We start from the raw sequence: 1,153,433 nt of genomic DNA on the forward strand, positions 1-1,153,433 counted from the left end.
CAGGAGTTTGAGACCAGCCTGGCCAACATAGTGAAACTCCATCTCTACTAAAAATACAAAAATTAGCTGAGTGTGGTAGCATATGCCTGTAGTCCCAGCTCTTCGGGAAGCTAAGGCGCAAGAATGACTTGAACCCAGGAGACGGAGGTTGCAGGGAGCCAAGATTACGCCACTGCCCTCCAGCCTGGATGATAGAGCCAGACCCTGTCATAGATAAATAAATAAATAAATTCTAGCACCAAAAGCCTTAGGAGAGGGAGACCTGGGGCGCTGTGGAAGGACTTACAGGTGGGGATAGAGGCTCAGGGACAGGTCTGACATGGGAAGTGAGGCAGGAACCTCCAAGAGAAGGGACGCCCAGGCCCTGAGTGCTCCTGTGCTCCCTCCCTGTCCAGCCCTGGCCATGCCCACCATCACGGGGAGGTGCCTTGTGGGAGATGTGCAGACCACAAACATCACGGCCAGTGAAGCCAGAGTCACCCGACCCGCAATAATGCGCCTTTCTGCCCCAGTGGAGACAGAGGGCATTGTGTGTGTGGCTGTGGCCTGAGACTCCAGCACAGCTTGCCTCTCAGAAAGGCATGATTGTCTTGGGCAACCTCTGCAGACCGGGGCTGCCGACCAGTACGTCACAACAAACCCAGAGCAGGCGAAGGGACAGCCACTCTCCAGGGACAGAGCCCCTTTGAAACTCCAGTCTCAGAGGCCTCAAGGAGCCAGGGCAGAAACAGGAAGCAGGCTGAGGTAGGAGCTTTGGGACAAACTGGGTAATTCAGAGCAGTGGAACCCTTTCGAAGACCCTGGAATAGAGCGTCATGGAATCTACAGCCAGGATTTGTCCGGAAAATCAGTGGTTATAAGTGGAGGGTGTGCAGTCAGAGTGCTGGGTTCAAATCCCCACTGGGGCATTCACTGGCTGGATGATTTAGAGCAGGCGTCCCCGAACTTTTTACACAGGGGGCCAGTTCACTGTCCCTCAGACCGTTGGAGGGCCGTCACATACTGTGCTCCTCTGACTTAAGTGGTGCCCCTTCCTGAAGTGCGGCGGGGGGGCCAGATAAATGGCCTCAGGGGGCCACATGTGGCCTGCAGGCTGTAGTTTGTGGACCCCTGATTTAGAGCAAAATTGCAGATAAGGCATAGTTTCCCTCAACCCATAGATAGGGAGCTTTAGGAGGATTAAAGGAATTGATGTCTGATCCCTGGTAGGCACTCAAGAAACATTAGCTGTCATAATGATTATTAATCTATATTTTTCCAAATAAATTAGAAAAGCAAAATGTTTAGCACACAGCCTGGTATCTAGTAGTTGCCTAATAAATATTAGCCCATGCTCTACATCCCTGACTTCTGTCCAAGAAGCTGCAGTTTTGGGGACGCTAGCAGAGTGGCCTCTTTCCTTTTATTTTTATTTATTTATTTATTTATTTATTTATTTATTTTGAGAAGGAATCTCGCATTGTCGCCTGGGCTGGAGTGCAATGGCACGATCTCAGCTCACTGCAACTTCCTCCTCCCAGGTTCAAGCGATTCTCCTGCCTTAGCCTCCTGAGTAGCTGGGATTACAGGCACCTGTCACCACGCCCAGCTAATTTTTTGTATTTTTAGTAGATACGGGGTTTCACTACGTTGGCCAGGCTGGTCTCAAACTCCTGACCCCATGATCTGCCTGCCTCAGCCTCCCAAAGTGCTGGGATTACAGGCATGAGCCACCGTGCCCGGAGTGGTCTCTTTTCTTTAGTGGCATCCTTTCTCCAGCAGAGAAAGGTGTTTGGTGAACCTGCTGACAATCACTGTAGGCAAATAATCCTATTCCGTTTCCTCCTCGGGGCTGGGCCCCAGCCGGCCAGGTGGTAGCTTCTGTTTTGCAGGTGGAGGAGGTAGCCAGGTGCAAACAAGGAGGCCTTCGTTTGCCTGCCTCTGCGGTGCCTGGCCGTGAATTCACATCCTGTGTTCTGCCTGAGCCTCGGCCTGGCCCAGTTCTTGGAATATTATCTTTCCTCTATCTCATGTCCAGGCGTCTGGAAGCGCCAACACCCTCACCCCAGTCAGCAACCAAATGAGCTTCCAGAGCTCTGGCCAGCCCTGCCCTGCCCATGGCTCAGGATCTTGCAGGAATTAGGAGGGAAGGAGCCTCCTGGGCCCATGCCCAGCTCTGACTGAGGCTGGGCCCAGGGCCTCTCCCGGTCCCTCCCCCACAGACACACAGGGCTTTATAGTCAGATTATGCCATGGAAACTATGCACACAGCCTGCCCCGTTCACATGGCCTCAGAAGAAAAAATAACAGTGCCTCCTCGCTCTGCCAAGACCCACAGTCCTCCCAGGCCTGAGCTACCAAAGCAGACCTCTTATGTGAAATGGGTCTCTGTACAAATCTCAGGAGGTCGTGCCATTGCACTCCAGCCTGAGTGACAGAGCAAGACTCCATCTCAAAAATATATATGTATATCAGGATGACTTATTTAGGGGTGCCCTTAAATCATTCCCCCTCCCCCAGGCCCCTGGCCCTCAGCCTCTCTCTACTCAACATCTGGAGGACTCCTCCCACCAGGAACGGAGCCTTATATGGCATTGTCCTTCTGAGACTGGCTCAGATCTTCCTTCCCTCTCTAGTATCTTCCTTAGGCCCTGAGAGCCCCACTCTGATCCGCCCCCAACCGTCTTCCTCCTCTTGGGACGAAGTCAGCAGAGCAAACAGAGCATGTCGATTTGAGCCTCCCCAACCTTCTAGACCTGTGCTGTCTAATACGGCAGCCACTAGCCACATTTGGCAATTTATTCTTTACTTTTATTTATTTATTTATTTTGAGAGTCTCACTCTGTCGTCCAGGCTGGAGCGCAGTGGCGAGATCAGGGCTCGACTTCTCCAGCTTAAGGGATCCTCCCACCTCAGCCTCCTGGGTAGCTGGGACTACAGGCGCAAGCCACCACACCCAGCTAATTTATTCTATTTTTTGGTGGAGGTAGGGTCTCACTATGTTGCCCTGCCTTAAACTCCTGAGCTGAAGTGATCTTCCTGCCTCAGCCTCACAAAGTGCTGGGATTACAGGCATGAGCCACTGTGCTGGATTTTTTTCTATTCGAGATAGTGCTTTACACATGTGGCAATTTAAACTTAAGTGTTAATTACAAATTTTTAAATAAAAAATCCAATTCCTGGCCGGGCACGGAGGCTCACCCTGTAATTCCAGCATTTTGGGAGGCGAAGGCAGGCAGATCACTTGAGCCTGGGAGTTCAAGACCGGTCTGGGCAATATGACAAAACCCCATCTCTTCTAAAAAATACAAAATTAGCTGGGCATGGTGGTGCACACCTGTGGTCCCAGCTACTCGAGAGGCTGAGGTGGGAGGATCACTTGAGCCTGGAAAGGGAAGGTTGCAGTGAGTAGCGATCAGGCCACTGGTCTCTAGCCTGGGTGACACAGTGAGACCCTGGGGAAAAAAAAAGAGAGAGCAACCTGGCGAACATAGTGAAACCCCTCTCTACTAAAAATCAAAAATATTAAAAATATTAGCTGGGCGTGGTGGCACATGCCTGTAATCCCAGCTACTCAGGAGGCTGAGGCAGGAAAATCACTTAAATCCAGGAGGCAGAGGTTGCAGTGAGCTGAGATGGCACCATTGCACTTCAGCTTGGGCAACAAGAGTGAAACTCCATCTCAAAAAAGAGAGAGAGAGAGAGAGAGAAACAGGGTTTCACTAGGTTGCCCAGGCTGATTTCAAACTCCTGGGCTCAAGCGATCCTCCCGCCTGAGCTAGGAGCACTGGGTCAGAGTTCCAGAAGCTGAATTTCTAGACACAGGTATCGCCATGGTGTGGGCAGTGGAAAGGCAGTGAATTCTCCATTACAGAGCACTTCACTAAGGGCCTGGAGGACACCCTGCCTGGGATGCTACAGTATGGCCTCTTGCTTCAGATAAGGGAAGAGCCAGCCCAGATGTGCTCTAATGTCTCTTTGATTTCTGGGATCCAGATCCTGGGCCTGAAACTGCCACAGACAGAGGGATTTCTACAAGACACAGAAGTAGGACCCACGGATCTTTGCTGTCTTGGTTTTCAACGTGACATTGCAAGATTCTGGCTCCTTTTCTAGATTCAGAGTCTGGCTCCTGTCCCCTGCCCCAGGCTGCCTCCCTCTACCAGTTCCAGGGCTGGGGGCTGGGGGCTGGGTCCTCTGAGAACACAGGGGCATCAGAATGGGGAAAGTGACTGGGGCTGGCATATAGCCTGGAGAGCCTAGCTATTGAGCTGGGACTAATGAACCTGAGAAAGAACAGGTCCTAACAGGCCCCAGGGAGGCTTCAGGGGCCAGGGCCCAGGCCACAGAGCTGAACAAAGCACCATGAGTCAGGCCAAGCAGGAGATCGCACTGTCCTGTCCCTGGGCTGGGCTCTCACTCGTGATTCCTGGGATTTAAGCATGAGGGCTGGAAGTGTAAGCACAGGCCTGCTAGGACTGTAGCTCCATGTAAGGGGCCAGAGAGAGTAAAAATGCAGTGACTCCTGGGACAAGCTAGAGTTTACTCATCATTGGCTGTACAGAGAAAAGGGAGGACTTGGTTTCTTCGGATTTCTCATCAACTGCTACAGGGTAAGGCTGAAGAGCCTAGGCTACGATGTTGTGTATCTACCAGTGGGACGCACAGAATCGGGCTCCCCTGGAAGGGGAAGAAGAAAGGAATGTGCATGTGTTTTGCACCTGGCACCACGGTCAGTGTTTCTCCAGCTTACACTACCGCGATGTTGACTCTGTGCCTGGCGTTGTCCAAGTGCCGTACACGCTAGTGAAGGAAGCTATGATGCAGAGAGGATTTGTCACCTGTCTGAGGTCACGCATCTGGCAAGGAGTGGAACAAGAATTCAAACCCAGGTGCTCTGACTCCAGAACCACGCTTTACTCGCTCTGCTGGCTGTTCCTCTAGGGCCCATCTTTGTTCCCAGAACAACCACTGGGAAGAGTATCACGACCTCTGTTCTTACAAACGCAAAGCCCAGGCTCAGCGCAGTTAAATGGCTTGCCCGCAGTTGTGCCGTTAGCCAGCCGCAGAGCCAAGATTCAGCCCTGGGTGGGTGTGACCCCAGTGCTCTTTCTGCCACCCCACACTGAGTCTCCAGAAAGGAGTATGATGAAGATTTAATTAGCACAACTACTTTTAAAGTCACAACATACAAATTTTTTGTTTGTTTGTTTGTGTTTTTGTTTTTTTGAGGCGGAGTTTCGCTCTTGTTACCCAGGCTGGAGTGCAATGGCGCGATCTTGGCTCACCGCAACCTCCGCCTCCTGGGTTCAGGCAATTCTCCTGCCTCAGCCTCCTGAGTAGCTGGGATAACAGGCATGCGCCAACACGCCCAGCTAGTTTTTTTGTATTTTTAGTAGAGATGGGGTTTCACCATGTTGACCAGGATGGTCTCGATCTCTCGACCTCGTGATCCACCCACCTCGGCCTCCCAAAGTGCTGGGATTACAGGCTTGAGCCACCGCGCCCGGCCTCAAATTTTGTTTTTAAAGAAACAGAGCAGCTAGGTGCTATGGCTCACGCCTGTAATCCCAACACTTTGGGAGGCCAAGGCGGGTAGATCACCTGAGGTCAGGAGTTTGAGACCAGCCTGGCCAACATGGCAAAACCCCGTTCCTACTAAAAAGAATTAGCTGGGCGTGGTGGCACGTGCCTGTAGTCCTGGCTACTTGGGAGGCTGAGGCAAGAAAATCACTTGAACTTGGGAGGCAGAGGTTGCAGTGAGCCTAGATCATGCCACTGCATTCCACCCTGGGCAACAGAGTGGGACTCCGCCAGAAAGAGAGAGAGAGAGAGAGAGAGAGAGAGAGAGAGAGAGAGAGAGAGAAAGAAGGAAGGGAAAGAAGGGAAGGAAAAGAAGGAAGGAAAATGAAAGCAAGCAAGCAAGCAAGCAAGCAATAAAATCTCTGAGAATGCTTGTGTAATCAGGATAGACGAATTGTCTGAGCCTCAAACAAATCATCAGTAAAACGAAGCAAGGCTTTTATTGAAATTGATTCCACGCCATTGTTATTGTAACTTCAGGTGTCAGCTGCTCCTGTTGACATAGACTGCATCATCCCAGTGGCACAGGTGAGAGGAACAGGGTTTGACAGAAAGAATCCTTTGTGGAGCTGACCCATTTTCCAGCTTGAGAATAAGTTCAATCAGCTCCGAGTTAAGTTTCTGCCTCTGGTGTCTTCTCACCGTCCCCTGCCCTCAGCCTGGCTTCCCACCATTCCCCCTACCTACCTCATCCCTCTCTATCCCTCTCTTGTGTCTAGAGGTCAAGGTGGTAGAAAGAGCTCTGCACTTGGAATCAAAGAACCAGGTCTAGTTGTGTGTGTGTGTGTGTGTGTGTTTTGAAACAGAGTCTCGCTCTGTTGCTCAGGCTGGAGTGCGATCTCAGCTCACTGCAACCTCTACCTCCTCACTGCAACCTCTGCCTCCCAAGTTCAAGTGATTCTTCTGCCTCAGCCTCCCAAGTGCCTGGGACTACAGGCACCTGCCACCATACCTGGCTAATTTTTATATTTTCAGTAGAGACAGGGTTTCACCATGTTGGATGGCTGGTCTTGAGCTCCTGACCTCTGGTGATCTGCCCACCTCGACCTCCCAAAGTGCTGGGATTACAGGCATGGGCCACTGTGCCTGGCCCAGATCTAGTTTTGTCACCAAATAGCTGTGTGAGGTTGACTGAGTCACTTAACTTCTCTGAGACTCTCTGGAAAGTTGGAACCCAGTGACCTCCAAGATCCTGACTCGCTCCAGGGCAAGTGCTCATCATTATTCATTCACTGGACTGGCTTGAGCCAGGCATTGTGCTAAATGCTGAGGAAACTGAGGTTACTAAGTGTCTATCTCTAGGAGCTCACAGCCTAGCACTGTGACGCAATTCTGCATGGCAAGCATCCTAATGGAGGCAAGCTGGGACTATGCTGAACCAAAGCACAGCCTTCTTGCTGGGAGGGATCAGAAAGGCCCCAGGGAGAAGGAGATCCCTGTGTGGAAAGTCAAATGATAAGAAGGTGATGAGTGACATCAGAGCCAGAGGAATAGTGTGCACAAAGGCACAGAGCTGCGAACCAGCACAGCATGACTGGCCCCTGCTAGTCGCGTGGTGTGGCTGGGGCAGAGAAGGCATGTAAAGGAGAGGAGTCGAGTCTTCAGAGAAGGGCAGGGGCCACATCATACAGGCACAGGGACCTACAGAGGGTTTTAAACAAAAGATCAGCAGTCTGATCTGTTTGGAAACCATACCAGTGGCAAGAAGGCTGAGCAGTGGTAACTTCTGGGGTAGAAGATCAATTAGAAAATCATCCCAAAAGCCCAGGCCGGAAAGACTGAGAGCCTCCACTAAGACAGTCAGCCTGGGAGAGAAGGCAGAGATAAGAATTGTCCTCATTTAAAGAGGAAGAACGGACAGTCAAAGAGTGGGGGCCAATGTCAAATAAAACAAGGGGTCTCAATTTCTCGCATTGGTGTCTGGGTGGATTAGAAGCACAGAAGGAAGAACAGGCTTGAGGGAAAAGATAATCAAATGTGTGTTGTATGTCTGAATGGATGAAATTCCTCTAGTTTAGAAAACTTGTATTATTTTAAAGAGCACTTAGAAATGACTACCTTGGCCAGATGTGGTGGCTCATGCCTGTAACCCCAGCAGTTCAAGAGGCCAAGGTAGGAGGATTGTTTGAGCCCAGGGGTTGGACCTCAGCCTGGGCAACATGGTGAAACCTCATCACTACAAAAAATAGAACAGTTAGCCTGGCATGGTGCCACATGCCTGTAGTCTCAGCTACTCAGGAGGCTGAGGTAGGAGGATTATCTGAGCCGAGGAGGTTGAGGCTACACTGAGCTATGATTGCACCATAGAATTCCAGCCTGGGCAACAGAGCAAGACCCTGTCTCCAGAAGAAAAACAAAAGGAAAACAAAAAAAATGACTACCTTATTCTTAAAACCCTACAGTAATGGAGATACCGTTCTGAACCTCTTTCAAAGGCATTTTCACTATCAGTAAGCCGTACTCTGTCATTGCACAAGAACAGCTTGTGGGTCAAGGAAAGGAGAAAGGCAGATACCATCTAGAAAAATCCATAGGGCAGGGAAGAAGAAAGATATGATGGAAAGGAAGTCTCTGAAAAACAGAAAGAGGAAGTGTGAACCCTCTGGAGCTTGAAGGGGGCTGGGTGGGGATGGAGCTCAGATGCCAGTGTTCTCTCACCCTTGTCAAAGCTTGTCAGTGGCATGTACAGCAATAGAAAAACTCCACAGAGGTCAAGAGCATGTCAGAGACACGCCTGTAATCCCCACACTTTGGGAGGCCAAGCCAGGAGGATTGCTTGAGCCCAGGAGTTCAAGACCAGTCTGGGAAACATAGTGAGACCCTGTCTCTACTAGAAATAAAAAAATTGGCTGGGTATGGTGGCTTACATCTGTGGTCTCAGCTACTCAAGAGGCTGAGGCTGGAGGATCGCTTGAGCCCAGGAAGTTGAGGCTGCAGTGAGCCATGATTGTGCCACTTACACTCCAGCCTGAGTGACAGAGACCCTTTCCCTCCCCCACAAAAAAACCATGTGTATCCCACTTTTCTTTTCTTTTTTTTTAAAATTTGGAGTCTTGCTCTGTCACCCAGGCTGGAGTGCAATGACGTGATCTTGGCTCACTGCAACCTCAGCCCCCCAAGTTCAAGCAATTCTCCTGCCTTGGCCTCCTGAGTAGCTGGGACAACAGGTGTGCGCTACCATGCCCAGCTACTTTTTTGTATTTTTAGTAGAGACGGGGTTTCACCATGTTGGCCAGGCTGGTCTCAAACTCCTGGCCTCAAGTGATCCACCTCTGCCTCCCAAAGTGTTGGGATTACAAGTGTGAGCCACTGTGCCCGGCCTTTCCCCACTTTTTGATTGGAGCCCTGGAGCAGTCAGCCCCCTTCCAGAGTGTCCCGATGTCCACCTGGAGTAGCTTCAGTCAAGTAGAGACAATTGCATGGTGCGTTGAATGTTGGAGCGGGACCTTAGCTGTTCTACCCCTTCCACTCGGCCCCACCTCAATTCCCCTTGGCTTGAGTGCAGCCCGGGAGAAACCCAGAAGTCCCTAAGAGGCCCTAGGAAATGCACAGGTGGTGGAGAGCTGACAGGCTGTGGACATGCTTCAGGCTGAAGCCAGGAGGTAAACGGAAAGCACTGGGGACATGGGAGGGGTTCCAGTTTGTATCTACAGGACCAGCAGAGCTGGCACAGGACCCAGGAGCCGGGTGAACCACAAGCTCTCCCCAGCCAGAACCCTGCTGTGGACGTCAGCAGGCGTAAAGGCCACTGAAGACCAGAAGACAGCACAGGGCCCCGCACCGAGTTATCCACAGGGTGAGGCTGGGAGAGGAGAGGCAGGAAGGGGACACACCCAGAGAGGAGATGACATTCCAGGCAGGGATTTGGCTGAACTTTTACCCAAGAGAGGCTGAACTAACTTAATACAACTAATTTACAGTGGAAGAGACTGGTTTTCCTTCATTGTCAAGTATGTGTTCTCCCACCTCATATTCAAGGGAATGAGAATTTGTGAAGTTTACCTCTGTTCTAGAGAATAAGGGGGCACCTTCTCTTTTTTGACACAGCTGAGTTGTAATATATAGTTTTGACACCTGTCGAATATTTTTAAGTCGGGTTTATGAGATACAATTTACACAAATTGAAATTCACCCTTAAAATGTAACTTTCAAGCCGGGCGCGGTGGCTCAAGCCTGTAATCCCAGCACTTTGGGAGGCCAAGGCGGGTGGATCACGAGGTCAAGAGATCGAGACCATCCTGGTCAATATGGTGAAACCCCGTCTCTACTAAAAATACAAAAAAGTAGCTGGGCATGGTGGCACATGCCTGTAATCCGAGCTACTCAGGAGGCTGAGGCAGGAGAATTGCCTGAATCCAGGAGGCGGAGGTTGCGGTGAGCTGAGATCGCGCCATTGCACTCCAGCCTGGGTAACAAGAGCGAAACTCCGTCTCAAAAAAAAAAAAAAAAAAAAAAAAAAGTAACTTTCAATGAGTTTTGGCAAATGTGTACGGTTGTGTAACTATCACCTCAGTTAGGAGACAGGACAGTTCCATCACCCCAAAAAGGTTCTTCATACCCTTGTGTAGTCAATCATGTTCCCCTTACCCCCACTCTGATCTGATGTCAATCTCAGTAATTTGGCCTTTTCCAGATTTTTATACGAAAAAATTATGTAAAATGTAGCCATTTGTGCTAACTTTTTTTTTTTTTTTTTTTTTTTTTTTGAGACAAGGTCTCACTCCTGTTGCCCAGGCTGGAGCACAGTGGCACAATCTCAGCTCACTGCAACCTTGACTTCCCAGGCTCAGGTGATCCTCTTACCTCAGCCTCCCAAGTGGCTGGGACTACAGGCATGCCCTGCCACACCCAGCTGATGTTCTGTATTTTTATAGAGACAGGGTTTCACCATGTTGCCCAGGCTGGTCTTGAGCGCCTAGTCTCACCCACATCGGCTTCCCAAAATGCTAGGATTGCAGGCGTGAGGCACCGTGCCCAGCCTGTGCTAAACTTTTAAACATATTTCCTTAACTACCTCTGCTTCCTCCTCCTCGACTCAGCCTTCTCTGCAAATTGCTTTGTATGGACAAAGCAGCGACCTCTGCAGCCGCCCCAACCCCACCACCAGACCCTGTGTGACAACAGTCCCCAGGGTCGTGGGTCTGGATCGCTGACATTCTAATCTTACTGTTCTCTGCAACGCTTGCTTTGCTTTGGGTTCTCCTTTCTTTTTCCCACCTCTTAAGACACAGAAGCTCTTTCCTTAGATCCCTCCCCACTTCTAGCTCCTTCCTCCCCGCCTCACGTGTTGGTCCTTCTCCCTGGCGCCTGGTTCCCTGGGAAATCCACGAACAAGGGCCTCCCTCCCTTCCATGCACTCCTCCGCTCTGCACAACCTTCCTCCTCTCCTCTGTCTTCTGTCACCTTGTTCTCTGTGCCCAGGACTTCTCGTGATCTCATTCACCATAGATACACCCTGCTACCCAGCTGCCGCCTGCAGGCATCGTTTGATTGGTGGGTTTGAGGTTTGTTGACAGTTGGGGTTTTTCTCTCTCAATGAGGAAGAAGCAAGAAACCTCAACACTGCAATTTCCTCCTCAACTCCCAGGGATGGTGACAGATTCTGAGGCTCCAGGGCTGGGGCTGTGTCTTCACATGCCCTGTGGAGTGTTGTCCTCACAGTGGCAAAGAAAGAAGGAGGTGAAAAGGTAAGACAAGAGGGAGTGGCATCTGTGCTTAGGGGCAGGGCTCAATTTGTCTGATGTGGGAGGACCTCGAAGGTGTCTCTCTTCTCACCTGAGCCAGACATTTGCAAGCTGACTGCCCTCAAGGAGCTGTGCACACCTTCATCCACCATGAGCCTTAGCAAAGGGTCACGCCCAGGGAACGGAAGCTCTTCCTGTGTCTCAAGGGGTGGGAAGGCGGTGTCTGTGGTCTTCCAACTCCCTTCAGAGCCAAGTGAGTTCAGACTGCTGGGTTCTAGTCCTAAACTCCTTCACCACCTACCCTTGAGGCCTTGAGCAAGTGACCTGACCTCCGCGTGCTTCCGTTTCCCCATCTGTACAATGACAGTCGTCATGGGAACGAATTCACTGGGTTGTAGTACAGATGGAGTGAGATGGAAGGAAAGGATCCGTATAAAGCCGTTGCATAGAAGACAGGTTCAACAAATAGAAGCCACTACTCTCATCATCATTCTTATTATCTCAATTTAGGAAACCAGGATCCCGACTTCGCAAGCTATTCCAGGTGAAGCTAAAACGAAGATCATCCCAAGCCTCAGGGTAAAGAAACTCATTGCCACCCTCAATCAAATCAAACCCAGATTCCCTGATGTTGGTAGGGAAGAGGAAGTCCGCCCAGGGGTGGGGTGGAGTGAGGTGTGTCTGTCCTTACACATTGGTGGTACCAGTGACACTAGGGAGAAATCTCTAGGGAAAGGTGAGTTATGGAGTGCAAAACACAGCCAAGAGATCTAACCGCTTCTCCCATGTGCAGAGTCTCCTGCCAGCCGGAGCCAATCGCAGGGAATATGAGCTCCATTTTATTAAGGAAACCAACACATTTCGTTCTATCCAACGTAGCCTCTATGTTGTTCGCATTGTTGGCTCCCAGGATATGAAAAGTCACCCTGGTACAGAAGCCAGAAAAGAGTGGGCTGAATGTCTCTTTGGAGAGCTTTAGCTAGCTATTAAAAAAAGTGGAGTCTACTTTCCTAACAGAGTTAATAATCACATGCCTTTATAGAGAGTAGTAGTAATAGTTGTGGTAATAATAACAGCTGACTTTTTTTTTTAGCGGTTGCAATATAAGGTTCATAACCATCCTATTAAGCTGGTATTATTGACAGTCATCCCTCAGTATCTTGCTGGGACTGGCTCCAGGACCCCCTTGGATACCCAAATCCACAGATACTCAAGTTTCTAATATAACATGGTATAGTATTTGCGTATAACCTAGGCAATTCCTTCCCTATACTTGTTCATTTGTTTGAAACAGCGTCTTGCTCATTCACCCAGGCTGGAGTGCAGTGCCATGATCATATCTCACTGCATCCTCAAACTCCTGTGCTAAAGCAATCCTCCCGCCTCAGCCTCCTGAGTAGCTGAGACTACAGGTGCAACACAGCACCAGGCTAATTTTTTTTCAAGTTTTTATAGAGACAGGGTCCCACTCATATTTACCAGGCTGGTCTCAAACTCCTGGGGCCTCAAGCGATCCACCTGCCTTGGTCTCTCAAACTACTGTATTACAGATATGAGACACTGTGCCTGGTCAACCTTGCCTATACTTCAAGTCATCTCTAGATAACCTATAATGTCAAATATTAATGCAATGTAAATGCCATGCAAATGGTTGTTATACTATATATATATCATATAATATAGTTATATATATATATATATATATATATATATATTTTTTTTTTTTAAGATGGAATCTCGCTCTGTCGCCCAGGCTGGAGTGCAGTGGTGTGATCTCAGACACTGCAACCTCCAACTCCTGGGTTTAAGTGATTCTCCTGCCTCAGCCTCCTGAGTAGCTGGGATTACAAGTGTCCACCATCACACCTGGCTAATTTTTGTATTTTTAGTAAAGATGGAGTTTCATCATGTTGGACCAAACTGGTCTCCAACTCCTGGCCTCAGGTGATCCTCCCACCTAGGCTTCCCAAAGTGCTGGGACTACAGGTGTGAGCCATTGTGCCCAGCAATATATTGTTTTTGTTTGTATTATTTTTGTTGTATTGATGTTGGGATTTTTTTCAATATTTTCTATCCATGGTTGGTTGAATCCACAGATGTGGAAACTGTCAATATGGAAAGCTGACTATATTAGAATTTTATAGCACAAGAAACTGAGACCTCATTGATTTAAATAGCCTGCTAGGATCATAAAGATGGGAGGCATGCTTCAAACCCGTGTTTGATTCTGGATTTGAACTTGGGTCAGTTTGAATTCAATGCAAGAGTGCCTAATGGTATTTTGTCTCTTAGAGGATTCTAGACTGCAATTGCATTCAACCTAGTAAGAAAAGCATTTCAACCTGCTTTCTTTCGGATCCCCTCTGGGTATGTATCTTATGAAAGTCAGAAAGTCTCAAAGCTCAGCCCCAAAGAATGAACAAGTGGCTCATTTCTGCCCCCTGGAGGACACAGCCTACACGGTTGAGAATAAAGGCAAGGAAGGTCATGGTTAAAGTAAAATGAGTGCTCAGAATCCCAACAGATCCAGCCCTGCAATAAAGTTAAACCTAAAAAAAAAAAAAATACTTTCAGTTCATGAAAGGGAGGTGATAATGGATTGGGGATTACCTGGATCGAGAGTGAGAACAGTGGATCAGAGTCCTGCCTGAATGTATACTGGATATGCATATATACACACACTATACATACATAGTTCTATCAGGGTCCTGAACAGACTCATTCCAGCCTAGTATTCAGACTTGAACTTTCATCTTTAACATGTGCCCCAAATGATTCTTTCACTAGGGCCGTTTAAGGAGCAGGCGCATATGATTTATTCATCCAGCAAGGGCTTGAATAACCCCCTCCATCCACAATCCACTGTTGCTAAGGCATTTGGTGGACCCCAAGGGAGTGGAGTCCATGTCCTTGTTCCAAAGAAGCTTGGTCAATTACACTATCTCTCGGGGCCTTGCCTTGCTTATTGAGAAAATGGCTCATTTCTAATTGGTGTGAGAGCCGGGAGACCCATGTAGGACCTGCAGACAGAATGCGCTTTACTTAATCTTGGACCTCAGTTTCCTTATCTACAACATCAGAGGGTGAATACTCATCCAGCTTCCTCCTGTGTCAAGATTCTGAAGTCTCCTTCTGCCTCTGGCAGACCCCAGGCCCTGTGGAGAGGCTACAGGGGAAACTTGCTTGGGTGACTGACTTAGGAGGCTGGTCTCCATGACTGTGTAGGGCCACCTCCTGCCAAATGGCTCAGGGAGCAGGCTGTGGTCTCCCTGATCCTGAGGTTTGAAGCTTTGGGTGTTCCCATCATTGGTATTCACACCACACTGTAGGATCCTTCTCTCCACTGTTGCATGGAGTTTAAAGTAAACCCTGTTCACAGAAAGGGTATGGGGAAAATAAAGCTGATTTGGAAAAAGAAAGTTCTCTAGAAACCCAAATAAGGCTTCTTATTTCTAGAAACCCCCAAACAAAACTCTCTGAACTCTGGAATCACATGAACCAGGCTTTAAATAACAGCTCTGTTACTCAATAGCTGTGTGATTTGAGGTAAGTTATCCATTTTATTTATTTGTTTGTTTGTTATTTTTTGAGATGGAGACTTACTCTGTCATCCAGTCTGGAGAGCAGTGGCACAATATCGGCTCACTGCAACCTCCATCTCCTGGATTCAAGCAATTATCCGCCTCAGCCCCCCAAGTAGCTGGAATTACAGGCACCTGCTACCACATCCAGCTAATTTTTTTGCGTTTTTAGTAGAGATGGGGTTTTACCATCTTGGCCAGGCTGGTCTTGAACTCCTGATCTTGTGATCCACCTGCCTTGGCCTCCCAAAATGCTAGGATTACAAGCACGAGCCACTGCACCTGGCCTAAGTTACCCATTTTAAACTTGGTTTCTTTATCTGTGGAATGGATGTGAGAAGAGTACAAAAGCTGGGCGTGGTGGGCATGCACCTGTGTTCCCAGCTACTCGGGAGGCTGATGGGAGAAGATGACTTGAGCCCAAAAGTTTAAGGCTTAGTACACTATGATCATGCCTGTGAATTGCCACTGCACTCAGCTTGGGCAACATAGTGAGCCCTCATCTCTAAAAATATGTATGTATAATAGAATAGTGTATATCTCACTGAGCCATTGTGAAGATTAAATGAGACTAGACTGATACCTGGTACATAATCAGCATTCTGAAATATTTCCTATTATTATTACTATTAATACTGCTATTATTATTATTATTATTATTAATACCTTCCGACACTGTTACAATTGGAAAATAAAGAAGCAGTTCCCAGTCAGGCCCCCACCCAAGGATTTAGCACCCAAATCACTCCAGAGAACTCCAGCTTAACCTCAACAATCATCCAGGATGCCACGTGTCCCCTTACTCTTGTTTAAAAATGTCTTAATGAAGCCAAACTTCTTTTCCCAAATTTCTCAAAATGAGTCCTTTAGTGGGTCCTTGGGTTCACAGTACCACTACCACATCATCCGAGGGGCACAGTCTTCTGGGTTTCAGGTTATAGGAAAAGAGAGGGGCCTAGAACCAGGGCCAAGGCAGGCTCATAGACACTCCTTGCAGGAGCAAGGTCAACAAGCAAGACCTGTGAGGGCTGAAACAGGCTCTGCTTGACAATAGATTGACTGCATTTGGAAAGTCAATAATCACTGCCTTTGCCCTTATAATAAACTACTGGTTTTGTTTTGTTTTTTGTTTTTTTTTTTTTGAGATGGAGTTTTGCTCTTGTTGCCCAGGTTGGACTGCAATAGTGCTATCTTGGCTCACTGCAGCCTCCACATCCCAGGTTCAAGAGATTCTCCTGCCCCAGCCTCCCAAGTAGCTGGGATTACAGGCATGTACCACCACACCCGGCTCATTTTGTATTTTTAGTAAAGACAGGGTTTTTCCATGTTGGTCAGGCTGGTCTCAAACTCCTGACCTCAGGTGATCCACCTGCCTCGGCCTCCCAAAGTGCTGGGATTACAGGCATGAGCCACCATGCCCGGTCCAAGCTACTTGTTTTGAAGAAAATTTAAAAACAAAATAAAATCCACAAAAACACCCAGGCATTGCTGGGCAGCAGCAAACATATTGGATTGTTCAGAAAGACTGCTAAGATCTTAAATGCAAGTTATTTATTGACTGTAGAGAAAAATTGTAATAGGAACTGGCTTCAGCACAAAAACATAGCTTTTGATTTTCCACCATCTCATTCCAACCCAAGAGAATAGCAGCACCTGTTGGGTGTAGGGGCTCTGAGCCTATTTAGGGGTGACGGTAAGAGATAGAGATGCACGGGCTCTAGTCTCACAGTTCACAAGGGGCCCCACATTCTGGCTTTTGACATTAGTTACAGATGACAGGATGGAAAGAAACAATGTTTACGACAGAACTCAAAACTTGGCCAGGCGCAGTGGCTCATGCCTGTAATCTCAGCTCTTTGGGAGGCCAAGGTGGGCAGATCACAAGGTCAAGAGAGCAAAACCATCCTGGCCAACATGGTGTAACACCATCTCTACTAAAAATACAGAAGGTAGCTGGGCATGGTGATATACGCCTGTAGTCCCAGCTACTGGGGAAGCTGAGGCAGGAGAATTGCTTGAACCTGGGAGGCAGAGGTTACATTGAACAAACATCATAGTACTGCACTCCAGCCTGGGCAACAGAGCGAGACTCTGTCTCAAAAAAAAAAAAAAAAAAAAAAAAGCAGTAAGTGTGGGTCAGTCTTGTCCTCTGAGAAGCCCTGGCCCAGACCTGGGGATGGGAGTGAAGAAACAGGGCTGCCCTGGATGTAACTGTCTCCTGCAGAAGTTGCTGCTCCCTAGTCCAACAGGTTTTTTTTTTTTTTTTTTTTTTTTTTTTTTATCAGAATCTCTTCACTTCTCCATAAGAGGTGATGATGTGTCCTCACCATCTCATTCACCCACGGAAGAGACACATTGCCAGGACAAGCTCTGAAAATGCTGCTTGTCCAACCAAACTGACAGGGCCCCTGAATATATCCACAAGAGGAGTGCCTGGCCCCGGCGCTCCACCCATCCCAGCAGCGTGCCAACCACAGACAGCACTTTCGTTGGGGGAGGGATTCTGGACTGTTCTACACTATGTCCCAGAGAACACCAACAAGTTTTCTTTCACCTCTTATGTAAATTTCCAAAGCCTATGATAATATAAATCAAAATTCTTTTTTTTTTTTTTTTTTTTTTTTTTTTTTGAGACGGAGTTTCGCTCTTGTTACCCAGGCTGGAGTGCAATGGCGCGATCTCGGCTCACCGTAACCTCCGCCTCCTGGATTCAGGCAATTCTCCTGCCTCAGCCTCCTGAGTAGCTGGGATTACAGGCACATGCCACCATGCCCAGCTGATTTTTTGTATTTTAGTAGAGACGGGGTTTCACCATGTTGACCAGGATGGTCTCGATCTCTTGACCTCGTGATCCACCCGCCTTGGCCTCCCAAAGTGCTGGGATTACAGGCTTGAGCCACCGTGCCTGGCCCATAAATCAAAATTCTAACCCAAGCATTCACCATCTGCCCCATCACCATATAATTAAAATGATGTACTTTGCCTTTAAATACAGAACTTTTTTGGCCAGGCACGGTGGCTCATGCGTGTAATCCTAGCACTTTGGGAGGCCAAGGCAGGCAGATCACTTGAGGTCAGGAATTCAAAATCAGCCTGGCAAACATGGTAAAATCCCATTTCAACTAAAAATACAAAACAATTAGCTGGGCATGGTGGTGCATGCCTATAATCCCAGGCACTTGGGAGGCTGAGGCAGGAGAACTGCTTGAACCTGGTAGGTGGAGGTTGCAGTGAGCAGAGACTGCACCTCTGCACTCCAGCCGGGGTGACAGAGCAAAACTCTATCTGAAAAAAAAAAAAAAAAAAGCAGAATTTTTTTGTTAACCTGTCACAAAAGGTGAAGTTTCTCCCTCTGGCTTTGATATGGTTTGGCTATTTGGCTCCTCCAAATCTCATACTGAAATGTGATCTCCAGTGATGAAGGTGGGACCCAGTGGGAGGTGTCTGGGTCATGGGGGTGGATCTCTTATGAATGGCTTGGTGCTCTCCCCGTGGTCATGAGTTCTCACTCTCTGAATTTCCAGAAGATCTGATTGCTTAAGAGAATGTGGCACCCCACACACACCTTACTCCCTCTCTCACCAGGTGTCAGGCCTGCTCCCTCTTTGCCTTTCACCCATGACTGTAATCTTCCTGAGGCCCTCCCCAGAAGCAGATGCCAGCAGCATGCTTCCTGTAAAGCCTGCAGAACCATGAGCCAAAAGAAACCTCTTTTCTTTATAAATGAGCCAGTCCCAGGTATTCCTTTATAGCAACACAAATGGACTAACACAGACTTCCTCTCTTGAAGTTAATAAAAAGGGGTGATGGACACAATCCAGCCAGAGTACTGGCAACCAACACCCGGTCACAGATAAATTGCAGCTACACCCTTTTCTCACACAGGGTACCAACATTGCAACCTTTAGATGCAACCTTTTTTCATGAACTGCAACAAGCAGGAACATCCAGGAAGAATTATAGAGTTGATCCAAAGCTCCCTGAGTGTGTGTCTTTTTCAGGGATAAACCACTATTTAATAAATATATTTTTAAGGCAATATTTTAAAAATTGAGGTATAATATACATAACATAAAATTCACCTTTTTTTTTTTTTTTTTGGAGACAGAGTCTTGCTCTGTCACCAGGTTGAAATGCAGTGGCATGATCTCAGCTCACTGCAACCTCTGCCTCCCAGGTTCAAGCAATTCTCCTGCCTCAGCCTCCTGAGTAGCTGGACTACAGGCATATGCCACCACACCCAGCTAATTTTTGTATTTTTAGTAGAGATGGGGTTTAACCATGTTGGCCAGGATGGTCTTGATCTCTTAACCTCATGATCCGTCCGCCTTGGCATCCCAAAGTGCTGGGATTACAGGTATGAGCCACTGCGCCCAGCCCAAAATTCACCATTTTAAAGTTTACAACTTAATGTTTTCTCTCTGTGTGTGTGCATGTGTGTGTGTGTACATGTATGTGTGTTTAGACAGGGTATCACTCTGTCTTCCAGGCTGTAGTGTAGTGATGCGATCATGGCTTACTGCAGCCTCAACTTCCCATGGTTCACTTCAGCCTCATGAGTAGCTGGGATTATAGGTCCATGCCACGACCTCTGGATAATTTTTTTGTATTTTTTGTACAGACTAGTACTTTTTGGTACTTAGACTGGTCTCCAACACCTGGGCTCAAGCGATCCTCCTGCCTTGGTCTTGCAAAGTACTGGGATTATAGGCATGAGCCACTGCACCAGGCCTAGGTGCTCTAATATATTCACTACCTTGTGAATATATCCCGACTCTCCAATATCAAAGCATATCCATTATCATAAAACGAAACCCCATACCCACTATAGTTACTCCCTATTACCTCCTCCCCTTTGTTTCTGGTGAACCGTCAATCCACTTTCTGTCTTTATGGATTTGCCTATTCTGAACATTTCATGTTAATGGAATCATGTGATACTGACCTTTATTTTTTTCATTTTATTTAAGACAGAGTCTGGCTCTGTCGCCCAGGCTAGAGTGCAGCGCGTGATCTCAGCTCACTGCAACCTTTGCCTCCTGGGTTCAAGCAATTCTCCTGCCTCAGCCTCCAGAGTTGCTGAGATTACAGGCGCATGCCACCATGCCTGGCTAATTTTTGTAGAGACAGGGTTTCATCATGTTGTCCAGGCTGGTCTCGAACTCCTGACCTCAGGTGATCTACCCACCTCAACCTCCCAAAATGCTGGGATTATAGGCGTGAGCCATCGTGCCTGGCTGATAAGTGACCTTTAGTGTCTGGCTTACCTCCTTAATGTCTTCAAGGTTCATCCATGTCATAGCACAGGTCAGTACTTCATTCCTTTTTATTGTCAAATAACATTCCATTGTATGGATATACAACATTTTATTTATCCTTTCATGAGTTGATGGACGCTTTGGGTTGTTTCATTTGGGGGCTATTATGAGCAATGCGGAGATGAATATTCACGTGCATGTTTGGAGTGAACACGTGCTTTCAGTTCTCCTGGATCTATACCTAGGAACGGAGTTGCCGGGTCTTATGGAATTACTGGGTCTGCTGAGAGTGGACAAGGTCGCAGGACAAGAGCAAAGATACTCTGAAAACATAAAATCCAGGGCCAATGATATAAAAACACACACTCCAATAAACTAAAACGAAATGCTTGTAATTTAGTGGATTTCTTAAAGTTCTTACCATTTAGGGGCAGATAAACTGCATACAGGAGTTCTGGTGGTCTTTGAAATAATTTATTGAATATTTAGGCTTGGAAATGTGAGTAGGTCATAAAGTTTGAGGACAATAATAATTTTTTTTTTTTTTTGAGACAGAGTCTTCACCTGTCATTCAGGCTGGAGTGCAGTGACATGATCTCAGCTCGCTGTAACCTCTGCCTCCCGAGTTTAAGCGATTCTCCTGCCTCAGCCTCCCAGGTATCTAGGATTACAGGCACCCACCACCACGCCTGGTTATTTTTTTGTCTTTTTAGTAGAGATGGGGTTTCACTATGTTAGCCAGGCTGGTCTCAAGCTCCTGACCTTGTGATCTGCCTGCCTTCCCCTCCCAAAGTGCTGGGATTAAAGGTGTGAGCCACCGTGCCTGGCTGAGGACAATAATAATTTTTGATGACTCTCTTTAAGTATAGTCATGGGCCAAATGGCAACATTCTGGTCAGTAATGGACTGCATACATGACAGTATTATGACGAAGCCGAAGAATTCCTTGCCTAGCGACATCATTACATCTTAGTGCAACCCATTGCTCACATATCTGTGGTGATGCTGGTGTAAACAAACCTGTGGCACTACCAGTCATATGAAAGTACAGCACATGCAATTATGTACAGTCCATCCTACTTGATAATGAACACCTGTGGTACTTGTTAATGTGTTTATTATGCCATACTCTTTATGATTATTTTAGAGGGTACCCCTACTTATAAAAAAAAGTTAACTTTGAAATCATGTCAAGCAGGTTTTTCAGGAGATATTCCAGAAGGCACTCTTGTCACAGGAGATGATGGCTCCATGCATGTTCTTGCCCCTGAAAACCTTCCAGTGGCAGGAGATGTGGTGGTGGGAGGCAGTGATATAGATGATCCTGGCCCTAGGCAGGCCTAGGCTCATGTGTGTGCATGTGTCTTCATTTTTAACACACAAAAAATTTTTTTTGAGATGGAGTCTTACTCTGTTGCCCAGTCTGGAGTGCAGTGGCACAATCTCAGATCACTGCAGCCTTTGCTGCCTGGGTACAAGCAATTCTCCTGTCTCAGCCTCCCAAGTAGCTGGGATTACAGGCACCTGCCACCACACCTGGCTAAGTTTTATAGTTTTTAGTAGAGACAGGGTTTCACCATCTTGGGGAGGCTGGTCTTGAATTCCTGACCTCGTGATCCACCCACCTCGGCCTCTCAAAGTGTTGGGATTACAGGTGTAAGCCCGTGCCCAGCCCAAAAAATGTTTGAAGTAAAAAAATTATAAAAATGGAAAAAAGCTATTTTTATAATTAGTATATAAAGAAAAAAAGCAGCTGTACAATATGTTTATGTTTTAAGCTATTATTACATAAGTCAAAAATCTTTTAAAATTAAAAAGTTTGTAAAGTAAAAAAGTCACAGTCACAGAATGCTAAGGTTAATTTATTACTGAAGAAATAAACTTTAAAAATAAATTTAGTATAGCCTGTCTACAGTAGTGGAATGTCCTGAGCCTTCACATTCATTCACCACGAACTCACTGACGCCTCAAGCAACTCTAGTCCTGCGAGCTGCAGTCAGGGTAAGTGCCCCATACAGGTAGACGATTTTTTGTCTTTCATGCTGTTATTTCCTGCACCTTTTCTAGGTTTAGCATGTGTGTGTGGTGGTGGGTGGGGGGGTTGTTGTTTTTGTTTTTTGAGACGGAGTCTCACTCTGTTGCTCAGGCTGGGATGCAGTGGCGTGATCTCAGCTCACTGCAGCCTCCGCCTCCTGGGTTCAAGCAATTCTCCTGCCTCAGCCTCCTAAAAGCTGCCATTACAGGCGCACACCCCACACCCAGCTAATTTTTGTACTTTTAGTAGAGATGGGGTTTCACCATGCTGGTCAGGCTGGTCTTGAATCCTGATCTCAGGTAATCCACCCACCTTGGCCTGGCAAAGTACTAGGATTACAGGTGTGAGCCACAGGGCCTGGCCCGGTTTAGATGTTTTTATTTTTTTATTTATTATTATTTTTTTTTTTTGAGAAGGAGTTTCGCTCTTGTTACCCAGGCTGGAGTGCAATGGCGCGATCTCAGCTCACCGCAACCTCCGCCTCCTGGGTTCAAGCAATTCTCTTGCCTCAGCCTCCTGAGTAGCTGGGATTACAGGCACGTGCCACCATGCCCAGCTAATTTTTTTTTTTTTTGTATTTTTAGTAGAGACGGGGTTTCACCATGTTGACCAGGATGGTCTCGATCTCTTGACCTCGTGATCCACCCGCCTCGGCCTCCCAAAGTGCTGGCATTACAGGCTTGAGCCACCGCGCCTGGCCTAGATGTTTTTAGATATACAAATACTTGCCACTGTGTTATACTGGCCTACAGTATTTAGTACCGTAACATGCTGCACAGGTTTGTGGCCTAGGAGTCATAGGCTACACTATCCAGCCTAGGTGTGTAGTAGGCTATGCCATCTAGGTTCATGCAAGTGCACTCAATGATATTCACACAAGGACAAAATCGCCTTTAGGGGGACGCATTTCTCAGAATATATTCCCATCGTTAAGCGACACATGACCATAGTTGAAGAAACTCTCAGGCTGGCTTCCTCCTTCTTGAGAGGGATTCGGGGCCATGCCTCTTTAAGGCCCAAGAGAATTGACTCTTTTCTCCACCTGCCCTCTTGCCTTCCTGACTCAGACCTTTGCAGCCTTCCCTCCCTCACAGCTGTTCCAACGTTTACTGTTAAAAAAAAAAAAAAAAAAAAAAAAAAAGAATGCACTATTGTTTAAAGTGGCAATTAATTGTTCAGCTGCTCATGGGAAAGAGGGAAGCTCTGAAAACGTTAGTCATTAATTTCCAGTGATGGGAAAGTTCAGTTTGACCCTGGGAGGTTACAGGCACCATATTTCAAGTGGCAGAATTTGTAAAGTTTCATTTCTGTTCTACTTTGATCAAGGTACTGGAGTAGGTGCTATTCAGAGGTGCATAGAAACACAAAGGCACCCAGCCCCATTTATCCCTGTCCTTAAGAAAATATCTAGGGAGGAGAATAATCTTACACAAAGGTAGCCTGTGATTCTGTAGCACTCAAGTTCTATAGCACTCAAGGGTCTGTGTCCCAGCATAAGAGACAGAGTTATGTTGGGGAGAAGAGAATTCTCTTTGGGCTGGGCTAGGCTGGGGACGCCAAGCTTCATGATGGAAGAGGGGCTGAGGATGGCCAGGCTTCCAGCAGGGGGGATGGTATTCTAGAAAAGACAAGTGACAAGTGCAAAGGCCCAGGGGCAGGACTTTAAAAGATATAGTGGGTCTGGGATGGGCATGGTGGCTCACACTTGTAATCCCAGCATTTTGGGAGGCCAAGGTAGGTGGATCACCTGAGGTCAGGAGTCTGAGACACCCTGACCAACACGGTGAAACCCCATCTCTACTAAAAATACAAAAATTAGCCAGGCATGGCGGTGCGCGCCTGTAATCCTGGCTACTCAGGAGGCCTAGACAGGAGAATTGCTTGAACCCAGGAGGCAGAGGTTGCAGTGAGCCGAGGTCGTACCACTGCACTCCAGCCTGGCTGACAGAGCAAGACTCTGTCTCAAAAAAATACATAAATTAAATTAAATTAAAGATATATTAGGTCTGAAATACAGGTTCCTGAATGAGCCTTTTTTTTTTTTTTTTTTTTTAAGAGTTTCTAGTTTTTGTTGAATTGCCCCAGTAAAGTCTGAGACTTACCTGTCATCCCTACCTAAGGAGAGGCCCAATTATTGGGGTTCAATGATTAAAATGGGAACAACATAGTGCCCTCAAGTTCTTTTTCCATGCGTCACCCTTGGCGTGGGAAACACCCTACCCGCTGAGCGCCCTGTGACGCGGATGACTGCAGACATATTAAAAAGGGTTCTACTTTGACCCTGATAGGTGCTGGATTCCTGGAGGAGCAGGTTGCGGCCTCAGCTGAGGTCTCTGGGGTGGGTAGAACCCCTTTCTCCTCCACACACAGCGATCCTACCTATCACAGGTAGCATGGGTTTTTGCCTTGCACATACCATTTTGTCATTGGTAATTCACTTCTATACGTGTCGGACTTTCTCTGTTTTCTCCACAGGAATCTTTGGAATTTCTCTGTTCCCCGTGGCAGCTGTGGTTCTCAGTAGCTGGGCTACTGCCCTCCGGGAGGTGTTCTCAAAATCTGTAGAAATGTTTAGTTGTCTCAGCGATGGAGAGGGCACTATTGGCTTTAGTGGGAAGAGAAATCCTGCAATGGGCAAAAAAGTTTCAAAAGAATTGTCCCATGCCCTATAGGACTTTTATATATCTAATTATAATACCGTGAGCCTTGAAACCCAATGCCAATTAACATAGAAGCACAATGTGCTTTTTGCATAGTTTCAGATATCCAGATTTTCCCCCCAGAAATGCGGCAGAGGGAACATTGTAACCAGAACAATGTAAACAGAGGGAACACTGCACTTTCTCTTGTGTAGAGCTTTTCAGCCATTACGATTTTGGGAAATCACGACACCCGCAGTGACTCCACTCCTGCTTTTTGAGTTGCCAGCATAACACACCTGTGATCTGTCTGCATTTCTAGTGCTCCCATTCAGAGTGATTCTGTGTACAGGTGCAGGACATCTGACTTCTTTGCAGAAGTGTAGCCATGCCCAAGAACTTACATTTAAAGGACAAATGTAGGTTTACATTTGTTATAAATTGTTTCCTTTCCCTAAGTTGGGCATTTGCAACAAATTGTAATTTCCAAAGATGCCACACCGACATATATCCCATTCTGCATGCTCTTCTTACAACACGATGTTGACGTTCTTCCATGATTAGCCGGATCTGTGTTCCTTCGCCCTGAACTTGGGTGGATATTCATAATTGTCCCCACCAAGATAATGTGGCAGAATCATGCGTGCAACTGCTGAAACTGGGTGAGACGTTTCATTTTATGCATCCATCTTGCTGAGTCATGGTGCCCAGATACATGGTCAAACATTCTTCTGGATGTTTCTGTGATGGTGTTTTTGGATGAAATTAACTTTAAATCTGTGGACTCTGAATAAAGCAGATTGCCCTCCATAATGTGTGTGGGCTTCAAACCATGAGTGGAAGGTCTGAAGAGAACAAAAGACTCCCATCTTTTGAATAACATCTCCCATGAGCAAGGAGGTATTCTACCAGCAGATGGCCTTGGGGCTTAAATGGCAACATGGACTTTTCCCTGCATCTCCAACCTACCAGACCACCCTGTAGGTTTTTAGACTCGCCAGCCTCCATAACTGTGTGAACCAATTCCTTAAAATCTCTCTCCCTCTCTCTCTGCACATACACGCATGCACACACACACACACTTTGTTGTTTCCCTGGAGAACTCTAATACAACTAGTTCCTAAAAAGATAATACAGCCTCCACCTGGCTCGCCCTTTTTTCTCTGGGTACTTATCTCTGTAAACAAGCCACCATGTCATGAGAAAGCTCATGCCATGTGAGGAAGCCATGTGTGGATGTGTGAGGCCCGCAGGTGTAGGAGCCTCTGAAAGACCAGCCCCAGACTTCTCTATATCTGCCACCTGGAACTCCCAACATCGTGGAGTGAGAATAGCCATCCTTAGTGTTCTGTCTGAATTCCTAAATCACTAGTAATAAATAATTAGGTAATTTTGCTTCAAGACAGTTAAACATTTTTTTAATCTAAATGATTCAATACTTAAAAGACCAAGGTGATTAGGGTTGCTAAAGAGGGTGAAGATGAAAATTACCATAAAGGCTTTGCTAGCAAATCTCTGAAAACTGAGCAGACCCTACCTAATCTAGGGACACGTCTGCCCTTGATAATTTCCAGGACATGTGCTATCGATGATGGGGCAGAGTAGGGCACAAACCCAGCCTCCAATGTCTGGCTTGGACAGATGTCACTTCTCCTCTTAGTGGTAACTACCCAGCCCCTCAGGGTTCTGCCTCCAGAACTTTTGCCTCCAATGCCAGCCTGCCCACATCTCAAGGAACTGATGGGCAGCTTTGAGGAAGAAGGTGATAAGCGTAACTGGATGCTTTCCAGGTCCTCTGGAATGAGGAGATTTAGATGGGCCACCTCTGGGTCCAGAGTCATGCCCTCAGGAGGCTAAAAGAAAATCCAGTCAGGTCCCAGGCTGTTCAGGAAGAGATGGAAGCTGGTACCAGCAAGCCACCTCATGGAACAGGAACAGAAAACCCAGATTATGAAGCAAGAGCTAAGAGCCCTTCATACTTCAATATTTTAACCTGGGAATCTGAATTCAGGCCAAAGAAAATATTTCTGCCCAGTGGCCGTTCCCAAAAACAACAATGCCCACGATGATGGTAACATATTCTCAAAGCAGAGCATCCGGGAAGGGACTTGGGAGGGTCCCAGTACAAAGCTGCCAAATCCAGAGTTTTTTTTTTTTTTTTCTTTTAGACAGAGTCCTGTTCTGCTGCCCAGGTTGGAGGGCAATGGCACAATCTCTGCTCACTACAACCTCCACCTCCCAGGTTCAAGCGATTCTCCTGCCTCAGCCTCCCGAGTAGCTGGGAATACTGGTGCATGCCAACATGCCCAGCTGATTTTTGTATTTTTAGTAGAGATGGGGTTGGCAGGGCTGGTCTCGAATTCCTGACCTCAAGTGATCTGCCTGCCTCGGCCTCCCAAAGTACTGGGATTATAGGTATGAGCCACTGCACCTGGCCAGTTTTTATAATGGAAGTTCATATCCCCTTCAAGCCATGGAAGTGGCTTGCACATGGGAGGCTTGCTACAGTCTCACCAAATTCTTAATACATCCTCTGAAATAGGTACATTATTAGCTCCACTTTTCAGATAAGGAAACTGAGACTTGGCCTTTCATGCTAGCCTAAGCATATTGGATTTCTTCTGTTTTTTCTTTTTCTTGAGATGGAGTTTAGCTTTTGTTGCCCAGGCTGGAGTGCAATGGCACAATCCTGGCTCACTGTAACCTCCGCCTCCTGGGTTCAAGCTATTCTTCTGCCTCTTCTACTCTCAAGTAGCTGGGATTACAGGCATGTGCCACCATGCCTGGCTAATTTTGTATTTTTAGTAAAGACGGGGTTTCTCCATGATGGTCAGGCTGGTCTGGAACTGACCTGAGTTCGATCCAATGATCCATCCACCTCGGCCTCCCAAAGTGCTGGGCTTACAGGCATGGGCCACCGCACCCAGCTGCGTATTGGATTTCAATGCCCATCCTCTTACTGTGTTGTTATACTTGATTCAAAGGCAGAGAGGCTTTCTCCCACTTAATATTTGAGTGTCCCACGTTCCTACTTACAGCCACAGCACAACCATAACAATTAGGAAATTGCCACTGATTCAATAATACCGTCGAATCCACAGACCCCCACTTCATAGGTCCAGCATCCAGACCAGGATCACAGGTTGCATTTAGTTGTCACGTCTCATTCGCCTCCCTCAGTCTAGAATAGTTCCTCAGACTTTCCTTATCCTGCATGACCTTGACATTCTGAAGCATCCCTCACTTTGGATTCACCTGATTGCTTCCTCACGACGTGTCTGTTTTTGTCAGGAACACCACAGCAGTGACCCCGTGCTCTTTTCAGTGCATCTATGAGGAGGCTCACAACAGCGATTTGTCTCTTGCTGGTAGACACAGAGGGGCTTTTCACAAAGGACTCAGAATCATATACTGGGGGGAAAAAACGAACAACAATGGGGAATTCTGTGCAGCTCAACAAACCCTCTAATAATAATACACCATGAGCAATGGGCCACCTAGCAATGGCCAGAGCCTGGTCCACAGAGGAGTCACAATATCCCTGGAAGGGTATCAGGACAGAACCTGAGTGGTTAGAAGGAATTCTTCAGCAAGCCACCTGGAGAAGAAGGCAGGACTTCAGAGGGCATTCTCAAACAGGTGGGAGAGTAAGGAGCAGATGTAGGGTAAGAACAAAAGGCAGCTGACATGAAAGGGAGGAAGAAAACAGGGAAGGCAGGAAAAACGGGCGGGAGGATGAGAGAATAACGGGAGAAAGCAGCGGCATCCAAAGACCTCAAAGTTTCGGCTTCATTCACTTCACAGGGGTTTAAAAAAGAAGTGGAAGCTGAGCACAGGGGCTCACTCCTGTAATCCCAGCATTTTGAGAGGCTGAGGTGGAAGGGCCACTTGAGCTCAGGAGTTAGACCAGTGTGGGCAACACAGCAAGCCCCTGTTTCTACAGAAATTTTAAAATTATCTGAGTGCGCTGGTGTGCGCCTGTAGTCCCAGCTACTCAGGAGACTGAGGCTGGAGGACTGCTTGAGCCCAGGAGGTCGAGGCTGCAGCGGACCATGATTGTGCCACTGCACTCTAGCCTGGGTGGCAGAGTGAGATCCTGTTAAAAAAGCTTTTTTTCCAATTAAGCAAAAAAGTTTATGTACAATATAGTTCTTATCCACTGGACTTGGAGCCAAATAGCCTTTCTTAATCCTAAATTCCCTTGGTAAATTAGTCTTGCTGAGATTCCGTTTCCTTATCTGAGAAAAAAAAAAAAAGGAGAAAAGGCACGATATGGTGGCTCATGCCTGTAATCTCAGCACTTTGGGAGCCTGAGGCAGATCATTTGAGGCTTTGAGTTCAAGACCAGGTTAGGCAACATGGCGAGACCCTGTCTCTACAAAAAATTTAAAAGAAAAGGAGAGAAATCCCTTTCAGAATGCCTCTAAGGACTCGATGAGGCAACACCTAGTCATTTAGTCAGCTAACACAGATTGTATGTCTACTGTTCCTTATGCTGGGGATACAGCAGAGGACAAAACAAAAAAGAATCTCTGTCCCCATGAGGCCCACATTCTGGTGAGGCAGCCTACCAAAGTATCCTCTGAGCTGTCAAGCACTGTGCATATTTGAGAAATTACTCTATTCACAGGTAACATGAGTGTGACCCATGAACATGGAGAAATTAAGTCACAGAAGTTACAATGGTAGCAGTAAGAAGAGCGAGGAGGTCATCTAATTCTGGAAGAAATGTGCCCATTTGAAAACTACCCTGACGGATAAGAGCAGAAAGCCCCAGAAGGGGAAGGATTACAGGTGAACTTTTCACTCTTCTGTACTGTGTGAATACTTTTAAATTAACACTTATTATTAGCATAATTTTTCCGATTTGATAAAAGGTAAGACATAGATTGAAATAGAGGCACAGGGCTGGGCCTGGTGGCTCATGCCTGTAACCCCAGCACATTGGGAGGCGGAGGCAGCCTTGAGGTCAGGAGTTCGAGACCAGCCTGGCTAACATGGTGAAACCTCATTTATACTAAAAATAGAAAAAATAGCCAGTTGTGGTCATGGGCAGGAGAGATGTTTGAACTCGGGGGGGCAGAGGAGCCGAGATGGTGCCACCTGTACTCCAGCCTGGACAACAGAGTGAGACTTGGTCTCAAAAAAAAAAAAAAAAAAAAAAAAAAATAGAGCCACGGCCTCTCAGTCAAGAGCAAATTGAATTTTTGATTAATTTCGAAGCCTGGAGATAGAAAAGCTTTTAGAGGAAAAGTCACTCCCTGCATTTGGTCTTTGGTCCCCTCTTGCCTTTCTGGTTGTCTCTGCCTTTTTCATAAATCCAAAGCCTCCTCAAGTCTTCCCGAACTCACCCAGCTGCTGACACACACACGCAATTCTTCCCATCATGATTTCCGTCAGATTTCATTATTAAGCAATACTTCCCTGCTCGTTTTTTCACCTTTCTCTTTCACATCCCAGATAGCCAATTTACACGCACACACAGGAAAGTTTCAACAGAAGCACAGAAAACAAGCAACCTACTTAAAACTGTTATTGTAATAAAATATTACATAATATTTATCATTTTAACCTTCACAATTCAATGGCATTAAATACATTCACAATGTTGTATAACCATCACCACTAACTATACCAAAACCTTTTTCATTATTTTCAGCAAAATTTCTATACTCATTAAATAATAACCTTCTCTCTTCCCCTCCCTCCAGCCCATGGTAAACTCTATTTTTTGTTGTTGTTGTTGCTTTTTTTGTTTTGTTTTGTTTTGTTTTGTTTTGTTTTGAGACAGAGTCTCGCTCTTGTTGCCCAGGCTGGAGTGCAATGGCGAGATCTCAGCTCACTGCAACCTCCACCTCCCAGGTTCAGGTGATTCTCCTGCCTCAGCCTCCTGAGTAGCGGGGATTACAGACACGTGCCACCATGCCCAGCTAATTTTTTGTATTTTTAGTAAAGATGGAGTTTCACCATGTTGGCCAGGCTGGTTTGGAACTCCTGAACTCAGGTGATCCACCCTCCTCGGCCTCCCAGAGTGCTGGAATTACAGTCATGAGACAGTGCTGGGCTTTTTGTCTTATTTTCTATCTCTACAAATTGACTCATTCTGGGTACCTCATATAAGTGGAATCATGTAATACTTGTTTTTCTGTGTTTGGATTATTTCACTAAGCATAGTGCTTTCAAGGTCTATCCATGTTTTAGCATGTATTAACTTTCATTTCTTTATGGCTGAATAATATTTCATTGTACGAATATAGCACATTTTGTTTATCCATTCTTCTGTTGAGGAACAGTTGGGTGGCTGTTTTCGCCTTTTTGCTATTGTGAATAATGCTGCTATGAACATTGTGTACAAATATCTGTTCAGGTCCCTCCTTTCAGTTCTCTTGGGAATAGATCCAGAAGTGGGATTGCTGGGTCATAGAGTAGTTCTGTGATTAGGCTGCAGAAAACATCTCACTTTGGAGGATTACAAAAAGAATACATTTATACTCTCACTTCATTTCATACCTTATGAAATCTTTTTGAGGTGCTTAGAAAAATACACTCAGTAGGCTGGACATGGTGGCTCACACCTGTAACCCCAGAACTCTGGGAGGCCAAGGCAGTTGGATCATGAGGTCAGGAGTTCAAGACCAGCCTGGCCAACATGGTGAAACTCCGTTTCTACTAAAAATTCAAAAATTAGCCGGACATGGTGGTGCACACCTGTAGTCCCAGCTTCTCAGGAGGCAGAGGCGGGAGAATTACTTGAACCTGTGAGGCGGAGGTTGCAGTGAGCCGAGATCACACCACTGCACTTCAGCCTGGGTGACAGAGGGAGACCAAAGGAAGAAAAGAAAGAATGAAGGAAAGAAAGAACACACAATAAAAAGAGATAAAGAGTTAAAGGAATTGGGACAAAGGGGAAATAAGGGTAAGAGCTTCCCAGTAAGTGCTTGGGCAGGGCAGATCAGCTCCATTGGAAAACGAGCGCTTGGGGCGGGCTTAGCATTTTCAAAAGGCAGCTTCCTTTGCAGGTGATTCCAATTCTACACATTGGCGGAGCTGCCTCTCCAAAGGGAGCACAGCACGTGGGCTTCACTCTATGCACGGACCACGTGGAAGCTGACGCCATAACCTTACCCACAGCACGTTTCTCAAACACTCACAGACCTCCCGCTGGGCCGGTCCTTAGAATTATCTAGGGCAACCCTCTCGATTTCCAGATGAGGAAAGTGAGGCTCAAAGAGGTTAAGTGTCCTGAGGAGACGCACAGAGCGTGTAAGTAGCAGAGCTGAAATTCACACCCATGTGTCCTGCCGCCAGCCTAGTTTCTCCGGGTTACTACACCGCCTCTCATTGAGGTAAGTCAGCTTTCCTTTGCTTCAACTGTGCGAAGTTTTCTTTACTTATTTGGGAAACATACTGGCTCTATGAAATCATATGTTCTCTCTCTTTAAACTATTCCAGTAGTTATGCAGTTTCAAAGTTCTGAAGGTTAAAAGTACTATTATGTGGTACTAAACAAGGTGGACGTTAGCTGTGACACAGGAGGATGTCACAAATCCCATTGCTGAAGCTGCGTTACTTATTTTAGGAAACTTTCCATTAGTTGACTTCCCAAATAGAAGTGTTGCTTCCTGGTTTCCCTTGGTGATTTTTGAAATTGTGCCTAAACATTTGTGTCCAGTTGAGACTACACGCAATTCCAGCATAACCAGGCTTGGTTTATGACCAAAGCTATTAACAATCTGTGATGGACCTTGTATCAGCCAAATATTTACCTAGCTCATACTCATGACAGGTTTGTGGGACAGACCCAGTGGCTCCTGCTTCAGCTGGGTTTCTGTTTGGATCTTAACGTGAACACGCAGCTGCTTGGTTTTATTTACGTAGGTAGATTTTTCTGACATCTTTCATCTTTCATCCTTTCCTAAACTGACTACACTCGGAGACACTGTAACTTGCTCTCTTCCCTCCCTGAGTCATCTAAAAACACACTGGTGGTTTCCAGGACTCCCTCAGTGTCTTTGTAGCTGTGTCTGGTGTAAGCTTATAGGCTTTCCCTGGAAGAAGTTCCACAGATCTACTCACTCGTCTTTAATTCAGTTTCTCAAACAGTGCAGATGTGGTAGAAGCTGGTCGTGGTCTCTAGAACAAGACAGCCCTGGTCTAAATCTCAGCTCTTACTTTGTAACCTCCAGCAAGTAAGTTACTTAACCTCTTTGGTCCCCATTTTGTAATCTAAAACATGGAAATGATAATAATAATACCAACTGCATTAGATGATTATGAGAATTAAGAGTGTATATATATATATATATATATATATATATACACATACATACATATATATATGTAAACAGCCCTGGAAGAGTGCCTGACACATGTTGTAAATGCTCAATACATTATTGACAAAATTCCTGCCTACTCCAAGTCAGGCATTGCCAGGCTTTGGGGATATAAGGATGAATAAAACCCAGATCCTGCTTTAAAGAAGCTTGTTCAGAGAATACACACACACACACACACACACACACAATATACAGTCCAGGTGCAGTGACTTACACCTGTAATCACAACAGTTTGAGAGCCCAGTGTGGGATAATTGGTTGAACCCAGGTGTTTGAGACCAGCCTGGGCAACAACAAAGACCCTGTTTATACAAAAATTTAAAAATTAGCTGAGCGTGGTGGCACACACCTGTACTTTCAGCTTCTCGAGGGGCTGAGGTGTGAGGATCACTTCAGCCTGGGCAGCCAAGGCTGCAATGGGCCATGATTGTGCCATTGCACTCCAGCCTAGATAACAGAGTAAGACCCTGTCTCTTGCACTCTCTCTCTCTCTCTCTCTCTCTCTCTCTCTCTCTCTCTCTCTCTCTGTGTGTGTGTGTGTGTGTGTGTGTGTAGGGGGGCAACATTATGTATTCTTATGGACATTTTATTATTTGTTGGAGACAGAGTCTTGCTGTGTCACCCAGGCTGGGGCACAATGGTGCAATCTCAGCTCACAGCCTCCCAAACAGCTGGGACTACAGGTGTATGCCACCATGTCCAGCTAACTTTTTTTTTCTTTTTTTTTTAAATAGAGATGAGGTTTCACCATGTTGGCCAGACTGGTCTCAAACTCTTGATCTCAAATGATCCACCTACCTCAGCCTCCCAAGTGTTGGGATTCCAGGCATAAGCCACCACACCTGGCCTATCATGGACATTTTAAACAAGATAGTAGCAGAACATTTTTGTGTTCCATATGGAAACTTGTTGCTATATTACCACTGAATGCCAGCATTTTCATCTAGAATTTGTTAAATGCCCCATCCATTAGTTCACCAACATGTATTGAACACCTGCTATATTCTGGACACCATAGTTGGCATTTAGGATACATGTGACACTGGCAAGAAATGTTAGTCTATCACTCCTCACTGCCTTCCCTCTTCCTGCACTCTCTCTGCCTCACTCAGTACCTATGATTGCCTACCTGATTCTTGGGGTTTCAGGGTAAGGGGGAGAGTGGAGGGTTGAGAGGTTGACTCGATCTATATAATTGAGGTGGCGAGGGGTTAACGAGAGATGTGAAGATTTCCGTCAGTTTGGAAGAAGAGATTTGGGGAAGGAGTTTCTGTGATGAGAAAACTGTGGGGAAATTGAAAAGTGAGGAGGAACTTTTGAACTTCTACTGGGCATTTTGCAATGTCATTCCTTCTTTCCATTCCTCTTTAGTAGAGACTTCAATGGCTTTTCAGTGCTTTTGGATCTCAAACTGATGCTTCTTTTGAATATGATGCCACGCCGAGACTGGCTGTAGCAGCTGGCTTCTGAGAAAGCCCTCAGTGAGCCATGCGTCCTGGTGTTCATGCTCTTGCGTCTCCCCCTCCCACACTGAGTTGGGATGAATTATGTAATAATAGTATATTACAGAAAAGAAAGAGTTGAACTTCCAGTGCCATAACCCTCATTGTGGCTTCCACTTTGCTCGATTGGATCACTTGCTGTCTGATAAGTCGGTGGCCGTGTTGTGAGGATACTCAAGCAGTCCTACAGAGAAGATCATATGGGCAAGAACTGAGCTCCCACCCCCACTCCACAGCCAACAGCAAGCATAATTTGCCAGTGATGTGAGTGAGCCTACTTAGAAGTGGATCCTATGGCCTTGACCAAAATCGTGCTATGGCTTCATGAGATTCCCTGAGCCAGAACCACTCAAGCCATTCTCAAATCCCCAACCTATGAGAGAGAGAAAAAAAATATTCACTGTTATTTAAATCTCCACATTTTGGAGTAATTTGTTATGCAGCAGGAGATAAACAAAACACTGGCCATTAGTTGGCCAACTTTATTGAGGTTACCCAAATATAACCTGAGTTTCCCAGGCCACCTTAGCCTATGGGAACAGAAGAGGGCACAACAAGAATAATACTCAGATTCCATGGTTGGGCACAGTGTCTCATGCCCTTAATCTCAGCACTTTGGGAGGCTCACTCCGGAAGATTGCTTGAGCACAGGAGTCAAGATCAGCCCAGGCAACAGAGCAAAACTCCATATCTACAAAAAATTTAAAAAGTAACTGGGTGTGGTGGCAGACACCTGTAGTCCTAGCTACTCAGGAGGCTGAGGCAGGAAGATGGCTTGAGCCCAGGAGGTCAAGACTGCAGTGAGCAGTTATTGCACCCCTGCACTCCAGCCTGGGTGAGAGAATGAGACCTTGTCTCAAAAAAAAGCCCCAAAACTCAGATTTCACTGCCTCTTGCCTCATATGCTGAAGCCAGACCTATACCTGCAATCTTCTGTTAATCAACCATCCCACACACCCCACCCCCATAGAAAAATAAGAAGTACGTTTGTGAATCATGAGAAGAGGACCCAGTCTCATGCTTGTGTGTGTGAACAAGACTGTTCTCCCTGCGTGCTATGTTGCTCTTTCACCCAGTACTTCTTATGGTTTTCGTGATACCACTTTCTCCTGCCAGGAGATGGTGTTGCCATTGGGACTCAGTGCCCCTGGCCAAGCACCAAAGTCTCCCATGGGCCATGGCCTACTTTCCCGCTATTGCCCCTGCAGAGCTCACTGGAGCAAAGGCGGAGCTGCCCTCATGAAGTGGTGGCAAGATGCTTCTCTCCTCTCTAATGTACCGCCCTTGTCCTGGAGGACTGTGAGATTTTACTGAGATCACTCACTTTTTATTCACAACCATCTCTCTCCTTAGGTCCCAGACGTTTGTCCACAGGTTGGGCAGGGACAGAATCAAAAGAATTCTATGTTGTCATCAGGATTCTCACGAATCTTTAGTGACCCAGAGTTTGTGACTGGGCCAGTCTCAACATGGCTACAGGCAGCTCTAGGCTCACATCGTGTCAACGTGGCCATCCTAAGCAGGAAGAGGACTTCTTGCTTTAAGAATACGTAACTCCCAAAGAAAAGCTCTGATTGGCTGGGCTTGGATCTCATGCTCACATCTTGGGTTGAAGTGAGGGGGAGAAAAGGGGGCTGTGATGGGCAGCCTCACCAGGATCACCTGGAGTTTCCCAAAGGCAGGAGGCCTGCACTAACCCTCAAAGGTGGGTAGGTAGCAGGGGAGGTGGAGAAAAATGACAGCTTTCAGGCCAGGAGCAGTGGCTCATGACTGTAATTCCAACACTTCAGGAGGCTAAGGTGGGAGGATCACTTGAGGCTAGGAGTTGGAGATCAGACTGGGCAACATAGTGAGACCCCATCTCTACAAAAATAAAAATAAAAAAAATTAGCCGGTATGGTGGTGCAACCGTAGTCTCACCTACTCAGGAGGCTGAGGGAGGAGGATCACCTGAGCCCAAGAGTTCAAGGCTGCAGTGAGCTATGATCATGACGCTGCACTCCAGCCTGGGCAACAGAGTGAGATCCTGTCTCAGACACACACACACATCAATAAAACACAGCTTTCTGCTGTACCCCCATTTCTAGACCTGCGTAGGCATCCGGTCAAACTTCAGCTTTGGCCCCAGCGATCTCAGCCATTCAAGGACACGGTGACCGCCTCTGTGGAGCTTGCTGCTCCCAGACTCAGGCTGACGTGCAGCAGCTTCTTTGAGTCCGCCAGTGCAGCTCTTCCTGAGACGAGTTCAAGGAGCGGGCTGTAATGGCTTCTGCACCTGCATCATCATCTTTCTTCTAAATTCCCTTGAATGTTCTCCCCAGAGTTGCCTTCCCCTGATTCCCCTCAGATCTGTTCCTAGTCTCCGAAAGTTGCTACTACAGAATGAGCTAACAAAGCATGCACAGATGCATCACCTCAGCCCAGTCATCAGCTTTCTCAATCAGCTGTGGTCATTTTAGGACGGGGCGCCCTGGAGCCCAGGTGCTATCATTTCCCGTAGCACAGGTGTGGCGGACTCCCTTCCCTCCTCATGCCTGTCCCTTTGAGGTGAGCAGAGAATTGCTCTTTCCTGACCAGGGGCATCTTCTCTGCTGACCGCAAACTATCAGTCCTGTGCTGCCACAATCCCTGATGCCACAGGGTCTAAGACACTAACCCATCCCATGGGATGCGACGTTTCACCAGGATGCCTGACGCGGTTCTCTGTGTGAACCTGCCTTGCTGTCTTCCCCAGGCACCTGAGGAGATGTCAGCCATCCTTCTTGGATAGCCAGATGGTTCTTCAAAGAGCCAGGTGCCGTGGGAGGAGCAGGAGTTCCAACTACACAATGCTGTCATCGCCTCAAAAATGTAAGAGGAGAGTGTTGCTGCACAAGCTTCCCAGCGCTGCAGTAACAAAGTACCGCAAACTGGGTGGCTTAGAACAGACATTTACTGTCTCACAGTTCGAGAGACAGAAAGTCCACACCCAAGGTCCCAGCGGGCCCACACTACTTGGAAGGCACCCGGGAGGGATCTGCTCCAGGGCTCTCTTCCTTGGCTCAAGTTGCTTGCTGTGGCGACATCACTGCAGTCTGCACATGGTGTTCTCCTGTGGACATGTCTCTGGGTACACATTTGCCCGCCTTTTTAAAATTAAATTTTTTTTTTTTTTTTGAGACAGAGTCTTGCTCTGTTGCCAGGCGCCAGGCTGGAGTGCAGTGGCACAATCTCGGCTCACCGCAACCTCCGCCTCCCAGGTTCAAGCAATTCTCCTGCCTCAGCCTCCTGAGTAGCTGGGACTACAGGCGCGTGCCACCACGCCCAGCTAATTTTTGTACTTTTTAGTAGAGCCAGGGTTTCACCATGTTGGTCAGGATGGTCTCGATCTCCTGACCTCGTGATCCACCTGCCTCAGCCTCCCAAAGTGCTGGGATTACAGGCATGAGCCACTGCGCCCGGCTCCCCCACCCCCCGCCCTTTTTTAATATGGCGTTTCACTCTCATCACCCAGGCCAGAGTGCAATGGCACAATCTGGGCTCACTGCAACCTCCGCCTCCCAGGTTTAAGTGATTCTCCTGCCTCAGACTCCTGAGTACCTGGGATTACAGGTGCCCACACTCAGCTAATTTTTGCATTTTTAGTAGAGACAGGGTTTCACCATGTTGGCTAGGCTTGTCTTGAACTCCTGACCTCAAGTGATCTGCCCACCTCAGCCTCCCAAAGTGCTGGGACTACAGGTGTGAGCCGCCCCACCCGGCCAATTTCCCCTTATGGTGACACCAGTCATAGTGGATTAGAGGTCACGCTAATGACCTGGTTTTAATTTATTTAACCCTATCTCCAAAAACAAACAAAACAAAAAGACACTTTCTCCAGATAGGGTCACATGGTGAGGTGCTGGACGTGAGGACTCCAGCATATCCTCTGTGGAAGAAACACAATTCAGCCCATAAGAACTGCAGACCTGGGCAGTCAAAATAAGGTGGTGCCGCTGTAGACTGCTTTCTCTTTCTTCCTTAACTTCTCTTTCTGTACTCTAAGTTCTCTTCTTCCAGGCAACTGACTTCTCCATATTCCCTGGCTCAGGGCTCCTTAGCCCCTTCTAAGGGCTCTTGTGGGATTCTGTGTTCTGCCTGTGGAGGCCCCTGTGCTGAGCCATTGCGATGCAGCAGGGTAGGGTGACTGTATGGTCGGGGATTACATTTCAGTTCAGTCTGCTCACCAGCCAGAGAAGCGACAGACGTGTTCCCCACTTTTCCCAAAAAGGTGACAAACCGTTCCAAGATAAGCAGTGACCAGTCTCAATGCTTGTGGGCTTGTTTGTTTGGTGCAGAGTTGAGTTAATCATTCTCTCCAGTTCAAGGGAATCCCATCAAGCGTCATCGCTGCCTCCTCTTCTCTTTTTTTGAGACAGAGTCTCACTCTGTTGCCCAGGCTGAGTGCAGCGGCATGATCTCGGCTCACTGCAACCTCTGCCTGTGGGATTCAAATGATTCTCCTGCCTCAGCTCCCCAAGTAGCTGAGATTACAGGCACCCACCACCATGCCTAGCTAATTTTTGTATTTTTTTTAATTAGAGAAAAGGTTTCGCCATGTTGGGCAGGCTAGTCTTGAACTCCTGATGTCAGGTGATCCACCCACCTCGGCCTCCCAAAGTGCTGGGATTATAGGTGTGAGCCACCACGCCCTCCCTACCTCTTCTTTTCTTGCTTGGTCTTTTCCTTTCTCATCAGTCCCCTCTCCCATCCCTGCCTCCTTCCAAAGGCATACACTCTGGGGTTTGCTGCAGGTCCTTGTCAAGTAGATAGAGGCTTTTTGTTTGTACCTTTAATTTATATAAATGGTGTATTGTTCTAGATGGTACATTTGCCACCTGTGTCATTCTATTGCTGTTCCTCGTGTTAGTATGATTTTATTCTCACTCCTTGTATACCATAAGCTCTGACATTTGTTAGGTTAAAGAACGTTTTATTCTTTCTGGGTCAGTCTACATTACAAGTGCCTTAAGAGGCCCAGTGCTTAGTCTGATTTGATTGACTTGACTTCTCATTCCACATCTTTCCACACAACCCCCTTGGAAAGGGCAATAGGGCATTTCCCATGTCACCTCATATGGTTCAGACACTTAAAAATGCACTGCAGTCAATCATTAGAGTGAACTGGCAACCAACAGAATGGGAAACAATGTTTGCAAGCTACCCATCTGACAAAGGGCTAATATCCAGAATCTACAAAAAACTAAAACAAATATACAAGAAAAAAAAACCCCATCAAAAAGTGGGCAAATGATATGAACACTTTTCAAAAGACATTTATACAGCCAACAAATATATGAAAAAATGCTCCTTATCACTGGTCATTAGAGAAATGCAAATCAAAACCACATTGAGATACTATCTCATGCCAGTTAGAATGGTGATCATTTAAAAATCTGGAAACAACAGATGCTGGAGAGGATGTGGAGAAATAGGAACACTTTTACACTGTTGGTGGGAGTGTAAATTAGTTCAATCATCGAGGAAGACAGTGTGGTGATTCCTCAAGGATCTAGAAATAGAAATACCATTTGATCCAGCAATCCCATTACTGGGTATATACCCAAAGGATTATAAATTGTTCTATTATAAAGACACATGCACACATATGTTCACTGCAGCAACATTTACAATAGCAAAGACTGGGAACCAACCCAAATGCCCATCAATGATAGACTGGATAAAGAAAATGTAGCACATATATACCATGGAATACTATGCAGCCATAAAAAGGATGAGTTCATGTCCTTTGCAGGGACACGGATGAATCTGGAAACCATCATTCTCGGCAAACTGACACAAGAACAGAAAACCAAACACCACATGTTCTCACTCATAAGTGGTTGTTGAACAATGAGAACACATGGACACAGGGAGGGGAACATCACATGCTGGGGTCTGTTGGGGGTGGGGAGCTAGGGGAGGGATAGCAGGGGGTAGGAAGATTGGGGAGGGATAACATTAAGAGAAATACCTAATGTAGGTGATGAGGGGATGGGAGCAGCAAACCACCATGGTATGTGTATACCTAAGTAACAATCCTGCAAGATCTATACATGTACCCCAGAACTTAAAAAAAAAAATGTACTGCAGTCAAGATAAATAATGCAGTGAGGATTCAACCAGCCACATCCAGCATGTGGGGACTGGAGAGGACAAACGACCTGGGTTCTTTAACACATAAACGTGATTAAAGGAAAGCAAGAGGGTAAGGGAGAAATGACAATGGATTCAGAAATACTTAAGAGAGATATCAACCAAATGCAATGTGAGAACTTTATTTAGATCAGGATATTTAAAAACCAACTGTAAAAAGATATTTTTTAAGATATTGAGGGGTGCTGGGCCTGTAGGCTCACGCCTGTAATCCCAGCGCTTTGGGAGACTGAGATGAGAAGACCACTTCAGCCCAGGAGTTCGAGACTAACCTGGGCAACACAGTAAGACCCTGTCTCTCTCTCTCTCTCTCTCTTTTTTTTTTTAAAAGATATTAGGGTAATTTGCAACACAGATAAGATGATGGAATTACTAATTTTGTTAGGCATCATCATTTCATTATTGATATGGCAGTTATACAGATCTTCTCTGCTAGAGATAGAAACTGAAGCCAGGTGAAGTAATATGATGTCCATTATCTGCTTTAAGACTCTAAGCCTAGTGCAGTGGCTCACACCTGTAATCATGGCACTCTGGGAGGCCGAGGTGGGAGGATTGTTTGAGCCCAGGAATTTAAGACCAGCCTGAGCAATATAGGAAGACTCCAACTCTGCAAATAATAACAATAAAAAAAATAAGCCAGGGCCGGGCGCGGTGGCTCAAGCCTGTAATCCCAGCACTTTGGGAGGCCGAGGCGGGTGGATCACGAGGTCGAGAGATCGAGACCATCCTGGTCAACATGGTGAAACCCCGTCTCTACTAAAAATACAAAAAACTAGCTGGGCGTGGTGGCGCGTGCCTGTAATCCCAGCTACTTAGGAGGCTGAGGCAGGAGAATTGCCTGAGCCCAGGAGGCGGAGGTTGCAGTGAGCCGAGACCGCGCCATTGCACTCCAGCCTGGGTAACAAGAGCGAAACTCCGTCTCAAAAAAAAAAAAAAAAAAAAAAAAATAAGCCAGGTGTGGTGGTACACACCTATGGTCCCAGCTGTGACTCTAGTGTAAGGACCAGCAAGCTTTTTCTGTAAAAGGACCAGCTAGGAAAATATTTTAGCTTTCAAGGGTCATATGATCTCCGTTATAACTGCTCAGCCTTGCTGTTGTGATGAAAAAGTCGCTATAGACAATACATAAATGAATAGCATGGCCATGTTGCAATAAAACTTTATTTACAAGAATAAGAGGCAGGCTGGATTTGGCTCATGGAATTGTCATTTACCAATCCCAGCTCTGCTGCAAAAAAAAGGGGCAGATAGGTGAAAAAGATGGACAAAATGTCAATATTTATTGAAGCTGGATGACTTAATACATGGTGCTTCACTTCACTATTTTGTCTATTTCTGTATATTTGAATATTTCCATACATAAAAAATATTCAAGTGCACGGAAGAGATCTTTTTGCAGAAAAAGAGGCCTTCCATCTCTCTCCTTCTCTCTTTATCTCCTCCACTTCTTTTACCTTTGCCTGTCATTTTCTCAGAACCGTTTCAGACGCCCACAGGCACACACGCTTTCACTTCAATGTATTTTCAAAATCAGAGTGAATGTCCTAGACAGCCCCACTGCTGAGGAATGCCACAGAATTCTGCAGCAAATCCTTAGGATGGGGTTGCAGATGGTTTCCCAGGAGACTCCCAGGCCATTTCCTCTCTGAGTTTTATACTCTTGTAAACACTTTTCCTAAAATGGAGATTCCAGTCCTCCAGACTGAAGCATACCACCCTCAGGGAAGCACTGTTGTTTTCTTATTTCTCAGCAGGAAACAGGAATGTCCTGCGGAGTATTAGAAAATTACCAGACGGCCCTGGTGAAGGGCTGGGAACTTCAGCTGGAATTTGGAATATGGTCAGAACATCTGGGAGTTCAAAGGGAAAAATGTTAAGCTATTCATCAGACTCCATAAATTCTCTTAAAAGTAGATCATTATAAAATAGGCGATAGTAGGGCATGTTGTCAGGTTAAAGGAATTGCACACATCGCCCATGAAACTGCCCTGAATGTGTAGGCAGAGCACATATGTCATTTCAAATCATGGGGGGCAGATCTCCTAAGGAAAGAATAGCCTTTGACCCTTCTTTCCCAAGATCCTTCAGGGCAAGACAGGGCCCCTGCAAAAGCTGGCCCTACCCTGTCTTCCTGCTGCAGGAACTGGGTGCTCTCTACCTGTCCTCCTCAGCATGTGCCTCTGCCCACGCCTGGCAGTGGTACAGGAAAGGGGTCCCGATCCAGACCCCAAGAGAGGGTTCTTAGATCTCACGCAGGAAGGAATTCAGGGCAAGTACATAAAGTGAAGCAAGTTTATAAGGAAAGTAAAGGAATAAAAGAATGACTACACCATAGACAGAGCAGGCCTGAGGGCTGCTGGTTGCCCATAGGTATGGTTATTTCTTAATGATATGCTAAACAAAGGGTGGATTTTTCATGCCTCCCCTTTTTATACCATAGTGGGTAACTTTCTGACATTGCCATTGCGTTTGTAAACCGTCATGGCGCTGGTGGGAGTGTAGCAGTGAAGATGATCAGAGGTCACGCTCCGTGGCCATCTTGGTTCTGGTGGGAGTTAGCCGGCTTCTTTACTGCAAACTGTTTTATCAGTAAGGTCTTTATGACCTGTGTCTTGTGCCGACCTCCTGTGACTTGGAAGGCTTAACCGTCCGGGAATGCAGCACCGTAGCCTTCAGCCTTATTTTACCCAGCTCCTTTGGTTCACATGCCTGTAGTAGCAGGATCTTGCTCTCTCGTCACTGATCTAAGATCAACCCTCCATCTGAGTTCTAGCTCTTGCTGAAGGAAAGAGGCCTTTCCTGACCATGCCAGCTCCTGGAAGGCTCTCTTCTCATGGGCTTCTCTAGCACATTCTGATGCTACTACCTGTTATCACAGAATTGTGTTTTGCCCTATTTACCACCTAGGATAATGAATGCTGGCTGTTGTAACAGATGATCCCAGTTCTCACAATAAAAAATAACACAATGAAAGTTATTTTCACTCATGTCACAATATAAAGCATCTGTTTCTGGCCAGGTAAGCTTCCCACATAATTATTCAGGGTCCCCCCAAGCTCTCACCACTTTGTGGATTCATCCTCTTCTAGGTCCTTGGGGTCCTTGTCATTTAGTTGGCAGATGAGGAAAAACAGCAAGAGGAAGGTACACCCATTTCTTTCGTAAAATACTTTGTCTGCAAGATTCATCCATACTGTGGCATGAAGTAGCAGTTCATTCTCTTTCATTGCTGTATAATATTCCATTGCATGAACATGCCATGATTTACTCATTCATTCTACTGCTAATGGGCATTAGGTTGTTTTCCATTTTAAGCTATTATAAATACAGCTATTATAAAAGTGTCTTTTGGTGCACATATGTGTACATTTCTGTTGGGCATGTACCTAGAAGTAGAATTCCTGGGTCATACAGCATACATATGCAAAGGTTTGGTATATGTTGGCAAATAGTTTTCCAAAGTGATTAGACGAATCGACATGCCCACAAGCATCGCATGAGACTTCCAGTTGCTCTCCCTCCTTGCTGACACTTGGTATTGTCCTTTTTTCATTTAGCTATGCTGCTGTGGCTGCAGTGAGGCCTCCTCGTGGTTTTAATTTGCATTTTCCTAATGACTAATGTTACTGAGCACTCTTTTAATAGGTTTGTTAGCCATTTTTATACTCTCTTGGGAATTTCCTGTCCAAGTCTTTGGCCAACTTTTCTATTGGGAAGTTCTTTTCTTATTGGTTTGAAGAAGTTATTTATATATTCTGGATATGAATTCTTTGTCAAGTACATGCATTGCAGACATAGTCACACTCTGTAGCTTTCCTTTTCACTCTCTACATGGTATTCTTGATACACGGAAGTTTTGAACTTTAACAAAATCATGAAATATCAATCTTTTCTTTTATGGTTAGTATTTTTTTTGTGAACCACTCAACAAATCTTTGCCTACCTCAAGGTCATGAAGATATTCTATGTTATCTCTTAGAAGCTTATTATTTTGCTTTTCACAAGTAGGTCTATGATTTATTTGTAATTTATTTTTGTGTTTAATACAATGTAGAGATCAAGGTTCATTTCTTCCTGGTTAAATAACACCATTTTTCCTCCCACTTCTTTGCAATGGAAACTTTGTTGCAAATTAGGTGACTATTTATGTGTGGGTCCATTGGGGACCCTATTTTATTATCTTGGCCTACTTGTCCACATGCTCCCTGCCATCACATACTTTTAGTTATAGCAGCTTAAAAAATCAGTAATTATACCTTCTATCTTTGTTCGTCCTCAAAACTGTCTTTCCTATGCTTAGCACTTTGCCTTTCAAAGTTTGCTTGTCAGTTTTTACATGTACACATATAAGTCTGCTGGGATTGTGATTGGAATTGAATCTATAAATAAATTTGGAAAAGTTAACAGCTTTATAATATTCTTTCAATCCATGGACATAGTAGCATATGCCTCTTTTTTTGGAGTTTTTGGTATACAAGTCGTACACATCTTTTGTTTATTCCTAGGTAGCATTTTTGTTTTGTTTTGTTTTGTTTTGTTTTGTTTTGTTTTGTTTTGTTTTGTTTTGTTTTGTTTTGTTTTTGAGATGGTGTTTAGCTTCTGTTCTCCAGTCTGGAGCGCAATGACGCAATCTCAGCTCACCAGAATCTCCGCCTCCTGGGTTCAAGTGATTGTTCTGCCTCAGCCTCCTGAGTATCTGGGATTACAGGCATATGCCACCATGCCAGGCTAATTTTGTCTTCTTAGTAGAGATGGGATTTCTCCATGTTGGTCAGGCTGGTCTCCAACTCCAGACCTCAGGCGATCTGCCTGCCTTGGCCTCCCAAAGTGCTGGGATTACAGGCGTGAGCCACCGTGCCCGACTGTTCCTAGGAACTATTTTTGCAATTTTACTTTCCAAAGACATACAATTGATTTTTCTGTACTGATTTTCTGTCTGGTGATCTTGACACACTGATTTCTTAACCATTTTGACCACTCCCACTTACAGTTCATTAGCCAGAATGAACTGTTTACACCTAAGTGCAAGGGAGACTGGGACAGTGAGCTTATCTGAGTACCTGGGAAGGAAAGGAATTTCAGTGAAGAGTCTTCTACAGACTATGTTGAGATTTTAACATCTATGGATTTACCCTGTGACCTCATTATGCTGCAAGGAGTTATAAAGCTCTCCAGGTCTTAAATCAAGTGTTAAGCAAATTTACAACCTGAAGAGTCCTTTAGAATACTTTAATTTGGAAAAGTGCATTAAAAGTTAAACTCTTATAAACTGTAGTACATCCATATAATGGAATATGATTCAGCACTAAGAAGAAATGAACTATCAAGCCATGAAGACGTGGAGGAAACTCAGATGCACATTACTAAGCAAAAGAAGCCAATCTGAAAATGCTCCATACTGTATGACTCCAATTATATGATACTCTGCAAAAGGCAAAACCATGGAGACAATAAAAAGATCAGTGGTTGCCAGGGGATAGGGGATGGACAGGATGAAGAGGCAGAGCAAGGAGATTTTTAGAGCAGTGAAAATGATACTCCACATGATACTCTAATGATGGACACATGTCATTATAGATTTGTTAAAACCTGTAGAATGTATAACAGCAAGAGTGATGTGTCAGGTAATGATGCGTAAGTCAGGTTTGTGGGTGGTGGGGGAGGCTCTGCGTGACGGAGGAGGAGGCATATGTGCGCTGTGTACCATCTGCTCAATTTTACGGTGACTCTTTTTTTTTTTTTTTTTTTTTTGAGACGGAGTTTCGCTCTTGTTAACCCAGGCTGGAGTGCAATGGCACGATCTTGGCTCACCACAACCTCCGCCTCCTGGGTTCAGGCAATTCTCCTGCCTCAGCCTCCTGAGTAGCTGGGATTACAGGCACACGCCACCATGCCCAGCTAATTTTTTGTATTTTTAGTAGAGACGGGGTTTCACCATGTTGACCAGGATGGTCTCGATCTCTTGACCTCGTGATCCTCCCGCCTCAGCCTCCCAAAGTGCTGGGATTACAGGCTTGAGCCACCGCGCCTGGCCTGTTACGGTGACTCTTAAAACTGCTCTAAAAAATGAAGTCAGCCAGGCATGGTGACGCACACCTGTAATCCCAGCAATTTGGGAGGCCAAGGTGGGAAGATCACTTGAACCCAGGATTTGAGACTAGCCTGGGCAACACAGAGAGACCCCAACTCTACAAAATAAAAATAAAAAATTAGCCAGATGTGGTGGTATGTGCCTGCAGCCTCAGCTATTTGGGAGGCCGAGGAAGGAGAATCCCTTGAGCCTAGGAGCTTGAGGCTACAGTGAGCCCAGATTTCACTGTTGCACCCTAGTCTGGGTGAGAGAGTGAGAGCCTGTCTCAAAAAAAAAAAAAAAAAAAGTCCTATTTTGGAAAATTTAAACTTTAAACTTTGATACTTTGGATAATCATATGACCCCAAGGTGATCATAAACATATATACAAAGCATCACTTCAAAGTCACATGGTAGAATTCTGTCATAAATTCAGAGCGGACATAAAAGTGAACCAAATTAGGCCGGGCATGGTGGCTCATGCCTGTAATCCCCGCACTTTGGGAGGCCGAGGCAGGTGGATCACCTGAGGTCAGGAGTTTGAGACCAGCCTGGCCAACATAGTGAAACCCCATCTCTACTAAAAACACAAAACTTAGCCGGGTGTGGTGGTGGGCACCTGTAATCCCAGCTACTCAAGAGGCTGAGACAGGAGAATCACTTGAACCCAGGAGGCAGAGGTTGCAGTGAGCCAAGATTGCACCATTGCACTCCAGCCTAGGCAACAAGAGCAAAATTCTATCAAAAAAAAAAAAATTATGCTCCCATTTCTATGATTTTAGATTAGCATTGAAATAAAATGCATGTCACACACTTCCTTAAGAACTTGCAGGTCATACTCCCTACCCTACTCCACCCCTTGATTATATTACAACTACCTAAGGCTGAAGGCACACATAAACAAGCTATAACCTGCCAAAGCTAGCTACTTTACCTTGTGAATGAACTGGTTTAAATGTTTTCTCTTATTGCAATATCTTGTTTTGTTTAATTGCTGTTACCAAGCACAAATAATTCAAATCTTTCAATTAATCTAATTTGCTTATAACAAAGCAGCTAAGCCCATGGTTCAGTCACAGAACTCCAATGGCAGGTATTAGGCATTGCTGAGTTATAATTGGTTGAATTTGAGGGTGTTTGTCAAAAATTCCCATTCATGAGACTACAAGATAGAATTGACTGCTTTTACAGCTGGGTGCGTAAAAGCTGTTAATTCTATCTTGTAGTCTCATGAATGGGCATTTTTACTGTAATCCCAGCACTTTGGGAGAACAAGGTGGATAAATTACTTGAGCTCAGGAGTTCAAGACCAGCCTGGCCAACATGGTGAAACCCTGTCTCTACCAAAAAATAAAAAAGTTAGCCAGGCATATCGGTGGGCGCCTATATTCCCAGCTGCTTGAGAGGCTGAGGCACAAAAATCATTTGAGCCCAGGAGGCAGAGGTTGCAGTGAGACCCTGTCTCCGAAAAAAAAAAAAACCAAAAAACAAAAAACTGCTTTTACAGTGATCAGATGTGCTCTTGTTTTCTAGTTTTCACAGGGGATAGTTTGTTTATATGAGTACATACCTGCAATGCTCAGTTCAGTGGATTCCAAAGTCAGGATACGCTACCACAATGTCTCCCCGTAAAAACACCTGCACATTTTCACTGCCTGTTTTGTGGAGACTGCACCTCTGTGAACAAAGGAGAAGCTTGCGTATGAATGGAGTGCTGTCCAGTCTCGCAGCAGGCCAGGAGGGTATTTGATGAAAGCTACCAAGGGCTGAAGCTCAAGTAGAATCCTGCAGGAGTTTGGACACCAAGGAGCGGGCCTAGGTCCCGAGTCTCCTTACAGAGGAGTGGCATCTGGTTATGCTTCATGTCCCCCTCCACGTCCTGCAGAGACAGCGAGCTGCTCGGGGTGGTTTCCTGGCTCTCCAGAACCTTGTTCTCACTTTCTCTCACCTTCCCCCTCTCCCCGCTCCTCTTTTCTCTCCCTCTGTCTTGGCAGATCTTTAGCTAAGTGAGTTTCCTATCACGGGCCTGTCAGATGCATGTGAACCAGAGCAACTCTATCTTAAATAGGAGTTGGGTAAAAGGAGGCTGAAACCTACTGGGCTGCATTCCCAGATGGTTACGACATTCTAAGTGACAGGATAAGGTAAAAGATTGGCACAAAATACAGGTCTTCAAGACTTTGCTGATCAAAGAGCTTGCAGTAAAAAAAGCCAACCAAAACCCACCAAGACCAAGATGGCCACAAGAGCGACCTTTGGTTGTCCTCACTGCTACACTCCCGTCAGCGCCATGACAGTTTACAAATGCCATGGCAACGTCAGGAAGTTACCCTATAGGGTCTAAAAAGGGGAAGCGGGCTGGGCGCAGTGGCTCAAGCCTGTAATCCCAGCACTTTGGGAGGCCGAGGCGGGTGGATCACGAGGTCAAGAGATCGAGACCATCTTGGTCAACATGGTGAAACCTCGTCTCTACTAAAAATACAAAAAATTAGCTGGGCATGGTGGCGTGTGCTTGTAATCCCAGCTACTCAGGAGGCTGAGGCAGGAGAATTGCCTGAACCCAGGAGGCGGAGGTTGCGGTGAGCCGAGATCGCGCCATTGCACTCCAGCCTGGGTAACAAGAGCGAAGCTCCGTCTCCAAAAAAAAAAAAGGGAGGGGAGGCTTGAATAATCCACCCCTTGTTTAGCATGTCATCAAGACATAACCATAAAAATGGGCAAGCAGCAGCCCTCGAAGCTGTTCAGTCTATGAAGTAGTCATCTTTTTATTCCTTTACTTTCTTAGTAAATTTGTTTTTGTTTTGCACTATAGGCTCACCCTGAATTCTTTCATGTGAGATCCAAGAACCCTCTCTTGGGGTCTAGAAGGGGACCTTTTCCTGTAACGTCTCCTCCATCCCCCACCCCCGCACTCCCCAGCACAGAGCGCATTGCCCTTAGATGGCCTCTCCAATTTTTGTTTATCTTTGTTTCAATATGTTTCTTATTTGCATAAATGTAAGGGGCACAAATGCAATTTTCTTTTCTCTTTTAAAAAATAATTTCAACTTGTATTTTAGATGCAGGGGTGCATGTGCAGATTTGTTCCCTGGGGACGCTGCATGATGCTCAGAATGGGGATAGGATCAATCCTATCACCCAGGCAGCCAGCATAGTACCCAATACTTAGTTTCTCAGCCCTTACCTTCTCCCTCCTTCCCCACTCCAGCAGTATATGAAGTGTCTTCTTCTTCTTCTCCTTTTTTTTTTTTTTTTTTTTTTGGTGGTGGTGTTTTTTTTTTTTTCTTGAGACAGAGTCTAGCTCTGTCGCCCAGGCTGGAGTGCAATGGCACGATCTTGGCTCACTGCAACCTCTGCCTCCCAGGTTCAAGTGATTCTCCCGCCTCAGCCTCCACAGTAGCTGGGATTACAGGCACCCGCCATCATGCCCAGCTAATTTTTGTATTTTTAGTAGAGACAGAGTTTTACCATGTTGGCCAGGCTGGTCTTGAACTCCTGACCTCAGTTGATATACCTGCCCAGCTTCCCGAAGTGCTGGGATTATAGGCATGAGCCACCATGCCCAGCCCCCAGTGTCTATTGTTGCCATCTCGATGTCCACGAGAACCCAATGTTTAGCTCCAACTTTATAAGTGAGAACGTGCCGTATTTGCTTTTCTCTTCCTGCATTAATTCCTGTGCATTAGGATAATGGCCTCCAGCTGCAGTCATGTTGCTGCAGAGGAAATGGCTTCGTTCTTTTTTATGGCTGTGACAAATGCAATTTTCTTGCATGGGTATCTGGTTAGTAGTGAAGTCTGGGCCTTAGTGTATTCATCACCAGAATAATATATATCGTGCCCATTAAGTAATTTCTTATCATCCACCCTCCTCTCACTTGTTTCAATATATTAGGCTGTTTGGTTTATTGTTTTAAGTGCTGGTGAATCACATCTGAACTTTAATCAGTGAGTTACATTAAAATTCTAAGGCCAGAATTGGACGTGCTGCAGACACAGGAGTCCAAGAAAAACAAATCCTCGTAGCCTTTATCTTCTCTCCTTCACAGCGCCAGCTGTAATTCTGGTCAACACATTCTGGTCAGAATTCTTGGTGCATGTTGTAATGTGTGTGTGACTTTTTGGTTTCTGTTTTTGTTTTTCAAGAAAACGAGGATGGTAGAGCAGGGTAACCCTGACATCACAGAGTGGTGATGAAAGCCATAAAGGGCTGTGTCCTATGGCTGGCATAGCCCATTTCCATCATCACAGAATATTCCCATGACGTATGCTTCACTTAGGACCAGACACAGCCAAAGAGAACCAAGAGGCTAATCTAAAATACACTCTCTGACCAACTATTAGGTTAATAATGGGTTAATTTTCCATCTTTTTAGATTAGTATTTTGGAACCAAATTATATATAATAAAGCCAGGTGGCTCATATCGTTACAGACACGACACATGTCTGTAATCCAAGCACTTTGGGAGGCAAGGCAAATGATTGCTTGAGTCGAGGAGTTTGAGACCAGCCTGGGCAACATAGAGATGCTCCATCTTTACAAAAAAATACAGAAATTATCAAGGCATGATTTAGTCCCAGCTACTCAGGAGACTAAAATGGAAGGATCAATTGAGCCTGGGAATTCAAAGCTGTAGTGAGCTATGATTGTGCCACTGCACTTCAGCCTGGGCAACAGAATGAGACCCTGTCAAAAAAAAATAAAACATAATAAGAGTTACTGTTATTTTTTTTGAACATTTACTATGTGCCAGGATTGTTTGAATCCTTAAAATAATCCTGTGTGGTAGATATAACTACTAAATTGAAGGTTGCCACATAGATATAACTACTAAATTAAAGGTTGCCACATGCCTTTAGCTGGTAAGGCTGAAGGTATTGAAGGATAGTTCTGCTTATCTAATCTAGTGCTATTTGATTATAAATTTTATTGCCTCCATTTCTATGGAGGCAATAAAAATGTAGGACAAAACAGATTATTTCAGGAGGAAAGCATTGAAATCTTTATTTAATACAGTTTTCTTCGAGGTTAAAAAAAAAAAGAGGTCTAGCTGCTTATCTCTATATTCTGGTCAACTGAGTAATTCCTCCCTGGGGCCAGTGGCAAAAGCAGCCACAGAGACCTCGGAACCTGCTGACCGGGAAGGTATGGAACTGTTTGGCGGGTGGAGGTCACTGACATTCTCAAAATGCCCAGCAGGTGGCAGTGTTTCCCACACCGGCAGAGCTCACGAGGGCCTGCAACAGCGCCCGAGAGATGTGAAGACGAACTGGAGGGCAGAAAGACCATGTCTGCGTTGTCATTTTTAAAAATTCGTCTTTTTATACATTTTATTTTTAAAACATTTTAGTAAAAATAAGCAGAGTAGGCTTCAGTAGAAATAGGAGCAGGCACCTCCTTCCCTGCGCGTCACCAGCTGCCTTCAGCTGCTCAAGTCCCTGGCTGCGATGCTTCCCACAGATCTGTCCTTCCAGAAACACCCCCAGGCGGAGTGCTGCAATCCCCAGCTTCAACCACCCGTCCCGCCACCCCCGTCACCCACCTGCCAGTTTGCTGCCCCACTTCGTGGAAGGCCAGCTCTGTGCAAATCTGGTGAGCCGACTCCAGCCACTCGGTCATTCTCAGCTGCAACTCCCCGGAACGCAGCACACCTCCAGGGAGACCGTCAGGGGGCCGTCTGGGGGCCACGCCGGTACCCACGCAAGTAACTACAGCTGGCGGCTGTTTGCTGACGTTTCAGGCCCAAAAGAGGCTTTGCCACGTTTATGCCTGCACCTCCAGTAGGCAGCTACTGCCAAGTTCAGCACAAGCAGCAGCGAGAAGTGTCTCCCCTCCCACCCACACGCCTCCACGTGCGAACTTCTCCCGTCTGCCGCACAGCCTGAGTCCCAGGTTTGGGGATGGGTGATACACATCTTTTGAAGTTTATTTTTTATTTTATTTTATTTATTTATTTATTTATTTATTTATTTATTTTGTAAAGATGGGGGTCTATGTTGCCCAGGCTCCTGGACTCAAGCCGTCTCCCGAAGTGCTGGGATTATAGGCCTGAGCCACCACACGCGGCCTCATACACGTCTTTTGATTTTGAGAATGGTTAGATTTTCAAGAGCTTCCTACAAAAAAATGTGGATGTATTATGATTAGGGAGTCCGCATCAAACTCAGATACAAATACTATGGAAGTGGAGGGGAGATGGTTCAGGATAAACATGGTCAGAAACTCATCGGTGCCAGGCGCAGTGGCTCAGGTCTGTAATCCCAGCACTTTGGGAGGCCAGGGCAGATGGATCACTTGAGGTCAGGAGTTTGAGACCAGCCTGGTCAGCATGATGAAACCTCCATCTCTACCAAAAATACAAAAATTAGCTGGGCGTCGTGGTGGGTGCCTGTAATCCCAGCTACTCTGGTGGCTGAAGTAGGAGAACTGCTTGAAGCTGGGAGGTGGAGGTTGCAGTGTGCCAAGATTGTGCCACTGAACTCCAGCCTGGCTAACAGAGGGCGACTCTGTTTCAAAACAAAATACAAAAAAAGAAACTCACTGGTAATTTTCCTAATGATAATAAATTTTATGCAAGAATTAATTTTAAAGTTAATCAAAAAGTCAAACATTCCTAAAAAGTATTTTTTTTTTTTAAAGACCACTTTAAATAACTCCTCCAAGTTTTGGTTGGAGGGCAGGCATCAGGCAGGTAGGAGATGCTAGGAAATTTGAGGGGAATTTTTTTTTTTTTTTTTTTTTTTTTTTTTTTTTTGAGACAGAGTCTTGATCTGTCACCCAGGCTGGAGTGCAGTGGTATCATCTCGGCTCACTGCAGCCTCCATCTCCTGGGTTCAAGCAATTCTCCTGCCTCAGTCGTCCAAGTAGCTGGGATTACAGGCACATGCCACCACACCCAGATACAATTTTGTATTTTTAGTAGAGACGGGGTTTTATACCATGTTGGCCAGTCTGGTCTCGATGTTTTGACTTTGTGATCCACCCGCCTCGACCTCCCAAAGTGCTGGGATTACAGGCATGAGACACTGTGACCAGCCAAGGGGAAAACTTTTAATAAGTTTGTCCTTTGCCTGTTAGCTAACTTTAATAGGTATTGCTAAATGTCTACTCTGTGCCATGTGGCATGATAGACACTATATACAGATTATATTATTTAGTATTGGGCCATTTTATGGACAGGAAACCAAGGCTTAGTGCAGTCAACTTGCCCAAAGTCAACTAACTTACAAGAAGTAGCCAGGATTCAAGAACTTTCTGCTCTTTCTACTTCACCCCCCTGCAACATAACCAACATAACAAATCTAGGGTAAGTGACTAGTTGTGGGAAATCCCCCCATCTTTGTCCAAGGTCTTTATTGAAATGCAAGGACAGAATTTTATAATTCATTCCTCTGACTTCCTGGGTTCTCAAATACTCCCATGTGGGAAATGCTTAAAGGATGTCATATGACTGTACCTACAATCAGATCTAGTGTTCAGAGATGGGGACTTCCATGTGGACAAGCAATGCCATACGCTGTTGAAAAGGGGGTTCGCTCAGCCCGTGGGACACATTGCAAAGCCCTGATTTGAACTGCTTGTCCTTTTTTATTTCCAGCACATAGAACTCAACACTCTTTGCCCTGTTTCCTGTGCACTCCTGGTGACTCCTCCGCCTCGTGCTCCTTCGTGAGAAAGTCTGTTTTGTTCTCAGGCTTCAGCAGTCAGGGCCAGCCCATTGCATTTGGTTTCAATGGAATGGAATTTATAATTTTGAATATATTGAACAGGTATATTTTTCTTTCCACTTAAATCATGATGCTCTGTGGCTCTCCACCATTTAATCAACAGTTTTCTATGCTGCAGGGAAAGAGAGATACTGTTGAGAACAACCAGGTCACTGTTCAGTTTTGGCTGCCAAATTAGTTGTTTTTTTAATCCCTTGCAAGAAAATAGGAGTCAAAAATGGTCTTTAAAGTGGGGTGTGCCTAAGACAACATAATGGGGACAGAAAGCAAATATTAGAATTTTTATTTTGATTTTTTATCCTACCTTTTAAAATACCTATTTTGAGATGTATGTGTTATAAAGCATGTAATGTGTTAATACAGTATTAAATGTATATGTACCTTATATAGATATATATATATAACTGTATATACATATACAACCATGTATATATTAGTATATATGGCATACACAAATATATCAAATATATTTAAGTACATGCTCAAATTTTTTTTGTTGTTAGAGATGCATGATCAAAAAATTGAGGCCACTACTCTGGAAAGCAAAACTTGGTTTTGAGTAGAGAAAAATTCTGTAAAGTTCACTTTAACTATCAAAAGTGTAGCTAAGAGTTCTGTGTTGACTTACTGTGAGCCTTAGGTAGAGCTAACTGAAGACCCACTCATCTGGCGGGAAACAGACTGTATCTCCAGGGGTGACACCTGGGGGAGACAGAAGGTAGAAGGTAAATAGTATGTGTGGGGGTAGCGGGGAGCACGTCCCGCTCCCCACTGGGGTAGGTTTAGAAGACTCCTGTTGGGTAAGTTTAGGAAACTTCAGAGTAGTGGGGCTGTTTGTTCTTTCCTTAAGTGTCTTAGGGAAGGTCTGCATCCCACATGGGGCCCCCAGACTAAAGGGGGGCTGCAGGAAGGTCTCACAGAGCCCTGAACCCTGCAAGGTGAAAGTAGAGGCAGCCGGGGGGCCCAAAGCCCTATGGGGTTGAGTCCTTAGAACCGGCAGATTCCAGAGGCTGGGGGAGAACTAGAGGCCACAAAATGTGAAAACCAAATGACGTAGAGGAAGCATAGATGAGGAAGGGAAGAGCACGAAGGACGTGGAGGACGGCCTCCAGGCCTCCAGGCCTCCACCCCCGTGAGGACATGCGCAACGAGCACACACCTTCTCATCCTGATGAGTCTGCAGCCGCATACCATCTGCTATGGACTGAACTATGCCCACCCCATTCCTATGTGGAAATCCTAATCCCCAGTGCCTCAGAAGGTGACCTTCTTTGGAAACAGAGTCATTGCAAATATAGTCAGTCAAGATCAGGTCATACGGAAGTAGGGTGAGCCCCTAATCCAACATGATTTGTGTCCTTCTAAAAAGAGGATATGAGGGACAGATGCACGCACGAAGGACACCATGTGAAGAGACACAGGAGGAAGACAGCCAGCTACAAGCCAAGGACAAAGGCCTGGGGCAGATCCTTCCCTCCCATCCCTCAGAAGGAACCAACCCTGCCAGCACCTTCAGCCCAGATTTCCAACCCCGGAAGTGAGAGACAATAAATTTCTACTGTGTAAACCGTTTGGTCTGTGGCGCTCAGTTATGGCAGTGCTAGCAAACTAATGCACCAGCTTTGCTGAATAAGCAAGGGGGTGGGGAGAGATTGGAAAGACCAGCCCGTTATTCAAGAAGGGCTGAGATCATCTGGAAGAGACTGTTCCGAATGGAGAGAAAATTAGTTCTCCTGAGTTACCTTTCATAGGCAAGTGGAAGCCCTCTGCCCCCACCAGAAGAACAGAAGCCTTCGAGGAAGATAAGAATAATCACAAAGAAGCCTGTCCTTTTTTGCACATCTGAGTCCACTGAATAAAATTCCAGCTGTATTCAGATCTCTCAGAGATATACCCCACCTTGGCCTGCTCTCTCCATGTGACCAGAGCCCATGCTCCTGGGCATTTTACAATTTCTACGTGGGCCACTCTCTTCTCATTGATACCAGCTCCTGACTCATTGCCATAGTTCTAAGTTGTACACAAGAGCAGTGGCATGCTGACATTGGTTTGTACCAGCTCCCAAGAGCTGGCTGTTAAATGTTCAGGAATTTTGTTAAACATGGCCATTATTAAAGATCAAATTATAAACATGACCAATTTTTTTAAGTATTCTTAAAAATCATCACTTTCTGGCCAGGCGCGGTGGCTCAAGCCTGTAATCCCAGCACTTTGGGAGGCTGAGGCAGGTGGATCACGAGGTCAAGAGATCGAGACTATCCTGGTCAACATGGTGAAACCCTGTCTCTACTAAAAAATACAAAAAAATTAGCTGGGCATGGTGGCATGTGCCTGTAATCCCAGCTACTCAGGAGGCTGAGGCAGGAGAATTGCCTGAACTCAGGAGGCGGAGGTTGCGGTGAGCCGAGATCGTGCCATTGCACTCCAGCCTGGGTAACAAGAGCAAAACTCCATCTTGAAAAAAAAAATCACTTTCTAATTATTTTACTACATTTTACTATTATGCTTTCTGAGTTATTTATATCTATTACATCTGTAGGATGGAAATAGTTTGTAATGAATTGCTACTGTGTGTTTCTTCCCAATTTCATGTTCAGTGAAGTCAGGAGGGTAGCTCAGAATCAACTCTAGTGAGAGTATTTACACCATGGAAATTGGTAAATGCTACATATCGGCCCCCACCTCAAGGAGAGTCCATTGTTAAAATTTGGCCAGCACATCACTGCATAGATGTTCTGCATTCTTGTTTGAGACCAGGTCTCACTCCGTTGCCCAGGCTGAGTACAATGGCAGGATCACAGCTCACTGCAACTGGGACCTCCCACGTTCAGGTGATCCTCCTGCCTCAGCCTGCTGAGTAGCTGAGACTACAGGTACACCCCACTATGCCCAGCTAATTTTTGTGTTTTTAGCGGAGACAGGGTTTTGTCACATTGCTTAGGCTGGTCTCAAACTCCTGGGCTCAAGTGATTCATCCACCTCAGCCCCCCAAAGCACTGGCATTGCAGGTTGGGCTCTGTACTCAAATATACTACTAGGTAAACTGAAAAAGCTTGAGAAACAATTATTATCAGCCGTAGCCAGGTCTGATCTGGTATTTTAATGATCAAAGAGTGATGAGAACAGTCTTTCATGGCTCCACAGGAGGGAGACTCCTAGTGAGGCTGACACCAGCGAGACCTCTAATGTCTTCCCAGAGTTGGGTGGGGGACACTAGACAAAGAGCTACTCACTCCCACAGCTTTGTTGTGTCTTGCTACTGTTGAGTGACAGTGCTGATAGGGAACTTCTGAGCAGGTTGTCACCTGACAACCTCTATTGCCGTGAAATACCCTGGAGTAACTTTATTTATTTATTTATTTTGAGACAGAGTATCACCTTTGTTGCCCAGGCTGGAATGCAGTGGCACAGTCTAGGCTCACTGCAGCCTCTCCCTCCCAGGTTCAAGCTAGTCTCCTGCCTCAGCATCCCGAGTAGCTGGGATTATGGGCGTGCGCCACCATGCCCAGCTAATTTTGCATTTTTAGTAGAGATGGTGTTTCACCATGTTGGTCAGGCTGGTTTTGAACTTCTGATCTCAGATGATCTGCCTGTCTTGGCCTCTCAGAGTGCTGGGATTGTAGGTGTGAGCCACTGTGCCTGGCCTTGGAGTAACTTTTTGTTTTTGAGATGGAGTCTCACTCTGTTGGCCAGGCTGGAGTGCAATGGCACTATCTCAGCTCACTGCAACCTCCGCCTCCCAGGTTCAAGCAATTCGGCTGCTTCAGCCTCCCAAGGAGCTGGGATTACAGTGCCCACCACCACTTAATCCTGCTTCCTGGCAACAAGAGAATGAGGGAATTCAAATGGGCCCAAGACTTCGAGGACTGAACCACCGTTCTCTGCAATCCATTCTGTAAACCGCCTTCTTCTACCTGCTAATGTGGTATTTTAACTCGACAACAGAGCTGAGTCCTGGGGGGGACTACTCTTTTTGCATAGTAATAGGTGTAAAAATAGCAGCTGACCCCTTCAGGGGTAGGTGTCAGGCAAAAATGTCTCGGGGACCACAGTAGTTGTAGTCTGAGCATGTAGGGGCTGACCTAGGCTTGTATCCAGCTCTGCCATTTACCAACTGTGTGGCCTTGGGTAAGGGATGATCTTTCTGAACCTCCTTTTCTCATCGATAAAGTAGGGAAATGAGAAATTTGCAAAAACGGAATGAACAAGAGATAGAGACTGAAGTATACATACAATTTTGCTTTGGTATCCATGGGAGATTGGTTCCAGGACCCTCCAGAGATACCAACATCTGCAGATACTCAAGTCCCTGATATAAAACAGTGTAGTGTTTGCATGTAACTCATGCAGTCTTCCCCTATAAATCATAAATCTTTCCACATAAATCATCTCTAGGCTACTTATAGTACCTAATAGAATGTAAATGCTATGTAAATAGCTGTGATACTCTAGAGGATAATGAGAAGAAGTCTATATGTGTTCAGTAGAGATGCCATTTTTTTCTCAAATATTTTTGATCTGTATGATTGAGCCCAAGGATTTGGAACACACAGGTAGAGGGCCAACTGCATTTCAAAGCTACATTTTTTTTTTTTTTTTTTTTGAGACAGAGTCTCACTCTGTCACCAGGCTAGAGTGCAGTGGTGCAAACTAAGCTCACTGCAACCTCTGCTTCCCTGGTTCAAGCGATTCTCCTGCTTCAGCCTCCAGAGTAGCTAGGATTACAGGCCTGTGCCACCACACCCAGCTGATTTTTGTATTTTTTGTAGAGACAGGGCTTCACCATGTTGGCCAGCATGGTCTTGATCTCTTGACCTCATGATCCGCCTGCCTTGGCTTCCCAAAGTGCTGGGTTTATAGGCATAAGCCACGGTGCCTGGCCTCAAAGTTACATTCTTAACCAATGTAATAGAGCAAAAAATAAAAATTTAGCTCTGAAGAAATGTGGGGTCACAGGGTGGTGACATATCTAAATCCTAGTCTGTCAGAGCAGAACAACAGAAGGTAAGCATATTCTTTAGAGGTAAGGAGGTAGCTCCCAGAAGCGGTAAAAACAGAACAAGAAAAAGTAGTGACCTTTAGAGTTTGGGACTTCAACTGGGGAGAGACACAGCTATTGGATTTTATTGCTGGACTTTCCAAATTTCTTACTTTTTAATCCTGTATATGTATTACCTTGATTCCTTTTATTAAAAAAGGAAACAGCCATGCATGTATTAGCTAGATTTCGAATCTCCCTGTCTCTTAAAAAGTTGATTTTTTTTTTTTTTAATTTTCTCTGCATGTGAGGTAGGCCTTGCTACAGGGCCCTTGGAAACATTTCATGTTTATAGCTTCTGTGTCTCTGTGGGTTTCTATAGCTCCTTGAAGTCTGTTTTGTGTATCTCCTGATTTATAAGATGTTGGTGAATCATTCCAAATTAAGACTTCTTTCTTGCAAAAACATGTAAAGAAATAGCAAGAGATGATTCCGAGTTGAAGCCAAGTACTCTCATCTCCAGAGCACTAAGCAGTGAGCTGGGCAGCACGCAGTCACAGCCAGCCTGGCCGGCACATCATCCGTGCTCAGCTGGGCCTGTCCCTGGCCTCAGAACCACTCTGCCTCCTGCTTCGTCCTCTCCAGCAAGCCCACTTCTCTCCCCCACCCCCATCTCCCAGCCACACTGGAAACCTCACACCCATTAACCTCAAGTTCATAGGCCTGTAGGGTCCGTCGGTAGGCTTCAGGGGACACACATCCCCCGAGAATTACATTTGCAACCTTTGTGTGCAGATGGTCTTTAGATTTTCAGTCTCCAGGACCCTAAAACTGAAGAGGTTTAGCTGTATGTAGGTCTCCAGTTCTCCTGACAAGGCAACTTTAAGTGATATTTACACCCACAGAAACAGTAAACACTGTGACTCTCTACCCCATCATGCTTCCAGCGTAATGTGGTGACTAGAAGCCCCACCTCTGGACTAGACTGCCTTGTCTTTAAGCCTCCCTCTACCATTTTCTAGCTGTGCGACCTCAAGCAAATTACTTAACCTCCCTGTGCCTTTGTTTTCCCAATGATAAAATGGAACAAATAACAGTACCTATCTTGGTGGTTCAATTTGAGGGTTAAAGGAGTTAATATAGGCAAAATGCTTAGAACAGAGGCTGGCCCCAAAGCAGTTTCAGGTAGTGTTTGGCCTCGCCCTCCTGCAGACTGACAGCTCGCAAATGGTCCCCTTCCATTGCTAACTGTATGTATATCTTCTGTGTGCTTGAGGATATAGCTGAGGCGTATGCTAGGGCTCTGTGCAGTGGCTCGGGGTGCTCTAAATGCATAGGTGACACGACAGAGACCCCATGGAGAGGAGTGGAAGGTGCCAGTGGCTGTGTTGGGTAGGGGGTACCCAAGTCATGGCAGCTTCTGCACTGCGCACTCCCCCAGTGGCCTCCTGGGGCTCCTACATCTGCTGGACATAGAAGCACTGTGTATCATTGTCCTCAACACCATCCCACCTAACACACTCTTCCTCTCTGCCTACTTGACCAACATCTACTCATCCTTGAAGACTTTGCTTGAGTCCTCCACTAAGGAGTCTTTTGTGACCACTGCCTCCCCATGTGAAACATCCTGCTCTGTGGCACCTGTAGTAATCCATTCTCACACTGCTATAAAGAACTGCCCGAGACTGGGGTGTGTGTGTGTGTGTGTGTGTGTGTGTGTGTGTGTGTGTGTGTGTATTTTAGATAGAGTTTTGCCCTTGTTGCCCAGGCTGGAGCACAGTGGTGCAATCTTAGCTCACTGCAAAGTCTGACTCGGGTTCAAGGTATTCGCCTGCCTCAGCCTCCAGAGTAGCTGGGATTACAGGCATGAGCCACCACACCTGGCTAATTTTTGTATTTTTAGTAGAGACAGGGTTCACCATGTTGCCCAGGCTGGTCTGGAACTCCTAACCACAGGTGATCCACCCACCTTGGCCTCTCAAAGTGCTGGGATTACAGGTGTGAGCCACCATGCCCAGCCGAGACTGGGTAATTTATAAAGGAAAGAGATTTAATTGGCTCACAGTTCCATATGGCTGGGGAGGCCTCAGGAAACTTACAACCATGGTGGAAGGGGAAGCAGGCACCTTCTTCACAAGGCAGTAGGAGAGAGAAGAGTGAAGAAGGAACTTCCAAACACTTATAAAACCATTATAACTCTTGGGAACTCACTCACTATCAAAAGAACAGCATAGGGGAACCACCCCCATGATCCAATTACCATCCTCCCTTGACACATGGGGATTACAGGTCCCTCCCTCGACATGAGGGGATCACAGTTGGAGATGAGATTTGGGTGGAGACACAGAGCCAAACCATATCAGAACCCTTTGTATTTACTGTGTTTATTGCAAGCCATGCCCTGTGCAGAGTGAGCTTCACGTACTAGCTCATTTAATCCTCACAACAACCTTTACAATAAACAGAAACGATTATTATCCCTCTTTACAGATAAGAAAATTTAGGCTTAGGTGAATATTTAAAACTTCATCTGTCTGAGGCTAGGACCCATGCTTTCACCCACTTCTCTGAACAACCTCTCTGATTCTGCCCAACTCCTGCAACACTTTTTCCCCGTCTTTCCTTAGTTTAAAAGTCTCTTGTGGCCCTCTTGAAGACAGGGTTCATATCTGATTCATTTTTGTATCCCAAACATCTATTACTGTGCCCAGCATATAGTAGGTACTCAGTAAATGTTAAGTGGATGGAGTCATCTGGAATTCAGGCTCTGCAAAAATTTGGTATGACTCTCCCCAGATCATAACCTTATAAAACGGCTTCTAGCCTAGATCAGGATAAATACTTACTTAATTCAGTAAAATATGTATTTTTTCCTTTTTTTTTTTTTTACTTAGTATCTACTATGTGACAAGCACATAGGTCTCCAATACTCCCAACAAAGCAACTTTAAGTGGTTTTTACACCTATAGGAACAGTAAAGACTGTTTCTCTCCGCCCCTTATCATGCTTCTAACATGGCACAGTGGCTGGGATACCCACCCCAGACTAGAAGTTACAGCAATAAATAAAATAGCAGTTCACCCCCTACCCATCTGCCTTCTTGAAGCTTATATTCTCTCTTCATTTGAAGAAAGCCTCACTGGGCATCTCCCCCTGAAAGTGCCATTATGATGCTTCTTCCTGATAGTGGTTGTATTAGTCCATTCTTATGCTGCTAATAAAGACATACCTGAGACTAGGTAATTTATAAAGGAAAGAGGTCTAATTGACTCGGTTCAGCATGTCTGGGGAGGCCTCTGGAAGCTCACAGTCATGGCAGAAAGGGAAGCAAACGCGTCCTTCACATAGTGGCAGCAAGGAGAAGTGCCAAGCAAAAGTGGGGAAAAAACCCTTAAAAACCATCAGATCTCATGAGAACTCACTCACTATCAAGCAACAGCAGCATTTGGGTGACCACTCCTGAGACTCGGTTACCTCCCACCAGGTTTCTCCCACAACGTAGGGATTATGGGAGCTACAGTTCAAGATGACATTTGGGTAGGGACACAGCCAACCCGTATCAGTGGTGAAGACTACACCTGTCCTCTTAGAGTTGTTATACAATCCAGATGGATACATCCGCAGGTAAAAATAAAAGGCAACTCCCACACTAAAACCAAACGATCGTGGCTCCCCGCTCCCAGGCAGGCTGACAGCCCTAGGGCCACCGGCTCAGGTGTGTGCTTTCCTGAGCAGCCCTTCAACCTGGCAGAAGCCCTCACAGAGCAGGTCTGGAGGGGCACTTCTGGTGTCCTCTGGCTTCACCCCTCACACGTGCTGGGCTGCTGCCTCTTTCTCCCTCCTGCTTCGGGTCCAGAAGAAGGGCCTGGGCAGGCCCGGTAGTACTCCCGACTTGCCTGGGCTGTTGTTAGCATAGGGATCGAAAAGAGAAAGTGAAGCCAGGAGTGTCAGGGAGGAGAAGCTGGTGAGCTGAGGCAACAGCTGGCTCCTGGGTTGGCCCCGGTGGGGACACCAGGTCAAAAGCAAGGAAGCACCTCAGAGACACTGAGACTGACAAAGGACCCAAGGCCACAGAGCTCACCACACATGTCCTTCCTGTTATTTTCCCTGCAAACACAGAGTTAAAACTATGAAATCCCTGTAGCAGTGAAAGCTGGGAGAGGTAGTCTGTCACCTTAGGGAGCATCTTACTATTGGATTACAGAGGCTCAACATGAAACACAGAGGGTGGGGCAGATCAGCTCTGGATTCTTCTCTTCCATTTGCCTTTCTGCCCCCACCTACAAGACAGACAGAGCAGCCTGTTGCCGGACCTCCTCAAGCCCACCAGAGTCTCTGCACTGATCTTCAGCGTTCTTTGGCAGCTTTTTCTGGGGTCTCCCTCTACCCCTCACCTTCCACCCGACTAGCCTTTGGCTCACCCTCTGTCCAATCCCTCACTTCACCCCAGCTTCTGAAATGAGGTATTCTTCTTTCTGCAACTATATATGCCTGTATTGGGTCACTTGGGGCCAGCATGGGGAAACTGCGACTTAGGGACTCCTTCACCGTCAGGAGCTCAAATCGTCTCTTGATTTAGGGGTAGGCCTGCAGCCTAACAGGATTCTCTTATTTAGTTAAACCAGTTGAAGGAGAAAGTTAGGAAGCATTTCAAAGTAAAGGAAGGGACCACAGCGTCAGTCCCTGGAAGGGTTCAGCTCACTGTCACTTTCACACAGTATAGAACAGCTTGATTGTTTTCCTTCCTTTCTTGAATAACTCTTCCTTAATTTTTTTTTTTTCCCAAAGATAAGGTCTGTCCGCCAGGCTGGAGTACAGTGGCATGATCATAGTTCACTGCAACCTTGAACTCCTGGATTCAAGTGATCCTCCCACCTCGGCCTCCTGAGTAGCCAGGGTGACAGGTGCATGCCACCATGCCTGGCTCATTTAAAAAAAAAATTTTTTTTTGTAGAGACAAGGTCTCACTGTGTTGCCCAGGCTGGTCTCAAACTCCTGATTACAAGTTATCCTCCTGCCTTGCCTTCCCAAAAGTACTGGGAGTCCAGGCGTGAACCACCACGCCCAGCCTCTTCCTTGATTTTTAAGACTCAGTTCAAAGAGCTCTTCTGATTCTCCTCCATGAGCCCTCCAGGCCACAGCAACCTCAAACTGAGGTTGCAGAGCTGCCCACTGTATATGCAACAAACTGAATTCCATATTGCTGTACGTCTTCTCTTGGGTTGATTATTGATCTGTTCTTGATCAGCTACATGGGTCTGTGCTGAGAATATGTTCTGACTGCACAGTCTAGGTGGTGAACTACCTGGGGCAGAGGGCGGGTCTCCACCTTTGCGAACCTCCCACGGCCTCTTGGCATCTTGGCAGGTATGGGGTAAATATCTGCTTCCTTGTTGATGGATGGATGATTAAAGATGGAAACTGGCTCCCTCATTTGATTGACTCTTCTGATAAGATAGGGAGGTGGGTGGCACTTCTGAGAAGGGCCCATATCTTGTCTATTCTTTGCTTAATGTGCTGTTTCAGCAAAAACCAAAGCTGAACAGAAGCCCAGAGGAGTGGAAATTACAGGGAAGGGTGTGCTTTTTTAGGCCCATGTTGCAAAGTGATGATAAAACATCCAACTACACTTCCATTCCTAGCTCAGAAACCACAACAGATGGAAGCGGGTGTGGGCCGTAATTAGTGCCCGCGGTGAGTGAAGAAAGCCAGGAAAACCTCGTCAAAGGAAATCAGCCCAGAGAATAAAGGCTCCTGGGTTTGCTTTGGAAGAAAGGACAGGGGATTATGTCCTGGCTCCTTCAAGAACAAGAGACCTGGCACTGGATTAAACCATCCAAATAGTAAAACCAATAATTATGTGTTGTGGGCAGGGCGAGCCTGGTTTCTCAGTGCCACATCCATTTCCCGTGGTGGGTGGCAGGTCCACAGGGAATGGCAATGCCAAGTTTCCTCAGCTCTCTTCTCAGTGCAGGGAAGTTAGAAGAAAGCCAGAGAGTGTGGCTCGGAAATACAAAGCAAGCCGCTGTGAAGATCGTTTGACAAGACGAGCCAGGTTTCAACCAGAATGGCTCGTTCTCTGTGATGGTTTGGCCAAGCTGGAGACATGCTCCGGAGTAACTGGTCTGGGTGAAAACCATCTCCTGGATGAAGAAGCAAGGGCGGGAAGTGAGTAAAGAAGCAACTGCTCATATTTGGGACAAAGAACGGTTTGAACGACTTCACGATCTTTCGCAAGGATGGCACGGGAACGTCCACAGATTGCTCACCCCTGGGAGAAGAATAGGGTCATGGTTCCTGCCCTCAGCCATGGCTTTGGCATCAGCACCCTCTATCAAGAGAAATGGCTCCTTTCCCTTTGTCCCACAAAGTCGACTTTTAAAAAATGACCTAATTCAGTAAAAGTAGTCATTGGTCACCTTCACATACAGAAGCAATGGGAGTGGGAGGTACTGAAAAGAAGTTGTGGCCCCCACCATGTTGGAGTTCAAAGAGGGTGATGGCCATAGCGGGGTGCCAGCTTTGGGAGTGTCCCTCTGAAAAGAAGTCCTTCCCAGTGACATCCAGCCCATGGAGTGAGACTCTAGGGTGTCTGTCTCCTTTTGCCCATGTGACTGGGTGGCACACACCCTGGAGAGAGGAGGTGGTCCTCACAGAGCTCCTTTAGGTCAGGCTTCCCAGAGGGCCCACCCAGAAGTCCCTTTAGCTCCACCTCCCTGAAGGTCCTGGGTTAGGGCCCTGCCCATAGTGAGGGCTCAGTGATCTCAGCAGGATACTTGGGCAAAATGTGCTGACCTCATCTACACCCTCTAAATTCTTAGGAGGCACCCACTTGCTGAGACGCATTATTCAGCATTATGGGGTTCTTTTCTCACACGCTTTGGTTGCCAGGGAGTTCAGTGCCTTGGTAAAGAGAGATAGTCAGTTAACCAGGGAACAAGGTGCCCACTGCCTCCCCAACCCTGCCTTTTTGTGAGGCAGGGTCTTGCTCTGTTACCCAGGCTGTAGTGCAGTGGTGTGATCATGGCTCAACTGCAGCCTCAACCTCCTGGGCTCAAGTGATCCTCTCACCTCAGCCTCTTCAGTAGCTGGGACTACAGGCCTGTAGCACTATGCCTAGGTAATTTTTAAATATTTTGTAGAGAGGGGAGTCTTACTATGTTGCCCAGGCTGGTCTCAAACTCTGAGCTCAAGCAATCCTCCCATCTCAGCCTCCCAAAATGCTGCGATTACAGGCATGAGCCAACGCACCCAGCCCTGCCTCTTTTTAACCCTTCTCTATGATATGTATCAACAAATAGTCCTTAAAAAATTTTAAAGATAAAAATAATTTTTAAATAAGAATTTAAATGTTTTAAGATTGTGTTTGCTAACATATTAATAGTTGTTCATGGAAGAAAATCTAGGAAAAAAAAACAGAAAAGTATTAAACTAATTGTTTAATCTCTTGTAACTGCATAAGCTAGAGACCTTTCAGTAAATACGCCCCTGCTGCTCTTTTTCTGCCTCCCTTTATATTTTCAAAATTGAGATCTCATGTCATATGTGTATGTATATATGTTTATTGTCTTAGTCTGTTGCGTGTTGTTATAAAGGAAGACCAGAGGCTGGGCAACTGACAAAGAAGAGAGCTTTATTTGGCTCAGCGTTCTTCAGGCTGTACAAGAAGCATGGAGCCATTATCTGCTTCTGGTGAGGGCTTCAGGAAACTTCCAGTCATGGTGGAAGGCAAAGGGGATCTGGCGTGTGCAGAGATCACACAGCCAGAAAGCAAGCAAGGGGGTTATGGTGGGGAGTGCCAGGCTCTCAAAGGCACTAATAGAGCAAGAACCCACTTATTACCTTAAGGACAGAGATGGCGCCAAGACATTCATGAGGGATCCATTCCCTGTGCCCAGACACCTCCCATGAGGCCCCACCTCCAACACTGGGGATCAAATTTCAACATGAGTTTTGGGGGGAACAAACATCCAAACTGTAGCATATAGATGCACACACACATACACCAAATATCTTTTTTTTTCTTGAGACAGAGTCTTGCTCTATCCGCCAGGCTGGTGTGCAGTGGTGCAATCTTGGCTCACTGCAACGTCTGCCTCCTGGGTTCAAGTGATTCTCCTGCCTCAGCCTCTTGAGTAGCTGGGATTACAGGTGCCCACCACCATGCCTGGCTAATTTCTGGATTTTTTAATAGTGACGGGGTTTCACCATGTTGGTCAGGCTAGTCTCGAACTCCTGACCTCGTGACCCACCCACCTCAGCCTCCCAAAGTGCTGGGATTACAGGCGTGAGCCACTGCACCCAGCCTACTAAATATCTTTTACTTAGCCATATTGTAAATAGTGACAAAGAATATCTCTTTATGCACTCACAGAACCACTACCACAAGCAAGATCTATAGAATATTTCCATTACCCCAGAAAGTTCCCTGATGCCCTTTCTCAGTCAATTCTCTCAATCCCCAGCTCCAGCCAGCCACTGATCAGCTTTCTGGCACTATAGATTATATTTGTTTTCCTAGTATTTCTTTTTTCTTTTTCTTTCTTTTTTTGAGACGGAGTTTCACTCTTGTTGCCCAGTGCAATGGCATGATCTTGGCTCACTGCAACCTCCGCCTCCCGGGTTCAAGCAATTCTTTTGCCTCAGCTGCCCAAGTAGCTGGGATTACAGGTGCCCACCACTGCACCTGGCTAATTTTGTATTTTTAGTTGAGACGGGGTTTCTCCATGTTGGTCAGGTTGGTCTTGAACTCCTGACCTCAGGTGATCCACTTGCCTCAGCTTCTCAAACTGCTGGGATTACAGATGTGAGCTACTGCACCTGGCCCCTAATATTTATGTACATGGAATTATACAGCATGCATTCCTTTGTGTCTGCTTCTGCCACTCTGCGTAATGTTTCTGAGGCTCATACACGTTGTTTCAGGTCTAAGTAGTTCATTCCTCTTGATTACTCAGTAGTGTTCCATTGTATTGTTACAACACAGTTTATTCATTCACCTGTTGATAGACATTTAGGTTGTTTCCAGTTTGGGGCCATTATGAATAAAGCTACTATGAACAAGTCATTGTGTGGACATGTCTTCATTTCTCTTGAGCAAATACCTAGCAGTGGAGTTTCTGAATCATAAAGGATGTGTATGTTTAAACTTATATACGTGTAAAGTCAAAGTGTCTTTCAAAGTGTTTGTACCATTGTGCAGTCTCATCAGTCATATATGAGCATTCCAGTTCCTTCACACTGTCACCAAAACTTGAGATAGCCAGTCTTTTATATTTTAGCCATTCTGTTGAGTATATCATTATATATAGTTCTAAATTCTGTGTTTTTTATTTAACGTTAGATTATGAATATTCCCCACAATACTAAACATTCTTTGTAACTGTCATTTTTTATGGATGCACTATATGTCATTTTATGAATGAGCCATACCTAAGTTAAGTAATTCTCCGTTGGTGAATATTTCTGTTGTTTATCGTTTTCTCCATAAATAATGCTTTTAAAATATCTTTGTCAGAATAAGTGGCTATTTTCTTAGGATAAATTACCCAAGTGATTCTTTTGGTAGAAAAATTTAGATACATGAAAAGAAAAAAAATTGTCTATAATTTCATCACCTTGACAAAACCATCATTAACATTTTGGGACATAACCTTCCAGCTAACTAGATAGCCATCATGTTCTTGTTCACTATGCTAAACTGCATCTCAAAATAAAGTATGTGTATATATACTTAAGCTATCTTCACACACACAAAGCGTCACTGTGGAATGTGAATCTTTCTAAGGCTCTTGATACATATTACCAAGGGTTCATTCTTGGCATTTTGGTTCAAGGAGAAGGATTCCAGCATTTCAATTGGTCCAGTGGGCACGTTTAGATGCTTTCAATGGAAGGAGCCGGAACATTAAGGAAAACCCCTGCAGATCTCAAGGAAGACTCTAGAGACACTCTCCCTAAAAACTTCAAATGAAGTCCTACCTCACTCTAGAAGAAGCGGAATGTTCAAAACTAGAAAGCAAAAATCAAGCGGCTTCTTTCACCACCCTTCTCCCCTCTGACAAATACATATATTGAACATGTGTATTCTATAAAGTGTTCCATGGAGTCCTCCCACTTCTGAGCTTTGGAAAGAATCCATTGCAAGACACACCCTTTCTGGATCCAAGGAGGAATTCCCTAGACGCTGGGTGTGTGCTGAAAGCACAAAGCTGGACTGTGGGGACAGGTCCCCACTGGCAAATGTCTCTAAGCTGAAGCTGGTGGGCACCTGGTGAAGATATAGGGTAGAAACAACCACTCTCAAGAACGTAATGGAGAGAAGAGAAAAACTTGGTTTCATTTTCAATCCGGAGGAATGTACCCTTAAGTAAGCAATTACTTCCTAGGCAGACCAAAGAAGCAACTCCTGGAAAATGTGAGCCAACATTGCTTTTGCACTTCCTATGTGCCAGGCACTAGACTAGGTGCTTTATGTGCAGCAGCCATGTTAATACTCACAGTGACGCTATGAGGCTTACTAATCCCAGTTTTGCAGATGAAGAGACAGGCGAAGAGGGGTTAAGTAACTTAACGAGATCATGCAGCTCATATGCGTGACTGAAGCCTCTCTGACCAGATCCATATGATGTGGAACCACATACTCCAGTAATTCCCTGTCCCTTCCCTCTCCCCTATGCCAGCCAGCTCTGAGAATTGTGCTAATACTGTGCCCCAGTAATAATGCCTCTGCTCTGCTCATTGTACCCACACCTGCACCTATAGCTGATCACTTTGGTGCTTTGGAAGTTGTGTACACCAGGTCACAAGGAATATGAATGACTCTTCTGGGGCATCCAGTGAGGGAGGCAGTGTCATGTGGGGAAAAGGACAGTCGACTGGGGTTTGTAAGGGTTGATTTCTAGCTTGAAATCTGCCATTAACAGCCATGGGCAAGTCACCTAACCTCCCTGGTATCTGTATGAGCTCACCTGTGCAGGCACTGGCAACTCTTCAGCATCCACTACCCCGATTCAATCGTAAGGCCTCCCTCTGGTGAGATTCATTGAGACGGTGTATTTAAACATAGAACCACTGAAGCCGCTCAGCCGCTAGAGCAGCCTGCCTCAGTGAGATCCCTGCCCTGGGGCTGTGAAAGCCCGGGAAATGTTTTTAACTCACTTTGCCTCATCTCCCCTCTGCAGAACGGGCCTATCTCATAAGTTGCTGTAAAGATTAAAGAAATAATCCCTGGAACAGCATAAGCAGTACATAAATGTTATTATTGCTGTTAACATGGAATCTATATGTTCTCATATCTAGGTTAGTTTTTCCTGGTGTTTAAGCCCGGTACTGGCCGTCTCACCCATGGCGATGGAATCAATTTCCTGCAGGCCTCTGGCTCTCTACAGAGGTTTGCTCAGAGCCAGTGTGTCAGCTAACTCCTGCTCCTTGAGAAGAGACCCTTCTGCCTCTCGGTTTACTGCAAATTGATTTTATTGTGGGTAGAATGCTTTCCCAGAAATACCTAACACTGGAATGATGTTTGGCGTGAGTTCCATTGTATGTGTTCACAAAAATGCACTTATGAACTGAAACCTGGACAGAACCAGGGATGCAGGAAGAGGGGAAGAGAAAGGAGAGGGTGTCCTATAGGCATTATCCATCTGCTCTTTATTTTAGAGGCTGAGAGCGCAGTTACTTGCTCCTATTTTAATAAAATTGCCACAGTCGCACATTGCTTTTAACCTGTAGGTAAACCATACTAATTCAGACCAGGTGGATTTTGTAAAATGTCAGCATTTTGGCTATTTTATTCAATGCAAATATTTTCTAATTTCCCTTGTGATTTCTTCTTTGGCCCATGGAGTATTTGGAAGTATATTGTTTAATTTCCAAATACTAATGGATTTTTGATATCTTTCTCTGGTTGATTTCTGGTTTAATTCCATAGTGATCAGAGAACGTACTTTGATTTCAGTTCTTTTAAATTCACTAATGTTTGTTTATGGCCCAAATTATAGTGGGGTATATTTTTTGTGCGTTTGAAAAGAATGAGTATCTACTGTGGTTGGGTAGAATGTCCTATAAATAAATGTCAGTTAGGTTAAGTTGGCTGATAGGGCTCTTTAGGTCTTCTCTAGACTCACTATTTTTCTGCCTGCTTTGTGTACTTATTCTGTTGATATCTCCATCTATAATTATGGGTTTTTCCATTTCCTCCTTCATTGCTATCAGTTTTTATTTTATGTGCTTTGAGACTGTATTGTTAGGTACATACACATTTAGGATTAGACCTTCTTGAGGAATCCACTAACCCTTGCAATATTCCTTGTTTTGAAATCTACTCCAGCATTCTTTTGATTAAGGTCGGCATATTTTATCCCTCCCCATCCTTTTATTTTTGATCTTTTTGTCTTTATAGGCAGCTCTAGTTGGGTCTAGGTCTTTTATATTCAATCTGACAACCTCTTCCTTCAAACTAGGATGATTCAGACTGTGTACATGTAAGGTAATTATGGAATGCTGGATTTAAAGCTACCATTTTGCTAGTTTTCCATTTGTCACATTTTTTTCTTTGTTCTTTTTTTTTCCTTTTCTTGTCTTCTTGTGAATTGAGTATTAACATTTTTATTACTCCACTGTATCTCCACTATGTTCATTGAAAGTGTTCCCATGCATACTGAACCCCAAATTAATGATTATTTTAATGTAGTGCCAGTAGTGTTCCATTGTATTTTCATCAAAACAATGTGGACTTTGGACCCAACGAAACCTGTATTTACCACCACTTTTCAAAGTACCATAAGAATCAGGATGGGCACAGTGGCTTACGCGTGTCATCCTAGCACTTTGGGAGGCTGAGTTGGGTGGATGGCTTGAGCCCAGGAGTTTAAGACCAGCCTGGACAGCATGGCAAAAACCCATCTCTACAAAAGATAGAAAAATTAGCTGGGCATGGTGGTGTACACCTGTGGTCCCAACTAATCAGGAGGCTGAGGTGGGAGGTCACTCGAGCCCAGCAGGTCAAGGCTACAGTGTGCTGTGACAGAGTGAGACCCTGTCTCAAAAAAAAAATAAAATATTTATTTAAAGTACCTAGCATAGGTCCAGAACATAATAAATGCTTACTTAATGCTATTTTCTTTCATTCTATTTTTGTTGTTGTTTGTTTGATTTTTGTTTTCTTTGTGAGACAGAGTCTAACTCTGTCACCCAGGCTGGAGTGCAGTGGTATTATCTCGGCTCATTGCAACCTCCACCTCCTGGGTTCAGGCAAGTCTCCTGCCTCAGCCTCCCAACTAGCTGAGACTACAGATGTGTACCACTATGCCTAGCTAATTTTTGTATTTTTAGTAGAGACAAGGTTTTACCATGTTGGCCAGGCTGGTCTTGAACTCCTGACCTTAGGTGATCTGCTGGCCTCAGCCTCCCAAAATGCTGGAATTACAGGCATGAGCCACCACGCCAGGCCTTTTTGTTTTCTATGTATCTCTGTTTCTAAAAGGGATTTGAGCATTATCAAGGAAGCAAATACCTACCTGGCCTATGAAGCCCAGGGCAGACATTGCTAATCAATCACAGTGCTTGTTCTAAATGAACTCAGTTATAACCTTTTTTCTTTTCCTTCCTTCCTTTTTTTTTTTAATGCATAATCTTTCTCAGCATTGTGTTAGTCAGTTGGAGATTGGCCATAATTTTTAAAAATAGAAAAAAAACCCTATGAATCACCAAGTACTCACACATCAACCTGATTTAAAGTCTTTTTAGTACATTTATTATTATTATTTTTTAATTGTATTTGGGCTCTGGGGTACATGTGCACATCCTACATCCTGCCGGATTGTTGCATAGGTACATACATGCCATGGTGGTTTGCTGTCTCCATCCTCCCCCTCCCACCATCGCCTACATCAGGCATTTCTCCCGGTGTTATCCCTCCCCATCCTCCCCACCCCCCCCCCACTGTCCCCTCTCCTCTCCACCCTGCCATCTAGCCCTGTGATTGTTGTTCCCTTCCCTGTGCCCAAGTGTTTTCATTGTTTATCACCCACCCATGAGTGAAAACATGCAGTGTTTGCTTTTCTGTTCTTGTGTTACTTTGCTGAGAATGATGGTTTCTATGTTCATCCATGTCCCTACAAAGGACACAAACTCATCATTTTTTATGGCTGCATAGTATTCCATAATGTATATGTGCCACATTTTTTTGGTCCAGTCTATCTTCAATGGGCCTTTGGGTTGGTTCCAGGTCTTTGCTATCGTAAACAGTGCTGCAATGAACACACGTGTGTATGTGTCTTTACAATAGAACAATTTATAATCCTTTGGGTATATACCCAGTAATGGGATTGCTGGGTCAAATGGAATTTCTATTCCTAGATCCTTGAGGAATCACCACACTGTCTTCCACAATGGTTGAACTAATTTATACTCCCACCAACAGTGTAAAAGTGTTCCTATTTCTCCACATCCTCTTCAGCCTCTGTTGTCTCCAGATTTTTTAATGATCGCCATTCTAACTGGCATGAAGATGGTATCTCAATGTGGTTTTGATTTGCATTTCTCTAATGACCAATGATGATGAGCATTTTTTCATATGTTTGTTGGCTACATATTTGTCTTCTTTTGAAAAGTGTCCATATCCTTCACCCACTTTTGAATAGGTTTGTTTGTTTTCTTGTAAATCTGCTTTAGTTCTTTGTAGATTCTGGATATTAGCCCTTTGTCTGATGGGTAGATTGTGAAATTTTTTTTCCATTCTGTTGGTTGATGGTTTACTCTGATTGTTTCTTTTGCTGTGAGAAGCTCTTAAGTTTAATTAGGTCCCATTTGTCTATTTTGGCTTTTGTTGCCATTACTTTTGGTGTTTTACTTTTGATGTTTTAGTTATGAAGTCCTTGCCTGTGCCTATGATCTGAGTGGTTTTGCTTAGGTTTTCTTCTAGAGTTTTTATGGTGTGTGTTCTTATGTTTAAATCTTTAATCCATCTGGAGTTAATTTTTTATAAAGTGTAAGGAAAGAGTCCAGCTTCAGCTTCCTGCATATGGCTAGCCAGTTTTCCCAACACCGTTTATTAAACAGGGAATCCTTTCCCCATTGCTTGTTTTTGTCCAGTTTGTGAAAGATCAGATGGTTGTAGATGTGTGGCCTTGCTTCTGAGGCCTCTGTTCTATTCCGTTGGTCTATATCTCTGTTTTGGTACCAGTACTATGCTGTTTTGATTACTGTACTCTTGTAGTATAGTTTGAAGTCAGGTAGCGTGATGCCTCCAGCTTTCTTCTTTTTGCTTAGGATTGTCTTGGCTATGCAGGCTCTCTTTTGGTTCCATATGAGGTTTAAGGCGGTTTTTTCCAGTTCTGTGAAGGTCAGTGGTAGCTTGATGGGGATAGCATTGAATCCATACATTACTTTGGGGAGCATGGCCATTTTCACAATATTGATTCTTCCAAACCATGAGCATGGAATGTTTTTCCATCTGTTTGTGTCCTCTCTTATTTCCTTGATCAATGGTTTGTAGTTCTCCTTGAAGAGACCTTTTACCTCCTTGTTAGTTGGGTCCCTAGGTATTTTATTCTCTTTGTAGCAATTGTAAATGGGAGTTCACTTATGATTTGGCTCTCTGTTTGTTATTGGTTTATAGGAATGCTTGTGATTTCTGCACACTGATTTTGTATCCTAAGACTTTGCCAAAGTTGCTTATCAGCTTAAGGAGTTTTTGAGCTGAGACGATGGGGTCTTCTCTATATACGATCATGTTGTCTGCTAATAGGGACAATTTGAATTCTTTTCCTAATTGAATGCCCTTTCTTTTTCTTGCCTAATTGCTCTGGCTTGAACTTCCAATACTATCATGAATAGGAGTGGTGAGAGAGGGCATCCTTGTCTAGTGCCAGTTTTTAAAGAGAATGCTTTTGATTTTTGCCCATTCAGTATGATATTGGCTGTAGGTTTGTTGTAAATAGCTTTTATTGTTTTAAGATACATTCCATTGATACCTAGTTTATTGAGGGTTTTTAGCATAAAGAAAGGGCTGCTGAATTTTGTTGAAGGCCTTCTCTGCATCTATTGAGATAATCATGTGGTTTTTGTCTTTGGTTCTGTTTATGTGGTGAATTATGTTTATAGATTTGCGTATGTTGAACCAGCCTTGCAATCCTGGGATGAAGCCTACTTGATCATGGTGGATAAGCTTTTTAATGTGCTGTTGAATTCGGTTTGCCAGTATTTTTATTGATTTTATTGATTTTTGCATCCATGTTCATCATGGATATTGGCCTGTAGTTTTCTTTTTTAGCTGTGTCTCTGCCAGATTTTGGTATCAGGATGATGTTGGTCTCATAGAAAGAGTTAGGGAGAATTCTCTCTTTTTATATTGTTTGGAATAGTTTCAACAGGAATGGTACCAGCTCCTCTTTGTATGTCTTGTAGAGTTCAGCTGTGAACCCATTTGGACCTGGACTTTTTTTGGTTGGTAGGCTATTAATTGCTGCCTAGACTTCAGACCTTGTTATTTGTCTATTCAGGGTTTCAACTTCTTCTTGGCTTAGTCTTGGGAGTGTGCAAGTGTCCAGGAATTTATCCATTTCTTCCAGATTTACTGGTTTATGTGCATAGAGTTATTTGTAGTAATCTCTGATGGTAGTTTGTATTTCTGAGGAATCTGTGGTGATCTCCCCTTTATCTTTTTTTGTTTTGTTTTGTTTTGTTTTGTTTTGTTTTGTGACAAAGTCTCGCTCTGTCACCAGGCACCAGGCTGGAGTGCAGTGGCGCAATCTTGGCTCACTGCAACCTCTGCCTCCTGTGTTCAAGCAATTCTCCTGCCTCAGCCTCCCGAGTAGCTGGGACTACAGGCACGCACCACTATGCTCAGCTAATTTTTGTATTTTTTATTAGAGATGGGGTTTCACCATGTTGGCCAGGATGGTCTTGATCTCTTGACCTCGTGATCCACCCGCCTCTGTCTCCCAAAGTGCTGGATTACAGGCATGAGCCACTGCACCCGGCCTCTTTATCGTTTTTTATTGCATCTGTCCGATTCCTCTCTTTTCTTTTTTTACTAGTCTAACTAGTGGTCTATTTTGTTGATCTTTTCAAAAAACCAGATCCTGGATTTTTTGAAGGGTTTTTTGTGTCTTTATCTCCTTCAGTTCTGCTCTGATCTTAGTTATTTCTTGTCTTCTGCTTGCTTTTGAGTTTTTTTGTTTGTTTGTTTTTGGTTTTTTTGCTCCTCTAGCTCTTTCAATTTTGATGATAGGGTGTTGATTTTGGATCTTTCCTTGTTTCTCATGTGGGCATTTATTGCTATAAATTTCCCTCTAGACATTGCTGTAAATGTGTCCCTTAGGATCTGGTGTATTGTGTCTTCATTCTCGTTGGTTTCAAAGAACATTTTTATTTCTGCCTTCATTTCATTGTTTATCCATTTGTCATTCAGGAGCAAGTTGTTCAGTTTCTATGTGATTGTGCAGTTTTGAGTGCTTTTCTTAATTCTGAGTTCTAATTTGATTGCGCTATGGTCTGAGAGACTGTTTGTTATGATTTCCATTCTTTTGCATTTGCTGAGGAGTGATTTACTTCCAATTGTGTGGTCAATTTTGGAATAAGTGCAATGTGATGCTGAGAAGAATGTGTATTCTGTGGATTTGGGGTGGAGTGTCCTGTAAATATCTATTAGGTCCGCTTGGTCCAAATCTGCATTCAAGTCCTGGATATCCTTGTTGACTTTCTGTCTTGTTGATCTGTCTAATATTGTCAGTGGAGTGTTAAAGTCTCCAACTATTATTATACGGAAGTCTAAGTCTCTCTGCAGGTCTTTAAGAACTTGCTTTATGTATCAGGGTGCTCCTGTATTGGCTGCATACATATTTAGGATAGTTAGCTCTTCTTTTTGATCCTTTTACCATTATATAATGCCTTTCTTTGTCTTTTTTTTTTTTTGGAGATGGAGTTTTGCTCTTGTTACCCAGGCTGGAATGCAATGGCGCGATCTCGGCTCACCGCAACCTCCGCCTCCTGGGTTCAAGCAATTCTCCTGCCTCAGCCTCCTGAGTAGCTGGGATTACAGGCACACACCACCATGCCCAGCTAATTTTTTTGTATTTTTAGTAGAGACGGGGTTTCACCATGTTGACCAGTATGGTCTTGATCTCTTGACCTCAGGATCCAACTGCCTTGGCCTCCCAAAGTGCTGGGATTACAGGCGTGAGCCACTGCACCCAGCCTCTTTGTCTCTTTTGATCTTTGTTGGTTTAAAGTCTGTTTTATCAGAGACTAGGATTGCTACCCCGGCTTTTTTTCTCTCTCTATTTGCTTGGTAAATCTTCTTCCATCCCTTTATTTTGAGTCTACATGAGTCTCTGCATGTGAGATGGGTCTCCTGAATACAGCACACCAATAGGTCTTCAGTTTTTATCCAGATTGCTAGTCTGTGTCTTTTGATCGGGGCATTTAGGCCATTCACATTCAGCATTAATATTGTTATGTTTTAATTTGATCATGCCATTTTGTTACTAGCTGGTTGTTTTGCCCATTAATTGATATGGCTCCTTCCTTGCATTGTTATTCTTTACCATTTGTCACATTTTTTGCAGTGGCTGGTACTGGTGGTTCCTTTCCCTGTTTAGTACTTCCTTCAGTAGCTCTTGTAAGGCAGGTCTTGTAGTAACGAAATCTCTCAGCAATTGCTTGTCTGTAAAGGATTTTATTTTTCCTTCACTTATGAAGCTTAGTTTGGCCAGATATGAAATTCTGGGTTGAAACTTCTTTCCTTCAAGGATGTTAAATATTGGCCCCTTCTCCCTTCTAGCTTGCAGGGTTTCTGCCGAGAGATCTGCTGTGAGTCTGATGGTCTTTCCTTTGCGGATGACTTGACCTTTCTCTCTGGCTGCCCTCAGGACTTTTTCCTTCATTTCAACCCTGGTGAATCTGACGATATGTGCCCTGGGGTTGCTCTTCTTGAGGAATATCTTTGCGGTGTTCTCTGTATTTCCTGGATTTGAATGTTGGCCTGCCTTGTTAGGTTGGGAAAGTTCTCTTGGATAATATCTTGAAAAGTGTTTTCCAACTTTGATTCATTCTCCCTGTCACATTCAGGTACGCCGATCAAGTGTAGATTAGGTTATTTTAACGTAATCCCATAGTTCTTGGAGGCTTTGTTCATTTTTTTCACTCTTTTTTCTCTAATCTTGCCTTCTCATTTTATTTCATTGATTTGATCTTCTATCTCTGATACCATTTCTTTTGCTTGATCGATTCAGCTGTTGAAACTGGTGTATGCCTTGCAAAGTTCTCATGCTGTGTTTTTCTGCTCCATCAAGTCATTTATGTTCTTCTCTCAGCTGGTTGTTCCAGTTAGCATTTCATCTAACCTTTTTTCTAAGGTTAAAAGACAAAAGAAACTAAGGTTCTTAGTTTCTTTGCATTGGGTTAAAACATGGTCTTTTAACTCAGAGAAGTTTGTTATTACCCACCTTCTGAAGCCTGCATCTGTCAATTCGTCAGATTCATTCTCTTTTTTTGTTTCCTTGATGGTGAGGAGTTGTGATCCCTGGGAGGAGAAAAGGTGTTCTGTTCTTTGATGGTTTCATCCTTTTTGCACTGGTTTTTTCCCATCTTCACGGATTTATCTCTGTTTAATCTTTGAAGTTAATGATTTTTTTTTTTTTTTTTTTTTTTTTTTTGAGACAGAGTTTCGCTCTTGTTACCCAGGCTAGAGTGCAATGGTGCAATCTTGGCTCACCGCAACTTCCACCTCCTGGCTTCAGGCAATTCTCCTGCCTCAGCCTCCTGAGCATGTGGGATTACAGTCAGGCGCCATCATGCCCAGCTGACTTTTTGTATTTTTCTAGTAGAGACGGGGGTTTCATTATGTTGACCAGGATGGTCTGGATCTCTTGACCTCGTGATCCACCTGCCTCGGCCTCCCAAAGTGCTGGGATTACAGGCGTGAGCCACCGCGCCCAGCCGAAGTTAATAATTTCAAGAGGAGTCTCTGAGTGGACCTTTTCTTCTGTTGAGGTTGGAGCTGTATCTTTTTTGGCCTGTAGAGGGCGTTGCTGGGCTCTCTCGGGTTCAGCCAGGTTGTTGGGTGGGTGGTCCTTCCCCGAGTTTGTTTGCAGGTGGGATTGGCCCCGCCTTCCCCATGGCGTCTCTCCTTCCCCAGCTGGATCTTCCTGGATGGGGTCAAGCTGGTGTATTTGCTGCCAAGCTCTCTAGCAAGGGCTTCAGTTTGAGTTCTGTGGAGGTGGGGCCTGCTGGGTCTTATGGTCTGTTTCCCTGCTTTCAACTCTGCCTCCGTCTGTGGGATGGTCCGTCCTGCTGGCGTTAGTCGAAACTCCCACCCAGGTCCCTGAGACAACATGCCATGCCTGGTGGTAGCTGCTGCTCAGATTTACATCCACTACCCATGGCACCCCACCGTCTGGCAGGACTGTGGGTTGCAGGAGGGATGAGGTAAGCACAGGGTCCGAAGGGAGCACGGAGGGGGTTAAGTCCCCTGACCCTCCGAGCCAGCTGCACGTTTAGGGTGGCGACGCGCCCCACCCCCAGTCTTGATTTGCCCCCCTGGGCAGCTTTCGCCCCCCCCCCCCCAGGCCTATTTTCAGTACCCTATCAGTCCCACTGAAACAAACCTGGCACCTCGTTTGGAATAGCGAGGTCCTCTAGCCCTCTGCGTCTCATTCGCTGGCAGCTGCAATCCCTGCTGGCTCCTCTTGGCCATCTTGCCCCACCCCCACCCCCCGCCGCCGTGCCCCCGCCACATTTATGATTTTAATTGGGTTAAATCTTCCCTTCCCTTAACAACATTTTACTTTGTTCATTTATTTAGCAAACCCTTCTCTAAAGGGATCGCAAAGGAGTCCATTTGACTTAACATGAGTAACTTCTCAACACACAGGGTAGGAGAGGAAGTGGAAGAGATCACAAACTTCAGTTTGTTCCGCCAACGATCCCAAGTGCGAAATCAATCAGATTTTTATTTGGCATCTGTGAAACTGACATGAGAGAAGAGAACGGGGTGAAAGTAGGGGAGTAGGCCAGAGGTCAGGGGCAAGACCGCAGAGCTGCCTCATCACATTCTCATTTTAGGAACTGACACGAGCATGTGACAAAGGCGTGGAGTCTTGTGACAGGTACCAACTATTCCTCCTGAGACTTCGGGTGTCACTTAGCCACGGATGGGCAAAGAACAATTCTGCCATTTACTTTGAAAACATGCTTGACCTTGTGTCATAGGAAAGCACTGAACACTCTTCATTCAGCTGCCTCTCCCCAGCCCAGCTCTGCAAAGAATGATTTCCTGTTAAGAATGCCGGGGCTATCTGCCATTTCTAGCGACGTGTGGGTGCCTTGGAACATACATGCAGCTTTGTCCCTTCAGGGTCCTCAGCCTGCAGGGCTGGGACTGGCCTCATAGGTGGCATAGCCACTGCCCTTCTTGCAACCCCAGGAGAGGCTGATTTATCATAGGATTCATTTATTATTTATGAAAACATCTGAGAGAGAATAAACATGCTGCCCGAAGGGAAATTCAAGGAGCTCCCCTAACCTCTGCTCAGCCCGAACCTTCAGGGGCGCCTGGTGACCTCAGCCTGCAGTTCTTCCTCCTCCACACCCTCCTCGTTCTATGATTTCTGCCTACCGTTCTGGTCATGAAAAACTCAGCAGCAACATTCAGGGGGTTGGAGCTTCTTGAATTTTTCCACATTGCTTGTATTCTGTACTTTCACCTATTTAGGAAATAGAGTAAACTGGAATGAGTACCGACTTCTAACGTGCTTCTGTGGGTTTGAGGTAATATTACCAGAACCCTTAGAAACAGGGTTCAAGGAAAGAGTTTCCTCCCACTCCATTTTCATCAGAGACAGGACATCTTGCTCTGGCATTTGCTGTTCTACAATTTAGAAAATGGTCTTGGAGCCTCCTGGTGCTTACCACAGGCTGTGTTCTTACACTGACTGTATAGAAAGAGGAGGCAGAGTAAACGTACTCCATATACACCTCAGCTCAGGCCTTGTGTCTGGTCTGTATTGTGAATAGGGGAACATAGAGAAAGAGAGAAAGAAAAAAAAAAAGAAAATGGTCTTGGTCCAAATGTGTAAGAATGATTGTAAATACACACACATATACAGAGAGAGAGAGAGAGAGAGAGAGAGAGAGCAGGATTCTTACTCTGAAATCCTCTGCAAGGCAGAGGTACAGCTTAAGCCCATGGCCTCTGACTTCTTGATGCCTTTGAATACTGCTTTATGTTCATTTTCATTTGGGAATGTCATAGCGCTATACCAACACTGCTTAGATAAAATACAAATAGTAACAGTTACAAACATAAAAAGAGCATCTACGTTATGATCTGCTCTCACATGCAGTCTCTCATTCCAACCTTACTCAGTCCTCTGGGCATCATCAAGTCATTATTCAGAAAACTTGGGTGCTGATAACAGCCTACCCAGGGTAATACACCACTAAGACACAGAGCTGAGATTTGAACCCAGGTCTAGAAGCTGACTCTAAAAACAGTGCTTGTTCAACTATTCTTGATCCTTAAAAAGGTGCATACTTCCCTAAGAAAATGTGGATTTTTTTTTTCTCTATTAGACAATGGAGTCCATTTGACTTAACATGAATAACTTCTCAACACACAGGGTAGGAGAGGAAGTGGAAGAGATCACTTATTGCATCCCCAGATTGCTTACTGACCAACACCAAGACAGAACCGCAGAGCCAGGGAATATCGCCTGCTGCAGTCAGGCCCTGGAACAAATGACCCATGTACCCTTGGTGCATGCCTTTTGCCTGTATCATCACGCTCTGTGCTCCAGCCATGAGTGCCTGTCCCTGGACTTGGCAGAAACTCTCACTCCCTAGATCTCCTCTCAGCTTCATCTTGAGAAATGCCCTCCTCTCTCCCTGACTTTCTGCAAGGCTTGTTTAACTGTCTGGGCTTCTATGAGCCTTTAGTGATTTCCCCAGGCAAAAACCATCAAACTCTGTGCTTCCATAGCAATTTGCACCTGAAATATGGCACCTATCACTTGATATTATAATGAACTGGTTTTGTTTCTTCCTCTCCTTGTTAGTCTGTGAAATCTCTAAAGGCAGGGAACAAGAGTTATTTGTCTCTCTAGAGGCCTAGCACAGGTCCTCAATAATGTTTAGTTCAACAGAATGGAATTTATTTAAATTGAATTACACTGGCACGCTAACTCAAAATTTAGGTACAGATATCATCTGGGGAATGTGATGAGGAGCATTTGTTAATCAAAAGGCCAAGAAGCCATTATTCTCACAAGCCACGCCCAGGTTTGCAAACCATGTGATTGAATATGTGTATTGTGTGCAAGGTAGCCACAGCTGTTGCATAAGATGTATAATTTTGTGATATAAAAATGTGATAGAATGAGGCAATTTTCACATGATGCCTAAAATATTGTGTCAGTGAGATGTTTAACAGAGATACCATGTGTTGTTGACAGAGTTGACTCAAAGTACAGCTACAAATTGAACCATAAGTTTGAGACAGTCTTTTAAACGGCTAGGAATAGACTCAAGGATGCTCTTCAGGGGTCTGTTCTAGAAGTTTTACCTTAGTAATCAGCCAGTAATCTTAGTGATCCGTCAATAATCACCCACTCTTTGGGGCTTTGTATCTATCATCTCATGTCATCCTCCCCACACACGTAGGAGGAAGACACTATTGCCCTCCCACTTCTCGGATGGGTAAACTGAGGCAGCTTGAGGTTAAAGTAACCTACCGAAGGTCTCAGAGGTGGTGAGTGGGGAGCTGGGATCTGAACCCAGGCAGTCTGGCCTCCGACTGCCTGGTGACTATAAGTCACCCGTCAATCTGCCTCAAGCGAACATGTCCTTAACATCTAGTGTAATCTGAATGATCACATATTTAGCTCTTGATTTCCAGCTGCATCCACTGAGATAGACAGAAAAAGATATTCAGCATTCTTTTTATAATCTCACCATGAATATTTGAAGACCACTTTTTAAGTTGTTTCTGAGTTTTCCTTCCATAGTTTAAACAATTCCAATTAGCTTAAAATTTCTCCAAGAGATCCTTTACCCCATCTCTTAAGTCACCTATAGCTTCTAGGATACACTTTATTTTGGGGGGCAGACTTTCAAAAGTTCAAAACTGCGTGGGAGTGTTCTCCAGTTAGGGCCTGACTAATGCCATACATGGGAAGAGGATTCAGGAGTTTGGCTTATCTTTTCCTCGGTAACATTCCAGCATTCCTAATGTTCCCTATTGCTGAGTAATTTTGCACTTGTGATACAACTGATAACTTTGAAAACTCCACAAGATTTTTTTTAAACGGTAGCTCTTCTAAGCTGTTTTTCATCTTGTATTCGTGGTATGGATCTTTTTTCTTTTCCTGTTTTGTTTTTTAGTTTGTCAAGGCCAATCTGAAAGGGACATACTGAGTTTAGTTCTCACTGTCTGGAATGTTAGCAACTCCACCTAATTTGGTATCATTCACCAAACACAAGATGCTTTTTCTCAACTCTATCATGTGGGTCACTGAAGAAGCTATTTATAGAAACCTCTTTTCCCATAAATATACTTTTCTGGCTTCCAGATACCATGGGAGTGATGAGCTAAGTTCACATTTTTCTTTCCAGGAACTGCAGTTGATTATCTGAGCTTTATGCCATTTTCTGAAGAAACAATCAAAACTCATTTCCAAATCTGAAGAAATACTGATGTTTGGCTTCAGTTCCTGGAGGACAACCAAAGCCGAATTTACCCTAAATACAGGAGGGACAGCAATGTTCTTTGGAAGCAAAAAGCTTGGCCTGGATATCTGGAACCTATTGAGAGGGCCCTGCCCCTAGTGTGCTCCGAGGCTGCTGTTCCTTTTAGTTATTGCCTAGCAGAGAAAAATTACAATCTGGTAGCAAGCCAAGGCAACTATAAACTGAAGTACTGGAAGTCTTTAAACACAGGTTATTGTACTGTTTATTTTAGATGTTGTCTCCTAGAAAAGTAAAGACAGGCCTTTCTAAAAAAAAGGACGTTCTAGGGCTTCTTGTTTGCTTTCCTATTTGTAGCATGATCTGAGGTACTGTTTATGCCAGTAAGTCCCAGGCCTAGCTGATGAGCAGCACCCGCCGGGGAGCATTTGGAAAATGCATATGGTCAACCCCTCTCTAATCTCCATCATGACGGTGGTATTGAGAGGTGGAGGCAGGGCAATCTCTATTTGTTAAAAGCTCCCCCAAATTGTTTAAATTGATTATGATTAAATTCAGGTAATAGAATACCAAGCAGTCTTTTAAGAAATGAATTAAATTTAAACATTTAATATGGAAAGATCTCACATTAGCCATACAGAATGTGTAGTAAGTTTCCATTTGACATAAATTTGTTGTGTATACATACTTATATATACTTACTATAATATACACATATGTAACCCATATATACATCTTGTGTGTGTGCAGGTATGTTGTGTCTAGTAACTCATAATAGGCACCAATCAGAAAGAATGCCCCCTGTAGTGCCAGAACATCTGTGCATGGTGTAACCCCTTTAGATGCTTATCGAGAAGGGGATCCCAGAAAAGGGGCCAGAGTGGCTGTATCTCAGGGGCCTGGAGCAGTGTCTATTTACCAACTGATGTTCACAAGCAGCTGAAGCTTGGTTCTTACATGCTGAAAATAATTCTGGAAGTATTCCCAAGAGCCCGATACTAGCAGCCTATCAATCAACATTGGCTGATTTAGTAGAAAGAGAACTGACTGGGTAAAGAGAATGTTGAGTACAATCTCCAAGATGGCTAGGAAAACAGACAAGAATAAAGGGAGGGTGGACAGCTAGCCACAGCCACAAGCAAGGCCACACCACTGACCCAGTCCAGCGAACCCCCTGCTGCTACCAACCGTGGTCGCTAGATGCTGTTGCTGATACCACAGCCACTTGAGGACTTCGGAATAGCACTTAGCGCATCCTCTTGTAACCATTTAGACATGCACCTGTTCGTCCCTCTGGATTGTGAGCCTCTTTTTTCTTTTCTTTTCTTTTTCCTTTTAAAGATGGGGTTTCACCATGATGGCCAGGCTGGTCTTGAACTCCTGACCTCAGGTGATCCACCCACCTTGGCCTCCCAAAGTGCTAGGATTACAGGCGTGAGCCACTGCACCCGGCCATGAGCCTCTTAAGACTAGGAATGGCATCTTATTAATCTCTGGATTTTCAGCCCCCAGCCCAGTCCCTGGCACAGAGTGAGCAGAATGCTAAAAGAAGTAAATGAGCAAATAGAATTTAATTGCTAGATGTTACATCAACGTAGGCAGAGACAGTAAAAGCTGAATTTAGCTGTATGTGTCACTTTCAAATCTCAACAATGAAAAGGTACATATGCTTTCTTATTCTCTGTTTGTCCACTGAAGGTTTGTCAGATGTGGCTTCAAAAAAATGCATGGCTTGGATTTCGTGGTGGACTAGATCTGTCTCTTTCTCTAAATGGAGCATTCTTTTTATCAGAGATTTTTATAAAACTATAATTCAATGAAGTTATCATCTTAACTTCAAATGTTAGGTCCAGATGAAGTGGGACCAGGTGTCAACTGAACTTCCATCTCTATTGAAATGTTTGTTTTAATTGTCACATCAAAAAATGTCCAGTCACATTTCTGAACCTTTCCTAAACAAGCAACTTGAAACCAAGCATAGAGAAAAAGCAAAAAGCAACTAAATATTAATAATTGCAGTGGTTTTCATACTCAGCCAGAAATCAGGGACATACATCAGAATTCTGGCTTTGCTGGAACCACAAACAAACCATATAACTCCTGCAAGTTTCACCTGCTTCTTCTAGGCCACAGAGGAGTGAGACTGGGAAGCTCTGAGGACGAAGGATAATAGCATGCTCATAACAATCATGATACAAAGAAAGTAGGTGGTCTTTATTTATGATTATACCTATCTACCAATTCACTATAAAAGGTATAAGCTCAGAGAAATGAAAACTTATGTTCACACACACACAAAACTGTACATGAATGTTTGCAGCATTATTTGTAATAGTCCCCAACTGGAAATAACCCAGATGACTTACAAAGGACAAATTAAACAAACTATGGTACATCCACGTAATAGAATACTACTTAGCAATAAAAATAAACTATCGCTAAATGAAATAACCTGGGTGGAATTTCCAAAGAATCATGCTAAGTAAAAAAGTCAATCCCAGTAAATGACATGCTAAATGAATCCATGCATATAACATTCTTGAAATAAGCAGTGTATGTGGTTATAAAACATGAGGGACTCTTGGCTTTTGTTGGTGTTGGTGGTAGTTTTAAACAGGGTCTTTAAACCACCATCACTCAGGCTGGAGTGCAGTCGCATGATCATGGCTCCCCACAGCCGCAACCTCCTGGGCTCAAGTGACCTTCCCATCTCAGCCTCCCAAGTAGCTGGGACCACAGGTGTGTACCACTATGCCCACCTATTTTTTTTTAATTTTTAGTAGAGATGGAGTCTCTGTATATTGCTCAGGGTGGTCTCAAGCTACTGGGCTCAGGCAGTCCTCCCACCTCGGCCTCTAAAGTACTGGGCTTATAGGCTTGTGCCACCATGCCCTGCTATATTCTGTGTCTTAACTGATTCAATATCCACATCCGCTGTAAAATTGTGCTACAATTTTGCAAGATGCTACCATTGGGAGAAACTGGGTAAAGCTTTCACAGGATCTCTGTGTATTATTTCTCACAATTGCATGTGAATCAGTAATTATCTCAAAATAAAGTTTAATTTAAAACAGAAATAAATGAAAATATATAAGCAACATAAAGCTGTAAAAATAGGAAATAAATACTTTGAGAGGCTGCAGCAAGAGGATTGCTTTAGCTCAGGAGTTTGAGACCAGCCTGGGCAACATAATGAAACTTCATCTCTACTAAAATTAAAAAAAAAAAAAAAATTAGCCAGGCATGTTGGTACATGCCTCTAGTCTCAGCTAATGGGGAGGCTAAGGTGGAAGAATCATCTAAGCTCAGGAGATCAAGGTTGCAGTGAGCTGAGTTCACTCCATTGCACTCCAGACTGGGCAACAGAACAAGACTGTGTCTTTAAAAAAAAAAAGAAGAAGAAGAAGGCTGAGCACAGTGGCTCATGCCTGTAATCCCAGCAGTTTGGGAGGCCGAAGCAGGCGGATCACCTGAGGCTGGGAGTTAAGACCAGTGTGACCAACATGGAGAAACCCCATCTCTACTAAAAACACAAAATTAGCCAGGCATGGTTGTGCCTTCGGCTGAGTCAGGAGAATTGCCTGAACCCAGGAGGTGGAGGTTGCAGTGAGCTGAGACCATGCCATTTGCACTCCAAGCCTGGGTGACAGAGCAAGACTCTGTCTCAAAAAAACCAAACAAACAAAAACATGACTCGATTATGAGATCCTAGGAAAATAGTGATATGACTTTTAGGAGGACTGGTCTTACACGTAAGTGTAATAGATGATCACCCAGAAAATATGGCTTCAAGACACTAAAACAGATACTTTGCAGCCCAGGTATGTCTTTGCTATGCAGTCTCTGAAAGTTCACCATTAGGGGCGCACTTCTTTGGGTTAAGAATTTTTGCTATCTGGGATTCTTCTATCGAAAATTCGAGGGCTGGGTGTTGCTCAGGTGATGCAGATAGAGGGGGCCCTGGGCATCTAAGACCCTCAGAACTTGAGAAAGAGCATCACCCCCTCCGCTTTCCTGTTCAAGGCAACCCCACCCCGTGCTTCCCATCCCAACTTTCTCATTTCCTCCAAGCATCCCTCTCTCTTGCATCACCAGTTTCGCCCTCCACTAGGTCTTGTGCATCAGCATACAAATGTATTCTAGTGTTGCCTGTCTCTGAGAAGCCAAAAGCAAAAATAGCCTCCCAAGCTCCTTGACTCCTCGAAACACAGAGCCTCCTAGCTACTGTGCCATTTCTTTTCCTTCCCTGCTCAGCAAATCCAAGGACTCTGAAATTGATTTGTCCACAGTCTTGGTCTCTGCTTTCTCACCGGCCTTTCTCCACTCAACCCATTTCAGGCAGGCTCCACACCTCTGAGCCTGCATGTTTGACCTCCACATTCCCAAATCTGATGGCCGCGTCTCTGTTCTCACCTTACTGGCTCTCTCTGAAGCATTTCTACTCAGCTTCCCATTGTCTACTTCATGACACAGTTTTTTGTCCCATGACTCCCCATGCTCTGGGTTTTCCTGTTATCTTCCTGGCTGTTAGCACATTCTGAAGCTGATTTGTGTTGTTGGAGACCTTAAGAAACGTAGCGAGTTTTATTTGCTCCTTCTCTGCCCTTTCTAACACATAGAAGACCCGACAGCTGGGTCCTTTACCTTTTTTCCTATCTGCATTCTCTTCTTAGGTAATTGTATCCGGTCCCATGGCCAGCGATTTCCAAATCTGTCTCCAGCTCTCATCTCTCCCCAGACGCACACATCCGTACTTGGATGACTAATTGGCATGTCAAGCTTACCAATCAAAACAGAACTGAAGCGTTCCTCCCCTTAGCCTGTTCCTCACATACCTTCCCCCATGGAAGCATGGTATGCTGAACTGCTTGGGCCAAAACGTTTGGAGTTCTCCTTGCTTTCTCTTTTCTCATCCCCTGTTTCCAATCTGTCAGTCTTATCAACTCCACCTTATCCAGGATCCGTCCCCATCTTCCCTCTCCTGGATCTTCCCTGTAGCCTCTAACTGATCTCCCAGCCTCCATTCCCCACTGTCCGCTCGCCTTGCCCCCAGCCCATACTCCACACCGAAGCCAGAGTCATCCTTTAAAACATTAACCGGATCGTGTCATTTCTTTGCCTAAAACCCTCCATCTGCTTCCTGACCCAATTAGTGTAAAATCCCAACACCCTACACACCAGTGAAGAACAAATCATCTGGTTGCCACCAACTCGCTCTCATTCATCCAGAAGGGCATGGAGCATGTCTGCCTAGTCATGGGGGCATTCTTAGGGTTTAGTGCAGCAGGTGCACAATAAATATTTGTTTGCCAATCAATGAATCAACAACTTAGTAAGAGAAACTAAAAAGTCTACATTGGTAATAACAGCTCTGTACCTCAGGGTCCTGACTTGAAGAGCCAGCATCTATAACCACCATGTTTCCTAGTTTGCTGTGAGAAGTCATGGGAAAAAATGGCCTGGTTTTAAAAATGCACACAATCGTTCTTTAATGGGTCATGTTACAGCCCTGACGGCATTTAGTGCTCCTCCTCATTTTATTCTTTGTAGGCAATGATACAAGACTCTGGAGTCCTCAGGCAAATGCTCAATTTATACCTTTCAGGTCTGCGTCAGTGTGGGATTATCAGAACACATTAAAGGATGTGTGTGAAGGGAAAGGAGTGAGTGTGGGAGAGGAGATAATTATTTCCAAGTGAAATGACTGTATTCAGGTAGCAACCAGTGCATTTAAACACAGTCAGTGGCTCAGAGAAACCACACAAAGGAACACGCTTCCCTGAATTAGAAAGTGTGTGGTAAGGCCACTGCCACATCCACGTGAAGCCTCTCTGCCCTGCTGCAGGCTCAACCTGACATTGATTTGAGTTGTTTAAGCATGTAGGGGATCTACCGCATTTTTTTCTTTTTCTTGAGGATGTATTTTGTTTGGTTTTGTTTTTAACATTCTCACACATGCTTTGGTCTGTGCTTGTTGCAAAGTGAAAGAATTGGAGAAGGGAATAAAATACTCATCAGTCAACCTGCAACTACTTCCAGGTAGTTTATGGAGAGTTGATATCCACTCACTTTTTTCTCTCTCTCTTTTCCATTGTCTGCCTTCTTTTTCCATCTGTAAATATTTAAGTTTGTTCCTCTGATAAAATGAGGGATGGCTTAGAAAACCACAATAACATTATTACATCTAAAAATTGCCAGGCATGGTGGCTCATGCCTGTAATCCCAGCACTTTAGGAGGCTGAGGTGGGCAGATCACCCGAGGTTGGGAGTTTGAGACCAGCCTGACCAACATGGAGAAACCCCGTCTCTACAAAAAATACAAAAATTAGCTGGGCACAGTGGTGTGCATCTGTAATCCCAGCTACTTGGGAAGCTGAGGTGACAGAATCGCTTGAACCTGGGAGGCAGTGTTGCAGTGAGCTGAGATAGCGTGACTGAACTCCAGCCTAGGCAACAGAGTGAGACTCAGTCTTAAAAATGGCAAAATAGGCCGGGCGCGTTGGCTCATGCCTATAATCCCAGCACTTTGGGAGGCTGAGGCAGGTGGATCACGAGGTCAAGAGATCGAGACCATCTTGGTCAAGAGATCGAGACCATCTTGGTCAACATGGTGAAACCCCGTCTCTACTAAAAATACAAAAATTAGCTGGGCATGGTGGTGCACGCCTATAGTCCCAGCTACTCGGGAGGCTGAGGCAGGAGAATTGCTTGAATCCAGGAGGCAGAGGTTGCAGTGAGCCAAGATCCAGCCATTGCACTCCAGCCTGGGTAACAAAAGCAAAACTCAGTCTCAAAAAATAAATAAAATAATAAAATTTTAAAATTTATCAATTATTTCTTCATATCAAATATCCCCTTAGTATTAAATTTCCTTAATTATATATGTTTAAATAGTTGGTTTGTTCAAATTAGGATCCAAACAAGGTCTACCCATTATATTAGACTGATGTGTCTTTTTTTTGTTTGTTTGTTTGAGACGGAGTTTCGCTCTTGTTACCCAGGCTGGAGTGCGATGGCGCGATCTCGGCTCACCGCAACCTCCACCTCCTGGGTTCAGGCAATTCTCCTGCCTCAGCCTCCTGAGTAGCTGGGATTACAGGCACGTGCCACCATGCCCAGCTAATTTTTTGTATTTTTAGTAGAGACGGGGTTTCACCATGTTGACCAGGATGGTCTCGATCTCTTGACCTCATGATCCACCTGCCTCGGCCTCCCAAAGTGCTGGGATTACAGGCTTGAGCCACCGCGCCCGGCTTTTTTTTTTTCTTTTTGAGACAGGGTCTGGCTCCGTCACCCAGACTGAAGTGTACTGGAGTAATCATGGCTCACTGCAGCTAAATTTTTAACTTTTTTGTAGAAAGAGGGTTTTGCTATGCTGACCAGGCTGGTCTTGAACTCCTGGCCCTAGGCAATCCTCCACTTCGGCCTCCCAAAGTTCTGGGATTACAGGTGTGAGCCACCATGCCTGGCCTATATGTCTTTTGTCTCTTTTTTTACTTAAAGTGTCTCCTTCTAGACCTTTATCCCCTTGCTATTTGTTGAAGAAACCGAGTAATGTTTTCTGCAGAGTTCTCCTCATTTTGAATCTTCCAATTGCATCCCTGTAGTGCCGTTTACTGTGTTCCTCCCTCCCTGAATTTCCTATAGATTGGATGTTAGATTTAGCGGCTCAGTCTGATGCAGGTTTTGTTTCTTGGCAAGAACATTTCATAGGTATGCCTCGTGCATACACAGGGCAACTCATAGAGGCCCAGGTATGTTGTAAATTTCCACTGGGGGCACCTGATGCTCAGGCATCTCTCAAGATGTCAGCTGCCACTGATAATCAGTACCTAGATCCATTATTGCACTAAGATTTCTCCAAAGGGTAATAATCTAGCTGTATCATTCCTTTTTAATTTATTACCTGGAATATTTCTATAAAGAGAAAATTTCCCTCCTCAACTATTTGGGTCGCTCTGAGGTACAATTTGGAAGGGAAATCACCACATGCCGTTTTCAGACTTGCAGGGTAGAAGAAGCCAGGGAAAAGAGGCAAAACTGAGATGAACCCTCTGGGCTACTCAGTAAAAGTTCCTCAAGGCATTGGCACAGGAGGAGGGCGGAGCTACTTACGGAAATGAGATTTGAGATCATCTAATCTGCGGGTCTTCATTACTTCTGCATGGATAATTATGAGTTGGCTGACTGCTAAGCCTTAGTCTCCACGATTCCTCACCTGCCTGTCCCCTTGTTCCATTATCGTTTGTCCTGACTCCTAAATTCAGCTCTGAGGGCCAGAACCCCACATTATACTTCTTGAGTCCCTCGTAGCCCTAGCAAGGCACTGAGCCCTGATTTGCCTATCAATGAATGACTGCTGTAAATTCAAGGTGATAAGTTACTTATTTTATAATAATTATCAAAAGCATTTCTGAAGTGTCTGTCTGGTCACAGGGCTAGATGGAATGACATAGTTCCACCCCTCAGTAAGTCTTAAATCAATAATGGACAACACTGTCCCAGATCAACATGAAGGAGATAGAAATTTGAACCAGTCTTAAATATGCAAAAGACACGAATGTTCCAAAGGTAATATGTTACTGCCAGGTTGCCTGCCAGAGGCTCACCCCAGAGCACACTCCTGGCCTGCCTTCCATGCATTAGGATGCTTACATTCCCACCCACTTGCCAACAGTCATGATCATTTTTTTCTTCGAATCTTTGCCAATTCTACAGGTAAAAAAAAAAGAAATATGTTTTTTTGTTTTTGTTTTTGTTTTTTTGAGACACAGTTTCACTCTTGTTGCCCAGGCTGGAGTACAATGGTGCAATCTTAGCTTGCTGCAATCTCCACCTCCCGGGTTCAAGTGATTCTCCTGCCACAGCCTCCTGAGTAGCTGAGATTACAGAGGCCCACCACCGTGCTAATTTTTTAATTTTATTTTTTATTTTTAGTAGAGATGGGGTTTCACCATGTTGGCCAGGCTGGTCTCGAACTCCTGACCTCAGGTGATCCTCCTGCCTTGGTCTCCCAAAGTGCTGGAATTACAGGCATGAGTCCATCCTATGTTCTAGGTTATACTTCCAATTAGTAGATAGAATGAACCCCTCTTCCCATTGGCCATTTGTGTTCCTCCTTTTGTCGCTGGTTACCTATTCACATCTCTTGCTCATCTGCATTCAAGTCCCTGTGTATTGCTGGGTGGGACTGGGTGCTAAATGCCACAATGCATTGAAGTCCAGAACACTTTTAAAACAAATTATCTACTGTTTTTTAAAGGGAAAAAAACACAGCCAGGTGCAGTGGCTCACTACTCTAATCCCAGCCAAGGCAGGTGGATCACCTGAAGTCAGGAGTTCGAGAGCAACCTGATCAAAATAGCGAAACCAGGTCTCTACTAGACATACAAAAATTAGCCAGGCTCCACAGCATGGGTCTATAGTCCCAGCTTCTCCAGAGGCTAGACAGGAGAATTGCTTGAGCCTGGGAGGCAGAAGTTTCAGTAAGCTGGGATCACGCCATTGTACTCCAGCCTGGGTATCAGAGTGAGACCTTGTCTCAAAAAAAGAAGAAGAAGAAGAAGAAGAAAATACATGTATGTAAAACATGCTTGAAGAAAAGTAGCTTTTGGCCAGGCACAGTGGCTCACACCTGTAATCCCAGCACTTTGGAAGGCAGAGGTGGGCAGATCACGAGGTCAAGAGATCAAGACCATCCTGGCTAACATGGTGAAACCCCGTCTCTACTAAAAATAGAAAAATTAGCTGGGCATGGTGGGGCATGCCTGTAGTCCCAGCTACTTGGGAGGCTGAGGCAGAATTGCTTGAACCCGGGAGGCGGAGGTTGCCGTGAGCCAAGATCACACCAGTGCACTCCCAGCTTGGCGACAGAGCTTGTAGTAAGCTTTGAAACTTGTTGTAAGCTTTGAAATAAGAAAGTGTTAGTCATCCAACTTGATTCTTCTTTTTCAAGATTGTTTGGGCTATTCTGGGTCCCTTACAATTTTAAATGAATGTTAGAATCATCTTGTCAGTATAGGGATTGCATAGAATATGTAGATTAATGTGAGGATTACTGACATTGTAACAATATTGTCTTCCAATCCACCAACATAAGATGTCTTCATATTTATTTTGGTTTTCTTTAATTTATTTCAGTGATGCTTTGCAGTCTTCAGTGTACCAGTTTGTTCTTTTGTTAAATTTATTACTGAGCATTTTACTATTTTTGATGCTATAGTAAATGGAATTATTTTCCTAATTTCATTTTTGGATTGTTAATTACTAATGTATAGAAAATCCTGCAACTTTGCTAAATTCATTTATTAGCTCTAATAGGTTTTGTGTATTCCTTGGGATTTTTTTTTTCTTTTTTTCTTTTTTTTGAGACAGGATCTCAATCTGTCACCCAGGTGAGAGTGGTGCAGCCTTAGCCTCCTGGGCTCAAGCAATCCTACAGCCTCAGCCTCCCCAGTAGCGGGAGTAGCTGGGGCTCCAGGAGAACACCAGCATGCCCTGCTAGTTTTTGTATATTTTGTAGAGATGGGTTTCACCATGGAATTCTCTATATACGAGATACTGCCATCTGCAAAAAGCAATAGTTTTACCTCTTATTTTCTAATGTCTTTTGTTTCTTGCCTAATTACCCTCACTAGAATTTCAAGTACATGTTTAATAGAATGGGTGAGAGTAGACATCCTTGTCCTGTTCTTGGTCTTAAGGGGAAAGCTTTCAGTTTTCACCATTAAATATGATGTTAACTGTGGGTTTTTCATAGGTACACTTTATCATATTGAGAAGACTTTGTTTTGGTGAGCTTGACAGTTCTGAAGAATATGGGTCAGGTATTTTGTAAAATGCCCATCCGTTGAGATTATTTCATGTTTTTCTCATGATTAGACTGAGATTATGGGTTTTTGGAGGAAGACTGCAAAGGTAAAATGCCATTCTCATCACACCAGATCAAGGGAACATAAAGGACACATATTATCAACTTATTGTTGATGTTAACCTTCATCACCTGGGAAAGTCTTTGTCAGGTTTCTCTAATGTAAAGTCATTCTTATCCCCCTTTTCCATACTGTGCTCTTCAGAAGGAAGTCACTGTGTGTGGCCCACACATAAGGACTAGGAAGTTATGCTCCACTTCCTTGAATTTCACAAATCATTGGAAATTCTTTGTGATGGGAGATTTTCTTATTCTCTTCACTTATTTATTCAGTCTTTTTTTTTTTTTGAGACAGAGTCTCATTCTGCCATCCAGGCTGGAGTACAGTGGTGTGATCTCAGCTCACTGCAACCTCAACCTCCAGGGTTCAGGTGATCCTCCAACCTCAGCCTCCTAAGTAGCTGGTACCACTGGTGTGCACCACCACACCCAGCCACGTTTTGTATTTTTTGTAGTGATGGGGTTTTGCTTTGCCCAGGCTGGTCTCAAACTCCTGATCCCAAGCAATCTGCCCACCTCAGCCTCCCAAGTGCTGGGATTACAGGTGTGAGCCACCACACCCAGTCATTTATTTATTCTGAGACAGGGTTACACTCTGTCACCTAGGTTAGAGTGCAGTGGCACAATCATAGCTCACTCCAGCCTTAAACTCATGGGTTCAAGTGAGTCTCCGGACTCAGCCTCACAAGTAGCTGGGACTACAGATGCATGCCACCACTCCTGGGTATCTTATTTCTTTCTTCCTTTTTTTTGAGATGGAGTTTCACTCTTGTTGCCCAGGCTGGAGTGCAATGGCGCAATCTCATTTTACTGCAACCTCCACTCACGGCAACTTCCACCTCCCAGGTTCAAGCAATTCTCCTGCCCCAGCCTCCCAAGTAGCTGGAATTACAGGTGCGTGCCACCACACCTAGCTGATTTTGTATTTTTAATAGAGATGGGGTTTCTCTATGGTGGTCAGGCTAGTCTCGAACTCCCAACCTCAGGTGATCTGTCTGCCTCAGCCTCCCAAAGTGCTGGGATTACAGGTGTGAGCCACCGTGCCCAGCATTTTTTTTTTTAAGTTTTATTTTGTAGAGATGGGATTTTGCTGTGTCGCTTAGGCTGGTCTCAGATTCCTGACTTCAAGCAATCCTCCTGCCTTGGCCTCCTAAAGTATTGGTATTATAGGTATGAGCCCCTGCACCTAGCCACATTCTAAATGCAGTTAAATTACTTTGTCATAGTGTGCCTCCCATCCAGAAATTTCTGAACTGCCAAAATATTTTTTTAATTTACATACATTTAGATTCATGCTTTGTGCTATAAAGTTCTGAGGATTTTGACCAAAGCATAGTGTCATGTGTTCACCATTACAGTATCATACAGAACAGTTTCACTACCCTAAAAAATCCCCCACACTTCACTTATTCAACCTTCTTCCCTCACCTGAATCCCTGGCAACGACTGAGCTATCATCTCTATAGTTTTGCCTTTTCCAGTATGTCATATAATTGGAATCATACATACATATCGGACTGATCTTTTGTGTCACAGTATCCATTTAAGATTCTTCCATATTTTTACATGAGTTGATAACTCATTCCTTTTTACTGCCAAATAGTATTCCACTGTATGGATGTAGTGCAATTTATCAATTTATCTATTAAAGAATATCTTGGTTGCTTCAGTTTTTGGTAATTATGAAATTATATTGCTTTATAAACATTCAAATGGAAGTTTTTGTGTGCATGGGTATGTTTAGCTTTGTAAGAAACTTCCAAACTGTCTTCTAAGGTACCACTTTGATTCCTACCAGCAATGAGTAAGAGTTGCTATGTTCCACATCTTCAACGAACATGTAGCACTGTCAGGTTTTTTGGTTTTAGCCATTCTAAGAAGTGTATAGTGGTATCTTACTGTTTTAAGTTCCATTATCTAATGACAGATGATGTCAAGCATCTCTTCACATGCTTATTTCTCATCTGTGTATCTTCTTTAGTGAGGTGTCTGTTCAGATCTTTTGCCCATTTCTAAATTGGGTTGTTTATTTTATATTGTTGAGTTTTACAAGTTCTTTGGTATATTTTGCATGTAAGTCCTCTATCAGATATGAGTCTTGCAAATATTTTCTCCCAGCCTATAGTTTATCTTTTCATTCTCTTAATTGCTGAATATTTTGAATTTTAAAAATTTCTTGGTAAGCTTTAACAATACACCTGCTTAAAAACCATCAAAGGGTACCCATTCAAGGCTGCTACTTTGCGAATTGCAAAAAGAGACCCCTCTTTGGAAAGATCCAGAAGCAGGCCAAGACATTCAGGTTTCAGCCATGGCTGGTGCCTTTGTGCCGGGCACAAACTGCAAAATCTCATTGCCACAACACTCACTCTTCTTAATTGTATCCTTAATACACTTTAAGAACCTTCCACGATGGGGTTCTTGCCTATTTTCCAGCCACATCTCACCCTTCTACCTTTCCTCTCTATACCCACAAGAGCCTTATCTCAGCAACTTGAAGGAGCCTTGCTTCCAGCTTCAAGGCTTTACTTAGTTCCCTCTGCCACTGTGGCAGGCTGTTTTTAAGACAGCCCTCATTGATCCTCACCTTCTTGTATTCATGGGCCTCATGCAGTCCCCTTCCCTTGAGAATGGGCTCGACCCTGTGACTTGCTTCTAATAAACAGAAGAAAGCAAAAGTGATGGAATATCAACTCCAGCATTAGGTTATAAGGGACTAACTTCTATCTTCCATGCACATTCTCTTCTCATTTGCTCACTCCGATGAAGACAACTGCCAGGCTATGAGCTACTTATGAACAGGCTCAGATGGCAAAGACCTATGGCTTATGAGGATCTGCGATCTCACTCCAACAGCCTTGCCAACAATGACTTGAGTGATATTGAAAGCATGTCAATCCCCAGTTGAGCCTTTAAGCAACTTCATTTTAGCCCTTGTTGCCACTTTGAAGCCTTTTGAGAGACCCTGAGTCAAAGGAGTCAGCTAACCGCCACCATATTCCTGACCTACTGAAACTGTGAGATAATAAATGTTGCTGTTTTAAGCCACCATGTTTTTAGGTAATGTTATACAGCAGTAGACAATGAAGACAACCAGGAATATTCCCCTCCTAACTTCCCACCTCTCCAACTCCTTTGAATCATCAGTTCTCAGATTTAAATGCCGATTCCTCAGGGATGACTTTCCCTTTCCCTGACAATCTTCCACGTACCAGCAGGCCTCTGATGATACATTCTAATAGCATCCTCTTCTTTCTCTTTTGCAGCACTTATCACCATAGCAATTCTTTCATAATCTGAGTATTTGTTTCATGCCTGTCTTCCCTCAAGACTGTCAGTTCCATAACTGAGCAGGCTGTATTTATTTCATCCACACTGAATGCCCAGCACCTAATATGGTACCTAGCACAGAGTGGGGATATAGTAATTGTAGAATAAAAAAATGTAAACTTAAGAATGAATTAGGCCGGGCGCGGTGGCTCACGCCTGTAATCCCAGCACTTTGGGAGGCCGAGGCAGGTGGATCACAAGGTCAAGAGATCGAGACCATCCTGGTCAACAAGGTGAAACCCCGTCTCTACTAAAAATACAAAACATTAGCTGGGCATGGTGGCGCGTGCCTGTAATCCCAGCTACTGAGGAGGCTGAGGCAGGAGAATTGCCTGAACCCAGGAGGTGGAGGTTGCAGTGAGCTGAGATCACGCCATTGCACTCCAGCCTGGCTAACAAGAGCGAAACTCCGTGTCAAAAAAAAAAAAAAAAAAAAAAGAATGAATTAATAAATAAAGTACATCTAAGCCTCATAGTTCAGAAAGGAGGGAGAGAAAAGCCTAGTAAAGATAGTTACAAAAGTCTCATAATTCCAAGGCTTTAAAAAAATAATTATTAAACAAAACAGCCAGTACAGTGGCTTACACCTAGAATCCCAGCACTTTGGGAGACTGAGGCAGGCAGACTGTTTGAGCTCAGGAGTTTGAGACAGCCTGGGCAACACGGTGAGAGTCTGTCTCTATAAAAAATACAAAAATTAGCTGGGGATATGTGGCATGTGTCTGTGGTTCCAGCTACTCGGGAGGCTGAGGTGGGAGGATCACTTGAGTCCAGGAGGTGGAGGCTACAGTGAGCCGTGATTATGCCACTACACTCCTGCCTGGGATCCTGGGTGACAGAGTGAGACCCTGTCACAAAAAACAAACAAAAACATGTCAACATATTCTAGATAAAAATACATTGTGACAGAGTGCATTATAACCGAATTCTCTGCTTTAAAAACAGGCAAACCAGGGTTACATGATAGTCCAGGAGTTGACTTGGGTAATAACGGATGAGAAAGTGAAGACAGAGGGCATATTTAAAAAAAGCTGCCCCAGTATTTGGAACTGGTGTTCCTCTGCCCTTGATATTGAGTCTGGGAAAGGTGTCTAGTTTTTCTATGAAGCTGAATGCCAAAAGAGGATGTGGAAGCCTGAGGATAGTCCTTGGCAAATTGAGTCCAGTTGTTTTAGGTTACTAAACTCCAAACCCTTACAGGACTTTTAAAATGATAATATTACATGATCAACGGCTCTGTATTCCATCTAGTAAATTGATTTTATTAGCAATTCTTTATCTTCACTGCCCACCGGATAACATCCAACTCACTCCCTAACGGGATGTTCAGGGCTCAGCTGACCTTTCCGGCCTGGCCTTCTCTGGCTGCCTGCTGCAAACACCATGCTCTTGGCACTCTGCAGTCACAGGGTCCACTTTCCCACCTCTGCGGCTTTGCACCCACTCTTCCTCTGACTGCGAGTTCATTACCACCAAATCCCTTCAAAGCTAAGTTCAAATCAGAACTCTCCTGCTGCCCCCAGAACTCACTTCTCCATGGTTCTGTCTTCTTGAGGCACTTGTGTGTTTATTGCTTTTGTGGCCAATAACATATTTAATATTATGTTGTGATGATGTATGTATTTCATTTATCTTCTCTACCACATAAACCTGAAGGATATTGTCTTTGTCTTCATCTTTTTTCCTATATAACCTAGTACATGGCTCTGGATAGAATAGGAGCTTAATATATATTTGTTATTAAATAAATAAATGAAAGAATGAATGTTAAAAGGCTTCTAAATGAATCTGATATACCTTATATCCCAATGGCAGTAATAATAATAATATAGTCATAGATTTAATGTTAAAAAGTCTTAATTTGCCTTTTTGATTATGAAGTTCTGTTTTCACGTGTACCAAAGAAGACATCTCATAAGGCAAAAATGAACTTAGAAATGAATAAACAAGGCCAGGTACAGTGGCTCACACCTGTAATCCCAGCACTCTGGGAGCCTGAGGCAGGCAGTTCATTTGAAGCCAGGAGTTGGAGACCAGCCTGGTCAACATGGTGAAACCCCATCTCTACTAAAAATACAAAAAAAAAATGAGCTGGGTGTGGTAGCACATGCCTTCCCAGCTACTCAGGAGACTGAGGTAGGAGAACTGCTTGAACCCAAGGTAGAGGTTGCAGTGAGCTGCGATTGCATCACTGCCTGCCAGCCTGGGCTACAGAGCAAGACTCCATTTCAAAAGAAAAAATTTGAGAAGTGAAAAGCAGAATGTTTATTCACTAATGCACTAGAGCACTGGCTAAATGTTCTAATACGTTACTCTTAGTGGTCACATACAGCTGAAAGAAATAAAAAACAAAGCACACTACTAAAAATAGGAAAATGAGCTTTTTAAGAGCTTTCAGGAATTTTTTTTGTCTACTGTTGAACTTTAAACTAGATAATTTAAAAATTTTTTAAAGCTTGGCTGGGTGCGGTGGCTCACACCTGTAATCCCAGCACTTTGGAAGGCTGAGACGGGTGGATCATGAGGTCAAGAGATCGAGACCATCCTGGCCAATATGGTGAAAACCTGTCTCTACTAAAAATACAAAAATTAGCCGGGCATTTGGCAAGCACTTGTAGTCCCAACTACTTGGTAGACTGAGGCAGAAGAACCGCTTGAACCCGGGAGGCAGACGTTGCAGTGAGACGAGACTGCCCACTGTGCTCCAGCCTGGCAACAGAGCAAGACTCTGTCTCAAAAAAAAAAAAAAAAAAAAAAAAAAAATTAAAGCTTAATAATAATAACAAATAGCCATCTTCTATAAAGTCAAAGTAGTTTACTTGAAACACAGGGACTTATTACAGAAATGGAATGCACCAGGCTACTTAGGGCCCAACGTTTGAGAGCACAGTGTCTTCATGACCAAGTCCAGTGTATCCTGAATCCTCATACTGTTTTTTTCCATCAGGGAAGAATGTCTCACAGATGATTTTGTGTTTTCCTCTGGATCAAGGGGGTGAAGCGTACGTGGGTTGAATAGACATCGAGGCTCCCCTAAGATGCCAACTCTGTGAAAAGAATTATTGGGATAGCTGAAGTGGTGAGGCCAAAGATTGACATGCGGGGTTGCGATTGTGACTGTGGCTGTGTGTGTGTCTGTGTGTGTATGTGTACATGAAAGCTAAGATACGCTCGCTCTCTCTTTTTAAAAACTTTCCCTGTTTCTGTGAACTAACCACTGTAGTCTTTTTTCTTTTTCTTTTCTTTTTTTTTTTTTTTTTGAGATGGAGTCTCGCTCTGTCACCCAGGCTGGAGTGCAGTGGCACGATCTCGGCTCGCTGCAACCTCTGCCTCTTGAGTTCAAGCGATTCTCCCATCCCAGCCTCCTGAGTAGCTGAGACTACAGGTGTGTGCCACCATGCCTGGCTAAGTTTTGTATTTTTTAGCAGAGATGGGGTTTCACCATATTGACCTGGCCCTGTAGTCTTCTATATGAGTCCAAAAGTAAATCCTTAGCAAGATTTTGTACTAGTGCTTCCCACATTTCTCAAAGGTGATTCTATTAATAGAAAAACCTCAGCCTTAGAAAAATTCAGTTACTCACTCCTCCAAACTAAAGCTATTTGGAGCCTAGCACAGATTTCTAGCAATTTTTTTTCCTGGTCTAGATGGATGTACCTCAAGACTCTCTAGAAAAGAAACCAGCAGGAGATCAGGACAGAAGTAAGACAATGGGGGCTGTCATCATGGCTCGACTCCCTGGCAGAGGCACGGCGCCTGGGCCCCTGCCCCTTCCAGCCCCACCTGGGATGCCACCTCTAGGCGCTCATGTTCCTCTTACTGGGCTGCTTACACTGGCATGGACACAGAGTCCAGAATTCCCAAATGCTTTTCCATCTCGGCTGGCAAGTTGACACCTACTTGATGATATTTTTTCTCAAAGACATTTTGAGCTTTTTCTCGGAGAGATGGCAGCAGAGTAGACATGACTGGAGAACGCATGTTGATGGCTGTTTTAATTGCTGGGCGTTTTGCCATCATTCTCCTGTGGGGGAGGAAGGTGACATTTAGGTCATACCACCCTGTTTTCTAGTGCAGTGGCTCATGCCTGTAATCCCAACGCTTGGGGAGGTCAAGGCGGGAGGTCACTTGACCCCAGGACTTCCAAGACCAGCCTGGCCAACATAGCAAGGTCCTGTCTCTATAAAAAATTTTTAAAAATTAGCCAGGTGAGACAGCATGCCTGCAGTCCTAGCTACAGGAGGGTCACTTGAGCCTGGGAGGTTGAGGCTGCAGTGAGCTGTGATCATGCCACTGCCCTTCAGCCTGGGTGACAGAATGAAATCCTGAGGAAGAAAGGGAGGAAGGGAGAGAGGAAGGAAGGGAGGAAGGGAGGGAAGCAGGGAGGAAAAAGAGGGGAGGGAGGGCAGGAAGGGAGGGAGGGAGGGAGGGAGGGAGGAAGGAAGGAAGGAAGGAAGGAAGGAAGGAAGGAAGGAAGGAAGGAAGGAAGGAAGGAAGGAAGGAAAGGGAGAGAAAAGTCTAGGCCTTGAGCCTAGGAAAGTCAAAAGGTCATACCTGAATTGAACAAAAGTCATGCGCTTCTTCTCCCCTCCTGATTCCTCATCTTCACGCTTCCTGCGAGGAATGTTGAACATATTGGTACGAAAAAGTCTCCCTATTTCTTCCTCAATCTCTGTCAAGTGTTGACGTCGGAAGACAATCCAAGCCACATATGTACAGAAAGTATAAAAGGACTACATCAAAAAATAGACACGAATCACAATCCTCAGCTGTGATACAGAAAACTCCCACCTGTCTGTACAACACAGCTACGCAGACACAAACCCAGAGGACCCAATTTCTCCATATTCCTGAAACACTGCAAAATTATGCATGGACTCCCTTTTGCAGGAAGAAAATCAGACCAACAGTTTAAGGTATAGCATATAGCTTGTTAGCATCCTTTTTAGAAAGGATATCTGCTAAAAACAAGTGCCTGACAAATGGCCATGGGTTGTTGTAATACATTATTTCATATCAAAAAGCCGCAAAACGTAAGTGACTCACCTCAAAGAACTTCCAGTCTTTCTGTGTATCTGATATTTTCTCCCTGCAATATAACAAATCACAACTATAGGTTGAGAGGGAAATTCAATCTTTCAGTGCCTAGTCCTTATCTTCCCCTAAAGTTAGGGTCATTACCTTGGCCCCAAGAGTATTTTCAGGTACACAAATGCTATCAAAAAGCATCGATAAAGAGTCTCAATACTTTCTTCTTCAACTTCCTACATTACCCAGATCAAAATTCCTAGAGTAGTCAAAAGTTAATCAATATAAATTTGGGGTAAACAAACCAGTAATGAAATGTATTCTCCCAAAGGCCTCTGGTAATGTGAGCGTTGGGGAGGTAAGGAGAGTGGAAAGGTGGTAAAGAGGAAGCAGAGAACTAGAGGGTAAGTCTGCAAAAAAGAAAAGGAAAAGAGGCCAGGCATGGTGGCTCCTGCCTGTAATCCCAGCACTTTGGGAAACTGAGGCAGATCGATCATTTGAGGTCAGGAGTTCGAGACCAGCCTGGCCAACATGGTGAACCCCTGTCTCTACTAAAAATACACACACACACACACACACACACACACACACACACACACACACAAATTAGCCTGGTGGTAGTGGTGTGTGCCTGTAATCCCAGCCACTCAGGAGGCTGAGACAGGAAAACCACTTGAATCTGGGAGTCAGAGGTTGCAGTGAGCCCAGATTGTGCCACTGCACTCCAGTCTGAGCGACAAAGTGAGACCGTCTCAAAAAAAAAAAAAAGAAAAAGGAAAAGAAATCGCAAATAATACTTATGGCTAGTGAGTACAAAAAGAAACAGAAACAAAATCCACAAAGGTCTACCCCAAAGCAACCAATAGAATGAGAACAGCAGTGTGCTCCTCCTTCTCATGGGCATGGGCAAACCTGAGTCTTATCTCTTCCCAAGAGTCCTTGCCACACAAACTCAATGTTGAGAATACTATACTTGGTCAGGCGCAGTGGCTCATGTCCGTAATCCAAGCACTTTGGGAGGCCGAGGTAGGTGGATCACTTGAGGCCAGGAGTTTCAGACCAGCCTGGCCAACATGGAGAAACCTCATCTCTACTAAAAATATACAAATTAGCTGGGTGCGGTGGCAGACACCTGTAATCCCAGCTACTCGGCAGGCTGAAGCAGGAGAATTGCTTGAACTCAAGGGGCAGAAGTTGCAGTGAACTGAGACCATGCCACTTCACTCCAGCCTGGGCAACAGAGCAAGACTCTGCCTCAAAAAAAAAAACAAAAAACAAAAAACAGAAAGAATACTATGCTGGCATGGGCACAATTAATGAACATGGCCTCCCCTCCCAGCAGAATTCTGATTCTGACTCCCAGCCTTAGGAAACCAGGCCTGGCCTGGGGAGCCCTTGAGAGTTGACTGAGGGGTCTATGCACCTGCAGTCACTGGATTGGTTACAGTGGCCAAGGCCAGACCCTGGGCACTTCAAGGCTCATTCTGGTTTTGCTTTTTTTTTGTTTATTCTTGAGACGAAGTTTTGTTCTTTTTGCCTGGGCTGAGTGCAGTGGCGCCATCTCAGCTCACTGCAATCTCCTCTGCCTCCAGGGTTTAAGCCATTCTCCTGCCTCGGCCTCCCGAGTAACTGGGATTAAGATGCCTATCACCATGCCTGGCTAATTTTGTATTTTCTTTTTTTCTAGTAGAGATGGAGTTTCTCCATGTTGGTCAGGTTGGTCTCGAACTCCTGACCTCAGGTAATCCGTCCGCCTCAGCCTCCCAAAGTGCTGGGATTACAGGCGTGAGCCACCACGCTCAGCCAGTTTTGCTTCTTTTTTAAGACAGAGCTGAAGTGCAGTACTGTGATCATAGCTCACTACAGCCTTGACCTCTTGGGCTCAAGCAATCCTCCTACCTCAGCCTCACAGGAAACTGGAACCACAGGTATACACCACAGTGGCTAATTTTTTTTTTAGACAGGGTCTTACTGTCACCCAGGCTGGAACACAGTGGCATGATCATGGCTCACTGCAGCCCAGACCTCCCCAGGCTCAGGTGATCCTCCCCCGACCTCAGCCTCCCAAGTAAGTGGGAATACAGGCACATGCCACCATGACCAGCTAATTTTTGTATTTTTGGTAGAGACAGGGTTTCACCATGTTGGCCAGGCTGGTCTCGAACTCCTGAGCTCAAGCTATCCACCCGTCTCAGCCTCTCAGTGTGTTGGGATTATAGGCGTGAACCAAGGCGCCCGGCCTGCTTCTGCTTTTGTTGGGGTCTTCCTTGGAGGAACTGTGACTCTCAGGATTGGTCTTGGTATCAGGCTCTCCAGAACCATCCTGAACTCCCACAGTCTGGGGAAGATGACCCAAACCTCTCAGGACCTTCAGCCTTCTCGCAGGGACTTCCTGGTCTGAATGGGCCCAAACTAGCCCTCCACTTGGGGGATGAGGCTAAAGAGGTGAGTACTGGGGCCTGCCCCTCCACTCCCACAGACTCTCTTCATTGTATATCGGTTTCTTCATGTGCAAGTCTTCAGTAAAGAACTATATCAACAGCAATTATGGCGAACACTGATTAAGTGTGGACCATGTGCCAGGTACCACACTAAGGCCTTTACGTGTATTATCACATCTAGTCTTCACAACATCCCTGTGGTATAGTCAGCATTATTATTCCTACTTCTCAGCTGAGGAAACTGAAGTTGAGACTTAAGTCCAAAGACATGTATTTAACTGGGGGCAGATCCTGTACTGAAACTCAGGCCCATCAGATACCCACATCTGTCCTCGTAACTGGAATATTAGGGGAATAAGCTTTTTTCTTTAAAATAGTTTGCAGATAAACATACTGAACAACAGAGCTCAGTGGAAACTTTCTGGAGCAAGCCTCAGCATTTCTTTTCTGTGCCACCTGAGGCCTCCACCTGAGGGGTAGGCTGATGGGAAATTTCCGCCCTTTCAAAGCTCCTCTTCTGTAACCAACTGTAAATCTTCTGCCAGCTGAAACCAGAGACCATACACACCTGCCAAGCTGACGCAAGGAAACCAGCCAAAGTCTGTTTTGGGAATACCAAGTCAGCCTGCCTTCTGGGAGATCTAGAGCAGAGCTCACATTAGCACAAGGCAAACCAGCATCATCTTAGCACGGTTTTGAAATGAGGGAGTGATTTTCCAGGAAACACACTTTCTTTCCTTTTCTTTCTTGTTTTTTTTTTTTTTTTTTTTTTTTTTAGACATTGGAAGAGACATGAGCCTGGGTGCAGTGGCTCACGCTTGTAATCCCAGCACTTTGGGAGGCCAAGGCAAATGGATCCCCTGAGGTCAGGAGTTCGAGACCAGCCTGGCCAACATGGCGAAACCCTGTCTGTACTAAAAATACAAAAATGAGCTGGGCATGGTGGTGTGTACCTGTAATTCCAGCTATTTGGGAGGCTGAGTCAGGGAGAATTGCTTGAACCCAGGAGGCAGAGGTTGCAGTGAGCCAAGATCGTGCCACTGCTCTCCAGCCTGGGCAACAGGGCAAGATTCCATCCCCCCACCAAAAAAAAAAAAGAAGAAGAAGAGAGGTAACATGAATTTCTTTCCACTTTCCCTCAAGTTGCCATACACACTAGAACTCTTTCTCTCTTAATGCCCAAAGCAAACTCATGTAGCCCACACAGCAAAAGTTAAGTACAGAATGTCATGGGTTTCTTTTGCCATTCTGATTTAGCCCTGCATATGAAATTGAAATGAGTCCAGGAAATGGGTGCATACAATGGGTACATTTGGGGACTTCATTGTTTAAAGTTCTAACTTATTTCTTGCTGTATATTTTGAGTCGTTTTCCTGTCTTTTTTTTTTTGGTATTTTATAATTTTTATATTAAGGAAATAAATTGATTATAAATTTAAAAATGTGTTGATTATAAAATAATAAAATTGGCCAGATGTGGTGCCTCACACCCGTAATCCTAGCACTTTGGGAGGCCAAGGTAGGCAGATCGCTAGAGCTCAGGAGTTTAAGACCACCCTGGGCAACATGGTGAAACTCAATCTCTACCAAAAAATACAAAAAAAACTTAGCCAGGAGTAGTGGTGCATTCTTTGTAGTCCCAGCTACTTGTGGGGCTGAGGAGGGAGGATCACTTGAGCCCAGGAAGTTGAGGCTGCAGTGAGCCAAGATCGTGCCACTGCGCTCTAGCCTGGGTGACAAAGTGAGACCCTGTCTCAAAAAAAAAAAAAAATTTAAGCCTCCCAAAACCATCTGCAAATAAGAAATTGGGTTTAAACAATACAATTCATGGAAATATAATGCAAGCCATAAATGTAATTTTAAATTTTCTAGTAGATACAGTAGAGAGAAACAAGCGAAGCTAATTTTAATATTTTATCCAAATCCCCCAAAATATTATCATTTCAATATAGAAGCAATATTTCTAAAGTATTTAGATGTTTTATTCATTTTTAGACTTTCTGTGTACACTGCTTACTTTTTACTTACAGTATGTTTCAATTTGGACTAGTACATTTCACAGTGTTCAACAGCCACGTGTGGCAAGTGGCCACCATGCTGGTCACCACATGTTTGAGGACACAACCCATAGGAAAGAGGGGAAAGCCAGCGTGGTAGTAAATCTAGAGATTTTTAGTGGCCTGTTATGCTTTCTTATTCCATCTTGCTCCAAATCAAAATGAGGAAAGTCTATTTTATGATTTGTCATTCCTAAAGGGAAACAGAGTGCAGACCCAGAGTTGTGGGCTGGGGAGAAAAAAAAGTTGTGTTCCCCTACTTGTCCCCTGCTGCTCTAGGTGAAATCAGGTTTCAATGAAGGTCAAGGCCTGCTCTATACAACAGAGTGTCAAAGGGATGTGTTTTAGGGGAGGGGAAAGAGGCTTTGGTGCATGTGACTGGGGGTGAAGTTAGAGGAATTGGGCTTAAGGATAACTTACACATCTGAGCTTCAAAAAGACTCCCTTTTCCCCCAGCCCTACTGCTAGCCCCTCTGGTCACCTATCAAGTGACGACTGCACTGGGAACAGAGGAAGAAAGTACAAATCCTAAGGTAGAGGAGGGCTTGGAGCCAGCATTGGCCATCACCAAAGAACACATCTAACTCTATAGCATGTGCCTGCCACCAAGGAGGTTTTCATATCTATCTTGGAAAACACAGAAAACATGTTCATCAAAATTCTGCCAAAGCTTTTGTGATGTCAGGATTTCACAGACATTTAAAGGCGTATCCTTTTACTTCTCAAGAGACAAGAAAGCACTAAATTAATAGCGCTCAAATTGCTGGTCTACTAAAATCTTTAACCCTAGAGCTAAAGAGCATAGAGCACTGTAGTCCAATATTAAGTGTGCATATTAGACAAAACAGGGACCCCTCCCTCAACACTTAAGGACCTGCCACCTACCCCCACCCCCAAACCTGGAAATAAAGGAAAGCCTTGAGTTCCTTCAAGGGAAATTCCAGGCACTTAGCTAGCCCTGAGAAGTAAATAAGCAACTTGATAAGCAAGAAGGTAACAGTAGCTTAAAAGATAGCCGAGGAAGTTTCCTATATACAGTAAAAATAACATTTTAACACATGTCCCTGAGTTGATTTTCAGAAACTCAGACCCCCGCCAAATGGATCCACTGGCATGTAGACCTCAGATAAGGGGAAACTGAGGACTGAACTCATGCACTCGTCGTTCTAAAGTTCTTCCTGAGAGGCCTGAAAGTCATGTCTACGAGCCAGACCTAACACATCTTTCTGCAGACCCCAAGGTTTTTTGGTTTTGTTTTTGTGTTGAGACAGAGTCTCGCTCTCTCGCCAGGCTGGAGTGCAGTGGTGCAATCTCAGCTCACTGCAGTCTCTGCCTCCTGGGTTCAAGCAATTCTTCCACCTCTGCCTCCCGAGTAGCTGGGATTACAGGCACGTGCCACTACACCTGGCTAATTTTTGTATTTTTAATAGAGACAGGGTTTCACCATGTTGGCCAGGATAGACCCCAGGTTTTCAAACAAAGCTGCTCTACCTTAACCAAATCAGAAAATCTTGAATCTACTTATGACCTGTAAGGCCCCGCTTCAAAACATCCTGCCTTTTTAGTCCAAACCAATATACAACCTCCATGCATTGGTTTACAATTTTGCCTGTAACTTCTGCTTTCCTGAAATTTACTCCTGCCTTTAAAAACCCTTGCTTGCAAGCCATCAGAGAGGTCAGGTATTAAGTGAGAGCTACTGATTCTACTTGCTTGGCAACCTACAAATAAATGCCCTCCTTTCTCCTGATATTACATACTGTGGTGTGGATGTTTCACCTGACTGTATCCGTCAAGCAGACCCCAGTTCACTTTGGTAACACATACGTGAGAGACAAAAGTCAGAAAATACACATGAAAATATTAGCTTATTGAAATCGGAAAGAAGTGAAATGTTAAAATTAGTTAATTACTCACAACTGGCAAAAATATTGTCCTCATCCCCTCCTACATAAAAGACACCAAAAGAACAATATAAACTTTGAATCATGGCAAAAAATTGTTCTAGTCTGTCTTCTATGTCCCTTGTTCAGCATTTGACCCATATGGAATTTGCTACGTGGGTGGTGAGATTCTTCTCTAAACTGCTATCCAGCAGGCAGAGGAAACATGGGTGATGTTGCATACAATGGAAAAATGACCAGCACCATCTGGAAATGAGCTAGTGCTAACCAGAGGCCATCACCGACTTTCAGACATATGGGTTCCTCTAAAGGTTTGTGTAAAAAGTGCTTTAGAAAAAGTACAATTACTTCAGTGGAGGCTCTATGCCCAGAGAACTAAAAACTATTGTCAATTCTCTAATTATGATATAATTGTTTATAGTTTGCTTCTTATCCCAACATTAGTTTGCAATGTTTTTAAAGATTAAACATCAAGTATGAGAAATTAAAAAAAAAAATTTTTTTTTTGAGGCAGGGTGTTGTTTTGTCACCCAGGCTGGAGTGCAGTGGCACAATCATGGCGCATTGCAGCCTCAACCTCCCTGGCTCAGGCTTTATCTCACCTCAGCCGCCTAGGTGGCTGGAACTACAGGCATGCACCATGCCCAGCTAATTTTTTTATTTTTTTCTGGAAAGAGGGTCTCACTGTGTTGCCCAGGCTGGTCTCCAACTCCTGGGCTCAAGTAATTTTCCTGCCTCAGTTTCCCAAAGTGCTGGGGTTACAGGCATGATCCACTGTGCCTGGCCAAAATCATTTCTTAAAAGCAGGTTTTTAAACCTTAAATCCTAGTTTTCTAACTAGAAATGATACTTTAAAGATAAAAGAAATTAGGGTCAATATTAATAGTGATTTTATAAATGATCGAGTAGGAAACTGTAAAGATGATTATAATTTTATCATAATGCTTTTCTTAAAAACTCTGTCTAGAGAAAATGCTACTTCTTTCTAAACAATGAAATCTATAGCAAGCTAACCTCTACAATAGCCCTATAGACCTTCAAAAGCTTCCTGTATTTGGATCACAGAAAGATATTTCTGATGCTGAAACATTCACAACTTTTAAGTATCTCTATATTATGTCTACTATTATACCTCATCCATCAGAGATATTAAATGAAATAATTCCGTTATTTTATATATGCTCCTGTCCTTTGCAGTTAGATCCACATTTGGCTACTTAAGTCCCATGAACATCTTGGGCTTGTTTTTTCTTTTAATTTTTATTTTAGGTTTGGGGGTACATATGAAGGCTTGTTAAATAAATAAACATAAGTCACGGGGGTTTGTTGTACATGTTATCACATCACTCAGGTATTAAGATCAGTACACAATACCTATCTTTTCTGCTCTTCTCCCTTCTCCCACCCTTCCCACCTCAAGTGAACCCCAGTATCTGCTGCTGCTTTCTTTGTGTTTATAAGTTCGTTATCATTTAGCTCCCACATATAAATAAGAACACGCAGCATTTGGTTTTCTGTTCCTATGCTAGTTTGCTAAGGATAATAGCCTCCAGCTCTATCCGTTTTCCCACAAAAGACATGATCTCATTCTTTTTTATAGCTGCAGAATATTCCAAGGTGTATACGTACCACCTTTTCTTTATACAGTGTCATTGTTGGGCATTTAGGATGATTCTATGTATTTACTATTGTGAACAGTGCTGCAATGAACATTCGCACACATGTGTCTTTATGGTAGAATACTTTATATTTCTCTGAGTATATGCCCAGTAATGGGAATGCTGGGTCTAATGGTAGTTCTGCTTTTAGCTCTTTGAGGAATCACCATACTGCTTTCCACATGGTTGAACTAATTTACACTCCTACCAACAGTGTATAATAGTTCCCTTTTCTCTGCAACCTGGCAAGCATCTGTTTTTTAATAATGGCCATTCTGACTGGTGTGAAATGGTGTCTCATTGTGGTTTTGATTTGCATTTCTCTAATGATCAGAGAATTTGAGCTTTTGTTCATATGCCTGTTGGCCACTTGTATATCTTCTTTTGAGAAGTGTCTGTTCATGTCCTTTGCCCGTTTTTTAATGGGATTGTCCCTCTTGTAAATTTAGGTTTCTTATAGATGCTGAATATTAGGCTTTTGCCAATTACATAATTGCAATATTTTCTCCCATTCTGTAGGTTGTCTGTATACTCTGTTCATAGTTTCTTCTACTGTGCAGAAGCTCTTAAGTTTAATTAGATCTCATTTGTCAACTTCTGCTTTTGTTGCAATTGCCTTTGGTGTCTTTGTCATGAAATCTTTGCTCATTCCTACATCCAGGATGATACTGCCTCGGTTGTCTTCCAGGGTTTTTATAGTTTTTGGTTTTACATTTAAGTCTTCAATCCATCTTGAGTTTATTTTTGTATGTGATATAAGGAAAGAATCCAGCTTCAATCTTCTGCATATGGCTATCCAGTTATCCCAGCACCATTTATTGAATAGGGAGTATTTTTCCCATTGCTTGTTTCTATCAGGTTTGTCAAAGATCATATGGTTGTAGATGTGTGGCCTTATTTCTAGGTTATGTTATTCCACTGGTCTATGTGCCTGTTTTTGTACCGGTACCACGCTGTTTTGGTCACTGTAGCCTTGTAGCATAGCCTGAAGTTAGGTAACATGATTCCTTCAGCTTTGTTCTTTTTGCTTAGGATTGCCTTGGTGGCCAGGCATGTGGCTCATGCCTGTAATCCCAGCACTTTGGAAGGCTGAGGTAGGCAGATCACAAGATCAGGCATTTGAGACCAGCCTGGCCAACATGGTGAAACCCCATCTCTTAAAAAAAAAAAAAAAAAAAGGATTGCCTTGGCTATTTGGGCTCTTTTTTGGTTCCACATAAACTTTAAAATAACTTTTTCTAGTTCTGTGAAGAATGTTGGTGATTTGATAGGAACAGCATTGAATCTGTAAATTGCTTTGGGCAGTATAGCCATTTTAATGATATTGATTCTTCCTATCCATGAGCATGGAATGTTCCTCCATTTGTTTGTGTCTTATCTGACTTCTTTGAGCAGTGTTTTGTAATTCTCATTGTAGAGATCTTTCACTTCTGTGGTAAACTGTATTCCTAAGTACTGTGTGTGTGTGTGTGTGTGTGTGTGTGTGTGTGTGAATGAGATTGCCTTTCTGATTTGGCTCTCAGTTTGGTTGTTGTTGGTGTATGGGAATGGTAGTGATTTTTGTATATTGATTTTGTATCCTGTAACTGCTGAAGTTGTTTATCAGATGAAGGAACTTTAAGGCTGAGACTCTGGGGTTTTCTAGACATAGAATCATGTCATTTGCAAACAGAGATAGTTTGACTTCCTCTCTTCCTATTTGGATGACCTTTCTTTCTTTCTCTTACCTGATTGCTCTGGCTGGGATTTCCAATACTACGTTGAATAGAAATGGTAAGAGAAGGCATCCTTGTCTTGTGCCAGTTTTTAAGGGAAATGCTTCCAGCTTTTGCTCATTTAGTATAACATTGGCTGTGGGTTTGTCATAGATGGTTCTTATTATTTTCAGCTATACTCCTTCAATGCCTAGTTTATTGAGAGTTTTTAACATGAAGGGATGTTGAATTTTATCAAAAGCCTTTTCTGCATCTATTGAGATAATCATGTGTTTTTGTCTTTAGTTCTGTTTAAGTAATGAATCACACTTACCAATTTTCATATGTTGAACCAACCTTGCAACACAAGGATGAAGCCTACTTGATAATGGCGGATTAGCTTTCTGATGGGCTGCTGGATTTGGTTTGCAAGCATTTTGTTGAGAATTTTTGCACTGATGTTCATCAAAGATATTGGCCTGGTTTTCATTTTTGTATTTTATATTTAGGGTTTTTTTTTTTTTTTTTTTTTTTTTTTAAGACAGAGTTTCACTCTTTTTTCCCAAGCTGGAGTGCAATAGCATGATCTCAGCTCACTGCAATCTCCACCTCCTGGGTTCAAGCAATTCTCCTGCCTAAGGCTCCTGAGTAGCTGGGATTACAGGCATGCACCACCACGCCCAGTTAATTTTGTATTTTTAGTAGAGATGAGGTTTCTCCATGTTGGTCAGGACGGCCTCGAATTCCCAACCTCAGGTCATCTGCCCGCCTTGGCTTCCCAAAGTGCTGGGATTACAGGCATGAGCCACTGTGCCTGGCAAAATTCTTTCATATTGTCTAATAGTCTTTTTTTTTTTTTTTTTTTTTTTTTTTTGAGACAGAGTCTCAGTCTGCCACCCAGGCTGGAGTGCCATGCACTGAAATTCACTACAGCCTCCACCTCCCAGGTTCAAGGGATTCTCCTGCCTCAGCTTTCTGAATAGCTGGGATTACAGGCACACACCACCATACCCAGCTAATTTTTGTATTTTTAGTAGAAACAGGGTTTCACCATGTTGTCCAGGCTGGTCTTAAACTTCTGACCTCAAATGATCCTCCTGTCTCAGCCTCCCAAAGTGCTGGGATTACAGGTGTGAGCCACCATGCCTGGCCTCTGATTTTTTGTTGTTGTTGTGTCTCTGCCAGATTTTGGTATCATGATGACGCTGGCCTCATAGGATGAACTGGGGAGAAGTCCCTCCTCCTCAATTTTTGGAATAGTTTCTGTAGAAATGGTATATCTTCTTTGTACATCTGGCAGAATTCAGTTGTAAATCCATCAGATCCTGGGCTTTTTTTGGTTGGCAGGCTATTATTACTGATTCAGTTTCAGAGCTCATTATTGGTCTGTTTAGGCAATCAATTTCTTCCTGGCTCAGTCTTGGGAGAGTGTATGTGTCAAGGAATTTTTATCCATTTGTTCTAAGTTTTCTAGTTTGTGTGTGTAGAGGTGTTCATTGCAGTTGTTTTTATTTCTGTGGGGTCAGTAGTAACATTCCCTTTGTCATTTCCAATTGTTTATTTGGATCTTCCCTCTTTTCTTCTTAGTCAAGCTAGTGGCCTATTTTATTTTTTCAAAAAACCAACTCTTAGATTTGTTGATCTTTGATGTTTTTTTGGTCTCTCAATTTCCTTCAGTTCACCTCTGATTTTTGTTATTTCTCATCTTCTGCTAGCTTTGGGATTAATTTGTTTTTGCTTCTCTAATTGTTTCAGTTGTGAAGTTAGATTGTTAAATTGAGATATTTCTAACTTTTTGATATGGGCATTTTAGTGCTATGAATTTCCCTCTTAACACTGCCTTAGCTGCATCCCAGAGATTCTGGTATGTTGCATCTCTATTCTTATTATTTTCAAATAACTTGATTTCTGCCTTAATTTCATTATTACTCAAAGTTCATTCAGGAACACGTTGTTTCATTTCCATGTAATTGTATGGTTTTGAGTGATTTTCATTGTGTCGATTTCTCTTTTTATTGCACTGTGTTCCAAGAGTATGTTTGGTATTATTTCTGTTCTTTTACATTTGTTGAGGACCATTTTTTGTACAATTATGTGGTCAAACTTAGAGAAAGTGCCAAGTGGCAATGAAGAGAATATATATTCTGTTGTTTTTGGGTGGAGACCTCTGTAAAGGTTTATCAGAACCATTTGGTCCAATGCTGAGTTTAGATCCTGAATATCTTTGTTAATTTTCTGCTTCGATGATCTGCCTAATATTATCAGTGGGTGTTAAAGTCTCCCACTGTTATTTTGTGGAAGTCTATGTCTTTTTCTAGATCTCTAAGAACCTGCTCTATGAATCCAGGTGCTCCTGTGTTGAATGCATATATATTTAGGAAAGTTAGATCTTCTCGTTGAATTGAACCCTTTACCCTTCCTTGTTGGGGTTTTTTTTTTTTTTTTCGTTTTTGTCATTTTGAAATTTTTTGTCTGAAATTAGTTTTAATTACAGTGGTGTAAAAATTGTCATCCTAAGGTAAAAATGATCTTCCCACAAAGAACCGTCTTAGAATCCATACTTCAGCAGTTCCTACTCACAATTGTTGCTGCTGCAGAATAAGCAGTGAAAGGGTAGGGAAACACCTAATCCCCTGCACTACCAGCCCCACCAGGCCTCCTGCCCAAGCAAGTGGCCCTGGTCTGGCAGCAAGAGTCCTTCCTTGCTGAGAGCAAGATTTCACTGAGGGACCACGTCATTCAATCCCAAGCAGTGGAAAGTTTTTAAAATAGCAGCTGAGATTCTGAGATTTCTTCCATATGTACTTGGCTCTCTCAAAGGAGACATCACAAGTGTTTGGGACAGATTCTCACCTGAGCCCAATTACTCTGGACAACAGAAAAAGGAACATTTTCTCAAGGTAACAAAAGTCAAACGGAAGCATCTTAAGGATGTGTGTCTACAATGAGTGATGATCTAATGAAGTATAAGCGTGTGCTTACTTTCCACAGCACATGTGATGCTTATCCGGCATGGCCAAGCCCAGCACAAGGATACAGTACTTCTGCGCCAAGTACTTCTGTGCCGCTTCTAATTTACTTAAAACCAATTCCATTTCTTTTTTCTCTACAAGGCCTCTGAGGGGAAAAATTTAAAAAAGAGAATTTGGGTTAATTTTCACAAATGCTTATATTAACTAGCAAAAAGTCAGAATTATAAACTTTTTTTTTCTTTTCTTTAAGACAGGGTCTTGCTCTGCTACCCAGGCTGGAGTGCAGTGGTGTGATCATAGCTCACTGCAACCTCAACCTCCTGGACTCAAGCAATCCTCCTGCCTCAGCCTCCTAAGTGGCTGGGACTATAGGCACACACCACCATGTCTGGCTAATTTTTTATTTTGTGTAGGGGCAAGGTCTGACTATTTTGTCCAGGCTGATCTTGAACTTATGAACTCAAGTGATCCTCCCCTTGACCTCCCAAAGTGTTGGAATGACAGGCATGAGCCAGCGTGCCCAGCCATAAACTATTTTGAAAGAACTACGTGTGTGTCAACAGACTTCACTTACAAATGAATTTATTTTATTTAAGCAGTGGTATAGGAAAATCCTTAGAGTTTCTTCATATTTAATCATTGGAATCAGTATCTCAAATTTATGGTGTATTTTCACTTTATTTACTTTTTTTTTCAGACAGAGTCTCACTGTGTCACCCAGGCTGGAGTGCAGTGGCACAATCTCAGCTCACTGCAACCTCTGCCTCCCGGGTTCAAGCAATTCTGCCTCAGCCTCCCATGTAGCTGGGATTACAGGTGCCTGCCACCGATGTCCAGCTAATTTTTGTATTTTTAGTAGAGATGGGTTTCATCATGTTGGCCAGGCTGGTCTCAAACTCCTGACCTCAAGTGATCCACCCACCTTAGCCTTCCAAAGTGCTGGGATTACAAGTGTGAACCACCAAGCCCGGTCTATTTTTGCTTTTATCATAGATTATACTTCATGCTATGTATCCTCAATTTTATATCCAGGTAGTCCTAATTTATAAAGAACAGCTCAACCAACAAATTATACTAGTTGCTGAGGTGGCTAGCAGCCTACTTTCCTGCTATTTTCCTAAAATAACCATGGAGACTATGTACCTCAGCTTCCCCTGCATTCCCTATGTCATTACTGAGCTTGGGGGCTCAACGTGTGAACAAGGACCAATTCTCAGTTCAAAGTATAGCTGTGTTTGCTAAGAAGGCATCTGTGGACAACTACTCTGGGGACTTTGGCATCAATTACAATAACACTGCTTCCCTGTGAAACCAGCTGCAGTTCCAATTGAACTGCAAGTGAACTTTCACAAAGACAACTTGTTCTTAGGTTACAGCAAGCCAAAATTTAAGTTTCTGCCATACAATACAGTAGGAGACAATACTGCTGATGATACATTCCAATGTACTATTATTGACAAGTGAGGTGTCACTAGACACCAAATGATATTTACTCTAAACAAGGACAAATGACAGCCCCTTCTGAGTTAACCATTAGACTGACTCCATGAAGATATGCCATGAGGGAAGGGAGGTGTATTTAAGGATAATGTAGACATTTCAAAACAGAAAATGTTATCACATATGATGAAAAGGCATAAAATGAGTTCTGGAATAAAGTGGGCTCCAACATTAAGTGCCCAAATGCCGTATACCCCAAACACGCCCCAGTGACCACATCTCTGTGCCCGTTTCCTTCAGCAGCCCCACCCTCACTTGTCACCCTACTCTGCCAGAGCTGCCAGTAGCTAATATTCTTCTTTTGATGTAGAAAACAACCAAACCAAACTACAACCACCAAGAAATGCCTTGAAGCTTTTAGGCCAATGCTTCTCAAGTTTTAATAAACCTATGAATTATGAAAGAATCGCTAGGGATGCTTGCTAAAAGCGCAAATTCCCAGTGCAACCCTGTCTCCAAGATTCCGGTTCAGTAGTCTAGGTCTTGCCTAGAAAATTTAAAACCATCTTCCCAAGTGATTCCAAGGCAAGCAGTCCTTAGACCACATTTGCATGTATACATAAAGGACTGATGTGTTGAAATGGAATAAAAAGAAAAAGGCTACCAAAAAAAAAAAATGCTCAAGGTCAGCTAACCTATATACAAAAATCCAGGCAGAGGTGGCCTGCTTGCACCACACTTCCATGTCCGGAAACCATTCCCCCATACTGTTTTCATCTAATTATGAAAAACTGCCTTAAATACAAACCCAGATAGTGGTTCATTTTTAAAGCACATTCTTTAAAAATGCAAACAATAATGTTTAGAAAATTTTGTTGAAACGGATGTACTTACGCATTGTTTGTAACAGAAAATTGGCATAATCTTTTGGGGAAAAAAACTGAAAATAATTTCAAGGGCCATAGAAATTATCATAAATTTTGATCCAATATCATCTCTCCTGGAAATATATTATTTTTTAAAAATCACCCAAAATTAGAAGGAAATTTTTATGCATGAGGACATTCAATGCAATCATTATTTATGTATCAGAGAAACTAGAAACTGCCAAAATATATAAAATAGAAGATGATATGGTTTGGCTGTGTCCCCACCCAAATATCATCTTAAATTGTAGCTCCCATAATTCCCATGTGTCATGGGAGGGACCTGGTGGGAGGTAATTGAATCATGGTGGTGGGTCTTTCCTGTACTGTCCTCCTGATAGTGAATAAGTCTCATCCCGATCTGATGGTTTTATAAAGGGACATTCCCCTGCACATGCTCTCTTGCCTGCTGCCATGTAAGACATGCTTTTGCTGTTCATTGACCTTCTGCCATGATTGTGAGGCCTCCCCAGCCATGTGGAACTGTGAGTCAATTAACTTCTTTCCTTTATAAATTACCCAGTACGTCTTTATTAGAAGCATGAGAACAGGCTAACACAGAAGGATAAAGGGAGTAGTAATACAGTCAGGTATTGTTTAAGGACTTGAGGTTTATTAACCTAACATATGAGTGAGTCTTCCATGAGATGTAACCCAGGCATCAAAATCTATACCCATAACCACTACAGTATACTGCCTCTTAGTAGGTAAGTCAAGTCACACACATTGGCTTGATGGAAAACTATGCTACCATTAAAAATTATAATTATGAAGATTATAATAACTTGAAAGTACATATGATATTATGTTTAAAAGTAAATATAGGCCAGGTGAGGTGGCTCACTCCTATAACCCCCGAATGTTGCAAGGCTGAGGCAGGTGGATCACCTAAGTTCAGGAGTTCAAGGTGAAACCCCATCTCTACTAAAAATACCAAGTTCATGGCAAACATGGTGAAACCGCATCTCTACTAAAAATACAAAAAATTAGCTGGCATGGTGGCCTACACCTGCAGTGCCAGCTACTCAGGAGACTGAGGCAGGAGAATCGCTCAAACCTGAGAGGCAGAGGTTGCAGTGAGTGGAGATTGCACCACTGCACTCCAGCCTGGACAACGGAGCAAGACTCTGTCTCAAAAAAAAAAAAAAAAAGTACATACATAATTGTTCAGAAGCTAAAAATTCTAATTATGGAAAGATAAACTCTGGAAAATAGTGCAGTTGACAGATAGGAAGTGCTGGGCATGTTGTACAGTGGTTTAAGCACAAGCTTTGGAGTGAAACAGACCTGCGTTCTAATATCAGTTCCACCTAGGAACTGCATCTCCTAGGTATGGTATGTACTCTCCAACAAACTAACCTCTCTGAGCCTTAATTTCTTCACTTGTAAATGGGGATAAGACTGCTGCTTCTGAAAGCAGGGTAATCATCTGACATCATCTAAGTGTACCTTTGCCATCCTTCTTCACCTTTATCTGTTCTCCTCCCATGGCTGTAGGCTTTTCTCCCAAGTCCCATGAACTGGGTTAAGAAAATATACACTGTTGCCGGGCGCGGTGGCTCAAGCCTGTAATCCCAGCACTTTGGGAGGCTGAGGCGGGTGGATCACAAGGTCGAGAGATCGAGACCATCCCGGTCAACAAGGTGAAACCCCGTCTCTACTAAAAATACAAAAAATTAGCTGGGCATGGTGGTGTGTGCCTGTAATCCCAGCTACTCAGGAGGCTGAGGCAGGAGAATTGCCTGAACCCAGGAGGCGGAGGTTGCGGTGAGCCGAGATCACGCCATTGCACTCCAGCCTGGGTAACAAGAGCGAAACTCCGTTTCCAAAAAAAAAGAAAATATACACTGTCAGGCCGGGTACGGTGGCTTACGCCTATAATCTCAGCACTTTGGGAGGCCGAGGCAGATGGATCATGAGGTCAAGAGATCGAGACCATCCTGGTCAACATGGCGAAACCCCATCACTACTGAAAATACAAAAATCAGCTGGGCATGGTGGCACGTGCCTGTAATCCCAGCTACTCAGGAGGCTGAGGCGGGAGAGTTACTTGAACTCAGGAGGCAGAGGTTGCAGTGAGCCAAGATCGTGCCATTGCACTCCAGCCTGGGTAACAAGAGCGAAACTCTGTCTCAAAAAAAAAAAAAAAAAGATAATATACATTGTCTCATCTACTTCTGTATAATAACTCTGTGAATGAAGTGCTATTACTATCCCTATGCTATATCTTAGTGTTTGAAATCAATTTTTTTATTCTGTGCAGACACCTCAATGCAATCAATATTTAAATCTATTATAGTAAGTAAACCAACAGACCACAGGAAGCCTGAAAATAAAGACTTGTGATTTTTTTTTTTTTTTTTTTTTAGAATCACACCATAAAATCCATACTTTTAAGGCTTCAATTGGTTTTTGTCAATCTGAGTAACTGATTCCTTCGAAAGAACAGTCTACCTTATACCACTGTGTTTAGTGCATCTTTAACTAGAAAACCTGTCTCATTATCTATTCTTATCAATTAAGAAAGCAGGCCAAGCATGGTGGCTCACACCTGTAATCCCAACACTTTGGGAGGCCGGGGCAGGTGGATCAGCTGAGGTCATGAGTTGGAGACCAGCCTGGCCAACATAGTGAAACGCGATCTCTACTAAAAATACAAAAATTAGCCAGGCGTGGTGGTGAGTGCCAGTAATCCCAGCTACTCAGGAGGCCGAGGTGGGAGAATGGCTTGAACGCAGGAGGTAGAGGTTGCAGTGAGCTGAGATTACACCACTGCACCCCAGCCTGGGTGACAGAGCGAGGTTGCATCTTAAATAAAAAAAAAAAAAAAAAAAAAATCTTTTTGCTAGGTTAGCAATAAGCCTCAGAAGAGGAAATACTATAAAAAACATAATAACCCAAAGTGCCAAAAAAGTCTTAAGTTTCTGTTTGGGAATAGTAAGAATCTTCAAACCTTCTGGTCCATCGCTGGCTTCGAACCCTTTTGCTACCGTAGAAACATTTCATGCTCTGGCTGCCCTGTTGTGCAATACAGCCCCAAAATAACACTGATGTTGCATATCAAGATGGCTTTACAGGAATAAGAATTTTAAAATAATTTATTTGGTTCTTTACAAAACTGCTATCCAGATGCATTTATTCTACCCATAAGATGTTTTTCCAGCTGCTTGGTTGTATAACAGGTTTTCCATTTTGAAAATATCCTGCAGCAACAAGTTAATTACTCTACCCAGCATTCCTAACAGCTAAATCATTGGGTTGGTTCCACATGTACTGGGGAGGGCTGCCTGGCACATGGAAAGTTCCATGGCTTGCAAAAGGTCACCAAGGCTGAGAGGCATTGTTCGGCTCTGCATTCTGAGTCCCCAGATTCTTGCCCTGGTGTACACCTCTGAGCCACTTCTGCCTAAAGCTAAAGCAGTTAAATTCTTTATAAGTAGCCTAAGAAACCTTGGATTTTTTCATGAGATGTGGAATGCCATTTTGGCCAAATCTATTGATTTTTTTAATTCTTAGATTTTTTTTAATTGGATGCTTACAAGCCCTTTAGCAAAAACTTTGTAAGCATAAAAAGCACACAACAATTATATCTGCACTATTCAAGATGGTTATCACTAGCCCCAAGTGGCTATTGAGAATGTGTCTAGTATGAATTGAGAACATTACAGGTATAAAATAGATACCAGATTTCAAAGTCTTACTACAGAAAAGTAACATATCTCATTAATAACTTCCTAGTATCAACTACTGTTGTAATGATATTTTTGCATCATTGAGTTAAATAAAAGACACTATTAAAATTAATTTCATGTGTATCTTTTTACATTTTAAAAATATTACCAGAAAATTTAAAATTACGTACATGGCTTTCATTATCTCATTATTGGGCAATGCTAGTCTGAATCAGTTGGAATATTTTGTTACTGGAATACACAGAGAAGTTATTCAGTGAGCTTTAGAAACACACTCTTCCCATGTGAAATTTCTTTGTACATCTCAAAGATTTAAACATTTCTATCATCTCTTTATCCTAAACAAAAGTTACTTTTAATACTGGCAGTGATACAACTCTAAAGCACACTATAAAATCTTACTTACACCATATAGCTTTTGGGTTTCTTTTCCAGTGAGTTTTTTTCCAGGTAATGAGATAAGTAGTACAATAATGCCATGAGGAAATTATCAAGATTCTTATTCCTATGGAGAGATTTGAAACAAAACAAAGAGTCAGTGCTAACCTATTTCAAATGTAAGACTTCTCATAAAAAATACATGAGCACACAACACAAGAATAAGTAGAAAACCATGTTATCATGCCTATCAAAGAACTAATTTACCAATTAAAATTCTATCTACTATATCTTCAAATTTTTTTTTTTTTTGAGACGGAGTTTCGCTCTTGTTACCCAGGCTGGAGTGCAATGGCGCGATCTCGGCTCACCGCAACCTCCGCCTCCTGGGTTCAGGCAATTCTTCTGCCTCAGCCTCCTGAGTAGCTGGGATTACAAGCACACACCACCATGCCCAGCTAATTTTTTGTATTTTTAGTAGAGATGGGGTTTCACCATGTTGACCAGGATGGTCTCGATCTCTCGACCTTGTGATCCACCCGCCTTGGCCTCCCAAAGTGCTGGGATTACAGGCTTGAGCCACCGTGCCCGGCCTTCAAATATTTTTAAAATCTGGTTTTTGTAAGTAAAACATTTGGAGAGGTCAGACACTAAATTCTTTTAACGGTGCTTATTAATTTTCATTTTTAAAAAGTTATATATTTCCACTGTTTAAAAAATATAGAGAAAAGCATCAAGTAAAAAGTTCTCGCCTGCTTCTGTCACCATCCTATTACCTAGTGGTAACCACTATTAAGAGTTTGGTTTGGGCCAGGCACAGCGGCTTACACCTGTAATCCCAGCACTTTGGGAGGCCAAAGTGGGTGGATCACCTGAGGTCAGGAGTTTGAGACCTGCCTGGTGAAACTCTGTGTCTACTAAAAAATACTAAAATTAGCCAGGCATGGTCATGCATGCCTGTAATCCCAGCTAGTCGGGAGGCTGAGGCAGGAGAATTGCTTGAATCCAGGAGGTGGAGGTTGCAGTAAGCCAATATTGAGCCACCGCACTCCAGGCTGGTGACAGAGTGAGACTCTGTCTCAAAAAAAAAAAAAGCGGGGGAGAGGGGTTTGGTATGAATCCTTTCTAAACTTTATAAAACATAGACAATCACATATAACATCCTCTTCCACCAACATATGTACATGTGCATGACTATATGCCTTAAAAATGTTTTTTGTTAATAAGTGGGGTAATACTATATATACAATTCTTTGCAACTTGCTTTTTTTTTTAAATTTAGGTTCTGGGGTACACGTGCAGATCATGCAGGATTGTTGCATAGGTACACACATGGCAATGTGGTTTGCTGCCTCCATCCCCCTGTCACCTGCATCTGACATTTCTCCCCATATTATCCCTCCCCAACCTCCCCCACCCCGCTGTCCCTCCCTTAGCCCCCCACCAACAGACCCCAGTGTGTGATGCTCCTCTCCCTGTGTCCATGTGTTCTCATTGTTCAACACCCACCTATGAGTGAGAACATGTGGTGGTTGATTTTCTGTTCTTGTGTCCGTTTGCTGAGAAGCAACTTGCTTTTGTCACTTTTCTGTGTAGCCCAGACCTCTTTCTATGATATGTATAGATTTTCTTCATTCTTTTTAAGAGCTGGATATTCTATACCTCATTTAACTAGTCTTCTATTGATGGGTATTTAGGTTTTTAAAAATATAGACAGAAGTGAAATTGCTAGCACATAGTGTATGTGCATATTAAATGTTCATGCCACACCCTCCAAAAAGGCTGCACTGATTTACAATGCTATCTCATTTGTTTTTAACTAGAAGTCATTGTTTTCCTTCTAAATATTTTTCAAGACTTTTGCTGCCTTCTTTGTGGCCCCAAATGGAAATTCTTTCTCTGGCATTGGTTTCTTGAACTATACCTAAAAATGCAGGATGAGGGTGACTGTTACAGATTTTCTTTTCGAGATATTAATCACTCCCGGTCTCAGGTTGGGTTCCCCCGCCAACAGACGCTGGGACAAAGACTTGAAAGTGAATTGTTTTGTTGGGAAGTGATCTCAGGAAACATCAGTAGGAAAGTGGGGAAATGAGACAGGAAAAGGAAGGAAGCCAACTGAGTGTTGACAAAGTAAGTGGAGTTCAGTCCTGTGGGGACTCTGGGAGACAGTGTGGAAAACATCTCACTACAGACCAGCTCCTCCAGCAGGGCACTGAGTGACAGCTGCTTTTAGAGCACTGACTCCCTAGCTCTGAGCGTACCCTGTAGTCAGGCTGAGCGTGCTCTTGTGGTGGAATGAGGCCTTCAGGCTGAGTCTCAGGCAGCTGCCACAGCAGCCTGCATGTGTGTGCTGAGAGAATGGAGAGGGGTGCCAGTGGTATCGGGCCCCCAACTCTCACTGAGCATTCATGGTGTAGGGGCCACATGAGGGACAGCCATGCACAGCCATACAAAGGGAATACAATTACACAATTACTTTCCAATTTTGTAGCTGAGGAAACAGGCTTAGAAAGGTCAAAAAACTTACCTAGAGTCACACACCTAGCATATCCTGGGGCTGCCAAACATAACTAGTAGAGAAAATTGATCTTCAGTAAATGGGTAAATCCCTTTTTTTTTTTTTTTTTTTTTTTTTTTTGAGAAAGAGTCTTGCTCTGTTGCTCAGGATGGAGTGCAGTGGCACAGTCTCGGCTCACTGCAACCTCTGCCTCTTCGGTTCAAGCAGTTCTCCTGCCTCAGTCTCCCAAGTATCTGGGATTACAGGCGTCTACCACCACACCCGGCTAATATTTGTTTGTTTGTTTTCTTCCTGAGATGGAATCTTGCCCTGTCGCCTAGATTGGAGTGCAGTGGCATGATCTCAGCTCACTGCAACCTCTGCCTCCCGGGTTCAAGTAATTCTCCTGCCTCAGCCTCCTGAGTAGCGAGGATTACAGGTGTGTGCCACCACACCCGGCTAATTTTTGTATTTTTAGTAGAGATGGGGTTTCACCACATTGGCCAAGCTGATCTCGAACTCCTGACCTTGTGATCTACCGGCCTTGGCCTCTGTGCCTTTGATCACATTGGGGTCACCACCTGAGACATGGGTTCCACTGCCGTGGAAGTCTGACCTGCAAACCCTGACTCAACCACGGATGAATAAACGCACTCTCATACCATTAGGCTGTTTCAAGTGGGCTAGGGAATGGCCGCTGGCTGCTTTCAGAGGGCAAAATACAACCAATCAGCCTAGATTCCCTGTTCATCCACACATTTATTCCCTAGACATTACGATAGAGGTTCTAAGTTAACACACTTGTGGATAATTAACATGGTTAAGAGAATGGTTTTACAACTGGTAAAAGCTTTTGGTTCTGGGGCCCAGAATAAATGCAATTAATAAGTAATTCCCCTTTAATCCTCCTGGAGAGACCACCCAGCACAAAATTAACATGAGTAAGCAGAGTGGAGACAAATGGGTGTGGGGTAAGGCCTTTTGATCAGTCTCTAATCTCTTTCCTATGCTAATGTTAACGTGGCAGCTGCCTTCAACCTGCCCCAATAAAACCCTTAGGCCTTCCAAAAGGCTTGAGACTATACCTTTCTCTAATATATCTTTACTATTTTCTGTAATATTTTGCCAACCATCCAGAGTGAATCTCAATAGGCCTCCCAAAGTGCTGGAATTACAGACGTGAGCCACCACACCTGGCCATTTGTATTTTCAGTAGGGACGGGGTTTCACCATGTTGGCCAGGCTGGTCTTAAACTCCTGACCTCAGGTGATCTCCCCGCCTCAGCCTCCCAAAGTGCTGGGATTACAGGCATGAGCTGCCGCACCGGGCCAGTAAATGAGTATATCCTTTAACTATTATGTAAAAATAATGCAGTCCATGTGAGACTTGGACTGCATGCTCTCCATAGTCCTTGCCCTGGGACTTTGCCTGGGGTTCCCATGACTTCTGGCTTCCTCTCCCTGACTCTTTGGTCACAGTGTTTGTGACTAGGTCCTGAGAGGATGGCTTGCATAGAGCCAGCCTCATGCTCTTCCTTTAAAAATCAGATTTGTCATCACTTACCAGATGGAGTTACTGAAAAATAAAGGATAAAAGATCTGAAATGCCTCACAAGCAATACATACTTCATAAATGTTGTAAAAGAACAGATCCGCTGCATCTCAGTATCTTGTAGCAAAAGCAAAGTAACAACTGAAAAGAGAAAATGGACGATTGAGAGAGGGACAGAAGCTGCCTGAGAGTCACACATGATATGTTTATGCATGGATGTTATGTAGAGATGATGGATGTTTATGTATGGATTAGAAAACAGTTACTCACATTTAACATCATCGAGTGTAATGGTGCCCAGTTGACCTCGTTTCTCTAAAGCTTTAGCTGACTTCTCCTCTCTTGCAGCAAGCCTTTTATCTGTCAGCCTGTTTTGGAATATAACAGTTTCTAGTAGTGTTGTGTTTTAAAATATTTTAGTTGGATTTAATGTAGCCTGACATGCAAGAAGCATTTATTAAAAAGTAATAAGGGCCTGAGTGTCATACATGGGTTTTGTTTGATGTAAAATGATTTCAGAATGCTTTTTATGAAACGTTATATTTACTGTGTTAAGGCAAGCGGGATGCTCACTGCCTGATATAAAATCTAAATACAGATATCATCCAAAATAGATCATTTAAATAATCTATTCTGGTGTACCTATCATTTTCAAATTTTAAGAAACTGTAAAAAGCTGAAGATGTGCTGACAGCCAGGTTAACAGGATACATTTATTGAGACTATTAGAATTCCCACCACAATTCTGAAACAGTGCATGTTCTCTCTTTGATGGGTACTCACATTGCAATCTAGAATAATAGGAACGATATTTTCGTAGTTTGTAAAGGCTGAAGCCATTCCACTGAGAGGGGCTATCAGCAACTCTGGCATGGTTGAGAAGGTAATCTACCTGTCTGAAGCTGGACCGTCGATTTCCGCAAAGTGAACTGCTTTGCCTTTCTTTCCTTTTTCCTTGAGTTCTACTGCAGGTGTAAAACTGCAATCAAAGTGAGATAATTAGGGACTTCATTTCTTCCAGGAGAAAACAAGTCAAATCATATCATAGCTCATAATCTTAGGACTAGCATATATTATCAGCAGACGCTGAAGAGAATCTGAGACATAGCAGTGTTCAATTCATGTATTTACATACTGAACACTTATCTAGAGAAAAAACTAAAACTTCAGACTTTACATTCAGCCTCTAACCATCAGCAGTCTCCACAATACCACCACACACAGAACATTTCAAAATCTTGTAGTAACTTCCTAAGAAACAGAAAGCTCTTGAAAAATTTGGAAAGATTATTTATTGAGGTACTTAATATATATGACATGTGCATTTAGGTACAAATCTCATTTAACCCTCATGGAAACTCAAACACAAAACATTATCACCATTTTTACATATAAGAAAAATGGAAACTTAAAAAGAGATTAAGTGACTTGACTAAAATAACAGCAACTGGCAAAGTCAGGACTGGTGCCTAGGCTTTTAGCCACAGAGCCTGCTGAGCCACCAGGCAATCCTGCCTCCCAAATAGCAATCTCAGTATTGGCTGCCATGAACTCTTCTAAAGGTCTCAGCCAACTCCATCTCCAAGTGGGTTTAGGACCTTCTACTTAACTCAGAGTTTCTTAGCATGTTGTACAAGCACTACTAAGCCATAATGAGTTTGACTAACAAAGGAACCCAAGTGAATAACAAATCTATATTGCCGATCTACTATGTGTTAGGAATTGCTATGACATTGAAAATAAGATGGTTTCTAATTAGAACCATTGCACAGACTCTTGGGAGTCTCAGCAAATGCTAACAGAAAAACAGAGAAAAGTCTCTTGAAGACTATCAGGACAAGGTTCCTGCCTTATAGATGGTACATTTTCTGGGAGAACCATGGTGTCTGCCAAATCCATTGTGAGTTATCACAATGCCACATTGATAACACAATGTAGAAGCTTACCCTCTGCCCAAAGTTATGTGTCCCTCTGTTAAGCTGAGAGGCAGATGCAGTAATAGAAGCACTTCCCCTCAACTTTATCTATTCTCTAAAGATGGATATTAATCATGAGAGCTTTATTATCTCCTTGGTAAATCCCACAAAGAAATTTTGTTAGAGAAATACCTTCCTGTGGGAATAATAAAATCAGCTTGGTACTTTCTTCTTCCAGGAGTTTCTCCAACTGCCTGGCAATATTCATGTTGAAGGTTAGCTCCTAAAAGCGTGTACATAACGTTACCTCAAGGGAATGATTTTTTTTTTTTTCCCCACTGTTTTCTTTTTTTTTTAAGACAACCGGCACCAAGTTGGCCAGTGATGATTTCTAAGCTTTTCATTCTTTTTGGTGCTGCTCTTATAACTGGTCTCCATGAAATGGATATTTGTGGAGCAGGGTGTGCTAAAATACTGAGGATGGAGGTGTGCAGGGAAAAAGAAATGGAAAGATGCCAAACATTGATGGTGGCTACCTCCAGAGATGGGTGGGGGATCAGAGGGGGCAGGAAGCAGAGAGAGGGTAATGAAGGATCTCAATTCCACATCTGTATACTTCTGCATTATTTGAATTTTTTATAAAAATGTATTACCTGCATAACTTTTCAAAACATTGATAGAGATATACAGACTAAGGAAGCCCAGCTGTTCCCAGCTCTCTCCTGTTTCTCTTCCCTGGAAGATGAGAGAAGATAGAAACACTAAATCTAAGTTAATGTCAAATGAAACTGTGTCTCCTCCCCCTTTTCTCAGCCCCATCCCTATAATTCAAAGTTTCTTGCATTTGCCTGAGATGTTTTGAGACAAGAAAGCCTTAAAATAAGGAATTTGAAGGATACAATTGGGACTATCTTATTTATCTAGGTAAGTCTATGAACTAAGTCAGATGAACTTGGAACTATAAAACCATGAAATTGGCCAGGGTTGGTGGCTCACACCTGTAACCCCAGCACTTTGGGAGGAAGCTGAGTACAGTAAATGGCTTGAGCCCAGGAGTTTGAGACCAGCCTGGGCAACACAGTGAAACTGTCTCTACTAAAAATTAAAAAAAAAAAAAAATTAGTTGGGTGTGGTAGCACGTGCCTGTGTTCCCAGCAACTTGGAAGGCTGGGATGGGAGAATTGCCTGAGCCCAGGAAGCAAAGATTACAGTGAGCTGGGATCACACCACTGCACTCCAGCCAGCCTGGGTGACAGAGTGAGAGCCAGTCTAAAAGTAAAATTAAAAAGCAGGGCTGGACGTGGTGGCTCATGCCTGTAATCACAGCATTTTGGGAGGCCGAGGCGGGTGGATCACCTGAGGTCAAGAATCCGAGATCAGCCTGACCAACAAAGAGAAACCCCATCCCTACTAAAAATACAAAATTAGCTGAGCGTGGTAGCACATGCCTGTAATCCCAGCTACTCGGGATGAAGCGGGGGGGCCGCAAACAAACGGGAAGGAAGTGGTAATTGTATTTGGCCAGGAATTGCAGCGGCATAGATGCCTCAACAACTGAGCTCTCCTGACAAAGGAAACCGAGGCCCTTTTAAAAGCTTACAGTCTGAGAGGTGCACATGTGAGACGGTCAAGAGTGTGGGGAACATGACTAGGTGGGGGTCTGAGCAGTTGAGCAAGAACAATGCCTTCCAGGGGAAATTCCTCTGTACCATGTCCGTGATCTATAGATAGGGTTGGGGTCAGCATAGGGGGTTATCCTTTAGACCTGACGGCAGCACCTACCCGTCCCTCCTCTGGCTGACTTTTAACTTCTTCTTTCGAGATGCAGTGTAGAAGGCTAAAGGGGAAATGGCCTTAGAAGCTCGGAAGGAAGGGGTATCCTTCCTCAGGGAGGCTGAGGCAGGAGAATCGCTTGAACCCGGGAGGCAGAGGTTGTGGTGAGCGGAGATTGCGCCATTGCACTCCAGTCTGGGCAACAAGAGTGAAACTGTGTCTCAAAAATAAATAAATGAATAAAATAAAAAATCATAGAATTTGGGGGTTATTGGAAATAAAAAATATCATCTAGAATAAGGCTGTCATTTTACTGATGGAGAACTAAGTCTTGGAGAGGCTGACCCATGTCCCAGTGGTAGAAACTGGTAGGCAGTGTCTGCCCTTAGCCAATAGTCTGACATTTACTACTGAATGTTAGTCCTGATGCTCTGACCTTGGGACACACCTTCTCTACTTCGCGTTTGTCTGAGTGGCTTTCACCCCACTGAAGTCATTCTCTAGCTTGGCTGGTGAGACAGGTTCTGCTTTGTGAGTGAGCGCTCTGCCATAGCCCTGAAGGCTGCCTGTGCTCACAATGCATTTGGAATCACCAAGAAGCAACACGAGTAATAACCGAATTTTTTTTTCATCTGTGGTTTGAGTTTACAAATACTTGTTTTTAAACTGAGTCTCACTCTGTCACCTAGGCTGGAGTGGCACGATCTCAGCTCACTGCAACCTCTTCATCCTGGGTTCAAGCAATTCTTCTGCCTCAGCCTCCCGTGTAGCTGGGATTACAGGTGCGTGCCACCATATCCTGCTAATTTTTGTATTTTTGGTAGAGATGGGGGTTTCACCATGTTGGCCAGGCTGGTCTCGAACTCCTGACCTCAGGTGATCCACCCACCTCCATCTCCCAAAGTGCTGGGATTACAGGCATGAGCCACTGTGCCCAGCCAATAATTGAAAATTGCACTGTGAATTGTACCTCTGATTCGTGCCCAAACCACAGTCTGGGCTAGTTAGGCTGTATCCTCCTACTGTCTCCAGAGTACAAGGTGGATGTACTTTCCTAATATTAGAATATAATCATGTCATTCCCCTTTGCCTTGAAGTAAACAGGAAAGAAATTCATATTTTCTCTCTAGAATTCATCACGGAAATACAGCAGGCTGGACAATTCTTGGCTTCCACAGTTAGATTTCTTTGATGGTTCTCAGAGAGTCTTCTCTCAGGCCATGATGAAAGAGTAGTGTTTCCCTGCTTTTATATCCTCGGGGGAATCCATGACCTTTGCAAAGATTCAGACACACTGCTGGTTCTCGCCCAGCTTTAGAACAGGCCCACTTGAAGCAAGAAGGGAAAGGACAGCAGGTACTATGTCAGAGAGAAAAGCCTGCCTCATGGGCCAACCTAGATGATGCCTGTGAGCAAAAGTATTTCTCTTTACCAAATAAGAAAGAAGTGGGCATGAAGGCTGATGAACTACACCAATACCCTCATTTACTTCTCGCGAGGCGTTATTATTGCATTTTATAGATGAAGGAACTGAGAATTACTGAGGCTAAGTAACTTAACAACTGATAACCACCTAGTAAGGGGCAGAGCTAGGATGTGAACCCAGGTCTCCCTTCAAACCATTCTCCACTGTTCTTTCTTAACTACCTAGTAAGAAATAATGGCCACCCTTTCCCTGGCATTTCTTGCACAGAGTTATGGATATCCTGTTGTATTCTGATAGTCATCTGCATCACGTTATAATCTGCAAAAGTAAGGCAAGACTTGCCTGTGAGTAGGGAGCTAGGTTGTCTCTGAGGATAAGATTTCCTGTGTCATTTAACCAGGAGGGAGGTCAGGAAATTCAAGCTGGGGGAGGGGAGGGGGAAGGAATCATCTTTTCTTGATCTGAACTTGAGAAAACCTAGAAGACTAGAATTGCTCTTGGCTAGTGGGTATAAAAGTTGGCCTACCCCAAGTGGAAGACGACTAAAACGTCAGAACTTTCAGGGTCTTAAGTTGATGGGATAAAACTTGAATGCCCCTGAGATCAAGCTGTTACTTTGTGTAACAGATACTTAGATTCAGGACACTCCATTTTCCTCCCCTCTCTCTGGCTACAATTTACTGGTCTCCTTCAAAAGCTCCTTTTCTTTTCTTTTTCTTTTTCTTTTTTTTTTTTTTTGAGATGGAGTCTCACTCTGTCGCCAGGCTGGAGTCCAGTGGCACAATCTCCGCTCACTGCAACTGCCGTCACCCGGGTCCAAGCGATTCTCCTTCTGAGTAGCCAGGATTATAGTGTGTGCCACCATGCCCAGCTAAATTTTTTTTGTATTTTTAGTAGAGACAAGGTTTCATCATGTTGGTCAGGCTGGTCTCGAACTCCTGACCTCTGGTGATCCACCTACCTCGGCTTCCCAAAGTGCAGGGATTACAGGCATGAGCCACCGCACCTGGCCCAAAAGCTCCTTTTCTGAGGCATGTTCCCCCCCTACATGAGGACCCTTTTCAGAGCTCCACATGGTTATTCTTCTCATTCCTTCTGAATAATTCCATCTGCTTCACTAGCACCAACAACTCACAAATTTATATTCAAGGCTCAGATCTTTCTGCAGACTTATAAAGTGGCACATCTGTCTATTGAACACTGTCAACCAGCTGTCTTACAAGCACCTCAAACTCAGTCTGTCCAAAATAAACACATTCCCATTTACTGTGTATTCCCACCTCCTGTTGCCCCCATCTCAGTAAATGAGTACCACCATCAAACCAGGAGCTCATGCTGGGACAATGGTGTCTTCCTTGATTCTTCCAACACCCTCACCCCTCGTGGCTTACTAATCACTAAATTCTTTAATATCTTTTGAAGCCATTTCCCTCTCTTGCCACTGCCACCATCTTAATTTTAGTAATCTGTCAACTGAATTTCTGCGGGGGTGTGTGTGTGTGTGTGTGTGTGTGTGTGTGTGTGTGTGTGAAAGATTCTAGCTTTGTTCCTAGGCTGGAATACAAAGGCACCATCTCATCTCACTGCAACCTCTGCCTCCTGGGTTCAAGTGATTCTAGTGCCTCACCCTCCTGAGTAGCTGGGACTACAGGCGCGTGCCAACACACCTGGCTAATTTTTGTATTTTTAGTAGGGATGGGGTTTCACTGTGTTGGTCAGGCTGGTCTCGGACTCCTGACCTCATGATCCTCCCAAAGTGTTAGGATTACAGGCGTGAGTCACTGTGCCCAGCCCATTCTTTTTCTTTGGCCAATTCCTCTTTCCTTGCCTGTCTCCTATTCTTGAGAGCAGTATGAAGATATCTATCAAAGGCTTAAAATGTGTACACTAATTAAGACACATATCAAGCCAATTGTAATGTACAAACCTTATTTTAAAAACTGAAACAAACTTTAAAAATATCAAGCCGGGCGCGGTGGCTCAAGCCTGTAATCCCAGCACTTTGGGAGGCTGAGGCAGGTGGATCACGAGGTCAGGAGATCGAGACCATCCTGGTCAACACAGTGAAACCCCGTCTCTACTAAAAATACAAAAAATTAGCTGGGCATGGTGGCGCGTGCCTGTAATCCCAGCTACTCAGGAGGCTGAGGCAGGAGAATTGCCTGAACCCAGGAGGCGGAGGTTGCGGTGAGCCGAGATCGCGCCATTGCACTCCAGCCTGGGTAACAAGAGCGAAACTCCGTCTCAAAAAATATATATATATATATCAGACAACAGGGGACATTTGAATACCAACTGACTATAACTGAATATATGATATTAAGGAATTACCATTTGTATTTTTAGGTGTATAAATAGTAATTCAGTTGTATTCTTTTCCTTCCCCTCCCTGTCCCCCTCCTCATTCTCTTCCCCCTTCCTCTTCTTCTTCTTCTTCTATATGTTGAGACTCCCGACCTACATCAGTTGCATTTTCTAAGACAATGCTTATTTTTTGAGATACATACTGAAATATTTACAGATGACATGATGCCTAGGATTTTCTTCAAAATAATTGAGGAGTCGGGTAGAAAGAGGTATAGATCTGAAGTTGACTTTGATTCAGTACTTGTTGATGCTGTGTTATGGGTTCCTTGGGGTTCATTACACCATCTTCCCTACCTTTATATATTTGAAATCTTCTAATATAAAAAATGTTAATGGGCCAGAGATGGTGGGTCACGCCTGTAATCCTAGAGCCTTGGGAGGCTGAGGCAGGCAGATCGCTTGAGCTCAGGAGTTCCAGATCAGCCTGAGCAACATAGCAAAACCCCATCTCTACCAAAAAAATACCAAAAAATTAGCTGGGCATGGTGGCATGTGCCTGTAGTTTCAGCAGTTTGCCGGGGGGCGGGGGTAGGAGGCGGTGGGTGGTGGGCGGTGGGTGGTGGGGGCTGAGGCAGAAGGATCGCTTGAGCCCAGGAAGTTGAGGCTGCACTGAGCCAAGGTTGTGCCATTACACTCCAACCTGGGTAACAGAGTGAGACGCCATGTCAATTCAAAAAAAAAAAAAAAAAAAAAGGGGGTGTGTGTGTGTGTGTGTGCGCGCGTGTGTGTGGAGAGAGACAGAGAAAGAGAGGGGAAGTTTGAAGATTTGGAAAGCTATTTATGTATACCATAAGATGTTAACAGTTACTTGCTTGGGTGGGATTGTGCTTTGTTTTTGCTTATTAGTATTTTACATTTTTTTTTTTTAAGAGATGGCGTCTTGCTATGTTGCTCAGACTGCAGTACAGTGGCTGGTGTTATTCACAGATGTGATCATGGCACACTATAACCTCAAATTCCTAATCTTAAGCAATCCTGCCCCATTCAACCTCCCGACTTACTGAGACCACAGGCTCTCACTGATGTTTTTAACCCTTTTCCTGTTTAGAAAAAAAAAGTGTAGCTAGCTGGCAGCATCCATTAATTTTACATAAATACCCTCTTTGAGGCTAAAGCAAATCTGACTGATTTTCCAGGTGAAAATAAAACATAAAACTATTCTTAGAGTTATTTCTAAACAGAACTAACATCAGAATTGTCCTAATCATCAGAATCATCTATTTCGGAAAAATCATATTCATCAACTGAATCTTAGGCCAACAACTGTTCGAGAACGATGTTAACATCACATGTAGGAATGCTATGTTTTCTAGGATTTGAAATTGTCCGTGATAGACAATTACTATGTTTTATAAGTGGAAATACCACTAAAAACAGAATGCTATAAACAGAATGATGTCTTTTGTTTCCAAAGTCAATATACTAGAGCAATGAGAAAATAATTTTTAAAAAGTGAGATATTTTGTGGCAAAGTTAGCTCAGGGTAAACACTGTAGCTGCAAGTGCCACTGATGAGTATTCTCTGGACAAACAAGAAAATAGTTAAATAGAATGATTTTTAAAAACATACTTCATAATTTTTAAAAGTAGGTATTTCCTAGGGTTCTGGCCTCAATCATTCCACTTCCCACTCTAATTTTGCATTTGCCTTTCTCCTAAGGGCCAAACTCCTGCCTACTGGATTTTTAACCTGGGGTTCCCACAGGCAGGCAGCTTGAATCGTATGCATTTTTTAAAAATCTCGTTACCCTTTACCCGCGCCACACACTTACTGCCTCTCCCCATCCCTGCTTCTCTCTCCATTCTCCTGCCAGAGCTCATCTGGGTCCTAGCCACCACCCTCTTAGATTGCTGCGTAACTGTTCTGCCTAGTTCTAATCTCGCCCTGCGAGGTGCGACAGCAGTCACTGAACACAGCTGCTACCTCTGCAGTTTCCATCCCTACCACTGTCTATTCTCAACCACCTCTGCCTCAGCCCTGCCCCTTCACCACCAACTAGAGTAACATTAAGTCTGCAGTAGCACTGTCTCTGACAGAAAAAGCATGTTCCAGCTCAAGAGTTCTCTCTGACTTCAAACCTACATTTTAAAATTTGTGATGGGATATGCTAAGACTTTTAACAGGGAACTAATAACTCTATTTCCAATGAATCCAAATACCAATTCTGACATAAAATATAGAAGGGTCTGCCTTCCTCTACCTTAGCAGGTAGACGCCCAAGGTAATTCTGACACTCTAAGGCTTACCACATTGAGTTGCTTAAAAACAAAGCAGCTCCACTGAAAATGGGCTGGCTGATCCCCATCTGTTCACAATATTCCTTTTCCGCCTCCCTTAACTGCCCCCAGTTTGTGTATACCACATAGTCTGGGGTTTGCAGTTTTTTTGTTGTTGCTGCTGTTTTAGTTATAACTTACACGTAGTAAAGTGCATAAATCTTAAAGTGTGCAACTTGATGAATTTTTTAAATATGTAGATACTCACAAAACTACCAGCCAGATCAACATATAGGCCATTTCTACCACCTTAGAAGGTTTCCTGATACTGTCTCCCAATATCCCTATGTTGATAACCCCCAAAGGTAACCACTATTTTGTATTTACTCGTATCATTAAAGTTCTTTTTTTGTCTATTTGTTAAAAGTTTTATACAAATGTAATCATGCAGTATTTGCATTTTTGTGTCTGGCCTTTTTTGCTCATGCTTTGTATTATGTCATGTAACCTATATTTTAAATCATACCATCCCATAGGTGTTCTCCAAAATTAGTGGAAACCAAATCAAGCCATATTTCAACAACAATTTGGTAACAAACCAAAAGAAACTTTAGTTTATGAATATGAATACTTTATGAAAGATATGAAACTGATATCTGTGAACTTATTAGTAGGCTTAAGTATAAAATAGCACCATTTGGGGTAGGTTGTCAGATTTGCACTGAAAATTAGTTTAAAAAATACTGTCGGCCAGGCTTGGCAGCTCACACCTGTAGTCCCAGGACTTTGGGAGGCCAAGGCGGATGGATTCCTGAGGTCAGGAGTTCAAGACCAGCCTGGCCAACATGGTAAAACCCCATCTCTACTAAAAATACAAAAATTAGCCGGGTGTGGTGATGGGCACCTGTAATCCCAGCTACACCAGAGGCTGAAACAGGAGAATCTCTTGAACCCGGGAGGCGGAGGCTGCAGTGAGCTGAGATCACGCGACTGCACTCCAGCCTGGGCAACAAAGAGTGAAACTCTGTCTCAAAAAAAAAAAAAAATACTGTCAACTAACTTCATTTACAAAGAAACTCAGTAAGTAAAAAGTATGATCCAAAGCACTCATCATCAGAAGAGAGGACTAATATGGCCTTTAAATATATGTGAAGATTGAGAACGGAAGATGGTGGGCCAGGTACAGTCGCTCATGCCTGCAATCCCAGCACTTTGGGAGGTTTGGGAGGGCAAATCACTGGACCCAGAAGTTCAAGACCAGCCTGGGCAACATGGTGAAAACCTGCCTCTACTAAAAATACAAAAAATAAGCTGAAATGGGAGAATCACCTAAGTCTGGGAAGTCGAGGCTGCAGTGAACCAAGATCATGCTGCTGTCCTCCAGCCTCAGAAACGGGAATGATACCCTGTCTAAAAAAATTTTTTAAAGTTGGCACATATTTATACACACATTCTTTTGTGCTTTATCATGTATTTTGACTCCTGTAATGATCCTGTCTGTCTAATCCCAAAGCTATCTTACTGTCTATCTCGTACTTACTGAGGGTGACGTTTCAGAGGCCACTGGACAGAATCTTCTGCGGCAAAGCTGAAAAAGGAAACTGAAATTACTGCTTTGAAGTGACAGGTTACTCAGAAATACTGAAATAAATATTCCATAAAATATAAACTTTTGATTTTGACTCTAATAAAATGTTAAGCCTTTGAATTATTTGTTTAATTAACATGAAACATATTATTATGTTTATAATGTAACTATAAACATCTAGTGTAACTATATATGTCTGCTTATCCAACTCCTTTCCTGACTTCCAGCCCCATTTGTCCAACAGCCCAAGACATATCCATGTGAACAAGTCATAGCAACTTGAAACATGTGGTCAGTTTTGTCACTTTATGAGATGGAGTCTTGCTGTCACCCAGGCTGGAGTGCAGTGGCACAATCTTGGCTCACTGCAACTTCCACCTCCCAGATTCCAGCAATTCTCCCACGTCAACCTCCCAAGTAGCTGGGATTACAGGCATCCGCTACTGCGCCTGGCTAACTTTTTTGTATTTTTAGTCGTGACCGGGTTTCACCATGTTGGTCAGGCTGGTCTCGAACTCCAGACCTCAGGTGATCTGCCTGTCTCGGCCTCCCAAAGTGCTGGGATTACAGGCATGAGCCACTTCACCCAGCTGCCAGTTTTGTCACTTTAATGCTGTAGGGTGAAGGGCAATATCAGCCATCTGATCACCCAGTCAGAGACACCTAGGAGCCAATCGAAACACCTGCTTTTCTCTCTCCCTTCACATCCAATTCCCATATCGTAGCCTATTCAAACATTCTGCCAATCCTCTCTCTTAAATATTTCTTAGTCCTTTGCCTTTCTATCTTTGCCAACATGGAGTTAATTCTAACTTTCACTATTGCTTACTTGTATAATTATCTGTAATCCTACAACTGGCCTTCAAATTGGCCGCCTGCCTCTACCTCTGCTTGAATCTAGCAGTTTCTTTGAATATGCTCAATAAACATTTGTTGCGTACTTACTTAAGAATGGTCTCTGGAACCATCTACAGAACCAGCAAGACAGTTCTTGCCATTGCAGGGCTTACTGTCTAATTGAGGGAGACAGTGAGTACATGAAAAGGGCTTAGGCATTAGACAAATCTTGGTTCAAACTATCAGTTCTGCTACTTACTGGCTGTATGACTTTGGTTCAGTTGCTTAATCTCCCTGAGCCTTGTTTCTTCATCTGTAACATGAGGATATTAATGTTCACTTTTCATAGTTGTTTTAAGAATTGAAAAAATATGGCCAGGCACGATGGCTCACACCTGTAATCCCAGCACTTTGGCAGGCTGAGGCGGACAGATAACTTGAGGTCAGGAGTTCGAGACCAGCCTGACCAACATGGAGAAACCCTGTCTCTACTAAAAACACAAAAAATTAGCCAGGCATGGTGCTGTGTGTCTGTGATCCCAGCTACTCAGGAGGCTGAGGCAGGAGAATTGCTTGAACCCAGGAGGTGGAGGTTGTGGTGAGCTGAGATCGCACCATTGCACTCCAGCCTGGGCAACAAGAGTGAAAACTCCATCTCAAAGAAAAAAAAAAGAATTGGAAAAATATGCAAATATCTGACACATAATCAGTGCACAACAGATAGTGTCTAGTATTATTACCTTAGCTATACACTTTTAAGAGTCAGTGTCTTCTTAACAGAGATTAAAATCAGTTTTTTCTAATTTAGTAATTTTCTCTTGCAAAATTCATCTATTGCAGCAGGTCTAATATGGTCCCATTAATGTACAACTATATTTCTGTAACTCAAAAAGGCAATTTTATAAAGTAATTAAAAGCATGGACTCTGTAAATCAAACAGACCTACATTTAAATAATCTGTCACCTCTGAGCTGTGTGATTGGGCCAAGTCAGCTAATTTTCCTCAAATCGCTTAATCCTTTGAAATTTGAGTTTCTTCATCTGTAAACTAATTAATACGCAGCTGTTTCAAAGAGTTGGTAAACTGATTAGCACAGTGTCTGGTCCATATGAAGCAGCTGATAAGTGTTCAGAGAAAGGCTGTTTGCTGAAATGTCTCCAGATGGTGAGATAGCGGTGGATATTATTCTTTATACTCTTCTGTATTGCTTTTTTTCTTTTTTTTTTACCCTGGGCACATGTAATTTTTATAAAAACTCTAATAACGTTTTGTTAAAATTTACCTTCTGAATTCAAGAGTTCTGGTTTCATCTTTCCAGCACCACACCCCTAATCGTAATCCCAACTGCTGAAAAAAACAATTTTTGCGGCGAAAATAATTAAAAGTTCAATTTGCAATCCCCATGCCACAATAAACCTTTAACAATAATTCCTACTTACTAACATACCTTTTAAGCAATAAGAAGGAAACAAGAAACGATGGTTCCTACTAGTCCCTCTTTACATTCTCAATAAGAGTGTAGAATCCTAAAGTGTTAAACTTGAAGCTAGGATTTTATCCCTCTGATTGATTTTAGGTGTGGTTTCAGTAAAAAGGCAGGAAGGAGGGGGAGGGAGAAAGGAAGGGAGGAAAGTAGGAAAAGAAGAAAGAAGAAGAGGAGGAAGGGAAGGGAGAAAGGAAGAAAGAAAATTGAGACTGCATGTAGCTCATCAAAGAAATTTACCAATTAGTTGGAATTCAGACAATAAACTGATGCCCAGGGCAGCCTCAGCTTTCTGGTTCTGGAGCCTTCTGGTCTCCAACACTGAACCCGCCCTTCAGACGCATTGGCAAAAAATAAGTACACCTTTTCCCCAGTGGAAGCTAGCACCCCAACAGCCTTTCTACCCCGAGCGGGCTGCTTCCCCAGCAGTGGGGCTGTTTATTTTGAAACCAACCAATTAGAGGTGGTGAGATGGGATTTCATAAATACCTAACTACCTGCGCTGGAGCCAGAATTCACTTCTGACCATCTGTCAAATACACCTCTACAGTTTTGTTTTTCCAGGCAAACATGGCCATGTGTCTTTGAGAACCACCAGCCCGGGCGAAGGCGACGACCCGCCTCTGGAGGAGGGCAAGGGGCGCGGCGCCGGGAAAGGCGGCACCGAGGGCGGACTGGGGGCAGCAGGGCCCGCCTTGCGCCCAGCCTGGGTTTGGGGGCGACCGGGGCTGCACTTACATCTATCAGGTAAGGGGTCTGCCCTTCTAACCGCTTCCTCCTCGCATAAAACTCGGGCACCCGGTACATGGCGTCGCCCTGGCCGCCACACGGCGTCGCCAAGGCTACCGCCAGCCGGCGCCAGCCCACTGCGGCCCGGGCGGGGCGGGGCGGGGCGGGGCGGGGCCCGGGGAGGCGTCGCTTCCCTCCTGGGCCGCGCGGGCTGCGGCCGCACCCAGGCTTCTCCCGCGATCCCTAATGCCCAGCCCGGTGCCCCGTTTCCCAGTCTTAAAAGCCGTGGCAGCTTACTGTCCTATCCATTGTAAAGCCACCCAAGGCATAATTCTTCATGGCATTCCAACCATGAACTTCATCAAGTTTTTCATTTTACTGTTTTAATTGGAATAACTACATGTAGTCGTATAGGGAAAAAAAGATCAATTTTTTCCAAACTTTCATGATTAGCACTATTAGTAAGTTCAAATCCAGGTTGTACTTACTATGATGGGGAGAGGAGGGTCGAGGTGGGGAAGCAGGGAAGTACTCAAAAGTAGTGTTGTTCAAAAACCAAGAACCTTGCTTAGTGTCAATGGATATTCAACTGATATTTTTACATGTACACTCTTCAGATCGTATGTCTTGTAATTCCTTCTTGAAACTGAGTTGATAATGCTGATTCTGATGGATATTTTTTCCTCCCAGTTCGGAGTGAGCAATGCTAGATGATGCAACATGATTGGGAATGCCTACTATGTTCTTTTGCAACTGAGTTGATAATGCTGATTCTGATTGATATTTTTTCCTCCCACCTCAGAGTGAGCAATGCTAGATGATGCAACATTATTGGGAATGCCTAGTATATTCTTTTGTATCACCACAGCTTAATTGGGATGAAAGGCTCATAAGTAGTGGGTATATACTCCCATAAACTTTTAAATTAAGTCAATAGGCTTCCCACTGCTTCTTCTATTCCCACCTTCCCAGCCTCACTACTTGGTAATACACAATGACTGGCTACAGCAATAAAATAGTAATTATCTAGATTCGTGTTCTGCTTACTTGAGTCCATTCTGGCACCTGTTCGGTTGGTCCAGATATATGGAAACCCACCTATTTACTGGCTGCAGACAAGGCTTTCTTACTACGAGATGACACACTTGAGAATATCCCATATGCCAAGAGCTTTTCACCTACTAGTGAACATAACTTGGGGTGGACAGGACAGGGAAATAATGAGGTGAAGCTCCAGAAAAGATGAAGAAAGACCAAAGAATCTGGATGGCATCCAATCACTTCACAATCATTATTGGGAAGACCACACTAGGGGTCAGTAAACCTCTTCAATTCATCCCAATAATGTGTGGAGAAGTGCTGATAGAAAACTTGAGCTCTATATATCTTATCACAGAAAAAACTTAGACTGTCTAATATACAAAACTTAGGCAAAAATAAGAGTTGAGAGCCCAAAACAATATCTACTTAAAAATTACAGTAGTTATTTCACATGTGATAGAGGGATATAATATTTAAAAGAAAGTTTCGGTAACTCTGAAGGGGACAATCTTATGCTTCTCTATAACCTTACCTCAAACAAAAGGAAGAAGAAAAGATTGTTTTTACATTTCAAAATCATGACAGTACTTATTCTAAAAAGTGACCCACCCATTTCCCAGGCTAGATTTTTCACCAATTAGGTTTCTTTTTAAATGACATTAGAAACTCACAACCAAAACTGGAAATATAATTTTCCCTTTAAAGAAAAAAACCCACAATTGATGATGTTTAAAGTAGAGATAAAGGTAACTTCAAAATATTTGATAACTCCAAGTGTCCTGTGAATAATTTTTTCTTTTTTTTGCCTAATTAAGAGAAACTCAAGGTCATATAGCTATCTAAGAGATCTAAGAGCATATAATATAGAATTGCTGGTCCCAGATTTTAGGTCCAAGACATTAATTGGAAATAATGCATGCTAATACTATAAAAAAGGTCATAATGGACAGATTTCGTGTGTGTGTGTGTGTGTGTGTGTGTGTGTGTGTGTGTGTGTGTATGTGTGTGTGTGGTGTGTTTTTGTTTGTTTGTTTGTTTGTTTGTTTTTTGAGATGAAATCTCCCTCTGTCACCCAGGCTGGAGTGCCGCGGTGCGATCTCGGATCACTGCAACCTCTGCCTCCCAGGTTCAAGCCATTCTCCTGCCTCAGCCTCCTGAGTAGCTGAGACTACAGGACTACAAGTGCATGCCACTACAGCCGAGAAGGCCCCACTGCCCAGCTAAATTTTGTATTTTTAGTAGAGATGGGGTTTCACCATGTTGGTCAGGCTGATCTCAAACTCCTGACCTTGTGATCTGCCCACCTTGGCCTCCCAAAGTGCTGGGATTACAGGTGTGACCCACTGCACCTGGCCTGGACAGATTTTTATGTTATAATTTTACCTTAAAAAATTAACTTACCACAGAAGAAAATAGTAATGCAAAATTTTGAATTAGCAACTTCATTTTTTAAAACTTAGGGTTTTTTGCTGGGCGTGGTGGCTCACGCCTGTAATCCAAGCACTTTGGAGGCCAAGGTGGGTGGATCACCTGAGGTCGGGAGTTCAAGACCAGCCTGACCAACATGGTGAAATCCCGTCTTTAAAAAATATATATATATATATATATATATATTTTTTTTTTTTTTCGTGACACTATACACCTGGAGATGGCAACTCCTGTTTGTTTGTTCATTTTTTTTTGTTTTGAGACATGGTCTCACTCTGTTGCCCAGGCTGGTGTGCAGTAGTGCAACCTCTGCTCACTGCAACCTCCACCTCCCAGGCTCAAGCACTTCTCCCACCTCAGCCTCCTGAATAGCTGGGACTACAGGGGCGCACCACCAAGCCTGGCTGATTTTTGCATTTGTAGTGGAGAAAGGGTTTCACCATGCTGGCCAGGTTGGTCTCGAACTCCAGACCTCAAGTGATCTGCCTGTCTTGGCCTCCCAAACTGCTGGAATTACAGGCATGAGCCACAACACCCAGCCGGCAGCTCCATTTTTGATTGCTTATTTACTAACCCTTCAATTCACAGACAACCTAATCAACACTGAAAGGGGTGGAAGAAAGGGCCTATGACATCTTGGTTTATTCTAAGGGAAAGACATTTTAACATTAAGCATAACCCTAATAAATTTCAGAAATGCATATGCCATAAAATATTTCCATTTCAAAAGCTGTATCAAGGCCAGTGCGATGGCTCAGGCCTGTAATTCCAGCCCTTTGGGAGGCTGGAGCGGTTGGATGATCTGAGGTCAGGAGTTCGAGACGAGACTGGCCAACACAGTGAAACCTTGTCTCTACTAAAAATACAAAAATTATCCGGGCATGGTGGCAGACGGCCATAATCCCAACAACTCTGAAGGCAGAGGCAGGAGAATCACTTGAACTCAGTAGGTGGAGGTTGCAGTGAGCCAAGATTATTCCACTGAACTCCAGCCTGAGCGACAAAGAGAGACTCTGTCTCAAACAAAACAAAACAATTATAACAAGAATAAATACTGGAGCCTGGCTGGTGTGGGGGCTCAGGCCAGCACTTTGGGAAGCCAAGGCAGGTGGATCACTTGAGATCAGAAGTTCCAGACCAGCCTGGTCAACATGGGGAAACACTGTCTCTACTACATAGTTCTACTACATAGTCCCAGCCATACAGGAGGCTGAGGCAGGAGAATCACTTGAACTTAGGAGGCAAAGGTTGCAATGAGCCATGATGCCATTACACTCCAGCCTGGGTGACAGAGCAAGGCTGTCTCAAAAAAAAAAAAAGAATACTGGGCTTTTGCCAGGCACAGTGGCTTAAACCTGTAGTCCCAGCACTTTGGGAGGCCAAGGTGGGTAGATCACCTGAGGTCAGGAATTTGAGCCCAGCCTGGCCAACATGGTGAAACTGTCTCTATTAAAAATACAAAAATTAGCTGGGTATGGTGGTGCATGCCTGTAATCCCAGCTACTCAGAGGGCTGAGGCAGGAGAATTGCGGAGTTTGCAGTGAGCCAAAAAGGCCCCGCTGCACTCCAACCTGGGCAACAGAGTGAGTCTCTGTCTCAAAAACAACAACAATAACAACAACAACAACAACAACAACAAACTAAGCTTTTTCTGAAGATCCAAAATTTTCCTCAAGGAATAAAATTCTGCATCTAGTTTCTAATTCTGTAACTAATTCAGAAGTTTATCAACACCTATTTATACATTATACAACTAAATATTCCTGTGTATAAATCTAAACATATATATTCCCTTAACAATTGTGACATATGGATGTGAGGGGGCTTTTTTGTTTGTTTTTGAGATGGAGTCTTGATCTGTTGCCCAGGCTGGAGTACAGTGGCACAATCTGCGCTCATTGCAACCTCTGCCTCCCGGTTAAAGTGATTCTCCTGCCTCCGCCACCCAAGGAGCTGGGACTGCAGGCACCTGCCACCACACCTAGCTAATTTTTTTTTTTTGTATTTTTAGTTGAGACAGGGTTTCACCGTGTTAGCCAGGATGGTCTCAATCTCCTCACCTTGTGATCTGCCAGCCTCGGCCTCCCTAAGTGTTGGGATTATAGGCATAAGACACTGTGCTGAGCCAGATGTGAGATTTTTTAAACTTCAATTTAAATCGTATTCAAAAGCAAGAGAAGGATGCCTCACAACACAACTTTTATAAACTACATTCAGTTTAAAGTAAGAATATGTTTTAGGTCTACTATTGGAAAGTCATAAAAATAGATTTTCTGATTTCATCTCTATGGCCAGGTTGTATTCAAGATTATACATAAAAAAGAAATTCTCATTAAGTCTCCATGACATATTGAATGGGTAACATAATAAATATCACACTGTGCATGTTAAATTTACATGTGTAAATTGCAGTAATATTTCCTAACATACAAGTTTTAATGCATTTTCATTTTATATATCAAATTAATACTATAAAAATTTCAAGTGAGTTTGTTTTAAAATTTCACATCTCAAGTACTATAGACAACTGGTTGTGTCATTTGGCAGGTGTCTAGATTTGTTTCCTCAAAACAGGGACAATTATATTAATTAAACATTCAGATAAGAATTTCAGATAAATGCCTGTTGGAGAAATGTAATTCTTCCATCCCTTAACATTCTGTATATATGTATATATACATATTGAATTTGCTTTAGTCATGACCACTAGTCCCGAACGTAACCCACTACTTAGTTCAAGTGATACTAGTTATTCGTTAAACTGTAACTTAGCCCCATCCTAACATCAAGTACTTTTTCCACTGTTATTTAACTATGGCTCATCTAACATTTGCTAAGGAGTTCCAGGAGTTATCAAGTTACCAGTTTCAACCGACCCTTGGAAAGTGAATGGCTACTTTGGTGGTTTTATTTTAGGAATATGCAAATCTAGGTAAATTGGAAAAGAGAAAATTAAATAAGCAACACTCTCAAGAATGGTAGGAGTTTTACAAGTTACTTCTCAAAATAATAGAAAATGAAGTATCTACCCAGATTGATGTTAGTATTATAGCAAGTTACCGGAGGCCATAGGATCAAAGACCACCAATGGTCATATTCGAATACTTTAGAAACTAATCCCTTAAGTGAGGCCTAAAATGCATCATACTTACACCAAACTTCACTTACAGAAGGATTCCATTATATTCTGAAGTTAGAGCAAGGAATGAACACTTTCAACAACAAAAAAAGGACTAATAAAAAGGGAACAGAATGGGTATTATCTTGACAAAGCTCACAGTAAACATCACTGTAAAGCTACAATTAACCTGATTTTGTACTACCATAGTAGTTTGTCAAATATTTATGCCTGTAGTCCATGAAATATCCTTAAATGGTCATTGCTGAAAAATTTCCACCAATGTGACTTCAGCACTGATAAACTGGAATTATCTACAGCTTTTCAGAGTATAAAAAGCAGTTTCCTTAAAAAAAAAAAAAAATACAAGAAGTGTTTAAGTTTATTTTGAAGCAGTTTCACTGTTGCCTATTTATCTTCCTCCCCCTCCCCAATTGAGGCTTGCTAAAAAGGAAAAAAAAAAAATCTTACCTGTACTTAAGAGTCAACTCTTGTGTGAAAGGGTCGTTACCAAAGGCCAGTATTCTTAGGCTAACTTCTTACCTAGTTTTAAAATTATTAATCTCTCTGCATGACATAGATGAGTCCACTACTAAATTGAAGATACAGCTTTCATAACTATTTTGAGCAACATGAAACAAACCTATATCATTTGGAAAGATATCAAAATGTCTATGTGCAATAGAAGCATTAGGTTCACTATGCATTTTCCTATTGGTTTTACTGAATTTCTCACAAGTTCTCCTTAAAGAGAATAAGAAAGGAGTAAACAGGTCCTTTCACTAAAAAATAAAAATGAATTCCTCTCCAAAGGATGTGAATTTTAAAGCTTAAGTCCAGGATCGTGGATCACCAAAGGGCTGCAATATTCCTATCTATAACAATCTCAAATTGGATATGAAGGAAAATGGACAAGCTGTATATTAACAAAATGCAAGACTATCTAGAACAGTTTGCCTTTTAAAAAAGAAATCTATTGTAGTGATTTAAAGCAAGTATTGCAAAAGCACTGATTCCCAAATCAGAAAAAACAAAAACAAAAACAAAAACAATATATCTGTTTCCCTACCCAAGTAATTCTGTTGGAAACATGCTACTAGAATTTGCCATAAGCTCAGAAGTTGAGCTGTTTTACTAGAAAATTAAAACAAGTTTGACTAAATGTACACTCAATATTAAGTCACTTCAAAACTCGCCTGCTGTCTCTTGTTTCAGGCTCCTGTATGTCACAAAAAGTAACTTGTTTCCATAATTCCTTTGGCAATTATAAGACAACTTCTGCCCAGCTTTTGTTAAAGACATATTTTATACTTAACCCCAGACTATAGCTCATGTTTTCCTGGAATATTCAGGTGAATTTTCATTTGCACACTTAAGTTGTAGGAGAGTTTGGGTACACTAGGAAGACCCCCACTCAGGTTTCTGTATTTAAGGGTGGGTGAAGTTTATCCAGATTCTTCTCCCCTTAAGTTGTTGGAATTCAAGGCAGCACCCTCATCTGGGAATTAAACAAGATTGGTTAGATAAATTCCATATCATACTAATATCTTAAAGACTAATATGGGTAAAATATAAAGGAAGGAAAATTGAAAACTCCAAGACAGTAATTTTGAGATCAATTTCAGCTTTACTTTAAATTTGCATTTGTGCATTTGTTTCCAGAAGGATACCTCTCCTTAACATTACTGCAATGTTCAGTTTAAAGTAGCACATAAAAATAAACAATTCAAGCTCCTATATATTTTATTGTTTCCAAGCTTCTATCGAACAGGTGTGCAAACTTCAGGTTTCTCATCTCAATCAAATCTCCATGCAGCAACTAATCAAAAATGCTCAAGTCAGCAAACACACAAAATGAATTAAAGAGAAACCTCAAATAATGTTTTTAAAAACCAAACTTTGTAACTAACCTTTTATAATTAACCTAAGTTGTTGCACCTCCATTTGCATACACCAATCTAAAGACTTCCAGTAATAGATCTCATACTTGGCACAAGGGCATTTCAAAGAAACAAAAAAAGAAAAAAAAAGCAAACAAAGAGAAAGGCAAAGAGGTTTACGCTGACTTGAGTGCAAGCTTAGTCCACTTCTTCGATGGTCGGTCCCCCTGAGGCTCCTGAACCTCCGCTGCCGCCGCCAGGACCGCCTTGGTAAAGTTTGCTGATGATGGGGTTGCAAATTCTTTCGAGCTCTTTCTGCTTGTGTTCAAACTCATCTTTTTCTGCCATCTGGTTTCGGTCGAGCCAGTTGATCACCTCCTGACACTTGTCGAGGATCTTGTTTTTGTCCTGCTCGCTAATCTTGCCCCTCAGTTTCTCGTCTTCCACCGTCTGCTTGATGTTGTAGGTATAGGACTCCACGGCGTTTTTGGCCGCGACTCGGTCGCGATTCGCCTCATCCTCCGACTTGTACCGCTCCGCCTCCTGCACCATCCGGTCAATGTCGTCCTTGCTCAGACGACCTTTGTCGTTGGTAATGGTGATTTTGTTTTCCTTACCGGTGCTCTTGTCGGCGGCGGTAACGTTAAGAATGCCGTTGGCGTCGATGTCGAAGGTAACTTCGATCTGGGGGACCCCGCGGGGAGCAGGGGGAATCCCGGTCAGGTCGAACTTGCCCAGCAGGTTATTGTCCTTGGTCATGGCCCGTTCTCCCTCATATACCTGCACCAGCACGCTGCTCTGGTTGTCTGAGTAGGTGGTGAAGGTCTGCGTCTGCTTGGTGGGGATCGTGGTGTTCCTCTTGATGAGTGGGGTCATGACACCGCCAGCTGTCTCGATGCCCAGTGACAGCGGGGTCACGTCGAGTAGCAGCAGGTCCTGCACGTTCTCCGATTTGTCACCGATGAGGATGGCCGCCTGCACCGCAGCGCCGTAGGCCACCGCCTCGTCGGGGTTGATGCTCTTGTTCAGCTCCTTGCCGTTGAAGAAATCCTGCAGCAGCTTCTGGATCTTGGGGATACGAGTGGAGCCGCCCACCAGCACGATCTCCTGGATCTGGCCCTTGTCCAGCTTGGCGTCGCGCAGCGCCTTCTCCACCGGCTCCAGGGTCCCGCGGAAGAGGTCGGCATTGAGCTCCTCGAAGCGGGCGCGGGTGATGGACGTGTAGAAGTCCACGCCCTCGTAGAGCGAGTCGATCTCGATGCTCGCCTGCGTGGACGAGCTCAGGGTGCGCTTGGCGCGCTCGCAGGCGGTGCGCAGCCGCCTCACGGCGCGCTTGTTGGGCCCGATGTCCTTCTTGTGCTTGCGCTTGAACTCCTCCGCCAGGTGGCTCACCATGCGGTTGTCGAAGTCCTCGCCGCCCAGGTGGGTGTCGCCGGCCGTGGACTTCACCTCGAAGATGCCGTCCTCGATGGTCAGAATGGACACGTCGAAGGTGCCGCCGCCCAGGTCAAAGATGAGCACGTTCTTCTCGCCGCCCGCGCAGCCCTTCTTGTCGAGGCCGTAGGCGATGGCCGCCGCCGTGGGCTCGTTGATGATCCGCAGCACGTTGAGCCCCGTGATGGTGCCCGCGTCCTTGGTGGCCTGGCGCTGCGAGTCGTTGAAATAGGCCGGGACCGTGATGACCGCGCTGTGCACCTTGCCCCCCAGGTAGGCTTCCGCGATCTCCTTCATCTTGGTGAGGACCATGGAGGAGATCTCCTCGGGGAAGAAGGTCTTGGTCTCCCCCTTGTACTCCACTTGCACTTTGGGCTTGCCCCCCTCGCTCACGACCCGGAACGGCCAGTGTTTCATGTCCGACTGCACCGTGGCGTCCTCGAACTTCCGCCCGATCAGCCGCTTGGCGTCGAAGATGGTGTTGGTGGGGTTCATGGCCACCTGGTTCTTGGCGGCGTCGCCGATGAGGCGCTCGGTGTCCGTGAAGGCCACGTAGCTGGGGGTGGTGCGGTTGCCCTGGTCGTTGGCGATGATCTCCACCTTGCCATGTTGGAAGACCCCCACGCACGAGTAGGTGGTGCCCAGGTCGATGCCGATGGCCGGGCCGCGGGCAGACATCCTGACGGAAAGGCGAGCGATGTGAGGACGGGAAAACCAGGGAGACCAACCCCGCGGCGTCAACTAACGGCCGCCGCGCGCCGAGCACTCCCAACAACTCCCCGCGCCCGGGCCCGGCTCCCGGTCCTTAGAGCCGCCTCCGGGAACTCCCGGACCCAATCCGCTCCCGGGACCGCCCTCACCGGCTCTTCCAGCCCCACCGCGGGCTTGCCTGGGTCGGAGTGACTAGCCGGTGGCCCAACAGATTTCAAGTTGGACGAGGGGCGGGACTCCGTCCGCGCCAGGAGACAGAGGGGCGGCCGTTATGTAAATGAGGTTCCTCCCAGACTCCCGGCCGCTGGGCCGCCGCACCTCGCGCGCCTCCTGTTCTTTGCGGGCGTTAGGCGCGCGCTCCCGGAGCCGGGTGTACGCGCTTTTTCCGAGGTCTTTGCTCTAGCAGGCGTCTTCGGATTGGCAGGTCACGCGGCCAATGAGCAACGCGGACTGGGGCGTGGCCTGGGGAGGCGGCGTGTAAGTGGAGCCGGGTGCGGAGAGCCACCGGGAGGGTTCGCTCAAGTACTGAGGCGTTAAGTGCAGTTCAGTGCCAGGTGTGCCGACTCGTTGAGCACGCACGGGCGGAGGGACTCATTCTGAGTTGGTTGCACCGAAGAAATACGGCTCTAGCAGCCTGTTTTCCCCCGCGCCGTCCACGCAGAGGGAATGGGGAGTTGGTGTGGCTTGAAGGGTGAGGGCGGCTCCCTTGTGCGGGGAGAAAAGAAAAAATACTGTCTAAACCGGCGGTCGGCCTCCTGGGATTTTAGAGTACGTGCTTCGCGGTGTCTCGGTGGTTGTGAGCGCTCGATTAAAACTGCCTGGCGGGGGCCCTGCGCGGTAGATCGCGCCTGTAATCCCAGCACTTTGGGAGGCCGAGGCGGGCTGGTCACGAGGTCACGAGATCGGGACCATCCTGGCCAATGTGGTGAAACCTCCGTCTCTAAAAATACAAAACACGAGGGCAAGAGATCGAGACCATCCTGGCCAATAAAACCCGTCTCTAAAAATACAAAAATTAGCTGGACTTGGCAGGTGGGCGGAGAGAACCCGAGCCCGGGACGAGGCTGACCGTTTCCCCGCGCCGCTTGAGGGCGGCTGGCTGGACCGCAGACCAGGGAGTGGCAGCGACTCGTCCTCCTAGGAGCCTGCATTTAAACCCTCCTGCCTCTTCCTTTTTCCTGCTTGTCCTGCCGCTTTAAACTTTCTAGTTTCGTCTTCCTGTTCATTCCATTGCTTATTTTAGGTCGCAAGTGTTCTAGCCACTGCTTTGAGTACTTGACTGGAAAACCCATAATATAATCAGTCAGTCAAAACCCACTCGTTGAAACACCATAAAGTCACTCAGTTAAGGTCACCCCGGCACACACGCGGTTGTGTTCGTGACCTAGTCATGTTTCTACTCCGCTCAATGGAATGGAATGATTTTCTCTGGCTGTGCTGCGGTTAATATTGGAGGCATAAACCCTGCGAAGAGGGTAGATGAAAAGTAGCACGATTCACTTCCTCCTGTTTCACAGGTATGTGAGGAAGGTCTGGAAAATACTCTGACACCAGGTGGTTATCTGTAGAAGCAGGTTCCCAAATAAATAGGCTCCTGGACAGGCGCAGAGGCTCACGCTTGTAATCCCAGCACTTTGGGAGGCCGAGGCGGATCGCTTGAGGTCAGCAGTTCGAGACAAGCCTGGCTTACATGGTGAACCCCATCCCTACTAAAAATACATAAATTAGCCGGGCGTGGTGACACACGCCTGTAGTCTCAGCTACCGGAGGCTGAGGTTGCAGTGAATAGAGACCGTGCCACTGCACTCCAGCCTGGGGGACAGAGCGAGACTCCGTCTATAAAATAAAATAAAAGGGCTCCAGGAGGAAGCAAAGACAGCGATTACTTCACATAATGTGTGTGGGGAGGCTTGGGGAAACCTTTTCATAAAGCTTGAACAGGAACCTACCTACTACGTGGAAGTAAAAAGGCAAATGAAATGGGCTGGCCTTCAGAGGTGGAGAGTCTAATAAAACAGTAAACATAATTCGGGAGAAGAGCTGAAAGAAAAGCGCCTTGGAACACAGAGGGGCACACCCAGGCTGAGGGAAAAGTGTGTTGCTGGGGGCTGCCTGGAAGAGGTGGCATGCCTGAGCCGGGAGCTGAAGTTTGCCAGCAAAGAGTAGGAAAGTCATTCTTTATATAGATTGTGTATGGGCGAAGATGAGAGTAGTGTTTGCTGGGGAACTAGGACTTCTGTACAGAAGATAGTGTCACTGAAAGGAAGGGATACAGGCAAGAATAGGCTCTTCAGGTGGATAGGATACATTTCAGAGCTTTTTGTGCCACATGGTCTTTTTCCTGAGGCTTTGGGCAGGGAGCATTGTCCTTTAAAGCAGGCTAGAAATGTGGAGCCCATGTAAAAGCTGTGTGACATGTTGCAGGAGAGTTTTTGTTTTTTGGTTTTGTTTTGTTTTTTTTTTTTGAGACAGAGTCTTACTCCAGGCTGCAGTTAAGTGGCACGATCTCGGCTCACTGCAACCTCCACCTCCTGAATTCAAGTGATTGTCCTGCCTCAGCTTCCTGAGTAGCTGGGATTACAGGTGCCCGCCGCCAGGCCCGGCTGATTTTTTGTATTTTCAATAGAGATGATTTTTCACTGTGTTCCCGAAGCTGGTCTCGGACTGCTGAGCTCAGGCAATCCACCTGCCTTGGCCTCCCAAAGTGCTAGGATTACAAGCGTGAGCCACTGTGAGCCACGAGCCCGGACTTGGAAAAAAGCTTTTGTCAAACTGAAAAGTTATCTGTGACCAAAAAGTAATGTTGACAGAATTCTATAAAGTCAGTCAATGAACATTTAAGGTTATTTTACCTAGTGAACTATATCATTTCCAGTTTTTAAGAACATAATTTGCTATTAATTGGTTAATTTCTTCAGTTACTTAGTACTATTTTTAACCATAATTCCCATCTTGTTTTCCATGAAAATGAGAAAACTTTGAAAAAGGAGACATTTTAAAGAAAATATTAGGGGTCGGGCGCGGTGGCTCACACCTGTAATCCCAGCACTTTGGGAGGCCGAGGTGGGCGGATCACGAGGTCCAAAGATCGAGACCATCCTGACCAACATGGTGAAACCCCATCTCTACTAAAAATACAAAAATTAGCTGGGCGTGGTGGCACGCGCCAGTAGTCCAAGTTACTTGGGAGGCTGAGGCAGGAGAACTGCTTGAACCCGGGAGGTGGAGGTTGCAGTGAGCCGAGATTGTGCCACTGCACTCCAGCCTGGCACCTGGCAACGAAGCCAGACTCTGTCTCAAAAAAAAAAAAAAAAAAAGAAAGAAAGAAAGAAAGAAAGAAAATATTAGGAAGGCTGGCGTGGTGGCTCATAATCTCAGCACTTTGGGAGGCCAAGATGGGTGGATCACGAGGTCAGGAATTCAAGACCAGCCTGGGTAAGATGGTAAAACCCTATCTCTGCTGAAAATACAAAAATTTTAGTTGGGCATGATGGCAATACCTGTAATCCCAGCTACCTGGGAGGCTGAGGCAGAGAATTGCTTGAACCTGGGAGATGGACGTTTCAGTGAACTGAGATTGCACCACTGCACTCCAGCCTGGGCAACAGAGAGAGACTCCTGTTTCAAAATAATAATAATAATAATAATTTAGAAAAACAAGGATAAAACCCAGACTTTTCTAATTGAAGCTGTCATGAATTGAGTACAGATCTCTTGATTTTATTCCTGAAAATTCTTGTCTTTTGTGTAGTTGAGGGAGATGCTTGTTTTTTTTTTGTTTGTTTTTTTTTTTGAGACACAGTCTCACTCTATTGCCAGGCGCCAGGCTGGAGTGCAGTGGCACAATCTTGGCTCACCGCAACCTCTTCCTCCTGGGTTCAAGCAATTCTCCTGCCTCAGCCTCCTGAGTAGCTGGGACTACAGGTGCACACGACCATGCCCAGCTAATTTTTGTATTTTTAGTAGAGATGGGGTTTCACCATGTTGGCCAGGATGGTCTGGATCTCTTGACCTTGTGATCCACCCACCTCGGCCTCCCGAAGTGCTAGGATTACAGGCTTGAGCCACCGCGCCCGACCAGTTTGCTTTTTGAGATGGAGTCTTGTTCTGTTACCCAGGCTGAGTGCAGTGGCTCACTGCAACCTCTGCCTCCTGAGTTCAAGAGATTCTCATGCCACAGCCTCCAGAATAGCTGAGATTACTTATATGCACCAGCATGCCCGTCTAATTTTTGTATTTTTGGTGGAGACAGGGTTTCATCATGTTTGCCAGGCTGATCTCTAACCCCTGTCTTCAAGTGGTCGCCCACCTCGGCTTCCCAAAGTGCTGGGATTACAGGCCTGAGGTTTCTTTTCTTTTTAAAGAAAAGAGGAAGTTTGTGGGCTGTAAGCAATGCAAATTCTTTGTAGAACTGATGATATATGACTTAGAGATACAGTCTCAACTACAACTGAAACAAAGAATGTGAGAAAAGCAAATTCTTTAGATCTCTTGTATTCAGTCAGCCCTCACACACTTACCTCAAGCAAACCAAGATTGCAAAAGGAAAGCAGGCCAGAGTTCTCATACAGAAACACTAGAATTAGAGCTTCAGAGGAATAGTTTCTTTTGCACAGTAACTGTGCTACCTCTGTGCACAGTTATTACAAACACATCTTGCAATCTGACCACCACATTCATCTTTGACACAGCTTTCTGAAACCACAGTAGCAATTACACCTGTATTTTCATTAGCCATGTGTATTTTTTTCTGCTCTTACTTTTCAACTAGTAAATTGATGTTTTATATGTTCCATAGTTGTGGCATCTTAAGCTTTTCCCAAAAAAGACACCGTATTTGTATTTTGAAGGTTTTTATTTGTTTGTTTTAAGAGACAGGGACTTGTTCTATCACCCAGGCTGGAATGCAGTGGCAGACTCACAGCTTGCACAAGCAATCCTCGCACCTCAGCCTCCAGAGTGGTTGGGACTATAGGCATGCACCAACATGCCCGGCTAATTTTTATATTTTTGTAGAGATGGGGTTTTGCCATGTTGGCCAGGCTAGTCTCGAACTCATGAGCTCAAGCTATCCAGTAGCTTCAGCCTACCAAAGTGCTGGGATTACAGTAGTGAGCCATCGCACCTGGCCAATATTTTTTCTTTACATTAAATGTGCTCATGCCTTTCATTTAGCATTACTCATCATGGGATTTATTCTAAGGAAGTAATAGAAAATGCAGGTAGTATTATTTATGTTAACCATAATAGAAAGGAAATGGTTTAAATATCCAAAATAAGAGATTAACTAAATTATAGTACATTCATATGATGAATTCTTATGCAGCCGTTAAAAAGGGTTTACAAGATTTTTAATGACAGAGGAAAATGTTCTTGGTATAATTAAGTGAATAAAATATATGAAACTTGTATCTTATATGTAGGATAATCTTACAAAGATTTAAAGTGCATCAAAATTGGTTATCTAGAAGGTAGCATTATCAGTAATTTTTCTAAGTTTCCTTACTGTACTTTTACAATTGATTTTGAGTACTTGATTATTAACAGCTCTGTTAGTCCATTTTCATGCTGCCGACAAAGACTCTGGAGACTGGGTAATTTACAAGAGAAAAAGAGGTTTAATGGACTCACAGTTCCACATAGCTGGAGAAGTCTCACAATCATGGCAGAAGGCAAAAGGCACATCTTACATGGTGGCAGGCAAAAGAGAATGAGAACCAAGCCAAAGGAGTTTCCCCTTATAAAACCATCAGATCTTACTCACTACCACAAGTTATATGTCAGCAAGCAGGAGAGAATGAGAAGAATGAGAACCAAGTGAAAGGAATTTCCCTTTATAAAACCATCTGCTCTTACTACCACGAGAATAGTATGGGAGAAACTGCCCCTGTGATTCAATTATCTTTCACCAGGTCCCTTCCACAACACATGGGAATTATGGGAGCTACAATTCAAGGTGAGATTTGGGTGGGGTCACAGCCAAACCATATCAACAGTTGAAACAAAGTTTATTAGTCTTACATAGAAATTATTTCTGATTTTCAACAAGTGAACTCTCTCTTTGGTGATTATAAATGCGAGGGTGTTCCAAAGTATTTTTCAAATCCACAGACTAAGGCTCCACAGATTAAATAGTGGAAAAAATAAGAGTTTTAACATATGTCAAATCCTCTATAATTAATTCTTAGCACCCAGAAGAGTGCCTGGAAAGCAGTAGTAAATCACTAGCTCAGTATTTATTAAAAGTGACCTGAGACACATTATTTAATAAAAAAACTGAAAATAATAACTTCATTTTTTTTCTTTATAGTAGGAAGATACTCTGCCTACCTCTTGTATTTCTGTACTAAATGATACTGCAGAGACTAAGTTAAAACAAATTCATATCTGAAAATATTTGTACTAGAGATACAAAAGTGAGTAAGATATGGCCTAAAACTATGTGCCTGGGTATTAGACCTTGCCCTCAGGAGACTGAGCAATAATAAATTTTTGCAGAATTACTAGGGAAAGAAAACCCCGAACTTGTGGATTTTTCCTAAAATCCTCTCAATCTCCACCCAGGCACAACCTTCACAAGGGTTGTAAATTATCTTAAGGAGATAATATTGGCCTGAAGAAAAGATGGAGTACCAGCCTCTAATCTGAAGACCTTAAAGGCAAACTGAAATTCAACTAATGATTATCTTTAAGATCTCTGTAAATACTGCCTTTTTATAATCTCATAAAGTGCTCTGTCCTAAAATATTTCTTCACCTATAACTACAGGAAAAACTTGCCATTTGTTTCTTTGAATCTTAAAAAACTCAGTCTTGAAGTTATAGTTAAGCTGTAGATGCACAGTAGGCTGGGGTAAGATACTGTCACACATGGTATGGAAGGTTAAGAGACCTGAACCTGGAAGGCTTTTTCCAGAAGAGAAGTTAATCTGTGACAGTAGCAGACAAATTGCACCTACTTCAGCTTTTAGTGCTAACATTATAGACCATTGTGGAATAGACTGAAATAATCTGGAAGAAGTGAGGCTGTCCTTCACTTGGAGAATCAGACTCAATAAGCAGTAACTGTTAATACTTAATTCTTAAACTGAAAAAATAAAATGAATTATGCTGGCAAAGAAGGTATTTCTCTGAATAGTAAGTTGTGTTTGTTATTTGAAAAATGAATTAACCCTTGCTGAAAGAGCTAAACACTTTATCAGTGGAGATTTATAAATAATTATTTCTGTGTGTAGTTAGAAGAAAGCCCAGATTAGATGCAGTGGCTCATACCCGTAATCCCAGCACTTGGGAGACCAAGGCAGGAGGATCACTTGAGCCCAGGAGTTCAAGACCAACCTGGGCAGCATAGGGAGACCCCATCTCTACAAAAAATTTTAAAAATTAGCAGGCATTGTGGTGGGCACCTATAGTCCTAGCTGCTAGGGTAGCTAAGATGAGAGGATCCCTGGAGCCCAGGAGTCTAAGGTTATAGTGAGTTATAATCTTGCCACTACTTTCCAGGCTGAGTAACAGATCATTCTTCTATATTGAAAGAAATCAGGATCTGGCAATAAGAAATTTGGCTAATTCTCTTTGTGCACATCTTAAGCTACTTGAGAACATCATAGTTAGCTGTATCAGATACTTTATTATTGTGGTATTAGAGAATGGAAGGAGTTAATAATTTTCAAACTAATAATTTTTTAAATGGCCAAATTGAAAAAGTGCAATATAAATAAAAGTAATATACAGACAATTTAACTTTGGAACATAGAGGAGGAAATTTTATTAGGTAAAAACAATGAATTAAAAAATGTAACAAAAGTACTTTATGTAACCCAATAATTCCATTTTATACTATATACTAAAATACAGAAAGTAATCACATTGTAGAATGCATTTATACCATTTATAATTATTATAATTCATTACATATATAGTTAGTACAGTCAAAATTGAAGCCATTTTATTTAGTAACTATAATTCCACCAGTCAAAAATTAATTATTGATTTATTACCATTTTGATCTGGCACCTTTAATTATTGGTAATTTTTTTTATTTTATTTTCCTACTTATGTTTAAAAGTCTGCAGTTCTGTATACCTCCTCATGTTCCCAAAAGAGATTAACGCTAGGGTTTTTTAGACTCTAATAACTTCCCTAGGCCTATTTGTTTTGTTTCTCTTAAAGTAGTTGAATTCACTTGTATTTGAACTCTTTAGTGGAGTTTTCTCTTCTTTCTACCCTCTATCACATTGTAATTAACTCTTTCTCAGATTTTTACCTAGTCTAATTATTAGAATGAATATTCAAGTTATTCTGCTTTATAGCGAGGGTTTTTTAAATGATGTAACTTCTGCACATACTATTAAGAATACTCTAAATCTCTGTGCTTCTTGTTAAAACATTTGAAGAAATAATCATAAAAATAAAGTAAGCATTTCTCAAAATCTATAACGTCTTGATATTGAAAAGAAACAAAATAATAAGGAATTGGGTATATAAACAGAAGTTAAACTATGAATATATTCAGAATAAGGAAATAAAATTCATATGGTTAGGAAATGTGTATATGTGCAGTTAGATAGATAGATAGATAGATAGATAGATAGATAGATAGATAGATATAAAACAGAGCATTGTAGCCAGGGTAAAATCTCACCAAATAGTTCACTTCTCCATTAAATATTTTTTTAAACATGTTAACCATCATTACATTAAATACTTAAATTTTATCTTGAAATTTGAAAGCTGAGAAGCATGATTTATACATAAATATTGAGAATAAGTATTTTAATAGAAATTAATTCTGCCTTATTAGGTTATATTGCCAAGTTCAAAAGAAAATAATGTGTCTAATTTGTGAAAAACTACCACTATTGGAGTAATACCACTTCTGTTCTTCCTTTAACTTATTTAAAAGGGAGTTTCATTAATATAAATGATCAAGATTGTGATTGGCATATACAGTGGAAAAGGAAAAAGGCAAGTGTTTTACTACAGTGAGTAATAACCAACTTATTAACATATTCATCTTAAAATGTTTATCTGTGTACCCATTACTTCTTATACACTACAGATTTTTGGTGTAACTTTTAAAATTGCCTAAGTACATTTCATAATACTTAAGCTATAATTCTAGTTATTTTAAGTTTAGAATTATTTATATCCATATAGATTTTTGATTGTCTCTTTATAATCTTTTTTTTTTTTTTTTTTTTGAGACGGAGTCTCACTCCCGTCGTGCAACCTGGAGTGCAGTGGTATGATCTCAGCTCATTGCAACCTCCACCTCTCAGGTTCAAGCAATTCTCCTTTCTCAGCCTCCCGAGTAGCTGGGATTACAGGCATGCGCCACCATGCCTGGCTAATTTTTGTATTTTTAGTAGAGACAGGGTTTCGCCATGTTGGTGAAGCTGGTCTTTAATTCCTGATCTCAGGTGATCCACCTGCCTCGGCCTCCCAAAGTGCTAGGATTACAGGCGTGTGCCACCACACCCAGCCATGTCTCTTTATATTAACGGTGGCCTAACAAGCTCTTTTATTTTAGAATGACCCTTGAAGATAATTAGCATACACAGTTTCATTTTAGTATAGCTGTAACCACTGATGTTGTAGGAATTTTCTAGTTACTTTTCTTTAGCAGATTTTATACAAATATTAGAGCATCACCATGAATCAATTTTGTTACAACAAAGTGATTCCAAAGTGATCTTTAATGAGTTTTCTTGGATCTTTGCAACTGGAACTTTTTGGGTTGATGACGTTTGTCAGGAAGACAGAAAAGATGGTGCCACTTCAGATCTGATATTCCTGGGTCTGCACTTAAAGATTATCTGTTGAAGATTGATTCTTCCCCATGTCCTCTCCAAATTCAGAGCTCTCACTTCTCCACAGGTTTAGAAGTCCCTATTTCACCACTGCCACACAGAAAAAGACAAAACTCAAGAAAAATAATATTACAAGTTGACTGCTCTACAAGATACAACATAATTCTTAGATCAGAATTTGTTGGCTTTGGCACTAGGCCAACATACTGTTAACAGAACAGAAAATGGAGACACAACATAGCCCCTAGAGTTTAAATTTAATTACTTCCAGAATGTAACTCATACCATTCAAATATAAAATGTTCTTATTAATATATCAGTAGAACACATAAATATGTAACATAAAAAAAGATAGGGGTCAGACAAGTAGAAGAAAGTAGGGAGGAAGGAAGCAGTTCAGAAGTGTTTTCCTTCAAATAAAATGATTTTACAATGTACTCTAACATGTTAATGGCAAATCTCTGATTGAAACATAAATCTAACAAATTGTTTTAAAGTTCATGTTCTTTTTACTGTCTTCAGCCACTCTGCAAATGAAAATGAACATACACACACATACACATACATGCACAAACGAAGAGGGGTTTCCCTGCAAATTCCTAGGCTTAGCCTCCTAAACTGCCCTAGCGATCCTGAGTAAAATTATATTTTTGGCAGTACTGCTTTGCCCTCATAATAATGATCCTTAATTTTTTTTAATTTTTAAAAATATGATAAATTGCCTCAAGATGTTTTCCTCACATCACGGAACATAAGCATTTGAAAGAAAAGATGGTTCATAATCTGGATGCTTAGAATTAGTTTCTAGTATCTAAAAATGAGCTCTCCTGATTCTGTTTGATAGGAGCAATTGGCTTAAGGAAAATAAAAACATGTTAACTTTCTAAGTAAGTGGGGGCTTTGTAAGCTGTATAATTAACTGTTCCTTCCTCGAGTAGAAAAAAACAAATTGCAAATTTTCTCACTCAAATTTTTATTAATAAAATTATTAATATCCCTGACTCTGATATGAAATAATCTTTTAAATTTTGCTTATCTTTTGGCCCTAGATGTTCCTGTGATTTCACTTAATACAATGATGACTAGTACATTGATAGATTCAGTTCAGAGCCATGTATTTAATTGTAATTTTCATACTATCTTTTTTGGTCATCAATGAGCTGGATAATGAGAAATTATAATGGCTCTCCACCCCTTAGTGATCTGTGGCAGATTTTGATAGAAAGGATGAGCAATTTTGACACTACTAATTGACTTCAGTGATTTGGTTCTCCTCAATAAGGAAACAACTTAAAACTTCTTAATGGTAAATTCAACCAATTATGTGCATATAAATGTAAGTGGTATTAAGTTGTTTCAAAATTAGCATCAATTTTTTTTTTTTTTTTGAGACGGAGTCTGTCTCTGTCTCCCAGGCTGGAGTGCAGTGGCGTGATCTTGGTTCACTGCAACCTCCGCCTCCCAGGTTCAAGCGATTCTCCTGCCTCAGCCTCCCAAGAAGCTGAGACTACAAGCGCATGCCACCACACCCAGCTAATTTTTGTATTTTTATTAGAGACGGGGCTTTACCGTGTTTGTTAGGCTGTTCTTGAACTCCTGACCTCAGGTGACCCACCTGCCTCGGCCTCCCAAAGTGCTGGGACTACAGGCATGAGCCACCACATCTGGCTATATTTAACGCTTATATGATTATATAGACATTGCCCATGGAATCTTCACCATCTCATTCTTCTGTTCTCACTTGAAAAGTGACATTTGGTAGACGGTAGCCAGATTATTAAAGTAGTAGGTTTAACATAGTAGTATAGAAATTGGGTAAGAGATGCACAAAGTTAAAATATTATTAGATTGAGGGAGATTGTTTAACTTAAACCATTAAATAACTTTTTTTTTACATTTGCTGCTAGGTTAGGGTGGTTATGTAGCTGCCATTTCCTGAAATTAACTTTCATTTGTTTTACGAATAAGATTGTCATTATATAAGTTTACCCTAGAAATCCATAGGTATTTTGGGAAATTGAATTATAAGTGGCTAGACTAACCAACTTTTATTTTTAGGCGAACTTAGATTGCTCTATAAATCTTAATCAAATCAATCACATATGGTAACTGAGGGAGGGGCTGCTTCTGTTTATTAGCCCAAGATATGACGAATTTATTTGTTTTTATTTTTTGAAATGTGGTCTTGCTCTGTTGCCCAGGCTGGAGTGCAGTGATACAACCACAGCTCACTGCCGCCTTGACCTCCCAGGCTCAAGCAATCCTCTCACCACAGTCTCCCAAGTAACTGGGACTATAGGTATGAACCATCTTGCCCGGCTAATTTGTAAATTTTTGTAGAGATGGGTTTTTTCTATGTTGCCAGGGCTGGTCTCAAACTCTTGGGCTCAAGCGATCCACCCACCCTGGCCTCCTAAAATGCTGGGGGATTATGGGTGTGAGCCACCATGCCTGGCTATTATGATGAATTTCCTATCCACATAATTTGTTAAAGCAAAAAGAGGAATCTGGTTATTCTGTTATCCTGCTTTTTCTTGGGAATATTTATTTTGAAATGATTTGAGTCCTTCAACTCAAGAGTCTCATAACCAGTAAAAGGAAATGGAGATTGGTGAGAGAGATTAAAACATAAAGGACAGGAATAGGGGAAATAAAGGAAGAAAAGGTCACAGACATAGAAATGTGGAAGTTGAATTCAAATTAATTTTTAACTGAGCACCTACTATTGGCCCCTCAAAATGGCTGACAGTAGCACTAACTGTTTTAAGTTTAAATGAAGGAAAATCAAAACACACAGCATTTTTTATTTTTAAAACACCATTCTGAATCAACCATTTAAATAAAGTTTTGTTTTCCACTCACGTTTTCACATTATTCAGCATGTTAATTGGGTACCCGCTATTACTAGCCACCTTACCAGGCACAGCAGATGACAGATGAACAAGGAGCAGTCTCATAGGAGCTTTATCACATGTGTTCCTAGGCTGAAAAGGCCCTTCTTTGTAATTCTTGGTAGGTGGAGTACAGGAATGTAGAAGTCAGAAACCTACGTTTAAACTCCAGTTCTAATATATATAGTTTCTGTGTGATTTCGGAAAAATAATCTCTCTGAACCTCAGTCAGGTTGGAAAATTAGTATGATACTTACCTCATAAAGCTGTGTAGATTAACTAAAATTATGTATGTAGAGCAATTAGCGCAGTACAGAGTGCACTAAATAAATGGATGCTGGGGTTATTGAGAGCCATAGGATGGATGGATCATGGGTTTCCAATATGGGATGCAACTTCAAGTTCTTAACACCAAATTTAACACTACTTGCTGTAGTTTCCTGGCATTCATCCTATCATCCCCAGTTTACTGCACCTCAGGTTATCAAGGATATGGGAGGGATTCTCCAAGGATATGTTCCCCCAGAGCTTTTTGGCACCCTGCAATCCTAGAACTTGTTGATGCTAGGATGTCTGGAGAGCACTGGCTATTTATCACTGAGAAACATGTTACAAAGGAGATGAGGGTGGTAAGTAAAGGAGGAACTGATCAAAATAGATTAATGGCAAAAAAAGGAAAATATTTTAAAATTTAATTCATGATAAAAACCCAGTTAAAATTAGGTATACCAGATTTCTTTATTCTCAACCATTTGTGCACATACACTCAGATTTTTTTCTTTTGGTAGTGATTTAGTTGTTAACAACAATGACACAAGTTTTATGTTTAATTTAAATGTTACAATGGTTAAACTGGTTTTGGGGGAGATTTTCCAGAAATGTATTAAATATGGAAGTTTCTTAACTACTGACATACAGGAATGAGTATTGTTTAGAGAAAAAGTTGCCAACCACCACCAACCTCTACATTTTAGAATATAAAAGATATCTCAATTATTTTTCCTCTCCTCTCATCATTACTCACAGAATAGCTCAATTATTTAGGCATATCCTTGGCATGTTCATTAAAATTGTTCCATTAGGCTTTCTATAATTATAATCATATTATTTTTAATCCCTGCTCATCTCACCTATAATTTTCAAATGTTTTTTATTCCATTTTTATATCCTGTTGATATATTTTTTAGCTACAGTAAAATGTGATTTTTCATGATTATTATTTTGAGACAAAGTCTCACTGTGTTGCTCAGGCTAGATGGAATACAGTGGCATAATCTCAGCTCACTGCAACCTCCGCCTCCCAAATTCAACAGATTCTTCTGCCTTGGCCTCCCAAGTAGCTGGAATTATAGGCATGTGCCACCACACCTGGCTAATTTTTATATTTTTAGTAGAGACAGGGTTTCGCCATGTTGGCCAGGCTGGTCTCGAATTCCTGACCTCAGGTGATCCACCTACCTTGGACTCCCAAAGTGCTGGATTACAGGCATGAGCCACGGTACCTGGCCTCTATTTTTCCTTTTTTTTTTTTTTTTTTTTTTTTTTTTTTTTTTGAGACGGAGTTTCGCTCTTGTTACCCAGGCTGGATTGCAATGGCGCGATCTCGGCTCACCGCAACCTCCGCCTCCTGGGCTCAGGCAATTCTCCTGCCTCAGCCTCCTGAGTAGCTGGGATTACAGGCACGCGCCACCATGCCCAGCTAATTTTTGTATTTTTAGTAGAGACGGGGTTTCACCATGTTGACCAGGATGGTCTCGATCTCTCGACCTCGTGATCCACCCGCCTCGGCCTCCCAAAGTGCTGGGATTACAGGCTTGAGCCACCGCGCCCGGCCTATTTTTCCTTTTAATTAGTGTCCTGACTGCCCTGGCAAACTCTGTCCTTTTTTTTTTTTTTTCATTACTTGCCCCTTTGGAATCCTTCTAATTGAATTTTTGTCCATACTGAAACTGTTAATTACACATTAAACATTTGCCATATGCCATTTAACCTATGTGCGTCATTTCTGATTTTTTTTTTTCTTTTTTCAGAGATGGAGTCTCACTCTGTCACCTAGGCTAGAGTGCAATGGCATGATCATAGCTCACTGCTGCCTTGAACTCCTGGGTGCTAGTGATCCTCCCACCTCAGCCTCCCAAGTAGCTGGGGACTAAAGGTGCATGCCACCATGCCCTGCTAATTTAAAAAAAAACACATTTTTTTCGTAGAGCTAGGGTCTTATTACGTTGACCAGGCTGGTCTCAAGCAATTGTCTCCTGGACTCAAGCAATTGTCCTGCCTCAGCCTCCCCAGCAGCTGGACTATAGATGCAGGCCACCACATCTAGCCTCTCTGAATATTTTTGCCTTACAAACATGTGGAGATGAAGACACATTTCTAAGTCCTAATCTACTGCTGCCTTGGTTGTGCTTTATTAATTTCTGAGATTCTTAGTCCTGTTTACTAAGGAATCGTAGAACATGCAAATTGTATTGTACTGCAATTGGTGGCAAGCTTGCTAACCATTCCTCTGGGTTTTCTTACTGTTTAGAATAAAAGGGTCAAAGCATAAGGGTCTCACAGCGTTCATGAGATGGAAAGAGAATTTGATTATGAGACAGAATATTTGATTCCACTATATATCTGTATCGATTTTCCTTTCATTTTAGATTTGGAGCCTAAGCACCTAAGTTACAAAGGCAGATCGGGCAGCTTCCACAAAGTTGATTATCTTCATACCCAGGGAGGGCAAGAAGCAACAAGGAATGCCGGAGAGCTCTGCAGCTCTACCCCAGCAGAGGAAGGAGATATGAGGGAACTGCGTTGGAGAAAAGTGCTAGATATTTTTCATTTTCCCTAATTTTAAAAAGCAAGTAGTCTTTAACTTTTTGCCTTGATAAGGAGAACTGTACATACCACTTTAGAGAAGCCTGTGCTGCCCTGTAGCTAGTTCCAAAATAAAAAGGTATGTCCTGTGTAACATGAAACTCAGAAACAAGCATTGAAGTATGGCTTTTTAAAACTATAAACATCTCAGTCATGTAAAATTAGAGAGTAATGTTTATATATTTGCTTCTTCGTACATGTCAAAACACTAAATTAAGTCCCCTTCCTAATGAAATAGATAGTCCTTTCTTCAAAGAGTGGTAGTATTTAGAAAAAGCCCTATTCTTTTACGATGGGGAAAGCCATTGCAAGAAAAATTTTGATAAGTCACAAAAAAGGTGATCCCAAAGAAAATTATGTCCATTATTATACTATATACTGTAGTTTGGGAACCTGGTTTATCTGATCTCTTTATACTACTCTCTGGTCTCTGGGTTACAGAACTTTTATCAGGTTCCTATCAGTAATAGACATAACACATTTCAAGTTGGATTTCATATTTAATTACTTGATAAACTACTGCATCTAAGAGTAAGACTAATCACTTTTCCTGCTTTTGCTGTTAAATTTTTAAGAAAATTTTTGTGTGTATTCTACCTCTGTCCCCTGCCCACTTCCCATTATTTTAATTTTGCATTTGGTTCCTATGCTGTTCCTAACCTTACTTAATACTTCAACATAGCCCCACAAATCTGTGAGCTCAGACTGTGCTCTAATGCTTTCAATTAGATCTCTTCTAGCCAGTATGTCTCTTAGTTCTCTTGGCAACTTGTTCTTTTATGTAAATTGTATACAAAATATGACTTGCATATTATAAATATGATGTGAACAAAAAGAGCAATGCTATTAGTGTTCAGAATCACAAATTTATATTTTTAAAATTAGGAGTTAATTAAAATCCCTTTCGTTATGAAAAGGGTATTATATTGCAAGTAATTCACATTAAAGGACATTCTATTATGGCCAGGCGCGGTGGCTCACGCCTGTAAACCCAGCACTTTGGAAGTCCGAGGCGGGCGGTTCACGAGGTCAAGAGATTGAGACCATCCTGACCAACATGGTGAAACCCCCGTCTCTACTAAAAGTACAAAAAATTAGCCGGGCGTGGTGGTGCCTGCCTGTAGTCCCAGCTACTCAGGAAGCTGAGGCAGGAGAATTGCTTGAAACCAGAAAACGGAGGTTGCGGTGAGCCGGGATCGCGCCACTGTATTCCAGCCTGGCGATAGAGCGAGACTCTGTCTCAAAAAAAAAAAAAAAAGGCATTCTATTCAATAGATGCGTTTATTTGTGGGTCAGTTTTGCCAGTGTTTTAATTTACATGTAATTATGCAGACCCTGTGTCAGCAACAACTAACAACAATACTACTTTAACTGAAAAAATGTTAAACTGTCTCCATTTATATACTGTACTCTGTGATTATTTTATAATCCTCAAGTTTTATAGTCTTTTACAGAAAAAAATGATCATAATAAAGTATGGTGATAAACGGCAATTTGCCACAACGCATTTTCTCCAAATCTTAGGTGGTATAAAATACAAGACATTTTTTTGTGCACTCTACTTTTACAGAACAACCAGATTTATAATTTATCTTTTTATTAGATTTATCAATATACAGGAAGCTTTTTCAAATCTCAGAGTTCCAAAAGTATGTAATTTTAAAGGTGAAAAATCATTTTTTCCTTTAGTCATCATATTCTTAGAGAGCTATTAAAGTCTATTTATAAACAAAAATAATTGATAAACTAACACACTTTAGAAATCAGAATATTTTAAATTAAAATATTTTAATGAATACAAGATACGTCTTCCTAATTAACTATCATAGTTAAATTTAATATCACAAAACAAAATGGCTTATCTCCACTAGTTTTTCAAGTGAGGTAAAGCCATTGGAAGTTACACTTAATATAAGTTTTAAATGTGATATTTAAATGATAGTATTTCATCAATTACAGGAAATATTAATTTATAAACATTTCCTCAGGTCCATCAAAGGCCAAGTTTGAGCCCATGTCAACCTTAAAGGCTAGATTCAGTGCACCTAACTTGCCTAATAAGCTTGTCAATTTAAGAATATGAATTTCATTATTAAGGGGGAATAAAGAGTAGCTAATTCACTAAAAGTGAACGGGATAGTTTCAAATAATCAAAGAATTTTTAAAATTTAAACAGAAATGGCCTATGATTCCGGGTCTAAAATTTCACAATCTTTAAAAAAGAAAACCACATAGAAATAGTGAAGTCATCACCTTATTGATGAAAAACTAAAGTTTAATAGTCATTGAATGGGTAACATCCACTTGTAGTCTACATTTAAAAGTAATTTTAATCAGAGCTAAGAAAAACTAAAAACAATTCTATTAAGAAACAACAAAAATGATAAACATTTAACACCTAAATGTAGATACTTAAAATCCTAAACAAAAATATTAAAGTTAAAAGGGCCTTGAAATTTGTTTCTAACAAATCATCTTATATAATCAATTCCTAAATAGCTCATATCCTTTGCTTTGGTGTTTTATCTGCTATCATCTAAACATTAGTACAGTAGAAAATCACTTAGGTTCTTTTCAAATGCTTGGCATTATAATGTGATCTCATATCTTTCCTCAAATTAAATTTTGCTCCACATATTCCACATGTATACAGATGAACATCCATGTGCTGCTCCAACTGTTCATTATTTGGGAATATCTGAAAGCAGACCTGGCATATAGTCTCACCAGCAGATAAATGAGAAATCATATGCCGTACATGGTCATGTTTTCTGAAGTTTCCTTGATCACAAATGGAACAGACATACCTGGCCATGCCTTTGTGCATATCATTGTGCAGTCGCAACTGACGTTCTCTTAAAAACTGCTTTCCACATGTTTGACAAACAAACTGTTTCTCCTTAGTATGAACAGTATAGTGTTCTCTTAAGTGACACCGCTGATAAAATCCTTTTCCACATAGATTACAAAAATGCTTTCGTCTGTGATCTCTTTCATTTTCTTCCATGATGGCACTCTTAAACATATCTTGATCTAAGCAGCTAGACATATGTTCAACCACTAGATTTTCAGTTTCAAAACGCTGGCCACAATTAGGACATCGAAAAGGGCAGGCAGAATGTTTAAATAACTGCTTTTTTGGGATACTGTTTATCTGGTAATGATTGTCCCTAAAATCATCCAGCATTTCAACAAACATATCTCTTATTTCAGACTGCTCATCAGGATTCTCTTCCAAGTCCATCTTCTCCTCAGTATTTCCTAACCCATTCATGGTCAGATCTTGGGGCTCGCCACATCGTTGAGCATGTTCCTGAAGCTGCCTACCCTTTACAAGTATTTGTCCACATTTACCACAGGCACAAATATTTTCAATGTGTTTGGCCAAGTAATGAGATGACAGGTCCTCCTCAGTTATTGTAAGTCCACACAGCTCACAAGATGCATTTTCAGTATCCTCTTGTACTGGACTGCTGTTGTTAGGGGGTCTCATATTCTCTAAACTACCTCTTTCATCAGCACTTATTGACATTCGAGGTTTTAGAGTTTTCCTACCACTTTTCTTTATGCTGACATCTTCTTCAACATAGTATCTATAAAATGGCTCTTCAGGTTCATCTTCTAATTCATCATTGTCAGTGGATTCATTACAGTCTTTATCAGTAACTTTAATAATGTTAAAGTCTTTCAGTTCATCTGTAGGAATATCTTCTGGCTCCATCTTGATAATAATCCTTTTCCTCTCAGCAGCTCTGCTTTTCTCTTCGTTGGCTATTTCAGACTCCACTGTGCTACTTTTTCTGCTTCCAGTGGTTGAAGCTGAATCATCAGCAGCCTGGCTTGTGTCTCCTCTGTATTTGTCCGTCTGTGCAGAAAACGTTTTAGAAGAATCTTTTTCACCAAATTCAGCTTTGATGTTACTGTCTTTTCCATCTCTAATATCTACTATTCTATGGTAAGATCTTGTGTTTTGGTATAAATGTCTGTTTGTACAGGTCAACACATGCTCATCTAGTAATTTTTCACAGCTAAAGCCAAATCCACAGCTATCACAGGTAAAACTCCGTCCAAAGCGTCTTGATACACGTTCTTTTGGAGCAGATAATTTGGACACGGAACTTTTTTTACATACATCAAATAGCGGCTCAGGAAAATTACCTAATTGTAAAGACTCTTCATCAGGCTCTCTACTATGTGGTGTATTTACTGTTGAACTTGGCTCTGCACACCACCTGTTGGCTTCATTGCCATTTCGAGCCACAGTATCTTCATACATTCTTACACCAAATATCATTTTGCTGTTCTGTTTGCTGGAAGCAGAAGAGGAACATTTTGAACTGGAACAATCTGCATCCTGGATGTCTTCTAAGCAGTCAGGAACATTGTATAGCTGTAGGTAGTTCATTGCCACTTTAAACTGCTCAAAACTGGAGGGAGCTGTCATAATTTTGCCTAAATACATAAATTGCAAAATGAGATCAAAACATTCTGCACTAATTTTCATGTTGCTGAGATTCAGTTGTGCAGTACTATGCTGATGGTTCATGAAAAACATTCTAAAATAGGAGCTACAGGCAGCTAGAACTGCTTTGTGTGCTTGAAAGTAAATGTCATCAATTGCAATACAACAGTCACAGAGAAAACCCCATTCTCTTTGGTTGTTTAGCTGCTGAAGGACGTAGCTGCTGTGGCTGGGCTTTGCCATCTTCTATTAATTAGAGACCTATGTAAAACAAAAATACTCAAGTCAGACAAGATGTAAAAAGCACTTGACAGAAAAATTTTACCATTTGTGACTTGTGTGACTTTACTATTACAATCAAGATATGAAGAGCTTTCCAATCTAATATAATAAAACTCAGTAATATATACCTGAATCATTTTTTAAATTTGAAGATGAAGACACCCAGGCATTTATTCAGGATTTTCATATTGAAATCATGCCTGTAATCCCAGCACTTTGGGAGGCTGAGGCGGGCAGATCATGAGGTCAGGAGTTTCAGACCAACCTGACAATCATGGTGAAACCCCATCTCTACTAAAAATACAGAAATTAGCCAGGCGTGGTGGCGGGTGCCTGTAATCCCAGCTACTCAGGAGGTTGAGGCAGGAGAATGTCAGTTGAACCCGGGAAGCGGAGGTTGCAGTGAGCCAAGACTGCACCACTGTACTCCAGCCTGGGTGACAGAGCAATCAATCAGTCAATCAATTTCAACAGAAAAAAAGACATTAATTTAAAAATACTTGACGGGGGCCACGTGCAGTGGCTCAGGCCTATAATCCTAACACTTTGGGAGTTAGAATTACCAAAATAGCCAGTGAAGAGAAAAAGTTTGCTTGAGATCAAGAGTGTGAGACCAGCTTGGGCAACAGTTGTGAGACCTCATCTATACAAAAAAGTTTAAAAAATTAACCAGGTGTGGTGGTATCACGTGTAGTCCCAGCTATTTGGGAGGCTGAAGTGGGAGGATCACTTCAGCCCAACAGGCAGAGGCTGCAGTGGGCTGTGATTACACCACTGCACGCCAGTCTGGATGACAGAGCAAAACCCTGTCTCAAAAAACAAAAAAAGAGAACAACTCTTGAAGGATACGAGTAATCAAAGTAAATAAAACAGCAACTTAAAGTGAAAGCAATTAGATTGTAAAGTATTAAAAACTTATTAGATTATTAATACTAAGGAACTATTGCTCATTGTTTAAATGTGAGAAAGGTAATTTAGCTGTGTTAAGAATTCTTGTCTTTTGGATATATATACTTCAGTATTTAGATGAAATGATATATCTGAGATACGCTTCCAAATAAATGGGGTAGGTGTGGGGAGCAATAGATGATATAAGATTGGCCATGTGTTGATAAAATAATCTATTTTTAAAACCCTATTAAGCCTGGGCAACACAGCAAGACCTTGCCTTAAAAAAAAAAAAAAATAGCCAGGTATGATGAGGTACCTATACCAACTACCCGGGGGACTGATGCAGGATGATGGCTTGAGCTCAGGAGTTCGAAGTTGCGGTGAGCGATGATCATGCCACTGTACTCTAGCTTGGGTAACAGAGCAAGACTCTGTCTCAAAAATAAAAATTAAAAAACCTCATTAGATTAGATAGAAATGGCACCAAATAAGTAAGTTTGATCAGTGCCTTTGTCTTAAATTATTGAAAAAGCAATAATTCTATAAAGTTAGGATGTGTCTCATATTGTTCAACATGCATTTCAGGGTATATAGAAGCAGCGGGTTTATTTGAGAAGGTATTTTATTTATTTATCCTGAGAGTGTAAAGTTTTCTTTTTTTCTTTCTTTCTTTCTTTTTTTTTTTTTTTTTTTTTGAGACAGAGTCTTGGTCTTTTGCCCAGGCTGGAGTGCAATATGGCGATCTTGCCTCACTGCAACCTCTGCCTCCCAGGTTCAAGCAATTCTCCTACCTCAGCCTCCAGAGTAGCTGGGATTACTGGCACCCACTACCACGTCCAGCTAATTTTTTTTGTATTTTTAGTTGAGATGGAGTTTCACCACGTTGGCCAAGCTAGTCTTGAACTCCTGATCTCAGGTAATCTGCCCACCTCAGCCTCCCAAAATGCTGGGATTACAGGCATGAGCCACCACACCTGGCCAGCTCTTCCATTTCTTTCTTTCTTTCTTTCTTTCTTTTTTTTTTTTGAGGCAGAGTCTCACTCTATTGCCTAAGCTAGAGTGCAGTGGCATGATCATAGCTAACTGCAGCCTCAATCTCTCATGCTCAAGCAATCCTCCTGCCTCAGTATCCAGAGTAGCTGGGACTACAGGTGCATGCCACCACACCCAGCTTTTTTTTTTTAATATTTAATAAAGACAAGATCTTGCTATGTTGTCCAGGCTGGTCGTGAACTCCTGAGCTCAAGCAATCCTCTCGTCTTGGGTTTCCAAAGTGCTGGGATTGTGAGTGTGAGCCACCGTGCCTGGCCTCTTCTATTTTTTTAATTGTCAAAAGAAGAAAGTAAGGCCAGGCGCAGTGGCTCACACCTGTAATCCCAGCACTTTGGGAGGCTGAGGCAGGAGGATCACCTGAGGTCAGGAGATGGAGACCAGTGTGGCCCACATGGTGAAACCCAGTCTCTACTAAAAATACAAAAAAGGTAGGCACAGTAGCAGGTGCCTATAATCCCAGCTACTTGGGAGGTGGAGGCAATGGGAGAATTGCTTGAACCTGGGAGGTGGAGGTTGCAGTGAGTGGAGATAACGCCACTGCACTCCAGCCTGGGCGACAAGAACAAGACTCCATCTCAAGGAAAAAAAAAAATTAGCAAAAAATTCAAATATAGAAGCATATAGAATAAAAACACACCTTAGGTGGCATACCTCTTTTCAGAGGCAACCCCTTCAAACACTCTGGATTATATGCCTTCAGGTCTATTGAGATGCACATATGCATAATTAGCATATTGAGTAGCTACAAGATGCCGGGCACATAGTTTTGCTTTCATTGTGTTTTTTAACCTAAATGATATCATATTTAACCTAAATGATATCATAATCTAAATTACATATATATATATATATATATATATATATATATATATATTCACACCTCTCTGAAACAAGTTTTCTTCATTTAACATTAGACTTACTATTAGTGGGCATTTAACTCTTTAGTGTAGGAAGCTGATTTTGGATAAGGAAGAAAGGAGAGGAAATATTAAAAAGCACTAGAAATCCTATCATATTATAAAGTTAAAACAAGATCAAATTTTAGCCTCCATTTTTAATCTGTACACACTAAAGCTTCAGAATCTATCTTCTACTTAAAAACAAATTCCTACGCAATTTGACTGAACTTAAAAAGAACATGTAACAAGCTGTTCAGAGAAATAAAATGTTCACTTTTCAGTCCTATAACTCTTCAAGCCCTGTAGTAGTAATTAAGAGTATCTAAGTTTACGAACTTCTACTTGCTTTTTACCTGTTCCTCACAGATCAAGTATGGGTCACATACACCTTTCACTACCTATATGCCCATCCTGCTGCCTCTAGGACACAAAGTTCCATAGCTAGAGATACGGGACTGGTAAAATGAAGATGGCTTATGATGAGACCTGCTGCCTTCTTAAAATTGCAACCACTGCACCTTTTCTGGAAGCCAGATAAAGTTTCCAGTAGGTATAATATTTCAAACCTCTGTAACTCAGGTATCTGTAAAACGCTATGAGGAATCAAGTTCAGCATGTATCTAAATACAAAAAGTAATGTATGCACAAAGATATTCATTAATGTGTTAGTTCCAATTTGAATGCCTAATTTAAAAAAGGACTTGTTAAGGTAAATCTACACCCACCCCAGAATTCACTGTCATGTGGCAGTGAATTAAAAATTATATTTCTGAATGGAAACTACAGAAGTGGGAAAAAAGTTCAGGAAGGAGAGTCAAATAAATAAACACAAGGTACAAAATTATGTTAGAATTATATAAAACAAATCCACACCACAACCTATTCAAAATGTGGTGGTGGGGCGGGGGAGAGAGAAAAAAATACACAAAAATGCTGACTCAAGCCTGTTTTAAGAAGGATGAGATTTCTATGTCTACAGTGATTTTTGTAGGATTCAGAGACATGTAATAAATAATGAACAACAGAGGCAGAGGGATAGGTATTATTTCCAAAAAACCAAAACTTTCTATTCACAAGAGTATTTCAAAAATGAAAAACTTGTTTGGAGAATGAGTAACCATATTAAAGCAGGAACAAAATGCTATTGAGGACAGTATAGTACAGTGAAAAGAGCATGGGCCTGGGATCAGACAGACCTGGGTTCTTATCTAGCTTGGCCACTTTTGGGAACTTGCTTATCCTCATTGACCCTAAGTTTCCTGAATTGTGAAGGTAGAGATAATATACCTCAAATACAATATCTCATATGAGGATTCACAGAGGCAATGTGTAAAATGCATGGTGCTTGGCATGTAATAATGAAAGTAATAGTGGATGTTGTAATGATGGCAATGCTTATTTAAGCATCAGGATACATTTGATTTGATAACCTTAAAATTTCCATCCAAGTAAGAGTCCATTAGAAAGCCAGCAGTTAATCTATAAAAACTTTCAAGTAATAAATAGTCCAGGTTTGAAATAATGATACAAAGAGCATATAAGTTCCAAGGACCCTTTCTTATCTAGATGAATAGCAGTTTTATCATCAGCAACCAAAATTAATACAACTACATAGAAGATCAATATGATAGGCAGATCTATAGCTATAGTCACAATTCAATTGAGTAAAAGAACATATTCTTTTATTAACATAAAACACTAAAACAAATAAGAACACTTATAGCATTTTAATGCACATTTATTAATTCAACAAATATTTATTGAGTACTTTTGGTGTACCAGGCACTATATTAAATACTGATCATCAGCAGTAGCACAACTATTCTGTAATATCCAGGATATATCATTCAAGGAATTTTTACTTTTCCTAGATCAGTGATTTCATTCAACATGTATTCCATAAAGCGCTTTCTCTACAGGAGGCATCAGGCTGTAGTAGAAAGAATAAGTGTTCTAGATCAGACAGACCAGAATGTGAATCCCACTATAGAGCTGGAGGCTGAACAAATGGAAACTGAACAAATGATGCATCTAATTTTTAATCCTAACATAACAGTTTTTAGGCTGACCTAGAACTGTAGTTTAAGCAACATTATTATGCAAATGTCCAAGTTCTGAGTAAAACTGACTTTAGGCAGAGTAAACTTTTGATAGCAATCATTCACACATATTAGTACCAGCAACTTTGTCCTTGTTACACCTCATTCAGAAAGGCTTTTTTCATTTTTCTTAAATTTTAATTATTTTATTTTTATTTTTTGAGACGGGGCCTTACTCTGTTACCCAGGCTGATGTGCCATCATAGCTCACTGGGATCAAGCAATCCTCCCACCTTGCACCTTCTGAATAGCTAGGACTACAGGCATACACCACCATGACTGGCTAATTTTTATATATTTTTTGTAGAGATGAGGTCTTCCTATGTTGCCCAGGCTGGTTTCGAATTCCTGGGCTCAAGCAATCCTCCCACCTCAGCCTCCCAAAGTGCTGAGATCCCATGTATAAGCTACTATGCCCAGCCCAGAAAAGCTTTAAGAAGGATTAATACACCAAAAAAGAGGTAGAGGAGTATGAGGCAGGGGAGAAGGGATCTAAATTCTTGTGACTTTTAGCTCATCTCTTGAAGATAATTTTTTCATTAATTTTTTTTTTTTTTTGAGACAGTCTTACTCTGTCGCCAAGGCTGGAGTGCGGTGGCACCATCTTGGCTCACTGCAACCTCTGCCTCCTGGGGTCAAGCAATTCTTGTGCCTCAGCTCCCAAGGAGCTGGGATTACAAGTGCATACTACCATGCCTGGCCAAGTTTTGTATTTTTAGTAGAGATGGGGTTTTGCCATGTTGGCCATGCTGGTCTCAAACTCCTGACCTCAGGTGATCCACCTGCCTCGGCTTCCCAAAGTGCTGGGATTACAAGCATGAGCCACGGCGCCCGGCCTCATTAAAATTTTTTATATGGCATTCACTTTTATTAAATTATTATTTCACTAAAATTCCAAAAAGTTTGCTCTCTTTTCATTTTTTTGACCTCTTTAATAATTCTACTTAAAAAAATTTAGTGAACTTTATGTTCTAGTAAAGCTTTTAAAAGGTTTTAAGTAAAAGGACAGCTTGTATTTCAGCTGTTCTTGTTTTTATGACTGAAATCTGTGACTGCTTTTGTTTGTATTACTAGCCGCATCACTGGTAGGACAAGTTTAGCACAGCTAGAAGTCAAGGGCTGGAGATGAGAGCAGAACCTTCCAATGTGATTCAAAGGGCTTAATGTCCTTCGGATAAGGAAAACAAACTATATAATGCCAAGAGTTACCTGAAGGCTAGAAGGATACCCACTGTGCAGAACTCAGCAAGAATTAAAGAGTTAGGTGATCCAAAGAGTTTTACACTGGATTTTTAAAATTTTAGTCTGAAAAAATGTACCAGCTCATTTCAAGTTTAAAAACAGCCACCAAACACATTAAACATATTAAGTAATTTAGTCATAGATTTTTAAAGCTTGGAGAGATCTGATCTAGTCTAACATTCTTACTCTACAGAAAACAACGATACAGGGTTTTTAGTGTATCAGGGTATAGTTAACTGCGCTGAAGTACATTCTAGGACTACAGAACAAGGACTTCTGACCACCCAGATAGTAATAACCTCTATACAGCACTTCCTTGGTACTATACAGTATGGCCTTCTGTAAAGAACACTAAACAAGGACTGGGCATGAGTCCTTAATACAGGGTTCACTGGCTAGGTTCTATTGCACAAGTGATTACCCTCATCTGAACTCTTTACCTGTAATGTGGCTTTATCCATACATGTCAATCAAGTCTTACTCAATAGATGTGTTCCTTAAGTTATATTTTATAAGCTATTTCAGTAAATTTCTCACTGACACAGTAAGATTTCAGAAATATTTTTCCTCCATTGCTAGATCTCTTAAATTGGAAATAACAGTTTTGCTGGAAGTTTCTCTTGCTCCAGCCTTGGTCAATGATAATTTAAGGGTCTATAAATAAGCATATCTAATGAATAAAGAAGTAACTTAAAGGAATTTCAAAATGATTCTGTGAGGCAAATAATCACCTTCTAAACTGTGTCATAGACTTGCAGCACCAATGAAGCATATGAAGATGATTTGCTTAGCCTCAGTGAAAGTCTAGAGAGCCTAGCATCACAGTCCCCATTCAGCACCCCAATCTCTGACTGACTTACAATTACCTCTGGATCTCAAGGAAGATTTATTACCTATTTCTATGTCTTATAAGTTGAATGTATGTACTCATATGAATTTAATTTGAGGATTACAGACTATTTTAAAAGACTAAAATGTAATGAAAGGATTCTTACGTTATAACATCAGAAAATCAGAATGTATTGAATACTCACAATGTTCCTAACACTGTATAAAGCATTGAAATGGAAGGTGGAGAAGGATGGTGTACAAGAGAGATAACTGTACATGAGGGATTAAATTTGAAACCAATTAACAATTTGAGGACAGTTTAATAAACTATATTGAGGCTGGGGACAGTGGCTCATGCCTATACTCCCAGCACTTTAGGAGGCTGAGGTGGGTGGATCACCTGAGGTCAGGAGTTCAAGACCAGCCTGGCCAACATGGTGAAACCCCTTCTCCACAAAAACAAAACTTAGCCAGGCATGATAGTGAATGCCTGTAATCCCAGCTACCTGGGAGGCTAAGGCAGGATAATCACTAGAACCAGGGAGGTGGAGGTTGCAGTGAGCCAAGATCGAGTCACTGCACTCCAGCCTGGGTGATAAAGTGAGACTCCTTCTCAAAATGAAATGAAATGAAATGAAAATTAAAAAATAAACTATACTGAACAAAGTTCAGCAAGAGTTTAGAAGAAAAGCATTAATTATACCAAAATAGTAGGCTTTAGGAAGGATGTAGGATTTGAATAAAGCCTTGATGAATGAGTAGGATAAACAGAAAGCAAGGGTAAGGCATTTTGGGCATTTATATAGATGTGTATGTAAATAACTGAGAAGGATACAAAGCAGCGTGGCTGAAAATATAATGGGAGGGAAGGTAGATTTGCTTTACTGGACTGGTAGATGAAGGTTATCAAATTAGAGTAAATGACAACTGTAATACAATAATAACATGAATAGCTAACATTTGTTATGTCTTACTATATGCCAGGCTCTATTCCAGGCAGATGTATAGGGCGATTTATATATATATATATATCTCACACATAACATATACACATATGGCTATATCATACATATGTATTATATATATATCCATACATGTATATAGGTATCTCTCACACACACATATATTGCATATATACAAGTATGGATATATACATGTATGTATATATGTATGCGTATGTGTATGTATGCATGCATATATAGGTATCATTTTATGTATATGCATGCATATATAAGTATCATTTTAGCATTTAATCCTCATAACAAACTCTACAAAGCACATGCTGCTACAAGACCCGTTTTCCAGATTAAATAACAGAGGCATACAGTGTTATATAACCTTCCTAATACAAAGAGAGAACTTCGTGGGATTGGAACACAGGCAATATGACTCTGCTACCCCAGATCATGGCCTTAAAGATTTTGCCATCTGTAAAAATAATGTCACATTGGCAAAATTCTTTTCTAGAATGCATCTTGCAGAGTATAGAGTCCAATCTCTAAAGTTAACTGAATTGTCTAGGTTTCTCCTTGAAACTTCCAGGAATAACCAGTTGTAGAGGCTCCCAAAGATAAGAGGTTTGATTTCAAGGCACGTAAGTGACAGAATGATCAAGTTTAGAAAATTTTATTCATTATCTGCATTAGTGGCTGTGCATTAGTCTCCAAATTCAGTACTTAATACAGGAAGTTCTGCAATTATAATTGGGTTATATCCTAAAACTTTATTTTTAATTTATTTGGAACTTGAAACACATATTCCCATAGAAACAATGCTATAAATGGTGGCTTAGTTTTATACCCACACCCTAAAGACATAATGGAGCTGTATATTAAGCCTAAAAGTGCAGTAGTAGTATTTGTATCAACAGCACTGACAAGACACCAAGGAGCAGTGTGATACAGCAATGCCTATTATACTGAAGCCTCAAAGACAGGGACAAGGCTTAATGGCCTTTGTGTTCCTTGTGCCTAGCACACTCTTCCCACATAGTTGACACTTAATACATGCTTGTCAAGTGAAAGAACTAAAAAAAGAATCCAGAGAATGTACACTGCTTGAATACAAAATCTACCACTAGTTTAGCTATGCAGGAACTTCTTTACTTCTTTAAGCCCACTTTTCGCATCTATAAAATTGGGATAATCATACTTCTCACAGGACTCGTAAATAAATTAGAGATGACAGATGATCCTTTGCCTTTTCAATCCAAGCACAGTAAAATTTTTAAAAAATAATGTCATAATTACAGTTTATAGAATTTTATGATCAAGTTCAACCCACTGCTTTACAGATCAAAAAGCAAACCGAGGCCCTAAGAAGTTAAGTGACATGTTCAAAGTCACATTTAGTTTTAGTGGCTGTCAGGATATGACCTTGGTCTCCTCAGTCCTGGTCCAGGGCTCTTCATACTACTCTAACTGCAGCCTACACATATAGCATCACCTGGCTAGCTGTTTTCTCCTCTGAAACAACTGTGTTTTGCTGAAATATAGTCGTTGTTCAAATCTGCAAGGGTTATCTGCATCTACATAAAATGGCCTCAGACTGTTATGATTTTGGAGATTGTGCTTTGTTGGCTGGTTAGTATTTTTCTGTCTCCTTACTTGCAAGCCAACAGCTGTCACTTCTAAAAGCTGTGCTGATCTCCTGCGGCCCACCATTTCAATCTCTTCTTGGCTGTGAAATTAGACAAAAACTTATTGAAATTGAATCTACATATTTTTTGAAGACCTAGGGAAATGCTCATAAGAAAGATATCAAGTTTTAATTCCTGAACTTTGTTGACAGGCGATCAAATTTCCTTCCTCTTTTGCATGAGGCCAAGGCACTGGATCGCTGAGGCTGCCAACCAAGTAACTTACAAATAAGTGAGATGTTTCTGTAGTTCGGTTGCATTATAGTTCTAAGAAATAAACTTATCCACACAGAAAGCAGAAGAAACGCTGTGGCTTCAGGAATATTCCTCTCTCCTTCCAGAAGTAGAGGAGGAAAAGCACATTTTGATCCATTCATCCTGAAGAGGCAGCACAGCATCTTCTGACCACCAGAGGGCACTGTGTAAAGAGTAAGCACTTCCCAGCTACAAGTGCTTTACCAGGAAGTCCCTTATTGCACATGGCATTAGTACTCTTAGGGTTTGTTTTGCAGGACTCCTATTTCAAAGTGCTAATTCTGTGGACTTAGATTTTGCCTAGAACACAGTTAAAAATACCGCCCCCCCTCCAGCTGACACCACTACATACCAATCACCCAGACGACTTGGGAGCTGCCTAGAGCTTCTCCCTCATAATCGACCATTAAGTACTGCTGATTTTCCCATTAACTGTTTCTCAAAACTGCCCATCTATTCCATCCCTACCTTCCCTGCCCTCATGAGGTCTCTATTATCACTCCTGAGTTATTAACATAGGCTCCTCAACCAGTCCCTCAAATCATTCACTCTCAGATAATTCTTTTTTCCTCCCAGAGCAATGCTGTTTTGATGATTCATGAAGAAGAAAAATCAGATCACACCCTTCCACCATGGTTCCCCTCACATAGCCTCAGGCTAACGTATAAAATCATTATTGAAGCATACAAAGCCCCCATGCTCACCCATCGAGTCTTACATGTTTAGCTACTTCCTGCTTCAAACTTCATGTTCAAGAAACAAAAAACTGCCTGTCACCACCTCCACCCTCCTCCACACACACTCAATATACTTCATGTATTTCTTACCTCCCCTCCAGTTTTACTCATGCCAATTGGTTCTTTGGGTCTGAACCTCCCACGTATCATTTAAAAATCAGTTTATCACCTCCTGCAGAAAGCCTCTGTAAGACCTTTCTCTCCCACTATTTGAGGTTTTGATCTCACTGTGTATTATCTCCTTATTTTGCACTTATTACATTATATCTTAATAATCAGAACAGCTACATAAAGCAGGCATTAAAGCACAAACTAATTAGACTGCCTGGGTTCAAATTCTGGCTCTGCCACTTATTAACTGTGTGACCTTGAGTAAGTTGCTTATTCAATTTGTGCTTCAATCTCTCATCAAAGTAAGGATGGTAATCCTTTCTAGATCTTAAGGGTTATTGTGAAGTAGTATTTCTCATAGAGTAAATGCTAAATAAGAACTCACTATAATTATGTAGTGGTCTCCCCCATGAGATTGTGAGCAACTTTAACGCAAGGACTTTGGCTTTCTCATTTCTCTGGAGTATTAAGTATTCAGTAAATGTTACTGAATGAATAACTAGTGAGGCAGCTCTTTCTATGATGATGGGAGGGACTGGCCAGTTTCCTTCTTTGAGCAGATCCTACACATTTTTTATAAAAATTGTATTGTTTCCAATTTTGTGGCTCCAGTTTTGTTTAATTCAAACCAAAATCCTGAAAACATCACTCATAATTAAAAGTCAGCAAAATGAGGGCCAGGCGCGGTGGCTCAGCCTGTAATCCCAGCACTTTGGGAGGCCAAGGCGGGTGGATCACGAGGTCAAGAGATCGAGACCATCCTGGTCAACATGGTAAAACCCCGTCTCTACTAAAAATACAAAAATCAGCTGGGCATGGTGGCACGTGCCCGTAGTCCCAGCTACTCAGGAGGCTGAGACAGGCGAATTGCCTGAACCCAGGAGGTGGAGGCTGCGGTGAGCCGAGATTGCACCATTGCACTCCAGCCTGGGTAACAAGAGCAAAACTCCGTCTCAAAAAAAAAAAAAAAGTCAGCAAAATGAAACCAGTAAAAAGTATCATAAAATGTATGCTCATTCTGACGCTTAACTCCATTCTTAAGCCTTAAATTTAAGATTCCCCCCATCCCAAATAATCTAACACAGCAAAAGCCTTGCCATTTCACACATGCTCTTCTTTTGCTTAGAACCTTCCATTGTTCAACTAACTCTGGGAAGTTTTGTTTGTTTGTCTGTTTTTGCGACAGGGTCTGGCTCTGTCACCCAGGCTGGAGTACAATGGGACAATTTCAGCTCACTGCAACCTTCGCCTCCCAGGCTCAAGCATTCCTCCCAACTCAACCTCCCAAATAGCTGGGACTACAGGTATGCGCTACCACGCCCAGCTAATTTTTGTATTTTTTTGTAGAGGCAGGGTTTCTCCACGTTGGTCAGGCTGGTCTCAAAACTCCTAAGACCAAACAATCCACCTGCCGAGGCCTCCCACAGTGCTGGGATTATAAGCAAGAGGCACTGTGCCTGGCCTCTTAAGTTTCTTCTGATCTTAGGGTGAGGCAGATGTCTCTCTTCTGTACTGCCAAAACAACCCATACATACAACTATATGGTACCAATAATGCATCATCCAAACCGGGATGCCCTATTTATTACCACACTTAAGGCAGGTATTGCAACTACTTGGCTCGCCTGCTTTATTGTAAGCTCCTTGAGATTACGGCAGTATCTTAGTCATTACCAAATGTCTGACATTTAGTTGATATTTGATAAATTTTTGAATAAATGTTTAAACAGGTAAGTTTTATTTTGCTTATCAATTTTTTGTTTATTTCAATCACGGCAACTTTTATATAGTGGTTGAAAAGTTACAAAGCATCATACATTATACAACTGATCTCACAACCACCCTGAGATAGGTATCTTTATTATCCTCATTTTGCAAATGAAGAAACAGGTTCAGTGGTTGACTTCCCCGAAATTGCTTATCTTGTAAGTATGTAAGTAGAAGCTGAGACTCTTGATTCAAAGCCCTAAGTTTCAGTTTGTGTAAACCAGACAACACTCTTCTGAATATGACTATTAACTGAAGTCCTCCTTTGGAACATTCTAAGCCTCCCAGAGTCCCCTTTTTCATAAATCTAAAAGCTCTCATCATTCTCTTACTGCCCCATCTTGCAAGGAGAATGTCGTGTCCCTTCCCTAAATCCCCATCCATTTGCTGACTCCGACTGTCCACCAAAGTATGCCCTCTTATAATACTTAAGATTCAAAGTGGGAATGGAGCCTTTCAGTTATCTCTAATTAGGACTGCATGCACCTCATATAGACAAAAGAAAATCTAGTTGATAATTCTTTAATCTTCAAATTTTATTTTGAAAACAATTTTAAATTCAAAGAGTAGTATAAAAACCACCCATGTCCCCAACATCCTCAAATAAGCAATGTTGTAATTAACATTCTATGTACTATTTTGGGGTTTTGTTTTTAGATCATCAACTTCTTCACAGTTCATTCTTCTTAAATACACATGGCTGGCCGGGCGCGGTGGCTCAAGCCTGTAATCCCAGCACTTTGGGAGGCCGAGGCAGGTGGATCATGAGGTCAAGAGCTCGAGACCATCCTGGTCAACATCGTGAAACCCCGTCTCTACTAAAAATACAAAAGAATTAGCTGGGCATGGTGGTGCGTGCCTGTAATCCCAGCTACTCAGGAGGCTGCGGCAGGAGAATTGCCTGAACCCAGGAGGCGGAGGTTGCGGTGAGCTGATATTGTGCCATTGCACTCCAGCCTGGGTAACAGGAGTGAAACTCCGTCTCAAAAACAAAAACAAAAACAAAAAAAAACAAAAAACACATGGCTAAGGAGTGAGTCCCTGCTGCCCCCTCCCCCGTATCAGTCTCTCTCATGCCACATCTGAAAACAGTGATTGGCCTTTCTTTCCTCTAATTTCCTTTCATATGTTCAGCATGCAATCTTTGGTGCTGATCAAGAGGGAACCCCATCCCTTATCAGCACAGGGACACATTGGCAGTGGTCTTCACAGCAAATATACGCACTCCTTCCTAAATTATGAAACTCTCTAAAGGTGAGGGTTTGGTTTTGTTTTGATGCTATAAATCAATCCATCAGATGCTGGACAACATTAACATGAACAAAGTATGAAAACAAGCCCGCCCTGGTACAGTCAGTACTTAATAAGGACAAACCTAAAATAGCAGCCCAGTTATATTTAAACTCTCAGGTCTGTTACTTAATCAAATAATTTTAAATTAGCCCAATGCAAAACCCTCCCCTTTCCTCTACCTGGCAATTCTTATCAACCTGAGTAATGTGAACACAGAACATGAGTCCATGAATCACCAAAGGCCATCCCCAGGCAGAGTGAGACACACACAGCAGCATGGCTGTGATCAAATGTTGCTTCTCATGTTTTAAACAAAGAATTGATTGTACACAGTGATTATCTCTGTAGAGTGGGAGTCAAAATGACTTTCATTTTTGCATTTTATGTACTTCAGTATAGGCTGGATTTTTACAAAGAGCATGGATTTTATAATAAATTATTTCCATATGGACAAAAAATAGACATGAGTAACCCTTAATTTGGTTCACATAAGAATATAAGAAAACAGTGTGAGATACTAGCACAGAAGAAAATGTCAGAAAACATTCTATAAAGACCAAAGTGACCTCTCAATAAAATGTTTCTCAAATACACCTCAATTTTTTGGGAAGACAACAGATTGCAGCTTAACAAAAATCTATGGGAATTTTTCTGTATTTCTATACCAGATAGTTTCCTCCCCTTTGCACCAGAAGGTGAATAGCAAAGGCTTAGTGCTTTTCCTTGCTAGAGGGCAAGCCTGAAAGCAGGTACTTCTTTTCTCATGCACATTAGAAAGGGAAATAGTGCTGCAAAGAACACGAGATACTCTTAAAAAGGGCCATGAACTGTATCTTCCCCAGAGCCTGGCAAAAGAGGAGAGTGAATAAACAGTACCAAATTTTAGCAGTGTTAAAGTGAAATCAAAGCACAAGGTCAAGAGCAAGTGGTTGTGACTGTGCTCATGCTCTGCCAAAGCCCTTGTTAAACATGGTTTCTCTTTTCTCTGACAATGATACACCAGTCCCTTCCCCACAAAACCCCCAAAAAAGTAGGCCATCATATTAGAAGTGGGAAGAACAGAAAGGCTTTAGGAAAGACTGTGCAATCTGAGTTATTCAATATCATGAAAATGTGGTATTAATGGAGAAAGTCTGCTCGTAAAATGAATGTAAGAGGTTAACTGAAGGCCCTATGGTAGGCTTTATGTTTATTAATCTTTGGAAAAGCATTTCACCTTCACTATGCTGCAGTTTCCTGTTTTTCTTTTTTTTTTTTCTTTTTTTTTGGGGGGGGGGACAGAGTCTCTCTCTTCTCACCCAGGCTGGAGTGCAGTGGTGCCATCTCGGCTCACTGCAACCTTCGCCTCCAGGGTTCAAGCGAAATGTTGGCAGGGCTGGTCTCGAACTCCTGACCTCAGGTGATCCGCCCACCGCAGCCTCCCAAAGTGCTGGGATTACAGGTGTGAGCCACCGTGCCCGGCCCAGTTTCCTGTTTCTTTAAGAGAAGGAAACCCCTTACTAGCTCCCAAAGTCATCCAGTTCTTATTGAGACTTTATTAGATATCCAGAAAGTGATTCGAAAGCAAAGTTTTGAGGTTCTGAGCAAATGATGGCCAGCCATCCAGCAAGCTTCATCTTTTTTGTACTCAATTCTCCCCATTTCTCCAGGTCATATCTATTTGCACTGACAAAACTTTATAGAATATAATTTCTCCGTTTCAAAGAAAACTGTGACTTGCTTTGTAAGTTATGAGAACTACATGATGCTTCACCAAATCTGCTCCAGAGTCCCTCCAGCTTTAGCTCAAGACATTGATTCTAGGTTGCCTTAAAAAGCCTCGGACTAGTCCTTGGGTTCGAGTGTCAAAGCTGTTCTTGTGATACATACCGTATGGAAATACACTAACACCAATGAAGAACTGCACTCACTGAAGTACCGCCACACTGAAACTCGATTTAGGAATATTATCACACACATACAAATGTCCCGGAAAACGTCAAGGATTTTCATCAACCTCTTCCTGACGCGCCCAATTTAGAAAATGTCATGTCAACCCTTCATGTACACGCATTGCTTAGGTAGAAAGGAAGACTGGGTGGGGTGGCTGAGCTCAGAACCTGCCTACATACTTTAGTAGTAACGACTCCCGTTCTGCATCCAACACATTTACCGAACTTCTAGTAAGCGCCCACCCTGCAAGCGAAAGCACTTCCTTCTCAGGAAACATCTTTTCCACTGAAAATTCCCAAACTCAGACCTTCCACTTTTTGCTGAACAAAAAGCGTGTGTGCCAGCGAGAGGGGGTGGGAAAGAGCGTAGCGAGAATGTGCAGAGCTCTTACGCCTCCTCCCTCGGAGCGCGCCCAAGTCTGCAGCCTCGGGCTCCGGGACACTTCCCCTCCCACCCGCCGCGGAGCCGCAGCTGTAAGTTGAGAGAAGCGGGCTCTGGGCACGTCAATCAACCGCGTTCTCCCGCCTCCCGTCTACACCTCCCCTCCCCCCTCGAAAAAAATAAAGGCAGAGAAAGAAAGAAAAGAAGGTAACTAATTTGGGAACTAGTCTCCGTAGGGGCTTCGCCTCCGACCCGGGGAGGCCGCAAGCCCGGGACCTGACGCGCCGGCAGCAAGCAGGCGGCCTGGCAGCCGCCCGTCGCCGGATCCTCGCAGCGCGTCCGCCGCGCTCTGGCTCCCCGCACGGGTCGGCGCCGCTCTGGCCCCGCACTCCGCCAGGCCCAGGGCCCGTCGCCCTCCAGCCCGGGCCAAAGTTGCGCGAATAGCCCCACAACTGGCAAATACTTACCGGCCGCAGCGGGAACCAGAGCTGCGGAGATTTTAGGGAGTTTAAGGCAAATCAGTCGCGGGAAAGGCGGGCGGAGGTGAAGGGGCCGAGAGCTGCAGTGGCGGCGGCGCGCGGCGCTCGGCGCTCGGGCTGGGCTGCGCGGAGAGGCTCTGGCTCTGCCAGGGACTGTGCTGCAACAAAGGACTTCCGCTGCCGCACAGCCGCGCCTGCCGCACCGCACTGAGCCGGCCCCGCTTACGCGGCGACTCCGGGTCTGCCCACCAGTTCGCTGCGGCGTCCGCCAGCCTTCCCCTCCCTCTCGCCCGCCCACCCACTCTGCCGCTGGCTGCTAGGGGCACCCGCGGTCGCCTGTTTGTTGCAACAAGTTTCTGCGTCGGGCTCCTAGGAGGCTGGCGCAACCCGCACCGCGGGGGCCCGTCGAGCCGACGGCGGCTCGACCACCCCTCTCGCCCCTCTCCCAAGGTTAGGCTTGGGACCTCCTGCCCCTCCTCCTGTTTGCACAGCTGGATGGGACTGGGCTCCTCCCGACTCCCCAGGGCAGGATGCGAGGCTGCTTTCCCACTCCGTCCAGATGTCAGCCCCCTGCCCTGTTGGGCCCAACAGCTGGGCCGTCCCTCGCAGTCCGCCTCGGGTGCTCCGGCAACCTCACCCTGTCCCGTCGGTTCAGGGTCGTCCAGTCCCCGCGCTCCCTCACCCCACCATCCACGGGCCTGTCCGCCTCTGGCCCTGACTCACTTCCCCGCCAAGCCCCACCTCGCCTAGCCCGCCTCTCCACCCAGGCTCCCGCGGCTCGCCCTCCCTGGCCCGGCGCCCTCATCCCTTCCCCAGCGAACACGCGGGCGCATCCTTCCCCACCCCCACCTTCACCCCAGAACTGAGGGGGTGCCTGTGCTTTTGCACACCCTGGGGAAAGTCCCCGGGTCACGCGGTTGTTTGTGGGGAGCCTGTGACGCTCAGACTTGTCCCTACGCTTCCGCCTACAGAGTCACGACTGCGAACTGTAGCGGCGGCGCTCAGAGCGCAGGCCGACCCCCGCCCGGCCACTCAGGCGGGCGGGAGGGCGCGCACGTATGCACGCACGCACGCACGCACACCCTGGCCCCAGCGCCCCTCGTTCTAACCAGGCACGCGGTCACGTGGGGCCATCGCGGGCTGCTGGCGCGGGAAGCCGCGCGAGAGCGGCCCGCGGGTGCGTGAGCCGGCGCCACCGCTTGCCGTGCGTGGCGTGGGAGCCCGCCCCTCCTGCACGGAGGAGTCGGCCTGCCGCCGCGGCGGCGTCTGGGTAAGCGACGCGGCCCAGCCCCTGTAGGCTGCCCTGGGTTCAGTCCCTCCCGCCGCGAGCCGCCCAGGGCGGCGGCCTGCAGCTTCACCGGTCGCGGGACAGATGCAAGTAGCTTGGGAGAGGGGTGTTTTTGGTCCGATTGAAATGTCAGGCAGGGCACAGGAGGAAAATAGCACCCGCGAGTGAGCGCAGGGCCGACGATGCCCAGAGCCACCCTTCGCTGCTCCTCGGAGCAGCCGCCGGGGCCTGATTCTGGGTGGCGCACGGGGTGCTGCGAAGGCGCGGAGCCGTCCCCGCTACGGGTCCGGGTGCGACCCCCAGCAGGAACCCCCACTAGGCCTGCGCCGTCTCCCGGCTGGTGCCGACCCCTCTTACGAGTGGGCGACTTTCCAGATGCTGCGAGGACGCTGCGGCTACTGTTTCCACTCCCAGCTTGTGATTACATAGTTTCTAGGGCAAGAAGACTCTCCGCCCCGGCCCTCATAATTGATTTCTTTTTTATCTTAAAATTGTGTTTATCTCGTTTTAAGCAAATCCAGTTTTTCTTTTCGAAACTTGCACCATCTTATCATCGCCTTCTCTAGCACTCATTATTTAGAGTAATCAGGTGTTATCAGTTGCGGAGGCAGCTCGTAAGGCAACCTAGTACCTGGAACCTGATAGCACGTAGCATGTTTCCACAGTTAGCGCCTGGATCTCCCTAAGGGATTAAATGTAGCATTCTTTCTCTTGAGACTCAAGTCCTTATGGCAGAGCTGTTGATTCTCTTACAAGATTCTGTCAAGTGGATAAAGTACACTTTGGAATCTCAAATTTTAGAGGCGAGAGGTGGTGCCTTATAAAATCTGTTGCATTCCTCTCGTTTTACAGAGAAGACACCAGGCCTGAAGAGCGAGATGTAGCTGGAGCTAGCTACATTTCTTGATAGCTAGACTCCAAGACTCCAGACACCTTGGTGATTGCACTCTCCACCATGCCAGGACTGCAGTGCCAGTTTCACCCACTCACCTGTAGAGAGTGTATCTGCCGGAGATCATTATACTTGGGTTGATTCAGGTCATGGAGAAATCAGGCATGGCCACTGTGTGATGGCTCTGGAATAGTGGGGTTGATAGTATTTCTAGGTGAGGTAGGCCGCCTATGGTGTATTTTTGGAGCTAAAAGCCTACACCCCCCCCCCGGCACCCCCCCAAAATTTAATTGCTATTCTCTGCAAAAATAATGATCATTTACAGCCTTGGTTGCTTCCTTATGTTAAGGCATCAAAGTCGTCTTTAACAATCTGGACATATTTTAGTTAAGGGTAAATCATGAATCCATGATCGGACATCAGCTTCTCAATAAGGAACAGAATACTGATGGGATAGAACTGAGAGCTGGGAATCAGTGAAATATCAAGGTATGGTCGGGAAGAAAGCAGAGAGGGTACCTGCTACACCTTTTTTGTCCAGTCTTCCTTGAATGTCTTATTTGCATGTAGTAGAGATAGATTCTGCCCAAGTTGGGCCGCTGTTTACTGAGTAGTTGCAGAGGGCCAAGTCTCATACTGGCCAGTTTCATAGATGAACTTTGTATGTTTACCAAAAAGGAGATGGTACTGTCTTCGTGTTACTAGCCTTAAGAAACAGGCTCATTACCTGGCTGTGGTAATGTAGTTATTTGCAGTAGAATTTAAGATCACTTAGCTCTCAAGTCCAATCAGTGCTCTTTTGCGTTATGTCTTGCTCCTGCTTCAGCCAGGAAGGGAATGAGAATCGCCTGTGGCTGATTTATTGGCGCCTGTGGTTGCCCAGAGAGGCCAAGCAGGACTTTCAGCTGCCCTCTATGCCTTACAAAGTGGAGCTGTGAGCTTCCACCCTATCTCCTGAGGGGAATGTGAAGGAGCCAGGCTGTCTAGCTGAGGGGAGGGGCCCAAGTGCCTTGGCGGTAAAATATCCTGGCCAGGGCTGTGCTGGGAAGTGTTGCATAATGCCCTCCCCACCACTGAACCAAAGTGATTTATTTACTACCATCCGTAGCGGGTGCCTGACCAACTTGTCCGTTTTAGCAATAACAGGGTAGAAAAGACTTGGGGTTTTATATGAATGCAGATTTTTTCCTTGTTTTAAAAAAGCAGTGCAGGTGCTCTTATCTTGATAAATTATAGTGCTTTCTACACCACTTCCTGTGCCCCTTTTCTGCATATTTATTCCAAATAGCATGTGAACTTCAGTCTTTTAAGAAGAGAAAGCTAAGAAAATACTCCTTCAGTTTATTAGCAGAAGCTATGGAGACAGACCTAGCTTTTTATCTTCGCTTTATTCCATTTGCTAATTGTGTGTCCTAAGCCTAGGATTCTTCCTTATTTGTAAAATGGAAATGAAAATAACACATTAGTCATCACAGTGAAGATTGAAAGAGATAATGTATATAGAGCACTTAGCACAAGGCCTTGCATATAGTATTTATTTATTGTAATAATAGGTTTTGAAAATAACCAGAATAATAGTAGTATCCTTAAGAAAGGAAAGATTTTGCTACTTGAACCTGCTTAGGGATAGGGGAGGAAGGAGAAAGTGTGTGAAGCAAACATCAGTTTCAGGATTATTAATTACATTTATTTACACTTTTTTTTTTTTTTTTTCTTCTGAGATAGAATCTACCTCTGTCACCCAGGCTGGAGTGCAGTGGTGTGATCTCGGCTCATTGCAGCCTCCGCCTCCCATGTTTAAGCTGTTCTCCAGCCTCAGCCTCCCTAGTAGCTGGCATTATAGGCGCCTACCACCATACCTGGCTACTTTTTGTATTTTTAGTACAGAGGGGGTTTCACCAAGTTGGCCAGGCTGGTCTTGAACTCCTGACCTCAGGTGATCCACCCTCCTTGGCCTCCCAAAGTGCTGGGATTACAGGCATTTATTTACACTTCTGCTTTCCCTTTGCTAGCATGAATTTTCTTTCCCCCTTTTTTTTTTTGCCTTAGTTGGAGAAAAAGTTCTTAGAGTATTCAGTTATTTTTCTAATTCATTTCTTCTCTGTTTACAAATCAGTCATGCATGTATGTTTTGTTCCTTCTGAAAAATTGCAGGCACTTTAAGCAAAGGGTTTTATTAGCCCAGTTGAGTAATGTGTTCATAGGAGTACAGTTCTGTTGCAAAAAAAATATTGGTTTTCCTGTATCCAGAAGTTTTAGCCACTCTTGTCTGTACTGTATTCTAGGTTTGTACTAGCATTGTCATTTTCCAGCTTTTTCCTGTCCTTTTAGTACCTTATTTTTTCTTTCAGAAATTTGGTCTATCTTTAATGGACTAAGAAGAATCTTTTCCTTTTTTTCTCAGAGTTCTGATTTTTTTTAAAAGGTCTGTTAACAATTTGCACTTACTGTTGTTAGTATGCTGTGTGCTTGGCTCTGTGAGGCATCCTACAGTGTAACGTTGGTTAGAAGGGAGTTAGAGATGCTTGGAGGTAGGCTGTGTTTGTCAACAGGCAGGAGGCCCCAAACTAACATTTCCCAGTTTCATTAAAGGTTTCTAGAGCATAACTACTTTTCCTGTTTCATTACCATGTCCACTTCATACCCTCTTCGCTGATATTCTCGGTAGATCTTAATGAGCAGATGTCTGGAATTACAGCAGATTTTATCTGAAACCGTATTTTCAGATTTGGAATTTCTGTATCATTTTTAGATGTTATGAAATCTAATCTAGTTGTAATGGAGTAAGAGAGTAAATACTTCTTTTTCCTAAATACTATTTGAAAAGAAGTCTGAAAATAGTGTATTCCTCCACCTTCCCACCCATGCCCATCCTGCCAGTTTAGGAGCACTTTTATTTCTTTTTTTTTTTCTTTTTTTGAGACGGAGTTTCACTTTTGTTACCCAGGCTGGAGTGCAATGGCGTGATTTCAGCTCACCGCAACCTCTGCCTCCTGGGTTCAGGCGATTCTCCTGCCTCAGCCTCCCAAGTAGCTGGGACTATAGGCATGCACCACCCTGCCCAGCTAATTTTTGTATTTTTAGTAGAGAAAGGGTTTCACCATGTTGACCAGGATGGTCTTGATCTCTTGACCTGGTGATCCACCTGCCTCAGCCTCCCAAAGTGCTGGGATTATAGGCGTGAGCCACTGCGCCTGGCCTAGAAGCACTTTCGTTTCTTAATCTGGCCAATATTTTAGTTTAAAGTTTTACAGTTAGGCTGGGCCACGAGGTCAAGAGATCGAGACCATCCTGGTCAACATGGTGAAACCCTGTCTCTACTAAAAATATAAAACATTAGCTGGGCACAGTGGCACGTGCCTGTAAACCCAGCTATTCAGGAGGCTGAGGCAGGAGAATTGCCTGAACCCAGGAAGTGGAGGTTGCGGTGAGCCGAGATCGCGCCATTGCACTCCAGCCTGGATAACAAGAGCGAAAACTCCCATCTCAAAAAAAAAAAAAAAAAAAAAGTTAGAATTACAGTTGTTGATATTTGTTCATTTAATGTAGCCAGCATAATTTCCACACTTTGAACACTCTTATGAAATTGCTTATTTATAGAGACTAGTATAAAGTTGTTCTTAGTTTGAACTAATGCAGAGTTACTACAATCTAGAAAGTAAAGAAGGTTTTATAATCTCTTAAATATCAATGTAATTATAGCGTATGAAATACTCTCTTGAGTTTCCTTGGTCCCCTGTTCTTCTGAGGCAGTGGTTCTTTTTTTTTTTTTTTTTTTCTTTCACAAATAACTTTTTATTTGCCACTATTGTAAGTCTGAACTTTAAACAGATTCTTGGACTGGTGGTTCATATCCATCAGCTCGTTCAACTTTAGCACCTGTCTCATCCCCAGTGGCTTTTCCAGAACTACTGCCTTCACCATGACGCTCCATGAGTTTTCCCAATTCAAACCTGGGCTTCTTCAGCATTTTTACTTTTCTAACGAAGACATCATGGAGAGGATAAATAGATTGGCAAGCCTTTTCTATGTCTTTTCCAATGCTGTCTGGAATCAGTTTATTGACCACTTCATTCAAGTCATTTGTCTGCACCTCTTGGGTCATGATTTCCATCATCTTCCGGATTTGGCGGACCTGTTGGTGCTGAGCATAAGAGGTCTTCCGTATCTGATTGTTGTGTTTTTTAGTAAAACCAACACAGAACAGACAAAGCAAGTAACCATCGGTAGTCTTGACGTCAACATGAGCTTCAATCATTGTCTGCCATTTTTTGACCATGGAACGCGTTTTGTCACGGGTAAGATCCATGCCATGGAAGTTAGGCAGTGTTTGCCCTGAACATCTTCAGTAATCAGCTTGAATTTCCTAAATGCAACTTCATCATTCTGCAAATCAGCAAGACTAACTTCAAACACTAGGCCCTTGAGGCCATCGGATGCAATTTTGGTTCCTTGGGTCCTGGTGACTAGCGTCTTTCCAATATTTCTTATATTGAACATAGTGGGTGTTTTCACATCATACCAATCTTTCTTAGAAAATGGATCAACTGGCTGGGCACGGTGGCTCATGCCTGTAATCCCAGCACTTTGGGAGGCCAAGGTGGGTGGATCACGAAGTCAAGAGATCGAGACCATCCTGGCCAACATGGTGAAACCCCGTCTCCACTAAAAATACAAAAATTAGCTGGGCATGGTGGCGCACGCCCGTAGTCCCAGCTACTCGGGAGGCTGAGGCAGGAGAATTGCTTGAACCCAGGAGGCGGAGGTTGCGGTGAGCTGAGATCGTGCCATTGCACTCCAGCCTGGGTAACAAGAGCGAAACTCCGTCTCAAAAAAAAAAAAGAAAAAAAATGGATCAACCGCTTTCTTCTTCACTCCCTTTTTGCTGCCTTTCGTAAAGCACTTGTTCTTGCCAACCGCCATGGTGCTGCTCAGAGAGCCAAAAGGGCCAGGCAGTGGTTCTTAACTGAGGTGTCACGTTAGAATCACCTGGGAAGCTTTTTAAAAAAAGAATCTCTGGGTCAGGCAAAGTGGCTCACGTCTGTAATCCCAGCACTTTGGGAGGCCAAGGCAGGAGGATCATGAGGTCACAAGGTTGAGACCATCCTGGCCAACATGGTGAAACCCCATCTCTCCTAAAAAATACAAAAAATTAGCTGGGCATGGTGGTGCACACCTGTAGTACCAACTACTCGGTAGTCTGAGGCAGGGGAATCCCTTGAACCTGGGAGGTGGAGGTTGCAGTGAGCCAAGATCATGCCACTGCCCTCCAGCCCAGTGACAGAGCAAGACTCCATCTCAAAAAAAAAAAAAAAAAAAAAATCCTGTGCGTCACCCCTAGCAATTCGGTTTGGGCTAAGTCCGGGTTGGGACTCAGAGGTCAATATAGTTCTTCATAGACGGTTTACAGTGTAGTCAGCAGTAAGAGCCTCTGTTTCAGAATAAAATGATTTCTACAAACATTCTTTCATTCTCTGGGTAATTAAATGTCACACCTCTACGGTCATGTGAAAGTTCCATTAAAAAGTTAGTTGCTATATAAAGTCTTTTATCATATGGCACTTGGATTATTTTGCTTTTGCCTTTGTATTTATAGCCATGAGTAAGTAGCTCAAAAACACTATACATATTCCTCTGCCAACTTTCTTGACTCCTTGTCTGAATGATAATTCATCATAAAGTCTCAGTGGTAAGCGTTGACAGAAAAAATATCTTAAGACTGTTTTCCTGCAGAAACAGTTGTCTTGCTCTTTTTGTTCCTTTTTTATTAAGGATTCTTACCGCCTGAGAGAATGAAGAGCTGTACAGTCCAGGATATCAGGCTAGCTACCATAGATCTGAGAGTCCAGTCTAGTACAATAGATTTTTCTAAATAAATAAAAATCAAAGATGTATATTGAATATCAAGCTAACTTTAAACATAGATACTAGTATAAAGTTGTTCCATCTTAGTTTGAAGTAATCCAGAGTTACTACAGTCGAGAAAGTAAAGAAGGTTTTTTGTAATCTCTTAAATATCAGTGCTAAATCTATTATAATAATGTATCACTTAGCTAACAGATAAAACATTTAAAAATGTAGCACACTTACATTTTGATTCTAGTATTTATAAGTATAATAAAATGATACCTTATTTTTTCATAATTTCTCTCACATCTTGAAATTCTCGCCGGGCACGGTGGCTCAGGCCTGTAATCCCAGCACTTTGGAAGGCTGAGGCGGGTAGATCACGGGCTCAGGAGACCATTCAGGCTAACACCATGAAACCATATCTCTACTAAAAATACAGAAAATTAGCTGGGCGTGGTGGCATGCTACTCGTGCTACTCCCAGCTACTCCCAGCTAGTCGTGAGGCTGAGGCAGGAGAATTGCTTGAACCCAAGAGGTAGAGGTTGTGGTGAGCCGAGATCGCGCCATCGCACTCCAGCCTTGATGACAGAGTGAGACTCTGTCTCAAAAACAAAAAGAAAAAAGAAAAACACCAGAAATTCTCAAATGTAACTTCTAAGCTCTTTTTGTATTTATGAGAAATGTTAGCTGTTTCACATACTAGAGAAAATAAAATAGAAGGTCAAAGAATGATAAGCAAAGGCTATACAAAAAGCTTAACTAATAATTTTTAAAGTAGGTTATATTAGAAAATGTTCTAATAATTTTGCAGTGGAATGGAGCTATTGATTTGAAGTAAAATCTGGTATATTACAACATAAAAGGTCTCTAAAAATTTTTTTAGAAAAAATATGAAAAAAATGTAATGGTTTTATTATTGCTATTTTAAATAAATATTTTTAAAGTTTTAAAAGTTTCAAAGCCGGGCGCGGTGGCTCAAGCCTGTAATCCCAGCACTTTGGGAGGCCGAGGAGGGTGGATCACGAGGTCAAGAGATCGAGACCATCCTGGTCAACATGGTGAAACCCCGTCTCTACTAAAAATACAAAAAATTAGCTGGGCATGGTGGCGCGTGCCTATAATCCCAGCTACTCAGGAGGCTGAGGCAGGAGAATTGCCTGAGCCCAGGAGGCGGAGGTTGCGGTGAGCCAAGATCGCGCCATTGCACTCCAGCCTGGGTAACAAGAACGAAACTCCGTCTCAAAAAAAAAAAAAAAAAAGTTTCAAATATGGTAAATACTGATATAAAACAAGCTTGAGTGCCAGGTGCGGTGGCTCAAGCCTGTAATCCCAGCACTTTGGGAGGCTGAGGTGGGTGGATCACGAGGTCGAGAGATCGAGACCATCCTGGTCAACATGGTGAAACCCCGTCTCTACTAAGAATACAAAAAATTAGCTGGGCATGGTGGCTCGTGCCTGTAATCCCAGCTACTTAGGAGGCTGAGGCAGGAGAATTGCCTGAACCCAGGAGGCGGAGGTTGCGGTGAGCCGAGATCGCGCCATTGCACTCCAGCCTGGGTAACGAGAGCGAAACTCCATCTCAAAAAAAAAAAACCCAAAAAACAAAAAACAAGTTTGAATGCACCTCATGTGTACTTGGTGGTTTTTTTAAAAAATAGATTTAATTTGTTTGATTTTATACACTTGAAAAGTTTACTCCCTTATTTGAGTCAACATATTTGCAAAATCTGCCATTAGTATACATGTTGAAAGTTCTAGATGGAGTTTTGAAGGAAGGGCCCTGGGTTTAAAGTCAGTCTTAAGGTATTACCAGCACCATTTAATAGCTAGTTGTTTGAGTTCAGGTATGTTTCTCGCCTTCTCTGAGCCTGTGGTTCCTCAGCCATAAAATGGAGGTAATAGTACCTGCTCTACTACTTCACAAGTTAAAAAACAAAAACAAAAACAAAAAAAGCCCTCCGCAGTGGCTCACACCTATTATTCCAGCACTTTGGGAGGCCAAAGCGGGCAAATCACCTGAGGTCAGGAGTTTGAGACCAGCCTGACAAACATGGAGAAACCCTGTCTCTACTAAAAATACAAAAATTAGCTGGGCGTGGTGGCAAATACCTGTAATCCCAGCTACTAGGGAGGCTGAGGCAGGAGAGTGGCTTAAACCTAGGATGGGGAGGTTGTGAGACAGTATCAGGTCATTGCATTCCAGCCTAGGCAACAAGAGAGAAAGTCAATCTCAAAAGAAGAAATAGTGTAGGGCAGTAGTTCTCAAAGTGTGGTCCAAGGATCCACTGAAGGTTTCATGGGTCAATGAGGATCTCCCTTATATGAGACCAGATTCTCAATATACTTGAACCAAAACAACATATAACAACAGATTGAATGCAGAATCAGGTAAGAGAGTCTAGCTGTATCAGTTAAAGCCAGATATTAAAGAGGATTGCAAAATGTAAATTAATACCACTCTTCTCACTTATTTTTGAAAAAAATTTTTTAGGAAAAAATGTGTAATGGGCTTATTATTTTAAATATTTTAAAATTTAATTTTAAATATAAATATTGATAAATATAATCTATATAAATAGCCCTTCACAATCTGCAATACTTTTTTTGTTGTTTTGTATTTTGAAACAGAGTCTCTGTCACCAGGCTGGAGTGCAGTGGCACCATCTTAGCTCACTACATACAGCCTCTACCTCCTGGGTTCAAGTGATTCTCCTGCCTCAGCCTCCTGAGTAGCTGGGACTGCAGGCACGTGCCACCACGCCTAGCTAATTTTTCAATTTTTAGTAGAGAGGAGTCTCACCATGTTGGTTAGTTTGGTGTTGATCTCTTGACCTCGTGATCTGCCCACCTTGGCCTCCCAAAGTGCTAGGATTATAGGCGTGAGCCACTGCACCTGGCCCACAATCTGTAATATCTAGGCTATAATCCAGAAACTATCACCCTAATCAATGGAGACTAACCCCACAATGAGCCGAAGGTTGGATTTAGCAGAGAAGATTTAAAGCAGCTATTATGATTATCCTCAAGGATGTTCAGCAAAATAAGGTTGTATTTGTGAACAAATAGGACATCTCAGCAGAGTACTAGAAACTAAAGAATGAAATGAAAATTTTACATCTGAAAATGCAATATCTGAAACAAAAAATATTGAATAGGTTTAACAGATCAGATATGACAGATAAGTCACTGAATTTGAGGATAGCTTAATAGAAATGTAATCCAAAGTAGAGAAATTATTGTATATAAAAGTTCTCTGTAAACTTCAGTGCTCTATGTAAGTTTCAGAGTTTATTACTCCAAATTTCTTTTATATGTAAACGGAAGAGGTGCATTTGGGTCTTCTTTTTATGTGCAGCTCCCTTAATCTCCTGTCCTGTCCTCTCCTGTCTGGGTCTAGGCTTTATACCTGCTTCTTTTTCTTCTTTTCTTTTTTTTTTTTTTTTTTATGGAGACGGAGTCTTGCTCCGTCCCACAGGCTGGAGTGCAATGGATCTCGGCTAACGGCAACCTCTGCCTCCTGGGCTCAAGTGATTCTTCTGCCTCAACCTCCCAAGTAGCTGGGATGACAGACATGAGCCCCTACACCTGGCTAACTTTTATATTTTGGGTAGAGACGGGGGTCTCACCATGTTGTCCAGGCTGGTCTCAAACTCTTGGCCTCAAGTGGTCCCCTTGCCTCATCCTCCCAGAGTGCTGGGATTACAGGCATTGGCCACTCGCTTGGCCTAGCCTCTGGTTTCTAACATCCCCTGCAGTCAGATATTTTGCCCTTGCTGCTTTCCTGTGCTGTTGTCAGAGGTCACCAGGAATCTTTTGGTCAGTACACTTGACATGTCCGTAATAGGCCTCACCCCCATGTCTCTCTTCAGTATTTTGCACCATTGCCACCTCTTTTCTGCAAGGTCATTGTCTTTCCTCAATGAAGATGCTTTTTATTTCTCCTCTTCTGTCTTACTGTGTCTTTTCTGTTTTCCAAAGATTAATTCTTAGCTTTTTCCCTCTTACTTCATTCTACTTTTTTGTCTACTTTGTTATTTTCATACTTGGTTACTTCAGCCTTGTCGTTTCAGAGGCCTCTTTTCCCTCTCTGGCTCTGCTCTCTCTAGAGCCTAGCCCTGCTTCTCTCTGCTTATCCCTAAACATTTCTACTTGGATATCCTGGGGTAGACACTTGGAGCTCAGGCTCTCTGAAGTGAAACCTCGCTGCTGCCTTTTTTTTTTTTTTCTCCTCAAGGTGGGGTCTCCTCAAAACCTCTTATCAAGCCAGTTTCTATTCTTCTTCTCTGGTGTTCTGGGACTCAGCCTTTATAGCAACACCTAGCATGTGGCAGTTACTCTGAAAATGATATCTGAAGGAATAGATGAATTCTTGCAGTTACCCAAGCTGGAATTCTGAGACTCACCTTTGATTTGATCTCTGTGGTGACCACGTCCAATCTGTTGCCAAGTCACGTCAGTTTTGTGTCTAATGTATCTCTTGTATTCCTTCCTTCATTCCCATTGCGATTACTTTGATATCCTAGTAGGCTCCTAGACAGTCTTTTCTTTCTCCATGACTTTTCCCTCCCTAATATTTTTCATGTGTTGCTATTAGAGCAGTCTTGACTCATGCCTAATGATGGTGATGATGATAATGCCTAGTATTTATTAAACACTTACAGTGGGCCCCACTATCTAAGTGTATTATATCATTCCATTCAAATAACTTATAAGGTAGATACTGTCAATCTATATTTTCTAAGTGAAACAGAGGCCCAGAGAGTTAAGTGTCTTGCCAAGACCACGTAGCTAGTAAATGGCAGAGCTAGAATTTTAAGCTGTCTGATTTTAGTTCAAGCTTTAACTACCATGCTGTTCTCCCTCCCACAGAGTAATGTAACTGATCATGCTGTTCTTACTCAAACATCTTACAGTTATATCAAACACCCCACTACTTTTTAGTCTTACATTCAGTATCCTTTGTGAACTGACTCCATCTCATTATTTCTGTTACTTTTTTTTCTATGCCAAATTGAATCTATTATCTAAATATTCATACCCTTCCCAGTAATTTTATTCATTTTATTTTTTCTACCTGTTTATCTTCCTCTCATAACATGTTTTGTAACTGCTCTGTGGCACTAAATGCATTTCTTTCGTTCTTTCTTTCTTTCTTTCTCTTTCTTTCTTCTTTCTTTCTTTCTTTCTTTCTTTTTTGAGACAGATTTCACTCTTGCTGCCCAGACTGGAATGCAATGGTGCAATCTTGGCTCACTGCAACCTCCGCCTCCTGGGTTCAAGCAATTCTCCTGCCTAACCTCCTGAATAGCTGGGATTACAGGCATGCACCACCACGCTGGCTAATTCTGTATTTTTAGTAGAGACGGGGTTTCTCCATGTTGGTCAGGCTGGTCTCAAATTCCTAACCTCAGGTGATCCGCCTGCCTCAGCCTCCCAAAGTGCTGGGATTACAGGCGTGAGCCACCACACCAGCCTTATTTCATATTATAATTATAGTTTGATGTTTTATCTTTCCTTTGAGCCTTTAATCTTGAGTGCAGCATCTGTAATTTTTCTCTGTCTCCATGTCTTGTACGATGCATGCTTTTACATGTTTTTTGTTTTGTTTTGTTTTGTTTTGTTTTTTTGGAGACGGAGTTTCGCTCTTGTTACCCAGGCTGGAGTGCAATGGCGCGATCTCGGCTCACCGCAACCTCCGCCTCCTGGGTTCAAGCAATTCTCCTGTCTCAGCCTCCTGAGTAGCTGGGATTACAGGCACACACCACCATGCCCAGCTAATTTTTTGTATTTCTAGTAGAGACGGGGGTTTCACCTTGTTGACCAGGATGGTCTCGATCTCTCGTCCTCGTGATCCACCCTCCTCGGCCTCCCAAAGTGCTGGGATTACAGGCTTGAGCCACCGCGCCCGGCCCACATGTTTTTTCTTTATTAAATTTCTCTTCAAAAATATCTGTTGAATAAGTGAAAAATTTAACTGTTACACGTAGACCATTAACCATAAGATTCCTGTATTGTTGGCTTATTAGTGTGCTGTGTCTCATTTCCCTATGGTTCAGTAGTTCATTAGACTACATAATAGGAAGAACTGGTGAAAATGTTTGTGATCTGAGGGTTTGGGTTTTTTTTGAGACAATCTGTAAGGCTAGTTTAAGATACTTCAATTTGAACCATTTTATTGATTCTAAGACACGTTTTTCACATGCTGAAATTGTCAATATAGATTTTTATTTTGTTAGGCCAGGCGTGGTAGTTCATGCCTGTAATCCCAGCTCTTTGGGAGGCTGAGGCAGGTGGATCACCCAAGGTCAGGTGTTCGAGACCAGTCTGGCCAACCAACATGGTGAAATCCCATCTCTACTAAAAATACAAAAATTAGCCAAGCGTGGTGGTTTGTTCCTGTAATCCCAACTACTTGGGAAGGTGAGGCAGAAGGATCACTTGAACCCAGGAAGCAGAGGCTGCAGTGAGCCGAGATTATACCACTGCACTCCAGCCTGGGCCACAGAGCAAGACTCCTTCTCCAAAAAAAAAAAAAAAATTTTGCCGGGCGCGGTGGCTCAAGCCTGTAATCCCAGCACTTTGGGAGGCCGAGGCGGGTGGATCACGAGGTCGAGAGTTCGAGACCATCCTGGTCAACATGGTGAAACCCCGTCTCTACTAAAAATACAAAAAATCAGCTGGGCATGGTGGCGTGTGCCTGTAATCCCAGCTACTCAGGAGGCTGAGGCAGGAGAATTGCCTGAACCCAGGAGGCAGAGGTTGCGGTGAGCCGAGATCGCGCCATTGCACTCCAGCCTGGGTAACAAGAGCGAAACTCCGTCTCAAAAAAAAAAAAAAAAAATTTTATTTTGTTTTTTAAATCTCCCTGTAAATTCATGGTGTCATAGAATCAGGGAAATTGGTGAGTACAAATAAGTAGTGACTTGGTTAAATGGCCTCTTGGAACAATATTCGTAATTTGGATTTTTGTTTATATTCTAAGAGGATAGGTTCAAGTCTCTGTAGCTTCTGTCATCTTATTTCATATTGTATTGCTGCTGAAAGGCTTTTAAAAAATGAGATAAGAGGTAAGAGTTTTGCTATTTTTTTAATTGGGGGAGGAATGGGGAAACTATTAGGTTTCAGTGGGATTTACTAGTAATGCATCAATATAGAGTTAAAAGGATCAAGTTGCAGGATTTCTAAAGTATAATATTATTTATGTATAATTTAAAAACATGGTACCTTGTTAAAGGCTACTTACTTATTCAGAAAGAATGTGGTTACGTAAAAGAGAGTCATAGACACTGTTTTCCGGATCCTGGTTGCTTTTGGAAGCAAGGTGTATAGAGGGATAGAATGAGGGAGAGATGCCAAGAGGCTTTGTATTGTTTATGTTCTGGGCTGAGTAGTAGATGGGTGGGTGGGTCTTTGTTACATTGTTCTCTATAACTCCTTGTCTATCTGAAATATTTTATAATTTTGTGAAATGAGGGGGAAAGGATACAGGTGGATATGTATTTGTATTAAATGTCATTTTAAAAGTTTGTGGTTTTAAGTTCAAACCACAGAGTTTCCCACTCACCCTTGACTCTCCTTACTTTCCCTCCCAAAAGTGAACATTTTACTGGTTTCTTTTAACCTTTCCAGAGATGTGTACATAAACAAGAATATGTATAAATTTTTCTCCCACCTTTAAAAACTGAAGTAAATGCTCCACTCCTTTTACATAAATAGTTGTCTTCTTTATATAGTTTTACGCTATTCTTTTTTAGCTTAATAATATAACTTGGAGGCCGGGCATGGTGGCTCACGCCTGTAATCCCAGCAGGTGGATCACCTGAGGTCAGGAATTTGAGACCAGCCTGGCCAACATGGTAAAACCCCATCTCTACTAAAAATACAAAAATTAGCTGGGCGTGGTGGCGGACGCCTGTAATCCCAGCTCCTTGGGAGTCTGAGGCAGAAGAATCACTTGAACCTGGGAGGCAGAGGTTGCAGTGATCTGAGATCGAGCCATTGCATTCCAGCCTGGGCAACAAGAACAAAACTCTGTCTCAATAATAATAATAATAATAGTAATAATAATAATAATAAAACTTGGAGATTATTCCATATTAATACATTAAATATGTAGTTTTAACAGATTCTGCCTTTTTTTTTTTTTTTTTTTTTTTTTGAGACAGGGTCTTGTTTTGCTTCCCAGGCTGAGGTGCAGTGGCATGATCATGGCTTACTGTAGCCTTGACCTTCTCAGCTCAGGCTATCTCCTGCCTCAGCTACCCAACTAGCTGGGACTAAGGCATGCACCACCATTCCTGACTAATTTTTGACACATAGAAAGCACTATAAAATGTTTGCTATTTTAATTATATTACCGATCACTTAGCTTTCTGCTGCCCAAGCCACTGCCAATCTCCAGACAGCTAACCCCACATTCCACCACTGACCTGCATAGACCTAGGTCTGTCTGGCTAGTGTGGAAACCTCATTTTCTTTTTCAGTGTCTGCTCTTTCAAAGGATGTTCTAGCCATCCAGTGATGCCCTTTATACATCCAGTGATGCCTTCTGCCTAAAGTACCAGGGCTTTCTGCACACCTAGGGTAGAGAAGATGATGTACAGTCTCACATCTGCCTGAAACTAGGGCACTTCTGAATGTCTTTGCTGCTTATACTCAGCTTCTTGGTCAGAATTCTACATATCTTTCCTCACATAGGCTTTCCCTATATGAGGGAAAGTTGTTCTACCTTACCTTCTACTTTGGGAACCTACATGCTAATACATGTCTGAATCCAATTGAGATCAGGGTTTAAGTTCTTTCTCTTTCCTTCTTTTCTTTCTTTTCTTCCCCCCTCACCCTCCCGCTTTCCTTCTTTTTATTGAGACAGTATCACTGTTGCCCAGGGCTGGAGTGCAGTGGTGTAATCACAGCTCACTGCAGCCTTGACCTCCCAGGCTTAAGTGATCCTCCCACCCCAGGGCCCCAAGTAGCTGGGAGTACAGGTGCACACCACCAAACCCAGCTAATTGTTTTATTTTTTGTGGAGATGAGGTTTCACTGTATTGCTCGGGCTGGTCTTGAATGCCTGGGCTCAAGCACCCCTCCTGCCTCATCCTCCCAAAGTGCTGGGATTACTGGCAGGAGCCACCACGCCTGGCTTAAGTTCTTTATCATGAGGCTCCTGGGCCACAAGTTAATTGGGAATGTGGCTTGACATTTATTTTAAGGGTTCCTTAGCTACTGTGACTGATAGGTCACCCAAACATTTGATGGTAATTGGGAGGCCAGTATCCCCTGAGCACCAGAGGATCCCTGAGGAGCAGTGACATCTCTGCCCAACCAGGATACCCTGTTATGTTATTAACATTTATAGCTAACATCTGCATAGCAGTTTTCATTACAACATGATTCTCACATAAGTTGTGTCATTTCAGTATCTCATTTTCATTTTTCTTATGAGAAAACAAGATTAGAAACATTGTGTTCACATAAATGGAAAAGGACAAGTCTGTCTTCATGTGTCGCTCATACCAAGTGATCTTCTTACCAGATAAAAAAAGATCATATTGTATGGTTCAGCAGAGTTATATCAGTTGTCATAATGGAGGAATTTAGTGTTAGCCATGTCTGCAGTGAAATTAAAAGCATTGAAAACTTGAGTAATTTCATTTAAATTTAGTTCTCCTTACTACTCTGTCTGTTTGTGTGAACTATATACAATTTTGTATTAATAAAAAATATATGTGTAAGCCTGACGTGGTGGCTCACACCTGTAATCCCAGCGCTTTGGGAGGCCGAGGTGGGCTGATCATGAGGTCAGGAGATAAAGACCATTCTGGCCAACATGGTGAAACCCTTTCTCTACTGAAAATACAAAAATTAGCTGGGGGTGGTGGTGTGTGCCTGTAATCCCAGCTACTCGGGAAGCTGAGGCAGGAGAATCACCTGAACCAGGGAGTTGGAGGTTGCAGTGAGCCGAGGTCGCCCCACTGCACACCAGCCTGGCAACAGAGTGAGACTCTGTCTCAAAATATGTGTGTGTATGTACATATATAAATTTATGTTTTCCTTTTTTTAGAACCACAATGGACACTGCCAGCCATAGCCTTGTTCTTCTGCAGCAGCTGAACATGCAGCGAGAATTTGGTTTTTTGTGTGACTGCACAGTTGCAATTGGAGACGTTTACTTCAAGGCTCACAGAGCAGTACTTGCTGCTTTTTCTAACTATTTCAAGATGATATTTATTCACCAAACAAGGTAAGGATGTGTTTTTTTTAAGTAAGAATTTTTAATATTGTAATTTATATAAGCTTTATTATAATATCATTTTGGAATCCTTTGTTATGGAGTCACCCTAAGAAGTAAAATCATAATAATTTTTTATAGATGAGTAATAAACTCAGTGTGTAGGATCTGTAGTGAAAAATAATGAAAATAAGAATAGCTAAAATTTATTGAAGGCTTATCCCATTCCCAAGCACTAAGTATTTGCCCTACAATGTAAATTCTACTGTTATCCCTAATTTAGGGAAAAGAAAACTGAGACTGAGTTAAGTAACTTGCCCATCGAGAATTATATAGCTAATAAGTTAGACTCAGATGCAGAGTTGTCTGAAGCTATGTCTATGCTTTTAGTCACTAAGTTGTTAATTTTTGTTTCATATAACACTTTCTTTGTTATTTATTTATTTATTTATTTGAGATGGAATCTAGCTCTGTTGCCCAGGCTGGAGTGCAGTGGCACGATCTTGGTACACTCCAACGTTGACCATCCGGGTTCAAGCAGTTCTGCCTCAGCCTCCCAAGTAGCTGGGACTATAGGTGTGCGCCATCACACCTGGCTAAATTTTGTATTTTTTATAGAGACTGGGTTTCTATATGTTGGCCAGGCTGATCTCGAACTCCTGACATCAGGTGATCTGCTTGCCTCGGCCTTCCAAATTGCTGGGATTACAGGCGTGAGCCACCACACCCCGCCTCATATAACACTTTCATAGCAAAGTTTCAGTATCATAATTCTACCTGTCATATGGTCAGTATTACAGTTCAAGGGTTATTTGTTTCAAATATTTTTTCAAAATTATTTTGCTTTTTCAAATTTGGGTTACTTCAATGTATTAGGTATGTAGGGAGGGAGAAGGAAAGTGGTATTCAGATTCAAACCTTTTGGTAGAGTAGTTTTAGTCCATCCTAGAATGAAAGTGACAGAACACTTTATGTTTTTTTAAAGAACCTTACTTGAAATACTTAGGAGTACAGCCTCAGTTATACATTTTAATTGTTAATTCATTCAAATATTTATTGCATAGGTTATTTGATATGTCAGGCACTGTGCTATGCCTCAGTGTACTAATCCACTCTCATACTACTATAAAGACATACTTGAAACTGGGGTTTTGTTTGTTTGTTTGTTTGAGACTCAGTTTCACTCCATCACCCAGGCTGGAGTGCAATGGCATGATTTCGGCTCATTGCATCCTCCAACTCCTGGGTTCAAGTGATTCTCATGCCTCAGCCTCTCAAATAGCTGGGATTACAGGTATGCACTATCACACCCAGCCAATTTTTGTATTTTCAGTAGAGATGGGGTTTCACCATGTTGCCCAGGCTGGTTTTGAACTCCTGACCTCAGGCGATCCACCTGCTTCAGCCTCCCAAAGTGCTGGGATTGCAGACATGAGCCATTGTACCTGGCCCGAGACTGGGTAGTTTATAAAGGAAAGGGATTTAATTGACTCACAATTCCTCAGGGATGGGGAGGCCTCAGGAAACTTATAATCATGGCAGAAAGGAAAGCAAACACTTTATTCTTCACATGGCAACAGGAAGGAGAAGAATAAGAGCCAAGTGAAGGGGGAAGCCCCTTATAAAACCATCAGATCTCATGAGAATTTACTCACTATCATGAGAATAGCATGGGGGAGCCACCCACATGGTTCAATTACTTCATATCAGGTCCCTCCCACCACATGAGGGGATTATGGGAATTACAATTCAAGGTGAAATTTGGGTGGGGACACAGTCAAACCATATCACCCAGTAACAGGTAAATTATAATCTCTGCCTTTGAGCAATTCATAGTCTGATAGTTAATGTGTGTAAAGCAAATAATTGTGTTGTAATTGTGCCTCCGTTTCCTTATCTATAAAATGCTAGAATTGTATATTCACCCCATGGGTACTAAGAAAATTAAAAGGATTAATAATATTAAAATGCTTAGAATATAAGTTTTGCACTGTTAGCTACTTTTGCTATTAATAATACCTTAAGTGTGCCATAGAAGCGTATACAAGGTAGAGTAAGGTTTCAGTGGCCCTATTTTGAGAAGGTTGGGACAGGCTTTACAGAGACCCTGTATCTTGAAGAATAAGGAGTTTTTCAGATGTTGTAGAAGAATGCAAGAATGTGCATCACAGGCAGAGGGAAAAAATAGCATGAAAACATATAGAGATTTGTGAACCAGGCCAACACATTCAGAAGACAGAATAGATCAGAATGATAGGAATATGTGGCACAAAGGGAGGGGAGATTGGAGTGGGGACAAGTAACAGACAACTGTTTCTGCCAAATGGAGGAGTTTCTTATCTGACCTACGTGTCAATTGTAGAATTGTAGATTACCTTCACTGTATTAGATATGCCACCTTCAGATCAGTCTCCTGAGAGCTGTAAGTCGGTTCAGTTCTCAATGCACCTGTTATGTGCCAGGCACAATGCTAGACTGAACCCAGGTGATAGAAAGGTGGGCCTGCTATGTGGCATCTCTGTATAGAGCAACAAAAAAAATCATGTTATTAGAACTCTGAACTGATATTTTTAAAAACCGTGCTACAAACCATGTAAGTGGGAAGGTTAGAACTAAGAGTGGAGCCCAATAGAAGTCCTGAGATCTCAGAACCAAAGCAATGGATTGCCAGTGTACTGCCACCCAGGGCAATCTGATGCTCTCACATAAACCTCTGCTTCAGGGAAGGTAAGTCCATTCACTGATTTCATTGTTCCTTGATAGCAACATTTCCTTCAGGTTGTCTCTATTCTAATTTTGCAGGGATGTGTCTGATTTCACATATTTCTTTCCATCTATTTCCTGAATTATAGATTCACATGTAAAAATTGAGTTTGGATTATTTTTAAGCTTTTCAAAATTATACCTGTGTTCATTTGTGATATATTTATTTATTTTTATTTTTAATTATTTGAGACGGTCTGGCTCTGTTGTCCAAGCTGGAGTGCAGTAACACAGTCCTGGCTCACTACAACCTGTGCAGTGACTCAAATGTTGCTTCCACCTCAGCCTCCCGAGTAGCTGGGGCAATAGATGCATGTCACCACGCCTGGCTAATTTTTTGTTTGTTTGTTACAAAAGCTATGTTGCCCAGGCTGATCTTGAACTCCTGAACTCAAGTGATCCGCCTGGCTCAGCCTCCCAAAGTGCTGGGATTATAGGCATGAGCCACCATGCCTGGCCCCTCACTTGTGATTTAAAGGACACATATATGAATGTGTTTTGGAAGCCAAAATAAGATTAGCATAGTTTAGAATTTAAGTATTATCAATTTCAATTGTTTTTTTTGGAGGGTGAAACAGTCTCTTTCTGTTGCCTAGGCTAGAATGCAGTGGCATGATCTCATCTCACTGCAACCTTCACCCACAGGTTCAAGCAATTCTCCTGCCTCAGCCTCCCTAGTAGCTAGGACTACAGGCATGCACCACCACACCTGGCTAATTTTTTGTAGTTTTAGTACAGATGGGGTTTCACCATGTTGGCCAGGCTCATCTTGAACTAGTGACCTCAGATTATCTGCCTGCCTCGGCCTCCCAAAGTCCTGTGATCACAGGACTGAGCTACCATACCTGGCCAATTTCAGCAGATTCTTTCAAAAGTTTTTAAATATTTTTATTGTGTCTATAAATGTGTAAAATTTGCCATTTTAACCATTTTTAATTATATAATGCAGTAGTGATAATCATATTCACAATATTGTACAACCATTACCACTGTCTATTTTCAAAACTTTTTCATCACCCCAAACAGAAACTTTGTACCCATTAAGCAATAACTCCCCATCTCATTCTTTCAATCCCCAGAAACCACTAATCTACTTTCTATCTCTATGAATTTGCCTATTCTAGATATTTTATACAATATTCGTCCTTTTGTGTCTGGCTTATTTTACTTTCATGATATTTTGGGGGTTTTCCATGTTGTAGCAGACATCAGAATAATATTCCATTGTATGTATAAGCCGTCTCATATTTATCCACTCACTTTTGGTGGATGCTAGGTTCTTGCTACCTTTGGCTACTCTGAGTAATGTTGCAGTGAACATTGGCACACAGGTATCTGTTTGATTCGCTGTTTTTAGTTCTTTTGATTGTTTACTCAATAGACTGTTAAATTCCTTAAGAGGGTACCTATTTTATTCATCAGTTTTCTACCCTTGGCATCTAGTATAGTAAATATCACTTAGGAGTCACTCGATTAACGTTGAACTAATCAGAATATATGTCTGTGTTTCCTAACTTTAAGCAATAGATTGAATACATGAAGACTTCCTGCTAGGCCATAAAATGAATTCAAGCCTTTGTCGCCGTGTTTATTAAGGCAGATTGCTAAGTTCAAACTTCTTAGGAAGAAATTGCTTTAGCCTCAGACTATACTGTTAACTAAAAGGACAACTAGCTTGTGATTCATTTCGTGTGGGTCTGTTTTTGTTTTTAACAGTGAATGCATAAAAATACAACCAACTGACATCCAACCTGACATATTCAGCTATTTATTGCACATCATGTACACGGGGAAAGGGCCAAAACAGATTGTGGATCATAGTCGTTTGGAGGAAGGGATTCGATTTCTTCATGCCGACTACCTTTCTCACATTGCAACTGAAATGAATCAAGTGTTCTCACCAGAGACTGTGCAGTCCTCAAATTTATATGGCATTCAGATCTCAACAACCCAAAAAACAGTGGTCAAACAAGGACTGGAGGTCAAAGAAGCTCCTTCTAGTAACAGTGGAAACAGAGCTGCTGTCCAGGGTGACCACCCCCAGTTGCAGCTGTCTCTTGCTATTGGTCTGGATGATGGCACTGCAGACCAGCAGAGGGCCCATCCTGCTACCCAGGCCCTGGAGGAGCACCAGAAGCCCCCAGTTTCCATCAAGCAGGAGAGATGTGACCCAGAATCTGTGATGTCCCAGAGCCACCCCTCACCCTCATCAGAGGTGACAGGCCCCACTTTTAGTGAAACCAGTATCAGAATACACTTATGCCATTACTGTGGGGAACGTTTTGATTCCCGTAGTAACCTAAGGCAACATCTCCATACACATGTATCTGGATCCCTGCCATTTGGTGTCCCTGCTTCCATTCTGGAAAGTAATGACCTTGGTGAAGTGCATCCCCTTAATGAAAACAGCGAGGCTCTGGAATGTCGCAGGCTCAGCTCCTTCATTGTTAAGGAGAATGAACAGCAGCCTGACCACTCCAACCGGGGTACCACAGAGCCTTTGCAGATCAGTCAAGTATCTTTGATCTCCAAAGACACAGAGCCAGTAGAATTAAACTGTAATTTTTCTTTTTCAAGGAAAAGAAAAATCAGCTGTTCCATCTGTGGTCATAAATTCCCTCGAAAGAGCCAATTGTTGGAACACATGTATACACACAAAGGTAAATCTTACAGATATAACCGGTGCCAAAGGTTTGGTAATGCACTGGCCCAGAGATTTCAGCCACATTGTGACAACTGGTCTGATGTCTCCCTGAAAAGTTCTCGCTTGTCACAAGAACACTTAGACTTGCCTTGTGCCTTAGAGTCGGAGCTTACACAGGAAAATGTGGATACTATCCTAGTTGAGTAGCAGCTTCTCTTTCAGAATTGTTAGACCAATTCTGAAAAAAAAAATGGCATGGCATTTTTTATTCATAAATTATTTTCCCCTCAGTTCCATTGACATTTTTTCTTCACAGCTTATCCATAGTTTTAAGGTTGTATATATTAGGTCTTCTCATAAGACTTAATATGTGGCTATTAAAATGTAACCTTCAATTAGTACTATGAACTTTTCACAAATGAAATCACAATTTAGAAATCAGAAATCAATGTGGAAATATGAAAACTTTAAATAGGTATTTATAGAATTTCCAAGTTTAGTCATAGAATCAATAAAATCAAATTGAATATGAAGTAAATGAAATCTGTTCTAAAGCATATTCTGAACTATAACTTTTGCTTACATTTCACATGAATTTACTCCTACAAGGATTATTTTTAAATACTGTCTTCCATATAGGAAATTAATAGTTATTTTAATGCATAACTATATGTTATACATATGTTATAATGTATAAAAATTCATTTTAAGATAATACCAAATCATGAGTAGTTTTATTTTTTACTGCTAGCTCCACATCTTGCCTACATGGCTTCTCTTTACTTTTTAACATTGAGTTTACCTCATTTTTAGTAAAAAATATTTCATTTAAAATGGAGAAGAGTCAGAAAGACATTAAAAAATCTTTAAGAAATAATAAGATATATACACATAGAAAAATAAACATGCAGAGACAGAGACTCAGCTAGAACTGCATTCACTAAAAACCCCAGGGTTGTTACCTTGGTCTAGAGTGTTTTCTTAGACACCTTAAAAAGACCAGAGGTTTACATGAGTTGAAAGAGAAAGATGATAAAATACAAATCATCTTTCTACCGTCAGTGTCAGCGGACTTTTTGGGCTGCCTGGGTTGATATTAATTTTCTAAAAATCACCTGAAAAAGTAATTTTTCAGTGGCACAGTTTTTACTTTTTTTCTGATCCATAAAACTAGCAAAGTAGATACAGTCAATGTTCTATAACTACATTTAAAATCCATGATGGTAGCTTTCCCTCTATAAATTAACTTTAAACTCTCTTTTATAATGGTGACACTTATAAAGCTAAAACCCCGGGAAAATTAAAGTTGATGGAATAAATTACAGATTCTCCTGCTCTGTGCACCTGGGAAATAGCTGGTTAAGCTTCGCCACAAACGATAGATCTGAAATGTTTAAATTTCAAATACTGCATAGTCAAGGATAATAAAACAGACTCATTTTTGCCCTCTTGTTAAATTCTAAGCTTCACAGGTATTTGAATACATCTAAAAAAATTGGTTTGTTAGCCTTAGAATTTAACCAAGAACAAAACTCTTGAACTCCCTCCAGACTGAATACTTCCAAGGCCATTTCCTGCCACATTCAGCAGCATCAGTGTTCAACCAGGAGGGAACGCAAATAATCCAGCTAATTCTAAGGACACAAAGGTTTTCTCTAGGTAAACAGTAGTTCAGGTAAATTACAAAGTGATAAATTTTTCTAGAAGACTGAATGAGGAAAACTACTGGGTATTATATAAGGCAGTTGAGTTTCTGCCTTAGACAAGTGAGTAAAGGCGCATATGGTCAAGACTGATGTGTGTTGAGAGCAAATCTAACTGTTGATATGATTAATTGTATTGGGAGTAATTAAAACAAATCTGTTGTTCTCTGAGGTCAGAACTTTACCTAATCTTAAACTTTTTTCTACCAATTCACTTAAGCAACTATTCAAATTTGTACTGCCCTCAAAGATGTCATCTCATTGGAAGAACACAAATATTAACATGGATTTTATGTATTTTAGGCTAGTTAGGACCTATTTCCTAGCCTTGGTCAGTGAAAATTTTATTGTTCTTATTAAGGTAATTTTTCTCCTTTATATTCTTCCCTATTTGCCTACTCATTATTCTTTGACACAGGAAATCCTTGTATAGCTAAAAAGTGGAGGTAGAGTTGTATGTGGATGGTGAGATAAGACAGTGCTTTAGGGCAGAGTTTGGAGAAATGATGAGAGTTTGCCGGCAGCTGATTGGCCGGGGTAGACAACACTGACTTAAAGCAGAAATTTATCTGTTGAGAGTTCAGAAAATAGGGGTTAACTGTATTTCTATTCTTATAGTTCCTTTTAATATTAGAAATTCAAAGCAAATGTTCTGTCCTTGGTCCTTACAACATTCATTCTGTTTAGGAAGTGGGAAAATATCAATTTCATTTTATAGAAAAAAATCCCAAAAGCCGAATTCCAGAGATGCAATGAATAGTGGTGTGGGACTGACCCCAGTTTTGATGTGGTTGTTTTCATTTATTCTACAGGCTTTTTTTTTTTTTTTGAGACGGAGTCTCGCTCTGTCGCTCAGGCTAGAGTGTAGTGGTGTGGTCTGGGCTCACTGAGGCATTTCGTAAAGTAACTGTCATATGCCTAACACTGTGCTCTATTCGTTTTTAAAGACATGATTGCTTACTGAGAAAATTTCCTTTGTATTTTAAAAGTTCTTCCAGCTAAAACCTTTGTTTTTGACTACATCTCCACAAAATGGAGCCATACTGTTAGCCAGCATCCTAATAATATAGTGCAGTTTGCATAATGATTACCAAGCTTGAAACTGGAAATGCCATGTGCACTTTCGTCTCTGTATCAGGCAGATACTAAACAGACATTTTCCCCTTGAGTCAGCTTAAAAATTTTTCCTTCTTTCGAAATCTCACACACAGTTGTTTTCTGGAAAAAAATAGAGACTGTTTTAGTATTTGTTCTTATTAATATGTCATTAGAATTCAGCACAGTCTGCCTTATACGAAAACCAAAATTTTTTTATTTATAACTCTTCAGATTGTTACTTCTTACTCTTTCTGATTTCCCATCTGTAAAGTGAGTGTAAGCAATACCTACCTCACAGGGGTGTTGTGAGGATTTATGTTAAATGTGTTCTCTCAGTAGTATTGATTAAAACCAACCATATAGGCTACATTTATTCTGTAGCTAGACCTGTTAACTTTAATATTTCAGCCTATAAATTCTAGAACATCTTAGAAGCAGTAATGTACTATCTAATATTCAATAACTAATTGACAAAACTCTTACTGTTATTTTTTACAAATAACTCTAGAAACAATAGTGTTGCTAGAATTCCTGTTCTTCTGTGATTTAATATCACTGTTTCTCTTTGGCCTTCAGTAAGGAGGATATTAGTTCTTTGGCATTATTGGGAATAAAACTTCATCAATTTCAGCTTTATTGAAAGTTCCTTCCAAATATGTTGTTTACATAAAGGAAAAGGAACAAAAACAATAAAGAAATATTTTATCTCTTTGATGTAGGTGATCTAAATAGTAGATGAGGACAGGAAATGGGGTGAAGGTAATAACATAGTATTATTAGAAAAGTTGGTCAGGCATGGTGGCTCACACCTGTAATCCCAGCACTTTGGGAGGCTGGGGCGGGTGGATCACTTGAGGTCAGTTTGAGACCAGCCTGACAAACATGATGAAACCCCATCTCTACTAAAAACACAAAAAATTAGCTGGGCGTGGTGGCACGCACCTGTAATCCCAGCAATTTGGGAAGCTGAGGCAGGAGAATCGCTTTAACCTGGGAGACAGAGGTTGCAGTGAGCTGAGATCGCAATGTTGTGCTCCAGCCTGGGCAACAGAGCAAGACTCTGTCTCAAGGAAAAAAAAATAAAGTTTTCACTGAAAACTGAAGGAAATACATATTAATCATGGAAAAAGATAGTCTGAAAAATGTATAATTCCATTAAAGTTTATTTGTATAGGCACATTCTTGATGTTGTGACTCAGATACTTGATGTGTCATTTTTTTATAGTAATTGATATCAAAATGGGCCATGCAAAGAATTTTTATAATGTGGTTTGTGTCTTTATATGTTTTGAACTACATGTAGATCTGTGGCACCTAAATTATTAATTTTTAAATTCTTAAGAGTAAAGTCTGTAAATTATTATTCTCTGCTGTACTTCTGTGTTTATATGGTTGGACCTTTTAAAAACTGGTGAGGTTACACGATCCCAGCCCTGGATGTCTTAAATACAAGGAATTACAAACTTTGATTTTTGTCTTGAAGACCTGGAAGAATTCATTGTGCTTCGGTATGTATCTGTACTGCACTTGATTAATTAGTAAGTATTGCTCTGGTGCAATTGATAATAACTGTCATCAACTTCTCTGTTGTGTGCTAAATAAAGTCATTTAGTCAGAATGGATCAAATATACACTTACACATTAAACTTCTATTACAAAAACTTTTTCAATAAAAAAGACCCACTGAAAAATCTTCAAAGTACATGTAACACATAGTAAATACAAGAGACCAAAATCAATAATGCATTGTGTGGCTAAACTCTTCCACCTAATGTACTATCAATTTGCTTCAGAAACATTCTTTTAGAAAGTTGTGTATCCTCTAGTTGGAATGGAAACAATGGATTTCATGTATTTCACCAAGACAAATAAATTAATGTGACTGAATAAAAAACAAGTTTATTAGCTCAGCTTATAGAATGTGTTCTTATTTTACAGCAGTATCTGCCAAATGTTGTGTTCCTAGTGTTGAGGTAAGTAGTCTTTGTATTGGATAACATTTTGGAGGTGTGATGCAAAAATGCATTCATGGGCCTAATACCAACAATAATCTGTATTAATAGAAAATTGACATCTTAATCAAATGCTTTCCAACTACTGTCTCTGGAAAGAAAGGTAGTATCTCATCATTTCCCAGAAGTTTCTTGCTTTGCTTCTTTCTTCTCTATTTACAGTCTACTGTATCTCCTTTTGCCCATGTTCTCCAATAGTAGTTCTCAACCAAGGCATATTAGTCAGGATTCTCCAGAAAAAGAAAGAAACAAGGCTGAGCATGGTAGCTTATGCTTGTAATCCCAGCACTTTGGGAGGCCGCAATGGGTGGATCACCTGAGGTCGGGAGTTAAGACCAGCCTGACCAACATGGTGAAATCCTGTCTCTAAGTAAAATCAAATAAATTTAAAAAGAAACAACAGGTAGAATTGAGAGAAAGAGATTGATTGCTTGATTATAAGGAATTGGTTTGTGCAGTTATGGAGGCTGAGAAGTCCCAAGATCTGCAGTTGGCAAGCCGAGAACCAGGGGAGTCAGTGATGTTCCAGTCTGACTTTGAAGACCTGAGAAACAGGAGAGCTTATGGCATAAATTCCAGTCCAAAAGCTGGCAGGCTTGAAACTCCAGAAGAGCTGATGTTTCCATTTGGGTCTAAAGTGAGGAAAAGACTGATAATTGGAGCTCACGCAGTCAGGCCAGAGATCTCTTTTTTAATTCTATTCTATTCTGGCCTTCAACTGAATGAATGAGAGCCATCTACATCAGGGAGGGTGATCTTGTTTACTCAGTCTACTGATTGAGAGTTTATCTCCCTCCAGAACACGCTCACAGACACACCCAGAATAGTATGTGACTATTGGGGCACCCCATGGCCTAGTTATTTGGACACATAAAATTCACCATTACACAGGGCTATTCCCCCCCCCCCCACCCGCCATAGAGACATTTGGCAATCTGGAGATGTTTTTGGTTGTCACAGTTGGGTGGGTGATGAGGGAGGCTGCTGCAGGCATCTAGTAGGTGGAGGCCAGGGATGTTGCTAAACATCTCAGTGCAGAGGACAGCCCCCAACAATACAGAATATGTACCTCAGAACATCAGTAGAGCTGAGGTTGACCAACCCTTCTAAGACTAAGACCCTAAAGTAAGTTTTGTGATGGTTGTCAGGAATTAAAGAATACAAAGAAACCTAATTGGGGGATTTCTATCTTAGTCATGTTAAAGAGTAAGAATTGGAGTATGAGATGTGTTCAGAATTAAATTCTTTTTTGTATTATTTTTGATCCCAGCTTTTAAAAGATAAAAATGTGATTAAAAATAAAAAGATAAAAAGTGTGATTATTAAAAATCAGGGATGTATTAATCAGCAAGACAGTTTTAAATCTATTCAAATAATGTTTGAATTTTATAAATAATTGTGTCTCCAAAGAGGTCTCTTCGTGAAGTTGAGATTGTAGGTTATAATTTGTGTAATTTTAAATCTGGCCAAAAGGTGGCATCATTGTAACTTTTAAAAATGTTCATTATACTTGAATTCAGCATTACTATTAATAGTAAATATTATTTAGGGCTTAGCTACTTTTGGATCATGGTTTATAGAGTCAAGGCTAATGAGAATTTTTTTAAAATTTCATAGGGCACTGCAATATCTTGATATTCCTCTTTAATCGAGATGCCTCTGATTTACATGTACATATATCAATAGATAACTTTTTAAAATATCACATCATTGTGATACATTGAGCATTTCTGAAGATTTTTCCAAGTCATTAATAGTGAGGCCTTGGGATTTGGGCTCTTCTAATCAGGCATCACACTCAGTTTTTGGTGTTCTGCCTGGTCAAGAAATAGATTAAGGGGCATTTGAGTAAATACGCTCCCTTGCTTGTTTCTTGCCTTTTGTTCTTTTTTTTAATTTTTTTATTTATTTATTTTTTAACATCCACAATCTGTGAGGCAGGCCAGTATGTTACTTACTGAAGTTTACTTTCTTTTCCAACTGTGGTTCAACAACTGACTTTTTTTTTTCACACTTTCCAACCCATTCCATTCTGAATAAGTTAAGAGTTTTCTTACCTTCAACTATTCTCACCTTCCAATACTAAGTGAATATAGTCTGCCTCCCCGCTCATTTCTGATTACAATATTGTCATCATCCTAGAGCTTTGTACCTAACTACCAATTGCTTTTCCTAAGTTTATTTTACAGCTGATAAGCCAACTTGGAAAATGAGCCCACTCTCCCTCTGATACATTCTTTTCCACTGTTTCTAAATTTTGAAACTTTTTTCATTGAAACAATTTGTTGATACTGTATCAAAATAATAGAAATAGCCAGGCACGGTGGCTCACGCCTGTAATCCCAGCACTTTGGGAGGCCGAGGTGGGTGGATCACGAGGTCAAAAGATTGAGACCATCCTGGTCAACATGGTGAAACCCCATCTCTACTAGAAATACAAAAAATTAGCTGGACATGGTGGCGCGTGCCTGTAATCCCAGCTACCCAGGAGGCTGAGGCAGGAGAATTGCCTGAACCCAGGAGGCGGAGGTTGCAGTGAGCCAAGATCGCGCCATTGCACTCCAGCCTGGGTAACAAGGTAACAAGAGCGAAACTCCGTCTTAAAAAAAAAAAAAAGAGAGAGAGAGAGAATGCAACAATAGGCTGGGCACAGTGGCTCACGCCTATGATTCTAACACTTTGGGAGGCCAAGGTGGACAGATCATTTGAGCCCAGGAGTTTGAGACCAGCCTGGGCAACATAGTGAGACCTTATCTATACAAAATAATAATAATAATAATAATAGAAATAAAGTATTAGGGCCCTGCGAGGTGGCTCATGACTGTAATGTCAGCACCTTGGGAGGTTGAGGCAAGTGGATCACCCGAGGTTAGGAATTCGAGACCATCCAATCTGATCAACATGATGAAACCCCATCTCTACTAAAAATACAAAAATTAGCCAGGTGTAATGGTGCATGCCTGTAGTCCCAGCTACTTGGGAGGCTGAGGCAGGAGAATCACTTGAAGCTGGGACCCAGAGGTTGCAGTGAGCCAAGATCACGCTATTGCACTCCAGCTTAGGCAAAAGAGCAAAACTCTTCCTTAGCTAGAACCCGGGAGGCGGAGGTTGCAGTGAGCCAAGCTTGCGCCTGGTGACAGAGCAAGACTCTGTTTCAAAAAAAGAAAAGAAGAAAGTATTAAGCTACTGGAACACCGTGGTGTCCTTTCATGTCAGAAGTCTGAAGAAATGGCAGTGCTCCAAGAGAGATTGTCTGTACAACTGGTGGGTCCCCACTGTCCTGGAAACAGAAGAGACTTGTGCAGGAAGGAGGCTAGAGAAGAAGATAGTCTTCTCACTGTGGTCTTCATCCCTTGTCTGGTCTATGTTATTACCAAGTTTCAGGAGGTTCCATGTCAGATTTATGTGCATCCAGCAGGCCTTTGAGGAATGGGATGTTGTGCATTTAGCTCTGCCACATTTTTCTGTAGTGGAAGCCATATGAAACTTAGTCCAAACCATATGCAGGTAATTAAAAGAAATTTTTTTTTTTGAACTGGCGTTTATGATAACTACCATATAGGGAGGAAAATCTGAAGAACCTGTAGTGGTTCTTAGCAAGTGAAGTCCTAACTGTTACTTTTTGAAGGTGAAAATACATTTGCAAAGGCAAGGGAAGAGGTTTTAAAATGCAGATCAAAGATTCCAGGGCAGTGAATCGCAACAATGTTCCTAGCTGACCAGTTCCCATTTCCCAGCATTGCTCTTTTTGCACATCTGTGCAGTCTGGTGGTATGAGCTCAGTGGTTTCTGTCTCCTCTTTTTTATCACTATATTTTAAAGTCTAGGAGGAAAGACATATAAAGGGAAGAGTCCTTTTTTTTTTATCTTAAATGTCTCCTATTTCACTGTTAACATACCACAGTTTTGCTGCTCTCTCAAACTGGTGCCTATGCTCAGAGCCACCATGATGGCTATGCAGACAGTGCACAACCAGTGCTAGGGGGGACCTCTCTAATGAAGGCTTCTTTCAGAGTTGAGCTGTGCCCATGGCATAGGTATGCATGGCAGCTTTGCCTTTTCATTATCCTGGTTTAAACACTGGGTTTAAGAAGCCCTTATTTTGAATTTCTGCAGCAAGTGGTTTTCACTGATGCAGTCAGGATTAAACTAAGATAGACAAGTGGTATTGAGATCAGAATAAGATTTAAAATTAGTCACCCCTAGGTGACACAACTAATGTCTTGGTCAAAATTGGTAGAACATTAAAAGGGGGGATTTTGGGGCCAGGCGCAGTGGCTCACCCCTGTAATCCAGCACTTTGGGAGGCTAAGGCTGGCAGATCACCTGAGTTCAGGAGTTCGAGACCAGTCTGACCAACATGGAAAAACCCCGTCTCTACTAAAGATACAAAAAAAATTCGTCAAGTGTGGTGGTGGGCACCTGTAATCCCAGCTACTCGGGAGGCTGAGGCAGGAGAATCACTTGAACCCAGGAGGTGAGGTTGACCTTTTTTTTTTTTTTTCACCGAATTGAGTCATGACCAATTGTTTTGGCATTTTCTGCGTCTCAGCAATATAGAGTACAAGGCAGTTCTATCTTAGTCATTCTGCCAGCAGGATAGAAATACTTTAGTTTTGGAAGACCTGTTTAAACAGAAGTGATATTCCAGAGTTGTTATGCTGCAAATGGCTATTCCATATGGAACCTCTGTGTTGTAATTTATATATATTTGAGTGATTAGCAGCATATGCATGTCTGAAACTACATTGTGAGGGTGATTCATCACAGATGTGATACAAAGACCCACTTGTAGCCATACCAACCAGACCTTCCTGTGACCTGAAGGCATAGATGTCAGAGTAGGAATTTGGGAATAAAAGGTTTGGATACAAGTGTACACATGACTGTACCTGGTTTGGTGTCACCTTGTGCATGGCAGCCTTGTGCTCCCTATCCCCCAGAAGTGCAGCAATGGAAGGCCTGGGTCCTACGACCACAAGTACAGCTGTGAAAAGTGTATAATCCTTGTCCTATAATAGCACTGCCAGGAAGTTCAAGGCCAAAAGTCCCTTTTGAGTTTAACCACAAAGCAAGTGGTGGGAAAGTGCATCTAGTCTTGCTAATGTCCTGAAACTGCTGGACACTGCTCCCATTGTTAGGATAGGTTGGAGTTTACAGAGACAGTTTTAAGGCTGGGAGTTTCCAAGTTCAATGCCACACCACCCTCTCCTCACCTAGGTTTCCCTTCAGTGCTCATTGTGCCCACACCCAATTTTGCAGAGGATTTTCTGTGAGTGTGTAGTGTACAAACATGCATACTGTCTTTCCTAAGCTTAGGAACCTAACTCCCAGTGAGCTGAAACTTTCAGGAAGGAAAAAATAAAGAAAAGTAGGTATTCACAAAAGGCTTGGGGACTCCAGATGCCAGCATTAAAGGTCTAAAAAGGGATTAGCAGAATTGCCTGTGAGGACAAGTTTTGTGAAGTGTAGTGTATCTTTTTTAAACCAAGAAGATGAGATTTAATAAAACTTTTTAAAATCTTTTAAAATGTGAAATATTAGCTACCCTATTACAGTGTTTGTACATTAAGAAGACATTTTGCTTTGGAGCTAGATTTACTTTTAGGACTTTTAAAGTACTATCAACTTTTAAGTTGTTCCCAAGATTTGGAAAGTACAGTCCTTCCTTCGGCTGGATTATCATTGGGCTGTGGTTATGAAAAGATAAGTTGTTAACGTTACCTAAATTAAATCAGTGCCTTAGTAAACAGAACTTTTTAAACACCCACCTTTAGTACATACCATCTGAATAATTCTAGCATTTTCACATTGATTCGTTATTTGAAAAATCATTAATTCATAGGTTAATGCAGAAAAGACGAGTATAGCAAGAGATGAAAACTGTGCTTTTATCAAATTCACAGATGTCATCAAATTCAGGACTGTTCTTTTGATTGAGTTAGTTAAACATTGTAGGTGTTTGTATCTCTCTTGCTGAAGGACTGTTTTAGGAGTGTCATTGTAAAGTCTCTCTGTCCAATTCCCAATCAGCAGAGTAGAACTTTTTATAGTGCAAACTCAGTAGTTCCATCAATGTGATCTTTATAGTTTTAGGAAATGAACATAGTTTGCCCAGCATTCTTTTAAAAGATCCAAATAAATAAACATGAGTCAACATAACATTTATTCTGTATTAATAATCAGTACATAAATTAATTCAACTTGAAATCTTTTTTTCTACAGAGTATTATTCATCCTCTGATCCACAGTAACTAATTTTAATGAGGAAAAAAATGAAACTTTTACTTTAATAATAGCTCATCCACTTAACATTTTTTACAAATAACTACTATAAATAGGTAACACTATACAGGCTTTTTTCTACACCTAGTCACAAATCAGAATGAACATACTGTTTATTTAAGAATGGAACACTTTCAAACTGCTGCTGTATTCAGATCACCAGCTTCCTCACACCAAAATTAATTGCTCTCTCTGTGTACTGCCCTCTGTGCCACTCAGGTTGCAGCATTATCCACGGCTCTTTGTCGTAATCTCAACCCAGTTTTCTGTTGTCACTGCTCCCTAGGTTGAGCTCTTGGAGGGCAGGGAGCCTGTGCATCTTATCAAATAGTGTTAGGCAGAAGTTATGCCTAATATGTGTGTTGAATCAAATTAAATTTAATCAGGACACCTGAATTTTATGTAGCTTCCTTCTAATAAATTTTTGTAACTAAGGAGCGTTACAAATTTTCTTTTCAAAAATGTACCATAAGATATACCATGGATTGAAATTTTGAATTATGCGTTCATAATTCAAAAAAGTCTCAAAAGAGACTTTATGTTACCCAATAAAACATCACAGGAATTTGGACCTAAAGAACTCTAAATCTTAAATGAGGATTTAAAAAAAAAAAAAACCAACACAGAAATGGCAGGCAGAAAATCAAACCCTGCTATATTGAGTATCAGATGAAATTAGAAAGTAGACTTTACATAGTTCAGTAAGGTTGACATTAAAAAGGTCTTCTCAGACAGTAGGATTCTAAAGCCTAACAATTATTTTTAAAATTCTGCTGTAAACCTCTAGAAACATTCTTAACTATAAAAAATAAGGCAACTTGAAGTTAGAAATTTGTGGATGAAGTTAATGCTGGATTGCATACAGAAGCCAAATTGGTGCCCTGTCATGATCCATATCTAATGCCTTTAGCAAGCCTCTTCACATATACTGGTGAAATAATAATCTCTCAGCAGTAAATCAGAGAGATTCTAGGACTCCACTAAATAGTAGACCAATTAAGATCATCACAAACTTCATGCTGTCAAACACATTACCTTGAAGAAAAATTATGCAGACAGCTTTTCTGAAGAACTCTATTTGTGCCACATGCTTATTATTCTTTGAGGTGGAGGAGGTGGCAGGGAACATAATTTCTGTTTCAAAGTTCTTTTGTTTTCTGCTACCTTTACTTAAATGTTACCTGGTACTATTTTTATATCCTACAAAGTGCTTTGAAAAAATGTTAAGTGAATAGTGCTACATAAAATAGAAGAGAATTTTCACATTCTCTGGGTTATAAGAAGCAAAGTGAATAATACTTGACTCTTAGAAGAGGGATGATAATATGCTGAAAAAGTTAACAAGTATCCAATAACTCCCCTCCCCAACCCCTAGCCTTGTAAAATTCTGGGTTCAAAGAGAAACTGAATCTTGGCTAATAAACATTCATTAAAAGCAAAATTTATACCACAGCAAATGTAAATGAAAATTCATATGGTGTTCCTAATAATTATTTTAATGTTGTCAAATGTGAATTGAACTAGAACCTATTTATATTCACTTATCGTTTGCATATAAGGTCAAATTGCTTAAATACTATTACAAGAAAAATATTTTATGACTTCGAAGCCATATGATTTCTGCATATTTCTTTTTTTTTTTTTTTTTTTTTTGAGACAGAGTCTCACTCTGTCACCCAGGCTGGAGTGCAATGGCATGGTCTCGGCTCACTGCAACCTCTGCCTTGGGTTCAAATGATTCTCCTGCTTCAACCTCCTGAGTAGCTGGGACTACAGACACATGCCACCACACCTGGGTAATTTTTGTATTTTTAGTCAAGATGGGGTTTCACTTTGTTGGCCAGATTGGTCTTGAACTCCTGACCTCGTGATCCTCCTGCCTCAGCCTCCCAAAGTGCTGGGATTACAGGTGTGAGCCACCATGCCCAGCCCTGCTTATTTCTATAACAATAAAACAATTTGAATCACCTTAGAATTCATTGTAATAGGATTTGGCCATGTAGCACATATAATCAGATTGAGACCAGTTATTTTCTGAATTCCTTTTTCTAACTGAAATCCTACTTATTTAATTCAACAAATATTCTCAATAGAAAAAGAGAAACCACTTAAGAGTAAATGCAAGTAAAATATACATCTCATCATAAAAACAATCACTACATTCTAACCAAAAATATATATCAAACCACAGTGAAAAAGGTAAAAACCTAGTATTAGATAAAATTTTACTTTCTTAACCAAAAATTTCATTACACATATTTACCATTTATCTGTTTTTTAAATCCCCCAAAATATTTTCAATAACTGGTAAGTACTATAGTTTTTCCTTGTTGATGAGAGATTACGACACATTTACAATGCAAGCATATTGGCTTGGAGGCATCCTTGCAGTAAATGAGGACAGGATTCTTCAATACACTGTAAAATGCACCAACCTTAGGTTTTTAAAACTGTTCACTTTTAAATATGATATATATTTGCTGGTAGCTGTCCAAGTCCATTAGCACCACATATAGTGAGTTAAAGAGTGTTTTCAGAGAAGATGACTTCATCTTTTTTTAATGTTTAAAAGTTGTACAGTTAAAAGAAACTGACTACTTGGGTCATGTGTTTTGAACGACACACTTTTCATCTTGCTAAATTGAAGGATTCCCCCCTCCACAAGATTATATGTGCAAAGGTGGGGAAATATTTCTGCATTTCAGCAAAGAATCTTGCCAGTAATATCCATGATTTGGTTCGGTTTCAAAGTCAGATTAGTTTCCTTTGTTAGAGGTCTCAATATGTATTTACAGAATGAAACAGATGATTGTAGGACAAATTAGCACATACTTTCTATAATCAATCCTTAAGCAATGCAAGACTTTACCCAGATCATTTAAAATCAGCTAATGTGCATTCTTTCCTCCAAGTGGAGCTCTTTTTTTTTTTTTTGAGACGGAGTTTCGCTCTTGTTACCCAGGCTGGAGTGCAATGGCGCGATCTCGGCTCACCGCAACCTCCGCCTCCTGGGTTCAGGCAATTCTCCTGCCTCAGCCTCCTGAGTAGCTGGGATTACAGGCAGGCGCCACCATGCCCAGCTAATTTTTTGTATTTTTAGTAGAGACAGGGTTTCACCATGTTGACCAGGATGGTCTCAATCTCTTGACCTTGTGATCTGCCCGCCTCGGCCTCCCAAAGTGCTAGGATTACAGGCTTGAGCCACCGCGCCCAGCCCACAAGTGGAGCTCTTTAACAAATACCTTACATCCCATACTTTATTACTTCATCTATTTCAAGTAGTAACACACTCAATTTACACAATGGGGGACTATACACTTTGAATCCTAACCTGTGAGGTAGGGAAGTGCATTGTAGTATTATGGCCATTTCACACAAGGAAAGATTGAAATAGGATTACTTTTTCAAAAAATATGGCAATCACTGATGAGATCAGATATTTCCCTTTCAATCAGTAAATAAAAATGCAAATAAGCCCTTCTCATTTTTATAAAGTACATCTGGATTGAAAATAGTGATGAAAAAGTTAATTTTCAATATCCATGTAAAATGCTTTTTACTGGTCTCAACACATAGACACAAAGGAAAACTGACATTTAAATTATAATGTGCTTTAGCAATAATTTTTCAATTTCTATTCAGCCACATTCATGGCTCATTTTTGGCCAAGAATAAATAATATTTGCCCTAGATTATTAGGATTTTCCAGGACCATTACTACCAGGCTGGCTTTGAATTTACTCTCCCCTCTTTGGAGAGAGGTTAATGAATATGGCTCTTAAAGAAGTAATTCTGCAAGATGAATCCTATATTATCTGTGACAATTTACTTGGGAATTTTTCCTTCTCCTGGATGAACAATAATATTCCCCTTTTGTTTTTGCTGTTTCACTTTTTAACTTTTCACAGATAAATCCATGCAGAAATGGATATATACAGATCTGTTGAGGCAGAAAGAAGAGAGGTAAAAACCCACTCCCTGTTTCTACCCTTTTGCACATTGTAACAGTTTGCCTGAATGAAGGATTTGTGAATGGCTTTTTTTTTTTTTTTTTTTTTTAATTGAGACAGAGTTTCCCTCTTGTCACCCAGGCTGGAGTGCAATGGCATGAATTTGGCTCACTGCAACTTCCACCTCCCAGGTTCAAGTGATTCTCCTGCCTCAGCCTCCCAAGTAGCTGATTGCAGGCGTCCGCTGCCATGTCCAGCTTATTTTTATAAAATTTTTAGTAGAGACACGGTATCACCACTTTGGCCAGGCTGGTCTTGAACTCCTGACCTCAAGTGATCCACCCACCTCGGCCTCCCAAAGTGCTGGGATTACAGGCGTGAGCCACTGCGTCTGGCCAAATGGCTCTTTCTTATAAAGGACTTAAGCAAGACTAGAAAACCACTCATATTTAATTTCAATATGCATATTCTGCACACTATCTGCTGAAATTGGGAAAATGCAATATATTTTTCAAGTTAAGCCTAATGCTTAGGAATGTAACAATTACAAATCACATTCACAAAAGTAGCTCACCTTATTCACCATTTTAAACAGCATATATGTCCACTGTAAAAAATGTTTTTAAAAACTCAGTGTGATGTTAGCCTATACACAGAGCTAAATTACCAAAAGGAAACCAGACTTTGTTATATCAGAGGTCATTAAAGAGCTTATGGCATACCATAAGTGCTCAATAAATACATTTTCCTCCCCCAAAGCACTCCAGTCTCCATATGCCGTTTTAGCAACTCCCTGTGTGTTGTGTTACTTTACACAGTGCAATCCGTGCTGACTTCCTCCAATCCAGAAATGACTGCATTTCAGTGGTAGAGTTTTATAAACTTGACAATCTTTAGCACTTCTGCACTATAATTGTACCTTTAAGTTCCAGAGATGATAAATCTCTCATTCGTTAACTGAGTAAGAAATGCCACAAATGTATAAAATAATTCTTCATTAAGCTTGGTTTTTCTCCCATGACTCTGGAGAGTAAGTCACTGTAGAAGATTGTTTATTTTATCATCAGATGCCATTTCATTAACCAGCTGTTCTATTGACAACTGAATAGCATTCTTGACAAGAGAAGAGGCTGTTTCAATTAAGAGTGTTTCATATTGTTCTGAAGTTCTATCCTCAAAACCATTATCATTAGCAAAAACCCCTACTTGCTCACTTTCTGTTGAAATTAAGAATTGCTTAGGGACATTTTTAGATTTCTTAACATCAAATTCACTGATTTCAGTGTCTGTAATAATAATAGCAATTGGCTCCATTCTTTTGCTTTCTTCTGATTTGGATTTCTCTTCAGTGATCCCATTTTCTTTAAAATCTGGTTCTTGGCTCAATTCCGTATCTTTTGGCTTAGTTTCTTCAGCCACAGTCTCTCCGCTTTCATAGTCTTTCCCATTTGGTGCACTTTCTAGGATATTGTTACTGGCTTCTTCTACAATTTGTTGATCTGGGACTGTAGGTAAAGGAGTAACATCAGAAGGTACTGGTTGCCGATGGTCTGTTTCTGAAGTTTGAAGTGGGCTTGCTTGCTGGGGTTGAACATCTTGTTTTTCCTTGATTGTTTCAATTTCTTCAAGGATTAGAGCTCCCTTTTGAATAGCAGAATGCCCATTATCTAATCCAAGTTCTACTGAAATCACTTTCTCTCCGGAAGTAATGCTATTGCTCACATTTGATTCACAGACCTCATCACCATCTTTCCGTGAGATGCCTTCACTTAGATCCTGGGTTGACTTAGCCTTTGTTGCCTGATCGTTTGATGGGGTCTGTGTTTGTAGATCCAGATTTTCAGCCTCTCCCTGGACTTTGATGCTGCAGACTGAGTCTTCTATAATTTTGGAGTGATTCCTCCTTTTTGGCCCTCTTTGGAATTTTATGCAGGGAATCTTAAGTCTAGATTTTGCCTTTTTCTTAGAAAGATCAGCATCCTCAGCATTTATTTCAGGTTGCACTTCAGCCTCCAATGGCTTTTGCTGCTTTGAAGACTCCGACCTTTTCCTGCGTGTTACAAGATGTTTGAGTGAGGCCCAGGCCCCCCGTGGGGGCTCTGGCTGATCAGAAACTCCTGCTTCTTGTGGACACTTCCTTGTTACATCAGCAGCTTCAGAGCCAGCTTTGGGCTTCAATGCTTTAGCTGCTTTCTTTCGTCTCTTGAAGCAAAGCATGGATGTTTTCTCCTCCTGTCTTTCAGCCCGAGGACTACCTTCTGCTGATCTCTTCTCATCTTTGTTTTCTACATGAATTTCTGAAACTGTGGTTGCCATTTTCACATTGTACTCTTATTCTCTAGAAAACTATATTCTCTCTTCCTTAGCCTTTGTGACAAAAAGATGGGCAAAAATGTCACACTAGGTAAAATTTCTTCCAGGTGTATTCATTCCTTTCATCTTACTCCGTACAGTTGTTTTAGGTGGTTTCTCTAGTATAGAAATGCTTAGTTTCTCTATTGCTTGCAATTTCTCTCTTTAAATTTCTTCATGAAAACCCTTTACTGGATAAATTTTTGCTTTATTTAAAGATCAACCTGATGAGAGAAAAGAAAGTGGTATTTTATTTCACTGTGAGGCTATTCTTTTCTATGGAGACTTTCAGTTGAATGTGTAAGATTCTACCAGACATATTTTCCATGTATTTACTAATGAAATGGCTTAAGAATAATGATTGGGGTTTATTTTGGCCCTATTAAAGAGTTCAGTGTGATTGTTTTGTTTTATCCTCTTTGCTGAAACTTCATTTTGGATTACTCTGCAAGTTTGATATTATCAATTCTTTAGTTGTGCTGTCCGTACGAATTGCTTATGATTCTAAAGTGCAAGTTAAGGAATTAACAACAAGAACCAAAAATGAAGTGCAGGATGAAAAGCAAGCTAATGTAATTTTTATCACACTCAATAAATAACTTTAAAGAAAGGACTTTAGAGATTATTTGAGATTACTCAGATCCAGCCAGATGACAAAACTGAGCGCCAAAAGGGAGCAATTGTCTTGTCAAAAGCCATGCAGCTAGATAAGGTCATAGCTAGAGTTAGCAGTAGAGACTTTGACACTCTAGTTTTTCCATTATAACATAAGGTTTCTGTTCTAAAAATGTATGTTCCATCAAGGAAGTGCTACTTTTCATACATACTCTTAGGAAAATTTAGCATTACTGTCATTCTACACTCTTAAATTAGTTGTATAATTTTGACATTTTCATTTAAGTACTCTATCTGCTGTATCATGTTTCCACCATGCACATAGTTGGAGGTCAGGAAGTTAATAATAGCTGACATTTATTGAGCAATTCTTGGGTATTAGGCAGTGCACACACTTTTACATACATTTCTAATCCTCACCATAATATTACAAAGGTGGTGGTGTCACCATCTACAGATGAAGCAATTTGGCTGAGATTAAGGCATCGCTGTAACAGAGCTCAGGTTAAACACAAGATTGCTTGTTGCTTAAAGCTTATGTTCTGAAACTGGGCTTTAAGAGTTTCATTAGAAAATGAATCCTTTGGGGATACTAATCTGCAGTATATTCTTAGTAAAGAAATTTAAAAACTGATTAATGGTTAATTACAAGGTACCCATCAATCAACTCATAAATTGAACCAAGACCAGACTGAGTTCTTGTTATTTGGAAACCAAGCTTTTGAAAGTGTGTATATATATATATATATATATATATATATATATATATATATATATGTTCAGGAAGTAATTTAAAAGCCAAAAATAAGTTGACACACTATGCAGTTGGCAAACTGTTAGATAATATAAAGGTGTATTGAAAGTTTAATCCACAGAATGGTATGATAGCACCAAAGAATGGAAATGGGAGGTGATTATCTAACAAAGATCCTATGAATTTTAGTGGATGGATGCCCTAAAATAAGCAAAGGGACTCATTCTTTATACTGTTTTCATGTAAATCCTTCACTGAAGTTTCATTTGGATAACCCATAATTTTATGAACTGTATAAGGAACTGGAACCCTGAAAATCAGTTTATGATCTAAGTAAATATTCCCTTAGGTTGGGTGTTTCATACTTTATACCTCTACGAGAAAGATAAAGTCATTCTAGAACAATGACGGAACTGAAATATGAACATTCGACAGTGTTTCTCCTCAAATTTATAATGCTTCAGTGAGTACTAGAACCTCAGCTGATAACTGTTTAAATCTTCTCGCCTCTTGTGAGTTTTCAGCACCTGAGCATTTTTGTTAAGCAGAGGAGGTATTACCATATAATAGAAATATTGAAATGAGATGTTTAGGAGTGTATCCTTTAGAAACTAACCTGTATGTGCAAAGACAATAGTTTAAGAAGCTTACTTAAATGTATATACACCCTAGAAATAAAATGAATGCCCAAACAGAAACTTAATTGAAAGGGGGAAAATAATTCTGTCTGTAGATATTAAAACTTTGCAGAATGTCAGACTGCAAATGATTCCCCCTTAACCAGCAAGGGTAGCTTTATCGCCTCGGGAAATCTTAAAGTCCCTGTGCTCATTTCCTGATAGAATTGCAAGTCTCCTATCACAGAAAACACCCCCCTTCCCTTTCCCCCTTGAGCAGCAAAGGGCAACCACTACCCGAGGAAAGCAATGTATCTTTCCCAGCACCAGATATGGACCACGAAGCTTCCTCCTGGAGGAAGGAATCTCGAATTCTGGCTTGATGCCCCTTATGGCAGGAGACAGAGCGCAGGATAAAGTACTCAAAAAGGAAAATGCCGGGGGCGTGGAACAGATAACCCAGCTTCAAGCTGTCTGTAGAATTATAATGTAATGGCTAGAAACCCAAAATCACATTTCCCAAAGAGGGATAAAGAAGGAAAAAAGCCACCGGCAACCCTTGCTTCTAAGACCAGCTGTAACGCGAAGGGAATAGGTGGGCAGACCTGATGAGGGTCGCCCTGGCCGCGGATTCCTGCAGACAAGCGACCTCCCGTGATCCCAGCACCTCAGGGGGCCCCGATCCCCAGTGTCCAGTGGGCACCCCCTGCCCACTCCGCGATCCGCAGACCTGACACTGCCCCGACCCTCCTCCCCCGCAGCCTCCCCGCCCTGCCTTCACTCACGGAGGGCGCCGGGGTCCTTGGCCAACACTGCTCCCGAGGTCGCAGCGCGCTCGCAGGGCCCGACACCCAGGCCTCCAGGGAGCCGCGGTCGCGCCCGGAGCAAGGCGCCCTCTGCAGAACCCGCCGCCTGGTGCGCCCCCTCCCCACCGCGCGGGGACAGACAGCCCGCAGCGCCAATGCGAGCAGAGCGGGCGGGCAGGGGCGGGGCGACCGCGGGAGGTGGAGGGCGGGGCGGGGCGGGCGCCGGGACCCACCTGCAGCAGCAGCCTGCCTGCCGCCGGGAAGCCCACCGTGCTCCGCCCGGACGCCAATCCCCGCCGCCCGACCACGTCAGCGCCGAGGCGAGGACCGCTAGAGAGCCAGCCGGAAGGTTGGGGGACCGGTGGGGAACCAGGGCAATGAAGCCCGCGTTTTCTGAGACGCAAAATAGTGAGGTAGGGTTTCAAATTATAGACGGTCCCATTACACTTCCCCTCTCCTCCTCAGAAAACTTAAAGACAAGGCAGACATCCCATTTTAAAAGCGGGATTCAAAACTGCGTAGAATAGTGAGGTGTCATGTTTGTCTGAAGCGAAGATTACATATATGAATGGAAACAGAAAGAAACCCGATTTTCTGAGGGGTGGCTTGAGTGTTAAGGAGATCATCGTGGTTCATCACCAAACAGGCTCTCAGACCTTTGTTTCCCAATGGGACGCAGGTGGAGGTGATTCGCGCAAAACTTTGGCCTGCAGGAGCAGCTACATCTCTATGCAGACAAGGTGAGAAAGGCACAAGAACCCAGCTCCATCCATCTTATACCGTACATAATTAACAAAAATAAGTTGAGGTAGCTTACAAGTTACCCATGATTCCCTTTAGGACATTCCTAGCTGCCTACTTGACATCGCCGCTGTCAGTGAAGTGCGGTGGGGGTTGGGGGGGTGGGGAGGTGGGTGGAGAACAGGAGAGGACATTGCTCACAATTCCAGTCTCGGTCAGAGCAAAGGGTGCAGGCACCATCTACCCACCTAATTGACTAGCTTACGTATCTTCATGCGTTTTCTGAGCTTGCCATAGTGAAAAGTACCACAAGTATTTATTTGTACACATAAAGCATTAACGCGTACTTTATGAAAGGTGTTGCTGTCAGAGTTGAGGCTGACTTCCTTTTGGGTTAGTATTCCTTATGAGAGTATTCCTGGGCGCTCCAGCCGTAAAGTCTAGTAGGATCCCTCACAATCCCAGCTTCTTCGTCTGGCCCCCACAGCATTGCGTCCAGATGAACCTAGTAAGGTGGAGTGAAGAACTACTGAAAACCAGCTGTGCTCATCTCCTTTCTTCAACAGGATCAAGATGTTAGGGAGTCTAAATGTCAGGTGTCCATTTTTGGATGTTTTTCTGAAAGTGTTTTATATTTGTAAGATTCTGTAGTTTCCACAGAGGCTTACCAAGGATAGAACTATTGGGACACAAAAGCAAAGGCAAATATGAGCTGTCAAGATCTTACATTTACAGGTAAAAGAGACAAGAGTTGTAAAGCAGGAAAATCCATAAGCATCTGTTTTGGTTGTAATTAAGAATTCAGGGCTGAGCGCAGTGGCTGACTTTGTGAGGCCAAGGCAGGAGGATGGCTTGAGTCCTAGAGTTTGAGACCAGCCTGGGCAACACAGGGAGACAAAAAAATTTTAAAACTCAGGCGGGCGTGTGTGGTGGCCTCCTGACCTGTAGTCCTGGTTACTCAGGAGGCTGAGACGGGACATCAAGGCTGCTGTGAGCTGCTACTGTGCCACTGCACACCAGCCTGGGCAACCAAGTGAGACCCTGTCTAAAAAAAAAAAAAAAAATTCAGCCAGCCTTGTTCATTCAGCAAACACATCTATGAAAATATTCTTCATATCTCTCTATGGGTTGCTAGCTCTGCTTGTTGGCTGTTTTGAACTTTAAGCCAAAAGAAATCCATGATACTCATAAGCAACTGAGAACTATTCCTTATTGACATCCAAGGTTTCTGAAAACTAGCAGACCTGGGAGTTTGCAACAATTTCAGACAAAAAATAAGATGAGCTTATTTAGGTGCAGACAGGGTAGAATAGCTGTCTTATTTTTATTTGGGACAGGATCTTGCTCTGTTGCCCAGGCTGGAGTGCAGTGGGACAGTCCCTGGCTCAGTCCTCCATTCCCAGCTGCTGCTGCTGCCTTTTTTTTTTTTTTTTGGGGGGGTAAAGACAGGGTCTCCTTATGTTGCCCAGGCTAGTCTTGAACCTTGAACTCCTGGGCTCAAGTGATTCTCCTGCCTCAGCCTCCCAAAGTGCTAGGATTACAAGTGTGAGCCACCATCCCTGGTCTTGACTTGCCTTTCTATTAAACAAAATTAGTAAAAGGGAACTGAAAGGCTGTTTGAGGTAAGAGGTGAATTTATTTAGTATTTGAAGGGCAAATTCGGACAGACTTCCTTAAGGTATATTACAAACAAGTCATCCCTGACCTCCACCACACACACACACAGTCACTCACACAGAGTATAGCTCTGTAAATAACATACTGCACCATCGTTTTTCTTTAGGATATGACTAGAACGCAATGCCATATCTGTGTGTGCACGTGTTTAATGTATCCAGTACCTTATGCATGAAAGAAACCTGTCATTCCCGAAATCAGGTAAGTGACAGTGAAGACTGTTTTAAGCTATTACTGATATCATTGTCTACTATTCCATTAGTAGCTTTTCAGTATATAACAGGAAATAGGCTATAAATATATTTCTACGATCTGATAAAAATCCTACCAATAGCTTATCATGTTAATATCACCAGATACAGTGTGCCAGTAAAACAGCTTACATATTTATATGAGCAATACTCTACCAATCTTACCATTCATTTCTCCCATCTAGGGCTCTAGCCACAGCCTGGGCCTGTAGCTACTAAAGATGATTTATAACTCCTTGTTAATAGCTCTTAGATTTCAGAGGCCTCCTGGGAATAAACCCTCCAATCCCCTTCCCTGGGACACCACTGAATGAACCTGAGGCTCCAGGTCTCTGGTGGTTTCATTTGTTCCTGGGCACGATGAGGGTTGCACAGAGGCAACACAAACTCAATAGTAATACTGTTGCAATCTGTTTAATGTGGCAGCACATAAATGCTATCTCTTTTGAATTAAGACTGTATATACATCTTCAATGCACAGAAACAGCCTCTGAAGCGAGATCAGAGAATGTACCAATTTGTTAATCAGTAGTATTACTACTATGGGGAAGGAAAGCATTAGCAGCCCAGAGAAGAGAAAGGGCATGGGAAGGCCAGTAATCTGGAGGGACTCAGCAGCAAGGTAAAGGCACTAGACCTCTGTCAGCACATGCTAATAGTTACCTCAAGCACTAATGCTTCTATAGGTCTTTTTTATTTTGACACAGGGTCTTGCTCTGTTGCCCAGGCTGGAGTGCAGTGGCCCAGTCATAGCTCATCACAGCCTCAAACTTCCAGGCCCAAGCGAACCTCTCACATCAGCGTCCCAAGCAGCTAAGACTGCAAGCATCTACCACCACACTCAGCTGAGTTCTAAGTCCTTTAAGATGACCTTTAAGTCACCATATCTGACAAGACTACATCCTTCCCTTGTCTATAAAATGAATTCCCAGCAAATCCCATTCCAGATGAACTTTCACAGGACATTTAAGAAATGTACCAGAAGCGGCCGGGCCCAGCAGCTCATGCCTGTAATCCCAGCACTTTGGGAGGCCCAGGTGGGAGGATCACTTGAGGCCAGGGGTTCGAGGCCAGCCTAGCTAACATGGTGAAACCCTGTCACTACTAAAAATACAAAAAATTAGCCAGGCATGTGGCACGCACCTGTAACCCCAGCTACTCAGGAGGCTGAGGTGGGAGAATTGCTTGAACCCAGAAGGCAGAGGTTGCAGTCGGCGGAGATCACGCCACTACACTCCAAACTGGGCAACACAGCATGACTCTGTCTCAAAAAAACAAACAAACAAAAAAGAAAAAAAAAGTACAGAAGCAATTAACTCTGTGCAAACAGGGCCTGGATGATGCTTTTCAAGAGGAACTGACATTATTGAGTGGTTACAATGTACCAGGGTCTGTACAAAGCATCTTAGATGATGTGCTTGAATAATTCTAGAACCGCCCTCACGAGGTAGGTACCAACAGTGCTCCTATTTCCATGGTGAGGATGTGGAGGCAGGGAAGTGGGTGAGGCTCTGTGCGGTAGAGCTGGGACTCTGCATCATGACCCCTCAGCCATACGCCGCTCAAGGCACCGCTATCATTTCTGTGGACTGTAAAACTGACTGTATTACAACACTGATGTGAACCCAGAGAATTAAAAATAATAAAACCAAGGTCACTGGGAAAAATACTGCTCTGCCAACATCAGCAGGGTTTGGCACTGGCACCAGTGGGATACAGCATCCTCTGGAAAGAGTCATTGGAGGAAGATCAAGGGGAAAAAGGGAAGGAAACAACTGGGAGAGGAAGAACAGAGATAGAGGATGTGGAATAAGTGAAGGAAAAATATTTTATTTATTTTTTATTTAACAGAGTCTAGCTCGGTCTCCCAGGCTGGAGTGCAGCGGCATGATCCTGGCTCACTGCAGCCTCTGCCTCCTGGGTTCAAGCAATTCTTGTGCCTCAGCCTCCCAAGTAGCTGGGCTTCTAGGTGCCCACCACCACACCTGGCTAATTTTTGTCTTTTTGGTAGACACAGGGTTTTGTCATTTTGGCCGGACCTCAAGCGATTCACCCACCATGCCCTCCCAAAGTGCTGGAATTTCAGGCATGAGCCACCACCATGCCCAGCCAAAAGTGGAGGAAAAAAATATTAGGTTGGTTACCAACCTAATGTTTTAGAAAAAAGGAAGTCTGGGCCAAGCACAGTGGCTCACGCCTGTAATCCCAGCACTTTGGGAGGCTGAGGCAGGTGGATCACTTGAGGTCAGGAGTTTGAGACACTCCTGGCCAACACGGTGAAACCCTATCTCTACTAAAAATCCAAAATTAGCTGGATGTGGTGGCGCATGCCTGTAATCCCAGCTACTTGGGAGGCTGAGGCAGGAGAATCACTTGAACCCAGGAGACAGAGGTTGCAGTGAGCTGAGATCATGCCACTGCACTCCAGCCTGGGCAACAGAGGCTCTGTCACCCAAAAAAAAAAAAAAAAAGAAAAGAAAGTAAGTTTATAGAGAAGGGCAGAGCGCAGGCATTTAGAAGAAACTCAATGAATACTTGCTGCACCAACAGAACAGAGGCTTACCTAAGGTTAGTGCTGTATGACCACCCTTCCTAAAGACTTTAAACATAGAAAGTGCTAAAGCTGTGACAGAAATGGGAATTCCAAGGAAGTTCAGGCAAAAATTGGTGTAAGCAATACTTCCTCAGAGTGGAAAAACAAAATTAAACAATATAGAAAGGTATAAGATAAAAAGGTAAGTCATCAACTTCCAACCCAAACCTCTCAGGAGGTTCCCTAATTATGTGTCCTCTCAGAAATACACCAGCATGCATACGTTTTCGCCTCTAAATAAAACAGCATCATAAAGTGCACACTCCAACTTGCATCTTAAGCCCCAAGGATCTGCCTGACAAATGAGCTCACGCATGATGACAGAGACCTGTGGCAACAGTTTGTTAAGGCTATAATTCATATTGCAATACCAAGATGGCAAAATTATTTCCTTTTATTCTGTGGAACTTCACTAAAGTAAAAGGCATGTGCATGATTTATGTTAATTTACGCATGATGAGAATTGAGGCTGAAAAGGACTTCCAGGGAAACTTCCACTATTAACTTCAGATCTTCTGGGCAGGGGCTGACTTCTCTTGGTTTCCTTATACTTCCTAACTCCCGGTGGCCCTGAATAGACACTGGCCAGACTTTCAAAGTAGCTTCTTGAAGATGAATGATGATCTGGAAGGAAAAACAAACAAGAAATCAATGTTTTCTCTAAGCATTGAAATGTTTCCTATTCCTTCCATACAGCACCATTACCCACTCACATTGCCAAAGCTGTTAACATTGACATCCTTTCCTATACCAGCTCTTCTAGGATCTGTCCATAAATGGGCCTGAAAATGATGCATAGCATTTCCATGGTACTATGTGAACACTGTTCAAGACCAGACCAAGCAGTGAGTTGTGACTGCACTTCCAATGTCACACATGCCCTCTCAAAGATTAGTGTTCTAGCATCAAATTACAGTTTGCTTCTACTTGGACCTTAACTTTCTCAAGTAATGCAAGAGCTTTTATTTTGTACTATTACCCTCTGATATCCTTGTCTTTTCTAACTTTTTCAGTTTTTCTCAGGTGTTCACCCAACCTGTCCCACACTGGATTTGTAACCCTAGGTCATTTGCATGGTTGTCAGAATGCCTCTTCACTAATGTCCAAACCAGGGTTCTGTTTCCCAAAACTCGTATCTTCTTTTTTTTTTTTTTTTTTTTTTTTGGTTAATTCCTTATTTTGCTAAGTACATTGCTAAATAACTTCTTAGGAAGAGATGGTGGATGGTAAACCCTTGCATGTCTGGAAACATCCAGGTAGATTCGGCAAAGTGTAAACACATGTGGAAAGTCATCTTCCCTGTGACCTTAGAGGATATTCTTACACTGTCTAAAGCTTCTTGTTGCTGATAAGACAGGTGTTCAGTCCAGTTCTCATTTTTTGAATGGGCAAGCCACGTTTTTCTTCTCTGGACAAAGATGTTTAGGATTTTCATGTTTGATATTTTTGAAATTGCAGGAGGATGTGTCTAGGGATAGAAGTGCACACTGCAACTTGCGTCTTCAGCCCCAAGGGTCTGCCGAAGGAGAGACACATCCTGTTGAAATTTCAAAAATATCTAACAATGCAGTGTCACTCATTGCAGTCAGTACTAAGGGCCCTTTCACCTAAGGCCCTAAGAACTGCTGGATTGGTCCTGTTTTCCTCTCTTTCCAGTTATACCTCTAAGACACGGACTAACTCTTGCCTTCTACCTACCTATTCAGAGTATACAGACCGTCAGCTGTTCCTGACCTGCAATGTGTCATCAATTCTGAACCCCAAGACTCCTTGGGCTGCAGCAGAGGGAGTCTAACCTCCCCTGCTATTCCCTGTATAGTTTATTGGGCAGCAGTTTTCTCCCCTACACTGTCAACCATGCACGTCTTCCAAGAATGTGTTGAAATATAAATATTTCAATTAATTGGTTATTGCCAACTCTCATTCCTATCCCCTCTCCCCGCAAAACATTTCTGAAAAGAAATGTTTTGAAAGCATTAGAATGTGAATTTTTATAGTGGCAGTTTGAGCCCTATGATTCCTAAGTAAGCTACATAAGGAAAAAAGCAAAGTTCTTACCTAGTAACAACTTACCTGTTTAGAATAATCCATTCACCTGTTCTGTTTCAGGGTCCAAGTCAATATCATAAAAACAGGGCCGGGTGGGGAGTCCAGGCATTGTGCTCATCTAGGATGTACAAAAGCATCACAAACAAACTTAAGCTGGCTCACGCCTATAATCCTAGGCTGAGGTGGGAGGATCGCTTGAGGCCAGGAGTTCTAAACCATCCTGGGCAACATAGTGAGACCCCCATCACTATAAAAAATAAAAAAATAGGCTGGGGATGATGGCACGTGCCTGTAGTTCCAGCTACTTGGGTGGCTTAAAGGAGGAGGACCACTTGAGGCTAGGAGGTTGAGGCCACAGTGAGCCATGATCATGCCATTGCCTGGGTGACAGAGCGAGGCCGTGTCCAAAATTAACATAAAGTCATCTTTTATTTCACTTTTCCTTCAGATAGAAAGCCCAAAAGATAGATCATTTTATAGTTGTCAATAAAATGGGTACTCTTCTTGTTACATACTAAAAATCAAGTCACTGATCCTGCTATAAACTCAAACTTAGAAACTGATCCCAGCTGGGCATGGTGACTCATGCCTATAATCCCAGCACTTTGGGAGGCCAAGGCAGGTGGATCACCTGAGGTCAAGAGTTCGAGACCAGCCTGACCAACATGGTGAAACCCCGTCTCTACTAAAAATACAAAAATTAGCTGGGTGTGGTGATGTGCACCTGCAATCTCAGCTACTCAGGAGGCCGAGGCAGGAGAATCACTTGAACCTGGGAGGTGGAGGTTGCAGTGAGCCAAGATCATGCCACTGTACTCCAGCCTGAGTGACAGAGCAAGACTCCGTCTCAACAACAACAAAAAAGAAGCTGATCCTTCACGTCCTTCTGCAAACCAAACACTAGCCTTCACTATCATCTTCCATATTGATGGTGGTCACAAGTAGTAGCAGGAGGTGTTTCCACCTTCACCTTACAAGGATGAGTGCTGAGGAGTAGAGGAGTTGTTTACTCACCTCCTCAGCTCACGCTTTGCAAGACCAAAAGGAGGTGTAGGGCTTGTGTGCTTTTAAATTTTGTTTCATTCTGTCTTGCTAGCTGAGCTGCCAATGTGATTTTTGCTTCAGCAACATGACGGTAGGAGTTAGTATCCTTTAACTTGGGCCTAGACACTTCTGTACGTAATCTAGATTGTTTTATAATCACTATTCTTATTGGCCCAATATGGCCTTCTAAAACTAAACTTGTAATGCTTACAAATTATATTTGTACTCGCTGCTTTTCTAAAGACTCAGCTTTGACAAATTTCTGCTTAGATGCAAATTTGTATGGCTTGCAAGTGGAAACTCAGTATATTTTTATCTGTAACAATGTCCTATATAATGAATACACACAAGTTCCAAATTAAATCTAGACAGGAAAACAGCTTAGGTTACTTCTAAAATTTAACTATAAAAAGGTTATTAAAAAGGAATGAGTCATCTTCTGTAACAAAAGCATCAATACTTTAGAAAACCTCATTCTGACTGACTTCTGAATATCAGTCAATATTCCCCAAAACACATTACAGGAATCTGACAACTGGTTTATATTTTCTTTTTCTTTTTTTTTTTTTTTTTTTGAGACGGAGTTTCGCTCTTGTTACCCAGGCTGGAGTGCAATGGCGCGATCTCGGCTCACCGCAACCTCTACCTCCTGGGTTCAGGCAATTCTCCTGCCTCAGCCTCCTGAGTAGCTGGGATTACAGGCATGTGCCACCATGCCCAGCTAATGTTTTGTATTTTTAGTAGAGATGGGGTTTCACCATGTTGACCAGGATGGTCTCGATCTCTCGACCTCGTGATCTACCCGCCTCAGCCTCCCAAAGTGCTGGGATTACAGGCTTGAGCCACCGCGCCTGGCCCTATATTTTCATACTCTGTAAGAGGTAAGGAGGTGCTAGGTGTGAGACAAATAGGAGAAAGGAAGGGATTGGTCTTTAGACCCAGCAGAAAAACCTAAAGATGACATTATAAAGATAAAAGACATCATTGTAGACATACATGTACCTGTCAGTAGAAAACCCTAAAGATGGTTCCCTCAACAGTGATTAGTAGGATTTTTGTTATTTTCACTCATTCCCAAAGAGGATTTTCCCTCCTAAACATGGGTCATTGATAATAAATACACACAAAAAAAGAAAAGAAAATATTATGTGTACACACACATATATGAACCTAGATATAAATTTCTGAAAAGAAATCATCACACTTTGAATTAATACAGATAATATTCAAATAATCTGAGTCCCATTAAGGCCCCAACGGCAACTGGAAGGTGTTAGAATAGTGATGAAACCATTTGATCATGTGTGGAAACATCTTGGTTCAAGTTAAACTTGAAGGGCTCTGATGCATCCTTTGTTCTAAATGAGAACATCTTGAGTTGGGCAGGCTGTGTCTGTCTCTATCTTACAGCCTGAGTCTCACTGGCCTGACTGCTTCCAGATTTGCTTTCACCTCTACTGTTACCCTTTTCTTCTTGTGAAGATCAAAAGTGACAAGAAAGAGTATAGCTTTCAGCTGGTAGTTACTGACCACTTCTCCAGAAAGAACAAGACATATTCCTGCAGTATTCAAGGTGCTGGGTAAAAATAGTGGAAGATTTCTACCAAAAGGGGATTTCTATAAATCCTGGAGACTGATATACATCATAGCAAGGCTAAGCCTCCTGCTCTCTGGAGGGCTAAGGAGGCAGTGAGATGCAGGCATTTGTGCTAAGCACCACTGTGACGTGATGATGCTGCCTTACAGTGTGAGCTGAGGGCAGCAGGGCTCTCACCTTTCATAATTTGTCCAAGGCCAAGATCCCAAGAGGCAAAAATGGATTAAGCTCTAATGTCCTGTGCTTTCAACTCTATAATGCCATCTCCTACCACTTTCTCACTGTACTGAAGGAATGACATAAATCCAAAAGGAAATATTGGTTCTTTTCCACGTGTGTTGGTGTAGTTCAACATTTCAATCCTGTATTGCATGTAAGTACAATCTGCAGATACAGGATACGGGGCAGTTTCAGGGGATAACCTAGATTCAGGATCCATGCTAACCTTGGAACAATGTCAGCCCAAACTATGATTATGTCCTTAAGCATCCCTCCCCTCTGCTTCCCTGTTGGCAGTATTCTTCCTTGAATATGCATAAAATCTATAAGATAAGAAAGCATTGGACACCTTATTCACCTTGAAGTGTAAATAAACAACCTCACCTTTCATATCTCCAGGGTCCGTTTGCATTTTAATGGGAGAAATTCCTTACTCAAAAATAATAAACTCCCTGAATTTCAGGCATAAGTTCTAGGCTTATCAGTGAGACCCTGGGGTGTAAAACCTCTGTCCCTACCTCCTAGGGTTGTGGGAAACTGAGTAGTGTAAGGCTCCCAATAAACATTAACTGTGATTATATGTTAGCAGTACCCCAGCCTATCAACTGGGCTTATTCTAGATTCAGTGAAGGGCATACTGCCCCTGGAGCAGAATTTTTTATTCAGTAGGAGTAGTCATGGCATCATTCTTGAATTGGCACCAAGATGGTCCACAGCAAGAGCTATATAGCTCCTGCTTTATAGCTTATGATCCACAGCAGTCATAATAGGCCCGATTCCAATTTTCTTCTGGGCAGTGAACTCTGCTCACTTGGCATTTGCTTGATGGTTTTGGCAACATACTTAAGACAATAAGCGTATATGCACCCAGTCCTTCCTTGCAGCACGCACTTACCGTTCCTACTAAGGGGTACAGAAAACCAGCCCCGACGCTGGCTCGGATGTCACGAATGGGCAGAACGAAGCCTGTAGGGACACCTTTTTGCTCTGGGTTGTGAGACAAGGACAAGTGTGTTTTGGCCATGCAGATGGGGAGATTCCCAAAGCCCTGGGGAAAGAAGAGAATGGAGGGAGGACAAATGAAAAGATGACAACACAGCAATGACCATCTGGGCCCTGTGATTGCATGGATTCTTCAATTTATCTGCAACATCCAACTCCCTTTATATACATCTATACCTTGCTGTCCTCCAAAACAAAACAAAAGAACTCTGTTGGGTGAGGAGTTAAGTACAACTGTAGTTCACAAGTGAATATTTTGTTTCCATCCATGGAAATAAAAATAAAAACAATTTAGGCTGGGCGCGGTGGCTCAAGCCTGTAATCCCAGCACTTTGGGAGGCCGAGGCGGGTGGATCACAAGGTCAAGAGATCGAGACCATCCTGGTCAACATGGTGAAACCCCGTCTCTACTAAAAATACAAAAAATTAGCTGGGCATGGTGGTGTGTGCCTGTAATCCCAGCTACTCAGGAGGCTGAGGCAGGAGAATTGCCTGAACCCAGGAGGCGGAGGTTGTGGTGAGCCGAGATCGTGCCATTGCACTCCAGCCTGGGTAACAAGAGTGAAACTCTGTCTCAAAAAAAAAAAAAATAAATAAATAAATAAAAATAAAATAAAAACAATTTAAAAAATGGTTTGAAGTAGATAAGAGAATAAAATTGGAGAGGGTCAGGTGCAATGCCTCATGTCTGTAAATTCCAGCACTTTGGGAGGCTGAAATGGGTAGACTGCTTGTGCCCAGGAGTTTGAGACCAGCCTGGGCAACATGGCAAAACCCCATCTCTACAAAAAAATACAAAAATTAACCAGGTGTGGTGGTGCCTGGCTGTAGGCCCAGTTAATCAGGATGGGAGGATCACTTGAACCTAGGAGGCAGAGGCTGTAGTGGGCCGAAATTGCACCACTGCATTCTAGCCTAGGTAATGGAGCCAGACCCTGTCTCATAAAAAAACGAAGTTCTCAATAATTTGGTAAGACATCCCATATTTCTTCATGGATTTCTACACATTCATATATCACCTATATGAACCAGGAACTGTGCCGTCTAATCCAAACCCAGTATTTCAGAGGAGAGAAGGCTACCACCCAGAGAAATAAAGTCACGTGTGCTTGGTCGGGCTGGGAGGACCCAGGGATTGTGACTGGAAGGCCTGCTTTACAAAGAGTTGAAAGGACAAACTAACCAAAACACCTACCTGCTTTATGTAGACTTCAGCTTTATGTTGAGCTTCAGGGAGTAATTCAATGTCGTCTGCCCCATAGATCTTCTGTGCAATGATCCTGATTTTATCCTCAACTGGAAGCTAATGAACAAGAGACAAAGTCATGGTCCAGACATAATGACTGGAAATATGTAAGGACATTTAACCAGGACATGACCACGTTCTAGGTCAGAGCCCCTAAAAGGGGCAGAGATGGTTTTTATATATATACATATGCAAATAGTTTGAGGGTGATTGCGTTAGGAAGACTTTCTTTCTTTTTTTTTTTTTTTGAGACAAAGTTTCCCTCTTGTTGCCCAGGCTGGAGTGCAATGGCGCGATCTCAGCTCACCAAAACCTCCGCCTCCGGGGTTCAAGTGATTCTCCTCCCTCAGCCGCCTGAGTAGCTGGGATTATAGGCAGGCACCACCATGCCTATAATCCCAGCTACTTTTGTATTTTTAGTAGACACCCCCCGGCTAATTTTGTATTTTTGGTAGAGACGGGGTTTTTCCATGTTGGTCAGGGCTGGTCTCAAACTCCCAACCTAAGGTGATCCACCCACTTCTGTCTCCCAAAGTCCTGGGATTACAGGCATGAGCCACCGTGTCCTGCAAGGAACACTTTCTTTTAATACCAAGCCTCAGATTTTATAAGTGAAAATGTCCCACAGAGGTAAAGTTTTTATATCTACATATACAGATATATATAGAGAGAGAGATATAAAAGGAGGCTGGGGCAGGAGAATTGCTAGAACCTGGGAGGTGGAGGTTTCGGTGAGCTGAGATCACGCCATTGCACTCCAGCCTGGGCAACAAGAGGGAAACTTTATCTCAAAAAAAAAAAGAAAGAACGTGTTCCTAACCCAATCAACCTCAAACTATATATATAAATATGTACTTACGTAAGTACATATTTAAAATCTTTCATTAGGTACATCATAAACAGCATTGCTGACTACCCAAGAAGAATTATTTCTTCATAAAAGTAGAGGCCAGGCATGGTGGCTCACGCCTGTAATCCCAGCACGTTGGGAGGCCAAGGTGGGTGGATTGCTTGAGGTCAAGAGTTAGAGACCAGCCTGGCCAACATTGTGAAACCACGTCTCTAAAAAAAAAAAAAATTAAAATAAATAAATAAATTAAAAGTAAATGTTCTGGCTGGGTATGGTGGCCCATGCCTGTAATCCCAGCACTTTGGGAGGAACCCAAGGCAGGAGGATCACTTGAGCCCAGGACTTTGAAACCAGCCTGGGCAGCATAGCCGTACTCTATCTCTTTAAACAAATAAAAGCAATTTTAAAATAATAATAAAAACTAAAAAGTAGATCTTTCAGTCCAGAGATCAGTCTTGGTAAAACAGACCTAGGGACACTGTTTATGAAATAAGACATCTAGTGTCCATCTACATAACTCCCAGTTTGTATATGAGGCAGATGCTACCCTTAACACAACTGATTAAGTGCAAGCACCAGGAACTGGGAAATAGTCATAACAGTAATATCACCTAGGTATTAGGAAAAAAACAACCCAGTGATTTACATGATCAACATGCACTGGGCGTGTCTGCCTTCTGTGGCACCTGAAGCAAACAGTGCAGTGGACAGAGACCAATAGTCTAACTGGTGAGGGCCTCAGTCCCATGGGCGGTTTCCTCTGGGGCAGAGTCTTCAGAGAACTGGAGCTGACTTCTGAAATGCTGCGTAGACTAGTTCAGGACATTAAGATTCAGAGAGAACAGCATAGGGAGAGGTTGCCTCAAGGAAATGAGAAGGAAAGCTACTCACGGGTAATTTGGATGAGCAAATTACAAAAATTAGGCAACATATCTGACTCTATACTCCCTAGCAACTAAAGCTAAAAGAACATATTAGGCAAGTATGTATGTATGTATTTGAGACGGAGTTTCGCACTTGTTGCCCAGGCTGGAGCGCAATGGCACCACCTTAGCTCACTGCAACCTCTACCTCCCAGGTTCAAGTGATTCTCCTACCTCAGCCCAAGTAGATGGGATTACAGGCATGTTCCAACACACTTGGCTAATTTTATATTTTTAGTAGACAGAGTTTCACCATGTTGGTCAGGCTGGTCTCAAATTCCTGACCTCAGGTGATCCACCCACCTGACCCCCCAAAGTGCAGGGATTACAGGTGTGACCACTGTGTCTAGCCAAGTTTGTTTTTAAAAGGAGCAATAATCTATCTGTAAAAACAAAAATTCCCTTCTGAACTAAAGAGTGATAATTTATGAAGGGGCTTTGTGAAATGGGCATGAATAAAGTGAATATTCAATAAGGACTTTATAAAGATGCAACACAGATTATTTTCATATGCATCTCATAAGTGGAGTGCTATAAATGCCAAGGCACATTTAGAACTTCTGAAGCAAAAGCACTTTGGTGAAAGGGTGATTTAAGAGTAACAGACGCTGAGTAAGACAAAAAGTGGCAGCCTCCTGTTTGCCAGAACGCATAAAAGTTCCAAGTAGAAATGGGTTATAAAGTCCATATGTCCTTACTCTTCCAGGTCTCCTGCTTGTCCTCAAGGACTAGGCTTCCAGCCTTGGGTGCTAAGCTTAGAGAAGGTGCCTATAAATGCTTTGCATTTGTGTGCAAATTTGTGTTTATGGCATTTTTCTAAAAAGATGATGTTGAACAGATTTTAAAATTTGTCTATAAAACCAAAGCTCAACAGGAGAATGTCAGTGTTAATGTTAATTAACTGTAAGTATATTATATCTGCAGGAGGCAGAGAAATAAGAGAACACTAAAACTCAAAAGTAGTAAGTTTGTTCCTTCTACTTCTTGATGGCTGTTTTGTAAACTCAATGATTATCTTTTAAAAACCAAGCCAGGCCAGGCACAGTGGCTCATGCCTGTAATCCCAGCACTTTGGGAGGCAGGAGGATCACTTGAGCCCAGGAGTTCAAGACCAGCCTGAGCAATATGGGGAGACCTAATCACTACAAAAAAATAAATAAATAAAACGAATCTTTTTTTTTTTTTTTAAAGACGAAATTTCTCACTTACTGCCCAGGCTGGAGTGTAGTGGCATTATCTCAGCATATTGCAACCTCCACCCTCTGGGTTCAAGCAATTCTCCTGCCTCAACCTTCCAAGTAGCTGGGATTTCAGGCACTTGCCACCACACTCAGCTAATTTTTTGATTTTTAGTGGAGACTGGGTTTCACCACATTGACCAGGCTGGTCTCTGACTCCTGACCATAGGTGATCCACCTGCCTTGGCCTCCGAAAGTGCTAGGATTACAGGTGTGAGACACCACGCCCAGCCAATAAAACAAATTAGCCAGGCTTGCAAATACATGTCTGTTGTCCCACCTACTCAGGAGCCTGAGGTGGGAGGTCCACTTGGGCCCAGGAGGTTGAGGCTACAGTGTGCCATAACTGTACCACTGCACTCCAGCCTGAGCAACAGAGCAAGACCCTGTCTTAAAACAAAAACAAACAAAAAAACCAAGCCAAAAACTAGCCTAGAGAACAGGAGCAGAATTAACTACAGCATATAACCCATGTTCCTACAATGTTTCCAACTGTTGTTCCTGTACTAGTTAATGTCAAATCACATCTGAAATACACTGGACAGATAAATGAAAAAACACAACCCTATAAGAACAACCTTTTTCTTAACTAGCTTTATTTTATCAGAGTAAGCAGGGCTCTGCTTAGACCAGGTGTAATTTAATTTGCTCAGTGATGGAAAAAATGATGAAGCTTCCTGGAGTACTTTGGTTTTGCATGTGAGGGCCCTGAACTTTGAGCAGCCCCTTACCAGGAAATTAGCTTGGGAGGCACGCTTTGTTCCCCTATTACTGAGAAGCCATCAGAAAAATTTTGTGAGCTCCACGCAGCCCTTACCAATCTGCTACATCATGGTTGGTGCCTTGTGTTAAAGGCTGCAATGAATTACACATTTGATCTACATTTAACCTTCTCTTCTGCCACCTGTACTTTGACCCTTTTCAAAGTTAGGACATGAGCAACGGTTCCCCCTCCACCCTGGGGTATTCCTGCCTAAATCCCCTCTGTAAGTGAGCAGTGGCATAGTTTATAAAAAGGCTGTCCGGCTGGGTGCGGTGGCTCACACTTGTAATCCCAGCATGGGAGGCCAAGGCAGGTGGATCACAAGGTGAGGAGTTTTATGAGACCAGCCTGGCCAAGATGGTGAAACCATGTCTCTACTAAACAAAACAAAAAATTAGCTGGGCATGGTAGTGGGTGCCTGTAATCCCAGCTACTCAGGAGGCTGAGGCAGGAGAGTCGCTTGAACCCTGGAGGCAGAGGTTGCAGTGAGTTGAGATTGCGTCACTGCACTCTAGCCTGGGGGAAAGAGCAAGACTGCTCTCAAAAACGAAATAGCTGTCCACAGCTGACTCTAGGCTGTGGTTGTGTGGTTGTGTAACTCACCTACATGGGAATCAAACCACAACGCTGAAGCTGCAAAGCATGTGGCTCTAAACAGAGGTAGTCACACAGAAACCTCATGGTGCCCTTTTCGACTTTTTTCTTCTTTTGCATAGTCACCCACCTTGAGGTCGTAAAGGAGTTGGAAGCTGCTGGGTGCTTGTGCTGCTCTCTGGACAGCCTGAGCCAGAGCTAAGGCACCCTTGCCCCCTTCTGCCCAGTGAGTGCACTTCACGGCATCAAAAGCCCCATGTTCTCGGGAAAGGCGGCTGATGAGGTCCAGCTCAGCCTCTGTATCTGTCCTGTAAAGGAAGCACTTCATATCAAAGCATGGCAGACAGCTGGAGAAGACAGAATCTGTCTTCTTTTTGCCATTAAACCTCATGTGAATTACCTACTGATAAACGAACCCTGACCATGAAATTCAGCCTGGTTTTGAATCTCAGCTCCAAAACTTACTAGCTGGTGGCTTTTGGCCAGTTACTTAATCTTTATGTGCCTCAATTTCCACCTGGATAACATGGGAATAATCACAGCACTTATTTCACTGGGAAGTCATGACACTCAGATGGTAAATCCATGTGAAGTACTTGGAAAATTCCCAGTACCCCACAAGAAATCAGTAAATACTAGCTTTTAAGAATTTTGCTTCCGATTCTACTGTGGTGAGGTCATTATAACAAAACCCAGACCAGCACTGCAATATCTAAACAACCCACACAAGTTCTTGCACAACTCCTTCCAGTGCAATCTGCCCAATTCTTTATCAAGACAACATCCCACCAAATCTCATAAAATAATGAAACACTATAGGCCTATGATCTTCTCTTAGCATAAAAGGCCTCTTAAGATGAGAAAGGAACGCTGAACTTTAGGCTTGTGTATTACCCACTTCCCCCAGTGGGGAGGAAGGGGACCCACAGGAGCTGAATCTGACTTCAGGACCCTCAGTGGGTGAGGTGGCTAGCCCACTGTGATATACACAGTGCCTGTCACAGTGCAGGCTAAAACCGCAGGCTATAACCAATAGCAGTAACTGAAAAATAAAATAAAGCTAAAAGCAGTGCTGTATAATCAGCTCCAGGAGACGTTTCCTGACCATTTTCCACATTCATCCTTTTCTATGCTCTATACTTACTTGAATGCATTCACAGCCACTACTACTGGAATTCCAAACATTCTGGCATTTTCAATTTGTTTCTTCAAGTTACTGAAGCCTTTTTCAACCAGCGCCAGGTTCTGTAAAAACAGTGAAAGGTCTATGAGATCAGAGAGTTGAAAACCACTGCAGGTTCTTCTTCAAAGGCAAACAGCCTCCTTGAGCCAGCAGCCACTCACTGTCAGCACAAGGAGGCCAAGAAAGGAGAAGGTCCCTTGGTGCATTTCTTCCAGCACAGTGAGGGTCTGCTATGGGGACTGCAGCTTTCACTCCAGCCTATGACACTAGAGTGGGGCTGTGCTTTTTTCCCAGCCTTGGAGAAAACAAGAGCTCATGTATTTGCTGTCATTATGCCACATCATTATAGCTTTTTTGCTGCTTGAAGGGAATTAGTTACTCGAACCCAAATTATATTTACAATTTGCGTTTATAGATTTTATGTATTCATAGGGGTATGAAAATGCAAGTTGACTCTACTCAGCACAGCACAGACCCTTCCATCAGAAGACAGAGCCGGCCAGGCACGGTGGCTTATACCTGTAATCCCAGCACTTTGGGAGGCCAAGGCAGGTGAATCATAAAGTCAGGAGTTCAAGACCAGCCTGGCCAACATAGTGAAGCCCCGTCTCTATTAAAAATACAATAAATTAGCCGGGCATGGTGGCATGCACCTGTAATCCCAGCTACTGCGGAGACTGAGGCAGGAGAATCGCTTGAACCCAGGAGGCAGAGGTTGCAGTGAGCCCAGATCACGCCACTGCACTCTAGCCCCCGCAACAATGTGAGACTCCATCTCAAAAAAAAAAAAGAAGACAGAGCCTAACAACATAGTGGCTGGCACAGAAGAGGTATTTGTTATATGGCTCCTATAAATACTGCCAGGAAATATGAAGTAAGCAGTGATGCTTTCAAAGGTTTTAATGAATTCAACCATGAACGAGGGTAAGCAATAAATAAGATAAATACTATCTTTATGAAGCAGGCCAGTGGCTGGGCCCAATGGCTCACACTTGTAATCCCAGGACTTTCAGAGGCCGAGGCAGGAGAATCCACTTGAGCCCAGGAGTTTGAGACCAGCCTGGGCAGCATAACAAGACCCTATCTCTAAAATTGAAAAGTTAATTAAAAAAAAAAGCCGCCGGGCGCGGTGGCTCAAGCCTATAATCCCAGCACTTTGGGAGGCTGAGGCGGGTGGATCATGACGTCGAGGGATCGAGACCATCCGGGTCAACATGGTGAAACCCCGTCTCTACTAAAAATACAAAAAATTAGCTGGCATGGTGGTGCGTGCCTGTAATCCCAGCTACTCAGGAGGCTCAGGCAGGAGAATTGCCTGAACTCAGGAGGCGGAGGTTGCGGTGAGCCGAGATCGTGCCATTGCACTCCAGCCTGGGTAACAAGAGCGAAACTCCGTCTCAAAAAAAAAAAAAAAAGCCGGAGGGGGCCAGGTGCAGTGGCTCATGCCTATAATCCCAGCACTTTGGGAGGCTGAGGAGGGCGGATCATGAGGTCAAGAGATCTAGACCATCCTGGCCAACAAGGTAAAATCCCATCCCTACTAAAAATACAAAAATTAGTTGGGTGTGATGGTGCATGCCTGTAATCCCAGCTACTTGGGAGGCTGAGGCAGGAGAATCGCTTGAACCTGGGAGGTGGAGGTCACAGTGAGCCGAGATCGCACCACTGCACTCCAGCCTGGTGACAGAGCAAGACTGTCTCAAAAAAAAAAAGAGAACCAAGCTGGATGGTAGCTCATACCTATAATCCCAGCACTTTGGGAGGCTGATATCGGAGGATCACTTGCACCCAGGAGTTCGACACCAGCCTGCCTGAGCAACATAGGAAGACCCTGTCTCTACAAAAAATCTAAAAACTAGCCTGGTGTGGCAGCATGTTGCTGTTGCCCCAGCTACTTGGGAGGCTGAAGCAGGAAGACTGCTTGAGCCCAAGAGTTAGAGGCTGCAGCTATGATCACACCTCTGCACTCCAGCTTAGGTGACAAAGTGAGACCCTATCTGTAAAAAAAAAAGAAAAGAAAAAAGGAAAGAAACGAAATACCACAAAATCTGAAGGGAAACAATTAAGGAAATGTACCTTTTAAGTATATTTACTACAGCCCTGGTTGTAGAATTGGAAAATTATAAACATAAACCTCCTCCAAGGAGGACTGAGCCAATGAATTACGATATAAACACTCAATATTTATCATGCAGATGTTATAAAAGTGAGACCCATCTGTGTCAACATGGAACCTGTCCAAGATGTACTAAAGGTGCAAAACCATCGAGAGCTTAATTATTCCATGTTAGGACAAACACAAAAATACATGTGTATAATTCTTTAAATGTTAAGTATGCACCAAACTGTTAAGAGGACCCAACTCACATATATTATATTCTTCTAATGTTTAATTATTATTTTTTACAAAGGGTGTATTACTATTGTAGGTTTAACAATACAATAAGTATTTTAAGAATAAGTCTTCTATAAAAATACATATACTGAATTATAAGCAAAACCCAGCAGTAATATTTGTGGATCCCAAAAAAGCAGAAATGGGTAGGATAAAAGGTAGAAAACAACTAGGTTCATTATAAATGTGATAAAGCATAAATGTGATTTATGCTTTTTTTCCTTTAATAATTGAAAACTGAGATTATGATTTATTTGAGCTTCTAAAGAACACTGCTCATTCTTTACATCTAGTCACATGAAAACCAATTAATATGTAAGGCTGATAGAGAACAGTTTTAAATAAGTAGAATTTCTTAAATGAAGACACCAGCTGGGCCAGCTAGGGGCAGTCACTGTAATTAGACACAGGAAAGGCTGTGGGGTGGCAGGAGGGCCAGAACTGTGAATTCCCCTCCTACGCGTGAATCAGACAAATGACCATAAAAGGCAAACCATAACTCAGAAGACAGGCAGACTGAAGGTACCAGCAATTTTTTCTAACCAATTTTGAAATACTTCATTTGGGGCCTTAACAGTGACCCTGTATTGCTTGATAATAGCTTCCAAAAAGGCAGAAAAATTGAATTAGCAGTGAGAGCAGGTGACCTTGCCACCTTATCTGATGGCTTGTCTCTCCTATAACCACCCCAAACTGGCTTTAGAAATGTTTCTTTTAATGGTAAATGACATAACTATGAAAAGGTTTGAGCTCACAGTTGCTCTCTGGGCTCCTGTATGATGCTATATATATCTAGGAAGCTTTGCCTAGAAAAACAACCAGAATCCTGACCATGTATCTTGGCCCTTTAATATGGATTTAAATTCACAGAGAAGCCATTTCAGAAAAGGTCTCTACTTGCTTCTGATCTGAATGGCATTTGGGACTTACCCAGCCAATGCAGGGAAGCCCATGGAGGGACTGCTATTAGTTTTGGACAGGGTTTCTCCACCTCACACTCCTGACATCTGAGCTGGGTAATGCTGTGGGGGGCTGTCCTGTGCATTACAGGATGTTTAGCCAGCAGCCCTGGTTTCTACCCACCACATGCCAGTAGCACTCCCCACTTCCAGTTGTAACAATAAGAAAGTCTCTAGGCATTGCCAAATGTTCCCGGGGTCAAAATCACCCCGCTGAGAAGCAACCACTGGTTTAGGGCAGTGGTTTATTGACACCCTATGTAGGACAATTCTGTTTTGTGAGGTGCATCTTCTCTATCCAGTCATTTAATATAACTCCTCAGCACACTGCAGGCCTTTTGGCATCCTGCACCCTGGTCACAGCAGTAACCCATTTATTTCCACATGGGCGGGGTGGAGAAATGGTGATTCAGGGTGTGATGCTTTCTAGGACACATGACGAGAAATAACTGAGGTTACCTCCTCTATGTAAGCCTTGGGAAGAGGCAGTCCCGCAGTGACCTGGAAGGAAAAGAAACAGAGTCAGAGGCATTTCCTATTTAAATCTCCTAGCTTAAAAATGGTGCTTGTCATGTGTTAAAAGGCAAAAGTCTGCAACGCTTGCAGGTTGTACAGTAGTATAAGATTATTTCCTGCCCTAAAGGCTTAGGCATGTGACCAGTCACACAGCACAGAACAAAAATGACTGCTTTGAGCAGCATGGGAGACGTTTGTGGCCTGAATTAAGGAGGTGAGAAGGATCAGATCGATGGCAGGAGAGGTGGAAAGGGGTGTACCCTAGGCAGGCACAGTGACTCACTGAGTGAAGGCCATAGCAATGGGGTTGGAAGTCAAGGGGAATGTGGGGAAAGAGGCAGCTGTCCAGCCTGCAGAAGCCACCCTTAGGATGTCTGTTGATGGAGTCCGTGATGAGCCCTGCAATGGTTTCATGTGCTGGTCCACAGTGCCAACCTGGCATCGGTGGAGCCGAACTGTGGTGCAGGAACAATACAAACAAGAGGGGAAACAATACAGAAGGATTTTCTTTCTCTATTTTAAAGTATATCTAAAGGATGGAGGTGCCTGGTCCCCACCCCACCCCTGCCTTGATCTGTGCAGTGGCTCAGCCCTATTGCATCCACAGAAATGAGCAAGTAGGTGGAGGTGTCCCATCTCATGGGCCCCACCATAGGCAGTGGACGGTGATTAAGAAGCTCCATCCTCTCCCATTGCATAGTGAGACTATGGTGCTCCTAAAGGGGCCATGTGGAGGCAGAGCAAGAAGCAAGGACCTTACAGGTAGCTTCCCGTTGGCAAGCTAAAGGGAACGGGAGGCCTGCTCTCTTGACAGGGCCATGTGCAAATGCTCCTCTCCATGTGCGGCATTATGTGACATTATCCTCACTGTGAAACGAGGAGGAAGCAAGGAAAGGAGGTGCGACAGTGTGAGGGTGAGTGACAGGTGCAAGAGAGAAGAATGTCAGTTGTGATTGGGAAAAAAAGGGGAGTCTACCCTGTACTACTAGCAGAAAGGGGTGTGCTGGGTTGGGAGTGTCTTTGGCATCTCAGGGATAACTAAGACTGCACAGGGGTGCTGGGGCTGTTACGGCAGTGTTCCCAGTGTGCTCTGGGGACTAATCTTTCGAAGGGGTCCATGAGGTCAAAACTATTTCCATAAGATTCCATAACATCTTATGGCCCTTTTACTCTCACCATCATTCTCTCATTGAGCATATAATGGACTTTTCCAAAGGTTATAAGATATGTGATGTCACAACAGATCAAATCCTGTCTTCAATTAAGCCAGACACAGAGAAGATCTGAAAAATGTATAATGCCCAAATTTTGTTGGGAAAATATAGTGCATTTTCTTCTTATTATTATTTTTCTTTAAGATGGGGTTTCACCAGGACGGCCAGGCTGGTCTTGAACTCCTGACCTCAGGTGATCCACCCACCTCGGCCTCCCAAAGTGCTAGGATTACAGGCATGAGCCACAGCGCCCGGCCCAATATAGTGCATTTTCATGTTTATGAAGTTCTTTATGTTAACATGTAACTCAGTTTTAATTTCTAATATGGTAAATATCAATAGCTATAACCTATATAAACAAAAAAGCTCTTTTAGGCTCTCAGTAACTGTCAAGAGTGCAAAGAGGTTCTGAGGCTGAAACAAAACTGCTACATTAGGACAAACCCTGACTACTACATTAAGAAATTTGATTTTAGGCCGGGCGCGGTGGCTCAAGCCTGTAATCCCAGCACTTTGGGAGGCCGAGGCGGGTGGATCATGAGGTCAAGAGATCAAGACCATCCTGGTCAACATGGTGAAACCCCATCTCTACCTAAAAATACAAAAAAATTAGCTGGGCGTGGTGGCGCGTGCCTGTAATCCCAGCTACTCAGGAGGCTGAGGCAGGAGAATTGCCTGAACCCAGGGGGCGGAGGTTGCAGTGAGCCGAGATCGCGCCATTGCACTCCAGCCTGGGTAACAAGAGCGAAACTCCGCCTCAAAAAAAAAAAAAAAAAAAAAAAAAAAAGAAATTTGATTTTTATCCTGTAGGTGAGGGAGGCCTTATTTCCTGAGTTACAGTACGAGCTCCTGGAGGACAGGAATTCAGTAGTTTTTCAAATGATTTCAGAAAACCAGCACCATGTCTTTTCATGTAGGCCCTAAAGAAAAGGTGTTAAAACACCAGGATAAAAGTAGTAGGAATTGGCTGGGGGCAGTGGCTCATGCCCAGCACTTTGGGAGGCTGAGGCTGGAGGATCACCTGAGGTCGGGAGTTCAAGACCAGCCTGACCAACATGGAGAAACCACGTCTCTACTAAAAATACAAAATTAGCTGTGCATGCCTGTAATCCCAGTTACTTGGGAGGCTGAGGCAGGAGAATGGTTTGAACCCAGGAGGCAGAGGTTGCGGTGAGCTGAGATCACATCACTGCACTCCAGCCTGGGCAACAAGAACGAGACTCCATCTCAAAAAAATAAGGAAAAAAAATAGTAGGAATTTCTACTCAGAGAAATTCTAAATGGTCGGGTTCAGAGAAACACGAAATTCAGGCTGGAAGTGAGGATGAGCTAGGCTCTACCTGTTTCTCTGTTACCCAGGGTGGCCCTGGGCAGATGCGCCATTCTCCTCTCCTCCCTCCCTCCCCGGGCTGTTGGGGGCCCTGCCCAGCATGAACTTCTCAAGAAGGGACTGACCTCTGTCTCAACTAAATGGTTTGGTTGGCTGGTTGCCAGCGTCACTATACAGAGGGATGAAGATTTAAAAAGAACAGTCTGAACATAAAACAGTTTTTTGTGGGGCTAGCCAAGCACACGTCCTTGGAGGGGTTTAGATATTGTCAGATGTTCTCCTCTGAAAGGTAGGCCAGGCAGCCAATTTTGGCCCTTTTAAAATGCTGAGCACTGACAGTGCCTATAAGTGATCAGGTGGCCAACGCAAGGGCTGTCTGCCCATCCCTTGCTTTTGCACCCTATCAATCATGAGGATAAAAGCAGCTCAATCAAGAAATGGGCAGAAGTCATCCAACTTCCTTTTGGCCAATAGCACACTGCCGATAATCAGATGCTTCAACTTGCCACTCACCGTGGGGCCGCCCCCGTGCATCTTGAGAGCCCTGACAGTGGCGACAAGCACCACCACGTGAGGGCGGAGGCCAGAATACCGGCATTTGATGTTAAAAAACTTTTCCATTCCAATGTCTGCTCCAAATCCCGCTTCTGTCACTGTAAGTAAGGAGGAAAGCAACAGTAAATATGCTATCCCATTTCCCTGATGTTAAAAGAAACATACAGTCTATTTGTTGGTGTTGCGAAAACACTAACCTACAAACCCTTCTGGGCCAACAAGCTTGAGTGCCATCCGGTCTGCAATGATAGAGGAATTGCCATGTGCGATGTTGGCAAATGGCCCAGCATGGACAAACACTGGAGTGCCCTGTGGAAACCAGTACACCGTGAGCTGAGCTGCCAATCCTGCTTCAAAGTAGGATCACACACTCAAGGAGTATGGAATTGATGTAGAATCAGAAGGAAAAATACTTCCCAGAGGGAAAACACAAAGTCATCTTTTTTATTTCAGTAACACCCCAGTCACAAGTGTGAGGAAGAATGGGAAGAAAAGAGATGAGCAAGTGGGAAAGGTCTCGACTATTCCGGTTAAGTATGCTTTATAACCACTCTGCTCTGACTGTCTAAAACAGGCGTCCCCAAGCTACGGCCTGCGTGCATGCGGCCCCCTGAGGCCATTTATCCAGCCCCCAGCCACACTTCAGGAAGAGGCACCTCTTTCATTGGTGGTCAGTGAGAGGAGCACAGTATGTGGCGGCCCTCCAACGGTCTGAGGGACAGTGAACTGGCCCGCTGTGTAAAAAGTTTGGGGACGCCTGGTCTAAAACTAGTTCAGGAAGGCAGGAGTCACTCTGCTCACCTCCAATGTCTGCATAAGATTGGGCTTGATTGCGTCCTTCATAAGCACTGTCAATGCACCACTCACCCCCTACAAAACAAATGTGTGCATGTCAACTCCCACAAGCAAAAAAACCCAACCTTCTGAAACCAACATTTGACATTCTAGGCTTTCCATATGAGTCATCTTGGACCAATTTGTACTTTCACCTGAACTGGACCATTCGTGGTTTTTTTTCTGGATGTACTATGAAGTTGCCAATTATTTTAAGCCGAGAGAACAGAAAGAATAAAAATTACATTCACCTGTTAATTTCTGGAAAAACATGTAACTCTGGAAACAAGCATCTCAATCAAGCTCTGCTGCTGACTGATGTGAGAAATCCATTTTAGACAAGTTTAGAGCATGTAAACGCTCGCTCCTAGAGTACTCAGCTGTTTGTAACTCTGGTATCTGGGCAGAAATGGCTATAAATACCAAACTCGATATATGTCTCCCAAAGCTGAAACTGCAGTATTACCCAAGAGTTCAATACCAACTCTTTTTTTTTTTTTTTTGGAGACAGATTTTTGCTCTTGTTGCCCAGGCTGGAGTACAATGGCATAATCTCGGCTCACCACAACCTCCGGCTTCCGGGTTTAAGCAATAAAACCCTCCTGCCTCAGCCACCCGAGTAGCTGGGATTACAGGCATGCACCACCACACCCAGCTAATTTTGTATTTTTAGTAAAGACAGGGTTTCTCCATGTTGGTCGGCCTGGGCTTGAACTCCCGAGCTCAGGTGATCCACCCTCCTCAGCCTCCCAGTGTTGGGATTACAGGTATAAGCCACTGTGCCTAGCCATTCAATACCAACTCTTAAACATCAGTTCACTCCATTAAGCCATCAAAGTAAAGCTGAACAAACTAGCAACAAAGATAAAGCAATAGTACTCTTGATGTTATCTGCAAATTGAAGTCATACACCTACTCTTGGAGATGCCCACGGGATGAAGATGTTACTCAAATCACCTGGAACTTGTGATCTATTGCTAGAGCATACCACCTATTATTCACTCTGATGTACTTTTTAGGTATTTCATAATTATCTTGTAATTAGCAAAATAGGATTAAATTGATGAGTTAGTTGCAACATTCTTTTTGTTTTTTTGATACGGAGTCTCACTCTGTCGCCCAGGCTGGAGTGCAGTGGTGCAATGTTGACTCACTGCAACATCAGCCTCCCAAGGAGCTGGGACTACAGGCACTCGCCACCACACGCAGCTAATTTTTGTATTTTTAGTAGAGACAGGTTTCACCATATTGGCCAGGCTGGGCTCGAACTCCTGACCACAGGTGATCCAACCGCCAGCCTCCCAAAGTACTAAGATTAAAGGCATGAGCCACTGTGCCCAGCTAACTGTAACATCTTAAGTAGAACATTAAATTTTGTCATTAATAACTGCTGAAAGACCCTAGGACAACAGACAGACACGTCGCCAAGCCTGGCATGCCTGGGTACCCACCAGATCTTCGGCACTGATGGGCTCTCCTTTCTTACTGGATGCTACCACCATTTTGCCCAGTCTTTCTCTCATGTCTTCTAGAGAAGTGGTGAGAGCCAGGACAGCCATAATTTCACTGGCCACAGAGATATCAAACTGGGCCTGTGGGCCAGAAAAAGAAACAATAGTAAAAACTTTGTGTTAAACCAGAAGTATGTTCAAGTCCTTGATGGTAGCAAAAGGAAAAAAAAAAATGTTTGAACTGCAAAAGTTATCCTTTTTTACATCTCACACTTAAACAAAAAGGCTAAAAGGACAGAATAATAGAATACTACCCAAAATACTTAATGAAAATAACCTTCTAAGAGCAAAGAAAATTTAATTAATTATTCCAAGACCCTGAGTTGTCTTTTTTGAGACAAAGTCTCATTCTGTCACCCAGGCTGGAGTGCAGTGGCACAATCTTGGCTGCAACCTCCACCTCCTGGGTCCAGGCAATTCTCATGCCTCAGCCTCCCGAGCAGCTGGGATTACAGGCACATGCCACCATGCCCAGCTAATTTTTATATTTTTCAGTAGAGACAGGGTTTCACCATGTTGGCCAGACTGGTCTTGAACTCCTGACCTCAAGTGAGCCACCGACCTTGGCTTCCCAAAGTGCTGGGATTACAGTGGAAGCCACCATGCCCAGCCTTGAGTTGTAAATTTTTTAAAATAAATGTTCCAGTAGGACCAAAAGGCTATTCTTTTATCCCTGTGAAGGCCGCTTATAATGCACTTATTTCCTTCATATACGAGGGAACAACATGGTACCTCTCAGTACCTCATGGTACTGTATATCAAGGAGATATACAGTGAAATGGCTACAAAAAAGAAGCAATTTTAATAAATTTCTATGTAAGGATATTCACTTGGGGCTCTCCACCTCCAGGAAAAAATCCTGGGGGAAAAATACACAGGTGACACATGGGATTTATTGCAAAAGCTGTCAGGAGTGCTCAATGCCACACACCTACTCACTTCCATTTTAAAAGGGAGAAGGCAGAACAACACCTGGCAGTATCAGTCGTATGAGAGAGGATGGAGGAGGAGAGAAGCAGCAAGATCTAGTGCCTCTGAACTAATTTCTTGGAAAGGGACAAGTTATTACCGTCCGTGTGTGACCCTTCTCCGTTGGAGCCTGGCCAATTGTGATCTTCCTCAGGAATCTATCATTGGTATCCAACACTACAGCAGACAGACAAGATATAGAATGATTTTGAGTAAAAGGACCACAAAGTTAAAGGAAACAGCAGAGTTTTAAAGCAATAAGTCTAATTTAACGATTGTCTATCAATATTTAACTTCAAATTTGATAGCAAAGCTAGAATATGTGTTAAAGTTAAGAAATCATGTTCATATACCATAAATACACAGGACTTATTTTTAAAGCAAAGGAATGTGGGGTGGCTTGGTTTTATTCCATCTAGAGAACAAACAGTTAACTAGAAATCTGGAATCTATTTTAAAGCATATTCCATATTATAAGAAAAACAGAGCAGTCTACATTTTTTTTTCAAAAGACTGAGGTTTGTGTTGTTGTTCTGTGGGATGATGACTCATTGACTTTCCACCACCCTAAGAAACATATGAGCCATAAAATCAGGGCAAGTGCGAATATCTTCTGAAACAGGCTGGGTGCCAGGCCTGGTCTGGAAATTTACGAAATGTAGCACACTTAGCAGAGATAATTTCTGTTCTGATGACAGAATATCTATTCAATCGTATAACCACGGAAAACGTGGCAAAGCTCAAGCAACTAACCAACTAATGACCTCCCAGGACTAACTACTGTTAACATTTTAGCATACCCTCCATTCTGGTTTTTTGTATGTGTAGTATAATAGGAAATATATTTGACCTTTGTCATGGGTTCCTGACACAAGGCTCATAGAGCTCTTGGAATTCCAAGTGTGATAGGAATGTCTTGTTATTCATAACAAACTCCTTTTGATCACACCTGAGTTTACACTAATAAGTGACTTACGATAGGTCTCCAAGACAGCCTCAGGAAAGGGCTGGTCACCAAAAAGACCAAGTGATTATAGGACTGGAACTTTCAGTCTCATCCACCACCCTCTGGGTAAGGTGCTAGGGGATGGAGACTAAGTTGTATAAAACTCTTTGAAAATGAATTGATGAGCCTCTGGGCTGGTGAACACATCCGGGTGCTGGGAGAGTGAGGCACCCTACCCTTCTCTTCCATCTGGTTGTTCTGAGTTGTATCCTTTATAATAAACCATAAACACGACTGAAATGCTTCCTCAAGTTCTGTGAGCCATTCTAGCAAATGAACCTGAGCAGGGGGTCGTGGGCAGCCGCCAGTTTATAGCCAGTTGGTCAGAAACACAGGTGACAACCTGGACTTGGATACGTGTCTGAAGTGGGGGCAGTCTTGTGGGATCTGCACCAGACAGTGTCACAACTGAATTAACTCAGAGGATACTCAGTCAGTATCCACCGGAGAACTGAATTGTTGTGGGAGAGAAAAACTACCCATCTGGTGTCAGAGTGAAGTACTGAGAGTACTGTGAGTATAGAGAGGAAACAGGAGTTGCCATTTCAGTATCAAATGCCAAACAGTATCAAAGAAACACAAAATGAAATTGATCCATATTCTTACTAATATCATCATTGCTGGTGGCTGAATATGTTTTGGAAGAGAGTTTTTCATCTTAGATACTGGTGAAGAAGTAAGAGAATATGAGAAGCTCACAGAGTACAAATTTGCCAATATATTTTGTGGAGTTTTTTTCTTTCAAGATGTATTCTATTTCAAAACTAACATAATTTCAAAGTAAAGAAAAAAAAGCCATAAAATGAACAACAAAAAAAACCCGGTTCATACCCTAAATGAGTCAAGGAGAAGCATTTTTAAGGCACTTGATAACATGCCAAATTATTTTCCACAAAGACTATCACAATACCAAAAGCAGTGTCCTATATAGCAATCACACACACACACATACCCTACTTTTGCTGTAATGTGTTAGAGCCAACCCTTATTTTTTAAAAGAAAAAGTTTCAGGTTTCATGTAACTAATATTTCTGGAAAACATTAGCCAGTCAATAGGTGTAACTGCCTCTACTTTCTTAGAAAGCATGAATGAGACACGAAGCAAAGGAAAAGTAAATTAGATGCTAAATTTTCAAAATGGACCTTTCGCTTATTCCTTATAAAATATTACACCTTTTGTCTAAAGCTATTGAAGCAAAGGAAGAGAAATACCAGTGTGGTTTTAGACATTAAGAGTGTCATCTTAAATATGCCATTAGCTAGCAACAGTTATGGGGTCAATGAAAATCACAAAAACATTCAATAAATTGGCCTTCAGCTGCATTATGCATGAGTGGATGAAGATTCCTTCTCAGCAGTGATACAGAATAGAAGGTTGCTCTGTTGATTCAAAGTAAAATCTAAGCTACACTAGTTGTGCACTGAGAAAAGTAACATATGGCAGTGAAGCCAGGCAACCTACTTACTAAATTGGTAAGTAAACCTTGAAGGCTACCTAATATGTTATAAGAGAATTTAATAAAATGAGGTAAGAAATGATTAGGTAAGCTAGAGAACTACAGGAAAAATCAAGTCACTTATGCCACACAAGAGTTCTGAGAATAAAGGTCACACATGATTCAAGAAGTGATTAAACATAATTTCTCCACTTCATGACACTAAAACTTTTTCCATAAAATGAAATTTGTAAAATGTTATTTTTGGTTTAACTAACCTCGTTTCAATCAACACTGAATAGCCAGCAAAATGTTCAACTGACCGAACAAAGAGAGATTTGATGACAGCTAATAAGCAATACTGAGAGAAGTGCAAGAAAAAGAAATAATGTCGCCATCTTGGTCATGTCTTAGCTGGTAAAATACCAGTATGGAAGCTTCTGAGCCTCACATTTTAACAACTCTTCTGGAGGGTGTGGGGTGTGCAATATAGCCAAAACAAACATTGCTTATATCCTGTATACCCTGCTCTGGTACCTCTTTGCCAAGTTATGGTTTCCGGATCAATGTCCAGTCTTGCAAATCGGTTTATCTCATCATCTGTCAGTGTGGTAGGGTCAGTCTTCTCAATGCCTAGTCTCTGAAAGGGTAGGAAAATGAAAACATAAAATAAGACCAACAGAAGCATGATGAACGTAAAACAAAAATTTTAATCCCTATCTCTAAATAGAATCCCCTCTAGGAAATGCAAACCATCTTAAATTCAGAAGGGAAACTGTGAAAGCTGGAGGTTATTTCCTACTGTCATCCTAAAAACAGACATTACAAAAAATTATCTCAAAAATATGTTGAGTTTATTCAGGAATGAGAGATGAGGATTATAACCTGGAATGCCACAAATATGCCTCATGAGGGAAGAGAAGCTTTTATTAGCAAAGAAGGACAGCTTCGGCAGTGCACGGTGGCTCACGCCTGTAATCCCAGCACTCTGGGAGGCCGAGGCAGGAAGATCAACTGAGGTCAGGAATTCAAGACCAGCCTGGCCAACATGGTGAAACCCCGTCTCTAGTAAAAATACAAAAAGTAGCTGGGCGTGGTGATGGGCACCTGTAATCCCAGCTACTCAGGAGGCTGAGGCAGGAGAATTTCTTGAACCCAGTAGGCAAAGTTTGCAGTGAACCGACATTACACCACTGCACTCCAGCCTGGGCAACAGAGTGAGACTCCGCCTCAAAAAAAAAAAAAAAAAAGAGGGAGAGATTTACGTAGTCTGCTTAGAAACAGAGTTTGGGTCCAGGCTGCAGTGAGCCATGGTTGTGCCCCTGCACTACAGCCTGGGTGACACAGCAAGACCCTGACTCAGAAGCAAAACAAAACAACAACAACAGAATTCATTGTTCCCAGAAGCTGAAAGCCAGAGTTGTCAATTCACTGGTGCAGATGCCATTACTGGATAAGTGTCCTTTCAAGAGCATCTTATCTGAATTACTGCCATCCTAAAGAATGTCTAGTGATAAGTCTTGTCATGGAAACATAACTATACATGTGAAATGTGCAAGCGGTGCAAAGCAGGAGATGTGTGAAGCACGTGAAGGGATTTCTTGTGGGGTTTTATAAAGTCCTTGGAAACAATTTTGGTTTTGTTTCTGTTTTTTTTTTTTTTTTTTTTTTTTGAGACAAAGTCTCACTCTATCAATTAGGCTGGATTCTAGTGGCCCAATCATAGCTCACTGTAGCCTTGAACTTCTGGGTTCAAGGGATGCTCCTGCCTTCTTAGCCTCCAGAGTAGCTGGGTATAACTACAGATACATGCCACCACACCTGACTCATTTTTTAAATTTTTTGTAGAGAAGGGGTTTTGCTTTGTTGCTCAGGCTGGTTTTGACCTCCTGGGCTCAAGTCATCCTCCTGCCTTGCCCTCCCAAATTGCTGGGATTACAGGCCTTGCAAACAGTTCTTATCACAGACACGCTCCACTTCTTTGTGCCTCCCAGCTGTTTTTTGTGGGTCTGACAAAAGTGGTTTTCTCCTCATATCTGCAACTTTCACATTACTCACACAGGTATTAGTAACATGTTTGTCCCGATAACTGAGCACCAGAAGTATTTCCCTAGGCCTAGACGTAAATAATCATAGAATCACAGTGACCAAGAAGTGTTGTAAAACACATATGCACTTCCTAATTTACCAAACCCAATTTTTTTTTGTTTTTGAGACGGTCTCACTCTGTCACCTAGGCTGGAATGCAGTGGCGTATCCTCAGCTCACTGCAACCTCTGCCTCCCAGGTTCAAGTGATTCTCCTGCCTCAGCCTCCCCAGTAGCTGGAATTACAGGCGTCCAGTAGCTGGGATTACAGGCATCCGCCACCATGCCCAGCTGATTTGTTTTGTATTTTTAGAAGAGATGGGTTTCACCATGTTGGCCAGGCTGGTCTCGAACTCCTGACCTCATGTGATCCACCCGCCTCAGCCTCCCAAAGTGCTGGGATTACAGTTGTGAGCCACTGCACTGGCCTTTAGTTTTTTTCCTTAAATTTTTAGTATTTTTTCTTGAGACAGGGCCTGTTGCTCAGGCTGGAATGCAGTGGGTGTGATCTCAGTTCACTACAGACTTAACTTCCTGAGCTTAGGTGATCCTCCAACCTGAGCTTCCCAAGTAGGTAGGACTACAGGCGTGTGCCACCACACCTGGCTAATTTTTGTATTTTTTGTAGAGATAGGGTTTTACCATGTTGCCCAGGCTGGTCTCAAACTCCTGGACTCAAGCAGTCTACCTGCCTCAGACTCCAAAATGCTGGGATTACAGCCTCATAATAAATGATGCATGCTGCTTATTATCAACAATGGTTATGGCTATGTGAACCACTGCACAGGGCCCAGAACCACTGTTGATACTAAGCAGCACATACCATTTATTGAATGCTTACACATGCCATGCTGTTTAAAGATATATAAAATTTCTTTCCTTCTTCAATAAAATTATACATAAATATATATTGAAATTTTATTTTTAGAACTCTCTGTGGGCCCAGTACAGTGGCTCATGCCCATAATCCCAGCAATTTTGGAGGCCAAGATGGGAGAATCACTTGAGTCTAGGAGTTTAAGACCAGCCTGGGCAAGATGATGAAACCCTGTCTATATTAAAAAAAAAAAAAATCTTCAAAAATAGCCAGGCATGGTGGCGTGCACCTGTAGTCCCAGCTACTTGGGAGGCTAAAGCAGGAAGATCACTTGAGCCCAGGAAGTGGAGGCAGCAGCAAGCTATGATTATGCTACTGAACTCCAGCCAAGGTGACAGAGGGAGACCTCATCTCTTTAAAAAAAAAAAAAAAAAAAAGGTGGGCTCAATGGCTCATGCATGTAATCCCAGCACTTTAAGGTGGGCAGATCATTTGAGCCCAGTAGCTTGAGACCAGCCTGGGCAACACAGCAAAACCCAATCTCTACAAAATGTGTATATCAGGGCATGGTGGTGCCTAGCTATAGTCTCACCTATCCAGATGGCTGAGGTGGGAGAATCACTTGAGCCCTGGAGTCAAGGCTGCAGTGAGCTGTGATTGCACCACTACACTGCAGTCAGGGTGACAGAATAAGACCTTGTCTCAAAAATATAAATAAACAAGTCAGGCACAGTGGCTCACATCCGTAATCCCAGCATTTTGGGAGGCCATGGGGGTGGGAATCACCTGAGGTCAGGAGTTGGAGACCAGCCTGGTCAACATGCTGAAACCTCATCTCTACTAAAAATACAAAAATTAGCTGGGCTCACATCTGTAATCCCAGCATTTTGGGAGGCCATGGCAGGTGGGGATCACCTGAGGTCAGGAGTTGGAGATCAGCCTGATCAACATGCTGAAACCTCATCTCTACTAAAAATATAAAAATTAGCTGGGCATGATGGCAAACACCTGTAATCTCAGCTATTCAGGAGGCTGAAGCAGGAGAGTTGCTTGAACTCAAGAGGTGGATCTTGGCAGTGAGCCAAGATCACACCATTGCACTCCATCTTGGGTGATGGAGTGAGACTCTGTCATGAATGAATGAATGAATGGATGGATGAATGAATGAGTTTGAGACCAGCCTGACAACATAGTGAGACATGGTCTCTACAAAAAATAAAATAAAATAAATTAGCCAGGTGTAGTGGTGTGTGCGCCTATAGTCCCAGCTGCTCAGGAGGCTAATGTGAGAGGATTGCTTTGAGCCTGGTAGGTGGAAGCTATAGTGAGCTGTGATTGTGCCTCTGCACTCCAGCCTTAGTGACATAGAGAGACCCTGACTCAAAAAAGAAAACATAAAACAAAACACCTCTCCTTTGCTATTCCTTAATGGTCATACCCTCCCCTTCATCCGTAACCTTTCGCATCTACTGATCTGTTCTCCAGCACTATAGTTTTCTTTCTTTTATTTTGAGAATAACATATAAACGGAAGCAGGCAATATGGAAGCTTTTGAGACTGGCTTCTCTCACACAGCATAATGCCACTGAAATTCATCCAAGTTGTTGCTTGTATCAATAGCTCATTTATTTTTATTGTATGGAAGTACAAGTTTGTTTATTTAATCATCCATTGAAAGACATTTAGATTAGTCCCAGTTTTTGGAAATTATTAATAGCGCTGCTAAAAACATTAATGTACAGATTTTAATATGAACACAGTTTTCATTTATTTTGGTTAAGATTTCTGGGTCAGGCGGTATGGTGTATGCTTACTAACTATATATTTGTTAGAGAAATTCAAATAAAATATAGATGTAATCATGCTTTTAACTCTTTAACACAGACCCTTATCTATTCAGGGCAAGGCAAGTATTGTTTTACAGGTAAATAAACGGAGAAACAAGTTATTTAACAAATTTGCTTAGGGTCCCAATGATGTAAACTCCAAAGGCTGCTATGCTGCCACAATGGCATCCTGACTCTTGTTCATGTTATAAAGGAAGTGTCAGTTTTCTTCTTAGCTGAGGGCAGGCTGTCAGTGTTCTATTTATTCCAGACTAGCCACTTCTAATCTATAAATGAGAAATAACCTCTACCATTAATCTTTGCTATGTATATCGTAACTTTAAGACTATAATTACTGATGTAGCTTGATACAAAATAGGCTACTCCGAGGAGACTTTTATGTCCTAGTCAATAATCATATTCCAGATTCCACACAATATAAAAAATCTAGAAGGAAAAAGCTTACCTTTAACCTTCGGATTTGGATATCAGAGAACTTTCTCACTCCATTTACTGATGGCACCAAACGATTAAAAAGAGCCTTAAAGAAAAAAAGGGGCTTTAAAATGAGAGGAACCCCATTGCTTTGCTACCTGCATCCTCAGCAAACAAGAAACCAACATCAGTACTTTCAAAAGTGCTCAATGGGGTTCAAGGGGCTTTGGCATCCTACCTTGTCCGTCTGGGTCAGTTCATGAAATATCCGAGCATCAATGGCCGCAGCAACGAGGTTATTAGCTGCAGTGATGGCATGGATGTCACCTGTGAGGTGGAGATTAAACTACAAAAGAACAGAAGCCACATTAGTCTCCCAGCTGCTCTGTATCTTTCCAACTTTCATTCTATGGCAAAGCTCAATCCCTATTTTAAAGTCAATGAAATACTGATGGTTTGGAGATCAGAAAGTCCAAGATGGTGCCAATGGAGGAAGAAAAGAAAAAGTGAAACAATATTGGCTGGGTGTGGTGGCTCATGCCTGTAATCCAAGCACTTTGGAGACCAAGGCGGGTGGATCACCTGAGGTCAGGAGTTCCAGACCAGCCTGACCAATATGGTGAAACCCCATCTTTAAAAAAAAAAAAAGAAAAAAGAAAAAGAAAAAGTGAAATATTGATGGCAGCCCAGCTAGTAGACAAACACCCAATACAGGGAGTTTCTGAAAACATAGATGACTGGCTGGGCACATTGGCTCACAACTGTAATACCAGCACTTTGGGAGGCTGAGGCAGGTGGATCACTTGAGGAGTTCAAGACCACCCTGGGCAACATGGTGAAACCCTGTCTTTACTAAAAACACAAAAATTAGCCAAGTGTGATGGTGCACACCTGTAATCCCAGCTACTTGGGAGGCTGAGGCAGGAGAACATGGGAGGTAGAGGTTGCAGTGACCCAAGATCACACCACTGCACTCCAGCCTGGGCAACAGAGAGACTCTGTCTCAAAAAGAAAAAAAAAAGAAAAAAAGAAAAGAAAGACAAAGAAAACATAAATAACCAAATTATCTGTCCCCAGAAGAATCTCCTCCCAAATACAGAACATGCAGTTTTTCCAAAATGAAATGTCCAGAGACCACAAACACCACGCCACTGGATCAACAGCACAACACTGGGTTACTGAGGACACTTTGAAACAGCGAACGGGTGTATACCGGAGCAGCACCAACCCTATGTCTATGCATTGTTCCCATTTCTACAGTTACTACTCTGAATTCCCTGTGTGTTGGTACTTCCCGACACTGTTTAACATTTGGTCAGTTGTTTACAATAATCATTAACACTGAAAGCCAAAGTTTGAAACCATGCTGTGTCACAAGTTGGCAAATTAAGATGTTTTCCCCCAGGTGTTGCTTCTGCTTAGAAACAAGTCATTTGTCTAAGAGCTGTACAAAAAAGGCTAATCTCCAGAGAGAAAAAAAAAACTATAATAAAGGATCTAAGCTGGGTGCGGTGGCTCATGCTGTAATCTCAGCACTTTGGGAGGCCAAGGCGGCAGATCAAGAAGTCAAGCATTCGAGACCAGCCTGGCCAATATGGTGAAACCCCGTCTGTACTAAAAATACAAAAATTAGCAGGGCGTGGTGGCATGCACCTGTAATCCCAGCTACTCAGGAGGCTGAGGCAGGAGAATTGCCCGAACCCAGGAGGCGGAGGTTGCAGTGGGCCAAGATTGCACCACTGCACTCCAACTCTGGGCGACACGGCAAGACTCCATCTCAGGGAGGATGGGGGATGGGGAAAATCTAAATCAGTCAAATCCCAGAATACTTTACCTCTTCCATAGGAATGACCTGGGAGTAGCCGCCTCCTGCAGCGCCACCTAGGGGACAGGTCAAGGGTAGGGACTCAGTTAAGCATACCTCTCGAATGACTTAGAAATCAAATACATGCAAATGGATTTTCGTAACTAGTAAGCACATTTATTTATTTACTTTTTATGATTATTTGGACAGTTTTGATCAAGTGTTTACTAATGCTAAATAGTCTCTCAATTGATATCTAAGTTTAAATGACAAAACCATGAACACATATATACCTACTCATTATCTTTAGAAATAGATTCCTTGTGGTTACCGGCATTTGTTAAAAGACCCAGCTGACAGCTACATAAAGGCAAACCTGTTCAATTTCCTGCTCTCATACAGCTACTTTGGCTTTTAAAACAGAAATATTTAAAATACATACACCTACAACAAAGACTACAATTTTTCCTAAATAATGTTTCCTAGGCCGGGCGCGGTGGCTCATGCCTGTAATCCCAGCACTTTGGGAGGCCGAGGTGGGTGGATCACGAGGTCAACAGATCGAGACCATCCTGGTCAACGTGGTGAAACCCCGTCTCTACTAAAAACACAAAAAATTAGCTGGGTATGGTGGCGTGTGCCTGTAATCCCAGCTACTCAGGAGGCTGAGGCAGGAGAATTGCCTGAACCCAGGAGGCGGAGGTTGCGGTGAGCCGAGATCGTGCCATTGCGCTCCAGCCTGGGTAACAAGAGCGAAACTCCATCTCAAAAAACAAAAAACAAAAACAAAAACAAAAAATGTTTCCTAAACAGATATAAATAGATTAGACTGTTAGAAAGCAACCTAATTGCTAGACTTTTGCTGGCCTATTTGGATTACAGGTTGAGTATCCCTTATTTAAAATGCTTGGGACCAGAAGTGTTTTAGATTTGGGTTTTTGTTTTCCAGATTTTAGAATATTTGCATCATACTGATCAAGCATCCCAAATCCAGAATTTAAAAATCTGAAATGCTCCAATGAGTATGTCCTTTGACCATTATGTCAGCACTCAAAAAGTTTAGGATTTTGGAGCCTTTCCAATTTCAGATTTCTGATGCTTCACCTGTATTAACCAAAAGCCAGTCGAAAATGTCCAGGTCACCAAGCATGGTTGTAATCCTAGCCTGGGAGATCAGGGCTGCAGTGAGTTATGATCATGCCACTGAACTCCAGCCTGGGCGGCACAGCAAGACCCTATCTCAAAAAAAAAAAAAAAAAAAAAAAAAAGGTCCATGTTACTAAATGTAAATCATATATATATATATATATATATATATATATATATATATATACACACATACACATTAGAGTCTCATACTGTTGCACAGCCTGGAGAGTGGTGGGCTGGGATTACAAGCACATACCACGTCCAACTGATTTTTGTGTTTTTAATGGAGATGGGATTTGCCATGTTGGCCTGGCTGGTTTCAAACTCCTGGCCTCAAGGGATCCACTCACCTCGTCCTCCCAAAGTGCTGGGATTACAGGTGTGATCCACTGCACCCAGTCCAGTGATATATTAATATGTATTTTGTTTTTATGAGGCAGACACCATGTAGTGGGGCAATTTGCAGTAAGAGTAAAAGAAAAATAATGGGTTCAACAAGCAGAACAAGGAATAGCTCGTGATGAAGTTGAAAGGGGGTTGTTATGACAAGCGCAAGAGCAGAACTAAATGAGTACATTTATAAAATAGGTGGAAGGGCACAGTGGCTCATGCCTATAATCCCAGCACTTTGGGAGGCCAAGGCGGGCAGATCATGAGGTCAGGAGTTCAAGACCCAACCTGGCCAACATAGTGAAACCCCATCTCTACTAAAAACACAAAAGTTAGCCAGGCATGGTGCACATGCCTATAGTCTCAGCTACTCAGAAGGCTGAGGCAGGAAAATCGCTTGAAACTGGGAGGCGGAAGTTGCAGTGAGCCAAGATCATGACACTGCACTCCAGCCTGGCCAACACAGTGAGACTCTGTCTCTAAAGAAATAAATAAATAAATAAAATAGGTGGAAGGGTGAAGATGTACACGGTGTCAACATTTGCAGTAATTGCTAGAATAAGCAGAATGTGATACCCTGTCACCAAGCAGAGAAAGCTAACTCTAAGAACCTATCATAATTAATAAAAATTACTTTAATTAAGATAGCAGCTGGATGTGGTGGCTCATGCCTATAGTCCTAGCAATTTGGAAGACTGAGATAGGTCGATCACTTGAGGTCAGAAGTTCAAGACCACATGGTCAAAATGGTGAAACCCCAACTCTACCAAAAATAGAAAAATTAGCCAGGTGTGATGTGGTGGTGCACACCTGTATTCCCAGCTCCTTGGGAGGCTGAGAAAGGAGAATCTCTTGAACCCAAAAGGTGGAGGTTGCACAAAAAAATAGCATGTTTGTAGTACTGCAAAATAAAAATCTCAAGGTAAAGTATGAGTATGGTAGTAGTTTAGAGCTTGAAATCGACATAGAAGAATCCCTCTGATACTTAATACAGGTACCTTTGACCAAGTCACCTTTGAAATCCCAGTTGCTGCTATTGTAAAATGGTGACAATACTATCTTGAATTAGATGATAAAATAATATGCATAGACTGCTCAGCACAGTATCTGGCACAAAGCATATACTCCGTAAGGGTAGGCTTTTCTTATTCTCAACAGAGTAAAACATCTGTGGGGTTTGTCTTTGTCTCTAGAGTGTCAACAAGATGATCAGTAGCTATAATTACCTTTATTATTACTGTGACAATGGACTATTAGGGTCAAATAAAAGCATCTCCAGCTACATATTACAGATCCCAGAGAATCCATGTGTAGTGGCCTACAGTGATAGAGGGAGTTGGGGAGATCCAATGACAGCCTTCATCAAAAGCATGACTATAGAGGTGTGTGAGAATGACATTCCTGGTGTCCAAATGAGATGAAGACCCCATAAACGTCAGAGGTCACGTGAGCCTGGGAGGACTGAAGGAGAAGCAGGTGCCCCATCCCCACCCACAATCGAGTCTCACTAGTACCTTTTATTCCAAAGGTGGGGCCTTGAGAAGGCTGTCGCACACATGCAAAGACGTTCTGGTAGAGGTGGGCACCAAGGGCTTGCACCAGCCCGATCGTCGTCGTGCTTTTTCCTTCTCCCAGGGGTGTTGGAGTTATTCTTCAAGATGAAAGCAAAAGAGAAAAAGGTTTACCTAAAGAATTACGTGTATCTGAACCACTAAGTCATACCTAGCAGACCCTAGAGAATGACTCTTTAGATCTAAAGATTAAGAAAGACAAAGTCAGGCATAGCAGTGTATGCCTGTAGTCCCAGCTGTATGGAAGGCTGAAGCAAGAGGATTACTTGAACCCAGGAGTTTGAGGCTACAGTAAGCTATGACTATACCACTGCACTCCATCCTGGGCAACAGAGCAAAACCCCATCTCTTAAAGAAAAAGAAAAAAGACAAAAAGAAAGACAAAAGTCCTGAAAGATATCTTTTTTAAGAGTCTTAGTTGTAATTTCCAAAAAACTTTAAATTAAAAAAAAAAAAAAATGACTCCTGTATTTTAACTCTTCTTGCTGTAAGAAGCAAATATACCTTATTTTATAAAAAGACATGGCTATAATTTTAATTTCTCATTTTATATTCTCAAAAACTAGCTTTTTAATATAACTTAGCCCAGCAAGAAAAATGAATGTTTAGTAGATCCATTGAATTAATGAATTTTGGGTTCAAAAAGGTGATTCTATCTTAAGACCAGGTTTTAAGACCGAACTCTTTTACTTACTAGATGGATAACCTTGAACCAATTTTCTCATCTATGATTACAATCTATTCTTACCTAACTCTCAGGATTGCTTTAAGGATCAAATGCGATCAAATACAGGTGAAAATGCTAAATTCAAAATTAAAGGCACCTCTACATACATGTGCCAAGTGCAAATGCAACAACTGGTAATAATGATCAGGACTGATACTAAGATTCGATGGCAACATGAATAAAAACCATACCCCTTGCTTTTATACCCATTACTGGAGATAGTTTAAAAAAAAACCATACCCAGTCACCACCACATATTTCCCATCAGGTTGGTGCTTCAGGCGTTCTAGTGCTGACAACAGAACTTTGGCCTTTGTTTCACCATATAATTCTACCTCTTCAGACAGCAGACCAATTTCTCGAGCCAGCTTACCAATGGGCTTTGGTTTGCAAGATCGTGATATATCAATGTCACTTTGGAAACATAGAAAACTGGTATCAATGTTTATTCATTGAGTTTAAATTAATCCCACACTGGTAGCGAGCCCCTAACCCAACCCCAACCACTGACAGCGCATTAGGAGGGAGCATATGTGTACTCATGGTATCTATCAACTAAAAACCAGTAATTCCCAAAGTTTTAAATCAGTAAAATTGTATTTTTACCTTGGAACAGGTGTCTTGAGGTTAAGGTTGTTATATTGAATCATCCACTTTCCTGGCTTAAATTTCTCCAGGAAACGCTTGGCACTCTCTACCGTGCTCTAAACAAAATGAAATAAATGGAACTTAGAAGAGGTGGTTATTAGGCCAGGTGTGGTGGCTCACGCCTGTAATGCCAGCACTTTGGGAGGCCGAGTGGATGGATCACAAAGTCAGGAGTTCGAGACCAGCCTGACCAACATGGTGAAACCCCATCTCTACTAAACATGCAAAAAAAATTAGCCAGGTTTGGTGGTGATATGGTGGTGCATGCCTATAATCCCAGCTACTCAGGAGGCTGAGCAGGAGAATTGCTTGAACATGGGAGGCAGAGTTTGCAGTGAGCTGAGATCGCACCATTGCACTCCAGCCTGGGCAGCCAAGCACAACTTCGCTTCAAAAATAAAAATAAAAAGAGAGATGGTTATTTTAACCCTCACCTCATTTCAAGCTCCAGGTCACTCTAGTTCAATCACAAATGAACTGCTTCGGACCCACCTATGACCAAGAGCTTCAGTCTAAGAGTCAACAGGCACCTAACACATTATGGGGCTGCTTGCCTGGCCCCTGTCGGCTGGTGCTCATGAGAAGGGGAAAGCAAACCAAAACAGACCAGGCCAAACCAGTGTGTTTGCACTTTTCTTCTTTCGAAGTTATTATATCCCAAAGGAGACTGGAATTATTCCATCCCTACTTTTTCCTATTAATGTGCCTGATATTATTTCTCTGTTCTTCTCTTCCATTCTTCTCAATAGATCTACATCTTTTCTTTACTTCTGAGTAGGTTTTTGATATTTCTACTTGGGGAGAAAAGCAGCAAAACTCAATCAGCTTTTCAGAACAATTAGAGAAACTTTTATTCACAAGTACCTGCATTAACATTGCAACTGTCATGGGCCCTACGCCGCCAGGAACAGGAGTGATGAAGCTCGCCCTCTCTTTGGCCTCGTTGTATGCCACATCACCCACAACTTTTCTCCCATTTGGTTTTGTATCATCTGGTCAAGGGGGGAGAAATCAAAGCCAAGTCTCAGAATCACAATCCTGGTGATCAGTTACGACAAAAACTCAGCAGAATTTTAGGGTGTGTTAGTCCCATCAGGCTCCAGTGCTTACTTAACTTAAAAGCTATGGAATGACAGGTGTTTGCTATTTCTTAGGGAGAAAATTATTTTATCTGCACAAATTAACAAGACGTGTTAAGTGGTTTTTCAGAACCCGGAGAATCCTTTTGTAGTTCCTCAGGTGGCAAATAAAATACCAACTGTTTTTTATTCTTAAAACTAACTACCCAGTATATAACGAGCACCTTTTAAAATGTTAATTTGCCAAAGCCTACAAAGGAAATTTTTTGGGTACACAAAGCTCCAACTATGTCACAGCTGCCAGATATCGTTTCTACAGCAACTGTCAGCATTTTGTGAGCCCCATGTGTGAGCTGGAGGAACAATTCAACATCCAATTCCAAAGATGCAGCTACTTAAATGTATGCTAAAGGCAAAGAATATAATTACACTTCCCTTAAAAGGACACAAGAACAACTACAAATCTTACCAGGAAAGAATAGCTGCTATTCAAGAGAACAAAACCCAATGATGCATCATTGCTCACTCACACAAAGAACGTCCTACACTTGGCTTCAGTGCACTTCCAGGAGGGGCTGGGGCGGGCCTAGACCTCGAAGCAAGAAGGCTCCCCGGGCTGCATCTGGTAGTTTTAACCGCGTCACCACTTCTCTGTGATCAGATCACCACAAATGAGAGAGAAAGCTCCAGGGTGGAGGCAAGAAGCCAGAATTAAGAGATGAGCTGTAGAATCAGCTCTGTTATTAAAAGTTAGAGCCAGCGTGGTGGCTCATGCCCGTAATCCCAGCATTTTGGGAGGGCAAGGCAGGTGGATCACCTGAGGTCAGGAATTCGAGACCAGCCTGGCCAACATGGTGAAACCCCATCTCTACTAAAAATACAAAAATTAGCCAGGCATGGTGGTGCATGCCTGTAGTCCCACCTCCAGAGGCTAAGGCAGAAGAATTGCTTGAACACGGGAGGTGGAGGTTGCAGTGAGCCGGGATTGCGCCACTGCACTCCAGCCTGGACGACAGGAACAAAACTTAACCTCGAGGAAAAAAAAAAAAAAAAGTTCTGCAGCTCCTGTGAGCTCCATATTCATCTGAAGTCCAAAATGCAAAGAAGGCTTAACACTACCTATCACAAGCTTGCTGAGGACAAAACGAGAAAATGTATACAGTGAAACTGAAAAAGCAGTCTCCAAATGCAAGAGTTTCTCTTTCTACCACAGATAGGTAAGATTTTTTTTACATGGAGTAGAAGGAGCTGGTAAATACAACTCGTTGGGATGGTTTCAGGTTTCTAGAAGATTATAAAGAGCAAACCACAACAGAACATTTCCTCTCACAACCCCTAGAGTCATCTCAAAATTCCAAGGAAATATAGACAGAGGTTTGCCCTCTGAACAAGTTTCAGTAGTCTCAACACTGTAGTTAGCTTGAAATACCCACTGCATCTATTTCTATGTGTTAATGTTAGTCATTTTAGTTTTTCCATAGATAGGAGACATATATCTTTGACTACATGACTAAACACAGCACTGGGTGAGTTCAGTTCTGCTCCTAGACCACACACTCTCAGGACTGATGAGGCACTGCTAACTGTAAGACATCATCCTGTCCACGAAGGGCTGCTAACTATGCAGTGCTTCATGGACAGGATGATGTGGTCAGTGGAAAAAGTGACCACTATTCAACCTAAGTATAGAACTTCAGTAACGGGCAAATGTTTTGGTTATCTACCCCTAGTCCTAGAATTTCTCTTTCTTTGGGAAATTACATGTACAAAATTCTAGCCAAGCCCTGTAAGCTCTTTTGCATTTAATTTGGGGACCCTAATAATAGAGGCCAATACAGAAGCAGCTACACTGGATAGGTTGAGACTGGATTGGAGTAGGCTAGGGAATCAGTTCCCTCTTTTTAACGCTTCCAAATAAAACACTATTGATCTGGCCCTTCTCAAATTACCTTTAGTAAGCCAACCGGGAAGAACACTTTTATGTGTTTCTCTGGCCAATACTTTCTGCCCTGCACTTGAATCTTCAAAAATATTCCTTCTTTGAAAAAGGTATACACACCTTGATTCATTCTTAATTTGGCAAGTGACTTACAATGTTATCCCTGAGTGGATCATGCAAACTATTTAAATAATTGAAGTTATGAACCAAGAAGCAGCTCAGTGGTAGAATATGTTGCTTCCAAAATGACCATTTGCAAATAGCCTTCTTGAGGTCCTGCAGCCCATTTGCTGGTCTGTAACTGAGTGATTCTGCCATCCTTTGGGGGAAACAATAACACCCAGCTTTATCAGTATCCATTTGCCTATATGCCCAAGAACAGTAAAAACACTGTTGACCAGGAGGGAAGGTACTGCTTTGATTTTATTGCCTGTGTAAGGAATCAGTGTGAACAGGATGGCAAGTTTCATGTTTAAGTCAACATTTCCTACCTATCTGCAAGACTCCAGATCCCCACCCAGGTTTTTCTTCTCCATCTCTCACATCTAATCCAAAAAAAAAAAAAAAGCCAAAAGCAGAAATATGATACAGAAGATGCTAGATTTTAAACAGACTGAGCTTGAATGTCATATCGCAAGTATTCAAAGTGAGGAGTTGTAGGAGAAGAATTTCTTTATCGCCTGTTAGATAATTACACTACAAGAAAATGAGTGATCAATTATGAGCTACTGTCTTAAAAGCACGGTAGGGAGAGTGGGAGGGAGGTTAAAAACGGTGAAGGCTTGACAGTGACTAATGTTCCTGGCAGCTCAGTGTCTACATCTGAAACCTGTGATGGGAAGGGAGAAAAAAGACTGTTCTTGCTATAATGCCCTTCAACAATTTAAAAGATATGAGTGCCAGTGGTCAGATGGCAGGAAGCTGGATGTGGCACCACAGTGACTGCCCGTGAGGAGCTACCTAGGCAGGAGAGCATAGGACGCCACACATGAGACACATACAATTTAAAAAATACCATGTTTTATAGGAGAGGAGGGAGGGAGAGAAAAAAAAAGATCATCCCTGGATAAGGGGAAATCAAACAAGGTTTGGAAGGAGGAACAGACATGACAGAGAGGAGATGGGGAGGAAGCAGCTGAAGGTGACGTTGAAACTTATTCAGTTGTGTAGCCCAAGGCCTGGCATTGTGCTTGATGCACAGTAGTTGCTCAGTTCAAGATTGTTCCTTTCTTGAATCTACGAGGATGTATACAAGTTTTGCTGTATTGTTCTGTGAAGTTTTATGTTTGAAAGAACAGCCCACTCCGGCAGGGCACAGTGGCTCAGGCCTGTAATCTCAGCACTTTGGGAGGCTGAGGCAGGCAAATCACGAGGTCAGGAGTTCGAGACCAGCCTGGCCAACATGGTGAAAACCCCATCTCTACTAAAAATACAAAAAATTAGCTGAGCGTAGTGGTGGGTGCCTGTAATTCCAGCTACTCAGGAGGCTGACGCAGGAGAATCACTTGAACCTGGGAGGCGGAGGTTGTAGTGAGCTGAGATCACATCACTGCACTCCAGCCTGGGTGACAGAGTGAGACTCTGTTCCAAAAAAAATAAAAGTAAAAATAGCCCACTCCACTAAGGATGTAAGTACGGGAACTGCACAGGACAAACGAGGTATGTGTAAGGAAGGGAAAGTGGTCCACTTTACAAGTTGAAGATAGGTATTCACCATGCACAAGTGAGATAACAGGCCACAGAGGTCACTGAAATTAGTGTGAGGCTAAGGAGTCTGGCAGGTAAGAAGGAAGAGGCTCAGAGGTCCATGCCAGAAGGTGACCATAGCAAGACGAAAGCAGGGGGATAGATCTGAGTGGGAAGCAGCCGGAGAGAGACACCTTCAAGGAAGTTATCGCAGCCCCTCAGCTGAGAAGGTAACACTCAGTGTTGACACTGAGAACAGAGGAAAGAGAAAACAACTCCTAATATTTAGAGACTGATCCAGTATAGGGATGCTTGGGAAGGAAACTAAAAGGCTTCAGACCTGTGGGGAGGAAGAATGGTGATACTAACCACAAGACAGGAGTGAGGGATAACCTGAGGATGAGGATGCCAAGTACAGTTTTGGACATGATTAAAAGGCTGGATTTATCCTCTCTGCCTAGTAAAAAACCCAGGTCAAATATCTTCTTTGTAAAGCCCCTCCTCTTGGCGGAATGAGTCCCTCTTCTGGACTCTCATAGTACTTTGCAACGACTATACTGTATTTTAAATTCATCCATCAACTTTGCTAAAATAAAGGGTGATTTCTTCATGAAGATAAAGTGATGTATCCCTCCTGCCCTCCCTCTCACTTTATCCCTAGACAGTCATCTTGGAAGCTGTATTGGATATGATTAAAATCACAGGCTCTGACACCAGCCAGAGCTGCTTGCAAGTGGCAACTCTTCTTTTTTTTGTTTTGTTTTGGCAACTTGTCCATCTACTAACTCTGTGCACCCTTGGGCTAGTCAATCTCTCTAAACCTTAGTACTGCAAGCATAAAATGGGATGAGATTCTCTCTCAGGCTTGATTTGATGACCTAGACACCATTCTCAACACCAGAAGCCACCTTCCTCCTCCAGCAACACTCACCTGGGACATAATTGATTCCACAGTCGATGACTATTGCCCCAGGTTTGATCCACTCCCCTTTAACCAGTTCAGGCTGACCAGTTGCAACAACCAGGATGTCACCTTTATTTACCTAGGGGTAGGGGATTTGAACATCAGAAATGAAATAATAAAACACACTTAAAAACAAAAAAAAAAAAAGAAAAGAAAAGAAAAGGACATCCCTGAGCTTTGTATTAAATTCTTAACTGTCATAAGCTACTTCATAAAATATTGGGTTAAGGCCTCAAATGCAAGCCACACACTGTTTCTGACAGCCCTTCACATGCTGTGCCCATTTCTATACATGCCAAAAACTGCGCTTTCATCAGGCATTTTACCCAATAGGGAAATCAGTGTGAACCTGCAAGGTAGAGGGGCAAACAGGCTTGGGGCCCTGGATGTTATAATGTCCAGACACTGCTCCTTCTCCTGCAGAATGTGGGGCTACCACCTTCCACAGAGCACTACTTTGGGGGGATTAAAAGAGAAGCTACTAGGCCTCTCTCCTGCTCTCTCCCCACATTTAAGAGACTGCACTGTCAACAGGCATGTATGCATGTGTGCATTCTTGGGCTCAGGAATCTGAAGCAGGGATCAAGAACAAGCTGCCACAGATATTAGCAGACCAATGCCCACAGCTGCCTCTGGAGCACCTCTACTCGGAGGCCACCACTTTTACACACATGGGATCTGGCTGCCAGAGGCCAATCTGAGTGTCTGTACTGCTAATCCCTGTCCACCACGAGGCAGACTAGTGATGGAGGCCAAGCATGTTGGATCATGCCCCAGTAATCCCAGCACTTTAAGAAGGTGAGGCAGGAGGCCCAGGAGTTTGAGTCCAGCCTAGGCAACACAGTGAGACCCTTGTCTCTACAAAAAGTTTAAAAATTAGCCAGGCATGGTGGTACATGCCTTTAGTCCCAGCTACTCAGAAGGCTGATGCAGGAGGATCACTCGAGTCCATGAGTGCAAAGCTGCAGTGGGTTCCCTGATAGGCTGCCACTACACTCCAGCCTAGGCAACAGGGCAAGACCTTGTAAGAAAAAGGAAGAGAGAAAGTACACAGAATGAACTCTTTATAAACTTGGGCATACTTTTAATTTGACATTTTTAAATTAATTATTTTTATTTATTTATTTTATTTTTATTATTATTATTTTGAGACAGGGTCTCTGTAGCCCAGGCTGGAATGCAGTGGTATGATCATGGCTTACTGCAGCCTCAACCTCCTGGGCTCAAGCAATCCTCTTGCCTCAACCTCCTAAGTAGCTGGGACTACCGGCATGTACCACCACATCTGACTAATTTTGTTTTTTTTTGAGACAGAATTTCACTCTTGTTGCCCAGGCTGGAGTGCAATGGCATGATCTTGGCTCACTGCAACCTCCACCTCCTGGGTTCAAGTGATTTTCCTGCCTCAGACTCCTGAGTAGCTGGGATTACAGGCAGGCACCATCATGCCTGGTTAATTTTGTATTTTTAAAAGAGACGGGGTTTCTCCATGTTGGTGAGGCTGGTCTCGAACTCCTGACCTCAGGTTATCCGCCCACCTTAGCCTCCCAAAGTGCTAGGATTACAAGGCATGAGCCACCATGCCCAGCCTTATCTGGCTAATTTTTAAATTTTTTTGCAGAAAAAGCATCTCACTATGTCGCCCAGGCTGGTCTCAAAAACTCTTGGGCTCAAGTAGTCCTTCTGCCTCAGCCTCCCAAAGTGTTGGGACTACAGGGTGTGAGCCACCCCACTCAGCCTTTAATTTGAATTTGTTTCTTCATCTTGTAAAAATGAGATGAGATTCATAGAACTATTACACATAGGGTTAAATGAGGCCATGAGTGTAAAGGACATAGCAGCGTCTAGCACTTAGCCGCTAGCTGTTTGCAGTGTGTGAAGAGAATACCCACTCCCCACCGTAACACCTTCACCTCTCCTCTGGACACCCTACCTCCTCATCCAGATTGGCAGTCTTGGAGTGGCAGGTGGTCACTGTGGCATTGTTCCACAGAAGCAAGTCGTGCATCGGGGCCCCGACAATTTTACTGCGCCCGACCACCACAGCATGTCTTCCAGCAATCTGCACCCCTAAAAGAAAAGCCAGCCTGCATCAGAGCTGGACGATAGCAGCTGCCCTCCTTTACATGCCACGTGGAGAATTGAGAACAAGTGCACAAAAACAGTTTCTTAACATCAAACAGAAAGCTTCCTAAAAACATTCCTTCTTTGGCAATAATATTCTCAACTCTAGGGTTTCAGCTTTAAATTGGGACTTGTACATGTATCCTTCTTGCTGTGGGTTTCTGGGAGCAGCTTACGCCAAGATCCATTCATTGAGTCATAGGGGAGTGGGAAGAAAACCTACACTCAAAGAAAAAAGAAACTCTGATGTACAGCTAATCAGCCATACGGAAGAAGACATCAGATTAAATTACATGGGAAAAACAGTTAAAACAAATAGGGCCTATGTAACAGGTTGGAGAGATGTGTAGGAAATTAGATTAGTATCAGTAAAAGATCCAACTTTGGTAAGTTTGTTTACACAGTTCCTCACCCAAATTTCTCGTTTGGCTTAGGGCCTGAGCCATAGGATTATTTGCAGGGAAGTGATAAAGGGGAAATTTCTGTGGCAGCAAGATTTCTTTTTGATTTCACAGCATCCATTTTTCTGGCAATATACCAATGTCCTTTTCAGGGCTGACCACACTCTACTCAAGACAGCCTAAGTGAGTACCCAGTAGTGGACGGGTGACCACGTTTCTTCCCCTGGCTGATAAGATACAATCCCATGACTATTATGCCTGAGGATGGAACCAGGCTGTAGGTGTTTGTGGCCACAAGTGGAGCCCAAGAACGAGCTATCCACAAGAAGAAGGCAGAGAGAAGCTGATAACTTCCCCAGAGTCCTCAGTGCAGTCACGGCTGAGGGCAGTGGACCCTTGCTCAAGGCAGCCGGGTTTTAAATTGGGCTTCTTGCATAAAATTGTTCTTTTCAGAAAACGATAAACTCTTATAATAATGTTAACATTATGAACATCTAGAAGTAAAGATCTCAAAGTAAATTAAAAGGTAGCTTTCTATACTTTTTAGGATTCAGCAAAAGAGTTAAAACTGCATCAGGGCAAATGGTAGCATCACTGTCAATAAGAGGCAGTGGGAGGCCTTCAGGCGCTGTCCTCATGGGATTCCTTTTTAAGCTAGGCAGGACAATGCTAAATATGCTGAGGAATATACATTTAACTGTAGAACTGATCTGTCAAGCTGGCCGAAACTTTCCACTTGAAACTTCTGACATACTTCTTTTTACCAGGACCCATTTCCTTGTAAAAAAATAACCTCTGCTAAAAGTATTCATAATGAAATTAAAATAGCAAGGTGCTAACTAGTAACGGGACAATATGGCCAACTGTGCAGGAGACCCATTTCCAGCCATCTGTTGAGTCCTGGAACTACTGTGGAGATTCAGTGCCCATTTTGGGGGTGGGGCAGGTGGAACTTTTTACTTCGTTATCTAAACTATCCCAATTTTTATTACCATATAGGTTATTTTTTTCACAAAAAATAAATTGCTTTGAACTCAAATAACTAAATTCAAATCTTCGTTCCGTTATCTCCCAAACAAGTTACTTGTCCTGTCTGAGCTGGTTTTTTTTTTGGAGACAGAGTCTCACTGTTGCCCAGGCTGGAGTGCAGTGGGGCAATCTCGGCTCACTACAACCTCTGCTTTCTGGGTTCAAGCAATCCTCCTACCTTAGCCTCCTCAATAGCTGGGAGTACAGGTGTGCTCCACCACCCCTGGATAATTTTTTTCTATTTTTAGTAGACACTGGATTTTACTATGTTGACCAGGTTGGTCTCGAACTCCTGACCTCAGGTGATCTGCCTGCCTTGGCCTCTCAAATTGCTGGGATTATAGGCATGCACTGCCATGACCTGCCTGAGCCTATTTTCTTAGGAGCTGAACAATAACAGTACCCACTTCACAGAGCTGTTGAGAAAATTGAGAGAAAATGTAGGTAACACCCTTAGTAGACAGGCCCTTCTGCCAATCACGTCCATTTATTTATGGCCCACAATGTACCTCCTCTATGCCAGCACATGTCAAGACCAGGCTCCAGGAAATGGTGCTCTCTTGTTGTTTCGTTTGTTGTTTTTACCTGTCTCTTTGATGAGTTCCAAGCATCCTTTAGGTGTACAAGGAATGAAACAGTCATTTAGGTCACCTCTAGCAAGTTTCCCGGCACTGATGCTAGTCAATCTAAAAGAAGTGATGGAAATAAGAAGGAAATAAAGGCAATTAGGGGTCTTCATTCTTTAGGAACATGTATGCTATATTCCCAAACTAGAAATATATTATAAATGGAAGCATGCAATGAGATATAGGAAGCCAAGCCACACTTACCCATCCACATCCTTTTCGGGCACAATAGCATTGACCACTTCTTCAGTGTTAATGGAATTTTCTGAATCTAAAGGTAGTTGCACTATGAACCCGTGTATAGTAGAGTCTTCATTCAAAGATGTAATGTACTTGATCACCTAAAAGTAATACCACATATAATCTGTATATCACATAGAAATCAAAAGGTAGGGAGAAACACATTCTAAGGCAAAAATGAGGTTGCCCTATTTCCCACAAATAGTTTTTTTTTTTTTTTTGAGACGGAGTTTCGCTCTTGTTACCCAGGCTGGAGTGCAATGGCGCGATCTCGGCTCACCGCAACCTCCGCCTCCTGGGCTCAGGCAATTCTCCTGCCTCAGCCTCCTGAGTAGCTGGGATTACAGGCACGCGCCACCATGCCCAGCTAATTTTTTGTATCTTTAGTAGAGACGGGGTTTCACCATGTTGACCAGGATGGTCTCGATCTCTCGACCTCGTGATCCACCCGCCTCAGCCTCCCAAAGTGCTGGGATTACAGGCTTGAGCCACCGCACCCGGCTCAAATGGTTTAATAATAGTCCTTTAAGAAGGTACCTTCCCCTTGAATCCTGAGAACACCTGTACTTTAACACAGAATGCATCCTCTAGGTGTCTGTTAAGAAGTCCATCAAATAAAAGGGCTAAATGGCTGAGTGAGGTGGCTCATGCCTGTAATCCCAGCACTTTGGGAGGCCAAGTCAGGAGGATTACTTGAACCCAGGAGTTCAAGACCAGCCTGGGCAACACAGTGAGATATGATCGCTACAAAATTTTTTTTTTTAATTAGGGCCAGGTGTGGTGGCTCACGCCTGTCATTCTAGCACTCTGGGAGGCCAAGGCGGGTAGATCACTTGAAGCCAGGAGTTTGAAACTAGCCTGACCAACATGGTGAAATGCTGTCTCTATAAAAATACAAAAAATAAGGCCAGGCGTGGTGGCTCATGCCTGTAATCCAAGCACTTTGGAGGCCAAGGCAGGCGGATCACCTGAGGTCAGGAGTTCAAGACCAGCCTGACCAACATGGTGAAACTTCGTCTTTAAAAAATACAAAAAATAAGCCAAGCATGGTGTCATGCCTGTAATCCCAACTACTCAGGAGGCTGAGGCATGAGACCCGCTTGAACCCAGAAAGCGGAGGTTGCAGTGAGCTGAGATCATGCCATGCACTCCAGCCTGGGCAACAGAACAAGACTCTGTCTCAAAAAAAAAAAAAAAAAAAGAGCCAGGCAAGGTGGCTCACACCTATAATCTCAGCACTTTGGAAGGCTGAGGTGGGCAGATCACTTGAGGTCAGGAACAGCCTGGGCAATATGGGCAACTAAAAATATAAAAATTAGCTGGGCGTGGTGGCACATGCCTGTAGTCCCAGCTATTCAGCAGGCTGAGGCATGAGAATCACTTGAACCCAGGAGGCGGAAGTTGCAGTGAGCCAAGATCATACCATTGCATTCTAGCCTGGGTGACAAAAGTGAAACACCATCTCAAAAAAGAAAAAAAAAAAAGCTGGGCTTGGTGGCTCATGCCTATAGTCCCAGCTGCTCAAGAGGCTGAGGAGGTTGAGGCTGCAATGAGCTATGTCTGCACCACTGTGCTCCAGCCAGGGCAACAGATTGAGACCCTGTTTCTATAAATACAATAAAATGAAAAGAGCTAAGAATGATTAAAAAGCTTATTACAGCAGTTAATACCCATGTTATAAGCATCTAAATCAAGATATAGAGCAGCAATGTGCAATCATCTTTTCTGTGAAGACAGAAACTTTCTATAATTTACACCCTACAATACAATCACAGCTACTGAATCCTTGAAAAGTGGTTAGTATAATTGAGTGAATTTTTTTTTTTTTTTTTTTTTTTTGAGACGGAGTTTCGCTCTTGTTACCCAGGCTGGAGTGCAATGGCGCGATCTCGGCTCACCGCAACCTCCGCCTCCTGGGCTCAGGCAATTCTCCTGCCTCAGCCTCCTGAGTAGCTGGGATTACAGGCACGTGCCACCATGCCCAGCTAATTTTTTGTATCTTTAGTAGAGACGGGGTTTCACCATGTTGACCAGGATGGTCTCGATCTCTCGACCTCGTGATCCACCCGCCTCAGCCTCCCAAAGTGCTGGGATTACAGGCTTGAGCCACCGCGCCCGGCTAATTGAGTGAATTTTTAATTTTATGTTATTTTAATTAAATTTGAATAGCCTCACAGTACAGATATGGGACATTGCCATAACCTCAAGAAAGCTGCTTTATCCTCTTACACCTTTGGAGTTAATCTCCCACCTACAGACAACCACAGTGCTGACTTTAATCATCACTTATTTGTTCTGCCTATTCTTGAAGATCATATAAAAGAAATACATATTTGGTTTTTAAAATGCAGATAATTACAGGCCAAGGATCAGTTTTAACAAACACAACAGATGATTTGGAAGCAAATGATACTGTGGTCACACTTTGAGTACCAAATGTTCATCCCCTAGGACTGCACCATTTCCTCTGTGGGAGTCTGTGAAGAAATACCTGGAGGTGCCAGGTGTGGTGGCCGACGCCTTTAATCCCAGTACTTTGGGAGGCTAAGGCAGGTGAATCACCTGAGGTCAGGAGTTCGAGACCAGCCTGCCAATGTGGTGAAATGCTGTCTCTACTAAAAATATAAAAATTAGCCAGGCAAGGTGGCGGGCACCTGTAATCCCAGCTACTCAGGAGGCTGAGGCAGGAGAATCACTTGAACTTGGGAGGCAGAGGTTGCAGTGAGTCAAGATCACACTATTGTACTCCAGCCTGGGCAATAAGAGCTAAACTCTGTCTCAAATAAAATAAAAATAATACCTGGAGGTCTTGGCTGTGTTAGTCTCCAAAGTCCCCCTAAACCAAAATCAGAGAGGAAACCACTTCAGCTTCCCTCTTCACAATCAACTCTTAAGAGCTCACCTCAGATTCTGTGGTTGTTCTTGGTAACTTAATGTGAGTGGCTCTGATCCCAATCTACAAACAGACATTAAAAGCAGGTAAATGGCAAGCCAACTTCAGATATCGAACCATTTCTTTTACAGACGTGACTAACAAACCAGGAGATGTTGATCATCATTTCACCCTTACATGTTCTGAAGAATGGGTCCCTCACTTCAACCCATTCATCATTCACTTGTTAATTGCTACCACTGCACTTCAGCAATGTCATGTTTGCTATTCCTTGTGAAAGGAAATAAAGTCCTGGGACCCCTAAATTCATTAAGCCAAAGGGAAAAGCCAAGCTATAGGAACTGGGTCACACAAACCTGCCTCCCTGTTTTTTGGTTCCTAAATAAGATGTTACAAGATGAAAAGCTACATGCCTCCCCAATATTTTGCCCACAGGGAAATTCCTGGTGAGCTGCAAGATCTTTACTCTAAGATGTTTCTATTAAAATTTCACCATGGCAATGTAAACTGATAGCTTATCTTTATAGGTGCAGTCACCCCCAGCCCACCAGACACAAATGCATATCTGATTGTTCTCCTGCCCCATTTTGTCTGTGTTATCTTATGTAAAATGCAGATTGCCTGCATTTTTCTTCTGCACCACTTGTCTATGTCATCTTATTTAAAAAATACAGATTCACTGAGCCAGCCAAAGTCATGAATGACTATTTTTCCCTACCCGTCTCTTACATGAAAATTGTGTACTTCTCAATAACCTGCCCTTTCCTCTTTAAACTTGGAGAACTCAAAATCATCTTTAAAGAAAGCACCTGTCTCCCAGGTGTGTCCTTAATTTTAGCAAAGAAATCTAAAATGATTGAGACTTTTCACTTTTCTCAGTTGACATTCTGCTCTTTGGGAAGAAAATCATTAATAAGAAAACAAAAACTCAAGGGTAAACCAAAGGCCAGAAATCGAACCCACCCATTTCTGACTTGCAGAATAGATAAACTAATGTCTCCTGTGGGTGATCAAAGTTTTCAGGGGGAGGAGCCAAAAGGGCAAGAGGTAATCGATAGGACCCAGGTGGAGGTGGGGGAGGGTGATGGCACAGCTGTTCTGGTGTTACCTCTTCAGCAGCCTTTAGCTTCACATTTATATAAAGATTGGAATCATCTCTGTTGCCAACCTAGAATAATAAATGCATGCAAATCAGATGATTAGGGAAAGACAAAGTGCACAGAAAAACTTCTACAATTTTAGTTTTAATAAAAGAAATGTTTAATCATGCGACTCTTGTTGCAGAGAACTTTTACAGGAGTACAGGGAGGTTGTTGGGGGTAGGAGGGATTATATGAACACAGGTGCTGTTACAGCCCCTCCCCTAAACAAGGCCCACCCGGTTCCCACTGCAAAGCCCCAGACAGGGAAAGTAGAGGATATCTGCATCTGCACTGGAAACTAAGCAAGGATGCTGCAGGCCTACCGAAACATGGGATTTCTTTGGCCACACCAGAAGAACAGGGTATGGAGGGCTGAGAAACTGTCATCAGGTAAGAAAAATGCCTGAGAGGCACAAGCACCCAGAGGGCACATTCCACACCCACCCCCCCACAACCCAGAGAAGAGGAAAGAGGGTGGAAGGACCTCACTCTAGTTTACATAGAATAGACAGCCAAGCAAGACAAAGGGCAATCTGCTGGCCCCAAGACAGAGAGGAGGCGGGGTGCAGTGACACCGGTCTGCAATCCCTGCACTTTGGGAGGTCAAAGCAGGAGGATTGTTTGAGCATAGCCTGAGCAACATAGCCAGACCCCCATGTTTACAAAAAATTAGCCAAGTGTGGTGGGGCATGCCTGTAGTCCCAGCTACTCGGGAGGCCACGGTTGGAGGATTAATTGAGCTCAGGAGTTTTGCCACAATTGCACCACTGCACAGTGAGTTATGACATCATGCCTAGGCAGCCTGGGCAAGAGAGAGACCTCGTCTCTTAGAAAAAATGAGAGAGAGAGAGAGAGAGAGAGAGAGAGAGAGAGAGAGAAATTTGTAGTGCAGAGGCCAAATCCTTTGAACCACCATGCTGTGTCTCACTATGTTCCCTCTGTTTCTTTAACCATGAACATATTTGTAGTTTATCATTATAACCATTTATTTGTAAAATTTTATTTTACTCATATTTTTCCATGCTCCAATGGTTGACATTTTTCCTTTTATAGGTTGATATATGCCATCATAAGTTTTGTGTTTCTCCCAAAATTGCAGAGGGTATCACAGTAGGAAAGGTGGTAGGTCCCTTCATATCAAAGATAACTGAAGTATCGCTCCTTTTAACAAGACCACCGCAAAGAAAGAAGCCGGCCCTTGTAACAGAGGATTTTCTGACCTTGGCGTATTGATGCTCTTACTGGACACTCCCCTCAGATCTCAGGACATGGCCTGAATCTTAGCTTCAGTTGTTCCTTATATAGACAGTACTCAGTTTTGTGGTGCTAATTTGCCAGAAGAGTCCTTTGAGGGGAATTCTATTTTTTTTTTAATAGGTTATTTGTACCTATCCAATGTACCTAAGTACATTAGATGCTTCCCGTGGGGGCTTCCCTCGACTTTTAGTGCTTCTTATGTTTCCTTTTTGGTCATTTTCTATGTATGTTCTTTGCCCCCACCACCCAATCCTCACTGATTCAGCTACCAGATTTGATACATTCTGGAATTTTTAGATCAAAGTAGGAAAGGAGGTGGTTCTAAATACAAAAGTATTATTTTTTGCAATTTCATTCATATTTATATCTACAACTAGTTATTTAGTCTTCACTCCAAGTCCTTTTTAAGCCACAACTTCTCTGTTCTAGAGTTTATCTTCATTCATGTTTCAGGTAGGTGAAATGTAACTCTAAGTCACTTTTCCAGGAAAGGTAGGTAGACATTTTTCTAAGTCTGTATAACTGAAAATATTTTTCTGCTGTCCCTTGCAATTGACTGGCCTTGGCCAATTTGGAGTGACAGCATTTTCCTTTGGAGATGTTGTTTTTGGCATCTAATGTTACACAGGAGAAATCTGAGGCCTCTCGTCGTTGTTGTTCCTTTATACGTAACTGTTTTTTGCCTTAATATTTCTGAAGGAGTTTGTCTAAAACACTAAAACTGCCACCGGTTCCAGAAAAAAAACTTAACATAGTTATGAGCATATGTCAAAATTTTATTGTAACCCTAATGCAAAGGGAAAGACGTCTAAAAAGCCAATTCAAAGAGTCACTCTTACTTTATTTATTTTTGAGACAGGGTCTCACTCTGTGTCACCTAGCCTAGAGTGCAGTAGCATGATCATGGCTTACTGCAGCCTGCAACTCCTAGGCTCACGCACTCCTCCCACCTCAGCTTCCCACGTAGCTGGGACTACAGGCACACACCACCACACCCACCCAATTGTTATATTTTTCTGTAGAAATGGGATTTCACTATTGCCCAGCCTGGTCTCAAACTCCTGGGCTTAAGCAATCCTCCTGCCTCAGCCTGCCAAAGTGCTAGGTGGGCGTGAGTCAACACACTTGGCCAGTATAGGCATTTTATAGGGGAAAGTGGTTATAGAACCATTGATAGACTCAATGCAAAAATAATGTTTAGTTAAAGAACATGGATTCTTGACTGGCAGTCAAGTGAGTGGGTGGAAGATTGGGTTCCCAGAACAATTCTTAATTCCATTACAGTTTACAAGAAAATCACTAAAGCATTTTATATAGAATGCTGATTTCTTCCTTGAAGGTAGCTGAGTATTACATCATCCAAAAAAGATCCTATTCCAGAACAGGTTAGGGACAGTTTTTTTACACCATGAGTCTGCAAACTGTTTCTGTAGAGGGGCAGACGGTATATATTTTAGGCTTTGTGGGACACATACCCTGTCACAGAATTGCTTTTTTAACTCTTTATCAACTGGGCAGCATTTGGATATGGGCCACAGTTCACTAATCCCTGCTTTATACCATAACATATCTTGGATATTGGTCTACTGGTTCATTTTTCTTTCTGTTTCAGAAACCTTTTGAAGATATTGGCTAGTTGAGTTTATTAACTGTATTGTTTCTGTCCATGTATTTTGTGAGGACTGAATGAGTTACTATACATAAAGCACTCTGAGTAGTTCCTGGATACTGTTAGTAATCAGTTTTTTGGCCAGGTGCAGTGGCTCATGCCTATAATCCCAGCACTTTGGGAGGCCAAGGTGAGTGGATTGTCTGAGCCCATGAGTTAGAGACCAGCCTGAGCAACATATCAAAAACCCCATCTATACAAAAAACACAAAAATTAGCTGGGCATGGTGGTGCACCTGTAGTCCCAGCTAACTTGGGAGGCTGAAGTGGGAGGATCCTCTGAGGGATGGGGGAGGAAAGAGGTTGCAGTGAGCAGAGATCATACCACTGCATTCCAGCCTGCATGACAGAACAAGATTTTGACAGAGAGAGAGAGAGAGAGAGAGAGAGAGAGAGAGACTAATGAGGCTAAGGGGCTGAGGCTGTATTTCTATCACCTTAGTACAAACTTTTTTTTTTTTGAGACAAAGACTTGCTCTGTCACCCAGGCTGGAGTGCAGTGACATGATTACAGCTCACTGCAGCCTCAACCTCTCAGGCTCAAGCAATCCTCCCGCCTCAGCTTCCCCAGTAGCTGGGACTATAGGCAAGCACCACCACGACCAGGTAATTTTCATATTTTTTTGGAGACAAAGTCTCTATGTTGCCCAGGATGTTCTTGAACTCCTGGGCTCAAGTGATCCACTTGCCCTGGCCTCCTAAAGTGCTGGGAGTACAGGTGTGAGATACCATGCCTAGCCCATTAGTATCTATTATAATGAAAAGTCAAGTCTTAATTTTCTATAAATCAGTTATTTGGGAAGTTACTCATTTATTTTATTTAAAAAAAAAAAAAAAAGAACACTCGATTTTTAAATATATACATCGGCCAGATCATGAATGTTCTTGAATGCATTGTTAAGGAATTAGAAAAACAAAGGGGAAAAACAAATGGGTTTTGGAGACAGAAGTGGGTTCATTTCCCAGACTCAGTTCCTTCCTGACTGGCTTTGGGCAAGCTACCCAGGATCTTTGACCATGAGTTACTATGACTATAAGAGGATATCTCCTACCTTGTAGGGTAGTATAAAACATAGAACAATTAGAAATATAAACATCATTTGTATTATAAGTAATACAGGTGGAACATCCCTAACTCAGAACTTCAAAATCAGCCAGGTACGGTGGCTCACACCTGTAATCTTAGCATTTTGGGAGGCCAAGGCAGTGGATCACTTGAGCTCAGTTTGATACTAGTCTGAGCAATATGGAGAAACTGTGTTTCAAATACTAAAATTAGCTAGATACCTGTAGTCCCAGATACTCAGGAGGCTAATGCGGGAGGATAGCTTGAGCCAGGAAGATGGAGGCTGCAGTGAACCACGATCAGGTCCCTGCACTCCAGCCTGGTCAACAGAGTGGCACCCTGTCTCAAAAAAAAAACAAAACAAAACAAAAACAAACAAAAAAAAAACCCCACAAATCCAAAATCCTCCAAAATCAGAAACTTTGAGCACTGACAATGCCAAAAGTGGAAAATTCCACACCTGGCCTCATGTGATGGCTTATGTCATGCACATTATTAAAAATACATAAAATTCTAAAAAAAAAAAAAAAAAAAAAATACATAAAACTGACCGAGCATGGTGGCTCATGCCTATAATCCCAGCACTTTGGGAGGCTGAGGCAGGTGGATCACCTGAGGTCAGGAGTTTAAGACCAGCCTGGTCAACATGGTGAAACCTTGTCTCTACTAAAATACAAAAATTAGCTGGGCGTGTTGGCACGTGCCTGTAATGCCAGCTACTTGGAAGGCTGAGGCAGGAGAATTCCTTGAATCCGGGGGGAGGAGGTTGCAGTGAGCTGAGATTGCACCATTGCACCCATTGCACTCCAGCCTTGGCAACAAGAGCGAAACTCTGTCTCAAAATAATAATAATAATACACACACACACACACACACACACACACACACACAAGTATATAAGGTATATAATGAAACATAAATAAATTGAGTGTTTCGAGTTGGGTATCATCCCTATGTAAATGCAGATAACGAAATCCAAAACACTCTCCTCCCAAGCATTTCAGATAAGGGATACTCAACCTGTACTGTCCTTCTGGTAAAGGATGAGGAGTGAGTGTGGCTGGATAGATTGTGATCAGACTTGCATTTTAACAAGGGCTGCAATTGTGGTCAGGATGGACAGGAGGCATCTAGATAGAACCCCCAAATCACTAAGCAGGTAACTTATAGTGGCCCCAGAGGAGGGAAGAGTAGGAATCAAGAGAAGGCAACAGATTCCAAGAGTTAATGAGAGGCAGAATCAATAGAATAGCCCCTAATCGGATGTAGAGAGTAAGGAAGAGAGTTCCCAAAGAGAGGTCCTTAGGCTTCTGCTCAGAACATGTGGGAAGATGGTGGTGCCAGCCCCAGAGTGGAAAAGACTAGAGGTCTGAGGCAGGGAGATGTGATTACAACATATTATATAAACCTTGTATCACAGAAAGTTGTTGACTTTGGAGCTAAAGTAAAAAATTAAAAGATTCTACCACTGTTTTATCAGCAAGAACGTAGGAGACTAGCTGTAGAACAGTGTTTATGTAATAAAAACATTTGTAATAAATAGATTTTAAAAACAAGGTTGGAAGTTAATTTCTAAAATGGGGGGAAAACCACCTCCCAATATTGCTTAAAAAAAGAGTATACTTCTTGCCTATGACATTTACTCTTTCTACAACAAACAAATTGCAAAAATAAGCCAAGAAATAACCAGTTGCCAAATGTACCAGTATACACCCACAACATATACTTTGATTCTTAGTAATTTGCAAGAAAGGGAAAATCTACCACAGCAGAGAACATGCCAGGCTGAGAGTGACAGGCCTTCTGTGCTTTTCTTCTCAGCTAAGCCCTCTTAGACAAACAGCAGAGGAGGAGAGGGGGATATTTAAGTACTATTCACTTTGACTTTTTTTTTTTTTTTTTTAAGACAGAGTCTTAGGCTGGAGTGCAGTGGCACAATCTGGGCTCACCGCAACCTCCTTCCCTCAGGTTCAAGCGATTCTCCTGCCTCAGCCTCCTCAGCAGCTGAGATCACAGGTGTGCACCACCATGCCAGGCTAATTTTTGTTTTTTTATTTTTTGGGTCTTTTTGAGATGAAGTCTCGCTCTTGTGCCCCCAGGCTGGAATGCAATGGCGCAATCTCCGTTCACTGCAACATCCGCCCAGGTTCAAGTGATTCTCCTGCCTCAGCCTCCCAAGTAGCTGAGATTACAGGCACCTGCCAACATGCCCAGCTAATTTTTGTATTTTTAGTAGAGATGGGGTTTCACCATGTTGGCCAAGCTGGTCTTGAACTCCTGACCTCAGGTGATCCACCCACTTGGCCTCCCAAAGCATTGGGATTACAGGTGTGAGCCACTGCACCCAGCCCACTTTGACATTCTTGATGAACAAGGGATAAAAACTTAGCAAGGGATTAAATGATGTGTTGGAGACATACAAATAAAGAGATTTCCAGGGAGCATATGTCCTGAACTTGGGTGAAACTGACGGAAGTTTCAAATGAAAGCCCTGAGATTCCTGCCATGCAAATGAAGACTGTAAATATTCCTTCATACATTTGCCTGTAAAAAAAAAAAATTTTTTTTTTTTTGAGACAGTCTTGCTCTGTCACCATCACCCAGGCTCTGCTCCCCAAGTTCAAATGATTCTCATGCCTCACCCTCCCCAGTAGCTGGGATTACAGGGGCCTGCCACCACTCCCAGGTAGTTTTTGTATTTTTAGTAGAGATGTAGTTTCACCATATCGGCCAGGCTGATCTTGAACTCCTGACCTCATGATCTGCCTACCTCAAACTCCCAAAGTGCTGGCATTACAGGTGTGAGCCACTGGCCAAAAACATTTGTTGAATGTCTCCCTACTGGGTGGATCTGGAGCTCAGGGAAGAAACTCTGGATAGAGACCTAAATTTGGAAGTATTCCCTCATGAAGCTATGGGACTGTGTGAGGCCACTTAGGGAAAGAATAAAATGGGGAAGAGATCTCAAAGCTGAGCCCCAAGGTATTCAGATGGTTTAGGTCAGGCGTCCCCAAACTATGGCCCGTGGGCCACATGCAGCCCCTGAGACCATTTATCCGGCCCCCGGCCGCACTTCAGGAAGGGGCACCTCTTTCATTGGTGGTCAGTGAGAGGAGCACAGTATGTGGCGGCCCTCCAATGGTCTGAGGGACAGTGAACTGGCCCCCTGTGTAAAAAGTCTGGGGATGCCTGGTTTAGGTATTAGGGTGATAAGCAATAACAAGCAAAGGAGATTAGAAGGAGGGAAGGAAACAAGTGGTGTCCCAGACCAAGGAGCCTGGAGCTCAGAAGAGATCTAGATTTAGAAGTCATTGGCCTGATAGATGAAACTGCCTGAAGTAATGGTTCTGACTCTTGAGGGACCCCCCAAGGCCTTCTGAAAGATTAATGAGAGTCAGACTAGTTTCATCATAATACCACTATAGCTGGGCACAGTGGGTCACGCCTATAATCCCTGCACTTTGGGAGGCTGAGGTGGGTTGATCACTAGGTCAGGAGTTCAAGACCAGCTTGGTCAACATGGTGAAGCCCCATCTCCACTAAAAATACAAAAATTAGCTGGGTATGGTGGCACGTGGCTGTAATCCCAGCTGCTCAGGAGGCTGACACAGGAGAATTGCTTGAACTGGGACCCGGAAGGTGGAGGTTGCAGTGAGCCAAGATCGTGCCACTACACTCCAGCCTATGTTACAGTGTGAGACTCGGTCTCGAAAAAGAAAAAGAAAAAGAAAAAAACACTCTAATGTTGTTTGACTTTTTCATTGTGTTGACATCTGTACCGATGTTGCAAAAGCAACGGTGTATAAGACTACTAGTGACTCAGCACAAATCAAGACAATGGCTTTGGACCAGCTGTCAAGGTATCCTTCATTGTCAAATACTCTCAGTAAAACTAGATGCCAGTTTCAGTAGGACAGCCCTTGATGAAGAAATATACATTATTAATTTTCTTTTTTCTTTCTTTTTTTTTTTTTGAGACAGAGTTTTGCTCTTGTTACCCAGGCTGGAGTGCAATGGCGCGATCTCGGCTCACCACAACCTCTGCCTCCCGGGTTCCGGCAATTCTCCTGCCTCAGCCTCCTGAGTAGCTGGGATTACAGGCACGCACCACCATGCCCAGCTAATTTTTTGTATTTTTAGTAGAGACGGGTGGAGGGGGCGGGTTTCACCATGTTGACCAGGATGGTCTCGATCTCTTGACCTCATGATCTACCTGCCTTGGCCTCCCAAAGTGCTGGGATTACAGGCTTGAGCCACTGCACCTGGCCACATTATTAATTTTCTTAAACCTCTCAACTTGGCGGAGCACAGTGACTCATGCCTATAATCCCAGCACTTTGGGAGGCTGAGGCGGGAGATCACTTTGAGCCCCAGAGTTTGAGACCAGCCTGGGTAACAAGGTGAAAAACCATCTCTACAAAAAACTGCATATAATTAAGGCTGGGTGAGGTGGCTCATGCCTGTAATCTCAGCACTTTGGGAGGCTGAGGTGGGTGGATCACCTGAGGTCAGGAGTTGGAGACCAGTCTGGCCAAAATGGCAAAACCCTGTCTCTACCAAAATTACAAAAATTAGCTGGGTGTGATGGCAGGCACCTGTAATCCCAGCTACTCAGGAGGCTGAGGCCTAAGAATCACTTCAACCCAGGAGGCAGAGGTCGCAGTGAGCCGAGATCACACCACTACATTCCAGCCTGGGGGATAGAGTAAGACTCTGTCTAAAAAAAAAAAAAAAAAAATTAGCTGAGCGTGATGGCAGGCACCTGTAATCCTAGCTACTCAGGAGGCTGAGGCAGGAGAATTGCTCGAACCCGGGAGGTGGAGGCTGCAGTAAGCCAAGATTGTGCCACTGCACTCCAGCCTCAGCGACAGAACAAGACTCCATCTCAAAAAAAAAAAAAGAAAAAGAAAAAGAAAAAAATTAGCCAGGCATGGTGGCACATGCCTGTACTGTAATCCCAGCTACTGTGAAGGCTGAGTGGGAGGATCACTTGAGCCTGGGAGACGGAGGTTGCAGTGAGCCAAGACTGTGCCACTGCACTGAGCAACAGCAAAACCCTGTCTCAAAAAAGTAAAAAATAAATAATAAATAAGCCTCAACTCTTGAATGCATGTGTTAATAGTCTATGTAAGGAATTGGGAAGCACTCATAATGCACTTCTGCTATATACAGAACTACAGTGGTTGTGGTTGTTACTAAAGCATTTGTGTTTTTGTTTTGAGACAGGGTCTCACTCTGTCACCCAAGCTGGAGTACAGTGGCATGAACACAACTCCCTGCAGCCTTGACTTTCTGGGCTCTAGCAATCCTCCTGCCTCCCTCTTATGTAGTTGGGACCACAGGTCTGCACCACCACTCCTGGCTCATTTTTTAATTTTTCTGTAGAGATGGGGGTCTCACTTTGTTGTTCAGGCTGCATTTGTGCTTTTTTTTTTTTTTTTTTTTGCCTAGTTAGCTGAACTAGATGCATTTCTATATGGAATACCATTTTTACTTGAAATAACAACTGACAAGCAATGATTATTTAGGCTTGAGTATCTGACAAATATTTTCTCAAAAATAAATCAAGTAAGCCTGGTATTTCAAGGAAAACAATTAATTGTATTTGTTGCCAATGATAAAATGTTGAGTTTTTGGATGAAATGTAAAATTTTTTTATCCACCCTTGTGAGCTTGACAGCTTCTCAATACTTGAAAATTTCTCTGATGAGCTTGTTGGTGATGTTAATGATTGCAATTCTTTTATATTGCATAACGAAATGTTAACATTTGGAAGATCTGCATAATTCAGGGAACTATTATTTTCCAAATGAGGAACAAAGGATGTTACAAAACCATGCATGGGGTAAATATTCATTCCAAATGTAACATTTTGATGTAACAAAGTATGAGAGTCTGAGAAGATGTAACAAAGTAGCAAAGTTCACTGATGGCTGTTTCAGATTCTACATTGCAATTAATCTTTTAAAACTTTACTTACTGAGTCCTGATACATTGTCAAAGAAAAATATCCACAATTACCTGGAAACACTATTTTACAAATTCTTCTCTTTTATAGCTACACATCTGTAAGAAGCCAAATTTTCTCCATATATATCAATGAAACCAGCACAAAGCAAAAGACTGAATGCAGAGGCAGCAGGGACTCCAGCTCACTTCTATTAAGCCATACAGGAAAGAGGTGTGTACAAATGTAAAATAATGCCCCTCTTTTCACTAAATTTTGGTTTTAAAAAAGTTATTGGAAAAAAACATTGACCAGTCATCAAAAAAAAAAGAAAAAAAAAAAGTTATTGGCTGGGTGCAGTGGTTCACACTGGTAATCCCAGCACTTTGGGAAGCCAAGGTGGACAGATCATGAGGTCAAGAGATCAAGACTAGGCCAGGCACGGTGGCTCACGCCTGTAATCCCAACACTTTGGGAGGCCGAGGCGGGTGGATCACGAGGTCAACAGATCGAGACCATTCTGGTCAACGTGGTGAAACCCCGTCTCTACTAAAAAAAAAAAAAAAAAAAAAAAAATTAGCTGGGCATGGTGGTGCACGCTTGTAATCCCAGCTACTCGGGAGACTGAGGCAGGAGAATTGCTTGAATCCAGGAGGCGGAGGTTGCGGTGAGCCGAGATCGCGCCATTGCACTCCAGCCTGGGTAACAAGAGCGAAACTCTATCTCAAAAAAAAAAAAAAAGAGATCAAGACTATCCTGGCCAACATGGTGAAACCTTGTCTCTACTAAAAATACAAAAAATAGCTGGGCATGGTGTCGTGCGCCTGTAATCCCAGCTACTTGGGAGGCTGAGGCAGAAGAATCACTTGAATCCAGGAGGTGAGGTTGCAGTGAGCCAAGATCACACCACTGCACTCCAGTCTGGAGACAGAGCAAGACTCCATCTCAAAAAAAAAAAAACAAAAATAATAAATAAAAATAAAATAAAAACATAAATAAATGAGCTTACTATTGACATTTTTAAATGAATAAACATTTTTAAAACTTCCTAATTGTTCTCTCTCTCTCTTTTTTTTTTTTTTTTGAGACGGAGTCTCTCTCTTTGGCCAAGGCTGGAGTGCAGTGGCACAATCTCGGCTCACTGCAACCTCTGCCTCCTGTGTTCAAGCAATTCTGTTGCCTCAGCCTCCTGAATAGCTGGGATTACAGGCGCCCACCACCACACCCAGCTAATTTTTGTATTTTTAATAAAGATGGGGTTTCATCATTTTGGGCAGGCTAGTCTCAAACTCCTGACCTCAGGTGATCCACCCAACTCAGGCTTCCAACGTGCTGGATTACAGGCATGAGCCACCACCCCTGGCCAAAATTTCCTAATTTCTAATATAGTAAACATTAATTAATAAATCTGTATAAAGCCGGGCGTGGTGGCTCACGCCTGTAATCCACACACTTTGGAGACCAAGGTTGGCGGATCACCTGAGGTCAGGAGTTCAAGACCAGCCTGTCTTTAAAAAAAAGAAAGAAATTTAAAAAAAAAAATTAAAATTAAAAAAATAAATTTGTATAAACAATAGCTCCTTGAGGTCTTACATCTTTAAGAGTGTAAAGGGGGAGGTCAGGCGCGGTGGCTCAAGCCTGTAATTCCAGCACTTTGGGAGGCTGAGGTGGGTGGATCACAAGGTCAAGAGATCGAGACCATCCTGGTCAACGTGGTGAAACCCCGTCTCTACTAAAAATACAAAAAATTAGCTGGGAATGGTGGCGCGTGCCTGTAATCCCAGCTACTCAGGAGGCTGAGGCAGGAGAATTGCCTGAACCCAGGAGGCGGAGGTTGTGGTGAGCCGAGATTGCGCCATTGCACTCCAGCCTGGGTAACAAGAGCAAAACTCCATCTCAAAAAAAAAAAAAAGAGTGTAAAGGGGGCCAGGCGCAGTAGCTTACACCTATAATACCAATGCTTTAGCAGGCAGAGGCAGGAGGACTGCTTGAAGCCAGAAGTTCAATGCCACAGTGAGCTATGATTACACTACTGCATTCCAGCCTGGTGACAGAGCAAGACCTTGTCTCAAAAATAAATAAATAAATACACTGAATTAAAGAAAAAAGATTATAAAGGGGCCCTAATAAGACCAAAGGTTAAGAGACACACACGCTTAGAGAGTAGAGAAAGGGTATCCACAGAGAAGAAAAGAGGGCCATTATATGCCAACATTTCGAAGTTGAACCAAAGATGGGGAACCTGCCAAGAGAGACTGAAAAGGCATGAGATTCCACAACAGCCCCTCCACTCCCCACCAAAAAAAAAAAAAAGTAGAGGGAGAGGTCTGAAATGATACTAAGAGATCAAGCAAGGACAACATTAATGGAAATACACAATCATAATACCTGTAATATTGCCAGGCCTGGTGTGAAACCAGGTACTTGCTCCTTCAGCTGAGTCACTTGATTCTTCAGTCTCGTCTTTATTTGCCTGGAGAAAAAGGGTGGAGTTAACACTGCATGTTTCAAGTAAAAATAAGTGATACAGATTATTAGATGTATTTCTCTTTTGTTTGTTTATGACAAGGGGGTCTCGCTCTGTTGCCCAGGCTGGAGTGCAGTGGCACAATCAAGGCTCACTGCAGCCTTGACCTCCTGGGCTCAAGCGATCTACTACCTGGGCCTCACAAAGTGCTAGGATTACAGGTGAGAGCCACTGCACCTGGCCTGTATTTCTCTCTCTCTCTTTTTTTTTTTTTTTTTTTGAGACGGAGTTTCACTCTTGTTGCCCAGGCTGGAGTGCAATGGCGTGATCTCAGCTCACCACAACCTCCGCCTCCTGGGTTCAAGCAATTCTCCTGCCACAGCCTCCTGAATAGCTGGGATTACAAGTATGTGCCATGATGCCCAGCTAATGTTGTATTTTTAGTAGAGACAGGGTTTCTCTATGTTGGTCAGGCTGGTCTCGAACACTCAACCTCAGGTGATCTACCCGCCTCAGCCTCCCAAAGTGCTGGGATTACAGGCAGGAGCCAACACACCCAGCTTGTATTTCTCTTGTAAATAAAAAACAAACTAGCTAGGAGCAGGCAATGGTCCATGCCTATAATCTCAGTATTTTGGGAGGATAGGAGGGAGGATTGCTTTGGAACAGAAGTTTAAGACTCACCTGGGCAACACAGTGAGACCCCCATCTCTACAAAAAATAAAACATTAGCTGGGAGTGGTGGCAGGCACCTGTAGTCCCAGCTACTCAGGAGGCTGAGGCAGGAGGATGGCTTGAGCCCAGGAGGTTGAGACTGCAGTGAGCTATGATGGTGTCATTGCACTACAGCCTGGGTGATAGAGTAAGACTGTCTCCAAAATAATAAAAAATAAAAACACTACTGAATGGACATTATCTGGTTTAATATACGCCAGGAACTTAACATTAATTTTCCAGGCCACAAGTAGACATAGATCTTTTCTTTTTCTTTTTTTTGAGATGGAGTCTTGCTCTGTCACCATGAGTACAGTGGCATGATCTTGGCTTACTGCAACCTCTGCCTCCCAGGTTCAAGCGATCTCCTGCCTTAGCCTCCCGAGTAGCTGGGACTACAGGAATGTGCCACCATGCCCGGTTTTTTTTTTTTTTTTTTTTTTTTTTTGGTAGTATTTTTAGTAGAGATGAGATTTCACTATGTTGGCCAGGATGGTCTCGATCTCTTGACCTCGCAATCCGCCCCCACCACCTCGGCCTCTCAAATTGCTAGAATTAGAGGCATGAACCACCATATCCAGCCATAAGCGGATCTTTTCTAACTCCTACTGACACCAACTGGGCCATGGGGTTCAGGGATAATTGAAAATGTACTAGTTGATGGCATTCAAAATCATATAGTAAGTAAATGAAAACTTAGACCAACACTTCTACAAAGTACCGATCGTCATCTTTTTTCACATTTCCCCTCTCCAAGTGCTGTCATGAAAAAATTTTACAGGAAAGAACTCAAGCACATACCTTTTGCTCAACCTGCACTAGTAAGATGATATCCACAGGTTATCCACATAATGTTGAATGATAAATCAACAAAAGCCACTCCAAATTCAGTATGAACTTACAAATTATATTCTATTTCACAAAGGAATATTCCTTACAAAGAATTTAACACAAGGCTAAAAGTATAACCTCCTGCAGTTTCCTTATTAGAGTGAAAAAAAAAAGTATAACCTCTTGCAAAACTAAGATGATCAATTTACCAACACGCAGCTTCTCAACAATACATTAGGATGTCAAGTAAATTATATCCATAAATAAATATTCAAATAGGTCAACCTTGCCCAGTTATGATATATGATACAACGTTCACCTTGAACAAACTCTGTCCCTCTTGGAGAACCAGTTTTGTAAATTATCTTTCTTCATCTTACCCACCTTTACCACACTTGACAAATAATATACATAGAAATTCACAAACATCTCTTTCCTCATTCTAATTTGGTTACTCCCAGCTCCACTTCTCCACACTTCACAAAAAACTGACATAAACAGGCACACAAGAAATAAATTATTTGGACTGGCCTAGTCAAGAATGTTGAAGGGTACAAGAAAGAAGTCATACCCAAGATTCCCAAATTTTATTTATTTTGATTTTGATTTATTTATTTATTTTATTTTATGAGACAGGGTTTTCTAAGGCAAGTCACAGAAACTAGACTTGAAGAAAGAAAAAAAGAGAGAGAGAGAGAAAGAGAGCGGGGGGTGGGGGGTCTGGCTCTATCACCCAGGCTGGAGTGCAATGGTGTAATCCCAGCTCACTACAGCCTCCACCTCCTGGACTCAAGCCACCCTCCCACTTCAGCCTCCCAAGTAGCTGCTACTACAAGTGCACACCACCATACTCAGCTAATTTTTGCTAAATTTTGTGTTTTTTGTATTGATGGGGTTTTGCCTTGTTGCCCAGGCTGGTCTTGAACTCCTGAGCTCCAGTGATCCTCCCACCTCAGCCTCCCAAAATGCTGGGATTACAAGTATGAGCCACTGCACTCAACTCAAATTTTATTTCTAGTTGGTGATTTTTTTTTTTTCAAATCAGTATTCTCTACAATTATATAGTTCAAAAGAAGAATAGACCATTGGATCTTTTTATTTTTTTAACTGGGATTGGACCTGGATAGAGGCCACAGTTCTGCTCTGAGACAAGAGTTTTTACTCCCCAGCAGTTCCAGCCCTTGCTGCTCCCCTGAATGACAATCAGATGTGGTGCTGGGCATAGCCTAATATGCCTACACAGTCACTCAGGCTCTCTTTTGCCCAAGGTCTTATATAATCATTCTTGCTGAAATCCATTATAAATTCCAATTCACTGTTTAACATCATGGCTCAATTTTAAATCTTTAACATGTTATGATAGAGAAAAACACATCGCAAAATATAACCTTTAACTCATGTTATGGATATAGAAAAATGAGTAAAAATAAAATATAACACGGACATTTCAACAAAAGCTATATGGTAGGCAAAGGAGGCAGCATGAAATTTACATGATTAAAATAAAGCTGTCTTTAGACAAGAAAAATGCTGAAATGTGCCACGACCTTAGAGTAGCTCTCAAATAATTCTCAAATGGCACACGGAAAACACCTTTAGTAACTGATCAGAGAAGAAGCAAGAACATTCACCAACATATAGAGCTTCCTCTAAACAAGGACACAATTTATTCCCCTGCCCCAATAGATTACTGTTACAAGATTTTTTAAATGCAGAACACAAATATTTTATTTAACATGTTTTATTCCCATTTTGTTCATTTGTTTATTTATTTCATTTGTTCATTAACATTTTCATACTAAAAAATACTTCATAAAATTTTTTAAAACTTAATATGTAGTTCCTTGTAAAAATAATTGTGATTGTGAGGCCACCTAGTGTTCCAAGAAATACATATATTTGAGGCCAGGCTCGGTGGCTCATGCCTGTGATCCCAGCACTTTGGGAGGCCGAGGCAGGTGGATTGCATGAGGTCAGGAGTTTGAAACCAGCCTGGCCAACATGGTGAAACTCTATCTCTACTAAAAATACAAAAATTAGCCAGGCGTTGGGGCAGGCACCTATAGTCCCAGCTACTCAGGAGGCTGATGCAGGAGAATCACTTAAACTCAGGAAACTGATGCAGGAAAATCACATAAACTCAGGAGGCGGAGGTTGCAGTGAGCTGAGATCAAGCCACTGTACTCCAGCCTGGATGACAGGGCGAGACTCTATCTCAATAAATAATAAATAAATACATGCATAATAAAAAATAGGGCTGGGTGCAGTGGCTCATGCCTGTAATCCCACCACTTTGGGAGTCCAAGGCAGGCAGATCACCTGAGGTCAGGAATTCCAGACCAGCCTGACCAACATAGTGAAGCCCATTGCATGCCATTGCACTGCAGCCTGGGGAACAGGAGCGAGACTTCATCAAAGGGAAGAAGGGAGGATGGGAGGGAGAGAATGAGGGAAAGAGGGAGGGAGAAGATAAGAAAGAAAAAAAGACTAAATTACCTTTTTTTTTTTTTTGAGACAGAGTTTCGCTCTTGTTACCCAGGCTGGAGTGCAATGGCGCGATCTTGGCTCACCACAACCTCTGCCTCCTGGGCTCAGGCAATTTTCCTGCCTCAACCTCCTGAGTAGCTGGGATTACAGGCACGCGCCACCATGCCCAGCTAATGTTTTGTATTTTTAGTAGAGACAGGGTTTCACCATGTTGACCAGGATGGTATCGATCTCTTGACCTCATGATCCACCTGCCTTGGCCTCCCAAAGTGCTGGGATTACTGGCTTGAGCCACTGCGCCTGGCCTCTAAATTACCTTCTTGTTGAAAGAAAACTGATTGTTTTCACCGATCACTAATATAGTAAAAGCTACATTATACCAGTATACAAGACAGTCAATTGATAATAGTACTATTATTACATTTCAAAATATTTACCAAACAAAAATTATAATTTAACCCAAACATTTACCAAATTTGACAGGTACCTCAAATACCTGTTTGAAAGCTTAATGTGAGGAAACTATTTTATGCTTCATTGAAAGTTTATAATATAAAGTTCTTCCATCCAATTCTCTCTAACTCAAAGCCTTTAGAAACCAATGGCAAAAAAAAAGAAAAAGAAAAAAAAAGAAAAAAACCAGAAACCAATGGCAAATTGCTTGATATTTATGACATGAAAATAACTCAGAATAGTGTAAAACTTTAATGAATCCCTAATTCTTAGGGTAAAGACTATCATTAATCCACATACACAATGACACAATAACTCACTTTAAGCTTCTGGATCAGGGTTTTTCAATCTCAGCACCACTGACGTTTGGATCAGATCATCCTTTGTTATGGGGACTATCCTGTGCCCTTCGGGACGCTGGGCACCAGTCCTGGCCTCTACTGCTAGATGCCAATAGCACAGCCCTTCCCCATATGACAACCCAAAGACTCCAGAAATGCCCAAATGCCCTGAGGTAGAGTGAGGAAAAAACTGTCCCATTTGACAACCTCTGATCTAATAGCAGTAAATGGAGCTATAGATTAGGTTAGATTGGTTAAGGCTTCATAAAACTTAGGATTTTAAAAGTGAATTGTAAGTTCATTCAGAGAAAGGTCACAAACAGAAAAGCGCCTTTGGAGTCCTGGTACAGGCAACCAAGTGTGGTAGGATTCCTGAAAAATGTGGTCCCCCTCCCCCACCTCCTCAAGGAGGAGAGGGGCAGGCAGCATCTACTCAGATCCAACGAATTGGTAGCATGTAGACAGTACAGTATTGCTAAACTTTTCATTCATTTCAAAAAGTCAAGCACCCAGATTTTTATGTGTAACTACAGGCATAAATGTGCTGGGAAGTAATCTAATGTTTAAAACTAATTCTAGGCCAGGTGTGGTGGCTCATGCCTGTAATCCCAGCACTTTGGGAGACAAAGGTGGGCGGATCACCTGAGGTCAGGAGCTCAAGACCAGCCTGACCAACATGATGAAACCCCATCTCTACTAAAAATACAAAAAATCAGCCTGTCATAGTGGTGCGTCCCTATAATCCCATCTACTGGGGAGGCTGAGGCAGGAGAATCACTTGAACCTGGGAGGCAGAGGTTGCAGTGAGCCAAGATTGCACTATTGCACTCCAGCTTGGGCAACAAGAGTGAAACTCCATCTCAAAAAACAAACAAAAACTAATTCTTTAAGCCAAGCAAAACAAAACATTTGGCCTCTAGGCCACAATTTTATCACCTTCTGCCAGTAGCAAGAGTTCTGAGACAAGACAGGGTTGGCTCTGAGTATGAGGCTCTGTAAGAAGTTATACCTAACTATATGTCAACAAAGGAGAGCTGATGCCGCAGGTCTGCTGGTGAGAACAGACAGACCCCTAATTCTAACACTGAGAGTTAGTCTGACTACTTGAGGATTACCTGATCAGCTCTGGTTACCAGAGCTGACTAGGCTCCAATGAACAGCTCTAGGTCCCTTGCAGGCCTCTGGATCATCAGAGGGGAATGTGGAAAGAATGGGGAAAGGAAGTGTTCTCCACTTTGAGGGAAGAACCTGCCAAGAGCTCATAATGAGAAAACCCTCACAGGGACCTGGCCTTCCTGCTTTTCAAAAAGACTAAATGAAAACCTCAGGTAGAAAAGGTTAAGTCTAAAAGGCTGCTTACTAAGGAGGGACTGGTATTTACCCAAAGATCATTTATCATGTTAAGTCAGTCATTCATTGCAGTCAAGATTAAGTTGCTGACAGGCTCTGGCCAAACTTTTCACAGAAATGCTCCCTGATCTCCTGGAACTTCTCAAGCCCCAGATCCGAAGCAGTACATCTCCTATCCAGACTAGTGGTGAGAGGCAAAAAAAAAAAAAAAAAAGAAAAAATAATTACTTAGCCAGCAAAGTAAGTCTGACCTGTCTCTAACCAGTCAAAATTGGACTATAACCTCGAAAATGACTTCAGAAAATCTGTTTGGGTGCTTCCCAACCAGACTGATAGGTGGAATCATTTCCTCATAATGGAAAGGTCACAGGGAGAACTAAAGCCAGGGTGTCTCCTGCTGGGGGGTAGAAGTTTGCAATTCCTTCTAGCAAGCCAGTGACAAGCCCATGGAAGGGAAGGAAAACGCACCATGGGGCCTCTGCCACCAGCCTTGGAACACCCAGGCAAGTTACTTAGATTCTGGCTAAAGTTTCATAAACTGCAAAATTTTTTTTTCTTTGCCCCCTCCCCACTCCATAAACTGCAAAATTGAGGGGAAGGGTGATAGCTGAGTGGCTGAGGAATCTTGACTGTGGCACCCTTAACCACCCAATTCTTCAAGGTCGAGGATTTACAGGGTGCCAGAAGCTGCTTTTTAGTCTATTAAGGGGAGCAAAGGAGAGCAAATCTTACAGTGCCGGGGGAATGGGGGCCTTCTGCACTGTGGATGGGATGTCACAGAAGCTTGTTCTGAGAATCTTACATTCTTTGAATCCTTGGGGCAACCTCAGGAAGTCGATAGTTCTCATCATCCCTATTGCACAGAGAGGAAAGTGAGGCTAACTTTCCAAGGTCACGCAAGGAGTCCCTGCCCCTTAACCTCTGTTCTACCAAACTCTACTGAGTCAATTAGAGAAGGGAGCCATTTCCCTCTACTCCAAGGACCCTCCTCTGTGCTAGGCCAGCTTTTTTTTTTTTTTTTTTTTTTTTTTTTTTTTGAGATGGAGTCTCCCTCTGTTGCCCAGGCTGAAGTGCAATGGTACAGTCTCAGCTCACTGCAACCTCCGCCTCCTGGGTTCAAGTGATTCTCCTGCCTCAGCCTCCCAAGTAGCTGGGATTACAGGTGCCTGCCACCATGCCTGGCTAATTTTTTGTATTTTTTAGTAGATATGGAGTTTCACCATGTTGGCCCGGCTGGAACTCCTGACCTCATGACCCACCTGCCTCAATCTCCCAAAGTGCTGGGATTACAGGCACGAGCCACCACGCAAGGCAGCCAGCTTTCTTTCTAGAAGATTCTTCATGCAAGTGGGGGGATATAATCAGGAACCACATACCCCTGCTCAAAACCCCACTATCCAAATCCCAAACTACCTAACCCCAACCCCCCAATGGACAAGGACAGACACTTATTTGCAAACCACATCCCCAGTCAGGACTTCAAAGGTGCCATGATCACAGCAGCTACCAGCTCTGGGCTCTGCCACACTGTCACTGCAACCCGGCCAACAGCCTGGCTGTGTGGGCTCCTCCTAGCTGGATGTCCCACTCTCTCTGGAACTCTGACCTGCTCTCCTGCACAGTCTTCCAGAATCAAGCCAGCTATGACATTCAAGTTTCCATGTTGACTTTTGAGCAACCTCCTGCACTTTGGAGTTCATTACAGGCAAATTTTTTTTTTTTTCAGAAGGAGTCTCACTCTTGTCGCCCAGCCAGGAGTCAATGGCGCCATCTCGGCTCACTGCAACCTCCGCCTCCCAGGTTCAAGTCATTCTCCTGCCTCAGTATCCCGAGTAACCTAGATTACAGGCATGCGCCACCACGCCCAGGTAATTTTGTATTTTTAGTAGAGAAGTGGGGAGTGGGTTCTACCACATTGGTCAGCTGGTCTCCAGTCGTGACCTCAGGCGATCTGCCTGCCTCTGCCTCCTCCTCCCAAAGTGCTAGGATTACAGGAATGAGCCACTGTGCTCTGCCCACACAAATCTTTTTAAGCACAAAAGGGCTTACATGTATTTAATCTATAGGACAAAGTAAAAGCATGTTAATTCAGTAACCAAGAAGACCTGCCCTTCACTATGGTAAGCAAATTACCTTTATAAAAACAGTTCTAGCCCTGTAGCTAAATGTACAGCCAAGGTTCCAGACTTTTATCTTGGAGCACTAGGATAAATCCTAAATCTCAAGATTATAAGCCAGCTCCCAAAGGTACAGGCTGGATAAACACAAACATCACTTGTTTATTTGATGAATACTTTCTAAGTACCTATTTATTAAAATTTACCATGTGCCAGGGACTTCTCTAAACGCTTGACAAGTATTAACTCATTGAATTCTAACCTTATGAGTTAGGTGTCATTACTACGCCAATATACAGAAGCTAAGGCATAAAGAGGTAAATTCCCCTTGCCCGGTGATGCATGGAGGAGGCGACTCCGGGCTGAAGCTATGAAGCTACCATCCACAGCTGAGCTTATGAACCTCTCCAACTTGCCTTGCAGCACCTCCTCTAGTCATCTGCCTCTTCACAACCAGTCTTTTTAGTAGAGAGACTTAATCAAGAAAAATGGCACCAATGGAGAAAGCAGGCTTAATTATAGCAAACTAAGAGAAGGGAGAGCCAAACAAATCACAGAAAGGTAGTAAGCCCCCTTTGAAAGACACACATACAGAACAACTATGCAAGGTGGGTCTTCCAACACTATCTAATGCACATCTTCTCCCCCTTGGCATAATCTTTTAAAAGACACTACCGGATGCGGTGGCTCACGCCTGTAATCCTAGCACTTTGGGAGGCTGAAGTGGGTGGATCACCTGAGGTCAGGAGTTCAAGACCAGCCTGGCCATGAAGGTGAGACCCCATCTTTAAAAAAAAAAAAAAGAAAAAAGACACCGCCCTTCTGCCCAGGCCAGTCAGGTTCCTCTACTCAGGAGCCTCTATTCAGTCAGCTTGTCACAGGGCCATTTCTATCAACCCCCAAAGCAGTAATTTACTAACTGCTGAGGCCAAAGGTCTATGGCACAGGCTGTGTTTTGGTCAGGAGATATTTCCCCCGCAACACTGGCAGGCTCGAGGCCCCACCTCTTTCAAGTCTTTGGCCATAAGTCACTTTTACAAAAAGTATGACTCTCATAATTTATTTTTATTTATTTATTTATTTTTTTTTTTTGAGATGGAATTTCGCTCTTGTTACCCAGGCTGGAGTGCAATGGCGCGATCTCGGCTCACCGCAACCTCCGCCTCCTGGGTTCAGGCAATTCTCCTGTCTCAGCCTCCTGAGTAGCTGGGATTACAGGCACGCACCACCATGCCCAGCTAACTTTTTGTATTTTTAGTAGAGACGGGGTTTCACCTTGTTGACCAGGATGGTCTCGATCTCTCGACCTCGTGATCCACCTGCCTCGGCCTCCCAAAGTGCTGGGATTACAGGCTTGAGCCACCGTGCCTGGCCTGACTCTCATAATTTAAAATTGCAGCCACCATGGGCCACAGAAATTCCTGTCTCTCTTTTCTGCTCTGGTGTTCTCTTTGTGCTTCCCACCACCTCACAATCTGTTTCACCTATTTAAATATCTGCCTCTACCTATCAGTATGCAAATTTCACCAAGGTAAGGATTTGGGCTGTTCTGTTCACTTGTTAAGAGTCTCAAGAGCTTTAGCTGGGCATGGTGGCTCAAGCCTGTAATCCCAGCACTTTGGGAGGCTGAGGCGGGTGGATCACGAGGTCAAAAGATCGAGACCATCCTGGTCAACATGGTGAAACCCTGTCTCTACTAAAAATACAAAACATTAGCTGAGCATGGTGGCGCGTGTCTGTAATCCAGCTACTCAGGAGGTTGAGGCAGGAGAATTGCCTGAACCCAGGAGGCGGAGGTTGTAGTGAGCCGAGATCACGCCATTGCACTCCAGCCTGGGTAACAAGCGTGAAACTCCATCTCAAAAAAAAAGAGTCTCGGAGCTTTGAAGATTGCCTGGCTTAGGGGACACACACAGATACTTATTGAATAAGTGAATAGATACCCACAAAGAACAGACACTTGTCTCTAACTCTGAGACCTTCCCCCAGTTGTCAAATTCAGGCTGCAACCTTAGAATTCTCTGTGAGGAAGAAATGGGGCTGTTATTTCCAATGGAAGGTAATTTGGCAACTAAATCATCACGTAAGTACCCAATTTCTCACAGAGTAGAGCAGGTAGAGAAGGAATCTGGAGTGCTGAACTTTGTCAATGTCCAATCTCCCAGGAAGGTATAAAAGGAGAGTAATAATAGAAGACAAAAGTCAGGGATAACATTAACAGCAGGGTGGGAAACATGGTAATGAGAGGAAGACTGTAAAGAAAAAGCAAAGCGCCAGGTGCAGTGGCTCATGTCTGTAATCCTAACACTTTGGGAGGCTGAGGTGGGCAGATCACTTGAGGTCAGGAGTTCAAGACCAGCCTGGCCAACTGACCAACATGGTGAAACCCCATCCCTACTAAAAATACAAAAATAAGCCAAGCATGGTAGTGCATGCCTATAATCCCAGCTACCTGGGAGGCTGAGGTGGGAGAATCGCTTGAACCCAGGAGGTGGAGGTTGCAGTGAGAGAAGATCACGCCATTGCACTCCAACCTGAGCAATACAGAGAGACCCTGTCTGAAAAAAGAAAAGCTTATGAAATTCCTTTCCGCAAGCAGTAAGTGCCAGACTGTTTCTCAAACTCCAGACCTCAGGTGATCACCCACTTTGGCCTCCCAAAGTGCTGGGATTACAGGAGTGAGCCACCACCTTGCCCGACTGTTTCAACACCAGTGAATTCTAATGCACTCAGAAACCTCTATTACAAAGTTAGGAGTTACAGGACAACTACAATTTAGTAAATGCTGTGACAGTTACTTAAATAACTGGTGATGCGAAAGGTCCCAAGAGCAACCTCAGTATAGCCATACAGAATATTTTTCCCTCCTTCCTCTACTAGAGGGAATATATCTTTCTCTCTTCCTGGGAGTAAAGCTGGCAACGATACCCACTAATTAAGCATTCAGATGTCGCACAAGGGTAAAGCAGGCAGAGGTCAAGTGGAATGCATAATATTCTCAGGACTCAGGAGCCAAACTAAGTTGAAAGTAACTCTAGGACCAGGGCAGACAAACGGCTGTTAGAGAGAAACACGAGATTCAAGAGAAAGGAAAAGGGTATTAGATTTCACTTACCGTATGATAATCTATGGTGTAGTGGGAAAAGCTATGAGCTGGAAGGACCCTCTGTCACTATCAGGCTTGTAGTCTTGACAAGCCTTGTCACCTCACTAGTCTCCATCTACTCACCTCCAAATTAACGGGAAGTAAGTAAGTAGATTGGATTTCTGAGTTATGAGTGTGGCGTGGGGCGGGGGGTGCCTCTAGAAAGCTGCAACTACCATCTCTCTACTGGCAGAAAGTCAACAGCAGCTGCGCGTTTGGAAGCATAGTCGTCACGGGACTTTTCCCCAAATCACAGGAGGCAGTGGCTACAGCCACTAGGCAGGACACTTGCAAACGCAGGTTGTGTCCGGGGTCTTTGGCTGCAGGTCTTCGGGTGTTATGAGCCTGCCTCTTCCGCCCCAAGTGTCCCTCCCGCAAAAAATGGGTCCGGGGGACCTGCACACCCTTGGACCCCTCGTCCACAGCCCCACACTCAACCACAATGTCAGGAACTTACGCGGAGATCTCCTTCCCGTTCAGGATTTCTGCTGGCGCCATGGCCTTTATTAGTCTGCTGCCCACGATAAACCACCAATATCGAGGTATCGCTCCCTCCGCAGCCAAGCGGGACAGCGGAACCCACGTGCTTAAGGACTGGCCAGAGGGATCACACTATTGCGCCTGCGCCCCCCTCCCCGCAGACTCGGTGGCGCATGCGCGGCCCGTAAGGCCCTGAGTCCCTTAACTGGCTGAGAGCTAAGAGGTCCTGAACTGCGGGACGGAAGAGGGAAGGGAAGAAGAAGATCGGTGATGAATGGCTGGTGGAAATGATTGGCGGAAGGAAAGAGCCAGTCCAGAGTGTGCCTTTGTATTCGGCGGGAAACCCGAATGGGTTTTTTTTTTTTCCGAGAAGGACTCCGGAACCCGGCCCCAATTCCAGTCAATCAGGAAGTAGAGCTGAGGGGCGGGACTGGGGCGGGGCAGTCTCGCGGGAATAAGGACAGTTTCGAGGGTTTGGTAGGCGGGTCTCACGCGTCCTCCCCGGCTCCGGGGATGCGGTGCAGGGGTCTGAGGCGCCTGGCTTCCAGGGAAGTTTGGGCGGGTCCCCTCGCGGGAATGTGGCGGGCGCAAGACTCCACAGGAGATAAACTGAGGAGCTTGGCGCGCCTTCCGACTTTGTCACACAGCGGCGCCACCATACTGGGGTCGGGCCCCCTCCGCGTTCTGCTCTGTAGGGCCTGGCTCTGGGCCCAGCACCGCGCTTTTAGAATCTTCTCAGCTGAATCTGACGCTCAGCCGTGGGTGAAGCGCAGCCCGCTGTTTTAGGCCCTGCGGAGCTGGAAGGGGTGTCAGAGCTGGAGCGCGCGTGGCGCCCTCGGTGCCGGGGTCACCCCGGGGTTGCCAGGGCTCAGGGAGGGTCGTAGTTTAGATTTTGTGACCCCGACGTCCCCGTCCCCCGGCAGGTATGGGGTTGGAGAACCCACGCGGGCTTCATACGCTAGATAGATGCCAGTTGACCGTCGAGACTGGACGCTCTCTCTCCGTGGGCGTCCACGCTGGGAAAGGAGTAAGATGGGCGATTGGCCGGGGAGCCCGACAGGGCGACGGCACCTGGGATGCTGGAGAGGACTGGCCCCTTGAGTTACTGAGTCGAATGAATGTGCTTGCTCTGCTCGAGGAACTGCTCCTAGGTTGCAGCCATCCCAGTATGGTCTTACGTGGTTCAGGTCACTTAGGACTTGACCAGATAACGGGTTTCTTTTACAAGCCGTTCCTGATGGTGGCCTGTTTCAACTAATGGCAGAGCTCATCTAAAACAAAAAAAATTTTTTTAAGTTTTGGAGCTTTTAGTATTTCTTATTTTTAAATTCTGAGGTTATTTATAGTAGTCCCATATATGAAATTAGATAATCTCTTGTTTCATTACCCGTTTTATTACGTATGATCTTTGTATAATATTCATACCGTAAAAGTCACCAATTTTAAGTATAGCATTCAGTAATTTTTAGTATAGTTAAGGAGTTGTGCAACCGTCAACGTAATAGGAAATTTTTGGTGATTTTCTGTTTCTGGTAATTATTTCTACACATGTATGTATTTTAAGATGGAGTCTCGCTCTGTCGCTCAGGCTGCAGTGCAGTGGTGTGATCTCTGCTCTTTGCAGCCTCCACCTCCAGGGTTCTAATGATCCACCTCAGCGTCCCAGGTAGGTTAGACCACAGGCCCATGCCAACATGCCAGTTAATTTTTTTATTTTTGGTACTCTCAGGGTTTCACTGTTGACCAGACTTGTCTGGATCTCAGGGGATTAGTCTGCCTCGGCCTCCCAAAATCCTGGGATTATGGGCATGAGCCACCGTGCCTGACCTACTTTACTATTCTTAAAATTTGCACAAGTGATATGTTAAACGTATAGACTTAGTAATATGATGATATGGTAATAATAGCCCTGAAACACATTGTCTCATATTGTGTTGTACCTAAACAAGTGAAATTAAGAAGAAAATTGAAGGAAATATTTCTTGTAAATTTCAGATAGTGAATCTTTTGTGTCTTTTAATACCAAATAGATATTGACTAGTCCACCTTTCTTTTTTGTTGAGGAAGATGGCAGAAAACCCATTTTACAGATGGAGTTAGACTTTGAAGGATAACACCCAAAGCTACATAGCTGTGGCTGGTATAGGCCCCAAACCTGATGTTTCATATCTAAATCTACTGCCTTTGCCATCTCAACAGCCTGGTTTTTGACAATAGTATCTAAGTATGAGTTGTACAATTCATTCATTCATGGAGCAAATAATTGTTGAATGGCCACTCTGCCATAGCATTTCTCTAGATGCTAGAGATACCCTAGTGAACCAGCAAAGTTTCTGCTCTCAGCTCATATTCTGGTAGAGGAGACAATGATCAAGTAAGGAAATACATATGCTAATTTTAGAGATTATGACATGCTATATTTTAAAAATAGGCAAGCTAAAAGGATAGGCAGTGATGTTGGGAGGTGGGAAAGTGTTGTTGTCTCAGAAATCTGGTAACAGATTTATCTGGGCATCTGAGTTGAGCAGAAACCTTAATGAAGAGAGGAACTTGGAATGTAAAAGAGAGAAAGCAAGAATTTGCTTTGAGCAACTGAAAAGATGGAATTGCCATTTGCTGAGTTGAAATAAGGTAAAACAGGCCAGGCGCAGTGGCTCAAGCCTGTAATCCCAGCACTTTGGGAGGCCGAGGCGGGTGGATCACAAGGTCAAGAGATCGAGACCATCCTGGTCAACATTGTGAAACCCCGTCTCTACGAAAAATACAAAAAAAAATTAGCTGGGCATGGTGGCGCGGGCCTGTAATCCCAGCTACTCAGGAGGCTGAGACAGGAGAATTGCCTGAACCCAGGAGGCGGAGGTTGCGGTGAGCCGAGATCGCGCCATTGCACTCCAGCCTGGGTAACAAGAGTGAAACTCCATCTCAAAAAAAAAAAAAAAAAAAGAAAAAAGAAAAAAAAAGAAATAAGGTAAAACATAGAAGGATTAGGGTTTGGGGCTAAGATTATCAATTCAGCTTTTGACATTTTAAGATTTTTCTTAGACATCCAAATGGAGAGAAGGTATTTAAATCCATGACATTGAGTGAGATCCCACCAAGGGTATGGGTGTAGGTAGAGAGAGGACCAAGGACTGACACCTAGAACGTTTCAGTGTTCGGAATGCAAGGAGACAGGAGTAATCAGGAGGGAAGATTGAAAAGGAGAGTCCAGCTAGGGGCTGTGGCTCACACCTTTACTAATCCCAGCAATTTGGGAGACCAAATACAGGAAGATCGCTTGAATCCAAGAGTTTGTAGAACAGCCCAAGCAACATAGCAAGATGCTGTCTGTACAAAAATAAAAATTTTTAAATTTGCCTGTAATCCTAGCACTTTGGGAGGCCAAGGTGGGCAGATCACCTGAGGTCAGGAGTTCGGACCAACCTGGCCAATATGGAGAAACCCCGTCTCTACTAAAAATGCAAAAATTAGCTGGGCATGATGGCCAGTGCCTGTAATCCCAGCTACTTGGGAGGCTGAGGCAGGAGAATGCCTTGAACCTGGGAGGCGGTGGTTGCAGTGAGCCACTGCACTTCTGCCTGGAAAACAGAGCAAGACTCCATCTCAAAAACAAATAAAAAAAGATTTAAAAAATTAGCACATGTATCCCAGGACTTAAAGTATAATAATAAAAAATAATAAAAATAAATTTTAAAAAGATAAAAAAATTAGCTGGGTGTGGTGGCATGTGCCTGTAGTCCCAGCTACTCAGGAGGCTGAGATGGGAGGATCCTGTGAGCCTAGGAGTTGGAGGCTTCAGTAATCTATAATCATATCACTGCACTCCAATCTAGGGGACAGAGCAAGACCCTGGCTCTTAAAAGGAAAGGATAGTCCAGTGTGTTCTGAGGAAAACCCAAAGAACATCCCACTTTAGAAGACAAGTGAAGAGGCCTGGCATAGTGTCTCACACCTGTAATTACAGCACTTTGGGAGGCCAATGCAGGCAGATCACTTGAGGTCAGGAGTTCAAGACCAACCTGACCAACATGATGAAACCTGTCTATTAAAAATACAAAAATTAGCTGAATGTGCTAGTACATGCCTATAATCCCAGCTACTAGGGAGGTTGAGGGCAGAGACTTGCTTGAACTCAGGGGGTGGAGATCGCAGTGAGCCAAGATCATGCCATTACACTACAGCCTGAGCAACAGAGTGAGACTCCATCTCCAAAAAAAGAAAAGAAGACAGGTGAAGAATGCGTTTTGTGGAAAAAGGGGTAATTAATTCTGTCAACTGTTGCAAATTGGTCAAATAAAGAATGAGAATCAACCTTTCACAGAGAACAGAAAGACAAGATTTTTCTTTAATGCTTTTAAAAGCAGTTGCTAGAAAAAAATGTGTTTACTTTTTGCAGAGGCTCTATTTTTACAACTTTTGATATCTGAAATTTTTAAATTTGTAATTACTTTGACCTTGTAATTCTACTTGTAGAATTTTTTTTTGTAGGGGGGCAGGATTTTACTCTGTCACCCAGGCTGGAATGCAGTAACACAATCATAGCTCACTACAACCTTGAACTCCTGAGTAGTTGGGACCTATAGTCCCAACTATAGGTGGCATGTACCACCACACCTGACTAATTAAAACATTTTTCTGTAGAGACAGGGTCTGTGTTGCCCAGGCTGGTCTCCAATTCCTGGCCTCAAGCCATCCTCAAGTCTTGGCCTTCCAAAAGGTTGGGATTAAGGCATGAGCCACCTCTCCCAGTTTAGGAATTTATCTTAAAGTAATATTTACATATAAAGAAAGATGTATAGGCTAGGTGAGGCAGTTCACACCTGTAATCCCAGAACTTTGGAAGGCAGAGGCTGGTAGATCACCTGAGGTCAGATGTTCAAGACCAGCCTAGCTAATGGGGCGAAACCCCATCTCTACTAAAAATACAAAAATTAGCTGGGCATAGTGTTGCACACCGTAATCTCAGCTACTTGGGAGGCTGAGGCAGGAGTATCGCTTGAACCTGGGAGGCGAAGGTTGCAGTGAGCCGAGATTGTACACATTGCACTCCAGCCTGAGCGACAAAAAAAAAAAAAAAAAAAAAAAAAAGTATAAAAGTGTTCATCACACAGCACTGATTTCAGTAGCAAAAAAAAAACAATAAAATCTCTTTCAGTATGGATGCAGTTGTTAAAGGAACAAAAGATACATATGCATAGACATGTAAGATAGCTTTCATAATTTTTTTTTTTTTTTGAGGTGGAATACCATTCTTGTTGCCCAGGCTGGAGTGCAATGGTGCAATCTTGGCTCTGCCTCCTGAGTTCAAGGGATTCTCCTGCCTCAGTCTCCTTGAGTAGCTGGGATTACAGATGCCTGCCACCATGTCCAGCTAATTTTTGTATGTTTAGTAGAGACAGGGCCATATGGTGACTCAGCCTGTAATCCTAGCACTTTGTGAGGTGAAGATAGGTGGATCACAAGGTCAGGAGTTTGAGACCAGCCTGGCCAATATGGTGAAACTCCGTCTCTACTAAAAATACAAAAGTTAGCCGGGCATAGTGGCAGGCGCCTGTAGTCCCAGCTACTTGGGAGGCTGAGGCAGGAGAATTGCTTGAACCCAGGAGGCGGAGGTTGCAGTGAGCTAAGATCTAGCCGTTGCACTCCAGCCTGGGCAACAGACCCAGACTCCATCTCAAAAAAAAAAAAAAAAAAAAAAGAAGAAGACAGGGTTTCACCATGTTGGCCAGGCTGGTCTCAAACTCCTGACCTTAGGTGGTCTGCCTGCCTCGGCTTCCCAAAGTGCTGGGACTACAGGCCTGAGCCCACCGGGCCCAGCTGTTTGTTTTTTGGTTTTCGGTTGTTTTTTTGTTTTTGTCTTTTTTAAGAGAGGAGGTCTCTCTCGCTATGTTGCCCAGAGGCTATTCACAGGCGGGATCCCACTACTGATCAGCATGGGAGTTTTGACCTGCTCTGTTTCCGACCTGGGCGGGTTTACCCCTCCTTAGGCAACCTGGTGGTTCCCCGCTCCCGGGAGGTCACCATATTGATGCCAAACTTAGTGCAAACACCGGCATAGTGCACTACAGCCCAGAACTCCTGGGCTCAAGCAGTCCTCCCACCTCAGCCTCCTGAGTAGCTGGGACTACAGGCATGCGCCACTGCGCCTGGCTGTTTGTTTGTTCTGAGATGGGGTCTTGCTCTGTTGCCCGGACTAGAGTGTAGTGGCACAATCTCGGCTCACGGCAACCTCTGCCTTCTGGGTTCAAGTGATCCTCCTGCCTCAGCCTCACAAGTAGCTGGGATTACACCATGCCTAGCTAACTTTTGCATTTTTAGTAGAGACAGGGTTTCACCGTGTTGGTCAGGCTGGTCTGGAACTCCTGACCTCAGGTGATCTGCCCACCTTGGCCTCCCAAAGTTCTGGGATTACAGGCATGACCACTGTACCCAGCCAGAATTCAAGCTTTATAAGAGATTTCCTGTCTTGTTTGTACTTATGTATCTGCATCTTGGAAATATATCTATATCTATATCTACATATATATATACTGAGAGAGAGAGAATCTCTCTCTGTTGCCTAGGATGGAGTGCAGTGGCACAATCTCAGCTCACCGAAACCTCCACCTCATGGGTTCAAGCAATTCTCCTGCTTCAGCCTCCTAAGTTGCAGGGATTACAGGTGCCTGCCACCATGCTTGGCTAATTTTTTGTATTTTTAGTAGAGATGGGGTTTCACTATGTTGATCAGGCTGGTCTCGAACTCCTGACCTTATGATCTGCCTGCCTCAGCCTCCCAAAGCACTGGGATTACTGGGGTGAGCCACCGCACCTGGCCTATTTCTGATTCTATTGGTTTAGTTATTATCTATTACTCTTATTCCTATAAACATAACTTGTTTCTCCCCACTTCATTTTTATAATACATAATTGTAGACAGTGAGCAGTGTCTTCAATTATAGTGAATTTAGCAGTAAATTCACATTAGATCAACTAGTATAGCTTTAAAAAATGTATTTATGTGTAGGTTCCACCGTTAACCAACTAAGTCAGAACTTGGGTGGGGTCAGGGTTCATTATTCCTTGAAGATAAGATGATGTATGAAGAATATTCCTGGTGATTCTGGTATCAAGAATACAAATTTGGGACATACTTTCTCTAAGGCCAGGTGGGGTGGCTCACACCACCTGTAATCTTAGCATTTTGGAAGGCGGAGGTGGTGGAACACTTGAGGTCAGGAATTCAAGACCAATCTGTCCAATATGGTGAAACCCCATCTCTACTAAAAATATAAAAAATTAGTCAGGCATGGTGGCACGTGCCTGTAGTTCGATCTAATTGGTTGACTGAGGCAGGAGAATTTTCGAATCTGGGAGACAGAGATTTCAGTGGGTCAAGATGGCCAGCGTGAGACGTATGTTAATTCTAGCTAATTAATTATAAGCTTGCTTGACTCAGAGTACACTGAAGTTTATACACCGAACTAAATATGTTATTGGTGCGGTTAATTAGAAATCAAGCGGCAACAGGGAGGCCTAAGGTAAAGACCATCCAAGAGCAAAGTAACACCGGGGAACACCGAGGGGTGGTTGCAAAACAGGCAGTACTGCTCTGGTCCCATGAATGCCTTCTCAACATGGTGACTGCATGAGGGTCTCCTAAAGAGGGCTTGTGCAAAGATCTCTGAGAAGGGAGGCGATTTCTCACAAGGCCGGGTAGGGTCTTCGCAGGCGGGAGCTGGCAAAGAGGAGAAAAGCCTTGCAGGGCAGAGATCACAGAACGCCTCAGGCTCTGCCTAGGTTCTCACAATATGGAGTGATTTTAATTGTTCTATGTCCTCAATGCTTGGGAGATGAAAGGCCCTTGATGCATTGGGTGTGGTCAGACAAGGTGGCTCCTCATCTGCCATACTACTGATGTAGCTGCACCCTGATAACAATCGGTGATAAACTCAGAGTACTAGTTTAGCATGTCCTAGAAGGATCTCAAGCGCTGTTACATGCCCAGAGCCCTAGTTTAGCATGTCTTAGAAGGATCTCAAGTGCTCTCCCCACCGGCTCTCTTACCTACCCCTCACCCTCCCAGGCCAGTAAGATCAATGAGATTATGCACATAATAAAAGTGTTTGGAGCCCAGAGCTCAGGGCCAATGTGGTTCTGGCGCTTGCATTGGTCCCCTGGACCCATGCTATAAATTCTAGTCTTGTGTCTCTGTCTTTATTTCCTTTTCTCAATCCCTCATCATCACAGGACTAAGGGCACCCACATATGGGATTGGGGCTGGTACCCAACAGTGAGCCAATACCTCACCACTGCACTCCAGCCTGGGTGACAGAGCGAGACTTGTCTCAAAAAAAAAAAAAAAAAAAAAAAAAATTCCTGAATTCCAGTTTTTTAACACATCTTATTCTTTCAGAATAGTAAATGGAATCATCATTTCACCTTCTTTCAAAGTACCTCTACTTGATTGTATGTACTGGAGTATAAAAATTTGACCTAGCCAAGAATTTTTCAAAAAAAGGCCCAAAATACGATTTTCATGTTTACACAACTAATCACTTTTGGTGGGATCACTTTCTTAAGGTTACTTAAGTGTACAAAGCTTGATGAAAATCATTTGTGTTTTCACTTCATTAATTGGGGAAATAAAGAGCTACAGGTTTTAGTGTAACATTTTAGAAGGTCCCTTTTTCTTTGGATCTCTGCGATGTGTTTACCTAGCAACAGCTTCTTTGATATGCAAACATTCTACTGACAAATTGGTCAGAGCAGCCACTCATGTTGGACAATTCAGGTTTCTTCTGAAAACTGGCCTTGGATTTGGAATTTTCTCTGGAGTCTGATGTGGTAAACATTTATACTTTTCACTTCCTACTAAATGCAGCATAGCATACTACATTTTATGAATGTGTAGCCGAGCATGGTGGCTCAAGCCTGTAATCTCAGCACTTTGGGAGGCCGAGGCGGGTGGATCACGAGGTCGAGAGATCAAGACCATCCTGGTCAACATGGTGAAACCCCGTCTCTACTAAAAATACAAAAAATTAGCTGGGCATGGTGGCACGTGCCTGTAATCCCAGCTACTCAGGAGGCTGAGGCAGGAGAATTGCCTGAACCCAGGAGGCAGAGGTTGCGGTGAGCGGAGATCGTGCCATTGCACTCCAGCCTGGGTAACAAGAGTGAAACTCGGTCTCAAAAATAAAATAAAATAAAAAATAAAAATAAATGAATGTAAAAAATAGAGTAGTATGTACAAACCTAAAAATCACAGAATAATCCTGTAATGGTGCTATATTTTATTTTTACTTTAGATTCCTAATACATTTTTTTTTTTTAAAGGAACAGGGTCTTGCTATGTTGCCCAGGCTGGAGTACAGTGGCTATTCACAGACGCGATCCCCCTACTGATCAGCACAGGAGTTGTGACCTGCTCCGTTTCCAACCTGGGCCAGTTCACCCCTCCTTAGGCAACCTGGTGGTCCCCCATTCCCGGGAGGTCACCATATTGATGCCAAACTTTGTGTGGACACCTGATTGGCATAGCACACTACAGCCCAGAACTCCTGGACTCAAGAGATCCTCCAGCCTCAGCCTCCCAAATAGCTGGGACTACAAGCACACCCCACAGCGCCCGGCTCCTAATACATTCTTATCATATTATTATATGGTTAGTTTGGGAGAATAGTACTATCATTATCTGTATTAGTTAACTTTGCATTAAGGTTTTTTTCACCTTTTTGGTTCTTTCATTTTACAATCCATATTTTTTGTGCCTGGTATTGGGATGATAAAAGTAAACCAGAAATAGCTCCTGTTTTTAGGTACCTTTTGTAACGGTCATTGCCGGGTTTAAAATGAGGAAACTGAGGCCAGTGTAAGAAAATGAAATGCCAATTTATTCAGCTTCTGGGCGAGGTTCCATGGTCCCGGGGAAAGGGGCCAGAGAAGTCACTCTGACTTCCTGGGGCGTGGGGTTTTTATGGCTAGGAGGAGCGAGCAACAGCTGGGTGCTTTGATTGGGTCCATGGGAGTGGGATTGAGACGGGGCAGGCCGCTATTGGTTGGTGGGTTGTTGGGCGGGTTTTCCGGTGTGAGAGCTGGCCAGGGTTGCATTAACCAGAGCCTTCCAGGGGAGCCATGCGGCAGAGCTAGATGCTGAGTGCCGAGCCTGGTGCTGGGTGCCCAGTCAGGTGCTGAGTGCAGGAGTGGGTGTGTCTGACCTCCCGAGGTGGCAACCCGCCTTACACACTTTGTTGGCCAGACTGGTCTCAAACTCCTAGCCTCAACTGATCCTCGCACTCCAGCCTTCCAAAGTACTGGGATTGCAGGCATGAGCCATCGACCTGACCTAGATACCTTTATGTATTAGATGAGATAAGATTTTTACACAGTATGATATTGAATGAGACAACAAAGAAAATCATATACTATACATGCTATAAAAGAAGAGATTACCCTTACCTTTCAGGAAACAAGAAAACTCCCTGGAGAAGATGATACTTGAACTTATACTGGAGGATTTATATGTTCATCCTTCTTGGTTTATATTTTGTCTCACAGGGTAGCTTGTTTCTTAGAGATAGCACGAGTGAAACTCATTAAATAAAGTCAATATAGCACAAAATTCATAAAATAGTAAAGAAATAAAAGTAAAGGATGAGATTATTTTTATTTTTTATTTTTATTTATTTATTTTCTTAAAGATGAGGTTTCACCATCATGGCCAGGCTGGTCTTGAACTCCTGACCTCAGATGATCCACCCACCTCAGCCTCTCAAAGTGCTAGGATTATAGGCATGAGCCACCCCACATGGCTGTTTTTTATTTTTTTAATTTTTTTTTGAGATGGAGTCTTGCTCTATCACCAGGCTGTAGTGCAGTGGTGTGATCTCGGCTCACTGCAACCTCCGCTTCCTGGGTTCAAGCAATTCCCCTGCTTCAGCCTCCTGAGTAGCTGGGATTATAGGCACATGCCACCACATCTGGGTTTTTTAAAAATTGTTATTTTAGTAGAGGTGGGTTTTCACCATGTTGGCCAGGATGGTCTCAATCTCCTCATCTCGTGATCCTCCTACCTCAGCCTCCCAAAGTGCTGGGATTACAGGCATGAGCCATCAGGCCAGGCAAGATGAAATTCTTAACAACTTTGTCAGGCCAGGTGTGGTGGCTCACGCCATCCCAGCACTTTGGGATGCCAAGGTGGGTGGATCAGCTGAGGTCAAGAGTTCAAGACTAGCCTGGCCAACAGGGCAAAATCCAGTCTCTACTAAAAATACAAAAATTCACTGGGCATGCTGATGGACTCCTGTAATCCCACTGACTTGGAAGGCTGAAGCAGGAGAATCGCTTGAACCTAGGAGGCAGAGGTTGCAGTGAGCCCAGATCATACCACTCACTTTATTTGGCCTGGATAACAAGAGCAAAACTCTGTCTCAAAAAAAAAAAAAAAAAAAAAGGCCGGGAGCGGTGGCTCAAGCCTGTAATCCCAGCACTTTGGGAGGCCGAGGCGGGTGGATCACGAGGTCGAGAGATCGAGACCATCCTGGTCAACAAGGTGAAACCCCGTCTCTACTAAAAATACAAAAAGTTAGCTGGGCATGGTGGTGCGTGCCTGTAATCCCAGCTACTTAGGAGGCTGAGGCAGGAGAATTGCCTGAGCCCAGGAGGCGGAGGTTGCGGTGAGCCGAGATCGCGCCATTGCACTCCAGCCTGGGTAACCAGAGCGAAACTCCGTCTCAAAAAAAAAAAAAAAAAAAAAAAAGAAAAAGAGGCTGGGTGCAGTGGCTCACGCCTGTAATCCCAGCACTTTGGGAGGCCGAGGCGGGTGGATCACGAGGTCAAGAGATCGAGACCATGCTGGTCAACATGTGAAACCCTGTCTCTACTAAAAAATAAAAATAAAAAAATTAGCTGGGCATGGTGGTGCATGCCTGTAATCCCAGCTACTCAGGAGGCTGAGGCAGGAGAATTGCCTGAACCCAGGAGGAGGAGGTTGTGGTGAGCCGAGACCGCCTATTGCACACCAGCCTGGGTAACGAGCAAAAACTCCGTCTCAAAAAAAAAAAAAAAAAAGAACTTTAGTATCATTCTTGTTCTAGGATTGAGGAACAGTTCATTCTCCATTTTCATCTACTAAAATTTAAGTTATTTAATTCTCTTCTTTGGTTCTTGGAAAAAGAATTGATATAGTAATGATCTTAGTTATCAAATAACAAAAATGAAAAAAGAGACTAGTCTTATTATAAATATTTATTTTTTGGCCAGGCACTGTGGCTCATGCCTGTAATCCTAGCACTTTGGGAGGCCGAAGTGGGTGGATCACCTGAGGTCAGGAGTTCAAGACCAGCCTAGCCATCATGGTGAAACCCCATCTTTTAAAAAAAGAAAGAAAGAAGGGGCCGGGCGCGGTGGCTCAAGCCTGTAATCCTAGCACTTTGGGAGGCCGAGGCGGGTGGATCACGAGGTCGAGAGATCGAGACCATCCTGGTCAACATGGTGAAACCCCATCTCTACTAAAAGTACAAAAAATTAGCTGGGCATGGTGGGGCATGCCTGTAATCCCAGCTACTCAGGAGGTTGAGGCAGGAGAATTGCCTGAACCCAGGAAGCAGAGGTTGCGGTGAGCCGAGATCATGCCATTGCACTCCAGCCTGGTTAACAAGAGCGAAACTCCGTCTCAAAAAAAAAAAAAAGAAAGAAAGAAAGAAATATTTATTTTTTGTTGTTTTTATTTTCATTTTATTTTATTTGAGACAAGAGTGCAGTGGCTCCGTTATGGCTCACTGCAGCCTTGAACTCATGGGCCTAAGCGATCCTCCCACCTCAGCATCCTGAGCAGCTGGGCTAATTTTTGTGCTTTTTCATGTATAGAGATGAGATTTTGCCATATTGCCCAGGCTGGTCTTAAACTCCTGGGCTCAAGAGATCTGTCCACCTCTGCCTCCCAAAGTGCTGAGATTCCAGGCATGAGCCACCACATCCAGACTAGAGTTATTTACACTTTAATAATTGCCAATACCAATTAGGTATTGGTACACCTAATACCTAGTACACCTAGAATGAATTAGGTATACCAATATGTAGAATAATACCTAGAATGAATTAGAGACATTTCAAAGCAGATTTCAGGATTAGTAAAAGAAAGTCAGACTCTATGCTTCCTGCTCCATATTCCTCAAATCACATAATCCTGATTTTTTTCCTCCTCTTATGAAAATTCCCCTCATGTTGGGCCTGTTCAATTTTCTGGGAGACACCACCCAGCAAAGGAAACACACTGCACTTACATTCAACTCCTCCATTACACAGTTTCTAAATGCCACCTTTTTTTTTTTTTTTTTTTTTTCCCCAGAGTACATTCTCTGATCTTAAAAAAAGAAATCCAGTGGCACAATCACAGCTCTGTGCAGCCTTGACTTCTTGGCCTCAAGTGATTCTCTTACTTCAGCTTCCTGAGTAGCTGGGACCACAGGTGCTTGCCACCATGCCCAGCTATTTTTTTTTTCTTTTTTTAGTTTTTTATGAAGATAGTGTCTCACTATCTTGCCTAGGCTGATCTTGAATTCCTGGGCTCAAGTGATCCTCTTGCCTCAGCCTCCCAAATTGCTGGGATTACAGGTGTGAGCCACTGTGCCTATCCAAACTCCCTATTCCATTGCTTAATAAATCATATGAACATTAATTTGGAAGATACCTTTTCTCTATTCCTTTTAATTTCACTTTAGAAAATAAAGAATATGAGGCCGGGCACAGTGGCTCATGCCTGTAATCCCAGCACTTTGGGAGGCCGAGGCGGGTGGATCACAAGGTCAAGAGATCGAGACCATCCTGGTCAACATGGTGAAACCCCGTCTCTACTAAAAATACAAAAAATTAGCTGGGCGTGGTGGTGCGTGCCTGTAATCCCAGCTACTCAGGAGGCTGAGGCAGGAGAATTGCCTGAACCCAGGAGGCGGAGGTTGCGGTGAGCCGAGATCGTGCCATTGCACTCTATCCTGGGTAACGAGCGAAACTCCGTCTCACACACACACACACACACACACACACACACACACACACAAATTATGTGAGGCACCAGCCTGGCCAACCTGGTGAAACTCTGTCTCTACTAAAAACACAAAAATTAGTTGGGTGTGGTGGTGGGTGCCTATAATCCTAGCTACTTGGGAGGCTGAGACAGGAGAATCACTTGAACCCGGGAAGTGAAGGTTGCAGTGAGCCGAGATCACAGCATTGCACTCCAACCTGGGTGACAGAGTGAGACTCCATCTCAAAAAAATAAAAAATAAAAATTATGTGAGGTTGTATTTTACATTTCTCTGGGGCAGAAAGAAAACTACGAGCTATGATGCTGCATTATTAACTATTTTGACTTTTTATCTTTTGGCTGAAGATAAAAAGATATTAACTATTTTGACTTTTTATCTTTTATCTTTTTTTTTTTTTTGAGACGGAGTTTCGCTGTTGTTACCCAGACTGGAGTGCAATGGCACGATCTCAGCTCACCGCAACCTCCACCTCCTGGGTTCAAGCAATTCTCCTGCCTCAGCCTTCCGAGTAGCTGGGACTATAGGTGTGCACCACCACGCCCGGCTAATTTTTGTTTTTTAAATAGAGACGGGGTTTCACCTTGTTGACCAAGATGGTCTGGATCTCTTGACCTCATGCACCCGCCTCGGCCTCCCAAAGTGCTGGGATTATAGGCGTGAGCCACCGCGCCCGGCCTTGAATCTTGAGGGATATAGTTAGCATTTCTGATCAAGAAATTGAAAATGAAGATATTTGCAAGTCAGATATCTGAAGATAGGATTCACAAGTATTAGATTAGTGCAAAAGTAATCAAGGGTTTTGCAATTACTTTTAATTAAACTTAATAACTTTTTGCCATTGCTTTTAATGGTAAACCCTGCAATTACTTTTGCACCAAGCTAATAGCATTTAGGTATGTTACAAGTGCTTACATGTATATTAGTAGGCTGCTTCAACCTGTTACAATCTTAACAGTATTTTCATGTTTTCTTAGAAACTAGGTCTGCCTTGTCTTCAAGCAACAGGTTCAGCAAGTAGGTCCTTCGGAGGTCTAGTAAGCACTGAGGATCTGAAGTGTAACTTCCAGAAGGCATTGCTGTTGGTACTGAGCAGATCTCAGCATCTCTTCCTGACTGGTCTGTGCAAACATTCCTTTTAAATACCTTGGGTCATCATTACTGGATCTATTTCATGCTTCTTGAATCTACAGCATGTCAGGCCCTTTCCAGTTTTTAAACCACTCAGATCCAGGAAGGCTTGCTACTGGGCAAACCAATGGACTCCATGAGGCTAAGCTGTCAGAAGCCAGGCATCTATCAGCTCACACATCTCAGATAAATAGCCAAGTGGTGAGTTGTATTCTGGCATTCATTTTTCCCTGTTCTCAGAAGGTGGGGATTAAATAATCTCCTGTATAACCAAAACCCTATCTCTACTAAAAATATAAGAGCTATAAGAAAGGGAAAGTCCAGTTCTGTTTGCCCATTTGCCTATGCTAGTACCCTTAGCATCTTTGCTAGTGAATGATGCAAGAGATGAGGTCAAATATTCTCACACCTTTTGGATGATTCTAGAACAAGAAGCAATGAAACATCTGAATTTAATGGAACCTCAAATAGATTTTATTTATTTTTGCCGTTTTGATGGTTCTGACATTTCATTGAGGCCCACAATCTCAAAACAATGAAACAACAAAAATAGGCCGTAAAGGGTCTCCAGTTAATTTAATCTAATTCCATAATTTTACAAATTAAAAAACAACATCAGAGAGAAGTCATGGTGATTAGTGGCAAAATTAAGTAGTCTAACTTCTGTTATCTTTCTTTCTTTCTTTCTTTCTTTTTTTTTTTTTTTGAGAAGCAGTTGTGCTCTTGTTGCCCAGGCATGCAATGGTGCGATCTTGGCTCACTGCAACCTCCACCTCCTGGGTTCAAGCGATTCTCCTGCCTCAGCTTCCTGAGTTGCTGAGATTACAGGCATTTGCCACCACACCCAGCTGATTTTGTATTTTTAGTGGAGGAAGGGTTTCTCCATGCTGGTCAGGCTGGTCTTGAACTTCTAACCTCAGGTGATCTGCCCACCTCAGCCTCCCAAAGTGCTGGGATTACAGGCATGAGCCACCGCTCCTGGCAACTTCTGTTATCTTTCTAGTGCACCATATTGCCACCTTGGTTTGTAGTTTTGTTTTATTAGGTCTAGATCCTAATGAGAATCTTTCTGGAAATTAAATATTCTCTTGGATTGGATGACATCCCTGGCATAGATATTTTTCAGACCACTGGAAAGATCCACCCAGTCTTTAGTTTGTATCTCCTATGAGATGAATTCTGGGTGAGGAGAGCTGAAGAAAGGAGGGAAGACTATTGGAGGCGTTTTATTTCCTCCTCTTGGTGGCTCTGTTTGTTTGTTTGTTTGTTTGAGATAGAGGTTAACTCTTGTTCCCAAGGCTGGAGTGCAATGGCATGAAGGAGAGAATTACTTGAACCCAGGAGGCAGAGGTTGCAGTGAACCCAGATCATACCACTGCACTCTAGCCTGGGCAACAGAGCGAGACTCGGTCTCAAAAAAAAAAAAAAGAAAGAAAGAAAAGTTAGCTGGGTGCTGCACGCACCTGTAATCCCAGCTACTCTGGGAGACCCAGCTACAAGATTGCACCACTGCACTCCAGCCTGGATGAGCAAGACTATCTCAAATAATTGTAGTACTACTACTAATAATATATACAAATCCATATGTTCTAAAATTAGAGTTTATATTAGTGAAATAATTGTAAACTTTTTTCTTTTTGAGATGGAGTTTCACTCTTGTTTCCCAAGCTTGAATGCAATGGTGTAATCTTGGCTCACTCCGCCTTGCAGGTTCAAGTGATTCTCCTGCCTCAGGCTTCCAAGTAGCTGGGATTACAGGCACATGCCACCATGCCCAGATAATTTTTTGTATTTTTAGTAGAAACAGGGTTTGACCATGTTAGCCAGGCTGGTCTTGAACTCCTGACCTCAGGTGATCCACCCACCTTGGCCTACCAAAGTGCTGGGATTACAGGCATGAGTCACTGCGAACTATGAACTTTATTTTAAATAAATTGTAAAAGCTTGAATTTACAATAAGTAAATTTAAAATGACTTTTTTTTGAGACAGAGTCTCACTCTGTTGCTCAGGCTATAGTGCAGTGGCACAATCTCGGCTCACTACAACCTCCACCTCTGGGATTCAAGTGATTCTCCTGCCTCAGCCTCCTGAGTAGCTGGATTATAGGCGCACACCACCACACGCAGCTAATATTTGTATTTTTAGAAGAGATGGGGTTTCACCATGTTGGTCAGGCTGATCTTGAACTCCTGACCTTGTGATCTGCCCATCTTGGCCTCCTAAAGTGCTGGGATTACAGGCACGAGACACCATGCCCGGCTTAAAATGACATTTTATGTTTTCTTTTGGACCTCAGATATATTAAAATCTAGATTGAATTCTAAATATAATACAGTGCCATAAAATTGCTCTTGTTATCTAATAACCTTCTTATATTCTGTGATTTTAAAAGTGAGGCTGGGCGTGGTGGCTCAAGCCTGTAATCCCAGCACTTTGGGAGGCCGAGGTGGGTGGATCACGAGATCAAGAGATCGAGACCATGCTGGTCAATGTGGTGAAACCCCGTCTCTAAAAATACAAAAAATTAGCTGGGCATGGTGGCACGTGCCTATGATCCCAACTACTCAGGAGGCTGAGGCAGGAGAATTGCCTGAATCCAGGAGGCCGAGGTTGCGGTGAGCCGAGATCGCGCCATTGCACTCCAGCCTGGGTAACAAGAGCGAAACTCCGTCTCAAAAAAAAAAAAAAGAGTAAATTTGGCTGGGCACAGTAGCTCATGCTTGTAATCCCAGGCTGCGGAGGGTGCATCACCTGAAGCCAGGAGTTAGAGACCAGCCTGGTCAACATGGCAAAACCCCATCTCTACTGAAAATACAAAAATTAGCTGGGACTGGTAGCACATGCCTATAATCCCAGCTACTTGGAAGGCCAAGGCAGGAGAATTGCTTGAACCCAGCAGGCAGAGGTTGGAGTGAGCCAAGATTGTACCACTGCACTCCAGCCTGGGTAACAGAACAAGATTCCATCTCCAGAAAAAAATGAAATGCCCTGGGATTACAGGTGCACACCACCAGGCCTGACTAGTTTTTGTATTTTTAGTAGAGATGGAGTTTGGCCTTGTTGGCTAAACTGGTCTCGAATTCCTGACCTCAGGAGATCTGCCCGCCTCAGCTTCCCAAAGTGCTGGGATTATAGGTGTGAGCCACCATGCCCAGCCTGTCCTAGAATTTTTTTAAAGTGAGAGCCTATTTGTGATAAACGCAATGTTTGTCTAAAATTTATCTTTATTCCACTCTTAAAATATAATTTCATTCGGTATAAAATTCTAGTTGACAACATATTTCCTTGGTTTAAGAAACACAAGTCTGAGCGCAGTAGCTCACTCCTGTAATCCCAGCTCTTTAGGAGGCTGAGGTGGGTGGATCACTAGGTCAGGAGTTCAAGACCAGCCTGACCAGCATGGTGAAACCCCATCTCTTCTAAAAATACAAAAAATTGCTGGATGTGGTGGTAGGTACCTGTAATCCCAGCTACTCGGTAGGTTGAGGCAGGAGAATTGCTTGAACCTGAGAGGCAGAGGTTGCAGTGAACAGAGATTGTGCCATTCCACTCCAGCCTGGATGACAGAGTGAGAGTTCATCTCAAAAAAAAAAAAAGAAAAGAAAAAGATGTTTTCTTCTCTCTTCTCTCTCTCTCTCTCTCTCTCATTCTCTCTTTTGGAAATAGAGCCTCTGTTGCCAAGACCAGAGTGCAGTGGCACAATCTGGGCTCACTGCAGCCTCTGCCTTCCTTGTTCAAGTGATTCTCATGCCTTAGCCTCCTGAGTAGCTGAGATTACAAGCATGTGCCATCATGTCCAGCTAATTTTTGTATTTTAGTAGAGATGGGGGTTTCACCATATTGACCAAGGTGGTCTTGAACTCCTGGCCTCAAGCGATCTGCCCGCTTTGGCCTTCCAAAGTGCTGGAATTACAGACATAAGTCATCTTGTGCAGCCAAGAAACACAAGTGTTTTCTTTTTCCATTTTTTTTTCTTTTTTCAAGTGTTTTCAATCACAGTAGTAATTTTATATACCATTATTAAATTTTAAATTATATTTTTTTTTGTTTTTCTTTTTTTATCATTGTTTTTGTTTTTGCACACAGAATGGTTCTGTTTCAACACACAAAATTATATTTTCAACTAAGCTATTCACAATCTGGAGTGGCATCAGCTTTAAGATGTACCCTAATTGCAGAGATGTAAAAATGTGAAAATTTGTGCCTCCTAAAATCAATGAAAGATGATATGTATTTTTTAATACATTACATATATTCTAGCTCTTTTCCATCTTCTCTTACTCTTGAGAAGTCACTCACCAGTCTGATTGCTGTTTATAATTATCTGTCTTTTTTCATTGGCAATTTTTTTTTTTTTTTTTTTTTTGAGACGGAGTTTCACTCTTGTTACCCAGGCTGGAGTGCAATGGCGCGATCTGGGCTCACTGCAACCTCCCCTCCTGGGTTCAGGCAATTATCCTGCCTCAGCCTCCTGAGTAGCTGGGATTACAGGCACGTGCCAATATGCCCAGCTAATTTTTTTGTATTTTTAGTAGAGACGGGGTTTCACCATGTTGACCAGGATGGACTCGATCTCTTGACCTTGTGATCCACCCGCCTCAGCCTCCCAAAGTGCTGGGATTACAGGCTTGAGCCACCGCGCCTGGTTCATTGGCAATTTTTAAGGTCTTTCTTTGATAGTGTGCTGCAGTTATATTATGAATATGTAGGTAAGAAATTCTTTTTTTTTTTTTCTGTACAAGCTTTTTAAAATTTGCATAAGTTTGTGGGGTTCATGTATGTAATGCATACTTATCAAGTCAGGGTATTCAGGATGTTCATCACCTGAGTACAATATAGTTTTGTTAACTCCAGTCACCCTACTCTACTATCAAACATTGAATTTATTCTTCTATCTTACTGTACGTATGTACCTTTAGAAATTCTTTTTATTTTTTCTTCTTGGGATTTGCTAGCGCACTTGGATTGGTATTTTTCAAGAATTCTATTACATTCTCAGACATTATTTCTTCAAACATTGCCTCTTCCTCATTCTCTAAATCACATTCATCTTGGACTCCAAATAAACATGTTAGACCTTCTCATTTTATTATCTGTGTCTTTAAACTCTCCTTTACATTTACCCTGTATTATTTCCTATATGCTGTCTTTTTGATAATTTCTTTAGATTTAAGCTCACTCATTCTCCAGTTGTGTCTAAGCTGCTTTTTAATATATCCATACAATCTTCAAATTAAAATGATTATACTTTTTACTTCTAGAAGTCTTATTTGGTTATTTTCCAGTGTTTTAAATCTTTGTGGTCTCTTGTAACATTTTTTTTTTTTTTTTTTTTTTTTTGGAAGTGGAATCTCATTCTGTTGCCAGGCTGGAGTGCAGTGGCATGATCCCAGCTCACTGCAACCTCCACCTCCTGGGTTCAAGTGATTCTCCTGCCTCAGCCTCCCAAATAGCTAGGACTATAGGCATGTGCCACCATTCCTGGCAAATTTTTTTGTATTTTTAGTATAGATGGGGTTTCACCACATTGGCCAGGATGGTCCCAGTATCTAGACCCTGTGATCCTCCCACCTCACCTTCCCAACGTGCTGGGATTACAGATGTGAACCACCGCACCCAGCCTAATTTTTGTATTTTTAATAGAGATGGGGTTTCACCATATTGGTCAGGCTGGTCTCAAACTCTTGACCTCGTGATCTGCCCACCTCAGCCTCCCAAAGTGCTGGGATTACAGGCGTAAGCCACCATACCCAGCAACATTCATATTTTCAAAGTAGTCTCTTTTTTAAACTTCAAGAGTAGCTATTTTGTATTCTCTTGCATAAGTCCTTGTTCCTAGTATCTTAGTAGTTACAAAATTATTTCTAAAGCCTGATAAATTTAGATTTCTTTTTTTTTTTTTCTCATTTGACATGCAGGTCAAAGCCTGATAAATTTAGAAAAATATATTTTGTTTTTTAGTACATTAAGCATCATGTGATGCATTTATATACTTTCTTTTTAAGTTAATTAATTTTTATTAAAAAATACTTTTTAAGGCTGGGCGCAGTGGCTCACGCCTGTAATCCTAACACTTTGGGAGGCCAAGGTGGGTGGATCACCTGAGGTCAGGAGTTCAAGACCAGCCTGGCCATCATTGTGAAACCCCATCTTAAAACAATAAAATAAAATAAAGGAAAAAAAAAAACTTTTTAAGAGACAGGGTCTTGCTCTGTTGCCCATGCTAGAGTACAGTGGGGTGGTCTTTGATCTTGGCTCACTGCAGACTCAAACCTGGGCTCAAGAGATCCTTGCTGAGGTGCAAGACTATAGTCATGCCTGGCTAATTTTTTGTTGTTGTTGTTGCTCAGGCTAGTCTTGAACTCCTGGCCTCAGGGGATCTTCCTGCCACAGCTTCCCAAAGTACTAGAATTACAGGTGTGAGCTGCTACACCCGTCCCATTTATACACTTCTAGTGATAGGTTATTAATTTTTTTTTGTTTGTTTGAATTATACAGTTCTTTTTTTACTGCAAGTTTTACTAATTAGAATTTAGAAGAACATTGTACGCCCTTTTCACAATAGGAAGAGATACTGTAATACAGGTACAAATTCTTTAATTTTTTTTTTTTTTTTTTTTTTTTTTGAGACAAAGTCTCACTCTGTCGCCCAGGCTGGAGTGCAGTGGCACAATCCCAGCTCACTGCAGCCTCTGCCTCCCAGGTTCCAGCAATTCTCCTACCTCAGCCTCCCAAATAGCTGGGATTTCAGGTGCCCGTCACTATGCCCAGCTAATTTTTGTATTTTTAGTAGAGATGGAGTTTCACCAGGTTGGCCAGGCTGGTCTTGAATGTCTAACCTCAAGGGATCCACCCACCTTGGCCTCCCAAAGTGCTAGGATTATAGGCATGAGCCACTGTGCCTGGCCAGAATTCCTTAATTTTTATCCAACACAGATGTGGCACAAACACAAAATTGATGTTGACATGCTGAAGGCAGATTTTTAAAAAAATCATTTTGTGCACGGGAATTGATTTGTAACTGAAATATAACAAACACTGGTAAATTTTTCACCAATGCCCTTCTAATGGTTCAAGTTTCTATCAGGTTTTTATTAGGTGTGAATTAAGATTTCCCTAGACATTTTATTTATGTTTTCTTGATTTCTATACTCTTAGAAATTATGTCTCTTTAGATGTGCTGCATTTACTTATGGCTGCTGTTACAAATTGTTGTCAGGTAAGTAAGAATTTTTAGAAAATTATTTCACTTTTGTTGCCCAGGCTGGAGTGCTGAGGCACAAACTTGGCTCACTGCAACCTCGCCTCCGAGGTTCAAGGGATTTTTCTGCCTCAGCCTCCCAAGTAGCTGGGATTACAGGCATGTGCCACCACACCCAAGCTAATTTTGTATTTTTAGTAGGGATGGGTTTTCACCATGTTGGCCAAGCTGGTTTCGAACCCCTGACCTTATGTGATCCACCAGCCTTGGCCTCCAAAAGTACTGGGATTACAGGCTTGAGCCACAGGTTTTTTTTTTGTTTTTTTTTTTTGTTTTTTTTTTTTGAGATGGAGTTTCGCTCTTGTTACCCAGGCCAGAGTGCAATGGCGCGATCTCGGCTCACCGCAACCTCCGCCTCCTGGGCTCAGGCAATTCTCCTGCCTCAGCCTCCTGAGTAGCTGGGATTACAGGCACGCGCCACCATGCCCCGCTAATTTTTTGTATTTTTAGTAGAGACGGGGTTTCACCATGTTGACCAGGATGGTCTCGATCTCTTGACCTCGTGATCCACCCGCCTCGGCCTCCCAAAGTGCTGGGATTACAGGCTTGAGCCACCGCACCTGGCGAGCCACAGTTTTTTTAAATCTGTTTGTCAAAGCAGATGTCTCAAAGGCTCTACAGGGTCTCATTTTGACTTGTTTTAGATAGAATAGATATTAAAAAGTATTCCAGGCTGTGTGCAGTGGCTCATGCCTATAGTCCCAGGACTTTGGGAGGCCAAGGTGGACAGATTGCTTGAGGCCGGGAGTTTGATGCCAGCCTGTAAAACACGGCACAAAACAATCTCTACCAAAAATACAAAAATTAGCTTGGATGATGGCACATACCTGTAGTCCCAGCTACTCAGTAGGAGGCTGAGGTGGGGGATGGTTTGAGCCAGGGAGGATGGAGGTTGCAGTGAGCTGAGATCGTGCCATTGCACTCCAGCCTGGGTAACAAAACAAGATCTTCTCTCAAAAAATAAATTAATTAATAAATAAAATAATAGTAAGAAATACGTAGCATAATTTTTTAAAGTTTCCATAGCTCCTATTGGAATTTTCCAAATTTAATAAAAATTAATGACAGTTATCACATGGTTTCCCTATGTTGAAGTCTTTTTGTTTGTTTGTTCGAGACAGAGTTTTACTCTTATTGCCTGGGCTGGAGTACAGTGGCACAATCTCAGCTCACTTGTGCAACATCCACCTCCTAAAGACAGGGTTTCTCCATGTTGGTCACTCTTATCTTGAACTCCCAACCTCAGGTGATCTGCCTACCTTGGCCTCCCAAAGTGTTGGGATTACAGGCATGAACCACTGCACTCAGACTGAAGTCATTTTTTTAAAGTTTAGTGATTTCAATAGAATACCCGAGCTTCAGCATGAGTCATCTTTCTCCTTTCCAATAACCTATTATTTAATGCCATAAGAAAGCAGTTGTGTTGATAAAGCAGTTTTTCCCTTCACTGCATGCATTTAAAATTTTGGTTATAATTAAATGCCTCTTTGTGGGCTATAAAAAAATTATCGTGTGTTTCTACCCAACAATGGAGGAACAGGTGTAAGAGAGCTATATTTGGAGAAAGCCAGATATAGAGGGGATAAACATTAACCTATTCAGATGATGATTGTGACATTTAGTTTGGGCAATATGATATTGAGCTAAAACTCTTGCATAGTACTAGATGGGCTGTAGTGGCAAAAATATGAGTAAAAGTACCAGAAAAAAAATGTCACTGATGGGCCAGGCACGGTGGCTCATGCCTGAAATCCCAACACTTCGGGAGGCTGAGGCAGGAGGATCACTTGAGGTCAGGAGTTTGAGACCAGCCTGACCAACACGGAGAAACCCTGTCTCTACTAAAAATACAAAAAATTAACTGAGTGTGTTGGCACATGACTGTAATCCCAGCTACTTGGGAGGTTGAGGCACAAGGATTGCTTGAATCTGGAGGCAGAGGTTGCAGTGAACTTAGATTGCACCACTGTACTCTAGCTTGGGCGACAGCAAGACTCCATCCCAAAAATAAATAAATAAGATAAATGTAAAGTCTTTTGCTGGTACTTCTTAGTTTGAGAAACTTTTATTGTGAGGGGTTTTGATTGTGTTTATGCAAATATGTTTTCTTTACCATGGTGTAGTCATAAGACAGAGTAGAAACCTGGCAGATGTAGCCTGTTCTGGAGGGAGTTAATGGAAGCAATATAAATTTTTCAGCTGAAGAAAAATACCTCACAACTTATTGTTACCTTTTTTTTTCTTCAGATGGAGTTTTGCTCTGTCTCCCAGGTTGGAGTGCAGTGGCACAATCTCAGCTCACTGCAACCTTTGCCTCCCAGGTTCAAGCAGTTCTCTTGCCTCAACCTCCCAAGTAACTGAGAATGTAGGTGAACGCCACTACACCTGACTATTTTGTGTGTGTATGTGTATTTTTGGTAGAGACAGGGTTTCTCCATATTGGTCAACCCGCTTCAGCCTCCCAAAGTGCTGGGATTACAGGTGTGAGCCGCTGCACCCAGCCTGTTCTCATTTTTAATTGAAATTTTTACTGAGATAATTGTAGATTCACCTGCAATTATAAAAAATAATTCAGAGGTATCTCTTGTGTACTTTGCTCCGTTTCTCCCAAAGGTAACATTTTGCAAAATTAAAGTCTAATGTAACAGCATGAATATTCACTTTAATACAATCCACTGAGTTTATTCAGATTTGCCCAGTTTTGCTTGTACTCAACTGTGTGTTTGTGTGTTAAGTTCTATATAGCAAGTGAACATACTGAACAGTTCTAACATCTCAAATATCCTTCAGGTAGCCCTTTTGTATTCACGTCCACTTCCTTCTCACCTCCAACTATTGACAACCTCTAATCTCTTTTCCATTTCTAAAATGTGAGTTCAAAAATGTTACGTACTTGGCTGGGCCCAGTGGCTCACACCTATAATCCAGCACTTTGGGAATACTGTCTCTACTAAAAATACAAAAACTAGCCGGCCATAGTGGTGCGCACCTGTTATCTCAGCTGCTCGGGGAGCTGAGGCAGGAGAATTTCTTGAACCCAGGAGGCAGAGGTTGCAGTGAGCTGAGAGCATGACACTTCACTCCAGCCTGGGCAACAGAGTGAGATTCTGTCTCAAAGATAGATAGATAGATAAAATGATTGGTCTGCAAACAGCCTTTGCTGCTAGGAAATACAGTTTCTAATTAATGTAGTTTTTTGTCAAATACAAAATGTTTCTGAACTTTTTCTGGTTATCAAGCTGGTAATTTTTTTTTTTTTTTTTTTTTTTTTTTTTTTGAGACAGAGTTTCGCTCTTGTTACCCAGGCTGGAGTGCAATGGCGCGATCTCGGCTCACCGCAACCTCCGCCTCCTGGGTTCAGGCAATTCTCCTGCCTCAGCCTCCTGAGTAGCTGGGATTACAGGCACGTGCCACCATGCCCAGCTAATTTTTTGTATTTTTAGTAGAGACGGGGTTTCACCGTGTTGACCAGGATGGTCTCGATCTCTTGACCTCGTGATCCACCCGCCTCAGCCTCCCAAAGTGCTGGGATTACAGGCTTGAGCCACCGCGCCCGGCTAAGCTGGTAATCTTTTACAGTGTCACAGATTTGTTTTTTTCAACTCTCTCTCTCTCTTTTTTACATTTTATTGAGTTTTAGGTTTTGGGGTACATGTGAAGAACATGCAGGATTGTTGCATAGGTACATACATGGCAATGTGGTCTGCTGCCTTCCTCCCTATCACCTATATCTGGCATTTCTCCCCATGTTATCCCTCCCCAACTTCCCACTCCCCACTGTCTACTTTCTTACTAGTTCTCCAGATTACATGCAGACTCTTAAAAATTTTGAACTAACAAATTAAAAGTTAAGCCGGGCACGGTGGCTCAAACCTGTCTGTAATCCCAGCACTTTGGGAGACCGAGGCGGGTGAATCACAAGGTCGAGAGATGGAGACCATCCTGGTCAACATGGTGAAACCCCGTCTCTACTAAAGATACAAAAAATTAGCTGGGCATGGTGGCACGTGCCTGTAATCCCAGCTACTCAGGAGGCTGAGGCAGGAGAATTGCTTGAACCCAGGAGGCGGAGGTTGCGGTGAGCCGAGATCGCGCCATTGCACTCCAGCCTGGGTAACAAAAGCGAAACTCCGTCTCAAAAAAAAAAAAAAAAAAGTTAATAGCAAGATGGGTGCAGTGGCTTACACCTGTGATTCAGCACTTTGGGAGGCCAAGTTGGGTGGATAACTTAAGGTCAGGAGTTCGATAGCAGCCTGGCCAACGTGGTTAAACCCCATCTCTACTAAAAATACAAAAATTTGCCATGTATGGTGGCATATGCCTGTAACCCAATCTATAGAGGCATGAGAATTGCTTGAACCCAGGAGCCAGAGGCTGCAGGGAGCCAACGTCACAGCACTGTACTCCAACTTGGGCACCTGTCTCAAAACAAACAAACAAACAAACAAACAAAACATTAATAGCAGCAGAGCAAGGTGGCTCATGCCTATAATCCCAACACTATGGGAGGCTGAGGCAGGAGGATTTCTTGAGCTTAGGAGTTCAAGACCAGCCTGACAACATAGTGAGAACCCGTCTCTACAAAAAATCATTTAAAAAATTAGCCAGGTGTGGTGACACCTGCCTGTAGTCCCATCCACTGGGGGAGGCTGAGATGGGAGGATCACCTGAGGCTGGGAGGTCAAGGCTGCAGTGAGCTGTGATTGCCACTGTACTCCAGACTGGGTAACAGATTGAGACCATGCCTCAAAACTAATAAATGTATAACTTAAATGTGACTTAACATCATGAAGTTTTAAAAAACAAAATTATAAATGATTTTAAAACTTTCCCTTCCTTAGCTAAGAAATCTTCAGAAAAAACTTTTCATAAAAGAAACTTCACTGCAAAAGTTGAAGACTGAGCTAGAAATTTACAAAGAAAATAATGTGCAACAGTCGTTCCAGATAATGTCCCTGAAAGATAATATCAAGGACCTACAGGAACTTATTGCTTCTCTAACCAGAATTAAGTATTTGAGAAACACCAATATTCAGAGCCTTGAAAGAGGCAACTGGGATTTAACTGAAGGAGTTACAGAACTAGAACACCTAGTTCTAAGGTAGGAAATTTTCCAGCTTGTTTTCAAACATGTTTTTGGTTGTAAGCTTGCAAATAGCATATGAACTCCATACTCCTGATTGATCACAGAATTTAAATCTGTAGAACATCACTTAATACCTGACCCAACATTATTACATTTTTAAAGAAATATTTTGTATTCAGGTATAACTTAAATACCTCAATGGTGGCTCATGCCTATAATCCCAGCACTTTGGGAAGCCAGGGCTAGTGGATCACTTGAGGTCAGGAGTTTGAAACCAGCCCTGCCAACATGGCAAAACCCTGTCTCTACTAAAAATACAAAAATTAGCTGGGTTTTGTGGTGTGTGCCTGTAATCCCAGCTATTCTCCTGAGGAGGCTGAGGCAGGAGAATCACTTGAATCCAGGAGGTATGTGACTCTGTCTCAAAAAACAAAATCCCCAGCCTGACCAACGTGATGAAACCCCATCTCTACTAAAAATACAAAAAATTAGCCAGGTGTGGTGGCGGGCACCTGTAATCTCAGCTACTTAGGAGGATGAGGCAGGAGAATCACTTTAACCCAGGAGGTGGAGGTTGCAGTGAGCCAAGATCGTGCCACTGCACTCCAGCCTGGGCGACAGTGCAAGACTCTGTCTCAAAAAAAAGAAAAAATTCAATTTGAGATATAACTTACATACCTCGAGATTCAATTTAATGTGTACAATTCAATGGTTGTACAATCATCACCACTATCTAATTTCAGAACAATTTCATCACACCCAAATGAAACCACATGACCATTGGCTGTCATTCCCCATTTCACCCTCCCTCATCTCCTGACAATTTACCACTAATCTACTTCTGTCTCCATGGATTTGCCTTTTCTGGACATTTGCCTCTTCTGGACGTATGAATACAGTCATAAAATGTGTGGTGTCTACCTGGCTTCTTTCAAGGTTCATCCATGTTGCAGCATTAATCAATATTTCATTTATTTCTTTTTGTTTTTCAGACACAATCTGGGTTGTTGTTTTTTTCTTTGAGACGTGGTCTTGCTCTGTAGCCCAAGTTGGAGTGCAGTGGTAAGATCCTAGTTCACTGTAGCCTCAAACTGTTGGGCTAAGTGATCCTTCCACCTCAACCTCCCAAGTAGCTGGAACTACAGGCACACACCACCATACCCTACTAATTTTTTTCTTTTTATTTTTTGTAGGGACAGGGTCTCTCTATGTTGCACAGGCTGGTCTTGAACTCCTGGGCTCAAGCAATCCTCCCACCTCAGCTTCCCAAAGTTTTGGGATTACAGGTATGAGTCACCATGCCCAGCCCATATTTTTAATAGCTGAATAATATTCCATCTTATGAATATACCACATTTTGTTCATTTATTTATCTCTTAATGAACATTTGAGTTGTTTCCATTTTTTTTGGCTTTATGAGCAATGCTGCTATGAACATTCTTGTACAAGCTTTTATATGAACATACATTTTTTTTTCTCTTAGGTATGTGCCTCAGAAGCAAAATGGTCGGTCATATAGTAAATCTATATTTAACCTTTTGAAGTTATTTTTGAGAAATTGCGAGACTGTTTCCAAGGCAGGTGTACCATTTTACATTCCCACCAGTAATGCATGAGGGTTACAATTTCTCCACATCTTCACCAACACTTGCTATTGTTTGGCTTTTTTTTTTTTTTTTTTTTTTTCTGAGATGGAGTTTCTCTCTTGTTGCGTAGGCTGGAGTGCAATGGCATGATCTCAGCTCACCACAGCCTCTGCCTCCTGGGTTCAAGGGATTCTCTGGCCTCAGCCTCCAAAGTAGCTGGGATTACAGGCATGTGCCACCACGCCCAGCTAATTTTGTATTTTTAGTAGAGATGGGGTTTCTCCATGTTGGTCAGGCTGCTCTCAAACTCCTGACCTCAGGTGATCTTCCCACCTTGGCCTCCCAAAGTGCTGCGATTACAGGCGTGAACCACCCCCTGTTTAAAACAACAGGGCTATTTAAAAAAAAAAAAGGCCTGTTTGGCTTTTAAAAAAAGTTGTTGATATAATTCTAGTAGATATGAAGTGGTATCTCATTTGCCTTTAATTTGTGTTGCCTTAATGATAGAAGATATTGAGTGATGGGCTGGGCGCGGTGGCTCACGCCTATAATCCCAGCACTTTGGGAGGCCGAGGCGGGTGGATCACAAGGTCAAGAGATCGAGACCATCTTGGTCAGCAAGGTGAAACCCCGTCTCTACTAAAAAAAATACAAAAATTAGCCGGGCATGGTGGTGCGTGCCTGTAGTCCCAGCTACTCGGGAGGCTGAGGCAGGAGAATTGCTTGAACCCAGGAGGCGGAAGTGGTGGTGAGCCGAGATTGTGCCATTGCACTCCAGCCTGGGTAACAAGAGCGAAACTCCGTCTCAAAAAAAAAAAAAAAAAAAAAAAAGATGTTGAGTGATTTGGTTTGAGTCTGTGTCCCCATTCAAATCTCATGTCAAATTGTAATCCCCAGTGTTGGAGGTGGGGCCTAGGGGGATGTGATTGGATCATGGGAATGGATTTCCCCTTTGGTCCTATTCTTGTAATAGTGAGTGAATTATCATGATATCTGGTTGTTTAAAAGTGTGTAGCACCAAGCCAGGAGCGGTGGCTCACACCTGTAATTCCAGCACTTTGGGAGGCTGAGGCAGGTGGATCACTTGAAGTCACGAGTTTGAGACCAGCCTGGCCAACATGGTGAAACCCTGTCTCTACTAAAAATACAAAACAAATTAGCTGAGTTTGGTGGCAGGTGCCTGTAATCCCAGCTACGTGGGAGGCTGAGGCAAGAGATTTACTTGAACCCAGGAGGTAGAGATTGCGGTGAGTTGTGTGATTGAGATCACACCACTGCACTCCAGCATGGGCAACAGAGTGAGACTCTGCCCCCCCAAAAAAAAGTGGGGGAGTGTAGCACCTCCTACCTCACTCACTTCCTCCTGCTCTGGCCATGTAAGACATGCCTGCTTCCCATTTTTCTTCTGTCATGATTGTAAGTTTCCTGAGGCGTGCCTAGCCATCCTACCTGTACAGCCTGCAGAACTGTGAGTCAATTAAACCTTTTTTCTTTGTGAATTTCCCAGTAGTTTTTTTACAGCAGTACAAGAATGGAGTAGTATAGAAAACAGGTATCAGGAGGTGGGGCATTGCGATAAAGATACCTGAAAATGTGGAAGCACCTTTGGAAGTGGGTAACAGGCAGAGACTGGAACAATTTGGAGGGCTCAGAAGAAGACAGGAAGATGAGGGAAAGTTAGAACTTCCTAGAGACTTGTTGAATGTTTTTGACCAAATGCTGATAGTGATATGGACAAAGATGATCAGGCTGATGAGGTCTCATAAGGAGATGAGGAACTTGTTGGAAACTAGAGCAAAGGTCACTCTTGTTACGTGTTAGGAAAGAACCTGGCAGCATTTTGCCCCTGCTGTAAGAAATCTGTGGAACTTTTAATTTGAGAGAGGTGATTTTGGGTATCTGGCAGAAGAAATTTCTAAGCAGCAAAGCATTTCAGATGTGATCTGACTGCCTCTAAAAACCTATCACATGTGTGAACAAGGAAATTATCTGAAACGGGAACATTTAAAAGGGAAGCAGAGCATAAAAGTTTGGAAAATTGGCAGCCTGGCCATGTTGTAGAAAAGAAAAACCCATTTTCAGAGGAGGAGTTGAAGGATGTGGCAGAAATTTGCATAACTAAAAGGAAGGGGAGTATCCTGAAGCCATTTCAGAGACCTTCCTGGAAGCCCGCCATTCCCATCACAGGCCCCCAAGCCTAGAAGGAAAGAATGGCTTCAAAGGCCAGGCCCAGGCCTCTGCTGCCCTGCACAGCCTCAGGTGCAGCTGCTCCAGCTGAGGTTCAGAAGGCCCCAGGTACTTGGGCTGCTGCTTCAGAGGGTGCATCCCATGAACCTCGGTGGCTTCCGTGTTTTACATCTGCAGGCGTGCTGAGTAAACAAGTCGAAGCTTGGAAGCCTCCACCTAGATTTTAGAAGATGTATGGAAAAGCCTGGATGTTCAGGCAGAAGTAGTCTGATGCAGAGGGAGAGCCCTCATGAAGAACCTCTAGTAGGGCAATGCAGAGGGGAAATGTGGGGTTGGAGTCCCTACACAGAGTCCCCAGTGGGGCACTGCCTAGTGGACCTGTGAAAAGAGGGCCACCATCCTCCAGACTCCAGAATGGTAGCTACACTGACAATTTGCACTGTGCACCTAGAAAAGCCACAGGACCTCAACAACAGCCCTTGAGAGCAGCCATGATAGCTGAGCCCTGCAGAGCCACAGAGGCAGAGCTGCCCAACCTTTGCATCAGAGTGGACTGCACATGAGACATAGAGTCAAAGGAGATTATTTTGGAGCTTTAAGATTTAATGACTGCCCTGGTGGATTTTGAACTTGCATCGGGCCTGTAGCCTCTCTTTTGGCCAATTTCTCCCTTTTGGAATGAGAGTATTTACCCAAAGCCTGTATTTCCATTATATCTTGGAATCCAACTCACTAAATTGTTTTGTTTGTTTGTTTGTTTCAGATGGAGTCTCACTCTGTCACCCAGGCTGGAGTGCAGTGGCGCGATCTCAGCTCACTGCAATCTCCACCCTAGGTTCCAACAGTTCTGTCTCAGCCTCCCAAGTAGCTGGGATTACAGGTGTCTGCCACCACACCCAGCTAATTTTTGTGTTTTTAGTAGAGGAAGGGTTTCACCATATTGGCCAGGCTGGTCTCGAGCTCCTGACTACAAGTGATCCGCCCACCCTGGCCTCCCAAAGTGCTGGGATTACAGGCGTGAGCCACCACATCTGGCCTTTTTTTTTAAAATTGAGATGGTGTGTTGCTCCAGTTGCCCAGACTGGAGTGCAATGGCATAATCTCAGCTCACTGCAACCTCTGTCTCCCAGGTGCAAGCAATTCTTCCACCTCAGTGTCCCAGATAGTTGGGATTACAGGCATGTGCCACTGTGCATGGCTAATTTTTATATTTTTAGTAGAGATGGGTTTTAACCTTGTTGGCCAGGCTGATCTCAAACTCCTGACCTCAGATGATCTGCCCACCTCAGCCTCCCAAAGTGCTGGTATTACAAGCGTGAGCCACCATGGTCAGCCAGAAGTCACTAGCTTGTTTTTGTTTTTACAGGCTCATGGGCAGAAGGGACTTGCCTTGTCTCAGATTAGACTTTAGATTTCGGGCTTTCGAGTTAATGCTGGAATGAGTCAGGACTTTGGGGGACTGTTGGAAAGGCATGATTGTATTTTGAAATGTGAGAAGGACATGAGATTTGGGAGGGCCAAGTGGCAGAATGATAAGGTTTGAGTCTGTGTCCCCACCCAAATCTCACGTCAAAGTGTATCCCCAGTGTTGGGGCCTGGTGGGAGGTGATTGGATCATGGGGATGGATTTCCCCTTTGATGCTGTTCTCATGAGTGAGTTCTCATGAAATCTGGTTATTGAAAAGTGTGTAGCACCTCTCACCTCACTCTCTCCCTTCTGCTTCTGCCACATAAGATGTGCCAGCTTCCACTTTGCCTTTTGTCATGATTGTAAGTTTCCTGAGGCTTCCCCAGCCATGCTTCCTTTACAACCTGTGGAACCATGAGCCAATTAAACCTCTTTTCTTTGTAAATTACCTAGTCTGAAGCAAGCCTGCCTGCCTTTCTTTCTTTCCTTTCTTTCTCTCTCTCTATTTCTTTCTTTTTTTCTTTCTTTATTTCTTTCTTTCACCATCATTTAACAGCAACAGCCTATGGAAAAGCATTTCTTTATAGAAGTGCAAGAATATCAGGATGAGATTCGGGTGGGGAAAAAAGTGTAAGAACAGACTAATACATTGAGCATCTTTTCTTTTTTTTCTTTTTTCTTTTTTTTCCCGCCACCGCCGCCTCCACCCCATTCAGCATCTTTTCATGTGCTTCTTGGCCATCTGTATATCTTCTTTGTAGAAATATCTATTCATATTCATTGTCCCTTTTAAGCTTGGGTTGTCTTTTTATCGTTGAGTTGTAAATGTTCTTTATATTTTCTGGATACTGGACCCTTAATAAGTGTACGATTTGTAAATATTTTCTCCCAATTGGTAGGTCAACCTTTCACTTTCCTAATAGTGTCATTTCAAGAAAAAAATTTTAATTTTGATGGCTGTGTGTGTGTGTGTGTGTCTGTATTTGGTGTCATCGCTGAGAAATTATTGTCAAATCCAGGATCATGAAAGATTTATGCCTATATTTTCTTTTAAGAGTTATAGTTTTAGGCCGAGGAGGGTGGATCATGAGATCAAGAGATCGAGACCATCCTGGCCAATACAATGAAACCCTGTCTATACTAAAATACAAAAATTAGCAGGGCATGGTGGCACATCCAATGGTGGCACATCCCAGCTACTTGGGAGGCTGAGGCAGGAGAATTGCTTGAACCCAGGAAGCGGAGGTTGCAGTGAGCTGAGATCGCACCATTGCACTCCAGCCTGGCGCCTGGTGACAGAGCAAGACTCTGTCTCAAAAAAAGAAAAAAAAGTTAAAGTTTTGGCCAGGCATGGTGACTCACACGTATAATCCCAGCACTTTGAGAGGCCAAGGCAGGTGCATCACTTGAGGCCAGGAGTTTGAGACCAGCCTGGCCAAAATAGCAAAACCCTGTCTCTACTAAAACTACAAAAATTAGGCTGGGCATGGTAGCGCATGCCTGTAATCCCAGAACTCTGGGAAGCCAAGATGAAAAGATAACTTGAGGCCAGGAGTCTGAGACCAGCCTGGCTAACATGGTAAAACCCTGTCTCTACTAAAAATACAAAAATTAGCTGGGTGTGATAGCATATGCCTGTAATTCCAACTACTTGGGAGGCAGAGAATTGCTTGAACCCGGGAGACAGAGGTTTCAGTAAGCTGAGATCATGCCACTACAATTCAGCCTGAGTGACAGACGAGACTCTGTCTAAAAAAAAAAAATGAAAACAAAAACATAGCTGAGCATGGTGGTACACACCTGAAGTCCCATTTACTTGGAAGGCTGAGGCAGGAGAATTGCTTGAACCCAAAAGGTGGAGGTTCCAGTGAGCCGAGATTGCACCACTGTGTTCCAGCTGGAGTGACAGAGCAAGAGTCAGTCTAAAAAACAAAAAAGGTTTATAGTTTTAGCACTTACATTTATGTCTTTGACCTCTTTTGGCAAATTTTTATATATGATGTGAGGTAGGGGTCCACATTCATTATTTTTCATGTAACTATCCAGTTGTCCTTAGCACCTCTGTGGAACTGTCTTGGCACTCTTGCCAAGAATCTATTGACCATCAATTTATGGGTTTATTTTTGGGCACCTAATTCTTTTTTTTTTTAATTATTATTATTTTTTTGAGACTGAGTTTCGCTCTTGTTACCCAGGCTGGAGTGCAATGGCGCAATCTCAGATCACTGCAACCTCCGCCTCCTGAGTTCAGGCAATTCTCCTGCCTCAGCCTCCTGAGTAGCTGGGATTACAGGCACGTGCAACCATGCCCAGCTAAATTTTGTATTTTTAGTAGAGAGAGGGTTTCACTATGTTTGACCAGAATGGTCTCGATCTCTTGACCTCGTGATCCACCCGCCTCGGCCTCCCAAAGTGCTGGGATTACAGGCTTGAGCCACTGTGCCCGGCCCTTGGGCGCCTAATTCTATTCACTGGTCTGTATGTCTTCTTTATGCTAGCACCACACTGATTTGCTTAATGTAGCTTTGTAGTAAGTCTTGAAATGGGGAATTGTGAAAAAGTCTAACTTTTTAAAATTTTTTTCAAGACCATTCTGGCTATTTTGGGTCCCTTGTTTTTCCATATGTATTTTAAGATCAGCTTTTCCAGCTGGACATGGTGGCTTGCACCTGTAATCCCAGCACTTTGGGAGGCCAAGGTGGGTGGATCACCTGAGGTCTGGAGTTCAAGACCAGCCTGATCAACATGGAGAAACCCCATCTCTATTAAAAATACAAAATTAGCTGGACATGGTGGTGCATGCCTGTAATCCCAGTTTGGGAGGCTGGGGCAGGAGAATTGCTTGAACATGGAAGGTGGAAGTTGCAGTGAGGTGAGAGTACGCCATTGCAGTCCACCCTGGGCAACAAGAGTGAAACTCTGTCTTAAAAAAAAAAATCAGCTTTTAATAAATGTGGAATATTTTCTCATTTATTTAAGGAATATTTTTTCATTTATTTAAGTCTTCTTTAATTTCTTTTTCTTTTTTTTTTAGAGACAGGGTCTCACGTGGCCCAATCATAGTTCAGTGTAATTTTGAATTCCTGGACTCAAGCAATCCTCCTGCCTCAGCTTCCGAAGTAGGTAGTGCCACAGAAACATGCCTCCATGCCCAGCTAATACTTGATTTTAATTTTTTGTATAGAATTGAGGTCTTGCTGTATTACCTAGGCTGGTCTCAAACTCCTGGCCTCAAGCACTTTTACTGCTTTGGATGTCCAAAGCATTGAGATTACAGGCATGTGCCACTGCACCCAGCCTCTTTAAATTGTTTTAAGATTGTTTTGTAGCCGGGCATGGTGACTCACGCCTATAATCCCAGCACTTTGGGAGGCCGAGGCGGGTGGATCACAAGGTCAAGAGATCGAGACCATCCTGGTCAACATGGTGAAACCCCGTCTCTACTAAACATACAAAAAAATTAGCTGAGCACGGTGGCGCGCCTGTAGTCCCAGCTACTCGGGAGGCTGAGGCAGGAGAATTGCTTGAACCCAGGAGGCAGAGGTTGCAGTGAGCCGAGATCACGCCATTGCACTGCAGCCTGGGTAACAAGAGTGAAACTCCATCTCAAAAAAAAAAAAAAAAAAAAGATTGTTTCGTTGTTTTCAGTGTATATGGTCTTACATTTCTTTTGTTAAATTAATTACTAATATTTTATTCTTTTTATGCATTGTAAATGAAACTGTTTCTGTATTTCATTTTTTGATTGTTTATTTTTAGGAAGTGTATCAGTCTGTGTCCTGCAAGCTTGCAGAACTCATTTATTAGCTCTAGAGTTTTTTTGGTATTTTTTTTGGTATGTGTGTGTGGATTCCTTGGGATTTTCTCCATACAAGACTATATCTGGAAAGATGTGGTTTTTAAAACTTATTTATTTACTTATTTATTTTGAGACAGAGACTCACTGTCATCCAGGCTGGAGTGGTGGCACAGTCACGGCTCACAGCAATCTCCGCCTCCCAGGCTCAAGCAATTCGATTCCCCTGCCTCAGCCTTCAGAGTAGCTGAGATTACAGGCATAAACCACCATGCCTGAGCAATTTTTGCATTTTTAGTAGAGATGGGGTTTTGCCATGTTGCCTAGGCTGGTCTCAAACTCCCAGGTTCAGGCTATCTACTCACCTTGACCTCCCAAAGTGCTGGGACTACAGGTGTGAGCCACCACACCTAACTATTGTTGAGTGTTTTTAATTATAAAAGTGTGTTGGATTTTTTGTCCAATGCTTTTTTTTTTTTTTTGCATCTTATTGAGTTGATCATGTGATTTTATCCTTTATAAAATTTGTTATTCTTAGACTTACTGTATTAGTTGGTGTACAGAGAGAGAAGACATTTGATAATGTGTCTTCAGTTGATAGAAGGAGAAACAAAGTCATTAAATGTTCTTTTTTTTTTTTTTTTTTAAGATGGGATTTCACCATGATGGCCAGGCTGGTCTTGAACTCCTGACCTCAGGTGATCCACCCACCTCGGCCTCCCAAAGTGCTAGGATTATAGGCGTGAGAAATGTTCTCTCTTATAATATGAATAATATTTGAGAAACTCACACAATATGAAAAGCTATTCTATTCAGACCTGCATAATAGTGTAGCCTATTTCTATTCTGGATTGGTTAGTATATATCAGGTCATCTCATAGTTTGGGGTTCTTCTGGGTCTTGCTTTTCTCAAAACACTTTTTTTTCTTTTGCTCTATTTATACCAAATCGCTTTGTTTGTTTGTTTTTGAGTTGGGATCTTGCTGTGTCACCCAGGCTGGAGTGCAGTGGTGCAATCTCAGCTCACTGCAACCTCCGCCTCCCAGGTTCAAGCGATTCTCCTACCAAGTAGCTGGAATTACAGGTGTATACCACCACACCCAACTAATTTTTGTATTTTTAGTAGAGATGGGGTTTCACCATGTTGGTTAGGATTGTCTCAACTCCTGACCTCAGGCGATCCACCCACCTCAGCCTCCCGAAGTGCTGGGATTATAGGTGTGAGCTACTGCCCCGGCCCACTTTTTAAAAGAAATTATATAGGAGACTAAAATTTAATAAAGAAACAAACCTTTACTCCGACTGAGATATTAGTTAAACTTAAAGGGCTGAAACCAGGAGAACGGGGCTTGCTTTTTTTCTGGTTGTGCAGAGAGTGTCTGAATAAAGAGAACTGACAAAGGTGAAGTGAAAGACTGATTAAAAGCAATTTATCTTCAAATATCTTCTCAGTGTTAAGCAAGCACATGAAGTTCCCTATAGCTTCACCCTTAACAGCTAATCAGGTAAACTCTTCAACACAGTTTTGAACACAACATAGTATACTACAGACTTTATGTTTTTGTCCTCAGTGCTAAAGAGAAACAATGGCCGGGTGCGGTGGCTCACACCTGTAATCCCAGCACTTTGGGAGGCCGAGGTGGGCAGATCACGAGGTCAAGAGATCGAGACCATCCTGGTCAATATGGTGAAACCCCATCTCTACTAAAAATACAAAAATTAGCTGGGCGTGGTGGCGCCTGCCTGTAATCCCAGCTCAGGAGGCTGAGGCAGGAGAATTGCTTGAACCCAGGAGGCGGAGGTTGCGGTGAGCCAAGATGGCGCCATTGCACTCCAGCCTGGGTAACAAGAGTGAGACTCTCCGTCTCAAAAAAAAAAAAAAGAGAAACAATGGCTATATGGCATACTATAAGGATTAATTTTATATGTCTACTTGATTGGGCCATAGGGTGCCCAATATATGGTCAAACATTATTCTATGTGAGAGTGCTTTGGATAAGTTTAACATTTAAATTGGCATACTAAGTAAAGGAGATTATATTCCCTATCGCAGGTAGGCCTCATCCATTGAGTTAAAGGCCTGAATAGAACAAAAAGATTGACCCTCCCCCACGTAAGAGAGAATTCTTCCTGCCTGATGGCCTTCAAAATGGGACATCAGCTGTTTTTCCTGCCTTTTCATTCAAACCATTGGCTCTTTCTGAGTCTTGAGCCTGCTGGCCTTTGGACTGGAACTACACTATCTTCTCTCTTGATTTTCAGGCCTTCAAACTTGGACTGGAACTACATTACTGGCTCTCCTGGGTCTCTCAGATCCCAGCAGATCTTGGGAATTGCCAGCCTCCATAACTGCTGAGGCAGTTCCTTTTTTTGAGATGGGATCTTGCTGTCACCCCGGATGGAGTGCAGTGGTGCAATCATGGCTTACTGCGACTTCAAACACTTCTGCATAAGTGATGCTCCTGCCCCAGCCTCCTGAGTAGCAGGGACCACAGGCACATGCCACCATGCCCAGATAATTAAAAAAATTTTTTTTTTGTAGATACAAGGCTTTACTTTGTTGTCCAGGCTGGTCTTGAAGTACTGGGCTCAAGTGATCCTTCCACCTTTCCTCCCAAGGTTCTGGGATAACAGGCATGAGCCACAGCACCCAGCCAAAAGTCAGAAGATAACTGAATGACATCTTCAAGTGCTGAAAGAAAAATTACTGATAACCTAGAATCTATACTCAGTGTAATTATCCTTCACAATTGACAATGAAATAAACATGGTTTCAGAAGAAAAAAAAAAGAAAACATTTATTGTCAGAAGAACTACACCATTAAGAAACACACCAGACAATTTTTTAGAATGAAGGAAAATGATCCTTGGTGGCTACAGAGAACTGTAGGGTAGATTAAAAAGTAAAGGAAAGGTAAATGTGTGGATAAATAGAAATTAATACTGACAGCTTAAAAAAATCCTATACAATTTATAATATATGAAAAAGTAAAATAACAATAGTACAAGGGCAAGAAATGGCAAATGGAGTTACACTATTGTAAGTGTTTTATTTGGGGGGTATCACAAAAGTATTAAAGTAGACTGTAACAGGCCAGGCGCAGTAGCTCACATCTGTAATCCCAGTACTTTGGGAGGCTGAGGTGGACAGATCACTTGAGGTCAAAAGTTCAAGATCAACCTTGCTAACATGGTGAAACCCTGCCTCTACTAAAAATACAAAAAGTAGCCAGGTGTGGTGGCACATGCTTGTAATCCCAGCTACTTAGGAGGCTGAGGCATGAGAATTGCTTGAACCTCAGAGTTGGAGGTTGCAGTGAGCTGAAATCACACCACCACACTCCAGCCTGGGCAACAGAGTGAGACTCTGTCTCAAAAAATAAAAAAGTAATAATAAAGTAGAATGTAATAAATCAAATATGCATTATTTAACCACAATCCAGCTTAACAACCAAACAATAAAAGATATTAAAAACAACATGGAAGAAAAATAAAATAAAAAACTTTATTAATGTAACTCTAAGCAAAGTGGCTCATGCTTGCAATCCCAGCACTTTGGGAGGCTAAGGCAGGTGGACCACTTGAGGTCAGGAGTTCCAGACAAGCCTGGCCAATATGGTAAGACCCCGTGTCTACTAGAAATACCGAAGCAAAGTGAAGCATTCCTGTAATCTGAGCTATTCGGGAGACTGAGATATGAGAATCACTTGAACCTGGGAGGCAGAGGTTGCAGTGAGCCAAGATCGCACAACTGCACTCCAGCCTGGGCAACAGAGTGGACGCCTCTCAAAAAAAAAAAACAAACAAAAACTTTATTAATCCAAATTAAAGTGGTAGAGTAGCAGTAAAGGAACAGAGAATAGATGGGAAAAACAATAAATAACAATATGGTAGATTTAAACCCAACAATTTAAATAATTACTTTAAAGATAGATGATATTTTATAACTTCCCAATAGATTCAACTTGCCCACTGCCTAGACAGAGACAATTTCTCAAAACGGGGATTGCAATAGAGAAAGATTACTTCTTTTTTTTTTTTTTTTTTGAGATGGAGTTTCACTCTTGTTACCCAGGCTGGAGTGCAATGGCACGATTCTTGGCTCACCGCAACCTCTACCTCCTGGGTTCAGGCAATTCTCCTGCCTCAGCCTCCTGAGTAGCTGGGATTACAGGCATGCCCCACCATGCCCAGCTACTGTTTTGTATTTTAGTAGAGACGGGGTTTCACCATGTTGACCAGGATGGTCTCGATCTCTTGACCTCGTGATCCACCCGCCTCGGCCTCCCAAAGTGCTGGGATTACAGGCTTGAGCCACCGTGCCCGGCGAAAGATTACTTCTTTCAGAAGATGTATGGAAACAAACAAACAAAAAAAGAGATTACTTCACGCAGAGCTGGCTGTGCCGGAGACCAGTTTTATTATTAAATCAGTCTCCCTGAGCATTCCACCTTCAGAGTTTTTAAGGACAACATGGTGGGTGGGAGGAAGCCAGTGAACCAAGAGTGCTGATTGGTCAGAGATGAAATCACAGGGAATGAAAGCTTCTTGAGCTAAGTCAGTTCCTGGGTAAGGACTTCAAGATCAGATGAGCCAGTTTATCAATCTAGGTGGTGCCAGCTGACCCATCAAGTGCAAAAGGATCTACAATGTATCTCAAGCACTGATCTTAGGAGCAGTCTAGTGAGGATCAGAATCTTGTAGCCTCCAGCTGCATGACTCCCAAACCATAATTTCTAGTCTTGTGGCTAATGTTAGTCCTACAAAGGCGATCTAGTCTCCAGGAAAGAAGGAGTTCTGCTTTGGGACAGGGCTATTGTCTTTGTATTAAACTATAAACTATAAAGTAAGTTTATCCCAAAGTTAGTTCAGCCTACTCCCAGGAATGCACAAGGAGTTTGGAGGTTAGAAGCAAGATGGAGTTAGTTAATTTAGATCTCTTTCACTGTCTCAGGCATAATTTTGCAAAGGCAGTTTCAGTATAATAATTTCAGTACAAGACAAGATGATAAAAAAGGAAACTAATGCTAAGCATTTTCAAGAAACATACTGTAGCCAGATGGCACTATAGTCCCAGCTACTTGGGAGGCTGAGCCAGGAGGATAGCTTGTGACCAGTTTGAGACCAGCCTGAGCAACAGAGCAAGACCCTGTCTCCAAAATTTAAAAATGTTTTAAAAGAGATATACTTTATATATAAGAACACAAAAAAAGTTATTAAAAATAATATATATATGACATTTGAGTAATGTAAATATTACCCTAAAGAAAGCTGCATCCATGTGGAACTGTTACCAGGAATGGGTCCCAATCTAGACCGCAAGAAAGGGTTCTTGGACCTCACACAAGAAAGAATTAGGGGCAAGTCCATAAAGTGAACATAAGTTTATTGGGAAAGTAAAGGAATAAAGAATGGCTGTCCTATAGGGAGAGTCACAGTGTGGGCTGCTCAACTGGGTATACTTATAGTTATTTCTTGATCATAAGCTAAACACGGGGTGGATTATTCATGAGTTTTCTGGAAAAGGGATGGGCATTTCTCAGAATCAAGGGTTCCTCTTTTTTTTAGACTGTATAGGGTAACTTCCTGACATTGCCATGCTATTTGTAAACAGTCATGGTGCCAGTTGGAGTCTTTTAGCATGCTAATGTATTATAATTATTTTATAATGAGCACTGAGGACAACCAGAGGTCACTTTTGTCACCATCTTGGTTTTGGTGAGTTTTGGCTGTCTTTATCACATTCTGTTTTATCAGCAGGATCTTTGTGATCTGTATCTTGTGCTGACCTCCTATCATCCTGTAACTAAAAATGCCTATGCTCCTGGGAATGCTGCCAGTAGTTCTGAGCCTTGTTTTACCCAGCCCCTATTCAGGATGGAACTACTCTGGTTTTAATGCTTCTGACAGAACCTCCTGATTATCACAATATTGCCAGTAGTGGCAGGCAAGCTATTCACATCCAAATTTCACCTTAAAAAGAATGGCTTCAAAATTGATCTCCCCCATGAGAAATACTACTGTACTTAACACTGGATTGTTTTTCTCTTCATTTCTCTACCATTTCTTTGTTTTGCTTTGTTTGTTTGTTTTTGAGACAGAGTTTTGCTCTTATTGCCCAGGCTGGAGTGCAATGGCGTGATCTTGGCTCACCGCAGCCTCCACCTCTGGGTTCAAGCTTGCCTCAGCCTCCCAAGTAGCTGGGATTATAGGCATACACCACCATGCTGGACTCATTTTTTATTTTTAGTAGAGATGGGGTTTCTTTTTTTATTTTAATTTTAATTTTTTTTTAAAGATGGGGTTTCACCATGTTGGTCAGGCTGGTCTTGAACTCCTGACCTCAGGTGATCCGCCCGCCTTGGCTTCAAAAGTGCTTGGATTACAAGCATGAGCTACTACACCTGGCCGAGACGGGGTTTCTTTATGTTGGTCAGGCTGATCCTGAACTCCTGACCTCAGGTGATCCGCCCATCTCGGCCTCCTAAAGTGCTGGGATTACAGGCATGAGCTACCATGCCTGGCCTATCATTTCTTTTTGAGACAAGGTCTTACTGTGTTGCCCAGGCTGGTCTCTAACTCCTGGACTCAAGTGATCCACTGGCCTCAGCCTCCCAAAGTGCTTGGATTACAGGTATGAGCCACTGCACCTGGCCCATTCTTCTATCATTTCTGATCTCTCCAGAAACACTTGGATAACTGCACAGCTCTCTTCATAAATATATTTTAGGGATATATATATATATATATATATATATATATATATATATTTATGTCTGGGCATAGTATTTGTAGGCTCTGTTTTTGGAAGGTTTGGGTACAGCACAGGATTCCATTTGTCTACTTGGCTACACCCCTGGCTGAGGTACACTGTTGCCAGAAAAGAGGGTACTAATCCAGACCCCAATAGCAGGTTAGTGGATCTTGCACAGGAAAGAATTCAAGGGGAGTCACAGAGCACAGAGAAAAAAGGCAAGTTTATCGGAAACTACAATGTTATAGTGTAGAGAATCCTCGGAAAGCAGAAGGAACATGCCATCCTTGTTAGTGTCTCTATTTATGAGAAACTTACAAGAAGCTGTAATTAAATTTGGAACATGCAGATATACTCACTAAAGGTAGAGACTATTGGTGTTTTAGATGACCATTAATCTTTCAACCTGAGCCTGCTCATTAACACTATCTTTAATAAAGTGGGCTGCACATTCTTAGGACATCTGGACATTCTGCAGGATTGGTGGAAGATGTTCTGTATGGCCACAAATATTCTGTAATTATAATTGGTGGTCAGCTTGGGATGTGGCTAGTTTCAGACCACAAGCATTAACCTTATAGAGGCCTTGTGAGTGCCTAGCTACTCACTTCAAAATAGAGTCACTCTGATCCTGTTTTACCAAACCAGAAGTCTGGTAAGCAGAGGTTCCTCTAACACCATGAGATCAATGTCACTCAAGTTCCTAGCCAGCCAAACTCTAAAAGCAGAGTCCCAAATTAGGGATCAGGTTCCTCCATAAATCATTGCTATGGGTGGCAAAGCAGTAGATTCCCTGAAATCAATCTCCCACATTGTCTGGAATGTTGGGAGCTTCATTTGCCCAGCTGGCAGTGCTGATGGGGACCCACTGGAAGCCATAGTAGCAGCTTTGAACTCTGCATAGGACTCATTCAATGCACCATATTGGCATTGTTGGCTCTTTTTGTTATTTTAAGTTGAAATTTGAAAATTGGTTGAGTTGGTTTCATAATATTGTCACCTACCCATAGCTTACACAGAGCACATCTGGCTGAAAGAGAAAAGGCAGAGAGAAAAGCAGACTTTTTGGAGAAGTTGTTCTTAGGCACTAACAGTTTCACCCCTTATATGCACATGAGTGGAAAAGAAGATTCCTCGGATATTTTCATGGTGAAGGTGAGGACAAATATTGATTGCTTTCAGGAACATGATTTTTATTACCTTGGGTTTTTCCAGGAGATAATTGGTAAATGTTCAGTAGTTTGTTGGTCTTCTTCTTCTTCCTTTTTTTTTTTTTTTTTTTTTTTTTTTTAATAAAGATGGGGTTTCACCATGATGGCCAGGCTGGTCTTGAACTCCTGACCTCAGGTGATCCACCCACCTCGACCTCCCAAAGTGCTAGGATTACAGGCATAAGCCACCATGCCCAGCCCAAGAGTTTTCTTTACTAGAGTTCTTGGGTTTTCTGGATTTCACTGTATATTGTTAAATTGTTTCCTAGGAAATAATGTATTTTTAAATTTTCATTTTTTTAAAATAAATAATTTGATTTTAAAGGTGGAATACTTTGGACTAGCTCATGGGAGAACTGCTTTTTTTTTTTTTTTTTTTCCTTGAGACGGTCTTACTCTGTTTCCCAGGCTGGAATGCAGTGTTACCATCATGGTACACTGCAGCCTCAACCTTCTGAGGCTTAAATGATCCTCTTGCCTCAGCCTTCTGAGTAGCTGGAACCACAGGTGCATACCACTATGTCCAGCTAATTTTTGTAGTTTTTTAGAGACAGGGTCTTTCCATGTTGCCCAGGCTGGTCTTGAACTCCATGTGCCTCAAATGATCTGCCCATCTCTGCCTCCCAAAGTGCTGGAATTACAGCCTGTATTTCTTTTAGATTTTCAATTTATTACCACTAAGTTACAAAATGTTCTCTTAGAATTATTTTCATCTTTGCATTCTGAATGCATTATCTATGCATATCTATACATTCTGTATATTCTTCCTTTCTTATATTGTATATTTTCACTTTCTCTCTTTCCTTTTTAACCAGGCTTGCCTGAGTCATCTATGTTATCTTTTCAAAGAACCAGTGGTTCTTTCTGAGACAGAGGTTTGCTCTACCTGTTGCCCAGGCTGGAGTGCGGTGGCATGATTATGGCTCACTGAAGCCTCAACCTTCAGGGCTCAAGTGATCCTCCTGTCTCAGCCTCCCAGATAGCTGGAACTACAGGCACATGCCTCTACGCCTGGCTAGTTTTTTGAAGTTTTTGTAGAGATAGGGTTTTACCATGTTGCCTGGGCTGGTGTCAACTGCTGAGCTCAAGCGATTCTCCCACCTCAGCTTCCCAAAGTGCTAGTATTACAGGCATAGCCACCATGCCTGGCCAGTTCTTTTTTTTTTTTTTTTTTATATACATTTTATGGCCGGGCACGGTGGCTCATGCCTGTAATCCCGGCAATCTGGGAGGTCGAGATGGGTGGATCACTTGAGATCAGGAATTCAAGATCAGCCTGACCAACAGTGTGAAACCCTATTTCTACTAAAACTACAAAAGTTAGCCAGGCAAGGTGGTGTGCACCTTGAATCCCAGCTACTTGGGAGGCTGAGGCAAGAGAATCAAACTGGGGAGGTTGAGGTTGCAGTGAGCCGAGATTGCGCCACTGTGCTCCAGCCTCAGCAACAGAGCAAGACTCTGTCTCAAAAATAAATAAATATACATTTCGCTAGGTTTTTTTGTTTATATATAATGAGTGTATATAGTATCTTTATTAAATCTGCACCCTACTTTGTCTTTTTCCTTCTCAAGTTAATGTGCTTTTTTTTTGTTGTTTTTTTAAGATGGGATTTCACCATGATGGCCAGGCTGGTCTCGAACTCCTGACCTCAGGTGATGCACCCACCTCAGCCTCCCAAAGTGCTAGGATTAAAGGCATGAGCCACTGCACCTGGCCAGTTAATGTGCTTTTTTTTTTGGTCTTTTGTTTTTAAATCAGAAAAGGAGTAAGTACTATTAAATGTTCCTCTGTTGCTTGTCCAGTAGATTTTTACAAGAAATATTTCTTTTCACTATGTTCTACGTATGTTTGTAATTTTAATGTTAATTTCCATTTTTTGAGCTGAAGTTATTCAGATTTTTTTTTTTTTGAGACAGAGGCACACTCTGTCGCCCAGGCTGGAGTGCAGTGGCACAATCTCGGTTCATTGCAACCTCCGCCTCCCAGGTTCAAACCATTCTCCTACCTCAGCTTCCTGAGTAGCTGGGATTACAGGCACATGCCACCATGCCTGATTAATTTTTGCATTTTTAGTAGAGACAGGGTTTCACCCTGTTGGTTAGGCTGGTCTTGAGCACCTAACCTTGTGATCCACCTGCCTTGGTCTCCCAAAGTACTGGGATTACATGCATAGCCACCGGGGCTGGCCTAGAATTTTTTTAACCCTTTACACACACACACACACACACACACACACACACACACACACACACACTCTTACTTTTCAAAATCAAATATACCAAGAGTCTTTTACTGAAAAGGAGCAGCCCTTTTCTGTACCTCTCTTATTTCCCAGAGAGAATTCTTTTTAACTCTTAGACGTTGTTTCTCGGGAGTAACTTCCATTTTCCTAATTTTAAACCACCTTATCTCAAGTTTTCTATATTAGACATATTATTGATTTATTGTTATATTATAGATGAAGTTTCATCTTTTATATCGCTTTCCTACCAGCTCCTTTGATCTTCTGAATATGGTTAATTTAATATTTTAAGCTAAATCCATAATCAGCATTTAATTTACCATTATAGTAAATGGATACAAAAGCGTGAAGTACTGTATTCTTGGTACATTTTCTTTCTTACATTGCATTTTATTTTTCCTACAGTTAATCTCTTCCTTATATTTTCATACGTTTAATTTTCAGCATTCATTTATTAAGGTTTTTTTCTTCTGCTCAGATCTGTATCAGATGATCCTTTAGGCTGTAAAAATTTCCCATTTTTTCTCTCCCAAAGTCCTTCATTCCCTCGCTTCGGTCTGGATTTTGCTCTATGGGTCTGGGCACAGCTTTGATCCTGTGACTTTCCTTCTCTAATCTCCCGGTTTGGTTTCACTGTTTGCTGAATCACGTCTTCCTCTTTTTTGGTGTCCTTTCTTATTTCGCTGGAATACATCCTCCAATGGCTTCTGAAGACATGGTGCCTTGGAGAGTGACATTTTTTGGGGGTTGTTGTGTGAATGACAAAGTCTTTTTTTGAATCATCATACTCAATTGATAGCTGGGTTTAGACTTTATTTTCACATGCAGCCTCCACTGTCTTCTAGTCTCTAGGGTTGTTATTGATAAGGAGGGTGCCATTCTGATTCTTCTTCCTTAATATGTTGTTTTATTTCTTTTAACAGATGAAACCATTTATCATAACTTTTTTGTAATAACATTTGAGATAACGAATTTTTTTCTCATAATAAAATTAATTCAGCCGGGCATAGTGGCTCACATCTGTAATTCCAGTACTTAGGGAGGCTGAGGCAGGTGGATAGCTGGAGCCCAGGAATTTGAGATCAGCCTGGACAACATGGCGACATCCCATCTCTACAAAAAATTCAAGAACTAGCCAGGCATGGGGCACACCTGTAGTCCCAGCTACTGAGAAGGCTGAGGTGGGAGCATGGCTTAGGCATGGGAGATCAAGGCTGCAGTGTGCCATGATTGCATCACTGCACTCCAGCCTGGGTGACAGAGTGAGACGCTGTCCCAAAAAATAAAAAATCATGTGTATTAGGGAAGATTTGTAAAGTAGAAAATAATAGAAATAAAATTGAAATCACCAGCAATCCCACCATTTTGTGATAACTAGTATTAAATATAGGTATATTTCCCTGATTATTTTCCATGCATAGTTTTATCATAAGTGAGATATGCATAGTTTTTCTTAATCCTGCTTTTTTTCTTTTGTGTTTTTTTAAAGATGGGGTTTCACCATGTTAGTCAGGCTGGTATTGAATTTCCAACCTCAGGTGATCCGCCCGCCTTGGCCTCCAAAGTGCTTGGATTACAGGTGTGAGCCACCACGCCCAGCCAATCCTGCTTTTTTCATTAACTCTATCATTATCATTTTTTCTTTTTTCTTTCTTTCTTTTTTTTTTTTTTTTGAGACGGAGTTTCGCTCTTGTTACCCAGGCTGGAGTGCAATGGCGCGATCTCGGCTCACCGCAACCTCCGCCTCCTGGGCTCAGGCAATTCTCCTGCCTCAGCCTCCTAAGTAGCTGGGATTACAGGCACGCACCACCATGCCCAGCTAACTTTTTGTATTTTTAGTAGAGACGGGGTTTCACCTTGTTGACCAGGATGGTCTCAATCTCTCGACCTCGTGATCCACCCGCCTCAGCCTCCCAAAGTGCTGGGATTACAGGCTTGAGCCACCGCGCCCGGCCCATTATCATTTTTTCTTAATAAATATTTTTGAAAACAATTTCTAGAGAATAATCTATCATGCATAATTTTTCTTTTTTGACATTTGCACTGTTTCAGTTTTTTCTGTTATAATGTTGTAAAGAATATCTTTGTGTCCTGAAGTTATCTAGAGAAAAAAGGAAAAAAAAGACTATCTTTGTGACCAGGTGCAGTGGCTCATGCCTGTAATCTCAGCACTCTGGGAGGCCAAGGTGAGTGGATCATCTGAGGTCAGGAGTTGGAGACCAGCCTGATGAACATAGTGAAACACTGTCTCTACTAAAAATACAAAAATTAGCTGGGTGTGGTGCTGAATGCCTGTAATTCAGGTACTTGGGAGGCTGAGGCTGGGGAATCACTTGAACCTGGGAGGCGGAGGTTGCTGTGAACCATGGTTGTGCCACTGCACTCCAGCCTGGGTCACCAGAGCAAAACTCTCTCTCAAAAAAAAAAAAAAGAACATCTGAATATCTTTGTCTGGGTGTGGTGGCTCACACCTGTAATACCAGCACTTTGGATGGGCAAGGCGGGAAGATCACTTGAGCCCAGGAGTTTGAGAAAATACACACACACACACACACACACACACACACACACACACACACACAGCTAGATGTACACACCCTGTAGTCCCAGCTACTCCAGAGGTTGAAGTGGGAGGATCTCTTGAGCCTGGGAGGTTGAGCCTGCAGTGAGCCGTGATCATGCCACTGAATTCCAGCATGGGTGACAGAGCAAGACCCTGACTTAAAAAATAAATTAAAAAATCTTTGTGTGTGAATCTTTATCCACATATTTGATTTTTTTTTTTTTTTTTTTGGAAACGGAGTTTCGCTCTTGTTGCCCAGGCTAGAGTGCAATGGCGCGATCTCAGCTCACCTCAACCTCCGCCTCTTGGGTTCAGGCAATTCTCCTGCCTCAGCCTCCTGAGTAGCTGGGATTACAGGCACGCACCACCATGCCCAGCTAATTTTTTGTATTTTTAGTAGAGACGGGGTTTCACCATGTTGACCAGGATGGTCTTGACCTCTTGATCTCTTGACCTTGTGATCCACCCGCCTCAGCCTCCCCAAGTGCTGGGATTACAGGTGTGAGCCACCACACCCGGCTGATTATTTCTTTATAATACATTCCTAGAAAAGCTGAACTAATCTATGCTACTGCTTGGTGCTTATAAAATCTATTTAATTGTACCCTTGGTAGCCCTGAGTCATCACTTTTATTGTCATATTTTATTTTCTTGATTATTTTAATAACGCATAAAGTATTTTATAATAATTTGCATAAAATAATGCATAAAAATATTTTACTTATGGAAGTATTGTTAAGCCTGCAGTGTGTTAGTCTGGAGTGGATGTGGTATTATGCTAGTATAGAATAACATCTTAAAACACAAATATTTATTTCAATACTGTTGATTTCTGCAAAGGAACACTCAGGGACTAAGCATTCCCAGATAGACAAGCATAAGAAGTTCAAAAAGCTAGAGAAAGACAACATGCAACAAATGTTATTGAATATTCAGCAGAATTTGCAGATTGCTACAATGCAAAGATTGGAGAAGAAAATTCAGAAACTTCAGAAGCAGCTCAGTGATTTGAAATTGTCAAATAAAAATATGAAAACCCAGCTGACAAGAGTAAATGTTCTTAAAGTAAGTAAAGGAAGAGAGGCTTTCAAAAATTCACTTAAGCTTTGGTCTTTTACCATATTAGCAGCATGCTTTTCATTGTAGTTAAAAAAAATTATTTTATGTATGTACAAAAGAATATATATAATATAAAAGCATATAGAATAAAATTGGAATCTACCACTGATTTTAAGAAACAAATATTACCAATACAATTGAAACCCCCATATATCCATATATCCTCCTCCTTATTCCTCAATGATATTGGTATTCTAAGTGTTATGACTACAAATCCCTTTTTTTTGTTTTATTATTATTCTTTTTGAGATGGAGTCTCCCTCTGTCACCTAGACTGGAGTGCCGTGGTGCAATGTTGGCTTACTGCAACCTCTGCCCTCTGGGTTCAAGCAATCCTCCCACCTCAGCCTCCTGAGTAGCTGGGACTACAGGTGCACACCACCATGCCCAGCTAATTTTTGTATTTTTAGAAGACACAGGGTTTCACCATGTTGGCCAGGCTGGTCTCGAACTCCCTACCTCAAGTGATCTGCCTGCCTCAGCCTCCCAGAGTGCTGAGGCATGAGCCACCACACCCAGCCCGTTTTTTATTGTAGTTTTACTGGTGTCTCTTATTGGAGTAATAGCTAAAAGTTGTAGTCATTTTAGGGGCTCTTGTTTGGACCTTCTCCATATCAAGCTTCAGTTATACTATTTCAAAAAGTATGCCTTAAGCCAAACAGGCACTAAATAACTGATCAACTGATACAGCAGTTTATCAGCAATATTTCTCTTACTGAAATGCCAATTATGTTCTGTATTTCTGTACTTGATTAATGTAGGGCTTTAATACCATTGAGGATAGGATGCAGAAAATATGTTAAGACTCTTTAAATCCCAAGTGGCCAGTTAATAAAAGTGCTAAGTAATAGTTATTGATGAGCACGATGGTGAAGAAATATGCTCTTAATTCACAAACTGTGGAATGTTTTTCTTTTCCATATAGCTCTCTCTTCATAAAAAAATAAAGAAAAGGAAAAGAAGCATGAGTTACCATAACTGTTATTTAGAAGAGATCTAATTATAGTTATCTCCTTCCTTTTTCCCCGTCTTATACGCTGTCACAGGACAAAACAATTGAAAAGCTCAGGCAATCTTTAGCAAATGTTGAAACAATGAAAGAGAAGGCAGTTGTGAAAACAGAAAACTTGAAAACTGCATTAGACTCTGCAGAGCAAGAGACAAGATTAGACAAAGAGAAGACCCAGCAGATGTTAGATGCTGTCACTTCTGAGCCTCCCACAGCAAAGAGCACACCTGAAGAAATATCAGGACAAGAACAAGAGGTTTTTTAAAAATAATAAAATTAAAATTAATTTAGTTAAAGTGATAAACACCACCCCTACTTAGACTGTAACTAACTTAGACAAAAGGGAATATCGGCTTATGGAATAAAAAATGAGTTAAACTTTGACTCCAGGAGAGTGGAGATGTACCTGGGCTCCAGGATTAGCACCTGGAACCTACAAGCCCTTTCTCACAGTCACTTCTTGGTATCTGTGTGTCAGCTCATCTGTCTGATTGCCAGTTGGTTTTCTTCATGACAGGAAACATGGCCACTGACAACCATGGAGTTTTATATGTAGTTCCTGTGACAGGAGAGAGAATCCCAAGAAAGGGTCTAATTGGCCCAGTTTAGGTCAAGTGCTTATCCCTGCTAAACCCACAGTGGCTAGGGACAGGATATATGATTATTTTATATACTCTGACTAACCAGTGACCAGGAGGGTATAGGTTTATAAGATCATGTGTCATCATGTGAAACTCGGAGGAAACCTTGTATGTTACTTTCTGTGTCACTGTCTATCAAAATAGAGTGGTGCTGCCGGGCGCGGTGGCTCAAGCCTGTAATCCCAGCACTTTGGGAGGTCGAGGCGGGTGGATCACAAGGTCAAGAGATCGAGACCATCCTGGTCAACATGGTGAAACCCCGTCTCTACTAAAAATACAAAAAAAAAATTAGCTGGGCATGGTGGTGCGTGCCTGTAATCCCAGCTACTCAGGAGGCTGAGGCAGGAGAATTGCCTGAACCCAGGAGGCGGAGGTTGCGGTGAGCCGGGATCGTGCCATTGCACTCCAGCCTGGGTAACAAGAGCGAAACTACGTCTCAAAAAAAAAAAAAAAAAAAAAAATAGAGTGGTGCTTCTGAACTTACTTAGATTTTCACTATGCTCGTAAATATTTTGAGATAATTTTTAAAAGGCTAACTTGTCATTTGGAGAAATTTTAAAGTTATTATATGTCACATCTCCATATATTCGTTCTTTAGGAAACTTATACCTTAAGATGTGCTTAAAACATTAAGTATGATATTAGTATTTTCTCTTTTTCCTCTCTTTAACTTCTGTGTGTTCACTTTCTTGATTGTTTCTATTCCTTTTATTTTTTGAGACAAAGTTTTATTCTGTCACCCATTCTGGAGTGCAGTAGCATGCTCATGGCTCACTACAGACAAAACGTCCTGAGCTAAAGCAATCCTCTCACCTCAGCCTTCCAAATAGCTGGGGCTACATGTATGCCACCACCATACCTGACTAATTTTTGTATGTTTTGTAGAGATAGGGTTTCACCATGTTGCCCAGGCTTGTCTCAAACTCTTGCACTCAAGCAATTCTCCTGCCTTGGCTTCCCAAAGTGCTGGGATTACAGGTGTGAGCCACTGTGTCCAGCCCCTTATTTTATTTTCAGTCAAATCTGTTTTCCTTTGGTTACCTTGTAGTTCACTCTTCACTTTTTAGATGATTTTGTGTTTCTTGCCTGAGTTCAAGTCTCACATCTAGATATCTTCTTTTTTCTTTCTTTCTTTCTTTTTTTTAGAGATGGGGTTTTACCATGTTGGCCAGGTTGGTCTCAAACTCCTGACCTCAGGCAATCCACCCACCTTGGCCTCCCAAAGTGCTGGTATTATAGCTGTAACCCACCACACCCAGCCTTACATCTAAATATCTTGGACATCTTTTTGTTTATTTCTATTCTGAATTATTACATTTCTGATTCAAAATAAAGTCCCCCCCCCACCATTTTTGCAAATCCTTTTAAAAGTCGTGTTTAATTTTTTTCAGGGTGTTGTGTCAAATGTGTGTTCTGTGTTTCATGGCTGTCTTTTTTTTTTTTTTGAGATGGATTTTCGCTGTTATCACCCAGGTTGGAGTGCAGTGGCGCGATCTTTGCTCACTGCAACCTCCGCCTTCCGGGTTCAAGCAATTCTCCTGCCTCAGCCTCCTGAGTAGCTGGGACTACAGGCACCTGCCACTGTGCCCGGCTAATTTTTGTATTTTTTAAGTACAGATGGGCTTTCACCATGTTGGCCAGGATGGTCTCTATTTCTTGACCTTGTGATCCGCCTGCCTCGGCCTCCCTAGGTGCTGGGATTGCAGGCGTGAGCCACTGCACCTAGCTTCTATTTTCTTCTTAAAGTAATTTTATATGAATATAATTTGCCATTTATCTGTATTCACATTGAAATTCCTTGAATTCTCTAGTCTTCAGAGGTTTCTACTTTAGAGTAACTGGAGGCAGGACTTACTCACTAGGTTCCTTAGCTCAATACCACCGGCTTCTGTTGGCATAGTGAGTGCAGTTTCTAAAGTTTACTAGATCAGGCCTTTTATTTTGTGAATGGGGTTTATGTGATGTCTGGTTCTTTTTTTTTTCTTTCTTTCTTTCTTTAATAAAGACAAGGTTTCACCATGTTGGTCAGGCTGGTCTTGAACTCCTGACCTCATGTGATCTGCCTGCCTTGGCCTCCAGAGTGCTTGGATTATAGGCGTGAGCCACCACACCTGGCCGTGATGTCTGATTCTGTAATACTCTCATTTGTATAAACTTCTTAATTTCCAGCCGTCGCGGTGGCTCACACCTGTAATCCTAGCACTTTGGGAGACTGAGGTGGGTGGATCACCTGAGGTCAGGAGCTCAAGACCAGTCTGGCCATCATGGTGAAACCCCATCTTTTTAAAAAAAAAAAAAAAAAAAAAACTTCTAAATTTCCACTGTTTGCTTTTTTCTTTTCCTTTATTACCAAGCTTCCAAGGAACACCTCACCCAACTTCCGCCCTCTCACCTCAGAAACCTCGCCCTCTGCAACCGCCGTTTTTGGTCTTACGTGCTTCCAAGCCCCTTGCTTTTCCTTCCCCATTTGTCAGTGTTCTGATCCACCAGATCTCAGATTTGTTCTCGGTATTTCACCATTTATAGACTGTCTTGTTTCTGGGGGTAATGTCTGCGTTCTACACCAGAGAAAATTAGCTGCACCTTCCTCTGCAGCTGCCTCTGCTGGTTTAGAATATTTATTTCCCCACTTGAAGTTTGTGCTATTCTCTAGGTTTGCTTTAGGCATAATTTACAGGTAGTTTTTATTTAATCTCCATGTTGATCACTATGGTTTTTGGAGGATGGGTAGAGAAATGTGTATTTAGGGGACTGGTATTATCATTCAGCAAATCAGAAGTCCAAAAAGTAATTACCTTATGGATGAAAAATAACAAAATAAGTAGCAATAAAATTAAGTTTACAAAAGTATAGAGTGTTACAGCTCTTTTAGAATTTGTCTAGCAGGTTTTCTGGTTTTTGCCGAAAAGTCCTTTTTTTTTTTTTTTTTTTTGAGACGGAGTTTCGCTCTTGTTACCCACGCTGGAGTGCAATGGTGCGATCTCGGCTCACCGCAACCTCCGCCTCCTGGGTTCAGGCAATTCTCTTGCCTCAGCCTCCTAAGTAGCTCGGATTACAGGCATGTGCCACCATGCCCAGCTACTTTTTTTTGTATTTATAGTAGAGACGGGGTTTCATCATGTTGACCAGGACGGTCTCGATCTCTTGACCTTGTGATCCACCCGCCTCGGCCTCCCAAAGTGCTGGGATTACAGGCTTGAGCCACCGCGCCCAGCAAGTCCTTCTTAAAAAAAAAAAAAAAAAAGTGTAAAAACAAGAAAAAAATTTAAATGCAAAGAAAAGTTTAAATAGAGTTATTGTAATAGAAGACATCAGTTCCTAGCTTAAACATACTGTTTGAAAGTAGAATATATTACATTTAATAATGTTTAATAAGACTAAATTTCTAATACCAATTCTTTGGATGTAATAAGTGGGTGACCCAAGTTGATAATATATCTTGATTTCTGTGACGGTTCTTTGTAGCTCAGCAACTTTCAAGAAACTATTATGAAGATGTTGAGATCTGACATGAAAACAGCAGACAAGGAAATCATCAATTGGCTAAAGCTTATTATACAACTTCATGAAATATCTAACAAATCAAAAATTGCTTCTGATTGTGAGACTGGAAAGGTTAATTAATAAAGCCATTCTGCCTCTTCATTGCTGCCAAGAACTCAGCAGATATGGATATCCTCCAGCATCTTGGATGTAGCTAAATTGTGAATAAAATGCAGTGGAAATTTTTCACATAAATCTGTTCTTTCCTATGTTTGGCATTTAAATTTTAAAAATAATCTTATTCTATACATTACTTATGGTTTAGTCTGGGTTGTTTCTTGTAATAATCACCTAATTACATTTTTATTAAGTGTCTTTTTTTTTTTTAATTTAGAATTCAAACATACTCCAAGATTTTTTTTTTTTTTTTTAATAGAGACGGGGTTTCACCACCACGTTACCCAGGATGGTCTCCATCTCCTGACCTCCTGATCTGCCCACCTCAGCCTCCCTAAATGCTGGGATTACAGGCATGAGCCACCGTGCCCGGCCATTTTTTTTTTTAACTGTATTTTAAGCAATATATGGATCAGAAACTTGTGTTCTTACTTAGAATATTTATATCCATAGTTAACAGTCTGTTTCTAGAATTTTTTTCGATATTCTATCCCACTTAGCAATCCAGGTAAAGTTATTTTCTAAAATTTGAATCTAACTTATCTATTTGATTAACTGAGAGTATTAAAATCAGATATGAAATGTTGAGGAGTGGGAAGGTCGTTGAGAATTCTTGTAAATGTGCAATAGTCTGTCGTATGTTTTTTTATTTTTCCAGTATTTAATAGTGTCTGCCAGTGTTTTGCCAATGGTAGGCTGATCTCTAAGTTAATGAGCTACTTTTCAAATAGATAAGCTTCCTAGTTTATTTAATTAAAAATAGGGGCTGGCTGTGATGGCTCACACCTGTAATTCCAGCACTTTGGAAGCCGAGGCAGGCAGATCACTTGAGGTCAGGAGTTCAAGAACAGCCTGGCCAACATGGTGAAACTCGTATCTCTACCAAAAATACAAAAATTAGCCAGGCATGGTGGCAAGCGCCTGTAATCTCAGCCACTTGAGAGGCTGAGGAAGGAGAATTGCTTGAACCTGGGAGGTGGAGGTTGCAGTGAGCCAAGATTGCGCCACTGCATTCCAGCCTGGGTGACAGAATGAGATTGTCTTAAAAAAAGAAAAACAAAAACTGGCTGGGCACAGTGGCTCACACCTATAATCTCAGCACTTTGGGAGGTCAAGGTGGGCAGATCACTTGAGCTCAGAAGTTCAAGACCAGCCTGACCCACATGGTGAAACCTGGTCTCTACTAAAAATACAAAAATTAGCCAGGTGTGATGGTGGAAGCCTGTAATCTCAGCTACTCGCGAGGCTGAGGCGGAGTTTGTAGTGAGCTGAGATCGCACCACTGCATTCCAGCCTGGGTGACAGAGTGAGACTTCATCTCAAAAAATAATAAATAAAATTTTAAACTAAAAAATGTAAGCTTCTCACCTTCAGAGGTAGTTTTAGGTGTACCCAATATGTTCTCCTCTGTGAGAACAAGTCAGAATCTGGACTGGCCTGTGGGACTCAATGCCTGTTTTAGAGAGCTCTTCAGCATGGGAGGGGTGAGATTTAATTGGACCTTACAGAACAGAATAATTATCTTGAATATTCATTCAAGGAATAAATGAGAATCATTTTCCAAATGGCCACAGCCATGATTCCCAAACCGTGCGCCAAGGCACACTGGTGCACTGTAAGGATCTCAGCATGCCATGGAAAATTTTGATTTTAAAGGGAAACACTATAATATTTCACATCTGTTAGGAAGATACATGAATACTAGCTTCAACATTAGATCACCTTTCATTCTTTTTGATGATATATCTTTGTGACAGAAACTGCCCAGGGATTCTCAGGATTTATAAATTTGTTGTTGTGTGAACCTCAGCAGATAGTGGTATCACTACCAAAGAAGCTGTCCTGCAAACTTGGAGAAGGAGACTCTTTCCCCAGACTCCAGGACCCCTGGCTGCAATGTTACCCTTCTTCTTACTATCACCAGCTGAACAAAAGAAGAAAGATGACGGACACTGTGCCCAGAGCCTCCTCTTGCAGCCCCAGCCTGCTGAAGCTGTAAACACCACCTTTTTATTCAGAATTTCCCCAGAGCCACGGCCCAAGGATCATCTGCCTGCTGCAGCCTCAGCACACAGGAGCCTGGCCATGAACCAAGCAGACCCTCTCCTCCTAGGATACCCTTCTCTTCTCTCAGGAAATGTAGGCACTACTAGCTCCTACGGCCAAACTCTCCACGAAGGCCAAGGTGTTAAGGTGGGCCAGCTTTGGAAAGAGCCACTTTCTGAGCATATTAAAGAAAAATCTCTTGTAAAAACAAAGAGGATTTAGTGTAAACGCTCCACTATGAATTGTGTTAGTAGGAACTGATTGTTCAACCATGGGACAGTACAAAACATTAGCTGTTAACTCAGAAAACAGAGGATATCCTTCAAGCACCTGGAATACTCTTTTCTAGAAAAGCTTTTAATCATGTGGCCAAATCACTGCCACATTCTTCTTTAATGGTAAGTATTGGATTTAGATTTAAGGCTTTAGATAAACAATTAAGGAAATATTTTCCTAGTCCTATCCAGAGATTCCAGTTCAGTTTGTGGTATGGGGCTGAAGTATGGATATTTTTTCAAAGCTCCTTAAGTATATAAATTGATAAAATTGTTTTGGAAAACTGGCAGTGTGTGAGATTTCTGTTGCTGCTATAACAAATTATCACAAATTTTGTGGCTAAAACAATAAAAATTTATTATCTTACAGTGGTAGAGGTCCCAACAGGCTAAAATTAAAGTGTCAACAGAGTATGTTCCTTCTGGAAAGGGAAAAATCCATTTCTTTGCCTTTTCCAACTTCTAGAGGTGCCCACATTCTTGGATCATTGCCTCCTTCCTCCATCTTTAAAACCAGTAGGAATTGATCAGGCCCATGTAGTGTTTCTCACAGCTACTATTCTCTGGTTATCTGGTTCTACTATTTCTCTGCTTCTCCTTCTCTGGCCTCCCTCTTCCCCACTGTTAAGGGCCCTTGTGGTTAACTTGGGTCCACCTGGACAATCCAGAATGCTCTCCCTGTGCTAAGGCCACCTCTTAGCAACCTCTGTAAACTTAATTCCCTTTTGCTATGTAACCTAGTATGCTCATAGGATCCAGGGGTTAGAACAAGGACATTTTGGGGGAGCCATTATTCTGCCTGCTGTAGTTAGCATCTACTAAAATTGAATACATGCATGCCTTATGAAGGTGCTGTTCCACTTCTAAATATATAACATAAATATGTATACAAGACACTTAACAAGATTACTCACGGTGACATTGTTCATAATTGCCCCAAACTGGAAACTACCCAGATAAGCAATGGTAGTGTAAGCATAGCAACCAGATCCATTACTTAAGCATTGGATCTCCTTTGGGGTTGGACAGGAAGAGATCAACTGGAATGCTGAATTTTCTCAGGGGCCAAACCGGAAAGTAACTCTAGCACCAGGACTGGGAGATGGCAAATAGGGGAGAGCATGGAGTTCCACTAAGCAAATGGTAATCCACTAACATAGTGGGGAAAGCAATGGGCTCGTACGGAGAACTTGGTTCTTGTTGAACATCTGTCACTAACCAGTCTTTTTTTTTTTTGAAACGGAGTTTTGCTCTATCGCCCAGGCTGGAGTGCAGTGGCACAATCTCGGCTCACTGCAACCTCCTCTTCACAGGTTCAAGCGATTCTCCTGCCTCAGCCTCCCGAGTAGCTGGGATTACAGGCATGCGCCACCACACCTAGCGAATTTTACATTTCTAGTAGAGACGAGGTTTCTGCATGTTGGTCAGGTTGGTCTCGAACTCCTGACCTCAGATGATCCACCTGCCTCGGCCTCCCAAAGTACTAACCAGTCTTGCAACCCTTGATCAAGTCTTGTTGCCTCACTAAACTCGAATTTTCTTTTTTCTTTTTTGAGACAGACTTTCGCTTCTTTGCCCAAGCTGGAGTGCAATGGCACGATCTCGGCTCACTGCAACGTCCTCCTCCCAAGTTCAAGCAATTCACCTGCCTCAGCCTCCCAAGTAGCTGGGATTACAGGCACCCGCCACTATGCCCAGCTAAAACTCGAATTTTCTTTATCTCCATATGAGAGAGAAATCGTGGCCTGGATTTCTGAATCATGGGGTTTCAGGCAGCCACAAACAAGTAGGCTGGCAGAAACGTTTTTTGGTTAAATAAAGGAGTCTGTCGCCCCAGAACAGGAACCAAAGGGCACAGCCACAGGAACATTATGCCTAGAACCCCATTCCTCAGCAGCAAGGTACCTATCTTCAGGTGTGGCAGGCTCAAATCAGCCTCTTTGTTAACAGCCTGTCCCGCTGGGCCCCTCCCCTACATGTGTCCGCGTCCATAAAGAGGGATCATTAGGACCTACACATCGTACTTCAAGCCCCCTCCTGTGGTCCAACATTCCCTAGGGGCAGGAGCAACTGTTTACAGGGAGACCACTTTTCTCATGAATCCCCTTCTATTGAATACCACTTTTCTATGCAGCCAAACCGGAAGTGCGCGTTCCACTGCATCCCTGTACTTCAAACAGTTCAGGAACCCACGCTAACGCGCCTGCGCCCCTCTGAATAAGGCGGCGCGTGAGACGACCTTCAGGGAAAAGGAAGTGAGGGCGGGGACGGCGGGCGCGGACTTCAACGTAAGGGGTTGCTGCCGCTGCATTCCCGGCAGGAGAGGACGAAGAAAACGTGGAGGAAGTCGGTGATGACTGGCTGTAGGAGATGATTGGCGGGAGAAAAGAGCCGTTTTGGCAGGCGGCTAGAAACTTGGCTGAAGAGGAGCTGAAACTGACGCCAGAACCCGCCCAGTTCCAGCCAATCAGGAAGCGGAGCGGTCTCACGGAGGTGGGGCGCCGGGGCAGTCTCGCGGGGGGTGGGGACGGAGAGGTCTCGCGGGAAGGAGGACAGGCTCCCGGATCCGCCCCGTCTCTGGGGTCGCGGTGCAGGCGCCTGGCTTCCGGGAGTTTTGGATGGGTTCCCGTCCGGGAGCGTGGCGGGCGCTAGACTCCGCAGGAGATGTGCTACTGGGGAGCTTGGCGCGCCTTCCGACTTTGTCACACAGCGGCGCCACCATACTGGGGTCGGGTCCCCTCCGCGTTCTGCTCTGTAGGGCCTGGCTCTGGGCCCAGCACCGCGCTTTTAGAATCTTCTCAGCTGAATCTGACGCTCAGCCGTGGGTGAAGCGCAGCCCGCTGTTTTAGGCCCCGCGGAGCTGGAAGGGGTGTCAGAGCTGGAGCGCGCGTGGCGCCCTCGGTGCCGGGGTCACCCTGGCGTTGCCAGGGCTCAGGGAGGGTCGTAGTTTAGATTTTGTGACCCCCACGTCCCCGTCCCCCGACAGGTATGGAGAACCCACGCGGGCTTCATACGCTAGATAGATGCCAGTTGACCGTCGAGACTGGACGCTCTCTCTCCGTAGGCGTCCACGCTGGGAAAGGAATAAGATGGGCGATTGGCCGGGGAGCCCGACAGGGCGACGGCACCTGGGATGCTGGAGAGGACTGGCCCCTTGAGTTACTGAGTCGAATGAATGTGCTTGCTCTGCTCGAGGAACTGCTCCTAGGTTGCAGTCATCCCAGTATGGTCTTGAAGATACGTGGTTCAGGTCACTTAGGACTTGACCGGATACCGAGTTTCTTTTACAAGCCGTTCCTGATGGTGGCCTGTTTCAGCTAATGGCGGAGCTCATCTAAAACAGATTTTTTTTTAAAAAAATTTGGAGGCCAGGCAGGTGGCTCACGCCTGTAATTCTAGCACTTAGGGAGGCCGAGGCAGGTGGATCACGAGATCAGCAGATCGTGACCATCTTGGCCAACATAGTGAAACCCCGTCTTTAAAAAAAAAATTGAGAGCTTTTAGTATTTTTTTTCTTATTCCTAAATTCTGAGGATATTTTTAGTAGCCCCATATATGGAATTAGGTAATCTCTTTTTTGTTTAACAGTTTTACAAAGTATAATATACATAACCATAACGTTCACCCATTCAAATTGTTTGATTCAGTGATTTTGAGCAGATTTACAGAGTTGTGTAATCATCAGCATAATAGAATTAAGGAATCCGATGATTTCTTTTTTCTGATAATTACTTTTACCACTCTCAAAGTTTTCACAAGTAGATATTTTAGGGGTACAGTGTAACGTAAGAGCTTCTGCAAATGTCCACTTAAGTTCTGTTATTCCTGAGCAAGTGAAATTAAGAAGGGAATTGAAGCAGATATTCTTGGTAAGTTGTAGGGAGTGAAGCTTTTGTGTCTTGTAACACCAGATAGTTTTTTTTTTTTTTTTTTTTTTTTTTTTTTTTTTTTGAGACGGAGTTTCGCCTTTGTTACCTGGAGTGCAATGGCGCGATCTCGGCTCACCGAAACCTCCGCCTTCTGGGTTGAGGCAATTCTCCTGCCTCAGCCTCCTGAATAGCTGGGATTACAGGTACGCGCCACCATGCCCAGCTAATGTTTTGTATTTTTAGGAGAGACGGGGTTTCACCATGTTGACCAGGATGGTCTCGATCTCCTGACCTCGTGATCCACCCACCTCGGCCTCCCAAAGTGCTGGGATTACAGGCGTGAGCCACCGCGCCCGGCAGATTTTGATGATTTCAACTGGTTTTTATTCTGAGGCAATGCATAAACCCCACTTTACAGATGATGAAATCGACTTTGAAGGATAAGTTGCTTACAGCTGCATATCTATGCCTGGGCTAGGCTCCAAACCCAGATGCTTTATCTCTCAATTTGTTACCCTTGCTACCTCAGCAGCTTGGTTTTCAACTATAGTACTGATGTAAACAGTACAAGCCATTTACTGAGCAAGTAATTATTGAATGCCACTGTGTGCCAACAACACTGCTATAGGTGCTAGAGATATTAGTGAATCAGATACCGTAGTGAACTGTTCCTCCCCTCAGCTCGTCTTCTGGTGGGGAGGACAATGATCTAGTAAAGAAATACATACTTTAGTTTTAGAGATGGATCTATTTTAAAAAATAGGTAAGTTGAAAGGGCAAGGAATGATGGTAGGAGGCAGAATCTAATGAGAAAAAATCTGAATGGAGAGAGGAAGTTAGGGTATAAGAAAGCAAGGGTTTGATTTCAGTAAGCGCAAAGATAGAATTGTGATTTACTGAGTTTAAACCAACTGATACTGGAAGGATGAGGTTTTGGGGGTACAATCATAAGTTTGGCTTTGAATGTTTTTAAATACCTTGCCTCTTAAACATCCAAGTGGAGATATGGCATGTGAATTCATGAGATTGGATGAGATCCCACCAAAGGAATAGGTTTAGGTGGAGATGACCTAGGACTGATGCCTAGGACACTGCAGTGTTTAGAATTTAAGGAGACGGGCTGAGTGTGGTGGCTCAAACCTATAATCCCAGAACTTTGGGAGGTTGAGGTGGGTATATCACCTGAGGTCAGGAGTTCAAGACCAGTCTGGCCAACATGGTGAAACCCCATCTCTACTAAAAATAAAAAATTAGTCGGGTGTGATGTCGCATACCTGTAATCCCAGCTACTTTGGGAGGCTGAGGCAGAAGAATCACTTGAACCTGGGAAGCAGAGGTTGCAGTGAGCCAAGATTGTGCCACTGTACTCCAGTCTGGACCACAAGAGTGAAACTCTGTCTCAAAAAAAAAAAAAAAAAAAAAAGAAAGAGATGAGGAAACAGGAGGGAAGATTGAAAAGGAGAGTCCAATGTGTTATGAGGAAAACCCTAAGAGCATGCTGCCTTACAAGACAGGTGAAAAATGTGTTCTGTGAAAGGACTAATTAACAGTTAAATGTTATAGACTGTTCAAATAAAATGAAGAAGGAGAATGGTCTATTTGTAAGATAAAAATACACAAAATCTTTTGATAGAAATATTTATACATAAAGTCAGTAAAGAAACTTTACTCCTTTTGGGCTGGGCGCGGTGGCTCATGCCTGTAATCCCAGCACTTTGGGAGGCCGAGTTGGGTGGATCACGAGGTCAGGAGTTTGAGACCAGCCTGACCAACATAGTGAAACCCCGTCTCTACTAAAGATACAAAAATTAGTCAGGCGTGGTGGTGTGTGCCCATAATCCCGGTTACTCAGGAGGCTGAGGCAGGAGAATCGTTTGAACCTGGGAGATAGAGGTTGCAGTGAGCTGAGATCATGCCACTGCTCTCCAGCCTGGGTGGCAGAGTAAGACTCTATCTTAACAAAAAACAAAAAACTGTTTATTCCTTTTTGTATAAGTGTAAATTTTTACAACTATTTTGAAGGGCAGTTTGATACCCACAACTTAAAATTGTGCTTCCATTGATAAATAATTTCACCTGTGGAAGTTTATCTTAGCAAAATATTAATATGTGCACACAAATATATATGTGTAAAAGTGTTTATCACAGCATGTACACATATGTATATATAAAAATGTTGGCCAGAAAAAAAAAAAAAAAAGGCCGGTCACGGTGGCTCACGCCTGTAGTCCTAGCATTTTGGGAGGCCAAGGTGGGTGGATCACCTGAGATCAGGAGTTCAAGACCAGCCTGGCCATCAGGGTGAAACCCCCATCTTGAAAAAAAAGTGTTGGCCGGGCATAGTGGCTCACGCCTGTAATCCCAGCAATTTGGGAGGCTGAGGCGGATAAATCACCTGAGGTTAGGAATTTGAGACCACCCTGGCCAACATGGTGAAACCCTGTCTATAATAAAAATATCAAAAAAAGACCAGGTTTGGTGGCTCATGCCTATAATCCCAGCACTTTGGGAGGTTGAGGGTGCATCATGAGGTCAGAAGTTCAAGACCAGCCTGGCCAAGATAGTGAAACCCCATCTCTACTAAAAAATAAAAAAATTAGCTGGGCACAGTGGCAGGTGCCTGTAATTCCACCTACACGGGAGGTTGAGGCAGGAGAATTGCTTGAACCCAGGCAGCAGAGGTTGCAGTGAACCAAGATCACGCCACTGCACTCCAGCCTGGGAGATAGAGTGAGACTCCATCTCAAAAAAAAAAAAACTTTTTTTAGTTGGGCGTGGTGACAGACTCCTGTAATCCCAGCTGCTTGAAAGGCTGAGGCAGGAGAATCACTTGAACCTGGGTAGTTTAGGTTGCAGTGAGCTGAGATCACGCCACTGTACTTCCAGCCTGAGTGACAGAGCAAGACTTCTTCTCAAAAAAAATAAATAAATAAATAAAAAGTGTTTATCACAGCATTGTTTACAGTTGTAAAAAGGTACAAATTTTCATCAAGATTGGTTGCAGTTGTTAAAGGGAAGATACAGATGATATAGATGTATAGCTATGGGAGATAGCTGCTATAGACTGAATTGTGTCCCCTGAACTGTCATATGTTGAAGCCCTTACCCTGAATGTGATGGTATTCGGAGGCAGGGTCTTTGGGAGGTAATTAGGTTTCAGTGAGGTCATGCGGATGGGGCCCCCATGATGGGGGTAGTATCCTTATACAAAGAGGAAGGGAGACCAGAGCATTATTCTCTGTTATTTGAGGACATGGTGAGAAGGCAGCCATCTGCAAATTAGGAAGAGTCCTCAGCAGGAACTGAATTGGCTGTCACCTTGATCTTGGACTTTCCAGGTTCTACAACCGTGAGATATGAATGTCTGTTTTTAAAGCCACCCAGTCTTTGCTATTAATATTTTGTTATAGTAGCCCAAGCTAAGACAGACAGCTTTGTTAAATGATAAAGTCAGGTTATTTAGTAGAATGCATGGTATAATCCCATTTATCTTAACATATCACAGGAGGCCTTTCTAGTTACTAACAAAAGTTACTACCTTGTGTGCCTTCTCTGATCACTGTTACATTATTCTATTCTTTTATTATTATTATTATTTTTTGAGACAGAGTCTTGCTCTGTCACCAGGTACCAGGCTGGAGTGCAGTGGTGCGATCTTGGCTCGCTGCAACCTCGGCCTCCCAGGTTCAAGCAATTCTCCTGCCTCAGTCTCTCAAGTAGCTGGTACTATAGGTGCACGCCACCACACCCAGCTAATTTTTGTATTTTTTAGTAGAGACAGGGTTTCGCCCTGTTGGCCAAGATGGTCTCAATCTCTTGACCTCGTGATCCGCCCGCCTCGGCCTCCCAAAGTGCTGGTATTACATGTGTGAGCCACCGAGACCGGCCTACATGATTCTATTCTATATACAACACTTATAATCTAAAAGTATTAATTTTTATACATGTTTGCTTTGCCTCTCTTGTTTATATCCCCAGATATCCCCAGTGCTAGGGATATATTACTTTAGGAAAAACCATTATTTATTAAAAATACTATTTTAGGAAAAAACCCTACACAGTATTCCTGTGGTGGTTTTAAAATAAGACCACAGGCTGGGCATGGTAGCTCACGCCTGTAATCCTAGCATTTTGGGAGGCTGAGGCAGATGGATCACCTGAGATCAGGAGTTTGAGTCCAGTGTGGCCAACATGGTGAAACTCTATCTCTACTAAAAATGCAGAAATTAGCCGGATGTGGTGGCAGACACCTTTAATCCCAGCTGCTCAGGAGGCTGAGGCAAGATAATCACTTGAACCCAGGAGGTGGAGGTTGCAGTGAGCTGAGATCGCGCCATTGCACTCTAGTCTGAGTAACAAGAGCGAAAACTCCATCTCAAAAAAAATAAAATAAGACTATAATTTCTTTGATACTCTTTCCTTCCAAAGGTGTTGGCTAATTCCCCTCTTCTTGAATAGGCTGGATTTAGTGACTTGCTTCTAATGAGTAGAATATGGCTAATGTGGAGGTATATCAGTAGGTTCTGATTTCCTTTTTGTTCTCTCTCCGATCATTCTGGTTCTGAAGTAAACTAGCTGCCATGTCATGAAGACATATCAAACAGTGCTAGGGAAAGGCACATGTGGTGAGAAATAGGTCTACTCCCAATAGCCAGGGAAGAACTGAATACTTTTGGCAACAGGCATGTGAGTGAGCCACCTGAGAAGTGTATTTTTCGTCCTCAGTCAATCAGTGTCTCAAAGAGGCCCTTAGTTGGATCCCTTAACAAAGCCACTTTTGGATTCCTTTTAGATAATACATGTTTGCTTTGTAAGCTACTAAGTTTGTTGGTAGAATGAGAAGACTGAACACACTCCCCTTTAGGACACATCGTAAAGAAAAGCAGGTATGGCCCAAAGCAGCGTACATTTAATGTTCTTTTCTTTCTTTTTTTGAGAGGGAGTTTTGCTCTTGTTGCCCACGCTGTAGTGCAATGATGCACCCGGTTCACTGCAACCTCCACCTCCTGGGTTCAAGCCATTCTCCTGCCTCAGCCTCCCGAGTAGCTGGGATTACAGGCATGTGCTACCACGCCTGGCTAATTTTGTATTTTTAGTAGAGACAGAGTTTCTCCATGTTGGTCAGGCTGGTCTGGAACTCCTAACCTTAGGTGATTCGCCTACCTTGGCCTCCCAAAGAGTTGGGATTATAGGCATGAGCCACCACACCCAGCCTTAATGTTCTTTTCTAGTAGGAATTACAGAATTCATTGTTGGTACAATTTACTCTTTTAAAAAACAATTTTTATGTTGGTCAAAATAAAAACTGTATTCCAAGCTATATGTGCTAATTTGATTTTATTTTAAAAATGTACACTGAGGGCGGGCGCGGTGGCTCACGCCTGTAATCCCAGCACTTTGGGAGGCCGAGGCGGGTGGATCACGAGGTCAAGAGATCGAGACCATCCTGGTCAACATGGTGAAACCCCGTCTCTACTAAAAATACAAAAAATTAGCTGGGCATGGTGGCGTGTGCCTGTAGTCCCAGCTCTCAGGAGGCTGAAGCAGGAGAATTGCCTGAACCCAGGAGGCGGAGGTTGCTGTGAGCCGAGATCGTGCCATTGCACTCCAGCCTAGGTAAAGAGTGAAACTCCATCTCAAAAAAAAAGAAAAAAAAAAAAAAACGTACACTGGAACACACAGATTTGACTTTAATGTATGATTATATATAAAATACGATTTTGAAACAATCTTTTAAATTTAAAATCTAAATAATTTTGAAAATCCTTTCTATTTAGGTAAAGAATCTTCAAAACAAACTTCTCATATGATACGGTTTGGCTGACTCCCCAACCAAATCTCTTTTTATTTATTTATTTTTATTTTTTTTTTAAAAGATGGGGTCTCACCTTATTAGTCAGGCTGGTCTCAAACTCCCGACCTCAGGTGATCCGCCCACCTCAGCCTCCCAAAGACCAGGGATTATAGGCGTGAGCCACCACACCTGGCTTTCCGTAGCCAAATCTCATCTTGAATTGAAGCTCCTGTAATTCTCACATATTGTGGGAGGGAGCCGGTGGGAGATAATTGAATCATGGGAGACAGTTTCCTTCATACTATTCTTGTTGCAGTGAATAAGTCTCATGGGATTTGATGGTTTTATTAGGGATTTTCACTTGTTTGGCTTTCATTCTGCCTTGCCTGCTGCCATGTAAGATGTGCCTTTCACCTTCTGCCATGATTATGAGGCCTCTCCAGCCTGTGAGTCCATTAAACCTCTTTTTCTTTATAAATTACCCAGTCTTGGGTATGTCTGTCAGCAGTGTGAAAACGGACTAGTACATCATAAAAGAAGCTTCATTGCTCCTTTGAATTGCTGTTGATAAGAGAAAAAAAAGAGAAATTTCATTGCAAAAATTGAAGTCTGAACTAAAAAGCTACGAAGTAAATAATGTTCAATAGTCATCCCAGATAATGTCCCTGAAATATGATGTCAAGGATCTAGAGGAACATATTATATCTTTAACCAGAATTAAGTGGCAAGCAGGACTTAATGGAACGAATTATAAAACTAAGGTCAAAAATTCTAGTTTATTTTAGAAACATGTCTCTCATCATAAGCTCACACATAGCATATGAGCTCCATGCTTCTGATTGATAACAGAGTTTAACCTCGTGGAATTTCACATATTGCCTGGTATAACATGATTTCAATTTTTCATTTTAAGACTTGTGATTATCTTGTCAATGTATATAGAGAGGAGATGTTTGATCATATATGGTACTCTTGTTGATAGGAGAAAAGGGAGCATTAATTTATCCCCTTATAATAAGAGCAATATTTAAGAAAGCCACAAAATATGAAAAGGTTTTCTATCCAAGTTTACATTCTGTTGTAGACCATCTTTATTTTGTTATTTACTGTATGTTGGACCAATTTATAGCTTTCATTTTCCTGTGGGTTTTGCATTTCCCAAATCACATTTATTTATTTATTTAGAGACAGAGTTTTGCTCTTATTGCCTCTGCCTCCCAGGTTCAGGCGATTCTCCTGCCTCAGCCTCCAGAGCAGCTAGAATTACAGACGTGTGTCATCATGCCCAGCTAATTTTATATTTTTAGTAGAAACTGAGTTTCTCCATGTTGGTCAGGCTGGTCTCGAACTCACAGTTCCAGCCCAGGATGGAGAGCAGTGGTGAGATCTCGGCTCACTGCAACCTCTGCCTCCCAGGTTCAAGTGATTCTCCTGCCTCAGCCTCCCAAGTAGCTGGGACTATCACCTAGTTCTAAATAGCTGGAACTACAAGCATGTGCCACCATGCCCAGCTAATTTTCGTATTTTTAGTAGAGATTTAAGTTCACTATACTGCTACTTATTGTGTTTTTTCTCCCCTGTTCTTTGTCCTTATGATGATTAATTTTTTTTTCAATATGGAGTCTTCCTGTCACCCAGGCTGGAGTGCAATGGTGCTATCTTAGCTCACTGCAACCTCCACCTCCCGGGATCAAGCAATTATTCTTCCTCAGCCTCCTGAGTAGCTAGGGTTACAGGTGCCTGCCACCACACCTGGCTAAATTTTTCGTATTTTTGGTAGAGACGGGGTTTTTTAACATGTTGGCAGGCTGGTCTCGAACTCCTGACCGCATAATCTGTCCGCCTCGGCCCCCTCAAAGTGCTAGGATTATAGGTGCCACCATGCCCGGCTTTGATGATTAATTTTATGTGTTAACTTAGCTTGACTGTGTTGCCCAGATAGTTGGTTAAACATTATGCTGGATGTTTCTGTGAAGGTGTTTTTAGATGAGATTAACATTTAGATTGGTGGGTTTTGTTTGTTTGTTTGTTTTTGAGATGGAGTTTTGCTCTTGTTGCCCAGGCTGCAGTGCAGTGGTGCAATCTCCACTTACTGCAGCCTCTGCCTCCAGGTTCAAGCGATTCTTCTGCCTCAGCATCCTAAGTAGCTGGGATTACAGGTTTGTGCCACATGCCTGGCTAATTTTTTATTTTTAGTAGAGCGGGGATTTCACCATGTTGGCCCGGCTGGTCTCAAACTCCTGACCTCTGGTTATCTGTCCACCTCAGCCTTCCAAAATGCTAGGATTACAGGTGTGAGCCACCTTGACCAGCCAATTGGTGGGCTTTGAATAAAGCAGATTACATTTCATAATACGAGTGGCCTCATCCAATAATTGAACATCTGAAGAGACCAAAAGACTGACCTCCCACAAGCAAAGAAAAATTCTGCCAACAGACATACTTTGGACTTGAACTTCAACATTGACTCTTTCCTAATCGCAGTCTGTTGGCCCACCTTGCAAAGTTTGGACTTGCCAGTTAGTAACTGTTAATCTAGTGAGGCAATTTCTTTTTTTCTCTTTTTGAGATGGAGTTTTGCTCTTGTTGCCTCAGCTGGAGTGTAATGGCGCAGTCTTGGATCACTGCAACTGCAACCTCCGCCTTCCAGGGTCAAACAATTCTCCTGCCTCAGCCTCCCAAGTAGCTAGGATTACAGGCATGCACCACCACACCTGGCCAATTTTGTGTTTTTAGTAGAAACGAGGTTTCTCCATGTCTTCCAGGCTGGTCTTGACCTCCCGACCTAAGGTGATCTGCCTGTCTTGGTCTCTTTAAAGTGCTGGAATGACAGGCATGAGCCACTGAGCCCGGCCTAATTTCTCTTTTTTTGAGACGGAGTTTTGCTCTTGTTGCCCAGACTGGAGTGCAATTACGTGATCTTGGCTCACCACAACCTCCACCCTCTGGGTTCAAGCAACTCTCCTGCCTCAGCCTCGCTAGTAGCTGGGATTACAGGGATCTGACACCACGCCCAACTTATTTATTTATTTATTTATTTATTTATCTATCTATCTATCTATCTATCTATCTATTTATTAAAGACAGGGTTTCACCATATTGGTCAGGTTGGTCTCGAACTCCTGACCTCAGGTGATACGCCTGCGTCAGCCTCCCAAAATGCTGAGATTACAGGCCTGAGCCACTGCGCCTGGCAATTTTTGTATTTTTAATAGAGATGGTGTGTCACTATGTTGGCCAGCTGGTCTCCAACTCTTGACCTTATGTTATTCACCTGTCTTGGCCTCCCAAAGTTCTGGGATTAGAGGCATGAGCCACCGTGCCCCACTGAGACAATTTCTTAAGCCTCTTTCTACATGTGTACATCCTATTGGTTCTGTTTCTCCAGAGAACCCTAATATAGTTCCTTTATTTTTTGCTTTATTACTTTCTTTGAATTGAGCATTTTTATTATTGTGTTTTCCTTTGTATTATTATTATTATTTTAGACAGAGTCTTCTTCTGTTACCCAGGCTAGAGTGCAGTGGCATGATCTTGGCTCATTGCAACCTCTGCCTCCTGAGTTCAAGCGATTCTCTTACCTCAGCCTTCCAAGTAGCTGGGATTACAGGTGCCCACCATTGCACCTGGCTAATTTTTGTATGTTTAGTAGAGACAGGGTTTCACCATCTTGGGCAGGCTGGTCTTAATCTCCTGACCTCGTGATCCACCCACTTCGGGCTCCCAAAGTGCTGGGATTACAGGCGTGAGCCACTGTGCCTGGCCTATTATAGTTTACTTTAAATTAATACTGTTAAAACCTCTCACCAAAATTAAAAATCTTATGATAGTTTACCTTCATTTAACAACCTCAATCTACTGTATGTTTTTTATTATGTATTTACTTTTACATATGTTATAAATGTCATAAAATGTTTTTATTATAGTCATTGTTAATTGCCAGTATTTATTTCTATTTTCCCACATAGTAATCTGTCTTGGTGCTTTTTATTCCTTCTTGTGATTCCATGCTTCTAATATGAGATCATTTTCGGCTGGGCACAGTGGCTCATGCCTGTAATCTCAGCACTTTGGGAGGCCGAGGCAGGCGGATCACCTGAGATCAGGAGTTCAAGACCAGCCTGGCCAACAGGGTGAAACCCTGTCTTTTAAAAAAAAAAAAAGTCATGAGATCATTTCCCATCAACCTGAAGAATTCCATTTAGTGTTTATTTTTGTGTGTGTGATGGAGTTGCGCTCTTGTCACCCAGGCGGAAATGCGATGGAATGATCTCGGCTCACTGCAACCTCTGCCTCCAGGGTTCAAGTGATTCTCCTGCATCAGCCTTCTGAGTAACTGGGATTACAGATGTGTGTCACCATACCTGGCTATTTTTTGTATTTTTAATATAGGTGGGTTTCATCATGTTGGCCAGGCTGGTCTTGAACTCCTGTGAGTGAGCAACTGTGCCTGGCCTCCATTTAGTGTTTTTCTTTTACTCTCTTTCTTTTTTTTTTCTTTGAGACAAACTCTCACTCTATTTCCCAGGCTGGAGTGCAGTGGCACAATCTTGGCTTGCTGCAACCTCTGCCTGCCAGGTTCAAGTGATTCTCCTGCCTTAGCCTCCAGAGTAGCTGAGACTACAGGTGCATGCCACCACGCCCAGCAAATTTTTTTTTTTTTATTTATTTTTTTATTTTTAGTAGAGATTGGGTTTCATTGTGTTAGCCAGGATGGTCTCAATCTCCTGACCTCGTGATTTGCCCTCCTCCACCTCTCAAAGTGCTGGGATTACAGGCGTGAGCCACTGTGCCTGGCCCATTTAGTGTTTCTTATAGTTCACTTCTTATTTATGACAGTAAATACCTTCAGTTAGTTTGTTTTCTGCAAACTTCCTTATTTAATGTTAAGTTTTGAATGTTTTTATCACTGAGTATAGAATTCTGGGTTAGCAGTATTTTCTTTCAGTAAACTAAAAATGTCATTCTTTTATTTTCTGGATGCCTTAGCATCTGTTAAAAGGTAAGCCATCAAGCTGGGCATGGTAGCTCACACCTGTAATCCCAGTACTTTGGGAGACCAAGGCAGGTGGCTTACCTGAGCTCAGGAGTTCAAGACCAGCCTGGCCAACATGCTGAAATCTGCTCTCTACTAAAAATACAAAAATTAGCCAGGTGTAATGGTGGGCACCTGTAATCCCAGCTACTTGGGAGGCTGAGGCAGGAGAATTGCTTGAACCCGGGAGGTGGAAGTTGCAATGAGCCGAGGTCACACCACTCCAGGTGACAAGAGTAAAACTCTGATTCCCGCCCACCCCCCACCAAAAAAAACCCAACAACAACAACAAAAAACCCAAAAAGGTAAGCCATCAGTCTTATTGTTGTACCTTTGAAGGTAATATGTCTTTTTCCCTCCTTGGGCTCCTTATAAGATTTTCTCTGTCTTTAATTGTAAACAATTTGACTATGATATGTCTTGGTGTGGTTTTATTTATAGTTATCATGCTTGAGATTTACCAATCTGTGGATTGATGCCTGTCATTAAGTTTGGCCAAAATTTCTCTAATTACATCCTCTCTTTTCTCTTATTCTGGGTCTACAATTATATATATGTTAGATATTTTTAGCCTCCCAAGTCACTGGGATTAAAGGTGCACACCACCATGCCCACCTAATTTTTGTAGTTTTAATAGAGACGGGGTTTCACCACGTTGGTCAGGCTGCTGTTAAACTCCTAATCTCAAGTGATCCTCCCTGCCTTAGCCTCCCAAAGTACTGGGATTACAGGTGTGAGCCACCATGCCCAGCTGGGTAGTTTATCTGTGTAGTTTATTGACTTGACTTCAGGCTCACCAATCTCTTTGGCTGCCATTCTAAGATAGAACAGGCCTTAAAAAACATGGAAATAGAATTAAAACTCTAAATTAGCCTTAGAATAGAGAGATATTATCATTCCCTAGCAATTAATATTCAAAGCAAGATCCAAACATGTAATTAGTCATCCAATAGATGGTTTTCCAGCTCATGCCCCCTTCCCCCCTGTCTGGTAGTCCCCAGTCTACTGTCCCCACCTTTATGTCTATGTGTATTCAATGTTTAGCTTCTACTTATAAGTGAGAACATGTGGTATCTGGCTTTCTGTTCTTGTGTTAATTGGCTTAGGATAATGGCTGCCAGCTCCATCCATGTTGTTGCAAAGGATGTGATTTCATTCTTTGTAGTGGCTGGTAAGTATCTTTATATATGCCTATTGACCACTTGAGTTTAGTTTTCTACAAATTCCTCCTTCTTCCCATAATTTGGATTTTAAGTGCAGAAGATTATGCTAATCAAATTTCTTAAATAATGTCTCATTATTTGGGGACATAATGGTCCATCTCCTGTTTAATATATTTATTGGTTTTTGGTTCCATTCCCCACTTCCATTCCCTATGCCCATAGGTAGTCACTTGAATGTGTTTATGTCTATCATTTTGTTTATGTGATTAAAAAATTGTCATGGGATATTTACATGCCATAAAATTCACTCATTTAAAGTATACAATTCAATGATTTTTTGTAAGTCTGTAAGTCTATTCTAAACCCAGAATGTGTGCAAGCCACCACATTCTGGGTTTAGAACATTTCCATCACCCCAGATATATATAGATAGATAGATAGATAGATAGATAGGCCTATAGACAGTTAATTCCCTCTTCCATCACTAGTGCCAGGCAACCACTAATCTCCTTTCTGTGTCTATAAATTTTCCTTTTTTGGATATTTCATATAAATCAATAACTTCAATGTGTAGTCTTTTGCATAAGTTTTTAAAATTAGCATTGTTTTTGAGATCCATGCATGTTGTAGCATCCATCAACATTGTGTTCTTTTTATTACTTAATGGTATTCTATTGTGTGGATATACCACATTAAAAAATATTTTATTTTTGAGAGCAGTTTGAGGTTTACAAAAAAATTGAGTATAAAGTACAGAGATCCCATGAACTTCCTTCTCTAGCTTCACAGTAACAAACTTGCATTAGTGTGGTACATTTGTTACAATTGAGTTAATTTTGATACATTATTAACAAAAGTTCAGGGTTTACATTAGGATTCATTCTGTATTGCACATACTATGGACTTTGACAAGTGTATAATAACCAATATCCATCATTACATCATCATACAGAATGGTTTCACTGCCTTAAAAATGTCCTGTGTTCCATCTGTTCATTCCTTCCTCTTCCTGCAAACCTCTGGCAACTACAGTTTTTTTTTTTTTTTTTTTTTTTGAGACGGAGTTTCGCTCTTGTTACCCAGGCTGGAGTGCAATGGCGTGATCTCAGCTCACCGCAACCTCCGCCTCCTGGGCTCAGGCAATTCTCCTGCCTCAGCCTCCTAAGTAGCTGGGATTACAGGCACGCGCCACCACGCCCAGCTAGTTTTTTGTACTTTTAGTAGAGACGGGGTTTCACCATGTTGACCAGGATGGTCTCGATCTCTCGACCTCGTGATCCACCCTCCTCGGCCTCCCAAAGTGCTGGGTACAGTTTTTTTTTGTTTGTTTGTTTTTGAGATGGGAGTCTCACTATGTTGCCCAGGCTCATCTCAAACTCCTGGGCTCAAGCAATTCTGCCTTAGCCTCCTGAGTATCTGGGACTACAAGTGTATACCACCATGCCCAGCTTGATCTTTTTACTACCTACATAGGTTTGCCTTTTCCAGAATGTCATGTATTTGGAATCATACAGATGTAGCCTTTCAGATTGGCTTCTTTCACTTAGTAATATGCACTAAAGTTTTCTCCATGTCTTGTGGCTTAATAGCTCATTGCTTTTTATTGCAATATGAAAAAAAAGTATTTTTTATTGCAAAAATATTCTGTCTTGCAGACTTACTACATTTTAGCGTTCCATTTACCTAAATGGTAAATCTTGGTTGCTTCCAATTTTTGACAATTATAAATAGTGATGCTATAAGCATCCATGTACAGGTTTTTATGTGGACATAAATTTTCACTTCACTTGGGTAAAAACCAAGGGATACTATTTCTGAATCTTATTGTAAGAATATGTTTAGTTTTATAAGAAACTGCCACACTGTTTTACAAAGTAACTGTTCCATTTTGCATTTCTGTCAGCAATGAATGAGAGCTCCTATTGCTGTCATTCTCACATCCTCACCAACATCTGTTGTTGCCATTGTTCTGGATTTTAGCTATTTGAACAGGTGTTAGTGGTATCTCATCATTGTTTTAATTGCAATTCCCTAATAACATAGGATGTTGAACATTTTTTTCATATGCTTGTTTGCCATCTGTATATCTTCTTTGATGAGAACTTTTGTTCAGAACTTTTTTTTTTTTTGAGACAGAGTTTCTCTCTTATTACCCAGGCTGGAGTGCAATGACGTGATCTCGGCTCACCGCAACCTCCGCCTCCTGGGTTCAGGCAGTTCTCCTGCCTCAGCCTCCTGAGTAGCTGGGATTACAGGCACGCACCACCATGCCCAGCTAATTGTTTTTGTATATTTAGTAGAGACGGGGTTTCACCATGTTGACCAGGATGGTCTCGATGTCTTGACCTCGTGATCCACCCGCCTTGGTCTCCCAAAGTGCTGGGATTACAGGCTTGAGCCACCGCGCCCGGCCAGAACTTTTGACATTTTTAAATTGAGTTGTTTATTTTCTTATTGTTGATTTTAAAATTTCTTCATGTATTTTGGGTAAAAAATCCTTTATCAGATATATCTTTTGCAACAATTATCTCCCAGTCTGTGGCTTGTCTTTTTAATTTTTTTTAACAGCCTCTTTCACAGAGCAGAACTTTTTAGTTTTAATGAAGTGCCAACTTACCAATTTTTTTCATGAATCATGCTTTTCTGTTGTATCTGAAAAATCATCTCTAAACCTAAGGTCACTTAGATTTTCTCCTACGTTGTCTTCTAGGAGTTTTATAGCTTTGTGCTTTACATTTAGGTCTGTGATGTATTTGATGTATTTTGAGTTAGTTTTTGTAAAGGTGATGTGAAGTCTGTGTCTAGATTTTTTTTTTTCATGTGGATATATAGTTGTATGTAGTTGTTCTAGTACCATTTTTTGAAAAGACTATTTTTTCTTTTTTTTTTTTTTTTTTTGAGACGGAGTTTTCGCTCTTGTTACCCAGGCTGGAGTGCAATGGCGTGATCTCGGCTCACCGCAACCTCTGCCTCCTGGGTTCAGGCAATTCTCCTGCCTCAGCCTCCTGAGTAGCTGGGATTACAGGCACATGCCACCATGCCCAGCTAATTTTTTGTATTTTTTTAGTAGAGATGGGGTTTCTCCATGTTGGTCAGGCTGGTCTCAAACTCCTGACCTCAGGTGATCCACCTACATTGGCCTCCCAACGTGCTGGGATTATAAGCATGAGCCACCACACCCAGCCGAATTGTGACTACTTTAGTTTGTATAAAGTATTTTATATAGTAGAATTTTTAAAATTAGCTTTAAATATTTTTGAGTTAAAATCTTGATATTTGTTAATTATGATTTGTATTTTGCCTATTAATTTTTTAAAGCAGATCACTTTTAATATTTTAGAAGAAAATAGCTCTTTGAAAACATTTAAAACCAGTTTTAACTTTTTAAATTTTAATACTTTATATTTTTATTTATTGTTTGAGATGATGTCTCGCTCTATTGCCCAGGCTGGAGTGCAGTGGAACAATCATAGCTCATTACAGCCTCAAACTCCTGGGCTCAAATCATCCTCCCACCTCAGCCTCCCAAGTAGCTAGGACTAGAGGCATGAGTCACCACACCCAGCTAATTTTTTAAAGATTTTTTTTTTTTTGCATAGACATGGTCTCACTGTGTTGCCCAGGCTGATCTTAAACTCCTGAGTTCAGGTAATCCTCTTGCTTCAGCCTCCCAAAGTGTTGGAGTTATAGGCGTCAGCTACTATGCCTCAGCTTTTAATTTACTTTTAAATAATTATGTCAAATTAAATAATTCAAACTTAAAAGAATTCAAACTTAATTTTTTTTTTTTTTTTTTTTTTTAATAAAGACAGGGTTTCACCATGTTGGTCAGGCTGGTCTTGAACTCTGACCTCAGGTGATCTGCCCGCCTTGGCCTCCAAAGTGTTTGGATTACAGGCATGAGCCATTACGCCCCGCCAAGAATTCAAACTTAAAGCTATTGGAACTTTAAATAATTCCAAGCCTTGAGAGGAGTATGGCTGTGCAGCCAGAGTCACATGTCTGGCTGCTGCAACCTCATTCTTGTTTTTCCTGTAGATAATTAAGATGAAACAGAACCAGATAAGAACCCCTCAGATCATTGCCCCTCCTTATAGAGTAATAAAATATTCTTACTTGGAATTTGGCAATCTATAATCCATCAAATTGCTGTGGCATATGCGTTAGTCTTGTATGAAAAGGATCTCACTCTGTTGCCCACGATGCAGGACGGTGGCACAATCATAGCTCACTGCAGCCTTGACCCACTGGGCTCAGGTGATCCTCCCACCTCAGCCTTCCGAGTAGCTGGGACTACAGGCGTGCACCCCCGTGCCAGGATAATTGTATTTTTTGGTAAATATGGAGTTTTGCCATGTTGCTCAGCCTGTTTCTGAACTCCTGGGCTCAAGCAATCCACAGGCTTCAGCCTTCCAAAGAGCTGGGATTACAGGCATGAGCCACTGCGCCTGGCCAAGGGGAATATTTTAGAAGCTTGGTTTTGCCAGACAGGGGTAGTGGCTTTCTGTCGAACAGTTTAGAGGAGACTCTTGCCAATCCTTTAAAATATGGGTTTAGAATCAGACAGATGGACTTAAATCTGGGAGGTTTTTTTTTTTTTTTTTTTTTTTTGCTATTAATCATGGGCAAGTTGATTAACCTGCTTAGTCTTAATGTTCTCATCTATACTTTTTAGGAGAATATTCATGCTCCCATTTTCTATGATTATTGTGAGGATTAATGATGTGTCCTTTGTAAAAGACTTGCTAGTGTTCCTACCACACTGTAAGTGAATTACACATAATTCATTCTTCTCCCCAGACTAAGAACAAGTCATCTGAATAAAGACCACATAAATCATCTTTAACCTAGACTCACTGTTCCTGTTCTTAACTTGAATCCTCTGACTCTAGAGAACATATCTTTGAAAAGATAAATTACAGAAAAGGACTCATGACTTTACCTTCCCTCTCGTGGAGACCTCCTCAAATCCTCCCCTGGACTGCTGATCCCTAAAATGAGAATCTACCTGTTAGTCCCCTGCTCAAGTCTTTGAATGGTTTGCTGTTGCTACAGAACAAAGTGAAAGCTTGTTAGCCTGGCATACAAGGTCCTCCTTAACCTGGCCTCTCGCGGTCTTTCCTACTTCCACTCTGTCCCCACAGCCAGTTTGGGTTGGGACCTCTGCCTCATGCTTTGTAGTGCACTGCTTCTAACAGAGCCTGATCACATTGCACTGTATATGTGTGTGAATTTCCTTCCGAGAAACTGAGGGCAGCACCAGCCTCCTCAATTTCTTCTTAAGTTTTAGTATCTATTTTACGATTAGGAAATAGCTTCATGTGGTTCACAATAAAAATACATCTGGGCACAGTGGCTCACGCCTGTAATCCCAGTGTAGCAGCATGCCTTCTAAAAAGTTTCCCCAAGGCCTAGCCTGTTACCTATAGAAAAGTAAAACTGGAGGCACCAGTTAACCTTTTCTTCTATTAAAATACAGCATTATAGTTAAAGAAAAAGTTAATCTAAAAAGCCTGAGTCTCCCTCTTTACCAGCACTTTGAGAGGCCGAGGCACACAGATTGCTTGAGACCAGGAGTTCAAGACCAGCCTGGGTAATATGGCGAAAGCCCGTCTCTACAAAATATACAAAAAATTAGCCAGGCATGGTGGCATATGCCTGTAGTCCCAGCTACCCAGGAGGCTGAGGTGGAAGGGTCGCCTGAGCTCAGGAGGTTGAGGCACACCACACACACACACACACACACACACACACACAAAAGTAATGCAGTGAAAACTCTCCTACTTCTATTTCCTAGATATTCTATTCCCCTTCCAGGAGGAAACCAACTAATGTTAACAGTATTTTGTGTGTCTTTCTAAAGATATCTTGTGTGAATGTGTGTGTGTGTATTCTTTCTTTTGCCTTTATAAACAAATGGTAGTATATTTTTCATGCCGTTCCGCACTCTGATTTTCTTCTCATAAAGTATCTTGGCAATCTTTCTCAGTATACAGTGATTTTTTTCATTTTTATACCTCAACATCTGGCACATGGTAAGCAAATTATAAATACTGAGTGAATGAAATATTAAATTAATAAAAAGGAAACTTTTGTGCTGCTATTGGAAATTAGCTCTCCTCTATATATTTCAATATGCAATGATCTAAAAACATAGAAATCTGACTTGTCTTACTCTTTCCTATCCACTAGAGGGAGACATCAACCTGTTGTGGAAAAGAACGATTAATTGAAGTCTTTAGAAACTCTGAACCAACTTTGTAGCTGGTGATCTTTGTTTCTTTCTTTCTTTCTTTTTTTTTTTTTTTTTGAGATGGAGTTTCACTCTTGTTACCCAGGCTGGAGTGCAATGGCGCGATCTCGGCCCACCGCAACCTCCGCCTCCTGGGTTGAGGCAATTCTCCTGCCTCAGCCTCCTGAGTAGCTGGGATTACAGGCACATGCCACCATGCCCAGCTAATGTTTTGTATTTTTAGTAGAGACGGGGTTTCACCATGCTGACCAGGATGGTCTCGATCTTTTGACCTCGTGATCCACCCGCCTCGGCCTCCCAAAGCGCTGGGATTACAGGCTTGAGCCACCGCGCCCGGCCAGCTGGTGATCTTTGTTAGACTTTGAGCCCTTAACTCTATCCAGGACTGGAGGTTGTAGGGACAATAAAGGGAGTTAAATGCAGAAGGAGAATGCACATGGATTAGCGAACCAGAACACGGGTGAGCTTCAGCTTTTTTGTTAACAGCGAGACTAATTACTTACCCTGACTCAGTGATGTGCTAGTAAACCAGCTCTAAAAAAAAAAAAAAAAAAGCCCTGGGTTGCTGATTTGTATATAATGTTTATGAATTTCTGTAGAGGAAAAAGACAATATTCAAGTCGAGCCATGCACTGAAAACCAGAGAACAGCCAGGAAGTGTTCAGTTCAATCAGTGCCCTGTGTTGTTTGAAAAAAGAAGCCAACCTGAGCACCTGTGAGCTCCTCTCTGGCCAGGAGAAATCTGGAGCGTAGTTATTCCACCATAGCCAAATTCAAGCCACTCCAGGTTTACTCACTGAATTGCAAATTCCTTAAATATTTAACAGTAGGGTCTCTTGACTGGGCACAGTGGCTCATGCTTGTAATCCCAGCAGTTTGGGAGACCATGGTGGGAGGATTACCTAAGGTCAGGAGTTCGAGACCAGCCTGGCCAACATGGTGAAATCCCATCTCTATTAAAAATACAAAAAATTAGCCGGGCATGGTAGCGGGTGCCTGTGGTCCCACCTACTCGGGAGGCTGAGGCAGAAGAATTGCTCAAACCCAGGAGACGGAGGTTGCAGTGAGCCGAGATTGGGCCACTGCCCTCCAGCCTGAGCAACAAATGTGAAACTCCATGTCAAAAAAACAAGATAAGAAAACAACAACAGTAGGCTCTCTTGAGCCAGCCTAAGCAGGCTCCTGCATGCTGCTGAACTTTGTTGGGCCTTAGTCACTTTTCCTGTAAAGTGGGGATGATAGGTCTGCTCATTATGTAGATCTATTGCATAGAGGACACATAAGTTCTTTGAACACTTAAAGCAGTGGATTCCTAAACTTCTCTGATCATGAAATCACCCAGTGGCATGTGTAAAATGAACATTCCCAGGTTCTGCCCCAGAGCACCTGGTTTAGAACATTTTGAGGGAGATGGCTGGGAATCTGTATTTTAAATAAGCGATCCAGGTGACTCTTGTGACCCGGGGAAGTGTGGAAACACTGCTGTAAATTACTCTTATAATTGGGTCAGGTGTCAGGAGTCTTTCTCTAACTTCACAATTGGGTCTGCTTGAAAAGATGTATGCAGAGTTCTACAACACACTCCAGGCAGGCATTTAACCCCTCCATGATCTCCTCTGCCCTCAAAGCCCAAACTTCCCAAAGAGGAAAACCTGCTCCTTCCCCTCTCTTAGGCCAAGACTTCTGTACACCTGGGAAGTCCTTCAATCTGAGACTCTCTGGATTGTTTTCAAGCTACTAATTGAGAATGTACAAAGCATCAGACACTTTAAAACAACTTGTCATTTCTTTGCCTCCTCATAACAATCCTATGAAGTAGCTTCTTGTACTATTCCCATTTTACAGAGAAAAATCAAAGAAGTCAGGAAAATGTCAAAGGGCACACAACTAGGATGTGTTTGCACTGAAACCCCACCCTAGGCCCAAGCCTTGGAACTCTAAGCCTGGGTTCCAGCGCTGCACTGTGCAGTTCTGATGTGTGTGTACTAGTTTCTTTGTGTTCTCTGTTCTCTCTGTAGAAATCCTAGGCGCTCTTCTCCCAAACACAAGGTTAGGCTGAAGGAGCAGATGGAGGCAGTTTGTAGTCTACAGGTGCCCTGAGTGAAGCTTCTGGAGTACCAGAATGGAAGAATGAGGGACTCCAAGGGAGGGATTCAAGGCTAGGCCTATGCACCTGTAGAATTCAGACGAGATCCCAGAGGAGATCACTGCCCTCCAGTTAGCCCTGGTAAGGAGCTCTGGGAGTTACTGTAAATCTCTCAGAGGAACCCAAACATGCAGGAATGTGACTTCTCACTATCTGAAGTCCAGAAAATTTCTGACTGTCCCCATTTATTTGTCACTTATCATTTGTAACCGGCATTGTAGGTCATCTTGTGCATTAGAGAGACCAGCAGTTCAGAGAGAATGGGTTTCGGTGTGAAACAGATCTGGTTTGAACCCTCTGCTACTTACTAGCTATTGGGCAAGTTACTTAAACTCTCTGAGTCTTATTCTTATCTGTAAAATGGAAACATAAGTAGTACCTGCCTAATTGGATTGTTCTGAGGATAAAATGAAATAATGCAGGCAAGGGATTCAGCTGAATGAATGGTAGTTATAGCCTCCTACTACTCATATCATCCGAGAGCAAACACTCTCATATTTTCTTGTGTCTCAGGTAGATACTTAAGCTATTATTGTTTCTCAGCATTAAGGGGGTATTGTCACAAAGAGATAAATGCATGAGGGCATGAGGCAGTCTCAAAGAAAAGTGTTTTATGAAAGCATAAATGTAATGCTGAGTGTCAGAAAAAAAATTTTTTTGAGATGAGGTCTCTGTCACCCCAGGGTGAAGTGCAGTGGTGTGATCTTAGCTCACTGCAGCCTCAACCTCCTGGGCTCAAGTGATCCTCCAGCCTCAGCCTTCCGAGTAGCTGGGACTACAGGTGCCACCACACCTAGTTAATTTTTGTATTTTTTGTAGAAATGGGTTTTCACCATGTTGGCCAAGGTGGTCTTGAACTCCTGGGTTCAAGCAATCCTCCCATCGTGCTGGAATTACAGGCATGAGCCACCACAGCCCATCTGTTAGAAAAATTTTAAGATGAAAATAAAGAAACTGTTAAGAATTTTCTCCCTTGAGTGGTATTTTAGACAGAGAGCAGGGAGGGTAGAGGTAGGAAAGGAAGAGATGGGGTCAGGTTGAAAACCTGTGAGACACTAGCCATGCAGTATGGCAGACATTGACAGCCTCAGTGCTAGGAACACAGAAACTGAATCTCCTGCAAGGAGGCAGGTGTGCATCTATATATAAGTCAGATGACCTGTGTTCCTATGAGTGCAAATCTGGAAAACTCACTCAGGTTTCCTTGTCAGCAAATTGGTGATAAAATCGACATCATAGGGTTGGTGTGAAAATGCAGCATGATGTGGCCATGCGCGTGCTTTTTAACTAGAAGCCAATGTCATGCTGGGGTGACAGTTCTAGGAAGTTGTGGCTGCTGGCTCAGTAGCATATGTGGAGGAAGCACTTGAATCTGAGCAGAACCACTAAGAAGTTAGCTAAACTGCCTGGACAGTGGAAAAATCCTATGTGGGGATGTAAAAGGAAGAGAAACAATGTGAGGAGGAGAATGCAGAGATCCTGGCCCATGGAACAGCATCGGTAATCCTTAAGTAGCTGCATGAGCTGCTTAGAGAAGTTCATTTTCTGGTTATAATTCCCAGCAAAGGAGAGGACTGAATAAGGAGAAGAAAATTCCTTTCTCTGGTTAGGTTCATCAGATTAAGCAGTGACATATGTGAAGAAAGCACTTTCTGTGCACAAAAAATCAGGTCTATACTTTTATAAAAGCCATTTCTACAATGTGCATCACTGGGGCGTTAGTTGCTATTGGTCTAAAGTATAATATGAGGCATTTCTAGTAACTTCCATGATATGAACAAAGAAATTGAAAATGTTAGATACGGCCGGGCGTGGTGGCTCAAGCCTGTAATCCCAGCACTTTGGGAGGCCGAGGCGGGTGGATCATGAGGTCAAGAGATCGAGACCATCCTGGTCAACATGGTGAAACCCCGTCTCTACTAAAAATACAAAAAAATTAGCTGGGCATGGTGGCATGTGCCTGTAATCCCAGCTACTCAGGAGGCTGAGGCAGGAGAATTGCCTGAACCCAGGAGGCGGAGGTTGCGGTGAGCCCAGATCGCGCCATTGCACTCCAGCCTGGGTAACAAGAGCGAAACTCCATCTCAAAGAAAAAAAAAAAGAAAAGAAAATGTTAGATACATTTACAAGAAGATGTAGAAAAAACTTCAGTCAACAATTTTGAAATATTTTTTGAAATATTAAACTCTGTGGAACTAGACAGTCTTATTTATGGTCTCAAGCTATGTCTGTCTACACCTTATTTCTTTTTTGATCTCATTTCAGGGAATATTATACTGGCTGACCTGTTTTTAATCTTATTCTGAGCCAGAAAAGGTAAAGAAGCTGCATTTTCAGAATTGCATTTGAGTAATTTGTGAAATTGCATATTACAATTTGCCACCATTTCTAACAGTCCTATAACTTTTTTTTTTTCCTCAACTGTGTGTTCATATTAATGCCAATGACCTCTAGGAGCTAGTTTCTCTTCTAGCTGGAGAGAATTGCTTCAGAGTTGGAAGTAGGCCAAAAATGTGTATTCTTCATGTTTGATTGCAAATGCATAGAAAATTAGAAACTCAATGTATGCAAAAGATTTATGTGGAATTTAAGTACCTTCAAGGAAAAGTGGTCAGGATAAAAAGTTATTTTTTACCTGTTTGTTTATAATTATCAAAGATCAAGACTGAGACAATGAGGGTGATTTAGAAAGAGTTGGCTGCAGGTGCTGGTTGCTCAGGTGGTCCGTTTCAACTGCAGGTCAGAGTAACCTTGTCTCATGGTTCTGGTGCTCAGGTATCAGGTTAGGTCTATCTTTCTGCTTATGTCCTTTGTTACCCTCTGAGGACTTCAGTCCAACACAGATCAATAAAGAATAAGTTACATAAATATGCTCATAGATGGTCATTCCCAGACAAGAAATTGACATTTCATTCAACAATATCTGGGTTCGACGGGACAGACATGCCTCCATTTATGCAAGGAATAAGAAAAGCATCTCAGTGACAGTGGGGAGAACACGGGATGTGCAGGTAGGTAGGTAAAGTTGGGTTGGAACTTTCACTCTGCCACATGCAGGTGGGTGAACTTATAAAAAAAAAGTTTTCTCTTTAAGCCTCAGTTTTCCCATCTGTAAAATAGACAGTCCTGGCGAATTTTTGAGGATTAAATGAAATAAGAGTGAATCACCCTATGCAAGCCTGACTACTGTGGTGTCCAGGCTAGAAAGATGTTGAATAAATATTAGGTTTGTTTTTATTTCTACAGAAAATGTGATCCTTAAGAGCTCTATCCAAATTCAAGTTTCAAATGTCAAATCACATTTTGTGAACTTTGATTCATGTTCAGTTGAGGTTACCTCTGCATTATGAATTCGTAATCTCATCTTTCTTATTCATCACCACCAAAAGTATTATTGCAGGTTCAATGAATCTTTCCCCTTTTCTTTATTAAGTCCATAAGGGTAGGGTTTATCTGTTAGATTATCTTAAAACAGACCAATTTATGCCCACATAATATGAACAAACCTGTTCCTATGATACTCTGGAGCAGATAAGAGTATTCCAGAACCCATATCCTCCTGCTTGGCCTCAAGCTCAGAGAATAAAGTAATAATCCAAAGGCACCCTTAGGCATGTAACCCTTCTAGACATCTGTAGGGTTCCTTCTTCCCCTCCACTTTTCATCGTAGCTTTTGCATTCCTGCTTTTGACAGAGTTTTGTTTGCCTCTTGGTAGTTTCTTTCCTACAGAAAATTTTCCCCTACTCTTTCCCCCTGATTTTTCCAAGTCGAAGCCTTCAGCAAGTATTTGTTGAATGCCTGGATTATGCTAAATGGGTGTTATGGACCATGGAAAATGCTGGAGATATAAGACATGCACTGTCCAATCGCAGCACAGGTTGTGTTGACAGGTAAGATGAGGGCTTTGGGGAGGCAGTGTGCACATTCCACTAGGCTAATGTGCTCTTCACTTCAGGCTCTTGGCTTTGGGATGTATAAGACTTCACTAGACAGAGAAGGGGCGGGATGAAAAGATGAGGAAGGTGCACCTTTATGGAGAGGCTTTCCTTCCTCTTCACAGCAAAACATACCTGTCCTACATTGACTTCCTTTGCTTTCCCAGGTAACATCTAGCTCATCTTGCAAGCTCATCTTACTAATCATAAATGTAGTAAATTAATATTACCCATCATATATATCATGACTGAATTTTAACAATTCAATGCCTTATCCCCAAAATATGACTTAATGGTGAAGATTTCAGTCCCCATTGTAGGATATTTTGGAAGCAGGCAGTCATTTCAATGTCATTTGTGGATGACTCCTTAGACAGGTCAGGGGTGAGGTGGAAATGAGGCTGGGACCCTGCTGAGTAGAGGCATCATCCTCAATACCAGGCTTCAGGGTGATTTTTGGTCTACCCATTAATATGAACTACCTTGAGAATAATCCCTTCTTTGCTGTGGTCACAATTCAGGTAGAATTGGAATAATCATCCTCTCCACTCTGCGTTAAACCAGGCAAAGGTTCCATCCCTGGGTACCATTGTCTTTCTTGATAGATAGGATGAGTCAGAAGAAAATTTACTCACTCCCATTCATTTTCTGCTTATTATTTCCTGCAGTGAGGTTTCCTTGTATAATAAACAGCTTCTGTGGGTGTCTGAGTTGCTCTAGAAAGAGAACATGCTGTTCCTGTGTGTAGAATGCCTTATAAAGGAAGCATCACAGTGACCACAGAGCAGAAGCTTGCCTCGCAGGTGGCAGGAGTTTGTCTGCAGTGTTCTGCAAGAGCAGAGTCAAGTCACCTTCACTTCTGATTGCAGGCATGAGGTAAATGGATTCTTGCCCTCTCTCCTGGATTCAAGTCCTTAGCCACTGATAGGTCATGTGACCATACGTAGGTTGTTTAACCTTCCTGATCATTCATTTTCTCATGTATAAAATGGGGATAATAGAATTTGCCTCATAGGCTTGCATATAAAATATGAATTTTTGAGAGAAAGTGGGGTATAAATGTCCAATAAGTGATAGCTCTCTATGAAGCCACTGTTGTTACTGGGTTCCTTTCTCACTATGTGGCTTCAGGTAACTGATAGAAACTCTGTGAGCCTCAATTTCCTCATCTGAAAAGTGGAGTCAATATTATCTCACTGAGCTGGTGTGAGGATTAAATGAGATGCTGTGCAGGTGCTTAGCACACAGTCAGGTATGATGTTGATATTGATAGATGTGTTTTCTTCACCCTCACCCATCTTTGTCTGCCTGTTGGCTCATGGTTGAAATTCCTTCATGATGGTTTCCATTTCCAGAGATATCTTGTTAACAAGTATACACCACCAAACGAAGCTGATTTTTTAAAGCATCATTTAACATTTTCTCCATAAGGTGGCAAGGAGGAGGGAGTATATGGGGACTGGGTACCTTGAGAGACCCCAAGACAGGGGACAGGGAGGCTGAGATTGGCATGTTATCTGCTACGGTTACCTGCCAGTGACACACTTTTCCTGTCCAAACTAACTTAATCTGCCTTAAGGAAAGACTGCCTTTCAGCCAGAAAGAAACCAGGACTCACAGCTTTAATGAAAATTGGACTTGGGGTGGGGCAGTGGAGACTTTTCACAGCCACTGTTTAGCTGAAGAAGCAGGGGCTTCTCCATCTTCGGAGCCTGTCTTCACTACCTGTGGCCCTCATCCTTATCAACCCAGAGCACACGTGCCTCTCTCTATTTTGGCTAAACACCAAACAAATGTTCCCTCCAAATGCCTCCTTGGTTTTCCTCTATTAGAGATCTGGATCACAACCCTCAAAAACCGCATCCCTTATGCCACCTGAGTAGATGATTTGATGATTAATTAGGCACAGATGTGACACGAGTCTCACTATGGCCCCGTGGGTCACGTGATACTTTCCTTTTCCTTTTCATCAGCTGCCCTAAAGCCAGTAGAGACTGTGGTCCCAGTCTCACACCCTGGGGGTCTTGGGGTGTGTGAGGGGAACACTCCGTTAAGCTGGGGGAACTGGGGCTGCCACCAGGGGGCGCGAGGGGCCCACACCTGTGGAGGGAGTGGGCAGGTGCCTCCTGGGGAGAAGGGCGCCGCAGCCGGAGGTATAGGTCTTCGCGGGGCCACTTCCACCAAGTGAGTTCGAGGAAGTACCTGGGATCTTTGATATAACGCGAAAGGCCTTCCTAGCGAGCTCTTGAGAGCCGAGAACCCACGCCTTCCACGTGTAGTTCACGGCTTTGCCACTCCAGGACCCGAGGTTACGTTTGCTGCTGGGGATTTGACAAACCCAAAGCCTCTCTGGTTTCACCACTGGATCCTTAGACTTTTGTACTGAATGACACCCATGTGAGTCAGGGGCTGGGGACGTGATCATCGAAGTGTGGTCCCCAGACTGGCTGTACGGTGTCAGCAACTCCCAGGACCTGGTTGGAAATGCATGTTCTCGGGTCCTACTCCAAACCCCTTAATCTGAGACTGGGGTTGCGGGGAGCGCCATCTGTGCGCCACTGTCCTTGTGGGTGGACCAAGAGGCGGCTCAAGGGTGCTCCTACTTCGGGGTCACGCGCGGCGCCGGGTGCTCCTGAGACCGCCGGGCTCCCCGGCTCGGTGGTCACGTGGGCTCAGGCACTACTCCCCTCTACCGTCCTCTCGGTCTTTAAAAGAAAAAAAGGGGCTTATTGTTAAGTCGCTAGTGATCTTCTCAGTTTCTACAGCTGCTGGCTTTTTGGACACCCACCCCCTCGCCCGGAGGCAGCTGCAAGCGCTGAGGCTGCGAGAAATAACTGCCTCTTGAAACTTGCAGGGCGGAGAGCAGGCGGCTAGCGCTGGGCTGGGAAGGGACCACCCGAGCTGCCACGGGCCCCAGGGCTGCGGGGCAGGACTGGCGTCCGGAGCCGGGGCTGCACGAGGAGCGCTCGCTTTCCTCAACAGGTGGCCGCGGGGCGCGTGCCGGGAGCCCCCTACTGCGGGAAAAGCACGTGTCCGCATTTTAGAGAAGGCAAGGCCGGTGTGTTTATCCGCAAGGTAAGCGCTCTTTCGCTCAAGGTGTGATTTAATTGTCTCATTTTGTTTGAAATCCTGCGGTGAGAAACCAGTCATATTGAGAACAATAAAAGACCAGAAAAACGTTCACCAAAACCAACTGTATTGGAAGCTGCCGGAAAGATGGAAAATGCATGCTTTGATCAAATGTCTCTATTCAAGACACCGGCAAGTTAACTTATTTAGTTTGTGCTTGTTAGCTCTGGACTGATTTTGCTAATATGAATGTCTGAAAAAAAAATGTTTTTTTCTATGGTTTTCCTCCGTGGATTTCCCCAGTGTGGATGAAATGACAGTGGAGTTGAACACACTTTCTGACTGAAGTTTGAGGACCTGGGAAGATGTACATGTCTCAAAGAGATGATAGGGGTTTTTAAATGTATTGGCATTCCTCAGCCATGTCAGCAAGCTGAGTTCCTCCTTTCCTGGGCTAAGCGCTGTCTGGTATCCTTTATTTGCTGAAGAGGAGTCCAACTACTGTCCTCTAACCCCCTCCGTGTTATTCTTATTGGAAGGACAATATTAAGTCAAGTGAATGCCGTTTTTGTGAAAAATAAAACTTTGAATTGACTTCTATTCAGGAAGATAAGGTTGATTTAATTTTACTTGCTGTTTAAAAAGCAGGATTGTGTTTTGGTGTGGTAGGCAACACTTGGGAGGAAAGAGTTTGCCTTATATTGTTATATTTCTAGTATTCACATGGGCATTCCATTAGAAAGTTTTACTTTTGCTGTAAGTTTCATAACTCAGTGTCTAGTTTCCTTTGTGTGAGGGGAAAGATGTTTGCTATTTAAAAAGTGAACATGTGAAAGGAAAGGTTTTTCTGAGAGTGTTGTAAAAAGCAAATGTACTATGACTATGAAAACATACTTCACATCTTTGACTATTTTTTTCTGAAGAAAATCAATATATTTTGACATAAGTTCTAGAATAAGGAAACTAAGGATCTGTTCATCAATAGGCGTTAGAGCATACACCTTAGGACTGCATTTTACGTTCAAGCCTTTTTGTTTTTTAGACGAATTTCTTGAACATTCTCATTTTAAAAGCCATCAGATGCTTGTAACACTTAAGTCTTGCTCAACACGTAGAAGTCTCTGAAATCAATTAACATGTTTAGGACACATTTCATAGTGTTCTGAGGGATGTGAATAAATCTAATCACTATATGCACTTCTCAAAATGTATTTATAAGTCAGAAAAGGTAAATTTAGTAGTAAATTCAACTTACAAACGTTTAATTAACATTTAATAGATATTCATGTGTTCACTCTTAAAAATAAGACACTGACATTTTCTATAAATAATTCAACATGTAATGATTCAAAATACATCTTGTGATAATTTTAGGTGATGTTTTGAATCATTTTATAGGACATAAATATGGATAAAATATAAAATACTGAAGGCTGAACTCGAAGTGTTTACTGGTAAGTTTTTGATAGTACATCTAGAACCTTTGAGAATTGTATGCTTGAACATTAGTTTTCATAATTCAGGTGTCCAGCATTTTGTTTTATATGTAATAGTACTTTTAAATAATTAGACTACTGCAATGTAACTTACATACAGTAAAATTTAGCCTCTGTAAGTGTACCTCTGTGAATTCTGACAGATGCAGTTATATAACCAGCACCACAGACAAGACACAAAACAGTTCCATCGCCCCGAAAGTCCCCTATGTACCTCTTTGTATTCAACCCTCTCTACCTACCCCACTACCTCTGAAAATCACTGATCTGTTTGCTGATTATGTAATTTTGCTCTTTTTCCCCCCAAAATGTTCTACCACAAGTTTTGCTCTTTAGTATGTTTTTACTTAGGCATATTTTCCTTTCTTCACTTTTCTTGAAAGAAAAACCTGTTTTTCCCTTTTTATAGAATGAGCCAGTTTGTGGTGTTTTTGTTTTAATTCTAGTACCTTGGGATAAATTAAGGCAAAGATGATGCTATTTGCAAATGAGAAACTAGAGGCTTGAACTAAGTGTTCAATTCATATTGGACTAATAGATTTAGTTCTTAGCAGATTTAGATTCTATTGTGGTTTAAGCCTTTGGTTATGGTATATTATCATTGGTTATCCTGAATTGAAATATGAGGCCATTAAAAGTTATTTATATCATATTAATAGAATGCGCCATTCTGTTATAATCTTTGAAATTTAAACTTATTTCTGTATTTAAAAAAACTCATTATACCTGAGACTAAGAAAGCTACCTCAAATTGCATATTATCAAATAGTGAGAAGCAAAAGAGGGATTGAAAACAACAACTTGAAGACATTTAAATGCAGAGTGATTACAATTGCTCAGGGTAAAATGTTTATCTTCATAGGAGCTTCGGTCTTTGCCCAAATTACTTGTAGATGTCAGGATTTTTACATTTCTGCGCTCATGCCTTGAAGTCTAGATTTTCCTGCAGGGTACAGATGCAAAGTCTTTTGTAAACTAATAGTTTTCCTTGTTTAATACAGTATTCAATTCAGTATACAGTTAGGAACTTGTTATTGGTAGTTATTTCTAATATATATATGTGTGTGTGTGTGTGTGTGTGCATATATATATATGTATGTATAAAGTAGATGTCTTTTCCCTTTTTCTTTTGTTCTATGAAAAACAGTCTCGGCTGGGTGTGGTGGCTCATGCCTATAATCCCAGCACTTTGGTAGGCTGAGGCAGGTGGATCACAAGGTCCGGAGTTTGAGACCAGCCTGGCCAACATGGTAAAACCCCGTCTCTACTAAAGATACAAAAAATTAGCTGGGTGTGATGGTGCGCCTGTAATCCCAGCTACTTGGGAGGCTGAGGCAGGAAAATTGCTTGAACCTGGGAGGTGGAGGTTGCAGCGAGCCTAGATTGTGCCCTTGCACTCCAGCCTGGGTGACAGGATGAGACTATGTCTCAAAAAAAGAAAAGGAAAACAGTCTGTATTTTACCTTGCATACCCAATTACAGTGGTAGTAACAAGGATATGCAGAGTGGCAAGTTTATGAGGAACTAGTTGGCCTTTCTACCTGGAATTATGACAGGTCTTGAAAATGAAGGACTTTTAGTGGAGAATCTTTGTGTAGGTGTACTTGACAGAGGGCGGGAGAGTTAGGGTGACCTGGAAAGACATTGCTGGACTTGTATATGTTTCCTCAAAGCCAGGCTGCAGCTTTTTTTTGGTAAATTGTTTTGTGTTCTGTCAAACCCAGGGCTGGAAGGAGGTATAGTGTGTTCAGCCTAACTTTGGATTGGCCATGTCATCTTGAATCTCTTCACTCAGAATTCTCCCCAACCCTGTCCCAAATGAATATTTGAATTTGGTTCAGTTTCTGCAGAGCGTTGTCTGTGGCTGTTGTGGATATTAGGGAGGAGCAGAAACTTGCTATCGAGAGAGAAAACTTGAACTCTCCCCATGCCTGCCTTTGAGGCTTTGTCCTCTTACCCTGTTCAAGTCCTCAAAACTCTATTTCCTATCTAACTAAATAAGCGCCAATTGGTTCCTAGGATAATTAGCTTTTCCTCATTTTGGAAGGAAACAGGATTTCTTGATATACATGTTCCTAAGAATTACATGCAAAACAGGTTTTTTTTAGACAGTCTTGCTCTTTCACCAGGCGCCAGGCTGGAGTGCAGTAGGGCGATCTCGGCTCACTGCAAAAGTCTCAATATTTTGTTTTGAAAGAATATATTTAAAGAGGCCAGGAGTTCAAGACCAATCTGGGTAACACAGTGAGACTTGATCTCTACAAAAATTAAAAAATTAGCTGCGCATGATGGTGCATGCCTCCGCCTCCTGGCTTCATGCAATTCTCCTGCCTCAGCCTCCCAAGAAGCTGGGACTACAGGCGTGTACCACCATGCCCAGCTAATTTTTGTATTTTAGTAGAGACAGGGTTTCACTATGTTGGCCGGGATGGTCTTGATCTCTTGACCTCATGATCTGCCCACCTCAACCTCCCAAAGTGCTGGGATTACAGGCATGAGCCACCTCACCTGGCCACAAAACAGTTTTTAGTGATGAGTTCTGTGGTGATTTTGGAGTGTTTTATCTTCCTAATTAATATTAAATTGATTAAAAGTCTTAATACTTTGTTTTGAAAGAATATATTTAAAGAGGCTGGATATGGTGGCTTATGCCTGTAATCTCAGCACTTTGGGAGGCCTAGGTATGTGGATCACTTGAGGCCAGGAATTTACCAGCCTGGCCAAATAATGAAACCCTGTCTCTAAGAATACAAACAATTAGCTGGACATGGTGGCTCATGCCGGTAATCCCAGCTACTCAGGAGGCTGAGGCATGAGAATTGCTCGAACCTGGGCGGAGGTTACAGTGAGCTGAGATTGTGCCACTGTACTCCAGCCTGGACAATAAAGTAAGACTCTATCTCAAAAAATTTTTATAAAAAGAGATGCATTTAAAGATAATTGGCCAGGTGTGGTGGCTCAGGCCTGTGATCTCAGCACTTCGAGAGGCCAAGATGGGAGGACTGCTTAAGGCCAGAAGTTCAAGACCAGTCTGGGTAACACAGTGAGACTCAATCTCTACAAAAATTTAAAAATTAGCTGTGCATGATGGTGCATGCCTTTAGTCCCAGCTACTTGGGAAGCAGAGTTTGGAGAAGCCCTTGAGCCCAGGAGGTCAAGGCTGTAGTGGGCCATGATCTTCCCTCTATACGCCAGCCTGGGTTACAGAACAAGACCATGTCTCAAAAAAAAATAAGCTAATAGTCACCAAACAGCTACTTACACACATCAAGGATTCTTGTTGCTTAAGAAATTCTTTACCATGAAATTCCTTCTAGTTTCTACTTTGTGAGTGTGAAGTTTTTACTTCTATAGGGCACACAAATGTGAGGCGATTCAACTGAATGCTTGGGGAAGTGTGATGGGCAGGTGGAAGAGGAATAGGGATGAGCTGTCCGAGTCTTCCTACTCTGCAAGATTGAGAATATGGCATCAGGGATATGTGGCATTTTATCTGTACACATAGTGTTGTCAGGCCCCCTACAACCCAGCTATCTGGACTCTACAGGGGATGGATTTCTATAGAACAGAAATCAAAAAGTAAAATTAGGAGGCACAAATCTTCAGGGTGGCCATAAAGACATTGTAACTTGTCTGGAAAGTCCAACCAACACTATATGTGTATCCAATGACATCCTGATAGTCTGGCTTCATCCTCTTGCATGTGTAATAATACCTTATAGAATCCTTTCACAGACATTATCTCATTTCATTCTCAGAGCACTGTGAAAAGGCACAGTCCCAAATCAGTACCTGTTTCTACTGAAGATGTGGCAGCTCAGGGAGTTTGTGGATTTGTCAAAGACTGCCTGGCTTTCAGGCAGAGCTGGGGCTACAGTGAATGTTCTGCTCTGGCCACTGATAGAAATATATGTAAGAACAAGCTTGACGGTGGCTGACTTCTTATTAACTAGATTTATAGGTGCTTTGATAAAAATAAGTCCAGTCTTTTTGGAGTGTCCTTCTGCCATTTCTAGGGCCAACCTTTTTCTTTCTTCACAGAATCGCTATCAATATTTGGAATTTTAAATATTTTTGTTTTAGTTCAAAAGCCATAGTATGTTCCCCAGCCGGTATGGTAGAACACCATGCATAATCCCATGTGTACAGAAAGCTTTATGGCTGAATTCAGATGTGACTTGAGAGGGCCAAACACAGGTTTGTGTGCTGGGGGACCGAGAGAGAAATCTCTGGACAGAACACAAGGGCTTTTCACCACCCAAGATGGGGACCAACTATTTTAGGTTATGGTGAATAATTAAAGAAAATTGACACGCAAATAAATAATTCTTAGAATCAGGATACTGGGTACTGGTTCTTTGGTTGCCCAGGTGAAATTCCATGCCAGGCCCAACAATTAAACTCTTTAGAGACCATTTTTTCCTGTCGTACCAGACATTGTGGTTACTCAGGCCATGTTTGGATATTTAAATGATGTGTTGGGAAAACTCTGCCCTACAATGTTAAAGACATTAAATCTTTTGGGGAGTCTTTCCTTTGACCAGTTTGTATCTCTGTTTTAGAGTAGGACTACTCAACCAGAATGGATTTGTTTATTCATTTTTATAGACCTCTGGGAGAAAAGACCCCTCTTTTTGCTGCCTGTTCTCCTGTCTCACAGACTATTAAGATGGTTTAAGTTCATCACTCCTCTCCCTTTTTATGGCTTTGTTTAGGAAGAAAAACTCCTTGCATTGGCTACCAAGTTCCTGATTATTTAAGGCCACTGACAGATAGTTGTCATGTGAATCTGATCTGAAATATATCCAAACAAAAAGCACCTAGCCTCTTAATGACTCTCCAGAAGTCAGTTCTGGAGAACTGAGAGTTTCATGCTCACATTTCTTTTTTTTTTCTTTTCTTTTTTTTTTTTTTTGAGACGGAGTTTCGCCCTTGTTACCCAGGCTGGAGTGCAATGGCGCAATCTCGGCTCACCGCAACCTCCGCCTCCTGGGCTCAGGCAATTCTTCTGCCCCAGCCTCCTGAGTAGCTGGGATTACAGGCACATGCCACCATGCCCAGCTAATTTTTTGCACTTTTAGTAGAGACGGGATTTCACCATGTTGACCAGGATGGTCTCGATCTCTCGACCTCGTGATCCACCCGCCTTGGCCTCCCAAAGTGCTGGGATTACAGGCTTGAGCCACCGTGCCTGGCATGGTCACATTTCAACTCTTCTGAGGTTCATATTTTCATATATATTTTTTCAGGATGTATTTTTAATCTCATACAAGTGTATGGTTTTTTTTTTGAATAAAAATGTTTAAATTTTCATAGTTAAACCTGTAGCCCTAACTAACTTGGCAATGTCTTCTGTTTTTCTTTACAGTCGTTAAAGTTATCCAAGAATCTTTGACATTATAATGCCCTTTGTGCATCTTCTTGCGAGGTGTTATCCCAGCTGTTATCTCAAGACATGGATATAAAAAACTCACCATCCAGCCTTAATTCTCCTTCTTCCTACAATTTTGGTCAATCCATCTTACCCTTGGAGCACGGCCCTATATACATACCTTCCTCCTATGTAGAGAGCCACCATGAATATCCGGCCATGACATTCTATAGCCCTGCTGTGATGAATTATAGCATTCCCAGCAGTGTTACTAACTTGGAAGATGGGCCTGGTCGGCAGATCACAAGCCCAAATATGCTCTGGTCAACACCTGGGCACCTTTCTCCTTTAGCTGTTCATCACCAGTTATCACATTTGTATGCAGAACCTCAAAAGAGTCCCTGGTGTGAAGCAAGATCACTAGAACACACCTTACCTGTAAGCAGGTAAGTCCAGTCTTCATTCTGAATTATAGTTCCTGGGCATTTCTCAAATCAGTTTATGGTTTAGTGAGAAGAAAATGATATGCTAGACAAGGTCTTTATTAATTACATAGTTTACTTAGAGCACCCAAAACATAGAATGCCCTGTTCTATTCTGATGTTCTAGTTCTCACTAAAAAGTGGTATGTGTACATCAATGTTGTAGGGAGAATTTGCTATTGAGACTATTGTCTTTATACAGTAAAGACTGAACTTAAGTCACTTTTTTTTTTTTTTTTTGAGATAGGGTCTCACTCTGTAACTCAGGCTGGGGTACAGTGGTGTGATCTCAGCTCACTGCAACCTCCACCTCCTGGGTTTAAGCAATTCTCGTGCCTCAGCCTCCTGAGTAGCCGGGATGACAGGCATGCATCATCATGCCTGGCTCATTTTTTTGTATTTTTAGTAGAGACAGGGTTTCACCATGTTGGCCAGTCTCGTCTTGAACTCCTGACCTCAAATGATCCTCCTACCTTGGCCTTCCAAAATGTTGGGATTACAGGCATATGCCACTGCACCTGGTCTGAATTTAACTCACTCTTTTTTAAAAATAAGAGATGGGGTTTCACTATCTTGGCCAGGCCGGTCTTGAACTCCTGACCTTGTGATCTACCCACTTTGGCCTTCCAAAGTGCTGGGATTATAGGCATGAGCCACCGTGCCTGGCCCTTTTTTTTTTTTTTTTTTTTTTGAGACAGAGTCTTGTTTTGTTTCCAGGCATCAGGCCGGAGTGCATTGGTGCAGTCTCGGCTCACTGCAATCCCTGCCTCCTGGGTTCAAGCAGTTCTCCTGCCTCAGCCTTCTGAGTAGCTAGGATTACAGGTGCACACCACCACACCCAGCTAATTTTTGTATTTTGTTAGTAGAGACGGGGTTTCACCATGTTGGCCAGGATGGTCTCCATCTCTTGACCTCGTGATCCACCCGCCTCAGCCTCCCAAAGTGCTGGGATTACAGGCGTGAGCCACCGTGTCTGGCTTAAACTCACTCTTAATGGAGTTATTTGGATTTGAAAAATGAATTTTTACTTTGTTTTGGAGTCTTCTTAAATAGTAAAATCCCAACATAGTGTTCATGACAAATTGTTTCCAGGATAAAAGTAACTGTGGCAGTATTACAACTTAAATGAAATTCTAGACATGCAAAGCTTGAAAACACAGACGATTGGTATAAGCTTTTTAACCATGAACTAAAATAATACTGTTATATAAAGATCGGTGGAAACTATTGAAATATAGGCTTCAGTTGGCATTTCCTGAAGTTAAAAAGGAAATGTGTGGCCGGATGCAGTGGCTCACACTTGTAATCCCAGCACTTTGGGAGGCTGAGGTGGGAGGATCATTTGAGGTTGGGAGTTGGAGACCAGCCTAACCAACATGGAGAAACCCCATCTCTACTAAAAGTAGAAAATTAGCTGGGCATGGCAGGGCGTGGTGGCTCACTCCTGTAATTCCAGTGCTTTCACAGGGGAGGTAGGCAGATCAGGAGGTCAGGAGATCGAGACCATCCTGGCTAACAGGGCAAAACTGTCTCTGCTAAAAATGCAAAAAATTAGCCAGGTGTGGTGATGGGTGCCTGTAGCCCCACCCAGCTACTCAGGAGGCTGAGGCAGGAGAACTGCTTGAACCCAGGAGGCAGAGGTTGTACTGAGCTGAGTCATGCCACTGCACTCCAGCCTGGCAGCAAAGTAAGACTCTGTCTCAAAAAAAAAGTCAGGCATGGTGGTGCATGCCTGTATTCCCAGCTACTTAGGAGGCTGAGGCAGGAGAATTGCTTGAACTCAGGAGCGGAGGTTGTGATGAGCTGAGATTGTGCCATTGCACTCCAGCCTGGGCAACAAGAATGAAACTCTGTCTTACAAAAGAAAAAGATATGTGTATTCTTTAAATGCAAGGTAATATTATGGATTATTTCCATTTAATTTGTAATATTTCTAATGATAATCATAGGAAGGGAAGGGATGGTATTATGAGAAAGGAGACGGGGAGATAAACATCTAAGTGAAGCTACTAAGGGCATACTGGATATTGAAATTTGTTACTTTCAAATATTGTCATAAAACTTTGAGCAAGCAACATTGTACCGTAATTTTACTTGTCTTCTTTTGTTTTACTCCTTAAAATAAAGCAGTAAAAGAAGAGAATATAAACATTGTGGATAAATTTTTTAAATTAATGTTTTTTCCCTCTGTAAAAGTAGATATTTTGTTTCTGAGCTTGAATTCTAATAAAATAATGCTAATTTTTGAGAAAATTAAGCCCCATGATATAATTACCTTCATTTATAAATCAATAATACATTTACTATTCCCTTCCCAAAAGAACCATGCCCTTGCAGCATCAGGAACTAGCCACATGTGTTTTGGGTTCTGCCTGGGGCTCCCTTGCTAGACTCTCCGTTCCTTTATGGACCTCTTTCCCCTGGTCCAGCATCAAGCCTCTGCTTCCTTCCAGGCCTTTCCGGGCCAGGCACTTGCTTGCTCTCTCCTTTCTCGTCCTTTTTTTCTCTCTCTCCCTTTCTCTTCTCTTCCCCCTTTTTCTTCTCTCCCATTGATCTCAAGGTAACATAAAGTCCATTTGTTACTTCTCTTAAAGTTATTTTCATTTTATTTTTTTTTGAGACAGTCTCGCTCTATCGTCCAGGGTGGAGTGGCGCATATCTGGGCTCACTGCAACCTCCACCTCCTGGGTTCAAGCAATTATCCTGCCTCAGCCTCACGAGTAGCTGGGATTACAGGTGTGTGCCACCATGCCCAGCTAATTTTTGTATTTTTAGTAGAGTTGGGGTTTCCCCTTGTTGGCCAAGCTGGTCTCGAACTCCTGGCCTCAGGTGATCCGCCCACCTTGGCCTCCCAATGTGCTCGGATTACAGGTTTCTACATCGCACCCGACCTTAAAGTTATTTTAAATCCAGACCTTTATCTGAAATTGCAGAGTGCAAGATGTTTGTTCTCCATTTAAGTGGGACCCTCAAATGTCTGAAGGGCTGCTTAGCAATGCTATTGGGAATGACTGATGTTTGGAAGTGGCTATATGCTTCCAGACTTATCCATGCAGCATTTGTGAACTCTAGTAACTATGTACAGAAGACCAATGCATATCCTGCCTATGGTTTAGATCTGTGGGTAAGATTTGATCTGGCCACTCCTTTCATTACACATAGAGATGCATCCCCCACCCCATGGCTATGACAGGTCTTCTGCAGTGACAAATGCTCAGCACCACATGGATGGGCATAAACTCACCTACCCACTTTCAAACATCCCATAGCATGGCTTTTTGTAGCTATGATACCAGTATCAAAGTTTTTCTCTAAGGCTGGGCACGGTGGCTCATGCCTATTATCCCAGCACTTTGGGAGGCCAAGGTGGGTGGATCACGAGTTCAAGAGATTGAGACCATCCTGGTCAACATGGTGAAACCCCCTCTCTACTAAAACCACAAAAATTAGCTGGGCATGGTGGCACATGCCTGTAGTCCTAGCTACGCGGGAGGCTGAGGCAGGAGAATTGCCTGAACCAGGAGGCGGAGGTTGCAGTGAGCCGAGATTGTGCCATTGCACTCCAGCCTGGGCAACAAGAGCAAAACTCCATCTCAAAAAAAAAAAAAAAAAGTTTTTCTCTATTAGATTTCCTGGAATATATTTACCATGAACCCTGGAGGAAAAAGAGATTAAATTAGGCAATGTTCATGCTATTTTTTTTTTTTTCCTAGAAAGCTCTTCCTTTCCCTTTTATGCTTTTTTCAATGGATATTTTCTTTGCTCCCTAGAGAGACACTGAAAAGGAAGGTTAGTGGGAACCATTGTGCCAGCCCTGTTACTGGTCCAAGTTCAAAGAGGGATGCTCACTTCTGTGCAGTCTGCAGCGATTACGCATCGGGATATCACTATGGAGTCTGGTCGTGTGAAGGATGTAAGGCCTTTTTTAAAAGAAGCATTCAAGGTAAAAGAGAATTGTTAACTCTTTGTTTACTTTCCTACTTTTGCTTTCAATTTTGCAGAGATGACTTGGCAGAAATGTCACTGCTGGCCTATTTGGCACACAAAGTATTTGATGAACAGTTCAGAGGATCATGTGTGTTTGGGAGTGGGTTGGGTGGTAGAGGGGAATTGCAGATTTCTACCCCAGAAACCCAAGATTATACAGCAATTCGAATGGGTCTTACCCTTCCTTCTTCACCCACATGGGTGTTGGATAGAAGACATCGAGTTATAACCTTGTGAAGATGTCTCTTGGAAAAAATGTGCTCACAAGGACTTGCAAAGATTGTTTCTTTCTTTTACTTAAATGTAATATACCACATGCTTAACAGTCATGATGGTGGGCTGGCTCCTGAGGAAGAGAGAATAAACACATTTTATGGAAATGGTCAGAAATCAGGAATTCAACTGCAGTGGCCTTTGAGAATTGATCTAGACACATTTCTTCCCCTGGGTTAGAAGGGACTCAGTTCACAGTCCCCTTGTTTTCTGGGCTGGGTTTAGACTATTTCCCTGACTTTGTCTAAATTCCTTCTGGATTTTTTAAAACCAACTTACTGATGAATCAAACTCTGTGAAATATTTGGAGAGATTTATTCTGAGCCAAATATGAGTGACAAATGGCCCATACACAGCCCTCAGGAGAGCTGAAACATGTGCCCAAGGTGGTCAGGCCACAACTTGGTCTTATACATTTTAGGGAGATATAAGACATTAATCACTGCACATAAGATATACATTGATTCGGTCTGGAAAGGCAGGACAGCTGAAAGCAGAGGTTTCCATGTCATAAGCAATTCAAATATTTTCTGATTGGCAATTGGTTGAGTTATTATCAATAGGAAGGAATGGCTGGGTTACAATAAGGGATTATGGAGACCAAGGTTTTATCATGCAGATGAAGCCTCCAGGTAGCAGGCTTCAGAGAGAATAGATTATAAATGTTTCTTATGGGATTTAAAGAGTCTGTTCTGTCAGTGATTCCAAAAGGGAGGAGGGTAATGAACCATGTTTGGCTCCCCCTTCTCATCATGGCCTAAACTTATTTTTCGCGTTAATTTTGGAATGCCCTTGGCCAAGAGGAGGGGCCCATTCAGATGGTTGGGGGTGGGGACTTAGAATGTTATTTTTTGGTTTATAAAACTTGAAGTTGCTCACCCCTGGTTTCAAGGCCAGGCAGCCCATCTCCCTGCACGTGTCCTTGTTACGCACTCTCTCCCTTGTCAGCCCTGATTTGCTGAAGTCACTTTCTTGCTTACTCTCGTTTTCTTTTTGCCATATAACTTCTCCCTCAATAGCCCCCTCCCAGGTAACATCCTATGTTTCAGTCTGAAAGCTCACTTCCTTTTTCTAGCAAAGCCTTAGCACTTTGTTCTTTGCCGGTTAAGAAAAGCAATGTCGAGGGAATTCATAGTGTGTAAATGGCAAATGGCAATTTACTAAATTAACTCACCCACTGATAACTCTAGATTAAGAGGACATTTTACCTCAAGCAGAGAGACACTGATAAAATCCAGGACATGGCGAGGAGTGAAATGTTGGTAGATAGTCACTTTCCTACCTGTGCCCTGAAATTCACCCTGTGTGGATGACATTTGTCCTGGATTTTATACTTACTAGCTCTGTGACGTCACCTCCCAGCCTTTTCCTCCTCTGTGAAATGGAGATACTCAGAGGGATTTTCTAAAGATGAAATGAGGTTGATTATATGAAAACATATTCAGTGCTCAAATATTTTGTTTGTGATAACTCTTAACAGTAGATTATAAGGCCAAGTCTAGTTCCCTGCTACATGATAAGAACAATCTAGATTTTCTGAAATTCTGAACTGAACTCTTGATATGATGACTATTTTCTATCTTGCTGAGGTTTTAGAATTTTACCCCTTAAGAACGAACATTTTGACCAATCATTGACCAATTATTACTAACCATATCTTTTAAAAAAGAGATCCTTTTTTTTTTTTTTTTTTTGCTGTTGGGGAAACATCTGTCTGCTTGAAACATCTTTGACTGTCAAGACTATAGCTAATAGCAATTGAAAGTAAATTTCCTCTGCTTCTTTGTGTTGTTTCTTCCTTCCTGCTGCATCAGATAGGAATGTGAAATTCTAAATGTGCAAAGAGGAAAGAGTTAAAGCTCTTACAGTTGTTTAGTGCTTAAATGATGCTTTCTTTGCATGCTTCCTGTCTTTGATAGAAGTGCATTGCAGTAACTGAAAGTGGCCACTCATTTTTAAAATTGTCTCAAATAGGCCAGGATGGTACAGTATTAACTTGAGAAATTCCTTGCATTTAACATTCTTCTGTTTATATAATTTTAAACTTGTCTCGTAATTGGTTTATAAGCTAATTGATGGTATCTTAGTCATGTGTCTGTCCCCTTCGCTGTACAGTGCACTGGAAGCTGTGTTGTGCTTGCTGTTCCGTTGATACTCTGTTGGCTTCTTCACACAATGAGTTGCCGTCAGAGTAGTAAGTGCTGTTGTTTCTCTCCTGGGTTATGGAGCACAGAGGAAGGGAGGACATAGGGAGAGTGACCTCATCACTTCTTCTGGTCCAGATGAAGGCATGGCTTGTTTTTCAAGCTTACGCTTTACTTTCTATTCTCTTTCCTAGTGGTGTTCATTTAACAAATATTTATTGAGCACTGTACCAGGCTCTGTGCATACAGTGGTGAACAAGACAGTATATTATAAATTGTATGAGGGCAAGGATTTTTGTTCATTTTGTTCACTAGTAGCACTCAACAATTTCTTGAATGATGATGTTTCAAAATTAATTGGGTTCCTACAGAGTTCTGTATCCTTTTTAACCTAATATTGTTTTGTAAGCATTTCTGTTGTTAAATTTCCAGAGACCTTTTTCACAACTGTGTAATAATCTATCTTATGATTAGATTTAATTGAACTCTTGTTAAAGACCTTATCAATTATTTTCATTGTTATAAATATTGCTATGCTTGATTTATTTGTTCATGAAGCTTTGAAAAAATCTCTAATAGTTTCTCTGGATATACCTTTAGAACAAATCTGTAGGGTCAGAGTATATTAATGTTTAAAGTTCTTGACAGATGTTTTCAAGTGTTCAAGTCTCAAGAAGGCTGTGCAGACTTGCTCTTCCACCAGCCGTGTGAGTGTTGCTTTTACCAACCTCTTGGTAGTATTGACTCTCATTATCAAAAAGAAAAACACGTTGCTATGCTGATAGGTCATGTATGGTATCTCTTGGGTTTTAATTTGCTTCTCATTATTAGTGAGGTAAATGTTTTCTCATAAATCTATCTGCCATTTGTATTTTCTCATTTATCTTTTTTATGCAGAGCTTTTGCCCATTTTTCTATCAGGTTCTCACATTTTCCTGATAAATTATTGTGTGCTTTATATGTTACCATATCAACCTTTTATTACAGGTATGAAAAATATTTTTTCCACTTGATTCTGATGTTGACATGCAGAAATATTTAATCTTTAAATAGTCAAATATCACTAACTTTGATAGTTTTGTATATAGTTTTTAAGTCAAAAAAAGGTTGTTTCATACCCAGGGATCATATAAACTTTTGCCTATATTTTGTCATTTAATAGTTTGTTTTTACATTTTATCATTTAATTCAAAAGGCATTTATTTTGGCATACTGAATGAAATAAGAATCAAATGCATTTGTCTCTAAATAATTTTCTCCACATTATTTTACTGAGTACATTCACTTTTTATTGATTTAAAATATGAAAGCCAATTTTTTAAAGTTGAGTTTGAGATACAATTTGCATACAATAAAATTTACCTATTTTAATTATGTGGGTTTATGAGTTTTGAAAATATGTGTAGTCATGCGACCACCACCATAATTAAGATATGAATGTTATTATCACCCTCAAAATTTGCTCATGTTCATTGCAGCCAATTTCTCCTGAATTTCCCAGGCCCTGGGAATCATTGGTTTGTTTCCTTTTTTTTTTCCTTTTTTTTTTTTTTTTCTAGACGGAGTCTTGCCCAGGCTGGAGTGCAGTGGTGTGATCTTGGCTCACTGCAATCTCTGCCTCCTAGATTTAAGCGATTCTTTTGCTTCAGCCTCCCAAGTAGCTGGGACTGCAGGCATGAACCACCACACCTGACTAATTTTTTGTATTTTTAGTAGAGATGGGGTTTCACCATGTTAGCCGGGATGGTCTCCATCTGACCTCATGTCTCCCAAAGTGCTGGGATTACAGGAGCGAGTCACTGTGCCTGGCCCACTGGTCTGTTTTCTATCCCTCTAGCTTTGTCTTTTTGAGAATGCCATATTGTATTTGTATTTGGCTTTTTATTTATCATGATGCTTTTGAGATTTATCTGTGTTGTTGCATGTATCAGTAGTTCATTCCTTTTTGTTGCTGAGTAATATTGCAATGTATAGATCTCTCACTGTTCATTCATTTGGGTTGCTTAAAGTTTTGTGCTATTTGAATAAAACTTATGAGCATTCATGCATATCTCTCTGTGCAGACGTATGTTTTTGTTTCTCTTGGATACCTAAGTATAAAATTTCTAGTTGTGTGATAAGTGTATGTTTATAAGATTGTTTTCCAAAGTGGCTGGCCGACTTTGCATTCTTGACAACAATGTATGAGAGAGTTCCTGTTGCTTTACATCTTTGCCAAAACTGGATATTGTCAGTCTTTTTAATTTTTGCCATTTTAATGGGTACGCAGTAGCATCTCATTGTGGTTTTAATTTGCATTTCCCTAATGATGACTTTGTGCATCTCTTCATGTTGCCATTGGATTTTGTTTCTCTATATACGTATAAATATGGTTTATGAAGTTCTTACATATACTAGCATTTTATTCTCACTGTTCCATTGATCTCTTTTCATTCTTGTGTAAGAACTATTTTACATGATTCTAGATTATTTGAACTATTATAGTGTTATAATGTATTTAACACAAGTTTAAAAATGTCCTAGTTATTTTCTCTTGTTTGTTCTTAGGAATGTTAGAATGATTTTATTGCATAATCTTTTGTCTTTAAACTCGAGGATGAAAAAAAATTCTAAAAGCAGCAACAGAAAAAAAACAAATAACATGCAGTGAAGCCCTGATTTCTGGCAGCAGACTTTTCAGTGGAAACCTTACAGGCCAGGAAAGAGGCATGACATATTTAAAGTGCCAAAGGAAAAAATTTTTACCCTCTAATAGTGTATCCAGTGAAAATATCTTTCAAGCCATAATTAAGATATGAATGTTATTATCCAGACAAACAAAAGCTAAGGGATATTAGCTTTTTGTTATTTCCCAGACTAACAAAAGCTAAGAGATTTCATCAACACTAGACCTGCTGTACAAGAATTGCTAAATGGAGTTCTTCAGTCTGAAAGAAAAGGATGTTAATGAGCAATAGGAAATCATCTCAAGGTACAAAACTCACTGGTAATATTAAGTACATAGAAAACCACAGACTAGTGTAGCACTGTTAATTGTGATTTGTAAACTCATATTTTGAGTAGAAAGCCTAAAGGAAGAACCAATTAAAAACAATAACTACAGCGACCCCCCACCTTTTTTTTTTTTTTTTCCTTTGAAACAGTCGGCTGGAATGCATTGGTGCAATCTTGGCTTACTGCAACCTCTGACACCTGGGTTCAAGGGATCCTCTTGCCTCAGCCTCTGGTGTGACTGGGATTACAGGCACTCACCACCATGCCTAGCTAATTTTTGTATTTTTAGTAGAGACAGTGTTTTACAGTGTTGTCCAGGCTGGTCTCAAACTCCTGACCTCAGTTGATCCACCTGCCTCAGCCTCCCAAAGTGCTGGGATTGCAGGTATAAGCCACTGTACCAGGCCCTACAACAACTTTTCAAGACATAATATATACATAGAAATAATGAAAAGTTAAGGGGAGTGAAGTTAAAGTTAATAGTGTTTTCACTGCTTGTTTGTTAGTTTGTTGTCACCAGTTTAACATAAACACAGTATTTGCGAGCCTCATGGTAGCCTCAAATCAAAAAGCATACAATGGATACACAAAAAATTAAAAATTAAAACATCCCACCAGAGGAAATCACTAAAAGGAAGATAGGAAAGAAAAAAGGAAGAGAAGACCATAAAACAATCAGAAAACAAATAACAAAATGGCAGGAGTAAGTCTTTACTAACCATTGATAACATTGAATGTCAATAGACTAAATTCTCCAGTCAAAAGACAGAGTGGCTGAATGGATTTTTTTTTTTTTTTTAATCCAACCACTTGTTGCCTACAAGAAACACGCTTCACCTATAAAGACACATGTAGATTGAAAAGAAAGGAATGGAAAAAAAAATATTTCATACAAATGGAAACCAAAAAAGCAGGAGTAGCTCTAGTTATACCAGACAAAGTAGAGTTCAAGGCAAAAACTATAAAAAGAGACAAAAAGGTCACTATATAATAATAAAGGTGTCAATGCAGCAAGCAAATATAACAATTGTAAATATGTCTGGAGCACCCAGATATATAAAGCAAATATTATTAGGGCTAAAGAGAGAGACAGTTTCGGGCACGGTGGCTCAAGCCTATAATCCCAGCACTTTGGGAGGCCAAGGTGGGTAGATCACAAGGTCAAGAGATCAAGACCATCCTGGTCAACATGGTGAAACCCCGTCTCTACTAAAAATACAAAAAATTAGCTGGGCATGGTGGCACATGCCCGTAATCCCAGCTATTCAGGAGGCTGAGGTAGGAGAATTGCCTGAACCCAGGAGGCGGAGGTTGCGGTAAGCTGAGATCATGCCATTGCACTCCAGCCTGAGTAACAAGAGTGAAACTCCGTCTCAAAAAAAAAAAAAAAAAAAGACAGACTAATATGATAGTAGCTAGACACTTCACCCCATTTTTGGCATTGAACAGATCATCCAGACAGAAAATCGACAAAGAAATTTCAGACAATCTGCACTAAAGACCAAATGGACCTAATAGATATTTACAGAATATTTCATCCAGTGGCTGCAACATACACATTCTTTTTCTCAGCAAATGGATCATTCTGAAGGATATACTATATGTTAGGCCACTAAGCAAGCATGAAAACATTCAGAAAAACTGGAATCAAATCAGGTACCTCCACAGTGGAATAAAACTAGAAATCAATAAAGAATATTGGAAACTATACAAACATGGAAATGAAACCATGTACTCCTGAATGACTAGTGTGTCAATGAAGAAATTAAGAAGGAAATTAAAAATTTGTTGAAACATATGATAATGGAAATACAACATACCAAAACTTACAGGGTACAATGAAAGCAGTACTAAGAGGAAAGTTTATAGCTTAAGTACTTACAGCAAAAAGTAGAAAAACTTGAAGTAAACAACGTAATGATGCATCTTAAAGAACTAGAAAAACAAGAGCAAACCATACCCAAAAGTAACAGACAAAAATAAATATTCATATAAAGATCAAAGCAAAATAAATAAAATTGAAACCAAGAAAACAACACAAAAGATCAACAAAATAGTCTTTTTTTTTTTAAGAAAATAACCTTGACAAACCTTTAGCCAGATTCACTTTTTTTTTTTAAAAAAAAGAGAAGAGCCAAATAAAATCAGATTTTTCATCTCTGATTTTAAAGGAGACATACAACTGATACCACAGAAATCTGAAGGATCATTAGAGGCTATTATAAGCAACTATATGCCAATAAATTGGAAAACCTAGAAGAAATGGCTAAATTCCTAGATGCATACAGCCTTCCAAGACTGAACCATGAAGAAATCCAAAACCTGAACATACCAGTAACAAGACTGAAGCTATTACAGAAAGTCTGTCAACAATCTGGGCACAGTGGCTCATACCTATAATCCCAGCACTTTGGGAGGCCAAGGCAGGAGGATCACCTGGACCCAGAAGTTCAAGACTAGCCTGGGCAACAAGGGAGATCCTTATCTCTACCAAAAAAAAAAAAATTATCTAGGTGTGGTGGTGTGCACCTGTAGTTCTAGCTCCTCAGGAGGCTGAGGTGGGAGGATTGCTTAGGACCAGGAAGTCAAGGCTGTGGTGAGCCAAGATTGTACCACTGCATTCTAGCCTGGCTGATGGAGTCTGATCAGGTCTCAAAAAAAAAAAAAAAAAAAAAAAAAAAAATCTCTCAGCAAAGAAAAGCCCAGGACTGATGACTTTGTTGCTGAATTTTACCAAACATTTAAAGAAGAACTAATGGCAGTCCTATTCAAACAATTCTGAAAAATAGAGGAGGAAGGAATAGTTTCAGAATCATTCTGTGAGACCAGTATTACCCTAATACAAAAATCAGACAAAGAAACATCAAAAGAATATCACAGATCAATATCCCTAATGAATATTGATGCAGAAATCCTCAATAAAATACAAGCAAACCAAATTCAACAACACATTAAAAAGATTATTCATCATAACCAGGTGGAATTTATCCCAGGGATGCAAGGATGGTTCAACATATGCAAATTAATGGTACATCATATCAATAGAATGAGGGTTGAAAACCATATGATAATTTCAATTGATGCTAAAAAAGCATTTGATAAAATTCAACATCCCTTCATGATATAAATTCTGAAAAAACCTGTGTATAGATGGAATATACCTCAACACAATAACAGACATATGTGACAGACCCATGACCAGTATCATACTTTATGGGGAAAAACTAAAGCCTTTCCTCTATATGGAACCTGACAAGGATGCCCACTTTTACCACTGTTATTCAACATAGTACTGGAAGTCCTACCGAGAGCAATCAGAAAAGAGAAAGGGCATCTAACTTGGAAAGCAACAAGTCAAATTATCCTAGTTTGTAGATGATATGATCTAATACTTGGAAAAATTAAGATTCCACCAAAAAAACTATTAGATCTAATAAATTCAGGAAAGTTGCAGGATACAAAATCAACATAAAAAATCAGTAGCAGGCCGGGTGCGGTGGCTCAAGCCTGTAATCCTAGCACTTTGGGAGGCGGAGGCGGGCGGATCACAAGGTCAAGAGATTGAGACCATCCTGGCCAAAATGGTGAAACCCCGTCTCTACTAAAAAAAAAGAAAAATACAAAAATTAGCTGGGCGTGGTGGCGTGCACCTGTAGTCCCAGCTACTCGGGAGGCTGAGGCATGAGAATTGCTTGAACCCGGGAGGCAGAGGTTGCAGTGAGCTGAGATTGTGCCACTGCACTCCAGCCTGGTGCCTGGAGACAAAGTGAGACTGTCTCAAAAAAAAAAAAAAAAAAAAATCAGTAGCATTTCTATATGCCAACAGCAGTCTGAAAAAAAAATCTAAAGAGATCTCATTTACAGAGCTACAAATAAAATAAAATACCTGGGAATTAACCAAAGAAGTGAAAGGCTGGGTGCCGTGGCTCATGCCTGTAATCCCAGCACTTTGGGAGGCCGAGGTGGGTGGATCACGAGGTCAAGAGATCGAGACCATCCTGGTCAACATGGTGAAACCTCATCTCTACTAAAAATACAAAAAATTAGCTACGCATGGTGGCACGTGCCTGTAATCCCAGCTACTCAGGAGGCTGAGGCAGGAGAATTGCCTGAGCCCAGGAGGCGGAAGTTGCGGTGAGCCAAGACCGCGCCATTGTACTCCAGCCTGGGTAACAAGAGTGAAACTCCGTCTCGAGGAAAAAAAAAAAATGAAAGATCTCTACAATGAAAACTATAAAACACTGGTGAAAGAAATTGAAGAGTACACACAAAAAAGGAAAGATATTCCATGTACATGGATTGGAAAAATTAATATTGTTATGTTCATACTTCCCAAAGCAATCTACAAAGTTAATGCAATCTCTATCAAAATACCAATGACATTTTCACAGAAACAGAAAAAAAAAAAACCTAAAATTTGTATGGAACCACAAAAGATCTAGAATAACTAAAGCCATTCTGAGTAAAAATATCAAAACTGGACAAATCACATTACCTGGCTATAAATTATACCATAGAGCTATAGCAGCTAAAACAGCATAAAACAGACATAGTGATCAATGGAACAGAATAGAGAACGCAGAAACAAATCCATACATCTACAGTTAACTGATTTTTTTACAAAGGCACAAGAACATACCTTGGGGAAAAATAGTCTCTTCAATAAATGGTACTGGGAGAACTGGATATCTATGTACAGAAGAATAAGACTAGACCCCCATCTCTCACCATATACAAAAATCAAATCCAAATGGATCAGTGACTTAAATCTGAGATCTCCAACTCTGAAACTAAAAGAAAACACAGGGAAACTCTCCAGGACATTGGCTGGGGCAAGATTTCTTGAGTACTACCCCACAGGCACAGGCAACCAAAGCAAAAATGGACAAATGGGATCACATCAAGTTAACAAGCTCCTTGCATGGCAAAGGAAACAAGGGAAGAGAGAACCTACAGAATGGGAGAAAATATCTACAAACTACCCATCTGACAAGGGATTAACAAGCAGAATATGGAAGGAGCTCAAACAACTCTATAGGAAACAATCTAATCCAGTTAAAAAATGGGCAGAAGATCTGAGTGAACATTTCTCAAAAGAAGACATACAAATGGCAAACGGGTATATGAAAGATATTCAACATCATTAATCATCAGAGAAGGGCAAGTCAGAACTACAGTGAGATTTCACCCCAGTCAAAATATCCAAAAGATGGGAAATACCAAATGCTAGTGAGGATGTGGAAAAAAAAGGAACCCTTGTATACTGTTGGTTGGAATGTAAATGAGTACAACTACAACTACCGTAGTACTAATTTACAACTACTAGAATCATTGTACTGTTCATATAGTAGTTATACTGTATGAACAATTTGAAGTTTCCTCAAAACACTAAAAATAGAGCTACCATATGATCCAGCAATCCCACTGCTGGGTATATACCCAAAAGAAAGGAAATCAGTAGATCAAAGATATCTGCACTGGCATGTTTGTTGCAGCACTGTTCACAATAGTCAAGATTTGGAAGCACCCTAAGTGTCCATCCACAGATGAATGGATACAGAAAATGTGGAACATATACATCACTATCCAGCTAAAAAATAATGAGATCCTGTTACTTCGAATGACGTGGATGCAACTGGAGGTCATTATGTTAAGTGAAATAAGCCAGGTACACGAAGACAAACCTCCCATGTTTTGGCTTGTTTGTGGGAGCTAAAAATGAAAAAATTGAACTCATGAAGATAGAGTAGAAGGATGGTTTCCAGAGGCTAGGAAGGGTGGTGGGAGTGGAGGAGCTGGGAGTCCCAGCTACATGGGAGGCTGAGATCAGAGAACTGCTTGACTTGAGGAGGTGGAGGTTGCAATGAGTTGAGATCATACCCCTATAACTCCAGCCTGGGCAACAGAGGGAGACCCTGTCTTGGAAAAAAACAAAACAAAAAAATGATAGATCAAAGTACTTGAATAAAATTCGGCCATACATGTTATTTCAAACATGCTATTGTTTGAAATAATAGATAACAAGTGTAGTTAATAATTTAAGTGTAATAGAAAAGGAGCCTAAGAAATCTTGAAAAACATATACATCTTTGCAACATGAGAGACTCATGTAGATCTAAGATTGTGAAGACTGTTTCAAGATTGCAGTTACAATTAGTTTTTAAATTTAGGTTTTCTGGCCAGCTGTAGTGACTCACGCCTGTAATCCCAGCACTTTAGGAGGCCAAGGCAAGTGGGTCACCTGAGGTCAGAAGTTTGAGACCAGTCTGGCCAACATGGCGAAGCCCTGTCTCTACTAAAAATACAAAAATTAGCTAGGCATGGTGGTGGGTGCCTGTATGAGGCAGGAGTATTGCTTGAATCCAGGAGGCAGAGGTTGCAGTGAGCTGAGATTGTGCCACTGTACTCTAGCCTAGGCAACAGAGGAAGATTTTGTCTCCAAAAAAAAAAAAAAAATACCTTTTCATTGTATGCTAATGTGTAGAATTCTGCATGTAATATGTCCAGTTTAAAGAATAATTATAAAGCAAATCCCCGTGTAACCAGTGCCCAAACAATGAAATACAATATAATGGCACCTTGGAATCCCTCTGAGTGGTTTCTCCTGCCACACCTGCCTCCCTGTCTGCAGAGGTGGGACAGTCCTACTTTCTGCCTTCCTTGGTGTGTGTGGTTTAACCACGTACACATGCATCGCTAAACACTGCAGGTTCATTTTCTCTGTTTTAGAACTTTATGTGTTCATGTCTTCATATTATTTGGTGACTATTTTCTTTTATGACTTGCTCATTTCGTTTATCATTGAGATTCATTCATTCTCCACACTGAAATTCTGGTTCGTTATAGGCTTAATATAAGATATTCAGGCCAGGCCGGGCGCGGTGGCTCAAGCCTGTAATCCCAGCACTTTGGGAGGCCGAGGCGGGTGGATCACGAGGTCAAGAGATCGAGACCATCCTGGTCAACATGGTGAAACCCCGTCTCTACTAAAAATACTAAAAATTAGCTGGGCATGGTGGCGTGTGCCTGTAATCCCAGCTACTCAGGAGGCTGAGGCAGGAGAATTGCCTGAACCCAGGAGGCGGAGGTTGCGGTGAGCCGAGATCGCGCCATTGCACTCCAGCCTGGGCAACAAGAGCGAAACTCCGTCTCAAAAAAAAAAAAGATATTCAGGCCATATTGTGTATTAGAAACAAAGACACCAAAATGCCCTATTCACTTTCACCTTCACTTTCCATCTATTTTATTTTAAATTCTATTTCTTAATCCTTTCTGAGACCCATGTAGCTGTCTTCATCTTCCCTACCAACACCCTATCCAGATATCTTCTCTCATTTGCACAGCTACAGCAGGCTTTCATCTGGTCTCCTGGCCTCTATCAGTTTTGCTGCCTCTCATTGGTTCTTCTGAAATTATTTTTGAAATGTAAATATTCATAGCTCTTCCTTACATAAATGAATTAAAAGCACCATTGTCTTAGAGATTGCTATATAAGGAACAAGTTCAAACTCTTAGGATCTTAGTACATTGACCCTTATTTTTTGTACTTCTATGTCTTTGAGTTGTTTAGGGTAACTCTACTTCATAAACTCGGTGCTGGGCTTTTCGGGGAGGTCAGATCTGTTCCATATGTCACTATGTTTTCCTTGGACCAGGGGCTGCCTCACAGGAGCTCAAGAGGCCAAGCTAAACTGTTGGAGCAGCACATCTATTGATATATCATTGACTACAGAAAGTCCTGTGTTCAAGCCCAGCATCAGTGGGTAGGAAGTGTTTATTCACTGCCCACTCTAGTACACTTCAGGGTCGCAAGGCTGAGAGAGAGAATGAAGAATCGAGTAACAGTAATCTAATACACTACAACTCCTGTCCAGAGCAGTACATTTTGTCCTTATTTAGATTGCTAATTTCTTTATTTGTTCCTTTTGTTATTTTGTTTGACTATGAATTTCCATTAAAATATCTTAATAAACCTGAAAGAGGGAAATATGTAAAAGAATATAAGCAGTTGAATTTGATGTGTTGATATACAACTCTTGAGGGGTTCTATAACTTGGAGCAAATCAATTAAATGTCACTGTCTCATTTTCCATATCCAAAGGATATATTTTACATCTCTCTCTCTTGAGAATTCTCAGAATATGCAGAGAATAACATATTAGTCAAAAACCAGGATATTGAAATATTCCTAGGTCTCTTTTGCTTATTAACAAGGTGACAATGAAGCTTGACTTTGGCTTTGTACCTATACTGGTCCTTAAGAAGATGTCCCCTGTCTCTCAGCTGGGAAGTGTTATCAGTGTTGTTAACCAGGAAGAGATTTAACCAAGAGATCGTAGCAATAACCTTTTCTTCCCCCTACTCTGCTATAGGACATAATGATTATATTTGTCCAGCGACAAATCAGTGTACAATTGATAAAAACCGGCGCAAGAGCTGCCAGGCCTGCCGACTTCGGAAGTGCTACGAAGTGGGAATGGTGAAGTGCGGTGAGTGCTTGCTTCCCTTCTGATTGCATGTGGGCCTTGCTAAAAGCTCTGTCCTCTGAGGAACTGGGGACATGTAGCTGGGAAGAGAAGAAGATTTAGGGCCTAGTAATTAAGTATGTGCATGTAGTTACGTTGGAGGGGGCATTGACTTATCCACAGTAGCTGCAAAGGACAGAGCTGGGGTGAATGGGAACAGATCATGGGAGGCAGATTTTGGCCCCAGGTAGAGAAAAACTTTATATAGTTCCAGTGGTCTGACCACAGAATAGGCCACCACATGGGTTAGGGGACTTCTAGCCACTGGAGTCCTCAAACAGGGCTGCATGGCCATCTGCCTGTGACCTTAAAAAATGCAGTTCTACGGATGAAATCTTGGTAAATGTCCACAGTTAAAGCTTGTGACAAAAAAAGTAGATCTTGTGGATTACTGGAGTAGCCAGGGGGAAGCTCATACCTATCCCCCGACTAGCTTTCTAGAAGTAGAGAAATATGGAGGAGTCAGAAACATAATGGAACTATGAAAAGTACATACAGCTGGCTGGGCGTGGTGGCTCACGCCTGTAATCCTAGCACTTTGGGAGGCTGAGGTGGCTGGATCACCTGAGGTCAGGAGTTCAATACCAGCCTGGCCATCACGGTGAAACCCTATCTTTAAAAAAAAAAAAAAAAGTACATGCAGCACAGATTTTGTCCTATGACAGTAATAGGTGTATACATATGTGTATATAACATATTTATGTATATTCACATTTTATACACACACAAAGATAAGTGAGCAGTTTTAGTATGTAACTGACAAAGATGCTGACACCCAGCTCCGTCCACCTGGCGAGCTTTGGTTCATTTGTCTGTACTCGCTTGTTTACACGCACTCACAGCAGCTTGCCTGCACTTACTCTTCTGCTAGCCAGTATTCTCCCTGTGATTAGTTGTGATTTCTCTCTTTGTAATTATTTGAAAATTTAAAACAAAAATCTCTTTAGTCCCTGACAGTTTCTTAGCAGTGCTGCCTTGTGAGCATTCTCTGCCTTTTTCTTTTTCTCTGTGTAGATAACAGATCAGAACCCTCAGCTATTATAGTTCAGAGTTACAGCAGAAGTCCTCTTAATTTGATCATACTTCTCTGGCTTCCTAGAGTCACTGATGTTCTTCAAAGCCTCACCTTTGGGCACTAGTACGATGTTTTACAGAGGAAATGAAGAACATCAGTGTGTGTATTCGTTACTTTCTCAAACACTTAAACATTTCTGTTCCCATTGCTTCAGATTATCCTTATCAGAAACCAATGGGCTTCTCAAACCTGTTTCTACTCAATGTAATTGTTGCATTATAAAATTTAATTAAAATTTATGCAAACATATTATGAATAGGAAAAGACAGGTTTGTTTTTTCTATGGAAGTTTAGTTGAAAGTTTTGAATAAAATCTTTTATGACTACTTGAATAAAATCTTAAAGGGCTAATAGCTATTGAGATAGGTATGGGTGCGATTGGGGGGGGCGAAACATAAACGTAGGAAGATCCTGAATTCAGAATTCCTTCGAAGTGTCTACGTTCTTGCTCTTTCTAAAAAAGCTGAAACTAAAAATCCAGAGATATCTCATGGGTAGGTTTAGGCAAAAAAGTGACTTTGTCTAATTGGCCCAGATAATTAAAGAGAAAGCCTTGGCTCCCTGACAAAAGATTGCAAATAAATGTTTTAAGTTTTAAGTTAAACAATATTTTAAGGTGAGTGTGTGTGTGTGTGTGTGTGTGTGTGTGTTTAAAAAATGATTTCCAGCTTAGTCTTAAGAATGCTTTTGTTGTACTAGTGTCTGTTGCACAGTGATAGCCCTCATGGCTCAAAGCAGTGTATGCTGGGAAAGGCATGGAGGTTGGCCACATAGAGTTTGTTTCATCACTTCTTGCTGACTGTGACTGGGCTCAAACTACTGAACCTCTTTGGCCATCGGTTTTCTTATCTCTGAACAGAGATATCTGCTTCATTGGATTTTGTGAAGAATAAGTATGAAAACATGTATAAAGACTTAGCTCAGTACCTGACACTCAGTTTTTCTCCTCCTTTCTCCTTCCCTGGAAAGCTCATATGAATTTTGATACAATACTGTTTCATGAGATAGAGTACAGAGGGATAGTTAAAGAAGCTTTCATAGAAAAGGGAATGAGAGAAATTTCTGAATTTAGCCAGAAAGTTTAAGAAAAGACTCTCTTCTCTGTGGAGATTACAGAAGAAATGAGATGGGTTGTTGCACATATGCAATGGGATATTTCACCCTTCACTGACCATAGAGAAAGACCATTAGAGATGAACTTTCTTAATTCTGTCTCTCTCCTTTCCCATCACTCTTCCTATCTGCCCTCCTCAAAACCTTCTATGCATGCTTTTTCTTTTTTAAGATGGGATTTCACCATGTTGGTCAGGTTGGTCTTGAACTCCCAACCTCAGGTGATCCACCTGCCTTGGCCTCCAAAGTGCTGCTCTTGTCTTTTCTACTAAAGTTTTGATGTGGTCATATAATGGTAGGACAACACTCACTTAGACTAACTTTATGGATGAAACTTCATTATAAGGATACCCTGAAATGTAAGGAGCCAGGAAATCCATCTGAACAGCCATGTATTTGGCCTATATCCCCATATTGTTAGGATAGCTCAGAATCTTTTGGATGCCATGTCTTTCTATACCTGCTGTATATTCTTCCATGAAAGGGATTTGATAGGTAGGTAGTATAAAACAGTGGTTAAAAGCATCAGCTCTGGATCCAGGCTACTACTTGGGTTTAGATCCTGCTTCTACTATTTTCTACCTATACCATCTTAGACAAGTTATTTGAGCTTATGTTTGGTTCCTCCTCTGTACATTGGAGGCAGTAATCGCTCCTATACTGTAGGGTAGCTGTCAGAATAATCCGGGCGTCCCCAGACTTTTTACACAGGGGGCCAGCTCACTGTCCCTCAGACCGTTGGAGGGCCGCCACATACTGTGCTCCTCTCACTGACCACCAATGAAAGAGGTGCCCCTTCCTGAAGTGCGGAGGAGGGGCCAGATAAATGGCCTCAGGGGGCCGCAGTTTGGGGACGCCTGGAATAATCTATGTGCAATATGCAATGACTGGTGCATAGAAGCTTCCAGTAGATGTTAGCTGCCATTAGTATCATTTATCACTATTATCATCATCATCTTTGGCTGGGGCTATTTGCCACTCTAATATGGAGCACTCCTATTTGGTAGAGCTGCTCATTAAGCTCACTGAGAGGCAGCTGCCTAGGATACAGTATAAAAGCATAACACTAGAAACATCCTCGATAGAAAAATGAGTTCCTTGTCAAGGGCTTTATTTATTGAGTCTAGAATTCTCAGAACTCATTATGGGGCCTAGAACATTAGACTTTGTCAGTGAAAACTTGTCAAGTAAATTTGAATGTATGAGTTCAAAATCTCTCACTTTGGGTGTGTAAAGGGCATGTAAATCTGTTTTGTAAATTGCTTTTTCTTATCTACTCTACAAAAGAGAAATGCATGATCATAAAGGTGCTTTATTTTTTTTTCTTTTTTCTTTTTTCCCATGAGAGAGTATCACTGCTGCCCAGGCTGGAGTGCAGTGGCACAATCTTGGCTTACTGCAGACTTGACCTTCTTGGGCTCAACTACTCCTTCCACCTCAGCCTCCTGAGTAGCTAGGACTACAGGTGTGTGTGCAACCATGCCTGGCTAATTTCTGTATTTTTTGTAGAGACCTAGTTTCACCATGTTGCCCAGACTAGTTGAACTCCTGGGCTCAAGTGATCCTCTTGCCTCAGCCTCCCAAAGTGCTGGGGGATTACAGGCATGAGCCACTGTGCCTGGCATATAGGTGCTTTTTAAAACTGTACATTTTGCAGCAAACAACCATGGCACGTGTATATCTATGTAACAGACCTGCATGTTCTGCACTTGTATCCCAGAACTTAAAATATAATAAAAATAAAAATAAACATACATTGTGTTCCATTTTACCCTAGGTGTATAATTGACCTTAAATATCCATATCATTCTTCTTGATTACAAATAAAATGAATTATATTTTAGGCCTTTAATTCTTTCAGCAGTAAATTTGGTTCAAATGTTCTGAATAAATAGAGCCCTTTCTTCTACTATAACTAGTCAAGGTTAAGAGGAAATTTTGATAAATTTTCCTGGGAGCCAATAATTTAAATTTGCTCATATTTTCTAACTAATATTTATTTTTTAAAATGTAGACAATTGAATTTAGTGAAAAAAACCAGAATCAAATGGGGTTTAAAAACTAAGCATTTTGCAGAGTTTAGCTTTTAGGGTTTTTTTTTAAAGAGGAAATCCATATAAAAGTTGTAACCATGCTAATGACATCCTGACTTACAACATGTTTTTCTTAATTTCCATTTCACATTTTTGTCTTTAACCAATGAAAACTTATAAAGATTTTGGTGCTCAAATGTATAGAGATTTAGAAGTTATATTTTTTGTTGTTGATTTCTATTTTTCTTATGGTCAGAGAATATGGTCTGAATGATACCTATTTTACTTAAGATTTTCTTCATTGCCTAGTATGTGATAAGTTTTGCAAAATTTCTATGGTCTTTCTAGATCAAGCCTGTTAATTATGTGGTTCAAATATTCTGCATTCTGACTTTTTGCTCTTTCAGCTGTTGAGAGGTTTAAATATCCCATTATAATAGTGCATCTGTCAGTTTCTCTTTTTCTTGCAATCACTTTTTTGTGTTGTATTTGGAGGCTGTGTTTTGTTGCTTATGATTTTTCTTCCTGCAGAGTCTTGCTCTATCACCCAGGCTGGAGTGCAGTGGCGTGATCTCGGCTCACTGCAACCTCTGCCTCCCAGGTTTGTGCGATTCTCCTGCCTCCGGAGGCCTCCTGAGTAGTTGGGATTACAGGAATGTGCCACCATGCCTGGGTAATTTTTGTATTTGTAGTAGAGATGGGATTTCACCATGTTGGCCGGGCTGGTCTTGAACTCCTGACCTCAAGTGATCCACCAGCCTCAGCCTCCCAAATTGCTGGGATTACAGGTGTGAGCCAACTGCCCCTGGCCTATGTTGTTTTGAAGTATATGAGTTTAGAATTATTTATCTTTTATTAATATTCCAGAAATGAGTCTCCTTATCTATAATAATAAGTTTTGCCTTAAAGTTTATTTGTCTGATATCAATAGAGTGACATCAGTTTATTTGGTTAATTTTTACCTGTTATATATTTTTCTGTCTACTTTGTTTTTCTGTATGTGAGGTATATCTCTTACGACTAATCTATGTCTGGATTTAAAAATATATGATTTCAGAGTCACTCTTAAATGGTCAATTTAGTATTTTTTCTTTATTGTGATAACTAATATTTGGGTTCATTTCTATCTTATTTTGTGATTTTAAAATTTTTATTATGTATTTTCTACTTCCTTCCTTTTAGGAGTTAAGCACATTTTTATGTTTTCTTTTTCTTCTTTTACTAGTTTGAAAGTCATACATTCTGTTTCATTTCCCTTTTTTCTTTTGAGACAGAATCTCGCTATGTCACCTAGGCTGGAGTCCAGTGGCATGATCTCGGCGCACTGCAGCCTATGGCTTTCAGGTTCAAGTGATTCTCCTGCCTCAGCCTCCTAAATAGCTGGGATTACAGGGGTGTGCCACCACGCCCAGCTAATTTTTGTATTATTAGTAGAGATGGGGTTTCACCATGTTGCCCAGGCTGGTCTTGAACTTCTGGCCTCAAGTGATCCATCCCCGCTTGGCCTCCTAAAGTGCTGGGATTACAAGTGTGAGCCACCATGCTTGGCCACGTTTAAATTCCTTTAATGACATTTCCATTTTTTAACATGTGTTCTTTTTTTTTTTTTTTTTTTTTTTGAGACGGAGTTTCGCCCTTGTTACCCAGGCTGGAGTGCAATGGCGCGATCTCGGCTCACCGCAACCTCCACCTCCTGGGTTCAGGCAATTCTCCTGCCTCAGCCTCCTGAGTAGCTGGGATTACAGGCACGTGCCACCATGCCCAGCTAATTTTTCGTATTTTTAGTAGAGACGGGGTTTCGCCATGTTGACCAGGATGGTCTCGACCTCTTAACCTCGTGATCCACCCGCCTCGGCCTCCCAAAGTGCTGGGATTACAGGCTTGAGCCACTGCGCCCAGCCAACATGTGTTCTTGATTAATTTGAGAATTTAAGCTTTTATCTTCCCAAAAAAAGAATCTTAGAAATTCTAACCAAAATCATTCATCTCTCATCTTACATGTTATTGTTTGGTATTTTGATTCCACCTTGTTTCTGTATCAGCAAAACTTAATTTTCGGATTGGGTGTGGTGGCTTCTACCTGTAATCCCAGCACTTTGGGAGACCAAGGTAAGAGGATCATTTGAGCCTAGGAGTTCAAGACCAGTGTGGGCAACATAGCAAGACCCTGTCTCTACAAAAAATACAAAATTAATCAGGTGTGGTGGTGCACACTGTAGTCCCAGCTACCCAGGAGGCTGAGGTGGGAGGATCACTTGAGGCTGGTAGGTTGAGGCTGCAGCGGGCTGTGATCATGACCATTCCACAATACTCCAGCCTGGGTGACAGAGAGAGACCCTGTCTCTTAAAAAAAAAAAAATTAAATACATACAAAGAATAAGCATATAAATCAAATTTGCCAGTAATTAAAACGTACGAAGTAAAGCAAGATGGTTTAGTCATTTGTTAGATTAGCAAACATTAAAAATGATTTTTAATGCCCAATGGGTTCTGAGAAAATAGTCAAACTATTGAGCACTGGGCAACATAGACCCTATCTCTACAAAAATATTTTAAAATTAGCTGGGCATGGTGGCACGTTCCTGGAGTGCCAGCTACTCAGGAGGCTGAGGCAGGGTTGCTCGAGCCCAGGAGATGGTGGCTGCAGTGAGCTATGATTGCACCACTATACTCCAGCTTGGGCAACAGAGTGAGACTCTTTCTCAAAAATACAATTAAAATAAAATAGTGTATATAGTACAATCTAATTTTGTGTATATTTGCCAGGCACAGTGACTCATGCCTGTAATCCCAGCACTTTGGGAGACCGAGATGGCCAGATCACCTGAGGTCAGGCATTTGAGACCAGCCTGGCCAACATGGTGAAACCTCATCTCTATTAAATACAAGAATTAGCTGGGCGTGGTGGAGTGTGCCTGTAGTCCTAGCTACTTGGGAGGCTGAGGCTGGAGAATTGCTTGAACCTGGAGACTGAGGTTGCAGTAAGCCAAGATCGCAGCACTGAACTGCAGGCTGGGTGACACAGCGAGACTCCGGCTCATAAATAAATAAATAAATAAATAAATAAATAAATAAATAATTTTGTGTATAAAACATGGAAAAACATAAAAGTATTTAAAAGACTGAAAGAATTTATGCCAAAATTTATTCTCTTCTATATTCTCCATATTTTTTTCACTTAGTTATTTGAAATATACTTGTTTTGTGTAAGTATGAAAAAGAAATATAAACATATGCACACATGCATATAAACATTTTAAGAATGTGTTATAATAAAAGTATATTCTTTGATACCTTTGGAAATATCCCCATTTTCCTACCTGAAGAGAATTCCTAATTTCATGGTTTGGAAACAGGTATATGACCGCTCTTTATAGAGAAATGGAGTTAGCATCTGTAGATGACCTGGAAATGGAGACCTAAAAAGTTGCTGAAAAGTTATGTTGTTGGTTTTGCTAGTACAGTCAAGACCATAGTAATCTTTGATATGTGCCCCACGGGCTGAAGAGTCGGGCTTCTTTTACTTGTCTGTGGTTTTACCCTGGCAATTCGAATGACTCTGCTTTCCTCTTCAGGCTCCCGGAGAGAGAGATGTGGGTACCGCCTTGTGCGGAGACAGGGAAATGCCGACGAGCAGCTGCGTTGCGCCGGCAAGGCCAAGAGAAGTGGCGGTCACGTGCCCCGAGTGCGGGAGCTGCTGCTGAGCACCCTGAGCCCCGAGCAGCTGGTGCTCACCCTCCTGGAGGCCGAGCCGCCCCATGTGCTGATCAGTCGCCCCAGTGTGCCCTTCACCGAGGCCTCCATGATGATGTCCCTGACCAAGCTGGCCGACGAGGAGCTGGTACACATGATCAGCTGGGCCAAGAAGATTCCTGGTAGGGCTTTCTGGCTACTAGTTTTCGGTGTACTTGTAGAAAGGCCTGCTTGTAATATTTAAGGGCAAGAGTACAAAGTAGAGGTCCACGAGCTATGCCTAGATATTTACCAGTTCCACAGCTGGATTTGTAACTTTCAAGTGCAATATGTTCTTTCCTCCCATCTTGGCGTACCTACCTTCTACAAGGCCATGTTCCGATTTAGAATTCTGACATTCCTCTGAGTTCTGTACCAGACATAGTCGTGCAGAAAGAACTATACGTCACCCAGCCATTTCTATTCTTGACTCCCTTCTTTTCCCATGGACAGATGCATCCCATACTACCTTGCACAAACCCCATCCTATGTGTCCACATCGGTAACAGACACCTGTTGGCCACCTTTCATGCCTAGAGGTGGTCTGGGAGGATGGACCCAGGGAACCCACCCAGGCTCTGGAATTGGGCTTGGGGTCATTTGGGCAAGAAATCCTAGGGTCCTGGAACCTGGAACAGGGTTAAAATGATGGGCTCAGCTAGGCATGGTGGCTCACGCCTGTAATCCCAGCACTTTGAGAGGCCGAGGAGGATGGAATACAGGGTCAGCTGTTCAAGACCAGTCTGACCAACATGGCAAAACCCTGTCTCTACTAAAAATACAAAAATTAGCCAGGCATGGTGGCAGGTGCCTGTAATCCCAGCTACTTGGGATGCTGAAGTAGGAGAGTCGATTGAACCCAAGAGGCGGAGGTGGTAGTGAGCTGAGATCACAACAGAGCAAGACTCTGTCTAAAAAAAATAATAATAAATAAACAAATAAATAAAGCTGGGCTCCACATTGACCCATCCTTTGGGTGTGGACTCCTCAGCTTGAAAGGAGGGGCATGTTTGGGTAGGATGGGGTAGGGTGCAGTATGACTGGTTTGGAAGTGAAAGGTTTGTCAGATGTTAAATACAATTGTATAAATTATTTCAATAGAGAATCAATATTATGTACATAAATAAGTATGTATGGACAAATAGAGTAAATCAATGGTTGAAGTTACATGAATCCTCAATGGGCCCATAAACTTGGAATGCCATTGAGTTAAAAATGAGCTTAGTGACTCATGAGTTATCATTTGGAACCTGCATTTTCCATCCTCTAAAATGATCACTTCTCCCAAGCCCATTTGTAATATATACCTGAAGGGCTGTATGACGCTAAAATTACCAGCTAATTATCATTTGACTTGGTGTTTCTGTGGAGGAGTGAATCTAGGATTCTAACCTAGAATGGTAACACCCCACAATCCCCCTGTGAAAGCTTCCCTCTGCCCTTCTTTACAGTCCTTGAAGAAATGAAGTCTCTTACAAGTTCTGAGCCACTGGGGGCATTCCCATGGCCTGGAGAGCAGCAAGTGTACTTGGCAAATGTAAAGATGAGGAGGGGTGAGAAGCTGGGGGAAGAGCAGTTCCCGGTAAAGAGCCCAGGGAACTGAGGCCTACAGTGACAGTATCATTTGGGGATTTTTGTTGGCCTGGGCCCATTTCTCCTGAGCTTCATGAGGATTTTTTGGTTTCTAGTTGTATTTTGTTTTGTCTAGCATCTTCACCTTTGCCAGAATTACTTTATTTTCTCTGCTTTTTCCCAGAGGAAACAGTACTGATGCACTTTCCTCTAGTTTTTGCTTTAAATGTATTCCAAACACGGTTTTGCAGGACCACACATGGAGAGCAGTGGTGAAATTAGTTATTGCTGAAAGCTGTGCCTCTTCTTTGTGCCATAAGAAATCCTAACTTTTCAGCTGCATTATTCCTTATTAAACCTGGTGTTTTGAAAAAATTTCAGGAAACATAGGCATAGTCTGAAGGCATGATTTTCCCCCCGTCTCCTAGCTGGCATAGCCATTGGCCAAACAAACAAAAAAATTATCATCTAGCCTTAATCTTGTTGAATATATACAAGATTAAGAACCGTGATCTCTCTTGGGTAGGCTTATTGTCTATCACTGTGGGTGATACTGGGGAGGCGTATACACATTAGGAAACTAAGTGGAGCATAGCATGTGGATTTAGAAAGTATTTATCCATCTTTACATTCATAACACCATGAAATTCTCCTTTATGCAAATTGGCATTATAATTGTTCCAAGACTTGAACCACATGTGTTCTCTCTGCCATACATCCTCATCTGTAAGATAAGGATGATGAGAGATCCTGCCTATAGGACATTCTCAGAGATAGGCATTACCCCCATTTTCCTATAAGAAAAACAAAGACTTGGCCGGGCACGGTGGCTCACGCCTGTAATCCCAGCACTTTGGGAGGCTGAGGCGGGTGGATCACGAGGTCAAAAGATCGAGACCATCCTGGTCAACATGGTGAAACCCCGCCTCTACTAAAAATACAAAAAATTAGCTGGGCATGGTGGCGCGTGCCTGTAGTCCCAGCTACTCAGGAGGCTGAGGCAGGAGAATTGCCTGAACCCGGGAGGCAAAGGTTGCAGTGAGCCGAGATCGCGCCACTGCACTCCAGCCTGGGTAACAAGAGTGAAACTCCATCTCAAAAAAAAAAAAAAAAAAAAAGAAAAGAAAAACAAAGACTTAATGGGAGATTAAGTGACCAGCTAGGAAGAGGCTGAGCTGGGGTTCAAACCAGAGACCACTTCATGCCAATGCTCTGTCTTTTGTTACCATATTTATATTACATGGCCCTCTCCTTTTATCGTGGCTTGTGGAGGAAGCCCCGGTGTTCTCTGCTTTTTTTTTTAAAGTGCTCCCCTCCCCAGAGGTTACCTGTTTTCAATCAGTATTGTGACCAACATGTGTTTTTAGGTTGTCAAGACCTGCTTCGTTATATTTACTCTTTATTTATTATTATTTTTTTGAGACAGAGTCTTGCACTCTTGCCCAGGTTGTAGTGCAATGGCACCATCTTGGCTCACTGCAATCTCTGCCTCCTGGGTTCAAGCAATTCTCCTGCCTCAGCCTCCCAAGTAGCTGGGATTACAGGCATGCACCACCATGCCTAGCTATTTTTTTATGTGTTTTCAGTAGAGATGAGGTTTCACTATGTTGGCCAGGATGGTCTCGATCTCCTCACCTTATGATCCTCCTGCCTTGGCCTCCCAAAGTGCTGGGATTACAGGCGTGAGCCACTGAGCCTGGCCATATTTGCTCTTTATTTATTTATTTTTTTGAGACAGGGTCTCACCCTGTTGCCCAGGCTGGAGTTTGGTGGCGTGATCTTGGCTCACTGCAGTCTTGACTTCCCGGGCTCAAGCCATCCTCCCACTTTGGCCTTCAGAGTTTCGGGACTACAGGAACCTGCCAGTGTGACCAGCTAATTTTTTGTAGAGATGGGGTTTCTCCATGTTGGCCAGGCTGGTTTCCAAATCCTGGGTACAGGCAGTCTGCCTACCTTGGCCCCCCAAAGTGCTGGGATTACAGGTGTGCCTCAGTGTGCCTGGGCTATATTTGCTGTTTAGGATAGAATCACCCAGAAACAGTGCTTCTACCGAGAAGAAGGATCCTAACACTGGATGGGAAATTTTAAGCAATCAGAGAAATCCTTGCTGTTGAGTCCTTGGCTTTCTGTGCGGGCCGGCACTGCTGTCTGCGTGCCTCCATTTGCAACCTCCACCTACCGCATTTCCCGACCCCTTCTGATCCCAGTCAAGGATTGGGTCAGACAGGCAGCTCCTCTGACTGGCAGCCAAACATTAACCTTCTCAGTAGCGCAGAGGAATTATTAGGACACAGCTAACAACGATTGGTTCTGAGCCCAGGTCATAGTGCTTGACAAACTCTAAATGAAGTATGTCTCTAGAAGGGGTCTGAGACTGGAAACTGGTTGCACAGCTTAACTTAAAAGTTTTCTTCCTTTAATGAGCAGTTAAATCACATCTATAAAATATCGATTCCCTAATGGTTTATGTTTTCTTAGGGTTTTAATACTTGCCATTTTATCTCTAGAGACACAGGGAGCTGAGGAGGAGGGGTGTGGGTGTCTCACTACCTCTTGCTTTCCCCAGGCTTTGTGGAGCTCAGCCTGTTGGACCAAGTGCGGCTCTTGGAGAGCTGCTGGTTGGAGGTATTAATGGTGGGGCTGATGTGGCGCTCAATTGACCACCCCGGCAAGCTCATCTTTGCTCCAAATCTCATTCTGGACAGGTGAGAAAAAATGTGTTTCTTCTCCAACTTGTCTGAATAAGGTGCTTAGTGAGTGGGAACAAAGTCCTAGGTGCTGCAGTTAAAATCTCGCACCTGCAGGGCAATTAGAGGATGATCCTATCATCAGATCCTTCACTGGGTCAAGAACCAGAGAAGGAGAGAGAGAGGATCAAGGTTTCAGGGTCCTGTGACTCATTTTTAATCTGTGGTGCATTACAGGCCAGCGCCTTAATAGGGAACTGTATCCAGTAGGGATGTAGCCACTATGTGTATAAGTCGACATAGATTTTTCTGCATTAAAAATTCCATTTTCAGGTTACAATCTTAAGTTGTTCTTCTGTTTTTTTGTACTTATAGTGACAATTACATCTGGAGCTTTCTGGACAGGTGATAATAGTCTTAAAAATCTGCCAAGTTTATTTTCACATGCTTTAACTCATTCTTTTTTTTTTTTTTTTTTTGAGACAGAGTCTTACTCTGTTCCCCAGGCTGGAGTGCAGTGGTTCAATCTTGGCTCACTGCAACCTCCACCTCCTGGATTCAAGTGATTCTCCTGCCTCAGCCTCCCAAGTAGCTGGGATCACAGGTGCCCACCACGCCAGGCTAGTTTTTGTATTTTTTTTTTCTTTTTTCTTTTTTTTTTTTTTTTTTGAGACAGGGTTTTGCTCTTGTTGCCCAGACTGGAGTGCAATGGCACGATCTCGGCTCAATGCAACCTCCGCATCCTGGGTTCAGGTAATTCTCCTGCCTCAGCCTCCTGAGTAGCTGGGATTACAGGCATGTGCCACCATGCCCAGCTAATTTTTTGTATTTTTAGTAGAGGCGGGGTTTCACCATGCTGACGAGGATGGTCTTGATCTCTTGACCTCGTGATCCACCCGCCTCGGCCTCCCAAAGTGCTGGGATTACAGGCTTGAGCCACCGCGCCCGGCCTTAATTTTTGTATTTTTAATAGAGACAGGGTTGTACCATGTTGGCCAGGCTGATCTTGAACTCCTGACCTCAGGCAATCTGCCCACCTCAGCCTCCCAAAGTTCTGGGATTACAAGCATGAGCCACTGTGCCCAACCTGCTTTAACTCATTCTAATGCATGTACTATATAGCATTTTTGGCAATAGTGGTGAAAGGAAGAGTTACTAAAACCACATGAAACTTAACAGAGATTGGGATGTGTTGCTATAACTTGGTTGCGTTTGATTTTCTTTTAAAGATAACACAGAAAAGAAACCAATTTTTAATTGACTTAGGTGAACTGTTTATGGAGGGAAAGCTGGACTATATAAAAACACTTGTTTTTTTAGCGGGAAAAGTAGACTGCCCTTTTGGTATAAATTTGAGCAGTTTGAAATCTTCATGGAAATTGATTTCCACACCTCTTTTATGGAAAAACTGCTAGTGTTGAGTGTTCAGCCACATCTAACTGCAGAGTGGGAGGATGGCTAGTGCCTACCCCAACTCTTGCATTGTTATCCTCTTACCACTTTAGATCATCAGAAGACCCTGTGTTACACAGATGAAGAGTGATACCCCAAGGTATCAGTCCCCATTCTGCCTTTTGTCATGGTTGACAACGTTATTAAAAGAGCACTGTTCTGCATAATGAAGGTGTTTTGATAGAGAACAGATCCTTAGGGAAAAGCTGGAGAACTGATGTGACTTGAACGGGAGCAAGCCCAGGTGGTGAACCACGCAGGGAGGCTCTGGAAGCCCGGAGCAGTGCAGGACATAAGACCCTTCAGTAACAAACAAAATAGCTAACCTATTGGCTTGTATGTGCTTGGCAGCACCTTAAGCACTTGACTTACATTGACACATTTAATCTTCACAATCTTCCTACACTCTTTGGGGGAATAAGCACCATTATTATCTCTGTCATTCAGGTATTAGAAATGGGAGATTAAAAAACTGCTTACAGGGCTGGGTGCGGTGGCTCATGCCTGTAATCCTAGCACTTTGGGAGGCCGAGGTGGGTGGATCACCTGAGGTCAGGAATTCAAGACCAGCCTGGCCATCATGGTGAAACCCCATCTTTTAAAAGTGAATTAAAAAATTAAAGAAAAAAAAAAAAGGAGCTTGCTTACAGGTAGAATAGTAGCTGGTGGAGCTGGACTTGAGGGGTTGCCAAATGGCAAACTGTCTGTTCTGCCTGTTGTCATGGATAACGATGTTGACAAAGAGCACATTCTGCAGAACAGAAGTGTTTTGGTAGAGAACAGCCTTGTTCTACTCCTAGCACACTGCAGATATCCACTCCTCCCACTGTCATCTCAGGGTACCATGCTGCAAGGCAGGCTGAAAAGCCAAGCACAGTAGCCAAGCCATTGCTCTCTCATTCATTCATTGTATTCCACTCGGTGTTTTAACTGAAGCCAAGTATACATATGTATAAAGATGCACATATAATTCTCCTAGAAGTTAGTCCTAGGAAGATGTTCCATCCCTTCACGAATCAATTAATTTACAGACATTGGGATTAAATAATCTTTTGTGTTGATTTCTAAATTGATGGCAAATTTAGTGTTTATTTTTGGTGACTATTTCATTCCTGGTTTTTAGTACAATTAACTCTCCCTTTTCTCTGCATGGGTTCTCTAATCCCTGTAAGTGTGTGTATACATTACTGTAAGTGGACAGAAATTCTGGGAAAATATTAGGCCTACCTTTTAGTTAATAGAAGAAAAGTTATTTTTCTTACAAATTGTTTCTAATAGACTCACACTGCCTTTATAACTTATGTGAAAGTATTAGGTTTTGTAACATATAAATCTAGTATATTTGATTCAATATAGAAGAGGAATTCTTGGGAATTATAAGTGCATTCACGTTGAGCAGGCATTTTGTTTTTTTGGAATGACTACTGGTGTTTATTTTTTGTTGCACTCTCTAGTAGTTTTTGTTTGTTTTTGAGATGGAGTCTCACTCTGTTGCCCAGGCTAGAATGCAGTGGCGCAATTTCGGCTCACTGCAACTTTCACCTACCAGGCTCGAGCAATTCTTATGCCTCAGCCTCTTGAGTAGCTGGGATTACAGGCATGTGTCACTACGCCTGGCCAATTTTTGTATTTTTTTAGTAGAGACAGGGTTTTACCGTGTTGGCCATGCTGGTCTTAAGCTCCTGACTTCAAGTGATTCTCCCACCTCAGCTTCCCAAAGTGCTGGGGTTACAGGCGTGAGTACTGTACCCAGCCTACAATCTCTAGTATTTTTAACACATTAACTTTGTGAAGTCTGGAACTTGAAGTCTAAGCTAGTTCCGTTACTTAGTCATCTTTTATACAGATAAATATACTTTTATGTAACAGGTATATTTCTGGAGGAGTTGCTCATTCAAAAAGTCAGGAGTCATGCTCCTTAAGTTCTATTAGGACTCTTTTTTGCAAAGTGAATAGATAATCTTCACACCATTTGAAAATACCTGTCTTGGCCGGGCGTGGTGGCTCACACCTGTAATCCCAGCACTTCGGGAGGCCGAGGCGGGTGGATCATGAGGTCAAGAGATCAAGACCATCCTGGTCAACATGGTGAAACCCTGTCTCTACTAAAAATACATAAATTAGCTGGGCATGGTGGCACGTGCCTGTAGTCCCAGCTACTCGGGAGGTTGAGACAGGAGAATTGCCTGAACCCAGGAGGCAGAGGTGGTGGTGAGCCGAGATCGCACCATTGCACTCCAGCCTGGGTAACAAGAGCAAAACTCCGTCTCAAAAACAAACAAACAAACAAACAAACAAACAAAAACCAAGAAAATACCTGTCTTCTGCTGGATTGTCCTGGCAGAGTTTCTTCCAGTGGTAATATGGCTGTATAAACAGTGATTACAACTAACAGCCCATTTGTAGATATTGAAACTATGATTTCTGTTTCCCTTTATTCTTGTTGAGGCTTCTGCAACAAGAAAACTTGTTGCTACTGAGGATGAGAGGGAAATCTAGTCACCTCAGCTTATTTCTAAGCATTTAGTTCTTTTGCTAACCACTAAATTCATCATAAATGCATGTGAAGATTATCTACTTGCTCAAAAAACTCACATAAGCAAAGACATTTTATGTGTCCTTAGCATCAACAGGCAATTGACTAATGTTAAATTATTTAAAAGTCAGAGGAAGTATCTGAGCTTGGACCCCATCGTGGACACTTGTAGACAGTTCCGTGGAACTGCGTATGTGTAACTGTCTTGTAGACAGTTCCGTGGAACTGCGTATGTGTAACTGTCTTGTAGACAGTTCCGTGGAACTGCGTATGTGTAACTGTCTTGTAGACAGTTCCGTGGAACTGCGTATGTGTAACTGTCTTGTAGACAGTTCCGTGGAATTGTATATGTATAACTCTCTTGAGTTTACATTCACATTAGTTGTTTGTATGCTAAATTCCTTCAAGTTAGACATCGAATTTTCAGTTCCAAATTTTAATTTACCCCTTGCACATAAGTAATTTCACTTCAGTTCAATATTTATTAAGTCCTTTTTATGTTCTAAGCCTTAAGCACGTCTCGCCATTGCCATACACACAGAGGTAAATCATGGTCTGTACGCAGGTATGTGCTGCCAGCAGTATATATGCAGGTATAAAATAGTGTACCCCAAAGGAAGGCCCACTCATTCAACATTTTGTTGTAGTAAATAATATTCTTCTTTAGGCCAGGCATGGTGGCTCATGCCTGTAATCCCAGCACTTTGGGAGGCTGAGGCAGGTGAATTGCTTGAAGTCAAGATTTCAAGAACAGCCTGGCCAACATGGTGAAACCCTGTCTCTACTAAAAATGCAAAAATTAGCCATGCATGGTGGTGCATGCCTGTAATCCCAGCTACAAGGGAGGCTGAGGCAGGAGAATCACTTGAACCTGGAGGCAGAGCTTGCAGTGAGCAGAAATCATGCCATTGCATTCCAATCTGGGCATTGGAGTGAGACTGTCAATCAATAAATAAAATCAAGTAATAAAATTGATATGGTTTGGATCTGTGTCCCCAGCAAATCTCATCTGGAAATGTAATCTCCATGAGTAAAGGGAGGGACCTGGTGGGAGTGTTGGATCACGAGGACAGTTTCCCCCATGCTGTTCTCATGATAGTGAGTTCTCACAAGAGCTGATGCTTTAAAAGTGTTTGGCATTTTCCCCCATCTTGCTTACTCACTTCATCTCCTGCCTCTATGTAAGATGTGCCTTTGCATTCCCTTTGCCTTCTGCCATGATTGTAAGTTTCCGGAGGACTCCCCAAGCCATGTGGAACTGTGAGCCAATTAAACCTTTTTTCTTCATAGATTATTCAGTTTCAGGCAGTACTTTTTAGCAGTGTGAAAATGGACTAATACAAAGATATTCCATGTTATTACTGATTTTACTTTTATTTAGTAGTTTATGGACAGATAGTGGCCAAAAATAAATTTTCTAAGTAGGTCAGTTTGATTGATACATTGTTTCAATATTTTAACATTCAAATCATGCCCTTTTTTTGTTTTTTGTTTTTGTTTAGAGATAGGCTCTCTTTCTGTGGCCTAGGCTGGAGTGCAGTGGTGCCATCAGAGCTCACTGCAGTCTCGACCTCCTGGCCTCAAGTCATCTTGCCTCAGCCCCTTGAGTAGCTAGGACTATGGGTGTATGCCACCATGCCTGGTTATTATTATAATTTTGTAGAGACAAGGTCTCGCTATGTTGCCCAGGCTGGTCTTGAACTTGAGAATCACCTCAAGTGATTCTCCAGCTTTGGCCTCTCAAAGCACTAGGGTTACTGATGAGAGCCACTGTACCCAGCCAGCCCTGTCTTTAATTCAACTCTTTTAATTCTTTCTTATAATTCAGTTTCAATCTAAAATTATAAAATAAATGAAATATATGTCATTAATTTATTTTAGAGTCTTTTCTAATTTTGTTCTGTATAACTCATCTGAAAGACCTTTATTGGGCTGTTATTTATGATGTCTTTTTTTTTTTTTTGAGATGGAGTCTCACTCTGTCACTGGGCTGGAGTGCAGTGGCATAATCTTGGCTCACTGCAACCTCCGCCTCCTGGGTTCAAGCAATTCTCCTGTCTCAGCCTCCCAAGTAGCTGGGACTACAGGCACATGCCACCATACCAGCTAAATTTTGCATTTTTAGTAGAGAGGGGGGTTTTACTGTGTTGGCCAGGATGGTCTCGATCTCTTGATCTCGTCATTTACCAGCCTCGGCCTCCTAAAGTGCTGGGATTACAGACGGGAGCCAGCATGCCTGGCCATTAATGATGTCTTACACTTTATCACCCCTTCATTTCTCACTTATTTTGTAGAAATGTATTTGGTTTCTGCAGGCTGTGAAGTGAATAAAAATATTCTAACTTTGCAACTCTGTGAATGAAATGGTTGACTGTCACTCCTGCTAAAAAGAAAGTAATCAGACCTAGTTATTTTAGACTTTGTTTAGAAATTAACTTTTTCCATGAGGTACGTATGGTCTGATTACTGTGAGTGACACCCTTTATCAGGGTTTAAAATACCTCCATATGCAAACCCTCTCTCCATTTTTGAAACATGAATTTGCAGTGAAAATGGCATATATATTAATGAGGAAATGATACCAATTTCAGTATTTAGGAACTAAGGCACAGGTACTTCTGGAAAATAGGATTGACTTGAGGTGGGTTCCCTTACCATACCACTTGGGGAGGGATGTATGTGTGTGCGTGAGTGTGTGTGTGTGTGTGTGTGTATGTATTACGCATGTGTGTATAATCCCACATCAGCACAGAAGAATAAAGAGATAATCAAACCATCGTGTAGGACTTCGTGGATTTTTTGGTTTTGCCCCAAAGAGATATTTTAAAACTAGCTTTCCATGTTATCAGATGTCCTCAAGTTCAACAGTTACAATTTCCAATAATAATTGTCCACAGGCAGGGTGATTTGGTGATGTGTCATGAAGGGATTCAGTGCCCAAGTGTTTCTTATGTGTCATCTCTGTGCAGGGCCTGTGTTGTCCTTATTGGATGCCTGCGTCAGATTGCCTGGGAGAGTCCAGAGCTAGGGAGGTGGAAGGATGGGGCATGGGGAGAGTTGGAGGCCTTCTACAGATTTGGCACTCTGCCCAGTAATCTGGATTCTCTAAAATGACCTTTTCCTATGAGTGACTTCAGGGGGCACTGGTGTTTTGTCACTTAACCTGTGTACTTACAGAAACTTGCAAGTGTTCGCAGAATTTACAATTTAGTAAATTTTAATAACTTAGTAATGCTCATATGCCAAAGTAAGCAATTTGCATGCTTGTAGCTCTATGTGAGTGAGTCTGTGGGCATGGGAGAGTGAATGTTTTGGAATGTGGGAGCCCGGTGAGTGCCATCATACAGCAGCTAATGGGAAAGACTTCCCCAGGATTGCCGTGTGCAGTGGTGTCAGAGGCCCTTTCCTGAAATACTGCCGTCACTGAAAATGCCCTGACTTTGGGGAAGGAGGAGGGGAGTAGCCAGTTCTTTGAAGACCTCAAAGTCCCTGCAGGGACTGCTGGGAGACTAAAAATGGAACTCGCATAAACCCATTGCCCTTTGTGTGAGCTGCAGGATTTGGGGAGCAAATGGTGGTTTTGTGACAAAATCATCTAACTGCTTGTTAAGGACTTCCAATAACCCAGTGATTGATAATAATAGAGTATTTTGGGAGAGCGGTAAGGTAGAATAATGTGTGTCTGGCTGCAGTGAATAGAAGCTGGTATTTTCCAGATAAAGTCCAAGTAATTTACTTCAAAAGTATATTTAAACATTTATTTCTATAAGGAGTGCTCAAAAGAATTTTGATTACATTACTCAAAGTTTAAAGATAATCCTTGCTTAAAGATAATCCTTGGCAAGTCAAAAATTTTCCCCAGCTCCATGTATACCTCTTTTCCTGATTCTAATCCATCTTCCCTAATTGTGATTTCTTTATGTGTCATATTTGCTTTTTTCAAAGTACATGTGAATGTCTTAGTTGCTACACCAGTTTCTTGGTTTTTTTTTTTTCCTTTTTTCTTTTCTTTTCTTTTCTTTTTTTTAGAGACAGGGTTTCACCATGTTGGCCAGGCTGGTCTCAAACCCCTGACCTGCAGTGATACACCCGCCTCAGCCTCCCAAGGTGCTGGAATTACAGGTGTGAGCCTCTGCACCTGGCTGCTACACCAGTTTCTAAGTGAGCACCAAGAAGTGAGAATTAAGCCCTAGATACGGAGGTTTATTCTTGGGATATTTGCCGCTGTGACACACAGTCTTCCTCATTAATATGGAACATCTCATTTTTGAAATATGTGTCATATCTGGGGCTGTTTGACAGACATGGTTTAGATTGAAAACAAGCATTAGGAGTGATATTCCTGTAAGAAAACATTTGGTGAAAATGTAGAAGGAAGATATAATTCTAATGCACATTTTTGCCTAAATAATATTTATTCATTTATTTACTATAGGAATTTATAGGAATTGGCCTATCTTTTTTATATGAAGACAATTCTAGTAATTTCATATTGCTGGGTGTGGTCTCATTAACACCCTGCTGTAGTTAACATGGTATTATCAGATGAACATGTTGAAAGATGAAACTTGAGTTTAAAAATAAAACACTCCTTATTGTTTCTTGATGGTTTCCTGAAGCCTTAAATTTAAGTTCCTTAAATTTTCAAATGAACTTTTATAGGGATGAGGGGAAATGCGTAGAAGGAATTCTGGAAGTCTTCGACATGCTCCTGGCAACTACTTCAAGGTTTCGAGAGTTAAAACTCCAACACAAAGAGTATCTCTGTGTCAAGGCCATGGTCCTGCTCAATTCCAGTAAGTAACCACACAGCTGGGCCATGTTTTATCGGGGAGAGATGCTGTGTCTAGAACTAGCATGATATGAAGGAGAATGCTGAACTTCTATTTTATTTAAAAAGGGTAAAATGGTTTCCTATTGGACTTTGTTTTTATTTTGATCGCGATTTAAACCATAGGTAACTTTTCGTAACTTGTATGTAAATTAATCATTAAGTGAATGACTGGCAATCAAGTTAAAAGTAAGTCAAGCAACTTTCTGGAAAAGAGAAAAAACTTTAAACTGTTTATCTTTTAACTTTTTTTCAGTGCTTACACAGACACTTAACATGGTTGGTATGCATTTACACTTACATTTGGGGGCCTAATTTTTTACAGATTAATTGATTCAGTAAAAATACAGTCCTACCTTCAAATAGCTCATAGTGTAGGCAGGGAGGGAGAGACAACAAATCATTAAAAATAATGATTTCTGGCCAGGTGCAGTGGCTCACACCTGTAATCCCAGAACTTTGGGAGGCAGAGGTGAGCGGATCACCTGAGGTTGGGAGTTCGAGACCAGCCTGAACAACATGGAGAAACCTTGTCTCTACTAAAAGTACAGAGAGTACTACAGGAAAATAGGAGGAGAGATCCTGGAGTTGTTGCCAAAGGGAATGATGTTTGAATGAATCTTCAGGAAAGGACAGAGGGAAGTAGCTGTGGCTATAAAATGCAGTGCTGAAAATTAGAAACTGCTGCTCGGACCTTGAGCAACTTAGAAGAGGTTCAGGCACGGGAGTGTCACGCACAAGATGCATGACATAGCAAGGTCACCCTGGCTTCCATGTAGAGGATTGGAAAGGGCAGAGACTGAAGCAGGGGGCCCGTTAGAGACAATGAAAGCCTGAACTGTCATTGTGGCATGAGGTTAGGGAGGAAGGGACTTGACTTGAGGGGGAAGTGGGACGTGGAGGAGGGAAATAAGGAAGGTACAGTCTAGGATATGTGGATGCTTTAGTTTTGTTAGTTTTTTCTTATATAAATGATATCTGGTTATTGTAAATAAACCTTCAAATGAGAAACACAAGGAAGAAAATAAAATCATGAGGAATACCTGCCCTCAAAATATCCACCATAACTTTTGTGACTGTTACTTTTTTTTCTGAGACAAAATGTTGCTCTGCTGCCCAGGCTGGAGGGCAGTGGCATGATCATAGCTCATTGCAACCTAGAACTGAGATCAAGTGATCCTCCCACCTCAGCTTCACAAGTAGCTGGGACTAGAGGTACATACCACCAGACCTGGTTAATTAAAAACAGGTGTTTTTTTTTTGTAGAGACAGAGTCTTGCTGTGTTGCCAGAGGTGGCCTTGAACTCTTGGCCTCAAGAAGTCCTCCCACCTCAGCCTCCCAAAGTACTAAAATTTATAAGCAGGAGCCCCTGTGCCCAATCTGTATCTTGTTTTTTCATTTTTCTTTTTGAGACAGGGTGTCACTTTGTTGCCCAGGCTGGAACGCAGTGGCATGATCATGGCTTATGTAGTTCTGACCACTTGGGCCCAAGTAATCCTCCCACATCAGCCACCTGAGTAGCTGGGACCACAGGGGCCCGCCACCATACCCGACTAATTTCTGTATTTTTTGTAGAGGTGAGGTCTCCCTGCATTGCTTAAGCTGGTCTTGAACTCCTGGGCTCAAGTGACCCACTCGCCTCAGCCTCTCAAAGTGTTGGGATTATGGGCACAAGCCATCATGCCAGATTATTTTTTTTCCCCCCAGTTTTCAAAATGCTGTGAAACCATTCTGGGTCAACTAGGAGAGATCTAACACAGTCTTTGACATGAGGGCATTATACTAAATTGTGCAACCATTTCTCTGTTACTAAACATCCAGTTCCTCTTCCTTTTTAAAAAACCATTATAAACTTTACTGCAATAAATAGAGATGTGCTACTTGGCATGAATTTCTAAGTTTGTGGATAGTTGTCACACTGGTCAGTTCACAATCTACTTGGCATCCAAGCCAGCTGCTCTAGCAGATACTGATGGCTTTGCTTAGCCATTTACTCTTGTTGGGCTTTTAGGCTATTGATTTTTTTCTTTCTCAAGTATTGTTTACATCCTGGTTTTAATGTTCACCTGAAGACTTATAGATACCTCTATTTGGACAACATATGGGCTTTATTTATCCAATGTTAGAGTTCAGTGCTTGAAACAGCAGGGACATATATCAGATCATAGTATACTGTAGTCTTTTAAATAAGCCAAAGTAGTCGTTCCTGAAGCCAAGATTCAATGCAGAATTCACTGTGACCACATGTTTCCAGCTGCCTCTTGATGTGGGGCTGGCAGACCTTCACATATTTTTTCTCTCACAGACTCTTGGATATTGGCACTAGTTCGTTGCTTTTTTGTTTGTTGGTTGGTTTGTTTGACACAAGGTCTCACTCTGTTGCCCAGGCTGGATGGAGTGTTAACGACAGTTACTTTTGCAAAATATAACAAAAATGAATTACGAGAAAAATAAAAGTGCAAAATACAAGTCCTGGTTTATTAGTTATTATATTCAACTAATTTAAAATTAATTCTGTCAATTGCTATAAAAGTTTCTAAGTTCTTACACTGAATTTCTACCTATCTCTTTGTAAATGGGCAACAGACCATACATTAGCTCTGAAGAGAACACAGGATGTTGTCCAGGAGTTGCTCGGGTCTGGGGTGGAGGGCAGGGTTAGCCCTGGAGGAACTGAGTGAGGGAAAATGGAGAAGGAATCTGAAGGCCATGTGAGGGTACAGAGACCTTGAAGACAACCTTTGAGCATTTCCTAGTTGAGTCTCAGTCTGGCCTTACCTGCCTAACAGTCATTTCCCATATACTCAACACACCCTTCCCTGTTCATTGTTACTGTTCACCTTTTACAGAATAACATGAGACCCCAGCTTAAATGATGATTGTGTTGATGTGCATGTAGGAAAGTTCAGCCAGGTTTTTTTTTTTTTTTTTTGAGACAGAGCCTTGCTGTGTCGCCCAGGCTAGCGTGGAGGGCAGTGGTGCAATCTTGGCTCACTTTAACATCTGCCTCCCAGTTCAAGTGATTTTCCTGCCTCAGCCTCCCAAGTAGCTGGGATTACAGGTACATGCCACAATATGTGGCTAATTTTTGTATTTTTACTAGAGATGATACATTAATCTGTTCTCACACTGCTGTGAAGGAAATACCTGAGACTTGGTAATTTATAAAGGAAAGAGGCTTAATCGACCCACATTTCAGTATGGCTGGGGAGGCCTCAGGAAACTTACAATAATGGCAGAAAGTGAAGAGGAAGCAAGATACCTTCCTTACAAGGTGGCAGGAAGGAGAAGTACCAGGCAAAGGCAGAAGAGCCCTGTAACTTATAAAATTATCAAGTCTTGTGAGAACTTAGTCACTGTCATGAGAACAGCATGGGGGAAACTGCCCCCATGATTCAGTCACCTCCACCTGGTCTCTTCCTCTACCTGGTGTCTCCCTTGACACATGGAGACTATGGGGACTACAGTTCAAGATGAGATTTGGGTGGGGACACAAAGCCTAACCATGTCAGACAGGGTTTCTCCATGTTGGCGAAGCTGTCTCGAACTCATGGCCTCAAGTGATCTGCCCACCTTGACCTCCCAAAGTGCCACGACAGGCGTGAGCCACCACATCTGGCCCACCAGCCAGGATGTTTGAATAGACCATGGAATAAAATAAACTTTTTCTGACCTTTTTTTCCAAACCACCTACCAACATTATCTCACATAGGTGCTACCATTTCTGTCCAAGGGAGGATCTGCTTGAAGAGCACCTTCCCATCTTGGCAGTGGAGGATCATCAAATGCCAGATGATGGGGCTTCTCTCACTTTCAGAAATAATTTAGAACTCTTTTCTGTGCAGGAAATTGCTTCTCGGAAAACAGTGTTTGCTTGTTGTTACAACACTTTGTAGTATAAAGCCTTCTGTTTGGCAAGGCTCCTTACAGGCATTTTAGCCTCCCAGACGTCATATTGTGTTGTTGTCAAAGCTAGATGCAGCATCTGTGCAAATGGGAAAGACGAAGGCTACAGCATTTCCCTGCAGCATGACAGAACTGTCACATTGAGAGAATTACAGAAGGCAAGGGAGACATGCGATGTAATTACCACTTGTGGGGGTAAACGAGTAAAATTTGTTTATTGTAAATCCAAGTTTAAGAATTTTTTTTTTTTTTTTTTTTTTTTTTTTTAGAGCCAGTGTCTCACCCTGACACCCAGGCTGGGGTGCAATGGCACGATCTCGGCTCACTGCAACCTCCTGAATCCTGGGTTCAAGCGATTCTCCTGCCTCAGCTTCCGGAGTAGCTGGGATTACAGGTGCCCACCACCATGCCCAGCTAATTTTTGTATTTTTAGTAGAGATGGGGTTTCATCATGTTGGCCAGGCTAGTCTCAAACTCCTGACCTTGTGATCTGCCTGCCTTGGCCTTCCAAAGTGCTGTGATTACAGGCGAGAGTCACCACGCCTGGCCAGAAATCTTTTAAGGAAGCTCCTTTCTTTCTTGGTAGTCATAACAATTGTCAACATAAATTGATCCTGTTCAGCATTGCTAGGAAGAAAATGGGACAGCGTTCACTGCCAGGATAGGTGAGTCTTTTCTGTGCTAGGTTTTTAGGGTTTGTAAGTACAGGCTTTTTTCTTCTGGATTATTTGTGGTATTTAAATTAAACAGAAAAATAGGGATGGAATCTGCCTCTCTGGTTTAAAATTTAAAACCCTGACAGAACATGTAAAACAGATATTGAACATTGGACAACAGTGATCCCCGGGAGGAGAGACACAAATGAGGTGAGCCTTTGATTGTCCAGTTTACTGCCTGCAGCTACTTTCCAGGCTGCAATGCAGGATGGTTCTATTCAGTTTCTCCAGAGAAACAGAACCGATAGGACAGTTATGTAGGTGGGTAGGTAGGTAGGTAGGTAGGTAGGCAGGCAGGTGAATGAGAGGGGATTTATTATGAAAATTGACTTGAATGATCATGAAGGCTGAGAAGTCCCATGATAATGCCATCTGTCTGCTGGTGAACCAGGGTAGGCGGCAGCACGGATGGCTTATTGTAAATGAGAAGAGCTAAGAACTAGGGAGCTGATGGTATAACTCTCAGTTTGAGGTTAAAGGCCTGAGAAACTGGGAGGCCACTGGTTTTAGTCCCAGAGCCTGGAGGCTAGAGAACTTGTGAGAAAATGGGTGTTCTAGCTCCGAGACAGAGACAGACACACACACACACACACACACACACACACACACACAGAGAGAGAGAGAGAGAGAGAGAGAGAGAGAGAGAGAATAAATGAGAATATTCTTTCCTCTGCCATTTCGTTCTATCTGGACCCTCAGCCTGTTGGATGGTGTCTGCCAACATTGGTTAAGGGCAGATCTTCTTTACTTAGTCCACTGAATCTTTTTCTTTGTTTGAGAGAGAGTGTTGCTCTATTGCTCAGGCTGCAATGCAGTGGCACCATCTTGGCTCACTACGACCTCTGCCTCCTGGGTTCAAGTGATTCTCCTCCCTCAGCTTTCCGAGTAGCAGGGATTACAGGCACCTGGGATTACAAGCTAATTTTGTATTTTTAGTAGAGATGGGGGTTTCACCATGTTGACCAGGCTGGTCCCAATCTCCTGACCTCAAGTGATCTACCTAACTTGGCCTCCCAAAGTGCAGGGATTACAGGTGTGAGCCACCATGCCTGGCCTTAGTCCACTGATTCTAATGCCAGTCTCTTCCTGGAACACTCTAAAGGGATACCCAGCTAAAGGGATACCCAGATAGCAGATAAAGCATTATTTCTGGAACATTTTACCCAGAAATAATGCTTTATCTGCTATCTGGGTATCGCTTTATCTGCTATCTGGGTATCCCTTTATCCAGTGAAGATGACACCTAAAATTAATCATCACAAAGGGTAACCCAGATAGACACCAGTAGTGTCCCTTGGTGACCAAGGCAGCTAGGACTTGGAGGGGAGAGTACTGAATGGGAAAGAGCTGCACAGAGAGAGAACTTTGGAGATCTATAGAACGTCCTCTTCAAGTCTTCAGCTAAGTGCTAATCTGCCCATGATTTTGTGGCTACTGAAGACAGAAAAAAACATCAGAAAGGAGTGGGCAAAACAATCTCTAGAGGTCACACAGGGCCAGGAACAGTTCATGTTCTCACCAGCCAGTGAGAAAAACCCTGTAGTACCCTGGGCATTGGGCACTTCTCAGCCTTCATATAGTGCTCAGAAGGGTATTGCCTCAGAAGTGGGCCTAAAGTCCATTGTGATCCTCCCAAACAAAACTGAAAGGCAAGCCTGGAGGATCAAATGATTGCTAAGTGATTTAAACTGTATCCAAGCACAAAGCTCAGGAATAGAGACACACACCCCATTTCATTGCGCTTTTCTTTATTGTGCATCACAGATACTGCATGTTTTACTAATCGAAGGTTTGTGGCAACCCGGCATTGAACAAATCTGTTGGTACCATTTTTTCCAACAGCACATGCTCACTTTATGTCTGTGTCAAATTTTGAATAACACTTGGAATATTTCTAACTTTATTATTATTATGTCTATTGTGGTGATCTGTAATCAATGATTTTTGATGTTACTATTGTAATTGTTTTGGGGTGCCACAAACTGTGCCCATATAAGATGGCAAACTTTATAAATTTGTGTGTTCTGACTGCTCCACCAACTGGTGGCTCCACCACCATCCTGGAATTATGGGAGAATTCTACAATGCATTTGAGGAATTAATAATACCAAGTGATATGGTTTGGCTGTGTCCCCACCCAAATTTCATCTTGTAGTGCCCATAATTCCTATATGTTGTGGGAGGGACCCAGTGGGAGATGACTGAATCATGGGGGCAGGTCTTTAGCATGCTGTTCTCAGGATACTGAATAAGTCTCATGAAATTTGATGGTTATATAAAAATGGGAGTTTCCCTGCACAAGCCCTCTTCTCTTGTCTGCTGCCTTACAAGACATACCTTTCACCTTCTGCCATGATTGTGTGAGGCTTCCCCAGCCGCGTGAAACTGTAAATCCAATTAACCTCTTTCTTTCGTATATTGCTGAGTCTGGGTATGTCTTTGCAGCAGTGTGAAAATGGACTCATATACCAAGTTTACACATACCCTTACAGAAAACTGAAGAGCAGGGAATGTTTTCTAACTCATTCTGTGAGGCCAGCATTACTCTGATAGAACACCCAGACTAACACATTGGAAGAAATGAAGACAACAGACCAGTTTCCCTCATACATGTATATGTAAAAGTTTTCTAAAATTTTTTTTGATAAATAGAATCCAATAATATATTAAAAGGATAGCATGAACAAGGAGAATTTTCAGGAATACAAGGTTTCTTTAACTTTTGAAAATCAAACAACAAAATTGACCATATTAACAGGATAATGAAAAACCATATGAATAGCTTAACAGATGCAGACAGTATTTCACAAAATTTAACATCCATTCCTGCTAAAACACTGAACAAACAAGGAACAGAAGGAAACTTCCTCAATCCATTCAAGGGCACCTATGAAAAACTTACAGTTGGCCAGGCGTGGTGGCTTATGCCTATAATCCCAGTACTTTGGGAGGCTGAGGTGGGTGGATCATAAGATCAAGAGATCAAGACCATCCTGGCCAACATGGTGAAACCCCATCGCTACTAAAAATATAAAAAAATTAGCCTGGTGTGGTGGCATCTGCCTGTAGTCCCAGCTACTTGGGAGGCTGAGGCAGGAGAATCACTTGAAGCCAGGAGGTGGAGGTTGCAGTGAGCTGAGATTGCCCCATTGCACTCCAGCCTGGCAACAGAGCGAGACTCTATTGCAACAAAAAAAAACAAAAACAAAAAACTACAGTTAATATTATACTTAATCACAATCGGGAACAAGGCAAGTATGTCCACTGTCCTTAATTCTATTCAACATTTTACGGTACTATAAATTCTACCCAGTGCAATAAGGCAAGAGGTAAAAGACATAAAGATTGGAAAGGTAGAAGTCAGTCTTCATTTAAAAACATGATAATCTATGCAGAAAGTCCTTAGGAGTCTAAAAAAAGTGAATTTAGCAAGCTGGTAAGATACAAGGGCAACATATACAAACCAATTGTATTTCTATGTGGCAGCAGTGAACAATTGGAAATTGAAATAAAAAACCAATACCATTTACAGTAGCATCAAACACTGTGAAACTTTGGGAATAAACTTAAAAAAGATGTGAAATCTGCACACTAAACACTGCAAAATATAGCTGAAGGAAATTAAAGAAATCCTGAATAAATGGAGAGAGATGTTAATGGACCGTAAGATTCAGTATTGTTTTTAATTCTCCCCCAAAATGATCTATAGATTCAAACTGATACAAATCTAATAAAGCTTTTTGGTAGAAATTGACAAGCTGATTCTTAAAATCATATGAAAACGTAATGGACCTAGAATAGTCAAAACAACCTTGAAAAAGAACAAACCTGGAAGACTTATACCATGTGATTTCAAAGACAATATGGTATTGATGTCAAGAGAAACAAATAGATCAATGGAACAGAGAGTCCAGAAATACATCTGTACAACTACAGATGGTCCTCAATTTATGATGGGGTTATGTCCCAAAAAACCCATCTTAAATTGAACATGTTGCTAGTCAACAATGTACTTAACATACCTAACCTACTGAACATCATAGCTTAGCCTAGCCTACCTTAAATGTGTTCAGAATACTTAGATTACCCTGCAGTTGGGCAAAATCATCTAACATAAAACCTATTTTATAATAAGGTACTGAATATTTCATGTAATTTATTGAATACCAGAAGTGATTGCTGAAAATGAAAAAACAGAATGGTTGTATGTATACTGGAAGTACAGTTTCTACTGTATGCCTATCACTCTTGCACCATCATAAAGTCAAAAAAATGCAGATAAGTGTGTTCATTATCTTGATTGTGGTGATGGTTCCACTGTGTATATGTATGTCAACGTACATCAGATCATACAAAATATGTGCAGGTTCTTGTATGTCAGTTATACGTCAATGAATCTGCAAAGTGTAATGAACACAGAATAAAAAGATGAAGAGTGTGAAGTTTGTAGGCTGAATGGAAAAGAGATACCACCAAGCTGGGAACCAAATTAAGCATAGGGTGGAGGCCCTGGAGGATAAGGGTCAGGAGAGGGGAAATGGGGTAGATGTCTTTTTTTTTTTTTTTTTTTTTTTTTTGAGAGACAGAGTTTCACTCTTGTTGCCCAGGCTGGAGTGCAGTGGCGCAATCTTGGCTCACCGCAACCTCCACCTCTCAGGTCTCTTAAGTCAAAAGGCTGTGAATTTCTGTATCCCACATTAGGATAGCAGAGTCTCCAAGGGTTGCATTTGGTTGCTGCTAGATGGCCTTGGCAGGCTAGATAAGCACTGGGCTGTCTGAAGAGGATCTCCTGCATAGTTTGGTCTCCTATTTTCTTGTGTATATGATATGCTTAAGTTAGGATTATGTCACTCAATCACGTCTGCACTGGTGCAGCACACTAGCTGGCCAGGTCAGGGTTTGTCAGTAGTTGTGTTTTAAAAGCTGCCCATTTCTGGGTTATGTGTGTCTACTAATAATTGGTATAATATGGAATGGAAATTAACTGTGTCATCCAACTAAATTTCAGCTCAGTTTCTGGTGTGTATATCAATGACTTCTAAAGATGTCAGAATGATTTAGATACAATGCTTTTGATCTAGAACAGGGGACATACAGTCAAATAGTTAATCAAAGGTCTCATCCTTGATGGGCTTAAGTAGGAGAGGCACATATTTCTTTCTCAGGGAGGGAAGGGAAAAGACCACACCATTCTAACTCTCTCAGCTAATCCTCTTCCACTATACATATATAGGATGTGTGGTACTTGGGATTCCTGTATCATATTTAGCCTTTGATAAGGCTCTTGAAACTAAGAGACAACAGAAAATGTTGAATTTAACAACCCATTACAATGCTTGTTAGACTGTTTTTATAAACTCTAAGGCAGGCATCCCCAAACTTTTTACACAGGGGGCCAGTTCACTGTCCCTCAGACCATTGGTGGGCCGCCACATACTGTGCTCCTCTCACTGACCACCAATGAAAGAGGTGCCCCTTCCTGAAGTGCGGCGGGGGGCCAGATAAATGGCCTCAGGGGGCCGAATGCGGCCCGAAGGCCGTAGTTTGGGGACGCCTGCAAGGTGTTATGCAAGTGTCGTAGTTAATAAAATAGCATCTCTAACACTCAACAGAGAGACTGGCCATCTTGCCACACAGGAACTTGAGGACTAGATAAATCTTCTCCCTTGGATAGAATTAGAGAGGGTATGGAATTTAGGAATTAGAATATAATTAATTACATTAATTATCCATAGTCTTTAAAATATTTTAAATTAGAAACAAGTCTATTTAAAGTTTTAAGATTCACAAAGAATGAAACTTTTCATTAAATGAAAGAAATAGAGGGGTTAAGTCAGGCAATCCTATTTTACAATAAGAAAGTTAAGAGACATTGGCTCAAGCCCTGGTTCCCTCTGAGTTTATGAGGAGAGGTCCCATGAAGTGGGTGGGTGGAGGAGACAGACACAGAGGGATGCTGGTGAGGAAAGATGGGGGGTTCTTTTCTGTTGACCAAGAACTCGGAGGCAAAGCACAGTTGAACAGCAGCCTGCTGGCCTCATAGCACCTTTTGAGTCCCATCTGCCCTCGTGTGCTGGGGACAGGAGGTGGTGACAGAGGTTGTGGGTCATGGCCAGAGATTCCTGTCCTCAAAGCAAACAAGCAACGCCACATATGGGTCCCCAAAGCCAGGCCTTCTTTCCTTTGGTCAGTATTCTGGGACTTTTGTTAACACATTAGATTTTCTCATGTATTTGCCTTCAGTCAAGGAAAGCTTACATTTTCATCCTTTGAACAAATCAGATGTGGCAAATCTTGAAGGAAGAGGTGGCTCTCCCCCACCACTGTGCTGCCCAGTATGTCATCAGGTGGGCTGGTGAGCAGAGCACACAGCTGTTTTCAGCTGATAAAGGGGAGAGGAGATGTGTCCTTGATTTTATTTCACTTTCTTTGGTATGTGTGGGCACAGTGCCAATATCTTGTCTTTTTTTTTAAACTATACTGCTTCAGTTTCATGAAAGGTAATTTAATTTTGTTATACAGTGAATCCTAACTGATGATTTTACTTTTCGGGGGTGGAGTGGGTGCTAAATTTTTGTTGTTTTCTGTGTCTGACTGGGCAGGGCTTTGGCTCTTGTCCCTTGCCCCACCCTGCCCAGGGCCTGCCACTTAGTAGTACTCTGTACATATAAGTTTGATGAGCAAGGGCCCGAGCACGAATGCCCAAGGTGCAGGCACGGTACTGCCAACTGGAGAGTCAGGCAGCAGCATGGGTATTCTTCAGCACAGTTCCTTTCCGGGAGGGTATTTCTTTTCTGTGTGATCAATGAGAACAGGAGTCCCCAGGATAATGTTATACAGGTCAGTCTTTTTGTATATGCACTGCCCCCGCCCCCCCCCCGCAATATGTAAAATGGATTTAGCATATGCCTTTCCAAAACTGCAGTGCCTTACCTCCCTAAACCACTTGTGCAGGGGTCCCCATACTTTTTACACAGGGGGCCAGTTCACTGTCCCTCAGACCGTTGGACGGCCGGACTATGCAAGGTGTGACACCCTTCACAGCCAGCGCTGCTGCCTCCACTATCCCAGACAGCGGTATACAGTGTCACAGGCCCAGCAGCACCTCCAGTGCTGTATACAGGGATGGCAGTGATCAGCCTGTGACACTGTGTATACAGCGTCCTGGACATCTGTAGCAGCGGTGGGCCTCTTCTGTGGGAAGCCCACTGCTGCATGTTTCCCCTATTATAAGACACCTCCTAAAAATAAGACAGCCCCCATCTTTTGTGGGTAAAATTAATATAAGACAGGGTCTTATAATAGGGGAAACATGGTGTGTAGTAATGTGGGGGGAGACTTTTGGGCAAAGGGAGGTTATAGGGGCCATTATGTTGTTGCACATTTGGGGGCGTATGGGGGCCATTGTACTGTATAGTAATGGTTATAGTGCTTTGCCTTTCTTCCTACTTCTGCTGTTATTTCACACTGCTTCCGGTGATGTGGGGCACCGCAGCTGCAGACCAGATGTGTGTCATATGACGCGCTTCCGGAGCCGTGACACGTGCATCCCGCGTCACTGGAAGTAGTACTGTACGTGAGCGATGCCGCGCTTTGCGCCACCACATACAGTACTCCAGGAGCACGGGATGTATGCATCCGCATCCTGTGCCCCTCTCACTGACCACCAATGAAAGAGGTGCCCCTTCCTGAAGTGCGGCGGGGACCGGATAAATGGCCTCAGGGGGCCGCATGCGGCCCGCGGGCCTTAGTTTGGGGACCCCTGCGCTTGTGGCTGATGGACTCTGTATCCCACGTGGAGCTGTGCTGCCCCCACAGCCTGTAGAAGGCCCAGGGTCTGGCCTTGGCAATGACTGTGGTTCATGAAGTGGATAACACAATGACACATACATGTTCTCTGAGGGAACCTTGGTCACACACAGCCCAGGAAATTTATGTTATTGTAATTTTGGTTCTGGGGTGTTCTTTTATTACTTTTTTTTTTTAGTAACAGCTTTACTGTGATGTAATTCATGTACCACATAATTTATCCATATTAAGTATACAATTCAGTGTTTTTAGTTTATTCACTGTAAGTGGTGCAACCATCACTGCTATCCATTTTAGAACATTTTCATCACCTGAAAAGCACCTCATGCTTCTTAGCCATCATTTCCCACTCCCTACCCCACCCACACCCCTAGGCAACCTCTAATCTGCTTTTCTGACTCTATGGATTTGCCTATTCTAGACGTTTTGTTATAAATGGAATCACACAACATGTGGTCCTTTGTGCCTGGCTGCTTTTGCTTAGCAGGTTTTCTTTTTTTTTTTTTGCTCTTGTTACCCAGGCTGGAGTGCAATGGCGCGATCTCGGCTCACCGCAACCTCCGCCTCCTGGGTTCAGGCAATTCTCCTGCCTCAGCCTCCTGAGTAGCTGGGATTACAGGCACGTGCCACCATGCCCAGCTAATTTTGTTTTTTTTTTTTGTATTTTTAGTAGAGACGGGGTTTCACCATGTTGACCAGGATGGTCTCGATCTCTTGACCTCATGATCCACCTGCCTCAGCCTCCCAAAGTGCTGGGATTACAAGCTTGAGCCACCACGCCCGGCCGCTTAGCAGGTTTTCAAGGTTCATCTACCAGTACCTCATTCCTTTTTGTAGCTGAATACTATTCTGCTGTATGGATAGACCACGTTTTGTTGAGCCGTTCATCAGTCAGTGGACAGTCCACTTTTAGGCTGAGTTATGCTGCTATGAACATTTGTGTAAAATCTGAGGATTTGTTTTTATATTTTTAATGTATGTTACTTTAAACTGAGACATGTACAGGTACACAAGTTTGGCTCCTTTTGGAATTCTAAGACAGTATTTCTTGATGACAGTGGAAGTCACATGTCATGCAGCCGAATAGACTACAGGGTAGCTAAAAGGAAGCACTTGTTCATGCAGCTGGGCTTGATTTTAGGGAAAGTAAGCTTGAAATAATTTTCTCTGTATTTTTTTACTAATAATTTTCTGTGTGTAGCTAAAACACATATTAGCACGAATATTTATCATTTCAAATAGGATGTTTTTGGCTAAAAAAAAAATAAGGGTCTGTCTACTCCTCAAAGCACTCATATTCAGTCTTGCTTAGGGCAGAAGGGTGGCTGTGGGGTGTGTGTGGGGACAAGGCAGACCTCCAGCATGTGGGGCAATATGGTGCCTCTGCTGGGATGAACGGGGCACTGTCAGAGTGCCAGGGGACAACTCATACCAGACTTAGGGTGAAATGGTAGGGACGTTGGGGGAAGCTTCCAGAAGGAATTTCATGACCAGGTTGGAATCTACAGGAGGAATGGGTATAAATCAGCAAGAAAAACAGGGTAGAAGGCTGGGTGCAGTGGCTCATGCCTGTAATTTCAACAATCTGGGAAGCTGAGGCGGGTGGATCACCTGAGGTCAGGAGTTTGAGACCAGCCTGGCCAACATGGTGAAACCCCATCTTTATCAAAAATACAAAACGTAGCTGGGTGTGGTGACGCATGCCTGTAATCCCAGGTACTTGGGAGACTTGACGCAGGAGAATCCCTTGAACAAGGGAGTTGGAGTTGCAGTGAGCCGAGATCGTGCCACAGCCTGGTGACAGAGTGAGAGTCCGTCTCAAAAGAAAAAAAATTAGGGTAGAGAGGAAGGAGAGAGTTCCCAAGCAGAAAGCTGAGCACATTTGGAGCGTCACCTGTTAAGAGAGTTGAGAGTGGGACTCACGGCACGGTGTGGTGGGAACTGCAGATGAGAGGGGCAGGGAGGGGCCTGGTGCCCCTGATAGCTGCAGCAGATGGTTTGGACTCTCTACCCTGTGAGCTGGGCAGTCATTAAAGGTAGCCCCATGAGCAGATCTGCACTGTGGCCACTCAGAAGGGGACACACAGGGCCAAGGGTCGGATCTTGTTTCCTCTGTGGTGGGAGCACAGGTCATCACTGGGGTGACAGTGGGAAGTTTGAGGAGGTGGGGGGGACTCTGAAAGAACCAGTGTGGAGAACAAAGTGGGGGGCGGGGGTTGGAGAAGCAGCTTCAGGGATATTGAAAAGATGAATATTTAAATCTGCATCATCAGACATTATGGAGATCCCTAGGGATGTGGCCAAGCACTACACTTACATAATTGTGCTTCAGTATGTCCTTGCCTTAACTGAGTTGAACTTAGTTAAATTGAGCTGCCTTAATTGAACTGAAAGTGCCAATAAAAATAGAGAACAAAAACTGCCAAAACAAATTCTGTGGATGCTGGAGCACCAGCTATCTTCAGTCTCATGACAGCCAAGACTCAGCAGCTCCCTTGTTGATTTCACATATTCGTTATTTATTCTTGCTTTGAAATTAAAAGCCTGGAAGAGAAGCTAATTATTAAAGGGAATCAAGGAGTCAGGCAGCGGTGGGGGTCGGGTGGGGAGGAGGAGATTTAGGTGAGCTGTTATTTTGCTGCCATTGGGACACCACAGTATCTCAATCCTAGAGTTGGAGGGCAGTTAAATGCAGGGCAGGGCAGGATGGGGGAGGCAGAGTACCCGGGGCGTGGTTGTGGGGACCTAAGGAGATGTGTTCCTGCATGTGTTGCTGTATGAGGAACTGAGGCTCAGAGAAATCCAGATGGTGGATAGAAGGTAGGTCCGTCTGACTCCAAATTGGTGGTCTTCCTGCTCCAGCCAGGTGCCACACAGTGTGATGCAGAGGTGGCAGCAGGGGCCCTGCTGTGGCTGTCCGAGGCACGTGGTACACACAGGAGGTGGCAGAGGAGGCTTCATCACATTGGCCATTCCTTTGTTTATTAAACTTCCTTTAGATGGGGAGCCCTCCCTGGGGCTAAGAGTAGAATTACTATCACCTTCTGACCATCTCTGTGTATCTGTTGCTGCAGATGAGAAACACCATATAATGGTTTCAGGCGACTAGATATACTTGCATGGCAAGGCCACAATTATGGGCCCGGTGGGCACTTCAAGGGGACATTTAGTCTGTCTGCGTTAAGCCAGGCTTCTCTTCTAGCTCTGTGATGCAGCTGGCTCTCAGAGAAGAGCCCCTGGGGAGGTAAGACCATGCTTATAATAAGATCCTGCCACACATGCAGATGTCAGAGCAACCCAGATCACCTCGGAGTAGGCATGCTATACAGCTGAGCACAGGACTTCGGCTCCTTTGCTCAGAGCAATGACTTGTGGCTTTTGTTTTTTGTCCAGGTATGTACCCTCTGGTCACAACAACCCAAGATGCTGAGAGCAGCCAGAAGCTGGCCCACTTACTGAACGCCGTGACCGATGCTTTGGTCTGGGTGATCGCCAAGAGTGGCGTCTCCTCCCAGCAGCAGTCCGTGCGCCTGGCTAACCTCCTGATGCTCCTGTCCCACGTCAGGCACGCGAGGTACGCGCCTTCAGGAGCTGCTTGGCTCAGGCATGGGGTGGGATTATACGATCAGAGGAGGGAGAAGAGATTTGGGAAGTGTTTGAAAGTTAAGGAAAATGAATGCCTGAAAGGGAATGGGGGATTTGTCAGCTTGCACACCTGTAACCAGAGATGGGCACAGAGTGGGCATTGAAGGAATGTCACGTGGTATCTTACAGGATATTCATGGCATCCAGTGGTGGCTCATCTGTTTTTCAGTTGCTGGGGTTTATCGCCTGTTTATGGAGTCCTAAAAGGGGCAGTTCCTCCCCTTACATGAACTGCCACCCCTCTTTACACCACCCAGGGCTGAGGCCCTGAGATCATTTTGTTGTGGAGAGGCTAAGACCTGCTCTCCTAGATGGCCCTTTAAGCTGGTGATACGGAGAAGTGCACAAAGGCTTCCCTAAGAGTTGTTCTTTTGATGGCATCAGGATATTAAGGACAAGACCTAAGAGAAGTGGTACGCCCAACAGCTATAGGAAGACGGAGCTGAGGGTAGGGCATGTTTCTGATCAGGAAATGTAATTGCGTGCAGGAAATGTAATGGTGTGTGGTGGTGGCTGCTGCCGGTACAGTGATGTTCAGTGCTTGGTGTCACCCAGAATGGAGGGTAGACTTGCCCTGGAGCTCCAGGAGGGGAGGGGAGGGGAGAATGGAAGGTAATTAAGTGCTCACTGAGGAGCAAGTATAGAGACTGTGAGGAAGGACGATATATACCCCAAGAATCTTTTTTTTTTTTTTTGAGATGGAGTTTTACTCTTGTTGCCCAGACTGGAATGCAATGGCGCCATCTTGGCTCACTGCAACCTCCGCCTCCTGGGTTTGAGGGATTCTCCTGCCTCAGCCTCCCAAGTAGCTGGGATTACAGGCATGTGCCACCACATCCAGCTAATTTCGTACTTTTAGCAGAGATGGGGTTTCACCAGGTTGGTCAGCTGGTCTCGAACTCCTGATCTCAGGTGATCTACCCGCCTTAGCCTCCCAAAGTGCTGGGATTATAGGCGTGAGCTACCACACTTGGCCTTCACCTCAGCAATCTTAAAAAGCAAGAGGAGAGGAAGAAGACTTCTGCCTGTTTCCCCTTTAATGGTTACTCAGCACACAACCATTTGCAGAACAAATACACTTGATCCCGTGTTTGTAGATTCCTTCGTTGTGAATTTATCTGCTTGCTAAAATCTATTTGTAACCCCCAAATCAGTATTCATGGTGTTTTTGAGGTCATGAACAGAGTGGCAAAAACTCTGAGTCACCCTCTATGCACAGTCCCAGCTGAGATGGAACAAGCAGCTGCTCTCCTACAGTAAACAAGTGCCCTTTATTTGGTCTACTTAGTGTCATGGTTTTACATTTTTGTGTTTTTGGTGGGCGACTTCACTGTTTAAATTGGGCCCCTGGTGTGTTGCTGAAGAGCTGTCTAGCGTTCCTCTGTGAAAAAGCTGTGATGCGCCTTCTGGAGCAAGTATGTGTTAGATACGCTTTGTTTGGCCTTGAGTTACAGTGCTGTTGCCCATGAGCCCAATGTTAATGAGTCAACGATATTAGATGAGGCATCTTTAAAAAGAAACACACATAAAACAAGGTTTTGTGATTAGCTAATGAAGATGTGACCAGAGGCTTGCAGGAGCCTAACCCTGTGTTTCCCCTAGGAGTGATAATTCAGTGTTCACAGTGACTTTATGGAACATAATTGCTGCAAATAATGAGAATCGACTGTCCTATATGCCAGGCCATTGTGGGTGTGTGGTGGGGCACAGAGGCTGACAGGATACTCCTTGCCCTTGAGCATAAATTATCAGGGGGAGCTGGATACATGTGCCATGGAGCAATGGGCTGGCGGAAGTGTGATATTAGGGGTGGGGTAGACTGGCTGTGCGCAGAGAGAGCTGGGGAAGGGTTTGGTGTCCTGTGGCTGTCTCAGAGGAGGGAATCTTAGCACCTTTTTGTCCCCATAGTAACAAGGGCATGGAACATCTGCTCAGCATGAAGTGCAAAAATGTGGTCCCAGTGTATGACCTGCTGCTGGAGATGATGAATGCCCACGTGGTTCGCGGGTGCAAGTCCTCCATCACGGGGTCCGAGTGCAGCCCGGCAGAGGACAGTAAAAGCACAGAGGGCTCCCAGAACCCACTGTCTCCATGATGCCTGGCCCAGAGGTGAACAGGCCCACAGAGGTCACGGGCTGAAGCGTGAACTCGAGTGTGTTGGGAGCCTGGGCTTCATCTTTCTGCTGTGTGGTCCCTCATTTGGTAATGGCAGGATTGGTCATGTACCTTCCTTCCCCTGACCTCCCCACCTCCCAGGAGACAGGGTGAGGAAGCCAGTTTCCTTGTTAGCAGGGCGCACACTTGAATGCAGTGTTTTCATACTGAACAGCCTCATAGGATCTCGATGTGGTCTTTCTTTCCATCTCCCTTCCTCCCCTTTGTGAAACATCTTAAGGGTTTTAGAATGAGTGGTGGAAATCTGACCTGGAAGGGCTGCGAATCAGAAAGGGGAGAGGAAGTGACATGCTTACAGGAAGTGGACTAACCCTTCTTGTGCCGCACACACTACCCTTCCCTTTGAGTTGACCTTTGTATGCTCTTTTCTGGACCACTTGATTGTAAGACTGAAAACCCCTGTGACAATCGCGTACCTACCTCCCAGGCCTGTGGGGACTGATCGTATCATGATGCTCATTCTGTCAAAGGCCAAAGGGACTGTAGTAAAGCTGGGATGTGAGTCACGTTCTCTCTCTGACCATGCTGCCAGCTACACCCAGATTCGTCCCTCTTGATGTGCATTCACAGAGCCTGCCAATAATTTGCGGTATGAGTGTATGAGAGTGTGATATTTTCATGGAGGACTGTGGGAAATACAAATCTCCCTGCTCCTGGAGCTGCCCTTCCTTAAACCTCTGTTGTCCCATGGGGCCAGCATGAGTGCTGGAGAGAGGCTGTGTTTGCAGGAATGGGGTTCTCTCCTGTGGGTGTGGGTGACAGCCCCAGTGTTTCCCTGGGGGCACTGTGGATGCAGTTCCCATCCACAGTGGAAGCAGCCACCCCAAGCAGTCAGGGACACTTTGGGCTGTGGGTGTGCACAGCATGCTGTTTTGCAGATGGATGAGTAGCCACGCACCCCAGTGTGTCAGCTCTGGGGCCACACTGCATAGCCTTGAGGAGTACACCCCTTGAACAAGACCCAGTTTGTGAACTCTCCTGAAACAAATATTTAGGGATAATTATCTATAGCAAGGAATAATTCTTCTACACTTGAGAGCTTTTAAAAAGATTTTATGGTGGTTTCTGGGTGAAAAACAGTAAAAATATTAGTTCTTATTCCAAGAGGAACACAAGTAGGACATGAAGAAAGGCGCCTCTGAAATGACAGTTTTAAATCACTTTTTTTTCTTTTTGAGACAGAGTTTCACTTGTTGCCCAGGCTGGAGTGCAATGGCGCGATCTTGGCTCACTACAACCTCCACCTCCAGGGTTCAACCGATTCTCCTGCCTCAGCCTCCCAAGTAGCTGCGATTACAGGTGCCTGCCACCATGCCCAGCTAATTCTGTATTTTTAGTAGGAATAGAATTTTTCCATGTTTGTCAGGCTGGTCTCGAACTCCTGAACTCAGGTGATCTGCCCACCTTGGCCTCCCAAAGTGCTGGGATTACAGGCGTGAGCCACCGCACCCGGCCCCCAACTCACTTTTATAAGATTTGAAATTTTCAGTTTTGTCAACAGTGGATGTGCAAAATGAATAACAGCATACTTTGGAAGCAAGCAATGAAATAATCATGTTTGATTACTGTAGTAATGTTTTAAACTAATTACCTTGTGATACATTAAGTATATTTTCTTTTTGAAAATAGGTTCACTTTGGCTAGCATATCCTGTATTTACTAAGTCATTAGGAAGATTACATTTAGTGTTAGAAAGGTTGATTTCTGCTAGTGAGACCTTGAATAATCCTTAATTTTGATATTGGTACAGTTTTACTAAAAGTTGAGCTTAGCTGTTTCAGAAACGCTTGGACGAGTACCTAGAGAAGACACTGCTGTCTGCGTTCTGAGGCAGTTTGAAGTTATTCTTGAGTGACTCAGTGTTACAGCCTTAGTAAGATTTAGTACAGGTAGGATAAGCTTGATTTCACAGGAACCAGGGAACCAGTGTCAGCTTCTTTCTTCCTGGCCAGCCTAGAATCCCCCACTCCCAAGAGAGGGGTTTGGAAGCTGGAGAGCAGGAAGTAAGAGGCAAAGAAGGCAGCCTTCAACAACTCATTATCTTCCAGTGAAATTCCACTAAATATATTTTTAAAGGAGATTACCAGGTAACAAAAACATAAAAAACCAAAACCAGGCCAGATGTGGTGGCTCATGATTGTAAATCCCAACATACTGGGAGGCCGAGGCAGGCGAATCACGTGAGCCCAGGAGTTTAAGTCCAGACTGGGCAACATGGAGAATCCCTGTCCTACAAAAAATACAAAAATTAGCTAGGCGTGATGGTGCAGGCCTGTAGTTCCAGCTACCTGGGAGGCTGAGGTGAGAGCATCACCTGAGCCTGGGGAGATCAAGGCTGTGGTGAGCTGAGATCATATCAAAGCACTCCAGCCTGGGTGACAGAGGGAGACCCTGTCACACACACAAGTTACCAGCCAGGCACAGTGGCTCATGCCTATAATCCCAGCCCTTTGGGAGGCCAAAGTGGGAGGATCACAAGGTCAGGCGTTTGAGACCAGCCTGGCCAACAAGTTTAAACCCCGTTTCTACTAAAAATACAAAAAATTAGTTGGGCATGGTGGTAGGCACCTGTAATTCCAGCTGCTTGGGAGGCTGAAGCAGCAGAATCACCTGAATCTGGGAGGGAGGAGGTTGCAGTGAGCCAAGATGGTGCCATTGCACTCCAGCCCGGGCAACAAGAGTTAACAGTCCATCTCAAAAAAAAAAAAAAAAAAAAAATTACCAGTAAATATATATATATAAACTTTTGGAGAGTAGATCTTAAGACAGATTTCATTCCTACTCCTGAGAGTGAACGGGCAATGGCAATACCTTTAGAGCCTTGAGAGGGCAGTCTGGCGAGCCCTGCAGTGTTTCAGCTGTTCTCATTGAATCTCCTCACCCCCCTGTCTGGCCTCAGGCCTGTCCCATACTCACTGCCCACCAGGACTGACTATAAAAGATTTGACACTAAAATCGTCTTGAAGGGATTTTTCTCAGAAAGGTAAGGTGGGAACACGAGACAAAGCTGTCAGCCTAACAACAACTATGAGGACTCTTACCTGCATTAAAAACAAAACTGCGGCCGGGTGCGGTGGCTCAAGCCTGTAATCCCAGCACTTTGGGAGGCCGAGGCGGGTGGATCACGAGGTCAAGAGATCGAGACCATCCCGGTCAACATAGTGAAACCCCGTCTCTACTAAAAATACAAAAAATTAGCTGGGCATGGTGGTGCGTGCCTGTAATCCCAGCTACTCGGGAGGCTGAGGCAGGAGAATTGCCTGAACCCAGGAGGCGGAGGTTGCGGTGAGCTGAGATCGCGCCATTGCACTCCAGCCTGGGTAACAAGAGTGAAACTCCGTCTCAAACAAACAAACAAACAAACAAACAAACAAACTGCAAAATTGATGGGAGCTGTGCAGTACGAGTGTTGATCTGGAATACTTCCCCTGCTGACTCAGCTGGAAGGGCAACCGTTTTAGATTTCGGGAAGGAAGAAAAATCAGTTACCAATACTTGGTAGAGCCATATTATATATCCACATACATTTATATATATAAGCGGAGTTGAAGCAATTCTAGAATTTTCTAGCTTGTGAAAACGGGATTTGGTTTTTTTTTTGGGATGGAGTTTCACTGTTACCCAAGCTGGAGTGCTATGGCATAGTCTCAGCTCACCACAACCTCCGCCTCCTGGGTTCAAGCAGTTCTCCTGCCTCAGCCTCCCGAGTAGCTGGGACTACAGGTGTGCACCACCATGCCCGGCTAAGTTTTGTATTTTTAGTAGAGACGGGGTTTTACCTTGTTGACCGGGATGGTCTCGATCTCTTGACCTCGTGATCCACCTGCCTCGGCCTCCCAAAGTGCTGGGATTACAGGCGTGAGCCACCAGCGCCCGGCCTGGTTCTTATTTACATCTGCTAAGGGATTTTTCAAATTCAAAGTGAACCTTCTGTTTATAGGCCTATTTTGAAACAAAGTATCTTCATTTAATACGATTTGACACTTTTTATTTTGATACAGGGTCTCACTCCTGGCTAGAGTGCAGTGGCACCACCATGGCTCATTGCAGCCTCAAACTCCTGGTCTCAAGTGATCTTCCCACCTCAGCTCCTGCCTTCCCTAAGTAGCTGGGACTACAGGCTCATACCACCACACCTGGCTAATTCTTTTTAATTTTTGTAGAGATGGGGTCTCGCTATGTTGCCTAGGCTGGTCTTGAACTCCTGGGCTCAAGCGATCTGCCTGCCAAGGCCTCCCAAACTGCTGGGATTACAGGCATGAGCCATTGTGCCCAGCCCCGACACAGGTTTTTAAGCTGCTGAAAATCTTTTAAAAAGATAAAAACACAGCCGGGCGCGGTGGCTCAAGCCTGTAATCCCAGCACTTTGGGAGGCTGAGGCGGGCGGATCACGAGGTCAAGAGATTGAGACCATCCTGGTCAACATGGTGAAACCCCGTCTCTACTAAAAATACAAAAAATTAGCTGGGCATGGTGGCACGTGCCTGTAATCCCAGCTACTCAGGAGGTTGAGGCAGGAGAATTGCCTGAACCCAGGAGGCGGAGGTTGCGGTGAGCCGAGATCGCGCCATTGCACTCCAGCCTGGGTAACAAGAGCGAAACTCCGTCTCAAAAAAAAAAAAAAAAAAAAAAAAAAGATAAAAACACATTATTTAGTACCTAAAGATAATATTTGTGCCAGACAGTTCCTAGTGCCTCAGACATTCACATTTAATCCTTTTAAGAACTGCTATTGTCCTGATTTTCTGGTTTTGGAACTAGAGACAGTGTAAGCAAACTTGCTCAAGGTCACATGGGGAGTAAGTGATAGAGCTGAACACAGGCAGTCTAAGTCCAGTGCCGACAGTGACCATGCACTTCGACCAGTTTAAAAAAAAATTATTTTAAAACTGCAGACTCTGTCCATCAGATGCGACCTGGCATGCATGGCTGCTGTGATTTAAATGAGGCCTCCTTGTGTCACCCCCTCACCTCCTACCACAATGTCCAGGACACCCTAGACACAGTAAGTTTGTAAACCTCTGACAGATTCAACTGTACCTTTCATGTATGTGTAAATTAAAGCTTACAGGGCAAAGGCACCTATCCAAGGTCATTTAAAACAACTCACGGCAAAGCTTGGACTGGCACTCAAGTCTTCTGCTTGCCTGGCAGGCCAGTATCACTCCTGCTCCAGGACTTGTTTCTGTGAGACTCTGCTTTGTGAGCTGAGTCATAGCAGAAAGGAGGGATGGTGAAGTTAGGGTTGCCTTCCACCGTACCTTTAGACCCTGTCTCCTCAGCTTAGATGGCTCTGCATGCACCGTTACAGAAAAGCACCAGTAACGGATGGAAAAGTAAGATGCATTCTATAATTCCCACCATCCCATCTCAGTGAGCTAGTGGGTACTGCGATCACCTCCTGTCCGTGACTGCTTTCCCCAAACACGTGGAGTATGTTCCTTGGAAGTGTACTCGTGTAAAACTCACATCTTTTAGGCACTGATGCTTCCCTGTGGTGTGTGGTATACTGTAGTGTGAAAACATATGCCACTTATTCTTTATAGCTCTCAAACTTGCTGGAATTTTGGCTCCAGTGGCGGCTCTTAAGATGTGCATTGTCTGTGATGTATGATTGAAGCGCCATTTTTGTTGCTTTGGAGTCAATGATTTTTTTTTTTTTTTTAATTCCAAGGATTCTATTGACTTGTAGGGCTAGCCACTGGTAACTGGTGGTGGGTTTCCTCTATGGGAAGCACATAAGGAGTGGCGATGCCAGCTGTGAACAGTTCCTGTTAACTGGATGGTTTTGCATTTGTTTCCTCTGTTCAGTTTCTAAATGCCTTAACTGTTGGTCCTAATACCTTTTATCATTCAATGTGTACCTCAGAGCCTGTTGGCTGGCCATAATTTGCCATTTTCTCAGATGAATGCTTTGTACCATGACACTATTTGTTCACTTCATTTGCAGGCTTTACATTTGGGCCTTGTAGAAATGAATGTACGCTGCTATGTGAAAGCAGACTTTGAGACCTGCTCTCCCTTCCTCCAGGGAGTGTTTTTTCCTTACTGTGTCCCTTTCATGTCTATGGCACTGTCACAGAGAGTTTAACATGATAGAAATAAAGTGTTTTCATTATTTTGGCTTTAAAAATGTATTTGTTGAGGGTTGAGTATAGGCATATACAGTAATTAGGCTAAGCAGTGTCTACATTCTATTATTTTGGGGTTAGAGTCCTTTGAAAATTTGATGAAAACCAGGGCTAGTCTTCACAGGAAAGGGCACCTGAACACAAATGCTTGTGTACAATTTCAGAAGAGTTAAGCTCTGCTTTAATGTATGGCTTCTTAAAAAGGGACAATTTCATCTTTAGTCAGCAATTCTCACACTTGACTGATTTATTACCACAGGTTCCACGTATACAAGTAAAACACAGCCCACAAAAGTCCTGATATCTAGTGCATCAATTATTTGGATAGATTTTCTGCCATTCCATCTGAGTTCAATTAGAATTATATCCTTTGCAGATGGGGAGAAAAGCAACTCATTCATTTTGAAGTTATCTTAGTGCCAATAGTCATGTGACATGTCCTTTGCATGTGGGTCATGAAAGATGTGCAGACGATGTAAAACCCAGACTACCTCATAAAACAGTTCTGGGAATACACTGAGCTTTGAGTGGAAGAAGCTGCAGGGGCCCCCCTGGCGATGGGGGCAAACCAGCTTAAAGGCCTTTATCCTTTGGAAGGGACGAGAATCGATATACGCAATATTGGGCTTTGAAATGAAGACCACTCTGTTCCGTTTACTGCAACTCTGACTTGTCCCGCATCTCTACTTAAGGGCAGAAAAGGCCTCTCACTCACTCACCTCCTTTGGAATGGAAGATGGAGATAGACTCTTGCCTGAAGCAACGATGGAGCAGTGACCCTCTTAATCAACTCGGTGGCCTAAAGGAAAAGCTTGGGTAACATTTTCACTTCAGTTTCCCTCTGGAATCACTGAAGTTATGTGGTTAAAAACCATCATCGGCTGGGCGCGGTGGCTCAAGCCTGTAATCCCAGCACTTTGGGAGGCCAAGGCGGGTGGATCACAAGGTCGAGAGATCGAGACCAACCTGGTCAACATGGTGAAACCCCGTCTCTACTAAAAATACAAAAAATTAGCTGGGCATGGTGGCACGTGCCTATAATCCCAGCACTTTGGGAGGCCGAGGTGGGCAGATGACTTGAGGCCAGGCGTTTGAGACCAGCCTGGCAAACATGGCAAAACCCCATCTCTACTAAAAATGTATTAGTCAGGCATGGTGGCACGAGAATCGCTTGAGCCTGGGAGGTGAAGGTTGCAGTGAGCTGAGATCAGGCCACTGCACTCCAGCCTTGGTGACAGGAGTAAACTGGGTATAAGTTCCTTCCTTTGTGTCCAACTCCTATTCTGTCTTCGCCATTCCCTATAGCGTCTGAGGGTCACACACAGAGTAATTTACATACACACAAGGGTCCTCTTGCCAAACAGGTTTTGAGTCTAGATCTAAGTTAATTTGTAAAAGTTAAAGACTGTAAGAAGTTTAATTCTGTAAGACTTAGAATGAAAGGCTCTCCCCAAATATTTTTAAAATAATTTTTCTTCTTTGGAAGATTAAGCATACCATTGAACTGCTTTGTAAAAGAATCCAGAAGTCTGGCTAATTTTGTCTTTTTAATGAGAAACAAACATCTGAGTTGTACATACCACAAACAAACAGTTTCAAGTTTCTGAACCACCCCCAACCCCCCCGTGGCCAAACAGTTAAAACCCCAAGTGTCACTCTGGATGTGAAAAAGTCTTAGAAAATTAACTTACAAAAACATCCCTATCAAGTCAGCAGTTTGGCATTTACTGTACATTAGTCAAAAGCTCCAGCTAAAATCTGATTTTTTAAAAAAATCAAAGTTTACATTATTCATACAGATTCGGCGTTGTTAAAAAATATGCACAAATAACCACATCCATGCAATAGAATTTCTTTAAAAATGTAAACCAATATAAAAGAGCAGAGCTAGGTACTTAACAGAACATTTTGGTGTATAACCTGTAGCTCAAAATTGCCAGTTGATCAGAGTAAAACTGATTCTAAACGTACAGAGTATGATTGTTTTCATTAGCTAAGGGTGCCTATGAGTTTCTGAAGCATTTCTAGGGTGGAATGTGCTGACTTGCTTCTGTAATATACGTCATGGACACCACTGCTCATTGATCATATTACCTACCTTATAATAATGCTATTTTACAAATAAATCAAAGTGCTTGGCTCTTCAAGAAACTGACATTTCCAGAGATCCCTAAACCAATCAACTAGCTTTGCCAGAATACCCGGGGCAACTGCCACACAGGTTCCCTGCCCCTGGGGAGGAATATAATTTGAAAGCTGCCCTGGGCTCCAGAGAGCCCATGCTGGGCGAGCCCAGAAGGAGGTGTCTGCACAGGTCCCTGGACCTTGCCAACACTGAGAGTCACGCACAGATTGGTCCGGGGCCACGCACTGGGCACCCTTAGCCATCAGGTGGGTGGTGTGACGCTGCAGCCAGCCACTCCCTCTATGTGGGGGGTGGCCCGTTGGTGTACCTCAGCATGGGGTAAAAGGACCTGGCAAAGTTGTTGGCTTGAGTGCAGCTGTAATCTTCTTCGGAGGAGGGCAGCAGGCAGGCCAGGAGCAGCAGCAGCAGGAGAAGCAGCTGCAGGGGCAGGGCTGCCCGGATCACCCGTGAGAGGAAGGAGCGCTGTGGCCGTGTGCTGCCGGCGACCCTGCCAACAGAGGAGGTTGAGAGCTGACCGGGGAGGTTCCACAGGCACGACCCACTCCGTTACCTGACCCCTGCTTATGTAAGTAAGAAATCCAAGACCTGAGATTTAAATGAGGCCAATAGTTGGGCTTCAGTTTCAGAGGAGACCAGCCCTTTCCAGACAAAAGAAAACCAGATTTTTGCAAGGACCTGCTAGTGGCATTGGCAAGACTGAGGCAGTGGGAGTGCGGGGCAGGGAACGCATCGCTGTGGTAGTAAGTCCTGTTACCTGCTCTCTGTCTCCTCCTCGCCTTCTGTCGTTCTCTCTCTGAACTGCTGGGTAAAGAAACTCCAGTTAGAGTTAAAGACAGTTTGGTCCTGTCAATGATAAAATATTCTCTCTTAAATTGTATACCACCTTCATGTTGGGTTACAGCCAAACTTTGGAGACTACAGTAATACAATTGGGATTAAATGTCACATGATGTAGGAAATAATTAAGTTTGTTAAACTACTTAATTTCAGGGTCAAGTTTGTTGATCTGTATTTAATGGCAAAATCAGGAAACCCCTTTACAACACTGTAAGAACTCTCATCTTTCACAACTTACTGTGATCCCAAAGAAAAGTAACTGACTACTTATTAAGTCTTTAAAAAGAACGTTTTATTTAAAGGTATGTATACTTGGAGTAAGCCTCTCCATGGGTCAGCAGGCTGTGCTGACCTGTGCTGTCCTGAAATGGCGAATGGCCTCTTGTCCCAAGTTTCTCTCATCTCGATGACTTTTAAAAATAACCAGTGAGGCTCTCACAGAAGGAAGGGGCTTCTTACCTTTGCTCGGGGAGCTGGCATAGATGCCGAGAGAGGCTGGTCTCCTGAGTCTACCTCGTCGAAGCCAGGCAGGGGTGAGTCTGGGTTCTGAAATGCAGACCCCAAAGGTTAGGCACAGAAATATGTTTCATGCAGATTCTTCCTGGTATAGCTCACCCTCCCCCAGCTTAAAGAAAATTTTTTTTTTTTTTTTTTGAGAGAGTCTCACTGTGTCACCCAGGCTGGAGTGCAGTGGCACAATCATGGGTCACTGCAGCCTTCGCCTCCCAAACTCAAACAATCCTTCCACCTCAGCCTCCTGAGTAGCTGGGACTATAGGCATGTACCACCACACCTGATTAATTTTTGTATTTTTTTTGTCGAGATGGGGTTTTACCATGTTGCCCAGGCTGGTCTTGAACTCCTGGACTTCACTGATCTACCTGCCTTGGCCTCCCAAAATGCTGGGATTACCGGCATGAGCCACTGTGCTCAGCCTTAAATCTTTCCTCAAGGGGCTCTCCTATTGCTCTCACTCCTAATGATAACACTCTTTCAGACAAAAAGGAATGTAAACAAAGAAAAGCCAACCAGTATTAGAAATCAACCCATAGCACAGAGCTGGGGAGACTGAATACAGCCACAGCAAGAGGACCATGGCAACAGTTTCAGTTGATGGTGAGCTCATCACAGGTCAGTGATGAGATCATGTGGCCACCAAGAGAGTCTAGTCTTGGCTGCTTAGAAGAAAACAGACTCTAGAATGCAAGGGACAGACCTGCCCTAGATCTGGTGAGGCCACAGTCTGGATATTCCCATTGTTTTGATTTGGACCCATTTTAAAACAGGCCAGGTGTGGTGGCTCATGCCTGTAATCCCAGCACTTTGGATCGCTTGAGTTTAGGAGGTCAAGATTGGCTTGGGCAACACGGCAAAAAGCCACCTACAACAAATACAAAAATTAGCCACTTCCTTTTTTAAAAAGTTTAAAAAATTGTCACCGTGCCCCTCCGCCCCCACCCCAGTTTCAAAATGACCAAACAAATTCAAAGAGCTTATGCAGCTTTTTTAATTTTTGCCCTCAGAGCGAGATGGAGTCTTGCTCTGTTGCCCAGGCTGGAGTGCAGTGGTGCCATCTTGGCTCACTGTAACCTTCACCTCCCAGGTTTTAAGCTATTCTGCCTCAGTCTCCTGAATAGCTGGGACTACAGGCTCATGCCACCACACCTTGCTAATTTTTTGTACTTTTAGTAGAGACGGGGTTTCACCGTGTTAGGATGGTCTCCATCTCCTAACCTCACGATCAACCCACCTCGGCTTCCCAAAGTGCTGGGATTACAGGCGTGAGCCACTGCGCCTAGCTGCTTATGTAGCCAAAGTCTGCACAACTGGAAAAGGGCAAGACACGAGGCTCCACTCGGCCTACCTGGCCCAATATGGTAATCTTTACATTTAAAAGCTGCAGGTAGACTCACCTGGGTTCCCTGTAAGGACATTAAGTCTTGGGACACTTGCTCCCGTAACTGTTTGAGTTTCTTCTCGATAACATGGACCTTTTCTTCAGCTTCAATATATTCTTCTCCATGTCCCTTAATGAGAAGGCTGTTTGAAATCTCCTGTAACAAGTCCACTCGAGGTTGACATTCTACCAGCTCCTTTTCCAGTTGCTGAGAATAGAAAAAGTGTGTGAAAAGGACTTGTCAAAAGGGACGCTGGTGTGGCCACATGAGGTTTTTCTCAGTACCAGAAAAGTTCCAGAACGAATGATGGGTGGTACTCAACTCCAGAACCTTCTATTTCTCACATCCACCTGTCTGTGTCCTCCAGCCCAGCACTGTTTAGATAGCAGGTGGATTATACCCTGCCCCTATGTTTTATTTCCTTTCACACTGAAGACAGTTGTGACGCTGGAGAAATGAGAGGAAGGAAAGTGAGGCAAGTGGTGTGGAAAGAGCAGCTCCGTCATCTACCGCTGAAGGAAAGGGAAACTAGTCAGTCAACCGAGAACCAGCAGCATAACCACACTGTTCAGAAACATGGAGGTTCACGCCAACCAGACAGGCTTTAATTGTTAAGGGTGGTTATCTTGCTTACAATATGGCCACTAGACACATGTGGCTATTTATTTGAGATGGAGTCTCACTCTGTCGCCCAGGCTGGAGTGCAGTGGCACGACCTGGGCTCATTGCAACCTCTGCCTCCTGGGTTCAACTGATTCTCCTGCCTCAGCCTCCTGTGTAGCTGGGAGTACAGGTGCCCGCCACCACGTCCAGCTTTTTTTTAAAATTATATTTTTAGTAGAGATGGAGGTTTCACCATGTTGACCAGGCTGGTCTTGAACTCCTAATCTTGGGCAATTGGCCAGCCTCGGCCTCCCACAATGCTGGGATTACAGGCGTTAGCGTGGCCTACATCTGGCTATTTAAATTAACTAAAATTAAAAATTCAGCTTCAGTCACAATAGCCACATGAGGTTACTAGACAGTGCAGATGCAGGCCATCTCTATCACTGCAAAAAGTGCTACTGGCTGTCACTGCTCTAGAGACTGGGGCTTTGCAAACATTTTAGGAAAACAATACATATATATTTAAACAATGGCTAGCACTCTGATTAAAATTTAAAATATTTAAACCACATACAGCTTTATGGATGAAAATGTCACCCTGAGCGTGAGAATACAGAAATGTCATCATGGTGTGTTAGTGATGAATACACGACGACATGACTCTCCTCCAAGAAGAAAGATTTGTCCATAGTGGATACAGAAAACCCACTCAGCTCATCCCAGCTGTGGCGCAAAGGAGCTCCGTCTTTCTCCTTGGATGAGCAGTAGTCACAAGAGAAAAAATACTTTCACTCAAATGGCTTTAAGGTTCTCAGGATATCAGGCCACCTACGTCCTCAGTTCTGCGGACTGTGGCTCTCCATTCCTGCAAGTCATTTGGCTTCCGAACTGCAAAGGGCTGCTCGGTAGACACCAACTGGAGGAACAGCAGGGCTGAACTCGCGCATTATAGGGAAACACCACTGGCATAGTTCCTGAAATACTAGGCGAGGCTACCTGGGTGCGCCGCCTCTCTGGGACTGACGGAGGCTGGTGGCAATACATAGCCCTTGGGAAGAAACTTACCATTAGTTCCCTCTGACACTCCAGGAGAGCCTGGGGGTCTGCCTTCGGATGGGCGACATGAGCCTTCTGCCTCCGGTTCTCGGCACTTGCTAACCACAGCAGCAGATTTTGACTCAAATGGTGGAAGTCCTTAAAACACAACACACATCAGAGTACTGCCATTTCTTAGAGCCCTGGAAGAGGGCATGCTAGGAATGCAGCTTGCTGCTTCCAATCCATCACAGTCATTTGCTTTTTCTTCTTTTTGCCTTACCTAGTCAATACAAGGGCCAGCTTTAAACTAAATGCCAGGGCCCCAAAACAGAAGAAGAAAGAAGGCAGGCACTCGGTAGGGTGCCAGGAGGCAGCAAAAAAAATGCCAACAGGAAGGTGGGGCTTCAGGATGCCAGGGTAATTTTACATATGAAGGCCACACGCATTCCTCAGCCAATCTGCTGGGCTTTGCGGCGGAGGGAAACAACCCACCAGGACAGGCAGGGGGTGGGTTCATGTTCTTTGAGACATGGCCAGAGCTAGGCACTGGTGCAGAGCTGACACCCGCTGTGCGATTACTCGTATGTCGGGCACTGAGCTAGGATTATACACACTGCCTCATTTTCTCCTAAAAAGAACCTTAAGAGTTAAGCACAGAATGATTCTCATTTTCAGATGAGAACACTGAGGTCTAGCAGACTCAATGACTTGCCCAAAGTCTGATAGCTATTAAGCGGTAACCGCTCCTCTGTTTCAAGGCCAGATCCCTTAATCACTCAGCAAAAGGACAAAAAGAGGAGTTGTGGGGGGCATCTCTAACCTACAGGTCGCCTGCGGGTACCCTTACTCCAGGAGTGGCTCTGGGCCTGGGCAACAGAGCAAGAGACCCGGGGCAGGCAGTGGGTCTTTGAAATGGCCAGAGGGCCTTTTTGGAAACAAATGGTAAGGCACATGTTTCCTGACACAAGCCCCATTTGGCTGCACCAAAGCAGCCTGACAATGATAAAAATATCTGCTGCTCCCACCACGTGGGCCTGGGCGCCGGCTCTAGGAGGCTGGGTGCTGAGTCAACATACCTGGCACTGCATGAGCGACTGTCTTAAGCCCCCTCTGCAGCTGTCCACCATGCCCTGTGTCGCTTCCCAGAGCAGGCTCAGCTGGCGGAGTCTACTTTGGAGCTCTGTGGATTCGGCGTTCTCGGTTTGCAGAAATTCCTTGCTGCTCACGTTGACAGAGATCACTGATGCCTTGTAGGTATCAAAGGCTTTCAATATCTCCTACCACAGAAGGAAACGATGTTAGCAGCTCTGAAACTGGGGAGGAGGGGCTCATTTTGAACTTCAGTAGGGAATGAATCTTCCACACACTTTTCCAAGTTGTGGCCACAGAAATCAGAGTGACCACGCCTGTGACTGGCTGGGAAGCATCAGGTGAGGGGGCTGCCTTACACAGTCAGTGAACTTGGCCAACAGGGCCCCAAAGCAGAGGCCTGCTAGAGAGAGGCAGGAAGAGATCCTGCTGACCTCTACAGCGCCTGCTCTGCAATTGGCTTAATAATGTTTCTGTACCAGATTAAAGGTCTTCCAGTAAAAGTGTATGTGGTTATCCTGCATTTGCTCCTAGATATCCCAGAAATGTTATTCCTTAGGTGGAATGGTAACCCCTAATATTCTGATGCAGAAAGTAAAAGTACAAATATGAAGGGGGGCTGGATACCTCCAAAACTCCTGCCCTAGGTCTCAGGAACTCAGGCTAATGCTCAGGACACCCCTAATGTGCAGGGCTCAAACTGTCCCTTTGCAGCTCCCTGGGCAAGTTTCAATGGGGCCAGGACTTATGTGGGTGACGCATCCTAACTACATAAAAGGGTGATGAGCTCCAGCCACGGGATTCATCAGCAGGTGAGCTGGTCCTTTCCCAAGGCCTTTCAAGGAAGGTTCCACCACCAGTCTTTCCTGAAATTGTGCATACAGTTTGGAAGGGTGATTTTACATTGCCTGACAGTGGCCACTAGTATCTCCAGAAAAGTCTAGAAGTGCCTGAGATGTCAGATCTTTCCACCTCTGGAGATCTGAGCCACATCTCCCCAGCATTCTGGGATCAGGATCATTTGTACATACTCTTCCATATGAAAACAAAAATCTGCCTCTACATCCTTGCCAGCTATGAAACTGATATGAAGAGTGACCTCTACCATATAACATCTGCAAACTGCAGCTACGCCATGAATACATGTGATATGTTCGTCCAGCATAGCAATGCATTCATCACATGCACATCCTGAATTCCTCTTCCCCTCCACACTTCTGACTCACCTTTAGTCTCTTCACTCTGAGTTCTATTTCCTGGATATTAGAGGGAGGCTTTGCCATCTTTAATGTTTCCAGCTCTGCTTTAGTTTTTTTCAGCCAAGCGGTGATGGTGCTGATATCAGAGTTCAGCTGTTGCAAGTTTTGTTTTATTTTCAGCTTCTTGTGAAGCTCTTGTGCTTGAATCAGTTCCCATCTGTCAAAGGCACCTGGAATTTAAAAACAGCCAATTAAAACAAGCGATAATGCAACAGATTTCTCTGCTCCAGCTAATTAGGGGTCAGGATGATAAACTGTAGGGGTCTGGTTTTAGGAGTTCTCTCTTCTCCAGGAATGTGGAATAGCACAGGATCTGAGGCCTACACTCCCACAAAGACTGGAATGAAGTGGGAGGTCAGAGGTAGAAGACCCAATGTTGCCAGTATGTGTTAACAGTTTCAAGCTCGGCAGTTCAGTTCATGATGAATTTTTTCAGTTTTTCTCCTTTGGCCCACAAACAATCAGGTCAATGCTGTCAACTTTAAATTTAGTTGAGCAGGCCGGGCGTGGTGGCTCACGCTTGTAATCCCAGCACTTTGGGAGGCCGAGGCAGGTGGATCACGAGGTCAAGAGATCGAGACCATCCTGGTCAATGTGGTGAAACCCCGTCTCTACTAAAAATACAAAAAAATTAGCTGGACATGGTGGCGCATGCCTGTAATCCCAGCTACTGAGGAGGCTGAGGCAGGGGAATTGCCTGAACCCAGGAGGCGCAGGTTGCGGTGAGCCGAGATCACGTCGTTGCACTCCAGCCTGGGTAACAAGAGCGAAACTCCGTCTCCAAAATAAATAAATAAATTAATTAATTAATTTAGTTGAGTAATTACTGGGTCGAATGAGGAGACACTAGAGACAACACTTTGATCATCATCCTCATGTATGAGCTTTACATACAAATGTAGACAGTGAAAGCATGTACTCATCGGGAGGCTTATTTTACCAATCTTTAAAGACTAGTTTTCAAATTACACTGAACTGCGTAGGAATTTGTTCATGAATACAAACTGCTGGTTTAAAAATAACAGTGGTTGTTGTAGGGTAAGTCCCCCAGTTTTGGTGAATCATACAGTTGGTTAATATCTAATTAATGTTCTGTTGAGCAAGGACAATACCATACTCTGCCTCTCTGGACAACTGCTAGTTACAGGCAGTACCTGACTGCTGTGCTGTGATACCGGCCAGTCTCCCGTCTCCTGGCTGAGGGCTGCCATTCAAGACTCCTGGGTCTTCTTTGCCACCATCTGTGCCTGGAGTTAATAGCAGCTTACCCTAGAATAAGCCAGTTTTAAAGTTACCATCTGTAAACATTAAGGATGTCTGAAGAACATCTGGATTCATATTAACAGTCAAGAACTGAGGAGATGGGGCCCTTTCCTTTGAAAGGTATCTTGCTAGGAATACAGTGGTGCTTTAGTGTCTAGGTAGCATTTATAAGCTGGCAAAGCTGATGGCAGAAATAAAGTGTGCTAAAGGCCCAGGGAGGGAGAAGCAGACTAGATGTCAATGACGGGAAGAAAATGGTCTGTTTTGGCCAGGCTTGGTGGCTCATGCCTGTAATCCCAGCACTTTGAGAGGCTGAGGCGGGTGGATCACGAGGTTAGGAGTTTGAGACCAGCCTGGCCAAGATGGTGAAACCCCGTTTCTATTAAAAAAAAAAAATACAAAATTAGCCAGGTGTGGTGGTGCACACCTGTAATGCCAGCTACTTGGGAGGCTGAGGCAGAAGAATCACTTGAACTGGGGAGGCGGAGGTTGCAGTGAACTGAGATCGTGCCATTGTACTCCAGCCTGGGTGACAGCGAGACTCTGTCTCCAAAAAAAAAAAAAGGGTCTGTTTTCATTTGCATGCTTCCAAACACCCCTCAAATGAACCATGTGAAACAAATGAGAACAATTTGTTGAGCTTACCAGACTGTTATTGTGTTAGTTAGCACTTTTACATTTTCACAGTGTTATACGGAATTTTAGTTATCTGCCCCCCCACTCCGTCACTCTGTGGAGGTGGTTGGCATCATTATCACTGAGAATCAGAAATGCACACAAGATGAATCTGCCTCCCAGGGACGTTCGTTACCAAGTGTTTATCTTTCACTGCACGTATTGACTCTTCTGTTATCATACAGCCGATTGGGGTATTATCTTGAGCCTTTCCAAAAATAAAAGTATCTCTTTCAGAAAAGCTCTGCTTTCTTTGGATTGTGTCTGTATGGCCTATTTGTGCAGAATGAAAAAAATTAAAAACCCTTCAGATTTGTGGTGAAATGTCTGGTTTCGGCCACAATCAAAGGGTTGAACTTTTGAAAGCGGCCAGGTGAGGAACAGAGGCGTCATCACAGAAAGGGATGGCCGAGCCACATGAGCCAAGGATGTCATGCAGAGGTTAGGGACTGCTGTCTTCCCCCCTCTTCTTATTCTGCAGATTAAAAATGACACCTGCTTGTTAAGCAAGAGGAAGAGTTTCTGAACTGGACACAGCTCATTATCAACTGGCTCGGATTTGACAATGCAAAGGCAGAATCTTCTCCAATAATGTAATGATATTCTCTCCTTAGTATCTCTTGCTGCTGCCCTAGGCTGCCCTCCCAGGAGCCGCCAGCTGAAGAAAATGTAACTAAGAAGAAACAGCCGCTGCTACAAACCATAAACCAATACAGGAGTAATAATTACCACCATTACTTCTAAGGACCTTCTTTTACCTTTATACACAATAATCTTTTTCTTTTTTGAGACAGAGTCTCACTCTGTTCCCCGGCTGGAGTGCAGTAGCGTGATCTCGGCTCACAGCAACCTCTGCCTCCTGGGTTCAAGAGATTCTCGTGTCTCAGCCTTCGGAGTAGCTGGGACTACAAGTGCAAGCCACTATACTCAGTTAAGTTTTATATTTTTAGTAGAGACTGGGTTTCACCATGTGAAACCAAGGCCAGGATGGTCTTGATCTCTTGACCTCGTGATCTGCCCACCTCTGTCTCCCAAAGTGCTGGGATTACAGGTGTGAGCCACCACACCCGGCCTATACACAATAATCTTAATAACAATTAGGTGAAATGGCTTTATCCTCAGGTAAGAAAGGCTTAAAGAGGCAAGTCGAAGTGCCTCAAATACGATGGCGATGGATTGGCAGGGCTAGGAATCAAATCCGTGTCCACTGCAGCACACCATCAAACCTGAATATGAAGTTATGGCTTTTGGAATAGGTAGGATGTGTGGTCAAAAGGTTAACATAAAAGCTTGAAGGCTGGATGCAGTAGCCCATGCCTGTAATCCCAGTGCTTTGGGAGGCTGGGGCAGATGGATTACTTGAGGTCAGGAGTTCAAGACCAGCCTGGCCAACATGGTAAAAGCCCATCTCCACTAAAAATACAAAAATTAGCCAGGCATGGTGGTGCACAACTGTAATCCCAGCTACTTGGGAGGCTGAGGCAGGAAAATCACTTGAACCCAGGAAGCGGAGGTTATAATGAGGCGAGATCGTGTCACTGCACTCCAGGCTGGGAAACAAAATGAGACCCCATCTCAAACAAAACATACACCACAAAAAGACAAAAGCTTGGGAGCTCAGAGAGCAGTTCAGGAAAGGCAGCACCTTGCTTGCTCACTATTTGCACAGACACCTGACTTGACAGTAATAATGACTGTTATACCACACCAACATACACTAAGATGGTTTTTGGCCAGAAACCTATCTCTAAATCGAATTGGTTTTGCCAGGGTTCTAATGAAGTATGGACAGCTCAGCAGAGATACTGTCACCATGAGAAAACCATCCCAAAATATGCCGGGGTTGGGGAGTGAACATACACAGTCCATACCAGATCTCTCTTGCAAATGTAACTATTACTCACACACACAGGCTATATTCCCAGTGGAGTCAAGACTTACATAGGGTGGGTTATAAGCAGTGCTGGACTCGGCAGGAACAGGTGGAACGTTCCCATCACCTTCCGTTTGCTTGTAGTGATGCTTGGGACAGGAAGGGCTGTCGGGAACATGCCACGAGTGGCCGTCCGAAATAGATTTACCTGAAATGAAAGGCAGCAAGCGCTAGTCCATTCTCTCCAAACGAACAGGTCATGGGTGACATGGCATCAGGTTATAGTATGAAAATGAGTTCTGCAGCTTTCCTTGCAAAGCATGCATGTTTGCAAAATGTCAGTATGTCCCAGAAGAGAATGAGATGAGAGTCATGCAACTCAGCAACATTGTGCCTTCACTAGATGGGTACACAGTGGAGCACGACCAACATGATTTGCTGTGGGATGAGTGGTGTTTTGGAGCCAGGGTCTCGAGTGGTAGGAACATTGAGCGGCAAGGCCGGGTCTGGGGACCAAGAGGGCAGAAGGCCTCTCAGGAATGAGGGGAACAGTCAACGTCAAGATGGTCTTGGGAACCCAAGGGCTCCTCGGGGCTCTCCCCAACCCACCATGGCAGATGGGGATGGGGCAAAGGATGAAGATTAAAGCTGCAAAATAAAGGAAAGGAAGGTTTTTTCCTCCTATGGCAAATCATCAGTACCTTTATCTGCTACCCACTCACCCATCCACCCCATTCCACCAGGAGATCCCAATAAAGCAAGGAAATAGTTCCAAACCAAGCCACCATGAAGAAAGCTTGGCCCATGCCAAAGGACTTCAGTTAAGATAAAGAAAAAAATCCAAAAAGGCACCATGAAAAATTCCCTCTGCACAGGCCTGAAGGGAGGAGAGGGGTGGTGTCGAGACAGCTATGGCTTGGACGGGGTTTTGTAAGGAGCACGCAGGTATGGGTGAGTATGGCAGTGTAAATACACCATGACACAAAGACCGAGGCACATGGTGTCCACAGAAGGCACAGGCAGACACGACAAGGGAGCGAGGCTGAGGATGCAGTGTGTGCCACAGGATGCTGCCATGTTGAGACATGCATGGGCGGGGGCCTACCAGAAGACGCTTTCAAAGTTTTTGTGGTCATTTTAAGATATGCCTCAGGATTTTCAGGGATTTCTACATCTGAAAAAGAACAATGTCATTTGCCTCACTGGCGGTGCCTGAAGATTAATGCCCAAATATTAACATACAGTAGTAACAACTGTCAGCTGGGAGGAGAAAACCTTTATTTTTTAAATTAAAAGGATTTTGAAATCCAGAAGGATTTTCCCCCCCAGCCAACTCGACTGTCCAAAGCAGGACAATGGGTATCAAAACAAGGAGAAGCTCAATCTACTGACACTCTATACTCAACTGAAAGGGAGGCTGGGCATGGTGGCTCACGCCTGCAATCTCAGCACTGTGGGAGGCTAAGGTGGGAGGACCTTCTTAAGGCCAGGGTGTTCAAGACCTGCTCTGGCAACATAGCAAGACCTTGTCTCTATAAAAAATGTAAAAATCTAGCTGAGTGTGGTGGCGTGTACCTGTAGACCCAGCTACTCGGGAGACTGAGGTGGGAGGATTGCTTGAGCACTGGTGGTTGAGGCTGCAATGAGCTGTGATCGCATCACTGCACCTCAGCCTGGGTGACAGTGTGAGACCCTGTCTTCAAAAAAAAAAAAAAAAAAAAAAAAAAAAAATCACTGATGAGTCTCCGAGACACAGCCAGAGCCATCACTGAAGAATAGCCTTAATGTCTGAATGCGATTTTTGTTCTTTTTGTTTGTTTGTTTTTTCCCTTTCATTCCACCTGTAATGAGAGTGAGCCAATTCTCAGGTAAGTTAAGAGATGGGCAGGATAGAACACAAGAAGCCACAGAAGTCAGGGTCGGCCACAAGCTGGACTCTTGGTCATCAAGAGCTGGCCGTGTTGCTAAGGGGCTAAAAACAAATAGGTCACTTTCCAGGGTGCTGGGAACCCAGCTGTTACCTGACAGTGCGCTGTAGTATGGACCCTCCTCGTCCTCTTCGTGAGAGGAGGAGCCCCCCACGTCGCCTGTGTGGTCCCACTCCAGGGGGATGGAGTCCACGCTGACAGGGGTTTCACAGCCTGACCGCTCGTGGCCCGGGGCCGGGGGCACTAGATGACACAGGGACTGAGGAGATGAGGGTTCCTCGCTCTCCCCCCTTTTACGCCAAGAATCAGTCTGGATCTCTCTGGGGTCTTCCATGTCTGTTTCATTCTCAGAGGCCTCCTTTTCATCTTCCAAGCCCTAAACCAGAGTATCCAGTTGTTAGAATTAATCAACTCACAGGCTACGCAATTAGAAGGGCATGAGAAGTCTGCTTGTCCAGCAGTTTCCAAAAATAACCGCCAATAGCATTTCTAAGGCAGCTTTAAAAAGATCAGGTTCCCAGGTCCTGTTTCTGGTTATTCCAGTTTAGACAGTCTGGAGTGGGGCCTAGAATCCATATTTTCCAAAACCTCCAGCTTTTTTCCTTAGAAAAAAAAGCTGAAGTTTGATAATGTAAGTTAAACAGCTTTATCTAAGAGATAAGGGCATGCCTGCCAAAGTGTCATTGATGGTTAATGTCAGGTTCCTCCAAGAATCAGAGTATTTCTGAAAAGGGCATTTGAATGTTCTGGATAAGACTCATGACTTCAAGAACTATATCCATCAGGTTCTTTCTTGTCCTCCAACTTAATTGTTCAGTGTCTGTATTCGGCTTGTGTCATGACGTCTCTTTCAGTCTAAGAAAAACGACTTTAAGTGGCTGTACTTAAAAATGAGAATTGTAGGGTAATTTTTGAGGCCATGTCTGATGAAATAACTGCATTTGAATGTGGCCAGTGGGAAAGACAAAAAAGAGAGAGAGCGGCCAGTTGTGTTGGTCAACGGTCATCATTCGAGCTTCGGGCACACAAAGGCCGTCAACTTTCAATGGTGGCCTTAACTCCACCTGAACTTGCCAAAGAAAGAGGCCTTTCATCCAGGGAAACATCAAAGTTGCTTTTGAAACTGTTGTGTTGACTCTTCCAAGGTGAGAACAAAGCATCAGAAAGGCACAAATACTAAAAGCTTCCAGCCTTTAAGAACAAGGGAAGGACAAATAAATTCCCAAGTTACTGGCATCCTAAAAGCCAGAAGAGTACTTCAGGAATTCTAGGGGAAGAGACACATGCCAGACAGGCCCGGTCTGGAGGAATACTTAAAACGGACTCGAGGAGCATGCACTTCAGAAGTGCCACGCTTTCCACTGGGAAATGGGAACCTGTAAGTTATAGTGGCGCTATAGTAATAAAAGTGGAAATTAAAATTTTTTGATATAGTCTTTTTTTTTTTTTTTTTTTTTAATTTTTTTTTTTTGAGACAGAGTTTCGCTCTTGTTGCCCAGGCTGGAGTGCAATGGCACGATCTCGGCTCACCACAACCTCCGCCTCCTGGGTTCAGGCAATTCTCCTGCCTCAGCCTCCTGAGTAGCTGGGATTACAGGCACGTGCCACCATGCCCAGCTAATTTTTTAGTATTTTTAGTAGAGACGGGGTTTCACCATGTTGACCAGGATGGTCTCGATCTCTTGACCTCGTGATCCACCCGCCTCGGCCTCCCAAAGTGCTGGGATTACAGGCTTGAGCCACCGCGCCCGGCCAGTCTTTTTTTTTTAAACCAAAATATAAACCATAGTTCACTGTAATAAGATAGTCTCCTAACTTTTTAAAAATTTTCTCTCACGTAAACTCTGAGCAGCCCAGGCGCCCTTTCGAGGTGGCAGTGCTCGTACCGGAGCGCGGGAGGTGAGCCGCCGGTGGAACCGGGAGACCCTTCCGAACACCTCCTGGCAGTAGCGGTGGAGCTCCTCCAGCTCATCCTCGATCAGCACGGCATCCAGGGGCTCGCTCTTCTGAATCAGCTGCTCCCCAAACACAATGAGCTGATCAATTTTGTTGGTATTTAATGTGATCTCCTGTTGGAAGCCCTGTTGAGAGAGGGGAAAGAAATGACTTCAAAAAGTTCCCCTGGGCATCCAGAGCCTGCGGCCACAGAAAAAAACATCCAAACGTCATTATTGTTTTGTTCCTTCATATACTACTCCAGCTTTAGTTTTTAATTAAGTGACAATGACACCTTAAGAATTTTAAATGATTGGCCAGGAGGGCGTGGTGGCTCACACCTGTAATCCCAGCACTTTGGTAGGCCAAGGTGGGTGGATCATGAGGTCAAGATATCAAGACCATCCTGGTTGACATGGTAAAGACCCGTCTCTACTAAAAATACAAAACTTAGCTGGGCGTGGTGGCACATGCCTGTAATCCTAGCTACTGGGGAGGCTGAGGCAGGGGAATCCCTTGAACCCGGGAGGAAGAGGTTGCAGTGAACCGAGATCGCACCATTGCACTCCAGCTTGGGCAACAAAAGCGAAATTCCGTCTCAAAAAAATAAAGAAAGAAAATTTAAAATGATTGTCTGTATTCCCCTCTTTTTTTTTTTTTTTTGAGACGGAGTTTCGCTCTTGTTACCCAGGCTGGAGTGCAATGGCGCGATCTCGGCTCACCGCAACCTCCGCCCCCTGGGTTCAGGCAATTCTCCTGCCTCAGCCTCCTGAGTAGCTGGGATTACAGGCACGCGCCACCATGCCCAGCTAATTTTTTTTTTGTATTTTTAGTAGAGACAGGGTTTCACCATGTTGACCAGGATGGTCTCAATCTCTCGACCTCGTGATCCACCCGCCTCGGCCTCCCAAAGTGCTGGGATTACAAGCTTGAGCTACTGCGCCCGGCCTGTATTTCCCTCTTTATGGGTACTAGCTTCCAATAATTCTGAAGGTTTGACACGGGTGGACATTTACTGTTATTGGGTGTGAGAGCAAGAACTTGCCACAACAAAACTTGGTGGAAACAGAACATTTCCCATAATAAGCCACAAATGGGCATTTGTTTTTGCTGACACTATAATAATTCATTGGTGCCATTATACTAGGCAAGGCAAATTTCCATTTCTCAACCTCTTCCAAAATCTAGCCAAGGAGAGAATTACAGTGAGATCAGCCTGTCATACAGACATCAGAAACAATGGGAGAGTGGATCTCTGTTCTTGGTCCCGCTGGTGACACAGATACTCCTGGGCCGTAGAGAACAGTGCCCTGGCACGGGATAATCGAGTAGTACACAGGTGGGAAGTAGCCTGGCTGCTTTAGGAATTCTGACATCTGCTCTCGGAGTATCGGGTGAAATTTGCACTTGGCCAGCTCTCCCCCGCCAGCATGAGTTCTTTTCAGAAGAGCTAAGGAAGTGGCCCTCACATTCAGCTGGCGCATCTTGTCATCAGCATCGCTCTCTGAGAAGTGCTCCACGTTGGTCAGCTGCAGGTCCATCTCTGTGAGCCAAACCAGAATGCTCTCCCTGGTACCCTCGAATTCTTCCCTCTGGTTGGTGAAATGCTGCAGAAGGGGGGAGGAAATCACATTTGTACTGACCACTGAACAGGAGTGCAGACAGATGACAAGGTCACCTTTAGCCACAAGAGAAGGGTGCCCAGAATACTCAGGGAGCAGTCGCCCACTGGGGTACCCAGTAAGCCCCAGAAGCACTGTGTTCAGAAGCCTGGGGTCTGGTCCTGGCTCTGTGATACCAAATGACCCCCCAACCCCACTTCTCTGAGCCTCAGCTTCTACACTGGCAAGTCGGGGAGAGAGTAGTTCATTATGGCCTCTGAGGTCCTTGAGCATTTGAAATTCTGTAATTCTCTAGTCCAAATCAGTGATTTTCCTCTGTCCTTTGAAGTCCCCTGATGGGCCAGGCCAGGCCTTCTGCCTGTTTTTATGCATCAGCCTTTTGCAGCTTTTGCAGCTTTTGCTTGACAGAAAGATTTAGTAGCTTCAAGATGGAAAAGCCCTGATCTCAAGATTGAGGTCAGCCTGGTGCCCCCTTCTGCCTTCACTGAATTCTGAATGTGTCTCCCCAGAGAAAGAAGACCCAGAGCAGATTTATCACCTCCATTTGAGGATGCCTCTCAGGTTACCACTTCACAGATAGGCAGCTGAGACTCACATCAGTGTAGCATTTAGTGCCAAATGAAGGCAGATTAGCCATAGGCAGATCAGCAGGAGATAATTAATGCAAAAGGCCAGGCCCGGTGGCTCACATCTGTAATCCCAGCACTTTGGGGGGGCCAAGGTGGAGGATCACGTGAGGCCAGGAGTTTGAGACTAGCCTGGGCAATATAGTGAGACCCCATGTCCACAAAAAAATAAAATCAGCTAGGCACGGTGATGCACACTTGTAATCCTAGTTACTCAGGAGGCTGAGGCAGGAGGATCCATTAAGCCTAGGAGTTTGTGGATACAGTGAGCTATGATGTCACCACTGCACTCCAGCCTGGGCAGCAGAGTAAGATCCTGTCAAGAAAGGACAGAGAGAGGAACGAGAAAGAGTGACAGGAAGGGAGAAAGAAAGAAATGCAAGAGTTGTCTGGATGACTAGAAAAGCCAGTGTGTTCCTGAGATGGAGAAAAGAGAAAGGAAAGACAGGAAGGAAGGAGGGAGGGAGGGAAGGAGGGACGAAAACGAGGGAAGGAGGAAGGAAGGAGGGAAGGAAGGAGGAAGGAGGGAGGAAGGAAGGAAGGCCTTTCGTATCTTTCTAGAATGTGTTCAACAGTGCCCTGCTCTGAACAGACCCAGAAATTAAAACTGTGTCCTGCAGTCCCTGCCTGTGACAGTCCTTTCAGTTTATACCTGAACTCACATAGCTTTACACAGCACATCTTCTGAATGACAGAAATCTAGGGTGAATATTTACCTTCAAAAACCAAACCTCTGGGATTAGCCAGTGTGCTCTGAAATGCAGAGAATAATCACAGCCCCAACCCCCCAGTGCAGACAGGGGCTCATGCATGAATGCGCCTTGTTCATCCTCCTCAGCTCGAGAACTGGCGGGGTCCATAAAAACAGACAGATGAGCAGAGCGGGGCTCCTTCTGGAGGCCCATGTGTTGCCTGTTCCAGACCCAGTGAGGCGGCACCCTGGACTCTGCGCTAACAGGTACACAACACCACGGGCTATGGAAGTTGTAAAAAGAGATGTGTGTTGGTGACACAAGTCCCATAAACAGGTCCTGCCTAAGAAGCCCCACACGCAAATCCCTCTTTTAACCAATGAACGTTGGCAGCTTTGGGCTTCTTTGTGTTGGAGGAACGCTAAGACAGCTCAGGCCTGAAGCGAAACCTTCTACCCACTGCCTTGGGTGGCAAGCCTGCCATTGCGTATGGCATGTCACATCTCCCTGAAAACCTACAGCCGAGCCAGGTGCAGAGGAACTTACCCTGAGTCTCCGCAGGACGGCCGTGACCCGCCTCTGGAGGTTGTCCCAGCGCTGGTTGCCCTCGTGGACCATCTGCTTCAGCCTGCTGGCCGTGTCCGTGCGGTTCTCCCGGGCCAGCCGCCGGTACTGCTTGTTGATGAGCTCCAGCTGAGTGAGCCGCTCGTGGATCTGCCGCTGGAAGGCCTGCGCCGCACAGGAGGGGTCAGAGCCAAAGCGTGCAGAATGCCAGGACGCCCTCCTTCCCTTCTACACCCCAAGCGACCTGCTGCCAGGGGTTCACCCCCCAAACTGCAATGGCAGCAGAGGGCCCAATTCACCAGTCCTGATGTCAGCTACAGAACAGGCTTTCAAGTTCACCGCATAGCCGCTGGCACACATCAGCCATGTCTTGCAAAGCCGTCTCAGCAGCTGGGAAAAGGCTGCGGATTGGGCAGCCTTCCCCAGAGGTGAAGGGAAGCTGGCTACTTAGGGAGGTCATTTCAGCAGCTGCCCCGCTCGCTGCAGGCTGAGTTATGATCGGGAGGCTGGGAAGGAGAAGGCACTTACCTCGAACCTCTTCAGTTCCTCCTTGGCACTCGTGTACAACACCTCTGAGGAATTTGGGCAGGCTGCTGTCCTCTCGGCAGACTTGAGCCAGTCCTCAAAGCGGGAGTAGTCGTCTAAAAACTTCTGCCACAGACGCCACGTCTCCTCGATTCTGATGGGAGGGGAGTGACTTGACACAAGCCATCCCCTCCAAGCCTGGGTTTTCCTGCTTCTTTAACCCCCTGACACTCGCACTGTTTAGTGGGGGAGACCCTGTTACCCCTTCTGAGGAATCACAGGGACGCCACTTCTTGTCTGTGCTCCTCCCACCTGGGAGTGCCAAGCACACCAGAGCTCCTGCTTCACAGAGGCTAAAAAAAACTAGGAGACAGGGCTGCCTCCACCATGGCCGGGCTAGGTCAACAGAAGCACAGCGGCCAGCCCACAGCCACACCCTGCACAGGAGAGCTGGGGAGACACATGACTCCCGTTATGTTTCTCTTGAATAAATCCTTTGATAAGCATTGGGCTTTCTCTGCCAATACCTGGTCTATTTCTATTTTTTTTTTTTTTTTGAGATGGAGTTTCACTCTTGTCGCCCAGCCTGGAGTGCAATGGCACAATCTTGGCTCACTGCAACATCTACCCTCTGGGTTCAAGTAATTCTCCTGCCTCAGCCTCCTGAGTAGCTGGGACTACAGGCATGTGCCATCATACCCGGCTAATTTTGTATTTTTAGTAGAGATGGGGTTTCTCCATGTTGGTCAGGCTGGTCTTGAACTCCCGACCTCAGGTGATCTGCCCACTTCGGCCTCCCAAAGTGCCGGGATTACAGGTGTGAGCCACTGCGCTGGCCTACCTGGTGCATTTCTAAGTGAAATAGTTACGGTGTGTGTGGTCAGAAGGGTATACTGCGTTCGGCTGACCACACGGAAGATATCTGGGGGAGCTGAGCTCTTACTTCATGCGCCGCTCCATGGACATGGCACAGATGTTCCTCCAGCGTCTGTCCAGGCTCCTGGTGGTCTGCTGGATCGAGTCGCACTCAGTCTCATTTGCACAGGCATCGGAGTCATGCAGGAGGACGTCACAGATGTTAAACACGGACTCCACCCCAGCACTGTGTTGTTCAATATCTCGCTGCAGATCCTGTGATTACAACAGAGTAAGAAACATCTTGAGATGCTGGTAGCGGCAGGAGGGTCAGCATCAAAGGACCTCTGTTCCTCCCTCCCTTCTCCCAGCCCAGAGGATACTTCTCTGGGTGCATTTCCACCGTGGGATTGGCAGTACACATTGAATCCCTCTGACCTTTGTGCTATCAGCACCTGATACAAAGTTTAAACACTGGAACATCTAGGATTTATGTGCTGAACCATATGAGGGTTGGCACAGTGGTGGGTGTCCTCTGTACCCTGACAGGTGGTGCCATTACCGTTGACAGCCCATCACCCCAGAGACTCCCATGGTGACATGGAATCCACTCCATACCACCCAACCCCAAAGGCCTCCAGTTTAGACATGGTTTCAGGGAGGTCTTCTTTAGGATCCCTATGATGGATCTGCTGCTTAAAAGAAAGAAAAAAGAAAGAAAGAAAGAAAGAAAGAAACTGAGTCTCTTCAGCAGGAACTCTCAACCTTTTATGGGCTACCAAACTCTTCAATCTACTAAGACCTTGTTGTCTTTACACACACACCAAATGGTGCATGCAGCAGTACGGGCACCCACAGCCTCCCTGTGAGCACATTCAAGGGCTTCATCAGCCCAAGGGAGGAATTTGGGGTACAGAGCTCGCCTCCCCAGCTGATAAAGTCCAGCCATGGCTATGGTGGCTTGGGGAGACATGGGATCTCTGGAGTCTTGTCCTTTGATGGTAATAGTGATACAATCCCCAATTTGGGAAAAATAACATTTATGAAGGGAAAATACATGATCACAGGAAAAAACTGAAAAACCGCTTTAGGGATAAACACGGCCTTTTTAGTCACCATGAGATAATATTTCTTCTGTGCCCCATGGGTGGGCTGCAGGGAGGGAGAGAGGTGATGAACCTGTTTTGCCATCCTGGATGAGTTAGACATCCTGATGTCCAAATGCTGTGATAAGTGTCATAAGACTACACCATTAATTTTAATATCCAAATTACATTGTGAGAAAGCAAAGACTAAGTTCAATTCTATTCTAATTGTTTGATAATATACCAACATCTGAAACCGACACTATTTTAAATAAGCCACTATTAACTAGACTAAATCCAATTCCCAGAACTCAACAAAGTTCAGTTAATAAGAGGATTATATTATAAATGGTAGCTGCCACCATCTACAGAAGGCAAGACAAAGTTCATTCCCCAGGGTTGGCTCAGAGCACACATACCTGATAACAAAAATGCACAGAGCACTGCAGCTCTTAAGAGGCTTCCTAAACTACTGGTCTAAGCATGTTTCTTATCACACTTTTTCTTTTTTTTTCCTCTTTTGAAAATTTTTTTTTTTTTTTTTTTTTTTTTTTTTTTAAGAGATGAGGTTTCACCATGTTGCCCAGGCTGGTCTTGAACTCCTGAGCTCAGGCAATCCATCACCTCAGCCTCCCAAAGTGCTAGGATTACAAGTGTGAGCCACTGCGCCCGGCCTATCACACCTTTTCTTGTTGTAATTTTTAAAAAAGCTCTACCAGTCACACACACTATGATCCCATGCAAACCTTCCTTGGTTAGAAAAGTTGCTTTTCTTTCAATTCATTGCCTTCCAAAACTATATTAACAGAACACAACAATGATCAGAGTTTAAAAAAAAGACGTAATTTAAGAAACCTTATTTACTTCAGTGTAAACTTCCCAGAAAAAAAAAAAAAAAATTATTTACCACCAAGGTTAAGGTTTGCATCTTTTTTTTTTTGAGATGGAGTTTCGTTGTTGTTACCCAGGCTGGAGTGCAATGGCGCGATCTCGGCTCACCACAACCTCTGCCTCCTGGGTTCAGGCAATTCTCCTGCCTCAGCCTTCTGAGTAGCTGGGATTACAGGCACGCGCCACCATGCCCAGCTAATTTTTGTATTTTTAGTAGAGATGGGGTTTCACCATGTTGACCAGGATGGTCTCGATCTCTTGACCTCGTGATCCACCTGCCTCGGCCTCCCAAAGTGCTGGGATTACAGGCGTGAGCCACCGCACCCGGCCTAGGTTTGCATCTTAAACATGATTCACTCAGTTTCACAAAAAGTGACATGCATGTGGGAGGGAGCACTCAAGAGATGGAGGCAAGAACATGGAAAGGTGGTCAGTTTTCTCTGGAAAGAGCAAACCATCGTTATGAAACGTGTGGATGTGAACACACATAGATATAAGGGGAGGGCCTGAGTCAGTGCACATCGCGGACATCTGTCCTCTTTCAAGAGCTCATTTCTGACTGTCCCACCTGCTGCTCTGCGAGCCTCTTCTGGATCTCTTGATCATTGCAGACATCATAAACAACAGGCTTGGAAAGCTCAGACTCAATTCGAGCCAACCAGGTGCGAAGGTTGCTCATGTTTTTGTCCAACTGCTGAATAAAAGCAAAGGTCTCCTTCAGCTTCTTCACCCTAAACATATTTGCAGAAAAAAAAAGCCCAATACTTAGTGGTGACAGAATGTGCCAATAAGGGCACTGCAGGGTAAAAAACAATCTACTTTGCTTTTATTTTATTATCAGGAACAACTCTCATATCACCAGATACAAGTTCTCAGAGAAGATGTGAAGCTTTACAAAGCTGTTATTTCTGTTGATTTTCAAAAGGACTGACAGTTAATCTACCTATGCAAATATGGAAGTCTTATCATTCCCAGAGTGAGATCCTGAGACCCAGTCCATTGTCCTGAGGCTTCCGAGGTGAGAAGATATGCCACTTTTTCTAAATGGAAACAACCACTCCTAACTTCTGTCCAGTTTCTGCAGCGGCCAGTCATCTACCCTGGGAGATTAAAGATGTTACACACCTGGTTCACAGTTCACTCAGTGGCATCTGGTCCACAAGGCCTCTCATGGGACCCTCCCCTTTGGCAGGGAACATGTGCCAAGCCCTACCACTTCTGCCTGAGGGGTTCGCCCACTTGTAGACATTGAACCGGCCCATGTGGGTGGATTATGGGGCAGCTCTGTCCGTCAAAAACGGAGGAGGCAAAGGAAATCTGCATGCGAGCGCAGTTCTAAATGTGATCTCCCTCGCCAATCTGCCTCCGCTCCCATCCAGCCCAACTCGGCGTGGAGCAGATTTGAAAACACACACATGGCATGCGTGCAGCTTGGCGTGCACGTCAACATGCTGTCAAGGGGAAGTGATGTAGCTGTTGAGGGAAAACAATCTTTTTTTGACATATAGACTAAAATAAGATGCTCCAATAAACTGCTTTCCTTAAAGTCCTCAAGTAGCGTGAGTAGAGCCAGGATCTGTCCTGGCATTCTGTGGGCATGGCGGCTCACGCCTGTAATCTCAGCACTTTGGGAGACTGAGGCCAATGGATCACGAGGTCAGGAGTTTGAGACCAGCTTTGGCCAACATGGTGAAACCCCGTCTCTACTAAAAATACAAAAAATTAGCCAGGCGTGGTGCCAGGTGCCTGTAATCCCAGCTACTTAGGAGGCTGAGGCAGGAGAATCACTTGATCCCAGGAGGTGGAGGTTGCAGTGAGCCGAGATCATGCCACACTCCAGACGAGGTGACAGAGCGAGATTCTGTCTCCAAAAAAAAAAAAAAAAAAAAAAAAAAGCAATGGCTCCAATGTAAAGTTCCTACTTATCAATATCTATGCTGGGAGATGCTGATGCTGTCAGAACCGCGCCCCATGGCTGGGAGCTAGAGAGAGAAATGAGGCACTGACCCGAACTCTCAGGAAACACTGCACTCCAGGCCTCCATCACCTCTTCCTTCACCGAACAACCTCCTCTCAGCCCCGTAGCCTTCCTGTCCACTTTTGGTTCTGCAGCCAAAGTGTAAATAAGTTTTACAAGGCATGTCTGACGCATGCTCAAAGCCTTCGACATTCCCTGCCCTACCCTGAAAACCTGGTTCAGCCCCTGATCTTTGTACCTCAAGCATTCAGGGGCCACTCTGCTCTAGCCTTTCGCGCTCTCAGACACTGAGCACCCACCAGGTCAGGGACCACCATGGCCAGACTGCAGCCGGCGTTTCCTCTGTACATGAAGCACCTCCCACAGCGCCTGGTGGGCAGAAAGCTCTCCACAAATGCTTGATGAATGATAAATACGGACAAACTCTTCCACTAGAAGCTATGATTTAAGCAGACCATGGAGTAGTCATGTAAGTGTAGATTAAAAAAAATTGTATCTTATGGTTGACCAAGTCAATCCAAGGGACTAACCTCTACTTCTAGTTCTATTACCAGATACTGTTAAGATTTAATGAAAGTCCTTTCACCTCAGCCCCCTTATTTCTAGTACACCTTCCAGGCCCCTTAACTTCAGGGAGGTGTAGCATCAGGTGAGGTGACGCCAGAACTCCAGAGACCAGCAGACCTGGATCCAAATTCCATTCTCCTATCTAAGAGCTCTGCACTCTGCAAACTACCCACCGCTGACTCCCAGTTTCCTCATTACTTGTAACATTATCCACCTTGCAGGTGGTGGTGAGATTGAAATAAGACGCTGCATGTAAAGTCATCGGCACAGAATGAATGCTGACTGGGACCACGTGACACTACCATCACACTTTATTTACACAGCTTGGACGTCACAAGTTCTTTCATAAATATTTTATTCTCAAGGGCAAGCCTGGAAGAAGGCCATGTAGTCTGGTGGTGGAAGAACACAGACTCTGTGGTCAGGGCCTGAGTTTGCGTCCTGGTCATGTTTAATGTCATCTGTAAAATGGTGTTAATAGGCCAGGCGCGATGTCTCACGCCTGTAATCCCAGCACTCTGGGAGGCTGAGACTGGCGGATCACGAGGTCAGGAGACCAGCCTAACCAACATGGTGAAACCCTGCCTCTACTAAAAATACAAAACTTAGCCATGTGTGGCGGTGCAAGCCTGTAATTCCAGCTACTCAGGAGGCTGAGGCAGGAGAATCACTTGAATCTGGGAGGCAGAAGTTGCATTGAGCCAAGATTGCGCCACTGAACACCAGCCTGGGCAACAAGAGCGAGACTCAATCTCAAAAAAAAAAAACAAAACAAAAACAAAACAAAACCCCCCGCCCCCCCCCCCACCCAAAAAAAAAGAAAAACCAGTAGTAGCAGTACCTTCCTTCACTGGGTAGCCAAGGGGACTGAATGAGCTATAACATCTGAAAGGCAGAATGCCTCAGAGATAAATGCCCAGCAACTTACAGTCATCGTAAGTTTCAAGGAGGCATGTTTTCCAAATTATATTCTTACTGCAAACACTACAAGGATATGTTCCCTTCAAAGCCACAGATGATTTATTAAAAAGGAAGTAATGAATCCGGGGCCAGGCCTGGATACAGCTGTATCCTAGATCCCACCTTCATTCCTACAGCTTCAGAGGTACACTCTCCTCACCCCAATAATCTTGCCACCTTGATTGTCCTGGTTCCAGAAAGAACACTCCAGGCAACTCCCAGGATGGCTGGGAGCCCCTGGCACCATGGGACAAAGAGTTCTCCATGCAGTTCCTAAGGGACTGCCGTCCTAGAAGGCTCTGCAGGAGAACAGGCCCGGCCACGAGAGCTTCCCAGGGTGGGGGAAGGGCTCAGGCTTGTGACTTCTGCACAGCTCTCTTGCCCTCCTCACTCCTCCCCTCTTCCCAGAATGAAATCTCCCACGGCCTTCATCTAGCTCTGATCCTATTCCACCGTAAGAATCCCAGACTCTTTCTTATTTTGAAAAGAAGAGGGCTAGAATCCAATTATTTCTTTATATACTTTTTCTTTTTTTTTCTGTTTCTTTCTTTATCTCCTCTCTTCTAACTTAAAAGCAATGAACAGAAGGTGGTGGCTCACGCTTGTAATCCTAGCACTTTGGGTGGCCAAAGCGGGCAGATCACAAGGTCAGGAGTTGGAGACCAGCCTGGCCAACATGGTCAAACTCCATCTCTACTAAAAATACAAAAAATTAGCTGGGTGTGGTGGTGCACACCTGTAGTCCCAGCTACTTGGGAGGCTGAGGCAGGAGAATCACTTGAACCCAGGAGGCACAAGTTGCGGTAAGCTGAGATCACACCACTGCACTCCAGCCTGGGCAACAGAGCAAGACTCCATCTCAAAAAAAAAAAAAAGAAAAGAAAAAGCAACGAACACACCAAAGAATGCAGGGGTTGAAATGAAGGGTGCTAACTAGCAACACAATAACCTGGGTACAGAGGCACAGGGGTGTGGTGATCTCGAACTCTGTTAACCCTGGGGGTCAGGTGTGCAACAGAGCAGAGGGGGTATGCAGAAGGTGGGGGAATAATTTGCTTGGTTTCCCCAGGACTGTAGTATCCAAAATGGGGTGCTCAGGACAAATCAATGGAATGTGGGAATAACATAGGAGACTGCCTATTGTCATCCCATTCTTTTAAAATGATAAACTTCATTACTAAAATGAAGCATCTGTATCCCATGCTGATGTCTACATGTGCCAGGCCTGTGGTACTTCACGTCAGTAACTCATTTACTTTTTTTTTTTTTTTTTTTTTTGAGATAGTCTCTGTTGCCCACGCTAGACTGTAGTGGTGAGATCTGGGCTCACTGCAACCTCCGCCTCCCAGTTTCAAGCAATTCTCCTGCCTCAGTCTCCCGCGTAGCTGGGGTTATAGGCGCATGGCACCATGCTCAGCTAATTTTTGTATTTTCAGTACAGACAGGGTTTCCCCATGTTGGCCAGGCTGGTCTCAAATTCCTGTCCTTGACCACCTGCCTTGGCCTCCCAAAGTGATGGCATTACAGGCGTCATTTACTCTTTATAACAATGCTAGGAGATAGGTAATATTATCTCTACTTGATAGATGAGGAAACTGAGGCACAGAGAGTAAATAGCTTGCCCAAGTCACGTGGTCAATAATGGAGTCAGGATTCTAACCTAGGCAGTCTGGTCTGGAGCTGCTTTTTTTTTTTTTTTTTGAGACAGAGTTTTGCTCTTGTTGCCCAGGCTGGAGTGGTACAGTGGCACAATCTTGGCTCACTGCAACCTCTGCCCTCCCGGATTCGAGCAATTCTCCTGCCTCAGCCTCCTGAGTACCTGGGATTATAAGCATGCACCACCACACCCAGCTAATTTTTTGTATTTTTAGTAGAGACGGGGTTTCACCATGTTGGTCCGGCTGGTCTTGAACTCCTGACCTCGTGATCCACTCACCCCGACCTCCCAGAGTGCTGGGATTACAGGCGTGCGCCACCGTGCTAGGTCCAAAGCTGCTGTTCTTAAGCACTACCCATCCTCTCACATAATCCCACACCCACTAACGTGCACATATGGGAGGTACAGGATTGTTTTGTTGCTGTCAGAGAACATGACCAGAAGTCTGGACTCATAGCTCAGGATCCACTGGGGGTAGGATCTGGGATAATGGATGCTACAGCTTGGGGTTCTCAGCTGGTGCCTGGGGAGGAGGCCAGAAGGCTCAATACATGCTGCCCACGTTTCCCTTCCATGATTTTCTTTCAGTAAACACTTAACCATTGCTTTGTCTTGGATCCTGCACACATTCTGAGGATTCAGAGATCACTAGAGGATAGGCCTTCTTCCCGAAGAGGTCATCACCTAACTTAGACGTAATGTTGACCTTATAATACAACAGGAGCTGCTCAATAAATAGCTGTTGAAGGCCGGGCACGGTGGCTCATGCCTGTAATCCCAGCACTTTGGGAGGCCGAGGCAGGTGGATCACTTGTGGCCAGGAGTTCGAGACTAGCCTGGCCAACATGGTGGAACCCTGTCTCTTAAAAAAAAAAGCTGTTGAAGGAGTGAATGATGTTCACTCATACCTTTCGATCTATCTGATTTGTCTTCTTCATAAAAGAGGTGGCCATGTTAGATTGTAAAGAAAAGAGGTAAAGACGGAGCATATCAGAGCCCTTTTTGCCACAAAGCCATCCTAGGAGCCACATGTGCTCCTCAGCCCTGGTTTCACACGGGCCAGCGAAGCGCTGCCAGACACTCGCATCAGAGGCTTACTTCGTGCAAATTCAAGAGGAAGTGACAAAGCACTCATCCAGCCAGGATGTAGCCTGTATATCCCAGACTCCATCTAGAGGAGTAATACCCCTAAATGCCGTTCCTCAGATCATCAGGTAACCACTTCCTCTGGGACCCATCAGGTGCGCTGCTGAGTATGCATCGCTCCCTTCTGTACAGACACTGTCATCTAATTATCACTTCTCCCAGGTCAGGAAGTATTTGTCTTCTGCACACCCAGGCAACTGACCTCCACATGTGAGGCCTTGTTAATACTGGTCTTGAACAATTTAAAATCTCGAGTTGATATCTGGAAATAAGAAAACCTATTCAGAACCCAGCCTGCCGGCACACAGAAGCAACCGCAGCACCGCCTGACATCAGCTACCTGAGCCGGCTGCTGCCATGGCCCTCATCTCTGCAGCTGCCCAGGTTTTTACCCAGGTGCTCTTAGCATTTTTCACACAGGCATTTCAACAAATAACATTTCTCCAGGAAAAGGCAGCGTTTAGAAACCCAGTTCTGAGAATCAGAAAAAGAAAAATTTTAAGTACAAAAGCCAAGTTTTCCACCTGCGTCGGCTCTTTATTGGGAGACCTGAACAAAAGCAAAATGTTTTCTATGAAACCAAACAAAAGAATTATGCCTAAGAGTCACTTTAAATTAGAAGAGTTCTTCTGCAGTGACTATGGGTAAAAATGCAGAAAAGAATCAAGGCAAATAAAGTTGTTCTTTTAACTAGCGATGGATGAGAATATAACACTGATGAACACTGCTCTCCTTCCAAACAAACAAAATCAAGGCAGGTTAGCATCATGCTATATACCAAGCCTAAGCCTTTACAATGATGAGGAAGGCTTTACATGTCAAATTTATATACATGGAATAATTTACCATTTAGTCCTATCCTCTAAGTGCTCAGGGGTCTACAGTTAAATTATAATAAAAGCCCTAAATCAGCCTAAGTTAACAAAACAATTCCTATGTCCATGTGGACAGCCTTATTTAAAAAATACTAAGGAAAACTGAGATGGTTCAAGCATCTCAATTTGTACTAATATAAACAAATAGTCAAACCTGTGGGCAGCTGTCAGTTCCAAAAAACACTGTTCAAATCCTGTACAATTGTATCTTTTTACGTGACTAAACATCCTTATGGCAAAATAATGCATTACTCCAAGATCCTGAAGACCTGATTTAGGGGCAGAGGCAGTACAACACACGTCTGAGCTCACTGCCTCTTTGAGGCATTTTTGTCACCGGAGGACTTCCATTTTCCACACCGCATAATCGCTCCTCTGCCCTGCTTGTCAGAGGCAGACTGCAGACACCACACGCATGCTGACGCTAGGAAAGAACCCATCCCCCGATGGCTGAGCACACACACTCCGCAGCCACCATCTCATCGGTGATTTCTATTGTAACCAAAGCGACACGGCCAGAGAGCAAGACGCAAGGGACAGCAGCTGGCGCCTCGGCCCTATGCAGAGCTGATGACGAAAATGGCACTTACTGTTGATGAGAAAAAATCATTCCTTATGCTTAAGCGAAAGCTCCAAGTTCCCGGCTGCACCTCCACCTCCCAGGGCCGAGGCAGCCCCTCCCCCTGCCCGGCGTGCCCTCTTCACTGGTTCAGCATCTTGCACAGAGGCGGACTCAGCCCTCTCCAAGGCTCCCTGTGGGCACGGCTGGCTTGCGGGCCACAGGGCAGGGCCAGCGGGAAGGAAGACACCTTCTTCTCCCCTGCTAACTGCAATTTTTAATCTCAGTTTTCTCCCTTCCAATAAACAAATATCTCCAGCTCTTTCCTCACACACACAGTCTTTGTTCTGAGGCTGCAGGATTGCAACGCTGGGAGAAGAAAGTCACAGTGTTATCTTGGCTATGGGTTATTTATGAAGTGCTATAAACGGAGAGAAGAAACATTTAGATTTGGGGCATGCAAAAGAGGATTTCTGTCCTCAAATTAAATTTCTCTGTTTCAGGTTTAAAACAAACAGCGAAACTGGAAGCCCCTGAGTCCAACAGGGATGACTTCCTCTCATCCTCTTAAAGAAGAAATTTCCCTGTGGGGGTTTTCTGCTCTGTCCTTTCGGTCCTAAACATCTTGGCTTAGAAGGGTCAGAGAGTTCATTTAGTTCATCTGGTTTGTGCCAAAACATTCTATTTTGCAGTATAAAGGGAATTTAGGACTTTGCAGAGGAAGAAAATTTGTAATTTTCCTTGCTAGCTCCTCCCAGGGTTTACCATAATGTGAGTGTTCTACAATTCCTCCTTATTCATAGCCTCAGTTTCTCCCGACAATCCTAAGTGGCAGTGCTCGGCTTGTGTCTAGGCTACCTTAGACTCATTCCCAGACTTATTCTGAGACTTGATATCATTTTTCCGGAGTCCCTAAAGCCCAACATTTAGTCCTTATTACATCCCCACCTTGAAACACAGCAAACACATGCTACACCAGTGGAATCCGAAGTGCAGGTCTGGCAATAGTTCACCCAAAATGCTGCATTAACTCAGGCCCACATGGTTGGCTGTTCCTGCAACCTGCTAAACACGAACCTCTGAGGCTGGACGTGCCTGATGCTGGCCATCAGCCTACTTGCTCATTACCCCAGTGATGGCTACTCTTTCCTTGGGGGAGTTCTCGGACCCTCAGGCATTTCTGCAGGGTCTGGGAGCGGCGGCCACCCATTCTAGAGGTAGAAGGATCAGGCTGATGAAGTGAGCAGCCTCACATCTGGCTCTCCCTGTGCTAAAATAACCTCTCAATCCGTCCAGTCCCATTGGATCAGGCAACCTGCTAAGACCAACGCAAGTCAACTTTGTGACTAGCAGCATTGTTTGCCCTTCCAAAAAACCTTGAGAAAATACAGATAAAAGGAGAACAATGAAAAGCTTTATCGGCTTCAAAAGGCACATGTATTCCTGCCCATTCTGCAAGGCATGGAAAACAATCTTAACTCACAATTGCCATGGTCATAACTTCTGAGTTTAATGATAACATTTTAATTGCCACTATAATAAAGTAGGTGGGCTTTTCAGTTTGGGAGGCAAAATGTAAATGATATGCTTGGTTTAAAAGTTCCTTTTGATGGATTTGATATTTCTGATAGTGAGAGCAATTCAGTCTAAACAGGAAGGAGCTAATCTTTGAGGTCATACAGTACCAGGAAAGTCCCTTCATGTCAGTAGCTTCATAAGGATGACAGGCCTTGCTAGTGGTGCTACTATCAGAGAGAAATTTAGGAGAGAGAACATAAAATTGATGACATTTGTTCACGACACATCGTAACATGACATCTTCTTCCATAATGAACATTCAGAAAGTACAAATAAGCAAAAATAAAATTAAAATCATTTTCATTAAAATGATTCCAACGACGAGAAAAACCAATGTAAGCTTTCTGGGGTGGTGGGGGGAGGAAGGGGGGGGTGGGTATGCCTTTCCACTTCACTGTCGAACCTATATCAGGCACTGAACGCTTTCCTCAGATTATTTGCACATGCCGCTAGAAAGAGTCTTAGTTCCTCAACCCGATCGCAAGACTTTAAAGGAATTCACCAAGATGTGTAACCTGCCAGAGGGACTCACTGAAGACACAGCCCAGCGTGTGGCTACAGAGCTCCTGCGTCATAGGACAAGCCAGGGTTTTCATTCATGAAATAGGCAGGGCATTCTAGGAAACAAAAGTAGATTAACTTTTAAGGAGTTCAATTATTGGTTTTTTTTTTTTTTTTTTTTTTTGAGATGAAAGTCTTGCCTTGTCACCTAGGCTGGAGTGCAATGGCATGATCTCGGCTCACTGCAACCTCCGCCTCCCGGGTTCAAGCCATTCTCCTGCCTCAGCCTCCCAAGTAGCTGGGATTACAGGCGTCCACCATGCCCAGCTAACTTTTTGTATCTTTAGTAGGGATTGGATTTCATCATGTTGGCCAGGCTGATCTCGAACTCCTGACTTCATAATCCGCCCACCTCAGCCTCCCAAAGTGTTGGGATTGCAGGCGTGAGCCACTGCACCCAGCCACAACTATTGGGTTTTTAAAAATGAGGGGAGGCATAGGTGAGATCAGGTGGCAGGTCAATTCCTTCTCTGACATCAGTCCCATTGACGGGATGAGATCCAAGGACCCTCTTTTCCGAGCTTCGGTCTGTGATGGCTGTGAAGGTTAATAACCCTGCATCTTTTTGTCTATCACCCACCAATCTGTATCTCAACTGTTCTTAGGTAATCCAGAACAGAGGATCACACAATTGGTAGTTCTGAAAAATAACTTCTGTAAGGTAGTTGTCCGTCCTGCATTCAGAAGTTTTTGCTAAGTTACTTTTCAAAGATGTTACTGAAGGCTGGATGTGGGCAGCTCATGCCTGTAATTCCAGCACTTCGGGGAAGCAGAGGTGGGAGGATTACTTGAGCCCAGGAACTCGAGACCAGCTTGGGCAATATGGTGAAACCCCATCTCTACAAAAAACAAACAACAAAAACAAAAATAAAAGTTTCTTGGGCATGGTGGTATGTGCTTGTAGTCCCAGCTACCTGGGAGGCTGAGGTGGGAGAACTGTTGGAGCCTGAGAGGTCGAGGCTGCAATGAGCTGTGATTGTGCCACTGTATTTTCAGCCTGGGCCATACAGCCAGACCTTGTCTCAAAAAAGAAGAGAGGGTCTAATAGGCACAGTAAAAAAAAAATAGCCGGGCACGGTGGCTCACGCCTGTAATCCCAGCACTTTGGGAGGCCGAGGCGGGTGGATCACGAGGTCAAGAGATCGAGACCATCCCGGTCAACATGGTGAAACCCCGTCTCTACTAAAAATACAAAAAATTAGCTGGGCATGGTGGCACGTGCCTGTAATCCCAGCTACTCAGGAGGCTGAGGCAGGAGAATTGCCTGAACCCAGGGGGCGGAGGTTGCAGTGAGCCGAGATCGCGCCATTACACTCCAGCCTGGGTAACAAGAGCGAAACTCCGTCTCAGAAAAAAAAAAAAAAAAAAAAAAAAGTTTAACTCTTTGTTTAATTTGACAAATGAACATAGAAGCATATATCATTTTTGTTTTTTTTCTTGAGACAGAGTCTCTCACCCAGGCTGGAGTGCAGTGGCATGATCTTGGCTCACTGCAACCTCTGCCACCAGGGTTCGGGTGATTTTCCTGCCTCAGCCTCCCGAGTAGCTGGGATTACACGCACCCGCCACCACACTCAGCTACTTTTCGTAGTTTTCAAAACTTCAAATGTAGATGGGGTTTCACCATCTTGGCCAGGTAGATCTTTAACTCCTGACCTCATGATCCCACCTGCCTTGGCCTTCCAAAGTGCTAGGATTATAAGCATGAGCCATAGCACCTGGCCCAGAAGCATATAATACCACCATGCCTGGCTAATTTTCTATTTTTAGTAGAGATGGGGTTTCTCCATGTTGGTCAGGCTGATCTCAAACTCCCGACCTCAGGTGATTCATCCGCCTCAGCCTCCCAAAGTGCTGGGATTATAGGCGTGAGGCACCATGCCTGGTCAATCTTTTTTTATTTCCAATTTCTTTCTTTGTTTTTTTTTTGAGATGGAGTCTTGCTCTGTTGCCAGGCTGGAGTGCAGTGGTGTAATCTCGGATCACTGTAACCTCCGCCTCCCAGGTTCAAGCAATTCTCTTGCCTTAGCCTCCTCAGTAGCTGGGACTATAGGCCCACACCACCAGGCCCAGTTAATTTTTGTATTTTTAGTAGAGATGGGGTTTCACCATGTTGGCCAGGATGGTCTCGATCTCTTGACCTTGTGATCTGCCCACCTCGGCCTCCCAAAACGCTGGGATTACAGGCATGAGCCACTGCACAGGGCTGGCCAATCTTAATTTTAACAAGAGATGCTATTCCCTGCCAAAGGGCCAAAGCAGCAGAATACTGTGGGCAGGATGGAAAAGGGTGCATGGTGTCCTGGATCTGGTGGGCAAATGAAGCCATCAGGGAGTCCTGCGGAGCAGGTTCTTGTTGCCACTGTTCAAACATAGTCTGCAGCCTGTTCTTCCAACCCTTCCTTCCCTTTTACAATGCCCAGGGTGAAGTCAGCATCAGGGATTCTATGTAAGGCTGATTTATGACAGGTCCAAGTTTGCTGCCTCAACCCGCAGATTCACCTGAACAATAAACTTAGCTAATAGCTTCTCAGCCTAGCCCTTGCTTTAAAAGAAGAAAAATGATTCCCCCCCAAATTCCTCAGGGCCGAAGGGATTAGGCATTCAACATGTACTGCTCGTTGCAGTGTTTCAAATGAGAGGGTCTGGGCTGTCAGGCAGGGGACACTGCCTGAGTTGAAATCCCGGTTGAGTCACATGCTGGCTGTGTAACTATGGGTAAGTTACTTAGCATCAGTCCTCAGTTTCCCTATCTGTGAGTAAAATGGGGCAATGATGTTTACATTTCATAATCACAATGTTTACGTGAAATCATATACAAAAGGCGTATTAAGAATATAGGCAGCTGACAATACATTTGCTATTATTTCAACTCCTTTTTCCCCATTTGTTCTTTCCAAAAAGATGAATAGTTTCACTCACTGTTTTATCTCTTTCCCACCAAAACGTTGGCTGAAGACAGGCAGCCAAAGAGGCAGCGAGGAAAGCAAACAGCTTGTTCCACTCCAGTGTGACATAAGCAGAGCATGGATGATTAAGAATGGACTGTCACTCTAACTGTCAGGGAACATTAGCTAGATTTTGATCCTGTATGATCCATGAACGGGCATGATGCCATCCTACCTTCGAATAGTGCCAAGGGCCCGAGAAGACTTAGGCTATAAAGGCGACCACGAAGACACAATTTATCCCACAGAAATTATCTTATTCTTAACAAACACGCTAAAACATTTCTTCATTTCAACAAACATCTGATGCACTATCCTAAGCTCTGAGAATGAGGTAGTCCAGTTGCAGGCCTCCCTGGGAAAGATCTCTCATCACCAGATGTAACTGATAGAATCATCTTCCACTCAATAAACATGTGACTTAAGAGTCTTCTTATGGGAAAGTAACAAAAACAACCACTCCATAAATGCTGGCCCATACATGCTGGCTCATATGTGATATGCTGGCCCTATACCAAAGGCATAACACATATCCTTGCAGCGGACAGTACGAGTGTCCTCTGATGTGAGCCAATTAGACCCATTTTACAGGTGTAGAAACTGAGGCTTAGAAAGGTTAAATCACACACTCAAGATTCCACAGTGAATAAGTGGGAAAGTCAGGAATGGCTCAAAACCTGTGCTCTTAATCCTTACTTAGGTTTCCACCATGCATTTCTGTAGATTTTTTTTTTTTTTTCCAAATTGCCGGTGGAGAAAAGTTCAACTTGGGCCAGTCTATGATGCCAGCCAAATCCCCCTAATATTTGTCTTCAGCAAACCCTCCACTGCTAAGGAACCAGGCATAACTCAGATTTTTTTAGGGGGCTAAGTATTTAGCTGAGATTTAAAGTCTTTAGGTCAAGTGCGGTGGCTCACACCTGTTATCCCAGAACTTTGGGAGGCTGAGGCAGGTGGATCACGAGGTCAGGAGTTCAAGACCAGCCTGACCAAGATAATGAAACCCTGTTTCCACTAAAAATACAAAAATTATTTTTAGTGGAAATAAAATGGTGGTGGCATGCACCTGTAATCCCAGCTACTCGGGAGGCTGAAACAGGAGAATCGCTTGAAACCAGGAGGCAGAGGTTGCAGTGAGCTGAGATCGCACCACTGCACTCCAGCCTGGGCAACAAGAGCAAAACTCGGTCTCAAAAACAAAAACAAACAAAAGTCTTCTATGATTTATCCCCAGCCTATCCTCCTGGCTCGTCTCCTATGCTGGGGTCAACAGGACTTCTCATCACCTCCTGAATGGCTTTGATGCTGCTCTATCCTGTCCGCTTTGCTCTCAACATATGTGTCACCGTCTCTGCCACCAGTAACCGCCAGGAATCTCAATCTCTCATTCAGGACCATCTGGGAACACAGCCCCTCTGTTAGGCTCTTCCTAATCCCAGGAAGATGGGATCTGAGCTCTCAAACCACTTGGTTTTACAGCTGCTCAGATACCCACTCCCATGAAGGTAACTGATGCATCTTACTTTCTGCCTGTAATTCTCATAGCATTTAGCCCAGTGCCTCTGTTGACTGACTCAGGTTCACTTATGGTTTCCAGGAGACAATGAGGTAAACAAGATGCCAAATTATGAAGACTATCTTACTTTCATCACCCCCCAAATTCTTCATTCACCTTATAGGTTCTCCTGTATATTCCAAATTCGATGTGTGTTCAAAACATCTGCTCACACTGCTGCAGAAAGAACCCGTGTGGCCAGTGGAAACACAGCTGCACAAGCGGTCCCAAGGCCAAGTGAGTATTCTCTGTGTGCCAGGTGGCCACTGAAAAAACATCCACTTGGAGTTTGTCTTCAGAGAGGGGATTTGAAGACAAGACATTTTAGAACTTTGGGTATCGTCGTCATTTTGGGAGGAGAGAGAAAATTATTAGCTCTATTTCTGGTAAGACTACACTGGCAAATACAGCTTTGATTTGTGGCCCTCTGATTTAGGATTTGGTTGTGCCCAAATCCACACCCTAGGACAAGACGACCATGAGAGGCCTGGCACTCTGAGCCCACATGCTTACAGAAGACTCCTGCCCCTGTGGGTAGTGGGGCAGTCATGGGCCCCCAGCCTCCAGAAACTGGGCCTGGGCCCTGACCTGCCTGATTTGCCATACTGAGGCAGGAACAACAGCCGTGATTTCACTGCAGGAACACGCACATGCTAACAGAGTCAGAATTTCTAAACAATAACCCCTCCCAAGGATCCCTTTCCAAATAAGTTTCCAACTCTCATATAAAACTACTCTAATTCATGTGAAGTTGTAAGCTAAAGAAGAAATATTAACATGGAATATACTAGCATATAATTTTTTAAATAATATAGAAAGAATTTCCACTCATTTTTATCAACCTTTGCCTTAATCTGTAAACTTATAAAATTGCTGGATCATGTTAGAGGAAGCTCAGTTTACTAGATCTGTAAAATAATCACTGTTCCTGGAGAGTAAGAATCATTTTTAGGCCGTTTCTTACCTTGATCCGATGACATCAAAAAGATGTTGCCAACGATCGTTAACTTTGTTGAGCTTGTCATCGATCTCAGCTGCTCTCGATTTGTTGCTGGCCTTGATCAACTGGTCACCCATCTGCTTTAACTGCAACTTGTTTTCACTGAACAAGTTTATTTCTTCCATGCAGTCCTGGCAAAGGCACCAAAACACAAAGCCTGGATTATTACCCGAAAGTCATTTCTTCTCCTGCCACAAACATAGAGTTGCCTCTTGAAATTTAAAAAAAAAAAAAAAAAAAAAAAAAATCGGCCAGGCATAGTAGCTCATACTAATAATCCCAGCAGTTTGGGAGGCCAAGGCAGAAGGATCACTCGAGTCCAGGAGTTCAAGACTAGCCTTTGCAACGCAGTAAGATCCCACTGTTTCCTCTCACCGATTTCTTCTAACCTACTTGGGAGCTGAGGACAACTGGGCATAACTAATTAGCCTGCTATGGGTTAGTTTCCCTGAGGTTTGACTGAGTGGTGTTTTGGGTGACTGCAGCGAGAATGTTCTTATTACCTTTCCCTGTGGGGATCAGTTACCATTTCAAAATTATGAGCCTTGCTGCTGTTGGCCTCTCCCCTTTGGCCAGGGGAGCTTTTTTTTCCTCTTGAGACAGAGTTTTTGCTCTGTCGCCCAGGCTGGAGTGCAATGGCACGATCTTGGCTCACTGCAACCTCTGCCTCCCAAGTAGCTGGGATTACAGGCACCCACCACCACACCAGACTAATTTTTGTATTTTTAGTAGAGACAAGGTTTCACCATGTGTCAGCCAGGCTGGTCTTGAACTCTTGACCTCAGGTAATCCACCCACCTAGGCCTCCCAAAGTGCTAGGATTACAGGCATGAGCCACTGTGCCCAGCCAAGGGGAGCTTCTCAATAACAACTAGAGAAACTCTAACTCACTTGGGCAAGAGCTGATGTGTAAGGATATGTAAGCCCCTTCCCTGGCCAAACTTTCTAACGGAGAGAAAGCAACTCTTTTCAGTACCATGCCCACTGACAGTGGTCTCATACTCCCATCTCTTTGGAACCTTCTCTCTTCTAACTGTTCTCTCAAAAGGATCAAAAACAGTGAAGTCCCTTCAAATTTCTAAAATTCCCGGGAACATACTTGTAACATTCTACCTGTTTGGGCCTAGGAGAGAGGAGAATGGAGAATTCCACTGTAGTCATAACTACATCCACCTGGTGTCCTCCCTTACCTTCTGTAACTTTTCAATCATTTCTTCGATACTAATATCTGCTGTCTGTAGAACTTTGTTTTCCATCTGCACCAGCCAGGCACACAACTCTTTATTTTTTTCATTGAATACAATCCACGAATTGAGTCTGTCTTCAATCTCCTGTTTACGTATAGCCACCTGCGAATGAAAATACATTTGGCAGCTGAGTATCACCAGGAAGGAAAGCACCCGCTTCTCTCTCTCACATCAAAAAGACAGTTTCATTCATTTTAATCAGTAGCTCTCTACACGTGCACTTCTGTTTTTGCCTCTTAAAAACCTAGGATTTAGCACCAACAGATGTTCCTTACACCTGTGATAAATGCCGTAAAAAGTAACAAAAAAGAGACCGCAACTGAAAGGACTGTTTTACCCAATACACGTGTGTTACTATCCGGTTACATTAAACATTAGAAACAGGAACAGCTAGATGAACATATAACTCAAATCCTTGTCCTTTTAACCACAAATCAAATCCTTATACCTACATAAGAACAATGTCCTGTCTATTTAATTTAAAAACTATTAATCCAGATATAATGTAAATCAAACATAATGTAAACAGACCAGAAAAACTACATTCATTTAAATGTCCTAGTGTTATGCTTCAAAACAAAGCAAAACCAAAAACATTGTACATCACTCATTTAACCCACTTTCCCATTATGCACTGTGGCTTTTGGATGGACACCATGGAAATAGCACCAGCAGCTGGTCCACAGAAAGCAGGCTGACCCCAAAATTCGCAATACCCCATTATGCATAAGTAACCTCTAAACCGACATCAGCTAAGGGTCCTCTTCCTTAAAGGTTTACATTTTACTACTTTTTTTTTTTTTTTTTTTTTTTTTTTTTGAGACGGAGTTTCACTCTTGTTACCCAGGCTGGAGTGCAATGGCGCGATCTCGGCTCACTGCAACCTCCGCCTCCTGGGTTCAGGCAATTCTCCTGCCTCAGCCTCCTGAGTAGCTGGGATTACAGGCACGCGCCACCATGCCCAGCTAATTTTTTTTTGTATTTTTAGTAGAGACGGGGTTTCACCATATTGACCAGGATGGTCTCGATCTCTTGACCTCGTGATCCACCCATCTCGGCCTCCCAAAGTGCTGGGATTACAGGCGTGAGCCACCGCGCCCGGCCTACATTTTACTACTTAAATATAAATTTAAGTAATGCAAATCAGCCTTCTTAGGTGGAAAAAAGTATTCCCAGGTTTTAAGAATCTTCAAGCATCTTAAGAGTTAACAGGGGGTGGCTAAGAGTTCTTTTGATAAAGTTTTGACACCCCACTATATGGACCAGGAAACCAAGGTTGAATTCTCTTGAGATTTTCCTGTTGATAAAGAAACCTCTGCTCTTTTCAGAGGAGGAAATACTAATGCTTATATATCCTACCAAGCCAAATGTGTTAAAAAGGCTTGAAAAACTATCCTAGAAAAACAAGTGTTGTGTTTCCATTCCTCAGGGCATCTGTTTATTTTAGCTCTTAAAACCGCTGGCATTTTGCACAGTGCCGTTCTGACTGATTGGCTTCATAATAGTAACAATCAGGAACATCTGGGTTCCAGTCTTCCGGTCTACCTTAACTTTTAGAATACTTTTCATATATTCTAAACATTTTCTTTTATATAAAATTTGAAAAGTTCTAAAAGAACATTTAAAATTAGGGTACACTGTGAATATTAAATACTAAAATCAAGAAGAACAACGTGTCTGAATTTCAACTTTCTGAACACATCTCTTCTTAATTATTCACACAAATGAGATTAAGGAATTTATTTTCGTTAGAATTCCATGCTCTTAAAACAAAGATCTTTAAGACTATTTGAACCCCTTAATTCAATCTTGATCCTGTCACAAGCATATACAATACTGTATTAATAGAATCCCATTCTTAATAAGTCGAAGTAATCCACTGAGACACAACGTAGCAGTTGGTCATTTCTCTTAGAGAATTTTACAAACCAGCTACTTGAAATAAATATCAGATTGCATATGAATGCAGAGTACGCATAGGAAATGCTCCCATGCCTGCTGGGCACTAAGGAAGACTCCTGCTGTTAGGCCCAGAAGAGACTCCTAAAGGACCTTTTCACTGGGTCCTGCTTCTGATGCACTGATTAGGACTTGTCACTTACAAAAGCCAGAGAGCAGTCTACACATCTGATCAGAACTGCAATTTTGGTCTCCACTTAAGGTGACTTTTTAAAAAGCTTATTAAAAGCGTGCAAAGTTCTAGCATGTAGCGCTAAAAACAAAAGGGCCAAATCTGTTAAACCATGTTGCTGCCTTCCAAAGGAGCAGCAGCTGGGCCAGGGGTCCCACTGAAAAGGGCCTCTGGTTCAATGAAATTAAGCTGCTTTCTAGTTTGGCCTTCAGAGACGTTTCAATCCACTCCCAAGCAGCCGTGCCCTGCAGTGAACTAACTTACCCTAAGGCAGAGGTCCTCCCATTGTCTGTGCAAATGCTCTATTTGCTCCTTCAAAACCATCACGTCTTCCACGAGAACGTGCCGGGTTAAGTCCGCCTTCATAGTTTGAAGTTCTTTCAAGTTTTGAGTCCAGCTAGCCAAAGACTTTTCTAGTTCCTGCATTTAAGCACAAGAAGGGGGTAAAAAGCCTTCAACTCAAGCGGCTGTTGTTTCCAAACCTGTAGGCTAATCCTTTGATTAGGCTCTGGGGGAGGGGAGGCCAGGAAAGGGGGAGGGACCTTCTGAATGGGGAACAGCCCCAGGCGAGCGCCTGCAGTCTTGGTTGGCCAGTACTCCACCACCTTTTTCTCAAAGGAATACTCTTCCACCTTTATTTTCATTTCCTCAGGTAGCTCTGATTTTGATAGAATTTATTCTATTTAAGGTCATGCAGGTCTTTATTTAGAGGAAAGTGTATTTGGAGTCTAATAATCTTTACACGCACACACATAATTTTTAATCCTGAAACTACATTTCAGATAGATATAAAGTGTGATTTTCCAGTAAAAAAGAAAAAAAAAACCTAAGAAATGTATTGTTGCCACTGTGGCAATCATGTAACAGCAATGACTTCTGTTCCAAGGGAATTATTTTTGGTTACCTTGTGAAAAGAATGAGTGAGTATAATGGAAGAAAAAAATAAACTTTTCTAATTGGCAAAGATTAGTTAGCAGATAATTTTCTGGCCATGGAAACATCTATCTTAAAATGAAGCATCGGCAGTCTCAGTGGCTCATGCCTGTAATCCCAGCAGTTTGGAAGCCCAAGGTGGGCGGATCACATGACGTCAGGAGTTTGAGACCAGCCTAGCCAACATGAAACTCTGCCTCTACTAAAAATACAAAAATTAGCTAGGTGTGGTGGCACGCACCTGCAATCCTAGCTACTTGGAAGGCTGAGACAAGAAAATTACTTGAACCTGAGAGGCAGAGGTTGCAGTGACCCGAGACTGCACGTCACTGCACTCCATTCTGGGCAATGGTGAGTGAGACTGTCTCACACACACAAAAAGAAGCATCTGTCAAATTGAAACTTTTTGAACTCTACAATTTACTTAACAGAATTACCTTCACAGCAGGGAAGTTAAAAGGAAACAGCCGCCGGGCGCGGTGGCTCAAGCCTGTAATCCCAGCACTTTGGGAGGCCGAGGCGGGTGGATCACGAGGTCGAGAGATCGAGACCATCCTGGTCAACATGGTGAAACCCTGTCTCTACTAAAAATACAAAAAAAAATTAGCTGGGCATGGTGGCTCGTGCCTGTAATCCCAGCTACTCAGGAGGCTGAGGCAGGAGAATTGCCTGAACCCAGGAGGCGGAGGTTGCGGTGAGCCGAGATCGTGCCATTGCACTCCAGCCTGGGTAACAAGAGCGAAACTCCGCCTCAAAAAAAAAAACAAACAAAAAACAAAAACAAACAAAAAAAACAAAACAAAACAAAAAAAAAGGAAACAGCCAAAACACTCAAGGGTCCGCCAGGTTTTCATTGTGCTTACAATTCTGCATAACTTGGCACATTTTAAGGGTCTTCAGTCCTATCTGTCAACTGAAATCTGAAATAAGATACTATGCCTTTTAAATTATTATTATTTTGAGACAGAGTCTCAACCAGTTGCCCAGGCTAGAGTACAGTGGCACGATCATGGCTTACTGCAGCCTTGACTGACCTCTTGGGCTCAATCCTCATACCTCAGCCTCTAGAGTAGCTGGGACTATAAGCACACATCATCACACCTGGCTAATTTTTAAATTTTTTTTGTAAAGATGGAGGTCTCATCATGTTGCCCAGGCTGGTCATGAACGCCCCAGCTCCAGGGACCCTCTTGCCTCAGCCCCCTGAAGCGCTGGCATGACAAGGGTGAGCCACCATGCCCTGCAGATACTATGCCTAAAATCAGGGATAAGTTTGAAGGGCCCTAACAATGTGTTAATGCTGATTGATTTTCACAGGTCTAAAAGCTACACTGGTATGATTTCATAACTTACCAGCAAGAATTTATGTTTAATAAAATGGCCCAGAGAATTCTTTTTAAAGGTTGCATGAACACTGAGGAATAACACTTTTCTCAGAAGATAAATCACTAGGTATTTAACATTTTTATTACCTGCTTTTGGTCTCATAACCGGTTCCAGTAAAGCAGGTGACAACAGATTCCACAGTGGAACATTACGGAAAGCTACATAACATAAAGGGGACCACCTACCGGCTGAGGTGTACCACTGACTGGCTTGAAATCTGGAAACCGCTGAGCTTCAGTTTCCCAGTCACGTGGCAGGAAGCTCAGCCTGTCCAGCGCCCTGCTTAAAGGTGCTGGCTCTGCCGCCAAGTTATGCACGGCCAGGTTTCAATCAGTTTGGTCTGAATACTTATAATACTGACAATCAGAAGGCGTACAGTCACTGGATAAGGCTGACTCTCATTTAACTCTCAGTGCCCTTTTCCCCTCTAACACTCAGCATGTTTAGTTTTATACACACAAACACACACACAGACACACACACACACACACACACACACAGTTTCTATGCATACAGTGAGGCTCTCTGGTAGACTGGACTATTAGCTGCATACATGACAGGCACCATGACAACAGTGCTCACTGCTGCAGTGCCCAGAACCTGCCATGGTGCTGGTGGACAGCAAGTTTTCAGATACGAAAATGTATGTCTCAACAACTTTAAAACGTTCATAAACACTAAATGAAAAAAGCAGAGTGTCAACCAATATATAGAATGAGGTATCTTGTGCAAGTTTACTATAGGTGATGATCACAGTTTGTATAAAAATGTCAACAATCATGCCTATCTTTAAATTAAATTGCCCCAGATTTGCAACCAAACTGTCATAAGAGAAGCCAGGTAAGTTTTCATCATCTTCATTCAACCAGATAAATTACCTATATCACAAGACCACCTAAGCCGGGTGCGGTGTCTCACACCTGTAATCCCAGCACTTTGGGAGGCTGAGGCAGGCAGATCACGAGGTCAGAAGTTCGAGATAAGCCTGGCTAACATGATGAAACCCTGTCTCTACTAAAGATACAAAAAATTAGCTGGGCGTGGTGGTGGACGCCTGTAATCCCAGCTACTTGGGAGGCTGAGGCAGGAGAATCATTTGAACCTGGGAGGCCGAGGTTGCAGTGAGCTGACATTCGCCATTGCACTCCAGCCTGGGTGACAAGGCGAGACTTTGCCAAAAAAAAAAAAAAAAAAAAAAAAAAAAAAAAAAAAGAAAAGAAGACTACCTGAAAATTTCCAGTTTTTTACGTAACACAGGATGTAAAACTTCAAGTTGTTTGACTACAAAAAGCAGTGTGTTGCACAGGAGTTGACTGGACTCTCTCCAGTATCGAGACAGCATTGAAGCCTTGCCTGTGGACTCAACTACCAGGAGAACTGTCAAGTCCCATTTCTCTGTACTACCATTTGGGTAAAGGAGGACCAAACAAGAATGGGTACATAAATAAATTTTGGCCTGTACATGTATATTCTGTCTTTGGAAAAACATGCAACAAACTTGTAATATTGTTTCTGTAGAGAGGAACTGATAAAAGAAACATTTATCACAGATGCCTTTTGCACATTCTGAATTTTGAACCATGTGACTATATTACTTATACAAAAATTATTTTTTAATTGATTTTTTTTTTTTTTTTTTTTTGAGACGGAGTTTCGCTCTTGTTACCCAGGCTGGAGTGCAATGGCGTGATCTCGGCTCACCGCAACCTCCGCCTCCTGGGCTCAGGCAATTCTCCTGCCTCAGCCTCCTAAGTAGCTGGGATTACAGGCACGTGCCACCATGCCCAGCTAATTTTTTGCACCTTTAGTAGAGACGGGGTTTCACCATGTTGACCAGGACAGTCTCGATCTCTCGACCTCGTGATCCACCCGCCTCGGCCTCCCAAAGTGCTGGGATTACAGGCTTGAGCCACCGCGCCCGGCCTTGATTTTTTTTTTGAGACGGAGTTTCACTCTTGTTACCCAGGCTGGAGTGCAATGGCGCAATCTCAGCTCACCGCAACCTCTGCCCCCTGGGTTCAGGCAATTCTCCTGCCTCAGCCTCCTGAGTAGCTGGGATTACAGGCACGCGCCACCATGCCCAGCTAATTTTTTGTGATTTTAGTAGAGATGGGGTTTCACCATGTTGACCAGGATGGTCTCGATCTCTTGACCTCGTGATCCACCCGTCTCGGCCTCCCAAAGTGCTGGGATTACAGGTGTGAGCCACTACGCCCGGCCACAAAAATTATTTAAAAACCAAATTGTTCCAAGGACCCAATCTTTGGACAAGTGTAATGAAACACAGATGTCTACTGTAGCAATTTTCATAATAGTGAAGTTAAAATATACATACAGCATATATGTAAGGAAATAATTGCATTCCTCGACTTGGCTGCAGTTGGAATATAATTTTTTTTAAATCTTTTTTCTATTTTTTAAAATTTATTTTATTTAGTTTTTGAGATTCAGTTCCACTCTCACTGCCCAAGATAGAGTGCAATGGTGCATTCTTGCCTCACTGCAACCTCCTCCTCTCGGGTTCAAGCGATTCTCCTGCCTCAGCCTCCCGAGTAGCTGGGATTGCAGCCACCCGTCACCACACCTAGCTCATTTTTTTTGTGTGTATTTTTAGCAGAGACGAGGTTTCACTATATTGTCCAGGCTGGACTTAAACTCCTAACTTGAGGTGACCTGGCCATCTCAGCCTCCCAAAGTGCTGGTATTATTATAGGCGTGAACCACTATGCCCGGCTTTTTCTTTTTCTTTTTGCAGCTGTGCTTAGAAGGGAATATAGATATATATATATATATTTTCTTTTTCTTTTTTTTTAAGTAGAGACGGGGTTTTACCATGCTGGCCAGGCTGGTCTTGAACTGCTGGTTATCTGCCCACTTTGGCCTCTCAAACTGCTGGGATTACAGGCGTGAGCCACCACATCCAGCCAGGAATATAAGTTTATGAGGAGGAAAGTGAAGCTCAAATTGGTCAAGTGGCTAGCATATCTCCCCCAGGTGAATCAGGGATGAAACACACTGATCTGGACAATCTTTGGGTTACTTGGGATCTTTCTGGAATACGGTCATGGGTTGAATGAACTCAATGCTCTCTGCCTTTCCCTGATTCTTTCCACTGATAAACAGGATGCTGAGACTGTGAAAGCTGAAAAGCTCCCACTGGAAACAGAGATGATACTTGAGGAAAATCATGGCTGCTCAAGGTTTGCATTTCACATTCTGCACAGGTTTCTAGACCTTACGGAAGGAAACTATGTATCAGCTGAGAGCACTACTCCAAATTCTCTGTTGTTACCAAAGTCTTGCTCTAAACCGAATGAGGTAGGGATGATAAAAACTTTGAATATTAGAGATAGAAATCCTGTTAACCTAATAAAGCCACTAACTGACCCATCACCAGCAAATATCACACTTAATAGTGAAATGTTAGAATCATTTTCTTTAAAAATGAAGAATGACATGAAAGAGTCAGCTCTTAATACTTCTGCTTAACAATGTTTCAGAGGTATTGGCCCATGTAGGAAAAATAGGAAAAAAAAAAAAAAAAAAAAGGATATGAAAAAGAAGAAAGAAACAAAAATAACCTTGTCATTATTGACAGATGATGTTAGTCTCATAGACACCCAAAATACATAAGCTAATTATTGGAATTAACATAAGAGTTTAGCAAGATGTTAAACATAAATCTGCGAAGACCCAAAGACCAACTGCATTTCTAGGCACCAGGAATAATCAGTTATAAAATATAATTAGAAAAAGGCAGTATTTTCAATAGCTTCAAAAATATCAACCAAGAAATAACTAACAAAAGACATATCTTTTGTGATGAAGAAAATGATAACAAGAATAAGCCGGGTGCGGTGGCTCATGCCTGTAATCCCAGCACTTTGGGAGGTCGAGGCGGGTGGATCATCTGAGGTCAGGAGTTAAGAGACCAGCCTGGCCAACATGGTGAAACCCTGTTTTTACTAAAAATACAAAAATTAGCTGGGCATGGTGGTGAGCACCTGTAATCTCAGCTACTCAGGAAGCTGAGGCAGGAGAATCCCTTGAACCGGGGAGGGAAAAGTTGCAGTGAGCCAAGATCGTGCCATTGCACTCCAGCCTGGGTGACAAGAACAAAACTCCATCTCATAAAAAGAAAGAAAAGAGAAGAGAAGAGAAGAGAAGAGAAGAGAAGAAAATTATAACAGGAATAAAGAAGATTATAAACCATTAGTGAAAACAACTACATATGACCAAAGGGAAATATATACCACATTCATGAGCAGAAATACTAAAAAATTTTACTCAAATTAATCTATATATTCAATGCAATTCAATTAAAACTTTTATCAGAACTTTTCATGGTTTAAAAAGATGCTGTTCCTAAAAGTTATGGAAGATCAAAGACCCAGGGACATCCAAACTAATGTGAGAGGACAAGGTGTGGGTACACATCACACCAGACATAAAGATGTGTTACAACAAAATGCAGTAATCAAGATAGTTTGAGATTAAAGCTGAGAAAAACAGACCAATGAACAGAGTAGAGAACTGAGAAGTGAATCCTGCCTATATGGAAATTTGATATTTGACATTAGACAATAAATAGGCACCAAGACTTAGAAAATGAGTAACAGCCTTAAAACATGCCAAAATCTATTCTTCAATCAACAAAGATGCGAATGTAAAAAGCAAAAACTAAAAACTCTTCGAGGAAACTGTAAGCATGTATTTTATGACGTTAGTATGAAGACTTTGCAAAGGAAGCAAAAAAACAAATCATATAGGAAAATACTGACAAATTCATCTACATTAAAGTTAACAAAATATTATCTTTTGTTGAGCCAGCAACACCAAGGGAAAAGCAGAAAAACAGGCTCTCAGATGTGAATAGACATTTGCAATGTATACACTCAATAGAGAAGGAATATTTGGAATAAATAAGCAGCTCCTTCAACTCTGTAAGAAAAAGACAAATAGCCCAACAGAAAAAAATTAGTAAAAGGCACAAACAGGCAATTCACAAAAGAATAAACATGAAAAAAAGTGCAACTGACTAGCAAACTATGAAGAGATGCTCTCTCACTCACAGCTGTTGGACTAGCAAAAGTTAAAAAAAATCTGACGATACCAAGTGACTACAGAAGGGATACGTAAGTTGTTGTATATTCCTATAATGCATACTATACAGCAGTGAGAATGAATGTGCACTAGGTTCCAACATCTATGACTCCAAATCATGAGAGAAAAATATCACATTGTAGGCCAAGCATGGTGGCTCATGCCTGTAATCCCAGCACTTTGGGAGGCCGAGGCAGGCAGATTGCCTGAGGCCAGGCATTCAAGACCAGCCTGTCCAACATGGCAAAACCCTATCTCTACTAAAAATAAAAAAATTAGCCAGGCCTGGTGGCTTGCACCTGTAATCCCAGCTACTTGGGAAGCTGAGCCGTGAGAATTGCTTGAACCCAGGTGGTGGAGGTTGCGGTCAGCCAAGATGGCGCCATTGTATTCCAGCCTGAGCAACGGGAGATTAAAAAAAAAAAAAGTACACTCTATATAGCATTGCTTATATAAAGTTTTAAAATTTAAGTTTTTTTTTTTTTTTTTTTTTTTTTTAGAGATAGTCTTACTCTGTCGCCCAGGGTGAAGTGTAGTGGTGCCTTCTTGACTCACTATATCCTCAACCTACTGGGCTCAAACGATCCTCCCACCTCGGCCTCCCGAGCAGCTGGGATCACAGGAACATGCCACCACACCCAACTAATTAAAAAAATTTTTCTTTGTGCATATAAGGTCTCGCTTTGTTGCTCAGGTTACTTCAAACTGCTGGACTCAAGGGATCCTCCTGCTGCAGCCTCCCAAAGTGTGGGATTATAGCTGTGAGCCACCATGCCTACCCATGTAAAGTTTAAAAACAGAAAACAATTTTACATTTCATTGACAGCAGGCTAGGCGTGGTGGCTCACACCTGTAATTCTAAGCACTTTGGGAGGCCAAGGCAGGATGATTGCTTGAGCACAGGAGTTTTGAGACCAGTCTGGGAAACACGGCAAAACCCCATCTGTCCAAAAAATACCAAAATTAGCTGGGCATGGTGGTGTGTGTCTGTAGTCCCAGCTACTCGGAAGGCTGACGCAGGAAGATTGCTTAAAGTTTGGGAAGTAAAGGTTGCAGTGACCTGAGATCACACCACTGCACTCTAGCCTTGAAGACAGAGCCAGAACCTGTCCCTCAAAATCAAACAAACAAAAACATTTGACACCTACAAACACATGTATTAATTAAAATTATTAGGAAATGTGTAAGAATGATGAACACCAAATCCAGGGTTGCCGACACGTCTGGGGAGAAGTTGGGTTATACAGGAACTTGAACTGTGTGTTTAATTTTTTTTTTTTTTAGCTGGGGTGATAGTGTCATGCCAGCTTGTCACATTATTTATTATGACTTTTAGCATATTAGATATTTTTACAACAAAGAAAATGACATAGGGAGAAAGACACTAGTTTCTGGTCCAACTTGAAATATGAGACTATTCATTTCTTCCTAATTTTTTCAATTTGATCCCTGAAAGTCACTGAAGAAAGGAAAAAATTAAAGGACCATTCCAATAGTCTCTCACTGTCTTTTAAACATCAAAGTTGCAGAGAGTTTCTGACCTGGGGATTTTTCTGGCCCCAATTCCTATCCATAAGTTTGCCTTATCTTCAGCAAAGGCATAAAATATCCAGAAATATTTGCTAGTGTGGTATTCACTAGGCAGAACATAGTTTGGACAGTTTTACAAAAATGTTATACTGAAGCAAAACCCAACCTACTTGCTTTAAAAAATGAATTCTTTAGTCATACTTCACTCTCATTTCAAAGACAAGGACATTTGATAAGGTAACAGCTTTTATAGGAATCTCAGAGGCCACATCTTACATTACAGAGGAGAAGCAGACAGAAGGAGCACCTGAAGGAGAAAACTCCTAAGATCCTAAGAAGGGAGTTTTTGCAAAAGTCTTTCTCATCTTCAAACAACAATCATAAAAAGCATCAATTCTAATCTTTAAGAGACCAGCATGTTACGTTAGACAGCAAATCAGAAAAATATTTTCCGATTGAAAATGAAAACTCAGTTTCAACACAGAAATAGGCAAAGCAGCACTTCAAAGTACTCGGAAAACAGCTAAGTGATTATCTTGGCCACTTATCTGGATTTCAATACCTTAATCAGCTCTTTTTCGTGATGGAGGTCCTCGTGGAGCTCTGGAAGAGGATCTTCACTTTGTGCCTTTAAAACTTGCAGCCTGCTTTTCAGCTCCTTGATTTTCTTTTCACACTGGTCCCAGGTCTATTTGAAAACAAGATTAAAACTGGTAAGTACTTTGCTCTTTAGAATGAATTGTGGAAATAGAATAGCTCATTTAATCCACATAATCTTTCTGTTAAGTTTGTTTTTTATAAATCACACAGAGACCCAGTTCCTTGTCTTGAGCAGACTGTGGTCTCCAAAAGCAGAAGGAACACCAATATGACTTGAGACTCCTTGTAGCTTTACCTGTGGCTCATTTCAGGTATCTGACTGCCCTTTACTTGAAAATAGTTGCTTCCGGGCTGGGCGCAGTGGCTCATGCCTATAATCCCAGCACTTTGGGAGGCCGAAGAAGGTGAATCATCTGAGCTCAGAAGTTCGAGACCATCCTGGCCAACATGGCAAAACCCCATCTCTACTAAAAATACAAAAATTAGCTGGGTGTGGTGGTGCTTGCCTGTAATCTCAGTTATTTGGGAAGCTGAGGCAGGAGAATCACTTGAACTCGGGAGGTGGAGGTTGCAGTGAGCTGAGATCGCGCCACTGCACTCCAATCTGGGTGATAGAGCGAGACTGTCCCAAAAAAAAAAAAAAAAAAAAAAAGTTCTTCCTCCCTCCCCATATCCCTCTCATCCAGCCAATGTGATTTCTACTTTAATTTTGGAAAAGTTCACATCGAAAAGGCTACTGTACAGATTAACTGTTAGCACCGTCAGTCTTTGGCACATGCTGTAATAGCACCAGAGAGCACAAGCACTCAGCCACTCCCCTTGTCTTCTTGCCCACCGTCACCCCTCTCCTCTGCTGGCTCTCTTCTCCTTTTTACAGCTTGGCTTTAGTGACCTTTTCACTTTCCATTTCTCACCACTGTGCTGACTACCACCTTCTGCTTAAAGCACTTTCCTTTTTACAGAGCATTTTCAACTTTATTAACTCACTGTAGTTATACAACCTTGGGAGATAGACAGGGAAAATATTATCATATTTAAAACAAGTATTATCATATTTAAAATGGGAAAACTAAAGCTCAGAGAAAAATGATTAGCCTGTGGTTCTGGGGTTAAAAGCCTTGTCAAAGGTCCACTATCTCTTTTCTTCAAACGTTCTATCGTTGAGCAAAAAGCTGCCTGTATTTTCAACTGTAGGGTATTTATATTTGATTTATATTTGATTCATTAGGATAAACTTATTTTCCTGAAGTTACTAAAACTATACAAACCTATAATGAACCACTACTCTATTCTTCAGTACAGGTGATACCTAAACATACTTGGTTGGATTGGCCTAAGTCTACAGTAACCCCTCACTTAAGGGAAGGCCACTTGTCTAGCAACATCAACCATCTGGAACTTAATGAGAAAGCGAAGGGAGAAGCAAAACTGAGTTCTTATCTCTCCCACCAAACTGTCACTTGCAATTAGCATTACGCTTTACAAATATGGCAGACGCTTAACAAATGTTTGCTAGTTAATGAATTCCATACAGTCCACATACCAAATAAAATTCAGATACTTTATTCACAGGAGAAATTCTCAAGCTCTAACTCAGCATATATTTACTCTTAATTCAGAAAAATATGTCTGATAAGCTTGGTTATCTAGTTTTGGCACACAAAACAGATTAGAGAGAGGAGTGGGCTATAAAAAAAAGTAAGTGAGCCTGGAGAAAGAAAAAGTAAAAATAGACAGCTTGACATGAACAGGAGGGACAGAAAAAGGATAAAAACCATATCAGAACTCAGAGCATAGTAGTTCAGGAAGGGCCACAGGTTCAAAGCAATTTAGAGGCCTTGAGAACAACTTGGTATCTTAGTATAACAAACAGTAACGATTTTTCTAATAGTGACTCAAAATATAACACTGTAGTTCTTAAATGTATAATCATAAACTATTTGGAAAATTCACTTATATGGAAAAGTGCATTCTCTGATGATAGCAGAAAAATGAAGTACTCCTGTCTCTTTTCTTTTCTTTTTTCTGTGGGGGCAGAGTTTCACTCGTGTTGCCCAGGCTGGAGTGGAATGGGGCAGTCTTGGTTCACCACAACCTCCACCTCCTGGGTTCAAGCGATTCTCCTGCCTCAGCCTCCCGAGTATCTGGGATTATAGGTGCCCACCACCATGCCCAGCTGATTTTGTATTTTTTAAAGTACAGACGGGGTTTCTCCATGTTGTTGAGGCTGGTCTTGAACTCCCAACCTCAGATGATCTGTCCGCCTCGGCCTCTCAAAGTGCTGGGATTACAGGTGTGAGCCACCACGCCAGGCCACCTGTTTATTTTCATATACTATGTCCAAGGACAAGTTGTACATGGAATGTTAGTTTTATGTATTGAACAAGAATATGTTTCCTGTTTCATAAAAGTAAGAATCTTTTTTTTTTTTTTGAGACGGAGTTTCGCTCTTGTTACCCAGGCTGGAGTGCAATGGCACGATCTCGGCTCACCACAACCTCCGCCTCCTGGGCTCAGGCAATTCTCCTGCCTCAGCCTCCTGAGTAGCTGGGATTACAGGCATGCACCACCATGCCCAGCTAATTTTTTGTATTTTTAGTAGAGACGGGGTTTCACCATGTTGACCAGGATGGTCTCGATCTCTCGACCTCGTGATCCACCCGCCTCAGCCTCCCAAAGTGCTGGGATTACAGGCTTGAGCCATCGCGCCCGGCCCTAAAAGTAAGAATCTTAATAGAATCTTAAGTATTTAAATACTAAACATTGAGCTCTTGCAATGCCATATTATCATTTCACATTAAGTAACCGGCATGACTTAAGGATTAGAGCTTGAGTTAGAAATTCACGATACTGTAATTTCCTAAAATCATTTCCATTGTTATGCCACAAAGGAAAATTTATGTACTGAATTTGAATATCATGAATGGAAAAGTAAGTGGTGAGTTTACCTCTACAGTGCTCTGGAACTGTTGAATCATCTCTGCCAGCGGGGCCTCCGTGTCATTCCAGTTGTCCTGAAGTTGACTGATTCTCCTACCCATGGACTCTTTAGTTTCCAGGTTAGCTGTGAGCAGTAACTTTTCTCCAGCTTCCAAGGTTAGTGCATAGGTGGTTCGCCATCTTTGAAAATGAATTTTTTTATTCTAAGAAAAAAAAAAAAAAGTAATTTGCTTAGGCTTTTGATGTGTTCAAAATGTGATTACGTGTGTCTTTGTATATTTCCTTCAGAGCTTTTCTTAAGTGTTAAAGTAGATATAAATTAGACAAATTGGGTCAGAATGGACATACCCGCACTCACATCAAAAGCTAATGTTTTACATTGAGTAGATAAGCATAGTACTAAGTGAGGCGGTCTTAAAATAATTTCCGAAGATTGGTGAGATAAGATTCTTAGTGTAATGATTACAAGCATAGAGAAATAAAAAAGCATATATCACAGAATAAAAGTCTGCAAGGTAAATGGATCTAAGAATATTAAGAAAGTGACTGGACCTGTAGTCACAGCTACTCTGGAGGCTGAGGCGGAAGAATCACTTGAACCTAGGAGGCGGAGGTTGCAGTGAGCCGAGACTGAGCCACTGCACTCCAGCCTGGCAAGAGAGCAAGACTCCGTCTCAAAAAAAAAAAAAAAAAAAAAAAAAAAAAAAAAAGTGACTGGAGTATCAGACCTAAACTCAAGAGCAAATACTGGGTCATGATCATGGGACAAAGCCACTTTACTCCTAACCCACAAGAGCAGGATATGTACATTATGCTCAACAAATATAAAACAAGTGAGTATAAGAAAGGGTAAAATACAAAAAATATGCATTTCTTAAGCATATCGTGGGTACATAAACATATATATCAATGTGTGCCCAAAGGGACAGCTTTAAAAAATTCCATCCGAGTCTGTGCACAGTGGCTCATGCCTGTAATCCCAGCACTTTGGGAGGTCGAGATGGGCAGATCACCTGAAGTCAGGAGTTTGAGACCAGCCTGGCCAACACGGTGAAACCCCATCTCTAATAAAAATACAAAAAAATTAGCTGGACGTGGTGGCATATGCCTGTAATCCCAGCTACTCCAGGGGCTGATGGAGAATTTCTTGAACCTGAGAAGCGGAGGTTGCAGTGAGCTGAGAATGCACCACTGCACTCCAGCCTGGGCGGCTGAGTGAGACTTTGTCTCAAAAAAACAAAAACAACAACAACAAAAACAACAAATTCCATCCAAATATCAACTGGATAATTCCATCCAATTATCATCCAAATTTCTGAAAATTAAAAACAAGTTTTTTAGGCCTGGCACGATGGCTCATGCCTGTAATCCCAGCACTTTGGGAGTCCAAGATGGGCAGATCAATTGAGGTCAGGAGTTCGAGACCAGCCTGGCCAACATGCAGAAACCCCATCTCTACTAAAAATAACAAAACTTAGCCAGGGATGGTGGTGCATGCCTGTAATTCCAGCTAATTGGGAAGCTGAGTCACAAGAATCACTTGAACCTGGAGGTGGAGGTTGCAGTGAGCCAAGATCATGCCACTGCACTCCAGCCTGGGTGATGGAGTGAGACTTTGTCTCAAAACAATAAAAATTTTTAAAAAATGAAAAAAATTTTTAAGAGAAAAGGTCGTTTATTTTTGTTTTTTTTCTATTTTTTAGTGGCAGTGTTACAGCTCTGTGACTGCTCCCGCAGAGCAGGGCCACCCACAGGCAGTGTGCAGAGAGTAGCTGAGGCCTTGTTTTTTAAGAGATTCGCCACCACACCTGGCTACATGGGCATTCTTTAAAGAGGCTGAAACTAGGTATTTATAACACAAAAATGAAGTAAAAACTTTAAAACTGATTCACACTTCTAAAGGCATTTGGTTTCGGGGAAAAAATTAAATAGTTTTTGTCTGTTCTAAAAATGTTTTTCTGTCTGGGCATGGTGGTGAGTTCCTGTAGTCCCAGCTTCTCAAGAAGCTGAGTTGGGAGGACTGGTTGAGTCCAGAAGTTTGAGGTTATAGTGAGCTATGATCACACCACTGCACTCCAGCCGGGCAGACAGAGCGAGTACCTGTCTCTAAAACAAAAAAGTAAATAAATAATACGTAAATATGATTTCCTTCACCTTGAAATTTCTTGAGGGAGACAGTGTGGGCATTTTCAAAAATGGGAGCTGATGAGCATCAATAGAACATCACTAATTTACAAAGGCATTTCTGAGAAGCCTGTAGGTCACCCATATCCAAAAGAGGAAAGCCAAATGCACCCTCAGAAGCAGCACAGGACCACAGGCACTCCACGCGCGTCTCTCCTACATACTGTGCTGTGCGAATGAGCCACTTGGAGAAGACCTGCTACTCCCTCAGTCTTCCCTAACTTGGTTAACAGCACACTATTCACCAAGATGCTTGAGCCTCAACCCAGTCATCTTTCATCTAGCTTTTCCTTTACCAGACTCAGAAACCAACACTCCAAAATACGGTGTTTTGACGTGCTGAACTGAAGAAGCCTCAGGGTCTCTCCGCCTTCCCGGCCCTGTCTCCTGCAGAAGTTCCTTTATCTCCTTAAGACCCAGAGAGAGGGCCGGGTGCGGTGGCTCAAGCCTGTAATCCCAGCACTTTGGGAGGCCGAGGCGGGTGGATCACGAGGTCAACATGGTGAAACCCCGTCTCTACTAAAAATACAAAAAATTAGCTGGGCGTGGTGGTGTGTGCCTGTAATCCCAGCTACTCAGGAGGCTGAGGCAGGAGAATTGTTTGAACCCAGGAGGCAGAGGTTGCAGTGAGCCGAGATCGTGCCATTGCACTCCAGCCTGGGTAACAAGAGTGAAACTCCGTCTCAAAAACAAAAACAAAAACAAAAACCCAGAGAGAGACTGTTTTTTTCTTTCCCTTCCTGTTACCTCATTATCTTATTGCAGAAAAGAAGACCCAGATGTAACCACACCCAAACAGACTCTTTCAAGAAGACTGCCTCCAAGGATCATTTAAATTCCAAAGATAACTTTTTTTTTTTTTTGAAGACAGAATCTTGCTGTTATCCAGGCTAGAATGCAGTGGTGCAACCATGGCTCACTCCAGCCTCAACCTCCTGGGCTCAAGTATGATCCTCCTGCCTCAGCCTTCTGAGCAGCTGGGAGTACAGGTGCATGTCACATGCCTGGCTAATTTTTAATTTTTTTTTTAGAAACAAGGGTCTCACTATGTTCTCCAGGCTGGTCTTGAACTGGGCTCAAGGGATCTTCCCACCTCAGCCTCTCAAAGTGTTGGGATTAGAACCAATCCTTACCAAACTGTGGCCCCTCTGTTGCCTCCTCACAAACTCATGTGGGCATATATGACAGCCTTCATTATTAGAGCAAGACAGAAGTGATGTATGTGACTTTTGAGGCTGAGTTTATAAGGCAATACAGCTTGTTCTTGTGATAAGAATCTCTGAAACCATGAGTACAGTACCATATAAGAAGTCTGACCACCAGAAGCCGCTACATGGCAAGACCACAGAGAATGATGCCCAAGGAGAGGAGCCCCACTGTGCCAGCTCCTTGCTGCCCATCACTCCAGCCTAAGCATCGGTCATGTGAGTAAGCTTCAGATGACACCAGCCCCAGCCACCAGCTGACTGTAACTGCCTGATAGACCCCAAGCAGGAACCACCAACCCCAGTCACCCCCTGAGAACAACAAAACAGAATAATGAGTGTCAAAATGCAGTGATAGGTAAATGAGATGCTAGGATTCCCACTTTTCCTTTAGCTCCTCTACAATCAGGAGCAGCCACAGCAATCTTTAAAAAATATGGGACCGGGCATGGTGGCTCACGCCTGTAATCCCAGCACGTTGGGAGGCCAAAGCGGGCAGATTATCTGAGCTCGGGAGTTTGAGACGAGCCTGACCAACATAGTGAAAACCCATCTCTACTAAAAACACAAAAACCAGCGGGGCGTGGTGGTGCACACCTGTAATCCCAGCTATTCAGGAGGCTGACACGTGAGAATCGCTTGAACCTGGGAGGTAGAGGTTGCAGTGAGCCGAGATTGCACCACTGCACTCCAGCCTGGCTAAGAGTGGGACTCCTTCCATCTCAAAAAAAGAAAACAGACAGTGCCATGCTACCCTCTCCCTCAGCCGAAACACTTCAAAGGCTCCCTGGTTCCAGCCAGACCAGGTAATCCAGCTACCACACTGGCCTGCAAAATGCTTCTCCCCACCTGTCATTCTAGTTCACCTGCCAATGCTGCCTTGCCAGCTCTGTGCCAGCCACACTGGCCTTCGTGCTCTTCCTCTGCTGTGCTGAGCCTGTTCTCATCCTGGGGACTTGGAGTAAGCCTCTCCCTCGGTCTGAAAGGATGTTTCCTTAGATCTTGCATGGCTGGCTCCTTCTTAATCAGTTCCAGGTTAAATGTCACATGGCCAGAGACAACCCAATCTAAAGGAGCCACACATCCCCATCTCTACTGGCCCTGTTTTAATGATCTACATAATCGTATTACAATCGGATATTTTACTATTTATTAATTTATCTGAATAATTATTCTGGTTTACTTACGACTTTGTCTGCCCTTTTAAGAGTGAAGGTCTTCTCTCCATCCACAGAATAAGCTCAGCACTTAGGACAGTGATTGGCATAGAGCAGGTACCCAATTAAAATGCAATGATTGCATAATGAGTGAGGGCTGCACCGGATTGCAGGAGCGTGGTGTTTGTTGACAGGCTTCTCTAAGGTGAAGAGTGTCTCTACAGCTCCGTGGGATATTCCAATCACCTGCTCTAATCCTGTGCTCATCCTGCAAGTTTCTTTTGAAAAGCTTTGTCACCTGAATGTATTTGTCCTTTATTTTTATTTTTTAAAATTAGTTTTTAAAATGTTTGTGCATGCATGAGATTTTTTAATATAGGCATGCAATATAAAATAAGCACATTATGAAAAATGGGGTATCCATCTCCTGAAGCATTTATCCTTTGAGTTACAAATAATCCAATTACATTCTTTATTTTTTTATTTTTTTTTGAGACGGAGTTTCGCTCTTGTTACCCAGGCTGGAGTGCAATGGCGCGATCTCGGCTCACCGCAACCTCTGCCTCCTGGGTTCAAGCAATTCTCCTGCCTCAACCTCCTCAGTAGCTGGGATTACAGGCACACGCCACCATGCCCAGCTAATTTTTTGTATTTTTAGTAGAGACGGGGTTTCACCATGTTGACCAGGATGGTCTCGATTTCTCGACCTCGTGATCCACCCGCCTTGGCCTCCCAAAGTGCTGGGATTATAGGCTTGAGCCACTGCGCCCGGCCTTACATTCTTTATTTTAAAATATACAATTATTATTGACTATAGCCACCCTACTGTGCTATTAAATAGTAGGTCTCATTCATTCTATTTTTTTCGTACCCATTGAATTTTTCCTTCAAGAGTAAACAAGTCTACTGTACATTTCCACACTAATGGTCAATTTATGCATTCATCAGTGGCTTTAGAATCTGGTGGTGTGAGTCTGTCACCCTAAACTTCCCCCATTTAATCACCCATCTCGACTCCGTGCCTCCTCTCACGGCCCAAGAGAACCAGGTACTCCAGCCTCGACGACAGAGTGGATGTCTGTTTCCACTATTTCTGGATGAATCGGTAATATTGGGTTTCTAACTCCACAATGCTAGGGACCAGGCTGTGGGGTGTGGTGACTGCACCTTGTTGGCCTCACACTGCAGACAGCACATTTAAATCACTTTGTCATCAAAAACATTAAATGAAAGGTGAATGAGCATCTTGCAAATAACGACCATCTGTGGATCTCAGGCTGCTACGACGCATGCACTACCTTCAGCTCATGGATCAGACTTCTGGTTTGGTAGAGGCTGAAGTGCTCCTGGCCCTTCACTGCGGATAGCAGGTGGCTGGTGTCAGTGAGGAAGCGGAGCAAGTCCTCCACAGAAGTAGTGAAATCCTGCCACTGCCTCACCAGCCCATCGATGTCACTCTTCCTCTGCCGAACACCCTGGACGGCATTCTGCCACCGGTCCGTCAGCTTTGAGAATTCTGAAATAAATTCTGGTCTGGGGAAAAACAAATGGTTATAGGATCCTGACATCAACATGCAGAAAAAAATAACTATCAGTGGGTAATAGCAGCTCAGATTCACTATAAGTACAATTTTCACGAAAAAAATCCCAACTTCTAAGAACCTGAGTATTATTCAATGTAAACATGATTAAAGTTTCGGGAAGGGCAGCATGCAGACTGAGTTTAACAGAAGCTATCCACACATAACCTGCTATTTTGCCAGCATGCATGCTAACCACACCCTTAAAGGAACTGAGGTTCTTTTAATATATATTATGCTAAATGCAGAAGGGAAAACTAGAAACCGGATCAATGAGAACCAGCTGAACAGACAGGTACTTTGTAACATTATTGATTACTTGAGTGTACTTTACATAGTTTTAGCAATAAAAAGCATGCTTTATTGCAACTACTCAACCAGTTCTTTTCTGGATAAATAATATTGTTCACACGAGAAATAAGGTCTTCTATTTTTTATGGGAAAGTCCTGTTTTTCTGTATAGATCAAATGGAAATTAGCTATCATCCTGAAACTGGTTTGAATTTACTACTTCAGCGCTATGAAGGAATGGGCTTTATATTTCTTAGTTATGCTGAAAGAAGATTCAAAGGTGTATGAGTGGTAATGTGCAAGAAAAATCATACCTATTAGGACACTGAGAAATATTTAAGTACTTTAAGTGTTCAAGCTACCTCCAGGCTGTCTGCCATGTGTACCAGCTGCATAAGCAGACTCACTCAGCGCTGGCAGACTGGTTGAAGCGGCTCTGCTCAGCCTGACTGGCACTGCCCAGTGACCCTAAGCTCACATATGTAACATGGAGACAAAGCCCTTTTTTCATACTTACAGGATTTAGCTACCTACTAGAAACACTAGGAACACTACTTTTTTAGAAATTATTTTTAAAGTAACAAAACATCATAGTGATGGTAGAGAGGGAAACATCCTACAGAAGAATCATTTGGGGTACAAACTTAGTTAACTATACTTGCAAAGTGGGCATTTTTCAAAGCTTCTGGGCTGCTAAACCCATCTACCTATCACAGGGAAAATGTGTCTGTCACATATGTTTTTATGGTCACCCAGCAAGATCTAGTCCCACGACACAGTGAAAAGCCTGGTCCTATGGTGATCTGTCAACGAACATGGCCACAGGGCACCAACATGGTCAAGGTTCACATGGCAGAAAGCCTGTGCCACCTGAGTGTATTACCTTCCATCCACCCACAACCTTCATGAGCCCCAGACAGCTCACCTGTTTTCTATTTCTGCTGTGTCCAGGAGTTGTAAGGACTGGGTGACATAGGAATCAGCAATTGTCTGGTTTATAGAAACTTCAGCTTCTAACATCTGCATATGAGTTCAAACAGAAAATATCAGCTAGCAAAATTCACTTAATGAATCTGGGAACCTATATTTCCTATTAAAATCTAAGCTCACAAAGGATATGAGGGATAACTGATTTTCATATTATTTGAACGTACTGCAAAAAATGTTCAACTATCACATCAACATCACCTATGAACATATTCTTAAAAGCAAACAGGTCTAATAATAATTACATCTAATACCCATTTGTTGGGCATTTACGATTTGGTAGGCACTATGTAAAACATGCATTGTTGCATTTATTTCTCAGCCTTAGGACTAAAGCACTATGATTATATCCATTTGAAGACGAGGAAACTAAGGTATAAAGAGGCTCAACAACTTATTCGAGGCCACACAGCTTTTTGGCAGGGGTGATTGCATTTTAACTGGATGATCTTAATGTAGCAATATAGACTTCAATCAGTTACATTAAAAAGTTGCAGTGGACTAATCTGCACACTTTTGAAATGTGTCATTTGTAACTCGAGCATTTTGGGAGGCTGAGGCAAGCGGATCACTTGAGGTCAGAAGTTTGAGACTAGCCTGGCCTACATAGTGAAACCCGTCTCTACTAAAAATATGAAAGTTAGCCAGATTCAGTGGCACATGCCTGTAGTCCCAGCTATTTGGGAGGCTGAGGCACAAGAATTGCTTGAGCCTGGGAGGTGGAAGTTGCAGTGAGCTGAAATTGCATCACTGCACTCCAGCCTAGATGACAGAGGAAGACTCTGTCTCCAAAAAGAACAAAAAATGCAGGATCTGCCTATAACCACCACGAATATTTTCAAATACATGTCAGCATAAACAATGGATAAACGCCTGTGAAATTATTAATGCTACAATTATAACTATACCAGGTGCTTTAATACCATAGAGAATTATTGAGTGAAAATGCAAAGATGAGTTGAAGTATTTTATTATGCTCTTGATAGAATGGTATAATGTTTGCATTTTGCAGAAGCAAAGTTGTACTAGAAGCTTCCATGTACTGCAGAAAATCTAAGAGTCCTGTTCCTAATAAAATAGAGCAGTAAATGCTGAAATGAATGAAAGGTACAAGAATTTTACAAATGACCAATTGACAACTGAATTTGCTTAATGATATACATTCTGTATTGACAGACTGACAGGCACACTTCCTGTGTTTTATTTAAAGCTATCTTTTCCTGACTCCTGCCCCAGGTGAGCAGTTTAAAGGTGGCAGAGAACACGGATTTACCTCATAGGTTTTCTGCTGCTCCAGAAGCTCCGGAAGGCTGTTAGCCACATCCACTTGGAGTGCCTCTTCTATCTTCTCCAAAAGTTGGGTCCACTTTTCACAGCAATAAAGAAACTTTTCATTCAATCCAATTCCCTGAAGCTCACTACAAAGGTTTAAAACAAACAAAACACACCCGTATTAACAATGCCATTCCCAAGCTGAAGCCGTTAATTTGACCTTGAGCGAAACAACGCTGGAGAAGGGATGCTCTAACCTGCAGCGCTCCAATGCCGTGGCCGTGGCCCGAATCCACTGCCGGTTCATGTTCTGTAACGTCTTCACAGCTATGTCACTAAGTGGGAGCTTGAGGCTCACTTCATTCAAATGTTCAATATCAGGTGATTGGGCTGTCAGTGCCAGCACATGATTCTATTTTTAAAAAATTAAAGTACAGGTTTTTGGATGCCACTAAGATATCCGGATGACAAGAAAACCCTTCTTATCTCAAAGATGAAGGAAAACCAGAGCCTGAACAGGAAAATGACTTGCCCACAGTCAAACAGCTTGCTAAGGTTACAGTGGGACCTGAATTCTGCTCTCTCAATGCTGTGCCTTCTAGAATACCAACCTGCACACATGGCCAGCCCCGAAATAGCCCAGGAAATAAAAAGTGATCTCAGAATTTGTCATTGAAGAACACAGAAAATAGGCTTTTAAATTTTTTTTTTTTTTGGAGACGGAGTTTCGCTCTTGTTATCCAGACTGGAGTGCAATGGCGCGATCTCGGCTCACTGCAACCTCCGCCTCCTGGGTTCAGGCAATTCTCCTGCCTCAGCCTCCTGAATAGCTCAGATTACAGGCATGTGCCACCATGCCCAGCTACTTTTTTTTGTATTTTTAGTAGAGACGGGGTTTCACCATATTGACCAGGATGGTCTCGATCTCTTGACCTCGTGATCCACCCGCCTCGGCCTCCCAAAGTGCTAGGATTACAGGCTTGAGCCACCGTGCCCGACCGGCTTTTAAATTTTTATTTATTTATTTGGAATGGAGTCTCACTCCATTGGGAGTTGCCCAGGTTGGAGTGCAATGGCACAATCTTGGCTCACTGCAACCTCTGCCTCCCAGGTTCAAGCGATTCTCCTGCCTCAGCCTCCTGAGTAGGTGGGATTACAGGTGCCTGCCACCACACTCAGCTAATTTTTGTACTTTTAGTAGAGATGGGGTTTCACCATGTTGGCGAGGCTAGTCTGAAACTCTAACCTTAGATGATCCACCTGTCTCAGGCTCCCAAAGTGCTGGGATTACAGGTGTGAGCCACTGCGTGTGGCCAAATAGACTTTTTAAAAAAGTACCAATTCTGGACCTTTAAGTCCCATTTAGTCTGCCAACAATCTGACCTTCAACAAACAGGTCAAGCATAGAATGATGAAAATTTGATCCTTAACCCTAGCAGAGCATGGGACTTAAATATCCATATTTTGATAGAACATTACATCATAAGAAATCAAACTTATCAAAATTTCATTTTAAAAAAGATAATCCAACAACAGCCTCTAGGCTGACAGTATGTCAGGCAAACATCCTTAACAATGTTGAAGTTACCACCACAGAACTCTGCTGTAATATCTAGGTCAGGATAAGCTAACATTTTCTGTGAAAGACCACATCATAAATATTTTAGGCATTTGTGGGCCATTTGGTCTCTGTAGCAACTAGTCAACTCTGCCCTGTATCATGAACACTATAATAGACAATATGTAGATGAAAGGGCATGGCTGTGTTCCAATAAAATTTTACTGAAAAAAATTGGTGGACAGTGTGCCAGTTTGTTGACTGCTGATCCAAGCTATGAATGTTGATTCCTAGTAGTTACAAGACCAGAATTATTTAATTCTTTCAGTGACTCATGATTACTAAACTAAATTTACTAAGGTAGATAAAAGAAAAATGCGTAATTTTAATAGACTGTTTTATTTTTATATTCGACTAACCAGAAAAACTCAATCACAACAGCTCATTTCTAGATTGTTTTTGGTTTCCTGACAGTAATTATGAAAAAACATCTACTACAAATTACTCTGACATATTGCTAAAATAGATCCCTATGTCATCCTACTTTTTCTAGACCTAAGGGAAAATAGGACAGTAATGAATGGCATAAAAATGACTGTGCTCAAGGGTGGTTAGGCTGGGCGCAGTGGCTCAGGCCTGTAATCCCAGCACTTTGGGAGGCCAAGGTAGGGGCATTGCCTGATGTCAAGACCACCCTGGTCAACATGGTAAAACCTTGTCTCTACTAAAATACACAAAAATTAGCCAGGCATGGTGGCACATGCCTGTAGTCCTGGCTACTTGGGAGGCTGCAGTGGGAGAATCACTTGAACCTGGGAGGTGGAGGTTGCAGTGACCACAATTGTGCCACTGTACTCCAGCCTGGGCGACAGACTGCAGAGCAAGACTCTGTCTCCCAAAAAAAAAAATTTAAGATGGAACTGTTCTGTAATTTCACAGTAATCAGCTTATTTTTTTAACCTTATGGTGAGTCTAAGCTTTTAGAAAGGACAAAAATTGGCAATACCAGGAATGAGTCAGGATTTTCTCTTTCTTGTTGGTGAAGTCTATCCAAATTCTCTTCTTCATGCATAAGAAGACCTTTTAAAGATTCCAGCCGGTCTCCAAAATCCTTAAACTGTGAGAGAACAAACTAGAACAAGAGAAATTTTCATTAGAAATTATTTTCATGTTTATATAAAACAGAATTAAACACAGGCTTGGGAGCTGCTAAAAGTTCAAGATGTTTTTGGCCAGGCATGGTGGCTTATGGCTGTAATCCCAGCATCTTGGAAGTGAAAGGTGATCACTTGAGCCCGGGAGTTCAAGATCAGCTTGAGCAACATAGGCAGACCCAATCTCTACCAAAAAAAAAAAAAGAAAAAAAATTAGCTGGGCACAGTGGCACATGCCCGTGCTCCCAGCTACTTGGGAGGCTGAAGCAGGAGGATCACCTGAACCTGGAAGGTTGAGGCTGCACTGAGTTTTAATTGTACCACTGTACTCCAGCCTGGGCAACAGAGTAAGACACTGTCTCCTTGTCTTTAAAAAAAAAAAAAAAAAAATTCAAGTTGTTTTTGACACCCAGTAGCTCACTATAACTCAATAATTATAGATAGACCGGGCGCGGTGGCTCAAGCCTGTAATCCCAGCACTTTGGGAGGCCGAGGCGGGTGGATCACGAGGTCAAGAGATCGAGACCATCCTGGTCAACATGGCGAAACCCCGTCTCTACTAAAAATACAAAACATTAGCTGGGCATGGTGGCACGTGCCTGTAATCCTAGCTACTCAGGAGGCTGAGGCAGGAGAATTGCCTGAACCCGGGAGGCGGAGGTTGCGGTGAGCCGAGATCGCGCCATTGCACTCCAGCCTGGGTAACAAGAGTGAAACTCCGTCTCAAAAAAAAAAAAAAAAAAGAATTATAGATAAATATTCAGAAGCCCCCTGATTTTTCACTCAGTGCCTTTGAGCCTTCCCAAATGGGCAGATCACCTGCTTGAGGGGACCACACAGAGGAGAGTCAGTGAGCACTCTGTCCCTCAGTCCCACCAGTTAAATGCAGTTTTTGGTTTGTTTTCCTGCTGGTATTGAGATGTGATATTGGAGGTCCATGGCCTTCTATGTAGCTTGTTGACAGCTCATGAAAGGTTTTATAAAAAGTGAATGAAGGCCCAGAGTACTGGCTCATGCTTGTAATTCCAGCACTTTGGGAGGTCAAGGTGGGCAGATCACTTGAGGCCACCAAGAGTTCAAGACCAGACTGGCCAACACAGTGAAATCCCATCTCTACTAAAAATATAAAAATTAGCCAGGCGTGGTGGTGGGTGCCTGTAGTCCCAGCTACTCAAGAGGCTGAGACAGAATTGCTTGAACCCAGGAGCCAGAGGTTTCAGTGAGCCAAGATTATGCCACTGCACTCCAGCCTGGGTGCCAGAGCAAGAGTCTATCTCAAATAAAAAAAAAAAAAAAGTGAATGAAGATACAAAAAAATCATCATGCTTTAAGCAGCTATTTCTATGACTCAATTACTTGACTCAGAAATCCAAATAACTGAAATCTGAACAGTGTATGCAATATAATGCACACATGACTTCTAGAACTAACATCTTCCATAATGAAGAAATGGTTGCTTCAGAACTGCCCGTGATTGAAGCTAGAATCGTATATATTTGTGGGCAGCTTCGGTGAAGCAGCTATTGCTTCAAAGGATACCAGGGATTGAGGCAGGAATACAAATGTCCAAGACTAAAACTTGAATGGAAAGAAAAGATGAACCTCAAATTCATTTGCTTTCACAAGCAGCATCTTCTCCAAATAAGAAGTCCTCTGGAGGAAGTGCAAGGGACCCGGAAGGAGCATATGAGTGCTGGATTCTGTGGGTTGTGGGAGTCGATCCAGGACAGTAGAATTTTGGAGAAAGGCTTCTTTTGTCTTCTGCACATCATTCTGCAGCTCCTACAGAAGAAAAAGAGATCGCAAACACCTCTTCCTCCTTTCATACCACAATTCCCTACCGGCTGCTGTTCCATCAAAGAATATTTGCTCTGAAAATGTAGGCATGACCTTTTGTTATGATTTATTTTAAATAGCTAAAAAGGCTGAGCTTTCTTGAAATGATGTACATCACTGGTGCTTTACTGAAATTGTCAGTTCAAAACTAAAAGTGACTACTAACCAATACAGTTGAGGCATCTAGTATATAGAAACTGGGCACAACCTGGGTACTCATGTGCTTTCTACTTCAATTGTCAAATAGATTAGGTATCTGCTTTCATGCTAGTTCAAGAATCAATGCAACTCTGACTCCTGCCTTAGACTTTCTGATATAAATGGACTCACGTGCAAAAACTATAGAATCTTATTAAGTAGGCTGACTTTAAGGTTATTCTGGAAAATACTGTGTGTATAAAATTTCTGTTTTATTTTCTTTTAAACATCAGCTCAGGTGAAAGTTAATTAGAAATACTGACCATATCTGTTAGATTCTCACCTAATTAAATTGTTTGCCACTTTTCGATGACTTACAGTGGCAGAAGATACAAAATGCATCTGTTCACCCAGTTCAGAACTAAAGAGTATTCACTTTCTGGGCATTCATTAAGAGTAACAGAAAAACCACCACAGAGGAAATTATGCAACTCTTTAATATAGTCTGAAATTTACTAGACCCACAGAAAGGGCATAGCAACATGGCACCAAGTCTGTGATTATTGCTAAAACAAGAGATAAAACATGTATTATTCTTACAGGGTCACAATCAGTTGAGACACTTGCTTTTACTTCAAACTTCATAGGAAGCTTCTGCCTTAAGAGATTTAACATTAGAGAGAAAGCGCATACTTGAAACAGGGTGCAGGTCCCCCTGGATCCAGCTATTTGCTGCCTGGACGTCACCTCTGAGCCACCACCTGGTCCTCCCACCTTTGCCTGTGTCCTGCATGGCTGGCTCACAGCACCTGTTCTGACTTCTCTGTCCCTGTGGTTTGTCTGGTCCCCAGGTCATGGCTGTTCCTCCTGGCCCTGTCTGTTGGGCTGACTTGGCCCTGGTTTTCCAAATGGGCTTTGTACCCACCTTTATGTCCTGCAGGGCTGGGGGCAGGATCTCTGCCAGGTTGTTTCCAGACATGCTGATGTTTGCAAGCTGTTGAAACTTTGCTTCCTGCTGCTTCAGCCTCGCGGCAGCTTCAGCATGAGCACTGCTATAGGCCTTCCAGAGCTGGAGCAGACTCTGGGCCTTCTGCAAGTGGTCTGCAATGGCTTGGTTCACCTCAGTCCACCTGTCAGTGCAACACAAAGAACAGGACCCTCATTCTCTCCTTTCCCTTGTAGCAAAAGTACAATGCACACACTCTACTGGTAAGTTATTAGCAGATGGAGCATTAAGAAGACACTGCTAAATGCTTTTTAAAATTAGTGGTATCAATACAAATTAAAAAAGAAAAAAAAATTAGTGGCATCAGCATTATAGAAACCATTCTATTTAAAAAAATCCAAATTAGGCTATTTACTTGATTTTATAGTATTGTACAACAACTACATAATTTATGATTGGCAAGAAACACCTATGATGTTATGCATGTTTCTTTTCTTTTCTTTTTTAAAATAAAGACAGGGTTTCACCATGTTGGTCAGGCTGGTCTTGAACTCCTGACCTCAGGTGATCTGCCCCCGCCTTGGCACCCAAAGTGCTTGGATTACAGGCGTGAGCCACCGCACTTGGCCTGCATGTTTCACTCTCTTTTTATAAGGGAGGGGAGTGATGAAGGGAGCTCAAACGTTTTTTTCAAGACCCTGTAGAGACAGGGTCTTGATATGTTGCCCAGGATGGCCTCAAACTCTGTGGCTCAAGCAATTCTCCCATCTCAAGCAATCCTCCTGCCTCAGCCTTCCAAAGTGTTGGGATTCTAGGCATGAGCCATGGTGCCCCACCTATGAATGTCTTTTTGGCAAAGATGGAGAAAACAATGAACCAACCGTATGCCTAATAAAATGTCTCCACATGAAGAAGCTCCCAGTTTAAAGAAATATGCTATCTTTAGCCTTTAACATTCTAGTTATATCAAATAAAATTTATTTTCTGTTTACACAAATGTTCCTTACATAAAAGTGGAAATAAAGGAAATTGTCTTACTATTCCATATATAGACTGTAATATCTTGCCTTTCTTTCCCATTTAACCTTCCTCCCCACCCCCAAAACAGGGTCTTGCTCTATTGCCCAGGCTGGAGTGCAGGGGTACGATCTCAGCTCACTGTAGCCTTGACCTCCTGGGCTTAAGTGATCCTCCCACCTCAGCCCCTGCAAGTAGCTACGGCTACAGGTGTGTGCCACCATGTGTGGCTAATTTTTGTTTTTTTTTAGAGATGGGGTTTTACCTAGGCTGGTCTTGAACTCCTGGACTCAAGTGATCTACCCACCTTGGCCTCCCAAAGGGCTGGGATAACAGGCATAAGCCATTGTGCCTGGCCCATTTAACTTTTAAAAAACATTTTCCCCGGCCAGGTGAGGTGGCTCAAGCCTGTAATCCCAGCACTTTGGGAGGCCAAGGAGGGTGGATCACGAGGTCAAGAGATCGAGACCATCCTGGTCAACATGGTGAAACCCCGTCTCTACTAAAAATACAAAAAAATAAGCTGGGCATGGTGGTGCATGCCTGTAGTCCCAGCTACTCAGGAGGCTGAGGCAGGAGAACTGCCTGAACCCAGGAGGCGGAGGTCGCGGTGAGCCGAGATCGCGCCATTGTACTCCAGCCTGGGTAACAAGAGCAAAACTCCGTCTTAAAACAAAACAAAAAAAAAACCATTTTCCCCATGTTATTAATAAAAGAAAATAAGTAAACCTCATTTTAAAAAGCTGTACAAATGGTCTGCAAATGGCCTGAGGTTTCTTTTTTGTTTGTTTCCTTAGTTTAATTGCCAAATTCCTTAGTTTAATTCCTGTTTAGTATGGATAGTTAAGATATTTGCAAATTTTGCTATTATGATAACGATCAGATACAGTTGTGCTCAAAAGGTTTTTTTTTTTTCCCCTATATTTTAAGATATTAGCCTGAGTCTAGCTTTCTGGGAGAATTACAGAGTCAAATAATATAAAGATGCACATATTTGTAAGATTATGGGAATAAATGGTCAACATGCTTTCTGAAAGCATTAGATTTACATTCTAACATGAAATACATGAGAATGTTTGCTTCACAATACCCTCAACCCTTCTAACTGGTTCAAGAATAAGGCCGGGCATGGTGCCTCACGTCTGTAATTCCAGCAGTTTGGGAGGCTAAGGCGGGTAGATCACAAGGTCAAGAATTAGAGACAAGCCTAGCCCGGCCAATATGGTGAAACGCTGTCTCTACCAAAAATACAAAAATTAGCTGGGCATGGTTGTACATGCCTATAGTCCCAGCTACTCAGGAAGCTGAGGCAGGAGAATTGCTTGAACCTGGGAGGTGGAGGTTGCAGTGAGCCGAGATCACACCACTGCACTCCAGCCTGGCAACAAAGCGAGACTCTGTCTCAAAAAAAAAAAAAAAAAAAAGAATAAAAGGTGGAAACACCACACTGCTTTACTTTTATGCATTTCAAAAATCTTATTAGAACTGTCTTTTTAAAATAAGATTTTCCCTAATTATAAATACAACATATAGTCACTGTCAAAAAGCAAACAAAATCCCTCCAGGTATGTCTTTCTTTTTATCTATCTATCCTACCTACTTGCTAATCCATAAGAAAGTTACAAAATGCCTGACATCTCATTTATCCGGAAGCAACTACTATTAGCATTTTGGTACTGTTTTCTTCTGTATTTTTGCTACGCATGTTTTTTTTTTTTTTTTTTTGAGACAGAGTTTTGCTCTTGTTACCCAGGCTGGAGTGCAATGGCGCGATCTCAGCTCACCGCAACCTCCGCCTCCTGGGTTCAGGCAATTCTCCTGCCTCAGCCTCCTGAGTAGCTGGGATTACAGGCACGCGCCACCATGCCCAGCTAATTTTTTGTATTTTTAGTAGAGATGGGGTTTCACCATGTTGACCAGGATGGTCTCCATCTCTTGACCTTGTGATCCACCCGCCTCGGCTTCCCAAAGTGCTGGGATTTCAGGCTTGAGCCACCGCGCCCGGCCTGCTACGCATGTTTTTAACATGTCTTCCAACATATTCCTGTGCCAACAAGTGCAGTGTAACAACTGAGCAACAGACTGCCCTGCCATAGGTTTTGAGGGTAGCCCTGATACCGTATGTGAAGTCAAAAGCATTTGAAGGTTCCTCTTAGTCTTTCTCCTCCCCCTCTTTAAATAAAGACTTGATCAAGAGCTAAGGGTACCACTGCAGGGTACATAATTTGGAATCCCTTGTTCATTACTTGCCCAAAGTTGATTTACAAGAGAAGCTGAATCTGCACAGAGGAAAAATAAAGAAGGACACTTAAAGTAGCATAACTCTTAATCCCTCTCTCTAATCAATTGGCTGGAGGCCAACTTTTATATCCCACTCATCAAAATAAAAGCCCTACAATTAACTAGGGCCACACTCCTTAAAGGGAGCTTTCATATCCTACCATAAGAAGTTCATTAAAGAATTCCTTCCAACACCACAAACGCCCTCCCCAATAGATATTCTAACACCCCCTTTCTTCCACCTTATAATGTTTCCAGTGATGTCTGAACACCCCCTGTAGACTGCCCATCTGGTCTACCCCTTTGTTTCTGCCTCTGACTTTGGTGTTTCTGAGACTGAACTTGACATTTGGTCTATACCTCTGTATCTAAGTACACTGGGGCTGTAATTAAGCCATTTTTAGACTAATTATACCAAACACTTGTACCAGGAATGTCACAGCCCTCATGGCATAGAATCTTATATAGACTGGATATGTCAAAGCAGAAGAGACCAGAATAATAGGAAACCAGCCATTTCAGAGGACGAAGACGACTTTATATAGCGCCTATGCCCTCTCATTCGCCACAAGTCATTAAGATAAAGATATCTATCATTCAAGTTATATCTTTAAGCATACCTTTTATGAGTATCTTGACATTTCTCTTCGATTATTTCAGCAACTGAGGGGCAGAGACCTTTGAGTTTGCCAATAACCTCTTGGAGTTTCTCCCAACTCCCTTCACTGCTCTCAGCTTCATCTTGCAAAGACTAAGATGACATACAAGAAATATGTTTCAGAAGGGCCCGGCTACTTCCAGAGAAGGCAGCAGCTTCTCAACACTTGCTGCTATGTAGCAATAACACACACTCAAATCTTATAGAACTCTGATAAACTATTAGGGATGGGAAGAAAACAGTAAAGAAGGCATTCTTTTGTTTTGTTTTGTTTTGTTTTGTTTTGTTTTGTTTTGAGACGGAGTTTCGCTCTTGTTACCCAGGCTGGAGTGCAATGGCACGATCTCGGCTCACCGCAACCTCCGCCTCCTGGGTTCAGGCAATTCTCCTGCCTCAGCCTCCTGAGTAGCTGGGATTACAGGCACGCGCCACCATGCCCAGCTAATTTTTTGTATTTTTAGTAGAGATGGGTTTTCACCATGTTGACCAGGATGGTCTCGATCTCTTGACCTCGTGATCCACCCGCCTCTGCCTCCCAAAGTGCTGGGATTACAGGCGTGAGCCACCGGGCCCGGCCAAGAAGGCATTCTTTACTTGAGGCTGAACTTTTAAGTACTAAGTAATATTAAGCACTTAGCACTTAGGGGTATTAAAAAAGGCCCCCCAGAAACCAAAACCTTCAATTGTGAAATAATATAAACATGGAAAATAAAGGAAGATTCAACATTTTCCATTCAAAATTCAAACATTTTACAATATTTTCCTGATTTGGCTCATGTGACTTATTTTGGAATTTCCAGTTATCCTTTTGAAACTGCTATTTAATATGCCTTGTTCTTCTCTGTGGGAGGGCACAAACACAATTACGCCCATTATTGTGCTTCCTCCCATTTGAAATTTCCTGCCAATAACGCGCCGTGCGAAGCTCTGGTTAATTTACCTGAAGGTTCTCCACCTGGCATCTCAAGGCCTCCAATGATAACACCACAGGCTTGCTGTGTTCCACGCAGTACCAGAATCGGATTGTCATCATATTCACTTCATCATAGAGTTGATCATAAATCTTCCACTCCTGTAAAACTGACTGCATGGAGATTTTGAGCTGATTGATCTAGACAAAAAGTGGAAATGTACTGACTTAGAACATCATTGAGAAGACATGCTCTCCAAAGAATCTACCACTGTACCTAATTTAGGCATTTCAATTTGAGGGCACTGAAGGATCATCAGTGATTAACTGAAGGTGGGAAGGGTAGGTCAATGTATTAGAAAATATCAGAGAAGGCTGTTTCATAATGAGTGAATGAAAAAGAGCCCAAAGATCAGAAGGATCAGCACTGAAGGAGTTCAGACTAGGAAGAGTCAGCCCAGGGAAAGAACACTGGGCGAGTATCAGAATTTGTGAGTGCAAGGGTCAGTTCTATTCTATGAGCTTTCTGACCTTGGGCAAGTTATTGAACCCTAGAGTCAGTTTCCTCATCCACAAAACAGAGATAATAATTGGAAAACATAGGCTGGGCTTGGTGGCTTACACCTAGCACTTTGGGAGGCTGAGGCAGGCAGATCACCTGAGGTCAGGAGTTCGAGACCAGCCTGGCCGGCCAACATGGTTAAATCCTGTCTCTACTAAATATACAAAAAAATTAGCCAGGCATAGTAGTACACCTGTAATCCCAGCTGCTCGGGAGGCTGAGGCAAGAGAATTGCTTGAATTTGGAAGTTAGAAGTTGCAGTGAGCCGAGATTGTGCCACTGCACTCCAGCCTAGGTGACAGAATGGGTCTCCATCTCAAAATAATAATAGTAAGAAAACACAAATAAAATAGTGTCTGTGAAAATGCTCTGAAAACAGTACAACATTCTAAATGTAAGATGTTACCTGGCACCTAAGTCTGATTATTACTATAGAGCAAGCAACAATGAGAGAGGAACACACTAATAAAATGACAGGCAAGTGCAAAGCAGGAGGCAATGCCATGGTGAGGGTATTTTGTCCACTGATATGTTTTGATAATGACGAAAGGAGTCCAAGTATTTTGGACATATCAAAATCGAAAATGATCTCAGATACAATCAATCAAGAATATGTAAAGAAAACTTACAACTCAACAATAAAAAGATAGATAAACCAACTAAAAATTGGGCAAAGGATGTGACTAAACATTTTTCCAAAGAACACATACAAATGGCCAATAAACACATGAAAAGGTACTCAACACCCACACTCACGAGGGAAACCTAAATCAAAACCGCAGTAAGATATTATTTTACATCCACTTTGATGGCCATAATCAAAGTCAGTTAATAATGTGTTGGTAATGATGTGGAAAACCTGGAATCCTCAAACATTGCTGGTGGGAATGTAAAATGGTACAGTCACTGTGGGAAACAGCTAGATAGCTCCTCAAAAAATTAAAGAGTTGCCATGTGACCTAACAATTGTCCTCTCAGATATACATACAAGAGAATTAAAAGCATATGTTCATATAAAAACCTGAACACAAATGTTCATAGCAGCATGATTCATAAGAGCCAAAAAATGGAAACAACCCACAGCCAGGCGCGGTGGCTCACACCTGTAATCCCAGCACTTTGGAAGGCCGAGGCAGGCGGATCACGAGGTCAAGAAATCGAGACCATCCTGGTCAACATGGTGAAACCCCATCTCTACTAAAAATACAAAAATTAGCTGGGCGTGGTGGCGCATTCCTGTAGTCCCAGCTCGGGAGGCTGAGGCAGGAGAATTGCCTGAACCCAGGAGGCGGAGGTTGCGGTGAGCCGAGATCGCGCCATTGCACTCCAGCCTAGGTAACAAGAGCGAAACTCCGTCTCAAAAAAAAAAAAAGAAAGAAAAAATGGAAACAACCCCTACGTTTATCAACTGATGAACAGATACGCTAAATATGCTATATCCATACAACGGACTCTTATTCACCCATAAAAAGAAATGAAGTACGGTAAGTACTACAACACTGATGATCTTGAAAACATTATGCTTAGTGAAGGAAGCCAGATCCAAAAGGCTATATAAAGCATATGATTCTATTTATATAAAATGTCCAGAATAGGTAAATCCATAAGAAGGTAGATGAGTGGCTGCCAGGGGCTAGAGAAAAAGAAAAGTGGGGCATGACTGCCAAAGGGTATGGAGGTTTCTTTTCGAGGTAATGAAAATGTTCTGTAATGAGATAGGTGACAGCTGCTTATCTCTGTGCATGTACTAAACACTGAATTGTACCTTAGGTGAATTTTATAGTATGTGAATTATATCTCAATTTTTTAAAAGGATCTGGGTTGAAATGGAGTATGATCACTATGTGGCTCAACAGGCCATCTTTATGGGTAGTGTGATGTGAGTTTCGGGTACAATCACAGAGCTTGGCACTCAAACCCTGTTTTCTGCTTAACAACTACAGGAAAAACTGGCACATCCAGTGACAGGGAGGCTCCTCCATCTCTGCCCCAAACACGGATGGACAAAAGTCAAAGTGGGATGCTAAAATGTGAGTCTCACGTTGGTAACTATGCGGGCCAACGTCTTTATAAGGGCAGAATGGCTCAGAAAAAAAACCAAGATATTTAGTTAAGAAAATAAAGAAGAAGGCTGGGCATGGCAGGTCAGCTTGTAATCCCAGCACTGTGGGAGGCTGAAGTGGGTGGATTACCTGAGGTCAGGAGTTCAAGACCAGCCTGGCCAACATGGTAAAACCCTGTCTCTACTAATAATACAAAAATTAGCTGGGCATGGGGGCACACACCTGTAAATCCCAGCTACTCGGGAGGCCGAGGCAGGAGAGTCATTTGAACCTGGGGGCAGAGGTTGTGGTGAGTTGAGATCAGCCATTGCCCTCCACCTGGGCATCAAGAGCAAAACTCCATCTCCAAAAAAAAAAAAAAAAAGAAAGAAAGAAAGAAAAAGAAAAGAAAAAAGAGAAGCAGGGAGAATTCCTCATTGGCCGGGCGCGGTGGCTCAAGCCTGTAATCCCAGCACTTTGGGAGGCCGAGGCGGGTGGATCACGAGGTCGAGAGATCGAGACCATCCCGGTCAACATAGTGAAACCCCGTCTCTACTAAAAATACAAAAAATTAGCTGGGCATGGTGGCGCGTGCCTGTAATCCCAGCTACTCAGGAGGCTGAGGCAGGAGAATTGCCTGAGCCCAGGAGGCGGAGGTTGCCGTGAGCCGAGATCGCGCCATTGCACTCCAGCCTGGGTAACAAGAGCGAAACTCCGTCTCAAAAAAAAAAAAAAAAAAAAAAAAAAAGAGAATTCCTCATTGATGTACCTTTTTCCCAGAAATGACCTCAGTTCTATCTGGGTGACAAAGATAACTAGCACAAAGTACTGCACCATCCCAGAGCCCACAGGCACATGGAAACACAAGAACTGCCACGGCTCACGTTGCACAAGGCTTCTGCAGCTTCCAAGTAAAAAGCTGGTGCAACTTCTGGCCCCCTAAAGGCCTTATAGTACAGCTTCATGGAGAAAACATGGTACATGTGGTTTGAGGGAAAGGATTAGAAAATCATTCAGTAAAATACACGACACTAGAAACAAGCGGGAGGAATATTTTCAGAATGAGATCAAACTGTGGTCATCAGTAGGGCGGCATTTATTCAGCACTGTATAGGCATCACTATTACGGTAGAAATAAATGAGTAGGCCAGGTGCGGTGGCTCAAGCCTGTAATGCCAGCACTTTGGGAAGCTGAGGTGGGTGGATCACGAGGTCAAGAGATCGAGACCATCCTGGTGAACATGGTGAAACCCCGTCTCTACTAAAAATACAAAAAATTAGCTGGGCGTGGTGGCGCGTGCCTGTAATCCCAGCTACTCAAGAGGCTGAGGCAGGAGAATTGCCTGAACCCGGGAGGCGGAGGTTGCTGTGAGCCGAGATCGTGCCATTGCACTCCAGCCTGGGTAACAAGAGCAAAAACTCCATCTCAAAAAAAAAAAAAAAAAAAGAAGAAGAAGAAGAAATGAGTAGGTGTTATCATTCCCATTTTATAGACCAGGAAATTGAAGCTTAGAGAGGAAGATACAGATCAAAAATGGTGCTGCCAGCATCATCATTTAGGCAGAAACTGCAAAGCCCTTGTTCTTAAATACTAGGCTATATTGACTATTACCCCTGGGCTCAAGTAATCCTCCCACCTCGACCTCTTGAATAGCTGGGATCACATGAACATGGCACCATGCCCAGCTAACTTTATTTATCTTTTGTAGAGATGGGGTCTTGCTATGTTGCACAGGCTGTTAGTGAACTCCTTGCCTCAAGTGATCCTCCCACCTCGGCCTCCCAAAGTGCTGAGATAACAGGTGTGAGCCACTGGGCCAGGCCTACATTGACTCTTGACAGCTGATAGATGGATGATCTGTGCCTCACACCTTCAGGACTTTTTTTTTTTTTAATTTTTGTGATATAATTCATGTACCGTAACAATTCATCTATTTAAAATGTGTAATCCCCACAGTCAATTTTAGAACATTTTCATGACTCTGAAAACAAACCGCAAACCTGTTAGCAGTCACTCTTCATTCTCCCCGAGCCACGAATCTGCTTTCTGTCTTTATAGATTTGCCTATTCTGGATATTTCATGTAAACAGACTCAAACAATCTGTGATCTTTTGTGACTCGCTTCTTTCACTTACCATGTTTCCATAGTGTTGTGGTATGTATCAGCACTACTTCATTCCTTTTGTGTGGATAGTCAACACTTCATACATTCATCAGTAGATGGACACTTGGGTTGTTTACACTTTCTGGCTATCATGAATAGTGCTATGAATATTCACGTACAAGTTTTTGGTGTGGACTTGTTTTCATTTCTCTTGGGCTATCTATGGAGGAGCGGAATTGCTGAGTCGCATGATAACTTTATGTTTAAGTATCTGAGGAACTGCCAGACTCTTTTCCAACTCCACGGGAACCCCGTCAGCAGTGTGTGAGGGTAGCAGTGTCTCCGCCTACACGTTAACATTTGTTACTGTCTGTCTTTTTGTTACAGCTATCCTAGTGGGTGGGAAGTGGTATTTCTTTGTGGTTTTCATTTTTCATTTCCTTGATGGTTAATGACACTGAACATCTTTTCAATGTGCTTTTTGGCCATTTGTATCATCTTCTTTACAGAAATGTCTATTTGGATCATTTGTCTTTTTTTTTTTTTGAGACAGGGTCTCACTGTGTTGCCCAGGCTGCAGTGCAGTGGCATGGTCTTGTCTCACTGCTCCCTCTGCCTCCCAGGCTCAGGTGATCCTCCTGCCTCAGCCTCCCAAGTAGCTGGGATTACAGGTGTGCACCACCATACCCAACTAATTTTTCCTATTTTTGGTAAAGGTAGGGTTTTGCTATGTTGGCCAGGCTGGTCTTAAAATGCTCAGTTCAAGCAATCTGCCCACCTTGGTCTTTCAAAGTGCTGGGATTGCAGGCAGGAGCCACGGAGTTTGGCTTATGTCCATTTCTTTTTCATTTGGTCATTTTTCCTTTTATTATCAAGTTGTGATAAATCTTCATATATTCTAGGTATAAGCCCCTTATCAAATATATAATATATAAATATTTTTTCCCACTCTGGGGTTTGCCTTTTTTACTTTTTTGATGCTGTGCTTTAAAACATCAAAGTGTTTAATTTTGATGACGTCCAATTTATCTGTCTTTTTCTTTGATAGCTTATGATTTTGGTGTCATACCTAGGAAATCCCTGCCTAATCCATGAAGTCATGAAGAAAACCTATGTTTTCCTCTAACAATTTTATAATTTTACCTCTTATGTCTTTTTTTTTTTTTTTAAATAGAAATGGGGGTCTTACTATGTTGCCCAGGCTGGTCTTGAACTCCTTCCCTCAAATGATCTCCTGCCTCAGTCTCCCAAAGTGTTGGGATTATAGGCAAGAGCCACCATCTCTGGCCTGCATTTATGTCTTTGATCTATTTTGAGTTAATTTTTGTATACTGCAAGAATTATTTGACATGTGGATATGTGGTTGTCCAAGTACCATATTTGACAAAATGTTTTCCCTCATTAAATTGTCTTATAATCCTTGGCGAAAATTAATTGACTATAAACGTGAGGGTCTCTCAATTATTTCTGGTCTCTCAATTCTATTCCAAGTACATGTATATATATATTTATCCTTATGACAGTACTATCTGCATGCTTTTTACATGCATTATCTCATTTCATTTTCTCTTTATATTATTATTATATTGCAATTATCTGTTCATGTGTGTTTCTTCCACTAGCCTATGAGATCTTTCAGGGTGGGATTCATTTATTTTCTTGTTTATCTTTGTAACCTTGGAAGTGAGCACAGCACCTCACACAATGTATGCTTAACAAATGACTGACTAAGCTCAGCTTTATTTTCTGCTAGATTCCTGAGGGATTAAGGACTGAGGAATGAGGCTGAGTGTTGCCTATGGATGTCAGTGATGTGGGTTATTCCCAATTCCCTCTTGGTTAGTACAAATGGTTGAAAGTAGATTTTAGGTGACAACCCAAGATGAAGGTTCTCTAGGAAACATGAACACACCTATAATTGGTTAGTATTTTAATTCTCTCCCTCTGTTGTGGGAAAATGTCAAGGTTGCAATGTCTAGAGATGCCTGAGCTCGCTCTCTCGGTACTCTCCTGGAAGGGGTAAAATGCAGACAACAACGTGCCTTTTGTAAGATTACTAGATGTCTTGTACACTTTCTTCCTTTATACTGCCTCTTCAACACCATGTAGTGTTTATTCCAACCCTTAGAGTCCTCCTGAAGCTGACTAAGCTCCTAGCTCACACAGGCTACATGACAGAGGATCACTTCCTCCCTGAGGCATCTCCCTGTACATGGAGTCACTGCTTCATCGCCGTTTCTGTCTATCTTGCCAGGAAACAATGCCAGACACTCTGTTGGGTTTGGGGTCTGGAGATATTTATGTCTGTGTGAGTACATTAGACAAAACAAAGATAACCAAGTAGATTTGCAGCCTGTCAATGACGTTGGAATTGGTGGCTTTGCCTCTAATTATTCAGTGCATAAAATGAAACTTAAAATGCTTCTCTCTAACTTACTTCAATTAGTTTTCTCAGCAACTTTTCAGTGTTTGGTATAGACAGCCTCCATGATTAAAGGACAATAACAATGACAACAACAACAACAAATAAAAGAATATGTGAAGAGAAATAGCACATTTCAAATGCGTTCTAGTACCTGAGTGATGGCACTGCTCCTCTTTTGAAATAACCCATCAATTCGGGATGCTGTATCTTCTAACAATGGCATTCCCCCACTCTCCAAAGTCAGATAACTTTGTTTCAATTCATCCAGTGCTTTGGATTTAATTGCAAGTTGATTTTCTATATCCTGGAAGGGTAAGAGAAAAAGGTTTTCAATGTGCCATATTACAAAACAATTAATAAGGTGTCAGAGACAGGAGTTCAGTCTTTTCAAGTAAAAAAGCCATTAGATTATATAATTAAATAGCATTACGCCAAAGATATTTAAATCACATTACCCTTAGTTCAATGACATATGACACAACTCTGTATTTTAGGAGAATCTAGGCAACATGTCCGAACCATCATGGCAGGGCAGAAAGAATGCTGGTCTGAGAGCTGGTCCCCATTCCCCATCTGCCCTGCACTGGCTGTCTGACCAGGCATAAGTCATCAAACCCCCGAGTCTCCATTTTCTCATCTGGAAAAAGTGATGATACCCCACACAACATGTGTGCCAAGCTAAGAATTCAAATAAAATCACAAGCTGAAAGGTGCCTTTAAACCATATAGCATCATGGCTGGGCATGGTGGCTCACACCTGTAATCCAAGCACTTTGGAGGCCAAGGCTTGCGCATCACCTGAGGTCGGGAGTTCAAGACCAGCCTGACCAACATGGTGAAACCCTATCTTAAAAAACAAAAAAACAAAAAAACCATAGAGCATTATTTAAATGACAGACTATATAATTATAGGTAGTTCGATCAGCAATAACTTTAATCTTTTTTCTACCTCTTAGTTTATTAATTCAATCATAAGAGGCACCCTGATCTCATCTACTCTTTATGAACACATTTTTAGGAACCTATAGGATCTCTCTATGAAAAAGGACACTATGGAGCCAGCAGTCTGAACACAGAGATGAATGAGGCCAGCAGCAGCGCTGCCACCCCATTTACAGGAAGGACGGTGGGAGCTCCATACTTGTCCTTCTCAGGACTGCAGTTGACATCCAATTTGGAAAAAGTTTAACCTTTTAAAAAATTATTAAAGCATGACATGCTTGTTACAGAAAAATTAGAAAACACCAGAGATCTTTGGCATTCAGAGGAATTCATTTTGAATTCCCCCTCAAGTCTCCCAATTCACAAATTTGGGATGTGCTTGTGCACACTTTCTTTAGCATTCATTTTATCCAGATGCATGTGTTCTGAATGCAAGGCCTTAAGTTAATGACCCTTCGCTCATGTTCTATTTCTCTCTTGAAAATTGTTTTGCATAAGGATCCCAGCTTCCTTTTTTTTTTTTTTTTTTTTTAATTCTTTGTAAGAATCACTGCATGGTCCATAGGAAAGATAAACATGAGTGCCTTGTGGGCATGGGGTAGCTGAGCAGGTAGCTGGGTTTGTACCCTGGTGAGGGATGAGCTCTCTCGTGCTAGCCTCACAGCGGAGCACTGATAGCCAGTCCAGCAAAACTGCCAGATTACTATGTGTGGGTAGCCCACAGGTCTCTCTTGGAAATCACAAACTCTACATCAATGAATGTCAGGGGACTTCTGGACTGGAAAGTAAAAAAAAAAAATCTGTTCCATAAGAAACTGACAGCTAAGGTTGGCAGTGAGAAGGGATGACCAGAGAATGGAGCTAAAAGAATCTTCCACTGTATGACCCTCTGTGCTTTTAGAATTTAGAGCCACATGAATATATCGCATAGTAACAGAAAATTTCTCACTGTCATAACAATCCACCCATACTAACATGCGGGTGAATTTGTAAAAAATTATTCTTCTGGACTGGTTACAAAGGCACCCACGAAACAAAACGGGTTCTCTGAAATAGCTTGTGCCAATGAGATTCGATCAGCTGCTACCTCTGTACATCTCTGCTGCCCTAACTCGCTCCCTGATACCCTGACAACCTTATTTGTTCGCATTTTCTTTTATTGTTGGTTTAAATCTAGCATTTTTCATCTGCAAAGTTACAAGTGAAAACATTTTAAAAATACTGAATCACTTTCCTTCTTTGAATTTATAAAATAGTCTTTCCTGGCCAGGCATGGTGGCTCACATCTGTAATCCTACCTAGTACTTTGGGAGGCTAGAGCGGGTGGATCACTTGAGGTCAGGAGTTCCAAGAAGAGCCTGACCAACATGGTAAAACCCACCTCTACTACAAATTGCAAAAATTAGTTGGGCATGGTGATGCTGATGCACACCTGTAATCCCAGCTACTTGAGAGGCTGAGGCAGGAGAATCGCCTGAACCCAGGAGGCGGAGGTTGCAGTGAGCCGAGATTGTGCCTCTGTACTCCAGCCTGGGCAACAAGAGCAAAACTCATCTCAAAAAATAAAAAGTCTTTCCTAAAGGCTCAACTAACTAAAGATTTCTAAAAACACTTACCAATAAGTTGTCATAATTCCCCTATAATGTAAAGAAAACTGATGAGAAATGACTGTGTAGCAGACAAAAGAAAATAACAACAAACCCACACCCACCCACACCCACACCCACACCTTGCAAAAATGGCGCATTAACAACAGCCGTGCCAGGCACGGTGGCTCATTCCTATAATCTCAGCACTTTGGGAGGCCGAGGCAGGCGGATTACTTGAGCTCAGGAGTTTGAGACGAGCCTGGGAAACATGATGAAACACTCCCTGTTTTTATAAAAAATACAAAAATTAGCCGGGTGTGGTGGCATGTATTTGTAGTCCCAGCTACTTGGGAGGCTGAGGTGGGAGAATCTTTTTTTTTTTTTTTTTTTTTTTCTTGAGGCTGAGTCTCGTTCTGTTGCCCAAGCTGGTGCAATGGCTCGATCTCAGCTCACTGCAACCTCTGCCTGCTGGGTTCAAGCCATTCTCCTGCCTCTGCCTGTCAAGTAGCTGGGACTACAGGTATATGCCACCATACCCAGCTAATTTTTGTATATTTAGTAGAGACGGGGTCTTATCATGTTGGCCAGGCTGGTCTCTAACTCCTGACCTCAAGTGATCCGCCTGCCTCAGCCTCCCAAAGTTCTGGGATTACAGGCATGAGCCATCACGCCCAGCTGTGGGAAGATCTCTTAAGCCTAGGAGTTCAAGGCTGCAGTGAGCTATGATTGCACCACTGCACTCCAGCCTGGGCAAAGCTAAATAAATAAATAAATAAATAAATAAATAAATAAACAAATAAATAAAGCCATAGCAATAATAGCACACAAATACCCATACACCGTGGAGCTGCTTGCTTCTTTTTCTCCACAGAATAACATGGATTTGGCCCCGTAATCCTGTCATCTGCCCTTGCTTCACTGAGGCCTAACAGGACCTTTAAAGTTTCCCAACTCCCACCACCCCAGCAATTAATTTGTTTTACTTTAAATTCCAATTTGCAACACATAAATCAGGGTGGAATTAAAAATAATCTTTTGCTAATTATGGAGATTCACTAGAATTTGCAAGTCCTGCTTTTCTATTCCGTGAGAACTAGCGTTAAATATTTTAAAAATATCTAAATTCCTCCAAGATTACCATGAACATGCCTCTTTAAGAAGCTGTGCTTGCTTATAGTATAGACGCAGCAAACTTGAGGGATTAATAACATCATCTCAAACCTCCCAATCTAGTCAATTATACAGTTTTCCTTGATCATTATAATATGCCAAACATGGCCTTTACCAGTCATCAACAACTTTTAGAAGCCCTTCAGAATATTTCAAAGCCTAATGTCTTAATATTTCATCAACTCCAGTCCTTAAGATTTCTACAGGAAAGCCACTTTAGCAAGCTTACCTGAACTGAAACATTCTACTGGGATAAGTCACTAAAGGATACATTAATCATTTTAACCATTTTCTTTTCTTTTTTCTTTTCTATTCTTTCTGTTTTTGTTTTTTAGAGATGGGATCTTATACAGGCTGGAGTGCAGTGGCATGATCATGGCTTACTGCTCGAACCTTGACCTCCTGGGCTCAAGTGATCCTCCTGCCTCAGGCTCCTGAGTAGCTAGGATTACAGTGCAACACTATGCCCAGATAACTTTTTTTTTTTTTTTTTTTTTTTTTCTGGAAGGGACAGCGTCTTGTTATGTTGCCCTGGCTGGTTTTGAACTCCTGGTCTCAAGTGATCCTTCTGCCTTAGCCTCCCAAACTGCTGGGATTACAGGTTTGAGCAACCATACCTGTTCTCATTGTATTTCTTACATGCAAAGAATACTGAAAAAAGGAGAAATTAACATTTATAGAAAAGCAGCCTTCTATAGATATATATTCAGGCAACTACTAAGCACCTATGAGTTTCACAGGCGGTGACAGTTATCACAGGCATGCTGATGTGCCAGCCTGCCCTGAGAAACCCACGGGCTGGTAGAGGACAGACAGATGAGTCCAGTACGGTCTCTGACAAATGATACTACAAGGGATGCTAGGGAAACCTGTTTAATTTATTTGCTTCCATGTTGGCCTTGTTTATGGCCTTTTACAAGGAGGCATCCAAGAAGCAGCATAAAAAATTAAAACAAGAAGAAAGGAGCTAAGGAAATGCGGGAGTAGGTAGGAAGGCACAGTCAGTGGGCATGTGGTGAAGGTGTGGGGAGGGTGCTTCGAATGAGTTCTGACAAAGATGGAGGAGAACCTGTGTGTGGATGGTGGGGGCGAGGTGAGGGAGGTATACAGATTTCTGCATCAGCAGCATACGTAACGGCACAGAAGGAAAATGCAGACTGATAAGAGATGATGCTGGCCAGGCAGGTCTGTAAATTTCTTTAAAAGCTCCATGTCTCATTCAACACCAGTCATTTTTCTAATAAGCACAGTGAATGTTAGAAATGGTTTTCTATTGGTAAAATTAATGGATGATGATGATGATGATTATTAGAGATGGGGTCTTGCTTTGTCACCCAGGCTAAACTGCAGTGGCATGATCATAGCTCACAGTCACCTTGAATTTTTGGGCTGAAAGGATCCTCTCTTCCCTTAGCTTCTTGAATAGCTGGGACTATCGGCATGCATTAGCATGCCTGGCTCATTAAAAAAATTTTTTTTTGCAGAGACGAGGTCTCACTATCTTGCCCAGGCTGGTCTCAAACTCCTGGACTCAAGCAATTCTTCCACCTCATCCTCCCAAAGTGCTGGGATTACAGGCATGAGCCACTGTGCCTGGCCTTACTGGCTTGTTAAATAACATGATGAATATTAGAAATGGGTTCTCACTGGTAAATTTCATGTACCCAAGAGTCATGGATTTGCTAAACTACTGCAGATATAATTTCCACCCCTACTTGAACAGGCTCTAAGAACTGGGTATAGCCGGTTGCCTTCACCCAGTGCAATAACCCCTAAGGTAAGTCCTTATGTGGTTTCTGCATCCAGTTAAAACTCCAAGGATTCTAGTTGCCTAATGTTGGCCACAGAAATAACAGACTCTTGGCAAGGTGCAGTGGCTCACGCCTATAATCCCAGCACTTGGGAGGCCAAAGTGGGCGGATCATGAGGTTAGGAGTTCGAGACCAGCCTGAACATGCTGAAACCCCGTCTCAGTATACTAAAAATACAAAAATTAGCTGGGTGTGGTGGTGCGTGCCTGTAGTCCCAGCTACTCAGGAGGCTGAGGTGGCAGAATTGCCTGAACCCAGGAGACAAGGTTGCAGTGAGCCGAGATTGTGCCAATGCACTCCAGTCTGGGAGACAGAGCAAGACTCCGTCACACATACACAACAATAAAGAAAGAAAGAAATAACAGACTCTTGTTTCCGGAATATTACTATGTCTGCTTTTCTTAAAAAGTGGTGGGTGGTACACTAAAGAGGACAGAGAGGCTTTGCTGAACTTCCCTATACAAACTATTTTTAGTGCTTGCTTGCCAATCTTTGTTTCTATGGATGCTAGCATTGTGTCTGGAATTTATTTTACTACAACTTGGCAGTGAGGTTGTGTGAAAAACAGCTAAATTTAATCCATTTCAGCCTTGTTCAGTGGCTACTATTATCTATCAAAGAGAGACACACAATTGGGCAAAGACTCACTTGACTTAGGTCTCTTTGCAATTCTTTGCAGGTGAGGGACCAAAATGTCATTCTGTAATGTGGATTTCATTTTGTGGTCAATCTGGAGCTACTGAAGGATTTTTCAATGGGGATTGCCGTGACCCTTTGTATTTCAGAAATATCCCTCTGCAGCGATGTGGAGAATGAATGAGAAGGAAATGACAGGGAGGCTGGTCAGTGGGTTGGAAGCAGCTGCATGAAACAGGCCTGCACCGAGAGTGGTCTGAAGGAAGCTGGTCTGAGACGGACTGACCAGAGAGTAAGGAGTAAGTCGAGAGCACCTAATGAGAAACTGGAGGTAGAGACACGTGTGAAAACACCTCCTGGGCTCTGGAAAGAACCACCTGCTAGGGGACAGTGCAGCACCGAGCTGCAGAACGCAGGCTTCCAGTAAGGAAGGATATGGGCTCCAAGGTGGCTGTCAGAAGGCTAAAGTAGAACTGGCTCATTGGGAGGCAGGAACAGGATATGACCATCTGAAAAGACCTCTTACGGTGGTGCTGCTGCTCACGTTTATGTCCAGTGCTATCCTGTAACCTCCTCCACGGAAATGGGGTCTGGCCAGACTTTCCAGTCCTGACAGCGACTAGTGTGAGGCTGTCACACAAGGTGCAGAAACAGCACAGCACATGCTGCCTGTAGGGATGGCGATGGCAGAGGTGCTCTGCACGGGCAGCGGCCCTAAGGGCAGTGCTGAAGCAGGATCAACGTCCAAAGACAGTGAAGCAGCCAGGTGCAGCTGAACCATGGACAACACCCTCAAGGCCAAATGTGATTCACACAGAGCTTCCAAGGGACGAGCGGACTTTTAAAAACACAATACGTAATAGGTAGAAGGAAATCATTTTCCTCTGAAGAAACACAGAATGAAATGCTAAAAATAATGAAATCTTTAGAGTAATTTTGTCAACATTGGGAAAAATGATTAAACAAATGGAAAACTGGAAAGATTTCAATCAAAATTCCCTTTGAACATTTTTTTCCCCAAGAGTACTACTCAAACCTCTTAAGAGCAGCAATACTGTAACTGTGAAAATACATTCTCTGGTTATCATAAAAAAATGGCACTCTGCAATTTTGCAAAACCAAGGGGTCATTATCTAATTGACATAAGAAAATAAGTCAATAGAGAGGAGATGGAGGAGAGTCTCCATAAACTATAGCCACCTGTCCTTGGGGCAAGAGAGGCGACCAAATCGCCCCAGCTCTCACCTGACAGTCCAGGAGCAGCTTCTGCACTGAAATCACACTTTCAGGTTTTTGTAAAGTTTTCAGTCTCTCTTCTTGTGCTTCCATCCAGTTGTTCAAAATCTGTATTTTATTTTCACTCTCAGTGATACTTTCCAGAAGTTGTTCTAAATGTTGTATCTAAGCGATGAATTTAAAAATTACAAAAAAATGTTAAAATGTATGTTTTAAAAGGGAAATGCCATAATACGTTCTTTTTAAAAGAACACTTTTGTTTCTTCTCAAATTTCTAATATTTCATGTAATAAGATGCTTTGATAACTTCTGAAATAAAGATTAAAAAATCAGGAAAGGCCGGGCACGGTGGCTCAAGCCTGTAATCCCAGCACTTTGGGAGGCTGAGGCAGGTGGATCACAAGGTCGAGAGACCAAGACCATCCTGGTCAACATGGTGAAACCCCGTCTCTACTAAAAATACAAAAATTAGCTGGGCATGGTGGCACGTGCCTGTAATCCCAGCTACTCGGGAGGCTGAGGCAGGAGAATTGCCTGAACCCAGGAGGCGGAGGTTGTGGTGAGCCGAGATCGCGCCATTGCACTCCAGCCTGGGTAACAAAGGCAAAACTCCGTCTCAGGAAAAAAAAAAAAAAAAAAAAATCAGGAAACAGAATTAAAGTTCCTCTTTGGAAAAAAAAATCTCTTATTTAAGGTAAAAGCTAATCTGCTGAGAAAGGTAATTTGTTTTGGAGTTTCAGGTGTATACAAACTGAAATGTTGCTGACAGTCAATATTTTTCATTGAATCATCTATTGACACACGTAAAGTGTAAGAAAAATTTCTTTCTGCTAGGCGCAGTGGCTCATGCCTGTAATCCCAGCACTTTGGGAGGCCGAGGCGGGTGGATCACGAGGTCAGGAGATCAAGACCATCCTGGCCAACATGGTTGAAACCCCATCTCTACTAAAATACAAAAAATTAGCCAGGCATGGTGCTGCATGCCAGTAATCTCAGCTACTCAGTAGACTGAGGCAGGGGTTGCTTGAACCTGGGAGGCGTAGGTTGCAGTGAGCTGAGATTGTGCCACTGCCCTCCAGCCTGGCGACAGAGTAAGACTCCATCTCAAAAAAAAAAAAAAAAAGAGGCCGGGCGCGGTGGCTCAAGCCTGTAATCCCAGCACTTTGGGAGGCCGAGGCGGGTGGATCACGAGGTCAAGAGATCGAGACCATCCCGGTCAACATGGTGAAACCCTGTCTCTACTAAAAATACAAAAATTAGCTGGGCGTGGTGGTGCATGCCTGTAATCCCAGCTACTCAGGAGGTTGAGACAGGAGAATTGCCTGAACCCAGGAGGCGGAGGTTGCGGTGAGCCGAGATTGTGCCATTGCACTCCAGCCTGGGTAACAAGAGCGAAACTCCGTCTCAAAAAAAAAAAAAAAAAAAAAAGAAAAAAAAGAAAAAGAAAGAAAAAGAAAAAAAGAAAAATTTCTTTCCTCAGACTTTCTTCATTAAGAGTGGCTTAAAAATTTCTATCAGGCCGGGCGCGGTGGCTCAAGCCTGTCATCCCAGCACTTTGGGAGTCCGAGGCGGGTGGATCGCGAGGTCAAGAGATAGAGACCATCCTGGTCAACATGGTGAAACCCCGTCTCTACTAAAAATACAAAAAAGTAGCTGGGCATGGTGGCACATGCCTGTAATCTGAGCTACTCAGGAGGCTGAGGCAGGAGAATTGCCTGAACCCAGGAGGCAGAGGTTGCGGTGAGCCGAGATTGCGCCATTGCACTCCAGCCTGGGTAGCAAGAGCGAAACTCCGTCTCCAAAAAAAAAAAAAAAATTCTATCAATATCAATAACAATTTGTCCATTTAATGAAATAATCATTGTCTTTAATGTCTGGATTCTTCTCATTCATAATAAAATTTGTATTAGGTCGTAATAATATACACAAACTTTAATATTCCTTTTTTTTTTCTTAAGATGGGGTTTCACCATATTGGTCAGGCTGGTCTTGAACTCCCGCCCGCCTTGCCCGCCACAGTGCTTGAATTACAGGTGAGAGCCACCACACCCGGCCTAATATTCCTTTTTACAATACGTCATAAGTACTGTATCATGACATAATTTTAAAAGGCTGCCTGGCCACACGCAGTGGCTCATGCCTGTAATCCCAGCACTTTGGGAGGCCGAGGTGGGTGGATCACTTCAGGTTAGGAGTGTGAGACCATCCTGACCAACATGGTGAAACCCATCTCTACTAAAAATACAAAAATTGGCTGTGTTTGGTGGCAGGCACCTGTAATACCAGTTACTTGGGAGGCTGAGGCAAGAGAATTGCTTGAACCCAGGAGGCAGAAGTTGCAGTGAGCTGAGATTGTGCCACTGCACTCCAGCCTGGGTGACAGAGCGAGACTCCAACTCAAAAAAAGAAAAAAAAAATACTGCCCCAATGTTTCATCAAATAAATACAGTATGATTTGATTAATTATTCCCCTAAAGTGGGAACTAAGGCATGGAGCATTTTCACCAGTGTGAATGATGTTGAGTTGAACATTCTACGCATCTCTTTTTCTTTTTTGAAGGACTATCTACTTAAATGTGTAAGAGATGACTTGCTTAAGTAATAAGATTATTATTAGAGTTCTTTAAATTTTCCAAATGCTTTCCAAGAGAGTACTTAAGCCATTATCAGCAATGTAGAAACATGACAGCTTTGGGTTTTTGCCCTTATCTGATTAATTCTTTTTTCTAATTTAATAAGTGCATTGTGTTACATAGTGTTTATTTTGAGTATCTGATAATGACATCTTTCCATGTTTATTTGCTAACTATAATTTACTCTTTTGTGAATTGTATGCTCATGTTCATCCATTCATGTACTTGTATCTTAACTGTATAAATCCATTTGCACGCATTCTCTACACAGTAAACACACCAATTATCATTATGATTATATGTAAAGTGTTTTTTCAGGAATAAGTTTTCCAAATCTTTTCAAGAGTCAATGGAGTAAAAAAATCTACCAACAAGTCACATGCATTTTTCTTTCTTTTTATAATCTTTTCAAAGCTGAAATAGCTTTGTCCCTTTCAAACATCTGCTTTCATAGAAAATGTATAATCTCTAACCATTTAGGAGCCTGATATAATACTTGACATGTTCCTAAATAAAATTCCTCTTCTTCACTTGCCTAACTCAATTTCCCCCTAAGAAATCTCAAATATAATAACTATTTTCATATATTCTTATAGGTACCAATGGAGAATGCTAAAATATAGGATTTATAAAAGGGATTTAGTTGAGATGATTATTAGGCTTAGTAATCAGTTAGTCAACTAATTAAATGTCTTTTGATTTTTCAGAGAGTGTATTTTACAAAGGCCAAACCATACATCCAGCTGTGACCCAGGAACACACCTTTCTATTCAGCATTCCATGTACACGGTGCCACTGGCGGTTCATCTCCCCCAGATGCTCTGCAAACTCCGTTCTTTCATAACGCTTGCTTTCTACATCACAGGTGCTTAGCTGAAGTAATGACTGGTTAACAAAGTCAACTATCCACTGTTTATAGTCCATTTCCATTCTAAACTCCTAAAACAAACAAAGTTAAACACCCAAAACAGTCATGGACATTGGTCAGATGAATTCGATTTCCCTTTATGTACTCGAGAGGGCGCCAAGCTTCCATTCATTAATCAAGGGGCACCTGTCAGGAGTTCCGTTCTACCCTCCCTAACCTCCACCAGGAGTTGGCTTTATTTCAGTAGAGATTCTTTTGGGGGAATTATACAGAGATGCATTACTTTCAAATAGGTTGAAAAGTCAAAGAGGCATTGTGTATGACAGTTCCTGTCAACAACTCAAATGAGAACCCAAGAGATGACAAAGGTTTCCTGGGAGAGGCGGCCTGTGAGCTGTGCTGGGATTCTGGGGGCTCATGGAAACAACCAGACAGGAAATAGGAAATAAAGGCTCTCCTAGAAAACCCAGCACACCTTTAAGGAACTCTGTCGTTTAGGCAGCTCCCCTGTTCCTTTTGGGATAGTTAAGGCCTTTCAGGGCCGTTTGGGTGGCTTTAAGTTGTACAGCAATTCTAAACCCACTGAAGGCTAACAGCATTTCTGCCAAACCTCTCACTCACTGATTTTCTCCTTACAAGTTCTAGCACCTCCTTTGGAGACATCCAGGGGTGACAGTCATGTGGTATGTGCTAGGTTGCTACAGGCTGTGAGAATACACACGTGTAGACTTTTCAAGGATTGTACTACACACTGAAGTTAGGATGTGATGGTACATAAAAACAAAATCCTCTGCTCACATGCTTGGTGATTAAGCCATTCATCTTCTGCCTACCAGAAGCTAGCTCCATCAGCCTGCACGGTCTTAAAACAATGATCATGCTTGTCATTCATCTTTGCATTCCCAGTGGCCAGCAAACTGCTGAGTACACAATATATGTTTGCGTGTGGCTCATGAAATGTTAATTAAATCTACTTGAAATTAAATATTGTGGAGAAGGCCACATTTATATCTATTTGTAGAAGAATCTCAACTTTTTCTTACTCATTCTCTTACTCAAAGAACATTTAAACTCCTGTTGGAGAAAGGCAGGTATTGGGATAGGTGTGCTGTGTTATAGGGAGGTGAAGGACAGCTCCTTGTCCCAAGAAGCCCAGTCAAGGTGGAGAGACAGGCAGGTAAACCAATAATTATAATAATGCACGATAGGATCTACTAATAGCACCATGGAGACATCTAAACCAGGAAAGTCACCTAATCGAGCTAGGTGAGTCAGGGGCAGATTTCCAAATGAGGACAACTCGAGCTGACTTCGGAAGAGTGACTAAGACGATGTATACAGGTAAAATTGGGCACTGGCATTCTAGGGGCAGGGTGCAGCATGTACACAGCATGACGACAGAGAGCACCAAAAACTGCTAAGGAACCAGAATCACTCTGTTGGGCAGGGTCCATGGTTTATGGGGGCGGCAGGGTGTGGATAAAAAGATGAGACCAGAGTCTGTTAAAACCTTGCTTGGGTTGTCCTGTGCTGATGGGGGCTAGCAAAAGGAATTTAAGTGGAATAAAAGCAACATCTAACATCTCTTTAGAACCATCCACCACCCCGGTTTCCTACCCCTAGAATTAGTTATTCGAAATTATATCCTATGTGTCCCTTTATCCAGCATTACCCCTCTAACTGATTAGCCTTCTTGTTTCAATGAAAAGACTTCTGCTCCTTTTGCATAATTACCTTGTGCTTCTGAAGAAGATGTTTAACTTGAGATGCAGAACTTGGTGAATGCACGGAGTCTTCATCTGAAGTTTGATGCTCCACATTGTTCATCCAGCTAATCATTTCTGTGATTGCTTTACGAGACGGCAATTTCTCCATTTGAAGCTGTAAGAACAAAATGATTTCCATTTAATTGCCAGCAGTTAACAAAATGAATCAGGGCATCATTAAAGATGATATCTGGCTTGATAAAAGGTCTTTCAATATAATTATGCAGGTTACTCAAAAAAACAAACCCAGCATTCAAACTTAGAATAAGCGACCCCAAAACAATGACAATGACCTTCACATAAACTAACATAGTGGCAAAGATAAACTGAGAAATAAAGTAATTAAGCCTGATTTCTCTCTTAAGAAAGACCCCACTGGAGGAGAGTCCAGTAATTAGGACCTATATTCAGTGGTGCCAGAGAAAAATAGGTAGTGTCAATGAAAATTATTGAGTCAGAGAAATAATTTTAGAAGAGTTGGGAGCTAACAAGTGAATGCTAATTCAAATGCTGAGTCTCTAAAAGCTTACCTGGTGAAGTTTTTCTTGAATATCTGGAAGCTGAGTTATGAGCATTGTCCATTTCTGTTCAAACTGTGCTAAAGAAGCTCTCAGCGTAGCTGTATCAGTTTCTTTCAGGTGAAGAAGCTGGTTCCCGGTACTTATAACGGCAGTCTTCAAGGATGACTTTTCATCAACTTCTTTTGAAAACTCCTAAAGGAGAGAGTTTTAAAATTTAGAAACTTCTAAAATTTAAATACAGCAGAAAGTGAGAGTCAGAATAACTGGCTAGAGTTGGAAATTAAACATAGTAAATATTTGAATGTGTACACACACATGCGCGCGCACACACATACACACACACACACACACACACACACACACACACACACATACACCCTTTTATCCTACTGTCAGTTATCAGATACACAGAGGAGAACAAAAGAGATGGAATGGATACCCTTCAAAAAGCTTATAACCCAGTGGGTTAGTATTTTTAAAAATAGACAAGTAATTATTTAAATGGTAAGTTTTACAATAAACTATGGAACCCAACACCAAGTACATATTAAATAAATTACTTGCAACAAGTTTATAATTAAAATATTTAAATCTTTCCTATGTATAGATTCTTTCAAGTACGCTGAGAAACATTTATATTTTAATACCAAAGTGAGCAACCATAGCTACAAAGTATGAAAAATGGAAAAAACTGAGAAAAGTCTAATGGAAAAGACTACGTATGCTTCATAAGTGCATTGACAAATAATCATTTCGTAATTACAAGAGTAATACCTTTTTATTTCCCCCGAAGTTTGGGGGATATTTTTGAATTTTTTTCCCAAAAAACATCTCAAAACAATGAAACAAAAACTTTTTAGAAATATCAATTTTGTTTACAATAATTTAAAACTATGCATGTATTGTTAACATTTGTAAGTCAATAACCTTAAAAAATTGTTTGTGGGTCTTGATCAGGGGTATTTTCTGTATTTGTAAAACATGACCCATGTCAGCAAGTTTTAAATTTATATATATTTTACAGGGTCAATTAAAAATACATTTTATCATTATAAATGAACAGTATAGACAAATAGTTCTGTTTGAAGACCATAGCTGCTATTCGCCCAAGTCTTATCCACAAATAAATACGAAGACTATCACATTAACCTTGATGCTTTTTCCTTGATACCTATTTCTGGCCAGTAATTAACTGAACATGTGCTATTACAACTTACAAAAAAATTGTTGATGTTGCTTCTGATTGTATACAAGTCCTGAGACACATTGAGGGACTGTTCTTTCCAGTAATTCAGAGTATGCTGGGAAGATTCCAACCACTTGGTTAACTGATCCGAATCTCTGTTATAACTAACAGAAGAAAGGTGAGAGAGAAGGCAGATGAGAAACATACTCCGATAATGATATGCATCACCAGCAAATTTTCTTCTTTTCAGTTTTCCTGTGTTGATCAGTCCTAACATTCAGAATATCATGATAATAAGGATTATATCATGTTTTATGCCATGCCCCAAAACTGATGCCCCTGGCGTTTTCTAGGACTCTCTTCATTATAGCTCAGCAAGATCAATGAATATTTTAGGCCAGGTGCAGTGGCTCATGCCTGTAATTCCAGAACTTTGGGAGGCTGAGGCAGGTGGATTGCCTGGGTCAGCAGTTCAAGACCAGCCTGGCTAACATGGTGAAACCCTGTCTCTACTAAGAAATACAAAAAAATAGCCAGGCATGGTCGCACACGTCTGTAGTCCCAGCTACTCAGGAAGCTGAGGCGGGAGAATCACTTGAACCTGGGAGGCAGAGGTTGCAGTAAGCTGAGGTCATGCCACTGCACTCCGGCCTGGGCAACAGAGTGAGACTCTGTCTCAAAAAAACACAACACAACAAAACAAGACAAAAAAGCAATGAAGATCTTAAAGCCTAAGGCACTTTTTTAAATTTTTTTTTTGAGACGGGAGTTTCGCTCTTGTTACCCAGGCTGGAGTGCAATGGTGCGATCTCGGCTCACCGCAACCTCCGCCTCCTGGGTTCAGGCAATTCTCCTGCCTCAGCCTCCCGAGTAGCTGGGACTACAGACAAGCGCCACCATGCCCAGCTACTTTTTTGTATTTTTAGTAGAGACGGGGTTTCACCATGTTGACCAGGATGGTCTCGATCTCTTGACCTCGTGATCCACCCACCTCGGCCTCCCAAAGTGCTGGGATCACAGGCTTGAGCCACCACGCCCGGCCTCTTTTATAATTTGTATTACAGCTATACAAAATTACACCCAATGAAGGGGCAGAGATTATTTTTATTCATCAATTGTCTTCTATAAATTCATTTATAGGAAAAATATAGGCCAGGCACACTGGCTTACTCCTATAATCCCAGCATTTTGGGAGGCCAAGGTGGGAAGAAACCTTGAGCCCAGGAATTTGAGACCAGCCTGGGGAACATGGCAAAACCCCATCTCTATAAAAAACACAAAAATTAGGTGGGCATCGTGGCATCTGCCTGTGGTCCCAGCTATTTGGGAGGCTGAGGTGTCAAGATTGCTTGAGCCCAGGAGGTTAAGGCTGCAATGAGCCGTGATGTCACTGCACTCCAGCCTGGGCGACAGAGTGAGACCCTGTCTCAAAAAAAAAATAAAATAAAATTATATATACATATAAAATTTTTATAAAATAAAATTTTACATACATATACACATACTCGCCTCCCCCCCACACCCCCAGCATTTGTATAAGCTGCATAACAACAAACTGCTCTTGACTGAACACCAACATAATTGCCCGAGGTAGCGAAAATATCCAAACAAAATTCTGCCTTTCTCGTAACTTTTAAACAGCCTTAGGTTAAGAGGCAGGGATGAGAAAAACATTTAAATGTTCTATGTTCTCCTCCTTCCTCACATGGTTCAAGATTACATAAACTAAGCACAAGAAATTCTCCGAAGAACTCAAAAGCCTATTTCAAACTATTGTTAATCATTTAATTTTTTTAATTTTAAAACTTTTGGAAGAGGGTAAGAAAGAGCATTATCGTGGTATAAAGGTAACCTACGTATATTTTATAACATAATTCCTAGCTCTATAGAAATGTGTTAACCGGCTGAGTGCAGTAGCTCACACTTGTAATCCCACCATCTCGGGAAGCTGAGGCAGGAGGACTGCCCGAGGCCAGGAGCTTGAGACCACTCTGGGCAACAAAGTGAGACTCTGTCTCTACAAAAATTTTATAAAATTAGCCGGCCATGGTGGTCTATGCCTGTAGTCCCAGCAACTTGGGAGGCGGAGGCAGGAGGATCACTTGAGCTCAGGAGTTCAAGGCTGCAGTGGGCTGTGCTATTGCACTCCAGCCTGGGTGACAGAGTAAGACTCTGCCTCCAAACAACAACAACAAAACAAACAAAACGATCCCAGCACACTGATCACATTTAATGCTGTGCCTAGCAAACCATCAGAGATTCTACATTGCGTTTAGCCCAGAAGAGGGACCCAAATGCCCGAGAAAAAAATAGCATAAGGTGGGTTGCAGGTAAAATTTAGCTGACTCCAGAATCCCTGAGGTCTTTCTCCGCAGCGCAATGTGAAGCCAATCCACCCCCAAAAAGGCAGACCTGAGCAGATGCTTGACAAGTGTTTGGAGCCTGTGGAGCTCATGGTCAATTTTCTTGTTCAGGGACAACCACTGCTCTTCCAGTTTTGCGATCTGGCCCTCTAATTCAGGACAGCTCACAGACGCCACCAATTGTTTGCCTTCGTTCAGAGTTTGGTAAAGCCGAGCGTGTTTTCCACCAATGTTTCTCTTTATTTGCTAATAAAAAGTAAAGTCACAAAATGAATTATTTAAAAAATAAAGTCTACTAAGCTATTCACAAATACTTCGTTTTAAACTGACACTTGTGTCTATGGATGAAACATAAACACTTCCCCACCTGCAAGACTATAGCCTGACTGGATGCATGATTAATGGCCAATGGGTCACCTTCATGATCAGTATCCCATCCTGCATTTCTAGAGCATAGATTCAACTCTGTAGCCCTACTGGTTGGAGGTGGTGGCTCATGCCTGTAATTCCAGTACTTTGTGGGGCTGAGGCAGGCAGATCACTTGAGGTCAGCAATTTGACACCAGCCTGACCAACATGGTGAAACCCCATTTCTACTAAAAATACAAAAAATTAGATAGGTGTGGTGGCACGTGCCCATAATCCTAGCTACTCAGGAGGCTGAAACAGAACTGCTTGAACCCAGGAGGCAGAGGCTGTGGTCAGCTGAGATCACACCACTGCACTCCAGCCTGAGTGACAGAGTGAGACTCTGTCTTAAACAAACAAACCAAATCAACTCTATAGATTTATTTCATACAAACAAAAACAAAACAAAGAAGCTGGCAGTCTACAGGCCACGCTGAGTTCACAGACAGGTTTTGTGTAACCTCAAGATCAATTTGAAAAATCAGGAAATCTTACCTAATAATCAGGATTGCCAGTGTCTCTGGGAAAACTGGAAGACCTAGCAATCGTTGGTTTGCATCTCATGTGGCAAAGGGTGGCTGGAACAGAGCAGCAGCTGACTGTGCTGAGAGCTTACTCCCTTCTCCTTTTCCCTCAGCTCAGTCCCACCACCCCTGATTGCAGACTCAGCAGATGTTCCTTATTTCTGTTCTGCCTGCCCCCAACAGCAGTGCTTTAGATGGTGACTTAGATAGGAAGAGGATAAATAAAACAGTATTTCTCTATCACCCATGAGATGCAAATCGTAGGCAGAAAAATTTATTTTCAGGGTCTTCTACTGAATATAAAGATTCAGTAGAGAGAAAGGAAGAAAACTTTAGAGAAATAAAACAGACAGCACATCATTAATCCAACTTCATGGAAAGAAAAATGAAATTCTTTGAAGTCCGTCTAAAGGTATTTATCTAACACAGCTGGATTCAGCTAATGCCATTTATCCTGACACTTGTTTAATCTTAAAATATAATTATCAAAACAAGTTTGCTATTTTTTAACTAGGCATTTAAAAAAATTACCAAAGAAGTCCATTCCATGTGGTTCAGGGTAAAAAAGAAAAAGTAACCAAAAAAGGCTGGGCATGGTGGCTCATGCCTGTATAAGACCAGGACTTTGGGAGGCCGAGGCGGGTGGATCCTGAGGTCAGGAGATCAAGACCAGTGTAGCCCACATGGTGAAAACCAGTTTGAGATCAGCCTGGCCAATATGGTAAAACACAGTCTCTACTAAAAATACAAAAAAATTAGCTGCGTGTGGTGGCGCGTGCCTGTAGTCTCAGCTACTCTGGACACTGAGACAGGAGAACTGCTTGAACCAGGAGGCAGAAGTTGCAGTGAGCTGAGATTGCAACACTGCACTCCAGCCTGGGCGACAGAGCGAAACTCTGTCTCAAAAACCAAAACCAAAACCAAAACATTCTACTTCCATGGCCCTTTCCACCACTCCCATTTGTAATTCACTCCCACTTTCTGAGCCTGTGTGGGCTAGAATGAAAATGAAACACGCAAAATCTGTATTATAAGAAAAAAAAAATCAGTCTAATTTTCTAAGCGCCAGATTCTTTTATCTTTAAAACATCTCTGAAAAGTCTTAACTCACCTTTTTTTTTTTTTTTTTTTTGAGATGAATTCTCGCTCTGTCACCCAGGATGGAGTGCAGCAGCGTGATCTCGGTTCACTGCAGCCACCGCCTCCAGGGTTCCAGTGATTCTCCTGCCTCAGCCTCCCGAGTAGGTGGGATTACAGGGATGCACCATCATGCCTGGCTAATGTTTGTATTTTTAGTAGAGATGGGGTTTTACCATACTGGCCAGGCTGGTCTCAAACTCCTGACCTCAAGTTATCTGCCAGCCTCGGCCTCCTAAAGTGCTAGGCTTATAGGCATGAGCCACCATGCCCGGCCTAATTCACCCGTTTTATGCATGGGAGACAGTCTGTGCACGGGTCATTAGGCTGAGCCAGCATTTGAACACAGGTTTGTTCAACTTCAAAGCCACACAACCCCTAGGTTCCAAGCCCCACAGACATCCGCTGATCAAGATGATGACATCTGTCAGAGTCACACAACCCTTTCCTTGACTCTGAACTCAGAATGGCCTATAAAGTCTATAACAGGAGATAGGCTTTACAAGCTATGTCTTTCTTTAGTCTGGCAAATTTATTTAAAAGTCTTAGAACAATTCTTTTTAATATTTCAAACCTAATAGAATCACACATTTTAACAGACATGGTCACTTCTGGAGGAAATAATCACACTCATATTAGGTTGGCTATTAGATTGGTGCTTAAAATAATAACCCTTAAAATACTGTTTTCAATTGCATTCTTTCAGCTGTTTAGATGATACTTTCTGCATCCCAAGACTAACAAAGAGCAAAACAGTACTCCCCTCACCCCCACTACCACTCACCCCAGAGGACCCAGATTTACCTTAGAGTTAGGCTCAATATAATTAATAAGGTGGCAATGAGACCAGCTGTAGCTTTCCAGGCATCTGGAGAGTGTACACAGTGCCCCAGCCTCTGGAAAATGTTTTTTATCCTGAAACACCTCCATGGAAGAGAGGGCTATGCAAGTATTTCCTGCTTTCATTTTCCACCTAGTTCATTCAGGTGATAAATGTGCTTCTGAAGTTTTTTTGTTGTTTTTTTTTTTAATGGAGTTTTTGCTTGTTACCCAGGCTGGAGTGCAATGGCGCGATCTCGGCTCACTGCAACCTCCGCCTCCTGGGTTCAGGCAAATCTCCTGCCTCAGCCTCCTGAGTAGCTGGGATTATAGGCATGCACCACCATGCCCAGATAGTTTTTTTTTGTATTTTTAGTAGAGACGGGGTTTCACCATGTTGACCAGGATGGTCTTGATCTCTTGACCTCGTGATCCACCTGCCTCGGCCTCCCAAAGTGCTGGGATTACAGGCGTGAGCCGCTGCGCCTGGCCGTGCTTCTGAAGTTTTAAAGTTGATACGTGATAACTGCCTCTAGCCGCACAACTCAGATTCTGACCGCGTATATTCTAAAGTTAAAATTAAACAGTTTACCCTCCTGGTGGAAAGACTTAAAACTTCTTTTTATCTTGTTGTATGTGTTCTCAATGCCACTTGAAACCCATTTTAAGGTTTTATCTTTTCATTGGCACCAAAATTACAGACACGAAGACAGATGATAATAATACTAAAAGTTACACACACTAAGTTGAAAAGTTTGAGGTGTTTTTATAATGCTGCTGACACGTAAGATTACTCCTCTGTCTCATGGGTTACATCCAGTCAGGACTTTGCTGTAGGAATAAAACTAGGCCGGGCACAGTGGTTCATGCCAGTAATCCAGCACCTAGGGAGGCCAAGGGGGTCGGATCACCTGAGGTTGGGAGTTCGAGACCAGCCTGACCAACATGGAGAAACCCAGTGTCTACTAAAAATACAAAATGAGCCGGGCGTGTTGGTGCATGCCTGTAATCCAAGCGACTCGGGAGGCTGAGGCAGGACAATCACCTGAATCTGGGAGGCAGAGGTTGCAGTGAGCCGAGATCACCCCATTGCACTCCAGCCCCGGCAACAAGAGTGAAACTCTCTCAAACAAACAAACAAACAAAAAGGAATAAAACTAAATACATGTTTAGAGGCTAAAGGCTGACAAAGTTCTTCCCATTCTTCAGCTCATTTCCACACGAGTAGCTCAATGGCATTCACTTCCAGAGACAGGTAGAATGGCCACATTCCACAAAGAAACTGAGGCTTAGGGACAGCAAGGTCACAGAAGTGATAAGTGATGGGAGCCACGACTCTAACAAGGTCCTCTCCCCAAAGCCAGACATATGGTATACTGAGCAGTTCATGCTGAAAGCTGCAGTCTCCCTGAATGCATTCAACAGTGAGTTGTGTGATGAATGTTTTGTTTGAATTCAAACCTTCAAAATCAAACCATTTAGTCAAAATAAATGTAAAACACAAAGTACTATGTACATGCCTTTGATAACTGAAATGGAAGAAAAATACCTGGTAAAATGAAATCCTTTCCACTAATCTTTCCTCAGTTTCTTCCACCAAACTCACAGAGGGCAATGTAGACAGAAGAATCTCCAGGTCCTTTTCAAGAGATGCATAGTTTTCATCAAACTCTTCCCATTTCTGGAGAATCAAAGACATAAAATCAGTGGGAGCCATTTACTAGACTGGTTCCAGATAACACCACAATTAATCACAAAACAAAAATGAACACCAAGACCACACAAAATTAAAGCACAGATTCCAGGGGCGTGTCTGAGAGATGTAACCCACCCTGGTAAGAGCTCAGCATCTAATGGAAAATAATTCCATTGCCTTTGAGGACAAGGTTTAAGAAGAATCCCAGCTGGCATTAGTGTTTGATGCTTGCCCTGCCAAACTGGGTAACATGACTAAAGGGGTGACACAATGAAGTTAAAGTGATACTCCTAGCAACTCTGTAGAGACCTCAGAGCCACAAGAGAGCCTTTCTCTTAGTAAGAAAGCCAAAGAGCTAACTTTTAGACCCTCGTTCAACAGCAGCTCTTATCAGGCTCCTCTTGCTCTCCCAGCCCAAGCCCAAGTTCACCAAACTCCCGTGTCACTTTAAGCACAGGCCTGCCCAAGGCCTCTTTGAGGAGTATAGGCTTACACTTTATCCGGGGACGACAACTGCCTCAGCCCTAGTCTGCTGTTCTTCTAGCTTGCCCCATTTCCATGGACACCCACCTCTGTCTAGGATCCCAACACACCACCAAGCCGAGTTACTGACTCCAGACATCATCTGTTAGAAAAATAACCACCTCACTAATTGCCATATCTATTCACACAGTGGCTCATTTGGCTTTTATAGGACACTCACGGGGTCCACAGAGTCTTTAAAAAATACCATGAAATATTAAAAACACCAACTTGACAAACAAACTAGAAGATAAATGTTGTTTATACCATATTACATTATCAAGTTGATACATAATAATACCATATTACATTATCAAGTTGAACATTTGCTTCCTTTTTTCTTTATTCCCTGTTTTTCTTTACTAACATTGGCTGTGAAAGGTGTGAGCGGAATGGCTTAAAACAGAGAAGGAGCTTTACACATGCTTCATTTTCTTCTTTGAATTTAGACAAAATATCCTGAATCCATTTTAGGACCTCTGGGCCTGTTCTCTTTTAGTACAGTTTCCAAATCGGTAACTGTTTCACCCAAATGATCTCATTCAAGATCTCAAAGTGCTTATCGTTTTGCTTATTCATACACGAACCTAAGTGGCAGAGAGACGCAGTACCATCCCAAATTTCCGTAAGGGAAATACCAGCCAGCCTTTGCTTAGGGAGTGGCCTCGGAACCTGAGCAGGGGTCCACCTTCCTCACCGTCAGGCTTACATTTAAGTACAGCTTAATGATAACCAGATACTTTTCAATACCTGTTCTGGTGATACAAAATCAGGAATTCCCAGCTTCAGTATAATGTTTACAAAATCCAAATACCTGCAGCAAACTCTGCAGCTTCATACCACGTTGGCGTGACTTTTCTTCGAGTATTTTAACTTCTGTTACTTGTTCTGCCCAAAATGTCTCTCTCTTTTGCAATAAAGAAGGAAGTATTTTGGCAGAGTATGTTTGGATCAACAACATGTCAGCAACAAGCTTCTGGAAAAAAACCTATGAGATGAAAAAGGTTTTTAATATTTATTTTGAAATTGTGAAAATCTTAAAAACCAAGTTACTTCAACATTATATCCAGCTATTTTTGTTTTAAATCCAAAATCCCAGGACATTCGTGTACAGTCAAATATACGAGAATACAAAAAGAAAATTTACCAGTCTGGCCAACATGGCAAAACCCCATCTCTAGCAAAATGCAAAAATTAGCTGGGCGTGGTGGTGGACACCCGTAATCCCAGTTACTTGGGAGACTGAGACAGGAGAATCATTTGAACCTGGGAGGCGAGGGTTGCAGTGAGCTGGGATCGTGCCACTGTACCCACTCTAGCCTGGGTGAGGCAGCAAGACTCCACCTCAAAAAACCCAAACTCTTAGTCTTTGAACATTAGTGGAACTTTAACAAATTATAAAGAAGTATTATCCTTCAGCATTATTTTCCACAAAATAATTCATTTTAAATGCAAACTTTTTTTTTCAGTCAATTTCAATTTCCAGATAGATCTTTCTAAATCAGTTGTTTTGAATTCTTTAAATGTTACAAAAAGATAGATGCCAGCTAGGTATGGTGGCACACATCATTACTCTCAGCTACTCAGGAGGCTCAGGTGAGAAGATCGCTTGAGACCAGGATTTCAAGGCTACAATGAGCTATGATTACACCACTGCACTACAGCCTGGAAACCAGAGAAACCCTGTCTCTTAAACAAACAAACGACAAACAAACAAAAAAAAACAGATGCCACCGTGGTTGATGAATTTCAAGACAAGTTGGACAGATAGATGTGCAAATAAATTCAAGCAGCCCACATAGTCAAAAGACAGGGCCCCTTAACCCCAGCTTTAACTTCTACTGAAGAAAATGATTAAATAAAGGGAATTTGCTAATGGGGGTGTATAGGAATCCTGGACATTTATCCTTCAAGTCCTGTTTCTGTATTTGTACTTCAAGAACCTTTCAACAGGAAGGTTTTATTTCACATGGTTCTTCTCCATGTACTGCCTTCTCCAGTTGTCTGGAGGGACCCCGCAATATTATGTGAGTCCCTTCTCCTCAGCCTCAAAAAGGACATATACATAGAGATGTTTATAAAAGCACCTAGCAAGGGGCCTGGCACACTGTAGATCAGGTGTCCCCAAACTACGGCCCGTAGGCCGCATGCGGCCCCCTGAGGCCATTTATCCGGCCCCCCGCCGCACTTCAGGAAGGGGCACCTCTTTCACTGGTGGTCAGTGAGAGGAGCACAGTATGTGGCGGCCCTCCAACGGTCTGAGGGACAGTGAACTGGCCCCCTGTGTAAAAAGTCTGGGGACGCCTGCTGTAGATAATCAATATTAATTTCTCCTCTTCCTCTCCATCCTTCATACAATATTTATCTTTCAATTTTTCTTAGACTAAGCTCTACCTTCCAAATGCTAAACTGTAAGCATCCCTCAGGTAGGGACTGTCTTACACATTTTTAATTGTTAGCACCGAGATTACTCTTTATCTTTAGTTGGTGATCAGGAGGTTTTTGTTTAATGACTTTTAAAAATGAAAGGATTTACTATAGTCTCATATTGCAGAATACTATACCTTCCTTTGATTCTAGTTCTCGGCAAAGCCTTTTCTAACTTTCCTGTCACTTTCTGCTATTAAACGCTCTCACAGAATGTATCCTCGTTTTAATTTTAAATTTGTTTGAAGACTTGTTGATAAACATTTGTCTTCCCAATCAGCTGAAAGCTCCATCATTATAAGAAAGTATCTCTGTTTTTATTCATAACCCAAATTCCTAGAGTGTACGAGGGTTCCTGGTACACATTAAGCACTCTAATAGATGTTTATTAGAAGAATGAACAGCTTAAATTTCAACAAAGAAGAAAAATGGGTCCTTTCTGTTTCCAGTCAGAAAAAAACTTAAGATTTTGGTCTATGAAGGGGTCATCCAACCCGTGTGTCTCACCTTGTGATTTTCTATTTGAGCCTGTAATGCCACTTTGCTTTTGCTTTGCTTCAAGTGGTCATAAGCAAGCTTTTCCTTCCCAATCTTCACCAGTTCCACCACACCTTGCAACAAAGCATCCTGCTGGCTCTCAGTGACGACAGGGCCGCTGAGTTCTGCGTACCTGGCTCTTAGGATTCCCCACATACCGTCAAGTACCTCCTGAAAAGAGAAGAACAGGTGCACACATGCATTCTCATCCAACCAGGGAAACAACTGAAGACAAATCTAAACTTTGTTGGTTGAATAAAAGTCTGACTCCTCACAATCACAGTGCTGAGTGAATGCTGCTCAGGCATACCTCTAATTTGTAAATCTCCTGGAGTAAAACGTAAGGTAAATGAAGCCTCTCCCCTTCGTCTCTTAGTTTGGCCACTCGGCTCTCAGAGTTCTCCAGCTCCACTGTATGTGCATCTGCTTTCTAAGTGAGAGACGATACAAGAAAAGAAAACGCTTCAGTAAGTCAGAGGAGTACACACAGTCATTTAAAAAGAATTCCATAGTACAGAAAGGGATGAGGGAAAAATGAAAATCCCAGTTCCTTCCCCTTACCTCCTGATCTCCTTAACAATCTTCCCAGAGGCCCCAAGTTCCTAACGTGTTCCATACCAGTAGGGGTATACACGCATATCCTTAAACTCAATGAACTGTACCACGGCATTCTGTCCTGAGGCTAGCACTCCTTACCTACTAGCTCTTGGCATCTCTTCACATCAGTATACACAGATCTAGCTCCTTTGAAACAGACACACAGCATGCCATTGTTAAGAGTGTACCCTGCTTTTGTAACAGTCAGCTCTCAGTGGACTTTTGGGCTATTTACAGTTTTTAATTCAAGCAGAACTGCCAGGTCCATCCTTAAATATCTATGATATATTTATTTATTTTTGAGATAAGGTCTGGCTCTGTCTCCCAGACTGGAGTGCAGTGGCGCCATCTCAGTTTACTGCAATCTCTGCCTCCCAGACTCAAGCAATTATCATGCCTCAGCCTCCTGAGTAGCTGGGACTACAGCCATGAGCCACTGCACCTGGCTAATTTTTGTATTTTTAGTACAGATGGGTTTTGCCATGTTGACCAGGGTGGTCTCGAACTCCTGGCCTCAAGTAATCCACCTGCCTTGGCCTCCCAAAGCGCTGGGATTACAGGCGTGAGCCACCATGCCTGGCCAAGATATTTATCTTTATGCACTTGTCTTATCTCTTTCGGAAGAGTACAAGTTCAGCACCTCAAACAGTGCCTGAACGTAGTGGATCCTCAATTAATATTTGCTAAATAAATGAAGAGAGAGTATTTAAGTTTAAAATTCTGATATACAAACAAAGGATCCCCAGAAGCTGGACGGATTAGGACTCCACTAGGAAGAGGGTGAGGGTCTCATTTTGCGATCCCCTTACCAACACCGCACACATATTTTTTCATGGTTGGCAAATGAAAATGGTCTCCTGTTGTTTTGATACATTGTGCTTCAGAAAATACTACTTAAGAGATGTCCTTAAAAGGTCAACAACATAGTTTTCATTTTTTATTTATTTACTTAAGCCTTGCTGCTTCTCACAAAGGGAAGTTGTTCAGAAGCATGGCTTACGCAGAAAGCTCTTTGATTCAAAGTCAAGTCAGTCTGGATTATTTTGACGTGGTTACCTGAAGCTGTTCAGCCACACTCTGGCCACTGATTTCATTCAAAGACTGTTGTAAAGATGTCTTACTTTTAATGAGCTGATCATATAATCTCTTTATTTCATTCTGTAAGATAAATGCAGGAAACTGAGCAATCTCATTTAGGCCTTCATTACCTTTTTTATATTTAATAGGTTTTTATAATTTTTGTGACATTAGAAATTTCAAACGAATACAAAAAATAGAGAAATCCCCATTTTATCAGCATTAAACTTCAACAATTATTGATTCATGGCTGGCCTTCTTCCCTCTACATCCTCCCTGCAGCTCTCAACTGTACCTAATCTCCTTTCCTGCAGGCTACTTTGAAGTAAATCCCAGGTCTCAAGTCATTTCATCAGTATACATTTCAGTATGTATTTCTAAAAGATAGCCGGGCGCGGTGGCTCACGCCTGTAATCCCAGCACTTTGGGAGACCGAGGCGGGTGGATCACGAGGTCAAGAGATTGAGACCATCCCAGTCAACATGGTGAAACCCCGTCTCTACTAAAAATACAAAACACTAGCTGGGCATGGTGGCACGTGCCTGTAATCCCAGCTACTCAGGAGGCTGAGGCAGGAGAATCGCCTGAACCCAGGGGGTGGAGATTGCGGTGAGCCGAGATCGCGCCATTGCACTCCAGCCTGGGTAACAAGAGCGAAACTCCGTCTCAAAAAAAAAAAAAAAAAAAAAAAAAAGATAAAGATCCTTCTCTTTAAAAGTACTTCAATATACTCCTCCCCTGTCATCAATAATTCCTTAGTGTGATTAACTACCCAGATAGGATTCACATTTCCCTAATTGCCTATAATTTTTCTTTTTGATTTGTTTCCACGAGGATCCAAATGAGGTCCACATGTCATGATGAATAAATACAACTTAGATGTCTCTTAATTGGCAGAATCCCCAATCACCTTTCTTTTTTGTTTCTTGAATGTGTGTGTGTGTGTGTGTGTGCACGCGCGCGTGTGTGTGTGTGAAAAAATGGGTCATGTGTTTAGTAGTTTCCCACAGGCTGGATTTGGCAGATTGCAACCCCATTGTGCTGTTTAACCTGTTCTTCTTTTCTTGTGTCTGTTTTATTTGGATTCTAGAAGCTTGGTCAGATTCAGGCTTGATTTTTATGGGCAAGACTCATTCATGAAAGTATTGGGTTTCATTTCTTTTTCCTTAGATAATTTTAGTAGCTTCCTCACTCATCTACCTGCCTCAGGTCTCTCTCTCTCCAATTCACTTTAGACAACCGCTGAGGAATCTACCTGAAACATACACGGATTGTCACTCCTTCGCTCAAAAACTTTAATGTCTCCCTCTAGCCTAGAAAAACAAATACAAATCCCCCCATTTTAATTGTTAAATGGCTAAATGTAATGTAAGAAATGAAACGTTATATTAGCTCATCCTAAAAAATTCATACTCAAGACTTTTTTTCTTTTTAAAAAAATTTTAAAAAATTTTTTTTTTGAGATGGGATCTATGTTACCCAGGCTGATCTCAAACTCCTGGGCTCAAGCAATCTACCCACTGAGGCCTCCCAAAGTGCTGGGATTACAGGCATGAGCTACTGTGCCCAGCCAAGACTTTGAAAAGGGGTTCTCTTTCAAAGGATCTCCAACCATGAGCCACAAACAGAAGAGTCTCACAATTTCCCTTAGCAATTCTTACTAACAAATGTCACCAAGAATAGGAATTAATAAGAATTAGGGGTACATGCTGTGACTTAAAACAGTGCCAAAACAGGCTGTGTGCTAGGAATCATACCTGGAAACTGTGGTTGTAGTCGAGGCCAGCTTTCAGGGACTTGCTTCTAAAGGCAGCAGCAGCCTGAGTGTGCTCCAGGCAGACTTGAAGGTTGTCAAAACATTCAAGGAGCAAGTTGGTGTTCCTGCCAGGCCAAGTCATGGCTTTCAAAAGATCATCCTTCTTGTCACTCAGCGCCAAATAAAGTTTCTTCAACTCAAGAGCCAGTGTCTGAAGCGGAAAGGAAGACAACGAATGAACTCTGACCTCAAGAGGCTTCCACCCGGGCTTAACTCACAGGGCTGCTGTAATGGCTGACACATGGGCTTATGAGAAGTGCCCTACCTCATAGTGCACCTGCCGGTCAGAACCATCCTCCCGGTAAAGCCCGGTCATCTGCAGCATCTCCTCCACACTGCTGAGGCACTGACTGAGGGTCAGGAATAGTTCAAACAATTTTTTATCTAAATTGACATACATTTCTTCTGTCCCATTTTCCTGAGTCAAGAGGAAAAAAGAAAAAAAATTAGGATTCTTTGCCTTCCTAGACCTATATTTTGCCTGGTTTCCATTATAGTTTATGATTTGTTATGATTCTTTTGTAATAAGTTGCCTCAAACACTTTGTGAACTAGGTAGCAGAACAGATAAATAAATAAACTTAAACGACGTTAAACTCGGAGAAAAACAAGTTTAAGAAGCTCATCGTTAAGTAGTTATTTGCGTACTGAACAGAACTAAAAGGTAAATCACGAGATGAAGGATCCCTTAGCAGGGCCATCCAGGTGAAAGTGTGGTCCCAGATAAATGACACTCCCTCCTTTACCACTGTTTCCCACCCTCCACATTCGAACGTAGGAGGAAGCGGTTAATGAAATCAAGTATAGCAGGGAGAAGGAAAAGAAGTCACAAAAGAGAAGCTTGAAGGGGTTGATTACAAAGAGAAGGTACAGCATCTGAAAAATAGCAGTGGGGCTGGGCTTGGTGGCTCATGCCTCCTTTCTTTACGTTACTGCAATGAGGAAAATACATCGTGTGCCGCTTCTACCTGGGCCTGAAGGTTACTTGCTTCTTGGCGCAGGTCTTCGAGCTGGGTTGTATAGGTTTTCAGTTCTTCAGTTGTTGGGTATCTAAAGTTATACATACTCACACTGGGTAGGATACTCATATTTGTGGAAACCTATTTGACAAAAGGGAACTCTGTTAGTGACAGTTTCAGACCTTGTTGATGTTCATTTATTTATTTTCGAGATGGAGTCTTGCTCTGTCGCCCAGGCTGGAGTGCAGTGGTGTGATCTTAACTCACTGCAACCTTTGCCAGGATCAAGCAATTCTCCTGCCTCAGCCTCCCAAGTAGCTGGGATTACAGGCGCCTGCCACCATGCCGGGCTAATTTTTGTATTTTTAGTAGCGACGGGGTTTTGCCATGTTAGCCAAGCTAGCTGTTCTGGAACTCATGACCTCAGGTATTCCGCCTGCCTTGGCGTCCCGAAGTGCTGGGATTACAGACATGAGCCAATGCGTCCAGCCTGTTGATGTTAATTTAAATAGAAAAAGTGTCTTAGCATGCTGTTCTGAGTTACTTTCTTGGTGAGCATTTTTGTCTATCTTGTCATTTATTAAAAAAAAATTAAATTACATTTTAATATTTTGGACAGCTTTGAAAAGTCATGACTGGTTATATTTAGATGCTTGAGGGTCCATTTAGATATCAAAATGAGGGGAAAGGATAGTCTCAGTAGCTTATGCCTATAATCTCAGTACTTTGGGAAGGAGAGGTGGGAGGATCCCTTGAGGCCAGGAGTTTTAAGAGCAGCCTAAACTGTTGTCTCGTACAACATAACGAGACAATTTCTCTACCAAAAAAAATTAAGTAGCTGGTCATTGTACTGCACACCTGAAGTCCTAGCTACTTGAAGGCTGAGGCAGGGGGATTGCCTAAGCCCAGTTCAAAGTTACGGTGAGCTTTGGTCATGTCACTGCACTCCACCCTGGTTAACAGAGAGACCCTGTCTCTCAAAAAAAAAAAAAAAAAAAAAAGGCAGTGTGTGTGAAATCATTAATCTTTCAGTAATAACATTCATGCTACAGGGTTAGCTGTTTATTTCCAGTTTACTTTTGACACAGCCAACCGTCAGAATTCAAGTCTCCTCTAAGGGATGGATTTGCATCTTGATTTGTTATTGAAAAGCTAAATTATGAATGGAAACAAGCTGTGATTTCAGAAGGGTGAATGATTCAGAGTTAGCTTCTTTCTCAAAATGGAAAGCTAACAAATAAAACGAAACAGAGTGAGGTGGTAGATGACTCTGCTTGGGGAAAGAACTAATAATGAATGGAATTCTCATCTTTGCAACAGATCTATGTACATGTTACAGAGTAATAAAGAGAAACCAAGGCAAGCGGCCAACTGGTGAGTTTGATTTAACTTTAAATGGTCAAGTAAGGGCCTTGGCAGGAAAGAGGACAGCTGAGAAGTTCTCATTAGACTGGGGAATTGGGAAATCATGGGTAACCTTTGCCCAGGCAATGTGAGTGCATGGTGAAAGGCAGAAGCCTGCCTCGTGTGCGGCAGGGTTTTGCTCACCTGCTACCTGTCTGGAGAGAGGCAGCAGTGGCTAACACAGCAAGCCAGCCTGACAGAGCCTGTGACAGCAGTGATAAGGAGGGCCAATTGGAAGGCCTGTGGCATTGGCACAGGGGTTGGCACATGGTAGATTCCAAAGAATTTTCTGATCAATGAATGACACTCAAATAGCACTGTATAGTTTTTAAAGTGTTTCTTAAAACATATATTCATTCCTTTATTCATTCAACAAAAAGTAACAGAATCTATGATGTCCTAGGTACTGTGCTTGGCACTCAAATGCGAACCAGGCAGACATGATCTGTCTTTCTTCCCCATCTAATGGTAAATACAGACTATAAACAAAGAGGTGAATAGTGTAGTAAGAGCTCTGATGAGGGAAGCCCAGGGTGCTAGAGAAGCACAAAGGAGGGGTCCCTAATGTAGATTTCCAGATCAAGAAAATGAGAAACTCACTTGGCAACTTTGCTTTCTGCAGAATATACACGTTTATTTGATGAATGCTTGTTGGATTTTCAGAGATAAACAGGCTATTTATACCATGTAGAAGCAGACTGACCTGAGGCTCCACAAGCTGAGGGAGTGGGAGCTTTATTTTTGATGACAGTTCATGACGCAGATATTGCCATTTATCTCCATTTTGGCCCTGGGGTGACAAGATCAAGTCTGGAACGTCATTTTCAGGGCTGGATGCCTGGTTGCTTTTGAAGAACAAAAGGTGAAGAGAATAATCCACACTAAAAATTTTGTATTACAAAGTTTTATGAGCAATTTTTAAAAGAAACACTCTTAATTCTCCCAATCATAAAACCCCTGAATGTCCAACTATATTTTGAAATGTTTTACCTTGCAGATGATTCCTGAGTTGTAGCTTTATCATGTTGGCAATACTGGGGCCACATTTTCTTAGCATTAAATTCTATGAATTTGATGAAATCTTTCTGTTCCATTGGCTTTAACTCCTGAACCTGTAATTGAATGAGATACACATGGTCCAAACCATTAAGTTTTCAATTAGTACCCAATAGTTTCCTCTGTTGAGAAAAATCTAATTTTGAGCCAGTTCCTAAATCATTAATGATTATTTCTCTTTCTTGCATCCCTGTTCTTATAAACTCTCACTTCCCAAAAACCTATTTAAAATATTCACACAATAACTGTTAAACTGCATACATAGAAAATCATCAAAGATATACAAACATATTTTGAACAGACAGGCAAAGCAGTTGCAATTACAGAAGTTCACTCTGAAGACAGGTGATATAAGATGCAAGTTAATAAAGGAGCAAAGTGATGGTGTCCCCAGTGGTAGCAGCTGAAAGCGAAGCAGGTGCTATGGTAAATGCTGAAAACTCTCAGAGTTGCGGCACCCACATACCACACTTTGCAGAAATTCCATATAGAAAGATTTATTTATTTATTTATTTATTTATTTTCCTGGAGACAGGGTCTCACTCTCTCACCCCAGGCTGGAGTGCAGTGGTGTGATCTCATCCCACTTCAACTTCTACCTCCTAGATTCAAGCAATTCTTGTGCCTCAGCCTCCCGAGTGGCTGGTATTACAGAGACACATCACCACGCCCAGCTCATTTTTTTGTATTTTTAGTAGAGACAAGGTTTCACCATGTTGGTCAGCCTGGTCTCGAACTCCTGACCTCGAATGATCCATTCACGCTGTCCTCCCAGAATGCTGGGATTCCAGACATGAGCCACTGTGCCCGGCCTTTTTTGTTTTTCAAACAGCGTCTCACTATGTTGCCCAGGCTGGTCTCAAACACCTGGGCACAGGTGATCCTCCCACCTCAGCCTCCCAAGTAGCTAGGACTGTGGGTTTGCACCACCTTACCTGGTTAAAAAGTTTTATTCTTGTCTCTGCAACTGTTGGGGGCTAGAATTACCTGTTGCTGCTGGAAATCTTTTTGTCTGCTGAATTGTGGCCTTTCAGTTACCGTGGATTCCAATTCAGAAAGGTTCACTGGCTGGCGAACTTTTTGATGCTCTGGCTCTGAGCGTTTTAGAATGGTAGGATGCTGCAAAACATTTCATAATGACAGGCTATTTATTTTTAAAATAAACTCCACTTTATCTCAATTCTAATAATGGGACTACATAGAGAGATTTTATATGAAGTAAATACGGCATTTTGTTATTTGCAATAATTATATACTATGGTTTTTTGTTTGTTTTTTTTGGTTTTTGAGAGGGAGTTTGATGCTTGTCCCCCAGGCTGGAGTGCAATGGTGCAATCTTGGCTTACGGCAACCTTTGCCTCCCGGATTCAAGCGATTCTCCAGCCTCAGTCTCCAGAGTAGCTGGGAATTACAGATTCACCCACCACACCCAGCTAATTTTTGTATTTTTAGTAGAGACAGGGTTTTACCATGTTGGCCAGACTAGTCTCAAACTCTGGACCTCTGATGATCTGCCCACATCGGCCTCCCAAAGTGCTGGGATTATAGGTGTGAGCCACTGCGCCCAGTCTACTAGGATTTAATGTACTTATTTCATAACAACTTCAAAAACCACTACATTTTGTGAAGTGATCATCTTATTTCTTCAACTTAATTCATCCAATGAATTACTAAAAGCGAGAAAATGTATTGCCTTTTTTAAGAACAAATACCGAATAAAAAAGTACCAAAAAGAGAAACAGTATTATACTTATAAATTCAAGTTTCCCCTATGGCTAAATATACTTTTTTAAAAAGAGAGAACATATTAGGATGAAAGAGGAACCATATGCCCTATGTATTTGCAGCTAGTCTCACTTATGTGAACAAAAGTTTCTAAGTAGGAACCACTCATAAGTACAGATGCAAATCTTATATAGTAAGATCTACTCAGATGCACATTTGCATTCATAAACACAAACCGCTTTTAAAAATCATAAGAACACTTTAACTATATGATACTTTAATTAGTATATATAAATATTTGCAACTGAAAAATAAAGTATACTGGAAACAGGTTTATGTTTCTGATGTCAAATTTTAGTCATATCTACAAAAGCTTTGTTTTCTGGTCAATTAGAGTCACAAAATTCCTTTACAATACATTCTTCTTTTATAAAGAAGCCTGACGCTAGAGCTCACTGCCAGTAAGAACACTCGGCCACATTAAACCAACACAAACCAAACCACCACCATCGCCAACAACCACCTAGACAGGAAAAGTGCAAAGTAAAATGAAATAAAAGTAACAAGCCAGTATACTCATCTACAGTGTTAACGTGTGTAATTCTTTCACACTTAGTAGAGTTTCTCTGTAGCTGGTCCAACACTTCCAACCAGAGTTCTCTTCTAGCGGCTCTGCTGCGTATGTATATCAAGATGAATGTCCATAAATACTCATTGGTTACCTGATCTTCAATGTGCTTCTCCTGAAGCATCATCTGGACTTTTTCTAAATTGCACTTCACTGTTTTCAGTTTCAGGGAAAGTGCTTCAGCCTCATATTGAGTGGCTCCATTATCTCCCAGGCCCTGATCTTTGCAGGCCTCTAACAGAAAGGCAACCTTGTGCTCAATCTCTGTTAGCATAGCCTAGGAAATAAAAGCATTGAATTACTCATAGTGTTGGTCTTGAATAAGTGTTGTTCCCCCAAACAAGTTCAGACTTATTCTGTTTACCTGAGTATACACAAGAACCCCCAGAAACACAGGATGGAAGAAACCTTGGAAAAACAGAAACTTCCATAGAATTCTTGCGCTTTTCAGCAGGGGTGCAACCAAACCAACCCCAATTACGGGTGTCACGCTGTAAAATCATTTAAGTAAGTGACTCTGCAGTCAGCTTACAAAACACAGTGGAATGTATCCAGCAGAGGATAGTGGGTAAGAATACAGATCTTAGAATCAGACTACCTGGTTTCAGATCCCAGTCCTGACACTTAATAGATGTGTAAACATAGGCACCTTATTTTAGAGGAGTGTGCCTCTAGTAGTCTGTAAAATGAAGATAACAACTGAACTTACCTCCTAGGGTCATTGTGAGGAGAGAATGAATTAAATCCATGAATTTTGGCCAGTGCTTCATACATTGTCCGTGGTTAAAAAGTTCTTATTTTCCCCCACCTTCCTAATCTTTAATGTTGCAATCCAAGTGTGGAGTAGAAATTTTAAAAAGAATTCCATGTAACTGTTTGAAAATTATTTCCCTTGTTCTTTTCTTTCTCTTTTTCAAGCCAAATAATTTGGAACCTGAAATACTTAGTTATTGATACAACCGGCCAATTCACATAGATCTAAAAATACATCAGCTGGATGAGGTAAGTTTCCCAGTAAGTTTCGGTCATTGTATTCCTCCTCAACAGATCAAGTTTGCCCTCTCCTGGGGCTCAGCAGCCCGCTTGGTCACGCCAACTGGCTGGGCACTCAAGTCAGCAACAACACACAAACTCACATTCCAGCACCATGATCATTTGTACTAAAACTTGGTGCAGGACTAAGAACAAGTTCCATTCACTGTGAGGATTTAAGGAATTATACATTTTCCTTAAGAAAAAACTCTATTTTTAAAACAAAATTTCAAATAATTCATCCTATAACTTCTTCATCTAAACAAGCTACAATAGGCCCAGTTATCCATGCTTTTACTTTTTGTGGTTTCAGTTGTTTGCAGTCAACCATGGCTCAAAAATATTAAATGGAAAATTCCAGAAATCATTTATACATTTTAAATTTTGCACCATCTGAATAGCATGATAAAATTGCACAGCATCCTTGCATACCATCCTGCTGCATCCCACCCAGGATGTGAATGATCCCTTGGTCCAGCATATCCACACTCTAGCACTTGGACGCTTAGTTACTTAGTACAGGTTGAGTATCCCTAATCTGAAAATCCAAAATCCAAAAATGCTCCAAAATCTGAAACTTTTTGTGTCCCATACCAGAAGAGGAAAATTCGACACCCAGCCTCATGTGATGGGTCACAATTGAACTTTGTTTCATACATAACATTATTAAAGTTATTATATAAAATAACCTTCAGGGTATGTGTATGAGGTATAGATAAAACATAAATGAGGCCCAGCAATGGTGGCTCATACTTGTAATCCCAGCACTTTGGAAGGCTGAGGCAGGAGGATCACTTCAGGCCAGGAGTATGAGATCAGCCTGGGCAACACAGTGGGACCCCAACTCAACAAAAAATAAAATTAGCCAGGCATGGTGGTGTACTCCTGTAGTCCTAGCTATTCTGGAGACTGAGGCAGGAGGATTGCTTGAGCCCAGCAGTTGGAGGCTGTAGTGAGCCATGATCATGCCCTTGCACTCCAGCCTAAGTAACAGAACAAGACCCTGTTAACCCTAAAATTAATTAATTAATTAATTTCATGTTTAAACGTGGGTCCCATCTCTAAGATATCTCATTATGTATATGCAAATATTCCAAATCCCCCCCAACCCAAAAAAAACCCAAATGCAAAATATTTCTAGTTCCAAGCACTTTGGGATAAGGTATACTCAATCTGTAGCCATCTCAGTGATCATATCAAAAAAAAAAAAACATAATATACATAGAGTTGGGTACTGTCTGTGACTTCAGGCATCCATTGGGGGTCCTGTAACACACCCCCACAGATAAAGGTGGAACTACTCAACCTACATCCTCTACAGATTCTTGAAGTTTGAACAATATGTACCCATAGACTGTAGTGTGGCTATAAATAAAATGTAGCATAATTTTATGTTTTATTTTTCCTACTTAACTGCTACATAGTTTTTCGTGTTTCCACACGTTTCATGATTTTCATTTTAACAGCAGCAAGTTGATATTCCATGATTCACTTAAAACCTTCCCCATTGCTACCCCTTTGTTTCTAGTTCTTCACTTTTGTGATCAATGCTTCTGTAATTACTTTTCTCATTTTGGATGATTTTCAGAAGGTAAATTAAAAGCAGTGGTACTGGCTGGACATGGTAGGCTCACGCCTGTAATCTCTGCACTTTGGGAGGCCAAGACAGGTAGATCACTTGAGGTCAAGAATTTGAGATCACCCTGGCCAACATGGTGAAACCCCGGTATAAATACAAAAATTAACCAGGTACAGTAAAGTATGCCTGTAATCCCAGCTACTTGGGAGACTGAGGTGGGAGAATCGCTTGAACTCAGGAGGTGGAACTGCAGTGAGCCGAGACTGTGCCACTGCACTCCAACCTGGGTGACAGAGCAAGACTCTATCTCAAAAGAAAACAGGTAATGGTACTTTCAGCTCAAAGAAAATGAACAGCTTATATGTTGACAACTGACCTCCCAAAACACTGAGCCAATTAGATAGAACTACCAGACATCAGAGGATCCATTTTCCCAGAATGATGTAACTTTTGCTAGCGTAATATAGAAACAAAACAGCTGTTTTAATTCACATCTTGAATAATCAAGATTAAACAATTATCAAATATTAAATTACTAACCATAATCCTTCCTCTCTCCCTTCTTACCATTCTCTCTTTTTTTTGACAGTGTCTCACTCTTTAGCCTAGACTGGAATGCAGTGGTGCAATCATAGCTCACTGTAGTCTTGAATTCTTGGGCTTAAGAGAAACTTGTGTCTCAGCCTCCCAGGTAGCTGGGACTTCAGGCATACACCACCATGCCCAGTTAGTTTACTTCTTTATTTTTATAATTTTGTAGAGACAAGGTCTTACTATGTTGCCCAGGCTGGTCTCAAACTCCTGGCCTCAAGCAATCCACCCGCCTTGGCCTCCCAAAGTGCTGGAATTACAGGCATAGCCACTACGCCTGGTCCATAATCTTTTCTGACTGAACTGTTTGCTCCTGTCCTTTGGTTGCCTTTCCACTGGAATTTAGTGTTTTTTACAGATCACTTTAAGGTTTTATATGTTTCAATAATAACTTTAATGTGTTATGTTATATAAATGAGCCAAAGATGTCCTTGTATATTAGCCCCTATCTGGTTTCTTTCTTTGAACCAGGTCAGAAGCAGTAAGTTCAGAGTGCCAGCACCAGACTCAAATGTTTACACATTTGATGGCTTTAAACGCAGCCCGAATAAGCATATTTTAATCCATTTAGAGCCTGTCTGCTTTGCGTACCCCTGAAAACTGCACCCAAAATCTGCCAGCCATGGATAAGACTAACCCTGGGCTATAAAAATATCCCGAGCTTCTGCTGCCCTTTGGAGCTCTCTGACCCAGAGATCCTCCACTGCGCTGAGACACTGCTAGGCATGTAAGTCCTCTCTATTTCTCCTCTCCCCTGGGAGCTCCCTGGTTCTCCTTCCCTTCTGGGTGGTGGCCTGACCCGCAGTCTATGCCTTAGCATCTGGAAGGTCTCCTGCAGTAAAGACCTGTCCCTCACAATCATAATCCTGTCAAAATGCTGCCCAAATAAAGCATTGTTGGTGTTGGGTCCTACTGCCACCTGGTAGTGGTATCTTTTCCTTGCGCAGCCTGGAAATCCTTGAACTCACTACAAGTGGCAATTAATATGGGATTCTGGTGATGATCAAGGAGTTGACATAGGGTCTACCCAGTCAGTAGATTATCAGTTGGCAAATCAATCCTGAATGGCCTTAAGTGGGTGGGACTCACAATCCAGACTGCCTCGAGTTCAGTTTAGCATAGCATTGCTCTGTGCTGTTTGATGCTCTATGCCGTTCACAGGCTCACCTGTGCCCATCAGCCAGGCCAAGCGGCAGTGCCAGTATCTGAGTGAACCTATCCCTTTAGAACTGACTTTTGGGCTGGGCATGGTAGCTCATGCCTGTAATCCAGTACTCTGGGAGGCCGAGGTGGGTGGATTACTTGAGTCCAGGAGTTCAAGATCAGCCTGGACAATACAGTAAGATCTCTCATCTCCACCAAAAAAAATCCACAAAAAGTAGCTGGTTATAGTGGTGTAGACCTGTAGTCCCAGCTACCCAGGAAGCTGAGGTGGGAGGATCACCTCAGCCCAGGAGGTGGAGGGTGCAATGAGCTATGACTGAGCCACTGCACTCCAACTTGGGCAACAGAATGAGACCCTGAAAAAAAAAGAACTGACTTCTGAGATCAGAGGGGCCGAGCTGCACGGAGGAGGAGGCTGGCCTCTCCGTCTGGTTCCTGGATGTTGTAAGACTGTGGGCTTAAACAGAAGGGGAGAATGTACACCTGGGGATCAAAGGCAGGCTACCCACAACAACATAACAGGCCACAGCGGGAAATACTCCCTGGAGCAGGGCTGAGACAAGAGGATGTCTTCATTCTTGGCAGACAAACAGGCCCATAAGGTAGAGACGAGGCTGGTCTCCTAAGTGCAGCTGGGAGAGAGGCCTTTGCAAGTAGCTCGCATGCCTCTGCTCTTGTGACGCTCGATTATACTGTTGCGATGTCATCACTCTAGCCCCTCCCTGGAGGGATTAGAAACTCAACCTTTGGGCTGACCAGGCAAGCTTTACTCAGAGTGACTAGCGGCAAGGAAGTTGATATATCCCTGCCCCTCCCAAGCAAAACCAACAGCATTCCTAGTAAAACGGCTGGAAAGCCCTTTTATGCTGTATCTTCAATTTTGCAGATCAAGACATTTGGTTTCATTTCTGATGAATAATTTTTTTGTCACTAATAACATCTAATGAATGAATATTCCAATGACAAATTTTAGTGAATAAAAGAAGAGCATTTACTAAGCACTTGTTACTTTATATACCTTATTTAACCCTGAAAAAAATCCTATGAGATAACTTTATATCTTATGCCACTGCTTTAAATGCCTTATTTAAATCCTATGACACTACTTTAAATACCTTATTTAATCCTGACAGAAATCCTATGAGATAACCTACTATATGTGGAAAACGAGGCTGAGCAGTTCACTTCCCCAAGCTCACAGTTAATGTGACAGAGCTGGCTTTAGACTCTAGAGTCTTAACTCTAACTCACTACTGTCCCCTCAAATAAGATGTTTCCATAAAGCATTCCATAAATAATTACCCTGAGAACTAAAAGTTGAAGCCAAGATAAATGTAAGGGTCAGAGTAACAGAAAGAAAAACAGTGTTGCTTTAAGAGAAATTCACCCAGTCTTGGCAGATGATTGGTGGAGAGGCAAACCATGAACTCTGACTTCTCAGTCTTACCTGGCACCCAACCAGCTGCTGTTCCACCACCTGCTGCATGTCTGCGTTTAATGTTTCCGGCTCAAATGCCACGTTGGCTTGTTGCAGCCACAGCTCCAGCTCGGCCACCTGGGTCTTGCAGGCATGCAGGACTTCCGCAGCCTCCGGCCTAGTTTTCTCCACTCTGGGCTCTGAACCTCCTTGCGTGTCAGAAGAGTCCAGAGTGGCAACCTTGATAGGAGGTGTGGTGCCCTAAAAGAAATCCAAAGATAATCCAGCAGTGAAAAGGCAGGGAGTCCAAAGTTTTCAGACTTGGGCCTGCAAAGACCTGGGAGCCCACAACATTTCCCCAGTTAAAAGAAACAAAATCAGGGCAGAAGAAGGAAGAAAGAAAAGAGAAAGGCACCTCCACACTCATAGCAACAATCACGTGACCTGGTGCCACAGGTTTCCAAGCAGCCGATCTGTGAGTACACAGGTGCAGTATTCCCGGGCACAGAGGAAGCAAACAGGCCTGCAGTTCACCAGCCAGCAAGCCCCAGGAGACAGGTGAGAATATGAGTGACAGGGTGTGTGTGTGTCTGAAACATCTGAGGGAACTGGCCAGTGTTTAGAGTTACGTGACACATGATTAAGCAATGCTTACATTGCTGCACACTCTATTCAGACAGAAAAACAAAACAGACACGATCTTTACATACCAGCAGGGATACAATAACATATACCACATAATTTTAACTTAACATCTTCTCAAATAGCTAGATTATAAAAATTTTAACTTTTTAAAAACACGATATTACTCATCCAAACTTTTCCCTAATAAAAACAGCGTGAGTCAACTACTGAACCTCAGTGGGGTAATCTGGAAACATTTTTCCTATTCCTTAGAGAGAATCCCTAAAATGACTTTCCCCTTCTGCATACTCAAATATGACTGAATTAAGGACTAGATGCTCATAGTATAAAGAAAGTGTGCTGTGTTCTTTTTATATTCAAATAACTGGGTTGTTTATCAGTTCAATAGAAAATTTTCTTCCAGGTACCAAATAAAAGTATTCCAGTAATTATATAATAAATATATTCAACCAGGCAGCAAAAGATAATTTGATACAAAGAAGTATTTACCTCCCACTGTATTATCTATCCTTCCCTAGAATATAGAAAGAATAATATTGATACTTCCAGAAAAATTCCTTCAGGAATAAGGATTTGTATTTTGCTCTATAAACTTTTTGGTCTCAATAAATATTTTATTAATTATGATAAAATACAGTGTTTTCTGTAAGATTTTATTAACATGTTAGCATCTAATACAATGTAATTCTGGCCAAGTGACAAACTTCGAATGGGAGATGCTCGCAAATGTATACCCTAACTCAAGGCAAATGCACATTTCACAACGTTTATGGAATTTGGTTTAGACATAGAACTTTCAGTGTCAAAGAGTGAATAAAATAGGTAGCTGGTAACAAACACGTGCCGGGCGGCGAATGCTGCTCCTTTTCATGTGCACTGATGAATCTTACGAAAGCTGGTCTGGCACAAGTGTCTCTGGGTTGTATTTTTTACCTTTCACCACCTATTATCTTCACATACATTTGCTATTTTCGGCCAAAATGCCGTTTCTTCCCTGCCTTCATTAATTTATTATTACAATTTTCTTCAAGAATCGCGTTCTCAAAGAAACTTTCCTTTGTGTTGTGCTTTTTCTGAACTTCACATATAATCAGGTCTATACTTGGATTCACCTGTTTTAATTTTCTTTTTCTTTTTTAAATAAAGATGGAGTTTCACCATGTTGGTCAGGCTGGTCTTGAACTCCCGACCTCAGGTGATCCACCCATGTTGGCATTCAAAGTACTTGGATTACAGGCGTGAGCCACCATGCCTGGCCTTAATTTTCTTTTTTAATCCTTTTTTTTTTTTTTTCTTGAGACAGAGTCTCGCTCTGTCACCTAGGCTGGAGTGCAGTGGCATGATCTCATCTCACTGCAACCTCCATCTCCCAAGTTCAAGTGATTCTCCTGTCTCAGCTTCCCAAGGAACTAGGATTAGGAGCACATGCCATCACACCTGGTTAATTTTTTATTTTTAGTAGAGGCAGGGTTTGGCCATGTTGGCCAGGCTGGGTCTCAAACTCCTGGCCTCAAGTGATCCACTCGCCTCAACCTCCCAAAGTGCTGGGATTACAGGCATGAGCCATAGTGCCAGGTTATGTTTTTTTTTTTTTTTTAAAGCAACAGCTGTGTGATTTTACTTCCAGGCATCCATTTCTAGTAATCTGATTAATTCCCTTCTAGTTTTCAGATATTGCTACAGATAAAGACTTTGAGATCCCCTTTCCTTTTTTGGCCACTTGAGAAAACAATCTATTAATATTAATTATCTGCAATCACAGATTTACCACCCACCTTCATTATTTATTAAAAAAAATTTATTTTAGCACCTATTATATGCCACACACACTTTTTTTTTTGAGATGGGGTCTTGAGAACCACTGAGGTACAAGATTCCAAATTAGAAAGGCAGGTTAGAATAATCAAGGTGTGATTCTTTGTTCCCCCATTCACTAGCTATATATATACTTTTTTTTTTTGAGACAGAGTCTCACTCTGTCATGAGGCTAGAGTGCAGTGATCTCGACTCACTGTAACCTCAACCTCTGACTACCTGCTTCAAGTGATTCTCCTGCCTCAGCCTCCCAAGTAGCTGGGATTACAGGCATGCGCCACCCCGATCAGCCAATTTTTACATTTTTAGTAGGGACGGGGTTTCACCATGTTGGCCAGATGGTTTCAATCTCCTGACCTCATGATCTACCCGCCTCAGCCTCCCAATGTGCTGGGATTACAGGTGTGAGCCGCCAAACCTGGACTTTTTTTTTTTTTTTTCCAAGACAAGGTCTTGCTCAATTGCCCAGGCAGGCTGGAGTACAGTGGTATAATCTTGGTTCACTGCAACCTCCACCTCTCAGGTTCAAGTGATTCTCATGCCTCAGCCTCTGGATTAGTTGGGATTACAAACATGTGCCACCATACCTGGCTAATTTTTGTATCTTTAGTAGAGACAGGGTTTCATCATGTTGGCCAGGCTGGTCTCGAACTCCTGACCTCAGGTGATCTGCCCGCCTTGGCCTCCTAAAGTGCTGGGATTACAGGCATGAGCCGCTGTGCCCGGCCCACTAGCTATATTTTTGCTCCCTGAATTTTGATTTCTTCATTTGTAAACACATAGTAGGTATGAACCTACCTTATACAGTCTGAGGGTTAAACAGGTAACTATGAATGCCTCTTATGTAACAGGCCATTAATATTAACCCTTCTCCACTTTATTTGCCCCTGTAAATTCTATCTACAGATTAAAGTAGTCATCAATGGAAAGACTATGTCATGTTGACAAACGGTAAATGAGTGAACAGCATCTAATTCTGTATGCCATGCTTATTTTCTTTGTAAATATCTGATGACAAGTCTTCCATTTCCACAGCTTGACAGCACATTATCTTCATATGTTAAAGTTCACAAGAAACACTTGGTTTGACATACAGGGTATTGCAGGACGCAGAACACTGGTCACCTCTAGGTGCTAGTCCAGCTATCTGAGCAGTTTGCTTACTACCACCAGGGACTTACCTCTTCTGTTTGGTTGGTCCTTAGGGAACATTGTGAGCCTTGCTCAGTGTTTGGCGAGTCTGGTGCGAGGATTTGTGCCATGGAATTATCACAGGTGCTTATTTTCCCATATGCTTCCTGTAAAGAAAAGAATCAGAGCTCCAGGAAAGGTCTTGGAGTTCTTCTTTCTGTGTCTGCTCATTTTACAAATTACTTGCTTGCAAAAAAGTCAGGTCACCGAGAAGTCAGGTACAATTAGAAAAAAGTTTGTTCATTAAGAAAAAAATCAGCTTCCTCAGGATTGTATTTATTTGAAAGATGTACATGCTTCAAACTTTTCTTCTTAATGAACACATAAAGAATCTAGAGAAGTAGGTACTTAAGTAGATTCTTTCAGAAGTATGCTTTGTCTCATTGAATAATTTTTTTTATATTCTTTTTTTTTTTTTTGAGACAGAGTCTTGCTCCATTGCCAGGCGCCAGGCTAGAGTGCAGTGGCATGATCTCGGCTCACTGCAACCTCCGCCTCCTGGGTTAAAGCAATTCTCCTCCCTCAGCCTCCCGAGTAGCTGGAACTATAGGCACATGCCACCACGCCCAGCTAATTTTTGTATTTTTAGTAGAGACAGGATTTCACCATGTTGGCCAGGATGGTCTCAATCTCTTGACCTTGTGATCTGCCTGCCTCAGCTCCCCAAAGTGCTGGGGTTACAGGTATCAGCCACTGCGCCCGGCCTAAAAGTATATTCTTATGAAAATTTAAATTATATGGCCAGGCTGAGGCAGAAGAATTGCTTGAACCAGGGAGGGGGAGGTTGCAGTGAGCCAAGATCGCGCCATTGCACTCCAGGCTGGGCAACAAGAGCAAAACTCTGTCTCGAGTCTTAAAAAAAAAAAAAAAAAAAAAAAAAAAACAATCAGCCCATGTAGGTTCCCTCTCTAAACACTCCTTCAAACAAGATAGTTCTTTACCATCCTTATTTTTATTCCTTGTCTGAGCTACAGATGGGCTTTTAAAGGTTTAGGCAGTGCTGACTGAAAACCAAACAAAGGAAAGGGGAAAGAGAGGAAGCAAAGTTAACGTAGGAAGTTGGGCAACGTGGTGAAATCCCACCTCTACTAAAAATACAAAAATTAGCTGGGCATGGTGCCACGTGCCTGTAATTCCAGCTACTGGGGAGGCTGAGGCAGGAGACTTGCTTAGACCCAGGAGGTGAAGGTTGCAGTGAGCCAAGATCGTGACAGTGCGCTCCAACCTGGGCAACAGAGCAAGACTCCATCTCGGGGCTGGGGGCGGGTGAGGAGTGTGGAAAGAGAAAGTGGTGCAAAAAGAGGTCCCTGCTCCCCACCCTCTCCATAACTCCCAAATGTGGTTGATGTGCCTAGCACTACCTGAACAATCGTTCCAGAGGATGAGGAAGCTCTGTCTTCCTCCTCGTCCTTGTCATGCTTCCAGAATGAAGACCAAGTCTGAGGAGGTGGTTCTGCCTTCTCATCTCCATTCTGTCAGAGTAATCAATTGGTTAGCAAGGGGAACAGCTTCCCTTACTGTCATAACAGACACCCTACTCACTCACCTCTTTTATGCCAGGCCCAACTTACCAGGCAGTGTAACCATGGCCCTTTATTGCAGCCCTCCCCCATTTTTTAATCTGTATTTTTTGCTAACTATATCATGTTTCCAAATATGACTGCTCTTCCTAAAGCCTAGAAAATATTTTTAAAAGTAGGGGCTCGGCTTATGTCACACAAAGGAAATCTTTAAAACGGTGCTTTTAGGAATTTAATCTGTTTTGTTAAATGTAACTTTAAATGCTATCTTTGAGGCCAGGCACCGCCACTCACACTGTAATCCCAGCACTCTGGGAGGCTGAAGTGGGAGGATCACTTGGGGCCAGGAGTTGGAGGCTGCAGTGAGTACCAATGCACTCTAGCCTGGGCAACAGAATGCGATCCTGTTGCTAAATAAATAAATGTTTTTAAATACATAAAAGTTTAAAAAAATGAAAATGCTGTCTTTAAAATAACAACCTCATGGGTATAAGAAAAAACATTCAACATCGCTAATCACAGGGAAAATGCAAATTAAAACCACAGTGAGATACTACTTTACACCTGGTAGGATGGCTTATATCAAAAAGACAAAAAATAAAAAGTGGTCATGATGATGTGGATAAAATGGAACCCCTGAATACTGTTGGTGGGAATGTAAATTGGTACAGTATTGAGGTTCCTCAAAAATTAAAAATAGAACCAGCAATCCCACGACTGAATATACATCCAAAGGAAAAAAGTCAGTATGTCAAAGACATGTCTGCATGCCCGTGTTCACTGCAGCCCTGTTCACAACAAACCAAGATATGGAATTAACCTAAGTGCCTATCAACAAATGAATGGCTAAAGAAAATGTGGTGTACAGATACATAGTGAAATACTATTTGGCCTTAGAAAAATAAGGAAATTCTGTCATTTGCAACAACATGGGTAGATTTAGAGTATCTTCTGTTAAGTGAAATGAGCCAGGCCTAAGGCAGGACACATACCACATCACCTCCTTTATATGTGAAATGTAAAGAAGTCAAACTCATAGAAGCAGAGAATAAAATAATGGTTACCAGTGACCAGAGATTATGCAATCGTTTGTCAAAGGGCACTTTAAAAAAAAGGCACAGGAGGAATAAGTTCAACGGATCTTTTGTATATGATGGTGACTAACCTCCGCCTCCCAGGTTCAAGAGATTCTCCTGCCTCAGCCTCCCAAGTAGCTGGGATTACAGGGGCCCATCACCACCCCTGGCTAATATTTTGACCATATAAAATTTTTACTTGTCAATTAAAACAAAAATAACAGGTTTTGTTTTGATGAACAGGTATTGCTTTGCTGCTGTCAAAGACAAATAATACTATAACCATGAGCTCAGAACCAAATACACTTCTCAAATTAACATCGTACTGAAGTCACGTTTTTTGGCCCCTGGTCCCCTTGTGATTTTCATAGTTCTCTCTGCCATGAAGGGTTACAATCAGATTGCAAAGCTCTCTGCTGGTCCCAGAGCACAGTAAACCTGTACTCTTCCTTGTCACAGTTCCACCATGTCCTAGCGACACACTCTAGGACAGGAGGTCTGTTCTGTGTGACAGTGGAGCTATTCAACCACCTATAAAATGAGCCTAAAAAGTGTCTGGTGGTTACATGTTAGTCCCAAAAACTGTAAGTTGCTTCAATCTTCTTCCTTTTGGCTCAAGACCCATTGCAACTTTCATTTTTCAAGTATGATATGGAAACCGATGTCAGAAAAGACAATTGAAAATGTCTCATTCAACCAGTTATAATTAAATAGTATGAATTCTTAGTATTAGTGGCTAACACAACTCTTCATGTCCTCAGAAATACTGTTTTAGACCAAAAGAGTAATTGAAATGTGGAAAAATACAGTTCTAAAAATGAGACCAGGAGTGCCAAACAAACAGCATGCTCTCAAAACTTCAGAGAAAAGTCCTCAGAAATCAGGAGACTACAGAGAACTTCATCTTCTCCCGTATGCCAAGAGTGTCTGAATTACATTCATCTCACTCTTACAAAGTGAAGTAGGTTTCGATACACTTAAACATTAATAACGTAAGAGAACTGCTTCAGTCATACTCTTAAAATATCAACATTAATTTTAAAAATTCTTAGGTTTCCATTCACTTTAAGGTCTTTTCAGTGACCTTCTTTTAGAGGTTCGGTTCTAACAAACTTTAACGAAGAAAATTATTTCCCTTACTTCGCTCTTCACAGAACTTTCTTCCGCCTCTTCCTCGACTGCTGCCAGGTAAGACATGGAGCCTCTTCTGTTCAACTGAAAAGCACAGCACAAGAACACCTGCAGTCTGGCTGCTGGTCAGCGTCACCAAGATCCCGGTCTGGCTGCATTTTTATGTAGCTAATTTTTTACTCACTTTATCCAAGATGCCCACCCCACAAGTAGCCTCTGCCTCCTGTACAGTTCGCTCCTCCAGCCAGATATCCCGAGTCAGTCAAACCTTCGGTCTTGTCATTTTCATGCCCCAACCCTGTGGCCCCTCATCAAACAATTAAAGAATGTGAGTCATTGATGTGGATGCAGAGAGGACTTAGAGAGGCACTGGGCCCTTCCTGGGTCTGCAAACGGCTGACTTTTCCGTAGGAAGACACTTCAAAGGGAGGCTTGATCCACATGCCTGTGAAATTTTATAAGCATGTCCTAAAGTAACTCAGGCATAAGAATTCTGGGTGGAGCCCAGAATAGGCACACCTTGAGGATTTATATTCACTAGTAAACAACCTCAGGTTGAATATTTCCACTTTCAAAAATTCCTTTACTACAGGACATAGACGTAGATGCCACAGGTTGTTCAGATGGAAAACACTAACCATTAATGCTCTTGTGGAGTCTGGGGCCAGCATTAACTTCAAGTCATACCCACCTGCCACTCAGAAGCATCCCTCTCCGCCACTCTGCCCTCCTCTGATGCTACAGCTGGCAGCACATCTCTTTCTGCCTTTTCTTCTTCTTGCTTCAAATGCTGGTGAAGGTTTAGTATGGTGGCCTTCAAGTCCACCAACAGATCTTCTTTTTTCTGGTTCAAACTCAGAATCTGTTTTTCCATACCTTCGATTTCTTCCTGTGTAGAAAGAGTGTTTGCAAAGGTCTGAGAAATCTGAGGCCCCATAGCAGCCTGCTTCCTTTGGTACAAGGGCTAAAGATTTTTCTCTGCTGTTTGGTTTACAAAGCCAGAAGCTAGTCTCTGGCACACCAAAGCTCCTTCCATCCTAGCTGCATTTCCAAGGTCCTTTGTAGGGTTTATAAGCTATAGGATCCCTCAGCCTTGCCAGAGACCTTGTGAATCCGAATCTCTGGGGGTTGGGCCAAAGCATGGAAACTTGTAACAAGCTCCAGAGATGACTGTGGTGTGCAGCCAGAATTGGGAGCTACTGGTCTAGCGTCTATAGAATCCACGGCCCAGGGCCCAGGAGTCTGCACACTAACCAGCACAGCATAAGTGTCTTATGCATACTTCCCACTGTGTCCCAACCAGGCGTGGTGGCTCATGTCTGTAATCCCAGCACTTTGGGAGGCCAAGGTGGGTGGATCACCTGAGGTCAGGAGTTAGAGACCAGTCTGACCAACATGGAGAAACGTCATCTCTACTAAAAATACAAAATTAGCAGGGTGTGGTAGCAGGCACCTGTCATCTCAGCTACTCAAGAGACTGAGGCAGGAGAATCACTTGAACATGGGAGGGGAGGAGGAGGTTGTGGTAAGCTAAGGTCGTGCCATTGCACTCCAGCTTGGGTAACAAGAGCAAAATTCCATCTCAAAAAAAAAAAAAAAAAAAAAAGCACGTCCCCAGGAGACATATTCCTGTATCTCTCCAGGAAATTCTTAAACAGACTAACATTTAGGAACCATCAAGAGAAAATGAAAATATAAATCTCATTCTTTCATTATCATCTTTGAAAGTCTTCTTTGGTTTTACTAAATTCATTTACTTTTCCTGTTGTTATCGCAACACAAGCCAGCATACTTTTTTTTTTTTAGCAGAGTCTATCCTGCTCAATCACTTTTTCTACAGTGAAATCTTCCTGCTAAATAGGAATAAATAGACAAATAAAGGTACCATGTAGTATATCTTATGAGAATGATGGACAGATGACCCCGAGCTTCATAATGTTAGTTTTAACATTTGTATTTATTGGTATGTGCAAATAAAATTTCTTACACATGGCAGATATGCAAATGCCCACTGTCTATCTGAGATGACTATAGAATTATAGATTCTTAGATGTGGAAGAAATAGCAGGTGTCAAATACACTAACATCCCCCTTTCTAGCACCTCTGAGAGATGTCATTCAACCGGCCTGAGCTCCTGAAGTGAGGGCTACATTAGAAGCAGCCTGCTCTTTTTTAGAAAACCTTCATGTGTTTGAAATTTGTTCCCAATGTATTCCTTAAACCCCTATTCTTTCCTCCTCCTTTCTTCCATCTGTCCATCATTCCTTTCTGTCCATCATTCCCATAATAAGATATACTACATATATATTTTACTGTAGAATAAGTAAGTAATTGAGCAGTGGCTCATCCATCCACCCATCCCACAGATATTCATAGAAGCATTAATTTTCTTACAGAAGAAAGAAACGTGATCTGTCTCTACGTGCAAGGGAGAGTTCTAAAGGCGAGGGAAAGAAGGTGATTTGTCCAAAGCTGCAGCTAGCACCTAGCAGAACACACGCCTGGGCTTTCTCATAGCTCTACCACACACTTGCCTAGGCCAATACCCCTATTCTGTCTGAAGTCAACATTTCTGTGATTGCTTTTTGAGAAATAACAGTTTGACTTCAATCTGAGTTGGCTGCATTCTGTGTTCCATTTTCAATAAACACTAAACTTTAGAAGTACACTGCCTTCCAACAAGAGCAATACTACAGCACTAGAATAACAGAAACAGAGTAGAGCCGCAGTCCTACATGGAGCAGCTGTCCTCAAAGCAGCATCTGCAGACCCCTGGCCACAGTGCATGAGGTCCAGATAATTTTCGTAGTAGTAACATGCTATTTGCCTTTTACACTGTGCTGACATTTGCACTGATGGCATGAAAGCAATGGTGGGTATAACTACTGGTACCTTATATCAATCAAGGCCGGAACACCAAGTATGTTCATTGTTACTGGGTTCTTGACTTTGATGTGTTTATAAATTACCCAGTCACGGGTATTCTGTTATGGCAGCACAAGCAAACTAAGACACATTTCTTCATCGAGGACATTCTTAAGGGAAAATTCCATCTTCCTGGAGGGAGGCTTGTCGAGTTATCACATGGCACAAGGCAGAAGGGCAAAAATGGGTGAACTCCCTCCCTCAAGCCCTTTACTGAGGGCTCCTAATCCCATTCATGAGGGAGAAGCCCTCGTGACTCAATCACCTCCCAAGGGCCACACCTCCCGATACTGCTGTGTTGGTGATTAAGTTTTAACGTGAATAAAAATGTTGGAGGGGAGCAACATTTTTGGGGGGGACAAAAACCTTCAAACCACAGCAGCATGTATTTTTAGTATTCTTTGTGAAAAAATGGCAAGTATGCATAGGGCACTCCTACTGCATACCAAGGGCCAATGGATGAGAAAAACCACTTAGGCCATTGTTTGAGTTGTAAGCTGAACTATCCTTTTTATTCATAGAACCCTATTTTTACTCGACAAAAGCCAGCTGATAAACTATATTGATTTCCTTAGATATTAAAAGATTTTTATGAAGAGACAGGTGTTAATAACAACTATGATTTAAAGAAATACTGACTTGAAATGTGTCAACATTTGGAAGATCTGCATAACTCAGTAAAGCAATATTTTCCAAATGATCTAGCATGATGTTATAAAAGCATTCGTTGTTAGAAGATCCATTCAAAGTACAAAGTAGACCAATGGATTTCAACGTAAGAACATGTAAAGGTCATTGACATGGCTTCAGATTCCATTTTACAATTAATATGTAATTTGCACTTGTTGGGTTTTAGTATAGTTTCAAAGAAAAATGTCCGCAATTATTCAAAAGGACTATTAAAATATTCCTCCCTCTTCCAAGTGCACGTATTTGAGAGGCTAGATTGTCTTCACATACTTAAAAGAAAACTACATGCCTAAACAGATCGAATGCAGAAACATAAGAATCTGTCTATTAGGTGGGTGCACTGACCTAATATTAAGCCAGATATTAAAGATATTGCAAACACATAAAACAGTGTCAGTCTCCTCATTACTATTTGTTTTAGAAAATATAACTACTTCAATAAAAATGTTATTTCTACTTCAGCCTGGGTAACATAATGAGACCTCCCTCTTCTCTAAAAAAAAAATAATAAAATAGTTATTGCTATTAACATGTTGTGGGTTTATTATTGTTACTTAAAAACTAAACAAATGTTTTTACATTTCTGAGTTTTAACTTCTGTATCAATGGATATAATTCATAGAAACAAAAGCTCTTTGGGGTCCTCGAATTTTTAGCATAAGGGGAAATCTAATGTTTGTACAATATTGAATCTTTAATACTGAGTGGGAATTTCTGATCTACTGTTGAACAGCTGTGTCACTTTGCACTCCCCTGTACTTCCCTGTAGATGTCGAATCACTTGCCCTCGGTCTCACAGCCAACAAGTGGTGTAATCTTCCTTTGAGTACCATATTAATTGCCTGCCTGCATAACTTGATGGCAGGAAGAAAAGCAGCTTTCTATTATCCCTAGCATACAATCAGGCTTTTTTTTTTTTTTCATTATAGAAATGCTACTTCAAAAGCAATGACTGAAAAAAACTAGTAATAGACAGTTAACCTGCAATCCACTGTAGCTGAATCTACAGGACACTGTGAATTCTGACATATGGCAATACTACTTAGAATATGGAATTCTTCATTACAATAGTATTTGGAGTCTTTAACTGCCAAAGCCCAGCCTGCCCATACTACCTGACTTTATCCCAGAAAGTCAGGTTGTCCACATATCCTGTATGTTATATCAGCTTCCTTGGTACCAGAGCAAATTCAGATCAAAGGGCATCCGGCTAAGGCTATGGGCACTTAAAAAGCCCTCCATTAAAGGAGATGTGGCAACCCTGGCCCAGTTTCTGGGGTTAGGGCTGCCCAGGCTATACAAAGATAAGGCTTCTCTTGATTTAACATCAAGGGCTACAATTTTACATTTTTTAGTAATGATCATTATATAATCACCTATTTTATGAAATAGGAATGGAAAGTAAATACACACAGAAATTGTTACAGAGAAATAGGAAAGTACACTATACACTAGAAAGGCTTCTAGACACCAAAGGATTGTAAGTATTAAATAAATGGACTGATGGATACATGAAACATACCTTTACAAATGAAAGAAACATACCTGTAGCTGCGGCAGCTTGGCGGCTTGGTCTGGTGACATATGTTCAAAGGAGAACTGAGCTGAATGATTATTTAAGATCTGTTTCAAATTTTCTATTTCTTCATCACATTCATTGGTCTGTTTTATGACTTCCTATAAAATAACCCCCGCAAAAAAAAAATTGTCATAATCTAGTAGATTAATGGACTATTTTCATTGCTTATCCCCACAGAAGTTTTAATCACTTACAGCAAATATGCACCCATTGAGATTTCAGTAGGATGTGGTAGCCTAAACAGAGACAAGAATGTTTGCCAAGCTGACACCTGATCTTCTTGCTCTCCTAGATGCCAGGGCATGCTGGGCAGTGCTTAAAGTACAAGCCTCACTGAACACACCTTTACTCTTAAGTATTTCCAGTCCAGTAAGTTTATTCTGTAAAGCATTTTATGGCATGTCAACATAAAGTTGCTAACTTTTGAAAAACTACTGACAAGTCACAGAAACCAGTTTATTACATATTCCATGGTGGGTTTTCCACATAGAAAGGTGACATAACTGATTCAGATTGAACAGAGCATGTGATATGAGTGATAATGGGCTTCCCCGGTCCAGACTCATCTTGACTTGGTACCCGTTGGGATCAGCGATGTATGTTTTATGAGTAAGAAGTTGAGGGTTCAAGAACAGCCTGAATTTGCAGAATAAAGCAAAACTAACCAGAAAAATACCGGGCATCTAGTGCTGGGGGAGCAGCAAAGCTCAGACCTATCTGTGGACTAAACAGTATGATTAAAGTTTAATGAAAAATAAAGAAACGACTTTCAAAAGAAAAACGAGATATTTCTTTGGTATGCTACATAATGAAGCAAAATGCCTTTTAAAACTACAAAGCTTCCAGCTAATACGGAATTCTTCCTTGTATTTTCTTTAATATTTAACCATAATTTTAGCTGTAGGCTGGAAATGAGTAACTATGTGCACTGTGTGCATCTGCTCCCCAGCCCTTAACAATGAACTACAGCCCCTTACTGCCCACAAAAGTAATCTGTCTTATTCTCTACGAGGTCATTTACAATATCTCAAGGAGAAATCAAAGGAAATGTACCATATTCTAATGATTGTCATCACCCCTGTCTTTCTTAGCTTTGAAATATATGAGGGGACATCTGATTGCCATCAGCACAATGAGATGGAAAGTTTGGGCAGCACAGTTTGATACCTAACTTGGCACAAAACAGAACTTCCTCTTCTATTTCACCCCTTTCATGTTGTGAAGAAGCCACTTGAAAGCATAGTTAGGACTGTTGCTTTCTTCTTCTGACCAAGAGACCAATAAAGCACAAAAGGATGAAAATAATAGATCAAATTTTATATTTTTTTCTCTCTTTATATTATTATGAGATAGTACACTGAGTGCTAGATCTTTTTTCTCTCTCTGGATGTTACAGAATGCTATCAGTTGACTAGCAGCCAGACCAGAGTTAAGACGCAAACCAGAGAGTACAGTATCCTCAAGCCTTAGGAGAACAGAATAAAAATGTGCAAGAAACTTAACAGGGAATAAGATACAGTCATTTTTCTTTTTACCAGCAAAAGGTGGTTTCATTTTTCTCATAAAAAATAAAAAATAAGCCCTACAGTGGCCCATCTAATCAGGAAAGGCAGGAAGCAGGCGGTGGATAGAGAGGACTGAAAGTCTGTGCAGTTTAAGGCTCTTTCTGCAACTTTCTGTTCCTGTGGGAGTGATTGTTGATCTAGGAATACAAACTAAAGATTATTTCTAACTAATGATGATTCCTGATGGAGACTAGTGGTCCAACAAAACCCAACCACCACCACCACCACCACCAAACCCCTCTGGGGAGAAGATGAAAAATATCATCTCTCAATATGCAAAATGACACCAGGAGCTTAGAAACTCAAATTCTTGCTCCATGTATACATAAATTAACCTCTACACACGTTAACTCTGTGGTCGTTTAGCAGGTCACTTAACCCTGATGCCAACTTTCTCATCTGTAAAAACAAAGATGATGAAGTGCCTACTCAACCTATATCGCATGTTTGGTAATAAAATGAGACAATTAATAGAAGAGCGACTGAGAAAACAGAGATTACTATGGTGACGATTACTTTCTAGATCTGTTGGCCTCAGAGGCTGCCAATGCCTTGTTCAGGTTTGACTCTCTTCCCACAGCATTTTGCCCATGAAGGTCTTTAATAAACTGTGGAATGAAATTAAATAGACCATCACTATGCTTTCATGTCTTCAACCAGAACAAGGATAAGAACTGAGAAAAATAACCTTAGCTCCATTTCAGCATGAAGATACGCTTTTATATCAAATGCCACCTCCTGTAATAATTAATAGGATAATAATTAATTTCAGTTAGAAATGAAAACAAAACCACTGGTGAACATTTTCATCCACTAGGTTGGCTGTCATTAGAAACTGCTCACCTTTAGTAACTCATTCTGTTCTTGAGTCACATTTTCCAATAGTTTTATATCTTGTGAAAGCTGATTTGTCCGCTGAAACACAGGCAGAGGTTTCATTCCTGTCTGTGGTAACCTCAGTCCCACCTGGTAAGACAGTATCTCAGCAATGGTTTTCTTCATGGGACGTATGTTTTCAAGTATGACCTTAATTATGTAAGAGACGCATGTTACAAAAATGAAAAGACAATGGTCACTGTTAAATTTAATTATTCAAAATTAAAACACTGTATAATTTAGTTTTTATAGTTTCCATTTTTAAAACAATTTCTTAGCTCAGATTGAAAAGAACTATGTCACTCATGATCTGGGAGTTGAAGGTCTCAGGAAAGAATACCTGGGGCAAGAGTAACCTATCAGTACTCAATTATGCATTTGGACAACTTTTTTCTTCCTTCTCTCCCTCCACTTTCTGTGTAGAGCTGGCGTTTTGCGTGTATATTGTCACTAGGCAGTGAGTAATGTAAGGGCAGGTACTGCCTCTCACTTTCATAGCAACTACACCTAGCACAGGCTTCCCATGTAGCAGGCCTCAAAAAGTGCTTGTTGACTTTAACAGAACTGACCTGCATGAGTCCCAGGACATATGCAGGGACTATGTACACTCCCAGAAGTATAATTATATTTTGCTTTAATAACATCTGAGCCATAGAAATCTGGATTTACGTAACCAATACATTAGAAAATATTATTCACTTTACTAAGTCATATTTCATATAATATCATTTCATTTACTCTCACAACCCCCTGAGAGCTAAGTATCCTAACCTCCATTTCACAGGTGAGGAAATTGGGTTCACAGAAGTTAGAAGGTCCAGGGAAGCTTAGTCTTTAAGAGGCAAAGCTGGGAATAGAATCCAGGCCTCCCTGAGCCTAAGCCACATGCTCTCAATTATTAGGCTGAGTGGGGGATCAACCTTTGTCTGCTGTTTCGTTATGTCCCAGCTCCTCTGTCAGGGGCTCTACTACATTATAATCGGCCAATGTCATCACCTCAGTACCAGTGCACAGATATGAAAGAGAATCCAAAAAACATTAATTACTCAAAGTCATGCAGCCAGTGAGCAGTCTAGCTGGGGCTGGAACCCAGTTCAGCCCGACTTAGGTACTCAAGGCCTTGAGTTTGACTTAAATGAAAAAATAACTTACAGGAAAATTATCTTTACATAAGTGGTACTACAACTATGACTAAAATACATAGTCATTCTCCTCAATTTCCTAACCTCCTCTACTAAGACTAAATGCTTTTGTATCACATCATATTGTTTTTTAAAAGACATAATAAGTATTATAAGAAAATACTTTAAATAATGATCTATGCTTACCTCCCCATGTTTAAGATGTTCTTCAGGAGAAAAATCAAGTATTTCTTTTGATAATAGGATAGTTTTGATTTTTGAAACTCTTTTTTCCATTGATTTTACTTCAGATTCAATAGCAACCACATCCTAGAATTTCAGAAGCAAGAACAAACTGATACAATATATATTGTATATTAATCATCTATAAAACAGTTTATTGGAATTAATTCTATTCTCTGATTTAGCCAAATAATGTTTGCCATCTATACCTCTTAAAAACAAACCAAGCACTACAGATAAAGAATGTTCACCATTTTTAATAAAAATGTTAATCCATAAATAGCACACCATACTACAAAGCATTGCTTATATACCTTCTGGACTAACGATCATCATATGGCCAACTTTAAATTACTCATACTATGAGATCAAAGGTCATACATATTGAAATCAATTTTTTTAAAACAAACTCTTTAGATTTATCTTTGGATTACATTCAAAGACTTGAAAAAAAGTGGGTATGACATTTAAAAAATTCTCACCACCTTAAGTAAAACGATAAAGTTATGCTTGGGAAACAGACACACAGGAACTAGAAAAGGGTCAGGACTTTTTCACTAACTCCCTAATAAATTGTTGCCAAGCAGAGTGTCACTGAGTTATTTTATAACCTCTTCAGATTAATGTAAACAATGAATCATTTTTCCATTGGTTATTCTCTCATCAACATCAACCTGCAAGACCTGGTCAAGAACCTTCAAGTGAAACGCTGCAAAAATAAGCAAAACGCATGCTGCAAAATCTACACACTGAAGTCCACACAACTGTGAGAGAGCCTATTGGCTTTTAGAGCTCAATGCAGATATACTGTACCAATAAGAAGGTATGGTAAATAATGAAGGAGATTTAAAAATCACATGAAAATAGACAGGATATCAAATTATAGCAGTCTGGAGCCATTCAATACAGGGACCAACAAAAATTTTTTTTTTCTTCTGAAAAGGAAGTTTAGCTCTTTTTGCCCAGGGTGGGGTGCAATGGCGTGATCACGACTCACTGCAACCTCTGCCTCCCGGGTTCAAGTGATTCTCCTGTCTCAGCTTCCCCAGTAGCTGGGATTACAGGTACCTGCCACTACGCCCAGCTAATTTTGTATTTTTAATAGAGACAGGGTTTCACTATGTTGGCCAGGCTGGTCTCGAACTCCTGCACTCAGATGATCTGCCCACCTCGGCCTCCCAAAGTGCTGGGATTACAGGCAAGAGCCACCATGTCCAGCCAGGAACCAACAAAACTTTATAAGCAAACAAAGCAGTATTCAATGCACAATAGCTGTTTACAGTGATATCTCCAAATTATGAGGAAAAGTTAAATGGGCATTATTCTGTTCACCTACTATTTAAGAAAGTATATAGAATTATGCAATGTATTTTAGGGTAATTTTCATCAAAAATTATAGAAGCATTTAAAAATGTTGAAATAAGCTTCAATAACCAAGAAAATTACTCTAACAGTTATTATTCCCTGAAGATACATGAGTGTGGTATAGGGAATATAACTGAGAAACAAAGGTAAATAATGAAGCACTAACTGTAATTGCCTCTACTATGTGACTCTATTCTTAAACAAATGCATCAGATATTTCAAGCAAAAATAAAAATCCAGAGGCTGGTATGCAACAGCCCTTCAATAAATATTTGCTATTGGTAAATAAAGACTTGGGTTTACCTCTTTCAAACTTGTTTTTAATTCCTTTTTGTGGAGAATGGGGTCTTACCATAGTGCCCAGACAGGCCTCAAACTCCCGTGCTCAAGCTATCCTCCTGCCTCTGCCTCCCTACGTGCTGGGATTACAGGCGTGAGCCACTGCACCTGGCCAGGATTCTCTTTCAACTTCCTCTTTCCTATCCAGCATTTAAAAATCAATCATATTTCTCTTTGACAAAGAGAAAACACAGAGCTTATTTTTATCAAGATTCTCTACTCTTTATCAGACCACTTCCAGATTGAAAAATGGGGAGATTTTTTTTGTTATAGTTACATTACAGGTTGCAAAGGAAAGTAAAATGTAATTCAACAAATAACATAAACGAAATTTCACCAGATCAATGTGTCTTCATAAAGATTAGTTGTATAGTTCTTAGTTAGCAGTATAAATCTAATTTATTTCTTCTTTTTTTTTTTTTTTTTTTTTCTGGAGACAGAATCTTGCTCTGTCACCCAGGCCGGTGCAGAAGTGCTGCAATCTTGGCCCACTGAGACCTCTGCCTCCCAAGTTCACGTGATTCTCCTATCTCAGCCTTCCAAGTAGCTAGGTTTATATGCGTGTACCACAATGCCCAGCTAATTTTTATATTTTTAGTAGAGACAGGGTTTCACCATATTGACCATGCTAGTCTTGAACTCCTGACCTGAAGTGATCAGCCTGCCTTGGCCTTCCAAAGTGCTGGGATGATAGGCATGAGCCACCGTGCCCAGCCTCTAATTTAATTCTGAATGAAATAGAAATTAAGAATAATAAATCGCATCTTTATGGTGCCAACTTACATCAGCCATTTGCTGAATCTGTGGAAGGTTTTTCATTACTTTTTGTTGTAAAGCTGTTACTTGATTACTTAACTCTTGTACGGATTGTGTTAATTCATCTGTTTCAACAATTATTGATAGGTCTTCTAGATCCATTAAGATTGAATGTAAAAGACTGTGCTTCTGTTCTGCATCTTCCAAAGCCATCTATATAAACACAAAATGAGAGAGAAAGACATCAAGATCCTGATATAAGTTGATTAAAATTTAAATCAGAGAAAATTTAAAGTTTTCTCAACATTTTAAACTTCTAGTCATTTCTAGTTTGATAATGAAAACCAAATACTCTCTAATGTCAATGGTAATGAAAGACTTTAGAGTATCCACCTGTATACTCTACCATAATAAGAAATATATATATTTTGTCTTCGTCCACTTCTAAAACCCTTGGAATCCTTTAACAATAGGGGTTAGAGAAGTATCTTTCATTATTCATCATAAGCCCCTTTTATACATGTAATAATTTTCAAATTTAAGATATCAAAATAGCTCAGTCACCTAACGAAAATGCTCAACTTGCTAATGTACTCTTCAGTAATTCCATAAAAAATAACTGATAGGAGAAAGAACATTCACTTATGCAACAAAAATTTCAGATAAGTCACTAAAACTAATTGGATTATTCAGAATTTTATATTAATCTTATTCAAAATCCTTATAGGAGAAAACTTTTAGGAAAACAAAATTTAAAACCAATACTTTTTACCAATATCACTGACAACAACAACATCAAAAACCACAAACTACTTAGGAATAAAGTTAACAACATACACGTAAGAACTGTATACTGAAAATTACAAAACATTGCTGAGATAAATTAAACACCAAGAGAAATAAAGAGATATATCATGTTCCTGGATTGAATAGTCAATATGGTTGAGTCATTAATTCTTTTCCAAATTGATGTACAAATTTAACGCAATGCCACTGAAAATTCAAACGGAACTTTATTTAGAAATTGGATTTATATGGAAATGCAAAGGCCTTGATTTAGCCAAAACAAATCTGAAAAAGAAGAACAAAGTTGCAGAATTGATGCTACCCGATTTCAGGACTTACTGTAAAGCTATGGTAATGAAGACTGTCTTGTTCGTGAAAATATAGACATAAATCAATTGAACAGAAGTGAGAGCCCAGAAATAGAAGCACATATATGAGGTCAATTGATTCCCATAAGGTCAGAGTAATTTAATGGTGATTCTGATCCAAAAATGATGGAGAAACAATTGGATATCCTTATGGGAAAAAAACCCTTTGATCCTCAAATCATACCTTAGGCAACAATTAACGTGAAATGAATTACAGACCTAAGAGTAAGAGTTAAAACTATCAAGTTTTTGGAAGAAATCATAGGAGGAGATCTTTGTAACCCTGCATTAGGTAAAGATTTCTTAAAATGCAGAACAAAAGAGTAATTCATACAAAAAAAAAAAAAAACAGTGATAAAGTGGACCTCATCAAATTGGTAACATTTGCTTGCTGAAAGGCAGTGTTAAAAGAATGTAAAAACAAGCCACAGGCTGGAAGAAAATATTTGTAAATGACATATATGACAGAAGAATGGTTTTCAGAATATTTTACAAATAACTTACAAATCAACGAGAAGACAAACAATGGAATTTTTTAAATGGGCAAAAAAAAAAATTGAACAAATACTTCACAAAGGAAGTATACAAATGACCAATAAAGACATAAATATGAAAGGCCAGGCGCAGTGGCTCCTGTCTGTAATCCCAGCACTTTGGGAGGCTGTGACGGGCAGATCACAAGGTCAGGAGTTCCAAGACCAGCCTGGCCAACATGGTGAAACCCCGTCTGTACTAAAAATATAAAAATTAGCTGGATATGGTGCTGTGTGTCCGTAATTTCAGCTACTCCAGAGGCTGAGGCAGGAGAATCACTTGAACCTGGGAGGTGGAGGTTGCAGTGAGCCGAGACCGTGCTACTGCACTCTAGCAGCCTGAGCGACAGAGCGAGACTCTGCCTCAAATAAGAAAAAAAGGCAAAAATAAATGCTCAAAATTACTACCTATTAGAGTAGTGCCATTTAAACCACAATGACATACCACTGTAAGTCACTACAATGGCTAAAATTTAAAAGACAGACAATATTAAGTACTGTTGAAAATATGGAGCAATTAGAACTCATGTTGCTGGTAGGAACGAAAAATGACACAACCATTTTGGAAAAGTATTTCTCAGTTTATTATTTATTAAAACACATCATAAAAGTCAGAGGTATTTATTCATTGAAATAAAATGAAAACACATGTCTACGCAAAGATTTATATATAAATATTCATAGCAGCTTTGCTCATTAATAGCCTATGGTAGCAGCCTCTGAGGTAGCCCAGAATGATCCACCGCCTGGTCTTCATATCCTTATATTAGCTTCCTTGAATGCAGGCTGGAATTACTGATTTAATTCTAATAAAATGTGGCAGAAGTGATGAGATGTCACTTCTAAGATTAGATTACAAAAACTGTGGCCCAGATGGGGCAACAGAGACCTTATCTACAAAAATTTAATAATTAACCAGGTATGGTCGCATGCACCTGTAGTCCCAGTTACCTGGGAGGCTAAGGTGGGAGGATCATTTGAACTCAGCAAGTGGAGCCTGCATTGAGCCAACATTGTGCCACTGCACTCCAGCCTGGGTGACAGAGCAAGACCCTGTCTCTAAAAGAACAAAAAAATGTGGCTTCCATCTTGAGAGCTCTCTTTTACTCTCTTGTAGACAGTTTATGCTGAGGGAAGCCAGCTGCCATGGTGTGAGGCAGACTCTTGGAGGAGCCCACCTGTCTGTGAGTAGAAGCAGATCTTCTGAGGCCTATCAACAATTATGGGAATGAGCTTGGAAGCGGATCCCCCACCTCTTCCCACACCCAAGTTCAGCCTTCAGATGAGCCTACAGCCTTTGCCGACACCTTGATCGCATTCTCATGAGATAGCCTGAGCCAGAGATACTTAGCTAAGCCATGCCTGTGGGCTCCTGACCCACAGAAACTGTGGTAATAGAAGTTTGCTGTTTCAAGCTGCTAACTTTTGGAGTAATTTGTTACACAGCAATGGCTAATACATAGCTCAAAACTGGAAGCAACCCAAATACCTATTAATTGGTAGATAAACTACTTATTCCCAAAAATGGAATACTACTTGGCAATCAAAGAATTAACTATGCGTTGATAAGTGTAATAACCTGAGTGAATCTCAAAAGCATTATGCTAAGCAAAAAAAGTGAGACACAGAAGATTACATACTGTTTGATTCCCTCTATACGATGTTCTAGAAAAGGCAAAACTATAGTAACAGAAAACGGTGAGTGATTACTTAGGGTTGGAGGTGGGTAAAAGGGTGCAGTGGCTCACACCTGTAATCCTGACACTTTGGGAGGCCAAAGTGGGCGGATCACCTGAGATCAGAAGTTCGAGACCAGCCTGACCAACATGGTGAAACATTGTCTCTACTAAAAAAACAAAATAAGGCAGGTATGGTGGCATGAGCCTGTAATCCCAGCTACTGGGAAGGCTGAGGCAGGAGAATCACTTGAACCCAGGAGGCAGAAGCTGCAGTGAGCCTAGATCGTGCCATTCCACTCCAGCCTGGGCAAAAGGGTGAAACTCTGTCTCAAAAAAACAAAAAGTTAGTATTCTATTTTTATAATGACGACAATTAATGTTCCAGTGATTCTTACAACAGCAGTATTTGTGAAATTATAGGTTACAAAGACCGGTTTTAACAAATGCAATCCAGGTAGAAGGGTATAGTGTAATTAAAACAAACATTTAAAGCTTCGTTTAGAGTTCTGACGCTTCTTTAAAAGTCAATTTAAAAAGTAACACCAGAATATGCTAGAAAATGGAAAAGGGTATCATAAAAGTAGAATTACTGGACAAACCAGGATTTCACATAGGACTAGTTATTTAGGACTTACTTCCCAGGGGGAGATTAGGGCACATCAGGACATAGAAATAAACCCGTACCTTCCCTTGTCCCTACTTCCTTTACTCAGTTCTAGCTCATAAAGAAAGTCTATCGATTTAGAAAGTCCTGAAGAGTTTGAGAGATGCTTTTATATTTTTGCATTTGTATCAGTAGAAGGTAGCAAAATCCCAGCTGCTTTTACGTGAGCTCACTTCTAGTTTGTTTTTTTAACTCATAAACATGTGAAGGGGGAAGAAAAAAGCATCATTCCTCTCTTTTGTCTTGGTCAAGTCCTCAACAATAGTGAATTAGAGAGGTGATAAAAAGTTTAAAAATGACAACCTTTGAGGATATGGAAAGTTAATCCACGTGGGGAAAGGCAAAAGAAAACATAATCAAAGAGAAGAAAAGAAAAAAAAAAATGGACAGAAATGCAGCATCTTTACAAGTGTTACCGAAAGAAAAAAATATGCCAACAATTCTCAAACGTCAGGGAAGTCTGAGTTCAGCAACTCACTTAGGAACACATTGTGTCATTCTAAAAATAGAAGAAGGAGCCGAATCACCTTGCAAGTCTGAGTCTGTAAAAACGGTCACCAAATTTCTCTAAGGGATTCCTTCTCATGGCAGAACAAGAGAAGGGAAACATACCAGCGCAATGAAACTTCCCTCAATACTCAGCATCCGGAAGATGCTTTGCAGCCAAGGCCTCAAGCAGGAAAACGCTTTGATTAGTTTTGTCTTTGTAAGCCAGCATGGAGACACAGGGCATGTGTGGAGTACCAGGAAGGACAGGGAATTTGCAATCATGGTATGTCAGAAGTGGAAGGAACCATGGATTCATTTTCCATCACTGTGTAACTAATTCCCACAAACTTCATGGCTTAAAGCAAAACAAAGTTATCTCATATTGTCCAGGGGTAAGGAGTCTAGGCATAGCTGAGGTGAGTCCTTTGCACGGGGAGCCACAGGCTGCAGTCCCAGTGTCATGTGGAGCTCGGGGTTCTCTTTCAAGATCATTCGGGTTGTTGGCAGAATTCAGCCGTAGGACTGGGGTCCCTGTTTCCTTGCTGACTCTCAGCTTCTAGAAACAGCCTTTGGGTCCCAGCCCCACGGCCCTCTCACAATACAGCTGCTTACTTTTTCAAGGAGAATCTCACTACACTCTGCTACAGGTTGAGTAGCCCTTATCTGAAATGCTTGAGACCAGAAGCATTTTGGATTTTAAACTTTTTCAAATTTTGGAATATGAGTATTATACTTACTGGTGGAGCCTTCCAAATCCGAAAATCCAAAAACCCATATTAGAGTCTTATAATCATGTTAATCAAGTATTTATGGGAGTGACTACTCCATTACCTTACTCATACAATGTAACCTAATCAATGAAGTGACTATCCCATCCTATGCACATTCCTGCCCACATTCAAGAGAAGGGACTTGGCCGGGCGCGGTGGCTCAAGCCTGTAATCCCAGCACTTTGGGAGGCCGAGGCGGGTGGATCACGAGGTCAAGAGATCGAGACCATCCTGGTCAACATGGTGAAACCCCGTCTCTACTAAAAATAAGCTGGGCATGGTGGCGTGTGCCTGTAATCCCAGCTACTCAGGAGGCTGAGGCAGGAGAATTGCCTGAACCCAGGAGGCGGAGGTTGCGGTGAGCCGAGATCGCGCCATTGCACTCCAGCCTGGGCAACAAGAGCGAAACTCCGTCTCCAAAAAAAAAAAAAAAAAAAAAAAAAGAGAAGGGACTTATTGTTTCAGGTGATATACATGAGAAGACGGGAATATTGGGGAGGCATCTTAGAATTCTACCAACCAAAAACCATTAGCACTATTCTGGGCACATTCTTATTTTGTGGGGGGAAACTGAGGTCCACAGAAGATATACTAAATCATCCAAAAAGTCATCAAGCAGTTATCAGGACAGTAAGAGCTGGATCCTGCTCTCCAAAATCCCTGTCTAGTGCTTGCCACTCTCTCAAGCTTCCTTCTGCCACTGGCATGGTTAGGGGTAAGGCTGTATTTCAGGAAAGGAAGAAAAAAGCAACAGGACGATCGGCTAAGCCAAAAATCCTTGTGTAGCTGCTATGAGTGGCAGAAAACCTGAGAACACTTACCTGCAGAGTGCTAGCATGGTGACTCAGTGTCTTTGAAGAGTCATAGTCAGCAGGACTGGCCAGCAAACGACTGGTATTTTCTATCCAAGCCTCAGTGCTCTTCAGAAGGTCGCTATATTCCTCCATCTTAACTGTGGCCTGGGAAAGAGACGCAGGGCCAAACTCAGTTGGATGCCTTTTACTGGAGCTGAGTGACTCCTCGATGAAGAGTCAGTAGCTGCTAGTCAGGGGTGTGTCAGACCCTGTAGATGGCTGGGGCCACTTGCTCACCTGCTCTAGGTTATGATACCCTCTGACCTTTTTTCTTTTTTGAGACAGAGTCTTGCTCTGTCACCCAGGCTGAAGTGCAGTGGCACAATCTTGGCTCACTGCAACTTCCACTTCCCAGGTTCAAGTAATTCCCCTGCCTCAGCCTCCCAAGTAGCTGAGACCACGGGTGCGTGCCACCACACCCAGCTTAATTTTTTTTATTTTAGTAGAGACAGGGTTTCACTATGTTGGACGGGATGATCTCAATCTCCTGACCTCGTGATCGGCCCGCCTTGGACTCCCAAAGTGCTGGGATTACAAGTGGGAGCCACTGAACCTGGCAGATACTTCTGACTTTTAAGACTAACTCTGACCACTGGTGAAAAGGTTTAAGTGGCTCTACTCCGTTATAGGCCTCAGTAAGAGTTCTGGGTTAGTCTTGCAACTACTCTGGTTCCCATTTTATGCTTCATTTTTAAAACTGGGCTTGTACTTTGTCCTCCTGTTCGGGGTCTTGCCCTACAGTTCTAAGACCAGAATGCTGCCTCACTCTTAATGAATCATGAACACAACTTGGCCAACCACAGCTCCTATTTGGAACAAAGGTAGAAAAGGTATCCTGTCCTTGAAAGACAGTCTTTCTCATTGCTGTCTCCGTCCCTAGACTCCTGAGATCACCTGCCCTAAATTCCCACTGCTGGTCTTTATCTACCTATTGGGAAGCCTGGACTTCCCAACAGTTTGCCTGGCTCTTGCTGTGGTCAACTTGGTTCTGTCTGCCTAATCAGACTTCCCGCCTGCACTAGCATTGAAATCTGTCTCCTCAGTGCCCACATGAGCCTACCGCGCCCCCAGCTTCAAGTCCTGTAACTGGCAATTCAAGAGAAACAGGCTGTCTCTCAATACATTATTTTGTTTTGTTTTAACACCATCTTAATACCACCACATGCTATGAAGCTACTGTGAGTCACGGCCATACCTTATTCAACTGTGAGGTTCTAGACTCTGCTCTCTGTGATACTTGCTGATACTGCTGAAAAGGAATCATCAAGTTATCCATCCATTCTTGAGCCTGTCCAGGGTCCTGTTCAACAATGTCCTGAACTTCAGAATCCAGCTCATTTAGCTTGGAATGCCAGAGATCCAGCTCGTCCCACATTTTCTGAAGAAGGAAATCATAAGTCAGTTTGAATGAAGAGGTCACAGTTTATGGAGACAATGCCTGGTTTTCACCCAAAATTTACATTTATAAATGTTACTAAAGCAGCAGAGAAATATCACAAGAATAGCTGTTAATTTACACCCAGCAACCATGTGTGATCTAAACCAAAAAACACTTTTTCTGAGCTCTCCTAACTGTAACTGTATTCATTTCACTACAAATTAGCTGTAGGGAAACAGAAAGACCTGGACATTTCTAGAGATTACTGACACAAACAAGGTCAATGTAGCTCTCCTTTCTCAAGAGTGATGAACAAAACATTCTGTTTTAAATGGGCCTGAGGAGGCCAGGTGCAATGGCTCATGCCTATAATCCCAGCACTTTGGGAGGCTAAGGCGGGCAGATCACAAGGTCAGGAGTTTGAGATCAGCCTGACCTAATATGGTGAAACCCCATCTCTACTAAAAATATAAAAATTAGCCAGCCATGGTGGTTCATGCCTGTAATCCCAGCTACTCAGGAGGTTGAGGAAGAAGAATCATTTGAGGTTGCAGTGAGCCAAGATCACAACACTGTACTCCAGCCTTGGTGACAAAAGCAAGACTCCGTCTCAAAAAAAAAAGAGGCTTGGGGAAGTATCTGAAAATACCTGAACCTATTTACACTAGTTCATACGTAAACACACACACACACATGCACACACTTAATCTAGAAAACAATTTTAAGTGAAAAAATAAAGAAAAATATCTGGGCTGGGTGCAGTGGCTCACACAATTTTGGAGGCCAAGGCATGTGGACTGCCTGAGCCCAGGAGTTCAAGATCAGCCCAGGCAACACAGGGAGATCCCACCTCTACAAAAAATACAAAAATTAACTGGGTGTGGCAGCACACACCTACAGTCTCAGCTACTTGGGAGACTGAGGTGGAAGAATCGATTGAGCCAGGTAGGTCAAGGCTGAAGTGAATTTTGATCACACCACTGCACTCCAGCATGGGTGACAGAATGAGACACTATCTCAAAAATTAAAAAAAAGAAAATTATCTGCTGACTTGGGATGAATGCAGAGGCAAAAAGCTCTAGAAACATGTATTAGGAGTAACTGCTTTTGACTCAAGAAACCAATAGGCTGGATTCAAATCTGAACTTTGTTGGGCAGAGGAAAATTTCAAAGGTAAAATATTCAGTTCTTAATGTCTGCTTAAGAACATTTTTTTCTCCTATGTTGAGAACTAGGAAAATCTAACTTGTTAAATTAGGTTCCTCTGCTTAAGATTTGTCCAATAGTGAGCCATATTCTAACCAATTTTAAAAGCCCCAAATTATTATTATTATTATTATTTTGAGGCAGAGTCTTGTTCTGTTGCCCAGGCTGGAGTGCAGTGGCACAATCTCGGCTCACTGCAACCTCCACCTCCCGAGTTCAAGTGATTCTCCTGCCTCAGCCCCCTGAGTAGCTGGGATTACAGGTGCCCACCACCACGCCTGGCTAATTTTGTATCTTCAGGAGAGACAGGGTTTCACCATGTTGGCCAGGCTGGTCTTGAACTCCTGACCTTGTGATCCACCCACCTCGACCTCCCAAAGTGCTGGGATTACAGGCATGAGCCACCGTACTCAGCCCAAAGCCCCAAATTATTAAAAATATTTCCTTAAAACATAGATTAGAAAAAAAACAAACAAACATAGATTAGAACGATAATCCTTTCCCTATACTGGAGTTTACTTGCGAATTAAGAAGTAGAATAGTGGCTGGGCGTGGTGGTTCATGCCTGTAATTCCAGCACTTTGGGAGGCCAAGGCGGGGGGATCAGGAGGTAAGGAGTAGGGACCAGTCTGGCCAACATACTGAAACTCTGTCTCTACTAAACATACATAAAAATTAGCCAGGCGTGGTGGCAGACACCTGTAATCCCAGCTACTCGAGAGGCTGAGGCAGGAGAATCTCATGAACCCAGGAGGCGAAGGTTATAGTGAGCCAAGGTCACACCACTGTGTTCCACCCTGGCGACAGAGTGAGACACCACCTCAAAAAAAGTAGAACAGTATGTTTATGTACAGTTTTACCTAAGATTTTATTTTGTAAGACATTTTACAAGGGAAATAAATTTGGAATTTTTATTTATTTTTTTAAACCTTGGCAGTCTTAAAAAGAGCTTTAATATTTTTCATATTCTACTGAATGATTTTTAATATCAGTATCCCCAAGATAAAATCCTTACTTTCCTTTACTTGTGAAAATGCTAGGTCACAATCACAGGCTCTCAGAAGTTTGGGTATATGCCCACCATGGAAAAACAGAGTTGGTTTTTTTTTTTTTTATGAGACATAGTCTCAGGGTGTCACTCATACTGGAGTGCAGTGGCATGATCTCAGCTCACTGCAACCTCCATCTCCTGGGTTCAAGGGATTTTCATGCCTCAACTTTCCGAGTGGCTAGAAATACAGGCATGTGCTGCCATGCCCAGCTCATTTTTATATTTTTAGTAGAGATGGGGTTTTGCCATGTTGGCCAGGCTGGTCTTGAATTCCTAGGCTCAAGCAATTGCCCTGCCCTGGCCTCCCAAAGTGCTGGGATTACAGGCGTGAGCCACCACACCTGGCCAACAGAATAATTTTTAAACACAACTTTCCCTATCAAGCCTCTTTAAGTGATGTCCCTATAGATTTGATTTAGGGTTTCTGTGCTTCAGAGTAATTTAAAAAACTCACCTTGTGATGACTAATGAACAGGGAAGGAGTGGGTCAGAAATACCAAATGCTCAAGGGAGTTACAGAAGAATTTTACCTTTTGAATTTCTTGCGCTTTCTCAATATTTTTGCTTTTCTGCTGCAACATCTTTTCAACATTATGTAGCCCATTGTTAATTTCTTCTATTTTTCTCCTCATTGCATGTGACGGAGAACTTTTTAAGACTTCATTGCTAATCTGTTAAAGAGAGAAACACACAGTTGGCTTAGAGAGGTTGTCTGCACCTTATTCACAGGTTTGAACAACAAAAGTGGTAGTCACTCTGTTTTAACTTGTAAAAATTTTTTAAGGGCTGGGGGAAGAAATTCTGGCAAATGTGTTAATGAGAAGGTGAATAGGCAGACTAATAAATGGCGGTGTGTTTACTTGACCTCTTCAATCTTTTTTTTTTTTTTTTTTTGAGACGGAGTTTCACTCTTGTTACCCAGGCTGGAGTGCAATGGCGCGATCTCGGCTCACCGCAACCTCCGCCTCCTGGGTTCAGGCAATTCTCCTGCCTCAGCCTCCTGAGTAGCTGGGACTACAGCGCCACCATGCCCAGCTGATTTTTTGTATTTTTAGTAGAGACGGGGTTTCACCATGTTGACCAGGATGGTCTCGATCTCGTGACCTCGTGATCCACCCACCTCGGCCTCCCAAAGTGCTGGGATTACAGGCGTGAGCCACCGCGCCCGGTGGTTGACCTCTTCAATCTTAAATAAAAATCTGTTTAATGTAATATAACATGTATTACAGATACATGCTGTGTTGGGCAAAACTACTGAGTGGACTGTTTGAAACATGCCCATACGGATCAAATGATATAAAAGAATTCCTGGGGGGAGGGGGTCGGGCGCAGTGGCTCACGCCTATAATCCCAGCACTTTTGGAGGCAGAGGTGCACCGTGGAGCACGAGGTCAGCAGATCAAGACCAGCCTGGCCAACATGGTGAAACCCAGTTTCCAATAAAAATACAAAAATTCGCTGGGTGCGGCAATCGGCACCTATAATCCCAGGTACTCGGGAGGCTGAGGCAGGAGAACTGGTTGAACCTGTGAGGCAGCAGTTGCAGTGAGCCAAGATAGCGCCACTGCACTCCAGCCTGGGCAACAGTGCAAGACTGTCTCGGGAAGAAAAAAAAAAGAATTCCTGGGGGATAAACAATTCTTATACGATCTTTCTATTTTTAAAGAAAATCCTCTGCATAGATCTGTTTTCAGTAAAACCAAACTTACTTAAGCTGACTTTTAAATGTAATTGCCATCAAAGTATTCATGTGCACGAAACAACCTTCTGAAAGCGGCTATTTCTTGAGGATGCATAGAGCTTAATTATTCTCTGTGTAACCACTTGTAGTAGATGTTTTCCCAGCCATTAGAAACTTAGTTAATGAACAGTGTAATGTTTTTTCTCTAAATGATTCTCTTAAAAGCAAACAAACAAAAACTTGTACTAGGAAAGATAATAAATAAATGTTGAATGTATCACTTTCTAAATGTGATACATTGAATGGTATTTGTGCTCGTTTTGCTATTTGATAAGGCTTTCTCCAAGCAGCTACTAAATAACCAAGTAATACTTTATGCTTCTGTATAATTCTTTGTTTCTAAATTGAACACACACACACACACACACACACACACACACAAACGCACACGTGCGCACTCTCTCTCTAAGTCTGTATAACCATTGAGACTAAAACCATCCTATGGAGACAGTATACAGATGCAGAAACTGAAACACAGGCTAAATGACTTGCTATAGTCATTTGTCAAGGAAGTAGTTGAACTTGTCCGAAGAAGCCCCCAAGTCCCGACATTGAGTCCCAGGCTCTATTCACATTGGGCTGTTGATGCTTTTATATCATGTTCCCAGACCATACTGCAGTTAATATTACTAGAAAAAAGAATCCTACTTTGGTCCCGCATTAGTTTTTTTATTGCTGGCTGTGTCACAAATTACCACAAGACGAAGGTTTCTGATATTTTGAGCACTTATTCTCCTGGTCGAAATGTACACCATTTAGATACATTGGGACAGATAATGATTTAGATTTAGGACACGTAAGCAGCCATTTGAATTATACGCAGTGGTATCATGTCTATCCCCCAGACCCTTGAACTTCCTTTAGACGAATCACATAATAAAAATTAGTTGCTGTTGGTTACAAATATACAGGTTCACAGCAGAAATTTTCAACCTTGAATTTGAACAACTGGTTTTGATTATTAATTTACTCTGCTAGGAACTTTCGTAAGTATTCATAAGAAAAGCATTTAATTTCTCTCAAAACATTCAGTATTTTCCTCAAATAAAATCAATAGTACGTGATCCTTGAGAAAGTACCAAACAGGTTTTCTTGCGTGCTAAATAAAAAAGATTTGTTATAAATACACATTAACAGTTTACATGTTTTTTTATATGTGAGATTTTCCTGAGAAATCTGTCATAGAATTAATGACATATTCTAGCAACTAAGTTTGAAATCTGAATTTTTTGTGTTTAAGATCTATTTTATTTATCCAGTTATAAGTATTCTAGGCTTCAAAAAAAAAAAATCCTTCTGTGGATACCAAACCAAACAGAATATTCTTCTGTTTGATATGGGTTGTCTTTTTACAATCCAATCAAAATATCTTGCTAAGCTTCTATGTTTCTAGTATTATAAAATATTTTCCAACCTTTCTTCAAATCTAGACTTTTAGGAGTAAAGACTTGCTCAGGTACTTTTTATGAGAATTCTGTTAACATGGTCATTAGACAGACACTACATGCTAAGTACTATTCCTAGTGAGTTGTGAAATTTGTATTCTTATTGTCCTCTGTTGTAATGTCAAAATGTTTCAAAGAATATATTTTAAAGCAAAGTGTTAACATCCAAAATGTTCAAGTGGTTGTACAGGGGTTGTACAAAAGCAAACAAAACCAGTAAAAGATATTATATAACTGTATTATAAGATGCAAGGGAAGAATAAGCATTTTGATAATTAAATATATATAAATTACCTAATGCTGTTACGTCACATATTTAAAGCATCTTTATCTTAGTATTCAACATACAAAATGGTCACTTAACTCTTAAAAGCAGTCATAGCTGAAATTCTGGCAGACGGAATTTGACATTAAATGATATTTTCCTCTTGACAGTCATTCGGCTCCATAAATAATAACAGTAGTACAAACATTATTATTACCTTCTCATCTATGTCTTCTAGAGCTTTTCTGCATTCTTCCATCTGGGATTCAATCTCTGCAGGGACTATGGTGTACATTTCAGAATACTTGATTCGCAGTTTTTCCATAATATTCTCAAAAGTTAGCTTCCCTTTCTTAAGGATGCCCTGAAGCTCCTGAAAACATTAAGGGAGTTTCAATAACTCATAGGACTGGGGGAAAAGTTTAACTCTTAAAAAGTAAAAGCAGCCTTCCAGCATATCCTTATGATTTAAAGGAGTACGGTTTGCATGACAAAACCCCACTAGTGATACAAGCTGATTAAGCCTGAGAGATACTCGGTTTAGTCAGATGATGCTAATTTGTAAGAATTAAACTTGATATCTCTTCATAGTGTCACATCATTATCTAGAAAAGACATTACAACACCCCCTGCTTTTAAAGTACCTTTAGGATTTAATTGTATCTCAGTTGCAGTCCTGATCTAAAAAGCTGCAAGCAGGAAAAAAAGTTTCAAAGAAGTTTTTTGTTGTTGTTATTAATGTGTTGCTATTTCTACTTCTTCCTCCATTATCATCACAATGATTCAAGGCCACTAAAAGCCCCACGCTTGGAGCAGAAGTGTCTACTTTCATGTAATTAGACAGCCCAGCAGAGCTCAACTTCTTTCAAAAGGGAGGGTTCCAGTTCCATACAAAGAATGTAGGTTTTTAGGAGATAAAAGAAACCTGAACAAATAGTCTATTGGCTGTGGCCTAGAAACCAAATCTGATATACTTTCTCCTGCAGTAATTATAAAGGAGAAACTCATTTGTTTGGGAAAGTTTCCCAAAGATCAAGTAGAAAAATACTTCTTGACTTGACTATGGCTTTTTTGTTGTTTGTTTTGTTTGTACAGTGGCTGTTCAGTAGCATTATTTGTGATCATGGATTGAGTCACTGCACTGAAGAATGATTACAATTTTAAATGACTCTGTGATGTGTCACTGTTTTCCTTTTCTTAGTCCTCAGTAGAGGACAAATCTAGAAAGAGAAAGTTAGAGAATAATGACATTCAAAGATAGGGTTTAAGAAGTAAATGTCATCCCATCATACACAAAGGTGTACCCCTGTACACCTAGTCCAGGAGTACAGGCTTTCATTCAGAGGTACACTTAGAAGTCTTTCCCATGAAGACTGCTTGTTTACTTTCCAACATTAATAACCAAAAGTTCTGGTTAGACAGCATGTGACTTTATTTTTTTTTTTTTGAGATGGAGTCTTGCTCTGTCAGCCAGGCTGGAGTATGGTGGCACCATCTTGGGTCACTGCAACCTCCACCTCCTGGGTACAAGTGATTGTCCTGCATCCCAGTACCTGGGATTACAGGCACATGCTATCATACTGAGCTAATTTTTGTATTTCTGGTAGAGACGGGGTTTTCCCACATTGGCCAGGCTGATCTTGAACTTCTGACCTCAAGTGATCCACCTGCCTTGGCCTCCCAAAGTGCTGGGATTACAGGTGTGAGCCACTGCAACCAAACGAAATGTGACTTTTGAATAAACTTCCAAACATCCTTTTGGACTGTCACCATTGGATTGAAATGAAAGAAGAGATTATTCTGAAGACAGGAGATTCCAAAAGCTCATCATCACGGGTCAGCAGAGAAATGAAAATCGAAACCATATTGAGATACCATCTCATGCCAGTTAGTATGGCAATCATTCTCAGCACTTTGGGAGGCCGAGGTGGGCGGATCACGAGGTCAAGAGATCGAGACCATCCCGGCCAACATAGCAAAACCCCATCTCTACTAAAATACAAAAAATTAGTTGGGTGTGGTGGCACGAGCCTGTAGTCCCAGGTACTTGGGAGGCTGAGGCAGGAGAATAGCTTGAACCCAGGAGGCAGAGGTTGCAGTGAGCCGAGATTGCACCACTGCACTCCAGTCTGGCACCTGGTGACAGAGCGAAACTCTGTCTCAAAAAATAAACAAATAAATAAATAAATAAATAAATAGAATGGTGATCATTAAAAAGCTGGAGACAACAGGTGCTAGAGAGGATGGGAGAAATAGGAATGCTTTTACACTGTTGGTGGGAGTGTAAATTAGTTTGACCACAGGGGAAGAGAGTGTGGTGATTCCTCAAGGATCTAGAAATAGAAACACCATTTGACCCAGTAATCTCATTGCTGGGTATATACCCAAAGGATTATAAATCATTCTACTATAAAGACACATGCACATATATGTTCATGACAGCACTGTTTATAACAGCAAAGACTTGGAACTAACCCAAATGCCCATCAATGATAGACTGGATAAAGAAAATGTAGCACATATACACCATGGAATACTATGCAGCCATAAAAAGGGATGAGTTCATGTCCTTTGCAGGGACATGGATGCATCTGGAAACCATCATTCTCAGCAAACTGACACAAGAACAGAAAACCAAACACCACATGTTCTCACTCATAAGTGAGTGTTGAACAATGAGAACATGTGGACACAGAGAAAAGAACATCACACACTGGGGCCTGCTCAGGGATGGGGGACTACGGGAGGGAGAGCAGGGAGTCGGGGGATTGGGGAAGGATAACATTAGGAGAAATACCTAATGTAGATGATGGGGGGATGGATGCAGCAAACCACCATGGCATGTGTATACCTACGTAACAATCCTGCACAATCTGCACATGTACCCCAGAACTTAAATTATAGTAATAAAAAAATGAAATGAGATTCCAGATGACCTGCAGGGTATACATAGCCCCTATCAGAGACAGGGCACCATGTGCTACCAAAAGAGTAGCCTATCATGCTCCTCAAGAGTGGTCTGACACCCTTGTTCACCAAACACACTGGAAACATAGTTGAAAGCAGGCTGCTTGGTCCAGACTGGCCTATCTTCCAGACTTGTTTCAACTCTGTTCCCTGCTCTCCAGCCACACAGATCTTCTCCCTCAGTTCTGCCCATGTCATGCCACAGGGCCTTTGCACGTGCCTCTCTCTCTCCCCAGACCACTCCCCTAAACCCAGCCACTGAGTTATCTCCACCCCAAGGACTTTGGATACAAGACTGTGGGCCTGTGCCTGCCACATTCACTAATTAATTCCTCACTTACCTCAACTTGTTCTGCCTTTTCTGGGTGGTCCTGGAATGCCATATTTTGGAAAGAAGTTGAGGTCTGTTGAAATAAATTCTTCAAACCAATGATCTCTTTTGTAAAGGAATGTCTTTCTTGGATTTCAGTCTGCACCAATTCCTTATTTTTTTGAGCTTTCTGAAGAAGCCTAAAAGAGAACATCAAAATATAATTGTTTCTTTATCCCGCTTTCTGTGCAACACTTTTATTGCAACAATTAATGAAATGCCTGAATAGCTCCTAAAGGATGGTTACTTCCTCTAAGAAACAAAGTTAACAACTTTCAACAATGGATGTACCACATATAAAAACAGGTATCGAAATCTATCACTTAATCAAAAACCTCTCCAAACCTTTCACTCCGAATATTCTCCTTTCACACATTACATTGTAACTGACATCTCTGTTCTCTTCTCCATGTAATTAATCCTTGAGCTCAAATGAAAATAACTCAGAGGTGTGAAAGGAGTCATGGGTGGGCTCTTGGGAACGGACAACGCAGTGGCCTTTTTACTCTTGAGCTGACCCATTTTGCTACGGATGTAGCAAACATCAGAAGAGGCACTGAAGTGGATAAAATCTTTCTTGAGGGTTACTTGGTAAGTATCTATGATATTGTGATATAATAAATATATGCCTGATCTCTGCTCTGGTTCCTAAGACAGAGCTCTTAATACCCTTGTAGACAGGAATGCTAGCTAGGAGTCTTTTGTTCTAACACTTGGTTTTTGACCAGTTCCTGACACAGAGCTCCTAAGACCTTTGTAATTTCCTGAGTAATACGAGCATCTTTAGTTCTAAGGAGGCAACTCTAGGTAGGATCCTGAGTAGCCTCAGGATTAGGGCTGATTGTCAGGGGAACCAACTATGTGATTAGAAGGCCGGAAGTTTCAGTACCACCCCACCCTCCAACATACACCCCCAAATCTCTGGGGAGGAGTCAGAAACTGAAGGTTGAGTTGATTGATTGCCAACGGCCAGTTATGTAATCAATCATGACTACAAAATAAAGTCTCCATAAAAAACCCCAAAAGACAGGGTTCAGAGAGCTGCTGGATTGCTGAAAGCCTGAAGGTTCCCAGGGGTTGAACCACCCAGAAGGCAGGGAAGCCCCACGCCCCTTCCTATACCATGCCGTAGAAACCTCTTCCATCTGGCTGTTCATCTCTAGTCTTCATTATATCCTTTATTAATAAAATTAATAAACTGGTCAATATGAGTAAAGTGTTTCCCTGAGTTCTGTGAACTACTCTAGCAAGTACACTGAACCTAAGAAAGGTGTTTCCCTTGATTTAAAGTCTATCAGTCAGAAGTGTACCAGCTGGGTGCGGTGGCTCACGCCTGTAATCCCAGTACTGTGGGAGGTCAGGAGTTTGAGACCAGCCTGGCCAACATGGTGAAACTCCTCGTCTACTAAAAATACAAATATTAGTGGGGCATGGTGGTGCATGCCCGTGATCCTAGCTACTCAGGAGGCTGAGGCAGGAGAATTGCTTGAACCCAGGAAGCAGAGACTGCAGTGAGCCAAGATCATGCCATTGCACTTTAACCTGGGTGACAGATCAAGACTCTGTCTCAAAATAAAAATAAATAAATAAATAAAAGGAGAAGTACAGTATATAGGTAGCAACCTACTGCTTGTGATTGGCATCTGAAGTGGAGGGCCTCTTGTGGGATGGATTGTGGGATGCCTCCAGCCTGTGTGATCTCATGCTGTCTCTGGGTGGACAGTGTGAGAAATGAACTGGTGTCTGCTCGAGAACTGCTTGGTGTGTGGGGATCCCCCCGACCCTGTGGCCACCCAACATGCTGTCAGAAGTGCTTTGTTACATGGTGTGTTAGGGTAGAGAGAAAAAAACAGTTCTTTTCTTCAGAGGACCTCTAGCGATAAAATTATTATATTCTTTGACCTAGTGATTCTATTTCTCAGTATCTTTCTCAATGAATTAGTCACAGATGAAAATACAGATTCTGGCATAAGAATATTCACAGCAGTGTTATGAAAATTAAAAACAAAACCAGAATTTAAAGATTCCTTATTAGAGGCTTGGTGTAATAAATTATGGCATATCGATAAGGTAGAAATTATATAACTAGTTATATTTTTTATTTTATTTTATTTGAGATGGAGTTTTTCAGGTTGGAGTGCAATGGCACGATCTCAGCTCACTGCAACCTCCACCTCCTGGGTTCAAGTGATTCGCCTGCCTCTGCCTCCTAAGTAGCTGGGATTACAGGCGTGCACCACCAAGCCTAGCTGATTTTTTGTTATTTTTAGTAGAGATGGCGTTTCTCCATGTTGGCCAGGCTAGTCTCGAACTCCTGACCTCAGGTGACCCACCTGTGTTGGCCTCCCAAAATGGTGGGATTACAAGCATGAGCCACCATGCCCAGCCACAGCTAGTTACGTTTTAAAAGAACATTTAAGGGCATAAAATGGCAAACGAAATTTGCTGATAAACTACTCAGCAGAATACAGAACAGTGTAAGTATTCTGATCTCAACTTATTTAAAAACAAAATCATAGTTGAAAAAAGGAGAAAAAAGTGATTGGCAGTGGTTGTTGCTGAATGGTGACATTAAGGTAGATTTTATATTAATTTTTGTAATTTTCATATTTTCTAAATTTTCTGTAATGAATATGTATTACTAAACTAGAAAAAAGGGAAAAAAAAGGAAATTGGAAGGACATTCATTTTCTTTAATACCAGGATGCAAAAAGTGCTTAATTACAGTTATTAATCTTTTCCATCCCTTTTTATACCTATCAGTGTTGTCTCGCCTCAACTCTATTTTATCATTTAACATTATTCTATACATATATATATATATATATATATATATATATTTTTTTTTTTTTTTTTTTTTTGAGACGGAGTTTCGCTCTTGTTACCCAGGCTGGAGTGCAATGGCGCGATCTCGGCTCACCGCAACCTCCGCCTCCTGGGTTCAAGCAATTCTCCTGCCTCAGCCTCCTGAGTAGCTGGGATTACAGGCACACGCCACTATGCCCAGCTAATTTTTGTATTTTTAGTAGAGACGGGATTTCACCATATTGACCAGGATGGTCTCGATCTCCTGACCTCGTGATCCACCCGCCTCGGCCTCCCAAGGTGCTGGGATTACAGGCGTGAGCCACCATGCCCGGCCTCTATATATATTTTCTAAATTTTGAGCCATAATTGTCAAGCACATGTCCTTAATCATTTTTCATAAATCTTACTGGTTGCATCGTTCTTGCATAGAAGTAATTTCTTGAAATGCCGGCACAGTTTCCACAGTCCCTGAGCCTTCAGGAACATTCTGGATCCTTCTGATGCGCTGAAGAAGTAGAGTCAGTAACAGCTGCTGCTTCTCCATATTCTCTCCATATTGGCATAAACAGTCTAGCAGCTCAGAGAGTTCTTCTGTGGTGGCTGCCTCTTTTGTTTTGGAAATTTCAGGGAGTTCTTCCTGAAGATTATCTAAAATAATTGCTTCTCGTTCAATCTAATTCAATAAACAAAAAGAACGAACTAAAATAAGTAAAATATACAATAACCATGCCAGGACCTGAAGTAGCCATAATTTTGGTATGCTCTCTCTTCAAAGGGTTCCTAGTGCCATATTCTAGTCCGTTTTCCTATAGCTGGGAATATTAATTGTCTACTATCAGAATACCATAATCCCATAATTCCCAGCTATTGCTCATGTAGACGTGTGATTAAAATGGAGTATTGCTCTTGTGAGATGAAGGAAATGCTGTTGCTTATCTTCATAAATAATTTATTTCTCCTTCAGATTTCAGTTGGATAAAGCAACATTTCTCCTGAGATAAGCATATGAGCTCCACCAAACTGCTTTCACTAAGTAGAAGAGGTTGGGCAACTTTTAGATATGAAAAACTTTTCTGCAGATCTCTTTTCTTTCACTTCCAATCCCTATATGCTCAAAAAGGAAGTCCAGCAGATTCTAACTACCCAGACACAAACTGAACCAATCAAGTATTTATCAATAACGGTGTACACAGAACTCAGAAATACATAACCTATTACATCACATATCTAGAAACTGGGAGTTCCATCAGTCCTGAACTGAACTAAGATATAGAAAAAAGTCTCAAAGGCCCCTGAATCAGGTCACTCTTATGCCCCCCGTTGAATCCCCTGGCCCGCTCCTCAACTGCCATACTCAGTTACCACATTCTGCCTCAGTGATGGTTCACTCTCCTGCTCTGTGTTCAAACAGTCACAGATCCTGCAATCATGACATTACAACATGTCATTCCAGTCATCTATGTTAATGATATCATGCTAACTGAAATGGTGAGGAAGGACCTGAATGTCCAGTCAGACATGCCAGAGGGTGAGAAACAAAGCCTGTGAAAATTCAGGAGCCCGTTTCAGTTAAGTTTCCAGATGTCCAGTGGCCTGGGACATGCCAGGACTTCTCCTCTAAGGTAAAGGTGAAGTTGTTCAACCTTGTAATTCTACCACTAAGAAAGAGACACGGCATTGAATGGACCTTTTGGGGTCTGGGAGGCAGTATATGCCATCCTTGGGATTACTGCTCAGATCCATTTATCAGAATACTGCCAATGTCAAGAGGGGCCTAGAGAAAAGGCACCATAGGAGGGTCAGATTGTGGTATAACCTGCCCTGCCATTTGGGCTATATGATCCAGTTGGGTACCCAATAACTAGAATACATGGATGCAGGTGTAGGCTGGCCACTGTCTAAGAGACACAGGCATGAAATGGGTATTTCTCATCACCTCAAACCTAAATTCAGTTGGATTAGAAGTCCTGGTTCTTCGCCAGACAGCTACACTTCCACCAGGGAATGAGATAAGGGTTCCACTGGGTCATTCTGTGTCCCCCTGCTGGAAACTAGCATGCAAATAAAGAAATGGCTACATCAGTGGGAGAATTGTACATCTAGGGTTTCCAATGTGCCTCAGCGTTGAAAAAACTATGTCTGTAATCCAGGACTTAATAGCAGAACCTCTTGGTGCTTACACATCAGAACTGTGCAGATTTAACCTGATAATAACCACAAACGGGCAGCTGTAGCAACCATGATCCAGTAAGAGTAAATCGACCCTCAGACCTTTCCTAGTCTCCCATTCCTGTTCCCTGGGATCAATTTCCAAATAAATCACCCATTTGCAAGCCTCAGTCCCAAGCTCTGCTGTCCACTGTGAAGTTGCTAAGTGATTGAGAAGGGGAAATACAAGAGGGAGAACAATTTTTATTAAGACAGTAATTTTACCCCCAAACTAGGCAATTCTTCAACTTGTGAATGAATAAACAAACTGTATTATACCCACCCAATGCAATACTACTCAGGAATCAAGATAAATTAACTACTGATACAAACAACAGCAAGAATGAATCTCAAGTGCATTATGCTTAGTGAAAAAAAAGCCAAACTCAAAAGGCCACAAACTGGAGGGAAGTCAGTGACAAGACATTCTTGAAACGGAAATACTATGGAAACAGAAACAGATGAATGGTTTGCCAGGGGCTGGAGGTTATGGAAGGGACTGACCACCAAGAAGAACAAGGGAAACTTCTAGGGTGACAGAATTGTCTTAACCCTTGATTTTGTTGGTGACCATGTGACTCTGTGCACTTGTCACAACAACATATTTTACACGAAAATGTAAAGACAGCCTCAGAATCAGTAAAATAGTTGCCAAAAAACCTGTGCATTCACTTTTCTACCTAGAAGAGGCTCTGGAATCCCTTGATGATTTTCTTTAGACATGGGATCCTAATAAAATTGGTTATAAAACTTTTAGGTTGCTGGGCACAGTGGCTCATGCCTGTAATCCCAGAACTTTGGGAGCCGAGGTGGGCAGATCACAAGGTCAGGAGATCATCCTGGCTAACATAGTGAAATCCCGTCTCTACTAAAAATACAAAAAATTAGCTGGGCATGGTGGTGCATGACTGTAACCCCAGCAACTCGGCAGACTGAGGCAGGAGAATTTCTTGAACCTGGAAGGCAGTGGTTGCAGTGAGCCAAGATCATGCCCCTGCACTCCAGCCTGGGCAACAGAGTGAGACTCTGTCTCAAAAAAAAAAAAAAAAAAAAAAAAAAAAACTTTTAAGGTCACGGTCAATTGTAAAGTCCAGTCTAGAAAGGGGGATGGACCCATAGTTGCACCATATGCAAATCCAATGAAGGAGACCGGAAAACCCAGAACCCAGCAGAGAAGGGAACCAACATAGAAATGACTGTTAGTGCAAGTGGAAAAGGCCAGTCTCCTGTCTCTCCTTATCTTTGACAATGTGATTTTATTCTAGCACATTATGATCTTCGAAGCATAAAATGATGATTTTGAATAACCCAAGTGAATATAGTAAGCAGATTCTGTTTAAGAAAACAGGGAGGTAAAATTTTAGTGGGGGGACATAAGTTCAATCGAAATTTAAATTTAGTTTTTAATTTGTAAACTTAAAAACTGGGCATTTAAGTTTTTTAAAAGTCTACTTATATAAACTGTTTATTTCAAAGACTGAATTATTATGCTACTACAGGGATGTTCAAAACAGAAATTTACTTTGTCATATAAAAAAGCAACAACCATGCTAACAGAAGCTTACATGCATGGGTTGTTAGATGATGTAATTTTTATTGAATGGATAAAAGCTACATTAAAGCCTTATATCAATTTGATGTATGTAAATATCATGTAAGTTGACAGATTAATGGTTAGGCACCAGAGTCTAAGATTGAATCCTCTTCTACCCCTTGTGCAAGTTGCTCAGTCTCATTGTGTCTCACTTTCCTCATCTACAAAGTAAGGATAATAAAAATATCCTCATAGAATCTTGACTAGTGCTCTGAACTATGCCTACTATGCCTGCCACACCATAAGTGCTCAATTTAGTAGTTGTTTTTATTATTGTCATTAAACCATTTTTTTTTGTTTGTGCTAATCTTTGAATATCCATTTTGTTAGCAGATTTTGTCAAATGCTCATGTGAATAATTAGAAAGTTCTATATGAATGGACTCTGAATTAATAAGAAATAATTGCAAATGGGTATAGAATAATAATGTGATAAAATAAAAAGAGCAAAATCTTAGAATTAGGCCAGATCTGAATTTGAATAGGAGATGTTCCTCAACAAATATTTACTAAGTAAGTACCCACTAAGCGCAGGGCCCTAGCCGAGTTCCAAGGTTACAGCCATGAGCAAGACAGCCCCAGCTCCAGCCCCAGCCCACAGGGGCTTACAGATTAATCAATCTCTACCTGGGGGCCTTCTGCCATTACTTAATCTGTCAGTGCTTCAGTTTTCCCATCTATAAAATGGTGACAATATTTACTTCCCAAGGACAATGCAAAGATTCAGTGAGAACAGGTGTGAACTGCCTTCTCAGAACAGCATAGTAACTCAATAAATGGTACTATCATCAACAGGCAAGCACTGGTGCCAGCAGCAGCAACCAAAACTGTGATTTACAAAGTGTATTTTAACATTCAAGAGACTGTTCACTAGTCAAGCCTGACAAGGACCACTGACATAATATTCATTTTTAAGGATAATAGTTTTAAGCAAGATAAAATGATAGTATAGTGGATAGAGGTTAACATTCATCCTAAGATAATTTGATGGTTTTGTGTGTGTGTGTGACAGGGTCTGGCTCTTTTGTCCAGGCTGGAATGCTAGAATACAATGGTGCAATCATGGCTCACTGCAGTCTTGACCTCCCATCAAGAGATCCTCCCACCTCAGCCTCCCAAATACCTGGGACTACAGGCATGTGCCACCACACCTAGATAATTTTTTTATTTTTTGTAGAGACCGGGTTCACTCCACTGCCTGGGCTATTCTAGAACTCCTGGGCTCAAGCAATTCTCCTGTCTCAGCCTTCCAAAGTGCTGGGATTACAGATGTGAGCCACTGCACCCAGTTTAATTTTCTAAATTATTTTTCTTTCTAAATACAGGTAATACCTGAATCCTGAACCAAGGTTAAATGAACATTTGTGATTGATATGTATCATGCAGGTTTTGAGACCATTTTCCAAAAGAACACCATAACCTCACATATTTTTAGGTCCACACTTAACAACTGTAGCTAATTTCCACAGTTAAAAATTACTTCCCACATAGTAGGAGCTCTCTTTTGCCTTCTGGACTTCCTCTCTGGGGTCCCCTTCCATTCTCTCTCACAGAAGCCCGTCTTCCCCTCCTAAACTCCATCTCTCTCTCTCTGTCCCCTTCCACCCAGTGTGGAAGCTGTCTTTCCTCTTCTAGATTCCATTTTTCTGGATTCTTTCAGTGTGAGGGGAGTTTTCCTTCTTTGGGTTTCTTCCTCAGGGAACCCTTTTCACTCAGTGTGAGAGAGGCTTTTCCTTCTCTCACTTAGTGTGAGAGGTAGCTGTTTCTCCTTCTCCTGTTTATTTAAATAAATCACTTTCTACAAACAAACCAAAAAATTATTGATAATTTCAAAATTATTTGGTGATTATGCATATTACCCAATTCTAACCTTTAGTACAATGTAGAGGCAGTTATTTCCAAGAGGGGTTAAGTTATTTTCACAATAAAGACTCTGAAGCTCAAACCAGCTAGTAGTCACTTATTAATAAGAATTATCTGCTATCAAAATAGGCAAGATAATAAAAAAATCTGAATCAGTTCTTGGAGGTTATCTTAATAAGGCCTGACCTCTATATAAACATTCATGTATCACGTATAAGTGATGCCCACAAATGGTACATCTGAGGACTCTTTTTATATAAAAACAAGGTGAAAGTCATAAAACAATTTAAATAACATGTTAGAAACTATATGGTTTGTTGAAACTGAAGCACTCACTTCTTCACTGACAAATTTCCACTCCTGCTTCAGCTCTTCGCACCACATCTCCCACTCTTGAGCAGCCTCCAGCAAACTCAGCCACTTCTCCCACAGAGCCGACACGATCTTGAGCAAACATATGCCATCATTTTCTGTGCACCTGAGTCTCAAGAGTCTAAGGATCTGTCGTAGTTTTATTAACTCTTCTTTGGTTGATATAAGATTTGATACCAAGGCCTTAAGAAAGAAAAGAAAAAAGATAGGAGGGACATACTATTATTTTTTCCCTAAACTTACAAACTCTTTTTAAATCTTGAACAATTATTTCAATCTTCCGTAAGTATTGCATGATCCACTTCTCATCCTTTTCGGAGTCAATTTAGACCAGATGAGAATTATCTATGTATTGCATGCTGCATGAATTTGGGACTACAGGGACAAATAATGACCCATAAACCATTTTTTTCCCAAGAAAGAACATACTTTCAAAAGCAAATATTCTAGAAGAGGCTGGGCATGGTGGCTCATGCCTATAATTCCAGCACTTTGGGAGGATAAGGCAGGAGGATTGCTAGAGGCCAGGAATTTGAGACAATCTGGGCATTATAGCAAGACCCAGTCTGCACAAAAAATTAAAAAATTAACCAGGCCTGGTGGCGTATACCTGTAACCCCAGCTAATTAGCAGGCTGGGGTGGGAGGATCCCTTGAGCCCAGGAGTTCAAGGCTGTTATAAGCCATGATTGCACCACTGTACTCCAGTGTAGGTGATAAAACAAGACCCTGTCTTATTTGAAAAAAAAAAAAAAAAAAAAATCTAGAAGTACAGTAGTCCTCATTATCTTGGTTTCTCCTTTCAAGGTTTAGGTTATTTGTGATCAACAATGGTCCAAAAATATTAGAAAATTCCAGAAGAATAAGAAATAAAAAATAAATAATAAAACATAAAAATAAAAATAAAAAAATAAGAAAATAAATTTTCTGCAAGATTTATCTATATAAAATGTATGTTTTATTTGTAAATAAATATATAAGTACTATTCTGACTAGTGTGATGAAATCTCATGCCATCTCTCTCCATCCCACCTGGAATATGAATCTTCCCCTTGTCCAGCATATCCATGCTATATAAGTTTCCCGGCTATGAGTCATTTAGTAGCCTTCTTGGTTATCAGATCAACTGTTCTGCTATCAAATGTTTGTGTTCCCGACTAATAGTAGCCTAATGCTACCTGGCCATGGCTGTATCATTCACCCCACTTCATTTTATCACCCAGGCATTTTACAATCTCATGTCATCACAATAAGGAGGATGAAAACAGTACAATAAGATATTTTGAGAGAAAGGGACCATATTCACAGAACTTTCATTACAGCATAATGTTATAATTACTCTATTTGATCTCTGATTGGACCTAATTTATAAACTTTATAATTGGTGTGCATAGGAAAAAAATTATATACATAGAGTTCAGTGTTATTCACAGTCTCAAGCATCCACTGGGTGTCTTGGAACATGTACCCTGTGGTTAAGGGGAGAACTACTGTACATTTCGTTATTTTAACTTAAGTCTCATATTTTACTAAGTAGTTCCTTTGCATAACACTCCCTATATCAACCACCAACACAATATTAAAAGGTTTTTCTTGGTTTGCTTTTGTTTTTGGTGAATGTTAACTACAGATGATTTAAGAGTCCTCATCCAAATCCAAATAACGTAATACCATAGATTCTAACAGATGAAAATAAGTAAAAGCTCAAATTGCTTTGTAACAGAGTCTAAAAAGTAACCAGAATTTAGAGCTTTTAACAGTTGTAGTAAGTGCTCAGTGGACAACAAAGCTCTGTCATTGATCCAACAGCATCCCTCAACGTAACATGAGAAGTGAAGCATTAGAAAAGCCATCAATGAGGACAGGATGCTACTAGGGGGATGACTGTCCTGTAAACCTGATTAATTAAATCTCCCAGTACCATTGCTTCATTTCCTTCCTTCTGGTTTTGTTTGTTTGTTTTGAGATGCAGTCTTCCTCTGTAGCCCAGGCTGCAGTGCAGTGGCACAATCTTGGCTCACTGCAACCTCCGCCTTTTGGGTCCCAGTTCAAGCAATTCTCCTGCCTCAGCCTCCCGAGTAACTGTGATTATAGGCACACACCACCATACCCAGCTAAATTTTGTATTTTTAGTAGAGATAGGGTTTCGACCATGTTGACCAGGCTGGTTTTGAACTCCTGACCTCGTCATCCATTCACCTCGGCCTCCCAAAGTGCTGGGATTATAGGCGTGAGCCACCATGTCCGGTCCCTTCTGGGTTTTTTTTTTTAAGCTTTAATATATTACATTAGTCCAGGTGCAGTGGCTCACGCCTGTAATCCCAGCACTCTGAAAGGCTAAGGCTGGTGGACCTCTTGAAGTCAGGAGTTCAAGATCAGTCTGGCGAACATAGTGAAACCCCATCTCTACTAAAAACACAAAAATTAGCCGGGCCTGGTGGCAGGCACCTGTAATCACCGCTAGTCAGGCTGAGGCAGGAGAATCAAATCACTTGAACCTGCGGGTTGGAAACTGCAGTGAGTTGACACTGCACAACTGTACTCCGGTCTAGGGGAGACTCTCTCTCAAATATATATATAACATTACCCTCTGGCTTTCAATTTGAGGAATATTTGTGGGTATTTAACTCAGCATGAAGACTTCCATGGGTCATAACAGGGCCATATTCTCTGCTGCCTCTGCCAGTTTGTTCTGCAATTTTTTGCACACAGACTTACTGGACAATTGCAAATACTATTACCTTGCTCTGTTCCAAGTGCTCTAAAGCTTCTCTGTAAGACAATGGCAATGAGGACATGGATTGCCCAAGAACTGTCTCTATTTTGCTGAGGTTAGTGTAAATATCCTCTTCAGTTTTTCTACAGCATTTGTAATTCTCAAGATACCTAGTGAGTCACAGTTAGAAAGAAAAATGATATTAAATTTTATTTAACACAATCCATTCTAAATTTCCCAGAATAAATACTCCACACTTAATTTCTAAGAGAAGATAGGACAACTTTCTTTCTTGCTAGCCAATCCATTTTAACATGTTTTCTAAGAAGTTATTATCAACTAATGATTCCCAAAGGGACCTGCATATGGCTTTAAATGCAAACTTTAAAAGGAAGAAAGGGCTGTCCTCTAAACTGGAGAGTTTTGGGGTTTTTTAAAGTTCACTTCAGTCAATGAAAACTGCATTCTTGAACACACTGATGAGCTGTAAATTGGTACAATTCTTGTGGAAAACCACTTAGTCTTAAAACTATTCCTATCTTTGACCCATTAATGCAGCTTCTGCAATTTACCTTAAGAAATGTATCCTAAACATATGGAATTTATCTTAAATCTTTTGCACAGTAAAATATCTTTACTCACTGGAGTATTAATTAAAACAGCATATATTGGAATACCCTTAACTCACAAAGGTATGATTAGGAAATTAAAACAATTTATCACATACAATATTATAGAGTAATTACAATTACTTTTACAAAGTGCTTATTACAATCAAGAAAAGAACTAATGTTATAAAATTTTAAAATAAAGCTGGATATTTGACATTTTACATACAGCATATATATTTTAAAACACTATAAAATTATGTATACCAAAATAGACACAGCCTAAATCACCCATTGAATGTAACTAAAAACTCTGTATCAAATTATTTTTTAAAAACAACTCTTAAAACACATGAATAAATTGGCAAGGAATTGGGAAGTCATGCTGCAAAATGGAAATATACAGAAATGAGCAAAGTTGTAGGACCAGTTTTTTGCCTTGAGGGCACTTGAGTTTCAGTTTTCTTTGATTCCTACTGAAAGGTGGGGGGGCAGACCATAAAGGCTGGGAGCGGATCCCAGGATGAGTGTCTAACAGAAAACTCCCTCTGCAAGAATATTTGTAACACATACGACTAGTCTCTAAAACACATGATTCCTACAAATCAGTAAGAAAAAATCAGATAACCAATAAAACTGAGTTAAGGCTTGAATAAGCATTTTACAGAAGAGAAAACACGAATAACCAATAAACATTCAAAAAAAGAGATCAAACTAATTAGCAGTTACAGAAGCGCAAGTTAAAACTGTCAGGTCTCCACATGCAAGCCTGGAGCCTGAACATCTGAAGTCAACTGAAGTCCTGCTTACCTTGGCTGATTGTCTCCCAGCCACCGCCTGCCATTGTCCCTAATAGCCCAGCCCAGCTTCCCCGGACAAGCCCCTCACCCCTTCCTGCCATCTTAACTGTTATTATGATAACACTGTTATCTCACCTGCTATTGCAACTAACTTATAGTAATGTATACTCCTTGCTCCTACCCCCACCACTGTAACTGATCTTACTCTGTACTTTCCACTGCCCACCCCAAACCTATAAAACCAGCTCCTAATCCCACTGCCCTTTGCCTAATGCCTTTTTCGGCCTTAGCCCACTTGCACCCAGGTGAATAAACAGCCATGTTGCTCACACAAAGCCTGTTTGGGGAAATACCTCTTGGTTACTCATCAGAATGGCAAAAATTACATCTCACAATATGAAATGTTGGCAAGGATATGGGACAACTGAAATACTTATATATGCGGCTGGTTTGAGTGGAAATTGGCAAAATCATTTGGTATTAAAAGTTTAAGATGTATATAACTTTTTGATCCAAATGATCACACTCCCAGATAATTACCCAAGGGAATTTATTACACTTAAAAATGTTCCTAAGTAGCACTGTTTGTGAATGCAAAAGCTGGAAGCAATCCAAATGCCCATCAATAGCTAAGTAAATAAATTTTACTAGCCAGGTGTGGTGGCTCACTCCTGATCCCAGCACTTTGGGAGGCCAAGGCAGGCAGATCATGAGCTCATGAGTTCAAGACCAGCTTGACCAACATGGTGAAACCCTGTCTCTACCAAAAACACAAAAATTAACCAGGCATGGTGGCACATGTCTGTAATCCCAGCTACTCGGGAGGCTGAGGCAGGGGAATTGCTTGAACCTGGGAGGCAGAGGTTGCAGTGAGCTGAGACGGCGGCATTGCACTCCAGCCTGGGTGACACAGTGAGACTCCATCTCAAAAAAACAATAAATTAATTAAATAAATAAAATAAATTTTACTAAGAACATGAATAAACCTCAGATTCATAATGATGGGTTTGAAAAAAATGAAGTGAGGTATGCAGGAGGAATAAGATGGCTGAACAGAAGCCTCTACTGATCATCCTCCCCACTTTGCCACCATCTCCATACAAAAGCAACTTCATAGAAAAAAAAAATTACACGAGCAATCACAGTACCTAATTTTATCTTCATATCTCTGAAAGAGGCATGGAAGAGTATTAAAAAGGCAGTCTTGAATTGCTGATGCCACTCCTCACCCATCGCCTAGCAGTGGCAACATGGCAAGAGAGAGGATCTGTGCAATTGCGGGAGGGAAAGCCCAGCAACTGAGGGTCCTTTGCATTGGAATGTAGTGCTCTAACATAGGGCAGAACTCAGCCAGCACCTATGGAGGAAGCATTTAGACTAGCCCTAGCCAGAGGGCAACTGCCCATCCTAGGGGTTGAAACCAGAACTGCAGCAAGCCTCATCACCTCGGGCTAAAGTACTCTACGATCCTAAATAAACTTCAAAGGTTGTTGAAACCACAAGGATTGCAACTCCTAGGTAAGTCTCAGAGCCAGAGGACTTGGTGAGGCATATGATCAAGTGAGACACCAGCAGGGCGGCTAAGGGAGTCCCTGGCGTTACCCTTTCTCCAACCCCATGAAGCATAGCTCACAGCTCCAAAAGAGACCCTTCTACTTGAGGAAAGGAGAGGGAAGAGTAAAGGGGACTTTTTTCTTACAACTTGGATACCAGCTAAGTAGGACTGGGCACTGGGCAGAGTTTTCAACCCCCATTCCAGGCCCAAGCTCCTAGATGACATTTCTAGACACACCCTGGGCCAGAAGAGAACCCACTGCCTTGAAAGGAAGGACCTGTCCTGGTAGGATTCATCACGTGCTGACAAAAGAGCCCTAGGCCCTGAGTAATCAGCAGTGGCAACTGGGTAGTACATGCTGTGGGCCTTGGGTAAGACCGAGACATGCTGGCTTCGGGTGTGACTCAGCACATTCACAGCTGTGGTGGCTACAGGAGAGGCCCTTTCTGCTTGAGCAAGCAGAGGAAAGAGTACTAAGTGGGCCCTTGGGGTGTAGGTCTTAGCTCTTGGACAGTATCTGAAGACTCACCGTGGGCCAGAGGAGAGAGCCCACTGCCCTGAATAATGAGTCCCAGGTCTGGCAGCCTTCACCACAGGCTGACTGAAGACCCTTTGGGCCTTCAGTGAACACGAGCAGTATTCTGGCAGTACTTTCCATGAGCTTATAGTGGTGGTAGACATGGGGAAAGCGGAGACAAGATGTGAAGGACTTTGTCTTGTGGTTTGGGTGTCAGCTCAGCCACGGTACACGGGACCAGGCAGAGTCCTAAGGTTTCCAACTCCAGGCACTGGCTCTCAGGCAGCGTATCTGAACTCACCCAGCTGCAGGGCAACGTGCCACCCTTAAGGGAAGGACATAAGCCTGGCTGGCTTCATCATCTGTTGATTGTAGAGCCCTAGGGCCTTGAGCAAACATGGGCAATAGTCAGGTACTGTTTACAGAGGGCCTTGGGCAAGACCCAGTGATGATGCTGTGCTGACTTCTGGTTTGATCCAGTGCACTACCTGTAGGGGTGCTTGTGTCACCTCTGTCCCAGCTCTGGGCAGGTCCACACAGAGATTCCATTTATTTGAGAGAAGGTGAGGGAAAATAACAAGAGTCTCTGCATCCTAATCCAGAGAATTCTTCCAGATCTTATACAAGACCACCAAGATGGTAGCTCTATGACTCTGCAAAAAACAAAGCCTTATCAGGCTTGCGGTATCCTGTAACGCAGATATGATCACAGTGACCAAAAACTTAGATCATAACCCTCAAGTATCTTAGGATACCTGGAAAGCCTGCCCAAGAAGGACAGGTACAAAGAGTCCCAGATTCTGACTACAAGAATACCTAACTCTTCAATTCCCAGACACTGACAAACATCCACAAACATCAAGGCCATCCATGAAAACATGATTTCACCAAAGTAAGACACCAGGAACCAGTTTCAGAGAGAGAAATATGTGACCTTTCAGACAGAGAATTCAAACTAGCTGTTTTGAGGAAAATCAAATAAATTCAAGGTAACAGAGAAGGAATTCAAAATCATAAATTTAACAAAGGGATTGAAATAACCAGAAAGAATCAAGCAGAAATTCTGGAGCTGAAAACTGCAACTGACATACTGAAGAATGCATCAGAGTCTCTTACCAGCAGAACTGATCATGCAGAAGAAAGAATTATTAAGCTTGAAGACAGGCCATTTGAAAACACACAGTCAGCAGAGATTAAAAAGTAAAAGGAACAGAAAAAAATAAAGCATGCCCACAAAATCTAGAAAATATCCTCAAAAAGGTAAGTCCTAGAGTTATCAGGCTGAATGCAGTGGCTCACACCTGTAATCTCAACACTTTGGGAGGCCGAGGCAGGCAGATTACTTGAGGACAGGAGTTCAAGACCAGCCTGGCCAACATGGGCAAACCCCGTCTCTACTAAATATACAAAATATTAGCCAGTATAGTAGCTTGAGCCTGTAATTCCAGCTATCTGGGAGGCTGAGGCATGAGAATTGCTTGAATCCAGAAGGCAGAGGTTGCAGTGAGCCAAGATTGTGCCACTGCACTCCAGCCTGGGTGACAGAGCAAGCCTCTGTTTCAAAAAAGAAAAAAAGAGTTATTGGCCTTAAAGAGGAGGTAGAGGGAGAGATAATGGGTCGAAAGTTTACTCAAAAAGATTGTAACAGAGAACTTTCCAACCTATAGAAAGATACCAATATATGGTTTCCAACCTATAGAAAGATATCGATATGGTTCTGGAAAACTGGATTATCTATATCTTCATCCATCCAATAATATTCCACAGGCACAGATAACCAAAGCAAAAATGTACAAATGGAATAACATCAAGTTAAAAAGCTTTTGCACAGCAAAGGAAATAACTAACAAAGTGAAGAGACAACCTACAGAATGAGAGAAAATATTTTCAAACTACCCATCTGACAAGGGATTCATAACCAGAATATATAAGGAGCTCAAATAACTCTACAGATAAAAATTAATAATCCAATTAAAAAATGGGCAAAATTGAATAGACATTTATCAAAAGAAGACAAACAAATGGCAAACAGGTATATGAGAGGTGTTCAGCATCACTGATCCGAGAAATAGAAATCAAAACTACAATGAAACATCATCTCGGCTAGTTAAAATGGCTTTTGGCCAAAAGACAGGCAATAATAAATGTTGGCAAGGATATGGAGAAAAGATAATCCTCATATGCTGTGGGTGAGAATGCAAATTAGCGTAACCACTATGGAGAACTGTTTGGAGGATCCTCAAAAAACTCAAAATAGAGCTACCATATGATCCTGGAATCCCACTGCTGTGTATATACCCAAAGAAATCAGTATATTGAAAAGATATCTGCACTCCCATGTTTATTGCAGCATTATTCACAGTAGTCAAGATTTAGAAGCAACCCAAGTGTCCATCCACAGATAAACAGATGAAGAAACTGTGGTACACATACACAATGGAGTACTATTCAGCCACAAAAAATAACGAGATCCTGTCATTTGCAACAACATAAATAGAACTGGAGGTCATGATGTTAAGTGAAATAAGCCAGGCACAGAAAGACGATCATCGCATATTCTCACTTATTTGTGGGATCTAATCAAAACAAGTGAATTCATGAACATAGAGAGTAGCAGGGTGGTTACCAGAGTCTGGGAAGAGTAGCAGGGGAGGTGGAAGTGAGATGGCAAAAATAATAGAAAGAATGAATCAGATCTGGTATTTGATAGCACCACAGAGTGACTATGTTCAATAATAATTTAATTGTGCATTTAAAAATAACTAAAAGAATATAATTGGTTTGTAACACAAAAGATGAATGCTTGAAAAGATGAATATCTCATCTACCCTGATTCAATTATTACACCCTGCATACCTGTATCAAAATATTCCATATATGCCATAAATATACTCACCCCCCCCCCCAAAAAAAAAGAAGAATGTACACACTAGGTATTAGTTTGAAATTGTAACAACAAGACACACAAACACATAGTAAAAGTACAATGAAAGGAGAATAGTAAACACAATTTAGCAGAATGGTTATTTCTGAGAGGAGGGAGAACGAGCACACAAGAGAACTCAAGTTAATGATGTACACCTTTGGGTACACAGATGTTAGTTTTATCATTATTACTTATACCATACACATACTTTTATAAACACTCTGTTGTATGTACCCAATATTAAATAAGAAAACAACAACAACAAAAAAAAAAAAAACAGAATATTTACCAGTTTTCTTTACATTGTAATTTTTTCAACTTTACCATATTTTCCAAATTATCTCTAATGCATACGTGTTAATTAAAAAAACCTATATTTTATGTTCTTAAAACTGTATTTTAAAACATAGTTGAATTATACCGTAAAGCTATGTTTTATGTTCTTAAAGATTACCTTTGGAGGAGGACCTACCTTTCTGCCTCAGTTTCCTGTACTTTGACAGCTTCCTTCATTGCTGAGTTTTTAGAAACTAGTTCCTGTAAAGTACACTGAAGTTGTAGTTTGGCTTCGGGGCTGGATATCATTCCCAGTTTCTCAGTGAGGTCCTGGATGTCTGCTATTGTGGATTCCAATTCCTCTTGTTTTCGAAGCGGCATCTCTAGAGATTCTTCTGGATTACCAATGTCTATTCTGTAGTGTACAACGATGGCTTCGAGGGAAGTGATGCTCTCCACTGCCCTGGTGACTGCTTCCTTATAGCGTGTTAGATTTTCACAAGCATCATTCAAGACATTCTGGTGAATAAGAGATTAAATGCTGTGACAATACGGTCAAACTTTTGGAATTTCTGTCATTCTTAAATTTTTGTGGTGCATTCATAATATGTCTCTGAGTCTTATAAGAGTTAGCATTCTCATGCTTACAGTTTGACAATATCATGCTGTTATTTTTAAGTGAGTAACACTGCATTAAAAAAGTTGTTTCCAGATTTAATAAGAAAAATAATCTAAATTCAAAATAACATCTCAAGAATAATGTCTATTAATTTATCTTCCTGGTTTGGAACTCTCCTACTAGACTATGAATTAAATAAAAAAATGGATTATGTTTAATGTATATAAACTTAACATTTGTGAACAAATGAAAACAAAATCATGAGACATTTTATGTTTTTGAACTAATTTCTCTGCCACTAACTTTAGCTTAGGTACATTATTGAATGAATGTCTCCAGACTTCAGTCATCTCATTGAAATAACAAATAGTTGAAATAAATAAACGTCCTTTCCAGTTCAGTTCTAATCCTATTATTTTTGGGATTTATGTACATTGTTGCCTGAGATTGTATTAAAATTCAAGTGGAGAAGCACTCAAATTACTCATTTATTGCAAAACTATTTGAGTAATATGAATTCATAATACTTCACATTTCCATAGCCTTTACATCTATCGAAATATTCCAAATATAATATCTCATAATAACTCTTCAAATTAGAAAAGGGAGTCAATTTCCCATTCTACAAATTTCATGTGATCAATCTGAAAACACTATGTATGGCATTATATTCAGCACAGTGTGAATTACAATGATGCCTAAGATACCTACTCTATTAAAAGGAAGGGAAGGGAGTATGTTCGAGTCACTTTTCAACAGAGGTGAGCAAATAATCACAATTTACTCACCTCTACTGCTATAGCATGAAAACAAATGTAGTCAATACAAAAACAAATGGGTATGGCTATATTTCAATAAAACTGTATTTATAAAAGTCAGGCACTGTGGGAAGGATTTGGCTCATGGGCCTTAATGTGATGTTCCCTGCTCGGGTTTTGTTACTTTCTTGAGACTCAGAAAAATCTTCATGTTTCTAAACTTCAATTTCCTTATAAATGGGGCCAATAATAGTACCCATTTCACAGAGTGGCTATGAAAATTCAACATGAAATTTTTAGCATAGTGTCTCCAATACTGTAAGTTCTACATAAATGTTAGTTATTATTTGGGGTTCTTCCCTTGGCACCATAATTCTTCCACTATATCTTACTACCTCTAAAAACAAAAAAGAAAAAAAATTTTTTTTAACGTTCTGAGCTCAATAGAGGCTACGAGGAAAACAGAAATAAAGGAGTCAGGTTTGTCCTTTTCAAAACTAGAAGGCACTGCATTTAGATGCAGTATGAGTCAGGATTACAAACCAGTTCACCGTAATTTTTGGAAATGGCTCTCTTTCTGGAGAGACCTATAGCTTCTTTAGAATTGCAGGCATTACCCAGCAAAACAGAAAATCACAAAACAAAAATAGATGTAGTAACTGCTCAATTTTATTTTACTCATTTTTTTGAAACTCTAGCTTGGTCACCCAGGCTGAGTGCAGTGGTGCCATCCTGACTCACTACAACTTCTGCCACCCAGGTTCAAGTGATTCTTGTGTCTCAGCCTACTGGGTAGCTGGGATTACAAACATGCACCACCACAACCAGCTAATTTTTAAAAATATTTTTAGTAGAGATGAGGTTTTGCCACATTGGCCAGGCTGGTGTCTACTTCCTGGCCTCAAGTGATCCGCCCGCCTTTGGCCTCCCAAAATGCTGGGATGATAGGTGTGAGCCCCAGCACCCAGTCACTAACTACCCAATTTTTAAAACTTACTATGCGCAAATCAACACTTGTGGTAAGCTGCATCTGAAGATCTTCAAAGTCACGTAGTTTTGTCTCCACGTCACTCGCTTCCAAAGAGTTTTCTTCTCTTTGCTTCTCAATAGCAGTCACAGCTCTAATACTACACACTTCTGCCCAAACTTGCTCCTGAAATGCTTTACAATTGTCCTTTTCATTTTGAATATGTTTAATTTCCAAATTTATAAGTAAAGGCTGCTGTAATTGAGATTTTATCTGATTTAAAACATGAAAGGAAGTTTCTAGTTTGTCCTGAAAATGCTTTTCATCCATTTCTTTTGGTGGGAGATCTAATATCATGTTTTGGAGAACTCTGTATAACTTACCATTTTCTTCTGCATTCAGCTTTATTTGTAGTATTTCTTTCTCTTTGAATGAGTCATCAAAGACCATATTATCATTTAATTTCTTTATTATCTCTTCACATAAGCACTTGGCTTTCTCAATTCTCTGACTTAAAATTTGTGCATTGAGCAATCTGCTTTCTGGAGAGCTAACAGGAGCTTTTAGTACTACTTCAGTCATTTTCTTAATTTGCAAATCAATAGCTCTCATTTCACTTAGCAATGCCTGATATTTGCCATGTTCTTCCTCAAATGTGTCCAACTGCTTAACTTTTTCTTCAAGTTCCTTTTCTTTTTCAAATACTACGGTTTGTAACTGGTCAAGTTGTGAAAAATCCCAGTTCAGTCCAATAAAGTCAAACACTTTTTTAAGTTTCAATACCTGTAAGATGCTACACTTAATAGCTGTGAGTCTGTCTTTAAGATTATAGATCTCCTCTTTAACACCTGTATTTACTTCTTGATTAAGTAGTGGTTCATTGTGCTGTATACTGTCAACCTCCTCCTGAAGCGCTAATGTTTTTTCATGGAATTCTCTGCAAAAATTTATCTTGTGTTCTACTTCATTACATTTATTCTGAATCAATCTTTGTGTTCTGCTGGTCCTATTCTTAAGATTTTTCAATTGATCATCCAGAAATAATCTTTCAAACACATTTAGTTCCTCATAGATGTTTGTTAGTTCCTGAAGATATGTTGAGATTACACTGTCAATTTCTTGCAATTCCCTCTGAGATGCCTTCAAAGTAACATGGTGATGTTTTAGTTCAGCTTCTGTGGCAGCTGTCTCCACCTTGGGAGTTATCAGTGTTTCACTTTCTTGAGCCATAAGTTGAAACTTCCTTATTATCGCAAAAAAATTGCTTCTTTCTTCCAACTTAAATTCTAACCGCTGTGATCTTTGAGTTGATTTTAAGACCAGCGTTTGGTACTGATTCTGTAAGTCCTCTAGGGTATTATTTAAATCACTGCCCTCACAGGTTGTAAGGCTAGGAACCTTATCTCTGACCTCTTTAGCCAACGATTCCACAGCCTGCTGCCTATCTAGAATGGCATCATGTGTCACTTTGCATTTTCTGATCTGTGAAAGAATGTCATCTGGCAGAAGGGAAATGGAGGGAATAAGTTCACCCAACAAATTCTTGGCCCATAAGATGGTCTCTTTCATCTTGTTCCTTATGTCACACTTTTTAATCTGATTTTCTGCTTCTAAGTTTAATGGATCCAATGATTCCCACTGTTTCTTCAAGTTACTTATTTCATCCTCCAAAATCTTCTTTTCTTTTTCTCCCCAAATCCTCTTCATCTGAAATTCAGCTTGTCCCTTTAAAATAGAAAATCCATGCTTGGCAGCCTGGAGGTCAGTGGTCAAGGCAATCATGCTTCGGTTCCCTGCCTGTTCTTCTGGAGACTTCAGCCTTAACTGTAGATGTTGTTGCTGTTGCTGTAGAGAAATCTCAGTGTCCCGTATCTTATTCATGAGAGACGTAAATTCGCCATATTTCACTACCTGCTGCGAATACTTCTTTTGAATCTGTTGTTCCACCTGTTCCCAACCATGTTCAAGTTGCTTAATCTGGCTTTCCAACAATTTCTTATCCATGTCAGTCACATGGTTTGATAAATTCTCCCATTTGATTTTCAAGTTACCTAAAGAATCTTTTTCTTTTTCTACAGTTGCTATGAATGTTTTAATTTTGTCCAGATACGTTACACTGTCCAATGGTCCTCTAGAAAAAGAATACAAATAGAGCTTGTTAATATTTAATGCTTATTCTACATCAAAACGTGGATAAATATCATTAGAAGAAACTAATTCTGCTCTAAATTCAATCTATCCTTAAAATAAAAATCAGAATCTTGTTTACTGTGGCTTCAATTAATATAGAAAACTCACTTATAAATTACTTTGAGTGAGAAAAAAAAAAAGAAAAGGAGTATGATAAAAATGAATAACCACAGGAAAAAATGAAAAGTGAAGGGAAAAATGCACATAAAAATATTTTGTAAACTGTTAAGTACTTGTATAAAGGTTAGTCTAGGACTGAGAGATATTACCATAATATCCAACCAGTTTGTCAACTTTCCAACAAAGGGAAAGATACTGACTAAAAAGCTGCAATCATCAAGCTAAACTAAATTGTTTCCTTAAGGGATATTACTGAAAGTAAACCCCATTTAGATCTAAGTATAACATAAACTTTTCTTTTTTTTAAGACAGAGTCTTGCTCTGTCACCTAGGCTGGAATGCAGTGGGGTGATCTCAGCTCACTGCAACCTCCGCCTCCCAGATTCAAGTGATTCTCCTGCCTTAGCCTCCTGAATAGCTAGAATTACAGATGTGTGCCATGACACCTGGCTAATTTTTTCTGTATTTTTAGAGACAGGGTTTCACCATGTTGGTCAAGCTGGTCTCAAACTCCTGACCCCAAGTGATCCACCTGCCTTGGCTTTCCAAAGTGCTGGGATTACAGGTGTGAGCAACCATGTCTGGCCTAAAATAAACTTTTTTAATAATGAGAAAATATTTACATATTAAGACTCCATCTAATACCATTTGTCATCATTTTCAAAGCCAAAAGGAGTGCATAAATTTTAGAAGAAAACATTGCAATACATATATAATGAATATATACCAAACTATTTAACTAATTATGCTGATACTAAACAATTACATATGTTTCTCTCCCCTGCCCACAGTTTAGAAGAAATTCTTGACAAAAATAATACTGAATTACATAGAATGTAAATCTATTTTGTAGATATTTACGGTGTGAATTGTTTCATACATTACTATGTAAAACATATGCAATCATATAAATTATTTTTTGCATGAAACCAACAGTTTCCTTAAATGGCTTCTGCTATAGTTTGAATGTATGTCCCTTAAAATTCATATTTTGAAACCTAATCACCAATGTAACGGCACTAAGAATTAGGACCTTTGGAGAGTGATTATGTCCTGAGGGTGAAGCCCCTATGAATAAGCGTAGAGCCCTTATAAAAGCGACTCCAGAGAGCTGCATTGCTCTTGCTACATGTGAGGCCACAGCTAAGATGTGCCATCTGTGAACTAGAGAGCAGGTCCTCGTTAGGCACTGAATCTTCTGTTGCCTTGATCTTGTACTTCCCACCCTCCAGAACAGTAAGAAATAATTTTCTGTTTTTTATAAGCTACCTCGTCTGCAGTATTTTGTTACAGCAGCCCAAAAAGAGACAGCATCCATATGAAATAAATTTCAATACTGTAGCTTTAAAGTCATAATACCCTTTCACAATATAAACTCTTAAAACTCTGGGCCTGTCCAAAGTGGTAGATGATTGTGCTTGAATAAAAAGAATGCAAGTCCTAAATTCTTACACTTACACTTTTAGGCTTTCCTTGTCTGTCAACAAGGCTTTCACTGAGGATTCAACTGCAGCAAGGTGTTCCTGAAAATCTCTGAGGAGACAATATTGGCTTTCTTTGTTTTTCTTCAAAGTAGTAAGTGCCTGAAGCAAATTGTCCAAGTGCTGTGCCGAATATCCTGCATTGTGGAGACCCAAGGCCCCAGTTTCTGTTTTGTTGAGACATTCCGTTTGCTCCAGTGGCTCAAGGGCTGCTTTCTTTGCTTCCAACTGGGTATATAATTCCTAAAAATGAGTCACGCAAATCAGTCAATAAACACTCACTTACTTATGCATTATTTCATTCATCTTCTTTCCTCTTTCTTTGAGATAACACACTCTTTTGTCAAGAAGAGGTTTTACATATTTCGTTTGTAAATAGGGTAACTACAGTCATAACTTTTAAAATAATAATTATTATTATTTTGTCATGCAGGATAGGATGCAGTGGGCAATCATAGTTCACTATAACCTCAAATTCTTGGGCTCAGGTCTCCTACCTCAGCCTCTTAAGCAGCTAGGACTACAGGTGCATGCCACCACACCCAGATAACATTTTTATTTTTATTTTTGTAGAGCTGAGAGTCTTGCTATGTTGCGCAGGCTGGTCTTGAATTCCTGGCCTCAAGCCATCTTCCTACCTTAGCCTCCCAAAGGACTAGGATGACAGGCATGAGCCACCATATCCCTAACATTTAAAAGGTTTTTCTTCCCAAAAATCACGTTAAAATTTAGTCTAAAATTCACCATTGGTCCAGCATTTAATGTCAATTAGATCACTCTACTCTCTTAAAGCGTTCTGCAATATCTAAAGGAAGATTCATCTTATTTTTATTATTTACATACATCACCCTCTTTCCTATTTTAGATGCATGATTACTGTTGTGGAAACTTGGCTAAAATGTATGGACAGTTTATAGTTTCCTTTGGTTTTTGTTTTTTCTTTTTTTTTTTTTTAGAGACAGGATCTCACTCTGTCATCTAGGCTGGAGTGCTGTGGCATATTTACAACTCACTGCAACCTTGAACTCCTGGGTTCAAGTCATCCTCCTATCTCAGCCTCCTGAGTAGCTGACACTACAGGCACATGCCATCTCACCTAAGTAATTTTTGTATTTTTTTTGGTGGAGATGGGGTTTCAAAATGTTTCCCAGGCTGGTCTCCAACTGCTGGACTCAGGCAATCCTCCCACCTCAGCCTCCCAAAGTGCTGGTATAGCAGACATGAGCCACCATGCCTGGCCACAATTTCGCTTTTTAGAACATGGCCATATGTTGTATTTTTTTGAATACTTTATATAGCTGGAAGCATATAAATACATAAATCTAACTACGTAAACACAGATGTAAAAACAAAGGAGGAGGATGCTCATAACACTGATTGTTAGGAGAAATACATTTGTCAGAATCAGAAGAATATATATGAGTAACAAAAGGAATGATGGTAAGTCAGTATCTCCAAATTTTGTCACTAAGTTTTTAAGAACTTTGTGAAATAGAAGACTAACGTTCATTAAACTCTTCTACTTTCTAAATGGAAAGATTTATACAACTTACTTCATACATAATTATACAGTTACCAAATTGATCATCAGGCAAAGGTTAAATAAGACTTTTCACTCTGTACAAGCAAGATTTTGGCAATTAAAATATATTGTATTGCAATGGATAAATGATGCAATCATCCGGTCAGTGTTTTTCAGGTTTCCATACCTTTATTTCTTCTAATTGTTCATTTCTTAACATAATATCTAATTCTAAAGGTTGATTTTGCAGCTCATTGACTTTCTGCTCATCTTCAGTGTTTTTCATGCTTTCTTGAACATTGAGAGAAAGTTGCTTTGACATAACCGTTTCCACAGCTGAATCCTGAAAATATAAAAAGATTAATTGCTGAATAGTCTACTTTCCAAATAAATAATTTTTATTTTTCTTGACAAAAACATTCCAGTTTCTTCTATTTACTTGGATTATAGACTTTAAACGTGTATTTGGGTACTACAAAAGATGATTTTTTAATACAATACACCTATGTCAGTATTACCCCAAGATGAAATCTTTTTTGACAAAGTAGTATAGGATATAGAGCAGCTCAAATGCATATTGAAGCAAACTCTATAGTCTTAAAGACAGAAAAATGATATTAAAAAAAAAAAAGGTGTATGCTTTAGTGTTCACCAGGATACAGTGGGCCGGGCAAATAACAGGTATTTATTGTTACCTACTGGTAGATTAAAGTAAGTGGCTAGATGGGGGTAACGCCAAGGATTCATGATATTAATTACAGCAACAGGAGGCATCCAAATGCCTAGGCAGATAGGGGCAGGTCCCCGGTGAAACCCAGCCTCCGTGCCAAAGACAATTTAAAGCCTGAAAGCCAAACTGCAAGTTAATTCCTAGGACTGCACTGATAACTTGTCTTCCTGTTTGGCACACCTTCCTCTAACTGATCCCCATCCTTCCCCTATTTTACATATACCTACCCTTTCCTAATTGGTTTTCCACACTTTTATGCTCATCTTTGAGTGGTGTCTTCACTTTAAACTTTTTTGGATAATTACAAACCAATCAGCACGCACTCCCTATCTTGTGCCTATAAAGACCCCAGACTCAGTCAGTAGAGGAGGAGATGGCCTGATTTCAGGGAAGAGAAAACCTGACTTCAGGGAAAACAACCTGCCCTTCCCATATCTTCTCCAGCTTCCCTCCCTGCTGATAGCCATTTTCATCACTCAACAAAATTCTTTGCCTTCACCATCTTTCAATTGTCCACGTGACCTCATTCTTCTTCGATGCTGGATAAGAGCTCAGGACCTACCAAATGTAGGTACCCAGAAAAGCTGTTACACCAGTCCTTTGCCTTTGCTGGCAGAGGGCAGCTGCCCCACATAACGAGGCAAGGGGCCAAATGAACTACTAACACACTGCCATCTGTGGACAGCAGAACTAAAGGAGTGCTGTAACACCCCCTCTAGGGCTTCAGGGTCACAGGCACCCTCAGTCAGGCACCGCCACGTTCCCCTAAAGGCGACATGCCTAGTCTGGCTACAGGCCCTGCACAGAACTCGCTCCTGTCTTGGCACACAGAGTAGCTGGCTATATCCTATGCTCACTTGCTCACATGCTCCCTCCTGCAAGGAGCCAAGTAAACAGGGCACCCCTTTTATGAGCATGGTTAAGGGGCTGAGGAAAATCCTGCATCATTAAGAATAAATTGGTGGCCGGGTGCGGTGGCTCAAGCCTGTAATCCCAGCACTTTGGGAGGCCAAGGCGGGTGGATCATGAGGTCAAGAGATTGAGACCATCCTGGTCAACATGGTGAAACCCCGTCTCTACTAAAAATACAAAAAATTAGCTGGGCATCGTGGCGCATGCCTGTAATCCTAGCTACTCAGGAGGCTGAGGCAGGAGAATTGCCTGAACCCAGGAGGCGGAGGTTGCAGTGAGCCGAGATCGCGCCATTGCACTCCAGCCTGGGTAACAAAAGTGAAACTCCGTCTCAAAAAAAAAAAAAAAAAAAAAAAAGAATAAATTGGCTAGGTGCAGTGGCTCATGCACTTTGGGAGGCTGAGGTAGGTAGAATGCTTGATCTCAGGAGTTCAAGGAGTTTGCCATGGGCAACATCTATACCTATCTATACCCATTTGTACAATATTTGTACCCATCTGCACAAAAAATACAAAAATTAGCTCAGTGTGGTAACATGTTCCCGTAATCCCAGCTACTCAGGAGGCTGAGGCGGGAGGATCACTTGAGCCCAGGAGGCTGAGGCTACAGTGAGCCATGATTGCACCACTGCACTCCAGCCTGGGTGACAGTGAGACCCTGTCTCAAAAACATTTTTATTTCAAAAAAAAAAAAAAAGGATAAATTATGTCTTAAGCCAATCCGTAGTAAGAATTCAAACCTCAGTAAGACAGAACAAGTTATATATGAGATAATTTGACCTTTTCTGAAAGTGTTAAGAACTTGAGGTTCTCAGTAGGACACAGAGAGACAATGTATTCACTTGCTCATTCTTTCAATAAATATTTGTGGAGCCCTGAGACATACCAAGCACCATGGCAGTAATTTCAAAAGATGTCCACTGTTTTGCTAAGGTACTTGTTTTTATTTTCGGGTTACTTTATAAATGAAAAATTATTTAATTGTGCTACATACTTTCATGTTCATAGAATCTTTGAGGTATCAAATCTGTGAATAAAACATGACAACATCCCCAAACAAGGTAGAAATTATTGTCTTAAAAATACCATCCAGATAGTAATATAGGATGTTAACGATAGCGGAAACTGGGTGCAGGGGCATAAAGGAACTTTTTGTATTATCTGCAACTTCTCTGTAACTAAAACTATTCTAAAATTAAAGGTTCATTTAAATAAAACAAATGCTGTCTGGGGCTTCACCAGTTCTAACTGGAAAGATAATTCAGCTGTCCAGGATTATTGGTTGTGAAGTACTTAATTGGCATTTAGCATGAGTCACTTCTAAAAGGCTACAAATGACTGAAATAACTGCAAATTTCCTCCAGTTCCAACAATGTACTCATGCAAACTGTGATGAAAATCTACACCGAGGGCTGCAGCACCTCACAGGGGAAAGGTCCAAGAAGACTGTGAGAAGAAAGAGAGGTGCCACACCTCAGGGTTCACTGGCCAGTAGTGCTTTCTGCCTATAAGCCACCATTATATGAGCTAGACAGCTGTCTCCTTTCTATCTGATGGTTACTATTTCTTAGAAGACCCCACAGAAATACGGCTGGGGCCCAAGAGAGCATGCACTAAAGGCCTGGATACTGGACCTGAAGAACACTTCATCTGTTGCTGACCATCTAGTTAGATTGTGGAACCCTTGGTCTCTCTTATCTGATGATCCAGTGCCTGAGGACTATGGTTACACAGCAAAAAAGCAACATTTCTAATGACTGCCTTTAGTCGTCAGAAAAAGGATTCTCGAAAACCTGAAATTATCCCCAAAAGATCAATTGTTTACTAACCCCCAAAGCCATGTTTCCAACTTGGCAGAAAAGCCAACAGAATCCCTTAGACTAATATTTCAAACGTAAAAGGAAACATTCCTTTGCTTGTGGTAGAGAGGTTAGAACAGACTTCAGGTCCTGATAGGCTCCCGGAATGATGGATTCTTTTAACAACAGGCGTCCTTTGCTCATCACCCTATGCTCCATTTTATCTTTACTTTGCAGGCTCATTTGAAACATTTTATTTTAAAATATAAAACATTTCATATGAACTTAAAAGAATAAAATATAGCTCTATCAGTCCATTTTCACGCTGCTGGTAAAGACATACCTGAGACTGGGCAATTTACAAAAGAGAGGTTTAATTGGATTTATAGTTCCACATGGCTGTGGAAGCCTCACAATTATGGTGGAAGGCAAGGAGGAACAAGTCACATCTTACGTTAATGGCAGCAGGCAAAGACAGAGAGGTTGTGTAGAAAAACTCCCATTTTTTAAAAACCATCAGATCTCATGAGACTCACTATCACAAGAACAGCCCAGGAAAGACTTGCCCTCATAATTCAATCATGTTCAATTGGGTTCCTCCCACAACACATGGGAATTGTGGGAGTTACAATTCAAGATGAGATTTGGGTGGGGACACAGCCAAACCATATCATTTCACCCCTGGCCTCTCTAAATCTTATATCATATTTCAAAAACAATCATGCCTTTCTAACAGTCTCCCAAAACCTTAACTCATTTCAGCATTAACCCAAAAGTCCACAGTACAAGGTGTCTTTATCTGAGACAAAGCAAGTCCATTCTGCCTAGAGCCTGTAAAATCAAAAGAAAGCTAGTTACTTTCTAGATACAATATGGGAACAGGTATTGGATAAACACAGCCATTCCAAATGGGAGAAATTGGCCAAAACAAAGGGGATACAGGGCCCATGCAAGGCCGAAATTCAGCACTGCAGTCAAATTTTAAAGCTCTAAAATGATCTCCTCTGACTCCAGGTCTCACATCTAGGTCACACTGATGCAAGGGGGGTGGTTTCCCATGGTCTTGGGCAGCTCTGCCCCAAAAGCTTTCCAGGGTACGGCCTTCCTCCCAGCTGTTTTCATGGGCTGGCATTGAGTGCCTGCAGATTTTCCAGGCAAGCAGTGCAAGCTGTCGGTGGATCTACCATTCTGAGGTCTGGAGGACGGTGGCCCTCTTCTCGCCGCTCCACCAGGCAGCGGGACTCTGTGTGGAGGGTCCAATACCACATTTCCCTTCCACACTTCCCTAGTAGAGGTTCTCTGTGAGGGCCCCACCCCTGCAGCAAACTTCTGCCTTGGCATCCAGGTGTTTTCATCTTCTGAAAGCTCCCAAACCTCAATTCTTCACTTCTGTGCACCCAAGGCTCAACACCACACGGAAGTTGTCAAGGCTTGGTGCTTACACACTCTAAAGCCACAGCCTGAGCTGTACCTTGGCTCCTTGTAGTCAAGGATGGAGCAGCTGAGATGCTGAGCACCCAGTCCCTAGACTGCACACAGCACAAGGACTCTGGGCCCAGCCCACACAACCATTTTTTTTTCCCCCTAGGCCTCTGGGCCTGTAATGAGAGGGGCTGCTGTGAAGGCCTCTGATATGCCCTAGAGACATTTTCCCCATTTCCTTGGGGATTAACATTGGGCTACTCATTTGTTATGCAAATTTCTTCAGCCGGCTTGAATTCCTCCTCAGAAAATGGTTTTTTTTCTTTTCTATCACATTGTCAAACTGAAAATTTTCCTAACTTTTATGCTCTGCTTCCCTTATAAAACTGAATGCCTTTAACAACACCCAAGTCACCTCTTGAATGCTTTGCTGTTTAGAAATTTCTTCCGCCAGATACCCTAAATCATCTCTCTCTAGTTCAAAGTTTCACAAATCTCTAGGGCAGGGACAAAATGCCATCAGTCTCTTTGTTAAAACACAAGAGTCACCTTTGCTCCAGTTCCCAACAAGTTCCTCATCTCAATCTGAGACCACCTCAGCCTGGAACTTATTGTTCATATTGCTATCAGGATTTTAGTCAAAACCATTCAACAAGTCTCTGGGAAGTTCCAAACTTTCCCACATTTTTCTGTTTTCTTCTGAGCCCTCAAAACTGTTCCAATCTCTACCTGTTACCCAGTTCCAAAGTTGCTTCCATATTTTCAGGTATCTTTTCAGCAACGCCCCACTCTATTGGTACCAATTTTCATAATCAATTTTCAGGCTGCTGATAAAGACACACTCGAGACTGAGCAATTTACAAAAGAAAGGTTTAACTGGACTTACAAGGAGGAGCAAGTCACATCTTACATGGATGGCAACAGGCAAAAAGAGAGGTGCAGGCAAACTCCCGTTTTTCAAAACCATCAGATATCATTAGACTCATTCACTATCATGAGAACAGCACAGGAAAAAACCCACCCCCATAATTCAATCACCTCCCACCAGGCTCCTCCCACAACACATGGGAATTGTGGAAGTTACAATTCAGAATGAAATTTGGGTGAGGACATGACCAAACCATATCAAAAACAGACATACATTACTGACCACACAAATTGAAAGTGATATAATTTTCTGTATTAAAAAGGTAATTTAAAACCTAACCTCTATCTATCCCTTTTCAACTCTTCCTCTCCAAAACCAACCAATGTTCTAAAGTGTGCACATACACTTTTATGCTTTCACTACTTATGTTAGTATTCATATAACATTACTTTATATGTTTTAATTCTTAATGAAATAGAATCGTGGATGTATCATGTCATAACTTGTTGTTTTTTTCCACTCAGCAGTATGTTTTGAGGTTTACCCATGTTAACAGATATAAATCTAGCTCATTACACTGAATGAATGAAAATGAATTTTTCATGTTAGACTACTGTGGACAACAACATTGCTTCCACCTTTTCATGTAATAGATATGCTGTGATATATACCCTTGTACAGATCCTCTTGTGCATATGTGGAGTTCCTTAGGAATCTACATAGAGCTAAAATTACTAGTAGTGTGCTTCCTTTGACTCTCAATAGATAGTTAGTGATTTATTCTCCACACTGAATTACTATTTATATTCCTACCAGCATAGTGAAAGAGTTCATATTTCCTTTTTTTTTTTAAACAGCGTCTTTCTCTGCTACCCAGACTGGAGTGCAATGGTGTGAACATGGCTCACTGCAGCCTCAATCTTCTGGGTTCAAGTGATCCTTCTGCTTCAGTCTCCCAAGGGACTGTACACATACACCACCACATCTAGCTAATTTTAAACTAGAGATGGGGTCTTCCATGCTACTCAGGCTGGTCTTGAACTGCTGGGCTCAAGCAATCCTTCTGCCTCAACCTCCAAAGGTGCTGGGATTACAGGCATGAGCCAGAGCGCCTGGCCTGAGCTACTCTTCATATGTTCACGGGACATGCGAGTCCTGCCTTTTGGCTTTTTTTGTATTCTGGATGTAAATCTTCTAATAGTTATATGCATTGTTATTATCTTTCAGTAGATTGTCTTTAAACTTTATGTATGACGTCTTTTGTTGAACAAGAGGTTACTGTTTTAATTTAGTCAAAATTTATCTCTCTTTTCCTGTTTAGGCTTCTGGTTTTAGGGCCTGTTTAAGAAAGTTTTCTATGCCCTAAGATTACAAAAACCATTCTTTTATATTCACTTGTAAAGATTTAAAGTTTTTCTCTTCACATTTAAGCTTTTCTCTAGCATATTTTTGTTTGAAGTTTGAGATAGGTAAACTTTCGGTCTTTGTCTGAAAATGTATTTTGCCTCATTCTAGAATGATAATTCAGCTAGGTTGACAGCTCCTTGAAGATCTTATTTGCCCCGCCTTCTTACTTTCCATGTTGAGAAATTTATTATTGACATACATGTTTTATTAGAGGGAACTTTTTTCTCTAGTTGCCTTTAAGATTCTTCTTTTTGGCTCTGGTGTTTTACTAGTTTAACTACAATGCATTTGGGTAAGAATTTATTTTTATTTAGTATGTTCAAGGCTCTCTGTACTTCTTGAAACAAGATTCATATTTTTTCTCAATTTTGGAAAATTTAAAGTTTTGCCTTTACTCCAATCTCTCTATTCTCTCCTCCTAAAGCTCTTATCAGAAATGTGTTCAATCACTGCCGTACAGCCTCTGGCTCTCTTAAAACTCCTTCCTATTTTCTGTTTTTTTAAACCTCACCTCTACAGTAGGAGGTACATCTCTTTATAGATGTTGGATTTAGTGATAATTTTCTCAGTCATATATTCGAAATCTCTGCAGACTATGTCAAATTTGCTGCTTAATTTGGCCAAAGCAATGGGCACTTAATGACTTGTTTTGTTCAAGTCCCTTATGATTCTTTTTCATATCTGTCCTTTTGTTCTCAAAGTACTGTATTCTTTCCTTATGATTTCAGTTTCTTCTTTTTTTTAAATCACTAATGAATTTAAACATGTTATGGTAAAATATCTTTCATTTTGCTGCATTATCTCACTTTCTTAGCGTATTCTCTCATTTGATGGGATGAGTACTCCTCCTTGTGGTAGACTGTTCCTCTGTGTTATTTACTTATTTATTTATTCATTCATTCTTACTAATTCTTTGTTATCAGACTTTTCTTTTTTTAACCTACTTGTGGGCATCTCTTTGGCCTGACTGGTAGATAGATAGACAGACAGATTAGAGACTGATTTTCATGTTAATTTCTTGGCTAGACCCGCTCCACAATGCAATTAGTGTAAATTTAGACTCAAAACCTGCATGGGGTTGGTTTAGGTTTCTCATGTAAGACCTCTTATTTCCATTTGTAACTGGAAAATGAAGCTTTCTAGTCCTCTCTCTGGCTTGAGATTTTCCTGGTCTATTTTTTCCCAAAGGTACAAGATTTTCAAGGACCCATGTCTATTGTGGAGTATCTACCAATGCACAGCCTCTCATTGAACCCCTACAAATTCTAAGCCCCTGGACATCTAATTCTTTCCCTTCTCCCCTACTCCTGAATTTTCTCTATTTAAAAAAGAAATTATGATTAGCATAAACTCAAGACAAAGTACAATTCTGAAGAGTGTACGAAGACATACATACTGAGCTTCTGAGCATAAATAAAATGTTCAAAGTTAATAATACATTTAAAGTGCAAAATGACCATTCTATCAAAGCATGGCTGGGTATATGGCTAACAACATTTACTCTCTTTTTCAAAATGTTGCTTTTTTTCAAACACAGACCTTTACTTTCATTTGGGTCTGTTGGAAAAAGAATAGGAGGTGATAAGAATATCATCAACTTTTCCTAAGGGCAGGACCATGACAGTTTCATCTTTACATCCCAAGTCACAATATAAACATTCCACTTCAGCATTAAAAATGCTGAGCTCTAAATGACCGAGCATGGACTCCAGCCTGGCACACATGTTAGCACAGTCACAAGAGGCAAGCCAGTCACAGCTTCACTATCCCTTTTCCCTTTCAGGGGCTATGGCCCATGGCTATGGTAACTTTGTGACAGGCAGAAACCTAAATCCAATACTTGTAACCTGGCAACAGTGGGGCAGAGTGTTATGCCAGCTCTAGATGACGTATTTCTTTTTTCTCTAAAGCTTTACAATATAAAGCAGCGAAAAAACAACTCTTTGCATAAGCATACATCACCGCTAGAGGCAAACCCAAAAGCCAGATCAACATAATCTCAGAGGCTGCCCATTTCTTAGTATAACATCTAAAATGTTAATGTGACCCATAAGGCACAGCCAGCCACACCTACCTCTCAGGCCTCCTCTGTGTCACTCTCCTCTGCCACCTGCCTCCTGTGTTGCAGCCACCGTGCCCTGAATCTGCTTCTGAAACTCCTCATGCTTTTCCCCACCACAAGAGGAAATAACATTTCTGTCAAAAACGCTCCCCACACCCAGCCCTGAACTCACTGACTCCAACTGACACTTCTAGTCTCCATTCCAATGTTGCTTCCTGGGAGCTCTCTGACACAGCAGTTTAGGTCAGATTCCTTGGTTAAAGACTATTATGGAGCTGGGTTCCTTTCTTTGGCTCCTGTTAATTAGATTCTCATTGGTAGAATTAGTTGATTAATGTGTATCCCCCCCATCTAGACTAGAAACTCTATGAGAACAGAGACCATGTCTACGTACAAATCCTCATTGCCTACTCAATAAATTTAAACTGAGTAGATGTACAGATGAATTCAAACCAGAGGATTTAAACCAGAGTTAGAATTTTATTTAGTCTTCCATTTCCAAATATTAATAATATGTTTGTCTTTGCCCTGTGGGTGACAGGGAAAAATTTTTGTTTTAATTGTTTTAATGTATGGGTTATAGGGTAAAATGGAAAGAAACTGAGGACCTGTCAATCTAGCAGTTGTTGACCAGACGTCTGTAAAGAATGATAGAAACAGAGTGGCCAGGTGTGGTGGTTCACACCTGTAATTCCAGCATTTTGGGAGGCCAGGATGGGAGGGAGGATTGCCTTAGCCCAGGAGTTTGAGACTAGCCTGGGAAACATGGAGAAACCCCGTCTCTACCAAAAACACAGAAATTAGCTGGGCATTGTGGTACACGCCTGTAGTCCTAGCTACTCAGGAGGCTAAGGCAGGAGGATGCGTAAGGCTGGGAACTCAAGGCTGCAGTAAGCTATGACTGTACTATTCCTACACTCCAGCCTGGGTGACAGAGCCAACCCTGTCTCTAAAATTCAAAAAAAAATAAATCAAAGATGCCTAGGTTCTAGTCCCAGCTCTGCTGGACTTCAATTCCCGCACCTGAAATACAAGGGTTAGGTTAGACAATTTCTAAGGTCTATTTCAGCCTGAGATTTTACAACTTTGGAGCATGTTCTCAAAAGCACGTTGTCTATATATGGCAAAAAAAAAAAACATGCACTATGTAAGTTGGTTATCCCATTAAGGAATAAATTTTGGATTGTGAAAACACTTCTGAAGTAAGATGCAAGATTTGCATATTGGCCAGAAAGGGCAAAGTAGGACAACTGTAGTTGACACATAGCTCAACTATGTGCTCTGTTACAACTTTTTTCTTTCTACTGAGTTAACAGGATAAACAATGCCAGAAATAGACATAGTTCATCTCAGGATTGAAAACTCTCCAGTAAGTAGGTTCCCTCTCATTCAAGTTCTGACTCCAGGCTTTGTTCCGGCTCACTCGCCCACAGCTAGAGCCTTGCACATTTTGCCTGGATGTGTGATCATGTACCTTCCAAGATTTATCTACAAATGCCTTCTTAAACATCAAATTAGAAATGCTCAGAAACTTCTGAAAAGAACAAAAAACAATTCAGAAATGCCAACAATTATGCCAATGGAAAGGAAATTAAAGAAGTAATTACAGACAAAAGGATTTGAGTTTTAAATAGCAATTATGTCATGTAGGCTGCTATTCTGGAAGGATAGGGCAAGAAAGATCATTTGATACCAGTTAAAATGTAATGCTGCATTATACCTTCTTAGAAAAAAATAATAAATTAGAAATGTATGAGTTTCCGTTTTTCCTCTTTATCATTTCCCTTTATGGGCACATAAAATCCTAAGACATTAGACGGTCTTCACTTTTTACCATATCCTCATCTGTTGCTTTACTTAACCTGGATAGAAAGAAGGAAATGGAAGGTTGTTTTGCCTACTCATATGTAAAAACTCAAAAATTCGCATCTATAACAATATGCAGGATGGTACTGAATCATAAGCACAGACACCCATCATACTGAATTTTGCAACTTCTTTTGCTTCTAGGTCTGCCTGAACATTTCCAATAATAAAGAAAAGATCAACCAAAGGTCTAGATCTACAAAATCACCTGAAATTCATCTGAAATGAAATTCTTGGCAATGGATTCAAATACATACTTGCTATGACGGCAAGTTTTGAAAACTGCAATCACACTTTCAACAAAATTCTAAGATTAATGACATTTATTAAAGAAAAAGTACAAGAAATAAAAACTTGCTGGGCTGGGCACGGTGGCTCACACCTGTAATCCCAGCACTTTGGGAGGCCGAGGCGGGCGGATTACGAGGTCAAGAGATCGAGACCATCCTGGTCAACATGTTGACACCTCATCTCTACTAAAAATACAAAAAATTAGCAGGGCATGGTGGCACATGCCTGTAATCCCAGCTACTCAGGAGGCTGAGGCAGGAGAATTGCCTGAACCCAGGCGGCAGAGGTTGCGGTGAGCCGAGATCGCACCACTGCACTCCAGCCTGGGTAATAAGAGTGAAACTCCGTCTCAAAAAAAAAAAAAGAAAAAGAAAAAAAGAAAAACTTGCTAAGAAGTCTTCTGGAGACTATTTAAAATAATCTGATAAAAAGCCTCTCTGGATTCCAAAGAAGGCATGTGAAGTGAGTATTAATTAGCTATTTACTTTGTGTTAGATTTTAAGCTGTGTTAATTATATCCTCATATTCTAGCAGAATGACTAGCACAAAATAGGTCTTAAGATGTGTTTTTAACAACTGAAGTGCTTATTTTCACTATCACAATGAATTTACATTAAATCAAATTTATAATTCAGTAAAGTATGCCTTTATGTGTTCTATGTATTCATTGTATTGAGAATCAAGCTTAAGTCATTTACACAGTTATATCATTTGTCACATTATACATGTACTTATTTGTCTAAGCATAAATCTGATCTCTTTTGCTAGTTGTTGTTCAACCTTAAAACTGCTCCTGACCTTGATAGACTGTTATATAATATTATATACACTAATATTACATAAAAGTAAACACAGCAGTACTCAGAGAAAATAAGCCACACAGATACAGAAAAATAGCTATGTTACAAAAGAAAAAGCAGCAAAATGTTGCTAGAAAATAAAAACTAATTATCTGTATCCAGACTTATGAAAACTATTTGAGGACTTCAATTCCTCCAATTGCCCTGAAAAAACTAATTATTTAAATGAAGTATCACAAACTATCAATAATTCTTATAATTCAAGGTTAAGTACAAGTTAAATACATTTGTATCATAAACTCTTATAATTCAAGGTTATAATTCAATAACTCTTATAATTCAAGGTTAAGTAAAAGCTTAATAAATTTTTAGACCGGGCACAGTGGCTCACACCTGTAATCCCAGCACTCTGGGAGGCTGAGGCGGGAGGATCACGAGGTAAGGAGATCGAGACCATCCTGGTTAACATGGTGAATCCATCTCTACCAAAAACACCAAAAATTAGCCAGAGGTAGTGGCATGGGCCTGTAGTCCCAGCTACTTGGGAGGCTGAGGCAGAAGAATTGCCTGAACCTGGGAGGCAGAGGTTGCAGTGAGCCAAGGTCATGCCACTGCACTCCAGCCTGGGTGTCAGAGTGAGACTCTGTCTCAAAAATAAATAAATAAATAAATTTCTAAACCTTTTTAAATTTTTATTTTATTTTCAGACAGGGTCTTGCTTTGTCACCCAGGCTGAAGTGCAGTGGCATAATCTCAGCTCACTACAGTCTTGACCTCCTGGGCTCAGCAATTCTCCTACTTCAACCTCTCAAGTAGCTGGGACTACAGGCACGTGTCACCACCATCAGCTAATTTCTGTATTTTTTTTGTAGAGATTGAGTTTCACCATGTTGCCCAGGGAGGTCTCGAACTCCTGGGCTAAAGCAATCTACCCATCTCAGCCTCCCCAAGTGCTGACATTACGGCTATGAGCCTGGGCAAAAACAACTCTTATTTTTAGATTACGATCTTTATGTAGTTCTCAACATACTCTATTGAATTTTGGAACTTCACAGCCAAAATGGATCTGGGAAGTTAGTTTAAAAGTTGTTAGGCAAGTAACTCCCTTTAGCAAGATCATCTGTTAGGACTGTGCCCTCTTGTACAACCTATCTCAAAAAAACACTCAGGTATTTTTCCTTTTTGACTTTATCTATCACTTTATTTATTTATTTTAATTTTTATTTTTATTTTTTTTTGAGACGGAGTTTCGCTCTTGTTACCCACGCTGGAGTGCAGTGGCACGATCTCGGCTCATCGCAACCTCCACCTCCTGGGTTCAAGCAATTCTCCTGCCTCAGCCTCCCAAGTAACTGGGACTACAGGCACGTGCCACCGTGCCCAGCTAATTTTTGTATTTTTATTAGAGACGGGGTTTCAACATGTTGACCAGGATGGTCTCGATCTCTTGACCTCGTGATCCACTCGCCTCGGCCTCCCAAAGTGTTGGGATTATACGCGTGAGCCACCATGCCCAGCCTATTTTTATTTTTTTTTTGAGATGGAGTTTTGCTCTTGTTACCCAGGCTGGAGTACAATGGCACGATCTTGGCTCACCGCAACCTCCGCCTCCTGGGTTCAGGTAATTCTCCTGCCTCAGCCTCCTGAGTAGCTGGGATTATAGGCACGTGCCACCATGTCCAGCTAATTTTTTGTATTTTTAATAGAGACAGGGTTTCACCATGTTTACTAGGATGGTCTCGATCTCTTGACCTTGTGATCCACCCGCCTCGGCCTCCCAAAGTGCTGGGATTACAGGCTTGAGCCACCGTGCCTGGCCTATCTATCACTTTATTTCATCAGAGACAGGGTGTTGCTCTGTTGCCCAGGCTGAAGTGCAGCGACGCAATCATGGCTCACTGCAGCCTCAACCTTTGGGGCTCATACCATCCTCCTACCTCAGCAGTCTCTTAAATAGCTGGGACCACAGGTGCAAGCCACTATGTATGCCCAGCTAATTTTTAAATTTTTTGTAGAGATGGGATCTCCCTATGCTGCCCAGACTTACCTCAAACTCCTGGGCTCAACTGATATTCCTGCTTCAGCCCCGCAAAGTGCTGAGATTACTGATATGAGCCACTAAGTCTTGCCTATCTATTGCTATTTAAATACTGTTTTAAAAGTTTCTTCACACATAAAACATCAAGAGCCTCACACACTGATCCCTTCATCCTCTAAGACATATTTGCTTTTTTAAAGAACTAGAGAAACCCTGTCTCTACTAAAAATACAAAATTAGCCAGGCATAGTGGTTACATTCCTGTAATCCCAGCTACTCGAGAGGCTGCAGCAGGAGAATCACTTGAACCTGGCAAGCAGAGGTTGTCGGGAAGTGGAGGTTGCAGTGAGCTGAGATCACGCCATTGCACTTCAGCCTGGGCAATAAGAGCGAAACTCCGTCTCAAAAATAAGAAAAAAAAGTTAGACATAGGGTCTCACTCTGTTGCAGCGGGTAGAGTACAATGGTGCAATCACAGCTCACTATAACCTCAAATTCCTGGACTCAAGTGTTCCCCCATGTCAGTCTCCCAAGAACCTGGGATAGCAGACATGCACTATCATGCCCAGTTACTAATATTATTACTTCTTGGTAGAGACAAGGGTCTTGCTTTGTTGTCCAGCCTGGTCTTAAGGGATCTTCCAAGGCCTCTAAAAGTGCTAGGATTACAGATGTGAGCCACCATGCCCAGCCTGACACATTTCCTTAGCAATATCTAACACCGTGAAATTCGTTTAAAAAACTTTCCTCATAGAGAGATGCTCTGTCGGCATTTAACATTGTTTTACATATTTTTAGAAAATCCTGCATGGTTCCTTTAATTTTCCATGCATTTCTGTTTCAGGGAGACAATAAAAGTGGATGTTTGTTCTCTTCATTCCTGTTGATTACTTATTCCCTAAAGAGCCGATGGGAACTCACACCTGAATGTTCTACCTTTGCTATTGTCTCACTGGACCTTGACTGTGAGAAGCTGCCTGCCACGGAGATCCTCTCAAATACAGTTCACTGGATCTCTCTTTGTGTGATTCACATTTCAATCTGTTACCTATGAAAAGGCACTTTAACAGCCACAAGAAATGTACCCACGTGGTTGTTTATAGTGAAAACAAGAAAACATTCTTCTTTCTTCTCCCAAGGTAAAACTAGGAGCCTAAATGTTGCTATCCTCACACTAAATGATCTAACAACAGAGGGTTAACATAAGAAGAAAAAGATAAGAAACTATCCTTTCCAACAGTATCTGATTTCATTATGAAATCAACCCCCTCAAAAATTGGGATCTTTGGATTTTTTTCCTGAGAAAATAGGTAAAGCACATTTTCTTTTCTTTCACCTTTTCTAATTTGCCTTTGTGCTCTTGACCCAAGAAACAGTATCTGATTACCTGTCAGAGAGAATAATAAACCTAAATTGATGACTGACACTTTAACAGACAACAGTAATATTTCACCACTGAAATCCTGAACAATTTTCTAAGAGCTCTTTTTACAAGCAGGCTTCATAAATAGCCAGGACATTGAGGATTTAATTATGAAATCAGAATGCTTGATTCACGACCCTCTTTTCAGAGCCAAATACCTCTTCATTCTCAGACTCACTGTCTTGAAAGTGCAATCACAAGCACTTACCATGTTTATTTCCCAGACTTCCTCCAACTTTTCCATTGCAGCTGATTCCTGAGTAGAGTCCCGCACATCAGAAGTGGCCTGCTTCTCTGTGCCTGGCAGAGTAAACTTTTCTTTCTTTTCTGATGAGCATTTTGATTTAAGAATGCTGTTGAGACAATATTCCATCTCCTGCTTAGCAGATTCAAGTCTGTTTTCCAAATCTTTTTGTTTATACTTAAGTGATTTTATACTGTCCTTAATAATCTTCTGCCCCACTGAAGATGTATTTCGCTTGACGGATTTTGCTAAAGCTAAAATCTTCTTTAATGTGCCATCTTGTAAACTGAGTCTATTCTCTAGTTCCTGTGAGTGGAGAAAAGATTGTTATATCTCCATTCAATTGCCACAAAAGTTAGTTGACTTCTGTAAATCAGAGTACTCTTGCTTCACCAGTGGAAAATGTGAACTTAACAACTCACATTACATAGAAGAAACTTCAGCAAAATTTAAACCAATGTTGCATCTTGGATTAAATTCTCAAATAGGTATCTTAAGATGCTAGAATGTTTGTAACAAGCAATTTAGAAAATTGTAACAGCACAGTTCTTAGAACACAGGAGGCAATCAATAGATACTCGTTGAATATGTATGTTTTGTTCAAGATACATCTTTGTCATATAATCAAAACAATAAATAATAGGTGCCTACTATGTGCAATGTATTAAAAAGAATAGAAGAATTATTTGGAATGTACCTACCTGAATCTAATGCTAATACTTACAATTCAGAGCAAAACTTGGTGTTGATGAGAAATTAATCTATCTAGTCTACTATCTTAAATATAGCAGAAGCTCAATCAATATTTAATAAATACATAAAGATATAAGATAACTGATTTTAAAACCCTAGACTCAAAAGGAATTTGATGTACTACAGCAGCTACTTTGAAACAGAATAAATCTAGGTGAACTATGTATGATTTATCAGTCATTATCCTAATGGGTTACACAAGAAGCATTCACTCAACCATTCATTCATCCAATTAACAGTCAAGTATTAGGACAGGTTTTGAAGTTACATAAAGGAGTAACAAACAGGCCTTTTAAGGTCCTACAGTCTAGTGGGTAAAACTGTCTCTGAGGGCCTGCCATATAAGGGTTAATTCAAATTATAAATTGATTTGTCCACTAAAGAAGGACATACTCATTTATTATGACTGGTCACAGCATTAATTAACTAAGAATCATCTGAATAGCAGTGGAATTTCTGACAGAGGACACTGATTAATCAAGTTGTAATAACACTGATTTTTTTTTAAATGTCTATCATGTCTGGACACTGTTTAATACCTGCAGTTTCTGCAATTTTTCCTCAACTGCTATTTGATCCACAGGCTTATCAGAAAAACTGATAAATTCCTTGGAGAAATTGTCCAGTGTGGTATTCAGGTCTGTGACGCAAACCTGGTATGAATCGTGTTCTCGTACATGACCTTCCAAGTTTTGCACAGAATCCTAAAAATAAAGCCACAGAAAATTTACAAATTATTTCTGATATTTTTCATTCTGAAAATAATTAAATGACTAATAAATACCTGTTTACAATTTCATCTTGAAACAAGAATATGGCTATAAATTATCCAGAGTTCTTAAGGAAAGATTATAGAGTTTGAGATATTTCACTGCAAGTCTCCGTCCCCCCACAAAAATAACTCTTAAGGAAAACAATTTGTTTTTTCCATGCTTCTTTGCTTGCATTTCCCCTTCATGAAGAGAATTTGTCAAGATGTTTATAAAATGAAATAGCTACAAATTATATCATTAAATCCCAAACATTCATAATAAAGCAACTTCCTTAATTATCCTTTGCACTAAAACCAACTACCAATTTCCACTCTGGGAAACGAGACCATATGAGATCAAACTAACCTCAGATTCGTGTCTTAAGAATCAAACTCCAAACTGTGTGTTAGGAAAATGTAATCCTAACTCAAAAGTAAAACCACCTTTAGTTTCTCTCCCTGGGATAGGAAAACACAATGCCCATACCTGATCAAAAAGCAGCAATCACTAAACTAAACATTTTACAGAAAACAGGTCTATCTTAACCCCTGCCCAACTTTTCTACAAGCAGGATTTCTTATCCAGGTAATCTTTACATGGAATATGGCTTTCAGTGTGCAAAGAATTATAAACAGTTCTTTTTTTTTTTTTTGAGACGGAGTTTCGCTCTTGTTACCCAGGTTGGAGTGCAATGGCGCGATCTCGGCTCACCGCAACCTCCGTCTCCTGGGTTCAGGCAATTCTTTTGCCTCAATCACCTGCGTAGCTGGGATTACAGGCAGCGCCACCATGTCCAGCTAATTTTTGTATTTTTAGTAGAGACGGGGTTTCACCATGTTGACCAGGATGGTCTCGATCTCTTGACCTCGTGATCCACCCACCTCGGCCTCCCAAAGTGCTGGGATTACAGGCGTGAGCCACTGCGCCCGGCAAACAGTTCTATTAAAAGAATATACTCTCTCATGACAAGCTGACATTTTACCTCGTAATTATTTTATTTTATTGAGATGGAGTCTCACTCTGTCACCAGGCTGGAGTGCAGAGGTGTGATCTCAGCTCACTACAACCTCCACCTCCTGGGTTCAAGCAATTCTCCTGCCTCAGCCTCCTGAGTAGATGGGACTACAGGTGCTCACCACCATACCAAGCTAATTTTTGTATTTTTAGTAGAGATTGGGTTTTGCCATGTTGGCCAGGATGGTCTCCATCTCCTGACCTCGTGATCTGTCTACTTCAGCCTCCCAAAGTTCTGAGATTATAGGCATGAGCCACCGTGCCTGGCCTACCTTCTAATTATTTTACTAAAGATTGTGCAGAAAGATGTGAGGGAGGGGCACTGATAAGAAGGTGGATATAAGATAACAGGTGCAAACTACTAAAAACAGACGATGGATGGATGGATAATATTGACACTGTGACCTTCACAGAGATGCCTGAAAAATCTGAACCCATTCTACCCCTGAAGAGGGGAGGTTTGATGAGAATATAGTATCACCACCAAATAATACACTAGCAAAATGAGCTGGATTTATTCCTCTATCCTTGTGAGTTAGGATTTTCATCTAAAAATGATAAATTAGGAGTTGAGTGTGGTGGCTCGTGCCTATAATCCGAGCTACTCCAGAGGCTGATGCAGGAGGATCATATGAGGCCAGAAGGTCTAGATCAGCTTGGACAACAAAGCAAGACCCCATTTCTACAAAAATAAAAAAAACTCGTGGGGCATGGTGGCATATGCCTCCACTCCCTGCTACTAGGTAGGCTGAGGTGGGAGGATCACTTGAGCCTAGGAGTTTGAGGCTGCAGTGAACTTTGATTGCACCACTGCACTCTAGCTTAAGTGACAGAGGAAGACACTGTCTCTTTCAAAAAAAAAAATAAATAAATAAATAAGATCAATTAAATTAGAAGGCCCTTAGTTTGCAAAAGAACAACAATAGACCAGGTGTGGTGGCTCACGCCTGTAGTCCCAGCACTTTGGGAGGCCAAGGCAGGAGGATCGCTTGAGCCCAGGAGTTCAGGACCAGCCCAGGCAACATTGCAAAACCCCATCTAAAAAACAAATAAAAAATGAGCCAGGTATACTGGCATGTGCCTGTAGTCCCAACTACTTGGGAGGCTGAGGTGGGTGGATCACCTGAGCCCACAAAATTGACACTGCAGTGAGCTGAGAACATGCCACTGTACTCCAGCCTGGGCACAGAGTGAGACCCCGTCTCAAAAAAATAAAATAAAATAAAAAGAACAACAGAAAGTTCCACATATATCTTGCATACTTATGTATAATTAGGACAATCATTTAAAGCATTATTCTGACCACCTCACCTGCAGTTGCTGAAGAAGACTTTCGTGTAGATGCTTTATTTCCAGCCAAGGCTCTTCACTGAAGCTGGGATTTTTAGTGCACTCCAAGAGGTAATTACCTTGAGATTTTAACTCCTTTAGCAAGGATGTCAAATCCTGTGCTTTCTTGAGGAATTTTTTATAAATCTTTAACTGAGCTTTCTTCTCCTGCAGCCCATGTTGTAGAGCAAAGCCTGCTTCCTGTTTCTTCTTCAGTTCTATGAGCATCAATCTCAGATCCTCCTTACTTTGTAAATATTTCTCTCCTTCTAGTAGAAGCTTTTCTTGATGGCTAAATTTCACAAAATATTTTACAAATGAAATGACATTTAGCAAAATGAACTAGTATTTTGCATATTATAATGTAGCATACATCCTAATAAAAATTAAAATAACACTATTATAAATTGTTCCCAGAGACTCTTGATATTAGAACATTCTAAACAACACTGTTTAGCTCAGAAACCCAGACAGAAATTATGTGTATTAATAAAAGTAATTATTTTCTGTTACATAATTTGACCAGAGAATATTTCATAATTTAGATTCCAAACAAGTCCCAACAATTTCTATATTTAAGAAATTATATTTTCCCATATTTTACTTCTTCATAAAGCAAAAAGTATATTAACCAACTAGCTAGTTTATGCATTCTATAGTTTAAAATTAGGATCTGATAGGCTCTTCAGACAAACATAAAATTCACATTTCTAAATATTAAATGTACCACTGTAGACATGATATGAATTAAGAATGTTCACTAGAATTACCTCCATTGGATTCAGCCAACATTTATCAATGTTCACATACTTAAGAATGTCTTAAAATAATATTTAAGAGAATTATTCTACAGTGATACCATGCAGATAATGAGGCTGTCTAGTTTTGGTTTCTGTCTCCGACACTGTGGATGTCCCTGACATGACTGACTTTCTCTCCAGCAGATGCTATATCCAAACCCAGGAGGCAGACAAAACATACTTGTTACGGCTTCACTGGGCAATGGAAAATGATGTGAGGTGCAGGCAGGCCCCTTACCTTAGGTAGGTGCTAGCTAAATGGAGTGTGTTTTCCCACTGGTTGCTGATATCAGTGAGGGTCTTCTGAACCAGCGGGGCCTCACTGCTCTCTGCCTGCTTCATGATGGTCTCTATCCTGGCATCCCCTTCAGGCTTCAGCAAAATTATTTCCTGAATTAAACAAAAAAGGTTTTATAATGTCATCTGTATTATTTAGAGATACCACATATTTATTTGTAAGTTTTATACAGAGATTCTAACTGCAGTATATAATTCAACATAATCTTGACATTTTTATATGTACCCAAAAGACAAAAGACATCTCCCTTTACAGTATATAAAGTTAGTTCTCCATAAATATTTGTCAGTTTGAGCTGACTGCATTCCTGTTCTTCTCTAGATTTTCAATACTTTCTTTATGCCCCCCAAAATCCTGGCAAAACCTCTACCTATCCACTCTATTATTTATGGATGGAGAGTTATGATAACAATCTGACAAGACACTGTGATAACCTAAGCACAGACTTATGACTTCCCATAGGAAAATGCAGTGTCCCTCAGGCCAACTCTTGTTTCTCTACCATGACGTAATTAATTCTCATTCTCACTTTTTATGGGAAAATGTCTGGATATAATCCCAAACGATTCTGATTATTTACTAAGTCTCACCAACCTTCAGAGCTCACGATTTTTGAGTGAACGTGATTTCAATTCTCCTTGAGTTCTTTTTAAGCAGAAGTGCTCCTGTCCCTTGTATTTTTATCTAGTGATTGAATTTTTAAATTTACTATCATTAAATTTTAATTTTAAAAAATGCTTATTGAATCTCCACTTAGATAAAAAGGGAGCCCAAGGGAACTTAAGACTTCCTTGCTTTTCCCGCCCACTATCTAGTAACCTTTTATGAACCATACACATCCACTCTGAAGAATTCCCCTGCCTCAACACTGCTGATGCTTCTGCTGTACTGACGTATGTTCTTTTGACATCCCACCAAACTCCCTCCCACTAGCAGCTGTGACCCAATGTCTTTATTTTTCAATTCTTCTGCAGCACTCAGTAAAAATGGACAATAGGCATTGCTCTCTCCAAGACAGGACCTGCTTTCTCTCTCTCTTTTTTTTTTTTTTTTTTTTTTTTTGAGACGGAGTTTCACCCTTGTTACCCAGGCTGGAGTGCAATGGTGCGATCTCGGCTCACCGCAACCTCCGCCTCCTGGGCACAGGCAATTCTCCTGCCTCAGCCTCCTGAGTAGCTGGGATTACAGGCACGTGCCACCATGCCCAGCTAATTTTTTGCACTTTTAGTAGAGACGGGGTTTCACCATGTTGACCAGGATGGTCTCGATCTCTCGACCTCGTGATCCACCCGCCTCGGCCTCCCAAAGTGCTGGGATTACAGGCTTGAGCCACCGCGCCCGGCCAGCTTTCTCTCTCTCATACGCATCAAAATAATTTTAGATCCATCACAATCCTTCTCTTTTGTAAGCTCAGTTATCTGAATTTCTTCAACCATTCCACAGTGATCCTATTTTCCATTAAGAAGCAAATCTTTACAGATTTCCTATAAATCTTTTCAAAACTAGAGTTCACTCTGACTTCTGAAATTTAGTTTCCATAGTTATACCTTGATTTTTTGGATTCTTTCCTCAAGTGGCATTTTGCCTTCGGATGAATTCAAAACCATAAGGGACTCTTTAATCTCTTTTATCCAATGAATTACATCATGTGCAAGATCATTAAAGCTCTGGTCTTCCATAGGTGGTAACTTATCCTCTTCCTCAATTTCACTTAGTTGTCTCAATAATGTTTGGTATCTATCCATCAAACATGTTGATTCCATTATTATTTCTTCTTCTTCAGTAAACCCAAATTCCTTCAAAGAGTTGTTCAACTGGGCCACAGATTCAAACTGTTCCCTATAAATTGCAAATATCATTTAAAGTTTATAGGAATAACCACACCATGGAAGAAACCATATTCCCAGTTAATGTATTTCATACAAAATCAGCTATACCTCTTTCTAGCTAAACCATGGTAGAACAGCTCGGTTTTCTCTCCCGATTCTTCCATTCCTTTCCATTTCTCTTCTTGATTCATTAGCCACTTACTCAGATTTCTGTGGTCATCCTGGAGTCTAAAAGAGCATTACACATGTTTAAATACAAAATAAGCAAAGAGTGTTTATACTGAAGAAAAGAATGACATAAATCTTGTGAGTCAACCAGGTTTTTACAATATATGTTTGCTACAGTTTAGAGAGAATTTAACTTGTAACAAAAATCTAAATAACAGACTGGATAATAGTGGGGTTCTATAGTATTAAATAAAACCACACAAATGTCTCATAGAGAACAGGAAACAGAAAACTTTTTTCAGCCTATCCCATGAACCTTTGCTACATTAGATAATTTGAAGATTTTTCCCAAATTTTTATATTCCTAGGACCAAACCTGGATTTAAAAGTATGTCTTTAATGTGTGAAATTTGTGTGTACTGCGTATCCCAGTGTTCTTTGTACTGAGGCAGAGTACAAATAAAGACACAGTTAGAAAACATGTTACTTAGAGATCACCCTTCTTTCCTACCTTAGTAGGTGTTCCAAGTAGTCTTCAAGCTCCTTTGCTCGAGCCTGGCATATGGACTCCATTTTTTCTAATTCAAATTCCTGACCCACAAGCCAACTGCTAAGCTCCTTCACATGTGCTTTGGGCAGATGCTTCTTCACACGCTTCAGGACGCTGTCCACCTGCTGTATTTTACTGTTTCTTCCTTCGAGAGTCAAGAAATCCTTCAGAAAGACAAAAAGTCCATTACAATCTCCTGGAGAGTCTGAATATGGTCTCTGCCACCCTCACGACCCTTTTCCAAACCAGCACACAGACATACCGCCTTCTTAAGATCCCATATGGCCAGGCGCAGTGGCTCATGCCTATAATCCCAGCACTTTGGGAGGCTGAGGCGGGTGGATCATGAGGTCAAGAGACTGAGACCATCCTGGTCAACAAGGTAAAACCCCGTCTCTACTAAAAATACAAAAATTAGCTGGGTATGGTGGTGCGTGCCTGTAGTCCCCTCAACTTGGGAGGCTGAGGAAGGAGAATTGCTTGAACCCAGGAGGCGGAGGTTGCAGTGAGCCAAGATTGCGCCATTGCACTCCAGCCTGGGTAACAAGAGTGAAACTCCGTCTCAAAAAAAAAAAAATCCCATATGAAATAAGGGTGAGGGAGATGCGGCTATCTCCAATGGCACATGATTTATAGTAGTTCTAGAAGGCATGTGTACATTTACATTTGCTTCTGACTTCCTGGAAATTATATCAAGCAAAGTTATAAGAGCTACTAAGAAGGTTAGCAGGAGCAACACCAGGAAAGTGACATCTCCCTATCCTGGCTGCGTTCAACTTCTCCACAGACTATTCTCTATTTAATGTTGCCCAAATCAGAATTTTACTTCAACGTCCATGTTTCAAGGTTTGGGCATCAATTGTTAAGGCCCATGCAATAGGCAAAATTAAAGGCAAACAAGTAAACAAAAAAAGATGGGACTTCAAATTATTAAAAGAGAAGAGAGGTGATTCTATCAGTAAAGAATGGTACCATCAAAGCAAGGAATTCAACAGTGAACATTTAGTGCCATCGATAGGCTTAAGAATCTAACTTATCATCAAGACATTAAAGTAATATAGACAGTCTACCCTAAAGAGATCAAGATTTTAGGACACCATAGGCCTTTCATACACCCCCGTTCACTCTGCCTTTCATTTCAGGATATCCTCTACTATGTTCCAACCAGAAATGTACTGAAGTTCAGCGGCAATTTTTAAAAGAAATATAACTGGAAAAAGATGTATAAACAAGTCAAGAGACCTCTTTCAAGAAAGGGGATTTTAAAGTCCAAATCAGATCTTTATTTTTTATCAAATATGATTTCAACACAACTGAACTCACCAGTGGACACTAAAGTAAGCAGCATCTTAGAATAAATGTAAGAGTAGAGATTCTGTAAGCCATTTGTACACACACCCAATAAGGAGAGTCTTAACTATGTGGGAAAAGGCCAAGTTATTCAGGAATATTATCTCTTATGTGAAAATATTAGGAAGTCAAAATAATTATTACTTTTATTTCTTTTTTATTTGAGACAAGGTCTTACTCTGTCACCCAGGCTGGAGTGCTGGAATGCAATGGCGTGATCTCAGCTCACTGCAGCCTCCTCCTCCGAGGCTCAAGAGATCCTCCCACCTGGAACTATAGGTACTTGCCACCACACCCAGCTAATTTTTGTACTTTGTTATAGAAACAAGGTTTCACTATGAGCTTGGTGAACCTTTCACCAAGGTTCGAGATGCATGTGGGTCTTGAATTCTTGAGCTCAAGCGATCCACCCATCTCAGCCTCCCAAAGTGCTAGGATTATAGACATGAGCTACCATGCGCAGCCATAGTTCCATGCCTCCAGTACTTTAGTATTGAAATTTTTTATTAAAAATGCACATATCTCTTACAGAAAGTTTTTGTAGCTTTTGCTCCACACTCCTTTTTGTTTCTGATGATTCAAAACACTCCTTAAGGTTCATTTTAATGTTGCTGAACCAGTCATTAAAATTCTTGCATTGATCTGTAGGGGGGAAAGAAGCTCTATTCATTCAAGGAAGACTTCATGCATTTTGTTAAAGCCAGAGCTTTTGAAACTTGTTTCCCATGCCATAGATACGTATCATTGTGAAAGTGGTAATAAACTCTAAAACCCAATGTTCAGGGCTAATAAATCCTAGAGAGTAATTATAGTGTATTTTCTTTTTTTTTTTTTTTTGAGACGGAGTTTCACTCTTGTTACCCAGGCTGGAGTGCAATGGCGCGATCTCGGCTCACCGCAACCTCCGCCTCCTGGGTTCAGGCAATTCTCCTGCCTCAGCCTCCTGAGTAGCTGGGATTATAGGCACGCGCCACCATGCCGAGCTAATATATTTTTTATTTTTAATAGAGACGGGGTTTCACCATGTTGACCAGGATGGTCTTGATCTCTTGACCTCGTGATCCACCCGCCTCGGCCTCCCAAAGTGCTGGGATTACAGGCTTGAGCCACCGCGCCCGGCATAGTGTATTTTCTATGATAAACTTTTTCAAGCATACAGGACTCTCAGAGATACTACCCGGGCAGCCTGGACACAATGTTTCCCCAGACGCACCAACCACAGTGAGCAGGTCAAACACGAGGACCTTGGTGACTTAACTTCAAGAAAGAAAGATTTGGAGCTTGCAAGAACTAGATGTTATTTATGTCAAGCATCAATCAGTGTTTTCTCCCAAAAGATCTGTCTGATTATTATTTCTTTAAATGTAGTCTGTGCAAACCATCTCTAAGTCAGGCTTTAGATTAGCCTTTGTGTTCACAGTACTACAATCTTATTTCAAGAGTTCCAGAAAGAAAATAAGAGAAACATTGCACTCACCATTCAGTAACTTAGAAAAGTGATCTTGCAGAACACTTTTTTTGGTATTAAATAAATCACTGACGCTTTCATATTGCTTTTTCAATTCAGAGAGTTCAGGAGTCAGACAACCTATTTGATTCTCAAGTAATATCATACTGTGTTTCTGCTGCAGAATTTGCTGTTGTATCTCCTAAATATGTAAACAAACAACAACCATTAAGTCTTAAAAACAGGCTCAATTTACACATAGCATATTAGATCTCAATTGTTTTGTAAAAATCTCAATGACTCTCTTTGTTGAGTGGATTCACTTTCTCTTTGCTAGTAAATGTGTGATTCAATGCCAAGTTAATATCAAATAATTATCGTCAGCAAGGCAATTCAAAGGTAGAAATGCTAAATATACAAAAACAGGTTTTCTGAGTTTTCTTCCTGGACTTTCATTTCTTTTCTATTTTTATTAACTCTAAGAGATTAAGACGACTGCAAATAGTGTGAAAATAAATCTGAACCACAGAACACAAGCAGTTGGGCAGCACCTCTAGTTTAGTGAAGATCTCCAAGCTGTCAGAAGGAGACAGGGCTTTTAAGAGGGACTCAGTCATCCCGATCTGAGTCTTGGCTTGATCAAGATCCTCCCTTAGCTCAGCAGTGCTGCCACTGAGTGCATAGCTGTTGGATTCTCCTGTTAAACATTTTTGCACATGTTCCATCTTGCTCAAAATAGAGGACTCCATGACCTGAAATCAGGAAACACATGAAGTAGTGTAATGGTCGTTATTTAACTAGATTTAAGACAAATGCATTCCTAGAGAATGGGTTGAGATTACTTCATTTCAATGTGAAACGCATTCTTCTCACTGTTCTACATTTTTCTATATCACTGATAAAATTCAAATTTTGCCTTTAAAGATAAAGCGTAACATTAAAAAAAAAAAAAACTGAAATGGATATTCTGACTTTTTTCTAAGAGATAAACTTGATCCTTTTCCCCAACACAAGTTTAATCTAGTGTACCAACTAAGATGCTATCTCATGGTGCACAAGAAAAAAAAATAAAGAAAAACATACAGATGAGATTCAAACATATAGAAGAAAATTAGCCAACTTTTAATTGAGTATTTATGATGTATACAGCACTGTGGTAAGCACTTTGTGTAGAAAACACAGGCTTAAGAATATTAAGTAATTTGTCCAAACTCATAAAGCTGGCAGTAGTATGGCCAGACCCTCACCCAGAAGGTCTTAATTCCAGCACTCATATTCAACCACTATGTACCTAGACCTAAGGAAAACAAAAACAAATCTCTTCACACAACCGAAAATCGCACTGGGGGCAACCTCTCTCTCTCCCTCTCTCTCCATTTAGCAAATAATAAACACAGGATGACTTGAGCGAAATTCTCTTTCGCTCCTACGCACACATAGGAAAGCATCATTACTTTACACGGAAGCTCAGGCAACATCTGCCCTCCACAGCTGAAGCCTGTGAAATGGGTGAGGGGAGAATAATGGAATATAAAAATGTAGTATCATTTATGCTAAATAAGGAATAAATGTATTTATACCAACTATTAAAAATTTGGTTGGACTTAACATAGGAATTGAATAAATGATCCTAATTTTATTTTAGGCTTTAACGTTTAGAATGGTTTATAAATGTTATTTTAGAGGCTACAGGGCAAGCTTGTCCAATCCATGGCCCAACACAAATTCACAGATTTCCTTAAAACATTATGACATTTTTTTGTGACTTTCTTTTTAAGCTTATCAGCTATCATTAGTGTTAGTGTTAGTGGCCCAAGACAATTCTTCTTCCAATACAGCCCAGCGAAGCCAAAAGACTGGACACCCCTACTATAATCCTTAATTGGGCCTTTTTTTTTTTTTTTCTCTCTCTTTTAGAGACAGGGTCTTGCTCTGTCACCCAGGCTAGAGCGCAGTGATATGATTATAGCTCACTGAGGCCTCAATAACTGAAACTTTTAAATAAAAATTCTTACCTGCAATTCAAGAGGTATTTCACTGCTTTGGAGCAAAAACTGTATTTCAGCCACTCTTCGAGAAAATTCTGAAGCTTTTTGTTCATGGACTTGTAATTCTTCCTAAAACATGTAATTTTAAAGGATAGTGTCTTCTTATTTCATACCTATTTTCTGGTACCCATACTTACTACTGTTTATATGTAGGAACTGAGAGCCCTTGAATTTCCCATAATCATTTGTGTTTTGTCAGAGTCCTAGAAGTTACAAAACCAAGTGCCTTCAGGGGCAGGCAAGTGCTATAACCAACTGTCTTTCTAGGTGTAAGACAAGAGAAAGGTTAGGCCTGCACCACAAGTCACTGCAAGGTCTGCCTTAGGGCACTAAATTACATAAATATATTTGTTGGCCGGGCGCAGTGGCTCACGCCTATAATTCCAGCACTTTGGGAGGCCAAGGTGGGTGGATCACCTGAGGTCAGGAGTTGGAGACCAGCCTGACCAACATGGAGAAACCCCGTCTCTATTAAAAATACAAAATTAGCCAGGCATGGTGGCACATGCCTATAATCCCAGCTACTTGGGAAACTCAGCTGGAGAATGGCTTGAACCCAGGAGGTGGAGGTTGCGGTAAGCCAAGATGGCACCGCTGTACTCCAGCCGGGCAACAAGAGCAAAACTCCATCTAAAAAAAAAAAAAAAAAAAAATTCATAAATATGTTTGTAAATTGCATACCCGGTATATACACATCTGCACATGTGTGCGCACACACACATACGTGCAAGCACACGCAACTTTAGCAGATTTTGGCTGTCCGTTTACAATCCTTAATTTCAGATTTTTAAACAACCTATAATCCAAGACAAATTTAAAGGACTCTTAGAAATGATTCATTTATACTTAGAAAATCATAGTTTTACTTAATACCTATTATATCTAGGAAACTTGTAATCTCCAAACACTTAAACAACTTTTCCCAAATGTATAAAACTAAACACATGAATTAACAAGTGAAAAAAATAGTGAGAATTGGAGACAAAGCAAGATTTGAGGCATTAGCATGAATTTTTATGTTATATTGAACCATGTATAACTGGCAACAGTTGGCTGTTTTCTGACCTAGCAAGACAGCAAAAAAAAAATTTTTTTGAGACAAAGTTTCCCTCTGTCAGCCACGCTGGAGTACAGTGGTGCAATCTCTGCTCACTGTAACCTCTTCCTCCCAGGTTCAAGCGATTCTCTTGCCTCAGCCTAAATTGCTGGGATTACAGGCACATGCCCCCACACCCAGCTAATATTTTTGTATTTTTAGTAGAGACAGGGTTTCGCCATGTTGGCCAGGTTGGTCTCAAACTTCTGACCTTAAGTGATCCACCTGCTTCAGCCTCCCAAAGTGCTGGGATTACAGGCATGAGTCACCGTGCCCAGCCAACAACAAATTTATATGATCCAAACAAATAATATGTAAACAAACAAGCAATTAGAAAGAATTCTCCCTAGAGTTGAAAGAGAAGTAACTTCGATTCTTTCCAAATGCCACAACCTGAGATTGTTGTTTTAAAAAGCAGCTTTTCTTGAAGCTCTTTTAAAGATGGTGATACTCAGCCATGTATTTTTTTCTAATCTTTATAAGGCATTGTTTAATTCAAATACTGAAGAAGGCTGTCCATAACCATGGTCTAGATCAGAGGTTAACAAACTATAGCCGGAGGGCTGATAGCTTGTTTTTACAAATAAGGTTTTTACTGGAAACGAGCTACATCTTTTTCATACTACCGATTGCTTTGGCAATCTGGTGAAGCCTACAGGCCCTTTGCATAATAATATTTTTTAAACAAAACATAAAATAAAGGGTAGGATTACAAAGTAAAACAATGAAATGATAATTATCAAAATATTAAAAACAATTTGTGATACATAACGGTAGTACATGTTTCCCTATTATATAACAAGATCCAGCAATAGACCTACTAAACCCACACTTTCCAAGTAGTGGTAAGGGTAACAGATACAACAACTGAATAATAAACCAAAAATATCTGTGATTTTCTTGATAACAAAGTAACATAGGATCATCCTAATATATTTGTTGACAATATTCATAACTAAAACAAGTTCTACCTTTTAGTTATGATAACAAAGTTGCAGTTTTTTCCCATCCAAAGTCTTCTTACCCTTTGGGTGTCTGTGAACCCCAGTTGAATAGCACCTGTTAGCATCTCCCTGGATAACGGCAAGGAGATGATAGAGCTCAAGAACCTCTCAGGGATTATAAAAGAAATAAAAAGATTTCTTTGTGCTTTTTCCACCCTGTTCAATGAAAACAAACTCAATACTAAAATGTCAACTGTGCAGATGACAGAGCCTCAGCAGATAATAAGAAATAAAAGAGAAAAAAAAATGTCAGTTGTGTACCAAGAAAAGCATATATTTTATCTGTTAAATTACCTTCAGCCTTTCTCTGTCCTCTTCAGTCAATTGATGTAATTCCATTTTTTGAAGGGCCTTTTCCGTCCACTCATCAATGACATTTTTTAAGTTAAAAAGTTTGTCCCACAAAGCTAGAGCTCGACCAAGACTTTCATAATAGTCTTCAGTCTTCTCATTTACCTACCATAATTTAAAAAGAGAAACAACACATGTAGCAGTGAAAAGTCTGAAAACCACGATTTCAGCCAAACATGGGTTTTGTTTGTTTGTTTGTTTTTGAGACAGAGTCTCACTCTGTTGTCCAGGCTGGAATGCAGTCGTGTGAATTTGGCTCACTGCAACCTCCACTTCCCAGGTTCAAGCAATTCTCCTGCCTCAGCCTCCTTAGGCTGGGATTACAGGCATGTACCACCATATCTAGCTAATTTTTGTATTTTTAGTAGAGACAGGGTTTCACCATGTTGGCCAGGCTGGTCTCGATCTCCTGACCTTGTGATCCGCCTGCCTCGCCCTCCCAAAATGCTGGGATTACAGGCGTGAGCCAATGCACCCGGTCTAGTCTTCCTAATTTCTAAACCACAATTTATTTTGTTAAAGGGTGCTTTTAAAAACCCAGATGAGCATGGTGGCGCGTGCCTGTAATCCCAGCTACTCAGGAGGCTGAGGCAGAAGAATTGCCTGAACCCAGGAGGCGGAGGTTGCAGTGAGCCAAGATCACGCCATTGCACTCCAGCCTGGGTAACAAGAGCGAAACACCGTCTCAAAAAAAAAAAAAAAAAAAAAAACTAGATGAAAATATAATGCAGATGAGTTCTTAGTTTATAATTAATAAAAAGTAGTAATATCATTACTACTCAACCAAAATTATATTAAATATGCAGTTAAACATCAGTATAAGGCATGAACAGCAATATATTAACTAACTTATTTTAAAGCTGAGTATGTGTTTTTATACGTAGATGACGAATGCATGCGTTAGTAGTGCCCAACTCTGGGGGTAAAATTAATTCCTAAGTTTTATATAATTTGAGCATTTTTACAATGAGTATTTCTGAATTTTGTAATTAAATAAAAATGCTAAATATACACAAAAAAATTGGAAACAAAATTAAATTTGCAGTCAATGAAATTATCACATACATCAAGCCATCTATCCACAATAATATTAGCCTCTTTTTCAAAAGGGGGCTCTTCAAAAGTCTTCATTTTATTTAGATGAAATTGTAGATTTTTGCAGATCTGGTTTATCTTGTCTACAACTTCTAAATGCTCATTAAATTCTTCTTTGACAATTTCAATCTGTAAAAAAATATGTAAAAGTTATTTTTTATATACTGACATAGACAAACAGCTAAGAATCACAATTCTATTGTTGGATACCCACCAAAAACAATGTAATACCTTCTTACATTGTTCTTCTTAAGGCAGGTTTTTATTGTCCCGCTTTCTCAATGAAAAATTTTTAGCATCCTAACCATTGGTTCAATGTTAATCTTATATTCAAATTTACTTCCACTATGCATGATGAAATTTTTATAGTGGCCTAAAACCATATTTCTTGCCCATGTGAAATAAGATTCTACCTGCCATAAAAAGCACCTCCATTAAATGGCATTTAAAAAAAAAAAAAAAAAAAGACAGTTCCTACATCTGCCTAATAGGAATTATCTTTTAAGTGTCAGAGAACGTAAGTGCTTACCTGAATAAAATAAACAGACCTCTAACACATCTTGGATTCTAAGTTTATCATTTCTAACATAAAAGGCAAAATGCCACCTTATCAAAAGGAAAATCCCCAATCACTGGGAAACTAAGCAACATACTTCTAAATATGGGTCAAAGAGAAAGTCTCAAGGAAATTTTTAAATACACCAAACAGAATGAAAATAAAACATGAAAACTTGAGTAATACAGTTAAAGTATTGCTAAGAGGGAAGTTTATAGCACTAAATGCATACATTTAAAATGAGGAAAAGTCTGAAATCAATAATCTAAGTGACCACTTCAAGACTCTAAGAACAAAATAAACCCGAAGCAAGCAAAAAGAAGGAAATAATAAAAATTAATACAGAAATCAATTAAGTTGAAAAGACAAGAACCTAAAAAAAAAAAATCAATGAAATAAAGAGCTAGTTCTTTCAAAAGATCAGTAAAATTGATAAACTGCTATAATCTAGAAAGACTGACAAAAGCAAAGAGAAAAGAAAGCAATACCAGTTCTAGAGTACTAGGAATAAAGTAGGGATATCACTACAGACATCAGGCAAAGAAGGGAATGCTACAAATAACTCTGCATACACAAATATGAAAACTTAAGAGGAGATGGACAGATATTTTGAAAAACACTGACTACCACTACTCATCCAATATTAAATACATAATGTGAACTGCCCTATTAATATTAAAGAAATTGAATGAATAATATAGAAACTCCCCCAAAAGAAATTTACAGGTCCAGATGGTTTCACTACAGAATTTGACCAATCATCTAAAAGAGACATATTACCAATTATATACAATCTCTCCTGGAAAACTGAGGAGAAGGGAACACTCCCAACTAGTTTTATGAAAGCCAGTTTTACACTGCAAAAAAAACTACAATACCTCTCAAGGAAATATACACAAAAATCCTTAACAAAACATCAGCAAATATAATTCAGCAATATATATTAAAAAAAGGAATTATACACCACCTTGACTAAATACGGTTTATTCCAGGAATGCAAGGCTAGTTTAACATCTAAAAATCAATCAGTGTAACCCATTTTGATAAGCTAATGGAAATAAATTATAGAATCATGTCGGTTAATGCAGAAAAGCAAAGATGTAAAATGGTACAACCACTCTGAAAAACATTTTGACACTTTCCTTAAAAAATAAACATCCAACTAACATATAACCCAGAAAGCACACTCCTGGACACATCTCTGAGAAATAAAAACTTATATTCACCAAAGACTCCTTCAGAAATGTTCACAACAGCTTTATTCATAATAGTCCAAAACTGAAAAGAACACAGAGGTCCTTCAGTGGGTGAACAGTTAAACCGTGATACATTCATAGCATTGAATACTGCTCAGCAAGAAAAAGGAACAAACTATCAATATGGAAGAACCTGAATGAATCTCCACAGAATAATGCTGAAGGAAAAGAGCCAATCCTGAAGAGTTACGTATCATGTGATTTCATTCCTATAACATTTTAAAAATAAGATTACAGAAATGAAGACTATATTAGTGGGTGTCAGGGATTAGAAGGAGTGGAGGAGGAGGGAAGTGAATGGGGCTAGAAAATGACAGTAAGCCGGGCGCGGTGGCTCAAGCCTGTAATCCCAGCACTTTGGGAGGCCGAGGCGGGTGGATCACGAGGTCAAGAGATCGAGACCAACGTGGTCAACATGGTGAAACCCCGTCTCTACTAAAAATACAAAAAATTAGCTGGGCATGGTGGCACGTGCCTGTAATCCCAGCTACTTCAGGAGGCTGAGGCAGGAGAATTGCCCGAACCCAGGAGGCGGAGGTTGCGGTGAGCCGAGATCGCGCCATTGCACTCCAGCCTGGGTAACAAGAGCGAAACTCCGTCTCAAAAAAAAAAAAAAAAAAAAAAGAAAGAAAATGACAGTAAGAGGAATCCTTGTGGTGACGAAAATGTTCTTTATCCTGATTGTATTGATGTCAATATCCTGATTGTATTGATGTCAATATCCTGATTGTAATATTTTATAGTTTTACAAGATTTTACCTTTGGGGAAACTCAATATAGAATACATGGGATCTCTCTGTATTATTTCTGCATGTGAGTCTACCATTATCTCAAAATAAAGGCTAATTTAAAAATTAATATTAAATGAAATCTTTAAAGTGAAAACTCAATACCGAGGAGGTTTGTCTTCTGACTGAATGCTGACTGCCACATTGGCAGAGCTGAGATCCAAACCCAAGTCTTCTTTCTCCTGGTTCAGAACTCTGCACTGGGGCACAATAAATGTTTGTCCACACAGATGGAACTAGAGGCCATTATCCTAAGTGAAATAACTCAGAAAGTCAAACACTGCATGTTCTCACTTATAAGTGGCAGCTAAACAATGGGGGCACATGAACATACAGAGTGGAGTAACAGGCGCTGATTGGGGACTCTAAAACGTGGGACAATAGGAGTGGGGTGAAGGCTGAAAATTTATGTATTGGGTACAATGCTCACTATTTGGGTGACAGGTACACTAAAACCCCAGACTCCACCATTACACAATATACGCATGTAAGAAATTTGTACTTGTACTCCCTAAATATACCAAACTAAAAAAATTAAATGAGGAAAAACATTTGTAAGCAAAAATGTTGGTTTAACTAAATTATATCTATATCTATATCTATATCTATATCTATATCTATATCTGTAAGGCCGGACGCCTCATCAGGAGCCTGGACAGCCACCCAGCTCTGCACTCAGCACCCAGTTGTGCATCCAGCTCTCCAGTCGTGAATTCCAGCTGATGTAACCCTAACCAAATCTTGCACCAAAAAACTCGCCCGACAACCCACCAACCAATAGCGGCCCAATCCTGCTCCCTCCCCCGCCCAGAGCCAATCAGAACGCCCTGCTGTTGCTTGTTACTCATAGCCCCAAAAACCCCAGGCCCCAGGAAGTCAGGAGCTACTTCTCCGGTCCCCTTTCCCCAGACCATAGAACCTCGCCGGTGAGCTGAATAAACTGGCATTTAATTTTTTTACACTGGCCTCAGTTTCTTCATTTTAAACTCGGCAATAACCCTTACAATATCTTTAACTGATATATTTCATTTAATTGAACAAGCTATATTTTTTTGCCTGCAAAGAACTTTCTTGTTAAACTAGCACAAGTTTCCACAGGGTGATGAGAAAAGAAAGGGCAAGAGGGGGTACTTTTAGCGTTGCCAGATAGGAGTTTTGTTGTACAATGAATGGAAGGAGTAAAATTAAGGGAACTAGGCCCGCTTTGACATTTCCAAACTTCAGTAGTCTCCTGACATTCCAGCCTTCTAGCCTAACTTTTGCACTTCTGTCTTTCACTAAAGAGAGTAGAAATTTGTCACCATATCCTAGATAAACATCCAGGTTACTACGATTTTGAAGGACAAAAGTTCTCAGTGGTATATTCCAGGCACTGCTGCAAAGCAGCATAAAAATCCATGCTACAGCAATGGACTGTGTGAAGACGGTACCTATGTCATCACAAAATTAACTCAAAGTTACATTAATTATAAGTACTAAAATTTGCTTTTTTTCAGTTTTTTAAAAACCTGACAAAAGAATTGAACATTACTGTATTAAAACTTCTATATCTTTTATACAAAATAATAGATTATTTTCAGCAAATGTATAAAGTACCCATGTACTAGATGTAGAATTCTCATTTTAATAAAATAAGGAAAGCCAGGCCTGTTGTTTCTTAAAGGTAGTTATAACTATTTTATTAATTTTAAAAATACCTTTTGCAGTTGAGTAAGGAGTACAGACAAAGCAGAGTTAATTTTTATTCTGCTATATACATACTTCAAATATGTCTTCAGGACAGGTAGTTTTATACAATGAGTGAAACACTGAAATAACAAGTTTAACATGGTAGCTTAAATATCCATGTTTGTCTGTTTTCTCCCCACATGCTACTTTAGTAACAGAAAAGAATTGAAAATGGAACAAACCAACAAGCACAAAGAGAACAGAGGATGAGAATACTCTCAGGTGGAAGATGAGAAGTTGGGAAGCTGGAAAGCTATGAATGGTAACTGATTCAACAAACTAAGGCTGAAACCTTAGTCTAGAAGGAGATGGGGTAGTGGGGATGGTGCAGAGAAGTCACTAAGAAGCAAGGCCATTTGTGTCATAGAATCTCAAAAGGCTAGAAATAACATAATGACTTCTCATTAAGGTCAACCACAAACAGGAAGACTGGATGACATTTTTTAAGAGAAACACATGTAGACTGTCAGGCCCTCCTTCACCTGGTTGGATGGCTTCCCTCCATACCCACAGAGATGGATTTTCCAGGGAGGCTCTGGACTTGGGGCTGCCAAATACAGCTGAGGACAGAGATGAGATCCTGTTGTGATAGCCACAGAGGAGCTAATGATGGCAGAAAGGCCAAGACCTGGGCCTAGATTCCGATTAGGGAGACTCACCCAGGAGAGGAGTCAGCTCCCTGGAGGTGACAAGAAGTTTATTAGTCAGACAAATAACTTCTCTAGAAACTACAGTTTATAGTTATAAGGTTATGCAGTTACGGGGTAGTGGGAAGAGCAGCAGACAGGCCATGCGCAGCATGGGGCATCATAACCAACACTCATCAAGACCTAGGTACGTCTGATGATATTTTACAGATGCAACCTCACCAGATCAAAAGGAATCCTTTCCACTGGTCAGAGGATCCCACTTAACAGGGCTAAGGTAGGGCGCCAGAACTGAGGAGGATTTGCAGGAACAAGAAAAGCTGCGGCCAGGTGGGATGACTCACGCCTATAATCCCAGCACTTTGGGAGGCCAAGGCAGGCGGATGACGAGGAGTTCAAGACCAGTCTGGCCAACATAATGAAACCCTGCCTCTACTAAAAATACAAAAAATTAGCCGGCTGTGACGGTGTGCACCTATAATTCCAGCTACTCAGGATACTGAGGCAGGAGAATCTCATGAGCCCAGGAGGTGAAGGCTGCAGTGAGCCAAGATGGTGCCATTGTTCTCCAGCCCTGGCAACAGTGTGATAAGGCAGAGACCTTGATCCTAAAACAAGAGTAGAAGGTAGGAGACTGCTATCAGAGACACAGCGGAAGCGTAACTATGCGAACTGGAATACGAGCCCAGGAGGATCTGGTAAGGCTGAACATGCTGGATTCTCTAAGAATCTAGGAAACCAGAGCTCCTGAAATCTACTGAATGAAGACAGGACCCTCCTAGATCCCAAGAACAGCCAAACCCAAAAGCTGCCTCCACTGGAGGGAACCAGATAGGTTACATTCTAAGCAATTCTGACTATTTGCTCAATTGTCTTGACAGCTTTGATTAAGTCCAACAAAAACCAGCTACGTAGTCGCATATTGTGCAGCTGGTATCTAAACAGGGCTCCTTCCAATTGGTCAGGTCTAAGAAACTAAGTCTGAGAAAGTGGATCCCAGACAAGGGCCATTCCTGACACTCTTGGTGTCACTTCAGCTTCAGGGTTAATAGTTCTAGATAAGGACTAACCACTGTCCTATTTAAGCTTTCACCGATGCTGCTCTTAGCTACTGGAAAGTTTAATACAATTGCTTTCCAACCTCCAAGTACATCAAGCAAACTACCTTTCACATAGTTTTGACACCTTAACAGCACTTTAGCTTGGTACTTACAAAATCAATAGAAAAGGGCTGGGCGCGGTGACTCAGGCCTGCAATCCCAGCATTTGGGGAAGTCTAGGAGAGCAGATCACCTAAAGTCAGGAGTTTGAGGCCAACCTGGCCAACATGGTGAAACCCTGTCTCTACTAAAATTAGCTGGGCATGGTGGTACACACCTGTAATCCCAGCTACTCGGGAGGCTGAGGCAGGAGAATCGCTAAAGAAATAAATAAGTAGAAAAAGTAACTGTCTGGTGTAGAGTCATATAATATATTATTTTCTAACTATTCAATTCTTCTGCCACTCTGGTTGATAACCACATAAAACCATAGAAAATAATGACACCTAGTGTCCAAAAATATTACTCTTCTTAGAATACGAATACAGACGGAGCGATGTGGTAATAAGCTTGCATATCTTCACAGAAAAGGAGTAAATAAAAGCGTCATTTTTCCTTACTCCACTAACAACAGCAGGGATTTTCCCACCATCTTCCTTCTGTCAGGCCTGCAATGAAGGCTCAGGTTCCTTGTAAACAGAAAGTCAGTGCAAAGGCTGCTACAATCTCACAGAAGTAGCAGAAGGGGTGACTCGGGCTCCAGCAAAAACGGCCCCATCATCAAAACCCAATCAGAAGTGACCCACCATCAACTTGGGACCGTTTCTTTTTTCCAACCCTAGTGATAAATTCAATAAATTTTCAGATACCTGGTAAAATAGAGTCACTAGTAACTTCTTTTAAGCAAAGTTTCAAAACAGACTTAATCTATAATATCTCTTTACTACCAGGCCTGTCAGTGAGTTCACTGTACCGCCTTTTCTCATGGAACCTGGACTCACCTCTGCTATCCTTTTCTTCAGATTCTCCTTTCCCATGTACGAAGCCTGCAGGGAGATGACACTCTCTTCTTTTTGAATCAAAGTTGTCAAGATGCCTTTAAAATTCTGGTATTGTTTTAAGAGCTCCAAAACTCTTCCACATTGTTCAAGACTATGAATAGAAAAAGACACAATAGCTAAATGTCCAAAAATAGCAAAACCATTCTTTCTCTTTGCAAGTATCTCACATAAATGATGAATAAGTTGTAAAGAACTTTTCCTCTTGATGTATTTCTTTTTTTTTTTTTACCAATTTAACCTAAGAATGATGGCACATCAATATATCTGGCAAAGATATGGCATAATCGCTGGATTAGTACTGTTGCTAGGTAAACATTAGAAAGTTACCAGATGTAACGTCTAGAAAGAAACACAGGATTCATTACCCTAAGGCAGGCGTCCCCAAACTACGGCCCAGTGGGCCGCATGCGGCCCCCTGAGGCCATTTATCCGCCCCCCTACCACCGCACTTCAGGAAGGGGCACTCTTTCATTGGTGGTCAGTGAGAGGAGCACAGTATGTGGCAGCCCTCCAACGGTCTGAGGGACAGTGAACTGGCGCCCTGTGTAAAAAGTTTGGGGACACCTGCCCTAAGGAATCAGCATCTCAACTTCATCATTCACCAGAAGACATCTTGGAAAACAGGGCTCCTTAGCATAACTCTGGCAAATTATTACAACATTAATTCAGCAAGTCACAGGTTGTTTATATATCTATTCTTTTTTTTTTTTTTTTTTTTTTTAAGACAAGAATCTCACTCTGTCACCTAGGCTGCAGTGCAGTGGTGCGATCTCAGCTTACTGCAACCTCCACCTCCCAGATTTAAGCGATTCTCCTGCATCAGCCTCCAAGTAGTTGGGATTACAGCCATGTGCCACCATGCCTGACTAATTTTTGTATTTTTAGTAGAAACAGGGTTTCATCATGTTGGCCAAGCTGGTCTTGTAACTCTTGACCTCAGGTGATCCACCTGCCTTGGCCTCCCAAAGTGCTAGGATTATAGGTGTGAGCCACTGCGCCCAGCCTTTTATGTATCTATTCTATTCATTCTGGATTTAGTCTTTTTGGAAAAAATAAGGTAGTGGGACAATGTGGCAGTTAGGACACCTGGTTTCAAGTACAGCTGGGCACTGCTTAGTCTGAGACTCTGGATAAGTTACTTCAGGCTCTTTGAATCTCAGTTCTTTCTTCAGTAAAATCAGAGGGTAGACTAGATCAAATACCACATTCAGGCTTCGTCTTGACTCCTGTACACTCAGGTCCTGGTAGGAAACAGGAGGTGTATGCAAATGGAGTTCTGAAGAGAGGGTGCTAAACAGACCTCTAAGAAGAGAATCAGGGGAAGCTGCCAGGGAGGCCGAGACACACAGGGATTAACTCCCACAAATAGGTCACACCACCCAGCCCCTAGGAGAAAGCGGGGGAGATGCCCCGAGCCACACAGGAGGGTGCCCACGTCAGATGGTGGCAGAACCACATATGAAAGCAAAGTGGGATGGTGAGACCACCCTGGCCTCTCTTCTTGCCCTCTACTCTCCCTATAATACCCCTCACTGCCTAACCCTACTGGAACCCTTGGCCTCGGCGGTTCAGCCTCTATGGACCAGCCCTCCCACCACTCTCCACCCTCTTGCAGATAGTAAGAGGGAGAAAGTATGGACAGAGGATATTCCTTGGAATGGACAAGTGGACATACAAGCAATCATATTTTAAAAATACTGAATCTCCACTAAGCAGTCTGGCAAATTAATAAATAATATCACATATTTAAAAAAAAAAAAGAATTGACAGCTGGGATTGATAGGTAATGGACTTCACAGTTGCAAAAATTTTAGCAATCAGCCCCGACTCTCCAGGAAATAGAGCAGTTATTGACAGGCAACATCTCCCATTCAAGCACGTGTGATAAAGTAGTGCTCCCAATTCCTAAAACATGTCCTCAGCCTAATCCCTAGATCTTATGAATGTTACCTTACAGGTTACCTTACAAGGCAAAAGGGCCTTTGCAGAGGTGATTAAGCTAAGGACCTTGAAATACAGAGATTATCCAGGATTGCCCGTGTGGGCCTGGTGTAATCATAAGGGTCCTTGTGAGAGGGAGGCAGGGAGAGGTGTCGAAGGAGACGTGATAACAGAACAGAGGGCAGGAAGAGATCTGAGGGCCCTACACTGCTGGCTTTAAAGATGGAGGAGGGGCACACAGACCAAGGGATGTAGCAGGAGGCCTCTAGAACATGGAAAGGGCAAGGAAATCAATCTTGCTAGAGCCTCCAGGAGGAACATAGTTTGATTTTAGGGTTTTTTTTTTTCTTTTGAGACAGGGTCTCACTCTGAAGTACACTGGTGCTATCTCAGTTCACTGAAACCTCAATCTCCCAGACTCAAGCGGTCTTCCTGCCTCAGCCTCCTGAGTAGTTGGGACTACAGGTGCACACCAGCATGCAAGTTAATTTTTTAGACATGGGGTTTCGCCACATTGGCCAAGGTGGTCTCAAACTCCTGACCTCAGTTCATCCACCACCCACCCTGACCTCCCAAAGTGTTGGGATTACCGCTGTGAGCCATGGCACCCGGCCAATTTTTTTTTATATTTTGTAGAGATGGGGTTTTGCCATGTTGGCCAGGCTGGTCTTAAACACCTAGGCTCAAGCAATCTTCTTACTTCAACCTCACAAAGTGCTGGGATTGCAGGTGTGAGCCACTTTGTGCAGCCTATTTTACCACTTCTGACCTCCAGAATCATAAGGTAATAAATCTGTGTTCTTTCTAAGCCACTAAGTTCATGATTTGCTTGGTGATTTACAGCAACAGGAAGCTAACACAGGTGGGATGGTAATGAGCATAAACGTACCGTACTGTGTGTGTGTTATGCTTCATAGAGATCCTCTTTGCTGCATTCTGGCTACAATCTACAATTCTAGATCTTGTCCCAGACACTGGCCCTGTAAGCTCCAGTGGGAAATCCTTATGACTGTCCTTCCTTTACAGGTCCATGGGGATGTATTTTCAACCCAGAAGTTTGAAAAAGTTAATTGTGCTACAGACAATTTTTCAGATTCAAGAGGGATTCTTTTTTCTCCTTACCATTCAGTGATGAAAGCTTTGGTATTCTCCCACAAGAGTACTGTATTTTGGCACTGCTGACTCACAGCTTTTTCTCTGCCGTCTTTGCAGTGTGGAAGAGAATTAGCCATTTCTTGTAAATGTTTCTTCTCTTCTTCATATTCATCTAGATCCTTATCCAGTCTGATTAAAGATTTTTTCCTTGATTATGAATGAGAAAAAAGTTTGATAGCCAAATGTCAACCACTGATTCAGCACAAATATGGGTCACTTGGGGAGGTACGCTAACTTCAATTTGTCCTCATGAGGTTAATGCCAAAATTACACGTTCCTGTTACACAGTTCAGGGTGCTTTTTGCATTTCCAGAATTTTTCTGATTTGTTTGTTTTGTTTTGTTTGAGACAGGGTCTCACTCTGTCACCTAGGTCGAATGCAGTGATGCAATCTCAGCTCACTGCAGCCTCAACCTCCCAGGTTCAAGTGACCCTCCCACCTCAGTCTTTGGAATAGCTGGTACACATGTGCACACCACCACGCCTGGCTCATTTTTTATTTTTCGTAGAGATGGGGTCTCACTATGTTGCCCAGGCTTGTCTCAAACTCCTGGACTCAAGTGATCTTCCTGGCTCAGCCTCCCAAAGTGCTGGGATTACAGGTGTGAGCTACCACGCCTGGCTGCATTTCCAGAATATTAATTTGGTACTTGTAATAAATAAATATACAAAACATTAGCAGTAATATATTTCTGTAATGATCGCACTTGTAAAAGGTGTACATGCACATGAGAGCAAACAGCGAGAGAAAAAGCACATACGTGTGCATATGCAGAGGAAAGGCAGCATGATACGGGAGAAGCAGAGAAGATGGATGACCCAGAACTGCAGGACGCCTAAGGAAGGATGGGGCGGCCCAGGAGGAAGGAAAAAGCAAGGGAATTCTTGCACTTCTCCCTAGCTTGCACTTCTCCCTATCAAAAAGGAGTTATTTGACTAAGGGTAAAGTCATCCTGGAGGGATTCACACCATTCACCTAAATCTAAATTGCTAAACTGCTCAGAGCCTCTACTTCCTTGCCACCAATTTCCTCTTCAATTAACTCCCAGAAGGCTTGCTTCCCTACTGCCTACTGAAACAGCTGGCCTCTACACTGCGATATCCCTGTTCCATTCTCAATTTCACTTCGCTTCACTCCTCAGCAGCATTTGACACTTTATCACATCCTCCTGGTTGAGATGCCTTCTTCAGGTAGCCCCAGAAGTCTCTTGATTTTTTTTCCTACTGCACTAGCCTCCCCCTTCTCAGCGTCTTCAGCTGGTTCCCCCTCATCTGCCTGATCTCTCAATACAGAGTGCCCCAAATATGAATCCAACTTGCACCTCTTCTCTTGTTTATCTAAACTCACTCCCTCGGAAATTTCATCCAGTCTTGTAAAATGATGAAAACTCTCAAATATATACCTCTGGCCCAGACGTCTCTCCTGATTCCTAATGCCATCTATTTTTAAGTGTCTTATTGATATTGCTGCTTGAATGTCTAATAAGTATCTTGAACGTATCATTTCTAAAACTGAGCATACCCAATCTTTCATTCAATACTAATAAATTTCATCCAAGACTAATTCATTTTTTTCTTTTTTTAGATGGAGTTTTGCTCTTGTTGCCCAGGCTGGAGGCTGGAGTGCAATGGCATCATCTTGGCTCACAGCAGCCTCCACCTCCCAGGTTCAAGCGATTCTCCTGTCTCAGCCTCCCAAGTAGCTGGGATTACAGGTGCACACCACCACGCCAGCTAATTTTGTATTTTTAGTAGAGACAGGGTTTCTCCATGTTGATCAGGCTGATCTAACTCCTGACCTCAGGTTATCTGCCTGCCTCAGCCTCCCAAAGTTTTGGGATTACAGGCATGAGCCACCACGCTCAGCCAACTTTAGTCTTTTTCATCTCAATCGATGGTAACTCGGTTCTTACTCACTGCTCAAGTTACCATTGCCACAATGGACAATGAGAGACAAGAACACCTGAGCCTAGAGGAAGGTTCCAATGCTTGGAACCATTCTTGACCCCAATATCTCTTTTCCGCACCGTGTCCATGTGTCAATAAATAATCTGGTCTCCATCTTCAAACTATACACAGAATCTCAACACTTTCTACCATATCACCACTGGTCCATGCCAGCTTCATCCCTACCAGGGATTCCTGCAATAGGTCAAACCAGACTTCCAATATCTTCTCTCAACTCCTATTGTCTATTTCCAACACATCAGTGAGGACAGGTTATGATGAAAACCAAGACATTTCCCTTGGCTTAGAACCCTGCAGTGACTTCCCATGTCACTCAAAGAACAAGCAAAAGTCATTAAACAGCCTACAAGTTATGGCATGAGCTAAGAAGCCACATCTCCCCCTCACTGCTGCACCTTCTCACCTCCTTGCCTTTCCTCAAACACACCCGACCTTTGTACCTACTGCTCCCTCTGCCTAGAAGGCTCTTACTGCAGGTTCAAGTGGCTTGCTCTTGCCTCTCATCTGATGCCAAGGCCACCTTCTCAGTAAGACCTTCCCTGATGACCCTATTCAAGAGCAACACCCTCTTCCTTCTTTACTTAGAATTTCTTTTTCTTTCTTTTTCTCTTTCTTTCTTTTCTTTGAGACAGAGTCTGCTCTGTTGCCAGGCTGGAGGGCAGTGGTGCAATCACATGCAGTGGCAGGACACCCTGGGAATGAAAGTCTCATTGGGCCTGAGGGTGTGGGACATTTCAGAAGGAAAAGCACACTTGACTACACAGAGGGCTTAGTCATCTAAAGATTCTCGAGAGACCACTAAGCCTGAGGAACTAGAGGTGGGCAGAGAAGGAGACAGAAAGCAAGACAGATTTAGAAAGCAGGGAAGGTGCCAGGCATGGTGGCTCATGCCTGTAATCTCAGCACGTTGGGAGATCGAGGCAGGTGGATCACCTGAGGTTAGGAGTTCGAGACTAGGTTGGCCAACATGGCAAAATACAGCTTTACTAAAAACAAAAATTAGCCAGGCATGGTAGTGTGTACCTGTAACCCCAGTTACTGGGGGGCTGAGGCAGGAGGATCACTTGAACCAGGTGGAAGTTGCAGTGAGCCAAGATCGTGCCACTGCACTCCAGCCTGGGCAACAGAGTGAGACTCCATCTCAAAAAAAAAAAAAAAAAAAAGAAGAAGAAGAAGAAGAAGAAAGGGGGAATGAATTCCATAAAAGCAACTCTTGCTAACATTTAGCTTTTGGAACTTGAAGGCCCAATTCCAAATGATGAAATTAAAATGGCAGCAAGTATACAGAAGGCTGCCAACCTCAGTTTCCTGCAACGCTGCTCCATCTCCAGAATCAACACTCACTTTAGATCGCCTCTTAAATTCAGTCTCCTGCCCTTCCACTCAGTTCCCACCCTAACGCTGCTGGGAGGAGAAAGAGACCAAATAACCAAGGAAGAAGCAGGGACAAGATGTGGCACATGCATCTTTCACCCCTGGTTTCATTAATAACACATGCGTGGAGTCTGCCAGTTGTCTGTCCCTAATGCCACAGTAAACACACAGAAGTACAAGGGAATCAGAAGTAACTCATGTACAGTACTTAATTAATACATATCTGACTTCACCACTCCTTTGTCCATGAGAAGATATACTTTTAAAGAGGGAAAAAAATTATGCAACATTTTGCACAGGTACAGTGTCAACAAAAAGGAAGCTTACTTGAAACATCTACAGAAAAGAGTGCTCAACACTGAATAGAATGGGATGGAACAGAAGCAGAAAGACATAGGAATAGAGGTGAAAATATAAAAAAAGTGCCGGTCGCCTTGGATGGAAATGGATGGACAATACCTACCGATGTTTCACAGCAGGGACAGTAGGATCCTTGAGACCAATTTTGCTGATTTGACTCTGCACATCTTGAATATTTTTAAGGAGTTCATTATTTTTGAAAATGCAAGCCTCTAGTAATGTGTTTTCCTGTACCCCACAGCCATGTGTCTCAGATAACTTTACTGATAAAGCGTCAACAAGGTTTTCACAGGAGGTGCCTTCACCCTGTTCAGCATCTTTAAAGCTCATATCAAGCATCTTCAAACATTTATCCAAATGTCTGGCCTTGTCTTTCAACAGATGAATGTGTCCAGTATTTTTTACTGTCAAAGCATTTTCTTGCGCCACCTGTGTATCTGAGGCTGAAAGGTCTATAACGGGCTCAGCAGAGAGTTTAACTGTTTTGAGAGATTCCAAAAAGCCTTCCAGAGCTCTGAGAGTATCTTCACTCCTCTGCACCCTGCGATTCATTTCTTCAAATTGTGTTTTGTATTTCAGTACAATATTCTGCATTGCATGTAGATCACATGGGTGTAACTCCTTCAATACATAGTTGCCCGGCTCTTCTAAGCGATTACATATTTCAATCTGTTTTGCTATAGAATATTGGATATTCTAAAATAAAGATAAGAAAAGCTGAAAAACTGAGGTGAAAAAAAGAAAGACTATGTTTGAGAAACCAGCCCCAAACTGCATGACTAGATTTGATCTAGAAAAATGCTTCTGAGTTCAACAAAAAGTGACAGTTTCTTTTCTTTTCTTTTTTTTTTTTTTTTTTTTGAGGCGGAGTTTCACTCTTGTTACCCAGGCTGGAGTGCAATGGCACGATCTCAGCTCACCGCAACCTCCGCCTCCTGGGTTCAAGCAATTCTCCTGCGTCAGCCTCCCGAGTAGCTGGGACTACAGGTGTGCACTACCATGTCCAGCTAATTTTTGTATTTTTAGTAGAGATGGGGTTTCACAATGTTGACCAGGACGGTCTCGATCTCTTGACCTCGTGATACACCCGCCTCGACCTCCCAAAGTGCTGGGATTACAGACGTTAGCCACTGCGCCCAGCAAAAAAGTGACAGTTTCTACCTAAGGAAACATTTTAATTACAAATGATCAGCTGTCCCAGCTGTTGTTTCAATCCCAAAAAGAAAACAAGTACATAAATCTATGGCTTCAGAGCAAATAATTAGATATTAAACTGTTCAGAGATCAATTTTATAATCTGAAAAATATTTTTATTTAAGATGGGATTTGGAATATGAAAACAGTAGAATATGGTACTTAAGTATGAGTTTAGTATGATATTTAGGAATTCAGTCATTGAAGAAGGCATTCATAAACAAGACTTCCCTTTGAATTCAAAGAACATACGTCATTATTTACTCCACAGTACCTACCTCCAAATTTGCAAGGAATTAAAGAGTTAAGAAATAAAAAACAAGTCTAAATTACTGAAAAAAAATTGTCATGGCTTATACTCTTAATCTATGCTATGACGAATAATTAAAAATCCATAAGGATTTATAAATCTCAGAAGACTTGATTATTCTGTAAATACACTGTGAGAACTTATATATTTACCCTCAGGTGTTGATAAATGCCATCAGCATTAACGAGACCAAATTCCTGGATAGCCATTTTATGGAGAAGCATGTCCGAGCCACAGAGAAGGAGGGCTGCCTTCTCTACAGGTAACACGAGCTGCCGTGCTGTCTCTAAAGATTGCATTCTGGGCACAAAGTAAATCAGACATGAGAGGAAAACCCAGCAGAAAGATATCCTATAAAACTGATCAACATAATGACTGAACTAAGAACAGAAAATAATCATCCAATAAATAGACATAGAATGATACATACACATTATCACATTAATACCTAAACCCATCGATCTAAAATGTCAAAGAATTAATTGGTTGCTATATCCAAGTATTCTTTTTTTTTGTTATCTCTCTATCCATTTATTCATTCAATCAACAAATATTTATTTAGTGACAGGCAGGAGAGCTAGGTTAACCATGACCCACTGACCCAGACAACTCCAGCTGTTTCAGTATCATTAATGATTTCTTTTTCCACTCTAAAATGCTTCCCGATATCCAAGTTTTGTTTTTTTTGTTGTTGTTTTTTTTTTTTTTTTTGTATTTTTAGTAGAGACAAAGTTTTACCACGTAGGCTAGGCTGGTCTTGAACTCCTGACCTCAAGTGATCCGCCTGCCTTGGCCTCCCAAAGTGCTGGGATTATGGGAATGAGCTACTGTTCCTGGCTCCAAAGTATTCTTAGCAGTGTAATATATACCATACTGGATGAAAAACTGTAAAACACACGAAGCCTTTCTCTCCCTTTTGAAATAAAAACTGAATTGTTACTTAACTTTATCTTGACAACTAAGAAATCTTATAATTATTTTAATTATGGAATAATTTGTTATATTTACATATTATGAATATAATGGGGTTCAAAGAATAGGCTCTGCTGATAATCAATTGACATGTGTGAGCACAGTTAAGTAAAATACAGACTCTGAGCCTCAGTTTTTTCCTATATAATATGGGAATACATGCTGGGGATACATACCCTATGTATATAAGGTCCTAAAAGCACTCTCATTTCAGAAGTGAAGAAATCAACACCCAGAGAGTTTATGTGACATGGACAAATTCATGCCCAAAAGAGACAGTGGAAAGACCATGGCCTTTGACCCTTGGCAGACCTTAAGTTCCACTAAGTCTCCAGCTAGCAGAGTGGCCTGGTTATATTATTAATATTTAACCCATCAGTTTCCTTATCGGTAAAAATACAATCACAATGGTAGTCTCTCTTACAATTGTTGTGACATCCAGATAAAATAACATACTTAGTATAGCAATAGTCTTGCTGAAAATGGCATTATAGAATTTAGTAAGTTTATTAGATTCATAGTTAATAGATCTCAGAATCTTACCTGGTATTAAGAGTCATCTGAAGCTCTTGTTCTCTTTCCTTTAGTCTGCCTCTTTCCTTAACTATAAAAGGCTTCTTCATGTCATTCGCAAGATTTTCTAACTTCAATGAAATAATTTCAAACTCTTTCCAGTAAGCATCAGTTTCATTTTTTAAGACCTAGATAGAACACATTAATTAATTTATCAACTAATGGGGTTAATAGGCACAATTATTCTGTTCTTAAAACGTGAGACATTCACCAACTGTGGAAGCAAACACAATGTTTCCCATGGAAATGTGTTTAAAAATATTTTCCAACCATCTACAAGTGAACTCTCCTTTAGGGAACAATGACATTCACTGTGCTCACAGAGGACCCATTCAATGTCAAGTGAGTCAACAATGAAGCTTTCAAAGGTACCCAAACTCCCTTCTCCTAAGGTAATTACACAGAATACAGTTCAGAAACATACAGATACACGTAAGAACAGATACTCTGTTTTCTCTAGATAGGAAAGATTTGTTACCTTCTAAACTGAAAGAAAACTGGAGTGAACCAAAACTTTCTATATGAATAAGAAGTAAATTAAATTAATTTATGGTTTATACTTAACATCTATAACTCTATACCATTCCAGCTCCTTATCTTGATTTCTGTTTTGTTGGTAAGGCACTGCTCTACAATACCGCTGAGGGATCAGCAATCAGCAGTATAATTTGTTCTTCACTTTACCCAAAGATTAGTACAGTTTTTCTAACCAACTCATTATTCAGTCACTGGGGAAGAGTCTCAAGACAGTTTCTTAATTGTGGTGAAAACATGCTAAATCCATCACTTGAGCAACAGGGATTTGAACATAGACATTTTGCTTACTCAGATGAAAAACAGAGAGCAGCCAGATGGTAGAGTGTGATTGAAACCTGGTATAATTAAATAAAAGAAACTAGAAAATACAGAAGCATGTTGTAGGAACTACCCATGGTCTTCCACTGTGAGCACTCCCTCTAACGCACGCAGGGCGTGCATCAAGAATGAGGCACTGCAATGCACAGATCGCCCTCAAAATAAGGAAGATATTATTTGTAGAGGTTGTGATTTGTGTGCCAACCACTAATAGATTGCTTTTCCTGTTCTTTCTTAATCAACTGCAGTAACTTCCTCTGAAGGTTTTTTAGGAGGAGAATCCATCATTTAGAGTGCAAACTCCCTCCACTGCCTGCCCCTAAACACCCAATATCAGACAGTCAACAGTCACTGTACGGCAAGTTTAAACAATGTGATAATTTGGTAAAGATAATGAAGGACTGAAATAAACATTCACTGGCTGGTTAACTTTGGAGCAGCCCACAAGCAGGATGAAATTCCCTTCAAACACATTGTTTTTGACTCATTCCCTTGAAGCCTGAAGCACAAAAAGAAATAAATGAACAAAAACTTTTCAAGTCACATTATCTGGATCACCAGATTAGAATATAAGTAGTAAATTAAGACCTTAAACTAAAGCTTTTTCTGGGGTTGGTATTTGAAAGAAGATCACTTTCTGGAATAGGGTGACATTAGAAATGCAATCCAACAAAGAGAATTCTTTGGGAACATTGAGCAGATGTGACCTCAACAGAAACGGGGATGTCTAGACTCACAGTGGTACTATTTTCTAATAAACAAGATAACCAGAGAAATAATATTTTTGGTAATTACCTGTAGATCTGTCAGTTTAGCCTGCAGACAAGAACTACTCCTGTCCTCTCCACTAGAGAAATCAGAAGTAACCCTGAATTCGCTGTTTTGCAGGTGGTGCTCAAGATTATCTCTGTATGTATCATACCTGGGCAAAATGAAATGCAACATCACAGTAGTTAATTTTTAAAATAACACAGGCCGAGTATGGTGGCTTGCACCTGTAATCCTACAGCTTGTACCTGTAAGCCTTTGGGAGGCCAAGGCTGGTGGACTACCTTAGGTCAGGAATTCAAGACAAGCATGGCCAACATGGCAAAACCCTGTCTCTACTAAAACTACAAAACATTAGCTGGACGTGGTGGCGGGCACCTATAATCCCAGCTACTCAGGAGGCTGAGGTAGGAGAATCACTTGAACCTGGGAGGCTGAGGTTGCAGCGAGCCGAGATTGTGCCACTGCACTCCAGCCTGGGTGACAGAACCAAGACTCTATCTCAAAAAAATAAAAAAAAATAACAAAAGATAAACAAAAAACAAAAAAAAAAATAAGAAAAATAAAACAACACAAAGAAATATTTTAAAATTACTGTCAACTGTGTGTGAGGAAATACCGTGGAATTTCTGTTTAAGTTACTAGACCACATGCAAAATGATGACTAAATGAAAATAAAACTTTTAAAAAGTACAACATGTTTGCAATGATGAAAGATATTTGGTGGATTATCCAGTTGTTTAAAAAGAGCTTACCTCTCTAGTAAACTATTTATAGATGCACTGTAATCCTTTTCCATAATGCTTTCTTCTTGCGGAGGCTTTAACTCTGATGCCAGGCTAAAATTCCTAACAGGTTCCATTGCCTAGGAGAATATGCAAAATAGTAAATGCAATATCTTAGACATATTTAATTATCTGGAAAAGAGAAATGCTTTATGTTAAAAAATGTATCATTGAATCTTTATACCCCAAACCAGGAGATAATACAATTTCTTTGAGATATCGCAGCTCAGAGAAAAGCCTTCTCGTAGGACAGAGATTTATTAGACTGATTCTCACCTTCTAATTGGTATGTCAGCATGGTAAAGGAAGACTCCCAGCCCCAAAATGCTATTTCTGCCTGAGACTACATACCCATAGTCAAAAGCAGAGAGAAGGCTAACATGCAGGAGCCGACCTCTAAAACCAGATACACCGCACCTCGTTCCTTCCCCCACACGTTCTGAGTGGCAGTCTGGACTATAATATACAGTAAATGCCAAATTATCTAGACTTCAAGAATTTAGACTATTCAATTCCCACAGAAAATGAAATGTATTATAATGAAGAAAAAGAAAAGGCAAATGATAAATTAATTTGTTCATCCCAATGAAATGGAAGCATCTGTCCCAATCAAGCTCAACCTCTTCTTCTCTCAGTAACAATGCACACAGACAATTGGTATTCATAATGGTTCAAAAGGGTCTCTGCTGAAAAGAACTACTTGTATACTCAGGAAGATCAGGTTATGCTCACTATTGCTTTGGTTGCTTGCATTCTCATTTGAAAATCAGTCTTTTGCTTTGTGTAAGTGAAAATTCTCCACTGATAATGACAATCAGATCTTTAAAACCAACACCTAATTAATTGAGAAGTGAATTGTTGTTGGCTTGGTATTTTACATTGGGTTTACTTCTAAAACACATTATCCACATTTAACACCTTTTCAGCTGATGGCTGATTATCTGATTTTGCAAATAGTACCTCACTGTGGGAATCCCCTCCTTTATTCTCAGATGTGGTGACGGTCCTCCTAGAAAGGAATCAAAATTGCATGTTTAAAAGAGAGTAAGGAAAATGAAACCTAAACAAGCATGAATAACGCTTAATGTCATTTGACCGTGCAAAAGGCTTCGTTTTGTTTTATCCTCAAGGGTAGCTATTCTTATGAAGTACTGACTCGTTCCCCGACGTGCCTCCCGCTGTGGCCTGCAGTGTCGTATGAATCTCGGAAGCACATTTCAAAAGTCTTTCTATTTTTTGTTCATAATCTTTGAGTAGTCGCTTTACTTCTTGTTGACTCTTCTGTGAAGGCAGCTCTTCACACAGCTCCCTCAGGACTTCCACGTGGTGATTAAGCTGGTACAGACAGCCTTCCTCAGAAAAGCAGGCCTAATTGAAGAAATAAAGCAGGAAATGCACTTCAGACGAGTTTACATGATTATTCCATAAGGACTAGAATCTAACAGATGTGTGTGGTTCTCACAACTCGTTCTTATATAGGCCATCTAAGTGCTATGACAATAGGCGCTGGAGAAAAAAAGAGGAGTCAGCCCTAAAGGAATTCTCGGTTTAGTAACCTAGACACACAAAGAACCAGCACAGAGTGTGCTAAGTGTCATGACAGGCCCCACCTGCCTGAAGGAGTCAGAGAAGCCCAACTCACAAGGGGGAAGCAGCTGAGCTATTCGTGGAAGAAACAAGGACAAGTTCTCCAAGTAAAAGGGGAGAGAGGTTATTTCTAGCAGAAGGACCACCAGGAGGACAAAAAGCACCAGAAAAGCACAAAGGTAACGAAAAGCACCAGATGTTTCAAAGGACCAGTACCCCAGTGGGGCTGGAGTGCCTGGCCCAGGAAGGAGGGATGCTAAAGGGCTTTCCTGGGCCAGACTGGGAAGGAATTAAGTGGCCTTCTAAGAGGTCTGGGCCAGGCGAGGTGGCTCACACCTGTAATCCCAGCACTTTGGGAGGTCGAGATGAGCGAAACGCCCAAGGTCGGGAGTTCAAGACCAGCCTGACCAACATGGAAAAACCCTATGTTGCAATGTAAAAATACAAAATTAGCCAGGCATGGTGGTGCATGCCTGTAATCCCAGCTACTTGGGAGGCTGAGGCAGGAGAATCGCTTGAACCTGGGAGGCCGAGGTTGCAGCGAGCTGAGGTTGTGCACTGCACTCCAGCCTGGACAAGGAGAGCAAAACTCCATCTCAGAAAAAAAAAAAAAAAAAAAAGCAGCAGTCTGGAATTGTCCTGGAGGAATGGGGAACTGGCGATGTAAGATTTATGGCTCAAAAGGACAACTCCAGTGGTGATTTGGAAGATGACATGAAGCAACCATCATCATACTGAGAAAAGAACTCTGGCTTAGGTAAGTGGCAAAACCACTGGAAAGGAAGAAAGCTGTTCCGAAGAAACCCAGATGGGGCTTGGCAACAGATTTAATTAAGGCCGAGTGAAAAGGAAGGGAGGAAGGAGAGGAAGGGTGTCAGGAGACTGCAAAGCCTTTCATTACCAGGAGGCAGAACAGAAAACGAACCTTTGAGAGACGATATTACTGGTTTCGTTTTGAACTTGCTGAATCTGAGTTCTCTGAAAAACACTAGTGATAGCTACCAGTCAGGGAGAAACAGAACATAGAATTTCGGTGAAAGGACTCAGCTGAGAGAAACATTTAGGCACTGTCATTGTAGAGACAGCAGGTCAAACTCCCCAGTGCATAAAATCGCCTAAGGGAAGCATGAAACTAGCCAAGAGTGGGGGTGGAGACACCACTCTTCAAAAGCAAAACATTAAGAAAACAGAATAAAAAAGAATATTTGTGAAGACACTAAAAAGAACTCACTGCAAATTATATATCTCTATATATTTACATATCTACATCTATGCCTATTTATATATACCTATATCAGGTAGATAGATAGATGATAGATGATAGCTAGCTAGCTAGCTAGCTAATTATGTAAAGCAAGAGGGACTGATAATGGAAGAGCCATAGCAGCAGAAAGTTAAAAAGAAATGAAAAAAAAAAATAAGGTTAGAAATGTCAAATACATAAAAGCAATCAAATAGGATGGAGACCAAAAGAAGATCAGGAGATCTGCCCCAGCTTCTTTATACCCTGGTTTGCTCATTTTCTAAAAAGCTGTGCTTCTGAGGACACTGTGTCCTGACAAAAGCAACTATGGGTACTTTAGTAACAGTTGACACATTTGTGACCAGAGTCTGAGGACAGAGGCCACTGCGACACATCAGGGGAAATCATAAAATACTAACTCAGTGCAGAATTTTCTCACTTCTAAAAAGTAAGCAGCACAAGCTCTGGAGAGCGTGAAGCACAGAAGCGACCATCCCCGGGGGAGACGAAGGCTGGGCTAATTTTCAGAACAGATTTCGTCCTAGGCTAAAGATACAGACAGCCATTTCAGATAAACCCCAAAATCATGACAAAATCTAAGTGGAAACACGTTACTGTACCTCATGTTCCTTGATGAGACCCTTGGTCCTACCTCTACGAATAAGCTTCTTTTCTTTATTTATTTGCTTTTCAAGTTTTAAAATATTGTCACTAAGCTTTCCTTTTTCGATATCTATTTTTAGTTGTTGTACATATAAAGACAGTTCATGATGAAGAGACTGCAAAAAAACAAAGGAATATATTAGCCATGGAAACAAAATATACAAAAAACTATTTACAGTAACAATAAATGCATGTGTAGTAACAAACGGACAGAAATAAAGCTTAAGTGACATTCTGATTCATCCATATATTTTAGGGGGAGATGTTTTAAAACATCCCAGGCCCATAAATGTTTTCTTTTTCTAACAACTAAAAATGTATTTTAGCTGTTAAAGACACGTTTAAGAAAATGAAAAGACAAGCTACAGACTGAGGGAAATTATATGCAAAACAGATACCTGAGCCCAAGGAGATACAAGTAAATGTAATGTATATCCTGGATGAGATTCTAGAACAGACAGAACAACTGGGGAAAACTGAAGATGGGAATAAAGTGCAAACTTTAGGTAATGATAATGAATCAATCCGTCAAGGTAAACTGCTAGAAAAAAACAATGTATTAATATTGACCCAGTAATTGCATAAAATCAGGTGCGGTGGCTCACACCTTTAATCCCAGCACTTTGGGAGACCGAGGCAGGCGGATCACCAGGTCAGGAGTTCGAGACCAGTCTGGCCAACATAGTGAAACCCCATCTCTACTAAAAATGCAAAAAATTAGCCAGGTGTGGTGGTGTGTGCCTGTAATCCCATACTTGGGAGGCTGAGGCAGGAGAACTGCGTGAACCCGCAAGACAGAGGTTGCAGTGAGCAGAGATCACGCCACTGCACTCCAGCCTTGGTGACAGTACAAGACTCCGTCTGAAGAAAACAAAAAACAAAAAAAGATGCTGATAACAGAGGAATCTAGCCATGACTAGAACTCTCTGCATCATCTTTACAGTAATTCTGTAAATCTAAAACTATTCTAAAAGTTTAAAAGTTTATTTTAAAATTAGTTTTAGGAGGATCCTTAACAGTACATATTCAATCCACTTAACACAGATAAAGATATACAGGCACACATATTTTAATTATCATATTAATTACACATTTCAATATTACATTGAATATTAATTGTCATTAATTACCAGAACACAATCTCAGTGGTAGATGCTTTTTTTTTTTTTTTTTTTTGAGACGGAGTTTTGCTCTTGTTACCCAGGCTGGAGTGCAATGGCACGATCTCGGCTCACTGCAACCTCCACCTCCTGGGTTCAGGCAATCAGGCAATTCTCCTGCCTCAGCCTCCTGAGTAGCTGGGATTACAGGCACACGCCACCATGCCCAGCTAATGTTTTGTATTTTTAGTAGAGACAGGGTTTCACCATGTTGACCAGGATGGTCTCGATCTCTTGACCTCGTGATCCACCCGCCTGGGCCTCCCAAAGTGCTGGGATTACAGGCTTGAGCCACCGCGCCCGGCCTAGTGGTAGATGCTTTCTATGAACCCTTGCATCAGTTCTGCCCAGTAGGTGGTGGTCTCCCATTTTTATCAGGGAGGCTCCTAAAAGTTAAGTACCTTGCCCAGGGTCAGAGCTGCTGAATTCAGGTTTGTCTGCCACCAAAGCCTAGACCTATTCTGCTAGGAAACTCTGTATGAATCCTGGGACTGCAGCCTGCAGGGACCAGCCCATCGTTGATAGAGTGTAGACAAGGAAACCCCAGAAACAGCTCTGGCAACTGACAGCCCAGAATCAGACATAAAGAACGTAAGTTCAGGTACATATGTGTGTTCTCACCTCCCAGGTGGCGCAGATATCTCTTCTCTTTTCTTCTAAGGACATCTTTATGTCCTCGGTTACATGATTTTTTAGTTCTTCAACAGCTTTCAAATATTTGGCCAGACTTTCCGTATTAGAAATTATTAGTGCTTCCTAAAAAAAAGAAGAAGAAGAAGAATGAAACAAGATCATGAAAACCTCATTCTACTGCCAAATCCTCAAAGCTAATTTGGTTATGTCTTTAACTGGTAAAGTAGGAAGGGGCTCTCTGAATATTTACAGGAGACTTCTCTTTGTAAATGGAGGTTGCTAGCCCTTTGACGTTTCTTGAATTCTTTTCAAAAGAGTGCCAAATATTTATTATTCAAATGTAGTTACACATGAGGCACAGATTAAGATACCTTCATGATATTCAAGATGATTTTTGTTACCCCATTGATAAGTAACTATAAGGCTCACTGTACAGGGGAATAGCCACTGGCTATCTTTCCTCTAAAGTTCTTCAGTATTGAGCAGACAATCGTACTACAGAAGCAATATAATATGAAGAGTATATCAGTTTTTGGTTTTTTGTTTTATTTTGAGATAGAATCTCGCTCTGTCGCGTAGGCTGAAGTGCAGTGGCACAATCACAGCTCACTGCAGCCTCAAACTCCTGGGCTCAAGCAAGCCACTTCAGTCTCCCGGAATGCTGGGATGACAGGTGTCAGCCACCATGCCCAGCCAAGACAAAATTTATAGTAAGGTTAATATGGCAAATGTTTACTATCGCGCATAAGCAGTTATGCTGAAAGGAGGCCAATTTGTTTCACCATCAACTTCAAAGTTTTGCCTGGGGCCACCCATGTTGGCAGTGCCAGCAGTAGACAAGAGTGGAAACAGCCCTGACAGGCATGTGTCTGCTCCCGACCTGGCATACTCTACAGAAGCAAAAACCTGGCCTAGGTACCTAGTGATGATAGAACCAAAACAACAACAACAACAACAACAACAACAAAAAACCAGGCTAGGGCCTGTGTGTGAAAAAGGCAGAAAACCTATAGGAGAGAGAAGATGAAAGTCATTCTCGGGGAGAAGCCGAGCAAGGTGGGAATTTGCTCTTTCACTCATTACGCGTTTTTACGGATCGGCTGCAGGTAAGGTACAATGCTGAGCTCCAGGCCCCCCTCCAAGACCTCCTTGAGGACTGGGGGATTTACAGCCTGGGTAGACACCTTTACCCTGTATGTTCTTCATAGCTGGGAGCTCCCACTGCTCCTGTGTGCATGGAGTCCTGGGGGGGTCTCAGGGCAATACCTAACAGGACAGGGATATCTTGCTTCTGCTATAAAAGTATCTCCACTTGACTAAATGCCATTGGCAAAATGGGGAAAAACCAAAAGGAAGAAGGTCAGGGAGAGAAAACGGTGTGAGAACAGACACCTCCAGCCCTTCTCTGGTAAAGGGGCTAAGAAGCCAGGCATAGTGTCTCATGCCTGTAATCCCAGCACTTTGGGAGACCAAGGTGGGAGGATCACTTGAGGCTAGGAGTTTGAGACCAGTCTGGCCAACAGAGTGAGACACTTTCTCTATAAAAAAAAAAAAAATTGAAAAATTAGCTGCGTGTAGTGATGTGTGCCTGTAGTCCCAGCTACTTGGAGTCTGAGTCAGGAGGATAGCTTGAGCCCAGGAGTTGGAGGCTGCAGTTAGCCGAGACTGCATGACTGAACCCCAAACTGGGTAACAGAGTAAGACACTGTCTCTGAGAAGAAAAATAAAAATAAAAATAAAAGAAGGAGCCTATGAGCCTCTATATATTTTTTTCCTTCTCTCCCGACCAGATCATATCTACCCACCTAGAATCCCAGCGTCACCATCATTTAAAATAACGATTCATTCTTGGCCGGGTGCGGTGGCTCAAGCCTGTAATCCCAGCACTTTGGGAGGCCGAGGTGGGTGGATCACAAGGTCAAGAGATCGAAATCATCCTGGTCAACATGGTGAAACCCATCTCTACTAAAATGCAAAAAAAAATTAGCTGGGCATGGTGGCATGTGCCTGCAATCCCAGCTACTCAGGAGGCTGAGGCAGGAGAATTGCTTGAACCCAGGAGGCGGAGGTTGCGGTGAGCCGAGATCGTGCCATTGCATTCCAGCCTGGGTAACAAGAGCAAAACTCCGTCTCAAAAAAAAAATAATAATAATAATAATAATAATAATAACAATTCATTCTTAAGGTCACTTTAGTACTTTCAGGAACCTGAGAGTAAAAGTTCCCAGGAACCTGGGAATAAAAGACAGAGGGAAGAGGTTGAAGGCGGCAGCTAGCAAAGCGCAAATGGTGTGAGATCAAGCAGATAAAGGCTGTAAGGTCATAGGAAAAGCAATGCTGAAATGACTGACAACATGTTCCCAGCATGGTTAGCAATCCAGAAAGCCAAACAGAGTTAAGGCCCAGAACACAGAGGCCTTGATGAGAATGAAGAGAAGATCCTATAGGGCACCCTTTCATAAAGAGTAGGAGCAGGAACAGGGCACTGCCTTCCTGCATCTGTATTTCTCCCAAATGCCCAGCTCATTTTACGTGTTCGGTAAAGCATGCTAAATGCTGAACATGAATGAACAAAAGCACTGGTATTACTCTACCCCTCCAATTTGTTTCAAGGTAGAGGCATTGTTTAGCTTTGCTTCTAATCCCCCCAGCACCTCCCACTATGTTAATTAAGAGTGAGTCTCTGGTTTGGTGATATCTTAAGCTGCAACCTCAGCCTATCAAACCATAAACAACTTGAAACTGTCTCCATACAAAACATCATTATTAGGTCTTTAACTAGAGATAAGTATGTTTCCATGAATAACTTTTATCAAAGTATTTTAATAATAATGATAATTTTTAACATTCAGAGAATTTATGCAAAGTAACTTCATGTGCCTTATTTTCACTTGAAGCCTCACAACGAATCTGACAGCTGGGTAGGGATGGAATTATTATGCCAATTTACAAATTAAAAAGCCAGAGAAATTAAATTCTTGTTCAGTGTCACAGAGTTGGCTGCACTCTTTACACCATAACACTGAGTACATTCAGCAGATCCGCAATCAAATTTGAACTAAAAAATTCTATACTTGAATACTTACTTTTAGTAACCTCAGGGGAATGATATATAATACTGGGAAATCCTTTTCAGTTATAGTAACTCAGTATATAATTACAGTGAAGGAAACATCTTGATTTCAAACAAGATAGGCAGTTAGTAATAAATGTCCTACATTTGCTGGTTGAAAAGATTCCCACCTTGTATTTTGAAATGAGTCCACCAGGGCTCTCTCTTTGCCCCAGTAACTGCTGAGCCCTTGTCATGTACGATTCAAGTTCCTTCTGGGATTCTTCCATCTTCAGCCTGACGTCCAATTCCGGTGAAACGTCGGTTGAGTTCTTCAACGCTGCAACGAGTTTTACCACACTGATCTTGAAGACAAAAAAATTCTCAAATTAACATGTGGACCAAATTCTTAATAAATTCTTAAGATAACAAGTACTTTGACTATTTGTTATTTTCCCACTAGACAAAGAGCTACCTAAATTATGATACTTCTATTTTCCCAATATGCTCTAAATTATAAAGAAATATAATGCAAAGGTAATATTTTATGAAATGTTTCCAAGCTACAGGGCTATCAACCCCTTCACTGCCCACCCAGTGACCCCTATGTTTTAGAAAACAGAATCACTAAATAGGGAAAATTAAAGAGCTACCTGGACTTTCTCTTTAGCTGCTTGAATCTTTGCCTGAAGCCCAGTTGTGAGAACATGTTGAAAGGACTCCTGGCTTGAAAAATTTTGTATATCCACGTGTAACATATCTTCAGTTCTTGCCATAAGCTCCTCATACATAGAGCCTTTGGCAATAAGATGCTATTAAAACAAATTGAAGTGAGATCACAATAAACATTCTGATTATATGTTAAACATTAATCAAAACAATCTCATCAGAAAACCAAGTAAGTTCATTATTAATCCAAAATCAAGCAAATCTGCATTCTGAAAAATATTTTAAGGAGTCATTTGAAATTTCATATTGATACAAGCAGATTCTGAACATGTTTTATAGATTATTCTTTATACAGTTAGTACTTCAATGAAATAAAGAATAGAAGAAAAGCAATGACAATAGAAAGTTGAGACAATGGTAACAAACCTTAAAATGAACTTGTTCTATGTCAAATTAGTGGAGAAGGGAATTCAATAAATGTTACTGGATAAAATAGCTATTGGAAAACAATCTTTGTATATCATAACAAAAATAAATTCCAAATGGGTCAGAAATACGAAACCACAAAAAGAAAGACATTATCCATAAGAACCAATCTGCAGCCAGGCACAGTGACTAGTGCCTGTAATCCCAGTACTTTGGAAGGCTGAAGCAAGCAGATCGCCTGAGGTCAGGAGTTCGAGACTGGCCTGGCCAACACGGTGAAACCCCATCTCTACTAAAAATACAAAATTAGCTGGGCATGGTGCTGCATGCCTGTAATCCCAGTTACCTGGGAGGTTGAGGCAGGAGAATTGCTTGAACCCAGGAGGCGGAGGTTGCAGTGAGCCAAGAGTACACTCATGAACTCCACCTGGGCAACAAGAGTGTGAAACTACACCTCAAAAACTAGAAAAAATAATAAAATAAAATAAAGTCAGCAATGGCCCACACCTATAATCCCAGCACTTTGGGAGGCCGACATGGGTGGATCATTTGAGGTCAGGAGTTTGAGACCAGCCTGGCTAACATGGTGAAACCTGGCCTCTACTGAAAATACAAAAATTAGCCAGGCATGGTGGCAGGTGCCTGTAGTCCCAACTACTCAGGAAGCTGAGGTAGAAGAATCTCTTGAACCCAGGAGGCAAAGATTGCAGTGAGCCAAGATTGCACCACTGCACTCCAGCCTAGGCAACAGAGTGAGACTTCATCTCAAAAATAAAATAAAATAAAATCCAATCTCCTATCTCACTGCAGAGGGTCTTTTCAGGCCTAAGCGTAGGGATAGACGTGACTACATAAATATAAAAAACCTGTGATGCAAAATAAAGAAAGTCAACAACTCGGCAAAAATATTTGACACAGAATTGAAAATGGATCAATATTCAATAAGCTTGTATAATTCAGTTTGAAAAATACCAAGACCCCAAAGAAAATTTTAAAAATATAAGAACAGATAATTCATAGAAACAGATGCCTAATAAATATATGATAGTTAAGTAATACATGTAGTCAAATAAGTACCCATTAAAACAATAAGGAGATACCACTTTTCAGTTCTCAAGTCAGCAAAAAATAATTTTTAAATCACAACTCTCAGTGGCATGGTGATATTGTTTGGCTGTGTCCCCACCCAAATCCCATCTTGAATTCCCACGTGTTGTGGGAGGGACCCGGTGGGAGGTAACTGAATATCGGGAGCAGGTGTTTCTTGTGTTGTTCTCATGATAGCCAGTAAGTTTCACCAGATCTAATTATTACATAAGGGGGTGCGCTTCCCTACACAACCCTCTTCTCTTGTCTGCCGCCACGTGAGACATCCCTTTCTCCCTCCACCATGACTGTGAGGCCTCCCCAGTCACGTGGAACTGTAAGTCAACTAAACCTCTTTCTTTTGTCAATTGCCCAGTCTCAGGTATGTCTTTAACAGCAGTGTGAAAATGGACAAATACACATGGGTGTGATAAAACAGAAGTTATAGTGTGTGATACCAACTATGTAAATGTTGATCTTATTTATCTTAGGGCAGTGGAATTACAGTGATTTTAATTTCCTGAAACTAGCACATTCAGTTATCACTTCAATCTTTCCCTCTTTTAAATTATAAAACAAAAAAGTTCATGTAATTTAAAAAACTGAAAAAAAAGGAAAGGTACAGCATGTAAAGAAAATATGTATAGCCAGGCACAGTGGCTCATGCCTGCAATCCTGGCACCTAGTAGGGCTGAAGTGGGCAAATCACTTGAGCCCAGGAGTTAAAGACCAGCTTGAGCAATACAGCGAAACCCCGTCTCTACTAAAAATATAAGAATTAGGTGGGCGTGATGACGCATGCTTGTAATCCCAGCTACTTAGGAGACTGAAGTAGAAGGATCACTTGAACCTGGGGAGGTCAAGGGAGCCATGACTGTGCCACTGTACTCCAGCCTGGGTGACAGACAGAGCAATATCCTGTCTCAAAAAGAAAGGAAAGAAAAGATTTAGTAGATGTCTACCATGTACTAGGAGCTGGGAGTAATATGGGATTAAGATAGACTCAGTTACTGGTATATCTTTACAGATATTTCGCTATGAATACAAATGCATTATGTATAAAAATACAACTCTTTTAAAAACCACAAATGAGATCACATTATCTCATTATCCATACTGTTTAGAAACTTGTATTTCTTACTTTAGAATGTATCTTGATCCAATATTTTGATCCACTGGCTATCTACTTAATTCTTTCTTAATAGAAATATATTTCAGTGTGCTTGTATTTTCACAACAATTTTTAAATTATCTAAAAAACTTTAAAATACTGAATTTCTACCACATTTTTTCCAAGAAAATAAATTCCAGAGAGAATAAATTAATAAATAATAAAAATAAAATCAGAAAAGCACTGGCAGATGAGATGGCATGATAAATTTATGTAATATTTTCAAAGTAATAAAAACTACCAAATACTGAAAACATGAAATGCTGAAATATATACCCTTCAGAAATGTAGGCTTAGAAAAAGTATGTAAATGTTCCTTTTTAATCTAGAAACTTCCCCATCTTGTAATTTATACTCTGTAGGTATTAGAGCTGAGCTGGAACTCAGTAAAAACCTCAAAGATAACTCCTTTCCCAAGAGAACTATGTTAATATTAAAACACTCTCTTGCCTCATTGCCTTTCAATGAATCAACTGCCTGAGAATACAGAGAGAACAAAGATCTAACAACATGAGTCAGTCTCCCTGCACTGAGTAAGGAGAGTGACTTAATCAGTGGGTGAACTTTCAAAGCATAGATTGTATGATCTCTTTTTTCTTTTTCTTTTTTTTTTTTTGAGACAGAGTCTCGCCCTGTTACCCAGGCTGGAGTGTGGTGGAATGATCTTGGCTCCATCTCACAAGAGCAATTCAATCAATTCTCCTGCCTCAGCCTCCCGAGTAGCTGGAACTCCAGGTGTGTGCCATCACGCCCAGCTAATTTTTTCTATTTCTAATAGAGACGTGGTTTCACCATGTTGGCCAGGATGGTCTTGATCTCTTGACCTTGTGATCTGCCCACCTCAGCCTCCCAAAGTGCTGGGATTACAGGCATAAGCCGCCATGCCTGGCCTGATTGTATATCTCTTATGTACACTCTGCCACTCTGCACTGAGTTATATGAGATTGAACTCACTCATCTCCTCATTGTCCTTCAGAGCAAGACAATATTTTAACTCCCCTTTTATGGCTAAGATAGTAAGTCCAAGAGCTTAACATTCATAGGTATTATCAACGGTCTCCTAATCTACCCTCTGCTTTCAAGCAAAATAACAGCAAATAATCAAGAGATAAAAAACCATTCATTTTTAAAACTCCCAACAAAGAAAATTAAAACTGTAGGCTTATTACTACTTACTTTAACACTTATTTATCTTAAAACATAAATGCACAACCATGAAAGTATCCTCTTACTACTTTTACACTCATACCTTCAAAGATTCTTCCATTGAAGTATTCATATCATCATGATCTCTCAGAAGATCCAAAAGAGATTTAGTTTCTGCCTCCCAGATTTCCACTTGTCCAATGACTTTTTCAACATTTTTGGCCACTTTTAGTTGCCCTGTGGATTCTTCATTTTCTTTTTCATGTTCCTCTCCAGCCTACAACATTCAAAATTACCACGGAGAAAATGTCAGCATGTATATAACAAAATAATTTTCCTTTTCAAAAAGTTACACCTCAGGCTTACATCTGTAATCCCAGCTCTTTAGGAAGTCAAGGCAGAAGGATCGCTTGAGGCCAGGAGTTTGAGACCAGCCTGGGCAACAAAGTGAGACCTCATCTCTACAAAAAATTTTAAAGTTAGTTGGGCATAATGGTGCGTGCTTGTAGTCCTGGCTACTCAAGAGGTTAAGACAAGTGAATTGCCTAAGCCCAGGAGTTTGGAGCTACAGTGAGCTATGATCATATCACTGCATTCCAGCCTGGGCAACAAAGCAAGACCCTGTCTTCAGAAATAAAAGTTTAAAAAGTTATGCCACTTTCTCTCCGGAAGAGTGCCAATTCAACATATTTTAATGATATAAGATGTAGTTTTTTTACAATAGTAACTTTTCTTTTTATTTGAAGTGTCACTTTATTGCCCAGGCTACGGTACAGTGGCATAATCATAGCTCATTACATCCTCAACCTCCCAGGCTCAAGTGATCCTCCCACCTCAGCCTCCTGAGTAGCTGGAACTACAGGCGTATGCCACTATATCTAGCCAATTTTTTATTTTTCGTAGAGATGGGGTCTCACTATGTTGCCCAGGTTGATCTCAAACTCATGGGCTTAAGTCCCATCTCAGCCTCCCAAAGAGCTGGAATTACAGGCATAAGCCACTATGCGTGGCTAGTGATTAACACTTTAAAATAGTATGTATCACTTTGCAAATTAAAAGGTTTGCTCAGGGCTTCTTACTTAATTACAGTATCATTCCTATCAGTTAGATATTTTCTCCATTTTACATGTAAGAAGATTAAAGTTTAGTAAATTAGGATAAGTGACTATAAATACATTTCTAAAACTCATATACTATTTAAATAAATATAGCTATTACTATAAAATATCAAGAAGAAACTCAGAATCAGATTTCAACAAAATTAAATCTTTTCCCATTAATAATCTATAGGTTGACATACTATAGCTTTACAATAGATATATTATGTCTTAAACTGTATATTGACAATTATAATGGCTTATATTTATAGGAAACAGATATATTCTTTTTTTTTTTTTTTTGGAGATGGAGTCTTGCTCTGTTACCCAGGCTGGAATGCAGTGGCATGATCTTGGCTCACTGCAACTTCTGCCTCCCAGGTTCAAGTGATTCTCCTGTGTCAGCCTCCTGAGTAGCTGGGATTACAGGTACCCACCCCCATACCCAGCTAATTATTTTTACTTTTAGTAGAGATGGGGTTTCACTATGTTGGCCAGACTGGTCTCAAACTCCTGACCTGAAGTGATCTGCCTGCCTCAGCCTCCCAAAGTGCTGGGATTACAGGTGTGCACTACCCACAGATACATTCTTAAATGATTGGATCATTTAAGATTAGATCACTGTTTATTTTATTTTATTATTTTATTTTATTTTAAATGGAGACAGGGTTCACTATGTTGCCCAAGTTGGTCTTGAACTTCTAGGCTCAAGTAATCCTCTTGCCTTGGCCTCCAAAGTGCTGGAATTGCAGGCATGAGCCACCTTGCCTGGTGAGATTATATTTGAAATGTATCAGAAGACAGTAGTATTTTAAAGCACACTGCAAAAATTCAGATCTTTCCAGATATTCTAAGTAGGCATTCTTACAGTGTGAAAACACTGGCCCTCCACAAACGGATCCGAGCTAGTTTAAAAGTAGTTTAAATAAAGCTGTATAAGTTATCATGAAGGAAGGGAGCATTTCCAAAGTCACAGATATTATATCTTACAAATATATGATTTTTTAATTTATTTTTTGTTCTTTTTCGGTGCTTTTTCCTATGATCTAAAGTCATCCACCAAGTTACCCAACAAAACAAGGAAGAAACAGAATATTTCCCCCCATTTTACAGAAAGGAAGCAAGACACACAGATGCCAAGGGCTAGCCTAAAGCTAGACAATTTCTGAGCACTAGTCAGAGGTAATCTCAGGAAAATATCAACTCAATTGATACTGCTCAGAGTCAGGACTGCTCTGTGCTATCTGTGAGAGCACAGTAAGTGGAGTAAGACTTCCATGCTAAAGACTTCATGAGGGAAATCACTCAAGCATTTTCCTAGGAAATGATCACACTTTAAATGTCATCTAGCAATCCACACGTTTACCACCATCTCAACAATATCTTTTTATTTTCTTTGAGACAGGGGTCTTACTCTGTCACCCAGGATGGAGCGCAGTGGCACAATCTTGCCTCACTTTCAACCTCCACCTCCCAGGCTCAAGCAAATTCTCCCACCTCAGCCTCCCAAGTAGCTAGAACCACAGGGGCATACCCACGCACCCAGCAAACTCTGTATTTTTGGTATAGATAAGGCTTTGCCATGTTACCCAGGCTGGTCTCAAACTCCTGAGCTCAAGCGATCCACCCACTTTGGCCTCCCTAAATGGGGATTACAGGCATGAGCCACTGGGCCCAGCAATACATATATATATATATATATATATATTTTTTTTTTTTTTTTTTTTTTTTTGAGACCGAGTTTCGCTCTTGTTACCCAAGCTGGGCTGGAGTGCAATGGCGCAATCTCGGCTCACCGCAACCTCCACCTCCTGGGTTCAGGCAATTCTCCTGCCTCAGCCTCCTGAGTAGCTGGGATTACAGGCACGCACCACCACGCCCAGCTAATTTTTTGTATTTTTAGTAGAGATGGAGTTTCACCATGTTGACCAGGATGGTCTCGACCTCTTGACCTCGTGATCCACCCACCTCAGCCTCCCAAAGTGCTGGGATTAAAGGCTTGAGCCACCGCGCCTGGTCTGCTGAAGCCCACATTCTTTACCTCTTGAGAAAAATAGGTCTTCTTTTTTTTTTTTTTAAAGTACCAAAATTAAATTATGTCTATATGCAAGTGAAATATACGAATTATGACTATTTTACCTTTATATTTTGATTATAATTTTCAGGAAGTTCTACTGACAAATCTGTTGAAAACTCAACAATTGATTTTTCTTCTTTAGATAGTTGAATATTTCCCGAATTGTCAAAAGTGGGCTGATCCTGTTTTTTTATCAGTGGAAGGTTCATTTCCTATACAAAATTAATTTTATAAAATTTAATACTTATACTTTTACTTTATGCTAATATACATTACAAATAGTAAGTGGACATAATATATTCAAATATATTTTTAAGACTCAACTAGCAACAATATTATAAAATACGAGCATTTCACATAAAAGACCTAAGTCTCAAATTAAGAAATGGAATTAGTTGAAAAATGTTTTATTATAAAAAGTCTGCTTTTATGAGGCACTATGCTACATATGAAGATAAATAAGGCGCAGTGTATGTTCTCAAGGAGCTGAAAATGTAGTAGGCAAACAATGCTTGTTTTTCCTTTATGGTAAGTGAATTTCAACTAGAAGGCTCTATAGTACAAATGGTTCAAGAATTAACAGCTCTCTCAGGCATACACTCAAAGAAAACATGTGTCCACATGAATGTCCATAGCTGCACTGCTCATAAAAACCCCAAAAGTGAAAAGAACTCAAATGAGCATCAGCTAGAGAATAGATTAAAAAAATGTGGTATCTATCCATACAATGAATTATTATTTGCCAATAAAAAGGAATGAGTACTATTTCATTCTATTAACACGAATGAACTTCAAAAATATTATGCCAAGTAAAATAAGCCCTAAGAGATCACATATTATATGATTCTATTATGTAAAATAGAGGACAGTGGATTTGTGGTTGTGTAGGGCTGTGGGGGTAGGGGTTAGAAGAAAATAGGGAGTGACTGCTGAGGGGTATAGGGTTTTTTGTGTTTTTTTTTTTTGGTTTTTTTTTTTTTTTTTTTTTTTTTTTTGAGACGGAGTTTTGCTCTTGTTACCCAGGCTGGAGAGCAATGGCGCGATCTCGGCTCACCACAACCTCTGCCTCCTGGGTTCAGGCAATTCTTCTGCCTCAGCCTCCTGAGTAGCTGGGATTACAGGCACGCGCCACCATGCCCAGCTAATTTTTTGTATTTTTAGTAGAGACGGGGTTTCACCATGTTGACCAGAATGGTCTTGATCTCTTGACCTCGTGATCCACCTGCCTCGGCCTCCCAAAGTGCCGGGATTACAGGCTGAGCCACCGTGCCCGGCCAGGGTTTCTTTATGAATTAATAAAAATATTCTAAATTTTGTATGGTAATTGCTACACAACTCTGTGAATATACCAGCAATCAATCAGTTATGTACTTACAATGAGTAAATTGTATGGTACATGAATCATATCTAAATAAAGCTGTAACCAGTTAAAAGAACTTACAAGTTGAGTTTTTGAAAAAAACTTTCTCCATCTTTTATTCAGCCTTCTCAGTTCTTTAGAAATAGATGATCCAACCACATCATTGCTGACTTCGATTAAAAAATTTCCTGCTTCATTAAAAGTACCATGTTCTAGATTCCACTGGGCTAGTGTCTCAAAGGGAACCTACGTAACAGATAAGCAACATACTATTTTAATGACATAATAGTGTCTTTCTAGTATGTATAATAAATGTTCACCAAGGCTTTTTTTTTTTTTTTGAGACAGAGTCTTGCTCTGCCACCCAGGCTGAAGTGCAGTGGCCTGATCTTGGCTCACCACAACCTCCACTTCTGGGGTTCAAGCCATTCTCTTGCCTCAGCCTCCTGAGTACCTGGGACTACAGGTGCAGGCCACCATGCCCAGCTGATTTTTGTATTTTTAGTAGAGATGGGGTTTCACCATGTTGATCAGGCTGGTCTCGAACTCCTGACCCTGTGATCCGCCCACCTTTGCCTCCCAAAGTGCTGAGATTACAGGCATAAGCCACTGTACTGGATTTTTTTTTTTTTGAAACAGAGTCTTGCTCTGTTGCCCAGGCTAGAGTGCAGTGGTGTGATCCTGGCTCATTGTAACCTCCACACCAAGACTAACTCTAAGCAACATTCTCTGCAGGGACTTTGACTTTCCCCTTAGAGGAATCCGCCATCACTGTTGGTCTAGCTCTTCATTTCTAAGTGCTAACTGGCGAGTACCAGCTGTCTGTCATCACTCCTGGTCCTGGACTTGTAAAATGCATCTGAACTCTCTATGTAGTTGATGAACTTACAGCAGAGGTTTCCAAACCTGTTTAGTTCATGGAGCCTTAACTGTCTCATTAATTTTTTCAGAGAGTCCCTAGACCAGAAATATTATCTAACAGTTCCCATTTTTAAGAGTTCAACAACTTAGTAGCAGCACGGTGTCCAACAGATGGATGCTGTTGTGTCTCCTTCAAATTTTAGAGTGTTCTGTAAGTTCTGTTAGTTCTCTCTGGTAGCTCCGGATTTCTTAGCAGTTTGGATGTTACAAGCTTAGAGTGTTATTTTTCTCTGAGTTATAAACATTTTTATAGAAGACTTTTAAAGACAGGGGGACTGTTGGAAGACATAGATCTGAATTTCTAGTATTAATATGGGTGACAGTAAGAAGTGATGACTCAACCCCCTAAAATGCTCTATTTTATACTCTTACACTTTCACTTTAATACAAAGAATCTATTTTCTATTGAGTAATTTTAGTTTCTGCTTTGAAAATGTTTAATCTGAAAGACTATAGCTATCTGCAATAGAGAAAAACAAATGAAAGAAAGAGAAACTATCTCAGATAATCACAGAACAGATTAGTACAGGAATAACACATTAAAACAATAATGAATGACACTGGCAGTTCTTCCACACCTCTACACGTAAGTTAAGGTATCTTGATTGTCTTCCTCTAGAAACTCAGGAATATTTTAGAGCTGGAGGGTTTCAACCAAATGGAAAAATAAAATTTTCTGAACAGTCATTTATTTTCAATGTGTCTATAAGCTACCCAGTACATTAAGTCTTATTTCCTCTCCAAAGAGTTTAGCAAAACATCTCCAAAAAGCTATTACTCTGTATGTAAATTATACCTCAAGAAAGCTCTGTGTTGCTGGCGGTGGCTGGGTGGGGGGGTTGTATGTATGTGTGTGACCATGTATAAAACTTATAAAGCAGTGGAGAAAACTGCCTCTTGGCAATTATATTGGGAAGAAACGAAATTCTTTCCAAACCTCGAAGAATTTTCCAAAACACTGGTGTACTCGTCTCGGCTTTCTCATCTTTGAATTGAAAATGAGGGTCATAAAATAAATCACTTAAAAAATAAAACTGAGCAGATACTATTAGATTGCAAATACCTCTTTAATTTCTTCCTTCTTTGTCTCCTCAAAGCAAGCCCTTAGTAAGCGAAGGTTTTCCACATAAGTAGCCCAATATGCCAGCACTGTTTGCAGAGTGGACTTCATACTATATATATTTTTCCTACACATACAAACATCAGATTTCATCGCCATATATTGTTTACTAATATTCTGACATTCTCCAGCTGCAATATTAAAACAAAAAAGTGATCTTAAAAAACAATTTTTATTAATATTCTTAAAATATTTGCATTAATTGACAGTGGCAAAATAATATGTACTCCGAGAATATTAAAAGTGAAAGCAAGAATTTTTCCAGGAAAGCATGCACATAAAACTAATTTCTAAAACATTATATAGAAAGTAAAACAGATCAAACATCATTAAGTGACAGTCATTCCATCAAAAAGTAACTGAACTACTTTACCCAAATGCTTATAAATTTCTTCACATTTTTGAAAAGAGGTATCAAGTTGGGCTAGGAATCCTTTTTCTTCAATAAATTTCTGGGAAGAAAAGAAAAAAAACATATTGACGGTTTTTACTTCTAAAATTGTGCCAAGAAATCCAGATAGGGAGATACAGATATTCAATGTAGGACATAGTTACCAAAATTTCTTTAGGTCTTTAATACTACATATTTGGTAGGAAAAGAGGAAGAAGGATGGTTAAAATCTAGGAGACATAAGCTGAGTCTGAACATTTAACAGGTATGACATCCGATAAAATGTATCTTAATGTGGTGACATGGTGCTACAGTAGTTTGCCTCTTGTGGAAAAAGGCAAGTCCAGTATTTATGGTAATTTCAGGATCTCCTACTTTGCACATTTTATTAATATTACATAATTGTGTCAGTGCTCTTATTTCACATGCTTTATTGAGTAATCTTTTCAGATAGAGTATGTTACAAAGAGATATCCATCACACAAAAACATTTCAGAAACTACCATTAACCAGATTCTGTTACGGAAAAATACTGACCTAATTTGAAATTCATATTCACTGCATATTTATATGTGCCAATAGTATGAACATTTAAATAGAAAAATGAAGAATCAAAGAAGTAGAAATATTCAAAATCTAGCCTAGTTTAGAATGACACTGCTTCCTGTTTGGAAACATATAGTCTTTAAATCATAAATTGGAAGTAAATTTCTCTTTATCATTTTTTAAATTTTTACAATAAAATTTGCAATCTTGGGATTTTTCTTTTCCCCATCATTTCTTTCTTTCTTTTTTTTTTTTTGAGACAACTGCTCTGTTGCTCAGGCTGGAGTGCAGTGCAGTGGCACGATCTCAGCTCACTGCAGCCTCCACCTTTCACGGTTGAAACGATTCTCCTGCCTCAGCCTCCTGAGTAGCTGGGATTACAGACACCTACAACCACGTCTGGCTAATTTTTGTATTTTTAGTAGAGACAGCGTTTTGCCATGATGGCCAGGCCGATCAGGAATTCCTGACCTCTGGTGATCCGCCTGCCTTGGCCTCCCAAAGTGTTGGGATTACAGCTGTGCACCACCCAACCCAGCACCCTCTCACTTCTAAAAGGAGGAAAACAGAAAGAAGGATAAGGCCTGAGTGTAGAATTGGCATTTCTGTGATGCTGTAGTTTTAACTTAGATGTGAACATACTTATATTTAAGTGACTTCAAACATTTCTTCCTCTAAACGGGAAGAGTTAAAGCCAAAAAGAAAGCCTCAAGACAAAAGAGAAAATGCATTGTTTATCGTAAGCAGTAAATTTAGTAAGCTAAGATCAAAACGTTGTAGGAAAAATGTAATTACTACATGAAAGTATGAATCAGAAAAGGAAACAAAAATTAACATTTCAAGTAAGTGAAAGGAGGAATTTTTAATGAAAAAAGCATGGAAACCTTTTATATTACATTAACTGACTTGGTTAACTCTTCATCTCCCCTTGGGTAGTAAGCAGTGATTTTTTTTTCACTCTTCCTTCTGCTGCTATTTGACTCCTTGTATAATTCTTTTCTTCAGGCAATATTTAAGCTAAAGAAATCTATCAAGAAAACCCATCTCAAAGCCTGAAGAGTTAATGGGAAATCCTGCCAAGTAAAAATGTAAACACAGCAGCAAGAGATGGAGAACAGTTGCCTATGACACAAGTTCAAAGCTTACATGCCAGTCTTCCAGCAATAATTCCACAGATTCTCTGCTCCCATATTTAATGTTCCAAATATCCAATTTTGATTTCACTTCATCTAACAAACCAAGAACTAAGCACTTGTAGTAATGAAATTCTAGAAGTAGAATAAATTTTTTCTCCAAAATGTTGTTGACTCTGGAAAACAGTACAAGTTTAGGAATTTAACTTCATATTATTGACCAAATGTGAGAAATCTGTTCAGCATTTTTAAAAATATTGAGGCTTCAACTTGTTCTTCTAAGCACATGGAATTCAGATGTATCATTATCTCTTTCTTTTTTAAACACTGTAAGATACCATGACTAGATATAAAGCAACCATTTCTAAGGTAAAAACATAAAACTTTTAAGAACATTTTCTGAATAAATGATTTCCCAATTGACAAATCCTAAAATAAAATGTTGATCTATGAAATATTTTACTAAATCTGAAAACTTCCATATGACTTAATATAAAACTGTAATCTAAGTTTATGTATTAAGCTTTTTCATTATTAAGGCTAACACCCTCTTATTACTCTAGTAAGTTACTTTTGAATGAGAAAAGATAATTGATTAAATAATCTCAATATTTACAGTATTTTACAATTATAAAGTGCTTTCATATCCCTCTTCCCATATGATCCAGTTTCCTGGTGAAACCTGGACAGAGTGATTATCATTAACCTAAATTTACAAAGGAGGAAACATGCTCAAAAAGAGAAAAACTTATCCAAAACTAAGATACAGAGCTCAATTTCCCAACTTTTTCCATCACCATATTCTACCATTCAATAAAAAAGGATGTTTGCATAGTATCTACAATGTTACTATTACATAAAACATGAAGATACTGTTATCAAGATTGAAAGGAGAATATTTGGTAAAAATCATCTAAAAATCTGTATTTTGTGGTCCCTGTAGTACAAGCTGTTACTCAAACGTGAATAGCACCAGCAGCTGTGAAACAGTAGGGTTACACACCGTCTTTTCATTTCCTCCAATTTGTCAGGTGGCACCAAAGGCAAATGATTTTCATCTCTGTTTTCAAAGGTAAGGAGATTGTTTGAATGATACTCAAATCTATCCATCAGGCTCTGAAAAGAAATTCAGCATGACATAAGCCATATTTATTGCCAAACACTATAATTAAGGATTTGTCTATCTCACTTGCATTGTATCTTTTCTAAAAAAAAAAAAAATCATAAAGCCCTCCCCCAACCCACTTTTCTTTATTATTTTAAGGCACAGGGTCTCGTTCTGTCACCCAGGCTAGAATGCAGTGGTGCAATCATGGCTCACTGCGGCCCGGAATTCCTGGATTCAAGGGATCCTCTCACCTTAGCTTCCCGAGTAGCTGGAACTACAGGCACACACCACAATACCCAGCTAATTTTGTTTTTTAAAAAAATTCTGTAGTGGTGGCGTCTTGCTATATTGCCTAGGCTGAAACTCCTCCCCTTAACTAAGATTTTGTAAATAAATATTTTCATCATGTTTCAAATCTGAATATTTTATAGAGAGGCAGACCACAGTGTCTTTAGTAAAACCATTATTATCATCTTTTATTTATTGGTGTATTTTCCATTCCTTTGTAGCCTCAAATACCATAAATCTCACATCATTTCTTTCATGCTATTTTAGTGAGAATCCAGTCTCTCGAATTTTAAATCAGGCCCCCTCTTCTCCACCCTCCTACCCCTTGACCATTTTTTGGTCAGACTTTATTTACAGTTGCTTTAGAACTCTATCCTTATTGAGATTCTATCCTTATTGTTTCAACCTTAAACTAGCACAATGGTCATGAACACAAAGTTATCTTCTAGGTCCCAAAAATCCCCAGAGGAATCATTCTAAACCATCCTCAAATATCCACTGTATTTCCTTCCCTTCTTTTTAGGAAAAAGTGTTTCTCAAGAACAATCCCTAACAAAACATGTTTTTCTATATTTCTTTTTCTGCTTTTCCAACCTTGAATAAAGTCATTTTCTCTTGTATCAGAGTCGTGTCTTGAGAGTAATCCTGGGAGGTTGACAAATCTTCACCCATAAGCCCTTCTACCTCCTGAAGCCAAGCTTCAGTTTGATGGAGGGGTGGAGGCAAGGCACAGTTCAGCTTTACTGTCCATGCATTAATCTGAAAAAAAGGGAAGATATTCTTCAGTAGAACTTTTCTTACTTATTTCTTCACCTACAGTAGGTTTGATTCTTTGAAGTTCCTCTAAAAGTCATAACTGATCAATGAGATCCATTATCATGGAAATCTTTATCAATGGGTAAATTTCTTAGTTCTAAATATCACTTACCTACTTGCTGATCAGAAATATAATTTGTTTAAAAGCTATAGGAAAAGAAGGCATGAGAAAAAACAAATGTTTGATAAATCCATAATAAGATATGAGGTAGGCCGAGTGCAGTGGCTCACGCCTGAAATCCCAGCACTTTGGGAGGCCAAGGCGAGTGGATCACGAGGTCAGGAGTTCAAGACCAGCCTGACAAGATGGTGAAACCCTGTCTCAACTAAAAAAATACAGAAAAAAAAAAAAAATTAGCCAGGCATGCTGGCGGGTGCCTGTAATCCTAGCTACTTGGGAGGCTGAGGCAGAGAACTGCTTGAACCCGGGAGGCGAAGGTTGCAGTGAGCCAAGATCATGCCACTGCACTCCAGCCTGGGCAACAGAGTGAGACTCCGTCTCAGGGGGGAAAAATAAAACCAATATGGGGGAAATTCAAAAGATTTAAAGTACGCCTCTAAGCAAGGATAGACTATCCAGCTGAATGACCATGGTTTGTCCTTGTGTGCTCTGACACTACAACTGCATCTTCCTTAGTGACTTATAACCACTTCCCTCTCTAGCCCTAACTGTATATCCATGTGACACATATCTACCGGATCTCCCGAATATCTGTGCTTCACTAAAGCACCACCCATCCCCAAATCCAGGTCCATCTCCTCCTTCCTCAGCCTCCCACCACTTCCTGCATGCACAAGCATGTGAGCCACACACACTCAGGACTGTCTGCTTCTTCACTCATTTTACTCTTGTGTCTTAACTCTTGCTGCCTCTTCTACCTGGATGTCCCCCCACAAGCACTGTCAAAACTCACTCACACATTCATTCATTCATCCACTGACCAAACATTTATGAACAACCTATTGCACTAAGAGCTGGAGATAAAGATAGAGAAAGCTTCTGGTGTGGAGAAGGACCATGTGATGTTTCAATGCCATACAGGAGTTAGGAGAAATTAGATGCACAGATGCTGACATGGAAGCACCTTAAATACATTGTGCTCAAAAATAAAAGAAACAATGTATACCCTCAACTTAAGGGTACACAACTTAAAAATACATGTACAGGTCAGGGGTGGTAGCTCACACCTATAAACCCAGCACTTCAGGAGGCTGAGGCAGGTGGATCAGTTGAGCACAGGAGTTCAAGACCAGCTTAGGCAGCATGGTAAAACCCCATCGCTACTAAAAATAAAAAAATTAGCCAGGAGTGGTGGTGTGCGCCTATAGTCTCGGTTACTCAAGAGACTAAGGTGGCAGGATCACTTGAGCCCAGGAGGTCAAGGCTTTAGCGAGCCATGATCACGCCATTACACTCCAGCCTGGGTGACAGTAAGACCCTGTCTGAAAAAAAAAAAAAAAAAGAAAAAAACCCTATAAATTCTATCTGTATTATGCAAAAACATAAAACAGAAAGAAACACATTAAAGTCACCAAACTTGTGGCTCAAGGAGAAAGGGGAAATAGAAAGAAGGTATGAGTATAAAAGGAAATCAAAACACAAGCCAATGAATAAAAACAAGAGCAGGGCCTGGCCCAGCTCCATGTGTTATGTATAAATGGAAGAGCAACTTAACACCACCCCCTATGTCACAGTATAAACCAGATAAATAAAAGCCACAGCTCTTGCCTGAACCACCTATCCAAAGAAGCAGCCAAGAACATGGTTACAGGAAAGTGTGGTAAGCGACGCCACAGAGCCAGGCAGGAGGAGGTTGCAGTGAGCTGAGATTGCACCAATGCACTCCAGCCTAGGAGACAGAGCGAGACCCTGTCTCAAAAAAAAGGAAAAAAGAAAAAAAGTTAGCTGGGCATGGTGGATCATGCCTCTACTCCCAGCTACTCAGGAGGCTGACACCGGAGAATCACTTGAACCCAGAAAGTGGAGACTGCAGTAAGCCGAAATCACACCAGTACAATCCAATCTGGGCAACAGAGCAAGACTCTGTCTCCAAAAAAAGAATGTGACTTTTTACATAAATGTACTGCTATACAGTTTGAATGTTTATCTCCTCTGAATCTCATGTTTAAGTTTGACAGCCAATATTAGGGCTGGGCCTAACAGGAGCTGAGTTCCCACAAGTGCTGGTTGTTGAAAAGAGTATGGCACCTCCTCTGTCTCTCTGTCTCTGTCTCTCTCTCATGATCTCTTGCCATGTGATTTCTATACACCAGCTCCCCTCTGCCTTCCATTATGAGTGGAAGCAGCCTAAGGCCTTCACCAGAAGCAGACGCTGCTACAATGTTTTTTGTACGGAAGCAGAAACAAGAGCCGAATAAGCCTCTTCTCATTTACTTAATACTCCTATGAAGATCAATCACAAATTAAAATTTGTTTCACTCAAATAATTTTCTTTAATGAAAGGACTGGTCTTAATTCTGTATTTTCTCTTTCTGTTACCTAGTCTAATTCTACTAAATGCACTGTTTTTATTCTGTGAGTTTTTAAAATTATTGTTTTACTGTAGAGACAAGGTCTCACTATGTTGCCCAGGCTAGTCTTGAACTCCTGGCCTCAAGCAATCCTCCTGCTTTGGTCTTTCAAACTGCTGGGACTGAAGGCATGAGCTACAATGCCCAGCTGAGTTCTTTTTTTTTAAAAAAGGGGAAAGACTAGGCAAAAATTTGTAAATTAGATAGATCACTTCAATGTTCATTCAAAAATATTTATGGGTATGCATGATATGCAAAAGCAAATATCTAAAAGATATTCAACCAAGTACCCAGGTATACAAAATGGGGACAAAGCTAGGTTCCTTTAACGCAATCAAATGGAACTGTTCATAAAATAGAAGCATTAAATATTACAGTTTTTCATTTTGTTTTGCTTTGTCTTAGAAGTTTAATTTTCTCAAAAGGCATAAGACAAAGATAATTCTATAATCTGTTTTTTGTTTTTTTTTTTTGAGATGGAGTCTCAGTCTGTCACCCAGGCTGGAGTGCAAGCACAACCTTGGCTCACTGCAACCTCCGCCTCCCAGGTTCAAGCAATTCTCCCGCCTCAGCCTCCTGAGTAGCTGGGATTACAGGCACATACCACCACACCTGACTAATTTTTGTATTTTTAGTAGAGATGGGGTTTCACCATCTTGGCCAGGCTGGTCTCGAACTCCTGACCTCAGGTGATCCGCCCACTTCGGCCTCCCAAAGTGCTGAGATTACAGGCATGAGCTGTTGGACCCAGCCAATTTTACATCATTAACCATTTGCCATTATGTCTTCAGATGGAAGAAAAATGAAAAAAAGTGATTCCATTATTGTAAATTTTTTTTTTTTGAGATGGAGTCTCACTCTGTCTCCTAAGCTGGAGACATGTCTCAGCTCACTGAAACCTCCGCCTCCCGGGTTCAAGCGATTCTCCTGCCTTAGCCCCCTAAGTAGCTGGGATTACAGGCTTGTGCCACCATGCCTGGCTAATTTTTGTATCTTTAGTAGAGACAGGGATTCGCCACATTGGCCAGAGCTGGTCTCGAACTCCTGACATCAAGTGATCCTTCCACGTCAGCCTCCCAAAGTGCTAGGATTACAGGTGTGAGCCACTGCACCTAGCCATTTTTGTGAGTTTTCAAATAAACAAGTTAGCATGCGCTTTTAGTATATCTAATTACTTGTACATTTGCCAAAAAAATAAACCGGAAAAACTGATAAACGATTGAGTTAAAGAGAGGCTAAGAGCAATACCTCTAGTTCAACTATTATTCTTTGCACAACCAAAAGAAAGTTGTATATATTTTGAATTAAACCAAACCTGTGTTTTCTGACTCAGGGCTACACTCAATATTTATAGAGCAGGCAGAAGAGGAAGAACAGAAGGCAATGTTTACCTTTCGTTCCTCTTCTCTCCCACTTAACACTTCCTTTCTGCAGTAATTACTTTTCAGTTTGGCTGAAAATTTATATAAGATCTTCACAGGTCAAAATAGCATAATGTTGCTATTTTCTACAGTAGACTCAATATGAAACCATTTACTATGATGCGCTGAGAAATCTCTGTTCTCAAACTACTGAACCAGAAACTGTGTAGATGGTTTCAACTCTTAGGTATTCGATGACTTGAAAATTAGCAATGTCTCATTTTGCCACGCCAAGAAACTGAGCTGCAGTTTACCTGACTGAGGAATGGATTTTCAAGCTATTACCAATTTGCAGCCCTTAATCTTGTAAAATAGTTCTCTTTATGGTTTTTCTCATCATTTGGGCAATTTTTCCATATTTAACAAAATCAGGCCAGGTCTCTGTGGCCCGGAACAAGCTGAACTATACAGACAGTATCTTCCTCATTGCCTTGCACTTTGTGGAGGACTTGGCCAACGAAGGATGAGATGGACAGGTCTTATCCTTCCCGAGAGTCTGTTTCAAAGTGGTGATCAGAATAGGAACTGACAATGCAAGAAGCAACACCACTGATGGGAAGATTCCAGGAGCTGTGAGTTCCTCAAAATTAGGTTCTCTAAAAGAGTGGCTCTTTTAAGCCACCGAACTGCTATTTAATACACAGTGAATGATGTGGAAAATACGTTCTGAAAGCAGGCTGCCACTCCTGACAGCCAAGCAGGGGTCAGCAAACTTTTCCTGTGAGAGTAAGTATTTTGACTTTGTGGACCACACAGCTCCTTTCGTAACTCTGTAATTGTACTAGAAATCATTTTGTTATCCATTTAAAAATGAGATGTTACATAAAATTAGACCTCAGGAAAGTTATTTTTTTAAATGAAGGCAAAATAAAGACATATTTAGAGATCAAAGAAAACTAGGTCTATTTGTCAATCACAACCCTGGATTATAAAATAAGTCAAAGGAAGTTTTCAGGCTGAAGGGAACCGAGCTCAATGGAAACTCAAATCTCTAGAAAGAAATGAAGAACATGGGAAATATCTAGATAAATATAAAAGACTAATATTTTCATTTAATTTTCTTAAAATATATGGCTGTTTGGGGCAAAAAAAAAATTATAACATGGGCCTCAGGATTTTAAGACATATGTTACATGTGTCATATATAAAACAACTATAGCATAAATAATGGGGGATGAATCAATTTGATTGCAGGATTTCTACGTTACAAGAAGTTGTACAGTAAGGTGGATACTGTACAACTCTAAGGCTGGGTGTGGTGGCTCACACCTGTAACCCCAGCACTTCGGTAGGGCCAAGGTGAGTGGATCTCTTGAGCCCAGGAGTTCAAGACCAGCCTGGGCAACATAGTGAAACCCCTTCTCTGTAAAAAAAAAAAAAAAAAAAAAAAGACACACACACAAAAGAAATTAGGTGTGCATGGTCATGTATGCCTGTAGTCCCAGCTACTCAGGAAGCTGAGGTGGGAAGATCAACTGAGCCAGCGAAGCAGAGGTTGCAGTTGGCCATGATCAAGCCACTGCACTCCAGCTCGGGCAACAGAGCAAGACCTTGTCTCAAAAAAAAAACAAAAAACAAAACTGTAAAACTCTAAGTAGACTGTAAAAATTTTATGTGTATAATAACCCCTAGAGCAACCATTAAAAACATGATAGGAAGAAGTAGAGCCAAAAGTCAATAGACAAATTAAAATGGAATTCTTAAAAAATGCATGATCCAAAACCAGGCAAGAAAGGAAGAAACAGAGGCTGGGCACAATGGCTCATGCCTGTAATCTCAGCACTTTAGGAGGTCGAGGGAGGCAGATCACTTGAGGTCAGGAGCTCAAGACCAGCCTGGCCAACATGGTGAAACCCCATCACTACTAAAAATACAAAAATTAGTCAGGCGTGGTGGCAGATGCCTGTAATCCCAGCTACTTGGGAGACTGAGGTGGGAGAATCTTGAACCCAAAAGGTAGAGGTTGCAGTGAACTGACATCATGCCATTGCACTCCAGCCTTTTGAGACTCCATCTCAAAAACAAAAAAAAAAAAAAAAAAGGAAGAAAGAAATGGGAATAGGAAAAGCAGAGAGAATAAACAAAACAAAGAGTTAAATGATACACCTGAACTGAACTCTATCAACAATTGCATTAAATGGACTAAGCACTCCAATTAAAAGAGAGGGATAGGCTAGACATGGTGGCTCATGCCTGCAATCCCAACACTTTGGAAGGCCAAAAGTTCTAAATCAGGAGCATTGCTTGAGGCCAGGAGTTCAAGACCTGCCTGGGCAACATGGCAGAACCCCATCTCTACAAAAAAATTAAAACTTAGCCAGGCATGATAGCACACACCTATAGTCCCAGCTACTTGGGAGGTGAGGCAGGAGGATGGCTTGAGCCTAGGAGGGCAAGGATACGGTAAGCCATGATTGTGCTGCTACACTCACTCTAGCCTGGACAAAAGAATAAGACCCAATCTCGGAAAAAAAAAAAAAAAAAAAAAGACAAGGATTGGCATAGTAGATAAGAAAGTAAGATATAACTGTGTCATTTATAAGAGATACACTTTGAATATAAAGGCTCCAAATAAATGTAAAGTAAATGAAAGAAAAAGACGTCCTAAACAGTCAGCATACAAGACTGGAATGATTATACTGGTACAACATTAAGTATAATATTAACAGATGTCAAGAAAAACAATATTATTAAAGATAAGCAGGAATATTTCATAATGGTAGAAGTCTTCAGGAAGACAAAGTAATCATAAGCATGTACACACAATGACAATGTTTTAAAACACATGAAGCAAAATTTGACAGCATTGAAGAGAGATTCCCACAGACTTTAATACTCCTCTTTGATCCATATACAATAGAATTGGACAAAATGTCAGTCAAGACACAGATAATCTAAACAACCAGTTTGTATTAATTAATATTTGTAATTCAGAAGCAATGTAAGTGCCCATCCACAGATGAATCGATAAAGAAAACGCGGTAAATACACACAATGGAGTACTGTTCAGCCATAAAAAAGAATGAGATTCTGTCATTTGCAACAACGTGGATGGAACTGGAAGTCATTATGTTAAGTGAAATAAGCTAGGCACAGAAAGACAGTATCAGGCATTCTTACTCATTTGTGGCTTCTAAAAATCAAAACAGTGTAACTCATGGAGATAGAGAGTAGAAGGATGGCTACCAGAGGCTGGGAAGGGCAGTAAAGGAGTAGGGGGGAAATGGAGATGGTTAATGGGTACAAAAAAATAGAATAAATAAGACCTACTATTTGATAGCACAACAGGGTGGTTATAGTCAATAACTTAATTGTACATTTTTAAATAACTTGAAGCATGTAACTGGATTGTTTGTACCTCAAAGGATAAATGCTTGAGAGAATGGATATCCCATTCTCCAAGATACGCTTACTACACATTGCATGCCTGTATCAAAATATCTCATGTACCCCGTAAATATATGTACCTACTATGTACTCATAAAAAACTTAAAATTAAATTTTTTAAAAATTTAACATTTGTAGAATGTTATACCATGTCAATACACTGCAAAGGATTAAAATCATACAGACATATTCAAATACGCAAGCATGAATTCATCCTTACACACTCTGTGGGTTTGTTCCTACTTCTCTCAAGCATCTACTGATACTGATGCATGATAGTAGAGAAGCAGCCACAGATAAATCAAAATATAGATAATCCACTGTGGCAAACAAAGAATTGATAGCAAATATATCAAACTTGGATAAACTTGCGTTTTCTCTATGCAGAATGCAAAAAATCCTACTTAACATGACCACTATCCAAATGATGCCATGGAGAAAATATAAAAACACTATCCCATTTTCTGATGAAGCATCTACCCTGTGTTTTACAGAATTTCCCATGGACGTTTAAAGTAAAACCCTCATCGAACAAAACAAAGCTGCTCTTTGAATTTTTTTTTTTGGGGGGGGAGGGGGTGAGTTGTAGTCTCGTTCCGTTGCCCAGGCCCGGAGAGCAGTGGTGCAATCTCGGGTCACTGCAACCTCCGTCTCCTGTGTTCAAGCGATTCTCATGCCTAGCCTCCAAAATAATTGGGATTACAGGCACCCACCACCACCCCTGACTAATTCCTGTATTTTCAGTAGAGACGGGGCTTCACCAGGTTGGTCTCAAACTCCTGACCTCAAGTGACGCACCCGTCTTAGTCTCCCAAAATGCTGAAATTGTAGGTGTGAGCCACATTTTCAGCCTGCAATTGTTCTTCTAATCAACATAAACAGTCACCTGGTGATTGAGGCCATCCCAGGCTTCTTCCAACTGTAACTGATCCTTGTCGGGCTCATCCAGATTCCTTTTTGTCGACAGGACATCCAAAAAGGACTCTTTTTCTTCACTGAATGACTCCATAAAGGACAGTAGGCTCTACAATCAGAAGAATGAAGACGGAAAATGTTTAATTGCATTTATAGAATATAATCTGTTACTTTGAGGTCTATAGCTATAGGTTATATTTAAGTTTTTACTTAAAGGTAAAATCTCCTGAATCCAGTATCCTCTCTCTGCTCTGGTTTCCTTCTTCAGTGCACTGTGGTAACCGGGCGCCAGCATAATATCAAAGGTCTCACTCTGTGCTCTGTGTCAGTATTAGATTTTTTTTTTCTTTTTTTTTTGAGACAGAGTTTCGCTCTTGTTACCCAGGCTGGAGTGCAATGGCGGGATCTCGGCTCACCGCAACCTCCGCCTCCCGGGTTCAGGCAATTCTCCTGCCTCAGCCTCCTGAGTCTCTGGGATTACAGGCACGTGCCACCATGCCCAGCTAATTTTTTGTATTTTTTGTATTTTTAGTAGAGACGGGGTTTCACCATGTTGACCAGGATGGTCTCGATCTCTTGACCTTGTGATCCACCTGCCTCTGCCTCCCAAAGTGCTGGGATTACAGGCTTGAGCCACCGCGCCCAACCAGTATTGCTGGATTTCTATTTGAATGGAGCAGCAAAGTCACAGGGCTACAGAACAGATCATGACGCCACACGGAAAATATGAGTGTGTTTGTCCTCCCCAAATATGTGCTCACAGCAAAATAAGAATGAATGAATGTGAAAATTACCTGACAGTAGTAGTCATGTGTAAGTGATTTTCAAAGTGTTCATGATTAACCGAGCTTCGGCTCATTCTTCCCCATTCACTTTACCTAAACTTTGAAAGACACTTTGTCTGCCTTCAAACATTTAATAAGTAAAGCTTTTTCTTGGTTCACAATTGTGTGAAATACGGGTGTTTCAGAGTTATCGATTGGCCAGACGCTGTGGCTCACGACTGTAATTCTAGCAATTTGGGAGGCTAAGGCAGGTACATCACTTGAGCCCAGGAGTTCAAAACTAGCCTGGGCAACATGGCAAAACCCAGATCTACAAAAAATACAAAAAATTAGCCAAGCATGGTGGCATACAACTGTAGTCCCAGCTACTCAAGAGGCTCAGCTTCAAGGATGGCTTAAGCCTGCAAGGCAGAGGTTGCAGTGAGCCATGATCGGGCCACTGCGCTGTAGCCTGGGTGACAGAGAGAGATCCTGTCTCAGGGGAAAAAAAGAGTTACCGATTACATATTTTTTGTTTGTTTTGAGACAGGGCCTGGTTCCATCATCCAGGCTGAAGTTCAGTGGTGTGATCTTGGCTGACTGCAACCTCTGCCTCCTGGGCTGAAGTGATCCTCCCATCTTAGCCTCCCAAGCAGCTGGCACTACAGACCAGTAAGCACCACCACAACCGGCTAATTCACCATGTTGTCCAGGCTGCTTTTAAACTCCTGGGCTCAAGTGATCCATCTGCCTCATCTCCCAAAGTGTTGAGATTACAAGCATGAGCCACCACAACCACCCAGCTCTGTGGTTGTAGTGTGAAAGTAGCTACTGAGAATACTTAAGTGAGTGTGGCTCTGTTCCAGGAACACTTTATTTACAAAATGGGCCAACCCCTGCGCTAGAACCATGCTGCTGAAAGTACTGCAAGGATCAGCATTAACGTTTTAAAATGTCACTTAAAACATTATCCAGAATTATTGACAGCATTTTAAATTAAATGTTACGAGAAAATCAAAGGATTACTTAATACTTTCTGATAATTAATAACTTCATAAACCCTTCTATTTAAGAAACCTGAATCTCTAATACATGATTAAATAAAAGACATATGTGAGAACAATGCACTTTCAGTAAATGATAAGCATTTTGTCAAGAAAAAAAAAATCTTTGGCTGGGCTCAGTGGCTCATGCCTATAATCCCAACACTTTGAGGGGGCCGAGGTAGGTGGAACATGAGGTCAGGAGTTTGAGATCAGCCTGACCGACATGGTAAAACCCCATCTCTACTAAAAATGCAAAAATTAGCCAGATGTGCTGGTGCATGCCTGTAATCCCAGTTACTTAGGAGGCTGAGGCAGGAGAATCGATTGAATCCAGGAGGCGGAGCTTGCAGTGAGCCAAGATCACCCCACTGCACTCCAGTCTGGGTGACAGCTAGACTCCGTCTCAAAAAAAAGAAAAGAAAAAATCTTAAACCAGAGCTAAATGGAATAAGGTCAAGAAGTCTATGCAGTTCACACCAAAGGAAGAAAAAGATGTTTGATCCCTTTCTTCCCTATGCTTCGAAAGCAAAAAGGAACGTATAGCTAGCAAGTCATACAACCGATTGAACGTGATGGTTAGAAAGGCTGGACTCATCCAGCTCTTCCACTTAACAAACAGGGAGATGGAAGCCTACAGGTGCTAAGTGCTGTGTAGGTACCTGACAGTATCTGCAGCTTGCTCAGGACAGAGCACTGGGGAGAAGCACAGCGCTACACAGACAGTGGGCTCTAACAAACAGGACTGAGGGACCTTTGCTTTGTTTCCTGTTCTCTTTCAAGACTGTACAAGGAATAACTACTTGCCCGGGAGAAGCATCAGAATGTAAAAACAGCTAGGTCTTTAAAGCTAGGTTTCCATTCAAATCCCATCTCTATCTTTCAGCATCCATGTAACCTGAAATAAGCCACTTATTCATCTGTAAAACTGGAATAATACCAAGCTCAGCAAGATATTTTAATATGTAAAATGCAAATCAGCAAGGTGTCTGCTACTCAAAAAACATTCAACATGACCAGGTATGGTGGTTCACACCTGTAATCCCAGCACTTTCGGAGGCCGAGGCGAGCGGATCAGTTGAGGTCAGGAGTTCAAGACCAGCCTAGCCAACATGGTGAAACTCTGTCTCTACTAAAAATACAAATATTAGCCAGGCATGGTGGCGGGTGCCTGTAATCCCAGCTAATCAGGAAACTAAGGCAGGAGAATAGCTTGAGCCCAGGAGGCGGAGATTGTAGTGAGCCAAGATCACGCCACTGTACTCTAGCCTGGGACACAGAGCAAGACTCCATCTCAAAAAAAAAAAAAAAAAAAAAAAAAAGAAATGTTCAATATGTGGTAATAATCACAGGTTGTCATTATTTCCCAAAGGAATTCCCGGACCCTATTCCTGATTTTTCTTTCATTCAATATTCATTCTGAAAAGCATCTTCTGCTTTAAACCAGGGATTGGAACACTTTTATTCTAAGGGGCAAGACAGCAAATATCTCAGGCTTTATGAACCATATGGTCTCTATCACGACTACTCAGCTCTGGGGTTATAGTGTGAAAGTACTGACTGACAATACTTAAATGGATGCGGCTCTGTTCCAATAACATTTACAAAATAGGCCAACTCCTGTTCTAGAACCATGCTTCTCAAAGGACTCCAAAAACCAGCAGAACCAACATCACCTGAGGCCTCCTTAGAAATCCAAAATCTCAGGCCCTGCCCCAGAACTACTGAAGCAGAATGTGCATTTTAATAGGATGACCCAGTGATCGCATGCTTAATAGGATGACCCAGTGATCGCATGCACGTTAAAGTTCCAGATGGACAGTCCCAGAATTCAGCTTCCAAACCTGCACTTAATATTTAAAATACTTCACTTTGAAAGAGTTTTCTAAAAACATACCCACTGCTCTTCTCTTTAACAGTAAATTACAAACAGCTGTTTAAAATCATACTTACATTATACTTTTGAAAGTAGGTATCATTTTCTGAATCCTTTAGTAACTTCTGTAGTTTTTCCTTTTGCAGAGTTAACCAGACCATAGCATTTTTCACCTTTCCCTGTATTTTACACACATACGATTGAACTATATTTTAAACAGACTCGGTTTTTTTAAAGAAAAAAATTAACAACTTGAAACATCAGTGAAATAATATCATCATTACATATCATTGATTCATTATGCCAAAGAGTAATTTCCCTTGTTCATTTAACACCTTAAATTTTGAACCAGATTGAAAATAGCATCTGAACATGACAATGTGCTAAAGAAATAGGCAAGCAATGCACCCCCGCCCCCGTGTTGGCTTAAAGAACCTTATTCTAAATCACTTCTTTATAGCAGGCATTTCAGAAGACTCTTCCAATAAATCTAAATATGGAGTAATTCAAGAGATGTTCACACCCTGCAAAAACACTGACATCAAAAATATCTCAAACACTTCCAAGAGCCTAAAAATAACACTACCAAAGGTTTTAGCTAGCTATCATTAAGATATGAACAACAATTACTTTTTCTATAGATTCTTGCTTAGGTGGTAAACTTGCTTACATTTGGAAGCCAGTTTTGCTGCTAGAGGACAAAGAAGTTATATCTTATTTCCACTATTCTTTAACCTTCATTTACTTTGTTTTTTCCTATTAAGTAGAAGTTTTCTAATATTTTTGCACTCAATTTCATGGACAGTTGAATCTTTAATTTTATGTTTTTAATATGAAAATTAATTAGATAAGAATAGCTCCTCAGCAGGCCAGAAATGAGTGAACTGAATTATAAGCCTGCATCTCAGCTTGAGATTCTCTTCCAGAGTCAGCAACAATCTGGCTTATTGCCTCAAACTTAACAGCTGGAAAAACACAGGCCCGATTTTTCAAATAAAATGTATGTAAACATGTCTGAAATGCATGTAAACACGTGGTTGAAAACACATTTTTAAGTAATATTCTCAAACATTTTACTAAATTCACAACACTCTTTTATCATCATAGAAGCAGAATAAGAGTTTCTTTTCAGCTGCTCAGCAATTTTTCTGAAGTTTTCACCCACAGTATTTTATGTAACTGACTGAAAGTAAAAGGGAAAAACTGAATAATCAAATGGCAATCTAACAGTAATTCAAGGCTGAGCTCAGTGGCTCACGCCTATAATCCCAGCACTTTGGGAGGCCAAGGCGGGCAGATCACTTGAGGCCAGGAGTTTGAGACCATCCTGGCCAACATGGTGAAACCCTGTCTCTACTAAAAATACAAAAATTAGCGGGGCATGATGGTCCATGCCTGTAATATCAGCTATCGGGAGGCTGAGGCACAAGAATCACTTGAGCCTAGGAGGTGGCGGTTGCAGTAAGCCAAGATCACGCCACTGCACTTCAGCCTCATTACAGAGTGAGACTGTGTCTCAAAAAACAAACCAAAAAAGAAAAAGTCGTTCAAGAGTATATCAACAAATAGGGATTGACAACAGAACACAACACTCCCATTTATATGAATTTCACAATTTCATTTATATGAAGCTAAAGAACAGGCAAATGTCCTAAAATTAGATGATGGTGAAGGTTGCCCGATCATGTAAATACACTAACAACCACTGAAATGAACACATTAAATAGATGAATTTTATTGTATATAAATTACATCTGCCGGGCACAGTGGCGCACACCTGTAATCCCAGCACTTTGGGAGGCCAAGGCCAAGGCAGGAGGATCATGAGGTCAAGAGACTGAGACTATCCTGGCCAACATGGTGAAACCCTATCTCTACTAAAAACACAAAAATTAGCGGGGCATAGTGGCATGCGCCTGTAGTCCCAGCTACTTGGGAGGCTGAGGCAGGAGAATTGCTTGAACCCGAGAGGCAGAGGTTGCAGTAAACCGAGATTGCATCACTGCACTCCGGCCTCGGTGAAACAGCAAAATTCCCTCTCAAAAAAAAAAAAAAAAAGAAAATGTATGTATGTATGTATGTATGTATGTATGTATGTATGTGTGTGTGTGTATAAAGGTAATAAATATTATAATACACAAAAATTTGATAAGCCAGGCACAGTGGCTGACTCCTGTAATCTCAGCACTTTGGGAAGCCGAGGTAGGCAAATCACTTGAAGTCAGGAGTTCAAGACCAGCCTGGCCAACATGGTAAAACCCCTGTCTCTACCAAATATACAAAAATCAGCTGGGTATGGTGGCACGTGCCTGTAATTCCAGCTACTTGGGAGGCTGAGGCATGAGAATCACTTCAACCGGGAGGCAAAGGTTGCTGAAAGCCAACTACATTCCAGCCTGAGTGATGGAGTGAGACTGTGCCTCAAAAAAATAAAAAATAGAATGTTTTAACAAACAAAAATTTGCTATCTTTAGAGGTTTTTTTTAAAGTTTAACTTCATTTGTCTTATTAGTGCCTATCTAAAAGTTGTTTCAGATAATTCAGTAGAGTTTAATAAATTATCTCTCTGAACTTAAAAAAGAAAAGAATATTCAACACTAATCTACAGTGAAAGAAATTACAATGCTGGTTACCTGGGGTGGGGAGCAGAGACAGAAAAGGTGCCCAGTGGAATATTCCAGGTACTAGAAATGTTTTACATCATGACTGAAGTATGATTTACATGGGTGAATGCTTTGTCAAAACTCATTAAACTGTGTATTTAAGTTCTGCATGCAAATTATATCTCAATTTTAAAAGTTAAACCATTAGCAGTATACAACAAAAATGAGCTTGTTTTAAACAGAAGAAAACATACCCGAGCCTCCTCTCCAGTCCCATGGGCATCTTTGGAATACTGAAGAAATTGTGCCACATAGGTCATGATGGACTTTTCATCAGGATCAACAACATCCACGTCTGCAAGATACACCACACTAACAATGAGCTCTTACACACTTGCTATAATGTATACTCAAAGAACAGGCTATGTCATAGCCTCTGCCATTTGGTTCACAGACTCTGGAAATGTACCAAAGTAGTCACCCAGCCATGCAATCTCTGTTTACTCAGCCTTGCTGCAAGACTGTGCAGTGGGTAAGAGCTTAGATCTATACTCGGAGAGATCTGGGTTAAATCCTGGCACTAGTATGTACATAGTCTCATTTTTCTAATAATAAAGTGTCACTATGGGGGTATGTCTGAGCGCATAAGTAGTCAGAGAGGATGAAGAGGAGAAAATGAGAAAACAAAGCATTCCTCTTTCTAGAGACATTGTACAGAAATTCTTCCAGGAATGCAAGAACATACAGCAATTAGAATGCATTCCTGACATGTTGGTCTTGGCATGTGTGCAGTAAAGCATTTCCAAAAGCATATATTGTATGGAAGGCTTATCTAAGACATCCACAGAGTTTGTTCATTCATTCATGGAACAAGTAACCACTGAGAGCCTTCTGCAGGCCAGGCTTTGTGTTGCATTAAGGGTCCATGGTGAAATAAGTTTGTAAAATGCTGAATTAAACAAAATTTAAAAGACTACAAATTCTTATTTATTTTCTTTTAGAGGCAGGGTCTCTCTGTGTTGCCCAGGCTGATCTCAAGCTCCAGGCCTCAAGCAATTCTCCAACCTCAGCCTCACAAGTAGCTGGCACACAAGACACTGTGCCAGGTATATAAATTCTGTAAGTGAAGAACTTCTCTGGGCAACTAATAAGAAAAGGAGATCATAAAGCCACAAAAAGGGGGATGTAATATATCACAGACAAAATGAACACCTAATCTGGTGGTGTGTTTTTTTTTTGACCTAAATAACCAATGAAGATATTTTTAAAGAACGTCACTATTTACTTATTAATTCAGTTAAACTTAACACAACAAATATATACAGAGAGCCAATAAATGTGGGTCACAGGCAGAGGCTACACGGATATGTAAGGTATGGTCCATGCCTTTGGAGAGCTTCTGTTTCAACCCTTTATTCATTCAACTAGCAGACACTAGACGTCTTAAAACATTATCTGTCCCTCAAGGAATTTAAGGTTGGGAGAAAAACAAATAACAAATACAACACACCATGCATGTTTTAGTGGACGTATTTCATAGGTTCAATGAGTGCTGTAAGTCAGCTGACATAGAAAATAAATCTAATCCACTTGCAAACAAGGCAGTAAGCATATAAAAGCTAGCAATAAGAAGCTGAGGGCGGGGTTTCAATATAGGAAGAATTTCTAAGAATTAAGTTATTCTATCTTTAACTGAAAAAGACATAAACATCAAGAGATACATAAAATAATGATACTGGCTTAGTTAGATATTGCTTTATAAAAATTTCTCATTATATATGAAGCCATGCGTGATGATTAAATGCGTTAACAATATTATGTCAAAATAGTTCCCTTATTCAAATATGACTATGGTATTTGGTTTGCATAAATAAATCATGGTGTATTTCACATTTTTGAGCTATTATTTAAGCCATTTATAATGAATTATAGGCAATTAATTATGCAGAGGAAATTTGTTTCTACTATAGTGTCTATTTCATTAGTTGCCAGGTTATTCGCATATCCTAAAATGGAGAAAATATTTTATACTAATAATAACGATTTGGAGAATCACAATATGAGAAAAGTATTTAAAACAGATAGTCATCAGAAACAGGAAATTAGAACAGAGCAAGAGGAAAAATAAAGGAAAATAAAACGAAAAGACAAAGAAACAGTGAAAAGGTAAAAAGGAAAGCGGGGGAAAGACAGGGGTAAAAAATTAACAAGAATTAGTGGCAATCAACACGAAGTCCAAACAATGTCCAAACTGTAGAAACATGGGTGTAGGCAGGCGGGGCGCAGTGGCTTAAGCCTGCAAGGCGGCTGATCACCTGCGGTCAGGAGTTTGAGACCAGCCTGGTCAAGCCAAAACTCCCTCTCTACTAAAAATGCAAAAATTAGCTGGGCATGGTAACACATGCCTGTAATCCCAGCTACTTGGGAGGCTGAGGCAGGAGAATTGCCTGAGCCCAGGAGGCGGAGGTTGCGGTGAGCCGAGATTGCGCCATTGCACTCCAGCCTGGGTAACAAGAGCGAAACTCTGTCTCCAAAAAAAAAAAAGAGCCAGAGCTCCTTGGAGAAATGACTGATCCTAAGACTAGGGCAGGAAATATACAAGATGAGCCTGCAGCATTTGTCAAGGCAGAAAGTAAGAAAATGCTCAAAAACAAACAAACCTCATACTGATGGGGCTACAACAAAGGAGCATAGGAGCCAACTGCAGGAGCTCCTAGTGGCCAGAACTTTGAGCTTAAAGAGGACTTTAAAAAAAATTAAGCATTAAAGGCCAGGTGCGGTGGCTCACACCTGTAATCCCAGCACTTTGGGGGCTAAGGCAGGCAGATCACGAAGTCAAGAGACCGAGACCATCCTGGTCAACATGGTGAAAACCCCGTCTCTACTAAAAATGCAAAAAAAATAGCCAGGCATGGTGGCACGTGCCTGTGGTCTCAGCTACTCGGGAGGCTGAGGCAGAAGAATCGCTTGAACCCAGGAGGTGGAGGTTGTAGTGAGCCGAGATTGCGCCCCTTCACTCCAGCCTGGCGAAAGAGCAAGACTACACCTCAAAAAAAAAAAAAAAAGGCATTAAAATAAACAAAGTAGTACTGGATTACAACTAAGAGTATAAAATATCAATAAGCCCATACTGATATAAATAAATGACTGAATAAATAAGTCAATTGGGGGAGAAGAGATGAATCTCTATGCAGAAGATCTTCAAATACTTTATGTAGGTAATTTGCCGTCAAGGAGAGTGTGTGTAACTCTCCCAAACGTGGGCTGTGCAGTGATTTCCCTCCAAAGAGTACAGTATGGAAAGAAGCGGGAGAAAAGGGTAACTTCACCATGAGAACCCTGATCAGCACTAGCTCAGCCAGGGGATCCAGGTAAGCATCAACAGTGAAAAGTCATGTTGACAGTACGTACCCTTGGAAGGCTGTGATAAGGATGACATTCTACTGCTGTGTTCTTCCTCCCAAGAACACAAAAACCCAGCATCATCATGAGAAGAAAACATAAGGCAAATTGCAATAAACCGGCATGCTACAAAATACCTAACTAGTAATCTCCAAAACTGTCAAGGTCATTTATTTAAAAGTCTGGAAAAGTCACAATCAAGAGGAGTCACAGGAGACATGACAGCTAAATATAATGTGGTATCCTGGCTGGGATCTTGAAAGAGAAAAAGGTCATTAGCTAAACACTAAGAAAATCTAAATAAACTGTGACCTTAATTTAAAATAACGTAATCATATTGGTTCATTAATTGTAACAAATGTACTATACTAAGGTAAGATGTTAACAATAGGGGAAATTGGTTGCAGGGTTTATGAAAACTTATTGCACTATCTTCTCAATTTTTCCATAAATCTAAAATTGTTCTAAAAATCAAAGTTGGGGTTTGAGATGGAGTCTAAAAAAAAAAAAAAGAAAAAGAAAACTGTGAAGTGGAGCACACCTGTAGTCCCAGCTACTCAGGAGACTGAGGCACAAGAATTGCTTTAACCCAGGAGGCAGAGGTTGCAGTGAGCCAAGATCCGCCACTACACTCCAGGCCGGGCAACAAAGTGAGACTCTGACTCAAACAAATAAACAAAAAGGAATGAAGTAATGACATATGCCACAACATGGATAACCTTGGAGACATTTTACTAAGCTAAAGAAACCAGTCACAAACACCAAGTATTGTATAATTCCACTTACGTGAAATGTTCAAAAGAGGCAAAACTATCTTGACAGAAAGTACTGGGGCATGGAGGGGTTGAAGGCAAATGGAGAGTAATTGCTAATGGTCACAGGAGTTCCTTTGGGGATAACAAAAATGTTCTAAAACAAACTGTGACGATGATTGAACAATTCTGTGAATATAGCTGTCCTTGGTATCCACAGGGACTGGTTCCAGGACTCATCTCTAGATTGCTTTTAATATCCAATGCAACGTAAATGCTATGTAAATAGTTGTTATACAATTGTGTAACAAGTATTGTTTAGGGAATAACGACAAGAAAAACGTCTGTACATGCTCAGGACATATGCTGGTTTTTTTTCAAGTATTTTCAATCCAATGTTGGCTGACTCCATGGATATAGAACCCACAGACATGGAGGGCAGGCTGTATACTAGAAACCACTAACTTGTATACTTAAGTGGATAAATTATATGGTATGTGAATTATCTCCTAACAAATCTGCTTGAAACCAAAAAATTAAGTAACAAAACCACAGTCCCTAGTCAGTGAGTATGCTGAAGCTAGCTGACTCACATAGGCTTAAGAGAGCCAATTGCTAAATGTTCAGAAGTTTTGTAAGCTGGCTGTGAAAAAAATCATCATTAAAAATTAAATCATAATTTTTAATGATGTACCTAAAATACAAATGTACAAATTATATTAAAAGCATAGGTAATAAAAACTCAAAACTTATCACTTCCCAATTATTGTATTACATTTTACTGTTATCTATGCTCTTGAGGCTGTCTATTATCTGTATGATGGAAACAATATATAATGATGTGGTACTGCACATCTTTCTCTAATTCTGTGTTCAGTGACTGTACTTTGGTAACTTGAAATCAGTCATAGCAGTAGCATTTATAACACAGAAGTCTGCAAATGAGGGCTAGATTGTTTTGTTCACTGCTAAAAAAGGATGAAGAAATTGTTAATAATGCAGGTAAATCTTAAAAATGTGTTATCTGTAGGTGTTAGTTGCATTGTGAATAGCATAAAAAGCTGAAAAAATATTCTTCTAGAATTCGATTCAGCAAAGAAGTCATTCATGTCATTGAAGAACAAATGAAGTTCTAATATATCTCTTATTCCACTTACTTATTAACATAAAGGAAATTCTAAACTAACACTCATGTCAGAACTATACTTCTTCAGCAGATACAACCCTAAGTTGGTTATAGATGGATATAAACTTCGGCAAAAATCAATAAAAGTATTTTGGGGCTATATGCAATCTGTAAGAAAGCACATCATAAATTTTATAATTATTTATAAAATAATACACATTCCTTAATATTAGTAAAATCTGTAAGAGTCAGTGTAAATGTGTGTGTATTTCCCATTGTTTGGGAGAGCCAGTCACTAAACACTGATATACACACCCCAGTAATAGAGCTGAGAGTAGAATTTAAATGTCCTTGACCTATTCATTCATCATAATTTTCACTAATCCTGTATACTTCTATTATGACCTTAATGATTTTTTAATAGCTTTGGTTACATTATGAAGCATTACAATCCAAAGTAAAGTGCTTTTGAGAAAGAAGTAAAATTTTTAAATCTTAATTTTATAAAGCTAAATTATAATTCGATGATATCTCTGTAAAAATAACCAGTACTTAGGATGGTGCTCTTAACAATCCAACACAACTGATTGAGCAGAATCGATGGACAAAGCTTGGCCAACCATTTAGGGGGAGGCAGGAAAGCAACAATTTCTATTCTCACAGAGGTTCAGCTTTAACACAGAGGGTGTGAAGGAGAGACAAATAAACAACTTTAATTCAAGACTTAGAGAAACATCTCACAAAAGAGATTTAGAACAGAATAATAGAATCAAGAAGAACAAAACACAGAATGTAATAGAAGAAAATCAAGACAGAGGTTCAAATTATTCCTAATAACAGCACTGTTTCTTTCAGCTGTGGCTTCCCCTATAATTACTGAAGTGAACAAACTGGTAGGAAATCTTTAATTGCATAAAATAAAATAAAGAGTTTAAGTTAAACCCTCCAAGACTAAAATAGAATGCTTTTATGTTTGCTCATGTAGAGATACTATTTTGAAATCAACTTCATGCTAAGCCTTAAAAATTGTTTTAAAAGCAAAGAAGCTTCTTTACCTTCTGGTTCCAGGAGTCTAGGGATTTTTAATTCTCGTTCTGCAATTCTGAAGGCCTCTCTCAGATTGTCTTTGTTAGACCTATGCTTCACACTCTTCATGTCAATTAGGTCTGGTCGCAAGGCATGAATGATGGCCAAAAAAGCCATCCCATTTCTCCAGCTTGACTTAAAGTCTGTCACATTGACAGACTCATACCTATCATAAAAGGACAAAAACATGATAAATACTATTAAAAATAATGAAACATACACCTCCACTATATTCAATAGTAATTAAAACAAAATTTGGCAAATCAAATAAATTAGAAACATTATGCCAGATAAAATTTTTAATCTTGTGACCAAATTAAAGGAAAACGCCAAGTTTCATGACACTCAAAATATCACAGAACACTGATTCTCAACATGTTGTTCCTGAGCCAGCAACATTAGTGTCACCTGGACTGCAGGTTTAGAAATGCAAATTCTCAGGCTGAATCCCATACCTGCTGAATCAAACTCTGGAGGTGAGCCTGAAATCTGTGCCTTTAAAAGCCCTCCAGGAGATAATAATATTCACTCAAGATTGATTTCCTTCATTACCAAATCTGTTGGCTCAAGTCTGCCTTTAAACTTCTACATACAGGTAAGGTTCCTAACTAGAGAAAAGCATTTTCTTTTTCAGTGGGACAAATTAAATGATACATTGTCTGCAATCATGCCCAGTAGCTTACTAGATAGACAGACTTGTTACTCTTCTGCATAAAATCCATCACTGAAGATGAACGGATTTTTTAAAATGTGGTATACATGTACAATGACTATTATTCAGCCTTAAAAAGAAGGAAGATTCTGGTTGAGCACATTGGCTCATACCTGTAATCCCAGTACATTGAGAGGCTGAGGCGAGAGGATCGCCTGATACAGGAAAACTGAAGCTGCAGTAGCTATAACCGCACCATTGCATTCCAGCCCAGGTGACAGAATGAGACTGTCTCAAAAAAAGGAGGGAAATTCTGATACATGCTACAAGATGAATAAACCTTAAAAACCATGCTAAGTGAAATAAGCCAGTCACAAAAGGACACATACCATATGATACCACTCGTATGAGGTATGCAGTATAGTCAAATTTACAGAGAAGTAGAATCGTGGTTGCCAGAGGCCTGAGAAGTAGAATGGTGGTTGGGGGTAATGGGGAGTTACGGTTTAACAGGAGCAGTTTCACAAAATGAAAAAGTTCTGGTGACAGAGAATAGTAATGTTTAGAAAATAATATGAATATAGTTAGTGCCACTGAACTGTACAATTTAAAATGGTCAAAATGGGATGGGCGCAGTGGCTCACATCTGTAATCCCAGCATTTTGTAGGCCGAGGCAGTTGGATCACAACGTCAGCAGTTGGAGACTAGCCTCTAGCCTGACCAAAATGGTGTAAACCCCGTCTCTGCTAAAAATACAAAAATTAGCTAGGCATAGTGGCATGTGCCTGTAATCCCAGCTACTTGGGAGACTGAGGCAGGAGAATTCTTGAAGCTGGGAAGGGGAGGTTGCAGTGAGCTGAGATTGCACCACTGCACTCTCCTACCTAGAGACAGAGCGAGATTCCGTCTCAAAAAAAAAAAAAAAAAAAAAAAAAAAAAAAAAGAAAGGTCAAAATGGCATATTTTAGATTACATATATATTTATCACAATAAAAAACTATATACTATAGCTATATAATATATTGATATATAAAACTATATAATATAGCTATATCTATATAATATATAAAAACTATATAATAAAAAACTATATAACATAGTTATATCTATACAATAAAAAACTATATAGTTATATCTATATAATGTAGATATATAATATATATGCTATAGCTATATGTAGACATATAATACATAGATAATATCTATATAAATATATCTATATTATATATCTATAATATGTAGATATATAATACAGATATGTATCTATATAGATATAACTATATTATATATCTATAACATATAGATATATCTATTATATATAGATGTAATATATGATATGTAGATATAGATTAATATATATTATATAATATGTAATTATAATATATGTAGATATAGATTAATATATTTTATATATAGATATATAGATTAATATATTTTATATAGAGATATATAGATTAATACATATTATACATATAGATATTTATCTACATATATTATAGATATATAATTATTGATATATCTATAGATATATCAATACATATCTATATTATATAGATATCTATAGATTCATATCTATAATATAGATATTATAGATAGCGATATCTATATTACATAACTATAGCTATGTAGATATATTATGTATATATTATATACATATTATATATCTATATTACATATTATATACCTATATTATAATTATATATCTATATTATATATCTACAGATTATAGATAGATACAGATGCATAGATATCTATAGATATATACAAACATCATTAGCTAGCCATTGTATTTCATCTCTCAACCTGGCCCACAAGCCCTATCTCCCCTCTCTTACAGCATTACAGACACACCAGCCTCGTTCCTGTTTCTCACAGCTGCCCTCCTAGTCACCGTCCCTGGATGCTCCTTCTCAAAGATCTTCATAAAGCCTCCCACTTCAGGACTCAGCTCAAAGTCTCTCCACAGCAAAGCCCTGCCATACCACCTACACTAAAGGAGACACTCTCCCTGTGCTCAACCTTCCTGACCATATCAAAAGTCCTTCCTAATCTGTTTGCCAACTGTAATTATTGTATTTCTGAATGATAATTCCTGCTTTTCCCATCAGTATGCAAGCATTTGAGAGCTAGGGCTTTGCCTTTCTTGTTCACCACTGTAGACTCATTCCACAAACAGTTTCTGGCATATAATCAGGGCTTAAGACACCTATTTTTTTTAAAATCACTTCATCAGTATTCCATGCCTCATAAAGGATCGGTGAAAGTCTTTTAAAAGGGATAATTGCCTGTAATATTTGGGCTATACTCTAGAACAACTAGAGTGTCCTTTCATATCCCATAAAAAGCATGAAGAAATTCACTAGACTGTTTTAAGGTATTAGTCAAATGATAAAAGCGACTCAGGAAATAGTCTGCTTCAGATGACCTGGGTCTTCCTGTTTACTAAGAGAAAAAAAGCTTAAAACTATGACTGTAATAAACTACATAGCAGTCACATAGCCGTCATTTTTGTGTTGTCTAACAAATACGTCTGTGGTACCTGCTTCATCCAGAAACTGTTCTAAATGCTTTAAAAAAAATTAATTCTTATCATGCATACAACAACCTACGACATTACTGTTGTCCAGATTTTATGACTGAAGAGACTGCAACAAAAAGTTAGATAAGGTGTTCAAAGTCACCAGTTAGTACAGGGCGCCAGGACTTCAAATCCAGGTACTCTCTGACTTTAGAGTGAGCAAGACTAAGCTAAACTATTTGGTGGGTACAAAAGAAGTACCATAACTTTTGCCATTGCTTTACATTTTGCCATTACCATGAGAAGTAATGGCAAAACATAAAGCAATGGCAAAAGTAATGCAATTACTTTTAAGTAATTAAAAGTAATGACAAAAACCAGAATCACCTTTGCACCAACCTAATAATACCTAAAGGGATGGTCAGCTGAGGTCAGCTCTGCACTGATGAGCCAAAGCCAATACCTCAAAGACGCTGCTGCCAGACCTTAGAGAGGGTGGAATTAGGCTCCTGGTTGGCAGGACCAATGCTCATTTAGATGTGGGGAATGAGGCCTGATTCATCTGTTTCACAAATGAGAAAATGTAACATGTTACTTACAAAACAGTCTTACTGAAATATAACACAGAATATTGAAATAAAAGTTATCTAATTATACCAGTAATGAAGGCCAAACTAGGATAAACTCATGATGAATTACTTAAAAAGAGGTGCTAAATTTAATAAGAAGCTGGAGTTTGAGACCAGCCCGGGCAGCATGGCAAAACCCCACAAAAATAAGCTTAGCATAAGCTCTATAGTTGAAAACTAAGAAAGCGGGGAGACACGAAGAAAAGACACACTATGGTAAAATATATATGGCTTTGAAAGGACTTGAAGGTTATTTATGCATAAATGAAATAAATCTGAGTATGACATAATGCTTTTCACAAATACTGTTTGGGATTATTAAAATTTATAAAACTGGAGTACAATTATCTCTAGGTGATTCAAGAAACAATTCATTTAATGTACTTTAAGCCTCCATATAAGGTTATGTATGTTCAGGGGATGAATGGCAACTGAAGAAAAGTAAGGCTGGGCCGGGCGTGGTGGCTCACGTTTGCAATCTCAACATGTTGGAAGGCCGAGGTGGGCGGATCACCTGAGATCAGGAGTTCAAGACCAGCCTGGGCCAACATGGTAAAATCCCGTCTCTACTAAAAATACAAAATTAGCTGGGCATTATGGTGCACACCTGTAATGCCAGCTACTCAGGAGGCTGAGGCAGGAGAATTGCTTGAACTTGGGAGGTGGAGGTTGCAGTGAGCTGAGATCGTGCCGCTGTACTCCAGCCTGGACGATAAGAGCGAAACTCCCCTTCAAAAGGAATAAAAGTAAGACTGAAGGAAGAAATTCAGCTCTTTCTTGGCCTGTCAGCAGGAAGGACTTACTCTGAAGTCCTGCATTTGAAAGGGCTTAGCAACATATTTATAACCCTATTTACCTAACAATGCTATGATGTGACAAGAAATGCCTTTTGAACTCTACAGCTCTTCCTAAACTCCATCTCAGACATTGGTTACAATGAAAAAGTTAAGAGCAGAAAACATTTTTCTTTGTTAAAATATATATATGAGCACTAACTTTCCTTTATTATCCCCAATTTTTAAAAATGCATACTCCAGCCTGTTGTGGTAGCTCACACCTGCAATCACCGCACTTTGGAAGGCAGAGCCTGGTGAATTGCTTGAGCTCAGGAGTCTGAGACCAGCCTGGGCAACATAGCAAAACCCTATCTCTACAAAAAATGCAAAAATTAGCCAGGCATGATGGTGTACAACTGCAGTCTCAGCTACTCAGGAGGCTAAGGTGGAAGGATCAATTGAGCCTGGGAGGTCAAGGCTGTGGTGAGCCATAACTGCACCCTGAACACGAGCCTGGGTAACAAAGTGAGACCCTATCTCAAAACACATACTGTCTGGTCTCTGTGCTTCCTAATTGAGCTATATTTCTAAACTCTGAGGTCTCTTAATATATAAGTTTATGTACTGGCTACTTATAACTCTTTTTTTTTTTTTTTTTGAGATGATGTCTCACTCTGTCACGCAGGTGCAATCTCGGCTCACTGCAATCTCTGCCTCCCAGGTTGAAGAGATTCTCCAGCCTCAGCCTCCGGATTAGCTGGGACTACAGGCGCCCACCACCATGCCCAGCTAATTTTTGTATTTTTAGTAGAGATGGGGTTTTACCATGTTGGCCAGGATGGTCTTGATCACTTGACCTTGTGATCCGCCTGCCTTGGCCTCCCAAAGTGCTGGGATTATAGGTGTTAGCCAGTGAGTCCGGCCTTATCACCCATTTGTTAATTCATTCATTCAACACACGTTTAGAGAACACATGCCATGAAATCACATTAGCCTTGGTCCTGGGAATACAATTAAGATACCGTGCTGTCTATTAAAGAGCTCTTATTGTGGTAAAATTTTTTAAATCTAAATCTACTTTGCAGATGCATAGGGGAACTGTGCATAAAGAAAACAATATTTAAGTACCACTTTTTTTTTTTTGAGACAGAGTCTCACTCTGTCACCTAGGCTAGAGTGCAGTGGTATGATCTCAGCTCACTGTAACTTCCATCTCCCAGGTTCAAGCAATTCTTCCACTTCAGCCTCCCAAGTAGCTGGGATTACAGGCATGGGCCAACACAAAAGGCTAATTTTTTGTGTATTTTTAGTAGAGACAAGGTTTCACCATGTTGGCCAGGCTGGTCTCAAAATCCTGACCTCAAGAGATCTGCCTGCCTCAGCCTCACAAAGCTCTGGGATTACAGGAGTGAGCCACCATGCCTGGCATTTAAGTACCACCTTATTTCCATGTAATAATAGGCCATCTAAACACAGCAGGTAGGGATGAGTTAGTTTACCCAGGTGATACCACACTCCGGCCTTTGAAACCAAAAGTGGCTGAGCTCTCTGGCTTCCATGTGTGGAAGATGCACTGAGAGGAAGGGGGAGAATAAGCATTTTCATTGCAAGCGAGGGAGGTTTGGGTGGTAAAGGGGTATTTGGGTGGTGAGGTGCTATTGGTTGATACAGCTGCCCTGTGTCTCTCTTATGATCATAGCAAACTACTTACGTGGCACATTGTTGCTGAGCCCACAAAAGAAGGGCCTTTTTTGCAGACATCTGCCATCTTGCTTGCACTTTGGAGCATTTCTTAGCTGGAGGACTTGAGGTAGGAGATGAATCAACCACACTCACATCATCCAGGGAAGGCTGGTTGTAATTGCAAGAAAGAGTCTGGGCAAGCTTCTCAATCTAAGGAAGGCAAAATAAGACTTAATGTTTATAAAAGCGTAAGTTACCAGCATTGGGCCAAAATTTCCACTCAAAATAAGACCTGAAAAGCCTCCTAAGACAGTCACAGTTTACTCCTGGTGAAATGAGTGCTGGGCAAATCCTTGAAGTATCTGCCATGTGGACTCCACTTTCGCTTCCTAAGGAATGACTTGATTCGTTCCTTACCCTCACCCAGGCAGGCTCTCCCACGTTGAGGGCTAGTATACATTCATCCCCCTAAAGTGCTTACGGAGCACTTCACTGCAGCTTAACACCTATCAAACCGAATTGAACTGAACCAAGTTGAGCTCCTAGTCTAGAGTATCTTTAGAGACTGGATCAAGTGAAATGCATTCATTAAGAACAAATGTACATATAGAAAAAAAGCTACTCAAACATATGGATAGACAAGTCCAGAGGAATAAAATAAAATTGCCATTAAACCTACAAAAAACAATTGCATTAGTAATTTATGAAATTTAAATGTATACAGCAAAAGGATAGCTTTTACTATATTATACAGGCAAAAGAAATGTAAAGGTAACATCCAGTGATAGTGAAAGTATGAGAAACTAGACATTCTTTTTTTTTTTTTTTTTTTTTTTTTTTTTTTTGAGATGGAGTTTCGCCCTTGTTACCCAGGCTGGAGTGCAATGGCGCGATCTCGGCTCACCGCAACCTCCGCCTCCTGGGCTCAGGCAATTCTCCTGCCTCAGCCTCCTGAGTAGCTGGGATTACAGGCACGTGCCACCATGCCCAGCTAATTTTTTGCACTTTTAGTAGAGACGGGGTTTCACCATGTTGACCAGGATGGTCTCGATCTCTCGACCTCGTGATCCACCTGCCTCGGCCTCCCAAAGTGCTGGGATTACAGGCTTGAGCCACCGCGCCCGGCCGAAACTAGACATTCTTATATTGCTAGTAAATGTACAAATTGGCCCAATTCTTTTGGAGGGCAATATGATATCTATCCAAAATTTTGAAAGATAAATTCATAAACATAAAAGTATTTAATACATTGCTCTCAACAACTGACAAACTAACCAGACAATCAATAATAATAGATGTCAACAACACAATTAACAAACTTCATCTGATTAGCATTGATCTAGAAAGCACTAGACCCACATTCCTTTCACGAGCATACAGAACATTTACTGAAACTGACCATGCTGCACCATATAGCAAGCTGCAGCAATTCTGAAGGACTGAAATCACTTAGAGGATGCTCTCTGACCACACTGAAATTCTACTCAGCAGCAAATATATAAGAGACAAAAATCTCCAAATATTCAGAAATTTCTAGTCAGCAGCAAATATATAAAAGACAAAATCTCCAAATATTCAGAAATTAAGCGCCATATATATACGTATTTTTTTTTTAGACGAAGTCTCACTCTGTCACCCAGGCTGGAGTGCAGTGGCGCAATCTTGGCTCACTGCAACGTCCGCCTCCCAGGTTCAAGTAATTCTGCTGCCTCAGCCTCCTGAGTAGCTGGGATTACAGGCGCGTGCCACCACGCCTGGCTAATTTTTCTATTTTTAGTGGAGACAAGGTTTCACCATGTTGGTCAGGTTGGTCTTGAACTCCTGACCTTGTGATCTGCCCACCTCAGCCTCCCAAAGTGCTGGAATTACAGGTATGAGCCACTGCACTAGGCCTAAGCAATAGTAAAGAAAATTAGAAAATATTTTGAACAGATTAAAATATTTATAGATTGAAAAATGTAGTATTTTTTAAATATGAGTTTTTTCCAAACTGTTTCATATATTCCATATCATCTCAGTAAAAATCCCAGCAGAAAATGTGTATGTGTGTGCACGCACATGTGTGACAAGTTATTCATAAAATTTATATAAAAATGCAAAAAGTAAATAACAAAGATTTTCTTAAAGAACATGTCAGACAATTTACACTATCAGATATCAAGACTTACTATATAGTCACCAAAATTAACCAAGTATAGTACTGGTGTGAAGAGACGTCATCAACCAAAATAGGTAATTTGAAATTGGAGCCTCACAGGCTGGGCGCAGTGGCTCACACCTGTAATCCCAGCACTTTGGGAGGCCGAGGTGAGCGGATCACGAGGTCATGAGTTTGATACCAGCCTGGCCAACATGGTGAAACCCTGTCTCTACCAAAAATACAAAATTTAGCTGGGCATGGTGGTAGGCACCTGTACTCCCAGCTACTCAGGAGGCTGAGACAGAAGAATCACTTGAACCCAGGAGGTGGAGGCTGCAGTGAGGCAAGATCTTACCACTGCACTCCAGTCTGGGTGACAGAGTGAGACTCCATCTCAAAAAGAAAAAGAAAAAGAAAAAGAAAAAATGTAAAAAAGGAGCCTCACATATAGGGCAACTTCATGTATGAAGCTGACACTACACAGCACAGTAGGAAAATGGTGAGTTTTCCAATGAACAGTGTTGGGTAAACTGGATAGCCATATGGAAAAAAGTAAATTTTGATTGTTTCAATATAACATAGGCAATGAATTCATTCTTTAAAGACTGTAGATCTAAATATAATATTTAAAACAAGTTTTCAGAACTGGGTTGTCCAGTATGACAGCCACTAAGCACATGTGAGATTTAAATTCAAATTAATTGAGTAATTCAGTTCCCCTGCCATGCCACCCACATCTCAAGTGTTCAACAGCCACAAGTGGCTAGTGGTCACTGTTTTGTACAATATAGCTATGGAACAGTTCCATCATTGCAGAATATCCTATTGGACAAAACTGTTCTAGAAAATACTTCACAGTAAAAGAGGTCCTTAAAGAATATAAAAGGCCAGGCACGGTGGCTCACACCTGTAATTCCAACACTTTGGGAGGCTGAGCAGGTGGATCACCTGAGATCAGGAGTTCAAGACCAGCCCAGCCAACATGGCGAAACCCCATCTCTACTAAAAATACAAAAATTAGCCAGGCATGGTGGTGCACACCTGTAATCCCAGATACTCAGGAGACTGAGGCAGGAGAATCACTTGAACCTGGGAAGTGGAGGTTGTAGTGAGCCATTACGCCACGATGCCACTGCACTCCAGCCTGAGTAACAGAGCAAAACTGTCCCAGAAAAAAAAAAAAGGAATCTAATAGTATAAGCCACAAAAGCAGTTGATACATTAAAACTATTAAAATTATGAATGCATCTTCATTAAGACTGAAAAAGCAAGCCACTGAGTCAGAATTCTTTGCAATTTATATATATTCTACAAAGAACTTTTTTCCAGTATATGTATTATATACACATATATATATTACATATGTATACTGGACAAAAGTATACATATATATTTATACATACATATATACTGGATAAAAGTTCTTTGTTGAATATATATCTATATATTATATATGTAATATATTCACTGAAGATCACATATATTACATGTATAAATATATGATCTCCAGTATATATGTATGTGTATTTATCTATACCTACATATTTTTTGGGACAGGGTCTTGCTCTGTTGCCTAGGCTAGTGTGCAATGGCACAATCATGGCTCACTACAGCCTCAACCTCCTGGAATCAAGTGCTTCTCCCACCTCAGCCTCCAGAAAAGCTGGAACCACAGACGGGTACTACCATGCCCAGCTAATTATTTTTATTTTTATTTTTGTAGAGATGGGGTTTCCTTATGTTGCCAGGCTGGTCTTAAACTCCTGAGCTCAAAGAGTCCTCCTGCCTCAGCCTCTCAAAGTGCCGGGGATTATAGGCCTGAGCCACTGCACCCAGCCTAGAATATATTTTTAAACTCCTACAAATCATTACACATAACATCAAGGCTTAAATAAAAAATTTTAAATGCCAACTATTAGCAGCAGGGATTGTAGCAAGAAATTCTGTTGAGCGTAACCTGGAACAACCACTTTGATCAACTGTTTGGCAGTATATACTAAAGCTAAAGATCATATGCTCTAAGACCATCAATTACATTCCTAGGTAGATACAGGTTAGAAATGAGGATTTATACAAGAATGTCCTTAGCAGCTTTATTCATAAAGCTAAAAACTGGCAACAGGTTGCTTGTGGTGGCTCACATCTGTAATCCCAGCACTTTCAGAGGCAGAGGCAGGCAGATCACTTGAGGTCAGGAGTTCGAGACCAGCCTGGCCAACAATGTGAAACCCCATCTCTAGTAAAAATACAGAATTAGCTGGGTGTAGTGGCACACACCAATAATTCAGCTACTTGGGAGGCTGAGGCCGGAGAATCACTTGAACCCGGGAGGGAGGCAGAGGTTGTAGTGAGCCAAGATCGTGCCACTGCACTCCAGCCTGGGTGACAGAGTGAGACTCCATCTTAAAAAAAAAAGAAAGGAAAAAAAAAAGAAAAAAAACTGGCAGCAGAAGAAATAGACATCAACAATACAATGGTAAATATGGTATATACATACAATTGTATATTCAAGCACAGCAATGAAAAAGAAAGACTTACTGATACTTGCTACAATCAGGTAAATCTCACAGACATGATGTAAAGTGAAGTAAGTCAAACACAAAAGAGTACTTAGTGTACATAAAAGAAGACATTTATAATTCCATTTGTATGGAGTTAAAGACTCTACACTTATCCATGGAGCTCAAAGTGGTGATTATCTTTAGGAAAGGAGGGCAGTGATTGGGAGAAGGACCCGGGGGCACTTTGGGATGCTGGCAAAGTTCTGTATTTCTATCTGGCAGGGTGATTATATGGGTGTGTTTCATTTGTAAATATTCATCAAGCTCTGTACCTAAGACCTGTTCACTTTTATCTGTGTATGTTACATATACATCAACAAAAGTTTACTTAAATTTTTTTAATTAAAAAAAAAGGCCAGCTGTGGTGGCTCACGCCTGTAATCCCAGCATTTTGAGGAGGTCAAGGCAAGTGGATCATTTGAGGTCAGGAGTTTGAGACTAGTTTGGCCAACATGGTGAAACTCCGTCTCTACTAAAAATACAAAATTTAGCTAGGCGTAGGGGTGGGCACTTGTAATCCCAGCTACGTGGGGGGCTGAGGCATGAGAATCAGCTTGAACCTGGGAGACAGAGACTGAAGTGAGCCGAGATCACGCCACTACACTCCAGCCTGGACAACAGAGCAAGACTCAGTCTGAAAAAGAAAGCTTTAAGTTTGCAAACCCTATGACACAATGTTACTTCTAAGAATTTGGCCCATAGAAATAATTAAGATCGTACTGCAAAGGTTTTACCTTAAGGGCATTCTTATCTGAAATTACCTATAACTACAAATGATCATGTGCCTTCTATCATTAGTGAAATATAGTACTTTACAGCAAACATCGTGCCTCCATTTGTTAAAATATATACATATGAATATACATTAATTCTTGCTGTATATATCATAAAGACTATATACTAAATTATTTATAGCAGTTATAGTGAATGGTGGATTTAGATAATTTTTATCTCTATTAAATTTTTAAATTATATTTCAAATACCAGAAAGCTGTAATAAATAGGAAGAAGTAATAAATGCCTATGAACTATCAAATTTTAACATTTCACCATATTTGGTTTAGATTTTCTTAAAGAAATAAAACGCAGTATTGTTTCCAAGTTATTTTCAAAATAATTATGGACATACAGCAAACACAACCTTTTAGGTAGTGCAGAAAACCTGCACTATGTTAGAATTCCAGGCCTGAAAAAACATATTTATCAATCATATGTTTTATAAAGTCAGAACTATAACCATCACTAAATCTTGATGTCCTCATACAAGAGCTAGCATGTAGTAAGTGCTCAAAAATATCTGTGAAATGAAATGAATCTACAAGTCAGTCTTGGGATAGAACTGGATGTTGTAGGATTAATCATAATCAGATTGGACAGGGGTCCCCCAAAATAAGGAAGCTTTACAAAGTTTAGTGGTTAGATTTCAAGCATTTACTCCAGAAACTTCCTACTCTCTCCTCTGCCATAAGAAGCAAACATTTATCACGGCAGGTTCTGTTCAAACTGGTACTGATATTATGGATAATGCAGGATACCATGATAATTCATCATTCAACTTTCAACTGAAAAACAGCAACAGGGCGGGCACGGTGGCTAATGCCTGTAATCCCAGAACTTTGGGAGGCCGAGGCAAGCAGATCACCTGAGGTCAGAAATTTGAGACCAGCCTGGCCAACATGGCAAAACCCCGTCTCTACTAAAAATACAAAAATTAGCCAGGCATGGTGGCGCGTGTCTATAGTCCCAGCTACTCAAGAGGCTGAGACAGGAATCGCCTGAACTCAGGAAGTGGAGGTTGCAGTAAGCTGAGATCGCACCACTGCACTCCACCCTGGGCGACAGAGTGAGACTGCGTTTCAAAAAAAATAATAAAAATAAAAACAAATACAAAATTTTAAAAACCAGCAACAAAAATGGCAAAAGGTCTGCTATTATTTTCTACCTGTTCAAGATTTCCAGAGGTCCTATTTATAGAAGACGCTCAGGACTGAATCTAGTCAAGTCACACTTATTGTATTACATTTATTTCACACTATGGTAGGGCAGAAATGATTTCTATATCATCAATCTACTTACATGAAAGTGCAGGATAATTGTCCAAATTAGGCCAAGGATAATGGATGGGTTTCCATCAATGATATCAGTAACATGAATATTTATTAGCTTGATCTGGAAAACAAGAAATGCAGGTTAAATGGAAGAAATATTCCAGAGCATTAATCTCTCCTGTGAATTTTCTTTTTTTTAAAGACGGGGTTTCACCATGTTGGTCAGGCTGGTCTTGAACTCCCGACCTCAAGTAATCCGCCCGCCTGGGCCTCCCAGAGTGCTGTGATTACAGGCGAGAGCCACTGTGCCCGGCCATCTCCTGTGAATTTTCAAGTGAAATTTATACTTACTGATCGGTTTCTTAGGAATGTCAAGGCATGTTCTATATTGATTCTACACTGGAATGTATTAGATCCTTTATCCCGAGGCTGCAAAATTCAAGCACATATATTACTCAGAAAAAATGAAATACATTTTTTGTAAATCAACAGAAAGTTTCTCAGTGTCGTTTAAAAATCTTACCAACTGTTGCCCAGATAGTACTTCTAGCAGATCCAGGAGGACATGCCCCTTTTTAATGTCTTTGAATAGGTCAGATATAACGGAGGGAGAAGTGTGCTGCAGAAGGTAAAAAGAAAAATAATCATTTAAACTTTGGTTCAAAAACAATACCTTTAAGAATATCATAAATGTGCTTTGCGAAAAACTAAAATTCAATAATGACTTTCTTCTTAATTAAGAGAATGAGAGAGAACATGCAAAGATTCATAGCAAAACATGATAAGAAAAGCAGCTAATTTAATTTCTCTTATGGTACATTTCCACCCTTTCTGCATGGAGCTTTCACTGAGAGCTTAAAACCTGTGCACCTAAGTGGCATCAAAGACGTTTAGAATCAGCCACTATTGACCCATCTGGAGAGCAGATTACATTTCTGGAGTAAGCTGCTTATGTATTTACCCTTTGTTAGAATTACAAGCATCATGTTGAAATGGACAGAGAGAAAACATTGTGAGTGGTCTGTGAGAAGAGGCTCATTCACTGTGTATCTAGGTTACTCCAGACACTTGGCATCAGTGTGGTAAGGATGGCACAGTGATTATGATCAAGGCCTCTGAGTCCAGACTGTCTGGTTTCATATCCCAGCACTACCACTTATAAGCTGTGTGACCACACGTAAGTCACATAACTCCTCTGTACCACAGTTTCCTTGACCTTTAAACAGGCATATGACTATCCATCTCATAGGAATGTTGTGAAATCATTTGTCAGGAGTTGTCGTAATCATTACATTTAAAGAGTTTAGGACAGTTTCTGGCTAGGCACAGTGGCTCATGTCTGTAATCCCAGCACTTTGGGAGGCTGAGGCAGGCGGATCACGAGGTCAAGAGATAGAGACCATATTGGCTAACATGGTGAAACCCTGACTCTACTAAAAATACACAAATTAGCTGGGTGTGGTGGTGTGTGCCTGTAGTCCCAGCTACTTGGGAGGCTGAGACACAAGAATCGCTTGAACCCAGGAGGCAGTTGCAGTGACCCGAGATCACACCACTGTACTCCAGCCTGACGACAGAGTGAGACCCCATCGCGCAAAAAAAAAAAAAAAAAGTTTAGGCCAGGCGTGATGGCTCAAGCCTGTAATCCCAGCACTTTGGGAGGCCGAGGCGGGTGGATCACGAGGTCGAGAGATCGAGACCATCCGGGTCAACATGGTGAAACCCCGTCTCTACCAAAAATACAAAAAATTAGCTGGGCATGGTGGCGCGTGCCTGTAATCCCAGCTACTCAGGAGGCTGAGGCAGGAGAATTGCTTGAACCCAGGAGGCGGAGGTTGCGGTGAGCCGAGATCGCACCATTGCACTCCAGCCTGGGTAACAAGAGCAAAACTCCGTCTCAAAAAAAAAAAGTTTAGGACAGTTTCTAATACATAATATTCATTACATGCAAATCAGTATTACTGTATTTCACCTGATACAAAAGATGTGATTAATTTGAATATTTTTACAGCACTATCCTATATCCTTAACAAAAGTACAAAAGTACCTTTTTTTCTACGTTGAGAAAGAGTAACTAATACATCAAAACAAGATCAAGGTAACTTTTAGCACATGCTTTCAAGAAAAGACATTCCACAACCTTTTACCTATCATCACCAGTACCATTTTTAAATGGCTTCTTGGGGTCAAAACAGGAGTAGGGGGAGTAACAAATAGATTTATAACCTTATTTGGTCTTTGTTTGCTTACCCTGGCCAACTGTGAGTTTACCCAGCACGTGAAGGTTTTCTTCTGAGTGTCTTCCTGTTCAGCTACAAAGAAAGAACATCAGCAGTTATAAAACCAGAATCCTTAGAAACCTCCTGCACACATTAAAGCTGCAAAGGTCTGTCACGCTGGGTGTGTGCCTTTGTTTCACAAGCTTACAAGCTTTCCAGGATTTAGTCTAAATTATAGATATTTGTCCAAGTAGTGTTTCAGAAAAAGCATGTTAATATTTTTCTAAAAAAAAAAAACCCATGGGTTTGTTGACAACAGACAATGGTTTTTTAATATTTTTTACTACCTAAAGAATTAGGACCATGGTGCTGTGGTTCCCATCTGTAATCCCAGCACTTTGGGAGGCTGAGGCCGTGGATCATCTGAGGTCAAGAGTTCAAGACCAGCCTGGGCAACATGGGGAAACCTCGTTTCTACTAAAAATACAAAAATTACCCAGGTGTGGTGGCACACACCTGCAGCCCCAGCTACTAGAAAGGCTGAGGCAGGAGAATCATTTGAACCCAGGAGGCAGAGGTTGCAGTGAGCTAAGATGGTGCCACTGCACTCCAGCCTGGGCAACAAAGAGAGACTTCATCTCAAAAAAAAAAAAAAAAAAAAAAAAAAGCAAAAACAAAACAAAACAAAACAAACAAGTAGGAGTCAAGGGGAAGACCTGAACCCTCAGAGTATATCCCTCCTTGCCCCTCTGAGCAGGAGTGGCCCCCGCACTGACACCAGGCCTCCCCTAGCCCTCTATCCTGATATTCAGCAGACATTCTAGGCACTGAGATTCAGAGTTAGCCCTGCATTCAAGAACTGAGCTTCCATCTCCCCAGGCCTCCTCACCTGGATGGGCAGGGCTAAAAATAGGCCCCGACACCCACTGCACCCTGTGCCCAATGCTCATGGCCTTGCCACCATCAACCTCAAGGTCACCGGGCCTCATCCCACGATACCCTTATTCTTGCTTGTATCAGCCAATGCATACACACATGTACATGCACACACATAAGCATGCATGTATATACATGCACACACGTGCACACACACACAGATGCACTCTAAATTCTCAGGTCCCTCTCATTTCTTTCTTTCTAATTCCCATACGACTCTGCATATCCGCCCAACTTTTCTCATTTCCCACCTCTCCTTAACTGCTAAAACACTTCCACAGATGATAAAATCCATGGTGCACCATCAGCAAAATCCCCTCCGTGCCCAATACCCTCTCTGGTGTTGAGGCTTTGCCTTCCCGCTCTCATGAAAACCTGGCTCTCCTCTGAGAATAGCAGTTCCCCTGCAGCCTCTCAAGTGGCGGCTTTGCTTTCTCCTGCAGCCCTCCTATCACCGCTTCTTTGCTCCTCACGCCACCTCCAGCCCATCCTCTACCCTCTTTGTCCCTGAAACGCTCGAGCTTTGAATCTCATGTCATCAGACTATCCTTGCTATCACAGTCGTTACTTGCCGCTATCATTTCCCACCCTTTCTGCTCCTTCTCCACTGCCACTCTGTCCAATGGAACTCCTGTCTAATTCTTAGTCATTTCTTATTTACTTATTTATAGACAGGGTCTCACTCTGTTGCTCAGGCTGGAGTGCAGGGATGTGATCATGGCTCACTGCAGCCTTGACCTCCCAGGCTCCCATGCAGCTGGAACTACAGGCATGTACTGCCATGACCAGCCAATTTTTAAAATTTTTTGCAGAGATGGTAGGGGTCACCATGTTGCCCAGTCTCAAAGTCCTAGGCTTAAGCAATCCTCCCAATTCACCTCCCAAAGTGCTGGGATTACAGGTGTGAGCCATCACACCTGGCCTTATTCTCGGCAATTTCAATATATACAGCAATGAACTTTCCAATGTCGTGGCCCCTCACTTTCTCGAATTCCTCCTCTCCAATACACTTGTCTTCTGCCCTGTGTCAATTACCTGTCTGTCATGGTCATACTCTAGACTGCGTTGTTATTGATAACAACTCCTCCATGATCTCAGTTTCATGCATCTCAATTCAGTTCAATCCCTCTAGTGCCTCAACTCCAACAATTCCTTCAGTTCATCAACAACTCCAAGCCACTGACTCTGTCCGTTTTTTAGTTTCCCTCACCTCCAGGATGCCCTACCTTTCATTCCTATCCATTTTAAGTTCCATGATCAATTATTACCAACACTCCCTTGCATTTCACCTATTTTGTTCTACTCACTTGACACTTCATGACTGCTCTGTGCACTTCACCCCACACACAGGTTGCTGAATGTGGCTGGAGAAACCACCAAACGGTGCTCACTGGTCTCACCAGCATCCCCACTGGGCCCTCAATGCTGACAGTAATCACACTCTACGCCCTGTCTCCCTCCCCAGGTGGCAACTTCACCCCTTTTCTTCTTCCTCAAATGTCCACTACATCCTCTCCCATCGTTAAACTCAGCTGAGACCTTGCTTCCCACCCCCTCATCTAACAAGCTGCAGAAGTGCTCTGCCTCCAACCTGTCAGCAAAGATGAACTAGCCTCACTCAGATCTAAAGCCAGTCTTTCCACTTGTACACCATATCCCATCCCTGTGCTCCCACACAAGAACATTCTGCTCCTACCTCTTCCGCATCATCCTCTTCCTCCACTCCCATAGCCAATCCCCGTAAGTAGACAGCCATGCTGTTAATTCTCCCATCCAAAAACAAACCTCTCTCGACTCCAGTTTCCCACCAGCCATCGCTTCATTTATCTGCTTCTTTGTGGCAAAGCTCCTCAAACAGTTCGTGTTCACCGTCTCCAGGTCTCCTCCTCACTCGCTCTTGACTGAACCCATACCAGTCAGGTCCCTGCCATTCCACTGAAACGGCTTTTTCATCATGGTCACTCGAATCAAGATCCTCGATGACTCACTCTCACTAAAACCAAGGTCCCATCTCAACCCTCATTCTGCTGGACCCATCGGCAGCATCTGATACAGATGATCACTCTCCTCTCCTGCTTCCAGGACCCAGACTCCTGATGTTCCTCCTTCATTATGGTTGCCTCCTCCCTTTCTTTCACGTTTCATATCTAATGCCTCCGGATATTCTGTTAGGTCCACCTTCACGATATATTCAGGATATGACCACTTCTCACCACCTCCACCACCCTGGCCCGAGTCACCATCACCTGGATTACTATGACAGACTCCTAACAGGTATTCCTTCCAGCTCTGCCCCCAAACTACTATGCTCAGCAGAGCAGGCAGAGGGATGCTGCCAAAAGGTTCACTCAGATCAGGAAACTCCTTTGCTCAAAACCCTGCAAGGGCTCCTCCCTTCTGATGATGGCTACAAGCCCCAGCACCATCTGCCCTTCCCTGCTTCCCACTCGCTCCTTCTGCCCCAACCATTCTGGCCTCCTGTATTCCTCAAACTCCCAGGCCCATTCCTACCTGAGGGCTTTGGCACCGGCTATTCTTTCTTCTAGGAATGTTCTTTCTACAGTTATCCACAGGCGAAGTCCTTCAGCTCCTTCAAATCCTGGCTCAGACAACACCTCATCTAAGAGGTCTGCCCTGACTGTCCTATCTAAAGCTGTAACACCCCCAACTCATGATCCCTCTTGTCCTGCTCTACTCTGTTTTGTTGTTGTTTTTCCGAGACTGCTTATCTCTTTTAACATTCCAGGTAAATCACTTATGCAGGAGGTTTATTGTTAATGTCTCACTCTCCTCTCAATAGCATTTAAGCACCACAACACAGGCAAAGATGCTTTCTCTGTGATATGTCCCAACCGCCTTAAAACGCTTGGCCCAGAGTAAGCCCTAAATAAATATTTTCTGAAATAATAATAATAATGTTTTGGGCGGGATGCAGTGGCTCATGCCTGTAATCCCAGCACTTTGGGAGGCCAAGGCGGGCAGATCACAAGGTCAGGAGTTCAGGACCAGTTTGAGGTGAAACCCTATCTCTATGAAAAATGCAAAAATTAGCCAAGCGTGGTGGCACGTGCCTGTAAGTCCAGCTACTCAGGAGGCTGAGGCAGGTGAATCGCTTGAACCCAGGAGGCGGAGGTTGCAGTGAGCCAAGACAGCACCACTGCACTCCAGCATGAGCAACAGAGCAAGACTCCATCTCAAAAACAAACAAAAAGTTTTGTTTTCTTTTCTTAATTTAGTACAGATGAGGTCTGACTGTGTTGCCCAGGCTGGTCCTGAACTCCTGGACTCAAGCACTCTTTCCATGTTGGCCTCCTAAAGTGCTGGAATTACAAGTGTGACCTAATGATAATGTTTTTAATTATTATTGTGCTTGTCATATTTTGTTTACTATATTGAAGCAAATCTACCTTTATGAGTTCACAGTCCTTTCTCTTAAAGTTGTCTGTTCTACCTTCTACTACATTATTTTCCTTGAACTTTTCTCTCCCTTATTAATCTCTATCTAATAGTCATAGTAAATTGAAATTGTTGGTATTTGACCTGCAATATTTGTAAAAGTATGACATATAATTTAAGTTCTGGAAAAATTTTGAGGTAGACAAGAGCTCTGGTTGAAGAATTAGAAGAAGGCCCATTAGTGTAAATGGAATTTTGTGGTATTTACAATTGCCTAGTAAGTATTGCAACTCAGTAAGAATTAAAGATGCACCAAGCCTCACTGGAATTATTTTCTTTTTTAATCCATTCCATTTTTTATGCATTACCAGTTTAAATTAGTTACAGCCTACTGAGCTACATTTTATAGGGTGCTCAATAATTGCTAACTGAACTAAATTGAGTTCTGAGAAGCCAACTGGATAATTCAGGCTTTTGAGAGTTATTCCTGTTTTAAATACACTTCTCTTAACCAAATAATTCCAGAGCACCACAATTTTGCCCTAAAATTCAAAATTATACTAAATCTCCTACAATCTCTGAGAAATGTTTTCATTGCTTTGCCCCCAGTATCAGAAGATAAACTTTTAAACCTATTGCCAGTACACACTGCCACTTACCAAAAAAAAAAAAAAAAAAAAAAAAGCATCAAAGGCTAATTTTGTGTCTTAATAGAAAAAAACTACTGAAGAAGTTTTTGTGATTCCAGGATCAAATTATACACACACGTCATAAACTAATCAGGGTCATTTGTAAAAGCAGAGAGGGCCCTATCCATTCCTGGCATTGGAGCAAGCATTCAAAATGGAAACAAACAATGATAACAAAAAAACTAAGATTCCTCTCTTCCTTATTTTTAAGGGACCAAGAGAGATTTTTCTTTCTGGATGATAAAGTGTAAAAAAGAAACTAATCAGCAATATTATCAGGAGTTATCGTGAGGGAGGGGCATGATTCAACAACCTCAGAGGAGGTGAGACGCAGCATGAAACTGAGTGTGAAAAGAGCACGGAGTGCCTTCGGAGTCTTAGCAATCCATGCCCACCTGAAACCTCAGCCATTCTGAGCTATTTCTAAATAAGATGGGGGTCATTTCATTTGCATGGGATACTAGACAAAAGGGGTCTTATACTAAGCAACCTGGGACTATGAACTTTCCTAGCTGAGAAAAGTGGTAACAAAATCAGGACTCTAACGGGACTGTTCAAATGGAGCAGCTAATCTGAGAGTAAACTGAGGAACATTCCCTTATAGACACATAAACTTGAATTTAAAGTTACCAAAACTTTTCTAAGGAAGGGTTGAAGTTACCTCTGTCCTAATCTGATTAAACTCTCATAAAACAAGGGAAAAAACAGTAAGAGGAGCCGCCAGAACAAATCCCCACAGGTATTCTCCAGTCAGCAAAGGGAACAGTGCACAAATGAAATCTTCAGAAAAAAAATCTGGAAAGGAATCTGCATGGCTTTTAACTCATTGTCCGAACTTAGAAAATGTCTCTTCATCCTGGAAATCAGAACCCTTTAAATGCAATAAAGACCCTTTGCGTAATGGCAAACAAAGATGTCCCAGGTGCAATTAAACACCTTTGTAGCAGCTCAATTAAACGGTTTCGTATGGGTTGTTCTATTTATCCCTTGACACACTTTTCTCACTTTTTCATACTGCTTTATCCCTGAATGGCAGTATTCAATGGGAACCAGAGCCAAATAGCTCACCCTATGGCAGGATAAGGAACCTTTTGTTCTTTTCAAAGGCTGACCCATTGGGGAAAAAAATAATTGAGAGCCACGTGCTTATAGCGACTTAATAAAACTCTTCTTAGAATGGCAGGTAGAGAATAGGACTTTTCAATCAGCAGATGTTAGGGATAGGAAAAGCAAAGAAATAAAAAGACTAATACAATCTACTACAATGATTAATTTCTGTAAAAACGCTAAGGTTAAAGAGAATGAGAAATTCTCTGTGTTGATTTTTCAGGCAAATATACATACATAATGCAGGAAAATGTGGTCAGTGAATTTTATTCTGGCCCATGTGAGTATCTTTGATTATCATCCTCGAAAAATATTTGCCTGGATTTGAGAAATGAGGCACAGAAGCCAAAGATTTTTCTCTAGGTGTCATTACCGTAAAAATAGTCTGATTCAGTCTGTTTTTGTGAGCGGACGTCTCCTATGCTTAGCCAGAAGGGGGCTAAACTGAAAGCAAATTGAGTTAAGCTAATTAAAGGGTGTGGATTTTCATTTTAAAGCTCATTATAAAACTACCATGGCTACTAAGTCTCATCAAGGCTGTTTCCCAAAAGTTGGTCTAAAATGTTGACTCTGGGAGTCCTTCCTGGTACTAAAAGTTCAAAAGCAGTTACCTGAGGCTAAGAATCACTAGCTTTCATCTTCACGTAACTGCACTATGAGGAAGCCTTATGACCTCTTCCTATCCAAGAATTTCTCTTCTCCTCCTCCTATGATTGGAGTATTAACAACAGGTTTATTGCATGTGGCCCCAGATTCATTACTTTGAGCTTTCACTCTCCTTATTAAAATTGTTTGATAATTCCCTAATTCCTTACTGAATAAATGATCAATTCTTAGCCTAACATTCCAGGTCATTTGTAACTTGGCTCCACGACTCCTCTACTCATATCCTATTTCTCTGGCCAAACTAGGATATCTACAATTCCCCAACAATGTTTCACCCTTTTCTGCATTGCCACGCTACTGGAATGACCACTCTTTCCCATCTTTCTGTGTTCATAGAAACACCAGCACCCAGCAAATGTCAGCATTTAATCAACATTTACTAAAATTGAATATATCCAGTTTAAAAGGTCCACATCTTTTTTTTAATATATATAGGGTCTCAACTCTGTCACCCAGGCTGGAGTGTGCAGTAGTGAAATCGCAGTTCACTGCAGCCTGGAACTCCTGGGCCAAGTGATCCTCCCATCTCAGCCTTCCCAGTAGCCAGGACTACAGGTGTGTGCCACCATGCCTAATTTTTGTATTTTTTTTTTTTGTGGAGACAGGGTTTCACCATGTTGCCCAGGCTGCTCTTGAACTCTTGAGCTCAAGTGATCCACCCACCTGGGGCTCCCTAAGTGCTAGGATTACAGGCATGAGCCACAGCACCTGGCCCCAAAGTTCCCTTTCTTAAAATGAATAGAAACAATCTATTCTGGATCTGACCTCTGACAATACTTTGTTGAATCTTTTCTGCTTATTATAATACAAAGTAATCTGTAATGCTTATAAAAATTTTTCAAACAGTACCTAGGGACATAAAATAGAAATTAAAAGCTAATTTTAGAGCCAGGCATGATGACACATGCTTATGGTCCCAGCTACTCTGGAAACTGAAGGGGGATGATCACTGGAATCCAGGAGTTGAAGACTGTTAACTTGAACTTCTGATACATAACTTGTAAGTTTCCCTCCTACTCAACAACTTGGAGTTAAACCTTTCTGGTTTTGTGTTTTTGCTTCCGCTCAGCAGTGTAACGTAGGAAAAAAAAAAAATCCTCAATAATTATTGGCTGATTGAAAGACAGGAAGAACTAAAAGTACTGAGGATAAAACCGACGTACTGCATGGAGGAAAATAATTTACCGGCAACAGTTATGCTAGGCCTATGTCTTCTCTTAATCCTTATTTTAATAAACCCTAGGCAATTTCTTTCTTCAACTAATAAAACATCTTGAACAAAAGGGCATTGTGAAAGGAAAGCACTCTTTTTCTCTATTACAAATCTTTTTTTTTTTTCTTTTGAGACAGAATCTCGCTCTGTCAACCAGGCTGGGTGCTGTGGCGCCATCTCGGCTCACTGTGGACTCCGCCTCCTGGGTTCAAGCAATTCTCCTGCCTCAGCCTCCAGTGTAGCTGGAACTACAGGCATGTGCCGCCACGTCCGGCTAATTTTTGTATTTTTAGTAGAGATGGGGTTTCACCATGTTGGCCAGGATGGTCTTGATCTCTTGTTCCTGTGATCCACCCACCTTGGCGTTCCAAAGTGCTGGGATTACAGCCTTGAGCCACCGTGCCCAGCCCTACAACTCTTAGTACTTCACTTCTGATACCAGATGTGTGAGTTTTTCCCTAACATTAAGCAATTCCAACTCTCCAGACATCAAGTGGGTATCCTCTGTTCAAAGATCACACTGACTGCCAGGAGTTAGTGCAGACCCCTCATGTTAAGAGCTCAGTCCCGCCGGGCGCGGTGGCTCAAGCCTGTAATCCCAGCACTTTGGGAGGCCGAGGCGGGTGGATCACAAGGTCAAGAGATCGAGACCAACCTTGGTCAACAAGGTGAAACCCCGTCTCTACTAAAAATACAAAAAATTAGCTGGGCATGGTGGTGCATGCCTGTAATCCCAGCTACTCAGGAGGCTGAGACAGGAGAATTGCCTGAACCCAGGAGGCGGAGGTTGCAGTGAGCCGAGATCGTGCCATTGCACTCCAGGCTGGGTAACAAGAGCGAAACTCCGTCTCATAAAAAAAAAAAAAAAAAAAAAAAAAAAAAAAAAAAAAAAAAAAAAGAGCTCAGTCCCACAAGACTCCCCTACTTCGGATGCCAGTCACAGGTAGTTGATTCCCGGTTACCCATATTTCTGTCTGATTTGGCTATAAATCAGGGTTTATTATCCCCAGACCCCCTCCTCAGGTTCAATAATTTGCTATGATGGCTCTCTCAGAATTCATGGAATCACTTAACGTTTGCTGGTTTATTATATGGTGCTGTGGCTCGCGCCTGTAATCCCACCACTTTGGGAGGCTGAAGCAGGTAGACTACTTGAGGGCAAGAGTTTGAGACCAGCCTGGTCAACATGGTGAAACCCTGTTTCCACTAAAAATGCAAAAAATTAGCCAGGCGTGGTGGCAGGCACCTGTAATCCCAGCTACTTGGGAGGCTGGAGGGAGGAGAATTGCTTGAACCTGGGAGGCGAAAGTTTGCGCTGAGCTATCATCGCACCACTGAACTCCAGCCTTAGTGACAGAGCAGACTCCTTCTTTTTAAAAAAAAAAAAAAAAAAAAAAAAAAGATAATGATAAAGGAAAGTGATGAGCAGCCAGATAAAGGCAAGAGGGCAAGGTCTAGAAGGGTCTCAGCACATGAATGTGTTCACAAACCCAGAAGGTATCCAAACTCTATAGAGATTTTTTTTCTAATTAACAACTTTTTTATTCAACTGTAACTCACATATCATAAAATTCACTTTTTAAAGTGTATAATTCACAAAGTTGTACAACCACCTCATTGCTTTTTTTTTTTTTTTAGACAAGGTCTCACTCTATGGCCCAGGCTGGAATGCGTGGTGGTGGAAACATGGCTCACTGCAGCCTCGACCTCCTAGGTTCAAGCGATCCTCCCATCTCAGCCTCCCATGTAGCTGGACCACAGGCACATGCCACCATGCACAGCTAACTTTTTTCATTTTTTTGTAGGGATGGGAGGGTCTACCTATGTCGTCCAGGCTGATCTCAAATTCCTAGCCTCAAGCAATCCCCGCTTCACCCTCCCAAAGCCCTAGGATTACAGGCATGAGCCACTGTGTCTGGCCCCATCTCATTGTATTTTAAAATCCAAACCATAACCATGGCCCTTAGCTTCATGTAATCTGGCTCCCGCCTATCTCTAAAACTTCATTTCATGAAGTTCTATAAATGCTGTTTCCCTAACCTGGAATCCTGGAATATGTATTCTACTTGCATTTCATATGGCTGGCTCATCCTGATGCCTTCAGTTAAATCTCTCTACAGAGAAAATTTTTCTTTTCTTTTTTTTTTTTTTTTTTTTTTTGAGACAGAGTTTCACTCTTGTCGCCCAGGCTGGAATGCAGTGACACAATCTTGGCTCACTGCAACCTCTGACTCCTGTGTTCAAGCAATTATCCTGCCTCAGTCTCCCCAGTAGCTGAGATTACAGGCACCCACCCTTACACCCAGCTAATTTTTATGTTTTTAGTTGTCACTGACTTTCACCATGTTAGCCAGGCTGGTCTTGAACTCCTGACCTCAGGTGATCCGTCCTCCTTGGCCTCCCAAAGTGCTGAGATTACAGGTGTGAGCCACCACGCCTGGCCCTATTTACTTTCTTCTATAGATTTACACTGTGAAAATGGCACTATATTACTTATTCGTTATTGGTATAATACATTGCTTTCCCACTAGAATATCAATTCCATAGGATACAGATTTTTTTAGCCCCTCACTTTAGAGATTTTTATGGAGGCTTCATCACATATATAAAATGAATTATTAATTCAATCTCCAGCTCTTCTCACCCCTCTGGAAGACAGAGGTGGGAAAAGTTCCAAATTTCTAATCTGACTTGGTCTTTCTGGTAACCAGACTCCATCCTGAAGCCATCTAGGAGCCATCGAGGGTCTCCTCATTAGAACAAAAGATGGTCCTATCACCAGGAAATGCCAAGGGCTTTAGGAGCTCTGTGTCAGGAACCAGAGCCAAAGGTCAAACTTAGAACAAAACATGCTCCTAACATCCCTGTGGTTCAGACAATTCCAAGAGTTTTAGAGCTAAGTGCCAGGAACCAAGGGCAGAGACCAAACATATATTTCTTATTATGTCACAGGCAGGTGCTAATGAAACTCTGTTGCCATTCCCTGCAACAATACTGCCAACTTACTGTTAGCTAGGACAGACACAGTAAGGATGATAATTAAATGCAGACAATAATGCAACATATTTTAGCCATGTGTTCCAACAGCCCACCCAAAAAACCTTAATCAAGCTGCCATCTGATAGAAAGAGAACTAAAAATACAAAGCCACCTCTTCTATTGTTTCTCTTGGCAATGATAACAGAAACAAATAAAGAAACAAATTAAGAGAATAAAAACACACAGGCACACACAATCAAAACAAAAAACAAGCCTAAACTATTTGAGGGATAAACAGGAAAAAGCCTGCTACTTTACTACAAAAGGGAGGCTATTAACTAATAGAAAAAGCAGAGGATAATTTACAACACAATTTTCTTGCAACCAACCATAAACAGACAAAACAGTAAGAAAGGAAAACAAATAGTACCAAGACTAAGCTCTGGCTTATTGAATCAGTAAAATGAGTTTAAGAGGTAATTCCTGGCTAACATAACTCATAAACACAGTGAGCAACCATTTCTTAACCTTGTAATTACTTTATTTCACACATCTCCCTTTGGAGAATCGACATTATCACTATGGGAAAAAAGTACTTGCCTGTCAACTTCAGCATTCCGGGACTAAATCATACTCTACCGCCCTGTCTCTCCCCAGTCCGGTCCTTGCCCATGTTCCCATCTCATGGATTGGACACCCCTAACCTTTATCATTCTCAAGTACAACCCACCACCAAATCCTGCCAAATTTGCCCCCTTATATCTCTGGTATCCACTTCCTTCTCTATACCTCTTGGCCCCCAGCCCTCCTGTTCAATCCTTTTTTTTTTTCTTTTTTTCCTATTTTTTGTAGAGATGGTGTATTAGTCCATTCTCAGGCTACTGATAAGGACATGCCTGAGACCAGGTAATTTACAAAGAAAAAGAGGTTTAATGGACTCACAGTTCCATGTGGCTAGGGAGGCCTCACAGTCATGGCAGAAGGTGAAAGGCATGTCTTATATGGTGGCAGACAAGAGAGAATGAGAGCCAAGTGAAAGTGAAACCCCTTATAAAAACATCAGATCTCATGAGACTTATTCATTATCATGAGAACAGTATGGGGGAAGCCGCATCTACGATTCAATTATCCCCTGACTGGGTCCCTCCCACAACACGTGGGAATTATGGGAGCTGCAATTCAAGATGAGATTTGGGTGGGGACACAGCCAAACCATAACAGATGGGGTCTTTGTTGCCCAGGCTAGTCTTGAACTCCTGGGCTCAGGTTATCCTCCTGCCTCAGCCATCCACAGTGCTGGGATTACAGGCATGATCCACTGCATCTGACCTCTCCCTTTCAATCTACCATCAACTCTACCCTGGAATGCTTCCATGGCCAACTAAGTCTGCTCTAGGCCCTTCCAATATGACCTAAATTTACCCAAATTACTCTTGATTCTTAGATGGTTTCTCTCTGCTCTTAAAATCATGAGCAAAATCCTTAACAGAGCCTAGGAGGCACTGTGTGGGCCCCACAGCACCTCACCAGCCTCAGGCATCCTACTCTCTCCGGCACCTAAGGCTCTAGCCACTCCCGCCTTCTTTCAGGGCCTTTACAAGCTGTGTTCCTACCTCCCACAGGCATTTGTACCATTACACTCCTATTCGCTTCACTGAGTTAACTTCTAGTCATGCTTAGGTCTCAGCTCAAGTGTTACATCCTGAGGAAAAACTAAGTCAATCCAAGTCTTTCATTTGCTTTCATAGAGTCATGGGGGAACGTCCCCGCTATTTAGCATACTTAGCTCAATTTGTCATCAATGACAAGGTTAAGAACGCTGGCTGTGGAGCCAGACAACCTGTGTGGGATCCCCTTATCTCCCACTTACTAGCTGTGTGCCTCAGTCTTATTCTGAAAATGGGGACAATAGTATCTACTTCATCCGGTTATTAGGAGGATTAAGTACCCCTATTGACTTAGACCAGAGATAAGCAAACTGTTGCCCACAAGCTTAATTTGACCTGCTGCCTGTTTTTGTAAATACAATTTTATTGGAACAGCTACATACTTGATTGTTTGTGCATTGCCTGTGGCTGCTTTCATGCTACAATGGCAAAGTTAGTAGTTACAACAGAGACCATATGGCATTCACAGACTGAAATATTTACCACCTGGCCCTTTACAGAAAAAGTTTGCCAGTCCCAGGCATAGACTACGCTTAGTCTACACAAATATGGTTGAATCTTGAAAACATTATGCTAAGTGAAAGAAACCAGTCCAAAAGACCACATATGTCAGTCCATTTACATGACATGTCCAAAATAGGAAAATCTGTAGAGACAGAAAGTAAATTAATGGTTGCCTAGGTTTGGGGATAAGGCTAGAGGTGGAGATGGAAGTGGGACTAGGGAGAGGTGACAGTGAAAAGGTATGGGTTTTCTTGTTGGGGTGACAAAAATGTTCTAAAATCTGGCCAGGAACAGTGGTTCACAGGTGTAATCCTAGCACTTTGGGAGGTGGGTGGATCACTTGAGCTCAGGAGTTCAAGACCAACCTGGACAACACAGCGAAACCACGTCTCTCAAAAAAAAAAAAAAAAAAAAACTATGAAAAATTAGCCAGGTGTGGTGGCGTGCACCTGTAATCCAAGCTACTTCGGGGACTGAGGTGGGAAGATCACTTGAGCCCAGGAGGTGGAGGCTACAGTAAGCTGAGATCACACCACTACACTCCAGCCTGGGTGACAAAATGAGACCCTAACTCAGAAAAAAAGGAAAGAAAAAAAAAAAAGATGAAAATCCGTCATTTGTAACAACATAGATGGAACTGGAGGTCATTATGTTAAGTGTAATAAGCCTCCCGGCTGTGGTGGCTCCTGCCTATAATCACATCACTTTGGGAGGCCAAGGCAGGTGAATCACCCGAGGTCAGAAGCTAGAGACCAGACTGGCCAACATGGAGAAACCCTGTCTCTACTAAAAATACAAAAATTAGCCAGGCGTGGTGGCAGATGCCTGTAATCCCAGCTACTCGAGAGGCTGAGGCAGGAGAACTGCTTGAACCTGGGAGGCAGAGGTTGCGGTGAGCTGAGACTGCGCCATTACACTCCAGCCTGGGCAACAAGAATAACACTTTGTCTTAAAAAAAAAAAAAAAAAAAAAAAAGAGCCCAGGCACAGAAAGAACATCACATGATTTTCTTATCTGTGGAAAACAAAAATTAAAACAATTGAACTCATAGAGACAGACAGTAGAAGAATGGTTACCAGAGGCTGGGAAGTGTACCTGGGAGTGCAGGAAGAAGGGAAGGGGAGATAATTAATGGGTACAAAAATAGCTACAAAGAATAAAGAAGACCTAGTATTTGCTAGCACAACAGGGTGACAATGGTAAAAAACAATTTAATTGTTCATTTTAAAATAACAAAGGGTATTTAACTGGATTGTTTGAAACACAAAGGATAAGTGCTTGGGGTAACTGATACACTGCTTACCCAGATAAGATTATGATGCATTGAATGCCTATTTCAAAATATTTCATATAACCCATAAATATATACAACTACTATGTATTCACAAAAATTTTTAAAAAGGGAATGATGAACATTTTAGTTATTTATTTTCTTGCTTGAGATAGGGTCTCATTCTGTCACCCAGGCTAGAGTGCAGTGGTGTGATCTCAGCTCAGTGCAACCTCTGCCTCCTGGGCTCAAGCAATCCTCCCACCTTAACTTCCCAAGTAGCTGAGACTATAGCCATACACCACCACACCTGTCTATTGATTGATTGATTGATTGAGACAGGTTTTCAACATGTTGCCCATACTGGTCTTGAACTCCCGGGCTCAAGCAATCCACCTGCCTCGGCCTCCCAAAGTGCTGGGATTATAAGCATGAGCCACCGCACCTGGCAGAAAACTTTCTTAATGTGATAAAGAACACTGATGAAGAAAACAACACTAACAACATACTTAATGATGAGAAACTAAATGCATGAAATGATGGAAGTGTATACTCTTGCTTCATTCCTAAATCAAAATCAGGAACAAAGCAAGGATGTATACTTGTATCACTTCCATTCAACATTGCATTGGAGTAAGGCAAAAAATAAAGAACAAAGGCTAGAAGAAGAAAAGTTAAATTGTCTTTAAAGACAATGACATGAACTTTTATTTAGAAAATCGTATTGTATCTACAAAAAATATACCCAAATTAATGTGTTTAGCAAGGTTGCAAGATACAAGATAAATATACAAAAATCAATTGTATTTCCATATACTGCTAATAAAAAAAATCAAGAAATTGCTATTTGAAAATATCATTACAATGGCAACAAAAAGAATAAACTTTGGGAGGCTAAGACAGGTGGATCACAAGGTCAAGAGATCAAGACCATCCTGGCCAACATGATGAAACCCTGTCTCTACTAAAAATACAAAAAATTAGCTGGGCGTGGTGGCAGGTGCCTGTGATCCCAACTACGGATGCTAAGGCAGGAGAATCACTTGAACCCAGGAGGAGGAGGTTGCAGTGAGCCAAGATCACGCCACTGCACTCCAGCCTGGGCGACAGAGTGAGACTCCATCTTAAAAAAAAAAAAAAGAATAAACTACTTACCACTAGATTTAACAAAAGAAGTGCAAGACTTATTCAATGAAAACTACAAAACGCTGTTGAAAGGAATTTAAAGGTAAATAAAAAAAATAGCCTATATTCATGGACTAGAATACTTAATATTGTTAAGATGGCAATATTTTCCAACTTGTTCTACAGACTCAATGCAATTCCTATCAAATCTCAGCTGCCTTTTTTTTTTCCCCACAATTAGACAAGCTAATTCTAAAATTCAGATGGAAATACGAGTGACCCAGAATAGCTAAAGTTGAAAAAGAATTAAGTTACAGGACATACAATTCCCAATTTCAAAACTTACTAAAAGCTACAGTAATCAAGATAGTGTGGTACTGGCATAAGGGTAGATCTATATAATAGATCAATGGAATGGCACTGAAAATCTAGAAGTAAATTCTTCCACTTATGGTCAATTGATTTTTTACAAGCATGGCAAGAAAAAGTCAGTAGGAAAAGAATACTCTTTTTGGCTGGGCACAGTGCCTGACGCCTGTAATAATCCCAACCTTTGGGAGGCCGAGACAGGTGAATTGCTTGAACCCAGCAGTTCAAGACCAGCCTGGACAACACGGTGAAACTTTGCCTCTATAAAAATAAAAATAAAAACAAAAAATTAACCAGGTGTGGTGGCATACACCTGTAGTCACAGCTACTCAGGAAGCTGAAGTAGGAGGATTGCTTGAGCCCGGGAGGCAGAGGTTGCAGTGAGCTGAAATCACACCACTGCACTCCAGCTTGGGTGACAAAGTGAGACCCTGTCTCAAAAAAAAAAAAAGTTCTAAAATCCAGTGCAATGACTGCCCAACTGTGAGTATACTAAAAACTACTAAATCATACACTTTAAATGGGTGAATTGCATGGTATGTGAATTTGATGTCAAATTATATCTAATAAAGTTTAATGAAATATTAGCTAATATCTATGAGATTATTTGATTAACCTCTGCCTCTTCATTAGCTTAGCTCATTCATAGGCTCCAAGAACACATGACCCATGTCTCATTTTGCTCCTCATTTTGCCTGCAGTACCTACCCCAAAGCTTTCATCCTACAGGAATTCTGAAAATATTTGCTGAATGAATGATTAAATGGCTGGAGAAGGAGGGAGCGGGATTTTGTTGTTATTTTTCCTCAATGAACATGGATTTAAGCACTTAGTTTGTTGGGAAAGTATGACATAAGATCAATGATTTCTACTTTGAGCCTCAGCATGTGGAATCCAGCAACTTCATGTTGCCACATGAGCAAACCACACCCTTGTGTAAACACCTGAGATTCTTATAATGAGGCTTTTGTTTCCAACCTCACTGGAACATAGCTCCTGGCTCTCTGAGTAAGCAAATCTTGTATTTCTAGCACATGAAAATGAGCCCACAACACTGATAAAAGTCTAGAAGCTGGGTGCTATTTGTCTTTCCTCCTTCTCGCCCTCTTCTGATTCATCTGACTTGCTCAATAAACATCTATGGAATGAAGAAATAAAGAAATGACTACATTTATTTTAACACACATTTATTACTCCTTGCTACCCTTTATCTAACACATAAAACTGAACGCTTTTCTTTTGAAAGTCAAGACATGTGAGCCTCAACACTTTATACTGGGGCAGCAGTCCAAGCACCTCTGACTTCTGAGTGCAAAAGAACCAGACTGCACTGAACAGAGCTGTGCTGTGATTATAACCAGGTTCATTTTGGAATGCCAGCAAATTACTCAGGGTGATTGTTTAAGCGCAGGTTTCTAGAACACAACTCTCTGAGATTCTGATTCAGGGCTTCACATATCTCACTTTGTGAAATAATAGTCTAAATAGACTGGATGATTTATACGTGTGACTTATTCTTGAAACAACAGAAGGAAATAAGAAGGGCCTGGCAAAAAAAAAATAGCGATGAAATAATAAACTCTGGATATTAATATAATGAATCTCAAAATAAATATTTTAACACATGAGTTTTTTTTTAATAGAGATGGAGTCTTGCCATGTTGCCCAGGCTGGTCTCAAACTCCTGAGCTCAAGCTATCTTCCCACATCAGCCTCCCACAGTGCTAGGATTATAAGCATGAGCCACTGCACCTGGCCCTAACACATGGATATCTTAAGAAACACTGGAGGGGCGGCCGGGTGCGGTGGCGCAAGCCTGTAATCCCAGCACTTTTGGAGGCCGAGGCAGGTGGATCACGAGGTCAAGAGATCAAGACCATCCTGGTCAACATGGTGAAACCCCGTCTCTACTAAAAATACAAAATGGGCACAGTGGCACGTGCCTGTAATCCCAGCTACTCAGGAGGCTGAGGCAGGAGAATCACTTGAACCCGGGAGGCGGAGGTTGCAGTGAGCTGAGATCGCACCATTGCACTCCAGCCTGGGTAACAAGAGCGAAACTCGGTCTCAAAAAAAAAAAAAAGAAACACTGGAAGGGCTCAGACAGCTTGCTGAATGAAGCAAGTCAGGCCCAGGAATAAGGAACTATGACACTTTCATTAAAGCCTACCAATGAAGTGGTCAGGTAGCCATTTTATGAATGAGAATACTTCCTCCCAGAAGATGGAGGATATTTTATTTGCTCATTTAAAATATCTAAGCTGGGTGTGGTGGCTTGTGCCTGTAATCTCAGCACTTTGGAAAGCTGAGGTGGGAGGATCAGTTGAGCCCAGGAGTTCAAGACCAGCCCAGGCAACCAAGTGAGATCCTTTCTTAAAAAAAAGAAATACAAAAAATTAGCCAGGTATGGTGGCACACACCTATAGTCCCAGCTACTTGAGAGACTGAGGTTGGAGAAGCACCTGAGCCCAGGAGGTTAAGGCTGCAGTGAGCCATGATCACACCACTGTACTCCAGCCTGGATGACAAAGTGAGAAGCTGTCTCAAAAAAATAAAACAAAACAAAACGTCTATTGAAAGCCTAGTACGTCTTGGATAATATGCTCTGGATTTCACATCCAGAGTCATCATCTCTAACCAATTCCCTCCCCAACCAAAGTTGTTCTCCTGCATTTTTTTTTTTCAGTGAATAGTTCTATCATCTACCTATGTGCCCAAGAATATACCTATCATATTATCTATTTATTTATTTTTGAGACAGTCTTCTCTGTCCCACAGGCTGGAATGCAATGGCACGATCTCCACTTACTGCAGCCTCCACCTCCCAGGTTCAAGCGATTCTTCTGTCTCAGCCTCCAAAGTAGCTGAGATTACAGGCACATGCCAACAGGCCCAGATAATTTTTGTATTTTTTAGTAGAGACACAGTTTCACCATGTTGGCCAGGCTGGTCTTGAACTCCTGGCCTCAAGCGATCCACCCACCTTGGCCTACCAATGTGCTGGGATTACAGGCGTAAACCACCACACCTGGCCAAAACCTATCATCTTTGATACATCCTTCCCTCTCCTTCTCCCATACCCAATCCATCAAAAAGTCCTGATACCTATTAGATGATATCTCTTGAACACCTATTTCTCTCCATCTCCATGACCACGTCTACATCAGGATATCATTCTCTCTAGGGTGGACCACCCTAACAGACTTAAGCTGGTCTTTCTGTTTCTACACTCACTCCCTTAAAGACTATACCCCACACTGTAGCCTGGGGGAATTTCTAAAACCAGTTCTGTGGCTCCTCAGAATCCCTCCATTGCTTCTCCTTGGTCTTAGGAAAAATTCCAAACCCCTATATGTTTACATGACCCTTCAACTCTTCACATTATCCTCCAAATTTTAATTCTCCTTTAAATCCTCAGTCTCACTGAACACCCATTTCCCTGAATGTATCACATTCAGCTCATCTTCTGGCCTCTCCTGCCCACAGCACCTTCTCATCTTCAACTGCTCATTTGCTAACACCTTTTAGGTAAAAGCTTAGGAATCATTTTCTCTGGGAAGCCTTCCGTGGGTCTGAGTTAGGTACTCCTACTCCCTACTTCCACAGTACCAAGTCTTGCTGCACTTGGAGCACACATCCCATGATACTGGGATAGTCTATGTGCTTGTGTATATCTCTAATCAGAGGACACATTTTAGAAGACGACGTGCCACACACTACCCCGTGTGCTCAGCACAATGCCTTATACACAGAAAGTGTTCAAAAATATTTGGTGAATAATGAATGAACAAATAAATGAATGGAGCTTTCAGAGTAAACTGACCTATACCTAGGAAAAGCATAACAAGTAACGAAATAGTACCTCTTACCTTAAAAAAAAATCTTACCTTTTATCATGTGCCTGATACCCCTATTTTACAGCAAAGTTTCTTGAACGTGTAAATAAAGCGACTCTCTCCACTTCCCCGTTCTAGTATTCTCCCTCCTCAAGGCACTCCAGTCAGGCTTCCATTCCACCTCTTGACAGTAGCTAACCTTGTCAGAGCCATCACAACAAATCCTATGAGCCCAATCTAGTGGGCACCTCTCTGTACTGACCTTACTTGATTGCTGTGTGGCATTCAACATGCTTTACCACACCACCTTCTGTTTTTTTAAGACAGGGTCTCACTCTCTCACCCAGACTAGAGTGCAGTGGCCGGATCTCGGCTCACTGCAACCTCTGCCTCCCAGACTCAAGTGATTCCCCTGCCTTAGCCTCTCTAATAGCTGGGATTACAGGTGCGTGCCACCATGCCCGGCTAATTTTTGTATTTTTAGTAGAGACAGGGTTTCACCATTTTGGTCAGGCTGGTCTCAATCTCCTGACCTCCCAAAGTGCTGGGATTATAGGCAGAAGCCACCGCGCCTGGCCACCACCTTCTTGAAACACTTTCATCTATGGGTTTCCAGGCCATCACGTTCACCTGCTTTTCCTTCCTTGTCACTGGCTACTCCTTCTCAGTGTCCTTTCCTTGTTCCTCCTCTTCCACTTGACCTCTAAACACTGAAAGACCCAAAGGTCTGCTCTTGCTACACACTCCATAGGTGATTTCATTCAGTGCATGACCAGGTCAGGCCACCCCTTGCCCACCACAATGCAGCCACACTAGGCTTCTCTGGCTCCATGAAATCACCAACCTTGCTTTTATCCTAGAGCTCATCTTTGTCCTACTGCCTCACATTGGGCTGCTTTCATGTTGCTCTTTGCAGGGAAGTGTCTCGTGTTACTCAATCACTCCTAAACTGTCCCTTCTCAGAGGCCTTCTCTGATCTCAAGAAGTCACCCAAGCTCTATGATATGAACTCATTTAAATCTTCTGCACAGCATTTTACCATGCACTGATGTACTTCTTGATTATAATCTACTCTAGCTTAAATATAAACATCATGGGCACATGAAGCTTACTGAAGTTGTTCACCTGAGTATTCTCTTGCCCAAAATAGTGCCTGATACAAGGTAGGGTCGCAGGAAACATTTGCTGCATGAACGAATCAGTGAACAGTTTCACCTGTGCTCATAAAAATTATAATTATGTGATGAAGTGGGAAACGTGAATTTACCTGGATTTCTGAAACATTTTATTTTGAAGACATCAAAACCCCCAGGAAGTTTGCCAACAAAGCATTCAGATGGAGGCAGAGATACACAGCAGACTTAGTTCGCACTATTAAAAATCCTACTTAACTGAGGAAAAGGCAAATGATTCCAATGTTTTGGAAAGATCTTAAATGTTTCTCAAATTTGAGAAGGGCTGTTTGTGTTCCACACTTGAGCCAGGTGCCCTTTACCTTGTAACATGACACCACTGATGAAACTGCTAATCACCTGTACAGTAGAGACGGAAAAAACCAGTGCCTGACTAGTGAATGCTGCTCTACCCCACAAGAGAACAGCAAAAGCGTGTGGCTACTCTTTCTGCCTTTTCCCTCCTATGCTCGTCCCACATGCATCACTGCACAGACTCTCAATGACAGTAAGAAATTATTCATCCAGCATCTGACATCTCTCCTCCAAAGAGACACACACTGAAAACTTCAGACATTCCATCTCCCTGATAAATCATTCATATCCTTTTATCCATCACTTTTAAATGTCTGTAAAAATATCTGGTGGTAGTCAACTGTGGCTCTCATACATATAGAGAAACAGAAATGCAGTTACCTTTGAGATTCTCTGAATGATTTAGAAAAATGGGAGTTACTTCAGGAAACTGTAATCATGAATGTTGAAATCAGGTAAGGGAAATCATGTTTTGAAGAGGCACATTTAGAAATGATCTCCAATTCAAAGTGTTAAACCACACACTAAATCCAGCAAATGATTGCAATGTAACATACTATACTAACTTCTTAGTTTTTCCTAAAGGTGATGTTATTTTAAATTTTGTGTTTTTCTAATGTACTACTTCAAGCTCTGAATAATTACACCACCACCCAACATACATGGATACAGAAAAGCTCAGAAAATCTTGTATCTCATGGGGCTAATTAAAAAGGATTTTTATTTCCATACGGAATGAATGAGATCTTTGTTAACCCACTTTAACAAGACTCTAAATGACCCTGGATTTATCTTGCCCTAGTTTTCAAAATTTAACTGACCCAGAATAAAGTAAGCTTATCCCCAAATTCCTGGCAAAAACAGAACCAAAGTTCCCAGAAGCCAAAACTGTATATACAAACTAAAGAAGAAAACAATTTTTTTCCTGAAAAACACTATGCAGCGCAAAATACCACAAGAGCTTTTATTTTTCCTTTAATCAGAATATTTTTAAGGTTATAAAGCTTAATAATATCAAGGCAAAGAATTTTCCAAGAAAACACAGCAAAAGCGAGTATCAACTACTATGATAACAAGAACTTTCTAGAAGCTTTTGTACTGTTACGGTACAACACTGATAGCCAGTGAAGGACTAACCTAACCCACTAAACATGGGTAAATTATAGCTTGATTGCTATAATAAGTATCTAACCAGACAAAGAAAATTTGCTTTTATTCATAATAAATGAGCAATCTGAACTGGTTAGAGAAGTGAAATACTACCTACTAATACGTGCCTTTTCTTACTCTTCATTCATCATCAACCTCAAAATCCCACAGTGGGGACTTTGTTGCAAATGGGAAGAAATTCCACCCAGAATCCTCTTTTATTTTATTTTATTTTTTTTTATTTTATTTTTTTTTTTTTTGAGATGGAGTTTCGCTCTTGTTACCCAGGCTGGAGTGCAATGGCGCGATCTCGGCTCACCGCAACCTCCGCCTCCTGGGCTCAGGCAATTCTCCTGCCTCAGCCTCCTGAGTAGCTGGGATTACAGGCACGCACCACCACGCCCAGCTAGTTTTTTGTATTTTTTAGTAGAGACGGGGTTTCACCATGTTGACCAGGATGGTCTTGATCTCTCAACCTCGTGATCCACCCGCCTCGGCCTCCCAAAGTGCTGGGATTACAGGCTTGAGCCACCGCGCCCGGCCAGAATCCTCTTTTAAAAAAATAAGTGATTGTTTATTTTAGAGACAGGGTCTCCCTCTGTCGTCCAACCTAGAGCACAGTGGTGTGATCAAAGTTTACTGCATTCTCAACTCCTGGGCTCAGGCGATCCTCCCACCTCAGCCTCCCAAGTAGCTGGGACTACAGGGGAAAGCCACCATGCCCAGATAATTTATTTTATTTTTTGTTGAGCCGGCGCTCTCACTATGTTGCCCAAGCTGACCTCAAACTCCTGGGCTCAAGCAGTATTCCCACTTCAGCCTCCCAGAGTGCTGAGATTACAGGTCTGAGCCACTGCACCAGCCTAGAAGCTTGTAATCAATCTTGTGACTGCACATGGTTTCATTCACTCACAGTTATAAGGTAGAACAAACTCTTCTCTCATAAATACTAAAGCATTATTTAACCCCGATACATCACAGACACACCCCACTGTCTTAGGTCTAAAAAAATCGTGTTTCCATCCCATCTGACAATTTTCATGAACACAAAAGTTCTTCTAATCCGGGGTACTTTATAGAACATTTTAAAATATATAAAATGGCCACTCAGTCACTCACAATAAGATTGTTTATTGAAAACCTAAAATATTCAGAAACTTGATTGGCAATAATGATTCATTAATATTGTCTGTACCTAAAACACACTTGGAGGAACTCTGAAGTATTATTGCAGCAAGTAATATCCAATGATGAGAGGAAATTCAAGGATAAGAACAGTAAGAAGACAACAATCTCCAGGGAAGTTCTGACCAAACTATTTCATCTTTGCACTGAGAAGAATTTATAACTCACCTTGCAAATAATGCTGTATACAGTATGTTTTTTATTCTTCACCTCCCTAAAGCTGAAACATAAAAAGATATTCCAGACAACATTTCTGGTCCTATTTCGGTTGAATTTGTACAATGGATACCAAAATTAGGAACATAACCCTTTAAAGTTAAAGACCTCAGCTCATCTCACAAGAATGATTATATTGTAGTCCCAGCACTTTGGGAGGCTCGGATTACAATATAACCATTCTCGAGCAAATGACGAGACCAGCCTGGCCAAATGGTGAAACCCCGTCTCTACTAAAAATACAAAACATTAGCTGGGCGTGGTGATGGGCACCTATAATCTCAGCTACCCAGGAGGCTGGGGCAGGAGAATCACTTGAACCCAGGAGGTGGAGGTTGCAGTGAGCTGAGATAGCGCCACTGCACTCCAGCCCGGCTGGCAGTGCAAGACTCTATCTCAAGAAAAAAAGAAAGAATGATTATATTGGCATCCCAGGCTATCTCTTCACTTCCACATGACATCAACAAGCAAAAGCACATCTAGACTACATGCTTCTTGAAGATGCCCAATTTATTTCTTTGTAATCATAACACCTTGCCCACAGCACATGATTGGCATTCAGCATTTACCAAGTAAATGAATAAAATTAAACCTGACATCTCCATTATGACGTTTGTAACCTAACCCACTAAACATGGATAATTTTTAATGCTTCTAAAAATAGTACAAAAATTGAAAGCCCCCCATCAGATGGATACTCAGTAAATATGAAATACGTTTAAACGGACTAATAACCTAACTACAGAGACTCACATTTCACCACTGTACCCTACCAAGTAATGATATCTAAACAGAAGACACAGAGGGTTTTTTAATCTTTTAAAATATGTCACTGAGACGATAAGAGCATTAAATAAAACATATGAGCCTTGTTTGAAATGACACGGTAACTGGGCTGAATGTTTTTTATAGAAGTTCATGCAGATGAACCTGCATCTTGTCAAGACTGCTTGCAAGTTAACTTCTGTGTGGTGGCAAAAGTAACAGAATCCACACTCATTCCTAGTTCAGTGTCTAAAATGATAATATCAGTGTATCATAAAATGATAATATTAATGATAATATTCTGTATCTGGATGCTGTTTTTCTAAAGCATGGGTCGATGTTGTTCATTATGTCCTTTATAACAAACAAGTTATATTTACTTATTAAAAAAGAAATAAATCCAAAACACAAAAATATAAGTGTCCAAACAGTTCAAAATTGCCTACAGTTGCCATTTAAAATTTCTCATGATGAGTCCTCCTACACAGCCAATTTCGCTTGTTACTATGGCTTTCAAATAGATCCTCCACCTGCATCATGCTTTTAATCTTTCTATAACGGAGAAGTTCTCAAGAGTCTTTGTAAAGCACCTTTTATCTACAAAAATTTATTTTAAGCACATTGATATAAATAATATTTAATGGCCTTTGTATTTGATACTATTATGACTCATAAAAACACACTAAATAGGCCACGCACGGTGGCTCACGACAGTAATCCCAGCACTCTGGAAAAGCAAGGTGGGAGGAACTATCGAGCCCAGGAGTTTGAGACAAGCCTAGGCAACATGGCAAAATCCCATGTCTACTAAAAATACAAAAAATAGCTTGGCATGGTGGCACGTGCCTGTAATCCCAGCTACTCGGGTGGCTAAGACATAAAAGCTGCTTAAACCCAGGAGGCGGAGGCTGCAGTGAGCCAAGACCACGTCACTGCACTCCAGCCTGGGCGACAGAGGAAGACTTCTGCTCCAAAACAAAACACATTAAATAAAGTTAGTAATCTGGACATTACATATGATACTGCTATTATCCCAAGCAGCTCAACTTCAAAACCTTGGAGCCTTTCTACCTTATCCATATTCATCGTTGCAAATTCCTACTGAGTCTTCCACCTTAAAAGATTTTCTTATCTGTCCCATACTTTCACAACCACTGCTAAAACCCTGGCCCAGGCAAAAGTACCAACACCCACATATTTGCTAACACTTCCTAATAGGTTTCTCCAACTACTTTCTTGCCCTTTCCAGCCTTCCTGTACCTCAAAGCCAGATGAATCCCCTAAGGCACAGCTCTGACATGTGACCACGTAACGCTCACTCTCAAAACCCAACAGGTAGGCACTGCCTAAAAGCAAAAAACTCAAACGTAGGGTTTCAATTCAACTTCCTGAAGGATCTTAATCTCAGAAATACTTTAGAAAGGATTCCTACTTTGGTCCCAAATTACAATGAATTGCAAAGAAAATCCCATCTAACTTTAAAATCCTGTGATACTTATCCAACTTTACCCCTACTGCTTTCATAATCATATCTATCCAATACTTCAAAAATTGTTCCCTGGGCATACCTTTCCCACACAAAGGGCTGAGCACAGATGTTGTTTCTGACGAAGTTTATAGTTATTATTTTCTTGGGATCAAAGAGAAGGAAGCACCTCTTACTTTGCCAAGGAAGAAATCCAAATGGAAAGATTTAAAGGAATTATATAAAGGGCATATTGGTAAAGCAAATAATTTTTAGAGATAGCCATTTATGGCCAGGCACAGTGGCTCACATCTGTAATCCCAGTGCTCTGGGAGGCCAAGGTGGGAGGATAGCTTGAGGCCAGGAGTTCAAGACCAGCCTGGGCAAATTAGCAAGATTCTCCCCACATATTTTTTTAAATATTTTAAAATTGAAAACTGTATTAAATTTAAAAATTTTTAAACAGCCACTCATCATTTTAATAGCCTGAATTTCCATATCTCAAAATCATTTAAAATAACAATTGCTGGCCAGTGGCTCACACCTGTAATCCCCACACTTTGGAAGGCCAAGGCAGGTGAATCACTTGAGGTCAGAAGTTCAAAACCAACCTGGCCAACATGGTGAAATCCTGTCTCTACTAAAAATACAAAAATTAGCCAGGCATAGTGGCAGATGCCTGTAATCCCAACTACTCAGGATGCTGAGGCAGGAGAACTGCTTGAACCCAGGAGCGGAGGTTGCAGTGAGCTGAGGTTGCACCACTGCCCTCTATCCTGGGCAACAAAGTGAGACTCTGTCAAAAAAAAAAAAAAAAAAAATTTTTTATATTGTATATTTTATATGTATGTTTTATATATATATATATATATATATATATATATATGAATAAATAAATAAAGTAAAATGTGGACTGCCCAGAGTAAGAGAATGCACTAAACTAAATGAATTCCATTTTTAAATGAACCCACTCAAATTCATAAATACCATTCATTTCTGTTCCTAACCAAACAGTCCAATACCACCCTCTTCACTAGATGCAGAAAACATAAATATCTACCGATAAAGAGTAACCTCAGGGCCAGGTGTGGTGGCTCACGCCTGTAATCCCAGCACTTTGGGAGGCTGAGGTAGGAGGATCACTTGAGTCCACGAGTTCAAAACCAGCCTGGGTATCATAGCAAGACCCCCATCTCTACAAAAAATTAAAAAGCCAGGCGCAGTGATGTGTACCTATAGTATCAGCTACTTGGGAGTCTGAGGTGTAAAGATCACTTGAGCCCAGAAGTTTGAGACTGCAGTGAGCCATATCCACACCACTGCTCTCCAGCCTGGGTGACAGCAAGACTCTCTCTCAAACAAAAAAAAAAAAAAAAAAAGAGGGAGGGTACCCTCAAATTGGCTTTATATTTTCTCAAAGATCACACAAAAAGTCAATGAAAAGAAAGATGAAGTCACTTGCTTATTGTCCTGCTCTATGAATTTCAGCAAAGCACTGCCTTATTTTTAGGGCTGATTTCTTTTAGACCCTGCATATATGGGCTATCTGCTTTCATAATATATCAACGATGAATCACTACATTTCAACTCAGACATTTTAATCTTTTCTTGCACAATTGCAAGAAATTGTAACAAGGGTGTTGCCACAATTATCTCACCTTAGATTAAGTTTTTGCTAAAATAAAGCAGGCTTTATAAGTTAGTTAGGCCATTCTACTGTCTCTATCTGCCTCTAAAAACGGTTCTGAAACAAAGAAAAATAAAAACTTTCTTAAGAGCAGTGATCCTGAGCCTCTCATATTACATGAAATCTCTTTTCTCATATTACTCCAAGGATCATTAAGCACATGTGAATTTTGCGAAATACGAGTCGGCTTGCTGTGTATACAAGGCCAAGTGTCTTTAAGACTACCACCAACAGCCTTTAGTTCAGTAGTTCTTCATGCAGATAATATTGTCCATCAATTTTTTTTCTCAAATAACTAATAATCCTGCTATGAAGGCAAAGGTGCCTTCAGAAATACATCCCAGTGTCTGCTTTCTTTTCTTCCTTCCTCCCTCCCTTCCTTCTTTCCTTCAACAACTTAGGCTGAAAGAATCATTCTAAATTCACTGATAACAATATGGAACTTAACTTTGGGAAACCCATTCATTTTACCATAAAGCCTTCATCTTATAGGCATGGGAACTTCGTGGTTGGTATCTCTTGAGGGTACCTGGCTAATGTGAACAGATTGCCCAGTGTCACCTCAACACTAAAGTATTGGCTTTCCACCTCTCCTCCTATAGAGCAATGTGTCCAGCCCCACGATTCCTCTAAATACATCATGAAAGGAAATCGTTCAGACTAATCAGTGAATATATATCATATTTACATTGCAAAACAGCCCATATTATTCTCCAATTGTAAAGCAGATTGTATAACCTACTATAATTCAAAACATGCTATAAGAAACCACTCATTTCTCAGTAATTTGCTAATTATTTTGAGCTACATGTGAGCCAGAGATCGATAATATTACTTGAAGATGTCCATCCATATTCTGGATGTGAAAACTTGCTGTGGATTGAATAGGTTAAGGCTAAGGTTTAATAAATTTTTCAGAGAACTCCCTCTTTCAAACTAGTGTATCAAAGAGGGTATGGCACAACACAAAAAAAAAAACTGACCTCCTAGTCAAAACTGCTGCTCACTAGCTGTGGGACTCTCGGCAAGTAATTCATTCTTTCTGAGCCACAGTTTCTTTCTCTGTTTGTCAAAGATGTTTTAAAAATCTACTTCATGGTGTGGTTGTGAGGACCAAATGAGATGAGGTATGCAAAAGTGCTACATAAGTTATAGCATGCTACACAGAAATCAAAATGCTCACTCTTTTGTGGGGAAGAAAATATTATTTGATACGTATAATAATTATAATACTGTAAGTGCTCAAATAGATACTATGGGAGAACAGAGGAGGAAGCACGTGATCTCAGCCTAAGAGAGAGCAGGGCTCACAGAGGAAGCTGATTCTAATTGACCTGGGGATGGATAAGGGTTGTATGAAGGATGGACGGGGGGATGACTTCTGCTGCTGAAGGAGGCCGGGAGAGGGGAGCTACAAGGGAAACAACCCAAATGAAAGCACACAGGCTGGCCGAGGGGAAAAGAGTACGGCCCCTTAAGGAACTGTGGGTCTGGAGCACACAGTGTATATGGGGCATGGTGGGAGATAAGAGCAGAGAGAAAGGCAAGCACTGGACCAGCAAAAGCCTGAGCCATGCCAAGAAGTCTGGACTTCATCCCACATGTGACAGGGAGCCACTGAACAGAAATGTTAAAACAAAAACAAAAGAAAAAACAGAGAAAAAACAGACTTCTGGTTTACACTTTTTTCCTGTATACCATGAAGTTTCTACTCCAGCCATGTGCTCCTGGACAAGCAATACTTTGAGAGTAAGATTTTGACCCCAAACATAGTAAAAGAAAGTTGGATGTACATACTGAGTCGCTAGTCTGTGTTAGGCACTGTGCTAAGCCCCTTTGTCTCTCTTACTGTTCATCTTCAAAACGCAGCTGCGGTGTGGGCACTCTCATTCACATTTTACAAATGAGGAAACTGAGACTCAAAAGATGAAATCTCTCCTCCGAGTACAAAGAACTAATGATTGGCAGAGCCAGCATCAGAAATCTGATTTACCTATTTATTGCAGACAAAACTTCACATGCAACCAAAACACCATAGAAAAACAACAATTTTTTTCCAGTTAAATGAAAGCTTGATTCCAACTACATCAGAAAATTAAGACACTATTTTTTTAGTCCTTACTAAAAATTTTTAAAATTCTTACCTCAAGTATAACCTCTCAACAATTTGTTTCTTACTCTACACAAATTATACAATAATTACTTTTAAAAGGCTGATACATACAGATACTGTCTATTCTAACAGCTACTGATTTCCATCTCAACTCAAAATATAGAAGTAAATGACTCAAAACAGGATGGTTTTGCTTTTTTGTTTTTTTTTTGCCAAATCACTCAATATGGCATCAAAACAGATCTTTAGTTTATAGGAAAATACCAGAAAAAAAGTAATTTTGGCATCTTTACCGTAAATGACTCAGAATCTATGATTTTGAATAACATTCTAAATATGCTGCATAATACTGCTCATAATCTTAAAATTACTTTAAAATACATACTTCCATAAATATTTTCAAAGACCTGCTATAGCCTTATTTCTTGTATACTAGCTAACTTTACTCAACTCCAACATTTGCTTTGTCAGCAAAGAGAAGGTCTAGTGGCTAGTGAATTTTCAAAACACAACACAAATGTTGCCAAACTTGAGAATAAGCATTTTTTTTTAAATGACAGCACTTATACACATGAACACATGATTCACATGATTGAAAGATTATTCATTTATGATATTACCTCTCTTCCTATCAGAAAAATAAAGATGTGCATTTATTTATTTATGAGATGGGAGTTTCTTGTTGCCCAGCCTGGAATGCAATGGTGCGATCTCAGCTCACTGTAACCTCCACCTCTCGAGTTCAAGCAATTCTCCTGCTTCAGCCTCCCAAGTACCTGGGATTACAGGCATGTGCTACCACACCTGGCCAGTTTTGTACTTTTAGTAGAAATGGGGTTTCCCCGTGTTGTTCAGGCTGGTCTCGAACCCCGCACCTTGGGTGATCTACCCACCTCGGCCTCACAAAGTGCTGGGATTACAAGCACGAGCCACCATGCCCGGCAAGGATGTGCATTTAAAAGAAGCTATACAAAAAGATATGAAGTAAGCACAAACAATGCCAAGTAAACTATGGTTTACTATTTAATTTTCACTGCAAATAAAATACATACGCTCAGTAAGAAACTGGAGATAGTAAATTCCTTCCAGGTATTCCTTACTTTTCCACAGAGCTAAGACAGCAATAAAGACATTTAAGTATACTAAAAGGTTTCTACAGCTGGAAAAATACAGATATATTTAATTATCTCCATAGGAGAGACAGAAATCAGTATGATTTGCAGCTAGGTAAGAGTAAGGTTTCCACAGTTTCTGTGGGTGCTACCCCGACCCAATCTTAATTACCTTGCAATGAAATATGGAGATCATCGATGCCCCAGGAAACCTGTTCATCTTCGGTGGGAAGCTCAGGACTAGACGCCATCCTTTGACTCAATGGAGATTATATCATGTCCATCTCAATTAAAGAAGTGAACTGAAAGTGAAAGAGACAAATGTTCATTAATAACTTTGCAGCTCTGTCTCTAGTAAACATGTACTGCCAGAAAACAGCAGCAACCAAAAACTGTCCTCCAAAACAAGTATTGCTTTCTAGTGTGTGTTTCCATAGTTCATGAAGAACAAAGTAACTACGCCTTTCTTTTGAGTCATAATCAAGATTTTGCCCTATGACCTATTCATGCCCTTTGCAGCTGCCTTCAGAACTCCAAAAGAACTAGCATTGTGGATTCTATACCAGTGATGAAAAGGAAAGCCAGGCAATTCGATGTAGTAACTTATCTAGAGGAAGTAAAGCTGACACAAACTGTTATCTTAGGCCTTAGTGTTCTGTGATTGTTAGCCTTCAACCTTCAAGGATTTTCTTTAAAACATTTTACTAACTTAGTTCCTTTTCTGCCCCAGTTATGTTGCCATTTACTGGAAACAAGAAGAGCTGAGCCTGCAGAGCTTGCAAAGTGAAACTAAAAATCTAACATATCAAAAAGAATATTTTAATGATTATCTAATACAGTGAATTCTTTTCCCAAGGGCTTATTTTTCCACCTACACGTTTCTTCCCCTTGCCTCACCTTGATTCTTAAAGAATCCTTCCAGTGAGAGCAATTTTTACTCCATACCTCTTAAAAAGCATTGCTTCATGTATTTATTTACCACTATTAGTTTCTGGAGGAATGAGTACAAAACACTGACTTCTCTCATATGGATGATCAAATAATAAAATAAACCTAACCAAGCATATAAAAATATAAAGTAGTTGGGGGTGTACATAGTGATGAATAACTGAACAGCTTTGTGATCAAGCAACCATTGCAAAATATTAATGTTATGTGTTGACCATACAGGTATTCACTTTTAAATTCCTTTATTTTTACTGTATACTGGAAATTTTGCATAATAAAATGCTGGCAGGGGGACTAAAAGATAAATATGAGGCCAACAGCTAGATACAATCATATTAAATATTAAACAGAACACTTAAAAAATACAAAGAGTAAAAATCATTAAACAGTTCCTGCTAGAGAAGACTTCAAAAATCTTTCAATCCTGCCTGATCCCTTTGTTCATCACCCACAGCCCTTTTAGTATCTCTTGTATGGATCACTGTTGTTAAAGATTTCATAACTTAATTAATGATTAATTTGTTTATCCTCTGAATTAAGATGAATCACAACCAGCCTGAGGTAGAAGAGTTGCTATATGGAGTAGAGGGATTCTAACCAAAAGGAAAGGCTGTTTATTAGTTCACCATGAGCCTTGGCAGCCTGACAACTGATAAAAATACAAATGTCCTCAGCTGTGTGATATACTGAGGACCTCCACTTCCCATACTCCGGGGCTCCTGAACCCAAAGTAGAGACAAAGTACTTCTTCGTTTTGGCACCCTAAGAACTGAATTCCAGAATGAATCTTCTAAGGGCACATACTATTCCATGTCATAGCTATTAAAAAAAAAAAAAAAAAAAAAAAAAAAAAAAAGGGCCGGGTGCGGTGGCTCAAGCCTGTAATCCCAGCACTTTGGGAGGCCGAGGCGGGTGGATCACGAGGTCGAGAGATCGAGACCAACCTGGTCAACATGGTGAAACCCCGTCTCTACTAAAAATACAAAAAAAAATTAGCTGGGCATGGTGGTGCGTGCCTATAATCCCAGCTACTCAGGAGGCTGAGGCAGGAGAATTGCCTGAACCCAGGAGGCGGAGGTTGCGGTGAGCCGAGATCGCGCCATTGCACTCCAGCCTGGGTAACAAGAGCGAAACTCCATCTCAAAAAAAACAAAAAAACAAAAAAACAAAAAAAAAAAAAGAAAAGGATAATAGCAATAGTAGCAACAGTACTAACTGTATATAGGCAGTGTTACAAGCACTTTGTATATAAAACCTCATTTAATCTTTATAGCAATGGTAAGAGTTAGGAACTACAGTTATCTCCACATTTGAAATGACAAAACTTAGATGCACCAACATGATTCACAATTGCCTAAGGCAGGCGTCCCCAAACTGCGGCCCCCTGAGGCCATTTATCCGGCCCCCCTGCCACACTTCAGGAAGGGGCACCTCTTTCACTGGTGGTCAGTGAGAAGAGCACAGTATGTGGCGGCCCTCCAACGGTCTGAGGGACAGTGAACTGGCCCCCGGTGTAAAAAGTTTGGGGACGCCTGGTCTAAGGACACACAGATAATAAATGAGGGAACCAAGACTTGAATCCACGTGGTTCGGGCTTCAGAGTTCATCCTCTAAACCAACACATGATGGTACTTCCTAAGGTGATTTGCCATATGCTGTTTATTTTTGTTTTCATTCATTTGTACAACAAATAATCGTACAGGCTGGATGCTGTTCTCAAGAGATTCAATCCTCTGAGAATGACAAATGAACACAATATTAAGCAAAGTCCTCTAATAAACAAGGAGAGAAGGTATTCTGATAGCAAAGGAGACAGCATGCCCCACCACTTAAAGCTGGAGATGGATGCAACTGTAGGAGTTGCAGTGGACGGAGATCTTACGTCCCCCAAAGTCCGTATGTTGAAATCTAATCCCCAATGTCATGGTATTAGGAGGTGGGGCCTTCGAGAGGTGATCCTCATTAATGGGATTAGTGCCCTTATAAAAAAAGGCCCAAGAGAGATCCCTTACCCCTTCCACCATGTGAGGACAGACTGAGAAGACTGCCATCCCTGAGGAGACAGGCCCTCAACAGACACTGAATCTTCTAGACTTGATCTTGGATTTCCCAGCCTCCTGAACTATGAGATACACATCTCTGTCATAGTAAACTACCCATTATACGGTATTTTGTTATAGCAACTCAAACCACCTAAGACAAGAGTGTACTTATTACAAAATACCATTTCCTGCCAAATAGTCCCATTAGCATTATTTGGACAGTACCTTGAATTTGGTAAGAATGTCTCTAAGAAGATGAAAGTAAGTATAATAAGAAATGACAAAGATGATATTACAGATGATCCCTCAGAAATACAAAAGATCCTCAGTGAACACTACAAACAACTCTATCTACACAACTTAGAAAACCTAGAGGAAATGGATAAATTCCCGGAAACACAATTTCCCAAGACTGAATTGGAAAGAGATTGACATCTTGAGTAGACCAATATCAAACTCTGAAGATGAATCAATAATATTTTTTTTTAAAGCTACCAACCAAAAAAAGCTCTGGACCAGATGGATTCACAGCTGAATTCTACCAGAAGTGTAAAGAAGAACTGGTACAAATCCTACTGAAACTATTCCAAAAAAATCAAGGAGGAGGGACTCCTCCCTAACTCATACCATGAAGCCAGCATCAGCCTAATACCAAAATTTGGCAAAGACACAACTAAAAAAGAAAACTTCAGGCCAATATCCCTGATGAACACAGACGCAAAAATTCTCAGCAAAATACAAGCAAACTGAATCCAGCAGCACATAAAAAAGTTAATTCATCATGATCAAGTAGGCTTTATTTCTGGGAGGCAGGGTTGTTTCGAACATATCCAAATCAATAAATGTGATTTACCGCATAAACTGAATTAAAAGCAAAAACCATATGTCATCTCAATAGACACAGAAAAGCTTTTTATAAATCGAACATTTCCCTTTATGATTAAAAAAAACCCTCCACAGACTAGGCATTGAAGGAATATACCTCAAAAGAATAAGAGCCATCTGAAAAAAACTCACAGCCAACATCCTACTCAATGGGCAAAAGCTGGAACAATTCCCGTTGAGACTCTGAACAAGGTAAAGATGTCCACTCTCACTACTCCCATTCAACATAGCACTGGAAGCCCTCGCCAGAACAATCAGGCAAGAAAAAGAAATAAACGGCATCCAAATAGGAAAAGAAGAGGTCACACTCTCTCTCTTTGCTGATGATATGATTCTATACTTAGAAAACCCTAAAGACTCTGCCAAAAGGCTACTAGAACTGATAACGTGATTTTAGCAGAGTTTCAGGATAAAAAACCAATGTACAAAAATGAGTAGAAAAACAAAAACAAAAACAAAAACAAAAAAACAGTAGCAAAACTTAGTACAAAATTTAGAGGCACCAGGCTGACAGTTAAGTCAAGAGCATATTTCCATTTTCAACAGCCCCAAAGAAAATGAAATATCTAGGAACACAGTTAACCACAGAGGTGAAAGATCTCAAGGAGAATTATAAAATTCTGCGGAAAAAAAATCAGAGATGACACAAATCAAGGGAAAAACTTTCCATGTCCATTGAAATGAAATATTGAAATGACCATTTCATTGAAATGACCATATTATCAAAGCAATTTACAGATTCAATGGCATTCTGATCCAACTATGAACATTCTTCAGAGAATTAGAAAAAATAATTCTAAAATTCATATAGACCCAAAAAAGAGCCCAAATAGTCAAAGCAATCCCAAGCAAAAAGAACAAAGCCATTGGCATCACACTAACCAATTTCAAACTATACTCTATGGCTTCAGTAACCAAAACAGCATGATACTAATACAAAAGCAGACACAATGACCAATGGAACAAAATAGAAAACTCAGAAATAAAGCTACACATTTCCAACCATCTGATATTAACAAGACTGACAAAAATAAGCAATGGGGAAATGACTCCCTAGTCAATAAATGATGCTGGGATAACTATAGAGCCATATGCTGATGAGTAAAACTGAACCCTTCCTTAACTTTCACCATAAACAAAAATTAACTCAACACAGATTAAAGATTTAAATGTAAGACCTCAAACTATAAAAATCCTGAAAGAAAACCTAGGAAATACCCTTCTTAACATCAGCCTTGGAAAGTATTTTTGGCTAAGTCTCCAAAAGCAAATGCAACAAAAATAAAAATTGACAGATGGGACCTAACTAAAGAGTTTCTGCAGAGCAAAAGAAACTATCAACAAATTAAACAAAAAATCTACAGAATGGAAGAATGCATTCACAAACTATGCACTGACAAAGGCCTAATACTCAGAATCTATAAGGATCTTAAAGAAATCAACAAGCAAAAGACAACCCCATTAAAAAATGAGCCAAGGGCATGAATAGACACATCTCAAAAGAAGACTTACAAGTGGCCAACTAAGATGAAAAAATGCTTATCATCATTAATTATCAGAAAAATCCAAATCAAAACTACCAAGATACATCATCTCACACCAGTCAGAATGGCTACTACTAAAAGTCAAGAAACAACAGATGCTGGTGAGGCTGCAGAGAAAAGAGAACACTTACAAAACGTCGGTGGGAAAGCAAATTAGTTCAGCCACTATGGAAAGCAGTTTGCAGATGTCTCAAATAACTGAAAACAAAGCCAACATTCAACCCAGTAATCCCATTACTGCATATATGCCCAAAGGAAAATAGATCATTCTACCAAAAAGACATATGAACTCCTAAGTTTGTTGCCACATTACTCACAATAACAAAGATATGGAATCAGCCTAGATGCCCAACAACCGTGGACTAAAGAAAATGTAGTACATACACATCATGGAATACTACACAGCCATAACACAGAATAAAATCATAGCCTTTACAGTAACACGGATGGAGCTGGAGGCCATAATCCTAAGGGAATTAACACAGGAACAGAAAATCAAATAATACACGTTCTCACTTAAAAGTGGGAGCTAAATAATTGAGAACACATAGACATAAACATGGGCAGAAAAGACTACAGACTACTAGAGGAGTGAAGGGAGGGAAGGGGGCATGGGTTGAAAAACTACCTATTGGGTACTATGCTCACCACCTGGTTACAATATACCCTTTACAAACCTGCACATGTGCCCTCTAAATCTAAAACAAAAGTTAAAATTTTAAAAAATAGAGGCTGACCGCAGTGACTCACACCTATAATCCCAGCACTTTGGGAGACTGAGGCAGGCAGATCACGAGGTCAGGAATTCAAGACCAGCCCAATGAACATGGTGAAACCCCGTCTCTACTAAAAATACAAAAATTAGCTGGATATGGTGGCAAGCGCCTGTAATCCCAGCTACTCAGGAGGCTGAGGCAGGAGAATTGCTTGAACCCGGGAGGCAGAGGTTGCAGTGAACCAAGATCATGTCATTGCATTCCAGCCTGGGTGACAAAGCGAGACTTCATCTCAAAAAAAAAAAAAAAAAAGAATGTTTCTCTGAAATTAAAAAAAAAAAAAGAATGGCCATTTAGTTCAATATTAATCAAATATAAGGTATCAGATGTAGGGGAAAGAATCATTTGCTGTATTTATGTTAAAAATAAAAACAGAACAATAAAGACAAGTTGGTAACTGGAGAATCAAGAACTATTCCTGTCCTAAATTGGTATGTGGAAGTCACTGTACTGTATATTAAAGACGTAGAAAAAGACCAGGCACATGCCTGTAGTCCTAGCTACCTAGGAGTCTGAGGTGGGAAGACTGTTCAAATCCAGAAGTTCAAGGCAAGCCTGAGCAATCTAGAGAGACTCTGCCTTTAGAAAGTAAGTAAATAAAAATAAATAAATAACAAAGGTGTCAGAAAAACAACTAGATCCCAAAAAAATCAGTCTAGACCTCAAAATAGCTGGATGACTTATAAGTTTCTGGATTTTGGGTTGGTTTTTTTTTTTTTCTTTTTTTTAAGACAGAGTCTCACTCTGTCACCCCAGCTGGAGTGCAACAGTGCAATCTTGGCTCTCTGCAACCTCCACCTCCCAGGTTCAAGCAATTCTTCTGCCTCAGCCTCCTGAGTAGCTGAGATTACAGGTACCCACCACCATACCCAGCTAAATATTCTGTATTTTTAGTAGAGTCAGGGGTTTCACAATGTTAGCCAGGCTGATCTCAAACTCCTGATCTCAGGTGATCCACCCACCTCAGCTTCCTGAAGTGCTGGGATTACAGAGCCACCACACCAGCCAGAAGTTTCTGTTTTTAACCAGGAGAATTTATCAGCAAACAAGGCAAAAGATATATTCATAACATTTTACTTCCGGGACAATTTCTTAGAGCTTCTAGAAATGTCCATCGAAAGTAAAGCCAAACTTTGAATACTGAATCAATTGGAAGTGTTACATTATTGACCCAAATACTGTCTTAGTACAATCATTTGTCAAAACATACTACAGAGGTCATGAGGATATGATTGAAGATATTTCCAACACAATTGTTTTTGGTGAAAAACAGAAACTGTTGACATTTCTACGGAGGAATTTACATATCAAAAAGGACAATGAAAAACTGAAACAGAGTAGAAATGAAAAGCTTCAAGGGTCTTCTCAGGATTTGAATGCAGAAGCTAGAAAGGGTATGAAAAAGGAAGGCAGCAGTGAGAGTGAAAGGTCAGGTGCAGCGGTTCCCTCCTGTAATCCCAGCACTTAGGGAGCCAGAGGCAGGGGGACTGCTTGAGACCAGGACTTCGAGACCAGCCTGGGCCACAAAGTGAGACTTGGTCTCAATAAAAAAAAATAAAAATAAAATAGCGGGGCATGATGGCACGCATGCCTGCAGGCCTAGCTACTCCAGCAGCTGAGGTTCCCACCTCACTTGAGCCCAGGAGATCAAGGCTGCAGTGAGTCCCGTTGATGCCGCTACCTTCCAGCCTAGGTGACAAAGCAAGACTTTGTCTCCCAAAAAAGGGATGGGAGAGAAAGAAAGAGAGGAGTGAGGGTTTGGCTAAGGGCTAGATTGAGTCTCCCGGGTCTCCGGCAACTGAAATCTATCACTATGTTTTGACTCGAGGAGAAGACGGCAGCTGTGCTCCAGTAAATTCCACCCCAGAAGAGCTTTTCCTGGGTACTCCTTTTGGTCTTACTTGTTCTTTTCAAATAAAAGTGACCACAATTATGTAACAAAGCCAGGGATGGAGTCTCGCTCTGCTGCACAGGCTGGACTGCAATGGTGCGATCTCGGCTCACGGCAACCTCTACCTCCCAGGTTCAAATCATCCTCCTGCCTCAGCCTCCCAAATAGCTGGGACTACAGGTACGTGCCACCATGCCCAGCTAATTTTTGTATTTTTAGTAGAGCTGGGGTTTCGTCGTGTTGGCCAGGCTGGTCTTGAAATCCTGACTTCAGATAATCCGCCTGCCTCAGCCTCCCGAAGTGCTTGGATTACAGGCATGAGCCACCACGCCCAGCCTTAAATAAAACTATTCTTAAGAGTGAATAAAATCTTCAGAAACATAACCAAAGGTTGGGTGAAGAATGTAGTGGCATTAAATATTCTAAAACAAAGTGGAATAATGTGGCATTGTTTTTAAAATTCATGTAAATTAATACACATGCTTTTATCGATGACAACTATTTTGGGGGTTTTGGTTTGGTTTTGTTTGTTGTTGAAAACAAGTTCTTGTTCTGTCACCCAGGCTGGAGTGCAGTGGTGCTATCATGGCTCACTGAAACCTCAATGTCCCCAGGCTCAAGCCATTCTCCCCAAGTAGCTAGAACTATAGGCACATACAACCACACTTGGCTAATTTTTAAATTTTCTATAGAGGAAGGGTCTCACTATATTCCCCATGCTGGTCTCAAACTCCTGACTTGAGGCATTCCTCCTGCCTCAGCCTCCCAAAATGTTGGGATTACAGGTGTGAGCAATTGCAGCCGGCTGGTATAAACTATTTTGAAATGACTACGGCTTGCTTATGCAATATTCTTGTGATATCTATTAAAACCTCAAAACACTAGTTAGTTTCCCTTTCCTTTTTTTTTTTTTTTTTTTTTTTTTTTTTGAGATGGAGTCTCACTCTGTCACCCAGGCTGGAGTGCAGTGGCACTATCTTGGCTCACTGCAACCTCCACCTCACAGGTTCAAGCAATTCTCCTGCCTCAGCCTCCCGAGTAGCTGGGATTACAGGTGCCCACCACCATGCCCAGATAATTCTTTTTATTTTTAGTAGAGACAGGGTTTCACTAGGTTGGCTGGGATGGTCTCGAACTCCTGACCTCATGGTCCGCCCACCTCAGCCTCCCAAAGTGCTGGGATTACAGACGTGAGCCACCACATCCAGTCAAGTTTCCCTTTTTTAAAGAAATCTTGGCATTTACTCTGGTTACAATTAGAAACTTCTTATCTAAAAGATGAAATTTTAATAGATGATATCTCAAGTGAAGGGCGTTATGAGTAATTTTTATTTTTTTATCTGCATTTAAATTTCAAATGACAGGTGCATATTTCTAATGAAATAAGAATAACAATTTTGCTTTTATTTAAATGAAATGACGGCAAAATGAGAATAAACTATTATTTAGTTCAAGTTCAGTTCTTCATTCCATATGCCAAAGAACTTGTATACTATATCTTCATAATAAGGAGAAAAATACTCTCTTGACAAAAATGAAATATTTTTTAAATTCTCTGTGCCAGATATTTCTAAAAAATACTCCCAGAAGTATTTTTGGTAGCTCAATGGTTTTGTTTTCTCATCATTAGACAGTTGGTTAAAAAGCCCTGCCAGTATAACTGAAAGTCTAACTGAAAAACCACTTTATCACTAGTGAGGAAGAGGCATCTGTCCTATCTTTAAAGGTTGACCAGAAGGTATATTATAGCAGGATGTAGTATTCACTTATTTAACAGAGAGATTTTAAAGCCAGCATTTTCACTGGGGTGTCTCTCCTGTTCTTTTCTCCATTCTTCAGCTGTACTATTATTGATAGTCCACCTAGGAATTTGGAAGGCTCTTCCCCTTTATCAGTCCAATTGTAGAGCTATTCCCAGCAACTGACACTCTGCTTACAAGCTCACAGCAGAAAGCTGGTGAAACACTGCAATAAATTTCTTCATCTTTTTCCCATTAACTTCTCTAGAAGCAACTGGTGCATATTCCCAGGTCAGGTGATTTGTAAAGTCCACTCTATTACCTCCTCCCAGGCACTTTATTCTTCTAATGACACCACACAAATGCCAGAACAATCAATCCTATGATATGGTTTGGCTGTGTCCCCACCCAAATCTCATGTTGAATTGTAACTCCCACAATTCCCACATCTCATGGGAGGAACCTGGTGGAAGGTGACTATGGGGGCAGGTCTTCGTGATAGTGAATGAGTTGTTCCTGTGATAGTGAATGAGTCTCATGAGATCTGATGGTTACTATAGGGGGAGATTTTTGCACGAGCTCTCTTTTTGCCTGCTGCCATCCATGTAAGTCATGACTTGCTCCTCCTTGCCTTCCACCATGATTGTGAGGCCTCCCCACCCACGTGGAACTGTAAGTCCATTAAACCTCTTTTTCTTCCCAGTCTCAGGTATGTCTTTATCAGCAGTGTGAAAACAAACTAATACACCTATCTATACACCATACTTTTGGAAAACAAACATGTAGCAATTCTCAAATCATGATGCCACTGGGCTTACAATCTCACAACAAAGTACTGTTACCAACAAATACAACTGAGGTGAGAAACCGCCCACTTAACCCACCATCAGAGCATCCGGAGGAAATGTAGCCACTTCCCTAAAAGAGCCTTCCACTGGCCTTGACCCAGTCCCAGATGCTCTGAACTTCAGCATCCACTACTGCAGAATGGGAATAATACTTCCCTTATAAGGCGGTTGCTGGAATTCAAGGAAAACACTCATGAAACTAAGAACTACAACAACTAACATTTATTAAATACTTACTATAAGAAATGTACTATACAGTATGTAAATAATATTTATTGTAATCTGTGGAATAATTTATAGAGATTATCCCATTTCTTAATCGGCAGTAAAAATTAAAAGCCAGTCATAATACTAAAACTTAAGAGTGACAGGCACAGTGGCTCATGCCTGTAATCCCAGCAATTTGGGAGGCCAAAGCAGGAGGATCGCTTGAGCCCATATGTTCTAGACCAGGCTAGGCAACATGGTGAAACCCCATCTTTACAAAAATTACAAAAACTGGCTAGGCATGGTGGCATGGACCTGTAGTCCCAGCTACTTGGGAGGCTGAGGCAGCAGGATCACTTGAACCCGGGAGGTGGAGGTTGCAGTGAGCCACGATTGTGGTATTGCACTCCAGCCTGGAAATAGAGTGAGACTTTGTCTTAAAAAAAAAAAAAGAAAAAAGAAAAACACTAAAGTGACAAAAACAGGAACTGAGCATTGAATACAGGAGAAATAAAGGGACGTTCCAGGATGATAGTGATGCAGCAGATTGAGACAGGAAAACAGAGGGCTTTGAGAGAGGTTTGGGGTGCCAGCTGTGGAAAGACGACATGGGAAGGAGGGATGTACTACCTGCAGGAGTGAGCTCATGAAATTAGAGTGTACAGACGGCTGTCTCGGCGAGCCTGAAGAACGATTATAGTTTGCATACCCTAGGAAATACACGAGGAGGGTTGGTGGCTGTGGTCAGGGATTTGAATGAGTGACTCTGAAGATAAAGCAGCTCACGATAAGACAAAGTTCCAATTTGGGATCTCAGAAACTTTTTTTAAAAACGTATTCCTCCATGCATTCCACAAACAATTTGTGGTTTGCAAAACATGTTTGCGGTTCTTCTGCATGAGAATGCTGAGAAATTTTGAAGAGGGAGCTCTCATCATTTGACTTCATTTTTCTCAGGAAAGTAAGAGCTGAGGTCATGTCTTGGGAGCAGGAGCAGGGGGAACATGGTTAGCGTGGGGTTCTTGAGGAATAAATGGTGCTTGGAACAAACCACAGTTGAGAACACAAACCAACCAACCACAGAAGCATATAAGGATTATAAGGGCAGCTGAAGGCCCACGGAGGCCAGAACAGCACTGGCTAGGAATGATCCTAAATGGCATGCTGGGTCCAAGGTTGGCCCATGAGGGCTCAGCAAAAACGTTCTCACATCTGCCTGATGCTCGTTTCTGCTGACTAAAAAATCCTGTAAAATTGCACGTATACACAAGGAGATATATTTGGGAATAAGCAGGGTAGAACTGTTCGGAAGGAAAAAAGTGGAAACAATCTAATGCTATCAGCAGAGAAAAAGATAAACTGTGGTTGATTCATGTAAAAGTGAAGACTAGGCCGGGCGCAGTGGCTCATGCCTGTAATCCCAGCACTCTGGGAGGCTGAGGCAGGCGGATCACGAGGTCAGGAGATGGAGACCATCCTGGCCAACATGGTGAGACCCTCGTCTCTACTAAAAATATAAGACAAAATTAGCTGGGTGTAGTGGGGCGCACCTGTAATCCCAGCTACTCGGGAGGCTAAGACAGAAGAATCATTTGAACCTGGCAGGTGGAGCCTGCCGTGAGCCAAGAATGTGCCACCATGCTCCAGCCTGGGCGACAGAGCAAGAATCCATCTCAAAAAAAAAAAAAAAAAGTGAAGACTATTCACAGCTAAAATGAATGAAAGACCAGTATCAGCATGGATAGATATAAGAACTGCAAAGGTGGGGAAACAAGCCAGCACAAAGGACAGATATACTATGAAATCATATGTCCTTTATGTAAATTTTATTTACTGTTTTGTTTTGTTTTGTTTTTTTGTTTTTTTGAGACGGAGTTTCGCTCTTGTTACCCAGGCTGGAGTGCAAAGGCGCGATCTCGGCTCACCGCAACCTCCACCTCCTGGGTTCAGGCAATTCTCCTGCCTCAGCCTCCTGAGTAGCTGGGATTACAGGCACGCGCCACCATGCCCAGCTGATTTTTTGTATTTTTAGTAGAGACGGGGTTTCACCATGTTGACCAGGATGGTCTCGATCTCTTGACCTCGTGATCCACCCGCCTCGGCCTCCCAAAGTGCTGGGATTACAGGCTTGAGCCACCGCGCCCGGCTGTATTTTATTTATTAATTTATTTATGATAGGGTCTCACTCTGTCACCCAGGCTAGAGCACAGTGGCACAAGCTTGGCTCACTGCAACCTCCGCCTCCTGGGTTCAAGTGATTCTCCTGCCTCAGCCTCCCAAGTCACTGGAATGACAGGTGTGCGCCACCACGCCTAAGTTTTGTATTTCTTGGTAGAGATGAGGTTTCACCATGTTGGCCAGGCTGGTCTAGAACTCCTGACCACAAGTGATCCGCCCACCTCAGCCTCCCAAAGTGCTGGAATTACAGGTGTGAGCCACTGCACCAGGCCATTTATGTAAATTTTAAACATAGACATACACACATATACGGTAAAAGAGCAAAAACATGCCAGGGCATGATATCCCCTAGTTCACAGAGTGGGGGGCAAAGGACCAGGAGGATGGGACTTCAGCTATATAGTTAACTTAGTTAACATCTAAGTATGGAGTCCATTATGAATGTTCAAAACAGTCATTGTGAACCCTTTAAATTTTAACAGAATTCTATCTAAGTTAGAAAAGTGGGAGGAAATGGCTGAAAGAGCACTAGACTTCAAGTCAGAAGAACTCGGCTGTAGTCCCAGCTCCTCCACTGACCACTCAGCCTTGGGCAATCATCAGCCTCTCCAGGGTCCTGTTTCTTCATCTGTGAAATAAGGGTAATGATTTTGTCTGGGCCAACGTTCAGACTTTCAGATTCCTGCCAAAGAATCTAACCCAAAGTTCTCTGCCGCACATTTACAAACACTGGATTACAAGAAACAATATTCACGGAGGAATGCCTGAGACCGAGTCCACCCATTCCTGGATGTTGTCTTTGGATCCTGTCCAGCCGTCAGGGAGCTGTGAACCTGCACTGCATTGTTCTACCCCTTCGGAGAACTGCTTTTAGTAAAATGTATTTTGGTGTGATCCTGCAAGCCTTCGTATGCAGGATATGACAGGAAACACTCAAGAGAAACCTACCATTGTACTCTTTCCACAGGAGTTCAGGAATACACAGCCCAAAACCAGTGTTCCTTTTATGAGAGCATGCTGTGGAAAATTCTCTCAGGTCTCAGTACCAAGAAAAACCGTGATCCTAGACAACTATTCTTTTAATTTAATGAACATGTTATTTTTATAAACAAGGTTTCCCTCCCTGTTTTGGCTGCTACAGCCCATCTCTAGCAACTACAAATGACTTGTAGAAACTAAGTTGCTTTACCACTGTCTACATCCATCTATCCCTATTTTTTCTTCACTCCAATGTCCTCATCTATTTTTTATTCCATTGAATTTTATGTTTCTCTACAACGCGCTTCAGACTTCTCCCTGGAATAAGAGAGGATACAAATAAATTAAGTCATAGACTTTCTGTAAGGACAAGATGATTATCTCATTTAGCATGTGGCATGTTAAAATTATAAAATGAGATCGTTTTCTTTTTTTTTTGGAGACAGGGTCTCGCTCGGTTGCCTGGGCTGGAATGCAGTGGCACAATCTCGGCTCACGGCAACCTTTGCCTCCTGGGCTCAAGCCACCCTCCCATCTCGGCCTCTTGAGTAGCTAGAACAACAGGCACACACCACCTGCCCAGCTAATTTCTGAAATTTTTTTGGTAGAGACGGGGTCTTGCCATGTTGCCCAGGCTGGTCTCAAATTCCTAGGCTCAAGTGACCCACCCATCTTAGCCTCCAAAGTGCAAGGATTACAGTGTGAGCCACCATTCCTAGATCACAAACGTAATTGTTATTCATTGGTAAGAAAGAAAAAATTGGTAGTAGAAAATGGAAATTTACATGCTTTCAATATATGAGACTATTTTAATATTTCGTGCTTTCAATATATGAGACTATTTAATGCCATATCACTTGAAGACAGCTAGATTCCAGTTGTAAGCTTTCGGAAGAGGCCGAATTTGTAGACAACATGCTAAAGCATCCCTACCAAAAACATAGGAATGATTTTGAGACCTGAGTACGTTCCTATTCCTATTCCTGAGTATGATTTCTGCCAGAGTCTTCTTCATGTCCCATCACTCTTGAACTAAATGCATGTCACCAATAGCCCGAGTTCCACAGAGAACCTGAATATAGTCTTGCTTACAAGCAATACAGTAACAATTTTTCCAGGGTAGTAGGGAACAGAGAAGGGAAGAGTAAGAAGGTAATCATGGTCATAATGAATTATTATTCATAATAAAAATATCTTCCTAATGACCCTTTACATCCAAGAATGTGTTTATAATGATTACACTCCTGTTGAATACACTTATTCTGCCTCCTCTCCATTCCCTCATTCTGCTCCTCATCTCCTCTTCGGGAGAACAGCAGCCCAGGCTTTGCAGTGTGTTTTTATCTCTCTCTGCCCCAGTACCCTCCCGTTCCAGCAATACAAACATAAGTTATTTTATAATGGTGGGATGCAGTGGCTCACACTTGTAATTCCAGCACTTTGGGAGGCCAAGGCAGGAGGATCACCTGAGGCCAGGAGTTCAAGACCAGACTAAGCAACACAGCAAGACCCCATTTCTAGAAAAAAAAATATTTTTAATTAGCAGGGAATGGTGGTGCATGCCTATAGTCCTAGCTACCCAAGATGCTGAGGCAGGAGGACAGTTTGACCCCAGGAGTTTAATTAAGGCTGCAGTGAGCTATGATCCTATTATCATATCCACTGCACTTCAGCCCGGGCATAGGAAAAATGCCCTGTCTCAAAAAAAAAAAAAAAATTCCAAGGCCGGGCGCGGTGGCTCAAGCCTGTAATCTCAGCACTTTGGGAGGCCGAGGCGGGTGGATCACAAGGTCAAGAGATCGAGACCATCCTGGTCAACATGGTGAAACCCCGTCTCTACTAAAAATACAGAAAATTAGCTGGGCATGGTGGTGCGGGCCTGTAATCCCAGCTACTCAGGAGGCTGAGGCAGGAGAATTGCCTGAGCCCAGGAGGCGGAGGTTGCGGTGAGCCGAGATCATGCCATTGCACTCCAGCCTGGGTAACAAGAACGAAACTCCGTCTCAAAAAAAAAAAAAAAAAAAAAAAAAAAGTTCCATAAAATGCCCAGCACCTTAAAATGAAAAAGGCCATCTTAAACATCACATACATCTTCAAAAAGCTGTTAAAACCATCTTATCTGGGTCAGGCGTGGTGGCTCACGCCTATAGTCCCAGCACTTTGGGAGGCCAGGGCGGGTGGATCACAAGGTGAAGAGATCAAGACCATCCTGGTCAACACGGTGAAACCCCGTCTCTACTAAAAATACAAAAATTAGCTGGGCATGGTGGTGCGCACCTGTAGTCCCAGCTACTCGGGAGGCTGAGGCAGGAGAATTGCCTGAACCCAGGAGGCGGAGGTTGCGGTAAGCCAAGATTGCGCCATTGCACTCCAGCCTAGGTAACAAGAGGGAAACCCCGTCTCAAGAAATTAAAAAAAAAAAAAAAATCTTATCTTATACAAACTGTTTAAACTTTTAAAATAGAATTTAAAAGAAACAAATAATTAGGTCAGCCTGTCATTGGGTAACTTGGCTCTACGTGAACTGGCCTTTTTCCCCAAAGAAGTAACTGAGTAACTAAGAGATCACTCGTCCCTGCTCCCCACTCCAGGAGCAACCTCAACCCTGCATCCCAGCCAAGCTGGCTGGAGCCGTGACTCCCATTCCCTAGCTCTTGTCAGACCTTTCTTGGCATTCTAAGGTGGAGTATACTACAGACATAGACATCCTTGCATCACTTAGAGCTGCAGGTCCTGAATGTTCAGCTAGGCCGCAAACATGGAGAAACCCATTCCTTAGACTCTCCATACTGAGCCTGCCCTGGCCCTGTGAAACAGATTGGTCCGATTCCAGACTCTAGCTTTGTAAGAACAGGCTGTCTTGCTTGCTGTTTTATCTTTATTGTGTAGCATAGTGCATGCCAAATAACTACATAACTCATGTTTGAGGAAAGATTAAAAGAAAGAATAAATGAATAACTGCAGCAATGTTGCTGAAGAAAGTTTCTTTTTTTTTTAAGACAGCAACTTGATCTGTCACCCAGGCTGGAGTACAGTAGTGCAATCTTAGCTCACTGCAGCCCCAGCCTCCCAGGCTCAAGTGCGATCCCACCTCAGCATCCAGAGCAGACAGGACTACAGACATGCCACCATGCCCAGCTAATTTTTTATAGTGACAAAACAATAGGTCTCACAATGTTGCCCAGGCTGGTCTTGAGCTCCTGGCCTCAAGTGATTCAACTGCTCCGGCTTCCCAAAGGGCTACAATTAAAAGTGGGAGCCACCGCACCTGGCCAAGGACACCATTTCTACAATCTTCAGCTTCTCCTTGTAGAAGGCCCCTCCATTAAATTTTTTTCTTTTTCTTTTTTAAAGAATTTAGTGCTAGAAAACACTTCATTTCCTTTGAGAAATGAAGAATGTTTGTTGTTGGTTTCTTTTCTAAAAATAATATCCCTATAATTAATGTTTCTTTTTCACTTCAGCCACCCGGAAACAGGGCTCACTTTGAGGTCTAACTCTAGTAACTGTGTAGACCCTCACTCTGTTTGCTTTCCTCTGGCCTTTGGATTATGTTTTGTTTTCACTTTTGACTGACATGTAATACCTGATCTTACACATATTTGCTGTGGTCATCCTTTGTGTATAAAATAGAGAATGAATAATTTAAAAACTAAATAAATAAAACAGCCAGGATGGTGGCCCTCGCCTATGGGCCCAGCTACTTGGGAGACTGAGGCAGGAGGACTGCTTGAGCCCTGGAGTTCAAGGTCAGCCTGTGCAACATAGTGAGATCCCGTCTCTACAAAAAAAAAAAAAAAAAAAAGACAAACAGAAAACCAACACTCAGCATTCTTTACCAATAATTTATTTTTTACACACACACAAATAAAAATAGAAATAATACTAAAAATCATTTTTAACCTCAAATCTTTGAGTCACAGAATACTAAAAAAAAAAAAAAAAAAAAAAAAGTTACAATTCCTTCCTTGGATATCTTCACTTGAATTGCTTCTCCTTCTTCCATTTTTGACAATTATTTTTCTCCCCAAATGACCAGAATTCTTAGCCATGGGAAACTGAACTGACCTCAAATATCTTCCTGGATGTATTTTAAGGTAAAATGCCAATTTCTGCTTGTAATGATTTTTTTTCAAAACTTGGGTCTTCACGGTTTTCAAGAAGAACTTGAAACTACTCTGGGAAAAACTACTCTCAGTGGGGGAAAGAGGCTGGGGGAAAGTCTTTCTGAGCTGTGGTCAACATGGTTGCAAGTACAACTGGCAAAATTCTGAGAAAAAAAGAAACGCTTGGGGAAAATCACGCAGAATCTCACTACGACTATAACAGTGGTTGTCAGGCATCTGAGTGATGTAACTGCACGTGCATTTTTACACATTTCTGTTGTGCAGCATTTTCCCACTGATGAAGGATTGTTATTTTAAAATTCCAAACACTCGTCTCCCTAAGATATTTAAAAGAAATATCTCTAAATTTGAAATGTTTGGCAGCAAATGCTTATGAGAGCCAAAAATATGTTAGCTGTTAAAATCAGAAGTTTGTTTCTAAAACAAACTCTTTCTTGACGAAAATGTTTGCCAATTTTAGTGGCAGCTGCAGAGATGCTTTCACATGCAGAAATTAATTTATTATTACAAATGGGCAAAGGTGGAGTGACTTGCTTTTTCCTTTTGGCCCACACTGCTATAACCGGCCAAAATTACACGTGCTTTTGTCAACAGAGGCACCAGTTGCTGGTTGGCCAGGACCCATTCTTTCTCTTTAACTGTGTTCCCTTACAGAGGAAATTAGCAAAAGCAATCTTTTCTAGATAAGGGTCTGTTTTGTCTTGTAATGTCCAAATCCCACTACAGCCCCGAATCATATATGTATATATGATTGTAAAGGAGGCCAGAATATCACCCCAAAATATTCCTCTTTGGCATAAAGATTATTGTGAGCTGAAGCCAACAGAGAACAACGTGACAAGCTGTAAAAACAGAGCCTGTTTCTCTTTGTAAAGGAAATTTACATTTACAAAGAAAATTTCCATTTGTAAAGGTGTCCCCCCCACCTCCTGTGCCAGGAAGAGGGGGATGTCTCTTAACAATTCCCATCAATGAAGAAGGCACTTTAATCTCCAAGACAAACCTAACTAACAACCCCTGTATACCACACATTCCCTCGTCACCTTCCCGTAACTGGGTCCCCTTCTCCTACGGCTAGCCTCTTCTCTACACTTTGTCACCCTTTGGATGGCATATGAGCCGTCAAGTTCTGACCGCCTCCTTGTGCCACATTTCTTTATGGACTTTCATGCCTACGTAAGTAATTAAAACTGTTTTTTCTCTTGTTAATCTCTTTTGACAGTTTAATTGGCAGGGCCTCCAGCCACTGAACCTAGGAGGGTAAAGGAAAGAAGGTTTTCCTCCCCTGCAATTGCCGGGCTTCTTGCTAATTTACAGGCTTTCTATCCCTATTTTATTCTAATACTAGGGCGTAAGATAAACATTATAAAAACATAAACTAAATTCCTGAAGAGCTGAGAGTTCCAGAGTTGACAGTAATCATTCATTCATTCATTCATTTAACAAACACCAATGGAGTGCTTACGACTTGCCAGACACTGTATCAGGCATTGGGAACAATGATGAATAAGTGAGAAATGCTTTCTAGAGACAGGAACAGAGAGTCAGGAGCATGAACAGCATAACTAATTGCCTGGAGAAGTCCAAAAAAGCACAGCTTGTCATAAGAGGCATAAAAGGAAAAGGAGCAATTTCTGTCTTCCTACCCTCAAGATTTCCCCATTAAGGTAGACAGGACCTAGCAAATGCAGTTGGGGGATGGGCATACTGCCAGAACAAGTGAGCCTACTCAAATTAGAAATCATTAACAAGCACAAAAATAAGACCATTCCTCTAATCCACTGTTAGGGCTCAGAAAACCATACTCGCAAGTGAAGGCCTCAGAAGCAAAGTTTTTCTCTGACCGCCTGCCCTCTCCTGTCTCTCTCTCCTCATTCTTACCAGAGGCAAGCCATGGAAACTGAATCCCTCTTCTCCAAGGTGGGGTCATAGAAATCAGAACCCCATTTCTCCAAAGCCAGTCATAAAACCTAAAAACATTACAACAAACTTCCCCCTGCTTTTGTGTAAGAACTGGTCATAAAGAAATTCTCTGGGCCAGGCACAGTGGCTCCCACCTGCAATCCCAGCACTTTGGGAGGCCAAGGCAGGTGGATCATGAGGTCAGGAGACAGAGACCTTCCTGCCCTACATGGTGAAACCCCATCTCTACTAAAAATACAAAATTAACTGAGCATGGTGGTGCACACCTGTAGGCCCAGCTACTCAGGAGGCTGAGGCAGGAGAATTGCTTAAACCCAGCAAGCAGAGATTGCAGTTAGCGGAGATTGCAGAGAGCAGAGATTGTGCCACTGGGCGACAGTGTGAGACTCCATCTCAAAAAAAAAAAAAAAAAAAGAAAAGAAAGAAAGAAATTTTCTGGCATACCTTGTTTGATTGTGAGTCATAAGACACCTAATGGCCAGGCACGGTAGCTCATGCCTATAATCCCAGCACTTTGAGAGGCTGAAGCCAGTGAATCTCTTGAGCTCAGGAGTCTATCGGCCTGGCCAACATGGTAAAACCCTGTCTCTACTAAAAACACAAAAATTAGCCAGGCGTAGGTAGTCCCAGCTACTGGGGATGCTAAGGTGGGAGGATCACCAGAGCACAGGAGGTTGAGGTTGCAGTAAGACAAGATCACACCACTGGACTCCATCTAGCCTGAATGACAGAGTGAGACCACATCTCAAAAAAAAAAAAGGCCAGGCACAGTGGCTCACACCTGTAATCCCAGCACTCTGGGAGGCTGAGGCAGGCAGATCACAACGTCAAAAGATGGGAGACCATCCTACCCAACACGGTGAAACCCAGTCTCCACTAAAAATACAAAAATTAGCTGGGTGTGGTGGCGCACACCTGTATTCCCAGCTACTCGGGAGGCTGAGGCAAGAGAAGCACTTGAATCCAGGAGGCGAAAGTTGCAGTGAGCCAAGATGGCACCACTGTACTCCAGCCTGGTGACAGAGCAAAACTGTCACCAAAAAAACAAACAAAACTCAACCACTCCAGAAAGGGGTCCTACCCCATACTGGATGGAAGGACTGCTGTACAGTGAGGCCAAGAAAAATTTGAATGAATTTCCCCCTCAGTCTGTTACTACTAGATCATATCCTTTTTGTCTGATCATATTTATACACAGTTGTCCATGCATTGAACCACAGCATAAAAATGGGTACTTCACCCTGAGTCTTTCGGCCTTCATTCTGAAGGCGCTCATGCCATGTAAAACTATGACTAAATACTGCAGTACGGACCAGGCACAGTAGCTCACATCTGTAAGCCACGGTGGGAGGATGGCTTGAGCCCAGGAGTTTCAGACTGGCCCAGGCAACACAGGGAGATTGTGTCTCTACAAAAAATAGAATTAAACAGCCTGGTGTTGTGGCCCACATCTGTGGTCCCTGCTGCTCAAGAGGCTGAAATGAGAGGACCCCATGAGCCCAGGAGTCTGAGGCTAAAATGAGCTACGGTTATGCAACTGCACTCCAGCCTGGGCAACAGAATGAGACCCTGACTCCAAAACATAAATATTTTTTAAATAAAAATAATACTTTAATAGGAGAATTATTAATTATACTTTAATAATAATACTTGGTATGCTTTTCTCTGGTTAACCTGACTTTTGTTACAGGTAGAAGTGTCAGCCATGACCCTTATGATGGGTGAGGAAAAGTATCACCCCTTTCCTCCCTACACCACCACCACAACAGAGCCAGTGGTTAAGAAATGTATACACCTATTATTAGAGGATTTTTTTTTAATCCTGTAAATTATATATACTGTAATGATAGAAAGTCAAACTGTCATTCAGTTTATTTTCTACAAAATGGAATATACATTGTATTTATTTTATGAGGATTTTCATACTATAAAATAGGAGCTTATTAAAATAATGTTTAAATGTTCCAGAAAACTAAAAAAGTAAACTATATACCTGGCTTCACAATCCAAATGCCACCATTCCTAATATTTTGGTCAATTTTTAGATAATTTTTATCTTTCTAAAATCTTTATCACAGATCTTTTGCTTTGTTTTTAGAGTTGTAATTACACAATTTTTTTGGCTCTGCTACATATGAAGCATCAGTATTTCCATGTTGTTAATTTCTACAAACACAATTTTAATGCCTGCATTACATCTTGGTGGTTCATAAAAATTTAAATTGGAAAAGAACAGCAAGGATTAGTCTCCTAAAACATCTCAGGAGGACAAAGGGCAGAAAATGTTCTGTTACCATTTAGCTTTCGTTCATTTATTACTTGTCAATAATTTACCCAATTTGTATGTTCCAGGCACGACAGTGCGTAGTCAGCAAGATGGGATACAGACTACCTCGCCTTACTTGATTCAGGGCCATTGTCACCACTGTGCTTCAGCTCTCTCTATGCTGTGCAAATTAAATAAAATAATTAGGTGAGTGATACTATGAGGCTAATTTCCAGTAGGGCAGGAATGGTGAATGAGCAGCAGTAACAAGGGCCCAAGCTCATCCAGGCTAGAATATAACCAAGCCTGGCCTCAAGGTCCCAGCTCACAGCAAGAGAAGCAAGGACCAGCACACACAGCTGCTGGCTGGCCGGCCAGTGAAGGACGGTGCCTCCCACCCAGGCCTGGGATACCCGAAACCACACCAAGAGCAGTCTAGGAAGCTAAATGGTCTTATGAGGAGGCAATACCATGTCATGACTCGCTCCTGGACTGGTGGTTTAGCAGGCCGGAGTTTTGTCCCAAGCTCGTAGAGAATGGATTGAACATACTTGGTCCCTAGTTTTTTCATCCATAACGTAAGGATGGAGCTAGACACTACAAATCCTTCCTGCTAAATAAGTGCTATTTTATGACACCGTAAAAAGCAGGACTCAGCCAGGTGCAGTGGCTCACGCCTGTAATCCCAGCACTTTGGGAGGCCAGCGCAGGGGAATCACTTGAAGTCAGGAGTTCAAGACAAGCCTGGCCAACATGGCGAAACTCTGTCGCTATTAAAAATACAAAAATTGGCCAGGCGCGGTGGCTCACGCCTGTAATCCCAGCACTTTGGGAGACTGAGGCGGGTGGATCACGTGGTCAAGAGATCGAGACCATCCTGGCCAACATGGTGAAACCCTGTCTCTACTAAAAATACAAAAAATTAGCTGGACATGGTGGCACATGCCTGTAATCCCAGCTACTCAGGAGGCTGAGACAGGAGAATCACTTGAACCCAGGAGGCAGAGGTTGCGGTGAGCCGAGAATGCGCCATTGCACTCCAGCCTGGGCAACAAGAGCGAAACTCTGTCTCAAAAAAAACAAAAAACAAAAAACAAAAAACAAAAATTAGCCAGGCTTGGTGGGGCACACGTGTAGTCCCAGCTACTTGGGAGGCTGAGGCAGTAGAATCACTTGAACTCAAGGGTCAAAGGTTGCAGAGAGCCGAGATTGTACCACTGCACTCCAGCCTCAGCGACAGAGCAAGACTCCATCTCAAAAAAAAGGATTAATAGTCTGTATCATTTTAAACACAAAATTAATAAGGCTACTACTCCAATAAGTACAAGATAAATTCTGTCAGTTGAGACATCTAATTACAAAATATAAAATTGATAAATATCCAGTAGATAAACCTTGAACCTAATAATTGACTTTACACCCACTAATCACACAATGTATTCTTTTTTTTTGAGATGGAGTCTTGCTCTGTCACCAGGCTGGAGTGCAGTAGCGAGATCTCAGCTCACTGCCACCTCCGCCTCCTGGGTTCAAGCAATTCCCCTGCCTTAGTCTCCCAAATAGGTGGGACTACTGGCATGCACCACCACGCCCAACTAATTTTTTGTATTTTAGTAGAGACAAGGTTTCACCATGTTGGCCAGGATGTTCTCAATCTCCTGACCTCGTGATCTACCCAGCTCAGCCTCCCAAAGTGTTGGGATTACAGGCGTCAGCCACCGAGCCCACTGGCCCAATGTATTCTTAAACTTACATTGTTCTACCTACCTCTTAAAATCAAAGTCTATGATTAAAAAAGAAAAGAGGAAGAAAATTCCACATAATAAACAAGTGGACAAGAAAGCATGCATTTCAACTTGTCTTATATAAATAATTATAATCAATTATTCTAATAAAAAGTCACTACTTATCTGAAGATCATAAGCCAAAAAATAGACCATTAGCTCTCGATTACCTAAGCACACATCTTCCTGTTGGTGGTTTAGTCAGGGTCCTCATTCCTGGGCCAAGGACAGAAAACAGGTGACAAGTTTGTGTGTCTGCCTATATGTATGTTTTCGTAGGTAGTGAGTCCACCCAACAGTGCATTTGGAATCCCATTTGAAAAACAAGCAGTAAGGATGTTAAAACCACTTTCATTCTGTGAAATGGCGTCATTACCTGTGTTAGCACAACAAATGGGTGTAGGGATCAATCACTTCACTACAAAGCAACAAGATCCCATTCTGGCAAAAGAGGGAGGGAGGGAGGCTGGGTTCAATTAAGAAATTCAGCATCTATTTAGCTCACATATTCACGGGAACATCTCCCTCGCTTCAATTAAGAATCCGTTAGACCATTATCACGCCACTGGCAAAGACTACTATCCTTCACCTCAACGACCCTAGTATATAACCAAAAATCTGGCACACAGCAAGTAGTCAATAAATGCAAGCTGCATACTGTTGGATGAATATATAGCTAGCAGCGTAACTACCTCAACATCTCCCAGTTCAAGGTATTCAAAATAAAACAGGTTTACTCAGGAGGCTGAGGCAGGAGGACTGCTTGAGCCCAGGAGCTTGAGGCTGCAATAAGCTATGATCACGCCACTGCAGTCCTGCCTGGGTGACAGAGCAAGACCCTGTCTCAAAAAAAAAAAAATTAAAAATAGAACAGGTAACTTCAGCTCTGGCCATTTGGCAGTTACAGGGTCCAGAATTAATGTTTATCTGTAAACAACTAGAAAATTGGAAACAATATGGAAAACAATTATGTGGAGGCTGCAACAGGGAATGCAAGAGTGTCATCCTCCAGAGAAACGGACAAGGTGAGCCCCATGACTGTCTGTGCTCCCCACCTGGAAACAATTTCCAGACCCAAGCACATCAGAGGGACACCAAATACAGCCTGCCAACTTCACCGAGAAGAAGTGAGAAAGGCCCAGATTGCCGGAGTAGAGAAGGAAACAGGAGTGGGCAGAGGAGAAGACTGAGTTGTAAAGAGGGCTCAGTAACGGCCTCTACCAACCACAAGGTGAGCTCTGGAGGTGGCATGGCCCTCAGAGTTGTCCTAAGTTGCACCTCGACGGTGCAGCCTTCCTACTCCCACCTCACTAGTCCTTGGAGGTGGGACCCTCCATCTCTATCCTTTGAGTAAGGTGGTTTACTGCAGCTGAGGCAGTGGCTAAAGGGGTCACTCCTAAGAGGCTGGCCAAGTCTTTCTTTGAAAGGGTATCTGGACAGTGCATCACAATGTCCACCATATTAAGCTCTGAAAACCATCACTCTGGCTACTTCTCTGCTTAAAATAGTTCAAAGGCTCCCTATCGACTGCACTTAAGATTCTTCAAAATCTGGGGCCTTCCTACTTCATCACCGTCTCTTCACACTCTCACCTAGGCCCTAAGGCTACAAACGTGGCCAAAGCATCGAAGCTCTCTTTAAGGCCCCAGGTTTTCTCTCACCTTCCCATCCCTGCACACACTGTCTCTCCTATCCCATCCACGTGAACAACTCCATCTGACCCAGGCAGAGCGAGGCGATCTGCCTTGGTGCCCACTATACACCCCGTGCCACAATCTCAGTGTATCTACCACACGTGTCTCAGACGCATCTCCGTGTCTGAGGCCTCACTGCACCCTGGGCTCCTTATGGTACCACTTTCTTCTTTGTATCCAGTTCTGAATACCAAGTCTGATGCAAAGTAGGTACCAAGCAGACATGCGAGGAGTTACTGGAGAGATGGACAGAATCATTGAACACTCTCAACGAGTACCTCCTACCTTTACTCTTCTCTTAGTTTTCTGTCTTGGGAAGAAAAGCCTTTCCTATGGGGCCCCAGGTCATGTCACTGAACCTGCTCCCCGTGCCCCCGGAAGGCTTCTGTAGCAGCACCGTCCTGCTCACTAAGCCTAGAAACTCCACCTTCTCCACTGTGGTCTACGACAGAGCCTGCTTTCCATTTCACTTACCCTCGACACTCTGTCTTTAGTTTGTTTGAGATGGTCCAGGAGGGGAAAGAAGCTCAGGGCGCCCCTCTGGTCCTGACATCCTGTCTGTGACTCCTCTCTAAGCTTCGCTCTGCGTGGCTTTCCTTCATCTCCTGGGCGGCACCAAGGGCCCGCCTCTCAGCTCTCCATGGGTCACCCATCACTACCCAATGACCCTGCACATAAAAAAATCTCTTCCTGAGGGCACAACGTATTTTTTCATTTCAAAAAGAGTTCATACTTCCCCAACTCCCCTCACACCCAAGCCGAAAACAAAAGTTCACCAGCTTCTGTATTATAAGCAATATAACCAGGTCTACATTTACATTTTAGTTCAGAAAACTTCAAGCTTGTGTCTGGAACAATTATTCCCAAATTCAAATTCGAAACACCCCTGTAGGAAATTTATCATCCAATATATTTTTTTTTGTATTTTCAGCCTTGATTTATAGGCATTTCCTCACATCAAGCATACAATAAAGACCCCACGCAGTGACAAACACCTGTAATCTCAGCACTTTGGTAGGCCAAGGCAGAAGGATTGCTTGAGCCCAGGAGTTCCAGACAAGCCTGGACAACATAGCAAAACCCCATCTCTACAAAAAAATACCCAAAAAAAGTTAGCCAGTCGTGGAGCTGTACATAGTCACAGCTTCCTGGGAGGTCAAGGTGGGAGGATCATCTAAGCCTGGTGATTGAGGCTACAGTGAGCCATGACTGCCCCACTGCACTCCAACCTGGGTAACAGAGCGAGACCCAGAATTTAATAAATGAATAAATCGGCTGGGCACAGTATCTCACACCATTAGTCCCAGAACTTTGGGAGGCCAAGGCGGGTAGATCACTTGAGGTCAGGAGTTCAAGACTAGCCTGGCCAACATGGCAAAATCCCATCTCTACCAAAAATACAAAAATCAGCCAGGCATGGAGGCGTGCGCTTGTAGTCCCAGCTACTCAAGAGGCCGAGGCAGGAGAATTGCTTGAATCCAGGAGGCACAGGTTGCAGTGAGCCAAGATGGTACCACTGCACTCCAGCATGGGTGACAGAGTAAGACTCCAACTCCAAAAAACAAAGAAATAATGTAAAAGAATAAAGAATTGAAGCATATTTGCCAATAAATACCAACTAATTCATTTTAAAAAAGAGTGCTTACTATGCCCTAAGCATTTATATATGTCATTTAATCCTCATAAAACATCTCTGACATGGATACTAACCATACCTCCAATTTATAGATGAAACCAAGGCTCACGGAAGCAAAGTGCTTTGTCCTAAGTGGCTCAGCCACTGTGTCTCTGAGCTGCTTCCTGAGTCCACAGTCTCAACCTCTATTTCACATAATACCAAAATGAGATGATCAGGATAAGTAACTTTCCCACAAATAACTTTATCATCTTTTTTTTTCTTTTGAGATAGGGTACCACTCTGTCACACAGGCTGGAGTGCAGTGGCACCATCATAGTTCATTGCAGCCTTGATATCCCAGACTCAAGCAATCCTCTCACCTCAGCCTCCCACGTAGCTGAGACCACAGGCATGTGACACCACACCCAGCTAATTTTTTTTTTTTTTTTTTTTTTTACTTTGTATAGAGATGAGGTCTCCTTATGTTACCCTGGCAGGTCTCGAACTCATGGACTCAAGCAATCATTCATTTCACCTTGGTCTCTCAAAGTGCTGAAATTACTGGTGTGAGCCACCACTCACCCAGCCTCCACATGTTACCCATTCACTAACATTACTATTTGTTTTTAATCAAGAATAACAGAAATTCCTGCTAAATACAATATATAGAATATGTTTTAAGTTCTCTTTGGTGACTTAACACCATTATTAATATCAATTACTATACTCATATCTAATTACAACTATAAATGGAATTTTAGCTGCTCACTAATTCATCCTAATGATGACATTGTTCAAGCTGACATTCGTCAGGATGCAAGGAGGTGACTGCTTCTCATCCGCTCTTCCGTGTACTCACGCAATAACCACAAGCAGGAGGCTGAGCTTCTGCCTTTTCTGCTATTACACAAGGACCTACAGCTCCACCTGCATCACAGAGCTTTTGAGAACGTTCAAACAGTTCACACAAAGCATGACCAATAATCTGTAAACTGCGGCAGGGTTGTAGCCTTGTTATCTTTCCTCAGTGAAATGCTTGGATTTTAAACTCTTCCTCTCTATCATTATTCTAAAGAGAAATAAAATTCCCAAAAGGCTAACAGTCTCCATAATTCAATCGTCTATCTGGCTGGTCAATCAGAAATACGTTATAGTTTCCAATAACTAACATCAGTAATAGTACCATTGTTCTAATGGTTTCTGCAAGGCTGTAGTACTAAGGCCATGCAAAGCTGGTGTTTCTTCAAGTGGTGTTGAATAAGCAACATCTTATCCACTGGACATCTGCATGACATGAAGCAACACATTGCCTGATGCGGCAGATTAATTCACTGAGAGAAATGAATTTCAATGATTTCCAATTCTTTAGAAATATATCTAAATAATTATCCGTAAATATATAATTATCCATAAATACATATTTACGTAAGTATATATAAATAAATTTTTATATATACATAAATTAATCTATATTATCTCTCTAACTTAAAAGATCAGATTGTTTTGTTTCGTTTATTTATCATAGAGACAAGGTCTCACTATGTGGCCTAGGCTGAAGAGACCTGTCTTCAAACAATCCTCCCCCCAAAGTGCTGGGATTACAGCCATGAGCCACTATGCCTGGCCCAAATTTTTATTCTATAGCAATATCCCACGAAGTAACTGAACACAAACAATTATCCTGGTAATAGCTTCATATTCAAAGGCATAGAAGTTTTCTTTGGGGCCAGGCACAGTGGTTCACACCTGTAATCCCAACACTGGGAAGCCAAGGCAAGCAGACTGCTTCAGCCCAGGAGTCCAGGACCAGCCTAGCCAAGTTAGAGAAAGCCTGTCACTTCCAAAAAAAAAAAAAAAAATTGCCAGGTGCAGTGGCTCACACCTGTAATCCCAACAACTTTGGGAGGCCAAGGCGGGCGGATCACAAGGTCAGGAGTTCAAGACCAACCTGGCCAATATAGTGAAACACCATCTCTACTAAAAATACAAATAAAATTAGCCAGGTGTGGTGGCACATGTCTGTAATCCCAGCTGCTCAGGAGGCTGAGGCAGGAGAACTGCTTGAACCCGGGAGGCAGAGGTTGAAGTGAGCCAAGACTGTGCCACTGCAGTCCAGCCTGGGCAAAAGAACAAGACTCCATCTTAAAAAAAAATTTTTTTTTTTTTTTACATTAGCCAGTCATAGTGGCACACACCTGTAGTCCCAGCTATTTGAGAGGCTAAGGCTGGAGGACTGCTTGAGACCAGGAAGCCAAGGCTGCAGTGAGCCATGATCACACCTCTGTACTCCAGCCTGGGCAACAGAGGGAGACCCTGTCTAAAAAAGGAAAAAAAAAATTAAAGTATACAGGAAATATTAAATAAGAAAACACTAAGATAAACACAACCCAATGTTGATATTCAATAGGAATGTAACCATATAAATATACACCCATATGAACAAGCATTAAAAGGTAAAGTACAAAAATAGCTGTGCTAGGTGATTTAACATAGAATTCTTTCGTTTTTTGTTTTTTGTTTTTGTTTTTTTTTGAGATGGAGTTTTGCTCTTGTTACCCAGGCTGGAGTGCAATGGCGCGATCTCGGCTCACCGCAACCTCCGCCTCCTGGGTTCAGGCAATTCTCCTGCCTCAGCCTCCTAAGTAGCTGGGATTACAGGCACGTGCCACCATGCCCAGCTAATTTTTTGTATTTTTAGTAGAGACGGGGTTTCACCATGTTGACCAGGATGGTCTCGATCTCTCGACCTCGTGATCCACCCGCCTCGGCCTCCCAAAGTGCTGGGATTACAGGCTTGAGCCACCGCACCCGGCCTAGAATTCTTTTGTTTTTAAACACAGAATTATTATTCAAAGTCTTTTAGCATTATTGCTACCTCATCTTCTAAATGAAAAATATGTAACCCACAGTTTTTAAACCACTTCAGCCAGGCGCAGTGGCTCACGCCTGCAGTCCCAGCACTTTGGGAGGCTGAGGCAAGTAGATTATTTAAGGTCAGGAGTTCAAGACCGTCCTGGCCAACAAAGTGAAACCCTCTCTACTAAAAATACAAACATTAGCTGGGCAGTTGTGGCATACATCTGCAATCCCAGCTATTCAGGAGGCTGAGGCAGGAGATTCACCTGAGCCTGGGAGGCAGAGATGAGGTGAGACGAGATTATGCCCCTGTACTCCAGTCTGGGAGACAGAGTGAAACCCTGTCTCAAATAAATAAATAAATAAATAAATAAATAAAACCACTTAACGTCAACCTTTGTCACATCCCTTTCATCAAGTGAAATTAAATAAGAAAATGAATAAAATTAAATTTAGAAAGTTCTCATCCAGAAAATGAAACATAACCAGAGAAGAAAATATTTTCTTAAGAAGGTGACTTATGGTTAGTAAAAAGAATAAACCTAAATCAATTCTTTAGACATTTAACTTCTATGCCACTGTGATATCCTTTGCTGGTTGGTGCTAGAAACTCAAGTATCCCCCCCAATAACCTTGGCTCAATTCTTGAATTCTCCGGTGTTGCTTTTTCAGACTAACTGAAGAATTTAATCTTACGGTATTTGTAAAATATGCTATCTGTGGATACCAAAGGGAAAACACAAAAATACTTTTGTCCTCTGTTGCTTATTTATCTGGGTAGATTCATTTTTCCTCCTTTGTCTCAGGCAAGGGAACTTTTGGAAGCCCCTTTGTTCCTTAGTAAAGTTACATATTACCACTCTCCCTTTCCTATCTGCGCACAATTAATAGTCTCCCAGACTGCTTTCCCATCTACCTTCCCAGCTTCCTTTATAGTACACACCAGCCGCCTGAGCCTTTCCTGGAAGAAATGAGCAGCTACAGACTAGATGAGGTGACTCTGAGAATTCAGGGGATGGAGACTTTGTGGGCTCCAACCACTTCTCTCAAGGACTCATGGCCTGGATCTCTGCCTGTCGCCGTCTACCCACAGTTCAGGTTCCCTGGGGCTGATTCTAGTGAAGAATGAAGAGGATAATTTTTAGAGGGTTTTCCTGCCTTGGTAGAGGAGTCATTCTCTACAATAAAAAGATTTTTAAATCAATCTTCTGATAAAACTTGCACAAAAGAAGACTTTTTTTTTTTTTTTTTTTTTTTAATGAGACAGAGTTTCGCTCTTGTTACCCAGGCTGGAGTGCAATGGCGCGATCTCGGCTCACCGCAACCTCCGCCTCCTGGGTTCAGGCAATTCTCCTGCCTCAGCCTCCTGAGTAGCTGGGATTACAGGCACACGCCACCATGCCCAGCTAATTTTTTGTATTTTTGGTAGAGACGGGGTTTCACCATGTTGACCAGGATGGTCTCGATCTCTTGACCTCGTGATCCACCCGCCTCGGCCTCCCAAAGTGCTGGGATTACAGGCTTGAGCCACCGCGCCCGGCCGGCGACTTTTTAATGTCTTTTGTTATTGAGACAAATTAGCCCTAACTCAAGGTTGGGGTAGATCGTGGAATGGTTTTAAGTTTCCCCCATTACAGTCTCTTGGCTCATGAGGCAGTCTGTGTTCCTTTAAACTCCTTAGCACATACCTACACATCCAACTGAACTTCTTTTGGTAGGCGTCTTGCTATGTTGCCCAGGCTAGTCTTAAAACTCCTGGCCTCAGCCAGGTGCGGTGGCTCAGGCCTGTAATCCCAGCACTTTGGGAGGCCGAGGCAGGTGGATCAGAAGGTCAGGAGATGGAGACCATCCTGGCCAACATGGTGAAACCCTATCTCTATTAAAATACAAAAAAACTAGCTAGGAATGGTGGTGTACGCCTGTACCTCCAGCTACTCTGGAGGCTGAGGCAGGAGAATAGCTTGAACTCAGGCGGCGGAGATTGCGCCACTGCACTCCAGCCTGGTGACAGAGCGAGACTCTGTCTTAAAAAAAAAAAAAAAAAAAACACTCCTGGCCTCAAGCAAGACTTCCACCTCAGCCTCCCAAAGCACTGAGATTACATGCATGAGCCACCACACTCATCCAAACTATATAATTTAATGGTTTCAGTCAGATATTTAGGAGTTATGCCTAGATTCTTTTTCTTTTTTGATCACTGCTTTAAAAAGGGGCTTCAGAGGCTGGGCTAAGAGGGAGGCCGAGGCGGGTAGATCACTAGAGGTCAGGAGTTCAAGACTAGCCTAGCTAACATGGTGAAACCCCATCTCAACTAAAAATACAAAAATTAGCTGAGCGTGGTGGTGTGCACCTGTAATCCCAGCTACTCAGGAGGCTGAGGCAGGAGAATCACTTGAACCCAGGAGGCAGAGGTTATAGTGAGCCTGGGTCACACCATTGCACTCCAGCCTGGGCGACAAGAGCAAAACTGCAACTCAACCACCTCTCAGCAGGAAAAATGGAACTGCTCAGAAATCTCCTGTTTGTACAAATCGTTCCCGAAAATCCTCCTGCCAAACTTTTGACCTGTTCCTTCTAAACTTGGAAGTGAGTGGTAACAAACTTAGAAAGTAAAGTTTCAGCTATGAATCATAGTTCCTATTTTGACCAAAGTTCTAGGTTATAGGCCTCTCACTTTTTTATCCAAGTTCTATAAGCCTGCTGTTTTTCTTTTTGTTGTTTTTTTTTTAATATGAAAGCAGTCATGGCGTACCTTTTTTCTCTCCCTGAAGGCTTCCCATAATCTATTTATAGGGTTGGAAGTTTTCCAAACCCAAACATAATTTATTAGCGAAAGCGGCTGTGCCATTTTTGATGACTGACAATTTTGGTCTTGTTTTTCTCTTATCCCAAGGGAAAATCAATTGCCCAGCAAATTAACGTATCCCTCATCCTTTCATCCTTAGAGACTAACAATCAAAACTGATTTAGGTCTCAATTGGTCTATTTCTGGCTCTGAGTGGATGTTAATCCTCAATAACAGGTCTTTTGGACTAAGCAACAGCCTGGGCATCCAGGGACAGTGGTTTCTGATCTGTTTTATTTGTTCCCTGACTCACTGGGAAGCTTTGAACAACTCACTGTATTATCTCAGTTTATTTGTTATGATTAGCAATGCAGTTAAATGGAACATATTTGATTGGCCTTTTTTTAATTGAAAAAATATAATGGTATCTACTACTGCAATTAAATAAGATTTTATTTATTTTGTTTTGTTTTTTGAGATAGGGTCTTGCTCTGTCACCCAGGCTGGAGTTTAATAGTATGATCATAGCTTACTACGGCCTTGTACACCTGGCTCCAGCGATCCTCCCACCTCAGCCTCCCAAGTAGCTGGAATTACAGGCGTGTTCCACCACACCCCACTATTTTTTATTTTTGTATAGATAGGGTCTCACTATGTTGCCCAGGCTGGTCTCAAACTCCTTGCCTCCAGCAATCCTTTCATCTCAGTCTCCCAAAGTGCTAGGATTACAAATGCAAGCCACCACACCCAGCTGATTCAGTAAGTTTTAAACAACTAGCTCAATCCATAGCCACCAAATTCATACCTGTACCTTCATAAAGCAGGTCCATCCTAGTTTAAGCTGGGATCACTGGGGTGATCCTGGTCCACAGACCTCCCTAGAGTACAACAAAGTCAATCAGAGGGATCTTCTAAGATGCACCCTGTGCAACATGCACTTTGGCCAGTCTCCCTTCTGCCCTGGGTTTTCTGGCATCAAGTCCCTGGTCTGGGAGCCTTGGGACCCTGCAGAGGGCAAGAGAGGGCTCTTCCACCTAGGCAGCAAAGCCTCCCTTGACCTATACACTATTAGTCCCTCAAATATACCCCGTAAGAGTCATGCCAAAAGATAGAAAAGAACCATTTACTATAAATATCGGCATTTCAAAAGTTTTGTTATTGTTTAATAGGTGAGGGTATTTCTCCCCATGACTGGACGAAGTTGATGAGTTTCTTTCTTAATTCATTTTTTTTCTATTCTGTTAAGTCTTCATCAAAATATTTCTATATCACCAATCCCATTGCTCAGTGTCCCATAAAGGTCTGTGATTCCATAGACGAAGGCAACAGCACGGGCGTGCTAGTCCAGGAATACCACTGCACCTCCTCCACCCCGAGCTCAACTTCCCAGGAGAAGGAGGAAGTGATGGTGTTGGAAGGGAGCCCTAAAATGTTGTCATTGTTATTGTGAATCTTTAAATAGAACTTAGTATCTGTAAAGGGTTTTGGGAATCATCTTTACTCACAACTGTTCATAAAGATGCTAGGAGAAGGAAAGTCATTCTGTTAGCGCTGGTCTTTGATTTTTATCTATATCACATGCTGCATTATTACAAGAAACTGGGGCTCATAAAGTCAAAATTATCCTGCTAAAATAAAATCAGCATTCCTTAAAAATCAAAGACTTGAAAGCTTTGCACAGTGGCACACACCTGTAGTCCCAGCTATTTGGGAGGCTGAGGCAGGAGGATCACTTGGGCCCAAGAGTTTAAAGCTTAGTGCACCATGATGTGAGTAGCCACTGAACTCCAGCCAGGACAACACAGCAACACCCCATTTCAAAAAAAAAAAAAAAAAAAAAAAAAATTGGGAATTTGAAATGTTTTTTTAATCCATGTGATCATGAAGATGATAAAATTAACTGAGATGACACCATCTCTGAGAACTCTGTCTCCTAGTGATAACACCACACCCTTTGTACCAACAACAAAATGCCTTTAAATACTTTTCCCCTTTGATATTTTTTATTTTCTACGTCATTAAATCAGGTTATATGGCAAGAAATGCAAGGAAAGAGAATTTCAGAGTAATTAGAGTAATACTAATTTTGACTAAGCAAACATAAAAAGTTACTTAATGAAGCTTGTTTCCCAAATTTTTATATATTGCTAAATCTTTTCACAAGATTTTTGTTTTCCCTTTGAGATTACCCACTTGTAAAGCCCAATCGTTTTTGTTTCTTTAAAAAAAAAAAAGCAGTTATGGCAAATAGGCACAAAATATTTTCTGACTCTAAAAATAAACATCTTTCTTTTGAACAACATTCTTAACTCCAAAGTTCTGGCTATTCCCAAGACAGAGGAGGCTAGTTAGGTGGCAATTTTAAAGATAAGAGAGCTAAGGCAGGTTACACAGACATCCTTCCTGGAACCCCTTGGCCTGTCATCTTCCTGCAACATCTAGCAAATTATGGTACTTTGTTAGTTCTCAACAACAAAGGAGGTCTGCAGAGCCGGGAGGCGGGAAACAGACACAGTAGGATTTAGTCTAATAACAAGGAAATCAGATGCAATGCTCCAGGTAAAGGCACCCTCCAGTACCAAACGTATTTTTAAATGCTTATGTCTTTTTGTGCAACTACAAGAAGGTTTTAAAGAAATGCAATGAACAAAATGTTAAATACTCTGGTAGACGGCTATCTCATAGATACATAATGCAAGCAATCTGTAAGGAAGAGAGATACAGGAAGGGAGAGAAGGAAGCACACAGCCAGGGCAGCAGGATAAAGGGGAAGATGACATTCTCCAAGCTAACAAATGGTTTAACTCTCCTAATCCTGGTGCTTAAGATCCTTGAAAACAATACCCTTTCAGAAAGAAAATACAAGCACCAACAAGAGAACAAGCAGCTCCCATGTACCCAGTCAAGTCACCGTTCCCTGGAGGAAAAAGGGAGGGAGAACTAAGCCATGACCAACCCAAATAGTGTAAATAAATCAAACTGTGGAAAGAACTTATGAGCAACAGCTGCCGGCCTACCATTCACTTTCTACTTCCTTTGCAGCCTGAGACCTATCCACGGTTCAATGAGGAAGCAATGGTGCCAACCATTATTCTGCTTTTAAAAAATGAGAATCCTATGATTTCTTACAAAGGTAAGTACTCACACTTAGAGGACTGTAGGGTCAACACCTTTACCTGCATGACTATGTAAATATAGGGAAATTAATCTTTACCAAAAAAATGTAACTCAGTTGAGCGCGGTGGCTCACACCTGTAATCCCAGCACTTTGGGAGGCCAAGGTGGGTGGATCATAAGGTCAGGAGTTCGAGACCAGCCTGATCAATATGGTGAAAAAGCGTCTCTACTAAAAATACAAAAATTATCCAGGCATGGTGGCAGGAGCCTGTAGTCTCAGCAACCTGGGAGGCTGAGGCAGGAGCACTGCTTGAACCTGGGAGATGTAGGTTGCAGTGAGCCGAGATCATACCACTACACTCTAGCCTGGGTGACAGAACAAGACTCCATATCAAAAAAAAAAGTAAGTCATATCCATTCTCAATAAATATGTTTATATCTACAGTCTGCGGCATATTAACACTCAGACAATTCTACTTGTGTACTTCATATCAGTCAGATTAAAGTATACCCATTTTCAAATGTGCATAGCTATATGTAGCTCCAGTAGTATTGGAAAGGCAAAGATGTCATTACGCAGTTTATGTGTATGTTAACGAGTATTTGTTAATGAGTAACAGTTTCCAGAAAACAACAAAAACAATATATCTACAAATCAAAAAGAAAAAGACAAACAACCCAACAGGAAAATAAAAGACATGAACAGCTGGGTCCTAGAAGAAGATATAAAAAACTAAGTATCACCGGGCGCGGTGGCTCAAGCCTGTAATCCCAGCACTTTGGGAGGCCGAGGCGGGTGGATCACGAGGTCGAGAGATCGAGACCATCCTGGTCAACATGGTGAAACCCTGTCTCTACTAAAAGTGCAAAAAATTAGCTGGGCGTGGTGGCGCGCGCCTGGAATCCCAGCTACTCAGGAGGCTGAGGCAGGAGAATTGCCTGAACCCAGGAGGCGGAGGTTGCGGTGAGCCGAGATCGCGCCATTGCACTCCAGCCTAGGTAACAAGGGCGAAACTCCGTCTCAAAAAAAAAAAAAAAACTAAGTATCAAAAGATAAGTGAATGCATAAACTGACATACTCGTACTACGGAATGTTAAAACAATGAACATCAATGAACCAGAATTACATATATACCAAGATGGATGAATCTCACAGTTGAGAGGAAAGAAAGCAATTTCCAGAAGAATGTACAACCTACAGTAAAATTGTAATATTACATATACTTTTTTTTGAGGCAGTCTCACTCTGTTGCCCAGGCTAGAGTGCGGTGCTGTAATCTCAGGTCACTGCAACCTCTACCTCCCGAGTTCAAGGCATTCTCCTGCCTCAGCTTCCCAAGTAACTGGGATTACAGGTGCCTGCCACCACATCCAGCTAATTTTTGTATTTTTAGTAGAGATGAGGCTTCACCTTATTGGCCAGGCTGGTCTCAAACTCCTGACCTCAGGTGATCTACTCACCTCGGCCTCCCAAAGTGCTGGAATTACAGGCGTGAGCCACCTTGCCCAGCCAATTAGACACAATCTTAAAATATTTCCTAGGGATCCATGATGGCACTACTAGGCCAGGACAACTTGGCACAGCTGGGCCCACACGCTATCAACTGTCAAATACTTTGAATACATTCATATGCAACAGAATTGTGAAGAAACACGTAAGCATGATAAACACCAAATTCAGTATAGCAGCTTCCTCTGTGGAGGAGGAAGAGGTCACAACCAAATTAGCAAAATTTTATTTCTGAACTAGGATGCTAAAGCAGGTATATACTTACTGCATTATTATTTATACCTTTTCCTAGGTCTTAAATATTACGTAATTTTTAAACTATATCTATATATAGATATAATTTAAGTTGGCCAGGTGCAGTGGCTCACACCTGTAATCCCAACACTTTGGGAGGCTGAGGCAGGCGGATGGCTTGAGCTCAAGAGTTTGAGACCAGCCTGGAAAACATGGCAAAACCCCATCTCTACAAAAAGCATAAAAATTAGCTGGGATTCTCACAGCAAGACCCTGTCTCTGAAAGATATTTAAAAATGACATCTCTTAACCACTTTAGATAATGGCTTTCATACTAGAATGTTAAGGAAATACTTGTTCTAGCGAAATATTTTTTGAAAAATTCAAATCTCCCCAAAATTAGTGTTCCTTTCTGTCCTTCTTCGGGTTGTGTTTCTTTTTAACTCTGCCTCCAAGAACCATCCATTTCTGTACAACCACATTGATAAAAATGGGGAGTTCTTACTAAATATTTCATAGCTAGTCTTACCTAACCATCAAATCTTAGCATTCTGTCTGGTTAAAAACAACAAAGTACAATTAAAATTTTAAATTTTAATTTTAAAAAGTAAAATGAAAGTAGATGAGAAAAAACAGCTGGAAAGTTAACTGTAGTGTGATGTAAAAGCTGTGTGTTCTAGCATGCCAACCAGCAACGCAGCTCTTTAACAGATATTCTTATGTTGAAGAGCATTAGAATCTAACAACTATAGAAATAGAGAGTGTCTCTGAGCTGGGCACAGTGACTCACACCTGTAATCCCAGCACTTTGAGAGGCCAAAGTGCATTGATCACTTGAGATCAGGAGTTCAATATCAGCCTAGCCAACATGGTAAAACCGTGTCTCTAAAAAAAAAAAAAAAAAAATTCAAAATTAGCCAGGTGAGGTGACGGGCACCTATAGTCCAAGCTACTCAGGAGGCTGAGGCAGGAAAATCACTTGAACCTAGGAGGTGGGGGTTGCAGTGAGGCGAGATTGTGCCACTGCACTCCAGCCTGCCAGCCTGAGCAACAGAGTAAGACTCTATCTCAAAAAAAAAAAAAGAAAGAAAGAAAGAAAGAAAGAAAGAAAGAAAGAAAGAAAGAAAGAAAAGAGAGAGTGTCTCTGAAAAACAGATTTGATTTGATTTTTGAAAAAGCAAAGTCTCAAACCTTGAAATCTATTAAATCCTCCCTTTTCCCCTGCTTTCCTTGTGACTTGCTAGAGAGCTTGCAAACTTGTTTCCCTTCCATTTCTAAGCATGGTAGAACTTTCTCACCAGAACACAAACAATCAGAATTAGTTGTTTCTGAGTTTTCTCTAAAGATACATATTTGCAAATTCTGTGAACTTTAAGATCTGATACGAGGTCATATCATCTCAGGGAAAGAACAGAATGCACTTCCGTGTATACTAAATAATTTTTGTTGTTGCTTGCAACATGCACAATGACTCCATCAGAAATTTATTGGCCAGGTGCGGTGGCTCATGCCTATAAACTGACCACTTTGGGAGGCTGAGGCAGGCAGATCACAAGGCCAGGAGTTTGAAACCAGGCTGACCAACATGGTGAAACCCCATCTCTACTAAAAACACAAAAATTAGCTGGGCATGCTGGCACACACCTGTAACCCCAGCTGCTCAGGAGGCTGAGACAGGAGAATCACCTGAACCCAGTAGGCAGAAGTTGTAGTGAGCCAAGATTGCGCCACTGCACTCCAGCTTGGGCAACAGAGCAAGACTCCTTCTCAAAACAAAAAAAAAAGAAAGAAAGAAATTTATCTGGTCTTTAAAAAACAAAAAAAGGGAGGATCCAAGATGGCTGAATAGGAACAGCTCTGGAGTGCAGGGGTTCCTTCCCAGCGAAAAGGCAGAGGGTGAGTGATCACCGCATTTCCAAACCAATTTTTACTGCCCACAGACCAGGAGATTCTCAGGCAGAAAAGTGCCACAAGTCTCCAGCGAAGCTGTTTCAGTCAGGGCAGTGGGTCTCCACTCAAAAACTCACACAAATCCCAGCACCATTTCAACTGGCGACTGGAACACCTGGGAGACAGAGTCGCCCCTTCAACTGAAGAAATGGGTTGAAATAGGGAGCCAGGTGATCTGGCTCAGCAGGTCCCACCCCAACAAAGACCAGCAATCTGAAACGCTCTGGATTGAGAGTTTCACAGCAAGTGCACCTGGACCCAGGACGGCCCAGCTCTATGGGGGGAAGGGCATCCGCCATTACCAAGGTAGTCCACCACTACCAATGCAGTCCACCATTACTGAGGCAGTCTACCATTACCAAGGCAGTCCGCTATTATCAAGGCAGTCCACCATTATCAAGGCAGTCCACCATTACTGAGGCAGTTCTAACTATACCACTATAAACAAAACTGCAAGAAAGTTCACACAGCAGCTGAGCAGAGCCCACGGCAGCTCAGCAACGCCTCTGCTGGCAGATTGTGACTAGGCACCTCCTCACTGGGCAGAGCATCTCCCAAAAAAAGACAGCAGAATGATAGGAACTTTTAAATAAAGCCCCACCTTCCTGGGACAGAGCACCTGGGAAAAAAAGGCGGTTATGAGTTCCACTGCAGTAGACCAACGTACCTGCCCAGCAGCTCTGAACAGCTCACAGCTCAGCACTTGAGCTCCTCTAAGGGACAGACTCTCACCTCAAGCAGCTTCCCAAACCCCATATAACCAAAGAGACACCTCATGAAGGAGAGCTCAGGCTGACATCTGGCAGGTACCCATCTGGGACAAAGATAACAGAAGAAGAAATGGTAGCAACTCTTACTGTTCTGCAGCCACTGCAGGTGACCCCCAGGCAAGCAAGGTCTGAAGTGGACCTCCAGCAGTCCTGCAGCAGAGGGACCTGACTGTTAGAAGGAAAACTAAGAAACAGAAATAAGTAACTTCATCATCAACAAAAAGGACATCCACTCAGAGACCCCCATCTGAAAGCCACCAACCACAAAGACCACAGGTAGATAAATCCACAAAGATGGGAAGAAATCAGCACAAAAAGGATGAAAATACCCAAAACCAGAATACCTCTCCTCCTCCAAGGGATCACAACTCCTCACCAGGAAGGGAACAAGGCTGGACAGAGAATGAATCTGATTAATTGACAGAAACGGGCTTCAGAAGGTGGGTAATAACAAACTTCTCTGAGCTAAAAGATCATGTTCTAACCCAGTGCAAAGAAACTAAGAACCTTGAAAAAAGATTTGATGAAATGCTAACGAGAATAAACAGCTTAGAGTGGAATATAAATGAATTGATGGAGCTGAAAAACACAACACGAGAACTTCAGGAAGCATACACAAGTTTCAACAGCCAAATCAACCAAGCAGAATAAAGGATATCAGAGACTGAAGATCAACTCAATGAAATAAAATAAGAAGGCAAGATTAGAGAAAAAAAAGAGTAAAAAGAAATGAACAAAGCCTCCAAGAAATATGGGATTATGTGAAAAGACCTAATCTACATTTGATAGGTGTACCTGAATGTGATGGAGAGAATGAATACAAGCTGGAAAACACTCTTCAGGATATTATCCAGGACAACTTCACCAACCTAGCAAGGCAAGCCAACATTCAAGCCCAGGAAATGCAGAGAAGACTACCCCAATGCACAGAATCATCAGATTTGCCAGGGTTGAAATGAAGGAAAAAATGTTAAGGGCAGCCAGAGAGAAAGGTCAAGTTACCCACAAAGGGAAGCCCATCAGACTCACAGCAGATCTCTCAGAAGAAACCCTACAAGCCAGAAGAAAGTGGGGGCCAATATTCAATATCCTTAAAGAAAAGAACTTTCAACCTAGAATTTCATATCCAGCCAAACTAAGCTTCATAAGCAAAGGAGAAATAAAATCCCTTATGAACAAGCAATTGCTCAGAGATTTCATCTCCACCAGGCCTGCTTTACAAGAGCTCCTGAAAGAAGCATTAAACACAGAAAGGAACAACCGGTAGCAGCCACTTGAAAAACCAAATGGTAAAGAGCATCAAAACAATGAAGAAACTGCATCAACTAATGGGCAAAACAACCAGCTAGCATCAAAATGGCAGTATCAAATTCACATATAACAATATTAACCTTAAATGTAAATGGGCTAAATGCCCCAATCAAAAGACACAGACTGGCAAATTGGATAAAAAGTCAAAACTCATTGGTGTGCTATATCCAGGAAACCCAACTCACATACAAGGATACAAGTAGGCTCAAAATAAAGGGATGGAGGAAGATCTACCAAGCAAACGGAGAGAAAAAAAAAGCAGGAGTTGCAATCCTAGTCTCTGATAAAATAGACTTTAAACCAACAAAGATCAAAAGAGACAAAGAAGGGCATTACATAATGGTAAAGGGATCAATGCAACAAGAAGAGCTAACGATCCTAAATACATACGTGCCCAATACAGGAGCACCCAGATACATAAAGCAAGCTCTTAATGACCTACAAAGAGACTTTGACTCCCACACAATAATAGTGGGAGACTTTAACACTCCACTGTCAATATTAGACAGATCAATAAGACAGAAAATTAACAAGGATATCCAGAACTTGAACTCAGACCTGGACAAAGCAAACCTAATAGACATTTACAGAACTCTCCACCTCAAATCCACAGAATATACATTCTTCTCAGCACCACATCATACCTACTCTAAAACTGACCACATAATTGGATGTAAATCACTCCTCAGCAAATGCAAAATAACGGAAATCATAACAAACAGTCTCTCAGACCACAGTGCAATCAAGTTAGAACTCAGAATTCAGAAACTAACTCAGAACCGTACAACGTCGTGGAAGCTGAACAACTGGCTCTTGAATGTTGACTGGATAAACAATGAAATGAAGGCAGAAATAAAGATGTTCTTCAAAACCAACCAGAATGAAGACACAATGTACCAGAATCTCTGGGACACATTTAAAGCACTGTTTAGAGGAAAATTTATAGCAATAAATGCCCACATGAGAAGCAAGGAAAGATCTTATATCGACACCCTATTGTCAAAATTGAAAGAGCTAGAGAAGTAACATCAAAAAAACTCAAAAGCTAGCAAAAGACAAGAAATAACTAAGATCAGAGCAGAAATGAAGGAGGTAAGAGACACAAAAAAAAACCTTCAAAAAAAAATCAATAAATCTAGGAGCTGGTTTTTTGAAATGATCAACAAAAAAGACCACTAGCAAGATTAATAAAAAAAGAAAAGAGAGAATATCAAATAGATACAATAAAAAAATGATAAAAGGGGATATCACCACAGATTCCACAGAAATGCAAACCACCATCAGAGATTACTACAAACAACTCTATGCACATAAACCAGTAAACCTGGAAAAAACGGATAAATTCCTGGACACATACACCCTCCCAAGCCTAAACCAGGAAGAAGTTGAAACCCTGAATAGACCAATAACGAGGGCTGAAGTTGAAGCAGCAATTAATAGCCTACCAACCAAAAAAAGCCCAGGTCCAGAAGGGTTCACAGCTTAATTCTACCAGACATACAAAGAGGAGCTGGTACCACTCCTTCTGAAACTATTTCAAACAATCCAAAAAGAGGGAATCCTCCCCAAATCATTTTATGAGACCAACATCATCCTGATACCAAAACCTGGCAGAGACTCAACAAGAAAAGAAAACTTCAGGCCAATATCCATGATGAACACAGATGCAAAAATCTTCAATAAAAGACTGGTGAACCAATTGCAACAGCACATCAAAAAGCTTATCCACCACAATGAAGTAGGCTTCATCCCGGGAATGCAAGGCTGGTTCAACACACACCAGTCTATAAACGAAATTCACCACATAAACAGAACCAAACACAAAAACCACATGATTATCTCAATAGATGCAGAGAAGGCCTTTAACAAAATTCAACAGCCTTTATGCTAAAAACTCTCAATAAACTAGGTATTGATGGAACATATCTCAAAATAATAAATGTTCATTGCAGCACTGTTTACAATACCGAAGACTTGGAACCAACCCAAATGCCCATCAATGATAGACTGGACAGGGAGAATGTGGCACATATACGCCATGGAATATTATGCAGCCATCAAAAATGATGAGTTCGTGTCCTTTGTAGGGACATGGATGAACCTGGAAACCATCATTCTCAGCAAACTGACACAGAAACAGAAAATCAAGCACCACATGTTCTCACTCACAGGTGAGTGTTGAACAATGAGAACACATGGACACAGGGAGGGGAGCATCACACACTGGATGGGGACTGAGGAGGGACAGCGTGGAGTGGGGAGTTAGGGAGGGATAACATGGGGAGAAATGCCAGATATAGGTGATGGGGAGGAAGGCAGCAAACCTCATTGCCATGTATGTACCTATGCAACAATCCTGCATGTTCTTTACACGTACCCCTGAACCTAAAATGCAATATGTATGTATGTGTGTATATATATATATATATATATATATATATATATATGAAAGCATCCAGCTCCATGTTAAATAAATAAATGAACACCAACCTCAGCAACCAAGCAAAACCCTGTCTTTAAAAAACAAAAAAAGCCTGTTTCTGCCTACTTCTGAGATTCCTTTTCTTTAGCGTCTCTTCTAGCTCACTAAAAGTTAAATTTATGGAGCTTCCCATGCAGCTAACGCTTCCTACAATAAAAACATTCTTTCTAACCCTTTATCTCCAATGACTTGGATTACAAAATTCTTCAATTTTCTTTTCATGGAATTTCAGGCTACAGTCTTGACATTTCTAAGAAATATTTGTTTCCTTCTCTCAAATCCTTCCCTGTGGAAATATCCCTGGTCTGTCCTCAGCCCCCAAAATATACATAATATGTTCTCAACCAACACCACCACTTAAGCAGTCTCTTCCCCATTGGTGAACAATTAGAATACTCCTATTAAAATGTCTTGTGCATTCCACAACATTTTCCTGAGTAGAAACAAAACTCAAAACACCAAAGGAACTTGAGATGTCAGACTACTAAAACTAAAGAAAATCTCTTACTCTTTGGGCGAACTCTTTCAACTTACTTAAAAAGCTGACCTACTAAGAGAGGTACTAAGATTCACCTCTGTTTTAAAATGCTTCTTTTGGCCAGGCATAGTTGCTTACACCTGTAATACTACCACTCTGGAAGGCTAAGGTGGTAAAACTGCTTGAGCCTGGGAGTTCAAGACCAACCTCAGCAACATAGCTAGACCCTATCTCTATTCTTTTTTAAATTTTTTAAAAATAAATAAATTTTTAAAAAGCTTACCTCAGTATCTCTATATTCCTTTTGACAGCCTACAGTGTAAAAAATGTGGAGTATCAGTGACACCTACTTTGTTACAGCTTAAAAGTGAGAATAGATAAATTATCCCACATATGTGATAAAAATTGTAGGTTCTCTATTTGATAATAATGATAAAACAGTAATAAGAATCACTGGCTGGGCACGGTAGCTCATGTTGTAATCTCAGCACTTGGAGGCCAAGGCAAGAAAATTACTAGAGCCCAGGAATTCAAGACCAACGTAAGCAACACAGTGAAATCCCATCTCTACAAAAAACTTAAAAATTAGCCAGGTGTGGTGGCACACACCTATAGTCCTGGCTTCTCAGGAGGCTGAGGTGGGAAGATTGCTTGAGCCCAGAAAAGATGAAGATTATGCCACTACACTCCAGCCTGGGCAAAAGAGTGAGACCCTCTCAAAAAAAAAAATATTGTTAATATTTTTAAGTACTCAGTTGGTGCCAATACGTAAAAATTTACTTTGATCCTCACAAGCCTGTAACATAGACATCATCCACCTCATTTCAACGGAGAGGTTAAGTAACTTGTCCAAATCACATAGCAAGTTACTGGCAAAACTTGCTTGAACACAAGTCTGTTGAGCTCCAAAACCTGTGTCCTTAAAAAGTACCACAAGAGACTTCTTTTTTTTTTTTGGAGACGGAGTTTCGCTCTTGTTACCCAGGCTGGAGTACAATGGCGCGATCTCGGCTCACCGCAACCTCCGCCTCCTGGGTTCAGGCAATTCTCCTGCCTCAGCCTCCTGAGTAGCTGGGATTACAGGCACGCGCCACCACGCCCAGCTAATTTTTTGTATTTTTAGTAGAGACGGGGTTTCACCATGTTGACCAGGATGGTCTCGATCTCTCGACCTCGTGATCCACCCGCCTTGGCCTCCCAAAGTGCTGGGATTACAGGCTTGAGCCACCACGCCCGGCCACAAGAGACTTCTTAATGGACAAAATATATCCAGCCTACTCATTCCCCCATGATTATGTACAGAAATTTAGCACAGCACATTTATATGTGCATTTAACATATGAACTAGTTTACAGATTAATACAGTTATCAAACTAAAATTGACCTATGTTAATTTCTACTCTCAGCTCTTCTGTGCCCTTCCTCCTAGAAGGAAAGAAGCGAGGGAGGGAAGGAAGAAAAGAATAGAAAAGAGGCCAGGCAAGGTGGCTTATGCCTATAATCCCAGCACTTTGTGAGGTTGAGGCAGGAGGATCACTTGAGTCTGGGAGTTCAAAACCCTTCTGGCAGATATAGCAAGACCCCATCTCTTGGAGAAAAAAAAAAAAAACTGCTTTAATTAGCTGGACATGGTGGCATGAACCTGTGTTGGGAGGCTGAGGTGGAAAGATTGTTCGAGCCCAGGAGTCTGAGGCTGCAGTGATCTATGACCATGCCACTGCACTCTAGCATGGACTACAGAGTACGATTCTGCCTAAAAAATAAAAAGAAGGCAAAAGAAGTTTTTTTACCCACTGTTGCAGTTAACTGGCAAACCTATGTAATAAATTAACTAACAGAACCGGTTTAGCAACAAATGAGATACACAAGGTCTTTAAATTCTAACCTTAGCCATGTTGCTGATTTGAAGTGATTTAACAGCATTTAAAGTAAGTTAAATTTTATATTTATGGGGTTTTCAAAACCACAGTCAAAAATAAGAACCCAAGCCTGAGCAACATGGCAAAACCCATCTGTACACAAAACACAAAAATTAGCCAGGCGTGGTGATGTACACCTGTAGCCCCAGCTGCTAAGGAAGCCGATACAAGAGGATTGCTTCGGCTCAGGAGACAGAAGTTGCAGTGAGCAGAAATCATGCCACCACACTCTAGCCTGGACAACAGAGACCCTGCCTTTAAAACAAACAAAGAAAGAACCCATATTTATGAAATTTCAGTAATAAACCCTGACATCAAATACCCAGATGAAAAAGAGGTCAAAATCTAGCTGCTTTGCCTAATTATTGCCAAGCTTCCGAGTGTCAGAAATATTTAAATGAGATAAACATACAATTGTCCACGGCAATTATCTCTAGGAAGAGAGACTGTAAGAAAGAAAAATGAAAATATTATGGAGAAGGGCTTTTGCCCATGTGTGCATGTAAATGTTCGTGTGTGTGCGTGTGCGTGTGTGTACTGGGGTTTTTGTAATAACAAAAATTCCTTAAAAGGCAAAGTCTGATCAGACTTAATTTTTATCTGCATCGATGGGCCTGACATAAGGATTACACGTTTCACTATCTAATAAAGGGGACACCATTAAGGAAAAGAGCAACATTCTCTCTCAGTCCCTTTGGCCTCTCCAATTGAACTAAAATAGGACTTATTAAGTTTTTACCCACTCCAAAACAACCATTTCCATTTCATCAGAAGTATGAGAGAGAAATCTTAAAGGACATTAACCTTCAAGCAGCTCAAAAGGGAAAGAAATATTAGAACTTGAGAAATAAAATAGAGAATTGAACTCTTGACATTCTTCGGGTAACAAGGAGAACCAACCAGTTAAAGAGCTATCCTCTCCTCATAGTGAAAGCCTGAAGGTGGAAACTAAGAGTATCCCAGAGAGCAGCCAGCTGGCTGCCTCCAGTACTCACTCATTTATCCATTCTCCTGAGCTTAAAGAGAAAAGATAAAGATGAGAAGTGCGGGCCGGGCGCGGTGGCTCAAGCCTGTAATGCCAGCACTTTGGGAGGCCGAGGCGGGTGGATCACGAGATCAAGAGATCGAGACCATCCTGGTCAGCATGGTAAAACCCCGTCTCTACTAAAAATACAAAAATTAGCTGGGCGTGGTGGCACGTGCCTGTATTCCCAGCTACTCAGGAGGTTGAGGCAGGAGAATTGCCTGAACCCAGGAGACGGAGCTTGCGGTAAGCTGAGATCGCACCATTGCACTCCAGCCTGGGTAACAGGAGTGAAACTCCGTCTCAAAAAAAAAAAAAAAATGAGAAGTGCTTTAAAATTAAAGTTGATGTTTAAATGTCAGGTCTCTTCTGAGCCCCTACTTTTTCATCTTAAAAATAACTATTTAAAGCCAGGCATGATGGCTCGCACCTGTAATCCTAGCACTTTGGGAGGCCGAAGTGGGTGAATCTCCTGAAGTCAGGAGTTCGAGACCAGCCTGGCCAACATGGTAAAACCCCATCTCTACTAAAAATACAAAAATGAGCTGGGCTTGGTGGTGGGCACTTGTAGTCCCAGCCTCTTGGGAGGCCGAGGCAGGAGAATCACTTGAACCCACGGGGCAGAGGTTGCAGTGAGCCGAGATTGCACTACTGCACTCCAGCCTGGGCAACAAGAGTGAAACTCCATCTCAAAAAAAAAAAAAAGAAAGAAAGAAAGAAATGATTTGCTATCAATAAATAATTTGTGAAGGTACTTAGCATAAAACCTGAGACAAAGTAGGTACCCAATAAATGTTAGCTTCTTTCTTTCAGAACTGAATTTCCAACTGCCAGATAGATCTCTTACTAATCTTTGAGCTCACAAGGCCCATTAGCCCACCCCCAACTTATCCCAGACCTTCTCCTCCTGTATTTTCTCTCTCAAGTAATAGCATGAACACTCTCTTTGGCACCTGGTTTCAAATTATCTGTCTTCTATCTCCTTTTAATCCCCTCAGACTCTGTTCTCCAAATGTCTTCATCACTCACCTGAATTTCTGAAACATCCCTGTAATTCAACTCCCTGCTTCTCCAGTACATCCTTCGAAACATTATGACGAAACAGAGCTCACACCAAGCACCTGCTCTGGTTCCGCAGTGACCATGAGAATACAGTCTGAACACTTGCGTGTGAAAAACCCTCCAAAATCTAAGCACAAAGAAGTGATTTCAGGAGAGAGATCCAAGATGGCTGATCACGAGCAGCTCGGGATTGTAGCTCCCAGTGAAAGTGCAAAGAACGAGAGGAAGCCACACCTTCACATGAATTCTTGTTGCTCACGCACCAGGAGATTCCCAGCGGAGGAGCCCCACGGGTCACCAGCGCGACTCTTTTGACCTGCGAGGCGGTTTTGCCGGCGCCTCGGAGCGTCGGTTCTCGGTGCAGAGTCAGAAATGCACCACCAATCTTAATGCCGCTGATTTAGTCGGTGCAGTGGGTTGCTCAGATTTCGGCACTAAAGATCAATAAGTTGGACGTCCACTCAGAAACCCAATTACAAAGACGGTAATTATAAAGACCACAGATGGATAAATCTACAACGAAGGGAAGAAAACAGCCAAAAAAGGCTGAGAATACCCAAGATCAGAACGGCTCTCCCTTAGCAGGGGATCACAGTTCCTCATCAGCAACGAAACAAGGCTTGATGGAGAACGAATGTGTTCCAATTACAGAAGCAGGCTTCAAAATGTGGATAATAAGAAACTTCTGTGAATTAAAAGAACTTGTTCTAACCCAAACCAAAGAAACTAAGAACTTTGAAAAAAGGTTTGACGAAATGTTAACAAGAATACACAATTTAGAGAGGAAAATAAGTGAATTGATGGAGCTGAAAAACAATACGAGAACTACATGAAGTATGCACAAGTTTTAACAGCCGAATTGATCAAGCAGAAGAAAAGATATCAGAGGTCGAAGACCAGCTCAATGAAATAAAACAAGACAAGATTAGAGAAAAAAGGATAAAAAGGAACGAGCAAAGTCTCCAAGAAATATGGGACTATGTGAAAAGACCTCATCTACGCTTGATAGGTGTACCTGAATGTGATGAAGAGAATGAATCCAAGCTGGAAAATACGCTTCAGGATATTATTCAGGAAAATTTTCCCAACCTAGTAAGGCAGGATAATATTCAACTCCAGGTAATACAGAGAACACCACAAAGATATTCCTCAAGAAGAACAACTCCAAGGTACATAATCGTCAGATTCATCAGGGTTGAAATGAAGGAGAAAATACTAAGGGCAGCCAGAGAGAAAGGTCAGGTTACCCACAAAGGGAAGCCTATCAGACTCACAGCAGATCTCTCGGCAGAAACCCTACAAGCCAGAAGAGAGTGGGGGCCAATATTCAACATCCTTAAAGAAAAGAACTTTCAACCAAGAATTTCACATCCAGCCAAACTAAGCTTCATAAGTGAAGGAAAAATAAAGTTTTTTTTATTAAAACAAGCAAGCACTCAGAGATTTCATCACCACCAGGCCTGCTTTACAAGAGCTTCTGAAAGAACCACTACACATAGAAAGGAACAAACAGGATCAGCCTTTCTAAAAAATACCAAAAAGTAAAGAGCATCAATATAATGAAGAATTTACATCAACTAATGGGCAAAATAGCCAGCTAATATTAAATGGCAGTATTAAACTCTCATATATCATTATTAATTCTAAATTTAAATTGACTAAATCCCCCAATCCAAAGACAGACATGCAATTTGGGTAAAAAACTAAAACCCATCGGTATGCTGCATCCAAACCCATCTTACATTCAAGGATACACAAAGACTCAAAACAAGGGATGGACAAAGATTTACCAACCAACCAGAGAGCTAAAATAAATAAATAAAAAGCAGAAGTTACAATTTTTGCCTGATAAAATAGTTGTTAAAGCAACAAAGATCAAAAGAAGCAAAGAAGGACATTATATAATGATAAAAGGATCAATGCAACAACAAGAAGAGCTAAAGATCCTAAATATATACGCACCCAATACAGGAATACCCAGATATACAAGACTAATAGAGACTTAGACTCCCACACAATAATAGTGGGAGACTTCAACATTAATATTAGACAGATCAATGAGACAGAAAATTAACAACAATATCCAGGACTTGAACTCAGATCTGGAACAAGTAAACGTAATTAACATTTATAGAACTCTCCACTTTAAATACACAAAATATACACTCTTATCAGTACCACATCATACCAAGTTTAAACAAAATGTTGGTTGGCTCCTTGTTTGTTATTCTCTTCCCTCATTTTCTTTTATGTCTCCATTATTAAGGACAATTATAGGCATACTCATATTTAGACTGCATTCTAGCCTGGGCAATAAAGCAATACCCCCATTCTCTCTCCCTCTTCCTATTTCTCTTTCTTCCTCTTCTTTATTCTTTTTCTTACTATTCTTTTTTCTTTCTCAAAAAAAAAAAGTAAAAAATAAAGCCATGATGCCCTCGGGTTTTCCCCTCAAAAAATCTAAGCACAAATCATCTCGCCAGGCTTCCCTCCCACCATACCCTGCCATGACCCCTGTGCTTGTGTTCTGCCTGCCGTCTACTCTCCTCCATTCTCCACCCATGAAAGCCCTACTCACCATTCTAGGCCCAGCTACACACACTCAGCTCAAGTAGCAAATGTTTTACAAAATTAGCTCTCACTTCCCCAAAGTTGGCATTAATCACTTGCTTTATGGACCCACAGCACCTCACTTGTACCGCAGTTGGCACTTCTTCCATTCTAGATAATACCACAGTGACTTGTTTTCCAGGCCATCTCTCCCAGTTCCTGAAGAATTAGGACTCACATCTGATTCACTTCTGATTCTTCCCTAAACACCTGTTACCTAGCCCCTTCTGTACTGCACCCCTGAACTGAATGTAATAACTAGCATTTGTTACCATGTGTTCTATAGGTACCACGCTGTCCGTTACCTGTATTATCTCACTAATATTCATCAATGCTTACAAAGTACGTGGGATTTTAGTTTCACTTTTACAGATGAGGAAACTCTACTCAGAGAGGTTAAGTCATTTGCCCAAAATAACACCTCTAGTATATGGCAACGCTAGAATTCGAATCAGGGGTCAGACTGATTTCAGAAGCCATGCTTTTAACCACTACACTATACCACAGACATTTTTAAAATTCACTTGTTCCTCTAGAATGTATGCACATGGGAGTATTACTCAGGATCAGCACCCCAGGAAATCATATTTACTCCTATTAGCACATGGAGGTCCTTTTGGTTCTGCTCTAGTCCAGGGGCATAAATAAGCAGACTCATGATAGCCCAGATTCATTTATTTTTCTCCTTTTTTACCTCCACTCCCAGTCCCCACTACCTCTGAAAAACAAATCAGAAGAGAAATGTTTTGGAAGACAGAGATAGAAAAAGAATGCAATGTTTCATTCCTTGTGATACATATAATAGTAAGTATATAAAATTTAGCAGGCATATAGAACCTAAAAGAATCTGTTGGATCATTTCAAAACATGCTCACCCTGCTCAAACCTGAAATCAACAGCAGTTGCTAAGAAAACACATGACCAAATGCAAGACAACATGATGACTCACCCAAGGAACAAGCTTACCTTCCAGTTCTCAGAAACCACCACCAACAGAGAGTCTTTGTAACCAAATCATCAATCTGTGGTTACAAACATTCCGGAGTTTCTTTTCATCCAGCTCAGAAGTGAATATAATCAGTTCCGGATTAAACACTTTTATAAAAGTAATTATTACCCAGCAGAGGGGATGCTTTCTGCAGTGAAAAATGCACAAAGACTACAAAGGTAACATATTTTCTTTTTTTTTTTTTTTTTTGAGACAGAGTTTCGCTCTTGTTACCCAGGCTGGAGTGCAATGGCGCCATCTCGGCTCACCGCAACCTCCGCCTCCTGGGCTCAGGCAATTCTCCTGTCTCAGCCTCCTACTAAGTAGCTGGGATTACAGGCACGCACCACCATGCCCAGCTAATTTTTTGCACTTTTAGTAGAGACGGGGTTTCACCATGTTGACCAGGTTGGTCTCGATCTCTCGACCTCGTGATCCACCCGCCTCAGCCTCCCCAAGTGCTGGGATTACAGGCTTGAGCCACCGCGCCCGGCAGGTAACATATTTTCTTTTAAACAAAGGTCTATTAACAGAGGAAAGATTCTTACTCAATGTCATCAAACAAGTGACTACAAAGGATATTCTAACAAGAGTATGCTTGGTAACTTATTTTCTTTGCAAACACAAATGCAAATAATAAAACACATCTTGGCCAAGAGCAGTGGCTCATGCCTGTAATCCCAGTACTTTGGGAGGCCAAGGTGGATAGATTACAAGGTCAGGAGTTCGAGACCAGCCTAGTAATGTGGTGAAACCCCATTTCTACTAAAAATACAAAAAAGTAGTTGAGCATGGTGGTGCACGCCTGTAATCCCAGCTACTAGGGAGGCTGAGGCAAGAGAATTACTTGAACCCAGGAGGCAGAGGTTGAAGTGAGTCGAGATCACATCATTGCATTCCAGCCTGGGCAACAAGAGCAAAACTCTGTCTCAAAAGAATAAAATAAATAAAACACATCTTTAACTCTTTAGTAAACAGAATTCATGATAATCATTTTTTGTTTCTGAATCACTATCTCAAATTTTTGAAGTAAAAGCTCTAATATGCATTATTCTATCCACAATCCCATCATACACTGGCTATAACCCACCATTATACTGTAGCAATAGCTTATATGCATTTCAGTTGCGGGATTTTTTATTTGTTTTGGTGGTATGGCAGATAGTCTTGAACAGCTTATCTATATTGTTGAAATATACAACTATGATAAAAATTTCTTCTGAGTAATATTTTAAAATGAAAAATAGCTCCTGTATGAGGTGTCTGTGAAAAAAAAAAAGAAAATTAGCTAACTCCTATGGTATGACCCATTAATTCACGTATCACACAGAAGCGGCTAAAGATGAAAATCTCAGTCATAAGTGATACAATCAGCTTTTTCTCAGGATACCACAACTTGTCCTCCAAAGCAAAAGTAGGAGAAAACAGGCGGTATGTCTGTAAATCAGTTCTGTCCCCTCTCCGAACACCAACTATCCCACAACGTGATCTACTAAATGTGTTATCTCTAACCTTGAACAGAGGACCACATGGAGCACGCTGACTAAGACAAATGGATTTTCAAAACTTATTACGCATCCCCACATGCTCAATATCTTTTCTTTCCAAATGAGGCAACTTAACTGCTGAAATGAGTAGTGAGAATTCTTAGTTTACATATGTTAAAAATCTGCCCCACGGCCAGGAACAGTGGCTTATTCCCATAATCCCAGCATTTTGTGAAGCAGTGGCAGGCAGATCACTTGAGGCCTGGAGTTTGAGACCAGCCTGGCCAATAGAGTGAAATCCCATCTCTACTAAAAGTACAAAAATTAGCCAGGTGTGGTGGTGCATGCCTAGTTCCACTCAGGAGGCTGAGGCAGGAGAATTACTTGAACCCAGGAAGTGGAGGCTGCAGTGAGCCGAGATCACGCCACTGCACTGCAGCCTGGCAACAGATTGAGACTGTCTCAAAAAAAAACAAAAAAATTTCAAGGCCGGGTACGGTGGCTCAAGCCTGTAATCCCAGCACTTTGGGAGGCCGAGGCGGGTGGATCACGAGGTCAAGAGATCGAGACCATCCTGGTCAACATGGTGAAATCCCATCTCTACTAAAAATACAAAAAATTAGCTGGGCATGGTGGCGTGTGCCTATAATCCCAGCTACTCAGGAGGCTGAGGCAGGAGAATTGCCTGAACCCAGGAGGCGGAGGTTGCGGTGAGCCGAGATCGCGCCATTGCACTCCAGCCTGGGTAACAAAAGCAAAACTCCATCTCAAAAAATAAAATAAAATAAATAAATAAATAAACTTCAAACCTTCAAAACCTTCTAATCTACCTTCCTAAAAGTCTGCCTTTCAAATTAAAATTATTATCTCATTCAAATGCAATAATTCAATTTTGCCAGGGCATGCATGTATATCTTTCTTACTATTCTAGAATATTATTTATAAGTATAATGCATATATTATTAACATACGACTACATAAAATGTTCTAATAAAATGTATTCACAGTAGTGACAAGTATATTTCTTTTTGCCAGGCGCGGTGGTTCACGCCTGTAATCCCAGCCCCTTGTGAGGCAGAGGTAAGAGTACTGCTTGAGCCCAGAAGTTCGAGACCAGCCTGAGCAACATAGAGAGATCTCGTCTCTACAAAATATCAAAACACAAGGCTGGAGGATCATTTGGGCCCAGGAGGTCGAGGCTGCAATGAGCCATGATCACACCACACTGCACTCCCACCGGGGCGCCAGAGCTAGACTTTGCCTCAACAACAAAAAAAGTATACTTTTTAATAGATTTTATGCAAATAGGCCAGGCGCGGTGGCTCAAGTCTGTAATCCCAGCACTTTGGGAGGCCGAGGCGGGTGGATCACGAGGTCAAGAGATCGAGACCATCCTAGTCAACATGGTGAAACCCCGTCTCTACTAAAAATACAAAAAATTAACTGGGCATGGTGGCGCATGCCTGTAATCCCAGCTACTCAGGAGGCTGAGGCAGGAGAATTGCTTGAACCCAGGAGGTGGAGGTTGCGGTGAGCCAAGATCGCGCCATTGCACTCCAGCCTGGGTAACAAGAGCGAAACTCCATGTCAAAAAAAAAAAAAAAGATTTTATGCAAATAGGAATATATGTACATGTGTCCACCTGTTGTTTTGTTTTATCCACCTTTTGTGTAAATTAGCTCCAGATAAATTTTATCTATAATGTAAGGGTAACCAGGAAATGGCTACTTATGATCCAGTTTCAAATTCATTTCTAGCATCTTAACATCTCAAATAATTTAAAATCCAATTATTTAAAGAAAAATGATATGACGGATCAAATTTGCTTCAAAATAATCCAGCACAGGGGAATATGTGAGGACATGGGTAAAAACAGATGGATAGGATTTAATAATATTTATTCTGGATAATTGTTACGTGATGGAACATTTTACTGTTATCTCTGCTTTCGAATGTATTTCAAAGTTTTCATAAGAAATTTTAAATCCAATTTACTATCACTCCACTGTCAAACATAACTGTATCACTTTGAATTTGTTTTACTGTGCTCACTTCAGCAACACATAGAGTAAAACTGAATTTGTTTTACCTACATTTCTTGTTTTCCTTTTAGACGGAGTCTCACTGTGTCTCCCAGCGCACTGCAGCCTCAATCTCCCAGGCTCAAACGATTCTCCCACCTCAGCCTCCCTAGTACCTACCTGGGACCACAGACATGCACCACCAGAGCCCAGCTAATTTTTTTTTTAAGAGATGTGGATCTCACTATGTTGCCCAGGCTGGTCTCAAACTCCTGGGCTCATGTCATCCTCCTGTCTCGACCTCCCAAAACGCTGGAATTATAGGCATATGCTATGGTGCCCAGCCTACACTGCAATTAATGTTTTATATGATATTAGTACCAATTAATGCTCTTAAAATACAGTAGGGTAAATATCACATTTCTTAACCATATACATAGACTTCAAGAGCTAAAAAAAATCTCAGAGATCATCTAATCCTCTATGCCCATGGTTCACAGTCTGGAGCATGCATCACAATCGCTGAGAAGGCCTATTAAACAGACTGCTGGGCCCCACTGTCAAGGTATAGTCAATAGGTTGCTGCTTCTGGTCCCTGATCCTTACTTTGAGAACCACTGTTCTAGCTGACCATGCTTTGCCCTGCTCACGTCCCCACTGCAGTGACTCCAATCACCCCACTGAGATGTTCCTATGCTAATGGGCCTTTCTGCTTCTAGACAGCTTGCTAGTGGCAAGGGACATTGACTTTCATCTGTGTGTCAGAGCCCAGATTAAACAGGTATTTAAAAAATAATTCGTTGAATGTATTAAAGAGGGGTACATTTACACAGCACTGTAGAGAAAAGCTACTCACTTATAACAAACTGCACACAGTGGTAGTAGCCAAAGGGAGACTAAAGTCAGCTGAAACCAGAGCAACAAGTAATTGGCAGATTCTAGAAAAATCTAAGCACCGCATCTCAGATTGAACTTTCCAATCAAATATGGACACTGACGAGCAAAAGCTTGAGGCTCCTTTTTGTCAAATGTGTTACTTTGACCTGAGGAGCTATTGGCAAGTGTTTTTCATCTCACACACCATCAAAAGAAAGAGACGCTTTCACACTTATCTTTCAACTCAACGTTTCTCAGGGTCTGGAAAATGTCAACATAGGAAGACAGATTTCCTTCTCCCCATTCACCTCTCTCTTCCTAATGGAGCCCAAAGGAAAGAAAAGGAGGCAATGCACCCTGCAGAGTCTATCTGGAGGGGAGGGTTCTCCAGTGAGGTGCTCTGAATATTGTAACACTCTGCTGTATTCTAAAATATGTTCTATACATAAGCAGAATACGTATTTAAAAAATAAAATACATTTCTATTACAGCAATGGTTTGCTCTATGATAATTTAGTAGATTTAGAGTTTTTTTCTTTTTTTTTTTTTTTTTCCTTTTTCCTGGAAAATTAAAGCAATTAAGGATTGAGTTCAAGAAAATTAGTTTCTAGGCCAGGCACAGTGGCTCACACCTATAATCCTAGTACTTTGGGAGCCCAAAGCAGGTAGATCATTTGAGCCAGGGAGGCAGAAGTTGCAACACTCCAGCAAGGGAGGGAAAGGAGGGTAAGGAGGGGAAGGAAGGGAGGAAAAGGGAAGGAGGGGAGGAAGGGGAAGAGGGAGGGGAGAAAGAGAGACAGAAGAAGAAAAGAAAGGAGAGAAAAGAGGTCAGGGTGCGGTGGCTCATGCCTGTAATCCCAGCACTTTGGGAGGCTGAGGCGGGAGGATCACTTAAGGCCAGGAGGTGGAGACCAGCCTGGCCAACAACGGTGAAACCTCTTCTCTACTACAAATACAAAAATTAGCCAGGTGTGGTGGCACACACCTGTAGTCCCAGCTACTTGAGATGCTGAGACCAGCAGGTCAAAGCTACCATGTAAGCAACAGAGAGAAACTGTCTCAAAATGAAATAAATAAAATGCAAAAATAAGAAATATAGGCCAGGCGCGGTGGCTCACGCCTGTAATCCTAGCACTTTGGGAGGCCGAGGTGGGTGGATCACCTGAGGTCTGGAGTTCAAGACCAGCCTGGCCATCATGGTGAAACCACATCTTTTTTTTTTTTTTTTTTTTTGAGACCGAGTTTCGCTCTTGTTACCCAGGCTGGAGTGTAATGGCGCAATCTCGGCTCACCACAACCTCCACCTCCTGGGTTCAGGCAATTCTCCTGCCTCAGCCTCCTGAGTAGCTGGGATTACAGGCACGCGCCACCATGCCCAGCTAATTTTTTGTATTTTTAGTAGAGACGGGGTTTCACCATGTTGACCAGGATGGTCTCGATCTCTTGACCTCGTGATCCACCTGCCTCGGCCTCCCAAAGTGCTGGGATTACAGGCTTGAGCCACCACGCCCAGCTGAAACCCCATCTTTAAAAATAAAAAGATTAAAAAATAAGAAATATAATAACAAAATAATGATAGCTAATACTCTGGTTTCTTTTCATAATGAATAAATCTTTCGCCTTTTACTAAAAAAAATAAAATTAAAATAAAAAAATGATAGCTAATAAGCTTATGCTATAAAATAGAGTTTTAAAAAATATTCAAGTAATCCAAAAACAGTAAAAGAAAGCAAAGAGCAGATGAGAAAAAAAAGAAAATAAGATGCTAGATTTAAATCTAATTACATCAATAATCGCTTTAAGTATAAATGTCTAAACATCTTGATTAAAAGGCAAAGACAGTCACAATGGAAAAAATATATAATATCCTCCAAGGAGTGGCATCCACTTCTTTAGTACAGGCTGCATATAGTAACCTCCTTCTTTAAAAAAATGGAATACAGGCCGGGCGCGGTGGCTCAAGCCTGTAATCCCAGCACTTTGGGAGGCCGAGGCGGGTGGATCACGAGGTCAAGAAATCGAGACCATCCCGGTCAACATAGTAAAACCCCATCTCTACTAAAAATACAAAAAATTAGCTGGGCATGGTGGCGCATGCCTGTAATTCCAGCTACTCAGGAGGCTGAGGCAGGAGAATTGCCTGAACCCAGGAGGCAGAGGTTGCTGTGAGCCGAGATTGCGCCATTGCACTCCAGCCTGGGTAACAAGAGCGAAACTCTGTCTCAAAAAAAAAAAAAAAAAAGAAGAAAAAAGAAAAAAAAATGGAATACAGAAAGGAGAACTACATCTCAAAAAAAAAATAAAATAAAATAAATTGTAATTTAAATTTTAAGAGTATTTTAAACCGAATAAAAATAAAATCATACCATATCAAAATTTGTGAGATGGCACTAAAGTAGTACTGAGAAATACATTTAAAAGACTAAACACCTATACGAAAGAAAAAAAGTCACAAATCAATGACCTAAGGAAACTAGAATAAGAATAAATTGAACCCAAAAGTAAAGTAGAAGAAAAAATAAAGATTAGAGTGAAACTCAATTAAAGGGAAAATGGAAAAATATTAAACAATATCAATGGAACAAACAGTTAGTGCCGGGAGGTCAATAAAGCTGATAAACCTCAAGCCTAGGGCATCTCAACCGTGGCACTGCTAACACTTTGGCTAAATAACCGAGAGGATCTCACCTACCCATTGTAGGGTATCAAGCAGCATCCTGGACCTCTGCCCACTAGATGCCTGTCGTCCCTATACCAGACATGGTCTCCAGACACTGCCTCCAAAAATTACCAAATGTTCCTCGCATAGGTGGGGTAAACTTCCACCCATACTTCACATCATAAACAAAAATTAACTCAAAGCAGATGAACCTAAATGTCAAACCAAAACCTACAAACATTTTAGAAAAACATCATAGGAGAAAGCCTTTTTGATTTTGAATGAAGCAGATTTCTTGGATATAATATCAAAAGAATAAATTGACAAGTTGTACGTCATCAAAATTAAGAACAGTATCCTCAAAAGATTTTGTTAAGAGAATGTAATAAACTTGCTATGGTTTAAATGTCCCCTCCAAAACTCTGGTGAAATTTAATTGCCACTATAACATTATTAAGGCAATACTAGGCCGGGCACGGTGGCTTAGCCTGTAATCCCAGCACTTTGGGAGGCCGAGGCAGGTGGATCACGAGGTCAAGAGATCGAGACCATCCTGGTCAACATGGTAAAACCCCGTCTCTACTAAAAATACAAAAAAATTAGCTGGGCATGGTGGCGCGTGCCTGTAATCCCAGCTACTCAGGAGGCTGAGGCAGGAGAATTGCCTGAACCCAGGAGGTGGAGGTTGCGGTGAGCCGAGATCGCGCCATTGCACTCCAGCCTGGGTAACAAGAGCGAAACTCCGTCTCAAAAAAAAAAAAAAAAGAGGCAATACTGTTACAATATTACAGTATTAAGAGATGGAACTTTTTTTTGAGACGGAGTTTCGCTCTTGTTACTCAGGCTGGAGTACAGTGGTGCGATCTTGACTCACTGCAACCTCTGCCTCCTGGGTTCAAAGCGATTCTCCTGCCTCAGCCTCCAGAGTAGCTGGGACTACAGGCACATGCCACCACACCCAGCTATTTTTTGTGTTTGTTTTGTTTTGTTTTGTTTTTGAGATGGAGTTTCCCTCTTGTCGCCCAGGCTAGGGTGCAATGGCGCAGTCTCCACCTCAGCCTCCCAAGTAGCTGGAATTACAGGCACCTACCACCAAGCCTGGCTAATTTTTTTTTTTTTTATGTATTTTTAGTAGAGATGGGGTTTCACCATGTTGGCCAGGCTGGTCTCGAACTCCTGGCCTCAGGTGATCCACCCGCCTCAACCTCCCAAAGAGGTGGAACATTTATCAGGTGATTAGATTACGAAGGCTCTGCTCTCATTAATGGATTTATGCCATCATTGTAGGAGTGGGTTCCTTATGAAAGAATAAATCAGGCTGAGTGTGGTGGCATACACCTGGAGTCCCTGCTACTCAGGAGGCTAAGGCAGGAGAATCGCTGGAACCTGGGAGGCAGAGGTTGCAGTAAGCTAAGATTAAGCCACTGCACTCCAGTCTGGTCAACAGAGCAAGACTCTGTCTCAAAAAATTAAATAGGCTGGGCGTAGTGCCTCATGCCTGTAATCCCAGCACTTTCAGAGGCCAAGGTGGGCAGAGCACTTAAGACCAGGAGTTCAAAACCAGCCTGGCAACACAATGAAACCCTGTCTCCACTAGAAATACAAAAAAAAAAAAAAAAAAAAAAAAAAAAAAAAAAAGCCAGTGTGGTGGCATACACCTGTAATCCCAGCTACTCAGGAGGCTGGGTACAAGAATCACTGGAACCCAGGAGGCAGAGGTTGCAATGAGCCGAGACTGTGTCACTGCAATCCAGCCTGGGTGACAGAGTGAGACTGTGTCTTAAATAAATAAATAATAAAATAAAAAGAATAAATCAGCTCCATTTTGCATCTTTCTCACCCTCTCTTTGCCCTTCTGTCATATAGTAATACAGCAAAAATGCTCTCACCAGATGTCGCCCCCTCCTCAATCTTAGACTTCCCAGATTCTAGAGCCATGAGCCAATAAATTTCTGTTGATTATAAATTACCCAATCTGTGGTATTCTGTAATGGCAGCACAAAATGGACTAAGACAAGACTGAATGCAAATATTTGCAAATCTTATATCTGATAAATGCCTTGCACCCAGAATACACAAAGAACTCTCAAAACTCAATAATAAGGAAACCACAAGAAAATGGGCCAACAATTTGAGCAGACACTTCAACAAAGATGATATGCATGGTAAATAAGCATATAAAACAGTGCTCAATGTCATTAGCCATCAGGGAAACAGAAATTAAAACCACAATGAGGTACCACTACACACGCAAAAGAATGGCTATGAGCCGGGCGCGGTGGCTCAAGCCTGTAATCCCAGCACTTTGGGAGGCCGAGGCGGGTGGATCACGAGGTCAAGAGATCGAGACCATCCTGGTCAACATAGTGAAACCCCGTCTCTACTAAAAATACAAAAAATTAGCTGGGCATGGTGGCGCGTGCCTGTAATCCCAGCTACTCAGGAGGCCGAGACAGGAGAATTGCCTGAGCCCAGGAGGCGGAGGTTGCGGTGAGCCGAGATTGCGCCATTGCACTCCAGCCTGGGTAACAAGAGCGAAACTCCGTCTCAAAAAAAAAAAAAAAAAAAAAAAGAATGGCTATGAAAGCCTGACCACCCCAATTGTTCGCAAGGATTTGGAGCAACTGGAACCCTCACAGACTATTTTGGTTATATTATGGAACCACTTTGGAAAAGTACACTTTTTGAAAAGTTAAACATATACCTACCATAGAATCTAGTCATTCTACTCCTAGATATCTACCCAGGGGAAATGAAAGATATGCATACAAAGTCTGTGTATAATGTTCATGGCAGCTTTATTTTTAATAGTCCAAAACCAGAAACAACCCAAAGTCTACCAATGGGTGAAAAGATAAATGAACTGTCTATCAGTACAATGTTGTACCACTTAACAATAAAAAGGAATCAACTATTAATGCAATATGGGTGAGTCTCCAAATAATTATGCTAAGCAAAAGCTAGGCAAAGAAGAGAACTTATTACATGATTCCATGTACATAAAATTCTAAAAATGCAAACTAATTCACAGAGTCAGAAAGTTATCTATTATTGGTTATATGAGGAAGGGGGATTTAGGGTACAGCAAGGGGCTAGAGGGAGGCAGTTTCACAGGTCTGCACATAAGTCAAAAACTTCTCAGCCAGGTTCAGCGGCTCACACCGGTAATCCCAACACTTTGGGAAGCCAAGGCAGATGGATCACAAGGTCAGGAGATCGAGACCATCCTGGCTAACCCCATGAAGCCCTGTTTCTCTAAAAATACAAAAACTTAGCGGAGCATGGTGGTGCATGCCTATAATCCAAGCCACTTGGGAGGCTGAGGCAGGAGAATTGCTTGAACCCAGGAGGCGGAGGTTGCAGTGAGCTGAGATTGAGCCACTGCACTCTAGCCTGGGCAACAGAGTGAGACTCCATCCCAAAAAACAAAAACAAAGCAAAAAAAACCTTCTCCAACGTAAACATGAGGCTAGGTGCAGGCTCATGCCTGTAATCCAGCACTTTGGGAGGCTGAAGTGAGAGGATCACTTGACACCAGGAGTTAGGAGACCAATCTAGGCAACATGGTGAGACCTCTTCTCTACAAAAAATTTAAAAATTAGCCAGGTATGGTAGTGTGTACCTGTAGTCCATTACTCAGGAGGCTGGAGTGGGAGAATCACTTGGGCCCAGGAGGTACAGGCTACAGTTAGCCATGATCGCAGCACTGCATTCCAGCCTGGGTGATAGAATGAGACCTTGTCTCAAAAAATAAAATAAAATAAAATGAGCCGGGGGCGGTGGCTCACACCTGTAATCCCAGCACTTTGGGAGGCCGAGGCGGGTGGATCACGAGGTCGAGAGATCGAGACCATCCTGGTCAACATGGCGAAACCCCGTCTCTACTAAAAATACAAAAAATTAGCTGGGCATGGTGGCACGTGCCTGTAATCCCAGCTACTCGGGAGGCTGAGGCAAGAGAATTGCCTGAACCCAGGAGGCGGAGGTTGCGGTGAGCTGAGATTGCGCCATTGCACTCCAGCCTGGGTAACAAGAGCGAAACTCCATCTCAAAAATAAAATAAAACAAAATAATAAAATAAGTGACTTTACACTATTCCAGACATAATCCTTTATTTGGTGAAAGTAGGAAAGGGGGCACATGACACAGATCCTTTGTACCTGTGAAAGTAAGTATTTTGTCTTTAAAAAGAAAAGAAAATCCGGGCACGGTGGCTCACACCTGTAATCCCAGAACTTTGGGAGGCCGAGGCGTGTGGATCACAAGGTCAGAAGTTCAAGATCAGCCTGGCAAAGATGGTGACACTCCATCTTTACTAAAAATACAAAAAATTAACCGGGCATGGTGGCACACACCTGTAACTGTAGCTACTCAGGAGGCTGAGGCAGAGAATTGTTTAAACCTGGGAGGCAGAAGCTGCAGTGACCTGAAACTGCGCCACTGCACTCTAGGCTGGGTGACAGAGCGAGACACCATCTCAAAAAAAAACGAAAAGAAAAAAAAAGTGAATACCCCGTAAACACTCAGAGAATAGTCTATTGCATTTATTATTATTTCTTAACCAAGATGTTGCCTATCTGAAATATTTCATAATTTAAAAAAAGGAAAAATGGTTTTACTGTTTCCAATTTGGCTTGCCCCACTCCCAGGCAGGATGACATGCTTTCCTCCTCTCGCAGCCCGCGGGAGCACATGTGTATACTGCAAGAGCTTGTCTTCCCACTAGACTTAACAGCTTCGTCAGGATAGGGACTAGGTCTTTTGATCCTGACAAAGTGGTCAAATATACGTCCTTTAGAGTCTGCAAGCCAGCCTTTATATTCTAGGCTCTGCCACTCACCCATAGCATAATCTCAGAAAGTTATTCAATCTCCTGATGCCCAGTTTCTTAAACCACAAAATGGGCTAATAGGCTATATGTGAGGATTCAATGTTCATTTCTCCAGAAAGGCCCTGCAGGATCTGACACCTGACTTCCCCTCTGTCATTAGTCCCACCCTCCCTTGACTCGACAGTGCTCAGCCACAATGACCTCTCAGTTCCAACAAACTCACACACTGCCAAGCTCTTTCCTGCCTCAAGGCCTCTGAGCATGCTATCTCTCTGCCTGACCTTCTTCCATGCCTCTCTCCTCTCTACAACCTCTTATGCCACGACAACATGGCTAGCTCCTTCTCATCTTCAAGTCTCAGTTAAACGTCACCTCCACCGAGAGGCCTTCTTACCAGTATCATAGAAGGCCTCGGTTATTCTATGTCTCAGTATTCTGTTGTACCCTTCTTTCCACTCAACATTCATTCAAGTTACTGCCAATTACTGTTCCAGATTCTGAGTTACAACAGTGAATAAAAAAGCCCTCATGCAGGTCTGAAGGGGGATACAATCTCCTGAAGAAGACAGACAAACAAGCCACATATTATATGGTAGACAGCCATGAGGGCTATGGAGGAAAAATAGTAACTTACGAAAGGAGGAATGGGAGTTGCGAGAGTGGTTGTGACTTTAAATTTGGGGGTTAGTGAAGGCTCACTGATGAAAATAACATCAAGTAAAGAGGTGAAGGGGGTCAGGTCAACAAGAGAAGCATGAGAGATACAGGCCAGGGGGTCATTCTAGGCAGTGCACAGCAAGTCCAAAGGCCCTCATGCAGCAAGACAGCTAGTTTGTCTGTAGACACTCAGAGCAGCAGATAAGATAGGAAGGTAACAGCACAGAGAAGCAGGGAAACCAAAAGAGGTGTGCTCGGGAAGCCACTGTCAGGTCTTTGCCATTCAGTCAGAGAGACATGAGAAGCTGCAGAGGGTTTGAACAGAAGAATGATGTGATCTGATTTACCTTTCAAAACCTGTGATTAGTTTAGCAATATGTTTTATTTACTGCCTATATTCCTCACCTAGATAAGGGCAGGAAACCACAGCTGTCTTGTGCACCACTATCACCCTGGCAGCTAGCACAATACATTGTGGGTACTCAATAAATATTTACAGATGAAAAAGGTAAAAAGGTAATCTATGTAAAGTATCTACTGGTACAAAATAAGCATTCTATAAGGGGTAACTATTATAATTATTCAGATCCCCAGAAGCCAGCACAGTGGCTGGTACATGTAGGAGTTTATTTGAGTAAATGAATAAATTTGTGAAATTATTGAAAATATATATTTAAAACATATAAGTAATGAAAAATATAATAATGAAAAATGAGGTCAGGCGCAGTGGCTCAGGCCTGTAATCCTAGCACTTTGGGAGACCAAGGTGGGTGGATCATGAGGTCAGGAGATCAAGACTGTCCTGGCCAACATGGTGAAACCACATTCCACTAAAAACACAAAAAATTAGCTGGGCGTGGTTATGCGTGCCTGTAATCCCAGCTATACGGGAGGCTGAGGCAGGAGAATCACTTGAAACTGGGAGGCAGAGGTTGCAGTGAGCCGAGATCAGGCCACTGCACTCCAGTCTGGTGACAGAGCAGGACTCCGTCTCAAAAAAAAAAAAAGAAAGAAAAAGAAAAATGAGTAAATCGCTTTTCACCCATTCCCTTACTTATTAAAATGTGATTCATTCCGTTTTTAAATTTTACATTAACTCTCACCTTACGCTAGTGAGAGCACTACTCAGAATGACCTCATTGTGACTCAGTTCTCTAAACAACCTGCAATATCCTACAACACAATTAACCTGAATCCACTGAAATGCTTTAAAAATTTTTTAATTGGGTAAATTTATTCACATGATTTTTCAAACAATTTTAAGGCTAGCTAGGGTTTTTTTTTTTTAAATTCAGATAAAGCTTTGTTAATTCAAACATATGGACGAAGACCTAAACATTTCCACTTCTTACTTATTTTGATATCTCCAGTCTTCACCACGAAAAAACCTTAATGAGGATTACACCTGTTCCCACCGCCCCAGGGGGCTGGCCAGGCTAAAGCCAGCCGTTCAGTAATTATCTCAGGAAAAGCCCTCGAGAGTCTCCACAGCTTTCCAGAAAGACAACTTAGAGAAGGAGTCATGCATTAAAGCATGAAAACACACCAAATATTCCATCCCATAAAAGCTGAACGCTCTCCCCTGAACCTGTTTACAATGTCTCAGTGGCAGGTACTGGAGTGGTGAGAAGGCCAGGTGTGGCCCGGCATGGTTTCATTGTATTCCCCACCTCTAAAACTGATCGAACCCATCCGAGCATGGCCACAAAGTATCTGCAACGAAGCCTTCGGAACTTTTAGAAAAGCAGACGAAAGTTGCTTCAAATCAAAGAAACTCAAAAAAAAAAAAAAAAAAAAAAAAAAAAAGGCGATACCAAGAGTGGAGCCGCGCGAAAGAACCCTCACGGATTGGCTCCGACTTGCCGGTGCTTGTACACAATCGCGCCTGCGGCGTCCAGCTCAGACGCTCCCTTTCACCGAGGGAGGGGAAAATAACTTTCGGAAACAGCAGGCGTCCACAAACGCGATGGTACACGGGACTTAGCCTCCATCACATCAGGCGCTAACGTTCCCAGCAGCACTAATGCCATACACAGCCCCCGCCCCGCCCTTTTGGACCGAAGAAAAACAACCTAAGGAGGAGAAGGTGCCACCGTCAGACCCTAAAGGCAATTTCAGACAACAAAGACCCCAAGCAATCAAAATGGAATTATAATCCCGGGCGTCCGAGAGCCCCCGCCCCCGCGGAGGCGCTAGGCTGTCCCGCCCGCCGCCGCCCCTCCAGTACCCGGTCCGTCCGTCCCCTCGCCCCCTCCAGCCCGGGTGCGCCCCGGCCCGCGGGTCCCCGAGTCCCCCCGGCGAGCCCCGCACTGCCCACGATCCTGCAATCTCTGCGCCGCAGCTGTCCGCCTTCCAGCTCACGCGGCATTCAAAATCTTTCCCGCCCAGGCGTGACGCGAGGAATGAAAACAATCAGCGGCCCCTGAGCGCCCGGGCCTGGGCCGGGGAGGGGGCGGCCGGGGCGGCCGGGGCACCCAGACACAGCCTCCCGCGCAGCGCCTGCCCGAGCCGGGCAGACCGGCGGGCTGGGGCCCGGAGGTGACACAAAGAACCCGGAGAGACAAACGCCACCCGCTGGCGCTCGCTCCAATCCCCGGAGCGCCCCGCCCGCTGACAAGTTTGCGGCGCCCTCCACGCACCCCGCTCTCCCCACCCGAGCAAAGTTTCCCGTGGCCCGGCTCGGACCCCGGCATCGGGTCGGTTCCCGGCTCACGCCGCCCCCGCCCCCGGCTCGGGGATCTTTCACTCCCTCGCCCCCGCCCCTTCCCCTCCCTCCCGCTCTCTTCTGGGCGCACCGGGGTACTGGGGCCCCGCGGCCGCGCTCACCCACCTTCCGCCCGGCCGAGAGGCTAGGGGGCGCGGGCCGGGGCCGCCCGAGGTCGGCGCCCCGCTTGCCTGGCTCTCTGGATCGCGCTTTTTGCTCGCTCTCCCTCTCGCTTTTTCAGGTCCGGCCGAAGTCTCTGGGCGCAGCTGAGCGCGCTCAGCTCCTTAGCGCTCGGAAAGCGGCAAACCACGCCCCGCGCCTTCCCCGCCCGCCGCCCGCCACCGAGTCCCGCGCTCGCCGCTCGGCGGCCAGTGTGGAGCGCGCCCGCCAGCGCGGGGCGGAGCAGCAGGCCCCGCCGCAGCCCCGGGCTGGCAACTTTCTCCCTGCATTTTGGGACATCAGAAGTGGTGTGAGGGAGAGACCACCTCGCAATGCAGGTTCGCGGCCCTTTTCTTACCCGGGGCTGGGGGACCAGGGGTCACAAACTCCCCCAAAAAGCTTTTCTGGACTATTTCAGCAGGGGTCTTCTCCAACTCCCGTAGATTCCTGGGTCTTGGAAGTGGGAATAAGAGAGCAGATCTGCGATTAGCTACCAGACGGTGAAGAACTCATTTCACCCCGTGGGCTCTTTGTAACACCAGGAGTTTGGATTCGAAGGCCTTTAAAATCTGGATCCGTATTTCGTAGTGTGGTCCGGACTTCGGGGTCACCTGGAGAGAAGGAGAGGCTCTTGTTAACAATGCAGATGACCGGGTCCCTCCCTCCCCTGGGATGAAGGGAAGTGGAGAGCTGCCTCAGTCGTCTGACGCGACATGTATCATCCAGGTCTGAAAACTCACTGCGAACTACATCCTTGGAACTGCGTCTTGCAGGTGGCTGTTTGATTTAACTGCAATATTCAATCCCTTTGGACTCAGGATGATGTCATTTGACTCCCACTTACCTCTTGCGCTGCTATTTACAGTATTAGTAAGGCACTTGAAGTTCCAAATAAAAGGCGCACCTCACTATTATTACATAAAGAAGCAGTGACTTTTCAGTACTTCTCTATTGAGTTTCTATCACAATCAGATTTGACTTATTTTATTTTTTAGACAGGGTCTCACTCTGTTGCCCAGGCTAGAGTACAGTGGCGCGATCTCAACTCACTGCAGCCTCTCCCTCCTGATGTCAAGCGATCCTCCAGCCTCACTGGCCCCCCAACACACAGCTTCCCCTCCCCATCCCCCGCCACACACTGGGACCACAGGCGCACAGCACTACACCAGTAATTTTCGTATTTTTTTAGAGATGGGGTTTGGCCACGTTGCCCAAGCTGGTCTCAAACTCCTGGCCTCAAGTGATCCTCCCACCTCAGCCTCCCAAAGTGCTAAGATTACAGGCACAAACCACTGCATCGGCCTTAACTTTTCTGAAAACTCCAAGTTCATATATATGTCTGTGGCTACAGAATCTTGCCTGAATTACTGAAATGTCTCAAAGTAGATGGCAAAGAGCAGAGATTAGAGGTTTGATAATGCATTTGGCTAACATATATTAATGGGAAAATTAGTTTTAAATTGTACCCACAATTTGGAATGATTGTTTAAAAAACATTTACCTCTGTGACTACCAGGATGATTCAAGCAAATTATTTGAAATGCACATTTTATTGATGGTCAATAGCTCAACTCTTCACAAATGCAGGGTTCCTTGTATTCCTAGATTGTTCTTCCAATGATATCACTTCTCAGACTACCTAGCTTTGCATTATTTATTAGCAATGGCTTGAGTCACAACAAAAGCCTATAAAGCAAGAACAACTTTCTGGTCCTATGCTGTCTTTTCATAAAACCACTTTGCTTGATGGAATGGATAGCTGCAAGCCAGAGAGAGACAATTTTAAAGAGAAGTTGGGCTGAGGGGTTTGTGGAACTGTCTACAAAACATTGTCTGCTATTTTTCCCCTCTCTGTTCTATTCATTCTATTAATTTCCATTCTGTGTCTATTGCTTTCTTTACAGTAAATTCTGCAAAAATTATAATGGCAACAGTCTCTGGAAAAAAAATGTTATAATTTCCTAGTTATTGTTCCCTTCCAGGCACCTATGTTACAAGCCCTTGTTGAAGTGAAAGGACTATGGCTCCATGTTGTCTAATGTATTTTAAAGAGTCCAGAAGACAATGTCTCAAAATGGTTTTAGGTGTCTCTAATTAGAGCCTCTTAATCACCTGCGATGTCTCTTAGCCATCCCAGTTTGGATATTAAATTAATACCTACTTTTAAATCAGTAGATTAGGCTAATGACAAGTGCAATGAAACAGATCCTCTGTACTTTAAAGTGAAAATCAAATGTAATGTTAAGCCAAACAGAGACACACACACCTAGTTCTCTTAAAACACAACCCTGGGCCTATAAACAGGTGGCTCATATGGTTACATCTCTGACTAGGAAAGATTAAGGGTTACCACAAACCTGGCCATGCGTACAGTTTCCCATGTACCGAAATACAAACATAGTATGACAACATGTATGTTGTTGGCCTGGCACAGTGGCCCAACCTGTAATCCCAGCACTTTGGGAGACCAAGGTGGGTGGATCACATAAGGTCAGGAGTTCAAAACCAGCATGGTGAAACCCCGTCTCTACTAAAAAAAATACAAGGGCCGGGCATGGTGGCTCAAGCCTATAATCCCAGCACTTTGGGAGGCTGAGGCGGGTGGATCACGAAGTCAAGAGATCGAGACCATCCTGGTCAACATGGTGAAACCCCGTCTCTACTAAAAATACAAAAAATTAGCTGGGCATGGTGGCACGTGCCTGTAATCCCAGCTACTCAGGAGGCTGAGGCAGGAGAATTGCCTGAACCCAGGAGGCGGAGGTTGTGGTGAGCCGAGATCGCGCCATTGCACTCCAGCCTGGGTAACAAGAGCGAAACTCCGTCTCAAAAAAATAAATAAATACAATAAATAAATAAATAAATAAATACAAAAATTAGCCAGACTTGGTGGCTCATGCCTGTAAACCCAGCTACTTGGGAGGCTGAGGCAGGAGAATCCCTTGAACCTGGCAGGCAAAGGCTGTAGTAAGCTGAGATCACGCCATTGAACTCCAGCCTAGACAACAAGAGCAAAACTCTGTCTCAAAAGACAAACAAACAAAATAAAATAAAATAAAATAGTATGTTGTCATATTATACCCCATGCCCCAGCAAGCCTCTGTATCTTATAACAAATGATCTGTTGGGCTCAACAGCCTGCCTGAGTGACTTGGCTAACTCCAGCTGTAGTAAACATAAGTTTTGCAAGTTGCTCAAAATGAAAGCATGTCTGTGACTTGGTACACAAACATGCTATGGCACTTGGGTGACAATACTGAAGTAGACATTCCACATATACTTGCACAGTGTACTGAGCAGGTCAACCAAGAATCACTGACAAAAGTCATGGTCTAAGGAACTCAAGAGAGCTGGACATCCTCGTGCTATTAAAGAAATGCTAAATTCGGCCGGGCACGGTGGCTCAAGCCTGTAATCCCAGCACTTTGGGAGGCCGAGGCGGGTGGATCACGAGGTCAAGAGATCGAGACCATCCCGGTCAACATGGTGAAACTCCGTCTCTACTAAAAATACAAAAAAATTAGCTGGGCATGGTGGCGCGTGCCTGTAATCCCAGCTACTCAGGAGGCTGAGGTAGGAGAATTGCCTGAACCCAGGAGGCGGAGGTTGCGGTGAGCCGAGATCGCGCCATTGCACTCCAGCCTGGGTAACAAGAGTGAAACTCCGTCTCAAAAAAAAAAAAAAAAAAAAAAAAAAAAAAAAAAAAAAAAAAAAAAAAAAAAAGAAATGCTAAATTCACCACTCTAAGTTAGCAACTCCTCCCTGTCACCTGATCTCATGGCACAAGTGTTGATATTTATATTTCTGCATCCCACCGTCAGCTATGAGTTCTGTGCATTTATCCTTGCATCCAGAGTGCCTAAACAAGAATGGTAACAGATTTTATCTTGGGAGCGAATTCCAGTCATACTTGGGTGCCATGTTTAAAAAAAATTATGGGTCATTGGCCTGCTGGGGTGGCTCACGCCTGTAATCCCAGCACTTTGGGAGGCCGAGGCAGGAGGATCACGAAGTCAAGGGTTTGAGACCATCCCGGCCAACATGGTGAAACCCTGTCTCTACTAAAATACCAAAAAAAAAAAAAAAAAAGTAGCCAGGCGTGGTGACACACACCTGTAGTCCCAGCTACTCCAGAGGCTGAGGCAGCAAAATCACTTGAACCCAGGAGGCGAAGGTTGCAGTGAGCCGAGATTACGCCACTGCACTCCAGCCTGGTGACAGAGCTAGGCTCTGTCTCAAAAAAAAAAGAAAAGAAAAGAAAACAAACTGTGGGGCTCCATTTAGATTTGGCAAGAAAATGTACAAGTTGATTAATGACTGATTCTCTTGCCATGGGCACAGAGGGTGGTAGTGTGACAATGGTACCATGTATTTATCAACTCTGATGGTAATAGGAGATAATAATGTTAAGTGGCTTGCCAGATGGATAAGTGAATTTTTTTTTTTTTTTTTTTTTTTTTTGAGATGGAGTTTCACTCATTACCTAGGCTGGAGTGCAATGGCGTGATCTCGGCTCATCTCAACCTCCACCTCCTGGGTTCAGGCAATTCTCCTGCCTCAGCCTCCTGAGTAGCTGGGATTACAGGCACCCACCACCATGCCCAGCTAACGTTTTGTATTTTTAGTAGAGATGGGGTTTCACCGTGTTGACCAGGATGGTCTCGATCTCTTGACCTCGTGATCCACCCGCTTCGGCCTCCCAAAGTGCTGGGATTACATGCTTGAGCCACCGCGCTCGGCCGGATAAGTGAATTTTTAAACACGAAGTCTCTTTATCTAAAGAAGCAGGTATGATATTCATTAACCTGAAGCAAGGTGAGACCATCTTATTACTTATTCCTATTGCAGGCGTCCCCAGACTTTTTACGCAGGGGGCCAGTTCACTGTCTCTCAGACCGTTGGAGGGCGGCCACATACTGTGCTCCTTTCACTGACCACCAATGAAAGAGGTGCCCCTTCCTGAAGTGTGGAGGGGGGGGCCTGATAAATGGCCTCAGGGGGCCGCATGCGGCCCGCGGGCCAAAGTTTGGGGACGCCTGTCCTATTGTATTACAATGTTAATAAAAAAGACAAAAGGAGATTAACTAGGGCTAAACACTCCATCTCTGCCTAACTTAAGGAACAATTTTTGGCTACAATATGTTTTATCACTTTCGGAGCGCTTGTTTAAACCTGGATGAAAATAGCTAGCCGGGAAAACAGCTACGTTTTTCTTTGTCCAAGAGTGCAATCACACCCTGCAAAGGCCAGAGCTCCTTATCTCACTCTGGTCTTGTTTCCTGTCAAACTTGGAAACTAACAGAAATAAATGTTGGCTAATTGCTCCCTTGACTAATATGTTCTTTCTGACCATCATCCTAATGAAAGTAGAAAGTCGCATTCAACAAGATGCAAGTTGGTCCTGCCAGTTGAACTAGAGTCCAGCATTCTAGAGATTGAGAAAATATTAAAAAGGACTATGCCATGATTCAGTGGAACTGTGTATGTGAAGTGCTGAGCATGGAGGCTGGCGGGCTGTGACTACTAAACAAATGATAGCTGTCATTATTGCAATTATTTCAGTCAGTAACTGCGGGGCTTGGAAGAGTATTATTTCAAAAGCACTTACTGAATAGGTCAATTAAAATATTAGATTTTTAAAATTCCATGACTGACATCAGTTTACACAGGAGAAGACTGAAACCTTTAAGTATTTGCCTAATAAAACTAGTAGTGTCTGTCCCTGAATTAGAACCTGGACATGTTTTTAACAGAAATAAATGCATCATTTAAAGAAATCCTGTTGTATGTCTAGTTTGCTTTACCCTCAAATGCAAAGTGATGGAGTAATCATACTGCTCAGTTCACAATAAAAAACAATAAAAATAGCCGGGCGCGGTGGTTCAAGCCTGTAATCCCAGCACTTTGGGAGGCCGAGGCGGGCGGATCACGAGGTCAAGAGATCGGGACCATCCTGGTCAACATGGTGAAACCCCGTCTCTACTAAAAATACAAAAAATTAGCTGGGCATGGTGGTGCATGCCTGTAATCCCAGCTACTCAGGAGGCTGAGGCAGGAGAATTGCCTGAACCCAGGGGGCGGAGGTTGCGGTGAGCTGAGATCGCACCATTGCACTCCAGCCTGGGTAACAAGAGCGAAACTCCATCTCACAAAAAAAAAAAAAAATTTGGGAGGCCGAGGCGGGTGGATCACGAGGTCGAGAGGTCCAGACCATCCTGGTCAACATGGTGAAACCCCGTCTCTACTAAAAATACAAAACATTAGCTGGGCATGATGGCTCGTGCCTGTAATCCCAGCTACTCGGGGGGCTGAGGCAGGAGAATTGCCTGAACCCAGGAGGCGGAGATTGCGGTGAACCAAGATCGCGCCATTGCACTCCAGCCTGGGTAACAAGAGCGAAACTCCGTCTCAAAAAAAAAAAAAAAAAAAAAAAACAATAAAAATAAGAGGGATAAACATGTCTTTTTCAATCTAACACAGGTCTGACCAGCCAAATTAAGCAAGAATATAGAAAACTTAAACAATATATTAATAATAAATAAGATGGACTTTGGCTGGTCTGAGTGCAGTGATGTTTACAACTAATTGATCGCAACCAGTTACAGATTTATTTGTTCCTTCTTCACTCCCACTGCTTCACATGATAAACCTTTAAAAATAAATAATAAAATAGTAAGACAGACCTCCTGGATATCATCTATATTGAACTTTACACCTCAATAATAGAGAATAGGCCAGATGAGGTGGCTCATGCCTGTAATCCCAGCACTTTGGGAGGCTGAGGCAGGTGGAACACCTGAGGTCAGGAGTTCGAGACCAGCCTGGCCAATATGGTGAAACTCCATTTCTACTAAAAATATAAAAATTAGCCAGTGATGGTGGCAGGTGTCTGCAATCCCAACTACCTGGGAGGCTGAGGCAGGAGAATCGCTTGAACCCAGGAGGCAGAGGTTGCAGTGACTTGAGACTTCGCCAGTGCACTCCAGCCTGGGTGACAAGAGTGAAACTCCAGCTCAAAAACAAAAAACAAAAACATAAAAACGGGCTGGGCACGGTGGCTCATGTTGCTAATCCCATCACTTTGGGAGGCTGAGGTAGGCAGATCACCTGAAATCAGGAGTTCAAGACCAGCCTGGCCAACATGGTGAAACCCCATCTCTACTAAAAATATAAAAATTAGCTGGGCATGGTGGCAGGTGCCTGTTATCCCAGCTACTCGGGAGGCTGGGGCAAGAGAATCACTTGAACCCAGGAGGCAGAGGTTTTTGTGAGCCAACATCGCACCATTGCACCCCAGCCTGGGGAACAGAGTGATACTCCATCTCAAAAAAAAAAAGAGGCCGGGCGCAGTGGCTCAAGACTGTAATCCCAGCACTTTGGGAGGCCGAGGCGGGTGGATCACGAAGTCAAGAGATCGAGACCATCCTGGTCAACATGGTGAAACCCCATCTCTACTAAAAATACAAAAAACTAGCTGGGCATGGTGGCGTGTGCCTGTAGTCCCAGCTACTCAGGAGACTGAGGCAGGAGAATTGCCTGAACCCAGAAAGCGGAGGTTGCGGTGAGCTGAGATCACGCCATTGCACTCCAGCCTGGGTAACAAAAGCAAAACTCCATCTCAAAAAAAAAAAAAAAAAAAAGAGAGAGAGAGAGAACATACTTTCTTCCCAAGCACATATGAGTGAGCAATGAAAACTGGCTATAATATATCATAAAGAAATCTTCAGTAGCAGAATATTAAAGAATTAATTGAGCATGGTGGTGGGCACTTATAATCCCAGCTACTTGGGAGGCTGAGGCAGGAGAATCGTTTGAACCCGGGAATGGAGGTTGCAGTGAGCTGAGATCATGCCACTGTACTCCAGCCTGGGCGACAGAGTGAAACTATGTCTCAAAAACAAACAAACAGCTCTGTCCGGGCCGAGAGACTGCAGCGGGTGGGCCGGCCTGGGGAGAGGCGCGGAAAAATGCGGGTCCCGGAGGCACTTGTCCACCCTGCTCCAGGTTGACCCTGGGGATGCGGCGTCTGGTCCTGGTCTCCGCCCCTGCGCCACCTGAGGCTCTGCCATGGCCCAGCAGAGAGCCCTGCCCCAGAGCAAGGAGACACTGCTGCAGTCTTACAAGTGGCGGAAGGATGACATCAAGTCCATCAGGGACAACTTCACTGAGATCATCAAGACCGCCAAGATTGAGGATGAGACACAGGTGTCACGGGCCACTCAAGGTGAACAGGACAATTACGAGATGCACGTGCAGCCGCCAATATCTTCCTCCATGTCGCAAAGCAGTACCTGCCCCACATGGCGCACCTCTGTCTGATCAGCACTTTCCTGGAGGACGGCATCCACATGTGGTCCCAGTGGAGCGGGCAGCACGACTATATCCAACACCTGGAACTTTGGCTACCTGCTGGCCTCGTCCTTTATCTTCCTCAACTTGCTGGGACAGCTGAACGATTGCCTACAGCATTTTATGGGACTTGAATTTTTTGATGAGGAACCTGGCCCTGGGAGGAGGCCTGTTGCTGCTCCTAGCAGAATCTCATTCTGAAGGGAAGAGCATGTTCGCGGGCGTCCCCACCATGTGTGAGAGCTCCCCCAAACAGTACATGAAGCTTGGAGGCAGAGTCTTGCTGCTTCTGATGTTCATGACCCTCCTTCACTTTGATGCCAGCTTCTTTTCTGAACTGGTCTTGATTGTTACCTTGGCAGTCGACGTGAACATGCGCTCCCACGGCGGCTACATGCCGCTGCACCTGGCTGTGCTGCATGGCCATGAGGATGCTGCTGTGCTGCTGGTGGTGTGTCTGGGTGCCCAGGTGCATGTGCGTGACCACAGCGAATGATGCGCCTACCAGTACCTGAGGCCTGGCTCTTCGTACATGCTGCGCTGCCTACTTGGTGATCCAGGCCTGCCACTGGAGCTAGATGCGTACGGTGGTGGAAGTAGCAGTCTTGCTGCCAGGCATCTGGTGCAAGTGGCTGCCACCATCCTCAGTTCCGCCACCATCCTCAGTTCCACCACCAGTGCATTTCTAGGCATCCTGGCCGACGACCTCATGCTCCAGGACCTGGCCCGAGGCTTGAAGAAGTCAAGCTCCTTCCACAAGTTCTTGAACGCCTCGCCCATGGCTCCACATAAAAAGACAAAGATCTGCGGTGGTCTGCCAGCCTTCTCAGAAATCTCTCGTCGACCTACTCCAGTGCCTTTAGCTGGTCTAGTGCCCAGTTTGTCCCCAACCACCTGAAGGTGCCTGGGGCTACCACCGGGTTGATCTATCATGGCCTGCTCCTGGCAGTCTAAGTGCCCAACACTGCAGCCCAGTCAATGCCTGCAGCCTCATTCTGTTTCCAGCTTTGCCCACTGCAGCCTGTTTTACCCAGAGGGGCCTGAGCTTCTAGCTTCTCTCTGAAGCATGACCCATCTCCAGAGATGGTATTTGAGAACTCATTGAGAGCCTCCTATAAAGAACTCCAGGAGACGGGCCTGAACGCTGGAGGAAACTTGAAGTCCAGGGTCAAAGGTTAAGGGGCAGCAGCTGGTCTGGCCCCAAAATGGTTAACTGATGCCTCTGCATCTACACAATTCCAAGCCAGAACTAGAGCAAGGGTCTCTTTAAATGTTCAAAGATGTTAGCTTGTAGCTTTAAGATATGTGGTGGTTTTGTAATTTGGTGCTTTTATTCTGTTTTTAAATTGAAATGAGGTAAAGCAACTTCCATAATAACCTTTTGAAATTATATTTTTCTACTTTTAGGCAAAGTGCTCAGACATTTTCAATTTTTTGCTAAATATTTTGGAATTCTGTTTAAAAAATAGATGATCAAGATCTATAGGAAATTAATCTCAACAAACAAACTTAAAAGTATACCTCATTTTAGGCAATTAAGATTCTGGAGAGTCTTGAACACAATAATGATTGTGACCATTATGAATGTAACTAATTCAGTTGTACTGGGAATGCTAAATATTTGCCAACAGGTACATTTTGAAAGTAAAGGTGACATAAAGACAGAAAAGCGACATTTGGCGGATACTTTTAATTTGTGGTTGTCTTGATAATGAAATATAAACGTGTTGGGCACTGGTGGGTGGCTATTTTGATTTGGCATGAATACATAATTCTTTTAAAAAATTGTGGTTTGTGAATTGCACCTTTGTGCCATGTTTCTGAATCTGTAGATTTCAAATCCAGCAGAGCCTTTCGGTGCAATAGATGAATATTCCAAGAAAAAAAATGATAGCATTATGACAGAAAAATAAGTGGATAAATAGTAATGGAGACAGTTAAAGAGCAACTATTTTACATGAATGTTCTGTACAAACAAAAAGTATGTGATATCCATTTAAAAACATTTGAAAGGAGACAACTTATTCCAAAATAGCAAATGCAGACTCTCTTTGCTCATTGAACTTGGATGAGTGGCTTAACGTCTCCGGGCCTTTGTTCCTACCTGTAAATGAGAAGGTTTGTAGATGTTGCCCAGATTTCCGATGCTCAACACAGTGTAACTTTTTTCTCTTTTTAAAGATATGAGATCTATTTACTCAACCAGTTTTTGAAATATCATATTGTGGTAATGCACTGCTTTTGCAAATTGTGTTTGCATGTCATTAGTTACATCAAATCGTTTTGTGGCACGGGGTAGTAGAGCTTCCCTCCCACCCCCATATGTATAAGTAAAGCATTTGAAATTCCAAAAAAAAAAAAAAAACAAATAAAAACCTAAACCAAAGTAAATCAAACAAAAGCAGATTATCCCTAAATAGTTTAAGGTATTAAAAACAAAGAAAGAAAAAGAAAAGCAGAAAGTTAAATAAGGATAAAGCAGCAATCAATTATATCAAATACAGAGAGCCAATGAATAAATTACCATGCCAATTATTTGAGGAAAAAATTTAATGACAGACGACTAATTAATCTAATCCAAAAAAAAGGAATAAAGTATAACATTAAATTTTTAAAAAGTTAAGAGGAGTATAGCCAGTGAAACAGAAAATTACATAGTATTATGAAAATACATTTGATTTTTTTTTTTAGACGAAGGTTCACTCTTATTACCCAGGCTGGAGTGCAATGGCGCGATCTCAGCTCACCGCAACCTCCGCCTCCTGGGTTCAGGCAATTCTCCTGCCTCAGCCTCCTGGGTAGCTGGGATTGCAGGCACGCGCCACCATGCCCAGCTAATTTTTTGTATTTTTAGTAGAGTCGGGGTTTCACCATGTTGACCAGGATGGTCTTGATCTCTTGACCTCGTGATCCACCCGCCTCAGCCTCCCAAAGTGCTGGGATTACAGGCTTGAGCCACTGCACCCGGCCTGAATTTTTTTTTTTATTTTTATTTTTTGAGATGGAGTTTTGCTCTTGTCACTCAGGCTGCAGTGCATTGGCATAATCTCGGCTCACTGAATCTCTGCCTCCTGGATTCAAGCAATTCTCTTGCCTCAGCCTTCCCAGTAGGCGAGATTACAGGTGCCTGCCACCACACCAGGCTAATTTTTGTATTTTTAGTAGAGACAGGGTTTCACCACGTTGGCCAGGCTGGTTTTGAACTCCTGACCTCAGGTGATTCACCTGCCTTGGCCTCCCAAAGTGCTGGGATTACAGACATGAGCCACCATGCCCGAAAATACATTTGAAAGCCTAGATTTAATGGAACCTGCAACATGCCAAAATTAATCTCAGTAGAGATAGAAAGCCTAGACAAACCTATTTTTCTAGAAGAAATAAAGATATCACATAACTATCCACGCAGAAAAAGTATGAGGCCCAGATGGTTTCACAAAGAATCCTTCTAAGTTTCCAAAGATCTGATACTTAAACGCTGCTACATAAATTATTTTGCAGCTTTTTCCTTTCTCTTTTTTTCTTTTTATTTAAAATAGAGACAGGGTCCTGCTATGTTGCTCCAGGTGGTCTTGAACTCCTAGCCTCACGAAGTTCTTTTGCTTTGGCCTCCTAAAGTGCTAAGATTACAAATGTGAGCCACCACACCTGGCTTAGACCATTTTAAAAGAAGGGCTGGGCGCAATGGCTCACACCTATACTCCCACCACTTTGGGAGGCCAAGGCAGGCAAATCATGAGGTCAGGAGTTCGAGGCCAGCCTGGCAAATATGGTGAAACCCCATCTCTACTAAAAATACAAAAAATTAGCTGGGAATAGTGACAGGTGCCTGTAATCCCAGCTACTCAGGAGGCTGAGGCAGGAGAATCACCTGAACCAGGAAGGTGGAAGTTGTAGTGAGCCAAGATTGCACCATTGCACTCCAGCCTGGGCAGTGAGACTCCATCTCAAAAAAAAGAAGAAGAAGAAGAAAAACTTCCAAATTATTTTCATGAAGCCAGTCAACATAACATTGATTCCAAAATCTGACAAAGACTTTATAAAAAAAGCCTATAAACTACTCCCACTTATGAATATGAAAGTAAAAAAAATTCCAAGTCAAACATTAACAGCAGAATCCAAAAGCACATTTAAAAAATACTTTATGTAATTGTGCTCCTTGGTATTTATCCCAATGAGTTAAATACTTATATTCACACAAAAACTTGTAAGTGAATGTTTACAGCACCTGTATTCATATTGCCAAAACTTGGTAGCAACAAGATGTCCTTCAGTAAGTAAATGGATAAATAAATTGTGTTAAATCCAGACAATTGAACATTATTCAGGAAAAAAAAGAAATAAGCTATCAAACCATGTAAAGGCAAGGAGGAAACTTAAGTTCGTATTACTAAGAAAAGTCAATCTACATACTGTACAACTCCAAGTATTGGATATTCTAGAAAAAACAAAACTATGGAGACAGTAAAAAGATCCATGACCATCAGGACTGGGGGATGGAGGGATAATAGATGGAGCACAGAGGATTTTTAGGGCAGTGAAACTAGTCTGTAAAATTCTATAAGGTTGAATTCATGTCATCACACATTTGTCAAAATTCAAAGAGTATATGACAAAAAGAGTAATCCCTAATATATATTATAGACTCTGCCTGATAATGTGTCATCGTAGCTTCATGGATTGTAAACTCTGGTGCAGGATGCTGATAGTGGGGAAGACTGTGTGCATGAGTGTGTGTGTGAAGGAAGGCAGTATATGGGAATTCTCTGTACTTTCCACTCAATTTTGCTGTAAACCTAAAACTGCTATAAATAAGTAAATAAATAATCTGTCAAAATTAAAAAAAATACTTTATAACCAGGATAAATTTATTCTAAGATTGTTAGGATGGTTTATGGTCAGAAAACCATTAATATAATTCACTATATTCATAGATATAAAGAGGAAAATAGGATTATTTCCACAGGCACTGAAAAGGCCTTTGATACAATTCAGTAACTGTGTTTTGTTTTGTTTTGAGGCGGAGTTTCGCTCTTGTTACCCAGGCTGGAGTGCAATGGCGCGATCTCGGCTCACCGCAACCTCCGCCTCCTGGGCTCAGGCAATTCTCCTGCCTCAGCCTCCCAAGTTGCTGGGATTATAGGCACGTGCCACCATGCCCAGCTGATTTTTAGTATTTTTAGTAGAGACGGGGTTTCACCATGTTGACCAGGATGGTCTCGATCTCTTGACCTCGTGATCCACCCGCCTCGACCTCCCAAAGTGCTGGGATTACAGGCTTGAGCCACTGCGCCCGGCTGTTTTTTAAAAAATCTGAATAAAATGAGATTGCTGGATACTTCTTTAACATGATAAAATGTATCTCAGCACTGTAGTCACTTAGTCATCTGAGGCATTCTTACCAAGGTCAGGAACAAAGCTAGGATGCTAACTCACTATCTCCACTGTAATTTAATATTTGAATGGAGATTAGCCAATGTAATAAGACCAAAAAATTCAAATAAAGGGGTAAAATCTAGAAAAGAAGTTTTTTTGTTTTTTTTTTTTGGAAAGATGGAGTTTCACTCTTGTTACCCAGGCTGGAGTGCAATGGCGCAATCTCGACTCACCACAACCTCTGCCTCCTGGGTTCAGGCAATTCTCCTGCCTCAGCCTCCTGAGTAGCTGGGATTACAGGCACGTGCCACCATGCCCAGCTAATGTTTTGTATTTTTAGTAGAGACGGGGTTTCACCATGTTGACCAGGATGGTCTCGATCTCTTGACCTTGTGATCCACCCGCCTCGGCCTCCCAAAGTACTGGGATTACAAGCTTGAGCCACCGCACCTGGCCTAGAAAAGAAGTTTAATTACATCTACTGATATTATGAGACTATACCTAGAAAACCCAAGATACATCTTAAACATTAAGGAATTCAGTGATGTAGCTAGATTTATTTTTTGTTTTGTTTTGTTTTTTGTTTTAAAGATGGGGTTTCACCATGACGGCCAGGCTGGTCTTGAACTTCTGACCTCAGGTGATCTACCCACCTCGGCCTCCCAAAGTGCTAGGATTACAGGCGTGAGCCACCACGCCCGACCTGTAGCTAGATTTAAAATTAACACACAAGCTGGGCACAGTGAATCACACCTGTAATCCCAGCACTTTGAGAGCCGTAGGCAGGTGGATGGCTTGAGTCTAGGAGTTTGAGACCAGCCTAGGCAACATGGCAAAACCCCATTTCTCCAGGAAAAACAAAACAAAAAAAAAAAAAACATAAAAATTAGCCAGGCACGGTGGGGCCCGCCTGTAGTCCCAGCTACTTGGAAGTCTAAGGTGGGAAGATCACTTGAGCCTGGGAGGTGGAGGTTGCAGTGAGCTGTGATCTCTCCAGCACTCCACCTGTATTCCAGCCTGGGTGACAGCAAGACTCTGTCTCAAAAAAATTAAATTAATATACAAAAGACAATACTCTTCATACATATCAAACAACAAGATAGAAGATTTAAAGTAAAAGCAAACTCCATTTACAAAAGCAACAAAAAGGTAAAATATCTAAGAGTAAATGTAACAGAAAGTATGCAGACTTATATGAGAAAAATCTGAAAACACCCTTGAAAGATACAATGGTAACCTTGAACAAATGAAAAGGATCCTTTGTTAATGAATATGGCAAATACAATCTTAAAGATGTCAGTTTTCCAGCCGGGCGCGGTGGCTCAAGCCTGTAATTCCAGCACTTTGGGAGGCCGAGGCGGGTGGATCACGAGGTCAAGAGATCGAGACCATCCTGGTCAACATGGTGAAACCCCGTCTCTACTAAAAATACAAAAAATTAGCTGGGCATGGTGGTACGTGCCTGTAATCCTAGCTACTCAGGAGGCGGAGGCAGGAGAATTGCTTGAACCCAGGAGGCGGAGGTTGCGGTGAGCCGAGATCGCGCCATTGCACTCCAGCCTGGGTAACAAGAGCGAAACTCCATCTCAAAAAAAAAAAAAAAAAAAAAAAAAAAAAAAAAAAAGATGTCAGTTTTCCCCCAAATTAATATATCTATAAGCCGGGCACAGTGGCTCATGCCTGTGATCTCAGCACTTTGTGAGGCTGAAGCAGGTGAATTACCTGAGGTCAGGAGTTCGAGACCAGCCTGGCCAACATTGTAGAATCCTGTCTCTACTAAAAAAAAAAATGCACAGTGGCTCACATCTGTAATCCCAGCACTTTGGGAGGTCAAGGTGGGCAGATCACCTGAGGTCAGGAGTTCAAGTCCAGCCTGATCAACATGGAGAAAAATACTAAATTAGCTGGGTGTGGTGGAACATGCCTGTAATCCCACTACTGGGGAGGCAAAGGCAGGAGAATCACTTGAACCCGGAATGCCAAGGTTTCGGTGAGCCAAGAGCACACCATTGCATTCCAGCCTGGGCAAGAAGAGTGATACTCTGTCTCAAAAAAAAAAATTAGCTGGGCGTGGTGGCAGGTGCCTGTAATCCCAGCTACTCAGGAGGCTGAGAAAGGAGAATCGCTCAAACCTGGGAGGCAGAGGCTGCAGTGAGCTGAGATGACACCACTGCACTCATCTGGGCAACAAGAGCAAAACTCCACCTCAAAAAAAAATTAAAATAAAATAATAAAATGTGTGTGTGTGTGTGTGTGTGTGTGTGTGTGTGTGTGTGTGAAGGCAATTTCATAACAGTACTAAGATTATTTTTTTTTTCCCGGAGTGTATTCTAATTTTAGTAGGAAAAAAATAGAATGCAAGAATGAATAGGAAACACTGAAAATTAAAGTGTTAATTGGGCCTCGCTCAAACTGTTAATACTATAACAACACATATACTAAAAACCTCTATAATTATGGCCGGGCGCAGTGGCTCACGCCTGTAATCCCAGCACTTTGGGAGGCTGAGGCGGGTGGATCACGAGGTCAACAGATCGAGACCATTCTGGTCAACATGGTGAAATCCCGCCTCTACTAAAAATACAAAAATTAGCTGGGCATGGTGGCACGTGCCTGTAATCCCGGCTACTCGGGAGTCTGAGGCAGGAGAATTGCCTGAACCCGGGAGGCGAGGTTGCGGTGAGCCGAGATCGCGCCATTGCACTCCAGCCTGGGTAACAAGAGCGAAACTCCGTCTCAAAAAAAAAAAAAAAACCTCTATAATTAAAAGTGCGGGCCAGGCACGGTGGTGGCACAGTGGCTGGCGCCTGTAATCTCAGCACTTTGGAAGGCCAAGACAGGAGAATTGCTTGAGCCCAGAGGTCGAGACCAGCCTGGACAACATAATGGGATCCCATCCCTACAAATAATAATAAATTAGCAGGGTGTTGTGTCATGCACCCACAGTTCCAGCTACTCAGGAGGAAGAGGTGGGAAGATTGCTTGAGCTCAAGAGCTTGAGGCCGCAGTGAACCACGATCCCACTACTGCACTCCAGTCTGGGTGGCAGAGTAAGACCCTGTCTCAAAAAAAAAAAAGAGTCATTAAGTCAGGCATGATGGCATGCACTTATAGACTCAGCTATTTTGGAGGCTGAGGCATGAGGATCACTTGAATCTAGAAGTTCAAGGCTGAAATGCACTATGATCACGCCAACGAATAGCCTGGGCACCAAAACAAGACCCCAACTGTTCAAAAAATAGATAACTTCACCAGGCATGGTGGCACCTGTTTGTAGTCCCAGCTACTCAGCAGACTAAGACAGAAAGGATTCCTTGAGCCTAGCAGTTAAATGTTGCAGTGAGCTGTGATTGCACCACTGCACTTTAGCCTGGCTAACAGAGTGAGGCACTGTCTGAAAAAAAAAATTTTTTTTCTTTGAGATGGAGTCTCATTCTGTTGCCCAGGCTGGAGTGCAGTAGCATGATCTCAGCTCATTGCAACCTCCGCCTCCCAGGTTCAAGCAATTCTCTTGCCTTAGTCCGATAGTAGCTGGGACTACAGGCACATGCCACCACGCCTGGCTTATTTTTGTATTTAGTAGAGATGGGGTTTTGCCATGTTGGCCAGGCTGGTCTTGAACTCCTGACTTCAGGTGATCCACCCACCTCCGCCTCCCAAAGTGCTGGGATTGCAGGCATGAGCCACCACGCTTAGCCAAAAAAACCTTTTTTTAATAAAAATAAAAAGTTCCATATTGGTGAATGAAGAAACAGCTCAAGGCCAGGTGCAGTGGCTCACACCTGTAAACCCAGCACTTTGAAAGGCCGAGGAGGTAGGTCACTTGAGGTCAGGAGTTTGAGACCAGCCTGGCCGACATGGTGAAACCCCATCTCTACTAAAAATACAAAAATTAGCCAGGCATGGTGGTGCACGCCTTAATCCCAGCTACTTGGGAGGCTGAGGCAGAAGAATCACTTGAACCCGAGAGGCAGAAGTTGCAGCGAGCCATCATCACACCACTGCACTCCAGCCTGGGTGACAGAGCAAGACTCAGTCTCAAAAAAAAAAAAAAAAAAAAAGAGCCGGGTGCAGTGGCTCACACCTGTAATCCCAACACTTTGGGAGGTCGAGGCGGATGGATCACGAGGTCAAGAGATCGAGACCATCCTGGCCAACACGGTGAAACCCCGTCTCCACTAAAAATACAAAAATTAGCTGGGCATGGTGGTGCACGCCTGTAGTCCCAGCTACTCGGGAAGCTGAGGCAGGAGAATTGTTTGAACCCAGGAGGCAGAGGTTGCGGTGAGCCGAGATTGCGCCATTGCACTCCAGCCTGGGTAACAAGAGTGAAACTCCGTCTCAAAAAAAAAAAAAAGAAAGAAAGAAAGAAAAAGAAAAAAAGAAACAGCTCAATAAAGCAGAATATAAAGTTCAGAAGTAGACCCAAGCACAGATGATAAACATGCCGTCTTAAATCAGTAGGAAAAGATGTACTTTTCGATAAATGGTATTGGCTGAACTGAATTGCCATTTTAAAAAGGGTAGTACTGAACCCACAGACACAGAGATGCCAGAATATCCTTCGAATGAATCAGAGACCTAAGCATAGAATACATACATAATCACACATTCTAGAAGGAAACATGGGTGAATTCTCAAACAACCTGGGTTTGTGGAAGGCATCTGGACTATGATTCAAAATCCATATACAGTTTTTTAAAAATTATAGGCATTCAACTACATGAAAGTTTTTTATTGTTTGGCAGAAATCTCTATAAGCAAAGTCAAAAGACAAATGACAAATTGAGGGGAAATACTGTTACTTATATGGCAAGTAAAGGGTTAATCACTACTGTATATCTAAAAATAAGGAATAATAAATAGAAAAATGGCAAAAGTGGCCCGACACAGTGGCTCATGCCTGTAATCCCAGCACTTTGGGAGGCTGAAGAGGGTGGGTCACTTGTGGTTATGAGTCTGAGACCAGCCTGGCCAACACGGTGAAAACCTCCACTCTACTAAAAATACAAAAATTAGTCGGGTGTGCTCAAGTGCCTGTAGTCCCAGCTACTCAGGAGGCTGAGGCAGGAGAATCGCTTGAACCTGGGAGGCGGAGGTTGCAGTGAGCCGAGATCTTGTCATTACACTCCAGCCTGGGGGACAGACCAAGACTCTGCCAAAAAGAAAGAAAACAAAAGAAAAGAAAAGAAAAAGAAAGAAAGAAAGAAAGAAAAGAAAAGAAAAGAAAAGAAAGAAAGAAAGAGTAAAGAAAGAAGGAAGGAAGGAAGGCAAGGAGGAAGGAATGGAGGGAGGGAAAGGAGAAAGAAAAAGAAAAATGAGCAAAAGGGCCGGGTGCAGTGGCTCATGCCTATAATTTCAGCACTTCGGGAGGCTGAGGTAGGCAAATCCCTTGAGGCCAGGAGTTTGAGACTAGCTTGGCCAACATGGCAAAACCCTGTCACTACTAAGATACAAAATTAGGCTGTGATCCCAGCTACTTCCCATTTTGCTCCCCCTGATCTAGGGGTGATGTCTCCTTTCTACAGTTATTATTATTATTATTATTATTTTGAGATGGAGTTTTGCTCTTGTTACCCAGGCTGGAGTGCAATTGCGTGATCTCGGCTCACCGCAACCTCCGCCTCCTGGGTTCAGGCAATTCTCCTGCCTCAGCCTCCTGAGTAGCTGGGATTACAGGCACGCGCCACCATGCCCAGCTAATTTTTTGTATTTTTTAGTAGAGATGAGGGTTCACCATGTTGACCAGGATGGTCTCGATCTCTTGACCTCGTGATCCACCCGCCTCGACCTCCCAAAGTGCTGGGATTACAGGCTTGAGTCACCGCGCCCGGCCTCTACCGTTATTAATTAAAGGAGACCTAAAGAAGTGAAGGATCAGGCTGGGCACAGTGGCTCATGACTGTCATCCCAGCACTTTGGAAGGCCAAAGCAGGTGGATCACAAGGTCAGTTCAAGACCAGCCTGGCCAACATAGTGCAACCCCATCTCTAAGAAAAAAAAAAGAAAAAAAAAAAAGCAGTGAAGGGATCTATCTTGTTCATGTAATGGCAATGAGCAGAATACCTTTGGCAGAGACATTTAAAATTGGAGCTCCTGCCTGTAATCCCTGCTACTAGGGAGGCTGAGGTGGGAGGATCCCTTAAGCCCAAAGTTCGAGTCCAGCCTGTCTCAAAAAAAGAAAGGTAAAGAAGGAAGGAAGGAAGGGAAGGAGGGAGGGAGGGAAGGAAGGAAAAAGCAGAAATTAAAAAAAAAAACAAAAACAGATTCCCTGAATGACCCTGTAAAGCAAAACCAATTCCCAAACTAAAATGCTTATTTTGGAGCAGTTGCTTGAAAAAGAAAAAAGTCTATATTCTCTCTTTTTTTTTTTTTGGCAAAAGGATCTTACTCTGTCACCCAGGCTGGAGTGCAATGGGGCTGTCTCGGTTCACTGCAACCTCCGCCTCCCTGGTTCAAGCAATTCTCCTGCCTCAGCCTCCTGAGTTGCTGGGATTACAGGCATGTGCCTGCATGCTCAGCTAATTTTTTGTACTTTTGGTAGAGACAGGGTTTCACCATGTTGGCCAGGCTGGTCTCAAACTCCTGAACTCAGGTGATCCACCTACCTCAGCCTTCCAAAATGCCAAAATTATAGGCATGAGCTACCGTGCCAGGCCCCAAAAGTCTGTATTCTTTAAGCCCCTCTATTTGGGGTTGTATTTTCTTCAGCAAGCTTAAGCTATACCCACACTAAGACACTGGATTAAAAATTTTAATGTGAGAGGCCGGGCGCGGTGGCTCAAGCCTGTAATCCCAGCACTTTGGGAGGCCGAGGCAGGTGGATCACAAGGTCGAGAGATCGAGACCAACCTGGTCAACATGGTGAAACCCCGTCTCTACTAAAAATACAAAAAATTAGCTGGGCATGGTGGCGCGTGCCTGTAATCCCAGCTACTCAGGAGGCTGAGGCAGGAGAATTGCCTGAACCCAGGAGGCGGAGGTTGCGGTGAGCCGAGATCGTGCCATTGCACTCCAGCCTGGGTAACAAGAGCGAAACTCCGTCTCAAAAAAAAAAAAAAAAAAAAAAAAAAATTTAATGCGAAAAACAAAATGTTGACACTTTCAGAAGATAAAATTATATTAACTTCAGGGTATGGAATAATGTCTTAAGACATAAGCCAAATCACAGAAAGAAGATCTTTTCAGCACATAATAAAGGCATAGAATACAGAATATATATATATATTTTAAAATCTTTATTTATCTATCTGCATTTATTAATTTATTTTGAAGCAAAGTCTTGCTCTATTGCCCAGGCCAGAGTGCAATTGCCTGATCTTGGCTCACTGCAGCCTTGACCTCCCATGCTCAAATGGTCCTCACACCTCAGTCTCTCAAGTAACTAGGATTACAGGCATAAGCCATTGCACCTGGCCTCAGAATATATCTAGAACTTTTGCAAATCAATAAGAAAAAAATCAACGAATGACTAGAATAGCAACTTTAGAGAAGAAAAAATTCCAAATGTTCAATAAATGCAGAGGGAAAGGGAATGCTCAATCTTATTAGCAATCAGAAAAATTTAAATGAGGGCCATAGTGAGGTAACATTATTACCCATTAGGATGGCAAAATTAAGAAATCTGAAAATACTAAGCATTAGTGAGGATATGAATCACTAGGAACGTTTTACATGCCACTATTGGAAGTATAAGTGGAAGTGGAAGTTGGCAAAACAATTTTGAACATCAATTTCACTTTATCTTATAAAACTCGAAAATTTGGGCTCTCTGCTCCTCCTGTTTGACAGACAGCCGCATCTTGTCTCCCATCACCAGCCACATCCCTGAGACACCGTGAGGAAAGTGAAGGTCAAAGTCAACAGATTTGGTTGTATTGGGCGCCTGGTCACGAGGGCTGGTAAAGTGGATATTATCACCATCAATGATCCCTTCATTGATCTCAACTACATGGTCTACATGTTCCAGTATGATTCCACCCATGGCAAATTCCATGGCACCGTCAAGGCTGATAACGGGAAGCTTGTCATCAATGGAAATCCCATCACCATCTTCCAGGAGCGAGGTCCCTCCGAAATCAAGTGGGGAGATGCTGGCGCTGAGTACATGGTGGAGTCCACTGGCGTCTTCACTACCATGGAGAAGGCTGGGGCTCACTTGCAGCAGGGAGCCAAAAGGGTCGTCATATCTGCCCCCTCTGCTAATGCCCCCATGTTCGTGATGGGCATGAACCATGAGAAGTATGACAACAGCCTTAAGATTGTCAGCAATGCCTCCTGCACCACCAACTGCTTAGTGCCCCTGGCCAAGGTCATCCATGACAACTTTGGTATCGTGGAAGGACTCATGACCACCATCCATGCCATCACTGCCACCCAGAAAACCGTGGATGGCCCCTCCGGGAAACTGTGGTGTGATGGCCATGGGGCTCTCCAGAACATCATCCCTGCCTGTACTGGCGCTGCCAAGGCCATGGGCAAGGTCATCCCTGAGCTGAACGGGAAGCTCGCATGGCTTTCCGTGTCCCCACTGCCAACGTGTCAGTGGTGGACCTGACTTGCCATCTGGAAAAACCTGCCAAATATGATGACATCAAGAAGGTAGTGAAGCAGACGTGGGAGGGCCCCCTCAAGGGCATCCTGGGCTACACTGAGCACCAGGTGGTGTCCTCTTTGACTTCAACAGCGACACCCATTCTTCCACCTTCAATGCTGGGGCTGGCATTGCCCTCAACGACCACTTAGTCAAGCTCATTTCCTGGCATGACAATGAATTTGGCTATCGCAACAGGGTGGTGGACCTCATGTCCAACATGGCCTCCAAGGAGTAAGACCCCTGGACCACCAGCCCCAGCGAGAGCACGAGAGGAAGAGAGGCCCTCACTGCTGGGAAGTCCCTGCCACCCTGAGTCCCCCACCACACTGAATTGCCCCTCCTCACAGTTTCCATGCAGACCCCTTGAAGAGGGAGGGGCCTAGGGAGCCCCACCTTGTCGTGCACCATCAATAAAGTCCCCTGTGCTCAGCCAAAAAAAAAAAAAAGAAAAAGAAAAAACTCAAAACTTTGAAAATCTAAGACAGAGGATTTCTACTCCTAGGTACATATATGCGTAGCTAGGGCCTGTGAAAAATGTACATACAGGCTGGGTATGTGGTGTCTCACACCTGTAATCCCAGCACTTTGAGGGGCTGAGGAGGGAGGATCACTTGAGCACAGGAGTCCAAGGCCAGCCTGGGCAACATAGTGAGATCCCATAATCTTCAAAATTTTTAAAAATTAGTCAAGCTCAGTGGTGTACGCCTATAGTCTGGCTACTATGGAGGTTGGGAGGATTGCTAGAGCCCAGGAATTAGAGGCTGCAGTGAGCTATGATTGTGCCACTGCATTCCAGCCTGGGTGACACAGCAAGACCCTGACTCAAAAAAAAAAAGTAAATACATAATGTACATGTAAAAAAATGACTCATATATACATTTCCAGCAGCATTTTTCCAAATAAAATATTAATGAATAATTTACCTACAACAAAATACACAAATTTTAAGTGTACAGTTCAATGAGTGCTACCAACTCCACAATCAAAGTTTTTTTGCTTTGTTTTGCTTTTTGAAATGCAGTCTTTTTTTTTTTTTTTTTTTTTTTTTTTGAGATGGAGTTTCACTCTTGTTACCCAGGCTGGAGTGCAATGGTGCAATCTCAGCTCACCGCAACCTCCGCCTCCCGGGTTCAGGCAATTCTCCTGCCTCAACCTCCTGAGTAGCTGGGATTACAGGCACGCGCCACCATGCCCAGCTAATGTTTTGTATTTTTAGTAGAGACGGGGTTTCACCATGTTGACCAGGATGGTCTCGATCTCTTGACCTTGTGATCCACCCGCCTCGGCCTCCCAAAGTGCTGGGATTACAAGCTTGAGCCACCGCACCCGGCTTGAAATGCAGTCTTGCTCTGACACCCAGGCTGGAGTTCAGTGGTGTAATCTCGACTCACTACAACCTCCCCTGTAGCTGGGACTGCAGGGGCACATCACCACACCCAGCTAATTTTTGTATTTTTAGTAGAGACAGGTTTCACCATGTTGCCCAGGCTGGTCTCAAACTCCTTACCCCAGATGATTTACCACTTTGGCCTCCCAAAGTGCTGGGATTACAGGCATTAGCCAGCATGCCCAGCCCTTATTGTCTTTTCTTTTTTTTTTTTAATTTTATTTTTTTGAGACTGAGTTTCGCTCTCGTTACCCAGGCTGGAGTGCAATGGCGCGATCTCGGCTCACCGCAACCTCCACCTCCTGGGTTCAGGCAATTCTCCTGCCTCAGCCTCCTGAGTAGCTGGGATTACAGGCACGCACCACCATGCCCAGCTAATTTTCTGTATTTTTAGTAGAGACGGGGTTTCACCATGTTGACCAGGATGGTCTCGATCTCTTGACCTTGTGATCCACCTGTCTCGGCCTCCCAAAGTGCTGGGATTACAGGCTTGAGCCACCGCGCCCGGCCCTTATTGTCTTTTCAATTTTGGCTATTTCATTGTCATTTGGATTTGCATTTCCCTAATCTCCCTAATGACTAATAATGTTGAGCATCCTTTATGGGCTTATTGGACATCTGCATTTTTTTGGAAAAATGTCTAGTCTATTCAGATAGATACTATGCTCTTTTTTTTTTTTTTTTTTTTTTTTTTTTTTTTTTTTCTGTAGTAGAGAGTCTCACTTTGTCATGCATGCTGAAGTGCAGTGGCTTAATCTCAGTTCACTGAAACCTCCACTTTCCAGGAGGCAGGAGGCAGCTCAAATGATTCTTTTACCTCAGCTTCCCAAGTACCTGGCTAACTGCAGGCGCACGGCACCACGCTGAGCTAATTTTAGCAATCTTTTGTAGAGATTGGGGTCTCACTATATTGCTCAGACTGGTCTTGAACTCCTGGGCTCAAGCAATCCATCTGTCTTAGCCTCCTAAAGTGCTGGGATTATAAGCATGTGCCCCCGCATCTGGCACTTTGCTCTTGTTTTAAATTGAATTGTTTGTGTTTTTACTGTGGAGTTGCAAGAATTTTTTAATTATTCTGGATACAAGTCCCATACCTGACATATGACTAGCAAATATCTTCTCCAATTCCATGTGTTATCTTTTTTTATTTTTTATTTTATTTTATTTATTTATTTATTTATTTATTTTTTGAGACGGAGTTTCGCTCTTGTTACCCAGGCTGGAGTGCAATGGCGCGATCTCGGCTCACCGCAACCTCTGCCTCCCGGGTTCAAGCAATTCTCCTGCCTCAGCCTCCTGAGTAGCTGGGATTACAGGCACGTACCAACATGCCCAGCTAATTTTTTGTATTTTTAGTAGAGACGGGGTTTCACCATGTTGACCAGGATGGTCTCGATCTCTTGACCTCGTGATCCACCCGCCTCGGCCTCCCAAAGTGCTGGGATTACAGGCTTGAGCCACCGCGCCCGGCATTTTTTTTTTTTTTTTTATTTTTTTGAGACGGAGTTTCGCTCTTGTTACCCAGGCTGGAGTGCAATGGCGCGATCTCGGCTCACTGCAACCTCTGCCTCCTGGGTTCAGGCAATTCTCCTGCCTCAGCCTCCTTAGTAGCTGGGATTACAGACACACGCCACCATGCCCAGCTAATTTTTTGTATTTTTTAGTAGAGATGGGGTTTCACCATGTTGACCAGGATGGTCTCGATCTCTTGACCTCGTGATCCACCCGCCTCAGCCTCCCAAAGTGCTGGGATTACAGGCTTGAGCCACCGCGCCCGGCTGTGTTATCTTTATTGTATTGATGATGTCCTTTGAAGTACAAAAGCTTTTCGTTTTTTTTCCTAAGTCGACACTCACCAAGGAGAAAGCCGTGTTCAGTTCAAGCACCAAGACCATGAAGCCGAATAATGAGAAGCCAGACGAGTTCGAGTCCGGCATCTCCCAGGCTCTTCTGGAGCTGGAGATGAACTCGGACCTCAAGGCTCAGCTCAGGGAGCTGAATATTACGGCAGCCAAGGAAATTGAAGTTGGTGGTGGCCGGAAAGCTATCATAATCTTTGTTCCTGTTCCTCAACTAAAATCTTTCCAGAAAATCCAAGTCCGGCTAGTATGCGAATTGGAGAAAAGGTTCAGTGGGAAGCATGTTGTCTTTGTCGCTCAGAGAATTCTGCCTAAGCTAACTTGAAAAAGTCTTACAAAAAATAAACAAAAGCGTCCCAGGAGCCGTACACTGACAGCTGTGCACGATGCAATCCTTTAGGACCTGGTCTTCCCAAGTGAAATTGTGGGCAAGAGAATCCGCGTGAAACTGGACGGCAGCCGGCTCATAAAGGTTCATCTGGACAAAGCACAGCAGAGCAATGTGGAACACAAGTTTGAAACTTTTTCTGGTGTCTATAAGAAGCTCAAGGGCAGGGATGTTATTTTTGAGTTCCCAGAGTTTCAATTGTAAACAGAATGACTAAATAAAAAATACATTCACGGTTAAAGAAAAAAAAAAAAAGCGTTTCCTTTTGATAAAGGAAAATTTATCTATTTTTTCTTTTGTTGCTATAATTTTGGTATCATATTAAGAAACCATCACCTGACCCAAAGTCACAAAGTTATACACATAGGCTTTCTTCTAAGAGTTTTTTTTTTTTTTTTTTTTTTTTTTTTGAGGCGGAGTTTCGCTCTTGTTACCCAGGTTGGAGTGCAATGGCGCAATCTCGGCTCACCGCAACCTCTGCCTCCTGGGTTCAGGCAATTCTCCTGCCTCAGCCTCCTGAGTAGCTGGGATTACAGGCACGCGCCACCATGCCCAGCTAATGTTTTGTATTTTTAGTAGAGACGGGGTTTCACTATGTTGACCGGGATGGTGTCGATCTCTTGACCTAGTGATCCACCCGCCTCGGCCTCCCAAAGTGCTGGGATTACAGGCTTGAGCCACCGCGCCCGGCCGTTCTTCTAACAGTTTTATAGTTTAACTCTTCCTTTTAGGTCAATGATCCGCTTTGAGTTAATTTTTGTGTATTGTGTGATATAGGGGTCCAGCTTTGATCTTTTGCATCTGAGTTGTCCCAACACCATTCATTGTAAAGACTATTTTTTCCTGTTGAATTTTCTTGGCACTCTTGTTAAAAATCAATTGACCACAATATAAGAGTTATTCATTCCTTCCTGTACTTCTGAATTCACATCTTATATAGTTTCCTGCATCCTTAGGAGTTTCCCTTAACATTTCTTGTTGTGGCAGCATTACTTATAATAGTAATAGAAATTTAAAAGTTCCCCAGTGTTCATAGATGAAAGGTGGATCGATAAAATGAGTTTTTTTCTTACAATAGAATATCATCTAACAATGAAAGCGAATCTATTATAACTACATACAAAAGCACAGACACCACTTAGAAACAGAATATTAACAACCCTGGCTTTTGTTCTCTGTGAGATGAGAATTCACCTTAATGTTTTGTAGCAGAGGAGAATATTATCTAACTTACATTCTTACAGGATTAATTTGGCTACTGTGTGGAGCATAGGCTGCCAGGGGAGAAAGGGGGAACAAAAACAGATGTTGGCAGATCCACTGTGAGGCCATTGCTATAATTCAGGCAAGAGATGATGGCATCTTTTTTTTGAGACGGAGTTTCCCTCTTGTTACTCAGGCTGGAGTGCAATGGTGCGATCTCGGCTCACCGCAACCTCTGCCTCCTGGGTTCAGGCAATTCTCCTGCCTCAGCCTCCTGAGTAGCTGGGATTACAGGCACGCGCCACCATGCCCAGCTAATTTTTTGTACTTTTAGTAGAGATGAGGTTTCACCATGTTGACCAGGACAGTCTCGATCTCCTGACCTCGTGATCCACCCGCCTCGGCCTCCCAAAGTGTTGGGATTACAGGCTTGAGCCATGGCACCCGGCCGAGATGATGGCATCTTAGATCAAGGTGGTGGTCGTGGGAATGGTAAATGGCAGAACTCCGGCTATATTTTGAAGGCACAACCAACAAAATTTTAGGGTGTCAGGAGGAAAGAAATCAAGTAGGTATTATAGGTATTAGAATGAAAGGAAAGGCTGGGGTCAGTGGCTCATGCCTGTAATCCCAGCACTTTGGGAGGCCGAGGTGGGCAGATCATGAGGTTAAGAGATCGAGCCCATCCTGGCCAACATGGTGAAACCTTGTCTCTACTAAAAATACAAAAATTAGCTGGGCGTGATGGCACATGCCTGTAGTCCCAGCTACTCGGGAGGCTGAGGCAGGAGAATTGCTTGAACCCGGGAGGCCGAGATTGCAGTGAGCCGAGGTCGCACCACTGCACTCGAGCCTGGCCACAGAGCAAGACTCCGCCTCAAAAAAAAAAAAAAATAGAATGAAAGGAAAATAGGCTGGGCAAGGTGGCTCACGCCTGTAATCCCAGCACTTTGGGAGGCCAAGGTGGGCAAATCACGAGGTCAGGAGTTCAAATCCAGACTGGCCAACATGGCGAAACCCCGTCTCTACTAAAAATACAAAATATTAGCTGGGTGTGGTGGTGGGCGCCGATAATCCCAGCTACTTGGGAGGCTGAGGCAGGAGAATCACTTGAACCCAGGAGACAGAGGTTGCAGTGAGCTGAGATTGCACCACTGCACTCCAGCAGGAGAGACAGTGTAAGACTCTGTCTCAAAAAAAAAAAAAAGAAAGAAAGAAAGAAAGGAAGATAAATCAACTTTATTTTTTAAAATAATAGTTTAGTTGGTATAATGATATTACAAAAACTAAAGAATGATAAGTGAAATGAGTCAGTGACCCCAATGTTTCTAGTCTAAACAAATGAAAGAATACTCTTATATTGTCTGCACTTTTCTATATATATATATATATATATATATATATTTTTTTTTTTTTTTTTTTTTTTTTTTTGAGACGGAGTTTCACTCTTGTTAACCAGGCTGGAGTGCAAGGGCGCGATCTCGGCTCACCGCAACCTCCGCCTCCTGGGTTCAAGCAATTCTCCTGCCTCAGCCTCCTGAGTTGCTGGGATTACAGGCATGGGCCACCATGCCCAGCTAATTTTTTTTTTTTTTGTATCTTTAGTAGAGACAGGGTTTCACCATGTTGACCAGGATGGTCTTGATCTCTTGACCTCGTGATCCACCCGCCTCAGCCTCCCAAAGTGCTGGGATTACAGGCTTGAGCCACTGCGCCCGGCTACTTTTCTATATTTTTGAAGTATTTTATAATACATAAATGCCGAGAAAACATTTTATTTATTTATTTTTTTTTGAGACGGAGTTTCGCTCTTGTTACCCAAGCTGGAGTGCAATGGCACGATCTCGGCTCACCGCAACCTCTGCCTCCTGGGTTCAAGCAATTCTCCTGCCTCAGCCTCCTGAGTAGCTGGGATTACAGGCACGCGCCGCCATGCCCAGCTAATTTTTTGCATTTTTAGTAGAGATGGGGTTTCACCATGTTGACCAGGATGGTCTCAATTTCTTGACCCTGTGATCCACCTGCCTTGGCCTCCCAAAGTGCTGGGATTACAGCCGTGAGCCACTGCGCCCGGCCCAAAAACATACCTTTTAAAAATAAGTCTAGGTGTGATGGCTCATGGCTGTAATCCCAGCACTTTGGAAAGCCAAGACAGGCAGATTATATGAGCCCAGGAGTTCGAGATCAGCCTGGGCAACATGATGAAACCCCATCTCTACAAAAAATACCAAAAAATTAGCCGGGCATAGTGGCACACACCTGTAGTTGCAGCTACTTGGGAGGCTGAGGTGGGATGATCATCAAGTCCAGGTTGCATTGCACTGCACTCCAGCCTGAGTGACAGAGTGCAACCCTGTCCAAAACAAAAAACAATAAACAAACAAACAAACAAAACAAAGAAAAAGGAACCATAAACCTGAATCAAAATATTAATTGAGGCTGGGCATGGTGGCTCACACCTATAATCCCAGCAATTTGGGAGGCGGAGGTGGGAGGATCACCTGAGGTAGGAAGTTCAAGACCAGCCTGACCAACATGGAGAAACCCTGTCTCTACTACAAATACGATATTAGCCGGGTGTAGTAGTGCATGCCTATAATGCCAGATACTTGGGAGGCTGAGGCAGGAGAATAGCTTGAACCCGGAAGGCAGAGGTTGTGGTGAGCCAAGATGGTGCCATTGCACTCCAGCCTGGGCAACAAGAGCAAAACTCCATCTCAAAAATAAATAAAGAAATAAATAAAATAAAAGATAAGATAAAATATTAATTGAAATGTTTGGATACTTTTAAAAAATAGAATAATATTTAAGAAATGATGTACTAGGCTGGGTGCGGTGGCTCACACCTGTAATTCCAGGACTTTGGGAGGCTGAGGTGGGCGGATCACGAAGTCAGGAGTTCAGGACCAGACCAGCCAACATGGTGAAACCCCATCTCTCCTAAAAAATACAAAAATTAGCTGGGTATGGTGGTTTGTACCTGTAATCCCAGCTACTTGGGAGGCTGAGGTAGGAGAATTGCTTGAACTGGGACCAGGGAGGCAGAGGTTGCAGTGAGCTGAGATCACACCGCTGCACTCCAGGCTGGGCTGCAGAGCGAGACTCCATCTCAAAAAAAAAAAAAAAAGAAATGATGTACTAGAAAACACTGATGGGAGTATCTCAAAGATCAACATGTACTTTTAAGGCTGGAAATACACACACACACACACACACACACACACACACACACACACACAAATATCTACATTAAGATATGTACATATGGGTGTGGTGGCTCATGCCTGTAATCTCAGCACTTTGGGAGGCCAAAGAGGGTGGATCACTTGAGGTCAGGAGTTTGAGACCAGCCTGGTCAACATGGTGAAACCACATCTCTACTAAAAATACAAAAATTAGGTGGGTGTGGAGGCAGGTGCCTGTCATCCCAGCTACTCAGGAATCTGACACTGGAGAATTTCTTGAACCCCAGAGGCAGAGGTTGCAGTGAGCTGAGATCAAGCCACTGTACTCCAGCCTGGGGAATAGAGAGCAACCCTGTCTCGAAAAACAAAGACATAAATAAGAAATAAAAATATCGGTATGTACTTTCAAATTTTTCATAAAATCCTGTATTACAATAATTATATATCCATGAGGCCGGGCGCTGTGGCTCACGCCTGTAATCCTAGCAAAGGGGAGGCCAGGGTGGGTGGATCACCTGAGGTCAGGAGTTCAAGACCAGCCTGGCCATCATGGTGAAACCCCATCTTGAAAAAAAAAAAAAATTATATATCCATGATAACTGGTTTTATCTACTTAAAAAAACTTTTGGCTGGGTGTGGTGGCTTATGTCTATAATCCCAGCACTTCGGGAGGCCAAGGCAGGTGGATCACCTGAGGTCAGGAGTTTGAGTCAAGCCTGCCCAACATAGCAAAATTCCATCTCTCCTAAAAATATAAAAATTAGCCAGGTGTAGTAGCATGTGCCTGTAGTCCCAGCTACTAGGGAGGCTGTGGTAGGAGAATCACTTGAACCTGGGAGGCGGAGGTTGCAGTGAGCAGAGATTACACCACTACACTCCAGCCTCAGTGACAGAGCGAGACTCCATCTCAAAATAAAATAAAATAAATAATTAATTAAAAATAAGCTTTTTATGGATACATCTTCAGCACCTAGGAAAAAAGCAGCCACATAATATGTACTCAATAGGTAGTTGTTGAATGAATGAACAAAAGCAGCTTTATTTGCCAGGCGCGGTGGCTCAAGCCTGTAATCCCAGCACTTTGGGAGGCCAAGGCGGGTGGATCATGAGGTCAAGAGATCGAGACCATCCTGGTCAACACGGTGAAACCCCGTCTCTATTAAAAATACAAAAAATTAGCTGGGCTTGGTGGCGCGTGCCTGTAATCCCAGCTACTCAGGAGGCTGAGGCAGGTGAATTGCCTGAACCCAGGAGGCGGAGGTTGTGGTGAGCCGAGATTGCGCCATTGCACTCCAGCCTGGGTAACAAGAGCGAAACTCTGTCTCAAAAAAAAAAAAAAAAAAAAGAAGCTTTATTTATTTTATTTACTTGTTATTTGAACTCCATTAATGCTATATTTGACTTACACTATTATCCACAATAAGAATTAAGAGATTGGATGAATGCAGTTGCTCACATCCGTAATCCTTCTTCTTTGGGAGGCCAAGGCAGGAGGATCACTTAAGACAAGAAGTTCGATACCAGCGTGGGCAACATAGCAAGACTTAATTTCTACAGAGAAAGAAGAAAAAAAAAGAATTAAGAGACCATATAGTTGTGTTGTTATTAAAGTTATTAGTAAATCAGTCTGAAGAACTTTAAACAAACAAAATAACCCAAGGATGAATTTTCTTTTCTTTCCTTTTTTTTTTGAGACAGAGTCTCACTCTGTCACCCAGGTTAGAGTCCAGTAGTGCGATCCTACCTCACTGAAACCTTTGCCTCCCAGGATCAAGCAATTTTTGTGCCTCAACCTCTCAAGCAGCTGGGATTACAGGCATGTACTACTACATCTGGCTAATTTTTGTACTGAATTTTCTAAAAGAGATATTTTAATCTGTGAAATATATGAACATATTAAGAAACTCAAGAGTTCCTTAAATATTCTTAGTTATGTGTATCTTGGAATGTGCCTACTTGTAAGAGATTAACCAAAAAAATGAGACGGAAGACAGAGCAGTTTATGTTCCATAGGACAGGACTCTGTAGTTACTCAAGTGTGATTATCTTACCACTGGGGGAGAGCCACATGATTATTTTAGTTAATGAAACATAGACACATTTAAAAAACAAATCTGGGGGAGGGGCCACAGGAAAAATAAAAAATAAAAATAAAAATAAAAATCTGCATTTCCATGGGTATTAATGATTAGGACTAGGTTAAAGAAAGCATTACAATAAAAGGAGTATGAGCCAACTTAAAATTATTTTTAAAATAATAGCACAGTTAGCATGATATTGTAAAAATTATGAAATTATAGAAATATTAGGTTAAAAGAATGAGGAGGGGCACAAAGCACGCTGTATGTCATTAATAGGGAGTTATTAATTTAATTAGATTTGGAAACAGAATTGGAAATCTGGATACACATTACTTCCAAATGATCCATAGGCAATGATTCAAGGAACGGATAAACAGGATATTAGAGAAGAGGTGCTAGAGCTTAGTTGTGGGTTTATCATATGCAAAGATAGGTAGTCCTTATGTTAATCAGCGGTCTGCTTGTTAAGTGGCAGTTGGTCTGCTATATGTCTGGCTTCACTTATATATATATATATATTTTGATCCACTGCTAAGAATCTGTCTTCACATGTATTATCTATTTGAGAAAGAAAAGTACAAGAAGATAGGTACTATATATTTGTATTTGGTGTGGCAGAACATGTATATGGATATTTAATACATATTTTAATATTAATGAAAGAGCAGTATATAACATATAATTTGATTCAGAAAAAGAACATTTCTTTTTTTTGACAGGGTCTTGCTTCGTCACCCAGGCTGGGGCACAGTGGTGTAATCATAGTGCACTGTAGCCTTGAAATTCTGGGATCCAGGGATCTTCCCGTTTTGCTTCTCAAAGTGCTTGTGATCTACCCATCCTGACCTCCCCAAGTGTTGGGATTACAGGAATAAGCCACTGTGCCCAGTGCCAAATATTTTCAATCTGCTGTTAATTGAAATTGCAAATGTAGAGTCCATGGATATGAAGGGCTTACTGTATATGTTGTTTGGAATCATGACTGTTTAAATCCTTTGCCCATTTCTTGGCTGATCCCATCTTGCAGAGTTCATACTGCTCTCACCCTATGAGAGTGTAATACTGTGCTTGATAAACTTTTGCTGCATGTTCTCACTCATGGGCGGGTGTTGAACAATGAGAACACATGGACACAGGGAGGGGAGCACTACACACTGGGGTCTGTTGGGGGAAATGGGGGAGGGATGGGGGGTGGGGAAGTGGGGAGAGATAGCATGGGGAGAAATGCCAGATATAGATGAAGGGGAGGAAGGCAGCAAATCACACTGCCATGTGTGTACCTATGCAACCATCTTGCATGTTCTTCACATGTACCCCAAAACCTAAAATGCAATAAAAATAAATAAATAAATAAATAAATAAAAATAAACTTTTGCTGCTGTACTTTGCTTAAAAAATAAAAACCCTTTGCCCATTTCTTAATTGGGCCATCTTTTTGTTGTTGTTGAGTTGCAAGAATCCTTTTTTTTTTTTTTTGAGGCAGAGTATTGCTCTGTCATCCAGGCTGTAGTGCAGTGGCACAATCTTGACTCACTGCAAACTCTGCCTCCTGGTTCAAGCAATTCTCCTGTGTCAGCCTCCCGAATAGCTGGGATTACAGGCATGCGCCACCACACCCAGCTAATTTTTGTGATTTTAGTGGAAATGGGGTTTCACCATATTGGTCAGACTGATCTCAAACTCCTGACCTTAGGTTAACTGCCTGCCCTGGCCTCCCACAGTGCTGGGATTACAGCTGTGAGCCACCGCACCTGGCTGCAAGAATTCTTTATATCTTCAGGATACTAAATTATTTTAATCTCAGCACTTTGGGAGGCCAAGGAGGGAATATTGCTTAAGCCCAGGAGTTTGAGACCAGCCTGGGCAACAGAGGGAGACTCTGTTTCTATGAAGAATTAAAATAATTAGCTGGGCATGGTGATGCACACCTGTAGTCCCAGCTGCTGGCAAAGCTGGGGTGGGAGAATTGGTTGATTCTGGTATGTTGAGGCTGCATTGAGCCAAGTTAGGGCCATTGAACTCTAGACTGGGTGACAGAGTGGGAACCTGTCTCAAAAGGAAAAAAGATACATAATGTTCTTTCCTTACAGTGTTTTTATCTAGTCTTGGTAACGGTATAATACTAGCAAAGAATATTTGAGGGAGAGTTCCCTCCTCTTCTATTTTTTGAGAGTTTGTGGAGTATTGGTGTTAATTCTTCTTTAAAAATTTGGTAGACTTGGGCCGGGTGTGGTGGCTCACTCTTGTAATCCCAGCACTTTGGGAGGCTGAGGTGGGTGGATCATGTGAGGTCAGGAGCTCGAGACCAGCCTGGCCAACATAGTGAAACCCCGTCTCTACTAAAAATACAAAATTAGCCAGGCATGATGTTACATGCCTGTAGTCCTAGTTACCTGGAAGGCTGAGACAAGAGAATCGCTTGAACCAACCTGGGAGTAGGAGGTTGCAGTGAACCGAGATTGCGCCACTGCACTCCAGGCCGGAAAACAGAAGCAAAACTCTGTCTCAACAACAACAAAAGATTTGGTAGACTTCAGTTGAGAAGGCAAGTGGGCCTGGGTTTTCAGTTACGGAAGTTTTTTTGTTTTTGTTTTTGTTTTTTTCCAGAGATAGGATCTGGCTCTGCCTCCCTGGCTGGAGTGCAGTAGCATGATAATAGCTCACTGCAACCTTAAACTCCTAGGCCCAAAGGATCTTCCTGCCTGAGCTTCCCAAGTAGTTAAGACTATAGGTACATGCCACCATGTTGAACTAATTTTTAAAAATTTATAGAGATGGGGTCTCACTATGTTTCCCAGGCTGGTCTCAAACTCCTGGTGTCAAATGATCCTTCTGCTCTGGCCTCTCAACATTCTAGGATTACAGGTGTGAGCCACTGCACCTAGTCCTTTCTTCTTTTTAAATATAGGTGTCTACCATTATAAATTTCAAATTAAGGCCGGGCGCGGTGGCTCAAGCCTGTAATCCCAGCACTTTGGGAGGCCGAGGCGGGTGGATCACAAGGTTGAAAGATCGAGACCATCCTGGTCAACATGGTGAAACCCCGTCTCTACTAAAAATACAAAAAAATTAGCTGGGCATGGTGGCACATGCCTGTAATCCCAGCTACTCAGGAGGCTGAGGCAGGAGAATTGCCTGAGCCCAGGAGGCGGAGGTTGCGGTGAGCCGAGATCGCGCCATTGCACTCCAGCCTGGGTAACAAGAGCGAAACTCCGTCTCAAAAAAAAAAAAAATAAAATAAAATAAAATAAATTTCAAATTAAGCACTGCTCTGTGTGTCGGAATGTTTTCAAAGCTCCAGCCCTGTGCCTTAGCCTTCACTTCCTACTTATACAGAACCTCAACTTTCATTCTAGACATGGGAAGAGCACTGCACAGACACATGGCCTTTTAGATTCCCAGTAATATGTTGAACCTTTGCAAAACTTCACATGAACATCTCATTCCACAGTTTTCCTTTTTAATTGTTTTTTGGATAGGTCACCTTGTTAGTTCTTTTTTTTTTTTTTTTCTTGAGACGGAGTTTCACTCTTGTTATCTAGGCTGGAGTGCAATGGCGCGATCTCGGCTCACCGCAACCTCCGTCTCCTGGGTTCAAGCAATTCTCCTGCCTCAGCCTCCCAAGTAGCTGGGATTACAGGCACGCGCCACCATGCCCAGGTAATTTTTAGTATTTTTAGTAGAGATGGGGTTTCACCATGTTGACCAGGATGGTCTCGATCTCTCAACCTTGTGATCCACCCGCCTCGGCCTCCCAAAGTGCTGGGATTACAGGCTTGAGCCACCGCGCCCGGTGTACCTTGTTAGTTCTAACTGGTATTACTGCCTTGGGCATCTGTAGTTTTAAATGATTGCCACTGATTGTTTTCAACAAATGCTCTAGGGATAAAGCTAGTCACATACAGTGGGCCTCCTGAGGTCAAATAAAGACAGGCCTTGGGAATGGAGATTTTCAGAGACCTGCAAGACAGGTTAACTAGTGACAATTCTCTGGGGATTGTACTTAAGTCTACTCTGAAACTAAGAAGGATAGGATGGAAATAATTTAAGTTAAAAGCTACAAAACTCACTGTTCTTTCTGATATTCCGCAGGTTTCTTTTCTGTTTTGTTTTTTTTTGAGACAGAGTCTCCATCTGTCACCCAAGCTGGAGTACAGTGGTATGATCTCAGCTCACTGCAACCTCTACCTCCCAGGTTCAAATGATTCTCCTGCCTTGGCCTCCTGAATAGCTGGGACTGCAGGAGCATGCTGCAATGCCTAGCTAATTTTTGTAGTTTTAGTAGAGACAGGGTTTTACCATGTTGGTGTTGGCCAGGCTAGCCTTTAACTCCTGACCTCAAGTGATCCACCTGCCTCAGCCTCCCAAAGTGCTGGGATTATAGGCATGAGCCACTGTACACAATCCAGCAGTTTTTCTTGAATAAATGCTCCTAAGATGGTACAAGCTTTTGGTTAATTTCTAATGTTTTGAATAATTTGATTTGACAATTTTTGTCAGTGTTCTGTTCCTTTTATGAATGAATGGATTTTCATAGGCCTTTACCCCATTATTCTATTATTATTATTTTTTTTTGAGGTGGAGTCTTGCTCTGTCACCCAGGCTGGAGTGCAGTGGTGCCATCTCAGCTCACTGCAACCTCTGCCTCCCGGGTTGACATATGATTCTCCTCAACCTCCTGAGTAGATGGGACTACAGGCATGCACCACCATGACCAGCTAATTTTTTTTTTTTTAGTAGAGACGGGGCTTCACCATGTTGGCCAGGCTGGTCTTGAACTCCTAACCTGAAGTGATCCAACCACCTCAACCTCCCAAAGTGCTGGGATTACAGGCATGAGCCACTGCACCCAGCCTCAATTACTCCATTATTCTAAAAATGCTTCTACACAAGTACATTGTGAAGTTTCCTTATTTATACAGGATATTTGAAGTGCTATATTTTATTATTGATTTCTCATTTAGTTGTAGTTTGCCTATATGCCAAATTTTAAATTGTAGAAGCTAGATTAGTAAGTTGAAAAGGAGCAGATGAAATTAACTTTAGGCCGGGTGCGGTGGCTCAAGCCTGTAATCCCAGCACTTTGGGAGGCCGAGGCGGGTGGATCACGAGGTCGGGAGATCGAGACCAACCTGGTCAACATGGTGAAAACCCGTCTCTACTAAAAATACAAAAAATTAGCTGGGCATGGTGGCGCGTGCCTATAATCCCAGCTACTCAGGAGGCTGAGGCAGGAGAATTGCCTGAGCCCAGGAGGCGGAGGTTGCGGTGAGCCGAGATCGCGCCATTGCACTCCAGCCTGGGTAACAAGAGCGAAACTCCATCTCAAAAAAAAAAAAAAAAAAAAAAAAGAAATTAACTTTAATAGATCCAAAATGTTATTTCAGCCTGTAATCAGTATGAAATTATTGAGAAATTTTTTTCTTTTTTTTTTTTTTTTTTTTGAGACGGAGTTTCGCTCTTGTTACCCAGGCTGGAGTGCAATGGCACAATCTCGGCTCACCGCAACCTCCGCCTCCTGGGTTCAAGCAATTCTCCTGCCTCAGCCTCCTGAGTAGCTGGGATTACGGGCACGCGCCACCATGCCCAGCTAATTTTTAGTATTTTTAGTAGAGACGGGGTTTCACCATGTTGACCAGGATGGTCTCGATCTCTTAACCTCGTGATCCACCCGCCTTGGCCTCCCAAAGTGCTGGGATTACAAGCTTGAACCATCGCACCTGGCCTTGATAAATTTTTTATATTGTCTTTGAAATGTAGTTTTTATATCTTTACATTTCAATGAGTTTACCTAATATAAAATAAACTGTGTATAATATAAAGTATACAATGTAATAAGTTTTTTTTTTTTTTTTTTTTTTTTTTCTTTTTTTTTTTTTTGAGATGGGGTTTCGCTCTTGTTACCCAGGCTGGAGTGCAATGGCGCGATCTCGGCTCAGCGCAACCTCCGCCTCCTGAGTTCAGGCAATTCTCCTGCCTCAGCCTCCTGAGTAGCTGGGATTACAGGCACGAGCCACCATGCCCAGCTAATTTTTTGTATTTTTAGTAGAGACGGGGTTTCACCATGTCGACCAGGATAGTCTCGAACTCTCGACTTCGTGATCCACCCGCCTCGACCTCCCAAAGTGCTGGGATTACAGGCTTGAGCCACCGCGCCCGGCCACAATGTAATAAGTTTTATGTATCCATGAAATCACATCAGCACAATCAAGTAATGAAAATAGCCTTTTTTACCTCAAAAGTTCTAGCTCGGTGTGGTGGCTCACACCTGTAATCCCAGCACTTTGGGATGGTGAGGTGGGTGGATCAACTGAGGTTAGGAGTTCAAGATCAGGCTGGCCAACGTGGTGAAACCCTGTCTCTACTAAAAACACAAAAAATTAGCCAGGTGTGGTGGCGCTTGCCTGTAATCCCAGCTACTTGGGAGGCTGACGCAAGAGAATCACTTGAACCCAGGAGACAGAGGCTGCAGTGAGCTGAGGTTGCGCCACTGCACTCCAGCCTGGGAGGCAGAGTGAGATTCCATCTCAACAACAACAAAAGTTCTCCTGTGCTCCTTTGCAGTTCCCTCCCTAGCTCATCCACCCTAAAACACACACTGATTTCCTTTCTGAAATAATTTCCTCTCTGGATATAAGTGCTTTATCAGATACGTGATTGGCAAATACATTTCCCAGTGTCTGGCTAATCTTTTCATTCCTTAACAGTGTTTTTTGAAAAAAAAAATAAATTTTTAAAATTATCTTTATGAATTGTTTATCTCATATGTAAGAACTATGACTAATCCAAGACTATAATATTTTTCTTAGGTTTTCTTCTAAATGTTAATAGTTTTAGGTTTAAATTTGGGTTTCTAATTCCTTCTTCTTTTTTTTTTTTTTTTTTTTGAGACGGAGTTTCGCTCTTGTTACCCAGGCTGGAGTGCAATGGCGCGATCTCGGCTCACCGCAACCTCCGCCTCCTGGGTTCAGGTAATTCTCCTGCCTCAACCTCCTGAGTAGCTGGGATTACAGGCACGCGCCACCATGCCCAGCTAATTTTTTGTATTTTTAGTAGAGACGGGGTTTCACCATGTTGACCAGGATGGTCTCAATCTCTCGACCTTGTGATCCACCCGCCTTGGCCTCCCAAAGTGCTGGGATTACAGGCTTGAGCCACCGCGCCCGGCTCTAATTCCTTCTTAATTAATTTTTGTACATGGCACCAAGTAATTATTGAAACTTTTTTTTTTTGTACATGGATATTCAATTTTTCTAGTTAAAAAGACAAAAAAAATTCCATTTGTTAAAAAGACTATCTTTTTACTGACTCGTACTTGACCCTTTGTTCACAATCAAATGATACAGATGTATGGGTTTACTTCTAGTTGCCCTATTTGCCTATATTGATGCTATCTATAATCATATTATTTTAATTTTCATGAATTTATAATAAATCTTCCTAAATCAGATAGCATCAACTTTGCTCTTTTTCAGAGGCATTTTGGCTAATCTAGGTCATTTGTATTTCCATATAAATATTATGGTCTTCAGTTATTTAGATCTTTTCTTGGCTCATGATTTTACAATGAAAAAATTTAAAAAATTTTAAAAAGGCCTTTAATTCCTTTTAGCAATGTTTTGTAATTTTTTTTTACTAGATATATCTTACAAATCTTTTGCCAGAATATTCCCTAAGTATTTTATATTTTTTGGTGTCTTTTTAATATATTATTGTAATTGGATTTATAATTTCAGTTTTTGATTATTTATTACTAGTTTTTTTTTTTTTTTTTTTTTAGACAGAGTTTCGCTCTTGTTACCCAGGCTGGAGTGCAATGGCACGATCTCGGCTCACTGCAACCTCTGCCTCCTGGGTTCAGGCAATTCTTCTGTCTCAGCCTCCTGAGTAGCTGGGACTACATGCATGAGCCACCATGCCCAGCTAATTTTTTGTATTTTTAGTAGAGACAGGGTTTCACCATGTTGACCAGCATGGTCTCGATCTCTTGACCTCGTGATCCACCCACCTCAGCCTCCCAAAGTGCTGGGATTACAGGCTTGAGCCACCACACCCGGCCTATTTATTACTGGTTTAAAGAAATTAAATTGGCAAAGGCATGGTGGCTCAAGCCTGTAATCCCAGCACTTTGGGAGGCTGAGGTGGGTGGATCACGAGGTCAAGAGATCGAGACCATCCTGGTCAACATGGTGAAACCCTGTCTCTACTAAAAATACAAAAAATTAGCTGGGCATGGTGGCTCATGCATGTAGTCCCAGCTACTCAGGAGGCTGAGACAGAAGAATTGCCTGAACCCAGGAGGCAGAGGTTGCAGTGAGCCGAGATCGTGCCAGGGCACTTCAGCCTGAGTAACCAGAACAAAACTCTGTCTCAAAACTAAATAAATAAATAAATAAAACTGATTTTTGCTTGTTGACCTTGTATCCTGGTGACTTGCCAAATTTATTTTCCAGTTCTAGTAACTTTTTTTTTTTAAATTCCAAAGGATTTCCTGTTTGGGCAATCACCTATAGGCAATTTTACCACTTCCTTTACAATTTGAATGTTTCTATTTTTTTCCTTGCCTTATTGCACTGGCTAGAACTCCTAGTATAATATTGAAAAAAAATTATGAGAATGGATTTATTTGCCTTGTTCCTATACTTAGGGAAAAACATTTAATCTTTTACCATTTATGATATTATCTGTATTTATGCAGTTTTTGTTTTTGTTTTTGTTTTTGAGACAGAGTCGTGCTCTGTCGCCAGGCTGGAGTGCAGTGGTGCAATCTTGGCTCACTGCAACCTTCACTTCCTGGGTTCGAGCAATTCCTCCGCCTCAGCCTCCCGAGTAGCTGGGACCACAGGCTTGTGCCACCATGCCCAGCTAATTTTTTTATTTTTAATAGAGATGAGATTTCACCATCTCTATTAAATGTTGGCCAGGACGGTCTCGATCTCTTGACCTCATGATCCACCCACCTTGGCCTCCCAAAGTGCTGGGATTACAGGTGTGAATCACTGTGCCCAGCCACATAGATGTTTTATATCACATTGAGAAAGTCTGTTTTATTTCTAATTCACTGACATACATTTACTTATTTATTTATATATTTTGAGACAGGGTCTCACTCTGTTGCCCAGCTGGAGTGCAGGGGTTCAATCACAGCTCACTGCAACCTTTAACTCCTGGGTTCAAGGGACCCTTCCACCTCAGCCTCTCAAGTAGCTGGGACTACAGGCTTGTGCCACCATGCCTGGCTAATTTTTATTTATTTGTTTTTATTTTTATTTTTCTTGAGAAAGGGTCTCACTCAGCCCAGGCCGCAGTGCAGTGGTGCTATCATGGTTCACTGTAGTCTCAGCATTCTAGGCTCAAGTGATCCTCCCACCTTAGTCTCCCAAGTAGCTGGGACAACAAGTATGCACCACCATGCTCAACTAATTTTTTTTTTTTGAGACGGAGTTTTGCTCTTGTTGCCCAGGCTGGAGTGCAATGGCGCAGTCTCGGCTCACCGCAACCTCTGCCTCATGGGTTCAGGCAATTCTCCTGCCTCAGCCTCCTGAGTAGCTGGGATTACAGGCACGCGCCACCATGCCCAGCTAATTTATTGTATTTTTAGTAGAGACGGGGTTTCACCATGTTGACCAGGATGGTCTCGATCTCTTGACCGTGTGATCCACCCGCCTCGGCCTCCCAAAGTGCTGGGATTACAGGCGTGAGCCACCGTGCCCGGCCTCAACTAATTTTTAAATTTGTTTCTAGCAACAGGGTCTCCCTATGTTGTCCAAGCTGGTCTTGAACTCCTGGGCTCCAAGTGATCCTCCTGCCTTGGTCTCCCAAAGTTCTAGGGTTATAGACATGAGCCACCACACCTGGCCCAACATTTATTTTAGGTTGGAAATAGATATTGAACTTTGTCATATCCTTTTTCTGCATGTATGAAGAGATTATCATAGTTTTTCTTTTTTAGTCTTGTTAATATGTTACATTGGTTTATTGATTATAATTTAAAGGATATCTCAACTTGAACTAGCTTCATTTTAACTGCTCAAGATCCCCATGGGATACTATTATATTAGGCAGTACAGCCCTCTGTGTCCCTAACCACTCTGCTATGCTACTTTCTATAAAGCTTACACAGAAAGCAACTCAAGCAGACTCCTTCCACTTAGAGAGGGAAAGACACATACTTTAAAATTTATAGGCATCTGAATTGGGTATTATTCTTTCTAAGTGACAGATTATAAAACAGATCCAAAGAGGCTGATGTCACATACCTGCCTGTGAAAGAAAGAGGGAGAAAAAGAAACCAGGATACAAGTGTTTTTTTCATTACATAATCTGCAATTCACAGTAGTTTTAGGAGGAAAAAAAAACTAGAAAAATGAATCCTTCATTGTAGACCAAGACTTGAAAAAACAATAAGTAACCTAGCCAGATGCAAAAATTATTAAAAACCAACAACAACAATAATAAAACAATTAATAAATTAAAAGGCAGACCCAAGCAGAATTGAAATACCCCAAATTCCTTTTTGGGCAGAAAATAGATCTACAGCTTTGGCCTGGTTAGGGTCTTGCAAGATTAGGCTGGAAAAAGAAGTATTTGGAGAATGACGACCTGTGTCTTTTTTCGTTTGCTTGCTTTTGATGTTTGCTCAGACAGGGTCTGGTTCTGTCACCTAGGCTGGAGTGCAGTGGAATGATCAAGGCTTACTGCAACCTCTGCCTCCTGGGCTCAAGTTATCCTCCCACCACAGCCTCCTGAGTAGCTGGGACTACAGGCACCTGCCACCATACCCAGCTAATTTTATGATCCACCTGAGGCAGATTTCTTAAAGATAAGGAAAAACTGGCTGAGTGCAGGGGCTCATGCCTGTAATCACAGCACTTTAGGAGGCCAAGATGGGGGAATTGCCCGGGACTTTGAGACCAGTCTGGGCAACATAGCAAAACCTCATCTCCATTAAAAAATTTGAAAAATTAGGCTGGGGGCAGTGGCTCACCTGTAATCCCAGCACTTTGGGAGGCCGAGGCGGGTGGATCACAAAGTCAAGAGATTGAGACTGTCGTGGCCAACATGGTGAAACGTCGTCTCTACGGAAAATAAAAAATTAGCCGGGTGTGGTGGCACCACCTGTAGTCCCAGCTACTTGGGAGGCTGAGGCAGGAGAATCGCTTGAACCTGGGAGACGGAGGTTGCAGTGAGCCGAGATCTGGGCGACAGAGTGAGGCTCTGACTCAAAAAAAAAATTTTTTTTTTTTTAATTAACTGGTGGAAGCTAAGCTATGAGGATGCAAAGGCATAGGAATTATGTAATGGACTTTAGGGACTGAGAGGAAGGTGGGAAGGGGATAAGGGATTAAAAAAAAAAAACTACCATTGGGTACAATATACTGCTCTGGTGATGGATGCACCAAAATCTCAGAAATCACCCCAGAAGAATTTATCCATGTAACCAAAAACCATCTGTTCCCAAAAAACTACTAAAAAAAAAAAAAAAAAAAAAAAAATCAGCCTGGAGTAGTTTATGCCTGTAGTCCTACCTACTCAGAAGGCTGAGGCTGGTGGCTCCATTGAGCCCAGGAGGTAGAGGCCGTGATCCTGCCATTGCACTCCAGCCTGGGAAAACAGAGCGAGACTGTGTTCCAAAAAAACAAAGCTAAGGAAAAACCTTTCACAATTGCTTACCAAGAGCATACCAACCCTCCAAAAAACTTTTGTCATTTTACAGAGAGAAAAAATCAATTTCTAGTTTTGTACCAGTGTACTATTAATAACAAAGCTGATTTTAATAAATCCTTATAAATAAATCCATCTAATCTCAGACAGCTTTGACCACACGAGATAGCCTTTTCCAAGATTCCTTTTGTACAAACCTTATATAATTTTATAACATATATAATTTATAATATGTTGTAATGTAATAATTTATAATGTATATAATTTTTTTTTTTTGAGATGGAGTCTTGCTCTATCGCCCAGGCCAGAGTGCAGTGGCATGATCTTGGCTCACTGCAACCTCTGCCTCCCGGGTTCATGCAATTTTCCTGTCTCAGTCTCCCCAGTAGCTAGGGCTACATGCGTGTGCCACCATGCCCAGCTAATTTTTTGTATTTTCAGTAGAGACAGGGTTTCTCCATGTTAGCCAGGATGGTCTCAATCTCCTGACCTTGTGATCCACCCGACTCAGCCTCCCAAAGTGCTGGGATTACAAGCATGAACCACCACCATCAGCCTATAATGTATATTTTTTATAATGTATTCATTTTTTGTCCTTTACTCTCCTTTTTCATTCTGAAACAGTCTGTCATTCTACTTTAGTACAGACCTACTTCTTTTTTTTTCTTTTTTTTGAGACAGGGTTTTGTTCTGTCGTCCAGGCTGAAATTCAGTGGCACAGTCAAGGCTCACTGTACCTTGACTTTTTGGGTTCAACCTATTTACCTGCCTCAGCCTCCTGGGTAGCCAGCTAGGACTACAGGCACATGCCACCATGCCCAGCTAATCTTAATTTTTTTATTTTTCAATTTTTTTTGTAGAGACTGCATTTTGCCATGTTGCCCAGGCTACTCTCAAATCCTGAACACAAGCAATGGCCCACCTTGGATTTCCAAAGTGCTGGATTACAGGCATGAGCCGCTGGGCAGGCTTAGAGTTACATTTTTTTAAAAAAACATGGGTGCCGGGCGCGGTGGCTCAAGCCTGTAATCCCAGCACTTTGGGAGGCCAAGGCGGGTGGATCACGAGGTCAAGAGATCGAGACCATCCTGGTCAACATGGTGAAACCCCGTCTCTACTAAAAAAATACAAAAAATAAGCTGGGCATGGTGGCGTGTGCCTGTAATCCCAGCTACTCAGGAGGCTGAGGCAGGAGAATTGCTTGAACCCAGGAGGCGGAGGTTGCGGTGAGCCGAGATCGCGCCATTGCACTCCAGCCTGGGTAACAAGAGTGAAACTCCGTCTCCAAAAAAAAAAAAAAAAAAAATGTGGATGGGTATCAGTTGCTCACACCTGTAATCCTGGGACTTTGGGAGGCCGAGGCAAGAGGAACCCTTGAACCCAGGAGTTTGGTACCAGCCTGGGCAACATAGTGATATGCTCTCTATCGTTTTTTGAAAAAATAATAATAATAGTAATTTTTAAAAAGTTTAAAAAGAAAACATAGGATTGATAGATCGCTGGATAGACTAATAAAAAAATAGAGAAGATCCAAATAAACACAGAAAGGACAACGCGGACATTACCATTTACCCCACAGAAATACACAAAACTTCTAGGAATGGCTGGATTTGTTTTTTTTGTTTTTGTTTTTTGTTTGTTTGTTTTGAGACGGAGCTTCACTCTTGTTACCCAGGCTGGAGTGCAATGGCGCGATCTCGGCTCACCACAACCTCCAGCTCTTGGGTTCAGGCAATTCTCCTGCCTCAGCCTCCTGAGTAGCTGGGATTACAGGCACGCGCCACCATGCCCAGCTAATTTTTGTATTTTTAGTAGAGACGGGGTTTCACCACGTTGACCAGGATGGTCTCGATCTCTTGACCTCGTGATCCACCTGCCTCGGCCTCCCAAAGTGCTGGGATTACAGGCTTGAGCCACCGTGCCCGGCCTGGATTTGTTAAATTTTAAAAAAAGAAAGAAATACAAAAAAAAAAAAAAAACCCTCAAAAACGATTATGAACAACTCTGCACACAAATTAGAAAACCTAGAAGAAATGGATGCATTCCCTGAAACATGCCATTTCCCAAGATTGAACTAGGAAGAAACTGAAACCTTTAACAAACCGAAAACAAGTTCTGAAGTTGAATCAATAATGAAAAGCCTGCTAACCAGAAAAAGCCATGGACCAGACAGATTCACAGCTGAATTCTACCAGAGGTATAAAAACAAGCTGGTACCATCCTACTGAAGCTACCCTCAAAAAAGAGAGGATGAGGGACTCCTCTTCAACTCATTATTTGAGACCAGCATCATTCTGATACCAAACTCGGCAGAGTCACCACAACAAAAAAATTCAGGCCAATATCACTGATGAACATAGATGCAAAAATCCTCAACAAAATACTGACAAACTGAATCCAGCAGCACATCAAAAAGTTAATCCACCATAATCAAGTAGGCTTTATTCCTGGAATGCAAAGTTGTTTCAACATACACAAATCAACAAATGTGATTTGTCACCTAAACAGAAATACATACAAAAACCACATGCTCATCTCAACAGAAAAGGTTTTTGATAAAATTCAACATCTCTTCATGTTAAAAACCCTCAACAAACTTGGCATTAGAGGAACATACATCAAAATAATAAGAGCCATCTACGACAAACCCACAGCCCACATTATACTGACCTGGCAAAGCCAGAAGCATTCCCCTTGAGAAATGGAACAAGAAAAAGATGTGCACTCTTATCATCCTATTCAACATAGTGCTGAAAGTCCGGACCTAGACAGAGCAGTCAGGCAAGAGAAAGAAATAAATAATATACAAATAGGAAATATACAAACTATCTGTCTTCACAGATGATATGATTTTATGCTTAGAAAACCCCCTGGTCTCTGCCCAAAAGTTTCTAGATCTGATCGACAACTTCAACAAAGTTTCAGGATACAAAATCAATGTACAAAAATCAGTAGCATTTTTGTATTCAAACAATGTCCAAGCTAAGAGCCAAATCAAGAATTCAATCCCATTCACAATAGACACACACACATACACGCGTGCACGCGCGCACACACACACACACACACACACACAAAATACCTAGGAATACAGCTAACAAGGCAGGTAAACGATCTCTACAATGAGAATTACAAAACACTGCTGAAAGAAATCGGAGATGACACAGGCAAATGAAAAATATTCCCTACTCATGGATAGGAAGAATCAACATTGTTAAAGTGGTCATACTGCCCAAAATAATTTACAGATTCGATGCTATTGCTATCAAACACCAATGACATTTTTCACAGAATTAGAAAAGGTTTTCTAAAATTCAAAAGAGAATGCAAATAGCGAAAGCAATTCTAAGCAAAAAGAACAAAGCCAGAGGCATCACCCTACCCAAGTTTACATTTTCAAACAACCTGATCTGGTGAGAACTTACCATCATGAGAACAGCAAGGAGGAAGTCTGCCCCGATGATCCAATTACGTCCTACAAGATCTCTCCCTCAACATGAGATTTTGGTAGGGGATTACAATTCAACTTGAGATTTTGGTAGGGACACAGAACTAAACCATATCATTCCACTCCTGGCCCCTTCCAAATATGTTCTTTACACATTTTAAAACATAATCATGGCAGCCGGGCGCGGTGGCTCAAGCCTGTAATCCCAGCACTTTGGGAGGCTGAGGCGGGTGGATCACGAGGACGAGAGATCGAGACCATCCTGGTCAACATGGTGAAACCCCGTCTCTACTAAAAAAATACAAAAAACTAGCTGGGCGTGGTGGCGCGTGCCTGTAATCCCAGCTACTCAGGAGGCTGAGGCAGGAGAATTGCCTGAACCCAGGAGGTGGAGGTTGCGGTGAGCCAAGATCGCGCCATTGCACTCCAGCCTGGGTAACAAGAGTGAAACTCTGTCTCAAACAAACAAACAAACAAACAAACAAAAAATAATCATGGCTTCCCAATGGTTAACCAAAGTCTTAGCTAATGTTATCATTAACTCAAAAGTACAAATCCAATGTCTCATCTGAGATAAGGCAAGTTCTTTCTGCCTATGAGCCTGTAAAATCAAAAATAAGTTTGTGGCCGGGCGCAGTGGCTCACATCTATAATTCCAGCACTTGGGGAGGATGAGGCAAGCAGATCACCTGAGATCAGGAGTTCAAGACCAGCCTGGCCAACATAGTGAAACCCTGTCTCTACTAAAAATGCAAAAATTAGCTGGGTGTGGTGGCACATGCCTGTAATCCCAGCTACTCAGGATGCTGAGGCAAGAGAATTGCTTGTACCCAGGAGGTGGAGTTTGCAGTGAGCTGAGATCACACCACTGCACTCCAGCTGGGGCAGCAGAGCAAAACTCCATCTCAAAACAAACAAACAAACAAACAAACAAGTTTATTACTTCCTAGATACAGTGGGGGTACAGGCATTGGGTAAATGCTTCTGTTCTAAAAGAGAGAGATTGACAGGTCCCAGGCCAGTCTAAAGCTCAGCAGGGCAGTCAATAAATCTTAAAGATCCAAAACAATCTCCTTTAACTCCAAACAGGGAAGGACTCACTTCCAGGGCATGCTGATGCAAAGAGTGAGCTCACAAAGCCTTGGGCAGCTCCTCCCCTGTGGTTCTGCAGGGTAAAGCCCTCAGCAGCTGCTTTTATAGGCTAACACTGAGCGCCTGTGGCTTTCCTAGGTGCATAGTGCAAGCTGTCAGTGGATCTACCATTCTGGGGTCTGTAGGATGGTGGCTGTCTTCACACAACTCCAGTAGGCAATGTCCCAGTGGGGACACTGAGGGAGCTACAACCCCACCTTTTCCCTCCACACTGCCCCAGTGGAGGTCCTCTATGAGGGTCCGCCCGTCCAGCAGACTATTGTCTGGACATCCAGGTGTTTCCATACATTCTCTGAAATCTAGGCGGAGGCTCCCAAACCTCAGCTCTTTCCTTCTGTGCACCTACAGCCCAACGCGACATGGAAGCATGGCTGGGAGGCCTCAGGAAATATGTAATCATGGTGGAAGGCAACCCGGAAGCAAGTCCGTCTTACCATGGTGGAGCAGGAGAGAGAGAGTGAAGGGGGAAGTGCTATACACTTTCAAACAACCAGATCTCAGGAGAACTCACCCACTATCATGAGAACCACAAGGGGAAAATCTGTCCCCATTATCCAATCACCACCCAGCAGGTACTTCCTCCAACACAGAGGATTACAATTCAACAAGAGATTTTGGTGGGAACACAGAGCCAAACAACATCAATGAGCAAAGAATATGACCAGACACTTCTCAAAAGAAGACATACACATGGCCAACATGCATATGAAAAAATGCTCATCATCACTAATCATTACAGAAATGCAAATCGGCTGGGCATGGTGGCTCACACTTGTAATCCCTGCACTTTGGGAGGCTGAGGTGGGAGGATCACTTGAGCCCAGGAGTTCAAGACCAGCCTGGGCAACACAGTGAGACCCCATCTCTCTCTTTAAAAAAAAGAGAAATGCAAGTCAAAACCACAATGAGATATCACCAGTCAGAGGGCCGGATGCAGTGGCTTATGCCTATAATCCCAGCACTTTGGGAGGCTGAGGCGGGTGGATCATGAGGTCAAGAGATCGAGACCATCCTTGTCAATATGGTGAAACCCCGTCTCTACTGAAAATACAAAAATTAGCTGGGCATGGAGGCGCATGCCTGTAGACCCAGCTACTCAGGAGGCTAAGACAGGAGAATCGCTTGAACCCAGGAGGTGGAGGTTGTGGTGAGCTGAGAATGCGCCATTGCACTCCAGCCTGGGCAACAAGAGCGAAACTCCATCTCAAAAACAAAAAACAAAAAACAAAAATTAGCCAGGCTTGGTGGTGCACACCTGTAGTCCCAGCTACTTGGGAGGCTGAGGCGGGAGAATCACTTGAACCCAGGAGGCGGAGGTTTTGGTGAGCCAAGTTTGTGCCATTGCACTCCAGCCTGGGCAACAAGAGCAAAACTCTGTCTCAAAAAATAAAATAAAATAAAAATAGGCCAGGCACAGTGGCTCAATCCTGTAATCCCAGCACTTTGGGAGGCCGAGGCAGGTGGATCACGAGGTCAGGAGTTCAAGACCAGCTTGGCCAACATGGTAAAACCCCGTCTCTACTAAAAATACAAAAATTAGCCGGTGGTGGCTGGTGCCTGTAATCTCAGCTACCCAGGAGGCTGAGGCTGGAGAATTGCTTGAACCTGGGAGGCAGAGGTTGCAGTGAGCCGAGATTGCACCACTGCATTCCAGCCTGGTGACAGAGCAAGACTCAGTCTTGGGGGAAAAAAAAAGTCAAAACATAATAGATGCTGGTGAAACTGCAGTGAAAAGGGAATACTTTTTCACTGCTAGTGAAAATGTAAGTTAGCTCAACCACTGTGGAAAGCAGTTTGAAGATTTCTCAAAGAACTTAAAGCAGAACTATCAGCTGGACACAGTAGCTCACACCTGTAATCCTACCACTTTGGGAGGCTGAGGTGAGAGGATCATTTGAGGCCAGGAGTTTGAGAGAAGCCTGGGTAACATACTAAGACCCCATCTCTATAGAAAATAAAAAATTAGGCAGGCATGGTGGCATGTGCCTATGGTCCTAGCTGTTTGGGAGGCTGAGATAGAGGATCCTTTGAGCCTGGGAGGTTGAGCCTGCAGTGAGATATGATCATGCCACTGTACTCTAGCCTGGGCAACAGAGCAAGACCCTGTCTTTAAAAAAACAAAACAAAACAAAACAAAAAAACAACAATTTAAAAATGGAAGAAAAACCCAGAACTACCATTTGACCCAGCAGTCTTATTACTGCAAATATACCCAAAGGAATATAAATCATTCTATCATATAGACATTTGTATGCATATGATCATCACAGCACTATCAAAATAGCAAAGACATGGAATCAACCTAAAGCTCTATCAATGGTGCACTGGATAAAGACAACATGGCAGCTATACACCATGGAATACTACACAGCCATACAAAAGAATGAAATCATGTTCTTTGCAGCAACATAGGCAGAGCTGGAGGCCATTATTCTAAACAAATTAATGCAGGAACAGAAAACCAAATACTGCAAGTTCTCTCATATAAGTGGGAGCTAAACACTGAGGACACATGGACACAAAGAAGGGAACAGTAGACAAGGGGTCCTGCTTAAAGGTGAAAGGTGGGAGGAGGGTGAGGATGGAGACGCTATCTATCAGGCACTACGTTTCTTACCTGGGTAGTGAAATAATTTATAAACAAAACCCCTGTGACGTGCAGTTTACCCACGTAACAAACCTGCACTCGTACCCCTTGAACCTAAATAAAATTTGGAAGAAAGAATCTTCAGTGGAAACAAAGAAAGAAGGGTGTGGGAAAGCCTGATTTATGGGGTGGTGATTATGAAAGCATGGTAAATCAGGGTCAGGTTTGTTATGCAGATTTAAATTGGTGCCTTCTCCATTGATAAGAATCTGTAGTGACTTAGCATCATCCTTCTCTTTGTGGTATAAAGTGGGAGGAGAGACATGCTTACAAATGGAGATGTGCTGCCTGTGAATGGAGATTTCCTTTATAGATGTAAGTTTCTCTTAGAATAAGTGTGACTTTTGAGCCTTCATGGAGAAATAAATAAAAAAGAAAGAAAAGTGTGACTTCTAGGATTCAGGGAGAAATAAATAAATACATAAGAAAGAAAAGTGTGGCCGGGCGCGGTGGCTCAAGCCTGTAATCCCAGCACTTTGGGAGACCAAGGCGGGTGGATCACAAGGTCAAGAGATCGAGACCATCCTGGTCAACATGGTGAAACGCCATCTCTACTAAAAATACTAAAAATCAGCTGGGCATGGCGGCGCGTGCCTGTAATGCCAGCTACTCAGGAGGCTGAGGCAGGAGAATTGCTTGAATCCAGGAGGCAGAGGCTGCGGTGGGCCGAGATCGCGCCATTGCACTCCAGCCTGGGTAACAAGAGCGAAACTCCGCCTCAAAAAAAAAAAAAAAAGAAAGAAAAGTGTGACTTCTGGTCTTGTTCTCTAAGCTTCTTCTGTAGCTGTGGTCTCTCAAAATAATCCTTATGCCAAAGGCTTCTGCAGTTTTTCAATATGCCAAGGTGACATATTTTGGAGTAGCATGTCCTGAATCCCATCACCTTGAAACTCCCTCAACATACAATAAAATAAGTATGTACTATTTCCACATTATTCTAATTTCATGTTAAATTAAGTTTAGCCTAAAACTGCCTTCTTAAATATTTTAAGCTCAGTTTAAAGGTTTCTCTGTATACAGTGACTGTAACTGAACTGGATATGTAAACAGACTAACCTACTCTTGTGCCAATCACAGCGTTTTGGCCAATCACAGGCAGCTAACTGTTCAAATCATGTTCAAATAAGACAAATGCCAAGCTGTAACCAATCTAGCTGTTTCTATACCTCACTTCTGTTTTTCTGTACGTCATTTTCTTTTTTCTGTCCATAAATATTATTTGGCCATGTGATAGCCCTGGAGTTGCCCTGAACCTATTTGGGTTCAGGGAGCTGCTGGATATTCAGATCATTCTTACTCAGTTAAACTCTGTTAAATTTAATTTTCAAGTTTTTATTTTAACATTCATCACACTGCTAGAGCTAATTCACTCCCACTGAAAAACCTGGCCTCGTATCTGGACCAGAGACCAGTCTTGTCCTTTGTTGTGAGGAATTGAAGGCAATAACTCAGTAGCTCAAGTGACACTTCAGCTGCTAGTCTGACTTTGCCCTGTTCTTTCAGGACTTGGGTTATTCTGCTTTATTCTCACTATTAATGGTAACCTCACAGTTCAAAGTACCTACATTTCTGGTTCTGTTTTCAGACCTCTGCCTGCCTAAATGGCTCTCTCAATAATGCCTTCACTTATATTTCTTTTCTCTGTCTATGTCATACACATGGTAGAAAGGTGTCAAATGTTAAATTTTGTTTTTCCTATACTTAGAACTACAGTATTTAGCTTTTAAATTTCTTCTTTCATCAGTTTTAGGAATTTTTTAAATCAAGTAATTTGTCCTTCTGATCTAAATGATCACATTTTATTGGCATGTAGTTATTCATAATATTTTACTTTTTTAAGGCAGGTAGGATATATAGTGTGAAAATAAAATTTAAAAGCTGCTGGAACTCCAGAAACATTTTAAGACTTGAGAGAAATATGACTGATCTGCATCATGTAGCATGTAGTTGTAACTTCTGCTTCTTAGATTATAGATTAGGTCGGGCATGGTGGCTCACCATTGTGATCCCAGCACTTTGGGAGGCTGAGGCGGGCGGATCGCCTGAGGTCAGGAGTTCAAGACCAGCCTGGCCAACACAGTGAAACCCAGTCTCTACTAAAAATACAAAAATTAGCTGGGCGTGGTGGCAGGCGCCTGTATTCTCAGCTACTTGGGAGGCTGAGGCAGAAGAATTACTTGAACTTGGGAGGCGGAGGTTGCAGTGAGCCGAGACTGAGCCATTGCACCCACCCTTGGTGACAGAGCTAGACTCCATCTCAGAAAAAAAAAAAAAAAAAAAATTAGCTAGGCATGATTGTGGGCACCTGTAATCCCAACTACTCCGGAGGCTGAGACAGGAGAATCACTTAAACCTGGGAGGTGGAGGTTGCAGTGAGCCGAGATTGCGCCATTGCACTTCAGCCTGGGCGACAGAGCAAGACTCTGTTTCAAATAAATAAAATTAAATAAAGTAAAATAAAATAAAATAAATTATAGATTGACTCTCTCACTGTTCTTGTTCTGTAAATGACAAGGAAAGACCAGAGACCAGACCACTTCCCTTTCCAGTCAATGACCTTTGTCATAGGTTAACTGCCTCCTTTATTGTCCTGTACCTAATTCAGAACAGATGGCACAAAAGACTCCATGACTGTTTCATCTTCAGTGTAGAATGTTAAGCATACCTTTCTTGAAAGAAAAATACCACTTTGATCAATCAAATAATTGTAACTATGCATTAACACTTAAATAAAAAGATGCTGAAATTCTGTTAAGCTTGCCTAAACCCTGTCTGTATAAATAACCCCACACTTCTACACGTTGGAACAGTCTTCCACTCTTTGGAATCTGTGCTTCCTGGATGGTTATTCTCGAACTCTACGCTTAATCATATTTTCTGAATCTTGTTATTTAAGGTTGACAATATCAATGTTCACTTTTTATTTCAGTTATTGACAATAATTGCTTTTGAGAAAGAAAAGTGGCTCAGCACAGTCTAAGGAATGTGAAGTATGCAAAGTTTATCAGGCCCACAGAGACAGGAACACCAGACTTCAATCACAGTCCCCGAAGCCATGCCTGGAGGTAATTGTTTTATTTTCCTAAAATGTTACCAGGAATTACACAATGTAACCCTGACTCATTATCTTCATGTTCCTGGGTTTTGTGATACAAGAATAATGTATCATTAGCCAATCAATAGCTGATTTTAGAGAGCCAATGTTAATTCTTGGTAAACTCTTCAGGGACTGCTCTCTCTAACTTCTCTTTTTTCCTGGGTAAATCCACTCCTAACTGCTGCTAACTGCAGCATATATTCAGGGGAACTTTAATCTCTGTTTCTCTGGCTGTAGTTCTCAACCTTAGCCAGAATAAACTCTCAAGTTATATTAATTTTGGCTTCAGTTTCTTAAAAAAACAAACAAACAAACAAACAAAAACTGTTGATATGGAGACTCAGACAGGTAACTAACAATTAACTTTTCTTTCTTTCTTTCTTTTTTTTTTTTTTTTTTTTTTTTGAGGCAGGATCCCACCCTGTTGGCTAGGCTGGAGTACAGTGGCTTGATTTCTGCTCACTGCAGCCTTGACCTCCTGGGCTCAAGCCACCCTCCCACCTCAGCCACCCAAGTAGCTGGGACTATAGGTGCACGCCACTGTGGCTGGCTAATTATTATTATTATTATTTTGTAAAGACAGGGTCCCATGTGTTGCCCAGACTAACCTTTTAATTTTAATATTATATTTAAAGCTATGTTTTCCCCCTGAGCACTATTTTAGTTATATTTCACAAATTTGATATATTTTTGTCATTTTTCATTCAAAATATCTTTAAATTTCCATGTGTTTTCTTCTTTCATCTACATGTTTTTTTGAATGTATTTTGCTCAATTTCCAAACATTTGGGGATTTTAAATTCATCTAATTTTCTCCTCAAAACAGTTTGGTGATGTACATGGTGCAAGTTAGCACATATCAGAATTGTGACTGTTACCTTTCCCTTGTTTGTTGGTAAGCATGAATAGCCTTTTAAAAAAAAATTATATTAGGCCGGGCGCGGTGGCTCAAGCCTGTAATCCCAGCACTTTGGGAGGCCGAGGCGGGTGGATCACGAGGTCGAGAGATCAAGACCATCCTGGTCAACATGGTGAAACCCCGTCTCTACTAAAAATACAAAAAATTAGCTGGGCATGGTGGCGTGTGCCTGTAATCCCAGCTACGCAGGAGGCTGAGGCAGGAGAATTGCCTGAACCCAGGAGGCGGAGGTTGCGGTGAGCCGAGATCGTGCCATTGCACTCCAGCCTGGGTAACAAGAGCAAAACTCCGTCTCAAAAAAAAAAAAAAAAAAAAAAAAATTATATTTAGATGAATTAAATTTTTTCAGTCTTTTACTGCTTTTCTCTTTCATATATTGTTTAAAAAGATCTTCTAAAGAATAATAAATTAAGGTTAACCTAAATTTAAAATAGAATTATCTGTGAAGTGTAGTGGCTCACACCTATAATCCCAGCACTTTGGGAGGCAGAGGCCGTGGATCACCTAAGGTCAGGAGTTCCAGACCAACATGGTAAAATCCCATTTCTTTTAAAAATACAAAAACTAGCAGGGTGGGGTGGTGCATACCTGTAATTCCATCTACTCAGGAGGCTGAGGCAGGAGAATCGCTGGAATCCGGGAGGCAGAGGTAGCAGTAAGCTGAGATCCTGCCGTTGCACTCCAGCCTGGGTGACACGGCGAGACTCCATCTCAAAAAATAAATAAATATACAAAGGTCTATTTTGGTCCTCTGTAGGTATCAAAAATGATAATAATAATAAAATAAATAAATAAAATAGAATTATCCTTTTTTTTCTTTTTCTAGGGTTTTATTTCTTTATACTTAATTCTTTAAAAAATATTTTTGGCCGGGCGCGGTGGCTCAAGCCTGTAATCCCAGCACTTTGGGAGGCCGAGGCGGGTGGATCACAAGGTCAAGAGATCGAGACCATCCTGGTCAACAGGGTGAAACCCCGTCTCTACTAAAAAATACAAAAAAAATTAGCTGGGCATGGTGGCATGTGCCTGTAATCCCAGCTACTCAGGAGGCTGAGGCAGGAGAATTGCCTGAACCCAGGAGGCGGAGGTTGCGGTGAGCCGAGATCGCGCCATTGCACTCCAGCCTGGGTAACGAGAGTGAAACTCTGCCTCAAAAAAAAAAATATATATATATATATATATATTTTTATATTTAGATGAATTAAAAATTTTCAGTCTTGTATTGCTTTTGTCTTTCAGTATTGTTTAAAAAGACCTTCTTAAGAAGAATAAATTAAGGTTAACCTAAATTTAAAATAAAAATAACCTTTTCTTCTATTTCTAGGGTTTTACTTAATTATACTTTAAAAAAATTTTTATTTTTCCATAAGTTATTGGGGTACAGGTGGTATTTGGTTCCATGAGTAAGTTCTTCAGTGGAGATTTGTGAGAACCTGGTGCACCCATCACCTGAGCAGTATTACACTGCAGCATATTTGTCGTCTTTTATGAATAGCCCTTTGACTCTGCATTAAGAAACCCTTTCTGCTCTCTGTGTAGCATGTGTCATATCTGGCAGGCACTCTGCAAGAATCCTGCTGTGCTCCCATCTGTCATACTTCCACATAACTTCAGGCATAGAGCTCAAAAACAATTTTCTTTTTTCTTTCTTCCTTTTTTTTTTAAAGATGGGGTTTCTCCATGATGGCCAGGCTGGTCTTGACCTCCTGACCTCAGGCGATCCACCCACCTCGGCCTCCCAAAGTGCTAGGATTATAGACATGAGCCACCACGCCCAGCCTTCAAAAACAATTTTCTAAAAAAATTTTTAAATTTTATTTATGTATTTTTATTTATTTATTTATTTTTTAAAGATGGGGTTTCACCATGTTGGTCGGGCTGGTCTTGAACTCCTGACCTCAGATGATCCGCCCACCTTGGCCTCCAAAGTGCTTGGATTACAGGCATGAGCCACTGCGCCCGGCCTTCTAAAGAGATTTTTGTTTCTATTTTGTTAATAAATGCAACAGGGGGAAAAAAAAGAAAATGCTTAGTTATCTTCATGATTCCTTGAATAGAAAAATGTTTAAATTATAATTTATTTTATGTTCTTTTTTAACTTTTATTTTAGGTTTGTGGGTACATGTGAAAGTTTGTTACATAGGTAAACTCATGTCATGGGGTTTGTTGTACAGATTGTTTCATCACTCAGGTAGTAAGCCTGAGTGATGCTTATCTTTTCTGCCCTTCTTCCTCCTCCCAGATTCCATCCTCAAGTAGATTCCAGTGACTGTTTCCTTGTGTTCATAAGTTCTCATCATTTAAATCCCACTTACAAGTGGGAACATGTGGTAGTTTTCTGTTTCTACATTAGTTTGCCAGGGATAATGGCCTCCAGCTCCATCTATGCTCCTGAAAAAGACATGATATTGTTCATTTTTATGGCTACAAAACATTCTAGTTTTTTTAACTGAAATATCATTATGGCTGGATGCAGTGGCTTACGCCTATAATCCCAGCACTTTATGAGGCCAAGGCAGGCAGATCACTTGAGATCAGGAGTTTCAGACTAGCCTGGCCAACATGGTGAAACCTGGTCTCTACTAAAATACAAAGTTAGAGAGAAACACCAACTGTACTAAAAATACAAAAAAATCTCAGCACTTTGGGAGGCTCACACCTGTAATTCCACCACTTTGGATGGCAGATGCCTGTAATCCCAGCTACTCAGGAGGCTGAGGCTGAATAATCACCTGAACCTGGGAGGCAGAGGTTACAGTGAGCTGAGATTACACTAGTACACTCCAGCCTGGGCAACAGAGTGAGACTTCGTCTCAAAACAAACAAACAGATACAAGAAACCCCAAAAAACTGTTCTTATAAGAAAATCAGAGACTAACTGCCTTTCATCCTCAGAAGAAAGTTTGTCCTAGAATGGAAACAGAATACAGGTCACAGAGTTAAAGGGCTCACCAAAATAACCTCAGATGAACAGGCAAACAGGAAAATTAAGTTTGTTTGTTTGTTTGTTTTTAAGACGAAGTTTCGCTCTTGTTGCCCAGGCTGGAGTGCAATGGCGCATTCTCGGCTCACCGCAACCTCTGCCTCCTGGGTTCAAGCAATTCTCCTGTCTCAGCCTCCCAAGTAGCTGGGATTACAGGCATGGGCCACCACGTCCGGCTAATTTTTTTTTTGTATTTTTAGTAGAGACGGGGTTTCACCATTTTTGGCCAAGATGGTCTTGATCTCTTGACCTCGTGATCCACCCTCCTCAGCCTCCCAAAGTGCTGGGATTACAGGCGTGAGCCACCGTGTCCGGCCTTTTTTTTTTTTTTTTTTTTTTAACTAAAGTGCTTATTTTAAAATTGCCATTCTTGAGGAGACTTTGGATGCTTCTAGATCTTCCTGCCAAATCTTCAATTCTGTACAACAAATTCCTTCCTGATGTCCCTTTGAAGGAACTTATCTGAGGATAAGATCAGTCTGGGTCATCTGGTGGTGTCTTCTGTCACAGAAACAGAAAGAAAGATGCCATCCCAGGGCTAAAAGAATTTAACTTTCATTTTATAAAAATGAAAGTTCAAGTTTCAAGTGCAACACTGACATCTAGTGGAAGAAATATTTCAGTAATTTACCAACTAAACTAAACATTTTTGTTTTTGTCAGTTAGGGGAAAAAAAAGATGTGGGCCCGGTGCTCACATCTGTAATCTCAGCACTTTGGGAGGCCGAGGTGGGCAGATCACGAAGTCAGGGGTTCAAGACCAGCCTGGCCAATATGGCAAAATCCTGTCTCCACTAAAAATTAGCCAGGCATGATGGTGGGTCCTGTAATCCCAGCTACTCAGGAGGCTGAGGCAGGAGAGTCGCTTGAAACTGCAAGGCAGAGGTTACAGTGAGCCAAGATCATGCCACTGCACTCCAGCCTGGGAGCAAAAATCTGTCTCAAAAAAAATTTTTTTTTAATTTGTCAACCAGGCACGGTGGCTCATGCCTATAATCCCAGCACTTTGGGAGGCCAGGGCAGGCAGATCACTTGAGGTCAGGAGTTCAAGATCAGCCTGGCCAACATGGTGAAACTCTGTATCTACTAAAAATACAAAAATTAACTGGGTGTGGTGGTGGGTAGCTGTAATCCCAGCTACTGGGCAGGCAGGAGAATCATTTGAACCCTGGAGGCAGAGGTTGCAGTGAGCTCAGATCACACCACTGTACTCCAGGCTGGATGACAGAGCAAGAGTCTGTCTCAAAAAACAAAACAAAACAAAACCTACTTTTGTCTTTTAATAAGTGTTTTCTAAATACAGGTCAGTGCCATTGATAGGAAAGGTTTCCAACACTTATATTTAAAATATATTCTGGGTGACTTGTGTGAGCAGGACCCTGGGACCCATGACCGGTTGTTCAGCAGGATATCAGGTAATCTCTGGCATTCACAGAACTCATTTGGACAAGTGAAAAAGGCCTGTTCCTACTCACAGTTTTTCCCTCCATTAGAGCTCTCATGAAGTGTTTTGACAGTAGCCATACAGACTATGGGTGGGGCTCTGATCATACCATTTAAAGATGCTTGGAGATAATAGTGACATAATATCTCTTAAACCCCAAGGTAGAGTCCAGAAAATAAGAGGAGATTAAGGTAATATTTTTAGGCCAGCCACAGTGGCTCATGCCTGTAATCCCACTATTTAGGGAGGCTAAGGTAGGTGGATCACTTGAGGTCAGGTGTTTGAGACTAGCCTGGCCAACATGATGAAACCTCATGTCTAGTAAAATATGAAAATTAGCCGGGTATGGTGATGCATGCCTGCAATCCTAGCTAATTGAGAGGCTGAGGCAAGAGGATTGCTTGAGCCTAGGAGGCAGAGGTTGTAGTGAGCCAAGAGCACACCACTGTACCCCAGCCTGGGAGACAGGAGAAAAACCCTGTCTCAAAAAAAAAAAAAAAAAAATTAAGATTTTTAGATATGTATGCAGGCCGGGCATGGTGGCTCAAGCCTGTAATCCCACCACTTTGGGAGGCCAAGGCGGGTGGATCAAGAGGTCAAGAGATCAAGACCATCCTGGTCAACATGGTGAAACCCCATCTCTACTAAAAATACAAAACTTAGCTGGGCATGGTGGTGCAAGCCTATAGTCCCAGCTACTCGGGAGGCTGAGGCAGGAGAATTGCTTGAACCCAGGAGGCAGAGGTTGCGGTGAGCTGAGATTGCGCCATTGCACTCCAGCCTGGGCAACAAGAGTGAAACTCTGTCTAAAAAAAAAAAAAAAAAGATGTATACAAGAAAGCTAGATGCAGTGGCACACACCCGTAATTCTAGCACTTTGGGAGGCCAGGATGGGAGGATTGTTTGAGTTTAGGAGTTTGAGACCATCCTGGGCAACATAGTGAGACCTCATCTCTGGTTAAAAAAAAAAAAAAAAAAGAGTTAGCTGAGCATGGTGCTACTTATGAGGCTGAGATGGGAGGGCTGCTTGAGCCCAGGAGTTAGAGGCTGCAGTGAACTATGATCCTACCACTGCACTTTACCCTTGGTGACAGAGCAAGACCTTGCCTCAAAAAATATATTACATATGCGGCCGGGCACTGTGGCTCATGCCTGTAATCCAGCACTTTGGGAGGCCGAGGCAGGCAGATCACGAGGTCAAGAGATTGAGACCATCCTGGCCAACATGGTGAAACCCCATCTCTACTAAAAATATTAAAAAAGTCCGGGTGTGGTGGCTCACACCTGTAATCCAAGCACTTTGGAGGCCAAGGCGGGTGGATCACGAGGTCAAGAGATCGAGACCATCCCGGTCAACATGGTGAAACCCCATCTCTACTAAAAATACTAAAAATTAGCTGGGTATGGTGGCGCGTGCCTGTAATCCCAGCTACTCAGGAGGTTGAGGCAGGAGAATTGCCTGAACCCAGGAGGCGGAGGTTGCGGTGAGCCGAGATCGCGCCATTGCACTCCAGCCTGGGTAACAAGAACGAGACTCCGTCTCAAAAAAAAAAAAAAGAAAAAAATGGCTGGGCGCGGTGGCTCAAGCCTGTAATTCCAGCACTTTGGGAGGCCGAGGCGGGTGGATCACAAGGTCAAGAGATCGAGACCATCCTGGTCAATATGGTGAAACTAAAAATACAAAAATTAGCTGGGCATGGTGGCGAGTGCCTGTAATCCCAGCTACTCAGGAGGTTGAGGCAGGAGAATTGCCTGAACCCAGGAGGCGGAGGTTGCGGTGAGCCGAGATCGTGCCATTGCACTCCAGCCTGGGTAACAAGGGTGAAACTCCGTCTCAAAAAAAAAAAAAAAAAAAACTACAAAAAAAAATTAGCCGGGAATGGTGGTATGTGCCTGTAGTCCCAGCTACTTGGGAGGCTGAGGCAGGAGAATTGCTTGAAACAGGAAAATGGTGGTTACAGTGAGCTGGGATTGAGCCACTGCACTCCAGCCTGGTGATAGAGGGAGACTCTGTCTGAAAAACAAACAAACACATACACTATATATATATATATATATATATATATATATATATATATATGCAAGAAAAAGAGGCATTTAATATACTAACCTAGATCAAATAAAACGAACATACTGAATACATATAGCCACTGAATAAGTTTTGAATTGTTCTTGGTTCTCTTTCAAGTTTAGTCTTGCTAAGAAGTCCTAGCAAATTGCCCTGCTGTTCTCTGGAAGACATGACTGGTTCTAATGTTAAAAGAAGCCTGATGGCTAGGAAAATCTCTCACTTGTTCAATGTCTTCTATGAGCAAGGTATTGTGCTAAAATTTTACATGCGTTAATTCATACTGAGTTTCAGACATACAATCCTGATGTGTAGAAATTATTATATCTGGCTAGGCATGGTGGCTCAAGCCTATAATCCCAGCACTTTGGGAGGCCAAGGCAGGTGGATCATTTGAGGTCAGGAGTTCGAGACCAGCCTGGCCAACATGGTGAAATCCTGTCTCCACTGAAAATACAAAAATTAGCCGGGCGCGGTGGTGGGCGCCTGTAATCCCAGCTACTCAGGAGGAGAACTGTTTGAACCCAGGAGGGGGAGGTTGCAGTGAGCAGGTTGCATCTATTTTGATAGATAAAAAAGGTGTGCTTGCTTCGGCAGCACATATAGTAAAATTGGAACGACACAGAGAAGATTAGCATGGCCCCTGTGCAAGGATGATGTGTAAATTCGAGAAGCGTTCCATATTTTTAAAAAATTAAAAGAAAGAGAGAAAAAAAATAAGGTTCCAAACAAGTTTAATAACTTATCAACATCAAATGGTTAAGTAGCAGAGTCAGAGCAGATCACAATTACTTCTTTTCTTTCCTTTTTTTTTTTTTTTTTTTTGAGATGGAGTCTCACTCTGTTGCCCAAGCTGGAGTGCAGTGGTGTGATCTCAGCTCACTGCAACCCCTGCCTTCAGGGTTCAGGTGATTCTTCTGCCTCAGCCTCCAGAGTAGCTGGAATTATAGGCACCATCTCTGCAGTCTGCACCCTCAGGGACCCTGGAAGTCTTCCCTACCCCATCCCAGCAGGTTCAGAGGTGTCTTCTCCCACTGCCTGGCCTCTCTCCTCTCCCAGGATGGCTCCAATCTTGGAGCAGGGGTTCAGGATGAGCAGGGGTGCTATCACAGATCAGCCAGGTGTGTGCAAGCTTGGGGCAGTGCTGACACGCCAGGCCTCTGCTGTCTCTGCCCCCTCTGGAATTTGGGCACCCATGAGCATAAGAGGGGAAGCCAAGAGGGGCTGAGGGTGGAAGCCAAGTGAGGACAGAGAACAGCTTGACACTGTCCTGCAGGAACCCCTTGGTGCAAACAGCCTGGCTGCCAAGGATGCTGGTGGTGCAGTGGAAGGCAGGGAGACAGGCTCCTGGACAAAGGAGGCAGATCCCCGTAAGATCCCACCTTCAGGGCGGGGATCTTCAAGACCACACTGGGAAACATGGCGAAACCCCTGAAGGCTGGGGGTCAGGTGCCAGTTCCTGTGGATCTGAGTAGGCACTCATGGTGCCTTGTCGGGCCAGCCCATGGCCAACGATGGACCAATCAGCATGCATTTCCTCCTCTCTGAGGTCCATAAAAGCCCCGGACTCAGCCAGAGCAGGGCAGAGGATGGAGAGACCATGGGACTACCAGCTGCAGAGAGGAGCCACCCACTCCAGGCCTCCTCTCTGCTGGGAGCTAAACACTCCATGGGACAACCTGCCTACAGAGAGGAGCTGCCCACTGCAGGTCTCCTTTGAGCTGTTCTAACACTCAATAAAGTTCCTCTTCCTCTTGCTCACCCTCCACTTGTCTGCATACCTTATTATTCCTGGACACAGGATAAGAACTCAGGCAAAGGCATCACCAGCCACAGAGGTTTCTGGCCAGAAAAGTGACAACCCAAAGATCTCTTTTTTTTGAGACGGAGTTTCACTCTTGTTACCCAGGCTGGAGTGCAATGGCACAATCTCAGCTCACTGCAACCTCCGCCTCCTGGGTTCAGGCAATTCTCCTGCCTCAGCCTCCCGAGTAGCTGGGATTACAGGCACGTGCCACCATGCCCAACTAATTTTTTGTATTTTTAATAGAGATGGGGTTTCACCATGTTGACCAGGATGGTCTCGATCTCTTGACCTCATGATCCACCCGCCTCAGACTCCCAAAGTGCTGGGATTACAGGCTTGAGCCACCGCGCCCGGCAACCCAAAGATCTCATAACACATGTTTTCACTCCTAAGCAGAAACTAAAAAAATTGGTCTCATGTAGAGAGTTGATTGATGGTTACCAGAAACTGGGAAGAGTAGTGGGGAGGAGGGGAAGAAGATGAGTCAGTTAATGAGTGCAAAAACATTGTTAAAGTAGAAGGAATAAGATCTAGTTTTCTTTCTTTCTTTTCTTTCTTTTTTTTTTTTTTTTGAGACGGAGTTTCGCTTTTGTTACCTAGGCTGGAGTGCAATGGCACGATATCAGCTCACCGCAACCTCTGCCTCCTGGGTTCAGGCAATTCTCCTGCCTCAGCCTCCTGAGTAGCTGGGATTGCAGGCACGCGCCACCATGCCCAGCTAATTTTTTGTATTTTTAGTAGAGACGGGGTTTCACCATGTTGACCAGGATGGTCTCAATCTCTTGACCTCGTGATCCACCCGCCTCAGCCTCTCAAAGTGCTGGGATTACAGGCTTGAGCCACCATGCCGGCTTAGATCTAACTTTCAATAGCCCAATGAGGTGACTATAATAAACAATAACTAATCATATATTTCAAGATAGCTAGAAAAGAAGATTTGAAATATTGCCGACACAAATAAATTATAAATATTTGAGATTGTCAGTATCTCAATTACCCAGATGTAATCATCATACATTGCATGCATGTACGTATACCTTGGCTCCAAAATAACAGAAAGAAAAAAGAAGGCTGGGGCCATAGCTCATGCCTGTAATGCTAGTAATTTGGGAAGCCAAGTCAGGTGAATTGCTTGAGACCAGGAGTTCAAGACCACACTGGGCAACATGGTGAAACGCTGTCTCTACAAAAACTACAAAAGTTAACCAGGCATGCTGGCACATGCCTATAGTCCCACTATTTGGGAGGCTGAGATGGGAGGATCAGTTGAGCCCAGGATGTCCAGCTGCAGTGAGAGGTGTTTGCACTACCGCACTCCAGTCTTGGTAACAGAGCAAGACCCTGTCTAAATTTTTTTTTTTTTTTTTTTTTTTTTTGAGACGGAGTTTCGCTCTTGTTACCCAGGCTGGAGTGCAATGGCGCGATCTCAGCTTACCGCAACCTCCGCCCCCTGGGTTCAGGCAATTCTCCTGCCTCAGCCTCCTGAGTAGCCGGGATTACAGGCACGTGCCACCATGCCCAGCTAATTTTTTGTATTTTTAGTAGAGACGGGGTTTCACCATGTTGACCGGGATGGTCTCGATCTCTTGACCTCGTGATCCACCCGCCTCGGCCTCCCAAAGTGCTGGGATTACAGGCGTGAGCCACCGCGCCCGGCCTTAAATTTTTTTTTTTAAAGGTCAGGCATGATGGCTCACGCCTGTAATCCCAGCACTCTGGGAGGCCAAGGCAGGTGGATCACAAAGTCAAGAGATCGAGATCATCCTGGCCAACATGGTGAAACCCCATCTGTGCTAAAAATACAAAAATTAGCTGGGTGTGGTGGCGCGCACCTGTAATCCCAGCTACTCGGAATGCTGAGGCATTAGAATCACTTCAACTTGGGAGGTGGAGGTTGCAGTGAGCCAAGATCCCACCTGGTGACAGAGTGAAACTCCATCTCCAAAAAAAAAAAAAAAAAAAAAGCTTCACTAAAGCTTCATATTTCTTTGCTTTTATGAGACATGCCCACATATAGATAGCACAGAATCTTGTACATTTTGTGGACAGATATTCACACTTGTCACACACACATGGTCCCTTTTTGGATCATGCCAATTCCTTCAAGCAGTTCATCCCTAGAAGCAGGTAAACAAGGACATCATCACCTCATGGACAGGTTTTAAATTGTAACTGTAAATATTCACATTGCCAGGCAGAGTTAATCCTAGTAGATTCTGGATATGGAGTATGCCAGGTGTTTTTGTTTTCGAGACGAGGTCTCACTCTGTCACCCAGGCTGGAGTGCAGTGGCATGATCATAGCTTACTGCAGCCTCAACTTTCCAGGTTCTCAGGTTCCAGCAATCCTCCCACCTCAGCCTGCCAAGTAGCTAGGACCACAGGGGTACACCACCATACCTAGTTTCAGTATTTTTGATAGAGATAGGGTTTTGCCATGTTTCCCAGGCTGGTCTCGAACTCCTGAGCACAGGTGATCTGCCCGCCTTGGCTTCCCAAAATGCTGGGATTGTAGGCGTGAGCCACCATGCTCAGTCTGAAGTGTGCCAATTCTGATTAAGGGTGAAAATAAAGTGGAATATCTTTTCCCAACTCACCAGCATTTCCAAAACAAAAAGAAAACATTTGAGGAACAGCGAATACTGGGACTCATCAGTACAAGAAGGTTTGTTTTCCTTAAGAGTGAGGATCGCCGGGTGCGGTGGCTCAGGCCTGTAATCCCAGCACTTTGGGAGGCCGAGGCGGGTGGATCACGAGGTCAAGAGATTGAGACCATCCTGGTCAACATGGTGAAACCCCGTCTCTACTAAAAATACAAAAAATTAGCTGGGCATGGTGGCGCGTGCCTGTAATCCCAGCTACTCAGGAGGCTGAGGCAGGAGAATTGCCTGAACCCAGGAGGCAGAGGTTGCGGTGAGCCGAGATCGTGCCATTGTACTCCAGCCTGGGTAACAAGAGCGAAACTCCATCTCAAGAAAAAAAAAAAAAAGAAGTGAGGATCACCACTTCAAACTTAATACAAAGAGCTTGTGCTTTTCCTACATTCACAAATATAACAGCCCCTCACCTAAAAAAAAATAAATAAATAACAGCCCACCACTGCATTTAGATGTACACACATAGGCTGGTCCGAAGGTAGTGAGTTATCTCAATTGATTGTTCAGAGTCAGTAACAGATTGAACTCCTTGTTCTACTCTTTCCCTCCTCACTACTGCACTTGACTAGTCTTAAAAAAAAAGAAAGATGTACACACATAAACAACATGTGTGCAGGTACACTTATACATATGATATACAGGTGGTGCAAATAACTTTTAAAACTATACTTATTTATTTATACATTTTTATTTTTATAGAGACAGGGTCTCTCTGTTGCCCAGGCTGGTCTTGAACTCGGGTATAAGTGATACTCCTGCCTCATCCTCCCAAAGTGTTGGGATTACAGGCGTGAGCCACCTCACTCAGTCTTAACTTTTTTTTTTTTTTTTTTTTTTTTTGAGACAAAGCTTCGCTCTTATTGCCCAGGCTGGAGTGCAGTGGCATTATCTTGGCTCACTGCAATCTCCACCTCCTGGGTTCAAGCAATTCTCCTGCCTCAGCCTCCCAAGTAGCTGGGATTACAGGCGCCCGCCACCATACCTGGCTAATTTTTTGTATTTTAGTAGAGATGGGGTTTGGCCATGTTGGGCAGGCTGGTCTTGAACGCTTGACCTCAGGCGATCCACCTGCCTCGGCCTCCCAAAATGCTGGGATTAGAGGCATGAGCCAACATGCCAGGCCAACTATTTTTATATAATTACAAATTTAAAGCTGGGCTTCATGGCTCATGTCTATAATCCCAGCACTTTGGGAGGCCTGGGTGGGAGGATCACTTGAGCCCAGTTTGACATCAGTCTGGGCAATATAGAGAGACCCCATCTCTACAAACAAAAAATTACAAATTTACAAAAAAACTTGCAAGAATATTACAAGGAATTCCTATTTACTCACTAGACCCACAAATGGTTTCTGTCTTGTACCACTTGCTTTATCATTCTCTATGACACATATTGGTTTGTATGCATGCATGCACATGTATGTACGTACATATTTTTGAACCACTTAAAATTAAGTTGTTATTAGGTATAGAGGGCAACTGTGTTCTTTACCCCTAGATACACTTGTGTGTATTTTCTAAACACAAGGACAGTCTCTTACATAACCAGTACAATGACCTAAATCGGGAAGTTTAGTATGGATGTCATACTATTGAATCTACAATTCCTGTTCAAATTTCATAAATGGTTCAGCTAGAGTCCTTCACAGCTATTTCTTTTTCCTTGTTCAGGATCCAAGCCAGGATTACAAATTTGCATTTAATTGTAATAAGTCTTTGATCGCTCTTTTGTTCCTGGCAGTTACAAAGGCAATCTTCGGTCTCTCTTAGTCTGGAACTGCTCCTCTTAGTCTGGAACTGCTCTCTCTTAGTCTGGAACTGTTCAGAGCACAAGCCAGATATTTTGTAGAATGCTATTCAATTTGGATGTGTCTTATGTTTCATCATAATTAGATTCAGGTTATGCATTTTTGGCAGGAATAAAAATGATACTATATCTGTATTAGTCCATTTTCACACTGCCATAAAGTGGCCAAGACTGTGGTGGCACATGCCTGTAGTCCCAGCTACTTGGGAGGCTGAGGCAGGAGAATTGTTTGAACCCGGGAGGCGGGGGTTGCCGTGAGCCGAGATCGCACCACTGCACTCAGGTCTGGGCAATAGAGCAAGACTCTTGTCTCAGAAAAAAAAAAAAAAAAAAAAAAAAAAAAGAAGTGCCCAACATGGGGTAATTTATTAAGGGGAAGAGATTTAATTGACTCACAGTTCCCTATGGCTGGAGAGGCCTCAGGAAACTTACAATCATGGCAGAAGGCAAAGGGAAAGCAAGATATCCTCTTCACAAGGCCACAGAAAGAATGAATGCAGGAGAGACTACCAAACACCTATAAAACTATCAGATCTCGTGAGAACTCATTCACTGTCATGAGCATAGCAAGGGAGAACTGCTCCCATGATTCAATTGCCTCCACCTGGTCTCTCCCTTAACACATGGAGATTCTGGGGATTACAAATAGTTGGCATTTTCTTACAAGCAAAAGCTTCCTCTTCTTTCTTATTTATTTATTCATTTATTATTATCAGTGTGGGCTCATGGAATTTTATTTTATTCAATGGGTAATACTCCATTTCTATCATTATTTATTTTGATGCTCAAATTGTCCTGAATTTGTTTGGTAAGAGACCTTCAAGTTAGATCCTTTGTCCCTTTTGATGTGTTCCTGTGTTCCAATCATTCTTTTTTTCCTTTCTTTTTTTTTTTTGAAACGGAATTTTGCTCTTGTTGCCCAGGCTGGAGTGCAATGGTGTGATCTCGGCTCACTGCAACCTCGGCCTCCTGGGTTCAAGTGATTCTCCTGCCTCAGCCTCCTGAGTAGCTATACAGGCACATGCTACCATACCCGACTAAGTTTTGTATTTTCAGTAGAGTCAGGGTTTTAGCATATTAGCCAGGCTGTTATAAAACTCCTGACCTCAGGTGATCCACCTACCTGGGTCTCCTGAAGTGCTGGGATTACAGACATGAACCACTAATTATTCTTTAAGCCCTTTCTTTTTCTTTCTTTCTTTCTTTTTTTTTTTTTTTTTTTTTTTTGAGACAGCGTCTTTCTCTGTTGCACAAGCTGAGTGCAGTGATATGAACACGGCTCACTGCAGCCTCAAACTCCTGGCCTCAAGCCATCCTCCTGCCTCAGCCTCCCAAGTAGTTGGGACTAAAGCTGTGTGCCACCACACCTGGCTACTTTTTTTTTTTTTTTTTTTTAAGACAGAGTCTCACTCTCTTGCCCAGGTTGGTCTCCAACTTCTGGCCTCAAGTGATTCTCCTACCTTGGCCTTCCAAAGTGCTGGATTATAGGCATGAGCCACTGCTCCTGGCCTTTTAAACACTTTTCTAATTTGACACAGGATACTCTATACTCATCTTATTCTTTTGCTACTCCAAGAGGAAAATAAAGAAATCAAATCTGGTATTAGGTGTGCTCACTGCTATTGGTTTGTCATTGTTTCTAGGTAGACCCTTTCTGTAGAAAATACTAGAAAAATGTATATAAATATACCTCTGTGTGTGTGTGTGTGTGTGTGTGTGTGTGTGTATCTGTCTAGATAGAGGGCCTAAGGTCCACCTCTCTCTCTCTACCTTGAAAACAATAAAGTCACACTGACTTCTCTACTCCCAAACCAACACTGCCAGCGTTCATGCTAGCCCTCCTCTTTTCCATATTTGTAACTTCCATTTCCAACAGTGGTTTTCCAAGATTGTACCACTGTACTCCAGCCTGGGAGACAGAGCAAGATTCTGTCACACACACACACACACACACACACACACACACACAAAAGAAGGCCAAGCGTGGGGCACGGTGGCTCACGCCTATAATTCCAGCATTTGGGAGGCTGAGGTGGGTAGATCACCTGAGGTCGGGAGTTGGAGACCTGCTTGGCCAACATGGAGAAACACTGTATCTACTAAAAAAAAATACAAAAATTAGCTGGGCGTGGTGGTACATGCCTGTAATCCCAGCTACTCAGGAGGCTGAGGTGGGAGACTTGCTTTAACCCAGGAGGCGGAGGTTGCAGTGAGCCGAGATCATGCCACTACACTCCAGCCTGGGCAACAAGAGCGAGACTCCATCTCCCCGCCAAAAAAAAAAAAAAAAAAAAAAAAAAAAACCACCACATGGTTTTAAAACAGTGGTTTTCATTATCCCCCTATATACTTATTTATTTGCACAAACATTGAATGCAAATGAGGTACTTTTAAGATTGCTAATCCATACTACTGTGGAAAGCAAATCTCATAAAGTTTAATATTTATTTATACTTCTTTTCCATTTTTTCAGGTAAAATTTACATACAGCAATGTGCACAAATCTTAAGGGTATCATTTAACAACTAAATATACCCACTTACCACCCACCATAAACATTTCCATCACTCCAGAAAGATCCTTCATGCTTCCTTCTCAGTTGATCCATATCCGAATGCCATCCAGGGAAAACCTCTGTCCTGATTTTTCGCTACAGATAAGTTTTCCTTGTTCTAGGATACACATGGTTTTTTGTCTGGCTTCTTTGATTCAATGTAATAAGATTCAGGCAAGCTGATGTATGCTTCAGTAGCTTGTTCATTATTTAAAATACTTCCCAGTTTTATATTTTACTTATGAAGGTCAGTAACTGGAGTCAGACTTGTTCCTAACAAGCAGAATTATGTCCATTCAGTGCCCACTTTTCTGGGCATATACACTTGCAGAAAGGTGTAGAAACTGTATAGTTTGTTCCTATTTATTTATTTAAAGACAGAGTCTTGCTCTGTTGCCCAGGCTGGAGTGCAGTGGCATGATCTCGGCTCACTGCAACCTCCACTTCCCTGGTTCAAGCAATTCTTCTGCCTCAGCCTTCTGAGCAGCTGGGATTACAGGTACCTGCCACCATGCCTGGCTAAATTTTGTATTTTTAGTAGAAATGGGGTTTTTCCATGTTTGCCAGTCTGGTCTTGAACTCCTTACCTCAAATGGTTTGCCTCCCAAAGTTCTGGGATTCCAAGTGTCAGCTACCATACCAACCGCTTTTTAGTACTGAGTAGTATTCCATTGTATAAATATAGTACAGTTTGTTTTGTAGTGTTCAGGGTAGAAGTCATGCTATTGTAAATTGTTTTCATTTCATTTTCTAGTCGTATTTTTAATGTCATTGATTTAAAAATATTGATCATATGTCCTATGATCTTGGGATTATTAATTCTAGAGTTGTTGGCCGGGCGCGGTGGCTCACGCCTGTAATCCCAGCACTTTGGGAGGCCGAGGTGGGTGGATCACGAGGTCAAGAGATCGAGACCATCGTGGTCAACATGGTGAAACCCCGTCTCTACTAAAAATACAAAAAATTAGCTGGGCATGGTGGCACGTGCCTGTCATCCCAGCTACTCGGGAGGCTGAGGCAGGAGAATTGCCTGAACCCAGGGGGCGGAGGTTGCGGTGAGCCGAGACCGTGCCATTGCACTCCAGCCTGGATAACAAGAGCGAAACTCCATCTCAAAAAAAAAAAAAAAAAAAAAAAAATTCTAGAGTTGTTTTATAGATTGCTGGATTTCCAAAATTAATGTGTGAACACCGAAACTTTTACTAATTCATTTTCCAGCTATATTCCTTTCATTATTAATTTTTATTTTTATTTTATTTTTTGACACTGAATCTTGCTCTGTCACCCCGGCTGGAGTACAGTGGCACAATCTCGGCTCACCACAACTTCCAACTCACAACTCAACTTCCAGCTCACATGTTCAAGCAATTCCCAGGCCTCAGCCTCCTGAGTAGCTGGGATTACAGGCACGTGGCACCACGACTGGCTAGTTTTGTATTTGCAGTAGAGACTGGGTTTCGCCATGTTGGCCAGGTTGGTCTTGAACTCCTGATCTCAAGTGGTCCACCCACCTCAGCCTCCTGAAGTGCAGGCGTGAGCCACCATGCCCAGCTCCTTTTATTTTTTTTCTTGCATTGGCTAAGATTTTCAATACAATGTTGAGTTGAAATGTTGAGAGGGGACATCTTGGCTTGTTATTGATCTTACAAAAAATAATTCAACATTTCACTAATTGTGTGAAGTTAGCTGTAAGTTGTTTGCAGCTAATCCTAGCTTTTTTTTTTTTTTTTTTTTTTTTAAAGATTAGTCAAGCACAGTAGTGAGAAGGGGAACAGAGTATTTTTCTAGCTTCTTTTTGGGAGGGGGATCAAGCTGTTCTTTATTTGGGGGAGAGAGCAGGGGATAGGGCTCAGTGTTTGTTGGCAGCGGCTTTCCTTATGGCTGCCAGGATATTGCTCAGCTCCTCGCACTTCCTCTGGGCGCAGATGTGTGTCCCCACCCTTTTCTTGATGAACTTGAGGGCCTGTTTGTCCTTGGAGACCTTTAGTAACTCCATGGCGTCTGGCTCCCACAGGGCGAAGCCACACACCTCCCAGATCATGCCCCGCATGAACGTGGTGTGTTTGGTTAGACACACATGGCCGCAGCTGTGCCTGGGCTTGCTCACGTTCTTGGTCCCCTGTGGCCCTTGTTGAGGCCCACGGCCTTAGGGTAGCAAAGAGCCATGGCTGCTGCTCTCCAGTGGCGGCACCAGTGGAATAGGGCTGGTGCCTCGCGGAACTCTCTTTTCTAGCTTCTTAAAATGGAAATTTAGATTACTGATTTTATTTATTTGAGATGGATTTTTGCTCTTGTTACTCAGGCTGGAGGGCAGTGGTGTGATCTCGGCTCACTGCAACCTCCACCTCTCAGGTTCAAGCAATTCTCCTGCTTCAGCCTCCTGAGTAGCTGGGATTATAGGCACGTGCAACTATGCCTGGCTATTTTTTTCTTTTTCTTTTGTATTTTTAATAGAAATGGGGTTTCACCATGTTTGCCAGGCTGGTCTCAAACTCCTGACCTCAGGTAATCCACCCTCCTCCACCTCCCAAAATGCTGGGATTACAGGCGTGAGCCGCTACTGCGCCGGGCCTATTGATGAATTTCTTTCTTTCTCCCCTCCCAGCTTTATTGAGGTAAAATTGACAAATTAAAATTGTATGTGTTTATAGGCTGGGCATAGTGGCTCATGTGGGAGGCTGACACTTTGGGAGGCTGAGGCAGAAGGATCACTAAGGTCACGAGTTCAACATCAGCTTAGGCCACATAATGAGACCCCCATTCCAAAAACATAACAACGGGCCAGGTGCAGTGGCTCAAATCTGTAATCTTGGCACTTTGAGAGGCCAATGTGGGTGGATGACTTGAGGGCAGCAGTTCGAGACCAGCCTGGGCAACACAGTAAAACCCTGTCTCTACAAAAATGTCAAAAATTAGCTTGGCATGGTGATGTATGCCTGTAGTCCCAGATACTCAGGGGTCTGATGCAGGAGGATCACTTAAACCTGGGAGACTGAAGCTACAGTGAGCTATAATCATGCCACTGCCCTACAGCCTGGGTGACAGAGCAAGACCCAGTCTCAGGAAAAATTTTAAAAATTGTATAAATAAGAGGCCGGGCGCGGTGGCTCACGCCTGTAATCCCAGCACTTTGGGAGGTCGAGGTGGGTGGATCACGAGGTCAAGAGATCGAGACCATCCTGGTCAACATGGTGAAACCCTGTCTCTACTAAAAATACAAAAAATTAGCTGGGCATGGTGGCGCGTGCCTGTAATCCCAGCTACTCAGGAGGCTGAGGCAAGAGAATTGCCTGAACCCAGGAGGGGGAGATTGCAGTGAGCCAAGTTCGCGCCATTGCACTCCAGCCTGGGTAACAAGAGCGAAACTCTGTCTCAAAAAAAAAAAAATTGTGTAAATAAAATAAATTGTATATATTTATGGTGTACAACATTATGTTTTCATACATGCATACAGTGTTAAATGAATACCACAATCAAGCTAATTTGCATGTACTAGTCCATTTTCATGCTGCTAATAAAACAAACCCAAGACTGGATAATTCATAAAGAAAAGAAATTTAATTGACTCACAGTTTTGCATGGCTGGGGAGCCCTCAGGAAACTTAAATCACAGAAGAAGAGGAAGCAGACACATCTTACGTTGTGGCAGGTGAGAGAGAGTGAGTAAGAGCAGGGAAAACTGCCTTATAAAACCACCAGATCTCATGAGAACTCACTCACTATAATGAGAATAGGATGGGGGACACCTGCCTGTTGTCCCAACTACTTGGGAGGCGGAGGTGGGGAATGGCTTGAGCCCAGGAGTTTGAGGTTACAGTGAGCTATGATTGAATCACTGCATTACAGCCTGGGTGACAGAGACCTTGTCTCTAAAAAAATAAAATAAAGAAACTTAAGCTTTCTGCATCTTAGTTTCTGGATCTAAAAAATGGACTAATAGTGCCTACATCAATAGGTTATTTTGAGGATTAAACAAGATAATACAGCCAGGTTCTATGGCTCATCCTTGTAATCCCAGCACTTTGGGAGGCCGAGGCAGGCAGATCACCTGAGGCCAGGAGAGTTTGAGACCAGCATGGCCAACAGGGTGAAACCCCGTCTCTACTAAAAATACAAAAATTAGCTGGGCGTGGTGGCAGATGCCTGTAATCACAGTTAACTGGGAGGCTGAGGCAGGAGAATCACTGGAACCCAGGAGGCAGAGGTTGCAGAGAGCCGAGATAGAGCCATTGCACTCCAGCCTGGGAGAGGAGAGCAAAACTCCGTCCCTAAATAAATAAATAAATAAAAAGTAAAAATACTGGCAGATTGCCCTCCCTACATTGTTAGCTTCTTGGAGACACAGATCATGTCATATTATTGATGCTTGTGATTCTGTCAGTGCCTAACGTGTTGCCTTGCATTTCATTAAATGCCTTAAGCTGTTTGTTAAGCCATGCAATTTATGGCATTTTGTTATAGCATCTTAAGACAATTATTAATACAATAATTTAAACTCTACCTACCAAATTATAGCTATTTCATTGATTAAAATATTTTCTCCTTAGCCGAGGGTAGCGGTGCACATCCGTAGTCTCAGCTACTCGAGAGGCTGAGGCAGGGGGATTGCTTGATCCTGGGACATTGGGCTCCAGTGAGTCGTGATCACACCACTGCAGTACATCCTGGGTGACAGTGAGAACCTGTCTCAAAAAAGAAAAAATATTTTAAAAACCTTCTGTCTTGTCTTCAGTTTTCTTAACTGTAAAATGAGAGAAACGTCTTCTGGTGACACTTGAAAATACATGAAATGTTGGCCGGGCGCGGTGGCTCAAGCCTGTAATCCCAGCACTTTGGGAGGCTGAGGTGGGTGGATCACGAGGTCAAGAGACTGAGACCATCCTGGCCAACATGGTGAAATCCCGTCTCTACTAAAAAATACAAAAATTAGCTGGGCGTGGTGGTGTGCACCTGTAGTCCTAGCTACTTGGGAGGCTGAGGCGGAAGAATTGCTTGAACCCAGGAGGTGGAGGTTGCAGTGAGCCGAGATTGTGCCACTGCACTCCAGCCTGGCGCCTGGTGACAGAGTGAGACTCTGTCTCAAAAAAAAAAAAAAAAAAAAAAAAAGAAAATACGTGAAATGTCATACAAATGCAAAGCACTATTTTATTGTGGGTGTCAAAGTCCTATGAGAGGTCAAGATTTCTAAATATATAATCATATTTTAAAAACAAGACGTGCTTAGCTCAAACAAGAGATTATTGTGTCAGAAGGATAATCACAGATCATCAGAGGCAAATGCATTGGTGTCTGCACTTTTCATGTAAAACTGAGGTCTGTTGCTTTCGATATGACAATCTTGCTCATAATAACCATATTAAAAATAGCTTCTTTTTGCTGGGTGTGTTGGCACATGCCTGTAGTCCCAGCTACTCAGGAGGCTGAGGCAGGAAGATTGAGCCCAGGAGTTTCGGTCTATAGCATGGTATGATCGCACTTGTGAATAATCACTATACTCTAGCACAGGCAACATATTGAGACTCTATCTCTAAAAAAGTAAAAACAAACGAACAAAAAACTTATTTTAAAAATAGGCTTAGCAGTGGCTCATGCCTGTAACCTCAGCACTTTTAGGAGGCTGAGGCAGGTGGATTGCTTCAGCCCAGGAGTTTGAGACCAGCCTGGGCAACATGGCCAGACCCCTGTCTCTACAAAAAATACAAAAATTTGCAGGGCATGGTCGTGTGCACCTGTGATATCAGCTACTTAGGGACGTGAGGTGGGAGGACTGCTTGAACCCAGGAGGTTGAGACTGCAGTGAGCCATGATTGAGTCACTGCCCTCCTGCCTGGGTGACAGAATGCGACCCTGTCTCAAAAAATAATTTTATAAGCAATAAATAGTATTTAAATAAATTTATAATATGAAATAAAATGAAGTTTAAACAGTAAAATTTATTATATGAATAATAAACAATAATAAAATAGTAAATAACTTGTTTTAAAAGGTTATATAACTTAGATTTTTTGTTTTGTTTTGTTTTGAAGACAAGTCTTGCTCTGTCGCCCAGCCTGGAGTACAGTGGTATGGTCTCGGCTCACTGCAACCTCTGCGTCCCAGGTTCAAGCGATTCTCCGACCTCAGCCTCCCGAATAGCTGGGATTACAGGTGTGCACCACTATGCCCAGCTAATTTTTATATTTTTTAAGTAGAGACGGGGTTTCACCATGTTAGCTAGACTGGTCTCGAACTCCTGGGCTTAAGTGATCCAACCGCCTTTGCTTCCCAAAATGCTAGGATTACAGGTGTGAGCCACTGTGCCCAACCTGTGGCTTAGATTTTTTTAAAGTAAAAGATGTATTGCTAGTAGGTATCTTGATGGAAATAAGAAGTACTGTTTGCTGGGGTTTTGTTGTTGTTGTTGTTGTTGTTGTTGTTGTTTTTCGATAAGGTCTCATTCTGCCACCCAGGCAGGAGTGTGGTGGCATGACCACAGCTCACTACAGCCTCAATCATGGGGCCTCAAGCAATCCTCCCACCTCCGCCTCACAAGTAGCTGGTACCACAGGTGCACACCACCACACCCTGCTAATTTTTGTACTTTTTGTAGAGACAGAGTTTTGCCATGTTGTTCACACTCATCTCAAATGCCTGGGCTCAAGGAATGGGTGCGCCATGGCCTCCCAAAGTGATGGGATTACAGGCGCGAGCCACTGCACTCAGCCTGTCCTTGACCTTTACATGATGGAATCATACTCTGTATATTTTTTCTATGACAGTTTTTCTCCCATTTTGCATGTTCTTTCTTTCTTTCTTTCTTTTTTAATACAGAAATAGAGATGGGAAGGCCAGGCGCGGTGGCTCAAGCCTGTAATCCCAGCACTTTGGGAGGCCGAGGCGGGTGGATTACGAGGTCAAGAGATCGAGACCGTCCTGGTTAACATGGTGAAACCCCGTCTCTACTAAAAATACAAAAGATTAGCTGGGCATGGTGGCGCACGCCTGTAATCCCAGCTACTCAGGAGGCTGAGGCAGGAGAATTGCCTGAACCCAGGAGGTGGAGGTTGCGGTGAGCCGAGATTGCGCCACTGCACTCCAGCCTGGGTAACAAGAGCGAAACTCTGTCTCAAAAAAAAAAAAAAAAAAAAAAAATAGAGATGGGGTGTTACCATGTTGGCCAGGCTGGTCTCGAACACCTGACCTCAGGTGATCCACCCATCTCAGCCTCCCAAAGTGCTGGGATTACAGGCGTGAGCCACTGCACTCAGCCTGTCCTTGAACTTTACATGATCGAATCATACTCTATATATTTTTTCTATGATAGTTTTTCTCCCATTTTGCATTTTCTTTCTTTCTTTCTTTCTTTTTTAAAATATAGAAATAGAGATGGGGTGTTACCATGTTGGCCAGGCTGGTCTCGAACACCTGACCTCAGGTGATCCACCCATCTCAGCCTCCCAAAGTGCTGGGATTACAGGCGTGAGCCACTGCGCCCGGCCCCATTTTGCATTTTTGAGATTCTCATCCATATTTATGCCTACAGCTATAGTTTACTCATTTTTACTGCTGTATAGTGAAAAAAAAATTTTTTTTTTGAGACAGAGTCTTGCTCTGTCACCCAGGCTGGAGTGCAATGGCAGGATCCCGAATCACTGCAATCTGCGCCTCCCAGGTTCAAGTGATTCTTCTGCCTCAGCCTCCAGAGTAGCTGGGATTACAGGTGTACGCCACCACGCCTAGCTAATTTTTCTATTTTTTTAAGTAGAGATGGGTTTCACCATGTTAGCCAGCTGGTCTCAAACTCCTGACCTCAGGTAATCACCTGCCTTGGCCTCCCAAAGTCCTGGAATTACAGGCAAAAGCCACCATGCTTGGCCTGTGTTTTGTTTTGTTTTTAATACACTATAGTTTTTATCATTTTATGATGTTTTCAGTTTTTGCTATTATGAATACTTCAGCCAAGGAATTCCTGCATACGTCTGTTGGTATTTGTGCCAAAATTTCTGGTTGTTTTTTTTTTTTTTTGAGACGGAGTTTCACTCTTGTTACCCAGGCTGGAGTGCAATGGTGCGATCTCGGCTCACTGCAACCTCTGCCTCCTGAGTTCAGGCAATTCTCCTGCCTCAGCCTCCTGAGTAGCTGGGATTACAGGCACGCACCACCATGCTCAGCTAATTTTTGTATTTTTAGTAGAGACGGGGTTTCGCCATGTTGACCAGGATGGTCTCGATCTCTTGACCTCGTGATCCACCCACCTCGGCCTCACAAAGTGCTGGGATTACAGGCTTGAGCCACCGTGCCCAGCCTATTTGTGCCAAAATTTCTATGGTAAATACTTAGGAGTGAAATTGCTGTATCATTAGAAATGACATTTTCAACTTATAAGACAATACTAAATTCTTATCCAAAGTCATTAGCAAATGTTCAGTCACATCAAAAGTGTGTATTTCTGTGACTATTTCCTCACCAACATCAAAAATTTATTGATTCACGAGGTCAGGAGATTGAGACCAACGTGGCCAACATGGTGAAACCCCATCTCTAGTAAAAATACAAAAATTTGCTGGGTGTGTTGGTGCGTGCCTGTAATCCCAGCTACTCAGGAGGCTGAGGCAGGAGGATTGCTTGAACCAGGGAGTCGGAGGTTGCAGGGAGCTGAGATTGTGCCACTGCACTCCAGTCTGACAACAGGGTGAGACTGTGTCTCACTTAAAAAAAAAAAAAAAACAAGACTGATTTTAGGCCAAGCATGGGGACTTATCCCTGTAATCCCAGCACTTTGGGAGGTCCAGGCAGGAATCACTTGAGGCCAGGAGTTGAAGACCGGCTTGGGCAATATAGTGAGACCTTGTCTCTATCATTTTTTAAATTGACTTCTGTAGGCCTGGGTTGATGAATTTAAAAAATTTTTTTTTATTTAAAAGTGTCTGGTCAAGCATAGTGGCTCATGCTTGTAATCCCAGCGCTTTGGGATCACTCGCTATTGCTGAGGCAGGTGGATCACTTGAGGTCAGGAGTTCAAGACCAGCCTGAACAGCATGGTGAAACCCCATCTCTACCAAAAATACAAGAATTAGCCAGGCGTGGTGATGTGTACCTGTAATCTCAGCTACTCTGGAGGCTAAGTCATGAGAATACCTTGAACCCAGCAGGCAGAGGTTGCAGTGAGCTAAGAGCATGCCACTGCACTCCAGCCTGGACAACAGAGTGAGACTCTGTCTTGAAAAAACAAAAAAAATATTTTGCCAATCTAGTAGGTATGAAACAGTATCTCACTAGTTTTAACTTGTATTTTTCTTATCTTATCACTAATGAGGTCAAGAATCTTCCCATGTGTTTAATTGGTAATACATACTCCTCATCTGTGAAATCTATTCATATTATTTGTCCACCTTTCAGTAAATTTGTCTTTCCTTACTGATCTGACAAGCCACCTCTGTCTTATATCAGATTTCCATACATTTATGGGTCTGTTTCTTTAAACATTTTTTTCTTTTTTTTCAAAGCCCAATGCTTTTGAAATGGGACTATTTCTAGCATCTGTTTCCTGGTGAACTCATTTTTTTTTTTTTTTTTTTTTTTTTTGGAGATGGGGTCTTGTTCTGTCACCCAGGCTGGAATGCAGTGATACAATCACAGCTCACTGCAGCCCCAGTCTCCTGAGCTCAAATGATCCTCCCACCTCAGCCTCCTGAATAGCTGGGACCACAGGCATGTGCCACCACTTTTTAAAAATTTCTGTAGAAACAGTGTCTCACTGTGTTGCCCAGGCTTGTCTCAAACTCCTTGGCTCAAGTGATCTTCCTGCTTTAGCCTCCCGAAGTGCTGAGATTACAGGCATAATCCACTGTGCTCAGACATCATTTTTTACTTACTTGAATATTTATGACTGGTTAGCAAAAAGACTATTCAATGAAGCTTTCATCCACAGGAATTTACAAGAAATTCTTGAAAATACTCAGTTATCTCTAAGGACTAATGCGCCACCAGAGGGAGCCCCAAGAGATCGATGATGTGACAATAGCATTCAAGTTCACACAGGACAGGGGAGTTTAGCTTTATTTAACATTGTCACGGGTATTTTCGCTATTGCTTACACCAAGATCTTGGAGTTTTAATGCATTTTTGCAGTATGTCACATCTTTCCCTTGGTATTTATTATAATTTTGTTTTTCCATGTGACTATGTATAATAAGACATCATGAGATGAAATAACTAGTTCACTATTATTCGTAAGCCTGGGCAACATGATAAGACCCTGTCTCTACAAAAGACAAAATTAAAAAATAATTAACCAGGCATGATGGCACACACCTGTGGTCCCAGTTATTGGGAGGCTGAGGCAGGAGGATTGCTTGTCCCCAGAGGTCAAGGCTGCAGTGAGCTGTGATCGTGCCACTGTACTCCTGTCAGGACAACAGAGCCAGACCACATCGAAAAGATATTTATATATTGCCACTAGAATTTTTTTTTTTTTTTTTTTTGAGACAGCATCTGGTTCTGTTGCCCAGACTGGAGTGCAGTGGCACGATCTTGGCTCACTGCAACCTCTACCTCCTAGGCTCAAGTGATCCTCCTGCGTCAGCCTCCTGAGCAGCTGAGACCACAGGTGCATGTCACCAGTCAGCTAATTTTTATTTTTTATTTTTTATTTTTTAGAGACAGGGTTTCACCTTGTTGCCCAGGTAGGTCTCAAACTCCCGAGATCAAGCAATCTGTTTGCCTTGGCCTCCTAAAGTGCTGGGATTACAGACATGAGTCAGCATTTCTGGCCTACCACTAGAATTTTTAATGAACTTCCTAATTCTCTATGCTTAGATTGTTCCCCAGGCACTGCTGTCTTGACCTATCCCTAGACGCTGGAACCTATTCTGAAAGTTGATGATGAAGTTCATTTCATCAGCTCTGGTTACTTCCTACAAGTTAAGGTTGTTCGATTCTAATCTTTTTTTTTTTTTTTTTTTTTTTTTTGAGACAGAGTTTCACTCTTGTTACCCAGGCTGCTGGAGTGCAATGGCGCGATCTCGGCTCACCGCAACCTCCGCCTCCTGGGTTCAGGCAATTCTCCTGCCTCAGCCTCCTGAGTAGCTGGGATTACAGGCACGTGCCACCATGCCCAGCTAATGTTTTGTATTTTTAGTAGAGACAGGGTTTCACCATGTTGACCAGGATGGTCTCGATCTCTTGACCTCGTGATCCGCCTGCCTCGGCCTCCCAAAGTGCTGGGATTACAGGCTTGAGCCACCGTGCCCGGCCCTCGATTCTAATCTTTTTAAAAACATTTTTTTAGAGATGGGGTCTCACTGTATTGCCCAAGCTGGTCTCAAACTCCTGGGCTCAAGCCATCCTCCTGCCCTGGCTTCCCAAAGTGCTGGGATTAAAGGTGTAAGCCACCACACTCAATCTGTCCGCTTCTAATCTTATTGGCCAGACCTAGTAACAGGATTCTGCCACCTCCTAAATCCTCATTGCAATTAATATGTTTATGTGTTTTGCTCTTTATTGTCTAGGTGCCTGTCTGGAAACCAGCTCCTCTATGACTATGATCTCCAAGTGACCAAAGTCCTGTCCTGGAAGCCAGGCTAGTGATAGGCACCTTGTACCTTGCTCCTCAAGGCACTAACAACTAGGAATCCAGAGCAACTTTCTTAGCTGGAGTTTTAGTTAGTTTGTTTGTTTTATCCACACTGCTTTCTGGGGCAGGGGCTAATCCTACAATACGGACAGGCTACAGGCCAAAGACCTTTGGCTGCTTCTTTGTCCTGGCTGCTAAGAGTCTGAAAAACAATTTTACACTTGATAGCTATAGCTTTTCTTTAGCAGCAATGGAGCAGGAACTTTTCCTGATACATTTTCGTCTATTTATTGAACTAATGAGACTCTATGCTATGCACTTTGGAATATGGCAATACACAAGATTGACAAAGTCCCTGCCATTAAGCGTTTATAGTCTAGTGGGGGTTTAAGGCATCAAACAAGTTTTAACTGGGTAAGTGCTACAAAAGGGAATGACTCAAGGAGGCTTACAACATGAAGACCTAACCTCAGCTGATTGACGTTTCCTACTGGATTTTTGCCCTTTATTGTTGGGTGGTTTGTCACTTGTTTTTATAGTCTTAATTTTACTTCAAGTCAGCTCACATTCTTTCGGTTGTAGGCAGAGATGTGTTTGTGCATGTAATCACAAAAGGGTTTGTGTTTTTTTTTTTTTTTTTTGAGACAAGGTCTCACTTCATCACCCAGGCTCAGGTGATCCTCCCACATTAGCCTCCCAAGTAGTTGGGACTACAGGGGTGCCACCACCACAAGCTTATTCTTCGTATTTTTTGTAGAGATGGGGTTTCACTATATTACCCAGGCTTGTCCTGAACTCCTGTGCTCAAGTAATCTGCCCACCTTGACTTCCCAAAGTTCTGGCATGAGCTACTGTGCCCACTATACACAATGGCTTTCATATATCCCTCCTTTCACAAAAAAATGTGAAATGATATATCATGGGGGGTATTCATTGGAATTTCTGAGATGCGTTTTCATTAATTCAAACAGTGGCTTAAGAAATGGACTCTAGGCCGGGCGTGGTGGCTCAAGCCTGTAATCCCAGCACTTTGGGAGGCCGAGGCGGGTGGATCACGAGGTCAAGAGATCGAGACCATCCTGGTCAACATGGTGAAACCCCGTCTCTACTAAAAATACAAAAAATTAGCTGGGCATGGTGGCGTGTGCCTGTAATCCCAGCTACTCAGGAGGCTGAGGCAGGAGAATTGCCTGAACCCAGGAGGCGGAGGTTGCGGTGAGCCGAGATCGTGCCATTGCACTCCAGCCTGGGTTAACAAGAGCGAAACTCCGTCTCAAAAAAAAAAAAAAAAAAAAAAAAAAATGGACTCTAAGCCGGGCGCGGTGCCTCAAGCCTGTAATCCCAGCACTTTGGGAGGCCGAGGCGGGTGGATCACGAGGTCGAGAGATCGAGACCATCCTGGTCCACATGGTGAAACCCCGTCTCTACTAAAAATACAAAAAACTAGCTGGGCATGGTGGCGCGTACCTGTAATCCCAGCTACTCAGGAGGCTGAGGCAGGAGAATTGCCTGAACCCAGGAGGCGGAGGTTGCGGTGAGCCGAGATCGCACCATTGCACTCCAGCCTGGGTAACAAGAGCGAAACTCCGTCTCAAAAAAAAAAAAGAAATGGACTCTATTCAGTACAGAAGCTGATTCAATACAAAAAGATAGAATATGAGGGTGATAGTGCAAACCCTTAGGCAATTTAGAATGCAGAGAAGAGAGGAAAAAGGATTACTTGCATGCAGGGGCAGGCAAGTAACATGCATGACTTAACAAGGTAAGTCTGGGATGTGGTGGACTGGAGAGGGTTCAACTGACTGCCATGTAGGAGTCAGGGCCCAGTGTGGCCACAGCATCCCAATCTATAAGAGAGGCTAGAATTTAGACTTTTATATGGAATTCTCTATTTTTAACGTCAAATAATTTAAACAATTGTGAATTAGATGAGATACATGCAAAATTTTTAAAAACTAAGAAAAAATTTAAAAATAAAAGATTGTTCGGGTGCCGTGGCTCATGCCTGTTATTCCAGCACTTTGGGGGACCAAGGTGGGTGTATCACTTGAGTTGAGGAGTTCAAGACCAGCCTGGCCAACATGGTGAAACCCCATCTCTACTAAAAAAAAAATACAAATATTAGCAGGGCGAGGCGGCAGGCGCCTGTAATCTCAGCTACTCCAGAAGCTGAGGCAGGAGAATTGCTCGAACCTGGGAGGTGGAGGTGGCAGTGAGCCGAGACTGCACCACTGCACTCCAGCCTGGATGACAGGGCGAGACTCCATCTCAAAAATAAATAAATGAATGAATAAGATAGAACAAAATGAAAGATTGTGCAAGCTAAACAAAATGCGTCTACCATTTTGGCATATTTAATATCATTTTTATTTTTAGACATATTTAATTTAGACTATCAATTTTATGATGGCTTTCTAAGCCTGGCCTCACCAACTCCTGCCCCCTGCATCTTGTTTTGTCTCCTATTTTACTGATCCCTCTCTCCTCTGCACTACCGACCTTCAATCCCAAACCCCATTCACCAGCTTCCAGTATCATTAAGTGATTCAGCTGAGCAGATCTAAGGCCTTTTGTCGCTCTCTCCCCAGAGAGGTTTTCTTTACAAAGGGAAGGGAGCGGGCAGGAGAGGTGAAGTACAAGGTTTTCTTTTCCACCACTTAGTTTAAACAACGTTGTCCCAGAATTTCTTTTCTGTCTAGAGAACAGTACACCTAGAAGAATAATGAATGGAGCTCTTTGCCACTGCTTAACCTGCACTTTTGGAATCTTGTCGTGTTGCACAGCTCCTTGCTACTGGATAACTGCATATGGTACATTATGTAACCACACAACAACAAAGAAACCGCTCCCCAGGTGACACCAACTGTTCCAGGAGCTTTTTCAGTATCACAGGGATGATGCTCTACCTTCAGGCCACCATATATTCAAAATTTAGAATTATACATTCTCCTGGAAAAAGAATTCCATTCTTAGCTGGGAACAGTGACTCATGCCTGTAATCCCACCACTTGGGAAGGCTGAGGCGCGTGGATCACTTGAGGTCAGGAGTTGAAGATCAGCCTGGCCAACATGGTGAAACCCTTTCTCTACCAAAAATACAAAAAATTAACTAAGAGTGGTGGTGGGCACCTGTAATCCCAACTACTTGGGACGCCAAGGCAGGAGAATCGGCCGAGCCCAGGGAGGTGGAGGTTGCAGTGAGCCGCGACTGTGCCACTGCATTCCAGCCTGAATGACACAGCAAGACTCTGACTCAAAAAAAAAAAAAAAAAAAAAAACAGAAAAAAAAAATCCACTCTTAAGAGATTTTTATCCATGCATTAGTGGTAGTTTGGTAGTACCAATGGCAGATATATATGCTTACTTATTTATTGAGACAGGGTCTTGCTGTGTCACCCAGGTGACAGTGCAGTGGCACAATCATGGCTCACTGTAGCCTCAACCTCTTGGGCTCAAGCAATCCTTTTGCCTTAGCCTCCTGAGTAGCTGGGACTACAGGTGTGCATCAACACATCTGGCCAGGGTAGATATATATATATATATATATATATATTTTGAGACAGAATCTTGCTCTGTCACCTGGGCTGGAGTGCAGTGGTGCAATCTTGGCTCAATGCAAAGTCTGCCTCCAAGGTTCAAGTGATTCTCCTGCCTCAGCCTCCCAAGTAGTTGAGATTACAGGTGGATGCCACCATGCCTGGCTAAATTTCTGTATTTTCAGTAGAGATGGGTTTTCACCGTGTTAGCCAGGATGGTTTTGATCTCCTGACCTTGTGATCTGTCTGCCTCAGCCTCCCAAAGTGCTGGGATTACAGGCGTGAGCCACCATGCCTGGCCCAGATACAATTTTTTTTAATTGACTATTTATTGAAGATGGAAAATAAAACTTAATGTTTCACAGCAATCCTATGTAAGTCCAGATATGGTCAAAAGACATTATTTTTCAAATCCTGTCTTCTCATTAGTCTTAAATCAACTCAACCATTATTACTAGAGTTTCGTATTTCTTGTTTTTTTAAAAGTCTATCACATGACTATAAATTTGAGAAAATTTAGCAAAAGAGCAAAGAAGATGGGATAGAATAGTGCATATGCCTCTTCTCTAGATACTTGTTTTCAGATCCATCCCTTGCCTTTCTGCTACTCTGCTCTTTATCAGAAGAAATTATTTTCCCTAAACTCCCTTGTCCTTGACCTACCCCTAGGCTTAGTCATGGTGAAAAGTTAGAGGATGGAAGGAAGAGGAAAGGTGGAATTTCTCCCTCTCTCTCCAGTTCCCTTAGAACGGGCCCTCCCTCAGGGGCTCCTGCTCCTCCTTGACCCCCAGGCTGTTGCTCCTAAGGACGGTGACACCTAGGGGTGGTCATGACTTTCTGCAGATGTTAACTCTGAGTTGCTTCACTGTCCACTTTGTTTTGTTTTGTTTTTTTGAGACAGGGTCTCATTCTATTGCCCAGGCTGAAGTGCAGTGGCACAATCGCAGCTCACCGCAACCTCGACCTCTCCAGCTCAAGCAATCCACTTGCCTCAGCTTCCCAAGTAGCTGAGGGCTCAGGTGTGTGCCACCACACCTGAGTAATTTAAAAATTTTTGGACATAGGGAGGGGAACATCACACACTGAGGCCTCTCGGGGGCGTAGGGTGGGGGACAAAAGGAGGGAGAGCATTAGAACAAATACCTAATGCATACGGGGTTTAAAACCTAGATGATGGGTTGATGGGTGCAGTAAACCACCACGGCACATGTATACCTATGTGACAAATCTGCATGTTCTGCACATGTATCCCAGAACTTAAAATAAAATAAAATAAAAATAAAAATAAAAAAAACAGAGTCAAATAGCCGGGTGCGGTGGCTCAAGCCTGTAATCCCAGCACTTTGGGAGGCCGAGGCGGGTGGATCACGAGGTCGAGAGATCGAGACCATCCTGGTCAACATGGTGAAACCCCGTCTCTACTAAAAATACAAAAAACTAGCTGGGCATGGTGGCGCGTGCCTGTAATCCCAGCTACTCAGGAGGCTGAGACAGGAGAACTGCCTGAACCCAGGAGGCGGAGGTTGCGGTGAGCCGAGGTCGCGCCATTGCACTCCAGCCTGGGTAACAAGAGCAAAACTCTGTCTCAAAAAAAAAAAAAAAAAAAAAAGAGTCAAAATAACAGATTTTTTTTTTTTTTTGTAGAGATGGAGGTGGGAGGTGGCGGGGAGGCATCACACTATGTAGCCTAGGCTGGTCTTGAACTCCTGGGCCCAAGCAGTCCTCCCACCATGGCCTCCCAAGATGCTGGGATTACAGTCGTGAGATATTGCACCTGGCCCTCACTGTCCGCTTTGAACTTCTCAGCCTCAGCTGTTCGATTCCCTGTGTAAACAATTCCCTGAATTAATTTCTCTCTTATAAACGTGGCTTCTATTTTTCTGACTACACTTTCACAGCAAAGAGTGGGGCTCTTTGCAAAACACTCTTCTAAGCTTTCAGGTTTATGTCATTAATCCATTCTGTAGACTCACATGTATGTCAGTTTTATCTGTGACCAGACATTGTCAGATTAAGTCATATTTTCTACTTATGCCTAACAGCTAGCCTCCAAATTTTAATTCTCCTGGGCTGATGCCAATGAATACCATTTTACAAATTTGTTTTGAGTTACCTGTATTCCCTTCCTTCTAAAATTTCTTGGGAAGACAAACGTTTAGAACTCAGTCATAAATTAGAATATGATTCAGGGTCTGGTTCAGTAGTTCACATCTGTAATTCTAGCACTTTGGGAGGCAGAGGCAGTAGGATAGCTTCAGGTGAACCCTTGAGGGGTTTAAGACCAGCCTGGGCAACATAGGGCAAGTTCCCATCTCTACAAAAAAAAAAAAATAAATTAGCTGGGCATGGTGGCATGCGCCTTTGTGCTTCCAGCTACTCGGGGGGCTGAGGTGGGAGAATTACTTGAGCCTGGGAGTTTGAGGCTGTACTGAGCTGTAATCATGCCATTGCACTCCTGCCTGGGGGACACTGCAAGACCTTGTCTTTTTTTTAGGTCTTGCTACATTGCCCAGGGTAGGCTTGAACTCCTGGTATCAAGCAATCCTCCTGCCTTAGCCTCCCAAAGTGCTGGGATTACAGGCCTGAGCCATCATGACAGCTGGCCTTGTTATTTGTATTTTTTATAGAGACAGGGTCTCACCATGTTGCCCAGGCTGGTCTCAAACAGTTGGCCCCAAACAATCCTCCTGCCTTGGCTTTCCGAAGTCCTGAGATTATAGGCCTGATCCACTAGGCCAGACTGAGACCCCGTCTCTTGAAAAGAAAAAAATATATAAATAAACAAAATAAAGTAAAATATAATTCAGGAGTTAAAATGGGCTTTATTTTGCTTCTAAAATCCATGGGCATTACTTTTTTAGAGCAGGAAGGAGGAAAATCCTTTTGAAGGCTTTAACAACTTTTTTTGTTGGCCAGGCATGGTGGCTCATGCTGGTAATTCCAGTGCTTTGGGAGGCTGAGGCAGGTAGATCACCTGAGGTCTGGAGTTCGAGACCAGCCTGACCAATATGGTGAAACTCTGTCTCTACTAAAAATACAAAAATTAGCTGGGTGTGATGGTGTGCACCTGTAGTTCCAGCTACTTAGGAGGCTGAGACAAGAGGATTGCTTGAACCTGGGATGCAAAGTTTGCAGTGAGCCGAGATCAATCCACTGCACTCCAGACTGGGTGACAGAGTGAGACTCTGTCTCAAAAAAAAAAAATCTTTTTGTTTTAAATCATGTCTCTTTAAATTTCAAATTAGAAAAAGAAAAGAAAATTATAGCATAATATATCCTCATATAATCTTTGCCTGGATTCACCATTTGTTAGCATTCTACAAATTTTTCTCCCTCTTTCTGAACCACCTGAAAGTAAGTGGCAGGCATCATGGTATTTCACCACTAAATAGTTCAGCATGTACGTCCTAAGAACAAGAACATTCTCCTGGCCAGGCACAGTAGCTCATGCCTGTAATCCCAGCACTTCGGGAGCTGAGGTGGGCAGACGGCTTGAGCACAGGAGTTTGAGACCAGCCTGGGAAACATAGCAAGACCCTGTCTCAATTTACTTAAAAAAAAATTTTTTTTTAAGAACATTCTATTACATAACCACAATACCATATCTATGAACAAGGCATTTAATGATCCAGTCCACTCTCGTTTCCTTAACTGTCAAAAAAAAAGTTCTTTTTTGTCCCAAAAACTGTTAAAAAGTGTTAGGGAAATAAAACAACTAGTGGCCATAAGGGAATAATGGACAAATGTGAGTGTTAAGTCTGGCTTACTGCATTACTTATTTGTATATTCAATTAGCAGATAGATAAAAGTTAAATTAGCCAATTTGTTTCTGTTAAATAATTTTAATTAAAAGTCTATTTCTATTTTGGAAACATGTAACCTATGGTATAGAAAAAAAAAAAGTCTAGAAGTGAAGTAGAAGATGATTGGTTTAACTTAGATTTCTTTTTTTTTTTTTTTTTTTGAGACAGAGTTTCACTCTTGTTACCCAGGCTGGAGTGCAATGGTGCGACCTCGGCTCACCGCAACCTCCGCCTCCTGGGTTCAAGCAATTCTCCTGCCTCTGCCTCCTGAGTAGCTGGGATTACAGGCATGTGCCACCATGCCCAGCTAATTTTTTGTATCTTTAGTAGAGACGGGGTTTCACCATGTTGACCAGGATGGTCTCAATCTCTTGACCTTGTGATCCACCCACCTCAGCCTCCCAAAGTGCTGGGATTACAGGTTTGAGCCACCGCGCCCAGCCTAACTTAGATTTGAAATAATCTACTCATTTGTTCATACTACAGATCTATACTGAACACTTTCTTTTTTTTTTTTGCATGGCAATCCAAATTTTTTGAACTACTGATGATGAGTTATACAAAACTGCACCACTTTAATTAAGGCTTCTAATTTACATTTGGCCACCTCAAAGTAGTCGTAACATTAGGTTGGTCGGTTTAAATATTATGGCTCCATGTTGGATAGACACACAATCTTTACATCCAAATGTTAATGCTACAAAGCAACAAGGCATTGTTAAATAAAACAACAACAGTTACTGCAAATTAGGCCTTGTGACCAATCACATACAATTAAAATGACTTCCCACATTCACATCCACAGTATTTATCTACCACTTAACATCTCAACCAAAGCATTACACATGTGAAACAATCACTAACAGGCAAAAATACTAAACCTGTATATCTGGTATTGCAAACACACTTACGCAAGAGCAAGCAAGGGATTCACAGCTGCAGAAGCCTGAAAATGATTTACAAAATTTGTTAAATCATTCAAAAATTATTTGAAAAGATATATGTCTTGTTATAGGCCCCCACTGTACATACAACTATAAACATTGTTCCCTATGTAAACAAAACAGGAAACATATAATAAGAGATTTGAAAAGTCTGGACATTTCCTTCCCAACAGATATTAAAGGCAACATCTTTAATCTATGACATTATACTAGAAGGACTATCATATTTTAAAGACAAGATCACTGTCTCCACAGTTTCTTTTTTAATTAAAAATTTACAAAATTAAAAAATATTTTAAAAATTATACTTGGGCCGGGCGCGGTGGCTCAAGCCTGTAATCCCAGCACTTTGGGAGGCCGAGGCGGGTGGATCACGAGGTCAAGAGATCGAGACCATCGTGGTCAACATGGTGAAACCCCGTCTCTACTAAAAATACAAAAAATCAGCTGGGCATGGTGGCATGTACCTGTAATCCCAGCTACTCAGGAGGCTGAGGCAGAAGAATTGCCTGAACCCAGGAGATGGAGGATGCCGTGAGCCAAGATCGCACCATTGCACTCCAGCCTGGGTAACAAGAGCGAAACTCCATCTCAAAAAAAAAAAATTATACTTGTAATAAGAACAATTAAAGTGCTTATATTGTACAATAATAATGACCTTGAATTTCTTTTAAAAAATTACAGTAAGCTACAAGTATCAAAGAAGTGAAGTTACCTGGTGTAGTCTATATAGCAGCTTTCTTTTATTATGCTAAAATCATGCTTTTAGGACTTACATTATTGTACTCTTCAATACAAAAGTATGGGGCATGTTAAAGTATACAGTACACCATTTTCTGTTTTTTTTTTTGTTGTTGTTGAGACGGAGTTTCGCTCGTTACCCAGGCTGGAGTGCAATGGCGCGATCTCGGCTCACCGCAACCTCCGCCTCCTGGGTTCAAACAATTCTCCTGCCTCAGCCTTCTGAGTAGCTGGGACTACAAGCGCGCGCCACCATGCCCAACTAATTTTTGTATTTTTTTTTAGTAGAGATGGGGTTTCACCTTGTTGACCAGGAGGTCTCGATTTCTTGACCTCATGATCCACCCGCCTCAGCCTCCCAAAGTGCTGGGATTATAGGCTTAAGCCACTGCGTCTGACCCAGTACACCATTTTCATACATGAACAACAATGAACAACATTGGTGGATGAAGAATGTCTCTTAGTAGTAATACTGGGTGTAGCTTCTGGTTTTACCAGCTGCATACTCCAGGAATTTTTTTTTTTTTTTTTTTTTTTTTTTTTTTTTTTTTTTTTTTAGGCAGAGTCTCATTCTGTTGCCCAGGCTGGAGTGCAGTGGTGCTATCTCTGTTAACTGCAATCTCTGCCTCCGAGTTCAAGCAATTCTCTTGCCTCAGCCTCCCGAGAAGCTGGGATTATAGGCGCGTGCCACCACACCTGGCTAATTTTTGTATTTTTAGTAGAGATGGAGTTTCACCATGTTGGTCTGACTGGTCTCAAACTCCTGACCTGGTGATATGCCAGCCTCGGCCTCCCAAAATGTTGGGATTACAGGCGTGAGCGGTCCTGAAGCTGCCGCTGCTGCTCTGACTGGTTTACATGCCTGACTCTGGGTGAGGTTTGGCGGTGTCCTGAACACTTTCACTGTACTAGGTGCTGATGGAGATCAGAACACGCTCTCCCAGAATAAAACACCTTGGCATTTGAGAAGATAGCAGAAGGAGGAGGGTCATTCTCACCTTTCCCCTCTTTTCTCCAGAAGCAAGTCATAAAACTGAAAAGGATGTTTCTGACCTTTCTCTGAAGCAGGTCATAAGTCCCTTACTTGAGAGGTACCCTCCCTGTAACTGAAGGAAAAGAACATCCTTATCTACGAAGACACAGGAACTCAGAGAAGAATCTGAAAAAACAGGCCTTGCAAAATTCTCTCCAGCTTCTTGCCATTAGATCATACCCGCTTTTTCTCGCCATACTTCTCCATGATTATCCACTTCTTCACCAAATCTAGCATAAAAACACTTACGTTTAACTGTTTTTTTGGTTCTTCATTTCCTTATGAAGGCTCCACATCATGTAAAACTTACATTAAATAAATGTGTATGCTTTTCTCTTGTTAATCTATTTTTTGTTATAGGGTTCTCAGTCATCAACCTCAGATGGGAAGGAAAACAGTTCTTTCACCCTGTAGTACCATGGATCAAAAAAGAAAAAAAAAAACCTCATTGTCTCAGTCACATTTTGTTTGTTTTTTGCTCGTTTGTTTTGAGATGTTTGTTTGTTTTGAGATGGAGTTTTGCTCTTGTCCCCCAGGCTGGAGTGCAATGGGGTGATCTTGGCTCACAGCAACCTCCGCATCCTGGGTTCCAGTGATTCTCCTGCCTCAGCCTCCCAAGTAGCTGAAACCACAGGCATCTGCCACTGCACCAAGCTAATTTATGTATTTTTAATAGAGATGGGTTTCACTAAGTTGGTCAGCCTGGTCTCGAGCTCCTGACCTTAGGTGAGATCCACTCACCTCTGCCTCCCAAAGTGCTGGGATTACAGGTACGAGCCACTATGCCTGGCCTCAGTCACATTTTATTTGAAAGGAACAAGTATATCATAATGCTTTTTAAAAATACAGGTACAGGCCCGGCACGATGGCTCATGCCTGTAATCCCAGCACTTTAGGAGGCCAAGGCAGGTGGATTGCTTGAGGTCAGGCATTTGAGACCAGCCTGGGCAACATGGTGAAATCCTGTCTCTACAAAAAAATACCAAAAAGTTAGCTGGGTAGGGTAGCACACTCCTGTGGTCCTAGCTACTCAGGAAGCTAAGGTGGGAGGGTCACCTGAGGTTGCAGTGAGCTGATATCATGCTACTGCCCTCCAGCCTGGGCAACAAAGCAAGACTCTATCTCAGTATGCTGTGAGGAAACATAGGAGGGAAGGCACAGGGTAGCCTCAAAAGTTTCACATCAGAATTAATATTTGTACTGAGTCTTAAAAAACAAGTAGAAGTGTGTCAATCCTATCTCTAATTTTCAATCTTTAAAAGAGGAACAAAATACAAAACAAACCTCTATTGCTGATGGAGAATCAGAACTTTGTAAAAAAAATTTTTTTATCTCAGTTTACCTCCTTGATCTTTTCCACTTAGGATATTGACCTAACATAGAGTAGTTTAGTAAATGTAAATTTAATGCTTGATAAGCCTTGCTCTTTAATATTTTTTCGTGTCAGTGAACAAGGTTCCTTTCCTTTGGGGACATTAGATTTTCTTCCCTCTGTGTGTGGCTCAATATTAATTTCCCATCCCCTTATCTGTGTGCCTGCCAAAAATGGAAACTACAGAGATTGGAAATACATTCTGAACCCCTGTGTGAATTTCCTGAATTATTTCCTTATTCCTGAGGAAGGATATCCAAAAAGGCAAAGAGAAGAAGGCAAACATTATTTTGGTTCAAACCCGCAGGCCTGTACAGTGACAGCTTCCTAGATCACAAGGTAAAGTAAGGCTTAGACACGCCCTCACTCTGCCCACATTCTCTGCTTCATGGACTGTGCCTGATAGTTTCATTTTTGCTTTCAACTATTCCTGTAAAATTCTAGAAAACATAATTTCAAGCAGGGGATGCCAAATTTTGAACCTGAATAGCAGATAAATTCCATCCTCAAAAATTTGGTTCTCACTTTTTTGTGCTATTTACTCTCAAATCTTTTTTTTTTTTAAATAATGGAAACACAACATATAAATATTTCTTTTTTTTGAGACAGAGTCTTACTCTGTCACCCAGGCTGGAGTGCAGTGGCGTGATCTCGGCTCACTGCAACTTCCGCCTCCTGGTTCAAGCGATTCTCCTGCCTCAGCCTCTCATGTAGCTGGGACTACAGGTGTGAACTACCACACTTGGCTAATTTTTGTATTTGTAGTAGAGACGGGGTTTCACCATCTTGGCCATGCTAGTCTCAAACTCCTGACCAGTCTCAGCCTCCCAAAGTGCTGGGATTTCTTGCCTGGCCTGTATGTAAATAAACTTAAAATATTCTTAAAAAAAAGAAAAAAATTGGCCAGGCACAGTGGCTCACGCCTGTAATCCCAGCACTTTGGGAGGGCCGAGGCGAGTGGATCACGAGGTCGGGAGTTCGAGACCAGCCTGACCAACATAGTGAAACCCCGTCTCTACTAAAAATACAAAAATTAGCTGGGCATGGTGGTACACGCCTGTAATCCCAGCTACTCAGGAGGAGAACTGCCTGAACCTGGGAGGCGGAGGTTGCAGTGAGCCAAGATTGTGCCACGGCACTCCAGTCTGGGCGATAGAGTGAGACTTTGTCTCAAAAAAAAAAAAAATTGGCCAAGTGTGGTGGCTTATGCCTGTAATCCCAGTACTTTGGGAGGTCGAGTTGGGCAGATCACAAGGTCAGGACTTTGAGACCAGCCTGGCCAAGATGGTGAAACCCGATCTTTACTAAAAACACAAAAAAATTAGCTGGGCATGGTGGCACGTGCCTATGGCCCCAGCTACTTGGGAGGCTGAGGCAGAAGAATCACCTGAACCCAAGAGGTAGAGGTTGCAATGAGCCAAGATCGCACCATTGAACTTCAGCCTGGGTGACAGAGTGAGACTCCATCTCAAAAAAAAAAAAAAAACTAGACCTACAGATTTTTTGAAGGCAAGATCTCACTCTGTCAACCAGGCTGGAGTGCAGTGATGCAATCATAGCTCACTGCAACCTCAAACTCCTGGACTCAAGGGATCCTCCCATCTCAGCCTCCTGAGTAGCTGGGACTAACGGCACACATCATCATGCCAAGATTGTGCCACTGCACTCCAGCCTAGATGACAGAGCAAGACTTCATCTCACAAAAAAAAAAAAAAAAGCCTCTTCGTATTTTTATTTTACCCTTAAAAATGTCTATATATTATATATACATTATGTACATTATATATTAATACAGTAATATAAATATATAATGTAAAATATATAACATACAAAAAAGTTTGGATACCACTAATTTAAAGTTGGTACACTTTGATTTCATATGTTTTGTTCGTATTTTGAGAAGGTTGTAGGATAAACCTTTTTCAAAGGGAATAAACTGAAATGAATAGCTAGATATATGTTATTTAATTATGTATTTGGACTGTTGACCTTTGCAATACTCATTATATGCTAAAAATCAAGTTAAAATAAAGTCTTTTTTTTTTTTTTTTTTTTTTTTTTGAGACGGAGTTTCGCTCTTGTTACCCAGGCTGGAGTGCAATGGCTCGATCTCGGCTCACCGCAACCTCCGCCTCCCGGGCTCAGGCAATTCTCCTGCCTCAGCCTCCTGAGTAGCTGGGATTACAGGCACGCGCCACCATGCCCAGCTAATTTTTTGTATATTTGGTAGAGATGGGGTTTCACCACGTTGACCAGGATGGTCTCGATCTCTTGACCTTGTGATCCACCCGCCTCGGCCTCCCAAAGTGCTGGGATTACAGGCTTGAGCCACCGTGCCCGGCTTCTCTTAATTATTTTTATAATCTATAAAAATTAATTAAGACTTTATTTTAGGCCGGGCGCGGTGGCTCACGCCTGTAATCCCAGCACTTTGGGAGGCCGAGGCGGGTGGATCACAAGGTCAAGAGATCGAGACCATCCTGGTCAACGTGGTGAAACCCCGTCTCTACTAAAAATACAAAAAATTAGCTGGGCATGGTGGCGCACGCCTGTAATCCCAGCTACTCAGGAGGCTGAGGCAGGAGAATTGCCTGAGCCCGGGAGGCGGAGGTTGCGGTGAGCCGAGATGGCGCCATTGCACTCCAGCCTGGGTAACAAGAGCGAAACTCCGTCTCAAAAAATAAAAAATAAAAAATAAAAAAATAAAAAAAAAATAATTAAGAGAATTTGAAAATGACACAAAAATAAAATGAAGGCAAAATATCATGAGACTGCCAGTCATGATGGCTCACGCTTGTAATCCAGCACTTTACAAGGTCCAGACAGGTGAATCACTTGAGTTCAGGAGTTCGAGACCAGCCTGGGCAACATGGTGAAATCCCATCTCTACAAAAATACAAAAATTAGCTAGGCATGGTGGTATGTACCTGTGGTTCCAGAAACTCAGGGGGCTGAGATGCAACAGAGCCAGATCCTGTCTTAAAAAAAAAAAATCATGAGACAACTATTATCATTTTACGCATCTTCTAGTTTTTTTTTTTTGTTTTTTGTTTTTTTGGCCAAAGGATCCTCTTTCCAGAAGATCTGAAGGCACAATGAAGAAAACCATGGAGTCACTACAACGATATCATTTCCACCAGTGCCCTCAAGCTGTTGTCTAGAATTTCTATTTATATATCAAAAAAGTTAGCCTTCCTGTGTAAGCAACAGAAAGGATAGATGATATATAAAAGCCAGGTGGGGGTGCAGAGTAAAGAAAGGCTGGAATTCTAAGCTAAACTAAACCAACAAAGTCAGTAAAAGAAAATAAAACAGCTGGGCGCGGTGGCTCAAGTCTGTAATCCCAGCACTTTGGGAGGCCGAGGCGGGTGGATCACAAGGTCAAGAGATCGAGACCATCCTGGTCAACATGGTGAAACCCCATCTCTACTAAAAATACAAAAAAATTAGCTGGGCATGGTGGCACGTGCCTATAATCCCAGCTACTCAGGAGGCTGAGGCAGGAGAATTGCCTGAACCCAGGAGGCGGAGGTTGCAGTGAGCCGAGATCGCACCATTGCACTCCAGCCTGGGTAACAAGAGCGAAACTCTGTCTCAAAAAAAAAAAAAAAGAAAAGAAAAGAAAACAACCAAAACAAAGAGGTGCTATCAATAGTAGTCACTGAAAAATATACATGTGTATATAAGTATATATATATACACACACACACACATACAGAGAAATAATCTATATATGTACATATGTGTGTATATATACATATATACACATATATAATACAAATTATATATATAAATTATACATATATACACACATATAATACAAATTACATATATAAAAAATACAAATTATATATATATACACATATATAATACAAATTATATACATGTATATATATATACATGTATATAATTTGGGGGATACATGTTCAGATTTGTTACATGGGTATATACTCCATGATGCTGAGATTTGGGGTACAATTGATCCCATCAGCCAGGTAGTAAGCATAGTACTCTTCAGTTTTTCAGCCCTTCCCCTTCACCTTTTGGAGTCCCCAGTGTCTGCTGTATCCGTCTTATTATCCATATTTGTCCAAAGTTTAGCTCCTATTTATAAGTGAGAACGTGCAGTATTTGATTTTCTGTTTCCATGTTAATTTGCTTAGGTAATGGCCTCCAGCTGCCTCCATGTTCCCTCAAAGGACATAATTTTATTCTTTTTTATGGCTGTGATTTCACTGTCTTAAACCCACTTCCTTCCATTTCTCACCTGGGTGAGTCCCTCCAGACTGTCTTCTATATTAGTTGATGAGTTAGTTGAAGACAGGAACTGTGTCCTTGATTTCTATATTCCTAATCCAGAAATGTCTACTGAATAAATATCAGTGAATACACTTTAGAAGTCCATTCTCATTCAACTCCCCTACAAAGATATTGAAGCCTGAAGGATGATTACAACTTGTTTGAACCTGATTATTTGACATTGCTCATTCCCAGGACAGTTCTTCTCTGGTCCTTACACAAATCTTTTTTTTTTGTTTTTGAGACAGAGTTTTGCTCTTGTTACCCAGGCTGGAGTGCAATGGCACGATCTTGGCTCACTGCAACCTCCGCCTCCTGGGTTCAGGCAATTCTCCTGCCTCAGCCTCCTGAGTAGCTGGGATTACAGGCACGCACCACCACGCCCAGCTAACTTTTTGTATTTTTAGTAGAGACGGGGTTTCACCATGTTGACCAGGATGGTCTCGATCTCTTGACCTCGTGATCCACCCGCCTCGGCCTCCCAAAGTGCTGGGATTACAGGCTTGAGCCACTGCGCCCGGCCTACACAAATCTTTAAGGAGATCTGATGGTCCTAGAGATGCCACAGATTCTGGTCAAACCAGTATGTTCAGTAGCTGTTTGGTAATCAATTCTTTGGAATTATTTCACTTAAATGATCACTAGAAAACAACAAGACAGCGAAGCTTTCTCTTTTTGGATAGCCAATTTTAATAATGAAGGTAACTTATTGGTACTTACGTGGCATGTACTATCTGATTAGCCTTGCAGAGAGTAACCAACTTAATCTCACAATTGTATGGTAGATATTCTTTCTACCCTCATCCCACATATGACAATTTGAGGTATAGAAACATTAAAGAATATATTCAAGGTCATCTAGTAGCTGGTAGAGCCAGAACTCTGAAACTAGAGTCCACACTCAGTGAGACTCTGTTTCAAAAAACAGCAACAGCAAACCTCCAAATTTCCCCCTCTGAATTTCTATTCAACACAAATGCTACTTTTTTCCTGTTTGGGAAATAATCTCTTTGATTATTACTAAGAACTCTTTTTAAAAATATTTATAATTTTATAAAAATAGGGTCTCACTATGTTGCTAAGGCTGGTCTCAAACCCTTCGGTTCAAGTGATCCACTCACGTTGGCCTCCCAAAGTGCTGTGATTACAGGCATGAGCCACCAAGCCTGGCCAACTCCCAAGAACTCTTAAGACTACCTGTTCAGGCCCAGCGTGAGCAAATATTTGTCTTATTACCATGGCTCACACCTGTAATCCTAGCGCACAGAAGTAATCTGAGCATACAGAGAATGAAATATTCAGGGAACTTAATTTCAGAACAATTGAACATTAGGTGAGAATAACTGGATGTAGCATAGTGGTAAGAGAGGCAGGCAGGGACAGGATGGTGAAGACCTTGCCTGTGGGGCCTGGTTAGCACCTGGCTTCCCTCAGCTTGCATACCTCATGGCTTTATCAGGGAAACAAAAAGCACAGAAAGCCAGGTGAAAGTCAGGCACTGTTGTGTGCACCTGTCACCCAGCTACTCAGGAGGCCTAGGCAGAAGGATTGCTTGGATCCAAGAGTTTGAGGCTGCAGAGCCCTATGATTAACCTGTGAATAGCCACTATACTCCAGCCTGGGCAACAAGGCAAGACCCTGTATATAGATTTTTTAAAGCAGGGTGGGTAGCCAAACAGCCTCTGTGAAATCGATGTTCTGTGTAGATTAGACCCTAAGTACCTGCTGTTCCTCAGGTATCCTGAGAAACCTAAATTTAATCCTTCATGAATGCCAAATAAAAATGTGAATTTCATCTTTAGGGCAAGGGGAAACATGGAAGGGTGTTAAGCAGGGTAGAATTGTGAGCAAGTTTGCTTTTCAGAAAGCAGTTTTGAAAGCAGTGTGGACAGCCAGGCAGGGTGGCTCAAGCCTGTAATCTCAGCACTTTGGGAAGCTGAGGCAGCAGATCACCTGAGGTCAGGAGTTCGAGACCAGCCCGATGAACATGGAGAAACCCCGTCTCTACTAAAAAATACAAAAAATTAGCCAGGTGTGGTGGTTCATGCCTGTAATGTACCCTCAGTTACTCAGGAGGCTGAGGTAGAAGAATCATGTAAACCAGTAGGCAGAGGTTTCAGAGCCAAGATCACACCATTGCACTCCAGCCTAGGCAAAAAGAGCAAAACTCTGTCTCAAAAAAAAAAAAAAAGAGAGCGAGAGAAAAGAAAGAAAGCAATGTGGAAAAGAGATTTGAGGGGTGGCAAGGAGAGGTAGAGGTATGGAGAAGAGAATGCATTCTGTCTGGAGATAATGAGCTTGAGGTAATGATGGACATTTGAATGATTACAATGTTAAGATCACAGTAAGACATCAGATTCAGTGCTTCAAATACGGTTTCCAAGGTATATTCTGTTCTTAGCATATTCTCAGTCCAATTTCCTACAACAACTATGATTATATGTGTGTGGTTGTTAATTCACATTATAATTTAAGAAGTTTTGCCGGGCGTGGTGGCTCACGCCTGTAATCCCAGCACTTTGGGAGGCCGAGGCGGGTGGATCATGAGGTCAAGAGATCGAAGCCATCCTGGTCAACATGGCGAAACTCCGTCTCTACTAAAAATACAAAACATTAGCTGGGCATGGTGGCACGTGCCTGTAATCCCAGCTACTCAGGAGGCTGAGGCAGGAGAATTGCCTGAACCCAGGAGGCGGAGGTTGTGGTGAGCCGAGATCGCGCCATTGCACTCCAGCCTGGGTAACAAGAGCAAAACTCCGTCTCAAAAAAAAAAAAAAAAAAGAAGTTTTAACAAAGGTAGTGTTGTTTTAGCTTTTCTATAATCCTACAAGGCAGAGAGGACTATTATTCTCCTCATTTTGCAGTGAGGAATTATATAATACCTCTGAGACTGTACGTGATTTATTTGCCTAAGATCATAGAGGAATGGGGTGCACTGGCACGATCTCAGCTCACTGCAAACTCCTTCTCCTAGGTTCAAGTGATTCTCCTGCCTCAGCCTCCCAAGTAGCTGGGATTACAGGCATGAGCCACCATGCCTGGCCACAAATGTAGCTTTTCCGATTCAAGATAGTGCTTGTTCCATAACAGTGTACTATATACACTTGTAATAAAACCCATCAGTGTCTATTTTGCTCCCAGCACTATGTCAGTAAAAATTTTTTAAAAATTAGAAGATCAGGTCTGGCCCTTGCCTCTGAGAAACAGCAGTATTGGCCAGGCAAATATTTGTCTTATTACCATGGCTCACACCTGTAATCCTAGCGCTTTGGGAGGCTGAGGCCAGTGGATCACCAGAGACAGAAGTTTGAGACTAGCCTGGGCAACATGGCTGTCTCTAACAAAAAACACAAAATATTAGCCAGGAGTGGTGTTCGGCGCCTGTGGTCCCAGGTACTTGGGAGGCTGAGATGGGAGAATCACTTGAACCTGGGAGGTGGAGGTTGCAGTAGACTGAGATAGCACCACTGCTAGGTGACAGAGTGAGAGAGACTCCCCCCACCCCCACCCCCACACAAAATAGCAGTATTGTTTTTTGACAACACTGTAGACTGACAATCAGATCTGGCTTCTGGTTCTAATTCTGCCTCTAACCACTTGTGTCATTATATTTTATTAGAAAATAACAGAAACTCAACTCAAACAAATCTAAGGGTAGAGGGGAACTTATTGGCTCATGAAATCCAAGAAAGGATTGAACAACCAGATGTCAAAAGACAGGGCTACCAGGCACGGTGGCTCACACCTGTAATCTCAGCACTTTGGGAGACTGAGGCAGGCAGATAACTGAGGTCAGAAGTTTGAGACTGCTGGGCGCAGTGGCTCACGTCTGTAATCCTAGCACTTTGGGAGGCCGAGGTGGGTGGATCACCTGAGGTCAGGAGTTCGAGACCAGCCTGGCCATCACGGTGAAACCCCATCTTTAAAAAAAAAAAAAGAAGTTTGAGACCAGCCTGGCCAACATAGCAAAACCCCATCTCTCCTAAAAATACAAAAATTAGCTGGGTATGGTGGTAGCCACCTGTAATCCTAGATACTTAGAAGGGTGAGGCAGGAGAATCACTTGAACCCGGGAGGTGGAGGTTGCAGTGAGCTGAGATTGTGCCACTGCACTCTAGCCTGGGCAACAGAATGAGACTCCGTCTCAAAAAAAAAAGAAAGAAAGGCAGGGCCTAGGCTCGGCGTGGTGGCTCATGCCTGTCATTCTAGCACCTGGAGAGGCTAAGGTGGGAAGGATGTAATTCCAGCATTTGCCCAGGACTTTGAGACCAGCTTGGGTAATACGATGAAATCCTAGGCTGCAGAGGTGAGACAAGGGGCCAAACCTTGTTAGGAGTCTTTCCAAGTCTTGTTTCTGTTGCTTTTGGCATGGCAGTTTTACTTGCTCTCACCACTAACAAGCTTTCTCTAAAGGCCATTTCTCTACTACTTTTATGAAAGTTGCATTAGAAATGACAGCAACATTTTACCTTTATAGAATATCTACGTCAAAAAAATATTTTACTAATATATAAAATTAAACTTGGGACAGGCACGGTGGCTCACGCCTGTAATCCCAGCACTTTGGGAGGCCAAGGTGGGGAGATCATGAGGTCAGGAGTTCAAGAACAGCCAGGCCAACATGGTGAAACCCTGTCTCTACTAAAAATATAAAAATCAGCCAAGTGTGGTGGCATGCACCTGTAATCCCAGTTACTCAGGAGGCTGATGCAGTATAATTGCTTGAACCCAGGAGGTGGAGGTTGCAGTGAACCGAGATCATGCCACTGAACTCCAGCCTGGTGAAACAGCAAGACTCCATCTTGAAATAAAATAAAATAATATAAACTCAAGTACAGAGAAGCCTATAACAAAATCAAAATGTTAATAAAGAGCCTGGATTATGACACAGTTCTCATATCATAGGATACCTTTAGCTTCACAGAAAAGACACTGAATAATACCCAGGTATCCCTATTTGGCAGCAGTATTTTTTCTTTTTTCTTTTTCTTTTTTTTTTTTTTTTTTTGAGACGGAGTCTTGCTCTGTCCCCAGGCTGAAGTGCAATAGTGCGATCTCGGCTCCTGGCTTCAAGTGATTCTCCTGCCTCAGTCTCTCAAGTAGCTAGGACTACAGGCACGCACCACTACTCCCAGCTAATGTTTGTATTTTCAGTAGAGATGGGGTTTCACCATGTTGGCCAGGATGCTCTCGATCTCTCAACCTTGTAATCTGCTCTCCTTGGCCTCCCAAGGTGCTAGGATTACGGACGTGAGCCACTGTGTCTGGCTGGTAGCAATATTTTTTCTTCAAAAAAATGTTTATTCACATTCTAAGAGAATGGAGAAAATAAACAAAAATTTTAAAAATTAAAAGTTTATGCTTTGTGATAAAAATGCTTGCCATAGAATGTGTATATTTGAATCTTTTAATATAATTAAATTTCTTTTTGTTTCCTTTTTACCTTTTTCTTTTTCTTAGAGGCAGGGTCTTGCTATGTTGCCCAGGCTGGTCTTGACCTCCTGGTCTCAAGCAATCCTCCTGCCTTGGCCTCCCAAAGTTTTGGGATTACAGGCATGACCCATGGTGCCTGATCTATAGTTATACCTCTATTACATTTTAAGATATTCTATTAGGAAAATTTCAGAGTGAGTGTGAATAGAAACCACCAAAACTACTGTTTGTTTTCTTTTTTGAGCAAAGTTTCACTCTTTTTTTTTTTTGGAGACAGAGTTTCGCTCTTGTTACCCAGGCTGGAGTACAACGGCACGATCTCGGCTCACTGCAACCTCCGCCTCCTGGATTCAGGCAATTCTCCTGCCTCAGCCTCCTGAGTAGCTGAGATTACAGGCACACACCACCATGCCCAGCTAATTTCTTTTTTTGTATTTTTAGTAGAGATGGGGTTTCACCATGTTGACCAGGATGGTCTCAATCTCTTGACCTCGTGATCCACCTGCCTCGGCCTCCCAAAGTGCTGGGATTACAGGCGTGAGCCACTGCGCCTGGCCTCAGAGTTTCACTCTTGTTGCCCAGGCTGGAGTGCAATGGTGCCATCTCGGCTCACCACCACCTCTGCCTCCAGGGTTCAAGTCATTCTCCTGCCTCAGCCTCCTGAGTAGCTGGGGTTACAGGCATGCGCCACTACACCCGGCTAATTTTATATTTTTAGCGGAGATTGGGGCTTCTCCATGTTGGTCAGGCTGGTCTAGAACTCCCAGCCTCAGGTGATCCGCCCACTCAGCCTCCCAAAGTGCTGGGATTAAAGGCATGAGCCACCACACCTGGCCCAAAACTACTATTCTTTATACCAGGCGTCCCCAAACTTTTTACACAGGGGGCCAGTTCACTGTCTCTCAGACTGTTGGAGGGCCGCCACATACTGTGCTCCTCTCACTGACCACCAACGAAAGAGGTGCCCCTTCCTGAAGTGCGGCGGGGTGCCGGATAAATAGCCTCAGGGGGCCACATGCGGTCCGTGGGCCGTAATTTGGGGACGCCTGCTTTATACGGTGATGCTTTGGTATATAGGTAAGACCTTGTCCCTCTCATTAACAATGATTTATTGCACCAGTGTCAGCTCCTTCAAATTTGTCAGCCTGTATGATTTTTCCTATTTAGTGCAGTTACACGTCAAATATCCATTTCTCCACCATCTTTGTTTCCACTACTGTTAAAGAGAATATTGCATTCTGACAAAATATACCAGTGCTAAAGGACTCATAATGCAGCCATGGGATATAATGATCACCTCTACTTTGTTTTACATACTTTCCTCTTTCTCTGCCGTCTCTGGGATAAACAGTCCCCAGAACAGGAAACTCCTCGGATGAATCTGAATAATTCCCTTGTAAACAAATTATTTTGACAGAAAAGCACATACAGAATCCCTCACCCCGATGCTGTTCTCCCCTTCTCTGTATAAACCAAGATGCTCCTTGTCTTCAAATGCCACCTAATCATCTGTTTCATAGAACCATTCATAGAGAATCCAATGCCATCTCTTTGCTTACTCCAGAGTGATTACTTTATATCTCATTTCCCAGAGTTGTTTAGTATACCTGGCTTTACACCTTCTCTGAATATATTTGCACCTTTGGCTCATGTTTTCTCTCCTTCACTACATTGTTAATGCTTCAATATTAGACACAAGGTTGGCTGGGCGCAGTGGCTCATGCCTGTAATCCCCGCACTTTGGGAGGCCAAGGCGCATGGATCCCGAGGTCAGGAGATTGAGACCAACCTGGCTAACATGGTGAAACCTCATCTCTACTAAAAATACAAAAAATTAGCTGGGCGTGGTGGCACATGCCTGTAGTCACAGTTGCTTGGGAGGCTGAGGCAAAAGAATCACTTGAACCTGGGAGGCAGAAGTTGTAATGAGCCCAGATTGCACCACTGCACTCCAGCCTGGGAGACAGAGTGATACTCCGTCTCAAAAAAAAAAAAAAAAAAAAAAAAGAAAGAAAGAAAAAAGAAAAAGAAAAAATTAGACATAAGGTGTTGTTCCAACCTGGGATGATGGACTAGTATCTGCCTGCAGTCCTATGAATTCAAATGAAACATTTTAATTTTTTTCCTAGTTCCAAAATCTCATTCAAACCTATCCCCTTCCTTCTAACCCCCCAGAATCAAGGTCCTAGTTCAGGCTCTCATTCTTTCTCACCTGATGTCTGTAATAATCTTCTAATTATTTACCTAGCCTTAGGTCTCTGACCTCTGACAATCTGTCTTTGATTTCTTTTTTTTTTTTTTTGGTGAGACGGAGTTTCCCTCCTGTTACCCAGGCTGGAGTGCAACAGCACGATCTCGGCTTACTGCAGCCTCCACCTCCTGGGTTCAAGCAATTCTCCTGCCTCAGCCTCCTGAGTAGCTGGGATTACAGGCATGTGCCACTATGCCCAGCTAATTTTTTTTTTTTTTTGTATTTTTAGGAGAGACAAGGTTTCACCATGTTGACCAGGATGGTCTCGATCTCTTGACCGTGTGATCCACCCACCTCGGCCTCCCAAAGTGCTGGGATTACAGGCTTGAGCCACCACGCCCGGCCTGTCTTTGATTTCTTTCCCAGTTATCTTTCTAAAACACAGTTTTCTGATGGTGTCACTCTCTAGTCTAAAAGCCTTCCATGGCTCCCACTGCCTACAACATTAAATCCCTTCGGTATTCAAGGATTTACAACCTAATCCTAACCTCTCATTGTAATCCCATTTCCAATCACCCTTGCTACTATATGTTACAAGTGATTTTTTTTTTTTCATTTTAAAATTTTTACTGTTTAATTGAGATAAGGTCTCACTCCGCTGTTCAGGCTGGAGTGCAGTGGTACAACTGTAGCTCACTGCAACCTCTAACTTCTAGGCTCACGCAATCCTCCCATCTCAGGCTTAAAGAGTAGCTAGGGGTACAGGTATGTGTCATCACACTCAGCTAATTTTTTTTTTTTTTTTTTTTTTTTGGAGACATAGTCTCGCTGTATTGCCCACGCTGGAACACAGTGGCATAATCTCAGCTCACTGCAACCGCCACCTCCCAGGTTCATGAAATACTCCTGCCTCAGCCTCCCAAGTAGTTGGGATTACAGGTGCCTGCCACCATAACTGGCTAATTTTTGTATTTTTTTTTTTTTTTTGAGACGGAGTTTCGCTCTTGTTACCCAGGCTGGAGTGCAATGGCGCGATCTCGGCTCACCGTAACCTCTGCCTCCTGGGTTCAGGCAATTCTCCTGTCTCAGCCTCCTGAGTAGCTGGGATTACAGGCACGCACCACCATGCCCAGCTAACTTTTTGTATTTTTTTTTTAGTAGAGACGGGGTTTCACCATGTTGACCAGGATGGTCTTGATCTCTTGACCTCGTGATCCACCCGCCTCGGTCTCCCAAAGTGCTGGGATTACAGGCTTGAGCCACCGCACCCGGCCCAATTTTTGTATTTTTAGTAGAGATGGCATTTTACCATGTTGGCCAGGTTGGTCTCGAACTCCTGACCTCAAGTGATCTGCCCACCTTCACCTCCCAAAGTGCTGGGATTACAGGTGTGAGCCACCATGCCATGCCCCAGATAATTTTTTAGAAAATATTTTTGTAGAGACAGGGTATTATCATGTTGCCCAGGCTGGTGTCAAACTGCTGACCTCGAGTGACCCTCCCACCTCAGCTTCCCAAAGTACTGGGAATAAAGGTGTGAGCCATTGCACCAGGCCTCTATGGACTATTGTTTACCAAATACATTTTTGCATATTCCTATCTTCCTTCACTCTATATTCCTAAAATGGCTTTTTCACCTATTCATATGTTGCTATGTAGAACAATCAAGCTCAACAGGATCACCTCTTAACCCTTTTCTTGCTGTCCCTAGTCAAACTTGTTCCTTCTCCTTTCTGGAGCATGCTGTTTATTTATGTCTCTGTTTTACACTTGCCATCTGCTCTGTACTCTAGAAGTAGTCCTGTCTTTATCTCCCTTGTATACTGTGAACAAATCGAGAGCATGGATGATAACTTGTTCCTCTTTCTACGGCCACAGCCTAGCAAGTGGAGTGGCAAGAGGAGAGTATCCATCCCTGGGAAATGAAAATATTTCTTTTTTTTTTTTTTGAGATACGGTCTCACACTCAACCCAGGCTGGATGCAATGGCACAATCAGGGCTCACTGCAGCCTTGACTTCCTGGGCTCAAGCAATCCTCCCACCTCAGTCCCCCAGGAAGCTGAGACTACAGTCATGGGCCATCATGCCTGGCTAAAAAAATTTTTTTTTTTTTTTTTTTTTGAGATGGAGTTTTGCTCTTGGTGCCCAGGCTGGAACGCAATAGTGTGATCTCTGCTCATCGCAACCTCCGCCGCCTGGGTTCAAGTGATTCCTGCCCCAGCCTCCCGAGTAGCTGGTATTACAGGCATGTGCCACCATGTCCGACTAATTATGTATTTTTAGTAGCGATGGGGTTTCTCTATGTTGGTCAGGCTGGTCTTGAACTCCCGACCTCAGGTGATCCTGGCCTCCCAAAGTGCTGGGACAGGCATGAGCCACCTCGCCCGGCCCCACCCAGCTAATTTTGTTAGCTTTTTTGTAGAGGTGTGGTCTCCCTATGTTGCGCAGCCTGGTGTCAAACTCCTGGACTCAAGCTATCCTTTCTCCTTGGCCTTCCAAAGTGCTGGGGTTACAGGTGTGAACTACCACCCCAATGGAAAATTTTTCTAGTGTCTTAAGGGAATAGGGCAATTTCAAGCCGTTTCTTGAAGTAGTTCACATCCTTTAATTACAGAGATTCACCTTACCATGGCCAGGTGTGGTGGCTCACGCCTGTAAGGAGGCCAAAGCAAGAGAATCCCTTCAGTCCAGGAGTTGGAGACCAGCCTGGGCAATACAGAGTGACGCTGTCTCATCTCTCTTCTAGATATATATAAAAGATATTCACCTGATCTGAGGAGGTCAGAGACCTTATAAACTGCTCTAGCTAGAAGTTGGTAACTTGTGAGACAGGGAAGGTAAGAGTCTAAAGTAACGTTATCAAATTCAAAAATTGGACTCAGCCATTAATGACATTTCTTCTGTGCAAGCCCTCTAGCTATTAGAATCTATGAAAGGGAAATTTTATTCGTAAGCCAAGAACACCTGTGCTCCTTTAACATAAACCAAAATATTTGATGAATGACACAGTATTTTGAATTTGTAGGTGGCTGGGTTTTCTTTTGCAGACAACAGCTATTAATGTTACCTGGCCCTGTCTTGGGATCTACATGTATGTAGTCTTGTCGCCACTGGTCAGTTGGCACGTGGTTTTCCGAACTTCGGTCGCCTGAGACAGCTCTGTAATTGCTAATTAGTTGAGTCGAACGATTCCGGACACACGGTTGCTTCGCCTTCATCGATCATTCAGCATTTGGTTCTGTGCCAGCAGGATATCCGGCTGCTTGGTCACCAGCACTGAGCAAGCTGGCACCAGGATCGTGGCCTCAAGTCAACGTCCCGCTGAGGGAATCCGGCGACACCAGCCCGCAGGGAGCGAGGGCTGAAGGTGGACTGGGGAGACACCCCGCGTCCCGCCAGACGAGCGCCGAGACGCCTGCTGCCGGGTATTCCCCGGGACCTCGCAGCTGACGCTCGCCGAGCCTCCGCGCCAAGCCGCCGCCGGATGCGCTCAGGGCGGACCCGCGCGGCCCGGCCCGGCGCCTCAGGGAGCCCGGTGGGGGTGGGGCGGGGCGGGGCGGGGCGCGGCGCGCGCGCGGAGGCCGCGGGCGGTGGCGGGGCGCGCGCGGCGAGGGAGGGGCGCGCGGGGCGGGGGCGCGCGGCGGCCGCAGCGGCCTGTGGCGCCGTCACCCGGCAGTCTCCGGAGGGTCGAGCACGGTGCCTGTTCCGCTGCCGCTGGCCAGGCGCGCGGGGACGTTTCGCGGGCTGCGCCGGGGGCGGCCCGCCTTCCCGGGGGTCCCGTTATCATGTCGCTGAGGCAGCGCCTGGCCCAACTGGCTGGCCGTCTGCAGGACCCGCAGAAAGTGGCCCGTTTCCAGCGGCTGTGCGGGGTGGAAGCGCCGCCGCGACGCTCCGCGGACCCCAGGGAGGATGAGAAGGCGGAGGCGCCCCTCGCTGGAGACTCTCGTCTGCGAGGGCGGCAGCCAGGGGCGCCCGGAGGCCCCCAGCCACCCGGGAGCGACCGCAATCAGTGCCCGGCCAAGCCGGACGGCGGCGGCGCCCCCAACGGCGTGCGGAACGGGCTGGCCGCCGAGCTGGGCCCGGTCTCGCCGCGGCGCGCTGGCGCCCTGCGCCGCAACTCGCTGACCGGCGAGGAGGGCCAGCTGGCCCGCGTGAGCAACTGGCCTCTCTACTACCTGTTCTGCTTCGGCGCGGAGCTGGGCAACGAACTCTTCTACATCCTGTTCTTCCCCTTCTGGATCTGGAACCTGGACCCCCTGGTGGGCCGGAGGCTCGTGGTCATCTGGGTGCTGGTCATGTACCTGGGCCAGTGCACCAAGGACATCATACGCTGGCCGCGGCCCGCCTCGCCGCCCGTGGTCAAGTTGGAGGTCTTCTACAACTCGGAGTACAGCATGCCCTCCACCCATGCCATGTCCGGCACCGCCATCCCCATTTCTATGGTCCTCCTCACCTATGGCCGCTGGCAGGTAAGGGTTCCCTCTCCTCGTTCTGCTCGGCCTCGGGGGAGTTGAGAGAACTCGGAGTTCTCTTGGCTCTACACAGTTATTTTAATTCGGCCGTTCCCCTCCAGAGCCTCTCTTTCCACAGGTTTTCACAGTGCCCGCAAACAGGCCCTTTCTGGGTTTTGAAAAATTAAGTGATTGGGGGAAACTAGAGACTTAGCCATTGAATTCTATTTTAATATTGAATTCCAAATTAATGCCTTTCTTGTAGCCCAAAGGACACAGGTTTCCTAGAGTAATAAATTGACATTAGGCTTTGGTTGAATTTTTAAACGGCTTTAATTCTTGTGATGCACAATGGAAGTGAGTTTTTTTAAAATAATTAATCGCTACGTAACTAACACCCAGTTTCACTGTAATATATGGTGCCTTCTCTAAAACCGATTGTTTCAGAGAGGTAAAGTCGTTAGCTTTACCGTGAGACAGTGTTTACAAAACCTTAGTGTAATCCCAAAACAAACATGCTAGTTCCAAGCAATGAAGTTATCGATTTTCAGCGAAATTCCCTTTATGGAAGTTAATGGAGCACTGTGTGAGTTCTGTTTTTAAGGGGTGTGGTTGCCACTTTGCTGATAAATACAAAGTTTAATTATCTTCTGGATCACTGATCTGTAGTATCTGTCCGTTGTTGAGCTGCAACTGTAATACTACAGTGTTACTGCCTCATTAACTAAAAATACATGGCTTAAAAGTTATTCTTAAAGATAGGGCTCTCGATCAGACTAGTGGGTTTATAAATATGGCAAACATGACAACATGACAGCAGGTCAGCCTGGCAATCAGAAAGACTTTTGTCTTTTTGTTTTTTAAACCCTATCTGAAAACTGCCAAGGGTCGTTTTGGTTTTACTTACACTTTTGGCCTTCTATTGTTTATCTGTCTTTTAAACTGTAAGATTTGTTAATCCTGCAGACCAGTACCTTATTTTAAGAATAAAGTGTGTAATTATGGAGACTCTAAGGAAACAGACTTCCTCTGTTTTTCCCCTTTAGTGCACAAAATCATTTTACATTGAGAAATATACATTCTGTGTAAAACTGCATTGTGATAAGCTTACTTATCCCACATTGAATTTCAGTGTAGATAAAATCTTGTCCCCTTGGATACTTCTGTGTAGTGCATCTCTCTTACAGTACATGGAGAATATGCATTGTGCATAGTGAGAATGGCAGAGTTAGGAGCAGAGTACCATGGGAAGTTTTTTCCTATGTAAGCAAAGGAGCTCTACAGTGATGTTCAGATTATGAAGCAGTGCTGCCTGTTTTGCATGATAGATAAGTATCTCAGATGTTTCATTTCATCAAGATATTTCAGAATTTAAGATTTTTGGTGAGCTGTGTTTGGTCTGATGATGTTAGCTGATGATGTTTCTCTTATTTTCATGAGACTTTTAGGATTCTGTAACAATAGAGCCTTTTATGATGCCTTCTCAGTGAGTAGCTATTTTGTATGCTCTTAGTATTAGAAAAGTAAGTGAACATAGTTATTTTTCCTCTTTATTTGTTCAGGACACATGCTAACTGGGAGTCTGAAAACAGTACTGCTGAATCGTTTTTGGGATATTGATAGTCTAACATTTCAGGGTTAGTTGAATTATCAGAATAAGCTTAGACTTTTTAAACAACCTTGTATATTTAAATCAAAGTTTAAGGAATTTGTCTGTCATACAGTTTTAGACTTTGAAGTAGACTGGATGTTAGAAATCACCTAGTTGAAAGCTGTCATTTTACAGATATGTAAACTGACCAGTTACATTGGAATTAATCTTGTAATGGTTTACATTTTTAGTAGAGACGGGGTTTCACCATGTTGACCAGGTTGGTCTCGATCTCTCGACCTCGTGATCCACCCGCCTTTGCCTCCCAAAGTGCTGGGATTACAGGCTTGAGCCACCGCGCCCGGCCTACATTTCTTATTTTACCTTTTTTCACTCTAAATTTGCGTAATTATTTTTTGGTTAGCTGTTCAGAAAACCTTTTTTTTTTTTTTTTGAGAGAGAGTCTTGTTCTGTCGCTTAGGCTGGAGTGCAGTGGTGCGATCTTAGCTCACTGCAACCTCTGCCTCCTGGGTTCAAGCAGTTCTCTACCCTAGCCTCCTGAGTAGGTGGGATTACAAGTGCCCGCGCCTGGCTAAATTTTTTTGTATTTTTAGTAGAGATGGGGTTTCACCATCTTGGCCAGGCTGGTCTTGAACTCCTGACCTCAGGTGATCCGCTCGCCTTGGCTTCCCAGAGTCCTGGGATTACAGGCATGAGCCACTACATCCAGCCTAAGCCTCACTTATATGAAAGTTTTGTGTTTATAAATGTTTGACTGTAATAATCCACTATAAAACACAAGATGGCTTTTTTTTTTTTTTTTTTTTTTTTTGAGGTGGAGTTTCGCTCTTGTTGCCCAGGCTGGAGTGCAATGGCGCGATCTCGGCTCACCGCAACCTCCGCCTCCTGGGTTCAGGCAATCCTCCTGCCTCAGCCTCCTGAGTAGCTGGGATTACAGGCACGCGCCACCATGCCCAGCTAATTTTTTTGTATCTTTAGTAGAGACGGGGTTTCACCATGTTGACCAGGATGGTCTTGATCTCTCGACCTTGTGATCCACCCGCCTCGGCCTCCCAAAGTGCTGGGATTACAAGCTTGAGCCACCGCGCCCGGCCACAAGATGGCTTTTTAAACATTTTACTTTTTACTTTTTTTTTTTTTTTTTGAGACCGAGTTTCACTCTTGTTGCCCAGGCTGGAGTGCAATGGAGCCATCTTGACTCACTGCAACCTCTGCCTCCTGGGTTCAAGTGATTCTCCTGCCCCAGCCTCCTGAGTAGCTGGAATTACAGGCATGTAGCACCACGCCCAGGTAATTTTTTTGTATTTTTAGTAGAGACGGGGTTTCTCCATGTTGGTCAGTCTGGTCTCGAATTCCTCACCTCAGGTGATCTGCCTGCCTTGGCTTCCCAAAGTGCTGGGATTACAGCCATGAACTACCATGCCTGGCCTATTTTTTTTTTTTTTTTTTTTTTTTAAGAGTCAGGGTGTCACTATATTGCCTAGGCTAGTCTTGAACTCCTGGGCTCAAGTTATCCTCCCTCCTTGGCCTCCCAAAGTGCCATCTTGCCTGGCCCCTGGTTCCTTTTTTTAAGATCCTTGTTATCTACTGAAAACAAAAGTACCTTCTTTTGCTTCAATTGTTTGGGTTCTGTACTCTGTCAATTAGCATTGTGTTGCATTGGAGGCTTATATAGAAAGCCTTTTTCCTAGAAACTGGGGGAAGAATTAAACAATGAAAGCCTGGTGTTTTTCTAATATTTTTGGTTGTCAGTCTTGCCCATCTGCTGTGCCTCAGATGCTTATTTGGAACAGATATGGTTATTTACATGTGCCTAGGGTGCTGAAACATCCCTCAAAACTGAGTTCTCTTACATACCGTTCCTTTGTATTGGCATTGCTACTTCACTCCTCCCTACCACTTAATGTTTCTGCCCTCATTAAAATTTGCTCAAGATTTACTATCTACACAGAGCCTTTTAAATTAACCGTTTTTTTCCCCCATTTTCCCTTACTTACACTTAAAATGACAATATATGTGACTAATCTGGCAGGCCTTAAAAAATTTCAAAAAATTAAAAAGATAGTGTATGGCCAGGTGTAGTGGCTCACCCCTGTAATCCCAGCTCTTTGGGAGGCTGAGGTGGGAGGATCCCTTGAGCCCAGGAGTTCAAGACCAGCTTGGGCAATATAGTGAGACCCTGTCTGCAAAAAAAAAATCAAAACTTAGCTGGGCATGGTGGCACATGTCTGTGGTTCTAGTTACTAGGGAAGCTGAGGTGGGAGCGTCACTTGAGCCTGGGAGGTCGAGGCTGGAGTCCAGCGTGGGTGACAGAGCGAGACCCTATCTCAAAAAAAAAAAAAAAAAGTGTACAAAAAAATTACCTCAGGTGTTGTTTAAAGTGCAGATTTCTATATTTCCCAGAGATACAGCTTCTGTGAAATTCCAGTCTTTGAATTTTTTTTTTTTTTTTTTTTTTTTTTTTTGAGACAGTCTTGCTGTATCACCCAGGCTGGAGTGCAGTGACACAATCTCAGCTGACTGCAGCCTTCACCTCCTGGGTTAAGCGATTCTCCTGTCTAAGCCACCTGAGTAACTAGGACTATAGGCATCCACTGCTATGGCTAGCCAAATTTTGTATTTTTAGTAGAGACAGGGTTTCACTGTAGTGGTCAGGCTGGTCTTGAACTCCTGACCTCAGGTGATCTGCCCACCTCAGCCTTTCAATGTGCTGGGGTTACAGATGTGAGCCACTTCTCCCAGCCTAATTTTTGTATTTTTAGTAGAGACAGGGTTTTGCCATGTTGACCAGGCTGGTCTCAAACTCCCAACGTCAGGTGATCCACCTTCCTGGGTTGGCCGAAGTGCTGGGATTACAGCTTGAGTCTCTGCACCTAGCCTTATTACTAACTCTTGATTTAAAATTAATTGTATTTGTTTGTTTATTTGAATAGGGAAGCATCACAGAAATTCCAAATTTATATAAAAACATGAAGGGGAGTTTGGGAGGCTGAGGTGGGCAGAACACAAGGTCAAAAGATTGAGGCCATCCTGGCCAACATGGTGAAACATCATCTCTACTAAAAATAAAAAAATTAGCTGGGCGTGGTGGTACAAGCCTGTAGTCCCAGCTACCCGGGAGGCTGAGGCAGGAGAATCGCTTGAACTCGGGAGGCAGAGGTTGCAGTGAGCCGAGATCACGCCATTGCACTCCAGCCTGGCAACAGAATGAGACTTTGTCTCAAAAAAAAAAGAAAAGAAAAATGAAAGGGAGAGTACTTTTCTTTCTCTGTCCCACAGCTTCTAGGGTCTTTTTTCTAACGGATTCAGTGTTATACTTTTCTTGTTTAGTTTCTAAAAGGTAGTCTCTACTTTTGCAAACATACGTTTATATAGTTTTGTTTGTTTTTTGAGATAGAAATTTGCTCTTACTGCCCAGGCTGGAGTGCAATGGTGCGACCTCAGCTCACTGCAACCTTTGCCACCCAGGTTCAAGTGATTCTCCTGCCTCAGCATCCTGGGTAGCTGGTATTACAGGCACCCGCCACTATGTCTGGCTAACTTTTTTGTGTTTTTTTGTAGAGACAGGATTTCACCATGTTGGCCAGGCTGGTCTGAACTCCTGACCTCAGATGATCCACCTGCCTTGGCCTCACAAAGTGCTGGGATTACAGGTGTGAGCCACCGTGCCTGGCCTATATAGTTTGTTATTCATGCACAAGGTAACATACTGTACTGTTCTGGATCTTGCTTTTATCACTTAGTAATATATTGTAAAAACCCTCCCTCCCTCTCTTCCTCCCTCTTCCTTCCCTCCTTCCCTTTCCCTTTCTCCTCCCTTCTCCTTTCCTTCCCTCCTTCCCTCTTTCCCTCCCTCCCTTCCTCCTTCCTCCTTCCTTCCTTCTTTCCATCCATCCATTTTTCAAAATGGTGTTTTTTTTTTTTTTTTTTTTTTTTTTTTGAGATGGAGTTTCACTCTTGTTACCCAGGCTGGAGTGCAATGGCGCGATCTCGGCTCACCGCGACCTCCGCCTCCTGGGTTCAGGCAATTCTCCTGCCTCAGCCTCCTGAGTAGCTGGAATTACAGGCACGTGCCACCATGCCCAGCTAATTTTTTGTATTTTTAGTAGAGACGGGGTTTCACCATGTTGACCAGGATGGTCTCGATCTCTTGACCTCATAATCCACCCGCCTCGGCCTCCCAAAGTGCTGGGATTACAGGCTTGAGCTACCGTGCCCGGCCCATCCATCCATTTTTCTTTTCCTCTTTCTCTTTCTTTCCCTTCCTTACCTCTCTCCATCCTTCCTTTCTTTTTTTCTAATTCTTCTTTTTTCCTTTCTTTTTAGACAGGTTTCACCATGTTTCCCAGATTGGTCTCAATCTCCTGGGCTCAAACGATCCTCCTGCATTGGCCTCCCAAAGTGCTGGGATTACAGGCATAAGCCACCATGCCCAGTCTTTTTTTTTTTTAGTTACAGGCTCCTTCTTTTGCCCAGGATGGAGTGCAGTGGTGCGATCTCAGCTCACTGCAACCTCTGCCTCCCGGGTTCAAGTGATTCACCGGCTTCAGCCTCCTGAATAGCTGGGATTACAGGCGCCCACCACTATGCCTGGCTAATTTTTTTTTTTGTATTGTCAGTAGAGACGGTGTTTCACCATGTTGGACAGGCTGGTCTTGAATTCCTGACCTTTGGTGAGCCGCCTGCCTCTGCCTTCCAAAATGCTGGGATTACAGGTAGGAGCCACTCAGCCTTTTTTTTTTTGTTTTAAGTCCAACAGTTAATACTATGTGCCTGTGATTTTTAAAAATGCCTTACATAAATTAATTCTTTTCTTTTCTTTTTTTTTTTTTTGAGACTGTTTGTCTCTTGTTGCCCAGGCTGGAGTGTGATGGCACAGTCTCGGCTCACTGCAACCTCTCCCTCCCAGGTTCAAGTGATCTCTCATTTCAGCCTCCTGAGTAGCTGGGATCACAGGCATCCACCACCACACCTGGCTAATTTTTCACATATATATATATATATATATATATATATTTTTTTTTTTTTTTTTTTCCAGACAAAGTTTCACTTTTGTTGCCCATGCTGGAGTGCAGTGGCGTGATCTCGGCTCACTGCACCCTCCACCTCCTGAGTTCAAACAAATCTGCCTCAGCCTCCTGAGTAGCTGGGTTTACAGGCGCCCACCACTATGCCCGGCTAATTTTTGTGTTTTTAGCAGAGATGGGGTTTCGCCATGTTGACCAGGCTGGTCTTGTACTCCTGACCTCAGGTGATCCTCCCGCCTTGGCCTCCCAAAGTGCCAGAATTACAAGCATGAGCTACCGTGCAGGGTCAATTTTTTGTATTTTTAGTAGAGACAGGGTTTCACCATGTTGGTCAGGCTGGTCTCAAACTCCTTACATCAGGTGACCCACCTGCCTTGGCCTCCTAAAGTGCTGGGTTTACAGGCATGAGCCAGTGCACCTGGCCTAAATTAATTCCTTTAATACCCATAAAATCCTGACTTTTCACTAGTTTACAGAAGAAACTGAGGCAGAGGGAAGTTGACTAACTTGTTTGGGATTCCTCAGCAAATACATACCTGACAGAGCCTGGATTCAAACCCAGGCCTTTTGGCTGCAAAATGATGCTATACTACTGGGTCATGTTGCCTCTCCACTCTCCATATAAACATATCCATATCTATATCTATATTTATATCTATATATATCTCTATATATTTTTTGAGATGGAGTCTTGTTCTGTTGCCCAGGATGGCGTACAGTGGCCTGATCTTGGCTCACTGCAACCTCCACCTCCCAGGTTCAAGCAGTTCTCCTGCCTCAGTCTCCCTGGTAGTTGGGACTACAGGTGAGCACCAACATGCCTGGCTAATTTTTTTGTATTTTTAGTAGAAATAGGGTTTCATCATGTTGGCCAGGCTGGTCCCAGGTTCAAGCAGTTCTCCTGCCTCAGCCTTCCAGTGTTCAGATTACAGTTGTAAACCACCGTGCCCAGCCACTTTTGGCACTTTAAGTACTATACTGTACCATTGCCTTCTGACTTGCAGTTTTTGACAGAATATCTGCTGAAATTCTTATTTGTGATTCTCAGTACTTAATAGGTATTTTCTCTTCTGGCTGCTTTTAAATTTTTCTCTTTTTCCCTAGTTTTGAGCAATTTAAAACTGATGTTCCGCCGGGCGTGGTGGCTCACGCCTTTAATCCCAGCACTTTGGGAGGCCGAGGCGGGTGGATCACAAGGTCAAGAGATCGAGACCATCCTGGTCAACATGGTGAAACCCTATCTCTACTAAAAATACAAAAAATTAGCTGGGCATGGTGGTGCGTGCCTGTAATCCCAGCTACTCAGGAGGCTGAGGCAGGAGAATTGCCTGAACCCAGGAGGCGGAGGTTGCGGTGAGCCAAGACCGTGCCATTGCACTCCAGCCTGGGTAACAAGAACGAAACTCCGTCTCAAAAAAAAAAAAAAAACTGATGTTCCGTAACATGTTTTTTTCTTTATGTTTCTTCTGCTTTGAGGTCATTGAGCTTGAATCCATGGGTTTGTACTTTTCATTATATTTGGAAGAGTTTCAGCATTATTTTAATAATTTTTTTCCTCTCCCCCACCTCCATTCTCTTCTTCTAAAATTCCGATTTCTTATGTTTTAAACTTCATTCACAGGTCACTGAAGCTCTATTCTTTTTTTTGAGACAGAGTCTTGTTCTGTCGCCAGGTGCCAGGCTGGAGTGCAGTGGCGCGATCTCGGCTCACTGCAGCCTCCACCTCCTGGGTTCAAGCAATTTTCCTGCCTCAGCCTCCCAAGTAGCTGGGACTACAGGTGTGTGCCACCGCACCCAGCTAATTTTTGTATTTTTAGTAGAGACGGGGTTCACCACATTGGCCAGGATGGTCTTGATTTCTTGACCTCGTGATCTGCTCTCCTCGGCCTCCCAAAGTGCTGTGATTACAGGTGCAAGCTACCACGCTCGGCTTTTTTTTTTATTCCCCAATTTTTTTGTTTTCTCTGCTTCCTTTTTACAGTTTCTGTTGCTTTGTCTTTTAGTTCACTTACCTGTTCTTTTGCAATCTCTAATGTTCTGGTAATTTTATCAAGTAGGATACGGTATAATTTCAGATTCTGTATAGTTTATATCTAGAAATTGCATTTGGGTCTTTTCAAAAAGTCTACAGGCTGAGTGTCATTTCTCACACCTGTAATCCCAGCACTTTGGAAGCCTGAGGCAGGCAGATTACGAGGTCAGGTTGTCTCTGGCCAACATGATGAAACTCTGTCTCTACTAAAAATACAATAAAAAAAATTAGCTACTCAGGAGGCTGAGGCAGGGGAATCACTTGAACCCTGGTGGTGGAGGATGCCATGAGCTGAGATCGTGCCACTACGTTACAGCCTAGCAACAGAGCAAGACTCTGTCTCAAAAAAAAAAAAAAAAAAATCTTTAGTTTCTCAGCTCATTATATCTCTATATTCTTGGGTAAGTTTAGAAGTTTTAAAAAAATTACTATTGGGGGCCGGGCACAGTGGTTCATGACTGTAATCCCAGCACTTTGGGAGGCCAAGGCAGGTGGATCGCCTGAGGTCAGGAGTTTGAGACCATCCTGGCCAACGTGGTAAAACCCTGTCTCTACTAAAAATACAAAAATTAGCTGGGTATGGTGGTAGGCACCTGTAATCTCAGCCACTTGGGAGGCTGAGGCAGGAAAATTGCTTGAACCCAGGAGGTGGAGGTTGCTGTGAGCTGAGATCATGCCACTGCACTCCAACCTGAGTGACAGAGTAAGACTTTGTCTCAAAAAAAAAAAAAAAAGAATTATTATTGGGGAAAGATTCTCACTCTTACCCAGGCTGGAGTGCAATTCCAAGATCTTAAACTCAAAAGCCTCAAACTCTTGGGTTTAAGGCAGGCGTCCCCAAACTATGGCTCATGGGCCGAGCCGCATGCGGCCCCCTGAGGCCATTTATCCGGCTCCCCGCCTCCCTTCAGGAAGGAACACCTCTTTCATTGGTGGTCAGTGAGAGGAGCACAGTATGTGGCGGCCCTCGAATGGTCTGAGGGACAGTGAACTGGCCCCCTGTGTAAAAAGTATGGGGATGCCTGGTTTAAGGGATCCTCCTGCCTTAGCATGCAGAGTAGTTAGGAAGTCAGGTGCGTGCCACCACACCTAATTTTTTTTTAAAAAAAATTTTATTGTTTAAAGCCAAAGTCTCACTGTGTTGCCCAGGCTGATCTAAATCTCCTGGGCTCATGCTTTCCTGTCACCCTGGTTTCCCAAAGTGCTGAGATTACAGGTGTCAGTTACTATGCCCAGCAAATTTATAAGATTTTTATAGCAATTTTAAGGCATTTATCTATTAATTCCATCAACTTTGTCATCTTTTTGTGTTTCTAATATTTCTCCTGATTATAGATCATATTTTTCTAATTCCTTGCTCGGTAATTTATATAGAGTTTTGGATTTTGTTGTATTTCTTTATATAATCTTGGATTTTGTTCTGGTGTGTGGTTAAATTACTTGCCAGTTTAAATCCTTCTGGGCTTGATAGAAAGGGTCCAGAATAATCGTAGGCTAATTTAGTCTCGCTACTTACGTGATAACCTTTTAACTACTCTATACAATTTCTGCTTCACTGCTTCATGGGAAAGCAATTGCAATCTTGTATGAGCTTTGGGAATCATTTGGCCAGCTACTCTCCAGTAGTTTCTTCTCCAGTCTGGTGGACTTTCTCCCCATGCATGCACAGATTAGTACTCAGCCAGCAACTTCATGAGTTCCCTCTACACATCTCCAGGGCTCAGTCTCAAGATTCATCTCTCCAATAACTCTGTCCCTCAAATTACAGCCTCTTTGGCATCCCAGAATACCAGTCTTTCTTCCCTTAACTCAGTGAAACTGCTAGATTCAGTTTTGATTCTTCCTCCTGTGCCACACCCTGGAAACTGTCTCTAGCAGGAGGATAATGCAATCACAGGACTCATCTCATTTGTGTCCCTTTTCACAAGAGTGAAACTCTATCTCAAAAAAGGGGGAGATTTAGTCAAAAAACATATAAACATACAACAGAATGCTTCGTAAGTCATTTTAAACAATAAAATAGGCAATAGTAATATATGTATTTTTATTAGCAGGTTCAAGCAGTTCTCCTGCCTCAGTCTCCTGAGTAGCTGGGACTACAGGCAAGCACCACCATGCCTGGCTAATTTTTGTATTTTTAAAAAATTTTTTGTTTTTTTATTTTTTTATAAAGATGGGGTTTCACCATGATGGCCAGGCTGGTCTTGAACTCCTTACCTCAGGGGATCCGCCCACCTTGGCCTCCCAGAGTGCTAGGATTACAGGCGTGAGCCACCGCGCCTGGCCTAATTTTCATGTTTTTAGTAGAGATGGGGTTTTGCCATGTTGGCCAGGCTGGTCTCACACTCCTCACCTCAAGTGATCCACAACCTTGGCCTTCCAAAGTGCTAGGATTATAGGCATGAGCCACCATGGCCAGCCAGTGTACTCAGATTTTTGATCAAAGACTATTCTAAATGTTTTTCTGAAGGTAGTTTTTAGATGAGTTTAACGTTTAAATCAGTGGACTTTGGATAAAGCAGGTTACCCTCCATAATGTGAGTGGGTCTTATCCAATTAGATGAAGACCTTAAGAGAAGAAAGACCGACCTCCCCCAAAGAAAAGGGAATTCTGCCAACAGAATGGTTTTAGACTTGAGCTACACATCAACTCTTTCCTGGGTCTTCAGCCTCTTGGCCTCCCTGCAGATTTTGGACTTGCCAGTCTCTACAATTGCATGACCAATTCTTTAAACTTTTCTTTGTATATCTACATATCCTATTGGTTCTGTTTATCAGGGGAACCTTGAATAATACATTATGTCATGAATTTTCCCACCAATATAAATTCCTAGAAAACAATCTTAATGGCTGGGTGCAGTAGCTCATGCCTGTAATCTCAGCACTTTGGGAGGACAAGGTGGGTGGATCACCTGAGGTCAGGAGTTCCAAGACCAGCCTGGCCAACTTGGTGAAACCCCATCTCTACTAGAAATACTAAAAATTAGCTGGGCGTGGTGCGGGCACCTGTAATCCCAGCTACTTGGGAGGCTGAGGCAGGAAAATAGCTTAAACCCTGGAGGCGAAGGTTGCAGTGAGCTGAGATCACTCCACTGCATTTCAGCCTGGGCAACAAGAGTGAAACTCTGTCTCAAAAGAGAGAGAGAGAGAGAGAGAGAGAGAGAAAGAGCAAGCAATCTTAATGAATGAAATTTAAAAAATATTCCTATGAAATAATTTCTATACCGTAGGATTATAATTATTATAGGTCTTAGTATCCCCATTTATAGATGAGGAAACTAAGATGTAAAGAGATTATGTGGCTAGCCCGTGGTTCTACAACTGAAGAAGTAGGTATCTTTTGGGATATCTGCCTAGTTTGCCACTCTCTAAAAGCTCCCTTATTTATAGAAAAGCTGTATTTTCTTTCTCTTTTTTTTTTAAAGATGGGGTTTCACCATGTTGGTCAGACTGGTCTTGAACTCCTGACATCAGGTGATCTGCCCACCTTGGCCTCCAAAGTGCTTGGATTACAGGTGTGAGCCACCACGCCTGGCCTTTTTTTTTTCTTTTTTTTGAGACGGAGTTTCCCTCTGTCGTCAGGCTGGAGTGCAGTGGCAGGATCTTAGCTCACTGCAACCTCCTCTGCCTCTTGGGTTCAAGTGATTCACCTACCTCAGCCTCCTGAGGAGCTGGTACTACAGGCACACGGTACCACACCCAGTTAATTTTTGTATTTTTATTAGAGACGGGGTTTTACCGTGTTGGCCAGGATGATGGTCTTGATCTCTTGACCTTGTGATTTGCCTGCCTTGGCCTCCCAAGAAAGCTGTAGTTTTTTTTGTTTTGTTTTGTTTTTATTTACCTGATCTTGTCCCTTAGGTGCTGTGAACAGGTACAGAGTCTGGGCTGGTTTTCTCAATGAAAAAGTAAATTCAGGAGCCTTCATGTGTCATGTGGACTGAAAAGCAGAGAAGCTGGTCTGTAGAAAAGGAAAAATGAAGTGGAAATATAGAAAGAAGAGACGGTCCTATTCTGTTTATAGTTGTGATTTCTTCGTCAAGCTTAGCCTCATTCCACCTTAGAGTTCTGTGAGACGCTCTCTATCCTTTTAATGTATCTTCTTTTTTTCTTCTTAAAATAATCTAAATTGGTTTCTGTTATTTACATGTTTGGAGTTCCAATATAATGCAGGTAGTAAATGCTGATAGGTCTACGTAGTTTCATAAACTCGTATTTTTAACTACTTCATTATAACCAAGAAATTTGATTTATAATTATTGCATGTTTTAAATAATTTTATGACAAACATTTAAAAATATAAATCGTTACCCACATTTCTATGTCTTTAGTATAGAATTCTAGAAGGATTACTGGGTCAATAATATATGAACATTTAGAGGTCTTCTGTTTATTAACAAAATGCTTTCCAGAAAGGTTGTATCAGTTTTCATTACACTAGTAATGTATGAGAACAAGGCATGTCTATCTTTAACGTGTCATTATTGTCATGTGTTTACATGTACACTATTGATTCCTAAAATTGAACAGAAATTCTTCCCTGTGCCTGCCGTCCATATTTAAGTTTCTCTGAAAAATTTAAATTGTATTAAAGACAGTTTTTGTAACTGTTTTAATTGCAAGTGATTTTATTGACTTAATTTTACTACCTTCAATGAATGTAAAGGGAGCATGCCAAAATATACACAATAATTCTTATTATGTGTAATAGTGAGAAAGATGTATCCGAAAGAAAAAAACCATTTGGTAGAATTAACTGAAGGAAACGTTTAGATAAATTTTCCTGTGATCAAGGATGTGCAGTGAAAAGATTAGATAGTGGTTATGAAAGTAAAAACATCTAGGATGTCATGTGATCTGTTTTGGGTTTGGTACATTTTTATGTATTTGAAAATAATGTGAAGGACTTGTAATTTTTACTTTCTACTCTTTATGAGATCTAAAGATTTAATTTCAGTAAAAACATTCTTATTAGAGGAAGTACATAAATGCCACAGATACAGCTCAACATTCTCTACAAAAAAGAAAACAGAAACCAGGAAACCCTTGCCAAACTTAAAATTTTTACTCATTTGTATAATGATGAAAGTGTAAAGTAAGAAGCACAATAAATTGGAAAAGGAATTAAAATAGGTCACTAGAATATAATACCAATTGTTATTTAGCATCCACAAGTCTGTTCTTTAACTGTAAAGAGAGAAGAATAGAATATATATATATATATAAATTTTGTGTGTTTTTAGTAGAGATGGAGTTTTACCATGTTGGCCAGGCTGGTCACGAACTCCTGGCCTCGGGTGATCTGCCCGCCTTGGCCTCCCAAAATGCTGGGATTATAGGTGTGACCGACCACCCCTGGCCAGAATTAATATCTTTAAGATCTCCTCTACCTCTAATTAAATGAAATTTTTATTTAGCCTCCATTCTAAGCAAGACTTTTAAAATATTTGAGTGAGCTGAGCGTGGTGGCTCACACCTGTAATCCCAGCACTTTGGGAGGCCGAGGTAGGTGGATCACCTGAGTTGGGGAGTTTGAGACAGCCTGACCAACATGGAGAAACCCCGTCTCTTAAAAAAAAAATATCTATCTATCTATCTTAGGATCAAGCAGAGTATCACTCAAACATGTGTATATATATCTATATCTATCTATATAGATATAGATATATATACACATATATATGTGTGTGTGTGTATGTATATGATGTATATATATATGTGTATATATCTATCTATATGTATATATCTATATCTATATATTTGAGTGATACTCGATTGATCCTAAGGATAAAATGAATTAACACACTGAACAGAACCGGGCACGGTGGCTCAAGCCTGTAATCCCAGCACTTTGGGAGGCCGAGGCAGGTGGATCACAAGGTCAAGAGATCAAGACCATCTTGGTCAACATGGTGAAACCCCGTCTCTACTAAAAATACAAAAAATTAGCTGGGCATGGTGGCATGTGCCTGTAATCCCAGCTACTCAGGAGGCCGAGGCAGAATTGCCTGAATCCAGGAGGTGGAGGTTGCGGTGAGCCGAGATCACGCCATTGCACTCCAGCCTGGGTAACAAGAGCGAAACTCTGTCTAAAAAAACAAAAAAACAAAAAAGAAGTGGTCATATTCTGGATGTGTTTATTTTTTATTTTTTTAACGAGGTAAAACATAAAATTAATAATTTTGAAGTGAATATGTCAGCTCTAGTACATTTACAATGTCACACAGCCATTGTTTCTATCTAGTTTCAAAACACTTTCATCACCCCAACAGGGAACCCTATACCCATTAAGCATTTGCTCCCCATTTCTCTCTCCCCCTGGCCCCTGGCAACCATCCATGATGTGGCTCTGTAGGTTTACCTATTTTGGATATTTCATATAAATGGAATTGTGTAGTATGTGGCCTTTGGTGTCTGGCTTCATTTACTTAACATCATGTTTTTGAAGTTCATCCATGTTGTAGCATGCATCAGTACTTCATTCCTTTTGTGTTGACTACTATTCCATTGTCTGTATGTACCACAAATAATTTACTCATTTATCTGTTGATGAGCACTTGGGCTCTGCCTGCCTTTTGGTATTGTGGATACTGGTATGAACATATGCATAAAGGTATTTGTTTAAGTACTAGTTTTCATTTATTTTGGGGATATAGTTAAAAAGTAGAAATGTAGGTCATACGGTAATTCTGTGTTTAACTTTTTGAGGAACTGCTAAACTGCTTTTCATAGCAGCTGCATCGTTTTACATCCCAACAGCAATGTATAAAGCTTCCAGTTTCTCCACATCCTCACCACTACTTGTTACTTTCCTGTCTTTTTTCTTTTCATTATAATAGCTATCCTAGTGAGTATGAAGTTGCACCTCACTGTGATTTTGATTTAAATTTTCCCAGTGGGCTGGGCGCGGTGGCTCAAGCCTGTAATCCCAGCACTTTGGGAGGCCGAGGCGGGTGGATCACGAGGTCAAGAGATCAAGACCATCCCGGTCAACATGGTGAAACCCCGTCTCTACTAAAAATACAAAAAATTAGCTGGGCATGGTGGCACGTGCCTGTAATCCCAGCTACTCAGGAGGCTGACGCAGGAGAATTGCCTGAACCCAGGAGGCGGAGGTTGCAGTGAGCCGAGATCGCGCCATTGCACTCTAGCCTCAAGTGATCTGCCCACCTCAGCTTCCCAAAGTGCTGAGATTATAGGCCTGAGCCACCATACCTGGCCAGGTTGTAAATTTTGAGGAAATTCCAATTTACCCATTTTTTCCTTTTGTTACACGTGTTTTTGGTGTCATAGTTAAGAATCTGTTGCCTAATTCAGAGGCGTAAAGATTTATCCCTGTGTTTTCTTCTTAAAAAAAAATTTTTTTGACTGGGCCTGGTGGCTCATGCCTGTAATTCTAGCACTTTAGGAGGCCTAGGAGGGTGGATCATGAGGTCAGGACTTCAAGACCAGCCTGACCAAGATGGTGATACCCTGTCTCTACTAAAAATACAAAAATTAGCTGGGCATGATAGCATGAACCTGTAATACTAGCTACTCGGGAGGCTGAGGCAGGAGAATTGCTTGAGCCTGGGAGGCGGAGGTTGCAGTGAGCTGAGATCACACCACTGCACTCCACCCTGAGCAACAGAGCAAGACTCTGTCTCAAAAAAAAAAAAAAAAAAAAAAAGTAGATTTCTTTTCTTTATTGAGACAGGGTCTGGCTTTGTTGCCCAGGCTGGTCTTGAATACCTGGGCTCAAGCAGTTCTTCTGCCTTGGCCTCACAAAATGCTGGGATTACAGGTGTGAGCCACCACACCCAGCCCCTATGTTTTTTTCCTAGAAGTTTTTAGCTCTTATATTTAAGTTGTTGACCCATTTTGAGTGTATATATGGTATGAGATAGGAGTCCAACTTCATCCTTTTGCATGTAGATATTCAGACGTCCTAGCACTATTTGTTAAAGAGACGATTGTTTACCTATTCAATGATCTTGGCATTCTTGTTGAAAATCAATTAACCATAGATATATGGGTTTATTTTCGGGCCCACAATTCTATTCCATTGGTCTGTATGTCTGACCCTATGTCAGTACCTCACTGTTTTGAATACTGTAATAAATTTTGAAATAGAAAAGTATGAGTCCTTCCACATTGTTCTTCTTTTTTAGTATTGTTTTGGCTCTTCAGGATCTTCTGCAATTCCATATAAATTTGAGGGTCACCTTTGCAGTATCTACAAAAATGGACTTAGAACTTTGGTAGAAGGACTGGGCATGGTGACTTAGGCCTGTAATTCCAGTGCTTTGGGAGGCCAGAATGGGAGGATCACTTGAGCCCAGGAGTTTGAGGCCAGCCTGGGCAACATAGTAAGACTCTCCCCCTCAATCTCTACAAAAGATTAAAAAATTAGTAGGGTATGGTGGTGCACACCTGTAGTCCCAGCTACTTGGGAGGCTGTGGCAGGAGGGTTGCATGAGTCCAGGAGTTGGAGGCTGTGGTGAACTGTGATTGAGCCACTCGACTCCAGCCTGGGTGATAAAGTGAGACTCCACTCCCCACCTCACCCCACCCCACCCCCCCAAAAATATTTTGACAGGGATTACATTGACTGTAGATCACTTTGGATCATAGCGTCATCTTAATATATTAAGTTTTAATGTATTAAGTCTTATAATCCATAAACATGGGATGTCTTTTTATGAACTAGGTCTTGAATTTCTTTCAATAATGTTTTATAATTTTCAGTATACAAACCTTTCAATTCCTTGGTTAAATTTATTCCAACAAATAGGCATTTTTTCTTTAGGAGGTTATTGAAAGTGGAATTATTTTTCTTTTATTTTGGGATTTTTTTTTTTATTGCTGATGTATAGAAACACAATTGATTTGTGAGTATTCATCTTATCCTGCAACTTTGCTGAATTCATTTATTAACTCTAATATGTTTTCTTCATGGATTCTTTGGAATTTTCTGTCTTTAGGATCACATCATCTGTGAATAGGGACCCAGTAGCCCTCCTCATTAGCAGAGGATGCGTTCCACGACCCCCAGTGGGTACCTGAAACTGTGGATAGTACTCAACCCTGTATATGTATATATTTTTTCCTGTACATATGTATCTATGGTAAAGTTTAATTTATAAGTTAGTCACAGTAAGAGATTAACAACAATAACTAAGAAATAGAACACTTGTAACAATATACTGAAATAAAAGTTATATGAATATGGTCTCTCTCTCTCAAAATACCTCATTTTACTCTACTCATTTATTTTTGGACCCCGGTTGACCTCAGATATCTGCAACTGTGGAAAGTGAAACTGCAGTTAAGGGGAAACTTCACTTCTTTTTTGCTGACTTAGATCTGTTTTGTTTCTTTTTCTTGCCTAATTGTTCTGACTGGAACTTCTAATACCATGTTAGGTATCAGTGGAGAGAGGTGGAAAGCCTTGTCTTTTTCCTTGTCTTGGAGGGAAAGCTTTCAGTTTTTCACCATGATTCAGTATTATGTTATCTGTGGATCTTTTCTTTTCTTTTTTCCTTTCCTTTCTTTCTTTCTGTTTTTTTGTTTTTGTTTTTGTTTTTGAGACATTCTTGCTCTGTCACCCAGACTGTAGTGCAGTGGGATGATCTCAGCTCCCTGTAACCTCCATCTCTTGGGTTCAAGCAATTCTCATGCCTCAGCCTCCTGAGTAGCTGCAATTACATGTGCCGGCCACCAGGACTGGTTAATTTTTGTATTTTTAGTAGAGATGGAGTTTCACCATGTTGGCCAGGCTGGTCTTGAACTCCTGACCTCAGGTTATCCACCTGCCTTGGCCTCTGAAAGTGCTGAGATGACAGGCGTGAGCCACCACGCCCAGCCATCTGTAGATATTTCATACACTTCCTTTATCATGTTAAGAAATTCCCATCTAGTTTTTTTCATGTTTTTATTATGAAGGGGTTGAGTTTTCTCAAATGCTTTTTCTGCATCAATTGAGGTGATTATGTGTGTGGATTTTTATCCCTTTGTTCTCTTACTGTGGTATATTATGTTGATTGAATTTCCTATATTAAACTACCTGTGCATTTCTAGGATATCCCTCTGCAGCATGATACATAATTCTGTGAATATGCAGCTGATTTGGTGGTGCTAATAGTTTGTAAAGAATTCTTATATCAGCATTCATAGGAAATACTGATCTGTAATTTTTTTTTCTTGTGATGTTTTGGGTGGTTTTGGTATCAGGGTAATACTGGCCTCATAAGATGAATTATAAAGCATTCTTTCTGTTATTTTTTAGAAGAATTTGAGAAGGATTGATATTATTCTTTAAATGTTTGATATAATTCGCCAATAGAACCATCAGGTCCTAGGTTTTTCTTTGTTGGGAGGTTTTTGATTATTCATTCAATGTCTTGTTATAAATTTGTTTAGACTTTCTATTTCTTGTTGAGTCAGTTTTAGTGATTTTGTTTTTCTAAGAATTTTTCCATTTCATCAGGGTTATCTAATTAGTTGGCATACACTTTTTCATACTTTTATGTTCCATTTTGTTTCTGTAAGATCAATAATAATGTCCCCACTTTCATTTCTGATTTCAGTTAATTGCATGTTCTCTCTTTTTTGTCAGTCAGGCCAAAAATTTATCAATTTTGTTGGTCTTTTCAAAGAAACAACTTTAGTTTTGCTAATTGTCTTTATTGTTTTTCTATTCTCTATTTCACTTTTCTCTACTGTAACCATTTTATTATTTCCTTAGTGGTGCTAGCTATGGATTTGGTTTGCTCCACTTTTACTAGTTCTTAAGGTATAGAGTTGATACTGATTTGAGATATTTCTTCCTTTTAATTTAGGCTATCTATTACTATAATTTTTCTCTGAACACTTCTTTCACCACATTCTATAAATTTTGGTATGTTTTTGTTTTTCTCTGTTTTCTAATTTCCTTGGTGATTTTTTTTTTCTTTGACCCATTGGTTAAGAGTAGTTTAATTCTTAAGTATAGTCAATCCTTACTGTTCATGGATTCCATATTTGTGAATTCGCCTACTCACTAATATTTATTTGTAATCCCAAAATCAGTGCTTGTGGCATTTTCATAGTCATTCACAGATATGTGCAAAGTGGTGGAAAATTCGACATTCCCAGCTGAAGATGAACCGGGCAATGGTCCTTCATCTTGTTTCAACTATCATGTTGTAAACAAGTGTCCTTTTCACAATCTGTTTAGTGTCATGTTTTCTGCATTCTTGTGCTTTTTGTTGGTAAATTCATTGTTTAAATGGGCCCTCAGTTGTAGTGCTGATGTGCTGTCTAGTGTTCCTAAGTGCAAGATGGCAGGGAGGTGCCTAAAATAATATATTTACATTAGATGTAAAATTGATTCAGGTGGTTGGGCATGGTGGCTTACACCTGTAATCCCAGTACTTTGGGAGGCTGAGGCGGGTGGATCACCTAAGGCCAGGAGTTTGAGACCAGCCTGGCTAACATGGTGAAACCCCATCTCTACCAAAAATATAAAAATTAGCTGGGCATGGTGGTGCGTGCCTGTAATTCCAGCTACTTGGGAGGCTGAGGCAGGAGAATCGCTTAAACCTGGGAGGCAGAGGCTACAGTGAGCCAAGATCATGCCACCGCACTCCAGCCTGGGTGACAAGAATGAAACTCCATCATCTCAGCCGGGCGTGGTGGCTCACACCTGTAATCCAAACACTTTGGAGGCCAAGGCGGGTGGATCACCTGAGGTCGGGAGTTCAAGACCAGCCTGACCAACGTGGTGAAACCCTGTCTTTATAAAAGAAATAAATAAATAAAATAAAAGGGGAGAAAAAAAAAGAAACTCCATCTCAAAAAAAAAAAAAAAAATTCACTCAGGCATGAGTTATAGTGCCTGTTGGCCATGAGTTCAATGTTAATGAATTAATGATCTTCTATATTTCAGAAAAGGAAGAGAAAGTTCACCAATCTGTATATAAGGCCACTCCAGAAAGTAGTATCTGTAGTGTATGGCCAAGAAAATTTACAGTCTTGTTACTCATAGTCAGGAAAATATTAAACCCTTGTTGGGTAATTCTGGCTGGCTAGCATGTTTCAGAAGATGAGATACATGAAAAATGTTAAACTCGCAGCTGACGTAAGATCAGAAGGTTGGAGAAGAATTTGAGAAATACTTTCTGGGCCGGGGGTATTGGCTCACACCTGTGAAAAACAAATAAAAAAGAAGAAATAATTTCTATGTGTTACATAGGGAAAGGGCTATGTGGAAAAGCAGGTTCTCAGTGCTGATGCTGCTGGCTGGTAGAACTATTTTTCTCTTTAATTTTGCCATTGTTTCATTCATTTATTTTGAGGCTCTGCTCGGTTCATATATTGTCGAGGCTCTATTTCCAGATCAGACTTTGCCAATTTGAGCAAACTCAACAAGGGCATAAACTCCGACTGAAGTTTTGAAGATGCCTCAAGGAAGCTGCTGGTGACCCATCTTGTTTTCAGGGATACAGTGAGGGTGAGGCAAAGGGCTTTTGTTACAGTTTTTTACTTAAAGTCTATTTCTTTCTTTTTTTCTTTCTTCCTTTTTTTTTGAGACAGAGTTTTGCTCTTGTTGCCCAGGCTGGAGTGCAATGGTGCGACCTGGGCTCACCGCAACCTACGTCTCCTGGGTTCAAGCAATTCTCCTGCCTCAGCCTCCTGAGTAGCTGGGATTACAAGGACCCACTAGCATGCCTTGCTAATTTTTTGTACTTTTAGTAGAGATGGGGTTTCACCATGTTATCCATCCTGGTCTCGAACTCCTGATCTTAGGTGATCCACCTTCTTTGGCCTCCCAAAGTGTTGGGATTACAGGTGTAAGCCACTGTGCCTGGCCATATTTTCTTTTTCTATTTTTATTAATGTTATTATTTCAATAGTTTTGGATAAACAGATAGTATTTGATAAGTTCGTTAGTGGTGACTTCCAAGATTTTGGTACACCCATCGCCCAAGCAGGGTATACTGCACCAGTGTGTAGTCTTTTTTTTTTTTTTTTAGGATGGAGCAATACTTTATTTTTACATACTTTGACATGGAGGTTTTCCATAAACCACCTTTCCAGTGGAGAACAGAGAACATGAAAATCAGCCTCCAGTTAACAGTAGCTGTGTCTGCTCAGGGCCGAGGCTCCCTTTTGCCCATGTGGTGAGGTGGAGGGGTGGACTTCCCTTCCTTCATCAGTTTATCCTGTTGCCTCCAGATGGTTTCCATATGCCTTATCGTTTTAATGTGAAATATTCTCTATGAAATAATCATGTTATATCTTGCACTCTTTTTTGCCCAGATAGCATCAATTCCATGTGCACATTCTATCCATTCTTTTTCAAAAGCAGGACATCAAGCAGGAAACTTGTAGGGCTGTTCAGCACTTTGGATTGTCCACCACTGATCTAGGTTAACGCCGAACCTTTTTGCATGTCCAAGAAGAGGCATGGCGATCCGATGCTCGTGCCCTTGTCTATTCTCTGGCCTCTGTTTCAGGGGGACTAACTTGTGAAACGGCCGCCTGCTGTAAATGATGCCCGCCGTCCAGTGTGTAGTCTTTAATCTGTCACCCGCCCCAAAGTCCCTAGAGTCCATTATATCTTTATTATGGCTTTGCATCCTCATAGCTTAACTCCCACTTCTAAGTGAGAACATACAATGTTTGGTTTTCCATCCATTTGTAATAATGGTCTCCAACTCCATCTGGATTGGTGTAAATGCCATTATTTTATTCCTTTTTATGGCTGAGAAATTGAGAAATGTCTTTTTTCTTTTGAGATGGAGTTTTGCTCTTGTTGCCCAGGGTGGAGTGCAGTGGCGCAATCACGGCTCACTGATTTTTTTGCCTCAGCCTCCTGAATAGCGGAGATTATGAGCAGCCGTCACCATGCTCAGCAATTTTTTGTATTTTTAGTAGAGACAGGGTTTCATCATGTCGTGTCGGTGAGGCTGGTCTTGAACTCCTGATGTCAGGTGTCCACCTGTTTTGGCCTCCCAAAGTGCAGTGATTACAAGTGTGAGCCACTGTGCCCAGCCTCTTTTTTTTTTTTTTTTGAGACGGAGTTTCGCGCTTGTTACCCAGGCTGGAGTGCAATGGCGCGATCTCGGCTCACCGCAACCTCCGCCTCCTGGGCTCAGGCAATTCTCCTGCCTCAGCCTCCTAAGTAGCTGAGATTACAGGCACGCACCACCACGCCCAGCTAGTTTTTTGTATTTTTTTTAGTAGAGATGGGGTTTCACCATGTTGACCAGGAATGTCTTGATCTCTCAACCTCGTGATCCACCCGCCTTGACCTCCCAAAGTGCTGGGATTACAGGCTTGAGCCACCGCGCCCGGCTTTTTTTTTTTTTTTTTTTTTTTTTTTCCCAAATGGAGTCCCACTTTGTTACCCAGGCTGGAGTGCACTGATAACGATCTTGGCTCACTGCAACCTCCACCTCTCAAATTCAAGTGATTCTCCTGCCTCAGCCTCCCGAGTAGCTGGGATTATGAGCCATCACGCCTGGCTAATTTTTGTATTTTTAGTAGAGATGGGGTTTCACCATGTTGGCCAGTCTGGTCTTGAACTCTTGGGCTCAAGAGATCCACCCGCCTCAGCCTCCCAAAGTCCTGGAATTACAGGCGTAAGCCACTGTGCTCGGCCTCTATCACATTTCCTTTATTCACTTGTTTGCTGATGGGCATTTTGGCTGGTTCCATTTATTTTTTTTTTTGAGACAGAGTTTCACTCTTGTTACCCAGGCTGGAGTGCAGTGGCGCGATCTCGGCTCACCGCAACCTCCACCTCCTGGGTTCAGGCAATTCTCCTGCCTCAGCCTCCTGAGTAGCTGGGATTACAGGCACGTGCCACCATGCCCAGCTAATTTAAATTTTTTTTTTTTTTGTATTTTTTTTAGTAGAGACGGGGTTTCACCATGTTGACCAGGATGATCTCGATCTCTTGACCTTGTGATCCACCCACCTCGGCCTCCCAAAGTGCTGGGTTTACAGGCTTGAGCCACCACGCCTGGCCGGTTCCATATTTTTGCAGTTGCAAATTGTGCTGCTATAAACATGCATGTGCATGTTTTTTTTTCATATAATTTCTTCTTGTTGACTGATGAGCGTTTTGGCTGGTTTCATATTTTTGCAGTTGCAAATTGTGCTGCTATAAACATGCATGTGCATGTCTTTTTCATATAATGATTTCCTCTAAATTCCTGTTTTATTTCTTTTTTCTTTTTTTTTTTTTTTGAGGTAGAGTTTCACTCTTGTTGCCCAGGCTGGAGAGCAATGGCCTGATTTCGGCTCACTGCAACCTCCGCCTTATGGGTTCAAGCAATTCTCCTGCCTCAGCCTCTCAAGTAGCTGGAATTACAGGCATGCACTACCACGCCCAGCTAATTTTGTATCTTTAGTAGAAACAGGGTTTCTCCATGTTAATCAGGCTGGTCTTAAACTCTCTACCTCAGAGGATCTGCCCACCTTGGCCTCCTAAAGTGCTGGGATTAAGGTGTGAGCCCAACACATCTGGCTCCAAATTACTTTTTTTTTTTTTTTTTTTGAGACGGAGTTTCACTTTTGTTACCCAGCCTGGAGTGCAATGGCGCGATCTCAGCTCACGATCTCAGCTCACCGCAACCTCCGCCTCCTGGGTTCAGGCAATTCTCCTGCCTCAGCCTCCTGAGTAGCTGGGATTACAGGCATGCCCCACCATGCCCACTAATTTTTTGTATTTTTAGTAGAGACGGGGTTTCACCATGTTGACCAGGATGGTCTCGATCTCTTGACCTCGTGATCCACCCGCCTCGGCTTCCCAAAGTGCTGGGATTACAGGCTTGAGCCACCGCGCCCGGCCTTCCAAATTACATTTAACTTTAATTTTGTGTTAAACTGTCTCTAAAGACAAATTTAGGACCACTTTCCTCATTCGGATGTAAATGCAAGAAAAATAGATTTACGTGTGTGGGGAACACTCCCGTGTGAGACCCCTAAAAGGCGTGAGTCTCACTATACGGTGAGTTTGATCCCAAACACAGTTTCCTACTGGAGGCAGTCGAGCTATCCGGAAATATAGGAAGAAAGATGAATGATCAGTTTCTAATATCAACCACAATATCGTTTGGGCCTAAAACTATCCCGTTGCTGCTAGACCGAGTAACCCCCTACCAGCAACCAGTTCCTGCTTTTAACCTTTTTATGACTCTCTCTTTAAGAATAAGTTTTAACCTTTTCTTTACTTACCTGACTGCCTAATGGTTTAACTGTCGATATTTGCAAAGCAAATGCCACCATAAGGGATGGCTTTGATTCCTGACTCAGAGATTCCTGAATGGGGAAGTTGAGTTAAGTTGAGTTAGGAGTAGACAAAGGAGAATCCGGTTAAGAGATATTCTGATGAGCAAAACCAGAAAACCTTTTCACATCTCAGTTCTAAAACAAGATCAAACCAGAGATACCTGCAGCCAGGAGGAATAATGTCTGGATGCAAACAAGCTTTGTGATTACAGGAAATTCTGTTACTTTTTACAACCACTGATTGCATATCTGACTTCTCTATTGTATAGGCCATGTAAGGTATACATTTGCATTTCCTCTTGCAACCATTGTGTATCTGATTTCTCTCTTGTATAGGCCATGTAAGGTATACATTTGCATTTCCTCTTACTATGACATAGACCGAAGCCAAGAAAGTGTATTTATTCTTGGCATTTGAAAAATAAAATTTGCTGTTTAGGCACAGCCTATCAGCCCTCCAGACGCCTCGCTTTCTCTCTCTCTGTCTTTATTATTTTCTCAGGCGCACTCCCTCTTCTAGGTATTTGGACCCTCTTGCAGGTCGAGAGACCCCCGGGCAGACGTGCCTACCCATCCGGACGGTCCACGACATACGACATACGTGGAATTATCCTTTGTGAAAAAATGATAGGGGCCAGGTGGGGTGGCTCATACCTGTAATCCCAACATTTTGGGAGGCCAAGATGGGCAGCTCACTTGAGTTCATGAGTTTGAGACAAGCCTGGGCAACATGGCAAAACCTAATCTCTACAAAAAGTACAAAAGTTAGCCTGGTGTGGTAGCATGTGCCTGTGGTCCCAAGTAATCAGGAGGATGACCTGAACCTAGGAGATTGAGGCTACAGTAAAGTGAGATTGTGTGACTGCACTCCATCTTGCCTGACAGAGTGACACCCTGTCTCAATTTAAAAAAAAAAAAAAAAAAGCCGGGCACAGTGGCTCAAGCCTGTAATCTCAGCACTTTGGGAGGCTGAGGCGGGTGGATCACGAGGTCAAGAGATCGAGACCATCCTGGTCAACATGGTAAAACCCCGTCTCTACTAAAGATACAAAAAAATTAGCTGGGCATGGTGGCGCGTGCCTGTAATCCCAGCTACTCAGGAGGCTGAGGCAGGAGAATTGCTTGAATTCAGGAGGCGGAGGTTGCAGTGAGCTGAGATCGCGCCATTGCACTCCAGCCTGGGTAGCAAGAGCGAAACTCCGTCTCAAAAAAAAAAAAAAAAGAAAGAAATGATAAAATTTATTACAAATACCTAAAATATATAGAGACCACTCTTTTTAAGTCATCTTTGTTAGTTTTTCTTTTTTTTTTTTTTTTTTTTATGACCTTGGTATACTACAGCACTTAGTTCTAAGGAGAGTTCATTCCCCAATGTACAGTCACTCCTTTGATGAACTTGTCCAGTCTAAGGGTTTCGTATATAACCCAAATGTTCATGACTCAAATTTCTGTCTCTAGCCTGGACCTCCTTCCTGAATCCCAGACTTGTATATTCAACTGCCTACTTGATATTTCCACTTCATTGTCTAGTAGTCATCTCAAATGTAACATGACCCTAACCTAACTGATTTCTCTACCATTTCCCCATTCCACCAGCTACTGGTGGGAAGATCACTTGAGGTCAGAAGTTTAAGACTAGCCTGGCAAAACTCCATCTCCACTAAAAATATTAAAAAATTAGCCGGGCAGGGCCGGGCACAGTGGCTCAAGCCTGTAATCCCAGCACTTTGGGAGACCGAGGCGGGTAGATCACGAGGTCAAGAGACTAAGACCATCCTGGTCAGTATGGTGAAACCCTGTCTCTACTAAAAAAAAAAAATAGAAAAAATTAGCTGGGCATGGTGGCGCGTGTCTGTAATCCCAGCTACTCAGGAGGCTGAGGCAGGAGAACTGCCTGAACCCAGGAGGCTGAGGTTGCGGTGAGCCGAGATCGCGCCATTGCACTCCTGGGTAACAAGAGCGAAACTCCATCTCAAAAAAAAAAAAAAAAAATTAGCCGGGCATGGTGATGCACACCTGTAATCCCAGCTACTTGGGATGCCGAGGTGGGAGGATTGCTTGAACACCGGAGGTGGAGGTTGCAGTGAGCCAAGATCACACGACTGTACTCTAGCCCTGGTAGCAGAGTAAGACTCCATCTCAAATAAATAAATATAACAGATGATTTGGTTAGTTATTCATAATTCTTCCTCTGCCATGTAATCCCACTTTAGAAATACCACTTTTATTTAATCTTTCTGATTTGTTATTTCCTTTAGTCATTAAGATCTGTAGTCTTGGCCAGGAGCAATGGCTCACACCTGTAATCCCAGCACTTTGGGAAGCCAAGATGGGCATATCACCTGAGGTCGGGAGTTCAAGACCAGCCTGATCAACATGGAGAAACACTATCTCTACTAAAAATACAAAATTAGCTGGGTGCGGTGGCACACGCCTGTAGTCCCAGCTACTCGGGAGGCTGAGGCAGGAGAATTGCTTGAACCTGGAAGGTGGAGGTTGCAGTGAACCGAGATGAGGCCATTGCACTCCAGCCTGGGTAACGAGTGAAGCTCTGTCTCAAAAAAAAAAAAAAAAAAAAAAAAAAAATCTGTAGTCTTTTTTATCTGCTTACTGATGAAATTCTTCTTTACTTTGATACTTAAAAATTCAGAATTCTGTTATTCAATGGAGAATAAATATGAAAGTCATCATATAATCAGAACTGGATCAAATGTTCCCCAGAATGTTTTTTTTTTTTAAATTTAAGTTTGTTTTTTGTTTTTTTTTTTGACAGAGTCTTACTTTGTCACCCAGGAAGTGCAGTGGTGTAATTTCAGCTCACTGCAACTGCCGCTTCCCAGGTTTAAGAGAGTCTCATGCTTCAGCCTCCTAGGTAGCTGGGACTACAGGTGCATGCCACTATACTGGGCTAATTTATATATTTTTAGTAGAATGGGGCTTCACCATGTTGGCCAGATCAGTCTTGAACTCGTGATCTCAAGTGATCCACCTGCCTCGACCTTCCAAAGTGCTGCTGGGATTACAGGCATGAGCCACTGTGCTCGGCCCCAAACTGTTTTTTTCCATTAAAAAAATCTAGAGAAGGCCGGGCGCATTGGCTAACGCCTGTAATCTCAACACTTTGGGAGGACAAGGCGGGTGGATCACGAGGTCAAGAGATCGAGACCATCGTGGTCAACATGGTGAAACCCCGTCTCTACTAAAAATACAAAAAATTAGCTGGGCATGGTGGGGCATGCCTGTAATCCCAGCTACTCAGGAGGCTGAGGCAGGAGAATTGCCTGAACCCAGGAGGCGGAGGTTGTGTGAGCCGAGATCGCGCCATTGCACTCCAGCCTGGGTGACAAGAGCGAAACTCCGTCTCAAAAAAAAAAAAAAAAAAAAATCTAGAGAAAACACTGTAAAAGTAGAGACTAATGATCAAAAAAAAAACAAAAAAACAATCAATAAAAATGACCTACTCTTTTTTCAGTTAGTCACCTCATCCCTGTGAAATCTGAAGGTGCCATGGAGCAGAGAACGGGAAAGCCTCATAGCTTCTTCTTTAGCCTCTGCATCTGGCTTGATAACATTCCAACTCTCCTATTTAATAAACACCTTAGACATAGAATTGAATAAATGTGGGTTAAGTCACACTCAGTTTCGTTGCTCCTATTTAAAATCTCTATCTTTCCCCTTCCTACCTTCAACCCTAGCTTCTGAGACTCTGTAGGTGATTTTTTTCTTCATCTGTTGTGTATAAAGAACTCTTATCAGTAATTTTGTACATTTTTATTTCCCTAGAGGGTCCAAGCTTAAGAAGAGAAGAAGGAAGCATAGGAAAATTTTTTTTTAAGTTGATTTTTTTTTTCTTCTTTGGTTCTCTTTTTTTTTGCTGTCAACAGCTTTTTAAAAATTACGCGGCCGGGCGCGGTGGCTCACGCCTATAATCCCAGCGCTTTGGGAGGCCGAGGCGGGTGGATCATGAGGTCAAGAGAGAGAGACCATCCTGGTCAACAAGGTGAAACCCCGTCTCTACTAAAAATACAAAAATTAGCTGGGCATGGTGGCGCGGCCTGTAGTCCCAGCTACTCAGGAGGCTGAGGCAGGAGAATTGCTTGAACTCAGGAGGCAGAGGTTGTGGTGAGCCGAGATAAAAAAAAAAAAAGGAGTAACGTTAGCCACAAGATTAGAAATTAGCCGGGCGCGGTGGCTCAAGCCTGTAATCCCAGCACTTTGGGAGGCTGAGGCAGGTGGATTGTGAGGTCAAGAGATCGAGACCATCCTGGTCAACATGGTGAAACCCTGTCTCTACTAAAAATACAAAAAAAAAGTAGCTGGGCATGGTGGCATGTGCCTGTAATCCCAGCTACTCAGGAGGCTGAGGCAGGAGAATTGCCTGAACCCAGGAGGCAGAGGTTGTGTGAGCTGAGATCGCGCCGTTGCACTCCAGCCTGGGTGACAAGAGCGAAACTCCGTCTCAAAAAAAAAAAAAAAAAAAAAAAAAAATATTACACTTTAGGCCTGATGTGGTGGCCCATGCCTGTAAGTCCCAGCTACTTGGGAGGCTGAGGCTGGAGGATCGCTTGAGTCCAGGAGTTCTGGGCTGTAGTGCACTATGCCAATTGAGTATCTGCATTAAGTTCAGCATCAATATGGTGACCTCCCGGGAGTGCAGAACCACCAGGTTTCCTAAGGTGGAGTGAACTGGCCTAGGTCAGAAACAGAGCAGGTCAAAACTCCTGTGCTGATTAGTAGTGGGATTGCCTGTGAATAGCCACTGCACTCCAGCCTGGGCAACATAGCAAGACCCTGTCTTTAAAAATAAAAAAATTATACTTTAGGCCGGGTGTGGTGGCTCATGCTTGTTATCCCAGCACTTTGGGAGGCTGAGGTGGGAGGATCATCTGAGGTCAGGAGTTTGAGACCAGCCTGGCCGACATGGAGAAACCCCGTCTCTACTAACAATACAAAAAAATTAGCCAGGTGTGGTGGCGGGTTCCTGTAATCCCAGCTACTGGGGAGGCTGAGGCTGGAGAATCTCTAGAACCCAGTAGGCAGAGTTTGCCGTGAGCTGAGATCACACCACTGGACTCTAGTCTTGGCGACAGAGTGAGACTCCATCTCAAAAAAAAAATAAAAATAATAAAAAAAAAAAATTATACTTTGAAGACTTTAAAGGCTTAAGTTTCTGCTGTAGAGATAGACACCACTGTTATCGCTCACCTAGATTATACCAACAGCCTCCAACTGGTCTCCCTGCTTTTACCTTGCTCTCTTAAAATTTTATCTCTACATAGCAGCTTTACTAAAAACTGCAGTGGCTCCCCATTTGATTCACAATAGAAGCCAGATTTCTTATGGTGGCCTTCCAGGCTTTACTTGATCTAGCCGCCCGTTACCTCCCTGACCTATTCTACTTGCTCTCTCTACTATGGCCACAGCTAGCCTCCCTGCCTGTCATACTTGGTGATCAGATACTTTGCTTGCTGATTCCCCTGCCTGGCATATGCTGCTCCCACAAATAATCTGCTTAACAGGTACATTCACCTCACCTCCATTCCGTCTTGCCTCAACTCTCACCTTCTCAATAAATCCTACGCTATCTTCTATTTAATACTGTAACCTGCCCCACTTACACTCTGAAACTCATGACCCTATTTTTATTTCTGTTTTAATTAAGATAGGCTTGGTTATACTGTGGTAATTGACTTCATCCCCAAATTGCAGTGACTTAACACAACAAAATCTTGTATCTTGGCCAGGGGTGGTGGCTCTTGCCTCTCATCTCAGCACTGTGGGAGGCCAAGGCGGGCAAATCACTTGAGCCCAGGAATATAAGACCAGCCATGGGCAACATGGCAAGACCCTGTCTCTTCAAAATACATATGTAAAAAAAAAAAAAAAAAAAATAGCTGGATGTGGTGGCACACCTCTGGTCCCAGCTGCTCCAGCGGCTGAGATAGGAGTGTTGCTTTAGTCTGGGAGATGGAGGTTGCAGTGAGCTGAAATCACACCACTGTACTCCAGCCTGGGTGACAGAGCAAGACCCTGTTCTGAAAAAAAGAAAAAAGAAAAAGAAAATCTTGCGTTACATATCCATTATGCGTTAGCAAACAGCTCTGTTGACCCTCAGGGACCTAGACTGATGCCCATCTTGTGATGTATCTCAACATGTGGTTTCCAAAGGTCACATGTATAGGGAGGAGAGAGTTCAAAGGAAGAGTGAAAATGGGATACGTCAGTTTTTCCCGCAGTTCACTGGCCAAAATTAGTTGCATGACCCCAGTCTAAGTGAATCCAAAATGTAGGAGGAGCACAAGGAATATTAATGAGCATTACTATTTCTTCAACACATGTTCTGTTTTTATTTTCTCCATACTAATCAGGTTTTATTATATGATTTATATATTTTACATAACTTACATATATTTATATATCATTTGCATGCTTTTGTGTTTACTATTTTGTGCCTCCTCTAGCAAGAATAGAAACTTATTCTCATACTGGCAGGGGAGATACCATGATCACGAAGGTGGTTTTTCCAGGGCGAGGCTTATCCACTGCACTCTGGATGTGCTGACCCCTGTGATTTCCCCGAATGTGGGAAACCTGACTGCATAATTTGTGGTAGTAGGGGACTGCGTGTGTTTGCACTTTCCCCTGAAAAAAGAAAAAACTTACTCTCCCAGAAAAGAATACAATTATTCTCCAAGGAATATTTAGAATATAAAATTAGTAAGACTTGATTATTGGTTGAATACAATGGATAAGGAAATAATTAAGGATAATTCATGTTTCTCATTTGAATTACATGGTTTTTGATGTTTCCAAATGAAATAGGGAATATCAGAGGAGGAAGAAATGTGGGTGATAGGGTGATGAATTTGGTTTGAGGTATAGTGGGTTTACCTCCATAAGGACCTCAAGGCAGAGATATGTGCAGAGTTGGATATATGGTTCTTAAACCTAGGGAAATGGGTAGGTCTTCAGCATGCCTAGTAGTAGTTAAAAATTAAGAAAGGGGGCCGGGCGCGGTGGCTCAAGCCTGTAATCCCAACACTTTGGGAAGCCGAGGCAGGTGGATCACGAGGTCAAGAGATCGAGACCATCCCGGTCAACATGGTGAAACCCCGTCTCTACTAAAAATACAAAAAATTAGCTAGGCATGGTGGCGCGTGCCTGTAATCCCAGCTACTGAGGAGGCTGAGGCAGGAGAATTGCTTGAACCCAGGAGACAGAGGTTGTGGTGAGCCGAGATCGCGCCATTGCACTCCAGCCTGGGTAACAAGAGTGAAACTCCGTCTCAAAAAAAAAAAGAAAAGAAAAATTAAGAAAGGAGACCAGGTGCATTGACTCACTGCCCTGTAATCTCAGCACTTGCAAGGCCAAGATGCGTGGATCACTTGAACTCAGGAGTTTGAGACACCCATCTGCAGTACTGACTGCTCGGGGGGCTGAGGTGGGAGGATTGCTTGAGCCCGGGAGGTTGGGGCTGCAGTGAGCCATGATTACACTACTGCATATCAGCCTGGGTGATAGAATAAGACCCTGTCTAAAAAAAAGGGAAAGGTAGGCCGGGCGCGGTGGCTCAAGCCTGTAATCCCAGCACTTTGGGAGGCCGAGGCGGGTGGATCACGAGGTCAAGAGATCGAGACCATCCTGGTCAACATGGTGAAACCCCGTCTCTACTAAAAATACAAAAATTAGCTGGGCATGGTGGCGCGTGCCTGTAATCCCAGCTACTCAGGAGGCTGAGGCAGGAGAATTGCCTGAACCCAGGAGGCGGAGGTCGCGGTGAGCCGAGATCGCGCCATTGTACTCCAGCCTGGGTAACAAGAGCGAAACTCCGTCTCAAAAAAAAAAAAAAAAAAAAAAAAAAAAGGGAAAGATAAGACTGTCAGTAACAAATAAAGATGGAATCCTTCTTTATACAATGTTTAAGGAACAAAAAGAGGAAGATATGCTCTTGTGCGGGAAATGCAGCAAAAAATAAATGGTGCAAGGGGAACCAGGAGAGTATGAAACTGACTGTCAAGGGTATTTCGAGTTTTCAAGGAGCATGTGAGGGACCATGGTAAATGTAGAAGAGATGTCAACAAAACAAAACAAAAAAACTCTGCCTGTAGTTCCAGCTACTCAGGAGGCTAAGGCAGGAGGATCACTTGAGCCCAGGAGTTAAGGCAATAGTACACTATGGTCACACCTGGGAATAGCCTCTGTACTCCAGCCTGGGCAACATAGTGAGAACTTGTCTCTCTAAAAAAACAAAACAAAACACCAAAAAACAATTGTGTACTAAATATTTTCTACTCTTCTTATAAGCGTACTAAACTCCCTTGCTCCTTTATTTCAACCCAACTTCTCTAACCACCTTGGCTTCAGTTTCATTGAGAAATTTGAAGTCATCAGGCATGAACAGCCCCAAATGTGCCCTCCCTTCTTCCCTTTACAGACCTATCACCATGTCCATCCATCCTTTCCTCTTTCCCTCCAATCTCAGGACATTCAAAGCCAACTCTTCCACTAGTGCCATTGATACCAAGAATTGTCTACACTTTCTGTTTACGCTTTGTCCCTTTTTATGATTTCTGCTCCTAGTATTCCAGTAAAATTTTTCCCAGCAAGGGGACAATTTGAAATTTTAGTCGATGGGGCGGAAGTGAAAAACTAAGTACAAGGTGTTAAATATTGAATACAGGTAAGGGAATAGCAATATAAATTGTGTATAGCAGTCACTGATGAGGTGAGAGGGAGATAATGCCAATGCTCCTCCCCAGGCAACTGTAAACATTTACATGGACCAGATTCAGGTACTATTCCAGAGGCCATTTCATTTTGGAGGCCATATTAAAACTATGTGTCTTACCTGTCCTCCTTTGATACCAACCCAGTGATTGAATCTTCATTGTAGAAGCAAAAATGAGCTGGTTCCCACAATAAATAATGAAGACACATGAGATTTCATTCATTTGTTCATTTGTGCAAAAGTATTTCTTGAATGTCTGCTATGTGCCATACTCAGGGTTAGGTTCTGAGAATATAATGCAGAGTAAAAACACAAAGTTCTTGTTTTAGTGGCATTTATAGAATAGTGATTTGATTTGTCTTTTGTTTGTCTTCTCTAACTTAAATTTGTTTAACTAATTTTACCTTTTTTCCCCTTTTAGTATCCTCTTATATATGGACTGATTCTTATTCCCTGCTGGTGTTCTCTAGTTTGCCTAAGTAGAATTTACATGGGAATGCACTCCATTCTGGTAAGGAAAATGTTGTGTTCTTATACTTTATTTTTTATGACATTGACAGGCAATTTTATAATGTTTAATCATTATAGAGAAAATATAGTTACTGTAAGTCTTCTAACTTTGTTTTACAAAAATATCAACATGTTGCTTTGTGAAGTTTTTATTTTCTTTTTTTTTTTTTTTTTGAGATGGAGTTTCGCTCTTGTTACCCAGGCTGGAGTGCAATGGCGCGATCTCGGCTCACTGCAACCTCCGCCTCCTGAGTTCAGGCAATTCTCCTGCCTCAACCTCCTGAGTAGCTGGGATTATAGGCACGCGCCACCATGCCCAGCTAATTTTTTGTATTTTTAGTAGAGACGGGGTTTCACCGTGTTGACCAGGATGGTCTCGAACTCTTGACCTCGTGATCCACCCGCCTCGGCCTCCCAAAGTGCTGGGATTACAGGCTTGAGCCACCGCGCCCGGCCTTCCTTTTTTTTTTTTTTTTTTTTTTTAAGACGGGGGTTTCACCACGTTGGTCAGGTTGGTCTTGAACTCCTGACCTCACGTGATCTACCCACCTTGACCTCCAAAGTGCTTGGATTACAGCCGTGAGCCACCACGCCCGGCCGCTTTGTGAAGTATTAATGTAGTAGTCATGTATTTCACAGAAACAGTTTCCAGCAATCACAATACTTAAGTACTATAATCAAGATAACATTTCTTCCTCCTTCCAGTCTCACTTTTATTCTCCTTTGAAGTCTTTTCTGTTTCTCTCCTATCACCGAGTCAAAACCAGCAATGTGACTACAGAAATTAAGGAGAGCTCGGAAGTATTGTTGAAGACCTAGTGACTAGAAACTATGTGAAGTTAAATTATCCAGGGGCCATTTGTATTTACATATTAAATACAGGATATCAAGATCAGCCTGGGCAACAAAGCGAAACCCCTTCTTCATAAACACACACACACACACACACACACACACACACACACACACACACACACACACACACAATATTAGCCAGGCGTGGTCGTTGATGTTGTACCCTATGGTCCCAGCTACTTGGGAGGTGGGAGGATTGCTTGAGGCAGGAAGTCGAGGCTGTGGTGAGCCATGATCTCCCCTCCAGCCTGGGCCATTGCCATAGAGTGAGACCCTGTCTCAAAAAAAGAAATATGAAGAATAGAGGCTTGACAATCATGTCATTTGAGATTCGCATATCCAAATGCATGGTCAGAGTTTGAGTTACTTGTGGAATCTTTGAGTAATTGGAAAAAAAGAAATCCAGTTGATCAGAATTCTTTGGTAATTTTTAGTATGTATCAAAGAGTTTTCGCAGAAGACATCCTGTTCCAAAAAAATGTTGAGGCTGGGCATGGTAGGTAACGCCTATAATTCCAACACTTTGGGAAGCTGAAGTGGGTGGATCACTTGAGCTCAGGAGTTCGAGACCAGCCTGGACAACATGGGGAAAGCCTGTCTCTACAAAAAATATAAAATATTAGGCATCCCACTACACTCCAGGCTTGGGGACACAGTGAGACCCTGTCTGAAAAAAAAAAAAAAGTTGAACTTTTAGTTTCTCTTCACTCCTGATATTTCTGATGCTCAAATTGTTAATTTTTGTAAAAAATGTATTAAGTATCTTCACTATATGAGGGTAAATAAGTAGCTGTGTGACCTTACTCCAGTTTGTATTATTTAAAAACTGGTTGATTAAGGTTTAATCATAAATTTCCATCAATTTTGCACACTTTTGAGAGGGAAAAAGGTGCTTTTAATACCTATCCTGGGGACAAGAGCAAAATGGGATTCTTCAAGGCAAGCCATTTCATGTTGGTTGTGATGATTAAATGTGACAATAATTGTAAAGTATTGAAGCAGTGTTTTTAGTACAGAAAGTTATTATTCCCCAAAAATGCCTTAGGCCAGGTTCAATAAATTATATATCATCTGCTTCTCTTAGCTCTTGTTAGGTTGGATTATATAGTCCATGTGATGAGTCTAAAGAATTACCTTGGCCGGGCGCTGTGGCTCAAACCTGTAATCCCAGCACTTTGGGAGGCCGAGGCGGGTGGATCACGAGGTCAAGAGATCGAGACCATCCTGGTCAACATGCTGAAACCCTGTCTCTACTAAAAAAAACTAGCTGGGCATGGTGGCACGTGCCTGTAATCCCAGCTACTCAGGAGGCTGAGGCAGGAGAATTGCCTGAACCCAGGAGGCAGAGGTTGCGGTGAGCCGAGATCGCGCCATTGCACTCCAGCCTGGGTAACAAGAGCGAAACTCCATCTCAAAAAAAAAAAAAAAAAAAAAACAAAGAATTACCTTAACTGTCTCTCTCTTTCTCTTTCTCTCTCTCCCTTCCTTCCCTCCCTCCCTCCCTCCCTCCCTCCCTTCCTCCCTTCCTTTCTCCCTCTCTTTTTTCTTTCTTCTTTCTCTTTTGGTTTTTTAATTATTTATTTATTTTTATTTTTGAGACAGAGTCTCACTCTGTCACCCATGCTGGAGTGCAGTGGTACAATCTTGGCTCACTGCAACCTCTGCCTCCTGGGTTCAAAGGATTCTCCTGCCTCAGCCTCCTCAGTAGCTGGGACTACAGGCGTGCACCACCACACCCAGCTAATTTTTGTATTTTTTAAGTAGAAATGGGGTTTCACCATATTGGACAAGCTGATCTCAAACTCCTGACCTCATGATCCACCCACCTCAGTCTCACAAAGTGCTGGGATTACAAACGTAATTTTATTTTTATTTTTCAATAATTACCTGGCCTTTATTTTTATTTTTAAAGAATTACCAGCCAGGCTCAGTGACTCATGCCTGTAATCCCAGCACTTTGGGAGGCCAAGGTGGGCAGATCACAAGGTCAGGAGATCAAGACCATCCTGGCCAACATGGTGAAACCCTGTCTCTACTAAAAATAGGGATACTAGCCAGGTGTGGTGTTGCAGTGCCTGTAGGCCTGACTACTCAGGAGGCTGAGGCAGGAGAATTTCTTGAACCCGGGAGGCGGAGGTTGCAGTGAGCCGAGATTGTGCCACTGTACTCCAGCCTGGGTGACAGAGCAAGATTCCATCTCAGAAAAAAAAAAAAAAAAAGAAGAAAGAATTACCTTAACTGTCTTAATTTAACTAACCAAATGTTTATTTCCTACTTACTAATTTTTCATGCACTGAAAATATATGTATTTTGCCTTTGAGTAGTCATATCTAATTATGCAATATGTAATAAAACAATGTACTGGAATTGTTTTCAACCAAGAGTGTACATTAGAATCACTGGGGAGAATTTTTTAAAATATTGATTCCCCGGCCGGGCGTGGTGGCTCACAACTATAATCCCAGTACTTTGGGAGACCAAGGCAGGCAATCATCTGAGGTTGGGAGTTCAAGACCAGCCTGATCAACATGGAGAGACCCCATCTTTACTAAAAATACAAAGTTAGCAGGGCATAGTGGCACATGCCTGTAATCCCAGCTACTTGGGAGGCTGAGGCAGGAGAATCTCTTGAACCCCGGAGGCCAAGGTTGCCATGAGCCGAGATCACACCATTGCACTCCAGCCTGGGCAACAAGAGCGAAACTCTGTCTCAAAAAAAGAAAAAATACTGATGTCCCTCCACTTCAATTCAATCAGTCTCTGAAGATTGTCTCAGGCATCAGTATTTTTATCAAGTTCTCCACTTGATTTTAATCTATAGCAAGGATTATGAACTTTTGATTTTGTGGAGAAATAGACAGGCAAAGAATGAAAAACTGTCATAGCAGGTATGTGGAGGATGCAGTGGAATCAAAGAAGAGAAAATTTCTTATTACAGGGTATGAGAAGAAAGTTTATGGAGTGGGTAGATGCCTGAGGAGAATCTCAAAGAATATATCATTGTTTGCCTGAAATGTAGGTAGGAAAGAATTCTAAGACAAGAGGAAATAGTCTATAAATTCATTTTGGGATCTGGCATTAAATGAAACTTAATGATAGACAAAACTCAGTTATGAAATGCTTTATATGTTCTAAGAGTTGGAATGCACACATGACATTTATTGCCTTAGTCAATACTTTCTTAAACATTTTGTTAATTGATCACTTCTCAGCCTTTTGGCTAAGATCAAGAGTAAATTTTTGTTGTTGTTGTTTTTTTTTTTTTTTTGAGACGGAGTTTCGCTCTTGTTACCCAGGCTGGAGTGCAATGGCACGATCTCGGCTCACCGCAACCTCCTCCTCCTGGGCTCAGGCAATTCTCCTGCCTCAGCCTCCTGAGTAGCTGGGATTACAGGCACGCGCCACCACACCCAGCTAATTTTTTGTATTTTTAGTAGAGACGGGGTTTCACCTTGTTGACCAGGATGGTCTCGATCTCTCGACCTCGTGATCCACCCACCTCGGCCTCCCAAAGTGCTGGGATTATAGGCTTGAGCCACCATGCCCGGCAAGAGTAAATATTTTGTTAATTGACTTGACCTGTTATAAAAGGAATCACTTATATAAAGATAACACAAATTATAATTTTAAGTAACTTAATATTGTAGAATGGGAGACTGTCAGTTAAAATGTGTTTTATATCTAAATAAGTTTTTGTTTTGTTTTTTGAGATGGAGTCTCACTGTGTCACCAGGCTGGAATGCAGTGGCGCGATCCCAGTTCATTGTAACCTCTGCCTCCCAGGTTCAAGCATGCACCACCATGCCCAACTAATTTTTTTGTATTTTTTGTAGAGATGAGGTTTCACCATGTTGGCCAGGATGGTCTCCATCTCTTGACCTTGTGATCTGCCCACTTCAGCCTCCCAAAGTGCTGGAATTACAGGTGTGAGCCACCACACCCAGCCTATATCTAAATAAATTTTTAAAAATGTTTTTCTTGGCTGGGTGCAGTGTTTCATACCTGTAATCCCAGCACTTTGGGAGGCCAAGGTGGGAGTATTACCTGAGGTTAGGAGTTTGAGACCAGCCTGACCAACATGGTGAAACACCTTCTCTATTAAGAATACAAAAATTGCCGGGCGCGGTGGCTCAAGCCTGTAATCCCAGCACTTTGGGAGGCTGAGGCGGGTGGATCACGAGGTCAAGAGATCGAGACCATCCTGGTCAACATGGTGAAATCCCATCTCTACTAAAGATACAAAAAAATTAGCTGGGCATGGTGGCTCGTGCCTGTAATCCCAGTTACTCAGGAGGCTGAGGCAGGAGAATTGCTTGAACCCAGGAGGCAGAGGTTGCGGTGAGCCGAGATCGCGCCATTGCACTCCAGCCTGGGTAACAAGAGCGAAACTCCGTCTCAAAAAAAAAAAAAAAAAAAGAATACAAAAATTGGCTGGTGTGGTTGGTGGTACATGCCTGTAATCCCAGCTACTTGGGAGGCTGAGATAGGAGAATTGCTTGAACCCCGGAGGTGGAGGTTGCAGTGAACTGAGATGGTGCCACTGCACTCCAGGTTGGGGGACAGAGTGAGTCATAAATAAATAAATAAATAAAATGTTTTCTTATATCTCTAACACAATAAATCATTTTAAAAGAGGAACAATATTAATTTACAAATAATTTGGTAGATTCTGCTAGATAAAATTCATGTGAAGGATTTATTCATTCATTGATTCATCCATCCAAAAAATATTTGAGATTGAGCAAAACATGATCTATTTCCCCAAAATTTTATAGTTAAATGTTCAGCTATATTCTCTTTCATAATTGTCTATATCTTCTCCAGCTATTCTTATATTCCAAAGTATTCTGATTTTGAGTTATATATCATTTAGAACAATGGCTTCAAGCACTGCAACTGTGAACCCTGTCAGTTCATGATACAGTTTTTATTGCATAGAAAAGGAATAGCGAAGCTGGGCATGGTGGCTCACACCTGTAATCCCAACACTGTGGGAGGCCGAGGCAGGTGGATTGCATGAGCTCAGGAGTTGGAAACCAGCCTGGGCAACATGGCAAAACCTTGTTGACAAAAAATAGGAAAATTATTCTAGCCGGGCGTGATGGTGCATGTTTGTAGTCCCAGCTACTTGGGAGGCTGAAGTGGGAAAGACAACTTGAACCCCGGAGGTGGAGGTTGCAGTAAGGTGAGATTGTGCCACCACAATCCAGCCTGGGTGACAGACCCTGTCTCAAAAAAAAAAAAGGCATTCAAGTTCAACTGTAATCAGTTAACTAATCAAAAACAACTTAAATGACTGTAAGTGAGAAAACAGATAAATAAATTGTATATTATGCAGCAAAATATTATGATTGTGAAAGTGAACAACCAATAACCACATGTAATATAATGAATGAATCTTTTTTTTTTTGAGATGGAGTTTCGCTCTTGTTACCCAGGCTGGAGTGCAGTGGCATGATCTCAGCTCTCAGGGTTCTAAGTGATTCTCCTGCCTTAGCCTCCAGAGTAGCTGAGATTACAGGCATGTGCCACCACACCTGGCTAATTTTGTATTTTTAGTGGAGATGGGCTTTCACCATGTTGGTCAGGCTGGTCTCGAATTCCTGACCTCAGGTGATCCTCACACCTTGGCCTCCTAAAGTGCTGGAATTACAGGAGTAAGCCACTGCGCCTGGCCCAAACTGGGCAATATTTTGCTTGAAGATGTGTGGTAGAACAATTTTTTAAAATAGATATTTATGACTGGGCCCAGTGGCTCATACCTATGATCCTAGTTCTTTGGGAGGCCAAGGCAGGTTGATTGCTTGAGGCCAGGAGGTCAAGACCAGTTGGGCAACCTGGTGAAACCTGGTATCTACAAAACAAAACAAAACAAAAATAAAAACAAAACCCAGGTATTTATTAAGCCAAAATTCAAGCTTGCAAATTGTTTGTGGGGAGGAATGCAAAGTGATAGGATTGAGAAACAGCACAACAGTGGATTTGACAATAGTTGTAATATTATTGTTCTTTTTTGGGGAAGTGATTTCATAGATATGAATTTTATAATGTCATAAACACTCTACATGTATTTTGCTATGTATCAAATATTAAATAAAAAATTTAAAGATAAAAACATTAAGCAACTAGTCTGTTGCTTAACTGTATTGAATATTGTTAAGAAATTACCATTGTTTTTGTTTTTCTCTTTATTATTTTTTTTCATTAGTAATAGTAACATAAGGAAATGCCATTGTTTTTGAAGACCGCTAGTATCCAAGAAAAAAGTGGTTTCAGTGCAGGGGTGAGTTTAGAGAAAAATTGGAGGTGAGGAAGTGGAGACAGTGAATATAAGCACTGATACATTTTTCAGTAATAGAGAGTAGATCATAGGGTTTTATTTTGTTATCAGGTAGAAATATAGAACATTTTTGTATGTTGTCAGGAAAGATTCAGAAGGTTATTTAATTGCTTTGTTTCCTTAAGTAAACCGTCTTCTATCAAATCTACACAATTGCTCCTCCCTAAAACTAGGAACCATCTTTGATCCCTCTCTCTCTCTCTCTCTCTCCTTTTTCACATTCAGTCCATCATCAAGTTAAACTTGCTAATTCTTTAAAAAAAAATTTTTTTTTTCTTGAGGCGGAGTCTCGCTACCTCTTGCCCAGGCTGGAGTGCAGTGGTGCGATCTCAGCTCACTGCAACCTCCACCTCCCAGGTTCAAGCGATTCTCCTGCCTCAGCCTCCTGAGTAGCTGGGACCACAGGCTGCAGCTACCATGCCTGGCTAATTTTTGAATTTTTAGTAGAGACAGGGTTTCACTATGTTGCTCAGGCTGGTTTTTAACTCCTGGCCTCAAGTGATCTGCTCACCTTGGCTTCCCAAAGTGCTGGGATTACAGGTGTGAGCTACCATACCCAGCCACAGTCTTGTCATTTTTTTAAAGCAATGTATCCCCAATCCCTAAAATAGGAGTTGGTACTCACTAAGTATTTGTTGAATGAATTAATGAATGAATGAATGAGAAAAGAGAATTACCTAGGATGTATATGTGATCATGGAGATAATAACATACATAAACACATGAAAATGAAAACCATTTCTTTGAATACTAAGTGTACTCTTTTCTCCAGAAATGAAAACTACACAATTTTAGCATACTTCGTTCAGGATTTGAATATAAATTTGTGTATATTATATATGTAGTTAATTTATAAAAGGGTAGAATTATGAAAATAGAGATCTTTTTATTATTAATAGTTTTTCATGCCTCTTATATGGTCAGTTTAATAAAGTTTACTTTGAGAATTTGACAGCTTAAAAAAATTTATGTCTATTTAACATTTGAAATTGACGCAAATATAAATTATTTTTTAAATGCCAAAAACGTTTAGTATTATACTAAACAACAATACTCTTATCTTTTCCTAGGATATTATTGCTGGATTCCTATATACCATTTTAATCTTAGCTGTCTTCTATCCATTTGTGGACCTGATTGATAACTTCAACCAAACTCACAAATATGCTCCATTAATCATCATCGGGCTTCATTTAGCTTTGGGGATCTTTTCTTTCACTCTTGACACCTGGAGCACATCCCGAGGAGACACAGCTGAGATTCTAGGAAGTGGTGCTGGAATTGCATGTGGATCTCATGTTACTTATAAGATGGGTCTAGTATTAGATCCTTCTCTAGATACATTACCTTTATCTGGGCCTCCCGTCACTATGACTCTCTTTGGGAAAGCCATATTGCGGATCCTCATAGGGATGGTGTTTGTGCTGGTGGTCAGAAATATAATGAAAAAGATCACCATTCCTTTAGCCTGCAAAATCTCCAATATACCGTGTGATGATATTCGAAAAGCAAGACAGCACATGGAAGTTGAACTTCCTTATCGGTATATTACCTATGGAATGGTTGGTTTCTCCATCACATTTTTTGTTCCTTACATATTTTTCTTTATTGGTATCTCTTGATGGAGAAATATTGTTTATGAAGAGAAAGGGGGGTACCAGTTACTGATACCTAAAAATATATTGCAAGTAAAAGCCAGATCAGAATTAGGCTTTTGCAGGAATTTAACTTAAATAATTATTTAAGTAAATTCCTAAGAGTCAGTGCATTTTATCGTTGCACATCCAGATATTGTTTTAGGTGAGCTGAGCTATTTCAATACTGAGAAAATGATAAGTATCCATTTAGAATGTTAATGTAATGTTTGGAGAGTTTTGTGTTGTTATGGATTCAACTTATATATAATATATATAAGGTACATAATATGCAATTATATATCTGATATATATTATATATAAAATAATATACCTAAGTGTTTTTTTAAACTATGGGAGTGTATTATAAAATCAATAATAATATGCAAACAGTTGTGCCTGTGTATTTGAACTAAATACAGGTATGTTGTTATTAACAGATACATTTAACATTTATTTACTATGGGAGCCATTTCCTAATTGAATTGCATAATTACAAGACCAGAATGCGTACGCTACTATACATTGATTTACTGCCTGTTTTTACACTGCATTACCTTTCATGTTACCCATGATGTTGAACATGGGAGACATTTTTAATGGACCAAATTTTTAGAAAAATTATTTTTTGGATTGTTTAGTTTTTTTAAGTTCTGTATACTGTTTTGAATGTACTTTATTTGCAACTGTTCTGGATATCAGTTTATTAATTCAGGTACTGAATTTTATTTCTTGCTAATTGTGCCTTTCTGTTGCTGAATTAAGAAATGCTATGTATACTGTGATGTAAAAATAAGACATTAATTTTATCTTAAGTTACATATAATCAGGCAAATATTTTTAAAAATGTATGTCAAGGTGACAGGCATAGAAGTAAATTGCCCTTACTCTTTAGCCTTTATTTAGAAAGAAATGTGGAATGGGCTAAACTTTCTCACCAATTTATTAGAAAGCTAAATGGATAAATACTTCCCTTTTTATAGGTATTTTTCTGTGCATTGTAAGTTACAGGAACAAGATATATTTTTTGTACATTGTCTTGATTGTTTATACTGCAGGTAGATACTTCCAGTGAATGGAAATGTAGTTGAAATTTATAGATGGGACAATGCACATACTTCATGTGAAAACAAAGCATTTTTCTAAATAATTTGGAAAGGATTGGATTTAGCACTGTTAACTTTTAATACCGTTTATTAGCTACTTAAGGTAAATTATAAAACCTAAAATTAATGTCAGTATTTTAGATCCTATTATTTTTTCAACTTTTTATTATTTTCACAGTGGAAAGTTTGCATATAGTATTAAACTATTATTTTTTTCTGTCTGTGCCTTTATATTTTGAAGTGTGGTTATACTTACATTAACATTAAATGTATTTGTAGAAAGTTTTTCATAAAGAAGAGGATTAACTTTCCATATAAATGAATACCAGGTTTGTAATTACTGATTTTAGTGCAATATCTATATGATTATCCAGAACTATCACTTCAGATGTTTCTATTTTGGGCACCATAACTATTTGAGCTCATATTTTTGTAATTCTGATTGAGAATTTAGGGGCGTGGTAATTTTCACCAAAACTGAAGCTGACAATTTTAAGTAAAGCAACTAAATTTTACCCTTTACTTATTAGTTAAAAGGAAACCGAGGCAGGTAGGAAAATAACGGTACGTTGGAAAATGTGAAAAGAGCTTTACTTTCAAAATGTGTTTTTAATGAGTTGAAGTTTAGGGACTGTTTCCCATAATTTGGGTCTGTGCTATACTGTTAATTTTTATGTGTAGCTTAAAAGGTATTTGAAAATGTTCCATTTCTTTGTGTTTTATTATTTTCTGTCCTTTGACAGTTCTATGCTAAATGTATTTTAAAATAAAAGCTAAATTGGAGATTGAAGAAGGTTTTTCTTTGTTTTGTTTGCCTACCAGGCAATTGTTTCTGTTTTATGTGGTAGAAATTTTAAAAATACATCTTGGATTTTCATTCTAGCACATGTTTTCTCTCAAGCGTTTGGTTCAAAATCAAAGTGCTGTTTTGGCAATGGAAGACACTGAAGAAATTCTTTGAGGTAAAACTGACTTTGGCTCCATTAATGATTATCTATAACATTGTACTTTTAGTAAAAAGTTTCATAATACTTGTTTTAAAAAGCTTATGCATAAAAAACCCACAAATTTAAAAATTTTAAAAAGGAAATAAAAAATAAAGCTTATGCACAAAAATGTTTCAGTAAAATTTGTGACTAACAGTATTGTAGGTAGTATACTGCTTTTCCATGAATGTCAAGGATTAATCATAAAACTAGGAAGAGGTACTTTTCAAGCAGAAGAAAACATAGGGACATTTTATATTGTAATTTTAAAATGCCATGATGGACCGGGCATGGTGGCTCACACCTGTGATTCCAGCACTTTGGGAGGCCAAGGCAGGCGGATCACGAGGTCAGGAGTTTGAGACTAGCTTGACCAGCATGGTGAAACCCCGTCTCTACTAAAAATACAAAAATTAGCTGGGCATGGTAGCACATGCCTGTAATCCCAGCTCCAGCTACTGAGGAGGCTAAGGCAGGGGAATCGCTTGAATCTGGGAGGTGGAGGTTGCCTTGAGCAGAGATCATGCCACTGCACTCCAGCCTGGGCGATACAGCAAGACTCTGTCTCAAATAAAAAAAAAAAAAAAAAAAAAAAAAAGTCATGATGTGTGAAGTGCAAAAACCAGGTCTACCAGAAACTAATTATATGACCTAATATAAAACGATACTACTTCAAGATTGACAGAATTATTTTTATTTTGTAGCTTGCTTTCTTTCTTTTTTTTTTTTTTTGAGACGGAGTTTCGCTCTTGTTACCCAGGCTGGAGTGCAATGGCGCGATCTCGGCTCACCGCAACCTCCGCCTCCTGGGTTCAGGCAATGCTCCTGCCTCAGCCTCCTGAGTAGCTGGGATTACAGGCACGTGCCACCATGCCCAGCTAATTTTGTGTGTGTGTGTGTGTTTTTTTTTTTTTTTTTGAGACGGAGTTTCGCTCTTGTTACCCAGGCTGGAGTGCAATGGCGCGATCTTGGCTCACCGCAACCTCCGCCTCCTGGGTTCAGGCAATTCTCCTGCCTCAGCCTCCTGAGTAGCTGGGATTACAGGCACGCACCACCACGCCCAGCTAGTTTTTTGTATTTTTAGTAGAGACGGGGTTTCACCATGTTGACCAGGATGGTCTTGATCTCTTGACCTCGTGATCCACCCGCCTCGGCCTCCCAAAGTGCTGGGATTACAGGCTTGAGCCACTGCGCCTGGCCAATTTTTTGTGTTTTTAGTAGAGACGGGGTTTCACCATGTTGACCAGGATGGTCTCGATCTCTTGACCTCGTGATCCACCCGCCTCAGCCTCCCAAAGTGCTGGAATTACAGGCTTGAGCCACCGCGCCCGGCCAGCTTGCTTGCTTGCTTTCTTTTTTTTTTTTTTGAGACAGAGTCTCACTCTGTCACCAGGCGCCAGGCTGGAGTGCAGTGGCGTGACCTCGGCTATCTGCAACCTCCACCTCCCGGGTTCAAGCAATTCTCCTGCCTCAGCCTCCCAAGTAGCGGGGACTACAGGCGTGTGCCACCACGCCCAGCTAATTTTTTTGTATTTTTAGTAGAGACAGGGTTCCACCATGTTGGCCAGGATGGTCTCGATCTCTCGACCTCGTGATCCACCCACCTCTGCCTCGCAAAGTGTTGGGATTACAGGCGTGAGCCACCGCACCCGGCTCTATTTTGTAGCTTTCTTTACAAGTAACGTTTATATATATATATATATGTATATGTATATGTATATTTCAAAGACAACATAAAAAATCAATTCAGTGAAATGAAGAGAATTTAAAAGCAAATTCTCTCTTGCCCTCTCTGTTACTCCCTTAAAGGCAAATTTTTACAAAGCCGTCAATAAAGATGAGTAAATACCAAAGTAGTTTTGAAAATATATAATCAAAAAAATTTTTAAAGGCTTCTCAAGTGAAGCAATGGGAGTGGAGAAAGATATAATCACACAATTTTATATGACAAAAATTTTGTATTGGTAAAACAATTTTATTCTTGTTAACAAGGAATTTTTTATTCTAGATTTAAAACCTAACTTGGTAAGCTGAGGTGGGAAGATCACTTTAACCCAGGAGGGGGAGGTTGCAATGAGCTATGATCATGCCACCACATTCCAGTCTGGGTGACAAAGCAAGACTGCATCTGAAAGAAACAAAGGAACAAACTTTTACACTTGAATTTTGATTGTGGTTACATAAGTTATACATAGCACAATAAAAATTTTAACATGCTGATTGTAAAGGACTTTTAGAAAGCTCTTAATTGTCAAGCTCACTAGATCACTTTATAAAGAAACAGCCCTTCCTTGTGAGACACACAGGAGAGAAATTTCAAAGAAAAATAAACTTTTAACCGGGCACAGTGGCTCACGCCTGTAATCCTAGCACTTTGGGAGGCCAAGGTGGGTGGATCACCTGAGGTCAGGAGTTCAAGAACAGCCTGGCCATCATGGTGAAACCCCATCTTGAAAAATAAAAAGAATATTTTTTAAAAAAAGAAAAACTTTTTACAAAATAAAAATGTTTAAGGAAACAAATGTGTTTATTTATTTGTTTATTTATTTCTTTAGAGATAGGGTCTTGCTTTCTCACCTAGGCTGGGGTACAATGGCATGATCACTGCTCATTGCTGCCTGCACCTCCTGGGCTTAATCCATCCTCCCACCTTAGCCTCCTGAGTAACTGAGACCATGTTTGGCTAATTTTTCTATTTTTATAGAGATGGGAGTCTGACTATGTTGCCTAGACTGGTCTTGAACTCCTGGACTGAAGCAATCCTCCCACCTCAGCCACCCAAAGTGCTGGTATTATAGGTGTGAGCCACTGTGCCAAGCTAGAAATGTAATTCTTAAGTTTCAACTAGCTGGCTTTTCTAAATTTGCCCTTCCCTTGCCTCTTTTCTCTCCCAAATATGGTATTCTCTATCTGATAGCAGCAATCTGCAAGCAGAATAAAATGTACTTTGATAGCTATTGTACTGATTGTTTATGCTAAAAACCCTTAGTAATTGTGAAAGCTCTATTGCCTATAAATATGAAAACCATATTATTTCATTGCTCCAGAGCCCCTAAAAGACTATTTCATTTTTCCTTTCGTCATTTTTAGTTTTGTTTTATTTTTCATTGATGTCTAGAAAGCTCATTATCTGGTACTGCAACAGGATCTGATAATATTTTTGTTTTTAAGGGTCTTTTTTTTCTCCTGTTTTCTAAAAATCAAGTGAATTTTAAATATTTTCTTTTTTATGATGACATTTTCTTAGCAGATATAAAATGGATTTTAAAAAAAATTCCCACAATAGAATTAAATTATTAGCCCCTCAATATTTACATGACAAGTGACATAATCCTTACTAGATAAGGATTTTTTTAAAAATTCCTGGCCAGGAGGTGGCTCACACCTGTAATCCCAGCACTTTGGGAGGCCGGGGTGGGTGGATCATCCGAGGTCAGGAGTTTAAGACCAGTCTGACCTACATAGCAAAACCCCATCTCTACAAAAAAATATATAAAATTAAAAAACAAAAATAAAAATAAAAAATAAAATAATAAAAAATTAGGTGAGCATTGGTGGTAAGCACCTATAATTCCAGCTACTCAGGAGGCTGAGGCAGGAGAATCCCTTGAACCCAGGAGGTGGAGCTGAGATTGCACCATTGCACTCCAGCCTGGGCAACAAGAGTGAAACTCCGTCTCAAAAAAAAAAAAAAAAAATTCCTGAGCTGGGGTTTATTTTTTGTCCTAAATTAGGAGGCCTCTTAACTGAAATCTATTGTATTCTCTATCAGTGAAATCTATCACTATATTAGTCTGTTCTCATGCCACTATAAAGAACTGCCCAAGACTGAGTAATTTATAAAGAGGTTTAATTGACTCACAGTTCTGCATGTCTGGGGAGGCCTCAGGAAACTTGCAGTCATGGCAGAAGGTACCTCTTCACAGAGTTGCAGGATGGAGTGAGAGGGAGTGGTGAGAGAAGAGGGAAGCCCCTTATAAAACCATCACATCCGCCGGGTGCGGTGGCTTAAGCCTGTAATCCCAGCACTTTGGGCGGCTGAAGCGGGTGGATCACGAGGTCAAGAGATCGAGACCATCCTGGTCAACATGGTGAAACCCCGTCTCTACCAAAAATACAAAACATTAGCTGGGCATGGTGGCGCGTGCCTGTAATCCCAGCTACTTAGGAGGCTGAGGCAGGAGAATTGCCTGAACCCGGGAGGCGGAGGTTGCGGTGAGCCGAGATCGCGCCATTGCACTCCAGCCTGGGTAACAAGAGCAAAACTCTTGTCTCAAAAAAAAAAAAAAAAAAAAAAAAAAAACAACCATCACATCCCATGAGAACTCACTCATGATCATGAGAAGAGCACGGGGAAACTGCCCCCATGATTCAAATATCTCCACATAGTCTTGCCCTTGACATGTGGGGATTATTACAATTCAAGATGAGATTTGGATTGGGACACAAAGGCAAAGTGTATCAATCACAGTCTGTAACTATGTATTATTTACTTTTAAAATAGTCTATCTTGGTCAGGCATAGTGGCTCACGCCTGTAATCCAAGCACTTTGGAGGCCAAGGCAGGCAGATCACCTGAGGTCGGGAGTTCAAGACCAGCCTGACCAACATGGTGAAACCCCATCTTTAAAACAAAACAAAACAAAAAGAATAAAATTTTCTATCTTTATCCCTATGATGTAAGCTTCATGAGGAAAAAGACCTTGTGTATCTTTTTACTTCTGGATCCCTGGGACACAATAGGCATTCAATTAGTATATGTTGAATGAATTACATGATTATTCAATCCTTAGGCTTCAATATGCACATTTTTCTGGAGAAAAAAATCTACAACATACATCAGATTCTCAGAGATTAATGATGGAAAAATTTTAATATTGCCTAATAGTCTACCTGTTTTTTTTTTTTTTTTTTTTTTTTGAGACGGAGTTTTGCTCTTGTTACCCAGGCTGGAGTGCAATGGCGCGATCTCGGCTCACCGCAACCTCCGCCTCCTGGGCTCAGGCAATTCTCCTGCCTCAGCCTCCTGAGTAGCTGGGATTACAGGCACGTGCCACCATGCCCAGCTAATTTTTTGTATCTTTAGTAGAGACGGGGTTTCACCATGTTGACCAGGATGCTCTCGATCTCTCGACCTCGTGATCCACCCGCCTCGGCCTCCCAAAGTGCTGGGATTACAGGCTTGAGCCACCGTGCCCGGCTTACCTGTTTTAAAAGTTTAGGTTGTAAATGAATGCTTCCAATTTATCTAAGTATGGATTTTGTCACTTTTCATGCAAATATTGAAGGGCTAATAACTTAATTCTAGAAAAGTTTTGTATGTAATTACTACAGTACCCCATTGTTTGGATGTGATTTGTATTCGAATTAGTTTTAAGATTTTATTTTTTTAGACTTGAAATCAAATCTGAAAAGAAAATATTCTGTATATGTAGGAATGTAACTTTTAGTTTCTAGTAATAAATAATTGTATTCTTGATAATATTATTTTGTACAGTTGTTTAATTTTTCTTTTTTTGAGGCAGAGTTTCACTCTTGTTACCCAGGCTGGAGTGCAATGGCACGATCTCGGCTCACCGCAACCTCCGCCTCCTGGGTTCAGGCAATTCTCCTGCCTCAGCCTCCTGAGTAGCTGGGATTACAGGCACACGCCACCATGCCCAGCTAATTTTTTGTATTTTTAGTAGAGACGGGGTTTCACCATGTTGACCAGGATGGTCTCGATCTCTTGACCTTGTGATCCACCTGCCTCGGCCTCCCAAAGTGCTGGGATTACAAGCTTGAGCCACCGCGCCCGGCCTGTTTAATTTTTCATGTAACCAGCTACCTCATTTAAAAATTTGAAGTGCCGGGCGCGGTGGCTCAAGCCTGTAATCCCAGCACTTTGGGAGGCCGAGGCGGGTGGATCACGAGGTCAAGAGATCGAGACCATCCCGGTCAACATAGTGAAACCCCGTCTCTACTAAAAATACAAAAACAATTAGCTGGGCATGGTAGCTGTACGTGCCTGTAATCCCAGCTACTCAGGAGGCTGAGACAGGAGAATTGCCTGAACTCAGGAGGCGGAGGTTGCGGTGAGCCGAGATCGCGCCATTGCACTCCAGCCTGGGTAACAAGAGCGAAACTCCGTCTCAAAAAAAAAAAAAAAAAAAATTTGAAGTGATATTTATAATTAAAATTTAGATGAAATATATTTAGAACTTAAATATCAAGTTGTTTTTTTTTTTTTTTTTTTTTTAATTCAGTAAAGTGAAAGGCCACCCTGGTCTCCAGAGCTCTCCAGGCTCAAATTCATAGGATCATTGGGGTTGGTGACAATAAGGTGGATTTTAATTTACCTACTATATAAAGGGTTTTTCTCCTCTTTCGCCTGAGTTAATTTAAGGGGAAAAATTCACCAAACTCATTTTAATGCACAGTATTTTTGCTTATTTTTGGCTGATAGTTTGGATTTGTGTCTCTACCCAAATCTCATGTCGAATTGTAATCCTAGTGTTGGAAGAGGAGCCTGGTGGGAGGTGATTGGATCATGGGAGCAGATATCTTTCTGGCTGTTCTCCTGATAGTGAATGAGTTTTCATAAAATCTGATTGTTGGCTGGGTGCGGTGGCTCATGCCTGTAATCGAGCACTTTGGGAGGCCAAGGTGGGTGGATCACCTAAGACCAGCAGTTCAAGACCAACCTGGCCAACAAAGGAAAACCCCATCTCTACTAAAAACAAAAAATTAGCCAGGCATGGTAGCACATTCCTGTAATCCCAGCTACTTAGGAGGCTGACGGCGGAGAATCGTTTGAACCTGGGAGGCAGAGGTTGCAGTGAGCCAAGATTGCACCACTGTACTCCAGTCTGGGCAACAAGAGTGAAATTCTGCCTCAAAAGAAAAAAAAAAAAAGACCTGGTTGTTTAAAAGTATGTAACACCTCACCCTTCACCTTCTCTTCCTCCTGCTGCAGCTATGTAAGACGTGTCAGCTTTTTCTTTACCTTCCGCTATGATTTTAAGTTTCCTGAGGCCTCCTGAACCATGCTTTCTGTACATCCTGTGGAACTATGAGCCAATTCAACCTTGTTTTTTTGGTCGTTGTTTTTTTAATTAAATTATCTAGTCTTTGGTAGTTTGTTTGTTTTTGTTTTTGAGATGGAGTCTTGCTGCCACCCAGGCTGGAGTGCAGTGGCGTGATCTTGGCTCACTGCAACATCTGCCTCCCAGATTCAAGCAATTCTCCTGCCTCAGGCTTTTGAATAGCTGGAACTACAGGCGGGCACCACTGTGCACAGTTAATTTTTGTATTTTTAGTAGAGACAGGGTTTCACCATGTTGGCCAGGCTGGTCTCGAACTCCTGACCTCAGGAGATCTGCCCACCTCAGCCTCCCAAAGTGCTGGAATTACAGGTTGTGAGCTACCACACCCAGCTTCCAGTAGTGTGTTTTATAGCAATGCAGGAACAGACTGATAAGCTGGTTGAAAACTGTACTAATAATCTTAAAGAAACAGTAGTAATCATGCAACATTTGTCATCATAAAATGTTTCAAATAGCTAAACAAATAAGAATTTTAAAATATTTGCTTCTTAGCAGTATATTCTCAAAATCTTGTTTAAAGTATTCATTAACAAAGGGCGTCAAATTTTTTAAATAGCAAATTGATTTATAAATATTTACAATCAAGAGAAGGGCAATAAAAAATAAATATTAATTGATTATAAACTCAGATTTGGTATTTATATGTGAAATATGTTCTACCTTTTCTAAAAATAAATTGTTTTTACTTTCCCACTATGCACTCTCTCTGTATATATAGATAGATATATATTATTTATTTATTTATTTATTTATTTATTTTTGAGATGGAGTTTTGCTTTTGTTGCTCAGGCTGGAGTGCAATGGTGTGATCTTGGTTCACTGTAGCCTCTGCCTCCCAGGTTCAAGTGATTCTCCTGCCTCAGCCTCCCAAGTTGCTGGGATTACAGGCATGTGCCACCATGCCCAGCTAATTTTGTATTTTTAGTAGAGATGGGATTTCTCTATGTTGGTCAGGCTAGTCTTGAACTCCCGACCTCTGGTGGTCCACTCACCTCAGTCTCCCAAAGTGCTGGGATTACGGGTATGAGCCACCGTGCCTGATCTCTTCTAAAATATTATTAACAGAGGCCGGGCGCTGTGGCTCACGCCTGTAATCCTAGCACTTCGGGGGAGACCAAGGTGGGTGGATCACCTGAGGTCAGGAGTTCAAGACCAGCCTGACCATCATAGTGAAACCCCACCTTTATAAAAAATAATAATAATAAAAATAAATAATAAAAAATATTATTAGCAGATAATCTTGTGGAATCTTCTTGAATGCTTACTCAGGCCAATTGTAACTTTATGAGGCACTCGATTTCATGTTGAAATGTTTGGAGTGAAATAAGTTGTTTTTTTTTTTTTTTGAGACGGAGTTTCGCTCTTGTTACGCAGACTGGAGTGCAATGGCACGATCTCGGCTCACTGCAACCCCTGCCTCCTGGGTTCAGGCAATTCTCCTGCCTCAGCCTCCTGAGTAGCTGGGATTACAGGCACGCATCACCATTCTCAGCTAATTTTTTTGTATGAAATAAGCTTTTAATGGGCTAAGAGCAAAGTGGTAGGGCAGAGGATACAGTTTAGGTAGAATAAATTGGATGAGCCTGGCCAGGCACAGTGGCTGATGCCTGTAATCCCAGCACTTTGGGAGGTTGATGCAGGTGGATCACATGATGTCAGGGGTTTGAGACCAATCTGAGCAACATGGTGAAACCCCATCTCTACTAAAAATGCAAAATTAGCCGGGCGTGGTGGCGTATGCTTGTAATTCCAGCTACTGGGGAGGCTGAGGCAGGAGAATTGCTTGAACCCAGGAGGTGGAGGTTGTAGTGAGCCAAGATCATGCCATTGCACTCCAGCCTGGGCAACAAGAGTGAAACTTTGTCTTGAGAAAAAAAAAAAAAAAGAAATTGGATGAACCAAAGCATGGAAATGGGAATGTGTTAGATCTGTTTGACACACAAATAGCAGTTCGTCTGGAGCACCCAAGGTACCTGCAAGGGAGTAAGACGTAAAGTTGAAAAGCTTGTTGAAATATCCATTCAACAGTGGGGTTTGGTGAAGTGTTTTCTTCTTTTGCCAGTAGAAGGGCTGCACTATTACTTAGCTCAGGGGTGAATTACACCTAACTTGAAGGTAATCAAAAGTATTTTTTGATATATACTTAAGTGTTTCATTTTTTGTTTTTCAAAATCTGTGATAACAGAACAATTGCATGTTTACTTATTAAGAAGAGAAATAAGGTAACTCTTATATATGTGTATTTTTTATAAGACAGGGTTTCACCATGTTGGCCAGGCTGGTCTTGAACTCCTGACCTCAGGTTATCCGCCCGCCTCAGCCTCCCAAAGTGCTGAGATTACAGGCATGAGCCACCACACCCGTCTGGCAACTTTTATATTAATCCTCGATTTTATATGAAAAATCCCAAAACTGAATTTGGGCGACATGGTATCATGACTGCTACAATTGCCATTCTTTAGAATAGGACACCCCAGGAAGTTAGGAGAACTTTGAACGTGAATCTATACTCCCCTCACCTTCCAAGCCCTCACAAGAAGGTTGTATAACAAATTAATGACATACCTGGAAACCCATGCACAGGCCATGAGGATTGACATCATGAGGCTGAGTCTGCAGACCTAGCTACTTTTATACAGACCAGGATTTACAATGCGTTCTACAGGTAAGGCAAGCTTTCCAGATTTGCAGGTGTGCTCTGGGAATAAAGTTGGTGTTTGTAGGAAAATAGCCTGTTGCGTGGTAAGAGTGATACCATCTTGAAGCAAAACCTCCATAATGACTAATTTAGTTTGTGCATACCAGAGTGTTCTGCAGCAAGTTCTCTAAACAATGCCTGTAACAGCTCTCATTAAGATGCTTATCTGACCTCCCCAGTGGTCACAAGTTGCTGCAAGAAAGTAACCAGATGCACATGTCTTTATCCTGAAGGCTTTTTTTTTTTAAGTCGGGGTTTCGGACTTTCACTCTTGTTGCCCAGGTTGGAGTGCAATGGCAGATCTCGGTTCACTGCAACCTCCGCCTCGTAGGTTCGAGCGATTCTCCTGCCTCAGCCTCTCCAGTAGGTGGGATAACAGGCATGCACCATCATGCCTGGCTAATTTTTTGTATTTTCAGTAGAGACGAGTTTTCTCCATGTTGTTCAAGCTAGTCTCGAACTCCTGACCTCAGGTGATCTGCCCTTCTCAGCCTCCTGAAGTGTTGGGATTACAGATATGAGCCACCGCGCCCAGCACTTTTTATTTTTTCATTTTTTTTATTTTTTATTTATTTTTTTTTTTTGAGACAGAGTTTTGCTCTTGTTACCCAGGCTGGAGTGCAATGGCGCGATCTCGGCTCATCGCAACCTCCGCCTCCTGGGTTCAGGCAATTCTCCTGCCTCAGCCTCCTGAGTAGCTGGGATTACAGGCACGTGCCACCATGCCCAGCTAATTTTTTGTATTTTTAGTAGAGACGGGGTTTCACTATGTTGACCGGGATGGTCTCGATCTCTTGACCTCGTGATCCACCCGCCTCGGCCTCCCAAAGTGCTGGGATTACAGGCTTGAGCCACCGCGCCCGGCTATTTTTTTATTTTATTGATTGATTGAGACAGAGTCTCACCCTGTTGCCCAGGCTAGAGTGCTGTGGTGCAATCTCAGCTCACTGCAACCTCCACCTCCTGGCTTCAAGCAATTCTGCCTCAGTCTCTTGAGTAGCTGGGATTACAGGCCAGCACCACTGTGCCGGGCTAGTTTTTTTACATCTTTAGTAGAGATGGATCATAACCTCATGATCTGCCCACTTTGGCCTTCCAAAATGCTGGGATTACAGGTGTGAGCCACCGCGCCTGGCTTTTTTTTTTTTTTTTTTTTTTTTTTTTGAGACAGGATCTTGCTCTGTTGCCCAGGCTGGAGTACAGTGGTGTGATCTCAGCTCAGTGCAACCACTGCCTCCTAGGTTCAAGCAATTCTTATGCTTCAACTTACCAAATAGCTGGGATTACAGGTGTGTGCCACCATGCCCGGCTAATTTTTATATTTTTAGTAGAGACAGGGTTTCACCATGTTGGCCAGGCTGGTCTTGAACTGTTGACCTCCAGTGATCTGCCTGCCTTGGCATCCCAAAGTGCTGGGATTACAAGCCCGAGCCACCGTGCCCGGCCCAAGCCTTGCTTTCTAAAGGATAATTTCTGGAGGGTGGGTGTGAGAACCCACCATCACATAGTCACCTGATACATTGCTTATGTTTTCAAGTCCCTGTGAAATATTTTCTTTCTGAGAAACTGGATTTGTCAACCTTATTCTTTGGCCTTTGGGATAGGTTTGAATATACCTGCTGCTCACTGTGGAACCGAATATTCTTCAACTTATTTCTTATTCCACCATACTTAAGAGACCATGACATTCCCTCTGCATTGAGATCAGACCTGACCACACATCTGGTTAATCTCAACTGCTGCTGAAGATTGTGGAATGGGTGTAGGAATGTTTCTAGCACAATCACAGAGATATCCCATGTTCTTCTGCCTCCATGAAGTAATCCACAATACACACATAACCACCTATATTTTTCCTGATTTAGTATTCCAGAAAGGCTCATGCCTTCCTCATTAGTTTGTCTATTACCTATAAAAAAGAACATGATGATCACAAAGAACATCATGACCACACAATGACCATAACTGGTCCACAAACATGTCACTAGCCATTGCAGATCTGTAAAGATAGCCATTCCTTATCTATCAACCTGAGAAACTCCCATTTCAAAGAAACTGTTGGTAACTCTTCCATGAGATAGTTCCATAAGTAGAGAGGAAAGATTACAGATTTCTGCCTTTGGGGAGCTTTAAGCTTTTCCAAGTCATGATATGTTGTACCACATTTGTAAGGCTGGTTGCCTCGCCGGGAGTTCGAACACGCCCATCTCCCTCCTGGCTTGAAAATTAAGTTATCAGAATATGCCCATCATCTAGCTCCACCTTGGAAATCCCCTCTGCACCCGGCACCTAGCCCCACCCTTGGAAATCCCCTCTGCACCCGGCACCTAGCCCACCTTGGAAATCCCCTCTGCACCCGGCACCTAGCCTGCCTTGGCAATCCCCTCTGCACCCGGCACCTAGCCCCACCCTTGGAAATCCCCTCTGCACCCGGCACCTAGCCCCACCCTTGGAAATCCCCTCTGCACCCGGCACCTAGCCTCACCCTTGGAAATCCCCTCTGCACTCAGCACTTAGCCCGTTCACCGGAAATCCCACCTACCTACCAAGGGCAGCTCACCCTGTCCACATCCTGTTTCTCCAAATCCAATCGAAAGCCTTCACTCCCTATAAAACCCCACTCCTGAGAGGAGTCAGGCATGACTTCCCTGGCCCCTCTCCCCGGGACCACAGAATCTCGCCCGGGAGCTGAATAAATTGGCATCTAATTTTCTTGTGCTGGTCTCAGTTTCCTTGTTTTTAACTCGGCAATAAACCTGCAGAGAATAAACTTTACAACATTCTTGCCCTTGCAAGTCTGTTATAAAACAGACTTCAAGCCGGGCGCGGTGGCTCAAGCCTGTAATCCCAGCACTTTGGGAGGCTGAGGCGGGTGGATCACAAGGTCAATAGATCGAGACCATCCTGGTCAACATGGTGAAACCCCGTCTCTACTAAAAATACAAAAAATTAGCTGGGCATGGCGGTGCGTGCCTGTAATCCCAGCTACTCAGGAGGCTGAGGCAGGAGAATTGCTTGAATCCAGGAGGCGGAGGTTGCGGTGAGCCGAGATCGCACCATTGCACTCCAGCCTGGGTAACAAGAGTGAAATTCCGCCTCAAAAAAAACAAAAAAAAAAAACAAAAAAAAAAAAACAGACTTCAGATTTGTGCTTGCAAACAGTGGCATTTTCCAAATCCTAACATACCACTTTGTAGACTTCTTGTGAAAATGTTTGCATTGAATTCTATTCTTTGTGAAGATGCTGGTGCCAAACCTGTAGTGACTTTCATGTTCCCATTCTGTGTCTTTTCTTTTTTTTCCCCTGAAAAATACAGTGAGGCTGGGTGGGTAGCTCATTCCTGCAATCCTAGCACTGTGGGAGGCCAAGGAGGATGGATCACTTGAATCCAGGAATTCAAGGTCAGCCGGGGTGACACAGTGAAATTCCATCTCTACTAAAAATACAAAAATTAGCCAGACATGGTGGTGCATACCTGTAGTCCCAGCTACTTGGGATACTGAGGCACTAGAATCGCTTGAGCCCAGTGTTTGGTAGAAAAACCCACAGTCCTCCATTTTGTCCCTCACTTCCTGGAGTCCGCCTGCAGACCCTATTCTGCCTGGTAGCGCAGGGCGACCAATCACTGCTCAGCCTTAACCCGCCAAACCTAAAGCCAACCCCCATCCCCCACCCCTTGGCAGTTGCAGTAGTCTGCCTAGAAACAAGACAGCCAATAAAATTCAAACCTAAGCCCGCCAAGAGGTGACCAATCCCCTTCTGGCACGCAGAAAACCCTCCTCTGCTCTCCCTTCCACCAATCACTCTGCAACACCTCGCCTAAACAGGCTGCCGCCCCTATAAAAACCCTCTCCGGCAGCTGCTGGGTGCAGCTCAGCTCCCCTCCTACGTGGATTGCCCGCAAACCCCAATAAACCTGGACTCGGCTTAACAACTCCTCGGTCTCATTTGCTTTGGGAAGGGTCTCTGCGGGTCGCACACCCAGGAGACAGAGTTGCAGTGAGTCCAGATCACGCCACTGCATTCCAGCCTGGGTGACAGAAGTGAAAACCTGTCTCAAAAAAAAGGTGTCAGCCGGGCGCGGTGGCTCAAGCCTGTAATCCCAGCACTTTGGGAGGCTGAGGCGGGTGGATCATGAGGTCAACAGATCGAGACCATCCTGGTCAACATGGTGAAACCCCGTCTCTACTAAAAATACAAAAATTAGATGGGCATGGTGGCGCGTGCCTGTAATCCCAGCTACTCAGGAGGCTGAGGCAGGAGAATTGCCTGAACCCAGGAGGCGGAGGTTGCGGTGAGCCGAGATTGCGCCATTGCTCTCCAGCCTGGGTAACAAGAGTGAAACTCCGTCTCAAAAAACAAAAAAAACAAAACAAAACAAAAAAAGGTGTCTAACTGAAGTTGGAGGACCAGGATTTTTGTTTTGTCTTGGATTATAATTGTCAATTCCTTCAACCAGGTACTAGCACCAGAATGATAAATGGTTTCCTCACAGATAAAATGAAGAGGTAAGACTTGATGTTCTCTAAGAGCCCTTTCACTATTAAAATTTAATAAACTCTATTAGATAAAGTGTGCCAAAAGAAATAGAGAATTTGTGTTTCTATTAGGATTCTGGAATTTAACAAAAAGAATTGTACTTTCACTGAGGGAATAGAGAGGGAAGAGCACGTCTTGTCACTGAAGCAACCTTCCCGTCTTTTCCTGTCTATAAAAAGTTTGTATATACAGCCCCCCACAAGGAAATTAACAAGTTTCACCGAAGAGACAATAAGGTAATTGCTTTAGAAGAGTCATAACTTTGTTTAAATCACAAGGTTTAAAGTAACTAATAGGTCACTAAGTGACCTAATCTAACCTACTACCTAAATAGTTCTGAGCTGAAGTGGCCCTAAACAGATAGTTATTTGTTTAAAAAAAAAAAAGGGAGGTGGGAGATAGAAGGACAGATTAGACGCCAAAGACCTCAGTAATTCTAGAATTCATTCAACAAATCTTGCCAGCTACAAAGATGGATATGTGAAGAAAAAAGAGAAGAAAATCTCTTCTTTAGAAATCTCATTCAGAACTAAGAAAAGAGAATGCTGGAAAAAGAATGTAAAACTACCTCATAAAGCTCATATGAACTTTACAGAATTATATATTTTGGAAAATGAGATGCTCATAACAAATTCAATTTTTCTTTCTTTCTTTCTTTTTTTTTTTTTTTTTTGAGATGGAGTTTTGCTCTTGTTACCCAGGCTGGAGTGCAATGGCGTGATCTCGGCTCACCGCAACCTCCGCCTCCTGGGTTCAGGCAATTCTCCTGCCTCAGCCTCCTGAATAGCTGGGATTACAGGCACTCACCACCATGCCCAGCTAATTTTTTGTATTTTTAGTAGAGACGGGGTTTCACCTTGTTGACCAGGATGGTCTCGATCTCTTGACCTCATGATCCACCTGCCTCGGCCTCTCAAAGTGCTGGGATTACAGGCTTGAGCCACCGCACCCGGCCCCTCAAATTCAATTTTTCAATTGCAAATCACATTATTTATAAAAGTTTTTTTTTTTTTTTTTTTTTTTTCAAATAAGCAGAACATCGGGAGGCTGAGGTGGGCAGATCACCTGAGGTCAGGAGTTCCAGACCAGCATGAACAACTTGGTGAAATCCTGACTCTACTAAAAATACAAAAATTAGCCAGGTGTGGTGGCACATGCCTGTAATCCTGGCTACTCGGGAGGCTGAGGCAGGAGAATTGCTTGAACCCAGGAGACAGAGGTTGCAGTGAGCTAAGATCACACACTGCACTCCAGCCTGATGACAGAGCAGAACTCCATCTGAAAACAAACAAACAAACGAAGAATCAGTACCTTTATTAGAACATTTCTAGAATGTAACAGTGCCTATTGCTGAAAGTCTTCTTTTTTTTTTTCATTTTGTAAGAAATTCTGCTAGAAAACATGAGGTGAATATGAGGTTATTCTTGAATGTCAGCTGTTTTCTTACATAGTGAAATTATTTCACGGAAATGAGAAGTTACTTGCCACGAAAAATTACACAAGATATCTATAGATACATTGCTGGGTTTTTTGTTTTATTCAAATGTCAAGAACAGCAAAAAATCCTCTTTTTAGTATAGCCATTATGGAAAACAGTGTGGAGTTGTTTAAAAACTAAGAATAGAACGACCATATGATCCAGTAATCTCACTACTGAATATATATGCTAAGGATTTGAAATCAGTATATCAAAGAAATATCTGCACTCCCAAGTTTATTGCAGCATTACATACATTAGCCTAGGTGTCCATTAGTGGATGAGCAAAAAGAAAATTTCAGACGAGGAATAAGTCCAAGAGATCACCTTCTGACCATAGGTGATCTGTCCGCCTTGGCCTTCCAAAGTGCTGGGATTACAGCCATAAGCCACTCGCCAGGACTGAAGATAGTTTAGAGCCTTCACAATATGTGTTTCATCCCACAGACAAACACTGGTCAACAGTGTTTTCCTTCCGGGTTATGCTGTGAAGCCCTAGAATTGCCACCACCAATTAAAGATGTCTGCCTAGGGAAAGAGGGAGAGGAGATAGAAGACAATGGAGCCAATGAAAAGGACCCTAAAATCCACACTGGTAGGGAGAAGAGAGTTTCCAGAACAAAGTGATCAATAAATTATATCAAACACTAGTAGAGAGAGTCAGGCTGAAGGCAGACATCTTAGATGAGTTTCTTGTCTACCTTTAAGAGAATAATTTCAATGGTATATGTGGTAGTGACAGTAGTCAGATTGTAATGAATAAAGAGGAAAAAGGAATTAGAGAATGAGATGGTAAGTATGTATCTGAGGTTAAGATTTATGAAATAGGTAGATAGCACATGCTAGAACTAATTTTAGACTATACACTATTATACCATATTATATTTTATTATACTATATATTTTTAATCCTTATGAAATCTAAGATTGGACTATCTGAATCAGGAAGAATGTAAAACCTAAAGTAAACAATATCTGCCAGATGACTATAGCACTCGATGTTAAGTAATAGATGATTTTAGTACCATTAATCTACTTTTTCTTCTTTTCCTTTTTTTATTTTTTATTTGTTGAGATAGGATGTCACTCTTTGCCCAGACTGGAGTCCGGTGGCACAATGTCAGCTCACTGCAGCCTCCACTTCAAGCCATCCTCCCACCTCAGCCTCCCAAGTAGTAGCGGGGATTACAGGCACATACCACCACACCCAGCTAATTTTTGTATTTTTAGTGGAGACAGGGTTTCACCATGTTGCCCAGGCTGCTCTTGAACTCCTGGGCTGAAGCGACCTGCCTGCCTTAGCCTCCCAGCATGCTGGGATCATAGGCCTGAGCGACCACACCCAGCCATTAATCTACTTTTTATCTCACATTTGTCAAACAACTAAGAGAAGATATTAGGGAATCTTGGCAAGGGAATTTGCTGAACTACCTGGAGCAGTGATTCTTTTTTCTCTTTGTTTCTTTTTCTTTTTGGAGCTGTGATTTTTTTTTTTAATTTTTTATTTTATTTTATTTTTTTTAAGACGGGTTTCCCATGTTACCCAGGCTGGAGTGCAATGGCGCGATCTCGGCTCACCGCAACCTCCGCCTCCTGGGTTCAGGCAATTCTCCTGCCTGAGCCTCCTGAGTAGCTGGGATTACAGGCACGCGCCACCATGCCCAGCTAATTTTTAGTATTTTTAGTAGAGACGGGGTTTCACCATGTTGACCAGGATGGTCTCGATCTCTTAACCTTGTGATCCACCCGCCTCGGCCTCCCAAAGTGCTGGGATTACAGGCTTGAGCCACCGCGCCCGGCTGCACATCTCTTTTGACTCTCCATGGTCAGCAAGTAAGGGAGACGCCAACTACTTTATTTATTAATAACTTTCCAATAGTTTTCTACCATTAAAATCGGTAATCATTAAAGTTATTTATTTATTTAAAAATCAGTGTCTCACTCTGTCACCCAGGCTGGAATGCAGAGACATTATCATAGCTCACGGCAGCCTTGAACTCTGATGGTCTCAAGTGACCCTCCTTCTGACCTCCTGATCCGCCTGCCTCGGTCTCCCCAAGTGCTGGGAGGCTAGCCAGGTGGCCGACACCTGTAATCCCAGCTACTCAGGAGGCTGAGGCAGGAGAATCAGTTAAACCTGGGAGGCAGAGGTTGCAGTGGGCAGAGACTGTGCCACTACCCTCCAGCCTGGGTAAAAAGAGTGAAACTCCATCTCGAAAAATAAATAAATAAAAATTCTGTAAATTATTTTACGTATTTTAACTGTGGCAAGAAAGAAGTATTTCCTTAGTAGTGTGTAAGTCAATTTCCTTTTTTGTTGTGGCTGGGTTTTTTTGTCATCGTGGTTGTCAGGACGATTCTTGCTCTGTTGCCCAGGCTGGAGTGCAGCGGCACAGTCTCTGCCCACTGCAAGCTCTGCCTCCTGGGTTCTAAGTGATTCTCCTGCCTCAGCCTCCCTAGTAGCTGAGATTACAGGCGCGTGCCAACACACCTGGCTAATTTTGTGTTTTTAGTAGAGACATGGTTTCACCATGCTGGATGGGCTGGCCTCGAACTCTTTACTTCAGATGATCCACCCACCTCGGCCTCCCAAAGTGCTAGGATTATAGGAGTGAGCCACAGCGCCTGGCCTGGGTTTTTTTTTTTGTTTTTTTTCCCCATTAAGATAGCTCAGAAGTAAGATATCTCAGAATTCTAAACATTTATCATTTAAGTCAGTGAAACTGTATATAAAGTGTTGCAATGCCTATCACATAATTTAAAATATTGCTGAAAAGATTGTAGAGATTTAGCGTCATATCCTGAATGCATAAATTTTAAATGCTTTGCTAATGATAATGCTTTATATTATCCTTAGCTAATGTATCTTTTTATTTTTTATTTTTACTTATTTATTTTTTGAGATAAAGTTTTGCTCTGCTGTCCAGGCTGGAGTGCAGTGGCATGATCTTGGCTCACGGCAGCCCCTGTCTCCCAGGTTCAAGTGATTCTTGTGCCTCAGCCTCCCAAGTAGCTGGGACTACAGGCACATGCCACCACACCTGACTACTTTCTGTATTTTTAGTAGAGATAGGGTTTTGCCATGTTGGCCAGGCTGGCCTCAAACTCCTGTCCTCAAGTGATTCACCTGCGTCAGCCTTGCAAAGTGCTGGGATTACAGGTGTGAGCACCATACCCAGACTGTTTCATTTTATTTTTAAAAATAGAGACAAGGTCTCACTATTTTGGCTATGCTGGTTTTGCATTCCTGAGCTCAAAGGATCCTCCTGCCTTGACCTCCCGTAGTGATAGGATTACAGGGATGAGCTATTGTGCCTGGCCCGATATCTCAAATTTTTATAGGCATTAAGACAAGATTCATTTGCTAGAAAAGTGGATTAATTGTGGGTAATGATAGGGAGAAAAAAAATAATAAATAAAGGTAAAACAGAGGCCAGGCGTGGTGGCTCACGCCTGTAATCCCAGCACTTTGAAAAGCCAAGGCAGAAGGATTACTTGAGCCCATGAGTGCAAGAGCAGCCAGGGCAACATAGTGAGACCCTGTCTCTATTAAGAAATTAAAGTGGGCCAGGCACAGTGTTTAACACCTGTAATCACAGCACTTTGGGAGGCTAAGGCAGGTGGATTACTTTTTTTTTTTTTTTTTTTTTTGAGACGGAGTTTCACTCTTGTTACCCAGGTTGGAGTGCAATGGCGCGATCTCGGCTCACTGCAACCTCCGCCTCCTGGGCTCAGGCAATTCTCCTGCCTCAGCCTCCTAAGTAGCTGGGATTACAGGCACACGCCACCACGCCCAGCTAGTTTTTTGTATTTTTAGTAGAGACGGGGTTTCACCATGTTGACCAGGATGGTCTTGATCTCTTGACCTCGTGATCCACCCGCCTCGGCCTCCCAAAGTGCTGGGATTACAGGCTTGAGCCACCGCGCCCGGCCAGGTGGATTACTTGAGGCCAGAAGTTCCAGATTAGCCTGGCCAACGTAGCGAAACCCAGTGTCTAACAAAAAATTAGCTGGGCATGAGGTGTGAGCCTGTAATCCCTGCTACACGGGAGGCTGAGACACAAGAATCCCTTGAACCTGGGAGATGGAGGTTGCAATGAGCCGAGATTACACCACTGCACTCCAGCCTGGGTGACAGAGCAAGACTCTGGTCTTGAAAAAAAAAAGAAATTAAAGTGAATAGAAATTTATATTTCTTTTTTTTTTTTGAGACGGAGTTTCACTCTTGTTACCCAGGCTGGAGTGCAATGGTGCGATCTCGGCTCGCAACCTCTGCTTCCTGGGTTCAGGCAATTCTCCTGCCTCAGCCTCCTGAGTAGCTGGGATTACAGGCATGAAAGAAATTTATATTTCAAATGTCCTCTTTATAGTTCTCTTCTAGCTGACATCTTGTTAGGTCTCATTAATCTGTCATTTTTAGCACATATTTTGGCTAAGGAGAGATTATACTGGAAGTAGGAAAATATATAATTCTGCCATTTTGTTGTTGCTTTTGCCTTCATTATGATCTTTTCAATCCTTGTCTTATGATTGTTTTAAAATCATTTGCAGCCGGGCGCGGTGGCTCAAGCCTGTAATCCCAGCACTTTGGGAGGCCGAGGCGGGTGGATCACGAGGTCGAGAGATCGAGACCATCCCGGTCAACATGGTGAAACCCCGTCTCTACTAAAAGTGCAAAAAATTAGCTGGGCATGGTGGCACGTGCCTGTAATCCCAGCTACTCAGGAGGCTGAGGCAGGAGAATTGCCTGAGCCCAGGAGGCGGAGGTTGCGGTGAGCCGAGATCGCGCCATTGCACTCCAGCCTGGGCAACAAGAGTGAAACTCCGTCTCAAAAAAAAAAAAAAAAAAAAAATCATTTGCTTATTGTTTCAGGCTATGTTCTCAAGAAGCAGAACATGAGATGAAGACGCCTGTGCCAGTGATTGAGAGAGTGGTGTCAGCTGAAATCTATAAGGGAGTGAGAGAAACAGAACAGGACAGGGAAGAGGCTAGGCCAAGACGTGGGTTCAGCTGAAATCTATCTTCAGTTTGATTCCGCAAGCAGCTCTGGAGTGTGGATGGCACCATGGACTTGTCTCTTCTTGAGGTGAGGAGGCAAGCTTTTAGTATTCCCATATCATTCGGTCATGGGCTATGGGCCACCTGGAGTTGGTGCCGGAGGGTGGTGAAAGAGTGTGATGCTCCTGATGAGCCAGCATCCATCATTTATGGTCAGTTCTTTTATGCAGAAAGATGCGGGTGTGAGCTGTTAACAGCCAAGAGTCATAGCATGTAGGGAATGGGGACAATGACTAGTGAGCAGAATCTGGGCAGGGAACCAACACCCATTTTGTGAAGTTACTTAAGGCTAAATATTATAATTGGTAAATCTTTTAGTTAACCATTGTACAATGTGTCATGCTGAAAATGAACAAACAAGTTGAGAGTGACATTTATGGAATTCTTGCTCTTGCTCCTGATACTCCCTACCTGATGTGACCATCAGACCTTCAGACTAGTGAAGATGCAAATGTCAACCTACGTTCTAAATATTAGTGTAGTGTAAACACACCTGAGAGTAGTAACTTATGCCTACCCTGAGAATGGCCCTGTATGGCAGGTGCATCTGAATGTGTGTTCTGAGCTAGGGAAATCTGGGAATGGCCAACCCAGAGATTTTTCCTTATCAATGATGAATATCTGGGCTCCTGTCCTGTTCATAGCAGTGGCAGCCGCTGCAATGATGCCAGCTGCAGAAAGGAGGCGCGGCTGGGGCTGTGTGCTCACGGAGCAGGCAGGATCCCCACCCTCCTGGGTGCAGCTGCAGCCGCCCAAGCTGCAGCACCAGGAAGCTCTGCACTCTCAGGGGCCTGGGAAGGCCCACCCTGCCCCCACAGGCTCAGAAATGCCTGCTCCGGCTACCTGGCCTCTCCCTACTCCTGGTGCCCGTTCTGATCTTGGGGCAAAGTTAAGGGTGAGCCAAGGCACTGTCACAACCCAGCCTGTGTGCTCATGCTTGGGGCAGTGCTGACATGCCAGGCCCCTGTTGCCTTGGCCATCTCTGGCCAAGTAACAGGTTTAATATCGTGTACTCAAAAATCTCAAAAATGGGTAAATACATCTTTTTAGATTTTTTTTTTTTTTTTTTTTTTAGACGGAGTTTCGTTCTCGTTACCCAGGCTGGAGTGCAATGGCGCGATCTCGGCTCACCGCAACCTCCTCCTCCTGGGCTCAGGCAATTCTCCTGCCTCAGCCTCCTGAGTAGCTGGGATTACAGGCACGCGCCACCACGCCCAGCTAGTTTTTTGTATTTTTAGTAGAGACGGGGTTTCACTATGTTGACCAGGATGGTCTCGAACTTTCGACCTTGTGATCCACCCGCCTCGGCCTCCCAAAGTGCTGGGATTACAGGCTTGAGCCACCGCGCCCGGCTGATTTTTTTTTTTTTTTTTTTTCAGATGGACTCTTGCTCTGTTACCAGGTTCGAGTGCAGTGGTGCAATCTCAGCTTTCAGCAACCTCCTCATGGGTTCAAGCAATTCTCCTGCCTCAGCCTCCCGAGTAGCTGGGATGACAGGTGTGTGCCACCATACCCAGCAAATTTTTATAGTTTTAGTAGAGACAGGGTTTCACCATGTTGGCCAGGATGGTCTCCATCTCTTGACTTTGTGATTCGCCCACCTCAGCCTCCCAAGTGCTGGGATTACAGGTGTGAGCCACTGCGCCTGGCCAGATTTTGTTTTCATTTCTAATATGGAAAAAATCGATAGACATAACCCACATAAACAAAAGCTCTTGGAGGTCTTCAGTAATTTTTAAGAGTATGGAAGGGTCCTGAGACCAAAAAGTGTGAGAGCCACTTGTCTAGCATACTACGCTCCGATTCTTTCTCCCAGCATTCTCGCATGCCATGATGGAGAGCTCTGCACCTGTATCATCCCCTCTCCGTGAAAAGAGGACCTGTACATTCGCCACGGTACGCAGCAGTGTTTTGCAGGTACTAGAGGCTCAATAAATATTTGCTGAATTAAAAACTGAATATTGCTCTGTTTTCTTCCAAATCTGCTCTTCTTTTCGAATTTATCTTTGATTCTGCTGCTCTTTATGGGCAGCCGTTGACTCTTTTTTCCCTTTCATTGCTAAAACTTACAGGGATAGTCTTCATTTAGCTCCATGCCAAGTGTGGTGGCTAATCCAGTGTGGAGAGTTTGGGAAGGAGGCAGTCCAGGAATTCAGTTTTGCATCCTGCTAACCTACACACTCACAATCCTCAAGTGTTGGTTTTATCATGTTATTTTCGCTCAAGAGCATGCAGAGTCCCTGTTTACTTCAGCTGTCAGCACCTGTGCCTGTGTTCATGCTAACGTTATCCAACATACCAACCTTATCTCCCGTTAACTAGCAACACACCTCTGCAGCCAGGCTGATTGCTTCACCGGTGAATGCATGGGCTCTTTCCCAAAGATAAATCTTTTGCTCTGGCCACTCCTGCCACCTGGCTAGCTGTTATCCATCCTTTAACCCCGGTTGAGGTTCCAAAGTCTCCATTAAATCTTCTTGAATTACCTTTTCTTTTCTTTTTTTTGAGACAGAGTTTTACTCTATTGCCCAGGCTGGTGTGTAGTGGTGCCATCTTTGCTCACTGCTACCTCTGCCTCCTGGGTGCAAATGATTCTCCTTCCTCAGCCTCTGGAGTAGCTGGGATTACAGGCATCTGCCACCATACCCAGCTAACTTTTGTATTTTTAGTAGAGACGGGTTTCACCATGTTGGCCAGGTTGGTCTCCAGCTCCTGACCTCAGGTGATCCATCCCCCTCAGCCTTCCAAAGTGCTGGAATTACAGGCGTGAGCCACTGTGCCCGGCCTGGCCTCCTTAATTACTCTTATAACGCTTCCTGACTGAAACAGAATCAGAGCATAATAGACAAAGTGACTGGTGAGGAAGGAAGAAAAAGCCTTTGTTTCTTGGGGGAGGGAGAGGGCAGGACTGGTAAGAGAAAATTTCATGTTGTCCTTCTGTACAGCCACCCACACACACAAACTCAGCCAAACAAACGGACCTTACCAAGGGCATGCAGCCAAAAGGACAAACTTGGGCAACATGTTGCTCTTCGTTTTGCCTTTCCACAGAAGAGGTCATTGTCCTTGCTTTCATTTAAGCATCGAATCCACTGAAGTGTATTTATTTTTTATGCATCTGTTTCTGCCATTAGACAATTCATTGAGGAATCGAGGATGTCTTATTCATGTTTCTGTATCTACTAGCACACCAGAGGTGCTCAATACATGTCCTTAAAGGAATGTGTGACTGACATGGGTAAGGCTGGAGAGAAGGCAGTCAGATGAGCTCAGAAAGCAGGCTGAGGCCTGATTTAAAGAGCGCGATGTGGAGATTTAAGCCTTGTCATGTAGGCAAAAGGGAACAGGGAAGCTAGAAAGGTTTCTTGTTTTTTTTTTTTTTTAATGTTTTAAAATTTTTATTTAAAATAACAAAAATTAAGTGCTCTACACATTCAGAGAAATTTCCCTAGTAACAAATTATAGAAATGATCCCTGAAAGTAGTCTAATGGTTTGTTGTCATTAATATTTTTTCCAAAGCAATACATGTTTAATTTTTTTTTTTTTTTTTTTTTTTTTTGAGACAAAGTCTCACTCTTGTCGCCAAGGCTGGAGTGCAATGGCGCGATCTCCACTTACTGCAACCTCTGCCTCCCAGGTTCAAGCAGTTCTCCCTGTCTCAGCCTCCTGAGTATCTAGGATTACAGGACCCGACCACTACACTAAGCTAATTTTTGTATTTTTAGTAGAGATGGGGTTTCACTATATTAGCCAGGCTGGTCTCGAACTTCTGACCTCAAGTAATCCACCTGCCTTGGCCTCCCAAAGTGCTGGGATTATAGGCGTGAGCCACTACGCCCGGCCTGATTTAGTAATTTTAGATATTGACCTCACATCGTAGTAGCTGAGGACTTTGTTCCACCATGGCCTATGGTCTTGTTATTTTGGATGCCCTTTTCGGTTTTCTCTGAGGGCCTAGGATGCTGGCATTTCACATTACGTATCTTAGCAGGCATACAGTGGAGACTCATGTCCTTCTGTTCCTGGACACGTTCTAGTATTGTTTCTTTGATAAATGCGTCTGTTTTTTCTCTTCTTTCTGGATGTCATACTAATTGAAACTTCTGAATTGATACTTTTTTTTTTTGAGATGGAGTTTCGCTCTTGTTACCCAGGCTGGAGTGCAATGGCGGGATCTCGGCTCACCACAACCTCTGCCTCCTGGGTTCAGGCAATTCTCCTGCCTCAGCCTCCTGAGTAGCTGGGATTACAGGCACACGCCACCATGCCCAGCTAATTTTTTGTATTTTAGTAGAGACGGGGTTTCACCATGTTGACCAGGATGGTCTCGATCTCTTGACCTCGTGATCTATCCGCCTCGGCCTCCCAAAGTGCTGGGATTATAGGCTTGAGCCACTGCGCCTGGCCCTGAATTGATTCTTAAAAAATTGTTTTTTCCTATTTTACATCTCTTTGCTTTCCATACTACTTTTTTTTTTTTTTTTTTTTTTTTTTTTTTTTTTTTTTTTTTCAGACAGATTCTGGCTTTGTTGTCCAGGCTGGAGTACAGTGGCATGATCATAGCTCACTGCAAATTCAACTTCCTGAGCTCCAGGGATCTGCCTACCTTAGTATCCCAAAGTGCTAGGATTATACACCCAGCCTGTCTTTATAAATCTACCAAAATCTCTTCTCTAATTTGCTTTGTCCTTCTGGGTATTTTTGTATTCGTTTTTTTTTTTTTTTTTTCCCCTTTGAGACCGAGTCTCCCTCTGCTGCCCAGGCTGGAGAGCAGTGGTGCCATCATGGCTCACTGCAACCTTGACCTCCTGGGTTCAAGCAATCCTCCTTCTTCAGCCTCTTGAGTAGCTAAGACTATAGGCATATGCCCCCATGCCTAGCTGATTTTTTAATTTTTTGTAAAGATAATGTCTCACCATGTTGCCAGGCTGGTCTTGAACTCCTTGGGCTCAAGTGATCTTCCCACATTGGCCTCCCAAAGTGTTAGGACCATGCCTGGTCCTTCTGGGTATTGGTCTTTTAAAAATTCAAAGCCAAGCTGGGCATGGTATTGTACACTTGTAGTCCCAGCTACAAAGGAGGCCCAGGTGGGTGGATGACCAGCCCAGGAGTTTGACACCAGCCTAGACAATCTCAAAAAAAGGAGAGGGAAGGAAAGGGGAGGGGAAGAGAGAAAAAAGAGAGAGAGAGAGGAAGGGGAGGGGAAGGGAAAGGGGAAGGGGAAGAGGAATGGGAAGGAGAAAGGGAAGTGAAAGGAAGGGAAAAGAAAGAGGGATGGAGGGAAGGATGGAGGGAGGGAGGTAAGGACAGAGGGAGGGAAGTAAGAAAGGAAGGCAGGCAGGCAGGCAGGTGGGCAAGCCTAGGTAACATGGCAAAATCCCATCTCTACTAAAAATATAAAAATTAGCTGGGTGTGGTGCTGCACACCTGTAGTTCCAGATACTCAGGAGGTGAGGTGGGAAGATCCCTTAAGCCCCGAAGGTGGAAGGTGGAGTTTGCATGCACCACTGCACTCTAGCCTGGGTGACACAGTGAGACCCTGTCTCAAAAAAAAAGAAAAGAAACATTTTTATGGTCACATTAGAAATTGGGAGAAAAGGCTGGGTGTGGTAGCTCACGCCTGTAATTCCAACACTTCAAGAAGCTCAGGTGGGTAGATCATGAGGTCAGCAGTTGGAGACAAGCCTGGCCATCACGGTGAAACCCAGTCTCTACTAAAAATACAAAAATTAGCCAGTCGTTATGGCGGACGCCTGTAATCCCAGCTACTTGGGAGGCTGAGGCAGGAAAATCACTTCAACCCGGGAGGCAGAGGTTGCAGTGAGCTGAGATTGCACCATTGCGCACCATTGCACTCCAGCCTAAGCGACAGAATGAGACTCCATCTCAAAAAAAAAAAAAAAAAAGCCAGGCACAGTGGCTCACGCCTGTAATCCCAGCACAAAAGCAACGAGACCATCCTGGCCAACATGGTAAAACTCAGTCTCTACTAAAAATACAAAAATTAGCCAGATGTGGTGGCACATGCCTTGTAGTCCCAGCTACTCTGGAGGCTGAGGCAGGAGAATCACTTGAACCAGGGAGGTGGAGGCTGCAGTGAGCCAGATCACGCCACTGCACTCCAGCCTGGCGACAGACTGAGACCCCATCTCAATAAATAAATAAGAAAAAAGGAGAAAGGCCAGGAGAGGTGGCTTATACTTGTAATCTCAGAACTTTGGGAGGCTGAGGTGGGCGGGTCACCTGAGGTGAGGAGTTTGAGACCAGCCTGGCCAACATAGTGAAACCCTATCTCTACTAAAAATACAAAAATTTGGGCCGGGCGCGGTGGCTCAAGTCTGTAATCCCAGCACTTCGGGAGGCTGAGGCGGGTGGATCATGAGGTCAACAGATCAAGACTATTCTGGTCAACATGGTGAAACCCCGTCTCTACTAAAAAATACAAAAAATTAGCTGGGCATGGTGGTGCGTGCCTGTAATCCGAGCTACTCAGGAGGCTGAGGCAGGAGAATTGCCTGAACCCAGGAGGCGGAGGTTGTGGTGAGCCGAGATCGTGCCATTGCACTCCAGCCTGGGTAACAACAGCAAAACTCTGTCTCCGGGAAAAAAAAAAAAAAAAATTTGCTGGGCGTGGTGGTGAGTGCCTGTCGTCCCAGCTACTTTGGGAGGCTGAGGGGAAAGAATCGCTTGAACCCGTGAGGGAGGTTGCAGTGAGCCAAGATCGCGTCATTCTACTCCAGCCTGGGTGGCAGAGCAAGACTTCGTCTAAAAAAAAAAAAGGAAAAAGAAAATGGGAGACCTAAGCGAAACGCTCTTATGGTACTCCACTATTTAAACCAAAAGTTCATGCAAGAGAGTTAAGGATTTCGTCTACCTTTTTATTTTTATTTATTTATTTTGAGATAGTCTTGCTCTTGTTACTCAGGCTGGAGTGCACTGGGGTGATCTCGGCTCACTGCAACGTCCGCCTCCCGGGTTCAAGCAATTCTCCTGACTCAGCTTCCTAAGTAGCTGGAACTATAGGCTCGCACCACCACACTCCACTAATTTTTTTGTATGTTTAGTAGAGATGGGGTTTTACTATGTTGGCCAGGCTGGTCTAGAACTCCTGACATCAAGTGGTCTGCCGGACTTGTTAAGGCTCTAAAACATTGTGCCTTAATACAAAGGGCTGGAAGAGGTGGGAAATGGAGGCATGCAAAGTTGGCTTTAAGCTATTGCAAAATCCAAACAAACCATAATGACAGGCTGAATTAGGGTGTTATTCATAGGGAGAGCAAGAGTGCATGAAAATGCTTTTTTCCCCCCCCACAGCGCTATAAATGTGAAAGTGCCGAGGATTAGGTTGAGGGTCAAAAGTGAGGTTAAGTCTTTTAGTGTAGTTGACTGGGATGGTGAGGCCCGTCTCTACTAAAAGAGGGAAAACAGAAGTTTTTTTGTGGGAACTTTGGGACATTTACATTTAGAAGAATCAAAGGGACTGAAAGAGAACTGGGATGGAAGAGAACTAAAGAACAGTGTGGTGTTTCACAGAACATGGTGGGCGGGAGGCGGGGTCTACATTTTCAAATATAGATAGGTCCTGTCAGATAAAAGTAGAGAAAGCCATGGGATTTGGTGACAAAGAGTTGATGTGTGCCAGGCACAGTAGCCTGCACCTGTAGTCCCAACTACTTGGGAGGCTGAGGCAGGAGGATCACTTGTACCAGGGATATTCAAGACCAGCCTGGATAACTTAGCAAGACCTTAGACCTTGTTTCAAAAAAAAAAAAAAAAAAAAGAAAAAAGAACCCTCGAAAAAACCAGTTGGTAGGCTGGGTGCGGTGGCTCACGCCTGTAATCCTAGCACTTTAGGAGGCCGAGGCAGGTGGATCACGAGGTCAAGAGATTGAGACCATCCTGGTCAACATGGTGAAACCCCGTCTCTACTAAAAATACAAAACATTAGCTGGGCATGGTGGCGCGTGCCTGTAATCCCAGCTACTCAGGAGGCTGAGGCAGGAGAATTGCCTGAACCCAGGAGGCAGAGGTTGTGGTGAGCTGAGATTGCGCCATTGCACTCCAGCCTGGGTAACAAGAACAAAACTCCGTCTCAAAAAAACCCAAAAAAACAAAACAAAACAAAAAACCAGTTAGTTTGTGACTTTTGAGAGAAAGAGGAGATGATGAAATAGAGGCAGTGTGGTGTTAGGATATAGATTGGTTTTCATCCATGGTCCCTGGCTCATAACTCCCACAGCCCTTGATACTGCCTTTTGTTTTAATGTTGGGTGTGTTAGGCCTCGGAGCAGGCCTCTGACCTTCTCCTGGCCTCCTTTCATTCAAATGTTCTCTGCCAGTCTGATTGTGGGTCTAAAGATCCTCCCATGAGGGTCCCACCCTATCCCCTGGGAAAAGAAATGCTGACATCTTGAAACTTCCATAAAAATGAGAGAAGAGTTTTTCCCTACAGGCAGCAGATAAGGTTTTATGGAAGATGAAATGAAATTAAGGGGTAGCCAGGTCACAGGGAAGTTTTTAATAGAGTGCAAGGCACTTGCGTGTTTGTAGGAAGAAGCAGCTAGAGCTGAGGAGGAGGCTGACAATAAAATGAGGATCCAGATTGTTACAGTAAACCCCAAGTTTGTCTTCAAAGAATCAGTAGGACAAGCTCTCTTAAATTCTCTATTTTAAAGTAACTTCCTTGCAGTGAACATTGCAGTGAACAACCGCCACTGGTTCTAATTAGTAGTTCACATCTGTTCCCCCGCCCCCAGCTCCATCCCGACTCATCCCATCACCTACTCCAGTCACTGTTCTGATCATCTTCTTTGACCTAGGTCACCCCTGGCTACCTGCTCTGACCCGCCAGTAACATTCCTTCCCACCAAAACACACACCCTGCCACTCCAGCTTGGTTCCCTGCTCTCTTTAAAACAGTCATTCTGGATTAGCCTAGCTTGTGCAGTCTAACCCTAGCCAACAGGAGAATAACACGACAGTAGGGATGACCCCTCACAAGTACCCCTTCCCCGCCTTGTCCAAGCCTGTGGCCACCACTGCTTCATCCATGAGCCGCATCCTTCTACAGAAGTAAAGAAGGGTGAGAGGATTGCCTTGCTGAGAGGATTTATCTTCAAGTGCTATTTCTTTTGTGGCATCAAAATTTTACTTATAACAATTCAATGGTTCTAGGCCCCAGAGGACAGGTGATCAAGCTCATGGAGAGGGGTCAGCTTCACAAAGAAGAGCCCTTCTTTGTGAAGGACCTTTACTTTATTTATTTATTTATTTATTTATTTATTTATTTATTTAAAGACGGGGTTTCACCATGTTGGTCAGGCTGGTCTTGAACTCCCGACCTCAGGTGATCCACCCGCCTTGGCCTCCAAAGTGCTTGGATTACAGGCATGAGCCACTACGCCCGGCCTAGTGAAGGACCTTTCCATACATCTGTGCCCCTTCAAACACACCTGCCATACCTAACACCCACAAGGCTGTAGTCTTACCCTGGGACCTTTCTCACACCAATTCAATCTATAGGAATCAAATTGTAATGTATATCCTAAACTGAATTATTTAGTCTAGAACAACAGGAAGGGGAGGCTGCATCAGAAGATGCTAAGGTTAGCTATAGCACTCCCAGCTGTAGTGTCCAGTGAAGTCTGTATTAGTCCATTTTCATACTGCTATGAAGAAATACGTGAGACTGGGTAATTTATAAAGAAAAAGAGGTTTAATGGACTCACAATTCCACATGGCTGGGGAGGTCTCACAATCATGGTGAAAGACAAAGGAGAAGCAAAGGCATGTCTTACATGGTGGCAGGCAAGAGAGTGTGTGCAGGCAAGCTGTCCTTTATAAAACCATCAGATCTCATGAGACTTATTCACTATCACAAGAACAGCACAAGAAAAACCCACCCCATGATTCAATTACTTTCCACTGAGTCCCTCCCACAACACACGGGGATTATAGTAGCTATAATTCAAGATGAGATTTGGGTGAGGACACAGCCAAACCATATTAATCTCCATCAGTGTGGGGTAAACATATGTCTCCCATGCTCTCTGGTCACTCAGCAGATAATTGTCGTATCAAATATCCACATGTGTACATGAGGGCGCACACACAGACACACACACATGATCTCCCAAAGACGCTATGCTCCTTAAAATGGGTACGGTTACTCCATCATGCTCCACGCTCTTAGCCTGCTTTATTATTCTTCAAAGCATCAGAGCTGATTCTCAGCCAATATATTCTAGCAGGACTATATAAATAGCTACGGTATTGAAATACTGTAATTCCATGCTGGTAAATAAACAGCTGCTGCCCTTGACCCTAAGTACATCCCCGCTCTTGCTATCCCAGCATCTCCTAGACCTTCCCAAGATCCAGAAACTCAAAGTATAACAGTAGTATCAAGAAGACTAAGGTTGACCTATGTTCTATTTGGGGGTGAAATGGGGGTAAGATGGGGAGTATTATGGGAACACAGTCAAAAACTAAAGCTTCTAAACTAACACTTTATTGGGAAGTTCAATGTCAAGAAAGTTGGAATGAGCAGGAAAGGGAAGTGAGACAGGAAGGAAGACAGCAGATACAAGAGAGAACATGAGGAAGTGATACCAGGCTGGCTACACATGTTAAATATTTTGGATGCCCCACCCTGCAGAGTACTTATCATTGGCTGAAACTACCTTATATTATTTTAAATATAAATAACAGATATTGTCCGTTTGTCCACGAGACAATAAACTACATGAGGAAGGGGATTTTGTTTAATGTTGTCTCTGCAGGACCCAGAATATACTGGCACATAATAGGTGATGAATAATATCACTTGAATCAACTCATGTTAAAGATATATATATATGTTTGTTTTTTTTTTTTTTTTCAGACAGAGTCTCGCTGTCACCACGTACCAGGCTGGAGTGCAGTGGCACAATCTAGGCTCACTGCAACCTCTACCTCCCAGGTTCAAGCAATTCTCCTGCCTCAGCCTCCTGAGTAGCTGAGACTACAGGCACATGCCACAACACCCAGCTAATTTTTTAATTTTTTTTTTTTTTTTTTTTTTTTTTTTTTTTTTTTGACACGGAGTTTCGCCCTTGTTACCCAGGCTGGAGTGCAATGGCGCGATCTCGGCTCACTGCAACCTCCGCCTCCTGGGCTCAGGCAATTCTCCTGCCTCAGCCTCCTGAGTAGCTGGGATTACAGGCACGTGCCACCATGCCCAGCTAATTTTTTGCACTTTTAGTAGAGACGGGGTTTCACCATGTTGACCAGGATGGTCTCGATCTCTCGACCTCGTGATCCACCCGCCTCGGCCTCCCAAAGTGCTGGGATTACAGGCTTGAGCCACCACGCCCGGCCTAATTTTTTAATTTTTTTAGTAGGCACTGGGTTTCACCATGTTGGCCAGGATGGTCTCAATCTCTTGATCTTGTGATCTGTCCGCCTTGGCCTCCCAAAGTACTAGGATTACTGGCGTGAGCCACCATGCCCGGCCGAGAAATATTTTTCTAAATAAAACACTTTCCATGTAAATTTCAGGTCACAGTAGATGTAGCACTTTGTTATTTTTGCAGAGTGGTTTCTGTTCCTCGTTGTTTAATCTTCCAATTCCCTAATCACGCCCAGAGGCCTACTTGTGTATAAGGAATGAGAACTATACGGATAGTTTCATGTTACAGCGTCTTCTACCTTCAGGGCTATCATCTAATGTTCAAGGACCCAGAAAGTCTTTGAAATCCTTGCTTTTCCTGATCTTAGCTGATCAAATAGGTAGTTAATGCATCTGTATGGGAAGAGGGACAACTATCCTCTACCCTGAGCATTCTCCCAGGGGCTGAGGACAAAGGGTATAATTTATCCCACTTATACTAGGTACATATTTATAATTTTGTTTTTTGAAATAAAGTTTTCTTTTTTTCGCTGCATGTTTTAAGTAGTCAAATAAGGTTTGTTTGTTTGTTTTAGAGACAGTTTCACTCCATTGCCCAGGCTGGAGTGCAGAGGTGTAATCTTGCAATATCCCTTCAATGCAGCCTCTCCCTCCCAGGCTCAAGAGATCATGCCTCAGTTTCCCCAGTAGCTGGGACTACAGGCAGGTGCCACCCCATCCAGCTAGTTTTTTGTATTTTTTGTAGAGACAGGGTTTCACCATTTTGCGCAGGCTAATCTCAAACTCCTGACCTCAAGTGATCCGGCCACCCCAGCCTCCCAAAGTGCGGGATTACAGGCGCGACTTGCTCCACACAGTCCAAATAAGTTTTTTTTTTTTCCTTGAGACAGAGTCTTGCTCTGTTGCCCAAGCTGGAGTGCAGTGGTGTGATCTCGGCTCCCGCAGCCTCTGCCTTCGGGTTGAAGCAATTCTGCCTCAGACTTCCAAGTAGCTGGTACTATAGGTACACACCACCATGCCTGGCTAATTTTTGTATTTTTAGTAGAGTTTCCCCATGTTGGCCAGGCTGGTCTTGAACTCCGGACCTCAGGTGATCCGCCTACCTTGGCCTCCCACATTACTGGGATTACAGGTATGAGCCACTGCACCCGGCCAAGTTTTTTTTTTTTTTTTTTTTTTTTTTAAGACAGTCTTGCTCAGGCACCAGGCTGGAGTGCAGTGGCACGATCTCGGCTCACTGCAACCTCTGCCTCCCGGGTTCAAGCAATTTTGCCTCAGCCTCCCCAGTAGCTGGGACTACAGGCACACGCCACCATGCCAGCTAATTTTTGTATTTTTTTAGTAGAGACAGGGTTTCACCATATTGGCCAGGATGGTCTCAATCTCTTGACCTTGTGATCCACCCACCTTGGCCTCCCAAAGTGCTGGGATTACAGGCGTGAGCCACCGTGCCCAGCCCCGGCCAAGTTTTTTATGTATACTTTTTCTTTTTTGAGACGGAGTCTTGCTGTTGTTGCCCAGGCTTGAGTTCAATGGCGTGATCTCGGCTCACCACAACCTCCACTTACCAGGTTCAAGCAAGTTTCCTGCTTCAGCCTCCTAAGTAGCTGAGATTACAGGCATGAGCCACCATGTCCAGCTAATTTTGTATTTTTACTATGGACAGGGGTTTCTCCATGTTGGTCAGGCTGGTCTCAAACTTCCAACCTCAGTTGATCCACCCGCCTAAGCCTCCCAAAGTGTTGGGATTATAGGCATGAGCCACCACATCCGGCATATGTATACTTTAATGTAGGAAAAGATCTGTGGGAAAAAATTATTACATGTTACAAGTTTAAGTGAGAAATGAATACCAAGAGTAGTAAATTTCATATTACAAACCAATAACTATCACGTATCAACTTTTGATATTTAAATTCAAAGGTAGGAAAATGTTAATTAGGTGAATATATTCATGACCTAGACTATAATCTACTTAATGTTCCCTTTACCTCTCAAACCCAGGAGTAAATTTCACTTCATTAGCCTCATAGCAATCATCTGTAATCATCTGATTACAAACATAGCTCAAGCTGCAGGCTTTCACTGTGACTCTGTATTTTATATTCTTCAGCATCAAAACATATTTTTAAAAATAGGAGAAAACATGGCTTTGTTGTAATGTGATATTATGACTGCACAGCTAATAATTTCCTAGCAATCATCAGATCCATCTTTATAATGCTTGGCTCATCTTAGGATATCGTGTTCTCTAGCAAAAAATGTTAACCTAATGCTTAGAAAATTAAATCCAACTCTTTTTGAGACCGAGTTTTGCTCTTTCTTTCTTTTTTTTTTTTTTGTTTTTTTTTGAGACGGAGTTTCGCTCTTGTTACCCAGGCTGGAGTGCAATGGCGCGATCTCGGCTCACCACAACCTCCGCCTCCTGGGTTCAGGCAATTCTCCTGCCTCAGCCTCCTGAGTAGCTGGGATTACAGGCACATGCCACCATGCCCAGCTAATTTTTTGTATTTTTAGTAGAGACGGGGTTTCACCATGTTGACCAGGTTGGTCTTGATCTCTTGACCTCGTGATCCACCCGCCTCAGCCTCCCACAGTGCTGGGATTACAGGCTTGAGCCACCGCGCCCGGCTGAGTTTTGCTCTTTCACCCAGGCTGGAGTGAAGTGGTGCAATCTCAGCTCACTGCAACTTGTGACCCCGGGGTTCCAGCGATTCTCCTGCCTCAGCCTCCCAAGTAGCTGGGATTATAGACGCATTCCACCATGCCTGGCAAATTTTTGTGTTTATTTTAGTAGAGACGGGGGTTTCACTATGTGGGCCAGGCTGGTCTCGATCTCTTGACCTTGTGATTCACCCGCCTTGGCCTCCCAAAGTGCTGGGATTACAGGTGTGAGCCATCGTACCCAGCCTATAGTTTTAGTCTATTTCATTTATACTTTCTTAATTCTACTTCCTGGCGAGTATACATTCCTAATCCTAGCGTTAATTTTTCTTTTCTTCAAGGATCATTTTCAACAATTAATGGGCTCAGCAAACACATCCTTGTTTGGGCTGTATGCAGTAGCACATGCCTGTAATCTCAGTGCTTTGGGAGGCCAAGGGTGGGTGGGGGAAATGATTACTTGAGGTCAGGAGTTTGAGACCAGCCTGGCCAACATGGTGAAATCCCATCTCTACTAAAAATACAAAATTTAGCTGAGCAAGATGGCAGGCCCCTGTAATGCCAGCTACTTGGAGTCTGAGGTAGGAAAATAGCTTAAACCTGGGAGGCAGAGGTTGCAAGGAGCCAAGATAGTACCACAGCACTCCAGCCTGGGCAACAAAGGGAGACTCCATCTCAAAAAAAAACAACAAAGGTTGGGTGAGGTAGCTCACGCTATAACCCCAGCACTTTGGGAGACAGAGGCAGGCAGATCACCTGAGGTCAGGAGTTCGAGACCAGCCTGACCAATATGATGAAACCCCATGTCTACTAAAAATACAAAAAGATGGGCATGGTGGCATGTGCCTGTAATCCCAGCTACTCGGGATGCTGAGACAGAAGCATTGCTTGAACCCAGGAGGCGGAGGTTGTGGTGAGCCAAGATCAGGCCATTGCACTCCAGCCTGGGCAATAAGAGTGAAACTCCATCTCAAAAACAAACAAACAAACAAACAAAACAAAACAAGAACCTGTCCTTTGTTGTCATCCTTCCTGTAATCTCACAAAGTAAGGGGTATAGGTAGAGGAAGGGTTGAAACTTCAACTAATAACTCCTGAATGCCTACCCTGTGCAATCTTATTTTTATTGTTACTTAATTTTCATTAAATCCCTGAACAGGAGATATTGTCACTTGGTGAGCAATCTGGAGTTTAGAGGAGAATAAAGTAACTTGCTCAACATCACTTATCGCTTTGAGTAAAGTATTAAAGCATCTGCTTCGGGCCTGCAGTGATGGCTCATACCTGTAATCCCAGCATTTTGGGAAGCCCAGGTGGGACGATCGCTTGAGGTCTGGAGTTTGAGACCAACCTAAGCAACATAGTGAGACTCTGTCTCACTATGTTCTAATATTTTTAAAAAAACATTTTTTTTTTTTTGATACGGAGTTTCGCTCTTGTTACCCAGGCTGGAGTGCAATGGCACGATCTCGGCTCACCGCAACCTCCGCCTCCCGGGTTCAGGAAATTCTCCTTCCTCAGCCTCCTGAGTAGCTGGGATTACAGGCACGCACCACGACGCCCAGCTAATTTTTTGTATTTTTAGTAGAGACAGGGTTTCACCATGTTGACCAAGATGGTCTCAATCTCTTGACCTTGTGATCCACCCGCTTCGGCCTCCCAAAGTGCTGGGATTACAGGCTTGAGCCACCGCGCCCACCAAAAAAAAAACATTTTTAGTAAAAAAAAAAAAGTGTTGTTCTCTATGCAGTAAAGAAAAAAAAGTGTTCACTGGGCGTGGTGGCTCACGCCTGTAATCCTAGCACTTTGGGAGGCCAAGGCGGGATGATCATGAGGTCAGGAGTCCGAGACCAGCCTGACCAACATGGTGAAAACCCCATCTCTACTAAAAATACAAAAATTAGCCGGGCGTGGTGGCACATGCCTGTAATCCCAGGTACTCCGGAGGCTGAGGCAGGAGAATTGCTTGAGTCCAGGAGGCAGAGGCTGCAGTGAGCCAAGACTGCACCACTGCACTCCAGCCTGGGTGACAGAGGAACTCTGTCTCAAAAATCAAAATAAAATAAAAAGTGTTCATGATACCATTTTTCCTACCTTTTCCACACTAAAAAAGATTGTAAAAATAAGTAGCCTGAAAAACAGAATTAGAATAAAATAGGTGCAAAGGGAGAGCAGAAAAAAAGAAAGTGTGACTGGTTGTCAGCTTAGCAATAACTTTTTCAGCTCTTAATTTACGTACATTTAGAACCAGTCTTGTAGCACATGCTGCAAATCAACTACACGTGAATTGGCAAATAGGTACTTTAAAATTTTTTGTTTTTTCTGAGACAGAGTCTTGCTCTGTCTCGCAGGCTGCAGTGCAGTGGCACAATCTCAGCTCACTGCATCCTCTGCTCATTGCAACGTCTGCCTCCTGGGTTCAAGGGATTCTCGTGCCTCAGCCTCCCGAGTGGCTGGGACTATAGGCATGTGCCATCATACCCAGCTAATTTTTGTATTTTTTGTAGTGACGGGATTTCACCATGTTGGCCAGGCTGATAAACTCCTGACCTCAAAGTGTTGGGATTAGAGGTGTGAGCCACTGTGCCAAGCATAAAATCTTACTTAAGAAAGAAGTGAACTTGTTTTCAAGAATTAGGACCCAAAGCTGCTCCTTTTGGCCCTAACCATACTCTCTGTTTAAAAATAAAGTAACGGAGCCAGGCGGGTGGCTCACACCTATAATCCCAGCTATTTGGGAGGCTGAGGCAAGAGAATTGCTTGAACCCAGGAGGCAGAGATTGCCGTGAGCCAGGATCACACCATTGTACTCCAGCCTGGGCAACAAGAAGCAATCTCTGTCTCAAAAATAAATAAATAAATGAATAAAAATAACAAAGAATTGGCTGGGCACAGTGGCTCACACCTGTAATCCCAGCACTCTGGAAGGCCGAGATGGGCGGATCACCTGAGGTTGGCAGTTCGAGACCAGCCAGGCCAACATGGAGAAACTGCATGTCTACTAAAAATACAAAATTAGCAGGGCATGATGGGCGCATACCTGTAATCCCAGCTACTTGGGAAGCTGAGGAAGGAGACTCACTTGAACCTGGGAGACGGAGGTTGCATTGAGCGGAGATCACGCCATTGCACTCCAGCCTGGGCAACAAGTGTGAAACTCCGTCTCAAAAAAAAAAAAAAAAAGAGAGATCAAGACCATCCTGGCCAACATGGTGAAACCCCTTCTCTACTAAAAATACAAAAATTAGGCGCCTGTAGTCCCAGCTTCTTGGGAGGCTGAGGCAGGAGAATCACTTGAACCTGGTGGGGAAAGGTTGCATAAAGTGGCAAGATTGTGCCACTGCATTCCAGCCTGGCGACACAGTGAGACTCCGTCTCAAAAGAAAATAAAAAAATAAAGTAGCAGGCTGGGTGCGGTGGCTCATGCCTGTAATCCATCACTTTGGGAGGCTGAGATGGGCGGATCACATGAGGTTGCGAGTTTGAGACCAGCCTGACCAACATGGAAAGACCCTCGTCTTCACTAAAAATAGAAAATTAGCCGGGCGTGTTGTTGGCTCATGCCTGTAATCCCAGCTACTCAGGAGGCTGAGGCAGGAGAATTGCTTGAACCTGGGGGGCAGAGGTTGCAGTGAGCCGAGATCGTGCCATTGCACTCCAGCCTGGGCAACAAGAGTGAAACTGTCTCAAAAACAAAACAAAAACAAAAACAAAAACAAACCAATTAGAAATAAAGTATCAAGACCATACTTTCAAGGATCATTTCTATAGTTCACTCATTACTAGAGAAGCTGTTCTGAACATGCAGGGGCACAGGAAACCACGGGAAGGAGGCACAGTACTCCCTTCTGAGCTTGAAGCCAGCTCTTCTGCCTCACTGCACCTGCCATTTGCCACTGATGATCATTCTCTTCCTGAAGGAGAATGAGAGAGAAAGGATGCAGTCTGAGTGGTTCCTGTTTAAAAAATAATAAAATAAAAGTATGGTCCTAATTCTTATTTTTTGTTTATTCATGTTTTTGCGGCAGAGTCTCTTTTTTGTTGCCCAGAAAGGAGTGCAAAGACGCAATCTTGGCTCACTGCAACCTCCGCCTCTGGGCTTGAAGTGATTCTCCTACCTCAGCCTTTCAAGTAGCTTGAATAACAGGTACCCGCCACCACGCCCAGCGAATTTTTGGTATTTTTAGTAGAGATGGGGGTTTCACCATGTTAGCCAGCCTGGCCTCGAACTCCTGACCTCAGATGATCTGCCCACCGCTGCCTCCTAATGTGCTGGGATTATAGGCATGAGCCACCGCATCCAGCCTCTAATTCTTTTTTTTTTTTTTTTTTTTTTGAGACGGAGTTTCGCTCTTGTTACCCAGGCTGGAGTGCAATGGCGCGATCTCGGCTCACCGCAACCTCCGCCTCCTGGGTTCAGGCAATTCTCCTGCCTCAGCCTCCTGAGTAGCTGGGATTACAGGCACGCGCCACCATGCCCAGCTAATTTTTTTGTATTTTTAGTAGAGACGGGGTTTCACCATGTTGACCAAGATGGTCTTAATCTCTCGACCTCATGATCCACCCGCCTCGGCCTCCCAAAGTGCTGGGATTACAGGCTTGAGCCACCGCGCCCGGCCCCAGCCTCTAATTCTTAAACAGAAGACCCAGACACTGTTTGTCAAATAGTGTGGCCTTCTTTTTTCCTCCATTTAGTGTAGCTAGTTTACTATCTGTTCACTCTTTTAACTTGAAAGTGCAAGAAAAAAGAAAAAAAAAAAAGAAAAAGTGGCATGAAGAGAACATACAGCTTGAATCCATCAATTCAGCACTTTCAGCAGCTCTGTGAAAAGGTTTTCCAGAGGTGGGTGGGATTTTTGATTAACATAATTATAGGTTTCAGTGCTAGCCCTGACTCTTCATCAACTTTCATCTTTCTAAACTAAAAAGGGTAATAGTAAAGTGCATCTTAAAACTGAAGGATTTAAACAGTACCACCTCTTATCTTTAGAAGAGCAGTTTGGCACAGGGACTGGTATAAACCAGCTGGCACCCGTCACAGGATGTTCTCACCACCACCCACCCTCTGGTTTCAGCGGCAGTCTTGTTGACATTTTCAGAAACTATAGAGCTGGTGGCTTCCAGGAAGTACTCCTTACATAGTAGAGGCATGCATGCCTAGGAATGGCCCTTACATGTATTGGGAAATCTTCAAGAGAACCTGGGATTCCAGATTTGGGCAAAGGAATATGGTGCTTAAGATTGGAGCCAGAGACTCCATGTAGGTCAAACTAACTTTGGGAAGGAATTCAGTTCATGGTTTGACTCTGAAACAAAATTGAAGACATGGCTGGGCATGGTGGCTCATGCCTGTAATCCCATGGAAAGATGAGGCAGGCGGATTACTTGAGGTCAGGAGTTCTAGACCAGCTTGGCCAACATGGTGAAACTCTGTCTCTACTAAAAATATAAAAATTATCTGGGCATGGTAGGCACCTGTAATGTCAGCTGCTTAGGAGGCTGAGGCATGAGAATTGTCTGAACCCGGGGTGTGGACATTGCAGTGAGCCGAGATCGTGCCACTGCATTCCAGCCTGAGTGACAGAGCAAGACTCTGTCCCCAAAAGAAAAAAAAAAACCTCTTTCTCCGTACAATTCCCATCTTGATAAATCACCTCCGTCTAGACAGCGGGCAAGATGAATCCACTGGGCAGTTACAGTGTGCGTTGGTGAGGTGGGGGATGTCTCAAAGTCATGTCTCTCTAAGCCTGACAAGTTTTGCATACTTTACATTGCTTAAGTTGCTCTGAGCTGCTGCTTCTTCTTCTTTTTTTTTTTTTTTCTTGAGATGGAGTCTCACTCTGTCGCCCAGGATGGAGTGCTGTGATCATAACTCACTGCAGCCTTGAACTCCTGGGCTCAAGCAATTCTCCTGCCTCAGCCTCCCAAAATGCTGGGATTACAGGTATGAGCAACCACATCCAGCCAAAAGTATGCTTTAGACTACAGCTTCAGCTCATGCCTGAGTTCCAGCCTGCCTTTCCTGATGGCCTGCTCTACCAATTTCAGACTTAACTAGGGAGCTGCCACAACTGTATGTCAATTCCTTGCCAAAAAAAAAACCTTTAATATATGCCTCCTCTTGATTTTATATTTCTGATGGAGCCTTGATACAGTGACTGAGCATGAGAACTTGCAAGTAGTATGAGATACAATTTGTTTTTGTTTTTGTTTTGCAACGGGGTTTTACTATGTTGCTCAGGCTAGTCTTGAACTTTGGGGCTCAAGCGATCCTCGTTTCAGCTTCCCAAGTAGCTGGCATTACAGGGGTGCACCATTGTATCCAGCTCATTTTAAATTATTAGTTATTTAAGTAATGTGTATAATTTGGACTTCATGTCATATTTTAACAATATATGTGAGTGTATGTGTGGGTATACATAATTTTTAATGCCGTTTAAAATCATCTCTTTACATTTTTTTCATGGTAGTATCAACCTAAAAGGAAGAAGCTGGGGCAAAAGTAACTTTTGAGGGGGCTAAGATTGAGGACTGCATTTCAGGACACTTCCAACTTGCCTTGAGTGCTCCCGAGAACAAAACAGAGGCTCAAGTTTTTGAAGAAAATAGGATGAATCGGGAGAAGGGAGGATTACAGAACTTGTTCATTAGGAATTCTCATTGGTTTACAGAAACAACATTGGCTAGTGATTGGCTATACACTGTTGAACTACAGGATGTACTGAATTTTACGGCTACTTAGGATCAGTCTAGAGACTATATAACAAATGGCTCCAAGAGTAATTATTTAGTTAAATGGAGAGTGAGACAAGAATGCTGGTACATTTTAAATGCCTCCCTGGGCCTGAGGGGCTTGCATTCCTCAGATAAAAAGTTTTTTCCCTGGGCTGGGAGGCTCATGTCTGTAATCCCAGGACTTTGGGAGGCCGAGGTGGGTGCATCACCTGAAGTCAGGAGTTTGAGACCAGTCTGGCCAATATGGTGAAACCCCCGTCTCTACTAATACAAAAATTAGCCAGTGTTGTGGCATACGCCTGTAGTCCCAGCTACTTGGGAGGCTGAGGCAGGAGAATCGCTTGAACACGGGAAGCAGAGGTTGCAGTGAGCTGAGATTGTGCTACTGCACTCCAGCCTGGGTGACAAAGTAACACTCTGTCTCAAAAATTTTTTTTTTGTTTATAAGTAGCTCTTAAGTGACAAAGAATAACAGCCTACGTTTTTTTTCTATTTTGGATCTAAAAACTCAAGTTTTCCTTCGTATCAGCAATGCATTCTGCAAACCAGAGTATCTGAGACAAGCCTCATCAATTTAGGAGTTTTATTTTGCCAAGGTTAAGGACGTTCCCATAACACAGCCTCAGGAGGTTCTGAGGACATGTGCCCAGGGTTGTCGGGGCATAGTTTCATTTTACACATTTTAGGGAGACATAAGACATCAATTTATATATGTAGGATGTACATTGGTTTAGTCTGGAAAGGCAGAATAACTTGAAGTAAGGAGGAAGTCCACAAGGAATTTCCTTGCAGCAAATTGTGAAAGAAGGAGGGAAGTAGCTTTTTTTTAAATTTTATTTTATTTTTATCCTTATAGCTATCTCATTGAGGAACAGAATGAGAAGCAGGTTTGCCCTACACAGTTCCAAGCTTGACTTTTCCTTTTGGCTTACTGATTTTGGAGTCCTGGAGATTATTTTCTTTTCACAATTCTAAACACCTGAGCTAACTGACCAATACCATTCTTTCATATCAGATACTAATTAAAACATTTGTTTCTTCCTTTGACTTCTCTCCCCACAAGATCTTTAAACTACAGTTGTCATGTCCTAAATCACTGACCTCCAAATATGCTTTTGATCACATACTTCTCAAAAGAATTTTACCATTTGCTTCAATACATATATATTTTTATCTATACATAGAAAAAATGGCCAGGCTTGGTGGCTCATTCCTGTAATCTCAGCACTTTGGGAGGCCGAGCTGGAAGGATCCATTTGAGGCCAGGAGTTTGAGACCAGACTGGCCAACACAGTGAGGCCCCCTCTTTTACTTAAAAAAAAAGGGGCTTGGGCGTGGTGGCTCACGCCTGTAATCCCAGCACTTTGGGAGGCTGAGGTGGGCGGATCACCATCTAACCAACATGGAGAAACCCTGTCTCATACTAAAAATACAAAACTGTTTTAATAAAGGCTGAAAATAGGCCGGGCGCGGTGGCTGAAGCCTGTAATCCCAGCACTTTGGGAGGCCGAGGCGGGTGGATCACGAGGTCGAAAGATCGAGACCATCCTGGTCAACATGGTGAAACACCGTCTCTACTAAAAATACAAAAAACTAGCTGGGCGTGGTGGCGCATGCCTGTAATCTCAGCTACTTAGGAGGCTGAGGCAGGAGAATTGCCTGAGCCCAGGAGGCGGAGGTTGCGGTGAGCCGAGATCGCGCCATTGCACTCCAGCCTGGGTAACAAGAGCGAAACTCCGTCTCAAAAAAAAAAAAAAAAAAAAAAAAAAGGCTGAAAATAGACATTATAATAAAGTTTTTAATAATATACAATGTGTATTGCTCCTGATGTTGGTCTCGCTTAACATTTTAAGCATAGCCCTATTTTCCTGTCAAGACAGCAGCCAGTTCTGAACACTTGATTCATATAAGCAGCTGCTATTCATGTCACCGTAGTATACATAAAATTGCTAAATGTAGGATTCAAATACTCTTAAATGGACACTAATACGCAAATCAGGCTGTTTTGTTGTGACAGCGAAAGGTTTAGACACAAATAATTTTAGTATCCACTTAGTACAGTAATCATGAACATATAGCATAGAGCCAGGCACAGTAGTAAATTGTTACAAACACTAACATTGATCGTTTACGAACATAGATTAAGTCTTTACACGTTTCTTAAATGTTCTTTGCCTTTAGTGCTGCTGATAAACGAAAGGATAAAAAGTCCAACGGAACACATGAAAACCACAATAAATGTCAACGAGTGTTATTAACAATAAGGAAGAACTCAGAAGTAAAAACTACATTTAAAGCTACTGGACTCGAAAGTCTCGGACTACAAATACCAGAGTTCCTTAGAGCCGAGGCGGAGCTACCTTCAAACTGATAGTTTTTTTTACCCAATGACAGCCAGACAACTCCTAAACTACGTTCAGCCCGGCTTGAAGGGCTGGTTTCTTCGTGTGCAAACACTGACATATTACGTAGACTTTCAGAACACGAGTGGTAGTTTCAGGGCCTGGGTCTAACTACTAAATTACTTCTCCCCGCATCAGTCTCCTAGTCACCTTAATAACTCTCTATTAAACTCTGACTCGGTGGAAACTCGAGCGTCTAAACGCTGAAACTGACAGACCGCACTATCGGTAGGACGTACGCAGTCCGCCGGGAAGAAGGCGGAATCTGCCTTATTCTTGCCTTTTATTGGCCACACGTCCCACCAATGGGGCCGTGAAACTTCCGCAAACGTAACGTATGGCGCAGTGGTGTGCGCGTTGTACGTACGCTGGGACTATGAAGGGGCAGACGTTCTGCTGTCGTCCAATCGGGAGCTAGCAAGAATTTCCCGGGCCTCTAGGTCAGACGCCTCTCGCGTCGCGTTGTGGCCTGCCTCTCTGCAGCCGACCAATCCTCTTGATTTTCTTGTGTGCATTATCCAATCAGAGAGGTCGAGGTGGGTTTCCGGTCGACAGCTCTAAGCCGCCGCGCCGCCTGCATTTTCTCCGGTTCGGTTTGGGGGCTGGCTGCTAAGGTACCTTTTGCAGGGTCGGGCTGGGCGGGGTACCCAGGATGGGCAGCCCTCTCAACGAGCGGCAACGCTGTGGTTGAGTTAGAAAGCTAGAGTCTCTGGACGCGTGTCGCGGGAGCGCGGAGGGAATTGGGAGGTTCTGGTCGGAGCGAGCACGTGCTGGGCGTCTCGCTCTGCGGTCGGAGACCCCACGTCAAACCTGTGCTGGCCCTGGCCGGAGAGCCTTCTGCGGGTCAGGCTGCTGTGGCCGGCGGCGTCCACAGCTCTTCATCTGGGGCGTTTTTCCGTGTAACTCAGACGCCCTTGCTTATTTTTAGGGAAGGACCTGTTTCCTCCTCCTGTTCCCTCCCCGCGGATACTTTCCCCACCACCTTCTGGATTTGGTAATATTTTGGTAGGCCAGAAAGCAGATTTTCACTTGGGAAGAGACGTCCCGTAGTATGGGATGTGGTATGATACCAGCTACTGGTCTATGATATCATTTAAACCACATGGTGGTTTAAAGAGGTAGGTACTGTGAGTATTCTCATTTTCACGGGAAGAAGCAGTGTTAGACATTACTCATTGTCGGTCTCTGACAAATTGTGGCATTCAGCTTCCATGGACGTAAAATTAAAAGATGGTATAACTTGTAAAATGTTGCTCCTGTTTTCTTTACTAACTGAAAATTACTTAAGAAGTCAATAAAAGCCCGGGCGCGGTGGCTCACGCCTGTAATCCCCGCAGTTAGAGAGGGAGGCCAAGGCGGACGGATCACGAGGTCAGGAGTTTGCGACTAGCCTGGTCAACACGGTGAAACCCCATCTCTAACTCAAAATAAAAAAAAAATTAGCTGGGTGTGGTGGCAGGAGCCTGTAATCCCATTTACTGGGGAGGCTGAGGCTGGAGAATCCCTTGAACCCGGGAGGCAGAGATTGCAGTGAGCCGAGATCGCGCCATCACTGCACTCCAGCCTGGGCAACAGAGCGAGGCTGCGTCCCCTACCCCCCACCTCCCCCAAAATAAGTCAATAAAACACACCTAGAAATGAAGTAATTGATTGTTACCAAGTATAATGAGCTAGAGGAAAGACATCATAGGTGCCAGTTATTGACCTTTGACTGGACAAGACAGCCTCAGCTTCTTCACCTGTGTAATTGAAATCAGTACCAAACTTGACTGCTTAAGAGTTCTGAAGATCGAATGTTTCAATGAATATAAAAGGTTACTGATGAAAACCACATGTGACTTTATGCTTTTCAAATTCTTTCCTGTGGAGCCTGGACTGTCACTGGAACCTATGGCAGAATAAAACAGTGGTAACTTGCAGTCAGGTACCATTTATGTGAGAAATACCTCTTTGGTTTTTTGTTTTGTTTTTTAATGAGGAGAGTCTTGCTCTGTTGCCCAGGCTAGAGTGCAGTGGTGCAGTCTCAGCTCACTGCAACCTCTGCCTCCTGGGTTCAAGCGATTCTTCTACCTCAGCCTCAGCCTCTGGAGTAGCTGGGACTACAGGCACATACCATCATGCTCAGCTAAGTTTTGTGTTTTTGGTAGAGATGGGGTTTCACCATATTAGCCAGGCTGGTCTCGAACTGCTGACCTCGTGATCCACCTGCCTCGGCCTCCCAGAGTGCTGGGATTACAGGTGTGAGGCACCGTGCCCGGCTGATAAATACCTCTTAAACCACTAAGGACTGCTTACTCCTTGTTCAGTATTCAGGAAAGTATTCCCTGTGTGTGCAGAAACGTTACTTACCTGGTTTGTATTCTTACCTTGGACTGCTGTGGCTATTGTAAAGCAAAAGTTTTATTTTCTCTCACTTTGTGTCATGATCCATGCAGGGTGTTTTTCCACATGGGAGTACAGTGGCAGTCTCAGGTCACTAGAGTTTCGAACTATGGAGCTCAAGTGGTCCTCCTTTCTCAGCCTCCCAAGTGGCAGGGATTACACCCATGCTGCTTTTGAGTTGTATTTTTGAACTAACCTAAAGTCATGACTACTTTTTCTGCAGCTGACACTATTAGCTGCACATAGGACTGAAGATAGTACTGCCTTTTTTGCTTTTTCCCTGTGTGCTTTAAAGAACTACATTTTCAGTGATTTCTGTGTGTGTAAGATCTTTTCATTTACTTGGCAGAAATAAAAGAGAATTTCGATATATCTGAACTGGAATGGTCTTTATGTTAATTTTGTTCAATATTTTAGGGCAGACTAAAGGTTATTGCTAAACTCTCAAAAGCAGGCGTCCCCAAACTTTTTACACAGGGGGCCAGTTCACTGTCCCTCAGACTGTTGGAGAGCTGCCACATACTGTGCTCCTCTCAATGACCACCAATGAGAGAGGTGCCCCTTCCTGAAGTGCGGCGGGGTGGGGGGCCGGATAAATGGCCTCAGGGGGCCGCAGTTCGGGGATGCCTGGTCAAAAGGGTGTATTTAGTTCATATGGCTATTGTCACAAATAACAGCAGATTTAGTTGAACTTGAAATAACACATTCTTTCTGCCTTTTTTTTTGGATGAAAAGTATACACTCAAGAAAGGGGAATGCAGATGTACTTGAGTCACCTCTTGGTTTTTTTTTTTTTTTTTTTTTTGAGACAGAGTTTTGCTCTTGTTACCCAGGCTGGAGTGCAATGGCGCGATCTCGGCTCACCGCAACCTCCGCCTCCTGGGTTCAGGCAATCCTCCTGCCTCAGCCTCCTGAGTAGCTGGGATTACAGGCACGTGCCACCATGCCCAGCTATTTTTTTGTATTTTTAGTAGAGACGGGGTTTCACCATGTTGACCAGGATGGTCTCGATCTCTCGACCTCGTGATCCACCCGCCTCGGCCTCCCAAAGTGCTGGGATTACAGGCTTGAGCCACCGCGCCCGGCCCGGTTTTTTGTTTTTGTTTTTGTTTTTCTTTTTGATATGAGGTCTCACTATGTTGCCCAGGCTGGTGGTCTCAAACTCCTGAGCTCAAGTGATCCTTCCACCTTGGCCTCCCAAAGTTCTGGCATTATTGGCATGAGCCAGGATACCCAGCCTCATTTATTCTCTTTTAGTTCTGGAGGTCAGAAATGTAAAATCAGTTTCACTGGGCTAAAGTCAAGGTGTTACAGGCCCAATTCCTTCTGGAGGCTCTGAGAGGAAGATGGTTTCCCTACCTTTTCCAGCTTCTAGTGGCTGCCTGTCTTCCTTGGCCTGTGGCTCCTCTCTGCACAGCACATCACTCCATCATCATACCACTTTCTTATAAATAAATAAATAAATCCACAAAAAGTTCAGGAGAACTCCCTGAACTTTTCCACATCTCCCTCTGCCTCTCTTATGAGGGCATTTGTGATGATATTAGGACCATCCAGATAATCAAGGATACTCTCTCCATCTCAAGATACTTTTGTAAAGTCCCTTTTGTCATAAAATGAAACAGTCACAGGATCCTATGTACCTTTGAGGGCCGATATTCAGCCTACCACAGAAAGATCTAAAGAAGAGTAAAGCATCCTATCCCACGAAGTCTCATAGGGACTATAAGAGAAAAAGAAATTCACAGTTAATGCTTGGTGAGTTAGACTTTCTGGTTACTGTAAAAATAACCTAAGTCGGCCAGGCGCGGTGGCTTACGCCTATAATCCCAGCACTTTGGGAGGCCAAGGCGGGTGGATCACAAGGTCAAGAGATCGAGACCATCCTGGTCAACATGGTGAAACCCCATCTCTACTAAAAATACAAAACATTAGCTGGGCATGATGGCGCGTGCCTGTAATCCCAGCTACTCAGGAGGCTGAGGCAGGAGAATTGCCTGAACCCAGGAGGCGGAGGTTGCGGTGAGCCGAGATCGCGCCATTGCACTCCAGCCTGGGTAACAAGAGTGAAACTCCGTCTCAAAAAAAAAAAAAAAAAAAAAAAAAAGCAAAATAAACCTAAGTCGCTACAGGTTGGAGCTTCTACAACGTTTCCACTGGAATATCTTTAGTAACAAAGGTAGATGAATATACCTGTGATATTTGGAAACAAAGCCTGAATTAATGCTTTAGAAGAGTAAAATTTCTTTGAGTTCTAATCTTATAATTTAAAATTTTATGTGACTTTTGCATTCAGTTTTATATGTTTGTTATAAGTAAAATTTTGATGCCGCAAAAGAAATAGCACTCAAATCCTGTCAGCAAGGCAGTTTACTTCTGTAGATTGGTGCTGCTAACGGATGGAGCAATGGCCACTGCACGCTTAGACAAGACTGGGAAGGGGTACTTATACCCGACGGAAGTGGTCCCTACTGCTGTGTCATTCTGCTATCCTCTAGGGTTAGACAGCACAAGCTAGACTAATCCCAATTGGCTATTTTAAAGAGAGCAGCGGTCTGAGCTTGAGTGGCAGGATGGGTGTTTTGGCAGAAAGATGATTACAGGTGGGTCAGAGCAGGTAGCCAGGGGTGACCTAGGTCAAAGAAGGTGATGGGATTAGGTGACTGGGATGAGTCGGGATGGAGCAGGGGACCAGGGGAACAGATGTGAACTACTGATTAGAACTGGTGGAGAAGGTTGTTTACTGGAATTATAAGGAAGTTAAACTTTAGAGAATTGATAAGAGAGCTGAATGTACTGACATACTGATTCTTTGAAGAGAAACTTGGGGTTCACTGTAACATGTTTATGTTTGATGCTGTTTTGAATTACATCAAAGCATTGCTGTTCTAGAGAAGAGGCTGTTGATTCTATAGCTTCATTATTATTTTACTTTTTTTTTTTTTTTTTTTTTTTTTTTTGAGACGGAGTCTTACTCTATCGCCCAGGCTGGGGTGCAGTGGCGTAGGCTTGGCTCACTACAACCTCTGCTGCCCGGGTTCAAGCAATTCTCCTGCCTCAGCCTGTAGCTGGGATTGCAGGCACCTGCCACTGTGCCCAGCTTTCTTTTGTATTTTTTGTTTGTTTGTTTGTTTATTTATTTTTAAGATGGGATTTCTCCATGTTTGCCAGGCTGGTCTCAAACACCTGACCTCAGGTGATCCGCCCACCTCGGCCTCCCGAAGTGCTGGGATTACAGGCGTGAGCCCCCGTGCCCGGCCTCACTTTTGTATTTTTAATAGAGATGGCAGTTTCACTATCTTGGCGAGGCTAGTTTTGAACTTCTGACCTCGTGATCCACCCGCCTCAGTCTCCGAAAGTGTGCCTGGCCTTATTTTACTTTTAAATTTATTTTTAGAGATGGGGGTCTCACTATGTTGCCTACTCTGGACTCAAACTCTTGGGCTTAAATGATGGTTCCCACCTAAGCCTCTTGAGTAGCTGGGACTATGGGCATGCAACACAGTGTCCAGCTAATAAGGTAGGGTCTTGTAATTTTCTTTTTTTGAGGGAGGCAATGACTTTTTTAAAAAAATTATTTTTATTTTTGCATTACGTTACTGGGGTATAGGTGGTATTTGGTTATATGAGTAAGTTCTTTAGTGGTGATTTGTGAGATTTTGGTGCATGTATCACCTGAGCAGTATACACTGCAACCATATTTGTAGTCTTTTAGTCCCTTGTCCTTCCCTGCTCTTTCCCTCCCCCTTGCTGAATCCCCAAATTTCATTGTATTATTCTTTTTTTTTTTTGAGAACGGAATTTCGCTCTTGTTACCCAGGCTGGAGTGCAATAGCGCGATCTCAGCTCACCGCAACCTCCGCCTCCTAGGTTCAGGCAATTCTCCTGCCTCAGCCTCCTGAGTAGCTGGGATTACAGGCATGTGCCACCATGCCCAGCTAATGTTTTGTATTTTTAGTAGAGATGGGGTTTCACCATGTTGACCAGGATGGTCTCGATCTCTTGACCTTGTAATCCACCCGCCTCGGCCTCCCAAAGTGCTGGGATTACAGGCATGAGCCCCTGTGCCTGGCTCATTGTATTATTCTTATTCCTTTGCGTCCTCATAGCATAACTCCCATATATCAATGAGAACATACAATCTTTAGTTTTCCGTTCCTGAGTTACTTCACTTCGAATAATAATCTTCACTCTCATCCAGGTCACAGCAAATGCTGTTAATTCATTCCTTTTTATGGCTGTGTAGTTTTCCATCATTCATGCATGTGTGTATACACACACACACACACGAGTTTTTCTTTTTTTTTTTTTTTTTTGAGACAGAGTCTCACTCTGTGGCCCAGTGGCATGATCTAAGCTCACCACAATCTCTGCCTCCCAGGTTCAAGCGATTCTCCTGCCTCAGCCTCCTGAGTAGCAGGGATTACAGGTGAGTCCACACCCAGCTAATTTTTGTATTTTTAGTAGAGATGGGGTTTCATCATGTTGGCCAGGATGGTCTTGAACTCCTGACCTCATGATCTGCCTGCCTCGGCCTCGCAAAATGCTGGGATTACAGGCATGGCTCCGCTGCACCCAGCCACACATCACAGTTTCTTTATCCACTCATTGATTGATGGGTATTTGGGTTGGTTCCACGATTTTGCAGTTGTGAATTGTGCTGCTATAAATGTGTGCAATTATCTTTTTTTGTATAATGACTTTTCCTCTGGGTAGATACCCAGTAGTGAGATTGCTGGATCCAGTGGTAGTTCTACTTTTAGTTCTTGAAGAAATCTCCACACTGTTTCCCTAGTGTCTGTACTAGTTTGCATTCTTACCAGCAGTGTAGAAGTGTTTCCTATTCATTGCATCCATGCCAATGTCTACTGTTTTTTGATTCTTCAATTATGGCCATTCTTGCAGGAGTAAGGTGGTATCACATTGTGGTTTGGATTTGCATTTCCCTGATCATTAGTGATGTTGAGCATTTTTTCATATGTTTGTAGGCCATTTGCTTATCTTCTTTTCTTTTTCTTTCTTTTTTTTTTTTTTTTTTTTGAGATGGAGTTTTGCTCTTGTTGCCCAGGCTAGAGTGCAATGGCTCGGTCTTGGTTCACTGCAACCTCCACCTCCCGGGTTCAAGCAAGTCTCCTGCCTCAGCCTCCTGAGTAGCTGGGATTACAGGCATGTGCCACCACATCCGACTAATTTTATTTTAGTAGTGACAGGGTTTCTCCATGTTGGTCAGGCTGGTCTTGAACTCCCGACCTCAGGTGATCCACCCACTTCGGCCTCCCAAAGTGCTAGGATTACAGGCATGAGCCACTGTGCCTGGCCAAATGTTTGAAATCTTAAAATCTGGCCGGGCGCGGTGGCTCAAGCCTGTAATCCCAGCACTTTGGGAGGCTGAGGCGGGTGGATCACGAGGTCAAGAGATCGAGACCATCCTGGTCAACATGGTGAAACCCCGTCTCTACTAAAGATACAAAAAAATTAGCTGGGCATGGTGGCACGTGCCTGTAATCCCAGCTACTCAGGAGGCTGAGGCAGGAGAATTGCTTGAACCCAGGAGGCGGAGGTTGCGGTGAGCCGGGATTGCGCCATTGCACTCCAGCCTGGGTAACAAGAGCGAAACTCCGTCTCCAAAAAAAAAAAAAAAAAAATCTTAAAATCTTTCTTTTTTTTTTGAGATGGAGTCTCGCTATGTTGCCCAGACTGGAGTGCAGTGGTATGATCTTGGCTCACTGCAACCTCCCCCTCCTGGGTTTAAGCAATTCTCCTGCCTCAGCCTCCTGAGCAGCTGGGACTACAGGTGCCCGCCACCATGCCCAACTAATTTTTGTATTTTTAGTAGAGATGGGGTTTCATGATATTGGCCAGGCTGGTCTCGAACTCCTGACCTCATAATCCACCCAACTTTGCCTCCCAAAGTGCTTGGATTACAGGCATGAGCCACTGCGCCCAGCCTTGCCATTTGTGTATCTTCTTTTGATAATTGTCTCTTCATATCCTTAGCCCACATTTTGATGGGCTTTTTTTTTCTTACTGATTTGAGTTCATTGTAGATTCTGGATATTAGTCCTTTGTCATATGTATAGATTGTGAAGATTTTCTCCCACTCTATGTCTGATGATTCTGCTGACTGTTCCTTTTGCTGTGCAAAAGTGCTTTAGTTTAATTAGGTCCCAGCTCTTTATCTTTGTTTTTATTGCATTTGCTTTTGGGTTCTTGGTCATGAAATCCTTGCCTAAGCCATTGTCGAATTTCCAGTGTTATCTTCTAGAATTTTTAGTTTCAGGTCTTAGGTTTAAGTCCTTGATTCATCTTGATTTGATTTATATATAAGGTGAGAGATGAGGATCCAGTTTCATTCTCCTACATGTGGCTAGCCAATTATCCCAGCACCTTTGTTGAAAAGAGTGTCTTTTCTCCACTTTATCTTTTTGTTTGCTTCACCAAAGATCAGTTGGCTGCAAGTATTTGGGCTCATTTCTGGGTTCTCTATTCTGTTCCATTGGTCTCTGTGCCTATTTTTATACCAGTACCGTGCTGTTTTGGTGACTATGGCCTTATAGTATAGTTGGAAATCAGTTAGTGTGATGCCTCCAGATTTATTCTTTTTGCTTAGTCTTGCTTTGGCTATGTGGGCTCCTTTTTGGTTCCATATGAGTTTTAGAATTGTTTTTTCTAATTCTGTAAAGAATGATGGTGGTATTTTAATGGGGATTTTGTTGAATTTGTAGATTGCTTTTGGCAGCATGATAATTTTTACAATACCGATTCTACCCATCCGTGAGCATGGGATGTGTTTCCATTTGTTTGTGTCATCTATGATTCTTTCAGCAGTGTTGTGTAGTTTTCTGTGTAGAGGTCTTTCGACTCCTTTATTGGGTATATTCTTTTCTTTTCCTTTTTTTTTCCTTTTTTGAGACAGAGTCTTGCTCTGTTGCCCAGGCTGTGCAGTGGCACAGCTTGGCTCACTGCAACCTCTCCCTCCCGGGTACAAGTGATTCTCCTGCCTCAGCCTCCCAAGTAGCTGGGACTATAGGGGTGCGCCACCTTGCCCACCTAATTTTTTGTATTTTTAGTAGAGATGGGCATGTTGGCCAGGCCGGTCTCAAATTCCTGACCTCAAGTGATCCACCTGCCTTGGTCTCCCAAAATGCTTGGATTATAGGCTTGAGCCACTGTGCCCAGCCTGTTAGGTATATTCCTAAATATTTTATTTGATATTTTGGCAGCTATTGTGAAAGGGGTTGAGTTCTTGATTTGATTCTCTGTGTGATCGCTATTGATGTATAGAGGAGCTACTGATTTATGTACATTAATCTCCTGACCTCGTGATCCACCTGCCTTGGCTTCCCAAAGTGCTGGGATTACAGGTGTGAGCCGCCGCGCCCGGCCTCAAGATATAGTTTAAATGCATTCTTTGTTGACTTTTGTCTTGATGACCTGTCTAGTGCTGTCAGTGAAGTATTGCAGTCCCCACTACTGCTGTGTTGCTCTTATCTCATGCCTTAGGTCTGTTAGTAATTGTTTTATAAATTTGGGAGCTCCAGTGTTAGGTGCATATATGTTTAGGATTGTGATATTTTTCTGTTGGACAAGGCCTTTTACCATTTTATAATGTCCCTTTTTGTTTCTTTTAACTGCTGTTGCTTTAATGTTTGTTTTGCCTGATAGCTGCTCTTGCTCACTTTTGGTGTCCATTGGCATGAAATGCGTTTTTCCACCCCTTTACTTTAAATTTATGTGAGTCCTCATATGTTAGGTGAGTCTCCTAAAGGCAGTAGATAGTTGGTTGGTGAGTTCTTATCCATTCTGCAGTTCTGTATCTTTTTTTTTTTTTTTTTTTTTTTTTGAGATGGAGTCTTACTCTGTCACCTAGGCTGGAGTGCGGTGGCGCGATCTTGGCTCATTACAACCACAGCCCCTTGGGTTCAGGTGATTGTCTTGCCTCAGCCTCCTGAGTAGCTGGGATCACAAGCATACACCACCTCACTCAGCTAATTTTTGTATTTTTAGTAGAGTTGGGGTGTCACCCTGTTGGTCAGGCTGGTCTCGAATTCCTGATCTGGTGATCCGCCTGCTTTGGCCTCCCAAAATGCTGGGATTATAGGTGTGAGCCACCACTCCCAGCCTTGTTTTTTCTTTAAGCAATTTATTTTCCTGAATATTTATCCCTTCACTTCTTTGTTTGTTTGTTTGTTTTTTGAGAGGGAGTCTTGCTCTGTCACCCAGGCTGGAGTGCATTTGCAAGATCTCCACTCACTGCAACCTCTGCCTCCCTGGTCAACCAGTTCTCCCTACCTAATCCCCACAAGTAGCTGGGATAACAGGTACCTGCCACCACACCCAGCTAATTTTTGTAATTTTAGTAGAGACAGTTTCACCATGTTGGTCAGGCTGGTCAAGAACTCCTGACCTCAGGTGATCCACCCACCTTCGCTTCCCAAAGTGCTGGGATTACAGATGTGAGCCACTATGCTCAATTTTTGTGTTTTTAGCAGAGACAGGATTTTGCCGTGTTGGCCAAGCTGGTCTTGAACTCCTGGACTGAAGTGATTCACCCACCTTGGCCTCCCAAAGTGTTGGGTTTACACACATGAACCACTGTTCCCACCCTGAAATTTAAGTAATTATTAATATGTTAGACATCTTTCTATTTGGAGATTGGAATTATGTCCTGGTGATATTTTACAGTTTTCTTAATTTTTGGATCTCCTGATAGATGGCAGTAGTAATCAGTGCCAAGGGCAAGGAAAGCAAGTATTTAAACAGTTTGATAGCTTAAGTCTTAATTCCTATGTTTAGTGAAGTTACAACTGACCGTGCATGATTTTCAGTTCTTTTTATCCTTCACATCTGATCTATAAAGTACATGTGAACTTTTTCTCCTCTTAATATCTTTTTTTTCCCAGTTATTTCAAGGGTTATGCCTTTTGTTGGTTATTTCTCTGATATCACGGTCTTTTACTGTGTTCAGAGGAGAGGAAATGAGTTTAGAATTTAATAGATTCTGATCTTACCACATTATAACACCAAAGTGGTTAAAAGAGCTAGTTCTGCTTTATCTTTACATGAGTATTATACAGGCTATAAATATTTATGTTTAGGGATTTGTTTTGATTTCTATTTCAGCATAGTTCTTTTGGATGGTCTCCTAATTTGGAAAATTAAATAGTGAATCAACCTGAGAATGCAAAAGGAAGTGTCTCTAGCTTTCAATAAATATTTATAAAATATTGCTTTATTGTCTGAGAGATATGTTTACATGATTATAAACTATTCAACATCAGGAAGCCTTATTCTGGCTTAATCTTATTTCATCCACCAATTAACAGTGGAAATTTTTAAAATCAATATATTAGTGTCTTTATGTTTAATGAATTAGGATAGCATTTTGAGGGGATCATTCGTATTGTGAATTTACCTTAGAAGCATCTAGTCCAGGCGTCCCCAAAGTACGGCCCACGGGCCACATGCAGCCCCCTGAGGCCGTTTATCCGGCCCCCCCGCCGCACTTCAGGAAGGGGCACCTCTTTCATTGGTGGTCAGTGAAAGGAGCACAGTATGTGGCGGCCCTCCAGCGGTCTGAGGGACAGTGAACTGACCCCCTGTGTAAAAAGTTTGGGGACGCCTGATGTAGTCTATACACATACACAAATATATATATACTTTACACACATTTATATGTAAAAGGGGTAGAAATCCTGTCAAATACTAGTTTATTCTGCAGGTTTTCATTTGACACTTCATACTGCTTTTCTTTGACACTCTATACTCCCACCTAGTGGTATTTGAGTGCTGCTTTTGTGCCAAGCACCATTCTCGGCACTTAAAGTGGTCATTAATTTATGAAACCCTATGACATTGATATTGCTCTCTCCTGTTTAAAGAATAAGAAACTAAAACATATAGCTAGTAAAGGCAGGATTTGCACAACAGCAGTCTGGCTCTACACCCATTCTCTCAGCTACCATGCAATACCTGTCTCAGCATCCCCATCTAAAACACTGTAATAAAAAGACTGTCTTTTAGGGTCATTGGGAGGGTTCAGTGAAGCAATTCATATGAAGAGGCTGACACAGTAACTTGGATCGTAATGATCAGCTAATATTAGTTGTCATTTGGCCACTTTTCTGGTTTTCTTCCAATTGTTTTTTCATTGTCTCTATTAAAATTTTGTGGTTTTTCCCTCACTCATTCCTTAATCAGTGGTGTTCAGGGTTCTGTGCTTGGCCTGGCGCTTGCTGTCATTCTGTATAATTCCTTTGTAGCAGGCACATTCAGTGCCTAGTTTTTTTTTGGGACGGAATCTTGCTCTATCACCCAGGCCGGCATGCAGTGGCGTGATCATGGCTCACTGCAACCTCGGCCTCCCAGGTTCAGTTGATTCTTGTGCCTTAGCCTCAGACTACAGGTGTGCACCACCACGCCCAGCTAACTTTTGTATCTTTTTGTAGTAGAGACGGGGTTTCACCATGTTGGCCAGGATGGTCTTGATCTCTTGACCTCATGATCCGCCTGCCTCAACCTCCCAAAGTGCTGGGATTACAGGTGTGAGCCACCGTACCTGGCCTTTCTTTTATTTTTATTTTTCTTAAGGTTGACATTAAATTGCTAGGGTCACAACTGCTTCTCCAGAGATTTGCATTGCTTACTTTTTAAATTAAGGTGTCTTCCCAAATGTACATCTTTAGGGTCTGTCTGTCCTAGCCATCTTATCTAAAAGATCTTTTTTTTTTTGAGACGGAGTTTCACTTTTGTTACCCAGGCTGGAGTGCAGTGGCGCAATCTCGGCTCACCGCAACCTCCGCTTCCTGGGTTCAGGCAATTCTCTTACCTCAGCCTCCTGAGTAGCTGGGATTATAGGCACGTGCCACCATGCCCAGCTAATGTTTTGTATTTTTAGTAGAGACGGGGTTTCACCATGTTGACCAGGATGGTCTTGATCTCTTGACCTCGTGATCCACCTGCCTCGGCCTTCCAAAGTGCTAGGATTACAGGTTTGAGCCACTGTGCCCGGCAAGGTCTTTTCTTTTTTTTTTTTTTTAATTTTTTTCATTGCATTTTAGGTTTTGGGGTACATGTGAAGAACATGCAAGATTGTTGCATAGGTACACATGTGGTATCTAAAAGATCTTGACCCCATCTTATCTCTTCTCATCATGTTACATCCCTTAAACTCTGTTTTATTTTTCTTTATAGAGCTTGTCATTCTTTATGTTATATATATATATATTTTTTTGAGACGGAGTTTCGCTCTTGTTACCCAGGCTGGAGTGCAATGGCGCGATCTCGGCTCACCGCAACCTCCGCCTCCTGGGTTCAGGCAATTCTCCTGCCTCAGCCTCCTGAGTAGCTGGGATTACAGGCACGCACCACCATGCCCAGCTATTTTTTTTGTATTTTTAGTAGAGACGGGGTTTCACCATGTTGACCAGGATGGTCTCGATCTCTTGACCTTGTGATCCACCCGCCTCGGCCTCCCAAAGTGCTGGGATTACAGGCTTGAGCCACCGCGCCCGGCAACGTTATATATTTATTCTTTATAGCTGAGTTGAATGATGAATTAATGTTGCAGCCTCAGAATAATAGTCAACTCAGTAAAACTGTTAGAACAAAATTATAGCTTTTCTTTGGTCAGCAAAAATTCTCATAAGATACTTTATGAGTAAAGTTATATATTCTAGAAAAGAGAAACTAAGGTTTTAAACTATTTTAGAGTTTTTGTTTATTTGTTTGTTTAGACAGGATCTTGCTCTATTGCCTAGGCTGGAGTGATCGTGCCTTGCCTGATCAATCACATAGCCTCAACCTCCCAGACTTAAGTGATCCTCCCTCCTTAGCCTCCCATGTAGCTGAGACCACAGGTGCACACCACCATGTCTGGCTAATTTTTTTTTTTTTTTCTGAGATGGAGTCTCACCCTGTCACCCAGGCTGGAGGGCAGTGGCATGATCTTGGCTCACTGCAACCTCTGCCTCCCAGGTTCAAGCAATTCTCCTGCCTCAGCCTCCCAAGTAGCAGGGACTACAGGCACACAACACCATGCCTGGCTAATTTTTGTATTTTTTTAGTAGAGATGGGGTTTCACTAGGTGGACCAGGCTGGTCTCTAACTCCTGACCTCATGATCAGCCTGCCTCAGCCTCCCAAAGTGCTGGGATTACAGGCATGAGCCACTGCGCCCGGCCTCCTTTTCCCATGTTTTAATTGAATGATTTGTGTTTTAATTTGGTTGCAAGAATTCTTTATATATTCTGATGTAACAACTTTATCAGATTGTGATTTGCAAATATAGTTGCCCAGTCTGTAGTTTGCATTTTCTTTTTTAAAGATTTCTTTTTGTTTTGTTGTGATTTTTTTGTTTTTTTTTTTGAGGCAGGGTCTCACTCTGTCACTCAGGCTGAAGTGGAGTGCAGTGGCACAATCTCCGCACACTACAATTTCCACCTCCTGGGCTAAAGGGACCCGTCCATCTCAGACTCTGGAGTAGCTGGGACTATAAGCATGTGCCGCCACACATGGCTAATTTTTGTATTTTTGTGGGATTTTGCCATGTTGCCCAGGCTGGTCTTGAACTCCTGTCCTCAAGCCATCCACCCACCTGGGCCTCCCAAAGTGCTGGCATTATAGGCGTGAGCCACTCTGCCTGGCCTGTGGTTTGCATTTTAATAGCTGTTCAAAAGCAGGTTTTACATTTAAATTAAGTCAAAATTTTCTCTTGTGGTTTGTGCTTTTTGTATTTTAAGAGATCTTTGCCGGACGGGCGCGGTGGCTCAAGCCTGTAATCCCAGCACTTTGGGAGGCTGAGGCGGGCGGATCATGAGGTCGAGAGATCGAGACCATCTTGGTCAACATGGTGAAACCCCGTCTCTACTAAAAATACAAAAAATTAGCTGGGCATGGTGGCACATGCCTGTAATCCCAGCTACTCGGGAGGCTGAGGCAGGAGAATTGCTTGAACCCAGGAGGCGGAGGTTGCGGTGAGCCGAGATCGTGCCATTGCACTCCAGCCTGGGTAACAAGAGCGAAACTCTGTCTCAAAAAAAAAAAAAAAAAAAAGAGATCTTTGCCTAACCAAAGGTCATAAATTCCCTATTTTTTTCTTACAAGTTTTGTAGTTTGTGCTTTTACATTTAGGTCTATGATTCATTTCGAGTTAATATGCTCTGTTCTGACTTCTTGCTTGTCTCATATTAGTAAATCATTGCAGCTTTCTTCTTCTTAGTATTTGCATGGTATATCTTTTTTCTATCCATTTATTTTAACTGTCTATGGCTTTATAAACATAAAGTGCGTGTTTGTTTGAAGTGGTTATCTACTATATGCATTTTTTTTTTTTTTTTTGAGACAGGGTTTTTCTCTGTCACCCGGGCTGGAGTGCAGTGGCATGATCTCGGCTCACTGCAACCTTTGGCTCACTGCAACCTCCACCTCCCGGGTTCAAGTGATTCTTGTGCCTCAGCCTCCCAAGTAGCTCGGACTACAGATACACACCACCATGCCCAGTTTTTTTTATTTTTTGAGTAGAGACGAGATTTCATCAGGTTGGTCAGGCTGGTCTCGAATTCCTGACCTCCGGTGATCTACCCACCTCACCCTCCCAAAGTTCTGGGATTACAGGTGTGAGCTGCTGCATCCGGCCTCTTACATGGTTTTCTAAAAAATGAGTAATGTTCCATTTGATTTTTTCTTATATGTAACGTCTTTTTGCTGAAATACTCTATCTGCTGAAATACTCTATCTGTTTATAAATTTGTTCACTTACTCTTAACGTAATCATTTTTGCAACGTTGTTTTGTTTTGTTTTTTTTTTCTTTTTTTTGAGACAGAGTCTGGCTCTGTCGCCCAGGCTGGAGTACAGTGACACTATCTCAGCTCACTGCACCCTCAGCCTCCTGGGTTCAGGAGATTCTCCTGCCTCAGCCTCCTGAGTAGTTGGGATTAAAAGTGCCCATCACCACACCTAGCAAATTTTTGTATTTTTAGTATAGATGAGATTTCATCATGTTGGTCAGGCTGGTCTTGAACTCCAGACCTCAGGTGATCCACCTGCCTTGGCCTCCCAGAGTTCTGCAAAAGGCAGAGGTTGCAGTGAACCAAGATTACGAGATTGTGCCACTGCACTACAGCCTGGGCGACAGAGTAAGACTCTCTCAAATAATAACAATGCTACTGTGAACATTCACGTATAAGTTTTTACATAAACATATGTTTAGCTTTATGAGAAACTGCTCAGAAGGCTGCTACATTTTACATTCCTACCAGCAATATATAAGGGTTCCAGTTTCTTCACATTCTTTTTTTTTTTTTTTTTTTTGAGATGGAGTTTCGCTCTTGTTACCCAGGCTGGAGTGCAATGGCGCGATCTCGGCTCACTGCAACCTCCGTCTCCTGGGCTCAGGCAATTCTCCTGCCTCAGCCTCCTGAGTTGCTGGGATTACAGGCACGTGCCACCATGCCCAGCTAATTTTTTGTATCTTTAGTAGAGACGGGGTTTCACCATGTTGACCAGGATGGTCTCGATCTCTCGACCTCGTGATCCACCCGCCTCAGCCTCCCAAAGTGCTGGGATTACAGGCTTGAGCCACCACGCCCGGCTCCAAGTGAAATGTTAATCCTCTGATCAACATCTCCCCCATTCTCCCTCCTCCCCAGCCCTGGTTAACTACCTTTCTACTCTCTGCTTCCTCGAGTTTGACTGTTTTAGATTTCACATATAGGTATGTATGTTTATATATATACACACATCTAGATGAGATAATGTGGTATTTTGCTTTCTGTATCTGCCTTATTTTAGTTTATAATATAATGTCCTGCAGGTTTATCCCTGGTTCAAAAATGACAGGATTTTGTTCTTTTTTTAAGGGTGAATAGTATTCCAGTGTGTATATACATCAGTGTATACCTGAGTAGCTGGGACTACACCACTACTGGTGCACACCACCACGCCTGGCTAATTTTTGTATTTTTACACCACATTTTCTTTATCCATTCATCAATTGATGGACACGTAGGTTGACTCTACATCTTAGCTGTTGTGAATAATGCTGCAGTGAACATGGGAGTACAGATCTCTCACATACTGATTTCTTTTTTTTTTGAGATAGTCTCACCCTGTCACCTAGCCTGGAGTGCAATGGTGCAATCTTGGCTCACTGCAGTCTCCACCTCCTGGGTTCAAGCGATCCTTGTGCCTCAGCCTCCTGAGTAGTACAGGAGTGCAACACCACACCTGCATAATTTTTCTGTTTTTAGTAGAGATGGGGTTTCACCATGTTGACCAGGCTGATCTTGAACTCCTGACCTCAGGTGATCTGCCCGCCTTGGACTCCCAAAGTGCTGGGATTACAGGCGTGACCACTGTGCCCAGCCGATTTTTAATTTTTTTTTTAGGAACCTTCACACTGTTTTCCATTTTGACTGTACTATAGTTTCTTTACATTCTTGCCAATACCTATTATTTTCTGTTTTGGGGGATTGCTTAAAAATAACCAATTCATAATTTTTTTTGTTTGTTTTTTTAAGCAGTGGGAGTATATAGTTACACTATTAGTAGGTGTCTAGTGTGTATCTGAGTGTTTTCTGGGTTTCTTTCTGTTTATGGCCTCCTTTCTTGAGAACTTGTTGGTATTTCTCTGTCTCTCTAAAATTGAATTCTGTACGTCATGTATAGAAGAACAGTAGAGACTGACGTAAATGGTATTTAGCCTTGGAAATGGATACCTGTGCTTCTCTCAGACTGTGAGTGTTGGAGTTTGAGCAGTCTAGCCTGGTTTGGGTTTTGTTTTTACTGTAGTTAACATTGGTATACCCAAAACTTCAAATGCCTTCAGCTGCGAGCTGTTACTGTCTTGTGCTTAGTGTTGGGCCTGGGATGCTGGAGGGTTTTCTCCTTGTGGCTGCTCTACTCAGTCTCAGCAGGCCCCAACAGGAGGCTTCTCTCCAGGCTCTTCCTCCCCATCTGCTGACCGTTTGTGCTCTTTCCACAGCGTGAGGCTTCACAGAAGCAGGGAGTCATTCTCTATGATTTTTAAAAATATACATACATAAAATGTCTCTTCTATATCCACATTTCATTGTTAACTTGACTGGCTAAAAAGACTCCAGGTTAGAGGTAATTTTGACCCAGAATTTTAAAGGCATTATTCTTTTTTTCTTTTTTTTTTTCCCCAGGGATTGTTATTAAGAAGTCTGATACTGTTACTATTCTTCAAATTTTTTATGAGACCGCTTTTCTCTATGGACACTTTTAGAATCTTTCCTTTATCTCCAGCATTATGAAATTTCAAGATATATGTGGCTTGGTATGGCTTTCTTTTGCTATCCTTTTTGCTGAACACTCAGGGTTTTTTTTGTTTTGTTTTGTTTTTCTTTTCAGCTTTCTTCTCTTTCTGTACGTTTCATTTTTAGGATGTTTAACTTAGATTGATCAATCCTCTGATTTCATTCTTTCTTCTTCTACTTTAGTTGGTAGTATTCCTTAACCAAATCTTTTAGGTCTTCTGTGGATTTTGTATTTCTGCTCTTATTTTTAATTTCCAATAATTCTTTCTTGTTATCTGAATGTTGTTCTTTGTTAAAATACACGTAAAAGCCAGGCACGGTGCGTCATGCTTATAATCCCAGCACTTTGGGAGGCTAAGGCAGGCAGATCTCTTGAGTCCAGGAGTTTGAGACCAGCCTGGGCAACATGGCAAACCCCATCTCTTACAGAAATACAGAAATTAGCCAGGCATGGTGGCACATGCCTGTAGTCTCAGCTGCTTGGTAGGCTGAGGCAGAAGGATCATTTGATCCTGGGATGCTGACATTGCAGTGAGCCATGATCATGCCATTGCACTCCATGGGTGCAGTGAGTGAGACCTGGGTGACAGAGTGAGACCCTCTCTGTCTCTCTGTCTCTCTTTCTCCCTCCCTCCCTCTCTCTCTCTCTCTCTCTCTCACACACACACACACACACACACACCCCTAAAAATATGGAATGTTTCACACACTGGCATGTCATTCTTGTGCAGGGGTCATGCTAATCTGTGTATTGTACCAATGTTAGTATATATGCTGCTGAAGTGAGCACCATGATTTTATTTTTAAATATGTGCTTCTGAGCATAACCTTAACCCAGAATTTTCTTGTTCTGTTTCTCAGTTTCCATCTCCCCACCAAAATAACTGTATTCTTACTTCTACATCGTAGATTTGTTAGGTCTTCTTAAAAAGTTTGTATGAAATTCTGTCATACCCTTTTGTGTTAGGCATCTAACCAATTCTGAGATTCATCCACATTGTTGCAAGAACCAGTAGTATGTTTTTTATTGTTATTTAGAATTCTCGGCCAGGTGCAGTGGCTCATGCCTATAATATCAGCACTTTGGGAAGCCAAGGTGGGCGGATCATCAATGCCAGGAGTTTGAGACCAGCCTGGCCAACATGGCGAAACCCCGTCTTGACTAAAAATACAAAAATTAGCTGGGTGTGGTGGAGGATGCCTATAATCCCAGCTACTAGGAGAATTGCTTGAACCCAGGAGGCAGGGTTTGCAGTGGGCCGAGATTGTGTCACTGCACTCCAGCCTGGGTTACAATGCAAGACTTGGTCTCAAAAGACCAAAAAAAAAAAAAAAAGAATTCTGTTCTCTTTTTAATATTAATATATTACAATTTATCAGTAAGGCCTATATAAACAACTGGATAATTATCTAATTGTCCAATTAATCATCTTAAAAGCTTGTAATTAAAGTATTAATAATACACCAACAGCGTATTTACCTTGCTGCTTAAGCTAGAAACTAAGAATCATTTTTGACTTCTCTTCTCACACACCACGTGCAGTCTTAGCAGAAAATTCTTTCGTATTAGTGACCTACATCCAGCCACTTCTGTCAACTCTTTCTCAGAATTTTGCACAAACCTCTGAACTAACTACTTTTACTCTTGCCCTTTAGTCTGTTCTCCAGGCAGCAGCCAAAGGAATCCGTTCTTCTTGTCTCTTACCTGCTCTCAATCTACAGCAGCTTTCTCACTTGAGAATAAAATCCATAGTTCTTACCGTGACAGACAGAGCTCTTATCTCTGGCTCCAGCAACCTCTTTAGCCTCATTTTCCTTACCATTCTTTCTTTCTCTGACTTTAGCTGCACTGGCCCACTTGCCGTTTCTCCCTGCCTAGGAAGCTCTTGTTCCATGTAATCCATTCCCCTGCCTCCCTCATTTTGTCCTGGTCTCAGCTTAAATGTAACCTCATGGGGAAGCTTTCCCTTAATGATTAAATCAAAATGGCCTTTCCTGCCTCATTTTTCTTGCCTTACCCTATGCTATTTTTTGTTAACACTCATCACTTTTTATTATTATAATTAGTTACTGGGCTGTATATCCACCTATTTCTTTCTATCCTGTCCTCCATGAAGAAAGGGACTTCATGACTGTTCTTTGCTGAATTTGGTATGTTCTAGGCCTGTCGTGTCATAACCTTTCCAGAATTGTTTTTGTGTTTGGTTTGGTTTTAGTTTGGGTTTTGCTATTGAGTGAGAGTCTCACTCTCACTCAGGCTGGAGTGCAGTGGCACAATCACAGCTCAGCTTGCAACCTCAACCTCCCAGGGCTCAGGTGCTTCTCCTGCCTTAGCCTCCCAAGTAGTTGAGACTAAGGTGCATCCCACCGCACCCTGTACATTTAGCTCTAAAGTACAAAAATTAGCTAGATTTTGTAGAGATGGAGTTTAGCCATGTTGCCCAAGGTGGAAGGTGGTCTCAAACGATCCATCCACCTCAGCCTCCCAAAGTGCTTGCCAAGAATTGTTTTCGAATATTTTTTGTTTTTTCAAGATGGGGTTTCACCATGATGGCCAGGCTGGTCTTGAACTCCTGACCTCAGGTGATCCACCCACCTCGGCCTCCCAAAGTGTTGGGATTACAGGCATGAGCCACCATGCCCAGCCTTTTTTTTTTTTTTTTTTTTTTTTTTTAAGTCAGAGTCTTGCTCTGTCACCAAGGCTGGAGTGCAGAGTAGCACCATCTCGGCTCACTGCAACCTTTGCCTCCCAGGTTCAAGCCATTTTCTGCCTCAGTCTCCTGAGTAGCTGGGAGTACAGGCATTGCCACCACACCTGGCTAATTTTTGTATTTTCAGTAGAGATAGGGTTTTGCCATGTTGGCCTGGCTGGTCTCAAACTCCTGACCTCATCATCTGCCTGCGTTGGCCTGCCAAAGTGCTGGGATTGCAGACATGAGCCACTGGGCCTGGGAATTTTTGAAGTGGGGTAATTCTTTATTTTTTATTTTTGTTTTTTAGAGATGGGGTTTCTCTATTGGTCAGACTGGTCTTGAACTCCCAACCTCAGGTAATCCACCCGCCTCAGCCTCCCAAAGTGCTGGGATTACAGGCATGAGCTACTGTGCCCGGCCAGAGTAGGGTAATTCTTTAGAACTTTTGAGCAAATTTAATGTTGTTAGAGCTTATCAGTTTCTAACTAAAATGCATACAATATTTAAGTAGCTGTCTCTTAGATACATCATTCTTTAACAGGATATGGTTATTTTTGTTTTTCCTCATTTTTTTGCAGTTATTAAAGATAGCATTTGCCTAATTCTTAAAAGCATCTTTTCAGAATTAGAAAAGGAAGCAATAGTAAACATGTAGTACCAATTCAAGAATTGGATTATTCCAAATTGCTTTTAACTGTTCCAAATTAAGACATCTGGTGACTAGGATAATTTGGTTTCTCTGTTTGGTTAACCAGCTGGTTGTTCTGGAAAGGAAAAACGTGGTTAATTGTTCTTGTTGAAAGATTCTGGGCATTTGTGGAATTACTGTAAAGGGTGACATTTGGATGCAAGATTTACATGCAAAACTGGACATCTCAGGATGTTATTGAGGAAAATGTTTTTGTTTTTAAAAAGACGCTTTGAATGTTATATCTGGAACCTGCAGCATAATCTCACACTGCTTGAGAAAGTATGTGTCATTTCCTCCCAGCCCTCCCCCTTTTCCTTGGTAACAGATTCCTGTACTTTAAAAATTGTGCTTTTCCTGAGAATTTTAGTGTATTTAATGCATGGGATGCCATATGTTGCTGCAACCACTATCTTGTACGTTTATGTGAATAAGAATACCATATTCAGACTAGCTAAGCAGGATTAATTTACAGAGACATTGTCTTAGTCATTAATGAATGTGAAATTTAGAATTATGTTAGAGTTGTAACAGATGTCAGTTTAGCATACCTTCCACTAAATATTCAGCAGTTCTTCCTTATTTAAAACAAATGGTTCTTTGGCAAATTGTCTTAGAGCTAATTCTGTGTTAGTTTAAAACATATACATATATTTCTCTAAATTATAATTGTTTTCTGGAGGTTGGGCACCGTGGCTCACTCCTGTAATCCCAGCACTTTGGGAGGCCGAGGCAGGTGGATCACGAGGTCAAGAGATCGAGACCATCCTGGTCAACATGGTGAAACCCTGTTTCTACTAAAAATACAAAACATTAGCTGGGCAGGGTGGCACGTGCCTGTAATCCCAGCTACTCAGGAGGCTGAGGCAGGAGAATTGCCTAAACCCAGGAGGCGGAGGTTGCGGTGACCCAAGATCACGCCGTTGCACTCCAGCCTGGGTAACAAGAGCGAAACTCTGTCTCAAAAAAAAAAAATAAGAATAAATAAAATGTTTTCTGGAACAATTCTCCTGAAAGTAAACCAATGTATGCTTTTTATCCCAACGTATTGTTTCCTCTAGGACATACTGGTAATGCATATGCGTGATTGTTCCTATTTTATTCTTCCCTGCTTCCCTGAAATGTTAATAACCAGATTCTTAAGTTTCCTCTGTGCAGTTTTGCTTCGGATAAACTGGCATTAGATATGCGTAATATAGCCAGAAGTGGTGACATGTGCCTGTGGTCCCAGCTACTTGGGAGGCTGGGGAGGGTGGAAGACTTGCTTGAGCCAAGGAGGTCAAGGCTGTGGTGAGCTGTGATTGCATCAGTCCATTTCCAGCCTGGGCCACAGGGTGAGACAAAAAAAAAAAAGGTAAGAAAAAAAGAAGAAAAGAAAGAAAAGGATATGCCAGATACATATTAAGCTACTTTAATGTCTAGTATAAAGCTTTTGTGGCTGCCATTAGATTTTTCAAGTTTGCCACCGGCCTTGCCACTTTAGACATTAGCAGCCACTGCTTCCAGTTGCTCTAATACTCCACCTTTAAAAAGATTAATATGCAGCTTTGCACAGTGGCAGTATCATAGCCAGTGAGGTTTATCCAAGGCACGATTATTGCTAATTGAAAACTTTCCCCAATATCCCGCCATGATGACTTGAAATATAGTCGGCATTGGCAATTTTTGGCAGTCCCTATGGGGACTGAATTATTATTATTATTAATTTATTTTTTTTTTTTGAGACGGAATTTCGCTTTTGTTACCCAGGCTGGAGTGCAATGGCACGATCTCCGCTCATCGCAACCTCCGTCTCCTGGGTTCAGGCAATTCTCCTGCCTCAGCCTCCTGAGTAGCTGGGACTACAGGCATGCGCCACCATGCCCAGCTAATTTTTGTATTTTTAGTAGAGACGGGGTTTCACCATGTTGACCAGGATGGTCTCGATCTCTTGACCTCGTGATCCACCCGCCTCGGCCTCCTAAAGTGCTGGGATTACAGGCGTGAGCTACCGCGCCCGGCTGTTATTATTATTTTTAAAGATGGGGTTTCACCCTGATGGCCAGGTTGGTCTTGAACTCCTGATCTCAGGTGATCCACCCACCTCGGCCTCCCAAAGTGCTAGGATTACAGGCGTGAGCCACCGCGCCTGGCAAATTATTAAAAAAAAAAAAAAAGATTAATATGTAAGCCGGGTACAGGGGTTCAAGCCTGTAATCCCAGCACTTTGGGAGGCTGAGGCAGTTGAAGTCAGGAATTTGAGGCCAGCCTGGCCAACACAGTGAAACCCTGCTTCTACTAAAAATACAAAAAAGCTGAGCATGGTGGCTGGCACCTGTAATCCCAGCTACTTGGGAGGCTGAGGCAGGAGAATCACTTGAACCTGGGAGGCGGAGGTAGCAGAGAGCAGAGATCGGGCCATTGCACTCCAGCCCCGGTGACAGAATGAGACTCCATCTCAAAAGAAAACAAAAGATTAATATGCTATATGCTTATATAGAGACAGTATAGTATTATACTAGAATATACAGGAATTAATAACATGGGCTCTGGAATAAGAATGCTTGAATTCAGAAATCAGCTTTACTGCATGTTAGCTGTGCTTTTCTCATCAGTAAAATGGGTATAATAGTACTTTTGGGATTGTTATGAGGTTGTCATCATCATTAAAAGTTTCAGTAATATGCTGGACGCGATGGCTCATGCCTATAATCCCAGTGCTTTGGTAGGCAAAGGCAGGAGGATTGCTTGTAATACAGAAGTTTGAGACTAGCAGGGGCAACATAGTAAGACCCTGTCTGTATTTAAAAAAAAAAAATTTTTTTTAATAGCACTATAAAAAAGAGCTAGAATCCACAAAAAAACAAATAGACTGAAAGAAATGACTGAAATTTAGGTATTTTAATACAAGAGATTCTGGCTCTTAAAAATTCACTTTTAAGTTTTTTAAAAAGATGACTAACATTAAGAGGTTGGAGTAATTGTGTTTGGAGTTTTTTGTTTTTTTTCTTCACTTGTCCCTCTAAGAAGTTGTAGAATGCCACCCCTTCAAGCAGGTTTGGAGTTTTAAAACTACATGTTTCAGATATGTTCATTGCTGATTGACTGATGCAGTCAAATGTCGGTTTTCCTGGTCCGCAGATAGCCTTTCATCTGGTAATTGGTAGGCTGAGACTCATTTCATTTTATGGCTCTACCGTCCTATAGGACCAAGGAGTCCTCTCCATCCATCCTGCCCATCTCTTTGCAGATGGGCAAAGAGAAGGTGGAGAAGACCCATTCATTATCTCTGAATCCTAGCCTAACTGTGGCATTTATCGCTTCCACTGGCAAACGCTAGTCACCCATTGGGGCTGAGACAGTTCTTGCTGGGGACTTGGAATCTGTCTTTTTATCTGAGATCCCATTGAATGTCCTATACCAAATCCCATTCCAACAAGTTCCAGGTATATTGCACTCTTACTGGGCTCCTTCTCATTTCCCAAACTGAGCATGGAGATGTTAAAAAATAGCCCTACCAACTCTTCACGCCTTTGCTGAGCTCCTGCAGTAGTAAGTAGGAGTACTTACTACTTTCGAGAGTACTTTTGTGAGAGATTTTTTTGAGGTTGCCTACCAACTCAGTTTGGTTCTTTCCAAATTTGGGAGTATTACTGAAAATGCTTGAAATGTGGCTGTGCGCAGTGGCTCATGCCTTTAATCCCAGCACTTTGGGAGGCCGAGCCAGATGGACCACCTGAGGTCAGGAAGGAGTTCGAGACCAGTTTGGCCAACACGGTGAAACCTCGTATCTATGAAAAGTACAAAACTAGCCGGACATGGTGATGCACGCCTGTAATCCCAGCTACTCGGGAGGCTGACGGAGGAGAATCACTTGAACCCGGGAGGCAGAGGTTGCATTGAGTGGAGAACGCACCACTGCACTCCAGCCTGGGCAACAGAGGGAGATTCTGTCTCAAAAAAAAAAAAAAAAAAAAAAAAAAAAAAAAACACCTTGAAATTGTATTTTTACCTTTCCTTAGTACTGCTTTGGGGAAAGGGATTTTGGCATATGGAAGGAGATTCTGTTGGCTCTGCTATTTAATTTCCAGTTTATTATGCAGCTAGATTAGGGAGGTGACTAGGGTAGAGACTGTTGGTGGTAGTAGTCCCGATTGGCCTGCGAGAGCTGTCTCATGTCTAGTTGAGTTTGACTGAAGGGCTTTTCAGCATTGGGACATTGCTAGTATGTTAGTACCTGAAATCTTTTCCTGTCTAGAACTACAAACATCCATGATAAGTTTACATTTTTTGTTTTGGGATAATGTTAGGTTTACAGAAAAGATGCCGAAATAGTACAGAGTTCCGGTATACCCTTCACCCAGCCTCCCTAATGTTAAGCTAACCATGGAACATTCGTCAAAACTAAGAAATTAACATTGGGATAATGCTATTAACATGACAGACTTCATTTGAATTTCACCAGGTCTTCCATGAATGTCCTTTTACTTGTCCAGGATTGAATCAAGGATACCACATTGCGTTTTGTTATCCCATGGTCTTGGTCTCCCCCAGTCTGTGATGATCTCTGGGTCTTTCTTTGTTTTTCATGATATTAAAGCTTTTTTTTTTTTTGAGACAGATTCTCACTTTGTCACCAGGCGCCACGCTGGAGTGCGGTGGCACGACCTTGGCTCACTGCAACCTCTGCCTCCCGGGTCCAAGCATCTCATGCCTCAGCCTCCCAAGTAGCTGGGACTGCAAGTGTGTGCCACTATTCCCGGGTAATTTTTTTTTTTTTTTTTTGGAGACGGAGTTTCACTCTTGTTACCCAGGCTGGAGTGCAATGGCGCGATCTCGGCTCACTGCAACCTCTGCCTCCTGGGTTCAGGCAATTCTGCCTCAGCCTCCTGAGTAGCTGGGATTACAGGCATGCGCCACCATGCCCAGCTAATTTTTTGTGTTTTTAGTAGAGACGGGATTTCACCATGTTGACCAGGATGGTCTCAATCTCTTGACCTTGTGATCCACCTGCCTCGGCCTCCCAAAGTGCTGGGATTACAGGCGTGAGCCACTGTGCCCGGCACTCCTGGGTAATTTTTATATTTTTAGTAGAGCTGGGGTTTTACCATGCTGGCCAGGTTCATCTCAAACTCCTGGCCTCAAGTAACCTGCCTGCCTTGGCCTCCCAAAGTGGTAGGATTGCAGGCATGAGCCGTCGTCCCAGGCCTGATACTGAAACTTTTGAAGAGTACTGGCCAGGTATTTGTAGAATATTCCTCAAACTGGGTTAGACTGGAGTTTTTTATTTGGGGAAGAATACCACAGAGGTGAATGAAATGCCTTTCTTATCACATCATGATAGGAACATGACATATTGGTGATGATGTTACCCTTGCTCAGTTGGCCACAGTGATGTCATCTGAGCTTCCCCACAATGAGGTTACTATCTTTTACCCTTTCCATACTCTCTTCTTTGGATTCAAGTAACTAGGTCCAGCCTACACTCAGGGGGAGGAGAATTAAGCTCTACTTTCTAGAGAGGGTATATTTACCTATAACTTGAGTTCTGTAAGGAAGATTTGTTCCTTCTCTCTCATTTATTATTTACTGATTCATTTTTATCACTATGGACTCATGAATATTTATTTTATTACTTGGATTGTAATCCAAGAGTATTTTTTTTTTTTTTTTTTAAGACGGAGTCAGTCTGCCGGCCATGCTAGAGTGCAGTGTTGCAACCTTGGCTCACTACAGCCTTCACCTCCGGGGTTCAAGTGATTCTCTTGCCTCAGCCTTCCAAGTAGCTGCGATTACAGGCATGAGCCACTGCCCTCAGCTGAATATTGTTATTTTGTTGTTGAGGTTGTTTTAGATTGGCCAGTGGAGTTCTTGGCTTTTGCGTCTTTTTGTTTTTCCTTTTAAACTCTTCTTTCTCCAAGGAGCTCAAGGGCATTTTTAATAGCTTAAATCCTGAACCATTCTGATTGGTATCTAACTGAAAGATAAGAATCTTGGGGGAGTTCACGGAGAACTTTGGGAGGTGAAACTCAGTCATCTCTTGAAACAAATTGAAGTTCACACGCTTTTTGTTTTTTTTGTGTGTTTTTTTTTGAGACAGTTTGTCTCTCAGGCTGGAGTGGAGTGGTGAAATCTTGGCTCACTGTAACCTCCGCCTCCCAGATATAAGCACTTCTCCTGCCTCAGCCTCCCATGTAGCTGGGATTATAGGTGGGTGCCACCACACCTGGCTAATTTTTATTTATTTATTTATTTTTTTTTTTTTGAGACGGAGTTTCGCTCTTGTTACCCAGGTTGGAGTGCAATGGCGCGATCTCGGCTCACCGCAACCTCCGCCTCCTGGGTTCAGGCAATTCTCCTGCCTCAGCCTCCTGAGTAGCTGGGATTACAGGCACGTGCCACCATGCCCAGCTAATTTTTTGTATTTTTAGAAAGACGGGGTTTCACCATGTTGACCAGGATGGTCTCGATCTCTTGACCTCGTGATCCACCCGCCTTGGCCTCCCAAAGTGCTGGGATTACAGGCTTGAGCCACCGCGCCCGGCCTAATTTTTATATTTTTAGTAGAGACAGGGTTCCACCAGGCTGGCAAGGGTGGTCTTGAACTCTGACCTCGGGTGATCTGCCTGCCTCAGCCTCCCAAAGTGTTGGGATTACAGGCATGAGCCGCCATCCCCAGCCCATATGATCTTTAGAGGTGTATTTTTCATTATAAAATGAAAAAAATCTAGGAAAGCACCAGCTCAGTTTGGTGTGGCTATAGTTTATTCAGCTTTGAGAGTTATTTAATATTTGTTTTCGTGAAGTGTTGCTTTTTAAATTTTTTTTTTGAGATGGAGTCTCTCTCGCTCTGTCACCCAGGCTGGAGTGCAGTGGCATGATCTCGGCTCACTGCAACCTCTGCCTCCTGGGTTCAAGCAATTCTCCTGCCTCAGCCTCCTGAGTAGCTGGGACAACAGGTGTGTGCCACGATGCCTAGCTAATTTTTTGTATTTTTACTGGAAACAGTTTTACCAGGTCAGGATGGTCTTGATCTCTTGACCTCGTGATCCTCCTGGTTCAGCCTCCCAAAGTGCTGGGAGTACAGGCTGAGCCACCATGCCTGGCCATGTTGTTTTTTTAGGTAGTTAACATAAAAATAACTAGGCCGTGCCCTGTGGCTCATGCCTATAGTCCTAGCATGTTGGGAAGCTGAGGAGGGTAGATCATGAGGTCAGAGGAGTTTGAGACCAGACTTGCTGATATGGTGACACCCTGTCTCTACTAAAAATACAAAAATTAGCTGGATGTGGTGGCACACACTTGTAGTCCCAGCTACTCAGGAGGCTGAGGCAGAAGAATCACTCGAACCCGCGAGGTTGGCAGTGAGCCGAGATTGTGCCACTGTACTCCAGCCTGGATGACAGAGACTCCATTTCAAAAAATAAAAAATAAAAATAAACTGTGTACGTTTTTGAATAGCTGTAGGAATATAGCTTTTGGCCGGGCGCAGTGGCTCACACCTGTAATCCCAGCACTTTGGGAGGCCGAGGCGGGTGGATCACTTGAGGTCAGGAGTTCGAAACCCGCCTGTCCAACATGGCAAAACCCTGTCTCTATTAAAAATACAAAATTAGCCGGGCATGGTGGTGCACGCCTGTAATCCTAGCTACTCAGGAGGCTGAGGCAGGAGAATCACTTGAACCTGGGAGGCGGAGGTTGTAGTGAGCCAAGATTGTGCCACACTGCACTCCAGCCTGGGCAACAAGAGCAAAACTCCATCTCAAAAAAAAAAAAGAAAAAGAATCATAGATTTAAAAATGTGAAGTGAGCCGGGCGCAGTGGCTCAAGCCTGTAATCCCAGCACTTTGGGAGGCTGAGGTGGGTGGATCACAAGGTCAAGAGATCGAGACCATCTTGGTCAACAAGGTGAAACCCCATCTCTACTAAAAATACAAAAAATTAACTGGGCATGGTGGTGTGTGCCTGTAACCCCAGCTACTCAGGAGGCTGAGGCAAGAGAATTGCCTGAACCCAGGAGGCGGAGGTTGCGGTGAGCGGAGGTCGCGCCATTGCACTCCAGCCTGGGTAACAAGAGCAAAACTCCATCTCAAAAGAAAAGAAAAAAGAAAAAGAATCATAGATTTAAAAATGTGAAATGAATTTAAATGACTAAATCAAATGAAATGAAAATTAGGAAGGAAGTTAATATTTGTTGCTTATTTTCTTTATGCCAAGAATTGTGCCTTCTGTATACTTGTGCTTTGTGTTCTTATCACCTCTCTCCTGGTGCCTGTCTTTCTATATTGTAATTGTTTTCTTGTCTGTCTCCGAATTTCTTTCTTTTCTTTTTTTTTTTTTTTGTCTCCCCACTTCTTAAAGGTGACAGGCATGGTTTTCATCCAAATTGCCAGCACTAAGGGTTTTGCTTCTTAAACGTGTGTGAGAGAGAGAGAGAGAGAGAGAGAGAGAGAGTGAGAGAGAGAGAGAGTGAGTGAGTGTTGTGCCACATTGGCTGCTTTTTGTCAAGATTTCATTGCAGTGTTTATATTGTACTCCAAATTGACAATCTCTGGAAATATAGTATTTAGAAGAAACTGGTAACATTGCCTCCTGGGACAGGGAAGGGACTTGAGGACAGAAATGTTGTAAGATAGTAGTTTGGGGACCTTTTAAATTTTGAACCATGTGACTATGTTAGATATTTAAAAATATAAATACATTATTAAAATATACAGAAACTTACTGATGGATTTTTTTTTTAAAATAGAAAGGGACTTGCTCTGTTGCCCAGGCTAGAGTGCAGAGGCGTGATCATAGCTCACTGTAATCTTGAATTTCTGGGCTCAAGTTCTCCCCCAGGCAGGTGTCATCACACCTGGCTAAGTTTTTAAGTGTTGAGAGCGATACGTCTTGGTATGTTGCCCAGGCTTGCCTTGAACTCCTGGCTGCAAGAAATCCTCCTGCCTCAGTCTCTCAAAGTGCTGGGATTACAGGCATGAGTCACCATGTCCAGCTAGATGGAATTCTATATTAAGTTTTAAAAATATTGTAGCAGGCCAAGCATGGTGGCTCATGTCTGTAATCCCAGCACTTTTCTTTTTTTTGAGACAGAATCTCACTCTGTCACCCAGGTTGGAGTGCATTGGCACTATCTCAGCTCACTTCAACCTCTGCCTCCTGTGTTCAAGTAATTCTCATGCCTCATCCTCCCAAGTAGCTGAGATGACAGACATGCACCACCACGCCCAGCTAATTTTTGTATTTTTGGTAAAGACGGGGTTTCACCATGTTGGCCAGGCTGGTCTGAAACTCCCAAACACCTGTGGTATTACAGGTGTGAGCTACTACGTTCACCCTTGTAATCCAAGCACTTTGGGAGGCCAAGGCACGACGGTCACCGGAGGTTGGGAGTTTGAGACCAGCCTGGCCATCATGGTGAAAACCCATTGCCACTAAAAATACAAAAAAAATTAGCCAGGCATGGTGGTGGGCACTGGTAGTCCCAGCTACTGAGGAGGCTGAGGCAGGACAATTGCTTGAAACCAGGAGGCAGAGGTTGCAGTGAGCCATGGTTGTGCCACTGCACTGAAGCCTGGGTGACAGATGGAGGCTTCATCTCAAAAAATAAAGTAAAATAGCCGGGCGCGGTGGCTCAAGCCTGTAATCCCAGCACTTTGGGAGGCCGAGGCGGGTGGATCACGAGGTCAAGAGATCGAGACCATCCTGGTCAACATGGTGAAACCCCGTCTCTACTAAAAATACTAAAAAAAATTAGCTGGGCATGGTGGCGCGTGCCTGTAATCCCAGCTACTCAGGAGGCTGAGGCAGGAGAATTGCCTGAACCCAGGAGGCGGAGGTTGCGGTGAGCCAAGATCGCGCCATTGCACTCCAGCCTGGGCAACAAGAGCGAAACTCCGTCTCAAAAAAAAAATAAAAATAAAATAAATAAATAAATAAATAAAGTTAAATAAATTAGATCATTTCACTGGTTTGTTTTCTTATTTTGTTGATGTGTTTAGAATCAGGGATCCTACCGTAATTACTGAGCATAGATTTTTATAAAGTCTTCTGGAGAGTTCCTCTGTGTATCTTATTTTTCCTTTTTATTTTTGAACAAAAAAAGGGAGCAAGAGAGAACAAAAGATCAAAGAACCCCTCCCTTTTATCTTTTTGAGAGAGTTTTGCTCTGTTCCCCCCGCTGGAGTGCAGTGGCGTAATCTCAACTCACTGCAACCTTCACCTCCCAGATTCTAGTGATCCTTGTGCCTCAGCCTCCTGAGTAGTACAGGAGTGCGTCACCACACTTGCATAATTTTTCTGTTTTTCGTAGAGATGGGATTTTACCATGTTGGCCAGGCTGATCTCAAACTCCGGACCTCAAGTGAACTGCCACCTCTGCCTCCCACAGTTACACAGAATTATAGGCATGAGTCACTGTGCGCAATCCAAAGTTACTCTTTTTAATGTGAATGAAGACCAGGTGCAGTGGCTCACACCTGTAATGCCAGCACTTTGGGAGGCCAAGTTGGATCACTTGACCCTGGGAGTTCAAGAGCAGCCTGGGCAACATAATGAGACCTAGTCTCCAGGAAAAAATTTTAAAATTGGCCAGGTATGATGGTGTGTGCCTGTAGTCCCAGCTGCTTGGAAGGCTAAGGCAAGAGGATCACTTGAACCTGGAAGGTTGAGACTGCAGTGAGCTGTGATTGTACCACTGACTTTCATCGAGGGCAACAGGACGAGATTCTGTCTCCAAGTAAATTAATTAAATAATGTGAATGAGGCTGGGCGTGGTGGCTCACTCCTGTAATCCCAGTACTTTGGGAGGCTGAGGCAGGCAGATCATGAAGTCAGGAGATAAAGACCATCCTGGCTAACATGGTGAAACCCCATCTCTACTGAAAATACAAAAAATTAGCCAGTCATGGTGGCATGCACCTGTAGTCCCAGCTACTCAGGAGACTGAGGCAGGAGAATCACTTGAACCTGGGAGGTGGAGGTTGCAGTGAGGCAAGGTTGTGCCACTGCATTCTAGCCTGGGCAACAGAGCAAGACTCCGTCTCAAAATAATAATAGAATAATAATGTGAATGAAATTTGACTCTTTATATGTAATTTTTTCTTGCTAGCCTATGCTCCAGGTAGAGAAATTTGACTTTTTTTTTTTTTAAACAGAGTCTTACTCTGTTGCACAGGCCAGAGTGCAGTGGCACCATGTTGGCTCACTGCAACCTCTGTCTCCTGGGTTCAGTCGATTCTCTTGCCTCAGCCTCTGGAGTAGCTGTGATTACAGGTGCCCCACCACTATGCCAAGTTAGTTTTTTAATATTTTTAGTAGAGACAGGGTTTCATCATGTTGGCCAGGCTGGTCTCAAACCCCTGACCTCAGGTGATCCGCCTGCCTCGGCCTGCTGAAGTGCTAGGATTACAGGCCTGAGCCACCTCACCTGATTCTAGAGATTTGACTTAGAAAAAAAAAAAAATGTTTCTTAAATCTTTATAGGGGCCTCTTACATTAGGTCAGTACTTGGTGATATACCCAGGACTTTTTGATTATGTCTAATTACTTAGAGTGGTTCTGGCTACATTTACAAAAATTCTGCTGCATACTGACTTAAATAATCGGGAAGTGTTGAAGCTCATAGATATGGTACAAAAGCATGTTCGTTAGCTGGCTTGAGTCTGCTTTGGTGTTTCACATCTGCACACTTTTAGTTGGTAGGAGAATGCATGCCCAGGTTGCCCAAAATGTAAGATTTCTGAACTGGTAAAGGGGATGGGATTACTGTGATTGGTTGGGCTAGTCAGGATCTGCCCCTGCAGCTGGGATCAGCTTGGAAATCATATTGATGCCACATGCAGGAGTGGGGGGAAGGGGTGGGAAGGAGGAATTTGAAGAGTTCCATCATTTTGTTCATTTGGGGTTTCTTAATTGTCCTTCAGTAAAGTATGTATAACTGATTCTTCCATCCCTGATAACTTTTGGGGAATATAAATTGTGCTGGATAATGGGCATATGGGCATTTCTTTTACTATTCTCTTCTCCATGCAAATTCCTTAATAAGAAGTTTTGAAAAGAATGAAAAGTAGATCACAAGAAAAATTAAAAGTAAAGGATGATGGCCGGGCGTGGTGGCTCAAGCCTGTAATCCCAGCACTTTGGGAGGCCGAGGCGGGTGGATCACAAGGTCGAGAGATCGAGACCATCCTGGTCAACATGGTGAAACCCCGTCTCTACTAAAAATACAAAACATTAGCTGGGCATGGTGGCACGTGCCTGTAATCCCAGCTACTCAGGAGGCTGAGGCAGGAGAATTGCTTGAACCCAGGAGGCGGAGGTTGCGGTGAGCCGAGATCGTGCCATTGCACTCCAGCCTGGGTAACAAGAGCGAAACTCCGTCTCCAAAAAAAAAAAAAAAAAAAAAAAAACAGTAAAGGATGATTGCTTATTGTAACTTTTCTGGGTTGTTACGTGTTTTTACAATTCCACACTACTTCCTTTCTCTTTTGATACGTAGAATTAACATGTAATTCCTCCTCTAAAGCCTAATAGGCATATCCCTGAATTAAAGTTGACAGCAGTACTTTGGTACTTATAGATCAATAGCTTAACATTGGAATGAACACAGATTCACAGGTTTTGAAGTTACAACTTGAATTTCAAACCAGACTCCTCCAATATGTTTGCTTAGTAGCTATGAGAACATGGGCAAATTAGGCTCTCTGAGCTTCACTTTCCTTTGTAAAATAGTGATAACAGTACCTGCCTCATAGGGTTAAATGATTAGGATTTTAAAACTGGAAAGAAATTTTGAGCACATAGCCTAGCAATTGAACTCCAATTATGATTACAGTCACGCATTGCTTAACAGTGAGAAACGGGTCATTAGGCAGTCTCATCCTGTGAACATCGTAGAGTGTACTGTATTCGCCCAACCTAGATGGTACAGCCTGCTACACACCTGGGTACGGTGTGACCTCCACTACAAACCTGTACAGCATTTTACTCTACCGAATGCTGTAAGCATTATACATATAAGTATTTACAATGGCAAATACTTATATGTATAAACATAAAAAAGGCATAGAAAAATTATGGTATAAATGATAACAGATGGCATACCTGTAGAGAGCACTTACTTTGACAGTAACTTTTTCTTTTTTTCTAATAATACTTAGCTTAAAACACAAACACATTGTACAGCTGTACAAAAATATTTTCTTCATATATCCTTATTCCATAAGCCTGTTTCTACTTTAATTAGTATTTATTTTACTTTTAAAACTCTTGTTAAAAATTAAGAGGTTGAGGGCAGTAGCTCATGCTGGTAATATTACCATTTTGGGAGGCTGCGGCAGGAAGATTGCCTGAGCCCAGAAGTTTGAGACCAGCTTGGTCAAAGTAGTAAGACCTTGTTTCTACCAAAAATATAAAAATTAGCTGGATGTGGTGGCTTGAGCCTGGGAGATTGAGGCTGCAGTGATCCATGATGGCACTACTGCACTGGGTGATGAAACAAGACCCTGCCTCAAAAAAAAAAAAAACCAAAATTGACTGGGTGCGGTGGCTCACACCTGTAATCCAAGCACTTTGGAGGCCAAGGTGGATGGATCACCTGAGGTTGGAAGTTCAAGACCAGCCTGACCAACATGATGAAACCCCATCTTAAAAAAAAAAAAAAAAAAAAAAAATGGCCGGGCGCGGTGGCTCAAGCCTGTAATCCCAGCACTTTGGGAGGCCAAGACGGGTGGATCACAAGGTCAAGAGAACGAGACCATCCTGGTCAACATGGTGAAACCCCGTCTCTACTAAAAATACAAAAAATTAGCTGGGCATGGTGGCGCGTGCCTGTAATCCCAGCTACTCAGGAGGCTGAGGCAGGAGAATTGCCTGAACCCAGGAGGCGGAGGTTGCGGTGAGCCGAGATCGCGCCATTGCACTCCAGCCTGTGTAACGAGAGAGAAACTCAGTCTCAAAAAAAAAAAAAAAAAAAAAAAAAAATTAAGTCAAACACACACATTAGCCTAGGCACACATAGGGTTCGGATCATCAGTTTTGTGGTCTTCTCCATGTCTTGTCCCACTGGAAGGTTTTTAGGAGCAATAACACACATGGAGTTGTCATCTTCTACGAGACCAGTGCCTTCTGGAATCCCTTTGAAGAACTTGCCTGAGACTATTTTATAGTTAACTGCCTCTTAATAAGTAGAAAAGGTACACTCTTAAATAACGATTAAAAGTATAGTTGGCCGGGCACGGGACTCACGCCTGTAATCCCAGCACTTGGGGAGGCCTAGGCGGGCAGATCACAAGGTCAGGAGTTTGAGACCAGCCTGACCAATATGGTGAAACCCTGTCTCTACTAAAAAGTGGCCAGGCATGGTGGCATGGGCCTGTAGTCCTAGCTGAGGCAGGAGAATCGCTGGAACTCGGGAGGAGGAGGTTGCAGTGAGCTGAGATCATGCCACTACACTCCAGCCTGGACGACAGAGTGAGACTCTGTCTCAAAAAAAACAACAAAAAAACAAAAAACGAAAAAAGTATAGTCTTGCCAGGTGCGGTGACTCATGCCTGTAATCCCAGCACTTTGAGAGGCTGGGGTGGGTGGATCACCTGAGGTCAGGAGTTTGAGACCAGCCTGGCCAACATGGTAAAACGCTGATTCTTTAAAAAAAAAAAAAAAAAAAAAAGTGTAGTATTAGACTTTTTTTTTTTTTGAGACGGAGTTTCGCTCTTGTTACCCAGGCTGGAGTGCAATGGCGCAATCTCGGCTCACCGCAACCTCCGCCTCCTGGGTTCAGGCAATACTCCTGCCTCAGCCTCCTGAGTAGCTGGTATTACAGGCACGCGCCACTATGCCCAGCTAATTTTTTGTATTTTTAGTAGAGACGGGGTTTCACCGTGTTGACCAGGATGGTCTCAATCTCCTGACCTCGTGATCCACCCACTTCAGCCTCCCAAAGTGCTGGGATTACAGGCTTGAGCCACCGCGCCCGGCCATAGTATTAGACTTTTAAACCAGTAACATAAACCAGTAGCATAGTCCTTTATTGTCTTTGTGAAGTATTACATACTTTACATAATTGTATGTGCTTTTATATGACTGGCAGTGTGGTAGGTTTGTTTACACCAGCATCACTACAGACACACGAGTAATGCATTGTTCCATGAATTTGCAGGGGCCACAATTATATGATGGAAATTTCCCAGCTCCATTACATATATACACACACATATTTTGAGACAGGGTCTCGCTCTGTCACCGAGGCTGGAGTGCAGTGGTACAATCACAGTTCCCTGTAGCCTCAGCCTCCTGGGCTAAAGTAATCCCCTGCCTCAGCCTCCTGAGTAGATAGGACTACAGGTATGCCTCACCATGCCTGGCTAATATTTGTATTTTTTTGTGTAGAGATGGGGTTTCCTAATGTTGCTCAGGCTAGTTTCAAACTCCTAGGCTAAAGTGATCTCCCTGCCTCTGCCTCCTGAAGTGCTGGGATTACATGTGATTTACCGCACCTGGCCTGCATTGCAATCCATTTTTTTGAGACAGAGTTTCGCTCTTGTTGCCCAGGCTGGAATGCAATGCATGGCGCAATAATCTCGGCTCACTGCAATCTCCGTTGCCCATGTTCAAGCGATTCTCCTGCCTCAGCCTCCCAAGTAGCTGGGATTACAGGTGCCCACCACCACGCCCAGCTAATTTTTTGTATTTTTAGTAGAGATGGGGTTTCACCATCTTGGCCAGGCTGGTCTCGAACTCCAGACCTCAGGTGATCCACCCGCCTCGGCCTGCCAAAGTGCTGGGATTACAGGTGTGAGCCACCACGACCTGCCTATAATCTTAACTATCAAAAATGTGGTCTGTTTTTCACTGCAGCATCCTTGTGTGGTGATTTTGAAATGTGAAAGTTGAATCAATTATGCATTCATGTAGTCAGCAACCACTTACTAACAAATAAGAGTCAGGTAATAAGTTCACCAGTAAAACAGGACTTCTCAGAAATTATATTGAGTGAAAAGAGCAAATCACAAGAAAGATACATATAAATGTACTATTAATCTAAATTCTTAATGACTGGAGTGAAGTTTTACTTGTGTCTGTAATGTTCCTGTTCTGTTTCGTTAAACTGTGGCAGATACATAAAAAAAGCTAGTATTTGTTAAGTATGGATGGGACACATTTGGGTGTCTGTTACACATTTTTCTACACCTTTGTACATTTGAAGTACTTAATATTTAAACATTTCAATTTTGTCTTTTTATTTTTTTTATTTTTTTATTTTTGTGAGAACAGGGTATTGCCCTGTTGTACTGGCTAGAGTGCAGTGGCATTTTCTTGGCTCATTGCAACTGCCACCTCTCAAGCTCAAGCAATCCTCCCGAGTAGCTGGAACTACAGGTGCGCACTACCACGCCTGACTCATTTTTGCTTTTTTTTTTTTGTAGAGATGGGCTTTAGCTTTGTTGCCCAGGCTGGTCTTGAACTCCTGGGCTCAAGCAATCTGCCTGCCCTGGCCTCCCAATGTGCTGGTATTACAGGAATGAGCCACTGCACCTGGCTAACATTTTTAATTTTTAAATTAATGAAACCAAAAAAATAATAAAAAATAATGAAACATGATAAGGCTATGATAGGGAATGACAGGCTATTTCAGGTTGATTGGTGGGGGAGAGACTCTCTGGGCAGGTGACATATGCTGAGACATGAATAACAGGGAGGAGTCACTCATGCAAAAATGCAGGGAAAGAATACTGCAGGCAAACAGCTATTGCTGAAGTCCTGAGGCAGGAGCAAGCCTGTTCGACGTAAGGCCATTTTCATCTGGTGGGAAAACCACAGAAAAGTTGTACTAGGCTAGTTACCTCAGCAGCTGTGGAGGTGACTACCCCAGCGTTACTGGAAAATGTTCATTACATGTCTGAATAGTTAAGTTGAAGGGAGTGCACCGTTTTTAGAGCTACGTATTGCTTCCACGGAGTTTCTCACACAGGGCTTACAGACTGATGAGGTCCTATCAAAAGGCTACAGAAGCTGGCTCGAAGGGTCTTAATGGCCAAGTCCAGACACTTTGAGTTTCAAAAAAACAAAGAGATTATGATACACAATTTTGAAGAGTCATGATTTCTTAGTCATACTCGAAGAAACAGAAGGAAAAAAGCTCTTGTTTGTAGAAGAATGCCAGCTAAGGTAGAAAGAATGATAGAATTAGAAAACCACTCTTTTGCAGATTCCAGTATAATCATTGATTTAGGCAAGGGCAATCAATAGATACTGAACTCTTTGGATGAAAGTTATTGGTGAATAGGATATTGAAAAAATTCCATGTCCTGAAAAACAGAAGGTTGGAGAGATACTATGCTGAAGTATTTAGAAATGGAGTGATATTTTGTCTGCAGCTAACTCTCATCAAAGCATTCATTTTTAAAAAGCGTGTGTGTGTGTGTGTGTGTGTGTGTGTGTGTGTGTGTAGACAGAGAAAGCAAATGTGGAAAGAAGGTAACAGTGAACCTAGGAGGTGAATGGCTCTGTGTGTGTACATTGGACTATTTTTTCTGCTTTTTGTATGTGTGCACTTTTTTTTTTTTTTTTTTTTTTTTTTTTGGAGACGGAGTTTCGCTCTTGTTACCCAGGCTGGAGTGCAATGGCGCGATCTCAGCTCACCGCAACCTCCACCTCCTGGGTTCAGGCAACTCTCCTGCCTCAGCCTCCTGAGTAGCTGGGATTACAGGCATGGGCCACCATGCCCAGCTAATTTTTTGTATTTTTAGTAGAGACGGGGTTTCACCATGTTGACCGGGATGGTCTCGATCTCTTGACCTCGTGATCCACCCGCCTCAGCCTCCCAAAGTGCTGGGATTACAGGCTTGAGCCACCGTGCCTGGCTGTGTGTGCACTTTTAAATGTTGAAAATGAATGAGCTGCTGGGCATGGTGGTTCACATTTGTAATCCCAGTACTTTGGGAGGATAGGGTGGGTGGATCATGAGGTCAGGAGTTCGAGATGAGCCTGACCAGCATGCTGAAACTCCGTCTTTACTAAAAATACAAAAATTAGCTGGGCATGGTGCTACATGCTTGTAATCCCAGCATTCAGGAGGCCAAGAGAATTGCTTGACCTCGGGAGGTGGAGGTTGCAGTGACCCAAGATCAGGCCACTACACTCCAGCCTGGGCGACAGAGCAAAATTCTATCTCAAAAAAAAAAAAGAAAGAAAAGAAAATTAATGAGCTCTGATGCCATCTCCAAAGGAAAATATAAATTTTATTTATATTTATATTTATATTTATATTTATAAATTGTATTTATGTTTATATTTATATTTAAATATATAAATAAAATTTATATTTTCCTTTGGAGATGGCATCAGATGGAAAATTAAAAGTTGGGGGGAATGCTTATTTCTGTTTTAAACCCAAATCCAACTTATTAATATTTTTTGCTGTTTCATATAATTGTGCTATTTGGAGCTCTCTGATAGATCCAAATTCTCCGTCATATGATATTAGTCATACCAGTTGTGGTGACGTTGATTTTTTTTTTTTTTTTTAGAGATGGGGTCTCCCTAGCTTGCCCAGGCTGGAGTGCGGTGGCTATTCACAGGTGCGATCCCACTACTGAGATCAGCATGAGAGTTTTTTTTTTTTTTTTTTTTTTTGAGACGGAGTTCCGCTCTTGTTACCCAGGCTGGAGTGCAATGGCGCGATCTTGGCTCACCGCAACCTCCGCCTCCTGGGTTCAGGCAATTCTCCTGCCTCAGCCTCCTGAGTAGCTTGGATTACAGGCACGCGCCACCATGCCCAGCTAATTTTTTGTATTTTTAGTAGAGATGGGGTTTCACCATGTTGACCAGGATGGTCTCGATCTCTCGACCTCGTGATCCACCCGCCTCGGCCTCCCAAAGTGCTGGGATTACAGGCTTGAGCCACCGCGCCCGGCCAGCATGAGAGTTTTGACCTGGACACTGGTAATTTTTATATGACATCTTTTTTTTTTTTTTTTTTTTTTGAGGTGGAGTTTTTGCTTTTGTTGCCCAGGCTGGAGTGCAATGGTGCGATCTCAGCCGTTGCACTCCTACCTCAGCCTCCCGAGTTTCTCGGTATACAGGCATGCACCACCATGACTAACTAATTTTGTATTTTTAGTCGAGATGGAGTTTTCTCCATGTTGGTCAGGCTGGTGTCTAACTCCCAACCTCAGGTGATCTGTCCACCTCTGCCTACCAAAGTGCTGGTATTACAGATGTGAGCCACTGTGCCCAGCCATCGTTTTTTTTTGTTTTTGTTTTTGTTTTTGTTCTTGTTTTTGTTTTTTTTTTTTCAATTGAGACAGAATCTCACTCTGCTGCTCAGGCTGGAGTGCAGTGGCATGACCTTGGCTTAATGCAATGTCTACATCCAGCGATTCTCCTGCCTCAGCCTCCCAAATAGCTGGGATTACAGGCATGCACCACAATGCCCGGCTAATTTTTGTATTTTTAGTAGAGATGGGATTGTACCATGTTGGCCAGGCTGGTCTCAAACTCCTGTGAGCCACCGCACCCAGCCTGTTACATCTATTGAGTATGTACTCTGATATACCAGGCATTGTGCAGCTCACATGCCATACATTAGTGAATCCTCCTAACAGTTCTTGAGTTAGTACTCATTTCTCCTTTTAAAGATGAAAAGACAGATGCGTAAGAAGATACCACTAAAGCAACAGAAAAAACATTTCATCTTAAGAATGAAAATGAATTTGTCAGGCTAGAAAGAATATTCATTGATGAAAAAGCACTATTATAATGTTAATAGTCATGCATGTTTTTCTGGCCTTGAACTTGCCCTCCATACAGCCCACCCTGGAGAGGCAATCTAGTATGGTGGTTTAGAGCATGGTCCCTGTAGCCTGAAGCCAGAATGCTGAGGTTCAAATCCTAGTTCTACCATCGCAAGCTGCTACTGCCTTAGAAGCACTTCTCCGCGATTCTATATTGGGAACCTCTGTTGTATTCATTTCCTATTGCTGCTATAACAAATTACTACAACCTTAGTTGTTTGAAATAACACAGGTTTATTATCTTACAGTTCGGGAGGTCTGAAGTCCAAAATGGATGTCACTGAGCTAAAATTAAGATGTCAACAGGGCTGCATTTCCATTTGGAGGCTTAGAGGAAACTGTTTTCTTGCTTTTTAGTTTCTAGAGGCCATCCTGATTCCTTGGTTTGTGGCCTCTGTCTTCAAAACCAGCAACATTGTACCTCTCCATGCCTTTCTTCTATAGGAACCTCTTCTCCTCTTCTCTGACTCTTCTGCCTCCCTCTTTCACTTTTAAAGACACTTGTTATTATCTTGGTCCAGGGTGATAACAGATAATCTAGGATAATCTCCCTATTTTAAGGTTAGTCTTAAATTAGGCTGATTAGCAACCTTAATTCTATGTGCAACCTCAATTTTCCTTTGTAACCTAACATAGTCACAGATTCCAGGGATTAAGGCATGAATATTTTTAGGAAAACTTTTTTTTTTTTTTTTTTTGCCTACATATCTATGTTTAAATTCTAAAGTTGTGTAAGGCAGCTGGGGCCAGGAGAAGATTATTCCAAAGTGGAGATCCTTATCAGTGCTGAGGATGACTTGTGTAGAACCAGTAATTGGGTTTGAGCTAAGAGGGACTACTGGGTGGTATATGTACATGTTTTTAATTCTCTTACTAGCATAAAATATATATAGTAAACTCAGGTTTTTTTTTTCTTTTTTTTGAGACAGGGTCTCACTTTATTCCCCAGGCTGGAGTACAGCAGCATGATCATGGATCACTTACTACAGTGAATTCTTAACTTCATGGTCTCAAGTAATCCTCCTACCTCTGCCATCTGAGCAGCTAGGACTACAGACATAGGCCACCATGCCGAGTTAATTTATTTTTTTGTAGAGACGGTAATCTCTCATGTTGTTCAGGCTGATCTCTGACTCCTGGCCTCATGGAATCCTCCTACGTCAGCCTCTCAAAGTGTTGAGATTACAGATGTGAGCCATTAATCCTGGCAGTAAATTCAATGTTAAAGAGTGATTGAAGGGCCGGGCGTGGTGGCTCACGCCTGTAATCCCAGCACTTTGGGAGGCCGAGGCGGGCAGATCATGAGGTCAAGAGATCGAGACCATCCTGGTCAACATGGTGAAACCCCGTCTCTACTAAAAATACAAAACATTAGCTGGGCATGGTGGCACGTGCCTGTAATCCCAGCTACTCAGGAGGCTGAGGCAGGAGAATTGCCTGAACCCAGGAGGCGGAGGTTGTAGTGAGCCGAGATCGCGCCATTGCACTCCAGCCTGGGTAACAAGAGCAAAAAACTCCCGTCTCAAAAAAAAAAAAAAAAGATTGAATTAGAAGACAACTGAGTTTTGATTACATCATAGTAAGGAAATGATTAGAGTATTAGAATACATTTTTATTGTTTGATTCATGCAGGCCCTCAGGGAGATGTTCCTGATTTAATTGCAATTTTAGGGAAGCTTCAAGTTAAATTTTTTATATATCTTCATTATTAAGCATTAATTTTTAAATTACTATTTTTTTTTTTTTTTACAGAATTTTACTACCCTTGGATGCTGTTATTGATATGGAAAAGATTGAGGAACAGTTTGCTAATCTACACCTTGTTAAATGTTCCTCAGGAACCAAAGAGCCCACTTACCTTCTTGGTATAGACACATCGAAGACTGTGCAAGCAGGAAAGGAAAACCTGGTTGCTGTTTTATGTTCTAATGCATCAATCCGAATATATGATAAAGAAAGGTTAAATGTACTACGAGAATTTAGTGGACATCATGGAATTCTTAATGGAGTCAAATTTGCAAATTCCTGTGACAATGTATATTCAGCATGTACTGATGGTACTGTAAAATGCTGGGATGCTCGAGTAGCCAGAGAAAAACCTGTTCAGCTCTTCAAGGGTTACCCTTCCAATATTTTTATCAGTTTTGATGTTAATTGTAATGATCATATTATTTGTGCTGGTACAGAAAAAGTTGATGATGATGCATTGTTGGTGTTTTGGGATGCAAGGATGAATTCTCAGGATTTATCTACAACTAAAGACCCACTTGGTGCATATTCAGAGACACATAGTGATGATGTCACTCAAGTACGTTTCCATCCCAGCAATTCCAACATGGTAGTCTCAGGTTCGTCTGATGGCCTGGTAAATGTATTTGATATTAATGTTGATAATGAAGAGGATGCACTGGTTACAACCTGTAACTCAGTTTCATCAGTAAGCTGTATTGGTTGGTCTGGGAAAGGTTATAAACAGATTTACTGCATGACGCATGATGAAGGATTTTATTGGTGGGATCTTAATCATCTGGATACTGATGAGCCATTTACACGTTTGAACATTCAGGATGTGAGAGAAGTAGTTACCATGAAAGAAGATACTTTGGACTATTTGATTGGTGGCCTGTATCATGAAAAGACAGATACATTGCATGTTATTGGAGGAACAAACAAAGGAAGGATTCACTTGATGAACTGTACCACGTCAGGACTGACCCATGTGACTAGCCTTCAGGGAGGGCATGTCGCTACAGTCCGTTCTCTCTGTTGGAATGTGCAAGATGATTCTTTGTTGACGGGAGGAGAAGATGCACAGTTGTTACTTTGGAAACCTGGAGCTGTAGAGAAGACCTGTACAAGGAAAGGGAGCTTGAAAATAGCGTCCTCTGTGCACCAGCGAGTACGAGTTCATAGTAATGATTCTTATAAGAGAAGGAAAAAGCAGTGATAATCCATTGGCACTTGGTTTGGTAGGTTTTATAGTTTCAAGTAATCATTCTTGTTTACTACCCATGGTAGACGTGTTTAAAGCTTTATGTAAAAACAAGCCAGTTAGCAAGCAATCCTGGAAAAATACGGTGAGAATGGTTTAATTCAGGTCTTCACATATTCTAGAAAATTTTAAAGCCTCTAAGTATAAAATCAGTGAGTCGAAAGTAAAATTTCTCATTTAAAAAACTCATCTGTTAAAGTAGTAAATGTTGGGTTTAAAGAAATAGCTCTCATAAGGACTTTTTAGAAGGAGATACCTGTTAAAATTTCAGGTGGTTGGCTGCATTTTTTAAGCCCAGTTTTTTACGTTTTCTGTGGTCTTTATTGTGTATAAAGCCAGATCAGACTATATTTTTCATTTGAGTAGCATCTATATGTTTACCTAATATATATATATATATATTTTTTTTTTTTTTTTTTTTTTTTTTTTTTTTGAGACGGAGTTTCGCTCTTGTTACCCAGGCTGGAGTGCAATGGCGCAATCTCGGCTCACCGCAACCTCCGCCTCCTGGGCTCAGGCAATTCTCCTGCCTCAGCCTCCTGAGTAGCTGGGATTACAGGCACGCGCCACCATGCCCAGCTAATTTTTTGTATTTTTAGTAGAGACGGGGTTTCACCATGTTGACCAGAATGGTCTCGATCTCTCGACCTCGTGATCCACCCGCCTCGGCCTCCCAAAGTGCTGGGATTACAGGCTTGAGCCACCGCGCCCGGCAACCTAATATATTACATTGGAGTATTTAAATGTAAGTATCTTAATGAGTAAGTATAATGAAATTTTTTTAGAAATAAAATGATAGGCATCTAAAATGAGAATAATATGTTTAGTAAATATTTGCATCTTTAATATTAGTAAGTAGTAATCAGGTGTTTTGCTAACTGAAAGGATATTATCTTGCTAAATCGAGACTCAAAGTGAAATACAAAAATGAAAATATTTATAATAGGACTTGGAGAAATTCCTATTCTTCCTGTTTTCCAAACCTTAAATCTGAGGATAACCTGGACTTCTCTCCTCCCTTTTCTCCTAACCAGTTTTTCACCACGTCCTGTGCCACTTCACCTCCTAACATCTGTCAGCTGTCCTTTTGCCTTTACCTCACCGCTTTGACCTTAGAAAAGACGTTCATTATTTCTCATCTGGACTACAAACTCGATGTCTAGTCTGCTTCAATTCATCCTTCTTGCTCCTTCTAGGCTAAACATCAAAAACGGATCTGGTTGGGGCGGGGAAGTGAGGGGGGAGGAAACAAAAACATCGGATGATGCTTCATGCTGCTTAAAATCTTCAGCACATTGATGTTTTGATGGAGTACTACATAAACATTAAAAACATGAAAATAGCCGGGCGCGGTGGCTCAAGCCTGTAATCCCAGCACTTTGGGAGGCTGAGGCGGGTGGATCACGAGGTCGAGAGATCGAGACCATCCTGGTCAACATGGTGAAACCCCATCTCTACTAAAGATACAAAAAATTAGCTGGGCATGGTGGCACGTGCCTGTAATCCCAGTTACTCAGGAGGCTGAGGCAGGAGAATTGCCTGAGCCCAGGAGGCGGAGGTTGCGGTGAGCCGAGATCGCGCCATTGCACTCCAGCCTGGGTAACAAGAGCGAAACTCTGTCTCAAAAAAAAAAAAAAAAAAAAACATGAAAATTTACCGTGTTTTTCAGTATTTTTAAAATATAAGACAGTGCTATGTAGTAAATGGCGAAACTACGTTGAAAGATTTCTGGAGAAATCACATTCATAAAACAATTGGAAGTGAAACAATATCAAAACAATAGGGCTTTTTAAAATTAAAAATATTTAAAATTCAAAAGTAATTCACAGTGTTGGAAGATTTGAGTGAGAAAATGTTCCTGAAAGTAGAACGGAAAGAGACAAAGTGAGAGAAAAGATGAAAGCCACAGAAGATAAACATAGGGGTCTAAAACCACACTAACAGTTTTAGAAAGTGAAAAAAGTTAAAAGAATAAATGAAATGGGGGCAGTGAGCTATTAGAAATAACATAAATGGCTGATATGGTTTGTCTGTGTCCCCACCCAAATCTCATCTTGAATTGTAATCCCTGTAATCCCCATAATCCCCACGTGTCTAGGAAGAGACCTGGTGGGAGGTGATTGGAACATGGGGGTGGTTTCCCCTGTGCTGTTCCTGTGATAGTGGGCAAGTTCTCACAAGATCTGATGGTTTTATAAAGGGCTCTGCCCTCTTCACTCTCCTGAAGCCTTGTAAAGAAGGTGCTTTGCTTCCCCACTTTGCCTTCCCCCATGATTGTAAGATTCCTGAGGCCTCCCCAGTCATGCTGAACTCCGAGTCAATTAAACCTCTTTCCTTTTATAAAGTACCCAGTCTTGGGCAGCTCTGTTTAGTGTGTGAAAACGGACTAATACAGTGGCTATTCCAGAACTTTAGTCTTTAGATGGAAAGGGACAACAGAGTGTGAAGTGTAATGAATGAAAAAGATGCACATCAAGGCATAGCACTGTGAAGTTTCAGAACTTCCAGAGTAATTGGAAAATCCTGCAAGTGTCTGCGGGGAAAAAACCACTTAGGAACCAATTTACATTTGTGTTAGACTTCTGTTAGCAAATCTGGATGACAAAAGATGGTGGATCAATGACTTCAGAATTCTGAGGACAGATTCCTATTTGAATTTATGCTCTCCAAACTCAGTCAGCAAATGGATAGTAAATTTTTTGAGACATCTGTTGTCAAATGACCATTACCTAGTTGCTCTCTGAACTTCAGGAACCAAATTGATATAGCTAACAAATTATCCATTTGTAACCAAACTCATTGGCTAAACCCAGGAAATAATAATTCTGTGACCAGGCAAGCTGTCTCCACATGTGAATTAAAAACATTACGGGCATACAAGATCTCAAACTTTACTCCCCATGCCATTTTTTTCCAAAGGCTGCTGAAGGATATACTCCACAGAAATTAAGAGAGTAAATCAAGGAAGAGCAGAGATGGCAAAAATCAGTGAACCAAGATAACAGCTTTGCAGCACAACTATAGGATATTCCGTCCAGAGTGGAGCAGGACAGAGGATATCAGGAGGGAGATGTCCAGGGAGAAAAACGAACTTATAGGTTACCCAGTGCATTTGACCATGAGGAGAATGGTGTAAATAGTAGAAGTGGATTTAAGTCACCACTTAATAGACCCTCAAAAAGATATACCAGGTTGGTGCAAAAGTAATTTCACCAACCTGTAGAATACTAACCCATAGAATGAGAGAAAGTGTTGGCAAGTCATATATTAAATAAGGAACTTGTATGCAGAACATATGAATAAATGTTAAAACTCAATATTGAAGCTGGGCGTGGTGGCTTACACCTTTTATCCCAGCACTTTGGGAGGCTGAGGCAGGCAGATTACGAGGTTAAGAGATCAAGACCATCCTGGCCAACATGGTGAAACCCTGTCTTAAAAAAAAAAATTGAAAAGACAACCCAATTTTTAAATTGATCAAAGGATCTGAATAGATATTTCTCCAAAGAAGATATACAAATGACCGGTATGCACATGCAGAGACATGCAGAGATACTCAGTATCTCTGCATGTGCATACCGGTCATTTGTATATCTTATATCAGTAGAGAAATGCAAACCAAACACTGCACCCATTAAGATGGCTGTAATATTAATAAAATTAGTGTCTTCTGAGGATTTGAAGAAATTGGAACCTTTGTACATTGCTCGTGGGAATATAAAATGATGGATCTGCTTTGCAAAACAGTCTAGAAGTTCCTCAGGCAATTGTACAGTTGCTATTTGACCTAGCAATTCCACTCCTAGGTATATGCCCAGAAGAAAACATATCCACACAAAACTTGTACATGAATGTTTCATAGTAACATTCATCCTAGCTAAAAGGTGGAAACAATCCAAGTGTTCCTCAGTAAATGAATGGTTGAGCAATGTGGTGTATCCATTCAGTGAAATATTACTCAGCCATAAAAATGAATTTTTTTTTTTTGAGACAGAATCTCACTGTTGCTCAGGCTGGAGTGCAGTGGTATGGTCTCAGCTCACTACAACCTCTGCCTCCCAGGTTCAAGCAATTCTCCTACCTCACACTCCCAAGTAGCTGGTATTACAGGCATGTGCCACCACAGCTGGCAAGTTTTTGTATTTTTATTAGAGACAGGATCTCACCATCTTGTCCAAGCTGGTCTCAAACTCCTAACTTCAAGTGATCCACCCGCCTTGGCCTCCCAAAGTGCTGGGATTACAGGCATGAGTCACTAACCCCGGCCCCCAAATACTGATATTAATACATGCTGCAACTTGGATGAATCCTGAAAACATGCTTAGTAAAAATAGCCATAAAAAATCGTATATTGAACGATTACATTTATACAAAATGGCCAAATTATCAAAATCTAGAGAAAGAACTTGTGTCAGAGGTTACCTTGGGCTGGGAGGAGAGGGAAGGATGGGATGATTGGTGGGTGACAGCTAAAGAGTTTGAGATTTCTTTTGTGGGGAGGTTCTAAAAGTGACTGTGATGATAGTTACACAACTGAATATACTAGCAATCACTGAATTGTACACTTCAAATACATGAATTGTGTAGTATGTGATTTCTATCTCAGTAAAAGCTGTTGCCAAAATCAAAAAAGATACCAAATAGGAAACAAAAGCCAGGGCAGCTGTCTTTTTTTTTTTTTTTTTTTTTTGAGACAGAGTCTTGCTCTGTCGCTCAGGCTAGAGTGTAGTGGCGTGGTCTCGACTCACTGCAACTTTTGCTTCCCAGGTTCAAGCAGTTCCCTGCTTCGGCCCCCCCAGTAGCTGGGATTACAGATGCCCGCCACCACACCCAGCAAATTTTTGTATTTTTCATAGAGATGGGGTTTCACCATCTTGGCCAGGCTGGTCTTGAACTCCTGACCTCGTGATCCACACACCTCGGCCCCAAAGTGCTGAGATGACAGGCATGAGCCACTGTGCTTGGCGCAGGGCAGCTATCTTAATAACTTATAAGGCTGATGTAATGTTGATCCCCAAACCAGATAAAAATGAAAATAGTTCCATTTTGCTTATCAATATGTATTCACAGTTAAAAATATTCAGTGACCAGGCCGGGCGTGGTGGCCCTTGCTGGTAATCCCAGCACTTTGGAAGGCCGAGGTGAACAGATCACGAGGTCAGGAGTTCAAGACCAGCCTGACCAACATGGTGAAACCCCATCTCTACTGAAAATAGAAAAATTAGCTGGGCATGGTGGCAGCTGCCTGTAATCCCGGCTACTCGGGAGACTGAGGCAGGAGGATCACTTGAACCCGGGAGGCTGAGGTTGCAGTGAGTTGAGGTCACAAGACTCAGTCTTAAAAAAAAAAAAAAAAAAAAAAAATTCAGTGACCAAGTAGATTTTGTCTGAGGAATACCAGCATGACTCAAAATAGGAAAATCTGTGATAATAATGAACAAAGGGAAAAAAAATCAAAATAAATTGATACAGAGAAACAGGAAAGTTTCAGAACTATTTATGAAAATAAACAAGTTAGCAATAGAATACGTGTGTGTGTTTGTGTGTGTGTGTGTGAGAGAGAGAGAGAGAGAGAGAGGGTTTTGCTCTTGCCCGGGAGTTCGATGGTGTGATCTCACCTGACTGCAACCTCTACCTCGTGGGTTCAAGCAGTTCTCCTGCCTCAGCCTCCTGAGTAGCTGGGATTACAGTTGTGCACCACCACACCTGGCCAAGTTAGCAATACAGTACTTTAACCTGGTGAAAGTTTATGTAATAAAAATCTATAGTAGGAACCAGGTGTGCTGGCTCACACCTGTAATCCCAGCACTTTAGAAGGCCAAGGCAGGCAGACTGCTTCAGCCCAGGAGTTTGAGACCAGCCTAGGCAACAGAGCAAAATCCTGTCTCTAGAAAAAATTAAAAATAGATATACAAAAAGTTAGCTAGGCATGTTGGCGTGTTCCTGTAGTCCCAGTTACTTGGGAAGCTCAGGTGGGACGCACCAGTGAGCCATGATTTTGCCGCTGCACTCCAGCCAGGATGACAGAGTGAGACTGTGTCTCAAAACAAAAACCCAAACCTACAGTAACCATTATACTTAGTGAACAAATGTTAGATTAAATGCATTCCTTTTGAGTCCACGACTCACTGAGGAGGCTTATCATCATGGTATGGATCCTGGTTAATACTAAGAAAAACAATTACGGTGTCTAAGGATTGGAAGAGAAGAGAAAACAAAACCTCCCCTTTGCCAATGGTATCTACCTAAAAAATTCAACAATCAACAAACAATTCTAACTCCTAAGAGATTCGGCAAGGTTGCCAGTATAAATAAGATCAGCCAATGAAAATCCAAAGCATATAATTTCGCAATAGGTACGAAAATGTAAAACATCAAGGAATTAACCAAGGATACACTAGGTCTATTTGAAGAAAGCTTTAAAACTCTAATGAAGACAAAATGATCTAAGGAACATTCTGTGCTTCCAATGAGATGACAATATTATAAAAGTGAACATTCTAAATTTAATGTGAAAAAGCAGATTACATTAATCCCAATCAAAATTCCAGTTGGATTTTTTGATGAACTCAAGTTTACTTTAAAATTTGTATGGAAGAATAAGGTCTACAAAGAAATGAACTTAGAAAAGAGAAATGAGGCCAGGTGCGGTGGCTCACGCCTGTAATCCCAGCACTTTGGAAGTTACAGGTGGGTGGATCACCTGAGGTCAGGAGGTAGAGACCAGCCTGGCCAACATGGTGAAATACTGTTTCTATTAAAAATATAAAAATTAGCCGGGCATGGTGGCGCATGCATATAATCCCAGCTACTTGGGGGACTGAGGCAGGAGAATTGCTTGAACCCAGGAGGTGGAGGTTGCAGTGCACCGAGATCGTGCCATTGCACCCTGGCCTGGGCAACAAGAGTGAAACTCCGCTCCCCCAAGAGAAATGATTATCCCTACCTAATGCTGAGACATTCTACAAAATCGTAGTAGTAAAAACTGTGACATAGCCTAAGAATAGTGCAAATTAAGAGTTCGAGGTGGGCAGATCACAAGGTCAAGAAATCGAGACCATCGTGGTGAACATGGTGAAACCTTGTCTCTACTAAAAATGTAAAAATTAGCTGGGCATAGTGGTGTGCGCCTGTAGTCCCAGCTACTCGGGAGGCTGAGGTAGGAGAATCGCTTGAACCCAGGAGGTGGAGGTTGCGGTGAGCCGAGATCGCACCATTGCACTCCAGCCTGGGTAACAAGAGCGAAACTCTGTCTCAAAAAAATAAAATAAAATAAAAATTCCAGCGAGGCACGGTGGCTCATGCCTGTAAGCCCAGCACTTTGGGAGGCAGAGGTGGGTGGATCACCTGAAGTCAGGAGTTTGAGACCAGCTTGGCCAACGTAGTGAAACCCTGTCTCTACTAAAAATGCAAAAATTAATTGGATGTGGTGGCAGGCACCTGTAATCCCAGCTACTAAGGAGACCGAGGCAGGAGAATTGCTTGAACCCGAAAGGTGGAGGTTGCAGTGAGCTGAGATTGCAGCACTCCACTCCAGCCTGGGCAACAGAGTGAGACTGCATCAAAACAACAACAACAAAATTACCTCATGTAAATTCAGAAGTGGGACATTTCCACAATTCATTGTGAGCAAGAATCCATTCTTACCTTTTTTGGAGATGGGTCTTACTGTGTTGCCCAGGCTGGTCTTCAACTCCTGGGTCCAAAGGCTCCTCCCACTTCAGTCTTCCAAGTAGCTGGGACTGCAGATGACTGCCACCCAACCCAGCTCTCCATGTTTTTGTTCTGTAAATCTTCAGCTTGTCAGCTAGTTACCTTCAAGTTCATAAGATGACTGTAAAAGTGCCAGTGATCACACCCGCACTCAACAATACCCAGTGGAAGAGAGTCTGTTTCTTTGCCTATGATTTTTCTTTGCTGGGATTACAGGCATGAGCCATGGCGCTGGGCCCATTTGTTGCTATTTCTATTGACTTAAAATCTATCTGCTTTTTTCTTCTCTGATATTACTTTTATTAATCTATACCAGGCGTCCCCAAACTTTTTACACAGGGGGCCAGTTCACTGTCCCTCAGACCGTTGGAGGGCCGCCACATACTGTGCTCCTCTCACTGACCACCAGTGAAAGAGGTGCCCCTTCCTGAAGTGCGGTGGGGGGGCCGGATAAATGGCCTCAGGGGGCCGCATGCGGCCCACGGGCTGTAGTTTGGGGACACCTGCTCTATGTTGTCCAGGCTGGTCTCAAACTCCTAGGCTCAGGTGATCCTCCCACCTCGGCCTCCACAGTGGTAGGATTACAGGTGTGAACCACCACATCCGGTCTGATACTGCCTTGTTAGCTAAGGAGTCTCTGCCTTGGAAGTCATTCTCCACTCACCACCCTGATTATTTCCACTTCCCAGCAGTGATCACAATCTATACTTTTGCTTACTTGTTTAATACCTGTCTCACTTGCTAAAAAGATTGGGCCCTTGAGGGCAATGATCTTGTCCACTGTCTGTTGCTGTATCCGTTAGTCAATGCTTGACATACTAATGAATACTTACAGGGTGACTGAATCTTACAAAAACATATTCTTTCAGATTTGAAGTTAATTAGCAGACTGGATAGCAAGAATAGTTTTTATATTTGTTTTTGCTGTACAAATGGAGATGGAGTTTTGCTCTTGTTGCCCAGGCTGGAGTGCAGTGGTGTAATCTCGGCTCACCACAACCGCCGCCTCCCGGGTTCAAGCCATTCTCCTGCCTCAGCCTCCCAAGTAGCTGGGATTATAGGCATGTGCCATAAAGCCTGGTTAATTTTGTATTTTTAGTAGAGATGGGGTTTCTCTGTGTTGGTCAGGCTGGTCTTGAACTCTCGACCTCAGGTGATCCACCTGCCTTGGCCTCCCAAAGTGTCAGGGTTATGGGTGTAAGCCACCATACCCAGCCTAAAAAAAATTTTTTTTTTTTTTTTTGGAGACAGAGTCTTGCTCTGTCGCCAGGCACTAGGCTGGAGTGCAGTGGCCAGATCTTGGCTCACCGCAACCTCTGCTTCCCAGGTTCAAGCAGTTCTCCTGCCTCAGCCTCCCAAGTAGCTGGGACTACAGGTGCATGCCACCACACCCAGCTAATTTTTGTATTTTTAGTAGAGATGGGGTTTCACCATGTTGGCCAGGATGGTCTCGATCTCTTGACCTTGTGATCCACCCGCCTCAGCCTCCCAAAGTGCTGGGGTTACAGGTGTGAGCCACCGCAGCCAGCCTTAAAACATTTTTTAAAATTTATTTTTAATTGTAGACTGGGTATGGTTGCCCACGGTGGCTCATATCTATAATCCCAGCACTTTGGGAGGCTGACGTGGGCAGATTACTTGAGGCTGGGAGTTCAAGACCAGCCTGGCCAACATGGTGAAACATTATCTAGTAAAAATACAAAAATTAGCCCCAGGTGTGGTGGCATGTGCCTGTAATCCCAGCTACTTGGGAGGCTGAGACAGGTGAATGACTTGAACAGGAGGCAGAGGTTGCAGTGAGCCAAGATCACGCCACTGCACTCCAGCCTGGGCAACAGAATGAGACTCTCAAAAAATAAAATAAAATTGTAGTAAAATACATGTAATATAAAATTCACTTCACCATTTTTTAAGTGTAGAACTAAGTAATGTTTACTATATTCACATTATTGTATAACAGATCTCTGGAACTTTTCATCTTGCGATACTGAAACTCTGTACCCATTAAACAACTCCTTATTTCCCCTTTCTGCCAGCACCAGGGAACCACCATTCTACTTTTTGTGTCCATGATTTTGACTCTAGATATTTCACATAAGTAGAATCCTATAGAATCTGTCCTTTTATAACTGGCTTATTCATTTAGCATAATATTCTCAAGGTTCATCCATGTTGTAGCATGTGACAGAAGGTCCTTCTTTTTATAAGGCTGAATAATACTCCCTTGTACACATATGCCACATTCTCTTTATCCTTTCACGTGTTCACAGGCATTTGGGCTGCTTCTCTAGGCAATTGAGAGTAATGCTGCAATGAACATGGGTGTGCAAATATCTTGTCAAGATCCTGCTTTCAGTTTTTTTTTTGGATATATACTCAGAAGCGGAATTGCTGGATCATATGGTAATTCTATTTTTAGTATTTTGAAGAATCATGTTAACTTTTAAACAAATAGCCCCATTCTCATGGACTGTAGTGCAATATGTTAAGAGGTGGCATATTGGCTTCCCTCTAATTAAACTGAAAATAGCAATCATGCTCATATATAACCATTAAAATATGTTTAAACCTCTTACTTAAGATGCATCAGTTACACTGTTGGCAACTGTAGATGCTTTCATTTCCTCCCGGTCTCAGTCAACAAGCTGTTCTTTACTTTTAACAACCCCTTCCCCCAATATCAGGGTCACTAGAGCAGAAGGTTCATGATGGAAGGACCTGTTTTGTTCAATGCTGTGCCCCAAGTAACTAGCACAGTAGTTGGCATAGAATAGCACTCAAAAAGAATGGATAAATGAACGAGTGAGCGCATGAATAAAAAGACCATGTTGCTAGGAATAGTGGAAAAAATTGAACTTAGCCCCAGGAGTGAGAGCAAAGTACCTCTTGTTTCAGTAAGCAGGAAGTGAAACACAGATGGCAAAGAGACATTTGATGACATGGATTTTGCCAGAATGATGATACCATCCCTAGGATGAATGAGACTAAAGCTCTGATGATCACATAGGATCATACCAACCATGAAGATATGGGGAGTTGAGGAACCCATGGAATGCTTTCAGATTAATGGGATTGCACTCTAGGAAGAAAAAGCCAAGGGAGTGCTAATAGTACAGGACCTTCTTTCCCTTCTCTTTTTCTTTTCTTTTCTTTTCTTTTTTTTTTTTTTTTTTTTTTGAGACAGTCTCACTCTGTCGCCAGGCTGGAGTGCAGCGGCCATCTCACCGCTACCTCCGCCTCTGGGGTTCAAGTGATTTTCCTGCCTCAGCCTCCCGAGTAGCTGGGACTACAGGTGCGTGCCACCATGCCCAGCTTATTTTTGTCTTTTTAGCAGAGATGAGGTTTCACCATGTTGGCCATGATGGTCTCGATCTCTTGACCTCATGATCCGCCACCTCGGCCTCCCAAAGTTCCGGGATTACAGTCTTGAGCCACCGCGCCTGGCCCTTTCGCTTCTCTTCTGCCAGACAGCATGGACTCTGGGGTTTGGGTGGGTGGGGCGCGGAGCATCGGAAGCAAAAGCATTGTCACACCAAGTTGCAGATTCCCTGCCAGCCAGCTTCCTGCACATGAGGCTGACTGAAGCCCTCTGATGGGGACTGGACCGTGAAGTAAAGAGGGGATTCAACACACCAAGAGTGGTTATCGTCTCACGAAGGAAGCAAACTCTCCTACTAAAGGCTGCTGATCTTGCACTGGATACATAATCTTAAGAAATGAACTAGAGAAAATGGGATTACACTGTATCAGTAGAAATTAAACTTAATACAAAAGTATCATGAATTTATAAAGGATATGTAGGCCCTGAAACAAACTGTTCAGTGGAAATGATGCTGTCACATATCTGAAGCATTAATGAATCATAAGTTCACTTCCATTCAAATGAAGAGATGAAATTCAAGAGAAAAGTACTTTTAATAGGCATGTCCCCCCAAAGGGATAAAAGACAAGGTATGGTTGCTTAGTGATTACATAAAATAGTTTCTCATTCCCTTAGTCACGAGTTTAAATTTCACTAACAAATCAATACAGTGAATAGTGGGATCTTTTATTTATTGCTTTATGGAAGAGTCAGCATGGCTTAATAGAAAATTCACTAAACTTGGGCTCAGAAGATCTGCATTCAGGTGTTAGTATTGCCTCGACCGTGTTAGCCTTTTAGAGAATTACCAGTTTCCAGCACACATGCTGCCAACAGTTTGAGACAGATCTGACCATGTTTCTCCCCAACATAAAATTCTTCATGGGGATAATTTTATTCCTATAGGGCAAATTCTGAACATCTCTATATAGTATATTCTTTCATTATTTGACTCCTTCTTACCTAGCCAGCCTTAACTTACATCATTTGCCCCTCGCTTCATGTCAGGCAACACTGAACAGTAGGTAGTTCTTTTGGGATATATCATGCTCATTCATACTTATTCTGCTTAAAATTCTCTTCATTCATTTGGCAAACTTTTACTCTTTTTTTATGTCTCCACTTAACTGCCACTTCTGGACCGGCATGGTGGCTCATGCCTGTAACCCCAGCACTTTGGGAGGCCAAGGCAAGCGGATTGGTTGAGCTCAGGAGTTTGAGACCAGTCTGGGCAGCCTGGCAAAACTGTCCCTTAAAAATACAAAAAAACTAGCTGGGCTTGGTAGTGCACACCTGTAGTCTCAGCTACTTGCAAGGCTGGGGTGAGAGCATCGCTTGGGCCCAGGACCTGGAGGTTGCAAGTAGCTAGATTGTGCCACTGTACTCCAGCCCGGGCGACAGAGGAAAACTCATCTCAAAATAATAATCATAACAAATAAATAAACATACACAAAATTCAAACGCAGTGTAGAAAGTAAAATGCCCCTTAAAAACACAATCCCTGGCACACGTCTGTAATCTCAGCTACTCAGAGGCTGAAGCAGGACAATTACTTGAACCCAACAGGCAGAGGTTGGCTGTGAGCCAAGATCGCGCCACTGCACTCCAGCCTGGACAAGAGCAAATCTTTGTCTCAAACAACAACAACAACAAAACACTCCCAACTGGGCACGGTGGCTCAAGCCTGTAATCCGAGCACTTTGGGAGGCAGAGGTGGGTGAATCGCTTGGGGTCGGGAGTTGGATATCAGCCTGGCCAACATGGTGAAACCCATCTCTACCAAAAATACAAAAATTAACCAGGTGCAGTGGCTCATGCCTGTAATCCCAGCTACTAGGGAGGCTGAGGCAGGAGAATTACTTGAACCTGGGAGGTTGCAGTGAGCCGAGATAGTGCCACTGAACTCCAGCCGGGGTGACAGAGCGAGACTCTGTCTCAGAAAACAAACAAAAACACAACAACACACACTCCCCAAGATAGCTTTTGTTAATGTAAGAACAGGGACCATATGTTCACATCTTTGAATGTTTAGAACATAGCAATGTACATAAGAGTCTTTGATAAATGCTGTTGAATGGATGAATTTATGAAATGGAGATGGCCTAATTGATTGTACTTGCCAATAGCATTGTAGTGATGGAATCATGCAAGATAAGATGATTATGAAAGTTCTGTGAATGCTGGAAAACATTATGTAAGCACAAAATTGTGTGATAAGTGACTGACACCTGTGCACCTCATTTTATTTGACCTTTAGTACCAAGCAAACTTAGTTTCAATGATGATTACGATAATTATGGCTAACATTTATTGAGCACTTCTTATATCCAGAGCACTATATTAAATATTTCACCCATATTAAGTCATTTAATTTATCACAAAGGGTAAGGACAGTCATTTCCACATTTTTTTTTGTATGAGGAAACTAACACCCAAAGAAGTTGTAACTTGCCCCTCAAAATCACAGAAGTGGTAAGTAACACAGCCAGAATTTAAACTCAGGCAATCTGGCATTTGAGATGGAGTTTCGCTCTTGTTACCCAGGCTGGAGTGCAATGGCACGATCTCGGCTCACCGCAACCTCTGCCTCCTGGGTTCAGGCAGTTCTCCTGCCTCAGCCTCCTGAGTAGCTGGGATTACAGGCACGCGCCACCATGCCCAGCTAATTTTTTTTTTTTTTTTTTTTTTTTGTATTTTTAGTAGAGCTGGGGTTTCACCATGTTGACCAGGATGGTCTCGATCTCTTGACCTTGTGATCCACCCTCCTAAGCCTCTCAAAGTGCTGGGATTACAGGCTTGAGCCACCGCTCCCGGCTACCAATTCATTCTTATACAAAATCCTGAGGCTGAGCCCTGGAGCTCTTATTTCCCATGCTCACATTGCTTCTTGCTTCAATTTTGGAATCATAGTCAACTTTACTTCTGTAAACCTCTGCCTTCTCATATATAAAATGAACATCTTAGTGGTTCTTATCTTACAAAGTTGTTTGCAAGGACTGTCTGTAACACTGCCTGTCTTATTTCATTTTCTGTTATTATCATACAACAAACTGGGTAATTTATAAAGAAAAATCTTAGGCTGGGCGCGGTGGCTCATGCAAGTAATCCCAGCACTTGGGGAGGCTGAGGCAGGAGTACCACGAGGTCAGGAGTTTGAGACTAGCCTGGGTAACATAGTGAAACCCTGTCTCTACTAAAAATGCAAAAATCAGCCAGGAGTGGTGGTGTGCGCCTGTAGTTCCAGCACTCTGGGAGGCCGAGGCAGGTGGATCAGGAGTTTGAGACCAGCCTGACCAATATGGTGAAACCCATCTCTACTAAAATTACAAAAATTAGCTGGGCATAGTGCCATGCACCTGTAGTCTCCCAGTTACTGGGGAGGCTGAGACAGAAGAATCACTTGAACCTGGGAGGCAGAGGTTGCAGGGAGCCGAGATTACACCACTGCACTCCAGCCTGGGTGACAGAGTGAAATGTCTCAAGAAAAAAAAAGAAAAGAAAAGAAAAAAATTGGCTGGGTGCAGTGGCTCATGCCTGTAATTCCAGAGTTTGGGAGGCTGAGGTGGTTGAATCACTAGGTCAGGAGTTCGAGATCAGCCTTGCCAACATAGTGAAACCCTGTCTCTACTAAAAATACAAAAATTAGCTGGACGTGATGGTGTGGGCCTGTAATCCCAGCTACTCAGGAGGCTGAGGCAGGAGAATCACTTGAACCTGGGAGGCGGAGGTTGCAGTGAGCCGAGATGATGCCACTACACTCCAGCCTGGGTGATAGAGTGAGACTCCGTCTCAAAAAAAAAAAAAAAAAAAAGAAAAAATTATTTTGTTTTTGCCTCTGGAGGCTGGGAAGCCTGAGGGCATGGTGCCAGCATCTGCTCAGCATTATGTAAGGGCCTTCTAGCCCATCATCCCATGGCAGAAGGCAGAAAGGAAAAAGAGCACTCACATGTCCAAGAGAAAAATAGAACTCACAGCCTCTGGCTGGGCGCGGTGGCTCAAGCCTGTAATCCCAGCACTTTGGGAGGCCGAGGTGGGTGGATCACAAGGTCAAGAGATCGAGACCATCCTGGTCAACATAGCGAAACCCCGTCTCTACTAAAAATACAAAAAAATTAGCTGGGCATGGTTGTGCGTGCCTGTAATCCCAGCTACTCAGGAGGCTGAGACAGGAGAATTGCCTGAACCCAGGAGGCGGAGGTTGCGGTGAGCCGAGATCGCGCCATTGCACTCCAGCCTGGGTAACAAGAGCAAAACTCCAGCTCAAAAAAAAAAAAAAGAAAAAGAACTCACAGCCTCAAGCCTTTTTATAACTGGCATTAATCCATTCATGAGGGTGGAGTCCTTATAACCTAAACACCTTCTCTTAGCCTTCAACTGTCAACACTGTTGCATTGGAGATTGAGTTTCCAACGTATGCCTTTTGGTGCACAGATTCAAACCATAGCATTGCTTCAGGTAGCAATGCCAAGAAGGCGATCAATGTAGTGCCCAGAGTTAGTGATTTTTTTTTTCCTTTTTGACCTAGAGTTTTGCTCTTGCTTGTCACCCAGGCTGGAGTGTAATAGTGCGATCTCTGCTCACCATGCCTGGCTACTTTTTGTATTTTTAGTAGAGATCAGGTGTCACTGTGTTGGCCAGACTGGTCTCGAATTCCTGACCTCAGGTGATCCGCCTGCCTCGGCCTCCCAAAATGCTGGGATTACAGGTGTTAGCCACCACGCCTGGCAGTGATTATTTGCTTTGCAACAGACAAAGCAGTAAAGAGAAGCAAAAGGACCACACAGCTGCAAAAAACAAGCAACCCTAACCTAGAAGGAACTATTAATTAAACGTCTATTCATGAATACATTTGCATGGCCAGATTAATGAGGTCAAGGTTCAGCACTCTAACTCTGTCCTTATCAGTCATGGCCAAGAAGTGAGGCTCCTGTGGAAAAGAATATATGCATCAGGCTGGGCGCAGTGGCTTACGCCTGTAATCCCAGCACTTTGGGAGGCCGAGGCGGGTGGATCACGAGGTCAAGAGATCAAGACCATCCTGGTCAACATGGTGAAACCCTGTCTCTACTAAAAATACAAAAATTAGCTGGGCATGGTGGCTCACACCTGTAGTCCCAGTTACTCGGGAGGCTGAGGCAGGAGAATTGCTTGAACCCAGGAGACAGAGGTTGTGGTGAGCCATTGCATTCCAGCCTGGGTAACGAGCGAAACTCCGTCTCAAAAAAAAAAAAAAAATGTGGTACATATATATCATGGAATACTATGCAGCCATAGAAAAAGAATGAAGTCATGTCCTTTACAGCAATATGGATGGAACTGGAGGCCATTATCCTAAGCCAACTAAGACAGAAACAGAGGCCAGGGGCAGTGGCTCACGCCTGTAATCCAGCACTTTGGGAGTCTGGTGGGTGGATCAGTTGAGGTCAGGAATTTGAGACCAGCTTGGCCAACATGGTGAAACCCCATCTCTACTAAAAAGACAAAAATTAGCTGGGCCTGATGGTGGTCATGTGTAATCCCAGCTGCTTGGGAGGCTGAGGCAGGAGAATAGCTTGAACTTGGGAGGCAGAGGTTGCAGTAAACCGAGACCACACCACTGCACTCCAGCCTGGGTGACAAGAGCAAAACTCTGTCTAAAAAAAAAGACAAATGGAAAACCAAATATTGCCTGTTTTCCTATAAGTGAGAGCTAAACACTGAGTCCACATGAACACAAAGATGGGTTCACCCACAGGTGACACTGGGGACTACTAGAGAAGGGAGAGAGGGAGTGGGGAGAGAGGGAGTGGGGCAAGAGCTGAGAAACCACCTGCTGGGTATGACACTCACTACCTGGATAATGGTTCAGTCATACCCCGAACCTCAGTACCATGCAATAGACCTTTGTAACAACCTGCACATGTACCCCGATTCTAAAATATAAGTTGAAAAAGAAAAAAAAATCATTTGCTACAATATAAAGACTGAAATTGCTCCAAAAATTTTACTTTTATTTTTTATTTATTATTTTGAGACAGAGTCTCGCCCTGTTGCCCAGGTGGAGTACAGAGGCATGATATCAGCTCACTGCAACCTCCACTTCCTGGGTTCAAGTGATTCTCATGCCTCAGCCTCCCAAGTACCTGGGATTACAGGCACCTGCCACCACCCCCAGCTAATTTTTGTACTTTTAGTAGACGTGGGGTTTTGCCATGTTGGCCAGGCTGGTCTCGAACTCCGAACCACAGGTAGTCCACCCACCTCCGTCTCACAAAGTTCTGGGATTACAGGCATGACCCACCACACCCGGTTCCCAAATTTTACTTTTAAATATTTCCTACACAATATGTGATGCAATGTAAAAAAATAAAACAACATATATTCACATACAAAAAAATAAAGACAGACGGCAGGGAACTGACAAACCTGCTGTTAACTGAAAACAAGTAGCTAAAAACTAACCAGGAAGTTTTTACAATACAGTCTTACAAGTGTTCCAGTTGTCAGCAAGAAGAGTAAGCCTTTAGAAAGATGAGCTCCTGGAAGCACATAACTGCAGGATGAGTCAACAGTGGGGCCTTCAATTGGCACTAGGGAAAATTTTTCCAGGAATAGTAATATTAACAACTTCAGTCATTACCAAGTGGCATTGAGTCTCGGGAACAGGCTCAGGGAAACATTGTCCTCAGAATTAAAACAGTGATAAATCAAGACATAATTGACGAGATGCACCATCTGTAGAGGTAACTCACCCTAAGAAATGTTTTGTAAATGTGTTTGCAGGGAAACTTCGTAAGACCTGAGTGCAATGCTCATGACTAAAATTAACCACGTATTTTATGCCTCTGCGCCTTTGCACATGTTGTTCCTCCTGCCCATTATATCTTCTGTTACCCTTCTCTCCCTTTTTCCCAGTCCATTGGGTAAAGTAGTATTCTTTCAAAATGTAGTCCAGGTATCCTCATAACCTGTGCCCGAGAACAGATGAATTATTTCCTCATCTCTCCTACTTCTCTGTATATCATATTATTATTTGAGAATGTGTCTCACCTAGCACATTGCAGGCATTTTGAGGACAGAACCCAAACATCTTTTCCCAGCATCTCCTACCTCAGTGCCCAACCAAATAGGTGTTTATTCAACGGATCAACTGATTGGACCAGGAGAGGGGAGGAAGGAGACACTTATCCTGAGAAGTACATCAGTGCCGGGCAATGGGCCACACCTGTAATCCCAGCACTTTGGGAGGCTGAGGTGGGTGGATCAATTGAGTCCAGAAATTCCAGACCAGCGTGGGCAACAGGGTGAAATCTTATCTCTACTAAAAATACAAAAAAAGCCGGGCGCGGTGACTCAAGCCTGTAATCCCAGCACTTCGGGAGGCCTAGGCGGGTGGATCATGAGTTCGAGAGATCGAGACCATCCCGGTCAACATGGTGAAACCCCGTCTCTACTAAAAATACAAAAAATTAGCTGGGCATGGTGGCACGTGCCTGTAATCCCAGCTACTCAGGAGGCTGAGGCTGGAGAATTGCCTGAACCCAGGAGGCGGAGGTTGCAGTGAGCCGAGATCACGCCATCGCACTCCAGCCTGGGTAACAAGAGTGAAACTCCGTCTAAAAAAAAAAAAAAAAAAAAAAATTAGCAGGGTGTGGTGGTGCATACCTGTAGTCCAACCTACTTGTTAGGCTGAGGCAGGAGAATGTCTTGAAACTGGGAGATGGAGGTTGCAGCGAGCTATCATGCCACTGCACTCCACCCTGTGCAACAGACCAAGACTCTTGTCTCAAGAACAGGGGGAAAAAAAAGTACATTGGAATCTTTGGATAGGTAGTGGTGGCTTGCAGAATTAGCATATTTAATATTGTCATGGATTTGGGGGCAGTTTCAGAATCCACATGAGCCATGTTATTTTTTATGTTTATTCAAAGATATCTCCAATTATTTTTTAACCAGAGACTGTTTTAGTAGGGAGACAAATTTATAAATGGAAATGTGCAACTTGGTGTAAAGTATGCAAAGGATTAAGAACTGGTATAAAGCCAAAGAAATAAATCCCTAGGTGGAGATCAGAAGTTCCACAGAGGAGGAAATGCATTGATCTTGGTCTTGAGGATAAGTAGAAGTTTGTTGGGTGTGATGGTTAATTTAGGTGTCAGCTTGACTGGATTAAGAGGATATTCACATAGCGGGTAAAGCATTATTCCTGCGTATGTCTATGCAGATGTTTCTGGAAGATACTGGCATTTGAATCAGTGGACTGAGTAAGGAAGCTCTGCCATCATCCAATGTGTGGAGGCACCATCCATCAATTGAGGGCCCAGACAGAATAAAAAGGCAAAGGAAAGAAAAATTTTACCTCTTCCCCTTCAAAGAAAACACCCATCTTTTCTTGCCCGTGCACATCAGAACTCTATGTTCTCTAGTCTTTGGACTTTAGAACTTGCACCAGCAGACCCCTACATTCTCAGGTCTTTGGCCTTGGACTGAGAGTTACACAATTGATTCCCCTGGTTTTCAAGCCTCTGGACTTGGATTGAGCCAGACTACCTGCTTCCCTGGTTCTTCGCCTTTCTTTTTTCTTTTTTTTGAGACGGAGTCTTGCTCTGTTGCCCAGGCTGGAGTGCAGTGGCATGATCTCAGGCCACTGCAACCTCTGCCTCCTGGGTTCAAGTGATTCTTCTACCTCAGCCTCCCGAGTAGCTGGGACTACAGGGGCCAGCCACCATGCCTGGCTAATTTTTGTAATTTTAGTAGAGATGGGGTTTCACCATATTGGCCAGGCTGGTCTCAAACTCCTGACCTTGTGATCAGCCTGTCTCAGCCTCCCAAAGTGCTGGCATTACAGGCGTGAGCCACAGCTTCCAGCCGGTTGTCCACCTTTCAATAGCATATCATGAGACCTCAGCTTCCATAATCGAATGAGCCATTTCTCCTAATAAATCTCTATCTATCTATCTATCTATCTATCTATCTATCTATCTATCTATCTATCTTCCCATTCATCCATCATACTGGTTCTGTTTCTCTAGAGAACCCAGACCAAAGCATCAAGCAAACTGTCAGGCAGAGGGAACAACCTTTACAAAGCAAGCATGTTTCACTGCTTTTAGCAGAGACCTAAAATAACAGTGAGGCTGGGCACAGTGGCTCACACCTGTAATCCCAGCACTTTGGGAGGCTGAGGCAAGTGGATTACCTGAGGTCAGGAGTTTGAGACCAGCCTGGCCAACAAGGTGAAACCGGTCTCTTCTAACAATACAAAAATTAGCCGGGCATGGTGGTGCACGCCTACTGTAGTCTCAGCTACTTGGGAGGCTGAGGTGGGAGAATCAGTTGAAACTGGAGGCAGAGGTTGGGTTGCAGTGAGCTGAGGTTGCGCCACTGCACTCCAACCTGGGCCACAAAGCGAGACTCTGTCTCAAAAATAAATAAATAAATGAAATAAAATAACAGTGGTTTAAACGACCAAGCAGCTTATTTCTATCTCTACGAAGACCTTAGGATCCTAGGCTTCTTTATCCAACTATTCCAAAAGTCACGTATGGCCTTCATCCTTTAGTGCTCCAGCCATGACATCCACATCCAGATAGCACAGTAGCAGGCCAAGGGAACTTAACTATCATTTAATGCAAGTTCTTGGTCTACATTCATCCCATTAGCCCAACATAGTCTCATAACCACAACTAGCAGCAAAATTCTCTGGGAAATACAGTATTTATTCTGGGCATCACATCTCCACCTAAAAATTTGATATTCTAACCTATGAAAGGGTAGAATAGATAATGGGAGACAATTAGCTATTTTTGTTACATATTCTTATCTCCAATTTTTTTTTTTTTTTTTTTTTTAGATGGAGTCTTGCTCTGTCACCCAGGCTGGAGTGCAGTGGTGTGATCCCAGCTCACTGCAACCTCCCTCTCCAGGTTCAAGTGATTCTCCTGCCTCAGCCTCCTGAGTAGCTGAGACTATAGACACATGCCACCAAGCCCAGCTAGTTTTTGTATTTTTCATAGAGATGAGATTTCACCATGTTGGCCAGGCTGGTCTTGAACTCCTGACCTCAAGTGATCCACCTGACTTGGCCTCCCAAAGTGTTGGGATTACAGATGTCAGTTACTGCGCCCAGCTTTCTTTCTTTCTTTCTTTCTTTCTTTTTTTTTTTTTTTTGAGACTGAGTCTTGCTCTCTTGCGCAGGCTGGAGTGCAGTGGCATAATCTTGGCTCACTGCAATCTCCACCTCCCAGGTTCAAGAGATTCTCCTGCTTCAGCCTCCCAGGTAGCTGGGATTATAAGCGTCCACCACCATGTGCAGCTTGTTTTTGTATTTTTAGTAGAGATGGGTTTTCACCACGTTAGCCAGGCTGGTCTTGAACTCCTGACTTCAAATGATCTGCCTGCCTTGGCCTCCCAAAGTGCTGGGATTACAGGCGTGAGCCACCACACCCGGCCATCTGTATTTTTTATATAAAAGCAATGCAAAGAGTGGTTTTATTATTTTCATGGTACATTCAGGAAATTTCAAGTAGTTTCTCTTAGCTTATACATAAACTTTAAAGTAGGAAGAATGAAGGGTAATAGAGCTAGAAAGATAATCAAGTGATCAGAACATGAAGGTATGGGCCTGGTGTGGTGGCTCATACCAGTAATCCCAACACTTTGGGAAGCCAAGGTGGGCAGATCACCTGAGGTCAGGAGTTTAAGAGCAGCCTGGCCAACATGGTGAAACCCTATCTCTACTAAAAAAGAAAAAAAATACAAAAATTAGCTGGGTGTACCAGCGGGTCCCTGTAATCCCAGCTACTCAGGAGGCTGAGGTAGGAGAATCACTTGAACCCGGAGGAGGAGGTTACAGTGAGCCAAGATCATGCCATTGCACTCTAGCCTGGGTTACAAGAACAAAATTCTATCTCAACAACAACAACAACAAAAGAATATAAAGGTATGGTGTTGTGTGCTATTCAAGTTACTCAGGGACTCAATAATTTGATCAATTCTGTAAAATGAGTTTTTGCAGCCGGGCGTGGTGGCTCAAGCCTGTAATCCCAGCACTTTGGGAGGCCAAGGCGGGTGGATCATGAGGTCAAGAGATCGAGACCATCCTGGTCAACATGGTGAAACCCCGTCTCTACTAAAAATACAAAAAATTAGCTGGGCATGGTGGCATGTGCCTGTAATCCCAGCTACTCAGGAGGCTGAGGCAGGAGAATTGCCTGAACCCAGGAGGCGGAGATTGTAGTGAGCCGAGATTGCGCCATTGCACTCCAGCCTGGGTAACAAGAGTGAAACTCCATCTCAAAAAAGAAAAAAAAATAAAAATAAAAATGAGTTTTTGCTTTTTTCTGAAATGGAAAGGAGACCTGGGATAGCAGTAACAATGTCATGTTACTGCCCACCTGTGGGAAATAACGGTCTCTGTTCCTCCTGCTTCCTACCCCTTAAATGCAAAGGAATAGCAGCAGGAATGGGAGAGGAGTAAATTTCTTGTCAGCATGGTTTTGGAAACAAGCTGAGGAAAGGACCACAAATTTAATCAATAGTCATTGAAATAAATTTGTACTAAGCACTTGCTATGTGTATGTGGTCCAAATCCAATCCATGTAATCATACTAGTCTATTAAAGCAGCAATGCCACTGTTTCCATAAAGAAAGTGTTTTTAGGCCAGGCACAGTGGCTCACTCCTGTAATCTCAGCACTTTGGGAGGCTGAGGTGGGCAGATTGCTTGACCTCAGGAGTTCAAGACCAGCCTGGGTAACATGGTAAAACCCTGTCTTGGGCCAGGCATGGTGGTCACACCTGTAATCCCAGCACTTTGGGAGGCTGAGGTGGGTGGATCACGAGGTCAGGAGTTCAGCCCAGCCTGGCCAAGAGGGTGAAACCCTGTCTCTACTAAAAATACAAAAAAATTAGCTGGGCATGGTGGTAGACACCTGCAAACCCAGCTACTTGGGAGGCTGAGTCAGAGAACTGCTTGACCCTGAGAGGTGGAGGTTGCAGTGAGCCAAGCTCTCGCCACTGCACTCTATCCTGTGTGACAGAGGGAGGATCCATCTAAAAAAAAACCAAAAAAACAAAAAAAAACAATTAGCCAGGCATGATGGTGTGCACCTGGAATTCCAGCTACTTGGGGGTTGAGGTGGGAAGATCACTTGAACCCAGGAGACGGAGGTTGCAGTGGGCCGAGATTGCGCCACTGCTGCACTCTAGCCTGAGCCACAGAGTGAGACCCTGTCAAAAAAAAAAAAAAAAAAAAAAGCATTTTTAAAATGTAGGATGAGAACTAGAAAGTATTTTCTGTTTGTATTATAAGTTCATTTGATACATTCGATAATCAGTGGTTAGTTCTCATCCACATTGACTGTAGATTTTTGAAAGTGGTAACATGTACATGGGTAACCCAAGTACAGAACTTTGCTGAATCTTCATCCTTATTACCTTTTCTGGACAACCATACAGGGATACGGTATGGGACAATCCTTATACCTTTGGCCCGAACAGCTTTGTTGAACCTAGTATTAATGTGCACATCTGGAGTTCCCATCTCCTTCATGGGAAATCTCTGGATTTCTTTCTTTTTTTTTTTTTTTCTTTTTTTTGAGACGGAGTTTTGCTCTTGTTACCCAGGCTGGAGTGCAATGGCGCGATCTCGGCTTACCGCAACCTCAGCCTCCCGGGTTCAGGCAATTCTCCTGCCTCAGCCTCCTGAGTAGCTGGGATTACAGGCACGCGCCACCATGCCCAGCTAATTTTTTGTATTTTTAGTAGAGACGGAGTTTCACCATATTGACCAGGATGGTCTCGATCTCTTGACCTCGTGATCCACCCGCCTCAGCCTCCCAAAGTGCTAGACTTTGAGCACCCGAGGGGCATGCTTCTTGAAGCCCACGCCATGGATGTGCTTGTGAACGTTGATGGTGTATTCTCTGGTCACCACCACACTGATGGCAGAAAGGCTTTTCTTCCTGCCATCCTTTGCGGGAGCCATCCTGCTGGGCCCAAGCTACTACACATTGTGGGAGAAGGGAAACAGTGGTTGCCTGAAGGTATTTCTTGAAACACTGGAGGAGAATGGAGCTACCTTAAATGGGAATAGATGAGATTTATAGCCACTCCCCAAACCCACAACATATCTGCTTTAAATTCTTGGTCATGGCCAGGTGAAGTGGCTCACGCCTGTAATCCCAGCACTTTGGGAGGCATAGGTGGGAAGATCACAAGGTCAGGAGCTCGAGACCAGCCTAGCCAACATAGTGAAACCCCGTCTCTACTAAAAATACAAAAATTAGCTGGGCGTGGTGGTGTGTACCTGTAATCCCAGCTACTCGGGAGGCTGAGGCAGGAGACTTGCTTGAACCCGGGAGGCAGAGGCTGTGATGTAGCAAGATCTCATAACCTATCTGGTTCTCTTATCTATGAAATGAAAGGTCAGGACAAACTGATAAATATATATTTCTCTCTATATAACCAAATAGAAATTCTGGAGTTGAAGGTATAACTGAAAACGGCCGGGCGCGGTGGCTCAAGCCTATAATCCCAGCACTTTGGGAGGCCGAGGCGGGTGGATCACGAGGTCAAGAGATCGAGACCATCCTTGGTCAACATGGTGAAACTCCGTCTCTACTAAAAATACAAAAAACTCAGCTGGGCATGGTGGCGCGTGCCTGTAATCCCAGCTACTCAGGAGGCTGAGGCAGGAGAACTGCCTGAACCCAGGAGGCGGAGGTTGCGGTGAGCCGAGATCGCGCCATTGCACCCAGCCTGGGTAACAAGAGCGAAACTCTGTCTCAAAAAAAAAAAAAAAGTATAACTGAAATTGAAAATTCTCTACAGATGCTCAACAATAACCTTTAGTTTGCTATACCAATTCATTACAAAAGCTTGAGGCCAGGTGCAGTAGCTCATGCCTATAAGCCCAGCCCTTTGGAGGCCAAAGTGGGCAGATCTCTTGAGGCCAGGAGTTCAGACCAGCCTCGCCAACATGGTGAAACCTGTCTCTACTAAAAATACAAAAATTAGCTGGGTGTGGTAGTGCATGCCTGTAATTGCAGCTACCTGGGAGGCTGAGGCACAAGAATCACTTGAACCTGGGAGGTGAAGGTTGCCATGAGCAACCTGAGTGCAGATTGCACCACTGCACTCAGCCTGCATGACTGAGTGAGATTCTGTCTCAACAACTACAACAAAAAGCTTGGGAGTGTGTTTGGGAAGAGACTGCTGTGTGATCATTGACATCATTAGTCATCTCGGCCTTTTCCCTTCTGGAATGTTTGAGTAGAAAACGTCCTGTTAACTTAGTTTGTCCTGACCTTTCATTTCATAGGTAAGAGAACCAGATAGGTTATGAGATCTTGCAAAACTGCAGTCTCTGCCTCCTGCGTTCAAGCAATTCTTCTGCCTCAACCTCCCAAGTACCTGGAGTACGTCACCACACCTGGGTTATTTATTTATTTATTTATTTATTTCAGTGACAAGGTTTCACTATGTTGCTCAGGCTGGTCTTGAACTCCTCGATTCAAGTGATCCTCCCACCTCAGCCTCCCAAGGTGTTGGGATTACAGGCATGAGCCACCATGCCTGGCCTAAAGATATTTTAAATATCTTACTTAAAGTTTAATAAGTGCAAAGGCTAGGCTTCCTCAGGGACAGTTTCCATTGACTGTTTTTTTTTCCCCGTGCCTGGAAAAATCTTGTTCTTTGCCTTTTGTGTAATTTTTTGCTGGAAACGGGATTTAAAATAATATAACATGGCAATGACTTAAATTGGATTCTCTTCTCTCCCAAGGATTTGTATTGCTGCTGCTTGTTTAGTGACTTTCCTGAACCCATTTTGTAAAGTTTGTATTTTTTTTTTTTTGAAGAGACAGGGTCTTTATTGGTCTTCCAGACTGAAGCACAGTGATGCAATCAATCCTAGCTCATTGCAGCCTTCAGTTCGTGGGTTCAAGCAATCCTCCTGCTTCAGCCTCCTGAGTGGCTAGGACTACAGGCACGCACCACCACACCCAGCTAGCTTTTTTTTCTTTTCTTATTTTTTGAGATGGAGTCTCACTCTGTTGCTAGGCTGGAGTGCAATCGGGTGCGATCTCAGCTCACTGCAACCTCCATCTCCCAGGTTCAAGCAATTCTGCCTCAGCCTCCAGAGTAGCTGGGACTACAGGCACGCGCCATCACGCCCAGCTAATTTTTGTATTTTTAGTAGAGACAAGGTTTCACCATGTTGGCCAGGATGGTCTCTATCTCTTGACCTCATGATCCACCCACCTTGGCTTCCCAAAGTGCTGGGATTACAGGTGTGGTGAGCCACTATGCCTGGCCCTAGTTTTTTTTTTTCTCTTTGCTTTTTTCTTTAAATTATTATTTATTTTTATTTCAATAGATTTTGGGGGAACCGGTGGTGTTTGCTTATGAGAGAGGAGAAAGAAAAAAAGTCAGGCAGGCAGTTAGGGTGGGTCCTTGATTGAATCCTTTCAAACTAAAGAACAGCCTGCAGCCACAGCTAAGGGAACTTGCACAAGGGGGCTTGCCTAAGACATGCCCATAGTTGCACAGATAAGAAAGGCTACACAGATCACTTGCCCAGACATACTCACAATGGAAAATTCTGTCCTCTGACACATTCGAACTAAGGGGAACAAAGCAATATGGAATAACTCAAGCTAAGGAGCCGCATGTGTACTAGGAGGACGGGGTAGAGCTACCAGAAATTCAGGCCTTATGCACCTCAGACGCCCAGCTTTCTTATGAAAGCCTTTGCATTCAGCTGTAAAAAAACAGCAACCCTCATTAGCGGGGCGTGGTGGCACATGCCTGTAATCCCAGCTACTCAGGAGGCTGAGACAGGAGAATCACTTGAACCTGGGTGGCGGAGGTTCTGGTGAGCTGAGATCGTGCCATTGCACTCCAGCCTGGGCAACAAGAGCGAAACTCTGTCTCAAAAAAACAAAAACAAAAACAAAAACAAAAAAAAAAACCAAGACAAAAACAGCAACTCTTCAGGTCCCCTCGCCACAGTGGAGAGTTTTCTTCTTTCACTTATTAAACTTTTGCTCTAACTTCGTCCTTGGTGTCCGCGCTGTAAGGGTTATTGCCAAGTTTAAAATGAGGAAACTGAGGACAGTGTAAGAAAATTAAATGCCGGCTGGGCGCGGTGGCTCAAGCCTGTAATCCCAGCACTTTGGGAGGCCGAGGCGGGTGGATCACGAGGTCAAGAGATCGAGACCATCCTGGTCAACATGGTGAAACCCCGTCTCTACTAAAAATACAAAAAATTAGCTGGGCATGGTGGCGTGTGCCTGTAATCCCAGCTACTCAGGAGGCGGAGGCAGGAGAATTGCCTGAACCCAGGAGGCGGAGGTTGCGGTGAGCCGAGATCGTGCCATTGCACTCCAGCCTGGGTTAACAAGAGCGAAACTCCGTCTCAAAAAAAAAAAAAAAAAAGAAAGAAAGAAAATTAAATGCCAATTTATTCAGCTCCTGGGTGAGATTCCATGGTCCGCGGAAAGGGGGCCAGAGAAGTCGCGCTGACTACCTGGGGTGGGGGTGGGGAGTTTGGGTGGGAGTAGGGGTGTGGAGGTGTGGGGGTGTGGGGATGGGGGTGGGGTGGGTGGTATGGCTAGGAGGAACGAGCAACAGCTGGGTGCTCTGATTGGGTCCAGGGGAGCGGGATTGGGACGGGGCGGGTGCCGGCAGGGGTTGCATTAGCGGGAGCCTTCCAGGGGAGCCATGCATAGTAGCTAGGTGCTGAGTGCAGAGTCAGGTGCTGAGTGTAGAGGTGGGTGTGTTCTGCCTCCTGGCGAGGCAACCGGCCTTACACTCGCTACTTAACTTTCTTGGTCGTGAGACAAAAGACTCCGGGTACTACTTCCGGCAAGGAGGCTACTACGTTGTGGTGCATTGGCAAGATTGTAACGTGGGTAAGTTCTTCAGTGATGTTGTCTGAGATTCTGGTGCACTCATCACCCGAGCAGTGTACACGGTACCCAGTGTGCAGTCTTTTAACCCTCACCCCACTCCCATACTTTCCTCCGAGTCGCCAAAGTCCGTTATATCATTCTTAACGCCTTTTTGTCTCTTTCTTTGTTTTTTGGAGACAGGGTTTGGCTCCGTTGCCAGGCTGGAGTACAATCTCAGCTCACTGCAACCTCCGCCTCCCAGGTTCAAGTGATTCTCCTGCCTCAGTCTCTCGAGTAGCTGGGATTACAGGTGTGCATCACCACGCCCAGCTAATTTTTGTATTTTTAGTGGAGACGGGGTTTCACCATGTTAGCCAGGCTGGTCTCAAACTCCTGACCTCAGATGATCTACCTGCTTTGGCCTCCCAAAGTACTGGGATTACAGGCGTGAGCCACCACGCCTGGCTGCGTCTCTTTCTTTTTTCTTTTTTACTTTTTGTAGAGATAGTTCTCACTATGTTTTCCAGCCTGTTCTCAAATCTATGGCCACCCAAAGACCTGAGACCACAGGCATGAACCACTGCACTCAGCCAAATCAGAATTCCTTTTCAACGTATGGCACTGAAATCTGTTGATTTAGCTTAGTAGTCAGCTGACTATTGGACACAGAGTTCCTCAAAGCCCAGGAACCATTAAGTCTTGCGGGCTTTCCTGAGAGACTTTGTGGAGGGGGCCTGCCTTAAATGCTCAGGTAGGAATTTCTCAACTCTGTTTCAGCTTGTACTTTCTGCTTGTGAAGGGCCCTCAAGATCTGACAGAGATGAGAATATAGGGACTTTCAGACATTTTCTGGGCAAGTGCACAACCTGGCACATACTCATGAACTTGTAGATTCCAAGGAATATGTTAGAGTTTGCCAGAGCTCCCCGTGGATATCTTATACCTCAGCTTTTGGTGTCTTGCTCTTTTGCCCAGTCTGGAGTGCAGTGGCACGCTCTTGGCTCACTGCAACCTCCGCCTCCTGGGTTCAAGGAATTCTCCTGCTTCAGCCTCCCAAGTAGCTGGGATTATAGGCATGTGTCACCATGCCTGGCTAATTTTTGTATTTTTAGTAGAGACCTGGTTTCACCATGTTGGCCAAGCTGGTTTTGAACTCCTGACCTCAGGTGATCCACCCGCCTCAGCCCCCAGCTTTTCTTTTTGTGTGTTTTTTTTTTTTTTTTTTTTTTTGAGACAGAGTTTCACTCTTGTTACCCAGGCTGGAGTGCAATGGCACGATCTCGGCTCACCGCAACCTCCGCCTCCTGGGTTCAGGCAATTCTCCTGCCTCAGCCTCCTGAATAGCTGGGATTATAGGCACGCGCCACCATGCCCAGCTAATTTTTTGTATTTTTAGTAGAGACGGGGTTTCACCTTGTTGACCAGGTTGGTCTCGATCTCTCGACCTTGTGATCCACCCGCCTCGGCCTCCCAAAGTGCTGGGATTACAGGCTTGAGCCACCGCGCCCGGCCTCTTTTTGTGTTTTTTGGTCAGCTTCTGGTTTGCTCCAATTGTTATTTAACCATAGCAACTCTAACGTTAAATAATTGTTACTGATTGTTTTTGAGTTAATGCCCTCAGGGAAAAGGCTTTTTGCACTGAGTTCTGAGTCAGATCAAATAAAGACCAGCCCTGTGAGTGGAGGTTTCCAGGGAATTGCCAGACAGGTCTGTGAATGGTGCTTTGGGGAGCTCCAAACCCATTTGGTTTTCTACAGTGGCTGCTAGGCTTTTCATTTGCCATGATACAGAGTAGTTGGTTTTTGAGATTACTGTGGACCTAAAGAGATGGGGTTGGGAATAGGACAAAATTAATTGTCACAAAGTTCACTGTTCATACCAAGATGCAGCCATTTTTCTCGAATAAATGCTCCTGGAATTGCTGCAAAAGTTTGGTATTGTACAGTTCCAAGGAAATTGATTTTGACAATATTTGTCAGTGTTTTCAGTGCTCTATTGAGACAGCATATTTTCAAAAGTCTTTACTCTGTCATTCCCTCTGATGTCACTCCAGAATCTAAGGAAGATATATCTAGTGGTGTCTATATGCTTCGGATGGCTTTAGGTTCATCACAGTTCTAGAGAAGAACACGCAACCTGTTTCATCTTTCTAATATCACCAGTGTCCTGTTATTCTTACTGTATATTGTGCACTGGAAAGCCCTGTATCTCAGTTTGACTACTTGACAAGCTTTTCAAGTTTTAGAATACATTCCATTTAACTGAAACCCAACATGCTATCTAAATTTGCATCATTAGGGAAATTGATCTGGTGATAGTGAAAGAAAGGGCAGCGATTCTAGATTCACGTCTAATTTCAAATCCTCTTGTATGTCTTAGAAAGTTAACTTTACCTCTCTAAATTTCATTTTTTTTTTCATTTGTAAATAGTATAACACCTACTTCCTGGGGTTATTGGAAGAACTCTGTGAAAGCCTGGCATGACTGCACAGGATTGGTGCTTAATTACTATTGACCTCTCCTCTCATTCCCTCCCACCTCTGCTTAATAAAGGGCTTGATTTCTTTCTTTAGTTCAGACAAATAGAAAAAAATGGCATTCCTAGAAAAATAAAAAAGAGAAACTGAAAAATGTGTCAGATGGTTTTTGTTGTTCATTTGGCAAACTGTATATAGTCTTCTGCCATTGCAATCAGCAATGTCACATTGAATCAATTTACTATTCAATTACTGAACCATTGGTAAATCAATCTCTCTGATCCATAAACCAACCTCAGTCATCTCGATTTGAGATTACTCATACATTATATCTCCTGCAATTCGTACTGCCTGGGTTTTGTGCATTTCATTGCCCATTCCCTTTTTTTTTTTAGACAGAGTTTCGCTTTTGTTGCCTAGGCTGGAGTGCAATGGCGTGATCTTGGCTCACCACAACTTCTACCTCCCGAATTTAAGCAATTCTCCTGCATCAGCCTCCTGAGTTGCTGGGATTACAGGCATGTGCCACCACACCTGGCTAATTTTTTTTTTTTTTTAGTAGAGACAAAGTTTCTCCATATTGGTCAGGCTGATCTCGAACTCCCTACCTCAGGTGATCCGCCCGCCTTGGCCTCCCAAAGTGCTGGGATTACAGGCGTGAGCCAATGCGCCCAGTCTATGTAAGTAATGTTTTTGATACTGCATTATTAATATTTAGTCTGTTTTTCTCCACTAATGGATAAAACATTTGAGATTCCTGTTTGTTCAGGTTAGTTTATTGAGATATTAAAAATAGAATGCTTGTTGGATGCAGTGGCTCATACCTCTAATCCCAACACTTTGGGAGGCTGAGATGGGAGGATTGCTTAAGCTCAGGAGTTTGCGACCAACCTGGGCAACACAGGAAGACCCTGTCACTGCACAAAATTTTTTTTTTTTTTTTTGAGACGGAGTTTCGCTTTTGTTACCCAGGCTGGAGTGCAATGGCGCCATCTCGGCTCACCACAACCTCCGCCTCCTGGGTTCAGGCAATTCTCCTGCCTCAGCCTCCTGAGTAGCTAAGATTACAGGCACGCACCACCATGCCCAGCTAATTTTTTGTATTTTTAGCAGAGATAGGGTTTCACCATGTTGACCAGGATGGTCTCGATCTCTTGACCTCTTGATCCACCCGCCTCAGCCTCCCAAAGTGCTGGGATTACAAGCGTGAGCCACCGCGCATGGCCACTGCACAAAATTTTTAAATTATCTGGGCATGGTGGCGCACACCTGTAGTTTCAGCTTCAGCTTCTTGAAAAGTTACGTTGGGAGGATTGCTTGAGCCCAAGAGATCAAGGCTGCAGTTAGCCATGATCACAGCACTGCGCTCCAGTCTGGGAGACAAGAGTGAGACCTTGCCTCAAAAAAAAAAAAAAAAAAAAAAAAAAAAAAATGCTGGGCTCAGTGGCTCATGCCTGTAATCCCAGCACTTTCGGAGCCTGAGGCTCGGGGATCACCTGAGGTCAGGAGTTTGAGACCAGCGTGGCCAAGAAGGTGAAACCGCCACCCCCTACTCAAATCCAAAAAGTAGCCAGGCACGTTGGTAGGTGCCTGTAATCCCAGCTACTCAAGCGGCTGACTCAGGAGAATCGCTTGAACCTTGGAGGTGGAGGTTGCAGTGAGCTGAGATCACGCCACTGCACTCCAGCCTGGGGAACAAAGAGCAAAACTCCGTCTCAAAAATAAATAAATAAAAATGAAAAAGCTGAATACTTTTCCTGGCCTGCTGCTCCTTTTACCAGCACTTGTTCTTACTGGCTGTCTCTCCAGGCAAGTTCCACTACCTTCCTTTCCTTATTTTAGTTAAACTCAATCAGGGAGAGATTACAGACAGACGTGAAAAAGTTGAATAGCAATGCAAGATGGTGAGATAGTCCTCGCTAGGATACTAAGGGTAGCTGCAGCCCCAGCCTGCCTTTGAAGAAAGTTAAATGTTTGAATAAACAATAAAGAGAAGTGCACGAAGAGTTGGAATTTCTGGTGGAAAGGAAACCTATAAGCAAAAGTTTGGAGGAAAGAAATCAAAATAAATAAGAGAAACTTAGGAGACAAAGAATACACTGGCCTCCTTGAAATGATGATCCTAAACATGTTCATGAAGGGGCAGGTTGCAAACAGAGGGCACTGGATTTCATGCAGAAAGGAGTTTGGTCTGTTAAGTTTGAGAATATGGGAAGGATCCACTGAATGGGGTTAGAGACCAAAATAATTCATGAGCCAAAGGCAATTACAGTAAAATCCCAGTAGGTTATTTAGGGAAACTCTACAAAATGATACTAAAATTCAACTAGATGAGTCATCGGAAGAGAATAAGAAAAAGATTTATTTATTTATTTTATGTGTTTATTTTTTTGAAACAGTCTTCCTTTGTCACCCAGGCTGGGTGCAGTGGTGTGATCTCAGCTCACCGCAACTTCCACCTTCCAGGTTTAAGCTACTCTCCTGCCTTGGCCCCCTGAGTAACTGGGACTGCAGGCACCTGCCACCATAACTGGCTAATTTTTGTATTTTTAGCATGGGGTTTCACCATGTTGGTCACGCTGGTCTTGAACTCCTGACCTCAGGTGATCCAACCACCTCAGCCTCCCAAAGTGCTGGGATTACATGAGTGACCTACCACATCTAACCAAGAATAAGAAAAATATTTTTTTTTCTTTTCTTTTTTTTTTTTTTAATGAGATGGAGTTTCGCTCTTGTTACCCAGACTGGAGTGCAATGGCTCGATCTCGGCTCACCGCAACCTCCGCCTCCTGGGTTCAGGCAATTCTCCTGCCTCAGCCTCCTGAGTAGCTGGGATTACAGGCATGTGCCACCATGCCCAGCTAATTTTTTGTATTTTTAGTAGAGACGGGGTTTCACCATGTTGACCGGGATGGTCTCGATCTCTTGACCTCGTGATCCACCCGCCTCGGCCTCCCAAAGTGCTGGGATTACAGGCTTGAGCCACCATGCCCGGCCTTTACTTTTTTTTTTTATAGAGATGGGAGTCTCCCTATTTTGTCTAGACTGGTCTTGAACTCCTGGGCTTAAGCAATCTTTCTGCCTCCTGGGATTACAGGCAGGAGCCACCACTCCTGGCTCAATTTAGGTTCTTATCCACATACCGAATTAATTTAGTCTTTGTTTAGAGTTTAGTGAAAAGAAAACTAAAATAAAAATCTGAAGCTGGACACAGCGGCTTACACCTGTAATTCCAACCCTTTGGGACACGAAGGAGGATTGCTTGAACCCAGGAGTTTGAGATAAGCCTGGGTAACATAGCGAGGCCTTGTCTCTAAAAAAAAATGAAAGAAAAAGAAAACCAAGTTTTCAATTAGCTGGGCACAGTGGCACATGCCTGTAGTCCACCTACTTCAGAGGCTAAGGTGAGAGGATTCTTTGAGCCAGGAGTTTGAAGTTACAATGAACTGTGATCATGTTTCTGTGCTCCAACCTGGGTGAAAAAATGAGATCCTGTATCAAAAAATACATATATTAGGCTGGGTGCAGTGGCTCACATGAGCCTGTAATCTCAGCACTTTGGGAGGCCAAGATGGGTGGATCACCTGAGGTCAGGAGTTTGAGACCAGTCTAACCAATATGATGAAACCCCGTCTCTACTAAAAATACAAAAACTAGCTAGACATGGTGGCACACACCTGTAATCCCAGCTACTCAGGAGGCTGAGACAGGAGAATTGCTTGAACCTGGGAGGCAGGGGTTGCAGTGAGCCGAGATTACAGCATTGTACTCCACCCTGGGCAACAACAGTGAAACACCGTCTCAAAAAAAAAAAAAAAAAGTTAGATAATATAGATACATCTCTGGATGGGTAAGGATTTTTTAGAGCAATACAATCTATTATATACTACTGGTGGGATGGTAGATTGGTGCAGTCATTTAGGAAAGCAACTTGCCCATAGCTTGTGAAATGGAAGCAGCACACGCCCTGTAACCTGGTTTCACTGTCAGATAGATACACACACTAGAGAAACCATAGCACACAAGGAAATGTGCCCTGTAAATGGCAAAATGCTGGAAATATTCCAAACCACAAAAAATCAGAGGATAAATAAACTGCAAAACATTTAACAATGGAATGCTATATAGCACCGAAAGTGAATGGTCAGAAGTATTGGGATTAACATGGTTAAATAAAAAATGCATAATGTTTAGTGAAAGATTAAGTTACAGAAGATTACATGCAGTGTAATACCAATGATACACAATTCTAAAATATGAAGAAAAGCAATACATGCTGTTTAGAAATATAGACATATTTGGTAAAAGTATGACACCATAGAAATATAAAAAGCACCAGACTCAGGGTTGTGGTACCCTGGGGAAAGAGGGGAATGTGATTGGAGAAGGTTACATGATATAAAATGTAAAAGTAATACATATTCCTCATAAAACTAAAGTGATATCTGTATTAATCCATTCTTGCCTTGCTACAAAGAAATATCTGAGGCCTGGTGTGGTGGCTCACGCCTGTAATCCCAGCACTTTGGGAGGCCAAGCGGGGCAGATCACGAGGTCAAAAGTTCTAGAGTATCCTGGCCAACATGGTGAAACCACATCTCTACTAAAAATCCAAAAATTATTCGTCATAGCAACAACAACAAATTAGCCAGGCTTGGTGGTTGGAGCCTGTAGTCCCCGCTACTCGGGAGGCTGAAGCAGGAGAATCTCTTGAACCCAGGAGGTGGAGGTTGCAGTGAGCCGAGATCGCGCTGCTGCACTCCAGCCTGGTGACAGAGCAAGACTCTGTCTCAAAAAAAAAAAAAAAAAATCATATCCTTAGACCATTAATTCTACTTTCACAAATCTGAGGAAATAAAGATGTCGTAAGTAGACACCCATTGGGTACATCTCATGGCTACTGCTCCTATTCTTCTCCCCACCACCCCCAAGTGAAGAATCATCCTGCCCAAAATGTTATGTTCCTTCTCTTCTTTTTCTCCTCCAGTGCACATGGAAACAGCAGAAAGCCTCCCAATGCTCATTTTGTGCAGTGAGTCTCATATCCTGACCACAGTTGATTGGACCAGATGTGGGTACCTGACCTAACCTGGGCTAGGGTCGCTTTCCCAGGAACTTTAAATTAACACTAAGGGATTCTCGCCTATGTTCTGGCTGCTCTCTTAAATGGAGACAATGCACAAATGAGAGCTTGACCTGCCATTTTGCCCAACCTAGCCTGGCCCTCAGAGAAAGTGAGAGGGAATGACTGAAACACAATCACAGCAAGGGACAGAGACAAAAGGGCCTGAGTGCTCTCCCATCCTGTGGCTAGTCCCTGCTTGCTGAGGCTACGTGCATCCCTGCCCAGAATTCTAACAGCAATTATCCCCCTTTGTGAATGCCAGCTCCAGTAAGTCCCTGGTAAGGTTCCTCATGCGCCAGCTCAAGAGAGAGAACCCCAGATTTTGCCCAGTGCCTCAATATTGCAGAACAGAGGGAGTGGGGGAAATATTTTAATTTCCAACTCTGAAGGTCTACCCTGGAGGAAGAGAGGAGCAGAAGGAGGAACTTAATACTGGTGGAGCACTTGATAAAATGAAAACAAATTTTCTATGTGAACCACTTTATTTATTTTTTGTTTTGTTTTCTTTTTTTTTTGAGACTGAGTTTTACTCTTGTTGCCCAGGCTGGAGTGCAATGGCACAATCTCAGCTCACCGCAACCTCCACCTCCTGGGTTCAAGAGATTCTCCTGCCTCAGCCTCCTGAGTAGCTGGGATTACAGGCATGTGCCACCATGCCCGGCTAATTTTTTTATATTTTTAGTAGAGACAGGGTTTCTCCATGTTGGTCAGGCTAGTCTCGATCTCCCAACTTCAGGTGATCCGCCCACCTCAGCCTCCCAGTGGCCTTCTATGTGAACCACTTTAGACAGTTCTTGGCCCACAGTAATCAATACTTTATATTTTTATTTTAGTTTTTGAGATGGAGTCTTGCTGTGTTCCCCAGGCTGGAGTGCAGTGGTACAATCTTGGCCCACTGCAACCTTTGCCTCCCAAGTTCAAGCAATTTTCCTGCCTCAGCCTCCTGAGTAGCTGGGATTATAGGTGTGTGCTACCATATCAGCTGATTTTTGTATTTTTAGTAGATACGAGGTTTCACTACATTAGCTAGGCTGGTCTCAAACTCCTGACCTCAAGTGGTCCACCTGCCTCAGCCTCCCACAGTGCTGGGATTACAGGCGTCAGGCACTGCGCCCTGTCTCCCACAGTAAACAATACTTTAAACAAACGAAAAGCAGGCAGAGTGTGCCGGGCCAGGCATGAAGGAGAGTTCTGAGTGTAACCAGTATCTCCTCTTTCTCCCTTTTTATTTTTTCTATTTTTTCCTTCTGGTCACAAGGTATTGCACCAAAGTCTGGGCTTTCATAGTAATTAGTCCTTGTCCCTAATATTTTGTAGTATGCTAGAGTGTTAGTATTTATTTATTTTCATATTTGAGTTGCCTCAGAGTGCCAAGTAGGTCCCTAAATGTATGGAATGAAATGTTTGAGGGAACGATTAAATACAATGATGGAAGTTTGGTTAGGAAACTTCTGTATGATGTATTTGAAAGGCTTATGGAAATGTACTGATCATCATGAGATGATGACTTCTCTTGAAGTTGAGCGTTTGCCACAGTTTGCCGATGAAGGCAGTGACTTTTAGCTAATTATAACTTCTTTCATTTTAGGGGTCAAAACAGCTGTGATTATATACTTTGAATTAGTCTCTTTCAATGCTTTTTTTTCCAAAATACTTTTTCATAAATACTCTGTTCCATTTGCCAATTGGTTTGTTAACTGGGTCATCAACCTTCCAAATCAGAATATACGCTTCCTTGACTTAGAAATGCCATCAAACAGAACATTTTCAAGTACTAGAGATGACTACTGCCTCTATCCTTGTCTTCAAAGCTCTTTAAACTTGTATTTCCTATAACATTTTCTGTTCATTAAGAAGAAAGTTGTTCTAACCCTAGGGTATGTTAAAAAAATAAAATTACATAAAAAAGAAGCTTGATTTGAATTTACACTGAAATCTAATTCTACCTGTAAAATGTGAATGGGGTTTCTTTACATTTTTTTGTTACTTCTTTATATATATGTATATGTATATGTATATACATATACACACACACATGCGCGTGCGCGCACACACACACACACACACACACACATATATATATATATATATATATATATATATAGAGAGAGAGAGAGAGAGAGAGAGAGAGAGAGAGAGAGATATGGGGTTTCACCATGTTGGTCAGGCTGGTCTTTATATATAATACATAGAGACAGGGTTTCACCATGTTGGTCAGGCTGGTCTTGAACTCCTGACCTGGTGATCTACCCGCCTTGGCCTCCCAAAGTGCTGGGATTACAGGTGTGAGCCACTGCAACTAGCCTCTTCACATTTTTTGAAAAGGACTTAAATATCAAGGGAAATGAGTTGGAAAGAAATTATGTTTTCTAGATACTCTACACAGGACTATATACAAACCAGAATGTGTAGAACAGGGGTTCCCAGCCCTGGGCCCCAGACCGGTATCAGTCCATGGCCTGTTAGGCCACACAGCAAGAGATGATTGGCAGTTAAGGCAGCATTACTGCCTGAGCTCCGCCTCCTGTCAGATCAGATGCAGCATTAGATTCTCATAGGAGTGTGAACCCTATTGTGAACTGTGCATGCAAGGGTTCTAGGTTGTATGCTCCTTATGAGAATCTAATGCCTGGCTGGGTGTGGTGGCTTATGCCTGTAATCCCACACTTTGGGAGGCCAAGGCAGGCGGATCACCTGAGGTCAGGAGTTCAAGACCAGCCTAACGAACATGGAGAAACTGTCCCTACTAAAAAAAAATTAGCCAGGCATGGTGGTGCATGCCTGTAATCTCAGCTACTTGGGAGACTGAGGCAGAAGAATCACTTCAACCAGGGGGGTGGATGTTGTGGTGAGCCGAGATTGAGCCATTGCACTCCAGCCTGGGCAACAAGAGTGAAACTCCATCTCAAAGAGAGAGAGAGAGAGAGAGAGAATCTAATGCCTGATGATCTGAGGTGGGACAGTTTCATCCTCCAAGTCCCCACACCCCAGGTAATGGAAAATTGTCTTCCACAAAACCAGTCCCTGGTGCCAAAAAGGTTGTGGGCTGCTGGTGTAGAGGATTTCCAGGGGGAAAGGTCGTAAAATAGTTTAGAATTCAGTGCCTTTCTTCTAGTCAGAATTCTTACCCAAGCTCTGCCACATACTAGATGTGTAACCTTAGAAAAGAAACTTAAGCTTTCCAGCCAGATGTGGTGGCACCTGCCTGTAGTCCCAACTACTTGGGAGGCTAAGATGGGGGATCTCTTGAGTCCAGGAGTTTGAGGTTACAGTGAGCTATGATTGAATCACTGCACTACAGCCTGGGTGACAGAGACCCTGTCTCTAAAAAAATAAAATAAACTTAAGCTTTCTGTATCTTAGTTTCTGGATCTAAAAAATGGAATAATAGTGCCTACCTCAACAGGTTATTTTGAGGATTAAGCAAGATAATACGGCCAAGTTCAGTGGCTCATGTCTGTAATCCCAGCACTTTGGGAGGCCAAGGCAGGCAGATCACCTGAGGCCAGGAGTTTGAGATCAGCCTAGCCAACATGGCAAAACCCTGTTTCTACTAAAAATACAAAAATTAGCTGGGCATAGTGGTAGGCACCTGTAATCCCAGCTCCTCAGGAGGCTGAAGTAGGAGAATCACTTTAACTGGGAGGTGAAGGTTGCAGTGAGCTAAGATCGCCCACTGCATTCCAGCCTGGATGACAGAGTGAGACTCTGTCTCAAAAAACAAACATACAAAAAAACAAAACCAATATCATACATGTAAAGTGTCTGCCACAGATCCTGGCTCATAGCGGAAGACTTGAACTGGTGTTTCTACTTTCTTTACTTTATGATCTCATAAAAGGTCACAGTTAACCCTGTATGGTATTAGTCTTTCCTTCTGTAAGGTGGAGAACATAGTAGCCATACATTCAATTACTTGGATATGTTATTAGCAAATGATTTAAACACAGAGGTAACTTAATATACAGTGTGAAAAGACCTGGTCCTTGGACGAAAAGGATTCAAATTGTGGTTCTATTTGTTATTGTCTGACATTGAGCAACCTCCTTAATCCTCAGTTGTCTTATTTTTGAAATGAAAATAATATGTATCTACAAAGTTAAGGCTCAAATTAAATAGTGCATATGAAAAAGCACTAAATTGCTATGCACATACTTGAAGTTATTTTTACCAGTACCATACTATGCATTGCCCTTATTGATTTGTTTCAATAAAAGAGTATTCAGATTTCAGTTTTCACCCTCTTTTGATTGTTTTGACCCATTAGGATGTGTTAGCTATGATATGATTTATACTATGTTCATACGTTTTGCCCAATTTTATTGATATCTCAAAAACAATGTTCTCTCTCTATGATAGATAAGAAGCCTAGATGTAACACTCAACTGTAGGCTGCATTTTCTAAAATATGGCCTTGGTGTTTTAAGAGACACAGTAAAAATAACCTATTGAAAAGCAGCATACAGTTTGCTAAATAAGGTTTATTTTCATATTTAGTAGGTCATTGCACTGTTCTTTCCTTGTGTTCTGGAAGAACTTAACTCTATATGCATAATTATTTCTTTAATTTTTTTTTTCCTTAGCTCCCTGTCACTTAGAAAAATACGTAGTTTTTTTTTGTTTTTTTTTTTTTGTTTTTTTTTTTTAATAGAGACAGGGTTTTTCCATGTTGGTTAGGCTGGTCTTGAACTCCCCACCTCAGGTGATCTGCCCGCCTTGGCCTCCCAAAGTGTTGGAATTACAGGTGTGAGCCACTGCACCCAGCCTTTTTTTTTTTAAATGGAGTTTCGCTCTTGTTGCCCAGACTGGAGGCTGGAGTGGAATGGTGCAATCTCAGCTCACTGCAACCTCCACCTCCTGGGTTCAAGCCATTCTCCTGCCTCAGCCTCCGGAGTAGCTGGGATTACAGGTATGCGCCATCACGCCCAGCTAATTTTGTATTTTTAGTAGAGACGGGGTTTCTCCATGTTGGTCAGGCTGGTATTGAACTTCCAACCTCAGGTGATCCGCTTGCCACGGCCTCCCAAAGTGCTGGGATTACAGGCGTGAGCCACCATGCCTAGCTGGTTTGATTTTTTTTTTTTTTTTTTTTTTTTGAGGTGAAGTCTTGCTGTGTTACCCAGGCTGGAGTGCAGTGACACCATCTCAGCTCACTGCAACCTCTGCTTCCTGGGTTCAAGTGATCCTTCCACCTCAGCCCCCTGAGTTGCTGGGATTTCAGGTGTGTGCCACCATGCCTGATAATTTTTTTTGTATTTTCAGTGGAGACAGAGTTTCACCATGGTGTTGACAATTACATCAACACCATGTTTTACCATGCTGGTCTTGAACTCCTGACCTCAAGCCATTTGCCTGCTTCCGCCTCCCAAAGTGCTGGGATTATGGATGTGAGCCAATACATCTGGCCAAAAATGGATAACTTTTTTTTTTTTTTTTCAGATGGAGTTTCGCTCTTATTGCCCAGACTGGAGTACAGTGGTGCAATCTCAGCTCACTGCAACCTGCACCTCCCAGGTTCAAGCAATTCTCCTGCCTCAGCCTCCTGAGTAGCTGGGATTACAGGCGCGTGCTACCACGCCCGGCTCATTTTATATTTTTAGTAGAGACGGGGTTTCTTCATGTTGGTCAGGCTGATCTCGAATTCCCAATCTCAGTTGATCTGTCTGCCTTGGCCCCACAAAGTGCTGGGATTACAGGCATGAGCCACCGGGCCTGGCCCATAAATGCATGATTCTTAAGAATATCTTCTTTGAGGCTGAACTTTTAAGAAACACAGAAATTGGCCGGCTCCAGTGGCTCATGCCTGTAATCCCAGCACTTTGGGAGGCTGAGGTGGGCAGATCACGAGGTCAGGAGTTCAAGACCAGCCTGACCAACATGGTGAAACCCTGTCTCTACTAAAAAATACAAAAATTAGCTGGGCGTGGTAGCACGTGCCTGTAACCCCAGCTACTCAGAAGGCTGAGGCAGGAGAATTGCTTGAACTGGGGAGATGGAGGCTGCAGTGAGTCAAGACTGTGCCACTGCATTCCAGCCTGGACAACAGAGTGAGACTCCATCTCAAAAAAAAAAAAAAAAAAAAAAAGGAAAAACAAATAAATTACACTTGACCAATTACATTAGGAAAGAACTCCTGGCAGGGTCACTTTAAATGATTTCCTTTCATGCTTAAGATTATAAAGGTTTCAATTAGTTCAACATTTAGAAAAACCTCAGATTCAGGGTCTAAAAAGTAAACCGAAGCTTGAAGAGGTTAAGTGACTTGCCTGTCAGTATTCTTTCAGGTGTCCATTGCAGAAATCAAACTGTAAAGTAGCTTAAATGAAAAAGGGAATTTACTGGCTCATATAACTGAAACTAGCTCAGGTATAGCTGAATCCGGTAGTTCCAATAAGGCTGATGGAACTTGGCATTTGCCAATGTCTCTTCTAAAGGATTAGCTTCCTCTAGGATGAAGGAAGGGAAGAGGAGACAGTTATAAGTAGCTCCAATTTGTATCATTTCTATGGTTTATGATCCAAGAGGAAGAGAGGCATCCCTTCTCCACCATTCAAAAAGCAAATCTTGGGGAAGACCCAGTTGAGTCATGTACCCATCTTGAGTCATGTTTCCATCTCTCTGGGGGAGGAGGGAGGAAAGAGGGAAGCGCCATGAGTAACAGTTCCATCAGAATCACATGAAGTGAGGAAGGGTGTGGGCCTCAAAGGAAAAGAAGGGATGGTTGGGAGGCGATATTCAAAACACCAAGGCCAGACCATTATTAAAGGCAGGGCTAGGATTAGAAATTGGAATCTCAATCCTGGTGCAATATTAGAGGTTACTGAAGGAAGAGAAAAAGAGCAAAAATACTTTGAGCTTTATTTTTTTTTCAGTCAAATTTAGCAGTGGGGGGTTGTATACCAACTTTAGTAACACTAACGTTAGTAAGTTCTGATAACCCACTACCATCGGACCAGCCTTTTTTTTTTCTAACTTTTTTTTTTTAAAGCTTTATTTATTTATTTATTTATTTATTTATTTATTTATTTATTTATTTTTGAGATGGAGTCTCACTTTGTCATCCAGGCTAGAGTGTAATGTTGCGATCTTGGTTCATTGCAACGTCCACCTCCCAGGTTAAAGTGATTCTTCTGCTTCAGCCTCCCGAGTAGCTGGGATCACAGGTATGTGCCACCACACCCAGCTAATTTTTCTATTTTTTAGTAGAGACAGGGTTGCACTAAGTTGGCTAGGCTGGTCTTGAACTCCTGGCCTCAAGTGATCTGCCCACCTTGGCCTTCCAAAGTGCTGGGATTACAGGTGTGAGCCACGGTGCCCAGCCACCTCTTTTAATTTTTATTTATTTATTTATTTATTTATTTTTAGAGACAGGGTCTCATTCTGTTGCCTGGACTACGGTGCAGTGGCATGATCATAGCTCACTGCAGCCTCAAACTCCTGGGGTAGAGCAATCTTCATTTTAGCCACCTGAGTAGCTAGAACACACAGGGCCACCTGAGTAGCTAGGACAACATGTGTGTATTACCTATCAGACCTAATTTTTAAATATTTTTGCAGAGATAGGGGTCTTGCCTGAGTCTGTCTCTTTTTTAAAAGACGGAGTCTTGCTCTGTTGCCCAGGCTGGAGTGTAGCAGCACTGCCTCGGCTCATTGCAACCTCCGCCTCCCAGGTTTAAGAGATTCTCCTGCCTCAGCCTCCCAAGTAGCTGGGCTAACAGGTGCATGCCATGTCACCCAGCTAATTTCTGTATTTTTAGTAGAGTTGGGGTTTCACCATGTTGGTCAGGCTAGCCTTGAACTGCTGACCTCAAGTGATCTGCCTGATTTGGCCTCCCAAAGTGCTGGGATTACAGGCGTGAGCCAATGTACCCAGCCCTTTATTCTAATTTATGTTCCTTTAAAAGAGGCTCAAGCGGTGGCTCACACCTGTAATCCCAGCACTTTGGGAGGCTGAAGTGAACAGATCACAAGGTTAGGAGTTGGAGACCAGCCTGGCCAATATGGTGAAAACCTGTCTCTACTAAAAATACAAAAATTAGTCAGGCATGGTGGGAGGCTGAGGCAAGAGAATCGCTTGAACCCGGGAGGTGGAGGTTGCAGTGAGCTGAGATTGTACCACTGCACTCCAGCCTGAGGGAGCAAGACGCTGTCTCAAAAAAAAAAAAACAAACAAACAAACAAAAAAAACTAGGATGACGATAAAGCTCTGAAATGAAGTCAAATAACCATTTTGTTCACTTTTGGAAGTAAATGGATATTCTAAAATGGAAATCCCTGCTATTGCTAATGAATGTTCCCACACACACATTCTCTAATTTAGTGTGAAAGTAGATTGAGAGGCACGCCTGTGATTCCCTGCTCCTTGTTTTCTTCCTGTCACAGGGGGTATGCCAGAAGAAAATTTTGAGGGGGAAAAAAAACTCCTCAGAAAACTCCCTAAAGTTTAGTTTCCAGATGAATAAGGAGTATTTTATTTATTTATTTATTTGAGACAGAGTCACAAATAAATACTTGTGATCTGCTTGCCTGCTCCCAAAGTGCTGGGAGTACAGGCGTAAGCCACTGCTTGAGCCTCTTTTAAAGGAACATAAATTAGAATAAAGGGTACGCCAGGCAGTGGCCCAATCTCGGCTCACTGCAACCTCCACCTCCCAGGTTCAAGGGATCCTCCTGTCTCAACCTCCAGAGTAGCTAGGACTACAGATGTGTGCCATCACGTCCAGCTAATTTTTTGTATTTTTAGTAGAGACGGGGTTTCACCATGTTGGTCAGGCCGTTCTTGATCTGTTTGTTTGTTTTTGTTTTTCTTGAGACGGAGTTTCGCTCTTGTTACCCAGGCTGGAGTGCAATGGTGTGATCTCAGCTCACCGCAACCTCCGCCTCCTGGGCTCAGGCAATTCTCCCACCCCAGCCTCCTGAGTAGCTGGGATTACAGGCACATGCCACCATGCCCAGCTAATTTTTTTGTATTTTTAGTTGGTGAGACGGGGTTTCACCATGTTGATCAGGACGGTCTCGATCTCTTGACCTCGTGATCCACCCACCTCAGTCTCCCAAAGTGCTGGGATTACAGGCTTGAGCCACCGCGCCCGGCCTTCGTTCTTGATCTCTTGATCTTGTGATCTGCCTGCCGCAGGCTCCTGAAGTGCTAGGATTACAGGCATGAGCGACCACCCCGATTTTTAAAAAATGTTTATTTATTTATTTATTTATTTATTTGAGACGGAGTTTCGTTCTTGTTACCCAGGCTGGAGTGCAATAGCGCGATCTCGGCTCACCGCAACCTCCGCCTCCTGGGTTCAAGCAATTCTCCTGCCTCAGCCTCCTGAGTAGCTGGGGTTACAGGCACGTGCCACCATGCCCAGCTAATTTTTTGTATCTTTAGTAGAGACGGGGTTTCACCATGTTGACCAGGATGGTCTCGATCTCTCGACCTTGTGATTCACCTGCCTCGGCCTCCCAAAGTGCTGGGATTACAGGCTTGAGCCGCCGTGCCCGGCTTTATATTTATTTATTTGAGATGGAGTCTTGCTTTCATTGTGTAGGCTGGAGTGCAGTGGCGTGATCTTGGCTCACTGCAACCTCCACCTCTCGGGTTCAAGTGATTCTCCTTCCTCAGTCTCCTGAGTAGTTGGGATTACAGGCGTGTGCCACCATGCCTGGCTAATTTTTGTATTTTTAGTAGAGATGAGGTTTCTCCATGTTGGCCAGGCTAGTCTTGAACTCCTGACCTCAGGTCATCCAGCTGCCTTGGCCTCCCAAAGTGCTAGGATTACAGGCATGAGCCTGTTTTTTTTTTTTGAGACAGAGTCTTCTTCTGTCATCCAGGCTGGAGTGGCACTATAGACTTACTACAACCTTCACCTTCCAGGTTCAAGCAATTCTCTGCCTCAGTTTCCCAAATAGCTGGGAGTAAAGGCATGTGCCACCACACCCAGCTAATTTTTGTATTTTTTGTAGAGATGGGGTTTCACCATGTTGGCCAGGCCTGGTCTCAAACTCCTGGCATAAGTGATCCACTCA

General features: G+C 42.4%; 10 protein-coding genes, 1 long non-coding RNA gene, 7 other non-coding genes and 5 pseudogenes across 46 annotated transcripts; 15 read left to right on the forward strand and 8 right to left on the reverse strand.

Annotated features, from left to right (window-relative positions):
• The first annotated feature begins 81,448 nt into the window (after positions 1-81,448).
• LOC120364165 (small nucleolar RNA SNORA51) lies at positions 81,449-81,580 on the forward strand. Its single transcript, XR_005579507.1, has one exon. It is a non-coding gene; the product is annotated as a small nucleolar RNA SNORA51 (small nucleolar RNA).
• Positions 81,581-100,583: 19,003 nt separating this feature from the next.
• Positions 100,584-141,217, reverse strand: PPP1R36 (protein phosphatase 1 regulatory subunit 36). 4 transcript variants are annotated; one of them, XM_039468868.2, is made up of 12 exons: positions 141,085-141,217; positions 140,146-140,210; positions 137,978-138,025; positions 127,631-127,717; positions 127,009-127,106; positions 126,813-126,879; positions 122,715-122,813; positions 116,261-116,395; positions 103,544-103,586; positions 103,052-103,230; positions 102,330-102,521; positions 100,584-101,544 (listed from the first exon to the last, which is right to left on the reverse strand). In XM_039468868.2, the coding sequence occupies exons 1-12, from the start codon at positions 141,151-141,153 to the stop codon at positions 101,358-101,360; spliced, it is 1,269 nt and encodes a 422-aa protein (XP_039324802.1). In that variant the 5' UTR covers positions 141,154-141,217; the 3' UTR covers positions 100,584-101,357. The 4 variants fall into 4 exon arrangements, with proteins under 4 accessions (XP_039324802.1, XP_039324804.1, XP_039324805.1 ...); XM_039468873.2 differs by having other exon boundaries at positions 101,411-101,544; positions 102,398-102,521; XM_039468870.2 differs by lacking the exon at positions 116,261-116,395.
• Positions 141,218-148,269: 7,052 nt separating this feature from the next.
• On the reverse strand, positions 148,270-150,882 carry HSPA2 (heat shock protein family A (Hsp70) member 2). Its single transcript, XM_003924427.4, has one exon. It carries the CDS (start codon positions 150,652-150,654, stop codon positions 148,741-148,743), a length of 1,914 nt encoding a protein of 637 aa, XP_003924476.1. The 5' UTR covers positions 150,655-150,882; the 3' UTR covers positions 148,270-148,740.
• A 4,367-nt stretch (positions 150,883-155,249) lies between these two features.
• Positions 155,250-188,655, reverse strand: ZBTB1 (zinc finger and BTB domain containing 1). Of its 6 annotated transcripts, none has more exons than XM_010335149.3 (3): positions 187,594-188,655; positions 169,062-170,977; positions 155,250-160,588 (listed from the first exon to the last, which is right to left on the reverse strand). In XM_010335149.3, exons 2-3 carry the CDS (start codon positions 170,957-170,959, stop codon positions 160,552-160,554), a joined length of 1,935 nt encoding a protein of 644 aa, XP_010333451.1. In that variant the 5' UTR covers positions 170,960-170,977; positions 187,594-188,655; the 3' UTR covers positions 155,250-160,551. The 6 variants fall into 6 exon arrangements, with proteins under 6 accessions (XP_010333451.1, XP_039325293.1, XP_039325294.1 ...); XM_039469359.2 differs by lacking the exon at positions 155,250-160,588 and adding an exon at positions 172,206-172,320 and having other exon boundaries at positions 164,902-170,977; XM_039469360.2 differs by lacking the exon at positions 155,250-160,588 and adding an exon at positions 180,620-180,692 and having other exon boundaries at positions 164,902-170,977.
• Positions 188,656-188,716: 61 nt separating this feature from the next.
• ZBTB25 (zinc finger and BTB domain containing 25) lies at positions 188,717-298,416 on the forward strand. Of its 2 annotated transcripts, XM_003924424.4 has the most exons (5): positions 188,717-188,875; positions 205,697-205,876; positions 210,344-216,045; positions 233,988-234,082; positions 297,785-298,416. In XM_003924424.4, exons 2-3 carry the CDS (start codon positions 205,704-205,706, stop codon positions 211,476-211,478), a joined length of 1,308 nt encoding a protein of 435 aa, XP_003924473.1. In that variant the 5' UTR covers positions 188,717-188,875; positions 205,697-205,703; the 3' UTR covers positions 211,479-216,045; positions 233,988-234,082; positions 297,785-298,416. The 2 variants fall into 2 exon arrangements, with proteins under 2 accessions (XP_003924473.1, XP_074249233.1); XM_074393132.1 differs by lacking the exons at positions 188,717-188,875; positions 233,988-234,082; positions 297,785-298,416 and adding an exon at positions 188,886-190,274 and having other exon boundaries at positions 210,344-215,969.
• LOC101051677 (small ribosomal subunit protein eS1 pseudogene) lies at positions 193,561-194,369 on the reverse strand (annotated as a pseudogene).
• On the reverse strand, positions 215,956-231,589 carry AKAP5 (A-kinase anchoring protein 5). 2 transcript variants are annotated; one of them, XR_012516164.1, is made up of 3 exons: positions 231,443-231,589; positions 226,894-228,895; positions 215,956-216,716 (listed from the first exon to the last, which is right to left on the reverse strand). XR_012516164.1 is itself a non-coding variant. In XM_003924425.4 (2 exons), exon 2 carries the CDS (start codon positions 228,633-228,635, stop codon positions 227,355-227,357), a length of 1,281 nt encoding a protein of 426 aa, XP_003924474.1. In that variant the 5' UTR covers positions 228,636-228,895; positions 231,443-231,589; the 3' UTR covers positions 222,233-227,354. The 2 variants fall into 2 exon arrangements, 1 of the variants encoding a protein (XP_003924474.1); XM_003924425.4 differs by lacking the exon at positions 215,956-216,716 and having other exon boundaries at positions 222,233-228,895.
• MTHFD1 (methylenetetrahydrofolate dehydrogenase, cyclohydrolase and formyltetrahydrofolate synthetase 1) lies at positions 237,102-312,263 on the reverse strand. 2 transcript variants are annotated; one of them, XM_003924423.4, is made up of 28 exons: positions 312,036-312,263; positions 300,062-300,146; positions 287,702-287,761; positions 286,603-286,656; positions 283,665-283,801; positions 283,420-283,520; positions 281,214-281,350; positions 279,248-279,359; positions 274,477-274,604; positions 273,571-273,668; positions 273,205-273,378; positions 272,181-272,317; positions 269,158-269,204; positions 267,562-267,669; positions 267,355-267,429; positions 262,696-262,798; positions 259,817-259,893; positions 258,688-258,828; positions 257,204-257,272; positions 256,600-256,711; positions 256,361-256,500; positions 253,247-253,288; positions 249,395-249,495; positions 248,381-248,558; positions 243,832-243,939; positions 242,530-242,682; positions 238,799-238,892; positions 237,102-237,349 (listed from the first exon to the last, which is right to left on the reverse strand). In XM_003924423.4, the coding sequence occupies exons 1-27, from the start codon at positions 312,074-312,076 to the stop codon at positions 238,803-238,805; spliced, it is 2,808 nt and encodes a 935-aa protein (XP_003924472.1). In that variant the 5' UTR covers positions 312,077-312,263; the 3' UTR covers positions 237,102-237,349; positions 238,799-238,802. The 2 variants fall into 2 exon arrangements, with proteins under 2 accessions (XP_003924472.1, XP_039325290.1); XM_039469356.2 differs by lacking the exon at positions 238,799-238,892 and having other exon boundaries at positions 312,036-312,125.
• On the forward strand, positions 307,451-370,289 carry LOC141583525 (uncharacterized). 2 transcript variants are annotated; one of them, XR_012516166.1, is made up of 3 exons: positions 307,451-308,184; positions 339,317-340,847; positions 367,544-370,289. It is a non-coding gene; the product is annotated as an uncharacterized LOC141583525 (long non-coding RNA). The 2 variants fall into 2 exon arrangements; XR_012516165.1 differs by lacking the exon at positions 307,451-308,184 and adding an exon at positions 325,835-327,414.
• On the forward strand, positions 366,931-366,992 carry LOC120364137 (U7 small nuclear RNA). Its single transcript, XR_005579481.1, has one exon. It is a non-coding gene; the product is annotated as a U7 small nuclear RNA (small nuclear RNA).
• Positions 370,290-372,120: 1,831 nt separating the features above from the next.
• Positions 372,121-473,512, forward strand: ESR2 (estrogen receptor 2). 6 transcript variants are annotated; one of them, XM_074393143.1, is made up of 12 exons: positions 372,121-372,552; positions 396,585-396,635; positions 398,036-399,131; positions 401,110-401,330; positions 408,189-408,637; positions 412,444-412,616; positions 426,444-426,560; positions 434,393-434,692; positions 438,688-438,826; positions 447,459-447,592; positions 463,453-463,633; positions 465,613-468,608. In XM_074393143.1, the coding sequence occupies exons 5-12, from the start codon at positions 408,276-408,278 to the stop codon at positions 465,797-465,799; spliced, it is 1,593 nt and encodes a 530-aa protein (XP_074249244.1). In that variant the 5' UTR covers positions 372,121-372,552; positions 396,585-396,635; positions 398,036-399,131; positions 401,110-401,330; positions 408,189-408,275; the 3' UTR covers positions 465,800-468,608. The 6 variants fall into 6 exon arrangements, with proteins under 6 accessions (XP_074249244.1, XP_074249245.1, XP_074249242.1 ...); XM_074393141.1 differs by lacking the exon at positions 372,121-372,552 and having other exon boundaries at positions 387,117-398,210; positions 398,924-399,131; XM_074393142.1 differs by lacking the exon at positions 372,121-372,552 and having other exon boundaries at positions 387,117-396,635.
• Positions 372,430-383,566, forward strand: LOC141582153 (uncharacterized; annotated as a pseudogene).
• A 32-nt stretch (positions 473,513-473,544) lies between the features above and the next one.
• On the reverse strand, positions 473,545-864,019 carry SYNE2 (spectrin repeat containing nuclear envelope protein 2). Of its 9 annotated transcripts, none has more exons than XM_074393135.1 (116): positions 863,860-864,018; positions 796,127-796,256; positions 765,050-765,111; positions 763,323-763,418; positions 763,151-763,228; positions 762,828-762,920; positions 756,079-756,260; positions 749,761-749,957; positions 743,680-743,780; positions 740,900-741,001; positions 737,111-737,248; positions 728,663-728,827; positions 727,676-727,788; positions 726,686-726,848; positions 724,976-725,054; positions 724,546-724,733; positions 722,643-722,807; positions 721,264-721,413; positions 718,131-718,304; positions 714,183-714,341; positions 713,721-713,894; positions 710,466-710,600; positions 708,642-708,800; positions 706,348-706,559; positions 706,152-706,200; positions 705,162-705,271; positions 704,434-704,560; positions 702,754-702,911; positions 701,391-701,538; positions 699,838-700,430; positions 696,000-696,179; positions 692,877-693,027; positions 685,831-685,989; positions 684,709-684,870; positions 682,282-682,383; positions 680,818-681,018; positions 680,297-680,468; positions 679,349-679,461; positions 677,431-677,633; positions 676,860-676,979; positions 676,470-676,761; positions 674,863-675,014; positions 673,807-674,116; positions 671,269-671,433; positions 669,941-670,282; positions 654,303-654,458; positions 652,571-652,836; positions 648,833-650,933; positions 646,655-646,977; positions 639,802-639,946; positions 637,026-637,244; positions 631,433-631,698; positions 628,189-628,357; positions 625,098-625,253; positions 621,960-622,100; positions 618,990-619,172; positions 617,762-617,899; positions 611,679-611,864; positions 609,156-609,278; positions 607,795-607,977; positions 605,353-605,484; positions 600,883-601,080; positions 600,201-600,275; positions 597,826-597,936; positions 596,455-596,571; positions 592,844-593,074; positions 587,125-587,307; positions 585,665-585,796; positions 584,612-584,733; positions 584,325-584,466; positions 582,227-582,358; positions 581,525-581,677; positions 581,201-581,410; positions 579,423-579,524; positions 578,080-578,199; positions 577,740-577,940; positions 575,620-575,793; positions 574,137-574,268; positions 569,749-569,945; positions 567,368-567,500; positions 566,160-566,342; positions 565,598-565,744; positions 563,758-563,934; positions 560,372-560,527; positions 553,130-553,282; positions 545,875-546,045; positions 544,897-545,027; positions 540,959-541,163; positions 539,662-539,841; positions 537,912-538,037; positions 535,605-535,759; positions 535,349-535,493; positions 534,014-534,108; positions 532,516-532,750; positions 526,680-526,874; positions 523,694-523,819; positions 514,444-514,599; positions 511,992-512,150; positions 510,766-510,932; positions 495,986-496,148; positions 493,530-493,717; positions 492,590-492,740; positions 492,044-492,226; positions 490,027-490,164; positions 488,509-488,703; positions 486,716-486,998; positions 485,800-485,868; positions 484,763-484,902; positions 482,038-482,152; positions 480,851-481,053; positions 479,612-479,812; positions 478,563-478,691; positions 476,907-477,098; positions 475,453-475,539; positions 474,911-474,954; positions 473,545-474,643 (listed from the first exon to the last, which is right to left on the reverse strand). In XM_074393135.1, the coding sequence occupies exons 2-116, from the start codon at positions 796,203-796,205 to the stop codon at positions 474,436-474,438; spliced, it is 20,676 nt and encodes a 6,891-aa protein (XP_074249236.1). In that variant the 5' UTR covers positions 796,206-796,256; positions 863,860-864,018; the 3' UTR covers positions 473,545-474,435. The 9 variants fall into 9 exon arrangements, with proteins under 9 accessions (XP_074249236.1, XP_074249234.1, XP_074249235.1 ...); XM_074393133.1 differs by having other exon boundaries at positions 474,911-474,957; XM_074393134.1 differs by lacking the exon at positions 863,860-864,018 and adding an exon at positions 848,477-848,702 and having other exon boundaries at positions 474,911-474,957.
• An 8,188-nt stretch (positions 864,020-872,207) lies between these two features.
• Positions 872,208-873,270, forward strand: LOC120363993 (ankyrin repeat domain-containing protein SOWAHA-like; annotated as a pseudogene).
• Positions 873,271-885,520: 12,250 nt separating this feature from the next.
• LOC101045442 (glyceraldehyde-3-phosphate dehydrogenase pseudogene) lies at positions 885,521-886,676 on the forward strand (annotated as a pseudogene).
• A 2,724-nt stretch (positions 886,677-889,400) lies between these two features.
• LOC120363972 (small ribosomal subunit protein eS7-like) lies at positions 889,401-890,048 on the forward strand (annotated as a pseudogene).
• Positions 890,049-926,315: 36,267 nt separating this feature from the next.
• On the forward strand, positions 926,316-926,422 carry LOC120364075 (U6 spliceosomal RNA). The gene has a single exon (XR_005579428.1). It is a non-coding gene; the product is annotated as a U6 spliceosomal RNA (small nuclear RNA).
• A 46,664-nt stretch (positions 926,423-973,086) lies between these two features.
• SGPP1 (sphingosine-1-phosphate phosphatase 1) lies at positions 973,087-1,019,603 on the forward strand. Its single transcript, XM_010335377.3, has 3 exons — positions 973,087-973,933; positions 1,007,996-1,008,085; positions 1,016,350-1,019,603. The coding sequence occupies exons 1-3, from the start codon at positions 973,250-973,252 to the stop codon at positions 1,016,899-1,016,901; spliced, it is 1,326 nt and encodes a 441-aa protein (XP_010333679.2). The 5' UTR covers positions 973,087-973,249; the 3' UTR covers positions 1,016,902-1,019,603.
• LOC120364214 (U1 spliceosomal RNA) lies at positions 1,005,329-1,005,491 on the forward strand. The gene has a single exon (XR_005579548.1). It is a non-coding gene; the product is annotated as a U1 spliceosomal RNA (small nuclear RNA).
• Positions 1,019,604-1,057,657: 38,054 nt separating the features above from the next.
• On the forward strand, positions 1,057,658-1,057,871 carry LOC120364229 (small nucleolar RNA U3). The gene has a single exon (XR_005579556.1). It is a non-coding gene; the product is annotated as a small nucleolar RNA U3 (small nucleolar RNA).
• Positions 1,057,872-1,063,496: 5,625 nt separating this feature from the next.
• Positions 1,063,497-1,118,749, forward strand: WDR89 (WD repeat domain 89). 4 transcript variants are annotated; one of them, XM_074393147.1, is made up of 3 exons: positions 1,063,597-1,063,668; positions 1,063,983-1,064,172; positions 1,106,622-1,108,242. In XM_074393147.1, exons 2-3 carry the CDS (start codon positions 1,064,111-1,064,113, stop codon positions 1,107,814-1,107,816), a joined length of 1,257 nt encoding a protein of 418 aa, XP_074249248.1. In that variant the 5' UTR covers positions 1,063,597-1,063,668; positions 1,063,983-1,064,110; the 3' UTR covers positions 1,107,817-1,108,242. The 4 variants fall into 4 exon arrangements, with proteins under 4 accessions (XP_074249250.1, XP_010333446.2, XP_074249248.1 ...); XM_074393148.1 differs by lacking the exon at positions 1,063,597-1,063,668 and adding an exon at positions 1,108,896-1,118,749 and having other exon boundaries at positions 1,063,695-1,064,172; positions 1,106,622-1,107,838; XM_074393149.1 differs by lacking the exons at positions 1,063,597-1,063,668; positions 1,063,983-1,064,172 and adding an exon at positions 1,063,497-1,063,590.
• LOC120364112 (U6 spliceosomal RNA) lies at positions 1,082,400-1,082,503 on the reverse strand. The gene has a single exon (XR_005579464.1). It is a non-coding gene; the product is annotated as a U6 spliceosomal RNA (small nuclear RNA).
• Positions 1,086,638-1,086,778, forward strand: LOC120364035 (U4 spliceosomal RNA). The gene has a single exon (XR_005579394.2). It is a non-coding gene; the product is annotated as a U4 spliceosomal RNA (small nuclear RNA).
• Positions 1,118,750-1,153,433: the final 34,684 nt, after the last annotated feature.

The sequence above is a fragment of the Saimiri boliviensis genome, chromosome 2 (assembly GCF_048565385.1).
Source record: "Saimiri boliviensis isolate mSaiBol1 chromosome 2, mSaiBol1.pri, whole genome shotgun sequence".
Classification (NCBI taxonomy): Eukaryota; Metazoa; Chordata; class Mammalia; order Primates; family Cebidae; genus Saimiri; species Saimiri boliviensis.

Coding starts and splice junctions, on each gene's coding strand:
- PPP1R36 (XM_039468868.2), bottom strand. CDS start 141,153: ATGTACCGGGTGCCCGAGTTTTATGCGAGGAGGAAGCGGTTAGAAGGG. Junction 127,107..127,630: donor GACGGTCCAGCTTCAGACAG/GTAGATTACCTT, acceptor ATTCCAAAACAG/GCTGACAGATAAAAGGCTTG. Junction 102,522..103,051: donor ATGACTTTTGTTCAATTCAG/GTATGACCTTTT, acceptor CCTCCCCCACAG/GAGAATGATGGCAAAACGCC.
- HSPA2 (XM_003924427.4), bottom strand. CDS start 150,654: ATGTCTGCCCGCGGCCCGGCCATCGGCATCGACCTGGGCACCACCTAC.
- ZBTB1 (XM_039469358.2), bottom strand. CDS start 170,959: ATGGCAAAGCCCAGCCACAGCAGCTACGTCCTTCAGCAGCTAAACAAC.
- ZBTB25 (XM_003924424.4), top strand. CDS start 205,704: ATGGACACTGCCAGCCATAGCCTTGTTCTTCTGCAGCAGCTGAACATG. Junction 205,877..210,343: donor ATATTTATTCACCAAACAAG/GTAAGGATGTGT, acceptor TGTTTTTAACAG/TGAATGCATAAAAATACAAC.
- AKAP5 (XM_003924425.4), bottom strand. CDS start 228,635: ATGGCAACCACAGTTTCAGAAATTCATGTAGAAAACAAAGATGAGAAG.
- MTHFD1 (XM_039469356.2), bottom strand. CDS start 312,076: ATGGCGCCAGCAGAAATCCTGAACGGGAAGGAGATCTCCGC. Junction 274,605..279,247: donor TGGAATCAATTATGTCCCAG/GTGAGTGTTGCT, acceptor CCCCTTGACCAG/ATGATACAAAACCAAATGGG. Junction 262,799..267,354: donor TCCAAATCCGAAGGTTAAAG/GTAAGCTTTTTC, acceptor CTACCCTTTCAG/AGACTAGGCATTGAGAAGAC.
- ESR2 (XM_074393143.1), top strand. CDS start 408,276: ATGGATATAAAAAACTCACCATCCAGCCTTAATTCTCCTTCTTCCTAC. Junction 408,638..412,443: donor CACACCTTACCTGTAAGCAG/GTAAGTCCAGTC, acceptor TTTGCTCCCTAG/AGAGACACTGAAAAGGAAGG. Junction 447,593..463,452: donor CATGGTCCTGCTCAATTCCA/GTAAGTAACCAC, acceptor TTTTTTGTCCAG/GTATGTACCCTCTGGTCACA.
- SYNE2 (XM_074393133.1), bottom strand. CDS start 796,205: ATGGCGTCTAGTCCTGAGCTTCCCACCGAAGATGAACAGGTTTCCTGG. Junction 725,055..726,685: donor TATTGCTGGAAGACTGGCAT/GTAAGCTTTGAA, acceptor TTTTCTTCCCAG/AAATTTATTGAAGAAAAAGG. Junction 705,272..706,151: donor GAGGGGATTCCCACAGTGAG/GTACTATTTGCA, acceptor ATATTCTCCTAG/GCAATGGAACCTGTTAGGAA.
- SGPP1 (XM_010335377.3), top strand. CDS start 973,250: ATGTCGCTGAGGCAGCGCCTGGCCCAACTGGCTGGCCGTCTGCAGGAC. Junction 973,934..1,007,995: donor TCACCTATGGCCGCTGGCAG/GTAAGGGTTCCC, acceptor TTCCCCTTTTAG/TATCCTCTTATATATGGACT. Junction 1,008,086..1,016,349: donor TGGGAATGCACTCCATTCTG/GTAAGGAAAATG, acceptor ATCTTTTCCTAG/GATATTATTGCTGGATTCCT.
- WDR89 (XM_074393147.1), top strand. CDS start 1,064,111: ATGTGGTATGATACCAGCTACTGGTCTATGATATCATTTAAACCACAT. Junction 1,064,173..1,106,621: donor CCACATGGTGGTTTAAAGAG/GTAGGTACTGTG, acceptor TTTTTTTTACAG/AATTTTACTACCCTTGGATG.